Below are 1,150,842 nucleotides of genomic sequence, written 5' to 3'. Positions count from 1 at the left end.
GAAGTCACGAAGTTAGTTTATTCCACCTTCTGCGTCGTAATTTCCCTATTTCTGGTGATAAGAATGCCTTCTTATCGGGGCGCCTGGGTGCCTCGGTTGGTTAAGTGCCTGACTCTTGGTTTCGGCTCAGGTCATGATCTCGTGGCTTCATGGGTTCGAGCCCCACATCGGGCCTTGTGCCGGTAGCGTGGAGTGGACCCTGCTTGGGATTCTCTCTCTCCCTCTCTCCGCTTCTCCCCACTTCATGCCGTCTCTGTCTCACTCAAAATAAGTAAATAAACCGGGGCACCTGGGTGGCTCAGTCGGTGAAGCGTCCGACTTCAACTCAGGTCATGATCTCACAGTCTGTGAGTTCGAGCCCCGCGTCGGGCTCTGTGCTGACAGCTTGGAGCCTGGATCCCGCTTCGGATTCTGTGTCTCCCTCTTTCTCTGCGCCTACCCCTGCTCGTGCTCTGTCTCTCTCTGTCTCAAAAGTAAAATAAAAACATTTTAAAAAATTAAAAATAAATAAATAAACTTAAAAAAAAAAAAAAAAAAAAGCATGCCATCTACCCTGCTGGTACAGGGCGAGGGCCCGGGAGATTTATTTCCTGCTCTCAGGAAGACAGAGCACAGAGTGTCCTGTTTCTTAAGTAACTTTAGTTGAAGATAATCAATACGCCAACGCTGGCATATCTGGGGGTGGCATACTTCGCGCCCCTTTACTGGGTTCATGGCACGGCCTTCCGTCATCTCTAGGGCAGCTCCAGACCTGCTCACACTTGCAATCTCTCTACTCCCCACTCTGTGGCGTCTCGCCTCTCTGCCTTCCTGCTCTGCATCTAGCCCAAGGCCTCCCCCCGGAGGAGGATCCCCGCTTGGAAGGGCTCATTGATTATATCCCTCACACCCAGATAATCCAAGATAACCTCCCCATCTCAAGAACCATTAACTTTGCTGCATCTGCACACCCCCCTTCGCTGTGGAACACAGCACATTTCACGGGGCGCGGGTATCTCCCCTGGTTATTTTTCTGCCCTCTGCACCAGTCAGTCTCCCAGCTGAAAGATGAAGGGCCCAGACCACAAGACGTTCATCTGCCCGACAAAGAGGAGCTGATGGATGGTCGCACCGGGAGTAATTCAAGCCCCTCTTCACCTCCGCACCCACACACCTGTAACCTGCAGCCCATGGTTTATTTCATGCCACCCTTCTGCCAATTCATGTTCCCTCCCAAACCTATCTGCCACTTGTGAAAATCCATCAGTCACGAAGCCTACGGATACACGGGCAGCCGGGAGAACGTCTTCGAGTATTTCGTCACATCGGCACGGTATTATTTTCTGACCGCTGTTTCCATCATCTTAATCCATCCGCAGAATTTCTTTTCTAATTAGCGTTTGGCCCATCTGCCCACGGAAAGCACTTAATCCAGCTCGCAGACGCTGGTGTTAAATGAAGGCAGTGCTGACGTTAACCTCACCAGCTGTGTTTGCTCAACGTGTGTGTCGAAACGTAGCTCTGACTTCCGTGGTGTTACTCTTCACAGGAGTGGAGCCCCTTTTCTGATCCGGTAAAAAACTCTGCTACCTGAAGCCACGGGGAGGATGGGGTTGGGCACGTTGTAGGCAACAAGAACAGGGGCCACAGCCAGACCACCTGGGTCCAAATCCAGATCCCGTCGCTTATTCGATGGGGCTTTGACAAATCTACCTAAACCCCCTTGAGCTGAATTGATCCACCCGTATAATGGGGGCGGTACATACAGTTGGTTTGAGAATTAGCAGGCTTTCGACAGACAGCAGTAAAAAGTAAAAGTAAAAAGTAAAAGTCCCATAGAGGTGTTTTTACTTCAGACAGGGTGGGATTATTTTTATAATATTGCTTTTTCCCCAACTCTAATCACATACCCTACGGATTATTACTTAACCTTCTAATCATGACTCAATATAACAATTATAGACCTTCCTTTTGAGGCTGTGAAAAAGCATGGAGGCAGACGTGGGCTTTATTGAGGTCAGTAGATACCTGTTCCAATAACAAGAGGCCAAAACTAATGCTTTCTTGAGTTCTTGTTTCTTCTCTGTGTGAATGTTTGTCTTGTTTTATTTTATTGTCTCTATTAGCTATCACAGCACCTGTCTGTGGTTTAATTCTATTTCCTAATTTGCTGTTTCTTATCTGTGTGGGTTTAGGCACCAAATAATGAGCCTCAAGGTATTAAATGCAAAGTCATTCCTTTGAGGCTCTTTAGCATCCATCGGTATACAAATGAACTTCACAGGCGTGAGCGGCCGTTTTCACTGCACTGAGTTTTTTTTTTTTTTTTTTTGCTTGTGCTCTGATTTGGGCACGTGTTCTCACACTCAAAAATTGAAGGGAGAGAGGAAATCTGGGAGGATTTTCCCCTGAATCTGCATATATGGATCTTCCTACGCTTAAAATGGAGTTACGTTCCAAAATATCGACAACAACACATTTGACCCTACCCTAGGGTACACCGCAGCCTGGCTCGGCCCGCCTTAGACGTGCTCCGAACATGGACAGGAGCCTCTGGTTGGGCACAGTCATCCACCACAAAGCGTATTTTATTAGGAGGTGTTGACGATCACGTGAAATTGACCGAATCCCGTACTGAGAGCGACAAACGGGACACCGTGTGGGTGCAGGGGGCTGTCCGTGTACCACCTGTAGATCCCCGGGACCGCGTGTCTGATTGGAAGCTGGGGTCGCTGCCTAGTATGGTGGGAGAGGATGGGGCCTCAGATCGCTGGCCCGGGTCGGGATCCAGATTCAAAATTGCAAGTATGGTGTTTCTACTGAATGTGTATTGCTTTTGCACCATCATAAAGTAAAAAAAAAAAAAAAAAAAAAAAAAAAATGCAAGTTGCACCATGGTGAGTCAGGACCATCTGTACTGGAAACAGTAACACCATCAACTGCTCTTGATATGTTAATGTTCCCTTCACAGCGTGCAATCCCGGGTTGCTGTGCAAACACACAGCACTTCTCAAGTCCCCCTCCCCCGATGCCAACCCCCCCCCCCCCAATTTGGACAGTGTTAAGCAGCATTTACCAAGTTACAGCATGTTCAGAGATCTCATTAACTTCATTGATTCCATTTAAAGTATGACTGATTTATTGACACTTATGTGAGTTAACTAATTAGCCCATAACCAGAGGCCAGGATCCAAATGGAAGAGAAATTATTTCCAGATAGCAGACGGCACAGACTAAAATCTGTCTCAGAGACCCCAAAGCCGAAGAGTGTCAAAGATCCTGGGGTTTAATAATCCGGTTTATCAGTCTCACCTTACCTGAATCCTTTGCAAGCACTCTAAACCAAGATGATAAATAAATTTTAAAAATTATGGAGTACTTTTTTTCAGCGGTTATGCCCTCAGTTCTAAAATTTCCATTATGTTTTTCTCTGAGATTCCACGTCTGTAGAACTATTCTAGTCCCATTTGTCAAATATATTAATCACGATACTTAAATCCATATCTAAACACTAAAATATTGCTTTTTAAAATTTATTTACTTTATTAAATGCTGACCATTTACATAAAACAAGTTAGAACTCTGGGCAATGTCGTATTCTTCCACAGCGGTTTTATTTTATTTTATTTTATTTTATTTTATTATTTATTTAGTTATTTAATATATGAAATTTATTGTCAAATTGGTTTCCATACAACACCCAGTGCTCATCCCGAAAGATGCCCTTTTCAATGCCCATCACCTACCCTTCCCTCCGTCCCACCCCCCCATCAACCCTCAGTTTGTTCTCAGTTTTGAAGAGTCTCTTATGCTTTGGCTCTCTCCCACTCTAACCTCATTTTAGCGGTTTTATTTTAGCTGTGGCCGGCAGTCAGATCGGAAGTCGTCAACCTTTATCCAACCATCAATTGAGTAGATCTGAGGTTGCATTTTGGTCTTTCAAAGGCTTTGTTTCTGGTTCACTCTTAACCCTAAGTCATAGCCATGTAGTGCTTCCAATGGAAAACCTGTGTTTTGCATTAAAGCCCAACTTCTTGGTAGGTTGCGACACTGCCTTTTGGCCATTTTTGGCCAATCAGAGCTCAGCTTCTCAGTCCCTAAGAGACAGCTTTCTGCTTATCTTCTTAGCACATCACCCGAGCAAACAGTGGCTCCGCTCTGGCTCACATCCTGTCTTTCCTTCTTTGTGAGCCTGAAATTTTGGCTGCCTTGATAGCTCTGACCTCTAATTTTTGTCTCCCAAGCTTGTAAGATGTCCTCCTCAGGGTACTGTCCCATCAGTTTCAGGGGGCAAACATACCTCAAAGAGAAAAGTGGCCTAGAAGGTTGAAATTCCGTCAGTGGGTTTTCTTTCTCTACGAGACCTCGATTGACTCTCGACTGTCTTGGTAGCTTTCTGACACCTTCCAACAGACTTTTTTCAATCCCGCTTTCCTAGCTGGGTTCAGTGGTGGGTGTAGTTACCTGCCACCTTGTCCACCCCTCGGTGAAATAAATGTTCTCTCCCAGACATTCTGTCTCGTTCAATCTCTAGTCCACTGACTTATTTTTATCTCCTCCCTACCCCCCCGCCCCCGCCACATTTTTCCCGTTGAGCTAGACCAACGGTTGAGTCGTCAAGCCTCCCAGAAAGTAATCCTGAGAAGGAGCCTCACAATCTGTACCAGATGCACACCTGACAAGGAAACGGATTCTTTCCCCAGTTTTAGCCGACTTCAGTCAGCACGCTGGGAGCTTTATGCTTCATTGGGCTCCCTTCAGCGAGTCTACATGGAGCTAATTTTCCATTTGATTTTAAGGCAGTAAAACCCATCAAATAGCTTTTACATCTCTAAAGGGAGGATTCTCATTCATAGTCGCAGGAAAGATCTCAGTGGAATCAAAGTGTCACGCAAGCCTGGGCACACAGGACAGCGGGAAAGGAAACTGCTAACAGTGATTGACATTATCAGGCTGCTTTCCTCAACCGACAGCATTTCTGGAACCTGGGGGAATGCCATGTTAGTTTTCGAAGGCTTATTTCGGATAAAATGGTGCAGGAAGAAAAAAAAACCCAATTTACAAGATTGTGTATCTTACTAGTCACATGGCGCTGAACAACCTCTGTCTTTGAGCGCGTGTGACCATGACTTCACTTTGTCAAAGGAGGTCAGCGTGCTGTTTTCCCATCATGCTCGGTGTATTCTTCCAAAGCCAGAGCCCAGAGAATGTGCCAATAGAGGGATCGACTATGTTTCCCATCCAGAGACACTGTTTACAAACGATGGTCCTAGATGCATTCGTGTGCTCTTGTAATGTCTTTTGCAGAGCTCCATTCGGTCCTTGTTGCAGTCATCACTAAAATCATACCTGTGTCTTAGCTCCTCTTGTCTGGAGATGTGACACTTGCGTCCTGCCTAGTCAGAGAGACAACGGTTCCATCTGTCCATTCTAGCATTTTGAAGCCTTTCTATCCCAGAAAAGACCATCCTTCTCCATTTCGCTGGTGGAAAGATCAAGGTCAGTTTTCAAAAACAGCTTATTAAAGCAATGATCGGTTTAAATAGGAGGTGAGGGACGCCCGGGGGGGCTCAGTCGGTTGAGCGTCTAACTTTGGCTCAGGTCATGATCTCACCATTCACGTGGTGGAGACAGCTCAGAGCCTGGAGCCTGGTTCAGATTCTGTGTCTCCCTCTCTCTCTGCCCTTCCCCCGCTCATGCTCTGTCTCTCTAAAAAATAAATAAACATCAAAAAAAACAAAAGTTGTCTCTAAAAAAAATTTTTTTAAATAAATAGATGAAACTAGAAGTTGGACAGAAAAATCAACACAGGATGACACATTTACCAAAATAACATGTGATTGAAAATTCTTGTTATCGGAATGCCCAGCTCTCCAGCACTTTCCCACCACACACACAGTCCCCCCATCCAGAGCCATCTGTGCCTTGCACTGTCCCTGCTCATGAAGACTGCAGTCGTCCGGTGTCGACTCTGGAGGTAGCTCTATCATTCGCCGTGTCCTTTCTGAACTTGACAGCAAAGGAGAAAATATGGGTTCTCCCCCTGGATGGATTATCAGCCTCCACTCTGCAGCTGATAACTCAGGATTTCTGATGCTCAAGTGAGGTTTCCCGTGGCAGCTGCTCCAAACTGATGGATGAAACACACCTGAGGACCCGGGCTGCAAGCGTCCCCTGTGCCCGCCCCCACTCACTACCTGCCTTCCTTCTCGCATCTCGGAACTTCTGCACCTCCACTGAATGTGTGTACGTGTGTTTCCATGGCAACTGCATCAGGAAATCGGGGTGGGGGGCAAGGAGTTCAGGGTACCTCTGTTTGTGATGAATTTACCCACATCGCTGAAATGTGGGAGCACAAGTGTTTGAGCTTGCAAAAAAAAAAAAAAAATCAATAGCTCCCTTTCCTTTAAAAGGAACCTTCCAGAGACTTTGCTTGTTGGTCCCAGGGAAACCAATCCGGTAAACATCTGTTCAGCCAGTCTCAAGACTCATCGCGTGAAGTCTGAGGTAGAGGGTATGAGATGCGCGAGTAAGTTAAGGAATTTAAAGTTTTTAGGATACAATATGATGTGATTGTTGGGAAAGCCTCAAAGAGCGATTGCACGCACAGTGAAGAAAACTTCCTCCCCCATGGAAGCCACGGCCGGCACTCCGGTGGCCTTCTAGACCCGGATTAACAGTTCTAGCGAGGAGCAGGTGACCACCAGCCCCGGTCACGGGGGGTCATGCCGAGGACAGTAGACACATTTGTGGCCGGCCTTCCCTCTGCCCAGAGAACTTTCTTCTCTCACTGCTTGTTTTCATTCAAGTCTCTGCTGAAGTGTTGCTTCCACGGAAAGGACTTTCCCGACCACCCCAAGTAGCAAGCAGCCACCCCTCCAGCCTCCTGTCGTCTCCACCTTTCCCTGCTCGGTGTCCCTTCCGAGCACGATCATGTCATCTGCGCTGAGATACGGACCCTGCACTACTTTGCAAGGATAGTGGGCTGGTGTGCAACGTACAGGCAGTAGCATCCGTGACCCTGGGCCCAAATCTTGTCCACAAAATAGTGTGGGAGTCATTCTTTTTTTTTTTTACTTTTTTTTTAAGGTTTAGTTATTTTTGAAGGACAGAGAGAGTGTGAGCGGGGAGAGGCAGAGAGAGAGGGAGACACAGAATCCCAAGCAGGCTCCAGGCTCTGAGCTGTCAGCAGAGAGCCCGACGCGGGGCTCGAACCCACAAACTGTGAGATCATGACCTGAGCTGAAGTCAGACGCTCATCTGACTGAGCCACCCAGGCGCCCCGGGAATCATTCTTCACAGAATGAAAATCCAAGGTGGGGAGCAGTGAAAGCTGAGATGGGCACATCAGGTTCCCCGAGAGGAAAAACAACAGACATGTTGGTGTTGTGCTCTATCTCCAAGGATACGTGGATGCCGGGGGAGGAGTCATCCTAACGATGCGAATATGTCGCTGAGTTACCTTAAATTGCGTGTCTCTCTATTGAAAATGGTATCAGAGATTTTGGGAAATCCATATCCCCATGACCTCTCTGTGTCTGTCTCTTTGCCTCAGTCTACCTACCCCTACCCCGTCTCTCTCTCTCTCTCTCACACACACACACACACACACACACACCCTCACCTAACCACGCATTTCCATGTTGTCTGGTGTGGTGCAGTCATTGGATTGAACAGAGCAGTTGAGGAAACCCCCCACTGGCTCTCGCTCAGTCCCCAGCACCCCGCCCGTCCATTCTCTGGTTTATAAGCACCCACAACCTCTTTCTCTGGCATACGAAGCAAAAAGTGTGAAAGGGCTAGGGAGGCAGATAATACGATCGCTGATCTTACCAAAATCCATTTGTGGACCCTTCTGAGTAACAGTGAAATGGTGCCTTGGTTAGAAAACCTGGTGACATCTTGCTGGTCGGGGACAGTCTCTTTCTCTAGAGACCTTCCCGGACAGCTCCGAGGGGGACACTCGCTGGGGAAATCTGAGAAAATGAGCAGGTCTTGGTGAATCCTAAATCTCCAGGCTCAACCAAAATACTCCCACCAGTGAGCAAGCTGGGTCTGGCAAACCCTCAGTGATTGAGAAAGGGTGGGTTCCTCACCTGCAAATGGGGGACACTGTGTGTCACTAAAATGGGGAACAGACTTAGCTGACTCAGCTGCCTTTATTATACATTATTAGCCAGTGCCTGAACCAGATCTTGCTTGGTTGCAGTCTGTGGGCCCTTGGGTTTGCTGCAGAGGACAGTGGGGACGCCTGGATGTGTCTTTTTCTGTGGGGCTCTGCCCAACTCTCAGAACTGCTATTCATCCTCTGAGCTGCAGGGCATGGTTAGAACCAACATGCAGAGGGAATCTTAACTCTACTCTGTCTTAAAATACATTGTCCCGGATCCCCCAACACCCACTCCTGTGAATGTGCTCGGCACCAGGAGGAAACGTGGCCACAACGTGGCTCGGGGGCAGGGGCACTGCGCTGGGGACCCGCTCAGTGGGCCACGTGTCCAGAGCCCTGTGCCCATTTTCCATCCCACGAGCACCCTAGCGGGTCCTAACCACCTCGCGGATTTCAGGTTTGTGGGAATGAGGTGTGGGAGACAGTAGTGTGGCTGGGATTCTGCCGGCCACAGGATTGCAGACACCCAGCCTATCCCCCTCCCTCCTCCAGGCAGCGGGAACAGGGCTTCTGTTCCCGGTCATGGCCTCCACTGCTACGCCCTGCCTGTCTGCCCACTGGTGGGGAACCCGGGACAGCGGCCATGTCCCCCTTTTGTATCTGCAAGAGGACACAGATTGGGGGGGCATTTCAGTCATTTATTTATCATAAGAGTTCCTGGCAATCAAAGGGAGCAGAGCACACACGAATCAAACAGAAGGTCTGCACCATGTCCCCCTCTGCTTCTGAGTGGCTGGGGTGTAGGCACACTCTGGGGGCCCCTTAGGCTCATGCCCTGTCCTCAGTGCCATGAATGCCTGCCTCCCATCAGCCCGCACTCCCGGGCATCAGTCTGAGCGAGACGCTGCCTCTAACACAAAGGGGCTTGTATCAGAGAAACGGAGGCGCTTGTTAATGATGAGACTAGAAACAGAGCCATAATGAGCTACTGTATCATAACGGAGTGCCAATCACACTGTCCCTGCTATTTACAATTTTCACATGGCACCGGGCGCCCTCATGATGTCCGTGCAATTACTCTATTCAATGGACTTTTCAGTAAGGGGCTCTCACCACGGCCAGGCCCATTTGGAAGCTTCTGTTTCGCATGGAAGTTAGAACCTGCTATAAACATGGAGGCACTGTGTATTTATGAGACAGAGTTGTGGCTCGTGGCCCTAAGGATGAACCAATTTGTGGGGATGTGAAACTCTAAGTAGAGAGGAAACTCTTAATGTTGTGGTCTGCCTGTGTGGTAGGCGGACGAGCCTGTCTGGTCAGCATAAGCCTTCCCAGAGAAAGTGCAGTCTGGCCAATAACCTGCAGCTGTGAGCTTTACAAGCTTTGCAAATCCTGGGGACAGCGTTCAATATATCGTAAGCATATGGCGCAGGTTACTGTTAAGGACACTCAATAGTATCCTTTTGTACGGCATGCTCACTGTGGTTAATAATAAATACTGTGTTGCATATTTGAAATGTGCTAAGAGGGAGGATACAAGAAGTTCTCATCACAAGAAAAAAAGTAATTGTAACGATGTGAGGTGATGGATGTTCAGTAGACTTATGTGGTGATGGTTTCCCAACATCCACAGATGTTGAATCCTTAGGTTGTACCTGGGAAGATAGTATAATGTGGTATGTCAATTATGCCTCAATAAAAAAGTACAGTAAAACCTTGGTTTGCAAGCATAATTCGTTCTGGAAACACGTTTGTAATCCAAAGCATTTGTATGTCGAAGTGAATTTCCCCATGAGAAATAATGGACACTCAGATGATTCGTTTCACAACCCAAACATATTCATATAAAAATGATTACAATACTGTAATATAACACAAAATAATAAAGAAAATACAAAGCATAGAGAAAAATAAACAAATTAACCTGAACTTACTTTTGAAAACCTTCGTAGCTGGTGTGAGGGAGACAAGAGAGAGGAGGGTTATTGTGCAGGGTGACTTTCACAATCATTAATGGAACCACTGCTACCTACTGGCTCCATGGAACCTTTTTCTGCATGGGGCCATTGGATATGCTCACACAGATGTTGACTTTATTAATAAACTTTTGTCATATTCTGTATTTAATGTAACTGGCAATAAGGTGGCAGAGGAACGGGTCTATATCCGCAGGCAGCCTGACCTGGAATGAAGCAAAGCATTCCTAAGCTCACTCTTGGATGGAAAAGCAAAGGACTGTCCACAGGTGCTTTGAGGTGACAGAAAATACACCAGTGCCAGTTTCAGGCACCTTCCAAAGTTCTGAAAAATCACTGATTTCTGCCAGACACTGTGGCCTGAGAATGAGCATCCGAGCATGGGAGATGATCACCCACAATCCCGCAGACAGAGAGAGAGAGAGAGAGAGAGAGAGAGAGAGAGAAGAACCACTGGCTCATTTGTAATCCTGTGACATTCGGTGTCACGTACGACTCGTATTGCAAGACATCGCTCGTTTATCGAGTTCAGAGTTATTAGGAATGTCTGCCCATCTTGCAGAACATGCACAGAGCAAGTCACTTGCAATCCGCGGTTTTACCGTATTCTTTTAAGGACTTTCAAATATAGGTTGAGGACGCCTTAATATTTAGCATTGCTTGCTATCACCAAGTTTCTGGTAAACATTCAAAACTCTGCAAAAATTTAATTTGGGATAAGCGAGCACGTGCTTTCTCCCCTTAAATTAACACATCAGGCTTTTATATCCAACCTGTTTCCATTGAACTCAACAAATCTTATAATTAGACGATTTTTCTCCAAACCGCCCAAGGCCCTTATTCTGACAGACAGAGCCCAGCTTCCGGCGGGGGAGCTAAACTCGATAGCTGCCCAGACAAAGCAAATCTGGGTTTTGTCGAAAAGCTGAGTTCGGCCACCAGCCTTACAGAAAACCAAAGTATTGGTTGAAGGAAGTAAAATGAGGTTTTAGTGTCATAAGAGTGAACGTGAAGCTTCCAACCACTGTAACAAAGGTAAGAACAGGAGGCTTTCACATGAGATTAACCCGCACAGAACGTTCTGAGCCTGGAAGGCTCCGGCTGCCTGGGCCTGGACTCACTGTGAAGGCCAGGGTGTGGGCAGTGGCCCCCTGTTCTGGCCAGGTCCCTGGCCAGCTCAGACGTGAGCACACCTGTAGGTGACTGAGGCACCAGATGGGCTGGCTGAGCCCCAGTCCCTGCTGTGTCCCACGGCCCGGCCCCGGTCCCTACTGCGTCCCATGCAGAGCAGGGGCTCCAGGCCCACGTCGGGAGCAGAGGGCTTCTGTCAAACAGAACCTGTGAGCCCAGTGTCTGTGCCCCAAGAGTTACAGCCTCCTGGCATTTCCTGTCACCTCTTTCTTGCAGCCTGGTCTCTGCTGTGGACTCTGGGGCAGGCTGGCGGCCTCAGGGTGGGTCTCGAAGGAGCTGGACGGTCTGCAGCACAACCAGAAGACAGAGCCCCGCCTCAAGAGTGATGCACCACAAGTCAGTGCAAGGTCCTCCCCAGGGACACACTGAGCATGAGCCGTCACAGCCAGAGACAGAGGAGGGGCGTGTGTGGTGTGGGTGGGTGCGTGTGTACGCGTGTGTGTGCATGTGCGTGTGGATGTGTGTGAGTGTGGGGGGCGGGGTCTTTGAGGAGGTGGGAGAAAAGGATGAGAGAATTTTTAGGGATCCCCTGAAGGAATCATGACATCTCATCTCTGCGGGAAAAACAGCCCGCGAGCACCTATGTACAGCTTAAACACACTCCATTCAGAAACTTCTGGTTATTTTTAGGGCACAGATTTAGGCATTTTATCCCACTGGCTTTGCTGCTCCAGGAGTGATGACCACCCCCATTTGACAGACAAGAAAACTGAGGTGCAGGGATGCTGAGACCCTGCCAGAGTTCACGGGTGGGCAGCAGGAGGGCTGGGATTCAGACCCGGGCAGTCTGACCCCGAGCCCGAACTGCCCGCTGCTCCCATTCAGGGTTCTGCTGTTCTGTCCCACACCCGGGTGCCCTGGAAGAGCCCCGTCTTGCCTCTGAACCTCAATTTGCTCATACTTAGAGTGGGATGAGACCATTTAATGGTGAGTGTCATCGAGATAGGAAGTAGGCTTACGAGCTGTCGTGCCCCGGACACTATGGGCTAACCATCCGAGTCATGCCCCGCTCGGCAGCCCTGTATGCCCAACCCCAGCTGGGCCACTGGGTCCCCCTGCACCTCCACAGACTACCCACAAGGGGAGCTGCCCCCTCCCTCAGCCCCCTGCACCACATACACCCCTCCGTTCCCTCCCTCCTGCCACCACTCCCACCCGAAGCGTTCCCTCTGGGGATCCAGGGACAGTCCCTTCTTCACGGACACCACGGATGACGTCCTATCCACCGACTCTTACGGCTTCAAACTGCAATGGCGCAGACGGTCTACACTGCAGTCATGCCCTTGAGACCTGTCTCCACTCTCTGTATGCTTGTGTCTTGTCTTGCCAACCAAACGCTGTCCAAGTGGCAACCAGGAGACTTTTGCAACATCTAAGCCGGCTTCTCAATGGGTCACGAAAGGGATGCGCTGAACTTTGATCAATCTGACCGTGCCACTCACGGATGTCCCACCTCCTGGACTGCTGCTGGTGACCGTTGTATTCCAAAGCCAGTGTATTATTATAAATAATTCACGTCTTATTCTGTCACCAACTCATTACTCACGTAGCGGCCACTCTCCAACCAGAGTGTTGTGGGATGGTTACCCCCCAGCAGCGGGTAGAGGGCTTTGGGGGCCAACCCAGACGCCCGTGTGGGCTGTGCATTTGCCCCCCGATAACAAGCGTATGTTTTTCCACACGCTAACCGCAAGCTTTCCCCTCCATGTGTTCACACTCAGTCCAAGGAGACGTATCTCTGAGAAAGTATTTTTTAAATAAAAATTGAGGTTACTATGAATGCCGTTGAAAATTCAGGAGAATACGAACCCAGTATCCCCGCTCAGAATTACGCCCTGTCTCTAAAACTGGCATATGCAATTACAAATCCTCAGCAGGCCGTTCAGCCGTAAAAGGAGGGATGTACCAGCTCTTGAAAATTATTTTTTGGCCTCCACAGCGCTTAGAATCCAGTCTTTACTGGTGGGGATGTTTGTCCGTGGCTCTTTCATGGTGGGCAGAGAGGAGCAATCACATGTATCGACCTCGCTGACTTCCTGCCTATTCATGGTTACAAGAGACGGACGGGAAACACATTTTCTGTGACGGCTCTGTGCTTCAGACCAAGTGAAAAACACAGGAAAACAGAAGCGCCTAATGAGTCCCAACCTTACACAGCGTTGCTGAATATACGGGGGAATCGTGCACAGGGACGTGTGTGGGGAGACTCAAGAATTTTCTACCCACGAAGTGTTGTTCATCAGAAACACCTTACCCGGGGCGCCTGGGTGGCACAGTCGGTTAAGCGTCCGACTTCAGCTCAGGTCACAATCTCGCGGTCCGGGAGTTCGAGCCCCACATCGGGCTCTGGGCTGATGGCTCAGAGCCTGGAGCCTGTTTCCGATTCTGTGTCTCCCTCTCTCTCTGACCCTCCCCCGTTCATGCTCTGTCTCTCTCTGTCCCAAAATAAATAAACGTTGAAAAAAAAAAATTAAAAAAAAAAAAAAAAAAAAAAAAAGAAACACCTTACCCTCCTAATGGAAATGAACAAGACAATCGTCCACCTGGGAAATGTTGTTTTATTTACTACTTAACCAATAAACGTTTCTCTTTTTTTGGTTTGTTTTCCCCTTCCTTTTAAAGAAATTACTGTGAGGGGCGCCTGGGTGGCGCAGTCGGTTAAGCGTCCGACTTCAGCCAGGTCACGATCTCGCGGTCCGTGAGTTCGAGCCCCGCGTCGGGCTCTGGGCTGATGGCTCAGAGCCTGGAGCCTGTTTCCGATTCTGTGTCTCCCTCTCTCTCTGCCCCTCCCCCGTTCATGCTCTGTCTCTCTCTGTCCCAAAAATAAATAAACGTTGAAAAAAAATAAAAAAAAGTAAAAAAAAAAAAAGTAAAGAAATTACTGTGAAAAATGTCCAGCACACAAAAAGCCGTGAAGAATAAAAGACACAGGTGTATCACAATATTTAGCCCCCAGAAAATAAAAGTACAAATAGAGTTAAAGCCCACTGTATACTTTTTCCAAATTTCTGTCTGTTCCTTCCCCCTCCAGAGGTAAAATCTGTCCTAAATTTGCTATTTCCCTGTGCTTTTAGGTAATAATATAGAGCAAAGTTACCAAAATATAGGTAATAAAGAATCACCTTAGAGGGGCGCCTGGGTGGCTCAAGTGGTTGGACACCCAACTTCGTCTCAGGTCATGATCTCGCAGTCCATGGTTTGAGCTCTGCATCGGGCTCTGTGCTGATAGCTCAGGGCCTGGAACCTGCTTTGAATTCTGTGTCTCCCTCTGTCTCTCCCCCTTCCCTGCTCGTGCTCTGTCTCTCTCAAAAATAAATAAACACTAAAAAAAAATTAAAAAAAAAAAAAGAATCACCTTGGAAAGACATTGATCATAGACTTTGCCCCAGCACCTTAGCTCTCTGAGTCTTTAGAAGCTCCGGGTTCCTGATCCTCAGCTTATGAGAAATAAAGAGAAATAGAGTGACCCCTTCCCGCAGCCAGCCACTTTGCAACAGTGTCCACCAGGGGCGCCGAAGACGAAGCTGGACAAGCAGTGAGCATTCCCACAACCAGGGAAAGAAAATGACCAATCGTGCAATCTTAACATCGTTCATGTCTACGGAGCAGTGCTCGGTGTGGTCATTCAAGGTTTAACTCTGCTTTCGGTTTCCGGGAAAGCTTGTGAACTCCCGTCCTCAACCCAGGGCCATCAGAAAGTCCTCTGTAAAGGTTTCCTTTTTCTTTTCAGTATGACAGAGGGTCTCTCGATAACATTAGCAAGGCAGGGGTTTACGGACTAGCCGTGAGGGTGTTCACGTACCTGAAAGGTCGGCCTCGACGGGAGACCACACTCGACGGGCTGCAGGTTCGAGTCTGATCACAGGTGTTTCAATTCTTGCCTGACCTCGTTCAAGTCTTTGGGTTCCAGGGGAAGACATCCCAGGGACGGATGCCTCTCTCCCTTGGCCTTTCCAACCAACATCACATCCGACATGGGAAGAGTTTCATCTCCAAGAGAAAACCCAGTCCCTGTTAACAGAAGAAAGAACAGATGTTGGCTGGTTTAGGAGTCCAGACGTCAGTCAGTGAGTGGATGTCAGGAATGATGAAGCAACGGTATTTTTGACATCTCCTTTATGCCCAGAATAACGGTAGATAGTGATATTAATAGTAAGGGGTGAAGGTGGTCAAAAGGTACAGATTTCTCGCTACGAGGGAGTAAGTCCTAGGGTGTAATGCACAGCATGGTGAGTGTGGTTAACAACACTGGACAAATCGCATATTTGAAACTTGCCGAGAGAGTGGATCTTAAACACTCTCACCACAAGAAATCAATGTGTATCTATGTGAGGTGATGGATGGTAACTAAACCCTGTGGTCATTTTGCCACTATTCTTAGATGGAATCATTACGCAGGCCCCCTAAAATGGATACAATGTTATACATCAATTATATCTCCATTTTTTTAAATAACAAATTTTTAATTTTTTTAATGTCTATTTATTTTTGACAGAGAGAGAGAGAGAGAGAGAGAGAGCATGAGCAGGGGAGGGACAGAGAGACTGGGAGACACAGAATCCGAAGCAGGCTCCAGGCTCTGAGCTGTCAGCACAGAGTCCGACATGGGGCTTGAACCCATGAACTGTGAGATCGTGACCTGGGCTGAAGCCAGATGCCCAACCCACTGAGCCACCCAGGCACCCCTAAATAACAAATTTAAAAAAAAAATAACATAAGATGCTTGGAGAACACACACGTAGTAATAACTAATGATTGTTAAGCATTTGCTCTACGCTGTGTCTGTTATAAGCGCTTAACATGTACGGACTCTCTTAACTCCACGACCACACTACGTGGTAAATAGCTACTTTTAGCCTCACCTTTAAGATGAAGAAAGACAGAGAAGGCTCCACACCCTGGGGAGCATGAGCAAGGGAGGGGCAGAGCGAGAGGGAGACACAGAACCCGAAGCAGGCTCCAGGTTCTGAGCTGTCAGCACAGAGCCCGACGCGGGGCTCGAACTCACGGACCGCGAGATCATGACTTGAGCCGAAGTCGGACGCTCAACCGACTGAGCCACCCAGGCGCCCCTAGAATTGGCATTTTTAAAAATCTCCACAAATAAAAATTAACTTCTTTGAAAGCATCTCCTCTCCTCTCCCTCGTCTTCTTTGTATTCAATGTTTGAGCTACAAACAACAAACACACTTAGCGAAAATTAATTTAAACTCATCTGTGCTTAGGCCAGGATGCTGATCGCTGACAAAGAGGCCAGTGTTAAGTGACAGTAAGGAGTATTTTTCATTCTCTTTCGGGAGAGAAATCTCAGCCACATCATTCTTACTGTCCCATACTTTGTTCAAAACCCTCTGCCATGTCTCCCGTGGGTATACGGACGAACAATCCATACAGTGAGATATGGTTCAGGAAAAAGAAACGAGCTATCAAGCCACGAAGAGACGCAGAGGAACCTAAAATGCGTATTACTAAGTGAGAAAAGCCAGTCTGAAGGGGCTACACACTGTATGCTTCCCGAGATAGGACGTTCTGGAAAAGGCACTGCTAGGAAGACAGTAAAAGGATCGGTGGTGTCCGGGGGCCGGGGGTGAAGGAAAGGATAAACGGATGAACGGCAGAGCATTTTTAGTGCAGCGACGCTATTCTGTACGACCCTATGGAGGACACGTGTCCTTATACACTTGTCAAAACCCACGCAATGGGCAACGCCGGGAGACAACCTCGATGTACTCCGTGGACTTGAGTGGACATCTCTGTATCAGTCATTTGCTCACCAGTTGTCACAGACCCGCCACACCCATGTCAGATGCTAGCGACGGGGAGGCTGTGCGGTCGGGGGCGGGGGGGGGGGGGGGGCGGAGACTGTGTATGGAAACTCTCTGCTTCCTGCCCAGTTTTTCCATAAACCTAAAACTGCTCTAAAAATAGTCTATTAATTAAAAAAAAAAAAACTAAGCTGAAAACAGCAAGTGCTATATTTGCAGCCCTGCATTCCGGAGTCAGTCATAACAATATAATTAAATCTTTTCAAGCATGGCATTTAAAAAAACTCTCTGGGGGCGCCTGGGTGGCGCAGTCGGTTAAGCGTCCGACTTCAGCTCAGGTCACGATCTCGCGGTCCGGGAGTTCGAGCCCCGCGTCGGGCTCTGGGCTGATGGCTCAGAGCCTGGAGCCTGTTTCCGATTCTGTGTCTCCCTCTCTCTCTGCCCCTCCCCCGTTCATGCTCTGTCTCTCTCTGTCCCAAAAAATAAATAAACGTTGAAAAAAAAATTTTTTTTAAAAAACAAAAAAAAAAAACAAAAAAAACACAAAAAAACTCTCTGGGTTCATCTCTCAAGTTCACGTTACACCACTCAAAATATTTTTGCTGATTTTCTGCAGCAGCATTGGCGAAAGCCAACAGAATGAAGTGCGCCCTTGTCTTTTAGGTAGCAGAACACATTTGCATACCTGAAGCGCTCCTGGGAATCCCAGGAAATAGATCCAGAAATCACTTGGGGTAGGACTGGAAGAAGGTGTGTTTTTTCCAGGCATCCTCAGTGTTCTCAAGCTTCACTGGATCCTAGTTCCGATAACGGGAACGACCTGGTGCCATGACGGGCTGTCGTTGACATAAACACCTTGCCTTCTTTGGTTCATTCCTGCTTCGGAACCCCATCATTTTTCACGTGGCGACAAAGCTACTCGAAGTAATTGCTCTAGGATCTATTTCCAGTAAAGTATAATTTATCCGAAGCAGAGAGCCACTGTGAACTCTGGCAGGAGACCCTTTTGCAAAGTTGCAAGGTCGGAAATAAGGAAGTGCATCAATCAGGGAAAGAGGTCCCCTCTATTGGGAAAATGCAGTCCTTTATTGCACAGAACAGTGTCCCTAACTCTGGCTAAGCATCGACATCATCTTGGAGCATTTCCTGAAAATCCGTTTCTGAGGGGCGGGGGGAGTCTGCTTGGGTCCATGTAAATCTTCAAGGAGCTGACATCATCCAAGTTTGAAAGCCACCAGATGCCCCCCTCTCCCGCCGCCCCAGCTCTCCAGCTGCCTTTATCCCTTGATTTGGTGGCATTTGGTCACTCTGATACCGGCCAAAATACACACGCTGAGGGATTTTTTTCTCCCCTAAAGCCATATTTCCCCCAGGAAAGAGGAGGCATCTTTTATCAGAGCTCTCCCAGTCTCTAGTACCGCTGACTTCTCAGACATTTGATTTTGAGGGACAACAGCAAAAAATAATGTTTGGAGAAAACACGTTCAGCCCGAGATGGCTTGAATTAATGCCAGGTTTGGATGCTTATAGATCCTGGAGCTTGAGGCTGAGCAGGGAGAGGAAGATGAGTGGTAGGGGGGAGAAGAGGGCGGAGGAAAAGGAGACAGAAGGGAAGGAGGAAGTGAAGGCAGGGGAATAAAGACGATGGAGGGAGGGACAGACAGAGGAACTGAGATTCTACGGATTTTGTAGCCGTTCCTGCATGTGATCGTTGATTGTTATCAGCAGCCTTTCCTTTTTTCTTTTATTTTTCTTCACTTATTTTTTTCAACAGCCTTTAAAAAAAGATCATTGAGAGGAAGAAATACTGTCACTGATGCCCCCCAGGCAATAAAACACGTGTGCTCGTGTCATACAAATACGAGTGCGCTGCATGGACCACTCGTCCAGGAGCAACTCACGCACCGATGTGAAATGTTTGGAACAGTCTAGCAAAATGTGAAAACCATGGTGATCCGGAAAACCACCTTAGTGGTTTTCCACTAAGTGCTCTGGACAGATGGACCGTGATGCCAAGTATATGGATGGTGAATTTAAATAGAGCACTCTGGGAAAGATGGGAGTGGAGAGGGCAATACCCCTAAATTGCTAATTTAAAGGAGGTACATATGATTCAGTCACTAAATATTGACTTTCTTGGGGCGCCTGGGTGGCTCGGTCGGTGAAGCACCCGACTTCGGCTCAGGTCATGATCTCACGGTTCATGGGTTTTGAGCCCCGCGTCGGGCTCCGTGCTGACAGCTATTGAGGCTGAAATGGAGACTACAGAGACTATTTCAAGAATGCAGAGCCCAGGTGGACAGGTTCTGACATGCATTTCTATTTGCCGCCCTTCCCCCGGGTGCAACCTGCTATTTCTTGGGAACTACAGGGGCCATCCCCTTCCCTACCACCCGGGGGACTTTTCAAATTGCCTCTGGCGGTCCAGAGGGAAGAGTTTATGCATTTTTAAGCATGTAGGATGTCGATATATCAATTATACCTCAGTAAAGCTGTTAAATGAAAGAGAAAAGTCAACTCTCCGTGATGCATCTGAATATTAGAAGTCGATTCACCAGAAACACGTAGGAAGCTTACTTTTGTCGAGTACAATGCAATTGTCGAGACTAACCAGCAATCCGCACATTTCTTTTTTTTTTTTTTAACATTTGTTTATTATTGAGAGACAGAGCATGAGCGGGGGAGGGGCAGAGAGAGGATGAGACACAGAATCCGAAGCAGGTTCCAGGCTCCGAGCTGTCAGCACAGAGCCCGACGTGGGGCTCGAACCCACGAACTGTGAGATCATGACCTGAGCCGAAGTCAGACGCTTCACCGACTGAGCCACCCAGGCGCCCCGCAATCCACATGTTTCTAAGAACTTTCCATGGATTCATGGATTCATGGTCACGTGAGCTAGAATCAGGCCGGGTGGCAGGCCCTCTGCTCCCAGATGTAATGTACTTATTTGCGGTACGGACTGTTCTAGAGTCATCCCACAGAACCGTGACAGGGCATATTTGGGGATTTTGCTGAGGCAGATCTTGGTGTCGGCTGCTGGGGAGCCCAAGCGCAGGAGTACGTCCCCTGGCAGTGGTCCAGCCTGACCCCATGCTCACCCGGCTGCCTTTCATTCTCAGGATTCATGGGAAAGAATCCTTGTGTTAAGCACGCTAAAATAAACCACTGTTTCTTTTTGTAAAACCGCCATCAATTCAGGGAGACAGATTCAACCCAAGTTAGAAAGATTACGACTTAAGTGCCAGGACCTACTCAGGAGGCATCCCGCTGAGAGGTCATTCGGGATAGAGCCACGAACCTGTGCACATGTTTTCATGCCTCCTGGAAGGATCTCCTGTTGTGCCAGCCTGTGCTTCCTGAGCACCTGTTACGTGTCAGGACGCAGCCACGTGCCAGACGGTGGACATTCGTGGGAGAGTAGACACTCTTTGCCATCTCGCTGCCAAATCAGGAGGTGGGGATATAACAACAGGAAGACAAAGAATAACTTTTAACAGGGGTGCCGGCAGAGGCCAAAGAGTAAACCAATCTCGGAGGGCCAGAAGATTCATTGCTGGAATGGATCTGGAAAACAAGCAGGAATTCTATAGGCAGGTGAGGGGGGACAGGGACGAGGGATGTGCGGCTGAGCTCAGAACGTAAGCAAAGGTCCAAAAAAGCCCATCCTATCCTGTTCCCGGGAGAACAGTCTGGTGCCCCTGGACACTTTGCCTTTCGGATACCTCGGTAAACTTGGGGTACCTACTCCCACTGGCCTCGTGCACCCCATTCTATCACGAGTAAACCAAGCATGGGAGCCAAGAGTCTGTGTCTTACTCCAGCGTAGTGTTTAATGACAAGGTCTAAAGCGATTATGTCATAAGCCCTGAAGCGCCCACGAAGGGCTCCCCCACATTAGTTTCCCTCCGCTTCCCTGCTCCGGAACTCGAAATGGGGTTCGTGCTGCATGACTTTGAGCAAAAGAAACTGGAAAGTAGGATTGCAACCTTTAAAATGAACTTCACGAGAGAATTTTCTATTTTGGCGCAGGAAAATATCGATGCTGCTGCCCGCCCCTGTCTGTATGAAGTCAAAGTCACTTTGTAATTTATTTTTGTGAAATTCTCAGAAAAGTCCGAAGGGACTTTCCAGGTTTTCAGGTTTTTCTAGACTCAGTTAGGAGTGGAGCAGGTTCACGTCAGAGTGATTACTTGACCCACAAAGATCTCCCTGGAGGCCACCTCTGTACCCTCCCCCCTCCCCCGCCGCCCCCCCCCCCCCCCCCCCCCCGTGTGCTGTCCAGGCTCTCTGAGCCAAAAGTGCAGACATTCGACCCATGGAAAAACCATCAGGTTCTATCCTCACAGAATCTCAAGCTCGGAATGAAGGCTTCCAGCATGAAATGTGGGTGGGGCCAAGTCACAGGGACAGTTGCGGACGGAGAAGGGATGCGTGAAGTTTTGTCATTGCCAATCCTTGATGAAATTGACCACCTGTGTTGTAACGGTCCCTATTATTTTTCTTGTTCATTGGGCCTGTTACCAAAACTTTCCAAATTCTCAAAGGCAGGGTAAGTGACTTTGTTCCTTCCACGCAGGCTCGGTCCCTACAAGAAATGACCCTGCTGGGCCCCCAAGCCGGGTGCTGGACAGCCCAGTAGCTCCTTTATAGACTTTGTCCAGGAGGGAGTTTAACAGACTGGTTGTGCAGCCTCTCCTGACGCAGATGAACCTCCCAGTCTAAGTCTGCGGGAGTCTCCTGGCTGCTTTGTCCCACACAGGAGGGGCGTGAGTCCCCAGACCCAAATGCCACCCCGATTGCCTTCAGATCGTCTTCCGTGAAAACTTGGACGACACCAGTGAAGTTTAAAGTTGCCACGTGAGGGTGGCCATCTTTTCAAATAAACGTGCATCTTTCTCATCCACCTCAGTCAGCCGGGGCTGCATTTGGTCGGGATGGTGGGGAGGGCGTGACAGTGTGTGTGGATCACGTTGGTGTTGCCTTCTTGTGCCTCTGAACCTGGCCCTTGTTTGCACTTTACCTTCCTCCTCCGCCCCCCACCGACCCTCCCCGGGCCGGGTTGGGGGATGCCGTCATTCAGCAGTGACGGATGGACGGATGGAAACAAGGACAGAGAGCGTGAGTCCATCCAGGCGACACTTGTGTGTCAGACTTCCTTGTGCACTTCCTCATCGAGGTGGGAGCTTCTCCAATAATTAGCTGCTGATTCCTAGCGAGCAGCGTGCCTGAGAAATCTTTTCTCTTGGGATCAGGAGCCGAGAGGAAGACAGTGTCGCCTTTTTATGACACCTGGCCCATGTGCAGATTGAATCTGTTTTTCCTAGGAAAAGCCACCTGAACTCCAAGTCTGGAGATGTCTAGAGAATTGCGTCCATCACTGCCCCCAAAGATGCTTTCCTGAGTCCACAAATGAGCATCCCTGGTGGAGGAGACAGCGGCCCTTTGCGGACACCGTGTCCAGGGGGCAGATTCCACATTTAACAAGAATAAATGACCATTCTCCCCTACCCGGGTTTAAATATAGGTCGGGAAACTAGGTAAAGAAGTTCAGAAGTCCCACATGTCTCTGTGCCTTGAATTTCAAGAGTGTGCAGTGGGACAGTTTGCCTCACACACGGAGGCTGTGGGCCGGAAGGTGATGAGTTCCCCCTCCCTCCCGGTTCACTTTGCTGTGGACAGGTGACCTTTTGTATAAAAATCTCAAAATAGCATGTCCATTTCTACCAATGTTCTGCAATAGGAAAAGCGATTTTGAAGCTCTGGGCAGAAAAACACAGTTATTGTGCTCAAACCCCTTCATTTGCCGTCTGATGGCAGAAGGCAAGAATTGGGGGGTGTAACGTGTCGATCCGTTTTGCCCCGTCCTTTCTATCAATGCTGCTGACCGACAAGCCTCCAGCCTAAAAGAATTCCATTCAGACACCTTGCGTCAGGGTCCCAGTTTTCAGGAAAAAAAACAACAACAACAACAAAAAAAGAGTGACCTCAAGGATCACAAAGAAAAGCCCAGAGCCACAGACGACCCTTGATTTTCCACTGGCCACACAATGGGACTCAGTTTAACAGCATGAGCTGGGATTTTATAAAAGCTATAACCAGCTATAATAAATTTCCCGGGATGCTTGGAAAGTGATATTGATAAATCCAGCCACGGTATTAATTAACCTCATTCCAGTAATGAAAAAAATGTACTTCGCTTTCAAATAACTTCCAATAGGAAGAACGCAATATAGTGAAAGTGAAAGTATAATTTACATCCCTGGTTCATGGATGAAATAAATTGCAATGCTGGCATTTGGTTGTGGAACCAGAATTAAGACTCCTTCTCTAGGACTCATTGGGACCAAATTGGTATCTAGACCAGGCAATGGGTCCAGGTGGGTTTTCTGAGTTTTGGAATACATCTGCATGAATTCTTTCAGAGGCGCTTACACAATACTCTAGCAGTTAATTATTTGCTCTGGAAACCAGAAAATAATCATTTACCTAATTAAAAAAACATTTTTTTTTTTAATATTTACTTATTTTTAAGACAGACAGAGACAGAGCATGGACGGAGGAGGGTCAGAGAGAGAGGGAGACACAGAATCTGAAACAGGCTCCAGGCTCTGAGCGGTCAGCACAGAGCCCAACGAGGGACTCAAACTCACGGACCGCAAGATCATGACCTGAGCCGAAGTCGGACACTAAACCGACTGAGCCACCCAGGAGCCCCTTATTTCTTAAATGACGTATTTCAACCATGGTAGATCAATACAACCACTTAATTAAATTGTGTCAAATTATTCATCCACAGCCACAATAAACTGGCGTATGAGTAATATGGTGTGAAATCAATATTATTTCTTCTAAGTAGACCATATAGGGAGGGACATTTGCGGAAAAGAAAAAAAGACATTTCAAGCTAAAAATTTTCTTTTGTTTTATTTTTTTTTAAAGTGACTACCTTGATACAGATTGTCGTGGCCTCAGATCAATGATTCTCAAATGCTTTCTTACAAATTTTCTTACTTTCTTATAAAAATAAGAGCCTTCAAATTCTTTTTGAATGAATACAAAACAAAGATACATTCATTGTGGAAAATTAGGAAAAAAAATAACTTGCAATTAAAACAACCAGATACCTGCCAAGAATAACTGTTTTATTATATGTTCTTATATCTTTATAAATGTGTAAATTTTATTTTTATAAATGTGTATATTTCTTTATCACGTTGTATGTGTAAAACTATAGCCTGTTCTTTCCACTTAACAAGAAATCATGAATATGTTCAATGTATTAAGTACTTCTCTACAAGTGTCTGTTTTATTGCCTTCATCGAATTCTATCATAGATGGATTCTATTTTTTAAACTTTTTTAACATTTATTTACTTTTGAGAGACAGAGACAGAAAGTGAGCATGGGAGAGGCAGAGAGAGAGGGAGACACAGAATCCAAAGCAGGCTCCAGGCTCTGAGCTGTCGGCACAGAGCCCGACGCGGGGCTCGAACCCACGAATGGTGAGATCATGACGTTTGCCAAAGTTGGACGCCTAACCGACTGAGCCACGTAGGCGCCCCACATGGATTCTATTTTTTGGGCTTAGTCCCCTAATATTGAAACTTTAGAGTACTTCCTGCCTTCAGTATTATGTATGTTTCTTTGATGATTCCATCATTCACAATATCTTTGAACGTTGCACCCTAGGATACTTTCTGGAAGTGGAATGACTGGGTTTTGCACACATTTGCCTTCCAAACGTACCATTCAGGGCATTTCTCCACATCCACTCATGTTCCTCTGGGAGGACTTGTCCTCCTGGAATCGTCCCCTTGGTTTGTAGATTAGCAACACCTGGAAAACGCAGGCTTGTTGCAAACTAGGTCAAGCTAATGTCTCCACGCAGAGGGATTCTCTCTCTCCCAGGATGGGCTCCAAGTTGTCTCGTTTGCAGACCAGGGCTCCTGCTGGCGGGTGGGGAATCTCCAGGACGTGCATCGAGTAGGACATTGTTGGCAGGGAGAAAGCTCCCCAGTCTGTCCCAAGCCAGCATGATCATGTGTGCATGCAAAACGTGCACTCCACAGATACACCAAGAAGGCAAGAAGCAAACGAGCAAACAAACAAAAGTGAAATGTAAGCAGCAAGCACAATACTGAATTGAGGTCAAACCAATTAACCCACCGTCCAGTTGTTTGGTTTGTGTGTGTGTACCTGGCTTCTTTTGCAAAACATCGTAGCACATGTCACTGCAGCTGATTGATTCTGGTTGCTGCGGAGTGTCCCTGAGTATGATTAGACCCCAACTTGGTTATCCGTTCTGTCCCCAGTGATCATTTTACTCTTCTCCATATCGTTCGCACAAATGCTACCTTAGAATCTGCTGCGGCCAGACAGCTTCCTAGGTTCTAAGAATAGTACGCTGACCTGGGCAGAGGAAGCTCACATTGTTTAGAGGAGACAGGCATAAATGAGTAATAACTTTGGGGAAAGATAGGTCCTCCGTGGAAAATAACGCAGGTGAGGGGAAGGAATGGGAATGTGCTGGGTAGGATGTATGATGAGAGGTCGCCGTGCATACCTCCAAAGAGGGGGTGTCTGAGTTGAGTTCCAAATGGAGACCAGGCGACCAGCTAACTAAGGTGGAGTGCCAGATCCTTCCATAAAAAGAGAGTGATGAGCCCAGAGGCCCTGATCTGGGAGCAAACCCAGCCCGTCTGAGGTTCAGAAAGAAAGGCAGTGAGGCTAGAACACAGTGGAAAAGGAGAGAAGTATGCATGACGGATTTAAGAGGTTGTGGGACCAAGTGATGCAGGCTCCCCAAGGCCATGATGAAGAGCAGAGTTTTATTCTAAGGGGAGGGGGAGGCCATCTGGTTGCTTTTGAGCAAAGGGGTGACATAATCTTATAGACTATGGAATTCTTTTTTCTTAAGTTTATTTATTTTGCGAAAGAGAGAGAGCAAGCGAGCATGTGTGTGCAAGTGACACAGGGGCAGGGAGAGAGGGAGAGGGAGATTCTTACGCAGGTTCCACACTCAGCACAGAGCCCGATGCAGGGCTCCAACTCATGAACGATGAGATCATGACGCGAGCCAGAATCAAGAGGCGGAGGCTGACCCAACTGAGCCATCCAGGCACCCCCAGACTATGGAGTTCTGACTCATTCTGTGTACTGTGCCATCTTAACCAAGGTTACAAATAAATGACAAAAGAAGTAGGAACACAAGAGAATACACAGGTTTTATTAGGGAATAGGAATTGCAATTTAAATAACATAAGCTCATTTCAAGAGATCGCTTTTCTAGCTTAGCAGGGAGACTGAACACAAATTAAATTCACTCAGGGAAGTGCTGGGAAAATGTACAAAACCCCGTCTCTCTCTGTAACATTCACTTCCCAAATGGGCCACCCCTTGTAGCTCAGAGGCGGGGGGTACATGAGTCTAAGGTCACACTTACTGTTACGATATTTATACCCTTGCCAAGCTACCAAATGCATTTCCGTGAGAGGAGAACAGACTTCTGACTTTCCTTTTGTTTTAAAGGGAGAGGAAGAAGTCTTGCTTAAAATAGAAACCATCCAGGTCAATCGATTGCTTTAAAGATGAGTTACGGACACAGATCTTACAAGAAACAATTATTCACCTCTAGGCGAAGTGGATGCATTTTTCCTTGTAGCTAAATTCCAAAAACGCTATTCCAGGCGTTCTGTCTTGTCTAATTCTGAACATCTAACCCTGTTACCTGTGAATTTCTTCTTACGATCACACCTGCCCTTCGTAATTTCCCCCAATTTGGCACTTTTTTATCTTTATTAACAAGCTGTATTAGAACTCATTTTTATTCGTTTTTGGGGCATACAAAGATTTATTTAGGACTAATTGGTTTTTTTTTTTTTTTAGGATTCTGGTTTTTTTTTTGAATTTTTTAAATGTTTATTTTTGAGAGAGACAGAGCACAAGTGGGGGAGGGGCGGAGAGAGAGGGGACACAGAATCCGAAGCAGGCTCCACACTCTGAGCCATCAGCACAGAGCCCGATGCGGGGCTCGAACTCATGAACTGTGGGATCACCACCTGAGCCGAAGTTGGATGCTTAACTGACTGAGCATCCAGGTGTCCCAGGATTCTGCTTTGTTTTTTTTTTTTTATAAATCAATAAGGAGGTCATGTAGGAAACTACTTGTCTGACTGGAGTCCACATGAATTTATTCACTTATTATCCATTCAGTAAATAAGGTCGAGGCTTTTTTTATGGTCTCCACACTGACCTGGCCAATAAGGTTACAGAGATAAATTAGAGAAGCCCAATTCCTGCCCTTAGGAAACTTAGCAGTGAAGGAAACCAAGAGACGGTGTGATCATTACAGCTGTTACGAGTGCCGTGCGGAGGAAGCAGAGGTCCTCTGAGCCCACGCGGAAGGTAAGCCGGGGGCCTTCCTTACAAGAGGGCACTCCCACTTGGAAACCCAGGTCCCTTGCTGCTGGAACCAACAGTTTCATGCGACGTGTTAAAAATGCATTTATGTATTTTACTCACCCTGCTTATTTTGCCTGGCTAGTCCTTTTAACCCCCGGTGTTAAACATACAGAAGGAATGCTAAAGACTTTTCAAAGAAAACGCAAGTTTCATCTGTGTACCCTGATGCCACGTATCATGCTAAGCACGATCGACGAACATCCTGAAAACAGTAAGCTGTATGCACCTGCCAGGAGGAAGGAGACGTCAGCTAGGAAACACAGAGAAAGCAGTGTGTGTGCGTGTGTGTGCGTGTGTGTGTGTGTGTGTGTGTGTGTGTGTTCTACAGCGAGTTGTTACTTCCTTTAATTTTTTACAAATCAAATGCAGGTGGGAGCTTCCTCGGGAGGAAGTAATAGAGAGTGGTTTGCATGAAAAAGTAATGAAAATAATCAAACAAATACAGGAAGCAGTGCAAAATCTGTCAGGTGTAGGGGGACCTCGGTGGCTCAGTCCGGGAGGCATCCAACTCTTGGTTTCGGCTCAGTTCATGATCTCACGGTTCGTGAGTTCGAGCCCCTCGTCGGGCTCTGTGCTGACGGTGTGGAGTCTGCTTGGGATTCTCTCTCCCTCTCTCCCTGCCTCTCCCCTATTCTGTCTCTCTCTCTCTCTCTCTCTCTCTCAAAATAAATAAACTTAATAAAATAAAACAAAATGAAATACATTAGGGGTATGCAAAAAGGGTAGTGATTCTTGAGAGAAGGAAAACTAAAGAGACAAGCCTTGAAATCACCCCTGGGCACTGCCTAGGACCCGGATGGGGAGCTCAGGAGAGTCTGTGAAACTGCCTCAGTTAAGGAGACAGAACATAGAGTCCCAGGTGGGGGTGGGGGGGTGTGACAGAGAACCAGAGACAAGCGGGGCACAGAGAGACCCCTGGAGACGTGTGGGAAGGTCCCTTCAGGGGCTCAGCAGAAAACTGAGCTGCACGTACATGCAGGAACAGGTTGAGGTCAAGGAGAAACACACCTCCCCACCCCCACCACCGCTGTGCTGACAGCTCAGAGCCTGGAACCTGCTTTGGATTCTGTGTCTCCCTCTCTCTCCCTCTGCCCTTTCCACACTCAAGCTTTGTCTCTCTCTGTCTTTCAAAAATAAATAAACATTAAAAATTTTTTTTTAATTAGCGGTCACGCAAAGAGGTAGGCATGCGTGACACACAGTGTCCCACGTCAATTATCCAAGCGGACTTGGAACGGACTGAGGCGTGAGGCTCAGACATGAAAGGCATTAAAAATTATTCCGAGTGTCCAAAACTCTAGGCGAAAGGCTGAGGACGTGACATGGCAGGGAGAGAAAGAGGAACGAGGACTCACAAATTATTATCAGTGGCAGTAGCTGGCATGAGTGGACGAAACGAACGTGTCCCCAGAGTGAATGGCAGATTTGACATTGCAGAAGAGACTCCCTGATACCCAACTGGCACTGATACCCACATTGGCCAAAGTCAACCCCAGAGAAGCGGGGCGGGGGGTGGGGGAAGGCACCTGCAAACGCGGACACAACAGCAAAACCAGAACAAAGGTTCATCATATGTACTAGGTGTAGCCCCATGAAGGTTGAAGCGGGGTTCCCAAAACTCAGGACCAGGAGCAAAAATATCTTCATAAGTAACGTACTGAGAGTATAGGCTCACAAACCCAGTGAGCTCATAAGACCCACGCACAAAAGAGTAACTAACTCAGCATGACTGACACAGCACAAAAGAGTCTCATCATCCAGTTGCCCACAATTAGTGACACAGAGAAATATCTTAAAAAGAGCCAGCATAAAAAGAAACGTTACACAGAAGCAAGACCTCTAAGAATTCCAACATAATCCTTGTTAACAACGCTGCACAAGAGAAGGCATTGGGGCCCCCTTTGTCAAGTTACAATTTTATATCCCGAAATGTGTGTTTTTTTTTTTAACTGAAGGGGAAATGAGGACATTCGCAGACGGACAAAAGCTTGGAGGGATTCATCAGTAGACTTCATTGCAAAAGATGACGGAGGAAATCCGTATCACAGAAGAGAATCTGATTCTGGAAGGAAACAATGGAAGTTAATCAAGAAATAGAACTCAGCATAAGGATTACAACTGGTATGTGTTTGAGTCTTGCTTTATTGTGTAGATCACTTAAGAAGAAGAACTGACAGTAATTCACACAACAAATCCTTATTAAGCACTGATTAGTCCCTGGGCGCGTAACACAGATCTTGGGAACACCACGGTACAGCTGCTGGGAAAACAATAGCTTCCGAGAGGGTTGCATACAAGCTGCATGCTAGAATATAAAATAATATACGATTCATGTTCTTCACAGCTGCTTGTTTAATGGAAAGACCAACGTAAGCAGTCAAGGAACACACATTGAGTCACAACAAGCACCCATTTACGATGGCCACGCACCACAGCCAACTCCATACGCAGTGACTTCCGAATCCTCGGAGAGGCATGAATTAGTGTGTAACGAAGGCCTTACCAAAGGCTTTTGGAACAGTTCTTGGCTTAAGGAAACGCTTTATTTAGACTGATTTCTCTTGGCATAGGCCAAAAGATCGCCGGTCGCTGGAAATTGCAAAGTTACTTTGATTTACTTGCAAAAATTCTATGTGGGTATTGACAGAACGGATGTGTTGTTCAATCAGTGTTTTCCGGATCTGTTACTCTTTTCTCAACCAGTCTGTCAGACAAGTTACTTGTCTTGAGAGCCCCACACCCAGCTGTCAAAGTGAAGGCGTGTGGGCAGTCTTGATGGGAGGGTCCTCAACAGGAAGGCTCAGGGAATGACACACAGGCTGCGGGGTCAGGGAGATCTGTGTGTCATTTACTGCCCCATCACTTACTAGTTTTATGACTAGATTAATTCCCTAAGCTACTGTACCAAAGTTTCAAACACCAGGGAACTTTATTTATTTTTTTAAATGTTTATTTATTCTCAGAGAGAGAGCAAGGGAGGGATAGAGAAAGAGGAAGAGAGAGAATCCCAAGAAGGCTCCATGCTGTCAGCGCAGAGCCTGATGCAGGGGTTCAGACTCATGGACAGTGAGATCATGACCTGGGCTGATATCAAGATTTAGACGCTCGACTGAATGAACCACCGAGGTGTCCCCCAAATGCCAGAGGACTTCAGACAACAAAAATGGATTCTCTCACAGATCGAGAGGCTGGAAGTCTGCAAGCAGATCTACGTTCCTTCCGAAGGCTCTGGGGGAAGGCCCTGCCCTGCCTCTTTGGTTTCGGGGGGCCCTGGGAATTCCTTGGCTTTTGACTGCATTACGACTGTCTCTGCCTTTGTCATCATGGGGCCATCTTCCCTCAGTGGGTCTCCACATTGTCTTCTGTCTGTGCATCTCTGACCCATGTCCAAATTCCCTCTTCTTTTTTTTAAGTTTATTTATTTATTTTGAGAGAGAGAAAGAGAGAGCAGAGGAGGGACGGAGAGAAAGGGAGAGAGACAGAGAATCCCAAGCAGGATCCATGCTCTCAGCACAGAGCCCGACGCGGGGCTCGAATTCACAAACTGTGAGATCATGACCTGAGCCAAAAGCAAGAGTTGGACGCTTAACCGACTGAGCCACCCAGGTGCCCCCAAAATCCCTCTTCTTATAAGGACACTAGTCATATTAGATTAAGTCCTACCTTCATTACCTCATCTGAACCCAATTACACCTGCAAAGACCTTTTCCAAAGAAGGTGACATTCACAGGTCCTAAGGGTTAGGACTTCGATGGATCTTTACAACCCGTAAGAACGACTGCGAGCATGGTCCTGACTTCTCTCGGCCTCGGGTCGCACATCGGTGGAATAGAAACAATATCAGCAACGATTACTGGGTTATTCTAAGACCTAAATGAGAGCAGTGGGGTGTAAGCCATGTGGTTCTGAAATGATGGTGCTCGGTAGCAGAAGGGATTGGGTGACACGAGAACACTTATTTCCCGTTCGGGGCTTCCAGGAGGAAGAAGGTGGTGGGGAAGGTGTCGGGCGGCAGGAGGTGGTTGGGGGTGAGTCAGAAAAAAGCATTTCACTTTTGAAGGCTCTACTGGACATAATGAATCCGGAATTTAAAAAGGGAAAGTCTTCTCCTAATTTGGGAGATCATGGCATTCCAGGTCTTTGGAGAACTTGAAGATCGGCTAAGTTGGAGCAGAAAAGGAGAGAATGTTGTATGGGAATAGTCTGCACCAGGGTGCCTGGGTGGCTCGGTCAGTTGAGTGTCCGACTCTTGATTTCGGCTCAGGTCATGATCCCAGGGTCATGGGATCGAGCCCTGTGTCGGGCTCCATGCTGAGCATGGAACTTGCTTAAGATTCTCTGTCTCTGTCTCTGTCTCTGTCTCTCGCTTTCTACCTCTGCACCCTCCCCTGCTTGTGCCCTCTCCCTCTCTGAAATAAAAGAAAATTAAAAAAAGAAAACAGTCTAAATTGTGCAGCATCAGCTATTGCTTTATTACTAAGTGATCCCAGTGTAAACAGCGAAAATCTTACCTATTCATAGGGTCACAACACTCACCAGATACAACTAAAACCTGTTAATTTGTCTAAACGGGCTGTCTTTTCTGAATCAGATTCCGAACTCTCACTTTATTTTCAGATATATCTTCAGGTCCCCACTCACTTGGTTTTTGCTCAGGGGGAGACCCCTTGGCTTAGCACCAAGTGGGAGCACTCACTTCTCCCTCAGGATCTTCTCGGAGCTCACCCGATTCAAGACCTCCATGCAACGAGATCTCTGTGTGTTCTCACGTCAGACATCCGAATGGCCCCCCGTGGGTGATTCCCCAGGAGGGATGGAGGAGATTGCCCATCCCAACAAAGCATTGCCCACCCATGCTTTGTTCTAACTCTCCATTTCCAGATGCAAATTTGCCAACAACCCACAGACGTACCCTGCGTGAGTAAATGCCCATGTCCCCCATGAACAATGCAAGACCCAATTACTCTAATACCTTCAGTCCCAAGATGACCATCTGTGCACCTGTTAGAATTCCACGTTCTTCTGCTAACAGCTTGCAAAACTCTAAAACCGGGGCCCGCCACGTATAGAGGAATGTTTGCAGAGAATGTAGAGAGAAGACGGAAATGTGCAATGCCAGCCACATGTCAATAGCCTAGCCTGACTGTCATGTGTAGACTTTACTCGCTGAAAGCCACCGTCCAAGGGGCTCACGTTCAAAGGGAAACAGTCCTCTCCTTCTGACACTAGAAAATCGACCCAGATTGCGGGCTAGGGCCAGGTAGTTCTAAGTGACTGAGCACTGTTGTAAGTTGCAGACTTTTGGCAAGGCGTGTGGATCTTTGGGGCTCATTTGCACAAGTAGCTTACACGGCTTTCTCTCTTGAGCCTTTCTTCCGTGCCGAGATATCTCTGGGCATTAGAGTGTGTCGCTGAGGTTTAACGCCACCGACCGTGGTCGATCCCATTTCCAGAACCCCTCGTACACTTGTGTGTGACGGAAGATGCAGGGGGTGTGGAGCCAGGGCTTACTTTAGATCCTTTGAATGTCCTTTTTGGAGACCGCCCCTTATTTGGGCAGCGGAAAGGCAGTTAGGAACCAGGCGTTTTCCCTGAGCTACATGAATCTGTCTTTTCTCCTGAGGTCTTGTCGTGAGCCTAGTAACCGAGCACAGATTCACAGCTCCAGAGATTAGCTTCCAGGTATCTCTTTCATATCTCAGAGACTGATTTGCCTGGCAGTCATGTCCCAGGCTTCGAGACCGACATGAATCCTGCTGTCCCTTCTACCCGGGGACCCAATCTTCCCTCCTACAGTGCCGATTAGTCTATCTGTCTTATTGGGACTGGAGCGATTAAAATTCACATCCCTCACGGCTGTTTCCCACTGTCAGCAGCCAACGAAGGGGTGCGGGAGGCAGAGATTAAAAACCAGCACGTGACTTGACTCGAATTGAGGCCGTATCTCTCACCTGTCTTCCAAGGCTATCGATACACCCACCTGCTCCCCGAGATCTAGCTCACCACCTGCCCTCCACAGAGCAGCCCAGCGATCTCCTTAAAACATCCGGGTATTATCCCTCCCTGCATCAAGTCCTCTGCAGATTCCCCGCCTTCTGCTTACGCTAACATTCAAACACCTCAGTGCAATCGACCAGGCATCCCGGTGTGGCCCCACTCTTGTCCCCCCTCCCATCATCCTCGTCTTCACTGCCTCCCCGCCGCCCCCAGCCACACCGACTCTTCCACAGGCATCACCGAGCCACTTGAGACAAGTGACCAGAATAAAAGCCTCTAAGATGAAAACCTGGCTCCCTGTTGGCACAAAAGTCCTTTTGGGCACAGACACATTTTACCTATTTCTTTTCCTCCACTGCATTTCTTACACTTGCACAGTGATGGGTCGTAGCTTGAACAGGTGCAGATTTCTAAGTTCAGAACGCAAGTGGAAAACCCCCTGGAGAAAACGGCTCTTGAAAATCTCTTGAGGGGCGCCTGGGTGGCGCAGTCGGTTAAGCGTCCGACTTCAGCCAGGTCACGATCTCGCGGTCCGTGAGTTCGAGCCCCGCGTCGGGCTCTGGGCCGATGGCTCAGAGCCTGGAGCCTGTTTCCGATTCTGTGTCTCCCTCTCTCTCTGCCCCTCCCCCGTTCATGCTCTGTCTCTCTCTGTCCCAAAAATAAATAAACGTTGAAAAAAAAAATTTAAAAAAAAAAAAGAAAGAAAATCTCTTGAAATGCCTCTAAAGTACGCAGTTCACGGTTTTTGTTATATATATAAGTGTTCTCCGTCATAATTATTGCCCACGAAGGACGAAAGTCCCCAAGACACAACAAAGAAAGAAATAAAACAAGACTATGAGCCGATATTGGAACATCCAAACCACTCCTTTTTTAAAGATAAATGTCAAATCCTTAGTTGTCAACGAGACATGGTAGAGAGCCCCCCAGGATTCCAGCCTGCCTCAAGGTTTACCCCTTTCTGTTTCATACTCAGCCTCTATCACCTGAGCACGTGTTAATAGATTTCCTTTGGGGAGGATTAAGTGAGATCACAGGGTAAGACCTCATCCGTGGATTAGGTATTAATCCCAACAAGTAAGTACCCTTGCTTCGTAGACGTATCATTCTTCGTAGAAGATGCCCAACGTGTGTGAAGCAGGAAGTGTTGAGCGAAAGTCATGATTTCTAAAATAAGGCAACGGACCAAAGTGCAAATTCGCAAAGAAATATCTGGAGACTTGTTCAATAATTCTTAAAGCCTCTCAACCATTTCAAGAGCATAAAAGAGGCAGAAGGGAAGAGATGGGGAGTGGGGGGCGGCGGTTGAAGGATTTCTGGGCTGAGCAAGGAAACATGGTCCCAAGACGGCACAGACACAGACGAGTTTTATTTGGATGACATTTTGACAGGAAGTTCCTCAGCATGAGACGGTCCGGAGGCCACTTCTGCCCTTCGGAGCTCTCTGATCCGGAGACTCCCACCCCACCTGACCCATAAGCTTCTTCTCCAGGGGACTGCCTTGCTCTCTTCTTCTGGGTGGTGTGTGGGGAGGCAAACAGAAGAGTGCTGATCTCCACAGATGCTCAACAAGACATTGACACAATTCAACATACATCCTTAATATAAAACGTGGGAAAGGGATGCCTGAGTGGCTTAGTTAGTTGGGCGTCCAACGTCGGCTTAGGTCATGATCTCACAGTTCATGGGTTCGAGCTCTGCATCGGGTTCTGTGCAGGTCATGCAGAGCCTGCTTGGGGTTCTCTCTCCCTCTCTCTCTGTCCCTCCCCCATTTGCACGCTCTCTCTCTCTCTCTCTCTCTCTCTGTCTCAAAATAAATAAGTAAAAGTTTTTAAAAATTAAAAAAAAAAAATAAAATGTGGGGCACACAAAAATGGTGGATCTATACCTCAGCATGAAAGCCAATAATTCGCAGAATGAGGGAATCCAAGAAGGTTTTCCAGTGAGATCAGGAACAAGACAAGAATGTCCACCATTTCCCTTGTATTTAACAATGTTCCTGAGACGCTAGTCAAGGCAGTGAGACTAACGGAAATGGTCAAGGGCATAAATATAGGAAAGAAAATATTACAAATATCTCCTTTTGCAGAGGACCTAATCATATACCTAGTGAGACAGTGATGAATTAACTCAAATTCTAGAAGGACCCAGCAAGAGAGCAACATGAAATTAATGCAAAAATCAATAACACTTATATAAACATATAATAACTAGGTAGGAGATAGATGAATCCATGAATCTCGATTATAATAGTAACAAGGTAGAGACATATTTAAGGCTAAACACAAGCAGAAATGTTCAAAGTCAAAATACAGAAAACTATAAAACACCCCTAAAGGCAAAGCCACTTGAACAGATATGTTCTCTCTCGTTCTGGATAAGATGCCATGACATCCGCAGTATTTTAATTCTCTAGTCTAATGTGATCCCAGTAACGATATTTATGAATTTTTCTTGCAGTGACAAACTGACCCTGAATTTTATGTAGAAAATCAACACACAAGAATAGTCAGGGAAATACTATAAGACTGAAGAGGGGATTAGACATATCAGGTGGTTTTCTTGTGGTGGTTTTGTCTGTTTGTTTGTTTGTTTGTTTTAAAAGGAGCCATCATGGGGCGTCTGGGTGGCTCAGTCAGTTAAGTGTCAGACTTCAGCTCAGGTCATGATCTCACGGTTTGTGAGCTCGAGCCCCACGTGGGGCTCTGTGCTGACAACTCAGAGCCTGGAGCCTGCTTCGAATTCTGTCTCTTGCTCTCTCTGCCCCTCCCCTGCTTGTGCTCTGTCTCTCTGTCTCTAAAATAAATAAACATTAAAAAAAAAAAAAAAAGAGCCGTGAGAGCTGGTGCATGAAAAGTGAGATCAATGAATGGAATCAGAAGCCCAGAACACACTTAATGTGTATCGTTACCTGGTACACGGTTCACATCATATGTCAAAACACGGGGGCAAAATGTGTCTTTATAATAAATGGTGTTGTAGTAAGTGAATAGTTACTTGAAGGAAGAGCTATACTTAGATCCATTCCTCACATCACACCCAAGAAAAGCTTCCATATGGCTCCCAACTAAATGATCAATCAATCAACCAATCAATCAACAGAAATAAAATGGAATTCCCAGTGGATCCCAATATCATCCGAGTCTAGGGAAAACGTTTCCAACTATGACAGGGCGCTCATGGTGGAACCCGCAGAGAAAGCAGCATTCAGGACCAAGACCAGCTCCCCATCGCCCTCCCAACCTCCTTCCCCTGACCCTCCAGATACACCTGCTGCGTGCCCAAGACCCTACAGTCTCTCGAGAGAGCTAAAATAAAAGCTAGATTTCAAGGACTGTAATTATTCTCAAATGCCAGGTGAGGCACAAAACCTTCACCAGCTTATTTGCAGCTAAGCAAGAAGCAGCATTACCAGCAGCTCCAGTGCAGACAAATCACGTTTCTGCTTCTGTAAGTCAGCAGAAAGGTCTGCTGCCTGGAATAGTGAATTAGTTGCTGTGTGTTCCTCCAGAGACGCACAGCAGAAAGGAGCCATTTGCTGCTGGTCTACACATTTTCTTCCTTCTCTTCTCTAATTAAAATTGAATCCCTATTTACGATTTTTAAAAAGGCAATACAGTGATGGGGAAAAACACAATGTCTCCCCCATTATAAGTAAATTTATTATTCGTTTTTTTTTTTTTTTAATTTTTTTTTTCAACGTTTATTTTATTTATTTTTGGGACAGAGAGAGACAGAGCATGAACGGGGGAGGGGCAGAGAGAGAGGGAGACACAGAATCGGAAAGAGGCTCCAGGCTCTGAGCCATCAGCCCAGAGCCCGACGCGGGGCTCGAACTCACGGACCGCGAGATCGTGACCTGGCTGAAGTCGGACGCCTAACCGACTGCGCCACCCAGGCGCCCCTATTCGTTTTAAAAATACTTTTTTCTCGTCTAAATTGTAATAGTGAGATCTTAGTCATTTGTGAAGAGAGGTGATTAAAACCAGCTTCCCTTTTCTGAACCCAAAGATTGGTAAGAATATAAGGGAGCAAAGAAGGGCGCCCGGGTGGCTCAGTTGGTTGAGTGTCTGACCCTTGCTTTCGGTTCAGGTCATGATCTCACAGTGGCGTGAGTTCAAGCCCCGCATCGGGCTCTGCACTGACAGCGGGGAGCCTGCTTGACATTCTCCCTCTCTGTCTGCCTCTCCCCCGCTCACACTCTCTCTGTCTCGCTCAAAATAAATAAATAAACTGAAAAAATGTAAAAAGAAAAAAAAAGCTCTACTGTTTTAAAACAAAGAGTATAAGAGCAAATAAAATATAAAAAGAGAAAAACAGTGTGTGTGTGTGTGTGTGTGTGTGTGTGTGTTTTCTGGGGCAGAGGCCAAATCTGTAGGTGCACTGAGTCTATGTTTGCAAAACCAACCATGGGTGGCCAGGCTTGGTGTGAACACCGAGAATGGAATTTCTGGCTAGTGGCCCCGCTCTAGTCACAGGCTAGAGTTCTGGGCAGGTAACAGGTGTAGCCTCTCCTCTTTGCACAGACCAGGAAAATGCCTGTACTTTAATCACTAAACACTTTTTTCCTTATTTTCAAAACTTATTGGATTTGGGGGGCACCTGGATGCCTCATCAGTTGAATGTCCAACTCTAGGTTTTGGCTCAGGTTATGATCTCATGGTTCCTGGGATCGAGCCCTGGGTCGGGCTTGCGCGGACAGCTCAGAGCCTGCTTAGAATTCTCTCTCCCTCCGTCTCTCTCTGTCTCTCCCTGACTCACACTCGCTCTCTGTCTCTCTCAAAATAAACAATAAATTTTTAAGAAATTATCTGGTTTTCATTTTTTTCTCTTACCCCTAGACCTTCTGATCACACCCAACTCGCTAAATGTCCTATGACCAAGAAAGTAGGCAGATTTCTTTTTCTCTCCACAAGAGCCTTGTGTTGCTTAACATGGTCGTCTCTGTTAAATGGAAGACAGAGAGAAAAAGAGGGAGGCTCCTCTAAGAAATAATCGTATGTGCCCGTTTTGCCTCTGGTTACCTGTATTTGGTATTAAAGAGTCAGCGGGATCCACACCGTCCTTTCGTGAAATGTTAATATCACCGCTGAAGACAGTATCATGACATTACCCTTCCATTAAGACGAAGAGGTGGCCCTGGAGTGTTTCTTTCTCTCGTCTCGTTTCCTATGAAAAGTGCTCTGAAAACCCTGGCTGGGTTTTCTAGGCCACGGTGGCTACAGTTCGTATCTGTGCGTTTCACAAATGTTCACGGCTGCTGGAATCATCACGCTGCGGGGTGTGGGGATTCCAGATGCTGCCTGTCTTTTTCTGGGATTGCTAGGCCAGTAGCTTGTCCCGAGAGTCTTTCCCAGGTGAGTCCGTGTTGTTTAAAAGGGACAGAAACGTGGGCATTGGCACCAACTGCCAGGAAGCACAGGATTTAAGAGACATTCCTAGGTGTTGATCTGTAGGGCAGAAAGCGGCTGGGGTGGGGAAGAGGGTGGTTTTGTGGAATTCTATTAAAATTCTTCTATATGCTGTGCTTTTGTGGATTATCAGTGTTACATCTGCTTCCTTTAACCTGAAATTGCCCTCTGGTCAGACGTACCGGTGTGGTGATCTCCTGGAAGCTGGTCTGTGCCCCTCTGCTGTGCTGGCTGTTTCTACGCCGTGTCCCCGGCACCTAGGCAGCCCCCTCCGCCCACGTGGTCCCCTCCTAGCACTTCTTGAGTAGTCACTGTTGCTCAGCCCCTCGCGCTACAAGGCCCTCAGGGAACAGGACTTTTGTCTCATTAACACTGACCATTCCGCGATGGGGACAGTCCCTGTCAGTTTGCAAGCCACTGGATATATGTCTGCAATGAGAGAATCAGAAGACAGCTGTTCTGAAGTCTCTGCTATTTTATCGTACTTATGAGTAATGATTGATTAAATCTGCCTCTCCCAGGCGGACGTGATTCCCCATCCCTTCCCCGGGAGTGCTGGGCCCTCGGAGCTGGGAGATCCGCTGTTCTGACAATAGGCTGCTACTCCAGGGACTGGGGGCTTTCCTTCTCTCTCCTGGACACGCTGGCTGCTGGATGGGAACTCCTATCCCCGCCCCCACTGCCTGCAGAGTTATCACGTCTACACTGGCTACCATGAGGGCTCTAGCCTGGATGCATCTGTCTCCCTCCCAAATTCATGTGGACATCCTAGCCCTTCAAGTGACCTTGGGAGATGGGGCCTTTGGGGAGCAATTAGATCACGCGGGGGGCAGGTGGAGATCCCGAGAAAGCCCCCTTGCCTCGTGAGGAGACAGCAAGAAAACAACCATCAATGAGGAAGGGGCCCCCACCAGACTGCCGGCACCTTGCTCTTGGACTTTCCGACCTCCAGAAACACAGGCAATAAATTTCTCTTGTTTATTAGCTGCCTGCTTTATGGCACTTTGTGATGATAGCCCAGACGGACTAAGACAACGGGCTTGTGAAAAGTCATGGGGAAGAGGCCCTCTTTACTGGAGTAGTTAATGTCACTTGCTGCAAGTGGTAAATTCTGGAGTCTTCGTGGCCCAAAACAGTGAGGTTTTAGCTCTCCTGTAAGTCCGGCGGGCCAGGCAGCTCTCTTCTACATCACGGTCAGGTCACTGCGGCCACAGAGAGAGAATCAGAGAGGAAACCCAGGCCCCCGACCACCTCCTCCCCGTCTCAGGGGTACCTGGGATCTCACTGGAGATCAAACCTGACAGCAGGAGATACAGGGCCTGGCTCAGTAGAGGGGGAACCTATAAGGAGGGGGACTACATGGAAAAGTCGGTATTAATCCAGCCTGCACCTGCCATCATGTGGACTGCCCACCCCATACCAGGGGCCATTTGAATTTGGGAGAGCCAGAACTTTTGTGGAAAGTGTTCATCATTTTTGTCTTTATGTATTTAGGAATTCTGCTGTCTGACTCTTTTTTTTTTTTTTTTTCAATTTTTTAAATGTTTGTTTGGTTTTGAGACAGAGAGAGACAGAACGTGAGCAGAGGAGGGGCAGAGAGAGAGGGAGAGACGCAGAATCCGAAGCAGGCTCCAGGCTCCGAGCCATCAGCCCAGAGCCCGACGCGGGGCTCGAACTCACAAAACGTGACATCATGATGTGAACCGAGGTCAGACACTTAACCGACTGAGCCATCCAGGCGCCCCTGCTGATGTCTGGTTGTTAGAAAGGCTTTTTTTCCCCCAATCTGAGGGTTGAATGCGAATATTCTTGGAGAAAGAACGGACAGAAGCAAAGGAATGACTCACCACGCTCCTCGTAACACTGGTGGGAAGGCCAGCGCTCTGACCGTGCAGAGAAGACACCGGTGCTTTGGGCACGACTCTGCTCTCCAGCAAGTCCCGACTCCACCAGAATTGTGGGACAGGGACACCCTTGACTTTGACGTTACGTTCTTTCGTCAAGGATAGAAGTGGTCACAGGAAGTTGGGAAAACCACAGATCTGGGTCCTTTGACAATAGGAAGGTGTACCCACTCTAAATATCGGTGTGTGTGATACAGGATCCCCAAAGTGGTAGTTTCCACTGGGCACAGCACAAGGGGTGAGACGTTTCGGAGGGATTGCACGAGCTGGTGCAAGGTCACACCATTCGTTGACAGCCCTCTCCTTACAACCATATAATATTTACAAGTCTCAGTGGGCAGAGCCTAAAAGAAGGTTCCTAAGAACCAGCATCAGTGAGGGAGAGTAGATAAGATTTAGTTCACTCGATGCATCTCTACCGTGTCCCTGGTTCTGGGAAGCTGTGGACTTACTAAAGCCTGACATAAAACTGGTTAGAGCTGGCATATTCAATTTGGTAATTATCATTAATATAAATGATTACTAATAAATGAGATTTTTGTAACTTAGTAATGATGTGGGAAACATTTTTTTTTTTTTTTTGGTACTGTGGACAATTAACCACGAAGAGAATAATTCTAGACCTCGTAAGTAAAAATCAAATTAAATAATTGTATATGCTTAGGGGACTATAAAATGTTCTACTCATTAGCTTTCATAATTAAGAACAAGAAACAAAAGTGCTCAGGAATGTAATGATAAATAATGGAGTCTTTATTTTGACTCTACATTATGGTAAATTAGAAAGAAAATTAGGATAAAGGAGACACAGCAGTGAGTCTGGGGACGTGGGGGGCTAACGAGTCTGCACTTTTACTGCAAGAGATCATTGTGAGTTTGCTCCTGCTGCAAAACCGTAGGACAGAACTCTGGTCTTTTTGGTGTTGTCTAGAGCTATGTGTGAAACGGAGTCAGAGACAAAAGGAAAAGAGAGAGAAAGAGAGACAGAGAAGCTTCAGTAACTCTCTTCCGATGACAGACACAAGTAGTAAACAGATTCTTGTCTTTTCTTTTTTAAATTTTGTTAACGTTTATTTATTTTTGAGAGAGAGAGAGAGAGAGAGAAAGCATAAGAAGGAGAGGGGCAGAGAGAGGGAGACACAGAATCCAAAGCAGACTCCAGGCTCTGAGCTATCGGCACACAGCCCAATGCGGGGCTTGAACTCACAAACCATGAGATCGGGAACTGAGCTGAAGTTGGATGCTTAACTGACTGAGCCACCCAGGTGTCCCAAAAACGTGTTCTTTTCACGGACTCACTGAACATTTAGCAGTATAGACCGTCCTCAGGGTCATAGGGAAAATTTCAAGTAATTTAAAAGGATTGAAATTATACGAATTATATTCTCTGAGCAAAATGGCACCGAAATAGAAATCAACAAGATCTAGAAAGGTCTATGAAAAATTCCCCGATACTTGGAAATTGCATACCACGATTCTAAATAATAGGTCAAACCAGAAAGTAGAAAGAATTTTCAACGGAATAGAAATGAAATGTGAGATGTTGAAATCCTTTTGACATTGTGAAGATCGTAAATTTGGGAAACGTCTGTTGCAATGATGCCTGTATTGAAAAGAAGAAAGTCGGGGTGCCTGGGTGGCGAGCGTCCGACTTCACTCGGGTCATGATCTCACGGTTCGTGGGTTCGAGCCCCACGTCGGGCTCTGTGCTGACAGCTCAGAACCTGGAGCCTGTTTCAGATTCTGTGTCTCCCTCTCTCTGTGCTCCTCCCCCGCTCATGCTGTGTGTCTCTCTCTCTCTCCTTCAAAAATAAAGTAAAAAACATTAAAAAATTTTTTTAAAAAAAGAAAAGAAGAAAGTTCGTAAATTAACGAGCTCAGCTTTCGCCTTAAAAAACACACACATAAAAAAAGAGGAGGCAGGATAAAATGGAACCCGAAGCAAGCAGAAGAGAATAAATAACAAAGATCAGAATAGGAAGCCGCAGACTCGTGAAGGAAAAGCGAACAGAGGAAGAAATCAATGAAACAAAGCTGGCTCTTTGGGAAGATAAAGAAAATGGAAAGTCCTTAGTCGGATGTGGAAGAAAAACGAGGGAAGACACACGTTTCCTGTGTGAGCGACAAGAGCGCTGAGTTCACAGCAGGTTCCACAAAGCAAGGGGATAAGAAGGAAGTGTGACAGAGACCCACAAGCCCATATGTTCAACAACTTAGTTGAAATAAGTTCCTTGAAACACCAACTACCAAAGCACCGTCAGAAACGATCAGAGCCACTAACTCTCCCTTTGTTTAATGAAGAAACTGGATACATACTGGAGACCTTCCCACAAGTCAAGTCCAGGCTCAGAATTCCGGCGAATTCTATCAAATATTAAAAAAAAAAAAAGAAATGATAGCCATTCTATTTGACATCTTCTAGAAGATCGAAGAGAAGATTTCCTTTGCAACTCATGGTACAAGGGAGGCGATATCCTGATACCAAAACCTGCCACGCACAGCATAAAAGCAAGAGCTATAAACTAAGAGTTTTCAAGAAAATAAAAGAAAAGCTCTGACCGAATTTAGCAAATCTAATCCCACAATATGCATACATGATAATTCATCATCATCAACTGATGTTTATTTCAGGAATGCAAAGTTGTCTTAACTTTTGAAGATTAGTCAATGCAATCAATTTATTAATAGACTGGAAAATAAAAGTCTGGCTGTAAAGGACAGAAATCTCATTAGAGTGGCTCACAATACAAAGGCATTCATCACCGATGTCATGATGTAATGAAATGTCCAGCAGTGGCTATCACAGGGTTCGTGGTGGCTATAAGGTGTTATCAGGAACATAGGCTTCTCCCGTTCTTTCTTTCTAATATAGTCAGCTTTCTGTCTTCCCCCTCATGCATGACACCTCACCGTCCCAAAAGGGTTGCCTGAGAGCCAGCCGTCACATTCTCATAGACCTCACACCAAGCAGTACAGAATATCAGATGGATGAAAAAGATTTCCTTGTGTATCTTTTTTTTTTTAATCAGGAAGAGCATTCTTCCCCAGAGCTCACCAGTACTGACTTCGTATGTGCCATTGTTCAGAAACGAGTCCCATGAGACCCAAGGCCAATCTCTGGGAGGGCAACAGGATTATAGTAACTGTATTAGACTAGTCATGACTGATCCCCTGGGTTGAGAACGTGGTTAGCCTAACATCGTCAGGTTTGGTCAAGTGGGAGAAGACCAGAATGCCTGCTGGGTGTTGGCCACAGAAGATAACAGTTTTGGGTAATTTTAAACACGGATAAGTTCCCTACAGGGTGTGGAGAGAGGAAGAAGGGTTGTGTGGGAGAGCTGTCAAAAGGGCTTATTAATGAGCACTAATTAAGGTAAAAAAAAAAAAAAATTACCTGAAGTCACTCTTTGCCCTCAGAGATAAACAGTGCAGGTGGAAATTAGCTGCTTTCTTAATCTAAGCCTGCATTTCACAGGAGCTCCCTTTCTGGGCATATCTCACCCCAAAAAACTTGAGCTTTTTGTCCACATTAAATGTGATCAACCTTACAGCCACATCCATCCATTAGCACCTGTCTTAGCTTGTCTGGATTGTTCTGACAGAACGGCATAGATCAAGGGGCTTACAAACAACACAGACTTAGTTCTCACGGTTCTGGAGGCTGAAAGCCCAAGGTCAGGTGCCCACAAATTCGGTGTCTGTCTAGACCACTTCCTGGTTCACATGTGCTCTCCTCTCCCTGTGTCCTCACGAGGCAGAGGGGGTGAGGGAGCTCCCTGGGGTCTCCTTTACAAGGGCATTAATCCCCTTCCTGAGTCTCCACCCTCCTCAACGACCCCACCTCCTCAGACCATCCCCTTGGGAAATAGGGCTTCAACATATGAATTTGTGGGGCACAAGCCTTTGGTCGATAGCATCCAAAGAGAGATTTGGGGGAGTGGAATGATAAGACTTTAAAAAAACCTTTTTCATGTTCATTTATTTTTGAGAGTTGGGGGGAGCAGGGGACGGGCGGAGAGAGAGAGAAACACAGAATCCAAAGCAGGCTCCAGGCTCTGAGCTGTCAGCACAGAGCCCCACGCGAGGCTCGAACCCACGAACCGTGAGATCATGACCTGAGCCAAAGGTGGACATTTAACCGACTGAGCCACCCATGGACCCCAAGACTTTTTCAAATGAACTTTGGTTTTGCATTGTAGACAGACGATTTCAAGATTCCCTGAGCAAATAAAAAATGTCCGAGTCACTTTTAGGCAGAAAGAGGACGTTTCCTTTCAAGACACATAAACAACCCAACAGACGTGATTTATAACCTCGTTATCACTTCTGTTGAGTTCTCCAGGTTAAATCTGATCATTTCCTGACAAACCATCTCCCCACGGACGGTCATTGAAAGAGATTTGGGGTGGTTTGTTGTGAGTTGCAAAGATGACCACAATTATAAATTTGACATTTCAGCCAAATTATACCCTTAGCATAATGTGAAAAATCCATACAGCGCGGTGCCACTCCCTCTGCAAAAATGTTAGCTGTTTATCACAGAGGTCTCAGACGCGGTGTGGGACTCACGCACGTGAACTTATTTTGGTCATGGTTATAGCTGAATCTCTGAGAGAGACCGCGGGAAATTATAGGGCACTCATTCAGATGTTTCTGCCTCAGTTGTGATCACTCAGCAATGCTCCATGAGTCTGAGACTGTTAAGGGAACAAAAGAACATGTGAGGTCAGGGGAGGCACGAGCTGGTGTGAGGGGCACATCCAGCTCTGCACTGACAGCACGGAGCCTGCCTGGGGTCCTCTGTCTCCCTCTGTCTCTCCCTCAAAATGAATGAACGAACAAAAAACGAAAGCAAACAAAATATTTAATACAACAATATGCATTGATTTAGGAAAAAAAAAAACTGCCTAGAAAGTACAAATTAGAAAAGAAAAGGAAAATCAATAAAGTCCTACCAGCCAGGGGAAAAGATATTTATATGTCAGTGAATTTTCCCAACGGGTGCCCTCCGTTACTAAACTCAGGGCGTTTGAAACCGACAGTTTTGAGAATGATATCACCAATACAGAAAAAATCAGAGGTGGCTTCTTCGTTTCCCCACCGATGATGTGATAACTGCGTATTCAGCAGACCGACTCTGGGCTGGCCACGACCCCTGTCCCCCGTAAGCTGACTCTTGCCACCCCCGCCCCCCAAGGCCGTTTTCAACCATTGGATTCCTGTGGGTCTGCTCCGCCCAGCTTCCGCTTTACAAGACGTGCTGTCATTAGTCACAGGCCAAGGCGGCACCTTATAAAGAAGTCCCCCGGATGGAAATCAATAATCCATTAGCACAGTGGGTCGTCCACATCTGGGCAAGCGTTGCTGTTTCCGATGGTCTCAGTGGGACACCTTTGGACCCTGAAAACTGACCACTTCCAGGCGACCACTCTTCCTGACACAGTGACCCTGGCTGGCCCAGTTTGGAGGTAAGGGACATTGGTTATAAAGCTCAAACAGCCAGAGTTTCCACTTTTTTTTTTTTTTTTTTTTTTTTTTTTTTCAAAGAAACGGTTTCACCAAATCACTTCCTCTACAGACGGGTAGGCAGGTGGCTGCAATGTCCACCAGCTGAGCTCGACCCGATGTCGTCACTCTTCCTCCTTTCTGGCAGCTTTTCCACAGAACGACGATGCACCAACATTTATGCCACTCGCTTTCCTGCCTCCGTCTCCTTCGTTGTCTCCATCAGAGAAAGTTTGAGTCAGAAACGTAAGCACGACCCACCAGAAAACCAATAAGCAAAATAACGAATGCATTCCTTTTTTTTTTTTTTCCCTAAGGGGGAAAAATGTATATCTAAATAGATCACTTGTGGACAATTATGAACAAGGACGGATTATGATTTCACACTGCGGGATTGTGCAATTTTCTCCTGCCGGGCCCTGAGCTATCATCACCATCAGAATTCCTCTTGAAAAACGGACATGAAATTTCTAAGTTTCTACGTGGCGCGGGATGAGGCAGAGAGCAGCTCATGGAGCAAGTTCACGGGAACTTGGGTGAGCGGAAAACGCTGGGTGATTACGAAAGGAGAGGAGGTGTCCCGCCATCCGGTAACTCTCCTCCTCTTGCAGAGATATGGAGGGACCTGAGCTGGTGTTTGCAGAAATCATTTCAAAATTAAAAAAAAAGGGGGGGGCGGTGCCTGGGTGGCTCAGTTGGTTGAGCGTCCAACTTCAGCTCAGGTCATGATCTCGCGGTTCGTGGGTTCGAGCCCCGCGTCAGGCTCTGTGCTGACAGCTCAGAGCCCGGAGCCTGTTTCGGATTCTGTGTCTCCCTCTCTCTCCGCCCCCCCCACCCCCGCCCTGCTCACCTCTGTCTCTCCCTATCTCTCAAAAATAAATAAACATTATAAAATTTTTTTAAAAACCTGAACACCACGCACTGGCTCTGTCTACACAGCTGTAAACAGCAGGCATGAGCATCTCCCCATCCCCATAAGGTAGGATGTGTTTGAGCAGCTGAAATTTTCCAGGTGGGTGTATGAGCCAACACCCCACGACCCTGCGCACAGCCACCCCCATCCGCACCCCTGTCTCAGCCGATCCCCGCAGTGGCCTGGCTGAGCCCTCGCGGCTTCTAGAAGCCTCGCATGAACCTGCCTCCCCCAGATCCTCCGGGGCCAGCAAGACTCCCCTGCCTTTGCCCCCTGATCCAAACACCCCCAAGCCACGACGCGGCTTAAGTGAGTCACCCTCTTGTGGTCACGGGACCGACCAGCAAGGGCATTCACACTGAATTTTCTCCTGTTCTGGAGACCATGATGGCATTGACACAGCCCGTTGCACGTATATTATGGCTGATATTCCCAAATATGCATATTTTGAAAAGACAGTGAAGGACGTACTTCTCCTACACCCGTTGATAACCCTAACAGTAACATTCTCAATGCGACTGCATTCTTGTTCATGTTTGAAAGTTCCGCTCCTGGATAACTAATTGCAAAGCTGAACTGTGGATCCAACCCTAAGCCGAAAATTATTTGATTGTCTCCTTTTAAGGAACCAGCAGCCTATCGAAATGATTAATCTGATAAACTACAACAAGATTAAGCAAAGAAGTTACTTTTTAGAAATTTTAAATGAGGTTCCCTGTATTTGTCCAAGAAGTAATTCCCATGTAGTCATTTATTTCCACACTTACAGGATGTTAAATAATCTTTAAAATATCTTTTTTTTTTTCATCCCATGGATATTACTAAATAATAGAAATAAATTTGAATTTGGCACAGAAATTAAATTCTGCATTTATGCTCAGAGGAGAAAAGGACTATTGTATAGAAGTACAGAAACATTGACAAGAGAGGGATTGGGGGGGGGGTCTCTTTTTAAGATGGGAAAATTGATACAAGAGTCTTATATCTAAATATAAGTTCCAGGAGCACACATCTGGCACATTTCTTCTCTTATGTATCATCTGCCCTGTTTGGTCTTATGCATTCTTGCAATTCCCCGGCTTGATAAAGCATTCCTAATCATGAGGCTGGATAGTCCTCCTCTGGCTCCCTAGATGCTATCACTTCTTGAATGGCAGAGGGCTGCTGTTGAAAGCGTAGGAAAGTAAGCGGAAGGGGTTGTTCTGAAATGTCGTATCCTACTAATTCATGTATAAGCTTCCTGACTTCTATTAACCATGATCTGGAAAACTCTTTAATCTCTGCCACCCCCTGGCCACGTCGGAAAGAAACAGTCTAGAAATTAGTAGCTTTCTCGGTATGTATATATGTATATATGTATATATACCAAAGTGAATTTCATATGGGAACTTCCTATGCAATGAAATTCACTTTGGTACATACATACCAGATGTAAGCGATCTTTGATCTTGGTGGGTGATTTGAGGAGGGTTTCCTAGCTGTTTAAAATCAGAGAATACCCTTCCAGGGTCACGGAAGAATGACATTAACAAAACAATAGGAATCGTGGTTTATTTCACTCAGCTACGCTCTGGATCCTGGCTCACAGTTGTGTAGGCTGCTTGTTGCCACAACATACGTGCCTCCTTAATCTTTTTCTCATGAAAAAAACCCCAATTTTGCCCCCCCCCCCCCCCCCCCCCCCGTGCAGAGTAAACACTGCACTATCCTGCCTCCCTTGCAACTCTGTGTGATGTTGTGACTCAATTCAGGCTCCTGTGGAAAACAATGCGTGCATCTTCTGGGTCAGAGTTTTAAAAGGAGCAGACACACCCTCCTCCCCCTCAGGCTGAAATTAGAATGTGAGATGCATCGCCCTGAACTCTTTAAATAATGACAGTATCCAAGGGATGGTCAAGCAGGAAAACAGAGGAGGCCCCGGCATGCACATTCATTAAAGAATGCCTAATGATTCCAGAAACCCAAACCAGTATGGAGTCATCATCCAGTCTACAAAGCTGCGGAGCCTGGCGATCAGGGAGGGGCACTGCGTTAGCTCTGGAAGTCAGATTTTCCAACCTGGGCTCTCGATAGGGTGGTGACAGGGAGAGATAAGAGTTTTAAAAGCTAACAAAAGCAAATTTCCGGCGAGAGCCAGTATTTCATTTTAAGTGGCAAAGGATTTAATGCTGGAGGTGGTGAGATAATCCATCAGCGCTGAAAAAAGCTTTAAATTCCTGAGTAGCACGTATAGATCTCCGACTCCAACAGTATTACTGGCCATAAAACACGTCCTCCCCTCTCATCCCGCCTCATAAGGCCTCTCGCATGGCAGGCAGAATTATGGCGACCCTCTTGCGATCAGGGAATTAATACCTAAGTGTTGGGAGCATTTGGCCAAGGGCCGGATGTGACAAAATAAAAGCAGAGAGCCGAAGTTACTTAGTTTTGCTTTTGTCCAAGGACGTAGGGCTGGCTTCGAGGTTCCCCACCATGAAGCCCTTGCTTGCTCACGGACTTCGATCTCCACACATTTGGTTCCAATCCAGCTGGAGTGGAGCTCATCTGCATTACTCTGACAGAGGAGAATTAAAAGAATGGGCTCCTTTCTGCAAGCAGGAAGCTGAGAAAAACACCGGCTGCCACGTCGTACTGGTACATACCCTGCATCATCCTGGCAGGTTCGGCTCTTAATTAGGCTGTATGTCGGCTCCTGGTTGAGTTATTACTTCTCTCTTTTTAAGGAAGCGAGAGACAGATTTCCAGAACGGTTCAGATTGGCAGATACCCAAGCAGTTGGTCTCAGATGTATATACACGGATGTCTGACGGGAGAAAAATCCCCCGTGTTGCCCCAAACAAAATCCGGGCAGCTGTTCGTGAGGTTAAAAAGTGGCCTCGTGCGAAATGGATGAGGCATTGATGTCGCTGGAGATTAATGATAAGATCTGATTATCACACTGAGAGTTTGGTCGCTTGGTACTTTGTATTTAAGAAGATGCTTCTGCTGGCCTCTCGAAAGATGAAATCAGCCATCCTTTCCTGCCCATGTCTGGCTACAGGGCCAAGTAAATGGCTAGATTAAATACTGAGCGTGAATACCCAGAACACCGTTCATTTTCCTGAAAAGAGGTCCGAACTTTACATCTGGCCCCTAACACTTGACCCAAAGTAAAAACGAATACTTTCTCGAGAAACTATTGCTAATATAATTAAATCCGATGTAATTTTATATTATGTATTTGTGTTATTAATACGTATATGTACTTACATATATATTTTTTGACCATACAAATCCAAATTGGAGACATGGTTAGTTAACGATACTCTTTTTTGAGTATGATTTCAAAATACTGGTACTCAATTCCTTCCTTCAATACTTTGTATGGAATCCATTCTCAAATCAATAGCTATGCTAGGACAAAGACCAAGATTCTAGGAGTTCAGATATTTTCTGATTAGAATAGGAAAGAGCTAAATTAAAAATGCATCCTAAGGGGCACCTGGGTGGCTCAGTCGGTTAAGCGGCCGACTTCAGCTCAGGTCACGATCTCGGGGTCTGCGAGTTCGAGCCCCGCGTCGGGCTCTGTGATGATAGCTCCGAGCCTGGAGCCTGTTTCAGATTCTGTGTCTCCCTCTCTCTGACCCTCCCCCGTTCATGCTCTGTCTCTCTCTGTCTCAAAAAAAAAAAATAAATAAATAAACATTAAAAAAAAAATTAAAAAAAAAATGCATCCTAAGAGAACCGCATTCGGGTTCTGAATAGGCATGTGGGATTTGAATAGGCACTGCTCTCAAGAACATCTACAAACAGCCAATAAGTACATGAAAAGAGGCTCAATATCATCAGTCACCAGGGAAGCGTAAATCAAAAGCCACAATGAGATACCACCTTCCACCCATCAGGACGGTTATAATAAAGGAGGCGGGCAATAAGAAATGTCAGTGAACATATGAGATAATTGGCGGTGGGAATCTAAAAAGGGGCAGCCACTTTGGAAAACGAAATCGGCCGTGCCTCCAACGTACCTTAAACGTGCATATTAAACAGTTAGCATATTGTACCTTAAACAGTTAGTACCTTAAACAGTTAGCATATTGTCCAAAGATCTCACTCCTAGGTATTTATCCGAGATCATTAGGACTATACGTCCACAGAAACAACGGAGCAAGTGGGTATGGCAGCATAACTCGTAATTACCAGCAAGCAGAAACGACCAGCTGGCCATCAGCTGACGAATAAACAGAAGATTGTATCCCAACAATGGACTCCGTTTGGTCATAAAAATGAATTAGGGATTCGTACAACACGGAGGAGACTGGAAAGCATTACGTTAAGTGAAAGATGCCAGCCACGAAAAGCCGTATGCGATACGGCTCCACTCTGATGAACAGAAAAGGCAAATCCATAGGGACGGAAAGCCAAGTAGAGGTTTCCAGAAGCGGCAGGGAGGACGGGAGAGGCTGCCAATGGGGATGAGGTCTCTTTTTGGGCTGATGGAATGTTCTGGAATTACACAGTCGCGATGGTTGCATAGCCTTATGAATATACTAAAAACATTGAATTATACACTGTAGAAGAGTGGAGTTCATAATATGTTTATTTGATTTCTATTTAAAAAAATTATCATAGCATCGTTTTCTAAAAATTTTTTTAGCGTTTATTTTATTTTTGAGAGAGAGACAGAGCAGGAGCAGGGGAGAGGCACAGAGAGGGAGGCACAGAATCCGAAGCAGGCTCCAGGCTCCCAGCTGTCAGCACAGAGCCTGACGCGGGGCTCGAACTCACAAACCTTGAGATGGCCTCAAACTCGCAGACCTTGAGATGACCTCGAACTCGCAAACCTTGAGATGGCCTCGAACTCGCAAACCTTGAGATGGCCTCGAACTCGCCAACCTTGAGATGGCCTCGAACTCGCCAACCTTGAGATGGCCTCGAACTCGCCAACCTTGAGATGGCCTCGAACTCGCCAACCTTGAGATGGCCTCGAACTCGCAAACCTTGAGATGGCCTCGAACTCGCAAACCTTGAGATGACCTCGAACTCGCAAACCTTGAGATGGCCTCGAACTCGCAAACCTTGAGATGGCCTCGAACTCGCCAACCTTGAGTGACCTGAGCCAAGGCCAGATGCTTAACCACTGAGCCACCCAGACACCCCTATCAGGGTATCCATTATCGGCTCCTTTCCCTTTTCTGTCCCATGCCCCACTCCACCACAGTTTCCTGGGACACTTCCGACATAAACTACTGGTATTTCACTCATTGTCTCAGGGTTGGGTTAAAGGACTGCAAATTAAGACAAAATCCACCTGACAACCAGCTGGAGGAAAAGGAAACAGCAGGGGTCACAACACTCTGACACGCTCCAAAGAAACCCCCTCTAGCAGGTGGCCTCTGGGACCCTCAGTCCGTGTGCCCTCGAGACGTGTGGACACCATTGTCACCACGGTGGCCTCACACGTCTCTTTGGAAAGCGGGGGTTCTTACCTCCTCGTTGCTTTCCTGAACCCGGAAGTTCCTTTACGGTGTTCTATTACAAATGTGAAAGTAAGAGCAACATTCATGGCGACTTTAGGAATTATTATATACAGTGTAACATATTACATATTGGTCTGTAATATGACACATGTAGAATAATATGTAATTATATGTAATATTCAATATGCGATACATGATATATGATATATACTATATAATATATTGGAAGACACCACTTCCAATATATATCTATTATATATGTAAATATAACTATTTGTATATTCTGTAAATTATTATATAATTATATACATTATAAAAATGCATACTGATATATAGATTATGTATTAGATATATACATTTTATATATATTAGATATAATAGATAGTAGATATATGTAGGAAGTGGAAGGTAGTATCTCATCGTGGTTTTGATTTGCATTTCCCTGATGACTAATGATATGAGCATCTTTATATAATTATATATTATATAATGCATATTGATTTATACTGTATGATATATATTATATTTTGTATTATATTATATTATTATAAATACATTATTATAAATACATATAAATATCACACAGAGATGCCTTGTCTCTCTCCCCTTTCCAGATCTTCCTGGTCCCGAAATTGGTGCTAGACATTTCCAGAAGCCCTGTCAACTTGGGGTTTGGGGCACTTCTTGGCATGAGAGCTTAAACACATCATTCACAATTTGAAATAAAGTATCCACAAAGGAGGGATTTCAAATTTAGACTTACAGTTACCAGATCTCATGCGTTTTAATTTTTCCTCGAGAAACAATCTATTTCACTACGATTTAATTTATGTGACCTAACAAATCCTTCACCTAACAAATCCTTATTCACGGGCCATGCTGACAAATTCAGGAGGACTTTATAAATCATTCATCAATGGCCAGTTTGTCCTGAATTCACTCCAACTTTAGGAACAAGCCTGGGAGGTAATTTGGTGCTGCCTCTTGCAAATGATCCATAATTTATAATACCTGTTTTCTTGGGGCACCTGACTTGGGCTCAGGTCATGATCGCACCGTCTGTGAGTTCGAGCCCCGTGTCGGGCTCTGTGCTGACAGCTCGGAGCCTGGAGCCTGTTTCCGATTCTGTGTCTCCCTCTCTCTCTGCCCCTCCCCCGCTCATGCTCTGTCTCTCTCTGTCTCAGGAATAAAGAAACATTAAAAAAATATAATACCTGTTTTCTTCAGATGTGACAGGTATGTGATTCTGTAAAATGGCAAAGTTTGCTGACCACACTTGTGCACACGCACATTTCCTTCAAAAAAATACCAGGGACTCTCCAAAGGCAGGATGTTGCCAGCAAAAATTTATTTGAAGGTTCTCGAGGGGAAATAAGAGCAGTTTTTAGAGAAAAAAAAAAACCAGAACAAAACGTGTGCTAGAATAACAGAAACCTGCAGCAAAATTCCTATTGCCTTATTCCAGCACAAAGGTGTGAGTTTAAGTTTTATGATCGCTGGTCGTATATGACCAGAATAACTTCTTGTGTGGTGAAAGCTGAAATTTATTTCAGATGTTCCGACGGGTAAATTGAAAGCCCTGGGAATTTCAGCACCATAAATTTCTGGTGTGGCTTTGGAATAAACGGGGGTATATTGACTTTATCCTTCCTTTCAGACTCGAAAACTTCTTTATCTGGCATAGGCGTGGTAAGTAGCAATACTGCGATGTGTTCAATGCTGAGAGAGGCCACATACGTTATCCTACCTGGAACCCTTAACCTCCTTCCTAGCGTGTGAACCATAGCTTTAAAAATATTTTTCTGATTGGTGAACTCCAAAGAAACAACTTACTTAAGCTTCGGAGACCATAACAAGTTCTTCCTTGTTAAAAATGTAACACGAGGGGCGCCTGGGTGGCGCAGTCGGTTAAGCGTCCGACTTCAGCCAGGTCACGATCTCGCGGTCCGTGAGTTCGAGCCCCGCGTCGGGCTCTGGGCTGATGGCTCAGAGCCTGGAGCCTGTTTCCGATTCTGTGTCTCCCTCTCTCTCTGCCCCTCCCCCGTTCATGCTCTGTCTCTCTCTGTCCCAAAAATAAAATAAACGTTGAAAAAAAAAATAAATAAATAAAAATGTAACACGAAAACCAATGTCTGTCTTTAGAGGGTAAGATGTGTCCTGCTAGGATGTTTTCTCTCCAGAAACACTGTTACCCAGTAATTGGGAACAATACACGGACAGACCGGAAAGGGCTTAAGGGCGCAATTAATCTGCATTCAACGAGGGCACACTCTCAAGGTTCTTTCCCATTCAGAGACAGTTGGATACACTCGCAATTAGTTCTCCAGACCCTGGAAATAATATTCTTTAAAAACAAAACAAAACAAAAACCTAAGAGAGTTACCAGTGCTTAGCAATCAATTTCCAACCTGCTTGCTCGGCGCCAACCAGGCTAATGGTTGATACTCAGAAGCTGCTGTGGTCAATAAACTTTTATCTGAAACGGTCAACATTTCCAAGGCACGCACATGCATGGGTTTCCTTCTAATGAAAACAGAGTTCACAGCAGGTATTGATTTTTGAGTGAGAGCTATTACAGAGATCAATGAGTAAATAAGGTAAGGGGACCAGATGGGGACCAGTGGCCTCTGGCAAGGACTGCCTGTGTCTCTGGTTAAAAAAAAGCGAGTCAACTGAATAAATCTGAAAATCTAATTGGCTTTATTTAATAAGCGATTCGCGAATCAGCATCCTATCTAGCAACGTGCTGGGAGGAGTTGTACAAAGTGTTAAGTTTTGATGGCAAGGGGGTGGGGGAAAGCGGTCATTAGCAAAAGAAAAGAAAGGATTGTTTTAGGCAAGGTCAACCTTCCATCGTGGGGAAGGGCGGGGAGTTCATTAGGTGGACTCCCTTATCTTCCTTTGGAGGGAGGGCCCATGTGACACATGACCTCATTGGTGCTGATCAGAAAATTCCCGAGGACAGATTGAGACTACATTTCTGGGGAGGCTGGAACTGGAGTTAGATTAGGCCTTAGCCCGGGTTTGGGGACTTGGCCTAAGTGATTCCATTTTGAGTCTGTGGTTTTCTTTTTAACAAGACCGATGTCCAGAAGGTGGCCCCGAGCCTAACAAACACAGGGCTACGTGCCTTAATGGTGCCCTTGGAGCAAGCTCTCCTCAGCTCCCTGCTGACCGTGAGGAATAGAACCCTGCCTGACCTTGCCACCTGCACCAACATTCACCCCCTCCTCATGGGGACCCTCTCCTTGTCCGACGTCCTAACATCTGCACACGCAGATTCTATCACAGTCGACAGTTTATTCCCACATCAGGGACGAGACAGGTCCGGACATCCCGCTTTGAACACGCCAATACATGCGGTGATATTTTCAATAATTTATGGATAAAAAATATTTTAATTTTTCAATGAAGAAACGGCAATGTAGGATTTACGACATCCTGATCCATTGTAAATACACACACTTCCGAAATTCGTTCCTTTAACACGTAAGGTACTTCTCTTGTAACTATGCTACGCCCAGGACAGTTATGACACCTGAAAATGTGAATTCGAAGCACTTGGTAGATATTTTTAGCTTGATGATGGCTCATGATTTTAAGGCAGTTGAACATTGTCATTGGCCAGGAGCCGCTGGCCCTTCTTGACTGTGGTTCTGCGTTTATAACATCAAACACGCAGGTAACGAGTGGCTTGGTCTGTGGCCTTCTTGAAGAGTGTCCGTGCAGGGGCGCCTGGGTGGCTCAGTCCGTTAAGCGTCCGCCTTCGGCTCAGGTCATGATCTCAGAGTCCGTGAGTTCGAGCCCCGCGTCGGGCTCTGTGCTGACAGCTGGGAGCCTGGAGCCTGCTTCCGATTCTGTGTCTCCCTTTCTCTCCGCCCCTCCCTCACTTGTGCTCTGTCTCTCTCTGTCTCTCCAAAATATATAAATGTTAAAAAAAAGAAAGAAAGAAAGAGAATGTCTGTGCAAGCAGTCCCTTCTGGTATTTGCCATTTACCCACACCCCACAAAAGGACCTCATGAAAACTATCTCCATTAGTGGTTAAAAAAACAGGTCTGGAGAAAAAGGAAAATTTCCCAGAGCTATATCCTTTATTATAAAACCTAAAGGTGTTGGATGAAATGACGTCCATTTTTCCAGCTCAGACTTTCAACTCCATGTGTCAACGTCACGCCAGCCGGCTGGATTTAATGCTCGTTTTCAAGCCTGCAACCGTCCCCTTGTCTCCGGGGCCTTGTTTTTAGCAGAAAATATTTGTGCTGGAAATGGACATTCTGCAAGAGGGCATAATGAGACCTTCGCTCAGTTTCCAATTTTTCAGGCTGTTCCTGGTAAGAATGCAAGAGGAGAAACTTGAGTTGGCGTCATTGGTTGCAAAGTAAGACAGAGCGCAACTTGAAAACTGTAATTAGGGGAATGACTACTGATGAAAAGTTTTGTCAACTAAAGGAGAAGAAGAAGAAGGAGAAAGTATAAAACCGCAGTGATTCTATGTCCGTCCGCGTTTCTGCCTCGTCTGACTACAGAACAGACAGGAAAGTATAAGAGGCATCTGGGGATCACCTGGCTGTTGAACCGAAGACCCAGAATGGCAGTGACGGAGACGAGAAAGGAATTTCCCAGGAGAAGCGGGAAAGGGGGAGTGTGAGAGGGGGTCATGGTGCCTGTGGTGAACAGTACTGTACTCCCAAGAAAAGAGCCCAAAATGAGGAGATCATTTTCAAAGCTTCTTCAAAGCCTCAGGGTAAGCCCCCTGAGCGTATGCCTTAAACTCTCGAACACCCAACCGAGGAAATGCCTCTGGATCCGTGGGATCGACGTACTGTTCCTTTACACACAACCGCAGGACATTTGACTATCCCTTCAAAACGCGTTTCCTGATTAATTAAAAGTGCCCTGGCCCCGTGCTAATGAGGCACTAGGTGGGCAGGATGCGGAAGGGGGGGGGGGGTCCCTTCGGGAGCTCACGGTCTGGAGGCCGTGTGGTGTCCTGGGCACAGGTGGTTTACAAGCAACAAACCGGAAGACAGAATGACCACACACAGCGCGTGGCAGGGACACCAGAAAAATCAACGACCAGTCTTCAGCGAGCTTGTTCTCCGGGCCATCCGAAAAGGGGACGCACAGGCTGACGTCACAGGCCCAGGGACCGTCACTGCGCCCCACGCTGGTTGCAGCGAGAGCCAATGCACACGGGGCGCGTCTCACTCTGCACCCAAAGTGGCCCCCATTCTGCCTACTTTAAGATCGCGAGAACGCAGGATGTTTTCAGGTCCGTGGACCCCCCCGTGAAAACCTGGTTATTACGAAGTTTTTTCGTTCGTTTTTGTGGATTTTTTAAATTAATTAATTTATTTTTAAGAGAGAGAGAGAGAGAGAGTGCAGGGAAGGGGCAGAGAGAGAGAGGGGGAGAGGGAGAGAATCCCAAGCAGGCTCCAAGCTGTCAGCACAGAGCTGAAGCAGGGCTCAGTCTCGCAAATCGCGACACCAAGACCTGAGCCGCAATCGAGAGTCTGAAGATCAAAAGAGTGAGCCGCCCAGGTGCCCCCGTGAAGGTTTGATATTTAAAAACACCTACTTTTGGGGCACCTGGGTGGCTCAGTTGGTTTAGTGTCCGACTTCAGCCAGGTCGTGATCTCGCGGTCCGTGAGTTCGAGCCCCGCGTCAGGCTCTGTGCTGACAGCTCGGAGCCTGGAGCCTATTTCAGATTCTGTGCCTCCCTCTCTGTGACCCTCCCCCGTTCATGCTCTGTCTCTCTCTGTCTCAAAAATAAATAAATGTTTAAAAAAAATTTTTTTTAACTTTGTATAATGATATATCCTTGTGACTTTTTTTAAGTTTATTTATTTGAGAGACAGAAAGAGAGAGAACAGGGGAGAGGCAAAGAGAGAGAGAGAGAAAGAGAGAGAGAGAATCCTAAGCAGGCTCCATGCTGTCAGCACAGAGCCTGACGCGGGGCTCAAACTCACAAACTATGAGCTCATGACCTGAGCCCAAGTTGAGTCAGAGGATTAACTGACTGAGCCACCCAGGCACCCCTATCCTTGTGACTTTAAACAACTTTGTTGTTGGGGCGCCTGGGTGGCTCAGTCGGTTAAGCGGCCGACTTTGGCTCAGGTCATGATCTCGCGGTCCGTGAGTTCGAGCCCCGCGTTGGGCTCTGTGCTGACAGCTCAGAGCCTGGAGCCTGTTTCAGATTCTCTCTCTCCCTCTCTCTGTCCCTCCCCTGATGGCTCTCTCTCGAAATAAATAAAAAACTTAAAAAACGTTTGAAGGGCTTATTAAAAAAGATCTGATGGGGCGCCTGGGTGGCTCAGTCAGTTGAGCGTCCGACTTCGGCTCAGGTCATGATCTCGCGGTCCGTGAGTTCGAGCCCCGCGTCGGGCTCTGTGCTGACAGCTCAGAGCCTGGAGCCTGTTTCGGATTCTGTGCCTCCCTCTCTGTGACCCTCCCCCGTTCATGCTCTGTCTCTCTCTGTCTCAAAAATAAATAAACGTTAAAAAATAAATAAAAAATAAATAAAAACACCTACTTTTGCTGTAACATACAATCATACAGTCACTCCGTCGTATCCTTGCTGGACACGTGGTTGTTCTCATCACCTTCTGCCAAGGCTCTTTTCGTCACGCCAGCATCCGCACGGGTGGCTAACTTACCAGGAACGCTTTCAACTCCCCCATCCTCCTTGGCCCGTGGCCCTGGCACACGATCCTATCCACCTGGCTCAGCACCCACAGATGACAGGGCTGAGCAGGCAAAGCCTGGAGAGCCAGCCGTGTCCCCGGGCCCCGTGCTCTGACAGACACACTCCTGCTGGGCTGCCTGGGGAGGGGGGGGCTAGCGCTGACCCCGTCCTGCTGAGCAGGTGCATGTGAGAGCGGCCGTACCAGAGTCGAGAAACTGAGCCCTTATTTCTGCGAACAGGTGCATAACTGAAGGCGAATCGAAATTTAAGCAGGTGGTGGCAGGCATATTCCAGATTGGAGTTACGTTCACTGAAATGATTTCCCAGAGCGGGACTGTTCCCGAATTGCAACTCTGGGGCAGACCTGCAGCCTGGGGTAAACCACGTGTAGATACCGTCCTCCAGGAAAGAGCCCCGAAGTTACAAGCTGCACGTAGCGACAGGGGGCACAGAGGCCCGTCATTGAAGTAGGTGCGATGTCGTTCAGTTTTCCAGAATGCGTACCGCTCCTGCCCCGAACCGGAAACGTGAGCGGAGCTGTACTCTATTTCTGTAAGTACCTCCAACGCCCACGGGAAGCATGCCGATCCCAGCCCCATAGTCTGCAGCCCCAGCGAGAGGACATCCCGAGGCCCAGAGGGGTGACAGGACAGACACACGCCAGCTGTGTTCTGGACGGCGGAGACTCATCTCGCGCTTACCTGCGGCCTCCAGGCCGGTGATGATCAGTCTTCTGCGCGTGAGGTTTCATTAGCATCTCCAGGACCCAGCGTTGCCCTTGAGTCCTGTTCTCTGGGCAAGGGGATGGCAATCGTGGCGGAAATCAGCGAAAGGTCTGATTTTCCAGCAGAGCGGGAGAAAGGTGACAGGTGGAAAATAAAGATCAGATAATGGCTGTAGGCAACGAGGAGCTAACTCGACCAGGAAAGCATGACTTGTTTAAATCCAGGCAGCGAGGCTGACGTGAAAAGGGGCGACTGGTTTCTAACGCACGGGAGCCCCGTTACTAGACGAGAGCAGGGATCTCGGATCCTTAGTCTCTTTCTCTAGTTGTACTTTGACATGGAAAGACCCCCAAATCCCGGCGGGTCCGGCAAGCGGGGGAGAGGAGGAAGGAAGGGAGGCCCACGTACCTCTTGATGTTTGCTTTTAATCTGGTCAAGAAAAAGTCTGTGATCCTCCAAACTGAAATAATTGAGCATCAAACCTACTCCGTCACACCCAAATCCCCACCTTGTTGTAGGAAATGAGTAACTTTTTCACGGAGTGGGTAGGCTGATAAGGCAACAACAGTGGAATAACGCATTTTGTTTTAAGTTTACTTAGTTATTTTGAGAGAGGGACAGACAGAGTGCGAGCAGGGGAGGGGCAGAGAGAGAGAGAGAGAGAGAGAGAGAATCCCAAGCAGACTCCACCCTGTCAGCGCAGAGCCCGACGTGGGGCTCGAACCCAGGAAACTGCAAATCATGACCCGAGCCAAAACCACATGTTGGTCACCTAGCAGACTGAGCCACCCAGGCGCCCCTGGAAGAATAGCTTTTAAGAAGAGGTCAAGGGAATGAGTCATTTGATTTGTGAAGGTAAAACGAACAGTTTACTCCCCGGGGGGCTTACATGTTCAAGCACGTGATCTTACTTCCTGGTGACAGAGAATCTCCAGAGAGGACGAGCCTCTTGATGGGGATAAATGAGCTCAGCACGCACAGGGACCACGTGCCCAGCAAGCCCAGGCCGAAAATTAATAAGCCTGTGGTGGTTTATTTCCTTGTTTGCTCAGTTCTGTCTCTTCTTCCTTTTCCGTTCTTAGCCATGGCTTGAGGTTTTCTTTATTCTTTTCTTCTCACTTATAACGTTTTTAAAAGCTGTCTAGGAGGCACTAGAATCTAGAGAATGGAACGTGATGAGAGGAAAGGCCAGAGCTCGCTGTGAACTGAATTGTTACCCCCCCACGTGATTTTCAGGTCACCTACACGAGGGGACGTCACTCCAAAGAAAGTGTGGAGAATTTAAGGCATCAGGATTTTCACTCTCTCCCCAAACGAAAAGAAGAATTAGGGGTGGGGGGAATGCGTTCATTTCATTTCTCTTTTAGGCCCCAACACGTACGGACGGAGGGAACAGAGGGTGTACGAGAGGGACGCGCATTTTGGAAGCTGAATCAAATGCCAGAGGTGGGGCGATCCACGGGAAGAAATCGATAAGGTTCAGGAACAAATGACTGAACAGAGAATCCCGGTCCCTGCAGTGCTGGGCTGAGCCAGTGTCTCTGGGCCCGCGAACCTAATGGGAGTATCCCACCGAGGAGAGGGGAGGCGGGCAGGTCAGCCCTTAACCCGGCCCCTAGCGTGGGAGGTGGCTGTGTGTCCCCTGGACCAGAAAAGGCCTGTCTTCCGTTGCTGCTTCTAACCTCGCCCCCTCTGCTCTGTCCGGGGAGGAACAGTGGGCACGCTGCCTCCTTGGCCGGGATCTCCTTGAAACAACCCCAGGCCAGTGCTCCTGCCGCTGTGGGTTCTCTTACGGTCCCAGGACTCCCCCAACTTGGCGCCCTCCAGAGGGTCACGTTCTCTCCCCTGCTCCCCCAGACTCAGCCCTCTGAGCTGCCAGCAGAGGCCACATTCGCTTCCTCGGTGTGTTGGGTACCTGCCTCCCTGCAGGGGACACTCACGTCCGGCTCCACAAGTGTCCTGGAGAAGCTGCTGTCACCAGACCACGGTTGGTTTTCCGGCTCGCGGTGCCATGGGACTTATGGTGCAGCTTTGCTCCCGGGAGCCCTCCTCTCCGCCTCCTCACCGCCCCACTCTGGCCCGTCACCATGTCCAACAAGGGAGCCTCATCTCACAGGTCATCAGTAAGTGATTGTGGAAGGTCCACGCGGTGGCCTTTTGTGAAGCTCACTGAGGATTCTGTTATTTATCCCTTCTTCTAAGTGTGCAGTGTGCCATCCTGTTGCCATATTTAACAGAAAATTCCTGTTTACAAGTCCACGTCTCCCAACACACTGGGAACCTCTGAAAGACAAGGTTGTATTCGTGGCTGTGTAACTAAGTCCTAGCAAAGGGACTATTGGAAGGCAAGTTCTCAGGAGCCACTTGTGAATTAGATGTCTGAGGGCCTTATAATTGAGGAAATAACAAGAGCATGATGAGAAAGGGCCTCATCCTGAAGCGTTGGAAAGGCTACCACATACAGTTGTACAGGTTGTGCACTGCTCAAATAAGGCACTATTCACATACATGATCGTATAAAAGATGTTTCTAGTGTTGATGGGGTATAATGTGAACAGTATCCCATGGAAGGAAGCCTTGTATGGGTCAAGGGACGGCAGATAAAATCATCTGTTTCTCTTAATCCCTTTCCCTTCAAGGCTGATCTTGGCCGATCTTCTCAGATAGAATCTCTGGCCAATCTTAGCAACTGAAGGTGTATCAGAGCACAGATGGTTCGAAAATGATAAAAAGAACCGTAAAACTAAATCATAAAGCCAACTGGTGTGTTTTCACAGCTTGGACTGTATTCAGCAGGATCAATTTCAAAACCATCTCAAGCAGTAAAATATTACTGTCTCATATCAAGATGTGAATAATTTGCACAAAAACTCTAATATGAATGCTGGATCCCCAAAGAGCTGGTAACACACACACACACACACACACACACACACACACACACACACAAAACGCTGGTCTTGACTCAGTGTTCTAACGCAGCATAATCTTAAATCTCTTGACTAGGAATCATGAGACATCCAGGTAGGCAAAGGAGTGGAATTCTTCTCCGCCTCAGAGCCAGAAAGTGCAGAGAAGCCATTAAAAGGAATGTTCCTACAAACGGTTTGTTTTGATGCCTTCCCCAGTTGATTTAAACTCATAAACTGAATTGTATGTTTCAAAGGAAGAGTCGCGATGGACGCGTTTTTGTCTGTGAAGCTCGCGGTCGGTGGTGGGGCTGCTGACGTCTTTCTGGAAGACGGTTGCCGTGCACGACAGAGCCCTGGGCCAGGCACGGCTGGGCTCATCAAGAGGCAGAACAACGTGAATGAACGGAACGCTGAGCATCTGTCTCTCGGAGTAGAGGGCTCCAGCATGGAACGGAACGGAAGCTGCACACACACACACACACACACACACACACACACTCTTCAGTGAGAACGAAATACATCTTATCAGAGGAGTCACCAACTCGTAAATTACACTCACCAACAGGTTAACAATTAGACGTAACAAAGCAAACGCGCTGCCATTTGGAGATAGAAACAGAATCCCACCAGCGGATGGGAAGAAAATGGGGAAAAGCATCAAATAAACACAGAACTCCGACAGAGGCAGGGCTGGAGGGGAATGAGCAGAGCGAAAAAGGGAGAGGGGGTCCCTTTCTCACAAGAGGTCCTCACGCCCCTCTACGCGGCTAGTTGGAGATCAGTGGAGGTCCTTTTCATCCCGCCTGATCGGGGAGGCCTCTCTGACCCTAGCAGTGACTTGTTCCCTCCCTGGTGATCCCGAAGGAGGTGCATGCCTGCTTTATAACATCTGCAGTATGAGAGTAACTTAGGATCTTAACTGTTTGGAGGACTGAGCATCCGTTACCCCCCTTCAGGCCACACTTCCTGAGTGAGTTTAGGGAAAACAGCCCTCACTGATTCATGCCTCACATATGGCACCGCTCTGGGCTTGAGGGCGAACCGTGACGTTCAAGAATGGCCAGTGAGCGCACAGAATCTTCTCGAATGCTCGTGGTGGCCTCCATTACTGGTTCAGGGATACACAGGGGTCTGTAGAAACCCCACAGAGGCCAGCGTTGCTGGCTTGGGGGTAATGGGCCCTCGGAAAAACCGAAAACTATTTGCGCGTTTATCAAGAGGCAGCAGGTTAGAGTTATTTGACGACTAGCTTCTTGACGCCTTAATTCCACGTAGCGTTGGGATAATGACATTCTGACTGTTCGAGGTGGGGTCCTGTTGGCCCTTAGGAAGTCCTGAGTAGAGGCTCACCAAACTTCTTGCTTCCCCAACCAACTCCCCCTGAAACGCTGACCCAACTCATCAGAGATCTGCAAAAGCCGACCTGGGCCAGCCAGCTTGTTAGAACCTAACACTCGAGTTCAGCATCAGGGTCCTGCTAACCTTCGGGCCCTGAAGACAGCCCCTCGAAACTATGTCTGATGACTTCCTGGGGACAGCTGTGCCTCAGTCCAGACAGGTGTTCTGGTACCTGAGCTGCAACATTCTGTTCCTGTGCACACCAGAGCGACTGTGTGTGTGTGTGTGTGTGTGTGTCTGTCCTCCCAAGAGAAACAGAGCCACTTGATGTATTTCATAAAGTCAGGACCACGTATTTACCTTGGTCACTCTGGCTTTCCAAAGGTGAGAAAATATTGACCAAAATGTCTACAGAAAGAAGAGAAGGGAGGGTGAAGGGGGTGGGGAGGGAAAAGAGATAGCAAGAGTGATATTTAGGTTCTAATTGAACAACCTAAGAAACAGGAAGGACCAGAAGCTGTTGGCCTGACAATTAGCATAAATATTTGTTCGACCCACGAGGCAAGATACACCTCTCGTGGATTTGCCACCATAGCCCGTCAGGCGCCCGGCAACTAAACCTTTTCCTTTGAAACCTCATTTCAGAGAGTAATTTTGGTTGGATTGTAAATTATGTGGCTCAGCGGGTTTTGATAAACACAATTGTTCTAAACTGATAACCAGAAAAACGATTTCTAAAGACAATTAAAAATGAATTGTTTTCCACGCATCGAGAGGAGCCTCACTGGAGGTCCATCACGGGAATCTGGGTGGGCGATATCTGTAATCTATAACCGCAGCACGGGCGACCCCTCCTGAGACCCCGATCCTGAAATTTTGGTCCTTTGTGGCCACAAAGAGCAAAATGAAACGAAGGATTCTGGGTCTGCACCAAAACACAACTTTTTTATGTTGTTTGTTTATTTTATTTATTTATTTCTGAAAATTAAGAATGTCTATGCATGCTTTGTTTTTGAAAGAGGCAATACAGACGTGGAAAAGGGGAGTTACCCTGTGCCTGCTGGGCCTGTGGGGGGTGGGGGGGAGGGGGGATGCCACTGACTCACAAGAGGCTGGCTGGGAAAGTGGTCCCTTAGGGAGCTCATTCGCCCAAAGTCAGACCCTGCTCCGCTCCTGTGCCTGTCTTCCAGGTCGGTCAGCTTTTCTCACAAATCTGTTCATTTTCGATTGCTGCATAAAAAATTGCCATGGACGTGGTGGGATAAAACTCCCATTTTGTCATCTCCCTGCTTCCCTGAATCAGAAGCCTAGGGTAGGCGGGCACAACGGGGGGGGGGGGGGGTTGTCTGCGGTGGGTCTCACGAGACAGAAGTGAATGTGTCGGCAGAGTGGCCTTCCTTCCTGGAGACACGGCTTCCCGCCTCATCCAGAATCTTGGCGGGATTAATCTTCTTGCGACTTTCAAGTGACCCCTGAATCCTCATTTCAGCAACCACATATCAAACCCTTCTCGTTTCAAATCTCTCTGACTTCCTCTTCCTGGCTCGGCCAGTACAAAGCTCTGCTTTTAAGGGCTTGGTGATTAGTTGCCCCCCCCCCCCCCTGGAGGACTCAGGATAATCTCCCTATTTTAAGAGCAACTAACCAGTAACCTGTGTGGCATCTGCAAAGTCTCTGTTACCGTATAAGGTAGCACATTCCCACGTGAGACATGAGGGGCGAAGGACAAAGGGACTGAAATTCTGCCCTCCGCAATGAGGGATTGAAACAGAACTCCTCAGAAGCCCGAGAACAACTCAGAAAAGGTGGCGACGGGAGCTTCCATAGCCCACTGGGCTGTCCGCACAATTTCCCTTCTCCTTTTCCACTTTGGTAACTGAAATTAAATGTATCTGGTGAGACGGGAAATGTGCCCAGCTAATGGCTTCACTCCCTAGCCTCCATTACAGCCAGGTTTGCAATTGCAGCCAAGAGCTGGCCAAGGGAATATAAGGGGACTCCGTTGGTGGGATTTGAGAAAGGCGCCCGAGACCAGGTGACTCAGCCGAGGGATGGGAAAGCCACAGAGCATGAGCAGGGGAGGGGCAGAGAGAGAGGGAGACACAGAATTCAAAGCAGGTTCCAGGCTCTGAGCTATCAGCACAGAGCCCGACGCGGGGCTCAACCATGGACTGCGAGATCATGACCTGAGACAAAGTTGGGTGTCCAACCACCTGAGCCACCCAGGCGCCCCAAGGCACACTCGATTATAAACACACAGATTGTCCCAATTCTTTCCTGACATTTTCACTTCCCACGGAGAGATCTGGAATGCATTTTTACGTTCTGTGATGTTATCGACAATCTTGTTAGCATAAAGGGGTATCTGGTCTTTGCTTGAATTTGTCTTTTTTTAAATTACTATTGAATTTGCCTCCTTTGACCCATTGCCAGCTCGGGCTTCAGAGATTTCCTATTCAATGTAGTTTGGGGGATTTATAGTTCATGTTTTGCATTGCGGGCTGTATTTTAAATCGCTGAGCTCACGTTCCGATTGCATTCTGATCCCCGTCAGCGGTGCCGCATGCTGGACTCGATCATCACAACCTGCCTCATCCCAGGTTGTGTGGGTGGGGCAGGGTGGGGGTCTAACAGTCTAACACCCCGAACCTCACGGTCTCCCTCAGAAGAATATATGACGCTCCCCCCGCCCCTTCTCCTCCGCAACACCCAGTACAGAAAGATGTGTAGTCAGCTCAGAAGACGGAAGATGGAACAAGAAATACAACAATCCTTAGCCACCACGTCCTTGTGGTGTAAGGTGGGGAGTCTGCATGGACATGGCACCAGGCGCAGGAAGGAGCTGTTGACCGGGGCCCGGGACACAGCTTCAGTCCTTGCTAGACTCTGACCCGGGCAAATCGCCCTCTGAGCCCTACTTCCCGCAGCTGAAAACAGGGTCATCGCACCTCCGCTGCCTTCTTCCCCACGGCTACAACCGGGTAGTAAAGTCAGAAGGCCACCGTGAGTAATGAAAGCATCTGTCACGGTGCCACCTTCCACTAAGGAGTCATCTCGAGAAATTAAATACCCTTAATGTTCTAGCAAATAAGACACTGCATCTCAAAGGGCTTTGAAGGTATGAGCCGTTCGATATAAATGTACAAGACTGCGCCTGCATCGTCCCCTCCCCGAAGTGGCTCTCCTGTAAGTGTCAAGCTGAGAGACGCCCAACAAATGTGCAAATCTTCAATTTTGTACACACGATGGGTTTATCTTTAGAGGCAAAATTTCTCCAAAGAGTGAGTGTCTGTGTGATTTCCATCCATCCATCCATCCGTCCACGTGTATTCTATGTATCTCTCATCCATCCTGCCATCTATCTTCTATCTATCTATCTATCTATCTACCATCTATCTATCTAATGTGCAACTAAACCTCTATCTGGAGACTCAGGAAGTGAAATTTCTGCTGGTGTCAGAGTCCTGTCTCACCCCGGGGTAAATCCTTTTATTTTTTTCACCCTGGGGTGGATAAAAAGGGTAGATGGGGTTCCAGACATTCACAGGGACCTCTGCATGACCTGGCGTCCCACATGACAAAGACATTTGCATCCCACAAATTTCCCGACAGCCAGCGCGCACCCACTGTGACAGAGTAATTCTGCTTGGATCCATAATGTGGCTGTAAAAAGAAACGCCCACTAGAAAGAACTGTCAACATCGGACCTACTTAGGCTGCTAGGTATTCCCCATAACATGGTGTTCCAAGGTCAAGGGTTCTGAGTGAGCAGAAGTGGAAGAAACCAGTCTCCTAACACCTGATCCTAAAAGCTAGTATGGCTTCATTGCTAGTAAATTCTATTTGTCCAGCAAGTACAGAACCTGCCAACATTCAAGGGAAGGAGACATAGACTCTACCTCTCGGAGAAAGACATGCCAAGGAATTGATGGTCACCTTTAATCTACCACACAGAGAGAGTGCTAAAGTTTAGTCTCCATTTACTCCCTCAACCGTGTGTACTTATTCAGTGAACAACCTGAACAGCTGTGCATGACAGCCTTGACCAGGAGATTTCCCCAAACATGCAAGTTATTTCTCCTGGGCAGATTAGGATCAGGAACTTCTTTCAAGGGGTGCCTGGGTGGCTCAGTCAGTAGAGCATGTGACTCTTGATCTTGCGGTTGTGGGTTTGAGCCCCGTGTAGGGTGTAGAGTTTAAAAAAAAAAAGAGAGAGAGAGAGAGAGAGATGTGGGGTGCCTGGGTGGCTCAGTCGGTTAAGCATCCAACTTCGGCTCAGGTCATGATCTCACGATTCATGGGTCTGAGCCCCACCTTGGGCTTTGCACTGACAGTGCAGAGCCTGCTTTGGATTCTCTGTCTCCCTCTCTCTCTGCCCTTCTCCCACTCATGCTGTTTCTCTCAAAAAGATAGATAGACAGATAGATAGATAAAGATCGATAAGAAATTGCTGCCCAAATGTGTGGCAGTCCATTCCATATACAGTAGATGGCCATGGCCATCCAGGAAATTATTTCAGGTGAAGTCATCTGATAAATTTGATGACCTAGTTAAATTCTAGGTACCAGCCACTCACCTTGCCCAGCCTCGTAAGTAATGGCAATTCAACGGTTAGGGAAACCAGTGATGAAATACCTTTGATGATACCGTGCGACTGAACTTTTCAGGACTTTGCTGGACAGTTCAGCACCGGAAGTCGAGCAGCAGGGGTCAGGCACAGGGCGGACCCGAGCACTTCTGATCAGAAAGCAACCTGGGTCCTGGCTCCCTCATTCTGAATCGCTGGAGAAGACCTTCATCAGACCATCCTATACACCTTGATTTTCTCTCTTCACCTCGAATGAAAGCAAATGGCCTTGCCGCGGGCGATACGGGACTAAAATAGCCGAGAGCATTCCAACATTACCACGAACTGGGACCTTTCTACCAAAGGCGTGGGGTGACAATGAGGGCGGAATCCGCTGACTTGATTGGATGTAGAATTTGTTCATCTGAGCTCGGAACGTATGGATGAAATCTGGCAGGAGGTTATTGCCAAATTGTCCGAAGCTCTAAAGAGAACTTGATCCAAATTGCTCTGAAAGGATGGCCCTTTCAAAGCTCCCTGAAACCCGAGGCGCCCCCTCCTCGCTCACACAGGGTGCCATCCTGCAAGGACTGGGACAACAGGGTGTAGGAGCCCTGCCCCTGCCCCCGTTCATCACCCGCCATCGCCTGCGTGATTGGTTAGGGCACAGACACGAGTCTAGGGGGCATTCGCGTGACCAAAGCCAGGTCAGCTGGAGAAGCCCCCTGGATGCTTCCTGTGGGGTGGGAGAGGAAAGACAGCTTTCACGGTGCAGCATGTGGGGCATGGAGGCCGAGAGTTCAGCAGGATTTCCTCCTGGGGGATGGGGACCACGTGGTAGGACAGAGCTCAGGAAGTCCCTGCTGAGAGAACCACACAGGCGTTGAAGCAGCTCTGGGAACTACCACCAGGACGCGTCCCAGGGCTGCTCTGGGACAGCCCTGTGCGCTTACCAGGACTATTAAGTGCTTCTCTTAAGAAAGGATTGAGGGGCGCCTGGGTGGCGCAGTCGGTTAAGTGTCCGACTTCAGCCAGGTCGCGATCTCGCGGTCCGTGAGTTCGAGCCCCGCGTCGGGCTCTGGGCTGATGGCTCAGAGCCTGGAGCCTGTTTCCGATTCTGTGTCTCCCTCTCTCTCTGCCCCTCCCCCGTTCATGCTCTGTCTCTCTCTGTCCCAAAAATAAATAAACATTGAAAAAAAAAATTAAAAAAAAAAAAAAAAGAAAGGATTGAGAAGGTTTTTTTTTTTCTACTGCACTCCCCAAACCTCCTAACTGAATCAAGCCTGCACCAGTAATATGGGCAGGAATCGATGATCGATATTCCATCCCCCGAGAATGCTGGGCTCTAGCCGTTGGGTATTTTTCTCAAATAAGAGAGAAACCAAAAGAAAAGAGAAAGTTAGAAGAGGACAAGAGCTTTGCTTGAAGAAAAAAGGGTGCACCTGTTATGGGCGGGGTCTCGTGGGGCTGGCTCTCAGAGGAGAGATGGGTCCGCAGGGAGCTTCCCCGGAGGTGCCATGGGGGACGGACCTCTGCAGAAAGCGAGGGAGGGCAGAAGCTTCTGGAAGAGGCAGGAGGCTGCTGTGTGGCAAGGACACCGGCCAGGCGTCCCCAGGAGGGTGAGTGGCCTTGGGACAGCGGCTCTCTCCATCCAGGCACCGTTTTTGCAGGAGGCGCTTGTGGAGCATCCAGGGGAGTCATTCCTGCCATCAGTGAGGGGGTCTGGGTGGCCCCTCTCACAGCCCCACAAGAAAAGACGCACTAACCCCACTGGTGGTCAGCTTCCCCGTGTGTCCCCACCCCCCCCAATCTGCTTCTTTTCTACCCAGAGACGCCCTCCCCACGCCCACACCCTGCCTGAGTTGTCTTTGCTGGGACACCTGCCCGGTGACGGTGCGTTGAGGCAGCGGACGGGGGACGATTGTCGTAGCAGCACCTCCGCTCCCTCCAGGGTCCCACTGGACACCACGGGCCGCTCAGGTTTTTTTGCCTTAAAATCCGAGGATCTAAGACTTTCCTTAGGATTCTTTGATTCACTCATTACCTCAAATACCTTCTGTTTCACTTTTTTTTTTTTCTTTTAAAGCTTAAAATTGATTCACAGTCTTTGGCAAAACCATCCTTGCCTTGACGGCTGCAGGTGCACAGAATCAGACGTCGTGCCGCTCAGCAGCGGGCAGGAGTCAGATTTTAAAGCGCCTTTGTAGTTCCGATCGCAATCTGGTACGTGAAGTCGCAAAGGCAATCTGTTCAAGCAAACGACAGGGAAGGAAACACCGGGCATCGCTGCGTCCTTCTTACCGACTCTCAGTCCTAGGACAGCCTCGCCCTCCCCCAGAGGGAAATCGAGCATTCTGTGTGTATGTGCGTTTTCGTGGGCTTTCTTCCCTGGAACCTTCTCCGTGATGGGAGGAAGGCTCTGTGGTCTTGGCCCGCCCACCCAGGGCCTCCCGGATCATTTGGTCCGTCCGCAGCCTCTTTGCAGGGGTGGGGGGTGGAGGGCCGATGGGGGGAAGGTGAAGGTGATGGCCTGGAGGGAGAAAGCACATGCTCTCCTTAGCTCAGGGAGTCCACCCCCCTCTGCAGAGAGAAGCCCTCCCCCACCTCCTCCCCTGGGGTGAGACTCAGGGAAGGGAGGCAGAGCTGGAAAGGTAAGGAACCCAGGGGAATACTTAGCTGCTAATGAGGATGTCGATTCCATCCCCAACATCATGCCGAGGAGCCTGGTGGAGAGCAATGCAGACTGACTCCCTCTCCGTCCGAAACAAACACAAGGCGAACGGACACACAGCAATCATCTGCATTTTCTGCAGGCCCGTATGTGTGCAAAAACGCCCAGATGAAGGTCTGGAATAATCCGGACCCATATACTGATAACAGGTGATATAGGAGTTGGACACTAGATAAGGCTGGGACATATACATAGATCTTCACTGTTTATATTAGATTACAGTTTGACGTTAATTCAATATATTTCATATTTTTAGAATTTTTATATTGAAACCCCTTCCATTAAAATTTCCAATTGCAGGGCGGCTGGGTGGCTCGGTCAGCTAAGCTGTCCGGCTTCGGCTCAGGTCACGATCTCGCAGTTCCTGAGTTCGGGCCCCGCGTCGGGCTCTGTGCTGACAGCTCGGAGCCTGGAGCCTGCTTCGGATTCTGTGTCTCCCTCTCTCTCTGCCCCTCCCCTGCTCATGCTCATGCTCTCTCTCTCTCTCTCTCTCTCAAAAATAAATAAATAAGCTTAAAATAATTAGCAAAACCTGAATCATTGTTTTATCCACGAGGATAGATGATGGGGCCATCAGGCTGGGCGTCTGCACCCGTCTCCCCCAGGGTTATCACCCTACAACTCAGCCAACAAGACACATCAGCCAAGAGAAACCCCTCCTGGAACGGTGGCGCTAAAGTGAATGTGCAGGTCCCGGGACCCAGTTAGTCACCGGGTCAGAGTCACGGGTGCTGCTGGTTGAACGTCCCCAAGCTGTCCCTCTGCCACAGTCTACGGGGGCTCCGTGTATAATTTCGGGCCACGACATAAACATGGGGTCCCATAACGCGCTAGCCAGGGGGATGCTTTACTTTTGCGCATGGCCACCCGCTCTGCTCTGTGCTGAGGTCTCTCTTCCGGAAGTGAGCTGCAAAGGTCGCTCACCGTGGGGCCCTGACGGCAGTGACTTCCGCAGACGATGGAGGAGGAGGGCTGGGGCTAGGACTTAGGTGGAGGGCAGCCTGGGAGCCAGGGGTCCTGTCCTCAGTCCCCCCTGTGTCGGCAGAGGTTGGCATCACCCGGGGAGAGGAGCTCTGTCCTCGGCCTTGACGGACAGGAAGGAGATGTCTGTGGCCGACCCCTTGGAGGTGACTGTCCCTGAGGGCGTCCTGAGGACGAACTGAGACACTCTGTGTCATCTGACCGCACGGAGCTCAGGACGCGGGAGCTCCCTCCCCGCGAGGCTCAGGGCACAGCGCTTAGTGGAGAGCTAAACATCTCCACGGCCCCCTGGGACCTGTTCCTCCCTGGATGCCCCACGGATCATCGGCTCCCATGGTCTTTGCCAGTCTCAGAGCCGAGAGGAAAAGGCACATGAAGGGGAGCGGGTGGCCAAGGGGAATGCGGACTCGGTTCCCACCACTGACCAGGGCCCCGGCTGGCGCCCCATCCCCCACTCCCGCCGCGTTCCTCTCGGCTTCTACGTCCCCTTTAACACTTAATTTATGGATGCAATTAATAGAAACCGATCAAGCGAGGCCCTGCGCACAGTGCCATGTTCAACAACAGATGTTTCCAGTAGTGACTGTGTTAGAATAATAACGACACGGGCAACGACGGCCTGGTCATCAGTACTGGGTTGTGGGCTAACAAGACTGATGGTCTCACCAGAGCACGGCTAACGGACGAGCCTGGAGACGGACACCGGTCGGGCACGTAGTAAATCCTCAGCTAACATCTGTTTACCATTATTAATACTACGATTGCCACGAATTACTGCTCCCATGTGATTTCTAGCCCTCTATCACTGCATCTGCACACGGGGCGGCCGTTGGGGCCAGTCTGCGCTTGGCTGAAAAGAACAGCTTCTTTGCTCTGCACACGTGACTCTTAAACTTTTAAATCTCAGGAACCCTTCACACCCGTAAGAGTTTACCCAGAGACCTAACGTATGTCTGTTTAGGTGGCGTCTCTTCCCATGCCAGGGAATGCAGCCCCATTTAAATCCATCTGGCAAAAAGGCCTTGGCGAGCAGAGCGTTCAGATAAAGACGGGCCTGCCAGCTTGAGAGGTTGTGGCTGGCTTCCGGCCGGAAAGAAAAAGCAAAGCCAAAGTCCTCAGTAGATGCCCCTCAAGAGCCGCGGGCTGGGAGGCAGCAGGCTTGAGTTCCGATTCTGGTTATGTCCTGAACTGCTGTGTGACCCCCGTGGGTAGCTGCCTCTCTGGTCGTGTGCTCGGCTGTGCCACGCGGAGGTCGGCGGAGAAGCATCTCTGTGTCTCCTGCAGCTGAGATGACTCAGCGGCCAATTCTTCCTCATCTGTTAGAAACGTCTGGTATCCACACTGATGCACGGGTGTGAAGGAAGAAGGGCCGATTTGCCAGCTCAAGGGCACCAGAAGGAAGCCAAGGGGTGTGGCTTCACAAAGCCCCGGGGGTGGCTCTTGGTTCAACCACTCCTTCCCGGCTGCGTGACCTTGGGCAAGTCCTCGCCTATTCCCCCTGGGACACCGTGACCCCACTTTCAGCTGAAGTCCCAGCCTGCAGTCCCGCAGAGAGAGGGGTGGCCAGAGGAGTCTGCCAGCTGCAAGTCAAGGTCGGGATCTTTCCTGCTCACTAGAGGCCGTGCCCTGCTGGGAAGACTCCCAGGGCTGTGTGGTCTCAGGTCCCCATCAGCGGGAAGGTGTCCCTTCCTTCACTGAGCAAGGCCACGGTGCCTCCCGGAAGGGCTCTGGATAAGCAAAGACGAGGCTCATGTCCTAGCTCCAGTGCCCCCTGGTTCGACGGCAAGAGGTGGGTGCAGATTCTCCGGATGGAGGCACTGGGTGGGCGTCCACCACTCTGGCTCGCCGTGCCAGGGCTGACGGCTTCAGTCTTCGTTTTGCTTCTGGTTGCGTGTGATCAACAGAACCCATACGCTCTGCCCACCATCAAAGCTGCACGGCGGGAGTTTACATTGTGAACGGAGCCCCACACCATCGACGAGGGTCCCTTCCCCTCCCACTGAACGCACAACAAATATGTCTCCGGGAGCCCCGGACCTTGGACCCGAGATGGACACAATGAGGCAGTAACATCCAAGCTGCCTGACAACTTATTCTTAGCCGCCTGGCTCCTGGTGGTGGGCAAAGGAAGGAAATTCATGCCCAGAAATAGAATAACAGTGTTCTCGGTAGGAATTTTTGCCAAGCATCACTGAGAGAGAGAGACATCGCCTTAAGCCTCCTTTGGATTTCTCTGTGTCTCCTGCTAAATAAAATTCGGATCAATCTGAGAGCTTCTTGGAAGCCCATTGCAGCCCAGAGCCGACAAGGACCCTTTCAGGAGAAGTCAGAGCAGAGACTGTTCTGAGCCCACCGCCTCGTTGGCACCTGGGGGGGTCCTGCCAGCGTCCCCCGTCCCACCCCCACCCGCGACCTGGGGTTGGGGGGCATCTTCCTCTCATTTACCTGCTGTCCCGGGGGCGGGAGGGCCAGACTGACAGCCCCCGGCAAGACGTGCTTACGGAGCTCTTTCAACGGAATGACTTCCCAACACTTAAAAATCAAAACTCTTACCCAAAGGTCTGGACTTCCAGACACATCCGTCTTTAAGTCTGTCTATAGGCGAGCGAAGAAACGGGAAGAAATGTCCGTCCACGTTTTGGTGCGATGAATTTGGACGCCCGGCGGGCTGATGTTTGCTCAAAACCCACCGAGCACAGCTCCTCGGTTTCGAGCTGTAAGATTCGGTGACGCCCACACCCACCGCGTGGGGTCGTGCGGGCCGGACTCTGTGCCTTCTCTGAAACCAGCAGAGCGGAGTCTGGCCTGGTGTCGTGTGTGCCTAAGATGTGTGCCGCTGTGGCTGTTCACTCTGATGGACCCTGGGGACAGGGACACCCGTGGGACACAGACCCTGCCCTCGACGTGCACGAGGACGTACAGTGTGCAGAGTCCCGAATCCGTAATTATCCACGCAGGGACACACGGAGGTGAGGACCCGTGGGGGCACACGACGGCAGGAAGGAGGTGGCCGCACCGAGTCGGGGCCCCCAGAGGACACCGGGATGCCCACAGGCGCAGGGCTTGGGGAGCAGGTGCCAGGCACAGGGAACAGCAGCAGCACAGGGAGAAAACGTGCAGGAACTCAGCCTATCCAGGGACCCGCGTGGGGTCAGGTGTTTTTGGCATACAGGGAGCTCCCCAATTCGTATGTATTGCTCCCCAATTCGTCCACCATGTATTTCAGGTGAAATTCGTCCCGTCTCCAGCCCAGAGGTCGTCGATACACGACCCAGGCAAGACCGAGGCACGTATCCCATTTTTTGGCCACAGAGCCACTGGATCAAGAACGGACACTAGACCCAGTTCCACTCAAGCTTGGGACTCTTGTTGACAGAGTTAGAGAAGAGAAGCTTCATTTTTCTGGCTCAAATATGAAGGGGCAGAAACCCCTGAGCGGCTGGGAGATGTGTACAGGAGGAGTCCATCTAAGAATACACGCAAGACAGAGGGTATCGGAACCAAGCGGCAGAGAGAAACCAAATCCTGGTCAGTTTCTGGTCCAATCTGGCTCGAAGTCATCCGGGACCCTGTTAGCAAAGTGAGCCAATACCTTCTCTTCAGGGGTTCCAGCAAGGGAGACCCAGGCTTCTGTGACTTGCAAACAGGCAAACAAAATGCCCAAAAATAACTAATGAGAGAATTCGAGTTATCACCGCCAGACCCCACTAGCTACCACGCCTGTCCAAGCGCCATCCATCTGAAGGATGGTCTTCTTAGCTCAATGAGGGCAGTTCGATCCTGTCTCTCGAGAGCATTGATTGATTCTAAGAAATACGTTCCTTCTGTTACACCTCGGAAGACTCAAACTTGACGAAAACTTGGCCACAGAGCCCTCTCATAGCTGCCAAACGCTAACCCTGGAAATGCAGCGGATATCTCAAAGCTGACGGTTTTCCCCAGGGGTGCCACGGGGCTCTGTGTGGTTGCCGCGGATCACATCCAGCTGAAGACACTCGGCCTGGTGCACCGGCCGACCCAGGGGGTTCAGGGGACCTCAGTGAAGGGACCAGCAGCACAATCATTCATCAAATTAAGACCACAAGTCCACGAGCATGAGCTGACTAGGAAGACAGACGCTCAAAGATGACAATACATAGCCACGCCCTGTCACACGATTTTCCGTCCCGTGAAGACTTCCAAAGACACTTGACCAAAATCGCAGAAGGTGTCTCCCTGGGGGAACGGTACTTTTACCGTTTGGAAAAGTGCGCGGCAGGCTGATTTCTCTGATGGGTGAGTAGTAGGCGTGGCCTTTCGCTACCAGCTCGTAAGAACCTCCCCCAGCGCCCAGGGGTTAAGCCCCCAGGCCCTGGTGTCAGCCAGTTACACCGGAAGTCCGGCTGTCACACTCCCCAGCCGGGTGACCTTCAGGGAGATATCTAACCCCTCTGTGCCTCCATTACCGTGTCTACACAGCGTGAGTGGTAGTATTACGTACGCTGAGGGCTTGCTGTGAGGATTAAACACGTCAGCACTCGGGATGTGCTTTGTTGAAAGAGTACCTGTCCCTTGGGGCACCTGGGTGGCGCAGTCGGTTAAGCGTCCGACTTCAGCCAGGTCACGATCTCGCGGTCCGGGAGTTCGAGCCCCGCGTCGGGCTCTGGGCTGATGGCTCAGAGCCTGGAGCCTGTTTCCGATTCTGTGTCTCCCTCTCTCTCTGCCCCTCCCCCGTTCATGCTCTGTCTCTCTCTGTCCCAAAAATAAATAAACGTTGAAAAAAAAAAAAAATGAAAAGAGTACCTGTCCCATGAGAGCCCCGTGAATGTTGGCCACTAATATGCATTAACCACCACGTAAGCGCCTACTCATGGAAGCTGCTTCTGGTGCATCTTGGTGTGTTCTACGGCTCTGTACGTTTCCCTCCACGTTGCGCACGCACAGCAAGGGCTCCTAGAATAACAGCATTCCACATGAACGGAAGAAGGCCTCCAATCATTGGAACTAAGGACTCAAGTTCAAGGCGGCACCCAACGTCCATCCCTTTGACCCAAGCCCACCCACGTCTCTTTGAGGAGCTTCCCTGACAAGACGTTCACTCGCGACAGTCCAACAAACTGGATGGCATCCTTGAAACAGCTTTCTCCATCTCTGAATCACTGTCTCATTTCTTCATTCACACGTTCAACCAACATTCCTTGGGGACCATATGTGCACCAGACCCTGGGCTGGCACATGGGACACATCATGAGTAAAGGGTCCTTCGGTCAACTACAGGTTCAGCTGCGTAGATATAAAGATACAGATGCCGATGCCATATAGATATAGATACAATATTTGCTGAAATAATGCACCTCTAGCACTGTGTGACCCCTTTATAAACATTATTTTATTTTACCTTCCCCCCAGATCCCTCCCTGGAATGGTTTCATACACCATTTTAACCGTTTAATAATAATCCAAGTATCTATGCTCAGAATAAGTGTAGATTTCCTTCATAACACTTCCATCAGAAGATACAAAGGAGAAAAGAATATGACAGAGAGAGAAAAATTGAACATATTTTCAGCTTCTCCCTGATCTTATTTATTTGTGATTCTATCGACACCACCTGCAAATCTAACCCTGGCCATACATTGCCGCAGGAAATTTGCCCACGCCCCAAATGCAAGAAATTAAGGAGAAAAATAAACAAACACACCAACTGTTTTACGGGGGGAGCCTTCTAAAAGCCAAGGTGTCCTTGAAAGGATTTTCAGGGATTACCTTGATTATCGGCAAGTTTGCCTTACCTTCTGGTATTAAAACAAATCTTTCCACTATACAATTATCGTCTCATTGTATGGGTCAGGACGCTGGGCTCAGAGATGTTAAGCAGCTTGTCCAAGGTCAAGTAGAGAGGAAGGTGGAGTTGGGATTTGAGCGGACATCGTCGGACTGAAATCTTGACCAGAGGATTCCCTGCTTCTGAGTCCTTTGTCTTTCGACTGAGCTAGAACGGCTTCCTTTTGATTTCCACTCTGGGGACTTAAAGGGCACAGATGTGCTCTGTCTCCCGAACGGTGGCCCCTGGAAGGCTTAGAGAGAGCTGTCCTGTGTCCCTCTTCACCCCACCCCTGTCCCTTTTCCTTCTCACCAGGCCCCACGCTCACACGGGCTCCGACCACCCCTCTGTCACCAACACCAGGTACCTCCCCCCCCCGCCGCCAACACCCTTGAGCAGAATACAGTCCAGCGTCCAGTGCTGCCCCCCCCCCCCCCCCCCCCCCCCCCCGCCTAGAAAGACACAAGATTCCGGTCAGGGTGACTGAGTGAGATCAGCATTTGTGGCTGACTTTTTATAGAATCCAGGGCAGGAGAAATACCTCACTTTCCCCCGAAATGTGCTTTCAGAAAACCAGCAGCAAGAGGGCGATGAGAAATGACAAATGCCCCGCCAGCCTCCGTGGGGGAACGAGACGGGGGAGGGGGAGGGTGGGGCCTGCATCTGTCTACACATGGCTTGGACCCAGCAGCCCCAGAGGACGCTGACGGGCAGAAGTAAGGACCCAGGGTGGCCCAAACGCGTCGTTGCCCAAGAGGAGCTGGGAATCCAGATTTCAAGGTGAAAAGGGCAGTTTGGACACGGTGGTAGAGTTGATTCCATTTTAAAATTGCCGAACACACATACACGCACCCTGTCTGGGTTAGACCTGGCCTGTGGTCAGCACACGTGTGACCTCTAGCCCGGGGTCGTGCACTGGCTATTGCCCACGAAGATCAAGTCTGCCTTCACAACAATCTCCTCAAACAGTTGACTCACTGGGTCTCATCACCACTCGGAAAAATGTCAAGGTTTTTTCACACTGACGTTGCTGTTAAGCTGTGTCTCCCAAAGTCTGTGCTAGTGAGTGGCTCGGTCGGCTGAGCGTCCGACTTTGGCTCAGGTCATGATCTCACGGTTCGTGGGTTCGAGCCCCGTGTCGGACTCTGTGCTGAGAGCTCAGAGCCTGGAGCCTGCTTCAGATTCTGTGTCTCCCTCTCTCTCTGCCCCTCCCCTGCTGGGGCTCTCTCTCTCTCTCTCAAAAATAAAATAAAACATGAAAATCAATCAATCAATAAACACAAAAGTAGGGCTTTTCTTCACGCTGTTAGATCAGGTCAAGTTTCCAGTGTCTGAACATCACTGCATTCTTCCAGATTCCAGACTCCGCGACGGCCCCCAGTGCCCCGCACACCCCACCTTGGTCCCAGGTCTGAGATCAAAAGTCAAGTTTGCTTTCAGGGTATCGCAGTGGACCTTTTCCCAAATGCACGCTTTCTCCCTGCAGCTGAAACCTCACTGCACAGCGTTTGCCCCATGGGCAATCTTCTGTTGCAGAATTTCTAGAAGACCCTGGCAATCCCCACAAGACTGTTCCCTGGGAATGGCCGGCCTTCCCTGCACTTGCACAGGACTGAAAATACCACGGACCGGCGGAGGCGGGGGGACTTCTCCGCACGGTGATGAAAAGCGTCTGCTGTTAGAGAGGCCCCTGGAACACACCGCGTCGGCGGGAGGACAGCACAACTCTGTGGACACGGCCAGTCCCCTAGAGGTAGTGGCGAAACGCATCCCCAGGACTGGCACCACGGCCTGGAAAATGCCATACCGCTGATTAATTAAACCTTCTTGGTTGCTACGGGCCCCAAGGTTTGGAACAGAAGCTGGCACAGCCCACGGAGGGGATGAGGCAGCTGACTTTGGTGACTTCACTATGTTCCTCTGAAGGTCAGGCTGTACTTTTCTGGCAAGAAAGTCCCGTCTCCACGCAGCTGCGGGAGTGGCCACGGAGCACATCACTCCCGTTTTCCCAACTGGTTTGTCTGTCAAGTCGGGACAGAGGGTCTGTTGAACACGCTCCCATGACTACAGTGCGGAAATTGGAGCCCAGCCGTCCAGGGGCTTGGCCTTGGCCTCCGGAGGGTGGAGTCCTACGGGGCAGGAGCCTGGGGACCCCATCCTGGGGAGGCCCTCGGGAGGGGGCACAGGTTTGGGGCGCCGCACAGGTGAGCCGTTTGCTTGGGCCCTGGCGGCCTTAGGACACTGGTATAGCCTGTCTCCAAACTCTGCGATTTCTGTCACCCTTCAGTGCAAATGACGTGGGAGTGATAAGCAACGTGGATTGTCAAAGGCGACAGAGGGAAATGAATCATCAGCCCTCTTGTCGTTGCCGTTCTGGAACAGACGGGTGGCGGTGCGGAGTTTTCTAGACTCTGAATAGCCAAGGCTTCGGTTGGTCGGATCAAACATGCCCAGGGGGGCAGGGCTGTGGGCACAGGCTTTAAGCAACACCCTCTCCTGTCTCCAGGGAGGAGTCATGTTCCAACACCAGGACTGGGCCGCCCCCAACTTGGGTTCCGTAGGGTTCATTTGTAAATATGCCTTACACAAATCTCATTGCTTCTTTACCCAAGGCATCTCTGACTTAAGGCACAGGCTCCATCAAAGGCTCGTGTACAATCAGCCCCTCCCAGACCCGTTCTCTCTGCTGCCAGAAAACGCACTGCGTGTGAGGTCCTGAAGCCTGAGCCCCAGTTTCCTTCAACCTGTAAGCAGAGCCAGTGGAACGTCAGGAAAGACGGCTCGCTCAGCATTATGGTTTTCTCTAAGATGAATGGGCCCCGGGGGTGCCCTTAGCGACTTAGGAGAGAAAAGACCTTCTGAGCCTTTGAGCCTTTTTTCCACCAAGCGTCTGCAGCACAGGAAGTGGCCAACCAGTGTGCCCAGGGTAGGCAGGAACTCTAAATCTGATGACCCAGGGAGAGAGCTCCGCAAGGAATCGGAGGGGCCGGTGCCTGGCTGAATGCGCGGTCTCGAACGATGGGACCGGCAGAGAGACCCCACCGCCGACTCCTCACACTGTGAGCCGGGACGTGATGCTCACGTTCGGTGGCACCTAACATGCGGTCACCAGTCATCCAATTTAATGCAAGTTAAAAAAAAAAAAAAAAAGTACCTCAAGGTCAAGGTTCTCTTGTCATGCAGTGAGGCTAGAATTGACCTCCCAGTTTAAAAAGTGAATCACTTAGAGAAAATACACTGGGAAATCGTGTACGACGTGGGGAGTTGGCACGATTTGAGAAGGTATTTGGAGACAGAGACAGGGACAGAGAAATATTTCTGCTCCAGATGCCGGGAGTCCCCACTCCGGGAGGGAAACAGCGCACCTGCATGGCCCCTCCAGGTCCAGCCAGGCCCCCACTCCTCAGTGTGGTGACCCTGGCGCCAGCCCCCGGGACCCTGGGACAGGGGGAGGGGCCCCCCAGAGGCCCGGCCCCTTGGGAGGCCCAGCGGAGAGGCCCCTAGTACCTTAATGACGTCTTCATCCGCAGACCTGCACTCCACAGCCGCGGACACGTCCACCACGGAGCCGTCCTCCTGAATGGCCACGACCTTGACGGGAACCGAGACGGCCTTCCCGGTGAGGACGGCCGTGTTCAGCACCTCCGTGTCCTGCGCGGGAGAGCAGAGGGCGCAGGTCACACACAGGGGAGCCCGTGAGCAGGCCACTGCCACCGTCCCTCTCCCCCTGCCATTGAGACTCTGTCTGCCTGGACCCAGTCCGGAGGCCCTGCGGCTCGGCAGTTCTGGGAGGCCGGGGACGGTGCATCCCAGGCTGAGCTCCCGGAGCCTGACAGCCGCACTCCCTCCTCCGCCCCCAGGGACAGGGGCATGGTCACCCCTCCCAGGACCCTTCCTGCCACCAGCCCCCTCGCTCCAGCCTGCGGCCGGGTTCCCACACCACACGGGGTGCTCTCCAGCAGTCCCCAGATCTCCCCTCCAGGGTCACTCGGTGGGCGGCCGCCTGTCCTCCCAGCTCATCAACACCGTGAACGCGGCCCTCGCTGTAGTTTCCAATTAAGACCGGTAACTGGGGCGCCTGGCGGTTCAGCCGGTTAAGCGGCCAGTGTTGGCTCGGGTCACGATCTCACAGCCTCACATCGGGCTCTGTGCTGTCAGCGTAGAGCCCGCTTTGGATCCTCTCTCTCCCTCTCTGCTCCTCCCCCACTAGCTCACTCAAACGCACTCTCTCTCTTTCTCAAAAAGAAACATTTAGAAAAAAGATTCTTTACAAAAAAGAAGAAGAAGGAGGAGGAGGAGGAGGAAGAAGGAGGAGGAGGAGGAAAGTAACCACACACAGAACAAGGAGAACCGGTCGCGGAAAAGCAACCTCTGCCTTCCGGAGCCGACCGCCAGGCCCCTTCCTCCCCCAGGCCTCCCAGTCACCAGGGTCCCCTCCAAGCCCAGGGATCCGCGGGCGCCACGGCAGTGTCTGTCTTCCTCTGCTGATCCCCGGGGTCCCGCGGGGGCCACCTTCGGGACTTCTCCCCCGCCTGCCACATTCTTGCTGCCCCCACGACCACCGCCACGGACACCCTGTCCTGCCGCGCGGACAGCCACCACGGCTGCCCACCCACCTCCCGTGTCCACGCCCCCCACGACAGTTGAAGAGCATCCTTTGTATCGCAACGGAACTCGCAGCGTTTCTCCCCTAGGTTGCAACTCTTGGAAAGCCTCCTGCCGTTTGTTCTTAAGATTAAGTCCACACTCGCGGCCTGCGGCCATCTGACCCTGACCCCGCCTCCGGCTCTCTCGCCACCCCCCCACTGTCCCTCCCACGGGAGCCTCCAGACCTCTCCCCAGTCCTCACCCTCACCCCTGCTCGCAGCCACGCAGAGCCCTCACCACACCCGTGCGTCTCAGCCTCCACACCCGCTTCTTGGGGGGAGCGGGGCTCCTCTGCCCGCCACGGTGTGGACGGCGCGCCCAGTCTGCCCTGCGGGAACCCACCCCCGATGCTCACCCTGTGTTCATCTGGTGCTTGTGTTTCCATGTCTAACTACTCATCAGACCGTAGACTCCCCAGGTCTCGGCCCCCTTTGTTCTGACCTCATCACATCCCCGGAACCGGGGACGGAACCTGGTGCGTGGGAAACTGTGCGGGGTGAGGTCTCGCGCACGGGCTCCGGGACTGCACGGTCTGGCTTTGGGCCTGGCTCGGCCCCCGTGTGAGCGGATCCCAAGTCCCAGAAGGTCCGACTCAAGTGAAAGACCCATCGCGGGTTTGACTTCACCTGTCGCACGACCGGAGTCTGGAGGCTCCGGCTGCCGACCCTGGTCCAGTGACCCCGCGAGGCCAGGGCCACTTCTCCGCTGTTCTCCCGGCCACTCCCTCAAGCGAGCCAGACGGCGCCTGTCACACCGGCCATCTGTCCGCTGTCTCAGCAGGGGGAGGCAGGCTGGGGGAAGAGTGCACCCGCTCGTCCTCGCCGGCAAGTCCAAGGCTTGTCCCACGGGGAGCCACCTGCAGAGGCGGCTGGCAGAGAGGGCGTCCCTAGTGAAGCCGGCGGTGGAGTGCGGGCGTGCAAACGGCTTTCACAGTCCGTTCCCGGGTCCGCCACAAGGCACTTCCCTCCCCCCGCGCCCCAGTTCCCTGATGTGGGACACGGGGAGAACAAAAGTACCCACCGCGTGGTGACCTCGTGAAGGCTTAACGAGACTCCCTACGTACAGAGCTCAGAACGGAATTGGCGGAAAATGAACAAGGGCTGCATCCATGCAGCTACTGCAGCAGATGCTATGAAAGGTTTGCTCCAGGAATGAAGTAAAGAGCCACCAGGCAGGTCCACAAAGGGACTCTGGGAAAGACGCTCCTTCCACACTCGTCCGAAGAGTGAAAGTCAACTAGAGAAGCTGGTGGAAGCCGGGCAAAATGCCGCTCAGCAGCGAGGTCCCCCGAAAGACACGGTCAGCTCCACCAGACTCTACCCAACGGATAATTGCTTCAGTGATCGCCTTCTAGCTTTGACTGTTCCCGGAGGGCACTAAGTGGGTCCCCAGTTAGCTTTCTCAGTCAGCCCTCACTGTCCCCAGACACAGAACGGGGAAGAGATCATCCAACATCAATAGTAGAAGCAGCAGGTGTTATATATACTGACGACCGGCCAGCCCCGGGCCAAGTGGCTTATACAGTAAAACCTTGGATTGCGAGAAGGTCGTTCTACGAGTGTCCCACAAGACGAGCAAACATTTCTAATAGACTTTAACTTGATGAACAAGCAATGTCTTGTAATACAAGTCGTAGGTGACGCCGAATGTCACATGATCACAACTGAGCCAATGGTTTTTGAAATTCGCTTGGATATATGAGTGCTTTGGATCACAAGCATGTTTCTGGAACAGATTATCCTCGCAAACCAAGGTTTTACTGCACTTAATTTCTCTGCTGATCCTCTCAAGAATACTACAAATAACCATTATAGTTATTACTTCCATTTTGCAGATGATTGCTTTTCATGGATATGAAACCTCCAAATAAAAGCAACTTCTCTACAAAATACAATTTCGGAATAAGAATTTGAAAGCAATGTCAATTGAATCTGGAAAAGCCAAATAATTAACTTCTTAAAAATATGCATTCTCTCCTCTGGATTCATTCATTCATTTGTTCATTGGCTCATTCATTCTTTAGTAGTTACCGTGATAAAAGAGATTTTCAACTTTTCATGTTAGGGAAGTTATACTTTAACATTTACCAAGGTCAAGAGGAAGCCTCAAAATCTCAAAGCTGGGGCTCTATTTCTGCCCCAAGCACACATTGTAGGTCTAATTTGTTTTTTTTAATGGGAGCATTCCAAATATAAAGATAAGGAAAAAAAAACCCTCCCTGGTTCCCATAAGATTAAAGTCATACAGCCTCGCACATACTAAAATCAAAAGATAAGGTCTATAACTTTCTGGAATGTCCTTCATTATGATGACTTGCACCTCATATATGGGTAAAAACCATATATCACCCTGCACCAAATGTTCCTTCCCCAGACTAGTCTATTTTTGGGAAGATTGTAGATCCCGGACAGCTGTCTTAACTTGGGCTCAAATAAAACTGTTTTCCTTTCTCTTTGAAATTTCAGGGGTGCCTAGGTGGCTCAGACAGTTAAGCATCTGACTTCGGCTCGGGTCGTGATCTGAAGGTTCATGGGTTCAAGCCCCGAGTTGGGCTCTGTGCTGTCATCGCAGAGCCTGCTTGAGATTCTCTCTCTCTGTCTCTCTCTCTGCCCCTCCCCTGGTCGTGCTGTCTCTCTCAAAAATAAATAAACATTAAAAAAAATTTTTAATAAAATTTTCAGAAAGGTTTGTTCATTTTGTGCGGACCAAACGCCCACACTTTCTGTGAATTTGTGAATGCCCTTTTGGAGACAAACCCAAGAGTGTATAAGACGCAGCCCAGGTCTCCAAGAATTCCATCCTTACTGGGGAGAGGAAATCTATACACGGGTGTATTTAAGGAGTGCAGCATGAATAAAAAATAATTGTAGGAATGGATATTGTAACTTACCAAATGCAGGATAAAATGTGGATGGAGGAATAATCACACTGTCTACAGAGACAACGTGGGACCCTGTTTCCACAATAAAGGGCCGAATTCAACTTCTTTGCAAACACAGGAGCCTGGGGTGAAATCTGAAACCCGCCCAGCTTGGGGGGCGGGAGAGAGGCCGGAAGGAGCAGAGCCCCAGGCGGCAGGTGCAACGAACAAGCAAGAGAACCTGACTCCAGGCTCTTCTTGGGCGGGAGCGCTGTCTGCCCCCCTCCCCCGCCCGCCTGCATCCTGGGGTTCACGGAGAGGCCTCAGCGGGCGTCACCGCAGAGTTCACAGGGTCTCAGCGCCACACGCCTCTCAAGGCCGCCATCTGGAAGCCCGCTCCCACCGTGGAACGGCAGGCAGAGCCCCATCCCGGGGACAGGAGCCGGAGGGGCCTCCCACAGCCCCGGGGTCAGCCAAGGGTCAGCCGGGGTCATGTCCTGTGGCCTGCTTTCCTCCCTCCAACACAACACAGTCATCCAATTGCGAACATTGCTTGTTAAGTTTTGTGTGCACACTGGAAAATTACCAGATTTCCCCGCCCAGCATTGATTGTGCCCACCCTGCATGTCTCCTCCTCCTCTCAATAGCAAGCCGACCCACAGTTACAGTTTCCATGTGGGTGCACACACCCCTGCTACAGGTACGTGCACCTGGGGTGGTGCTGACACTTTGGGCCCGTGACACAGGTGGGCCCGTGACCCCAACCTGGCCAATTCATTCCCTTGAATAACTGCTTCAAGTGAAATTCAAGGGCGGCAGAGCCAGATTCCTGAAAATAATGGCAGGGTTCCTGGGTCAAGCTGTTCCTGAAGCCCGTCATCCCTGGAAATTTTAGCTACAGAAACTGCTTTCTTAGTGCAAATTGGTTTTTGCTTTTTACATGTTTTGTTTTGTTCTGTTTTGACACTTGTGCCTGAAAGCGTTCTTATTAATACAGAATGAGCCCGGGCAAACCCCTGCCAGCACTAGGGGAACAGAATAGACTAATACTGGTCTCTGCTCACTAGATGCTCGCTGCCTTCCTAGAGGGCCTGCAGTGATATTCCCAGGCACAGTTTCAAAGGGAGGTGACTAGGTTATAAGCCAAAATGAAAGAAAATCACAACTGATCCAGGCTTATGCTTTTCTTGCAAATTTCTTTGCAGCTGTGTTCACCTGTGCCTAGTTTTTCACGAGCGACTCGGACGTTTACACCCATTTTTCCAAACAGCCTCTCAAGAATCCCAAAGGGTTTCCCAGCCCACTTTTGGCACGACAATAAAACTCTTGCTCCATTTAAATATTTCCCCCAAATCATCCCGTAATGCCAGAGACTTCAAATAATTCACCATCTACCACAAGACAAGGCTTCCGTCTGTCTTTGTGCTGTTCAGATAGACGGTCACCATTTCTTAAATAACACTGTTGCCACTGTTGATGTCTCAGCCGTGGAGACCATTGAAACTAAGCAGGATCTCAGAGCTGGAAAGAAATGCCAGAATATGTTGGTTCCACACCTGCCTCCAGGAAGGGAAGGGAGCCATGATTCCTTCTCCCCTGTGTAGATATTGACGCTCCGGTGGGTTTGATGATGGAAACAAAGGCAAGAGAAATGTAGCATGAATTAAATCTCCTTACAGCCTGCGGCCCCCTGATAGACACCTGAAACGTGTAGTATGTGACCTTGCTCAAGGAACTCACGGCTGCCTTGATGCCTTAATGTTTTTGTGTGACTAAAGACTAAAAGTAACCATATCTTAACAGCAGCAAGCCCCTCAAGGTCCCCAAATCCCTGCTTTCAAATTCCTTAGAGACTTACGCTCTCCCTAACCCCCGCTCGCTTAAGAGTATGTCGTCAGTCTTGTCCCAACCCTAGTGCAGTGCTCCCTGCCCACGGGTCCTGTCCCCGTGCTTTAATAAAATCGCCCTTTTGTACCAACGACGTCTACAGAATTCTTGCTTGGCCCTTGGCTCAAGATCCCCCCCAGGTTCATCGAACTCCCTACAGCCAACACAAGGTTAACGGAGAGTACGGACACTCCGTGCACTGACGAAATCTGGCTGTGACAGAAGGGCGCATCTGGCATTTGCCGGGAGTCATTGTAAGGAGACGCCAGCCCACAGACTCTCCGCTGACAAATTAATCGACGATGTTGGTTCCATCTCCACGTTCCTCTTACACAGAGCTCGGGATACGTGGACATTCTAGATGGTCACGAAAATGGACAGCCTGGCACTTCACCTCCCGGGGATTTACTTAGAAAATGTCACCCGGGAAGCCTGGAAAGGATATTCGCTGGAGCACTGGTTCTAACAGGGAGATGTTGGAAACAACCTCTAAATGTCCTTGAGCAGGTGTGTGTGAGCACGTGCACGCACGTGTGTGCACCCCTGAGTGTGCAAGTGCCCGTGTGTGTGTGAACACATGAGGGCATGTGTGTGTGTGTGTGTGTGCGTGTGCACGCGTGTGTTAGGACGTTAAACAGCAGGTGGAAACATAGTGATATTGGACCATGTATTTGGGTCAGTTGGTCAAGAGCAGGTTGGCATCCAGCTCCTGGCTTCTGTGACCATAGGAAGGTCACTTTGTCTCTTGTGCCACCTCCGCTGTTAAATAAGACATTTTTCAAAGGGTTTCTGGGGATCCAAGAGGGGAACGGGCTGGGCACGTGCACCTGCTCTCCGGGGCACGTGGTCGGATTGCCCTCCTGTCCCCTCTGGATGCGTATGTTTGGCCAACACACTGAGCTCAGCGAGGACTCATTCCTAAGCAGAAGCTGAAAGAGAACAAAAACCCTTGCTCTCCTGTCTGTGCCACGGGGGCAGTGGCTGCTGCGGCGGCCCAGGTCCCGGGGTGAGGACGGGGCCCAGTAAAGCACCAGCCAATCCATGTCGGCTGCGGCCAGGGAGCAAGAACGAGCCTCCGCTGTTCCAGCTGTTGAAGTCCGGGATCCCAGATAACACCTGCCCGTGTTACTCTGACTCCGTGATCTCAGCCTCAAGGCAAAAACAAAAAACAAAACCCAAAACAGATATTAGTTAAATCCCATTAGGAGGGCTCTGTCGCAGATGGGAATCAGCAGGTCCAAAATCGGGTTTCTGTGTTCCGGGGTCGAACGAGTCCCCCCGCGCACAGAGCGACGGAGGAGATCAGGGTTTCTGGCTGGTGGAGAAGCGGAGCTCGGAGAGGACCCGAGGCCGTGGGCACCCACCCCCGGTGCAGGATCGTCGCTTCTGTAGAATGAGAGAGACAGCGAGACACAGACAGACAGACGGAAAGGAAAACACACCCTCTCTCTCTCTCTTTTTTTTTTGCATTTTTGCATTTAATTTTTTAACGTGATTTGAGGTGTAATTGTTATGCATGTTTTTGAACAACAGAGAAAGTCCCCCATGCAGGCAGGTAGGAAGGCAGAGAAGGGTGAAGCCTGGAGATGTAGAAAAGTGGAGAGAAAGACAGTCATGGAGACGAGAGAAAGAGAATCAGAGAGAGAGAGACACACAGTACCTACGAGGGGAAATTTTGGTCTGCGTCCCCTGCCTTCTGATGTCCTTTGCTCCTTCTGATTCAGCGGGGTCCACGTATAGACTCACATTGCAGCAAATAATAATTACGGAAGTATCTCTCTAACTCCCCTCTTGGACCTTACTGCTACCCCTTTGACAAAGCTCCGCTTAATTACAACGGTTACTCTGTTGTGTGAAATAAATCTCCTTATACATCTTGGGCTAAATTAAAATTTAATCAAACATGGGCTTGCCACAGATTCAGCAAGCAAATGACAGCTGCTCCGTGAAAACCCAAACCCGATTAGATGCACCACTGAGAGAAGCCCTCCCGAGGAAAAAGCGTAGACCTACTGAAATTCCAGTCCACAGTAATGACTTTATTTAAATATGAATAAACCCTTCTGTGCGGTGTTTTGGGGGGGGGACTGGGGCGGGCAGGGGAGCCTTGGCTGCGGGCTCTGGCGGGTCCCAGTCCTTCGGTGGGGCCCACGGATGGGCAGAGAAAATGGGAAAACGGGGCAGGAGCAACCAGACGACAAGGACAGACAAACACGGGGAGGGACGGGGAGGAAATGTTGTGGGTATAAAGAGTTACAGAGAACACGCAGGCGTAAATGAAGTCTGAGAAGAGAACGGCTGTGTGACAAAGGGAAGAAACGCACCAGGGTGGAGACGCCGAGGGACAAGCAAACAGAACAAGGCGGGGGGCTGTGAGTCAAGGGCCTGAAGGCAGCCAGAGAGAGATCGGCAGACGGAAATACCAACACAGGCAGCGAGAAAGACAGAACAAAGAGACAGACAGACACATCTTGCAGCTCCCCAAGTCAGGGGCTCTCCGCTCCCAACAAAGTGAACAGGCTCACAGGTGCCTCCAGGGCAGGGACGCGGTGTCGTCAGGGCACCTGTGACCATCCAGCTGAGGCTGACCACGCTCCGGCCCATCACTGTGACATAATCGCAAAGCCAGCACACCAGGGAGAGCTTCCTTCAAAGTGCGCAGCACGGCAAGGTCACCTCTGGGCGTGACCTTCCAGGTGGCCACAGGCACCACGCGGAACAAGATGCGTGCCCCCCCTCCCCCCGGTGCAAGAGGCCCCGGAAAGGCAACCCCAAGGATTAGAAAGAGCAGCGGAGGGCTTACAAGGTAGAGGCACCGTTCACACTTGCATAATCTATTTATGGAAGGCCCACAACAACCTTAGGAGGAGATGCTCTTGGTGTATCCCACATTACAAGTGAGGGTATGAAGACAGACAGCTTGTCCAAGGTCAAGTGGTGAGATGCTAGACCTGGGTCTCGAGTCCGGGAGATCATGCTCTGAAACACCACCCTACTGGGGCGCCTGGGTGGCGCAGTCGGTTAAGCGTCCGACTTCAGCCAGGTCACGATCTCGCGGCCCGTGAGTTCGAGCCCCGCGTCGGGCTCTGGGCTGATGGCTCGGAGCCTGGAGCCTGTTTCCGATTCTGTGTCTCCCTCTCTCTGCCCCTCCCCCGTTCATGCTCTGTCTCTCTCTGTCCCAAAAATAAATAAACGTTGAAAAAAAAAATTAAAAAAAAAAAAAACACCACCCTACTTGGCTTATCAATATAATAACATGCTAGCGATGCCTAAAACCCATTCTATACCTCATCTTTGCAGTCGCTGCGGCAGGCACTTTGCACGCACCGTCCCGTTAATCTGCAGAGAGGGAGCCTTTCTTGACTCCTTGCTTCCCGCCATTATTTTTACGCATAACTCACGCTATCTTTTTGCCCACTTAAAGCCATCTCAAAATTATTTATTCAGTTATTTGTTTACGATCTGTCTTATCCAAGTAAAATAAATCCGCAGCTCTCTGCTTTCCCATGAAGCCAGTCCATGAGGGATTCACTGCTCCCAGAATTTCCCTATCCCCCGTGGGTAAAAAACCAGACAAAATATACGATATACCTGTGTTCAGATACTGCAACCGTGGGTAGCACAAGACCGTGCTCCTTGAGAGAAAGGGACAGCACAATGTGAGTCTTACAGTTGTCACAGCTGGGTGTCTGCAGGCATTTTCCAGGCAGCAGCCAGGGGAGGAAGAAACCATCCAGGAGTCAGGCTGACCCAAGGGACAGGGAGTAAAGGTGAAGGTAGTTAAGGCAACTGGGCTGGAAGGAAAGTGTCCTGAGAAAGATCGGCCTCCTTTCTTCTCGGGCTGTGTGCCGTCTGTGTGTGCACAGGTCGAAGTTCCCAAGGCCAAGAAAAGCATCACCAAAAGCCATAAATTGAACCGCTTCCCTGACTCACACATGACTAGGTACAGTCCACATTCCCACCAGCCAGATGGAGGGACCATATCATACTCTGCATTGGATACAGTTGTCAGATGGGTCCTCCCTTTAAAATTGCACTGAATTAGGGGTTCCTGGGTGGCTCAGTCGGTTAGGTGTCCAACCTTGGCTCAGGTCATGATCTCACGGTTCATGGGTTTGAGCCCCGAGTCCGGCTCTGTTCTGTGCTAACAGCTTAGAGCCTGGAACCTGCTTCAGATTCTGTGTCTCCCTCTCTCTCTGCCCCTCCCTCACTCAGGCTCTGTCTCTCTCTCTGTCTCTCTGTCTCTCTCTCTCTCTCTCTCAAAAAAAGAAATAGATACACACTTTTAAAAATCTAAAATTTGACTAAATTAGCCCTAGAGCAGAGACTACTCTGCACCTGCCCTAATGAAGCTTAAAAACAAGTCTCAAAAGAGTCAAATGATCTTCAAGAAACTTAACATCATGGAAGAAAAGAGTCCAATCTTGGTAAAAGAAATACAATGGATCTATGTCTCAAAAATGCAAAATGCACATTGTCCATTAGCCAATAAAAAAATTACCAAGCATAATAAAAAGCATAAAAATATGACCCATAGCCAGAAGAGAAAATCAACCAATAGAAACAGATCCACGGATGATGGAGATAATTGACTTAGCAAACACGGACCTTAAAATAGTTACTATTAATGTCAACTATATGCTGTAGAATATAAAGGAAAGCATGGATATGACAAGGTGAGACATAAAAGGTATAATAAAAGACTCAAATGGAAATTCAAGAGATGGAAAATACAGTATTTGAATTGAAAAATGCACCAGATGGGATTAACAGCAGATTATACACTTCAAGGGAAAATAATATGAAGACATCGCAACAGAGAAATATTCAGAATGAATATTCCAATCTGCTGTTGTAGCTTGAAAGCAGCTGCTGTTAATACACAAACAAATAGGCGTGGGTTTGTTCCAATAAAACTTTATTTACAACACCAGGCAGCGGGCCAGATTTGGCCTGACGTCATGGTTTGCCAACCCCCGCTCTCGATGATCGCCTTACCAAGCTCATCAAAACCGCTTCTCAAAGCGCTCCCGTCTCAGTCAGTTGCAGCCCGGTCCTCTCTGTTTTTCTAGATAAAAATCTCGGCGTCCTCATTTTCTCATACGCAATTTGAAAGTCAAAATCAAACCTTCTCAGATCTTCCTTCCGGACTACGGCCACTTTGTACCGATGCCCCCTGGAGAACTCGATCTTCGGCTGAAGCTGCCATTAGCTCTTGGCTCAATGACAGCCATACTTCCCCAAGTAGCCCTGATTTCTGGTCTCATTCCTCATCAGTCTTTGCAGCGGTCACAACAAACCTGCTGAAATGTCTAAGGGAACTTGCTTTTCTCAACTCCCATCTCACTTATCCACAATGTGTGATTCTGGATGAAGCCTTTATAAAAAGGGCCTCTAGGGTGACCCACAGTGTCCAATGCTGTCTTACTCGTTCACCACATCTCCCTTATCCTACCTGGCCTTGCATGTCTAGTTAGCTTGTTAATGTTTTCCATTTACTCATTCAACACCTGTCTCCTGGGCACCCAACTCTGTGTATGATCATGTGCTTACTTAGATGGTTCTATAGCGAAGGACCCTTCCCACACACTCTGCATCGAAGATCCCGATATATCTTTCCAGGGGAGGTCAAATTAGCCTTGTTCCTCGACACCCACTGACCAACCTGAAATGCAGCTGTCATTGGAAAGATGGGAGGGTGGTGAAGAGGAGAGGAAAAGGGGAAAAGCCAGAAGAAAAAAGGAATGGAATGAGGGAGAAAGGACACAGGCTGAACATATGCTCCTTGGAAGACAGCACCCATTTGGAAAGCCATATGACTGACCTTGGCTATCTCTGCCCCTCCTTCCACTGCTCTTTCTTTGACAACTATTTCCTGAACGCCCCCCTAGATGTCAAGTGGTCTTCTAGGTCATGAGGATGGATGATGGCGACACATATGAGCTGCCATCTTGGAACTAAGAAACATTCCTATGAGGACCGAGAGACAAGTCAGCAGACAAACACGTGTCACGAGGCAACTGTGGGGCATGCCAAGCGCTATGAAGGTGTGACGGGGCAGACGGGGAGGCCAGCGCGGAGGGTGTCACCTCATCCTGCCAAGAGATGATGCACTTGGCTCGGGTGTTGGCAGTGTAGATGGAAGGCAGTGGTTGGATTCTGGATATGCTCTGGAGAGCAGAGGCGCTGTGACTTCCTCATGGACTGGATGCACGTGGTTGTTAGCAATGTAGAAGCATCGTGGACGCCTCCCAGATTAGTATTCCAAGCAGCTGGGAGGACGGCAGTGCTGTCTGTGGAGTCAGGGAAGATTCCGTCTGCCGACACGAAGAATGCAGCTGGGAGAACCTCCTGATCCCAGCAATTACCGAAAGCTTGGCTTAGCGGCCCCTTTGCAAATCAGATTTCCAAAGCCAAATGTTGCTGGAAGAGGTGATTAGCAGGAATTTCACTCTAGAAGGAACTTGTTTGCACAGTCACAAGTGATGCCCTTTGCACTGGAGCTCACATCAGAATCCCTGCGTAATCCAGGGACCGGGAACCGAACACTTAATCAATTGGCAATGGAAGAAGGAGGAGCCTTCTTCCAACAAACGCCTCCGTCCAAGTGACTGTCTGACGGATGATTAATTACCTGAGAGGCACTTGCTGGTCTGATGCTACTGAAGGTCTGCGTGCCCACGCTGGGATGGTGACATCCAGCAGCCGCGCCACTAAAATCCGTGGTGGCCACTTAATGGAGGCCACGGTCATCTTCACAGGTGGCTCTCCATGTAGTTGTTCCTTATCCCAGGAGAGAGCTGGGACTCGGGAGATGTGGGGTTTTAGTCAGCACAGCCCCTACCTGGCCAGGTTTCATAAACGAATTTTCTCTCGGTGTCTGGAGAACAGGGGAAAAAAAATGAGCTGGGTAAAATCGCCTCTGCGATGCCTCAGTTTCCCTCGGAGACTGAGTTCGATGGAATGATCTCCAGGGTTGCCATCCAAATCAGGTGTCATCTGTGAACTCTCTGTGTTACTGAAACACATCTGATTGGCAGATGGGGGGACACGGAAGCTCAGAGATGTCTGGGGTCTTGCCCCCAGTCACACAGCCACACATTCCTGGAGTCATCACCACAGCAATTGTCCCCCTGTCTGGCTTGGAAGGCCCTAGGGCAGCAATCAGTCCCTCGAGGTCCCCGGGGAGATCACCAGGGGCAGCAGAAATGGAAGATAAGTGGTGCCAGAGAGGCCTGGTGCCCGTCACCCTCTGCCTCCCGGAGTCTTAGAAAGACTTAGACAAGCCTTGAGCTTGGTGAGGCAGTTTGTTTGGCTTTTATGGAATGATTTTAATATAAGTGTCCTTATGTTTTTTTTTTTTTTTTTAATTTAAACATGTCTTCGGAAAATGACATAAAAGAAGGAAAAACGAAAGAAAAAAACCTCAAAGAACAGCAAAAATTGCCATAATAGTCAACCATTTCCTAGGCTTCCTAAAGAAACTCACGCGTACGTTATCACTGTCTAGAGATACGTCCACTCTGACAGCTGTGTCTGTTTCTGTCTTATTTCCACATGGACAGTTAAGTTCATGTTGTTACCATCTCCCCAGCAGCTTGGAGGCCAATGGACCATCTTTCAGCATTCCTCCAAGGCATATCGTGCAACCCTTCCAGGATCTAGAGAGCTTGGCTAAGGGGTCAAAAATGTAAACTATTTTGGGGTGCCAGGGTGGCTCGGGTCAGTAGAGCATCTGACTTCAGTTTGGGTCATGACGTCATGGTTCATGAGTTTGAGCCCCGCGTCTGGCACACTGCTGTCAATGCAGAGCCCTCTTGGGAGCCTCTGTCCCCTCTCTTTCTCTCTCTGCCCCTCCCCCACGCGCGCTCTCTCTCTTTCTCTCTCTCAAAAAAAATAAACGTTAAAAAATTTTTTTTAATGTAAACTGATTTATTTAGGGGCCGCTCTCCTTCTACAGCACTTGTTATTAAAAATATGTCTTCAGTCCATGCTTTTCCTCAGGGGATGGTGGGTGGGGTTATAGAAGAAGAAAAAATAGCAGTTGTCAAAGAAACTCGGGCCTGAGCTCACGTCTTCCTTGGGATATTCTGGTAGACCTCAGCTGGCCTCACCTGTGCTAAACCACAGGGACAGACAAGGACCCCCCTCCAGCCAGGAAACCACACTGGAAGGGCTCAGGAGGCTGTCAGTCATTCCCTCGCTCCACATGCTGTCTGCTGCACACACTTTGGGAATCTGTGTGTCGTACGAGTGCACAAACAGAAGAGAGAGTGAGTGACGTGTGCAACGGGAAATCCAACAAAAGAAACCTCCCGAGGATGATGTCATCGGGCACCTGGACCTGAAGACAAACTTGACTTCGCTTTAAATCAGTTACAGGGGCATTGGGGTGGCTCCGTGGTTAAGCGTCCGACTCTTGGTTTCGGCTCAGGCCACGATCTCGCAGTTTGTGGGTTCGAGCCCTGCATCGGGATCTGCGCTGACAGTGTGGAGCCTGCTGGGGATTCTCCCTCCCTCCCTCTCTCTCTGCCCCTCCCCACTCAGCTGTCTCTGTCTCTCTCAAGATAAATAAATAAACTTAAAAGAAAGGATTTGAGATAACGATTAAAAATTAGAAAACAAAATCCATCTTAAAAATTTAGGGCCTGTCATGAAAATGTGGAGCAGTGACAAAACCTGGACTGGGACTGTCCCCTGGAGACAGGGGAGCCAAATGGCGTCCCCTGTAGGTGGGAATGAGCCCCAGTCAAGGGCCTCCCTCACTCACTTTTCTCCTACCTCCATGACCTTCACTCACCCCTCTCCGTACCCAGTTCCTGGAGAAATTTGACTTTAAGCCCCTCGCCCCGTGGTGTCCATAGCACTGTTGTAGGCATGGGGGGGGGGGGCGGTTATAAACATGTGATGTGATGGGGTCCTGTCCCCAGGAGGCTTATGATTAGGAAGACTGCAAGAACACCCAACCTGCTGGGTTGCCCTGGCCCTTTGCACCTGGGAAACGCGTCTCCAGGGCATTGACAGCCACTGTGACTGATAAGCACCCTGGACAGCAGCCTGTCACTGCCCCTGTGGAGGACTGGGCAGACTCAGACCCATCACAGGCGATGCTCAGAGCACCTGTCCCCTCCCCTCCTAGCCGGTCGGAGGGCCAGCAAGGTCAGGGCCAGCCCGACATGCGGAAGGGAATAGGGGCCACCTTGCCATAGTTTTCTTTGGCTGCCCTCAGATGGAGACTCAGAGCAGCCCCAGGGGGACCCACAGGGGGCTCAGGGGAAGGGACTCCCACCTTAGACACTAGGGCATCCTGTTTCTTGCTGCCCACAGATTCTAGTGCTGGTTTCTTCCTCCTCTGTGAGCTCCCCGGCAGGGAGGGTAGGACTGCATGATCGTCACCAGCCACGATGACATCTTCCAGGGTCAAACGTGGTCCTGGGAAAGGCAGAGAGGTGGCAGACCTCCCCCCCGAGAACACAGCACCTCTTCCCTGGGTCTGCTCCAAAAGTCTCAGAGGAGAACCAGCAGCTTCTCCAGCTGGGTCGCAATAAATAAATGAAGGTAAGGGTAGCTTCACCCAAGGGTGTCAGTGGTTTCGCTTGGTCTTTGACTGTGGGACAGAATACTTCCTCCTCCATGAAAGAACCTTCCCCCCAAAGCAGGAGAATTCTCCCCCTTGGATGGAAGGTCCCTGCTGCCCTCACCGATGCCAAGAACTGAGTCTCCCTCACCCGTCCCGGCTCCCACCGTGGAGTCCAGCACACGGGCCCTCCATCGGGTGTGTGGAAGGAAGGACTGGCCACCTGTCCCCCAAATCTGAATGGCACTCCCCAGTTCACCAAGCATTTCAGGACTTCTGGTCCAACACAGCGGCTGACCACTTGGTTTATCTCATTTCCCCCCCCCCCCCCGGGACCTCATTAAACTGAGACTAAAGGAATAAAAAGTGGAAAGCCCTCAACAAAAAGGGGCCTTTGGTGATCAAAGATCAGACCCATCCTTTCTGGAACCGTGGTGACTGGTGAAGTTAGGGGGGTGCTTAATGGAGGATGTGAAGAATGGATTAGCATTGGAGTGAGGCGTCAGCTTCTGCAAATGTGACACATTTAAGCACAAAAATATATGTAAAACTAATAAATATCTAAGCAGAGGAAAGTGGGAAGGAGTCCAAGGGTACCGTTCACGCATCTGTCAAAGAAGGGAGTCGGTTAATACCAGCACTGTCTTCAGTGACAGAAAATTCTTTATCTGTGCTAATAAGGTCACCACCAGCTACACGTGGCTTTCTGGCACTTGAAATGCGGCTAGTGCAACTGAGGAACTGAATCTTAATGGTATTTAATGTCAGTTAATTTTACTTTAAATAACCACATGTGACCAATGGCCGCCATATTGGACAGCTCAGACGCGGTCCTGTGTCAGAGAGGTATGTGCGCACCCATGTTCACAGCAGCGTTATTCACAACCGCTAAGGTAAGGAAACAACCTAAACGGCCAATGGATGAGCCGACAAATAAAATGTGATACATAGGAATAGAGATACGAACACTAGTCATCTTTTAAAAAGAAGGAAACCCAGCCATTCGGAACAACATGGATGAATCTGGAGGACATTATGCGACGTGAAATAAGCCAGACCCAGAAAGACAAACACTGATCTCATTTGTGCGTGGCATCTAAAAGAGCTGAATGCACAGAAACACACAGTGATGTTTGCCAGGGGGTGGGGGCTGCAGGAAACGGGGAGATGTTGGTCAAGGGCACAAAGTCTCAGTTATGAATAAGATGGGTGAATGCTGGGGATCTAGTGGACAGGACGGACTTCAGTTAGCGATACTGTGTTGTATACTTGAAAGTTGCTAAGAGGGTAGATCCTCAGTGGTCTCGCCACACGCACGCACACGTACACAGGAAATGGTAACTACGTGAGGTCACTGGTACTAACTAGCTTGGTTGGGGTAATCGTTCCACGATGTATGTGTGCATCAGAACATCACCCTGTATACCATCAATGCACACAATTTTTATTTGTCACTTATGCCCCAATAATCTGAAAACATAAATAAATAAAATAAGTAAATAAATACAAACATATAAATAAATGAAACAGTATAATAATACACATAAGGTGGAGCTCCAGTCATTGACTCGTTTCGCCTGGAACTTTCCGCCGGACCACAGCGAGGCGTTTCAACGATCAGCGTATCTTGTAGTGATTGGTTTTTGAAGCTCAGACGTTTCACATTGGATGCACTGCCTTCTGTTAAATCTAAGCAAAACGGGAAACTTAGCACTTGAGAAAGTAGCGGCGCACAGAGGATGACGTCATTGTTAGAAAGCACGAGGTCGTCTGCCGTCCACTCGTCCGGCCATCTCTGTGCAGGGTCGTGGACTTAGATGTGGAGTGACGCGTCTAGAGTATCAGCGAAGGCCCTGCCGGGGCTGCCGGGATTCTGAGGTTTCCTGGAGCCCTTTGGAATGTTTACAGCGAGCATGCGTCCTTTGCCGTGACAACCATGGAGCAGGGCCTCCACCCAGCGGCAGGGCGGGGGGTGGGGCTGGCGGAGGGAGGCCACACCTTTCCGGGCTGACAGGTGCCCGAGGCAGGTGCCCCACGGCAGGTGCTGCGCTGAGCGCGGGGTGGGGCTGCGGGGGGCGCCTTCCTGGCTCACACTTGGCCCCAGGGGGGCGGGGAGGGGGCAAGGGCTTGAGGAGGCAGGTAGGTAGGTAGGTGGGAAGAAGACTGCGCAGGGGCAGGTGTGCAGGGACCTTCCCGGGGGAGGGGAGCGCGGGGCAGGTGTGGCCACAAGCTGGTCTGCGCGCGCCATCTAGTGGGCGCCCCGGGGACGGTCCGTTTGGGCAGGAGCCGCTGGAGCCAATCAGAATCGCCGTCTGGCCGGTTGTGAAATTAAGACCCTTTGGGGAGAGGTGTGCAGGGCTCCGCGCTAAGCTATGCAAAAAAAAAAAAAAAGAAAAAAAAAAAAAAGGAGGGGGGAGTGCATTGCAACATTTCCTGCGCGTTTCCCTCTGGGGTGCGCGGGGAGGGCAGGGGCCTAAGGATTCTTTACAGCCGCCTCTAATCCAACTGGTCAGTGACCCTGGCCCCCTGGTTACAGAGTACTTTCAAAGTCACCACTACTCCTAAGGGTCCCCCCTTTAAGGACACTGGTATGCTGAAGAGAAGCGGCGGTTAACGTTCACTAGACCCATGTCATGGGACAAACAGTGGGCATATATTGTCTCATTTCACCCACAAGGGAACCCAGAATTACATCACTATAGAGAAAGATCTATGTTCCCCTGGGCATAGGAATGCATCTTATGTCTCTGGGTTTCAAGAGGTGCGGGAGCTGGTGGAAAGAATGGGTCTTAACCAGCGCCCCCCAACTGTGGAAAGGGGCAGGTCCCTCTACAGTCAGCTTGGAGGCGGCACCTTGGAGGCGGGGCGCAGGAAATAACTTAGTTCACCTGGTAAGAGAAAGGTGGTTTTTCTTCTCAAAAGGAACAATATATTCTCAGAATAGAGCCTCCTGATGATTTTGCCATCTTGAAGGGTGTGTGTACAACGGAGGCAAATAAAACCCTTTATATAATAACACTCAATTTTGTCATTTGGGACTCATCACCCAACAAAACAAAACAATCCCCGAACAGAGGCCTTTGATGGATGTGCCTCTCGACGGATGTTTTCGCGAGACGGGTCATAAATATTAATGGTATTGACAGAGCCTTAAAAATGTGCCCTGTCACATTCCGTCTGCAACAGAAACACTCGGGATTCTCTCGCTTTGTTGCTCTGAGTGACAGCCGCTTGTTTCTTTCACGGACTTGTTTAGTTGGGTCTATGCTTCCCTTTCATCTTCAGAAATTACCCATCAGTAAAGGTTTTCCTGAGTTGACTCGGGTCCACTGAACTAAACATCTTAATGGGTTTTCCCTTCACCTTTTCTACCTTCCCTACTAGAGCGTGCATCCTAGCATCGATCCTTTTATCCCCGGATTTTTATTGTGTGCCGGGAAATGGCATAACCTCAGAACGTTAAGCGAACATTGTGGAACCCGGTTTGCTGGCCGTGTTCACCAGCGTCCACGTGCTGGGTTGTTGGCGGTGGGTGGTTGAATGGCCCTGGACGTGTTGGGCGGCTGTCCACTGTGTGGGATATATGATATATACATTCCTATATATATATATATATTTCCTATCACCCAGCAAAGACAGTTATCGCTGGTCATCCGCACCGTGTGTTGACTGGGTGATCTGGGGCCAAGGAGGAAAGAAACTGGCAAGTGTCAATATAGCAGGCTGAAGTCCTAAAATAAGTTTGTGGATGAAAAACCACAGGACAATGGTGTGCAAAATGACCCCACCTACAGGCGGTGCTCTACTCGGGACTCCTTGAGTGCTGTCTGGGTTTTCTCGCATCTTTGGGGGAGGCCAGTGTTGTGTTGTGGTACACCCACAGAAATGTGCATTTCTGGCACATTTAGGGGCTCATCTTTATTTAGGGAGCAATCTGACAGGGGTGCTGGGGTTGCATAGCGTTTTAATTACCCGCTGCTGGAGCCGGCAAGGCCGATGTGTGTTACGTGCCTCTCTTGTTTGCGTGAAAATTGGCTCGGAAATAATGGCTGGTGATCGCAGCGCTGTGATGCAGTGCGACCAAAGCAGGTAGTCTCTCTTTTTAGCGTATGCAGTTTTTAATCAGCACTTTGGCTGTCTCCAAATCCCCTAACCTGCTGAAAGGTGGCCTTTCTGGGACATCCGTCCTCCTGCTCTCAGACTTAAGTAGCTTCTATATGCTTATTTTGTCGTGTTTTTTTACATGTAAGCTTTTTATTTTGGAGTGAGTTTAGGCTTGTGGGAAGTTGCAAAAATAGGACCAAGGAGCCCATGTATGCTCCCCACAACGGTGACGTCTGACGTGGCAGACGTACAATGTCAAGATCAAGAAATGAATATTAATACGTAACCCTTAACTCGACCGTACACCTTATTCGATTTCAGCCTTTTTTTTTTTTAGCCCGAGTTCATGTGCGTGCTGCTCTCTACGATTTAACCCCGTATTCGGATTCGTGGAACCAGTGGTAAATTAGATGCAGAATTCCGCCGTGGGTATCGAAGAGCTTGCTGGTACACCCAGCGACCACACTTCCCCCCTCTGCCCATTTCCCCGCTGACCACGAATCTGACCATCTCTGCTGTTCTGTCATGTCAAACATGGAAATTAAGTGAAGTCTTAGAGGATGTAACACTTTCCGGTCAGTATTTGTTTTGCACTAAGCACTTGGTCCTTCGTGCCCTTTCAGGCAGTTCTGCACATCGAAGCTATTCCTTTGCGCGCCTGAGGGGTACGCCGTGCTTCGGCCATACCAGCGCCCGCCCAAGCGTCCACCTGCTGAAACAGATCCAACTTCTCCGCATCCTCACCGGCATTTGGTGGCGTCCCTCGTTTTGGTTTCAGCCATCCTAACAGGTGTACTGCTCTCTCTCCCGTGGTCTGGGCTGCATGTCCCGAGTGGCTCACAGTGCTGAGCACGTGTTCATGTGCTTCTCACCTGTGCGTCCTCCGTGGGGAAATATCCGTGTTCGCCCACGTTCCTATAGGATGTACTGTTGTTGTTGTTTTCCATTGGGTGTTGCGAGTCCTTCAAGGTTAAGTCCTCTTGACCCAGAATGTTCCGCTGGGCTGATTTGTTTTTCTTTTTTTGTCTCTCTTTGCCTCACAGGTCAACTTTTTTTTTTTTTAATTTTTTTTTTTTAATGTTTATTTATTTTTGAGACAGAGAGACAGCATGAACAGGGGAGGGTCAGAGACAGAGGGAGACACAGAATCTGAAACAGGCTCCAGGCTCGGAGCTGTCAGCACAGAGCCCGACGTGGGGCTCGAACCCACAGACTGTGAGATCATGACCTGAGCCGAAGTCGGACGCTCAACCAACTGAGCCACCCAGGCGCCCCTCACAGGTCAACTTTTGGAGAGGCCTCTCCTGGTGACCCTGCCTCGGTTAGCTCTCTCCTTTCTATTCTCATTAACTTCTAAGTGTTTGGTTGGTTGGTTTGTGTTTTGTGTTTGTGTTTTGTGTCTTCTCTCCTGCACTGTTGTCGTGTTTGTGTGAGATACTGTTGGGTTCATTTGTTCGTTTTACGCTTAGGGGTGTGATTTTTTTTTTAGTCCTTATCTTTGTTGACATTTCTCCTGCATCCACAAGTGAAGACCATTCGGGATGCAGAAGACGTGTTACTCCTCTGCCCACGTGCCCTCCTCTCAGGCCCCCCTGCTTCAGGTAAACAACCTTGGCGTCAGCTGCCTTAGATTCCTGGGTATCATCTTTCTATACAGATGAGCAGACAAAGGTGTGTTTTTGTATTTTCTCTTCTGTCTGATACAAAAGGTAGAATGTGTACTTCTGGAAGCCACAGTTCCTAGACATTCTCTTCTTTCCTGTTTCCAGAAGCAAGGGGCCCCACTGTGTGATGCCCGGCAGTTTATCCATGCTCCTGAGCTTGGACAGCTTGGTCACCAGCCCCCAGGACGTCCCAGTGGCTCTTTGGCAGCCCCCTCCCATGATCAACGGCAGAAGGGAAAAATCGGGTGATAAAAACCACAGTTCCATCCTGAGCGCTCTCTTCCTTGGCTGCTGTCTCTGGGATCACTCGCTCTGTGGAAAGCCGGCTACCATGTTGTGAAGACACGCAGGTCTGACGGGAACCCGTGTGGTAGAGAACCGAGTCCCCGGCCAACAGACAGCAAGGAACCGAGGCCTGTCAATGACCAATGAGTGAGCTTGAAGGGACCTTCCATTCCTGGTCGAGCTTGACGCGACTGCTTCCCCATCTGACAGCTTGACCACAACGTCGTGAGAGACCCTGAACCAGAGACATCCAGCGAAGCCATCGTGGGTACATGCTTGACCCACACAAGCTGTGAGACAATAATTACTGGCTGTTTCAGGTGGCTAAGCGGTGGTATCGCTTGTTACACGGCAACAGATGCTCAAGGTAGGCGTCTACATCGTTTTCAATAATTTGCAAGGGTGCTGGATAGCACTGTGCACTTGTGTCCTTCATATCGTTTGGACATTTTCCCCACGATCTAGACCCAAAGAGGACATATGGAATGCAGCACGTCAAGTACACGTACACACACGTTTAAAACAAACAAACAAACACGTCACACGATTTGAGATCTTGGTTCTTGTCATCGTTCATGGCAGAAAACCCAATGTTCATTTCATAATAGAGAGAAACTATAAATCCCAATGCAGACCAGGAGGAATAAACCCAATGAGTTTTACAACATAGGCAGCGAGGTGCATTAGCGTGCACTGGCTTTCAAGTGAGATAATAAAATGTGCGGCATTCGAAACAATAAAGCCACTTATTATGTTTTGTAACAAGAACATCGTGGGACTCAAGCAGGGAAGAAATGCATGGAATAAAGACGCGGAATAGGAGGACAAAATATTAATAGCGGTTCTTTATAATTTATGCTTCCCGATTTTTCACCAATGAACCTTATATATTTGTTTAATTATTATTTTTGTTTGTTTTGAGTGTACTGCAGATTCACACGCAGCTGTAGGAAATAAAGCAGAGGCACCCTAAGCTCCATTCATCAAGCTCCTGCCAAGGGTACCATCTTGCATAAATATAGCACAATGTCACAACCAGGAAGTAGACATCTAGACAACCTACTGACAGTATTCAAATTTGGGTAGTTTTATGTACATCCGTTTGTGTCTTTGTGTATTTAGGTCCATGTAATTTTTTTCACCCGTGAAAATGTGTCTAATCACCACCACAAGCAAGAGTAGCTTCCTTACCACATGATGTCCACCTTAATTCCAGAGCCCATCCTTCCAATTGTCCCTGTGCCCCTGCCAGTCCCTAGGTCCTGGCCACCACAAATCTGTCCTCCTTCCCTATAATTTTCTCCCTTCAAGATTGTTATATTAAGGGGCTCATATAGGATGAAAAATTTGGGGATCCCGTTTGGGATTTGGGATGTGCCAAATGTAACCACTCACCCACTGAAGATATTTGAGTTGTTTCCAATTTTTGCCTACTACAAATAAAACTGCTATGAGGATTCATACGCAGGTCTGTGTATGTGTGTGTGTGTGTGTGTGTGCACGCGCACGCATAAGTTTTCATTTCCCTGGAATAAATGACCAAGAGTGCCATGCTGAGTTACTTGGCACCTTGTACTGCTTTTTAAATTTCACATTAAAAAGAAAAAAAAATTCCAAAGGTGAAGCAGGCATAAAAGTGAGATTTTATTCCAACAGCTGGGATTACTTGATCTAGTTCATCTAGATCCCAAGATTTTAGATGCAAATGAAGATAATTACCTGATTTCATCTTTATTTTTCTTAACTTTTTTTTTTTCTTGAGAGAGAGAGTGAGTGTGTGCACATGTGAAGGAGGGGCAGAGAGAGAGAGAGAGAGAGAATCCCAAGCAGGCTCCCCCATGCTGTCAGCACAGAGCCCGACATAGGGCTCGATCCCTCGAACCGTGAGATCATGACCTGAGCCGAAATCAAGAGTTGGACGCTTAACCACCTGAGCCACCCAGACACTCCCTAATTTCATCTTTAAAGGAAATGGTCCAGAGGATTCATAGGGAAGGAATGGTATTTTCCCAAACCAGCCAACACCATCAATAGAGGAAACTTTTCTCAACTCATGAAAAGGCCATTCAACAAAAGTCCACAGGAGAGAATGCTTTTCATGGACCCAGCACTTTCCCATTCAGTGCCATGTCACAGCTTTCAGTTGTCTTCTCTGCTGTCACTAAGGTTCCCAGGAAAACAGGGAATAGCGACCACCGTTGTTAACAGGGTGTAGATATTCCTCTCGCAGTTTCGGTGGTATACTTAGCTTCAATGGTATCTGTTCAAAATGGAAGACGTGGCCACCTTGGCGATAAATGTGCTTTCATTGCAAATGTTTAATTATAAGCTGTCTCCATTTCAATTTAAAATAACTTCACTTCTTAAGAAAGAACTGTTACCAAGAAAACAGAGTGGAAAAATATCCACAGCAGTGATCGTCACTCAGCTCGCTGAAACTCTCTCAAAGCAGAGAACCGCCCCCCGCCTCTGGCACCAAATACAGAAGGTTGATGGCCACGGGGGCTCATACATGTCCCCTTACAGACCCAGACATTACCAACCAGCCCTGTGTCCCCACCAGCCGGACGACAGTGGGCTTCTCCTGAACCACAGACACCGTCCTCCAATGCATACCTGGGTCTCCTGCTACCGAGAGGGAAGAGGGAGACCAGCAGAAGCCCCTTCTCTCCCTTGAAGAAGAAAAATAATCGAAGCACCTGGGGGGGCATCACCCAAGGCAGACATGGCTCCCCAAAATGCTGCTCAGACCCCGGTTCCCTGCGTGAGCTCTCAGCCAGAAGGGTCCCCTGCGGCGAGAGTCACGGTCTTAAGTGAAAATCTGCATGTGTCCCAGGAGAAGGGAAGCCACACTCATCACGTTGCCTTTAGCCAGGAGGAGGCAAACTGCGAAACTCAAAGTAACCAGAGGTAGGGGGTACCTACCCCTCCACAGGGCCACCCTCACTTCTGACACCCACTGTCCATTCAGGGGGGTTCCCTGAGTCAAGTTTGAGCAAAGGATTCACAGAATTCAAGATGCTCTTCTCCTCTTGGTTGTGGCTTATTGAAGGGAGGGGGTACAGATTGAAATTAAGCAAAGGAGAGACGCATAGGACAGAGTCTGGGAGGCTTCCAGATTGGCCCCAGCTGGAAATCTGTGGTGTGCACAGTCTGTATATTGGAATATTCTTCTCTGTTACAAAGAAATGTGCTCTCACGTTTATCTCAAAACTCTCTTTCCCCTCATTTTTGATACAAACGTGGTCAATGAAAGCATGTAGTCAATACTTACTGGCCACCTTCTCAGACACCATTGCAAACGCTTCGCACAGATAAAACGATTTCAACCCCACAATGCCCCCACTGGGTGAATGACAATGACCCCCAAAGTCATGGCCATACCTAATTCCAATAACCTGTAAATGTGACCTTCTTTGGAAGTGGGGTCTCTACAAATATGATCAGATTAAGGATCTCGAGATGAAGAGATCACCCTAGACTATATGGGTGGGCCCTGGGGTGGGTTGCATGGTGGTTTTTCCAAAAGATACGTCTATCTGGAACCTATACATGTGAGTTTGTTTGGAAGGCTTCTTTGCAGATGTCACTGAGTGAGTGATCTTGAGACGCGCTCGTCCTGGATTAGCCAGGGTGATCTTCAATCCCCATAGCAAGTGTCCTCGTAAGAAAAAGACAAGACACAGAGAAGAGGCCGAGTCCATATGGGGATGCAGGCAGAGATTGGAGTGACCCTACAGCCAGGGAATGGCAGGAGCCACCAAAAACTGGAAAAAGCAAGGAAAGATTCCTGTCGTTGGGGCTGGTTTCTACCTTCCTGTCGGTGGGACTGGTTTTTTCTGAGGCCCGTGTCTTCCCATGTCTTCCCTCTTTTATTAAAGACGCCAGCCGTGTTGGATTAGGGCCCATCCACCTGACCTCATGGTACCTGAATTACTCCTTTAAAGTCCCGTCTCCAAATACAGACACATCGTCAGGTCCTGGGGGTCAGGACTTCAGCAGGAATTTGAGAGGACACAAGTCAGCCCGTGACCGTGTTTAGCTTTGCAATTATTTAAGCCTTTTGGGAGACCTCACATGCTCTTGAAGGCAACGGCTTTTCCCTACATTTTGTACTTTTTCTTCTTTCCGTTAACTGGAAAATAACAGTCCGCTGTAACGAGTCACTCAGAGTCAAAGTACACCGAATCCCTCACCGCTATTTTTGGGTTTTTTTTTGCAAACGGTTAAATATTACTTTCTTCCAGTTTATAGCATAATCTAAGTGACAGCCGATCCATCAGTGTATCTGCTGATGTTTAACTACAGCATTTTGCATTCATTATTCCCTACTTATCTCATTCTTTTAAAAAGAGGAATAACTTAATTCTGCCTCCTGACAGCAGGGAAATTAAATGGTGAGCCATAAAGATGAGTGTTTCTCTGCAAAACGAAACACCAACTGCGGATCTATAAAACCCAGCCAGAAGTATGTCACCTCAAAATGAGATACACAAAGACAAGCTTCTGGAAAATCCTCTCCTCTCAGAAAGTAACTTTCAAACCTCACACACAACTTGCCAACCGGCGCCTCCAGTTTGGGGAGCAGTTTGGCAACAGCGAATGTGAAAGATACATATACCCAGGCACGCAGGGATTCTCCTGCCGTATACAACCAGGTGCTTGGCACCACGTTTTTGACTGTAACCCACAATGTTAAATACAGTGTGCACAGTAAGTCAGTCAGAAAAAGACAGATATCGTATGTGTTCACTCGTAGGTGGGATTTGAGAAACCTCACAGAAGATCACAGGGGAAGGGAAGGAAAGGGAAGGGAAGGGAGACTGTTTCGAACAGAGAGGGAGGCAAATCATAAGAGATTCTTAAATACAGAGAACAGACTGAGGGTTCCTGGAGGGGAAGTGGGCGGGGAATGGGCACGGAGGAGGGCGCTCGTTGGGATGAACACTGGGTGTTGTATGTCGGTGATGAATTACGGGAATCTATTCCTGAAACCGAGACTACACTGTATACGCTGTGTTAGCTAACGTGACAATAAATTATTAAAAAAAGTATTTTGCACGGCATCTCGGAACACATACGTGTACATGGACAGGCATGTGTACACATACATATACACACATCTTTGCATGCTTGCTGATGGACAATGTTGGGGAGGAAGAATTTCCTCTGCCTTTCAAGGTCCTTCTCGATGGGCTAAGAGTCAAATGCATAGGAGACAGATAAACAGGAGAAAATCAAATTTAGTGTCATCCACGGGAAGCCAGACAGGAAACGCCAAAGAGCCAACGTGAGGCTTATAAGAGCTTAGGAGAGCCCTAGGGTCTGAGGATACAAAGGGAAGGAAGACCTTCAGCAGGAAGACAGAAGAGATATTTGGAAAACAAAGCTTGCCTTACTATGCAGATCAGTTTCTGGTAAAGAGCAGTCTTTCTTAACAGCTCTCTTCCGGGCGCAGGCCAGCAGCGAAACGGGAGGTGCACGTGAGCTTTTTCCTCAATCTGCTGAGTTTGGATTGCTTTGAACTCAAAATTACTTTTACACCAAAGTAGCCCATCTTGGGGCGGCCTGCTCTTGTCCCCTACAACGATATTAATTTACAGTGTTGTCCCAGGACTGGACTAAAGCCTTCTCACTGCCGAAGCACAGCCCACAGAGAGCTGGCCTGCGGGGACATCCCGGGGGGGGGGGGGGCGGGGAGACCACACTGATGCGTTACATCAGTGACACCACGTTGCCTGGACAGAACAGGCCAAAGTGCCCAGTCAGTGGAGGTCTCGGAAAGACACACGTGCCCCGGAGGACAGGAAGACACTTTAGTGGGCACAGGCGACAGCACAGCCTCTCGGAAGGGCAAGGCAGATGATGAAAGGGGCCACCTCCCTCTCTGTCGCTGAGCGTCTGGGTCCAACCCTCAGGGCTGCGACGCACAGCACGAGGAAAGGAGTTGCCGCGAGGAAGTTTCTCGGTCCAAGGACGGGATCCCTCAGGGGGCCCTGCGTTCTCCCTCCTGGTCTTCCTCCCGCACCGCCGCTTGGGACCCCACGAGATGCTCCACCCCGCGCGTTCTCCTCCCGGCTCCCGGCGCTCACCACCCAACCTGGGGGCGCATCGGGGCCTGGGCGGTGGGACCCGGCCCTCGGGACCGAAAGGCGCCCAGCGGAGAGGGGGCAGTCCTGGAAAGAAAAAGGGCTGGAGGTGAGCGGTGGGTGTTGTCTTGAGGCTGCGGGGGACACGGAGCGGCAGGTGGGGTGGACCTGGACTGGGGGCGGGGCCAGGGAGGAGCGCAGGTGCGCTAGGTGGGGCGGGGCGGGGCCGGAGAGGAGCCTAGGGTGAACCTGAGCGGGGGCGCGCCAGGAGCGGAGCTCAGGTGGGCTGGGCGGGCCTGGGGTGGGGGCGGGGCCAGGGGCGGAACGGGGGTGGGCGGGGCTGGGGGCGGGGCTCAGGTGGGCTGGGTCCGCCGGGACCCCAGCCGGGGGCGGGCGCGCCGGGATCCGAAGCTCCGTGACTGAGTTGTTGGGGGTAGGGCCAGCCGAGCGCCAGCCGGGGTGGGTCGGGGAGGACCGGCAGGGGCAGGGCGCGGACACTGGGGACGCAAAGTGCGCTCCCAGGGCGCCGCCGGGTCGAGGTAAGGCAGGAGCTGGTGGCTGTCGCGCAGGCGCTCGGGAGATTGCCCCTGATTTGCAGGCGTTTCCAGAGTAGGGAGCCCGAACCTGGAGTTAGGCGACCCGGCGACAGGGCTGGCCGCCCCGGGAGCGGGCCCCCAGCCCGGACTGGCAGATCCCGCTGGGAGCGGTGGGGCGCGGGGCACCAGCCTGGCTGGTCCTGAGATTCCCAGGTGCCGCCCCGGAGTAGGGAAGGGGGCGTGCCCAAGGGGAAAGAAAGTTCCTTTGCTTGTCCCCGCCCCCCGCCGGCTTCCTGCCCCGCCCGCCCCCAGGTCAGGCTGAGGTTCTGCGGCTGGGAGTGCCGGCCCTTTAAAAGGGGGCCTGCCTTGCCCCAGCTCCGTCCATCAGGGAGGACAGATGTCGGAGCGAACCGTCCACTAGTGGGGCTCCACCGCCCCTCTGCGCGAACTGCGCGTCCGGAGATTCAGGACGAGGAAACCCAGCGTTTTGCGCCCCCTTGTCCCCAACTGAGGGGTCCCAAGCGCCGATCATGGCCCACGAAGGAAGGCACGCCCACAGTGCTTGTCTCTTGCCAGAAATCTGGGATCTCTCCGCGGGCACCTGAGGTTGATTTCAGAGCAATTTGGGGTTTCAGGTAGAGACTGAGGGACTCAAGAGGGGCAGGCGTCTGGGGGAGGTGGGTGCGAGTTCTCCTGGACAGAACTGAACTGCCCCCTCTCCGTAGCAGAAAGGCACAGACTCTTGGAGCGGAGGGAAGTTAACCGGCACGTAGCACAGCGCCTAGAAAGTTCCAGAGGAGATCAGCTGGTACTATCTTGCTAGTTTCATTCTGCGCACGTGGCGTCGGGGTGGTCTGGTGGATTCGGGGACTGCAGGGCGGCGAGAGAACTGAGGGGAGGTTCGGCCTCTGGGTCCTGGGAGCTGTCGGCACCTGAGCCCTCCCTGCAGGACACAGGCTCCTGGGGAGTCTCGGGGTCGGGCCAAGTGCCGAGGAGAATGGTGCCCACGTTGAGCTGAAGGGTCTGCAGGTCTGCACCTCTGAGCGCGGGGGGGGGGGGCAGGTGGCTAACCCCGCTCTGCAGGTGCACAGCCTCTGCTCCTCGCTCGCGCGGCCCCTCGGTTCCCTGTCCCAGGATGAGCTGACTCCCGAAAGTCAAGGGCACACCGAACAACCGCTTCCTCCCATGAGCCCTTCCGCCTAGTTTCCTCCCAGGAGCCTTTCCGCCTAACGCCGGCCTCTAAACGCACCGTAAGGGGCATTGCTAAGTGACATTGAAGTCGGTTGTGCTTCCCGGAAGTCACTGCGCAAAGCCGGAAATTCCCTGGAAATCGCCCTTCTCTGAAGCTGCAGGTTCTCAGACAGCCCAGCCGACGCCCCGTTTTTCACAAACATCTTCTCTGCTGTTTGAAATAGCCCCCCCCCCCCCTTTCCCCCTGGGTGAAGGCGTTTTTCTTCTCTGTGAACTTGACTAGGCAAAATAGATCCGCTGGGTCAATGCGGAAGGCTGGTGGGTCGGGGAACAGTGAAGGAGCTTGAGCTCTTTTGGGTGGTGGGTCCTGAGGTCCTGGGGAAGGCTGGCTTTGGAGTAGGAGCAGGAACGAGAGGAGGAAAGCATGGGTCCTTGGACGAGCTGTTCAGCCAGGGCAGGGCTGGTAAAATGCAGTCAATTTGCTGCCTGGAGGTGCATCGAGAGGGTCAGGTGGCTGGAGAGGAAGGCCGACAAGAGTCGGGGAAGGTGGGCACAGGAGCCCCGCAGACCCTGATGGACACCTGAGGCCTCGGGGGGCGGGGGGGGGGGGGTTGCTGAAATCCATTCTCCTTTCCCTTCCTCACTGTAGAAACCCTGATAGCTCAGCACAGTGATGCCTATATTTTCTCACTTCTTTGCATAAGATAGATGTGACCCTAGGAGCGACCTATGTGTCAGCGTTTGTGGTGCCTGAAAGTTTCTTGATGTGTTTTTAATGGAAGGAGGTGTGCCTTCCTGTTTCCTGGTGGCCAGAGCATGGATGTAATGGCTGGAGCCCCAACATCTATCTTGGACCACGAGGTGACCTCAAGAATGGAAGCTTCCCACAGTAGAGCACCAAGAGGGCTGTCCGGGTCTCCCATGCCAGCCCTGGGCTGGCCGCCTCTATGTGTCACTGCCATGACCGAGAAATACATTTGTTTTTGATTTAAGGCCCTGCACTGTATGTGTGTGTGTGTGGGGGGGAGGGTGTCCTCTGTGATTCACCGCTGAACCTGTGTCATAAGCCAAGAAAAAAACCCTCAAACCCTCTAGAGGAAGTGTTTGGAGGGTTTTAAGCCAAGGGATAACATGAGTTATTTCTTTTTTTTTTTTTTTTTTTAAAGGCTCGCTCTGGCTGCTTGTAGGGATTAGGCAGTAAGCTTCCAACATGAGAAGTAGGGCAGTGGGGTTGAGGGCTCTGGCTACCCAGCAGAAGACAACAGTTGGATTCGCTGATGGCGAAAATAGTGTAGGTGATACTCGGAACGGATTTAAGCTCCGTGTACTTTGGTTTATGGAACGTATGGATTTTTTTTTTTTTAATTAGCTTTTTGGAGAAATAGTTTATATGTGGCAAAGCACACCCATGCTCAATGTGTAGTTTGAATCATTTAAATAAATATACATACTTATGTAACAGTCAAGATATAGAGGGACGCCTGGGTGGCTCTGTTGGTTAAGTCTCTGACTCTTGATTATAGCTCAGGTCATGGTCTCGCCGTTTGTGAGTTTGAGCCCTGCACTGACAGTGCAGTGCCTGCTTGGGATTCTCTCTCTCTCTCCCTCCCTCTCTGTCTCTCAAAGTCAATACATAAACTTTGAAGATCTAGCACATTCCAAAAAAAAAAAAAAAAAAAGATCTAGAACATTCATCACCCCCCCCCCCCCGCCAAATCTGTTCTTTTGCCCTTCCTAGTCAGTACACATAGGAACTCTGTGCCCAGGCAAACCCTAGTTGTTGTTTTGTTTTGTTTTTCATTACAAACTGGATTTGTCCTTTCGAGAATATCCTATCCGTGTTTTCATGCACCGTGATGGGTCTGGTTTCTTGCAAATGCTCATGAGATTCATGCATGACTACATGACTCTGTAGTTTAGTCCTTTTTTTTTTTTTTTTATTGCTGAGCGGTATTTTATTGCCGGGATGGGATATACCTCCACTTGTCTATTTCCTCACGTGTTGATTGACACTGGGATTGTTTCCAGGCTTTGACTATCGCCAGCAAAGCTGCTACCAACATTCCGGGGCCCGTCTCTGTGCTGTGAGCAGGATTTCTGGGGAAGCCTTTAAACTGGGCATGGTCTCCTCACTCCAAGAAGGCAGCACAGGAGAGCACAGGCAGGGGAGGGGCAGAGAGAGAAGGAGAGAGAATCCCCAATCCCAACAGCACAGAGCCTGATGCAGGGCTCGAACCCACGAACTTTGAGATCATGACCAGAGGTCAAGAGTCGGACGCTTAATGGACTACACTTTCATTTTTTTTTTTGTTTTTTGGTTTCATTTTTGGAAGGTCCCCATGAGGGTCTGGGAGTGAATTCCTTTGGGGCAGGTAGCCAGTCTTGCCCAAAGATTTTTTTGGAGTAAGGTTTTTTGCATCCACAGCCCCAAGGCTGAGAGGCCCACTTGGGGCAGAGATTCAGATTCCTCAGCCTGACTTATCCAACCATGGAGAAGACCTGAGAACGGAAGAGGTCCCCTGTGCGACCTGAGGCATGGTGGCTCAGCGAAACTGAAGTCTGAGTGACAGAGGAGGAAATACCAATCCACCCAAATGCACCACGAATTCTCATCGAACGAATAACACTGTAACCACACGTGTGGCTTCCAACTTTCCACAGAGGTAATTATGTATGGACCTTGTGATTTGTTGGCAGTTCCCAGAAGGAATGTGACATTTCAAAGCGAATGAAGTTCAGAATGTATATAGCTCGTTGGTAAACTGCTTGGTGACCTGCCTCAGTTTCCAAGCGTTCCGTTAATAATTTCATCTTTTGTCTTTTTCTTCCTTTCTGCTTTCATGGTGGAGAACCAAGAGGTCACCATTCGATGGACAGAGACTTCACGCACCACAGCCATATCTACCTGGGGCCCTTCATGTAAGATGCATGGAAACTTAGATCGGGGTCCTTTTCTTAGATCGGGGGCGGGAAAACCACAGCTGTGGGCCCAACCCGGCCCGTCCTCTGTTTTGTAAATGAAGTTTTATCGAAACACAGCCACACACTCACATCCAGTATCTTCTACAGCTGCTTTCCTGCTGTGTGGTTATGACGGAGCCCGAACGTGCTTTTTCTTCTTTTTCAACCCTTAAAGGATTTGGGTTCTACGGTGCTAGGCACACAGTAAGTGCTGATGAGTACTTGTTTAATGAGAGAGTCCGTGAGTGTGTAAGTGTGGGAGGAATTGGCCGGAACACCACCCGTGGGGTTGTGCAGTGAGGGCTCTGTTCTTGCCGACCCCAACACCTGTGGTCTGGGGCTGTGTTCTGTCTGCCTTAGTGAGGAAGAGGTGACTGAGGTCCAGTGGTCAAAACTGTCTAAGTAGATAGCCACTGGTTAAGAACTAGATCATTCCAAACTCAATATTCTCATTCTCAGTCCCGACGCTCCATCACGATCACTGAGGAAGGGTTTCCTTATGCATCCTTATTATATACCCAGGGGCTTTTGGAAACCTGCACACTCCTGATGAACATCCCCTAAGCCTCAGTTGCAAAACCAGGGAGAAGGCACGAGACTTGTGTCTTATTTACGATGACGTCAGCTGCAGTTAGTAGAAAGCCACCCGAAAGTGGCTGACGTGGTAGGACTTAATTCCCTTTCGTAACAAAACTTCCGGAGGTGGTTGGTCCGTTGGTTTGTGAATCCAGTGGGGCAGCAGTGTCATCCAGAATGTTTCTGTTTTTCCACTCCACGATACCCAGGCCACTGGCCGTCATTCTCCAACTTTGTTTCCTCATGATCACAAGACAGCTGCAGCTCCTCCAGAGATCACAAACTCACCCAGCTCACCCAAAGGCGGGAAGGGAGATGTTTCTTGTCTTGTCTGTCTCTGCCAGGGAACACCACCTTTCCACAAACCCTCCATTGGTCTTCCCCTCAGATCCCAACTGATCCCCAGTGGGTCCTGGCTTCAGAGGGTTTGGTCAGGTGCATATTTGACATTTTTAGGATTCACAGTTGGGAGCGTTGGGAGCAGGCCTTGTTGCCAGGGATGAGGTATGAGATAGTGACGGCTGGAGAGGTAGCCAGTGGTCTTCCTCTCTCTCCAGAGGTTGTATCTGTTTGGCTCTGTGTTTTGCACTGGGGCCCTGTGTGTTCGTGTCCCCACTGGAAGACTCCCTCTGGGTTGCCGTGGCGTCGGTCAGGTGGCTTTGTCCAGTGGCTGCCGTTCGGTGCTGTGCCGATGCAACTCAAGCAGAAAGGGGACTCGGGCTCCTCCTGTGGATGGAGACGTGCAGGGGGGCGGGGACCAGGGACGTCAGGGTGCAGGTGTCCAAGCAGCGTCCTTAGCAGCCCGTCTCCTGTCTCTCCTCTGGGTTGGCATCGTCTCCAGCAGGATCTTCCCTCCTGGTGGCAGGTTGGCCACCAGCAGCTCCCAGTGTCTGTCCTGCCATTGTGGTCACTCCGGGGAGGACACCGTTCTTCCCTGTCTGGTCTGCTGGCTCTGTTTGGCTTGTCTTGCATCACAGACCCACCAGAACCCATCACTGTGGCCAGCCCGCCTGAACGACACAGACTTAGAGGACGGGAGACATTCCGGGGGGTGCAAGCTATGGGAGGCCAGGAACGAGGGAGGCCAGGCTGTCACCATAGTCTTTCTGTTCCAGGTACTGTGCCTCAGGAGTACCCATGAGGTTTTCTGTCTCTACGCCCTCAGGAAATACTGTCTGGGCACATAATGATAACGTCTGTGGATTTTGCATAGGGCATATATTTTCTTCAACTATTCGATCAAGTAGTGATGTTTTCAAACCCCGAGAACAACACAGATGGTGTTTGTCACATTTGGGAGGATAATTTTGGATTCTTTTTAGAAAAGACTGGAAAGATTGCGTGAGAAAAAAGGCATTATACAACCAGAGTTACATCATTAGGAGAAGTTCTCACATGTCCTGCCTCTTTCTCCCCTTTTCCTCTTTTTGCCTTGCTGGCAGTGCTAGAAATGCAGAAATGTTTGCTTTGGGATGACAGTATGTGCCTATCTAATACCCCTGTAAAACCCATTCCATAATATTAATAAAAATTGCTTCTTTTATCCCCTTTGTCGAATTATGCTATCAAATGAGATGTTAAATGCAGGCTCATGGGATGTGTTTGATGGCTGACAAAGTGAATATATGAATATATTCCTAAAAAAAAAGAAAAAAACCATCCTGCAGAAGCTGTAATCTCTGAATTGTGACAACCTTGGGTAGAATCGTCTTAATAGAATGTAACACACAAACTGCCTGAAATGCTGTGATAAGAATTTTAAAAGCTGTTAAATGCAAAGACCCAACGCACAGGGTTAGAAAGGCAGAAGAAGTCTTCATTTAAAATATTTTAATGAACACTCATGGTGAGGAAATGTGAGTAAATGAGGATGAAAACCACACGATTATGCAGAAAAATAAGCAAAAACATAACGAAAAATTAGCGATAAAAAAAATAAGTGTTCTAACAGCTAATGCCGAGGAAATGGAAGTCAGCTAGCGGATTCCTTGCATGGGAACTAGATCCCTTCAGATAGTTCCCTTCAGTGAACATTTCTGTACTCGTTTCCTGTGTGCACTTGGGTGTACCTAGCGATGACGTTCCTGGGTCGAAGCATCTGTGCATCTTTAGAGCTGACCCACAGATGCACAGACCAGCAAGCATCACGAGAGACGCTTACGATTCACTTATGCCACCTGCTTGGGGTGACGTGTTATTCGGCGATAGCTAACCGACACCCCTTCCTGGAGCTCTGCCTTCTCTTCGGTCATTTGACCTTTCACTACATACGCAAAATGTTTTAGAAACCGTTTACATATCACATCATCCTGTTTTCTAGCTTCATTAGTGTATGATTTAAATCCACGTCACTAACGGCTTGGGAGACATAGAAAGTCTCAAGTCAAATTCTAAGGATGGAAACCACAGTGAGGGGGATGTTCACTGGGTGGCGTTAATGGCAAAATAGATACTGGCCGGGGCGCCTGGGTCGCTTGGTTGGTTAAGTGTCCGACTGTGGCTCGGGTCATGATCTCACAATTCGTGAGTTTGAGCCCCACATCAGGCTCTGTGCTGATAGCTCGGAGCCTGGAGCCTGCTTCAGATTCTCTGTGTGTGTGTGTGTCTCTCTCTACCCCTCCTCCGCTCGCACTCTGTGTCTCTCTCTGTCTCTCTCTCAAAAATAAATAAACGTTAAAAAATTTTTTTTAAAGATACTAGTAAATTTGAACACATGGCGATAGAAAGTACTGAAAAAAAGCAGAAAACATGTGTATGTATACAATGTTTTCTAGACATGTATTTATTACATATATATTTATACACATACACTTTTTCTGTTATATTTGGGTATATACACATACACATGTATATGTGTGAGTGTGTGCATATATATGTAACTGTTCTGTATATAAACCGAGTTATGCAACTCTGGAGGACTTCCTGAATAAGACTACTTCTGGTACAGTCGTGCTTTCTTTCTCTGTACGAAAGGCACGGATAACCGTAGCTCACCATCAACAGCTTGTGTAATCCAAACTGGATGTCCCATGATGGTGGGGATTCTTTCTGGAGCTACCTGCAGCCCTTTGTCCAAGATCCAGTGCCCTTTGTTGTTGAACTAACTAGCCAAAGTTAGGAGTGGAATGACGGTTTCACAGTTGGGTTTTTCCTCAATAAGGCTACTTGACCCCCCCATGACGATCTCAGGAGTGTCATGTTCCTCCTGCCTTAAACATAGTAAGGTAAGAACTCAGGTCTTCTGTATTGAGAATGGCAGGACGTGATCGAATTATTAATGTGAGTTAAAGAAAGCATCCATCTGATAGCTCTTTCAAGCCTACTCTGACCCAGAAGAGTCACCTCACATCTTACTTGGGTAACAAGTGGGTCTTCATTGGTGGAAGAATATTTCTTAAATGTATATTCACAATCCACCGATATTCATGACACTTTGTAGTCTGAGTGGCTGCATTTGCTCATCAGTGTTGCCATCACGGGCATAGATGGTGATGGGGTGAGTTTCTAATATGATGGGCATCTCAGAACCCTGTTTCCTCTCCCTTTTGTTTTTTTTTTTTATTTTTAAAAAATTAAAAAAAAATTTTTTATTTATTTATTTTTCAGAGAGAGAGAGAGAGACAGTGCATGAACGGGGAAGGGTCAGAGAGAGAGGGAGACACAGAATCCAAAGCAGGCCCCAGGCTCTGAGCTGTCAGCACAGAGCCCGACGCGGGGCTCGAACCCACGGACCGTGAGATCATGACCTGAGCCGAAGTCGGACGCTTAACCGACTGAGCCACCCAGGCGCCCCTCCTCTCCCTTTTTAAAGACAAGGACTGTCTTGACTGTTTGTTGATAGTCCTTTCTTCCACCTCGGTACATTTCACGTTTCTGATGATCAATCTTCTCTGTACATTGCTCTGATCGTCTGGTCTTGAGGGACTCACAATTGTGCATTCAGGGGATAATCAACAGAAGAAACACTCAGTTCCTATAGGCAGAGACACTAACATCTCAGCTGGAAAGAAAAGTTTTAGTCACAACCTGCCTAGAACTTCTGGAGGGATGTAATTCGAAGGGACAATGAATGCAAGACTGTTTATCTCTTTCCCTTTTGGTCAGATAAACACTCTTTTTTTTTTTTTTTTAATTTTTTAATGCTTATTTATTTTTGAGAGAAAGAGAGAGAGAGATTGAGAGACAGAATCCGAAGCAGGCTCCAGGCTCTGAGCTGTCAGTACAGAGCCCGAGGCGGGGCTTGAACTCACAAATTGTGAGATGATGACCTGAGCCGAAGTCAGACGCTTAGCCCAATGAGCCACCCAGGCGTCCCGATAAACACTCTTTAATACTCATTCATTAAAATGTCCCAGTGTAAAAATTGTACATATTTAAGGTGTACAACATTACGTATTATATATACATTATACGTATTATATTTCTAGCGACTGGTTACTACAGTTGAGCTAATTGGCACATCTCCTGATGTCATTACCAGTTTTGCACGTGTGCTGAGGCCATCTGCAATCTACCCTCTTGGAAAACTTCCAGTATTCAATGCAGTGTTACTAACCATAGCTACACATTAGATCTCTAGGCTTATTCATCTTTGAGGTACTGAATGGGTCAGGAGCTAGATTTGACTTCCTTTGTATGTGCCGTATCTGCTTTAGATATTGGAGTCAAATTTTCTTGTAAGCTCAGATACCGTATTTTGTGATACTAATGCATCTTTGAGTTTTGACCCTTTTTAATACCCTTCTGCAGCCAACTTGCCGTGTGGACACATGCCACCCATAAAGCCTGTGTTCCTCACAGGCCTGATATGTCGGTGTTACTTAGTCATTGTGTGTTGAATTAAAAGCGTTGAGCCGTTCATAATCAGCAACAGTCGGAGTGTATGTCAGTTGTCATTTTGCTGTGTGACCTCAAGTTCGCCAGCAGTGTTGCTGGGGCACTACTGTGTTCTTATAGGAGGCAGTCCATTGCCCTGAGTGTGGTCCTGGGCATCAGATTATCAAGTTCAGTACCAGGCAAGACCGCAAAAGTGTTAGCTCAATGCACCCAATTAGTAATATGTCTCAAGGGCATAGTGTAATTACTTATTTTTCTAAATAACACAGACACGCGCTGACTTAATTACAATAGTTTCACTGGGAAATAGGATCGTGGTAATTTCCAAGTTAGTATATCTCATTAATGAGATTTGCTAACTCTTATTGGCATTTCTGTGAAATGCCTTTATGTTTCAAACCATTTTCTAAATTGTTAATGTCATCTGTAGAAGAAAAAACATTTCCAGATTTTCTTCTGGAGGTGAAATCTGTGTGCCCCAGAAGAGCCTCAGTGCCGAACCATCTGAGTAGCAAAACTTTCCTGTGCAAACAAAACAAAGCAAGAAATAAGTATAATCTTTCCCAGGACTGTTATCTGCAAAACATCACCATTCAGTTTGACATCCACCATTAAACATCCATAGGAAAGGATTTTTTTTTTTCACCAGGAGTCTGGAAAGCAGAACCTACCAATAGCCAAGAGTCTTAAATTTGAGACCTAGCTCTGCCCCTGGGAATGTCCATGACCTTAGACAAGTTACTTCATTGCTCTTCTCCAGTTTGTTCACTTGTAAGGGCCATTCATTTATTGAGTAACCACTATGTGCCAAGCACTGTGCTACACGTTAAGAAAACAGCAGCTCATGTGGAAGGTGAGATTCCTAATTTCTAGGACATTATATTCTAGCAGAAAAGACAGCAGACACACAGATGAATAAATACACGAGTAATTAAGCCAAGGATAATTTGATGATGCCAAAGAATCAGATAATGTTATTGAAGTAGCCTGGAGGAAGCCAGGTGGCTTTGGGAGGAAGGTCAGGAAAAGCTTCTCTTGAGTGGCAACTTGAATAGCAAGGAGTCAGCTACAGAAATTTTGGAGTAAGAACATAGCAGGCAGACAGAGTGGCAGAATTCCCTGAGGTGGCTACTTACTGATTCTTAAAAAAATTTTTTTTTCAATGTTTATTTATTTTTGGGACAGAGAGAGACAGAGCATGAACGGGGTAGGGGCAGAGAGAGAGGGAGACACAGAATCGGAAACAGGCTCCAGGCTCTGAGCCATCAGCCCAGAGCCCGACGCGGGGCTCGAACTCACGGACCGCAAGATCGTGACCTGGCTGAAGTCGGACGCTCAACCGACTGCGCCACCCAGGCGCCCCATTAAAAACATCTTCAGCCATAAATTGCAATCATTTCTGCTCTTTCCACTTCCAAACAGTGAGCAGGGACCAGTGGCATCTGGGTTCTTTACTGTCATTGGCTGGATTTAATTGCCCTTATTTAACCGGGCTTTACCTTTCACTCAAGGTATCTCGTCATTCACTGAATATGTCTAACTAATTACGTGTGTCTCTGACCCCTCCCCAGATTCCTGGAACTTATTTCGACCATCCCCAGTCTAGTCTACCCTCTCTTCCTTGCTAGCTTCCCGGTGTGACCAGCCAGTTGACAGGAAAGCATGGAGGACCAAGAAAGTCCTGCTGCTCAGACATTGTGGATTGTTATATGTAGATGCACTCTGGTCACCAGCAGGTGTCTGGAAAACATCCAGTTTAAATTTTGTCATTCATCTAGTATTTGCAGCAAGGTATGGCCATGAAATGCCGCAGCACTTCTCGAATGCTCACGGCATCTTCTGAAAGATGACTAGAACAAGGCAGACAATGCCTAGATCAAACACTGGTCAGGTGAAGCGTTGGCTCTGATGGAATGAAGGAAGTGATGGGAGATCTTCCTGGTATCTAGACATACATCCACCAGTGACTATGCCCTTTTCAACTTAGTGCACTCCTAAGCAGTCAGCTAGAATGAGTCATGGTGTCTGGTTGCTATCACTCCATACCAGGTGCCAGCAGGTCCATGATTTAAAAAAATGCTTCAGTGGCAACACAGTTTCAAAGTGGGGTGACTTTGAAAAAGGGAATTTAACCTTGTGTTCCCCTTAAAATAGGAGTCTGTAACAGAATCTACTCTGCAGGGTTGTAAGATTCCGACGTGGCATGCCACGTGGTGAATACAGCCACAACAGAGGACACCTGTGGTCATCACCAATGTCATTGTCATCATGCATGTCCGTTGTCACCTCCACTGGTGCCTTTTCAGTAAAGCATTCTATGCCCGCCCTATTTAAAATAACAACCCTTGTCTTCACTCTTTATCCCTTCCTCCTCTTTATGCATCTATTTTTCTTCTTTGCATTTATTACCATCTCACATGTTGTCTACTTATTTGATTAATGGTCTGTTTTGCTCTAAAAAAAAAAATAAGCTGCATGATCATAGGGACCTCGTTTTCCTCTAGGAAGTGCTAGTGTCCAGGCAAGTGCTTGGCATCCAAGTGGTTCTCAGTAAGTCCTGGCTGATTAAACAAAGCAATCTCACCCCAAGTTGTTGAACCATGTAGCAATGCGGCTATGGTCGAGATTTACAGACTGGCCGTGGGTTGGGTCAATAATGCAAAGAATTTTTAGCTCTTCTCGGCATGTCCTCGGTTGCAGAATGAGCTGAAAAGGAATTTGGATCATTATTTTAGACTGCCATCTCATGGACAAGCTAGGTTCCATCTTTTTCTATTTATAGCACTATATGGAAAGTCCTTCCGATGTGCTAAGTGCTCTGTAGATAGAATGCATTACGTCATTGCATGACAAGACCTAGAGTGTCATACTGTGACATCAGGGCAGCCTCCCACCTCCTTGGTCTCTGCTGAGCTCAGATTAAACAAAAACCCAGTAGGCACGGGCAGGAGAGACGTAGCCTTTGTGAAGTAATGCACTTCCTCTCTTCCACACAAAGGGGGATGTTAGGGATCACCTAGAATCTTTAATTCCACTCAGGAGCTGATAAATCATCACTGAAAGTGGAAAAGGAGCAGGCAAGTGATGGATGGAAGCCTTGGTATGCGAACCACTAATCTGTGTCCTAAAGATGGTGATTAATCAAAATCCCAAGCAATTAAAAATAATACTAAGTTTCTGGGCTTAATTTAATAATCATTAAATTGCTGAATTTTGCCTGGTCATGGATTCTCATTTGGAAGCCTCCTGCCTTACTTGCTTCTATCCGTGAAATATACTGTCTTCTTAAGCCTGAGTTTATTTTCTTATAAATGACCTTATTAGAAGGCAACAAAAATGAAATAAGCCTAATTAACTTAACTTTTAAAAAGTCATATTTTCGTGGAGTAACTGAGTATTTTCTAACACACTCACACTAATTTGTTTCTGTTGTGTGCATCACGAGTATTAAGTGACTGGGTTCGTGTTCCCGTAGTGGATTAATACTTGTGTTTTAATGGAAAACGGAGTTAATCAGAAAATTCCCTCTAGCAGCAAAGGGATGTGTAGGTCACAGGAGACTGTCTTTGTAGATAATTAAAGTTCAAGTTTAGCTTTTTTTTTTTTTTTTTTTCTCCTGGAAATGTCTGATTGGATCATTTTTAATTTACAGTAAATATCGGAAGTCCTGGTAGCTGGATTTCCATTGTCTTTTTCCTCTTCTGTTTGCATGGGGAGCCTTGTGGGCTTGTGGCTTTGTTAGGCAACCTGAGGCACACTATCCACAATAGTGCTGGTAATTATATAGAGCCTTGACGGTGTGCCATATATATGAAACATCGTGGAATATCTGTAGTGGATTGGGCACTGGGACTGTCATGGGGTCATCCAGCCTTTCCAGTACCTATTTTATGGGTGGATAAACTGAGGCAGCGAAAGATGAAGTTACACAGGCTGAGAGCTAGGAAGTGGCTGAGCTAGGGTTTATACTCGTGATAATAAACCATTATAAACACTTACTGTGAGTCGGCACAGTAGGGATAGGTAGAGAATGGCTGTTTGATAAAACCCCAAGCAGCAAAATTCAGACTCCCTGACTAAAAGAGAAAAGAACACCTTCTTTCCAGATGGGTGCTCTGGGATTCCAGGTAGAAGTTGTTTTTGAGTTGGCGCCTTGTGGCCACTCGGTCTAGTGCTTCATTGTGTCCTTGGGTCTGGATGCTCAAGGGCTGTGCCCCGCGTCAGGGGCACACAGACAGATACATGTCAGAGAGCCTCTCTAGCAGGAGCTCGGCCACCCCGCAGATGCTGGAGAGAAAATCAGTGAATCATTTCTTCACGGCTCGGCTATTCTCTGTGGCAGCGTGGACGGAGGTCTCCCCGAGGCGCTCACAGACACCACCGTCAGCGTCTGGTCATTTACAATAGCAATCCCAGTAGAAATCCCAGTAGCAATCAGTAGCAATCCCAGTAGAAAGAGAAGCAACACAGTAGCAATCCCAGTAGCAATCAGTAGCAATCCCAGTAGGAAGAGAAGCAACACAGTAGCAATCCCAGTAGCAATCAGTAGCAATCCCAGTAGAAAGAGAAGCAACACAGTAGCAATCCCAGTAGCAATCGGTAGCAATCCCAGTAGAAAGAGAAGCAATCCAGTAGCAATCCCAGTAGAAAGAGAAGGTTCAGAAGGTTCCCACCAACGGCCCATAATGCAGGATTTGCTCCTTTGCTGTAAGGACATGACTGTGACATTTGGAAAAAGCTGAATGAAGTTTGACTCTTAAATATCAGTAATGTGTAGGTGTGAAGATGTTGATGGCTGTCGTGAGGCTTTGGTGGTTTTGTTCTTGGTGTAGGAAACGCACACTTCAGTAGTTTAAAGGGTTGAGCCATTAGATTGGCAATTTGCTCTTGTTCAGTTCGGGGGAAAAATAATTTCTTTTTTTTAAGTTAATTGTTTAAATTGAGACAGACAGAGACAGCGCAAGTGGGGAAGGGGCAGAGACAGAGGGAGAGAGAGAACCCCAAGCAGACTCGAGTGCAGAGCCGGACATGGGGCGTGAACCCATGAAACCATAGGATTGTGACCTGAGCTGAAACCAAGAGTCGGATGCTTAACTGACTGAGCCACCCATGCATCCCTAATTTCTTGCACTATACTTATAACTGTTGTGTGACTTTGTGATTGTTTCAAACTTAAAAAAAAAAGATATATTAAAATTACTCATTTATTTTCCCTCCAACATCTGTGAGGTGGCTGAGTTGGAGATGCTCTCCTTCACACGCATCTGTCCTTGTCCCCCTGTCACCAGTGGGCTAGCACAGCCACACTCTTCTCCAGGCGTTGTCAGAGGCCCACAGGAGCCCAGCAGAGCAACAAGAACACCAATAGTTTTCTTTTCTTTCTTTCTTTCTTTCTTTCTTTCTTTCTTTCTTTCTTTCTTTCTTTTTTAAATGAGGTAATACATGATAGAAATGAGCGTGGACGTACTGAGAAATCTGAGACTCAGTTGTGGATCCCCAATACTTATGTCTCTTTCTTTTGGCCAAAGCAAGGCTCATGGTCGAATTCCAAGTCAAAAGGGCCTTTTGATGGGACAAATTGGCATCTTCCCATGACAGCAGGTGTTAAAAGTGGAGGCTAATGATGCAATCCATCATAGTGCTATAAATAGAAAGAGATGGGGTGCACGGAGATCTGGAGAGATGGCCACCACCCCCGTCCAATACATCCAGGGGAAAAGCTCATTAAATGAGGCAAGTGTGCTCAAGGCCCAGCACAAAGTTTGATCCTTACTTAGCAACTAATATGTCAGTTCCTTTATTTTAATAACTCCCGACCACCAAAATGCATATTTCTTTCAACAGATGTTGGACCAAGAAGAAGGTCTGAAAACATATCTTAATTCTCCCTATACCTTTCCTTGTGATGATGAGAAGAAATTAATTTTTGTGTGTGTCCGTGCCAAGCAGATGGTTGGAATTAAATGTCCCTGGAGCACGATGGTGTTGTTTGCATCATTAATTAAACTTTACTCAATATCACTCTCATAAATCTTGAGTGTAGCATACGTGCAAGGTGGCTTAGCTCTGGTTTTGAGATTCGGTGATGGAAACGTGCCATAATCTGCCTACCTTCCAATGCAACCACAATGCGTTTGAGTTAGGATTTGGAGAGGGTGGGTAATAAAAATGGGGTGGAGACATATGATGATACGAGCCTGTTTTTAAAGAGTAAAAGAAGAAAGGAATAGTATTTGAAAATAGTTATAAAAATTGATAGCTTGATAATGGAAGCCTAGACGCCAGCGGAGACATCTCCCTTCTAGATGCCACTGCTGTTTATAGCTTGATTTTCTCACACCAGCCCAGTGGATACAAAGGGATCTGAGAATTCAGTCTAATTACCTGCCCCGTTTTAGGACTTGAAAATGGTTTGTATGGAACATCATAAAATTTAATCTTCTTCTTCAGCCAGATTTATAGTTGTTGGTGGATGGGAGCTTATCCTACGTGGAGGGCTGAGTGTATTTCAAAAGGCAAGATCTGCCCACTTAACAATGGGGCTTGGGAAACCATGACTCTAGCTCCAATTTCCTGCTTGGTCTCTCAAAAACCGCTGCAACCCCATGCAGATGCTAATTTATGGCCTGATGGCCGGATCCCCATAGTATCCATTGAGTTTTGAGTCAACCGTGAATTCACAGCCAACTTTTTAGAATTATATACATGTGTGTATATATACACACACACACATATGTCATTTATATTAACATATAAATGATGTGTATATACATTTATCTTATCTAAATATATATGTGTATATAAATTATATATGATGTGGGAAACAAAGGCAAAATCAAAAAAAGTAAATTTCCCTACTACAGCCCATTGACAAGTCCTGAAAACAGGTAGAATGATCTTCCTCTAGGAGCTCAGCTGCCTTAATGATGACACTTTGCTAGAAGCAAAAGACAATCTTAGCTGAACGTTATCCTGGCCTCCAGGATCCCATGAGTCTACTTTATCATATAAAAATCCCTCTGGAAACTTCCTTTATCTCTACACCCCAAAATATATGTTAGCAATCATCCTCCAAGCCTATGGCCCCCTGATATACATCTGAAGGATCTCATGGCTGAGGGTTTACTAAACAGTGATAAATGACCTTTTCCTAACAGTGGCTAGCCCCCCTCAGGGTCCTGGAAACCTTGTTTCCAAGATTCCTTGAAGACACGTGCTGTCCCTAACCTGCTCCCAGCTTGAAAGTATATAATCAGTCACCCCTCACAACCCCTGTCACGGGCCCTGTCCCCGTGCTTTAATAAAGCCACCTTTTTGTACCAAAGACATCTCAAGAATTCCTTGGCTGTTGGCTCTGAACCCCAGCATTTCCACGTTAACATAAATTTAGAATTACATATATATCTTAGTAATTATATGGAAGTATTTGAAGTTCTATAGAACATATATATATGTATATAGCTATCATTTACAGGTGGCTGACTGTATTATAAAATGTTTTAAATGTAAAAAATGATCTTCCAATTTAAAAAATTTTGTCAGGAGAAAACTGAGCCACCGAGATAGTGAAATAATGCAATTATTCTGATTTATGGGGTATATTGTCTATCTCACCCAATCCAATCTCTTGCCTTCTGAGAGAGAATTCTGAAAAATTATTTTGCTAAAATAAGTAACTCTTCTAGTTCACCTGATTTATGTTTCTCAATAAAACCCATATATTTTTTCTACTAGGACCTGAATTTATTATTTCTTTTATTGAGGCAAAATTTATTTGGGGGTCTTAAATTTGCTCAGCTTAAGTTAGTATTGGTCAGATGCTGAACACTGGGTGAAAATTCAAACCCGATCATCGGGGCATCCTGGATTTTTAATTTGTTTCTGTTCAAAGCGAGTATGACAGTAACTTGCTCTCATGGATTTATGTTGAGTGGGGAGTTGGGATAGCACTTTTGTGCTGGTGGAGACCAGGGGTGATCCTTGGGAAGAATCCAGAAGGATCGATGCTTGCTTGAGAGTGGAGGGGCGGGTTTTCTGAGCCCACACCGGGAGAAGCAGCCCACATTAAAGCAAACAAATGGAAAGGGAAATCTCTTTCTGTGAAACAGGGACAGAAGGAAGAGAGAAGTCTAAAGACAGTTGTCGAGGTGGCAATGGATCCAAGTCTGAAAGAGAAACGGAGTGGTGCAAAGTGACAAGAAAGGCAGAGGAATCTTCCTGACGGCCAGCGTCTCCCGGTTGTAGAGTTTGGAGCCCATGGTTTAGGACAGCGCTCAGCTCCCTCCCCACAGCCCTGTAATTTCCTTCAGCACATTTGTCAGAACTATGATCTGCCAATTCAGAGAGAGTGATGGCAGCTCAGTCTTCTGTCTCCAGCATCCCTTCCAAGGCTCCTCTTTGAACCTATATTAGCCTGTTCTTTCCTGCATCCTCCAAATATGGCTTCCCGGCTCTTAGAGGGTGCATGAGACACATCTGGTGTTGGCAGCCATTGTGTGAATTCCTCTTTCCAAACCCACCGCACCTCTTGTGATACAGGCTAGAGCTTAAGCTTGAGGCAGAGGGCGTTGACGCCTACCCATCTGGCTTTAGACTTGGCTGGGGTCTGTTCACTGTTTTGAGTGTGAGACACTCTATCCAGGGACCTGCGGGGGATGTGACCCTAGAGGCCAGGGACTTGCTGGAGGCATGTTAAGTCTTAGGGATGGAGCTGTATCATTTGCTCAGCTGCTGTGGGAGCATTTACTGTGACAGGGCACAGGATGGTTCTTGACAGAAGGAGGGGACTCCTTGTCCTAAAATGCTGACTACCTCTGTCTGCTCTCTGAGGAGAGGAAGGACTGAAATGACTTAGCCTGTGATTTTGCTTGTTTTTTTTTTTAATGGAATCTATAGTCACTATAGACTGAATCGTGTTCCCCTCTCCCCAAATCCGTAGGTTGAAATCCTGACCCCCAATATGGCTGTATTTGATGATAGCGCCTATGGGGAGGTAATTGAGATGAAGTCATAGGGCAGAGCCCCAGCTGATAGAATTATAAAGAGAGACACTAGGGTGTGTGCTCTCTCTTTCTCTCTCTCCCTCCCCGCTCTCTATGTCAGAACTTGGGAAGAAGGCAGCCCTCTACAATCCAGGAAGTGGGCCTCACCTGGACCTTGATCTTGGACTGCCACCTCCAGAACTGTGAGAAATACATTTCTGATGTTGAAGCCACCCAGTCTGTGGTGTTTTGTTATAATAATCAGAACAGACTAAGATACTCAGAAAGGACATGTCTGAATAGATAGCTGGAACCTATGTCTGTGAGAAAAAGGTACCTCCTTTGGTAGGTCAGATTCAGTCTCTAGGCCTGTGTTCCCAACTTTCACATGAAAGGATCAGACCAGTGGCTAATCAATCCATTCATCCATCTATCCACCCCTCCACCCACCCCCCCATCCATCCATCCAACCACCAAGACATCCATCCATCCATCCATCCATCCAACCACCAAGACATCCATCCATCCATCCATCCATCCAACCACCAAGACATCCATCCATCCATCCATCCAGCCAGCCAGCCACCCACACATCCATCCATCCGTTCATCCATCCACTTTCTCTACAGATCACACTTAGTCCCCAGTACATACTGGTCAGAGTTGTTTACTGAGTATACTGACTATTGTAGACTGCATATAGCAGAAATTCTGACTCTAATTAGTTTTAATTAGTTTTCAATAGATTTTTATGGCGATCAAGAACAACAAAGGTTCACATTAGGTAGTATGATTAGTTCCTGTTTATTAGAACAAGAAATAGGTTCTTCTATCTTCAAAAGTCATCTTTGATTAACTCTTACCTCATAAGTTTTTGTAGGTCTGAATCCCAAAGTAAATTTATAGGTATTCGTTTGAGTCTGTCACTCGACCAGAGTCTGGATGATGGCTGTTGGTTTCCAGAATAAACCTGGGGCAAGTTGGCCTTGATGCTTTTGCGTAGAGCGAGCAGTGCCCTTTGTAAGCACTGAGGACATGGGGTCCCTGCAGAGTGGGGGCCACACTGCCATCGTGCCCCGCGCTAGCCATCTGCCCACATCTGTGCCTCCTTATAGCACAGGAATGCCAACCAGCATCTTGTCAGCTACACTGCCACGGTGGCCACATAACAGCGTTTATATGTGAAGTCATTTCTTAGCCCACACTCAAAAACAAAGAAATACAAAATGATTGATCCCAGGGAGCAGATGGGAGCCAGCTAAATGTAAAAGAAGAGGGAGAATAAACTAGAAAGGTATTTGGTTCAATTGACCCGCATCTTTTCAGGACAACCTTCACAGATGTGCAGTTTCTTAAGGTGAATTGGAAAAAATGGACCCAGATCAACAAGCCCATAAGAAAAACGGCTGTTCGTCAGCCGGGTATAGAATTCTGGGTGATTCTGGGGCGAGAACAGGACATGACAGATTCTTAAAGGTTCCGCCACGATCTCTCATATTTATGACCCACTTCAAAAGCAGCTACTGCGGCCACATGTGTCACAGGCTGGGTGACTGCAGTTGTTCTGTGTTGTTAGTGGTGAGTGAGAAGGGGAGACAGGTGAGTGAGAATGTCCCAGACAGTAACGTTCTCATTGAAGACATAATCCTGTCACTGTGGATAGGAGGACTGGCGATTCACCATGATGTGGAGTCCTGACTACCAAGGCCATCAGTGCTATAAAATAATGGAAATATAAGATAGAAATAAAATGATCAGGTATAATATAAACATAACATAATATTAAAGAATAAAATGCTTAGCCTATAGTAAGCAAATGAAAATTAATAATACAGGTCCGTTTTAGGTCTGTATGCTTTAAACACACACACACACACACACACACACGAAGAGAGAGAGGAGAAGGGAGACAGTTCAAAAGTTTACCAGGAACTAGCCATGAGCACCAACCAGTTCTGGGCATGTGGTCCGGCCGTGACCGTGCCTGCGGCTGCCAGGGACACAGGGGGGAGTGGTTGCTATACCTGTCCTGCACAGTATGGTCCTGATTCTAGCACTTTTCATGGTTGTTATTTTACTTCCTCTCAAGACGACATTTTCTTATTTTTTGATGTTTTTATTTATTTTGTGAGACACACACACACATACACAGAGTGTGGGTGGGGGAGGGGCAGAGAGCGAGGGAGACGCAGAATCCGAAACAGGCTCCGAGCTCCGAGCTGTCTGCACAGAGCCCGACGTGGGGCTCGAACTCACGGACCGCGAGATCAGGACCTGAGCCGAAGTCGGACGCTCAACCGACTGAGCCCCCCAGGCGCCCCCAAATCTCCTTTCGAGAGCTCCTTACAGGCGTGGACAGTGATGGGTAGGTGACAGCTTGTAGGCAAAACATATGTGTGCTTCCATCAGCCAACGCCCCTTTGTGTTTTGGTTATGACTTCACTTTTTATTTTAAAAGATGCTTATTCTGGAAAAGTCAAGCAGCATAGACGCTTGGCAACAACAAAGAAAAAAATCACCCCAAACCCTAAGATCCTAAATTCTGCATTCTCCATCTCGGAAGACTGTCATTTCTTCAGTCCTCACCCCACAGGGTGGCTATAAATGGATCCCCGAATGAATGGGGATAATGTGCTATAAAAACGCACCAGCACCCTGCATGCTGTTTTTGTAAAAATGTGCCAAATTTATTTTCACTTATTTAACAGGAGAGGAAGGATCCAAACGAACGCTGATGAACTCCAAACCTTCCCTCCTTGGAAGGATGGATCGGGCCTTTTGTGATGAGGCCTCAGAGGTCACAGAGTGTAACTTCTACCGGAACCACACGTCTGCCCAAGATCAAGGACGGGAAACCAGGCCCACGCCGCGGGATAACGAGAGCCCCGTGTCACAGTGAGGTTATGTGGACGGCGTCCTTGCAGGCATTTTTGGTAAATGCAATCCATAGTGGGTCTCACCCCGCATCTGAGGCGCACGCTTATAACACTAATACCCTCGAGGGAAGTAGCCTGTTCAATATGAGGCGGAAGAAACTGTCGGGTTTTTAACTGGGAGCAGGAAAGCTTGGAAGGAGCTTGGGCAACTTGGCTGCATTTCCTGGTCTCCCCGGAGCCATCATCTCTGTCTCTGGAAAATATTTACCTTCGGCCGAGGAGGCGGCTCAGTCGTGGACGGGGATGGTGAGGTCCCCACCTCTCTCTCGGGGGGAGGACAGATTTCAGAGGGAGCCGGTCACCCCGCTCAGCAATGAGCTGCCCGGGCCGTAGGAAACCTAATGGGACAGAACACAGTCTAATTTTCTGGGAGAGCCGCACAGCCTCCCTGCGATTTTGCATCCAATAAGAGTTCCCATCTGGGGCTCCCTCGCGGGCTGTTCGAAACTCCCGTGTAAGAGGCAGCTCGGTACAACCAGGCTCGCCTTGGCACGGGGACGGGCTGCGTCTGGGCAGGTGAGGCTGCCTGCTCGTGAGATGCTGGGGCCGCCCTGACGTTGCTGTCCCGCTGACTTGCCAAGGAGGGAAGGCACCGGCTGCCCCAAACAGGGTCCCGCATGGTCGGCGGAGGTCTCTGCTACAAGGTGATGCCGGAGCGCTGCAGAGACAGCGAGGTGCCAACGTTAAATAGATACAGACTCCCGCCCAGACCCGCCTGGCCAAAAGGATGACAATATTGGGGATTCTCGTTACTAACACACGGCTTGAGAAACGACGCATGGCCACCGCGGGACGGATTGGCTTCCGGACGCACCCTTTCGTGTTCTTTGCTTAGTTCCTTTATTACCTGTGTTTATTGTCTAGTAAATGGTTTGAAATTAGAAAAAAAAAAAAATCCCGAGAAGGGACAACGTTACAGTAGGATAAATCCTTCGAAGCGAATGTAGATCAACAAAGTCAACACCGGAAATTTGCTTTTCCAAACGACACCGGGGCTGAAATGGGACTTGAACCCCAGCGTCTCCAGACCCAAGGTCAACGTTGCCTCCTCTGCCTCCTGTTGAATCTGTGATGAACCCACGTGCTTAATTGTCGGTCAGCGGCCTTCCAAAGGTCCTGGGGAAGATATCCTGCCACTGAGATGTCCCCCGGGATTGCGCATGATCACTGATGGAGAGACTCCTCTCTGTGCCTGCCCCAGGCTCATGGGAACCAACCGGTATATTCGCTCCATCTGGCTCAGTCCATGACCCTGAGTCCGTGACCCTGAGTCCAAATCCACTTGGAGAGAGATGGAGACAGAAAGGGAATAGTGCAAAGTCCTAGATTCTCAGAACACTGAGGATCCCCCAGTGGGATGAGCAAACTCTGATGTGGTCAATGCCTCCCTGGGACTTTGCAGCAGGAATACTGATGAAGATGGAAAATTGCATGCTTACAGCCACTGGGAATATTTTGAGCCAGGCTGCGACGTTTAAACTGAATGCGATCTCTAAACATAGCACATCGATGTCCCCAAACCAAAGCGGCCCATCTGTAGCAGAAACAGCAACTTCTACTTAATGACGCTTAAGCAGGAGCACTGCCAGAATGAGCCTGCCTCGAGCGCACAGCCACTCCGTCACTGGAAGCTTCCCAACGCTGCAAGCAGAGGGTGGCCGAGGTGAGCAGCAGACCCTCCAGCCTGGGGTGATGTCTGGAAACCCGGCTGTTCGATCCTGAATGGAGACATCTGGTCCAGTGTTAGCTTGATCATTATCTGTCCCCAGGCAGGCAGTTTCAAGAGGTAGATATGCCAGAGGACGGGAGAGAGGAGATGCACCAGACCACCGTGCGTACAGACAGTGCTCCTGATGTGGGCAGACCTGGGTTCGAATCCCTGCGTTACCGCTGTGCGACCTTGGCCAAATCTCCGAGCCTCTCTGAGCCTCTGTTTCCCCAGCTGCCAAGTGGAGGTGACTCTGCTGGGAGAATAAAGAGGGAGCAGAGCCCTGCGTGTAGTCAACGCGAGATAGTAAGAGTTACAGCAGCACCAGCTGTAAGATCTGGTAAAAGTGAATCCACATTATCCTCTGGGAAAAACTAACTGAATCCCAGCCGCTGCGGCATCGTGCAGATGCGACAGTGCCCCCTCCAGGGTTCGTCGTGATGATCGCTCACCTGGTGAACAGGTGCCGACGGGGACGCTGAAACTCGGAGCTGAAATGACTTGCCAAGGTCAGATGGCGACACGAGCATCCACTTTCCGGCTGCTCTATGGTTCCCTGCACCCCAACTGGGACTCTGTGCCCCTCCTTGTCCTCCAAATGTCCCCTCCCCCCAGCAATTGCAATTCAAAGGCTGAGAGTTCACAGATTGTGTCTGATTGGGATGGAGACCATCTAAGCAATTGGACCCCCCAAGTCCTGGGTCATTATCTTGCTCTTCCCGGAGTTGGGGGTGGATTTGCTGACCTTCACTCAGCCAGCCAGGAGCTGAACAGCCAGATCACTCACTTCACCAGGGTCCTGGCTCTTTCCTGCATCACATTTGCCTCCCGGTGGGGAGGAGGGCGACCTCTGTTAGGAGGTCTTTGCTGTGTTTAGTGCCACGGACAGTTGTCCTCAGGGGCAGGACGCACACCTCACTGTCAGTGGCTGAGCTCTGTCATCTCACACGAGGAACAATTAGGCATCGTTTGGACACAAGCCGCTTGCATTTTCTCCAGAAGGCTTATTCTCATTTTCCCAGTATATTCAGTTCTCTCCTCCCAGGCGGTGACTCATGGCTCTGTCGTCTCTATGTGAGTTCCAGCTGGAAGGACATCATTTGTAGCTCTCGTGACAAACGGCCAACATAGCAAAATGGATGCATGGCGAGCCGGTGCGTGAACAACGATGGTCAACATCCTTAGTAATCAGAGCAATGGAAATTAAAACTGTAAGAGATACCTTTACACGCCCATCGGAATGGGTATAATTTAAGAAAAGAATCCACCTTTTCAAGTGTAGGAGAGGATGTGGAGAAACAGGAACTTTCTAGAGGGGAGTAAAACGGATGGCCACTTTATCTTTTTTAAAGTTTATTTCTTTGTTTTTGAGAGAGAGAGAGAGAGAGAGAATGGGAGAGAGGCAGAGAGAGAGAGAGAGAGAGAGAGAGAGAGAGAATCCCAAGCAGGCTCTGTGCTGTCAGAGCAGAGCCTGATGTGGGGCTTGAACCCACAAACCGTGAGATCGTGACCTGCCTGAGCCGAAATCAAGAGTCGGACACTCAACCGACTGGGCCACCCAGGTGCCCCTGGATGGCCACTTTATAAAATGGTTGACTTAATACAAAAAAAAAAAAAGTTAAACATATACTTCCCTATGGCCCAGGCTTTCCACTTCTTGGTGTTTGCCAGTATTTACTAGCCTGGTTCCTGAACATTGGTAGCAGCCTTATTGGTACTAGCCCATGGAAAGGGCACGAATGTCCACCAACAGGGGCATGGGCAGCCATGTGTCCATATAAGGAACTAACACTAAGCCGTCAGAGGAAATTGACTACTGATACATGTTCCAACATGACGGGTCTGAAAATAATTGTGCTAAATGAAAGAAACCACACAGAACATGGGTGATTCCGTTCTTAGAGAATTACAGTATATGCAACAAACCTATGTCAGAAATCAGACCAGCGGTCGTGTGCAGATTGGGGTAGGGGTGCGGGGCGGGGGAGGGGGTAGGTGGAGGGATGATCATTGTTCTCTTGCTTTCGGTCACGGTTTTCCAGGCTAACACATAGGTCGAAACTTAGAAAAGATTACATTTCTTAAATATATGCATTCTGTTTTATAGCATGTATACTTCAATAAAACTCTTTAAAATCGTCCTTGGCACATGGTAGGTATCTGATAAATACATTTGGTGAGACAATCGCACTAGAATTGGGGCAGGGAGAATGATTTTACTCCCCTCCAGCTTTTGTTCCTCCTTTCTTCCCCTTTTGCTCTCAAACGATGGGAATACTTGGGGAGGTCGCGGCTTCTGGGACACTTGTCAGTGGTGACCTTAGGCACCAGGTGTCCTGCTGACAAGAAGGGAGAAAGGTCCTGGGGCCATTCACTGTACCTCTACTCTGTAGACATCCTACTTCTTTTTTAAAAATTTTTAAATGTTTTTTTTTTTTAATTTTTTTTTTCAACGTTTATTTATTTTTGGGACAGAGAGAGACAGAGCATGAACGGGGGAGGGGCAGAGAGAGAGGGAGACACAGAATTGGAAACAGGCTCCAGGCTCTGAGCCATCAGCCCAGAGCCCGACGCGGGGCTCGAACTCACGGACCGCGAGATCGTGACCTGGCTGAAGTCGGACGCTTAACCGACTGCGCCACCCAGGCGCCCCATTAAATTTTTTTTTTTAATTTATTTTTGAGAGAAAGACAGAGAGCAGCAAGGGAGGGGCAGAGAGAGGGGGAGACACAGAATCCTAAGCAGCCTCCAGACTCTGAGCTGTCAGCACAGAGCCCGACGTTGGATTCGAACTCACGAACCACGAGATCATGACCTGAGCTGAAGTCTGACGCTCAACCGACCGAGCCACCCGGGCGCCCTGAGAGAATGAATTTCTGTTATTTTTAAGCCACCAAGTTTTGGATAATTTGTTGCAGACAACAAAGAAATGTTGTACAAATGGAGAGTAGAATTGTACACAGGTGCTCAATTGTGCGGGGCCTCTCAAGACCACGGACAGAGCCTGGGTCTTTCCGTAAAGGCAGGAAGTCACTGTAGGGCTTTAAGCAGGAGGCTGACATTATCTACCTTATTTATACATAAAACCATTGAATCTGCAAGTCTGGCTACTGCGTGGCATCGGGATGGGGCATTTCAAGCCTGGAAGGTGGGTGGCAGCTTTGGAAGCTGCTGTCCTCGTCCAGGAGAAGGGACACGGTGGCTGGGGCCAGCGTGGCAGCAGGGGCCCTGGCTAAGGTCCTTCTTGGAGCCCAGACCTGAGATAGTTCCTCTATGACCTGAGCTGATCTGAGAACAGCTTGGGGATTCTGGAGCAGACCAAAGCTTGACGGTCACTTACATTTATTGCTGCTGGTGTACATTTAAAGTTGCTTTTGGCCAAAAGCCCCTCTCACATCCTGCAGAACTGGGGAAGGACATCCCAGGGAGGCTCTCGTCCACCGCGTCGCCAGCAGGAGGACTCTGTGTTTGCTCCTTCTCTGTCGTGGAGAACAAACACACAAGCAGCCCAGTCTTCCAAAATGCACTTGCACTCTCCCCACTCCATGGGGGGCAACACACACACACAGCCCCGTGGAAACTTTCAGAGACCCCGGATTGTGCCGTAGACTCCACCTCAAAGACCCAGAGGAAGCACTGGTGTGACAGAAGGTCTTGTGTCCTGACGTGGGGGGTGGGGGGGAGGACACATTTTATGTCTTGTTCGGATGTTGACCTGCCATGTAAAACTACGTCCCTATCATGGTTCTCTATTTTAGGTACATGTATGGGAAATTCAGATTCGATTGACTGTAGGGCTGGCCATTGCTCAGCTAACTCTTTAACTCCTTCAAACAGGAGCAGCTGTTCATTGGCTCTACATTTAGAGCATCCAGTACCCTCAGAGGAATATGAGAGTGTGGACTCTATTGCAGGCGAGTGTAGACATAGGGAGGGGTGAAGATTTGCAGCCAGCTACTTAATATACTATTGGAATATATCGCCCAGTAACCGACCACTCAGGATTTCGTTGGCCAGAGCACCTTGCTAAATGGCTGAAATATAATGTATTTAATCAACTCCTCTCTTTTCTTTAAAAAAAATTTTTTTAATGTTTATTTATTTTTGAGAGGGAGAGAGAGAGAGAGAGACAGAGCACAATCGGAGGAGGGGCAGAGAGACAGGGAGACACAGAATCCGAAGCAGGCTCCAGGCTCTGAGCCATCAGCACAGAGCCTGATGCAGGGCTCCAACTTGTGAGCTGCGAGATCACGACCTGAGCCGAAGTCGGATGCTGAACCGACTGAGCCACCCAGGTGCTCCCAATTTTTTTTAATATTTTAAGCAGTGTTACAGGCTTATGTTATATGTGACATGTCTTTGTCTAGTCCTCTTGTTATTTCTTTAGATTGTTTCTTAAAATGAAATGACTCATATTTTCACAAATATTTTTAAGGTTGCTGCTACCTGTTTGCCAACATGTTTCGCAGAGAAGTCGCAAGACTGATTTCTCATTAACAGTGTGAGAAATGCTTACTCATCCTGATACTGGGCATTGTCAATTTGTTTTTAAAACATACTTGCTAATTTGATGGGGAAAATGTCATATTGTTTTTACTTGTGCTTCTTTTGTAACTTGTAAGTAAGGAACACATTTTTGTACTTACTGATTTCTGGTATTTACATATTTGATTCGTAAGTGGGACACATATATTATCATCACTTGAGCTTTTTAGAAATAGTGTGTGTATACAGGCTGCATGGTTAGCAATTCTTCTATTATGTCTCATTAATTCATTCAAGAAATAATTACTGAGAGCCTCCTGTATATGGTAGGCATGATTCTAGGCGCTGGTGATTTCACAATGACCAAATATAAAATTCTCTGTTCTCTGGGCACCTGGGTGGCTCAGTCGGTTGATCGTTGATTTTGGCTCAGGTCATGATCTCACGAACTGTGAGATCGAACCCCAGGTTGGGCTCCATGCTGGCAGCATGGAGCCTGTTTGGGATTCTCTCACTCTCTCTCTCTCTCTCTCTCTGCCCCTCCCACCATCCTCAAATAAATAAATATACTTAAAAAAATCTCTGTTCTCATGGGACTTGGCATCTTCTGGGGCAGAGAGAGATACAATACATGAGTAATATATGTGGTATGTTAGATCGTGAAAAGTGTTCAGAAAAGAAAGACCAGGCATAGTGTCTGTAGGGGTAAAAGGAAAGCTTGCAATTTTAAAGAGTCCAGGAAATTTTTCTCCAAAAAAATGAACATTCTTTCCATCTGAGTAAAGACGAAAGGAAATGTGTGAATTGGCCACAGAGATACCTAGGGATTCCAGGAAGAGGGGACAGCAAGTGCAAAGGCCCTGAGGCAGGAATGTGTCTGTGTTGGATTGAGGAAATCATGGTGGGTCTTCATGGCCATTGAAGGACTGTGGCTTTTTCTTCGCAGGAATTAGGAGCTGTTGGAGAATTTGAGTAGAGGAGGGATTTGTTTCGTTACACATTTTTAGAGGCTCACACTGGGTGCTGGTTTGAGGACATACCAAAGAGGAGCAAAGGCAAGGTCGAAAGGGTCAGGTGGGAGGCTGCTGGAATAATCCAGACGGTGGATGGTGGGAGTGGCTTGGACCCAAGAGCTAGCAGGCCAGCAACGGGCAGGACTCCGGTTTTCAGTGTTAGAAGGTGGAGCCCACAGACCGGCTGACAGATTCACGTGATGGTTCTGTTTGGTTTGCTTGGGTTTTTTTTTTTTTTTTTTTTTTTTTGGCTATTATCATTTTTAAAATTTTATTTAAATCTACGCTGGTTGACATCTAGTGCAGGAATGGTTTCATGAGTAGAAGTTAGTGGCCTGTTACTTCGATATGACGCCCAGGGCTCGTCCCAACAAGTGCCCTCCTGATGCCCATCCCCCATCCAGCCCATCCCCCACCCACCTCCCCTCCAGCCGCCTTCAGTTTTTTCTCTGTAGGGTTGCTCCCCTCAAAGGAGCGAAATACCCCTTTCTGGGTGTTTCCTCCAGCCCCCTCCATTCTCGAGTCACAGATAACCTTGTTTCTCTCCCCGTTTGCGTCAGTAATGGTCCCTGTGACGTGACATCATGCACGAGCCCCAGAGTCGTTCACAACACCGTCGGACAAGAATGACCTTGGAGATGTCCTCCCCGGATAGAAACGAGAAGCATTCATGATTCCCACAGTAGAGAATACCGTGGTCTTCTGGCGGATGTCACCCCCCGTGGCAAGCTGGCCCCGGCGGGTGGGGGGCGGGCGGGGGATGCCCCGCTGACACTTTGGTGACCACAGGTAGGACGCTGTCCCTTCCTCCGCTGTGTTCTGTCACATCCGTCAATTCTGAGCCACAATCTTGACCTCGGAGCTTCTCAGCCTCAGCAAGGCTGGCGTTTTGTGCTGGATAAATCTTTGCCCAGAGAGTCTGTTCCGTGCCTTGTGGGACTTTTAGCAGCGTCCCTGGATTCCACCTGCCAGATGCCAGAGACGATCCAGACCCTGTCGATGTGCCTGGGAGACATGCTCACCCATGCTTGGCGACCCTGACCAGGACTAAGCTGTGTCCCCGAGTCCACGGGATCCGAATCTGTTGTAGCCCGACTAGGGAAAGAGTAACTTAACCTCCTCACAGCGGCAAACAGCCATGGTCATCTCCCCACCTGGGCCTGAGCCCTGGGGAAAGGGCACTTCCTGCTTCCTGCTCCCTCCTCAGTCACCGACCCTTCTTTGCAAGGTCCCTGTTGTCCCTGTAGTTGGACAAGAACATACATACTCTTGGGATGTGGGTTCACTTGGTAACTTCACTGTTGTTTTTCTTTACTCCTTTTTCTTTTTTTTTTTAATTTTTATTTATTTATTTTTGAGAGACAGAGTGAGACAAAGTGAGAGTGGGGAGGGGCAGAGTGAGAGGGAGACACAGGATTGGAGGCAGGCTCCAGGCTCCGAGCTGTCAGCACAGAGCCTGACGCAGGGCTCGAACCCACAGACTGTGAGATCATGACCTGAGCCGAAGTTGGGCACTCAACCGACTGAGCCACCCAGGCGCCCCATCTTTACTCCTTTTTAAAAAGGCCCAGGACCTATAGTCCCAGGAGCTGACATTTGTCTGGATATGGCAAAGGTCGTGATGGGGACAGGGTGAGGAAAGGCCACGCTGAGGGTCCAGGCTGAATGGAGCAAGGGGTCTTATTTCTTGTTAATGTTTATTTTTGAGAGAGACAGAGAGCAAGCAAGGACAGGCAGAGAAAGAGGGAGACACAGAATCTGAAACAGGCTCCAGGCTCCGAGCTGTCCGCACAGGGCCCGACGCGGGGCTCGAACCCACACACCATGAGATCGTGAACTGAGCTGAAGTCGGACGCTCCACCGACTGAGCCACCCGGGCGCCCCTGGAGGCAGGGGTCTTAGGTAGGCAGTTCCTAGGTAGGAGGGAGACATAAGGCCTTGGATCTCAACCCACCTGCTCCAGAGGCTGTGCCCCCCGCCGCGGTGTGAACACACCCCCAGGTGTGCAGGTGTGAGGCCTCCGATGGTGCTCTACCCGATGTGCCTCCCCCATGCGGCCACCCTCCGCCTTACCTGATTTGGCCTTGTCAAGCTGGGCAATCTTGATTCTTCAGACAAGAGGTCTGGATCGGGCATCGGTGGTCCTGGGTTCGAGTTCTGCCCCTTACTGTTTTCAACGTTTATTTATTTTTGGGACAGAGAGAGACAGAGCATGAACGGGGGAGGGGCAGAGAGAGAGGGAGACACAGAATCGGAAACAGGCTCCAGGCTCTGAGCCACCAGCCCAGAGCCTGACGCGGGGCTCGAACTCACGAACCGCGAGATCGTGACCTGGCTGAAGTCGGACGCTTAACCGACTGCGCCACCCAGGCGCCCCTGCCCCTTACTGTTTTAGCTAAATGACGCTGGAGAAGTCCTTTCTCTTCTCGGGGCCCCTTCTCCTGATTAAAACGAGTCATTTCAATAAGACTCATGTTTGTCACTGGCGGGTTTTCATAGCACAGGCGATGGGGCGCGTGCACGTGCTCGAATGCGCATCGCACGTGCGTTTATGTGCGTGGACACCGTGTATGCGCGTAGCTGTAATTAAAACGCATCAGGAGGAAGTGAGGGGACGCTGGCCCATCGGACGATAGTTTGCAATGCCCAAGGCTCACAGCAAGGCTTGTGAGTTGAGGCCTGAGCTGCTTTAAAGAAAAATACCAAGCTGGTGACCTTTTGAAGAGACCCGTAATAGCACAGGGCGTGTCGGGGGGTGAGGGGTCTCTGTGCCTCCCTCAGACCCAAGGCCGAGCTCCCCCGCTGCCACTGCTCCCCCGTGGTGTCCACACGCGCGTGCAGGAGGAACCGTGCTCGGGGTCTCGGAGGCGAGCCCCGAATCCCACGGGGGACGCTGTGCAGGGAGGCCCCTCCGAGGCGAGGGGACTGCCCGAGTCTCGGGCTGCTGGATCCCTCTTGCGTCACCACCGCAAACACACACCTTTTCCTTGTCATCAGTGTATTTTGTCTTCAGCCGCCTCTGCAGTGGCCTCAGCTGGCCTCTGCAGTGGAAACTGTCTCTTTCAACTTCTACAAAAAAGGAGGTGGGGGGGGGGGGAGAAAGGCAATTAGCACAGTCCTTTGAAGAATTAACCAGCAGCAATGCTGGTGGCTGAGAGAGAGAGAGAGCCACAGACGGCTTTATGAATTACAATTCAAGCTGAGAAACCCGCTGGGGTCTCGTAAAGCGATAACTTGTGGAGTATCGCTTCCCGTGCCTGTTTTCTTTAAAATCTGGGGTGCCCCCGGGAGAAGTTCTGGGGCGGGAGGGCTGAGGATCCAGACACGAGATAAGATGCCACGCAATCGCGAACATGGGGAAGGTTTAGAATAATCCATAAAACAATAGGAACCTGCCGTGCGGCTTTCTGCTATCAAAGTACATCTGGGTCTGGGGGAGACAGACAGAGAAGCTGAATCTGAGTCCGTGAAGGTCCAGAGGCTGTTCAACTCGGTGTTTGCATCACCCGAGACATTCCCTGGGTCCCACAGTAAATGTATGCCACCCTTGCCCCCAGATCCACAAAGAACACCGAGAACAAGCTTCTCTGGCCGGTTTTCTTTCCCCCTCCCCTCTTCCCTACTTCTCTCCTGCCTTTCACAGACAGCTAATGTCCCATTGGCCTTTTTTGTTCAATTTTGCCTCCCTTGGGCTTCCCCTAAGCCATTGGAAGGGGTGGCTATTAGATATGCTTTTGTCTGCGAGCAACAGAATAGCTGAGTCATGGTAGTTAAACAGAGCAAAACAAAATGAAATCGGGGCTTATTCGTCTCCAGGGCAAGAGGCCTGGAAGCTTCTGTTTCGGTGCCATGGTTCTATGATATCGGGATCAGAGTTTTTGAGATTCTTTAGATCTTTTCCCCATACTTGTTGCCTCGTGGTGCCAAGATGGCTGCTGTACCTCTCTTCCGGATGGGGCTCTGCCTTCCTTCCCATGGTGGGAGCGGGTGTCCGGGCCGCGGCCTTGAGGGGTATGCGGCGCTGAGACCATGGCGATGTTGCGGCGATGCCCGCTGAGGCCTCTCTGTGAACCCCAAGATACTGGTAAGCGGGGCCCAAATCTGCTCGTCCGTCCCCCCCAAGACAAGCCTGGATGGGAGCGCCCCTGCCTGTTGCACCTGCCGCCTGCCATCCGGGGCGCTCTGCCCGCTTCTCGGCCTCTCCCTGCCCTCCCTCGGCCCTGCGTTCAGATTTCACCCGGGGAGCTCGAGAGGGTTCAAAGCCACAGATGATGAGACGTGTCGGGAGGAAAGCAAAGGCAGGTACTGTCCCGTTCCCCATGCAAAACACCACTCCTCACGTTAATCTGTTCAGGGAAGGCATGGGGTTTTCTTTGTTTCATAGTAGGATCCACTCACACCAATTCTCCGAAACCATTACCCCAGAGACCCTCTTCCAAATGGAGGTTAGAGGGTTGATGTCTGGGAGCAGCAAACGGAAGACAGAGGCAGAGACACTCTGGGCTCCCTGCTCCCGCCGAGACGTAAATCTACAGGAGAAGACTGGTGCCATCAGCCCATCTGTTCGATGATCACCTCCCCACCCGAGGCCGGGTAGGCATCACAAACCCCCTGTCAGACCTGCGATCCTCACAGACCCCGCGACCCGGCCAGCGACCCGTTCTGGACAACGGCGTGCTGTGACCAGCGTTGGAGAAGAGAAGGTACAGGTTACCTTCCCTTTCCCTCCTGATCATAGACCAGGACCATTTTCTGGAGTACAACCTTGGGAAGCAAAATACTGAGACCTTTCCATAGGATAAAAGGCTGGTGATCATACTTCTCATTAAGAAGGGGACCCTGAAAATGGTTGCTTGGCAACTTGAGAGTTCTTTGGGAAAAAAAAGAACCCAAATGGTTCCCCCAAACTACTGAGGTATCGTTTAGAGGATGAGGAAGTGTTTTCTCTGGATGAAGGCAACGGCCGCCATGTTTCCTTTGTGTTCTTCTAGCAAGATCAACGCCAGACCGTTCAGCGTGAGCCCTGCTTCCTGTAGCCTTAAGAAAGGAGCCCGTTGGGGTGCCTGGGTGGCTCAGTCGGTTGAGCGTCAGAGTTCGGCTCAGGTCATGATCTCAGGGTCTGTGAGTTCGAGCCCCGCGTTGGGCTCTGTGCTGACGGCTCGGAGCCTGGAGCCTGTTTCAGACTCTGTGTCTCCCTCCGTCACCCCACCTCCCCGATCGCACTCTGTCTCTCTCTCTCTCCCTCAAAAATAAATAAACATTAAAAAAAAAAAGATAGGGGCCCCTTCTGTGCTCTAAGACTTAGGCAAAGATATGAGAAAGCTGACTTGGATGTAACACTGGAAATCAAAAACAGCCTTGCTGCCTGTGGGCCGACGCTTATGCATTTGTGCTCCGAGTCCTGCTCAGAAGCGCTGGGCAGCACGTCAGAATTGCTTTGCATGATCATAATTTAGCAAATCATCTACTCTCTATATCAGGCTGGCTCAGTAAATACGTCTCCTTTCTGTTTCATCTGAAGAAGAAACATCGTGGTGAATAACTCTCACAAAGGGAAAAAAAGTCACCCTGTCCATTGTTCAAATGGCACATAGGAAGGACGGCCCCTCGGGGACCCCTTCTGAGGGCACCTGCTTCCAACGGGCGTGGGAGGGGGCTCGGCGTGGAGGCCACGGGTAGAACACACGATCTGGTTTTCAGAGACTTTGGTTTATTGCTACCCTCTTGTAACCTTTCCTGAGAGATTTCAATGCCAAAGCCTTGACGGAAAAAGACACAGTTTTCTATCAGATTTTCCCCTGCTGACACACAGACCGCTTTTCTTTGTGCCTAGCTGTTCTCCCCCAAAAATGACTTAACCGATCACACTCTCCCGAGATGAGTTTTTGCTTCTTGGCGAGGGGGAGGGGACCGTGGCGGGCTCAGGGTCGGGGCAGGGTGGGGGTGCATTCAGAATTTCTGCCACGGGGGGCGCCTGGGTGGCGCAGTCGGTTAAGCGTCCGACTTCAGCCAGGTCACGATCTCGCGGTCCGTGAGTTTGAGCCCCGCATCAGGCTCTGGGCTGATGGCTCAGAGCCTGGAGCCTGTTTCCGATTCTGTGTCTCCCTCTCTCTCTGCCCCTCCCCCGTTCATGCTCTGTCTCTCTCTGTCCCAAAAATAAATAAACGTTGAAAAAAAAAAATTAAAAAAAAAAAAAAAAAAAAAAAGAATTTCTGCCACGGAAAATGTGGCGACATTTCTCATTTCCCCAGCTCCCCTCCCCTCCCCCAGCTCTTTACCAATTCACTCAAGCACTGTCTCTGCTCCAGGTGCAATATACTTGGTTCTAGGCGTAAACAATCAAGTTGTACCCATCCCTCACTTTCAGGATTTGTGCAGGAGAGCTGAGACACAGGTATGTAAGCGATGTTCCTATATGCTAAGGGGCGGTACGTCTCCGTATTTAAAGAGAGGGCTGACTCTTCCAAGAGGGGCACGTTTCACCTGGGAAGGCTTGAAAGTAAAGACAGTATCGGAATGGGGTTTTGAAGGATCGGTAGGAGTTTGCCAGGAAGAATGAGGAGCCGTGAGTCATGAAATCAGTAGTTACTGTTAACAGCACTAACTGTGCCCCACACGTGCTTTTTACATGTTTCAAATGCCTTGTCACTATCAGCCATTCAACAGTGTGAGCGAGGGGCCCCCGGGTGGCTCAGTCGCTTAAGCGGCCGACTCTGGCTCAGGTCATGATCTCCCGGTTCGTGGGTTCGAGCCCCGTGTCGGGCTCTGTGCCGACAGCTGGGGGCCTGGAGCCTGCTTCGGATTCTGTGTCTCCCTCTCTCCCTGCCCCTCCCCTGCTCACGCTCTGTCTCTCAAAAATAAATGTTAAAAAAAAATTCAAAAAAAACGTGTGAGTGAGAGGAAATGCTCAGTATGTCCATTTTACAGATGAGCCAATGGGGGACTCTCCCAAGCACAGGTAGCTTTTGGAGCAGGCCCGCTGTCCCCAGAACCTGGCTTTCAGCCGTCACACCACACCGGGGGGCGCTGGGGAAGAAAGAGCGTCGGGAAAGAGAGAGAAGCCTGCTGAAGCACGAATGGTTAAAGGAAGTCATCTGCTCAAGGGCTGGATGGCATGTGACTCCCCAGCTGTGTGGCTCGGGGACGGATAATCAGCCCCGCGGAAGCTTCACAAAATGGGGTGGACAAGTGCGGTCTCTTGCAGGGGTTTGTGGGAACCCCCCTTTTTGGGGGGCTCCTCTCTTTTCTTACCCCTCCCTCTCCTCTGTCCTTGCCACCATGTGTCGGCTGAGAACATGCTACCTGCCAGATGCCTGGATACGCACCGGGGTGCAGCTAAACGGGGGCCGGGGTGGCTGGATTGACATCCGGAACACCGTAGTCACAGGTGTGGGGTGGGACAGGCCATGAGGACCGCACGCGTCCCTGGGTCCGAGGTCACCTTGCCTCTCCCTCCGTATCTCCCTTTGATGCCCTCTCTGTATGTCTTTGTCTTGCCTGCTATCTGCTCTGTTAGCTTTTGTCTCTGTGTCCTTGGCTGTCTGCCTCTCTCTTGGATTTCCTACTGTTTTTAACCAGCCTGGCTTTCTCATTCTCTCTCTCTCTCTCTCTCTCTCTCTCCCCCCGCCTCTGTTTCTGTGTTCATTCTGTTACTCGTCTGCATCGATACTCGCATATTCTGTCCGGCCCTCCCCTCCTCTGCCTGTGACTCTACTCAACATGTGGCTCTTGTCTCTATCTGCCTGTCTCCCTGTCCCTTCCCGTCTTCTCACCAAAGGACTGAGAGTCACCCCGGCTCCGGCCGCGTCTCCCCTGCTGACCGGACCTACCCGTGTCCATATGACAGGAGCCATGGGGCAGGGGGCCCTCGTTCTTCAGCGAAGCCACCGCCACGGGCCGGGGTTCCAGGCTTCTCTTCCAGAGCTTTGCTCCACAAGCCGCTGTCTCATCAGGGTTGGGTGTTAATTCAGCGACCGATATTTGCATGCTAGCTCTGTGGCAACTGGATGTCCTATTTCATTTTCATTTGGCCCACGGCGGGGAAGAAGGCGCCTTCAGTCAACAAAGACGGTTGCATTAGCAGGTTACAGACGTAATTAGGCAGAGCTCGACTGAACCGCTAATAGATTCATGCGCCGGGAAGGAATTAGAGATAAACACTGATTCTTCAGTGCCGGCGCTGGGGTGTGCGAATGAGCGGACCCACCTGCATGACGGAGACAGTGTCAGCTGGGCGCGCTCGACCTTGCCTGCCAGGCTCTGCCGTGTTCCCGCCTGTCTGTCATTCCCTCTCCGTCTGGTCTCTCTCTGCCCGATGGCGTGTCCTTTCTTGTGACTGCTGTTAACAACTGACCACAGTGGGGATGACTTAAAACAGCAGAAATGTGCCCTCTCACTACCCTGGAGGTCGAAAGCCTAAAATCAGCATGAGCAGGGCCGAAACCAAGGCGTCTGCAGGGGGCACGCCCTCAGGAGGCCCCGGGGATGACGCCCTCCCTCCTCCTCTGGCGGCCCCTGGCGTCCCTTGGCTTGTGGCCGCCTCACTGCTGGGCACCTGCCTGTCCCCCTTCCTTCTGCACCAGACGCTCCTGTCCCTGCCTCTTAGAGGACACAGGCAGGTGTGTTCAGGGGTCATAATGAGGACGGCTTCCTCTTCTCAAGACCTTGAACTTCATCACCTCCGTGAGTCCCTCTTCTGCCATCAGGAGGACGCTGGCACGTCCTCGGGGTTAGGCTGTGACGCCTGTACCGGAGCAGAAGTTAATTTGTTTTTCCGACCGTCTTTGGCCTCATTTCCGTGGCTCCGTCTGTCTGAAAGCCCCTGTGCCCCATCTCTGCACTTCCCAGCCCCTCTCGCTGCCTCCGGCTGTCCTTCCAACTACGGGGGTCCCGCTTGAGCCCTTCTGCCTCTGGTTTCTTTGCGCGTGGGGATTCTCTGACGCCCTCTCTTTCCGCCTCAGTTTCCTTACCTTATCTGACTGTCTGCCTGCCTCTCGGTCCTGTCCCTCCCCCTCACGCAGACCAGGATTCTGTGCCTCCCTGGCACGGAACCGGGAGATCACTGGTCGCCCTGCCCGCCCACAGACGCCTGACAGACACCTGTCTCTCGGTTCAGACGCCGCAGACGGAGACGGGCCCCGAGTGATAACAGAACATCAAGGCTTCGCTTTGCTTGTTGTTCGTTATCAGACGCAGAGGGAGACTCAGCCACAGACCGAACCCCCTCCGTTTTTTGTGTTTGTTATTCACCGTGACGTGATACAATTCTGCACAGCTACCAACACACTGAAAACCAGACTCCCCCCTCTTCCCCCCACCCCAGTCACGGCGACAAGTGCAGGCTTTCCCCACGTGACGCTGCAGCCTGGCACGCCCCGGCTCAACGTCTGAGCCGCCTCGTGACCTCAGGGAAGTGACTGGTCTCTGAGTCTCCGCTCCTCTTCTGTAAGGTGCGTGTCCCAGTACTTCCCCCGACGGGAGGCATCCAGGGCGTTCTGTCCTCTCCGTCCCCATCTCGACCTTTGGAGGGCTTTGTCTCAGAGACTCATTCTTTCCAGGGTTCGGCTGACCTTTCCTCCGCTTGGCAAGATAATAATCCTCTCCCTTCCTTCCCTCCTTCCCTTTCTCCAGCCATTGTCCAATCACTGTCCATCCTTGGGAACCACGATAGGATAGACTACGACTCCCAGATTGGCAGGCGAGGAAGTGGACAGAGGCTCTTGCTTGCTGGCTTGGGTCGCCCCAAAACCTGGCAGCACAGCGGAGGCGAGCCCTCACCTGTGACCCTTAGTGACAGCCTCTTGTACCCACTCATCTTCCCTTGCCCGCAGCGAGGCCGAGGATGTGTGGTTGGGAGTGTAGGAGCTGGTGCCTGTCTCTGAACAGTAAGTGAAAATGGGGTGCAGGTGGGAAGGCTTTACACGCTTTAGGATGATGGGGGAAATGTAGAGACTGTAGGCCAGCACCCCCCACAATGGACTCATGGTGGAAAGGGCACTGATGTGTGTTGCTATGGTGACAGAGTGCCTCAACGACACCAAGGGCAGGAGACTCTCTCCGCCTCCCCCCGCCATCTTGCTTAAGGATAACCTGAAACCAGCCCCGGAGCTCATATTCCTGCTTCTTTCTACAAAGGTGCTTCCTTGTTGCCCTTCCTACAGGACTCCTTTCTCTGCTTTTCATGTAGGTGGCATGAAATGGCCACCAGCTGCTCCTGGGTTTACGCCCCTACCTCTCAAGAAAAGAGCTAAGACAGAGACTTAACCCCCCCAAACCCATGGCTGTTGCCTCACGACCCAGTTTGGGGCAAGTTCACCAATGGACGACTCAGTGGTGGCCAGGGTAGGTGGGTCACGCTTCCCAGCTTCCCAGAATGGCTTCTGGGGTCCCTGTAGCTGTCCCCAGGCAGAAGGATATCAGGAAGAGAGAAATTCCTAATGAGCGTTTTTTTTTTTTTTCAACGTTTATTTATTTTTGGGACAGAGAGAGACAGAGCATGAACGGGGGAGGGGCAGAGAGAGAGGGAGACACAGACTCGGAAACAGGCTCCAGGCTCTGAGCCATCAGCCCCGAGCCCGATGCGGGGCTCGAACTCACGGACCGCGAGATCGTGACCTGGCTGAAGTCGGACGCTCAACCGATTGCGCCACCCAGGCGCCCCCCTAATGAGCGTTTGAATAGCACTGCCTCACATTTATTTAACAAACATGGGGTGGCCATTCATTCACCGTGTTGCAGACACGAAAGTTGGTCTTTTACTCTCATTGGATTGCCAGTCCCTTCGAGTTTTCTCGGTTCAGATGCTCCCACTCTCGCCGGAAGGGGCAATTTGTCTTTATTGTTGCCTCCCCAGCTTCAAGCTTTCCGTGCACAGGTTAGAAACTCACCTGTTTTATATTCTGCCTGCAAGTTGTACAGATGCATTTAATCGAGAAAACTTGGTGAACGATACATAAAGCCCAGTGGCCAGTCGCTTCCTCGCAGTGACCCCGGGGGGCAGGTAGGTGGATGCTATTATCTAGTTAGTCTTGGCTACTGATGGACGTTCTCCATCCACAGGGACGGTGATAATGGGAGTTTCCTCCAGCTTTCCCGTCTCCCCATATTAGCTATTACCCCCTTGACACAGCAAGTGTGCTTTGAGCTGAGCTGAATTTTTATTGAGTTTTTCTCTAAGTGCTATCTTATTTGAAGTGTCTTTCCTCATTTTCTGCAGGGACCAACAGGTAGCTGCATTTTGAAAGTGTATACCACCAGGATAGCCTATTATCAGAGGCCACAAAAATAGAGTTTAAGTGGTAGGCTAGGCAGACTTCAGAGTTACCTGATGCCCAGCACGGGGATTGAAAATCATGATTTACGTGGTTGCAAAAACCTGAGTTTTTCTCTGCCGGAAGTTTACAGCTGTCTTGAAGTTTTATAAATCATGACTCGAGGCACGTGAGGGCAAAGGGAGAAAAATGGAATGAAGTCACCTTCAGAGGTTGGAGTTGGACCTCAGGGCTTGCGGCTTCTCCTGGAGCTTCCGGGATGTAGGCGGATTGGGTATATCATAAACCACAAGCCTTGTGGTCAGTACTCGTGAGCCTTGGGGCTCCTTCGGTATTTCTCTACTGGCCGAACTTCACATTCTGCGAAACACACTTAATTAGTTCTTGTTGTGCATTCTTTCTCATTTAACTAAAGTTTTAGGAGGTCAGTGTTCACCCTCAAAGATCCCTTTTTAGTTAGATAAGATGGTGTTGTAACTGCATTTATTGGAGGAGGTGATTTGGCTGAGGAAATAACACGGTATTTAGCCCATCTAGGACGGTGGGTGTTGACTCTAAGAGTCTCTCTTCCGATCTTGGCTGTGCCCCTGAGCAGCCGCTGTGTTAACCCGACCAGCCAGCTGGTGAGGAACAGAAACCATGGCACATGCATCTGCTAAGAGAAGCAATGCACAGAGCTGGTCTCTACAGCGGTGGGAGCGGCAGGCACGTCAGAAACCCAAGGGGCAGGCTGTCATGATGTGGACCCGGAAAGCTGGACAGCAGCTGAGGTTGCCATCCGCTCATGGGATTCTTCTTTCTTCAAAAACCTCAGCTCTGCTTCCAAGAACATCTCTCCACATCTGTACTTTTGTCCAAACTGCCACGACGTCTTTTTATCCCCAATTGCTCAGGGCTTTCCCAATGGACATCTTAATTATTTGTGTTTGTTTATTTTTTCTTGTGAGAATGGATTCTTCCAAGTGGGGAATCTGTATCACTTGGTTGTTTGTTTATTGGTCATCTTAATGTACAGAATAGAAAAATGACCAAAGTATGTGTTCAGGTAACGCTTGGTGCACAAATGGATGAACGCATGAATGGATGAATGAGTGAGTGGATGGATGGATAAGTGAATGGATGTGTGAGTGAATGGACAGGTGAGCGAATGGATGAATGAATGATTTGGATGAGGGAATGGATGAATGAGTGGATGGATGAGTGGACGAATGGATGGGAGAATGAATGAATGATTGGATGAATGGGTGGATGAATGGATGAGTGGATGGATGGATGAGTGGATGGATGGATAAGTGAATGGATGTGTGAGTGAATGAATGTGTGAGTGAATGGACGAATGAATGATTTGGATGAGTGAATGGATGAATGAGTGAGTGAATGAGTGGATGGGTGGATGGATGGATGAGTAAATGGATGTGTGAGTGAATGGACAGGTGAGTGAATGTATGGATGTATGAATGGACGGATAGATGAATGGATGGATGAATGATTATAATTCTATCTAGAAGGAGAAAAAAATCCCCATATATGTATAACATGCCAATGCTACACCTTCCTTAGCTCAATTACCATGTTTTCAAATTTGCACTCCAAATTTTCTGTTTTCTTGCCCAGTAGTTGTTAGTTCCAAATTTTTATCAAAGAAAAACACATCATCTGTCTGTAGAAGAGAAGAAAAATAGTGCTTACCATATAGATGGTTGAGAAGGTCAAGTTGAGCACCACAATTGCATGTGCTGTGTTCCTTCACACCTGTTCTTTCTAACCCCATGCCCTGGCATCTATCAGGAGTGGACTATGAAAAGATTGAATGAGCAGGACCGGGATGTCAAGAAAGAACTGTATCTTTCTGGAAATACAGAATGTGCCTAAATGATTCATTGGCAAAGTAAGCATTCTCTCTGTCAAAAATATCCAGTCTAAGACCCATGGAATTAGACTCCGAGTTTGCTTTTGTTTTTGCCAATCTGGGAGTAAATTTGCGTGTCCCTTTAGGAATTGAGCTTGTGTGTAGGGATGTCTATAATGTTTTACCTCCGCTTGATTCAAAGCTCCATAGGGTAAGAACTCTATCTCATTCACCAATGTTTATCACACACAGAAGTACTAATGTGTATGTAGGACGGATGTATTAGGGAAATCTGTCAGCTAGAGCTGTCCTCACAAAATACCATGGGCTGGGTGACTTAAACAGTAGAAATTCATTTTATCAGTAAGGTTTGAAAGCAAGGTGCTCTCAGGGCTGGTGTCTTGTGAGGCCACTCTTGCTGGCTTTCAGATAGCTGCCTCCTGGCTGTGTCCTCACATGGCCCTTTATCTGTGCACATGCACAGAGGAGGAGGTCCCTGGTGTCTGTCCCTCTTCTTATAAGGACACCGCTTCTATTGCACTGCACCCTAATCACCTCACTGGATCCTCATGACCCCCACCCAGAGGCCCTCTCTCCAAACACAGTCACGCTGGGGTTAGGGCTTCGGCATGTGAATTTGGGGAGATACAGTTCATTCCAGAGCTCTTTCCCAAGATGCAGTGAGCTCTCGCTGTGGTCGTTTAGTCTTTGCTAGAACGTCCCTGGGGAAGACCCTGCTGTTGGACATCTTCCAAGAAGACTGGTAGCTGGAGCATCTTTGTCAAAGTGATCTGACTTGGGCTTGCAACCTTGGCCCAAGTGGGGTTTAGCTTCATGGGATGCTTTTGTTCCTACAGGGATGATGGTCTGCTCTGAGCACAGCAATGGGCAGGGGGCTTGGTGGGCAACCAGCTGGGATACGGATATGTGTCCTGTCCGTGGAAGGTGATAACCAGCCTGAGGGAAAGAACTAGTTAACAGTTTTTGGAGCTCTCACTCCCTCTCACTCCCTCTCACTCTCACGATGTGCTAGGCACTGCTGACTCATTTAACTCACACATGTTTTTGAGGCAGGTAAGACTATTTATCACGTGATGTTATAGACGTGTGATCAGAGGTGCAGAGACGTTAGGAAACTCACCCCGGGTCGCCCAGTGGGCAGGTGCTCACGGGTGCTTGCAGGCCCCAGAGCTGCCCCTCCCCACACTGCGCATCACTGAATTTTCAGCGTGGATGTGTCGACAGAGGCCGTCCTCAGAAACGAGTAGCCAAAGTACCGTTCCTGCTAATCCTCCATCAAAGGGATCTGTTAGTTGGAGTGAGCTTTTTTGAGTTTTCAAAAACACTTCTGTATTTAACCACATCACCTCTAAACCTTGTATCATTTCTTGTTTTGTTTTCCCTTTTTCTTTCCAGTTTCTTTGAAGGTCTTTTCCGGAAGGAAGACAAATGTGATTTCCAGGGTGCGATTATAGTGCAACCTTTGAGAATCTCCCTTTGTGACTGAGGGCTGGGCTGCTGTTTTTCCGTTACTGGTAACTGTATCGTTTGCCAGTGAACCTTGGCTTCCAGAACCCCAGAAGCCAGTCCCACATCATCAGCAAGGGGCTGGATTGGTTTTTCATTCTTGGACAGAAATAGCTAAAAACGCTATTGCCTCTCTGGAAGGTGGCGCCTACCAACTTACTCCGCGATAATAAAGTTTTCAGGTTCCCAAAATCCACTGGACTGAGCACTAATGAGGTGCCAAAGACTCCCAAAAAGTTGCATTAACATTTTAAAGGCTTTCCTGCCCCAGGGAAGCGTCTTCTTTTCACACTTAGTTTACAATGGGTATGTTTCCTGAGAGATGTGCTGTCAGAGAAAATCTGAACTGCTGTTTGCTCAGACATGCAAAGGAAATTGGTCACTAAGTAGAAGGTGATGTCATCTCCGGAGATGGTCGGAAGCCTGCGGTTCCTGGGTTAATGTGGAATAAGTCCAAATGAGCTCACCTCCCAAGGTCTCTTTAGATGGTTCAACATTGGGTGAATTTAGAGGAAGTGATAAAGTGATCACCGGTCCGCTTCCTGAACGCAGACCCATAGAGGGGCATGCTTGAGCCTTAGTGATGGAGGTGAGGGCCTTATGGAAGATTCTGGCTGGAGGCACCTGCACCCAGGTGATACACAATGGCGACCGGCACGTCTACCATGAGCTCTTAGGTTAATTATGGTTGTTTGGTTTTCTGTAGTGGAAACATCACACTGGCTCAAGCATGTTCTCCTTGAGAGGAAGTGTCCTGGCTTATACAACTGAAAACATCATGATGCCACTATACAAAGTTGGGTCAAGGGTCTCTCTGGTTGAACCTGACTTTTTCTAGAACTTTTCATTCCTGAGAGAGGCCCTCTACATGGGGACGCTGGACCACACTTAGGTCCCCAGCTGGCTCAGGGCCCCTCCTCTGCCTAGGCTTTTCCTCCTAGCCTCTCTCACTCCACGGCTACCCTGCCTTGCACAGGGATCAGCCTGTTGGCTTCCTGGACTGGTTTTAGGAGGATATGCAGGGGACAGGTTGGTCCTTCCCTGAGATTCCAGCTTCCTGAGGGCAGGACCCATGTCTAATTTACCTCTGCATTGTTGGGGTCTATACGGATGGGGTTTTGGAGCGGTGGTGATCCAGAGCTGACGGCCAAGAAAGATATTTTGAGACATCTTTGGTACAAAAAGGTGGTTTTATTAAAGCACGGGTGCAGAACCCATGGGCAGAAAGAGCTGCACTGGTTTACGTACTGTGGAGTTGGAGGAGGTAAAGTCAAAAGGGAAGCCCCAGAAGAACTTTGATATGCTAAAGAGGATACCTGAGACAAGAGACCCAGCTATTGTCAAGCTAAGGTTGTTTTCCCTCTGGTGAGACTAACTTTACATCAGGAGGGGGTTCCTGGGGAAATGTTAGACTCTGTATTTGCCTCAACTATTTGTCAATGGGCTGCAGGTGATAAAGAAATTTAATTTTTACCTGCCTTTTCCTTCTTGTCTTTGTTCCCACATCACCGTGGAGGGGAGGGTGATGTCGGGGCTCCCGGAAACTGAGTCCATACGATAAGATTGCCTTTTTCTTGTAATTTACTAAGACGTTTATGAACCCATGGAGACTCATGACCTCTATCAGCTAACCATTCGTTTTCCTCTTTCCTGTGTTCTTGGGCAGCCAGGAGTGCCCGAGGAATGTCACACACATGTCCCACCTGGGGCGGGTGTTGCTTTGTCCTCAGCTTGCCTTATGCTCCCTCATCAATATTACTACTACCACTAACAATAATAGAATTATTATCACACCTAGGAGCTCACACTAGGTCGTGCAATGAGCACGTTGATATGCACACCAGCAGGTGCACACATATGGAGAACTTCATTCCGTAATGGCAACCATAGGACGTCAGCCCTGGGCTTAGCCTTGGCTGTGGAAACGCAGAAAGTTAAGTATGCGGTTCTTAGCTGGGATTTGAGACATAAGACGGATGCCTCTTCCTTGGCCATGGTGGCCAACACTTCCTGCAAGTTATTGGGCATCATCTCCATCCCATTGGCTAACCCCAGGAGCCGAGAATTTAAATATAAACCGTCAGGCGGTTCAGAGTTCTTGCCTGGCTTTGGTTTCCCTTCTCTCAGTAATGTCGCCATCAGCCATCCCTTTCTGGTTGGAGATATGGCATCTATTTCCTGGTTTCTGGACTGGAGATAACACCTTGTTCTTAACCTTCGGCTCCCGCTGTGTAGATTATGATTTCAATATTAATCAGACAGGTTTTTTTTTTTTCCCCCAGTACGGTTTTGGCAACCTCCATTAAGAACGAACATTCTTAAATCCTTTAATGTGGCAAGTTCCCCAGCTTCTCTGCTGGCCCAGAATGTCACCGGAACTTCTCCCTCCTCCCGGGGCGAAGCCTCCCTGGCCCATCTCCAGCTACCTGCAGCCACCTGTGTCCTCAGGAACACGGGGCTCTCAGAGCTTTGGGGCCCTTCGTGGGCTGCAGGTCTCAGATGCTGCTTAACCCTGGCTCTTACTGCCTTGTTCCTTTTGGAGATGCATTCATTTTGAGCTCAGTGAGAGAAATGAACACCTTCATTTCTGTGGCACGTGGGTGGGTGGCTCAGTTGGTGGAGCGTCAGACTCTTGATTGTCACTCAGGCCATAACCCCAGGGTCATGAGATCGAGCCCAATGTCTGACTCCATGCTCACAGCGTGAAGCCTGCATGGGAGTCTCTCTCTCTCTCTCTCTCTCTCTCTCTCTCTTTCTCTCTCCCCCTTTTCTGCTCATGCCCAGCAGGAAGGGAATTTCATTTTCCTGAGTTTCAGCAAAAGCCCTGGGATTGACTTGACGGGAGCAGTTCACGCCCCATCTCGTTTCCGGCCTGGCTGCTTTGCTCAGGGGACAGGAACGTGATGACTGTCACGTCTGGGTCACCGGCCACTCCTGGATCTGGCTCTATGCAGTCGGAACAGACGGAGCATGAGGAAGTGAGGTCTCTCCAGGGAAAATCAGAGCTCTGCCACTCAGAGAAGCAGGAACGACTACCAGGCCATCAGCAGTAATAACAGAGTTCCACTCCGACTTGCCTGGCCTCTTAAAAATGCCGCAAAGCGCAGGAGAGAGAGCATTCAAGCTATGACAGCGCCTGATCTGGATGTGATGCTGATTACAGACTCGCTCTTCTAAGGAACTCCTGTGTCTAGTTCACGTAAGGCTCTCTAGTTCTGAGGGAGGGTATGTCACTATCCCCACTTTACAGAGGGGGAAACAGACAGCAAAGGTAAGTAACGCCCAAGACTTCCCAAGTCCTAAGTAGGGGCCTGGATGTGTAGCCAGGCCTGTGCCGTTCTGCCGTCCGTGCTCATAACCACCACTGTATTTTCCGCCTGCTGCAGAAAAGCAAGGTTCGTCTCCTGACTACTGACCGTGAGGCTCAGCGAGTCGGTTCAACTCCAAGAACCTCAGTTTTTTCCTCTTAACAGAAAAGATGAGTTCAGGCCGCCTCCCAGCCCCGTATGCGCATATGATACAATACTGTTATTCATTAGTCAATCAGCAAACATCGACGTTTCCAGGTACTTCTCCAGGCCAAACAGGCAACAGCCGTGAGTAAGGCATTTCCCATCATTGACAATTTGTAAAATGCCCTTCGTGAAACAAATACACGCTTATTATGACTATCACTGCCGCTCCTGGGAATAACTCAGTGGGCTTGTGGGTTGTGTCTCTGCAAGTTAGAACAATTTTTTTAATGTTTATTTATTTTTGAGAGAGAGAGACAGAAGGCCAGTGAGGGAGGGGCAGAGAGCGGAAGACAGAATCCGAAGCAGATTCCAGGCTCTGAGCCGTCGGCACAGAGCCTGACGCGGGGCTCAAACTCATGAACCGCGAGATCGTGACCTGAGCCGAAGTTGGACGCTCAACCGACTGAGCCCCCCAGGCGTCTGTGTCTCTGCAAGTTGAAAACCCTAAGTGTGAGGGCATTTTCCAGGCACGTTGGTGACGGTAGAGACTGCAGCTTGGCTGTGTTCAGCCCTTAGTGGAGGCCTTTTACTAAACTTTGTAAGATGCTATTAGTCATAACACTGTGGTTGCCAAGCCCTCCCTTTGTGACCAGCGTTCTAATACAAAGTGACACTGGGAAGCCCGCAAGGTGAGGCTCGGGCAGACACTTGGGTAACACCTGTCAGCCCGGCCTCAGCCGTGACAGACGATGCCAGCGGCTCCCGGAGGCACCTGCTCTGTTGTTCCCGCGGCTCCACTTTGCAAAGCTGATCTTGCCATTAAAAGGCTTCATGGTGGAATGGCTGCCTCTGCAAAAGACAGAGCCAGGTGCATTCAGAGCTGTGTGCCAGAAGCTGACGTCCCCTTGCCTGAGAAGCCCCCACCCCGGCTGACCCTGAGCAAAACAGTGGCCTGGCCCTCTGCTCAGTGTGGCTGAGGGATGCACAGACCCGTCAGATGACTGCAGCTCCCTGGCAGGTGGCCTGAGAGCCATGGGGCACATTCCCACTCCTGGCGAGTTCCGGGAGGGACCCGATCCCTCGTCTGCTCTGCTCTGCTTGCTTACTTGGAGCCCAGGGGACTGTGCACTCACTGCCTACTGCCCTTGGACCTGCCGTTTCCCTCTTAGGTCAGGCTGTGTAGACACCCAAAGCCTGCCATCCACTGTCTGTCCGCTGCCCCTCCCCTGCCTCTCTGTTTCTTCCCCGGCCCTGTGCTCGTATTTTGACCTCACCATTGAAATAAAATGCTCATTCCCTCCCATTTCATATTGCTGATGATGCATTTCAGACAATCTTTAGAATTGTGATTATATGTGGGTAGATATGCTGCATAGACGTGTATACTGCAGAGTGCAGCGCCCGGGCCACCTGGCATTGGTCTGGGTCCTAGTGTTATTACACCGCACCTTACCTCGGCCAAGTCGTGCCAAGTTTCCAAGCCCAGCTGCATGATCGCCTCCAAATACCGATCTCCTACTCAGTACAGTGTCTTCTTGTTTGTTTCATGGCCAGTATGAGACGATTTTCCTGTTTTCCCAAGTTCCTCCAGACTGGCCTTTCTTTACGGCAACCAGGAAGGTAGAGATTGGAGAATTATTTTATTCGCCTTTTGTCAAAAAATTTTAACATTTATTCATTTTTGAGAGACAGAGAGTGAGTATGGGGGGGGGGTGACAGAGACACCCACAGAGACACGGAGACACAGAATCCAAAGGAGGCTCCAGGCTCCAGGCTCCAAGCTGTTAGCCTGATGGGGGGCTCGAACTCACAAATCGCAAGATCATGACCTGAGCTGAAGTTGGACGCTCAATCGACTGAGCCACCCAGATGCCCCTTATTTGCTTTTTAAAAATTTATTGATAGGGGCGGCTGGGTGGCTCAGTCAGTTAAGCATCCGACTTCGGCTCAGGTTACGATCTCACGGTTCGTGGGTTTGAGCGCCGCGTGGGGCTCTGCGCTGACAGCTTGGAGCCTGGAGCCTGCTTCAGATTCTGTGTCTCCCTCTCTCTCTGCCCCTTCTCCACTCACTGTCTGTCTCTCTAAATAATAAATAAACATGAAAAAAATTAAAAAAAACATATCGATTAATTTGGGGAATGATTCTCCGGTGCCTGGTTCTCTCCTCCTGCCTTTTTCATCAGTTACTTAAAGTGATGGATCCTATAGGCCTTTCAGATACAAGTGATAGAGTCTCCATTTCACCATAACTAAGGCTCTGGGAAGTTTATGTGCCCACATCAGTTGAGTACCAAACAAGTAAAATGAGATTTGAGTCCCGATTCGTCCCGCTCCAGAGTCTGTGTTTGGTCGGCTCTGAGCTACCACCCAGGAGGATACAAACTCAGGAACACTTGGTGAATCTCCGGGATTTTTTCATGGGGTGGTGTATTTGTGAGGGGCCCCGTGGATTGTGACAGCACACGGGCATCGCAGCGGATGCCAAAGGATTCCGCTGAGCACAGGGAGATCGATCAGAGTCTTGGACCCTCTGGGGAAGCACTTGGAAAAGCCAATACTTCTGCACAGAACCAGGCTTATGGTATTCACCTAGGGTAGCATGATAAGGGGTACAGCAAAACGAGACAAAAACGGAACAAAACAAGAATACGGTCCAATGGGAAACGTTTAGAGGGTCTTTCTGCGCAAAGAAGGAATCAATGTGCGCTCTCATATACTGCATTATCCACACGTTCATTAAAAAATCAGTGGCCGGACCGATCAGTGCAACTGCAGGGGCCGAGACCTGTCAGCACAGAGACCACACATCGCAGAGAAGTAGGCACCTGCTCTCCGGGAAGAAGGGGTTCTTTCGGGTCCAGTCAATAGGCGACATCTGCAGCCTGCGTAACCCACGGAATGCTGATAGAGCTGTTTGAAAACTTGCCAGGGCTAATCAGTTCTGTTGTTACTTGATTTAACTTCGAGAATTGCCTTGTTTCATTGATGGAAAGGGAGCAGGATTAAGAGGGAAAAGAAAATGCTTTTCATATGCGATCCAGGCAAGACAGTGTGAGATGAAAATCAACTATTTTAACGTGGGAACGCCCCCTTTGTAGGACGGGGGGTCTTGGGGGTTGACTTGCAGATGGGGGCAGGCGGGTCCCCCTGGCAGGCTGGAGGGCGGTGGTCAGCTTCAGGCACAGGCTTTGCAAGTCCCCAGTGTGAGTGTGCTGTCGGGACCCTCGTCATAAGTGCTGGGTTTGAGCTAATCGAAGGTTTCCCAATCCTGACAGTTGAAGTCTGATACTTCTTTGTCAGGAGGGTCTGTGCTGTGCATTGTAGGGGGTTTACACGCATCTCTAGCGTTTACTCACGAGATGCCAGTGGCAACCACCTGCCTGAATTGTGACAACCAAAAATGCCCCCCAGAATAGCTTTACGCTAGAGGTAAAACTGTCCCTGGGTGAGAACCACCGAATTCTACCTCCAGAAAAAAGATGGGATGGAGGGGAATATATTGGACCCCGTAAGCCCATGTTTAGAAGTTTGGGGCTTTAGGGATGATCAGCAGCCAGAGATGAAACCATTGCCAGACATTTTCTATGCATCTCTTATTTCTCGACACCAGTTTTCCTTCTCCTGACAAGCTTGTCCATGCAATTGGGACTGTGGCCACAAGTAGCTTCAAGCTCATATCTGTGCAACTCTATGATCAGGAAGGAAAAGAATCTTTTCCAACTAAGTTCAGTCCAAAAGCTCCTGCAAAGGGCTCTGGTCCAGCTTTGGTAACACATCTGACTGTAAGTGACTTCTAAGCTGTCTGTGTTGGGAGGGAGCTGAGGGATTCTGTTGGCTCACATGCTCTCTTGTTGGGCAGGCCTCCTGCCAGGGAGAAAGGAGGAAGTTTTTCTGATCGGTTCATTCATTCATTCATTATTCATCCACCTGTCTGTCCATCCAACTATCCATTCACCAACCTGTCCATCCATCCATCCATCCATCCATCCATCCATCCATCTATCCATCCATTTTTCCATCCATCCATACACGCATCCATCCAGCCATCCACCTGTTCATACATCCATCCATTTTTCCATCCATCCATCCATCCATCCATCCATCCATCCAGCCAGCCATGTATCCATCCATCCACCCATCCATCCATCCATCCATCCATCCATCTATCCATCCATTTTTCCATCCATCCATACACGCATCCATCCAGCCATCCACCTGTTCATACATCCATCCATTTTTCCATCCATCCATCCATCCATCCAGCCAGCCAGCCAGCCATCTATCCATCCATCCATCCACCCATCCATCCATCCATCCAGCCAGCCAGCCAGCCATCCATCCATCCATCCATCCACCCGTCCATCCATCCACCCGTCCATCCATCCATCCATCCATCCACCCATCCATCCATCATCACTCATATACTCTGTGCCATTCCTTGTCCTGTGTGTGGAGGATATGAAGATGAATTGCATATTTGTGTCCTGCCTCTGACAGGTTTCCGGTCTGCTTTTACTAGATGTTCAGCTAAAACTGAGACGGAGAACTAAGTCATCTCAACAGGTGGTGACAGTACACTCTTCAGTGATTTGGGAAATGACTGAAAATGGCCTGGAAGTAGATACAGAGGTTAGGAGGGAGCAGATGGAATCTGATTAGGAAGACAATGAGAAATAAGGCATTCTCAGCACTGAAAAAGCATCTGTTAATTGTTGTTTTCTAATGCCCAATGTGCTTGGGCAAATAGGGAGATACCAGTTTTCTTGAAACACAGATAGCGGGAGAGGCACTAGGGTGTGTGCAGGAGGACGAGTGTGAAGTTGAGCAAAGGAGTTTGGAGTTTAGCCCCTGGTCAGAGGGGAGCCCCAGGACAATGGTCATTGGGTGATAGAGTTTTTGAAAATGAGCCTTGGAGATAATGAAATTCAGGCAATCGTGTAGGAGGTGGGTAGGAGAGAGGGAAGAGTATTTCGGAAGTTCTCTTGCAAGGAGGGGAACAATCCACTGGAGGGCTTGAGAGGAGACCAGAGAGAAACAGTGGTGACAACTGAGTTGAAGAGTTAGACTCAGAGCAGAAAGAGCTATAATATCCTCAAAACCTCCCTTCCCTCCATCCCATGACCATGACCATGATTGCAAGGTCCTGCCCAACCGCTACACTCCTTGACCCCCTTTGGCTTCCTTTATAGCGTCTGCCTCTAGCTGACCTTCTCCTTCAACTGCCGTATTTGCTTGATCCTGTCTGTCTCCTGCAACAGAACGTGATCTTTGTGAGTTCTCACGTGTCTCTGTTGTTCGCATCTGCCCCCATGTCTAGCACAGCATCTGGTCCCTCCAGGGTGTTCAGTAAATATTCACTGAGCTTGTTCATTCACCCGCCTATTATTCATGTATCCAGTCACTACTCAATCGTGCATATACCCAGTCATATGTTCAATGCACCATTTAAAGACTGCCTTCTCCAGTTGTTTCATGAAAAAGAACATTCTTAGTGGGTATGTGGGTGTTTGAAAGGAAATAATGTCTAAATCTATAAGCAGAAACTGATAGATACTTCAACTGGTGCTTCTGGGTCACGGTTTAGACCTTGCAATTCACTCCTCAGTGGAGAATTCTTCCTTTTGACAGGCAATCCAAAGAAAGAAGATCTTCTTAAGTATTTTCCTGTGGATGGGTAGAGAAGTCTGGAATGTGACAGCTCGTACTTTGGGTGGAGGGTTTGCTCTCAAAATCATGGCCGCCGAAGATGTCGAAATTGGGATACTCAGACATTGCTGGTGGGAATGTAAATAGGGCCACTGCTTTGGGAAATAGTTTAGCAGATCCTGAAAACATTAAACGTGGAGTTCTCACGTGACCCAGCAATCCCACTTGTAGGCGTATATTGAAGAGACATGAAAATGTAAGTCCTCATAGGCAGAAACTGGTACGTGGATGCTCATGGCAACTTTATTCATAATATCAAAAAAATGAGAAATAGCCCAAGTGCCCGTTTTCCCCTGGGGGGGGGGGGGTGAAACACATGTGGTCTATCCAGATAAGAGGCCATTACTCAGCTGTAGAAAGGAATGAAGCCCTGATCTATGTTACAACGTGAATGAGCTTGAGAACATGATGCTGAGTGAGAGAATCCAGGCACCAAAGGACCCATAGAGCAAGATTCCATTCGTATGAAATGTCTAGAGTAGAAAAATTCATAGAAACAGAAAGTAGACTCGTGGTCGCCAGGAGCTGGCGGGGGGAGGGGAGTGAGGAATGAAGCGATGTCTAAGGAGTACGCGGTTTCTTCTGTGGGTGACAAAAATACTCTAAAAGTAGATAGCGATTATTGCAAACTGTGAATCTACCAAAACCCATCCACTCGTCCACTTTACAAGGTGAATTTAATGATAGGTGAATTTTATCTTAATTTGTAAAAAGCATGGCTTGAATTCTCATGGGCCGTGTAAGCAGGTTCAATGGGAGGAGAACTACAGAGGTTCTCAAGCCACAGATCCCCCTTCTGTCCGCAAGGGAGAGAGTTGGTGCAGATAAGTATGTGGGCAACATCAGGATTATTACTTCAAAAAAGGGAGTTGGATTTATGGAGAAGTATGGATACTAAATTATTTATTCGAAATGCTGCTTGTGTGATTTTTGGCACTAACACCAAAGAGACGAGGCAGCCATGGGAGCCCGGGTGGCTCAGCTGGTTGAGGGTCTGACATCAGCTTGGGTCATGATCTCACAGTTTGTGAGTTTGAGCCTGCGTTGGGCTCACCACTGTCAGTACAGAGCCCACTTCACATCTTCTGTTCCCCTCTCTCTGTGTCTCTCTCCTGCTCACCCTCTCACACTCAAAAATAAATAAAATATCAAAAAGAATTAAAAAAAGACATCGTTGCTGCCGAGAAGCACCTTGGAAGCTTTGTTGTTATTAGGGTTTGAAGAGCCTTCGGAACCTTCTAACGAATTCGGATTTGAATTTATAGCAAAAATGGGAGAGGTAAGACACGTGTATCACAGCTCCCTAGCTCCTGTCCCAGGAAGACATCACTAATCAGTCCTTGCACGCCTCTCCCCAGAGCCCAGACTCCTTCTCAGGACAAGCCCCCAGCGCCTGTGAGGATCCTTCTACACTCACAAATGCGATGAAACCTTTCCTATTTATGGTTCGGTCTGTGGGCGCTGGGAGCAGTATCAAATAAGGACTGCAGCATAATGTCCGCGAGGGACACCTTTGTTCCAGATGATTTCATACACTGAAAAAATAACAATAAACCCACCTCCTTCCCTGGGCATCGGAGGCATACTGTCAAGGAAAGCATTACGCCCAAGGCTGTAAAATGCCGATCCTTGAGGCAAATACAGTCCCAAGACTTGCTTTGTTCGGCCAGGATCCTTCTTTACGGTTTTCCCGTCAGTGGCCAGTGTTGAAACTTGATAGATTTCGCTCTCTACCTGGATTTCCTGTTTCTTTCGAAAAGCAATCAGGCGCCCTCAAAGAGCAGTGCTAAGCACTCCTGCGTGAAAGCAACTCATCCCAGCTGTGGTGGCCGCCTCCCTCGAGTGAAACAGGCTCCTTCCGGTTTGCCTTGTCCCAATACCCCAGGCCCATCACACCCACCCGACGGGCCACTCAGGGTTGTGTTGTGCTGTGTGTGTTGTGTTGTGTCTGCTCACCTAGTCTGAACACTATTTCATGCCACTCCTTTATTTATGAGAATTTATGGGTAAATTACCTTCTTGCCAATTGAAGGCTGTTGTGGATGTACAGGGTAATAGGATGATGAGTTTGCTTTGCTTCATTCGTGTAAATCTAGACGTTGGATCACGCAAGGATCGGGTGTCATCTCACCCTGGCGGTGTGGGGGACGCGGGACTGGAGGTACAGTGGATGTACCACACTACCCAATCAAGGTTTGTTGCCATGGATGAGCTCAGTGCTTGCGGACACGACTTTCTCGGGCAGTTCAGAGAAAGTCTCTCGTAGGCAAGGGTTTCATTAACCTCTATTCGTGGCGGAGGGAACACAAGTGCCATCAGTGGTCCCGCAAGGTGATGCCGAGAACATTGCTTGTGCACCCAGAATTTCCCCACGAAGGGCCGGGGCTGGGCTAGATTCTGAATTTCCAGTTCCCTTGAGAACGACTCCGTGAAGAGTGTGAGTGTGGAGGTGCAGCCTTCTCTTGGCGGTGGGGACCACGCCTTGCGTCTGCCGGGCCCTGTCCGCTTGGGACTTTCAAAGTCCCTCTTCCAATGTCTCTTTGTGGACCAGGTGGTCGAGAGGCCACTGCTTGCGTTTACTTCTGTCCTTTTCCTGGGAATCACAGAAATAAACTCTTCCGCTATTGGTACCTTAACTTCACCATGCGTGAGTCTCTGATTTTCCAAGCGCCTTTCCTAATAGACATTACCTAAGTAGCTGTCGTAGAAGTTGGAAAAATTCTGTGGAACATTCTCTTATTTTTCCCCTTGAAAACCTGTTTATCCTGCCAAAATACCTTATGAGTGTGTGCGTGTGTGTGTGTGTGTGTGTGACTAATTTGCGTGCAAGCCCCGAACATCTAAGCCTTAGCTTCAACATCCGTGCCAATGGAGCCTAATTAACAGCGCGTCTCTCCAGCAGGCCCAGTGCGTGCAGAGCGGACGCAAGAAGCCGGGCACAGCCATATGCTGGGCTCTCACCAGATAAACACCTCCTAATCCCTTCTGGGGCACCGTTCGATGGATGTGAAGTGCTTGGATCTTTTGCTAAGCTAACAAGCATTGGTGGTGCTTTCAAAATCCCCCGATGCCAAGGGATGAGACGCTAAAATGAAAGCATCCTACAAATAAGGGTACGCTAAACTTTGTACGGAGCCATAGTCTGGCCTGGGACGCTCTGAAGTTTTAATAAGGAATAATTGTGGGAAGATACGTATCTAGAAATGACAAAACCTTACTGAACGTGTTTTGGGGCAGGGGCACCTGGGGGGCTCAGTCGGCTAAGCATCTGACTCTTGATTTGGGCTCAGGTCATGATCTCACAGTTCGTGGGATTGAGCCCTGAGTCGGGCTCTGTGCTGACAGCGCGGAGGCTGCTTGAGATTCTCCCTCTCCCTCTCTCTCTGCCCCTCCCCTGCTTGTGCACGCACATTCTCTTGTTTTCTTTCGCTCTCTCTCTTTGTCAAAATAAACAAATAAACATTAGAAAACAAGACAGTGTTTGGGGACAGAGCTTTTTCCCTAGAGGAAAAAAAAACTAATATGTCTTAGTTTTGCCATAGTGATGGCCCATCGGATAGAGCCCAGGACTGTTCTGTGCCATCTAATGGAGCTTGGCTGAGAGAGTTATTAGGGAGTCCTTCTGTGCAGATGTCGTGCGTGTCTCTAATTAAGGTGAACAGTGAACCCCTCTCGTGGTTCTGAGATGAAAACAGCCAGTGAACGTGTTCATCCCCCAGGCCCCCCGGGAGCTTTAGGGAAATACAATTAAAAACAATATCTCCTGCCAACTCAGAAAACCTCTCCAAAAAAAGCAGAGGAGAAAGAAAATGATTTCATTATTGAGTCCGTATTAAACCAGAATGTGACGTGCATCACAGGCAATTTGCTGAGAGATTTGCAAAGGTAGAAATGTCACATTTAAAAAAAAAAATTTTTTTAACGTTTATTTATTTTTGAGACAGAGAGAGACAGAGCATGAACGGGGGAGGGTCAGAGAGAGAGGGAGACACAGAGTCTGAAACAGGCTCCAGGCTCTGAGCCGTCAGCCCAGAGACCGACGCGGGGCTCGAACTCACGGACTGCGAGATCACAAACTGAGCCGAAGTCAGACGCTTAACCGACTGAGCCACCCAGGTGCCCCGAAATGTCACCATTTTATACAGCCCAGCAGACGTAATCCATTTCATACATGTTCTCATAATAAGTCAATTTTTCTCATTTTTAAATTTGATTGGCCCCAGAGAACCCTGATTAGTTTACTAATCGCTACATACTCTGTGTGTGTAGTGCTTAGGAGAGTGACTGTCAGACCTGAGGACACACAGGCAGGCAGGAGAAGGGACAATGGGCCCAGAGCCCCCTGGTTCAGGTCCCTGCAGGAAGCCAGCAATCCTGCCCCCCTCCCCTCCTTGGGAGTTTAGTTGGAAGACCATGGATCAGTCAGGAAGTTCTCACTGCACGCTCCTTCTCCTGTGTCCCAGCTGGACCCCACTGCTTGACGGAGAAGGGCCGTGGCTCCTGTCCTGTGTATTTGTGCTGGGCTATTAACCCAAATCGGTTAGGAACACCTTTCTTACGTCCAGGTGTCATGAGCCTGACGCGAGGCTCAATCTCACGAAGCATGAGAATGTGACCTGAGCCAAAATCAAGAGTCAGATGCTTCACTGACTGAGCCGCCTGGGCACCCCTTCCCCAAAACACGTCCAATAAGGTCTCACTCTTTCTAGGTAAGTATCTTCCAAAAATTATTCCTTATCAAAACTCAGCTCAAACCCTGACTCTGTCTCTTGCTGGCTCTGTCCCCTTGGCCAACTGGCCCCTCTTAGCTTCAGTTGGTGCGTTCTGATAGAAAAACCAGGATACTTCATGTGACACAGTTATTGTGAGGATTGAATGCATACAGGACATACTAAATTCTAAGAACATGCCCAGTGCTCGGAGAGCGCTCCGCATAGGCTCTTGACTATTAGCCCTTCTCTGATTTCAGGGGTTCCTGGCTTATAAGGCAAACCCAAAAATGTAGGCAAGTACTCCTTAAGGGGCGGCGACTAACCGTTTTTGCAATCTACGGAAGACATATTAAACAGCCTTTAGGTTTGGATCAAAAATGACCGTTAAAAGTTTTTTTAAGGAGCACCTGGGTGGCTTCGTCAGTTGAGCGTCCGACGCTTGGCTTCAGCTCAAGTCACGATCTCCCGGTTCGCGGGTTCGAGCCCCACCTCGAGCTGTGTGCTGACAGAGTGGAGCCTGCTTGAGATTCTCTCCCTCCCCTTCTCTCTCTGCCATGCATTCTCTCTCTCTGTCTCTCTAGCACTCTCTTGCTTTTTCTCTCCAAATAAATAAACATTAAAAACAGCTTTTATTGATGTATTTTGCATGTCTGCATAGAGATGTGTGCATTTTCCGTGTACGTGTGAGAAACATACCATCCGATTCTGTAGCTTTTCTTCCTTGATATGTTGCCAGGTTGAGAGCAGGGTGGTGAGGGGAGTTACAATGCACGGCCAGGCTTCCTGCCGTTGAGACAGATCGATTCGGTGGCAAACTCAGCGAGGGGCAGGGATGAGCACGCAGACTAAACCCTCCTTTCCCTTTTTGAAGACAGCGACAAGGTGGGAAGTGTGATGGCGGGCGCCGTGTGAGTCCCGGACCTGCCGCTTCCGGCTCGACGACCCTGGGCCGCTTACCGGTGCTGCCCCGTCCTCGGCTCCCTCTTATGCAACTGGGAAAGGCAACAGCACTCCGGATTATAGTTCTACAATCCCAGAGCCCCGTTTTCTACAACATAAATATGTGTAATGCATGTAAAACGCTTATGTTCTGTAAATGTAACATGTACGTGAAATACACACTAACCCATAAAGCATGCATAGAAATTGTACCCATACTATGTAACATTAAGATACATAATGAATATATAATGCAAACAAATGCGACATATTTATATGTTATGTGAATATAAAATATGCATGAAATGCACAGTGAGCCATTAGACACAAATTATATGTAATTACATACATACTCTGTAGAGTATAATACTAATAATGGTATATATAATGCATCGTACTATGATATACATACAAATTGTATATAATTACTAGACATATATGCTCTGTATAGCATAATGCTAACAATACACTATACTGTATTGTAGTATAATATACACAGTATATGTGTATACATATACATATGTATACGTACATAATAATATATTATTAGTATTATACTCTACAGAGCATATCTGTATAGTCTTACACTATATATAGTATATATGTATAGCCATATACTATATTACTATACATAATATATATCACTATATATTACGTTGTGTATTTGTATATATAGTGACTATACATGTATATTAAACACGCACACAGAGTGTCTAACCAGCACAACCCCTCCTGTGACCACCCCAGGTGCTTTGCCCAACCCCCGTCCTGTGACCACCTGAGGTGCTTTGCCCAGGTGATGAGCTGAATGGCACAGGCACTGCGACCTGGAGTTAGGCTACTCTTGACCGTTATGAGGGTAAGTCAGAAGGAGGACCATCTGCTTCCGACCACAGTTGTCCACAGGTGAGTGAAACTTTGGATCAGGGGGGCGACTGCACTGTCTGCCCCCGTCTAGAATCATCCATACCTCTAAGAAGCCCAGCTCCTTGTAATGGCAAATGATATTAGAAACCAAAAGATTCCGGAGAAGTACCAGAAAAGCAATGAGTGGGGTTAGAAAAACGTGCGGCAAAGGGCAGACATGTTACACATATGAACACGCATGTAAATATCTGTCGTTGCTGGGGCCGGGGAGGGTGAGGTAGAGACCCACGTCTGGGAGGCAGTGGAGAGGAGCCAGGGACGCTCCTCTAAGGGGGGACGTGGCCGCCCTCCACCTGCAGGGCCCTGCAGGTGCGTGCGTGCGCATCCCAGGCCCTGCACCTGAGGCGGTGGGGGCGGGTCTCATGATGGTTCAGGAGGCTCTAGCCGGAGGGGGCTGCCCTTGACCTCAGGAAGAACACAGAACATCTGCAGAAATACCACCTTCCTGGAGACCAATTTCTCTCAGTGAAACTGCGAGGGTGGTGGGTGGGGCAGAACTTCTGGGGAAAAATCATGACCCGACACTCCCTGTTTTTCAGGATGAGAGAAGTTTTCTGTTTTACGCTGGGTTTGCTTTTGCCTTTTCGATGGTCACTAATGGAACATTTAAAAGTCAACTTGTGAATCTTTTCTCAGATCCTGGACTGAACTTAGGTGGCCAGGGACAAACTTGAAACTTGTGGTGAATGCTTTCTATCTGCCCTGTTGATATCAGCAGGTGGGGTCCCTGTCTGCCCTGCAGATTGTTGGGGGGTGGGGTTTACAGGCACATCTCCCCCATGGGAGAGTGGTGACCTACATGGCCTGGGAGAATGGCCCTGGTGGTGAGTATTTACTTATCTATCTATCTATCTATCTATTTATTTATAATTGGGGGGGGGGGGTTAAACCCAAATTCCCAAATACCTTTCTCCTGTGGCTGAATCTTTTCCTTAATTATGTTTTGTGTGATCTGGAAAGCATATGTATATATTACATTAAAAAAATTTGTTAGGAGGGTAAATCTCCTAAGTTAGGTGTTCTTCCCACAATAAATTTAAATTTAAATTTAAATTTCTATTTCTGACAAATTGGGTGCTGGCTTCCCCAGGGAATATAGAGGTTGGGAATAAGTGAGTAAGATTCAAAGGTCGTTTTCCTGGCTGCTCCCCTTACCAGCTGTGGGCCTGTATTCCCTGTACCCAAATACTTGATCAAGAGACACGGGGGCCCACGTTCAAGCAGCGGACTTGGTTGCTAACAAAACAAAACAAAACAAAACAGAAAGCAGCGACATAAATTTGCTTTTATCATAGCTCTTCCGTAGCAGGTGTAGCCGAGTCTATCAAGAGACAGCCAGTATAAACACCCGGGAGGGAGAAAGAAGAAAACTTTCCCAAATATCATTGTAAATAAGTGATTTTTGTTGTTTTGTTTTGACTTCAGAAATAGCTATCAGCTCATGGAATCAAGCGTTTCTGAGGCAATGAATCCCCCAGCATGGGGGCATAATGAGGGAGCCGATAACTGCCTGGGGCTGAGTATCTGATTTTCGAGGCAGAAGAGAAGCTGAAATGAGGAGACGAAGTGCCTATTCTATGGGTAAACAGGAAGTGGATTAGAGAGGAAAGCGTTTATGTCCCATGAAGTCTAACAGCCACTTAAGTGGATGCTATTATTTGACAAGACAGTGTGGGCTGCTAATGGCCGCTTCGCTTCTCTCCCTGCTTGGCAGCCGTGCGGACTGAAATGATAGAAGAGAAGTCCTTCTTAGTGACGGAAGGATGCAGGGCCGTGCACGCTAGGTGGCGGCCGATGTCCCTCTGGGAGACCATGGGCGACCGGAAGTAGCTCCGTGGCTGGAAACCGAGTAAATGTGAGAAGGCATAGCAGTGATGGTGGCCTCTAATGTTGCCCCAGGAGCCGATGCCATGCTGGACGCTGCCTGTGACATTGTGAATTAGAACAGATCTGTGTTTTGGTCTTTGTCTTTGGTTCCTGGCTCACAGCCCCAAGACCCTTGGGATTTTCTAAGTGATGAGAGCGATTTTGAGCATCTTTTGTTATAATCGTTGATCTTCTGTCCTAGGCTGAGAGTCATAAACGCAGAATGGGTGTTTGTTATTCATAACGAGCCCCTTTCAACCTCACAGGTACCCAGCCATCCTATCTCCCGCCTCTCCTGGAGCCCAAGCTGACCTCTGTGAGGTCCCCACTCACACCTGTCCTTGAGACGTTAATAACACCATCTCTTAAATTCTATTTTTTAAAATACAATTTATTGGGGCGCCTGGGTGGCTCAGTCGGTTAAGCGTCCAACTTCAGCTCAGGTCACAATCTCGCGGTCTGTGAGTTCGAGCCCCGCGTCGGACTCTGGGCCGATGGCTCAGAGCCTGGAGCCTGCTTCCAATTCTGTGTCTCCCTCTCTCTCTGCCCCTCCCCCGTTCATGCTCTGTCTCTCTCTGTCTCAAAAATAAATAAACGCTAAAAAAAAATTAAAATACAATTTATTGTCAAACAGGTTTCCCTACAACCCAGTGCTTATCCCAACAGATGCCCTCCTCAATGCCCATCACCCATCCTCCTCTCCCTCCCACCCCCCATCAACCCTCAGTTTATTCTCAGTTTTTAAGAGTCTCTTATGGTTTGACTCTCTCCCTAACTTTTTTTTTCCTTCCCCTCCCCCATGGTCGCAAGTTTCTCAGGATTCACATAAGAGTGCAAACATATGGTATCTGTCTTTCTCTGCCTGACTTACTTCACTTAGCATAATACCCTCCAGTTCCATCCACGTTGCTGCAAATGGCAGGATTTCATTCTTTCTCATTGCCAAGCCGTATTCCATTGTAAGCTGGCCTCAGGTCAAACAACATGGCATGGTTTGTTCCCCCTCCTGCTACAACCACAGCAGAGGTGGGCACCCCCAATTTCCCAGGTGAGGAAAATGAGGATCAGAGCACGCACATGGCTTGTCTAAGTTAGCGTGGAACAGGGGCTAGTTCTGTTACATTTGGAGCTCAAACTACTGCTTCCCAAACTGCTGCCCATTGGAATCGCCAGGGGCTCTTTGAAATATATGGATGCCTGGCTCTAACCTCAAGACACTCTGATTACATTGCTGTGGGCTGAAACTGGGCAGTAGGATCACCCCCAGGCGATTCCACAGTGCAGCAAAGTTCTGGAACTGTTTCTCCGGCTGGGTGGATCCTGCTCTTGAGCGAAAACAAGCTGGAAGCACGAGATGATGTCTTTGTTTCCTGCGTTCTGAGCATGAAGCCACAATTCTGGCAAAGTTCTGTGCCAGATGCCGGATGGCTGAAGATGTTGTAGGTGAATCTGTGGACACATACATTTGGCCAGGAGAGAGCCACGTCCTGACATTGACATTTCATGACCACAGTCCCACACTTTCTGGAAAATTGAGGATACTTCCAACATCCCTAATGTTGGTCATGCTCCTTCTGATTTGTATTTAAATTCTAGTTAGTTAGCGTGCAGGGCAATACTGGTTTCAGGAGTAGAATTCAGTGACTCATCACTTACATAAGACATTGTGTTCGTCTCCACAAGCGCCCTCCTTAATACCCATCACTCATCTAGCCCAACCCCCACCTACTTCCCTCCATCAACCTTCAATGTGTTCTCTGTCTTTAAGAGTCTCTTGTGGTTTATTTCCCTCTCTTCTCTCCCCTCCTTCCCATATGTTCATCTGTTTTGTTTCTTAAATTCTACACGAGTGAAATCTTATGGTATTTGTCTTTCTCTGACTGACTTACCTCGCTTGGCATAAAACATTCCAGCTCCAATCACGTCATTGCAAATAGCAAGATGTCATTCTTTTTGATGGCTGAGTAACACTCCCTTGTATATGTACCGCATCTTCTTTATCCATTCATCCGTCAGTGGACATTTGGGCTCTCTCTATAGTTCGGCTCTTGTTGATAGTGCTGCTATCACCATCAGGGTACATGTGCTCCCTCAAATCTGTATTTTTGTATCCTTTGGGTAAATACCCAGTAGTGCAATTGCTGGCTGAGAGGATGGTTCTATTTTTAGTTTTTGAAGAACCCCCCATAGTGTTCTAGAGAAACTCTTGAGATCAAATATCTCTCCCTTTCCCCAGTGGATGCTAAGTTAAGACACACTTCATGGAAGCAACCTTCTTTCCCTGGTATTAGCGGCTGTCAACCACAGGACACTTGGCAAAGTTGGGACACTTTTTGTTTGTCACATGCATGTAGAGGTAGCCACGTGTTCCATCACACTATGCTTTCTCTTTTCTTAGACTATTATTGAAGATGTTTCTTACTTATTTTAATAGGATGGCTGTGAAGAGATTATGCAGTGGACCATCATCTTTACAAAGTGTTTAAATATTCCGTATCACACCCCAATTTAGGGTTTGCCCAAACGTGATTTTGCAAACGCTGGTTTATTGATACTACATTAGTCTAGGTCTGAAACACTCTGGTTGCAAATTGATGCTTTATGAGGTGAAATGACTTTTTCAGGCCATGACGATTCCTTTTTCCACAGAATTTTCTCAGCAAGCTCAGTGATGCCACAAGGCTCTGCAATTATTGTCTGATAAACATCTAACTACCCAAAGAGAAAGAGAAAGAATGAAATGGGGGAAGAAGGCAAGACACCATTTCTTTAAATATTTTTAGGAAAAAGATTGTCAAAATGTAACTATTCATTTTGAGGAAAATGTCACATGTTCTGTGCTGTAATGGGCCAATGCCAGCAGGGAGATAATATTCTTTAATTTGGGGGGCATCATCACTAAATGAAATCAAGGTCTTTGGAGAAAATAACTGACTAACCTTGTATAAATCAAAGGAAGTAAAATGTATTAGGTTGATCTATTTATAATTCCTTTTCACTGAGGGGGTTGCAACTGAACATTAAAAAATGTTCTTCTATGCCATAGGCATTTCAGTGAATTGTCCTAGCCCAAGACCATCTGTCTGTCCTAAGATCACCAGGTGCAAATCTGTTGTCTGAAAAAGTCAGGTTTACTGACCTACTGCTCTTGGGGAGACAACACACACAGGAAATGTGGGAAACATTATCAGACAAAAGAGATAGATTCTGAAAGGAAGCTGGCAAGGGCTGAGGGCAGGCAAGGCTCTAATCAAGCAGAAAGTGGGTAGCTCCAGGCACGCAGGGCTGCTGGCATCAGTCTGGACCGTGCAGCGGACCCAGGGTCCTGCTTGCTAGCGAAACGCAGAACTCACATACGTGGGGAATGATAGGTTCAGAAACCCATTTTCTGAAATCCTGCACTGGAGTTGGAAATCAGACTTGCTTCTCTGTGTCAAAGTGACTTAGGTCCTCCAGGCAACAGAGGGACTCATCCTGCCTGACAACAGGATTTCAAAGAGCAAAGTTTCTGATAATCCTTGCGTTTAGAGAACAGTGTTTCGCAGGGGTCAAAAAAGATAGCAGTCACCCCCAGAAGGGGTTGTTCTGATACCACAGCTCTATCGTCCCTGGGAGGAATGTTTCCTGCTAATGTGGCAGGTGACTTCACCCACATCTGTCATCACAGCCGAATAAAGGGAAGGGCAGGGTTTGGCTTTCTTGGGCTGAGCTCGTTCCTAGTTTCCAGAAACTCATTTAGCACTGAGAACCCACTTCAGGGTTTAAAGGGTGGCGACAAAGAAATGCCTGAAAATAAGGCAGCCACCTGCTTACAAAGCCCCACTTTCTTTTGCAGGCATTTTACCGGTTTCTTTCCTTTTTTCCCCTCATTAATAATGTGTGGAGCAGACACTGGAGCTTGGTCGCTTCCTTTGAAGGTCCTCTCCCCGCTCTCTGACTCCATCCTGGCCGAGAAGACGGTGATCGTCCTGGATGACCGCGTCACCATCGCCGACCTGGGCGTGCAGCTGGTGGCTGGCTTGTCTCTTGCCCTGAAGCCTCACAGAGCGGACAAAAGAGCCATCGTCTCGATGGTGGCTGCCCAGGACGTTCTCCGAGCCCCGCAGCAGGTGGGATCCCAGAGTCCTTTTGTCCCCGGTCGTTTGAGACCACTTCCCTCCCCCGCGTATCTGCAGAGGACATCAGTAGAGCACTTGTGTCTAGGACAGGTCCTCGAAACTCCTTCCTGCTTTCTATGCAGTCTGTCTCATCTCTGAGAAAAGTGTTCAGGACTTTGGATAAATCGTCCACAATTTTACACACTGACCATGTGTCCAAATACCACTTCACAGCTGGTTATCTGTGATGAGGGGGCAGGGAGCACTACTGATAGACCATAACCTAAGGATCACATGTATTCACTTTTCCAAAATAAGTACTCATCAATACTTGCAAATTCTATTTCTGCTACTTAAACAAGCATGGCTAATGGACACCAGACATCTGTTGGTTTATAATAATTACAGGCAACTTTAAACCTCTGCTCTGTCTTTAAACTTGTAGCAAATCCAGTTGAATTATATCAAGGTCACTGTGTCTTTCAAGCATGCCTGTCCCCACACGACATCTTTTCTCAGATACTTCAAATGAGCATGCCTTCCTAATAAAGAATGCTTGAAGTGACATTATCTTGAGCCTGATTAGCTGCACCTGAAATTGATTCAGATGCATCACGTGGTCTTTCAAACTCTTTGGAGACTTCAGAATCAAATTCTGTTACACAACATTCGATACGTTAATATACACAGCACTGCATTCACCACGGTCTACACATTTGCTCCTCACACCCGTACGGTTACAGCCCATTATTTACGCCAGTTTGATGTATGACAGCAACTGAGTCAGATTTTAAAACATATTTATTCTTCTCTGCTTTGTATTGAAAATATCTGTCATAGGAAACCACATGTGTGATTTATAAATCTGTGTACATGTTTACACATTTGAAGGAGATGAATTATAACATAATGCCTTAATTTCATTTTTCTTACTTGTTGGATTTTATTCAGTGATGGTTCAGTGACACCCTTAGACATTGATGATCCCAAGGATTTTTCAGTTACTGTGTCATCATTGGATGAAATGGTGGTGTCTGTCCACGCAAACCTTCAGTCCCATGGCCGGTTGTGGTTGCACAGGGTGAAGGGCAAGGTCCCTTGGTTAAATTAGAGATGAGGATTAGTGAACCCTGTCAGAAGACCAAGAGGAAGAGTGTTCTTGCTGTGGGTAAAGGAACTGTCAAGGTCAAATTTGAACCAAATGTTGATGAGCACCTAGGAGGCACCAACGATATCGAGGGCATCAGTCGGGAATACAAAGACCACTTCAGTAATTCCATACAGCGTGAAGGAAACCAGGAGAGAGCGGTTCAGGAGTGGTTCCAACATGGCGCCTCTGTTGGCCAAGAGGAACGTAGCAACAAAAGCACAACTCCACAGTACCCCCTGGAAGGAAAGGATAAGAAGTTGCTCAAGAGCGGTGGTCCAGACTCCTTCACAAGCTTCCCCACTCAAGGGAAGTTACCGGAACCCAATAATCCCAGTGACGTTACAGTGACCTCAAGGGGGTTAACTGACTTGGAGATCGGCATGTACGCTCTGCTCTGTGTCTTCTGCTTGGCCATTTTGGTCTTCTTAATCAACTGTGTGGCATTTGCTTGGAAATACAGACACAAAAGGTTCGCTGTGAGCGAACAAGGCAACATCCCCCATTCCCATGACTGGGTCTGGCTTGGGAATGAAGTAGAACTTCTGGAAAACCCCGTGGACATCACCCTCCCGTCGGAGGAGTGCACAACCATGATAGACAGGGGGCTGCAGTTCGAGGAGAGGAACTTCCTTCTCAATGGCGGCTCCCAGAAGACTTTCCATAGTCAACTACTCTTTTAGAAACATGACTAGGGAAAAATCTAGTCCTCTCTTCAAGATCTGTTTGATTGTCACACAAGTTTCATTACCTGGGCCTTGTCACCTCTTTCCATTGACTGAGTATCCATGCTGCACTTTCGTTTTCTCCACCTACCCTCACATCAGTGTTCAGGGGCAGTGTGTAAATTCATATCCCTACTTTATCTTTTCTAGTTTTCCTTATTTAAAATAGCTTGAATTATACAAGAGGCTTCACTTAATATATGAGTGTCAATAAGAGAGTGCTATTTAACAAATAAGTTTTACATGAAACTTTTTTCCCACATGAATTTTGGGGAAATGTTGCCATCACAAACATGTTTATTGTGTTTCCTCTGGTCATTATAGCTTCATGGGGGAACTAATGTGGGTCCTTTCTTGGGTGGGTCCAATCTCTCAAACTACTTCTAGCTCTATTTATGAAGCACTATGAGTATCAATTTTTTTGCACCCAATGTGAAATCTAAAAATAGTGTTTCTATGTACAGAAAAGGAATTGTCAAGGAAACAGCTGCAGATGACGGTTGCCATTTGTGTGAATAAAAGTAAAAAGAAATAAATAGATGATATTCCAATTTGACAGTATGTAGACATCCATCTATCTGATGACAAGTGAGATGTTCACAATTATTTTTGTGGTAGAAACAAAACATCCAGGGCATCTGGGAGGTTCAGTCGGTTAAGTGTCCGACTTCAGCTCAGGTCATGATCTCACAGCTCATGAGTTTGAACTTTGTGTCGGGGTCTGTGCTGGCAGTTCAGAGCCTAAAGCTTGCTTGGGATTCTGTGTCTCCCTCTCTCTCTGCCCCTTCCCTGCTCATGTTATCTCTCTCTCTCTCTCTCTCTCTCTCTTTCTTTTTCTCTCAAAAATAAATAAATACTTTAAAAAAATTCAAACATCCACAGGATGCACAGTGGAGGGAGGAACGTAACTGGCCTGGGTGCGAACACACATGCACACACAAACACACATACAAATCACAAAAGGAAATGGCAATTCCAAGATTGAGCTGTCGTTAGGGAAAACACAGTGGCTGTAAATCAGTGGCAAAGAAGAAAGAAATCGCATAGCTTATAAAATATTGATTCTTGCATAACTTATAAAAGAAAGAAATTGCATAACTTATAAAATATTGATTCTTGCATAACTTATAAAATAGAAAATGTTACTGGATAAACCACAGGAATGGTCAGAAGCAAAAATATTCAGGGTAAGAAGATTAAGTACAATTTTTTAATATTTATTTTGAGAGAGAAAGAGAGAGGTGAGAGAAAGGGAGGAACAGAGGGAGAGAGAGGGAATGAGAGAATTCTAAGCAGGCTCCACACTGTCAGCACAGAGCCTGAAGCAGGGCTCGAATTCAGGAACCATGAGATCATGACCTGAGCTGAGATCAAGTGTCAGATGCTTAACCAACTGAGCCACCCAGGTGCCCCAAGTTCAATTTTATTAAGATGGAATAGCTGTTGAGTTGGACTTTGGGCTAGAATAGCCCTTCATAGTCTCTGCTAAGCCATTTTACTTACTTTACTTTTTTCTCTCAGAAAAAAGCTTTTTTGAAGGTATAATAAAAAAATTTTAAAGTAGTAGCATGATTTTATTGATGTGGTTTAGTACAGTGTTGGACAATCTTAAAATCCTATATTCTAAACAAATACAAGCACTGCACATGATATATTCTTGAATGTAGTTGACATCTAACAAAGGCAAGTTCTAATATGAGCATCTGTAAGTTGAATAATATAATTTAAGTTGGAAGATAGGCAGCTTTGGTATTTCTGAATTGCTCTGGCCCATTCAGCAGAGTTGGACAGAACCAATCTACTGGGCTCATTCATTCATCACTTCAATTCATCATCACTTCAATTCATCATCACTTCAATGTTTCCAGGCAAGCAGCAAGAGATACCCAAGTTCTGGGATTGGGCCTCTCCTGAGGTCACCTTCATCATCCTTCTTGAAGTGAAACCATCAAACAGTTAAAGACTACATTGCCACTGTGTATGGCCAAGACTAGCCTAATCAGTTAATGTACCACAAGTACTTGAAAACAAAAAGTGAGGCTAAATGAGAGAAACAAACAGTTCATGATAATGACTATGCAGATTTTTTTTATGTGAAGATTTTAAAACTAGTTTTAGATCTTAGAGTCCATCTTAAGGTGAAATGATTACCTTTAAATCAACTTTTTTGCAGTCACGTCAACATGTCTACACTAGTATGCCTAGGCTGTCTACTCACGTGCACACATGACTACATTTTCAGTTGCCTGTGCATAGAAATTCCCAGAAAGAGCTAGCACTCATTTATTGAAACTAAGAATCACATACATCGAAATAGGCTCTTTCCAGATCTCAAGTCAACTCTTCGTAGATAGAGCCAGTCCATATCGTAGGGCTGACACTATTAGGCTGTAATACCACTGTTTTCTCAGAAGCCTTTTTAAGGTACAGCACAATGCAATGACCAAAATGATCCTTTTAAATCTCGGCCTCTGCTGTAGTGAAGTCTGAAAGCTTAAAGATTGTGGTTCAAGTCTGTTAATGACTTAAAGATTGGATTTTGCCACCAGCAGAATCTAGAGCAGAGGGTCTCCTCTCTTCGAGTTTTGAGATTGAGCAGAGGGAGAGACTGTTACTGTAACCAGGGCTTTGTCTTTGAGGCAGATTCTCCTCTTTTGGGGCTGAAAAATTCTGGTGGTTGTGCACCAAGGTGCATCTAACAAAACTCACAACATCCTCCAAGAGGCACCTGCCACCGCGTTAACATGATCTTAATAGACCAACTAATGCTTACTTATTTATGCTTTTCTCATCAGCCTTACCGACATTGTTCATTTAACAGTTTTAGTTAAAATAATCAGTTGACTGGGAGACTTGCTACTTTTGATTACAGAAGGCGAAGGCATAGGAAATTAAAATGGAGGATGGAATGTTCAAATATGCATTTGGTGGCTGTCACAAAAGTTCACCTTTTTATTATGTTAAAAACAAAATAACAATCAGACTAGTACGTTTGAGGGGGCTTAGGGGAGGCTGTGCTTTGGTGGAAACCCACAACATGAAATTCTCGGAAAAAAGGCAACGTAAAAGCTAGAGCTAAAACCAGGCCATAAAATAAGACAGCGGGACGGGAGCTGCTCAACGAGCTGTCCCCCTGGGATGGCCAGAGCACAGCGTGAGTGCCACCAGTCGGCTCACTGGGTCTATCTCGACACTCTCTCAATCAGATCTGTTGCCGAACACAAATTTTTGGAATTTCAGAACGTGACACTGCAGGTAAGCGACAGTTGTAACATGTTTTTCAGAAGTAGCAATAACAAAAAAGACACCAAACTACATTGCCTCTGATACGGCTAATGTCTATCAGACGGTAAACGTGTCCGTGGCCATCTTAAGCCACATAAAATTTGGTCACATTAAGCACAATAACCCCAATGGTTCATTTGACATCTGGTTACTTAAAAAAAAAAAAAAATCAAAATTCAGGGTGTTATAAATTTTCTAAGATTCACTCCGAAACAAAAGGCTAATTCTGCATACAGAGTTTTACCCAAATGTCCATAGCCATTATCATTATTTACACAGAAGGTTTCAATCTGAAGTCACCTTTGGGAACCTCAAAATATATAAACTACGAACTTCCACAGTGGAATTATATGAACTTGAAAGTTGTGGCCTCAAAATACCCACGTCCGGGATCTATAGCGATACATGGCTGAACAGGTAAGACACAGATTCGCCGTTGCGTGTTCTTCAGATCACCTCTGCCAAGATCATCGAGATATCAATAACCTGAATCTGGGGACAGTGTCTCATTTTGTCCTCCTGCGGAATGGTGTTTGTGACCGCAACAGCTTTAAAGGCGACATTATTTATTCTGGAAATAGCTGGCCCAGAGAAGATCCCGTGTGTGAGGACAGCATAAACTTTGGTGGCTCCAGCTGAGAGTAGCTTGTCCGCGGCGTGGCAGATGGTGCCACACGTGTCAGCCACGAGGATGACCACGCGGTCCTTCACGTCGCCCACCAGAACCATCCGGTCCACTTTGCTTTCTTCCTCTCTTTGTGAATCAGGGCAAATTCCACATTCAGCCTGTCTGCAATCGAGGTGACCCTCTTGGCTCCCCCGGCGTCAGGTGAAACTATGATACAGTTGTCCCACTCGGCAGTGTTCTCCCGGATCCACTGCAGGACCACGGGCTCTGCGTACAAATAATCCACCGGGATGTCACAGAATCCCTGGATGTGAGGCGTGCAGGTCCACGGTGATGATGTGATCTGCCCCAGCCACTGACAGCATATTGGCCGCAAGTTTTCGCAGAAATCGGAGCGCGGCTCTTGTCCTTTTTGTCTTGTCGGGCATACGGAAAACACAGGATCACGGCAGTCACCCTGGAAGGCGATGCGACCTTACAGGCGTTGTTCATGATGAGAAGCTCCAGGAGGTTGTCGTTGACTTCCCCACAGCCACTCTGGATGACAGAGACATCTTCGCCCCTCACACACGCTCACCGATCTCGACGCTGGTCTCCTGGTTGCTGAACTTCTCAGTGACCACCTTGCCCAGCTCCAGGCCCAGGCGGCCGGCCACGCGCTGGGACAGGTCCTGGTGGGAGCTGCCACTGAGGAGCACGATGTTGGGCACGGCGGAGGCAGCGGTGGCACTGGAGGCTGCGACGCGAGCGGGAAGGCGCGGCTCGAAGGTATAATAAAAATTTTAATTTTTCTTACTCTCAATTGATGTTAGCAGAGAAAAATCTGTTCAAAGTAATAGTAGCAAGAATGTACCCAATTCTGTACGTGCACATATAAGGGAAATGAATGGCACCAATGGTACGAGGGGCAGGAGACAGGAATCCAGATTTTTATTTTATTATTTTTTTATTGTGTATTTATTTATTTTTTTTTTAATTTTTTTTTTCAATGTTTATTTATTTTTGGGACAGAGAGAGACAGAGCATGAACAGGGGAGGGGCAGAGAGAGAGGGAGACACAGAATCGGAAACAGGCTCCAGGCTCTGAGCCATCAGCCCAGAGCCCGACGCGGGGCTCGAACTCACAGACCGCGAGATCGTGACCTGGCTGAAGTCGGACGCTTAACCGACTGCGCCACCCAGGCGCCCCAATTGTGTATTTATTTTTGAGAGAGAGAGAGAGCATGAGCAGGGAAGGGGCAGAGAGAGAGGGAGACACAGAATCCGAAGCAGGCTCCAGGCTCCGAGCCGTCCGCACAGAGCCCGATGCGGAGCTCGAACCCACGAACCGTGAGATCCTGACCTGAGCCAAAGTTGGGTGCTTAACCGACTGAGCTACTCAGGCACCCCAGGAATTCAGATTTTTAAATGCTTTACTTTTAAGCTAAATCTTTAATGCTGTCTTTCTTTCAAAGACAGATCTTAAACAGAAATAACAAACTAGCATCCTAAATTTCTGGGTCTGTACATTGGCACCTCATTATTATTCTATAATTTCAAATTATTTTGTCATACCAATTTTAATGTGAAAAAAGGAGGTCAGGCCAGCACCCAGTGGAAAACAACTGCTCCCAAAGCGTGAACTGTGTCATTCTGACCCTGTCTCCCAGATGCAACTTCCTGATCATAGGAGTGGTTTTCTCCCCGCCTTTGCTCTCTTATCCGTGTGAGGGACGTCTCATCCCATTGGGAGTCAGTGGGTAGAACCTTCTGTTCTGGCGGTGCTCATGGCCAGCGCACGTGACATCACAGGTAGACTTGCGTATCTGAAGACCAAGTCTAAGAGATGGAACTTTCAGGAACAGGGGTAGGAAGGTCCTACAGACTGGTCTGAGGCGGCCCTGTGACCCCAGTGGCGATGCCTCGCATAATTCACAGTGGAGCATGGCTTCATCTCCATCCCGTCGTCCCCGGGAGGGACCGTCCACCCCAGCTTCACTGTCATTTTCCTGTATCTCCTGTCTTTGGGATGCCTGTGGGTTTATAAACAGGAGCAGATCACCGGACCTGCCCCCAGGAGCTGGAGTTCTGAGTCCTGAACATGTTACTGCTGGGGTTGAGGAGTGAGGTCGGTAAAGCTTGACTTTTTCAAAAATCTCACTGGAGAATGAAGCCAGGAGCCCCGAATCATTTGATGTAAAATTAAAAGGTACCGCACTGTGGGCATCGAGCTTCTGAGGCTTTGCCCTGAATGCAAGAGTGTGGTGACATAGCCAAAAAAGACTCGCTCATCCTTGAATTTTTCTGTTAGGAACGAGAAAGAAACTTATGCTCTTTCTGAAACCACTACCTGCCAGCCTTGCGGCAGGCGCTGGGCCCGATGGTCCCCACGAGAAAGGGAGGAGCCCCTTAGTAGAGGAGCGACCAGGGATTATGCAGAGCGGTTCTGGACGTGATTGCTGGAATAGACCTACGTCTCCGGTGAAAGCAAACGTGGGCATCTCACAGGATGCCTTAACCCTCCAGACCCTGGACTCAGGGTCTCAAGATGATGGTTCCTTTGAAGTCCTAGATCCTTTGCAGCATTGGCCTATCTTTTTTTTTTTTTAAGGTTTTAATTATCTTGAGAAAAAAAAGAGAGAGAGAGTGAGGAGAGCCAGAGAGGGAAGGAGGAAGAGAATCCCAAGCAGATTCTGCAGAGCCCGACGCGGGGCTCGAACTCGCGAACCGTGAGATCGTGACCTGAGCTGAAACCAAGAGTGGGACGCTTAACCAACCGAGCCACCCAGGCGCCCCAGTACCGATCTTAATCATTGTTTGCAATCAAGGAAACGGGTGTCTGTTGTAAAGTATGTAGAAAGCGTGGGCATGTATAAAGGAAAAAAAAAATGTCAGAAATAATCACCGGCAGTAACAACAAAGATTATTTGAAAGGTGGCTGACGCTTGCAGAAGGAGCTTTTTTGTAAGCCTTGGGATAATTCTGAGGTTTCCCCCAGCATCCCCTGGAGGGGTGGCCTCACTTCTGGAGAGAACATGCTAATTCCAACATAATTATTCAAATGAAGTCTGCTCCTTCTCACTTACCTTATCTCCATGTGGATACTTGACATTTGGCTCAAGCATAATGGGAATTCGCTTCTGAAATAGAAGCATCTAAACTCAGTGACAGGATGAGTCATGAGCAGTCCGCCAGGCGCGTCCCTGGAAAGGAGACGTTGGGGGTGAGGGGGGTTTGCGTGGTGGGTGGGGACACGATGGATGTCACACACCCCCACCCCCACCCCCGGGGCCAGGAGCCTGTGGAAGGCAGCCTGCAAAGCGCGACACTTCGCCAGGCGAGCTCGCTCGGCTTGGGTGCAGGACAAACTCACGATGTGGACACGTGGCGGAGGGTGGCCATGAGAACGGGGACGTGTACCGCGTCCCTGAAGGGGAGTTTGTGGAGAGAGAGAAGGTGGGCACGTTCAGCGAGATACAGTCGCTCCTGGGCGGTCCAATCTGCTCCTTGTGCTAAAACTCAGCATAAAGTAAAAAACCAGACGAGGGCTGGGACCCCCTTTTCCAAACGGCCCCCCTTTCCCATACGTCTGCAGGGGTGTGTGTAACATTTAAGAAGCAAAAGAATAAACATTTTGGTATGAAACCACAGGGGCTCTAAATTTCGCCGAACTCTGCCACTGACTCTCACCCACTTAGCAAAATTTTCCCGGGGTTATATCTGCTCTCGACGTTTCTTTGCCCATTAGAAGCCATGGGCTAACTTCACTGCTGGTTGCCATCTACATGACAGATACCGCATCCTGAGAGGCGTAACCCAGCGTGGAAAAACGGACCTGAGTTATTAGTTCTGAGATGCAGCGCCCCGGGGTCTGACACCATTTGCTTAAACTGAGCGGGATTTTAGTGGATGGGATACTCACATCGTGGGTCTGAACAAACAATTCCGTCCAAAGCGCGCTATGGATAAAGGCCCTTGCTGCAGGATGGAATGACTCAGATTAATCCTGGTTAGTTTGTCTTGGGAGCGCCCCAGGTTTATGCATCCTTGAAGGCACAGAGGGGACAGGTGCTTCTATGAGAACTCACCTAGAACACTGTGGGTGTGAGAGGTCCGTCCCCTGGGTCTGGGGGCGGAGGGGGTGCCGTTTTGGAGACCAGGAGTTGGGGGTAGGGAAGCAGGGACCTCATGGAGACAGTGGGGTTGAAATCCATGGGCACGCTAAGTCGGGAGACAGCAAGAACAGAAGACACGAGACGTTTTCCCTGGGGATAAACGGCGCCCAGCAAGCCCCAGGAAACACGACCTGTACAGAGCAAAACTGACTTCCTCGCTTTTATTTTGCAAACAGACCAGGTTAATCCCAGACTGAAACCATCCAGAAGTCTCTCCAGAACCCATGGGAAAGCGAGAACATTGAGGCAAGTGGGAAGGTGCATTCTTAGTTTCACAGCCACGTGGGTAGCCGAGTTTTACGGTGATGACATTAGGTGACAAGCCGTCTGTGTGTTTTGAGCAGAATGCTGGTTGCCCCCCCACTTCGTGAGCGGGATTTGGAGGAGCCAGTGCGGGTGGGGCCATCCGGGGATGACCCCATCCAACAGCGGCGGCAGACGGAAGCTGCCTCCTGTCTCAAAACAGCAGTGAAACTGGTTTTGCTCCCCTCAAAAGCCTCAGCCCACAGCTCTGTCCGTGTAAACACGACATGAGTGCCTTCTGAACTAGCAGCCATCTCTCCAGTCAAAACTATCCCGATTAATATCATGTGTATTCTCTACTTTACGAGAAAAAAAAAAAAACCAAAACACTAATTTAAAAAGATGCTGGGTCGGGGCACCTGGGTGGCGCAGTCGGTTGAGCGTCCGACTTCAGCCAGGTCACGATCTCGCGGTCCGGGAGTTCGAGCCCCGCGTCGGGCTCTGGGCTGACGGCTCAGAGCCTGGAGCCTGTTTCCGATTCTGTGTCTCCCTCTCTCTCTGCCCCTCCCCCATTCACGCTCTGTCTCTCTCTGTCCCAAAAATAAATAAACGTTGAAAAAAAAAATAAAAATAAAAATAAAAAGATGCTGGGGAGGCATGCTAAAATACTGAGCTTGGAGTTTAGATCTGGGATGAACTCAGGGCTCAACACAAAGTGTCAGTGTTCAGGCTCGTACCTCTGATGGACCGAGGTGGCTTGTTCTGTTCCGTGTGCTGGTTCCCAGACCAGATTCCACGATTCCTCCAGGTTCCCTGCCCCTGCCGTCCGCACACCAAGTTTCCCCCAGGGTTTCGGCAAATAGGACCCACCGCGTTGGGTGGGTGCATGTTGGCTGAGGTTACTAAACTGGCCCTGCCCTCCCAGCGATCCAGGCGGTTGGCAAACATCCCTATGATTTGACAATATTCCCATCTCAACAGTTGGCGGCTTTTTGCAAATCAATAAGGGTAAGTGTGAATTTAAAAGTCTTAAAAACGCTGGGAAACTGGGGGCGCCTGGATGGCTCAGTCGGTGAAGCGTCCGACTTGGGCTCAGTTCATGATCTCGCGGTTCGTGGGTTCGAGCCCCGCATTGGGCTCTGTGCTGACAACTCAGAGCCTGGAGACTGTTTTGGATTCTGTGTCCTCCTCTCTCTCTGCCTCTTCCCTGCTCTCTCTCTCTCAAAAATAAATAAACATTAAAATTTTTTAAAAAAAAAACACTAGGAAACTTCACCTTTAAGAAGCATTTTAGGGGCACCTGGTTGGCTCAGTCGGTTAAGCATCCAGCTTTTGATTTTTGGCTCAGGTTATGATCTCACAGTTGGTGGGTTCAAGCCCTGCATTGGGCTCTGTGCTGACAGTGTGGAGTCTGCTTGGGATTCTCTCTCTCTCTCTCCCTCTCTGTCTGCCCCTCCCCTGCTCACACTTTCTCTCTCTCACAATAAATAAATAAACTTAAAAAAAGAAATATTTTATTTATTCCTGCAGCCGCCCAGACAAAAATTTTCTGTAGATAGTTGCCCCTGTGTACTAAAGACAGGAAGAAGGGAGGTATTTTTCACACCTCACTCAAGTCAAACCAAATGAAAACTCAGAAGAAGGAAATATTCAAGGTCTAGCTGATGGTTCTCTTCGTTCCTCTTTTGAGCTATATTTGTGAGTGGCTTGGATGTGGATGTGGATGTGGATGTTCATGTATGTGTATTTGTGTGCATGTGTGCGTAGTGTGTATTGTGTGGTGGGTATGTCAGTGTTCGTGTGTGTTTATGCCTGTGTTTGTGTGTGCATATGTGTTTGTGGTTGTCTATGTGTGTGGCTATGTGCGTGTGCTTGTACGTGCGTGGTTGTTTATGAGTGCTGTGCGTGCGTGTGTGTTTGTGTGTGTCTCTGTATTGTGCGTGCCCATGTCTCTGTGTGCTTGTGGGTGTATGTGTTTGTGATGGGGGCACGGTATGGGTCCACAATCCCCAGGGTGCTGGTGCTACACAGCCGATGGAGCTCTAGAGACATAAGAAACACACAAGACGGCTGGGGATTCTGGTTGGGTCTCTGAGGATTTGTGCAGACATCCCAGCTGAAAAACTGTCAGGTGCATTTGCCAAGTTCTCCGGGCCGTGTGTGCACTTTTCAAAACTGTCAGCCTTACCCTGGCCATTTTGGCAAATGCCACACTTTGCTTCCAGGATGCAAAGAGATATCTCCCTGGAAATCCAGGCCTTGAATCGCTTGATAAGTCTTAATAAATCCCCTCAGCCAAGCCCGCTCTTTGTCCGAGCCCCACAGGGACCTGTGAGTAAGTGGGCACCAATGGTAAAGGTCTTTGAGAAGTGCCGTGCCTGCCTGCTTCAAAAGAGCTGGCAGCATATGAATCGGAACGCTCTCCAAAATTCCCAATCCATTCTTCCCTATCAGCATAATTTCCGAGCTATAAAAAATATTTTTCACTAACAGCTTCATCCAGTTCGCTTTCTGACGGAAAACAGAGCCGAGCCACTGGCCGCTGACGGTTCTCGCGTCTTCCCACACCTCGGGGTGCACCGAGGCTTAGTAATTGCATTCCAGATTGGAAGCAAGTTTGAAATGTAACTCAAAAAAGAACAAGGACTTGAGTTAGAAGTTTCTGTGCAAACCACAAATGCTGCATTTGAGATGGGTTTTTGTGTTTTTTTTTTTTTTTTTTTTTTTTTTGCTATTAAAGTTCTTAATACCTGCGGAAGATTCCTTACTGAACCTCTATAATTTATATGCATTATGGTGGTAGGGGCGTTGTCTGTTTTTAGAAATCTTAAAATACATAGGAAAGTGTGGGGAAGAGTTGAATAGAAACCCTTCCCTGGTTGGAGACCCGTAGGTGGGAATAATCCAAGGGCTTTAAACTCTACCAGGGAAATAAATGTTCTTCTCAATCTAAGAAGGCTGGGATGTTATCAACGGATAAAACCAGCGGACGTCTGTGTTTCAGGAGAAGCACGAAAAGGAGTCTGGTTTTAATTGTTGATCTGGGTCATTTGTTCAGATGAAATGCGTGTATTTTAGTTTAGATGGAGTATTGTCTTTCCGGGGACAGCAGACGCTGGGAGCAGAAACCACCTTTCTGTTCATTAGGAGAAATTGCACTTTACATTGAGGGGGGTGTGGCTTCCAAATCCGGGCTGTGTGTGAGCCTCACTTTTCTACGCCTTTAATCATGTTTTATTTGTTCAGCATGGCTTTGGTCACTCCTGGCTTGCCGCAGCTCCCATTCTTTCTTGGGGCCCGAAATCACATGAAAATAGGGGTCCCTCACAATTCTCATATAGCTTTATGAGCTTGGAACGGAACAGCCCGTTCCTTTTGTGATAAAGTCTGACCCAGGGGCGCCTGGGTGGCTCAGTCGATTGAGAGTCTGACTCTTGATTTTGGCTCAGGTCATCATGTCATGGGTCGTGGGTTTGAGCCCTGCATCAGGCTCTGCGCTGAGCGTGGGGACTGCTTGGGATTCTCTCTCTCCCTCAATCTCTCCCCCTCTCCCGCTCGCTCTCTCTTTAAATAAATAAACTTCAAAGAATAAAAATAAAAAGATAGATTATAAACAAGTCTGCCCCAATGAATCAAATTTACAAAAATGGCAGGTGTAGGCACGGCTCATACAGTGTGCTTAATTCACACCTCTCCTGCTGCCTGACGAAGGGGTTGTCTTTCCCCTTTCAGTTGTGTTTTAGAATGTCCTTTTTACTCTGGTCCCATGGCTTTTCCTCTAGGGCAAGCGTTTCCCAACTGTGAGAACATTGTGGGCGGATGTGGGTGGACCACAGCTGGCGTCTGCGAACACACGCCTCCCAGTACAGGGACTTTCAGTTCTTTCTAACGTTTTGAAGGTTCCACCCACGTGTCTGTGCGATGGTGCTGGACCCCCCCTACCCCCCCCCCCCCCCCGCAGCTGCACCCAGGTGCTGGATTAGGCAAAACCCAGACACCCAAACGATGTGCCGAGAGATGCCGACGTTTGCACATGGAAGGATTCGGGCACTCCTTCATGGCACAGGGACATGGAACCATGGCATGGTTTTTGCTGGCTTCTCTGGTTTCCACCATTTTTAAAAATGTTTATTTATTTTCAGAGAGAGAGAGAGAGAGAGAGAGAGAGATCAGGAGAGGGGCAGAAGGGGAGAGAGAGAGAGAGAGAGAGAGAGAGAGAATCCCAAGCGGGCTCCATGCCGTGAGCACAGAGCCAGACATCAGGCTCGATCCCACCAACCGTGAGATCATGACTTGAGCCGAAATGAAGAGTTGGACGTTTAACCGAGTGAGGCCTTCAGGCTCCCCCCCCCCCCCCCCCCCCCGCTCCACACCCTTTTAAATGCTTACCTTCCATGGGGAGCCTTGTCTTTGATTTCTAGGGGTATCATGCTTTGGACCACTTCTTGGACTCCAAAAACAGATTAAAGGACCCCCCACTCCCTGTGGGTGATGTTCTGGATGAGACTCACCACCTACAAAGTTTAGAAAAACCCCAAGAAGAAGCAGGGGCCAGCGAGGGGAGCACAAGGTCAATTAACACAGAAGCGATCAAACCCAGGGGAAAAGCAGTGTTCCTAACACACAGTGAAAGAGACTTGATATTCAACACATGATCCATGGTCGCAGCAGAAAAGGGGTTTATGCCCTACCCGTGACACCTTAATGCCCATAACGTTGCTTCTCTATGATCTGTGTTGAAACAACACGCCGTCTTACCACACGTTCACGCGCGTGCCAGACTTCGGTTCCCCGTCGCGGTCTCAGAGCAACGGATTGGTTCTGGGCTCCTGGGGCCAGACGTGGGTTTGAGCAAGGATTGGGGCCAGGTCCTCTGGGGGATGGTCTGATGAAGGGCCTGTGGGAAGCAGTCTGGAGGACAGTGAGGCGGGGCTTTCTTCAGGAAGCAAGGGAGGGACGGGTGGCCGGCAGGGCAAGTGACATAGTCACTGGGCCCTAGAAGCTGCAGGGGAGGTGAGGCCAGCGGAGAACTTACTCGCAAAGAGAATCAGGACGCAGGGTGGGCGTGTGCTGGGTCCAGAGCGCGAAGCTCTTTTACGAAGTCACCCGTTCAAGGAAGACTTGCCCTGGCTCCTTCTCTCTCTTCGGGATCCCCAGCTCAGACCTCAGGAGGGTCACAGAATGACTGAAAGGCTGAGGTTTGGCAAAGGGAGGAGGAGGGAATTCTCCCGCGTCTTTGATCTTCGCCTTGGAAATTTTAATGAAACGAAGCGAGCTTGTGGGCCTTAACTGGACCGCCCAGGGAAGGTGGTAGAGAGTCAGTGCAAACCGCCAAGTCAGGGAGAAGGGTCCCCCCTGGACACTTGTGACCCCGACGCCAGCGTGGGGGCTTCTGAATGCCGCCCTCAGTTCTGGCCATTCGCTAGAATGACTCCTAGGTCTAGGAAAGTGCTACCCTTGTGGTTGTTCTTCTTAGAGGGGAAGGATACAGTTAGAAGCCGTCCAAGGAAGGGGTCCCAGGGGAGGGGTCCAAACGGGACCTCCTGCCGCCGTCTCCCGGTGTGGGGTCCCGGACAGAGCACCCCTCCCTGCTGCGACATATGAAGATACACACCCAGCATCGCCTGGAAGGCAGTTCCCCCGAGCTTTGCATCAGAGTCTGTGGGTAGCGTTGGGACACAGGCGTGAGTGATGTAATTGTGTCCACAGGGTGGAATCCAACGTCCAGCTCGTCCCCAGCTGGAGGTGGGGCTCACGGGCCACCTGCTCAAATCCCCCAGAACCTCTAAGCAACTGGTTGGTCCTTCTGGCCTGGCCAAGCCCCGCCCCAGTCATCTGATTAGCATAAACTACCAGGTGTGACCCGGGAGCCATAGGCAGCACAAAGACAGAGCCACCGCTGAGGAAATGGCAGGGCTCACGGCTTCCCTCCCAGGAGGCAGGTGGAGGAAGGACAGACGTCACTTTGGACAAAGTTGATTCTTTGGCACGCGGTGGTCTACAATGTGACCACGAACAGAAAAGCGAGTCCGTGCAGGGTCAGGGGAGACGTTTGCGTGACGGTCCCGCGTCACATGGGCGCATTCTGGTCGGTCAACCGGGGACTCTGGGGGGATGGGGGTAGGCACGGGGGCTGGGGTAGGTACTGTGCTGGGGACACTGTCACAGTTACGGCATCATTATTGTGTTTTCTTCCCTCCTCCACTGTGACCCCAGGGAGGTCAGAGAGCCCTGCAGGGTATGGCCTCTGCTTCCCCGTGTGGCACTCTAACCTGGGGCCCCCTCAGCCACAAGGAGGAGAACGTGGTTGGAGGGGCAGAAGCCTGGAGGGAGGGAGGGAGGTCTGAATATTAGGATTTCGTTTCGCAGAGGGGAACCCTCGTGGTTAGAAATCTCCCACCAGCCCCGTGCTTTGGTGGCAGACGCGTGAAGCTGAGATTCAGGGCCTCCTGCCATCCCGCGGCTCGTTCCCCAAACCCCAAATCAGAAGGCCACCCTGCCTTTGGGACGCTGAGGCAACCCATGGTTTCAGCCCGCCACCCTCTCAATTAGAGTGCAGGACACCATCGGGCAACTCTCTCCCCCGTCGCCGGGGCCCCGGCGGGGAGTAAGGGCCACAGTCACTTCCACGCGTGTAACGCAAACGGTAAGTCAGCCCCTCGGGCTGAGAAACGTTCAGCGCAGCACCTGTCAAGCCTGTCGTGCGCGTCACCACCCGAAGACGGCTGTGAGGACAGGGGGCTGGGTTTGCGGGTGAGGCGGGGACTGGGCTGTGCCGTCTGGTCCCCAGACGCGGGATCAAGCAACGACCCAGCTCTAGTAAAAATTCATCCCTCAGCAGGCACATCTGGTTAGCACCGGGTCGTGAGCGGGAAGACGAAAACCCAGGAGCCTGCTTGGAAAGTTTGGAGCAAGTAATTAAGACTGCGTTTGAATAATGTGATGAACACGCTTATTTATTTATTGTCAAGCTGCTTCGAGACACCCAACAACAGCCCCTCCCGGGGAGTGCCAGGCAGCAGGCACATTTGGAGGAGGAATTAGGAATGTTATTTTTAACTCTCCATTATTAGAGGAAACACACATCTGGAGTCCTCGTGAGGAGTGATTATTAGCCGTTCAGCTGAGAGATAGACTGGGTCCACCATGCGTCGTTTTCCAATTATTTTGTTATTTTTCAATGCCTTAAATGCTACAGGCATATAAAATTCAGCTCATTTAATCTCTCTAAATTATAGCTTCTCCATCTGCCACGGCCTTACAGTTTAACAAAATCATGACTCTTTATAAACCCAGTAAAGTCATAGAAACAATGGAGCGGAGCTCAGATTCAGCTCTTTTAAGAAAAAAAAAAAGGAATAATAAACATATCTGAACTGGAAAATAATGTTGATATTTGTCTGCAAAGGGAGGTAGGGGATTTTTACGGGGTCGCTTATCAAGCTGACCAAAAGAAACGTACATTTATATTTTCCTTATGAGACACTCGGGCTATGACTATGACTGATATCGGGGAGTAGTGCTTTCCACCGGAAACAGGAAACTGGCAAGATTTCCTGACCCCATAATGCAATTCTACATCTGTGTGGCTTTGGCTGCATTCAGCAGCCTTTCCTTATTGAAACCGTCTGCCTCGCCTAGCCACCTTGGGTCCTCCGAGATGTCGAATAGAGGCATGGAAGGGGTCTGTATACCTTGCTAAGTTTACGTCACGAAATAAGTCAGTTCTTCATGTGCATGGAAAAGCATTTGACATTGGTACTATCAGAGAGAAGGTAATGGCATTAAGGTCCGTCCTGAGGGAGGGAGGCAGTGTGGCCGGGCCAGACAGGTGCCATCACCCCCGTTGCCTGTGACCGGTCTAAGGACGGCCCAACGACCCAGGAGAGGCCAGAGAGACAGAAAGGGAAGTCAGAGGAACAACTGCTCGGAAAACAAATAAACAAAAGTGGGAAAAAAAGAAAAGAGAAGAAAACTTCCCAAGGAAATTAACAGAAAGAGCTTTTCCAAAAGAGAGGCTCTTCTCTTGCTCCCCTCCTTCCTGCTTGGAAGGCTGATGTTGGAACATTTCACGTGCAGAGCCCAGCCCGTCCATATGTGTCAGAATAAGAAAAGCCACAGGAACTGCGGGGCTCAGAGCTGGTTCCCTGGGACCTGAGTTCAGCCACCTGCCGGGAGAGCTCATTCTTCACGGTCTTTCAGACGTTAATTGTAGCCCAACGTTCCAATTGGTACAAAGGGACATCCTTTTCTAGTTAGATCCTGATTCTCACCAAGGTGCTGGGTGTGGGTGTAATGCTAGCCTGTCTTTGATTAATGGGAAAACCAGTAGGTACTGGAGATGTGGAGGAGATTGTGTCCTCCGGACGTCTGGGGGGCCCGACTTCAGCTCAGGTCATGATCTCGCGATCTGTGAGTTCGAGCCCCACGTCGGGCCCTGTGACGACAGCTCGGAGCCTGGAGCTGCTTCGGATTCTGTGTCCCCCTCTCTCTCCGCCCCACCCCTGCTTGGGCTCTGTCTCTCTCTGTCTTCCAAAAATGAATAAACACAAAAAAAATTTTTAAAGAAATTAATCTAGAGGCAGCGTTCAGGTTTTCCCGAAGGGTCTAATTGCACCGTAGACCAGTTTCTCTTTCAAATCTTCCTTTTTGTAATCTTTAAGCAACACTTCCCAGTTTTTAATCTTCTGTTGAACATTCCTACGATGTTGCCCATAATTGCCATAATATGTGTATTATTATCTATGTAATAGTTACTTTCAAAGTCTTGTTTTTGTATTTTGTATTTTGTATTTTGAAAGGAAATTTTAAACACGGGAAACTGTATGAATGGAAAGCAGGAATGGAAAACCATCCACTTATCGAAAATAGTAGGTGACTCTGGAGATAAATAAAATAAATACAAAACACTGTGACCTAGATGCTGCTACCTGCGTTAGGATTTCAGCCTGAGTTCTGCCTCTTTTATGAAGATTCCATAGAATCGGGAAGGATTTACAGATATACACACACCAAACAGACAACTTCTCCTTGAGGGGGCCAGAAGGACACAGAGTCATGGAAAGGGAATCACGGGGTCACCATGATACTTATCGTCACATCCCCCAGAATGATGTCTGAGTACCTCGAGTAGGGGGACGTCTCCCTGTTTCGGGGGGGAGGCCTGCCCCTCGCCCACCCCAGGGGATGAATTGTGACTGGCCTCATCCCGTGGAGGTAATCCCTTTCTGCTGCCAGGAAATGGACCGGAAACAAGATGTGGGGTCCAGCGTGGGCCAATCAGACGTTAGGAGGTGTCTTCTGGGGACTCTCTTTCTCTTGATGATAATCGCCCTGCAAGAAAGCCATACTGACCTGTTTTCCCATCCTGATGTAGGGTTTTGAAAGGAGTATCAGAGAGATGGCAGGGGTCTAGGACCTTGGTGAGGAAACCACTTCTGAAGTCACCTCCAGACTTCTAAAGTACAAAATACATATTCTTGGGGCGCCTGGGTGGCTCAGCAGGTTGAGCATCTGACCCTTGATTTCAGCTCAGGTCATGATCTCAGCTTCGTGAGTTCGAGCCCCATATGTTGAGCTCTGTGCTGACAGCACAGGACCTGCTTGAGATTCACTCTCTTTCCCTCTCTCTCTGTCCCTTCTCCACTCACTCTCTGTCTGTCTCAGAATAAATAAATAAACTTTAAAAAGTACATATTCTTATGGTTTAGGGAACCGTTGGCTGAGTTTCCTGTGCCTTGACCTGGACGCATTTACATCCTACGTTCCTGGACTCCTCATGGGCAAAGGCTTCCTGTCACTGTCCTGCACAAATCTCGCATTTTAGCTTCAAAAAGAGGGTGCAAGGGACAGTTACATGGGTTAAAATCTCTTGCAACGAAACTCCGATAAAACAAGATCATTCCACACAGAGGGGGAAAGACATCCTTTAGGATGTATCGATGTGGATATTGTATCTTGTCGGGAAACCAGCCCGTCAGGTAACAGAGTTTAATACTGGAATGGGACTGCGGGCAGGGCTGGAAGAGGGAGGGTCTGGAAGCTTCAGCTGGAGGGTCGGGGCGGGGGGAGTAAATTGCGTGATCCTTTTGAAGGTGTCCACTGTTCAGAGTCCGTTTCAGGAGTGCCTGGGTGGCTCAGCTGGCTAAGTGTCTGACTCCTGATTTTGGCTCAAGTCACGATCTCACAGTTTACGAGATCGATCCCTGAGTCGGGCTCTGTGCTGACAGCGTGGAGCCTGCTTGGGACTCTCTCTCTCTGCCTTTCTCTCTCTCTCTCTCTCTCTCTCTCTCTCTCTGCCCCTTCCCTGTCTCTCAAAACATCAATAAACTTTTTAAAAAGGCCAGTTTGGACGATTTACATGCAAAATTCTATGTGATCCCAAGCTAGGTGGAGGCTTGGAAGGAGTGAGTTTTGTTTTTTTGTTTTTTTTTTTAAAGAAAAAAGTAAAATTGGGGCGCCTGGGTGGCTCAGTCGGTTAAGCGTCCGACTTCGGCCCAGGTCATGATCCCATGCTTCGTGGGTTCGAGCCCCGTGTCAGGCTCTGTGCTGACAGCTCGGAGCTCGGGGCCTGGAACCTGCTTCGGATTCTGTGTCTCCCTCCCCTGCTTGCATTCTGTCTCCCAAAAATAAATAAATATTTAAAAATTTTTTAAAGAGAAAAGTACTTTTGGGATGAGCCCTGGGTGTTGTATGGAAACCAATTTGACAATAAATGTTCTATTAAAAATAATAATAATAATAAAGGAAGAAAGAAAAAAACAGAACAAAGTTAAATAAAAGAAACAAAATACTATACATCCTTGTTTTTTTCTCCCCTTCCTTATTTTTCGCCCTAGAAGTTAGAATTTTATGGCATCAATTTCTCTCCAGATTCAGCAAAGCCCCACAAAAATACGAGACGTGTGTGGTGTTCAGCCTACCATCAACGTTTAGGGGTTAACTGCAGTGGACTTTGGAGGCTTCCCCTGGGGGGTGTGGTTTTCTCCATTTTTACCGTGTCCGCTTCCATTGGCAAGGAGCTGGCTGTGTTGAGATAGCCCAGGATCCAGGCTTTACTGCATCGTGGCTGAGAGAAAAGGCACACTGTTTTCAGGACGAAAGCCGGTGGTCAGACTTGGGCACCCCTTCGGGAGAAGGAAATCGAGCACGATTCTCAAGCAGGGTTTCCGAGGTGGCTTTGACAGTTTTACATCTTCCCGTGGCAGAAACCCGCGCCCAACGCCTGTATTGAGGCTCAGATTAAACAGACAGAGGGGAGACAGCTACAGCCTGCAAACCGTGTGCTGTCGGGGGACAATACGGCCCGTGAGTCTCAGGCTCCTTACGGCTTCTGTCTTAGCGCGTTCCTGACACAAAGAATTGGGGAATAAACACATTAGAGGAGAAACACATCCTAAATGAGAATTCGCCGCAGACAGGAGGCTCCTGGCACTTACGGGACTCGTTACAGAACTTTACACAAGCCTGGAAGATTCCGTCAAGGGTTTGTGGGAGGCAGTGGAGAGGTCCGTCAGGGGAGCCCCTGGCAGACGTACCTCTGATTTCTTCTATCGTTTTTTTTTTTTTTTTCCAACGTTTATTTATTTTTGGGACAGAGAGAGACAGAGCATGAACAGGGGAGGGGCAGAGAGAGAGGGAGACACAGAATCGGAAACAGGCTCCAGGCTCTGAGCCATCAGCCCAGAGCCCGACGCGGGGCTCGAACTCACGGACCGCGAGATTGTGACCTGGCTGAAGTCGGACGCTTAACCGACTGCGCCACCCAGGTGCCCGTCTTCTATCGTTTTATATCCCTGGGAGGATTCTGCCAGTCGGAGCTGGAAGTGAAGGCCACACTCATCTGAGAAACAAAGGTAAGGATGGGAAATGGAGATATTTTGGCTTTAGAGCGATAACTCTGTTGATTGAGTTAAATGCGTTGGACGCAGGTGGGAAGCTATCCACCTGCGGAAATCATAACCCCTGGCCGCAAACGGGAGCACACGTAGCAGCGAAGCTAGAGGCGGGAGGGCGTAGAGAGAGAGAGACAGAGAGACAGTGAGACAGAGAGAGGGCGAGAGAAAGACATACTGGTAAACCAGATGTCCCAAGCTCCTGGATCTGTGTATTTTTGGTGGGTATTGACAGCTTGAAATTCATAGATCTCTCCAGCTCACAGATATTGTGAGATATTTCCAAAGTCCCCAAGTTAATTTCTAACTGAAGATAGAATTTTCAGTCACTTACTCTACGCCGTTGGAAAGCCAGCTCGCACATCCATCTGTGTTCCTGGGGGGCACTTTGAGGACATGGGCTGAGAATTACAAATACCACCCACACTGTTTGTCTGCACGTCGCTAAGCGTGTCAACAGGAGGCAGCTGGGACTGAGTCTGCTCACGCTCATCGCGCAGCATTCCCTGAAACGCCACGGGCCCCTGGCCCTCAGACAGGACTGCATGACTCTGCGTGTGAAGGAGGAAACGTATACAGGTCTTGGACCCAAGTGGCCTCGTCTGCATCACAAAGAACAGACACTGGGGCTTGTCTGTCGCAGAAAGACAGAACACAGGCCAGTTGGGCTGCAGTCCTACAGCCGAGACGCTCCTCTCCTTCTCTGTCACCGGGGAAGCCACCTCACCCCTGCCGGGATCACACCCCCCCCTTCCCTCTGCCTCTGCTGTGTCCGTACGGCTTCGGGAGTTTCCGTCGGTTTGCGGCTCTAGTATTTGCCGCTAAGAAAAGAGCATATTCACAACGTACGGGAGAAGTGAAATAATGAGTATTTGCCTGGGTGACATAATGAACGTTGCTGGGGTCTTTTAGTGATAAAAAAGAAAGCTGGCGTGCTTCTAGAATTCTCTCCCACTTTAGGCCGGCTGCTTCCCGCTCTCGTGCACCAACCCGTCCCACGTGCGAGCTGAAGAGAGCAGAGGTTCTGGAAAACTTTAGAACCAGCCGCCGCGCGATCCCCCCTGTGAGATAAATGATGGCCTGGGGGAACGTGTGTTTCCTACTGAGGATGTGACTTTCGTTGGTTTCTTTCCAGGTCTTAAGGCTCATACTCAGAATGGCAGAAGGGCAGTTGCCCGGTGGGAGCTGACGTTGTGACGGCCCTGGGGAATGAGGTCAGCGCTGCTATCGTCCCAGGGATGCGGGGCGACGGTGACGGGTTCTGTTCTGCCCTGTGAGGTCGGCTTTCCCCCCGGAGAAAGGGCGAAATGGAGGACCACCGCAGTCGCCTGCACCCCGTCTGCCCCAACCCGCATCCATCGAAACCGATCGGCCGGTGGAAATAACAAAATTGTGACGAACCCTCGGTTTTTCCCACGTGCTGGGTCTTTCCTGCTTGCTCTCAGATGCGTTCCCTGCTCTGGCCTGCATGGCAGGGGCTGATCTCTGCCGACTCTGTGTCTGAGGCTTCTGCACGCACGTCTGTGTGGGCTTGACCCGCCGGGCCCGTGAGGGGAGGTTGAAAGGTTAGGACAGGGGAGGAACCGAAGCATTTCTCTCGGCACCCTCTCTCTACTCTGGGGGTGTTTCCAGCATTGGCTTTGTTCCGTCTCTGGTCCAGTCCTCCCCGCCCTTCCCGCCCCAGCCCTGGGGAAGCACCTGCCTGTGGCCCTGACTTCGGCTGGGAGATTTCCCACGCTCCCAGCCCTGGGGATTTCCCACACTAGCTCTGGCCCTGGGGATGCCGCCTTCCTTCTTTGAGGGTTTAGGCTTTTCCTCAAAGTCCCAGATCCTTGGCTTGGCCAGCCCCGAGGGTACTGACAGGTTTCTGACACTGTTTATCTCCAGACTGCCTCACTTTCCTGTAGACTGAGCTCTTAAGGCACCTCTGCAATTAGTGTATATTCTCTGTAAATAGCTTATTATATACGTATATAAATAGCATACAAAATTATCCCTGTTGAACTTTGTGGACAGGTTCTGTCCTTTTATGTTTTTTTAGGTTCTTTATTTTCGAGAGAGAGAGAGAGACAGAGTGTGAGTGGGGGAGGGGCAGAGAGAGAGGGAGACACAGAATCCAAAGCAGGCTCCGGGCTCTGAGCCGGCCGCTCATAGCCTGACGTGGGGCTCGAACCCACGAACTGCGAGATCATGACCCGAGCCGAAGTCGGACGCTTCACCGACTCAGCCCCCCGGGCGCCCCTAGTTCTGTTCTCCTGATGGGACCCCACGGACACATCACCGGCTGGGAAGAGAAGTTCATCGCGAGGAGTAGCGACAGGTGCCAAAACAAGTATGAAACGGCTTCTTGGGTTTTCCACCCAATGCCTATTCCCTGTTCATTCACTTTGGTTCAGTCCCACGAGAGAGAGGTGAGTGAGGCCGTGTCCCAGGCCCTTTGAGTCGGGTGGCAGATGCAGTCATGAACATAACCAAGTGATAAAACATGTCGCCGGCAGCCGCCGGGGTTAGCAGCCAAAGCCAGCCTTCCCCGACTGGCCCAGCATCGAGCGTTCTTCGTGAACAGGAGACAAACCACGTTAGACACGGACCTCACGGGGCGTGTGAGAGTCACACGCAAACCGTCTCATTGGAACTGCTGAATCTGCAGTTGATGAACTGATGAACTGATGATCAGTTGATGAACTGATGAACAGCCTTTCATCCTGTTGAATGATCGGTGTTGGGAAGGCACAAAGGGTACGCGGTATATTCCCAACAGGCGGGGTCGCCCTGGGTGGCTGGAACAGAGGGTGTGCAGGGAACGAGGGCGTGTGGGAAGACGGGCTGGTGGGGGCTTCTGGGTGATTGCTAAGCTAGCGGTCTCTCTCCAGTGGCCCCTGGGAGCCAGGAAGGGTCTCAGGACGATGAGCGACACAAACGTTATCAGCGATACAGGAGGCATCCATACTCTCAGAGCCAGGAAGGAGGAGGGCCTGGAAACACGGGCTCATGCCACCGTCCCTCCTGGCCAGGCTGCGAGGCAAGGACGTGTGGCCACAGCGCTTCTGGCTCCTGGCAGCGTAACTGTGAGGTCAGGATCTCATCCGGGCCCTGACACCTGCCAGGGCCCCCACACCCCAGGCCCAAATTCTTTGGATGCGTCTATCCCAGATGCGTATATGCATCCCCATGACTCCAGAGTACACACACGCCCTAGAAACGCATTTGCGACCCTAGCGCCACAGAGGGACGGATCTGTGGGGGTCTGTTCCTTCCGTGGAAGGGCGTGCAGCACCGAGAAGGACCAAGACCGTCGGGCACAGCGCGTGATGGATTTTGCAAGCATCCGAATGGAGGGAGCTGGGCGTCAATGAAAACATGATGCAGGTGGGACGCCTGGGGGGCTCGGTCGGTTAGGCGTCCGACTTTGGCTCAGGTCATGATGGGTTCGAGCCTCACGTCAGGCTCCGTGCTGACGGCTCAGAGCCTGGATGTTGCTTCGGATTCAGTGCCTCCCTCTCTCTCTGCCCCTCCCCCGCTCATGCTCTGTCTCTCTGTCTCTCAAAAATAAATAAACATTAAAACAAAGGAATGGGGGGGTGCCTGGGTGGCTCAGTCGGTGAAGCGTCCAACTTCAGCTCAGGTCATGATCTCGCGGTTTGTGGGTTCGAGCCCCGCGTCGGGCTCTGTGCTGATGGCTCAGAGCCTGAAGCCTGCTTCGGATTCTGTGTCCCCCACCCCCCCTCGCCCTGCCCCTCCCCCACTTGCCCCTCCCCCCTTTCTCTCTCAAAAATAAACATTAAAAAAAAAAAAAAAGCATGATGCAGGCTTGTGCTCCAATGAACACATCGCTGAAGGAAATTGTATGTTTCCACCAGAAACGGAGCTAGGGATCACCTGCACACGAACACAATTCCTCTCCAAATGTGCAATGGATGCAAAATGATGTCCCTAAATTCAAGTTGGACTGACTGACAAGGACTCCGACCTGAGACCAGCTTTTTCCTCATTAAACAGGTTTGCTGCTGTTGGAGAGGCGCTCAGAATGTATAAGCATCGTACTGAGAACTCATTTTAATGTAACAAAAGGGACGGTTCTTTGTCAAGCCCCGGGGGGCGACAGCAGCCGTGGTGTGAGCCCCGCTTCTGTAAAGCGCGGCCCACGGGGTTGGTCACCGTTGCCTCCTGGGGACGGGGATGGTCCCCAGGTCCAAGGGCCTCGCTCCCAGACGAGGATGCGTGTTCCTGACAAAAGACCCATGAGGCCATTGAAATGCTCACAAATGGTTTCTGACCACCGTGTGACCCTCCCACAAACCTTTATTCCTGAAAACACAAACCGACAAGGCCGTTTCAAAGCAGGTAGAATAAAGCCTTGCCCTCGGGTAGAGGAAATGAATCCATTTCACGTTGGAGGCTGCAGAAAGCTTCTTCCTGACGCTTAATTTTCCTATAAACCCTGTCCTAAAAGAAGAAATCTCTCCTTGCGGGACGCCCACGGCCGGGAGCAGGCCGGGTGGCCACACGAGGGCGCGTGGTCAGGACCACACCTTCCTTCCGGCCACGCCGGCCTGTGGCATCCGTGTCTCTGCACCTCCGATAAAAGGGAGAGTTAGTAACGTTAATCAGACTGCACGCTCCCCCTTCAGTCTTCAGCTTACCTTTTCCCCTTTTTCGTGTGCTGCCTTCTCTAGGTTTGGGCCCCGAGAATAAGCGGAGGGAAATTTTAAAATTTCAGTTTGAAGGCATTTCTAAAAACGAGGCCTTTTAAAGTTCCCTCCGATGAAATAGCAAGTAATTTCCAGAACTGCTCCTTACTATTTATACGCCAGTCGGGGGTGGGGGGTGGGGGAATCTCCCCTCGGAGCGCCCTCTTATGTGTTACATGGGAAGAGGAATTGAAGGGTGTCATTTTCAGCGTAAGGACAAGAGCAAAGAGGAGAGTAACTGTCACTTTAATAAAACAAGCTATGCACACGTCATTTTGTAGAGGAAGCCATAACGACTCAAACATCACATATCAACCCATAGACGAGTAGACTTGGGTCCACTACTTAAAAAATAAAAACAATCCTGGGGCGCCTGGGTGGCGCAGTCGGTTACGCGTCCGACTTCAGCCAGGTCACGATCTCGCGGTCCGGGAGTTCGAGCCCCGCGTCGGGCTCTGGGCTGATGGCTCAGAGCCTGGAGCCTGTTTCCGATTCTGTGTCTCCCTCTCTCTCTGCCCCTCCCCCGTTCATGCTCTGTCTCTCTCTGTCCCCAAAAAAAAAAAAATAAAATAAAACGTTGAAAAAAAATTAAAAAAAAAAAAATAATAAATAAATAAAAACAATCCTGTTACCCTGTGGGGCTCCCATCAAGGTGGGTGGATGGCTTTCTTGTGCAAGCGTCCAAATAAATTAATAAAGGAAACAAAGAATGATGGTGGCCATAGCAAGACCCCCCCCTCCCAAAACATGTCACTAATGAGCAGCTGTGTCTGGTTCCCGTGGCCCCACAGCAGGTCCTGTGCCCCCAGAGTCACCCCTGCCATGGAATGAGCTTACGGAGACACGGCTTCTCCCCATGGGACCAGCCTAGGCCATTGGGACTTCGATCACTGTCCTCCCGTGAGCACGTGGCCTCCATCCCCAATGATGGCTGGGGACAGAGCACCAGGAAGGCGGCTGGGGTGGTGGAAAAGCCCAGAAACAAAGACACAGCTAGATACTCCTCAGACAGTTCACGGCCCCAGCAGGGAAACAGCTTCTGACTTTCTCTCCACCGAGGATGACTTTGATTTTTTTCCCATATCTTAGCCTTGATTTATTTTTTTTTTTTAATTTTTTTTTTCCAACGTTTATTTATTTTTGGGACAGAGAGAGACAGAGCATGAACGGGGGAGGGGCAGAGAGAGAGGGAGACACAGAATCGGAAACAGGCTCCAGGCTCTGAGCCATCAGCCCAGAGCCCGACGCGGGGCTCGAACTCACGGACCGCGAGATCGTGACCTGGCTGAAGTCGGACGCTTAACCGACTGCGCCACCCAGGCGCCCCTCTTAGCCTTGATTTAAAAGGCACTCCTCGGGGCGCTTGGGTGGCACAGTCGGTTAAGCGTCCGACTTCAGCTCAGGTCACGATCTCGCGGTCCGTGAGTTCGAGCCCCATGTTGGGCTCTGTGCTGATGGCTCAGAGCCTGGAGCCTGCTTTGGATTCTGTGTCTCCCTCTCTCTCTGACCGCCCCCCGCCCCACTCACACTCTATCTCTTTCTCTCTCCCAAAAATAAATAAACATTAAAGAAAAAGAAAGAGTAGGGGCGCCTGGGTGGCTCAGTGGGGTAAGCGTCCGACTTCGGCTCAGGTCATGATCTCGCGGTCCATGAGTTCGAGCCCCGGGTCAGGCTCTGTGCTGACAGCTCGGAGCTTGGAACCTACTTCAGATTCTGTGTCTCCCTCTCTCTCTACCCCTCCCCTGCTCATGCTTTGTCTCTCTCTCCCTGTCAAAAATAAATAAACATTAAAAAAAAAGGCACTCCTCATAACAGTGACGTTAGTAAGAATAACCAACATCCTTAGTTGAACATGTACCCACGCCCAGAACTCTTCTTCGAGCTGTATATGTTCGTGAACTTCACCACAGGCTTGCCAATGTGTCCTATTAGGACCCCCGAGGCACTGCTGTCTCTGCGGCTACAGACTGACTACTGATGGCCTTATCCCCTTATCCACTCTCTCCAGGGACAGTGTGGGGACTCTTTGTCAGAGCCCAGGTCACCACCTGTCCCTACGGCTCCCAGCCGACGTCACTCGGGCAAGCTTCTTAATTATCTGCTCCTCAGCGTATCTGTAAACCGCAGAATCAGTAAAGTAAATCGTGGGCGACCGAGCCTGGCGCATAGTAGGGGCTTTGTCAGGTCATTACCGTGAGCATTCTGTGGTTCTGCTTTTCCGTTGCTACACAGAGCCCCTCCAACGGGACGACCTCCTCACCGAGGGATTCCTACCTATTTCCCTAAAGTTGCACCCCCAGCGCCAGCCACACTCCCTGCACCCCCTCCTCGCTTACTCTCATCCGTGGCCCTTGATGGGGGTGCTGCACACGTCACTGATACACCTGATCCCCGCCTACCCCCGCCCCAGCATGTAAGTCCCCCGGCAGTGCAGTGGGGACTTCCCTCTGCCTTTTTGTCCCGTCTTATCCCCAGGCCCGAGGCCGTACCTGACACACAGCCGTGGTTCAGGGAAGCATTGTTGTCTTCTTAGTGGATACAGCTCACTGTCAGCTTCAGGCTGAACCGTCCGCGACTCCGAGAAGGGGGGACCGGGGTGATTCCTCCCGAGCATCCCATCCTCCCTGCCAGGAACAGCTCCCCGATGGGCAACGTACATCCCCCTGTTGCACCCAGCAAATGACCGCCTCCCCGCCCCCGTTAATCACATCGTCTGCCTTTGGGGGCTGCCGGTCTTTGACTTCACCCGCCTTCCCCTCTGTAGACGTAAACCGTGCTTGGTGCCCGGCTGGGGAGTGGGAGGTCTGTCCCCCAGTCAGCGGACACTGTCACGAGGTGAGGTGGCAGGGGTGGGGGACGGGGGCCTGCCTCTTCTTCCTAATGGGCAGCCTCCGCGGGGGTCACCGTGGGAGCCCACGTGTACCTTAACCTCCACAAGCGTCTATCTTACTGGGCTTGGGGGGACTAGGAACCAGCCCCTCGGATCCTGTCTCTGGAGCTGAATGCAATCTCATCCAGCCTCTCTCTGCGTTTCTGCTTCGTGTTCAAACTTAGTTCCCTCGGTTATAAAACAGAGACAATAATAACACCTGATATTATGAGTAACTGCTATTAAATACCTTACTGTCTCCTGCCTGGATTTGGGTTTGGTTTGTAACTAAGTATCTAAGTGCAGGTGTTTATCTTTACGATCTATTTCTCTGTTGCCCGCTTCCTCCACCTGCCCTGGTTTCTCTCCTCGCCATGGCGGGGGGGGGTCTCACGTATAACCTCTGACCCCACGCCCGCTTGATTTTGGACATCAGCTCCCGACAGCTCACTGCTGCAAGGGTTCCAAAAGAGAAGGAATCGGCTTGTCCGGTCCTGGGTTCTCCCTGAACACGAAAAGAGAGTCACTGCGGTGATAACGTGTGCACGTCAGTTGTAACACCACGTATCTCCAGTAATGCAGAATGTTGGCCACCAGGAAGATCAGAGGCACAGATTGGCTCTGCGGGACCCTGGACGGTTGGCGGGGCCTCACGAGGCCGGGTGCATACCCGTCCCCGGCGCACCCCCAGGGCACACCCCAGCGCCCTGTGAGTACCGCACCACCATCGCTGTCCCACGGTGCGGAGGCCTGGCCGGTGGCCTGACTGCCACCAGAGGGCGAGCTCTTAGCAGGAGTGATACTCTCTCCCTGGCCGGGGCTGGATGAAAGATACGGCCCTGCAAGTATCTGTTAAAAGAATGAAGGCATCAAGGAGGGGGCAGATGTGTGACCGAAACTGCTTCTCCAATAAAGACCCATAGAGTAACGAGCTCGGCTCAGGAGTACAAGTGGGTCCATTACAGGCGCCCTGTCGTCACTGCAATGGCGGGTGCCACCTGGGTTTCCATAGGTGGTCACTTAGCAGCAATGGTCCGGCCAGCTGACAGTCTCCGCCTCTTGCCTTCTGGATCCACCGTTTTCCCTGTTCCCAGAGACCGTGCAGATCGCGGCAGGGATGCCCTGGCTGGTCAGCTCTTCCCGGTGCGGGATTCGGCCAACAGGCAGCCTCCGCTCCGGGCTTCCCGCTGTGCTGGCTGGAACTTTCTCAGATCCATTTCCTGAACCCTCTCCGCTTCCTCCTGCGTCTGTCTTCCACAGGCTTTGTCCCCAATAAACTGTGTACTCCTGGCTCCCTGCCAGCATTCGCTTCCCAGAGAAGCAAACTAAGGTTCCGGAAAACCTCCTTGCCAGCCGAACGGACTTCATCACTTGGGATGAGACATAGCCGGATATCCTGCAAGGCAGCCACAGGAGCATGGCACACGCAGTCACACAGCAGCGGGCACGACGGAGATGGACGCGGAGCCAGCACGGGTCCCCTACGACGCTCCGGAGACAAACCTGGGGACCCAGGATCAGAGAGCCGTGGAAAATCTCTTCTCGCAGACCCTGAACGCATCGGGCGCAGAGGAGGCTTTGTGCTGGATTCCAAGCTTCCCATCAGACTTGTGGCCACTGTTCCCAAAGCGAAGTGACACACAGTGACAAGACACCCAGCGAGTCCATCCGGGACACAGCGGTCCCTCGGTCAACCAGGCTACCCACCGAGGACGAGACGGCCTCTTCGTGGTGACTCTGTTGTGAAAAGCAATCGATGTTGACTTCAGGGTCAAAGTCAAAGGGGACAAGCACAGTGTCTGTGAGTCTTTCCTAGGATTAAACATGAATTAGCAGAGAAAGAGAGGAGACAACAGTGTCAACTTTCCCATGCTGCCCTTACGAAGGGACCCGTGCACCTGCCAGGAGCACCACTTGAAGGGCGCCCCGCTACCTGGCTCCAGCGAGCCTCCGAGAAGCCTTCACTGCCCGGAGGCACACGGAGGCCCCGAGAGTGTTTGTAGGGTCCACGCCCAGGGATGACACCAGGGGGTTTTCGGACGGTCGTCTACAGCCTCCTGGAAGTGACCCCCACCAAACCCGGAGGGGTTCTAAACTCCATCCTCAGACATCGGGATCAAGCGGCAGCTGAGTCCACGGATGCCTCCGTGGAGATCCTGGATCCCTCAATAACCCAGACTCCTTTCGTCATGTTTATTTCCTCCTTGACCTCGGTCTTCTTGACTGGAAAGGTCAGCAGCACCGCGAAGCATTCTTTTCCTTGCAGGCCGCTACGCGTGCCTCTTTCTCTGAGCCAGAAAAGAACTTCAGTGCCCTGACGAATTCAGAGGTTCCATCTACACGGGGCACCTTCTGTGCGTGCCCAAGTCCCCGCTTCTCACTGTTTCCCTCTGCCATCGAGGGTGAGTGGGAGCTACACTCTCCACGACGTTCACCACGACGTTCGCGCTGTGATTTCTTGTGGGAGGGTCAAGAGGAAAGTCGGGTGTTTTGTTGGAAGCCGCGTCTTTGTCGGGAGTGGAAAACAAAAGATAGATGAAGAGGGCCGGTTATTTCCGGAGAGATGGGAGAGCCCACACTGGTTGACCTGCGGATCGGGAATGACCCCAGCGAGCTTCCCTCCTGACCACCCACCTGGGTTTCATGACTCCTGGTCGTCCAAGTTTTCTACAGGAGAGGGACCCGGACCCCGTCTCCGGTCCGGTGATGAGACAGAGGTCATTCTACATTCCCTGAGCACAGGGGCCAGGCACAGATATGGTGGTGCACACAAGGTCAGGTCAAGGTTAATGCTTTCCCAGCCTTGTTCTTTGTTACTCTTCTGATCCTGGAGGGATCAATCCAGTCTCCTTTAGGGAAATCGTTTTATTTGGGTAGCATGTTGGAGTATGATCCCAGAACAAGCTGACACTGGCAGCTGTGTCCTTGTCCAGAATCTAGCCAAGCCGGTGTGTCCTTTGTCTCAACTTTACAAAGTTCCTCATGTCTGGAAACTCGCGAAATTGAGTATTTGGCTGAAGGCTTTATTCCATCACATCTATTGATGAGCATTAAGGAAGAAGATTAAAGTTGGGCACATTATTTCGCTAATGAGAGACATCTGTTTATTGCTTTTTTTTTTTTGGAAATGTACATTTGCTTAATAGGTACTTTTTTTTTTAAACACCAAGCAAAGGGATGCCGTGACTTTGAAAAATTTATCAGAGTCGCGGCCATTTTTTGTCATTGAACATACATTTAGGGAAGCCGCTGCTGTTTACGGGAGGAGCAAGACTGAGGGAGGCAGGGGCAGGCTTGGGAGAAATTCGAGGCTCACAGCGGCCTTTGCAGTCCTCCCGACTAACGAGGGCGGCGTGATCATTGGCCCCACTTAGCAAATGAACAAACTGAGGCCCAGAGATTCAGGGCCCACCCGTGTCCCCTCTCTGACGTGGCTGCAGCTACACCAAGGCGGAGCGAAGCCTGGGATTAAAAATTCAAAGTCCTGGGGCACCTGGGTGGCATCCGACTTTGGCTCAGGTCATGATCTCACGGATCGTGGGTTCAAGCCCCGTATCGGGCTCTGTGCTGACAGCTCGGAGCCTGGAGCCTCCTTCGGGTTCTGTGTCTCCCTCTTTCTCTCTGCTCTCTCTCTCAAAAATAAATACACATTAAAAAGAAAATCAAAGTCTGAATGAAATGAGCCTCCCCATCGCCAGGAAGGTCTCCATTTGGTTCAAATAGCTGAGACTGGCCTTTCATAGAACTTTACTCGTTTATCCACACGGTATGGAGATCATTTCCGCATCTGTCTTGAGTTCAAGCTTGCGTGGGTTCGGGAAACAGAGGGCATTTCCTGGGCTCTGGGGCGGCCTGAGGACGTTGGGCAAGCACATGGCCTTCACGGCTCACCTCCTACAAATAACTCCACACGTTTGCTGGAAGACGTCCTTTGAGCTTTCCAAGGAAAGTGGCATCCCCTCAGACAAATCTTTGTTCTGTGCGTCAGAAGCCCATGGAAAGCCCTTTCCGTCTGCTCCCCTAATTCTGGAACAAGCGTGAGCTCTTGGGAAATTCAGTTCTTCACATCATCTGTGCTACGGGCACCACACCCCTGCCCGGGGACTCACCATCACAAGCATCTGGGCCCTGGTCAGCTGGGGACTGGGGACTGGGGACGGTTTCTGTCCACTCAGGATTTAGGGACATTGGCCTCCTCTTGTGTTTCCCAGAACTGCATTATATTCCGTTTTACTCAGTTCGACTCAAACAATGTCTGAAAACTGGTTGGATAGCACCAGGTCTGTGCCTGGCTTTGAGTTTGGTGCTGGGGACACGGGACACTCACGGTCTAGGCGAAGGGATGGCCACGGAGGGAGGGAAGGCCCTCAGACTTGCAAAATCCGCTCTGGAATTGTCACTGGCTCTTCGTGGGGGGTGCGTTTTCCAGAAGCTGGCCTGTACTTCTAGTAATTTATCTTTGGAGGCTCAACAGGGTGAGACTGAACGTCTAATGGATCAGCCAGCCTCAGTATGACAAGACGTCTCAAGTCACAGCGGGCTTTGTGTCAGTCCTTCTCAACCATTGTTCATTGCTTCTAATTAATGACAGATCTTAAAACGAAGACACCCATTAGACAGAGAGTAAGAAAGGAGCCTTTGGGTTGGATTCTCTATTCATTTCGGTGAGTGTGTGAATTCCCTTCTGATCCAGGAATGGGTCTCTGTGTGAAACTTCTAATCGTGTTGTGTTCTTAGTTGATATTTTTTAATTGTGTAATTGGTCTTGTTTTTCACTTCTATTTATCTTTATTTTTCAATGCCCTTAAGTTTATTCATTTTGAGAGACAGAGACAGAGAGCACGAGCGGGAAGGGGCAGAGATAGAGGGAGAGAGAGACAACCCCAAGCAGGCTCCGCACTGTCAGCACAGAGCCCCACGCGGGGCTCGAACCCACGGACTGTGAGATCTCAACCTGAGCTGAAACCAGGAGTCGGATGTTTCACCGACGGAGCCACCCAAGCGCCCCATCATCCTTAGATCTTGTAAGCCTCTTTTCTTCCTGCACCAGGCAAAATTTTTACTTCTTGATTGCTGTCTATTATTCAAACACAGAGAGATACAATTAGGTGAACAGTGTGACCTTGGCATGGGCAGAACATCGATGGTCACTGGGGCAAATGCCGGAGTGCCTTCAGAAGCCATCAAAGAAAGGGTTGTTTTACCTCCAAGGGCAAAGTGTTCACAGAAGAAGAAGGAGGAGGAGGAGAAGGTCCCCACCATTCAACCACAGCGCTGGAATAGGGCCAGTTCTGGGGAATGGCTTCCTGAGACAGGGGGTTCTGCTAAAGACCGAACAAGATTCTGGTGCTCGCTTGCCTGGGATCTGTGCTTTTGATGTAAGGGCGAACCTACGTGCAGGTGGCTGCCCTTGGAAAGTCAGCTTTCGATCCGTGAAGAGCCTCACCAAGGCTACGAAAGAAGTCATGACCGACTGATGGGAACACAGTAAAGTTTCCAGTTCTTTCTGCGACTACGGTGAGGTCCAGAGCAAGCGCCCTCCTTCTCTGGACCTCCTCTGCCCTTGTCGGTAAAAATGAGGGCTGAGGAAGACCCAGGTCGCCCAGGTGTTTGGTGTCAGGTAGGCAGGAGGGGGCGCCCTGGTCACACACGAAAGCCCTTGCACAGTGGATGCTGGGAAACCGTGCGGTCCAACCACCCGCTCAGTCTCACGGGGTGCGAAGACATCGTAGTGATTCTGAAAAGCCCTGCTCGTTCTTCATGGGCGCGTCCAGTTCCTCAAACATCTGCTCGCCGTGTGAAAAAGGAGGGGTGCCAGTGACATACGAGCTCACGATACGGCCACTCGCATCAGCGAAACACCCGACCTCTCGTACCGAATCGTCACGCCTTTGGAGTGGTCTTTGTCACCAAGGCTAACTCTACGAGGGTGGGGTGCCAGCAAATGGCGGTCAGAAATGGCGTTGGGTTGTGGGGACCAAACCCTGAGCCACATTCTATCTCCGGGAATCATTAAAAGGTTTTCAATTCGCGAATAGGGTAGCCACCCGAACGGGGGGGTAGGATGTCAGTGGTATTAGCAGGAGAGAACGTGAGACATTTTTTCCCCTGGCCACCATCGTTCATTTACGGGAGTGAAAGATTTGGGGGAAAAAACCCCAAAAGTTTACATCAATAAAAAATTGTGGTCAAACTTGATAAATTAGAGTTCTTTTAAAAATTCTTTCTCAGGCGATTGGTCTGGGTTAGCCCTTTCCAATCGCTTTCTCCGACTTTGGCATCTGAAAAAAAAAAATGCGTCTTCCTTCGTCGCACTCTGGGATTTGGGGGACCACGTCCTCTTAAGATGAAATCCTAATTTCAGGTATCTCCTGAATAATGCAGTATTCTGGTTTTTTTGTCTTTTCTTTTTTCCTTTTCTTTAAAGGGGCATCCCGTTAGCGTCAAAATTGTATTTATTTGAATGGAAACCTCTTTTCTGTCTTCGTGGGTCTCCCCTGTCACTCACCCCTTGAGCGCATATTTGTGTGAATCCCTCAGGAATGATTTAGCAGTTTGGGGGTACAAAATACGTAGCCTCTGGGTTCTGAGGCAGTTCTGTTCCCTGCGTTATCATATTTAGAAAAGTAATAACACACCTGTCCTTGGAACATCAAGTTCTACGGGATTCTGACTGAGCAAGCAATGACCCAGCACAGCGGTCGTCTGCCGGGGGAAGTGTGTGTATCTAGCCCGCGTGTGACTACAGATGTTGAATTTATGTTCCCGAACATGAAGGCATAAAAAGTCCCAGTTGCGCTGTTTTATCAAAGAGGTGTTTCTTTACTGGTCTCTCATGAGCGATTAAACTTTAGATTGGCATAGATTCACGGGGTAATGGGATGGGCCGCTCAGTAACTGGGACTTAATTATATCATCCGGTCCATTAGACGGCATTACCTGAAGTGGTTTCCTAGAGACATCCAAGGCATGTACCAAGAGGGAATGCTACTGTCATACGTTTGGGAAACTGCTTAGACAACTTGGAATGTCCCTAGATCTTGTCATTTGGGAAATCAGGAGAGAGTGTTTCACAGCGAACCACCTGTTCTTCCTGTTCTGGCATTAAGAAATCATTTGCGGAAGATGAATGGTCAATCAGAACCAGAGACTTCCTTTTGTGGATCTCTCCTGGCAGGGCTGCCACGTGCAGCCGTTCAGGTTGTTCACTGAGCAAGAGAATCCAGGCGAAGGGGCAAGGAAGGGCTTGGATTTAGTCCTCATTCCAAATGAGGTTGGGGTTCCAATTGAGAGGTGGGGGTCTACGTCCCTGAATTTTAAATCTTGACCGACTCTAGCTCTCTGACCATTGGTTACGGGGGAAATGACTCTGTGATCAGTTTCCGGGCGGAGGCATGAAGAGACCGCTGGAAACCCTTGTTCTTGCTCTGAGAGGTGTTAACGCCTCTTCCTCTAGGGCACAGCCGGCTTCCCCTAGGGCATGAGTCAGCAAACATTTCCTCTAAAGAGCCACAAAGTATATATTTTGGGCTTTGTGAGCCAGGTATATTTTTTGTTGCTTCTTGTCCTCTCTGCCCTCCTCTCCTGTAATCAGAGTTGTTTCCTGGCTGCTCTCCCCACCGCCTCCGGCCACCTTACGTTTCTTCCTCCTCCTCCCCCTTCCTCCTCTGAGCATTTAAAAATGTAAAGAAATAGGTCGACACATAAGTCAATAAATCTCTGTGTGCTGCTTCATTCACACAAATGGAGCTATTCAAAGAAAGGCACAGAGACGTCCGATAGCCATCGATGGCCAGAATAATAACAAAAACTGCTATTTTTAAAATTCATTTTCGAGAGAGAGAGAGAGACAGAGAGAGCAGGGGAGGGGCAGGGAGAGAGGGAGACCCAGAATCCGAAGCAGGCTCCGGGCTCTGAGCCGTCAGCCCAGAGCCCGATGCGGGGCTCGAACTCACGAACCGTGAGATCGTGACCTGAGCCGAAGCCGGACGCTTAACCGACTGAGCCACCCAGGCGCCCCCAAAACTGCCATTTTTAACCACTGGCCCTGTGGAGTAAGGTAGTGTTACACGTACCATTTTGGAGGTGGGAACACTCAGGCTGAGGGGCGGGGGGAAGTGAGCTGCCCAAGTGAGTTCCATCACTTGCGACGGAGGCAAGATGGATGGTCACCTCATCCAGATCCGCGGCCCGTTGAACCCGGACACCAGCGGCCAGAAGTCCAAATGGCCCGGTCTGCTTCCCGCCACCAGACCCACAGCATCAGGGAGCAGAAGGTCAAGCCAGTCGGGTCTAGTGGTTTCCGAGATTGCGTTTGATCCCATTTTAGAAAACGTTACCATCAACAGGGTGGGCAAGGCTTTTACAGGTTTTCAAACTCTTGTGATGATGCTTAGCGCCTGAGGGGCGGTAAGTGATTCGTATTTGGAGAACATCAGTGAGCACAATTGAAACAACAGTTTTGATTGGGAGGAGGGGCCAATTATGAGGGGAGAGAATGTCGCAGAGAAACATTTTGGTGCTCACTGGTTCTGTGCTAATGCGACAGATGATTTGCTCTCTGTAGCTTCACGGGGAGTAAAGGGAATTACCCTTAAAAGCAAAGACAGGATTTTCTCCAACAAGGAAGGTATGAAATGCGCAAATATGTGAATGCATAATAGAATAGAGCAGACCATAAAGTGAGTTTGGTACATTCTTTGATGGAGGGTTTACAAGGCCGTGAGAGGAATCTGGGCTGGTGTTGTTTTAAAGGTTTGTCTCACCAAGTTCTGCAAGTTCATAAATGGCTGTCTTGATTGGCACTCAAACTTTGATGGCCAGAATTTGGGGGGTTGCTGGAATTATCTTTTTTTAAGTTTATGTATTTATTTCAAGAGAGAGGTGCAGAGAGAGAGAAGGACAGAGAGAGAGTTCCAAGAAGTCTCTGCACTGTCAGGGCAGAGCCCCATGCGGGGCTCGAACTCACAAACCCGGAGATCATGAGCCGAAATCAAGAGTCAGATGCTTAATTGACGAGCCACCCAGGCGCCCCTGGAATTATGTTTTGAAAGAAAATATATCTGGGCCTTCCTTCCTCCCCCTCCCTCCCTCCCTTCTTTTTTCCTTCCTCCCGTGAGATTTATTTATTTGGGTGATCTCTGCACGCAGCACGGGGCTCGAACTCACGACCCCAGTATGAAGAGTCACACGCTCCTCTGACTGAGCCCGCCAGGCGCCCCGAAGTTGCTTTTTATCCCCACTTCCTTACTGGTGTGGAAACTTCACATTCCATTTCAATTATTTCTTGATTGAAGTTTTCCCCAGTTACACCTAATTGTTCATCGATTTCCTAGATGTAGTTGACCGGTGAGATCCGTCTCACCGCCAAGGGCTGCGAAATCTCTGGGGAAACAGGGCAGGGGGGGCAGCAAATGGTTTTTTTTTTTTTTTTTTTTTTTTGCCACTGGGTGCCACTAACCCAGGAGAGCAACCTGTCTCCAGAAGCCCCTCCTGAGCTGTCTTCCTGCCACGTGTATCACAGTTTGTTTCGTGACTATACCCCGCTGGGCGAAACCCCCACCTGCCACAAGATGGTGCGATCACCCAGGGTGGGGGCCCCCTCACCTCCGGGTGCCCCAGCCTCACCTGGACCAGCACTCACGAGCCACACGCCCCACATTTCGGACCCAGAGGCTCCGGGCTAGGGCCTGACGAGCCTAGCACGTTCTCCGGAGATTCCTGTTGCCCCGAGGACCACGCTCTCGGAACCGCTGCTTCCGAGAAGGGCCTTCAGCGTCATTGCTGGAGATCAGAAGCCTTAAAGATGCTTTTGAAGACGCCTGCACAGAGAGAGACACTTCCTTTGTCCTCACACTGCACTTTCGGACTTGAAGTAAACAGTGGGAAACCGAAAACAGATGGTCTCTCCAGATGCCTCTAATGGCCTCTTACCTGGGAACTGAGCATCTTATGATTTTTTTTAATTTTTTTTAATTTTTTTTTTAATTTTTTTTTCAACGTTTATTTATTTTTTGGGGGACAGAGAGAGACAGAGCAAGAACGGGGGAGGGGCAGAGAGAGAGGGAGACACAGAATCGGAAACAGGCTCCAGGCTCTGAGCCATCAGCCCAGAGCCTGACGCGGAGCTCGAACTCACGGACCGGGAGATCGTGACCTGGCTGAAGTCGGACGCTTAACCGACTGCGCCACCCAGGCGCCCCTTATGATTTTTTTAAGTGTATTTATTTATCTGCTTTGAGAGGGAGACAGAGAGAATCCCAAGCAGGCTCCACACCGCCAGCACGGAGCCCGACACAGGGCTCGAACCCATGAACCACGAGAACGCGACCTGAGCCCCAATCAAGAGTCTGACGCTTAACTGACTGAGTCCCCCAGGCACCGCAGGGAATCAAGCAACTTAAATCATCCCACATGAAGCCCCCACGGGCAGAGCCTGCCGGGACTGCCGATTCAGGAGTCGGGCTGAGGACACCGGGCTGTGGAATAAAGGGCAGTGGACTGGGAGTGCCACACACCTGCTGGCCAGCGGCCAGCTGCCCCCAACCCCAGCCCCGCGCTCCCTTTCCTCCTCGACCTTTTATTTGTCCTTGCTCAGCAGTACCTTAAAAATAAAACCAGCTCACTGCTATTTCAGTGGCACTCGAGGAACAAGTGGAAAAGACTGACATCCTCACCACACACGGATCTCCTGAATTAAAGAAAAAAAAAACTGAATTAATTTAACTTCCATGGGCAACATTATAATTTAGTGCAAAATTCAAAATGTTAGTATCAATCAATTCGCTTCAGAGTTATTTTCGGGGCCCCAGAATTTATTGTCAGCCTCTTGATTAGTCCTGTGTGGCGCCTTCTTTTCAGTAACACAAAGACCTAAAAAGTCAGCACTGTCTATTTGTGATGATGAAGTCAGTTCCCCCCCCCCCCCCCGAGTTGGGCCCAGCTTGAAAGAAAGCCAAGGTTTATGTCAAAAAACAATGAAAAAAAAATTTGTTTTAAAGAGCAAGCAAGAAAGTAACGATCTGTTACATTTTGAGCGAGGCCTCTGGCGGGAATGTTTCTCCCTACTGGTCAATCTGCAAATGAACTTCTGGGGCTTGAGGCACCTTCATAACACTGTTTACTGCTGCCCAGCGGGGCAGGAACAAGGTCAGAGTAGGTGCCAAGTGTGGACGACCCCTTCGGAATTTACAGTGACTGGATGGGCTCCTGGGCCACCCTGATGATAATTCATCCTGGGTCTCGACATGCTACGTCTTGTAATGACTGATGGCCCAGACTGGGAAATGGGTAAAATTTGCATTTCTTATACAGAACCAACTCGTCATGGGAATAAAAGACAGCACTGGATGTGTAATTTGGCACACAAAAAACTCTTTTTACCTCGACATTTCGAGGGATCACTGTGTACCGTGATTCCCTTGATGTTTTTTCTGCCTTACTGTTTTTCTTCTCGTTTACTGCTATACTCCTGTTAGCACTCAGTGTATATAAGATGCCACTATCCCTGCACGATGGTAGACTTCTGGTGTGTTCTAAAGGGTTAATGCTAAATGAATCCCATGTAAGTGACATAAGCTATCATGAACAGCACTTTGGGAAAAAGTTTCTTTGCTGCATTTTTAACGTTTATTTATTTTTGAGACAGAGAGAGACAGAGCATGAACGGGGGAGGGTCAGAGAGAGGGAGACACAGAATCTGAAACAGGTTCCAGGCTCCGAGCTGTCAGCACAGAGCCCGACGCGGGGCTCGAACTCACGGACCGCGAGATCATGACCTGAGCCGAAGTCGGCCGCTTAACCGACTGAGTCACCCAGGCGCCCCTCTTTGCTGCATTTTTAAAACATACGCTTTGCTTGTTGGTGTGTTTTATAAAAAGATTAAGAGGGAGAGACAAAGAAAATGAACCAAAGCAGGGAAAAATTATCACCAGGTCGAGATAATTCATCTTAGCGCATTACATGGTAGGCATCTTTAATTTTATATTCAGTAGCTGATTTTCCCAAAGCCACACACTGTTTCACTCCGTCAACTCTACCCTTTTCCTAATGCCACAACGTCAATTTTTTCTAAGAATTACCTATTTGTATTGTACTAGAAAGACAAAGCTTTACCTTAACTTTACAATGATTGCTTGTTTGGAGGTCAACAAAATCCCAGATGACGAAGATGAGCTAATAAAATCACACAGAAAGAAGGGCAATTTCCCCGTCTGGATGTCAGGGTCCGGTCTGGATGACGGGGGCCCAGTCTGGATGGTGGGGGCCCAGGCTGGATGACAGGGTCCGGTCTGGATGATGGGGACACAGTCTGGATGATGGAGTCCAGTCTGGATGACGGGGTCCAGTCTGGATGACGGGGACCCAGTCTGGATGACGGGGTCCAGTCTGGATGATGGGGTCCAGTCTGGATGATGGGGGTCCAGTCTGGATGATGGGGGTCCTGTCTGGATGATGGGGGTCCAGTCTGGATGACGGGGGCCCAGTCTGGATGATGGGGGTCCAGTCTGGATGACAGGGTCCAGTCTGGATGATGGGGTCCAATATAGATGACAGGGGTCCAGTCTGGATGATGGGTCCAGTCTGGATAATGGGGGACCAGAAGGGATGACAGGGCCAAGCATGAGAAGACGTACTGTCAGCATGCAGGGACCCCCCAAAGCGACCGTGTTTGTGATGTCAAACCTCCCGGTGTTTGTAAGCACCCTCACACTGGGATGGGTAAAATTGACCAACCATCTGGCTGTTTGGATGGAATTTACACTTTGCATGTACACATTTTAAGAGTGTCATAAAGACATCTCCCACCTTGCTCAGCTTCCTGGTTTTTATAAACCCAGAACTCTCTTCTGGATCTCAGTTTGGACATTTAACCCCCCTGGGCTGCAAGATTTTTTCCTATCGTCCTCAGGTAGTCAATTAACAGCTCTCTTCTCGTAACTATCGATAGTGTCTTTGTGTTCTGCCTGGTGGTTCTCTGTTCTGGATTTTTAACTTCCCTCTAGTGTTTCTTCCACCGGGAATCTGTTCCTGGAGACAATCCCGCCAGTTTCTGGAAAGGTTTTCCATCCATGGGCATTTTCTGAAGTGCCATCAGATACTGAATCACAGGTATGTGAGGGAGTGGCCCCTTTCAAACACATCTTTCTCTGGTTTCAAGAAAGGGGGTAGGGGAGGCAGGGGACACCAAGGCCATGCCTGATGGGCACTGAGACAAGATGGGGCCAATTGACTCACAGCCAGAACAGCTGGTCTTTGTAGCATAGAATATTCCCTCTGAGTGGGGGGCTGATGTTGGAGCCTCACCTCTTGAACCTTGTCCTCAGGATCGAAACATTGTTTCCTTATCAACTACTCTGTTGGCTTCCGTGGTGCCCCTTATTTCTGATTTTTCTGGTGTTTCAGCCAGGCCTCCCATCTGCTGGCGAGTGCTTTGGGAGGTCTTTGCACATATTAGATCATAGTAGAGAAGCCAACGACGTCGTCCCCGTTGCACACGGGTGGTTCCTTGACCGTGCCTAACTGTTGCCTCCTGGTCTCTTGGAACATGGCAACTTTGTTTCAGCCATCGGGTGTCGCTCTCCTTCCAAAGTGAGTTCCACGTTTTTGGTATCTGAAGCAGAGCTCAATGGAGACATGTGCGTGCACACGCGTGTGCGTGCGTGTGTGTGGGTGTGCATGCGCACGCGTGTAAAGAGAGAGAGAGAGAGATGTCATGACGTGGGGAGCATTGTTTCGTTCATTACTCACCTTCGTGTGTGTGCACAGTGTTGGTCTACGGGGCTGCTTTCTACACCGACTTATTCCCTTTTTGCGCGATTTCCTACCGACAAGCTTTAAAAACGGGTTGTTGAAAAATCTTTTTTCTCACCGTTCTTCCTGCTCTGTGCTTTGAGGCTGGGCCCTGCACACTCCTTTGGTGTGTCCCAGGCCATGGCTTTGGCTTTGGGGGCAGCTCTGGCCTAGGAAACGGGTGGTCTCTTATGTAAGGAGGGAGCCAGACTCGCTCACCGTGCTCATCCGTGCTGAGCCCACAGCTGTGCCACGGAAGACGCCCATTGGGTATTGGCCTCATGAATAGCGAAAGTCAGTGCAGTTGGTATAAAGTAGGAGGAAATCTTTCCCAGGATCCAATGTGCTTCCGTTTCCCTAACACATGGTCTCAGTGGGTCCGTTATGCCTTCCCGGGGACTTAAAGAAACACCCCTCCTGGGGCGCCTGGGGGGCTCCGTCGGTTGAACATCCAACTTCGGCTCAGGTCACGATCTCGCGGTCCGTGAGTTCGAGCCCCACGTCTGGCTCTGGGCTGACGGCTCGGAGCCTGGAGCCTGCTTGGGATTCTGTGTCTCCCCCTCTCTCTCCCCCTCCCCCGCTCACGCTCTGTCTCTCTCTGTCTCAAAAATAAAGCAATATTACAAAACCCCAGCCCTCCTAGTTGATGGCAGTGTCATTTGTGAACGCACCACGGGGACATCCGTCTGGCTGGCTCATGGATTCTTATCCACCTCTTCTGGGGAATTCTCTAGCCCTCTTCTTCCAGGTGGGTCTTCCTGACCGCCGCTTGGGGAATCTCCAGTCAGGCAGGCCGCTTGGGGTTTGATGTGTGGCCACAGTGCTGAGAAATCACTTGTGCACATGCTCTGTTGGCCCTGACTTCCCACACACCTTGTTCTACGGCGTGTTCTTGGTTTCTCTCCTTTCCCGACACTCTGGGCGTGCGCTTCAGCCTTCTTGGCAAATGTTTGACTTCACTTCCGTCTCCAAATTGACAGGGGCCCCCCTCTTGTGTCTCTGGTCAGTGACAGACACAGCCGTGCGGGCCGCGGTCGGCTCGAGAGTCAAGGGCTGGCTGTCTTTGCTACCCTGCGTGCCATTTCTTGGAGAAACAAAGGACCCACGTTATGAGGAGGAGGCCGGCAGGCTGTTTTGCTCAGTCCTTTCCATTCGTTGGAGGATGACTCTGTCATATGAATAATCGTATTATGGAAAACACACCCAGGTAATCCACAGCCAGATTGCAGTGATAAAACACTTTAGGATAGCAATTTGCGTCGCCGAAAGGAAGGCTCTGGGTCAAATATTTTTGCCTAATGAAATTCTAATGATTTATTTTCCCCAATTTAATTTGGCACTTTTCAGAAATCTCCTTAAAGTTACCACATGACCCCATGCCCGCCCCAAAAGCCTTTGCCTTTGGAAATGTATAATGAGAAGCTTAATATCTTTTATTGGGAGGGGAGTTCTCTCTAGTAATAAACGCCTCTGACTGCTTACTTCCCCCGAAGTCTGCTACTTTATTTTTACACCCTATAAGATATTCACTGGAAAGATTTGAAAATATAAAATCCTTCATAGGCATCTCGGGTTATTAATATTACCTCCTTATAAATTCTAGTTTCCCAAGCTGGCATTTATTAAATACCTTAAATATGATTTCACTCTGCAATTCGGATTATGCACAAGCTTCGTGTTTGATTTATTTTTCTTGGCGATTAAAGGTGACCGATGGCAGTTACGAGCTGCTGTTATTTAACATATCTTCTCCCTGTGGCTCCCTGGCTGTCAATTGGCAACTGTAAGAGCGAGAGAAACGTCAGGTTGACAGGGATGTTGGTGTAGAGGCGAGCACACACAGCACAGAATGAGAAGCAAGATGACCCAGTGGGAAGAACGGGGTGGATGGAGAAGAGAGAAATAAAGTTACTCTATGTAGCTTATATCTTCTCTTTTTTTTAATATGAAATTTATTGTCAAATTGGTTTCCATACAACACCCAGTGCTCATCCCAACAGGCGCCCTCCTCGATGCCCATCACCCACTTTCCCCTCCCTCCCACCCCCCGTCAACCCTCAGTTTGTTCTCAGTTTTTAAGAGTCTCTTTTGGTTTGGCTCCCTCCCTCTCTAATGTTGCTTATATTTTCATTACTTATATTTTCATTACTGAAAACAGCTGCGTTTTCTGTCTGGTTCAAGACCATGGGGTCCCGGTCCCATCTGGGAGCAGTGTCCACTCTGGGCTCGGTCATCACCACCATTCCACAGGGGTGAGGAGGAGCGGAGTGCCTTCTCTGGCATTTGGATCTGTGGCCACCTGACCGCGGGCAAGGTGGGGTGCTCAGGTTGTGCACCCAGGACGGGGTTAGTGACGCCAGCCTCCAGAGACCTGCAGAAAAACTGTGGGCAGCTATGGGTGGTGGATAAAAATAGAAAGGAAAAAGCAGAGAGAAGGGGACAGAGAATCCTAAGCAGGCTCCATGCTGACAGCAGAAAGCCCAATGCAGGGCTCGAACCCATGAAATGCGAGATCGTGACCCGAGCCAAAGTCAGACACTTAACCGACTGAGCCACTCAGGCACCCCATGGGTTTTTGGACTTCTTGGCTCTCTTGAATGAAGCTGCTCTGGATATTCAAATCCGAGAGAAAGAGAGAAAGAAAGAAAGAAAGAGTTAATAACAGTAACAGAGTCATAGCTAACAGTAAAGATGGCTTAGACTGATCAAGGTCCTACCAGTGCAAGATGTGACTTTCCCCAAAGCCCATTGGTGCCTCCACAGCTCCTGGGAGATGGTCAGGAACTATTTATAAATTTGTATACGTTTTTAATGAATTTATAAAATTTATTTTTTAGTTTTTAAATTAGATAAAACGATTTAAAAAATAAAAGCTATTTTTATAAGTGTATAAAATGTGTAAATACTTATTAAGTACTCATACGTATGAGTATGTGCATATGTAAATAGATCATCAGACTTTCCTAGTTTTATGAAACACAGAAATGTCCACTCTGTGTGTGTGTGTGTGTGTGTGTGTGTGTGCGTGTGTGTGTTAGAGAAGACAACATTGGCTACAATAACAAACAATCCTAGAGCCACATAATGGCTGCATTAGGATAAAAGGATATTTCTTGCTCCCGTAAAACCAAAGGTAGTCATTGCCAACAATTGTGTGGCTCTCCTCCGCGTGGATGAGTTTTGCCATCTTCTTTTGAATGGTTGTTTATTTATTTTGAGAGAGGGAATGAACACGTGACTGGGGACGGGGCAGAGAGAGACAGAGAGAGAGAGGGAGGGAGAGAATCCCAAGCAGGCTCCACGCTGTCAGCACAGAGCCCGATGCGGGACTTGATCCCGTGAACTGTGAGATCACGACCTGAGCTGAGACCAAGCGCTGGATGTTTAACCCCCTGAGCCACCCAAGCGCCCCTCTGCCGTCTTTGATAACCTTCCAGCTAAGGGTCCAGATGAGTGACCCTTCCAGCAATAACACTACTCTGCAAGGGGGAGAACGCCCGCCATGTTGGCCACCCTGTGTTGTGTCTGTTGAACCGAGGGTCAGGTCAGCTCTTTGCTTGGGTGCCGTCCGTGTTCATCTGCGTGTGTGTGTCTGGGGTGGGGCAGGTAATGCAACAGGACCCCTATTTTTTCAAACTTAAAAATATGTAGTTACCCTTGCGGTTTCCTTGCAGGGATACAAAATTACTCCTTTTTCTTCTTCACTGATCTATATCCAGTCTTGAATATATAGAACATTCACATTAAACAATTGATTATGTTTCTGATTTGTAATATTTTGAGTGTTTATTATAATTATTTTTGTAATAATTATGTTATTATAATTATTTATTATATATTATTTATTATAATTATTTTAAAAACTGAAAGTATACAGGGGCACCTGGGGGGCTCAGTCGGTGGAGCGTCCGACTTCGGCTCAGGTTATGATCCCGCGGTTCGTGGGTTCAAGCCCCGCGTCGGGCTCTGCGCTGACAGCTCAGAGGCTGCAGCCTGCTTCGGATTCTGTATCTCCCTCTCTCTCTGCTCCTCCCGCTCTCTCTCTTTCAAAAATAAACAAGCATTAAACAATTTTTTTAAAGAGTAAAAAATCCTCAGGTGTGGGGTTTTTTGTTAAGTCTAAAATTATCGTATTTTTATTAAGTGAAATCAATAACGTCCGCTCTCCCCGGTAACTGCTGTATCTGACAGGTCTCTGCTTTAATTCACAAGGAATGATAACAGATTGCAAGTCAATGATATTGGCGAATTAGTTGTTTCCTCCTTTGAACTAACACTGAGGGTGCAGTTTCTTTACACGACGGTGAGCAATGCCAACATTCCCCAGTAAATCAGCCAACACGGGCAGACTCTGCTGGCGTGTTCTACTCCAACAGTCGGAGCCTCACTACGTAAAAAGTGCCCATCCCAGACCCTCTGAGCTTGGAGCAGAAAAAGGTAACACCCTGTGCAGCTTCCTGCCTTGTCTTCCCCAGGACCTCGCGGTGCAAATCCTCTTTTCTAGCAGCTTCTCGACTTGTCCGACTACAACCAGCATTGGGTATCGCCAGTGACACTCTCACAGTGTGGACACTCACCCGTGCTTGGTGTGTGGACCCCTGGCCCAGTGAGGAGCTGCTTTAGGACAGGGACGAAGCAGCTGGACATCCTTCTCGTCCAGTCCATGTACAGGACGTTTCCTTTTCTAGAAGCTTCCAGCATGGGACCTTCCAGCATGGGATCAGCTTCCAGGACAGTCGTGAGCTGCACCTGCCTCATCCGGCCGACTTCCTTCCAGCTCTGTGAATCCCTTGTGCGCATCCGACACCCCTAAGAATTCCAACCAATAGGATACCCTGGAAAATGCATTTATTGTAATTTAACAAATATAGCTCTGGAGTACCAGTGAGTTACCTGGAGCCTGGCTGGGGATCCCAAGGAAAAGTTTTCATAAGGGGCGCCTGGGTGGCGCAGTCGGTTAAGCGTCCGACTTCAGCCAGGTCGCGATCTCGCGGTCCGTGAGTTCGAGCCCCGCGTCGGGCTCTGGGCTGATGGCTTAGAGCCTGGAGCCTGTTTCCGATTCTGTGTCTCCGTCTCTCTCTGCCCCTCCCCCATTCATGCTCTGTCTCTCTCTGTCCCAAAAATAAATAAATGTTGAAAAAAAACATTAAAAAAAAAAAAAAAAAGAAAAGTTTTCATAAAAGTTCTCAAGAATGTCTCTCCCCAGGGGAGCCTGGGTGGCTCAGTCGGTTGAGTGTCCGACTTTGGCTCAGGTTGTGATCTCACAGTTTGTGAGTTTGAGCCCCGCGTCGGTCTCACCGCTCTCAGCGCAGAGCCCAATTCGGATCCTCTGCCCCCCCATCTCTGCCCCTCCCCTGCTCACTCTGTCTCTCAAAAATAAGTAAAAACTTAAAAAAAAAAAAAAAAAGAATGTCTCTCCCCAGATATTATTTACTATGGCTCTATAGTTTCAATTTTTTTTTAAATTAATGTTTATTTTTGAGAGAGACAGAGTGTGAGCGGGGCAGGGGCAGAGAAAGAGAGAGACACAGAATCCGAAGCAGGTTCCAGGCTCCGAGCTGCCCGACGCAGGGCTCAAACCCACAAACTGTGAGAGCCTGACCTGAGCCGAAGTCCATCGCTCAAGCAACTGAGCCACCAGGGCGCCCCCTGTTTTTTTTTTTTTAATCTTTTAGACATTACAGTCTTGGCATCAAACCCCTCCACTATACACAGGACCCTAGGGCCGTGGGAGAGTTTCAGGCTGAAACCCACCAGTGTTTCTGTGGCACGTGGAGCTGAGAACACCAGCAGGAGAAAAACGTCTGTGCTTTACTCCCACCGGTTTCCATTCGATAACAAAGGGCACAGGCCTGGATGCTTTTTGCCCGTCACTCTCCCGGGTTAGGGTCACTGTACCTCCGCGTTGGCTTTCCTCCTCGGCTAAGAAACCAAATGCCCAGTCGCTCAACAGATGTCTGCACAGGCTGCTCCTGTTCCAGGCTCATTCGCATGCTCCAGGGCCCCCGGCGCCCCGATTCACCCGCTTCCTTCTCCTCTGATTTAGCTGGACCGTGGGCACAGAAGTGACCCATCCCTGCCTTCCCTTCCGTGAGGCACCACCCTCGGCTGGACCCTGCGCAATCGGCACGGGCCCTCCCTGCACTGGCAATGTTCCTCGTTCATCGGCTCTAATCCCATCTTGAGTTCATCCACCAGCACGTTGACTTTCCTCCGCGTGGGAGACACAGTTGGGGAAGGCCTCTTGGCTCAGACTGCTTCAGAGTTCCCTGACTTCTTGCCACAGTGGTAGTGTTGACCCTCCAACCACGTGGAGGTTAGAAGTGCCAACCCCCCGAATCCCCGCCCGGCACCCTCAAAATCCTCGATAACTTCTGACTCCCCGGAAACGTAACTCCTAAAAGCCTACCGGGAAGCCTTACTGATAACACGGACGGTCAATCAACACACATTTTCCTTGTTCTATGTATTACGTACTGTATTTTTACACTACGGGAAGCTAGAGAAAAGAAAATGTCATTAAAGAAAATCACGAGGAAGAGAAAATACATTAACAGGACTGAACTGCATTTACTACAATAATTGTGTACGAGTCGACCCACGCCGGTCAAACCCAGGTTATTCAAGGATCAGCTGGGTTCAATTCTGCCTTTGTCACAAAAGCAACCAGCAACAATATAGAAACAAATGGGTCTGACCCTGTTCGAATAAAACTTTATTGACAAAAATGGGCCGTGGGCAGAATTCGGCCCCCGGGGCCAGAGTGGCGCAGCTCCAATCAAGGTGAGGGGAAAATTTCATGGCTTGATCTTTGAGCCACAACTGAGGCAGAACCTGCTTAAACTTCCAGGTGCTTCCAAGGCTCCTGAGAGGACCCCACCTGTCGAAGGCAGTTTTCGAGGGTGACATTGGGGAACCATCGCCCCAGGTCAGGGACAAGACACTGGTCTACAAAGGTGCTGGCTGGCCCAGGGCAGTGAGCGTCCTGTTATCCTTTAGAGAATTATGTCACACAAGCACTCTGGATGATTTAACAGAACCCGTGTTAGAACAGCCTGGCTTTTGTAAGTCTTTATTTTGCAGAATTGCCTTTGGATTAAAGAAGAAAGAAAAATATGCATGCATTATTAGCATTTTTTTTTGGGGTAATTCAAAAGCAGACCCCAACTGATGATTTGCTTTAAGTCAGAGGAATAACATGCCTAAAAGTTTGTATACATTTCGATGAGATAATTATTACCATTGCTTTGAGCCAACTGACTCTTCTTACAGAAACACAGTATAAAGTGTGTGGTTATTTTTTTTTTTTTTAATTCAATAGATGTAAATTACAAGTATTCTTTAAACCACGTCTCCATGAGCAATGCTGTGCTAGGACATTTGCATAACATGAGGTCAGTCTCCTTCTTCGGAAAACCACAGCGGAGACGTGGCTGCTGATATAGAAGTGCTGTCACTTTGTTACGATGTTACTAGCACAGTGCTAATTGTGTCACACGTTATCTCATTCGCTTCCCCCGACAATCCAGTGAAGAAGGGAGCCTGACAAGTTCACAGTCTTCAAATGAGGAAAAATGACTTTCTTAAGAATTAAATTTCATACCTAGTAAAGTCGTAGAACTGGGAGAGAAGTCCCAACCTCTCTGACCCCAGGGCTGTGCTCTTTACAGGGCCTCCGACGTCTGCCTGGCTGCGTCCTCACGGCCCGGGCGCACAGCGAGTGCCTTTTCGAGTCAGCGCCAGCGCGGGGTCTGTGTGGCCCTCGGCCAGTGTCCACCAACACACCGTCACAGAGCCTCACCCAACCAGGACCAGTGGTCATGAAGCCACCTCAGCAGGACAAGGGGTGTAGGATGTGGCAAACAGTTTGACCGACGATCTAACGATCCTGAGATGACGATACATTTTAAACGACACACGCGAGGTTTGGTTGAGCCTTAAGAGTCCCTTTGGATGTGGCAAGTACAGATTTGGCGAATGTAAACACTGGAAATGGTCAAAACATTTAAACCCTTCTCTATAGTTTCAGTAACGTCTGCTGACAGCATCAGATAAGTAGATGAAGAGATACACACATGCATGTATACATATGGTACAAAATATATGCACGTGTATATACACACATGTATATACGCATACATGAACAACACGTATGTGTATATATATGCATGTATATATGCATGTGTGTATCTATTTATAAGGTACGGAAATTTACATATTATGTATTTGTAAATATATAAAGTATATATTTGGTATGTATTTATGAATATACAATTTATATATTTCTTGACATACAAATAACAAATATGTGATATGTAAATTAAAACCTATTTATATGCAGTGCATATATACACACACACACATGCGTATACATATTTTATATACTTATGGACATATTGCCACGTATAGACCATGTATGTATAGCCAAAAGTGGAGTTTATACATTTTTTTAGACATTTATTCATTTTTTGAGAGCCTGAGACAGAGCATGAGCGGGGGAGGGGCAGAGAGAGAGGGAGACACAGAATCCGAAGCAGCTCCAGGCTCCGAGCTGTGGGCACAGAGCCCGACGCGAGGCTCGAACCCACAGACCCTGAGATCATGACCCGAGCTGAAGTCGGATGCTTCACCGAACGAGCCCCCCAGGCGCCCCCGGAGTCGACACTTTTGGTAGGACTTATTCTCACGGAATTTGCGATGGCGTGATGGAAACCGCGTGTCTCAAGGACAAAGGGTGTTAACGAGACGAGAATATCTCCGTGGCGTGGAGTCCATCCTGTCCACGTGGGCACGTCCCAACCTTCCCTTGAATTTGTAGGCCCAGACAAGCAGGAGCCCGGAGAGGGCGCAGGGAGGTCCGCAGGGCAGAGCACGGGCAGGGGAGGGGAGCAGCACCGAGAGGGGCCAGGGACCCGGCAGGCAGGAGGGCTGGGCCTCCGCGCCTCTGGGGAAGGTCGCCTCCTGTGGCTGCAGGTCAGAAACACAGTGAGGCACCTGCCCATGGACACAGCTCATGGAAACCCCAGGCCCTTGACAAAGTCCCTTGGCCCCGATTTTGAGCCGTCTGCCGTTCTGAAACCAAAATACATCTCGTGAGCCCCACGTAGATCTCAGGGAGGCCTGTCTGGGTGCCGGTAACAATGACCAACCATCTCCAGATCAATGTCTGAGCCCAGCAGCCCGCGGGCGAAATCTAGCATGTTGCCCGGGGTCCAGGGAGAGACGCTTGAGAAATTCGCTATCAAGGACCACGCGGCTTTTATGTGCTTAAAGAAGGATGTTACTTCCTAGGGCTCAGCATTCTGGCAAAGCCTCTCATGGCTTCCGAATCTGAAGACCATTTTAAAAGTCTAGTGTTTGGGGCGCCTGGGTGGCGCAGTCGGTTGAGCGTCCGACTTCAGCCAGGTCACGATCTCGCGGTCCGTGAGTTTGAGCCCCGCGTCAGGCTCTGGGCTGATGGCTCAGAGCCTGGAGCCTGTTTCTGAGATTCTGTGTCTCCCTCTCTCTCTGCCCCTCCCCCGTTCATGCTCTGTCTCTCTCTGTCCCAAAAATAAATAAACGTTGAAAAAAAAAAATTAAAAAAAAAAAAAAAAGTCTAGTGTTTGACTCAAGTATTGCCAAAATAAAACATTTTCTGTCTCTCAGCTACCGAAAAGCGGTGTTTCTCCAAACGACATACCCTAGCGGTCCGCATTCTGTTTTCTAAGGAATATTGGCTTTGGTTTCACATGTTTTCCAAAGGAAATGCTGAGAAGGTTCTCCGAGGATTAAGCACATATTATCCTCAGAGCTCAAGGTAACAGCCAAGTGCTGGAGACTCAGGCAGGACTTTAAAGGCGGGCAGCGCCCCCTGGTGGAAAGGTTGGTGCAGCCGTGGTCCGCGCATCCCCAATATCGCGCGTATCTGACGGCGGAGCATCTCTCCTGCAGGTGGCTGGAGGGAGCTCTCACAGCCCATGACCCCCAAAGACGCTCCAAGAGACCCCAAATAGCCACACACCCAGAGTGGATACGAAATAAAGCGTTCACCAAAGCGTCGTTATCGTATGAGGCTCATGCCTCCCCGAATCGAACGAATGCATTTTTTTTTTTTTTTTTTTTTTTTGCTGAATTCAACACTGTAAATTCTAGTCGCGCTTTCTGTGACCCCAACGTGCACGCCCATTATTGCCCTAAACTCTGCTCATTTCCCTATATTTTTAGCTCTTTGATCACATTCAAAGTGTGGCTGGCAATGCCCTGCCGCTGGAGAGCGGTAAATGAAGTTAGGACTATCAAAACCAGTAATTAGAGGCAAATTCGTTTTTATGCGTTTGGCAAACCTCGCCGTTTGATGGCATTAAGCACCTTGCCACATCTGAAATCAATGATAATTAGAAATGATGGATTGTTTGCAGGAAAGCTCTGCAGAAGTCAGTACGGCAGGCCTGCTTCCAAACTCAGAATAAATGCCTGAACGATTTAATATCGACCAATTATATATGAAGTCTGTGCTAGGCATCAGCACCGCTGGGGGCGTGGGATGTATGGGACTCAGTAACGTAAGGTATGATGAAGGGGACCGCGTCTTTTCTACGAAATAAGGGGACCTGTGCGGCGGGGACCCGTAAGTCTCGCTGCGAATCATTCCCTTTACGGACACTCGCTTTGAGCTGGCCGTGGCGCATTCAAGTCCCGCGCTGAAGACAGCGCTGTGCCCCGCCTCGGAACGTCCACCGGGAACCATAAGCCAAATTTGCGAAAGTGGTTATTTGCACGTGCGGAGGAAGGGCTTGGGGACTTGGGGAAGGGGGCACAGGAACATACAGTATTGGGGTGTTAGTTGGCGTCGTCTGAGAGTACGGGGGTGTCATCAGTAAACGTCCTCCCTCTTAGAGAGGGTTTCTATAAAATAATCATAAAATGTCAGGGAGGAAGGTGTCCAGCCACTCACTCACGCGGTGACCGACTGTGTGACAAAGGGCCTCCATGGGGGCAGACGGAGCGGGCAGTTAAAGACCCTGCTGTTAGGCAACAGAGTTCCGGTCTCATCCTCGTGCTTGGCCAAGGCAGGCGTGTCGTGCAGAAGTCAGGACACTGCTGCGGAGCTCTGAGCCCTGCGCGTGGGGTGGCAGCGTCTGGGAGGATGCTGCGTCTCCCCTAATCAACCTCCTGCCTGTGTCGCCAGCTCTTGGTTTCTGTGCTCAGAGCTGGCCGTCCTTTTCCCTAAATCCGCTCCCAGCTGAACAATCTGCACAAATCCCATGGGTGATGTGAGGTTCCCTAGATTCCGAGGCCTGCACACATCCGCGTGAGCAAGCTCTCGTTTGGACACGGAAGCTGGGCCTCACTCCGGGAAGTGGCCTCAGGAACTGGGGAGGAGGTCGCAGGGCGTCTGGGGGAGCTGCGGGCAGGGAGGCAGCTGGTGCAGGCTCGTGGCTGCCCGGGACCAGCGGTCTGCAGGGAAGGGTGTGTCTCTGAGGAGCCTGTGGGTGGCCTGGACAGGTGGGCGGTCAGGGCACTGCATCGCAGAACGGCGAGAGATGGGTTGCATCAAGGAGGCTGGAGGCCGGTAGGGGTTCCCAGATTCCAGACGGCAAGCCGGGGACGAGCCTCTGCTCCAAGCAAGATCTAAGCCGGGTCATCGGAGAGGACCCCTGCCCACCAGCCAAATTGGGGTGCTGGGCTGGGGTGGGCAGCTAACAAGCATGGGATGGGAAGCGACCCAGGGGAGGGAAGGATATGGTCAGGGAGGGGATTCTGGGTGCTTAGTGGATTTTATTAGATTTTTAAATGTAATTTCTATGCTCCTGGTGACTACTCTGCCAGATGTAAGAAATTTATATCACTTCTAGATTATTGAAGATATGGGACTTCTGTTTATGTTTGCTTGTTTTTTTTTTATTCTATTTGTTTCAGGGGAACTGTTTTGAATTTAAACAGGAACTTGTTGCAATCCATCGACAAGAGTATACGCTTTCTCACCTTTACTGTATTTTGCATCAACTGCTCTTATTTTGGTCGTATATGCCCTGAGAGAGGTCCCCTTTGGTCACAGGGAATAACTTTTCATCCACAACAGGACTCGATTTCCTGATAGGATTTAACCCTGGTTACCTGTTTCAGAGATAAAAAGGATTACACTCTGACATTCTTTTGAGTTCATTGATTTTCCACACTTTGTTGAGCACAGCCTGTAATCGGTGTTGATGCAGGAAATGCTTCAGTCTCTCCTTCTCTGAAACATCCCCTTTGCCTTTTGCACCCAAAATCCTCTCAGAGGAGTCCTTCTCCACAGGAACATCTGCGAAGGCGTTAGGCGGCTGGCTGGTTTATCTCCTGCACACGTGGACTCGACCACTTGCAGATGAGGAGAATGCCCTGCTTGTTGCTTGGCGTCCTTTCCGGAACCTCGCTTTCAGCCCTTCTAGAATGTTCCAACTTTGAAACTCCAGTTACACCACTCTGTCCCCTCCCACACTTCAGTCCTCAGTAGACCCCTGGATCGCTCCTTCCACATTTCTTCTCGAAATCTTAGCTCTTGGCCACTTTAATGGACTTGATTCCCTTCCCGATCTGATATAAAGGACTCATCTCTGCAAGGAGACTTTGCACTGCAGTTCATGTGGGGGGTGACGTGGGGACCTACGTGCAGGAATGCTGATGTATAGGAAGCCAACCTAATTAAATTGCTATTGTTTTCCAACTTAGTGCCAATGTCATCAAGTATCAGATTCCCCTATGTGTCTGGGCAGTTGGATTACTGCATTGGTCAGTTTGGCTACCCTCGTTCCCACACCATGATCCTAATTACCACGAAGAAATAATGCATCTTAAGAACGGGCAAAAAGTCACCTTAAAAAAAAATTAATGTTTATTTTTGAGAGAGAGAGAGAGAGAGAGAGAGACTGAGCGCAAGCAGGGGAGGGGCAGAGAGAGAGGGAGACACGGAATCCGATGCAGGATCCAGGCACTGAGCTGTCAGCACAGAGCCTGATCTGGAGCTCGAACCTACGAGCTGTGAGATCATGGCCTGAGCGGAAGTCAGACGCTCAACCGATGGAGCCACCCGGGCGCCCCTATTTTGATTTTAATAACGGTCTCCGTTATCCTCGGCTTGCAGGCCCCCCAACCCCGGGCTTGGTCTTCATTCCAAGATTGTTTGGAGCTGCTATTATGTTGAGTGCTAGGACCTACAATAGACACAGGATGGCTTCCTCGGCAGAGGCCTGCCAGGGGGTCAGCAAGCACTGGAAAGAGCGGAACGAGTCCTGCCCTCGAGCCTCAGCAGCAGGAGTCGCCAAATCTGTGGAACGAGGTGTAATGAACATGTCGACCACATCTGCACCTGTTGAGGAAAAGTGACGTATGTTAAAGCACGTAACCCATTGCAGGAGACACAGTGGGTCTCTACTAAGCCACAGCGGAGTGTCCTGTGATGCCTGGCATTCTGGTGATCTTAGCAGTGCCACAGTGGGATATGAACTAGGATAATGTAAGTAGAGACATTACAGCTAATATAAGTAGAGACCTAGCATAAGGTAATGCCTGTCCAATATTAATTTCAGATCGAATACGGGTGGATTTCCTTCACTAGTTTCCTTCTATTGTCTCTTACCCTCTGTGGATCTCTGCATACCCCCATCGTATAAATAAGCTGGAATTTAGGAAAGAAAAGTATCAGAACTGAATTGATAACTGCCATGGGAATAACAACAACAACAACAAAAACGTAGAAACACTTTTGGATGGCAGCCATCTTCCCAGAGCTTTACTTGGTCAGAATCCTGAGGGGAATGTCATTGTGAAACATGTTGGCAGAGGCAGAGCGTGTTTAGATGGAAGTTTGGGACAAGTCAGTGTGCCACGTCATTCTGATAGAGAAGAGAAACACACAAAACACCAGAACTACTCTTCAGGGAAAACCAAACGAAGCTGTGACTTCCCTTCAGTACCGTTTTCTGAGTTTTCCTTTTTGTAAACTTGAAAAGGTCACTGTCCTCGAATTAGCATGTGCCAATAAATATAACAGCCAATTCAAACCAACGTTCTGAAGCAAGTTTATTTATTTATTATTTTATTAATTTTTAAAAGTGTTTATTTATTTGAGAGAGGGAGAGAGAGAGAGAGACAGAGCATGAGCATGAGCAGGGGAGGGGCAGAGAGAGAGGGAGACACAGAATCCGAAGCAGGCTCCAGGCTCCGAGCTGTCAGCACAGAGCCCGACGCGGGGCTCGAACTCACGAACTGCGAGATCATGACCTGAGCCATAGTGGGGCACTTAACCAACTGAGCCACCCAGGCGCCCCAACAAATTTGTTTTTAAATTAAAATAAGGACAGATAAGGACTGAGCCATATTTTACATTTCCTCACTTCTCTCTGTAACTGATACGCCACTTTAAAGCTTCCAAAGTCTCAGGAGCATTGAACCAAGCTCTAAGAGAAAAGGCAGATCGACGAGGACCCCACGCTTGGCTAATTTAAAAGGAAGCTTGAGGCGCCCCGCATGGGCTATGTGGTGTTGCATATGACAGCGTCCTTGTCAATATCTCGATCTTTCTAAAAACATAAGCCATGAGGACGGAACGAGGCGTGCCGAAAGTGCCAGGCTAAGCGTCCGAGACTCATGCACACACTCAGGGTGCCGCTGCACACACCGTGTGCGTGTGTAAGTAAGGGGGTGCGCGTTCATCATCCTGTACAGCAAGGTCACCTTGCTGAAAGAATGAACCCGCCTGGCATGAAACGGATCTGGGGAGACTTAATCTCAAGCTGAACTACCGATGCTGCCCCTAATGCAAGTGAATGTATTTCAGGTGCCCCTATTAAGGACAGGCTTGATTGCCAGGAAGCTTAATCACGACCAAGTAGGAGAGCGGTTTGCCACACAAACTGTGTCTATATGGTAGGTAATGAGCTTGGGCTCGTGCCAGCCGTTGATAGCATGTGACTCAATGGCTTCTAGAATTTGCTGGGATTTTGTAATTCTAGTAGGGGATCGATTTTTTTGTTTGTTTTAAATGAGTTTAATTTCTATGGACACATTCATTTTAATTTTATTTGGATTCCCAGAGCTAAAGGAATTTCTGTTTCTGGCCGAGATAAAATAACGAAGCCTGAATTTACCTCTCTGGCTTAGACCACGTAGATAAGAGGAGAAAATCTATGAAATGGGAGGCACAGAGGACTCGAACTCAACATCAGTCGTAGACCCGTGTGGCTCAGGAAATTTAGGAGAAAACTTTATGAGCTGGCACAGAAGTCAGAGTGTCCTTTACGACACACGACACATGAATACAATCATGCATCTGACTTAAAAAAAAATTAAGACCCGCTGTTCAAAAGCAGCTGTTAAGAGACCAAATAGACAAGACACAGATAGGTGAAATGCTCTGAATTATGCATGCCTGGGACACAGGACCTGCGTCCACAATATAGAAAAACTCCCCCCAAATAATATAAAGTCAAGTAACCCAACAAAAAAAATTGTAAAGGATGGAAAATAGGGGCACCTGGGTGGCTGGGTCAGTTAAGCATCTGACGCACAGAGCCTGCTTGGGATTCTCTCTCTCCCCCTCTCTCTCTCTCTCTGCCCTCCCTAGCTTGTGCTCTCTTTCAAAATAAACAAACAAGTATTTTAAAAGTAAGATGTAAAATAAAGTCCGTAAAGATGCTAAACATCATTAACCACAAGGGAAATGCAAATAAAAACCACAAGAGACACCGCTCTGCTCCAACTATTAGAATATCCCAAGTTAGGGGCACCTGGGTGGCTCAGTAGGTTGAGTGCCTGACTCTTGATTTCAGTGCAGGTTATGATCTCAAGGTTTGGGGCTGGAGACCACAGCCTGCTTGGAATTCTCTCTCTCCTCTCTGTCTGCCCCTCCCTTGCTCTCTCTCTCTCTCTCTCTCTCTCTGTCTCCTAAAATAAATAAATGAGCTTTAAAAAAAGATTTAAGAAAAGAATACCCAAAATTAAAACCAGTGACCATGTCGACCATCGGCAAGGATGTAGGACATCTGTGACCCTCATACCTTCCTTGGGGGGATATAAAAATGCGCTTTCTTTGGAATGTGTGGAATCACTTTGGAGGTTTCTTTCTAAAATGTATGCACTTACCTTATAACTATAACACCCCAAAGTATTTACCCAAGAGAAATAAAAGTCAATGTCTACACAACACATTTTGTGTGACTGTGTGTAGATGATAACTGGAAACGTCTAAAGGGTCCATCAGCAGGTGGCCAGACACGTGGTACCACACCCCCAGGATGGAGTACTACTCAGCTGTGAAAAGGAATAAACCATCACTCCCCCCAACCACAGGAGCCGGTATCCAAACAAACACGCTGAGTGGAAGGAGGCAGACGGAAGGGGCCGTGTACCATAGCATTCCGTCTGTATAAAATTTAAAATAGGTCAGCTCGTCTCTAGTAACAGAAAGCCAATTGGTGATTGCTGGGGGCAGAAGGAAAGAGTCTGGAGGGGCCACGAGAACATGTGGGAGCAGCAGACACATGTGTCTTCTCGGTCGTGGAAATGCTTTCGTGGACCTCAGCGTGGACACTGATCCAGCCGTGCACTTGAAATATACAAGATTTAATACGTGTCAGTTATAAGGCAATAATGCTATAAACAGGGATAATTTCGAAGGATGATGAGACATCATTTAGATGGGGGGAAATAAATTACTGTATTAGAAGCACCCCTAACTAGGTGACTGAATGGCTTATCTGCCGTACCGTTGTGGTAAAACAAGGAAGATTGAAAGCATTGCTTCCCTGAAACAATTCATTTGGGAACCCATCAGCTTCGAATTTTTGAGAGTCTATCCCTTGCCTAAAGGAAAACAGAGTAAGGATTAATCATGCAATTTTTAGCTTAGGGTTGAGCTGATGAGTTTAATTTCCCAATTTATTTTCTGGAAACATGATTTGCATCCGTGAATACATGTTCAGTGGCATTTTTGATATTGCCTTTAGTGTTATTTACGCAGAGGTAATGAGAGGGACGCCCTTTGTGTCCAGGACTTCCTTCGGTCTCTGCTACCTGGTGCCACTTACTAGAGCTCGAAGTGTCACACGTTAGACTCAGGGTGGTGAGGATTTTTGGTAGAAGGAGAGTCGTATTACTGGCTTTGTATGTATTCTGTTAACATGGAGCTTTTTCTGTGAAACAAAAATGATTTAGGTCGACTCCCACAATGTCTGTAAAGATGCATAATCACTCTGGTCTTAGCTCGGTGCTGTAAATTGAGGCCAGTAACATGCATGGTAAGCAGACCGTGCCCACCCCTCCTATATCCATCAGATGTCAACGATCGGTCCTGGCATTCTGACACAAAGCTCTGCTCTCTGACCCCCTCTCACCGCGGAACCTGAGAAAAACCCCACCTCTGGGGGCGTGTGGGAGGGAGTGTGCGTGGAAGCTGAGCCCAGTTTACCCACTCAGCTCTGGAGAATACTGCAGACGTCGACGACGTGCGGTTCGTGTGAAATGTAACATGTGCCCAATAATCGGAAGACTTATTTAAAATAGCAATAGCGGGGCGCCTGGGTGGCGCAGTCGGTTAAGCGTCCGACTTCAACCAGGTCACGATCTCGCGGTCTGTGAGTTCGAGCCCCGCGTCAGGCTCTGGGCTGATGGCTCAGAGCCTGGAGCCTGTTTCTGATTCTGTGTCTCCCTCTCTCTCTGCCCCTCCCCCGTTCATGCTCTGTCTCTCTCTGTCCCAAAAATAAATAAACGTTGAAAAAATAAATAAATAAAAAAAATAAATAAAAAATAAAATAGCAATAGCAATGCGTTTCCTTGCCAATAAATGCCTTTTTTAGTATCGGCGTAATGCACATTCATTAGGGAAAATTCGGAAGACACCAAAAACTACATACAAAAGTGATTATTAGGGGCGCCTGGGTGGCTCAGTTGGTTGAGCGTCTGACTTCGTCTCACGTCACGATCTCAGAGTTTGTGAGTTCAACCCCTGCGTTGGGCTCTGTGCTGATAGCTCAGAGCCTGGAACCTACTTCAGATTCTGTGTCTCCCTCTCTCTCTGCCCCTCCCCCACTCAGGCTCTGTCTCTCTCTGTCTCAAAAATAAATAGAAAAAAAAGTGATTATTGCATCTAATCCCACCATCCAGATAAAAACACTAAGGCTACCTTGAAGTGAAGTTCTTTAGCTATTTTGGAATTCACATACGGGGGTAATAACATCATCTGAACGTGTGTCTGTATTCTGTGAATAGTACACATTTCTTTTCAACCCAGTGGTGACTTAGGAGGCTACTTCCAAATGACTCAAGGAATCGACTTTGTCTGCTGGCTAGTGGATGGATCCCCGTCTGTGAAGGGAGAACCAGATCCAGAGAGTTATACATGCTGTGCATGCAGGAGGCATGGCACAAGTGGCCGGTGGACAGGACCCAGGGTCGCTCGTATATTCACTTTTCGTGGTGGATCAGATAAAATGCAACAGGAGACGTATGGGAAGGTAAGACGTCATATTCTGTCATGAATGAGAGGTTACTACAACAATGCAGTGTATTGGGGGACAAAGGTGTATTAAGCGAAGACACGTTTGAGTAGAATATTCATCTTCTGTGACGCTGGGTGACAGTGTCCATCAGCTACTTCAAGAGCACGGGGGTCCGCTCTCCAGCATGTGTAACTATTCTTACCAGACACCCAGTTCCTTGAGGTTAGAGACCACCTTGTTCATCGTCACGTTTGTGTCCCTAGTAGGGCGTCCAGGAAAGGGTAGTGCTTATGTCTGTCAAGATGGGTGAGGTTATGCTGTGTTAGCAATTCTCCCATCTCCACAGCTTAAAGAGGGTCTTGCAAACTCTGGCCCGAGAGCCAACTTGGATCCACCTACCGTTTTTTTATAGAGTTTCATTGGAACGCGGCCATTCGCATGGCTTCGCTTATTGTCTGAGTGCTTGCCCACAGTGAGAGCAGAGGTGATGGGCTACAGTGGAGGCCATCTGGCCTAAAAGCCTAAAATATTTATTTGGCGCTGTAGAGAACTATCTGTCTATCTATCTACACTTCATTTCTAGAAGTTTAATTTGGGTCTTTCTTTCCATATCTCTACTGACACTCACACGTTCCTACATCTTCTTGGGCATATGGAGCACATTTATAACAGCTATTTTAATAGCTTTTTCTGGTTCTATTCTGTCTCATCTTTGTTCTATTTCTATTGATCGGGTTTCTCTTCCTTATGGATCGTATTTTTCTTTGCATCATGAGCAACATGAGAGTATGGCCGGTGGTCAGCAGACAAGAGTGTGTGTCTGCTAACAGCCCACGCCATGGGAAGCATGGACAAGCTATCCCAGGTAAACCTGGCCCAAGCCACCAACCTACAGAATTGTGAGCAATTCTCACAGAATTGCGAGCTAGTTAATGATCGCTGTTTTAAGCCACTTAGGGTTTGGCTGGTTATCAAAAGCTAACTGAGATACCCGTGAATTATTTATGAAAATTCAATGAATATCTCACAACTTTGAAAGAAAATTTTATTTTATTTTTTTTAATGTTTATTTATTTATTTTGAGAGAGAGAGAGAGAGAGAGAGAGATCAGGGAGGGGCAGAAAGAGAGGAAGAGAGAGGATCCCAAGCAGGCTCCGTGCTGTCAGCACAGAGCCCGACGCGGGGCTCGAACCCATGAACTGTGAGATCAGGACCTGAGCCGAAATCAAGAGTCGGACTCTTACCTGACTGAGCCAGCCAGGCGCCTCTGAAAGAAGATTTTAAAACGGCGTCTCTCCATTCTACTTGTGTTTGAATATATACCTGTAAAATGGTGTCGGATTTTACATATTTATCTCTCTGTGTCTCACAGGAAATACAATTCTTCCTGCTGAGGCTGCCCTGTAAACTTCAGGTATTTTGTAAATATCACCCTTGCAAATTATGAGTTCGGATGTTTCTGGCTGGAAGAAGCCTTAAGTATCACCTACCCCAGGATCCTGATTTGAGACATGGGATACCTGCGGAGCCAGAATGGACAGGGTGACACACGGTCACTTGGAGACAAAGTCAGGGTTCAAACCAAGAGAAGGAGTGACAGGGCTATCCCTGTGAGCAGACCTTTGGGGGAAACCTGGGGGCACAGACAGGTGCGAAAGTTGGTGGTGATGGTGGACGTGATGTCTGTGTTCCAGCACGGCCTTGACAGCCAAAAAAAAAAAGGTAAAATTATCAGGAGCCAGAAAGGGGTGGGGGCATCCTATGGAACTGGGTGCATGTGCGTGGACCATGTCCACACAAGTGCAGGTAAGGGCACCCACCTCACTCCTTCGTTGTCAGAACAAATGTATTTACAACCCAACTCATTGCCAAAGACACTGCCATGCATCTCTTCAAGTGAAATAAAAAAACCACCAGGAGCAAAAGAAAAGTGAGAAGTTTTCGTGACTAGAAAACAGCATCTTTCCTCACTATTTAATAGAATTATTTCCTTCTTGGAACTTACTCGCTTTCGCATTAACATCCGGTAGCCTCTGCCTTCTTTCCGCTTTCTTTGGGGTCTCAGATTTCATCTTTTCTTTTTGCCAGGGGAAAGAGTGTTGACTGTTGCGGTGGCATTGAGAGGAGCAAGATTACACGGGCCTGAAGTGCAAAATCGCATTTCGTCCGTCCCCACGATTTCCACAGATGCCTTGTGTGTGCGTGCCCGTGTGTGACATGACGTTTCTTGCAAATAGAGAAACAGTGGTTTCATTTTTCATTAAATCTCCCCGTATCAAAAGACCGACGGAGAAAACCCACGCAATATAAAAAATTGTATGCCAGAGGTTTGGTTAAAAAGGTATCGATGAGGAAGAAAAAACACAGAAGTCACAGTGACAGGCTCACGATGTGACTGATAAAACAAAACAAAACAAAACACGGCCACCTGCTCGCTTATTTCCAACGAAAAGGCTTTTGTGTGGGCTGCGAATTAACCCAGGGGGAAAACAACTCAAGTCTTAATTTTCAGGCTTTTGCCAAAACCCACTCCAGCCCGGCCGTGTGCCTGTTGTCTAGATGGCAGGCGGTCACATCTAGAACTGACCGGGAGCGAGGGGGCCACAGACATCTCCTCAAACGGAGAAAGTGTGGGGAATTCAAGGAGCAAACGGAGTATGGCTTTTAGTAGAGGAGACGTGGTTAAAAGGTCTCGGCTTGGCCCGTGAGAGGTTCTCACGTGCCTCGTAAAACTGAGCGCCAAACAGCCCCGCGATGAGGCGTGTTTTTTTTTTTTTTTTTTTTTTTTAATTTTTTTTTTCAATGTTTATTTATTTTTTGGGGGACAGAGAGAGACAGAGCATGAAAGGGGGAGGGGCAGAGAGAGAGGGAGACACAGAATCGGAAACAGGCTCTAGGCTCGGAGCCATCAGCCCAGAGCCCGACGCGGGGCTCGAACTCACGGACCGCGAGATCGTGACCTGGCTGAAGTCGGACGCTTAACCGACTGCGCCACCCAGGCGCCCCGAGGCGTGTGTTTGAAAGCTGCTTCCGGCAGGTGTAGACCAGCTCAGGCTCCGAATGCCAAGACCAGGCTGCGGCGGAGTTCGGGCTGTAAGACAGGCGCATCATCGAGCTTCAGCCCCACACCCGCACGTCGTACATCAGAGAAACACAGTAACCGCCTTCATTTCTCGCGTGTGAAAATTGGTTTGGGCACGTGTGGCGTCATATTAGCCGTGCTATTTGGAACCGAAGTCATTTAACGATTTAAAGCAACACTGTTGTAACTCTCCCATCCCACAGAACTCCGTGTGGAGAGGTTTATGTGTGCATGGAAATAAAATATTCAAATGTTTTGCTTTTAATTTTTTTAATGTTTACTTATTTTTGAGAGAGAGAGAGAAAACACAAGTGGTGGAGGGGCGGGGAGAGAGAGAGGGAGACACAGAATCTGAACCAGGCTCCAGGCTCCGAGCCGTCAGCACAGAGCCCGACGCGGGGCTCGAACCCGTGAGGTCAGGACCTGAGCCGAAGTCGGATGCTTTTCCCGACTGAGCCACCCAGGGGCCCCAAAACATAGAGACTGAGCAGTTTGGTAGTCTTTATGTTTTATTTACATGATCTACTTGATTTTCCTAAAACGATCGGCTATTAGGTGATTTTTAGCCGGTACATTATATTATTAACAAACCAGCAAGAGCACATGACATTTTCATCGGAATGTGTTGGAAAGGAGTGTGTGTGGCTCATATGCCGTTGGACTGTCCAGATGTCCCTTCAGGAAAGCAGCTGTATGGTGCACAGGCTGGTGACACTTGTCACCTGCACACCTGCATAGCGTAGCCTGGGGGTGGGCCGGTGACCAAGCCTGTCGCCAAGGGGGTGTCTGTGCACAGGGGCCCCAGCTGGGCTGGCCAGTGGCCCGTCAGCACCGCGCTCGGGTCTGGGGGCTGCCCACCTCGCCCTGTCCTGGAGTGGGAGTCATACGTGCACCGTGGTGAGTCTCTGCCTTCCCACTGGGGCTCCCGCTCCCTCCCCTGCGCACACGTCACTCTCAAGGGATCTCCTCTCTGCCCTGAAGATGTGTCTGGAGGACTGAAGCTGATGCGGAGGATGGACCACGTCCACTCCGAGGCTTGTCCTCTACGGTCGCCGTGCCATCCCGTCTTCCCCGTTGTAACTCAGTCTGATGGACCAAAGGATGGACTTGGTGGCCGTGGTTAATTCACCTCCACTGATATTCACCTCCCGGGACGCGTCACTCACTTGGTCTCACTTTCTTTTATTCCCTCAAAGGCTTGGAAAGCACGGATTGCTCCCGAGTAACCCTGGAACGGACGATGTGCTTGCAGCAGACATGGAAGGAGAGTGTGGTCACTTCCTCCCGAAGCCCCTCCTTTGTCAGCCAGAAACCTTCCCCGTGGGCTCATCCTGGCACGTCTGCCTCGCACACCCACGACCTGCAGGTGCGGGTCCTGTAAGTGCAGACGAGTGCCCACAGTGTGTGGATGTCGGGCATGTACTTGTGACGCTGTCCCACCTGTGTCTGAGCATCCCCGCTGGGGCCTTTGCAGGAGCAAGTCACAGAGCAGAAGCAGCACGATGGGGAAGAAGAGGGAAAGGAGACTGGGATCCTGATGGGATCAGGGGGCCGCCCTGAGAAGCGCTGCCGCTGGCGCCTAAGGTGAGAGCAGGCGGCGTCACGGTGTGAGTCACCGTGCTCGTGACAGGGACACAATCTGGAAGATACGCCTTCTCCCCTCTGCGCTGGATGCGTGTCTTGTTCTCGTGTTTTCGCTGTTGTTGTTAACATCACCCGCTCGTCTGGAACCTAAAACGATACATGGGCTGTTTCGTGAATCAGGAACTCACGGACTTGACCCCAAATCACCTCTCCCTCAACTCCTACCCCCCCCCCCCCACCCACCTCACCACCAGACACCGAACTCGCTGCTTCGAAACCTGAAGTTCAAAGGCCTGTTTAGGCAAAAACCACTGATCTACAGGAAGACGGAACTGATCTACCGGAAGACAGATCAAGTGTTGATCGACCATACAGGTGGCCTCGGGTGAAGATTGCCGTTTGGGACAATTCACCAAACTTCTCTCTTTGTAATTGTAGTGGTGCTGTCTTGGGCGCATACAAATCCCAAACGTTTATTCTGATTCTTCCAGTGTTAGTTAGCAGCGTTTTGTAGAATAGTGTGGTGTTTTTCGCTCTGTACCTTTAATCTTTAAACGTTGTCCTGTCTATACATTGGATTATATTAATACACACTTAGATTCTCTTCACCTATGGATACATTCTAATTAATTTTATAATAACTTCTGTTATAGAGATCGTATTTTCTATTTTTGCTTAATACCTAGTGATTTATTATCTGTAAAAAGATTTCACAGATTTGAGAAATTAGAATGCATTTCCAGAACAATATACAATTATAACGTATTTCCAGAACACCTAAAAAAGCTGATAGGGTTTAATAAGCAATTGCATTAAGTAAGAATTAGTTTTTGAGACATAAATATTTAATACATTGGCCAGGATCACACTTGCATGTAGAAATTATGAGAAAAAATACAGAACAGAAATTAACGGCCATGCACGGAAAACATTTCAAATGATTTTTATATTCTCAAGGAAGTCATGGCCTTTTTTAAAATTTAAATGTTTATTTATTTATTTTGAGCGAGAGAGAGGGAGCATGAGCAGGGGAGGGGCAGAGAGAGAAGGAGACAGAGAACCCCAAGCAGGCTCCCTGCTGTCAGTATAGAGCCTGACTCGGGGCTTGATCTCACAGTCTGTGAGATCATGACCTGAGCCGAAATCCAGTTGGACACTTAACCCACTGAGCCACCCAGGTGCCCCTAGTCATGGCCTTTCTAATTAGAGTACATCATTTCTTAACATCAGTGTAACAACTCTAATGAGAATACGCACGCCCATACACATACACATGTACTCACTTGTGTATATATGTGTACATAATACTCATTTATTATGCACACTTCTCTATGCCCTTATGTGTGTATTCATGTACACATTCATATATATGCATTTATATCATACACACACATATTCACCTGTAAACATTTCCTATTTATTTATTTAACTTTTATTTATTTTTAGAGAAGAAGGGGGCAGAGAGAGAGAGAGAGAGAATCCCAAGCAGGCTTTGTGTTGTCAGCTCAGAGCCCGACGTGGGTCTCGAACTCACGAGCCACGAGATCATGACCTGAGCTGAAATCAATAGTCGGATGCTTAATCGACTTAGCCACCCAGGTACCCTGAAACTTTTCCTTTTTAAACAAAATTTATTATTATTATTATTATATTATCAAACTTCCCCAGAAGACATTTGGAGAACTCTGATCTCTAATTTGATTTCTACATACATCTCTCAATTATGCATACATCGCTCAGCTATATGATAAAGCCTATGGGAGTAGTTTTATAATTTTGTTTATATAAATAGGAACGAAAGAAACAAACTGTGTCTATTAGCAGATGCTATGGTCATCTCTGCAGGAAATCCCAAGGAATCTTCAAAAAAAATCAAATAAATGAGTTCAGCAAGGTTACGGGATATAAGATCAATGCACAAACATTAATCAAATTTTTATATACTAGCAATAAATGTGAGGAAGCTGAGATTAAAAACATACTACCATTTACAATCCCTCCAAAGAAATACAACACAGGGATACGCTCACCCAAAAGTATGCAATATTTGTACGTGGACAGTGATGAGATCACATAGGACCCAAATAAATAGGACATGTTAATGCATCGGAAGACTCAACATAGCGAAGATGTCAACGTTCCCAAGATGGCTTTGGAGATCGAATGCTGTCCCTGTGAAAATCGTAGACGAGCTCATCCTAAAATTGATGAGGAATGGGCATGTGCCCTAGAATCGCCCAGATAGTCTGAAAAAGAAGAGGAGAGAGGGAAGTACCTTCATCCCTAGTATTAAGGCTTACTATACAGCTTCAGTATTCCAACTGTAGAATTGGCACAAAGCTAAATACATGGATGGGTGGAAACGAACAGGAAAAAACGAAAACAGGCCCACACAAATCTGCTCATCTGACTCTTGTCGAGGGGCAAAAGCATTTCGATTGAGGAAGAATATGCTTTTGAACAAATGGTGTTGGAGCATTTGCACAAACAAACAATCAAACAGAAATTCTTGGCCAAAACCTCTCCCCTACAAAAGTTTTTAAATTTTATTTTATTATGTTATTATTATATTATGTTATTATATGTTATTATGTTGTTTATTTTATTATGTTATTTATGTTATTTTATTATGTTATTTTATTATTTTTTAATGTTTATTGATTTTTAAGAGAGAGAGAGACAGAGTGCAATCAGAGGTGGGGCAGAGAGAGAGGGAGACAGAGAATCCGAAGCAGGCTCCAGGCTCCAAGCCGTCAGCACAGAGTCCGGTGTGGGGCTCGAACTCATGAACTGTGAGATCATGACCTGAGTGAAGTCGGACGCTTAACCAACTGAACCACCCAGGCGCCCCTAAAAAATTTATTTTACATGATTCATGGACTTAAATGTAAAATGTAAAGCTATTAAAGGTTTAAAGAAAACATTTTTAAAACATGAGGAAATATTTATGTAAGGGCCCAGAATATATAAAGATCTTTCAAAACCCAAAAGTGAAATAAAATGGAATAAAATGGAATAAAATAAAATAAAATAAAATAAAAATAAAATAAAATAAAATAAAAATAAAATAAAATAAAAATAAAATAAAATAAAATAAAATAAAAATAAAATAAAATAAAATAAAAATAAAAATAAAATAAAATAAAATAAAAATAAAAAATAAAATAAAATAAAAATAAAATAAAAATAAAATAAAATAAAATAAAATAAAAATAAAATAAAATAAAATAAAAATAAAAAAATAAAATAAAATAAAAATAAAATAAAATAAAATAAAATAAAAATAAAAATAAAATAAAATAAAATAAAGATAAAATAAAATAAAAATAAAATAAAATAAAATAAAATAAAAATAAAATAATAAAATGATAAAATAAAATAAAATAAAAATAAAATAAAATAAAATAAAAACAATCCCATTTAAAACCAGCCTAAATACATGGACAGACATGCCCCTAATGCAGATCTATGGACGGCAAATAAACACGTGACCGTATGCATAACATCGTTAGCCATTAGAAGAACAGGAACTAAAACTACAGGGAGATATTAAGAGACATCCATTCGGATGGTAAAATAAAACAATAAAAGTGCAAACACCACATGCTGGTGCAGATGCAGAGACACTGTCACTCAAACCTTGCTGGTGGGAGGGGAAAATGGTAGCACCCGTGAAAACAGATTCTTCTAAAACTAAATAGTCAACAGCTGCACGGACCAGCCAGCATCCTTCAGGTCATTTATCCCTGAGAAGTGAAAACATGTTCACACAAACACCTGCACACACAGGTTCATAGCAGCTTTTTGGAGTAATAGCCCCCCAACTGGAACCAGCCCAGATGTCCTCAAGAGAGTGAAGGGCTCACCGTTGGTGGTATACCCAGGCCTTGGGAGGAACGCTCGGCAATAAAACAGAGTGAAGTATGGACACGCACAAGGCTTTGGAAGGATCTCCAGGGTGTTATGCTGCGTGACAGGAGCCGATCCCGAGAGGCTACGCGGTGTCTGATTTCATTCGTAGAGCGCTTTGCGAGGGCAGAATTGCAGACTTGGAGGAACAGAGGAATGGCGGTCAGGGATGAGCGGTGGCCGCCAGGGCACGAGGGGGTGTGCATGTGTGGTTGTCCACACCTACGTGTGATGGACACGCGCAGTGCCCCCGCTGTGGGGGCGGCTATGTGAATCTATACACGTGCTATACCACACAAACACGCATGCACACGCATGCACACAGACATGGAAAAACCAGGGACTCTGAATGAGATGGGCGGATTGAACAGACATACGGAACTTTGCTGCCATATCGCTTTAGCTTTGCCAAATGTTACCCTTGGGAGAGACTGGGTACCGAGCAGAGAGCATTTCTCTGAATTACGTCTTACATGAATGTTAAATTACCTCAACAGCAAACACATCCACCAAGGAAGAATTTTAAAAAGGCACTAATCAAAGTATTTGAGAAACAGTTCTGCAGGGGCACCCGGGCGGCTCAGTCGGTTGAGCGTGGGACTTCGGCTCAGGTCATGATGTCACAGTTCGTGAGTTCGAGCCCCACGTCAGGCTCTGTGCTGACAGCTCGGAGCCTGGAGCCTGCTTCCGATTCTGCGTCTCCCTCTCTCTGCCCCTTCCCCGCTCACGCTCTGTCTCTCAAAGATGAATAAACCTTAAAAAAAATTTTTTTTTAAATAAGAGAAAAACAATTCTGTGAGCTCGATAGATCCCTTCCACAAGTTGGAACTCCCCTTCCCCTCTCCAGGCGCCTTCCCCAGGTGTGCTCCTGTGGGTCTCTCTCTTCTGTTTTCTTAGCCCCTGATTGTCCTGTCTCTGACCGATTCACGGGTGAAGCAGGATGAGACCACACAGCTCATCCGTCTGCCTTTACAGCAGGAGTAAATGTACCTCCTCGGATGGTGCCCAGACCAGACAGACTGGGGCTCACGATTCTCGCCTGTGGCTGTCGGTCTGTCCTCTTTCTGTGGGCTGCTTCTGTCTCCCTTAGCTCTCATCCTTAAACGGCCGTAATATAGAACGGAGAAAAAAATTATTAATCGTTAGTAAATAGCTTCATATTTCTTGTCCTTAAGTACGTAAGCAGCAAATTTTGTGTTTCTCTAAGCCTACGCTAAATTGGTATTGTTTTACTTATGAGACTTATCCCTTTCTTTTCTTGTAGTGAGCGATCCTAGAAGAAATCACAATTACTCTTACTGTTAACCACATATGTTACCAAGCGAAACATGACAGCTCTGGGAAGTTTATACTCCGTCCTGGAAACTGAGTTCCTTTGTTCCCCCAATTCAGATACACAGTGGATTTTGTCAAATATTTACTTAGTTTTAGATCAATAAATGCAACCTGGCTTCACTGGATGACTGACTTGAGGAAAATGTCACTGCTCCAAGCTGAACTTTACTAGTGCAATTTGCAAGCAATTATTTAATGACATGCAAATTGTCATCAGGCAATTCAGTCAAAAGTGGGAACATGACTCCAGAAATTAGCTGCGGTGAAAAACAAAACCGCTGGGTTGTTTTTAAAGATTCATTTCAGCAGTTTGGAAAAACGAATAAGGTTTCCTTCTTCGGTTATTGATCTTGAAAAAAGTTAAAACACAAAATAAGCCTGAGATACGTAAGCCCCAGTAAAAACTTTCCTCCTGGAAATTATCCTAAATTGATAGCCCCGTTTTCCTTGAAACAACCTTTAAAACACTAGAGATGTGGGCTCCTGGGTCAGGAACGTATGTGCGCGAGACGGAGCCCCCAGCCTGTTTGCAATGGAAAGAGTTCAGAGTCCAGCAGTCAGCAGGCTGAGTGTGGACAGATAGCACGCCGTGTGACATCTGTGTATCTGTGTAGCCGCAGGTGATTGTTTAAGCCCCCAGCCTCCATTTCTCCATCTGCGAAATGGGACTATTGAATAGGTACCTTCTCTGGGGAAACGTCCTAAAGATTAAACGAAACGACATAGAATAAGTCTTTAGGCTAACGCAAGGCACAAAAGAGAGAGTCGTTTTAGGATATAAACACTGCTATTGTTATTTAAGCAGAGGACAATAAAATAAACCAACGTTTGCATGTGATAAAAATATGATGTCCATGATAAGAGTAAATTAAACAGTACAAAGGAGCATGCAGGGAGAAATTACATTTTTTAATTTTCTTCACTTCATCTTATGGCTTCTCCGGAGACTATCTGGTCTCCACAGAGAGTCATTATTAAATTGTGAGTGCATGATGTTCCAGACTACACAGTACAATACCCAAGTATTTATCACCCTTAAAAAAATACATATGGAGCAGACCCTACCCTCAGTTCTGGTCCTCACTTTGTCTTACTCAATTATAAATCTTTTTTTTTTTAATTTTCTTTTAATGTTTATTTACTTCTGAGAGAGAGAGGGAGGGAGCAGTGGAGGGGCAGTGAGAGAGGGAGACACAGAATCCAAAGCAGGCTCCAGGCTCTGAGCTGTCAGCACAGAGCCCGACGCGAGGCTCGAACGCACGAACCGCGAGATCGTGACCTGAGCCGAAGTCGGATGCTTAACCGATTAGCCACGAGGTGCCCCTCGATTATAAATCTTTTTTTTAATATATTTTTTAACGTTTATTCATTTTCTGATAGAGCATGAGTGGGGGAGGGGCAGAGAGAGAGGGAGACACAGAATCTGAATCGGGCTCCAGGCTCCGAACCGTCAGCACAGAGCCCGACGCGGGGCTTGAACTCACGAACCGTGAGATCATGACCTGAGCCACAGTCGGACGCTTAACCGACTGAGCCACCCAGGCGCCCCCCGTCGATTATAAATCTTAAAGGCTGTTCCATATCCATACATATAGAGCTGCTTTCATGGCTTTTTCTCTTTCAGAGAAAGTGAACACTATTTTTCTCCAGTCCTCACAATAACCGTGTGCACACCACATTCTTTCTAATTCACAAACAGGAGAGTAAGGAAACTAAAGTTCCTTAACTCATCCAAGGTCAACCAGCAGTAAGATTCACACCCCACTCCCCCCTTATACCAGAATTGTCCTGTTAAGTGTAGCCTAAGAGTGCTTCCCAGCCAGGGTGGATGGTTGCAAAATTCTTGAAGTTTCTTCCATGTAACTGCTCTGGAAAGCTCTTGCCCACGTGCGGGTCCTCGACGAGGGCAGAGTGGCATTTGGGGCAGACATGTTGGGTTTCTAAAGAGAGGAGGCACCGATGATGTAGTGCTATGGCATGACCCAGGACGATTTGAAAAGGGAATAAAATAAAAACCCACATTTACAATATGGATCATTCCCAAGGTCAGCGGAAACAAACTGGCGGGGAAGGAACTGGAGAGAAAAACGACGGTATGTTTCCGTTCGGACTGCACTGGCCACACCTAAGAGCTGGGAAAACTCTAGCTGTAACTCTGCTTTGCACTTAACGAATGCAAACCCTGAAAATCCCGGGGGCTCGGTGGTTGGTTGGTTTGTAAACGAACGTTTCTGTTGAATCCATTTCGCAATATTATTAAGAGAAGGCCCTGAGATACGTGATGTGAAGGCACTCTTTGGTTAGGAAAACAGACACAGCTGAGTGGCTAAAACGCACATCCACAATTTTCTTTGCTTTGACGCATGCAGAGAAACATCGATGCGTAAGTGGATCACAGGACCTCACGAGGGCAGAGACACGGAATCCCAGGGCTCGAACGGCGGGAAAAGGCAACGGGACCAGTTTCCACTTGGTAGGAGTTACTTTTCCTATGTGGTTCCAATCAAACTACCCACATATGCAGAGGAGGGGTAGACAGTAGAGAAAATTTCGGAAGCAGGCGAGGATTTAAAGCCGAGCTGTGGCGGAGAGAACACCTGCTCCTTTAGGCCAACTTGAGGACCCGGTGTCTTAGCCCTCCTTCTGTCTCTGATGCCGGATGCAGAAAAGCAGGCGGGTGACCCTCTCGAGGGGCTGAGAAGGACTCCCGGCCATCCTTGGTTGGATGGGGCTCGGAAAAGAAACAGCGTAGAGATGCAGAACAAAAGATCAAGTTATCACTTTGGAAAATTCTCCTAAACCTGAGATTATAAAGTGAGATCCAAACCCATCCTACAGGTGTGGCCTTGAAATGGCCTAGTTTTCTTAAGCAGCAGAATTAACCTCTTGTTTGTTGCTCTGCCATTGGCGTCTCCCACTGTCAACTACCTGAAAAAGAACGCTTGTGTGGAACTGAGTCCTTCCTTTCACCAGCCCCTTTGTCCGCTGGATCGGCTGGTAAGAACCTTCCAAGCTGACAGGGCGGAGCCTGCTCGGGATTCTCTCTCTCCCCCTCTCTCTGCCCCTCTCACACTCGTTCTCCCTCTCTCTCTCTCTCTTTCTCAAAAACTAAATCAATCAACTTTAAAAAATCCTAAATGTTAAGAACCTTGCTGGTGGCCTCAGCCCCAGCCCCCAGCACCCCTCCAAGGTAGGGTCGAATGCAGCCTCTGTAACTGCATTTTTGTTGTGATCGCTGCCTCCATAAAGCCAGCCCAAGTGCCCTGTTTGTTATAATTATAGTATCGTAATAAAAGAGAATCTTAAGTGAAGAAAGCTGTCACCTGCCTCTGCTCAGATGGGATTTTATGTCAGGAATTAGCAATGACCAGCGTTTATCTCCACTCGAGGGCTGGGAGAGCCAAGCATTCAAAGACCGAACCCAAGCATTAATCACTGCGGATATCTGTGTTCTCTTTCTGAAAACATATTTATTTCTCTCCTGCCTCCACGACTCCAAATTCTTACATGTCGTTAACGTTGGGCTCTCAGGAGTCATTGCTGGCGAGACCCTAACCGCCAGACTCAGTGGTTCGGTCAGTGTTTCTATACTGATCAGTTTTCTGGACATTTTCCCTGCCTCTAGACGTGCTCACTTACTTCCCACACCGGGTCCTAAGGACCAGAGCTTGGAAGAATGGCCGTGGCAGTGAACAGACGGAGCCTAGACGGAAGTATATTTCCCCGCCTCTAAACTGCCCATACGTTCATGACCATTTAGCGGCACTTCTCCAGGAATAAATAAACAGCCACCATAAGTAAGGAGAGTAACCGTTTATAGAGTAGGACTTCCCGGGGCGCCTGGGTGGCTCAGTGGGTTGAGCGTTGGACTTTTGATTTCAGCTCAGGTCAGGATCCCAGGGTCATGGGATCGAGTCCCTCCTCAGGGTCTGCACTGAGGTGGAGGCTGTGCTGGGACTCTCTCTCTCCCTCTCTCTCTGCACCCCCCCCCCCTTCTCTCTCTCTGTCTCAAAAAAAAATGGTAGAACGTCCATACTCCTGAGATGCTGTTACTAAAACACCGATGTCTTCACTTCCTATGACCTTCCCGCCCGAGAATCCTGGAAATGGTCTGACACTGAGTACGGGTGCTGGACCACACACAGGTGATGGCTCCCATCTACCCAACGCTCCTCATAGATGGTTTTCTACCCGCATTCTACCGATGACAACTCTGAGGCCATGAGCTGGTGGCTTTCCCAGAATCCAGTGTCTCGGGGATCGCGGAGACAGAGACATCGAGGGGCTCACGAGGTGACCCCCGGGCCCGAGTTTCGTGATGGACTGGAGTTACGGCAGCCTGCATCCGTGTGTCCCGAGACAGAGCTGCTCCAGAGGTTCTGGAACCCTGTCCTCGATCCGATGCGTGCGCCTTCAGAAGGTGGTCCACGTTCTGTGTTCCATCTGCAAACCAGAATCTCTTCCGTAACTCGCCATTTGACTAATTCTTGGAAAAGCTTAAGGGTTCCTCCAGGCCTCGAGGAAAGTACGCAAGCCGTAAATAACGGACTTATTAGTTTCATTTGTTTATTCTCCCACATGTTTAATGGGGCTGCTAGGAAGCAGAGTGAAGCTGCTGGAAACGTGTGGCTCACAAATGAAAGGCCTAGATGGTCAATTAATTCAAAGGCCCCAAGGCCTCGCAGGGCTGAGGCTTTGTTTGTCTTGGAGCAGGAGGGGGAGACAGTGCGGTGGGTCGTGCAACCACCCAGATAGTGGCTGGGGGTCACCGTGCTTGGGAAAACTCTCTTCCCATCTTTGCTCACACAAACCTCTACCCCAACTCTGATGCCTGCGGTCCCCAAATGTGTGTGCGTTTTCTCCTCCTCGAGCAAGGACACCCACTGAGCATTCTGGCTCACAGAACTCAGGAAAACAGGTTAGTTACTAGATTACTGGTTTCTTGTAAAAGGACACAACCCAGGGGCCTCCGGATGGAAAAAATGGCCGGGCAAGGTGTGGGGCCCGGGGCCCCGAAGTTCCACGCTCTCAGGGCCACCCTCTCCCCCCATCTCCACCTCTTGCCAATCCACAAGCTCTCCAAACCCTTCCTTTGGGGGTTTTATGAAGGCTTCCTTATGTATGAATGATTGATTAAGCCATTGGTCATTGATTGATTCTCTCCTCTGCCCTCCCTGGGCTGAAGGTTCCAACCCAAATATTCTAAACACGATCACTGATCAGACCTGCGGGTCCTAAAGTCTCATCAAGTCGGAGAACACCGCGTCTCTTGAGTCCTGCTCCGTGTCAAATGCCAAAGAGATCTGACACCGGACGTTTGTTAAAAACAGTAAGGTGGTCCATACTCAGATTACCGCAGGAGGGGAGACAGATTTCAGGATAAACTGAGCTCAAGCATCCCGGAGCAAAAGGTGGCGGGGGGTGGCGGGGCGGTTCTAAGCACTGGGTCTGCTCCAGTGAGAGGTGACGGGGCCGCCTTGCGTTTGCTAAGTGGCTCTGGGGGTGACGCTCCTCCCCTCCCACAGGGACTGGGCCACAGGGGCCCTGTCCTTTTAGATGCTTACATTTCGTTTTTTTTTTTTTTTTAAATGTTTATTTTTGAGACACAGAGATACAGACAGACAAACAGAACCCAAGCAGGGGAGGGGCAGAGGGAGAGGGAGACACAGAATCCGAAGCAGGCTCCAGGCTCCAAGCTGTCAGCACAGAGTCCGAACCCATGGGCCACGAGATCGTGACCCGAGCTGAAGTCGGACACTTGACCGACTGAGCCACCCAGGCGCCCCTGCCTGTGCATATTGTTGATCACCAGTTGTAGCAAATCGAATGCTTGCAACTTACCAGTAAACAGTGCTGAGAGTATCCACTGAGGGAAAATGCTAACCCCCACGGAGTAGCAATTGTTTCCTTCTTACATTTAGGCACCTTTCAAACTAGCGACGTTGGTGAATATCAGGATTTCCTCCCAACCGAGGTGTAGGTTTCTCTGCCGTTTGGTTTCGCGGCTTCCCTTGGTTATTAACAGCGAGGTGGCCAGCTCACACGACACGCCGTCCTTTCTAATCAGCCGTGCCAAAGTGATTCTGCTTGGGTTTTTCAGCGGGGCCCCAGTGCAAGGTCTTTGAGGATCCAGAAGGAAGACGAGCGTTAACTTCAAAGTGGTACGTTAGAAAGGCCAGGAATGAGACGGGGCGAACTGTTGATATTCCCTCTTGTTCCACGCTGGGCACGGGAGAGATCAGTTGATGGAGACTGTCTGATGTGACTCTAATTCCTCTTGTCTGATGCTTCAGAGATGCCAGGGGGATTTCTCAACCTCTCTCTCCCTTCTTCCCCTCCTTCCCTCCCTCCCTCCCTTTCTTCTTTTCTTTCTTCCTTTTTCCACAAGTGATTACATCTGTTTCTTGGTGAGCTCTCTGCTTGCTGGATGCTGGGTTCGGGGCCATCAGTCTGGCACACCCCCCGTGCCCTAGGGACCTATGGCTCAGGTAGTTCACAATATGCTCTTCCTAATATTAATTTTCCTTATCTCTTAATACACAAGCGGCTGGTGTATGTTTGAGATAAACTAGACAATGCGTATTTCACAGATTCATCCACAACCTGTGTCACATCTTGCGTGGCTTTATGAATGTGTGGGTGCGTGTGTGTGTGCGCGCGCGTGTGTGTGTGTATGTGTGTGTGTAAATCCAGGCTACATGCTGAGGGAGAGGTATGGCTATGGACGTAAAGGGAGGTGTAGCTGGGCTAGAAGCAGGTGGGCAGCTACACAGAAAGGTATGTAGGTATTTGGGGATGCCTTGCTCGGTCTGTCTTCTCGGGCCCCATCCACACTTACACCTCTTGCCCCCCAACAAATTCTGCAGGGAACCCTGGAACACGTGCCTCCTAGGTGCTTACGCATTCGTGAACTCGCTCCCGGGAAGAGAAAACATCCGTGTCTTTGTTTCCTGGCACATGGCCTGCTGACCCTGGCAACTTATTTATGTTTGATGAATATTTATGAAAACTGCCACTTTAAATAAAATATAAAAGCCTCAAGCTAAATTAATTGGGCTCAGGGGGAAAAAAAAAAAGAAAAGCAAACCGCAACCCCGCTTGCATTCTAGAAGGTAACAAATGAGGGCAGAGGTCGCCTTTGTTCAGAGCCCCAGAAAATAACTCAAGAGTTACAGATTTAGGGGAGGGACACACCCTGAAAGCATTTCTAAACCAACAGACTTTGAAAACGCGTTTGCCATCTCGACTCGTTGGCCTGAATCGCCAGGGGGTGGGACGGGGTTTAAATGAACATCCTTGCGGGCTCTCGCTAAACAGGACTGTGGCCAAGTGCCAAAGGGTCACATCCCGTGGGCACGGAAGGTTCTACCTTTGCTTTTGTTCAGTCCCTTGAAGCCTGCAGGGTGCATGAGGAGTCGCCTGCCTGGACCCCACAAGACTGAGTCATTTTCACCTCGGTGCGGACCCCAATACTTATCACCAACTCCCCTCTATTTGTTGTTGGGAAAATAGCATGTATCCGTACAGGATTGCTGCAAGGCGATTCGGGGGAGTTCTGTGTTTCTCCAACCCCTGTGGCTATCATGTTGATTTTCCTAGATCTTATTTCCTGGCCAGGGTGCCTGACCGGATCTCCCTCCACAAAGTAGCACAAAGCCCCCGATGTCCTGGGTGCTGAACAGGGGCACCTACCACACGGAGCTTCCCGGATGTCCCCTCGTGGATCAGAGCTCTGAGAAGGTAAACATGACTGCAGAGTCCCCTATCTGCTTGGTCCCAATTTACATTTCAAGATGGTGGATTGGGTCCTCTGCACCTTGCTGAGCTGGGAGAAGCAAATCCATCCCTGTTCCAACCATACCCCCATTTCCTGTGCAACACCTGTGTCCCTTCCTGGAGCACGTATGTCCCTTCCTGGAGCACCAGTGTCCCCTTCCTGGAGCACCTGTGTCCCTTCCTGGAGCACCTGTGTCCCTTCCTGGAGCACGTATGTCCCTTCCTGGGGCACCAGTGTCCCCTTCCTGGAGCACGTATGTCCCTTCCTGGAGCACGTATGTCCCTTCCTGGAGCACCTGTGTCCCTTCATGGAGCACGTATGTCCCTTCCTGGAGCACCTGTGTCCCTTCCTGCAGCACCTGTGTCCCTTCCTGGAGCACCAGTGTCCCCTTCCTGGAGCACCTGTGTCCCTTCCTGGAGCACCAGTGTCCCCTTCCTGGAGCACCTGTGTCCCTTCCTGGAGCACCTGTGTCCCTTCATGGAGCACGTATGTCCCTTCCTGGAGCACGTATGTCCCTTCCTGGAGCACCTGTGTCCCTTCATGGAGCACATATGTCCCTTCCTGGAGCACCTGTGTCCCTTCCTGGAGCACCAGTGTCCCCTTCCTGGAGTACCTGTGTCCCTTCCTGGAGCACGTATGTCCCTTCCTGGAGCACCTGTGTCCCCTTCCTGGAGCACCTATGTCCCTTCCTGGAGCACCTGTGTCCCTTCCTGGAGCACGTATGTCCCTTCCTGGAGCACCTGTGTCCCTTCATGGAGCACGTATGTCCCTTCCTGGAGCACCAGTGTCCCCTTCCTGCAGCACCTGTGTCCCTTCCTGGAGCACCTGTGTCCCTTTCTGCAGTACCTGTGTCCCTTCCTGTAGTCCCTGTGTCCCCTTCCTGGAGTACCTGAATTCCTTCCTGGAGCACCTGTGTCCCTTCCTGGAGTAGCTGTGTCCCTTCCTGGAGCACCTGTGCCCCCTTCCTGGAGCACCTGTGCCCCCTTCCTGGAAGACCTGTGTCCCTTCCTAGAGCACCTGTGTCCCCTTCCTGGAGCACCTGTGCCCCCTTCCTGGAGCACCTGTGCCCCCTTCCTGGAGCACCTGTGTCCCCTTCCTGGAGGACCTGTGTCCCTTCCTAGAGCACCTGTGTCCCCTTCCTGGAGCACCTGTGTCCCCTTCCTGGAGGACCTGTGTCCCTTCCTAGAGCACCTGTGTCCCCTTCCTGGAGCATCTGTGCCCCCTTCCTGGAGCACCTGTGTCCCCTTCCTGGAGCACCTGTGTCCCCTTCCTGGAGCACCCGATTCCCCTTCCTGCCATCCTCAGCTCATGAGGGCGCCAGGAAGGGGATGGGGCATTAAGGGCACCCAGAGTTTACTCATGGGGGCGGCACCACAGCCCCACCGGAAAGGTCCCATCTCTCATTTCAATGAAGAAGAGCCTCATATTTCGCGGCTCAATTATTTATCTTTATTGAATTTGAGGCTTCATGTACATAGAAAATTCACCCTTTTGTTGCAACGTTTGAGGATAATTAGAAGGCACTAAACCAAATGAATGAATCATCACAATATTTTTAATTAAATATTACCATGTGGAGACACTTGAGAGGATTTTCATTATTTGGAGACACAAACGGGCAGAGATTTCAATTATGTCTAACAATATCTCCTACTTTTGACATTAAAAGTGCCATTGAGATAAAAATGCAATTCACCCTATTGATGTGATTCTGAGAACAATTCGTTCGCTTTTCACTCACCTTATTGTAATCAGTTCAAAATTCATTGTTGGCCGTCGATTAAAAGTATTAAACGATGAAAATTCTAGGTAAAAAAACCTAACCACGGTGGCTACGTACAATCAGTCCAATCACGGGAGGAGGAAATGTTGCTTAAAATCCGAAAGGGAAGATAACGACACAAAATCTGTACACAGGTGTTCACCGCATCTCTCACAACAGCCGAAAAGTAGAAACAACTCAAATGTCCATCAAGGGAAGCAGGGCGTATGTCCACATGATGGACATAGTTTGACGCTAGAAAGGAGCAAAACTCCGGCACCTGCAACGGTATTATTGGGCCCCGGAAACATCGTGTTCAGGGAAAGAAGCCAGTCACAGAAGACCTCGTGGGGTGTGTGACCCTACTTCCATAATATGTCCACACTAGGCAAATCCATAGATTGGAAAATAGGTTAGTGGTTGCCAGGAAATGGGACCAGGAGGGATTCAAGAGTGACCGCTCATGGTTATGAGGGTGAGTCTAATGTTTTTTTTCCAAGGTGATGGAAATATTCTAAAAGTTGTCGTCTTGGTTGCACAACTTGGTACCTTTACTAAAAACCAAAAAAAACCCCAGAAAACATTGACTTTTCTTTTCATCGGGGGAATTTTGCGGTAATTGCCTTATATCTCAAGAAAGCCATTTAAAATTGTGTGGAAAGCAATGTAATAATCACGGTTACCCCAGGGTCACATACAACTTTAGAAAAATTCATTACCATATTTACTTTTTTTTTTAGTAAAAAACAAATCCAATCATATTTCTTTCTTTATATTCAAAATTAAATAAAGCCTTACTTACTGGTGTATTTGGTACTGTTTGTATGTGTTTCACTTTCTCTATATCTATATCTATATCTATCTATAGATATAGATATATATATAGAGAGAGAAAAGATGGATGGATGGATGGATGGATGGGTGGATGGGTGGATGGGTGGACGGATGGGTGGATGGATGGGTGGATGGATAAGATAGATAGATAAGATGGATGGATTAGATAGATAGATAGAGAGATAGATAGATAGATAGAGATATATTTCATTTCTCCTCTTTGGCAAGGATTCCCTTGATGAAAACACTATCAGGAGATACATTTCAGCGAAGTCTTGGTGGCTAAACACACATAAAGATAATACTTCTTACCTATTGCATGTTTTCTATGGCTTTGACATAAGCATCACAAGGGACATAACCTTCATGGACTGAAAATAAGGAATACAGATCTCTACAGGTGCTAACGCCCGAGTGCTAATGTCACAGCGTCACTGAACTTTGCTAGGTTCTCCTAAAAATAACCCAGCCATGAGAACGTCCCAAGAGTTAAGAGTGACTTGATTCTGGGACGCCTGGGTGGCTCATTCGGGTGAGCGTTCAACTCTTGATTTCGGCTCAGGTCATTATCTCACGGTTCGTGGGATGGAGCCCCCCCCCCCCATCGGGCTCTGTGCTGATAGTAGGGTGTTTGCTTGGGATCCTCTCTCTCTGCCCCTCCCCTGCTCTTTCTCTCTCAAGATAAATAAACAGTAAAAAAAAAAAAAAGCAACTTGATTCTTAACTTTACAACAAAAATTAAAATAACTTTTTAATAATAGCCGTCACTTATAAAGCACTTATAAACCGCAGGCAGTTGAATAAATACTCATTTAATTTCCAAAATAACTCTATTAGCTTTATTCTGTTATTATGCCTAGTTAAGTGGAGATAATTTGGTTTAAATTAATTTTGGAAAATTAAAAGTATTACATGTAGTTGCCCTATTAACTTGATGGAAAGATTTGAACAGACAATTCATTGTTTTTAACACTGCAACTTTACTCAGTTAAATTTGGGATTATATTAGTGGGTTTCTTTAAGCCAAATTTTCTTTAAGGGCCCATCTGATAAATACAGCTTTTGGGGCATAGATGTTGATTTTTCTATCACTTGAAACAAAACGACTATCCACTCATTCAATCCAGTAAGAAATTCTGTTTGCAGTTCTGAGTGGGGATTTTTCACTGACTACTCTTCTCTCTGAAGATGGCTTACCTGCCCTGTACACACTGTATGTTGTGTATACATATTGTATACGGGGGTCTGACCTCAGAAGTCTTCAAACTAGCAAATACGTGTTTGTCCCATGGCGGTACCTGCCTTCCGTACCCAAACACCCTTGGAAAGAACCAGTCCCCCCACTATCCCCAAACGGATTGCTTGCAATCTTACATAACCCTGGAGTAGGTGTCGGGCAGAAAATACTTAGTGCACAGAATTAGCAACAATCCCAAAGCTTAAGACACAGCTGACGAATGGTGGACCAGGGCAATGTCTTCATACAGCCAGGGAATCAGCTCTAAACAAACTACTGACTTGCTGTCACACCAGAAAGGGTGGCCACGATTATGAAGCCACTCCTCGGGTGTGGCGAGCAGGGTGGCTGTGTGTCTTGATGTCCGACTGTGGGGGAACAGCCTTTGCACACGCCGCTGTTGCCTGGGTCTCTGTGAAAGCTGTTTCCACGAAAGAAAACCCTTTGCCCCAGGTTGTTCAATGCTCTGATTTCTCTTCCCCTCTTCGGAGAATTCACAGCAGAAGGACGTAGGGTTCTCAGAGACTCAAAGAGGTAAGGAAGCTGTTGGAAAACCATATGTCACAGCCCATTTCTTTTTTCTTTTTAAGGATTTTTTTAAAAAGTTTATTTTTGAGAGAGAGTATGAATGGGAGTGGGGCAGAGAAAGAAAAAGAGAATCCCAAGCAGTCTCTAAGCTTTCAGCACAGAGCCCAGTGCGGGGCTTGAACCCACAAATTGTGAGATCGTGATCATGACCTGAGCCGAAACCAAGAGTCGGATGCTTAACAGACTGAGCCACCCAGGCACCTCTAGTGGCTCCCTTCTGATGTCAGGAAGCAACGATAGACTCCAAAACCCCCCGGCCAATCAAGCTTCATGAAATCAAACAATAGAATTATAGTTTTTTTTCCATAAATATAGTTTTTGCATTCCAACATTAAACTGTGAAAATAGGGGTGCCTGGGTGGCTCCGTCGGTTGAGCGTCCAACTTCGTCTCAGGTCGTGAGTTCGAGCGCCGCGTCGGGCTCTGTGCTGACAGCTCGGAGCCTGGAGCCTGCTTCGGATTCTGTGTCTCCCTCTCTCTCAGCCCCTCCTCCGCTCACACTGTGTCTATCTCTCAAAAATAAATAAACATTAAAAATTAAAAAAAAGAATAAACTATGAAAAGCAAAAAGTAGGAAATGCCCAGACACGAGAGCTCTCGTCCCGTTTCCCTGTGGTGCCCGTCATTGCCAAAGTTCTTGGGGAGGCTGAGATATTCCCAGATATTGCAGAGACATTAGCCAAATCAGACAAGTCTTTGAGACAAATATGGCCAATTTTCAGAATGTACAGAGCCTATCTGTGTACCGGTGGTGCCCAGGGGGCTGACCAGTGAGGGCTCCCCGGCAGACCCTGCCCCCACTTTCTGGCTTCCTCTCGCTGGGTCTGCAGGACCCAGGTAAGAGGAGGGAGTCCGGAGCATCTCAGCCCCTATAGCGTGACGGCAGTCTTGTGCCACGTCAGGAACGTCCGTGTGCTTTTTCGGATGACCGAGGTCTGCGTGGTCCTCGTCCCTGTGCCTGGCTCCCTGGCCCCAGAGCCCTCGGGCCACGAGAGCAACGGAACGTCTTTGTTACGGGATTTGGTTCCCTGTCCTCTGTTCCTGCGATCGCTGTGGAGCTGGAAGCTGAAATAGGGGTCTTGCTCCTCTAAACCCGCCCCTTCCCTCCACATCCGGGACCCCCTGGAAATGCCCTAAAGGTGGATGAGGGCCGGTTGCCAGGAGACCTGGACCTGAGCGGAGGGTGGGAACCGCCATCCCCACCCTCTGACTCCCAGGAGGGCAGAGGGGCTGGAGACGGAGTCAGCCGCCAGTGACCAGGGACTTAATCAGTGGTGCTTGTGGCACGGACCCCCCACAGAAACCCAAAAGGAGGGGGTTTGGAGAGCCTCCGGGTGGGGGAACCAGAACATTTCCACTGTTACCCTGTGCGGCCCCAGGCTCCACGGGGACAGAAGCTCCTTTGTCTGGGGCCTCACCCTAGGTTTCTCTTTGCCTCGTTGTTGTTTCCTACCCTGTACCGTCCTTTGTAACGAATTGTAGTAAGTGAACAAACCGATTTCCTGAGTTCTGGAGCCGCTCCGGTGAATTAATCCATCCAGAACTTTGTGGAGAGTCCGTCAGAGGCACAGGTGACCATCTGGTCCAGCAGCAGGGAGAGGGGCACCCCGTGGGACCCAGCCCCTCACCTGTGGGATCTGATGCCACCTGCAGCTGGACAGGTCAAGACTGAGTCGCACTGTAGGACACCAGCTGGTGTCGGGATGTCGCTTGGATGTGGGGGGACCGCCTCACCCCACACTGGAATTTGGGATCCGATCCTTTAAAGTCTCTCCACTGCCCTCCTGTACTCCTCCTGTCCCCTGCTGTCCCCAAATCCACAGCCCCACTCCAGCTGGGACCAGTGTCTTGCTCAACCCCTAATGGTTTCTCTACACTCTCTGAACACCTTATAAATCACCTCCTTACTGCACCATCTTCAAATTCTCTCGATGTGTACCGGAGATTTCCTGTTCTCGCTGGAAAAAAAAATAATCACGTTGGACTTTCGATTTTCCGCTCCCCCATCTTTGCCACAGCAGAGATGTAGACACCGGTGGGAAGCCACCCTCCCATTCTGCTTTCCTGTGGACGCGGCCTTGAGAAAGTCAGGTGCAAATTCTTCCTCCACCCTGTGCAGAGGGTTCTAAGTCCTTTTTTTTTTTTTTTTTTTTTTTTTTTGCATGTCAACAAATCAGCTTTAGAGAGACGGGAAAAAACATCTGAATACTTTCAGGAGTTCTGTGTCAAAGCAACGACGTTTTGTAATCATTTTGAATACCCCTGAAGTGGGCAAAATCATTATTTGTAAGAGAGGAAAATGTGTTGAAGCTATAAAGGGTGTGTCTGTAAATTACTGAAACAAAGGTTATCACTGCCAGTGAGGGAAAGCAAAGTGTGTGCTATATGGAGAGTGTATATGGAGAGTGTATATGCTATATGGAGAGCGTATATGCTATATGGAGAGTGTATATGCTATATGGAGAGTGTATATGCTATATGGAGAGTGTATATGGAGAGTGTATATGCTATATGGAGAGCATATATGCTATATGGAGAGTGTATATGGAGAGTGTATATGCTATATGGAGAGTGTATATGCTATATGGAGAGTGTATATGGAGAGTGTATATGCTATATGGAGAGTGTATATGGAGAGTGTATATGCTATATGGAGAGTGTATATGCTATATGGAGAGTGTATATGGAGAGTGTATATGCTATATGGAGAGTGTATATGCTATATGGAGAGTGTATATGGAGAGTGTATATGCTATATGGAGAGTGTATATGGAGAGTGTATATGCTATATGGAAAGTGTATATGGAGAGCGTATATGCTATATGGAGAGTGTATATGCTATATGGAGAGTGTATATGGAGAGTGTATATGCTATATGGAAAGTGTATATGGAGAGTGTATATGCTATATGGAGAGTGTATATGCTATATGGAGAGTGTATATGGAGAGTGTATATGCTGTATGGAGGCTGTTTCTGGGTCAGGGTGAGTGTCTTCAGCGCCCAGCGCCTCCCTGGAGACCCTGTTGCAGACCCTGAGCCCTTGCAAACCCGCCTTCTCCTCCTGAATCTTGCTTTTCAGGTTTGCTCAGTCAGCCCATGATTCAAATATGAATCCTTCCCCCTGACTATTTCCTGATCCGCAAACCGGTCATCCGTGTTTACTGGTGGAAACATCGCCGACACTCTTGATCCTTCTGTGCTACACAACTTGGTCTTTCTCCGCAGATGGGCCACCGCTCTGCTCCCCCTTCTTCTCTCCTCCGTCCGCTACCCTCGCCCTTCTCCGAGTCTGTTTCTTCACTCAGGTTGTGGTCTACGTGGTACCTTCAATGCGCTGGTGTTATTTTCTTGCGCTTTCTGGGACTTCCTCCTGATGTGTGGTTTTTTTCCTTCTGGGAAAGGAAAGGAAGGTGGGAGGTGCCATGGGGACCGCCAGGAGGGCCTGGATCGCCACCCTGTCCCCACCTCGGATGGCCTGTCTGACTCAGAGCAAGTTGCTCATTTGCTGGGAGGCTTACCTCTCCTGTGTATGGTAATTTACCGGGTTTTTATGAAGATTAACTCAAGCGGATTCCAGCTGAACGTGGAAGGCTTAACAGACACATAGATTTCCACTCCTTCCCCAGAGGAAGGGAGAAATTGACAGAGAGTGGACACATGGACACAGATTTGTCAGAGGAGGTAAGGACGAACAGTAACGGCTTTGGTCCAAGGAAAGAAAGTCTGTGCCTGCAGGGAGGGTGGCCCCGGGGAACTCTTTTGCTCCAGAGTCTCGGAAAGACCCAGAAGTAGAGAGCCGGTACCTTGACAGGTAGGCACACGCAGACTTGAGCAGGATAATGGGTTTTGAAATCTGGACCAGGACAGACGGGGCCCATATCCCTCCTTGCTGCCTGGGAGTCTGCCTTCCAACCTGGTGAGCGGTGGGAGGTGGTGGGAGCCTGAGTCAGGTGGGTCTTCAGCAGCACAGGCTCAGAGACCCAGGAAGAAATAAGCGTGGCATTGAGCTCTAGTGCAGAAAAGGGGGTGAATAAGTGAAAGTCAACATCTAATAGGTTATTTGGCCCCTATGCACTCGGCTCTCAGCACTGGAAAACCATATTGATGCCGTTCAAAGGTACGTTGCTGGAGGGGTCCTGTTGGTGTCAATATAAGGGTATTTATTTGATAATTAAAAGGAAGGAAGGAAGGAAGGAAGGAAGGAAGGAAGGAAGGAAGGAGAGGGAGGGAGAAGGGGAAGGGAGGGGGAGAATCATTCATTGATTTAAAGGGAAACAATACACACTTATAAATAGTAAAATCTCCTTTCCATTTCCTCCCTCTCCTTATTGTGAGCGCACCCTTTGGTTTCTTACTTTTCCTTGGTATTTTCAGTTGGGGACCGCTAAGCTAAGCGTCATCTGCAGGCTTAAACATTTCATTGAAAAAAAAAAATCTCTCCTTCTCCAGAACACTTATTGTAAAATGCTAAATAACACTAATCCAGAGACACATGTCCGTTTGTAATTCTCCTTTTCTGGATAATTTAGCACTCCTTTGCTCTCTGCCAAAAAGCGAATTGTTTCCCGCTGACAAAATGTTGTTCCTGATCGCAAGATTGTTAATGAATGAAGCATGTTTGAGCGTCAATCATTGTCAGAGGGTTTTTGAGTAAAAGCTAAAATAATTGGCTACACTCACTCTATATTTTCTACATGCTTTTTTTTTTTTTTTTTTTTTTCCTGGAACAAATGAACAGTTTGCTTGTGATATTGACTAAAAGCAAAGCTCACTTTGTTAAATGGTGCCATCTGTCCCATCAGTCAACATAACACGGGGGGCGGGCAGCTGGATGTGTGTGTTCTGGGCCTTTCCTGGGTGGGGTAGTCACTAACCTGGAAATGCAGGCACCGGGAGGTACGCTTGGTAGATGTCACTCCGGTGATTGGATGTATTTGGATGACACCTCTTTGCTTGGCTGGCATTTCCGCCCCGCTTCGCCTGATGTCCATAAGGACGAAGACGTTCCAAGCTGATGTGCACCTGCGTATGGGAACTGAGCACCGACTTTGTGGAAGGTGTTGTGTGAGAAACTTCCTGCTCTCCCACGGCGATTCAGGGCGTGAGCTCAAGTCTGCCCGGTGACGAAGTCCCTACCCTTTCTCCGCGTCACTGTTATCGCCTAGTTCCTGCAGAGCTCCCGGGTCTCGGTGGGGCCGCAAAATACCTAAGATGCTTCCAGCTGTCGGTGGGCATTTGGGTTGTTTCCGTGTCTTGGCTATTGGCGTGTGTGTACAATGGGATATTACTCAACCTTAAAAAGAAGGAAAGCCCATTGGTGTCACCATGGATGGACCTGAACGACATTATGCGAAGTGAAATGAGCTCTGTTTGTTGTTGTTTTTTTCTAAATAAATGCCTGTGCCAAAATAATTTTATTTTGAAAGTCATTTGAAAGGCACTGAGTACGGAAGGTGACCTAAGACTCAGGGGACGTGGATTCCAAACTCACAGTCTTTGTCCTGCCAAAAAGTTACTTTCTTTGGCGATTCCTATCTTTAGCTTCCTAGAGAAGGGGTCTTTCCCCATAAAGTGTCTTCATCCTGTTTTTCTTTTTCTTTTTCTTTCTTTTTCTTTTTCTTTTTCTTTTTTTCTTTTTCTTTTCCTTTTCCTTTTCCTTTTTCTTTTCCTTTTTCTTTTTCTTTTCCTTTTCTCTCTTTCTTTCCTTCCACCTTTTCTTTCTTTCTTTCTTTCTTTCTTTCTTTCTTTCTTTCTGAAGTATTGTTTACAGGAAGCTGAGTGTTACTTGGAGATAGGTATCCCCTCACCTCTCTTTTTTAACCTGTAAAATGCTACATTTAAAAAATCATTTATGTATGTATTTATTTATTTATTTATTTTTAAGCAAACTCTACCCCCAATGTGGGACTTGAACTCATGATCCTAAGATCAAAAGTTGCTCGACTGACTGAGGTAGCCAGAGATGGATCCCTTTTTTTTAAAAAAAATCAAAGTGCATAGATCTAATGTGTTCAACAACGTGTGTGGGTTAGGGGGTCGGGTGCTCAGCCAGAGGTGAAGGGGAAAGTTCTCTTGTATTTGCCCCCTAGCTCCCTGCAGCAGCAACCCACATATTTGGCCAAATTTGGGCTGATTATTCACAAAGCACAGTTGGCTTTCGTGCTGGAGAGGATCTACTGCCCTGTGGTCACAGACCTTTTGTTGTTTAAAAGCAGGGAACCAGCTGGGGCCCCTGGGTGGCTCCGTCACTTAAGCTTCCAACTCTTGGTGTCCACTCAGGTCCTGGGTGAGGTCAGTTTGTGGGTCCAAGCTCCGCATCGGGCTCCGTGCTGACAGTGCAGAGCCTGCTTGGGATTCTCTGTCTTCCTCTCTCTCTCTCTCTCTCTCTGCCCCTCCCCGACTTGCGCTCTCTGTCTCAAAATAAATATTAAAAAAAAATAAAAGCAGGGCATCAGCTTAGCGCCTGTGTCTGCCCTGCTCATGAAGGGAGTACATCAGCACAGATGGGACCGTGTGCATCTGGGACTTCTGCTAACCTGGTAACCTGGACAACACTCCGTGGCGGGGACAGGCCGGCCTCCTCTGTAATTCTGGGAGGGGCACAGGCCCCAGGGATTCATGGGTGTAGCCTTGCTTCGCACAATTACTTGCGTTTGTGGTAATACAGCCAGTGAGTGCCACTGATGTGCGACGGAAAAGTGAGCTCTGAAACAGGTGTGGTGCCTACAAACCGAATCCACCTTAACTCGGGGCTCTTTGTCTGTGTGTTTGCTTTCTGTTGATTCGGTCTGTTCAGTGCTGTTCAGTTAAGAAACCCCGATACCCAGGACCCACCCCAGAAACCCGGACCCACTCTTTCTGGATGGAGACCTGGCCGTATGGATTATGAAAACAACGTCAGCTAACAAACTCTTCTCAGATGATTCCAGCATGGAGCCTGGGATGGGAACCACAGCCCAACCGTAGAAATGTTTGCAGTATGAGATTCTTTGTTTCGATGAGACTACAGGTCAGGGTAACCTCGTGCCTCAACAGGCTACCAAGACTTGTTCCCATGACGAAGTGTGTTGACAATGACAGAAATCTTTAGGAAGGAAGGAAGCAGGCAAGCCTCAAGGTGTGCTGTGCAGGGGCCATTTGTCAAAGGCATTGGCCAACATCCCACCTGTGTGTGATAAGTGGCTTTCATGGGGCCAGTCCTCACGTCCTTCACAGCCGGGAGCCAGGGGGTTCTGCTAGCGATGATGATGGAGAATGGTTCTAAGACACCGCCATGGCACAGCAGTGTGAGTTATGGCTCTGGGCTAAGTTTCACCCTGGCAAGAATAAGGCACATAAGAAGCTTTGCAGGAAGGCTTGCTATTCCTGACGTGTTGATATCGCCTGGCTCAGCCCTCTGACCTTGTGCAGGGGTGAGGTGCAGAAACACCGGTGGTTGCCATGATCTGCAAGAGAAATCAATGAGTCATTGAGTTTTGCGTATCTATTTGCATGTCTGTGACTTGTCAAGTCTGTAAATGCCTCTAACTCTCGCATCTGGCTTCATGGGAGTAGAATGCCAGAACACAGGAATCCACTCTAAATAAAATAAAATCAATAAACTAAATAAAAATACAGTAAATAGAAAGTAAACCCGTGGGCGGTTTACTTAAAAAGGCCAACAGTCCAGGCATCCAGGCACTGACAAGTATGATTGGTGCCCGGGGAACCCAGGGAGGCCAGTAAGGCTTGGGCTCAGAGAGGTAGCAGACAGGTTTCCCAGCCTCATGGGTCACTGTAAGGATTTGCCTTTCACTCACAATAAAATTACAGCCATTGCGGGATTTTGAGGGGCACCCCAGTGGTTCATTTGTTTGAGAGTCTGACTCTTGGTTTCAGCTCAGGTCATGGTCTCACGGTTTGTGAGTTCAAGCCCCACTTCAGGTTCCATGCTGGCAGCGCTGAGTCTGCTTGGGATTCTCTCTCTTCCTCTCTCTCGGCCCCTCTCCCACCCGTGTTCTTTCTCTCCTCCCACCCCCCCGGGTAAATAAATAGACTTTAAAATAAAATAAATAAAAATAAAATTTCAGCCATTGCAGGATTTTGAGTAGATGACTAACATGGTTGGCTTACATTGTCAAAACGTTGATCTAGTTGCTATATTAATAAAGGGCTGAAGCTGGGGCAAGGGTTTTTAAAAAGGTGGTAGGTGGGGGGCCAGATACAAGACTATCATCATCCAGAAGAGACATGTGGTGGCGAAGGCAGGAGATGGTAAGTGGGTGGAGGTGGTCCGATGTTTAGGTTCTGAGTATATTTCGGGGGAAAGATCCAGTAGAATTTGCTCATGGATTGTGTATGAAATGGGAGAGAAAGAGAGAGGCCGAGGAAGAGCCTGAGGTTGTTTTCCCCCCCCCCCGGCCCCGTCCTGAGTCATAAGATAAATGAAGTCAACATTTACTGAAGTGGGGAAAATCAGTGTTGGGGTGGTTTTGGGGGGAAACCTTGAACTCAGTTTTGGACGTTAAGAGTGAGATGTCTGCTAACACTGCAGATGAGATAGCCAACAAACAATGAACTTAGAGTTTGGAATGCATAGTAAAGACATTAGCTGGAAATAAATGTATTTCTCACCAGCCAGAAAAGGTTCTTTGAAGCCCTGAGACTGGGAGGGACCCTCCAGGGAATGAGTGTAGGCAGAGACAAGGATGGTCCGAGGATGGAGATCTGAAGCTTTCCAATATGGCATGGAACAGAGGATGGGAAAGACCCAGTGGGGGGGTCTGAGAAGTGAGCAGTGAGTTGGAATAGGAACGAGTGACTGGTGTCCAGAAACCAACTGGTGGAAGTTTTTCAAGAAGGAGTTGAGTTCATGCTGTTGAGAGGTCAAGGAAGACGCCATATTGATTCCTTCAGCCGGGTGACCACCCAAGCGGCCACCATGCCCACGAATGCACGCACAGAGGACGTTCGTGAGGAGATTGATGAGGCCACTTCCTCCGCTCTGCCACAGCTGGTCTGGCCGCGGTGTATGGAACCAGCTCCTCAAAAGCTCAATGTCAGAAGCATTGTCTAAATAACTGAGTTATTTGTTTTCAGAAACAGGTCTGTGAAAACCAGGAGCTGAGCATAGCGTCTAAACTCAAGACGTCCTCTGGACAAGACTGACACCCTTAATTAGAAAATATCAGTGTTTATCCGTTGCTCCTGCTAACAACCCCTGGTTTCCCAAAGCCACTCAGTCGTGTTTGTGATGGTGATGGATTCGGTAATATTGCCTGTTTCAACAAAGCACCAACGTACTGTGCTTGTTTCCAAGAAAATGAAGAAAAACGGCAGTATCTTGGAGGCAGATCAGGCCTCTGGCACCAGCTCAGCCTCGGCAAATACTCAGACTCCCAGAGGCTGCCATGTGTTAGCAGAACTGTGACCAGGCAGTCTTTAAAATATGAACCCCACAATCGCTTTAACCTTAGGAGACACGTCCCAATCGCAGGTGCAGCTGAGTTAGTTCTGGGGCTGCAGGTGGTGGGTTTTACAGGAAAGTGCCCACTACATGTGAGCTCCATGGCGTGTTTTCTCTAGTCTTGGGGCTGCTTTGAAAGACGTGTTCCAAAAGGCTTTGGTGTCACATGCAAATACGCAAAAACATACGAAGCGTCGCTTGGTAAACAAAACATAGACACACGTGGTCACCACTGCCCTCCTCATCGTCCTTGTAAATGGGAACCACAGAGACAGTTGAGATACTTCACAGATACTTAATCTGTTGGGTAGAAAGGAGAAATATAGGCAGTATCTTCCATCAGCAATATTCTCAGGAAGGGAAGCAGTTCCCGTAAACTTGGCAAAGAGGTAGTGAATCAATCATACGATTAGCCAGGACTTTTAACCCTTACTGTGTACCCCCAAATGACACTGGACACCTGGGGGCACCATAACATAAAGGAGCCATAGCCTATGTCTCCTAGGAGAGGAGATAAGGCACAAGTCTGTGCAGGAGCGAGGGGGTACCCGGGCAGCTGAGTAGGGGAGAGGCGTCCTTCCGGGGAGGATCTCCATGGGTCCCTGAGATGAGGCTGGGTGGGAAGGAAAATGGAAGGGAAGTTCAAAGATACTGAGACTTGAGACAGATGGGGCTGTTCCAGGGAGGACGAGGAAATGTGTCTACAGTAGTCGGGGTCCCTGGTGGAGAGGGGTGGGCCGGGAGATCGAACAGTACTGAAAGCTCATATTTCTAAGGCACTGATTCGTGCGTGCTTTCTTGCGGTCCTTTTAGGAATCCTCTGGGGTAGAAAAGTGGCATCGCATATATACACATTCAACGTACACAGATTTTCGTATATTTTCTTGGAGAGGCAAAGACAGACCCCTGAAATTTTCCTCACTCCCACCCCCCAGCCCCGATCCTCAGCTGCAGTGATGAAAGCGAGAGCACAGCCTTGTGTTGCATCTTGAATTTGAGTCTGTAAGGGCCATGGTCTTGATGACAGCAGGAGGGACCATTGACGTGGTCTCCGGGAGTCACTTTTGTTATACTTGTTATGTGTGCCTTGGCAGTGAATTCAGGACATAATCATCAGACGCAATTCCACTGCCCCATTAATAGTCTTAATTTACAGATTAAAAAACAAAAACAAAATCAAGGGAAGGTTTCATTTCTTTGGGGGAAAATTCTAGCTAATTATGCAGAAAAAAATACTATAATGCAAAAGTCAGCATCGTGAGCCTTGATGTCAATGTGGTTCTGGTGCAGGACAGCAATGAATGCTGAGGTCATTTAGTGCAGGATGGCCGCAGTGGGCACCGTGCGTGAGACCCCCCAGCCACACACTGAAATACCTAAACTCGTTTCCAGAAATGCCTGAATTTGGAATCTTTCGACTCCCCAGCCTCCAGCCGTGTCTAAGCCACTCAGCCCCTAACCAACAGAGGACTCACTTAGGAATGAAAAGCAAAAGGAAAGGAAACAAAAAATACACACACAAAACCCCAAATCCAACAATAAGAGAGAGCAAAACTTTAACAGCCGGACCAGTCGCGTCTCTCTTAAAACACGATGACTTTAATAAATTCAGTATATTCCCCGGTACTGCCTCTTTCTTAATGCATTTGAAGGTGAACCTGTCCAGAAAACCTTCATAAATACCCAGATTCCCACTGCTGAGGAACTTACACAGAAAGACCCTAAGCAGGAAGTAAATGCAGGCAGTTTTGTTGTGGGCAGAGCCACGCAAAGATCATCAGGGGCGCCTGGGGGGCTCAGTCGGTTAAGCATCCGACTTCAGCTCAGGTCACGATCTCAGTCTGTGAGTTCGAGCCCCGCGTCGGGCTCTGTGCTGACAGCTCGGAGCCTGGAGCCTGCTTCGGATTCTGTGTCTCCCTCTCTCTCTGCCCCTCCCCTGCTCGCGCTCTGTCTCTCTCAAAAATAAAGAAACGTTAAAAAAAGAAAAGAAAAGGAAAGAAAAGATCATCGTGGTCCAATGGCCCGGCACTGAGGCAGGAGGCATTCTCCCTTTGAAGGAGTCAGGTCTAGGATGCCACGTGCCTCTGGAGGGAAAATTACCAGCCCCTCTGAGCCCATCTTCTCTCACCTTGTAGGACGCGTTTCTGCAGCTCTGGCTGCACCCCCCGGGGCAGGAACATGAGTCGCACACTGCCGCCCTCGGTCACCTTCAAAGCCCAGCCTCCTCTCCCCCGGACCGTGTGCGGGAGCTCAGCCATTCTTCCTGGCAAATAAACCTAATTGATACATTTTCCAGTATGTCACCTCAGTCCTGCAGGAACCCGTGGAATGAAATTAAAATCTATGTGGCGCATTTTGGATAGGAAGGTAGTCGTGTCTGTATTAAAATTAATGAGAGCCGCAGCCCAAGCCACGAGCTTCAATTTCTTCCAGGCAGCGTGAGCGCCCTGTCCAAAGTGCCAGGGGAGAAAAGTACGATTTGAGTTCATGGCAATGTTTTAAACTTTAATAACATTTTGTTTGAAAATGAATAATACGGTCCGTTCTATGATTCGAGTCTTGAGATGACATTACTTTTCTTTCATTTTGACGATGATTGTCTTATAATAGGTACCCTTACGGATCACTTACTATTTGCCAAGCACTGCCTGAAGACTTTTACGAATGCCTGCGTGGTGAATTCTCTGAAAAACCCTACAGAGCGGTGCTATAGTGACCCTTGTCCTGACACAGAAACAGAGGCACAGAGATGTTGAGTAAGTCGCCCAACTGTCTACGGTCCAGAAGGGGCGTGTCCCAGAAGCCCGGCGAACAGGTGAAGTCCAGCCTGTGTTCTTGACTCCGCCGCTGCGCCTCAGGTCGTTGGTTACACACAAGCGCCACTCGGGACGCGTTCAAAAATCATCTCTGCCCGAGCTAAGTTCTGAACGATCAGTCGAGAAAATCTGCCTGGGGCGGATGGTGTAGGAGAAGGACTCTGGGGCCGTGGCGCATCCCTCTGTAGCCGGGGCGAGGCAGGGGCACTGGGGGAATCCTGTAACTTCCATAACCTCAGTAGTCCTCATCTGTAAAATGGGATGCGGCTGGCTCGCACCTGCTGAGGCCGGTGCAAGCATTGAATGCAGAGTTGACCGTCTGCCCCAGCTAACTCAGACCGAGCGGGCTCCCGGCGAGGGGGGATTTCAGTGCTCAAGCCAGACGGGGTGGGGGGAGGGGCAAACCGGAACTTCTTGTTCGGTGTCATTAAATGAGCAGATGCCACCACATCCACGAGCGTGTTCCCAAGTCCTTGGGACCTTGGTCCTTACTCGATCGATGTGTGAGGCACGTCCAGGCTGCATCCGAGGGGTTTGCAAGGCAGGGAGGGGCAGGCCCGTTGGAAGGTCGGGGCAAGGCCGGCGCGGCTGGACCACATAGAGCGAGAGGCTGCCGTGGTCAATCTCAGGGGTAAGAAAAGTAATAAAAAGCCAGACAACAATATATAGGGATCGGGATTCAGTCTGGTCACATTAGGCGAGCCTCCCAAGCTGGGGGCTTCGGATGGGGAGAGGGCCAGAAGAGGTCACAATCGTCACCACCGAGTGGCCGGTGCAAACCTCCGGAGAGGGTCCCGCCCCCCGCACTGCTTAGCAGGAAATAGTCTCTGCGCTCAGAGCCTGGCACAGGAGGGATGCTGGGAGGACAGCCCTGATGAGCTGGCTCTCCGAAGCTCTGTTAAGCTTTAAGGAACACGGCCACCGAGGGGGGTTGCAAAGCCGAGGTCGGTGCTGGAGGGCAAGGTGGGAGCGGCTGGCACGCAGCTTTTTCCAGAAAGCATTATCAGTACGTCTTCAGCTTATAAGCTGCGCCCATGGACGCTGTGGTGCTGGCATCCTCCGAGCCCGTCCAGGACCAGCATGGCAGTGAGAGAAAGGAGGGGGCGATGGGGTACGCAGTGGTCAGGGAAGGCTGCCTGGAGGAGGAGAAAGCAGCGGGAGCCAGGCCAGGAGGGATGAGGAAATTCTCCTAAAAGCACGTTTCGGCAGTAGGAGGTCCCGTTCCAATGGCAGTCACGACGCTGGACTTTTCATTCGGAAAACCTCGCCAGGAACTGAAATTTCCATTATTTCGAGTTTTCTCGTTTTTAATCACGTACTTTTAAGTTACAACGGAGGTTGTGGAAGGATGTGTGGTATTTGACAAGACGTGAGTTTTTAAAATCAATTTGCTTTTTCATGTTCGTTTATCCCAAAGGCCAGATCGTGGCAAAAACACTTAATGCAATTATCCTTTGATCTAACGAATCCACGGGCAAATGTTTACCAAGCGCCAGACATGATGGGGCGTCCCTGCGGCCACAGGCCGCTAGGCACACGCCTGGAGCTGAGCCAGGCGCATTTATTAATCTGCACGTCCTGGGAACAGAGGGCGTCTCGGGAGGGTGTCGGGAAGAGCCTGCGGCAGGATTGGGGCCGGTGCCGGTGATCTGAGAGGAGCTCACAGAAGAGGGGGTCTGTCTGGGGACGCTGTCGCGGCCTAGGAAGGACTTCACAACTGGACATCTTCCTTACACCCCCGATGGGGGCAGACGAGCGGGCACAGGCTGAGTCTGTAGCTGGGAACCAAGCTTCAGTGGCTCCGTGAGCGGGACACGGGGATATCCGGGATCCGGGCCTTGGTGAGAGTCTGTGTCTCACCTGAGGCTGGACTAATCTCGTCCTGGTCCGTCCCAGTCAGACAGCGGGTCTCTCTGAGGCCAGGCGTCTGTGAAAATGTCTGCGTTTCTGGGCACCCGGGTGGTTCATCGGTTAAGCATCTGACCCTTGATATTGCCTCGGGTCCTGGTCCCGGGGTTGTGAGATCAAGCCCTGTGTCGGGTCGGGCCTGGAGCCTGCTTGAGATTCTCTCTCTGTCTATGGGGCGCCCCGGTGGCTCAGTCCACACTCTGCGCGGAGCCCGATGCGGGGCTTGGTCTCATGACCCTAGGATCATCACCTAAGCCAAGATCAAAAGGCGACTGCTCAACCAACTAAGCCACCCAGGCGCCCCCAAATTATTCATTTGTTCATTCTTGTCCTCGGCCAAACAAGATGGCTTGTAAATGCACGATTGGAAATTCGAAGAATGCTGATTTCACTTGTTTGTTTGATTTTCAGTCATACAGCAGGAGAGAAAATGGGCTTCGAATAAGAGAATCTGAGTTCACCCTCAATGTGGCATATTTACTGTGTGAGTTTTTTTTTTTTTTAATTTTTCAACGTTTATTTATTTTTGGGACAGAGAGAGACAGAGCATGAACGGGGGAGGGGCAGAGAGAGAGGGAGACACAGAATCGGAAACAGGCTCCAGGCTCTGAGCCATCAGCCCAGAGCCCGACGCGGGGCTTGAACTCACGGACCGCGAGATCGTGACCTGGCTGAAGTCGGACGCTTAACCGACTGTGCCACCACCCAGGCGCCCCATGTGAGTTTTTTTTTTTTAATAATTATAGGAGTAACCGTGATAGCTGACTTAAGGTCTGTCATGTACGGGACAAGATGCTAAGACATCTGTGGTCATTATCCCATTCAATCATCGCAACAGCCTTATGAGGAATTCTGCATTGTCACCCATTGCGCAGATGAGGAAACTGAGGCTCAGACATGAGCAATGGCAGACTGAGCGCCGTGCACCACGGAACAGAGCTCAGAGCCCAAGTTCAGGTATGGTCTCCACTTCCCACCACAGGAGGCCATCACCTGGCTGGCCCCGATCTCTCCTGTGTCAACCCCAGTTGAAGCCGGTTCCCACAGAACTCCTTATTAATTCTTATTCAGCATAGTGCAGCCTTCTCCCAAATTCTAGTTCTATGTTCCAATTCTTCCAGCCTCAGGGAAATGACTACAAACTCCAACACTCCTCCCGGCTTCATTATCAGCTGGGAGTGATGCCAAATAATGGCCTTGGGGCCGAGAAAAAAGGGAAGCCTTGTGTCTTTGTTTATTTCTAAAAGAACGTCGTGACCATTTTTTGAAGGGATGCGTGCACCCCCGGGGGAGAGAAAGAGAAGGAGGGGAACAAAGAAAGACAAAGAGACAGGGGGATAGAGGGAGAGGTAGAGAGGAGAAAGAGAGGAGGGGAAGGAAGGGAGGACGGGGTCGGGGGAGATAAGCAGGGATAAGCAGGCATGAAGGCCGGCGTGGGGCTGGGATGGGAGTCGTGGGGAACTGGAGGCCGGTGTGGCCGTGGAACCGAGGGTGGGGAAGGGCAGCAGGAGAGGGGTTCAGAGAGGCAGTGGTACCCATCCCGAGGGTCCTGTAGGCAAAACCCAAAACTCTGCATTTGATTCCAAGTGTCTGCAGAAGCCTTTGCAGGACACCGAGCAAAAGAGCAACGTTTTTGAAAGTGTCCTCGCCTCTCTGTTGAGTGGAGGTGACCAAAAGGCCCAGATGAACCGTGGGGTCACCATACGGGATGGTGGCAGGGACCTGCACAGGGTCCAGCAGCTGAGACGATGAGCAGTTTCCAGAATCGGGGTGTGTTTGGAAGGGGGAGTTGATGACAGATGAACAGGGCTGTCATCTACCGAACTGGGAGCAAGCAGGAAGCCCCTTCTAGAAGAAGGACATCTAGGTGACCTGCGCTTCGGGGATGGCTTTTGAGACCCAAGCCAAAGGCACGATCCCTGAAAGAAAGCTGGACTTCATGAAACAAACAAAAAGAAACAAACAAACAAATCTGGTTTTATCTTATTTTCCCTTCCCTTCCCCCCATGTTCATCTGTTGTGTTTCTTAAATTCCACCTACGAGTGATATCGTATGACATCTGTCTTTCTCTGACTTATTTCGTTGGGCATAACACCCTCGAGTTCCATCCGCGTTGTTGCAAATGGCAAAGTTTGCGGAGTAATATTGCATCACACTCCCATCACTCTTAAAAAAGAATCCCAAGGGGGCCTGGCTGGTTTAGTCAGAAGAGAATGTTAGTCTCGATCTCGGGGTCAGGAGTTTGAGCCCTGCGTTGAGTGTGGTGATTATTAAAAAAAAAAAAAAAAAAGAATCCCCAGAGTGGCCCTGAGGCCCTGGGTGCCCCCTCCCCCTCCCACCCAGCTTCCCTCGCCCTTCAGCGGTGCCCCACCCCCCTTCCTCCCTGTGCACAGTCACTGAGGCCGTTTATTGGATGCAAAGCCACTTCCCACCTCCAAGAAAGGGGATCTTGTGTTCAGACGCCCCCCGGGTGATGAGGTCTGAGATCCCGTGGTCACACGGACTTGCTGGGCATCGCTGATAGACTCGGAGGAGAAAGCCGAATCCGGGGGGACATCGGTTGGGGGCGGATTCCGGAAGACACACGCGGGTCCCAGGGGGGACCAGTGGCCATTGCCAGTGCCGGGCACCGAGAGCCGGGGAGCCCCACGTTTTCTCAGCAATTCGTCAAGGTTGGCAACGAGCGAGGCCCGGACGCTGTGAGGCTGGCAGCCCGTGGCCACTTGTGTGTGTTGTGGGGGGGGGGGGGGGGCTTCATTTGCTTGCTTGCCCACCTTATTTTATTTTTCATCGTGTGTACTTTTGTTGTCTTTGATTGTTAGAAGCGGTTCCGAAAACGTTTGGGTTTGTTGTTAAACATGAAGAGGCAACAGGTTCCACATCGTAAAACTCAGAGTCTTGGATTCTCACTAACGATGGAGAACACAGAGGGCATGGGGGTGATGGAAATTTAAAGTGGGGGTTTGATAAGGGAGCATAAGACGTGCTGAGGGCCAAGCACAAGCTAGCGACGTCCCTCCCCAGTTAAATGTGACATCCCTGAGGCACCCCGGCTGCCGAAAGCTAAGAGAACGTAACTGATGGAGATCACGTCACCAAGACCCGAGTCTCCATCAGTTGATAAACATCTTAGTAAATTACAAAAAGGCAATCCTATCAGCAGCCTAATCTCTAGAAACCAGTAGACTCAGTTTCCCGGAGCCCCAATATCACCCTCCCCTCCATAGTGATGTGGGGACAAAGACAAGAAGGAAATGGCAGGTAAAGTTAGCTTTCCTTATCACCTGCAGCCCGTTGACAAATACTTGAGGCAAATCCAGAGCATAACATTTCTCCAGGAACCCCCACTGCCTTGGCCATCGCCTCTGGACCCCCACCACCCCAAAACCCCACCAGGGTTCTTGAGCAAACCCCTAAGAAGGAATTCTTGAGACGTCTCTGGTGCAAGCAGGTGGTTTTATTAACTCAGGGGGACAGGACCCGTGGGTAGAAAGAGCTACACTGGGGTCATACTTTTAAGTGTGTGGAGGGAGGCAGATAGAGAGGCAGTTTCTAAGGAACTTCTGGATGCTGAAAGCAGGGTCTTACAGGATCCTGAAGATGTAGCTATTGTCAAGCTAAGGCTGCTTTTCATTTTTACCGACCTGTAAACATGCAGGCACCAGAAACGCCTTGAGGATGTTGCAGGCTGCGGGGCTCTGCCTCCTACCAGCGAGCTGTGAGCTGTAAGGAGATTTAATTTCAAGTACATTTTCCCTGCCTTTGCCTCCCTCATCAGGGGACCAGCACCCCACCCTCCAGGACCGCGTGTAGGCTGGAACGAGAAGTTCCTGACCTGGGGGAGGCCTGAATCTGCCCGTTTTTCCCATCCCGAGAGGCCTCCCCATCATGTATAGGACCGTCTGGCTCTGTAGACACGGGGGACGGAGACCCCCTTATCCCTGCTGGTAAGTGTTAGTGTGGGATTCCAACCCAGCGTGGCCTTTCCCTGCAGTAGCGTTTCCCAAGCCTGTTTCCGGCAGCCACCCCAAAAACGTGTTTCCCAGAAGCCCCTATAAGAAAAACATACGGAAATTGTGCATCTGCCGGGCGAGGTCCTGGGCGGGGCCTCCTTCTGGACCAACTCCCTCCAAAAGGCCGGCTGAGCTAGAGAATAGACCTGTAAGCAGGTACAGGGGAGGGGCATGGTGCTGAGTACCCCTCAGGCCGAGGCACCAGCTGAGGGCCGACCCTCAGGGGACAGGCTGCCCCTTTGTGGGCTCATCCTTTCCGTCCACAAAAGGCTCTGACCCCCAGGTCCTCAGAGCAGAAGCTGAGATTTTCTAGTGCTTTCTCTGGTCTGTCGTCTCACCACACCTGAAAAGCAGACTTTCTCACACCGCAGGCTGGGGACTGTCAACTTCTGTTTGAGTGTTTGGGGACAGATCATTCTGTGCCATGTGGGGCATTCAGCAGGATGCCTGACCTCCAGCCTCTAGATGCCAGTAACAGCCCTTAATGCACCGTGACAGTGAAGACGAGTCTTGGGAACTTGGAGACATTATCAAAAGTCCCTTTGGGGACAGAACTGCCCCTCTTGGTCAATAATATCATTCTAAAGCGTTTCCTTAAGAGGAGAGAAACAAATTGAATCGCAGCTATGAATTCAAGAGTTCACATTATGTCCGTGTTTCAATGAGCCATCACCGCTGATGTATTTATTATTCATGGTTATGGTGGTGATGAATGATTGTACTGTTTTCTTTCACCTGCGAGTTCCTTTGGGGTGTGCAAAACGTACGACGAGACGCATCGCCGCCTAGCCTTTGTAACATGGTCAAATCAAGACGCAAACAAGCAAATAATAAATATAAACTCATAGATGGCAATAAGAAACGAAGCCTCACATTTCGAGCAGCTGCACACTGTGATACCCAAGCCTTGTTTCAGGGTTGGTGTTTCCAAAGCTGCGAAGTATCGTCGGCAGACATTTTAAATATTAATGTCAATATCAAGATGATTAATTTCCTTTTAAATATTAATATCCTTAAGTGACCTTGCAAAACATGTCTTCGAAGTAAGTACGCGTTCTCCCCGGACGGTCTACAGGGCATCTATTGTCACCAAGCTCAAAACAACAAGGAGTTTTGCAGTAGCTTACATGGGTGGGTCTTTACATACTGTGTCAGACCCTCTGTTAACATCCCTGTAATTGTCAGCGTTTTAAGACAGGGGCACAAACTTCATGCAATGTTGAAATCAGGCAAGCAAGCCAACACAGGGAACAGTGTGGTGCTCCGCTCCCTCCAAATGCACCTGCTCCGTGGTGACACCTGCTCCGTGGTGACTTTGCGTGGCTTCTTCCCACGGCGGTGGTGGCCTGGGGTCCTTCTTGATTCCTGCATTCTCGTTTGCATTGACCTTCACACCCCTGTGAAGGTCACAATTCTGTCATTTTTCCAAAGTCTTCCAACTAGTGGGTGCCAGAGCCAGACAGAATCTCTCTTTTAAGTAAACAAGCAATAGGGATGCAAGTCTAGTTGTGAAAATTAACACACACACACACACACACGCACACACGGAAGTCCTCTTTAACCTCATGTTGTCCTATAATTATTCTCAGTTAATCATCACGATGCTCAGTTTGGCATGTGACCTCCCAAAACTTATAGGCATGTAAATTTACCTATAAAACATCAATATGAGGGGCGCCTGGGTGGCTCAGTCAGTTAGGCGTCTGACCTCGGCGCAGGTCATGATCTCGCACTCTGTGAGTTCGAGCCCCACGTTGGGCTCTGTGCTGACGGCTCAGGGCCTGGAACCTGCTTCTGATTCTGTGTTTCCTTCTCTCTCTGCCCCTCTGCCGCTCATGTTCTCTCTCGCTCTCTCTCAAAAATAAACATTAAAAAATTTTTTTAAGTCAATATGAATCTGTATGCTTATATTATCACGTAAATCTATGTGCCAAAATAGATGATTAGGGTCTGTGGTCTTTAATGTCAGAACTTATATTAATCCATAGGTTTGCTCACGATGTATACCTTTGTCACTTACCATGAGTATACATAGGCCTAGTTCATTGTTTAGAGTTTCTGGTACAGCTGTACCATAAGATTATGTAATTCCTTGATGGGTGGATACTTGATTGTTTCTAAAATTTCACTCTTACCCGGTAACGAACATCTTTTTATGTAAGTGCATTGTGCGTGTTTCCTTAGATGCTATTTATTGAGCACGTGTTATGTGCCGGGGGCAGCTCTGTTTCTGCACACATCTTGTAATTTAATTTTCAGACCACTGGATGATGATGTGAGAAGCTGGATTCCCATCCTGGCCACGGTGTCAGAGTGGGAGTGCCATACGCCCCACCCCATGCAGGAATGTCCCTCTTTACCAGTGAGAGGGACACATTGCCCTTTGTCTTTGTTTATGGGCTCCAAATTTTCCATAACACACACCTATAATTTTGCGCTTCAAGAACACACACACACGTTTACACGTAGGTGTGCGCGTGCTTGTGTGTGCGTAAGAACCTCTAAATCAACTACATCCAGAAGGACTAGGCACAGGCCCGTTCCAAAGATGGAAAACAGAAGAGCCCGATGGAGCCTTTACCTAATTCTTAAAGATCACACTCTCCACAACTCCAAGCTGCTTGCAAAACCCTAGCCAGATTATTCCGCGGGCAAAAACAGCTGAAAAGACATTTCCCGTCATTCTAAGACTTTTCTTTGCCTGTGTTCTTGCCTCTTTCTTGGCTCCCACCATTCCCCTTAGACGTGAGATGCGTATCTTAACGCCCCATGGCATGGTCTCTAAATGCAGGCTTGCCCTTCTGTGAAATGCGGATCTAAAGCATCGATCATTCAGATTCATTGTTTGCTCATAAGTGTATCAATAAACCTAAACTAGCACATCTCCTTGCTTGTCGGGCGGACAGGCCTGCGGTTAAACGCTATGCCTCCCCCAGAGCAAACGTGAACACTTCACTTCAGACGCATTTGGGACACACACTTCGATTTACTCACTTACGCGGTCATGTTTTACCAGCAGTGCATTCGGCCGGGGAAACTCAGAGACTAGAGTTGGATTTTTTTGTCCCCTCCAAATGGTGCAGGTGGCCAAGCCCCACATCCCGGGATGTCTTGTTCTGTAATTTTTCACTCCCCTGTATGAGGTTGAGCAGAGCGTCCCTTCGTGGCCAGGAACACAAGTGGGGACTTCTACTGTCCGCAGCCCCTGGCTGCTTCTGGGCACCAGCGGTGTCGGTCACGTGGGTGTGTTTGCCTCTCATCCCCCCTAAAGAGCACGTCATTCTTAGAAGTGTGTGACCCCTGCATTTGTCTGTGCACAGAGAAAAGGAGATTTGCATTTCTAGAGTGAAGGCACCTTTCTCTCTTACGTGTATATGTGAGTCTCTCGATAAGATGTCCTGTTCACTCGTCCGTGTCATGGTCAATTCCCATCGGACCCTGCAGTTGCCAGGAGGGATTGTGACGTGTCTCCATTGGCAAGAAAATGTGGCAGACCCTCTGGAATATCACCCTCCTCTTCGTACTCAGTTCCAGAAATGGCAAGGTAGTTGGGTACCTCTTTCCCCAGCTGGATTCAACCACTATCAATTTGCACACCCCGGGAAGGGCCGTTCGAGGTGGGACGGAGGTTTTGTTTTCCGGACCCATTAATCTGCTTCTATCTCTTCAATTAGTTAAAGATTCTCCAAAGCTCCCGAATATCATCCCTTGAGGTAGGAGGATGCATTTTCAATTTCCTCCTGCAAATTAGACTGGGGCACGCTTCTCTGGAAATATCAGATAAGGGAAAGGTGCAGAACTCTGGTGCTGAATTTTTCCCCTTTGCCCCCCGGGAGGTGTGAAAGGAATAGTACTTGAAAGACAGAAGGTCGGTGGGTGTTGTGAATCTTAAAAAGGAGAATTAAAGCCATATCGTGGGGCCTTGACGAGAAGGAGAGCATAGTTTCCTAGAATCAAGGTGCCCGGATGATGTTGGGGACAGTGGCTGCTGTGCCTGGGGACGTGCTGGGGTAAAGTCAGGCTTCTCCCACACGTCAACCAGATCCACCAAATGAAGCAACAGGTCAGGACTCTGACCTGCCCTCTCCCAGCACATGCCAGACATCACAGGGGCCACAGGAGGCCAGGGAGTCACCTGCTGGCTTCCAAGGACTTCACCGTGGAAATCAGAGAAATAAGGGTTAGGGTCTGGGGTGCGTTCAGCTGTGAGTAAGATACCGGCTGCCAAACAGCTCCACGAGCAGGTAGGGACAAGGTGGGGCTTTGAGACGTGGGGTGTCCAGGGATGGTTCTCCTGTGTCCCATCCCCCTCCTGTCTGCATCCACCAACCCTGCAGACCCTTCACTCTAGAGACATCGTCCTTCACCCCTGCTGCCCATTGGAATCGCGTGAGAAACGTTAAAATACGGATGTCCAGGATCAGCCCAGACCAATCACGTCAGGATACCTGCAGGTGGGGAGAGGGAGTGAATATTTTCAAAATTAACAGATGTAATTTGAGAGCAGTTTTGGGCTGGGGGAAGAATTCAGCGGAAAGTACAGAAAGTTCTCATATGTATCTCCTCCCCTGCACAATCGCCCCTGTTATTTTTTTTTTTAATTTTTTTCTCAACATTTATTTATTTTTGGGACAGAGAGAGACAGAGCATGAATGGGGGAGGGGCAGAGAGAGAGGGAGACACAGAATCTGAAACAGGCTCCAGGCTCTGAGCCATCAGCCCTAGAGCCTGACGCGGGGCTCGAACTCACGGACCGCGAGATCGTGACCTGGCTGAAGTCGGACGCTTAACCGACTGCGCCACCCAGGCGCCCCTCGCCCCTGTTATTAACATCTTGCCGTCATGTGATCCATTTGTTGCGGTCGATGAGTTGATATGGAGACATTATTATCAACTAAAGTTCACGGTTTCCATTAGAGTTCACTGTTTGTGCTGCGAAGTTGTAGGGGTGCTGACAGATACATCACGTCCGTCCGTCCGTCCGGTATCCATCATGACAGGATCATCTGGAAATTACCTCAGCTGCACCTGTTCATCTCTCCCTCCCCCCCAGAGGCCCGGGAAACTGCTGATCTCATCCCAGTTTCCATAGTTTTGCCTTTCCCCAAATGTTGCACAGCCAGAACCACACAGGAAGCCGTGGTGGCGGGGGTCTGATCTTTAGAAGGTCTCCAGGAAACTGTTGTGTGCAGCAGTGTGGACATCGCTAGACCCTTGCATGGGGTAACCGTGTATTAACTTACCTGAAAGGATTTTCAAGATAATCCAATCCAATCTTTGTACTTCACGTGGGAGAAATACGTCCCGAGAGGAGAGGAGATTGAGTTGACCAAGACCATGAGGCTAGGTGGTGACTCCTAGGTCAGGAACCTTCTAAGTGTATCACATCCTCTTTCCGAGATCAACTGTCCAGTGTGACAGTGTTATGTGTACCAAGGCCGTCTGCATTCTAAAACTTATGAACGGGACAGACGTTTTCTGAAGATCACTTCTGGTCTAAGCAGCGCCCCTGGTGCAGTGGACAGAGCCAGAAACCTGACACAGCTGCTGACCCCAGAGATAGGGGCTTTGTGTGTGTGTGGGGGGGGATGGGCACAGGCACTGTGAGCCACTGCATCATGTGGGGTGAGGCTGGTGACAGCTGGCACCCAAACATGTGCATACCGTTTCAAGCACTTTGCAGTATTAGCCCATCTAATCCTCACCTGAGCCCCACCAAGGGAGGTGGCATTATCACCCCATTTTCCATATGAGGAACTGAGCACAAGGTGGCATGAAAAACAGAAGACAGAGCCAAGATGGAAACCCACGGGAGCCTGTTCCCTGCATGAAATCGCTCATTGCCGATGCATGAAACCGTTTCTCCCATGTTCTGCAGGATTTGAAACTTTATTCGTGTGGACATGGGGCTCTGAATGCCCCCTTCTTCACTGAACAGCCCCACGAGGGCCTGATTCCGGGGACTCTTGTTGGAGGCAGGACACATCGTACCGTGCGTTTTCTCTGAAAAGCCGTCTGCTTTCACACAACAAGTGCTCAAATACCCTGAAAATCCTCTTCCTTGGAACAAAAGATGTGAGCATCTTCACACTCAGGCGACTCTCCAGAGTGAGTAATACCAGCTGCCGTGGTCTCAAGCTCGGTAATTTAAGAACGACTTCATTTGCGGGAGCTTATCTGCCGCTCTGGATTTACTGTTATTGAATGGTTTCTCCTTCATGGGAAAAATGGCCCTCCCACCCAGGTCATCTGTGGTGGGCACCTAAATCTGAAGCTCACCCATATGTAATGCAAGGCAAACAGCATGTCGAACAGAAACTACTTAGTGAAAATGGTATCTTTTTCATTGAATCTGATAAATAATGTAAAGTGTTTGGTAAAAAAAAAAAAATCCTAAGCAGGAGCAATTGATATGCCAGTTACCCATAAAAGACAAATAAGAGTGTGAGTCGTTGAGAGAGGGGTCTGTGAGTGTCCTTGGGATTAGATGATTGATACTCAGACACCACAAATACCAAGAGCAGGTGCATGAAAGAAACTCTGGGGGGCAACTTAAGAGAGATGTGGGCACCTGATTTCTCTCCTCACACTCTTTATGTAGGAGACACTGCCATATCAGTTTGGTAGCTCAAACAAAATCCCAGGGTTGAGACTCATTGGCCCGTCTTGGTTTGCATGGCTAATCCAGGACCATGGTGTGGGGCAGGGGAATGGAACTTGGTCCTGGGCTCCTTTCTAAGAGAATGATTCAAAGTAGAGCAGAGGTGGCTCCCCAGGAAATCAGGAGGATCTCCTGGGAGAAGAGGGTAGACAAATGGGCCAGATAGAAACAACACGTTCTACATTACCTTCCCTACCCAGGAAGCTTTGGATTGCACTGGGTCACTGGTTCTGGAAGTCAAGCTCACATTCCAGGATCTTCTTTGAGATGGTCATTTCACTTGCCTCCCTAAAAGCGCCATGCTAGGCCAGAAACTTGGTACTGTTGGTGTGGTCAATTATTTTATTTATTATGAGTCCTTTCTGGATGATGATGATGACGATGATGGTGACAACAATGACGATGATGATGATCATGACAGTGATGACGATGAAGGTGATGATGACGATGACAGTGATGACAATGATGGTAATGATGATGATGATAGTGATGACAATGACAATGATGACAATGATGGTGATGATGATGATGACGATGATGATGATGACAATGATGACAGTGGTGATGATGACCATGACAGTGATGATGGTGACTATGATGATGATGACAATGATGACGATGATGGTGATGATGATGATCATGATGATGATGATGATGGCAATGATGACAGTGGTGATGATGACCATGACAGTGATGATGGTGACGACGATGATGATGACAATGATGACGATGATGGTGATGATGACGATGATGATGATAATGACAATGATGACAACGATGGTGATGATGATGATGACAGTGATGACGATGACAATGATGACGATAACAGTGATGACAATGACGATGACAATGACGATGATGACAATGATGGTGATGATGATGGTGATGACGATAACGACGATGACCATGACAGTGATGACGATGATGATGATGACAATGACAATGATGACGAGGATGGTGATGATGATGATGACAGTGATGATGATGAGGAGGAGGATGAAGGTGATGATGACAATGATGACGATGATGGCAGTGATGACAATGACGATGATGACCATGACAGTGATGATGATAACGGTGACAATGACGATGATGATGGCGATGATGACAATGATGAGGATGATGACGAGGATGATGATGACAGTGATGACGACGACGATGATGATGATGATGCCATTTACGGAGTGCTATTTGAACTCCTGCCCGATGCGGACCACTTTCCATTTACTGCTCAACTTGATGATGACAATAACCCTGTGAGATGTGCTGTTATTAGTATTATTCCAAATTTACAAATGAGCCTCCGTGTTCTTAACCACTACACCGCCTCTCTTGGCCTCAAAGTTATGTCCTCTCCCCAGTCAACCCCGACTCCCGATTCTGCTTTAATTCATAGAAGCAGATGATGTTACAGAAGAAATAACCATGAGAAGCTAAATCTTGAGTGCTGAGGGAAAACCATTTTCTACCCAGCAGGGATTCAGTTCAGGTACAGAGTCATGGTAAGCCCCCAGGGGTCGAGGGAAGGAGAAATGCAGATTTATCTATTTATTAAAGTTTATTTATTTTGAGGGAGAGAGAAAGCACGCATGTGGGAGGGACAGAGAGAGAGGAAGGGAGAGAGAAGCTGAAGCAGGCTCCGCACTGTCAGCACAGAGCCCGATGCATGAACTGTGAGATCATGACCTGAGCCAAAGTTAGACGCTTAACCAACTGAGCCACCCAGGCACCCCAAAATACAGATCTTTTTAAAAAATTTTTAAAACGTTTTTATTTAGTTTTAAAAGACAGAGAGAGACAGAGCATGAGTGGAGGAGGGGCGGAGAGAGAGGGAGACAGAGAATCTGAGCTGTCAGCACAGAGCCCAACACGGGGCTTGAACCCACGAACCACGAGATCATGACCTGAGCCAAAGTTGGACGCTTACCTGACTGAGCCACCCAGGCGCCCCATGAAATGAAAAGCCAAAAAGCCCTATGTCTCACAGTAGGGAAGCAAAGTCTCCGAGTGGGATGGCTTCCTGGCTCTGGCCGTGTCTCACTGTTGTGTGGGCCCTTGACTGGATGGAAGAGGTCGTCTGCATAGGCAGGGCCCCTGCATGAAGACGTGGCATCCAGTTTCCTTGGGACATGCCCAACTCACGTTTGCCCAAGAGCCTGAGGGTTAGATGTCCAGGTCAGGATTGACCGACAGGCAATGCGAGATGTTCCTGAAGGAGGTTTGATTCTCTCTAGCTCAATACCGGGTTGATTTGCAGACTGATCCAGAGAGTCATAAAATAAGTCACTGTCCTCTTCTCTTCACTGGTGAAGACCCTTCTAGACCCTTCTTGCTCTTCCGAACTCTTCCAGGGGCTCAGAGTCATATTATGGGTAAAAACATAGGTTCCTGATTCGATATGGAAAGATCTGCTTCTCTTCTGCTTTAACACGGCGTGAACTGATTGTTTAAAGGCTCCGAGGTGTGAGACCAATCCCCCTCTGGGTCTGGGCTCCTGGACTGTGTTCCACCAGACAGCATGTGATGTCCCAATGTGTGCAGCTCCTCTCCTGGTGTAGAGGTGACAGAAATGACACATTTACCTCCTGACTCGGGGTGGGAGGAGGGATGCTTAATTTGTTAATAATAAGGCACCTGTTCCTACAGACTATCCCCTCCTTCCAAGTGGGCTTCCAAACCCACTCTCTGCCCTGCAATTTTCCAGCAGATGGACCTGTACCAAATAACCAAGTATTTAGGCTCAGTGCTGTGGCCAGGCTTAACCTTCCCTGGGATTCTGGAGAGGGATGGAGTGGGGCCTCCCGTGAAGCTTAGAGGTTGCAGCAAGGAGCGGCTCAGATCGGGGGTGATAGGCTCTCAAGTTTGAGTCCTCTCAACAGACGGACATGCGCTGTAGCAGGAAGCGTCTTCAAGAAGGCATTCCATTGCCATCCCTGGCCGGGGTGTTTCCGGCCTCTGTAAATTCCAGGTGTCTCACATATAAAACGGGGATGATGATACGGATGCGCTTACAATGGCTTGGGACAATTGAGACAAGAAATCTGAAGTGCTTGGTACACCGTGTGATGTTTACAAAGCACTCAGTAAATGCTGGCTTGTGCTAGAGAAGGCCGTTTCGCAAAGACATACATGGGGAGCCTGCAGAAGGGGACCGGGCGTCTGTGCTCACAGCCCTAACATGTGTCTGAAGTTACACATGGCCCCAGACCAAATGCCCATACTCTTGTGTGTTCTTCAAAATGCTTTCCACACTTCACCCAGGACACTGAGTCATTCAGTGAGTCGGGCTAAAGTTCTTTGGTTGGTCCTTGACTCCTCTAACTTTCCACTGGGAAAGACCATTGGGTTGCCTTCTAAATATATCTAGAAGTGAACTGCCCACGTCCTCAACGAATATTCTCGTCGAAGACACCTTCACATCTCTTGCCAGGATTATTGCCGTAGCTTCCTCACTGACGTCCCTTCTGGAGGCTTCTGCCGTCCCTCTCTGTACCCACCCTGCCCCCATCAGAAAGCCAACACCCTGGAGTCAAGGCCCTGGTGCATTTGGCTATGGCCGGGCACCTGTGCCTGGAACCAGGCTGTCATTTACTAGGAGCTCGATCGAGATCTGGATGAATGATTTAACCGTTCACACAGCAGGCCATTTTATAATTTTTCTTCTAAAGGTTACGAAGGATATGGTCATCATCCTTTAGCTTTCCAAAAGTCCTGCCATGAAGATTCAAGACACTTTATGCATTTTAGGGTCCTCAGCCTCTCCCGTGGTGAGTACCAGTCTGCCAGTCCCCAGGCACCAGATGCGACACAATCCTCTTAAATACTAGTGCAGCTACATTCTACAGAAGACATGTTTGTCTTCATGTCCAAACATGAACATTCACCTTGTCCAGAAACACCAACAGAGTCCAAAATCAGAGGCGACTCCAGAAAAGTTCTCAAGAGCCAGGAATAAAAAAGAGAGAGAGAGAGAGGATCAGGACGAAATCAATCCAATCTTCTGCTTTCCTGCTTCCTCAAGGGGCAGCACAGAACGCCTATCGAAGATCCACTTACCCTCTTGACAGCATCCAAGCTTACAAAACACCACGTACGAATACAGGTGCCACCTTGTAGTTTTTATCTTGGGCTTATTATCAAGTGAAGCAGCAAGCAGTTTTCGTGCCCTGTCAATCAAAGACAGGATGACCCACACTATACCGATGCCTCGAACATTTTCTAGGCATACTTTTGTGGGACTTGTAACATTCCGGTCTCCCTTTCTCCTTTTCTTACGTTTCCCCCCGTCTTTGATATGGATATGCTACTTGAGAGACAAAGATGTCATTGCTTCTGGGACAAGCATTTGGAAGCCATAAGTCGGGGGGTCATGCTTTTCTGGGGGGGCGACTCTTCTCAAGCACACAATCCTGTCTCAGGAAGGGCTTGCTGATGGTGGGCCGGTGGACGTGCGTGCCATGGAGGGGAATTGACTCCGCATACCCTCAGGCTCTCCAACAGGTGGAAAGTTAGAAAGAAATGACCCGGGCTAGTCAGTACGGACTATCCCACGGATTCAGTACTTGTCGACCTTGATGGATTTTTGAGCCCACATGACTCAGTGTTCATGTTGCATCATGCCCGAGCTGTTAAGAACCGTAAAATTTCCTTCAGGCCCAAGATTATGAAACAGGCTATGAATTTATGCCTTGGTTGCTATGGTAATTTTTATTCCCACTGTTTTAATAACCTCATCAAATGCAGGCAATCAGAAACAATGTGGCACCTCTATATAATTTAACTCGAAACCATTCATAACAACTTGCGATGCCGTTTGAAACATTGCGTGAGGAAATTAAAAGCAAATAGAAATAAGTCATCTCAAGCCTGAAAACTATAAATATTTGAGGTTGGAGCACAACCACTTCCAGAAAGATCTTTGATGATAGGAACAGATATTTCTAACAAATGGTGCAGAAAAATGATGCTGTATTGGAAAAGAAATACCACCGAGGGCATTTTTTTTTTCCTCATCAAAAGAAGAAAAAAGAAAACAGTGCTTTCTAGTTATGAGAACATATACCATAAAGGGGTTTTTCCTCCAGCTTCAGAATATATTTATAATACTTGGCCACGAGACCATGAATATTAGCTTGCAAGAATATTGGTAATTAAAACGTATGATTCCTATAGACTGAACTTGCCTCCGAAATTTTACAGTGGGTGAAACTGGCAAGTGTGATGGTTCTCGACGACGAGTCGTGTGTGTTCTTACACAGACACACACACTTACACACACAGTCATTCGAACACGTGTTACGAAGAAACTACATCAATGTTGTTTGTTTCTGGTTAATCGTCGTCGCGGGTTTAACGGACAAGGTCGTGTTTGCCTTTCATTAGCGAATGATGCCCGCTGCTCTTGGCGTTCCTTTGGGTCAAGGGAAAGCTGTATTTACGTGCCCACGGGAGGTGGTTCTGGGGGGCTGGAGCGCATTTCAGAGTCAGGACAGATTCCGGCCCTTCACCATCCTGGAAACTCGTCATTCTTCTGCTCCAGACAGGGAGCAACAGGAACTGGCCCAGGAGCCGGGCCCTGGGTGTTTTCTGGAATGGCAGAGCCGTGCCCCCCGTCCCACCCCCTGTCCTGAGCCAGAAATGCGTTTCCCTCCGGCCGGATGGGACAGTGTGAGCTCTTCACGGTGAAGCCTCAGGCCCATGCCAGTGGGCAGCCAGGAGGCCGTGGCTCCTGAGTGATGGGCTACACGGCGGGCAGCGCAGGGAAGGCAGAGTGGATGTGGAAGGGAAACGTGGCACTATGAGGTAAGAGGTGATGGCGAGTTCATGCTCCCACCCTCCACCTGAGGGGCACCCTCTGAATACCAGGCACCGCACGGGGCTTGGGATCCGCGGTGGCCGCTGTCAGGTGCCTGCCCTCCCTCCGTGAGCCCCCCTTTCCTTCTTGAGAGAGCCCTCATATTGTTAAGGTGCCTTCTCCTCTCCCACACGGCCACAGCGGGTAGAGGCAGCCGACTCCAGCCCCAGCCCCAGACTCACATCCTTAGTTGGGTAAGGTTTGTCAGATTCCCATGGCAACTGTCATCGACCCACGTAGGAGCACATCAGCTCAGCTGATGCAAATAGAAGGAAGCCAGGAAGGATGATTGAGCGAGTTTCCGGTGCATCTCTGTGTCTGCCCACACGTGTGTGCCACATACCGGGAAAAATCCCAGGGCAAGAAAGCTCTTTAATGTGCAGGAAAGAGAGAAGAGAGGTGGAGAATGTTGTCTACCTGATGCCCGTTCTCTGTTTCTTCAAAATCAAAACCTGTCTTATTCAGGTACCCTATGCCCAACATCTCCTGTAATCAAATGTACCCTGTTATTAAGTGATGGATAAGGGAAGTGTTCTGGAAGATGCCCTAGAAAGCCTCCCTAAATGGAGTAGTCGAAGGTGACAGGTGTAGCCCATTTGGTTCTCCTGCCTCCAACCCTTTCTGGCCACCTGGAATGTGGATGTAATGACTGGAGCACCGACAGCCGTTTTGGGTAACCTTGACTTTGAGTTATATCAGTGGACCAGACAAACAGAAGTCAGGGAGGCACCCCGCTATTCCTTTTTCACTGATTTTGCTCCTTCTTCTGATCCACTGAAACATTTTTCTGACTGAAGAGCTATTAGGGAAGGAACTTCATTTGCTTTCAAAATTCCTTGATTGATCACTTTGGGTGGAGAAAATGCGACCTCAAAGGTGTGCCGTAAAAACAGCTAAGGAAGGAGGGGAAACGAAACTGTTTTGCAGACAGAGGAGGTGAGGATCTGGGCATTGGGAAGAAGAATAAGAAAGGACAGAGAAATGAAAAGGAGCTGGGAGAAGGGAGAAAGTCTAAGCAACCGGCAAAAATGACGAGTAATGGAGATGTCTGGTGGGATCGTGGAGGTCAACGTATAGTCACATTCAAGGGTGGGCTTTTTTACTCGTTCACGAATTCAGTGGGTGTTTGCTGAGTCTCTTCTCTGCCCGGTGCTTACTGGGCACCGGGGCCACAGAGAAGGATAGGACCAAGTCTGTTCCTGGAGCCCGGGATATCATCCAGGGTGGAAAATGCAAATGGTGGGTGCAAAAAATTCACATTACGATGCGTGCCGGGAAGGCCAGACGCGGGATGTTGAGCACGGTGGTCCAGGCGGCTGCGGGCAGGTTCTCTGAGGGTCCGGAAGAGACCTCTCTGAAGACGTCAGAGGGAAGCTGAGACAGCAAGATGAGGAGCCCGTGGTGGGGAGCTCCGGGCGTGTCTCTGCAGGGTGATGGAGAGGAGTAGAGACACGGCCGCCTGTCCCGGGACAGGTTTGTTCCTGCTGCGCAAGGAGCCCACACGTTCACTCTTCGAACTGTGTTTCTTCGTTTCACTTTGGAGAGACAAAACAATCACATTTATACCCAAATCGTTTCATTTACTTCCCAGGCTTAGGGGAAAAAAATGGTAACAACATTTCTTCTGTCCCCCGGGGCCCGGCCTCCGCAGGGCAAGGGGTGTCTGTGGACAACGGGCCCTGGAGCCGCATCGGACAGGGGCCCGAGGTCGTCAACTGACTTGGACTGTGACCGTGTTGTTTCTGGAACTCATCGAGCACACTGAGACCAGACAACAGACAGGAAACTATCTTCTTTTCTCCCCCCGGGTCTCATGTGATTGAGACCAAACGTCTGAAGCCAGCAGCCGGCCAAGCGTCCTGTTCGGTAATCACCTCTCAGAAACCCCCGCGGCCGAGGCCCCAGACAGCCGCTGTCCCTGCACGGTGTCTTTGCACGCTGTCCCTGCATGCTGTCCCTGCCCAGTGGCCGCTGCCCCGACCCTCCTGCAGGGATCTGGGGGCAGCCCAGGGAGGTGCGGGGAGAGGAGGCCGAGCGGTAGCCCCCAGTCCTGCTCCTCTTTTGGCAAATAACCTCACTTTTCCTCTTGAGCAACCGATCCACAAGGGGAAGATGAACCCGAATGTGGGGTCCTGTCCGGTGGCCGTGAGAGCTGCAGACGAGGACAACAGCAAGAGCAGAGCCCTGCACTCAGAGTGGGTTCTGACAGAGGGAGGAGCCTGCCCCATAGGCGTCCCTGAGGCCCCAGTGGTGGGGGCCACCTCACCTCAGTTTGCTCTCCTCTGGACCCCATTCACACCGAGCTAGGCTGTCTACAGGGACGGCAGAGGGGCGCCCGGGTGCCTCAGTCGGTTAAGCGTCCAACCTCGGCTCAGGTCACGATCTCACGGTTCGTGGGATCGAGCCCCGCATTGGGCTCTGTGCTGATGGCTCAGAGCCTGGAACCTGTTTCTGATTCTGGGTCTCTCTCTCTCTCTCGCCCCTCCCCCACTCGCTCTGTCTCTCTCTCTCTCTCTCTCTCTCTCTCTCAAAAATAAATATACATTAAAAAAAAAAGGGAAAGCAGACAGGGGTCCTGCTCCCATGGCTGGCCCCCGTGCCCTTACCCCACAGTGCCGCACGTGACTTGTGCATACAGATAAGACCTCCCCTGGTATTCAGGGGCCTCCGTGTAAGAGCCCCGCTTCTGCGGCCAGCACCCCCAACTGAAATAAAGAAAAGCAATACACTGCTTCATCCCTGGGAAAAGCAAACCCCCAAAGCTGACTTTTTGAGCAGTGAGTTTGAAGATACCCAATGTCCGGTTACCTCTCTAACTTCAAATGCAGCTCCTCTAAAGACAGAACTTCCTAAAGAAAGAATTCCTCCCTGGGGCCTCTGGACGCATGGCCCCTAGAAATAACCTTGGGGGCTTCAGCACAGCTCTCTCCTCCTCCCCCCGACCTGCACGCCTGTGTCTCTTCGACCTGTGATGCCACACGACCCCCCCCCCGTCCTTGAGCCCCAACCTTGAAGCCCCTGTTATCTTTAGGGACCTGGAGATACCACCGCTGGGGGCTCTGATGCTGCCACAGGGCTGAGGACAGCGTGTCCCGCCCTGTTAGACAAGGAGTGAGAAGGGGCTTGAGGATGGTGTCCCTGTCCTCTGACCCCCTCGGGCACTTGCCCCTCTGATGACCACCCTCTCCTGCCTAGGGGAGTCTTGGGGTCCTTGCCTGAAGCCTGGGACACAACCTTGAGCAGCCCGCCCGGCTTTGCCTCTGCCCACTTCCAAATCACCCCACACCCTGCTCCCCAGGGGTGCCTGCTCCCTGCTGCCTCCGTGGCCAAGGGGAGCACCCAGCCTTCCCTTCCTGGGGTCCAGATGTGCCTGCCCCAGCTCCAGTGCCCGGTTCCCACCGCCCCGGCCCGTGTTTCCACGCCCGAGCAGCTCATCAGGGCACTCCTGGCCTCGCAGTGCCCACCTGTGTGTTTGCTGAGCGGATACACGAGCGTACAGGGAAAGTGCTGTTGGGACTGAGGTCTCTGGGACTGCCAGTCCTGACAGGCCTGTTCGGTTTGTGTTTTCTTATTTTGTCTTTTGCTCGGGTCCGCGTGGGGACGTTCTCACGGAACGTGTTGCCAACGAGAGCTGACGAGAGCTGCTGCCCTGCGTCACGCGCACGCCGTGGCACTTGGGGGCAGCGTGGCGCTCAGTCCGGCCTCCGCCTGGCAGGGATACCGCTCTGTATTTGAAACCACTGCTCTTGGGTCCCGTGTGTGCTGTGACTTCCCGATGCTCCATTCGGGAGCCTTCAATAACTCATCTGGTTAATATTTTCATTTAAACGAAGCAGAGAAATTCAAGAGGTTCCCACAGTCGGGAAGTAAGGACAAGCCTGACGTTGACTGTCTCCGCTCCGGAACAGGGCCACGAAAGCCTCAGGGGCCCTCCTGCCTGAGTGTGGGGGCCTCAGGACCAGGCCGGGTCCTGGGATGCAGGGCCCCACTCTGTGCTGAGCGTACCAAGAAACTGAGGGCTGGGCAGGCCGGGAACGGCCCCGCAGAGGGGGCCTCCTCCAAGGCTTGACGGGGACATGAGGGTCCGGGAGCCCACCTTCCAGCCCTGGGGATGCTTGGGTCCTCAGTAGCAGAGGAGAGGCTTTGCTATGCTGTCCAGGGCCCTGACTCTGAAATGCTACCAGTGACACAGTCCTCTGTGAACGATGGAATGTAGTTCATCCGGCCCAAAAAAAAAATCTGAAGATCTGGGGTAGCTCAAAGCAGAATGGAAACACTCACGCTTCCTGAGATGAAGCTTAGCTCTCCTAGATCGCTACTTTAAGCCTTCTCCCAGTACATGTATGTACGTACACGCGTCTGACAGATCGTTGACGCAAAAGGCATTAAGCCCAACACGCGTGTGTTTCCTCGTGATGATGTTGTGAACACCTCGATCACCTTATTCCTCTCAATTTCTCACTCTCTTCCTTCCACACGTGAAAATAAACATCACGGCCCCCACTCCGTGTGACTTTGGGGTTCCTCCTGCTAATCTTGACCCGTTGATTTGGGGCTTCCTGACACAACGCTCTTAGAGATGAGACGTTAGCGATGCCGACGGGGGAAACAACTGAAAATGTGCTGTTCGGCGTGACCAGCCTCTGTGGGCCTCTGCTCTCCGCCAGGGGAAAAACCACGTCCTGCACGGCTTCTGGCCCAAAGAACACAGGCGGCGTGTGGGTGTGCAACAGCTGACACGGCCGCCGTTCACACGCAGCAAGCGAGGGAAGGGAGTGCTCGTGGCTGCAGGCACTGACCTTTGCGGGTCGCACCTTACATGGCATTTTGGCAGCGAGAGCTGGTCATAAAGCATCTCACCATGTTGATTAAAATACTTCCGTAGTGTTTTCAAAGATGTGGATTGTCACCTGCATTTGGGGAATAACGACACATTCCCGTAAAACATGGTAAGTGCTTTCCACAGTGCCTACCTACCACGGTAAGTGCTGGATAATCGCAGTCGTCGTTAAAATTATCCTTGTATTTATTTCACCAGCCCTTATGGTTGAACACTCGGGTTCTTTCCAGTATTTCCATAGGAGCCCCAGAAGAGTTGACTCCAAGCTCCCTGGCACAGAAGGGGGGCTGTGGGTCCCTGGAGGGACGATGGTCTAGGGAAGTGGTGTCTTCGACGGACCCTCAATCCAATGCACGGTGGACCGTTTCACCACGTTTAAAATCTTCCCGATAAGTAAGGAATCGGAGTCCGCTGCAAACATCACAACTTCAAAACAACATGGCGGGACTGTTTTGGAGGCACGTGGCTCGCTGTGACCCAGCCAGCACTCAGCAGCTGGAGCCGGTGTGTGGCTCGTAGGGCCATCAGGGACCCAGGTTCTCCCTCCTTCTCTTCCGAAGTCAGAGATACCTCAACCCTCTGTGCTTTTCTGCCAGCATGTGTACAACCGGGGAAGTGATGAAACCCACCCACCAGGCTGCGATGAGGGTTATGTGAGGGTTGGTTCGCATAGAATGTTCATATGGGCGTTGTCCGGCGAAAAGTCAGGATTCAGTGAATTTAAGTCGCTGTCCTCACCATCCCCATCATCGCCATGGTCACCGCCATCGTCATCACTATTTTTTTCACCGTCGCTACTCTTTTTTAAGGTTTCATCTGCTTCTGTTCCGATGCCAGAGTAGTTGAATAAAATTTGGGGGCTCCTGGGTGGCGCAGTCGGTTAAGCGTCCGACTTCAGCCAGGTCACGATCTCGCGGTCTGTGAGTTCAAGCCCCGCGTCAGGCTCTGGGCTGATGGCTCAGAGCCTGGAGCCTGTTTCCGATTCTGTGTCTCCCTCTCTCTCTGCCCCTCCCCCGTTCATGCTCTGTCTCTCTCTGTCCCAAAAATAAATAAAACGTTAAAAAAAAAATTTGGGGCTTGTAGCGATCCTCAGCTCATCCATAACAGCTCTTTCCCTCTCTATAAAAATGCCATTAGTATGCCTCACAAGGGGCATGCCATCACTGCCGAAAGCTTTTCGGAAATGGGGAGTGCTTTGCATCACATAGAAGCCCTCATGGTTTTTACATATCTGATTACCGGCTTGAAATAAATATCAGGGAGTGAAGTTGGGGTCAAACAGGATGTTCCATTATAAGACTCTGAATCCACATCCCCAAATCGTTCTTTAAAATGTTTCTACCGTACCCTTTTCAACATGCTTTACCAACAAAGCAGATTGTGTTTAAAAGTCATTTGCTAGACGGATGGGCAAGACATAACCTCTGGCGGCTTTTTTTTTTTTTTTTTTTTGCTCTCTTTTTATTAATGATGAAGTTGAATTTTCATTATTAATAAATTTTCTCAAACATGTATTTTCTCAAGTATGTATTTCCCATATCGTCTTATTTTCATTTCTGATTTGCTTGTTCCTGCCCTTCATCCAGTTTTTATTAAAGCGTTTGCATTTATATGGGTTGATTTATAAATGTTCTTTCTATATTAGGGATGCAAATGCCTTGTCTTCTCTATTACAAGTATTTCCCCAGGTTTTCCCCCCCGTTTTAGTTTATTTATAATGCATTTTAATAAACCGAAGTTTGAAAATGTCATAGACTCACATATGTAGGCTGTCCTTTATGGCTTATTAGTTTTCTCTTAGGATAGAAAACACTATTAGATAACCATACACCCTCCATTTTTTATGTTTATTAAAATGGGATTACACGGTGATGTAGTAACTTATTTATTTCTGTTCGTTCCCGGTAATTTATTTTTCTAGCCCAGCACGTGGGTTTTCTCGCACGTAAGCCAGAACAGGAGGCACTGCCTGCCCCAGGAGAAGTAAGGTGGCACAAATGGGGAAATAATGGACGAAGAGAGTCTGCCCTGTGTGTCCCTGGGGAAAGCCTGCTCGCGGCTCGCTGTGTCCCCACCTGTCCTGCTTCGCTGGCTTCGAGCATCCAGGGGAGACAGCGGGACACGTTAGCAGGGTCAGCTAGCGTGCGCGTCCAGGAGCAAAGGGCTGCTGTGCTGTGTGCCCCGGGGACGCGGGGACAGGGCCCGGGCTCAGGGGTGCCCGTCCAGCACAGCTGAGGAGCAGTGGGGTGCAGAGGCCCGCGCGGTTCACTGGGGGGCGCCCCCGAGGCGGCTCGCGGACTCCGCTCTCGCCTGCGCGGTGCCTGGAGCCTCTGCACATCTCCTGTGCCCTCGATGCCGGTGGAAGAGGGAGGTGCGGGCACAGCAGCTGGGCCTAGAGATTTCAGAAGCTAGACGAGGGCACCAGGGACCTGGGGCCGCTCCCAGCGCGGGTCGGTGGGCCGGCTGAGAAAACCCTAACTTGAGTTAGCACTAAAGGCTACCAGTAAAAACGAACGCGTATACAGAAAACGGAAAACTTAGGGTGGCTTTCCTTTTTTAAAACAATAGGCATTCACTTCCTCGTTTTATTGTTCTCTTTTCTAGCTTAATCGGCATAAAGTTGACGAATCAAAAGTATGTATGTTAAAAGCGTGCAACTTAATGTGTTGATATGCGTGCACATCGTGATGGAAATGCCGCAGTCAAGCTAGGGAACACCTCCATCAACCTCATATAGTTACCGTTTTCTTTTCCTTTTTATTTTGCGGTAAGAACGCTGAAGATCTGTCCTCTTGGCAAGTTTCAAACATGCAATACATTCCTATTAAGTGTAGTCACATTGAGATATATATATATATATAGCTTTTTCATTTGTTAAAGCTCTTTATAGGTTAATAATATCAGTATATCAGCATATGCATAGTATGAATGTAGTCCATTCTGTTTGATCATTCATCAGTTGATGGACATTCGGGTTGTCTCTACCTTCTGGCTTGTGTGAAGGGTGCTGCCATGGATATTCGGGTACAAATTTTTGTTTGAATGCATTGTACAATAGGGATAAACCTCACAAACGCTATGCAAAGAGGGTCACATACGGTATGATTCCATTTATATGAAACATCCAGAATAGGGAAATCTATAAAGACAGAAAGTGGATTAGTGGGGGCAGGGGGGGGTGCGAGGTGGCGGAGCGCTTCCTGAATGGGAAGGGGGTTGCCTTTGGAATCAAGAAAATGTCTGGGATGGGGCGCCTGGGTGGCTCAGTCGGTTGAGCGCCTGACTTCGGCTCGGGTCATGATCTCACAGTCCGTGAGTTCGAGCCCCGCGTCGGGCTCTGTGCTGACAGCTCGATGCCTGGAGCCTCCTTCAGATTCTGCGTCTCCTTCTCTCTCTGCCCCTCCCCTGCTCTCTCTTTCTCTCTCTCAAAAATAAACAAACATTAAAAAAAATTTTTTTAAAGAACTTTAAAAAGAAAATGTCTGGGAACCAGATAGAGGCGACAGATGTACCACATTGTGAATGTGATAAAAGCCACTGGTTTGCTCATTTGAAAGTTGTTAGCAGTTAACTTTACGTCATGTGAATGTTACCTTCACACACGCACGCGCGCACACGCACGCATGGCTTGAGGCAAGGGACAGTGCACGATTTATTTCTAAAACCCTCTCCTGTGTCTCTGGAACACAGAAGCCATTCAATAAATGTTTGAACTAAATTACAGAAATTAGAATTAGGTCATGTCTAAAACCCATTTCAGGTCGAATATTTCATATTATCTATTGTGTAGATGACCAAAGAACAGCCATCATCCCTAATTTAAGATGTGGGAGATGTCGGGCTGCTGGTTCCACGGTAATTCACGGCCCAGGCACCTGTGGTAAAAGTTCTTCGTGATTTATTAAACCTGCTTATCTTCTGTGCTCCTAATCCAGCTCAGCTAGCCCGGGGAGCAGCTCAGAAGGTACGCAGACTTGCAGTCGGCAACCTGCACTCTTCCTTTGCGTGGGCACGGAGTCTGTTACTGGGTTGTGCTGTCTGGATCACAGCGTGTCTACACAGGCTGCTGGGCTTGGAGACAGGCCGCGGGAAGAGGTGTGCGGCATTAGCCGGGGGGACAACACCCACCTTCCCAGCACCGCCCCTGAGCTCTTGATGGCTCGGCACAATAAAGACGTACTTCTCAGCCAGGTCCGATGTGAGTTGGGCAGCTCTTTTCCGTCTTGTGGCTCCTGCGGTGACCCACATCCCAGGTCACCCAGGTTCGTCCCCGTGTTAGGGCCCCAAAACCCACATTGTAAAAATTCTTCCCTGGGACACAAAAAGTCCTACTTTTTGGTGACCAGTGTGGAAGGTGGGGGGAGGTCTAGAACCCATAAGGTGCCATAAGGGCACCTTAAAATAGGGGCTGACGGCAGCCTCGTTCTTGGTGCCAAATGGAAATAATTGGGGGTTGGGCAAGGTAGAGAGGTGTTCGTGAAAACGTACACGGAGAGTAAATCTCATACGTCCAGGAAATACCTCTGAAGCGACAAAAGCATCTCTGCCTCCCAGAGAGGCACCAATGTTCATTTGCAAATGGAGACCGGCGAGTTAGGTTGGCATATCACGTGCACACACACACACAACATGCCATTCCCTCGCTTGCTCTAGGAGACTGAGCAAAGCTACATTTCCTACTTTAGCAGCTGTAAGTGAAACGTCTTCTGGGCAAACAAACAGGGGTCCCTTTCCCCATAGAGTCCATTCGAGCAGTTCTTACCAAGGACCATGCTTTGTATACTACGTCAAGCGATGTAAGCAATCACAACAACCACAAGAACGTGCTCCTTCTAGCTCTTAGATAGTTTGCTTCAAAAAAAAAAAAACAAAAAAAACCAAAACCAGACGTTCACAATGTTTTGATCGCCATGAAAAATTTAAGAAAACCCTGTAAATTATAAAACAGGACTTTTTCCATCTCGTCTCAATGCAAAGTAGATTTTGTTCAACTATATGCATATTCAGCCTCTGGGGGCATGGAGATTTTGATAAATTGCATTCCGCTTGTAAATACTCATCCAAGAAAATAGTCATTATCTGCTGAAAGTCCTGCACACTTTGTCCACAACTCTTGCTGAACAAGAGTGGGACTTGGTTACCTGTGACATCGAGGGTTGCTTATTGCAAGTTTTGGGTCACTGTGCAGAAGGACCTAGTAAAAGTTTTACTTTGTAGAAATGGAGGCAAGTGGCTTTCTAAGACAGGTGCCTACAGAAGCCCTAAAATCAAATTTTCAAAGCGTGGGACAAGAAAAGCATCTTTCTCTAATTTGAAAATAGATTGAGGATGAGAGCAGAGCAAAGGATACATTAAAACAGAAATCCATCTGTTTTCCTAATACTGTTTGATGATCTTCAAAGAGGGCACAGGAGCCGGGGAAAGAGGAAATGACTCACTTGGGTTGGTCAGGGTTATGTGGGGTTGTGACCATAGCTCTTTATAAGGAAAAAAAAAAAAAAAAAAGACTCTCTCTTTAAAAGAAAAAAAAACCAACAACAAGGAAGTGCTTCAGACCTCAAGAGAAGGTCGCCAAAAAAAAGGGCAGCCAAGTTAAATGGGACTTTCTCAATTTCTGTACAAAATCTCTTACTTATTTTGAATCCAACTTTGATTTCAAGACTTCAAACTGCCCGTTCGATCTTAAATCATTATCTCTGAGAAGAGAAGTTTAATGCATGATGATGTCTAATGTGCCTCAGGGTTTTTATTTGTATGTTTTTTTAAATATTTATTTATTGATTTTTGAGAGAAAGAGAGAGAGAGAGAGAGAGAGAGAGCCCAAGCAGGGGAAGGGCAGAGACAGAGGGAGACACAGAATCCGAAGCAGGCTCTGGGCTCTGAGTTGTCAGCACAGAGCCCGATGTGGGGCTCGAACTCACAAACTGTGAGATCACGACTTGAGCCGAAGCTGGATGCTTAAATGACTGAGCCCCCCAGACGCCACCGTGCTTCAGGGTTTTTAAAAAGGATGAGACATTTTAAATCCAGAGAAACAGCAGGAAGCAACGACAGATGCAAAGAACCTGATTGACAGACAACTGGTCTACCCCAGACCAACAATGCCGTGACACGGGGTGAAGGAAGGCTTTTGGAGAACTGGAAAGGGATCCTACGGTCTAAGAGCCTGCGGCCTGTAGCCTGTAGCTTGGGCCATGTCACGTGGACTTGGAAATTGCAAAATGGAAGTCCGAGTGAGTTCTATCACCGGCTGTACTTGGTGGGTCCACCGTCTCGTGCTGAGGCCACAGGCCATTCCGAGAGCTCTGGAAGGGAGCCTCTCTGGAGAACAGCCACGCTACAACGAGGCACGCCTTTTCCTCCCCCTGGTGAAATGATCACATCTTCCAATTGCTTTGTGTTCTATTTAATTTCAGGGCAGGGTATCAGGCCTGAGTTATGCGCTCTCACCACTGCCTGCTGATGCGTGGGAGCCAGGTGCTGGGCAAAAAGGGGGGCAGGGCTCCTGAACCCACAATGCGGCTGGTTTCCAGAGAGATGGTTTCATTTAGCAGAAATCCTGCTTTGTCTTCCTCCTTTGGGAGACGCATCTCACGTGCTCGCTGGCAAGCACTCACGGCTGCGATGGGCTCTTTCCAGCCGCTGTTTCAAAACCACACGATGAAAGTCCCCAATCTACATTCTTTGATCCGAGGGCCTTGCCCCGGGCTCCTGGCCACCTTTGCTTCTGGCCTTTACATCTGTGGCCTTTGAAGACCACTGTCCATGAGACAGCTTCTGGCGCCCTCGTTAAGCGGAAGGTCAACGTGACAATGAGTGCCAAATACAGCCGCCCAGCGTGGAGATAACCGGGGCACTGGAAACAAACCCAGGAAGTCGTCTTTCTGTGTACGGCCTTGTCAGGGCAGCACCCCCGTCCTGAGGGTCCTGAGATATCATGTATCCATCCCAAGCTGGCCCCTCCCTCTCGGGCCAGGGGAGGCATGGGGAGGGGAGGCTCCAGGCAGCACAGGCCCCTGGAAGCCAGTATTTGAGTGTGGTTGTCGGTGGGGTCGCCTTCTGCCCGCTGTCTTCCTCTTGGCACGTGATGCCCTAGATGGTGCTGTTGTGACAGCCTGGGCCCTGGAGTGTGGGGCCAACGTGGCACTCAGCCCTCTCGCCCGTGCCCAGTGGGGGCGTGCAGAGGGGAGGCGCAAGCGTCTGCAGTGAGGCAGAGCGGGACCAGAAACACAGCCCAGACTATTCCGACTACAGCGGTGTAGCTGATAAGGAACACGGGACCCCAAGGATCTCAATGCCAGGCCTTAGAAACAGGCCTTCTCAACCAGAAACCCTCCGGCCACAGTGGCCGTTGGATGTGGAGATAGGGTTCATGTCCCAAACATTCACAGAGGGGGCCCCCACAGCGGCACGTGTGCAGAATCACCCAGAACAAGCCCAGAATCACCCAACCGCCCCAGATGGTCACGGGCGTCTGCACATCGTCCCCTCTGCCATCCCGCACACCTGTGCAGGCCGTGCTAAGCATCCTGTCTTCCACGATTACATATGGGCATGTCTAGACCCCCTTGACATGTGGGGAAATGGAAACCAAGGAAGGTGAAAAGATCGGACCACGAATTAGACACGTTTTGGCGAGAGCAAACTGACAAACCCAGAAAGGGGACTGTTTACGAAAGGCGTCCTGCAGGAGTCAGGTCTCTCGGAAAGGGTAGAGCAAATCGTCACTCCACTACGTTAGCACTCGGTGGGCTGGCCCCGTGTGCACGGGCTTGACAGAAGTCCCGGAGGTCACTCGGCGCTCTGCAGGGGGCGGGCGCACAAGTGGGGGTGTTGCCCGCGACTTCCAGAAAGGCCGCTCAAAGGGAGATAACTCAGCCAGGAGTCACGCCCCCTGATTCCTCACCCTTTCTATTCTTCTGCCTGGAATCCACACGGAAGAGCTGGGGCTTCGGCAGCTGTCTCAGACCTTGGAGTGACCTCGTACCCTCTGTGTCGTTTACAAAGCCCCCCTTCACTGCACCTCCGTTCTGTGTGGGCTTAGGAACCTGTGCAGGCTGAGCGAAACTTTCTCTGATTCGCCCGCTTGGAAATAACGCTATGTGAACACCTGCAAATATTTTTCTCCCTACCTCTTCTAGGTTTATCATCAGTGTTCACCCTGCAGCATGTTTTCCAATGTCTTTCCGATTGCACCGTTTGCTGTTGGAGGTCGTTAACTACGTCTGATTAATCTTGTAAATCCCCGTAGTTCTGTCGAAGGAACGGGTCACCGAAACAAAGCGGACTTTACTGCCGTCTTAAGCAGCAGAGAGCTGCGCTGCCCAGACACAGCCCCCCGGGGGCAGAGCAGAGAGTGGCCGGGTCAGAGGGCGAGGGGACCGCTCACCCTTCCGGGGGAGCACGTGAGGGAATGGCCCACTTCCAGCCCCGCACGTGTTGACTTGAGCGACACTTGTTCATTTGCTTTCTTTCACAAGTAGTCACTGCCACGAAGCTGTTGATTTTCAGAAACTTGGGGAAAATCAGTGTTTTTCTTTGAAGGAAAGGATTTTTTTTAATTATTCTAATCGTGTGACCGGTAATATGGACTGGGCGAGCGTTTATATGATCAGTCTGCCTGTGCTGTTGGCGTTGGGCAGGGACAGCAGCAGAGCTAACTGGCCTGGACGCAAGATGAGGGGCCGTAAAGACCTGGGACCTGGAGTCCATGCTGCACCCCAAGGGCAACCAGCTACGTGGCCCTTACAATTGGCGGAAAGTCAGGCTCTGTATCGACAGATCCTCGAAAGAAGATTTCAAATGAAGCCAGAAACCCACAATTCCATATACAACGCCTCCTGCGCTGATGTTGAAAACAAATTTGAGGGCAAGAATAAAAATAACATGTTTTTTCGGTCTGCCAGGACCCGTGTGTCCACCTTGCAGACCAGCATCGCCCGGCGTTCGCAGGGGACCCGTTACTAACCCCTCTGGCTGTCTTTGGACTTGTAATGTCCAAGTTCTTTTTATTTTTGTCTTTCCCTCTACTCAAGCCAATCTTAAAATACCGATGGGAGAGCAGTGACGTTTCTGCCAGACCTTACAGAACGGATGCTGTTCCGTCTGGTCCAAGGTAGACTTAGGCAATGAGAGCACGGCCACTCACGGTCGGAAGGGAAGAGCCCATGCTGTTCTCTGGGGCTGAAGACAGAGAAAACTCCCTTCCAGACACTCCCCCCAGGGGAGCGACCCATCCCGTGGAGGGTTCTGTGCCGCTGACTCACCTGAAGAGACCATAGGCGGACAGGCCTGGGTGTTTGTAAATTCATGCAGGCTCCAGGCTCTGAGCTGTCAGCACAGAGCCCAATGCGGGGCTCGAACTCACGGACCGTGAGATCATGACCTGAGCCGAAGTGGGAGGTTTAACCGACTGAGCCCCCCAGCGCCCTGACAGCATGTTCTTTTTTTTAACCGCTGAGTAGTAATCCACAGATTTCTGCGCCCCCCCCCCCCAGGGTGTGTTCAACCATCCACCTGTTGGAGGGACTTGGTCGTTTCCTCTCTGTGCCTGCTACCAAAACAATGGTTGTAAACAACGGTGTGCGGGTTTTTGTGGGGACGCTTTTCTCCGCGGAAAAACAATGTCCAGGCGTGTGGTTGCTGGTTCGTAACATGTGGGAAACCAAGTGGGAAACTATGTGGAAGGTTATAGGATCGACCCGTGAGGTTTTTGTGTTTGTATCACAGCTGTGCTATCGCAAGCCCCCCACCCCCCCACCCTGCCCCTCCGCTTGACTTCAAGCCAGAGGACTTGGGGTCTGGAGCTCGGACTCTGTACCGGCCTCAGAAAGTCCACACGGAGAAATACACGGCAAACACAAAAAGTCTGGCGCTCCTTGGTTTCGTGTTCTGGCTTCCCTGCCTCCGAGGATGCCGGGTTGTGTTGACAAGGGACATTCAGAGCAAATGATGTGAGTCCAAATAGTCTCAAAAATATCCCGTCACCGCTGAGAGAGGAGACCTCACGCAGGAACAATCTTGAGGATCCTTGGGGAAGACCCTGTTTCAAATACAGGCACTCGGAACAAGCTCCGGTTCAGACGGAGATCAGAAGACCCGGTTGGAGCACCATTTGGCGGAAACGTCAGGGTGGGGGTCCCGGCGCCGAGCCCTGAGCTCCCGCGAAGCCTCCGACGCAATCCCCTAGGTACTTGTGTGCAGGAAGCCTCATTTTATCCGAAGGAGATGCCAGGACCTTGAGGGACAGGAAAAGACAGGAGACAAACAGCAGGAGAGGGAGGGGGCCTTCTGCTTTCCCAGAGAGGAAAAGCAGACTTTGAATAAGGTTTCACCGAAAGGAAAATACATGAGTTTTAGACGGCACCTGCTGGGGGCCCACCAGTAAGGCTGGCCTGCCTGCAGACAGGAGACAGGAGCTGTGACTCTTGTCACCGAGGCAGCTGTCCGGATTGGCCGTAAATACTGCCTCTGGCCGCTCTCTATTGCAGGGTGTTGAGTAGAGGACCCCGGAGAGAGCAGGTGAGTGGAGACAGCAAGCCAAGGGACCGTCCCTCCTCTCTGTTTCCCGGGTGCCAATGAAGCAGCCGGCAGACACGGATGGAACCCTCGGCGGGTCTGGGCCACGCACTTTTACACCCCAGCTCCCCTCTGTCACAGTGGACCCGCTGCCCGGGGTCTGCTCCCTGCAGGGTGATGCAGGACAGGTGCAGGGTGCAGGGGTGAAGGGTGCAGGGTTGCCAGGCCTGGTGGCATATAAACACACGTAGAATCAATAAAAATTTAGTACAAGTAGGTCCCAGACATTTCATGGGATTTACTTATATGGAAAGTGTGTGTGTGTATATATATATATATGGTACGCATCTTAAATTTAACATATTTAATCAGCCATTAATAAGTAATAATAGTATAACTAGTCATATAATTAATGTAATTCATTATAACACTATATATTATAATAAATATAATAATGAATGTAATAAAGCTATACAGTATATAGTTTTAAGTTGATATATACTAAGTTTAGTAGCTATTTGTGTATTATATTAATCTAATTATATGACAATTATATATACTTTAACATAAAAACATAATTATGTATGTATTATATATTATGTTGTTATATTACATTATGTTATATAATTACATATACTTTTATATATACTAAATATATATTTATATATAATTTACATATATATTGATATTTATAATGATTGTAAATACTTAGCATAAATAGGTCCTATGAACTATCTATCTGGGACCTACTCACACTGAAATTCTATTTGCTGTTTATCTGAAAGTCACATTCAACCGTGTGTCCTGTGTTTCGGGGTTGGGAGCTCCCGCAGGGGATGGGGTGTGTTGTGGGGGCATCATCCAGAGGCAGACTATTCACAAATTGGAAGACTTAGGAAGACCCAGGAAGAAGAAAAGTAAGGTGGAGATGTCTGGAGTTGTGGTAGCAATCCTCCTTGTTTAGAAACTTCCCGCGGAAGGGCTCCAAGGACCAGGGGAGGGTCAGAGGCATTTTCCCCTAATGAATTGTGCTTCTTGTTCTAGGGAGGTGACAGAAGGGGGAGTTTTTCTTTGGGGTGACGACGGCCAAGGAAAATGTCTGCCGTAGCTCTGGGCCCTAACAGCCTGTGCCAGTAGCAAATCGAGATTGATTTATTAATATCTCCATAAATATTCAGGACTATGCATCTGACCGCCGGCGACGACCCCTAAGCAAATGCCCGTGATTCCAAGCTGACTCTTAGCGCTTCCCCAGGGGATGCTTTATTTTCATCACTGGGAAAACTAAACAAGCATCTGAAATGAGCTGATAGGATCAGATCTGGATACAAATAATTCGCAGCGAGATGCACGGATTGCTGGCCCTGTTCTGCATCCCAGGCTGGCCGCTCCTCCTTGTATTTGAAGCCTTAAAAACACACCTTGGATTGATCGCTTTGAGGCTCGATTAATTTTGATGCAAACCACCCCCACGGGACTGGTAATCTAGAAAGTGCCTCCCCCGTGGAGTGTGAGCCCAGGGGGCTGGTGCTGTCACCGGTGATGAGGACAGCCTTTCCCTCACCTGTGCCCACAGCTCCCTAGAGCCATCTGCCCACACAGCACTGCCAGCCTTGTCCCCTGTGTCTAAGCTGGTGGGACGCCACCATTTCCCAGCTCAGGTGCACACCTGCTTTTGTTTTCTCTTTCTCTGATGCCTGGAAACGGCGAAGTCTCAACAGGGTAAAACACTTAAAAGGCAGTTAAAAAGCCAAGCATCAGCCACCATCCTGTAAGCTCCTCGGTATTCAGGGGGGAATTCACCTGCACGAGGCTGGGGCCACCTTCTCGGACAGGAGGACACTCATCCTGATGCTTAACTGAAAGCAAGAAAAAGAGAGAAAGACTTGGTTAAGCACCTAACAATGTCCACAGCCCGGGGGGCGGGGGGTGGCGGGGGGGTGGGGAGAAGGGCTTCCTCACCTCCAAAGAAGGCTCTTGATGGGGACACCAAGGCCCTGTGCAGCATCTCAGACTCACTGCTCCCTGGACACCTGTCAATGCTTGTACAGGACAAGTGAGGACAATTGTCCAGGAGAAGTGGCTTGTCTAAGTCCATCCAGACAGATGGGCCTGGCCGTGGAAATCTTCCCTCCACCCCCAGATCCTTCCCCTAACACCACGCTTCCTCTGGGCCTGTACAGAAAAATATTTTCAAAGTGCATTGTAAAAGTAAAAAAAAAAAAAAAAAAAAATCATCTGCTTTTTTCACTTTTTTCCGACTCTTCAAAAACCTTGCCTTTGCATTTAGAACGTTTCAGTTCAGACTCCTTATTTGAGAAATAATACAAGCAGGGACACCTGGGTGGCTCAGGGGGTTAAGCGTAGACTTCAGCTCAGGTCATGATCTCATGGTTCATGAGTCTGACCCCTGCACGGGGCTCTGTGCTTTGGAATCTCTGTCTTCCTCACTCTCTGCCCCTCCCCCGCTCGCACTCTGTCTCTATCTCTTAAAAATAAATAAATGGGGGCACCTGGGTGGCTCGGTCGGTTAAGCGTCCGACTTCAGCTCGGGTCATGATCTCACAGTCTGTGAGTTCGAGCCCGCGTCGGGCTCTGTGCTGACAGCTCGGAGCCTGGAGCCTGTTTCAAATTCTGTGTCTCCCTCTCTCTCTGCCCCTCCCCCGTTCATGCTCTGTCTCTCTCTGTCTCAAAAATAAATAAACGTTAAAAAAAATTTAAAAAATAATAAATAAATGTTGTAAAAAATTAAAAAAAAAAAGAATATCGCATTTCCTTTAAGAAGAGAGTTCAGTGCCCAATGAGATTTAAAAAAAGAAAAGAAAGGAAAATCCGTGTATTATAGACAATCCATACACCCAAGACAGAGTGATAAAATCTAATAGACAATAAGTGTATCCAGGCAAATGATTGAAAAAAGAAAATTAAAAAGATGAATTGAAATTGTTTCAGCCACTTGGTAAAATTGCTCAATACGCTCTTCTGCAGCTGGTGTCCACCAAAGCTAAATAGACACAAACCCCATTACTCAGCAGTCACACCCCTAAATAGAGGCCCGAGAGACCTTTGTGCCTATTTTTTGCCAAAACTCATGCAGCCAATTGCTTAAAACTGCTGTATTTGTAATTACCAGAAACTAGAGCCTAAGCAAATACTCAATTAGTAAGGTAGGTTGTTGCATATTTATATAATATACAAATGTCTATTTGTATCTAGATACAAATGTCTAGATACAAAGGTCCAGACCTGTAATTTCCCAGTAGGCAGGTGAAGCAAAAGTCATTGTCATGTCTAGATACAAATAGACGTTTACGTATTATATAAATAACAATGTATATTATATAAGACAATATATACTTCCTGTGAAATAAAAATAAACCATTCAACAATGAGAATGGAAGGGCGCCTGGGTGGCTTGGTCGGTTAATCGTCCGACTTCAGCTCAGGTCATGATCTCACAGTCCATGAGTTCGAGCCCCGCGTCGGGCCCTGTGCTGACAGCTCAGAGCCTGGAACCTGCTTCGGATTCTGTGTCTCCCTCTCTCCCTGCCCCTCCCCCGCTCACACTCTGTCCCTCTCAGAAAAGGAATAAACATAAAAAAAAAAAAAAAAAACAATGAGAATGGAGAATCTAAAATTACATGTAAAAACATGGATAAAAATAAGAGATATGATGTTAAGTGAAAGAAGCCAGAGCCACACCGGTCCATGCGCCCTGCATGGATCCGTCTACACACAGACACAGGCAAAGCTAGTCTCCGATAGAGCAGCCGCCCCAGGGAGTTAAGTGGGTGGAGTTAGAGGAAGGATGTCCAGGGAAGGGATTCTGGCTGCTTGTGTGTTGTTTCTTGATACAGGTGCAAGTTACATAGGCATATTCAGTTGTGAAAATTTGTTCAGTGTGCAACGGTGATACAGGTACACGTCTATCTGGGTGTTATACTTTAACTGCCACGTTTTTAGGGACATAAATTATTGGACCTTCCCTCTTACCTGCTCTTTTTCGAGTTTACCTGCATTCTTTCTTCTTTGCCCACTTGGCAAACCTATGGTATTCAAAAATGTCTATGTTTTATTTTGTTTAGCGCTCTACCTTAAAAAGACATTTTCTTGCCGTGATAAATAAATGCGCCTCTGAGGATTACAATTTCCCCTTTCGTTAAACTGAACTTGGCCGGAGGTGGGGTAGAAGGAAAGAACTCAGGTAGAATGAAGGAAGCACATGAGAATCTTTTCACATTCTCCGGGTCAGTCGACCGAGTGCCACAGCACTGCCCCCTGCAGCCTCCAGTCTGGGGTGGGGAGGGGGGATTGGTCCAGCCCCTTGTCTGCAGCTGATGGCTGGCTGGGAACCACTGCCTGGGGCTTCCCCTCAGAGAGACCTGGGTTGGCCGTTTTCTGGGGTTATAACGTGCAGGTAGGAACAAAAAGAATCTTCTGTCCAGGTGGAGAAGCAGGCTAGGGACTGATTCACAGAGCAAGCAACTGCAGCGTCCTTGCGAGAAAAGGTCCAAGAGCCTTTAAGACCCTGCAACATCTTCAACTCGGAAATTCCACTTCTGAGAAGCTATTCTAGAGAATTCTAGAACACTAGGCAAGCGCTCACGCCATACCAATTATATTTCTATTCTGTTAGTACCTGGGATCAATAGGATTTTAACCCAACCAGCATCTGACTGAAGGAAGACGTGAGTTAGAGCAACCTGACGCGGTGGCTGTAAATCATTGCAGAAATGGGGACAGTCCTGAGACCTGTAATTTTCCAGCCGGCAGGTGAAGCAAAAGCCATTTTCAGGTGGAATTTTGGAGATGAGATTTCTGAAGAAAAGCAGTCGTGTTTACCCTGGAATTCAGAGGCCGGTGTGGATTTATTGTATCTTTCAGGAACCAATTTACCTGCCCCGGGCTCACACGGAGAAATTGTCTTAATTCTGGTCATGCAACTGGCACTCAGTATTTTAATTTATTTTCTCCACAAATGAAAAATAAATTTGTCATGGTTTATTACGTCACATGCTGCCTAATGGAAATACTTTGAAATGATTTTTTTTTTTTTTTTTTTTTTTTTTGGCTAGGGGAAAAAAAAGGATAATTAGGTCAGTGGATAGATCACTCTTAAGAATAATTCTTTTTTTTTTTTTAATCCTGAGTCATCTGTGAGGCTGGTTGAGGTATCATCACATGCAAACCATGACTATTAAATTAAGACTCAGGGCCCCCTCTGTCAGGCCATTGGAGGAATCAAGGGTCATTTACTGCCTTTGGGATTTCTTCCTGTTAGCCTGATCTCCAAGGTCATTGCCTTTCTGAAATCTGGGACCTCTTCAAAAGGTGAATGGGGGGGGGGTCCTCTAGGCTGACGGCAAGCTGGTTGGCAATTTTCACAGCAGGGCAGGTGGAAAATAAATGAACATATCACACCTGAAATTCTGACCCACAGATTCGAAAGAAAGGAACAGAAAACAACCTGGAACATCATGACCATTCAGTGTTACACTCTCCTATGCTTGGAGCTCAACGGCTGTATTTTTTTTTTCCATTGTAGAAAGTAAGTAGGTAATTCCAGGAACATCTCCGCTAACTTGAGGCTTCTGTTCAACGGGTGCTGTCAGTGTGGGTTTTATTATTATCGAGGGATGGATGAGGTCAAAAGAGCAACCTGGCTGCCATTGAAAGATAGTCTGTTATTCACGGCGAGAGCTTTGTGTGGATTCTGTGGGGAGGAGCAGGCAATACCAGGTAAGCAAGGGTAGGATTGGATAGTTTGAATCATCTCGGTGGGGTCTGGCATCTAGGGGCTGCCCTCATGGTCTGGTACCTGGTCGTCAGGTGTTTAGGGCGGGGGACTGGTGACCTAGAGCATGAGCCATAGAGGAGGGGACGGGGTGTGGCTGTGGATTCCTTAGTTTACATCTGGAAGGTGTGATGCCCTCTGCTGTCTCCAGGAATTAGCCCCCCCCCCCAACCCCCAGAGAGGAGCAGCTCCTCCCCAGCCAGCAAACAGACTTGCTTAAGCATCCGCAAACAGACTTTCAGAAGCGCATCGCGCTAATACAGAGGGTCACATGACCCATTCAACAAGGCAGGAGGTGATGCCTCTGTCCACCTTGCACATCCTCTGAAGGCGGAAGACGCACTCACCTTTTCATATCCTTGAAACTCAGGGCGCAGAGATATACGGGAGAGGAGAATGTGGCCCTGTACCAGGCACCTGAAAGTCTTCACCTGCCAACCCGGCCTGTCCCATGACCCGGAGAGGAAGAGATGGCCGTTTGGACACATTAAGTCTGAAGTTTCAGTTGGTCATAGAGTCCACAAAGGCATTATGCTTCTCTGCCTGGGAGGTTCACTGGTGGAGTCAGGAGAAAGTCCTTGTGGAAATTAGGGTCACAGATTCCGAGATTGTCTGCATGGGAATTCAGCAGACTTTTCTTGAACAAACAAGAAATAACTCTCAACACGAAGCAGGGGGCAGTACAGCTGTCCCACTCTCTCCTCTGCAGGCCTGACCCGAATAAAATAATTTCCCACGCACGTATCTGGCATCAACGTCAGCCCTGACACTTGCTTCCTGTGTAGGACAGACATGCCGTTTACCCCTTCAAACCTCACTTTCTTCATCTGTGAAATGGGCACAATAATAAGATCTCCCTTATATGACCACCGTGGCGGACAAATTATACAATGCTGTTAAAACACGGAGCATTTTTGCTTTTGTGGTGGCTGGTGGATTGTATTGACTAAAAATGGCCATGACATTCCCAAAATTTGGATTTTTTTTTTTTTTTTTGCCTCTTTCTCTGCAGCTGAGTGGGCTTCCTTCCCAGGCTTCCACTGGCCTGGCTAATAGCTGGGTAGAGCAGAGATAAGTATGTTCCTTCTAACTCACACAGATGGAACGAATATCCAGGGGGAAAATAAATCTTATCGTTTTCAGCCACTCAGTTTGGGGTGTTTGTTTTACACAGCAAGGAAATAGTTTTAAAATAAAAAGTCTATAATATGTAAGACTATATATATGACTGATTAGGATTCAATATTGTCCAATGAACTCAACGATATTGCTCTTCCAAAACTTAGAGATATTTAAAAGTGAAAAGCAGCCTTCGTTTTTAGCAATATGTGAAATTAGGCAGAATATGTATCACCACGCAAAATACCATTTCTTTAATAATATATTGAAAGTAGAATTTTCCATCTGTTCTAATTTCTGTGTGTGTGTGTCTGGATATACATATATTTATACATATATAGGGATATATGAGTGTGTGTATACATATATATTTGTGTGTTTAGTATAGAAAAACATTATATATATAAAATTATGTTCTTATTTCAGGCTTGTCCATTTATACTTTTCTTCTACAATTGGGACAAAAATAACAAACTCTTGTGTTCTAAATTGTATTAAGATGTGTCTGATACTAATTTCACAACTCAGTAGCATAAATTTGTTCTGACAAACAAAAGAAATGGAACCCTCCAGAGTCCAAATAGTGTTTCCAATGTACTTGTTACCAGTATCTTATATTAAAAAAAAAAAAAGAGGTTATTTAGTTTGAGAGAGAGAGAGAGAGCACACACGTGGCTGCGGGAGGGGGAGAGAGAGAATCCCAAGCAGGCTCCGCGCTGTCAGCCCAGAGCCCCACGCAGGGCTCGCACTCACGAACCGGGAGACCGCGGCCTGAGCGTAAATCAAGAGTTGGATGCTTAACCGATCGAGCCACCCAGGTGCCCCTAAAAGTTCCTAATTTAAAGGGAGCAAAGGCTTCCATAAGCAGGACACAGTCTCGATTTACTTCAAAAGGACTGTCCTTGCTAGCTCTGTGCTTTTTTTTCATCTCTGTCAGTTAAACGAACAATACAGTGTCGTTAAAGAAGAACCAGACGAGAGTGAAAACTCATCTTTATTATTGACTCAGAACCAACATATCTTTCTGGGGAACAGCCTAACCCACTAAATAGGTACCTTTTAATGTCTTACTTCTCAGAAAGTAATGTCGCCTTCTCCTTCATTCCTGAAATGATCTCTTAGACGCTTTCTGCTTCAATCAAGTGACGGATGCTCACAACCCAGTATCCGTTATGGAAACCCACTAGTTAAAATTAATCCACCACCTTTGACTCTGGTGTACGTAAAACAGGAATCCCTCTCTCTTTTTAAATTTTGTATTTATTTTTGAGAGAGAGACGGAGCAGGAGCTGGGGAAGGGACAGAGAGAGAGAGAGGGAGACCCAGAATCCGAAGCAGGCTCCAGGCTCCGAGCTGTCAGCACAGAGCCCTAAGCGGGGCTCGAACCCGCAAACCGCGAGATCATGACCTGAGCCAACGTTGGATGCTTAACCAACTGAGCCACCCAGGCACCCCTAGGAAGACCTTTTTTAAAGCTGACCTTCTTTGGTCAGAAATGTGTGCATCAAGCGGGAGTTAGAGCAGCCAGTCTCCAAGGCTGATGTTTATACTCTGCACGCATCCAAGTGGGAAGGAGAAAACGCAAAGCAAAGATTTCCATTCACCAGACCACGGCGCAGTCTGCATGCATGAAATCAGATGCTTTTGGGAGTATCAGGTTACCCAGGGATCAGCCTGAGGGCGCGGTTCCCATGGAGGGAACCTGTCCTCTGTTCACATGCTGGCAGCAGCTGGACACAATCGCCTTTCAACTACTTGTGATGGGAATGAAGTCATCATTACTGACACACCTCTTCCAATTGGCATTACCGTAAACATACACAAAATAAAAATAAAATGCAGGTGGGCAGAGGGATTTGGACAATGTGAGGCAGGGATTCCACAGGCCACCTCCAGTGCCCATGCGGGTCCTTACACAAAAAGCCCAGACCTCAGGGGCTCCTCTGCAAAGGGACTCCAACTCATTTTCCAATCGGCTGTAGCAGTTGAGTCCCAAAGTCTCACCAGCAGAGAGGGACCACTCCACGAGGAATATTTCTATGTGTGTGGGCACATTGTCAATGAGAGTAAGAGGAGGGGCACCTGGGGGCTCAGTAGGTTGAGCGTCCGACTTCGGCTCAGGTCATGATCTCACGGTTCGTGGGTTCGAGCCCCCCGTTGGGCTCTGTGCCGACAGCTCAGAGCCTGGAGCCTGTTTCGGATTCTGTGTCTCCCTCTCTCTCTGCCCCTCCCCCGCTCACGTTCTGTCTCTCTCTCTAAAATAAATAAACATTAAAAAAATGTTTGAAATCAATCAATCAATCACATAGATTTTTGACATGAGCAACTTTGCCACCAGGAACACGTGTCTAATGCAGTTCTCTGGAGTACATTCTGTAAGTTTCTAGAGCTCACTTGGAACGTGTTTTGACTGGAAGTGTTATCCCAAGACAACAGTGTCCATTTGCTTAACCTCCGGACACATATGTTATCCCCTTGTCCTGTGGGTTTACCACGTCCCCATCCAATAACCTCAATGTTGTCTCATTAAGGAGTTTTTCTAGAAGACTTATTTACAATATATGTGCTCACAGCTTTGGAGTCAGACACAAGAAATTGCCACTAGGTTTGTTTTTGAGAGTCTTGTGATTGTTTCCTTCCTTCCTCCCTCCCTCCCTCTCTTCCTACCACCTTCCTCCCTCCCTCCCTCCCCTCTTCCTTCCTTCCTTCCTTCCTTCCTTCCTTCCTTCCTTCCTCCCTCCCTCCCTTCCCTCCTCTCTTCCTTCCTCCCTCCCTCTCTTCTTCCTTCCTTCCTTTCTTCCTTCCTTCCTCCCTCCCTCCCTTCCCTCCTCTCTTCCTTCCTCCCTCCCTCTCTTCTTCCTTTCTTCCTTCCTTCCCTCCTTCCTTCCTTCCTTCCTTCCTTTCTTCCTTCCTTCCTCTCTCCCTCCCTTCCCTCCTCTCTTCCTTCCTCCCTCCCTCTCTTCTTCCATCCTTCCTTCCTTCCCTCCTTCCTTTCTTCCTTCCTTCCTCCCTCCCTCCCCTCTTCCTTCCTTCCTTTCTTCTTTCCTTCCTCCCTCCCTCCCTTCCCTCCTTTATTCTTTCCTTCCTTCCTCCTCCTCCTCCTCCTCCTCCTCCTCCTCCTGTTCTTCTGGGCCATTTCATCTTCTTCCGGATCATTGTCTCGTTTTCTCTACCCTCTTCTTCTCTTTTTTCTTCCTTAATGAATGATGTCAGATGATCTTTCAGTGTTTACAGCAATCACTAATTGAGGGTGATGAACATTATTGTGTTTTCTGAACAGCACAAACAGAAGCATCAAGTCCTTAGGTAAGTGCAAGAGTGCCCCCTAACATAAAGGGAGTGAATCTGGCTTTCCCAGGAGTTATGGGATCTGTCACTGTGGGCTTGAGCCTACAGCCCACAGTTTTCACATGTCAGGAGAACTTTTGCGCAAAATCACCAGGGGTAATTGTCAATCAAGTGGCTCCCATGTCTTCATTATCTGGGGGAAATGTTTAACATATAGATTCTTGGGTCCTGTCTGAAGTCTAATGAACCTGAATCACAGGAAAATATGTACTTTGAACAGGCTCCTCCTATAATTTGGATGCCCAGCCAGAGTGGTGGACCATGGGTCAAGATTACAGCAGGCTGTCTTTTCCGGGTAGAAATTGGAATTATTTTCCCCCCATGTATCTTGGTATTTGTGAAATTTCAGCCTTCCCCAAATCCTTCCTGCTGATATTAAAGTCAACATTCTGCTCTATAAAACTAGAAATTGCCGGAAATAAAGCATAGGACAATTGTTCCAAGCAGCTATTTCACTCTCTTTGGTATTTATTGTAGTGTAACTAAATATCCCAAAATTTAGTAACTGAAAACAACAAACATTTAATATCTTGCATTTTCCATAAGTCAAGAGTCTGGGAGTTTCTTATTTGGGCTGATTCTGGCTAAGGAATCTTGTGAGCTTGCATTCAAGGTATCAGACAAGGCTGTAGTGACCTCAAACTCAAGCCACAAGCTTCCTCTCATGGCGATTGACATGTCTCAGTTCTCCTCCACTTAAACTCCCCCACAGGAATGCATTGAGACAGCTGATTTCCTCCCAAGGGGGCAAGAAATCACCCCCCGAATGAAAGCTGCAATCTTCTTGTACCCTAATCTCAAAAGAGATAGCTCCTCACTCTGGCCACACTCTTAACTGGAAGAGAGTCAGTGAAGGCAGCTCATATCCAAGGAGAGAAGGTCACACGTGGGTTCGGATCACACAAAGGGCTGGATCTCGGAGGGCATCTTGGAAGCTATCATATTCACCAGGTCCAGAGGAAGGGCCAGCCCAAATAGCCAAGATATTTACAATGGAAAGAGAAACTCTTCTCCTCAAAAGTGATTCCAAGGACTGAAGCTAGGATGAACAAAAGCACACGCAAACCTAACATTTCTGCCAAAATAATCAGGGTCTGAAGCTTACCCTTCTATATGCAAGAGTCACAAGGGTGTTTAGCAGATGCAAATGTGCTCCATTAACAAAGTTATAGGAGTGAAATTAAGTTGCCTGTAGATGTATTTTTATTTCAGTTTTCCCAGTAATTTTATCTGTAATTGCTAATGTTGCTGTCAATTATATTTTGACTAATTTCATAGAGTGCCATGGTAGATGTGGTACTTATTGTTTTGGGCACATGTTTCTGCATTCAGTATAATAGTGCACTAAATCAAATATAATTGTTTTGGATTCGTCTCTGCTTCGTGCACGTGGGTTATCTTTCTCTCTGCAGCCGGAATGGAAATACCCTGAGAATCAGAAATAGATTTTACCCATTGTTTATAATCTCCCTTCTGTTCTCAGCTGTCCCATGTGGCCAAACCCAAAATTAAAAAAATAATAATTTTAAATGAAATAAATTTAATGGGTATTGGTAAAAAAAAAAGACCCGAGAGAAAAAACAATAGTGAAATAAATGCTTTCAAGATAATTCATCCTAAAACCCTAAGAGGCCAACTCTTCGGTAAGAGTGGGGGGGATTTTTTATTTTTATTTTAAAGTTTATTTATTTATTTTGAGAGAGAGAGAGAGAGAGCGAGCATCCAAGAGCAGGAGAGAGGCAGAGAGAGAATCCCAAGCAGGCTCCATGCTGTCAATACAGACCCCGACACAGGGCCTGAACTCATGAACTGTGAGATCACGACCTGACTCAAAATCAAGAGGCAGACGCTTAACCAACTGAGCTGCCCCAGTGCCCAATGTGGGGCGTTTTTAGAAAACACCAATGCTCAATGCTTCCATTCCCAGCCGAGATGAGTCGGCTTATGGATTTCCAACTCTTCCATTGAGAACAACTAGGGGCTTATTTAATATACACAAAAAACAACATCTGTTTAAAGATATCAAAGAGCTGCCCCCCAACCCAGGATTTGAGAGACCGAGAGCATGAAGGGAAGACCCAGTTAGGCAGCACAGCACTGTAGCTGCCTTTCTTCTCAAGGCATCTGCCAACTCGGTCACCTGTTACTGCCTGATGGCCACTCCCCAGGGGCACCCAGGAGGCTCCATTGGTTAAGCATCCGACTCTTGACTTTGGCCCAGGTCATGATCTCATGGATCATAGGTTTGAGCCCCACATCAGGATCTGCGCTGACAGCATGGAGCCTGCTTGGGATTCTCTCCCTCCCTCTCTCTCTGCCCCTCCCCCACTTGCACTCTCTCTGTCTCTCTCAAAATAAATAAATAAACTTAAAAAAAAAAAGAAACACCCACTCCCCCGAGACACGGTTGCGTAAAATAACATCAGTCATTTATTTTGTTCATGAATCCTCACCTTGGGCTTGGCTGAGATGGCTCATCTTCGCCCTTCCAGGGACAGGAGGAAGGGGGATCCATGGTCGGGAGGAGAGGTCGCAAGGCTGGTGGGCTCATAAGGGTTGTCACCTGACCTGGCTGTGTGTGGGGGCCCCACTTGTTCTCCAGGAGGTGTTGACACAGGCTGCTTAGACTTCCTCCCAGTGTGGTCACTCTTTCCAGGAGCAAGTGGTGGTTCATGTGAGGTCTCCACGCACACGGGTCAACTCTGCTCCATCGGCACAGTCTGCAGGAAGGAGCTGGTCCTTCGACCCTCAGGAGTCCTTTTTCTGCCACAAATAAGAGCAAAGACAATGTGTACCCTCTAGAGCTAGAACTTCTGGGGCGCACCCCTCCACCAAAGCCACGTCACGTGGCCTTGTCCTCTTACTCTACCCTTCTGGATCCCTCCTGGGGGCCACACCCTCCAGCCCTCGCAGGGGATCTTTAAGGTTGGGTCTTCAGAGGTGGGGGATAGGGAACTGATGGAAAAGGGGGAGCCTGGAAACCTGAGAAAAGGGGATGAACTCCAAGGCCAAGCTGGGTCCAATCATTGAAATGTGCACTTAACATAAGTGTCCTGTATTGTATATAAACTGTTCCTTGGCAAGTCTGACTCAGATGTGTGTATTCTATTTCTATAGATGCATATAGTACATTATATATATACACACACACACACACACACACACACACACATACAATACAGAACAGGCAGAAGTCCATGAGACTTCTGTGATCGAGCCTCTGAAACCACACGCTGGCCATTCTTCTGCCCCCCATTCCTCAGTAGAAGCAGACAGGAAAGCCTACCCAGGTTCAGAGGAAGGACACAGATGCCACCATGCAGAAGAAGGAGTCTCAAGGTCACATTGGAAGAAAAGCATGCGGGATGGAAGAGATCTCAAATGCAATCTGCTAGCACAACAGGGGGAGAGAGGGAGAGGCGAGCTGGGCACAGCAGCCAGAAGGGCGAGGAGCTGGGCTGACTGCTTGGGCATGGCACAGAGTCGAGGACAATGAGAAGGAGCTTCACAGCTGTGGAGGCTGTTAGGGCTTTGGGGCCAATGTCCTGAAGACTTCAGAATGAACACAACACTTGGGGCCACATGTTCTTCCACGTAAGACACTCGCTGATTTTTTTTAGGTTTATTTATTTATTTTTGAGATAGAGAGAAGGGAGAGGGGAGAGAGAGAGAGGATCTGAAGCGGGCTCTGTGCTGAGAGCAGAGACCCTGACTCAGGGCTCAAAGTCATGAACGCTCAGATCGTGACCTGAGCCAAAGTTGGACGCTCAACCGACCGAGCCACCCAGGTGCCCCAAGACAGTCACTGATTTGTAAGCCACGGGGGCCAAGAGACAGAAGAGTCAAACATAAAGTAGCTCCTAGGACACTGAGGGATAGACCAGGGATTTCAGGAGGCTTACATCACGGGCAGGTAAGGTGGAGTTTGGGGAACAGCCAGGAAGAAAGGCTGGTAAGTAACTCGAACTTTTCGTCTGGGTCCCCTGAAGCACCCCAGAGGTAAAGGCAAACCAGAAGGGCCCCAGCCTGTGACACTCTCAGTTATAAGCAGAAGAAAGGTAATGTGCCCCTCCCCTACCTTCCAGGAGCTGACACGACAGGTGCACAAAAGGGCAAAGGCAACAGAAACAGACGGCATAGACCCCAGGATGAACTAGACATTGAAGATATTAGATGCACAGTGTTTGCAACTGTGATAAATCTATTCAATTAAATAGATGACAAAGTGATGTGCTCGTACCTGAGATAAAGGAATTTTTCAACCATAATCAAATAAAAATTCTAGAACTGAACACTAAATTAAGAGCAAGTGAAATTTATTTTTTTTTTAATTTTTAATGCTTTTATTTATTTTTGAGACAGAGAGAGACAGAGCATGAGCAGGGGAGGGGCAGAGAGAGAGGGAGACACAGAGTCCAAAGCAGGCTCCAGGCTCTGAGCCATCAGCCCAGAGCCTGACGCGGGGCTCGAACTCACGGACCGCGAGATCGTGACCTGGCTGAAGTCGGACGCTTAACCGACTGCGCCACCCAAGCGCCCCAACATTTATTTATTTTTGAGACAGAGAGAGACAGAGCATGAGCAGGGGAGGGGCAGAGAGAGAGGGAGACACAGAGTCCAAAGCAGACAGTCCAAAGCTGACAGTCCGAGCTGTCAGCACAGAGCCTGACACGGGGCTCGAACTCACAAACCATGAGATCATGACCTGAGTCGAACTCGGTTGCCTAACCAACTGAGGCACCCAGGTGCCCCAAAGGGCAAATGAAATTTAACACTATATTGGACACGGCTAAAGAAGGGATGATTAACTTGGGAGCTGGGTCGGCTGCACATTAGAAACTGAGGCATGGAGAGAAAACAAAGGAAGACAAAAAACAGAGTCGTTATCCACAGTATGGAAAAAAATGATCAAAGAATATGTCTTCAAGTGCCAGAAGGGGGAGGAGAGGGAAGGTGAGACAGAAGTATTTGATGAGAGTCAAAACTTGATGACTGGCCTTAAGACACAGATTGGAAAATCTCTATAAGTCCGAGTAGGATAAATACCACAAAGGCTGTATGTAGGTACATAACAGTAAGACTACAAATCCCAGAGACTAGGAACAACAGTTAGAGAAACGGTCCAATCCAAATTTAAAATATGGAAGCCATAAGACAATGGAAGAGCATCTTTAAGTTGCTGAAAGAGAGTAATTGTTAACCCAGAATTCTATTCTCAGCAAAAATATGGTTGCAAAGAAGAGGCGGAATGCATTTACTGAAAAACGAAAACTGATAAAATCAGTTGCTAGCAGACTCGTACTAAAATTAAAACCAGAAAAAGTATTTTCATTTGATTACAGATGGCAAGAGGAATGAAGTCAGAAATAAAGAACATAAAATAGAGTAGGCGGGTAAATCTAAGTTAATGTTACGGTATAAACCAATAACAATAACAAGGTCTTGTGGGTTTCGAATATACGTTACGTTAAAATGCGTGATTACAAAAAGCAAACGATAAGACTGGAAAATTCAATGAAAGGATTTGAAGAGGCTTACTTTGTTCACAAATGACAGAACGATCGAGTTATCCTTAATTTTCCAAACCTGAATTTGGATTCTCATAAACCGAAGGTGCACGTTGTAATCCCTAGGATAAGTTGACCATAGATGTAATACTTTGGCAAAGAGGGAAATTAACTAAAAACTTGATGGATGCTTCACCTTGAAGAAAATACACACACCCGAATGGATAAAGTGGGCTCATACATGTACATTGAAGTGTCATGCTTCCTTCCTTTTCCTAACCCCCTGACTTTCTCCTTCCCACCCACTTCTCCCTGAATCGCGTGCCCACACAACTGCTCAAACAATTGAAGACCACATAAATGAGAACAGACAGAAGCTATTTATCCAGAGCTTGCTACAGCAGGGAGCCAGCCACCATCACCTGGATTTGGCAGAGGCTCAAAAGCAGGCAGATGAGTGGGAAGCTTCTAGTGAGCGAAGGGAAGGCATCAGGTGTGCCCTGAGTGGGGGCTGTTGGCCCGGGGGCGGGGGGGGGGGGAGCCACGAGCAGGTGCACCCAAGGTAGGTCACTCACTGTGACTGCTTCAGAGGGCAAGGCTACCTTTCTCCAAGTAGGAAGTGGGGGCAAAACGAGGGAAGCTGACAATTAATCAAGTTCGGGACATCCAAGGTCAACTCTCACCAAGGTTGTCGCTTGGCTTTCTGGATGGAGTTGTCACAGAAAGCATGGTCAGGAGCACCAGGCAGAGAAGAAGAAGGAGCAGAGGCTGGGGCCGGAACGGGCTCAGCTTGTTCCGGAAACAGAAACAGAAACGGAGTGGCCAGAGCGTGCGCGTGGTGACCGCCTGACCACGTGTCAACAGGACAGCCTCTGAGGCAGGTTCAAAGCACTTCAATTCCAAAATAGTCGCAGAATAGAGAGAGGGTTGGAAAACGTTTTTGTGTATGTTTTTATTTCTAAGAGGCTTTCGCTTGGGCCAAGGTAGGAAGGTAAGAATGTTTGCTGGGGCATCGCGTGGGCCGACGGGCCTCTCACAAGCGATGCGGGAGCTCCTGTAACTGTTAACTCTGCCAAGGACTTCCCCAAGTATGTCTTTTGTTGGACATTTGCTCCTAAAAGCAACAGAAGCCATCCTAGCTGGCAGTGGCTGCCCTATCTGAGATCAATGGCTTCATCTATTAGGTAGTAGGTAGACACAAAGCAAGCCCGTATGGCCCTGAAACTACTACAGGGTAAGAACATGCTGACGTCCACTCCCTCGCCCCGGTGGGGGTGGGCGGCCCACCTCTGCTACCATAGCTGTGAGCCTGATGCTCACTTCCTTTGCTTGAAATGCTGATTTCGTTTCTTTCAGCCCAGCACTGGAACGTTCCAGGGGGCGGATAACATAATTCACTTTTTAAACCAAGCTAAGCTCAGTTTTGTCTCAGTAATCTAGTTACTTAGCTTGACTTCTACAGGAAACCAAGCTCCCCTGTCATAGGGGAGTGAGCAGCCGTGGAGAGCACAGCAAAAGATTAATGTCATTACGGGATTTGCTAAGGTCGGTGGAAGAGAAAGTGGGCTGAAAAGCTGCCACACGCATCCACGGAAAGAAAAATATCACATCTGCGTAGGATATATTGGGGGCTTAAGAATGGTTCAGGTTTGAAGGGAATTTGAATATTGACCACATAGATGATGATATTAAGATGCATTTTTTATTTTGTTTGAAGGGTATTTGAATATTGGCTACATAGTTGATGATATTAATGATGTATTTTTTATTTTATTTAAGAAAGATAATGGTGAGGCACCTGGGTGGCTCAGCCTATTAAGTGTCTGAGTCTTGATTTTGGCTCAGGTGATGGTCTCAGGGTCGTGAGATCAAGCCCCACGTCGGGCTCCATGCTGACAGTAAGGATTGGGATTCTCTCTCTCCCCAACCCTGTCTCTGCCCCTCCCTTGCTCGCACTCACTCTTGCACTCCCTCTCTCGAAATAAATAAACTTAAAAAAAAAAAGAATGATAGTGGTATTGCAGTCATATTTTCAAAAAGAGACCTGTTTTTATTACACATAACGAAATCTTTATGAATGATCCATAAACAAAGCAAAACAATTCAGAAGGGATTTTTCAATCCCTGAAAAAATTTCGGATCACACTTTCTTTGCAAATTCTGTTTTCGTCCTTTGTTTCTTCTTGGGAGGAGTATGCTGACCTGGCCATCACGAGATCTGGAATTCAACTCAATATTCCACACCCGCAGAGCAAGGTCACGGCCACGGTGGTTCATTTCCAAAGACTTGGACTCATTTCCTTCAGCGATTTGCCAACTTTTAGACACTTGACCCACAGTTTTCTTCTGAATCTACAATGCACCTGGCATAGCCAGTTCTGAACCCCATTTACAACAAAAGCTTCCAAATGGGCTGTTTGGCCACAGTGAGGTCTTTATTGAGACAAGACCTCTGGCTGCAACAGCTACATGGACGTACGTGCAAGAGTCTGTGGTGTTCTGGCTTCGGTTCCTGGATCGACCTCTCTACACCTCAGTAATTCGTGCGAAAGAGATGCTTACACACACGCACACCCACACACTTACACATATGCTTACCCACGCAGATACACAAATACACACACACCCATGTACTGATGTACAAACATACACATATAATTACACACATGCAAACATGCATACACACACTCACACAAACAGACACACGTAACAGTAGACCTACACACACACAAATACACGTATATTTACATACAAATGCACGTACGCATATACTTACACACACACAGACCTACACGTACATACACACAAATATACATATACTCAGACACACTTACACATGTGCAAACACACACAAATACACATATACCTACAAACACACTTACACTTACATATGTGCAAACACATATATACACACAAATCCATGTGTACATGCACACCTACACATATACGCACACACAAATATACACACACACAAACACACACACACACACACACACACACACACACACACCCCGGGCTCTTGGGAAACACATCAGTACTGCAGGTTACATCCTTATCATCACGAGCCAAACCTAGTGAAGTCCTTTGTAAATGGCATCTTTCTCATTGTTCAATAGCAGCCAGTGAAACCCTTAATTTGGCTCGAGAATTCATCCTTTGTTCAGCTGAGATTGGATTGTGAGCAAAACTACTTTTGATAGCAAATGAAGCTGGGTTGACTGCTCAGAAATGTGAACTTCATCAGAGTCCAATGGAGGGCAGGTCCAGCTGGCCCTGGACTTTTTTTTAATGTTTATTTATTTTTGAGAGAGGGAGAGACAGAGAGACAGAGCACAAGGGGGGGAGAGGCAGGGAGAGAGGGAGACACAGAAACCGAAGTGGGCTCCAGGCTCCCAGCTGTCGGCACAGAGCCCGATGCGGGGCTCGAACCCACGAACCGCGAGATCATGACCTGAGCCGAAGTCGGACGCTTAGCCGACTGAGCTGCCCAGGTGCCCCCAACTGGCCCCCGTTCTCACGCACGCATCATGCGTCCTGCTTTGTGACTCTCTGGAAGGGGCCTGTGTGTTTTGTGGTTTTGACGCTGTACGCGCAAGTTGAAACTACACAGCCTTTTATAGCCTCAGGACTGATGGGAACTGGCTCCTTTAGGAAAATACATGGTAAGAGAAACCCCCCTCTGTCTGCCTCCCCGACTTTATAGCTGTGGGTCCATTATCTGCTTTCTCCATCCACTAAGCTCATTGGAACGAAGGTGTCAGCCACACCAGGAAGGAAATGTGCCAGGTGGGGATTGAGGCAGACCTAACCCTCACCCACGCCTCTCCATTCTCTTGATAGTATTTGCCTCTTCTCCTCTGCAGGTGCTTACTTCAGGGATTATTTCGACGCACTCTCCTCTAAACCCCTTTCAGGGGTGTAATTACGGAATCCTTAGTTTCATGCCCGGAAATGGACGTAGATACTTTGTCGCTGGCTCTCTAGGGAAAGGGCTCGTGCTATTTATTCCCCAGTTCTAACTGTCTGCCTTCTTGTCTGGCCTGGAATGTTGGCAGAGAGCTTGTATGGAGCTGGTGTAACTAATGGGTTTCCTCCCTTTTCCCACTCCTGGGGGAAGAGTGCTTTCTCAGAGGGACCGTGTTTTTTTCTCCCAGTAGAGCTGACAGATCAGCAACTGAAATTTAAGAGAGTGTCTATCTTTTTTTTTAAGTAAGAAACCCTTTGTTATTATAAAATAAATCTCAGCATCGAAAAACTTAAAGACGCGGTGAAAGTAAAAGATAGGAGAAAGTAGTCGACCAAGTGTATTCCTTGGGAATATATGAGCCCGTTTCCTTAATCTTCCCTGAGCATTTTAACTGCATTGTGCTCATAGCGACCTGTTTCGGATTCTGTTCCCCTCGCTCCATATTAAACACAAACATTTTCAGCGTTATTACAAGTTCTTCACAAACCTATTATTGATGCTATTTTTTATTAATCTAGGGTTTCGACGTAATTATGTAGCCCCCTACTTGGGGGGCTTTGGATAGGTTTTGATAACTTGCTGTCATGACCAACAGCAGAAATACGCCACATTATGGGATGCTTGCCCGTGTCAGGGGCTTTGTTAAGTGGTTCATGCGGGTTATTGCCCAGGGGGCTGCAAAGAGAGTGGAGGCAGGCTGGATTATCATCGCCATGGACTTACGAGGACACCGAGGCTTAATGAACGTGACGAATAGGCCCACGGATGGCTCGCACACGTTAGAGGTGACAGTGGGCAGCTACTGGGGGCTGGTAGTATCTTCTGTTGGATTTGCATCCGGAAGAGGAATAGAGAGCCCCGTTCTAGTCCCCATGGCGTCACACTGTCATTACCTTTGGGAAGAGTGCGACGTGGGGCTCAGCGGACAGCCCTTCGCCCAAGGTGTCCCTTGACAGCTTTAAAGGGCCTGTCACCCGCTCCTCAGCGGGGAGGTCTGCTTACAGTGATGCACACAGAAAATGAGCCTCGTTGCCCCACAGCTGGTCTGCCCTCCACAACCCTGCCCTGCAAACGGCTGGTCACAAGGGATCACTGACCCAAAATAAGTTTAAAAGGGTTGGCACCAACGCTTAACAAATAGAATAGAGCATCACAGAAGAGCATCCCATCTGGGGTAAGAGATGTCGGAGCCCTTGCAGGTGGCAAAGGTGTGCACGCATCTGCGAACCTTCTGCTTTCGCGTGAGAGCGCACAACAATGGACCGAGTCACGGTGTAAGATGTGGTCTGGGTCGTGGTAAAACAAATTTTGGCACTCACGTCTTCAGGGCTGATACCGTGAAATTGCCTGTGTTTGAACTTTAAAGCAGAGAACGGCCAGGTGTGGGTGATACGGGTGATGTTATTTGAAAAGGAACACTGGGGCGCCTGGGTGGCTCAGCCGGTTGAGCGTCCGACTTCGGCTCAGGTTATGATCTCACAGTTTGTGAGTTCAAGCCCCGCGTCGGGCTCTGTGCTGACAGCTCAGAGCCTGGAACCTGCATCAGATTCTGTGTCTCCCTCTCTCTCTTCCCCTCCCCCACTCACGCTCTGACTCTCTCTGTCTCAGAAATAAATAAACATTAAAAAAATTGTTTTAAAAAGAAAAGGAACACTGCTCTTTGGTATTCGGCAGTAAAATAATTGTTTTTAATGGTAAAGATAATAGCTGTAACATACACACACACAGACACACACACACACACACACCACATATAATGAGCTAGGCCACACTCCGAGAGCTTCCATTATGAATTCACTATTCCTGGTCACATTCTGTCGTCACCAAGCCCATGGAGCTGGCACCCATATTGTCCTCACTTTGCAGATAAGGAAACTGAGGCACAGGAAGGTAAAGTGATTTTTCTGAAGGTCTAGTGGGTAGGAAAGTGTGGAGTTGGAATCCCCAAACAGGCAGAGAACCTATGTTCTTTTTTACTGTTTACAACTTTTTTAAAGATTATTTATTTTCAGAGAGAGAGAGAGAGAGCATGCAGAGGAGGGGCAGAGAGAGAGAGAGAGGGAGACAGAGAATCCCAAGCAGGCTTCATGTTGTCAGCACAGAGCCAGACGCGGGGCTTGAACTCATGAACCTGTGAGATCATGACCTGAGCTGAAGTCAGACACTTAACCGACTGAGCCACCCAGGCGCCCTGAGCCTATGTTCATGACCCTGGTCACGCTGGCTCCCTCAGCAAAGCTTCGTGACTCACCCTGTAAATAAGGAGAAAGGAGATGAAAGGGAATATAAGGGAATATGCTTAATAATTTCACCACCATGACGTCAATTCGTCTCTAACGAGATAGGCACCAGGCCTTGGAGAAAGAAAGGAGGATGTTGTCATGTTCATACTGTGCAGCTGCTCCAAAGTGCCACCGGCACTGGTGAGAAGAACCCAGGTGTCACCTGGGAACTTAGCAGAAGCGTGCTGATAGTGACTGGTAACGTCTGCCACAGACAGAGGATGAGAGGGCAGAGATACGCAAGCTGCCGAGAATGTGCCCTTTATTCTTTCACCAAAGCAACGTCTATTGAGGGCCTGGCTTGTGGCTGGTGCCATTCCAGGTCTTAAAGATGTGGCAGTGAACGAAAAAGACCAAAGGAGCTTTCCCCTGCAAGGAAGACATTCAAGGTCAATAATGAAACGGACAGCGAAACCCACGGTAAAGTTTTGGGACGTGACGCCGGGTGCCGGGGAGGAAGGAAAGCCGTGCATGAGAGAGCTGGCCCGGAGCTGGACCGAGGACGTGGAAGGTAGCAGGGGAGGGGTCGCTGATGAAGGGCTAGTTTCATAGGCAGGATAAAGGAGGGAGTTATCCAGCAGCTACCTGAGGGACAAGCATTGTAGGTGGATGGAACAGCAGAAGGAACACACTTCAGGGAAAAGCCAAGCCCTGTCCTATGCCTCCCAGCCATCTTATTTGTAGGTTTAAGGTGTACACAGAGTTCGGAAGGATGGTGGGGACACGAACCTTGGGTACATTCATTCTCTGCTTCGTCCACCTCAAAGTTTTCTTGCAATCATTTATGAGAGGCAGGTACTACTTTTATTTTTTTTTTTAATGCGTTAAAATGCTTTATACGTGGTATGTGCACTCTCTCAATGGATAGCACACCGAGGCAAGAGTTTCGAGTTCCTCCTAAGTATTCATAGAGCGGTGGCCAAGCTGAGATGTGCTGGCTTCCCTGTGGCTACCAGATGACGTTCAGAAGGAGTTCACATTAAAGATGAAAAGAAGTTAGGTTATATGAAACCCCATCCAATTTGGTCGAATGTGCCTATGATCTGGGGCAGAGTTTCCCAAGTGGGAGTGATTTCTACCCCCAGAGGACATTCAGGAAGGTAGGGGATGGTTGAAGATGTCACAATTAGAAGGCACTACTGGGCTCTAGTGGGTAAAGGCCCGGGATGTTGCAAACATCCTGTGCCGCACAAGGCGGCCTTGCAACAGAGAGTCGTCTGGGTGTTAATGTCATCGGAGCCAAGACTGAGAAACCCACAGTTAGGTAAAGCATCAGAAACAAATGGACACTGAATCCCTTTGCTCCACTCTGATTGTCTGATGCGGTTGCTACGGAGACCGGTGGACGCATGCATGCAAATTCGGTGGCTGTGCAGACGTTTCAAGGTCAGGGTGAGGGAAAAGGACACGCAGGGAATGAAACTGCTGAGGCACAACTAACAAGCAGGGATCTGCAGGTGCTGACTGCCTCATCCATCACACTTGAAGAACGTGCCGGAGAGCCTCCTCTAGAGAGAGGAACGCCTGAGGTGTCAGCTCCCACGTCAACCTGAGAACCACGGTCGGTTCTCAGGACTGCCTTGTTTTCTCTTCTCACCATGCCCAGAAGGGACCCCGGGTGCACGAACTCTTTGGAGAGATCAGTCATCACAATCGACGATAGTTGAAAACGCTGGATGGAAGGGTGGTTTGGAAATGCAGAAGGATCTAGAGAGATTGCTAATTGGATAACAGAACTATTGTGATGTTTCTTCTCACAGTAAAATTCTTATTGAAGCAATCACCTTGAATGTTGTTCCTTTCTGGTTTCAATTCTCTGCTATTTGACTTTATTGTTACCTTTGAGAAGACATTAAAAAAAAAAAAAAAAAAACCCTTGACACTGATCATTCAACCAGGACACTGGAAAAACACAGCTATTTTCCTGGAGCATTATTCCTGCTGGATGAGACAATTAAGGCACATCTGTTCATTACCCAACAGCGGATTCAATAAGGACTTACATCCAGTAGGGTGTGATGGAGTTACTACAACTAATTTCAGTTAAGGTACTGTGTTCACCTTTTCCCTGTCAGGATTTACTAGTTATGAGTGTGTTGGGGGTGGGGGGAAGCTGAGGAGCCCCACAGAAATTCTAGCACAAAACAGAGGCCAGGGAGCAATTTCAGCAGCGCCATGAGGGTGGGGAGACAAAGATTGAAGTTCATGGCCATCGAGGTGGCTAGACTCTTGAAGGCTAGATTCAAAGGAGAAAGGGAAACAGAGAAATGAAACTGGTAACCTGAGGCTCTTCTCGAGGCATGTGAACATGCTTTTATCTGTAGTTGAAAAAGCAACAAAAAGCATTAAGAAAACTATCTTGAGGCACATACGGATCAAACTTCTCAAACCCAGAGCTAAAGAGGAAATCTTAAAAGCAGCTAGTGAAAAAAGCCACATTAAGTAGAGTAAAAAAATAAAAAATAAATAAAATAAGGATGAGGACAGATTTCTTGTCAGAAACAAGCCAAGCAAGAAAATAGTGGAATAACATCCTTAAAAGACTGACAGAAAAAAAAAATGTCAACCTTGTGTTAAAGAAAGGACACTGGTCCCCAAAATAGAGTCACTTGTGCTAGACCCACGTCACCAAATGCAGATTTAATACCTAATGTGATTGCTCTTTTAGCCTTTCCCAGGAATGTAATTTTAGCCAGACAGTCTGGATTTACCTGGTCAGCATTAGGGAGGTGAACCTCCGGATAGACCCTTGGCATCCCACAAAGGAAGGCGACCTTGCCAGAAACAACGCAGCCTAATAGCGTCCTTGTCCTGCAGCCTTCTGCCTATACGTCTTCCACATCGTACAGCAACTCAGAGCTCCTTTCCATCGGCTGGATGGGAGGTTGCCCGACGGGAAACCGTTGAACGAAGCCAATAAGATCCTTAAAACTTACTTAGTGAGTTTTGCTTTTTAACACTAGAATTCGATCCCCAGGAAAATATCGTAAAAGCAAAGGTGAGATAAAGACCTCTGTAGACGTAACGTTTCTAAAAGAAGCCATTACCCTTCGGCCCCGCGTTACAAGGGATGTTAAAGGCAGAAACAAGATGACACTGGAAGGAAATATGGATGCACACTAAGGGACAACGGAGATTAGAAATGGTTCGGGGCGCCTGGGTGGCGCAGTCGGTTAAGCGTCCGACTTCAGCCAGGTCACGATCTCGCGGTCCGTGAGTTCGAGCCCCGCGTCGGGCTCTGGGCTGATGGCTCAGAGCCTGGAGCCTGTTTCCGATTCTGTGTCTCCCTCTCTCTCTGCCCCTCCCCCATTCATGCTCTGTCTCTCTCTGTCCCAAAAATAAATAAACGTTGAAAAAAAAAATTAAAAAAAAAAAAAAAAAAAAAGAAATGGTTACTACACGGGTAAACATATTAGAGATTTTCAAATTATTTAAATCTCTTTTAAGTGAAAAAGAATCAACTGTTGAAACAAATAGAAGGACATTGTAGTCTGGGCATTAGGACATATGCAAAAGTAAGATGCAGGACAATAATTGCAGAAAGGTTAGGAGGGGGAAATGGAAGCATACAATTTTAGGTTCTTCCATTGTAGGTGAGTGTTTATAGTATCACTTGAAAGGACAGGTATATTTCATTTGATTACATCTCACTGTACTGTGCTTTGCAGAGACAGCGTTTTTTACGGATGGGTGGTTTGTGGAGTCCTGTGTCGAATAGGTCCGTTGGTGCCATTTTTCCAACTGCATTTGCTCACTTCATGTCTCTGTGTCACATTTTGGTAATTCTAACAATATTGCAAACTTACTGCATAGTTATTGTATTTGTTATGGTGATCTGTGATCAGTGACTATGACTCGCTCACTCCAATTAAAAGGCAGATAGTTTTACACTGGATAATAAAGCAAAAGCCTAGCTTTGTACTACCTGCGAGAAACCTGGCTTAATACTTAAAAACAAGAGGTTAAATGCAAAAGAATTGTAAACAATCCTGCTAACACTAAAACAAAATAAAACACTAAAACAAAATAAAACACTAAAACAAAACACTAAAACAAAATAAAACACTAAAACAAAATAATTCACAAAGTAATTTTAGGGCAGAGGTTATAATCATGGATGAAGAATTTTCTTTTTTTTATTTTATTTAAATTTATTTACTTTGAGAGAGAGAGAGAGAGAGAGAGAGAGAGAGAGTGGGAAAGAGGCAGAGAGAGGAGAGAGAGAGAATCCCAAGCAGGCTCTGCACTGTCAGCACAGAGCCCAAGGCAGGGCTCAGATTCACAAACTGTGAGATCATGACCTGAGCTGAAACTGACTGAGCCACCCAGGCACCCCAAGAATTTTATTTTATAATGATAAAAGGATCAATACATGAACAGGACATCACAACCCTCAATATTACGTATCTAATAACAGCATTTCAAAATGCATAAAGCAAAATCTGAAAGGACTAGTAAGAGAATTGGACAAGTCCACAGTTATAATCAGAGATTACAGTCCCCTTTTCAATAACTGACTGAACAAGGAGATGGAAAATCAGCAAGAATAGTAGGCTTGAACAACACTAACAATCACCTGGACCCAGTTGACATTTATAGAACAGTGCATTCAAAAACACCAGAATACACATTCAAGTGCACATTGAATATTTACCAAGTTACTTCATACCTGGGGCCACAACATGAGTTTCAATAAGCGGGGAAGGTAGTAATGAAATACAAAATATATGCTATGAACAAAATGGAATTTAATTTGTAATCAGTAACAGAAAGACTTTGGAAAATTCCCAAATGTTTAGTAATAAAATAACCCCTTCTAAAATACCTGAGGGTGAAGGGTGGGGAAAAAAAATCAAACCAGAAATTAAAAAGAATTTCGAACTGAATGGAAATGATAAGAAAATATACCAAACTTTGTCGGGTCTCACTGCAGAACTTTGAGAAGAGCCCACCCTTTAATACAGTTTTGGTGGGTATATAAAATACCACAACCATTTCAAACACGCTTTGAATGTTTATCAAATGGCAAAGACAATTCAGTGGCAAAATGATCGTGTCTACAACACACAGCACTGGAGGAATTGGATATCTATATGTTAAAAAAAAAAAAAAAAAAAGGAACTTTGGCTCATGTCTCATAACATATGTGAAAAACTAACTTAAAACTGGACCAGAGACCTAGATGTAAAGTGAATTAGCATAACACCGGGAGAAAATGGGAGAAAACCTTCATGGGCTTGGGCGAGACAGTGTTCATAGGTATGACATGCAAATCATAATGCATAAAAAACAAATTAATGTGTGCCCCATTAAAAGAATAAACCTCTGCTTTTTATAAGACACTGTCAGGGTGCCTGGGTGGCTCAGTCGGTTGAGCGTCCGACTTAGGCTCAGGTCATGATCTCGCGGTCTATGAGTTCGAGCCCCGCGTCAGGCTGTGTGCTGACAGCTCAGAGCCTGGAGCCTGCTTCGGATTCTGTGTCTCCCTCTCTCTCTGCCCCTCCCCGCTCATGCTCTGTCTCTCTCTCTCTCTCTCTCTGTCAAAAATAAATAAACATTAAAAAAATAAAAGAATTATAAGACACTGTTAAGAAAAGGAGAACGCAAGCCATGGATGGAATGAAAGCAATTTGCAGATCGTCTATCTGACAACGGATTTGCATCTGGAATATAAAGAACTCCCAAGATTCAGTAGGAAAATAAACAACCCAATTAAAAAATAGGAAAACACTTGAACAGCTGCTTTGCCAACAAAGATGTATGGACAGTGAGAATGAGAAAAGATAGATATTCAGCATCGTCAGTCATTAGGGAAATGAAAGCTAGAACCGCGAGATACTACTAGAAACCTATGCAAATGGCTAGAGTTAAAATCCTGGCCTTAATGATGTGGGGAGGCAGAGGATCCAGAAGTCTCGGGCATCGCAAGTTAAAGTGTCAAATATTACAATAATCTCCAAATACACTTTGGCAAGTTCTTAAAAAGTTAAACACACCTTTACCATGTGACCCAACAATCCAAAATTTAGGTCTTTACCCAAACTAAGTGAGACTATATCCATATACAGCCGCCTGCACATAAATATCTATTGCGAATTTATTTGAGGTCGCCAGGATTTGGGAACAACCCAAATGTTCATCAACAGGTTAGTGGATAAACACTCTGTGGTGGATGAGAATGAGGGGTGCTAATCAACAATAAAGCGAGTGAAATATTATTACACGCGACAACATGGACAGAACCAAAATAACTGTGCTAAGTGAAATGATCCAGACCAAAAAAGAGCACGCATTGCATGATTCCTTTAGGTGGATATTCGAGGAAAATGCAGGCTAACATATCATGGCAAAAGGCGGATGGGTGGTTGACAGAAGGGGGGGGGGGTTACAAAGTGACCTGAGGTGGCTTTTGTAGGTGACAGAAGTTTTCATTGTGAGGTTGCTGCCTCGGGGCGTACGAATATCAAAACATAGCAAATTGTATGCTTTGGAAGTAAGGGGTATTGTATGTCAATGATGCCTTAATAAAGCTGTTTATATAGGAGCTCACAATTTCTTTACCACTGTTTCTGTTAAAAAAAAAAAAAAGGAGGAAGGACGGACAGAAGTAACAAAAAATGTTTGCAAATAGAGAGAAATCAGGTACCTGAGTCTGGGTTTCCCCAGTCTTTCCTCCCCTGTTCCGAGCGTGTGTGTATTTCTTGCTTGCGTCCTGGGACAAAAGCCACCCTGCCCGAGGAAGGTACGTCATCACTATCTGTATCTCTGAAACCAGAGCGTTTTGTACTAATTATGCACTCTCTAGCACTTATTTAAGTGGGTTCCTATTTTTTCATAGCCCTGTTTCCTGAACGTCTTCTTTCTCTTGAGTGGTTTTATGCACGCTGCAGACCGAAATGTCCTGTTCACTTCAAAGGGCACCTTCCCTAAGGCACCCTAATCTTAAGGCCTTTCCTCACTCCCGGGGTTCCTGGAAAGCGGCGCAATCAGCACCCGGTCGGCAAATGTCTGATCCGGCACCTGCCCAGGTTTGAGCATCTCTGTGCACGGCCTTGGGGAGCGGCTGATTCCAGATGGCCTAGGGTGCCCACCCCCAGGTCAACACCCCCGTGGGTCTGGTGAAATTCTTGTCTTCTCCGTCTCATTTGGCTTCCTTTCAACCTCGCCTGTTCTATTTTCTCCAAATTTGCCAGTGATTTAAAAAACATGTCGATTTACACCTTAATTTTCATATTTGAAATACTCCAGTAGGACATGGCCCCCGGCAGCTAACCCTTAATATCATCTCTATGCCTAAAACATTATCTGGAATGGGCTAGACTTCCTTGCCCGTAGAGAGGTCCTGTTAGTGACTGCCAAGAGAGGCTCCTGATGCGATTTGGAAGGCAGCAAAGAAGGGAAGGCATTACTCTGGGACAACAGGCGGGCATTGGGGGATGGTGACCATGAGGTTCACATTCGTTTAGTCGCCTCCTGAGAAACAGCCACCTGGGGGCTGTGGGCAGCTGACATATGACGTGGCTCACCTAGTCCTTTCCATTGTTGGGTAGACCCTTCATTCTTCTTGAAAGTTCCTAGATGCTTCAGATTCGTTGGCCGAGCCAGTATTTTGTTCGCTATAAGCCACTACGGTTTCTTTTTAATTGTAGTAAAATACATACGAAACCTACCATGTTCGATATTTCTAACTGCGCAGTTCTGTAGTGCTGAATGCCCTCACGCGGTTGTGCGACCAACCTCCAGAACGGCTCTCATCTTGCGAATCTCGGAAGTCTACCCTCCTCAAACACCAGCTCCCCATCTGCCCTCCTCCAGCCCCTGGCAACCCCCATCCTAGTTTCTGTCTCTATGAACGGACTCTTTGGGGCACGTCACAGAAGTAGAATTGCACAGGACTGGCTTATCTCACTTGGTGCAATGCCCGAACCAATTGTTTTCCAATTTATTATGTTTAAGGTATAGATTCTTGGCCTAAGGAATAGAACAGATGTTTGGACTTGATAACAGAAAGCCTACTCCTCCCCTAGAATCCAGACTGCACCCTGCGTGAAAAGATTTCACATACTCCCTTTGTTTCCCATTTCGTAGTCGAAAGATACCCCGACAGAGGCACATCGTCAAGATTGATCACAGGTGAGGTTAATAAGGCAGACAGACTCCACCGATCTGCCCCCAGAGATCTCCCTTCTTGTGAGCAAGTGTCTGAATTAGACACACTCTCGCCCAGGCTGAGTGGTATGCAGACATAATTTCTCTCCAAATCCTATTATGGGCCTTCGGCCGCAGACAAGTAGGTTAATTCACATCCATGTCAATAACTCGGTCACACTAAAATTGAATCAATGAATTTAATTAGATCTCCATGTATGGTATAATTTGGCAATGATAGCGTTCACAGTGAAGCGGTTAGATTAATCATTGGATGTCAGAAACGAAACATGCCGGGTTGTGAAGAATCGGGCCCGAGCTCCCTGGCTGGAGCGAGGATTGTCAGCTGCGGAGTTTCTTGGTCAGCGGCACGGCCAGTTACTGGGAGGGCGGCCTCTGTGGGTGACCTCTGTGGGCGACCGTAAAAAGATGACAGTCTGAATGTTTCCATCACCTAGAGACTCTGAGTCAAATTTCCCCATGTTCTGTACTGGATGTCCAGGCTCCGGAGAATATTTATGCCTTTTATGAGCCTAGAAAAATGTCTGGTCCCTCACCTGTCCAGAAAATCGAAAAAAAAAAAAAAAATCTTTGAAGTCAGAACACTTACTTTACACTCTAAAACTCATGCGCCCATACATGGACTTATTTTAAACGTGAGCATTCTGGGTTTGGGTATTTGGTTTATCAACCCACAACAGCTCAGAAATAGCAAATTAGAAAAGGACACAGAGTTATGGGCAGATGAAATCAGAAACGATTGATAATAAAGGGAGACACCAGAAAACTGTGCATAAAAAGCAAGGACAAGAACTCCAAAAGCATACCAGTTTGAACCATTAAGAGTAGGAGTAAAGCAGGGGCGCCTGGGTGGCTCAGTCGGGTAAGCGTCTGACTTTGGCTCAGCTCAGGATCTCACAGTTTGTAGGTTTGAGTCCCACATCAGGATCTGCGCTGACAGCACGGAGCCTGCTTGGGATTCTCTCTCTCCCTCTCTCTCTCTCTCTGCCCCTCTCCTGCTTGCACTCTGTCTCTCTTTCTCGAGAATAAATAAAAACATTTAAAAAAAGGAACTTTTCGGATGGACCAAAATAACAGAAGCAGAGGTCCTAAGACTATGTTATCCCTCTATTACGTAGCACATACCCGGTGTCTGTCCGTGTATCTCATAACCTCAGTAACAATGGTTTTGTGGGCGCCTCCGATCTCTTTGGGAGAGAATAAGCATATGCATTTGAGAAGACAGATTGCCAGTTGACAACTACAGATGATTGTGAAGTACACAGATCTAGGTTTGATACTTGACTCTACTGTTTGTCAGTCATTTCTTGGATCCTGTGAGTATTAACTTCTTATAACCCTCATTTCCATGTCTATAAACTGGGAGCACAATAATATCTACCTTGCTGAGGTATGGGGAGGAGAAAATAAATTAATCTTCATGTAGTTCTTAAGACCGGGCCGTCAATCAGGAGTCAGCAAACTCCTTTCTGTGAAGGGGCAGGTATTACAATATTTTCAACTCTGCGGGCCACAAGGACAGAGCGGCTACCACTAAACTCTGCCTTTTTGGCAGGAAAACAGCCGTAGAGAGTACATAAATTCAGTGAGCATGCTTCCGTTCCGATAAAACTTTATTTACAAAACAGGGAGCGAGCCAGTTTGACCTGAGGGGTATTGTTTGCCGATCTCTGCTCTAGATACGTGTGAGTTGTCATTACGAGTCCATGGTGATGGGGGTAAATGACAGGGTCCACGTGAAGAACCGGGCTCAGTGCCTGGCACATGGGAGTTGTCTGGAAAATGGCAGCTACGATTACAAGGCAGACGTTTGTATACATAACCTGTAAAGATCATATGTGACTTTATGAAGACAGACCATTGGACCCTCTGTCCTTGTTCTTAATTTTTGTTGATGAAGGTTAAAAGAACACGTAGCTATTGCAATAAAGATGAAGGGAATGAGGGAACGTTGTTTCAGATCCTAGATTCATAGCTCGAGGTGGGATACGAAGAAAAATAGGTTTTCTCTGTACACGGCTTTCCTGGACCCTGTGACACCTGTCCGGAAGGCTGCCGATCCCCTCCCCCTTATGACACATTAAATGGGACCGCTAACATTGGTACTCAGTGCGTTCGGGGAGGTGCTCTGGGCAGGCAGGGCAGATGGACGTCACTCGAAAAATACAGCATTTGTCAAACGTCAAATACACTCGTATTTTGGACCGGGAGACACTTGCCTTGCAGCTTCAAAATAATTGAACACTGCGATGGCTCAGCACCTTGCTTAGCTATAATACCAGGATTTACATTATTCTTAGCCACAGGCACATTTCCACCCAGCTTTTAACAACTCACCTCCTTCCCCTTGCCCCCCATGCCATGACTAGAATGTCTTGCCCAGCTCTTACGTGACAATTCTTGAAGCATGCCAGCTCCTGGGAACAGGTGCACTTAGCCAGAAAGGCATGCACGTCAACCAGAAAAGAAGAATCTTTCTTTAATAGAGCTCGAAATCACCTCAATCTGTAAAGCACAGAGAAGAAAAGAAGCTTCACCTTCCTGCCCCGAGTCGCCGACTCTCCTGATCTGAGGGCACCCTGAGGGCCCAGAGCCTGAGACCAGCTAGGGCCTCCTTCGGAGAGGTTCTCAGACTTTCTGAGCCCCTCCCTGGTGCAGACCACAGAGTAATCACAGAGCTATCTGCGTAATTACTTTTTTCAGAGTCACGATCTCGAATTCCAAAGCCATCGGAGCGTTGACCGAGATGCATGGAGTCACCTGGGAGCTCTAATTAACCACAGGGCTCCTGCCCCAGGAGAGGGATCAGCCTGGACACGCTTACAATCCACTGCTTCCTTGCCAGGGTGACCACTGTTTATTGATTCTCTACATTTTCAAGGGCACCAGAAATTACCATTTTTAATACAAGTTTTAAGAAGAGTTTTGCATTTACAGAGTTCCCTTGAAGATAGCAGAGAGCGTTCCACATACCCTTGTCCCCTGTTATTGACATCTTACATTCATATGGTACATTTATCACAGTTTATGAACCAATATTAATGCTTTTATTAACTAAATTCCATACTTTAATGAGAAGGAGATATGGTTTATAAGGTCAACGTGCTGGTATTTAACTGTTGAGCGTTGCGGAAGGCAGGATAATTAGCCCCCACCAAAGATGTCCACGTCTTAATCCCCAGAAACTGTGAGTAGGTCACCTTACCTGGAAAAGGGGGCTTTGTGGATGTGACTCAGTTAAGGATCTTGAGATGGGCAGATGATCCTGGATTATCCAGCTGGCCCTGTGTTATCACAAGGGTCATTATGGGGGGGAGGCAGGAAAGCAGGGTCAGAGAAGAAGCTGTGACCGATGCAGAGGTCAGAGTGGTAGGGCCAGGAGCCGCGGGCTGCAGGCAGCTTCTAGAAGCTGGGAAAGGCAAGGAAACAGATCGTCCCCTAGAGCCTCCCCGAGAAACACAGCCTGACAACACTGTGTTTTTAACCTAATGAGATTCATCTTCGACTTCTGACTTGCAGAGCCAAAAGACAAAACAAGTTTTTTGTGTGTGTTGCCTTCAAATTAAATTTATGGTAATTTGTTCCAGGGGCAGAAGGCACTAACACGATCATGAATTCAACGGGAAGGAAAACACTCTGCCAGTCCAACACAGCTTCGTCCCCTGGTCTGCCACTTTGGAGAGGACCCATCTCTGCTTGAGTGTCATTTCCCTGGACGACACTGGTCCCAACGGGAAATCAGATTATGCTCCCGTTTGCCTCGCACACCCTGGCGTTACACCTGGGGCATAGAAGACGCTCGACATATATGTGTTAAATGTGTGCTTTTAGCAGCCTGAAAACCTCTGCATAAATTATTAATATCTTCAGACAAAGAATAACATATGTTCTTTACCCTCCTTGGGCAAAAATTGTGAGAAATATCCACTGCATTTATCTCTGGCCACTTAGGGCCTCCTGAAATAGCAGCCTTATTTCTAAGCTGTCTTAAGCACGTCTTTGATTTCTTATCATTATACAAAATGAGGCACACGCTTGCGGTTTGCAGGCGGAATGCATTACCGGCGGGGAAGGATGCTCTCGGAAACTGTACAAGTGGAGAGAGCACCGTTTCAGAGTTCATTGTCAGTCTTTACGGTTTTAAGGATCTAGCGGCAAAGAGCTCACTGGCCGATTTTAGCGTCATCTCTTAGCTAAGACTTTCACTGGGAAGCTTTTCTTTTGTGGGGCTTGGGTCTCTAGGATAAGCGCCCCGTGAATTGAAATCTGTACCAAGATGATGTTGGGCTAATAGGAGAATCGTCAATATCATCCTCTTTCAGCCACTGCCAAGGCCAGCGCTTTAGCTCCATTAGACCTTCTTTATCCCTCGGAAAGAGAGAACGGTTCAGGGTGAGGAGACCACACGCGTGCACGCACACACACACACAGGGCACGGAAACAGGGGTCTGCGCATCAGTACGGTAACTTTTCTTGCCCAGAGAGGATCGGATGGAAGCAAGCTCTTTTCTGGACTTGTTTCCCCGTGCTTTACGCCTCCTTCCTTCCTCCCCTTAACATCACTGCACGTGCTTTTCGCTTCATAGAAGATAATCCCACTGCCCCTTCCAGAGTCCTTGGGTAGAGAGAGCTGCACCTGTCATCCGGGCCCATTCTGGCACATTCCCTGATGTTTGCTGATACGTGGTTGCCTCCTGTGCCTTATTTCATTGTTCACACCATCGCTCTGCCGCGATTTTAGTCTGTCACCCTAGACTGGAATCTCTGCGGATCTCATCCGTCACGAGTATTCCAGAAGAAACTCCACTGGTGGTGGTCAAGTGGGGTGAATGGGTCTCCGAAGTGGCTTCTGTCTTCTCTCTTCTTCAGGAAAATCTGGGCTCCAAAGTCTGATTCTGCCGATGCCTGGCTGTGGCCATGCTCTGCCCCAAACCTCCATTTCCTTGTCTACATAAGGGGGTGAACCTATCTGCTAGTAGAGGTGGGAGTTTATAACCATTCACCTGAACCCCTATACGTTCATGGCTCCCAGAAAATGGCAGAGGTAATTATCAATCACTCAGCCACCCTTTTTCTAATCAAGCCAGCATTTGGTGATGGCATTCGGTGATGGTCTTCTGGGCACGGGACCCTGGAGTGTAGGCTCTGCCATGGACCACTGGGGTGAGCCAAGCCAACTTCTGTACCCTTTACTTCTGCCTCAACTGTCTCCCCTGTAAAATAAACATGGCAGGGGCGCCTGGGTGGTTTGGTCGCTTAAGCTTCTGACTTCAGCTCAGGTCATGATCTCGCTGTTCCCGAGTTCAAGCCCCGCATCGGGATCGGAGCCTGGAGCCTGTTTCAGATTGTGTCTCCCTCCCTCTCTCTCTCTCTCTCTCTGCCCCTCCCCCACATGCATCTGTCTCTCTTTCTCAAAAATAAACATTAAAATTTTTTAAAAATATTGTAAAATAACCATGGCAATGGAACTGGCCTCAAAGGTTGTTTTAGGGGGAAATTGGGCATATGTACAATGTCCTACATGTAGTTGCCCCTTGGTAACATTTAAATAATAATACCAATACAATTGTTATTATAGTAAGGCTCAGTCAGTCTGGTTCCAGAGCCCGTGTATTAACAACCATGCAAAATTGCCTATATAATCATTGTTAGCAGTAGCACATTATCTTTAATTTATTTCCATTATTCACGGAGGCCACACGGTCGGCACTGGAGACTCAACTCTGTTCCTGCCAGAAGTGTGGCCACACTATCATAGCCAGGCGTCACCGGTGGGAGACCCGGCCACAAGGAGAGAGGCTTCCGGGGACTGGTTGGGAGTTACCTGTCTGCTGCCTTTGAAGCCCTTGGGGGCAAAGCCCAGGACCAACGTCCATGTGCCAATCCTGACACCTGCTGGCCATTCTGCTCTGGGTCACTTCACTGCAAGTCGAGATCCAGGTGGTGGCCACACCCCTGCCAGCATGAGGCTCTACATTGGGCTTGATAAGGTTCACAGATTCAGCTCTAGAGCTGGGAAGCCCAGAAGCGTCCGTGGAAGCCAAATGCGAAAAGCGAGGAAACTGAAACACTGGGCAGGCAATTGATGGCAGGTTAGCACAGAGGCTGTGAGCCCGGGTTTCGGAGCGTGTCACCTAAATCCACGTTCGGCTCCCCTGGCCTGACTGTATTCAGGTTTAATGACCCCTCGGGGTGCTGCTTCCTTGTCTGCAAGGTGGGTTCCGAAGGGATGCAACGAGTTAAGAACCACACAATATTAGAACAACTCCTTGCACGTAGTAATTCCTTAGTGTACAAGAGCTATTATTAACTCAAAAAGTGTGAGTACATACAACCCGAAAGAGCCCTTTAATCAGAGTTCCTGCACAATATAATATATATCTCACATTTACAAAACAAAATTCCTAACTCATGACAGCTGTTTCAGTATTTCCGTTTTCTGTGTCTTTATCCGCCCCCCACCCCCCACCCCCACCAGAGCCGACAGCACTGCAGGCAGCTGCAGATAGTTTTGAGAAATGATAAACGTGCTATCTATACCCACTGCTTTTATCCCCTGCCTTTATTCTAGAACATGTGAAGGCTTGGGTGTAAATATGGCTGCGAAGTCTCTTATTGTTCCTATTAACGTGAAAATGAGCTTGCGTAAGGCACTGCGATCGGGTCTAAATCATCCCCGGTCCGCCTGGTCTCACGCTGCCTGGGAGAGAGAACGCTGGCCCCGGTGCGGTAATCGCACGCTAACAAGCACACCCCAGTTGTGGCGCGAGTTGCTTTCTCTGGTGGGTAAATAGCAGGTCTCACTGTGTGAGTTGGAGGATGTCAGCTAGTGACACTGAACACACTCTCACAACCGATGGTGACTCATGGGGACTAGGGAGGTAAGGCCGTTCCAGGCCCACATCGGGGTAAAGAGTCACCAGCCTGAGCCACCCTCCGTCCAGAGCAAGGAAGCAGCATGGCTGGGGCGCACAGCAGATCCTCTAACAGGGCCCTCGAGGCTTAAATCCTTGGAAGGTTAAATCTGCCACCTGCTAGCTGTGTGACCTTCAGGAAGATGGCCATCCCCTCTCTGCCTCAGCTCCTTCATTCGCAGAATGGGAACGATGTAGAATAGTGCCTATCGCATAGGCTGCTGTGAGGTTGGAGCGAGTCAGCCCGTGAGAATGCACCCAGAACAGGCCTGGTGTGTAAAGAACACGAGGGAAGATTTAGGTGTTATCATTACGTTACTGTTATGGTGATTGGTCCTCATGGGAAATACATGGCACACTCAGAGTGGGATAGGATTTAATCAAAGCAGTGTGTAAATGGATTGGGCAGGATTAAGTAAATAGGGAAGGGCCCTGCACCAGCCATTAGCAACAGGGGGAAACCATTACCCTGCCCCCACCTCCCCCAAAGGAAGGGAAGAAGGGGCGAGAGAAGGGAGCAGTTACCAGGAGCAGGGAGAGCCATGGCCGTGAGAAGGAGTCATCCAACAGGGCAGTGGGACCTGTGAAAGGAACAGAGAGGATGCTAAGTCATGGAAAGGTAGGAAGAGAACGAAAGCCATAAATCCCTTGACTTTTCTCTCTCTTCTGAACCCCCAAATTCCGGTGCCTCCCAGTAGAAAATCTAACCAGAAGCCAGAAGGCAAAGATGCCAAGTGGCTCTACTATGAGGGGGTCAGCCTTCAGAGTCAGGTTTCAGAATCGTCCAGGGTGCACAGGGGCAAAGAGTGGGTCCAGGGGTGATTGGAAATCATCTAGCACCCAGAGTCGATAGCTTTAGGACTTCCTATATCATGAAGACAAGTGTTATAGGTAAACAGAGCAAATATTCCCATATAGCCACCATACCCGACCGCCAAGAAATGCTTAAGACACAAATACGAGTGACATAACCTCTCCTCTTCTTCCAGTTCCGTGGGAATTACTTAGTGCCTTTTCATTCTGTTTCTGGGCCAGAGTGGGGAAGCCTGGTAACCCCAGCAAAAACAATCTGAACAGAAACAGTAAGAGTATCTGGCATTTCTGTAATACTTAATAATTGCAAATTGCTTTCATATACTTAATCATATACCAGCCTCGTAGTGAATTTGTTGTAAGGTAGATATTGATTCCCATTTCAGCAATAAGGAACTCGAAGAGGAAGAGTTTATTTGGCCACTGTGCCATTCTGGCTTCAGTTTCTTAGACAATCTATGGAGAAATGTTGACAATAGAGCAGAGAGCTTAAAAGTACACAATATGGAATTCATTTAGGGGCTTGTTTTGTTCAACTAATAAGTTGTGAGAGACTGTGGCATATCGAGTCCCGCCGCAAGTCGTGTGGACCCCATGAAGGCCAAAATGAAGGTCCACCTGCCCTTGAGTTGTGGTTGCTTTGAGAAGGAGTCTGAAGTCCTTGAGAAGTTATAAGAGAGTTCTCAGTTCTAAGAGTTACCGTATGACTCAGCAATCACAGCCAAAACGAGAATATATGTTCAGACTTCAATACCAGATTTGTGTAATAAATGATTCAGCAAGGTTGTAGGATACAAGATCAATATACAAAAATCAGCTGTGTTTTTCTGCACAAACAACCAACCATCTGAAAAGGAAATTTAGAAAACAATTCCATTTACAATATTATCAGAAAGAATAACATGTTAAAACAAATTTTTCAATGTTCAGTTTTGACAGAGAGAGAGAGACAGAGCGTGAGTCGGGGAGGAGCAGAGAGAGAGGGAGACGCAGAATCCGAAGCAGGCTCCAGGCTCTGAGCTGTCAGCACACAGCCTGATGCAGGGCTCGAACCCATGAACGGTGAGATCATGACCTGAGTCGAAGTCGGATGCTTCACCGACTGAGCCACCCAGGTGCCTCAGAAAGAATAAAATATTAATAAACTTGACCAAGAAGGTTCAAACGTGTAGTCTGATAATTATAAAAACTGGTTTAATAAACTAAAGGAGACACAAGTAAGTGGAAAGGTACCTTGTTTTCATGGATTAGGAAACAGTATTATAAACTGCCAATACCACCCAAAGCCATCTACAGACCCAATGCTATCTCTGTCAAAACTCCAGTGGCATTTTTTACAGAAATAGAGAAAAGAACAATCCTAACATTCTTATGGAGCCACAGAAGATTCAGAATGGCTACAGTGGTCTTGAGAAAGAATAAGCTGGAAAAATCACACTTCCTGATTTCAAAACTACAGTATTAAAACATTAAAACATTAAAACAGTATGGAGCTGGTGTAGAGACAGAGGGATAAACCAGTGGCCTAAAAAAGAGAGCCCAGAAATGAGCCAGATACATATAGTCAACTGATCTTCGACAAGGGTGCCAAGAACACACGATGGGAGAAGGATAATCTCTTCAACAAGTGGTTTTGGGAAAACTTGATATTCACATGCAGAAAAAGGAAAGAAGGAAGGAAGGGAGGGAGGAAGGGAAAAGAAGGAGGGAAGAAAGAAGAAGGAAAGAAATAAAGAAAAGAAAGAGGGAGGGAAGGATAAAGGAAGGAAGGGAGGGAGGGAGGGAGGGAAAAGAAGGAGGGAAGAGAGAAGAAGGAAAGAAATAAAGAAAAGAAAGAGGGAGGGAAGGATAGAGGAAGGAAGGAAGGAAGGAAGGAAGGACGGAAGGAAGGAAAGAAGGAAGGTCTGGCAGGATTGTGGAAGAACTGGAACGCTGATACACTATTGACAGGAGTGTAAAATGGTGCAGCGGCCATGCAGATAGTGTGGAGATTCATCAAAAAACAAAAAATGGAACTAGCATATGATCCAACAGTTCCAGTCTTGGGAAACATCCAAAAGAACTGAAATCGGGATTTCAAGAGATATCTTCATTGTCATGTTCAAAGCAGCAATATTTACAATAACCAAAATACGTAAATAACCCTAAGTGTTCATTTATAGGCGAACGAATAAAGAAGATGTGGTGTATTCATACAGCTGAATTGTATTCAGCTTTTAAAATGAAGGAAATGCTGCCATTTGGGACAGCATGGATACACCTTGAGGACGTGATATTGAGTGACATAAGCCAAACATAGAAGGACAAATATGGCACCAGTCCACTTAGAACAGGCATCTAAAAGAGTCAAACTCATAGAAGCAGAGAGTACAGTAGAGGCAGCTATGCCCCTCCACCCCCCCCCCCCCGTATCTCAAAAATAAATAAATATAAAAAATAAATTTTTAAATATTTTTTTATAAAAATCAAAAGAAGGTGATCTCGTGTTAAATGTTCATACCACAAGAATAGGAAACCAAGGATATCCTGGGAGAAATTGGATATATTTATTACCTTGATTGTGGTGATGGTATCCCGGGGGCCACATATTATCAAACTTATAAAACAGTACACATTAAATATGTGCAGTTCTTAGCATATCAGTTCTACCTCAATGAAGTAGCCAAGAACATCAACAAACTTGGATCTGAATGTTCACAGCAAAATTATTCATGGTAGCCCCAAAGTGGAAACAACCCAATTGCCCATCGACTGATAGGTAAACAAAATGTAGTATATCCATACAATGACATGTAATTGGGCATTAAGAAGAGTTGAAGTGGTGACACATATCACAGGAATCCATTTGGAAAACATTAATCCAAGTGAAAGGAGCCAATCGCAAAAATGATTGCATTTTTATGAAGGTCTAGAATAGGCAGGGAGGCAGAAAATGGAGCCATGGTCACTTAGGAGTTAGGGAGACTAGTAGATGGGGAGGTTGAGGGGTGACAACTAAGGGGTGTGGGGTGATTTTTAGGATAATGAAAATGTTCTTAAATTTATTGTGGGAATGGAGGTACAACTATGTGAACACAACAAGCACATTGCATTCGTACACTTTAAACGGGTGATCGTATGTTACATGAAATATACAGCAACAAAACTCTTTTTAAAATGTTCCGTCAAACTCTCTAATTCCTGAGATTTTAATCTAGTGAGATAATCAGACTTGTAACCTATGTTAAATGTCATATATTATATTTTCCCCAGAATTTAATAACTGAGTTAGAATTTTTAGATGACCTACCACTTTGGGTGTTCTGCTGGGGATTTGGGTTTTGGTTGAATCTTTGTGGAAGCATTTACAGGAAGAGTGAATATGTGTATTCACACACACACACACACACACACACACACACACACACACATACACATGCACACACACTTATCTCTAAACCTAATACTTCCTCTAAAGTAAAGTTACTTTTGTTGAGGGTGAATAGAAGGAATTAAGATTTATGGAGAACATTAGAAATTTCTGCAGGAAAACGACTTAATGGCCTATACATGTTCCTTCTGATGTTCTCACCCACTTGATGTCCCAAGAAAAGTGAGTATCATTTTCATGAGCTCTCCATTTTCTTTTGTATTATTAGCCGATGCTGGAAATTGACGTCCATTCAACTTTGGTGTTAATGGTTTTGTTATTTCTATCACTCATCTTGCTTACAGTTAGCACAGCCAGGCGTCTCTTGCCTTGGGAAAATCTGTAAGTCCAGACTGCTCCAAAGCTAAGCTTTTCTGGCCATATGTGCCTTTCTCAGCCCTCCCACTATCCTTGAAAATGATACTAGGCTACCATGTCCCCCAATCCAGCGTTCACCTCCTACACTCTACAGATCACCCTGTTGGTTCCTCGTCTTTTTAGGGGGAGGGGAATGGGTAGGAGTTGGGATAAGAATGCAAGAAAACCATCTGTCTTCGGAGGGAACAAAATAGAAATAATAGCGGGTTTGTCTTCGCAGATAACCTAATTCGGGTCAATTTTCTTCCTCTCTTCTCAAACCTTTTAAATTCTTGAATCTCACTCCACTTAAATTACTACTTCTAGAAAAACATTCAAAATACTCAATTATGATTTTCAATAAAATATAAGTATTACTTAAGAAGAATACATTCTTCCGATTCCTCTGAATTACAGTTCTTTATATTAATAATGACAATGAGGTGGCTTGGAGGGCCCTCTGGTTGCAGAGGGTTTAGGCACTCCAGCATGAACTGTATCTTGTTTGCAGATACTAATGAGCACCTTGTTGTATGGGATGATTGATCACAATTCCTGGGACTATGGCCAGAGAACACAGTAAGAATGAAAAAAAAAAGACAGTCATCAATGGAAAGCAGTGCTGAAGATTTGCCCTCCCCCCACCCCTGACCTTCCTTTGGAAATTGACTCACTGGAAACCTATCTGAAACAAAATAAGAACAAATATAGTAGAGTTTCATCAAACTGCACCTTGAGAGGCTCTTTGATTAGGAGGGTGAAAAGCCAATGGTTGGCCTCCTCTCCTCACCCAACTTGCTGCCTAATGAACTAGAGGTCTTTAGCTGGGGTCACCAGGGGACACCAATGATTTCACCAAGGGCCCATCTTGCATGGAGGGACTTCATTAGAGCACGGCCGCTAAAATGACAGCTTCTGTTGTCAACGTCGGCCTGGGTTTAAACCTTGGCTCCAGAAATTATGATTAACCAAACTTCAAACAATTTCTGTCGCCTTATCATTACACCAATTCCCTATCTGTTTAAGAAGCATTGAACATATTTCATAGGGCAATTCATTCAACGATTTTATAAAACGATGCAAGTAAATACAAGGGCACAAGGAAAGAGCTCAGTACATTGTAAGCTTTGTTACTTTTATTTGCCTCCATTATTCATAAAAATAAGATAAAAGTACCATTCTGCTCTTATTTGGCTAACAGTTGTCTGATTGGGGAACACTTGAAGCCGTTGAAAGCACTTGATTGTTGATTTCAGAAAGTGGAGTCATCAGAAATAAGGTTTTCCTATGGGCAGGCAGGTCTCCTACAATATCTCTTAAACCTCCACATTTGGTATTTGTACATTAGGTATTTGTAGTATCATATTTTTACAAACATTTATTTTTCACATTTTCTTTTTTTAATGTTTATTTTGAGAGAGAGAGAGAGAGAGAGAGAGAGAGAGTGTGTGTGTGTGTGTGTATGTGTGTGTGTGTAAGTGGGGGAGGGGCAGAGAGGAAGGGAGAGAGAGAATCTCAAGCGGGCCCTGTGGTGTCAGCACAGAGGCTGACACAGGGCTCAGTCTCAGGAACTGTGAGATCATGACCTGAGCTGAAATCAAGAGTCAGACACTTAACTGGCTGAGCCACCCAGGTGTCCTGATTTTTCACCTTTTCTGTTGTTAAACTAATACTTCTGGAAAATTAAACAAGAGATAAAGACATTTATATCCTGGTAGGTCTGCTGGGAAGGATACTGCATGTAACTACATTTGAATACACACACACTTGATGCTCTCCTCTGCTAAATAGTCACAGAAAAGCTCATTCAAGCATGTTCAAGCCTCCTGATGGGTCACTCAGAAAAGTCCACTTCTTCAAAGCTGCTCCTACCTATGACTGTTTTGTCACCTGAAGGGTAGAAAACAACCAATGGTTGGAATGACCTAACTGGGATAGTTAGCTATGGAAGGAATGGTTTCCCTGATGTGCTCAGAAGCGTAACTCAGGAAGTCTCCAGTATACAATCATGGGCTTAAGTAAAATAGACATACCTTGGCTTTGGTGGTTTGTCATTGAGCACAGAGCTATCATCCAGATGCCACTGTGTTCGGATGCTCCATCGTTGGGACCTTTGAGAGTGGGAGGGGAGGACTCAGTCCTGTGGGAAGAGGAACCTTTGAATAGACCGTGTTTAATTATGGAATAATTCATTTTCCAGCCAGAAAGTCCAGGCACCAGAGGCAATATGGCGGCTTTCACAGATGCCTAGGGGCCAAGAGGGAAGGGGTTTATTTGCATATAAATTAAACCCGCATAAATATTTTAGCAAAAACAAATGGGACCAATCACAGCCTTTGCCTGGATTGTTCCTCTTTGGCAGATATTAAAGGAATGGCCTGTGTTATTGTGAGCGCTCCGGCTATGAAAGCGGGATGCTGGGCACCCACGAAAGGACCTGGAAACCCACCCCTGAGATATTACCTGTTCCATCAAATCTAGTCCGTGATTAAATGGCTTAGAGAGTTTTCCCTTCCCTTACTTATTCAAACCACTACTGAAGATGGCCCCATATGTTTTCTAGAGTTTCTCAGCTTTCTAGAAATACCCCCCGTTAGAAGAGAGTAAAATCTGTATGACTTATTTCACTTAGCATAACACTCTCCAGTTCCATCCACGTTGCTACAAAAGGCCATATTTCATATGTGGATCCTGAGAAACTTAACAGAAGACCATGGGGGAGGGGAAGGAAAAAAAAATGGTTAGAGAGGGAGGGAGCCAAAACGTAAGAGACTCCTAAAAACTGAGAACAAACTGAGGGTTTATGGGAGGTGGGAGGGAGGGGTGGGTGGGTGATGGGCATCGAGGAGGGCACCTGTTGGGATGAGCACTGGGTGTTGTATGGAAACCAATTTGACAGTAAATTTCATATTAAAAAAATAAAAAATAATAATAAAATCCCCCTCACAGTATGGTTAAAAAAAAAACAAAACAAGAAGAGAGTGAAATCTGGATCTAATTAAACTCAAGAGACAGGGAGCTGGAGACAGAACATGACAAGAATCAACAGTTCGACCTGTGGCTGAAGCCTTTTACAAAATGCCTCCTCCTTGCTCCTGTCCTGGGGCACTGAGGCCACTCTCATCACCTGCTGGCAGAAGATACAGGAGCAACTGGGAGCGACAGAAGACTGGACTTTCCTTGAGGGGACAAGGGCTATGGTGTCTGGCTAAGCACAAGACAGAAACTGAAGAAGTCCAGGTCAGGGCTGAGATCCTGGAGCCCACCCTCTGAAATGGCTACAGCAGGTCTGACTGGGACACACGGCAGATCTAATGGGTCCTGGAGCTTCCAGCCCAGGGATGTAAACGATGAGCCTTCGGGTGTGTGCAGGTGGCACAGGAAGGGTCAGGACAGCCTCACCGGGCTCTATACAAATGAAGCCTTCTGGAGGTGTACAAGGTGAGGGTGAGGGCCCCTGTGCAGCCTGGTGCTGATTGACTCATCCGGTCTTTTGTCTTGAAGGACTGGTATGAGCCAACATGCTTCTTCAGCCTTCCTTCTGGTCTGTTTAATCAAGCCGTCTGTGTTTCCTCCATCAACTGGGTCTTCTATAACACGGTCCTTAGTTACAAAGACTTCCTCCCTCAGAGCAAATGCTTCTTCTTCTTTTTTTTTTACCATTCATATTTGTTCATAGGAAAGTATATTTCTCAAATTTGGGTCTTCTACCCAACGCAAATAATGACCGGGATGGATATAGCAAATAGCTGTGGATTTAATGAGCTGGTGTTTTCAGTTGGCACAGATTTTTCAAATTTCGCCTGTAGAGGAAACGGCTTGCAATGTGATCCTTTACGTTTCTGTTTTTAAATGAAGATGCCTGGCGTACAGAGAGAAATCGGTAAGATGTTGTTGAGTGAATATGTGGGAAAAGGTTCACAGACCTGCAGAGGGGAGCTGAATTTCCCTGACAGAACCCCTGTTTTCGTTTCAAGGGCTTTATCTATCGACACATGTGAAATATCCTTCATTTCCTCATTATGTCTCTCTCACACACACACATACGTTCTGAGAATCGGAAGGTTAGCCTTAGAAAGAAATCTCGGATGCATTAAGTACAAGAATGTTTCAGGATGTCTGTAGTGATCTAATACGTGCTCAGATATTCTGGAATTTTCAAGAACTGCCTAATTCCATTCTGAATATAGAACGGAATTGCTGGTATCTCCAGCAAAAAGTTTTGGTTGTATAACCCAGAATCTACTGCCTCTGTACTCATTCCGCGATGAGTCCTGAGATTCTCCGGGCATTGGTGGCTTACCATTATAGCCTTGGGCAGACAGACATGCTTGGTACTGGAGTATTCTAGGCCCTTGGGGTGACTGGCTTGAAAATGGGTGTGCATATGTGACTCTACTCTAACCAGATATATGGGAAAGTCTGAGGGGGGCTTCCAGAAAAAAAAAAAAGTGTTTGCTTTCCTAAAGAAGAGCTCCAAGAAGAGATACATCCTTATTCTAGGCCCTTGGGGTGACTGGCTATCCAAGAACAGATACATCCTGTTTTCTTTATGAGATTTTCACGTCTGTTCGTGGCACCTGGAATTTCTGGTGCATCTTGGTCCTGGTTGAAAAAGGAAGCCATGTTGAGGATGGCTGAGCGGAAGATGAATCCGACTCCCCACCACTGGAACTCTGGGCTTTTTAAGAGAGATGATAAGACCCCTTACCGTAGAAGCCTGACAAGTCAAAATGTTTGGTATCCACAGCTGGAAGCATTCAGTGGTGCAGCATCTTTGTAAATGGCTGTGCTCTATGCTACCCTCTGCTATGTCTCTATTACAACAGATTCATTGTATTAGAGAAATTCATCTTCTCCCCAGGAAGGCTGTGATTTTCATGAGGGCGGAGACTGTTTTGGGTTTGTTTTGTCGTGTTTGTGTTTATTCTTTAATGCTCAGAACCTGGCGCAGTGAGTGCTTATGAATATTTTCTTTTTCAGTTAAATTTTATACTTAATTAAAACTTTCAGTATTGTAAAGCTGTCTCTTCGAATACGCTAAGGCAACGCTTTCTTTTTTATATTTCGAAGAATACAGAAGTGACTAAGACTCTCTCCAAGGTCTTTAAATCTAGTAGAGGAGGCAGAGTGTCTGTAACAAGGTATAATCCACAGCAAACTGTGAAAACCACTGCAATATCTTCTATCAAACATAATTGAGTTTCTCTGCAAGTAACAACTAGACTAATCGCAGTGGCTTTAAAATTAGGGATTCATTTCTCTCATATAATAAGATGTCTAGAGATTGTTAGGATTAGCTCAGCAGTGAAAACAAATGAAGGGGGATGTTTTTGCAACCCCTTGACTTTGATTTTCTTGTTTTCTGTTGCCTCTCCAGCCATCACGTCCTAATGAAGGCAGAAAGCTCTGGAAAAGAGGCTGCCAGTCCCATACCTCCTTCTTTCCCCAAACACATGCCTGCCAAGAGATGCCCCGCAGAGGTCCATGCTTAGGTTCTATGGCTCTGAGTTGGGTCAAATGGCCACTCCTGTCTTCAGAGGAGGCTGAGTCAGAACCAGGGAACAGAACCAGCCATCACGCTGGGACGATGTTGGTGGGGGGTGAGAATCTGGGCTCCACACGTTCATGTTCTCATGTCCCTGGTGCTTTAGCTATATGACCTTATTAATCTCCCCAAACTTTATTCTTTATTCTTCTGTTTGCAGATGAGGAGCCAGAGACTCAGGAAGTCCTGGAACGTGCAGTTAGGGGGTGGAAATCATCTCACCAAATGGATGTCACTTGGGGTCTCAGGTAGGACTGGACACTGACCGAGATGGTCTCCACCATAACCACTGTCATCTGCCCAACTAAACACAACCCGGCTTCCTCCAACCCTTAGCCCCTGACTTCTCTTTTCTTAGAGCCTTTACTTTAGAAAACCTGTAATTGTGAAATCTGTCTTTGTTCCTTGGAGATGTAAATCTTCCCAAAAGCCTCTTTGCAGTTTTGGCCCCAGAAATATCTTCCTCAAGGACCTGGGAGCCATCCCTCTGCAATGTGACCTTCAAGGAAGAATGCACTCCCGGTCCCCCAGTCTCTGTGGGAGGGAAGGAGCCAAACTCCAGTGGGAGTCTTGCTCTGAGCTCTAAAACTCTATTCTCCCTTGAAGACATGGAAACATTCACATGTCCTTGCGTGAAGTCAGTTAGCAAATGTGGATGACAGCAGATTGCTTCACCCTGTTCTTCTTACAAACTCTTTGTACCTTATACCAGGGTGCAGTTGAGCACTGACTGGGTTCTGGTCTCTCTACCTTATTGTAATAAACTCAAATAACGCCTTCCTTGCCTGTGTAACTTTGTCTGGAATGAAAAATACATGTTTCCACAGTTTTGTTTTTATTTTTTAAAAAAATTTTTTAAATGTTTATTTATTTTTTGAGACAGAGAGAGACAGAGCATGAACAGGGAGGGCCAGAGAGAGAGGGAGACACAGAATCTGAAACAGGCTCTGAGCTCCGAGCTGTCAGCACAGAGCCTGATGCGGGGCTTGAACCCACGGACCGCGAGATCATGACCTGGGCCGAAGTCAGACGCTCAACCGACTGAGCCACCCAGGTGCCCCTGTTTCCACAGTTTAAAACCACGTACTGTAAGATAGGTTAGAATTAGGTCTGAGAACTCTGATTCGTGCATGGACCAGGTCAGAAGGTAAATTTAGTCAGAGATAAGACAGCAAGAAATGGGGGTTGAATGGTGTCCACCAAAAGATATGACCAACTCCTAAGCCCTGGTACCTGTGAAGCTTATTTGGAAATAGGATCATTGTAGGTATAATTATGTTAAGGATCCCAGGATGAGATCATTCTGGATTTAGAGTTGATGGTCCCCATATCCAATAGTTGGTGTCCACTCAATTGGAGAGCAGAACTGAGACACAGAGACATGGGAAGCAGGCTATGTGAAGACCAAGATGAAGACTGGAGGGACACGGCCACAAGTCCAGGGACGGCTGGGGCCACCAGGAGCTGGAAGAGGTGATGAAGCCCTCACTCCTAGAGCCTCTGGAGGGAGTTCAGTCTCGTAGACACCTTGATTTCAGATTTCTGGCCTCCAGAACTGAGAATCAATTTCTTTTCTTTTTTAAAAATTTTTAACGTTTATTTATTTTTGAGAGAGACAGAGAGACAGAGAAACAGAGAGACAGAGAGACAGAGAGCATGAGCATGGGAGGAACAGAGAGAGAGGGAGACACAGAATCCGAAGCAGGCTCCAGGCTCTGAGCTGTTAGCACAGAGCCCGACGCGGGGCTTGAACTCATGAACTGTGAGATCATGACCTGAGCTGAAGTTGGACATCAGACCGACTGAGACTCCCGGGTGCCCCTAAATATCCTGATTCTAAAATGTGTCCAGCAACTGACTTTTTCCTAGTATTTTGCAGGTCCATGCTGCATGAAGCAAAGTAGATAAGTCACAGGTCTTGGGGCAAATCCAACCTTTAGACAGCACATTAGGACTTCTAGATTTGGGGGGTGGTTTTGGATTTGCTGTTCCACCTGATAGGGCTGGCAAGTGTTGGTTCTGAATTTTTTTTAACAATCCTCCTTACACAAGTCAGAGGGACCATCTTTCGCTACTCAAGATACGGACCCTTGTCTGTGTCCAGAGGCCTGGAAGGATACACGGGAGTGATTGACTCTAAGCCACAGCACACAAAGGATCCGTGCCCATTAGGCATCCAAGAAGCAGAACTATTTCCAACTTCTACCAATGTCTTTGTAAGACATTGTAAGACATGTCTTACAAGACATAATGGCTTTGTAAGATTTTATTTTTTTTTAAGTTTATTTTTTTATTTTCAGAGAGAGAGAGGGAGAGAGCTGGAGAGGGGCAGAGAGGGAGGAAGAGAGAGGATCCCAAGCAAACTCTGTGTTATCAGTGCAGAGCCCCACACGGGGCTCAAACTAACGGACCACGAGATCATGACCTGAGCTGAAATCAAGGTCAGATCGGAGGCTCAACCAACTGAGCCACCCAGATGCCCCTTTGTAAGGTTTTTTAAACCTCAGCTTTGATTTATAAATTCAAGAATTCTTCCTAACTGGAGGCCAGGCATCCTCCCTGCCATGCGGCCATCGTTCCCGTTAAGTTAACGAGAATTTCCGTAGAAATGGAGTCACAGGATCCATGCTGGATGATCACAGTCTGGCCACATTTTAATATTTCATGGGCTGCCTCGAAGCGCTCACTAGACTCTCAGAAATGTGTTTCACAATGTAAGAAAATGATAGTCAGGTCTGACTTAAAGATGCATCGATTTTTTTTCTGTAGGCAGCAATGGAGAAACTGAGCATTTCTTTTACCTACTTGTGTCACTATTCTCTGCCAGTTCAGCTAGATGCTATCGTGTACAGAGAAGAGAAATAATGTGTTTTCGTGATGGCGGGCCTGGGTCCCACGGACAGAAAGGGTCTCTTCAATGGATGAGATCCGTGAATCAAGCCAGAGACCCATTCTCGGAAATCCGTGGGCTTTTATTGCGTCTGGAGTAAATCACAGGCATTGTCTTTACATTGGAATTCATTTTGTCTTGTTCTATTTTTAACAAATCAGCCATTAGGGCAGATACCATACTTGTTCTAAGAATTGCTCACGCCCTTCAGAGGGCTGGGCACACACCTGGTGCTCAAACCCGCACGGTGCCGTGTTGTCTGTGTCCCGGGACCTCAGAAGTCTTCAAAATATCGCCCTTGATAAAGCGAGGAGATCCACTGGCATGATCGTGGCTTTGGAGATTGGTGACACCCGTCTTAGACAAACTACAGACCACACGCGGGCCGCCTTTCTCATCTGCAAATGACACGGCGGGACAACACTAGTCAAGACAGGGGAATGTGCTTCACGGGAACGCGAAGTGACTTCAGGTGGCAACGGTCATAAAGCTGCGGGGACTTACTCTCCACTGGCAGCCTCCTCGAGCCTTCTTGTGACATGGAAGAATGGTCCCTTTTGGTGACAGCGTCTTTTTAACTCTTCCCGAGCTCCTGTTTAACAAATGGAGACCCGCTCAATGCTCAGAACTCGAGCAGTATGACCGTGCTGCTGGAGTTTTACGAACGTGTTCATGTTCACTGTGTTTATTCTTACGGAAGACATGGCAATTTTTCCACTTAGAATTCAATGAAAGGTCCCTTTTTAAATAGATAAATGTAAGTACAATAATGTATCAACTTACAGACAAATGCTAAGACAGACTAAGTAGACCTTGGGCGTGGCTGTGTTGGCAGGTTGTACTTGAAACACTGATGCTCAAGAACTGCATGCTGGTCGCTCCAGCCCCTCTGGTGCCAAACTCAGGTCCCTCTGTCTCATATATAGTCACCCTTTGTTCCTTACTGAAAGTGTCCTAACTTCTGGGGGGTGAGGAAAAATGTCTAAACCAACAGGCAAACAAAATCCGCGTGAAGCAATCTGTCTCGCAGCGAGACACTGCCATGTGACTCAGTTTGGGCCAATAAGCTGGGAGTCAATGCAAAGTTGTTGGAAGGGACGTCCAAGGAAAACGAAGGAAAAGAGCTGGCTCGAGTGGCAGATGTCCTTTTGCCTTTCCCTCCTTCTCCCTCGTCCTGTCTGGAACACCGGAGTGATGGCTGGGGTACAGAAGCCATTTTGTGATATTGAGGTGATCTGTAATACAAGCCAGGGACTACTGGTGGCCGAAAAGAGAGAGAAGGACAGGATGCGTGTGGTTATTGGTGACAGTTAGATGCCACCTACCTCTGGACTTCAGGATATGTGAGTGGAAAATAAACTATTTTTGAGGAGACCTATGCTGTCCGCAGCTGAACAGAACTCCTAATTGGCAAACCACCTGTGCCCCCAAACTTCCTTAGTTCCTACATGTAGATCATCCACACTCCTTACCCCATTATTCTACCCCCTTCACTCAGCCTCTCGAATCCCCGTCCTTATTGAGTAACAAAGAACAACTTTTATTTCTCTATCTTTGTTCCACATCTCAGTGGGGCAACGCTGTTTTTAAAATTTTGTAAGATTTACTTATTTTTGAGAGAGGGAGAGACAGAGACAGAGTGGGAGAGGGGAAAGGGCAGAGAGAGAGGGAGACACAGAATCCGAAGCGGGCTCCAGGCTCCCAGCTGTCAGCACAGAGTCTGACGTGGGGCTCGAATTCATGAACCGTGAGATCATGACCTGAGCCGAAGTTGGACGCTTCACCGACTGAGCCACCCAGGCGCCCAGGGGCAATATTCTTTATACTCAATCTCTGGTTGCCATTTCCCTTCATGGATCCAGTTCCTAAACTAAAGGGACTCGTGGTTTATAAAGGACCAGCGCCTTGTGGCTCAGTAGGTTGAGTGGTTAAGCGTCTGGCTTCAGCTCACATCACACTCTCGCGGTCCTTGGGTTCGAGCCCCGCCTCGTGCTCTGTGCTGACAGCTCAGAGCCTGGAGCTGCTTCAGATTCTGTGTCTCCCTCTCCCTCTCTTGCTCTCTCTCTCTCTCTCTCTCTCTCTGCCCCTCCCCTGCTTGTGCTCTCTCTCTGTCAAAAATGAATAAACGTTAAAAAAAAATTAAAACGCACGGATCCTTAACCAAAACAAAAACAGCGTTTAAACCATGTGTTTACAACAGGGCACACTTTAAGTCAGGTCCTGGAGAAAGCCCAAGAGATCACAGAAATCGGAAGGTCACTCCTGTCCAAACCCATTTTAAACTCTCAGCGTCTCTGGAGTGGCGGAGGTGAGAGGCAATGATGGGATTTTCACAGGCCTGTGATGAAAAGCTCGGCACGATGTTGCTGGACAGTCACAGGTGGGTTTGCAAGCCTGGAGCTGGTTACAGATACAACTGGGTAAGTATCAGCTTTCTCTAATGGCTTTTGAAATGGCACATCAATTCTGGTTTTTGTCTTTTTTACTGCTTTCATAAATATATTAAGGGAAAACATTTCACACCCAACCCTTAAAAAAGCTTTTAGCTTAATCAAAGTCAGCTATTAAAAAACAGACCTTTGAAGCACGAGCCACAATTCTTTTTAGAATATTAACGTGATTAAAAATTAGAAGATCATCATTCTGATCCCATTCAGCTATGATTTCTCCAACTGTGAGATAATTCTCAGGGATAAATGTCAGTCGACAAGATGAGAGGCAAATGTAAATCGGGTTTTCCCCTCTTACAAGGATATTTCTTCCTTACTTGTCCTGAGAACGATAAAAATGCAGTGGAAAGCCCTCCCAGCAAGGTGACAAACAGGCACACACTGAAAGTGACAGGTAGCAAATGAAAATGCCATTTGGTGCCGAGGAAAGCAATGTGCGTGGGCGGTGGGGCGTCTAAGGCGATAGAGAATAGTGGGGATTGTGGTCCACGGTGGGGGGGGGTGGTCAGAAGGGCCACCTGGGGCTGAGCCCCACCTTGGAAGATCTCCAATCTGCAGAGGAGAGTGACCAATCCCTTGCTTTTAGGACATCGTCTGCACAGCAACGAAAATCCCACTTATGGGACCCACATCCCTGCCATGTGTCTGCGTGAGACTTAGTGACCTCAGTCCCCTGGGACCAGTGAATAAGCAGAGATTCGGAAAAGAAATGGCAGGGCAGCAGACGACATGTCTCATGAGAATAAAAGGGAAAAGAGGGGCACCTGGTTAAGCATCCGACTTCAGCTCAGGTCATGATCCCATGGTTTGTGGGTTCAAGCCCCGCGTCAGGCTCTGTGCTGACAGCTCGGAGCCTGGAGCCTGCTTCGGATTCTGTGTCTCCCTCTCTCTCTGCCCCTCCCCTGCTCGCGCTCTGTCTCTCTCAAAAATAAATAAACATTTAAAAAATTTTTAATAAAAAAAAGGAAAAGAGATGGGGTCCCATCTCCAAGGCCACCCTCCTTCTCGGGACAGAGTGTGATCGCCGGGGTGAGGGCTGTGCTGAAGCCAGAAAGCAGTGGATGTCATTAACCCTGCGTTTTTTGTTTTGTTTTGTTTTGTTTTTAATTTTTTTTTTAACGTTTATTTATTTTTGAGACAGAGAGAGACAGAGCATGAACGGGGGAGGGGCAGAGAGAGAGGGAGACACAGAATCGGAAACAGGCTCCAGGCTCTGAGCCACCAGCCCAGAGCCCGACGCGGGGCTCGAACTCACGGACCGCGAGATCGTGACCTGGCTGAAGTCGGACGCTTAACCGACTGCGCCACCCAGGCGCCCCAACCCTGCGTTTTAACATTAGCACGTTGACATGGCGCTCAGTTGTGACCAATCTTTCTAGGTAGGAATAATTTCTCCTACTTTTCCTCCTTTCTTCCGGGTGAGAAATACGAACCCCAGATCACGAAAGCTGATTCCTGTTGGGTACACAAGTCTCTTATAGGCTTTCCTCTCTATATAAAGTAACAAAAAAACACAGTATTTGCAAGTTCAGGTGATTCCGACTACCAGTGACAACCTCTAACTCACAATGGCTGAATCATAAGGACGCTATTTCCCTAAGCTGGCAGGAAGCCCCAAGGAAGAAGGGCTTCAGGCTAATTGTCCAAGGGGCTCGATATTGTCCTCAAGGGCCTGAGTGCTTTCTGTCTGTCTGTCTCCACTCTTGGTGACACCTGTGTCCTCGAGCTCGCTGCAGAAGGCTGGGACAGTTTCATGGTCTCACTCAGACCTGACGTTACTGTTCGGGCTTTACTCATATCCCTGTTTTTCTGAGCATTTTCTGCCGTCTTCCAAACCGAATCCCTGGAAAAAGTCACGAACTGCCAACTAGAAAATACCTTTACGTGTCTATCGATTAGCGTCTCCCCATTTTCACTGCCCCCCAGCTCCTGGCCATCGTCATTCCACTCTTTGCTTCTATGAGTCTGGTTCTTTTAGAAACCCCATGTAAGTGGCATCACGCCATATTTTCCTTCTGTGATGGGGCTTTTTCACCGAGCATAGGGTCCCCCAGGCGCATCCATTTCAGCACAGGCACCTGTCACAGGACATCCTCCTTTTCGAAGCTGAATAATATTTCATTGTGGGTGTATACACACGTCCTGTATCCATTCATCTGTCTGTGGCTATTTACTTTGTTTCCATTTCTTGGGTTGCTAATAGTCCTTGGCCGTGGTAATGTCTCTCCAAGACCCTATCTCAGTCATGCAGGATGCTTACGCCCTGGAGGTCTGCAGTGAAACATTGTGCCTACAGGTAGAGGTGCCGTAATGTGCACTCGAAAATCTGTTAAGAGGATCTTGTGTTAGTGAGCCCACCGCAACATAGGGGATAAAAGAAAATATCGTTTGTGTTTTTTTTAAGAATCTATATTTAAATAGTCACATCGAATCTATCTGTGGTCCTCAAAAGGCAGACCTGTTCTTTTTCTCTTACTTCCAGCACATGTCTGAGAAGTCCCAGGCCCTCAGCTCACCCAGATGGTTGAACTCGACCAAGTGCCTTCCACGAGCTCTGAGGACGAGACAGAGGTTGACACTGTCCATCATGTGTGTTAAACGCAGTCAAGTGACAGGTGTTCCACTGAGGCCCTTACTCGACCCCCTCAACCTTCTCTCCCAGCGGTTAGACTAGGATTACTTTACGGATGAGGCAACTGAGCATTAAAGATGTTTGGTTACTGGCCAGGGTCACGTGGTGGGTGGCAGGGACCGGTGGTGGGGCCAGGGGCCTCTGTGACACTCCAGTCTATGTTTTCAGCACCCCATTATGGCGATGGAGGCACCTGCCCCAGGTGACACAAGCACCAAGCATCACGCAAGGGTGTGAGTGACCTTCCCAGAGAGAGAAGTCTGGATGTTTTGTTTTGAGGGACTTTTTGGGAAAACTACAAATTGCAAGCCTGCTCCGTTCCTCAATTCCCTGTTGGCTAGACATCATTGTGAAAGCCAGCAGCCGAAAGGCCCAGTTGGCAGATCACGAAGGCACCCTGAGGCCTCAGGTGCACGTGACCGGGCTGCCTTTGCACCAGACCGTGGACCCAAAGGACGTTGCCGGTGAAAATTTCTACACCGCTTACCAAGAAATCAGAGTGGGTATTTCACCTGCTGTGTGTACATGTCACCATCCTAAAAACTGAAACTGATCTAAATCATGTATAGAGAAGGGCAAAGAGGTGTCCTAGATATTGAAAGGTTTATTTATTCAATAGTGGCAGGACCACAGACTCCGAACATCCAGACGATGAGTATTTGCTGCGGGAGGTGATGTTTGTCGCAGGAAAATACGTCTGGTGTTTAGCAGCAAGCTGCCCTCGGTGGGAGACTATTTAACCTCCCACCACGTGATCGTTAGCTGGCAGCCTGTGCTGTCCTGGGCTTACCTGCAACCTCAAAACTGTAGAAGCGACCTGGCCGCGTCACCTGCCGGCCCCGGAGCAAAGGACTCCTTGTGTGGACTTGAGATTGGACACAGAGAAGACAACTCAGTCCTCTACCTGTGAGTTCCCATCAGCCGCTGCCACCCCCCGGGACCTGCGGTCACAGGGGAACCATGATAGAAGAAAGGAAACTTCCAAACTTGAACCGTGGCCAGGGTGCTTTGGAGAGCCCTTTGCACCAAGCATTGGGCCAGGAATTATAAAGCCAGAGAGAGCCTGAGATGGAGTTTATTGCAGACGATTTTTTCACCAGAGGGAAACCAAATGTTTTATCATGGTTCCCTTACTCCGTTTTCGTGTATGCCACGAGTACTGAAAGATGCCACAGATGAACCGTCCACGTCCACACGGGCTTTAATTCTTTAAGTGATCTTTCTGTAACTTGCACTGCCCTGAGCCCCGGGGATGGGGGGCGGGGGGGGTCCCAGGGGCTCCTTCTCAGAGGTCACCAGGAAACAATGGTGCAGGTGGGTGTTTAGGAACATTGCATCTTGGCCAAAGTGGCTGCAGGTTCAAAAGAATCTCACAGAAGCCATTTTCTCTCACCCAAGCTATTTCTGTGATGCCGAGGGCTTCATTGTTATTTTTTTTTCCAAGAAAAATCAGAAAGTTGAAAGAGCTGTTTAAAGAGAGCTGTGCTTACCGGCTGGGTTCGTCCTGAGGTTCTTTCTGTAGTCATGGCTCCCCGACCCCTACCTCCCCAACCCTGAGGGACAATGATGTTTTTGAGACACAGTGACTGATAATATGTAAAGAGATTCTTTTAAACTACGTGATAAGCAGGTGGTATATTATGCTGTTGCCAATGATTCAATTCGGTGGGCGAACCCTGGTGCAAAACTCATTTTAATGAAATGCTGTTTGAAAGTCAAAACGGGGGGAAAAAACGTGATCAGCATTGCGGTCCGGCAACTGTCTATGAGCGTGCTAACCCATCATTACAATTTTTAAACTCAACTTGAAACAGCTTTGTGTGAACGAAACAAATAAAAATTATTAGGATGTAGATGGGCCAGGGCACCTGAGTTCAAAATGCTCATGTTTTATTAATCAATACATTTTGCATAAGAAGTTAATTTTGCTAGCTCGAGCCAACATAACTCAATTATTTTACATAATCATGGGGAACAATCGGGCTATGACAATTTAATGCTAGTTTGCAAAACCATAATTTTGCGGAGGCTCGGACGAGCCAAGTTCACTCAATGGTTTGCTTAACTTCTTAGTCACAGACCATCTCTGGGAACAGTGTCCACACATCAGTGGTTCGCAGGCACAGAGACCTACTGGCTCTCACTTCATAATCCCACTGAGTCCACTTTTCACCGGGACGTTCCGAGGGTAAGGAGGAAATGGGCTGCGATGGACAACGGCCAGAACGGCCCTGGGGATGAGTCCCCACCTGTGAACTCTCCTCCGCCGAGCTGAGTCGCACAGCGCACAGCTTCTCTTACTGGGATCCCTGAAGACGACAAGATCATACGATGTTGGGTTAGGATCTTTCGTGATTCTCGATCCCCCTAATGATCGTGTCTCCACAGAAGGAAACCAAAGGAGAAATAAATTAACAACACAGGGTTGACATACGTGGCCAAGGAACCCCAGAGAAGAAACCCTGTTTCAACTAACAGTAGACGAGCCAGGACTCAGCCTCTGTCCATCAGACTGGAAAACTCACTGCCCTTCTCGTATGCACCACTGTTTCTATTTTTAAAGACCGGTAGTGGAGTCCTTCTATGAAAAACTAGAAAGGTTTGTAGAAAAGAAATGAGAATTTTAGGAGTTCCTTTATTGAGAATGAAGCCCACAGATGTCATCTGTGCATTTACGAGTGCAGACAAGATCTCTTCAGGCTTGTGTTTAGTTGAAAATAACACTGATCTCTACTACAGCGGCATAGATGTGCGAAGGAATTCAGTTTTCACACAGATATGGGCGCTTTATGGCTGGTGTGGTGACTCAACGTTGCCGTCAGGGGCTGTCTCCTGCTCTCGGCCAATAGCAACAGCATGTAACATTTGTCCTCATGGTCACAAGATGGCTGCTGGATCTCCAGGCATCACAGCTAGGTTGCAGGGAAGAAAAAGGAGGGACTTGCAAAATTCTCAACATGCTTCACTTTTTAGACAGGGTGGGTAAGTAGGGTGGAATATCTGTTCTAAGGATTTCCACTTCCCTGTCATCAGGGTCACTAGCTCAAAATGAACCCTATAATGGCACAACATTACAAGGGCATGTGCGAAACACGTTTTGCTTTTCAAAAGACAAGCAAGAAAATGGTGGAGAATGGAGAATGGGGCGGCCCAGCCGGATATCTACTGTGTGTATTGAATTCTACTGTGAAATAAAGGATGCCTCCAGCATCTTAAGATAGTGCACACAAATCCTAAGTTTTTCCCTGGGTAGAATTTGATTTTAACTAGGTGTAGAATCTATCTTGAACTTTGATTTTAACAAACGAATTTTTCTACCATTTCCATCAGCCGTCATTAAAAAAAAAAAAAAAAAGGATGTGCAATCATATTCGAAGAGATATATCTATTAAAATGGCTTGGTTAGAGGCAGAAGGCCAAGTTGAAGGAACGGTGGTTCATATCAGCTTGCTACCCAGATGTGACAAGGTGATATAAGATAAGAAAGGACACCTGTTCTCATCCCCCAGTCTTTGGCCTTTCTCTCCATTTAAAAACAAGTGAAGGGGGGCGCCTGGGTGGCGCAGTCGGTTAAGCGTCCGACTTCAGCCAGGTCACGATCTCGCGGTCCGTGAGTTCGAGCCCTGCGTCGGGCTCTGGGCTGATGGCTCAGAGCCTGGAGCCTGTTTCCGATTCTGTGTCTCCCTCTCTCTCTGCCCCTCCCCCGTTCATGCTCTGTCTCTCTCTGTCCCCAAAATAAATAAACGTTGAAAAAAAAAATTTTAAAAACAAGTGAAGGACGTTCTGCTTCCTGCCGGGAAGGTGCAGGAGGGACCAAGTTAATCTCTCATCCATAACAGGCAAAAACAAAAGTAAACAAGCCAAGAAAGGTAAAATTCATGGGAGAATCACTAGAAAGACACCGAGCGTCAGAAGTGAACACGGTGATTCTTGACAGACGGGAAACAACCAGCCAGGCTGAGCCGTGTGGCTCTGTGTGGCTGCTCCGGCCTGAGCCTCGAGTGTCTTCAGTCTACAGCACATGAGGGGAAACTGAGGCAGAGCCTGACAGAGTCCCTGAGCAGAGGAGACAGAGGCGCTAGCCCAGTGAGACTAAGGCAGCCAGAAGCCATGGGGAAAAGCAGAAGAGAGAACCCAGAGCTGCATAAAGGGAGCCCGGCTTATCTGCACAGGGTCCCCAGGAAATACTGAGTCTGTCCCACCCACCTGAGCACAAAGGCAAGACCCAAAAGGATCTAAGTATTTCCAAATAACTTAATCACATCCCAGAACAAAACTCAAGGTAAGGCACTCAACACGGTGAGGCGACAATATCTGGCATCCAAAAGAAAAAAAGATTACCAGGCAGAAAAACAGCCCTCAACGATGAGAGTCAGAACAGAACTGGACGGACGCCCGAGTTAGCAGAAGGGGGTGAGAGCCACTCACGGGAGCCCGTGTCTCCGGAAGTTAAGCACAAACATGGCAGATCTTTAGAATGAGCCAAACAGAATGTCCAGAGTTCCAGAGTTGACGACTACGGTGTTTGGGATGAAAAACACACCAGAAGGGATTCGCGTGATGAGACGCAGCAAGAGAAGTGATCGTGGGGCGTTAACGCACCCCAGTAGAAAATACCCCCAGATAAGACGCCGAGAGACAAACAACCGCCCCAAACGTGGAGAGCATCCGTCAACCCTGAGTCAGTATCAGGCAGCTTAACATGAGGGGAGAGAGGCAAAAAAAAATTTTTTTTGAAGAAATAATGGCCCAAAATGGTCCAATCTTAACGAAAACTATAAACCCACAAATCCGAGAAGCCCCGTGGAGCCCCGCGTGGCCAAGTTTCACTTTTATCCATCACAGTGGGGACCATGGCAGCCAACTTTTGTCCAGTGGGATTACATTGTTTCAAATGATACATATTTAGTAATCTTGGTTTACAGTGTGTCATTTTGGATTAAATGCCTTTTATTTATCTATTTAAAAAATTTTTTTAATGTTTTTATTTATTTTTGAGAGAGAGAGAGAGATAGAACATGAGCGGGGGAGGGGCAGAGAGAGAGGGAGACATAGAATCTGAAGCGGGATCCAGGCTCCGAGCTGTCAGCACAGAGCCCGACGTGGGGCTGGAACTCACGAACCGCGAGATCATGACCTGAGCCGAAGTTGGACGCTCAACCGACTGAGCCACCCAGGCGCCCCAAGGAGCCACCAAACTTTAAGTGCTGTTAACACCCCCAGGTGGGCTGCTCGTGGACCAAACCTCCCTTATAAAATCCCTACTTCCCTGACCCTTGTGTCCCCATTCCCTCTTTGAAACGCTCAGTCCCTCCTGTGCAAACCCATGATGAGCTCAGTTCTTGCTGGACTCTCTCCACTATTACAATGGTTATTACCCGTTAAAATCTGTCTTTATACTTTAATGTCCAGCTTGTTTGTCTCTGACGGGGGGGCGTTTTGGAGCGAAAGCCTGTGCTCCCCCCGAGGCCCTGTGCTGACGCGGCACCCCTCGGTGTGATGCTCTCAGGAGGTGGGACCTTTGGGGGCAATTGGGATCACCTGACGTCGCGGGGGCTCTGCCCCTGTAGAGTCACGACAGAGCTGGCTTCCTCCTTGCGCTCCCTGCCCTGCAAAGATGCACCAAGAAGTCAGCAGTCCGCAATCCAGAAAAGGGCGCCCCCCCGCCCCAAGAACCAGAGCAGGCTGGCACCCTGGTCTCAGACTCCCAGCCTCCAGGTGGGACATTGGCCACAACCAGGGAACCTTCACTTAATACATCATCGTTACCCAGCGCCCGTGATGGGCTCCCTCTTGGTGTTGTGCGTCCTGTGGGATCGGAAGAATGCCCACCGCCACCCGTCACACAGAAGGTCATAAAAGGAAGGGCAATGGAGTCTCACCGCCTCCCCTCTTTAGCTTTATTGTGTCACCAGCGAGAACAAAACCGCATTTCCCCCCTTGAAGTTGTTACGTTTCCAGCACTTTTTGGCTAGATGTACAAGTCATGGGGAAAATCCGGTTTTGCATTAGAAAACTCGCTTGGCTTGGGAAAACTAAGGGCCTCCGATGTGAGAAATCGAGGGGAAGCAGAGACGTTGCAGGAATTGTGTGCCTTTAAACGTCTCCCTCGCCGAAGATACAGCTGTGGAGTGCAGCCCAGGTTGACGAAGAAGGACTTGGCTGAAGAACCCACCACAAAGGCACTTAGGATTGCACGGTTCATTCTGTTCTTATGAGACCTGATGCCATGGGAGGGCGGGTCCTGAAGTCAAGCCCGCGTCTAGAGGGAGGCTGGGGAAAAAGAAACATTCTTCCCCCACCCAGCATGTCTTTGCTGAAATGCTACCTGAATCACACGCATCTAATTAGGCGTCCCGTTGTCCACTGGGCATCATTTACCATCATTTTCTTTTTTTTTAAAAATTTTTTTTTTCAACGTTTATTTATTTTTGGGACAGAGAGAGACAGAGCATGAACGGGGGAGGGGCAGAGAGAGAGGGAGACACAGAATCGGAAACAGGCTCCAGGCTCTGAGCCATCAGCCCAGAGCCCGACGCGGGGCTCGAACTCACGGACCGCGAGATCGTGACCTGGCTGAAGTCGGACGCTTAACCGACTGCGCCACCCAGGCGCCCCCACCATCATTTTCAAACGAGACACGCTTTGCGACGGTGGCCAATGTCCAAGATGGCAAACACGCTTGCTGGCTGTGGTTTTGCGAGGTTTTCTGCAGGAAAAAGAGAGAAATGCTGTCTTTCAGGTGGGGGGCGGAATCCTCAGTTTTTCACAGTTGAGACGACGAACAGAGACTGCCTCGGAGTCTGGTTTTGAAATATGAGGACAAAGGGGCCTAACTCATCGTATTTGGCGTTAACTTTGCAGCATGCAGCTCGCTGTTGGAAATGGCGATTCCTTCTGCTTGAATGAAAAACAGGTAGGTTTCCTGGGAGAGCCCGGAGCATCCAAAGTGATCAGCATCTCAGCTAAGATTCAGACTAATTGGATTTCCTACAACTCATGTTAAGCATTATAAAATAGGTCCGTTCTTTCGCGTCATAAAAGGAAGGGCAATGGAAATAATTAGATTTTTCTACAATTCTCCAAAGTTTAATGAATTTGAAACTGTCATAAGAGCTCTTTTGTTCACAAAAGTTGTGATTAAAAACACATAGTTCGAAGAGAGTACATCTTCCTAAATTAATTATGCATCAGTACAATAAGCTCATAAAATATATATTTCAATGAGTGTTGACTTTAAACATTAAAAGCAAACCCCCTTTTCTTTCTTTCTTTTTCTTTCTTTCTTTCTTTCTTTCTTTCTTTCTTTCTTTCTTTCTCTTTCTCTCTTTTCCTTCCTCCCTCCTTCCTCCCTCCCTCCCTCCCTATTCCTCTTTCTTTCTTTCTCTTTTCCTTCCTCCCTCCCTCCCTCCTTCCTTCCTCCCTCCCTCCCTCCCTATTCCTCTTTCTTTCTTTCTTTTTTTCTCTTTCTCTTTTCCTTCCTCCCTCCCTTCTTCCTTCCTTCCTTCCTCCCTCCCTCCCTATTCCTTTCTTTCTTTCTCTTTTCCTTCCTCCTTCCTTCCTTCCTTTCTCCCTCCCTCCCTCCCTCCCTCCCTATTCCTCTTTCTTTCTTTCTTTCTTTCTTTCTTTCTTTCTTTCTTTCTTTCTCTTTCTCTCTTTTCCTTCCTCCCTCCCTCCTTCCTCCCTCCCTCCCTCTTTCTTTCTTTCTTTCTTTCTTTCTTTCTTTCTTTCTTTCTCTTTTCCTTCCTCTCTCCCTCCCTCCTTCCTTCCTCCCTCCCTCCCTATTCCTTTCTTTCTTTCTTTCTTTCTTTCTTTCTTTCTTTCTTTCTTCCTTTCTCCTTTTTTTAACCATGAGCAAGAAAGTTTAATCGACCAGTACTGGGAAGCAACTGTCATACCCTTCATGGACCAGCCTCACTCCCATGAGATGAATGGCCAGACAGTAGAACCACAGGCCAAATCCATCCGTCCAGACTCCCACTGTACAGACAGGATAACTGAGGTCAGGTGTGGACACCTTTTCGAGGAGACAAGTCTCTCCATATATACACACATTCACCTGGATAAGTATTTGCCTATAACCTCTCATATTTCCTGAGTTACTTAGTAATGTGTTTAGGGCTACAATATGTCTTGGGACTTTTGTGGGTTTGTTTACACCAATATTTGTAGCTGTTCTACTCATTTTTATTTCTTCAAGCTATTCCATGAAGATTTGTAAGAGTTTATTGGGTCCCTCCTGTTCCTGATGGACACGTAGGCTATTTACAGCTTTTCCCTTCAATACGATATGTTGCAGCGGGCATTCTTGGAAACCCATGTATGTGCATGTTTCTTGAGATATTAGAACAAGTTGACTTGTAGGACCAGAGGACTCACCCACTCTAAAATTTCACAGATACTGTGAAAGAGCCCTGCTCTGCAGCCATGCCCGTCCATCCTTCACCAGCCACCAATAATCCTCTCCCATGTCTCACAGCTGGCCAGAAGCAGATATTACCAGATTACCTCACATACATGATTTTTTTAGAAAAATTGTTTTAATGTCTATTTATTTTTTGAGACAGAGAGATAGAGCACGAGCAGGGGAGGGGCAGAGAGAGAGGGAGACGCAGAATCTGAAGCAGGCTCCAGCCTCCGAGCTGTCAGCACAGAGCCCGACGCGGGGCTCGAACTCACGGACCCTGAGATCATGACCTGAGCTGAAGTTGGACACTTAACCAACTGAGCCACCCAGGCGCCCCTGTTCCCATGCTTGATTTTCATTTGCTTTTTGCTGAATGTCAATGATTTTTAAAATCCTATCTGTATGTTTCTTGGCTCTTTGCATCTCTCTTTTTGCTGTCTGTACGTTCTTCCCGCCCTAACAGTCTTCACTCCTCTTTGGGCTCCGTGCTAGCTAACAGCACGGTGATGAGATTGCATAGCTGATGGTCCTTGTGGACGCCCCCTGCAGGCACTACTCACAAGCACTCCCTCCGTGTGAGGCACTTTGTGGATGTGTGTGTGTTCAACCCGTGTGGGACACAGGCCATTGTCTTCTTATCATAGATGAGTCCACGGAAACTCAGAGAAGTAAAATTACTTGTTTAGGGTCCCAGAGTTAGGGACAGCAGGGGCAGCATTACAAAACCAGCTGTCTGCAGGACCCCCAGAGTGCTAGCTAACGCCAAGAGATGGGGGTGGGGGTGGCCAGGGGCAAAAAAAGCCAGTGATGCCACAGAACGGAGGGCTCAAGAGGCTGAAACTCTCCCAACAGGCCGCAGAACGTAACCCAACACTCGTGTTTCACGCCCCACTCAACAGTCTGCACACATCCCCAGCGGATTAGGGCCTAAAAGGAATTCGGACACTAGCTCGGTCGCTGGCAAGCTGGGTGACCTTGAACACATCCCTCGCCTCTCCGAGCCTGTTCGTGCATGGGTCAAATGAAAAGAATAGTTGAACTTACTGATTCTGGGTATTTGTGCAGATTTCCAAAAAGAAGCAAGAAAAGCACCATAGAAGGCACTTAACAGGGCGTAACCAACGCTCACACACATCTGCACACACACACTCGGTGCTTGTAAGACACGGCCTAGTACTTACACAGTCGCGGTGGCTGCTGGGATGTTTATGGAGCCCACAGGGCTATGTGCAGAAGGTCAGGTCTGACTCTTGAGTGACAAGAGGATGGGGGTTAGAAAGAAATGATCCAAACACTCAGATGTCACAAAAAAGAATGTGTCATTTCTGATCCATTTCAGCCTGAGCTCCCAAATGTCATAAAACGTGAAGGCTCATTTTTATTCTTTGCCTCCACGAACCCCCTTCAGCCTCTCCTTAACACACCAGACAGGCTCCCCCATGAAAGGCAATCTTCTCGAAGTCATTCATGCTTGTCCCTCTGCAGACCCAGCCTGCCTCACTCCGAGGATGCCCCGCACCCTCCATTTCTAAAGGTCCCATCATGAAGGAGCCGCGTTCCTGGGAAATTGTGTGGTTCCCCACCATCCTTCCCACAACAGAACTTGCAAATCACTTTCCACCCCTTTGCATCCAAAACTGGAAGAATTTTGTGGAAGGAGAGTTTGCAAGAAGCCATTTGCCAAGTAGCAACACCTTGATTATTCCACAGGCACAACTCTCCCTCTTTCTGGCTCTCCCAGCGTGGGGACCACCGCCTTTCTCCGGCTGTCTGAGGAGTCTGTGTGTGTGTGTGTGTGTGTGTGTGTGTATGCGTGCCTGTTTGTAAAGACACAGAAAACGTTCCAGGCAAGTCCAGGAAATCATCTGGAGACTGAGATTTGCAGGCAGGAAGACAGACAAGCTGGCAAAAAAAAAAAAAAAAAAAAAATGACTTTAAATTCCTTTTTTTCATGTTTATTTATTTTTAGGAGGGGGCAAAGAGAGGGAGACAGAGGATCTGAAGCAGGCTCCACACTGACAGCAGGGAGCTTGATGTGGGGCTCGAACTCACAAACCATGAGATCATGGCCTGAACCGAAGTCGGACGCTTAACCAGCTGAGCCACCCAGGTGCCCCTAAATTCTTATTTACTTTATATATATATTTCTATACTTTTCTTTCACAAAGGTATAGTATTTGCTTTGTCCAAAGGGGGAAAAGTAGTTTTTGAAAACAATAATTGTGTGTCCTACATTAATACCTACAATGTCTCTATGCCGTTGTTAACACCATGAACCTAGAAAGACAGAGGCTAATACCAGAATTAGCTGCATTTAGGATTGGAACCATGAGTATTACTGCATCATAAACATCTTTGGAACTCCTTTTCCACAAAGATGATGTGCCCGACAGCTCACGGCTCCCGTTTATGTCATATATTCCGTGCCCTCCTATTGTTACAAATACTATAATGCTCATATAATTAAAGAAAGTGGTTTTTTCAAAAATTTTTAACATTTATTCATTTTTTGAGAGACAGAGCATGAGTGGGGGAGGGGCAGAGAGAGAGAGAATCCGAAGTAGGTTCCAAATCTGAGCTGTCAGCACAGAGCCCAACGTGGGGCCTGAACTCGCAGGGACTGTGAGATCCTGACCTGAGCCGAAGTCGGATGCTGAACCGACTGAGCCACCCAGGTGCCCCAAAGAAAGCATTTTAACAAATGAAAATAACACTTGTGCGTCCCAGGCCAATGGCCAAAAGCAGTCTTCTCTGCCCGGTTTTTAGCACCACACGCTTTGAAACATGGGAAGTCAACGCTGGAGTTCGTAGGCAGGTGTGGAAGGTTATTCAACATCGGCAGTAACATCCCATTCATTTGCCCCATTAATTTTCCATTTAGTGGGCTCTACGGCTCCACTTTTGGCTTGTTGTTGTTGTTGTTATGCTTATTCTTTCAACTGAACTGCAGAGATAAAAGGTATTTAAGCCCAAAGAAATATGAAGTCATTCTTTGAGCAAGCAAGGTGTCTGCATGGCACGTTTTCAGGCACCCACTATGAGAATGCACAGAGACCGTATTCGACATCCCATTGGTTCTTTCCAAATCTCCATGAATCAGCCTCTTTGGGCCCATTAGCCTGTGACTTTTGCATGTATAGAAAGACACAGTTGCAAGGGTATGCAAACCTAGAGGCTCTAAAAGAAGCCAAATACTGATAACTGCTCCTGGGACTGTCGAGAGTTGATACCGGAAAGTTGAGCTCACCCAGAATTTTAAGTCTGAAAAGTCCAGCCCGGATCCCATGCTTTGTCCTTGTGTGTTTTGTGGGTGCTGTCTGCAGGCACCCCAGCACTGCATACAGCCAGCACGGCTGGGAGAGAAGATGGGGGGGCAGAGGGAAGGGGTTGGCCAGCTTCACCACTGACGCACCAGCCTCCCCATCAACCCGACAGGACAGAAACAGAAAGGCCATGCTTGCCGGGCTGTAAGACACAGAGAGCTTCTTTTCTCTGAACTTGGCTAAACTAGAGGGTGAATCCTGTAGGTGGAGCCTGTCCGGGGGCTCAGAGTTTGGTTTAAAATGAAATGATGGTGTGCCCTGGGGTCAGTCCCCGTACACCCGTGCAGCAGCAGGGAGAGCAGGGGCTTTGGCGAGGGACCAGCGGCCATTCCATCCTGGCCGTGGTGTCTGTGCTCAGGGAGTGCACCCCACTGATCCCGCACTTTCTTGCTGAGATTTCTACAGTAACCGTTTCCCCTTGCTAGTGCTGGTGCAGAGCATGCTGTCCTCAGCCCCAGGTCGGTCCCTTCCACGCCCCATCGGTGGCAGTGTCTGTAGGATCGCGATCACATCGGCATAGCTGAGCAGTCTGTGAGGTATAGTTGAAACTCCTGAGTCATTACGGCCATCTGTAAATCCCCCACTTCACAGACCAGCCACCCTGGGGTCCAAGACCTTGACGTGTAAACAGTAGTGATATATGCAGAGCTCCTGGCCAGCTTTTCTGCTCTAAAGACTGCACACCCACCCCATCAGCTGCCCAGCCCATGATGCGCACATGCACGTAGCATGTTCAGAAGGGGGATCGGGGGGAGAGCCCGACTGGGAGAAGCTCAGAAATAACTTGACTTCCTTAAGGCTTCACATGAGCCTGGGGCCATCTTTCTTCTACCCCTTGTCACTTAGATCCTTTGTAGAGACCACTTGCAAGGCCTCCAGGGAAGATGCGTATCATTTGGTACAGGCACATTTTTTCACTTTTTATTACAGAAAATTTCATTTATATTCAATTTAGAGAAAAGAGGACAACAGCCTCCAAAGTACATTTATCGTTGGTAACTATCAACCGATAGCCAATCTCCTTATAGCATTTCTTTTGTTTTTTAACGTTTATTTTTTTTTATTTTGAGAGTGAGAGAGAGAGCAGGGGAGGAGCGGAGAGAGGGAGAGAGAGAGAATCCCAAGCAGGCTCCGTGCTGCCAGCACAGAGCCCAGTGTGGGGCTGGAAATCACGAACCGTGAGATGGTGACCTGAGCTGAAGTCAAGAGTCGGCCGCTTAAGCGACTGAGCCACCCAGGCGCCCCTCCTCATAGCATTTCTTAACATGTATAATTGATGAATTCGAATTTAGAATTTAGAAACAAGAAGGCAACATTAGCAATCACGGGCTTCATCCCACAGCCTCACACGTTTCTATCACCTGTGTGGTTATCAAAGGCATGTCCTCGAGGTCCGTCCATGTCGTTGCAAATTGAGTTTCAAAGCTTCAAACTTCAAACTGGAGGCATAAGAAATGATTGCTAGCCTTGTGAAGCCTATTAAAACTAACTTCCAGACGTGAAGGAGAAAAGACAATGTGGGGAACCAGGGTCAGCACACGTGTACTCTGTATCACAGGAGAGAGACCCACACTCTGCCCCGGGGATGCCCGGATGCACCCAGGCATGGGGAGAGGCAGGGACTCTCAGGGAGGAAGCCTGCCCTGAGCAGAGCACAAGGGACAGGAAATTCACATTGGCCACCAGGACTCACACAGGTCCTGTTCCAACATGGCCAGTTTGAAACCCATGGGATCGCTAAGGCAGGAACCGCCAAGGGCGCTGGGAAGGCAGTCCTCTGCTCTGCACCTGTGACTACAGTCTCCAGGTCTTACTAATCCCACCTCCCTAGTGACGTCTGCAGTCCACTCCTTCCTTAGTCTCCATGCCGGTGTTTCCAGCATTAATTCAAGAGGCAGCCTCCTCTTCCTCAACTACTGCAACAGCCTCCTGCTTGCTTTCTGGAACATTCCAATCTTCTCTCCACGTGCAGGATGTAACACACATCTCACTGTGTTACGCCCTCTATTTTTGTTTCTTTTTACTACCTTGCTTCTTCATTCTTTTTCCAGCTTAACTGAGGTATTTGTATGACTGACAAGTAAAAATCGCATATACTTCAGGTGTGTGCCATGTGATATAATATACGCACACATTGTGATATGACTCACAATCAAGTTAATGAACACATCCATGACCTCTCAGAGTCATCACTTACCACATCTCCCCATTTACCCTTCCCCTTAACCCCTGGTAACCACTGTTCCACTCTCTGCTTCTACAAGATTCCACATGTAAGTGAGATCTATCAGTGTTTGTCTTTCTGTGCCTGGCCAATCTCAGTCAGCATGATGCCCTCCGGGTCCATCCATGTTGTTGCAAATGACAAGATTTCCTTCTTTTTTTGGCTGAATCAAATTCTATCAGATAGATGATTGATAGGTAGATATGGATAAATAGATATGGATAGATGATAGACAGGTAGACAGAAAGATAAAGAGACAGATAGCTATGGATGGATAGATAGATAGATAGATAGATGGATATGTGGATAGGTGGGTAGATACATGGATGGATGGATGGACGGATGGATGGATGGATGGATGGATACACAGATAGATGGATAGATAGATAGATAGATAGATAGGTGGATAGATGGACAGACTGATGGTAGATATGGATCAAAAGATATGGACAGATGGTAGATAGGCAGGTGAATGGATGAATAGATAGATAGATACATGCATACATACATAGACAGATGATAGACAGATCTTCAGTAGCCTCTCCCACCCGAGGATTAATATGGCTAAAAGTGTCCATTAGCTTAGCAGTTTCATTACAGGAGTCATTGTCTCAACACTACACTTTGAATTTCCTGCTCTGTCTCCTCTGCACAGGGTGCCCCCCCTGACTACACGCACGGCTCTTCTCTTGACCTCATCTATGCTGAGAAGTCACCACCACTGGGCTCCTAACCTAACTCTGGGATACTGAGACCCCTTTGCTGCATGCCTCCAGATCGTCCTTACAGAATGCACACCACTTCTTGTTCTGTGATCCGTGTCATCGTCTGACTTCCTACAGGAGGTGAGCTCTGTGAGGGCGGAGATGGCCAGCCTGCTCACCACCACACACAGCGCCAATGCTCATGCTCCCAGGGCATCATCCAGCAACTCGGTTGATACGAGATCCCAAATCCATCCCTCTGCACTACATCTCCCCTCCCGTCAATTGAATGACTCTTTCTGGATTTTACATTTGTGTTGTATCATTTCCAGTCGTGACTCAAAAAGGAATATATCATTGCATTTTCTAGGTTCAGCTACATGGGGACTTTAATGAATTTGAAGAATGCATTCAAGAACCCAGCTGATTTTTGCTAGGTGATTATATACCATTACTTCTTCATTTAACATCGATATTCATACTCTAAGAAAATGGCTTCCTTTTTAGGAAATCAACTTTACTTTTCAGTAAAAAAAATCAGAGAGAAGGTGGGTCCTATAATTAAATTATTTTCCTGTTAAGTGAATTCTTAAAAAAATCAGGAAGGTGAAACAACAAACAACGAATAGTAGATGCTTCTGAGGGTAGCTTGTATGAGCAGGTTAATTTTCTCTTTTCTTTTCTTCTCTTTTCTTCTCTTTATTTTTTAAATGTTTATTTATTTATTTTGAAAGAGAGAGAGAGAATCCCAAGCCGGTTCCGAGCTCAGCACAGAGCCCAATGCGAGGCTCGATCTCACAAACCACAAGATCATGACCTGAGTTGCAATCAGAAAAAAGCAATACATGTGAATCATGTATTCACAATCAAGAGTTGGACGCTTAACTGACTGAGCCACCCAGGTGCCCCTCACATATTTTCAAAGTTTTATTTCGATATCCAGAATCCTTAAGTTGAAGTGTTATGACTAGTTTAAAATTGCACCAAAAAGAAAAAGGTTTTAGACATAATATTAATGCAAAAGGACGGGATGCCAACTTTTATGCACAAAAAGGGATAAGATCTTATACTCTTCTCGATAGATTTAGGGGAAAAATAAAATTCTTAAGTTCTGTTAAGATCCTAGGATAGTAGTATCCTACATTGTAGATGATTTGCAAAAGACCTGGGCAATGAGGATGTCAGAGAAGTTTCTTAGTCTGAAAGGGGTTTTTAGATCACCTCCATTGTTCCAAGTACCCATGGCTGGTGTCTGTATGGCCAGCAAACTAAAAATGCTTATAATTGCTCAAAGAGTTATAAGAGGAGGAGGAGGAGAAAGGTGTGATAGAAATTGTATCTGGCCCCAAATCTAGAATATTTACTCACTGGCCCTTTAAGAAAAATGTGCTCATCTCTGTGATAAAGACACCTATAAGACCTACATCCAATGTCACACCTAAGGGTCACATGTTGAAATCTACCCTTCTGAATCTAGGAAAGACCAGCACCTCTATTCAACTTTAAACTGAAGATCTAGCCAGTCCACAAGGCAAGAAATATTTTTAATTAAAAAATTATAGAAGGAATGTAAAAAAAAATTATCATTTTTATATATAACAGGAATACACACACACACACACACACACACACACACACCATCTACAAGAATCTGTGGAAAATCTATTAAAGTTAAGGAGTAAATTTGGCAAGGTTGCTGGTTACCAAGTCAATATATAAAAATCAATTGTATTTCTATACACTGGTAATTTGCCACAGCAACAAAGTGTTGGAAAATGGTTTTTAAATGCCTTTTACAACAGCACGAGAATGAAATACCCAGGAATGAATGCAAAGAAGGATATGTTAGACCTTGACAAAGGAAGCGATCAAACATGACTGTGATAAATTCTACAAATACATAAATGGCTATCTGAGGTTCATGTACCAGAATAACTGATATTGCAAAGCTGTAGATTCCGCCCCGCCCCCCGCCCCGCCCTGAGATGGTCTATAGAGTCAGTGCACATCCAATCAAGATCTCAATGGATATTTTTGGTAAAAAAAATTACATACTGTTTCAAAACTGTAAATTAAAACGTGAAAGGCTAAGAATAAGAAAAAGATATCTTGAAGAAGTACTACAAAGTCAGAAGAAACCCTTTCTTAAGCATCAAGGCTGAGTTAATATTATGGTAATTTAGACAGTATGATATCAGTGTAAAAAGGGACAAAGGACTAATGAAACCAAACAAAGAACCCAGAAGTCCATCTACACAGACGTGGCCACTGCAGTCATGATGTGCCTGTCAACGTGGAGAAGCGAGAACAGAATATCTTTTCAGTAAATGGCATGGGATCCATTAGATATAATATGAGGAAAATTAATTTCATACATAATAATTAATTATACCCAGGTTGTGGACCTGAAGGGAATATTAAGCCCACAAAATTGCGAGAAGAAAACATAGGAGAATATCTGCATGACCTTGAACAAGCAGAGGGATTCTTCAACAGGATACAAAAGCAGTCGCTACAAAGTTAAAATTTATAAACCAGACCGTGTTAAATGTAGACTCTAAAAGGAAGCCACAGAATAGGAGAAATTATTTTCAATACATATATTCATCAAATGGCTCACATCCAGGATATGATAAGAACTCTAAAATCAATAAGGAAATTATAGAAGACCCAATAGGACAGAAAAAAGCAATACATGTGAATTGTCGCCTCACAAAAGACATCCAAATGTCCTATAAATGTGTCACACTGTGCTCATCAGCCTTCATTACCAGGACAGGAAAATTAAAACCACAGTGACTTATTCCACACGCTAAAAATCTAAAGTGGCTGAAAATCTCAACTGTGGCAATGTGTCAGTAAAGCTTCACTGTGTGTCAGTAAAAGATATTGACAAATGAGCACTGGTGAGCTGCCCGTGGGATTATTTTAACCCCTTTGGAAAACTAGTCTTGTGTTATCTACTCGAGTGGAAGATTTCTACGCTCCGTGGCCAAGCAGTTTCACCCTTACATACGTGCCGCCCCCCAAAATATGCATAGCAGTGTTGTTTGAGAGATCCCAAACTGGAAACAACTCAAGGATCTGTCAACAGTAAGGTGGGTAAACGCATGTTGATGGTGTCGTGTAATGGGTGCCCTACAGCAGAGCAAATGAGTGAGCAGAGTCACGCCCCACCACACGGGCAGCTGTCCCTACTAACATCCTGCCTGTAGGAAACCACAGGTAAGATAATGCATTCTTAAAGATTTCACGTTGATGTGAGTGCAAAACAGGCAAAACGTATGTGTGTGCCAGAACGCGAGAATGGCTATCTTAAGAAAAGATGAGGCTGGCAGTTGGGGGGAGACCTTATGGAAGCTTCTAGATGTTCCTTATTGCCTATTGCTTGACCTTGGTGGCGGTTACGTGCGTGCGCGTGTGTGTTCGCTCTGTTGTGACTCAGGGCTCAACGCGCGAACTGTCTCTGTGGGCGTGTGGGTATGTGCGTGTGTGAGCGAGGATCGTGTGTGCGTGTTCAATCTTTATGTTTTGGCATACACACAGAGGTAATTAGTGAATGTAGTTTGCTAAAACAAAAACGCAAATATCACATGCACGCTATCCACCCCATAGTGCTAAAAAAAAATGTAGAAAATATAGAGCAAAGAAACATTGCTCCCAACTCACTGCTCTGTATCTTGGCACTCGTCCATAAACACCAAAGGTTCTCTATATTTGACTACGAATTATGGAGTATAGCCTCTTCTAGAATAAATGCCGAGGAAAAGGAGATTCTAATAAAATAGCATAACTCACGACCACATTCACCCGCAGCACCTGTGATAGCCATTCTCTGAAGTTTGTGTCGCCTCCCTCCCCGGCCTGCATTTTAGCAGCAGTGGATACCTCGGAATGTCTTATATATCCCCCTGCAAGCAGAGAGAACCTGTAATTGTGATGAGTTAACATGTGCTAGTTTTCTCGAGTGTTCCCCCCTAAAAGAGCCAGGTTCCCAAGGCCGATCTGCTACAGGACAATCAGACGGGTGGAAAGCACACTTCGTTGTTGATGATGCCAAATGTAGACACGCGTCCATTGACATTCGGTGTGTGTTTGTGAATATTAAGGACCAGACGTGTCTGTTTTCTCCGACTCTGGGCCCTCCTCCTCTTCAACACCGATGCAACGCGACACGGCCAGCATGAGTGATGGCGGTCTCTGTGGCTGAGCCCCGTGACTCAGGTCATTGATCCTGCACGGATATAAATTTTCCATTACCCCAGAGCAAAAAATAGAGTGGGGAGGCCCTCGCCACTATTTTCTATTGTAAAAGTTAGTTTGGTGATTGGACAAAAGGGAAAAGAATGGGGGCGCCTGGGTGGCGCAGTTGGTTAAGCGTCCGACTTCAGCCAGGTCACGATCTCGCGGTCCGTGAGTTCGAGCCCCGCGTCAGGCTCTGGGCTGATGGCTCAGAGCCTGGAGCCTGTTTCCGATTCTGTGTCTCCCTCTCTCTCTGCCCCTCCCCCGTTCATACTCTGTCTCTCTCTGTTCCAAAAATAAATAAACGTTGAAAAAAAAAAAGGGAAAAGAATGACGACATTTATAGAAAAGACTGCTCAGCATAAAAAGGAAATATTTTTCTTTTTTTTTTTTAATTTTTTTTTTAACGTTTATTTATTTTTGAGACAGAGAGAGACAGAGCATGAACGGGGGAGGGGCAGAGAGAGAGGGAGACACAGAATCTGAAACAGGCTCCAGGCTCTGAGCGGTCAGCCCAGAGCCCGACGCGGGGCTCGAACTCATGGACCGCGAGATCGTGACCTGAGCCGAAGTCGGATGCCCAACCGACTGAGCCACCCAGACGCCCCAAAAGGAAATATTTTTCTAAGAGTCTTTGGTTTCTTTTCGTAAAAGAGACTTTTTTTTTTCATCAGCCATAAGAAGGGCACAGCATCAGAGATGTTAAAGAACTTCATGCACTGCATGGCTGTTACAGATTAATTTCTACTGAGGCTGGATAGTAGAGACAACAGTAAACGTGGAATATGCACGTAATAGCAGACCATAAATACAGATGGTTATTTTTTACAAAGTGTGAAAAATCACAGTAAAAATGTCAAACTGTGGTTGCAAAAACGGTCCTGGAGAAGCAGAGGGAAGGCATTTATGCTTGTTTGGTGTTTAAGTGACTTTGCATACATGCTTTGCTGTTCTGATTTATCTCCTGGTCTGCAAACTATTTCCTCGTGCTCAACTCTGCTTAGTAATGTCTAATGGGGGGGTCAGGGGGGCGCGTTCTGTCCTCTTGGCTTCATTCACCAAATGCGTTCCCCCTGATGGAGCCTCGGTCAGAAACAGCAAGGACTCCTCTGCATCCTTCAGCCTCCACCGAAACCCCACCTCCCCCAGAAAACCGCTTCTCCCGCTGCCACCTCGCCTCGAACCTTCTGGTAACTGCGGTACCCAGACGGCTTCGACGGCACGTGTGGGAGAGGGCAGATTCCCCAGACCCAGAGGGTGCAGCATTCTTCCCAATGCGTCCACATCTTGTAATGAAAATGCTGAAATGGAGAGATAGTGGTAGTCATTAGGGAAACCCTAACATGCTTACTGAAGTAAAATTCTAGGGAGACAGAAATTCTGGAGCTGGCTTCTCGACCGAGAAGGCAGAAGAAAACGAGACACAGCCGTACCCCCGTCGGCGGACAGACACGAGCCAGGTGGGTTAGCACCGCGGGTCAGCAAGGATGGAAGGGATCACACCGGGAGTGCCCCGGGGGCCCACACTTGGGGGCTCACGCCGGGCTGGGATCAGTCCGTCAGGTTTGGCTCTTCTGGAGAGCAAATTAGTGGAAGGAGGCTAATTAGCGAGATGACCCAGATCTGTGCTCTTTGTCCGAGGTCCTATCGCTGGTTTGCACCCAAAGTACGTCCTGAGCATCGTGACTCGGGGGTCTTTATCCGCACCAGAAAACGAACTTGGAGCCTGGGTGGCTTTCATTTTCTCCATAACACGTTGTACATGAGAAATCCATAAAGCAATGCGGGACACTACAGACCCATCAAACAGGACCGAGAGCCCAGAAATAAGCCCACAAGCACGCAATCAACTGATGCGGGAGGAAAAGGAAATACGTTACCGGTAGGAGTTCCTGCAGACCAGGGAAAGGACTGCACCCTTAGACCAGGAGTGGGAGCGGGTTTTTGTGCCTGTCCCCCAGTGCCCCCCAAATAAAAGAGGGAAAGAAGGAAGATTGTCACTGAAATAAAATGAAAATTCAAGCACTTTGTAGACAACGGCAGGGCCCCCGGAAAATGCTGTGGACCCCCCAGCAGATCCTGGTTTTACAGGTTCTGGCCTGACAGGTAAGAGCTGGGGAATAATTTAAAATGGGCTTTGAGGGGCACCTGGGTGGCTCAGCTGGTTGAGCGTCGACTGCGACTCAGGTCATGATCTCACGGTCCGTGAGTTCGAGCCCCGCGTCGGGCTCTGTGCTGACAGCTCAGAGCCCGGAGCCTGCTTCCGATTCTGTGTGTGTGTGTCTCTCTCTCTGCCCCTCCCCTGCGAGCACTCTGTCTGTGTCTCTCTCAAAAATAAATAAACATTAAAAATTAAAAAATAAAAAATAATAAAATGGGCTTTGAGCCCTGCCCCATCGTGTATTGTTAGGTGGCCCTGGACGCATATCTGAGCCTCAGTTTGCTCATCTGTAAATAAGATCCAGCCCCTTAGGATTGTTTTACGAAGTGAATGGGACGGACCTTCAGGACGCTGTGCTAACTGCACTGAGCCAAGCCCGGAGGGGCAGCTAGCATACGACGTCACTCAGATGGCACACGTCAAGCAGCCACATTCATAGACACAGAGCAGAAGCCTCTGCCGGCGGCTGGGGGAGGGCAAACAGGAAGGCTTTCACGGGTGTAGACGTTCAGTTTTGCAAGATGGAAAACTGTAGACTTTTTACACAAACAACGTGGGTGACAGTTCACAGTATTGAACTGTACGTTAACAAATGGCCAACATGATACAGGGAACAAACTGGGGGTGGCTGGAGGAGGGGGGTGGGCATTAGGAGGGCCCTTGTTGGGATGAGCACCGGGTGTCATAGGTAGGAGATGAGTCGCTGAAGCCAAGACCACACTGTATGTTAACTAACTTGAATTTAAGTTAAAAACAAAAATTTAAAGGCCACGATGGTAAATTTTACGGGATGTATTTATTCACCACAATGCAAAACACTCCCACGCCCCAACAATTTTTTAAGAGAAAATACAATAACGGCTCCCAGGAAACAGTGAAAAAACATATCTATTATAATTATAATTATATAATTATTTAATAATTGAAATTTAATTAAAATTATTTAATAATAATTATTATTATTGCTTGTGCTGTAAGAGAACTTTGTTTGTCATGGGTTTTGGGGTTTTTGAAAACAGGTTCAACACCATGAGAAAATCATGGGTGTTTATTCTGCTTTCTGCCTCTTCCCATCCCCGTAGGAATGCTTCTGCCTGAATCCAGGCAACAAATTTAGGTAAAAAATACAAACACAACTGAAGAAGAAAGAAAGCAAGATGGCTGAACCCAGCCTAAGAGAACTTGGTCCTGTGGAATTCTGGTCTGGAAGAAAGAAGCCCAGAGGGAAGGAATGTTTTCCGACTCTTGGGGGAGACACAGCAAATTGAAATGCCCCAAATGAGTGTGTCCCTTTTTTTAAAATTTTTTTAAACATTTATTTATTATTGAGAGACAGAGAGACAGGGCATGAGCAGCGGAGGGTCAGAGAGAGAGGGAGACACAGAATCTGAAGCAGGCTCCAGGCTCCGAGCTGTTGGCACAGAGCCCGACGCGGGGCTCGAACTCACAGACCATGAGATCGTGACCTGAGTCGAAGTCGGACACTTAACCGACCGAGCTCCCCCCTCCAGGCGCCCCGAGTGTGTCCCTTGTAGTTGATCCCTGGTGCTGTCTTGAGAAAGACACAGGTGGCATGAAGAATCTTCCTTCCTCTCTACTTCGAGACGAGCAGCAGGCAATGACGTCTCAGCGAGACAGAGGAATGGGGCAGGGAGAGGCTGGCAAAGAGCGGCCAGCGTGCGCCCTGCACACGAGGGTAGGTGCCCCTTGGCTCCAAGCAATGGAGCCCGTGAAGAAGTCGGGCCTCTTCACCCGCTCGAAGAGATTCTGGATGTTTATGTGAAACCTTCAAAGATGAGAGCGCTGACCTGGAGACGTTGAAAACACCTTGTGACCCAAACAGAGCATCCGCACGTCGGCAGGTCCAACTTGGCAAGACTGCTTAGACAAGAAATCGTCCATCCAGCATCCTTGTTGTTCACGTCTGACCGGCGGTCCGGAGAGGGGGAAGGCTTACCCAGAGGCAACTGAAAATAAGCTCACACAGAATAGCATCTTCCACCCAGGACTTCCCCAAAACCAAAGAAGAAAGAGGTCCAGGCACATCAATAGACTCATTCCTACATGGCGTGCAGCCTGTGTGCTCACAATGATGAAATGTCTCATGGGTTTAACTTTTGAAGTTAACCACACACACACACACACACACACACACACACACACCCCTTGGATCTATTTTGTTAACAGCATAATAAGGGGGCGTCTGGGTGGCTCAGTCGGTCAAGCATCCGACTTCAGCTCAGGTCATGATCTCACAGTTCGTGGGTTCGAGCCCTGTGTCAGGCTCTGTGCTGACGGCTCGGAGCCTGGAGCCTGCTTCGGAGTCTGTGTCTCCCTCTCTCTCTGCCCCTCCCATGCTCATGCCCTGTCTCTCTCTCAAAAATAAATAAACGTTAAAAAAATAGCATAATAGGGGCTCCTGGGTGGCTCAGTTGGTTAAGCGTCCGACTTCGGCTCAGGTCATGATCTCAAGGTTCATGAGTTCAGGCCCCACGTCGGGTTCTGTGCTGACAGCTCAGTGCCTGGAGCCTGCTTCAGAAACTGTGTCTCCCTTTCTCTCTGTTCCTCCCCTGCTTGCACTCTGTCTCTCTCTCTTTCTCAAAAATAAATAAACATTGAATTTTTTTTTTAATTAAAAAAACAGCATAATACTATTACAATGTATTTTATAGAGCTAAAACATCATTTTTCTCATACAGGCATTTAAAACGTATTATCAGCTTTTGCTGTTCTGTCATTTAACCATTTGAAACAAGAACTCTCAGCCATGGATGTGTTGTGAGTCTCTCAAGAGCCTACCACTGATGCTTATGTGTTTTCATCTGTGGAACACGGATGGGGTAATTACCCCCAGCAGGGTGGCAGGAAGGGACACCGTGGCATGTTATTGTCAAAGCCACCACATTCACTAACAGGGAATTCATATTTCACACATAAAAAAAATTGATAATGTGCTCTCATCCAAAAAGAGAAAAGCAGAAAATTGTGTTTTCTCCCACGGTGTGGGCTAATGCATAAGACATAATAACTCTCATTGTTTTATTCCAGTAAAGGCATCATATCCATAAAAAGAAAGTCATAACTCAATTCTATATTCTTAAAAGAATTAACTTCAATTGCTCATAATTGGTTTAAATGTTAATGTTTGCATAATGCATGATTTCTTTATTAAAAGGCCATGGCAGAACACGCATTATCCCATTTCAAAAGAAGCCTCAGGAAAAATCTTTCCTGTAGCCTCAGATGGTTTAAAATTGATCTCCTGTAGCTTGGCCCACTTTTATATTCTTAACAGCAGACAAAATAGTTCCTTTCAATTTTAAGTCAAAGTGTTTTGAGGACACAGGGTTGAGTTACGTTGCTATTTTCAGAGTGTACTCATGGGTTTATTTTATCTTTCTTTGGTAATCCTACTACAGAGGGGATAAAAGGCTGTATGACATTTATTTCAGATTCATTTATGGGCTATAAGCCTTGGTTTTTCCAGTGATCAAACATGTATTCTAAGCAGACGTGTATCTGCTTGGTGCACACTCGTGTGTGCGTATCTGGAGTCAATCGCGCCATAGAAAGGAATTCACAATCGTGAGAAGGACCAGGCATATCTGGGAGGAGGGGGGCGGGGGGGGGGAGTGGAACCGCAGTTTCCAGCAGGAGGAAACGGCTTCTGCTCTCCCAGTAAGTCGTCTCTGATCATCAGCGGTCAATTCCTGCGCCAGGCTGTAGCTGTGGAAATCAGAAGACGGCTAGACCACAGCCCCCGCCCTCTGGGTTCTCCGTCATCTGAGAGGAAGGACGTTCGTGTGAAGAAATCTGCATTGTCCAAGGCAGACACGGAACGCGGGGATGTGGGAGGGAATTGCTGGTGGGCCCTGGCCCACGGAAGGGAGCCTCAGCTCTTCTGCGGAAAATGGGAATCTGGAGCTTTGGAGCCAGTGGGTTTTGAGTTGGGTCTTGAAGGGTGTTCTTGTCAAGAAGGAAATGAAGTTCATGTTTGGTTGATGGAAGACAGGGAGGAAACCATCCTTCAATCCGATACTCGACACAGAAGCATCCTTCACCAGTGGGAAGCAGAGAGGGTTTTTCTGGGCTGAGTCAGTAGCCAGAGAAGCCGGATGGTGGGAAGGGAAGGACCCAGTCCTGCCTTCGGACCAGAGGTTACTGCCTGCTTCCTCTCCAGTCCCACTTGCACACGGTTCGGGGAGTGTTTTATGACGATAGACTTGTAGAAATATAGAACTTTTCTGTATGTTCGAGTACGCTCACACAACCAAAAAACCAAATACCTGAGAGCTCTGAGCTACAAATGCACCTGCCAGGACGTTACAGAACCCACCGCCATCGGTCATACCCAAACAGGTGGCCAGCCCCTTTGCAAACAGTTATAAGAATCATTTTAAAAAAGGGTATTTTGGGGGCCGACTTCAGTATGTACAATTTTAGAGATATAGACAAAAGAGTCGATGTACGTATGCAATTCATTTAACATCATGTCTATTTTAAGAGCCACATATACGTAAGCACTTGTGTATTTTCACTCACGTTTCATGAACCAATTTCATGCACACTCTTTCCAAGTGCCGTTGAAATTCGTACATTTTTTCATACCTTTTTTGGACTCCTCTAAATCGGGTGTTCAAAGTATACCACTGTCAGCCCTTGGTAATTTGTGGAAAAGCCCTTTGTGTAATTCTATTCTGGAAATATCGTTCCCATCCACAGATCCCCATCTTCATTACAGTACCTTTTATCTCACCTTGAATGATTGTTCTCAAGAGGTCAAACTCCCGGGAATAATCACAAAATCCATATTGAGCGGCTGCCTTTCTTTTTCACTGAGAGGGTCAGCTGACCCACGCAGGTTCTAAAAATACCACTGAGTGAAGTCATTTTGGATCCATGCATCTCCTCAACCATCATCAGAAATACGTTCTGGGGGGAAAGGTTAGGGGAACCTCACCTTGTATTTGTCCTTACAGGACACTTCCAATGCCATCAACCCACGGCAGACACTGACTCACAAGTATGTTCCCAGAAGGCAACAGGGGATTGTGGATCCAAGCAAGCCAATTTCACCCCGGATGCTCTTCTGCTGGAATGATATCCTGCAACCAAGGTTTGCACGTGCACAGCTCATACCCGGAAGGTCTGGATTATCAGGATACTCTCTTCCAGTTTTCTCAAAGTTACCTCGAGGCCCCACGGGAAGGCACTGTGACATTTCCAGAGGCACAGACAGATTTGCTGTAGCAACTGTTGCGTTCTCAGGGGCGCACTGGCTACCTCAGGTGCGAAAGCCAACCAGGGGCAGAATCCGAGAGCCCCGAGGACCTCTGCAACTCACACTCACTTTCCATCTTCCTGGTAGGCTTAGACGCCCACTGCAATCCTTAGAACCCCTCAAAGCACTTCTATCTCTTGATTTGCGCAAATGGGAAGGAGTGCTTTATGTCAGCTCTGCCCACGAATGTCTTTCTACTCCTGCATCCGCTGCCGATATTCCAGGCCTGCTTTCCTGCCCGCCTCCAGCCCCCCTCCCACGGCCAGCCCACACGGATTCACCTGCGGTTTCGGTGATATTTACTCAGTTGGCTGATCCTCTCAAAATGGGAAATGCGGATAGTTTCGGTAAATGTTGACGTTTGAGCTTTGGGCTTCAAAGGGTTTGTGCTTAAGAGTCGCGGCTGAAATGAGGCAGGGGCCACTATACGTTCATTGTCCTCTCCGTGAGGCCCCAACACATCTGCCACCTTAAAGGGAATTCCAAAACTGCAAGACGCTACCGCTCCCAGGTTCAAGTCTCCATTTTACGAAGCTGTTAGCTCCTGTCCCCACCTCCAAGCCCTTCTCAAATCCTAACCAAACAGCAAAATCTGTAGCATTAATTCCTTAAAGGGTTTTACAGAGAGGAATGCAAATCAGATGGTCCCAGGGACCAAGGCTAACGAGGAAGATTTTCCCTGTGTTCAAATAAAAGTGATATCATGCTATTATTAATTAATGAAGGGAGAACTGAAAACGCACCGTCATCATGTTGAAACGTCCTTTGAGGTTAAAGTTAGAGCGTTACCTGTATTAACCCCAGGGGTCAAAGCCAACAGCGGTAAAGGTAATTTTCGTAGGATGTAGCCTTCCGCAGGTCCCAGTGGGAGCTCCAGAAAACAGAAGTTGAATGCCTGGGATAACTGGACTCAGAATCAGATGTTGTGTTTTTGTATTTAAAAAAATCTTATTTCGCTGTGGGGACAAGGAGGTTCTCGAATGTACAAACAAAACAGGAGTGTGAGATCTGAAATGATGTTCAGGTTCTTGTTGATTTAAACCCAGGATAGTTGGTTGGAGCTGTTACCTTGGCATTGATCTTGGAGATGTCATACGAACAGGTCCTACCATGTAAAACAACTTGATTTTCACTGTCCACTTTGGGGAGAACAATCATATGAATTTCTTATTCATATATGGCCATATATAATACTGAATTCATTTTCAAAACACAGGGGTCACTCGATCAAATACAAAGTTAAAATATGGCCTCCCTGTACAATGTAAAAATGCTGGGAGTAGGACATGTTCTCATAATTCATTCACGAGACCAACTTCATATATATCATCGTGTGGTGTTGTGTGTGCACATGAGAACTGCGACTTGAAAGGAATTCAATCTTTGTAATTTGAAGAAAACTCAAGTCAGTTATTCAAGGAGGTATTTTAGATAGTTTTTACTTTTCTATGTGCTAGAAATCAAGCATTCGTTTTATTTATTTACTTTTTAATGTTTATTTATTTTTGAGAGAGAGACAGAGAGACAGATCATGGGCAAGGGAGAGGCAGAGAGAGAGAGAGAGAGAAAGAATCTGAAGCCGGCTCCAGGCTCTGAGCTGTCAGCACAGAGCCCGATGCAGGGCTTGAACTCACAAGCCGTGAGATCATGACCTGAGCTGAAGTTGGACGTTTAACCGACTGAGCCACCCAGGCGCACCATCAAGCATTCATTTTAAATAAAATAAGTTTTAGAGTGAATGTCAGTCATTCAGCCCAAAGAAAAAGCAATCAGAAGCTAATAAACGTAGATAAAATTCAGGTTGATTTTGAGGTAGCTTTCATACAGATTCTGATATATTCTAAGTGGATGTAATAAATACGTGATCGAAGCAATGTTAAATGGAGGCTTCATAAAGAAGACAGTCAAGCCTGTATCTTCATTATCTGGGTGTGTTTCTAGCACAAAGCACGGATGTATGCTTATAGTTTGTTTGTTTTTTTTTTTTGAATGAATGATAGATACCAAATTATATGCATGAAACGGTTGAAATGAGAACAACATTTGGGCACGAACGATGAGGCAGCTTGTGGTGGGGAAACACTGAGGACACGGGCTCCATTCCTGGTTCTGTAATTAACTGATCAGATGATGTTGGAAGATGTCACAGTCTGAGTATCAGTTAAACCCTCTGTAAAATGGGGGGGGGGAGGGGGCAGCGTATGTGCCCTGTGCGACCCTAGGTGACGATTCATGCTGTGATGCACCAGGGCAGTGATGGATGGGTGGATGGATACACACTGTGAGTCAGGAGCCTCTTTTTAGCTCAATTCGCCTCGTTTTACCAGAAGTTAGAACAGAAAGGGAATAGCCTGCTCAGTTCAGTTTTGAGATTCCCACTTCTCCCCGGAGGGATTCAGGGAGCATTGATGGTGCACCATTTGTATCATTTGTATACACTAGACACTGGAAGCAGTCCCAGGGTTCCAGGGCAACGTGGTAGCAGGTGCTCATTGTTCGGGCTACATTAATGAGGATCAGTGACCCTGGTTTCATGGAGGTGAGAGTAGTAGTGATAAAGACACATCCTTCCCTTCATTCAGCTGTCAGTTCGTACAACAAGAGTTAACTGCCAGTCTGCTTGGCATCACGCTGGGCAATGGAGGGGAGGGAGGGAGGGAGGGAGGAAGGGAGGGAGGGAAGGGAGGGAGAGAAAGAAAGAAAGAAAGAAAGAAGAGAAAGAAAGAAAAGAGAGAAAGAAAGAAACAAAGAAAGAAAAGAAAGGAAGAAAAGAGAGAAAGAAAGAAAGAAAGAGAGAGAGAGAGAAAGAAAGAAAGAAAAGAGAGAAAGAAAAGAGAGAAAAGAAAGAAAAGAGAAAGAAAAGAGAAAAGAAAGAAAAGAGAGAGAAAGAAAAAGAAAAAAGAGAAAGAAAGAAAGAAGAGAAAGAAAGAAAAGAGAGAAAGAAAGGAAGAAAAGAGAGAAAGAAAGAAAGAAAGAAAAGAGAGAAAGAAAAGAGAGAAAAGAAAGAAAAGAGAAAGAAAAGAGAAAAGAAAGAAAAGAGAGAGAAAGAAAAAGAAAAAAGAGAAAGAAAGAAAAGAAAGGAAGAAAAGAGAGAAAGAAAGGAAGAAAAGAGAGAAAAGAAAGAAAAGAGAAAGAAAAGAGAAAAGAAAGAAAAGAGAGAGAAAGAAAAAGAAAAAAGAGAGAGAGAGAAAGAAAGAAAAGAAAGGAAGAAAAGAGAGAAAGAAAGAAAGAGAGAGAGAGAAAGAAAGAAAAGAGAGAAAAGAAAGAAAAGAGAAAGAAAAGAGAAAAGAAAGAAAAGAGAGAGAAAGAAAAAGAAAAAAGAGAAAGAAAGAAAGAGAGAGAGAGAGAGAGAAAAGAAAGAGGAAGGTTGGAGGAAAGGGACAGGGAGGGAGGGAGACGGGACGGACCTAATGGAGAAGAGAGAACGTAGAGTGGCTTTCGTTTCTGACAGCGACAAGTACCGGAGAGGGGAGCGTGGACTGCGACAGGAGTCTGGGCGCTGCAGGTGCCTGACTCACCCTGGCGAGGTGGGGTGGTGAGCACGGACAGCATCAGGAAAGATTTCTCAGGTCACCGGCACCAAAGCGAACCCTGAGCAGGGTTTTGGTTGATGATGTTGTGAGATGACTTTGCGAAAAAGAAATATCATATAAATAGACCCATAAATGATAAAATCGTGGCATTTTCATTAAGAGCATTAAAATAGCTATCCATATGCTGTGTGTACTCAAGGATTTAAAGACAAATATGAATGCAATGAGAAGGAAAAAAATGAAAGATATATTCTGAACTGCTTTATGCCGCCCCAAAAGTCGTGGAGGCTCTGTTTTCACCGTTGTCTGATCGGCACTTGTCAAAAATCAGACGTTTCTGCTTCGTGCTCCATTTTTTTTTTTTTACTTCCTCTTTGGATCAGGAGTGTCATTTTTGATGACTAATGAAAAATTACCCTCTTCTTCACCGTCTACACAGCTGTTAATGTCCTCCATTGAACTATTTGGAGATAGATATTATATATTTAATTTCTAAATGTGACTGGAGTCCATAAAGAAGGTACAGAAATGGGGGTCCAAAAGTAATTGAAGACATCATAGCTTAAAAATTTCCAAACAGAAAGAAAGCTTCCATTGGCACCCGTTATGATAAAAGTTCTGAAAACAAGCAGCGAAGAATGAATCTCAAAAGTGGCAAAGAAATGCACATTGTGTAGCATGGAATCAATTTGAGAAACATTTCTTATCTGAAATCACACAGCCCAGAAGACCATAGCATAATGCCTTGAAAGTGCTGAACAATTTGTTAGGGGCAAAAAAAAAAAACCAAAACAAAACAACTAGTAGCCTAGAATTGTACAGTGAAAATGCTTTTCAAAAAATAAAGGCAGAAATGTGACTTTTCAGGCAAACAAAGCATGACCTCATCCATCAGCAGGAGATTTGAACTCCTCCAAAGGCAGGTAGATCCGTACGGGAGAATTAAGTGTTCTAGAAAGAGCAATTATGGGATTCAATAGAAAAGATAGATGTTTCTCATTCTTAAGTTCAAGTGCAAACAAGACCCATGTATTGTGAGGTTTAAAATACGGGTAGAAATCAAAATATCTGATGAGGAATACCTCAAAGGATGAGAGGGGAGAAGGGGGACTATGCTTTTGCTCAGACACAGGTGACGCGATCTGATAGTAATTGAGGGTGGGTGGAGACAAGCTACAACGATCATCATAAATTTCGCAACACTTTCTTCTTTTTTTTCAAAATTGTGGTTGCGCTTTTTATTTTCAGGCAGACGAAAAGCACCACGGGTCCATTTCAGTGACATTCTGCTGAGCCAAGTGGTCACGGTGGGTCTCAAGACAAACCGTCCTGGGATGAGTCCCCGGAAGGGGGGGGAAGTGATCCAGGCACTAGAATCCCCATCATGCTCTTTTCGGAGCGGGGGAGAGGTTGGCGGAAGTGTGGCCTCAAGGCAGAGGGCGCGGGAAGTCAGGTGGACCTGGGCAGAAGACCTAAGCAGTGCATTTCGAGGTCTGCCTCAAGCACGCACTAGGGGACCCTGTTTGCATGAAACATCAGAGAAGGAGAGTTAATCTTTAGTAACAGAAGAGGTTCAGTTTAGCATCAGTGTTGACGCTGGGGTCGCTGGAATGTAAGAATTGTGCAAGGGTGGCCGCAAGGAGATGAGACCTCAGGAATTTGGAGCACTGAGCCAGAGGCTGTGGACAGTCACAGGCCCTAAGACAGGTACAGGACCAGCATCACAGTTGGGCAGGTTGCACACTACAAAACTACAGGGAGTGTCATTCATGCCCCAGTCATCATACAGTTCTACACTTGTCATGGCGACTTTCAGGAAGCAGTGGCTTTTTCTGATTCATACCTAAAGGTGCCATGCTGGGAAATCAAGTGAGATACAATATTATCAAAAATTATATATTTAATGTTTTTGATGTTTATTTACTTTTGAGAGAGAGACAGGCAGACAGACAGAGCGCAAGCAGGGGAGAGGCAGAGAGAGAGGGAGACACAGAATCTGAAGCAGGCTCCAGGCTCCGAGCTGTCAGCACAGAGCCCGACGCATGGCTCGAACTCACAAACTGCGAGATCGTGACTTGGGCCGAAGTCGGACGCTCAACTGACTGAGCCCCCCAGGTGCCCCCAAAATTCTATATTTTTTTAAAATAAATATTTTAAGGACAGGTGGTTTTGCCATTACCAAGCAGAGATATCTGGAAGAATACTTTGGAAACGATGAACAGTGGCCCCCTCTTGAGACTGGATTTGGAGAGGCTGATCATCTATAATTTTCATTTCTATATATTTATGCATAACTATATATTACTTTTAGAAGGAAAAAGTGAAACTACATATAAGCTTTTTTTTAAAATATTTTTTTTTCAACGTTTATTTATTTTTGGAACAGAGAGAGACAGAGCATGAATGGGGGAGGGGCAGAGAGAGAGGGAGACACAGAATCGGAAACAGGCTCCAGGCTCCGAGCCATCAGGTCAGAGCCCGACGCGGGGCTCGAACTCACGGACCGCAAGATCGTGACCTGGCTGAAGTCGGACGCTCAACCGACTGCGCCACCCAGGCGCCCCGAAAATACATATAAGCTTTAAAAGCACTTATTTAAAGGGCACCTGGGGGGCTCAGTCGGTTGAGCGTCCGACTTCGGCTCAGGTCATGATCTCGCGGTCCGTGAGTTCGAGCCCCGCGTCGTGCTCTGTGCTGACAGCTCAGAGCCTGGAGCCTGCTTGGGATTCTGAGTCTCCCTCTCTCTCTGCCCCTCCCCTGCTCGTGCTCTGTTTCTCTCTCTCTCTCTCTCAAAAATAAATAAACATAAATTAAAACATTTTAAAGCACTTATTTAATTGGGTTTTATATTTGAAATGCATGCCCTAGACTGGAGTGTTTCAAAGATACGCAGGGATAGACGTCGCATAAATGAGTTCCTAAAATCAAGAGACGTGTTCTGCTTCTGCTGGTGCACCTACTGAGGATCTCCAGACCTGGGCGGATTCACCGTGACTCGCCTCCGCAAAGCCAAGCCACATGTTCTCCACTTAACACGTAGAAACTTCTCCTTGTCCCTGGGCGCCAAGGAGATGCCAGCTTTACTCTCTCTCCCTGCCTTCAAGTGATGATTTTGGCGAGGAGGAACCCTGTCCCTTTGCAATGTCAGGTAGGGGTATGCCGCGGATTAAGTGGAGGCGTGTCTCATGATGGACACAGCACAGGCTTCACATCCAAATCCCCAGGAGAGCTGGCTTTCATTCACTGCCAGAAGGAAACCCGTCGTTTATCAGACCCATACCCAGATTTCCCATTAGTATCTAGCAAGTGAAATTCAGTTAAATGACACGTCACCAGGGCTCTGGCGAGGAAGTTTATGCTGCATTCCGAAATCGATTCCCCGGACCTTTCCGGAACCCACCTTGGAAGAAAGATAATGGAAACAAATTGTTTGGAGTTCAACTTCAGAAATGTAATTAAGGACAGCCTTGGGCAGCTGTGGCTCCCTGTTCAGCGCACGAAGGCACATTCAAACAGACTTCGGAATTGCTTGCCAAATCCGTGAAACCTTTTTTTTTTTTTTTTTTTTTTTCCTTTTCTCTAAAGAGCTGCTTGTTCAAATTCTTTGCCTTTACAAAAAGCTTCCAAAGTTAACTAGGGAGGAAGGAAGGGTGGATTTAGCTTTTGTTATACATGGGACTTTTTGTACTTTGCAAGATGGTTTTGTTCTGTTTGGTACATATACTCGGAACACCTGCTTCCTACATCTTGCAAATAAACAGGAGCCCAGATAGAAATCCTTCTTCCATTTAGGAGGTGGAGTATTTTTTAAAAACTGCTTGAGATTGGGAGGAAAAAGCTGTTGGCTACACGTTTGTTTGTTTGTTTGTTTGTTTGTTTGTTTTTCTACAAGAGAAATACAGAGGAAAAAAAGTGTTTTCATTAAGTATCTTGAATAGTTCTTGAAGGTAGATATTGAACATCTTCCATGGTGTCAATCCAGCCAGGCGTGGCTGTGAGGCCACCTTATCAAACCTGGACCACACTGCTGAGTTTATGATTAATTGCCTTTCAGCAGATGACGGGCACTGAATCTGTTGTTCGGGCAATAAACACAGAGAACAAATTAATTAGCGCATTGTTGGCTTTCCGCTGGACTCTAAGGCAGCTCTGGGTGAGGGACACGGGGAGGGGGACACTGATCCTCAAGCCTTGAAGCACAGGACGTTTGAGTGTCATTTGGGGAAAACGTGCATCTGAGGATTGCTCGATCCGTGGTGGCTTCTGGACATAGGGAGCGAGAAGACTTCTTTAAATCTGTAAATAAAACAAAACGAGCTCATTCATTCAATGAGCATTTAGGGAGAGCCAGGCCTGGGGATGAATGTTCTAGTTCAACTAGAGTCTAGTTTCTAGTTCACCAACTACTGGAGAATAAAGACAGTGCTGAGATGTTTGTAATGCATTCAATGCTCTCCTGTGATCTGAGCCGGTATCATGGAGCCAATGAGAGCATCTCACGGTAGACCTCCAGGACCGTCCTCAACGTAGGCTTGGAGTCCCAAATTCCTCAGTTAACGTCGTTCTCTTTAGGGACATGGGGGTCACAGAGTGGCCACGGTTACGATACTCATCCCTGTAAAATGTACACACAACAGGGGCGCCTGGGTGGTGCGGTCAGTTGAGCGTCTGACTTCGGCTCAGGTCATGATCCCTGACTTCGGCTCAGGTCGAGCCCCACATCGGGCTCCCGGTTGTCAACGCAGAGCCTGCTTCGGATCCTCTGTCCCTCTCTCTCTGCCCCTCCCCTGCTTGTGCTCTGTCAAAAATAAATAAAATACTTAAAGATGCGCACACAGCAGGAGTGCGAAGGAATGAGTGTCAGGATCTGGCTCTGCGGATGGAGTGGTGGCCTGAACAAACTGGGTAGGAGCATGACCCTGGAGCCCCAAGGCCACACCAGACGCTGGGGCTGCGTTTCGTGAGTGGCAATGGCCGCACATCTGCCCTAGAAAGGGACACAAAAGGGCACGCCCTCTACTCCCTCATGGTCCACAAATTCCCGGCAGAGGCTGGGGTGAAGGCACAGGTGTCTCCCCTGTCTTTTGTCCCCACCCGGGACTGAGACATGCCAGCCCCAGCGTCCAAGGCCACCCTGACAGCTGACCTCGCTCATCTCCAAGCAGAGGGGGACAGTCTGGGCCCTGCATTTGATAAGGAATAGAGTGGAGTATAAACCTTTGACCAGGCTCCACCCTGCGGTGTCCCGGAGCTTTGTCTCATTTCCGTTTAAGCAACCAGATTACCCAGCCCAGAGCAGGGTCAGCGGGGTGGCTGCAGGAGGGGAGGCTTTCTTAACTCAGTCAGATCATAGAACAGTCTCGGGAAAGCTCAGGGGGTTTTTTTGCAGAGGAGGCAGCCCCCACGGTGGTCCTGAGACATGAAGCAGGGAGGAAAGCAGGGGTGATAAAAGGCCGTCCAGGCAGACACGAAGGAGATTGCAAGGCTCCAGAAGGTAGAGAAGGTCGGACCGGCACCTTTAGAGGGAGGAAGATAGGACTTGCTTCACAGGGCAGCACAGGTGGGGACCCCAGCTGCCCGGGGGCTTGCTGGCGACCCGAAGAAGGTGACAGGCTACCCTAGAGCATGGAGGGCAGCGGGCGGTCTAACGATCGCAGCGGAGGCATGAGATTTGCACTTGAGAAGGCGCCCTGGATGATGCGTGGTGCGCTGGGGGACGGGGCGAGGGGAGAGGGGTCTGCAGAGCAGGTCGGGTGGTGGAGGGAAGCTGGCTGCATCGCGGCGACACTAAGGACCTCGAGGCATTCATGTCCGCTTCCAGGAGGGCGTCAAAGGAAGCTTTCAAGATGCAAACACGTTCCTGCGTGTCGCCGTGCTCAGGGATCGGGGTGGTCAGGTGAACACCTGCAGCCTCTCTCTCACGTGTCCCGCACGTTCAGTTGCTGAACACCTTTTGGTGGCTTGGCCCTGAGGAGGGGCTCGGAGGCCGGAGATGCGTGGGTACAATTGAATCCTCACCGTCCCGGTCCCGGGAAAATGTCTCGCTGGTGATCTGGCCCGTGCCACGGCATCGGCAGTGACCACAGCACAGGTTTCTCTCCTGACCTCTGCCCATCAAGCTGGTCTGTCCCCAGTCAGCAGCCGCTTCCCCGCCAGCGACCCCGGGCTTTCCCCTTTTCTACGCGAAGATGCTCCGATGACGTTAATTTTCCCGGGTTGCCCCTTTTGACTCTTCATCAGGACCAGGTTTAAGAGAATTACTGACTTGGATGAAAAGCGTCTTGCCAGCTCTTCCTTTTTTAGGGAGATGAAAACTGAGGCGCAGAGGCGCTCCATGAGGAGCCCGCAGTCACACAGTGACTTAGCGGCAGAGCTGAGGACTGGAACGGCGTCCGCGGGCCATGTGTCGCGGTGACGGAGCCACCGGCTCTCTGGCCTGCGGGGGCCGAGGCTTTTCCGGGAGGCAGGCAGACTCTCCCCCGCCCCGGTCGGGATGCGGAGGGTTTGGTCGCCCTTGTTTTGTAAGAGCCCGTGGGACACGAACTTGTTGCCGTATCCCACACGACAATGGGGTGGCTCACCATGTGGGTTCTGGACCCCGACTGCCTGGGTTCAAGTCCCAGTTCCTCCACTTTCCAGCTGGTGACCTGATACATCACTCAGCCCCTCTGGGAATAACTGCAGGACCCTCAAATCAGACACGATGGGGTGTCTCCCGCCCTGTACAGCTGTGAGGGATCAAACGCGTTGACGCACGGGACGTGCTTGGAGAGGTCCCTAGTGCTCGGTGACCTCTCAGCAATCCTCAGGACCAGAGCATATCACCAGCCACCGGCCGCCCGGCTCTCGGGGCCCCTTGCCCCCCTCACAGCTGGGACCAGTGGGCAGAGAGTGGGTACTCATCTTGGGCACAAAATGTAGGGGCAGGAGCCTGGGTGGCTCAGTCCATTGAGCACCCGACTCTTGATTTCGGCTCAGGTCAGGATCCCAGGGTGGTGGGATTGAGCCCTGAGTCGCACTCTGCATTGAGCGTGGAGCCTGCTTAAGATTCTCTTTCTCTCCTCCGTCCCTCTGCCCTACTCTCCCACTCTCTCTCTCTCAAATTAAAAAATAAAAAATTAAATTAAAATGTAGGTGTGCCAAAGCACTCAGCAATCAAAATAAGTAACGTAGTAATTTAAATAATTGAATAATTCGAAAGCAGTATGCTAAGAGGTCAAAATGAATGCAAAAACAAACAAAAAAAAAATCCACGGTGAACAAAATATCAAAATGTTAAATAGGGTATAAATAAAACATTTAGAAATAATGATATGAGTTTCAATACCCTGTCTTTTCAATCTGTCGATATTTTTTTCAACTAGTTTAATATTCTGGAGAAAAATCATAAAAATACATTAAAATATAAACCTTACTTTTTTTAAGTTTATTTATTTTGAGAGAGAGAGAGCGCGTGCACACATGAGTGGGGGAGGGACAGAGAGACAGGGGGAGAGAGAGGATCCCAACCAGGCTTCAAGCTGTCATCGCCGAGCCTGACAATAGGGCTCGAACTCAGGAACTGTGAGATCATGATCTGAACTGAAATCAAGAGACAGACACTCAACCGACTGAGCCACCCAGGTGCCCCAAAATAGATACCCTTAAAAAATACACCTTTTTGTGTCCGGCTGAACAATGCTTTTGATATCCGTCCAGGTTGTAGCAAGTATCAGAACTTGGTCCCTTTTTATAGCCGAACAATATTCTGCTGTACTGATATGCCACAATTCTCCTGGATGGTGGACACTCGGATTGTTTCTACTTTTTGGCTATTGAGAATAGTGTTGCTGTGGACATGTGTGTTCATGCAGTTATCTGAGTACTTGCTTATGATTCTATTCCTACAAAGTATCCAGAATAGGTTAATCCTTGCAGATAGAGAGCAGACAGGCAATAACCAGGTCCTTTGGGGTGACGGAGTGAGAAGCAACTGTTTAGTGGGTACAAGTTTCCTTTTGGGGTCATGAAAATATCTTGCCACCAAATACAGACAGTTGGTTGCACAACATTGTGTAATGTCTTAAACGGCACTCAGTTGTTCACTTTGAAAACGTTAATTGGGGCGCCTGGGTGGCTCGGTCAGTTGAGCGTCCAACTTTGGCTCAGGTCATGATCTTGTGGTTCGTGGGTTCGAGCTCTGCTTCAGGGTCTGTGCTGACAGCTCAGAGACTGAAGCCTGCTTCGGATTCTGTGCCTCCCTCTCTCTCTGCCCCTCCCCTGCTCTCTCTCTCTCTCTCTCTCAAAAATAAATGAACATTTAAAACAATTTTAAAAATATGGTTAACTTCATTCTGTGAATTTCACATCAACAAAAACTTATGTTCAATCCCTCCACGAGGGCGGACGCTCTCCCTGTTGGCTGAGACTCTGCCGTGGCTCCGTGCACACTGGCCCCGCTCTCGTGGGCCTCCTCGTGCGGTCTGTTAACCCACCTCCCCACTTTGAGCTGGCAACAGCTTGGGAGGATTTCTGGGGTGCCTTGCACACTGCCCACCCCGGGTTCCTCCCTTCGACCTTGGGCACCTGTCTCCCACCTTCCGCTCCCCCTGCTTCCAGCAGGCTGAACTAGGACCTGAATACGGAGCATCTGCTTCCAGAACCCTCTTTCTTTCCGAGAGGCCGCGAGTCATTCTGGACCGCGAACTTCCAGCCACTCACTATTGCCTGGTCGACTGGACCACCCTAAAATCATTCTAACTACACACCACACTGTTTATCTCCGCTTGTTTTTCACCCTAGTTATTTCAACGCCTCCTAAGTGCTGAAGGGAGATTTCTAGAATATAAATATGCTCCCCGGGGAGAAAATTATAAAAACTCACCCATTTGGTAGCCTCTGGTTAAAGCTCAGTCCCGGAACGGCTCCCAGAGGTCTGGGCTCTATCTTAACTCCAATCTCCAGCCCACCGATCGCTGGCTGTTTCTCCCTCGGCCCCATTGCTATAAATCCTGCCTCTCTGCACAAAACACCCTTTGCATTCGACCTGCTTCCTCCACCCGACCCGGCTCACTTCTCCTGTAACTAATGGCCCATGGGCCCACTGCCAGGTCCTGGCTCTTTGAGATGGCATCATAACAGTGGTGTACCGGGAGCTGGGGTGGCCCTCCCACCCAGCACCCATCCCCCTCCTGGGACACCCCCCCTAATCCACCTTCAAGGAAGCACCTCATCCCAGCTCTTGTTTACATGGTTTGGTTACAGCTGCCCCCACCGTAGACCCAGACTCTGGCCCAATCGATCAGAATATCCCATCTCTCTGGCTGTTGTCTGGCTCAGCCCAGGGGCGTAGATGAAACCAAGCTGGGCTGTGTGACCTCCGGTGTTAGCATCGTTGGCACGAGGGACTCTCTCTCTCCCGGCCATGCTATCTGTAGGGCACTGGCCGTTGGGGGCCTATGGGGTCCCCCGTGGAGACGACGTGTCTGAAAGTGAGGCTAATCCAGGCGGCAGCAGAGGCGAGTAAGAGGCAAGGGAGCCACAGCCTGATGACGTAATTTGAACCAGTTTCTGAAGCCCTGGGATTTCTCAGTGGTGTGAACCAACCAGTCTCTACCTCCATACCTCACAGCTCCTCCGGGCACCTGTCTGATTGCCCTCGTGCGCCCAACGCTGAGCGCGAGAAACGGTAGGTGAGGTGTGCTCATCTAATGCTGAGAAATGACACCCGGTCGCCCACGCTCCGTTCTCATGGAATCAGGCCTGTCCTTTCTGAGTACTTGGGATCCTGTGAGTTTGAGTGGGCTAGCTTCTAAGTCCAAACTAGACTTTTCGGAATAAGCCTCTTGGAGAGCAGGGCTGGCCGCCCCCTCCCTTCTGATCTAAATCCCATCACCTGCATGGAGGTGGGGGGGGATCTCAGTCATGGGAAAAGATTTGGGATCTTCTACTTGGGGTCCACCCTCCACCACCCCACAATCAAGACATGACAAGTAAACTCACCCTGGGCATTTTGCCTTTAAGAAAATGATGGTGGAGGGGCACCTGGGTGGCTCAGTCGGTTGAGCCTCCGACTTCGGCTCAGGTCATGATCTCGTGGTTTGTGGGTTTGAGCCCCGCGTCGGGCTCTGTGCTGACAGCTCGGAGCCTAGAGCCCGCTTCCGATTCTGTGTCTCCCTCTCTCTCTGCCCCTGCCCCGCTCATGCTCTGTTTCTGTGTCAAAAATAAATAAACATTAAAAAAATAAATAAATAAAAAAAGAAAGAAAATGATGGTGGATCATCTGCTGAGGTCCCCCATGTGTGCCACCCAGAGCCCCTGGAGAAACGATCCAGGTTTTGGACACCAACCTCCAGGGTTGGCTTCAGTTGGTTAATTTCATGTGTCGCCAGGGCGATGGGGCAGTAGCTCCCAGAGAGCCACACCCAAAACGTACCCCTAAGAACAGCACGTGTGACACAGAGAATACAAATTTATTGCTCATCGTGCTGTGGATATTGTCGGCTTTGAACGTATAGTGCGGGCATCTGAGCACTGTTAATTACCGCGCAGAACCTAGCGATTTCCCACTTAAATAACAAATTCCTAGAGACGGCGTGAAGGCTGTCAGCTTCCAGGGCAGCCACTGACACAAGACAGAGAGCTCTGCTCTACATGTGGTGGTTGCCACGGCAACCAGTCCTTCCCGGCAGCATCCTGCTTCCAGGCTGGAGGAGGGAGCGGGGCGCCGGCACAAAGCCCACGTTTCCATCATGCCGGAAGCTCTGACAAGCCTCCTTCGTTGGTTACATTGTGTGTTCTTCCAAGAGGAGCCCCCGGACTGTGCTGGTAGCGCCTCCCATTGGCAGGAGGGGAAACGGAGGCTGCCAGGCATAGGCGCCAGGTCACACGGCTGGGAATAAAAGAAGGGGGCGGGGCATGTAACGAGGTCATCTCACTGCAGCCCAGCCCTGGGTGAAATCACCCGTTTGTAAAAAATGTTTATTTATTTACTTAGAGAGAGAGAGAGAGAGAGAGAGGGGAGAGGTAAACCAAGGGAGGGGCAGAGAGAGAGGGAGGCACAGAATCCGAAGCAGGCTCCAGGCTCCCAGCTGTCAGCACAGAGCCTGATGTGGGGCTCCACCTCACAAAACCACCTAATCATGACCTGAACTAAAACCAAGAGTTGGAGGCTTAACCAACTGAGTCACCAGGCTCCCTGAAGCCCCTCCTTTTCAGTTCTATTGTGGAGCTTCCCTCGGTTTATCAGGGCATCTTCACTGCGGAAGAAAGTGGTGCAAACTTTTCCCTGTAGAAGCATCGTTTCCCTAATAAAAATCACGGATGGAAAAACAAAACCCAGAAGCGTATATATATAGGAGTGATCCACATCCCCATATCTCACCAGTAAATCCTTTATTTCCTCAATTAACTAAATCTAATAGCGTCTTTTCAGAAAGTTCTGGTTTAAGATGCTGGTTTTCCCACATACATTACAGAGAAGAGGCCGTAATCGGGTTATGCTGGTCAGACACTCTGGATGCAGATTCTGAACGGAGCTGAACGAGGTAATGAAAGTTTACCTCCCTCTGGTTAAGGTAAGGGAAAGTTGTTACTGTCTTCATTCCTCAGTCTTGTTCATCTAAAATTTGAGAAGTGAGGGGCACCTGGGTGGCTCAGTCACTTGAACATCTGACTTCGGCTCAAGTCATGATCTCGCGGTCTGTGAGTTCGAGACCCGTGTCGGGCTCTGTGCTGACAGCTCAGAGCCCGGAGCCTGCTTCGGATTCTGTGTCTCCCTCTCTCTGCCCCTCCCCCACTCATGCTCTGTCTCTCTCCGTCTCTCAAAAATGAATAAACGTTAAAAAATTTTTTAAAAAAAATTTGAGAGGGGAAATGCAGTTGTTACTATTTTTTTTTATTTTAATTACAGTTTTCAACCCCCAATAGAAGAGTTCAGAGTCACCAAAATGTGAAAAGCTGAGAAGGCCTTATTTGTAAATCACGTCATGTTTGCAGGGAAATTAACATTTCGATTTTGCAAAATAAAAAGAACTCTTGGACGCCTGGTATTGAGACCGAGTGTTCACAGCGCTCGAGACCACAGTGCGTTTATTACAATTCTCTTTATTTCAAAGATAAGATGCGGCTTTAATAAAACGTGAATCAGAAAATGCTGAGATGGGGGGGGGGGGAAGCAGGCGTCCTAGCTGGAGATCTAGCGTGGGCGCAGCTGACCCTGCCTCCCCCCCACCCCGAAATGTCCCCTTTCGAAGCAGCGTAACTACGTGAAGCTTCTACTTTCATCACCTGAAAAATGTGGGGGGCGGTGGCCTCCTTGCAGGATGCTGTGAGCACGGCAGGAGAAATATGTAACGGGCCTGGGGGGAGAAGGCAGGTGCTGGGGACAGAAGTTCTCTCCTCTTACTTTGCTTATTGCTTTCAGCTTATTTGCCAGGAGATTCTAACACGTGAGGAGCTGGGTGACAGACGTGACTAACACCTGTTTACACCCCTGTCCCAGATCGTGTTCTAGGCGCTCTACCAACATTACACGTTTCTATGCCGTGGGGCTTCCAGGATCGTGAAGGCTCTGGCTCACTGATCGGTCCGTCTCTAGGGGAACCCCCACTGGGTCCAGAAGAGAGAGCTTCCCTCAAATGCGCGATAAGTCATACAGGAAGCAGGAACGGGAATAAACCCTGGACGGCAGAGCCATGGATGCACCTGTCTTTGTTCTGCATTAGCAAGGATCCCCTGTGGGTCGGGCACTTCTAGACCAATGCCTGAAACGCCCTGTCACGGCTCCCCAGATGCATACACGTGGAGGATGCATTTTAGATGTTGACATCAGTGGTGAAGGTGTGGGGGGGGGGCCTACCCTCAGACAAGACAGCAAACAAATAACCACCCCTGTGCAGCCGGGCTCTTAGGCCCAGCTCCCCCCACCCCACCCCAGGCTGGAAATGGCTCTGCCCAACCCCCGCCCGTTCGTGCTGGGCACCCCCCTCCCTTCTGATGGAGACTGGGAGCCCCCTGGGTGCACCAGACAGTTGGAACATTTTTTCAAGTTTGAAAATGGGCATTAGCATAACACATTAAGTGAATAACAGAAGTATTCTTTAAAAAAATTTTTTTTAATGTTTTTATTATTTATTTTTGAGGAAGAGAGAGACAGAGTGTGATCAGGGGAGGGGCAGAGAAACGGCTCCAGGCTCTGAGCTGTCAGCACAGAACCCAACATGGGGCTCCAACCCACGAACCATGAGATCATAACCTGAGCCAAAGTTGGATGCTTAACTGACTGAGCCATCCAGGTGCCCTATTTTTATAATTTTTTTAATGTTTATTTATTTCAGAGAGAGAGACAGACAGACAGAGTGTGACCAGGGGAGGGGCAGAGAGAGAGGGAGACACAGAATCCCAAGCAGGCTCCAGGCTCTGAGCTGTCAGCACAGAGCCTGACGTGGGGCTCAAACTCATGCACTGTGAGATCATGACCTGAGCCGAAATCGGACACTCAACCAACTGAGCCACCCAGGTTCCCCAGCAGCAGAAGTATTCTTAAGTATGACCAAAAACCATAATTCGTTCTGGAAACACATTTGTAATCCAAAGCACTTGTCTATCAAGCAAATTTCCCCATAAGAAATAATGGAAAGTCAGATGATTTGTTCTACAACCCAAACCTATCCATATAACAATGATTATAATACTGTAATAGAAAATAATAAAGAAAATACAAAAAATAAACAAATTAACCTGCACTTACCTTTGAAAACCTTCGTAGCTGGTGTGAGGGCGACAAGAGAGTGGAGGGTTATTGTGTAGGACGACTTTCACAATCACTAATGGAATCACTGCTATCTATTGGCTCCATGGAACCTTTTTCTGCATGGGGCCATTGAATATGCTCACATGGATGTTGACTTTATTAATAAACTCTTGTCATATTCTGTATTTAATGTAACTGGCAATAAGGTGGCAGAGGAACGGGTCTATATCCACAGGCAGCCTGACCTAGAATGAAGCAAAGCATTCCTAAGCTCAGTCTTAGATGGAAAAGCAAAGGACTGTCCAAAGGTGCTTTGAAGTGACAGAAAATACACCAGTGCCAGTTTCGGGCACCTTCCAAAGTTCTGAAAAATCACTGATTTCTGCCAGACACTGCGGCCTAAGACTGAGCATCTGAGCATCTGAGCATCTGAGCATCTGAGTATGGGAGATGATCACCCACAATCCCGCAGAGAGAGAGAGAGAGAGAGAGGGAGAGAGAGAGAGAACCATTGGCTCATTTGTGATCATGTCATGTACGACTCATATTGCAAGGCATCTCTCAAGTTAAAATTCATTAGAAATGTTTGCTCGTCTTGCGGAACACGTGCAGAACAAATTGCTTGCAATCCAAGGTTTTCCTGTGTTATATTTATCCGTGTATGCATGCATTAGCAAACAAGCCATACCAGGTATGAGCATAGTGCCGAATCTCCTTGCTAGAGAAGAACCACATCCACGATCCGCTCAGGGCATCCCCATACCGAGGCTCCCGAAGTTCGGCATCACCCACCCTGCATGCCTACCCCACAAGGAGACGTTGGCTGCCGAGTGTTCCGGGCTGCATACAAAGGTCAGGTGACTGGCTAGGCAGCCTGCAGGAGACGTAGCCAGCTGCAGCCAGTCTCCGGCAGGGGGTGAACCTGCCACCATGCATCAGATGGTCTACACGGCCTTTCCCTGCATCTCCACCACAAACATGATCTGTGCTGATTATTACAAGCCCCATGAAGGGCAGAAGGGATGCCTGTGAAGGTGTTGGCAATGGGGGGGGGGCAGGTATCTTTTGTCATGAAGGCCCCTTTAACAACCCAGTTGTCAAAGGGCGAGGTCTCATGGTGGGAAGGAGTGACATGGAATGGAACCATGGCTTCTGCACACGGGTGTTCCACTTTAAGAAGTGGTGTAACAGATCACTGATCTGTCTGGAGGTGACGATCACCCTCATTCTGAGCTCCTTGTGGCAAAAGCATAGAAACTGGACCAGCGAAAGAATTCATTTCTGGTTTGGGTTCTAAAATTGTACCCACGGTAAAAGTGGCTGTCTCAGTAATCATCGTTCAAAAGCAATCACATGTATGCACGTGCGCGCATACACGTAATGAAAAGTCTACTCAAGATTGATTTATTTCATGAAGAAGGCATTGTTTCTGTAGAGAGCTGACTTCAAAGTCTGAATCCCAGCAGTTGGGGTTGAAATATCGTAATCGGGAATGTTTGACTGCCTGGGAAAGAGGGGTTGGAGGGCTGTGAATGTTCTCAGCTGGGAGCCTTACTTCTAGCCTGGTGCTTTGGACACAGCTCAAGTTCTCCAGGTGGGGCCAGCCCACACCCTGCCAGGGTCCTTGCTGGCTGCAGGCTAGTCCTCCAGATGTAGCAGCACAGCAGGGGCGGTGGGGGCAGGAGGGACCCAGGGAGGACAGAGGGCGCTCGGGTGTCCCCACCGAGGAGCTCAGAAGCCCTGGAATCATCATGCAACTCTGTCCCCAGCCAGGTGTCGGAGCACTGGGTGTTGTATGCAAACCAATTTGACAATAAATTTCATAAAAAAAAAAAAAAAAAAGGCAAGTAAGCGACCGGCGCCCCCCGCCCCCAGCCCCTCTCTCTAACACAAACACCTCCAACCCCTGTGCTTCCTTCCTATCAAGAGGGACTTCACTGGGATAAGAAACGAAACAGCAAATACACGCACCACAAAGCTTCCGTGTCAAGCAGCTGTCACCGTGGATGGCTCGGGTTTTGATTTGTGTCAGGAATGATGGAAAGTGGCTTCCAAAGCAATTTACAGTCCCGTGACTCCAGCACCCACAGATAGCGGTGTGGGTGGGGGACCCTGAGCTGATGCGCCTGGGGTGGATGGTGGGGGAGGGGGGTCTTACAATTTCATGAATAAGATCGACAGTTGCTGCAACACGGAAATATGGTCGAAGGGCACCGGGAAGCTGGAGATACGGTCTGGTCTTGCTGTGGGACTAGGGGAGAGGGAGGGGGGTTGGTGAACCCATTGTCTATGCCACAGCTGCAGACCAGGGGCCTGGAGCGGGGAGTCTCGGCTCTCCCAGCCAGTGGTTATTACGCTCCCTCGTCCCAAAGAGGTACCTTCCATGAGGCAGGTCTGTTTCACTGCTGAGTTGTCTCCTTAGACAAACATGGCCCTATCTCACTTCGGAGGCAAGATTTGCCACATGGGGGCTCACCCTGGAGGAAAGTTAGAACTGCCAGAATCTCCACGTGAAAGGCATTCCTGTAGGACCTGAGCCTTATCAAACGCTAACATTCCTTAATGGTTTGCACAAATGGGAACGAGGATCAAAGAATTAATTGCTTAAGTTAATGAGGGGATACCTGCTGTCTTTCATTCAACTTTAGACTGCTATTCGGGGTTGGTGATGGAGGGGGGAGTAAGCAATAACATTTTTAAAACAGAAATTAAATCTTTAGATGTAGATCAGAAAACGAAGAAATCCCATGTCCCTTCTGGTAATTATCACCACGGCTCTGTGTTTATCAGATGCTGATCCAGGAAAGTACTTCCATCTAGAATCAGAGCCACCCAGAAATCTCATCAATCTCCTTTTGAATTGGATGATTCTGAGGATTTTCACACCAACTCTTTTGCCATTTTTTTTGAAAATTTTTAAATGTTTTATTTATTTTTGACAGAGAGAGAGACAGAGCATGAGCAGGGGAGGGGCAGAGAGAGAGGGAGACACAGAATCCGAAGCAGGCTCCAGGCTCTGAGCTGTCAGCACAGAGCCCGACGCGGGGCTCGAACTCACAGACCGCGAGATCATGACTTGAGCCGAGGTCGGAGGCTCAACCGAGCCACCCAGGCGCCCCTCTTTTGCCATTTTTAATAGGAGAGCTGCATCTGAGGCCCTAGATAGACTGAGTCAGATTAGAATCCTACATCCTGGAAAATGTTCGTTTGTTTATTGTTTTGGTTTTGTTTTGCTTTGTTTTAGCCGGGTATCGACACTACATCATCCTTGGGTGGGGGAACCAGCCCAGCCCTCCATCTTGCAATGGTGTCTCTTATCGTAACCCCCAGCCCCGTCACCCCCCCGCCCCCTCGGGTGAGTCCTGTTGGGTCCTTGAATTCGTTTCTTTCTTCCACTTTCCAAGGATGGGTCCTGGCTCATCAAGCCTGTCCCCACCCACGCAGCAGAGACACCTGCATGGGCCGTCTCCTGTTAGTGACTCAAGACTCTGACTTTTGGATGCTATAAAAGTGTCTTCTTTGCAGAGAGAAGACTTTGCGCAGTTACTTGTTTTTGTTCTTTTCCTTATTCTACTTAATAAACACTGCAAAATGATATTTTTTAGCAAAGCCTCGAAATTCAACTGGAAATCTTTAATATCCTGTTTATAAATCTCCCATTTTATAATGTTTTAAGAGGAAAGGTTTAATGAGTTAGTAAATTAAATTCCTTTAAATATTTCAAAATATGTTCATAAATTTAATGTATTTGGATTCTTTTTAAGCAATGTATATGCCTCATTAATATGGAAAGCTCTCTTAAATACTTAAACAGCCCTAGTAAACCTAATAAATAAACTTACAGAGAACTCTCAACTTCTGTTAAACAGCCCAATCTTGTTTATACTTAGGTGAATTATCTTATACTTTCCAACTTAAAATTGGCAATCTAAAATTAATTTCCAAATTCCCTCTGATAGTTGGAAACCACGAGGCTAATCTCTTATGTAATGTGACAAATTATCTTAAACATTAGAAACACTTTGAGTACAGACTATTTCCCATTAATACTTAGGCTTAACACAAAAGTGTCAGTAAACAGTCCTGCATTTCTTTATCATCACTATTTTTTAATTATCAACCTTTCTGCATTTTACCGTCTCCAGCAAATTGAGGTTACACTCCCAAACAAATTGAGTTTTATCATCTCATAATAATTAGGATTTTCTCCCCAGTGGGCTGAGATTGTTGCTTGACAAAGTTTTTCGGGCCAGAGCAGGTGATCTGGAGCCCCTGAATACCTGGGTGCTTGCTTTTACCACCCAGATGGCCTTGTTCAGGATTTTTCTAGAATATCCATGAGAGTCAGGGTCACCAGGTTCGCCCCCACAAACGGAGGTCTTCTGTTATCCCATGTGAGTCTGAACACACCCCCCAGGTTGATTCCCACCCATGACTGAATTCAATTGATCTATCTATTATTCTCTCCTGTTCTGAATTCTTGTCTTGTGCTTCCTGCCTGGCAGGGCCAATGCTCTTTCCAATATTGGGTTGTCTTGCCCTTGGATCCCACTGCTTCTCTCATCCTGGTGTCCTTCATCTGTCTTTAAATGTCCGAGGCAATCCCCAAACCCCCAAAATCTATGTGCCTAAAACCTCTTCCACTCGTCCCCACCTCCCTGGGGACCAAGATGCTCTTTTCAGTTTTAAATTCAATTTATTAGCCCTTAACGGTAGTGCCACCTCTTTGATGGGAAGCGTGTCCAAAGACTTGTGGACACAGTTTCCACTGGCCCAGTTGGGATCATCCTGAGCAACGTAGGGGTTCAGAATGAGTAGCCGCAAAATGGATCACCCTGAATGCAGATTATTTGGAGCTGAAAACAGTCAAGGCCCCAAAGACCCAGGAAGAAGCATGGACCTTCCCTCTAACTACCTAAGAGAATTTCAGCAGGGATCCGGCTCCAGGAAGAGAGCTATCACCAACATGTCTGGTGTATCATATGAACTAGGTATGGTGGGCAGGGAGGAGCTTAGCAAAGTCTGTTAAGATTCCTCTCTGTGTCTCATTGTCTCCGGATGGCTCAGCAAACATTTATTTACCAGGTATGTAATCTTTCTCATCTTCCTGTGAATTGCTTTCCTTTCCTCTGAATACCCAGACCCCTACTGTCTTCTCCTTAGTTCAGGATGACACATGTTCTCATTTTACCTGTTTTGGGAACGTGTCATGTGCGTGGGATTCCTGTAGGTATGTAATTAAATTTGATTTTCTCCTGTTAACCTGTCTCACGTCAATTTAGTCCTTAGACTAGACAGAAGAATCTTGAAGGGTAGAGTAAAAACCTCTCCCCTTGACACTCCCAATGCTTTCGCCTTACTCTTTAACTCTAGTACAATCTCAGGCCAGGAGTTGACACGGGCACAACAGGTGTACCTCGTTATGGTCAGGTTCTGTGTTCAATTGTATGTCCTAGAAACATAGCCTACAGTTCTCTCCATGAAGGATGCTCTTTATTGCTCGTTCCATCCCCTTCTCCCTGGAATTCCCGCCTGCCCCAGGCCAAGCCCCTGTCACTCACCCTTCACCTGAATCCACGTCTGAGGACAGCTGTACCTGGCTGAGGGCAGGCCCCTCCATGTTCCCATAGCACCCTGAGCATATGTTATCCTGTCCTCACCACCCTGGGTGATCATTATGTATCTGTATATCTCTGTTTCTCCCGCCTTCATGAAAAGGCCGCATAATATAGGACTGGATTGGGTCCTGTTCACCTTTGAGCTCCCGTCTCCCACCTGACATAGAATGTGGCATAGAGTGAGCATCTGATAAATCTGTATCTATTTTGAAGAGAGGCAATGGGGGTCTTAGCTGAAACCATGCAAATCAAAATATCCCCCTTACTAGACTTCAAAAGAGCAGCATCCTAAACTAGATATAGAGCTTGGGAGAAAAGGCTGTGTTCTTGAATAAAATCTCCCACAGACAGCTAGCCTTTAAGCACCTAGTGTGTTTAGGTCAAGGAAGACAGCAGGAAAAAGAAAAAGCAACCATACCTTTACTGAAAACGTAAGGGGAGCTGTGTATCACATACCATGGCAGCAGCATTTGGGATTCAGGACTGATTCAGCAGGACTAGATGAGGCTCTCTTTTCAGACGTGATTAGTTATTCATACTGAGTGATATTTATTCTCTAGCTGCCTAGACATTTAGAATGATATTTCTGACAAGTAGAAAAATACGTTCCATGCTTTCCTTCCAAATAGGCAAAAGATCAACGTGGAAGAAAGTATTTGTTTTTATGACCCGAGGGGAACAGAGAACAGGAATGAGAAGGCTGTGAAGACAGAAGTTCCGTCTGGCTTAGAAAAGTTATCTGTTTCTTGTTGATGGCTTAAACAAAGCAAAGGAGGAAGAAGGAGAGGATATTGGAAGGAAGTTGGGAAGAAGGGAGGGAAGGAAGGAGGAAAGGAAGGAAGGAAGGAAGGAAGGAAGGAAGGAAGGAAGGAGAAAGGGAGGAAGAAGGAAGGGAAGAAGGAAGGAGGAAGGGAGAGGGGAGGGGGGAGGGAAGGGAGGGAGAAAGGAGGGAGCTAAGGAAGAAAAACCCTTCGGATGATCTATTAAAGGGATATTTTAGTGCCTTTAGCAGAGAGTGGAGATAAAAGCAAGCAGAGACTTCCTCCTGGGTGTAGCAATTATATGGAACTCATTGTCTTTCATTGATGACACTAAAATTAGAAATAGACCAGGAGGGGTTTAGATAAATTCGTGCATAATAGTCGGAAAATTTAAATTACTTTAAATTAAATGAAAGGTATTTCGTGAGAGCTTCTTCCACGCTTTTCAGTTCAAGGGTGTTCGTAGCAGCCTCTTCCTGGGCCCACACCTGGGACTGTGCATCGTGCATCTGTGTCCTCCCCAGATCCCCGGCTCTGCTGCCATCGGAACGGGATCTTGTTTGGAAACAGGGTCTTTGTGGACGTGCTTAGAAAACCTGAGGTCATACTGGAGTCGGCTGGGCCTAGATCCAGCAACAGGGTCCTTGTCTGAAAAGGAGAGGACGCACGGGGACACAGACCCAGAGGGAGGATGGCCACGTGGCGATGGTGGCAGAGGCTGGAGGGCCACAGGGCCACGGGCGGTTGGAAGAACCACGGAGGACCCTCTCCAGATCCGTCAGAGGAAGCGTGGCCCGCCAGCATCTGGATTTGGGACTTCTGGCCTCCAGAGCCATGAGAGCGGGAGAGAGCACATTTCCCTTGCTTTCAGCCCCCCGTGTGCGGTGGCCCCAGGAAGCTAATACAGGTGGAGATGTTTCTGGAGAATTAGAGGCATTGCTAGATCAGCTGAGGGGGACCTCATACTTAAGTACCAATTGATGTCCAATGGTCGTGCCACTGGACCCTGGCTGGGAGGAGAAGCTCTCTCTCCTCTAAGAATGAGGACTGAGTTTCCCCCTTTCTGCCTGGAAAAGCATCAGTCCCCAGAGGGGCGCCTGGGTTCTCCAGTCTTCAACCCCCTCACTGGGGCTCTGCCCTCCTCCGCGGGGAAGCCGGCCAGGGGGAAGGTGGGAGCCAGGCCTGGGGAGCCAGGCGGCCCTTCTCCTCACCCCCCTGACCGCCCTTCCAGCCACAGGGGCACAGCGCCCTCCCATCCTCACCTCCCAGGAGGAGTGGCAGGACGCAGACCCCAGGGACCCAAGCCACGGTGGCTCACGCCTCCTGGCTCCGTGGGGACGTGTCTGAAGGATGGCTCGGGGCGTGCACGGGACAGGTCCACACAGGTGGAAGCCCAGAGGTGAGCCAGAGCGGGAGCAGTGACAGCGACAGGAACAGTGTGCCTCATGGAAGAGAGGGAACAGCAAAGGAAGGACAGAACAGGGAGAAGGTGCCGGGTGGGCTTCCCAGGGCTTCAGTGACACAGGTGGCGTGGAACCTCGAACCTTTGTCGTCTCTCCATCATGGAGCCGGACAACATCGAGGTGTCCGCGGGGCCGTGGTGCCTCGGAAGTTACCAGGGACGGAGGAGTCCCAGACGGCTCGGCTGGCTTCTGGTGACAGCGTGAGTCCCGTCTTCACGGAGCTCCTCCTGTGTCCACATCACCAGTCATCCTGGATGCCGCTCCCCCCCCCTCCCCCAGTGACCTCATCATAACCCGATCATCTACCATCATCCTGTCTCCAAATCGGGTCACCGTCAGAGGTAACGGGGACTGGGACTTCCACACCTTTCAGGGTGGGGGGTGGGGGGACACGATTCAACCCGTAATAGGCACTAAATTCTACGAGGCATCTATTTCTTTCCTGCGAAGACATTTCTGTCTACATAATCTTGAACACACAGCTCAGGGCGCTAGGTTTCAGTTACTTAAATCAAGGATTATGCTAATTAAAACTTTGGGAAGTTAGGAACAGTCTGAAAACTCTGAGTGCACCAAGTAAAAGGATCTGATTGGGTTGAGTTGTTTCAAACCTTGGCTCCCACTATTTCAGATTCCCGTGGCCTCGGGCGACTCAATCAACCTCAACCTTCCTCCCCGTGCTTGCAAAATGCAGATAAGGAGACTGCTTCGAGCATTTGTCGGGAAGCTTCAGTGGAATAATATGGCTAAGGACATCTGGGACGTGGAAAACCTCCACAGAGGACCCCTGCGGTGTGCAATATTATTAATAAAATATTCCTAATATTTTTGATCTTCCTAATAATAGTGGAACTCATGTTGACGAGGGCTGGTCCTCCAGGCTCTGTGATGAAGGCGTTGGTCGCCACCTGGTGGCAGCGTACTGTACCGTGGATGCTTGCTCTCCCCAATTATAAACTAAAAAAAAGGGGGGGGGGAGTCAATTAATAGTCCCAGAACCCCACAGTGAAAGTATTCATTTCATGCAGGGAGAGTCTGGACTTGTCAGGCTGAGTGCCTAAGCTCAAAAGACTTCAAGGAGAGGATTTGCCCTTTTTCTTCCCTAAACCATCTCTCCAGATGCCTGTGGGATGTTAGCCTCAGTCTGAATAAATTGTCTTTAAAAAAAATTTTAATGTTTATTTATTTGGGGGAGGGTGGGAAAGAGAGGAGGAGACAGAGGATAGGAAGCAGGTTCTGAGCTGTGGGCACAGAGCCCGACGCAGGGCTCAAACTCATGAACCGTGAGATCATGACCCGAGCCAAAGTCAGACGCTTAACCAAATGAGCCGCCCAGCCACTAAATTGCCTTTTCTATGCCTTCTTACCTATACAGGGCTTGGAGATATGGGAAATGTTTAATAAATATATGTTGAGTGAAATCATAAAGGGTTTGTTATTAATCATAGCAATGCCTCCTATTGACTTAGCTCTCAGTGTGTCACATAACGGGGAACAGTTCCCGCTCAGAATATTCGTAGGAGCATAGAAGCAAAGAATCAGGGCTGAGTAATGACTCACAAATGGGTTTACCATGTGTGCCTCAGACGTCTATAGATGCTTAATCATGGCACGGAGAAGGGGATTCCCGTAAGGTTGGAACACAATTTATAAATATAATTCAGGAGCAAAGCTTATCAAGTACACAGGACATTTACGTCCTCAGGTGAATCGGAGATACTAGGAAACACTGCGTCCCACTCGCACCCTGACAGGTAGGTCTCTGACCCCAGGTGCCAGGAAGGGCATGAGCCCCGTGTTGACAGACTTTCCAGTTTTCCAGGAGAACCCAAAAATCTGGCACTCAATCTTTTTTTTAATGCTTATTTTTGCGAGAGTGAGAGAGAGACAGAGTGTGAGTAGGGGAGGGGCAGAGAGAGAGAGGGGGACACAGAATCTGAAGCTGGCTCCGGGCTCCGAGCTGTCAGCACAGAGCCCGACACGGGGCTCGAACCCATGGACCGCGAGATCATCACCTGAGCCGAAGTCAGATGTTCAAGTGACTGAGCCACCCAGGCCTCCCTGGTGCTCAGTCTTAAATGTTGGCCATGGTATATTCCCCCACTCCCTCCCCACCCCCCACCCGCCAAAAACAAACCCTACAAGTAAAACACATCTAGGGTCTGCTCCTCGCCTGCTGCCTCCATGTTCTGTTGCTGAGGGACAGAAATTTCTTCCCAAGTTGGGCTTCCCTTAGGGACACTGTGCCCTTTCCCGTGGTGTGGCTCTCCCCTTCCCGGTACAGCCGTCATGGATATCCGCAGGATTCTTGAAAAAAGTGAGGGTTCTCGTCCCTCCCCTAAAAGCCTGGTGATACTGACTTCTTGTAGTTCTGTGCGCGTAAATACAAATCTTTTTGTTGCATCGTATTTCTTGAAGTTTGGAAATAATATAGGCTAATGCTGAAACCCCTTACTAAAGACAAGTCAGAAAATAGCCTCTGCAAGACTTCGAGAAAAGGGAGGGAGAAGGAGGCCGGACGGGTCTCCCGTCACCTGTGAAGCACATCAGGCCCCAACGTTGCCTTTGCACAGATCTGGGAATGTGTGAGGCTTTCAGAATACAGTGTCACTCCCGCCCGAGTGGAAGATAAAAGCGTGTGTGTGTTCCCTAGTTTGCCTTTCAGTGTAGGTTTCCTCACTCCTGTGCTTGGTTCTGCAGGGTCTGTCCCGCTTGGAGACCCTGGGAACAGCCATACGTCACTGTCCTGTCGGGCTTCCTTGCTTTGTTCAGCGTCCAAACCATCCAGAACACTTGGCACTTATGGCGGCTTCTGTGGGAGCGGGATGTTCGCGGGTGCCACGAAAGAAGCCCCCTCCTCACCCCTGCAAATGAGGTCTGCTCAAAGAGAAGGCACAAGAAGGGGGCTTGTCTGGGAACAGAAAATGAGGCAGGGCAGCGAGAAGAAAAGAGAAAAATAGACAAAGTCCCTGCTATTTTTAAGTAGAACATTCTTTTCTCCTTAGAAACCACGTGTTGAGTGGGGACAGAGGCAAACGCAGGCTGAAAATGGATTTTTATTGACAGTAAAGTACTTGTAAATGGGAATCTATTTTTGACTGGAGCTAAAAACAAAGTCCTGCTCTGGGGAAATACGCCATGATTGGCGTCCTGCTTTGTTTATCTTCTGCACGCCATTGTCTCCGGCAGAACAAGAAGCATGTTTGTGTTATTTATTTAATCAGGCAATTCTCTCGCTCCTTCCCTTTGCAAGATTCCGGATTTAAACTCCGACAGCGTCCTCCGGACGAGGAGCAAACTGCACGTTCCTGGCTCTCCGAGTTCTGTCCTGAGCTCATTCAGCAGGCCCACCTTTCGTGACCGTGCCCCGGGAGGCTGCCCCCTCAGCGTGGACTATTGCAAATACCGTGGGACACGGTGGGACCGTCCTGAGGGGGCAAAGCTCAGACCCTGAGTCCCTCGGAGTCTGGCTGCCATAGAAAGGTTCGCTTTGGTTGGGGCCCCGGAGATGTTCCCCTGCTGAGTGGTACCTTTCTTGTTTATCTGTGTTCTGAACAGGTTGAGACAAAAGATTAAAGGGAAAATATTGCCCTAACCGCTGATGGAGGTCAAGGCAGGTGGGATAATGCAGTGCTGTCCCCGCGCCCCCCCAAACACGCCCAAGTCCTCACCCCTGAAGCCTATGAATCAGTTAGGGTCTTAGGTTCCCCAAGAGTGATTAGGCTGCTGAAGAGCTGACTGTACTTAGGGGGGATTATCTGGGTTACCCCAGCTGGGTCCTCAAGTGCAACAGTGAGCCAGAGGATGGGCCATCCGGGAGGCGCACCTGTGGGAGAAAGGCACCGAGGTGAGAAGCTGCTGACCTTGGAGACAGGGGACGGGGCCACGAGGAATGTGAACCACCCTCGGCTACTGGAGCAGACACCCCAAACCGAGAGCTTGCTTCCCTGCCCCAAATCCCCGGCTGCACCTTCCCTGAGGTCAGTTCAGGTCCCCAGGGGGGACCTGGGATGTGTCCGCAGGACCAGGATTATCCAGGATCCGTCACCCCAAGGGTGGACCCCAGCCCTCAGTCTGGCCACATCCGTCCTGGATCTTCCCCAAGTGCGTGAGCCTTCTCGAAGAGCCTCTTCAAGATCTGTTATCCCCTCCCCTCCCACCCCTGACACTGGTCCTCTTTAATTCTCTAATTCAGCACTGCCCAAACTAGAGACAGCACCAGCCACGTACGAATGGTAAATGTCCTCGGGTGACATTTAAAAGGAGAAAGAAAAGAAAAAAAGAAAAAAACAGGTGAAACTCATTTTGATAATATATTGTATTTCACCAAAGATACCCAGAATTCCAACATATATTCAATGCAAAATGAGATATTTCAATATTGATGAGATATTTTACTTTTTTTTTTTTTTTAATATATTAAGTTTTGGAAATCCGAGAGCTATTTGTTCTTCTTACCAGTGGATCTCAGTTCAGACCCGCGGTGATTCAAGTAGCCACGTGTGACTCGTGGATGCCCTTCTGGACGGCGTGGCCTGGGTCTTGTGAAAGCCGATCTCTCGATATTCTGGTTTTCATGTTTGATTTGTACGTCTTCACAGGAGACTGACCTTATCTTCCCCGACTAACACGCATGAAGTTCGAGCCCGGCGGGTGTGAAACATCATATCCTTTAATTTTTCTTTAAATTAACTTAAATCTGGCTCTGAGTGCCCATGATGCCCGATTGCCAGAATATTTACGATCAGCATTATTAGGGCTCTGAACCTGACCGCTCATGAACCCACAAGGCGCTCCTCCCGCTGTCTAACCCAGAGATACCTACTGTCTCACCAACACGGTCATTCAGGTCGGTGCTTTGGCAACCAGAGCACAGGCTAGATTTAGATTCCACTCATCCCTTGAGCTGAGCACCCTTGTGCAGTGAACAACCTGTGCAACTGCATGAGGAAACCTTTTTCTGTGCAACCCTCAGGAAGCTATTGACCACTCTCTGTGCTTCAGTTTCCTCATCGGTAAGGCAGGAATAATAACCTAAGCCACCTCACTGGGTGTGGGGATTTTCTGAATGAGCTAAATGGCATTGACACCCATGAAAACCGGCCCGGCACCAAAGTCAACTCAGAGCTAATGTGACTTGTGACCGACCCCCACCTTCTGCTCACGTTGCTCACGCTGAACTTTCACAGCATCGTGGCAGGGGGTTCCACACCGGGGAAGCACTGGAAGGAACTTCAGAGGCGGCCAGCATGTGGCAATCATCAGTAAATGTTAGCGGCTGCTGCTGTCACTCTGTGCTGTGCAGTGTGTCCCCCTGGCTTTGGGCCCTTGCTGCACGTTCACACCTGCAGGAAAGGACCCGTGACCCCCATTATCTGGAGCCAGGCTGCTGGGCGCTGGGGGCCAGTGGGAGGTAGGAAGCTGGCAGAACATCTCGCCTGCCCTCTGGGAGCTGTGACCAGATGAAGATGAGGTCATCACCGGAGAACGGCCCCTTCGCAGAAGGTCGTAGTCCGTGTACATGCGGCCACGAACCTCCCAGGACCAAGAAATGGCCGTGTCTGCCAACGGGCTCCTGCGGGTCATTCTGGAAAGCAGAGAGCAGCATTACGAGGGGTGACTTTCTTATCTGCTCAAAGCTTCTACCTCCTCAGTATGTCTAGGGGCACTGACACCTTTCTAAGTGGGGCTGTTTGCAGTTCCTCGTGGGCCAAGTTTGGCCAGAAGCCCCTCTGGCTGCCGGTGCAGCCAACACCCGGGGCTCTGTGGAGGTCAGTGGGACGACGCGGTCCTCTTTGAGATGCCAGCTTAATTAACAGCCAGGCCTCTGCAGGCCCCTCCCCTCTGGAGGCTGGCTCTCTCCGCATGCCCAGTCCCTCTCCTGGTTCTGGAAGGAGGGTCGTGGGGAGAGGGCCCAGGTGTCCCGCTGTCCACAGGGAACAGTGCTGGGGGGTGGGGGGAGTCCGGGTGAGGGGGGAACAGCCACAGCGCCATGGCTGGCTCGACCCTGCAGACGAAGTGTGGTCCTCCCGGGCCAGCTGGTGCCCTGGGCAGTGGATGGCCCTGACTCTGAGATTAGCACCCATGGGCATCGCTCACCGGCCAGGGGGCTGTGCTCCACCTCTCTCGGGGTCGGTGTCTTCAGGGCATCAAAGCACCAGTCCTCTAGGGCAATTCTGAATGAGCCTGAAATAATTCTTATCAAAGAACGGTGCCTGGTCACACCTGTAAGTCCTCAGTAAATGACCATTTGTAATGAGTGATTGATTTCTTCTTGCTGCTCTCACAAATGACCACAAACCCAGTGGCTTAAAACAATGAAAATTTATCATCTCACAGCCCTGGGGGTCCTAAAGCAAAGCCCTAAAATCAGAGTGTCTGCAGGGCTGTGTTCCTTCTGGAGACGGCGGAGACGATCTGTTTTCTTGTCCTTTCCAGCCCCCAGGGGTTACCTGATTTCCTTGGCTTGTGGCCTCGTCATTTGCAAAGCCAGCAATGTTGTCATGCGGTCTCCCCCGGGCCCCTCCTCCACTTCTGTCGTGGCATCTTCCCCTCTGACTCCGATCTCTGACCCTCTTGCCCCCACTTAGAGCCCACCGTGATTCCACTGGGCTCACGCAAACAACCCAGAAGAATCTCCTCGAGACCCTTAATCACATCTGCAAAGTTCCTTTTTTCATTGAAGTTAGGATTTGTGCAGGTGCCTGACATTAGGATGTAGGCATGTTCGGGGGGACACTGTCCCGCCAACGACAGAACCCAAGGGGCATGCAGTGACTGGAATCCGCCCTAAATTAGGACAATGGTCAGCAGTCGACAAATTCCTGCAGCCCTTCCTTACCTATCGGCCCACACACGCCGCCATTGTCAGAAACAAGATCCCAACTCACATTTGGTGTCAAACTAGAGAAAACTGATTAAAACCACATCGGTCCTCATGTAAAGCTCTGCCCGACTGCCCGTGGCAGCTTTGTAAAAGCCAAGCCCGGAGGGAGCCCCAATGTCCTGCACCAGGTACGTGGTTAAACCACCTCCATATCTCCGCCACACATTGTCTGTCTCTCTCAAAAATAAATAAACATTAAAAAAATTTAAAAATTAATTTATTTGCAATACAATTTCTTGAATCACAGATCAAGGATGTGTGTTCATTGGAAACATTTCCTTCAAAGCATGGCCAGGAAGCCTCCTTAGGAAGCTGTCTCTCCTTTATGAATGTATTTCCTGGTTTAGCTGGACCTGAACCTGAGCAATAGAAAACTCACACCTGAAGGAATCCTAGCACCGGGCGGCTTTATTTCCAGCCTTATTTAAAAACGATAAGGAATACTTGGGCAAAAGATGTTTCTCGCGGGAAGGCGCAACAAGGGAACAAGAATCTGGGCTAATTCATGTTTAAATGACTCTGCACATCAACAGGATTTGTTGTCCGCTTGTTTACGGATATTTCGTCAGCACCTGTAATGATCACGTTTCATAGTATCTTGTAAACTGTCAGTGGATCAACAAATAAATGAAAGTCTGTCTTTGTGATGTTTCCTTTAGAAATAAAACTGGTTAAAATGGTTAAGTGTCCAGGGGCGCCTGGGTGGCTCAGTGGCTCAGTGAGTGAGTGAAGTCGTCCGACTTCAGCTCAGGTCATGATCTCATGGTTTGTGAGTTCGAACCCCATGTCGGGCTTTGTGCTGACGGCTCGGAGCCTGGAGCCTGCTTCGGATTCTCTGTCCCTCTCTCTCTCTCTCTCTCTCTCTGCCCCTCCCCCTCCCCCTCAAAAATAAATAAACAAACTTAAAAAAAAGGATTTAAGCGTCCACGCCTCCACATTTGTGAAACATGGGCGTGTATGAGATCTACCAGGAGTGTTAATAAACCCAACCAAAGTCTGAGGGGCTTGTAGATGCCTGTATTTCTGTCACATGCAACGTGCCTCCCAGGGATTGCGTGGGGGTCCTGCGCTGTGTCCCCTGGGCTGACCCGGGACCCCCTCTCAATTCTGCTGCGATCACCATGCAGGGGAAGAGGAGAGCTGCCTCAGTTGTGTGTGTTCTTGCTTTTTCAGTCGTACAGATGCAGCTGATTTTTTAAAATCTTACTTTTCCTAAAAGAATAAAATTTCGGGAGCACCTGAGTGGCTCATTTGGTTAAGCACCCAAGTCTTGATTTTGGCTCAGGTCGTGATCTCATGGTTCGTGGGATCGAGCCCGGCATCGAGCTCTGAGCTGACGGCATAGAGCCTGCTTGGGATTCTCTCTCTCCCTCTCTCTCTGCCCCTCCCCTGCTCATGTGCTCTCTCTCTTTCTTTCTTTCAAAAATAAATAAACTTATAAAAAATAAAAAATAAAAATAAAAAGAATAAAATTTCACTCTGCTCTGCCCAAGGCCAAAGACTGGGAGGCAGGTTCACAGTCTACGGATTCTTATTCGGGAACATACCTGCCAAGCAGCAAGTAAGGACAGAACCGCACGGGACGGTTCTTCAAATGTTGTGCCGAAACCGCACAACTGAAATTAAAAGGTTACAGACACGGGCAACGGCAGCCAGTAGGTCATTAGGAACACAGAGTTGGGGCACTTTGTTCGGCCAGTGAGTTAGGCTGGATTGAGGAGCTCTTGGCGAGCTGCTTGGGGAGACCCACACTCCCGACTCTGCCGATTGAGGCTTCCTCCACTGCCAAGCATTCGCCGACCGCACATGGTTGGGGAAATCAAACGTCTCCTGCCAATCCGGGAAAACTTGCCCCACAAAAGTGTGGACAAGACCAAAACGGTTTTAGGGGCGCCTGGGGGGCTCAGTCGGCTAAGTGTCCAACTCTTGATTTCAGCTCCGGTCATGATCTTATGGTTTGTGAGTTCAAGCCCCTCATCGGGCTCTACACGGAGCACGGAGCCTGCTTGGGATTCTCTCTCTCCCTCCCTCTCTCTCTGCCCCTCCCCTGCTTGCGTGCTTTCTCTCTTTCTCTCAAAATAAATAAATACACTTTTTTAAAAAATGAAATGGTTTTATTATTGAATACGCATTAAAGCCACTGACAACCCACAAAAGAGACATAAAGACAGGAAGGACGTCTCTCACTTTTCAGGAGTCAGACAGACACGAGCCATTATGTACGTGTGAACTGTCTTTATCCAGAGGAAGTGCAGACCAGCCCACACCTTTGCAGGAAGGCACCCAGGACAGACTCCCAGCCGAACGGGGAGACAGACGGGCCACAATCCTCCTCCTTGACGTAATGGGAAGCGAAGCCTCCAAGGCCTCCGAAGGATATTCCCTGCTGAAAACTCAGCAAGAGACTTCTTTAGAAGATTCGCCTCTAAATCTTTTTAAGGGATTTACATATGTCTCCAAAAGACAGGGGAAGGATTTACAAACACGAGCTTTCTAAAGGAAATACTGACAGAAAAGGGGGACTCCTTTTCCCTTCTGGCATCAGGAGAAGTTCATTATTATTTTGTTTGTATTTACCCCACCGGAAGCTCCATCACACCAGGAATCATTCGTGGAAAGGGATTCAATGATGATCGAGGCTGTGGGAGCAGTGAGAAAAGATGAACCAGGGGCACCTGGGGGGCGGGGGGCTCAGGTGGTGGAGCATCCGACTTTGGCTCAGGTCGTGATCTTTGTTTGTGAGTTTGAGCCCTGCCTTGGGCTCTCTGCTGTGAGTACAGATCCTGCTTTGGATCCTCTGTCCTCCTCTCTCTCTCTCTCTCTCTGCCCATACCCAGCTCATTCTCTCTTCTCTCAGAAATAAATAAACATGAAAAAGAAAAGAAAGATGCACTCAAATCAGCAATCATCACTCCCCCCCAGGCTGCGAACGGAGAGAGGGAGCATGTCTAAAACCCATGAGTTCCCCGGAGAGTCTTTTCCTGGCTCTTACAAAAAATAATCCAGAACAGTGTAAACCTGGGGGCCCCACTCGAGTTACCTATGAGGCATCGGACGGGGGTGAAGCAAAAGGCTTTCTGCCCCTGCGGATGCGCACCCGGGACGGCGGACGGAGGCCACACCAGAGTGGGGTGGCCTGGACCAGATGCAGATGCCCTCCGTGCTTCCTGACCCCGCGTGTTGCGGCAGGGCAGCGTCCCCACCCCCAGACCTCCCCCCTTGGGAGACCAAGGGTTCCTCTGCAGCTACGGTGGTCCCAGACCTACTGGAGACACAGAAGCTCTGCCAGGAGGCTTCGGGCAAAACCCGGTAACAAGAACGTCTACTTGTATCCTCACCGCTGTCTTGTTTGTGACATAGTTATGGCGACGTGCTGCCCGGTGCTTCTTCCGCTCACGTGTCACCACGGGCAGCAGCCCCAAGGATGAGGAACCCATGCTCAGGGCACAAGAGAGCGGCCAAGGGGAAGAAAAATCGGAAGGGATAGTCCACATGGGATTTTCTTCTCTTATTCTTTCATTTTATTTAAATCCAGGTTACTTAACATATAGTGTAGTATTTTTTTGAGTTTATTTATTTCGAGAGAGAGAGAGAGAGCAGGGAGGGGGAGAGACAGAGGGAGAGAGAGAATCCCACGCAGGCCGCATGCTGTCAGTGCAGGGCTCGAACGCACGAACCGTGAGATCGTGACCTGGGCTGAAATCAAGAGTCGGACACTTAACCAACTGAGCCACCCAGGCGCCCATACATACGGTGTAGACTTGGCTTCAGGAGCAGAACCCAGTGCCCATCCCCCACCTAGCCCATCCCCCACCCACCTCCCCTCCAGCAGCCCTCAGTTTGTTCTCTGTATTTAAGAGTCTCTTAGGGTTTGCCTCTCTCTCTGTGTTTATCTTAGTTTCCCTTCCCGTCCCCTACGTCCATCTGTCGGTCGTGTTTCTTCAATTCCACCCATGCGTGAAATCCTACGGTATTTATCTTTTAACCAAACGACCCATGCTTGTTGCCAAACCATTGAAAAATACCAAAAGAAAGGGAAATGAAACGATTCACTCCCAATCTGGTGATGAGACTTTGTTTCGCTCCTGAAACTTCAGGCTTCACGTCTAAGATCCTTTCCTATGGCAGAACCAGGGAGCCCGCTGAGCTTTCGGTCTTTCCCCCGCACCTCCCGCCCCCCGTACCCCCCGCCCTCCAATTCCCAAACCAGAAAAATCATCAAGTCCAAGTAACTTCAAACGCTTAACTTCCCAAGCGCTCTTCGCATGGCCGGCCGGCCACGTGATGCCGTTTCCCTGGCGGTCACAGGCCGCGGGCCCTGGCAGCTGCTGGCCTCAGAATCGGGCTGGTACCCAGCGGCATCCCGTGCCCGACTCTGTATACTCACACAGTCACGCACTCGCTTATCTCTTGAGTTTGAAGCACAATCTCTTTGGAGGGTTGGCAGGCTGCGGGGACAGCCGGTGAATGCCAAGATAATCCAGCCACAATGACAAGAGAACCTTCGGCAGGACAGAAAGCATTGTGCGCATGAAGCGTGGGTTTTGAATGGTAATGAATGCACCAGCGGGAGCCTTTGCACGGCCCCTCACAGGCCGCACAAAGAAGGCAGCCTCCGTGTGGATAAGGGGGACTTTGCTCCCAGCCGGTGCAGCTGGTAATTAAGGGGCCTTGTCGGAAGGTCTAGATGTTTACGGATGCAGCGGGAAGAGGCGATTGAAGAAAATAAATGAGGAGAGCAAAAGAATATTAAGAACTGCCTCGAAAACCTCTTTGATGTCAACAAAGTTGAAAACACGTCGCTAAAATAGGGCGCCCAATCCTTGGCTGAAGGCACCATTGTAGAAACGTGGCTGAGCTTGACGAGAGCCTACTTTTGTGAGCTTTCGGAGGCGTGTGCGTGTGCATTGTTGAATCGGTAGGTATGTAAATCTGGGCTTCGTTGAGGACGCAGACTGCTTCTTTTGCAAATGCCAGACCCGGCTCTAACGCCCTCAGAATGGAGAGGTGCAAGCCTGCCCAGGATGCTTCCGTGGCCCCGGTGAGCGCTCTCTGATGGGAGTTCACTGGCCACTGACAAGCGCACTTAAGGCCAACACATCGCCCTCTCCAAAAAATACTGGTCCTTCTGTGAAGTCTGCAATTAGCTCGTTTATTACAGGCAACGCACTGTCCCTTGTGCACATCTTTGTTAAGTGGCAAAGAAGACATCATGATCGCATTACGAGGGCAGGTGAGTTCGGGTGGCGAGCCGGCCAGGAGAGGCCAGCTTCGTAGAGGCGGTGCGACCCGGTGGCTGAGAGCTAGGATTTTAGTGTAGAACCAGCCGGGTTGCAATCCTAGCTTGGTAGCTACTAGCCACACAAACGTGAGCACGTTTGTTCCTCTACCGCCGCTCTCTCTGCCCTACGATGGGGGTTGATAAGTGAGAGACTGGACTTAAAAACAGATGTTGGAGAGACCACAGATGCCAACAGAACTCCGGCCCCCCACATCCCCAACAGCCAGCCCAGGACGCCACACGCAGCCTGTGCAGCAATCAGCCCATAGCCGTCAGGACCCAATGTTTATAGCAGCACCTTCGACAAGAGTCTAACTATGGAAAGAGCCCAAATGTCCATCAACTGATGAATGGTGGCTCCTATACATAATGGAATACTACTTGGCAATGAGAAAGAATGAAATCCTGCCATTGGCAGCAACGTGGATGGACCCGGAAGGTATTATGCTGAGTGAAATAAGTCAGCCAGAGAAAGAAAGATCATATGTTTTCCCTCATATGTGGATCTTGAGAAACTTAACAGAAGACCATGGGGGAGGGGAGGGGAAAAACAGAGAGGGAGGGAGGCAAACCATAAGAGACGCTTGAACACAGAGAATAAACCGAGGGTGGATGGGGGGGGGGCGGAGAGGGGAAAATGGGGGATGGGCACCGAGGAGGGCACCGGTGGGGAGGAGCACTGGGTGTTGTATGTAAGCGATGAACCACGGGTATCTGCCCCCAAAACCAAGAGCACACTTCACACGTTGTATGTTAGCCAATTTGACAATAAATTATAATAAAAAAAATAATTAGTCTCCCCTGTATTCCCCTCCGCCTCACATTCTCTGGAAGCCATGGGCTGACAACTCCGTTTCCGCTTGAAGGAGGGGAAGGGAAACACACACCAAACCACAGGAAATTAGCACCTCAGAGTATTATTTCGGGCGCCCACAGGAAAATAGCTTGAGGGCATCTCTACCTTCTGCACAGACATCATCACCCTCAGAGCCAGACCTGCTAACAAGGTTCCTCATGTGGCCTGCTTTTTTATTTATGAAAACAGGGGAACATGTTCCTGTTGGGGGCTGAGTGGCGGGAGTGAGGAGCATGGGGCGGGAGGAGAGGGGGCTTCTCTCCCTGTTACCATGCGACCTTCCTCTAGAATCGGCCAGCCTCAGGATGCTGTCCGCATGTACAGAAATAAATTTCCCCAAGTGGGTTTTTTGGCCCACGAGATGATAAATTGCGTTGCTCGCCTCTGTGCAAATCAGGAATTGAAAAGTCGTGGCAAACGAGTCCAGAAGCCTTGAGGAGAGCCTGTGGGCGCTTGTGAGAAGGGGGGAGGGGGAGACGTGTCCTCAGGAAGGGGCTGGGGTTGGCATGTCTGTGGTGACGGGGCAAATATGGGGAATTTCTTCCTAATAACATCAACATCACCCGAGCCTGCATTGTTTCACTGATCTGCGCACCCTTCCAAAGAGTGTGTCTTGTAATTCTGGTGAAAAGCGATCAATCGAGCTCGTTCCAGGGATGCCCTAAAGAGTCAAACTTCTTCCTTAGAGAAGAAACCAAAAATTAGTTTCCAAGTGTTTACGGGATTCTCTGGGACAAACGTAGGTGCCTGAACAATTTTGGAGGAGAACACTGCAGAAATGCCAGGACCCACTGGAAGAGACCACTCAAGACAGAGGGCAGCCGTGCTCCCTGAGGACCGTCTGGTCTATCGCGGGGTCAACACTGACACGTACTGAAATGTTTCCAGGAGTCACCGCATCCCTTAACGACACGCCCACCTCTTTCAGCTTTGTCGTTTCTTGGAACTGGTAGGAAATGTGAAAAAGCAATTGACGTTGTATGGAAAAACAAACAAGTTAGCGGCTGAACTCAAAGGTCCTTCAACACTGACAGCAAAGCTTGAATACCATTGTCAGTGCTTTGGGACTTCATAAAATCTAAGGAAAAATTAGATGCTGCAGCCAACAATCCCAACGTGTATACACCATATGTATACAAATGTGCATATGTATAAAATATTCAATAGGCAGCAGCAACAGGTTAGAGAAAGAGATGATGTTTACAGACGCCCAGCAGGGCCAAACTGGCCAGCTCTCTCTGGAGAAACATGAGCCTTGTCAGCCCCCAGACCCCAGGTCACCGTGTCCACACCGTCCAGGATGTGAGCAGCTTTCCAGCCAGGAAGCAGGTGCATCTGGCCTTCCTGGGGGAAACGGCGAATCCACTCGGGGACACAAGCTTCTGTCCCGTCCCTGGTGCCCACTTTGGTTCCGCAGAGCAGGGCCGTGGATGGCCATCGGGAGGTCACCTTTCGGGGCTCCACCGGCCCTGGCTCCACCCTTCTCTCTGGGTCGGAAGCCTCCTGCAGGCTGCAGGCTGGTTTCTGTCCTCACCTGGGGGGTGAGCGTGGGCACCTGCACGGGGCAGCCAGCAGTCAACCAGGAGACACGTTGATCAGACAGCCCCAGGCGAACGGGAGGGACCAGAGCATGTTGCCACAGGGACGCAGACAGACAGAGGGGCCAGGCTTCCCTAGTGACAAAAGTCACCGCCCCACGGTTTCTTCCTGGATTAAAGGAGCCCATCTGTCTGACCCGTTCACCCGGCAGAGCCGAGGCTGACAGCTCCTCAGGGCTCCGTCCAGTCTGGTCCACCGGTCGCAGCCAGGGACGGGACCTAGGAATGCACTGCTCCAACTGGAAATTTCTTTCCCCACCTCTAGTCCACGATTCTGCTTTTATCAGCGAGTTTCTTTCCTTTTGAATTGAGAAATTGTTATCTACTTAAAAATTCCAAAGGGAACTTATATAGAAAACGTCCCCACCTCACAACTTACCGGAGGTCATGAGCAAAGTACCCGGGGCGTTAGGGGGTGATGGTACAGGCGAAGGGGAAGAACCAAGGCCTGGAGCTCACCGGGAGCCACGAGCATCCCCGAGGGCGTCTCAGGCTGATGGGTGCCCTGCAGGACAGCGGCCTGAGGGGTCTGGTGTCCCCGTCTTGAGAGGCAGCGCTGTGACATTGGTGTGCCCTCGCTGAGCCTTCCCGTCTGCCTGGCGAGGGGCTGGGATGCGGGGGTCCATCAACGAGGCCGGCCTCTACTGACATCAGGGCTCACCGGGGCACCGAGTCAGGTTGCCCTTCTAGAAAGCTCTTTCTGCCCTTTCTCCTTACTTCCAAGCCCTTCTCCCTCCTTCGGTGGAAGCTGAAATTGCCAGATACACAACACTGCAGCCGCCTTTAGAGCTGGGACTTGGGACTGTCTCTGATTCTGGCCGGTGGGAGGGAAGGAAGCCTCCTTGGAGCCCCTGGGACTTACTGTCCTCCCAGTAGAGACAGAAATGTGGGACAGAGGGTCCCCTCCCTTAGTTCTGTTTGTGTGATGTTGCACAAGGACGAGATACTTGGAGCAGTGGCAGCCTTCTTGTGACTAAGAGGTAAAGACCTAGACAGTCCCACAGAGGCCCATCCACAGACCTGAGATGACACAGTCACCAAACCAACCCAGGGACCAAGTGTTTCTCGGTTGCCTCTTTTAACCAGGCATCTGTTGTCTGAAAGCAAATGCTGTGCTTTGAAGGCGCGACATGGGCTCTTCCCTTGTGCTCGTGTCCGATCTTCTCCACGGCTTGGGAGACCCCTCAACGCTACCAGTTCCTCGTGGCCGAAGGCACGCCTTCCTCACGTGCCCGCGGTGTATCAGACCAGCTGAGATCAGTCCTTTCCCTCGGCTGATGGGGGAACAGGCCCGGGCTTCTCCCTGAACAAAGAGCTCACATCTGGCAGGACTCATTTCAAAGGATATTCATTCCCCGGGGCCGCTGGTCAGACTCCAGTTTCAGAGAGATCCTCAACACAAGGGAGGGGACTTCGTCGCTTCCTGATGCGGTGAAAGTCCATCCAGAACGGAGGCACCCGAATCCCCCCCCCCCCCCACCCATTGGGACGAAGAAAGAGGACAGCTTGGTCTCTGGCATTGTGTGCTCGCCGTGTTCGAGGACAGTCGATCCTGCTGCGGAAAAGAGGAGGACGCGAACGAATGAGGCCGAGAGATGAAACCCCCCACGGCCTGTGCCGCTCTAGGACAAGAGGGGGAGCACTGTGAGCAGAGCACGGAGAGAAACGAGTGGGAGGACCCCACGCGGGCCAAGTATCCGTGAGGCGGGGAGCAGGACACGTCCGTGGTGCGCTGAGTGGCTAAGGCACCGAAAGGCAACAAATACACACGAGACAAAAACCACATGAAACCACAACACTTCGAAGAGAACACGGGAACAGTATACGCGAGACACAAGACCCTCCTTTAGGCTCAGCGGGTTTCTCGCATTTGCAACCAGACGAAGGGAATCGTGCTGGAGCCACGAAGGAGAGGCATTTGCTGGCACGGGACTGAGGCGAGGTCATTTCATTGCAGGGGTGGGACTGGGACAGACGACGTGCGCGAACGATGAGAAGAGGGACGTCCGGAGACAGCAGATCAAAGAGCTGAGACGTGGAGCTGGGGGTGTGCCCCTCAGGTGGGTGTCCGTACCCCCCGGTTCAGCCAGGCTGGGCGGCTGGGCGGCGTCTACACTCACGGCTGGTTCACAGTGACCGCGTCCCTCTCGGGTCTGTTCTGGCTCGCACACTACAGGAAGCGATGGCCCTTTGCTCAGAGCACCCGAACGAAGCGACGTCTCCGGAGGTCTGAACGCACGGCTTGGGCTCTGTGGCAACACGTTCCTTAGAGCCGACGGCCTGCGCCTCCTTCTCCGGTGTCGACATTCTCCGGATCCACCCAGAAGACGGCGTGCAGGGAGCCGTCCCCAAAGGGGGCCAGGGGAGGCCAGAGAGGAGTTTCCTCCTGTACGTGTGGCGTGGGGGGACGGAGGAAGCACGGGGTGACTCAGAGAGGGTCACGCACTCGGCACAGCTCAGCCTCTTCGGACTCATTACCGCCTGTCGGTAAATGTCAAGGTTCTTTAAAAACTCAGTCCAAGGGCACATGTCAGAAAGCGATTGCTTCGCATTCTGCACGTCCTTCTCCACGCAGGAGGCTCTGGGAAGATCTCTTAGAGATTCTCAATGAGGGTAGGCATTGCAGACACAAAGATGAGGGAGGGAAGGCCAGGGGCACCGGCTGGCGGACAGGGAGGCAGCAAACTGCAGTGACCCGGGAGTAAAACCTATCGGGGCACCCGGCACTCCCGGCTAGATCTCTGCTCCGGCTCCTGTGTGTGCGTGCGCGTGCGTGTCCATGCGTGTGTGCGTGCGCGCGCGTGTGTGCGTGGGTCTGCGTGCACGCTTCACGTCTCTGTGTCTGTCGCCGGGGGGAGGGGTGGGCGAGGGTTCCAAATTCACTGCTGTGCACGCAGCCCTGGGGTGGGAGTCAGCAAGGCTCTCGGACCAGATTACGTCGCTCCGATTACGTGTTTTATTCAGAACACACAGCAGGAGGCGCAACAGGGACACGGGCGTTCGGAGGAATATTATTCGTAAAGAGAGGAAAGAGCGCGCGTGTCCACGGCCTGAGCAACGGATAGTTCTGGCCACGCAGTGAGGTCTTCATGCGATTGGGGCGGGTGCTCTTTGGGGATTGTGTGCTTTCGTCTTTGCCTCCGGAACAGGAAGGAGTCGGATCTCTCTCTGTGTCCTCCGTGGTGACGGTGTGCAGCGTCTTTCCACGCTCGGTTACGGCTGAGACTCCAGGACGCAGCCCGGCCACGATGGCAACACGCAGGAGTTCACACGTGTCCCTGAGGCAGGATCAGAACTCAGATCTCCGCTTCCTGCAGCTGGCGTTGCCATGGGACAGAGTCTCCAGGCTGGCGTGCCCGCACGCGTGACCTGAGCCTGTGTAACTGGCCACACCAGGAGCTCGCGGGTCACAGTAGCTGAGGGACTAGCCCGAGCTCCGTGGAGGCTGACGAGGCCATGGCTGATCGGGGCAGAATGCCCGCTTGGGCAGGCTGGCCGTGAGCGTGCGCACAGAGAGCACGGGCTCGGGGTGACATAGCTCTGACTCTGCGGGGCCACCCGGAGCCTGTAGGACTTGGGGCAACGTATCTCCTCTCAGCCTCGGTCTCCTCCTACAAAACAGGGAACTGGGGAAAACTCAGACGTTGCCCCGGGAGCCGGTTGTGGGGGTCAGACAACTGAATGGCCCCAAAGCTTGGCCTGGTGGGGACCGCGTCAGTCGGGACCAGCCGAGATCAGAGACACTGTGGTAGGAACACGGGGCCTTGGTTACGCGGGTCCTGGGAGGATGAAAACCCAAACATATCGAGAAGCAGCGACAGATGAGCAGCTGCGGAGAGCGGCTGTCCCCTCGGGGCTGGAGGACAGAGGGAAGAGGGGCTGCCCCCGGTACCCACGAGCCGGACCAGTGCTGGGGGCTGCCCGGGGGGAATCCTGGAGGAGGTGTAACCGCGGCTGGAGATGCCTCCTGAGGCCGAGAGCCTGGTCCCGGTTCTCCCTGCCCCCTGCCCCCAGCACCTCCCCTGGGCCGGTTCCAGCCAGAAGCCACGTGTCAGGGGAGCCTGTGACTCCTTGTGACAAAGAGCCAGGCCAGAGTGGGGGAGGGAGGGGATCACAGAGCGAAAGGGCGTGGCCTCCCCAGCGGAGGAGGGTCACCTACCAACAGGAGTGCTGGGCGCGGGGTCACCCTGTGGGCCCGTGGCTCCCAGGGATGTGTGGGTGCACTCTGAGCCCTGCGTCCCTGGTTTCTCGAAGCATTTGTGAGACTTACCATCTCTCTGTCCACCTGAGCTCCCAGCAGATTACGATCATTCACTCCTTCAGCTGCTGGAGTCAGATGTCCAATCTGTGGTGTGCAATGGGTGTTCGCTTTCTGGAAGCTTCTGGAACATTCTAGAGCATCTCTCGTTCTGAAATGTCGCTACAACGTCCCGGAGTCTGCGTCTCTTTCTCTTTTTTAAAAAACGATTCCTGGTCCTAAGTACCTGGTGAGAGCTTTTACCTGGGAACGGATCGTTTCCCATCTTGCAGAATCTTCTTTAACCCTCCACCTGACGTCTCCTGTGTCCTGTCTCTGGAACCCGCAGTGACGTGTAGGCTCCCTGACCCCACGCCCCAAACTCGTCATCTGCTCTCACCTCGTTCTATCCCCGTGTTGCGTGTGGTTGTTTGGTGGGGCCTCCCGTCGTCGAGATGCCGTAAACGTGAACGTCTGATGCTTTGCTGTTTTAACTTTCTGCCCTATTTTCTTGTCCCAAAGGCTTTCTGGTTTCCTGACGGTTCCTTTTCACTGAAAGAACGGCTTCCGGTTTCGGGGGCTCGAAGGAAACCATTCCTGGGTGTTCAGAGATTTCCGGTTCCGGTAGGTGTCTCTCCCTTCAGAGTCTGTCCTGGACGTTTTGTCTTCATCGCGGTCTCTCCTGGCGCGTCTCTGCCGGCCACTCGCATCTCGGGTTGATGAGCTGAAGCGCCGACCGGAGTCCCCGCGGGAAGGACAGGGCTTGACGTCTGGAGGCGGGCTGAGTGCCACCCGCCCGGGCTGTCCCTGCAGGTGCCTCGCGCTCAGCGTCTGTAGTCCGGGCTTTCCTCGGGGCCCCACGGGCCCTCGGAGACGCGCCCCGAAGGTCCCGCCTGCACAGCAGGACGGAGCGCGGGGACGCTGCCTGCACCGTGGGCGGGGGACACTCGCTGTGGCCAGGAGGCCTCCGTGGGAACCCTTTGCAGTGTGGCCCCTCCGCCTCCCCCGGGCCTGGGGACGGAGCCCAGAGCCCCTGGTGCTTCCTCCCCACGGAGTGACCCGGTCCTCCCCCCGGGAGCCAGCGGGGACACTGCCCGGCCTCCTGTGCGGCAGGAACAGGGTGCTGGGGGCCTGAGCCCCCAGGGGGCGCCCCCGTTAAGGACACTGTGCTTGTATTTTGGGGGCCCCGGGGCCGGGCTGGGGGACTGAGACCTCAGGGGGCGCCCCCGTTAAGGACACTGTGCTTGTATTTTGGGGGCCCCGGGGCCGGGCTGGGGGACTGAGACCTCAGGGGGCGCCCCCGTTAAGGACACTGTGCTTGTATTTTGGGGGCCCCGGGGCCGGGCTGGGCTGCACCTTCCCCTGGCAGACAGTTACAGAATCCACTTCCCGATTCCCCACGTTTTCTTCCTCAAATCTGCCCGCCCGGCTCGCTTTGTCCTTGTGAGCTGGTGTCCCCTTCCTCCCCCTTGTCATGTCTGCAGGCTCCTCACGTGCGGCAGAGCAGGAAGGAGTAAGGTGGGCACGTCCGTGCCACTGGCCTGTTTAACCTCAGTCCCGGGTCACGGGAAGGAGGTCGTGTTAACAGGGGTTTGTCCCCATCGCTCGTCCATCGTCTCCCCGGATCTGTGCTGCACAGGCGCTCTAAGGACAGCACCGTGCAGGGGTCGGGGCTTCGGCTCTGGAAGCATCCAGGCCCAAAGCCTGGCTCCACCCCTTCCTGGCTGTGTGACTTTGTGTGACTTTCTAACCCTCTCTGTCCCAAGCTTCTCAGCCATAAAAGAGGCACGGACCGAGTCAGCTACTCGTAGCTTTCTCTGAGAATGAGAATGTGACGATGTGACGCGGGGGCACCGATACACGAGTGTCCTCATTCCCTTCGCCTCCAGGCAAGAGGAAGTGTCCTTCCCGAAGTTTGAGTGACGCAGCTCAATGTGCATCACCAGCCGCACACAGGTGCCGACACCTGGCGAGATCAGGCTGGGTCCTCGGCTGCCGCTTTTTCCTTCTTGTCTCAGCCCCCTACCCCCGTCCCTCCGGCAACACAAGTGAGGGGAGCGGCGTCTTGACTTTTGTGGTCTTGTTTCCCTGGGCTGGGGTCACACAATGAATCAGGTGCGCGCGCTGGTCCCTGGGATTTCAGCGAGCGGGAACTGCAACGTCCTGCGGGTGGATGCGGGCGCCAGCCGTCCAGGAGGCCGGAGAGCCGGCTGGAAACAGGTGCCCGAGATGTGTAAACAGGGAGCTGGGAGGAGGTAGCCCCAGGGCGAGGAAGGACGTCCGTCAGGAGAGCAGGAAGCTGTGTGTGACGCGAGGCGAGAGGAGGCCACCGCAGGTGGAGAAAGGGGGTGCCGGGCAGGAGGAGGACGGAAGTAGGGACAGGCAGGTGACTTGGGCGGGGCCCCCGTGGGAGAGCCGGGGGTGAGGGGTGGGGGGTGGTAGGACGGGGTGCTGGGCAGGTGGGTCCCAGCGAGCAGCTCAGAGCGTCGCCGGCACCACGGGGATGTCTGTGCCCGGTGGTGACACGAGAGAGAGCTGGGGACTGCGGCGGATGGTGGCCTGGCTCTGCGGTAAGGGGAGCACGGGGTCAGCACGCAAAACAGGTGCAGTGGGCCACCGGCTTCTGGCTGCTCTGGGCTTCATCCTACAGACCGAAGGAGCCGAGGAGAACGATCCAGGGACATCACGTGTTCGTGCTTTCCGTGCTCGCCTTGTACCCGGGAGCAACTTGGGCGCTGACACCTGAGACTGATTTGAGGGCATAGGGAACAAGCACTCGGCGTCTCTGTGAGGCCTGGTCTCTTCGGGTCGGGACAGAGCGGCCCCCTAGGGCTCCGGGAGGCTCCCTCCCAACCCGGATGTTACGTCTGCACTTCAGGGAAAGGCTGACTTCCCAGCCTTGCTGCCAGGTTCATGGCTGTGGTCTCAGAACAGGGTCTCCGGCCCAGATGCCCACGCCCTGGTCCCCGAGGCTGTGAATGTGCTCTCTTGGGCGGGGGGGTGGGGGGCGGGCAGGAGGGGATTCGCAGGTGCGATTAGTTTAAGGTGCTCGGGCTGGAGAGTTCTGGATCACCCAGGTGGGTCCAGTGTAATCACTAGCGTCCTTATAAGAGGGAGGCCAGGGGGCGGAGGCTCACAAGGGGGTTGCGATGGTGGGAGAGGAGGCTGCACGTCCGTGGAGCCGGGAGCCCAGGCGCCTCCAGACCCAGAGAAGAGGGGAAGCGGCTTGTCCCTTGACGCTCCGGGAGGAAGGCAGGTTTGGTTTTCAGCCCTAAGACTCTCTCCCACTTCCTGAGCCGTAAGGTGACGAGTTGGCGTCCTCTGAAACCCTGCGGCTTATGGGGCCAGTCACAGCAGCCTGGGGAGACACGGAGTCGCCTCTGCCCCGGGGCCTGGGTGTCGGGTCGGCCCTCGGGGGGCTGATGCCTGCTCCTCGAGGGAACGTGGTGTTTTCCACGGGACAGGCCGCTGCCCCCCACCCCCCGGGGTGTAGATAGGCTTTACGACCTTGCTGCTCTAAGGTTTGTAAGTGTGTGTTGGGGGGGGCGGACTTGACCCGGGCTGCCTGTCCTGGCTGGTGGCTGCAGGGAAAAACAGGGGGGACTTCTGCATGGCTGTGAGGACGCTCCTGCATGGGGGCCCCGAGGAGGGGAGGGAGGAGGAAGCCCAGGCAGGTAAGGGGATGGGAGGGTGTCCCTGCGGGTGAGGGACCCAGACGGGGTTTCGTTCTCCTCTCTCTGCTGTAAGTCTCCCGGCTGTCTGGGTAACTTTGTGTCTGGGGGACGCTCTCCAGGACGCGTCGTGAATCTCCATTCCCCTGCAGGCGTGTATGGGGCAGGGGCCTGTGTTTCATGGTCCCCCGGTGGCTTCTGGGGGCAGAATTCCTCCGTCCCCCCTGGGAGGTGATTGGGGGCGAGACACCTGAGACCCTGCTCCCCAGATGGCGTCTCTGCTCCTGCCTCTTGTTGTCACCTGGACCCCACCCGGCAGAGGGAGAGCTGGGGGCCACTGAGTGACGCTCTGAGCTGGTGGGCTCCAGTCCTGCCTCAGGCAGCTGCCGGCCACCGCGTGACTCGGGGCTCGTGGCCCAAGTTTTCCTCAGTGTTCCCACCTGTGAAGTGGGGCCCACAACAATGTGCATCTGCTGGCGTGCGTGGGTGTCTGACGCGTGCAGGGTAGACCACCCTGGGCAGGTACTTAAGGAGGCCGCAGGTGTCTCCCTCACATCACTGCTGTTCCGCGAGCCTGGGGTCAGGCTGGGCTGTGGCCCCGAGGCTGCCTGCCTGATGCCCAAAGGCTGTTCTGCACCCGGAGGGCGCTCCTGAGGGGGAAGCAGACACCCCCCTCCCCCCCGAGTTCTGCAGCGGGTGAGGGCTTTGGTGTCTGATGGATCCGTGTGGGGCTCCGGGAAGGTTTCTGGAATGGTCTGTGCCTCAACTATCTGGAAAGTGGGCATCATGAGGACTCCCTGCAGAAGGTCATGTGAACATGAACTTGGGGTTCCTAGAGGGCCCCCACGGGGTAGGGAATGTTGTCCTTGCTGTGGGCGTCACTCGGGGTGGGGGAGCTGGGAAGCCAGACGGCATGGGTTCATATCTTGGCTATAAACCATGCTTGCTGTGTGGACCCAGACGAGTCCTGACTGTCTTGTGTCTGGAGCTCCACCTGGAAAACGGAGGGCAGTTGTCCTAACTCCCCACAGTTCTGTCCTAATGACCATCCCCAAGCCTGGTGGCTCTAACAGCCCTAATGTCACTAGTTCTGAGGGTCAGAATCTCCGTCGGTATGTGGCTGTCCTCTGCACGGCAGGTCCCGGGGTGGGTTGGTGGAGGATTGCGAGGAGTTGGCCTCTGGCTGCCTCCCGACCAGGGGCTCTGAGGGTGAAGCAGGTGCACGGGGCCGAGCTGCGGTCTTGAGCTGCAGAATGGAGCCCTGTCCCCTTTCCTCGCTGTCAGCCTGGGGCTCTCAGCTTCCAGATGCCCCCTCCTTGCCTGGCTCGTGGCTGCCTTCGAAGCAGGTGGAGGTGAGATCCATCGGACTTTCCCTTCTGCCTCCATCTCCTTTTTTATCAAACACGAAGTCTCCGAGTTCTCCATGGAAGTAAAAACTCGGTCTTCGAGGATACAGAGCTGTGCCACCATGACCAGCCTAGTGCTTGAGTGTCTCCCTTCTGGAACGACCCCCCAGGACCCACTCATGGGTCTCCACAGCCCCCACCTGGGTCGTCCCTGAGGGGTTCAGGTCCGTTAAGTAGTAACTACCTGCATGTGCAGAGTCCCTTCACGGCGGGACCTAAATGCTCGAATAATTGGGGTCGGGGATGGGGGGTGTTCAGTACTGTGCCCCTCTGCCTCAGGTGGCTGTGGTTCTACCCAGCTGGGTGGTGTAGGACATGGAGACCCGTGCCCGTGGAGAGTGCTCCCGGGCTGGCGGAGGAAGTGCCGGTGAGGGAGCCCCCGTGACCTGGGTTCCAGGCGCCTGACGCGGGTTCACGTAACACTAACCAGGTGTGATTTCCAGCACCGTCTTCCACGTGGGGAATGGAGACCCGCCTCCTCCGACGCCCACGTCTCCACGTGGCTAATTCCACCTGCTGCTTCGTTAGCTGATGCCCTTCAGGACCCCTCACGCCCCTCGTTAACTTTGCTGAAGCCCTTCTCAGCCTGTACTTCCATAGATGGTGTGTCCCCTGCCCCCTGTCCGTCTGTCCGTGTCCCTTCTCCCTGGAGAAGTGGGCTTAGTGGACTGGTGGGTGGACCACCCTCAGGCCCCCTGCCAGCGGCTGGAGGGAAGAACGTCTTCTACGGTTTTAAAACCTAAAATGGTTGCGTTGTGAACCCTTGGGGGGCGGGAGAACCGTGCTCAGTCCTAGACCACCAGCGCCTTGAGAGCGGGGAGGCGTCTGCTCTATTCCCGGAACTTTGGGACCATGAGGGGGGAGTTTACTGAGCAGTGAGGGGCTGGCCTAGGGCTCAAGCCTAGAAACAGCCGGGTAATGGAGGAGCAGCCCGTGTTTCACTACGTCCGGGGTCCCCTGGGCCCCCAAAGCTGATGGGGCGGGGGGCACCTGGAGAGCTGCAGAGCACGGGCCCGAAGCCCCTCCTGGTCCAGCGCACCTGGTCCTGCCCCGGAGCTGGGTACCGAGGCCCAGGTGCACCTGCTTCGTTCTGACCCCGTGGGCTCCTCAGGCCTGGGCGGGGACGGTGATGGGATATATCAGGAGGGCCAGGCAGTAATCCCTGGAACCTGGGACCTGTGGTAGTCAGGGTTAAAGGGCCAAGGTAATCATGGTGAGGACCTTCACCCCGGAGCGGATCCTGAATTCTCCAGCTGGTCGCAGAAGAGGCAAAAGCTGGGAAGCCCAAGCAGGAGGGAGACTTGGGGACCTGGCCCGCTGTTGCGGGTGGGGTCTGATGCAGGCGGGAGCGGGAATGCGGTTGGGGTCTGGGGGAGAAGATGGGCTGCTGGCTGGCACGGGGACTTCATCCCTGCCCCTGTGAAGGGCCGTAATTCGGCCGGCGATCACGGCCGGCCTGGACACAGACCCAGAGCTGGCAGGAAGGTGCACAACCCAGCAGACCTGGCCTTCGTGAGATGCTGGGGTGAGCCAGGACCCCCTGGACTCTGAGGGAGGTAATGTGTTGTAACCGGTGAGCCTGTGGTGTTATCCGGGTGACAGAAGGTGCCCCCTGGGGGAGGAGCCACAGGGAGGAAGGGACAAAGCCTTGCCGAGGGAGTAGAGGTGGGGGGGACACCGGCCACTGTGGAGGTCATACGGGGTGTGATCAGGGTGGTGGGGATGTGGTGGCTGGTGGCTGTGTGCTGGGGAGGGCAGGGGTGGGGTCAGGGCGGGGCTGTGGGCTGTCGGGACACATCCTGTACTTGGGAGGAGGGTGGGTTTGGGGGTTGCTCTAGAGTGCAGTGACAGAATGCCGTCTTCTGTGTCAAAGGGGCTTTGTGTGGACTCCCTGCAGGGAACCATCCCTTGTGGAGCCTAGAATCCCATGAACCCAAGGAACAGCCCCACCCCGCCACCCCCCCGTGTCCTGACTCCAGTGGCTCTAAAGTCCTTCTCTGGCATTTATTTTGCTGTGTTGATGTCTGTGGAAGTGACCCCTACATCCTAGGCACCTAGCTCCTAACAGCCTGGGGACTGGGAACAGCGGGAAGGCCTCCACTTTACTCTTAGGGTGTGTTGGGGGGAGGTCACTTGGTGTACCCCTTGGGGTCCTGACCTGGCCCCTGGCCGGACCCCCCAGGGGAAAGTACTTCCTGATCGTAAAATGTCCCCTGCCCAGCTCAAGACAGCGTGTCCCTCCTGTGTCGAGAGCAAGTGAGGGCCCCAGGGCCCATCTGGGGTGCTGGTGGGGAGGGTTTCTGAGCAAGTCGAGCAGGTCTGCAGGGATGAAGGTCTATTGAAGCCTTGTGTGGCATCATGGCTTCACAAGTGGGGCTCCCCCAATACAACCTGTGTGGTTGGGGTTAGGGGTGACTCCAGCCCCAGGCCTGTGGGTGGGGGGCGGTGGCAGACCCTGGATATGTGGGACTGGGTTTTGTGGACGTCAAAGCCGGTGGGCTGGCCTGTCTGGTGCCAGGCTCCAGGACTGTGTGAGGTCCCCTTGATAAAGCCCAATCTGTGGGCTCCACTAAGCTAGTGTTCTTCGGGGGAGGCTGGCCATGTTGGGTGGGGGCTGGGCTAGTGCCAGGGTCCGGGGCCCCCCGTTCCCCCCGTTCCCCCCGTTCCCCCCGTTCCCCCCGTTCCCCCCGTTCCCCCCGTTCCCCCCGTTCCCCCCGTTCCCCCCGTTCCCCCCGTTCCCCCCGTTCCCCCCGCACCAGGTGGGATCTCCTCCCTCTGCTGTCTGAGGGGTTACAGATGTCACCTATCTGCCCCCCCCCCACACCCCTCAGCAGCCAGTGGTGAGAGGGGTCCTTTGCCAGGTGGCTGCTCCCTGTTCCTTCTGACTGGGTCTCTGCTTGGGGTGCCCCCTGCCTCCTGCTGTGGGGGAAGCGGAGGGCTCTTTCTCTGCCCCTTACCGTTGGCCAAGTAACCCCACAGCAGTGATGGTGGGCGTGTAACTCAAGGGGACCTCGTGCTCTGAGGGCTCCTTGTCTCTGTCAGGGTTTGTGGCTCAGGGGAGACGGCTTCTCTGAATCCGAGATCCCCATCTCCTCCCTTAACTGGGCAAGGTCAGTACCCAGGTGCTGGGGGGTGTTTGTACGATCAGATGCTGACGATCCTGGCCCTGCTGGAGGGTGGGCACAGCATCTGGACTGAATCAAAGAGGCAAAAACTGGGTCCTGGGAGCTTGTTTGGAGCTTGAGTCTCCCCCCTCTCCAGCCTTAGTATCTGTTGGCAAGAGTACCTGTATGTGAGGCTGGGAAACTGTGCCCCTGTGTGTCCTGGGGGGGCCCTGTGCGGGGTACACTGCAGGGCTGTTAGGATGTCTCACATTCCCTGGACCATGGGGTGTATGCTCATGTCTGTCATGGAGGCTGATGACGATGTGCTGGTTCAGGTGGTCCCTCCTGCCAGCTGCTGATGAGACTGGGCTGGACAGCCAGTGGGGCCCAGGGTGCAGGTTCCAGGCCTGAATGCCAGGAGCCCTGAGAGCAGGACGAGACTCCAGTCCCAGCTCCACAGCCAGGCAGGGGTGCTTTCCTTCCTGCACATACTTGTCTCCAGGTCCCGAGCCTGGGGAAGCCTGTGCCTCAGTTGGCCAACTCAGGTGCAGATGCCCCCAGAAATAAAGCCTAACTGGTTCCCTGGTCCCCGGTGGGCCAGCCACGTTGGCACAGGACACTAGGTGCCCTGGCTGTGTCTCAGGGATGCCTTCACGAGCCCCTCTGATCTGTGCATCCTCCCAGGATGCATCCCTGCTGTGTGAACGAGGCTCAGCGTCCACAGCGGTCTTCCAGGCATCCCCAGGGCTGAGCAGATGAGGTTCTCAGCACAGTGTCTGATGGTTGGCTGTTGTGCAGAAGTGTCCGTTGAGGGACTTCATCTTGGGGGGTGCTAGTGATCTGGGGGCAGAGCAGGAGGAGTCCGGGTGGCTGCTGTACCTGTCTGGCCCAGTTTCCCAGCGGGTAGGGGCGGTGCCCGATTTGGCCTGACTTTCCCAGTTCTGTTACTTTCTGGGCCCCACCTGATGCAGACGTCCCCCGGGGTTGGAGCCTGGCCTCTGACCTCTTAATGCCCTCTGGTGTGTCCTCTGACCCTAGCTGAGGCTGTTTGCCTCAACTCAGGTTGGGTCTGCAGAGGGGAGGGGCTTTGCGCCCGTACAAACTAGTCCCTTTAGTGAGGTGGAGTCTGGGTCTGAAAGACTTCCTTTTCTCTCCCCACATGACCCCTCAGAGGACCCCACCCCCCCCCCACCGCGTTCATCACCTGTCAGCACAAGGGGCAGCAGGACGAGGTTCAGGGGAGACCAGAGAAGCAGATTGGTGTGAACCTATGCATTTCTTTCTTTGGGAGAGACCAGTGAGAGTGGACTGCCCCTCACGTGGCAGGAGCAGATTTCCAGAACATTCAGTCCTCCCCTGGACTCTGGTGTTGTGTTTCCGGAGTCAGAGGTGCTCCAGGGTCAAATCCAAAGCCCTCAGGCATCTAGGGTGGGGTCCTGGGAGATGATGTGCACCAGCCTGTGTCTTATGGGAATACTGGGGGTTCCTGAATCGCCTGGGCCCTATACCCAGAATGACTTTGGGTCAAACCATATGGTGGCTGGGGCTCAGCTCCCCAAACTCTGTAGGGGACACAGCAGAAATGGTGACCTTGCAATCTTTGTCCTCGAATCAGCTGGCTTTTTCTCCAGCCCCCAGACCTCCAACAGCCCTGCCAGGTAGGGCATAGGAAAGGAGGAGGCCCATTTACACCCTCCCCTTGGCCCTGAACCGGGTTTGGAACCACCTGTGGCTGGGGAGGCTGGGCGGCTGTGCTCACAGGGCAGGAAGGTCCCGTCTTCTCTCCCTGGGTCTTCAGAGCGGCCCCAGGAGGAAGGAACAGGGGTGTGCTGGGGTCCCCCCCCCCCAAGATGCCCCCAGGCCTTATGCAGGGTGAGCAGTTGATCAGCTCAACAGGAGGCTAAGTTCCCCTTTTCATGAAGGGTTGACACAGTGCTGTGTTAATGTCCAGTGTGCAATTCTAGCCCTGATGCAGTGACTTTTGCCATTGATGGGTGTGAGAGGGGATCTCATTGCGGTTCTGATTTGCATTTCCCTGACAAGTGACGTTCAGTATCTTATGTGTCTATTGCCCATCTCAATGTCCTCTTTGGAGAAATGTCTGCTCACTTCTCACTGGACTATCTGTATCATGGCGTCATAGCTCTTCACGTACTTTGCATACTAACCCTTTATCAGATATGTCCTGTGCAGACATTCTCTTACGTTCTTTAGCTGGTCTTTCAGTTTCGTTGATCGCTTCCTTCACCGTGCAGAAGATGTATTTCCAACCGCTTACTTTTGCTTTTATTTCCCTTGCCTCGGGAGACCGCCTAGAAAAGCGTTGCTATGGTCAATGACAGAGAAAGGACTTCCTGTGTGCTTTCGTTGAATTTTTATGGTTTCAGGGTTCCCATTTAGGTCTTGAACCCATTTTGAGATTATTTTTGCGTATGGTGTAAGAAAGTGTCCGGTTTCATTCCTTGGCTTGTAGCTGTTCAATTTTCCAATGCCATTTGTTGAGACTTTTTCCTATTCTTCTGGTGCCCGAGATTAAATGACCATATAATTGTGTGTTTCTGGGTTTCCTTTGTCGATCTATGTGATCATTTTTGTACCAGTAATCTACCATTTGATAAGCATAGTTTTGTAGTAGAACTTGCTGTCCGGAGTGTGATCCCTCCAGCTCTGCTTTTCCTTTTCTAGATTGCTTTGGATATTTGGGGTCTTGGGGTTCCATACAAATTCTAGGGTTATTCAAGTCCTCTGAAAAATCCTTGGTATTTGAGGATTGCTTTAAATCTGTAAACTGCATTGAGTAATAAAGATATCTTAATTTCTTCCTGATCTCTAGTCATAGAATGACTTTCCACTTATAGTGTCTTCAGTTTCTCTCATCAGTGTCATATGGGTTTCACAGTATAGGTCTTTCACTTCTATTAACTTATTCCTGGGTGTCTTATTGGTTTTGGTACAACCGTAAATGGGATTTTCTTAAAGGCTCTTAATGTTTTTAACTTATCTTGAGGGGGGTGGAGGGGAGCAGAGACAGAATCCCAAGCAGGCACCAAGTTGTCAACTTGGAGCCCAATATTGGGCTCAAACCCACAAACCATGAGATCATGACCTGAGCCAAAATTTGGATGTTCAACCAATTGAGCCACCCAGAGACCCCTGGGATTGTCTTAATTTCCTGTTGCTTCATTATGGGCATATAGGAATGAACAGATTTCTCTACGCGGATTTTTGTATCCTGTGATCTTACTGGATTCATCTGTGAGTTTTACTAGTTTTGTTTTTTGTTTTTTTGGTAGTCTTTAGGGATTTTGACATATAATATCCTGTCGTCTACAAATAGAATTTTTACCTATTTCTAACCTGGATGCTTCTTGTCTGGTTGCTATGGCTAGGACTTCCAGCACTATGCTCAACAGTGGTAAGGATGGGATGGATATTCTTTTCTTGGTCCTGATCTTGTGGGGGGGGGGGCAAGCTTAGTTTTTCACCATTGAGTGTGACTGTAGCTGTGGGTATTTAAGTCTTTTTTTTTTTTTTTTTTTTTACGCTGAGGTGCATTCCCTTTCCTACTTTACTGAAACAATTGTGATTTTTAATCCTTACTGATGTGATCTGTCACATTGATCTTGTGAATATTGAACCACCCTTGCATTCCCAGAATAAAACCCATGTTATCGTGAATACTTCTTAAAGTAGTGTTGGATTTGGTTTAATGTTTGGGGATTTTTGCATCCGTATTCATCAGAGGTAACTGCTTGCATTTCTTTTTCATCTCTTTATCTGGTTTTGGTATCTGGGTAATGCAGGCCTCTTAAAGTGAACTTGGAAGCTCTTTCTTTCTGGAATAGACTGAGATATTTGTTAAAACTTTAAGAAGGTATCTGGCCCTGGACTTGATTTTTGGGGAGTTTTTTGATTACTGATTCAATTTCATTGCTAGTAGTTGGTCTGTTCAAATTGTTCCTGATTCAATTTTGAGGGGTTATAGGGGTCTTAGAATTCATCCACTTTTTTTCCCTAGGTTGTCCAATTTGGTTTGTTTCGTAGTATTCTAATGCTTTGAATGTCTGTGGTGGTGAAGGTTATTTCTCCTGTATCCTTTCTAGTTTTGTTGGAGTCCTCTCCTTTTTGAGGAGTTTTGCTAGAAGTTTGTCTTGTCGATCTTTCAAAGAACTAGCTTCTGGTTTCATTGATCTATTTTTTTTTCTATGTCCTCTTACTGCTCTAATATTTTGGTTTTGACATTTTTTTTTCTGTTTCTAGTTCCTTTACATAAAACTTGGTTGTTTAGGATTTTTCATCTAGAGTTGGCCTGTATTGCTAGAAATTTCCCTCCTAATATGGTTCTTCTACCGCAACCCACAGATGTGGACCATTGTTCTCATTTTCATTCATCTCTAGTATTTGATTTCCTCTTTGATTTCTTGGTTGACCCACTGTTTAGTAGCATGTTCCTTAACCTCCAGGCATTTGTGGTTTTCCAGATTTTTTTTTTTTCCTTGTGGTTGACTTCTGGTTCAGAGTGTTGTGGTCAGAAAAGATGCTTGTTATGGCTTTGATCTTGAACTTGCTGAGGCTTGTTTTGTGGCCTAATCTATGATCTAGAGAATGTTCCATAGGCACCTGAAAAGGTGTCTTAGGATGAAAGGTTCTGAATATATCTGTCCATCTGGTCTAAGGTGTCCTTCCAAGTCAGTTTCCTTGTTTTCTGTTTGGATGGATCTGCCTACTGATGCAACGGGGTGTTAAAGCCCCTTGCTATTATCCTGTTACTACCTATTACTTTAACTACTTTAAGTACTTGGGTGCATAAATATCTCAATCGTGTCTTGATTGTCCCCTTGATGATTCTCTCATGTCCTTTGTTTCTTGCTACAGTCTGTGTTAATGTCTATCTTGTCTGATGTAAGTATTACTACCCTGACTTTTCTTTTGATGTCTGTTCGCGTGATCATTCTCCCGACTCATTTTCAGTCTGCAGGTGTCTTTAGGTCTAAAATGAGTCTCTTGTAAGCAGCATATGGATGGGTCGTTTTGGTCCACGCTGTCACCCTAGGTCCTCTAAGAAGAGCCATGTAGTCCATTTACTACTTTCAAAGTAATTGTTGATAGAGCTGTTCATTGCCATCTTATTTGATAGGTGGTTTTTGTAGTTCTTCTGTCTTGTTCTCTTTACTGTCTTTCTCTGGTGATTGTGCATTCCTCCTTATTTTTGCGTACATATTTAGTGGGTTTTGATTCATGGCTACTGTTAGGTTTGTAACCCCTTCATATTGCCACCTGTATGAAGTTGATGGCTGCTTAAGTTTGAGCCCATTCATGACTCCTCTCCATGTTTTAGGTACAGCGTCCTGCTCTATGGTCTTTCATTTTGTGAGTTCCTTGACTGTTTATTTTTTTAACAGAAACAATTCCTACTGCTTCTGCACCTCCTACTTTCCTTACTCTTGCCTGTGGTGCTTCCTTTCCACTTAAAGCCCCCTGTAGTATTTCTTGTCGGGCTGGATTAGTGGCCAAGAATTCCTTTAACTTCTGTTTGTCTGGAGGACTCTAACTTCTATTCTGAATGATAGTCTTGCTGGATAGAGCGTCCTCGGCTGCAGATTTTCCCTTTCAGCCCTTTGAATATATCCTGTCACTCCTTCAGGCCTACAAAATTTCTGGTGGAAAATCTGCTTATGGCCTTATGGGGTTTACTTTTTTATGTAGTAGCTTGCTTTTGCTGCATTTCCACTTCCCACTATTTTTTGCCACCTTAATTACTACATGTCTTGGTGTGGACCTTCTTGAGTTGATTTTGTTGGGGGTTCTGTGTGCCTCCTGGATCTGATCTGCTTCCTTCCCCAGATTTGGGAAGTTTTCGGCTATTTCTTCAAATACATTTTTCTCCCTTTTCTCCTTCTGGGATCCCTATAGTGCAAATATCCTGTGTGCTGGTGCTGAGTTCCCAGAGTCTATCCTTTTTGCATAACTCTTTCTCCCTTCAGTTTGATTTTTCTGGCTCCACTTCTGACTATTCTGTCGCCGGATCTGACTTGTTCCTCTGCTTCATCTAGTCCATCTAGTGTGTTTTCAATATCCTTTATTGTGTTCATCTGATTGGTTCTTTATTTCTTTGAGGGTTTCACTGAGGTCCTGAGCCTTTCATAAAGTCTAGCGAACATCATCATGATCATTACTTTAAATTCTCTAGCAGGCAGGTGCACCTCTATGGCTCTGCCATGATTAAGCGTCTGACTTCAGCTCAGGTCATCTCATCCATGCGTTTGATCTCTCCATGTTGGTCTCTGTGCTTCTGTGCTGACAGTTCAGAGCCTGGAGCCTGCCTCAGCTTCTGTGTCTCCCTCTCTCTGCTCCTCCCCTGCTCTCACTCTCAAAAATAAACCTATTTAAAAAAACTTAATTCCTCTGGCAGGCACATTCTATCCATTTCACTTAGGTCTCTTGCTGCTGTGACTGTCCTTCTCCCCCCCCCCCCCATTTGCAGCACCTTCCTCTCCTGATTCCTTTTGTCTAACTCTGTGGAACATTGCCAGCTAGGTCTCCTGCTTGTGAAGGTGGCAGCCTTCTGAAGTCGTCCTGGACCACCCTCCAGTGCTGTCTCCTCTTCTCCAGAACTTGGTGCTTCAGGGGTGTCTCCTGTATGCATTGTGTGCACCTTGGCCCCTTATTTCTGTAGTCCTCTGCAACAGCTGTCTTTGCCTGTTGTGGGCAGTGTTTGGTCTCTGGCATTAGTTGCCAATCTGGGGACGCCTCGACCCCCCAGTTGAGCAGATGGCGCATTTACCTTAGATGCGGTAGCCATGAACTGAGGGTGCTTGGCTGGTGGTGGTCCCTGAGAAGCTCTGGTCGTGTGTGGAGCCTTCAGTGAGACCAGTTGTCTGCCCTTAGCCCAGTGCCAGGGCCTCCATCTGGGTGTGTGTGTGGTTCTTTCCCCTCTCCTGAGGAGTTCTGATGGAGACCTGTGGCTCCTGTGTGAAATGCTTGTGCCCTGCTGGGCCTGGCGCACCACCCTCTAAAGGTTCCAGCCAAGAGCTTGTTGCAGAGACAAGATCTGCCAAAGCAGTGGTGAGGTTGGGGGGGGGGGGGGAAGGTTGGTGTAGCAAGTTTGTACCCTGTGAGGGGCCCTCAGTACCTGAACTGGAGGGGTGGGATGGTGAATGCACGGAGTGGGGATAGGGTGGTGGTGCCAGCCAGTTAGGTAGTGACTCCAGGTGGCCCAGTGGTAAATCTGGGGCAGGGGCACGAGATGTTGGCCAACTCCTCTGTTCTTGGAAGAAACCCCTAGTGATTTCTATCCCTCCAGGACCTGCTCAGAGACCATTAAACTCTCCTTCCCATGTGCCTCAGGTCCCTGTCACGCTACTGCTTCTGTCCTCGTTCTCTAAGGGCTGTTGTGCTGCCTCATAAAGGGCATGGACTGTCTCCTCACTTACCTGCTCTTCCAGAGCTGAACCCCTGAGTTTTAAAAACTCCAGGTTTTAAGTCTTGCTGGCTGTAAGAACTCATGAAATTCTGCACTCTAGCTATCAAAGCCACCTGTTTGGGGAGGCTGCATGGGAAAAACCAATCCCCTGTGTGGGCCTCTGTCTGTACCTCTCTGTGCCAACAGCATCCCTCCCAAGAATGGTCCCATGAGTCCTTTCAGTTCCCAACCACCTCTCCACCCCTCCTACCTTCCTCCATGTGGCCTCTCCACATTTAGTTGTGGAGTGCATTCTGCCACTCTTGAGGTCATTTTCTCGGGTGCTTATGCTCATGGGTGTTACCTTGTACGCCTGGGCTGAGGTGATCCCATGGTTCTGCTCCACCGTTTTCCCTGGAAGTCCTTTATTAAATTCCACATAAAGCAATGAGTCAAAGAATAACTTATTTCACTCTGCACATTTACTCTCTAGGGGTGATCCATGGTCCATCCATAATGTCCTAAATGGCCAAATCTCATTCTTGTTTGACAGCAGAGTAATATTCCATTGTGTTTATACCATATCTTATCCATTCACCTATGGAAGGACACTTGGTTTTCTCCCAGATCTTGGCTATGGTAAATGCTGCAGTAAACCTAGGGTTGCATCCTTTTGAATTTGTTTTATCTTCTTTGAATACTCAGTAGTAGAATTATACATCATTTGGCATCGTATTTTAATTTTTTTAAAGGAACTTGCGTATTGTCTTCCACAGTGGCTAAACCAACTTACCTTCCTACCAAAAATGCACAAGGATTCCTTTTTCTCTGCATCCTTGCTGACACTTCATTGTCTTGATTCTAGCCATTGGGGGGCGTAAAGAGATATCTCGTTATGGTTTAAACGTGCATTTCCCTGATCAGAGATGGTGAGTACGTTTTCACGTGTCTGGCCATCTGTATGGCCTCTTCAAAGAAATGTCTCCATATTCTCTGCCTATTTTCTAATAGGAGATATATAATTTTTTTGGTGTTGTAGAAGTTCTCCATATAGTTTGGCTCTTAATCCTTCACCAGGTATGTCTTCTGCAAATCTCTCCTCCCATTCAGTAGGTTGTCTTATCAATGGTTTCCTTTGTGCAAAAGCTCTTTGTTTTGGTGTTGTCTCAACAGTTTGTATTTGCCTTTTATTTCTCTTGCCTGAGGAGGAACGTCTAGAAAACCATTGCTTGGGCTCATGCCTGAGCACTTCCTGCCTGTTTCCTAGGAGTCTGGTGGATTTAGGTATACATTCCATCTTGAGGTGGTTCTTGTGTGGGGATAAGGAGGTGGTCCACCTTCATTTTCTCATGTGTAGCTGTCCAGTATTCCCAGCACCATTTGTTGAAGGGACTGTTGTCTTCCCATTGGATATTCTGGTCTCCTGGTTTCTCTGCTCTGTACCATTGGTCTAAGCATCTATTTTTGTCCCCCCACCATACAACTTTCATTACAACTGCTTTGTGTAGCACATCTTAATCTGGGATTGTGAGAAGTCCAGCTTTGCTTTTCCTAAGATTACTTTGGCTATTTGGTACCTTTTGTGGTTCCATCCAAACTTTAGTGTCCTAATTTGTGAAAAATCCTATCCTTATTTGGAAAGGGATAGTTTAGGCATTATGGGCACTTAAATAATCTTCCAGCCCATGTGCATGGAACATCTTTTCATTTGTGTCTTTCTCAATTTCTTCAATGTTTCACAGTTTTCAGTGAACTGGTCACTTACCTCCATGGTGGTTATGCTTCTTCCTAATCTATTCTTCTTAGCCAACTTAAGTCCATTAAATGGACTTAACTTGTTATATTTTTGTACAGAAACACAACAGATTTCTGTATTTTGTAGCCATCAACTTGACTGAATTCTTCTATTCGACTGGTTTCTGGTGGAGTTCTTAGTTTTCTCTGTATAGTATCCTGTTCTCTGCAGAGAATAACTCTTTAACCTACTTACCAACTGGGATGCATTTTTATTTCTTGTTGTGATGGCTAGGGTTTCCAGTACTATGTTGAATAAAAGTGGGAAGAGTGGACATCATTGGCCTTTTCCTGATCTTGGAGGGGGAGCCTGTTTTTTCCATTGAATATATTAGCTGTGGGTTTTTCACATTATGTTGAGCTGTGTTCCCCCTAGACTCATGTTGAGAATTTTTATCATGAACAGATGTTGAATTTTGTCCAATGCTTTTTCTGCATATGTTGTCATGATTTTTATTCTTTAATTAGTATTGTGTTGATTTGCGAATAGTGAATTGACCTTGCATCTCTAGAGTAAAACCCACTTGGTCATGACGAATGATTCCTCTATTGCTGGATGCAGTTGATTTCACCTGTTCTTGGGGACTTCTGCTTCTATGTTCATCAGGAATGTTGACCTGTGGGTTTGTTATCTAGTATTCTTGGTTTTGGTATCAGGGCAATCCTGGCCTCCTAGAATGTATCTGGAAGCATGCTTTCCTGTTCAACTACTCGGAATAGCCATTGGCTCTTAACATTTGGGAGAATTCATTTGTGAATCCATCTGGTCCTGGACATTTGCTTGGGAGGTTTTAAAAAATTTTTTTTTTCAACGTTTATTTTTTTGGGACAGAGAGAGACAGAGCATGAATGGGGGAGGGGCAGAGAGAGAGAGGGAGACACAGAATCGGAAACAGGCTCCAGGCTCCGAGCCATCAGCCCAGAGCCCGACGCGGGGCTCGAACTCACGGACCGCGAGATCGTGACCTGGCTGAAGTCGGACGCTTAACCGACTGCGCCACCCAGGCGCCCCGCTTGGGAGGTTTTAAATACTGGTTCAACTTTGTTATTTGCAATTGGTCTGTTCAGATTTCCTATTTCTTCCTGATTCAGTTTTGCAAGATCTGTTGCTAGGAATTTCTCCATTTCTTCTAGGTTGTCCAGGTTGTTGTATAAATTGTCATAATCTTCCTTTATATTTCTGTGGTGTCGGTTATTTTATGATATTATTTGGGTCCCCTTTAAGGAGGGGTTGTATTTTTATCATTTTTTTTTTTTAAAGACCCAGCTCTTGGTTTCATTGATCTCTTCTATTTTTAGTCCTATCATTTCTGCTCTGAGCTTTACTTCCTTCTAGCTTTGTGCTCCCCGCCCCACACACAAACACACGCTTGCGCGCGCGCACACACACACACTATTCTGTAGGTGTAACATTCAACTCGAGATTTTTGAGATAGGCCTGTCTCATTATCTGTGCTTCTTCTAGAACACTTTCACAGGATCAGATTTTGGACTGTTTTCAGTTCTATATTTTTCATATTTCCATGTGTTTGATTTCTCCCATTAGTTTAGTAGCATGCTTAGCCTCCATGTGGTTTTTTCCCCCAATTTTCTTATAATTTCTAGTTTCCTGCCATTGTGATGGGAAAAAAAATGCTGGATATAATTTCAGTTGTCTTAAAGTTATTGGGACTTGTTTTGTGGCTGAGTGGGATGTGTATCCCAGAGAATGTTCCATGTGCATTCGATAAGGTGTCTTCTGGTTTGGGACGGAATGTTCTGTAGAGAGCGGTTAAGTATTTTTGGTCTAATGTGCTGTTCAAAGACCGTCTCCTTAATTTTCTGCCCAAATGATCTATCCATTCATGTGAGATGTTAACCTCCCCTCCCACTGTATTACTGTCAACTTCTCACTTTGTCTGTTAATATTCACTTAGGTATTGAGGTGCTCCAAAGTTGGGTGCGTAGATACTTACAACTGTTACAAGGCTTCTAAATTTTGTGGTATCAGAATGAAAAGTACAGTGGTGGTGAATTTTCCCCCAGGGTGGTTGGATGTTGGGCTGTGTATCCGTATTTCATGTGCAATGAAATAGGATGTGAAAAATACCTTCATCAACTTCCACAACCACTCCTTTGGAGTTGTGTGGGCCTGAATGAAACTTATTGTAATAATTGCACACAGAGACTAATTGTTCAGAGAAGTCTGTGCTGAAATTCAGAAGTCTCTATTCTACCTGCCCTCTAACTGCACTTCTGAAGCATCCTGCATTTTGTCAAGCTGTGAAGACTTTCTCTAGTGTCTCCAGGATGTTATAACCACTCTATAAGACTATTTCTGTGCCTACCTGCTTCACATGACGTTTACTCAGCTGTGAAAGAATTTTTCCCATCCGTGGGCCTCTTCTTCCAGCTCTAAAACGTCAATAGTAAGATGGTCTGCTGGTCCTGCTCTGTAACTTGAATTGCTTGTCCCTCCAGTCGGCGACTGGAGTTCCAGAAGGTGCAGGGATCCCCACTCCTTCCTCCTGTCCATCCACACCTGGACCACCTTCTGCCCACCATGCTGCACACTCTGGGAGAAAGCATTCTGCAAACAGTGGCAAGCTATGGACTCCCCCTGAATGAGCTGGTGCCAAAGCAAATGGGCACTGGAGATGGTCTTAATCTGAATGGGAGTGAAGCCGTGATCTTCCTGCTCCAGTGACCAACACTGGACTTTGCTGGCTGTACCCTCTGTGTGGCCCTGAGCCAGGGCGTTCGTTGGGGTATACGTAACCTGAAGGGGAAATGGGGTCTTAACAGCTGCCCTGAGAACTCCTCTGTAGTGGGTATGAAACTCACACCGGGTCGCCTGTGGAAAATAACCTCTATTTTCAAGGAACTCTGTTGACTTTAAGCTCCAATTGTCCAAAGTGGCAGAAGAATTCTCGTCAGCTCCTGACTTCCCATGTCTTCCCTGCCTCAGCCCGGATCTTAGTTACGGGATTGTGTGTCCCCGTCCGTGTCCGTCCTACCCCTGCCAGTCACCACAGAAGAGGGAAAGAGTGCTCCCGGGAGTCTTAAATGGATGGACCTCCTCCCTCCCCCCCCCCCCCCCGCAGCAGTCCTCCCTTGCAGTCCTGATACCCAGGCCAAAGTGGTGTGGCCCCTACATCCCCAACCGCAGAGGGCAGGGCAGCTGGAAATGTTTAGTGACCAGTTCCAGGGACCCCCATACGAGGCTGCCCCCCCACCCACTGTTAAGTGAAAGGTGCCAGGGGATTGGAGGGTTGGAGGGGGAGGAGGAAGCAGGTGGATTGTAGGGAATCCGTACATCGTGATGTGACCTGGCTCCGAATCTGCGATGAAGCTTACCCAGGAAGACTTTGCATGATGTCAGATTCTCTCACTGAAACCAGTAATGGGGCTGGATCTGGCATCATGAATGATGGGGTCCCGAGCAACGCCAGCCCACGTGGACAGACTGCTGGCATCTTGGGCTCTCCTGCTGCTTCCTTGGAACTGCTTTTGCTCTGTAAGAGACCCACTTTGATTGCACAAGTGGAGATGTATTCCTGGGAACTGGAGGGGGAGCAGTGAGGATTCTTGGCTTCCTCCTAACCGTCTGTTCTAGGAGCTTCCTGAGCAGCCCAGAGCAGACCCCACCGGTTCTCAAAAGCAACACAGGGGGCTCCTGCCACAGAATATCTGGGATTTTTTTTCATGGGGACAGTCCAGATGCATCTAACAGCAGGGCTTATGGAATTTGTCCCCATTCCTGTGCTTCCTGAGGTGTGGGGTTGGTTTCACCTATCCAGTAGACCCCTGTGCTGATTTAAGGACCTGTGAATATCTCTGGGTACCCATGTGATGGTAATCCTTGGTTTTATCCACACTAGAGTAGGCTGTCTTCTATGTTGGGGGAAATGGTGTCCTTACCCCCCATTGTGCCAGCTCCTCCTGAGACACTGAAGGGAAATGCAATTTGAGAAAAGGCCATTCATTAGATGCTTGCATCCAGGCTCAGGTGAGAGAAAGGTCCTAGAAAGTATCGAATAGTCCTTGAGAAGGTTGAGGACAAAACCCAGCTGTACTAATCAGGGTCTCAAGGAAATGTAGGTCATCCTTAAACTATTACAGTGATGTGGGAAGGCTTGAAGAGATCATCGAGAACACCCAGGGCTTCCCTCTCCTTGGCCAGATGTAGCAAGTGGGGGGGGGGAGCACGTGGGCATCGGTGCCCAGGGGAAGGGCAGTCTGGAAGCACTATGGTCTTGTCTAGAGGCACACAGAGCATGCCAAACCTGGCATCTGGGGCAGAAGTTGGGGATATTCTGCCCTATCTCTACCCTCCTCTGTTCTGGTGAGACCAGAGAGTCTCTTCTTAGATGGACTAATTAGGACAAGGGAGCCTGTGTGATACAATATACCCAACTGGGGGCATGGACTTGGTGTCTCCAGTCTTGATGGAGCCATAGTGTGACCCGGTGCAAGAACTAAGGGGGAGAGGCACAGCCCCATGTATATCCTGGGCCCAGAACCCAAGGAGGGAGAGCCCCTCACAGGCTGGGGTGCTCTGCACAGACGTCATGCATGACGCAGGGCTGGATAAGAGACCTGGATGAGGGGAAACTGTCTCCTGGGACTGGGTCTACGTTTCACACCTAATAATCCTAGTCCTTCTAGTTGCCTGGTAGGGGATGGAGCTTCTTTCCTCACAGAACTCCTCTTCCAGGGTGCATGTTATTGGCCACCAGTGTTGTAGGCTCCCAAACTGAAAACACAACCACGTCTTAGGGGCACCACATCCAATTGGCTGCAGAAAGTGGTTTTTCAGCTTCTAACCTCTCCTTGTTCTTTTAAATTTGAGAGTGTGTGCAAGTGGGAAAGGGGGGGCAGAGGGGAGGATCCCAAGCAGAGTCTATACCACCAGTGCAGAGCCCCACGCAGAGGTCAAACCTGCGAACTGGGAGATCATGACCTGAGTGGAAGTCTGATGCTTAACTGACTGAGCCACCCATGCCCAATCGTTCTTTAGTTCCTGGACTACGGGAGGGTTTCCTAAGAGACTTTTTTTTTTTTTCTTTGCCTCTGTTCCTTTTCACCTTGTTGGTTCATTAGGGGACAACCAGAACAAGGTCACAAAAGGAAGATCTCATGTGACTTCATTCTGGTCAAGAATTAGGCTCCCTGTTCTCCACCTAGACAAGCCCTAACTTCCAGCTTGTGCCCCATGCCCCCTGAAAACTGTCCTTGTAGGTCTCCTCTGTTCAGAGCCTCAGAGCTATGGGTAGTTTCCTAATCTCCCTGGAGTCTCCCATGCCTGCTTTATGCTGATAGTTCAACACCAGTGCTCTTGAATCACGCTGCCTGAGGTGGATTCCGAGCTGCCCCTCATGCTGGCTGTGTGATCGGAGTCACTGAATCCTTTGTCTGAAACCTTCATCTGCCAAAGGGGGATGATGATGGCCCTGGTTGTAGGGTTGCTGTGGGGGTTAATGGTGTAATGTGTGTAGGGCACCCTGGATTTGTCCAGTGTATTATTATTTGAATAGGCATCATGTCTACACATTAAGGAACACCCTTGGTGTTGGCTTCTCTATCCCTCCCTGTTGCTTGAGTCCTGTCCCCTGCTCCTGCCTCGGTAGGTGTCTTGCTGCTGAAGCTCTTCTAACAGCCCCCTGGTAGTACGATGGTAATGGGTCTGTCTCCTCTGGTAGGCTTCTTTGGGCTGTGCAAAGACAGGCACAATGTCTCTTATGTCTTGTGTCCCCGGTGCTTGGGGGGAAGGCCCTGGAAATTATAAATTCTACCAAATGCCTGCCTTGAACAGAGGTGGGGTGTGTTGAATCTAGCCCTTGAAGGGGTTTTAGGTGTGGAAATGTCCTGTGCTCCTTCAGTGTCTTAGAACCCCAGAGATGGGTGGGACCTGGACCAGATTCCCTGACTTTGGATACCCCTGACTTTCTCCAAGTCACAAAGAGGGGGCATGGTGAAGGACACAGGAAGTTTAGCATCATGAGAAAGACAATTCGGGGGCATTGATGGAATTGGAATTCTGACCTCAGACCTGGGTTTGCACCTGCATGACCCACTGGTTTGCTAAGGACGCTGACAAGTGACTTGACCTCCCAGCTTCTCCATTCATTACAAAGGGAAATAAGAGAACCTGTTTCGGAGGATTGTTCTGGTTAGATCAGGTAATCAATGTCCTTAACATCCTGGTTGGCAAAGGGAAAGTGCTGTTAAACCCGGACTTCATCAGCTGGGATGAAGAGCTGTTTGGGGAGGGAAAGGGAGGAGTTGGAACAAGGCAGTGAGTGGAAAACCCGGTTCTGGAATATCAACTGAGCAGTTTGGACTCCCATCTTGTGGAGGGGGATGTCCAAAAGCCCTGCATCAGAATCTTGTTGGGCTGTCCTATAAAATCATGTGCTTTCTGGAGTCCTACCCGGAAGCTTCTGAAGGAGAACCTCTTGAGGTCGGCCCAGAAACTGGCAAACTTGATGACCTCTCCTGGCCGTTTTGGTGGATATTGTAACTTAACAGCTCTTGCTATAAAAGCATCGAACAGCACTAACCATAGAAAACATGGGAAGATGTTCCTAGGAATGCTTTGGGGACCAAGCCACATGCTCCCAGGTCTCAGAGGAAGGAATAGAAACCAGGAGCCTGGTCAACAGAACGGACCAAATGAATGGAAACAAGGAGCCCGGCTAACAGAATGGACAAACTCCAGGTGCTGAAGCTGAAATCTGAATCCCAAGAATCCGGGGGAAAGAGTGGATATGTCACTGTTACCCTGAGCAGCTGGGTCTTTTAACGTGCCATTGATGACACCTATTCAGGGAGTTGTCCCCAGCAGCTCACTCTCAATTCACAGCATCCTCTCACTTAGAACTCACTTTGACGTGCAGAGAATCTGCCTCCATTAAGCCGGATTTCATCTTTGTGAACAGTGTCAATCTCTGCTTTGTCTATATGTTCTTGATCCCTCGTGACTATTGGCTTTTACCTCGTGTACTCGTATGAAAGTTAACTGGTTTGCCCTGAGTTACGATTTTAAAACTGCCGATTCCTGCCTCTTTAGCTTTCCAAGGTGAAAGTTATTGGAGGCAACTCCTGGGGCTCAAAGTTTGCACAGAACAGTGAGATTGATATTTGGGGGGGGAGGGATACATGACCTAAAGGGAGCATTTCCTTAAGAAAGCCGTGTCTTTCTACCCGTTGACATTTATGTTCAAGGTTAACTGTCATGGTCTAATATAACGTTTGAACAATGACTTTCTGGTCACTTGAAAAACAAGTAAATTGTTTGGTGTTTAGATTGAACACATCTTGACGTTTGGTAAAAAGTCATTTCTTATGTTTAGTTTGTGATTCTAGTCAATGTAATCGGTGAGACTACTGTTGTTTTACTTAAAAAAAAAAAAATACAAAGGAACAAAACAGGAAGAGGTGGGTATAAGGGGTCCAGAAGCTCTCTAAATGCAACAGGATGGAAAGCCACACGGGGTGCTCTGTGGTCGTGGAGTAGGCTGAATGTGGGCAGAGCCTGAGTCTCAAACTCTCAGAGCAGGACCAGTAACCACCGTGGGGCTCTAAGTGGTCTTCCTCAAATGTGGAGGACTTCTTCCTGCATCTGGAAAGGGACATCTGAGAAGGGCGACGTGTTCTATAGACTCGGTGCCTTGTGGATTCCATCACATTCCATGCATCTCCCCTCTGAGCCGAGAATCTGCTGTCGGGATGGGGCTCCTATTCGGGAGAGAGGTGACCTGTGTGTTTCTCCCTCAAGTGGTGGGGCCGGCGTCCCAAGCGTGGGAATCCTCAGCCTCAGAAGTTACCAGGAGGTGACCTGTAATTAACATGTAGTTGTGAAATGGCATTTTGTTATATGGACACTTTAGTACTCACCCCCCTGCCCCCAATCTTGCCTTGGTCCTTTTCTGTGTGTTTTTTTTTTTTTTTTTTTTTTTTTTTTGGCCAAGTTTTATATCAACTTAAAAGTTCTTAAACTCCAGTTGACAGGGTATAATAGTTTCAGGTATACAATATACGGATTCAACACTTCTGTACGTCACCCAGTGCTCATCATGACAAGTGGACACTTGAATCTCTATCACCTATCCTGCCCCCCCCCCCCATGACTGTCAGTTGTGTATAATTAGTGTTTCCTGGTTTGCCCATTTTTCCCTTTGCTCATTTGTTCTGTTACATTCCATGTGAATGAAATCCTATGGTATTTGTCCTTTCTGATTTTATGGATCATTATCTCTGACTCCATCCGTGCTGTTGCAAATGGCAGGATTTCATTCGTTTTTATGGCTGAGTAATACTCCATTGTGTGTATACCGTATATACCCATCATTATCCATTCATCTATTGATGGACACTCAGGCTGTCTCCATAATTTGCCTATCATATGCTGCTGTAAGCATAAGGGTGCTTGTATCTCTTTAATCAGTATTTTCATATTCTTTCAGTAAAGACCCAGTAGTGCCATGCTTGGATCATAGGGTAGTTCTATTTTTAACTTTCTGAGGAACCTCCATACTCTTTTCCAGAGTGGCTGCCCCAGTTTGCATTCCCACCAACAATGCAAGAGGGTTCTCCTTTCTCCACATCCTCTCCAATACCTGTTGCTTCTTGGGGTTTTGATTTTAGCTATTCTGATGGGTAGTCTTTTCATTTCCTTGATGAGTGATGAGAATCTTTTCACATGTCTGTTGCCCATCTTGAAGTAATTAGAAAAGTGTCTATTCACGTCTTCCCATTATTTAATTGGATTATTCATTTTTGCAATGTCCTATAATTTTATGTTTGGATAGTCTTTGTTAGATGTTCTTTTGCAGACCTCTTCTCCCATTATTTAGGTTACCTTCTAATCTTTTGATTTCTCTGCTGTGCAGAAGCTTTTGTCTTGATGTAGTCCTAACAGTTTATTTTGTCTCCTTATGTCAAGAGGCTTATCTAGAAAGCAGTTGCCATGGCCAATGTCGAAGGGGTTGCTGCCTGTGTTCTAGGATTTTGGTGGTTTCCTGTCTCACATTTAGGTCTTTAATCCATCTTGGGGTGTGTGTGTGTGTGTGTGTGTGTGTGATAAAAGTGGTCCAGTTTCATTAATTTGCATACTGGCCAGTTTTCCCAGTACCATTTCTTTGTCAAAGAGATCTTCTTTTTCCCATTGGATATTCTTTCATCATTTGTTGAAGGTTAATTGACCATTGACCATATAGTTGTGGGTTTATTTCTGCATCTTTTCTGTTTTATTCATACACATGTCTATTTCTGTGCCTGTACCATACTGTTTTGATCACTACAGCTTACAGTAATGTAACTTGAAGTCCAAAATCGTGATGCCTCCAGACTCATTTTTCTTTTGTCAGGTTGCTTTGGCTATTAAGGGTACTTTGTGTTTCCATACAAAGTCTAGGATTGTTCTAGCTTATGAGAAAATGCTGTTGGCATTTTGATAAAAAATTGCATTAAATCTGTAGGTTGCTTTGGGGAGTATGGACATCTTAATATATTCCCAACCTATGAGCATGAAATGTCTTTCCATTTCTGTGTCGTCTTCAATGTCTTTCATCAGTGTTGTATAGTTTTCAAACTACATATCTTTCACCTCTTCGGTTGGGTTTAGCCCTAGATATTTTCTTGTTTTTGGAGTAGTTGTAAATGGGATTGAATCCTTAATTTCTCTCAGCCACTTTATAGAAATGCAAGTTTTTGGCACAGTGATTTTTTGTATCCTCTGACTTCACTCAACTGATCAGTTCTGGCAGCTCTTTGGTTGAGTCTTTAGGGTTTTCTATGTAGAGTATCCTGTCCTCTGCGAATAGTACAAGTTTCACTCTTCCTTGTTGGCCTCCGTGACTTCTATCTTTGTGTTGCCTGACTGCTGTGGCTAGGACTTCCACTACTGTGTTGAATCAAAGTGGTAAAAGGGGACATCCCTCTTGTGCTCCTGCATCAAAGGAAAAGCTGTTTTCCCCCCATTTAAAACATTGGCTGTGTGTTTTTCGTATAAGGCCTTTATTAAGTTGAGGCATGTTCCCTCTAAACTCACTCTGTTGAAGGTTTTTATCATGAATGGATGTTGTACTTGGTTAAATGTTTTTTCTGCATCTATTGAAATGATCATGTGGTTTTTGCCTGTCTCTTACTGATGTGATGTATCCTGTTTTGCAAAGATCCAATCGCCTTTGCAACCTGGGAATAAATCCCACCTGATCACCATGAATGATTTTTTTTTTTTTTTAATGGATGGTTGAAATCGGTTTGCTCTTGAGAACTTCTGCATCTATTCATCAGGGATTATTGGCCTATAGCTCTCATTATTAGTGGTGTCTTTGTTTTTTGGTACTAGGATAATGCTGGTGCCTAGAATGAATTTGGAAGTTTTTCTTCCTTTTCTATTTTTTGGAAGAGTTTGAGAACTATAAGTATTAACTCGTTAAATACTTGATAGAATTCTCCTGTGAAGCCATCTGGTCCTGGACTTTTATTTGGGAGGTTTTTTTTTTTTTTTTTTTCTAATTGCTAGTTCAATTTCATTGCTGGTAAGTGTACTGCTCAAATTTTCTATCCGATTGAATTTTGGTAGGTTATATGTTTCAAGGAATTTATCCATTTCTTCTAGGCTGTCCAATTTGTTGGTGTATAAGTTATATTATCCTATTTCTGTGGTGTTGGTTCTTTATCACTTCACATTTTAGTCCTTTTTTTATGAGTCTTGCTAGATGTTTATCACTTCTGTTGATTTTTTTTTTTTTCCAAAGAACCAGCTCCTGGTTTCATTAATATGTTCTGTTTTTTTCTTTCAATATCCTTTATTTCTGTTCTAATCTTTATTCCTTTTGCTGGCTTTCAGCTTCATTCCTTTTCTAGCTCCTCTAAGTGTAATGTTAGGTGGGGTTTTCTTTTGTTTTTTGTTTTTGTTTTTTGGATTTTTTTTCTTCTTGAGGTAGACCTGTATTGCTATATACATCCCTCTTAGGACCACTTTTGCTGTGTCCCAAAGATTTTGGACTTTTTCATTTTCATTTTTTTGTTTTTAAATTTCTTGGATTTCCAGGTTGACTCATTCATTGTTCAGTAGCATGTTTCACTTCTGTGTTTGTGATCTTTTCACATTTTTTTTCCTGTGGTTGACTTCTAGTTTCATTGCCTTATGTTCAGAAAAGGTACATGGTAGGACTTCAGTCTTTTGTATTTGTTTATGCTTGTTTTGTGACCTAACATGGGTTCTAGAGAACGTCCCATGTATACTTGAAAAGAATGTGTGTTCTTCTGCTTTAGGATGAGATGGTCTGAAGAGATCTGTTAAATCCATCTGGTCCAGTGTGTCATTAAAAGCCAAGGTTTTTCTGGTTTTTCTTGACCATTAGATCTGTCCACTGATGTAAGTTGAGTGTTGAAGTCCGTTAATATTGTACTATCAATTAGTTCCTTTATGTTATCAATTGTTTTATATATTTGCATGTTACCATGTTGGGTGCATAGATATTCACAATTGTTCTATCTTCTTGGGTTGTCTCCTTTAATAAATGCCCTTTTTCTTGTTACAGGCTTTGTTTTAAAGTCTGTTATCTGATCTAAGTATTGCTACTCTGGCTTCATTTTGAAATCCCTTTGCATGATATTTCTCCACCCCTTCACTTTCAATATACAAGTGTCTTTAGCCTATGAGTCTCTGGTGAGCAGCATACTGAAGTATTTTTTTTTTAACCCATTATGACATCTATGTCTTCTGATGGGTGTGTTTAGTCCATTTACATTCAAAGTAATCATCTGTATTGCCATTTTGTGGTTGTTTCTGGAGTTTCTCTGGTCTTTTATGATTTGCTGGTATTCTTTAGTGGTATATTTGAATTTCTATTTGCATGTTAGTGGTTTTTGATATATGGCTGCCACTAGGTTTGTATACTGCCTCTTTCTGTAAGTAGCAGCCTATATTAAGTTGATGGTCATTCAAGTTTGAACTCATTCTTTTCCCATGTTTTGGGTACATGTTATATTTTATATCCTGTTTTGAGTTGATTTTCATAGAACTACTCATTTTTACTGCTGTTGTGTCCCTTTATACTGTCACTTTTGGTATGTATTCTCCTCAAAGAGTCCCCTTTAATATTTCTTGCAGGGCTGGTTTAGTGGTTATGAACTCCTTTAGTTTTTGAGAAACTTGATCTCCTATTCTGAATGACTGGATATCTAGCCATCCTGGGCAGAGTATTATTGGTGCAGATTTTTTCCCTTCACTTTGAATATATATTCCACTCCCTTCTGGTCTGCCAAGTTTCTGTTGAGAAATCTTCAGCTAGCCTTATTGGTTTTCCCTTAGAAGTTAATGATGTCTCCTGTCTTGCTGGTTTTAACTTTTTCATCACTAGATTTTGCAAATTTAATTAGATGTTTGGGTTGGCCTGTTTTAGTTGATTTTTGATGGGAATTCTCTGTGCCTCCTGGATCTAGATGTCTGTTTCCTTCCCCAGATGAGGGAACTTTTCAACTATTCTTTCCTCAAACTTTCTGCCTGTGTTTCTCTCTGCTCCTTCTGGGGCTCTTATAATATGAATGTTACTATGTTTGGTAGAGTCCCTTAGTTCCTTAAGTCTATTCTCACATTGATTAATTCTTCTTTCTCTTCAGCTTCATTGCTTTCCATTACTTTGTCTTCTAGGTCACTAATTCATTCCTGTTTCTTCCAGCCTAATATTGAATCAAGTAGGTTTCCAATCTCATTGCACTCTTCATTTCTGATTCTTTTAAAAGTCTTCAAACTTGGTGGTAAGTGTCTCCCTGAGTCTTCCGTTTTCAAACCTAGTTGAGTATACTTCCACTTCAAATTCTCCATCAGGAGGTGCCTGGGTGGCTCAGTTGAGCGTCCAACTTAGGCTCAGGTCATGATCTCGTGGCTCGTGAGTTTGAGCCCCGTGTCAGACTCTGTGCTGACAGCTCAGAGCCTGGAGCCCGCTTCGGATTCTGCATCTCCCTCCCTCTCTGCCGCACCCCTGCTTGTGCTCTGTCTTTCAAAAATGAATATTTCTCCATCAGGCATGTTACTTCTATCTGTCTTGCTTTAGGTACTTGGCTGTGGCCTTCTCTTGTTTTGTTCATTTGGGATAAATTCCTCTGTCTTGTTTTGTCTAAGTCTCTGCCGCCGCCTCTCTGTTAGAAAAGTCAGTTATGTTTCCTGTTCCTGAAAGTAATGACCTTTTGAAGACTAGCTCATGTAATGTCCAAGGCCTCACGATTCAGGGAGCATCCCTGGTGTCTGCTATGTGCACTCTGCTGTTGTGTTGCAGCTGCTCTATCCTTCAGGCCAGTTGCCTGCAGAGGCTTTATGCTGTGAGCAGTACTTGGTCCCCGGCCTGAATGTGGTGAGTTTTAGCTAGGTGTGCTCTGGTCTGCTTGTGAAACGGGTCCTGCCAACCCCTCCATTGAAATGAGGCCATGCAAATGTCTCTGTCCAGAAGATGTGATGTGAGCAGGGGTTTGTTGTGGTCTTCTAGGGGAGAGGTCTGAGAAAGGGCAGTTTCTTCAGGGGGCACGAGGGAGAGGGGTGGTATAAGCAAGTCAGGCTGCTTGTGTGGGTGCTGTGCTGCTTCCTGCAGGGGGCACTGTATGTATTCTGAGGGGTGGGGGAGGGAAATGATGCCAGCCAGCTCCTTTGTTCCCAGAGAACTGTCTCTCTCAACTCTGCCTCTCAGGTACACCCTGAACAAATAATCTCCCCTGCCCTGTGTGTCCCAGGCACTCTTTGGATCGGTTTCCATACTATCTGCTCCCAGGTTGTTTGCCTGCCTTTTCTACAGAAGCAGAGCAGTGTCCTCTAGGCTCTATCCCAGCCAAGCCTGCTGACCTATGAAACCCCAAGCTTGAAGCCCTGCTAGTTGCAAAAACTCTTGAAACTCCTCCCTTGTCATTTTCTGAACCAGTGTGTTTAGGGAGATCTTCTCCTTGTGCGTTCCCCTGTGTGCTCCCCTCCCTTCCCCCCTCCCTCTCTTGTGTGCTCTCTTCCTCCTCCCCTTCTCTGTGACCATGGCTCCCTCTGCTCCACAATTATCACCATCCCTTTCTCCCCTAAACCATTCTATATGCTTCCCACCTTTTTTGTTGTAGCCTCTCCCTCTATTTGTAGAGTTTATTCTGTCAATCTTCAAGTAAATTTCTGGGGGTACTGAGGATGATTTGATCATTAGTTGGGATTGTGAAACAAGAGCCTAGGTTCCACCTACTCTGCCACCATCTTTCTGCTCATGGTCTTTTCTTTCATCACTTTGTCACTCAGAAGGGAAGAGTCAGCAATGGGAAGCTGGCCATCGTGTGCTGGCTGGCCTGCATGGCCTTCCTAGACACGGGCTTACATTTTCAGGAAATCTGCAAGCCAGTGAGGCCTCTGGTAGCTTGAAATGTGCCATCTTGGGAGTATTTACACCATGAAATGGGCATGCCACTGGAAAGGAATACTCTGACTTCTGGATTTCCAGTCCAGCTCTCAGGATGATGGAAAGGAGTCTTTCACAGAAAATGCTGTAGAACAGCTCCTAGATGAAGGAAAGGACAATCCAGAGCTTAGGTGCTAGTGGGTCCCTGAGAAAGGACACCTCATTGTTCACACAGTGAGGAACACAAATCCAACTCACAGGAAGAATTGGGAGATCTGAGAAGAAAATTGTGTGTGTCTTTCCCTGGATATAAAGCATTGCAGGTGTAGGACCCCAGGGTAGAAATGGCTGTGTGGTATTAGGTGGGTGAGGCAGATCTCCAGGCCCCAGGGTGGCTGGGGGAAGTGGAGCAGTTAGCCAGCCTCATACCCACATACAAATACAAGTGTTATCAGGGTGATCACACTGAGGAGGGTGAATTTATCAGGGAGCTAATTCCACAGCCTGGTGTGGAGTGTCAGGGAATCCCAGGGACCGAGCAGGAACCCAGGCAGGTGACTGTATAGCTGCCCTTCTCCTGTAGCCCAGAGGGTCAAGGGCAGGTAGAGGCTATCAGAGCCTGGGGGTGGGGGGGTGGGAGGCAGAGGTCCCCTTGAGATGAGCAGTGAGCTCTGGAGGACCATGGCCAGACAAGGGACCTTTGCAGAGAAAGCCAGAGGAAGAACAATCCAGAACGCCCTCTCCTTTCCTCCCTCCTCCTGCCAAGGCTTCTTATTGACCAAAGCTAACAAAGTCATGGAGCCTGTTTCTGAAATCACATTGGCACATGACACACGGCAGGTAGAGAAAGATGGGGGGGGTGCTTTTCTTTGTAATTACAAAAGGTACACTTTTAAAAATCAAGGTCTCTGCAAACTTTGAGTATTATGCCTATTGTACTCCATTTTCTTCTACCTTCTGTTCAGTCCACGTTAGTGCTTAAAAGACATTGTAAAAGTAATGGTAAAGATAGTAATGCACTGTACCCCAAACAGTGATTTCTAAGAAAAACAGGAAGTTTAGTATGGAGTCTTTTTTTCTTGACCTACTGAAATAATTCAATTAACCTTCATTTTAACTGTTATGATCCATCTCATAGGCCTAGAATACGGCAACTATCAATGAACAGAACATGATACTTTAAGCTGAATTGTACATTCTTTATATAAAAGACCCTGGCTTTTTTCAAAATAGTTTACTCAGCCATCAAAACGAATGAAATTTTGCCAATTGCAATGACGTGGGTGGAGCTAGAATGTATTATGCTAAGCAAAATAAGCCAAATACCATATGATTTCACTCGTGCAACTTAATTTTTTTTTTCAATATTTATTTTTGGGACAGAGAGAGACAGAACATGAACGGGGGAGGGTCAGAGAGAGAGGGAGACACAGAATCGGAAACAGGCTCCAGGCTCTGAGCCATCAGCCCAGAGCCTGACGTGGGCTCGAACTCACGGACCGCGAGATCGTGACCTGGCTGAAGTCGGACGCTTAACCGACTGCGCCAACCAGGCGCCCCACACTCGTGCAACTTAAAACAGATGAACATATGGGAAGGGCGTGGGGAGAAAATGGGGAAACAAACCACAAGAGACTCTTAAAGACATACATCAGAGTTGACGGAGCTGGGGGGATGGGCTAAATGGATGCTGGGTACTAAAGAGGGTACCTGCTGTGAGGAGCCCTGAGTATTGTACATAAGTGATGAATCACTGAATTCTACTGAAACCAATATTGTGCTGTTAAATAGGATTTTTAAAAAAATCTATAGAAGAATGCATTGAGGGAAAAGTTTGAATTTTATCAAAGACCATTTTCTCCTAATTTGCCTCTGATCTTCAAATATCAGAGTTTCCCACGGCCACGGTGGTATGTGGGCAATAGCCTGAATTCCAGGGAACTAAGTGACAGATGGACCAGTTACTGGGCAGGCGGGGTCTTTCAGGAAAAGAATGGGAACAACACAGACCAGGGCTGTGAAGAGAACTTTCTGTGACCAAGGAAACGGTCCCTGTCCATGCTCTCCAATATGGCGGCCACCAGCCCTATGTGGGCTTTGGAAACCAGGAATTGAGTTTAAATGTATCAAATCTTAGTAGCCGTGGGTGGCTAGTGGCTGTGGAGTGAGCACAGACTTAGAGCAACCTGCCAGCCCTGATGTCCCTGGGCTGGAGCCCCCCAAGTTCTACCTCGGGAGAAACTCTGGGCCAGGCGACAGCCACGTGGCCAAGATTGTACACCTACTTCCTGAAGCTCCCACAGTCTGAGAAAGCAGGGCAGACCCCAAAATAGCCATGACTGACAGGAGACCCGTTGTGCAGTCTGGCAAATGCTTTGCATATATGGGTTTCTATAATCTGTGTAACCTCATGATGTGGGTGCCACTATCCCCAAATCACAGGCAAGGAAACAGTCTTGGGGGAAGCATCTTGCCCAAGACCACCTGAATTTACTGAGACAGGATGGAGGCTCAGAACAGAAACTGGGATTCTAGAAGCATAGATTTGTGCTGTGGCTGCCTGAGCGGGTGCCTGTGGCTCCTCCTGGCCCTGTGAGGACCGTGGTTCCTCCTTTCTGTGGGGGTGTTCTGACCCCAAAGGCACCATGGGGTTTAGTCCCCTCCATCGGGTGGCCGGCAGTCTTGCTGGTGTGGCAGATGGGCTCACAGTGAGGTGGGCTTAGGCCTGAAGCAAAGTGATGACCCTCAAGGGACATCAGGTGACCAGGGAGATCATTTTGGGGAACAACATGGAAAAGCTTAAGGAAACCAGGCAGTGTACTGTCTCTGGAGTCTTACACTTTCAAGCTGGTTGTGGCACCAAGGCTCGGCTGCACCCCCAATGCTGTTGCTCGATCCTCGTGAGGTTACGTCCTCCCTCTGCTTGTGTTCTGTGTTCCCGGGGCACAGGGGTGGGCTGCACCGTGGACCCTGCCTGGGCTGTGGGATCCAGGCTTCCTCTGGTCACTATGCACCTGAACCCTCAGGGACTAGGGGGTGAATCCTGCAGGATCTCGACCAGGCGACCTTGCAGCGGAGGGAAGGTTGGGACCTTTCTGTATCCTTTTCCCTGAGACAGACGGTGGAGTCGTGATGCAATCTGGCTGGGCTTTGGGTCCCAAAGGGGTGGGATCGCTGCCTGGTCTGGGTGGACGTAAATACCAAAGGTAGCATGAAGGGGGAGATTCAAAGAAAGAGGCTCTGATCTCAGGCTTGAGTCTCTTTCTCTTGCTGGAAAGGGTGGAGCATCGTGATGGAGCACAGCTGTGGGCTGAGACGTCAATTCTGATCCTTCTTGAGCTGTGACAGTCACTGTGGGGTGGCGTTGAGCTCAAATTCCCATGGCAGGAGTCTCCTGGGACTCCCCCATAATCGCCCCTCATCAGTCGGAGTTTCGGGTATGTCTCTAGCGTGTGGAATGAGTCAAAAGTTGGATCCATTATGTTTTCAAGGAGAGGGAGGGATGGGCGTCTGAGCGGCCCCAGGTCTGGAGGCAGGAAGAGTGAATCCATTGGCCGCGGTAGGTTTCGCTCAGCTGTTAACAGTGTCCTCTCAACAGCAAGGATCCCTCTCAAGTAAACCGTGTGTTTTGGAAGAATTCTGACCCCAGGATGCTTCTGCAAGGTCTTCAACGTCTCTGCTCCCAAAGGGAAAGTAACGAAAATACTGGTTTTCTTGTTTTGTGGTTTAAATGATCATGGCTGCCCTGAGACTGAGGATTAAGTAAAACTGATTCAAGTCCTTATTTGAAATAATCCAACTCGACATTGTGGGTTAGGCCAGTAAATGCTAATGAACTCTTGTGCGATGGTATTTGTGTATGTGTTCTCTACCCTTTGTGAGTGTGTACACTATGTATAACTTTGTACATACGCAGAATAAGTTTACCAGAAGTTACAAACCATATGAAATTTTCAAGTGCAACATTGGCTCCTTTTTTAACTGTATAGGCTAAACTTAGAACCCTCCTTTTCAAAAATAGGTCTGTGTCTCAAAGTAAGTTGCCGTAAAACAGAGATGCCCCAAACCAATCTTGAAACATTCCAAAGAGTTTTTAACCAACAGACTGAGGAGTTCTTGCAAAAACCTCAAAATTAGAAATATTTTAGTTAAAACGTTAGGAACGGGTGAGGCTTGGTGTCACAGTTGAGCATGATGAAAAATCCAGCATTGGGATCATGTGCAACATGTTCAGATTTGCTCTGTGTGACATTTCCCCTCTACAGGTGAACATAGCAATGCAGACAGATGTGGGTTTGTATCCTATGTAGACACGATCGCTCAACACCCACATCTAATGAGCCCAGTGCTCTGTGTGGACAGTAAGTCACTTGAGTCTTGAGTGGAAGGTCCCATCCACACATTCTCTATTTCTTGTCTGTTGGGGGTTGTCCCAACAGGTTGCTGGTGAAGCCACTGGTTTTTTCTTCTCTTCTGTGGGAGTCTGTATAGTCAAATGGCTCAAGGGGGTTATAGTATTTCTCTAACACCCCAATCACCTCTCAAATGTGCTCTAAACCTTTCTATCAATACACCAAGAATTGTTTCACTGAGGTCAGAAAGATCATCTTTGTGTTTGGAAGGTGTGGGTTCAAGACCACTTGTTTTCCAGCCGTGTGATCCTGCACATTTCACGTGAACTCTGATTTTTCTTCTCAGCAAAGAGGAGAAAGAACACCTTAGCCAGATTCGGGGCCAAATGGCCACACACCTGCAAGGCCTTGGTCTGCTGGCCGAGTCCCATGTTCAGGGCTCAGGCTCCATGACCACGTCCGTGAGAACCAGGCACATGGTGACATGAAGGGGGTAGGACAGTGAAATTCCTATGTCCTACCAAGCAGGGGCAGGAGTTGCAGAGGCACTGTGATGTCCCCTGGGGACCTAGTTCTTCTGTCTGGTGGCTTTGTGTCCTCACTGTCCTAGGTGAAGATGACCCAGTTCAGTACAAGACCTATAAAGGGTTCACATCCCATGGACCTGAAACCTGAGGACCTGATTATCTTGCCTGCACATCTAGCTGCAAGGGGACTGGAGGAGGTCGACTTCATTCTGCAGAGCTACGAGTCCAGAGCGGGAAGGATAAGGAAATGGAATCACTAATTACAGTAGAAAGATGTGGGGCACAGGATTCCTACCAAGGTCCCCTCATTCTTTCATTTTTGCTCGTTTACATCCAAGTCGGTGTAGAGTGCAACGACTTCAGGAGCAGCATCCAGGGATTCACCCCCTACATGTGACACCCAGTGCTGATCCCAAGTGTCCTCCCTAATGCCCCTCACTCGCTTAGCCCATCCCCCCATCCCCAATGCCTCCAGCCCCCCTCTGTTCGTATTTAAGAGTCTCCAGTTCTGTTCCCCTCCCTGTTTATATTTTTGCTTCCCTTCCCTCATGTTCATCCGTTTTGTATCTGATTCCACACGTGAGTGAAGTCCTATGGTGTTGGTCTTTCTGAATGATTTCGCCTTGCGTAATACCCTCCAGTTCTGTCCATGTAGTTGCAAATGGCAAGATTTCATTCTTTTTGATTGCTGAGTAATACTCCAGTATATATGTGTGCCACTTTTTTTTTTACTTTTATTCCCTACTTTGTATATATTTGTTTTTGAATCTTGCATCAACTTTTATTTTTTTTTAGTATATGAAATTTATTGTCAAATTGGCTTCCATACAACACCCAGTGCTCATCCCAAAAGGTGCCCTCCTCAATACCCATCACCCACCCTCCCCTCCCTCCCACCCCCCATCAACCCTCAGTTCTCAGTTTTTAAGAGTCTCTTACACTTTGGCTCTCTTCCACTCTAACCTGTTTTTCTTTTCCTTCCCCTCCCCCATGGGTTTCTGTTAAGTTTCTCAGGATCCACATAAGAGTGAAAACATATGGCATCTGTCTTTATGGCTTATTTCACTTAGAATCACACTCTCCAGTTCCATCCATGTTACTACAAAGGGCCATAACTTGTTCTTATTGCCATGTAGTACTCCATTGTGTACATAAACCACAATTTCTTTATCCATTCATCAGTTGATGGACATTTAGGCTCTTTCTATAATTTGGCTATTGTTGAGAGTGCTGCTATAAACAATGGGGTACAAGTGCCCCTATGCATCAGTACTCCTGTATCCCTTGGGTAAATTCATAGCAGTGGTATTGCTGGGTCATAAGGTAGGTCTATTTTTAACTTTCTGAGGAACTTCCACACTGTTTTCCAGAGTGGCTGCACCAATTTGCATTCCCACCAACAGTGCAAGAGGGTTCCCATTTCTCCACATCCTCTCCGACATCTATAGTCTCCTGATTTGTTCATTTTGGCCAGTCTGACTGGCGTGAGGTGATATCTGAGTGTGGTTTTGATTTGTATTTCCCTGATAAGGAGCGACGTTGAGCATCTTTTCATGTGCCTGTTGGCCATCTGGATGTCGTCTTTAGAGAAGTGTCTATTCATGTTTTCCACCCATTTCTCCACTGGGTTATTTGTTTTTCGGGTGTGGGGTTTGGTGAGCTCTTTATAGATTTTTGGATACTAGCCCTTTGTCCGATATGTCATTTGCAAATATCTTTTCCCATTCCGTTGGTTGCCTTTTAGTTTTGTTGTTTCCTTTGCTGTGCAGAAGCTTTTTATCTTAAGGTCCCAGTAATTAATTTTTGCTTTTAATTCCCTTGCCTTTGGGGATGTGTTGAGTAAGAGATTGCTACGGGTGAGGTCAGACAGGTCTTTTCCTGCTTTCTCCTCTAGGGTTTTGATGGTTTCCTGTCTCACATTCAGGTCCTTTATCCATTTTGAGTTTATTTTTGGGAATGGTGTGAGAAAGTGGTCTAGTTTCAGTCTTCACGTTGCTGACCAGTTCTCCCAGCACCATTTGTTAAAGAGACTGTTTTTTTTTCCATTGGATGTTCCTTCCTGCTTTGCCAAAGATTAGTTGGCCATATGTTTGTGGGTCTAGTTCTGGGGTTTCTATTCTATTCCATTGGTCTATGTGTCTGTTTTTGTGCCAATACCATGCTGTCTTGATGATTACAGCTTTGCAGTAGAGGCTAAAGTCTGGGATTGTGATGCCTCCTGCTTTTGGTGATCTTCTTCAAAATTACTTTGGCTATTCGGGGCCTTTTGTGGTTCCATATGAATTTTAGGATTGCTTGTTCTAGTTTCGAGAAGAATGCTGGTGCAATTTTGACTGGGATTGCATTGAATGTGTAGATACCTTTGGGTAGTATTAACATTTTGACAATATTCTTCCAATCCATGAGCAGGGAATGCCTTTCCATTTCTTTATATCTTCTTCAATTACCTTCATAAGCTTTCTATAGTTTTCAGCATACAGATCTTTTACATCTTTGGTTAGATTTATTCCTAGGTATTTTATGCTTCTTGGTGCAATTGTGAATGGGATCAGTTTCTTTATTTGTCTTTCTGTTGCTTCATTGTTAGTGTATAAGAATGCAGCTGATCTCTGTACATTGATTTTGTATCCTGCAACTTTGCTAAATTCATGTATCAGTTCTAGCAGATTTTTGGTGGAGTCTCTCGGATTTTCCACGTATAGCATCATGTCATCTGCAAAAAGTGAAAGCTTGACTTCATCTTTGCCAATTTTGATGCCTTTGATTTCCTTTTGTTGTCTGATTGCAGATGCTAGAACTTCCAACACTGTTAAACAACAGCGGTGAGAGTGGGCATCCCTGTCGTGTTCCTGATCTCAGGGAAAAAGCTGTTTTCCCCCATTGAGGATGATGTTAGCTGTGGGCTTTTCATAAATGGCTTTTATGATGTTTAAGTATGTTCCTTCTATCCCGACTTTCTCGAGGTTTTTATTAAGAAAGTTTGCTGAATTTTGTCAAAGGCCTTTTCTGCATCGATTGACAGGATCATATGGTTCTTCTCTTTTACTAACGTGATGTACCACGTTGATTGATTTGCGAATGTTGAACCAGCCCTGCATCCCAGGAATGAATCCCACTTGATCATGGTGAATAATTCTTTTTATATGCCGTTGAATTCGATTTGCTAGTATCTTATTGAGAATTTTTGCATCCATATTCATCAGGGATATTGGCCTGTAGTTCTTGTTTTTTTTACTGGGTCTCTGTCTGGTTTAGGAATCAAAATAATACTGGCTTCATAGAATGAGTCTGGAAGTTTTCCTTCCCTTTCTATTTCTTGGAATAGCTTGAGAAGGATAGGTATTATCTCTGCTTTAAAGGTGTGGTAGAACTCCCCTGGGAAGCCATCTGGTCCTGGACTCTTATTTGTTGGGAGATTTTTGATGACTGATTCAATTTCTTCACTTGTTATGGGTCTGTTCAAGCTTTCTATTTCCTCCTGATTGTGTTTTGGAAGGGTGTGGGTGTTTAGGAATTTGTCCATTTCTTCCAGCTTGTCCGATGTGATGGCATATAATTTTTCATAGTATTCCCTGATAATTGTTTGTATCTCTGAGGGATTGGTTGTAATAATTCCATTTTCATTCATGATTTTATTTGGGTCATCTCCCTTTTCTTTTTGAGAAGCCTGGCTTAGAGGTTTGTCAATTTTATTTTTTCAAAAAACCAACTCTTGGTTTCATTGATCTGCTCTACAGTTTTTTTAGATTCTATATTTCTGCTCTGATTTTTATTTTTCTTCTGGGTTTAGGCTGCCTTTGCTGTTCTTCTATTTCCTTTAGGTGTGCCGTTAGATTTTGTATTTGGGATTTTTCTTGTTTCTTGAGATAGGCCTGGATTGCAATGTATTTTCCTCTCAGGACTGCCTTTGCTGCATCCCAAAGCATTTGGATTGTTGTATTTTCATTTTCGTTTGTTTCCATATATCTTTTAATTTCTTCCCTAATTGCCTGGTTGACCCACTCATTCTTTAGTAGGGTGTTCTTTAACCTCCATGCTTTTGGAGGTTTTCCAGACTTTTTCCTGTGGTTGATTTCAAGCTTCATAGCATTGTGGTCTGAAAGTATGCATGGTATAATTTCAATTCTTGTATACTTACGAAGGGCTGTTTTGTGACCCAGTATATGATCTATCTTGGAGAATGTTTCATGTGCACTCGAGAAGAAAGTATATTCTGTTGCTTTGGGATGCAGAGTTCTAAATATATCTGTCAAGTCCATCTGATCCAATGTATCATTCAGGGCCCTTGTTTCTTTATTGACCGTGTGTCTAGATGATCTATCCATTTCTGTAAGTGGAGTGTTAAAGTCCCCTGGAATTACCACATTCTTATAAGGTTGCTTATGTGTGAGTAATTGTTTTATATATTTGGGGGCTCCTGTATTTGGCGCATAGATATTTATAATTGTTAGCTCTTCCTGATGGATAGACCCTGTAATTATTATATAATGCCCTTCTTCATCTCTTGTTACAACCTTTAATTTAAAGTCTAGTTTGTCTGATAGAAGTATGGCTACTCCAGCTTTCTTTTGGCTTCCAGTAGCATGATAAATAGTTCTCCATCCCCTCACTCTCAATCTAAAGGTGTTCTCGGGTCTAAAATGAGTCTCTTGTAGGCAGCAAATAGATGGGTCTTGTTTTTTTTTTATCCATTCTGATACCCTATGTCTTTTGGTTGGCGCATTTAATCCATTTACATTCAGTGTTATTATAGAAAGATACGGGTTTAGAGTCATTGTGATGTCTGTATGTTTTATGCTTGTAGCGATGTCTCTGGTACTTTGTCTCACAGGATCCCCCTTAGGATCTCTTGTAGGGCTGGTTTAGTGGTGACGAATTCCTTCAGTTTTTGTTTGGGAAGACCTTTATCTCCTTCTATTCTAAATGACAGACTTGCTGGACAAAGGATTCTCGGCTGCATATTTTTTCTGTTCAACACATTGAAGATCTCCTGCCACTCCTTTCTGGCCTGCCAAGTTTCAAAAGAGATCAGTCACGAGTCTTATAGGTCTCCCTTTATATGTTAGGGCACGTTTATCCCTTGCTGCTTTCAGGATTTTCTCTTTATCCTTGTGTTTTGCCAGTTTCAGTATGATATGTTGTGTAGAAGATCAATTCAAGTTACATCTGAAGGGAGTTCTCTGTGCCTCTTGGATTTCAATGCCTTTTTCCTTCCCCAGATCAGGGAAGTTCTCAGCTATTATTTCTTCAAGGACACCTTGAGCACCTTTCCCTCTCTCTTCCTCCTCTGGGCTACCAATTACGTGTATATTACTTCTTTTTAGTGTATCACTTAGTTCTCTAATTTTCTCCTCATACTCCTGGATTTTATCTCTTTTTCTCACCTTACTCTTTTCCATAATTTTATCTTCTAGTTTACCTATTCTCTCCTCTGCCTCTTCAATCTGAGCCGTGGTCATTTACATTTTATTTTGCATCTCGTTTAAAGCGTTTTTCAGGTCCTCCTGACTGTTCCTTAGTCCCTTGATCTCTGTAGCAATAGATTCTCTGCTGTCCTCTGTTTTCAAGCCCAGTAATTAATTTTATGACTATTATTCTAAATTCACTTTCTGTTATATTATTTAAATCCTTTTTGATCAGTTCATTGGCTGTTATATCCTGGAGATTCTTTTGAGGGGGAATTCTTCCGTTTGGTCATTTTGGATAGTCCCTGGAGTGGTGCGGACCTGCAGGGCACTTCCCCTGTGCTGTGGTGTATAACTGGAGTTGGTGGACGGGGCCACAGTCAGACCTAATGTCTGCCCCCAGCCCACCGCTGGGGCTACAGTCTGACTGGTATGTGCCTTCTCCTTTCCCTCTCCTAGGGGCGGGATTCACTGTGGGGTGGCATGGCCCGTCTGGGCTACTTGCATACTGCCAGGCTTGTGGTGCTGGGGATCTGGCGTATTAGCTGGGGTGGGTAGGCAAAGTCCATGGGGGCAGGAGGGACAGGCTTAGCTCGCTTCTCCTTTGGTGATCCACTTCAGGAGGGGCCCTGTGGCAGTGGGAGGGAGTCAGACCAGCTGCCGGAGGGGTGACTCCGCAGAAGCACAGCGTTGGGTGTTTGAGCAGAGCAAGCAAGTTCCCTGGCAGGAACTGGTTCCCTTTGGGATTTTGGCTGGGGGATGGGCGAGGGAGATGGCGCTGGCGAGCGCCTTTGTTCCCACCAAACTGAGCTCTGTCGTCCTGGGGCTCAGCAACTTTCCCTCCCTTTGTCCTCCATCCTTCCCGCTTTCTGAGCAGAGATGTTAACTTATGACCTCCCAGATGCTATGTCCCGCTTGCTGTCGGAACACACTGCAGCCCCTCTGCTTTTGCAAGCCAGACTCGGGGGCTCTGCTTGGCCGGCGGGCTGCCCCTCTGCCCTGGCTCCCTCCCGCCAGTCCGTGCAGCGTGCACCGCCTCTCTGCCCTTCCTACCCTCTTCCGTGGGCCTCTCGTCTGCGCTTGGCTCCAGAGACTCCATTCTGCTAGTCTTCTGGTGGTTTTCTGGGTTATTTAGGCAGGTGTAGGTGGAATCTAAGTGATCAGGATGCGTGGTGAGCCCAGCGTCCTCCTACGCCGCCATCTTCCCACATCTTCTTTATCCATTCATCCATCGATGGACAGTTGGGCTCTTTCCACACTTTGGCTATCGTCGATAGTGCTGCTATAAACATGGGGGTCTGTGTGTCCCTTTGAAACAGCACCCCTGTATCCCGTGGATAAATGCCTAGTAGTGCAATTGCTGGGTTGTAGGGAATTCTGTTTTTAATTTTTCGAGAAGCCTCTGTACCGTTCTCCAGAGAGGCTGCCCCAGTGTGCATTCCCACCAGCCCAAGCCCCCTTCGTTCCCCAGCATCTTGCTCCACCCACAAAAAGGCAAGTTGATTGGATAATCCTCTAAGAGGCCCCTGCAGGTCCCAGCACTCAATGTGCATATAGGGACTTGATTGCTCTTCTCTCTAAATCGTAACTACAGATTCTGCTCCCCAAACACTTAAGATGTCCTTGTGGCTTTAATTTTGGGGAGAGAATGGAGACCAGGAAGCTTGATAGCAGGTGGTATGTAAAACTGGTCTTGACCCCGAGTGAGCACTCTGTTGGTCACAGGCGCCTACCAGCTGTTGCCAGAAACCCTGAGCCTTTCCCAGGGGGTTGTGGAGACACGAGCTTAGCACCACTTTGGAGCAGCTGTTGGACACCTTCAGCTCCCGTATTGATTAGTTGGGCGCATTTCTCCCACTCTCCTAGCAGCTTTGAGACCCTGTGTACATTTGAGATCTTGGGGAAGCTCTGAGATGTACTTTACCAGCGTTATCTTCACTCTGTTCTTGAATCAGCCCCGAGTCTGAGTAGGTGCTGGGAGTGCCGGAGAGGTCCCTGAGAGCCTGCCTCACCCAGGTCAGCCAGCATGCAGGTGACTGCTAGGAGCAGCCCCCAGCTGTCAGACCCCCACACTGCACTGGGGACTTGAGACGTGACATTTGTATGTCAGAGAAAGCACACACAGTCCTCAAACCTGAACCCATTCAGGAGAATGAGTATTGGGGAAAAAGGACCTGACTGCCAGTGACCTGAGACCTGGACCCCGTCTCTTCTCCCATGACCCATGTGAGCTATGACTGTGTGAGCATGGGAGGTGCCTCAGAACAGGGCCTGGTCCAGATCCTAACTGCCTTGCAAAGTGACATTGGGTTAAGTGCTCTCAAGACTGTCGTTGAAGGTGAGAACCGGCCCAGCAACGACTTAGTCCCAGCACCACCATCAAAGGGACAAAGGAGGTGGCTCCCCCCGTGGCTTTGAGGTCCTCTGGGTGGAGGGGGAAGGTGCAGATAAACTTTCTGACAAACCATTTGATTTCTGAAAGAATCCCCTGGCTGTCTGGTTTATTCCTTCCTGTAGACGATTAAGGTGAGTGAACCGTGGTGATTCTGATCTGTTTCCAGCTGTGTGTGAGGCACCACATTAAAAAAGTGACAAATGTTCTCTTCCTGCGGCCTTAGGAAGATGAGCAGATCATGATTGAGGGGGTGTTTAGCTCAAGGGACTTGTCGACAAGTGGTGTTTCCCCTGAAAAGACCCTATTTATAGTCTGGAGATGGATGCAGGGTGGTTCTGGCCACTCAGTGACAGGGCCCTGGGTGAGTGTCTCTGAATTCTCTAGGACCTTCCTCATGGTCACAAGATGGCTGCAATTGCTCATGAATCGCCTTCTCACATGACTGTGTCCAAAGAGTGCTCTCTTTTCACCTTTGCCCCTTTTCATGAGGGGTGAAACATGAGCACCAGAAACCCTCAGCAAACTTTCCCTCCCACGTCACTGGTGTGGATGGAGCCACGTGGTGCCCTTGCTGCAAGGGACAATGGGAAACTGGGCATCCGGGAAGGGGAACGGTACTGCCGTGGGTGTTAGGACAACCGTGATGTACTCCCTGAGGCCCTGGCACATTGGAGTCAACACTGGGTGCCTTAAGGCAGGGAGGAGGAGGGAGGATGATGGCTACTGAAGGAAACCGTTTCGACCAGAGCTAATACTCTGGGTGAGAAACAGCCAAGGAACAGGAGCTTCTGGGTGTTGTAAAACCTTCCCTTCCATTTCTCACTAAAAATGCTTGTAAATATTCAAGCCTCCCAGATAACGTGCGAGAAGCAAGTATATCGCCATAACCTAGATCTGCCCTTGTGAATGTTTTATGTGCATTTCCTCCCCCGTGTGTGCTCAGCAGTCGCTGGACGTCCCCAGCTCTGTGCAGAAACTTCACTGAACCCTCTTAAAACTCGGGATCATTCAGCTAATCAACCTAGCACATCCCTGTCACCTGACTCAATCTCCAGTGTGATGTAGGGTCTGTGTCCAGTTCCCTTTCTAGCTGTTCTTAACCAGGATCAGGGTGGCTCAGGCCCCCCTTGCACTAGGGCCCAATTCATCTTTAGATGCTTGTCTTCAGATTCTTCTCCTTCTGAAGCCTCTGCTCTCCTGCTGGCAGAATCTGGTCTCCCCAGGAGCTTTCCAGAATTGCATTTAGCTTGGTGGGTGCTGCTCATGGCTTGTCCTTCAAACACCTGCTCCTGGACGTCTGGGCCCAGGCCCCTTGTCAGTCTGCACCTTCCCCTTGCCATGCTGTTCCTCTGGTATAGACCTCCTCCCCGTCTGTCAAAGCCACCTTGTCTAGTGCGGGGGCTGGTCTCCCCCTAGAACCGACCCCACAGGTCACCCGGCTCCATGCTGTGCGGTCTGATGGTGGAGGTTTTATTGGCGAATCGGGTGCAGGTCGTGGATCTGAGGAGGTGTCTCCAGATCAGGAGTGAGGGGGCAGGTAGGGTGAGGCGAGGGGGAAGAGGTGATAGGATGATGCATTTTCAATGCAGCTGCCCTGCACGGTGGGGGCGTGACTCTACTGGGGACTTGGAGGCCTGTACCTTGCTAATATGTTGAGAATGCCTGTTATGTGTATGTGTCAGGGATGTTAACCTTAATCTTCAAATATTTTTTCATCGTGCTACGTGTACTTTTTAATCCCCTTCCCCTGTCTCCCCCTTCTCTTCCCTCTATCTCCCTCTTCTAACCAGCCATTCCTTACAGTCAGTGTCTGGCTTTATTTCTGTCTTTGCTTCTTTCTTAAATTCCACATAGGAGTGAAATCATCTGGTATTTGTCGTTTTCAGAATGACTTATTTCGCTTAGTGTTATACTCTCTAGCTCCATTTGTTTGCAAATGGCAAGATTTCAGCCTCGTGGCTGAATGATATTCATCGTATGCATACATCTATTGGTGGACACTTGGGGTGCTTCCATAATTGGCTGTCGTAAGTAATGCTGTGATAAACACAGGGGTGTGTGTGTTCCTCTGTTAGTGTCTTTGTCCTTTTTGGGTAAAGCCTCAGTGTGACTACTGCATCGTAGGGTAGGTCCGTTTTTAACTTTTCAGGAACCTCCATACTGTTTTCCACAGTGGCTATGCCAGTTAATGTTTCTGCCAACAGTGCACGAGGGTTCCTGTCTCTCTGCGTCCTCACCCACACCTGTTGTTTGTGGTTTTGATTTTAGCCCTTCTGATAGGTGTGAGGTGACCTCTCATTGTGGTTTTGATTTGCATTTCCCTCATGATGTTAGATTCTCGCGTGTCTGCTGGCCCTGTGTGCGTTTTTGGAAAACGTCTGTTCATGTCTCTTGCCCAGTTTTAAATTGGACAATTTGGGTGTTGTAATAGTTCTTCATATATTTTGGTACTGATCCTTAAGTGGATGTCATTTGCAAATCTCTGCTTCCATTCAATTAGGTTGCCTTTTACTTTTGTTGCCTGTTTTCTTTTGGCTGTAGTTTCCGATAGCTCACTTTTGCTTCTGTTTCTCTTGCCTTGGGGGTCATATCTAGAGAACTCATTGCTATGGCCAATGTCAGATTACTGCCTGTGCTCTCTTTAAGGATTTTTATAGTTTCAGGTCTCACATTCAGGTCTTTAATCCATTTTGAGGTTATTACAAATGGTGTAAGAAAGTGGCCCAGTTTCCTTCTTTTGGATGTAACTGACCATTTCCCAGTACCATTTGTTGAAGAGAGTGTCTTTCCAATTGTATACTTTAACATCCTTTGTTGAAGATCAGTTGAGCATATAGTTGGGTTTATTTCCGGATTCTATCCCACTGATCTGTGTCTGTTTTAATTAATGCTGTTTTAATTACTACCACTTTGTAGCATAACTGGAAATCTGGGATTGTGATCCCTTAAGTGTTCTTTTTTTTTTTGTTCCCTCAAGGTTGCTTTATTTGAGGTCTTTTATGGTTCCATAACAATTTTGGGATTGTTTTAGTCCTGTGAAAAATGCTGTTGGTATTTCGATAGGGATTGTGTTAAACGTATCGATTGATTTGGGTAACACAGACATTTTAACAATATTCTGCCAATCCATGAGCATGGAACATCTTTCCATTTCTTTCTGTCCTCCTCAGTCGTCCTCACTCGTGTTCGTGGTTTTCAGGATACAGGGTTTTTCACCTCTTTGGTTGAGTTTCTTGCTAGATATTTTATTTCTGGTGCAATTGTAAATGGGATTATTTGCTTGATTTCACTTTCTGCTGCTTCATTCTTAGCATATGGGAATGCACCTGATTTCTGTACAGTGATTTTGTATCCTGTGACTTTACTGAATTTATCAGTTCTAGTAGTTTCTTGGTGATCTTTTAGGGTTTTCTCTGTATAGTATCACCTACAGATAGTGGAATGTTGACTTTACCAATTTGGATGCCTTTTATTTTTTTGTCTAACTTCTGTGGCTAGGACTTCCAGTACTATATTGAATCAAAGTGGTGAAATTGGCCATTATTATTTTGTTACCTTAGAGGAAAAGTTCTCCGTCTTTCTCCTCTGAGTATGCTGTTAATCGTGGGTTTTTCATAGAAGGCCTTTATTATGTTGAGGTACGTTCCCTCTAAAACTACTTGGTTGAGGGTTTTTATCAGAATGGAGGTTGTACTTTGTCAAATGCTTTTTCTGCATCTCTTGAAGTGTCTTTTCCTTCCTCCTATTGATGTGATGTATCATGTTGATTGTTTTTGCGAACATTCAACCACACTTGCATCCCAAGAATAAATCCCGCTTGATCACAGTGAATGATTTTTAAAAAATGTATTGTTGGATTCATTTTGCTAGTATTTTGTTGAAGATTTTTGGATCTGTTCATCAGAAACATCAGCCACTGGTTCTTCTGTGGTGATCTTCTCTTGTTTGGGTATCGGGGTGATCCAGCTTCATAGAAGGAGTTTGGCTGTTTTTCTTCCTCTTTTAATTTTTGGAGTAGTTTGAGAAGCCTAGGTGGTAACTCTTTAAATGTTTGTAGAATTCTGTGAAGAGGTCTGGTACTGGACTTTTGTTTGGGAGCTTTTGAATTACTGATTCAATTTCACCAGTTCTGTTCAAATTTTGTTTCTTCCTGTTTCAGTTTTGGTAGGTTCTATTTCTATGAATGTATCCATTTCTTCTAATTATTCATAATGTTATGTTACAATTTGTATTTATGTGCTGTTGTCTCCCTTTTTTCATTAGTGATTTTTCCAATTTTGATGTGTTCTTTCTCCCTGGCTAAGAGGTTTATCAATTTTGTTGAACTTTTCAAAGAACCAGCCCTTGGTTTCACCAATCTGCTCTCTGCTGGGTTTGGGCTTTGTTCTTTTTTCAGTTCCTTTAAGTATAAGTTTAGATTGAGATTTTTCTTCTTGAGGTATGCCTGTATTGCTATAAACTTCCCTTTTAGAACTGCTTGTGTTGCATCCCAAAGATTATTGGACCATCATGTTTTCGTTTTCATTTGTTTGCATGTAAGATTTAATTTTTTCTTTGATTTCATGGTTGACTCCTTCACTGTCTGGTAACCTGTCATTTAACCTCTGTGTACTTGTCAATGGAGTACTACATGGCAATGAGAAAGAATGAAATATGGCCCTTTGTAGAAACGTGAATGGAACTGGAGAGTGTTATGCTAAGTGAAATAAGCCATACAGAGAAAGACAGATGCCATATGTTTTCACTCTTATGTGGATCCTGAGAAACTTAACAGAAACCCATGGGAGAGGGGAAGAAAAAAAAAAGGTTAGCATGGGAGAGAGCCAAAGCATAAGAGACTCTTAAAAACTGAGAACAAACTGAGGGTTGATGGGGGGTGGGAGGGAGGGGAGGGTGGGTGATGAGTATTGAGGGCACCTTTCGGGATGAGCACACTGGGTGTTGTATGGAAACCAATTTGACAATAAATTTCATATATTGGGGAAAAAAACCTCTGTACTTGTGCTTCTTGTGGTCAGCTTCTAGCTTTATAGTGTTCAGTAAAGATACATGGTATGACTTAGATCTTCTTTGAATTTGTTGAGACTTGTTTTATGACCTAATATGTGATCTATTCTGGAGCATGTTGTGCGCTTGAGAAGAATGTGTATTCTGCTCTTTTAGGATGTAACTTTCTGAATATATGTTAAATCCATGTGGTTTAGTGTGTCCTCCAAAGCCACTGTTTCCTTGCTGATTTCCTATTTGGATGGTCTGTCCATTGATGTAAGAGGGGTGTTAAAGTCCCCTACTATTATATTTATTACTTATTTCCTTTGTTATTAACTGTCTTACGTATTTAGGTGCTTCCATGCTAGGTGCGTAAATATTTACAATATTTATGTCTTGGATTGTCACCTTTGTCATATAATGTCCTTTTTCTCATGTTACAATCTTGTAAAGATTTAGTCCAAGATAAGTACTGTTTTTTTTTGACCTCTGTTTTTGTGATAAATGCTCTCTATTCCCTCACTTCCCAGTCTGCAGGCATCTTCTGAAATGAGCTTCTTGTAGGAAGCATGTAGCTGGGTCTAGTTTATCTGCTGTCACCCACTGTCTCTATGGGAGCATTTAGTTCATTTACATTCAAAGTAATTATTAATATGTATTTGTCATTTTGATACTTGTTTTGTGGTTTTTGTAGTTCTCTGATCTTTCATGGTTTGTTGGCTTTCTTTAGTGATATGTTTTTGTTTTTGTTTTTGTTTTTGTTTTTTTTGCATATCAGTGGGTTTTGATTCATGGCTATCATTCAGTTGGTATAGAACACCTTCCACAATTAGTCTATATTAATTTGATGGCCACTTAAGTTTGAACCCATCCCTTACCCCTCTGACCCCCCACATCTAACATATATGGTGTCCTATTTTATGAATCCCTTGACTGATTTTTACAGAAATACTTTCACTGCTGTTGTGTTCTTTACTTTTTATAGTCTTCCTTTATGGTCTTTCCACTCAGTCCCCTTTAATATTTCCTGTAGGAATAGATAAGTGGTCATGAATGCCTTTCATTTTTGCTTGAGAAACTCTTTTCTATCCTGAATGATGGCCTTGCTGGATAGAGTATTCTTGGCTGCAGATTTTTCCCTTTCAGCACTTTGAATATATCCTGCTGTTCTCTTTGGCTCTGTCAAGTTTTTGCTGAAAAATTGGATGGCCTCATGGGGTTTCCCCTGTATGTAAATGTCTTTTTTTTTCCCTGACTGCTTTAAAGTTTTCTTTATCACTACTTTTTGTCATCTTAATTACTGTGTGCCTTGATGTCGAACTCCTTCGGTTGATTTTGGGAGTCTCTGTGCCTCCGGACTCTGGAGAGGTTTCCTTCCCCAGATTAGGGAAGTTTTCAGCTATTTCTTCAAAACTTCTACCCCTTTTCTCCTGGGATCCCTATAATGCGAGTGCTACCATGCTTAATGGAGGCACTGCAGTCCCCAAGATTATCCTCATTTTGCAGATTTTTCCCTCTCATTTGCCTAGCTTGATTAATTTCCATTACTTTGTCCTCAGGTCATTAATTCATTCCCCTCCTTCCTCTAGACTTTTTTTATTCACCTTACTCCATCAAGTGCAGTTTTAATGTGCTCATCATCTCTGGTTCTTTCTCTTTTTAAGGGTCTCACTGATGTCCTTCAGTCCTTTAAGTCTAGTGAATATTTTTACAATCATTATTTAAACGGTCTCAGGTCTGTTTCACTTAGGGCTCTTGCTGTGGTTTGGTCCTGTTCTTTCGTTTGGCAGATATTCGGTCTCCTTATTTTGTCTAACTCTGTGTGGTAGGAAAGTCAGCTCTGTGTTCTGTGATTGAAAGTAACGGCCTTATGGAGAAGAGGTCCTGGAGTGCCCTGCAGTGTCCCCTGTTCACCAGCACCTGGCCCTTCAGGCATGTCGTGTGTGTGCGCACACGTGCACCCTGTTGAGCCCTGGCTGCTGCAGAGGCTCTCCTCACCTGTTGTGGACCATGTTTGCTGCCTGGACGGGTGGGGGTGTTTTTACAAGTTGTGCGCTGGCCTGCTTGCAAAATGACACCTGTCACTGCCACCCGAACTGAGGTCCTGCCAAGCGCAGGGGTTCAAGAAGAGGTGTTGGTCAGGTTTGCACTAGTCTTCTGCAAAAGGGGCCCCGTGGTGTTGAGAATGAGGCAAGTGTGACTGGAAAAGGGAGATCCCAAGTATGGGGGGCAGGGCTTGGTGTAAGCAAGCTAGGCCTCTGGTGGGCACTGCGCTGGTCCCTGTACATAGTCACGTTTAGAGTGGGGGACGGGGCCTGCCAGCTCCTTCGTTCCTGGAGGGGCTTCTCTGTGACCCGTCTCTCCAGGCCGTGCTCTGAGATGAGTGAATAACTCTACCTTCCATCTGCCCCCTGACATCTGTCAAACTGCTGCTTCTGTGCTCTGTCTTCATGGGCTGTTTGTCATCTGATCTCCTGAAGGGTGGGGACTCAGCTTCCTAATGTCTTCGTAAAATTACAGGTTTCAATTCCCACTGGTTGGAAGAACTTAGGAAATCTGGCCTCCCTCACTTTCAAAGCCATAAGTGAAGGTGATTGGACTTCCCCACGTGGGCTCCTCAGTGTGATGGTCTGTCGTTCACCCTTCTTGGTGCCACAGGCTCCGTCTCTGCCGTGGATGGCCATGGTGCCTTTACACTCCCGCACTGCCTCTTCCGCTTTCCTTCCTCCTTACCTTTACTCATGGGGTTTGTTCAGCAGGTCTTGGATCATGTTCTCTGTCAATTATACACATGTGAGCATCCAGTTGTATCCAAGGCACAAGGTACTCTATCTTCCAGGCCTCCTTCCATAGTCTTGGTTTCAGAAGTCTGTTTTGTGTGATGTAGAATTGTTCCCGCAGCTTTTTGTTTCCATTTGCATGAAATCTTTTTCTCAGCCTTTGCTTTCAGTTTGCTCTTCACTATGACATAAGTATTTTGTAGGCAGTATAGAGGGTTCTGTTTTTTAATTTTTAAATGTTATATTTGAGACAGAGCATGAGCAGGGAAGGGGCAGAGAGAGGGAGAGAAGGAGACACAGAATCCGAAGCAGGCTCCAGGCTCTGAGCTGTCAGCACAGAGCCCAACGTGGGGCTCGAACTCCCAAACTGTGAGATTATGACCTGAGCTGAAGTCAGATGCTTAACTGACTGAGCCACCCAGGCGCCTCTAGATGGGTCTGTTTTTTGATCCATTCAGCCACCCTAGTCTTGTAAAGCATTTAGTTCACTTACATTTAAAGTAATGATTGATATGTCCTTACTGTCTTTAAAAAAAAAAAAAAATTCTGGTTTTTTTAGTTCCCTTCTTTGTGATTTAATGACTTGAGTGTTATGCTTGGGTTCCTGAATTTTTTTTGTCTATTTCTTACAGACGTTTGGTCTGTGGTTACCATGCAGTCCACCTAGAACATCCTAGGTATACTGAGGATATACTGAGTATTGTCTATACTGAGTTAATGGTTTCCAATGTTCAAGTGTGTCGTAAAAGCACCACATTTTTACTCTTCTTACTGCACCGTTTTTTGTTTTTTTTTTTTAACATCTTTGTGTGTCCCTTGATCTAATTATGGGTCTGGATGACTTGACTTTATTAGCTGTTTAACCTTCAGACTAGCTGTGTAGGTGGTGTGTGTGTTCCTTCCCTATGTTTACTTTCACCAGTGAGAGGTTTCTTTCGTAATATTATGGCCTTCTATTTCTCTCTAGTTCCTTTAACATTTCTTGCAGAGCTGGTTTAGCGGTGGTGAACTCCTTTACCTGTTGCTGGTCTCCTGTCTCCTTCAATTCTGAGTGATAATCTGGCTGGGTAGAGTATTCTTGATTGCAAGTTTTCCTTTAGGCACTTTGAATATATCCTGCCATTCCTTCTGGACTGCAAAGTTTCTGCTGAAAAAACCAGCTGATAGTCTTATGGGTGGCTCCTTGTCCTGTAACCAGTTTTTCTCTTGCTGCTTTTAAGATTTTCTTTATTGATACTTTGATTCCAGTGTCTCTGTGAGGGTCTCCTCTCACTTGAGACTCTCTGCTTTGGGATGCAGATGTCTGTTGCCTTCACCAGGTTAAGGAAATCTCCACCTTTTATTTCTTCAGATAGGTTTTCTGTCCCTTTTTCTCCCCTCCTTGTGGGAGCCCTAAACTGTAAATGTTAGTATACTTGAGGTTGTCCGGCAGGCCCCTTAAACTATTGTTTTAAAATTCTTTTTTATTCCAGTTGTGTGATTTCCATGAGCCTATCTTCCAGATCACTGACTCATTCTTCTGCATCATCTAATCTGTTCCCTTTGGTTTCCATTTTCATTATTGTATCCAGCTCAGATTGGTGGTTGTTCTTTGTTGAAGTTCTCCATGTAATTCTTCTGAGTTCAGTGAGGTTTTCATTATCACCACTTTGAACTCTTTATCTTGTAGGTTGATGATCTCCATTTCACTTCTTTTTCTGACGTTTTGTCATCTTCTGGAACATAATGGTCTCATTTTGCCTGTTTGTTTCTATTATGGAGATGGGTTACACTTCCAGGTCTTGAAAAAGTGGGTTTATGCAGAAGCTGTCCTGTGGGGTGTAAAGCCCTGGCCTCCCAGGTGCTCCAGGGATGTCCTCTATAGGGACTGCATGCATCCTCCTGTTGTGGCTGGGCCATGAGTGGTGCAGACTCACTGGCATGCAGGTCTATCCCTCAGTATGGCTGCAATAGCTGTAGGCAACCTGGTGGGTGGGGCAGGCATCCAGTGCAGCTGGCTAGGAGGTCCAGTTGTGACTCCTGCAGGTGCTTTGAGGGTGTGGGGCCGGCTCCCTGGGCAGAGAGCACTGGTGCCAAATGAGGCTGCCTAGCCAGGGTGGCAGGGGCCCACCTGGGACCATCTATAATTCTCAACGCATCCATGATGGATGTTCGGTGGGCTCCCCAGTGTCACTTTGATGAATTTGTTTTCAGCGTATCAGTCAGGGCTCAACTAGAAAACCAGAAGCATAAAGAGATGTACGTTAGGATGGTTTTTTGTGAGAAATTAGCTTGCATGATGGGGGGGGCGGCAGAGGATGGCTAGGTAAATGTGAAATCCATAGGCAAGATGCCAAGCAGGGCATGACATGAAGCTGCCATTCCCAGGCAGAATTTCTTGGTCTTCAGGGAAGTCAGCTCCCTTCTTGGGCATGATTATAGCTCAGAACCCTGACTGGTACCCATGACATTTAGTAGGGAGCTGAATCTCCTAGGAAGAGAAGAGGCCACGCTGAAGCCATGCAGAGTGAGAAATGAAAGGGCCTCATCTTCATGGCTGCATGGTCCCCACTTAGCTCTACACCTCCTGTTCTTGATGCAACACTCTCAGCAGTAGGGTAAAGGTTGGTCTCCTGCCCCACAGGACGGGAGATAACTGCTCTGAGCCTCAGTCCCTAAATCTATAGAAGCTGGTTTTTATACTTTCCATGTTGCTCTTCCAGCCTATCTGCCTCTTGTCCCTTGATTTTAAACTGTTCTCTGTGCTTTTTAGGGTCTACCGCCAATATCTACTGTCCCACAAAAGCGGGGACCTCCTTCTCACCTCCAGTTTTGCATATTGCTGTCCTTCTGCCTGGAACACCAGCCCTTCCCCCTCTCCCCCCTCCATTTGGCCAACTCCTTCTTGGCTTCTAAATAGGAAATCTTTCTTGATCTTGAGTGCTGATGACCCTGCCCCAAGTTCACCGTTTGCTCCTAAGTCCTAGTGGGCACTGCCATGCTGGGTGATGGGGATTCTTGCTCTAAGGGGCTAACTGTTCAGCATCTGTCTCTTCCCCTTCAGAACTACTCCTTAAACTGCAGTACATTGGGCTGAGAGAAACTTACTCTCATGGCTGATCAGACATTTACGTGTCTACTGGAGTATGATGGGAAGACACAGCTCTGCTCCAGAATCTTTTGAGGATTTCCCCTGGAGTGGGAGACTTGGCAGGTCCCACGTAGCTGACACTCGGGCCAACTGTTGCTGCCTTCTGGTCTAGGAAAGAGCTCAGTTACAGGAGTTTAAAAAAAAATGTGCTGATTCTTCAATAATGTTGGCTCATATGGTGACTTCATGTTTTACATCCCCATTCTAGGGTTTACACTGGAAACAAGTGTGCAGGTTTATACATGAATGGTTCAGAGCAGCACTGCTCACAGGAACCAAATGGTAGAACTCAAATGCCCATCAAGAGATGGATGGATGAACACGTGGTCTGTCCATACAGTGGAATGGGATTCTGAAAACAAAGTATTGACACATTGATGTTCAATGAAATAAGAAATAAAAGGGCATATATCCTAGGATTCCATTTGCACAAAATGTCCAGAGTAGACCAAACCATAGGCAAGTGGTTTCCAGGGAAACCATGTGAAGTCCTTGCTTAGTGGGTACAGGTTTCTCTTGGAGCCGTGAGAATATTCTGGAGCTAGATGGGCGGGGATGATGGTCCTACAACATCGTGAATGCACTAAATGTCACGAATGGTGAATTTTGTGTATTGTGCCACAAATGGGAGGTGGCCCCCCTGCTCTCCATCACTGTGATGTCTGGTACTCGGTGTCACAAAACCTCAGCACGTTCTGAAAGTTGTAGAAAGCCTAGGGGATCACCTGCCCAGTGGGATGGGACAGTTTTGGAAAGGTTTTTAAAGAATATCTAGTATTCTCTAAGCCCTCCTATCTGATAACCCTACTTTACTATTTGCTAGAGGCTTTAGTTCATAAATGCAAATCTAACCCTTCTCCTAGTCTGCTTCGGGGCTCTACCAAAATCCCATGAACTTGGATGACTAGCAGACCTTTATGTCTCCCAGTGCTGGAAGGTGGGGGGTCCATGTCCAGAGAACTTGGTTCTTGTGAGGGCAGCGTGCCAGGCTTGCAGACGGCCACTTTCTTGCTGTGTTGTTGCAGAGAGAGCTCCTCTCCCCCATGGGGGCACTAATCCCATGGCATGAGGACCTTCCCCTCCTGACCTGATTACCTCCCAAAGGCCTGCCTCCTAATACCTCAACCTTGGGGGGATTAAGGCTCGATACCAGTTTTGAGGGGCAGGGGGAACACCATCTGTGGCACACGGGCCTGGAAACACCACCCTTCCAAGTTTTTCTCCCCAAGAATCTTAAGGACAGATATTCTCCGGCAGGTAGCGGTGAATTTGATCATGCAAAGGTGTGATGCCCCAAAGGGACACTCCAGGGCCTTTATCGCTTGTTTGGGTTGTGGTCAGAAGCCAGGAATGGGTTTTGAGTTCACCCGAAACCAAGCACAAATAGGGTCAGGGAGGCTGCTCCATCAACTTCTTGAATTTGAGTCTGCGTTTACATTTTCGATGGGACGTTGTTTTCAGGATGATCTAGGTTTTGCCTGCTGGTCTTTCCTCTGCCCTTGTTTTCACACAGCAAAGTAAATACTTGCCAGTAGACCTGAGCCACAATGCTGAAGTCTGCGATGTGGTGCCCACGGGGGAGAGGGTGTTTTTTTTACCCGGAAAAGACTTTCCCACGGCACCATTAGGATAGCAAGGACTCCGCCCTCCCCCTTCCTGTCCACAGATGGGGAACGGATCATGGAATCGAGTCTCAGAAACCAGAGGGTTTTTTTGTTTTAGGCTTCAGTTTCAAAACTTGGCAGTGACCCCTGATCTGAACTTAATGCAAGCCTCTGATGGGCTTTGTCCTGGTTGGAGGATGGCCGCGTTTTCCTATCGTAAGAAGCAAGTGTTGGATTGTGGGGTGCCGCCCCACCCCTCACAGAAGACAGGAACAGAGCCTTCTACATTCCTCGACATTCTTGGGTGGTGAAAGATCTGGCCCAAAAGTTTGAGGAGGAGGTCTGTGGGTCTATATTCTGCAGCCTCTGTCTATGAGGTCCGGTGCTTAATAACCACACGGATTGGCGATTCCCGTCTAATGCTGTGCACCTGTGTTCCAGAAAGTCTTTAGGAATCCAGCGTGACCTTCAATCCTACTTGATGTTCTGAGTTCACACCTGGGCTAGGGCTCCAAGGATGGGGAGAGCATTTGCACGTGGCATCTAGCCCAGGGGGCACGTGAGACCCTGTTCTCACCGTGATGGGGACCCCAGATCCGGACATGGATGAAACAGCTCCGGGGATAGAGCCTGAATTCTCTGCTTTTCCCTGCCTCTCCCTGCCACCCTATTTTATGCTTAAAGTGCCTGTTTGTACCCCAGCTCCTCACAGGGGCTGTGGGAATCCCTGTATGGACAGCGGAACCCACAAGAAAGGACCTGTCCCTACCTGCCAGGAGGAGCCCTTCCCAGCCTCGGGAAACCTTTGTAGCATCACAGCACCTTTTCAACCATGCATCGTATATTGACAAGGGAGGAGATTTTCTCACGTGGATTGGAATAAATTGAAACAGTCTCTGATGAAGGTGTCAGGCACCCAGATGTATGTTCGTGAGCCACCAGCCCATGTGAGCTGCCTTGTCACCTGCGCTCCAGGAGGCCCCTCTCCGGATCCTCTTGTAGGAAGGGACCAGGCTGCATTCCCACTGTGCGAATCTACAGCAAGGTGCTGGCCCTTCTCTGCCCTGCCCCTTGGGAATCTGAAAATCTAGGAGGAACACCAGGCAGAGGCTTGGGGCTTCCCCCCCTCCATGGTTTATATTCCAGCCACATTCCTTAAACAGAAATAAAGCCATATTCAGTGGGGCTTCCTACCCCCCACCCTGCCCCTGCACTGCCCCAGTTAAAACTAAGGCAAACTTTCTCCGAATAGCCACTCTGATACACTATCCTTCTGCGTGGACCAAAGTGTTTTATAATTATTCAGTGTACTTCAATAACTTAACTGATTTGTATTATATGCTTGTCTTCTAGGGGGACCTTAAGTACGGTTAAAATTCAGGCAATCCAATAAACCCCAGGGGGATGCTGAGGAAGACCAGGCTTCTCGAACAGAAGCTCATGCAGGGGGTGGGACTTTTGTAGGTCCATCCAGGAGCTGCTGGAAGGGTCAGTGGTTTCGATTTGCTTCTGTGAGACCGGTGTTGATTTTTAAGCTTAAACGTTTAGTTGAAGGATCAGCATGTGCTTTGTGTAATGTGGGGAGAAAAAAAAAAAAAGATTACATCTAAGAATTGCTCATCGTAGCCTTTATGCAGAGCAAAGAAATACGTTAGAAAACATATTTTAGGAACACGTCTCCAGCAACTGCTGTCTGAAAGCCCTCACTGTCTTATCAGGACTTCATTAATCTAAGGTTTGTGAAATAGGTAATATTTCAAAATTGTAAAGCCTAAAAGAGGCTTGGGCATATGACATTTGCATATAAATAGAAAAGAATTCAGATCCACACTACTAGGGAAAAGTGATTTTCTACACGTTTCATATAACTTTCACTAAATTAGACTTTAAAAATGTCCTTGTCATATAGATTGGTGGGTTTGGTTTTTTTTTTTTTTCTTTCCCCTGTTTAAACAATGAAAATGAAACGTTTTTCTCAACTCCCAGGAACCTGTTACTAAATTCCGGACAAAGGAGAACCCCATGAAATGATTTTTCCTGCACTACTCATGGATCGCTCTCCTCCCTGAGAGCCTCATCAGCTGATTGGGGGGCATTGGGGGCCTGCTGTTCCCCTACTTCTTCCAGATAACCCAGTGCTTTCTGGAATGCTCTGTGGTTCCAACATCCACATCTCTGAGGGATGAAACAACGTTTCCTGACTTATCACATGTCTTTGTGGGAGGGTTCAGCCTGCTTGCATTCATCTTGCTCTGGGTGGTAACGGTAAAGCTTGGTCATTGCCCCTGCCCTACTCTTTCCTGTTTCTGCTATCAACATAGTGACTTCCAACAACGTGGGTTGGTGAAGTCGGTTCTGTGGTCCAGAAGTCTGCGGGGGGAGGGGGTCCTGCTTGCTCTGAATCGCCGGCCTGGGCTCTTACCTGGAGGCTCTGGTTCAGGTAATTAGCAGATGTCAATTCTGTGGGGCTGGGGTCCCCATTTCCCCGTTGGCTGCCTGCCTGGTAATGTTTGTTCGTCTTTAGATCCGTGAGGGCCTGTTGTGTCCCCCCTCGTGCCGCACATCCGACTTCCCTCTCCTGCTCAGAGCTGGAGGAAGTTCTCTGCCTTCAAGGGCTCACGCGGTTACACTGATCACATGTGGGTAATCAGCTACTCTCCCCATCTCAAGGTCTGGACCATTCTATCCACCAAGCCTTTTTTCCATGTAACACAGCTATTTACAGGTTCTGGGGAGTAGAGAATGGGCACTTTTGGGGGTGGGGGAGTTGGGGGTATTCTGCCTCTCAAGCTCCCCAAATAGCCCAATATATGTATATATGTAAAAACCAGTTCTGATCTGCAGCTACACCTGCGCCCTGTCCCCAGGTGCCGGGGGGAAGTTGGGGGCCCCCTGCACTGCCCACTTTCCTTCATGTGGTGCGTTCCCCATGTGGATGCCATAGCCCTCCTCTCTGGGAGGATCTCCAGGCTCTTTATCTACTTCCTAAAGGGAGGAGGGCGGACTAACTGTGGCCTTCTTGGCTTTTTTCTTGAGAGAGGGGTGTAGAAATGCCCCAATCTCTTGTGGATTGCTCTGCATATGAAGGTCTCATGGATGTGGTTCTCCACCTGGGGGTGTGTTACAAGGAGAGGGGCGCTTAGACCCCTGTCGGCCTCCCCTCAGAGGTGGTTGACGATCTCTGCAGGAGGAACCTGGGGCTTCCAAAGAACTCCAAGCTTTGCCTGGTGGTTCTTAGGGCTCCGGACCGCTGTCCAACAGTGTGTCCGTTTGCTCCTGAAGGTACACGTCTTCCCGGTGGTGAAGGAGACGCCTTGCAGCGTGCTGCCTGGTGCTGGGTTCCAACCCGGTCGTAGTCGGGAACCCGGAACTGTGTGGGGAAACGGCATAAAACACAAGGTACTGTTGTTAGAGGTCTTTTGCACAGAAGAGGAAATTTATGCTAAGAGACTAAGGGAGTGACACGTGGCTGGCTTTTGCCAGCACTGGTGGTGATGGGGTAAGAACGCTGTGCCCCAGGAGCCACAGCCCCGCGGCTCCCGGAGGCTGATGCTCCAAGCCAGACAAGATCGGGAACCCCCCACAGCAGGTGCCTTGGCCTTGGTCTGGGCTCCTCACAAACTGGGTGTTCTGAGATCACGTGGCTTTTGAGCCTCTGTTTCTCCATTTGTCTGGTTTTACCAACCACATTTTTAGGGCAAAACCATTAACCTGGGTGAGGGGCTTAGAGCCGGGTGGGAACTGTTTTTTTTTAAACTGGATTTGATAACGTTATCAAAGACTGATCTTGTTTCATAATAAAGGGCTGCGGCGGTCAGAATCAGCTTTATTGTTGAAGCCTAAAAACTTTTTGTTTTGAGAGTGAAATTAGCACCCATCCATGGGTGGGCCAGGGTTCCAGGTTCATGCAGTTTGAGAATCACAGGGTGGCGGTGGGGAGCAACCTGGCCATCCCACGACATTGCGGCATCCATTTGAAGTCTGGGAATGTTTTGGGGTCACAAATGATGGTAGGATCTTGGCTAGAGGCTGTGTAGGTTAAGCTATGCGCAAGGGTGCAAGCCTGCTCTATGCCTCCTGTCCCCCAATGTATTCTGGAAACCTCACCTTGTGGAATGGATCTACAGGAACACACTTGGGCAGAAGGTGCTGGATGTGGATAATCAAATCACAGACATCGTCGCTCAGTTGTTACTTGGCAGCTTTTTCCAAAATAATCTTATGATATTTGGTAAACGAAAACCCCTCGAATCAAAATGTCAAAGATTTTCGTCGTGCATGGAATGCTTACGGTACGATTTTAGGGGGAAAGGAGAGCACAGGGCTTCTATTCAGAGTGAACATAAGAGAACGAACAGGAACAAACCAGAGAATTTACAACGCTTGTGAATCGCAGCGGTCTCTGAAGGTAAGTGCTCGGGATGCTGTATCTCCTTCTATATTCCAGTCCTTCCAGACACAGTGGGATGTTATTTTCTAACATACGTGACTTGCTTTTTTTTTTTTTTTTTTTTTTAAACACAGAACTCAGTGTCCTTCACTTCAGGGTTTAACGGAGGAGCCCCCCTCCCAGGGTTAGACGCTGAGCAGAGGGATGCTTGGCTGGCAGAAAATCCCCATACGCCTCAGCAGGTGTTTCTTTCCTGCCTTCTAAGAGTCCACTTTTCTTGCTCTGAGGACCCAGCTTTTCTGTCCAATGACAGAGGGGAATTAGGCAAAGGTGTGCCACAACCCCCATGACTCCAAGTCCTTTTTCCTCAAGAGAAAAGGTATTAAACACAGCACTGGTGTGTCCACAAATCACAAATTTCAGCCACTGAGGCCTGTGGGGTTGGGCAGCCTCCACTTCCTGGAAGGGCCAACAAGGGCTCACTGATGTGTCTTAGGGGGTCAGGAGCCTTCCCAACTCAGGGTCTTGTTCATCTTATTTTTTTGGTCAACTATTAACCACATGTCTCCCATACCTACCTTTTTCTCTTTATGGTGCGAACTTAGGTCTGTGTTGTGTAGTAAGATTTGCTGTCGTCACGTGCTAGACGCTTGATCCCCAGACTTGGAAGTTTTCTCCCTTTGGTATCTCCCCATTTCCCCTCATAACCACCATTCAATTATTTCTATGAGTGCAATTTTTTTTTTTTAAGGTTCCATCTGTGAGATCAGTGTCTCCCTCTATCTGGCTAATTTCACATGGCATCCTGTCCTCTGGGTTCCCCCTCATTGTTGCATCTGGCAGGATTTCCTTACATTTTTCTGGCGGAAGACTATCCCGTTGTCCCTATACACCACAACCTCTTTATCCATTCATCTGGTGATGGGCATTTAGATGGTTTCCACATCTTGGCCGTTGTAGGCAATGGTGCCGTGAATGTGGGGGTGCAGACTTGAGGGAAACAGAAAAGTGTTCGGCCATTTTGTTGACTTAAACATTCAACCGTTAAACTTGTTCAAGCACACGGAGTGTTCAGTTATGAACACTCCTAGTAAAAGAGTAATTGTTTTTGAGATGATTAGCAAGGGAATTTCAGTACATGAGAAAGCTATCTTTAGCTCATTTTCTCTTATCTGGCAATGCCAATGTCTATCTGTGCTTACTAATGAATAATCTATTTCAAAGAAAATAGATCAAGACTCTCCTATAATGAGAAGTTCTGAAGACTCCCAAAAAGGACCAAAATGAAATACTGAGTCTAGCTTACTGTATCCTTCCCCACATCCACACCCCAGCCACGGATCCACACATCTTGTCATATGTGTTTGAAGTTGCATTGGAAGGGGATAAACTGAATTAGTTCTTGTTGATCCAAAGGACTTGTGGCATGAATTATGCATCATGCATGTAAGCTATGAAAGCGAAAAGTACAAATAAGTAAATGTCACTTTTGGGTCTTCCTCAAAGAGCACTCTGATGAGCAGCATACTATGGGCATAAGTACTGTGACTATTTTAAATGTCAAAGAATGCAAAAATGACCCTCTGTACATACAAATTTCTCTTCCCCTCCCTCTCCGGGGTCCCCATGCAATATTCGCGAAGATTAGCATCTGTGAATTAATTTAGAAAGTTCAATAATTTTGTCCCATGAGGTCTAAACGTGAGTAATCCATTTGTGGCAATGACTTAGGAACTAAATCACAACCCACTAGCATTGCAGAAAACGGTAGTGTGTTCACTACATGTACGATGGATCATCAGTAACCGCCAAAATAAACTAACTTGATGCAACCCATACTTAAACGTGATTTCCAAGTCCTTGGTTTTGCTGGGGATACTGGAATGAAAAAAAAAAAATCCCAATATTTGGGAGGTGTTTATTAGTGACTTAGTCACCAAAACATCATGTCACGACTTCTCCATTTTCCCTAAGAAAATGGTACAGGCAGGCAAGATAGCTGGTGTATTTTACTGGGAAGATTTGAAAGATTGAATGAAACCTATCCCTGCCAAAGAGATGGTAATGTCCCAAACCAAGAAGTGCCTGAGAACCTGGCTGTGGACAAAGGGTGATTCTCGTGGTGAAGGCCTTTGTAAGGAATCCTATGTAACTAGACATCTGTAATGGCGGGGATGAGGCCATGGCTGTCTGGACATGAGCCCCAAAGTCTGTACTGCCCTTTGCTCTTCCTGTCTGCTTGTGTGACACAGGCAAGAGACAACGGGAGGCATAAAACCACGTTTTCCCCATGTAGCTCTGCCACCATTTCTTACAAACCCATCACTGATCTTGCTTTCTGGCTGGGGGTTGGGGGGAGGGAATGGCGAGGCAGACTGTTTTGGGGGAGGGAAGTGTTGGTCTGTGTTTTCTTAATCCTGTGCTTTTCAACCATGGCGATCTTAGCATCTCCCCATGAGTCCCAGCCCTGCCTTTTTACAGCGCCCCTTTTGGTGCTTCCTGGCTCACCACTGTCCCCCGAAGCCCTCTGATCCTTTCGGTCTATACTACATTTAACAATCTAGTATGCCCATTGCTTGCTCAGGGTGAGTCATCTTTTCCCAGTGAGGTTACCACGGACTTGAGCGGAGGAAACCTTTCTTCTGTCCCTGGTCTGTCTTCACCAGCTGAGTGTGTGTTCCCATGTCAGGAACATGTTCTGCTCGAAATCTGATAATGCTAATCAGACCCCTGGGAGGGTGGCTTTAATCACCTGAGACAGATCCGATAAGCCTGTCTAGACAGGCAGTGCTCTCAGAACTGCTGAATGTGCTGAGAGCCAGAACGTTCACCCAGGGGTGAGTGATGGGGTGTGGACAAAGCCTACAATCCCTTCAGACCAATGTGCCATGACCCTGTGGGCTCCTTATGAGCAAAGGGGTTCACCTCAGCCGAGGTCTGAGTGAGTATACTGGTATGACAATCTAATGGAACCGTTAAATGCCAGACCACCAGTGACACCAGTTGTGAAATGTATGCTACAGGGTCTTAGTGTTTGAGCGGACAAAAAACTTAAGTTATGAAGATAAAAAGTACAAGTGGTAGAAAAGTGCACATTGGCAGATGTCTGGCAGGGTTGCAGGGGTTGGCCAGTGAAGCTCAGAAATCTGGGTTTAGGGAGAAGAGCTTTGCACATGGCCTTGAGATCTAGGACCTTGGCTGGGAAGGCACATGCTGACTTTGCGCTTTCTGGGTCAACTCACGGGCTCTTCCCTCCCTCCCTCAGGATGAATCTATGACGTTCATTTCTCCCTCCTCTTTGTCCCACCAGTCCCCTGCCTGAAATCTATCTCCTTTTGGAGGGGATATTAATGTTTTTGTAGTTTATACTCCATGGGAGTCCGCTTGTTTAGAGTATAGCTCTGTTTGACCTACGTATATGGTTACGTAACCACTACCACAATCAAGAAACAGAAAAGTCCCATCACTCTTCCCAAATTCCCTCACCACCTACTCCACCCCTAACCCATAGCTTCTTTGTGTCCTTAGAAGTTGAACCTGAGCCCAGAGAGTATAACGGGAATGAAATTCTACAGTGTGGAGACTTGAGTCTAGCTTTCGTCAAGGGGTTTGGTCTGATTTTTGTGGGTCTTTCTGTTGACAAGGAATAGTCTGTCTGAACACCGCACCCTCGTTCATTTAGCAAAGAACACCTGATGGTTTCTGGTCCTCTGGGGTATTGCTGGGCTACAGGGCAGGTGCTTGCTAAACCTTTAGGACATTGACAAATCATTTTCCAAAGCGGGCATGCTGTCTTGCACACACACCAGCAATGTAGGGCTGTTTCAGCGACCCTGTGCCTTCCTATGCACTTTTTTTTTTTTAACAACACTGAAACTTCCAGGTGTGTGGTATTGTCTCATGGTTTTACTTCTTTTCCTGATGACTAATGTTATCGTTTTTCCTGTACTGTTTGCAGCTTCCCTACTTAGAGCCCAAACAGTTTGCCCTTTTTATTGGGAAGTTTGTTTTCTTCTTGAGTTTTGAGAGTCTTAATGGACTAGATACAAACCCTTCTTCAATTTTGCTTTTGTTTTCTTCCACTTGGAGGCCTGTTTATGCTCTGAACGGTGTAACTTCTGGAACTCAAGTTCTTAGTAGGAAATTTAGCAAATGAGTCCTGGTTTTGGTGTATCTTATCTATGACATCTTTACCAAACTCGGGTCAAAAAGATTTTAGATTTCTATTTTCTGTTTGGGTGACTAAACAATAAAGATCTAAAACCATAAGGTTTTGCAAGATCATCCTGTGTTCAGTGTGTGTCACCTGTATTTCATTCTCCCCAGAGCTCGGTAATGAGGGTTGTTCCTGATTGGGGCACAAAGCAAGCCTGTCAGGTAGTAGGTAAGTTACAGCTCCGTGTTTGCCCATAATGTGGCCTGGTGGGAAACTCCACGTTTTCCCTTTCCTACATCAGTAAACAAGAGTGAGTGGCTGCCCCAGACATTTCTACAGACTTCCATCATTGCAGTGAGTAACATTTAGCACCTATCTGGACCTACAGTTTCTTTTCAGAATCCCAGTAGTAAAGAGACCTAAAATTTGCAGAACTGTTTACAGAGAACATTAGTCTGTCATCTAATTTAAGGGAAAGGCGAAACATTTTAAGTGCACCTGGGTTTTTAAAAAATACTTTCAAGGCACAGATACACCTTTTCTTTGCAAAGCCTGTCACCAAATGAAGATAGTAGAGGGACCTATTTTAGGGGACCTCCCATTCCCAAATGTCTGAAGATGTAGATTGTGACCGACACATGATGATACGTTTGGTCTCAGGGTTGTACTAACCGGGATGACAGAGACCACTCTGTACAAATACTTAAACCAGCTTTCTAACTACTGCTTGGGATGTACTGTAAATAACTTTTTCCAACATTTTAATTATTTTGGGAATTTCACAATTGGGGACTATCTTATTTTTCTATCACAAGAGCTTGTTAAATATAAACATTCAATGTCCTACTTTTTGCAACTCTGGCTACTGTTCCTCTCTTGTTCCAGGATCCTGGGGGCAAGGCTCTCGGTTTGGTGCATTTGGACGTATGTCTGTTTAAAAATAGTGGTACTTTTGCTTACCATTTGTTCCAATATTTAGAGACATCCATCAGTAACAAGACTAAAGCAAAAATCTTCTTTGAAAGAGGAGCATTTTGGTATTGTGCTCTCAGGTGATCCAGTTAAATGGAAACCAGAACTATCTGCAGGTTTCTGCATCTGCTTCACCCCTTACATGTCTCTGGCCTGGACAGGTCGAGTGATCACGTCCTTCCTGCATGCAAGGCCCAGTTCCACCAACCCTGCTCACATAGCATGACAGTTCTAGAGCCATATTTCTTTCACTTTATTTAACCTTATGACTATTTCCCGAGAGCTTGCCAGGAGGGTCTTTGAGATCGGTGTGTATTTCTTCATCCTACGACACACCAGCTCTTTCCTGGCCTCTCTGTCCACCAAGCCCCAGGCTACTGGTAAGTGGACTGACCCAGATCCCACCCTTGAGCAACTAGGGGTTTGGAGATTATACAGTGGCGATGCTCTGTGTTGACTTCCACATCTCTTGGTGTGCCTCTGTCCCCTGATCTGAGCACAGAGCTTGATGTCCGTTTTCTCGCCCTCGGGGTTCTGTGCAAGGCTTGGCAGACTGAGGGTGCCCAACAAAAAGAGATGGATGAACCCACCCATGCCCACTGTTTACAAGATGTGTGACTTGGGCGATTTTGTCCAATCTCCTGGTGCTTTTCACCCCTTAAAAATCAGGGATGAGGGGTACCTGGGTGGCTTGGTTGAGCGTCTGACTTCGGCTCAGGTCACGATCTCACAGTCGGTGGGTTTGAGCTCTGTGTCAGGTTCTGTGCCAACAGCTCAGAGCCTGGAGCCTGCTTCAGATTCTGTGTCTCCCTCTCTGACCCTCCCCCTCTCGTGCTCTGTCTTGCTCTCAAATACTAAAAAATGAGGGATGAATGTGGATCATTTAGTGTGTTGGGGAGGATTGACAGCATTGGAAATAGCAGGGCCAAGGTCTTGTTGATGTTTGTGATGCCTGTGCCCATGTGAACCATAATCCCGGCAATGAGAGCTGTCCCCCCACCCAACCTGGGAAGATCATTGGTAGCCCAGGGCTTTGATTCGTTTCATCGAAAAGAGAACACAAATAGATTATAAGAGCTTAAAAACAGGAGGTTCGGAGTCAGATGCTGCCTCCTTGTTCAGTGCACAGAGCTGTTTACCTCCCATGCGAGATCTGAAGTTCAGGGATTAGGAAGAGCTAGCTTCTGGTTCCAAGGTCCTTCGCCTTGAAGTTACAGGGTTTTGTGCTGGGTACAGCGTTCAAAGTACTTAATGCCTGCCCTGGCTCCAGTTAGGATGGTGCTAGCCGAGGAGGATGGTGTCCACTGCAGGGTGGCTGCACATGTGTTTTGGTGGCGTTATGCCTCTGGCTGCTGGAGAAAGGTCTCGTGGACCTTCTGGTTCTCACCATCTCCCTCTGTGCAGAACCACTTGGTACAAATAATTCACAAGCAGGTGCCCTTTGTAATCTGCAGGTAAGCAAGCAAATGACAAGACTGTCAACTCCGTATAACTCAGAATTAGGGTACAAGGTTTTTTCCAGAACCAGGCTAGATGGTCTCCAGCCTGGTCCCGTGGGTAGCAGACATTTGGCCCTGCTGGCTTCCCCCCTTCTCCTGGCGGTTTAGCCCAGCCACCTCCTTGTCAGTGGGGCTGCCAGTGTCCCCAGACTATCCTGGACTTGGAAATCCAGCTCTTAATTGCCACTTTGATTTCTACTCTCAAAGCCCCTGGATGTGTCTGACTTTGTCAAATATTCTGGGAGCGGGAGATACTTGGTATCCCTGTTTTTAAAGGGTCCCAAGCAAGTATAGCTCGCTGAGCCATTCGTGCACCATTTCCCTGAGTCCATCCTGAATCCCACGCTAACCCTACCCTACGGTAAAACCCCCCCGTTCCCCTGGGCAGAGCTGGTCATCCCTTTCTCCTCTGCTGTTCTGAAATTTGCATGCCTCTCCCTGCACCTTGGCGGTCAGGATCCGAGTTTGGAAATTAATAGAGCTGTTTCCTAAATCGGAGGTCAGCAATCTACAGGCCTCAAGTAGAACCCCGTCACGTGGACATTCTGTGGCCACAGCACCATGAGACACAGTCATGCCTGCTTGTGTTGTCTGGTCGCTTCCCCACAGGGATATGCACTTCTAGCCCTTTCTAGAATAGGTCTGTTGACCCTGCTCCAAACTATGGGTGTTAGGATCTCTTGGGTTGGTGACCTTGAAAGACCAAGGTGTGACAGCTCACGTGCAACCAAGAATTAGCCCACGTGCTGGGGTTCACCCAGTGTGAAATTGCTCCGGACTAATTCCAGTTTATGAAAGTTTGAGAGCGTGCAAGTGTGTGCGAGGGGGAGGGGGCAGAGAATCCCAAGCAGGCTCTGCCCTGACAGCACAGAGCCTGATGCAAGGACCCATCTTCCTAACTGGGGGATCGTGACCTGAGCCAAAATCGAGTCGGATGCTTAACCAACGGAACCCCCAGGTGCTGCTAATTCCGGTTTAAATGCTTTGATTTCTTTGGCCTACCAAGATGCTAAATGCAAGTGCTGCGTGGACCGGGCATATCATGTCCTGGAATCGCGGGGGTTTGCTTTGGAAGAGGCTCCACCCACCCCAGTTCCTACCTCGCCCCACAACTTAAACTCCCCTCATCAAAATTAATATTCAATTCACTGATCTCCTCCCAACAATCTGCTTTTTTCCAAGAGCTGCTCGGAACTGAACTCGACTGCCTCCGTGCTCAGCAGTGCCTGGAAATGTGCGCGTTTACTCACAAATGTGCATGTAACGGCTTTAAGATGGTTACTGTGGCCTCCACCTGAGATGCCACACTTTCGTGTTATTTTGCTCTACTTCCAACGACCTGGGAATATTTTTTTTAGAGGACTTGCACTTTTATCGGGCTTGGGGGTGGGGGGGACTTTGACCTAAGTGTCCTCAATCGCCTTGTGTTTCTGTTGTGAATGCGAAACTTTTGCGTAATGGAAGATGATGCCAAGTGGCTGAATCAGGAGAGAAGGGCAGCGTTGCTGCCTTTTCTGTTCTGGCTAAACTGATTCAGAGCAGTCTAGCTAAATCATGAACAGAAGATACCACGGGGGAAGCTGCGGGTAGCTGTGAGTAGGTGAGATGCAGAATAGCAGAGGTGGTAACCCCATCAGGGTCTGTTCCAACTTGGCTGCTCTTGAGACCGGGCATCGAAGGAGAGGAGTCTCGGGGCAGGTGGACCTCGGCTAGGACCACTCAGCCTGACCTTGTTCTCTCGGGCAGCCAGTTCCTGGAGCCTAGATGGGGTGAGGGTGGGCACCCCCAGCGTGGGGGCGCTCTGGCCTCTGGGGGCTCAGCAGAGGTGGTGGTTGGGTCCCTGCTTTGACTTGTCTCAGTGTGAGGGAAAGGAGGAGGGTTTTGGCTGTTGGCTGCCTTCCCTTCCAAGGTCAAGGCCATGAAACTGGCATCCCCGTGCACCTCTATTAAGTACCCCATCAGGGAGGTGGCGTATCGATACTGGCTTCTGGTTTGAAGAAACAGACCCAGAGAGCCGAAAGGAGTTACCTAGGACTGCATTGCTCGTTTGAGACCTGGGGCTTCAGTTTTGGAGGAAGACGCAGGAGACCCCGAGTCTACTGCAGGAGCCTAGTTTTCCACCTGCTAGAGGGAGCCTGTGCATGTTGTAGGGGCAGAAACTAGAGGTCCGTTTGACTCCCACCTCTGCCTCTTAGCAGCCTGTGCCCTTGGGAATGATGTACTTTGTCTTGGGCCCGCTGCTGGGATGTGCCTTTCTGTAGGTACACATGGATTGACTTAGATGATGCTCTTACCCAAGCCCGTCGTGCCCCCAGGGCCAAGTGGTGCACCCCCATAAAATTCTTTTGGGTTTGGGCTGGGTTTATACATTTTGCCCAACAGGTTATAGTTGCAGATTGGGCCCTGGGTTAGCAAAGGACCTACACTTGCCTGTCTTCATAGGATGCAATCCAAGACCCCAACCCTCTGAGTAATTCCACTGAAATCTCATTTTCTTGATGTACCAGTAACCCTAGGTGAAGCTAGAATGCTATTACTGGATACAGACTGAGGATCTTGGAAAACAAAAGGTGTTTGGACGTCAGGGATGCTAACGCTCTGGAATGAGCCTCTGCTCCAGGCTCTACCGTGTGTGCTGTCTTTACAGTGACCTGGGGGGGGGCGGGGAGTGGGTGCTGTCCAATCCCTCGCTATCCCAGGAAGGGAAGTGCAGGAGGCATTCGGGCCTGCAGGCGGGCTTGAGTCCCCGGGTCAAACTCCCAGCTGCTGTGTCCCCCCCCATCTCTTAGACCAGGGAAACACACACGTGCGTGCAGCTTGTGCAGATTGTATATGCACATGCATCACACCCTCGTGTACACACACATGCATACACACCTACGCATACTAACATACTGCACATAATACACGAATCCACACACGTACACGTCTGCACATACATTTACCGGGCACATCCACACACAACCGACACCATAGGCATGGGCACACCACACCCTCACAACATGCGTATGCCACCCATGTGTGTGCACCTGTAAATAGGTTTACACATGCGTGTACTAACACACACTAGGCGTAATACACAAACACCTTGCACACATCTACACCAATTCACCTACCTCTGCAAGCAATTCAATGTGCATACATCACCTGCTCGAATATAGAACCCACACACACGGGGATTTCCCCGGGTAATGCAAATCCAAGATGCAGTCACGTGCTCAGATATCCTCACGTGCGCGTCACACACAGGAACCTTGGTGTGCTAACTCCCTGCTGGCCTGAAGGGTCGCTCTCACATTCAGAACCATCGTCTCACGAGAGCCACGGTGAACTCTGAACTAGGGCTCCCACCCTGTCCTTCATCCCTCGGGTCCGTGTTGGTTCCGGGAGGCTCTGTAATCCCGGGAGATGCACCAGCCGTGCTAAGGCTCTTGAATGTGCCAGCTCTCATGCCTGTGGCTGCCTGCAGATCGCCAACACCTGGCTGTGTCACAACAGCTGCAGGAAAGCTACTGGGCCCACGTGAGTTCATCTCCCCCAATGGGCATTTTCCATCCCTGCCTTCTAGGCAAGTAGGTCAGGGCCTGGGGTTGCCTGCTGTTTAGACCACAGCTAGTGAAGCAGAACCAGGCTTGGCCAGTAGTCCCAGGACCGACTGCGTGCATGTGCTCTGCCTGTCCCATGGCGTTGTTCCTGTCCCCAGCCCCATGATGGCCTTAGCACCTGGGTGTCTTAGGATGACACAAGTGACGTTCTGAGGCATCCACCTCTTGTCCCTCAGAAGCCACATGGCAGCCACCGGGCCTCGTGGGTGGCTTGCTCTTGGCACACTTGGGGACTGAAGATGTCTTCATCTCAACGGTAGGGGATCACCTTCATTTGCAGGACTTCAGATGAACATCGGTGTAGGAAGAGGCCAGACAGAAGTCCCAGACTTTTTCACCTTGTGGCTCATCCCCAGACCTCATCATGTATACAAGTGATGGAACCTCACCTGTCGCTGGGAGTTTGTGGGAGTGTGGCCACATGTCCACCTGCTAATGTATAGAAACCTAGGCTGTTAAAACTCTGCTTTGAAATTCCTTTAAGAAAAATACACTTCCCTGGGAAGTTGGCCGGTGACCCAGCAGTGCTGTCCTTTTTGCCCAAAGGGGTTAAGCTTCTGTCTACACAGAACGTGCACACGTTATTCACAACTGATGAGATTTGGAAGTAACCTAGATGCCCTTCCATCGGTGCATAAACCGTGGCCCCTCCAGACGATGGAATCTCCTTCTGGGCTGAAAAGGAGTGAGTGTGCCCAGCCACACAGAGAAATTTGAAATGCATGTTACTCTGTGAAAAGCCAGTCTGAAGAGGCTGCAGGCTGTGGGACTCCAGTGATGGAACATCCTTCAAAAGGCAGTGAATCTCCTCCAAGAGTGACCCCTGATGTAAACTCTGGAGGCTGGGTGTTAACGTGGCCTTGTCATAAGACGTTCCTCCTGGTGGGGTGTTGACTGTGGGGGCGGCTGTGCACGTGTGGGAGAAGGTATATGGGAACCCTGTGTACCTTCCCCTCTATTTTGCTGTGAACCTCTGACTCTTGATTTTGGCTCAGGTCATGATCTCACAGTTCCTGGGATCAAGCCCTGTTTTGGGCTCTGTGCTGACAGTGTGGAGCCTGCTTGGGACCCTCTCTCTCTCTCCACCCCCCCCTCCCAACCCCATGCTTGTGAGCTGGCTTGCTCTCAGAAGTAAAAACTAGCAAGCTCTGTGCAGCCCTGCCCCCATGGCTGGATGACCATGTAGCGTGGCTGTGCTGGAGGGGACACCAGCCCTGGACAAGGCAGTGACTTGCTAATGTGTATCCTTTCCTGCTGTCAGCTGGTGTGGCTTCTGGAGACCATCCGGTGGTGGAAACCAGGCCACCACGTACACAGCGTCTCCATCAAGGGGTTCTTTGTCACGGTGACCAGGAGCAAGAGGGGCTGTGCCTTGGCCCCATGGATGCCAACAGCAGCCTCTCTGGCCTGTGTGCACAGATCTAGAATGTTCCTTTTCTACCTCCCACTTTGGAGATTCCCCCAACCTCCTGCTGCCTGAAGAAAGTAGAATTTGTTCGCTGACCCCAAAACGACACAAACAGCCCAACCTTGAGCTCCTTTCTGCTCTCTGATCTACAAGTACCTGAGAAAGAAAAATCTGTTCGAGAGAAACTGAAGGCAGCACGCAGTAGCTTCCCCCACATGCCGGTGAGGGCTGCTCGGTGTTCCCTGGAGGACCTGGCCTCCTTCCCAGTCTGTGCTGGGGGTGCCCACCCACCCCTCCTGGCTCTCGAGGGCTGGTCACCCTCCTGGAACCTCCTTTCCCGGCTGCTCCTGCTTGGTGTTCAGGATGAACAGAGGTTTCCATCCGGGGCACCTGCTGACAATTGTGCTCCAGGGAAAAGCCAGGTCTGTCCCCCCGCCTTGACCCAGGCTGAATTGGTAGTCATTTACTCACCACGTGTAGTGATCAGGGGTATTTTGAGGAAACGTTACTAATGAAAAGCAGATTCCAAAAAATGTCTTCACAAGACCTCAGAACCTATTTATATCCAACATCCATCGTTGGTTATCTGGGGTTCTTAGTGCTCGGCAGTTGCTAAACAGCAAGTAAGAAAGTTGCTAAAGGCAACCTCAGGGCAAACGGGTGGCAAGGTGGAGGCATTCAGGGCAACAGAAACCAGAGTGTGCAGCAGGTGGAAATGCTCTCCGGGTTGGGGCCGTGCCATCCCACGTGCCTGAAAAGTCCCGCGAGGTAGGACTTGCGTTCTCACGGGTGGCGGTGGGTGTGTGCTGTTGTAAGAATGAGGGGAGGGAGTCGGGGCTGGGGGGACCATCTTTGGGTCCCCAGAGCTTCAGAGGCCTTGGTAGCAGGTGCCTGTGACAGGTGCAATGTAACAAGTGACACGTGCTTCTTCGAGTTCAGGTGGTGCTGTTTAGCTCGTGAGCCCGGGGAGCAGCATCCCTGCTGCCGAGGGCATTCGCTGCTCTGTCTCCCCACCTAGTGCGGTGTGTTTATGGGGCTTGTCAAATATTCCGGAATTCAGGAAACCAGTCTGTCAGAGCCCTTGACTAGTTGGGACACCTTTGTGCTTCTGGTAGTTTGTAGGCAAGACAGATCGGCTCTTAGCTTTTTCTCACTCTTCATCTTGGCTGCATCTCGTTCAGGCACTGCCTCCCCCAAACCCTCCAGACCCTATATCCGGGTCGAGATTGATGCTCAGAAACCTCATTCAGTCTCTCAAAGGGTTTTTGTTGTTGTTGTTTGATGATTTCTTGTAAGTATAAGACTAAGATAGGAGTCCCCCCTTCCCAAAATTCCAGGCATTTTTCCCCCTGGAGTGACATATGGAAATCTGACTTGACAAAAGCCTTAATTCCGTGGATGCTTGATTCTGCCTTTTCACCCTGGCATCCTGGAGCAAATGGATGCCCAGAATGGTACTGTGTGTGTGTGTGTGTGTGAGAGAGAGAGACAGACAGACGTGTTTGGCTGTATGCATCTTGAGCAGTGTGGGGATTAATTACTCCTGTGCACATCTTTTGTTATGGCACTGGTAACTTCTGCCGTCCAGGGGCAATGCTGTAGGGGACACTGGGGGGAGGGGGTCTGGCTCAATCTGGGGTAGACGGCAGGGCTGATGGCAGCCAGCAAGGAAAACTCCGGGTTTGTCCTAACCAGACTCTGGTGGAGCATGGAAGGTTTGAATTTCTCTCCCTTCTGTGCCACCCGACAGCTGCTGCCTCCGGTCCCCTGGCATCACTAGCAGTGTAAGTATTCAGGCACCTTTCTCAGGAAGTTTTGGCACAGCCGTTGGCCTCTCCCTCAGCAGGTGGGCACAGGGGAGCAGGCTGAGTGCAAGGCTCCTGGTGTGAGGTCTCGGGGAGCAGAGAAGTCACTTTTGGGACGCTTGTTTTTCTCTGCACGGACAGGAGAGGAGGGTTCCAGGGAGAAGGGAGGCGGGAATTAACAGGCAGGTTTAAACTTCCCAGACTGTCTCCGAGGTTGGAAATGGTTGAAGGTGTTCTTAGGGATAGAAAAGCCCTCACATGGTGTGAGAAGCCCTGGGAATCAGCAATCCAGAAACATCTGTCCTAGGCAAGCTGCCCCTGGGGAGGGACTCCATCAATTCTCTCCACGGCGAGTGCCCGAACACCCATCTGTGTCCCCCTTAAGTACTAACCCCACTCCTCACCCTTCAATTTGTCTCTGAATTTGACCACAAAGTTCTCTGGGTTTCTCTACTTGTAGCATGTGTCAATGTCCCCGTTATAAGGCTGAACAATAATTCATATGTATAAACCACCATACACGTTAATTTTTGAGAGCAATTTTAGGTTTACAGGAAAATTCAGCCAGATGGCAGAGAATCCCCCCAGTACCCCTCCATCCCCGCTTTCCTTGTTAACGTCTTGTCTGGATGCGTCTATTTGCTGCAACTGATGAACCAGTGTTGATAGAGCATTGACGGAAGTCCAAGGTTACATTAGGGCTTGCTCTTGGTGTCCTACCTCCTATGGATTCTACCCAATGCGGAATGTCACGTGTCCCCCAGGATGGTTTTGCTGCCCTGGAAACCACCCCCCTCCCCCTGTGGCACATCTCCCTTCCCTCCCAGCCCCTGGCAACTGCTTTTGCTGTTTTTACAGTTTTGCTTTTTCCAGGATGTCAGGCCGTTGGGAACCTATGAAACAAAGCCTTTTTAAACTGGCTTTGTTCACCTAACAATACACATTTAAGGTTTCTTTCCCCTTGTCTGTGACTTGATAGCTCATTTTTATCGCCGAACAATCCATTGTCTGGATGTGCCACAGTGTTTCCTCAACCACTTTTAAAGGCAATGTTGGCTTCGATTAGAATAACGGATGGAGGGTGTGGGTCCCTGAAGTGGAAGGAGAGAGACCCAATAAGAGGTCTTCGGGGCACCTGGGTGGCTCAGTCTGTTGAGCATCTGAATCCTGATCTCTGCTCAGGTCATGATCTCATGGTTCATGAGTTCAAGTCCTGTGTTGGGCACTGTGCTGATGGCGTGGAGGCTGCTTGGGATTCTCTCTCCCTCTCTCTGTCCCTCCCCAGCTCACATCGACACTCCCTCTAAATATTAAAAAAAAAAAAAAAAAAAAGTCTTCCAAGTTGTCCAGGCAAGAGATGTCCATGGTTTGCTCTAGGGAGGTGGGAAATGGACAGATTCCAAAAGTATGAAGGATTAACAAATAACTCTGGAATCTAACGGTCCTTGGAAGCAAGAGACCCTGACTTCTGTCGAGGGAGAACATCATCCCAAAAGCAGAAGCTTTTCTCCTGGTCCTGGATGATCACAGCGGCTGTCCTCAGTAGTCCTGGACAATCACGATGGATGTCCTCAATGGTAGAGATAAGGAGCCTCCAGGATGCTGTGCTAGGAAGACAGTCACTGGTCACGAAACTGGAGGGAATCCCAGGTCAGCTCTGCCACTTTCCACATGATGCTGTAGATCCTGGTTGCAATTAGAAAGTGGAACTTTAAAAAAAGTTCTGATGTTAAGCTTCTACCTGTAAAACACTGGTTTTGTCACCCAGGCGACTCCAGAGCAGTTCTGGAGAGGAGTTTTCTAGAATCCCGAAATAAGCAGTCGGCATGACCTGTGGGCATAAGGAAGGAGCTTGCTTTCCGAGGTTTGGATCAGATTAGGGGGACAGAAGGTTCTGAACTCAAATAGGATTCTGGGATCCTTGTGTTGCTGACAAAATTCCTTTGGTCACAAGTGGGGAGGAACCAGCCAGAGCAGCTTAGGTGAATACAGAGGTCTTTAAAAGCTGCGGGAAACCAGGGATGGGCACACAGCGTTGCCTCCCTTCTTTGCTTGCTCTTTGTGTCCAAGGCACAGGGTCACTGCCCCAACAGTGGTGGTTAATCATTCCACAGTTTCCAGCTGACCCCTGACTCTAACCCGGACTCAAGGGAAGGTGACTTACCCGCCTATGGCCATGGGGTTGCAGGGCGGATAGGCACACAACAAAAACCTAACTTGGGGGTACCTGGGTGGCTCAGTTGATTGAGCATCTGACTTTGGCTCAGGTCATGATCTCGGGGTTCATGAGTTTGAGCCCCACATCGGGTTCTGTGCTGACAGCTCTGAGCCTGGAGCTGGCTTTGGATTCTGTGTCTCCCTCCCTCTCTCTGCTCCTCCCCCACTCACATGTGTGCATGCCCTCAAAAATAATTGAAAAAATAAACCTAACCAAAAATACATACCAGGCCAGGTGGCAAGAAGTCCAACTGAGGAAAAACAAGATAGGGCCCCTGGCGATGGGTGGGTGGTGCTGAATCTTATGAGAGGAAGACCGTGCTTTTTAGTGTAAGTTGCACGTAATGGGGTAAGTGCATGCTGAAAAAAATCTGTTCATCCAAAACTCAAAATTGGGGTCCTGAATTTTTACTTGCTAACCTTGGCAACTTTTCCAATTAAAAAATCAAAGTATAAAAACTCCACAGAACATCCTATTTCAAGTGTACATCCATGGTGATTCAATTTTTTATTCAAGTAGGATCATCTAACATTTAGTTTCAGGTGTACGATTCAACAATTCTGTGCTCAGTGCTCATCCGTGTATGCTTCATCCCTGTCACCTATTTTGCCCATCCCCCCCACCTCCCCTGTGGCAAATACTAAATTTATAAGAGTCTGTTTTGTCTGTTTTCTTAAATTCCACACCTAAGTGGAATCCATGATGTTGTTGCAGATGAGATTTCATTTCTACGGCTGGGTGATATTCCATCAAACGGATATGCCACACTTCACCTATCGATGGACACTTGGGCTGCTTCTGTATCTTGGCTATTGTAAATAATATTGCAATAAACATACAGGTGCATGTTTTTCCCAATTAGAATTTTCTTTGGGCAAATACCTAGTAATGGAATTACTTGATTACATGGTAATTCTGTCTTTAAATTTCTTTTATTTTTTTTAATCTTTATTTTTGAGAGCGTGTGAACAGGGGAGGAGCAGAGAGCGAGGGAGACAAAGAATCTGAAGCAGGCTCCGAGCTGTCAGCACAGAGCCTGATGTGGGGCTCGAACCCACAAACTGCGAGATCATGACCTGAGTCGAAGTCGGATGCTCAACCCACTGAGCCACCCAGCTGCCCCGGTAATTCTATTTTTAATGTATTGTTGTACCTCCATACTGTTTTCCATGGTGGCTGCACCAGTTTGCATTCCCATCAACCATGCACGAGGGTTCCTTTTTTCCTACAACTTCACCAATACTTGAGTTTTGATTTTAGATGTCTGACGGGTGTAAGATACGTCATTGTGGTTTTTATTTGTATTTCCCTGGTGACGAGTGATGTTGAGAATCTTTTCATATGCCTGCCAGCTGTCTGCAGGTTGTCTTTGGGAAAGTGTCTATTCAGGTCCTCTGCTTATTTTTAATTGGATTTCTTGTTTTCTTGTGTGTTAAGTTACATAATTTTTTATATGTTTTGGATATCGACAATTTATCAGATCTATCGTTGATAGATTGCCTTTTGTTGATGGTTTCCTTTGCTGTGCAGAAGCTTTTTATTTTGGTGCAGGCCCTATAGTTTATTTTGGCTTTTGTTTCCCTTGCCAGAGGAGACAGATCTAGAAAAATGTTTCCACAACTGATGCCAAAGAAATGACTGCCTGTGTTCCCTTCTAGGATTTTTATGATTTCAGGCCTCCCATTTAATTCTTTAATCCATTGTGAGTTTATTTTTGTGTATGGTATAAGAAAGCGGTCCAGTTTTCCCAGAACCATTTGTCAGAGACTTTTCTCAGTGTATGTTCTTGCCTCCTATGTCATAGATTGACTATAGAAGCACGAGTTTATTTCTGGGCGCGCTCTTCTGTTCCACTGATGTATGTGTGTGTTTTCGTGCCAGTCCAGTACTGTTTTGATTACCATGGCTTTGTAGTACATCTTGAAAGCTGGGGCGGGGGTACCTGCAGGTCTTTTCTCTCTCAAGATTGCTTTGGCTATTTGGGGTCTTTTGTCCTTCATGTAAACTTTTAGAATTGTTCTATGAAAAATGCTGTTGGTATCCTGATAGGGGTTGTATTAAATCTGAAGATTGCTTTGGGTAGTATGAACTTTATTCTCTAAAACCATGAGCATGAACTAGATTTCCATTTGTGTCCTCTTGAATTTCTTTCATTGGTGTTTTGTGGTTTACAGAGTAGAGGTCTTTCACTTCGTTGAAGTTTATTCCCAGGTATTTTATTAGTTATGGTGCAATTGTAAATGGGATCGTTTTTGTAATTTCTTCATTACTAGTATAGAAACACAGCAGGCTTCTATACATTAATTTTATATCCTGCAACTTTACTGAATTTACCAGTTCTAGTACTTTTTTGGTGGAGTATTTCAGGCTTTCCATATATTGTATCATGTCATCTGCAAATAGGGAGAGTTTTACTTCTCTCTTACCAACTTGGAAGGCTTTTCTTGTCTGATTGCTGTGGCTAGGACTTCTAGTACTGTGTTGAATAAAAGTAGTGAGAGTGGACATCCTTGTCCTGTTCCTGGCTTTAGGGTCAAAGCTCTCACTTTTTCCCTATTGAGTATGATAGTTGTGGGTTTTTCACACACGGTCTTTAGCATGTTGAGGTATGGTTCCTCTAAACCTACTTCGTTGAAGGTTCTTATGAATGGATGATGTACTTTATCAAATGCTTTTTCTACACCTGTTGAACTAACCATATGGTTTTAATCATTTCTCTTGTTAATGGTGATGTATCACCTTGATTGATTTGTAAATATTGAACCACATTTGTCCCTGCATCCTGGGATAAATCCCAGTTAATTGTAATGATTTTTTTAAATGCTTGTTTTATTTTTGAGAGTGTGTGTGTGCAAGCAGGGAAGGGGCAGAGAGAGAGGAAGACAGCCCAAGGTGGGGCTCGAACTCACCCATGAGATCATAACCTGAGCCGAAGTCAGACACTTAACCAACTGAGCCACCAGGTGCCCTGTATTGAATGATTTTTTAAATGTATTGTCATATTTGGCTTGCTAATATTTTGTTGAGAATTTTTACATCTGTGTTCATCAGAGATATTGACCTGCAGTCTTTTTTTTTGGGGGGGGGGGGCGGGTAGTGTCTTATCTGGTTTTGGTATCTGGTAATACAGGCCTCCTTGAATAAACTTGGAAGTTTTTCTTCCTCTTATATTATTGGAAAAGTTTGAATAGAATAGGTATTAACTCTTCTTTAAATGCTTGGTAGAATTCACCTGTGAAGCCATCTGGTCCTGGACTTTTGTTTGCTGGGAGTTTTCATTCAATTTAATGGCTAGTAATTGGTGTGTTTAAACTTCTCCATTTCTTCCAACTTGTTTGCATAGAATTTTTCATAATATTCTTACAACCCTTTGTATCTTTGTGGCGTCAGTTTCTCTATTGCTGATTGTGAGTCTTTTGTTGAGTCTGGCTAGAGGTTTATCAATTTTGTTGATCCTGCCAAAAAACTTGCTTTTGGTTTCCCTGATCTGTTGCTGTTTTGAGTCTCTGTTTCATTGATTTCTGCTCTCATCTTTATTCTTTCCTTCAACTGGCTTTGAGCTTTTTCTGGCTCCTGTAGGTGTAAGGTTAAATGGTTTATTTGAGATTTTTCTTTTTGATGCCTGTATTGCAATAAATTTCCCTTTTAGAACAGCTTTTTTTTTTTTTTTTTTTTTTGCATCCCAAGGATTTTGGACTGTTGTGTTTTCATTTTCATGTGTCTCCGTGTATTTTTTTAAACTTCCTCTTTGATATCTCGGCTGATTTACTGTTCAGTAGGATGTTATTTTGCTTCCATGTATTCGTGTTCTTTCCAGATTTTTTCTTGCGATTCTGGTTTCATATGGGTGTGGCTGGAAAAGGAATATGATTTCAGTCTTGGAGTTTGTTGAAGCTAATTTTGTGGCCTGATGCATGGTCTATTCTGGAGAATGTTTCACATGCACTTGAATGTATTCTGTTTTGGGATAGAATGTCCTGAATATATGTTATATTCACCTAGTCCAACAAGTCCTTCAGAGGCACTGTTTCCTTATTGATTTTCTGTCTAGGATGGTCTGTCCGTTTATGTAAGTGGGTTGTTAAAGTCCCCTACTATTGTATTACTATCAATTTCTTCCTGTCTGTTAATAGTTTTATGTATTTGGGTGTTCCCATATTATGCATAAATATTTATAATTGTAACATCTTGTTGGACGTTTCCCTCTATCATTGTGTAGTGTCCTTCTTTGTCTCTTACCATAGTCTTTGTTTTTGAGTCTATTTTGTCTGATAGAAGTAACACTAGCCCAGATTTTTATCTCTTATTCTGAATGGTAGCCTTGTTGGACAGAGTATTCTTAGCTGCAGGATTTTCCCTTTCAGGACTTTGAATATATCATGCCACTCCTTTCTGGCTTGGAAAGTTTTTGCTGATAAATTCACTGGTAGACTTCTGGGGTCTTTGAGTGTGACTGTCTTTTTCTCTTGCTGCTTTAAAAATTCTCTTTATCACTACTTTTTTGTCATTTTAATGATTATGTCTTGGTGTGGACCTCCTTGGGTTGATTTTTGTCAGAGGCTCTCTGTGCCTCCTGGGTCTGGATGTCTTGTTTCCTTCCCCATATTGGGAAAAGTTTTCAGTTGTTATTTCTTCAAATAAAGAAACTCTGCCCCCTTTTCCCTCCCTTCTCCTTCTGGGATCCCTATATGCTTGATATCACTGAGTTCCTTTAAACTCTTCAACTTGGTGGTTTTCTGTTCCTTCTTCCAGCTCTCTGGTCTGTTTTTATGCTTCCTCCAGTCTATTATTCTCTCTAGTGTATTTTTAATTTTAGTGACTTCTTCATCTCTAAATTTAAAAATAGGTATTTTTTCTGTCTCTGTGGAAGGTCTCCTTGAGATCCTTCACTCTTTTCTCCACCATATTGGTTCTCTTTTTCATTTTTTTATTTCTGGCCCTGTTACTGTGGTTTTGTCCTGCTCTTTGAAGTTTGACATATTCCTTGTCTCCTCATTTGGTCCACCTCTCTGTGTTTCTGGGTATCACAGGAAAGTCGGCTATATCTGCTGGTCTTAAAAATAGTGGCCTCATGAGGAAGAGGTCCTGCAATGCAATGGTGCCTCTTCAGAACCGGGAACTTGAGGGCTGTCTCCTGTGCGTGTTGCATGTGCCCTGTTGTGGCTTAGCTGCGTTTCCCTTCGATCCAGTTGGCTGCACTGGTTCCCTTTGTTGACGGCAGGATTTTGTCCTTGTGCTTTTATGGGGCCAACCCGGGGCCACCTGGGACTTGTAGTTGGGTCAGGTCGGGTGTTTTCTCTCCCTGTGTTGTCCCAAGAGGCCTTTGTTGGTGGGCAGGGGCCGCAGTCAGAACACGTGCCTGTCCCAGTGTGTATGTTGGGATGGCGGTGACACCAAACTACAGGGCTCTCTTTGTGCTGCACCCTGTGAGGTCTTTGGTGGTGGGTGGGGTGGGGGAGCAGTCGTACCAGACACTTGCCCCCACCCCCTGTTGGAGCTGCAGTTGAACTGGTGGGCACGGCCACCTTCCCCTCTCTCCAAGGGCACAAGAGTCACTTTGGAGTGGTGCTGGCTGCTGTCAGGGGTCACTGCCAGAGCTGCTGGCAGAATGAAATGTCAGGTGCCATTTTGGAGGGACTCCTGCTGAGTTGTGTTGGATGGGGTGGATTTGCAGGAGGATGTGGGGGCGAGAGGTGTTAGCCAGCTGGGTGTCCGGTCATCATGCTGGTTCCTGCAGGTATCCAGATACCTAGGCTGGAATTAGGGGAGAGGAATGTGCCTGCCAGCTCTTTTGTTGTTGGGGGAAGTCTCTCAAAGCTCCCTTACCCTCCAGCACATGTTCTGAGATCAGTAAATAAGTTTTCTATCACAGGCACTTTTTAAACTGCTGCTCCTGTGCTGTGTCCCCGTGGGGTTTTGTTGCTCTGGCTCTTTAAGGGGGGGGAGGGGCAGGGACACTGTTTCCTATCAGTCTCTGGCTCTCCCAGAGCTGAGCCTGCTGATATTTAAAGTACCCAAGACAAATGTCCTAGGGACTTGTCTTTTCAGTGCAGGTGCCCATGTTAGGGGGCCTGGTGTGGAGTCTACTGCTCTCCCTTCCCTGTGCTTGTGGTGTTCCTCCTATTTGTGGTCAGTCTCCTCAGGAGTTCAGTGCCCGGTGGCATCTCCACTCTTCCTACCCTTTTTGATGTGCCCATCTCTCTATGATTAACTGTGCCTGTCTCAGGTCATTTTCTAGGTCAGGTGCACTGATGGAGCTGTTACCTAGGTGTGTCCTTGGGACAAGGTGAACTTAAGGTCCTCCTCTTCCACTGCTTTCCCTGGCTCCCATCGTGATTTGATATTTTTATATATTACCAAATGATTCTGGCAATAAGTTTAGTTACCATCTGTCACAATACAAAGTTACTACAACATCACTGACTGTATTCCCTGTGATGTACATTATATCCCCATGATTTATTTCATAACTGGGAGTTTTTACCTCTTAATCCCCTACACTGATTTCACCTGCCCACCCCCCACCCCCAAACTCATCTCTGCTCAGGTAACCAATAGTTTATTCCCTGTGTCTGAGTCTTTCAAGTTTTAGACTCCACGTGTAAGTGAAATCATACGGTATTTTTCTCTGACAGCATAATACACCATGGGTCCATCCGTGTTGTCACAAATGACAAGATTTTTTATGGGTGAATATTTCCTGTGTCTGTGTGTGCCCATGTATATACACACATCTATAGGTACCACATCATCTTTCTTCTTCTATGGGTGGGCACTTATGTTGCTTCTAAGTCTTGGTTATTGTAAAGAATGCTGCAGGGAACCTGGAGTGCGTAGAGCTCTTAAAATTGGTGTTTTTGTTTCTTCAGATGAATGGCTACAGTGGAATTGCCAGGCTGTAGGGCAATTCCATTTGAAATTCTTTGAGGGGCTTCCATATTGTTTCCTGCAGTATATAGCTGCAGTGGTTTACCTTCCCACCAGCGGTGCACAAGAGTTTCCCTTTCTCCACATCCTCCCCAATACTTGTGTTTTGATATTGTGACAGGTGTGAGGTGGTATCTCAGTGTGGTTCTGATTTGTATTTCTGTGATGCTGAGCATCTTTGCATGTGTCTGGCCATCTGGATGTTTTCTTTGGAAAAATCTTGTCTTTTGCCCATTTTTAGATTATTTTGTGGGTATTAAATTGTAGCAGTTGTTTATATACCTTAGAAACTAACCCTTTATCAGATAAGTCATTTGCAAACATCTTTTCCCATTCCGTAGGTGGCCTTTTACTCATTTTGATGAAGTCCCAGTAGTTTTGTTTTCATTTTTCTTGCCTCAAGAGACTTATAGAAAAAGGTTTCTATAGCTGATGTCAAAGAAATCACTGCTTGTGTTCTCTTCTAGGGTTTTTATGGTTTCAGGTCTCACATTTAGGTCTTTAAAGCATTTTTTAAAAAACTTCTCTGTATGGTGGAGTAAAGGGGTCCAGTTTCGTTCTTTTGCAAGTAACTGTCCCGTTTTCCCAACACTATTTGTTGAAGAGACTTTCATTTCCCATTTGATATTCTTTCCTCTATTGTCCAAGAGTAATTGACCATATAATTGTGGGTTTATTTCTGACTTTTTAATTCTCCATTGATCTATGTGTCTATTTTTGTGCCAGTACTATACTGTTTTGATTACTGCAGCTTTATAACATTTCTTGAAGTCTGGAATTGTGATGCCTCCAGTTTTTTTTCTTTTTCAAGACTGCACTGGTATTTGAGGTCTTTCAGAATTGTTCTAGTTCTGTTAAAAATGCTGCTGGTAGGGGCGCCTGGGTGGCTCAGTCGGTTAAGCGTCCGACTTCGGCTCAGGACATGATCTCACAGTCCGTGAGTTCGAGCCCCACGTCGGGCTCTGGGCTGACTGCTCAGACCCTGGAGCCTGTTTCAGATTCTGTCTCCCTCTCTCTCTGACCCTCCCCCGTTCATGCTCTGTCTCTCTTTGTCTCAAAACTAAATAAACGTTAAAAAAAATGCTGTTGGCATTCTGTTAGGGATTGCATTAAATCGGTAGATTATTTTGGGTAGTATAGACATTAACAATATTCTTCCAATCCATGAGCTGGAATGTCTTTCCATTTTTTGGTGTGGTGTTCAGTTTCTTTCTAGTTTTCAGGGTATAGGTTTTTCACATCTTGGGCTTATTCCTAGGTATTTTTTATTTATGATTATAAGTAGGATTTTTTAAAATTTCTTCTGCATTTAGTGTATAAGAATGCAACAGATTTCTGTACATTGATTTTGTATCCTATCAGTTCTAGCAGTATTTTGGTGGAGTCTTTAGGGTTTTCTATGTATAGTATCATTATAGTATCATGTGATCTGTAAACAGTGAAAGCCTTACTTCTTCCTTACTAACTCGAATGCCTTTGTTTTTGCTTTCTAATTGCTGTGGCTAGGACTTCTGTATTGAATAAAAATGGTGAGAATGGACATCTTTGTCTTGTTCCTGACCTTGGGAAAACTGTGTTTATCCACTGAGGAGGATGTTAACTGTGGGTTATTCAGATATGGCCTTTATTACATTGAGGTATGTTCCCTCTAGACCTACTTTGTTGAGGGTTTTTCTCATGAATGGATGTTGTACTTTGTCAGATGTTTTTCCTGAATCTGTTGAAATGATCATATGGTCTTAATCCTTTTATTGATTTTTTTAATGTTCTGTTGGATTCAGTTTGCTAGTATTTTGCTGAAGATTTTTGCACCTATGATCATCAGAGCTATTGGCCTCTACTCCTACTTCTCCTCCTCCTCCTCGTCTTTATCTGGTTTTGGTATCAGGGTAATGCTGGCCTCATAGAATGAATTTGGAAGTTTTCCTTTTCTATTTTTTTGGAATAATTTGAGAACAATGGGTATTCTTAAATGTCAGGTAGAATTTGCCTGTGAAGTTGTTTATTCCTGGACTTTTGTTTGTTGGGAGTTTAATTGACTCCATTTCATTGCTGGTAATTGGGCTGTTCAAATCTTCTACTTCCTTCTTCAATTTTGGTAGCTTATATGTTTCTAGGTATTTATACATTTCTTCTAGGTTGTCCAGTTTGTTGGCATGTCATTTTTCACAATATTTTTAAGTCATTTGTATTTCTGTGGTGGTGATTTCTTATATTCTGATTTTATTTCAGTCCTTTTTGTGTGCATGTGTGAGAAGAATCTGGCTAGAGGTTTACCAATTTTGTTGATCTTGTCAAGGAACAGCTCCCAGTTTCAATATCATTTATTTCTGCTCCACTCTTTAGTAATTCCTTCTCCTGGTTTGGGTTTTGCTCTTTTTCTATCTCCTTTGAGTATAGGGTTAGGTGGAGACTTTTCTTGCTTCTTGAGGTAAGCCTGTATTGCTATAAATGTTCCTCTTGGAACATCTTTTGCTGCATCCCAAAGATTTTGGATTGCTTTCACTTTCACTGTTTTCCCCTGAAATTTTTTTTAGCACAAATATCTGTTATTACATGTAATTATAAACAGCTGAGTGGCAATTAGTTCTGATGAAAAAGATTCAAAAGTTTCAAAGTTCTGATGATGGCTATAATAATAGTTGTAATGTCTCAACAGCATTGTTTTGGTCAAGGAGTGATCAAAACAAAGCTATAATCTTTTATTAATAGCAACAATGAATATGATATTTAGGTAAACCTTGTCCCGAATTATGTCTTTACCATTTGTTAGCTGTGCAAATCTGGGAATGCTGTTGAAATTTCCAAGCTTCAGTTTCTAATCTATCAAGAATTAAACGGCTAACTGTACATAAAAATGCCTCTCATGAACTCCTTTCTAGTTCTTCAGACCCATGGTTTTAGCATCGTTCTCCTTCTGAGATTCAAGTTAACCATTTTTCGGATTCCAAAGTGAAAGTTTATAAGTGACAAGGGGATCAAAGCAACACAAGTGGTTACGGTTTTAAGCAGGTCCCTCAGCCCCCTGTCTTCACCTTTCTCAACAGCACCAGGTGTTATTTCCAGGTGTGAAAATAAAAGGTCAGAAATTACTTCTATGTACCAGAGATGTTTCTGTGTGCTATAAAAAACATTCAAGCGTTTATGCACTACCAAGACTATGACATATTAATAACAGAGTTAAGCTTGGCTAAACATTCAACTACCCTGCGGCAGGTACTTTTTAGGTGCAATGAATAAAAACAATTTAGTGTCTGCACCACAGCTTACATATATTAATGGCAGATATTTAAATGTGAAGCATGAATTATTTATTAATGAAGAGAATATTCAGTGCTGGCAAATGAGACTGACACTCTCCTCCATTAGTCTTGCTATTTTACAATCTTTCTGGAAAGCCACTGGCACTATGCATCACGATCTTTACGTGTTAGAGATTTGAGCTCTACGTTCTATTGATCCATATAGCCTCAATATATGTTAATAGGCATATACATCTAGAAAGATTAAAAGGGAAAAGGATTATCTTATCTCTGGGTAATGGGATTTTTTTTTCTTCTCTGCATTTTAAAAATGTTCTATTAAATATATGCATAGCAGTTTAAGATTTTTAGATTATACAGACATTGAAATCAAAGTCCTACTCATTACTGGGAGTGTGATTTTGGACAAGTTTCTTAAATGTTTCCTCACATGTAAAATAGTCCCAAGTGATAGGATTCTTATATTTGGTAATACATGTATTCTGAAAAAAAAGTAATCTGAAAAAAATAAACTCCTTGACTGTAGGGTGCTTTACATCCCAGAAAGAGGTTTTTAAATTACAACTTGATATAGTAGTTCTGATGAATACCCTTTATTTCACTTAAATATCCTTTAGTAGCAATCCCAGAAGAAAATGCTATTTTTAGGAGTATGGTCAACTGAAAAGGCTCATTTGTTTCATTTACATTTAGACAATTATTCTTTTGACAGAAGGTAAGCAAATTAATGTTCCATGATAAAGCCCCCATCAAGCATCTCCTACTTAAGCACAGATTCCTTTTTTTTAATATGAAATTTATTGTCAAACTGGTTTCCATACAACACCCAGTGCTCAAAAGGTGCCCTCAATACCCATCACCCACTCTCCCCTCCCTCCCACCCCCCATCAACTCTCAGTTTGTTCTCAGTTTTTAAGTCTCTTATGCTTTGGCTCTCTCCCACTCTAAGCTCTTTTTTTTTTTTCCCCCTTCCCCTCCCCCATGGGTTTCTGTTTCTCAAGATCCACATAAGAGTAAAAACATATGGTATCTGTCTTTCTCTGTATGGCTTATTTCACTTAGCATCACACTCTCCAGTTCCATCCACGTTGCTACAAAGGGACATATTTCATTCTTTCTCATTGTCACGTAGTACTCCATTGTGTATATAAACCACAATTTCTTTATTCATCAGTTGATGGACATTTAGGCTCTTTCCATAATTTGGCTATTGTTGAGAGTGCTGCTATAAACATTGGGGTACAAGTGCCCCTATGCATCAGTACTCCTGTATCCCTTGGGTAAATTCCTAGCAGTGCTATTGCTTGGTCATAGGGTAGGTCTATTTTTAATTTTTTGAGAAACCACCACACTGTTTTCCAGAGTGGCTGTACCAGTTTGCATTCCCATCAACAGTGCAAGAGGGTTCCCATTTCTCCACATCTTCTCCAGCATCTATAGTCTCCTAATTTGTTCATTTTGGCCACTCTGACTGGTGTGAGGTGATATCTGAGTGTGGTTTTGGTTTGTATTTCCCTGATGAGGAGCAACGTTCAGCATCTTTTCATGTGCCTGTTGGCCATCCGGATGTCTTCTTTAGAGAAGTGTCTATTCTGACCATGTTTTCTGCCCATTTCTTCACTGGGTTGTTTTTCGGGTGTGGAGTTTGGTGAGCTCTTTATAGGTTTTGGATACTAGCCCTTTGTCCGATATGTCATTTGCAAATATCTTTTCCCATTCCGTTAGTTGCCTTTTAGTTTTGTTGGTTGTTTGCTGTGCAGAAGCTTTTTATATTCATAAGGTCCCAGTAGTTCATTTTTGCTTTTAATTCCCTGGTCTTTTGGGGATGTGTCAAGAAATTGCTACGGGTGAGGTCAGAGAGGTCTTTTCCTGCTTTCTCCTCTAGGGTTTTGATGGTTTCCTGTCTCACATTCAGGTCCTTTATCCATTTTGAGTTTATTTTTGTGAATGGTGTGAGAAAGTGGTCTAGTTTCAATCTTCACGTTGCTGACCAGTTCTCCCAGCACCATTTGTTAAAGAGACTGTCTTTTTTCCATTGGATGTTCTTTCCTGCTTTGTCAAAGATGAGTTGGCCATACGTTTGTGGGTCTAGTTCTGGGGTTTCTATTCTATTCCATTGGTCTATGTGTCTGTTTTTGTGCCAATACCATGCTGTCTTGATGATTACAGCTTTGCAGTAGAGGCTAAAGTCTGGGATTGTGATGCCTCCTGCTTTGGTGATCTTCTTCAAAATTACTTTGGCTATTCGGGGCCTTTTGTGGTTCCATATGAATTTTAGGATTGCTTGTTCTAGTTTCGAGAAGAATGCTGGTGCAATTTTGATTGGGATTGCATTGAATGTGTAGATACCTTTGGGTAGTATTAACATTTTGACAATATTCTTCCAATCCATGAGCAGGGAATGCCTTTCCATTTCTTTATATCTTCTTCAATTACCTTCATAAGCTTTCTATAGTTTTCAGCATACAGATCTTTTACATCTTTGGTTAGATTTATTCCTAGGTATTTTATGCTTCTTGGTGCAATTGTGAATGGGATCAGTTTCTTTGTCTTTCTGTTGCTTCATTGTTAGTGTATAAGAATGCAACTGATTTCTGTACATTGATTTTGTATCCTGCAACTTTGCTGAATTCATGTATCAGTTCTAGCAGACTTTTGGTGGAGTCTCTCGGATTTTCCACGTATAGCATCATGTTATCTGCAAAAAGTGAAAGCTTGACTTCATCTTTGCCAATTTTGATGCCTTTGATTTCCTTTTGTTGTCTGATTGCTGATGCTAGAATTTCCAACACTATGTTAAACAACAGCAGTGAGAGTGGGCATCCCTGTCGTGTTCCTGATCTCAGGGAAAAAGCTCTGTTTTCCCCACTGAGGATGATGTTAGCTGTGGCCTTTCCATAAATGGCTTTTATGATCTTTAAGTATGTTCCTTCTATCCCGACTTTCTCGAGGGTTTTTATTAAGAAAGTTTGCTGAATTTTGTCAAAGGCCTTTTTTGCGATTGACAGGATCATATGGTTCTTTTATTAATGTGATGTATCACGTTAATTGATTTACGAATGTTGAACCAGCCCTGCATCCCAGGAATGAATCCCACTTGATCATGGTGAATAACTCTTTTTATATGCTGTTGAATTCGATTTGCTAGTATCTTGTTGAGAATTTTTGCATCCATATTCATCAGGGATATTGGCCTTGTAGTTCTTTTTTTACTGGGTCTCTGGTTTAGGAATCAAAGTAATACTGGCTTCATAGAATGAGTCTGGAAGTTTTCCTTCCCTTTCTATTTCTTGGAATAGCTTGAGAAGGATAGGTATTATCTCTGCTTTAAAGGTGTGGTAGAACTCCCCTGGGAAGCCATCTGGTCCTGGACTCTTATTTGTTGGGAGATTTTTGATGACTGATTCAATTTCTTCGCTGGTTATGGGTCTGTTCAAGCTTTCTATTTCCTCCTGATTGAGTTTTGGAAGCGTGTGGGTGTTTAGGAATTTGTCCATTTCTTCCAGGTTGTCCAGTTTGTTGGCATATAATTTTTCATAGTATTCCCTGATAATTGTTTGTATCTCTGATGGATTGGTTGTAATAATTCCATTTTCATTCATGATTTTATTTGGGTCATCTTCCTTTTCTTTTTGAGAAGCTGGCTAGAGGTTTATCAATTTTATTTTTTCAAAAACCCAACTCTTGGTTTCGTTGATCTGCTCTACAGTTTTTTTAGACTCTATATTGTTTGTTTCTGCTCTGATCTTTATTATTTCTCTTCTTCTGCTGGGTTTAGGCTGTCTTTGTTCTGCTTCTATTTCCTTTAGGTGTGCTGTTCGATTTTGTATTTGGGATTTTTGTTTCTTGAGATAGGCCTGGATTGCAATGTATTTTCCTCTCAGGACTGCCTTTGCTGCATCCCAAAGCGTTTGGATTGTTGTATTTTCATTTGTTTCCATATATTTTTAAATTTCTTCTCTAACTGCCTGGTTGACCCACTCATTCTTTAGTAGGGTGTTCTTTAACCTCCATGCTTTTGGAGGTTTTCCAGACTTTTTCCTGTGGTTGATTTCAAGCTTCATAGCATTGTAGTCTGAAAGTATGCATGGTATGATTTCAATTGTATACTTATGAAGGGCTGTTTTGTGACCCAGTATGTGATCTATCTTGGAGAATGTTCCATGTGCACTCGAGAAGAAAGTATATTCTGTTGCCTTGGGATGCAGAGTTCTAAATATCTGTCAAGTCCATCTGATCCAATGTTTCTTTATTGACCGTGTGTCTAGATGATCTATCCATTTCTGTAAGTGGAGTGTTAAAGTCCCCTGCAATTACCACATTCTTATCAATAAGGTTGCTTATGTTTGTGAGTAATTGTCTTATAGGTTTGGGGGCTCCCGTGTTCAGTGCATAGACATTTTATAATTATTAGCTCTTCCTGATGGATAGATCCTGTGATTATTATATAATGCCCTTCACCTCTTGTCACAGCCTTTAAAATCTAGTTTGTCTGATAGAAGTATGGCTACTTCAGCTTTCTTTTGACTTCCAGTAGCATGATAGTCTTCCACCCCCTCACTTTCAATCTGAAGGTGTCCTCAGGTCTAAAATGAGTCTCTTGTAGACAGAAAATAGATGGGTCTTGTTTTTTTTATCCATTCTGATACCCTACGTCTTTTGGCTGGCACATTTAGTCCATTTATGTTCAGTGTTACTATAGAAAGATATGGGTTTAGAGTCATTGTGATGTCTGTAGGTTTCATGCTTGTAGTGATGCCCCTGGTACCTTGTCTCACAGGATCACCCCTTAGGATCTCTTGTAGGGCTGGTTTAGTGGTGATGAATTCCTTCAGTTTTTGTTTGTTTGGGAAGACCTTTATCTCTCCTTCTATTCTAAATGACAGACTTGCTGGATAAAGGATTCTTGGCTGCATTTTTTTTTTTTTTCTGTTCATCACATTGAAGATCTCCTGCCATTCCTTTCTGGCCTGCTAAGTTTCAGTAGAGAGATCTGTCATGAGTCTTATAGGTCTCCCTTTATATGTTGGAGCACGCTTATCCCTAGCTCCTTTCAGAATTTTCTCTTTATCCTTGTATTTTGCCAGTTTCACTATGATATGTTGTGTAGAAGATTGATTCAAGTTACGTCTGAAGGGAGTTCTCTGTGCCTCTTGGATTTCAATGCCTTTTTCCTTCCCCAGATCAGGGAAGTTCTCAGCTATTATTTCTTCAAGTACACCTTCAGCACCTTTCCCTCTCTTCCTCCTCTGGAATACCAATTATGCATAGATTATTTCTCTTTAGTGCATCACTTAGGTCTCTAATTTTCCCCTCATACTTCTGGATTTTTCTCTTTTTCTCAGCTTCTTCTTTTTCCATAATTTTATCTTCTAGTTTACCTATTCTCTCCTCTGCCTCTTCGAGCCGTGGTTGTCTCCATTTTATTTTGCAGATTAATAGCATTTTTTAGCTCCTCCTGGCTGTTCCTTAGTCCCTTGATCTCTGTAGCAATAGATTCTCTGCTGTCCTTTATACTGTTTTCAAGCCCAGCGATTAATCTTATGAGTATTATTCTAAATTCACTTTCGGTTATATTGTTTAAATCGTTTTTGATCAGTTCATTAGCTGTCATTATTTCCTGGACATTTTTTTGAGGGGAATTCTTCTGTTTCATCATTTTGGATAGTCCCTGGAGTGGTGCCAGGACTGCGGGGCACTTCCCCTGTGCTGTCTTGAATAACTTGGGTTGGTGGGCGGGGCCGTGTCAGACCTGATGTCTGCCTCCAGCCCACGGCTGGGACCACAGTCAGACTGGTGTGTGCCTTCTCTTCCCCTCTCCTAGGGGCGGGATTCACTGTGGGGTGGTGTGGCCCGTCTGGGCTACTTGCACACTGCCAGGCTTGTGGTGCTGGGGATCTGGCGTATTAGCTGGGGTGGGTAGGCAAAGTCCATGGGGGCAGGAGGGACAGGCTTAGCTCGCTTCTCCTTTGGTGATCCACTTCAGGAGGGGCCCTGTGGCAGTGGGAGGGGGTCAGACCAGCTGCCGGAGGGGTGACTCCACAGAAGCAAAGCGTTGGGTGTTTGTGGGGTGCAAGCAAGTTCCCTGACAGGAACTGGTTCCCTTTGGGATTTTGGTTGGGGGATGGGCGAGGGAGATGGCGCTGGTGAGCACCTTTGTTCCCTGCCGAGCTGAGCTCTGTCGTCTGGGGCTCAACAACTCTCCCTCCCGTTGTCCTCCAGCCCTCCTGCTCCCCGAGCAGAGCTGTTAACTTATAACCTCCCAGATGTAAAGTCCCACTTGCTGTCAGAACACACTCCATCCGGCTCCTCCGTTTTTGCCAGCCATACTCGGGGCCTCTGCTTGGTTGGTGGGCTGCCCCTCTGCCCCGGCTCCCTCCCACCAGTCCGTGTAGCGCGCACTGCCTCTCTGTCCTTCCTACCCTCTTCCGTGGGCCTCTCGTCTGCACTTGGCTCTGGAGAATCTGTTCTGCTAGTCTTCTGGTGATTTTCTGGGTTATTTAGGCAGGTGTGGGTGGAATCTAAGTGATCCGCAGGACGCGGTGAGCTCAGTGTCCTCCTACGCTGCCATCTTCCCAGTGCACAGATTCCAGACTGTGGTCTGTGGCTCTTTTTACAGCTTTCATCCAAACTACATTTTATATTCTCTGTGATGTAGGCAATCTCTGTATATTCCTATCAGGGTAAAGGAAAAGGAAACAATAGGACAGATTAGACTTTGAAGTACAGAAGAATATGGAACCCACAATGTTCTATATCTATATGCAGACCACTATGCTCATGATTGCTGTTTAAGGAGATTCTGGCCCAAAGGATCATTTTTTCCCTAGAGGTTAGTTTCTTAGTTCCAGATTCAGGTCAAGATGTAGCAGCCCTGTGATCTGTAAAATAGAAAGGTGGAGGCTCTGGGTGAGGACCACTTCTTGGGGACATTGAGATGCTCAAACTGGTCTACAACAACTTTGGGGGAGTGGGAGCTTGGATGTTTAGGCTATATTAATAGCCTTGAAGGCTAGTGCCCTGTGGTCCATGATGTAGCTGTATGCCTGCCCTGCTGTGCAGTGGGGCATGCTCAGCCAGTAATGGTTTTCCACCTCCTGTCTCCAGGTTATGGATCGTGTTCTGTTTCACATGGAAAGACAGTTTGTGGCCACCCATGCTTCCCAATCAACTGCCTGCCAGGAGTGCGATTGCGGAAGTAGAGGGTGGAACATGGTACCAGCCGTGTCCCTCAGGAGACCCCAGTCCCTCTGCATGCCAGTGGGATATGATCCAGAAAGTGTAATTTTTAAATTTCTTCTTTGATTTATTGATTGGCCCATTCATTGTTTAGTAGCATGTTATTTAACCTCCATGTATTTGTGATCTTTCCAGATTTTTTCTTGTGATGTCTAGTTTCATAGTGTTGTGTTCAGAAAAGATGCATGGTATGACTTTGATCTTTTTGAATTTGTTGAGACTTTTATGATGTGATTTATTCTGGAGAATGTTCCTTGTGCAATTGAAAAGAATGTGAATTCTCTTTTAGGATGTAATGTTCTTTTGTTAATTAAAAAAAAAATTTAATGTTTATTTTTGAGAGAGTGCAAGTGGGGGAGGGGGTTGAGAGAGAGGGAGACCCAGAACCTAAAGCAGGCTCCAGGCTCTGAGCTGTCAGCACGGAGCCTGATGCAGGGCTCGAACTCACAAACCATGAGATCATGACCTGAGCCAAAGTCAGATGCTTAACTGACTCAGCTACCCAGGTGCCTCTAAGATGTCATGTTCTGAATATAGCTGTCAAACCCATCTGGTTTAGTGTGTCATTCAAAGCCACTGTTTCCTTGGTGATTTCCTATTTGATCTGATGTAGGTGGGGGTTTAAAGTCCCCTACTAATTCCTTTAACTGTCTTAGGTATCTGGGTGCTTGCATGTTAGGTGTATATATATTTACAATTGTCCTATCCTTTTATTGGATTGTCACCTTTATTAAATAGTCTTTAAGTCTAAGCTTTCTTTTGACATGTATTGGCACAATAATTGTTCCTCCCTTCCCTCACTTTCAATCTGCAGGTGTCTTTAGGTCTGAAATCAATCTCTTGTAGGCAGCATACAGAGAGGTCTTGTTGATCTACTCTGACATCCTAGGTCTTTTGATTGGAATGCTTAGTCCGTTTATACTCAAAGTAATTATTGATAGGTATTTATTGCCATTTTAGTACTTGTTTTGTCATTGTTTTTGTAGTTTTTCCTCGAATCCTTGCTCTTTCAGGGTTTGTTGACTTTCTTTAGAGATATACTTTGACTCGTTTCATTTTATTTATTGTAGGTCTAATAGGGATTTTTGATTCGTTAACATCGGGTTCCTGTATAATGTCATTTGTATATAGCAGCCTATATGAAGTTATTGGTTGCTTAATTTTAAACCCATTTTTCCTCCCCTCCCAACCACATGTTTTTTAGGTATATGGTGTCATATTTTACGTCCTTTTATGAATCCCTTGCCTGCTTTTTACTTTACTGCTTTTGTCATCCCAACTTATCAAGCTCTTGATTATGGTATTTTTTACTCAGAGAGTCCCTTTTAATATTTCCTGTAGGGCTGGTTTATCAGTCACAGACTCCTTGAGTTTTTGTCTGAGAAATTCTCTCTCCTTTATCTACTCCTTGCTGGATAGAATATTCTTGGCTGCAGATTCTCCCTTGCAGCACTTTGAATACATCATGCCACTGTCTTCTGGACTGCCAAGTTTCTGCTGAAGAATTGGAGAGATTTATGGGGTTTTCCTTGTATGTAACTGTCTTTTGTTACTGCTTTTAAAAAAAAAACTTTGTGTCTTGGTATGGACCTCCTTGTCTTGATTTTTTTTTTTTTTTTTTTTTTTGGGGGGGGGAGGTTTCCTTCCTTGGATTAGGGAAGTTTTCAGCTACTTCTTCAAATGTTTTATCCCTTTTTCTCTCCTCAACCTGGGAATCCTATAGTGTGTTATTATGCTAATGGAGTTAGAGTCCCCTAACTTTTTTCTCATTTGCTCAGATTTATTAATTTCCATTACTCTGTCCTCCAGGTCATTCATTCCTCCAGCCTATTTATTCCGATTGTGTCTTTTTTCTCTTTAAGGGTCTCACTGGTGTCTTCCAGTCTTTTCTCAGGGCCAATGAGTATCTTTATGATCATTAAATTCTTCACCATGTTACTCTATCCATTTCACTTAAGTCTCTTGCTGTTGTTTGGTCCTGTTCTTTCATTTAGGACCTGCTCCCCTGTGTGCTCCTTTTGTCTAAGTTCCTGTATTTTTGTGTTAAGGAAGTCAGCTATGTCTGCTGCTCTTGAAAGTGGTGGTTTTATGAAGATAGAGGTCGTGTGGTGCCCTGCCATGTAGTGCTCCCCGTTCTCCAGGTCCTGGCACCTCAAGAAGTGTCTTTTCTGTGTGTGTGTGTGTGTGTGTCCTCCCTCTCATTGAGTCTGGCCTCTTGTTTCTTCAGTCCAGTTGTCTAGAGGCTCTCCTTGCCAGTTGGGGGCAGTGATTGGTCCCTAGCTGTGTGAGGTGTGGTTTAACCAGGTATGTGATAGTCGTCTTGTGAAAGAAGACCTAATGCCCCAAACTGAGTTCCTACAAAATGCACAGGTTGGGAGACCAGACGTTGGGGTTTGCACCAGTCTTTTGGAGAAGGGGACCCACAGCACTGAGACAAGGGTGACTGGGAAGTGTGCATCCCCCAAGCTCATTAGGGGGGCAGATACTGGTGTAAGTTAGGCAGTGAGTGTCCACACCCAGTTCCCAGAGGTGGCTGTGTGTTTATGCCAGGGCTGGGGGAGGCAAACGGTGCGTGCAAGCATCTTTGTTCCTAGCAGGGCTTTCCCGTGATTTCTGCCTCTCCAGGCCATGCTCTGAGATGAGTACATTTATTCTACCTACAGTATGTCCCAGATGTTTTACAAAATGTTTCCATGCTGATCTCAGCTGTTTGTAGTGCTGTCTCTTTAAGGGTGGAGACCCCACTTCCTAATGCCCTCTGGGTCCTACCAGAGCCCAGCCACCAAGTTTTAAAATTCTAGGCTAGGAGTGCCTGGGTGACACAGTTGGTTAGGCATCACTCTTTATCTTGACTCAGGTCATGATCTCACAGTTCCTGAGTTTGAGCCCTGCATGGGGTTGTATGCTGATGGCAAGGAGCCTGCTTGGGATTCTGTCTCTCCTTCTCTGCCCCTCCCATGCTTGTGCTCACTTGCGCTCTCTCAAAAAAATTCTAGGCTATGGTTGCCACTGGTGTAAGAACTTATGAAATTCAGCCCCTCTCACTTTCAAAGCCAAATGTTATGGGTATTTGTCATCTTGGGGGGGGGGGTTCCCTGCTGTGTGGGAGTCTGTCCCTGCCCTTCCCATTTTCTTTGTGGCCTCTTCTCTACCAGTTTATTCTGCCAGTCTTGGGGTCATTTTCTGGGTTCTGTAAGCTGATGTGTTATTCAGTTGTAACCACAGGAAGAGGAACGTGTAGGGTCCTACTACTGTTTTGGATATTAAGCGCTTATAAGGAAAATGATTTGCAAATATCTTCTCCCACTGAGTAGGTGGCCTTTTAGTTTTGTTGGTGGTTTCCTTCATTATACAAAAGCTTTTTAGGGTGATAGCCCATTTGTCTTTTGTTGCCATTGCCTGAGGTGACTGGTACAAAAAAGTGGTGCCAAGACCAAAGTCAAAGAACTTCTGGTCTTTAATCCATTTTGAATTCATTTTGGTTTTGGAAAACCTAGACCCCTTTCTTAAACCATATACCATTTGCTGAACAGATGATCTTTTCCCCATTGCCCATTCTTGCTCCTTGGTCAATTGACCATATATGCATAGGCTTATTCCTGGGCCCTCCACTTCTTTGTCCTGTGTATTTTTGTGCAAGTACCATAACGTTTTGATTGCTATAGCTTGTAGTATAGCTTGACATCAGGGAGCAGGATGTCTCCAGCATGGTTTTCCTTTCTCAAGATTGCTTTGGCTATTTGGGGGCCTTCTTTGGTTTCATACAAATTTTAGGATTCTTCGTTCTGTGAAAACTGCCATTGGTATTTTGACAGATTGGTTGGAGTACATTTTATTCTTCCAATCCATGAGGGATACCTTATTTCAGACTTCAAGTCTTTCCCCTTCATTAAATTATCTGTATGTTAATTTGGCATCTTCTAGGACTTATTGAATTCCTTTATTGTAGTTGTTTGGTGGAGCCTTTAGGGTTGATATATATATCTCATGTCATCTGCGAATAGTTTTAGTTCTCCCTTTCCAACTTGGATGCCTTTTGTTTTGCCTATTTGCTAGGACTAGGACTTTTGAATATGGTAGCCAGAGGTGGGCATCCTTGTGTTATTCCTAGAGGAAAAGCTCTCAGGTTTTTACGGTGGACTATGATGTTAACTGAGTTGGCCACTTATGGCATTGTGTTTAGAAATATAAATGGATATTGGATTCTGTATCAAGGCATGCCACACTGATACGTGGATATAGAACCATCCTTGCATTGCTGGAATAAATCCCCCTTGATCATGATATATATGTAGTCCTTTTTAAATATATGGTTGAATTTGGTATAATTTGAGGATATTATGTTCATTGGTAACATTGGCTGCTTTTGCAGTGTGTGTTTTTGGCATCAGTAATGCTGGCCTCATAAAATAGGGAACTTTTTTGAAATTTGAGAAATAGTTACCAAGTCCTGTTCTCATAGACTTCACCTGGGAGGCTGTCTGGTCCTTGGATTACAAATATTTAGAAGTTCTTTCAGTTGAGGGCTTGCTCTTAAGTCTGTATAGAGGTTTAGCAGTGTTATTTCTTTAGGTAGGTCTGTGTCACTATGCACTTCCCTGTCCGAACTGCTTTGACTGTATTCTGCTTCATTTGTCTCAAGGTGTTATTTCTTGACCTAAATTATGCTGGTGGAGGCCTGAGAACTTTGAAACCAATGAAGGAGTCATGGGGGTGTCTGGGGAAGGGAGAAACAGGAAGGAAGCCAGCTACTGTAACCGAGGGAAGGGTCTGCCATAAAGTTGGAGGGGCAACTCTTAGGGATCTCTCAGGACCTTCTAGACCCTGGTGAGCTGGGGCTCTGTGGAGGGTGTGAGCACAGCAGGAACATAGCAGTGGACTGGAGCCAGGGCCACAGCACAGAGCTCCTGAAGAGCCTACTGTAGCCACTGCCAAACAGATGGTGGGGCAGTAGGTACAAGTCAGAGCCTCGACATCTTCAGTGGTAAGGTCCAGGTGCCAGATACATAATTTGCAAAAGCCCATGTTCCAAAAGAATTTCAAGATAGTTGACAGAGCGTGAAACTCTAAGCCAGGGTCCCTTTGGGACTATAGGGGCCATGTGTTCACGAAGCTATACCTGGTCATGGACAGGGGGAGTGGGACAATAAGAGGAGGGAGGTTGAGGCTTGAATGGATGCGAAAGGGCAGGAAAACAACCTCCTAGCCCTTCTACAATCCAGATAATTGAAAACGGTTCTCAAAACGGAGAGGAGATACAAGTAGGAAATCTGCCTGCAAGTGCAATACTGACATCTACCACCATCCAAGAGATTATGCGTTGTGACTTTCTGGGCATGATGTGGTTCAAGTTTTGCAGTGTTGCAAAACCACAGATTCTACACTTGCAAGTGTGGTAATAGTTACGAATTCCAATGTTTGCACAGATGTCACAATCAGGCTCAGGAGACTGATGGGCCACTTCTGGAACAGGCATGTCCACATGCTGCCAGTCTCAGCCAGCGTGGGATTTAAAAGAAAAACATAGCAACAGTGAAGATGTATATGTTCAAATAATGCCTGAGATTTTAAATTTTCTTAGAGTTGCACAAGCAGGGCTGGGAGAGAGACAGAATCGGAAGCAGGCTCCTGGCTCTGAAATGTCAACACACAGGCTAATGTGGGGCTCAAACCCACAAACTGAACTCATGACTGGAGCAGAAGGCAGCTGCTTAACTGAGCCACCAAGGTGCCCCCAAGAATGCTTGATATTTTAAAAGGTCAACTGTTTTTATATAAAGGAATTTGTATATATACAAAAAGTTATGGCTTAGAAAGTTGGTAATTTGTTTTTAATGCTAATCATCTGCAAATAAAAATCTTCCTCTTTGCCCATATTTATACCTTTCCTAGCAACAAAAGTCATACACAGAATAAACTCTTAAATGCCTGGTGAGACATACCTTGTCATGGGATGATTACACATGAATCCCTGCCCCACACACACACTAGAAGATGTAAGGTCTTCAGCCCACAGACCCCGAAATATGAAGCTGGTCTGGTATCTTATTGGACATAGAAGGGCTCTAAAGATCGATTCCTCTCCAGAGGCAAGGAGATAATGCCACACTCAATGGTAGCAATTTTCTACCTTAAGAGGTTACAGTGCAAGCAAATTCAACTCCTTTGTGAATGGTGTCCATAGGAGCAAAAGAGAAGGTTTTTGTCCTCAGGATCACAGCTGCAGTGAAAAAGTTTACAAAGGCAGCTCTATTGTGGTTGGGGTATTGGAAGAAGCCGCAGTCTCCAAGCAAAAGCATTTGTGAACAGGTCATGATCCCTTCGTTGTGAAAATACTCTTTTCTATCCCTGAACATAAAACTCTCTCCACCCCATCCCCTGTAACAGTGTGTCTCCACAAAGGACCTTTGCTAGGCAGTAATGCTTCCATGTTGATTTAATGGAGACCAGGTGCATAATTTAACCTTTATTCCATTTATAGGTCCTTTACAGCTGTCCCCATGCTCAGAAAGCGTAAAAGGAAAAGATGGCTTTCTTGGCCTCCTAAGTCATTACCTAAGAAAAGGTTTGTACCTGCCTGTTGCCTTTTTCTTCCTGAACCATTTCCAGACATCCTGGAATGTGGAGTCCACCGCCAGCAGTCATAGCAGGTGTCAAGAGGGGGTTCCTGGGGGTCAAGTGAACAAATCCCGGAAGAAACAGAAGTCCAAGGAAGCCACTAAACATTCTGAAGTCGAACAGCATTGGGACCCAGTGTAGAGCAGGTTGCTGCCTGGGGCAGAAGGACCCCAAGGGGGTAGTGGGGCCAGGTCCTGGCAGCAGGGGGTGGTGAACATTTATATATTTAGGCATTTAGTAAATGAAAGGGAAATCCATGATACAGGTATTTGTTCATCAATAACAATAGAGCTACATTCCTAGTCCCTTCCTACACAATGTATATATAAACAGGGGCAGAGAGAATCCCAAACAGGCTTGGTGCTGACCATGTAGAGTCTGATACAGGGCTCTGTCTCATGAGCTGTGAGACCATGGCCTGAGCTGAAATCAAGAGATGCTTAACAGTCACCTAGGTACCCCTAAATCTGCCCTTTAAACAGAAATCTCAGAGGAGGTGCAGGAGTGGCTCAGTTAATCGTCTTACTCTTGATTTCAGCTCTGGTCATGAGCTCCTGGTGTGGGAGTTCAAGCCCCAGGTCGGGTGCTCTGCCCTTCCCCTACATGCGTGCTCTCTCAAACTCAGTGGAAAAAAATCTTTAAATGGTAGTGTTGTCCAATATGTGTGCTACTGTAACCTGCCTGTTCTACACCCTACCCCCAAATTGATAGGAAACCTAATCTCCAAGGGCTGACCTTCTCCAGCAGGCTACAGGGCTAATTTTAACCCCACTACTCAAATCATCTGAGACTCGATTAAATGGAAACTCCCAAATGCTACCTAGTTCTTGCCTTTCCTTAGGGACTTAGTGGCCATTAAATTACTGTTACTTTGGGGCTCTGCCCCCTTAACCTGGTAAACTTTGTGTCTTCCAGACTCCCAACAATTCCCAGTGAGGCTAATGATGGCAGAAGGATTCTAACCTATACCGCTGCAGGAGGATCCCAATTCCTCTAAGTCTTTAAGAACCATCAGCAAGAGATTTTTACACCTCCAAGGTAGGACAGGGATAATGGCCCCTGAGAGCAACAAGCAGTTACAGAAGACACTGCTGCCCTTCACCCTCCCATGAGGATAAAGACCTTAGGGGAAATGAGACTATCTAGGAAAACGAGAACTTAACTCCTGTGGAGCTCCTGGTCTGAGGCAAGGGTTAAAATTTCTCTACACTCTTAGAGACCAATACCTCCCAAGAAAGTAAACAAATGAGAGAATAGCCATCAGGGAGGAAGGGTTGTCTAGGCAAAATTAGAAAGACTAAAGCCTTCTAGTTTTTCTAGCAATATTTCTATTTTCCAGGAGTCCTAAAAGAATATCAGCCATGGAAGAAGGCCTCCTATGATTGTCTTGTGACAAGTATCAACCACAAGATATTGACCGTGGGACTGAAGGATGTTTCCCTACTCTCAGCCCCTCACCCTTTGGAGAGTGCATTTGTAAGTCTTGGACCCTTCTCTTTGAGGGACTGACATTCTTTCTTCTTGTTGGCTCCACGTGTACAAGCTTTCTCTGGAGTGTCCATGTCCTACCAATGAACTCAAGAACCTGGTCTTACAGGTCTGGTAAGGAGTGGACCAGAAAAATGCGCTGACCTTGACTTCCCCCACACTGTGTGAATCCAGGCTGGCCTCCACCTCTCCCCAGCAGCCAACCTGTGGGGTTTAGTAATGTGCTTGTATGGTTCTTTGCTCGTACATTTGGTATTTTTGTAGGTTTGTTCCTCTTTGGTTCCGGACCCAAGTACCAACCCTCACTAGCCTGTTTCCTTCCTACAAGAGGATCTGGAGAGCAGAGGGGGATAAGGTGGCTCACCTGCACGCACCTGGGTGCAGAGCACTGTCCCCATGTTCCAATTTTGATCCACACAAGAAAATATCCTCCCTTGTCAATACAGGGTGCAGTGTTGTGAAAGATAGTGTTGAATAACACAGTGTTTACATTTTGCTGCCCCGTTGTCCTTTGATCTCTTGGCTTAAAAAGATGCCGTGTTCTTAAAAGGTTTCCTGAGGCTGGGAAGGACTCCTCCTGGCAGGTAGGTGGGTTCTGCTGTCCATACAGGGATTCCCACAGCCCCTGTGAGTAGCTGGGGTACAAGCAGGCACTTTAAGCATAAAATAGGGTGGCAGGGAAAATCAGAATTCAGGCTCTATCCCCGGAGCTGTTTCATCCACATCCGGATCTGGGGTCCCCATCATGGTGAGCAGAACAGGGTCTCACATGTCCCCTGGGCTAGATGCCACTTGCAGATGCCCTAGCCCAGGTGTGAGCTCAGACCATTAAGTAGGATTGAAGGTCACGCTGGATTTCTAAAGACTTTCTGGAACACAGGTGCACAGCATTAGACGAATTACCAGGGTGGGTGGGTTTTGCTCAAAACAAAATGCTGCTTTTTAATATAGACCCACAATCCTTCCACACCTTTTGGGCCAGATCTTTCCACATCTGAGAGTGGTTAGGAATTTAGAAAAGCATATATGCTATTCCTTCAGGTCTGCTGTGAGGGGTATGGCAGTACCCTCTAATCCAACACTTGATTAATCTTACTACAGGAAAACGTGGCCATATTCCAAGTAGGACAAAGCCTGGCATTAGTTCAGATGGGGTTGCTGCCAAGTTTTGCTACCAAAGCTTAAAAAAATATTGCACAGTTCTAATCAGTGAAATGCACAAGCCAATTTCATCTGTTTCTCATCAGGGGCAAGTAGAGGAGGGCTGAGTTCTTGCTCCCCTAAAGGTGCTGTGGGAAGGTCTTTTTTGGGTAGAAGCATCCTCTCTTCCATGTCCACCATTCTACAGAGTTCAGTAATGTCATTGCTTGAGTTCTAGTGGCACATTTACTCTGCCATTTTCACACAGCAAAGACCAATGGCAAAACCAAGCTCATCCTGAAAAGACGACCATAAATATTGATTCTTAAATTCAAGAGTTTGGATTCAAATCACATTCCTGGCTTCCAACATCAATCCAGACAAGAAAGATCAGAGTGCTCCTCGGGGAAGTCACACCTTTGTGGATCAAATTCGCTGCTACCTGCCAGAGAACATCTGTCCTTAAGAATCTTGGGGAGAAAAACTTGAAAGGGTGGGGTTTCCAAGCCTGTGTGCTACAGATGGTGTTCCCCTTACCCCTGAAAATGATATCGAGGCTTAATCCCCCAAGGTTAAGGTATTAGGAGGCAGGGACTTTGGGAGGTTATCTGGTCAGCAGGGGGAGGTCCTCATGCCATAGGAATAGCGCTCCCCCCTCCCCGGGGGAGAGGAGCGCTCTCTGCAACAACACAGCAAGAAAGTAGCCGTCTGCAAGCCAGGCATGCTGCCCTCACAAGAACCAAGTTCTCTGGACATGGACACCCCACCCTCCAGCACTGGGAGACATAAAGGTCTGCTGGTCATCCAAGTTCATGGGATTTTGGTAGAGCCCCGAAGCAGACTAGGAGAAGGGTTAGATTTGCATTTATGAACTAAAGCCTCTAGCAAATAGTAAAGTAGGGTTATCAGATAGGAAGGCTTAGAGAATAGTAGACATTCTTTAAAAAACCTTTCAAAAACTGTCCCATCCCACTGGGCAGGTGATCCCCTAGGCTTTCTACAACTTTCAGAACGTGCTGAGGTTTTGTGACACCGAGTACCAGACATCACAGTGATGGAGAGCAGGGGGGGCACCTATCATTTGTGGCACAATACACAAAATTCACCATTCATGAAATTCACCATTCATGACAGTGCATTCGTGATGTTGTAGGACCATCATCCCCACCATCTAGTTCCAGAATATTCTCACAGCTCCAAGAGAAACCCATACCCACTAAGCAATGACTCCACATGGTTTCCCTGGAAACCATTTGCCTATGGTTTTCTCTTCTGGACATTTAGTGTAAATGGAATCCTAGGATATATGCCCTTTTGTTTATCTCATCGAACACCACGTGTCAATACTTTGTTTTCAGAATCCTATTCCACTGTATGGACAGACCACGTGTTCATCTCTTGCTGGGCATTTGAGTTTTACCATTTGGCTCATGTGAGCAGTGCTGCTCTGAGTATTTGTGTATAAGTCTGCAGTTCTTATTTCCAGTTCTTTGCAGTGTAAACCCTAGAATGGAACTGTTGGCTCCTATGGTGACTTCATGTTTATGTTATTGAAGAACAAGCACATAATTTTAACTGAACTCTTTCCTAGACCAGAAGGCAGTGAACAGTTGGCCCGAGTGTCAGCTGCACGGGACCTGCCAAGTCTCCCACTCCAGGGGAAATCCTCAAAAGATTCTGGAGCAGAGCTGTGTTTTCCCATGATACTCCAATAGACATTTAAATGTCTCCTGACCCATGACAGAGTTCCTCTCAGTTCATCACACTGCAGTTTAAAGAGAAATTTTGAAGGGGGAAAGGAGAATGAGTTGGGCAGTAAGCCCCTTGGAGAACCCACATCTGCCCTTTGACCACTGTATCCCCAGTACTCAGCATGGTGCTGGCATCCAAGGTGTTCATGGTATGTAGTGCCCACTAGGAGTTAGGGTGGATAGTACAGAACTTGGGGAATGGTCCTCACCCAAGGAGGAGTTTGGTAAGTATTTCCTAAATATTTATTTAGAAGCGAAGCAGGAATTGGCCAAGTAAAGTGAGGGGAGGGAGGGCTGCTGTTCCAAGCAGAAGTGGCAGCAATAAGATTACAGAGGTGAGAAGGATGTCCCCACACCTGGGGGATAGTAGATATTGGTGGTCAATCCTAAAGAGTGCAAATAACATTAAAATCTGGGGACAAGAGACTATGTGATAAAACAGCACCATGTGACATTTCAAAACACCATTCTGCAGGTTAAGGAATTGAGGTTCAGAGATGGCCTCTTTCCTTTCTAGGAGAACTATAGATCCCTGGTACATGTCATGGGAACCAGTCATGTTTCTGAGCTATAAATCACGCCTTAGAGGAGAGCGGACTTTTCTGAAGAACAAGGAATTCTGCCTGGGACCTGCAGCTTCACATCATACTCTTCCAGGCATCCTGCCTATGGATTTCACTCTTAACATCTAATAGTTCTGTTCCTTTAATTGTCCCCAACTGATACACTAAGCTGAAAACAAAGTGTCATTGGAGGGCTCACAGAGTATCTATCATGGATGTATTCAGAATGCTAGAGTGTCCACAAGTGCCTCCCCACCCCAACTGCCCCCTCTGGTAGACAGCCTCATTTGGCACCAATGCTCTTTGCCCAGGGAGCTGGTCCCACACCCTCAAGCACCTGTGGGAGTCACAGCTGGACCTCCTAGCCAGCTGCACTGGATGCCTGCCCTACCCACCAGCTTCCTTGCAGCTACTGCAGCCACGCTGAGGGCTAGACCCATATGCCAGTGAGTCTGCACCACTCATGGCCCAGCCACAACAGGAGGATGCACACAGTCCCTGTAGGAGACATCCCTGGAGTACCTGGCTTGGAAGACTAGGGGGTTTGTACTGAGTCCCCCACAGGACACCTCCATAAACCCAACTTTTTCAAGATATGTTGCCAAAACTGATCTACTTAATACACGGAAATAGGCAAAATGAGAAGACAAAGGAATACATTCCAAAAGACTAAAAAAAAAACTCAGAAAAATAGATGGAGATCAGCAATCCACCAAATAAAGATGCTCACTGAACCCAGGAGAATAAACTTCAACAAAGAACATAACCACTCAGAGCTGAATACCATAACAAATGAACACTAGAGCAAATCAACAGGTTAGATGATACAGAAGAACAGATCAGTGATCTGGAATACAGTCTTATGGAAATCACACAACTAAAATGACAAAAATTTCAAATGTAATAAAGGACCTGGTGGGAAACATTAAGTGTATTACCATTTGCATTACAGGGATCCCAGAAAGAAAGGAAAGAAAACCTGTTTGAGAAAATATGGCTGAAAAACCTCCTTAACCTAATGAGGGAAAGTTATCCATGTGCCTTGGCAAAGAATCCCAAATTAGAAAACCCAAAGACACCCACACTGAGATCGTATAATCAAAGCGTCAACAAAGCGAATATTAAAAGCAAGAGAAAAACTAGTTACATGACAAGGGACTGCCCATGAGACCATCATCTGATTTTTTTTCCAGCAGAAACTTTGAATAGATCCTACCACTCTTTCTGGGCAGCAAAGAGCTGAAAGGAAAACTTCGAGTCAAGAATACTCTACCCAGCAAGGTTATGACTCAGAATTGGCAAGATAAGGAGACCAGCAACAGGTAAAGGAACTCACCACTGGGAGGCTGGAGGAGGACCCTAAGTTGGTCTCCCCCCAGGAATACAACTAAGTGAAACACATCAGCCTAAGTAACCCAGAAAATGATCCAAAGACTGGCAGAACAAACTCCACAAAGACCAGTAGAGAGGAAGGTGGAGTCATGGTCTTACTGTAGCCATCCATGTTGGGAAGGGAACTGGTGACAGAAGGACAAAAATTACCAGAATTTTCACACCAAATAGCCCACGGGTAGGGAGGATGGATCTCTGTAATATTTTCCTCTCAATGTGAGAGAGACTGAACTTTGGGAGCTCTTACAATCAAAGCCTGGAGTTAAAAAAAAAAAAAAGTGATGGTCTCAGCTCTGAGAGGGCCTGTTGGGAAGGAGTCTCTCTACCCATCATGACATCAATGACAAACAGCCCATGGAAATACAGCTTAGACCAGCAATTGGAAAACATGAGGGTCAGACAGGACAAAGAATGATTTGTTCATCTCAGTGTACCCAGAGCAGCAGGGATTTGCAGGAAGACACCACCAGGAACAAAGGAGCTGGCAGGCACCATTTCCCTAGCCACCCTCCAGTATAAACAAAGGCCACCTGAAGGAACCGTCAACAGTGGTACTTAACTTCTGTAGCCCTGCCCCCCTGCTTCAGCAGATCCGTCCTTCCCAGTCATGCTTGTGCTAGTCCTGGTGCTGTGGGACGCTCCCCCCCTCCCCCAGACCTGGGCACAGATCCTACCACATCCTCCTTACAGCGTGTCTTGTGGGACCTTTACTCTGGTGTGGAGGGTAGGTCTCATTTTGCAAGTAGTCCACCATTGGTGGGGACTAAACCCTGCTAACAAAAGGCAAATGACAACCTCTGCAGAAAACTGAAGGAAAAAGAGGCCACGACTCAACAGCAGAGCACACACAACACACATAGATGGTACACCTGAAGCACCAGGCCCTGGGGAACAGGACACTGCAGGAATTACAAGACTGCTTCCTAAGAGCATTACTATTCAGAACAAGAGATGTAACAGACTTTCCTCGCCCAAAGAAACAGATGAAAAGAGACAGAAAAATAGGTCCCAAATGAAATAGGACGAGACCACAGTCAGGCACCTAAGTGAAACAGGTGTAAGTAATATGCTGGATGGAGAATTTAAGATCATAGTGATACTCGACTTAAAGAGAAAAAAATAATCAGATGAAGAGCACAATAAAGGAAATTAAAAAACACACTTGATGGAATAAATAGGCCAGAAGAAGTGGAGAAATGAATTAATGACTCAGAAGAATGGAAATTGAGAGGGAAAAAAAGGACTCCATCAAGCATAACATTTGCATTGTAAGGATCCCAGAAAGAGAATAAAGATGAAAACCTCAATCTGAGGAAGCAGATATCTAGATCCTGGAAACATGGATATTTCAACAAGTTACACACTAAAACACACAGTAATTAAAATGGCAATGTAGTGATAAAAACAAAAGCAGTAAGAGAAAAGACAGTTACATATAAGGGAAACCCCAGACGCCATCAGTTGATTTTTCAGCAAAAACTTGGCAGGCCAGAAGGGAGTGGCATGATATATTCAAAGTGCTGAAAGGGAAAAACCTGCAGCCAAGAATATTCAGCAAGGCTATTATTCAGAAAAGGAGAGATAAGGAGTTTCTCAAACACTAAAGGAGTTCATGACCACTAAAACCAGCCCTACAGGAAACATTAGCAGGGACTCTTTGAGGAGAATGGAAAGACAAACTGGCAGTATGAAGGTAGCAAACACTAGAGAAAAAAAAAAAAACTTTCTGTAAAAATCAGTCAAGAGATACAGAAAATAAAAGGGCATAGAATAGAACACCATACACCTAAAATGTGGGGGTTGGGGGGTATAGTAAAGAATAGGTTTAAAACTGAGCAACCATCAATTTTATATAGACTGCTGTATGCATAAGATGTTATGTATAAACCTAATGGTAACCACAAACAACCCAGTAATTTATATGCAAGGAATAAAGAGAAAGAAATCAAAGGTTCTCACTAAAAGCAAGCCAACAAAACCACAGAAAACAAGGATCAGAGAAAAACTACAAAACAACCCAAAACATTTAGCAACATGGCAATAAATATGTATCAAATACTTTGAATGTGAATGGACTGAATGTTCCAATCAAAAGACACAGGTGACATAGTGGATAAAATCAAGACCCATGTATATATTGCCTACACAAAACTCATATAAATACACCTGCAAGTTCAAAATGAGGGGATGGAAAAACAGTTATCATACAAATAGCTATCAAAAGAAAGTGGGAGTAGCAATACTTATCTTGGACAAAATAGACTTTAAAACAAAGCCTGTAATGAGATAAATCAGGACACTATTGCAAATATTTATGCACACATTATGGGAACAGCCAAATACATAAAGCAGTGAACATAAAGGATATAATCAATAGTTATGTAACACCTCAGTTATATCAACGGACAGATCATCCAAACAGACAAACAACATTGGCTTTGAATGACCCACTAAAACAGATGGGTTCAATACATGTATTCAGAACATTCCATCCTAAAACAGGATACACATTCAAGTGTACGTGGAGCATTCTCTAAAATAGACCACATATGAGGCCAGGAAACAAATCTCAACAAATTAAAAAAGATTGGAGTAATTCCATGCATCTTGTCTTACAATACTATGAAGCTAGAAATCAACCACAAAATAAATATAAATATAGGGAGGTTAAGTGACATGCCACTAAGCAATGAGTAGAAATAAAACAATAGCATGCAAATGAAAATAAAAACACAATGGTCCAAAATCTTTGGGATGCAGGAGAACAGTTCTAAGAGGGACGTTTATAGAATATAGGCCTACCTGAAGAAGGAAGAAAAATATCAATGTAGCTTTTCACCTGAAGGAGCTAGAAGAAACAAAACCCAAACTAGCAGAAGGAAAAAATGCTAAAGATTAGAGCAGAAATAGAACACAAATCAATGAAACCAAGAGCTGGTTCTTTGAAAACATCAAAATTGATAAGGACTCAAAATCACAAAGAAATACCAAAATATTAGGAGAGAATACTATGAAAAACCACTTGTCAACAAATTGGACAACCTAGAAGAAATGGATAAATTCCCAGAAACAACCAACCAAAACTGAGCAGGAAATAGAAAATTTGAACAGACAAGTTACCAGCAACAAAATGGAATCAGTAATCAAAAAAAAACTGACAGAAGTCCAGGATCTGATGGGCTTCACAGGAGAATTCTACCAAATATTTAAAAGAAGAGTTAATATCTATTCTTCAAATATTCAAAGAAGAGGAAGGCAAACTCAAATTCATTCTAAGTATTACCCTGACACTAAAGCCAGGATAAAGATACCACTAAGAACTGCAGGCCAATATCCCTGATGACCATACATGCAAAAGTCCTCAAGAAAATACTAGTAAACTGGATCTGACAATATATTTTAAAAGTCAGCACAATCAATAAGATTTATTTCTAGGATTCACATGTGGTTTAACATTAATAAAGGGTAAAAAAAAAACATAAGATCATTTTGACATGTGGAGAAAAAATTTGAGTGCAATATCCATGATTTTTAAAAAGCTTAAAGTAGGAGAAGAGGCATGCCTCAATATAATAAAGCCCTTACATGAAAAACCCACAGCAAATATCATCCTCAATGGTGAAAAACTGAGAACGTTTCCTCTATGGTCAGGACGAAGACAGGGATGTCCTCTCTCACCACTTTTGTTCAACACAGTACTGGAAGTCATAGCCACAACAGTCAGACAACAAAAAGAAAAGGCATCCAAATTGGTAAGGAAGAAGTAAAACTTTCATGATTTGCACATGGTATTATATATAGAAAACCTAAAGACTCTACCAAAAAACTCGCTAGAATGGAAAGATAAATTCAGTAACGTGACAGGATACAAAATCAATGCGCAGAAATCGGTTTCATTCCTATACACTAATAACGAAGTAGCAGAGAGACATTAAGCAAACAGTCCCACCTACAATTGCACTAAAATGTTAAGCTACCCAAGAATAAACCTGTGAATGGTAAAGACTGATGAAAGAAACTGAAGAGGGGACACACACAAAAAATGGGAAAACCTTACATGCTCATGGGTTGGAGAAACAATTATTGTTATAATGTCCATAGGACCCAAAGCAAGCTCAGATTTTTAATGCACTCCCTATCAAGATACCAGTAGCATTTCCCCCACAGATATAGAGCAATCCTAAGTTTTGTATGTAACCGCAAAAGACCCCCAATAGCCAAAGCAATCCTGAAAAAGCAAAGCAAAGCTGGAGACACAATTACAAACTTCAAATTATGTTACAAAGTGGTAATTAAAAGAGTATGCTACTTGCACAAAAACAGACACATAGATCAGTGGAGAATAGATAACCCAGAAATAAACCACAATTATATGGTCAATTAATCTTTGGCAGAGGATGAAAAAGTCCAATGGGAAAAAGGTCTCTAACATATGGTGTTGGGAAAACTAGACTGCTGCATGCAAAAGAATGAAACGACCACTTTCTTAAGCCATCCACAAAAATAAAATGGATTAGAGACCTAAATGTGAGGCCTGAAACCATAAAAATCCTAGAAGAGAGCATGGGCAATAATTTATCTGACATTGGCCATAGCAACTTCTTTCTAGATAGGTCTCCTGAGGCAAGGGAAATGAAAGCCAAAATCACCTATTGGGACTTCAAGATAAAAATCTGCACGGCAAAGGAAACAAAACTAAATGGCAACCTACTGAACAGGAGATATTTGCAAATGACCTACGTGATAAAGACTTAGTATCCAAAATACATGAACTTCTAAAATTCAACATCCAAAAACCAAATAATCCAATTAAGATGAGACGACATGAACAGACTTCTCCCAAGACGACATACAGATGGCCAACAGACACGTTCACCATCACTCATCAGGGAAATACAAATCAAAACCACAATGAGCTATCACCTCACACCTGTCAGAATGGCAAACACCAAAAACATAGGAAACAAGTGTTGGTGAGGATGTAGAGGAAAAGGAACCTTCATGCACTGTTAACAGGAATGCAAACTGGTGCCGCCACTGTGGGAAAAAGTATGGAGGTTCCTCAAAAAAAGTTAAAAATGGAACTACCCTAGGATCTGGCAATCATCCTACTGGGGATTGCCCAAGAAATACAAAAAGAATTCAGAGGGATACATGCACCCCTATGTTTATTGCAGCATTATCTACAAGAGCCAAACTATGGAAGCAGCCCAAATGTCCATAGGCTGATGAATGGGTAAAAAGGAAGTGCTATATATACACAAAGGAATATTATTCAGCCATAAAATGAAATCTTGCCATTTGCAACATGGATGTAGAAAGTACAATGCTAAGCAAAAAAAAAAAAAAAAAAAAAAAAAGTCAGAGAAAGACAGACACCATATGATTTCACTTATATGTGGAATTTAAGAAACAAAACAGGGGCAAAGGGAAAACAGATAAACCCAGAAACAGACTCTTAACTATAGAGAACAACCTGAGGGTTACCAGAGGGGAGGCGGGTGGGGGGGATGGGTGAAACAGGTAATGGGGATTGAAGAGTATACTTATCAGACAATAAAAAGAAAATTAAAGGAGTTCAGCACAACTAAACCAACCTTGCAAGAAATACTCAATGGACTGTAAATGGGAAAAGAAAAATTTCACTGATGAAAGTAAACAGTAAGCGTAGTGGATGAACCACCGACATAGCTAATTAAATGATTAAAAGACCAACAAAGTCCTCTGGACTTACAGCAATCAGTCAAGGGATACTCAAGATGTGAAATGTCAAAAACCAACAGGCTAGGGGGAGGGATAAAAAATATATTGCTGGGGCGCCTGGGTGGCGCAGTCGGTTAAGCATCTGACTTCAGCCAGGTCACGATCTCGCAGTCCGTGAGTTCGAGCCCCGCGTCAGGCTATGGGCTGATGGCTCAGAGCCTGGAGCCTATTTCCGATTCTGTGTCTCCCTCTCTCTCTGCCCCTCCCCAGTTCATGCTTTGTCTCTCTCTGTCCCAAAAATAAACGTTGAAAATTAAAAAAAAAAATATATTGCTTTTACAACATGCTTGAACTTAAGTGACTGTCAACTTAAGGCAGACGGCTATATACATAGGATGCTCTAGATGGACCACATGGTAACCACAAACCAAATACCTGTAACACACACACACACACACACACACACTTGTGGAATCCAAGCACATAAAACTAAAGTCATTCAATCAGAAGGAAAAGGCAGTAGTAAGTACATATCAATAATTACTTTGAACATAAATGGACTAAATCCTCTAAAAGACACAGGTTGCCGAATGGATAAAAAAGACACATCTACATGCTGCCTACAGAAGAGTCACTTCATGTGAAGACAGACTGAATGTGAAGAGATGGAAGGAGATATTCCACAGAAATGGAACCCCCAGAAAGGTGGGGTAGCAATTCTTATATCAAATGGACTTTTAAGCAGAGTATAACAAAACACTAAGCATTGCATAACAAGAAAGAGATCAACACAAGACAATTTTAACTATGCACCCAACATAGAATATATAGAGTATATATTAAAAAAATAGAGTACACAAAATAAAGTATAAATTATATAATATATATTAAATATATATGAAGCATATATAAAATATATAAATAGTAACAGAAAAACTGACAGTAATACAATAGGACATCAATGTACAATCCAGAGTATCAACAAGGTAACATTGGCTTTGAATGACCCATCAGACCAAATGGATTAGTATATTTACAGAACATTCCATCGTATATTTACAGAACATTCCATCCCCAAGCTGAATACACATTCCTCTTAAGTGTGCTTGAAATATTCTCGAGGATAGATCACCTGTTAGGCAACAAAAACAAATCTCAAATTTAAGAAGATTGAAACCATATTAAGCAACCTGTCCAACCACAATGGTATGAAACTAGAGATCATTTGTAAGACGGTGGAAAAAACAAAGACATAGAGGCTACACCTGCCACTAGGCAACCAATGGATCAATGAAATAAAAGAGTAAATCAAAAAACACTTTGAGACAAATAAAAAATGGAAACACGGGCGCCTGGGTGGCTCAGTCAGTTAAGCATCTGACTCTGGGCTTCAGCTCAGGTCATGATTTCATGGTTTGTGAGATTGAGCCCCACATCGGGACAGAAACTGCTCGGGATTTTCTCTCGTTCTCCATCCCTCCCCCTCTCAAAACAAACAAAAAAAGGAAACAATGGTCCAAAATCTTGGAGTTAAAGCAAAAGCAGTTCTAAGAAGGAACTTTGTAACTATACAGACCTACCCCAGGACACAAAATCTCAAGTAATCTTTCTATGTAAATAAACTAGAAAATGAACAAAGCCCAATTTGAAAAAGAAGGAAATAAAGGTCAAAGTGGAAATTAAACACAGACTAAGAAAAGAAGTAAATAGCTGGTTATTTGAAAAGAAAATGGTCAAGTCCTTAAGCCACCCTCATCAAGGGAACAAAAGAGCAGTTACTACGATACCACAGAAACAAAAAGAACAAGAGACAAGTAGGAACACTTGCATGCCAACAATAGGATAAATTCCTAAAAATATGCCATCTTCCAAGACTGAGTGAAGAAATAGGAAATCTAAACAGACTGTTTTCTAATAACACAATTGAATCAGTAATGAAAAAAACGAGGGCCAGGTGGATTCACAGGTGAATCCTACAATACTTTTTTTTTTTTTTTGAAAAAGTTTGAGGAAAAATAAGGAACTCATTTAACAGGGCCAGCATTACCCTGATATCAAAACCAGAGAACATCTCAAAAAGGTATAGACTGATATCCCTGACGAATATAGACACAAGCATTCTCAACAAATACTTGCAAACTGAATTCAACAACATGATCAAGTGAGATTTATTCCAGGGATACAATGTTGGTTCAATATCTATAAATCAACAGGATACATGTTTACAAAAGGATAAAAACACGTAATAGTGGCAGAAAAACCATTTGACAAAATTCAACATCCATTTACGACAACTTTTAAAGTCAATCTAGAGGAAACATACTGCAGCATAATGAAGGCTATACATGACAAACCCACAGCTACAGCATTCTCAACAGGGAAAGATTGAGAGCTCTTCCCCTAAGATCAAGAACCAGAATGCCTACCCTCACCACCTTTATTCCCCATGGTATTGGATGTCCTAGCCACAGCAATCAGACAAGAGATAAAAGGCATCCAAGTTGGAAGGGTAAAACTATCACTATTCGCAGACAATGTGATACCACGTAGAAAACTCTAGGGCTCCACCAGGGCTACTAGAACTAAGGAAGGAATTCAGTAAAGTTTCAGGATACAAATGATAAATTCTGCTGCATTTCTCTATGCATAATGCCTCGTAATGAAATATCAGAAAAATTAAGAAAACAATCCCATTCACAATTGCATTGAAAATAGTAAAACACCTAGAAATAAATTTCACTGAGGAGCCGTATGCACTGAAAATGGTAAGGCACTGATGAAAGAAACTGAAGACACAGATAAATGGAAAGCCAAGACGTGCTCGTGGGTTGGAAGAATATAGTTAAAATGTCCATTTTACCCAAAGCGATCTTCCCCATCCAAATATCATATAGCATTTTTCATAGAAGTACAACAACCCCTAAAGGAATCCTGAACATCCAAAAACAAAAGGCCTCAAGTAGCCAAGGCAACTGTAAGACAGCTGGGGCCATTTCACTCCCTGCTTTCAAACCGTACAAAGCTATAGTGATCAAAACAGTGTGATACAGACACAAAAACAGATCAACAGAAGAGTCAACAAATAAACCCATATTTATGTGATGAATTAATCTCCCAATAAAAAAAAGGCAAGAGTACACAATGGGGAGAAGACAGGATCTTTGACAACTGTTGGGAAAACTGGACCACTTCACAAAGTGGACCACTCTCTTACACCAGAGACAAAATTCAAAGTGGATTAATGTCTTCATTGTAGGACTGGAAACTGTAAAAGTCCTAGAAGACAACAGGCAGTACACACATAGATGTTGGTCTTAGAGACATTTATTGGGCAGGGAGGGGGCGGGGGGGGGGGGGCACATCTCAGAGAAGATCAACAAAAGGAAAAATAAATGAAATTCTACCAAAATGAAAAGGCAGAAAATGAAAGGCAACTTACTGAATAGAAGATATTTTCAAATGACATATCTGATAAGGGATCCATATGCAAAATATAAAAAGAATTACCGTAACTCAATAGCAAGGAATCTAATTAAAATTAGACAAAAAGAGGGGCACCTGGGTGGCTCATTTGGTTAAGCAACTAATTTTGGCTCAGGTCATGATCTCACATTTCGTGGGTTTGAGCCCCATGTTGGGCTCTGTACTGACAGTGTGGAGCCTGCTTGGGATTCTCTCCCCGCCCCCTTTCCTTCTCTCTCAAATAGCAGAGAAAGACAAAACAAAATGAGCAGAGCACTTGAATAGATGCTTCTCCAAAAACAACATACAGATGGCTGACACATGCCAAGAGACCCCATATCACCAATCAAGAGGAAAAAGTAAATCAAAACCACAATGAGATTACCTCACAACTGTGAATGGCCATTATCAAAAAGAAATGTGTTCATAAAAAGGTGAAAGAAAGAAATCATTGGGCACTGTTGGTGGGAATGCAAAATGGTGCAGCCACCGTGGAAAACAGGATGGGGATTCCTGAGAAAATTGAAAATAGAACTACCAATATGATCCAACAATTTCTTCTGGGTATTTATCCAAAGAAAACACAAACACGAATTGAAACAAAGATGTACACACCTGTATGTGTGTTAAAGCATTGTCTCCAACAGCCTAGACAGGGAAGCAGCCCAAGGGTCCATCGGTAGATGAAGGGGTAAGGATGTGTTTACATACACACGTATACCTGGTATCACTCAGCTTTGGTCATTTTTTTTTTTTCATGAGAAAGCATGAAATCGTGCCGTTTGTGACAACATAGATGGACCTAAAGGTGTTATGTTCAGTAGAAGTCGTCAGAGAAAGACCAACCCAATGAGTTCACTTATGTGTGGAATCTAAAAACACAAGAACAGGAACAGACATATGGGGCACAATCCTTTGCCAGAGGGGAGCGGGTGAGCAGTGGGGGATAGGAGACAAAGGAGAGCAAGAGGTACAGACTTCAGACACTGGGACGCAATGTACATAGAAGGTAGTTACTAGTGTAATTTCACATGGCGACAAGTGGTAGCTACGTAGGTTCTGATCACTTCCTATATGTATATATACACGTATATATGTATATATACATACACACATATACAAATACATGTGTAGAAATACATATATAAGTGAGCCACAATGTTTTATACTTGGAATATTGTATGTCAACTACACATCAGTTTTTATGAAGCCGGAGGAAGAGAAAGGAAGAAACGAAACCCCAGTCTTGCTGAGGAACTTGCCCTGTCGGACTCCAGTGGAATTGCCCCTTGACCAGCCTTGGTCTTCGAGCCACAGAAACCTCGGAGAACTTGACACCAGACTCTGCTCCCTGAATTGTCCCAACACCGCCCTAGGACGTAGATGTAACCACCAGTGCCATTGTCCCAACCTGCAGAACCATGGTCCCCACAAGGCTTCATTGCCTGCGGTTCCCGAACCAGCAGGGATGTTGTGAGTGATGGAGCAGAGGTCATGGGCTTGTATTCTAGCTGCGAGGGAGTCTAAATAGCTGACTTCTCAGCTTTTATGGTGAGGGACAGTGACTCACAAGGACATTCTGCAGGTAGAGTTACCCAACTAAAGAAAAGGATCTCAAACCCCCCACGTTTGTGAAGGGGGGGGGAGTCACCCTAACACACATCTTGCATGCTCTAGAGGCAATTTTACTCACACGGACAGCCACATACCTAGGGCACTAGGTCACCTCTGCAGCTGCAAAAGGCAGTCATGGTAACCCCCTTTCTGTCTGCCCCTACTCGGTCATGGAGGGGATACATGTGGCATTTGCTGGGGGTTTCTGAGAGTATTGTGGGAAGCATCTCTCTTTCCTGCTTGACCATCCCCACCTGCCTGAAATGCTGCCACATGAAGACAGGATACTGGGAGCTCTGGAGCCATGTACAGCCTAACTGGAAGGTGACGAGAGCCAGGACTGTGGGGAGCCACGGTCACAACAGAACAGAGCTTCTGAACAATCCTACCTCTGCTCCCCTCCGTGCTTAGGGAGTGCAGCCATCATTTGGGTATTCTGCCAGACTCCAGAGCCAAATAAATGATGTGGTCTGGCCACAGATGACAATGGGATGGGACCTGTACCCTCTGCAGCAGCCAGCCCAGTTCTGCCAGAACTTGCTCAGTGACCGTCAGTCACCCCTTTTTTACTGTCCTCCCTGACTCCGATCAGAGAAACCAATTGTGCACCCCACAACCATCACCTACAACCTCTCCTTGTTAACCTGCCTCCAGCTTTCCCTGGCCAACGACCTCCCCCCACCCCCAGCAGACCTGAGCCTCCCCAGGTTTCCATTATGGGCTCCCCCACTCCCCCACCTTTGAGTCTTTGCCAAGCTGAAGGCAGTTTGACCGAACCCCCTGGGGTAGCAAACTCTCAATAGTCTGTTTGTTCTCATTTGGGGGACCTTGGTGTCTACATCTGTACTTTCTACACCACTCATCCCTGGTGGAGACCCCTTTCCTCCACTGTTCTGGAGACACACACACAACATACCTCAGGCGCCCCCATTTATGCTCTCCATCACCTGGTTCTTCTGCAGGCAGCACCTGTACTTGTCATGAACAATTGTGAAACGACCTGTTTAACACCTGCCTTTCTCCCCTGCTTCCACGAGGCCCAACCAGGAGCTGAGAGAACCCTGTTCATCCCCATGTGACAGGCCCCTAACATGACCTCTGACAGAGACAATAGGCCAAAAATATTCGCCAAGCAGAAGATGAACTGCACCGAAGATTTTTGTTTTCAACACGGAACACGGTTCCTAAACTCCGGCACGAGCCGTACTGAAACCCAACAGCGCCCCCCCCCCACCCCGCCCCCCACCCCAAGCACCTTCCCAGTGAACAAGCCAGGCAAATTACTTCTTGGAAGTGAACTCTCAAAACATTATCACAAGTCTCTGCACAGATTCCTGCAAATCCCTGATGCTTCAGAAACAAACTGCCCTTCGGGCTACAACAGTCGCTCACATCAGATCACGTGTGTTGGGAGGTGAACATGGGACAAACGCTCAAAGAGAAACACGTTGTAGGGCTAGCAGCTCTGTTCCAGGGGCTGAGACAGGCACACGGTTGGCATCCAGTCCTGGCCAGTCCCGGGCTGGGTTGCACTGTGCTGAGCGGGTGGCCTCCAAAGGTCACGTTCGACACAGCTAGCTACTTGGAGCTGCAACCCTGGGATGCCTAGGTGGGGTCCACTGGCCTAGGTAGGAATCAAAACCCCTGTGCTGGTTATACAGGTGACCCTGGAAGGCTGGGCCCTCATCAGGTGGGTGTGGACAATGGTCCCTCTGCTGGAGCAGGAACCTGATGTCACAGGGTTCCCTGTTTACAACGTCCACCAGGCTCTAGTGAGTACATCGCGTTGAACTAGCCTGTGGTTTCCTAATCGTGACCATTTGACAATAGCTCCTGTGGGTACTGGTCCGAGGCAAGCACATGGGAGGCAGGTATTGGCTTGCCTGAACACGCTGTGGCTTTCAGGTTGGTGTATTGAGAGTGTCATTTGGTCATGAGGTGTAAGCAAATAAAGAACCCCAAGGGCCCCACCCTCAGTATAGGACAAGACATTCTCTGGGAAGGAGAGGGGAAAACTCACCTACTAAGCACCTGCTACATGCTAACTTTCAGAGGCAACGTTTATTTTTCCCATTGTGCATCTGAGAAAGCAGAGGCTCACAGGTGTTGACTCCACATGTACAAAATGGCCGGGCCACCAACGACAATGACCCAAGATATTGAACCATAGCTTCTGCTGGGTTCAGCTTAAACGTTCAGAACTTGGCCAACAACTGCCATCTTTCCTATGCTGTGCCCACACTTCCAACTCAGAGTCTAACAAAACTACATACGTTCCCCAGACTAGCCGTAGAAGATGCCCTCCTTCCACTGATCCCACCTCCAGCTTCCCTATTGCCAACAACCTCCAATCAAAGTACATCCAAGCCTTCCCTTTTTCTACCACGTGGTCCTCAGCCAGCTCTGGAGTCTACGCCAAACACAACTAACGGTCACTCACATCTTTGCTGTAGCAAGTTCTGGATAGCCTCTGTGGGTTTCCTATCTGAACGTTATTTCCACACCTGCTTATCTGGAGTAAGTGCTAGTAGAGGGAGAGGGACTAACCCATCCCAGTTTACACAGGACTTTCTAGGTTTGGCACCAAAGTCCTGTACTTCTAATACTGCAGTCCTACCAAATCAGCATGCCTGGTCACCCTAGGCGGAACTGGCCCTTGAACTTAGGATGGTTGGTCTGTAAAGCCCATGCACTTTCTACAGGGACAGCAAGATGATTTCGTCCCTTGTGCCAAACCCGGCAGACCAGCCAGAGCATCGTGTCCTGATGGAAAGAGAACCATGAACAACTAGCAAAGTCAGCCTCATGCCGTGAGGATGCTGGAGATGCACAGGCAGCACAAGGACCAGAGGTGCTGGATGATCTCCTAGGAAGACCCCATTCATGGCACCCCTCCCATCAGGATGGTCTTTAGAGAGAGTTTGCCTCCCCTCGCCTTCTGGCTGGCCTGCTGACTTGTTATGACTGAGTGGGCTACTTCTGTGACTGCCAGCTTCAGTGTCACCCTCCGGGAAGCCACCTGCCTTGAGGGAGGGCACACAGGCTACACAGGAGCCCCATGAGGGAGACCCCAGAGGATGAATGTCCATTTGGATGGCCAGCCCCAGGCATGCTCTTTGCTCAATACAGCAAGTGGTGGGGAGACAAACTGCCCCTAAGAAGAGTCAACTCACAGCGTCACAATGGAACGGAAATCGTTTTTTTTTTTTTTTTTTTAAACGTTTTATTTATTTTTGAGACAGAGAGAGACAGAGCATGAATGGGGCAGGGGCAGAGAGAGAGGGAGACACAGAATCGGAAACGGGCTCCAGGCTCTGAGCCATCAGCCCAGAGCCTGACACGGGGCTCGAACTCACGGACCGCGAGATCGTGACCTGGCTGAAGTCGGACGCTTAACCGACTGCGCCACCCAGGCGCCCCCGGAAATCGTTTTTTTAACATGCATATTTTCTAATTCAGGTGAAATTCAGATAACAAAGTCAGCTACTCTGGGGTGAAGAGTTCAAGGATATTTAGTACCTTCATAGTATTACACAACCACCCTCTCTAGTTTCAAAACATGGTCCTCACTCCAAAAGCCGACACTTAAAAATTTGTGACACCAGTTAAAGATGGGAGGCATTTTCTCTATAGCAATAAGGTTTGTAGCAGAGAAGAGAAATTGGGTTCAACCAAGAACACGCACAAGTGAGCATCACAGCCAAGGAGCAGGAGGTCAGTGGATGGAAAAATCACGGACAGGAAACATCAGGCATGGCTAAGCAGGCGGGGGGGGGGGGGGGGGGGGGGGCGGTCAGGCTTAATGGACTTGACAGGATTCCTACTGGAGACAGACCAGAGGGATAAGATCTCGAGAGGGATTGGACACCACAGGGGAGGGATTTCTGCTAAACTGACCCAACAGGATTCTTGCTAAAACTGGACTTAGTGGGGCCAAGGACAAAGCCCCTGGTCATGGTCTAGACCATGGTCTGGTCGAGGAGAGGGTCTTTGTCTTATATGTTAAGGAGTCTCTCCCTATCTCCCCTTCTTCCAGCCACTGGCAACCACCATTCAGCTGTCTCCGCTGGTAAGCGAAAAGGTTTTAAATTTGACAGTGGTGTGAGAGCTACAGATACCTCAAGAACTAGGTATTCGCTCCCTAAATCAAACCATAATGTAGCCCCTGTAGAACCAAACTAAAGTGGAGTCACTTGTGTCAAGGACAGAACGCAGAAGGTCAATGCAGGTGCATAAAGGAAACAGCCTAAACTTACCAGAATTTACAGCTCTTCTCTGAGGTCAGAGGACACCCATTAATCTCCAGACACCAAGTCTGTCCCTGCCGGAGCTGAACTTGCTCATTTTGCTGAGTTGCTACCCTGTTCCAAGCAAGAAAGATGACCAGTAGGCAACCCATCAGCTGAAAAAATGAAATAACCCCCATATTTACCCCCACAAAAATCCCATAGTCGGTGACCAACTTGCAACTCATGGTTCCTATAGACTTGAGTTTCGTGGCTTGCATGTTGAAAGCTTCATAACTACCTTTCCTGCTTCATTTTACCAATGAGAGTTTGGTTTTTGATGGACCCAATAGGCCAAACCCCTCCCATGGATGTTGTTTCAGGATAGACCTTAGACCTTCAAAGGGTGGTCCCTGAACAGCATCACCCAGGAAAACTTGTTAGAAACACAAAACTACTAGCACCCATCCTAGACTTATGGAGTCCAAAACACCAGGGGTAGGTCTCCAGGGGGTCCCTGGTGATTCTGAAACAGTCCACGATTTAGAACTGCTTCAGGATTACGGAAGAATTACGTACGTTTTCTTACTGTAACAACCATGTGTCACCTGCCCTCCAACGCACATATGCCCCTGTACCCACACATCCCCGTCAACGTTCACATGCCCACATCCCCAGCTCCCTTTCACCCTTCCCCTGGAACAATGTCACACTGCCGTCCATAGGCATGGACTCCTACCAGGCCAGTCAAGGCACACCGTTTCTCCAGAATGGACACACGACCTTACCGCAACCAGAGACCATTCTCCTGCTGCTTCTCAGAGAACTCAGATTAATTTCCATGGGACCTGATCTTGACAAGTCTCCTGCCACGATTCACAGTCCAAGGGAGGCCTGTGTGGGGCCAAAGAATCAGGAAAGACCAAGCCCGACACCTCTGAGCCCTGCTCTCCAGGCTTGTCTGCCCCCAGCCGTCCCCGCCGACAGTTACAAGAGCCAACCAGCTCCCACTTTGCTCAGCCCATGAACAGTCATTTATTCGCAAAGGAGTCTAGCAATTACCCTGCAGGACATGCAGCACCCCAGGTGATCTTTGTACTCAGGATGCTGACCCCAGCGACATATTTTTGGAGATAGTAGGAGTTCATTTAGGGTATGCCACACTAACCCGTGCAGACGTGGAGATCAGCACAGACACATCTCCTTGGCACATCTCTGGCTTCAGGAGCAACCACAAGGGGCTCCCACACGCGAGCCCAGGCTTATATGGGAGCACCCAGCTTAGCATCATGCCCTGAGCCACCTGCTGCTGGTGTCTGAGCCATCCCCGAAGCAGCACAGGTGTCAGGGCAGAGCACAGCCTAGAGAGGAATTCGTCCTCCAGGAGAAAGTTCTACCAGTGACAGATGGGAGCCACTGGATGAGTCCTGGCCTCCCATCCTTCACATGGGCCTCACACAGGCCTCAGAGTCATGCCCCCATCGTGCATGGTGGCTGCGTTGAAGACGCACTGTCCTATCACCTCTTCCCCCCTGCCTCACCCTCCCTGCTCCCTCACTCCTGATCTGGAGACACCTCCTCAGATCCACGACCTGCACCCAATTTGCCAATAAAACCTCCACCATCATACTGCACAGCACAGAGCCGGGTGACCTGTGGGGTCAGCTCTAGGGGGAGACCAGCCCCTGCACTAGACAAGATGGCTTTGACGGACAGGGAGGAGGTCTATACCAGAGGAACACCACAGCAAAGGGAAAGCACAGACTGACAAGGGGCCTGTGCCCAGATGTCCAGGAGCAGGTGTTTGAAGGACAAGCCGTGGGCAGCACCCACCAGGCTAAATCCAATTCTGGAAAGCTCCTGGGGAGACCAGATTCTGCCAGCAGGAGAGCAGAGGCTTCGGAAGGAGAAGAATCTGAAGACAAGCATCTAAAGATGAATTGGGCCCTAGTGCAAGGGGGGCCTGAGCCACCAGCGGGGATGGGGGTGGGCACAGAGAGAGAGGGGAAGGCAGGGGTCTCCACTTGATCCTGGTTAAGAACAGCTAGAAGGGGAACTGGACACAGACCCTACATCACACTGGAGATTGAGTCAGGTGACAGGGATGTGCTAGGTTGATTAGCTGAATGATCCCGGGTTTTAAGAGCATTCAGTGAAGTTTCTGCACAGAGCTGGGGACGTCCAGCGACTGTTGAGCACACACGGGGGAGGAAATGCACATAAAATATTCACGAGGGCAGAATCTAGGTTATGGCAATGTGCTCGCTTCTCGCACTTTATCCGGGAGGCTTGAATATTTACAAGCATTTTTAGTGAGAAATGGAAGGGAAGGTTTTACAACACCCAGAAGCTCCTGTTCCTTGGCTGTTTCTCACCCAGAGTATTAGCTCTGGTCGAAACGGTTTCCTTCAGTAGCCATCATCCTCCCTCCTCCTCCCTGCCTTAAGGCACCCAGTGTTGACTCCAATGTGCCAGGGCCTCAGGGAGTACATCACGGTTGTCCTAACACCCACGGCAGTACCGTTCCCCTTCTCGGATGCCCAGTTTCCCATTGACCCTTGCAGCAAGGGCACCACGTGGCTCCATCCACACCAGTGACGTGGGAGGGAAAGTTTGCTGAGGGTTTCTGGTGCTCATGTTTCACCCCTCATGAAAAGGGGCAAAGGTGAAAAGAGAGCACTCTTTGGACACAGTCATGTGAGAAGGCGATTCATGAGCAATTGCAGCCATCTTGTGACCATGAGGAAGGTCCTAGAGAATTCAGAGACACTCACCCAGGGCCCTGTCACTGAGTGGCCAGAACCACCCTGCATCCATCTCCAGACTATAAATAGGGTCTTTTCAGGGGGAAACACCACTTGTCGACAAGTCCCTTGAGCTAAACACCCCCTCAATCATGATCTGCTCATCTTCCTAAGGCCGCAGGAAGAGAACATTTGTCACTTTTTTAATGTGGTGCCTCACACACAGCTGGAAACAGATCAGAATCACCACGGTTCACTCACCTTAATCGTCTACAGGAAGGAATAAACCAGACAGCCAGGGGATTCTTTCAGAAATCAAATGGTTTGTCAGAAAGTTTATCTGCACCTTCCCCCTCCACCCAGAGCACCTCAAAGCCACGGGGGGAGCCACCTCCTTTGTCCCTTTGATGGTGGTGCTGGGACTAAGTCATTGCTGGGCTGGTTCTCACCTTCACGACAGTCTTGAGAGCACTTAACCCAATGTCACTTTGCAAGGCAGTTAGGATCTGGACCAGGCCCTGTTCTGAGGCACCTCCCACGCTCACACAGTCATAGCTCACATGGGTCATGGGAGAAGAGACGGGGTCCAGGTCTCAGGTCACTGGCAGTCAGGTCCTTTTTCCCCAATACTCATTCTCCTGAATGGGTTCAGGTTTGAGGACTGTGTGTGCTTTCTCTGACATAGAAATGTCACGTCTCAAGTCCCCAGTGCAGTGTGGGGGTCTGACAGCTGGGGGCTGCTCCTAGCAGTCACCTGCATGCTGGCTGACCTGGGTGAGGCAGGCTCTCGGGGACCTCTCTGGCACTCCCAGCACCTGCTCAGACTTGGGGCTGATTCAAGAACAGAGTGAAGATAACGCTGGTAAAGTACATCTCAGAGCCTCCCCAGGATCTCAAATGTACACAGGGTCTCAAAGCTGCTAGGAGAGTGGGAGAAATGCGCCCAACTAATCAATACGGGAGCTGAAGGTGTCCACCAGCTGCTCCAAAGTGGTGCTAAGCTCCTGTCTCCACAACCCCCTGGGAAAGGATCAGGGTTTGTGGCAACAACTGGTAGGCGCCTGTGACCAACAGAGTGCTCACTCGGGGTCAGGACCAATTTTACATACCACCTATCAAGCTTCCTGGTCTCCATTCTCTCCCCCAAATTAAGAAAGCCACAAGGACGTCTTAAGTGTTTGGGGAGCAGAATCTGTAGTTACGATTTAGAGAGAAGAGCAATCAAGTCCCTATATGCACATCCAGTCCTGGGACCTGCAGGGGCCTCTTCGAGGATTATCAGATCAACTTGCCTTTTTGTGGATGGAGCAAGATGCTGGGGAATGAAGGGGGCTTGGGCTGGTGGGAATGCACACTGGGGCAGCCGCTCTGGAGAACGGTACAGAGGCTTCTCGGAAAACTAAAAACAGAACTCCCTACAACCCAGCAATTGCACTACTAGGCATTTATCCACGGGATACAGGGGTGCTGTTTCGAAGGGACACACAGACCCCCATGTTTATAGCAGCACTATCAACAATAGCCAAAGTGTGGAAAGAGCCCAACTGTCCATCGAGGGATGAATGGATAAAGAAGATGTGGGAAGATGGCGGCCTAGGACAATGCTGGGCTCACCACGCGTCCTGCTGATCACTTGGATTCCACCTGCACCTGCCTAAATAACCCAGAAAACCGCCAGAAGACTAGCAGAACGGAGTCTCCAGAGCCAAGCACAGACAAGAGGCCCACGGAAGAGGGTAGGAAGGGCAGAGAGGCGGTGCGCGCTGCACGGACTGGCAGGAGGGAGCCAGGGCAGAGGGGCAGCCCGCCAGCCAAGCAGAGCCCCCGAGTCTGGCTCGCAAAAGCAGAGGGGCTGGAGTGTGTTCCGACAGCAAGCGGGACATAGCATCTGGGAGGTCATAAGTTAACAGCTCTGCTCAGAAAGTGGGAAGGCTTGGGGCGCCTGGGTGGCGCAGTCGGTTAAGCGTCCGACTTTAGCCAGGTCACGATCTCGCGGTCCGTGAGTTCGAGCCCCGCGTCGGGCTCTGGGCTGATGGCTCAGAGCCTGGAGCCTGTTTCCGATTCTGTGTCTCCCTCTCTCTCTGCCCCTCCCCGTTCATGCTCTGTCTCTCTCTGTCCCAAAAATAAATAAACGTTGGAAAAAAAAAATTAAAAAAAAAAAAAAAAAAAAGAAAGTGGGAAGGCTAGAGGACAAAGTGAGGGAGAGTTGCTCAGGCCCAGGACCACAGAGCTCAGTTTGGCAGGAAGAAAGGCGCTCGCCAGCACCATCTCCCTCACTTATCCCCCAGCCAAAATCCCAAAGGGAACCAGTTCCTGCCAGGGAACTTGCTTGCTCTGCTCAAACACCCAACGCTGTGCTTCTGTGGAGTCACCCCTCCGGCAGCTGGTCTGACCCCCTCCCACTGCCACAGGGCCCCTCCTGAAGTGGATCACCAAAGGAGAAGCGAGCTAAGCCTGTCCCTCCTGCCCCCATGCACCTTGCCTACCCACCCCAGCTAATACGCCAGATCCCCAGCACCACAAGCCTGGCAGTGTGCAAGTAGCCCAGACGGGCCACACCACCCCACAGTGAATCCCGCCCCTAGGAGAGGGAAAGAGAAGGCACATACCAGTCAGACTGTAGCCCCAGCGGTGGGCTGGGGGCAGACATTAGGTCTGACTGTGGCCCCATCCACCAACTCCAGTTATACACCACAGCACAGGGGAAGTGCCCTGCAGGTCCGCACCACTCCAGGGACTATCCCAAAATGACCAAAATACACATAATTGGTAGCCCAGAGGAGGAAGAGAGAGGGAAAGGTGCTCAAGGTGTACTTGAAGAAATAATAGCTGAGAACTTCCCTGATTTGGGGAAGGAAAAAGGCATTGAAATCCAAGAGGCACAGAGAACTCCCTTCAGACATAACTTGAATCGATCTTCTACACAACATATCATAGTGAAACTGGCAAAACACAAGGATAAAGAGAAAATCCTGAAAGCAGCAAGGGATAAACGTGCCCTAACATATAAAGGGAGACCTATAAGACTCGTGACTGATCTCTTTTGAAACTTGGCAGGCCAGAAAGAAATGGCAGGAGATCTTCAATGTGTTGAACAGAAAAAATATGCAGCCGAGAATCCTTTATCCAGAAAGTCTGTCATTTAGAAGGAGAGATAAAGATCTTCCCAAACAAAAACTGAAGGAATTCGTCACCACTAAACCAGCCCTACAAGAGATCCTAAGGGGGATCCTGTGAGACAAAGTACCAGAGACATCGCTACAAGCATAAAACATACAGACATCACAATGACTCTAAACCCTTATCTTTCTATAATAACACTGAATGTAAATGGATTAAATGCGCCAACCAAAAGACATAGGGTATCAGAATGGATAAAAAAAAAAAAAAAAAAAAACAAGACCCATCTATTTGCTGCCTACAAGAGACTCATTTTAGACCTGAGAACACCTTTAGATTGAGAGTGAGGGGATGGAGAACTATTTATCATGCTACTGGAAGCCAAAAGAAAGCTGGAGTAGCCATACTTCTATCAGACAAACTAGACTTTAAATTAAAGGTTGTAACAAGAGATGAAGAAGGGCATTATATAGTAATTACAGGGTCTATCCATCAGGAAGAGCTAACAATTATAAATGTCTATGCGCCAAATACAGGAGCCCCCAAATATATAAAACAATTACAAACATAAGCAACCTTATTGATAAGAATGTGGTAATTGCAGGGGACTTTAACACTCCACTTACAGAAATGGATAGATCATCTAAACACACAGTCAATAAAGACACAAGGGCCCTGAATGATACATTCGATCAGATGGACTTGACAGATATATTTAGAACTCTGCATCCCAAAGCAACAGAATATACTTTCTTCTCGAGTGCACATGGAACATTCTCCAAGATAGATCATATACTGGGTCACAAAACAGCCCTTCATAAGTATACAAGAATTGAAATTATACCATGCATACTTTCAGACCACAATGCTATGAAGCTTGAAATCAACCACAGGAAAAAGTCTGGAAAACCTCCAAAAGCATGGAGGTTAAAGAACACCCTACTAAAGAATGAGTGGGTCAACCAGGCAATTAGGGAAGAAATTAAAAGATATATGGAAACAAACGAAAATGAAAATACAACAATCCAAACGCTTTGGGATGCAGCAAAGGCAGTCCTGAGAGGAAAATACATTGCAATCCAGGCCTATCTCAAGAAACAAGAAAAATCCCAAATACAAAATCTAACGGCACACCTAAAGGAAATAGAAGAACAGCAAAGGCAGCCTAAACCCAGAAGAAAAATAAAAATCAGAGCAGAAATATAGAATCTAAAAAAACTGTAGAGCAGATCAATGAAACCAAGAGTTGGTTTTTTGAAAAAAATAAAATTGACAAACCTCTAGCCAGGCTTCTCAAAAAGAAAAGGGAGATGACCCAAATAAAATCATGAATGAAAATGGAATTATTACAACCAATCCATCAGAGATACAAACAATTATCAGGGAATACTATGAAAAATTATATGCCATCACATCAGACAAGCTGGAAGAAATGGACAAATTCCTAAACACCCACACCCTTCCGAAACTCAATCAGGAGGAAATAGAAAGCTTGAACAGACCCATAACCAGCGAAGAAATTGAATCAGTCATCAAAAATCTCCCAACAAATAAGAGTCCAGGACCAGATGGCTTCCCAGGGGAGTTCTACCACACCTTTAAAGCAGAGATAATACCTATCCTTCTCAAGCTATTCCAAGAAATAGAAAGGGAAGGAAAACTTCCAGACTCCTTCTATGAAGCCAGTATTACTTTGATTCCTAAACCAGACAGAGACCCAGTAAAAAAAGAGAACTACAGGCCAATATCCCTGATGAATATGGATGCAAAAATTCTCAATAAGATAGTAGCAAATCGAATTCAACAGCATATAAAAAGCATTATTCACCATGATCAAGTGGGATTCATTCCTGGGATGCAGGGCTGGTTCAACATTCGCAAATCAATCAACGTGGTACATCACATTAGTAAAAGAGAAGAACCATACGATCCTGTCAATCAATGCAGAAAAGGCCTTTGACAAAATTCAGCACGCTTTCTTAGTAAAAACCCTGGAGAAAGTCGGGATAGAAGGAACATACTTAAACATCATAAAAGCCATTTATGAAAAGCCCACAGCTAACATCATCCTCAATGGGGAAAAACAGAGCTTTTTCCCTGAGATCAGAAACACAACAGGGATGCCCACTCTCACCACTGTTGTTTAACATGGTGTTGGAAGTTCTAGCATCTGCAATCAGACAACAAAAGGAAATCAAAGGCATCAAAATTGGCAAAGATGAAGTCAAGCTTTCACTTTTTGCAGATGACATGATGCTATACGTGGAAAATCCGAGAGACTCCACCAAAAGTCTGCTAGAACTGATACATGAATTCAGCAAAGTTGCAGGATACAAAATCAATGTACAGAAATCAGTTGCATTCTTATACACTAACAATTAAGCAACAGAAAGACAAACTGATCCCATTCACAATTGCACCAAGCAGCATAAAATACCTAGGAATAAATCTAACCAAAGATGTAAGAGATCTGTATGCTGAAAACTATAGAAAGCTTATGAAGGTAATTGAAGAAGATATAAAGAAATGGAAAGGCATTCCCTGCTCATGGATTGGAAGAATATTGTCAAAATGTTAATACTACCCAAAGGTATCTACACATTCAATGCAATCCCAGTCAAAATTGCACCAGCATTCTTCTCGAAACTAGAACAAGCAATCCTAAAATTCATATGGAACCACAAAAGGCCCCGAATAGCCAAAGTAATTTTGAAGAAGACCACCAAAGCAGGAGGCATCACAATCCCAGACTTTAGCCTCTACTACAAAGCTGTAATCATCAAGACAGCATGGTATCGGCACAAAAACAGACACGTAGAGCAACGGAATAGAATAGAAACCCCAGAACTAGACCCACAAACACATGGCCAACTAATCTTTGACAAAGCAGGAAAGAACATCCAACAGAAAAAGACAGTCTCTTTAACAAATGGTGCTGGGAGAACGGGACAGCAACATGCAGAAGGTTGAAACTAGACCACTTTCTCACACCATTCACAAAAATAAACTCAAAATGGATAAAGGACCTGAATGTGAGACAGGAAACCATCAAAACCCTAGAGGAGAAAGCAGGAAAAGACCTCTCTGACCTCAGCCATAGCAATCTCTTACTCGACACATCCCCAAAGGCAAGGGAATTAAAAGCAAAAATTAATTACTGGGACCTTATGAAGATAAAAAGCTTCTGCACAGCAAAGGAAACAACAAAACTAAAAGGCAACCAACAGAATGGGAAAAGATATTTGCAAATGACATATCAAAGGGCTAGTATCCAAAAATCTATAAAGAGCTCACCAAACCCCACACCCGAAAAACAAACAACCCAGTGGAGAAATGGGTAGAAAACATGAATAGACACTTCTCTAAAGACGACATCCAGATGGCCAACAGGCACATGAAAAGATGCTGAACGTCGCTCCTTATCAGGGAAATACAAATCAAAACCACACTCAGATATCACCTCACGCCAGTCAGACTGGCCAAAATGAACAAATCAGGAGACTATAGATGTCGGAGAGGATGTGGAGAAATGGGAACCCTCTTGCACTGTTGGTGGGAATGCAAATTGGTGCAGCCACTCTGGAAAACAGTGTGGAGGTTCCTCAGAAAGTTAAAAATAGACCTACCTTATGACCCAGCAATACCACTGCTATGAATTTACCCAAGGGATACAGGAGTACTGATGCATAGGGGCACTTGTACCCCAATGTTTATAGCAGCACTCTCAATAGCCAAATTATAGAAAGAGCCTAAACGTCCATCAACTGATGAATGGATAAAGAAATTGTGGTTTATATACACAATGGAGTACTACATGGCAATAAGAACAAGTTATGGCCCTTTGTAGTAACATGGATGGAACTGGAGAGTGTGATGCTAAGTGAAATAAGCCATAAAGAGAAAGACAGATGCCATATGTTTTCATTCTTATGTAGATCCTGAGAAACTTAACAGAAACCCATGGGGGAGGGGAAGGAAAAGAAAAACAGGTTAGAGTGGGAGAGAGCCAAAGTGTAAGAGACTCTTAAAAACTGAGAACTGAGGGTTGATGGGGGGTGGGAGGGAGGGGAGGGTGGGTGATGGGTATTGAGGAGGGCACCTTTTGGGATGAGCACTGGGTGTTGTATGGAAGCCAATTTGACAATAAATTTCATATACTAAAAAAAAAAAGTTGATGCAAGATTCAAAAACAAATATATACAAAGTAGGGAATAAAAGTAAAAAAAAAAAGTGGCACACATATATACTGGAGTATTACTCGGCAATCAAAAAGAATGAAATCTTGCCATTTGCAACTACATGGACAGAACTGGAGGGTATTACACAAGGCGAAATCAAAGCAACACCATAAGACTTCACTCACGTGTGGAATCAGATACAAAACGGATGAACATGAGGGAAGGGAAGCAAAAATATAAACAGGGAGGGGAACAGAACTGGAGACTCTTAAATACGAACAGAGGGGGGCTGGAGGCATTGGGGATGGGGGGATGGGCTAAGCGAGTGAGGGGCATTAGGGAGGACACTTGGGATCAGCACTGGGTGTCACATGTAGGGGGTGAATCCCTGGATGCTGCTCCTGAAGTCATTGCACTCTACACTGACTTGGATGTAAACGAGCAAAAATGAAAGAATGAGGGGACCTTGGTAGGAATCCCTGTGCCCCACATCTTTCTACTGTAATTAGTGATTCCATTTCCTTATCCTTCCCGCTCTGGACTCGTAGCTCTGCAGAATGAAGTCGACCTCCTCCAGTCCCCTTGCAGCTAGATGTGCAGGCAAGATAATCAGGTCCTCAGGTTTCAGGTCCATGGGATGTGAGCCCTTTTATAGGTCTTGTACTGAACTGGGTCATCTTCATCTAGGACAGTGAGGACACAAAGCCACCAGACAGAAGAACTAGGTCCCCAGGGGACATCACAGTGCCTCTGCAACTCCTGCCCCTGCTTGGTAGGACATAGGAATTTCACTGTCCTACCCCCTTCATGTCACCATGTGCCTGGTTCTCACGGACGTGGTTGTGGAGCCTGAGCCCTGAACATGGGACTCGGCCACCAGACCAAGGCCTTGCAGGTGTGTGGCCATTCGGCCCCGAATCTGGCTAAGGTGTTCTTTCTCCTCTTTGCTGAGAAGAAAAATCAGAGTTCACGTGAAATGTGCAGGATCACACGGCTGGAAAACAAGTGGTCTTGAACCCACACCTTCCAAACACAAAGATGATCTTTCTGACCTCAGTGAAACAATTCTTGGTGTATTGGTAGAAAGGTTTAGAGCACATTTGAGAGGTGATTGGGGTGTTAGAGAAATACTAGAACCCCCTTGAGCCATTTGACTATACAGACTCCCACAGAAGAGAAGAAAAAACCAGTGGCTTCACCAGCAACCTGTTGGGACAACCCCCAACAGACAAGAAATAGAGAATGTGTGGATGGGACCTTCCACTCAAGACTCAAGTGACTTACTGTCCACACAGAGCACTGGGCTCATTAGATGTGGGTGTTGAGCGATCGTGTCTACATAGGATACAAACCCACATCTGTCTGCATTGCTATGTTCACCTGTAGAGGGGAAATGTCACACAGAGAAAATCTGAACATGTTGCACATGATCCCAATGCTGGATTTTTCATCATGCTCAACTGTGACACCAAGCCTCACCCGTTCCTAACGTTTTAACTAAAATATTTCTAATTTTGAGGTTTTTGCAAGAACTCCTCAGTCTGTTGGTTAAAAACTCTTTGGAATGTTTCAAGATTGGTTTGGGGCATCTCTGTTTTACGGCAACTTAGAGGCACAGACCTATTTTTGAAAAGGAGGGTTCTAAGTTTAGCCTATATAGTTAAAAAAGGAGCCAATATTGCACTTGAAAATTTCATATGGTTTCTGACTTCTGGTAAACCTATCCTGCGTACGTACAAAGTTAAACGTAGTGTGCACGCTCACAAAGGGTAGAGAACACATACACAAATACCATCGCACAAGAGTTCATTAGCGTTTACTGGCCTAACCCACAATGTTGAGTTGGATTACTTCAAATAAGGACTTGAATCAGTTTTACTTAATCCTCAGTCTCAGGACAGCCATGATCATTTAAACCACAAAACAAGAAAACCAGTATTTTCGTTACTTCCCCTTTGGGAGAAGAGACGTTGAAGACCTTGCAGAAGCATCCTGGGGTCAGAATTCTTCCAAAACACACGGTTTACTTGAGAGGGATCCTTGCTGTTGAGAGGACACTGTTAACAGCTGAGCGAAACCTACCGCGGCCAATGGATTCACTCTTCCCGCCTCCAGACCTGGGGCCGCTCAGACGCCCATCCCTCCCTCTCCTTGAAAACATAATGGATCCAACTTTTGACTCATTCCACAGGCTAGAGACATACCCGAAACTCCGACTGAGGGAGGGGCGATTATGGGGGAGTCCCAGGAGACTCCTGCCATGGGAATTTGAGCTCAACGCCACCCCACAGTGACTGTCACAGCTCAAGAAGGATCAGAATTGACGTCTCAGCCCACAGCTGTGCTCCATCACGATGCTCCACCCTTTCCAGCAAGAGAAAGAGACTCAAGCCTGAGATCAGAGCCTCTTTCTTTGAATCTCCCCCTTCATGCTACCTTTGGTATTTACGTCCACCCAGACCAGGCAGCGATCCTACCCCTTTGGGACCCAAAGCTCAGCCAGATTGCATCACGACTCCACCGTCTGTCTCAGGGAAAAGGATACAGAAAGGTCCCAACCTTCCCTCCGCTGCAAGGTCACCTGGTCGAGCTCCTGCAGGATTCATCCCCTAGTCCCTTGGGTTCAGGTGCATAGTGACCAGAGGAAGCCTGGATCCCACAGCCCAGGCAGGGTCCACGGTGCAGCCCACCCCTGTGCCCCGGGAACACAGAACACAAGCAGAGGGAGGACATGACCTCACGAGGATCGAGCAACAGCATTGGGGGTGCAGCCGAGCCTTGGTGCCACAACCAGCTTGAAAGTGTAAGACTCCAGAGACAGTACACTGCCTGGTTTCCTTAAGCTTTTCCATGTTGTTCCCCAAAATGATCTCCCTGGTCACCTGATGTCCCTTGAGGGTCATCAATTTGCTTCAGGCCTAAGCCCACCTCACTGTGAGCCCATCTGCCACACCAGCAAGACTGCCGGCCACCCGATGGAGGGGACTAAACCCCATGGTGCCTTTGGGGTCAGAACACCCCCACAGAAAGGAGGAACCACGGTCCTCACAGGGCCAGGAGAAGCCACAGGCACCCGCTCAGGCAGCCACAGCACAAATCTATGCTTCTAGAATCCCAGTTTCTGTTCTGAGCCTCCATCCTGTCTCAGTAAATTCAGGTGGTCTTGGGCAAGATGCTTCCCCCAAGACTGTTTCCTTGCCTGTGATTTGGGGATAGTGGCACCCACATCATGAGGTTACACAGATTATAGAAACCCATATATGCAAAGCATTTGCCAGACTGCACAACGGGTCTCCTGTCAGTCATGGCTATTTTGGGGTCTGCCCTGCTTTCTCAGACTGTGGGAGCTTCAGGAAGTAGGTGTACAATCTTGGCCACGTGGCTGTCGCCTGGCCCAGAGTTTCTCCCGAGGTAGAACTTGGGGGGCTCCAGCCCAGGGACATCAGGGCTGGCAGGTTGCTCTAAGTCTGTGCTCATTCCACAGCCACTAGCCACCCACGGCTACTAAGATTTGATACATTTAAACTCAATTCCTGGTTTCCAAAGCCCACATGGGGCTGGTGGCCGCCATATTGGAGAGCGTGGACAGGGACCGTTTCCTTGGTCACAGAAGGTTCTCTTCACAGCCCTGGTCTGTGTTGTTCCCATTCTTTTCCTGAAAGGCCCCACCTGCCCAGTAACTGGTCCATCTGTCACTTAGTTCCCTGGAATTCAGGCTATTGCCCACGTACCACCGTGGCCGTGGGAAACTCTGATATTTGAAGATCAGAGACAAATTAGGAGAAAATGGTCTTTGATAAACTTCAAACTTTTCCCTCAATGCATTCTTCTGTAAATTTTTTTTAAAAATCCTAGTTAAGAGTACAATATTGGTTTCAGTAGAATTCAGTGATTCATCACTTATGTACAATACCCAGGGCTCCTCACAGCAGGTACCCTCTTTAGTACCCAGCATCCATTTAGCCCATCCCCCCAGCTCCATCCACTCTGTTGTGTGTCTTTAAGAGTCTCTTGTGGTTTGTTTCCCCACTTTTTTCTCCCCACCCCCTTCCCGTATGTTCATCTGTTTTGTTTAAAATGCACCAGTGAAATCATATGGTATTTGACTTATTTTGCTTAGCATAATACATTCTAGCTCCACCCACGTCGTTGTAATTGGCAAAATTTCATTCGTTTTGATGGCTGAGCAAACTATTTTGAAAAAAGCCAGGGTCTTTTATACAAAGAACATACAATTCAGCTTAAAGTATCATGTTCCGTTCATTGATAGTTGCTGTATTCTAGGCCTATGAGATGGGTCATAACAGTTAAAATGAAGGTTAATTGAATTATTTCAGTAGGTCAAGAAAAAAGACTCCATACTAAGCTTCCTGTTTTTCTTAGAAATCACTGTTTGGGGTTCAGTGCATTACTATCTTTACCATTACTTTTACAATGTCTTTTAAGCACTAACATGGACTGAACAGAAGGTAGAAGAAAATGGAGTACAATAGGCATAATACTCAAAGTTTGCAGAGACCTTGATTTTTAAAAGTGTACCTTTTGTAATTACAAAGAAAAGCACCCCCCCCCCCATCTTTCTCTACCTGCCGTGTGTCATGTGCCAATGTGATTTCAGAAACAGGCTCCATGACTTTGTTAGCTTTGGTCAATAAGAAGCCTTGGCAGGAGGAGGGAGGAAAGGAGAGGGCGTTCTGGATTGTTCTTCCTCTGGCTTTCTCTGCAAAGGTCCCTTGTCTGGCCATGGTCCTCCAGAGCTCACTGCTCATCTCAAGGGGACCTCTGCCTCCCACCCCCCCACCCCCAGGCTCTGATAGCCTCTACCTGCCCTTGACCCTCTGGGCTACAGGAGAAGGGCAGCTATACAGTCACCTGCCTGGGTTCCTGCTAGGTCCCTGGGATTCGCTGACACTCCACACCAGGCTGTGGAATTAGCTCCCTGATAAATTTGCCCTCCTCAGTGTGATCACCCTGATAACACTTGTATTTGTACGTGGGTATGAGGCTCACTGTTCCACTTCCCCCAGCCACCCTGGGACCTGGAGATCTGCCTCACCCACCTAATACCACACAGCCATTTCTACCCTGGGGTCCTACACCTGCAATGCTTCATATCCAGGGAAAGACACACACAACTTCCTTCTCAGATCTGCCAATTCTTCCTGTGAGTTGGATTTGTGTTCCTCACTGTGTGAACAATGAGGTGTCCTTTCTCAGGGACCCACTAGCACCTAAGCTCTGGATTGTCCTTTCCTTCATCTAGGAGCTGTTCTACAGCATTTTCTGTGAAAGACTCCTTTCCATCATCCTGAGAGCTGGACTGGAAATCCAGAAGTCAGTATTCCTTTCCAGTGGCATGCCCATTTCATGGTGTAAATACTCCCAAGATGGCAGATTTCAAGCTACCAAAGGCCTCACTGGCTTGCAGATTTCCTGAAAATGTAAACCCGTGTCTAGGAAGGCCATGCAGGCCAGCCAGCACACGATGGCCAGCTTCCCATTGCTGACTCTTCCGAGTGACAAAGTGATGAAAGAAAAGACCATGAGCAGAAAGATGGTGGCAGAGTAGGTGGAACCTAGGCTCTTGTTTCACAATCCCAACTAGATAATGATCAAATCATCCTCAGTAACCCCAGAAATTTACTTGAAGATTGACAGAATAAACTCTACAAATAGAGGGAGAGGCTACAACAAAACAGGTGGGAAGCATATAGAATGGTTTAGGGGAGAAAGGGATGGTGACAATTGTGGAGCAGAGGGAACCATGGTCACAGAGAAGGCGAGGAGGAAGAGAGCACACACGAGAGGGAGGGGGGAAGGGAGAGAAGCACACAGGGGAACGCACAAGGAGAAGATCTCCCTAAACACACTGGTTCAGAAAATGACAAGGGAGGAGTTTCAAGAGTTTTTGCAACTAGCAGGGCTTCAAGCTTGGGGTTTCATAGGTCAGCAGGCTTGGCTGGGATAGAGCCTAGAGGACACTGCTCTGCTTCTGTAGAAAAGGCAGGCAAACAACCTGGGAGCAGATAGTATGGAAACCGATCCAAAGAGTGCCTGGGACACACAGGGCAGGGGAGATTATTTGTTCAGGGTGTACCTAAGAAGCAGAGTTCAGAGAGACCGTTCTCTGGGAACAAAGGAGCTGGCTGGCATCATTTCCCTCCCCCACCCCTCAGAATACATACAGTGCCCCCTGCAGGAAGCAGCACAGCACCCACACAAGCAGCCTGACTTGCTTACACCACCCCTCTCCCTCGTGCCCCCTGAAGAAACTGCCCTTTCTCAGGCCTCTCCCCTAGAAGACCACAACAAACCCCTGCTCACACCACATCTTCTGGACAGAGACATTTGCATGGCCTCATTTCAATGGAGGGGTTGGCAGGACCCGTTTCACAAGCAGACCAGAGCACACCTAGCTAAAACTCACCACATTCAGGCCGGGGACCAAGTACTGCTCACAGCATAAAGCCTCTGCAGGCAACTGGCCTGAAGGATAGAGCAGCTGCAACACAACAGCAGAGTGCACGTAGCAGACACCAGGGATGCTCCCTGAATCGTGAGGCCTTGGGCATTACATGAACTAGTCTTCAAAAGGTCATTACTTTCAGGAACAGGAAACATAACTGACTTTTCTAACAGAGAGGCGGCGGCAGAGACTTAGACAAAACAAGACAGAGGAATTTATCCCAAATGAACAAAACAAGAGAAGGCCACAGCCAAGTACCTAAAGCAAGACAGATAGAAGTAACATGCCTGATGGAGAAATATTCATTTTTGAAAGACAGAGCACAAGCAGGGGTGGGGCAGAGAGGGAGGGAGATGCAGAATCCGAAGCAGGCTCTGAGCTGTCAGCACAGAGTCTGACACGGGGTCAAACTCACGAGCCACGAGATCATGACCTGAGCCTAAGTTGGACGCTCAACTGAGCTACCCAGGCACCTCCTGATGGAGAATTTGAAGTGGAAGTATACTCAACTAGGTTTGAAAACGGAAGACTCAGGGAGACCCTTACCACCAAGTTTGAAGACTTTTAAAAGAATCAGAAATGAAAAGTGCAATGAGATTGGAAACCTACTTGATTCAATCAATATTAGGCTGGAAGAAACAGGAATGAATTAGTGACCTAGAAGACAAAGTAATGGAAAGCAATGAAGCTGAACAAAAGAGAAGAATTAATCAACGTGAGAATAGACTTAGGGAACTAAGGGACTCCACCAAACATAGTAACATTCATATTATAAGAGCCCCAGAAGGAGCAGAGAGAAACACAGGCAGAAAGTTTGAGGAAAGAATAGTTGAAAAGTTCCCTCATCTGGGGAAGGAAACAGACATCTAGATCCAGGAGGCACAGAGAATTCCCATCAAAAATCAACTAAAACAGGCCAACCAATACATCTAATTTGCAAAATCTAGTGATGAAAACGTTAAAACTAGCAAGAACCAGCAAGACAGGAGACATCATTAACTTCTAAGGGAAAACCAATAAGGCTAGCTGAAGATTTCTCAACAGAAACTTGGCAGACCAGAAGGGAGTGGCATAATACATATTCAAAGTGAAGGGAAAAAATCTGCACCAAGAATATTCTGCCCAGTAAGGCTAGATATCCAGTCATTCAGAATAGGAGATCAAGTTTCTCAAAAACTAAAGGAGTTCATAACCACTAAACCAGCCCTGCAAGAAATATTAAAGGGGACTCTTTGAGGAGAATAGACATACCAAAAGTGACCGTATAAAGGGACACAAAAGCAGTAAAAATGAGTAGTTCTATGAAAATTAAATAACTCAAAGCAGGATATAAAATATAACATGTACCCAAAACATGAGAAAAGAATGAATTCAAACTTGAATGACCATCAACTTAACATAGGCTGCTATTTATAGGAAGAGGCAGTATACAAACCTAGTGGCAGCCATGTATCAAAAACCGCTAACATGCAAATAGAAAGAAATTCAAATATACCACTAAAGAATATCAGCAAATCATAAAAGACCAGAGAAAATCTCCAGAAACAACCACGAAATAAAATGGCAATAGAGATCATTACTTTGAATGTAAATGGACTAAACATACCCATCAGAAGACATAGATGTCATAATGGGTTAAAAAAAAAAAAGTCTTCAATATGCTGCCCACCAGAGACTCATAGGCTAAAGACACTTGTATATTGAAGTGAAGAGGTGGAGAAATATTATGCAAAGGGATGTCAAAATGAAGAGTAGAAATACTTAGATCAGAAAACAGACTTTAAAACAAAGCCTGTAACAAGAAAAAGGGCATTTATTAAAGGAGACAACCCAAGAAGATAGAACAATTGTGAATATCTATGCACCCAACATGCTAACATGCAAATATATAGAACAATTGATAACAAAGGAATTGATAGTACAGTATTAACGGACTTTAACACTCAACTTACATCAGTGGACAGATCTAATGGTCAAGAAAAACAAAAATATTGGCTTTTAATGACACACTGGACCAGATGGATTTAACAGATCTATTCAGAACATCTCATTCTAAAGCAGAAGAACACACATTCTTTTCAAGTATACATGGGACATTCTCTAGAACCCATGTTAGGTCACAAAACAGGCATAAACAAATACGAAAGACTGAAGTCCTACCATGTACCTTAACTGAACATAAGGCAATGAAACTAGAAGTCTACCACAAGAAAAACAATCTGAAAAGATCACAAACACAGAAGTGAAACAACATGCTACTAAACAATGAATGAGTCAACCTGGAAATCCAAGAAATTTAAAAACATGAAAAAATGAAAATGAAAAAGTCCAAAATCTTTGGGACACAGCACAAGTGGTCCTAAGAGGGATGTATATAGCAATACAGCTCTACCTCAAAAAGAAAAAAATTCAAAAAAAAAAAAAAAAAACCCCACCTAACGTTACACTTAGAGGAGCTAGAAAAAGAATGAAGCTGAAAGCCAGCAAAAGGAATAAAGACTAGAACAGAAATAAAGGATATTGAAAGAAAAAAACAGAACATATTAATGAAACCTGGAGCTGGTTCTTTGAAAAAAATCAACAGAAGTGATAAACATCTAGCAAGACTCACAAAAAAAAAGAGTAAAATGAGAAGTGATAAAGAACCAACATCACAGAAATAGAATATAACTTATACACCAACAAATTGGACAGCCTAGAAGAAATGGATAAATTCCTTGAAACATATAACCTACCAAAATTCAATCGGATAGAAAATTTGAGCAGTACACTTACCAGCAATGAAATTGAACTAGCAATTAGAAAAAAAAAAAAAAAAACCTCCCAAATAAAAGTCCAGGACCAGATGGCTTCACAGGAGCATTCTATCAAGTATTTAACGAGTTAATACTTATAGTTCTCAAACTCTTCCAAAAAATAGAAAAGGAAGAAAAACTTCCAAATTCATTCTAGGCGCCAGCATTATCCTAGTACCAAAAACAAAGACACCACTAATAATGAGAGCTATAGGCCAATAATCCCTGATGAATAGAATGCAGAAATTCTCAATACGAACAAACCGAATTCAACCATCCATTAAAAAAAACATTTGCGGTGATCAGGTGGGATTTATTCCCAGGTTGCAAAGGCGATTGGATCTTTGCAAAACAGGATACATCACATCAGTAAGAGACAGGCAAAACCCACATGATCATTTCAATAGATGCAGAAAAAGCATTTAACAAAGTACAACATCTATTCATGATAAAAACCTTCAACAAAGTGGGTTTAGAGGGAACATACCTCAACTTAATAAAGGCCTTATACGAAAAACACACAGCCAATGTTTTAAATGGGGGGAAAACAGCTTTTCCTTTGATGCAGGAGCACAAGAGGGATGTCCCCTTTTACCACTTTGATTCAACACAGTAGTGGAAGTCCTAGCCACAGCAGTCAGGCAACACAAAGATAGAAGTCACGGAGGCCAACAAGGAAGCAGTGAAACTTGTACTATTTGCAGAGGACAGGATACTCTACATAGAAAACCCTAAAGACTCAACCAAAGAGCTGCCAGAACTGATCAGTTGAGTGAAGTCAGAGGATACAAAAAATCACTGTGCCAAAAACTTGCATTTCTATAAAGTGGCTGAGAGAAATTAAGGATTCAATCCCATTTACAACTACTCCAAAAACAAGAAAATATCTAGGGCTAAACCCAACCGAAGAGGTGAAAGATATGTGGTCTGAAAACTATACAACACTGATGAAAGACATTGAAGATGACACAGAAATGGAAAGACGTTTCATGCTCATAGGTTGGGAATATATTAAGATGTCCATACTCCCCAAAGCAACCTACAGATTTAATGCAATTTTTATCAAAATGCCAACAGCATTTTCTCACAAGCTAGAACAATCCTAGACTTTGTATGGAAACACAAAGGACCCTTAATAGCCAAAGCAACCTGACAAAAGAAAAATGAGTCTGGAGGCATCACGATTTTGGACTTCAAGTTACATTACTGTAAGCTGTAGTGATCAAAACAGTATGGTACTGGCACAGAAATAGACATGTGTATCAATAAAACAGAATAGGAGATGCAGAAATAAACCCACAACTATATGGTCAATTAACCTTCAACAAATGATGAAAGAATATCCAATGGGAAAAAGAAGATCTCTTTGACAAAGAAATGGTACTGGGAAAACTGGCCAGTATGCAAATTAATGAAACTGGACCACTTTTATCACACACACACACACACACACACACACACCCCAAGATGGATTAAAGACCTAAATGTGAGACAGGAAACCACCAAAATCCTAGAACACAGGCAGCAACCCCTTTGACATTGGCCATGGCAACTGCTTTCTAGATAAGTCTCTTGACATAAGGAGACAAAGTAAACTGTTAGGATTACATCAAGACAAAAGCTTCTGCACAGCAAACAAAAGATTAGAAGGTAACCTAAATAATGGGAGAAGAGGTCTGCAAAAGACACATCTAACATCTAAGACTACCCAAACATAAAATTATAGGACATTGCAAAAATGAATAATCCAATTAAATGGGAAGATGTGAATAGACACTTTTCTAATTACTTCAAGATGGGCAACAGACGTGTGAAGAAATTCTCATCACTCATCAAGGAAATGAAAAGACTACCCATCAGAATAGCTAAAATCAAAACCCCAAGAAGCAACAGGTATTGGAGGGGATGTGGAGAAAGGAGAACCCTCTTGCATTGTTGGTGGGAATGCAAACTGGGGCAGCCACTCTGGAAAAGAGTATGGAGGTTCCTCAAAGTTAAAAATAGAACTACCCTATGATCCAAGCATAGCACTACTGGGTCTTTACTGAAAGAATGTGAAAATACTGATTAAAGAGATACAAGCACCCTTATGCTTACAGCAGCATATGATAGGCAAATTATGGAAACAGCCCAAGTGTCCATCAATAGATGAATGGATAAAGAAGATGGGTATATACAGTATACACAATGGAGTATTACTCAGCCATAAAAACGAATGAAATCCTGCCATTTGCAACAGCACGGATGGTTAGAGATTATAATGCTCCACAAAATCAGTCAGAAAGGACAAATACCATAGGATTTCATTCACATGGAATGTAACAGAACAAATGAGCAAAGGAAAAAAAACTGAGCAGCAAACCAGGAAACACTAATTATACACAATGATGGTCACGGGAGTGGGGGGGGGAATAGGCGATAGGGATTCAAGTGTCCACTTGTCATGACGAGCACTGGGTGACGTACAGAAGTGTCGAATCCGTATATTGTATACCTGAAGCTACTTTTACACCATGTTAACTGGAATTTAAGAACTTTTAAGAAGTTGATATAAAAATAATTACCTAAAAAACACACACACACAAAAGGACCATAGCGAGATGGGGGCTGAGTACTGAAGTGTCCGTATATCAAAACATCATTTTACAACTACATGCTAATTACAGGTCACCTTCTGGTAACTTCTGAGGCTGAGGATTCCCACGCTTGGGACGCTGGCCCCACCACTTGAGGGAGAAACACACAGGTCACCTCCCTCCCGAATAGGAGCCCCATCCCGACAGCAGATTCTCTGCTCAGAGGAGGAAGGGGCAGAGGGGAGATGCATGGAATGTGATGGAATCCACAAGGCACCGAGTCTATAGAACACGTCGCCCTTCTCAGATGTCCCTTTCCAGATGCAGGAAGAAGTCCTCCACATTTGAGGAAGACCACTTAGAGCCCCACGGTGGTTACTGGTCCTGCTCTGAGAGTTTGAGACTCAGGCTCTGCCCACATTCAGCCTACTCCACGACCACAGAGCACCCCGTGTGGCTTTCCATCCTGTTGCGTTTAGAGAGCTTCTGGACCCCTTATACCCACCTCTTCTTGTTTTGTTCCTTTGTATTTTTTTTTTTTTAAGTAAAACAACAGTAGTCTCACCAATTACATTGACTAGAATCACAAACATAATGACTTTTTACCAAATGTCAAGATGTGTTCAATCTAAACACCAGATAATATTTTACTTGTTTTTCAAGTGACCAGAAAGTCATTGTTCAAACGTTATATTAGACCATGACAGTTAACCTTGAACATAAATGTCAACGGGTAGAAAGACACGGCTTTCTTAAGGAAATGCTCCCTTTAGGTCATGTATCCCTCCCCCCCCCAAAAAAAATATCAATCTCACTGTTCTGTGCAAACTTTGAGCCCCAGGAGTTGCCTCCAATAACTTTCACCTTGGAAAGCTAAAGAGGCAGGAATCGGCAGTTTTAAAATCGTAACTCAGGGCAAACCAGTTAACTTTCATACGAGTACACGAGGTAAAAGCCAATAGTCACGAGGGATCAAGAACATATAGACAAAGCAGAGATTGACACTGTTCACAAAGATGAAATCCGGCTTAATGGAGGCAGATTCTCTGCACGTTAAAGAGAGTTCTAAGTGAGAAAATGCTGTGAATTGAGAGTGAGCTGCTGGGGACAACTCCCTGAATAGATGTCATCAATGGCACGTTAAAAGACCCAGCTGCTCAGGGTAACAGTGACATATCCACTCTTTCCCCCGGATTCTTGGGATTCAGATTTCAGCTTCAGCACCTGGAGTTTGTCCATTCTGTTAGCCGGGCTCCTTGTTTCCATTCATTTGGTCCGTTCTGTTGACCAGGCTCCTGGTTTCTATTCCTTCCTCTGAGACCTGGGAGCATGTGGCTTGGTCCCCAAAGCATTCCTAGGAACATCTTCCCATGTTTTCTATGGTTAGTGCTGTTCGATGCTTTTAGCAAGAGCTGTTAAGTTACAATATGCACCAAAATGGCCAGGAGAGGTCATCAAGTTTGCCAGTTTCTGGGCCGACCTCAAGAGGATCTCCTTCAGAAGCTTCTGGGTAGGGTTCCAGAAAGCACATGATTTTATAGGACAGCCCAACAAGATTCTGATGCAGGGCTTTTGGACATCCCCCTCCACAAGATGGGAGTCCAAAGTGCTCAGCTGATATTCCAGAACCGGGTTTTCCATTCACTGCCTTGTTCCAACTCGTCCCTTCCCCTCCCCAAACAGCTCTTCATCCCAGCTGATGAAGTCCAGGTTTAACTGAGCACTTTCCCTTTGCCAACCAGGATGTTAAGCACGTTGATTACCTGATCCAACCACCACAACAATCCTCCAAAGCAGGTTCTCTTATTTCCCTTTGTAATGAAGAATAGAGTGAAGCTGGGAGGTCAAGTCACTTGTTCAGCATCCTTAGCAAACCAGTGGATCATGCAGGTGCAAACCCAGGTCTGAGATCAGAATTCTAATTTCATCAACGTCCCCGAGTTGTTTTCCTCATGATGCTAAAATTCCTGTGTCCTTCACCATGCCCCCTTCTTTGTGACTTGGAGAAAGTCCGTAGGTTTATCCTAAAGTCAGGAATCTGGTCCAGGTCCCGCCCATCTCTGGGGTTCTACGACACCGAAGGAGCACAGGACATTTCCACACCTAAAAACCCTTCAAGGGCTAAATTCAACACACCCCACCTCTGTTCAAGGAACATAAGAGACACCATGCCTGTTTTTGTACAGCCCAGGGAAGCCTACCAGAGGAGACAGACCCATTACCATCGTCAGCAGTGAGACACCTACCGAGGCAGGAGCAGGGAACAGGACTCAAGCAACAGGGAGGGATAGAGAAGCCAACACCAAGGGTGTTCATCAATGTGTAGACACGATGCCTATTCAAATAATGACAATACATGAGTCCAGGGTGCCCTGCATGCATTATGCCATTAATCCCCACAGCAGCCCTACAACCAGGGCTGTCATCATCCCCCTTCAGCAGATGGTTTCAAAGGATTCAGTGACTCCGATCACGCAGCCAGCATGAAGGGCAGCTCGGAATCCACCTCAGGCAGCGTGATTCAAGAGCACTGGTGTTGAACTATCAGCATAAAGCAGGCATGGGAGACTCCAGGGAGATTAGGAAACTGCCCATAGCTCTGAGGCTCTGAACAGAGGAGACCTACAAGGACAGTTTTCAGGGGGCATGGGGCACAAGCTGGAAGTCAGGCCTTGTCTAGGTAGAGAACAGGGAGCCTAATTCTTGACCAGAATGAAGTCACATGAGATCTTCCTTTTGTGACCTTGTTCTGGTTGTCCCCTAATGAACCAACAAGGTGAAAAGGAACAGAGGCAAAGAAAAAAAAAAGGCTCTTAGGAAACCCTCCCATAGTCCAGGAACTAAAGAACAACTGTGCATGGGTGGCTCAGTTAAGCATCAGACTTCCACTCAGGTCATGATCTCCCAGTTCGCAGGTTTGACCTCTGCGTGGGGCTCTGCACTGGTGGTATAGACTCTGCTTGGGATCCTCCCCTCTGCCCCCCCCCCTTCCCCACTTGCACACACTCTTAAAATTAACAAACTTAAAAGAACAAGGAGAGGGGCGCCTGGGTGGCGCAGTCGGTTAAGCGTCCGACTTCAGCCAGGTCACGATCTCGCGGTCCGTGAGTTCGAGCCCCGCATCGGGCTCTGGGCTGATGGCTCAGAGCCTGGAGCCTGTTTCCGATTCTGTGTCTCCCTCTCTCTCTGCCCTTCCCCCGTTCATGCTCTGTCTCTCTCTGTCCCAAAAATAAATAAACGTTGAAAAAAAAAATTAAAAAAAAAAATAAAAAAAAAGAACAAGGAGAGGTTAGAAGCTGAAAAACCGCTTTCTGCAGCCAATTGGATGTGGGGCCCCTAAGATGTGGTTGTGTTTTCAGTTTGAGAGCCTAGAACACTGGTGGCCAATAACATGCACCCTGGAAGAGGAGTTCTGCGAGGAAAGAAGCTCCATCCCCTACCAGGCAACCAGAAGGACTAGGATTATTAGGTGTGAAATGGAGACCCAGTCCCAGGAGACGGTTTCCTCTCATCCAGGTCTCTTATCCAGCCCCACGTCATGTGTGACGTCTGTGCAGAGCACCCCAGCCTGCGAGGGGCTCTCCCTCCTTGGGTTCTGGGCCCGGGATATACATGGGGCTGTGCCTCTCCCCCTTAGTTCTTGCACCGGGTCACACTATGGCTCCATCAAGACTGGAGACACCAAGTCCATGCCCCCAGTTGGGTATATTGTATCACACAGGCTCCCTTGTCCTAATCAGTCAATCTAAGAAGAGACTCTCTGGTCTCACCAGAACAGAGGAGGGTAGAGATAGGGCAGAATATCCCCAACTTCTGCCCCAGATGCCAGGTTTGGCATGCTCTGTGTGCCTCTAGACAAGACCATAGTGCTTCCAGACTGCCCTTCCCCTGGGCACCGATGCCCACGTGCTCCCCCCCCCACACTTGCTACATCTGGCCAAGGAGAGGGAAGCCCTGGGTGTTCTCGATGATCTCTTCAAGCCTTCCCATATCACTGTAATAGTTTAAGGATGACCTACATTTCCTTGAGACCCTGATTGGTACAGCTGGGTTTTGTCCTCAACCTTCTCAAGGACTATTCGATACTTTCTAGGACCTTTCTCTCACCTGAGCCTGGATGCAAGCATCTAATGAATGGCCTTTTCTCAAATTGCATTTCCCTTCAGTGTCTCAGGAGGGGCTGGCACAGTGGGGGGTAAGGACACCATTTCCCCCGACATAGAAGACAGCCTACTCTAGTGTGGATAAAACCAAGGATTACCATCACATGGGTACCCAGAGATATTCACAGGTCCTTAAAAAAAAAATCAGCACAGGGGTCTCTGGATAGGTGAAACCAACCCCACACCTCAGGAAGCACAGGAATGGGGACAAATTCCATAAGCCCTAGCTGTTAAATGCATCTGGACTGTCCCCATGAAAAAAAAAATCCCAGATATTCTGTGGCAGGAGCCCCCCCTTGTTGCTTTTGAGAACCGGTGGGGTCTGCTCTGGGCTGCTCAGGAAGCTGCTAGAACAGACGGTTGGGAGGAAGCCAAGAATCCTCACTGCTCCCCCTCCAGCTCCCAGGAATACATCTCCACTTGTGCAATCAAAGTGGGTCTCTTACAGAGCAAAAGCAGTTCCAAGGAAGCAGCAGGAGAGCCCAAGATGCCAGCAGTCTCTCCACGTGGGCTGGCGCTGCTCAGGACCCCATCATTCACAATGCCAGATTCAGCCCCGTTACTGGTTTCAGTGAGAAAATTAATCTGACGTCATGTGAAGTCTTTCTGGGTAAGCTTCATCACAGATTCGGAGCCAGGTCACATCACAATGTATGGATGCCCTACAATCCACCTGCTTCCTCCTCCCCCGCCACTCCCTCCGATACCCCAACACCTTTTGACTTAACACTGGGTGGGGGGCAGCACTGTATGGGGGCCTCTGGAACTGGTCACTAAACATTTCCAGCTGCCCTGCCCTCTGCAGTTGGGGATGTAGGGGCCACACCACTTCGGCCTGGGCATCAGAACTGCAAGGGAGGACTGCTGCAGGGAGAAGGGGGGAGCACTCTTTCCCTCTTCCGTGGTGACTGGCAGGGTGGGGGCAGGGGGAAGGACGCACACACACACAAAGGAATATCCCGTAACTAAGATCTGGGCAGGGAGGACATGGGAAGTCAGGAGTTGACAAAAATTCTTCTGCTGCTTTGGACAATTGGAGCTTAAAGTCAACACAGGGTTCCTTGAACATAGAGGTTATTTTCCACAGGCGACCCGGTGTGACTTTCATACCCACTACAGAGGAATTCTCGGGGCAGCTGTTAAGACCCCATTTCCCCTTCAGGTTACATATACCCCAGCGAACGCCTGGCTCAGGGCCATACAGAGGGAAAGTCCGGCAAAGTCCAGTGTTGGTCACTGGAGCAGGAAGATCATGGCTTCGCTCCCATTCAGATTAAGACCATCTCCAGTGTGCATTTGCTTCGGCTCCTTCAGGGAGAGTCCATAGCTTGCCACTGTTTGCAGAATGCTTTCTCCCGGAGAGTGCGCAGCATGGTGGGCAGGTGGTGGTCCAGGTGTGGATGGACAAGAGGAAGGAGTGGAGATCCCTGCACCTTCTGGAACTCCAGTCACCAACTGGAGGGACAAGCAATTCAAGTTACAGAGCAGGGCCAGCAGTCAGCAGACCATCTTACTATCGACGTTTTGGAGCTGGAAGAAGAGGCCCACGAATGGGAAAAATTCTTTCACAGCTGAGTAAACGTCATGTGAAGTGGGCAGGCACAGAAATAGTCTTATAATGCGGTTATAACATCCTGGAGACACTAGAGAAAGTCTTCACAGCTTGACAAAATGCAGGATGCTTCAGAAGTGCAGTTAGAGGGCAGGTAGAATAGAGACTTCTGAATTTCAACACAGACTTCTCTGAACAATTAGTCTCCATGTGCAATTATTACAATAAGTTTCATTCAGGCCCACAGAACTCCAAAGGAGTGGTTTTGGAGTTGACGAAGCTATTTTTCACATCCTATTTCATTGCACATGAAATACAGATACACAGCCTAATGTCCAACTACCTGAGGGAAAAATTCACCACCACTGTACTTTTCATTCTGATACCACAAAATTTAGAAGCCTTGTAACAGTTGTAAATATCTACGCACCCAACATTGGAGCACCTCAATACCTAAGTGAACATTAACAAAGGGAGAAGTTGATGGTAATACAGTAGGAGGGGAGGTTAACATGGCACACGAATGGATAGAGCATTTGGGCAGAAAATCAAGGAGACGGTCTTTGAACAGCACATTAGACCAAAAATACTTAATAGATCTCTACAGAACATTCCATCCAAAACCAGAAGACACCTTACCAAAAGCATATGGAACATTCTCTGGGATACATCACTTTCAGCCACAAAACAAGTCTCAATAACTTTAAGACAACTGAAATATACCCAGCATCTTTTCCCATCACAGTGGCAGGAAACGAAGTTACAAGAAAATTGGGGGAAAAAAAAAAACCCACACGGAGGCTAAGCATGCTACTAAACCAATGGGAGAAATCAAATACATGGAAATACAATACGAAAAATACAGAACTGAAAATATGGTCAAAAATCTGATCCTGTGAAAGTTGTTCTAACCACCACAAATAGTGAGACAGGCCTAGCTCAAGAAACAAAAATCTCAAGGAGTCGAATGTTATACCTACAGAAGCGGGGGTGGGGGGACGGGGGAAGCACAAAGCTAGAAGGAAATAAAGGGCAGCAGAAATGATAGGACTAAAAATAGAAAAGATCAACAAAACCAAGAGCTGGGTCTTTCAAAAGACAAAAATGATAAAGATAACTGCTCCTTAAAGAAGATCCAAGTCAAGTCATATAAAAGGACACCACAAAAATATAAAGAAGAGATTATGACAATTTATATAACTTGGACAACCTAGAAGAAATGGAGAAATTCCTAACAACAGATCTTCCAAAACTGAATCAGGAAGAAATAGGAAATCTGAACAGACCAATTGCAAGTAAAGTTGAACCAGTATTTAAAACCTCCCAAGCAAATGTCCGGGACCAGATGGATTCACAAATGAATTCTCCCAGATATTAAGAGCTAATGCCTATTCCAAGTAATTGTACAGGAAAGCATGCTTCCAGATACATTCTAGGAAGCCAGCATTTCCCTGATACCAAAAACCAAAGATCCTACATAACTCACAGGTCAACATTCCTGATGAACACAGAAGCAAGAGTCTCCAAGAAAAGGTGAAATCAACTGCATCCAGCAATACATTAGAGGAATCATTCATCATGACCATGTGGGTTTTACTCTAGAGATGCAAGGACAGTTCACTATTCGTAAATCGACAGAATACCAATTAACAAAGCAAAGGATAAAAATCATGATCGACATATGCAGAAAAAGCATTCGACAAAATTCAACATCTGTTCGTGATAAAAACTCAAAATGAGTCTTGGGGGAACATAGCTCAATGTAATGTGACAAACCCACAGCTAATATATTCGTTGGAAAAAAAAAAAGCTCCCCCTCCAAGTTCAGAAAAAGACCAACGATGCCCACTCTTCCCACTTTTATTCAACATAGTACTGGAAGTCCTAGCCATCGCAACAAAAACGCATCCCAGTTGGTAAGTAGGTTAAAGAGTTATTCTTTGCAGAGAACAGGATACTATACAGAGAAAACCCTAAGAACTCTACCAGAAACCATTTGAAGTAATAGAATTCAGTCAAGTTGAAGGCTACAAAATACAGAAATCGGTTGTGTTTCTGTACAAAAGTATAACGGATTAAGTCCATTTACAACTGGCCAAGAAGAATAAACTAGGAACAAGCATAACCACCACGGAGGTAAGTGACTGGTTCACTGAAAACTATAGAACATTGAAGAAATTGAGAAGGACACAAATGAAAAGATGTTCCATGCACATGGGCTGGAAGATTATTTAAGTGCCCATAACGCCTAAACTATCCCTTCCAAATAAGGATAGGATTTTTCACAAATTAGGACACTAAAGTTTGGATGGAACCACAAAAGGTACCAAATAGCCAAAGTAATCTTAGGAAAAGCAAAGCTGGACTTCTCACAATCCCAGATTAAGATGTGCTACACAAAGCAGTTGTAAATGAAAGCCGTATGGTGGGGGACAAAAATAGATGCTTAGACCAATGGTACAGAGCAGAGAACCCAGGAGACAATATCCAACGGGAAGACAACAGTCCCTTCAACAAATGGTGCTGGGAATACTGGACAGCTACACATGAGAAAATGAAGGTGGACCACCTCCTTATCCCCACACAAGAACCACCTCAAGATGGAATGTATACCTAAATCCACCAGACTCCTAGAAAACAGGCAGGAAGTGCTCGGACATGAGCCTAAGCAATGGTTTTCTAGACGTTCCTCCTCAGGCAAGGGAAATAAAAGGCAAATATAAACTGTTGAGACAACACCAAAACAAAAAGCTTGTGCACAAAGGAAATCATTGACAAGACAACCTACTGAATGGGAGAAGAGATTTGCAGAAGACATAGCTGGTGAAGGATTAATAGCCAAACTATATGGAGAACTTCTACAACACCAAAAAAAATTATATATCTCCTATTAGAAAATAGGCAGAGAATATGGAGAGACTTCTTTAAAGAGGCCATACAGGTGGCCAGACACGTGAAAACGTACTCACCATCTCTGATCAGGGAAATACACGTTTAAACCATAATGAGATATCTCTTTACGCCCCCCAATGGCTAGAATCAAAAAGACAATGAAGTGTCCAGCAAGGATGCAGAGAAAAAGGAATCCTTGTGCATTTTTGGTAGGAAGGTAAGTTGGTTTAGCCACTGTGGAAGACAATATGCAGGTTCCTTTAAAAAATTAAAATACAATGCCAAATGATGTATAATTCTACTACTGAGTATTCAAAGAAGATAAAAACACAAATTCAAAAGGATGCAACACTAGGTTTACTGCAGCATTTACCATAGCCAAGATCTGGGAGAAAACCAAGTGTCCTTCCATAGGTGAATGGATAAGATATGGTATAAACACAATGGAATATTACTCTGCCATAAAAAAGAATGAGATTTGGCCATTTAGGACATTATGGATGGACCATGGATTACCGCTAGAGGGTAAATGTGCAGGGTGAAATGATAATCAAGTTATTGACTCATTGCTTTCGTTTATATGGAGTTTAATAAAATCAAGGTCTTCCAGGGAAAACAGTGGAGCAGGAGAACCATAGGCTCACCTCATCCCAGGCCTACAAGTTAACACCCACATTAGTGTAAGCACCCCAGAAAATGACGTCAAGAGTGGCAGAATGCACTCCACAACTAAGTGTGAAGAGGCCACATGGAGGAAGGTAGGAGGGGTGGAGATGTGGTTGGGAACTAAAAGGACTCATGGGACCATCCTTGGGAGGGATGCTCTCGGCACAGAGAGGTACAGAGGCCCACACAGGGGATTGTTTTTCCCATGCAGCCTCCCCAAACAGGTGGCTTTGATAGGGAGGGTGCAGAATGTTGTGAGTTTTTACAGCCAGCAGGGATTAAAACATGGAGTTTTTAAAAACCAGGGGGTTCGGCTCTGGGAGAGCAGGTAAGTGAGGAGACAGAGTCCATGCCCTTGACGAGGCAGCACAACAGCCCTTGGAGAGCAAAGACAGAAGCAGTAGTGTGACAGGGACGTGAGGCACATGGGAAGGAGAGTTTAATGGTCTCCGAGCAGATCCTGGAAGGATGGAAATCACTAGGGGTTTCTTCCAAGAACAGAGGAGCTGGCCAACATCTCATGCCCCTGGTCCCGGATGTACCACTGGGCCACCTGCAGGAGTCACTACCTTACCGGCTGGCACCACCACCCTACCCCCAACTCTGTGCATTCACCATCCCGCCCCTCCAGTTCAGGCACTGAGGGCCCCTCTCACAGGGTACAAACTTGCTACACCAACCTTGCCGCCCCCCCCCCCCCCCCCCACTGCTTTGGCAGATCTGGTCTCTGCAACAAGCTCTTGGCTGGAACCTTTAGAGGGTGGTGCCCCAGGCCCAGCAGGGCACAAGCGGTTCCCACAGGAGCCACAGCTCTCCATCAGAACTCCTCCTCAGGAGAGGGGCAAGAACCACACACACCCCCAGATGGAGGCCCTGGCACGGGGCTAGGGGCAATGACTGGTCTGACTGCAGGTTCCACACACAATCGGAGCTTCTCAGGGAACACACTGGCCAAGCACCCTCAGCTCATGGCTACCACATCTAAGGTAAATGCACCATCTGCTCAACTGGCAGCCGAGGTGTCCCCAGACAGGCAACTAATGCCAGAGACCAAATACTGCCCATAACAGGCAAAGACAGCCGTCACGGAGGACTGCAGAAATAAGGGGTCAGGGCGCACACAATGCATACAAGAGACACCCCTGAAGCACCACGTTCTGGAGAACAGGAGACACTGCACTGGAGGGTAGTCCAGGACTACTTCAGAAGGCTGTCACCTTCACAAGCAGGAGACCTAGCTGGCAATGTTCCACAGAGTTAGACAAAAGGAATCAGGAGAGGAAGGTACTGCAAATGAGAAAAAGAAAAAAAAAAGGACAGAGTCACAGCAAGAGACCTAAATGAAATGGAGTGTGCCTGCCAGAGGAATTAAAATTTTTTAATAGGTTTATTTTTGAGACAGAGTGAGAGCAGGGGAGGAGCAGAGAGATAGGGAGACACAGAAGCTGAGGCAGGCTCCAGGCTCTGAGCTGTCAGCACAGAAGCACAGAGCCCAACATGGAGATCAAATGCACTGATCACGAGATTACCCGAGCTGAAGTCAGACGCTTAACCGTGGCAGAGCCACAGAGGCGCACCTGTCTGCCAGAGAATTTAAAGTAATGATCATAAAGATGCTCGCTGGACTTTATGAAAGGCTCAGGACCTCAGTGAAACCCTCAACAAAGAAAGAACCAATCAGATGAAGAACACAATAAAGGATATTCAAAACACACTAGATGAAGCAGAGGAACAAGTCAGATCCAGGTACAAAATAGTCACAAGCGGAGACAGAAAAACCCAACTGAAGGGAGAAAATTATGCAGAAGGATGATAGACTCAGGGAACTCAGCACCACCACATAGGAGATTTTCACTATAGGGATCCCAGAAGGAGAAAAGGGAGCAGAAAAATGTATTTGAAGAAATAGCTGAAAACTTCCCAGATCTGGGGAAGGAAGCAGATCAGATCCGGAGGCACACGGAACCCCCAACAAAATCAACTCAAGAAGGTCCACGCCAAGACATGTAGCAATTAAGGTGGCAAAAAATAGTGGTAAGTTTAAACGCAGCAAAAGCAAGCTATTACATACAAAGGAAACCCCATAAGGCCATAAGCAGACTTTCCAGCAGAAACGTTGCAGGCCTGAAGGAGTGGCAGGATATATTCAAAGGGCCGAAAGGGAAAATCTGGAGCCAAGGACGCTCTATCCAGCAAGCCTATCATTCAGAATAGAAGGAAAGATCGAGTCCTCCAGACAAACAGAAGTTAAAGGAATTCTTGGCCACTAATCCAGCCCTACAAGAAACACTATAGGGGACTTTAGGTGGAAAGGAAGCACCACGGGAAAAAGTAAGAAAAGTAGGAGGTACAAAAGCAGTAGGAATTATTTCTGTAAAAAAAAAAAAAAAAAAAAAATCAGTCAAGGGACTCACAAAATAAGACTGTAGAGCAGGCCGCTGTACCTAAAACATGGTGAGAAGAGGAGTCACGAATGGGCTCAAAATTAAGCAACCATCAACTTCATACAGGTGGCAATATGAAGGGGTTACGTACAAACCTAATGGTAGCCAGGAATCAAAACCCACTAATACGTATGCAAAGATAAAGAGGAATGCACGTTGATCACCAGAGACCATAAAGACAAGACAGAAAAACAAAACCACTTATCAAGTAAAATGGCAATAAACAGCTCTATCAATAATTACCTTGAAAGTAGTAAATGGACTACATGTCTCTTCTTGGAAGACCTAGGGTGACAGCGTGGACCAAAACGACCCATCCATATGCTGCTTACAAAAGACTCATTTTACACCTAAAGACACCTGCAGACTAAAAACGAGGCGTTGGGAGAATGATCACATGAACAGATGTCAAAAGAAAAGTCAAGGTAGTAATACTTACATCAGACAAAATAGACATTAACACAGACTGTAGCGAGAGACAAAGGACTTGAGAGAATCATTAAGGGGACAATCAAGACACGATTGAGATATTTTTGCACCCAAGTCCTTAAAGCAGTTAACAAAGTAATAGGTAGTAACAGGATAATAGCAAGGGGCTTTAACACCCCCTTGCATCAGTAGGCAGATCCATCCAAACAGAAAAGTAACAAGGAAACTGACTTGGAAGGACACCTTAGACCAGATGGACAGATATATTCAGAACCTTTCATCCTAAAACATATTCTTTTCAGGTGCCCATGGAACGTTCTCTGGAGGAGATCACATCGATTAGGCCACAAAACAAGTCTCAGCAAATTCAAGAAGATCAAAGCCATAACAAGCCTCTTTTCTGACCACAACTCTATGAACTAGAAGTCAAACACAAGACAAAAAAAAATCTGGAAAGCCACAAATGCCTGGAGGTTAAGGAACATGCTACTACACAATGAATGGGTCAACCGAGAAATCAAAGAAGAAATCAAGTGCTAGAGATGAATGAAAATGAAAACAACGGTCCCACATTTTTGGGTTGCAGCAAAAGAACCATATTAGGAGGGAAATTTCTAGCAATACAGGCCAACCTCCAGATGAAAAATCCTAAACGAGCAACCAGATTTTATGTAAAGGAACTAGAAAAAGAACCAAAAGAAAAAAAAAAAAAAAACACATCAAAACCAGAAAGAAACATTAGAGCAGTAATAAAGGATATAGAAACTGAAAAAGTGAAAAATAAGAATCAATGAAACCAGAAGCTAGTTCTTTGAAAGATCAACAAGACTGATAAACTTCTAGCAAAACTCCTCAAAAAGGAGAAGACTCCAACAAAACCAGAAAGGATACAGGAGAAATAGCCTTCACCACCACAAAGGATTATAATACTATGAAACATAGGACAAATTGGACAACCTAGAAAAAAAGTGGATGAGTTCTGAGACCCCTATAACCCCTCAAAATTGAATCAAAATTTGAACAGACCAACTTCTAGCAATGAAACCGAATCAGTAATCGAAAAACTCCCAAAAATCAGAAGTCCAGGGCCAGATGCCTTCCTAAGAAAGTTTTAACAAATATCTCCATCTATTCCAGAAAGACAAAGGAGAGCTTCCAAATTCACTTTAAGGGGCCTGCGTTACCCAGATACCAAAACCAGATAAAGACGTGAAAAAGAAATACAGGCAGTTATCTCTGATGATTACAGATGCAAAAACCCTCAAATATTAAACCAAATCCAACACTACTTTAAGAAATATTCACGATCACATGGGTTTTATTCTGGGAATGCAAGGGTCATTCAATATTCACAAGATGAATGTGACAGATCACATCAGTAAGGATTTAAAAAAGTCACGATTGTTTCAATAGATGCAGAAAGCCCCTTGAAAAGGTACATAAATTCATAGTAAACTCTAAGAATGAGAGGAAACACACCTCAGTGTTAAAAAAAAAAAAAAAAAAAAAAAAGAAAAGAAAAAGAAAAAGAAAAAAGCCTTAAATACCCACAGCTACACAGTCACAATGGTGAAAAACTAAGCTTTTTCCCCCTAAGATTAGGACCAAGAATATCCATCCTTGCCACTGTTGAGCATAGTGCTGGAAGTCCTAGCCATAGCAACCAGACAAATAAAAAGCATCCAGGTTAAGAATAGGTAAAATTCTATTCGCAGATGACAGGATACCGTATGTCGAAATCCCTAGAGACTACCAAAAAATTACTAAAACCCATAGATGAATCCAGTAATGTCACAGCACACAAAAATCAGTGTAGAGGAATCTGTTCATTTCTTTATGCCCATAATGAAGCAACAGGAAGGGAAATTAAAACAATCCCATGGGTCTCTGCGTGGCTCAATTGGTTGAACATCCAAATTTGGCTCAGGTCATGATCTCATGGCTTGTGGGTTCAAGCCCAATATTGGGCTCCAGGCTGACAACTTGGAGCCTGCTCCAGATTCACTCTCTGCTCCCCTCCACCCCCCTCAAATTAAGAACATTAAAGATCTTTAAGAAAACTCCGTTTACAATTGTACCAAAACCAAGAAAACACCCAGGAATCCGTGAATAGAAGTGAAAGACCTATACTGTGATACCCATACAACACTGATGAGAGAAACTGAAGACTCAATAAATGGAAAGTCATTCTATGACTAGGAATTAGAAGAATATTGCTTTACTACTCAATGCAGTTTGTAGGTTTAACGCAATCCTTAAATACCAATGATTTTTCATAGGACTAGAATAACCCTAGAATTTGTACGGAACCACAAGACCCCAAATACCCAAAGCAATCTTGAAAAGGAGCAGAGCTGGAGGGATCACACTCCGGACAACAAGTTCTACCACAAAACTATGCTTATCAAGACAGTTGGTTACTGGCACAAAAAGGATCACATAGATCAACAGAACAAAGAAAACCCAGAAACACACAATTATATGGTCATTTAATCTCGGGCACCAGAGGAAAGAATACATTAATAGGAAAAAGTCTCTTCAACAAATGGCGTTGGAAAACTGATCAGCTACAAGCAAAAGAATGAAACCGGTCAGTTTCTTATACCATACGCAAAAATAATCTCAAAACGGATTCAAGACCTAAATGCAAGACCTGAAACCATAAGAATCCTACGAAAGCACACAGGAAGTCATTTCTCTGACATTGACCGTAGCAACGCTTATTCTAGGCAGGTCTCCCAAGGCAAGGGAAATAAAAGCAAAAATAAGCTGTTGGAAATACATCTTCTGCACAGTGAAGGAAGCAATCAACGAAACTGAAAGACCAGGTAAGGAGATAAGAATATCTGCACAGGACGTATCTGATAGAGGCTTAGTATGCAAAATACATGAAGCGCTTCTACGACGCCATGATACAGATAGTCCAGTGAGAACTGGGCAGAAGTGAGCAGACATGTCTCCAAGGACGACATCCAGATGGGCCATAGACACATGAAAAGATGCTTAACATCACTTGTCAAGGAAATGCCAATCAGAACCACAATGAGATCCCCTCACACCTGTCAATAGCAAAAATCAACAGAAGAGACTGTTGGTGAGGATGCGGAGAAAGGGGAACCCTCAGACTGTCAGTGGGAATGCAACCTGGTGCAGCCACTGTGGAGAACAGTACGGGAGGTTCCCCAAAACGTTAAAGATAGAGCTACCCTGCCATCCAGTAACGGCACTAGGAGGTATTTACCAAGAGAAGGCAAGAAGGCAAATCCTGAAGGGTGTATGCATCCAAGTTTCCCGCAGATTTACAACAGTCAATTACAACGGACAGAACGAGAGAGCATCAAACCAAGCGAAAGTCAGAGAAAGTCAAAGACCACAGGATTCCACGCATATGTGGAATTTAACGAGCAAAGGAAAAAAAAAAAAAAGACCAATCTTACCTTTAATGAACTGACGGTCCCCAGAGGGGAGGTGGGTGGGGGTGGATGAAACAGGGGACAGGGATTGTGGCACAGATGAGCACGGACGTACAGAGTCCCTACGTTGCACACTTCAGGTGAAGAGAACACCGTAGGCTAAGTACTTTGGGATTAAACCTAGAAGAACAGAAAACAGACTCCCGATACAGAGAGCTGGTTGTCGCCGGAGGGGAGGGGCTGCGGAGCGAGGAACCAGGATGAAGAGATCCAAACCTCCACCTGTAAGTCACAGGGACACAAGACACAGCGCAGGGAATACAGGCGATCCTCCGGCAACGTGGGCGTGTGGGGACGACGGGATGGCGGGGGGCACCGCATCAGGGCTGGAATCGTACGCTGCACACCAACGCAACATCAGTCAACCCCTCATGAGAACAGTTCAGCCTCCTGTTGAGCTGATCAACTTCTCACCCCACACAGGGCCTGGGGGCATCTTGGGGGGACCCCAGCACACCCCTGTTCCTTCCTCCTGGGGCCGCTCTGAAGACCAAGGGAGAGAAGATGGGACCCTCCTGCCCTGTGAGCACAGCTGCCCAGCCTCCCCAGCCACAGCTGGTTCCAAACCCAGTCAGGGCTGAGGAGAGAGTGAAAACGGGCCTCCTTTCTATTCCCTACCTGGCAGGGCTTTTGGAGGTTTGGGGGCTGGAGAGAAAGCCAGCCAGCTGATTTGAGGTCAAAGATCGCAAGGTCACCATCTCTGCTCTGCATGCCCTACAAAGTTTGGGGAGCTGAGCCCCAGCCACCATACTGCTTAACCCAAAGTCATTCTGGGTACAGGGCCCAGGGGATTCAAGAACCCACAGAATTCCCATAAGACACAGGCTGGTGCACATCATCTCGCAGGACCCCACTCTAGATGGCCGGGGGGGGGGGGGGGGGGGGGGGGGAGGCGCTTTGGATTGGACCGACCCCGGAGAGAACAGACACCAAAGCGGAGTCCAGGGGAGGACTGAATGTTCTGGAAGTCTGCTCCTGCCACGTGAGGGGCAGTCCACTCTTACTGGTCTCTCCCAAAGAGGGAAACGCATAAGTTCACACCAATCTGCTTCTCTGGTCTCCCCTGAACTTTGTCCTGCTGCCCCTCGTGCTGACAGGTGAGAAGCAGGGGTGGGGATAGGGGTCCTCTAATGGGTCATGTGGGGAGAGAAAAATCAAGTCGTTCAAACCCAGACTCCACCTCACTAAAGGGACCAATTTCCACCCGCACGAAGCCCGGGGTACGGAGGGCACGAAGCCCCTCCCCCCTGCAGACTCAGAACCCAGCAAACAGACTCAGCTAGAGTCAGAGGACACACTGGAGGTCGCTAAGAGGTCAGAGGCCAGGCTCCAAACCCAGGGGACGCCTGCATCAGGTGGGGCCCAGAGCAGCAACAGAACTGGGAAGGTCAGGCCAAGGCAGGGACCACCCCCCCACTCCCTGGGAACCTGGGCCAGATGGATACAGTGGCCAGACTCCTCCTGCTGACTCCAGATCACTAGCACACCCCACGCCCCGATGAAGTCCCTCAACACTTCGTGCATGACAGCCAGTGGCCAGACACGGTGCTGAGAACCTCATCTGCTCAGCCCTGGTGACATCTGGGAGGCCAGTGTGGACACTGAGCCTTGTTCACACAGCAGGGATGTGTCCTGGGAGGGCACACAGATCTGAGGGCTCGCAGGGGTCGGGAGGAAGTCCCTGAGACACAGTTGAGGCACATAGGGTCCTGTGCCAACCTGGGGGCACAGGGAACCAGCTAGGCTTATATTTCTGGGGGTGCCTGGGGAAGTTTGCACCCAGTCGCCCAACTGAGCCAAGCAGAAGGCCTTCCGCAGGTGGGGAGTGTCCCTCACAGGCTCGGGGCCTAGAGACAAGAACATGCAGGAAAGAAAGAGCCCCTGCCTAGCTGGGGAGCTGGGACTGGAGTCTCGTCCTGCCCTCAGGGCTCCTGGCACTCAGGAACCTGCACCCCAGGCCCCCTCTGGCTCTCCAGCCCAGTCTCGTCAGCAGCTGGCAGGAAGCAGAGCCTGGGACCCCTGACCTCCGGGACCACGTGAGCCAGCACATCATTAGCCTCCACGACAGACCTGAGCATACACCCCATGGTCCCGTGACTGAGACATCCCGAGTAACAGCCCCGCAGGGCACCACGCGGGGGGGGGGGGGGGCTCCCCCACGAGCACAGGGGCACAGTTTCCCAGCCCCACTTACAGGCACTCTTGCCAACAGATACTTAAGGCTGGAGGGAGGGAAGCTCCAAGCTCCAAACAAGCCCCCAGGACCCAGTTTTTTGCCTGATTCAGTCCAGATGCTGTGCCCACCCTCCAGCGGGGCCAGGATCATCAGCATCTGATTGTACGAACATCCCCAGCACCTGGGCACCGACCTCACCCAGTTAAGGGAGGAGGGGATCTCGGATTCGGAGAAGCCCTCTCCCGTGAGCCACAAACCCTGACGGGAGTCCCGACAGGGATAAGGAGCCCTCAGAGCACGAGGTCCTCTTGAGTAACACGCCCACCATCACCGCTGTGGTGTTACTTGGCCAACGGTAGGGGGCAGGGAAAGAGCCCTCCGCTTCCCCCACAGCAGGAGTCCATCAGCAGGGGGGAGGGGGCACCCCAAGCCGAGACCCAGTCAGGAGACAGAACAGGGAGCAGCCACCTGGCAAAGGACCCCTCTCACCACCGGCCGCTGAGGGGTGGGGGGCAGATAGGTGACACCTGTACCCCTCAGACAGCAGAGGGAGGAGATCCCACCGGGTGCAAGGGGCTCAGGGTGCAAGGGGCTCAGGGTGCAAGGGGCTCAGGGTGCAAGGGACCCTGATGCCAGCCCAGCCCCCACCCAACACGGCCAGTCTCCCTGGGGAACACTAGCTTAGCGGGGCCCACAGGTTGGGCTTCACCAAGGGGACCTCACACCGTCCTGCAGCCTGGCACCAGACAGGCCAGCTCTCGGGCTTTAACGCCCGCAAAACCCAGTCCACACACAGGTCCAGGGTCTGCCACCCAATCCCCCACAGGCCTGGGGTCAGAGTCACTCCTAACCCCACCCACTCGGGTTGTATCATGGGAGCCCCACTTGTGAGGCCAAAATGCCACACAAGGCTTCGGTGGACACTCACCCCTGCAGTCCTGCTCTACTTGCTTGGAGACCCTCCCCACCAGCACCCCTGATGGGCCCTGGGGCCCTCACTTGCTCTCCACACAGGAGGGACAGGCTGTCATGAGCTGGGCAGGGGACCTTCCACCACCGGAAAGTACTTCCCCCCAGGGGATCCGGCCAGGAACCAGGTCAGGGCGCCAAGGGGTACACCAGCAGGTGACCTCCCCCAGCACACCCTGAGGGTAAAGTGAAGGCCATCGCAGTGTTCCCAATCCCCAGGCTGTTAGGAACTAGGTGGTTGTGCCTAGGACATAGGGGTCACTTCCACAGACGACAGAACACAATAAACGCCGGAGGAGGACTTCACAGCCACTGGAGTCAGGACCCCGGGGGGGGGGGGGGAGAGGAGGGGGTTTTTCCTTGGGTTCATGGGATTCTAGGCTCCACAAGGGACGGTTCCCTGCAGGGAGTCCACACAAAGCCCCCTTGACACAGAAGGCGGCATTCCATCACTGCACTCTAGAGCAGCCCCCAGTCCCCAAACCCACCCTCCTCCCAAGTACAGGATGTGTCCCGACGGCCCACAGCCCCGCCCTACCCCACCCCTGCCCTCCCCAGCACACAGCCACCAGCCACCACATCCCCACCACCCTGATCACACCCCGTATGACCTCCACAGTGGCCGGTGTCCCCCCCCACCTCTACTCCCTCGGCAAGGCTTTGTCCCTTCCTCCCTGTGGCTCCTCCCCCAGGAGGCACCTTCTGTCACCCGGATAACACCACAGGCTCACCGGTTACAACACATTACCTCCCTCAGAGTCCGGGGGATCCTGGCTCACCCCAGCGTCTCACGAAAGCCATGTCTGCTGGGTTGTGTGCCTTCCTGCCAGCTCTGGGTCTGTGTCCAGGCCGGCCGAATTACGGCTCTTCACAGGGGCAGCAATGAGGTCCCTGTGCCCGCCAGCAGCCCATCTTCTCCCCCAGACCCCAACCGCATTCCCGCTCCCGCCTGCATCAGACCCCACCCCCCCCCCCCCCCCCCCCCCCCCCGCAACAGCGGGCCAGGTCCCCAAGTCTCCCTCCTGCTTGGGCTTCCCAGCTTTTGCCTCTTCTGCGACCAGCTGGAGAATTCAGGATCCGCTCCGGGGTGAAGGTCCTCACCATGATTACCTTGGCCCTTTAACCCTGACTACCACAGGTCCCAGGTTCCAGGGATTACTGCCTGGCCCTCCTGATATATCCCATCACCGTCCCCACCCAGGCCTGAGGAGTCCACGGGGTCAGAACGAAGCAGGTGCACCTGGGCCTCGGTACCCAGCTCCGGGGCAGGACCAGGTGCGCTGGACCAGGATGGGCTTCGGGCCCGTGCTCTGCAGCTCTCCAGGTGCCCCCCGCCCCACCAGCTTTGGGGGCCCAGGGGACCCCGGACGTAGTGAAACACGGGCTGCTCCTCCATTACCCGGCTGCTTTCCAGGCCTGAGCCCTAGGCCAGCCCCTCACTGCTCAGTAAACTCCCCCCTCATGTAGTTCCAGGAATAGAGCAGACACCTCCCCGCTCTCAAGGCGCTGCTGTTCTAGGACCGAGCACGTTTCTCCCCCCCCCCCCCAAGGGGCCACAACGCAGCAGTTTTAGGTTTTAAAACCATACAAGACGTTCTTCCCTCCAGCCGCTGGCAGGGGGCCTGAGGGTGGTCCACCCACCAGTCCACTAAGCCCACTTCTCCAGGGAGAAGGGACACGGACACACGGACAGGGGGCAGGGGACACACTTAACGAGGGGCGTGAGGGGTCCTGAAGGGCATCAGCTAACGAAGCAGCAGGTGGAATTAGCCACGTGGAGACGTGGGCGTCGGAGGAGGCGGGTCTCCATTCCCCACGTGGAAGATGGTGCTGGAAATCACACCTGGTTAGTGTTACGTGAACCCGCATCAGGTGCCTGGAACCCAGGGCACAGGGGCTCCCCCACCGGCACTTCCTCCGCCAGCCCGGGAGCACTCTCCACGGGCACGGGTCCCCACGTCCTACACCACCCAGCTGGGTGGAACCACAGCCACCTGAGGCAGAGGGGCACAGTACTGAACACCCCCCATCCCCGACCCCAATTATTCGAGCATTTAGGTCCCGCCGTGAAGGGACTCTGCACATGCAGGTAGTTACTACTTAACGGACCTGAACCCCTCGGGGAGGACCCAGGTGGGGGCTGTGGAGACCCGTGAGTGGGTCCTGGGGGGTCGTTCCAGAAGGGAGACACTCAAGCACTAGGCTGGTCATGGTGGCACAGCTCTGTATCCTCAAAGACCGAGTTTTTACTTCCATGGAGAACTCGGAGACTTCGTGTTTGATAAAAAAGGAGATGGAGGCAGAAGGGAAAGTCCGATGGATCTCACCTCCACCTGCTTCGAAGGCAGCCACGAGCCAGACAAGGAGGGGGCATCTGGAAGCTGAGAGGAGCCCCAGGCTGACAGCGAGGAAAGGGGACAGGGCTCCATTCTGCAGCTCAAGTCCGCAGCTCGGCCGACCCCGTGCACCTGCTTCACCCTCAGAGCCCCTGGTCGGGAGGCAGCCAGAGGCCAACTCCTCGCAATCCTCCACCAACCCACCCCGGGACCTGCCGTGCAGAGGACAGCCACATACCGACGGAGATTCTGACCCTCAGAACTAGTGACATTAGGGCTGTTAGAGCCACCAGGCTTGGGGATGGTCATTAGGACAGAACTGTGGGGAGTTAGGACAACTGCCCTCCGTTTTCCAGGTGGAGCTCCAGACACAAGAGAGTCAGGACTCGTCTGGGTCCACACAGCAAGCATGGTTTATAGCCAAGATGTGAACCCATGCCGTCTGGCTTCCCAGCTCCCCCACCCCGTGTGACGCCCACAGCAAGGACAACATTCCCTACCCCGTGGGGGCCCTCTAGGAACCCCAAGTTCATGTTCACGTGACCTTCTGCAGGGAGTCCTCATGATGCCCACTTTCCAGATAGTTGAGGCACAGACCATTCCAGAAACCTTCCCGGAGCCCCACACGGATCCATCAGACACCAAAGCCCTCACCCGCTGCAGAACTGGGGGTGGGGGGGGTCTGCTTCCCCCTCAGGAGCGCCCTCCGGGTGCAGAACAGCCTTCGGGCATCAGGCAGGCAGCCTCGGGGCCACAGCCCAGCCTGACCCCAGGCTCGCGGAACAGCAGTGATGTGAGGGAGACACCTGCAGCCTCCTTAAGTACCCGCCCAGGGCGGTCTACCCTGCACGCGTCAGACACCCACGCACGCCAGCAGATGCACATTGTTGTGGGCCCCATTTCACAGGTGGGAACACTGAGGAAAACTCGGGCCACGAGCCCCGAGTCACGCAGTGGCTGGCAGCTGCCTGAGGCAGGACTGGAGCCCACCAGCTCAGAGCGTCACTCAGTGGCCCCCAGCTCTCCCTCTGCCGGGTGGGGTCCAGGTGACAAGAGGCAGGAGCAGAGACGCCATCTGGGGAGCAGGGTCTCAGGTGTCTCGCCCCCAATCACCTCGCAGGGGAGACGGAGGAATTCTGCCCCCAGAAGCCACCGGGGGACCATGAAACACGGGCCCCTGCCCCATACACGCCGGCAGGGGAATGGGGATTCACGACGCGTCCTGGAGAGCGTCCCCCAGACACAAAGTTACCCAGACACCCGGGAGACTTAACACACACAGAAGCAGAGAGAGGAGAATGAAACCCTGTCTGGGTCCCTCCCCTGCAGGGACACCCTCCCATCCCCTTACCTGCCTGGGCTTCCTCCTCCCTCCCCTCCTCGGGGCCCCCATGCAGGAGCGTCCTCACAGCCATGCAGAAATCCCCCCGTTTGTCCCTGCAGCCACCAGCCAGGACAGGCGGCCTGGGTCAAGTCCGCCCCCCCCAACACACACTTACAAACCTTAGAGCAGCAAGGTCGTAAAGCCTTTCTACACCCCAGGGGGTGGGGGGCAGCGGCCTGTCCCGTGGAAAACACCACGTTCCCTCGAGGAGCAGGCATCAGCCCCCCGAGGGCCGACCCGACACCCAGGCCCCGGGGCAGAGGCGACTCCGTGTCTCCTCAGGCTGCTGTGACTGGCCCCATAAGCCGCAGGGTTTCAGAGGACGCCAACTCGTCACCTTACGGCTCAGGAAGTGGGAGAGAGTCTTAGGGCTGAAAACCAAACCTGCCTTCCTCCCGGAGCGTCAAGGGACAAGCCGCTTCCCCTCTTCTCTGGGTCTGGAGGCGCCTGGGCTCCCGGCTCCACGGACGTGCAGCCTCCTCTCCCACCATCGCAACCCCCTTGTGAGCCTCCGCCCCCTGGCCTCCCTCTTATAAGGACGCTAGTGATTACACTGGACCCACCTGGGTGATCCAGAACTCTCCAGCCCGAGCACCTTAAACTAATCGCACCTGCGAATCCCCTCCTGCCCGCCCCCCACCCCCCCGCCCAAGAGAGCACATTCACAGCCTCGGGGACCAGGGCATGGGCATCTGGGCCGGAGACCCTGTTCTGAGACCACAGCCATGAACCTGGCAGCAAGGCTGGGAAGTCAGCCTTTCCCTGAAGTGCAGACGTAACATCCGGGTTGGGAGGGAGCCTCCCGGAGCCCTAGGGGGCCGCTCTGTCCCGACCCGAAGAGACCAGGCCTCACAGAGACGCCGAGTGCTTGTTCCCTATGCCCTCAAATCAGTCTCAGGTGTCAGCGCCCAAGTCGCTCCCGGGTACAAGGCGAGCACGGAAAGCACGAACACGTGATGTCCCTGGATCGTTCTCCTCGGCTCCTTCGGTCTGTAGGATGAAGCCCAGAGCAGCCAGAAGCCGGTGGCCCACTGCACCTGTTTTGCGTGCTGACCCCGTGCTCCCCTTACCGCAGAGCCAGGCCACCATCCGCCGCAGTCCCCAGCTCTCTCTCGTGTCACCACCGGGCACAGACATCCCGTGGTGCCGGCGACGCTCTGAGCTGCCCAGCACCCCGTCCTACCACCCCCCACCCCTCACCCCCAGCTCTCCCACGGGGGCCCCGCCCAGGTCACCTGCCTGTCCCTACTTCCGTCCTCCTCCTGCCCGGCACCCCCTTTCTCCACCTGCGGTGGCCTCCTCTCGCCTCGCGTCACACACAGCTTCCTGCTCTCCTGACGGACGTCCTTCCTCGCCCTGGGGCTACCTCCTCCCAGCTCCCTGTTTACACATCTCGGGCACCTGTTTCCAGCCGGCTCTCCGGCCTCCTGGACGGCTGGCGCCCGCATCCACCCGCAGGACGTTGCAGTTCCCGCTCGCTGAAATCCCAGGGACCAGCGCGTGCACCTGATTCATTGTGTGACCCCAGCCCAGGGAAACAAGACCACAAAAGTCAAGACGCCGCTCCCCTCACTTGTGTTGCCGGAGGGACGGGGGTAGGGGGCTGAGACAAGAAGGAAAAAGCGGCAGCCGAGGACCCAGCCTGATCTCGCCAGGTGTCGGCACCTGTGTGCGGCTGGTGATGCACATTGAGCTGCGTCACTCAAACTTCGGGAAGGACGCTTCCTCTCGCCTGGAGGCGAAGGGAATGAGGACACTCGTGTATCGGTGCCCCCGCGTCACATCGTCACATTCTCATTCTCAGAGAAAGCTGCGAGTAGCTGACTCGGTCCGTGCCTCTTTTATAGCTGAGAAGCTTGGGACAGAGAGGGTTAGAAAGTCACACAAAGTCACACAGCCAGGAAGGGGTGGAGCCAGGCTTTGGGCCTGGATGCTTCCAGAGCCGAAGCCCCGACCCCTGCACGGTGCTGTCCTTAGAGCGCCTGTGCAGCACAGATCCGGGGAGACGATGGACGAGCGATGGGGACAAACCCCTGTTAACACGACCTCCTTCCCGTGACCCGGGACTGAGGTTAAACAGGCCAGTGGCACGGACGTGCCCACCTTACTCCTTCCTGCTCTGCCGCACGTGAGGAGCCTGCAGACATGACAAGGGGGAGGAAGGGGACACCAGCTCACAAGGACAAAGCGAGCCGGGCGGGCAGATTTGAGGAAGAAAACGTGGGGAATCGGGAAGTGGATTCTGTAACTGTCTGCCAGGGGAAGGTGCAGCCCAGCCCGGCCCCGGGGCCCCCAAAATACAAGCACAGTGTCCTTAACGGGGGCGCCCCCTGGGGGCTCAGTCCCCCAGCCCGGCCCCGGGGCCCCCAAAATACAAGCACAGTGTCCTTAACGGGGGCGCCCCCTGAGGTCTCAGTCCCCCAGCCCGGCCCCGGGGCCCCCAAAATACAAGCACAGTGTCCTTAACGGGGGCGCCCCCTGGGGGCTCAGTCCCCCAGCCCGGCCCCGGGGCCCCCAAAATACAAGCACAGTGTCCTTAACGGGGGCGCCCCCTGGGGTCTCAGTCCCCCAGCCCGGCCCCGGGGCCCCCAAAATACAAGCACAGTGTCCTTAACGGGGGCGCCCCCTGGGGGCTCAGTCCCCCAGCCCGGCCCCGGGGCCCCCAAAATACAAGCACAGTGTCCTTAACGGGGGCGCCCCCTGGGGGCTCAGTCCCCCAGCCCGGCCCCGGGGCCCCCAAAATACAAGCACAGTGTCCTTAACGGGGGCGCCCCCTGGGGGCTCAGTCCCCCAGCCCGGCCCCGGGGCCCCCAAAATACAAGCACAGTGTCCTTAACGGGGGCGCCCCCTGGGGGCTCAGGCCCCCAACCCCATGTTCCTGCCACACAGGAGGCCGGGCAGTGTCCCCGCTGGCTCCCGGGGGGAGGACCGGGTCACTCCGTGGGGAGGAAGCACCAGGGGCTCTGGGCTCCGTCCCCAGGCCCGGGGGAGCGGAGGGGCCACACTGCAAAGGGTTCCCACGGAGGCCTCCTGGCCACAGCGAGTGTCCCCCGCCCACGGTGCAGGCAGCGTCCCCGCGCTCCGTCCTGCTGTGCAGGCGGGACCTTCGGGGCGCGTCTCCGAGGGCCCGTGGGGCCCCGAGGAAAGCCCGGACTACAGACGCTGAGCGCGAGGCACCTGCAGGGACAGCCCGGGCGGGTGGCACTCAGCCCGCCTCCAGACGTCAAGCCCTGTCCTTCCCGCGGGGACTCCGGTCGGCGCTTCAGCTCATCAACCCGAGATGCGAGTGGCCGGCAGAGACGCGCCAGGAGAGACCGCGATGAAGACAAAACGTCCAGGACAGACTCTGAAGGGAGAGACACCTACCGGAACCGGAAATCTCTGAACACCCAGGAATGGTTTCCTTCGAGCCCCCGAAACCGGAAGCCGTTCTTTCAGTGAAAAGGAACCGTCAGGAAACCAGAAAGCCTTTGGGACAAGAAAATAGGGCAGAAAGTTAAAACAGCAAAGCATCAGACGTTCACGTTTACGGCATCTCGACGACGGGAGGCCCCACCAAACAACCACACGCAACACGGGGATAGAACGAGGTGAGAGCAGATGACGAGTTTGGGGCGTGGGGTCAGGGAGCCTACACGTCACTGCGGGTTCCAGAGACAGGACACAGGAGACGTCAGGTGGAGGGTTAAAGAAGATTCTGCAAGATGGGAAACGATCCGTTCCCAGGTAAAAGCTCTCACCAGGTACTTAGGACCAGGAATCGTTTTTTAAAAAAGAGAAAGAGACGCAGACTCCGGGACGTTGTAGCGACATTTCAGAACGAGAGATGCTCTAGAATGTTCCAGAAGCTTCCAGAAAGCGAACACCCATTGCACACCACAGATTGGACATCTGACTCCAGCAGCTGAAGGAGTGAATGATCGTAATCTGCTGGGAGCTCAGGTGGACAGAGAGATGGTAAGTCTCACAAATGCTTCGAGAAACCAGGGACGCAGGGCTCAGAGTGCACCCACACATCCCTGGGAGCCACGGGCCCACAGGGTGACCCCGCGCCCAGCACTCCTGTTGGTAGGTGACCCTCCTCCGCTGGGGAGGCCACGCCCTTTCGCTCTGTGATCCCCTCCCTCCCCCACTCTGGCCTGGCTCTTTGTCACAAGGAGTCACAGGCTCCCCTGACACGTGGCTTCTGGCTGGAACCGGCCCAGGGGAGGTGCTGGGGGCAGGGGGCAGGGAGAACCGGGACCAGGCTCTCGGCCTCAGGAGGCATCTCCAGCCGCGGTTACACCTCCTCCAGGATTCCCCCCGGGCAGCCCCCAGCACTGGTCCGGCTCGTGGGTACCGGGGGCAGCCCCTCTTCCCTCTGTCCTCCAGCCCCGAGGGGACAGCCGCTCTCCGCAGCTGCTCATCTGTCGCTGCTTCTCGATATGTTTGGGTTTTCATCCTCCCAGGACCCGCGTAACCAAGGCCCCGTGTTCCTACCACAGTGTCTCTGATCTCGGCTGGTCCCGACTGACGCGGTCCCCACCAGGCCAAGCTTTGGGGCCATTCAGTTGTCTGACCCCCACAACCGGCTCCCGGGGCAACGTCTGAGTTTTCCCCAGTTCCCTGTTTTGTAGGAGGAGACCGAGGCTGAGAGGAGATACGTTGCCCCAAGTCCTACAGGCTCCGGGTGGCCCCGCAGAGTCAGAGCTATGTCACCCCGAGCCCGTGCTCTCTGTGCGCACGCTCACGGCCAGCCTGCCCAAGCGGGCATTCTGCCCCGATCAGCCATGGCCTCGTCAGCCTCCACGGAGCTCGGGCTAGTCCCTCAGCTACTGTGACCCGCGAGCTCCTGGTGTGGCCAGTTACACAGGCTCAGGTCACGCGTGCGGGCACGCCAGCCTGGACACTCTGTCCCATGGCAACGCCAGCTGCAGGAAGCGGAGATCTGAGTTCTGATCCTGCCTCAGGGACACGTGTGAACTCCTGCGTGTTGCCATCGTGGCCGGGCTGCGTCCTGGAGTCTCAGCCGTAACCGAGCGTGGAAAGACGCTGCACACCGTCACCACGGAAGACACAGAGAGAGATCCGACTCCTTCCTGTTCCGGAGGCAAAGACGAAAGCACACAATCCCCAAAGAGCACCCGCCCCAATCGCATGAAGACCTCACTGCGTGGCCAGAACTATCCGTTGCTCAGGCCGTGGACACGCGCGCTCTTTCCTCTCTTTACGAATAATATTCCTCCGAACGCCCGTGTCCCTGTTGCGCCTCCTGCTGTGTGTTCTGAATAAAACACGTAATCGGAGCGACGTAATCTGGTCCGAGAGCCTTGCTGACTCCCACCCCAGGGCTGCGTGCACAGCAGTGAATTTGGAACCCTCGCCCACCCCTCCCCCCCGGCGACAGACACAGAGACGTGAAGCGTGCACGCAGACCCACGCACACACGCGCGCGCACGCACACACGCATGGACACGCACGCGCACGCACACACAGGAGCCGGAGCAGAGATCTAGCCGGGAGTGCCGGGTGCCCCGATAGGTTTTACTCCCGGGTCACTGCAGTTTGCTGCCTCCCTGTCCGCCAGCTCGTGCCCCTGGCCTTCCCTCCCTCATCTTTGTGTCTGCAATGCCTACCCTCATTGAGAATCTCTAAGAGATCTTCCCAGAGCCTCCTGCGTGGAGAAGGACGTGCAGAATGCGAAGCAATCGCTTTCTGACATGTGCCCTTGGACTGAGTTTTTAAAGAACCTTGACATTTACCGACAGGCGGTAATGAGTCCGAAGAGGCTGAGCTGTGCCGAGTGCGTGACCCTCTCTGAGTCACCCCGTGCTTCCTCCGTCCCCCCACGCCACACGTACAGGAGGAAACTCCTCTCTGGCCTCCCCTGGCCCGCTTTGGGGACGGCTCCCTGCACGCCGTCTTCTGGGTGGATCCGGAGAATGTCGACACCGGAGAAGGAAGCGCAGGCCGTCGGCTCTAAGGAACGTGTTGCCACAGAGCCCAAGCCGTGCGTTCAGAACTCCGGAGACGTCGCTTCGTTCGGGTGCTCTGAGCAAAGGGCCATCGCTTCCTGTAGTGTGCGAGCCAGAACAGACCCGAGAGGGACGCGGTCACTGTGAACCAGCCGTGAGTGTAGACGCCGCCCAGCCGCCCAGCCTGGCTGAACCGGGGGGTACGGACACCCACCTGAGGGGCACACCCCCAGCTCCACGTCTCAGCTCTTTGATCTGCTGTCTCCGGACGTCCCTCTTCTCATCGTTCGCGCACGTCGTCTGTCCCAGTCCCACCCCTGCAATGAAATGACCTCGCCTCAGTCCCGTGCCAGCAAATGCCTCTCCTTCGTGGCTCCAGCACGATTCCCTTCGTCTGGTTGCAAATGCGAGAAACCCGCTGAGCCTAAAGGAGGGTCTTGTGTCTCACGTATACTGTTCCCGTGTTCTCTTCGAAGTGTTGTGGTTTCATGTGGTTTTTGTGTCATGTGTATTTGTTGCCTTTCGGTGCCTTAGCCACTCAGCGCACCACGGACGTTTCCTGCTCCCCGCCTCACGGATACTTGGCCCGCGTGGGGTCCTCCCACTCGTTTCTCTCCGTGCTCTGCTCACAGTGCTCCCCCTCTTGCCCTAGTGCGGCACAGGCCGTGGGGGGTTTCATCTCTCGGCCTCATTCGTTCGTGTCCTCCTCTTTTCCGCAGCAGGATTGACTGTCCTCGAACACGGCGAGCACACAATGCCAGAAACCAAGCTGTCCTCTTTCTTCGTCCCAATGGGTGGGGGGGGGGGGGGATTCGGGTGCCTCTGTTCTGGATGGACTTTCACCGCATCAGGAAGCGACGAAGTCCCCTCCCTTTTGTTGAGGATCTCTCTGAAACTGGAGTCTGACCAGTAGCCCCGGGGGATGAATATCCTTCGAAATGAGTCCTGCCAGATGTGAGCTCTTTGTTCAGGGAGAAGCCCGGCGTTGTTCCCCCATCAGCCGAGGGAAAGGACTGATCTCAGCTGGTCTGATACACCGCGGACACGTGAGGAAGGCGTGGCTTCGGCCACGAGGAACTGGTAGCGTTGAGGGGTCTCCCAAGCCGACGAGAAGATCGGACACAAGCACAAGGGAAGAGCCCATGTCGCGCCTTCAAAGCACAGCATTTGCTTTCAGACAACAGACGCCTGGTTAAAAGAGGCAACCCAGAAACACTTGGTCCCTGGGTTGGTTTGGTGACTGTGTCATCTCAGGTCTGTGGATGGGCCTCTGTGGGACTGTCTAGGTCTTTACCTCTTAGTCACAAAAAGGCTGCCACTGCTCCAAGTAGCTCGTCCTTGTGCAACATCACACAAACAGAACTAAGGGAGGGGACCCTCTGTCCCACATTTCTGTCTCTACTGGGAGGACAGTAAGTCCCAGGGGCTCCAAGGAGGCTTCCTTCCCTCCCACCGGCCAGAATCAGAGACAGTCCCAAGTCCCAGCTCTAAAGGCGGCTGCAGTGTTGTGTATCTGGCAATTTCAGCTTCCACCGAAGGAGGGAGAAGGGCTTGGAAGTAAGGAGAAAGGGCAGAAAGAGCTTTCTAGATGGGCAACCTGACTCGGTGCCCCGGTGAGCCCTGATGTCAGTAGAGGCCGGCCTCATTGATGGACCCCCGCATCCCAGCCCCTCGCCAGGCGGACGGGAAGGCTCAGCGAGGGCACACCAATGTCACAGCGCTGCCTCTCAACACGGGGACACCAGACCCCTCAGGCCGCTGTCCTGCAGGGCACCCATCAGCCCGAGACGCCCTCGGGGATGCTCGTGGCTCCCGGTGAGCTCCAGGCCTTGGTTCTTCCCCTTCGCCTGTACCATCACCCCCTAACGCCCCGGGTACTTTGCTCATGACCTCCGGTAAGTTGTGAGGTGGGGACGTTTTCTATATAAGTTCCCTTTGGAATTTTTAAGTAGATAACAATTTCTCAATTCAAAAGGATAGAAACTCGCTGATAAAAGAAGAATCATGGACTAGAGGTGGGGAAAGAAATTTCCAGTTGGAGCAGTGCATTCCTAGGTCCCGTCCCTGGCTGCGACCGGTGGACCAGACTGGACGGAGCCCTGAGGAGCTGTCAGCCTCGGCTCTGCCGGGCGAACGGGTCAGACAGATGGGCTCCTTTAATCCAGGAAGAAACCGTGGGGCGGTGACTTTTGTCACTAGGGAAGCCTGGCCCCTCTGTCTGTCTGCGTCCCTGTGGCAACATGCTCTGGTCCCTCCCGTTCGCCTGGGGCTGTCTGATCAACGTGTCTCCTGGTTGACTGCTGGCTGCCCCGTGCAGGTGCCCACGCTCACCCCCCAGGTGAGGACAGAAACCAGCCTGCAGCCTGAGGAGGCTTCCGACCCAGAGAGAAGGGTGGAGCCAGGGCCGGTGGAGCCCCGAAAGGTGACCTCCCGATGGCCATCCACGGCCCTGCTCTGCGGAACCAAAGTGGGCACCAGGGACGGGACAGAAGCTTGTGTCCCCGAGTGGATTCGCCGTTTCCCCCAGGAAGGCCAGATGCACCTGCTTCCTGGCTGGAAAGCCGCTCACATCCTGGAAGGTGTGGACACGGTGACCTGGGGTCTGGGGGCTGACAAGGCTTATGTTTCTCCGGAGAGAGCTGGCCAGTTTGGCCCTGCTGGGCGTCCGTAAACATCATCATCTCTTTCTCTAACCTGTTGGTGCTGTGGGACAAGTCCCTTCTCTTGTCCCATTAATAGGTTTGTCCAACCCAAAAATGTAATTTTCCCGCATGCTCATTAAACCTCATCTTTCTTTTCCCGAATGATGTACAGGAGACAGTTGTATCCCTGAAAACAGCAAGCACTTCCCCGCCCCCCACCCGTGTCCTCTCCAGTACTGATAAATTCTCGCCTTCACTTGCTTTTGGCTTTCAACACCTCTGTCTGCAGGTGGAAAAATTAAAGGCAGGGGCGCCTGGGTGGCGCAGTCGGTTAAGCATCCGACTTCAGCCAGGTCACGATCTCACGGTCCGTGAGTTCGAGCCCCGCGTCAGGCTCTGGGCTGATGGCTCAGAGCCTGGAGCCTGTTTCGGATTCTGTGTCTCCCTCTCTCTGCCCCTCCCCCGTTCATGCTCTGTCTCTCTCTGTCCCAAAAATAAATAAACGTTGAAAAAAAAAAATTTTTTTTTTAAATAAAAAAAAAAAAAAAAAAAATTAAAGGCAGCAAAGGCCTCTCAGTCCCAAATAGCAATTGTACGTGTTTGCCATTTGTTCTTACTTGGAAAAACCAAAACCACCCAGATAGAGAAATGCACTGGGTTTAGCTCCCGAGACTTTGTGGTCATAAAGATAAGCGGCGTGTTTAGATGGACCACACAGAACACCAGCCACCTTCCTTAGGGCATCCGGGCGCACTGGCCCCTTGGCAGCTCGGGGTCTGGAGTCCTTACGCAGCAATCACGTCCCTGCAGTGATTCATACACCTGGACAAGGTCAGCGATTAGGGACCTCGTCCCAGAGGCTAAGAGAAGTTATTTCTGAATTGCCTTTGGAGAAAATACCTGAGCTGCACAGAAAGCAAAAAGAACCCGACGCCCAGGATCGGTTCTCACAGAGCCGAGGACAAGGGGAATTCGGTGACGGATGCTCGGGGGAGGCTGAGAGGACATCTGATTCCTGTGCACTCGGGTGGGCTGGGCTGGAGAGCTGGTGCCAGCCACGCGAGGCGGGTGAAGTCGCGGGCTGCCCAAGATGCCGTCAGTGGGTAGTGAATCCCCTGCGTTTTTATCCCACAGACTGTCACGCCTTTAGCAGGTGGGTTTCTTCCACCTCAGGTCACTAATGAAAACACACCTGGGTCATTTTGATGGCTAATATGCACAATGAAAAAGCATCAGCCTCCGAGATTTCAGTGACCTTCCGAAGAGATCAAACGACAGGCACATAAACATCTTTCTGCTGGTTCCAAGTGACCTTATTAAATGTTATGAGTTCCAGATATCAGACACCAGGCTGTGAAATGGGCGATCATTCCACCCAGTGCCTACTGGGCACCTGTGAATGATGATTGACAGGATGGCTTTTCTCACAAATGGCAAACCCCCCTTGGCCGCGTCCCGGCTCTGAGAGCCTGTGTGATGCCCGGAGAAACGATCTTCCCCACGCCTGACTGGGAAGAGAGACTTCAGACCCTCAGGTACAGTCAAGCACTCCAGATTATCTTATTCACATTTGTCTTAATTTTATCAGACCAGTTGACTTTGAACTAGAGGTGGCCAAGGGAATTAACAACAGAGAATAATCCACTCGTGAGTGCCAGGTGATGGCAGGTGGCATAAGTGGTGTCGGCTGGCTCAGCTGGCCCGTGGTGTGGCCGTGGAGGCAAGCATGTGAGGTCACTGTCATGTCTCATCAGTCATGAATGGCATCACCAAAGCCCGGGCCGTCACTCCCCTGTTAATGAGAGTTGCTTTACCCCACTGAAACAGACACTTGTCCTGGGAGTCCCCTCAAGACTCTGGCCTATCGGTACAAGAATCCTGGAACGTTATCTGCTTTTCCCACTCTGGAGACTAGAACACCACCATGTTCAGCATGGGCGACCTTGACTCTGGCTTGCAGGTGGGTTCAGCCAATGAGCAGCCCGTGCAGGAGAGCAGGGAGTAGGATGTAATTCTCTTCAGTCCTGTGGTGTCACTTCCAGGAGGGTCTCCCTGTCCCTTACAGAAAGGCAACAGGACATGCCCCCCCCCCCACTTAACTAAAGAACACTCTTCTAAAAAACCCATGCATTGGGGCACTTGAGTGGCTCAGTTGGTGAAGCGTCATGGATCTAAATAGTCTCATGTCTCAATCAAACAGTACATTGAATTAAATAAAAGTGAAGATACCATGTACCCAAATCTGTGGGGTACAGCTAAGGCAGTACTGTGAGAGAAATTTATAGCCTTAAATACAGAGATGGGAGGACGAGGGAAAGTCTCAAATCCATAATCTAAGCTTCCACCTGAAGAACCTACAAGAGGAAAATAAAAATAAGCCCAAGGCAAACCGAAAGAAAGGAACAGTAGAAAGCAAAAGTCACTAAGACTGAAAATAGGAAAATAATACAGAAAATCAAAACAAAAACAAAAACAAAGAGCTGCTTGTTTGGGGGAGATCAATCAAATTAACAAAGAAAACAATTAGAGAAGAAACAAATTACTAGTCTCAGGAATGAAACGGAGATATTACAACAGACACTGCAGACATCAGGAGGGTGATACAGGAATACTACCAACTACTTTAGAGACATCAATTTGATGACCCACCTGAAGTAGACAATATCCACCGGTGATATCCTACAGACTTTCACCCCTACACATCCTCTGTGCTCTGCCTATTCACCTCTACCTTCTCAACCCTTTCAACCACTTGGCCTTTCACCGCACCCATAAATTTTGTCTTTTCCAGAGTGTCATGTAGTTGGAATCATACAGTCTGTAGCCTTTTCAAATTGGCTTCTTTCACTTAATAATATGCATTTAAGGTTCTTCTGGATCTTTTCATGGCTGGATAGCTCATTTATTTATAGCCCTAAAGAATATTCCATTGTCTGGATGGAACACAGTTTATGTTTCAACTATTCAACTACTAAAGGACATCTTGGTTACTTCCAAGTTTGGGCAATTATGAATTCATCTGCTATCAATGTGCATGTGCAGGGAGATGGAAGTTTTCAACTCTTTGGGGTAATTACGAAGGAGCAAGATTGCTGGAGCCTACGGTCGTCGCATGTTTGATTTTGGAAGATAGCACCAAACCATCTTCCAAAGTGGCCACACCATGTTGCATCCCCACCAGCGATGAATGAGAATTCCTAATCACTTCACGTCCTCACCAGCATCTGGTGTTGTCAGTGTTCTGGATTTTGGCCATTTTAGTGAGGGTGTAGTGAGGCGATCTAGTTTTAACTGTGTGTCTTCTCTGAAGCAAACGCTACTTTAGACATCAAGGCTGCGGAGGTGCGCAAGGCAGATAAAGTGCCTGCCCTCCCGGGGCTTCCCTCTGAGAGAGGTTCTCGTGTCAGCTCTCTACCTGTGGCTACCCAGGAAATCAGATAATTAGAGGTGGAATTAATTTCTTAGAGGTACAACCCATAGCTCAAAGAGAAATGGAAGCTCTAGGATGTTCCTGAATCTAGGACTCTTGCAAGTTTCAGTTAGAGTCTACTCAACGTTTTGTTTTTCATCGGCTTACTGGTCTACCTAGTCAGAGACATCTTTGTTTTCACTGCATCATGAGTGAGATGGAGTTGTTTTTTTTTTTTTTTTATCTTTCTCCTGTACGTTTTTATTGCTTTTTACCAAAACATTTTGATTTGTCTCCGTGTAATGTGTCAACCTGGGTGAATTCCATCAAAGTTAGGGAGATTTTGGTTGTTGTTGTGCTTGTTTTCCTTTGCTTGCAAGTAGGGTCAAGGAACTCGTTCTAATTTCAAGTGTTTCTTGTTGTGACCTGGTGCTGTCACCAACATTCTCTGCATTCTAGAACTAACTGTTATTTGCTCGCACAATACAATGTACAAGGCACGAGATGCCCATTGACCACACCACTCGTGATATTTCTCCTCTGACTCCACGTGGCAGTACCTGCCGTTGGCGAACACACTTCTTGTAGCGACGTGATTTTATACTTTTATTCCGGGGCCGAAGGACTGTTATCTAAAACTGTTTCCGGGGCGCCTGGGTGGCTCAGTCAGTTAAGCGTCCAACTTCGGCTCAGGTCACGATCTCACAGTCTGTGAGTTCGAGCCCCGCGTTGGGCTCTGGGCCGATGGCTCAGAGCCTGGAGCCTGCTTCCGATTCTGTGTCTCCCTCTCTCTCTGCCCCTCCCCCATTCATGCTCTGTCTCTCTCTGTCTCAAAAATAAATAAACGTTAAAAAAAAATTTAAAAAAATTTAAAAAAATAAAACTGTTTCCTATCACATTCCAATATCAAGTATGTTGGATTTACACAGGCAAAACTATCTGTGTTTTTCCTTACAAGATCACTTTATTATTTTTTTTACAAGATCAGTTTAAAATCACTCCCGACGTCTACATGATAAAACGTATTTAGACTTTTTTTATTCCCCCCCCCCCAAATTATTCTCTGTGAAATAGGATGTCTTTCACACTCTGGCACATCTTCTATGGGAGCAGATCTTAGAAGTACTTCAGGCTGGATCTGTAGGAGATTCCGAACAAAAGAAGCCTAAATAGCATTTATTGAGCACAGAATTTTACATGGAATACTTTATGCAATCCTCAAACAACCCTGAGGAAGCAGGGCGGGAAAGAGGTCACACAGCACATCTGAAACTGCCGTTCTTAGAAAGGTTTGCTTGCAGAGATTGGCCCCAAGCTGGCTTCTGAGACCTTGGCTGCTGATATAGAACTTTCCCTAAATGACGAGGTGGCTCCCTGTGCCTAAACTGTTCATACAGTCTGTTCGGTTGTACTGACACCCGCTTTCCTGTGGGAGTCTGGAATTTGGGTATGTGCCAGGCAGGGTGCCTAAATGACCAGCCCCCAGTAAACACCTTGAGCCCTGAGTCTCTAATGGGATGCTCCACTGAGAGAAGCCCCTGGAATCTTGATCCTGGTTCCCCCAGGCTTCACCCCACATGCTTTCTTCCTTTGATTTTGCTTTGTGTCCTTTTGCTGTAATAAATCACAGCCGTGAGTATGCCCATATGCTGCGTCCTGAGTCCTTGTAGCGAATCACAGAACCTGAGCATGCCCCCCCTCCCCCGCCGAGGACCATCCACACGGGTGTATCACCACTGACACTTATAGACGCGAGGAAGGGGGCCCCAGGGTGGCACCCAAGGCCACACAACTAGGAAGGGGCAGAGCTATGGACGCCTCCTTCAAAATCTCAGGAGATGCCCTCCTTCCTCAAGCTGAGGGTCTGTCTGTGCGGCTCCCAGATGAAGGGGAACCGCTCAGTGTCACTTACGACTTCTATTAGTTCTGCCGGTCGGGTGCTTGAAGCTTGTCTTCGGGAGCAGTTTGTGGGATTGGCGGATTCTAGAAAAACACAAGAGCGATTCTAGGTCCTAGAAGCCAGTGGGGCCCGGTAAGTAGTGAGGCATGCGCCACACGTAACCACCCCATCTAACGAGGCAACATCCACGACCGACATCGTGCGTTTGCCACTCCCGTGTCCCCAGTTCCCAGATACACACGTCCCACACTTTAACTGCCCTTTAACTGGGACACGCTGTGAAACAAAGGCATCTGCCGAGTGTATCCGGAGGCACTCTCGAACGGCGGTCTACAAAATATTGATAAATCTTACAAGAGAAGGAATCTTAGAGTTGATAAAATAAGGTGATTCATTCTAAGCACGGTCTCCCCCACGACCGTGCAGTGTCTTGCTCTAACAAACCGGGCGTAGCAGACGTGTTTCCTGACAGGTGGCAGTGAAAGTGTCATCGGGATGAGCTGGCATTGTTTGAATTTTTCATAAGTCCCGGGATGCACTGGCAGTGGTGATGCGATTCAGGCAAACATAAAAAGGACTTACCTCCCACGTGGAAGCAATTAATGTCAGTAATTAAAGCTAACGGGGGTTTGTGTCCCCTTTCAAAGTTTCTACACAATTCAGCTGGCTTTAGGATTTTCTGGAAGGATTTGCAGAGTTTCACCAACTGTCTCTCACCAGAGCGGTTGAAAGAGCAAATACGTTTCTTACCCTGACAGGTTCACGCTGCTGTGTTTCCTCACCACGGGCTTAAGCCCATCAGCACCCGAACTTCTTCGCGTTGTATTTGTCGTTGACTCGGTTTGCGTCCCATGGTTTTGTCACCTGGGCCAGCACGCGTCTCGGGCACAGCCAGGGGAGCCAGTGCCTGGGCCACCGTTCCCGTCTCGCAGGCACCAAGGTCATGCAACGGGCCTGAGAGGCGGTGCTCTGCTCTCTGAGCTGACCTCGGAGCCCGGAGCCTGGGCCTCGGGAAGCAGCCACGTGGCTTCCAAGGGCATCCAGGAGCCGCCAGAGCTCTCCTGGTGGGTGTCCTCAGTGCAAAGCTGCAGGGCAGAGAGCCCGTGGTTACAAAAGCATGCCTCTGCCTGGCCACAGGGTGTCAGATCCGGCCAATGCTTGGTGATCCCCCGATGGACATTCCTATCCTTCCGTCTCTCTTTCTGGCCCTTAATCCCAGGGACTAAGAAAAAAAACAAATGCCATGAAACGGTGGGGAAGGGAGTCTTAAAATTCCCAAATAGAGAACTGGGGCTTCAAATCTTAAAACTAGGCCGTTGTCATCGGTCTTTCCGATCAAGCTGGAGAATTATTATAAAATATACATTGTAGCTTCACTTAACGAGGCGTTCAAATTATTTATTTATAAACTGAAATCACGGAATGTTCCCCATGGAAGCAATCTTGGAGACCATCTTGTGTAATCACTTTAGTATAAAAGGTAGGGAAACTGAGGCCCACCCGGTGAGCGATGGGCCCGACGGCCAGGCAAAAGCAGGACCAGGGACAGCCCGAGACCTCAGGGCTCCCCCATTTGGGGGTTGTTTCCACCAGAGGGGTGGATTCTCAGGTACAGACAGTGCAGGGTATAGGGGAGTCACTGATGGAGGAAGAAATTGTGTGGGACAAGACCACACAATGACAAGGTGACAGCTGAGCAGAGGAGGGGGGAGAAGAGTCTTGTCCGGGAGCTGTTGGGGGCCCCACTCCAGCTCTTCCTGAAGCCGAAGGAAAGAAGGTCCCTGTGGACACGCTCACATTTAGTCCTGAGCTCCTTCCAAAAACGACCATTTTATGTCACTGCTATAGCCTTTGCACTAAATTTGGATGAATACCCTGTGCTTTTCCCATTGATATACATTAAATTGTCAAAAAACACTTCCTCTCCTTTTCTTTTTATGTACTGATTTTTTATTTTTTGAGAGAGAGCAGGGGAGGGGCAGAGGGAGGGAGAGAATCTTAAGCGGGCCGCATGCTCAGCACGGGGGCTCGATCCCATGAACCTCGAGATCATGACCTGAGCCAAAATCAAGAGTTGGACACTCAACTGACTGAGCCACCCAGACGCCCCAAACAAACCTACCTTTTGCCTCTAAATGTCTCATGCTTGTCCAGACTCTTGAGTCCACTTGCCCCAAATGTCCCCAGTCAGCTTTGGGCTGGACTTTTGTAGCTCAGGACCTATAAACAGCTCTAAGGTGATGCGTTAGAAGAGGTGACATTTAATGAAGGGGAAGGATCCTTTTCAGAAGTTGGCTAGCCAGCAGTGAATTTATTCATTCTCCAGGTGCAAGATTTAGGATCTTCTGACCCTTGGGTCCAGCTAAGGTGTGATCCATCATCTTGCAGATCTGTTCACCCCATGCCGCCATGATGCCCAAGGCCCAGGATAATTATACGTGGACGCTGGGCGCCAGGGGCCTTGCTAGGAAGCACTGAATCAAGTATAGGGAAGGCATGTCCAGTGCCTGGATGGGGTTTCGCAGCTGGTTGTAGACGTTTGCTGAAAACAAGGTAACACTGAGGATGACGGATGGTAATGACATTGACTGAGCCTTGCTCTCCCGGGAAACGTTTCAAGATTTCAAACCAGGTTCCCCAACACCCCTCCAGCTGATTTCCTTATTAGAGGTGTCTGTCCTCACTGATCTGACTAGGAGGGTGACAGTTCCCTAGGGACACCCAGAGCCAGTCGTCAGTGATCTGCTGCAATTCCCTCCTTCCTTCAGAGCTGTGGTTAGCAAACCGCCTTCCGTCAGACTCCTGCTTGTCACAGTCCCTCGAGTTAAAGTCTGTTTTCTCCAAACCCCACCCTGTTGTGCTGAAGGAACAGCGCGTGGCATAAGGGAGCAGAGATGCGCCCCTTTCTGCTGTCGACGTGCGCGGACATTCCGCTCTGCTGAAAAGTCGCGATTTCAAAACTGCAGATGTCCTTGCCTTCGCCCACGTGATGGCGTCATTCTGGGGCCACACTGGTAGCATCAGAAGCCGCCTTGGTGGTTCTGAGCACCTATCAACAGATACTTTGAAACGTTCCTGTTAAGTCTTTTATGACGTTGCTGTAGAAAATGTTGGGAGTCCATTTTCCCCCTTCTAAGGGGGATGTGGTCTAGCAGAAGTGATGCACCTGACTTCTGAGCGCTCCCTGGGACCACCAGGAATCAGCACACGGGCGCTCGAAGGTGAGCGGGCCAGAGCAGCACAACTTGTGTCCCGGAAACTTGGGCAGTGACGGAGGGGGTGACGGATTGGAGTGAATTCAGAGAGCCTGCCTTCACCGTCACAAGAAATTTGTTCCTACAGGTGGCTCCCACAGCACACGTACCCCTCAGAGCAGGTGGCCCATCCGCCCCAGCTCCGGGGTAATTCCAGAACAGTCTAAACTGATCGTGGCATCCTTCCCTTGCCAGTGATTGGTTTAGGAATGGGCATGTGACCCAATTCTGACCAGTGAGATGTGAGGGAAAATGTGCCGGGAGAGGGACACACAGAGTGCTGCCGGGTCGTGATAGAAACCCAGAAGCTTCAACTACCGTCTTGCAAGATTAAGGGAACCAGGTTGAGACCCAAGCTCGCAGCCAAAGATGGAGAGCAGGAGACAGAAAGAAACTTTACTTGAAACTTGTATACATTAACATGTTCTGGAACATCCACACCTTAGGGCTTCTGGATACGTGAGATGCTAGATTTTCCTTGTCATTTAGCTGGTTTGCGTCGGTGTTTCTGGAAGGATCTTTACTAAAACTGCACCATCTTTTTTTTTTCAACGTTTATTTATTTATTTATTTATTTTTGGACAGAGAGAAACAGAGCATGAGCGGGGGAGGGGCAGAGAGAGAGGGAGACACAGAATCGGAAACAGGCTCCCCCGACGCGGGGCTCGAACTCACGGACCGCGAGATCGTGACCTGGCTGAAGTCGGACGCTTAACCGACTGCGCCACCCAGGCGCCCCAAAACTGCACCATCTTTAAACAGAAAGCTCTTGGCTGGCTGCCGGGGAGCCCACATTACTCCTAAAACCAAATTGTAACCAATGCCTGCACGAGCACAATGCAGAGAAGTGTCTCCATCCAGTTACCAGGCCACATACCCCTGCCTTCACTGCAGAATGCCGCCCCAAACACCGGCCCTCTGACGATGAGCCTGTCATTTTCGTGCTCAACTTTCAAGCCTGCATCAGATCTTCACTCACACCAGGATGATGAGGGGGGAGGGGAGGGTTGGTGAGGGCTTTGGGGCTAAAACAGCTGGTTCAGATCCCAGCTCTGTTAGGCTGGGCGATGGCCCCTCAAAGATGTCCATGACTGAATCCTTAGAACCCGTAAACATGCGTTTTACGTGGCAAGAGGGGCTTTGCAAACAGCACCAGGATCTTGAGATGGGGAGATTATCCCGGGCGCTCTGGTGGGCTACAAAGGTCCGTGTGAGAGGGAGGCAGGAGGGTCTCATAGGGAGATGTGACAAGGTTGCAGGGATGCGCTTTGGAGTTGGAGGAAGGGGCCAGGAGCCAGGGTGTGCAGGAAGCCTCTAGAAGCTGCGAACGCCAAGAAAACAGCCTCTCTCCCGGAATCTGCAAGAGGAACAAATCCCTGCCCAAACCTTGAGTTGAGAATTCTGACCTCCAGATCTGGAAGAGAGTATACGCGTGTTGTCTAAACCACTCAGTTTGTGGCCGTTTGTGACGGCGGCATTAGAAAATCAGCACAGCGGCTCCAACGCCAGCCCCTTAGGGGGCCCCGAGATGCTTGCCTCTGAGCTCTGGCTTCCTCTCTCTCTGATGATAATAGCACTCAGTTTTCGGCGGCGATTGGACATGTTAATACTAGCAAGGCCCTGAGAATAGTCCCCGGGACACAGTAAGTGCGCAGTGACCTTAACCCATATTAATCTATCACTCCCTCCCAGCGATCTGTTTTACAAACCATTATTGAGCACTTTTGAATTTGCTGAGAATTTCCACGGGGAGGAGCCGGAGGAAAGAATATGTGATCAGGGGGAATAAATCCCAGGTTCATACTTTGTGACACCCCCAGCTGCTCTGGTCTTTCTCCCCTTCCCCTGCCTCCCTCCAAGCAAGCACACACCAGACACGACAGGTCCAGCCCGGTTCCGTCTTAAATACAGTGTAAACTCTGCTCTCTGTGCAGAGGACGTCCGGACCCCGAGACTGAGGGCATCACGGCCTGAGAGAGGCCCCCGGGCACAGGAAAATGAAACTGCAGGAGGGCCAGGCCCAGGAGAAGCTCAGAGAAGCTCCGTGGAGGTGGGACCTGAGGGCTCAAAGGGTCCTCACCGGATGCAGAAGAGAGCTGTGCCACCAGCCCCGTCACCAGCTCTGCCCCGGGGGCCCATGTGACGGTCACCCTGATCCGGAGTAGAGTTTGCTGTATTTACTTTACCATAGAATGGGGCCACTTTGAATTGTTTTACTACAGAACTTGATATTGTACAAATTCAAGTCTTGCTAACAAAGCCAGACGAGGTCCAAGTCGCCAGAAAGACTTAGGGAGGAAAAGAGACGTGAGTTCGACTCTTTGGTATTTTGGCTCAAGGACTGTCTGAAGTGTGGAAGGTGAATGGGGCGGGACACAACCCTCTGGGGCCCCTGGGGGGCTGCTCAGCACTGTGGCCAGGCCTGAGGCTCTCACACCCAGGACAAAGGGCCTGCAGAGAAAGCTCTGGTTGCCGGGTCCCCGGGGGGCGGTGGGGATGGGGTGGGGATTTGGTCTCCTCTACGAAAGCTGCATGCCTGTTTCTCCAAAGAGGTGGCTCGCACGTGGAGCGAAAGGTTCAGGGAACCACAGTCCCCCGTGTCCTCCGTCAGGTGCGCAGCCCGGGCTCAGGGCGAGAAGTTCGGAACACGGGAAAGGATGCGGATTAATCCCCCGCGCTCTGATGGACGGCCCCTCTTCGCACAGCCGGCCGCCCCCCCCCACCCCCCACCCCCCAACCCCGGCGCGTGGGGAATCCGTGTCGTCCTCAGGGTGGCTCAGCACAAAGATCGTGTTTTCTGATTCTACACGGTGACCTCCCACACTGTCGTCAGACGTCAACACCGTTCATCATGCCGCCCCTCCCCCCGCCGCGCCGCCTTCCCTGTGAGCGCTGAGGCCATTAGTTACATACACACCGACCCTCGACCCTCGACCCTCGGAAGGTTTGTGGCCTGGGGTTAGGGAACCACCTTGTTCAACGTTGCCAGGTGATGGAAAGGGAGTATTGACTTCCCTCCAGGAATGGAAGCGTGGAAGGCTCTGCCTTGCAGTGACAACCCAGAATATTAACCTGCTCTCACAGCCAACGAAGGGAGCTGCATGCCGTGTGGACGTGAGCGATGCCTGCGTCCCAGCTCCTAATGCACGGGCCACCCCGCAGGCTTCCGAAGGGCTTTCCAGCAGGCCTCCCGGCGGTCTGCTCGCACATACACGGTGTGTCCCTCTCGAATCTGCACAACATCCAGGCTGAGGCTCCAAACACTCGGGGATTTTCCTTGGGATGCCAGGGAGGGGGGAGTTGCTTAGGTGTCAACTTTGAATTTGGACTTCTCAGACTGAGAATTTAGTTCACTTGCCCAGGGAAAGCCCGGAGGTCCTAGGAGCCTCTCAGAGGGACAGGAAGGGGTGGAGCCTGGACCAAACTCCACCTGCACCCCGTCTCAGATTGGTCCTTGTCCCACGCAGCCCCAGTTTCCAGAATCCCCTTTTCTTCAATTCTCCTGGTCCCTTCAAACTTTTTTTTGACTCATTCTTTTAAAGTTTATTTATTTTGAGAGAGAGAGGAAGTGTGTGTGTGTGTGAGTGAGGGAGGGGCAGAGAGAGAGCACGTGAGAGAGAATCCCAAGCAGGTTCCAGAGCAGAGCCCGACGTGGGCTCGATGCCCACGAACCACGAGATCACGACCCCAGCTGAAATCAAGAGTCAGACCCTTGAGGGCCCCTGGGTGGCTCAGTCAGTTAAGCGTCTGACTTTGCTCAGGTCATGATCTCCCAGCTTATGGGTTCAAGCCTCGCATCAAGCTCTGTGCTGACAGCTCAGAGCCCGGAGCCTGCTTTGGATTCTGGGTCTCCCTCTCTCTCTCTCTGCCTCTCCCCCGCTCAGGCTGTCTCTCTCTCTCTCTCTCTCTCTCTCTCTCTCTCTCTCAAAAATAAACATTAAAAAAAATTAAAAAAACAGAGTCAGACCTTTGACTGACTGAGTCACCCAGGGGCCCCCCTTCAAACTTTTTTTGTTTCCAAGCATTCTCCATTGTCCCTCCCAAAGCACTCGTGAACTGCCCATATGTAAGCCAATACATACCCCCAATGACACGGCTTTGCTCCGTTTTGGCTTTCCTACAGTGTTTTAATTTTTTTCATTATCATAAAAAAAAATCTAGGGGCGCCTGGGTGGCGCAGTCGGTTGGGCGTCCAACTTCAGCCAGGTCACGATCTCGCGGTCCGTGAGTTCCAGCCCCGCGTCGGGCTCTGGGCTGATGGCTCAGAGCCTGGAGCCTGTTTCCGATTCTGTGTCTCCCTCTCTCTCTGCCCCTCCCCCGTTCATGCTCTGTCTCTCTCTGTCCCAAAAATAAATAAACGTTGAAAAAAAAAAATTAAAAAAAAAAAATCTAAAACCCTGGATGTGTCACTTGTCTTGAGCTGGTTTCCCACATGGAAACACTCAGAAGTAATGGCTTAGGTAGGGATCACACTCCTTCCAGCAGCAAATGACTTCCCAGCACATGTTGTGGGTCAGGGCTATTTTAGGCACTGGGGACGCAGCAGTAGACAAGGTTTAAAATCCCTGCTTTTTTCTCAACTGGGTTTTGGCAAGTGGCTGAGTCCTACGACCAACAGTTGGGCTACGTTCCCAGTGGCTGTCCCCGCTGGAGAAGCAGAGGGGAGACATCCATTTGGAGCTTGGAATGGGTCCTTTGAGCATTAGGCATGCGCCCCCAGCAGGCTGACCTGGGAAGACACCTGTGGTTGGGGGGCGGGGAGGGGGAGGGTGGCTTCCTTCCCACTTGACGGACAAAGCAATGAGCCACTCAGTCTGCCTGACTTTCCCAAAGCCCCACAGAATCAGATAGAAGTTCCTCCCTCATCCCAGAGTCTTCTCCACTACATCCTGTCGTACCTCTGGGCTGTGACAAAGCCACCAACCACATGTGACCCAGTGTCCCAGACCCCGCCCCTCTCTGGGGTAAGAAGGCAGCGCTGGAGTGGCCTGCATCCAACTGCCTTAGATTTATTCCCCACATACAATCACCCCCCGCTTGCCAGATTCTGTATTTTATGCTCCTAAATGCACAAGCTGTCCCCAGTGCTACTAAGGAGCTAACTTGTGTCTCCTCCACTGGGGAGGGGGGGGGGGAACGTCAAGGCAAAGAAATTGAAGCTATTATAGGAACACTGAGACTCTGTCTTTCCAATCCCAAACATGGCTTCTTAAGCGCAAAACGGTAAACGCGAAATGTCTGGTGGCTTGATTTCAAATGACAAAGTCTTCAGTACGATCCCCCAGGGATTTCGAAATACTTGAGGAACCTACTTAAGACCGTCTTTCGGCAAGTTTTATGATACAGCTGGTTTAATTTACATGTCTAGATACACAGTCTGGGCCACTATCTCTTTGAAGAAGCTTAGTGCTTTGCGGTGGCAATACAAGGATAGATTGCCGGTGTTTGGGGAAGGAGAGGCATGCGCTTGGAAATATGTATTAAACTTTGTCATTTAGTGAAGTTGTCATAGTCAAAGGCACGTCCCTGCTTAAAAAGGAAAGCCATTGCCTAACAATTACTGGGGTTTCCTTTACAGGTGACAGAAAGTTCTGGAACCCGATGGGAGGGGACGATTGCATGTAACATGAGTGTACCTGACGTCGTGGAATCCTTCATTTTTAAAGGATGAAAATGGGGGTGCCTGGGTGGCTCAGTTGGTTAAGCGTCTGACTTCGGCTCAGGTCATGGTCTCACGGTTCGTGAGTTCGAGCCCCGCATCGGGCTCTGTGCTGACAGCTTAGAGCCTGGAGCCTTCTTTGGATTCTGTGTCTCCCTCTCTCTCTCTGCCCCTCCCCTGCTCATTCTCTCTCTCTCTCTCTCTCTCTCTCTCAAACATAAATAAACATTAAAAAATTAAGATTATGAAAATGGTGGATTTTATGTTATGGGTATCTGACCACAATAAAAATAAATAAATAAATAAATAAATAAATAAACAAACAAACAACAAACAAACAAATAGAACCTCAGGTGCTAAAAAGATCTGCCAACCTCTTTTAACGAAGACTGATTTCCACCCACCCGTTTGTCCACTCCTTTACCCGGTCGGCGTGCGCGGCAGCCGGTCCGCACCAGGCACGGTTGCAGATCTCAGGACGCAGCCCAGATAGACCATAAAGAGATAAAGAGTCCGAGTAAAGGCGGAGTGTTCAGAAGACAGGGGAGCAGGACGGTGTAATGACCGGAGGGCAGGGTGGGCTGGCGAGGTTAAACTAGTTCTCCTCTCTTGCAAAATAGACTTAAATAATCCCCTTTGAAATGCCCTCTAACCCCCAATAAATAATCCCCTTTGAAATGCACTTTAACCCCCCAAGAACAGCTGTCCTGTGGGGAATGTGAGGTTCAGCGACACCCGCAGGGGAAATGCCGGGTGTCCCCGAGACGTTAGCCACTGGTTAGCAAGCACCCATGATGCAGGGACAGGGGAGCTCTCCTCCCCGGGGTGCTTTGTGTGGAAGTAAAGGAGTGTCCCCCGCAAAGCCACTCACTGCTTCGCTCACCCTGGACCGGGAGGCAAGCGTGCGCGTGTCCCAAGGATGAGGGTGCCTTTGCCTTTGCTGGGGCGTCCCTGCGTGTCCTCCCGGGGTGATCCTTGTTCCCAGTGCTCCCTGGAGCTGTGCCTTCGGTGGTCCTGTGCGAAGCCACTCAAGCCTCACAGCCGCAGGGAGAGCCAGATCCTCTGCTTGCCCTCTGCGCCCAGGAGGCCAGGAACTTGCCAGAAGGTCACGCAGGTGGCAGACCCAGGGTTTGGTCCCAGCAGCGCGGCTGCAGGAGCCCCTTCAGAATCGCCCTGGGATGCTGCCTCCTCCAGACTGTTCCGCGGCCCCCTGGAGAGCACACAAAACCGGGGAAACGACGGGTGTCTCGATGGCCCCCATCAGAAATGAGCGGCTTTCCAGAGCGGCTGCACCAATTTGCATTCCCACCAGCAGTCCAAGAGGGTTCCCGTTTCTCCACATCCTGTCCAGCATCTATAGTCTCCTGATTTGTTCATTTTGGCCACTCTGACTGGCATGAGGTGATACCTGAGTGTGGTTTTGATTTGTATTTCCCTGATAAGGAGCGACGCTGAGCATCTTTTCATGTGCCTGTTGGCCATCCGGATGTCTTCTTTAGAGAAGTGTCTATTCGTGTTTTCTGCCCATTTCTTCACTGGGTTATTTGTTTTTCGGGTGTGGAGTTTGGTGAGCTCTCTATAGATTTTGGATACTAGCCCTTTGTCCGATATGTCATTTGCAAATATCTTTTCCCTTTCCGTTGGTTGCCTTTTAGTTTTGTTGGCTGTTTCCTTTGCTGTGCAGAAGCTTTTTATCTTCATAAGGTCCCAGTAATTCACTTTTGCTTTTAATTCCCTTGCCTTTGGGGATGTGTCGAGTAAGAGATTGCTACGGCTGAGGTCAGAGAGGTCTTTTCCTGCTTTCTCCTCTAAGGTTTTGATGGTTTCCTGTCTCACATTCAGGTCCTTTATCCATTTTGAGTTTATTTTTGTGAATGGTGTGAGAAAGTGGTCTAGTTTCAACCTTCTGCATGTTGCTGTCCAGTTCTCCCAGCACCATTTGTTAAAGAGGCTGTCTTTTTTCCATTGGATGTTCTTTCCTGCTTTGTCAAAGATGAGTTGGCCATACGTTTGTGGGTCTAGTTCTGGGGTTTCTATTCTATTCCATTGGTCTATGTGTCTGTTTTTGTGCCAATACCATGCTGTCTTGATGATGACAGCTTTGTAGTAGAGACTAGTGTGGAGGTTCCTCAGAAAATTAAAAATAGACCTACCCTATGACCCAGCAATAGCACTGCTAGGAATTTATCCAAGGGATACAGGAGTACTGATGCATAGGGGCACTTGTACCCCAATGTTCATAGCAGCACTCTCAACAATAGCCAAATTATGGAAAGAGCCTAAATGTCCATCAATTGATGAATGGATAAAGAAATTGTGGGTTATATACACAATGGAATACCACGTGGCAATGAGAAAAAATGAAATATGGCCTTTTGTAGCAACGTGGATGGAACTGGAGAGTGTGATGCTAAGTGAAATAAGCCATACAGAGAAAGACAGATACCATATGGTTTCACTCTTATGTGGATCCTGAGAAACTTGACAGGAACCCATGGGGGAGGGGGAGGAAAAAAGAAAAAAAAAAAGAGGTTAGAGTGGGAGAGAGCCAAAGCATAAGAGACTGTTAAAAACTGAGAACAAACTGAGGGTTGATGGGGGGTGGGAGGGAGGGGAGGGTGGGTGATGGGTATTGAGGAGGGCACCTTTTGGGATGAGCACTGGGTGTTGTATGGAAACCAATTTGACGATCAACTTCATATAATAAAAAAAAAAAAAAGAAAAAGAAATGAGCGGCTTTCACAGTAGTTACATTTCTTGCTCGCCGAACGATGTGACTGAAATGCTTTGGGCTCCAGATGCAAGTGACCAGGTGACCCCGCGAGGAGAGCCTGGGTTCCTGATGCTTGCCCTCCTCCTGAGTCCTCCCCCCAGAACCCTTTCTTGCTCCGGGGCGCCTCTCTTCCTCTGTCCTTCCTCTCTGCCTCTTCGTGCCCAATCTCACGGTTACCATTGCTCGGCAGCCATTAGGGTTCTGTCTTTTTAAGCCAGTTAATCCTCCCCACCAGCCTGTGACATCAGAATGATGACCGTCCCCATGTGACACAAGGGGAAACTGAGGTTCACAGATACCAAGGAACCCGCCCAAACATTCTAGAGCCAAAGGCCAAGATGGCACTCAAACCCCAAACGGTCTTGGCCAGAGTCAGGCCATGCGCTCTCGCTGTCCCTCACTTTCCCTTCTCCTCCTCCCTTCCTTTCATTATTTCCCTTCACTCTGGATGAATGTGAATACCCTTATTCTTTAATAAGGGAAAATGCAGCTTGGTTAGGGGAAGAAAGAACAGAGGAGGAGAAGGAGGAGGGAGCGAAAAATCACTTCTCCTTGTTAGCTGATTACCGGATTCTTCTGGGTGCCCAGCAGCTGCAGCTCCGCATAAAGGCAGCTCCGAACAGCACCGGCACCGTGGCAAGAACGTTTGAACAACAGTGATGCAAAATCTATTTATGCGTGCCTGTTAACGCAGCCACAACCCTCCCCCTTCGCGTGTGCATAATGAAAGTTGCCGTGTGGGAAGGAAGCCACTCTCAGCAGAAGCTAAAGCCTCCAGAACAGCAGTCCTGCTTCTCTTCTGTGGCTGCCTTCGTTCTCCCCCGCTCCCCGGGGCCCTAGCCACCGTCCCCACCGCACTCCTGGGGAGCTAGGTTGTCCGCCCCCCTGCCTGGAATAGGAGTGGGGTGTGGGCTATTGCTGGAGGGGAGTCCGGCCCTTGCAGCCACAGAGACACCTGCTGGTTGGCCTGCCATTTTCCTTGAGGAGCCTGACCCCCTCCGGGGTAGCCCGTGAGAGCCCCAAGGCTGAAGATGGCCTCGAGCCAGGCACTGATTGACCCACGGCCCCAGGCAGAGAGATGGGCTCAGTGGTCGCTAATGACCCAAGCCAGGCCCGCGAGCACGTCCGTGGGAATTCCAGTCCACTGGACAAGCTACTCTCTCCCGTCACTGAGCTCTCGGCTGTCGGGTCAGGAGCCTGTAGGTGTGCTTTCTGTCCAGCCTGCGGGAATCTGCTTCCACACCCCTCAGCGCTTAGGTGTGTGTGCCGTGGGCACCTGTCGAGACCAGCTTTCCACGGTGGCACCTACCAAGATGTCTTGGTAGCCGCTCGTGTGGGCTGTGGGGAGCCACAGTGCCCTGGAGAGTGACTGACACCCTAGAGGCCCGTGCGGGATCTGGACACAGCCGGGGGCTTGTGCCCACACACGGTGCACCTGCTCCCGGCCTGTGGGGAAGGGCAGAGTCGGCTCCTGGCACCGTGGGCCACCCTCCCAGGGACTTGCTATTTTACTCGGTTCTGTTTCATCTTTTAAATGCTGGTGGCTGCACATCAAATCAATGTTGTGACCTCCTAACGGGTCACAGCCCACTGTTTGAAAATGCTGGGACAGCTCATGTCTCCACACAGGCCCAGATACGCACCAGTCTCGGACGAGGGGACGTGACAGTGGAATCGCGGTGGCAAAAGAATCCGGTGACCAAGTGTACATACAGGCCTTGCTCCCCTTTCCTAAAGGGAGAGGTTCCTTCTCTAAAGTGTATCGCTCAAGGCCCTCTGTAGGGAGAGAGCACGACCATCTTCCTCGTGGCGACGTGCGTCCCTGGCTGGAGTCCTTGTCTGCCTGGGCTGCTCCTTGGATTCTTCAAACAGGATCCTCTGGGCTGACTTTCCCAGTCTCCATCACAGCCAGGCGGGGAGTAACTGGAGATTTTGAAAACAACCAATCATGAGTGCATCGATTTGGAAGATACAAGAAAAAGCATGCCTCATTTGTAACCCTTTCCAATGCGCAAGCACATACATCAGCCCATTTGAATCCCTCTGGATATTGCAACAAGGCGGCATTGACTCTCTGCCCTCAGTTATTAAATTTTCCCGAGGACCCTCGTTCCATCCGCCAAAGCTCTCCCGGAGAGGGTGCGTCCAAGGAGAAGGTTCAGGACCACCCTCAAAACACCCTCCATGAAAGGCAGATCTCCCGGGGAAGCGGCCAGTTTTATAGAGTGACAAATGTTAAATTAAATACCATTCACTTTCTTTCTCTCTTTTTTGGATTTTAGAATAAATCTATGTTCAATAGGAAGAATTCGGAAGAGAGAGGAGAAGGAAAAAAAAATCACCCAGGCTCCAGCCAGTTGTCACATTTTACTGTTTCTTTCCTTTCTGATGTTTTCTTTCTCTGTTTACCTTTACTGATACTCCTACTTAATATTATTTTATTTATGGGGCCCCTGGGTGGCTCAGTCGGTTGAGCGTCCGACTTCGGCTCAGGTCAAGATCTCGTAGTTCGTGGGTTCGAGCCCCGCGTCGGGCTCTGTGCTGACAGCTCGGAGCCTGGAGCCTCCTTCGGATTCTGTGTCTCCCTCTCTCTCTGACCCCCTCCCGCTCGCTGTTTCTCTTTGTCTCCCAAAAATGAATAAATGTTAAAAACAATTTTAAAATATCTTGTATTTCTAGGTGTTTGAGTGGTACACACAGTTAAGAATTTATCTTTTTCATTGGTTTGTTTGACCAGGTGAGGGACTAATCCGCCCACAATGACTTGGTGGAAGGTACGTTTGCAGGGAGCCCCGAGGTGGACAGGTGCTTGGAGGCAGGTTCTCTCCTTCCTTCTGCATGGACTGTTCATGCGATTGGGTTAGGGGCAGAGAGAGAGGGAGACACAGAATCTGAAGCAAGCTCCAGGCTCCCAGCTGTCAGCACAGAGCCTGATGTGGGGCTCGAACTCACAAACCGCGAGATCATGACCTGAGCCCAAGTCGGACGCTCAGCCGACTGAGCCACCCAGGCGCCCCTCATTAACACTTTCTGAATGGCTCTCTTTATTGTTTTCTTCAAGTGAAATTTCACAAAATGTTAATAAGTAGATTTGCATTAGATGCACATTCAGCTTGCACAGATTTGACTCTATCCTCTCTGCTAATAGGGAGAGACAGAGAAAAGACAGTTTAAATATCGAAGGTGAGAATCCCCAGGGCAGGTGGGGTAGGGGGACTCTCCCATCCCCGCAGATGGCCTGATCTCCAGAGCCTTTCATAAATTAGTACCCCAACACCTCTCCACTTTACTCTGTATTTAGAGGGCAAATGAAAGGAGTTTTCAAATTCCATACACTAGGGGTTGGAAAAAAATGTTTCCAAGAGCCAGGAAGTTTATTTAGCTCTGTGGGACACAAGGTCTCTGCCACAGCTTTTCAACCCTGCTGTCATAGCAGGGAAAGAGCCATGGGCAATATGTAAATGGATGGACATGACTGTGTTCCAATAAAACTTTATTTACAAAACCAGGCAGGGGGCCGGGTTTGGCCCAGGGGCTGTAGTTTCCGGGTCCCCACTACAAACAAGTTATGGCTTTTGCCTGAACAGGGAAGCTACTTACTCATGGCAACTCCCATTTCTCCAGAGGTCCCTCTCTGCTCACGGGGAACTCGCTCCCTGCCCTTCACTGACTCCTGCCCACAGAGAAGGAGTGACAGCTCTGATGGGTGGGGCCGACCATAGGAACACAGCTCAGCCCTGGCCACTCCCCTTCAGAGTCCCCTGCCCTCCCCTCCTCTCAGCTGCATCCGGGTGGCATGGTTCATGTAGGACGGGGATGAGGGGACCTGAGTGTAGCCACAGGTCAGGCACATCCCGCAGGCTGGTTCTTCCAGTAACAGAGCATGCGGGTTGGTCTCCGATGTTCGGCTTCTGTATCTACCTCTCAACTGATTCTGAACTGGGAGGGCGAGCAGGGGTCTCCCGTTGTCCCCACAGGGCATCCCCGCTCTGTGCTCCAGGGCGCTGCCCCAGTGGGCTCCCTGCCCTCTGCATGCAGCTGGCCTGGCCGTGGGAGTGAGACATGGGGACTGTCACTCCCTGCTAGGTCTTTCCAGCTGGACGGCCTCTGTCTACCACACCTCCTATCCCATGGTCTTATCTGTGTGGCCCAGGGGAAAAGACAGGGACCCCAACCCTGCCTTCGGATCCTCTGGTGGGTTGAATTATGCCCCCAAAATCACATCCCCACCTGAACCCTCAGAATGTGACCTTATTGGGAAACAGGGTTTTTGCAGGTGTAATTAAGGTGAGGACAGGGTTGAGCTCATAGTGCATTGGGGCGGGGGGACTAAACCCAGGGAAGGTGTCCTTATCAGAGACAGAACAGGACACACAGAGAGAGGCCTGAGAGATACGTCTCTGACCAAGGAGCACTCCAGAAGCAGGAGGAAGCAGGAAGGACCCTCCTCTGGAACCTGTGCAGGAACGTGGCCCTGCTGACAGCTTGATTTTCGACTTGCGGCCTCCAGAGTGAGAGCGAATGATTCTGTGTTTTCACCCCCCACCCCCACCCCCCGTGTGTGGTGCTTTGTTGAGCCACCAGAGGACGGGGACACAGGACCTACCGTCCAGCATCTCTTTATATAGCAACTGCATCTTCCACAAAACGTGCCTGGGTCTTTTTCTCCAGAGGTGATACCGACGACGAGAATCCCACTTGTTCGGGGACACTTGGGCGGTAAGCTCCCAAGAGACAGGCTTCTTTCAGGGCACCGAGCACCTTCTACAAGCTGACCACCACCGTGCGGGGGGGGGGAGGGGACAGTGTGGCCATCAGCCCGGTGCACCTGCATGAAGCCCCCAGGCTCTCTCTGCTTCTGTTTCCCCTGAGTCCCCAAGTGTCCTCTGTCTGCTGTTCATTTATAACAAAGCCTGGGGCAGCCCAGCTTCCTCCCAGAGCCCCTCTCCCTCCAACTACCACGCGACCACGTTTGCCACGCGTGGTTTAAGTGCAGCTCCAGTGTTTCTAAGAATCCACAGGTTTGTCCGCTGTGGTGCCAACAATTGTCAGGGTTTGCTACCTCGAGTTTTCTGTGCGTGTTTTGATGCAGAGATTTCCCAGCGGGTTTTGTGTGTGTCTTTAGGACAAAGATCACAAGGTAGGAGCCAGAAGGACTCGGGCCTCACCTTTGCTTTTTTTTTTTTTTTAATGGAGTTCACACTTGACAAAAATTAGTGGCCAACACTCAGGCATCAGGACAATTTCCCGAAACCTCGGTCAGTTTTATAAAACTCGGGCTCTTACGCTGGGCCTCATTCCCGCCCGTCAACAACGGGCCAGCGTTGGATAAGAGGCTGCCTTTCAACCCAGGCCGTTAAAGACAATTTGCCACAGTCTCTACCTCTCAGGACTGTCTGACACCCGCTCTGTCTGACTCAACACAGTGGGACCCTCTCTAGACCCGAGTTCAAGTTCACGGTCTCGGAAACGGGCTCTGCTGTAATTCACATCTTACTTACAAATCCTTACAGCACGTGCAATTCTGGCCAAGTCTGGCTAAGTAGTAGGAATACAACGGGGGTCTGGGGGGCTCAGTCGGTTGAGCATCCGACTTCGGCTCAGGTCACGATCTCGCGGTGAGTTCGAGCCCCATGTCGGGCTCTGTGCTGACAGCTCGGAGCCTGGAGCCAGCCTTCCCCGCTCATGCCGTCTCTCTCTCTCAAAAATAAACGTTAATTAAAAAAAGAAAAAAAGCACTAGAAATACAACAGTGAACAAGACAGGCATGTTCCCTGCCTTCCAGGGACTTATATTCAAGTAGATAACCGAGGTCCTAGCACCACGGGACGAGGGAACACAGTTTAACCCCTGCAACACCATCCCCAGGATTCAGGATTTGCCAAATAAATAGGCTTCGCTGGGTGTTAATTTTTCACTTCTTGGTGTAAAGGGTCTCAGGCAGGCTGGGAAGTTAATCGCTTGATTTCGGTTGTGTTTGAGGTTCTATCGGTCTCGGGAAAGTTCCCCCACGTGCCTGAATTCCCAGCATTGTTCCGTACCTTCTGGATTCCCGGCAACACCATACCTGATAGCTGTTCGATCCTAAAAAAGGCAAGTTTTGAACTTGTCAGTAATTAAAGTTCTCATCCAGTCAAAACTCCTTCCCCAGCCTGCCGGAATAAACTTAGGATCTTTGTCCATTGTATAAGCAGAGAGTTTGCGATCAAACTCCTCACAATGTAAGACAGCTCTCTTTGGTATATCTGAGGAAATAACCTATTTTAAGGTGAATCAATAGTTGCTTTTAATTAGGAGAGTTGTTTTTTTTTTAATGTTCATCAGGTCCACTTGACCTCCCAAACACCCCCTAGGTGTGGGTTCAAAACCTCAGGAGCCTTGGGGTGAAATCTGAAACCAGCCCAGCTTGGAGGGCGGGAGAGAGGCCGGAAGGAGCAGAGCCCCAGGCGGCAGGTGCAACAAACAAGCAAGAGAACCTGACTCCAGGCTCTTCTTGGGCGGGAGCGCTGTCTGCCCCCCTCCCCCGCCCGCCTGCATCCTGGGGTTCACGGAGAGGCCTCAGCGGGCGTCACCGCAGAGTTCACAGGGTCTCAGCGCCACACGCCTCTCAAGGCCGCCGTCTGGAAGCCCGCTCCCACCGTGGAACGGCAGGCAGAGCCCCATCCCAGGGACAGGAGCCGGAGGGGCCTCCCACAGCCCCGGGGTCAGCCAAGGGTCAGCCGGGGTCATGTCCTGTGGCCTGCTTTCCTCTACCACGGTCAAAGCAGTTCTGCAAAGTGTGTCCTTACTGGAGATCTGTTTGAACAGCACTTGTAACTTTTCTGTGAACTTTGACTTTTCTCTTTCTTCAAAACCACCCGGTGAAAACAGCCCTGGTAACTGACATCGCCATTGTTCGGGGCAGGCGAAATCTCCCCGCAAAGTACCTGTACATGTGGCCACCCCGGTCCAGGCTCCGCTAGAATGTCCACCTTGGTCAGAGGGTGACGTGTTCTTGGTACACCCCCAGCACGCCCCCAAGATTGCCCAATCCCTGCACCTCTGCTCCCGGCGTTTGTCAGGCTGGGTTGGGGGACATCTACAGGTGGCAGAGCTCCAGGGAGGGGGTCCCCACTCAGGCACAACCGAGCACTGGTCTGTGCTGTGCTGCCCCTGAGTCAGGGCCTCTCCTCCCCTCTACTGGCCCCCTGCCCAGATGCTTCCTTTTTCCCTTTCCGCCCTCTGTCAACTCCCGCCCCTCTCTCCTCCCCCAAGCCTTGCTCTTGTCCAGTCCCTGCGGACAAAGAAGCCGCCCCATCAGCAGACATCTGGAATTTTCTGTCTCAGCCCAGCTCAGGGTCAGCTCTGCCGGACTCCTCATGGGTGGAGCCCAACCTAACCTCCTTTGGCCGCGTCACCTGGTCACAAGCTCGTTTTCACAAGCCACGAGGCGTGGGATCGGGAGTGAGGACGCTCTTCACCCACGCGTGCATACCCAGAAGCGCGAGGCTTCGCACCGTGGGGTGAACATTCGCCCAGGGGAGGGTGGCGGACGGAGCAAATTCTTCTTCCTTTCTCTCTCACCTGGGTCTGCTCGGAGCCCCCCTCCTTCCCACACCCTCTCAGAAGCCGGGCCTGCAAGGTGGAGCACGGAGAACCAGTCCTCCGCAGGCCAGGCCGTGGGTTTGGGGAAGGCCTCGCCCCTCCTACTCCCCGGTGTGCGTGGTCTAATAAAGGAAGCCTTCTGAGCTTCCCCTGAGGGTGTTCACCGGTGGGCCTGTGCCCCAGAGTCTGCTCGGAGGGCCTCCCTCCCCAGGTGAAACTCCACACCTCACAGGAAGGTATATTTTCTACCGCAGCCACGACAAATACCGCCAACACAGCAGCTTAAAACAACACCACGCCCGCTCCTGGCTCCGGAGGTCACAAGTGGGCTCCACGGGGCTCCGTACCGAGAGCCCCACAAGGCTGAAATCAAGCCGCTGGTCGTCTGGAGGCTCCGGACAATTACCAGCTTGCAAAATCACTCAGATCACCGGCATCCACTTCTGTGTGGTCGGGGGGGGGGGGGGGGGGGGCCGGAGTCTCCTCCAGGAACCACCCACCCTCAGCCCCTAGAGATGGCCCACATTCGATTAAATGATAACCTCTGTTTGATTAATCCAAAGTCAACCGACTGGTAACCTTGCTTACTTCTACAGAATTCCATTTACTTTGTAAATATAATCCCAGGCAGATACTATGGTGATATTATCTGGGATTAGGGCAGGAAATCTTGGGGTACCATCTCAGAATACTGTCTACCACAGACGAAGAAGGCCTTCTGCCTTTCCCGCCCCCCCCTTCCTCCCACCTGGAACACAAACATAATACCGAGAGGCACAGCAGCCATTTTGCGACCATGAGGCATCCAAGTGCGAATGACGGTGGCAGAAAAATAGAACCTGCTCGCTGAGACAAAATCGAGCGACTGCACAGTCTGGAATCTTTACTCCTTATAAAACACTTCAAATAAACTCATCTGCGGGAGCTACCATTCGCTAAGTGTTAGGTTAATCCTCCCAAACACAGGCATGTCCACGCCTCGCCTTTCTGCTTTCCACCGGTGACCTAAGCCACCCCCAGCTCACACACGTTTTCTCGAGCAGGGATGGAGTAGATGGCGACAGCAACGTCCAGGCCCACTTCATTCCTCCTGGGCTCCGGTGTTCTCGGTATGCAGCACATGGCCTGGGGGAGAGAGCAGACCCTCCTTCTCCAGCTGCTGGAGCTGCAGTCCAGCCCGTGTGACAGACCCAGGCTCTGCCCCCCTCCTCTGCCCTCCCACTGCACATCTGCATTCAGAGCAGCACCTCACAGAGCAAATTGCATCATCTTGTTCTATCCGTACGCTAGCACGGGGCCTAACGAGGTCAGACAGGTAATGTAATTCTCGTACGCTCCTGAGCTCTCTGGGTAAAAGGGAGCTCCGTCCGATTTCTAGCTCAGAGAGCAGCCTCAGCATGTTGGCTCCACAAAAAGACCTGCTCTTGCCATCGGAGTAAGCACTTCCACCTTTGGGTGTGTTTGTATGATAAAATAGGAATCTTTGGTCTTCATGGAGCCTGTGACCTTACACTTCTGAAGACCTGCCCTGCCCCGCAGGGTCGGGGGGAAATGGCTTCTAAGGGGCTGGAGTCTTCGAGTTACTCTCCTTTACCTATGAGAACGGAAGCTACCAACTGCCCTGCAGCCCCAAGACAAGCCCCTGAAGCCGAGTATGTGGTCGGCCGTCTTTGGAGGACTGTGGTGATTTCCAAGCGACCTTGTCTAGATTTGTGGCGAGGTGTCTCGGCCATCATTAACGGGAACTGAGCGAATCAACTGAGATCGAGTCTAAGATCCAGGCAGGTTAAGCCTACACCTGTAACTTCTCGCGTGTTCCCAGGAAAGGACCCTTTCTAATTATGAGAAGACAAAAGGCAATGAAGCCTTCTTCCAAAAACACCCAGAAAATACCTCTCATTCACCTGATCAAATGAGTGGAGCCATGAGTCGCAGAGCTCTGGCTTATGAATCGTGTCGTCTGGCAACACGGGCGGGACGGCTGAACGACCCGATTGAATCCAGTGCTGGCGAGAGATTATGAGACCGAGGCAAATTTCTGAGAAAGAAACCGGTGGATGCTGGGCGGGCTGACTGCCCTTTGCTTCCCTGGTGGCCGACTGTGGGCGCAGTGACCCAGCCGGCTTGCTGCAGGATCGGAGCTTGGCACGGCCGTCAGGGGCCTGGCCAGATGTTGAAGAACTCTGCAGGCTTAATTCTCTGTTCGTGCCAGACATCTTGCGTGTATGGTGGTGTCCAGATGCGGAAAAACAGCGCCACTCTGATTAAAGCTGAAAATGTCTGCGGTGTGTAAGACTTTCGCCCACGGAGGCCTGAGAGAGGGCGATTCCTCTTCCTCCGCCCATGAGAGGGGGAAATAGCAAAGTCACAGGCACTGGTGAGACCTTTACGGACCGTGGGAACAAGCCCCAAGTGGAAAACATTGCGTACCTGGGGCACGTGGTGCTGGCTGTTAAACCGCGACCCTTAGGGAACAGAGCCAGGGGCCAGGATGGGCCCCCACACCAGCTGCACTTAACACAGGGCACCTGCAGATATCAGCCAATCAGGACGAGGCCCTTCTGACCAATCAGGAAGAGGGACTTCCCCCCCTCATTAGCATATTGGACGGAGCGGGACCACCTGACCAGTTTCCCTACAGGGAGCCCAGCCTAACTACTCTGTTAGTGCCGTGTCCCCCTTGAGCTCGAGCCCTGGCCCCAATAAAGCCTTGTCTGTGCCTTTTTTGGGGGTCTGGCCTGGTTTCTATCATTGTGGGCCCAAGAACCCGACTTTGGTAACCCTGGGATATGGGCAGTCAAGGTCCAGCTGTGTGATCTTGGGCAAGTGACTAACCCTCTCTGGGCCTTCGTTGTGTCAACTGTCAACTGGGACAGCTAATCACATTGGGCAGCACTGCCATGCAGGATGAGGTGAGACTGTTGAAGTGGCCCAGAGCAGGGGTGCCTGGGTGGCTCAGTCGGTTAAGTTTCAGACTACGGCTCGGGTCACAATCTCACGGTTCAGGTCATGATCTCACAGATTCATGAGTTCGAGCCCTGCGTCGGGCTCTGTGCTGACAGCTCAGAGCCTGGAGTCTGCTTCGGATTCTGTGTCTCCCTCTCTTTCTGCCCCTCCCATGCTGGTGCTCTGTCTCTCTCTGCCTCAGAGATAACCTTAAAAAAATTTGACGGGTCCAGAGCATACAAGGGCTGGACCCTTTCCCTTTTCCTCCATGCACGTAATGGCCATGCCAGCTTTGCTGCTGGGAACACCTACTTCTCTAATCCTGTAGGCCCAAATAAACCAAAGCACAGGAAATTAAATTTCAGAGGCCACAAGGCCTGTGAGATTGTCTCACTCACAGATGCAAGCTGAAGAAATCAAGTGATACCTCTGCAAGGTCACTGCCTGCTTGCAGCAGAGCAAGGTAAAGTTCCCGCATCCTTCCCTGGGCCGCGTACAGCCTTGGAAACCCCACCTGACATGACTTACGTGACACTGGGATTTATTATCTCGTTAATAGCAGGGCATCCGAGCCAGGATGGGTTCATTTATGAACGTGACATCCAGGATGCCAGCTTTGTCCTCGGGCCAGCTCCGTCATGATGACACGTTCAAGATGTCACCTCCACCACCGCTGTGCTCGTGGGAAGAAGGGCCACCCGGGATCCTCACGCAAAAGAGCACTGGAAGTGTGATGTGTGAGGGGATCGTGGGGGTGTGGGGTAGGTCGCCTGAGTCATGAAATCCTATCCTAACCTTTGCCTACCCTGCATCCTAGTCACGCAGTGGAGGACCCGGGATTTGGTTTTTAACAGAAAAGGGGGAAAAAGCCAATGCAGAGAGTCTCGAGCCCATCAAATAAAGTGTGTAAGACAAGCACACGAGGATAGGTTAAAAGGACCCACCTGCATCGAGGACACAGGTCATGCAATGATCTCCGGGGGCCAGTGGCTTTCCCACCCTTTATTTTTTAATTTTTTTTTAATGTTTATTTACTTTTGAGACAGAGAGAGACAGAGTGCGAGCGAGGGAGGGGCAGAGAGAGAGGGAGACACAGAATCCAAAGCAGACTCCAGGCTCTGAGCTGTCGGCACGGAGCCCAACACGGGGCTCGAATGCACAGACTGTGAGATCATGACCTGAGCCAAAGTCGGACGCTCAACCGACTGAGCCACCCAGGCGCCCCTTTCCCACCCTTTAAAGACAGCATATTTTTACCCAAAGACTACACATTTTATCCTAATGCCGAGCAAACATTTATAGTTGTAAGCAAATAAAAAAAGGCTTTTCTTTTGAAAAAGTTGCACAAGATGCCCCAATTCATTCCAAGTGCTGTGATTTGCTCCTTGTACTTTTCCATGACGTCAACTGGCCTGCCAGCGATGTCCGGCCCCCTGGGGGACTGCGGGAGCCCCTGCGGGCTGGGGCGGCTGGGGGCGGCTGGGGGATCTGACCAGCAGGTGCACTTGCCTTTTGAGTGACTCCGCAGGCACATTTGAAATGTAAACCAGCATGTTAACTAATTTGAATTTAAATAAATAAATTTTTAAAAATATAGAAAGTTAAGTGAACAATTTCAGGAGCAAGAGGACGACAATTCCTTTTCTTGCTTTTGTTTTTTTTTTTTTTTTTATCTGAAATGCGTAGGGAGTGGGTAATTGCTGGGGAAGGTTTACAGCAGAGGCAAAGCCCATCCCGGGAAGCTTGGGACCCCAAAAGAAGGGAACAGAGACACGGCCCCCTGGGCATTGGTGGCCATGTCACTCCCCGGCCCTGGTCTCCGTCACAGCGTCTGGGGCTGGTGCAAGCTGAGATAGGACACTTTTCTTTAAAGCTCTACTGTCTCTTTCTTTCCATAAGGCTAAGAAGTCCTATTAATGTGAAGCACCATCACCATGTGCTTCTCTGTGGTAAGGCCTAATAAACCATCTCATATCGAGGGGCTAAAGATTTCTTGCTTTCAAAGACATTTTATTTGCAGAGCAAAATGAAGCCTCGCTTAGGCGATTCTGCACCTATCGATGAGTATTTCAGTGGGGCTCTCAAACGGAGGGAGGGGAGGCACTCGTTCGGGTACCTGGCGACCCCTTCCGGGACGATTGTGCCTCTCGACCAGGACACGGTGGGATTTAGCAGGACCTTTTCAACGTGGGGGCGTTTGTGCACACCGCGCGTGGTGCCCTGCCCACTGAGTTTGGTACAGCAATGCCTCCGGCCCTTGTCGCCCCAGCGACAAGCAAACTCACCCCACAATTTCCCAGTGCCCCCACTTGAAAGCAGAGAGGGCCAGGCCTGGTGTATCAAGGGCGGGGGGAGAATGGGGGTGAAGGAGGACTGGAGAGGGAGGGCGGAGGAATGTATTCCAGGTTCTAGCAGAGGCTAAGACCAGCCCCCGGCTGCTCTTCCTAAGGCTGGTAACACAGGATAATTTTTTCCCCGTTTTTGTGGGCGTCTGCCAACTTCAGCCAAGTGGCCTGACAAACGCAGAAGGAGAAGTGATTAATAACCATTTTTGCAATAAAGGAATGCATGAGTGACTGCCTTCATCGTGTCCTGCGAGTCACAGGAGGCTGCCCGATTTATTAATGGAGAATTCTCACCGTGGCGCCGTAATAAATATCACCGCACGCCGCTAGACGAAAGAAGGCGCCCGCAGGTCTCCCGGGTGCTGACCGTGGAGAGGCAGCCTGTTAAAAGGCAGTGCTGTGCACACTCCCATCTCCACCCGGAGCCCATGACAGAACGCCCCCCGGAGCAGGAGATGCGAGGCCGAAATCCGGAGTGGGGCGACAGCCAGGTCTGCGCGACGCTGCCCCCTGCCCTGCCTGGCTCGGCGCGCCTGTGCCTCCTCCTGCCGTTCTGTCCTTCGCATCCTGTTAGAACTTAGAACAGTCCTTCTCATGTGAAATTATAACAGCAACGGATCGTCATGTATAATTTGCTGAATATTTAAAATCTATTTAATTGGGGGGAAAAAATTGGCACCACTGGCACGCTCCCAGGACACTTTTGGATGACGACTTTGCTCACCCGGCATTCATTTTCCTTCTGTTAACAGCACCCGCGTTTCCTTTGGACTAACGCACATCCTTCCTTCTCACTGGGCGTGGTTTATGCGGGACTGAACTAATTTCCCAGTCTCAGGGGCAGGGGCGTGGCCTAGACCTGGCCAATCAGGGCTCAGCTCCCGATGGACCGCAGTGATTGGATCAGAATGAACAGGTGCTCGCAGCCGCAACCAATGAGGTGCAGCCCCAGGCCTTGGGGTTCCCTTACTAGGCAAGAGAATGTGCTTCTCTCCCAGGGGCCGAGGTGGCCAGCCGTGCACCTGTAAGCCCCGGGATTGCCACTCTATGTGGTCCCCTTATCTGAGGACGCTTGGTTCAAGGGCACAGAGACCACCAGAGTACTGGGAGTGAGCACAGCTTCTAGGCCCCACCTTGACTGGGGGGACAGAGTTGAGGAGCCTCTGTGCTGTCTTCTGTGTGGTCAGCCTCCCTGGAGGCCTCCTGGCAGTCCTGTTTCCCTCTCTTCATTTAGGGGCTGATCATCTTTTTCTGACCAGTTGCTGTGCCCACACCCAGACTTCCGGAAGAATCTCTCGGTTTCCCTATCCAGGTACAATGGGAACAGTCGAGGTAGGTCAACCCACCTTCTCTGGGCCATTCAGCTGCTCTACCAGTGACCTTCTCATGCTCAGATTTAAATTAATGCTCTTTCCTCTTGTACCGTAGCAGCTTCTAAGTTCCACCGGACCACTAAAAGAGCCACACGGATGTTTACTGTTGAGGCAATAGACACATGCTTTACCTTGACATCCATACCTGTATTGGGATAGAATAACAAGCACGACTACTACCAGTGTTGAGATTTTGATCATTTACTACGTGCTGGTCACTGTGTTTCATGGTTCACACCTACAGTGTCATATAATCTATACTGCCACACTATGGTGACAGCATTATTAATATTCTATATCATGGATGAGCAAATTGTGACTCTGGGAGACTAAGTAATTTGGAGGAGAAGTGAGCCTAATATACAAAAGGAAACAAAGTCAGTAGAGAGAGATAAATCAGATACATGGCTCTTTCATTGACCCTGGATTCAGCCATACCTGAAGCTGCCTGCATCCCTGAACTCCCCATTTGCAGATAAATGTTTCTTTCTGCTTTCAGGTATTGCAAAGAGTTCTCCCTACTACAATCAACTTGAAAGGTGAGTGCGGTTATCCTTATTTTAGCAATTTTCGAAAAAATTTTTAAATGTTTATTTATTTTGAGGGAGAGAGAGAGAGAGAGAGAGAGAGAGACAGAGTGAGTGGGGGAGGGGCAGAGAGAGAGGGAGACACAGAATCCGAAGCAGGCTCCAGGCTTCCAGCTGTCAGCACAGAGCCCAACGCGGGGCTCGAACCCAGGAACTGTGAGATCATGACCTGAACCGAAGTCGGTCGCTTAACCGACCGAGCCACCCAGGTGCCCCTTATTTTAGCAATTTTTAAAAATGAGGTTGAGCAGTGAAGTCCCTGACCTAGGGCTCCATGAAATGGATTATTTCTATTTTGCTGAGCATGAAATATGCATTTCTGACACAACATCTGGTACTCACCTTTGGCAGAGATGGGAAGGAGGAAAGATGGAAAGAAGGAAAGAAGAAAAACCCTTCACAGTTAAGAGATGGAAAAGGCAGGGTTTTAACTGAAGTTCACTTGCCACTATGGGCATTCACAACATATAGTATCAGGGCACCTGGGTGGCTCAGTCAGTTGAGCATCTGGCTTCGGCTCAGGTCATGATCTCATGGTTTGTGAGTTCAAGCCCCACCTCAGGCTCTGTGCTGACAGCTCAGAGCCTGGAGCCTGCTTCAGATTTTATCTCTGTCTCTCTCTCTCTCTCTGCCCCTACCCTCCCCCCAAAATAAATAAATAGTTTTTTAAAATTAAAAAATATTATCCCTCTGTTTGAAAGTATGCACCCCATAGTTTTCCCTCTGGACCCTACGATTACTTTCTCTTAGTTATAAGAATGCCGAATACTTACTAGCTTCCCTGGTGATAAATAACCAGCCACTTTACTCCTTGTTTCAGCTGAGGAACAAGCAAGACACAGGAACTATTCTAGATACTTTCAACTCACTTGTCTGATGCAGGAATGAGCACTAAGAAAAATCATGGGATGCCCGAAGGAGGGGTTTTAGGTGCTGTTTCCACATTTTCCTGCCTTTTGAGTTTCAAATAATTATGGATTATTGTCTGTGCATGGTAATTGTTATGCTGCAGGACTTCTGAATTCTGTGGAGACTCTGGATTCTGTTATATTCCTCAGAAAAGTGTCGACTTTTTCACTTTGGCCATCAACTCGGTCAGATTAAAAAGCCGTCTCTTGGGCTGCAGCTCAGATAAGTTCAGTTCTTTTTTCCTCCATGCATATGGGGTCCACGCGTCTCCCAAAATTGTGTGTAGAGTTTATACACAGAATTTGGGATCTTCCCTTCTGGCCCTGCCTGTTGCTAGGCTCGTCCTGTCTACTTTCCAGTGACTGTGATTGTTCCAAACTCTGTGCTCTGTTCTTCAGACTACAAAGAATGGGTTTCTACAGGTATATCTGTTATCTTGAGTGGCAAGGATGGTGACCTGTCCTGGGGTGGGGGGTGGGGGAAGCCACAGAAACAGGCTGTTTCCTCCATGCCTTTTTTCTTCTTCCGAGGGTCAGCTCCCTTCTGGAATCTGCCTGCCTTGCCTCCCTGCCTCCCTGCCTCCCTGCCCCCCCCTTTCACTCTTTAGAGCCCTCAGGAAGTCTGTTTTGCTCATTTGTTCATACTTCTCTTTTAGTTGTGGATTTTCTTCAGAATCCGGAGTCGTTAGCAGATTCTGGGGACAGACTCAGGAGTAGGCATTTACTCAAGCACAGCAGAAACTGAACTCCCCCGTAGCGCCCCCCGAAGAGCTCCCCCCGCATCGCCCTGCTCTGGAGGCTGGACACTCCTGCCTCTCCCCCTCCTCTGCAAGGTGCAAGCTGCTCACTTGAAGTAGGCTGACAGCTGAGCTCGGTGCTTCAGAGAACTGGTTAGTGGCTTCTGCTTATCCTCCCACTCCCCCTTCTGGAATTTGGCGTCTCTAGCTTCTCCCGCAATGCTATAAGGTCTCATTCCTGAAATAAGTTCCCTTTTCAGAGTGGCTCAGCTCCCCCCATCGAACCTCGATGAATCCTCTGAGCTCCATCAGAGAATACAAAGGCCACCTACAGGATTTATGCGTGATGCCTGGGGCAGCGATTGGGTAGGGAGAGAGCCCCACCCCTTCCTCCCGCCAGCCTTGCTCCTGGTCCTGGCCGGCCCAGCCTTTAATCTCTTAAACTCCCGGAGACAGCTCCAAGGAGACTCTCCATGCCACTCTCTTGAGCTCCATGAAGCAACTGCTTTACAGGGAACACCATGTACTGAAATCCTACAGAAGACCGGCCAGGACGCATCACACCTGTTACTCACAAGTCACAGGCAGAGCAGCCGATACGGCCTCTCTCGAGAAGAAAGACATCGGTTTGCATAAAATGCTGCTGAATTGAATGATGCTAAAGATCTGTCTGCCACTTGGCTCAGACCCAGAAATCTGAGCTTGTTTTTCTCTCTGCCAGCAGCAAATGCCAGTGAGCGCCACCAGGGGGCACTGTTGACTCTATAACCACTTGCAGCCAGCGCCTGGGGTAGGGAGCAGATCTATTCGTCACATAAATTAACGCAATTGGCACTGCATTGTTCCAACTGTCAAAACAACACAATTCTGGCAGTTTTCCATTCGAAGCTCAATCTTTTTTTTTTTTTTTAACGGGCCATCAGAGAGTTTTAAGGGGAGTCGAGAACAGTGCCGTGGGTCTGGCTGCAAAGCTTCTGTAGTTACCTGGATTGTGTGAACCTGAGAAGAAGGGCGGTTGAAAGCAGCCGGTCACGCATAGCAGGTGACAGGCTAGATCTGTAATGACTCATTAGCGATGCCACAGCTTAGGATGCTGATCTCGGGAGGCCAAGAGGGGCTTTAAAAGGGAGATGAATATCACAGCTTACAGACTGGGTGGCATCTCACCGTGGTTGGGTGAGTTTGAGTTGAATGATTCCCTATTAACGATTCAAAGTTTAGTTCCTACCAAGTAATGGCTATGGAATTGAGAACACAAGACCAAAGACTTAGCGGGGACAGGATGAAATCAACAGAACGGCTGAACCCACCACAGCTAAGTGCCAGGGGTACTGGAGTTGCTTTGTTTCTTCTGGCTGTCAGAGAAGTGACATTCTCTGCGCCTTGCTCGCGGGCTAGCCTACGTTCTGTCTTGTTCTTCCTTCCACGAAGACTCTACCCTCCTGTCTTGCCCAGCTCCACTCTTGTTTCTTAAGATTTTATTTTTAAGTAATCTCTACACCCAACGAGGGGCTCGAACTCACCACCCCGGGATCAAGAATTACACGCCGCACCGACTAAGCCGGCCGGCCGGGCTCTCTCATCATCCCTGAAGCCAGCAATGGAGCATCACTTCCTCGAAGCCATGACTTAGAATACGTCCCATGAAGGACGTGTTCTGCTCCTTCTTGGGTTCTGGGAGAGTGGCCAGGGGGAGAAAGACCTCGCCGAGGGGGGACATTTAAAAAGAGAGGGAAATTATTAAGGGGCCCTCGGGGAGGAAAAACAGCAAGTGTAAAGTCTCTGAAGGGAGCATGAGCAGAGCAGAGGCAACAGAAGGTCCGTGCAAATGGAGTGTAGGGAGGCAGTGAAACCATTCTGGCCTTCTCTGGGCTCTTCTCACATTGAATGTGTGCCTCTTTTCTGATGCTCACGCAAGACCTCTGTTTGCATGTTACCTGAGGACAGATTCCTAGCCCAGTGCCCACCTGTGGTAGTCACGCAACAATTATTTATAGGGTCAAAGAAGGAAGACGCATGGGAACTGTCTTCCTCCTGCCGCAAGACCTGATAATCCAGAAGGAGCAAGGGCGTTGCTGAGCGACTGAATCATGAATCTGAATGCCTGGTGTCTCAGGGAGGACAGGTTATGTTTTGATACAGTTACCAAATCACCCTAAAATGTCAACAGCTTAAAACAGCAAACATCCACGTCTCATTCAATATTTTTGTGACCACTGCTGGTTGGCAGGGAACTCTGCTCGTGCGTTCAGGGCCCCGGGTGACAGAGCAGCCGCCACCTTGGCCAAAGCCAGTCCCCGTGTCCATCCCCTTTGACTTTTGAGTTTAGCGAGCGGTCGGTATAAAGTATCTGTCCTCGGGGCGCCTGGGTGGCGCAGTCGGTTAAGCGTCCGACTTCAGCCAGGTCACGATCTCGCGGTCCATGAGTTCAAGCCCCGCGTCGGGCTCTGGGCTGATGGCTCAGAGCCTGGAGCCTGCTTCCGATTCTGTGTCTCCCTCTCTCTCTGCCCCTCCCCTGTTCATGCTCTGTCTCTCTCTATCCCAAAAATAAATAAACGTTGAAAAAAAAAAATTTAAAGTATCTGTCCTCAACCGATGGCATAACAAACCCTCCAATCTCATGGTTCTTCTGGAATGATGCGATACACTGAATGTGTTGTGATTACTTTTGTGTTGAGACACAAGAAAGAGTTTCACTTTGGTGAAATTTTCAGATAAAAAGTAGTTGGAAGAATAGGACTTTGGATAATTATGTAGGGAGCACAATGGAGTAATGATTTAGGGGAATTGGTACTCCAAAGCTGGTCCCCTGATGCAGAGCCTCAAGGTGAGCTGAGGGCTTGTTGGAAATGCGGAGCGTAAGCCCCCCCATCCTGATCTACTGAATTAGAATCAACGTTCTAACAAGTTCCCAAGGTAATGCATAAGCACAGTAAGGTCTGGGTATTGTTGACAGGGATTCTCTAGCCAGACTGATTGGATTCGAATCCCAGGTCTGCCAACTACTAGCTCTGTGACATTGACCAAGTTCCTTCAACTGCGTGTCTCCATTTCTTTGTTCGATGGGGCTAATGACAATAGTAACGTCATCAGATTATTGTGAGGATTAAATGAGCCAGAGGATTTGTCAAAGTATTTAAAATAGTGCTGAGCACAAAATGAAAGATCTAGAAGTGTTAGAGATGATGATGGTGATGATGGTGATGATGATGCTACAAATACAGTTAAGGAAATGTCCGTGTGATTACTTCTATTTGTAACGTAATCTCAAACATTACTCAGTTCCTATACCACAAGGACCATTTGCTGACCTTGGACCCTGAGTTGAAAGGCAACAGGTAGAAAATCTCCGCGGGTCTTTAACACAACGATGAGAGTCTGGGAAGGCAGCAGGTGGCAGGAGGGATACAGGATAAGGGTCGGTGTGGACACTTGAGCATCCGTCTTAAAAGTTGTCCTCACAGGCCAACAGTCACCTGCATTTTGCATCCTGGCTGACGTAGCAGGTTCCCTCCAGGAAGATTAATCTCCACAGAGGCTGAGTGTGGGTAGAGAACAGGGCAGCACAGCCACACTGGTGGAAGTTACAAAGGAATACTTTTTTAGTGTTTGTTCAAAATAGAAAGGTCCAGCAAGGGAGACTTAACACAGGTTACCGAGACAGCCGGTGGAGAGAATGGGCAGACGTGAGCACACACCCGAACACAGGTCAGCGTAGCGAATGATTACAGACGGCCTAGATTCAAACCGGGGTCGACCACTTCCTAGCTGGGTGACCCTGACTGAGCCCAGTAACCACTCTGACATCAGCTTCCTGGTCTGTCAAATGAGAGCATAAACGTACGTATCCATAGGTTGTCAACAGGATCCGCTGGCAATCAGCAAGCACCTAACAAACGTTATCGCCGTTACTGTTACCATTATCGTTACTAGTATTGGCTAAGTGAGCTGAAGATAAAATGTGGGAAACTCAGCTTCCTCGTACTAATCTACAGCTTTGCAATAGCTGCTCTCTGGACAGGGGTTCGTCTCTGTGCCCACACTCGCAGGGCTGGGAACACGGGAGGGAGCGGGTCGGACATCTTCCCCCTCGGGGCTGACATGGGACGGGGAAGCTGTACATAGACAGATGGAGGTGGGAGGAAGGATGGGCTGTTTCTACACTCCACGTCCCCTACCCTGTTCCACCTTAGCCAGGTTGAGATCCTGGAGTTTGTCAGAAGAGAGAAGCCGAGGCTTATGGCTCTCACCGACGTCAAGCCCAATTTTAACTCAGAGTTGGGGGCTGCAAACCGGCCATGCCATTTCTGGGGCAGGTGGAGCACTCATTCATCATTGAATGCCACCGCTGCTGTCTAGGAGCATGTGACTTCAGCTCCCGTCTGAGCCTCGGTAGCCCCATCTGTCCCAACGTGCCCCCATGACCTCTTACGCCCATGTTTTCTACCTCTCCAAAGGGTGTATTGGGTACTCAGTGGCCTGGGCCAAAGCCATAGGCTCTTGCTACTTTCCCATCACCCAAACTATCCATCCGTAGGACCTTTGCCACCATCTGAAGCAGGCGGCATTAACTGCTCTCCGTCTCCATAGCAGGACTCTGCCCCTAACTCCCAGGGTGAGCCTCCAACACCTGTGTGCCTTCAGCTGACTTAGTGACCTCCAGGCTTCCTCTGCTGCCTGTGTCCTCCAAGAGGCCACGGAAGGGAGAAATGGGACCCTTGGCTCTCCCACCTCCTGGCCTTTGTGCTTTGGGTTTCTCAGCCCGAAAAGCCCTTCTTGCAGAAATTGCTGTCTTATAGGATGGGTTTCTTTGCATATTTCTGTAGAGTTCACCTCCTGCATTGTAAGATCCATGAGTGTAGGACCTTCATCTGTTTGGCTCAGTGCTAGAACCCCATATCTGGGCCTGAAAAATGGTGAGGAACAGACAGCTATTTGTTGAGTGAGTGAATAAAAGACCAAAGGACAGTAGTTCTCCCATTAGGGCTTAAATGAGATGATGGCTGTAAACATTAAGTAAAATGTCAGCACAGGGTGACAAATACATGCCTTCTTCCCTTCCTCCCCTCTCCTTCTTTCCTTTGTCCCTCTCTTCCTCCCTCCCTCCCTTCCTTCTCTCTAATACCAAGTACTGTAGTAAGGACTTGACATTAGGACAACCATAGCTGCCTCATGAGGCCAACACATAGCCCTTACCTTCCTTGTTCTTGGTGTATGTATAATACTTATAGGTCCCCCATCTAGAGGCAGACCTTACAGGAAACACTTGAGCCAACTTCAAGAATTGCATCCCTCGTTTGACATGATACTAAAGATTTGGAACGTAAGCACGAACAACATAAAATCTGAAGTTACCTCTTTGACTTAGGAACCCCAGGCACATGTGGAGGCAGAAGCTTTCCTCTTTCCAATAGCTCTCGTGTGGTATAAATCATGTTAATTGTCTCCATGTGCCCGCAGCCCACGGGGAGTTTCGCAATAGCCTTTGAGGGGATTAGTGGTCTCTGGTGTTTGCTATGAAATTCAGAAACGCATCTGGAAGCAATTGAAGTTAAGGAATTAATGATTTGGGGGTTAAATAATACATGCCTTAAACAAAATAAATACAGGAAACTGTTAGCCTGAATGTCTAAATTCTCACCTCCATTTGGGGGGGGATTTTCCTAAAAAGAAAGAAAGAAAAAAAAAAAGGTAACCTGACCGCATCCTCCTTTTTTGTTTGTTCAGTTTTGTGTGCAAGTTTGTTTGATGTTGAGAAGGTCACAGGGCAGACGAAGGGCAGAGGGGCAGGGGACTGTGGAGGGCATAATTTGGGGTTTATTGTTCCTATTATCAGACAGGAGGGAGAGAGGATCCTCAGTCAGGAATAATAGAGAAGTTGTATCTCTCACCGAGGCTGGAAACATTTAAATGAAAAATATTTCTTCTCCAGTGACTTTAGGCTAACAAATAAAAATGTGAAGGAAATGTGTTTTCCATTTTAGGGGCCCGAGTCTACTTTATGAGTGCTTCCCAAGGTTTGTCTACACTAGCGGAATGAACTGGAGAATTGGGCAATTATCAGCATAATCCACTTAAGAAATGAAGCCTCTGCCACCCAGGCCTCCCCAGGCCTGGCTGCTTTTTCCTGCCGCCTAGCCGTCTCCCCACGACAGGCATGTGGAGGGGCTGAGAAAAACCGTGAGCGCTCTTCCCTTGAAAAGCCAGTCCCGGGTCCCAGCCACGCTGGCTGGGAGCAGAAAGGGCCCCCGAGCTGGGAGTGCGCTCCAAGCCTTCGCCACCCGACACCCCTGGTTTCTCCTCCTGCTCCTCTGTGACTGAGCCCGGTCAGGAGAAATGGGTCTGCGGCTGCTACGATCGTTTCTCTTCGTTCCATCAAATATTTTTCTTTTCCTCTTATTTGAAATTCATTCCAGGCTCTGGTGGCCAGGCAGGAAGGTGACACATGGCACAGTCAGGCTTCTTTTCCGAGGCTGGGGTAAGCCAGCCCAGGTGAGAGCAGGCCCGCTGAGCCCAGACACCGATCCCAGGGGACCGCAAGGCGCGGCTGGGGAGGGCTGGGCGTCCCGGGGAAGCTTCTGGGCTCCTAACGCATCGCGAGATGGAGTTGGGGTCCCGCCTGCAGATCGTTCAGCGCTCCCCGCCCCCCGTCGCGGTCCCCGAGAACCAGTAACCGCACGGGCAAGCCCAGGCAAGCGGCCGCGATGCCCGCGCGCAGGGAGAGCAGCGCTGCATGAGTAGGGTGGTGGCGGGGGGGGGGGGGGGGGGGTGGGGGGGGGAGAGGTGCACATCTTCCTCGTCTGAACCTCAGGTCTCTAGCCACTGCAGGATCAGGTCTGGCAAGGAGAGGGGAGCGTCCCCGCCTCCCTCCCTCCCCCTCGTCCTCCGAAGAGTTAGTAAAAAGCTCATTGGGGTGGGGGCGACGCGCACCAGTATGAAAGGATACACAGTGGGAAATGAGCCTCCCACCCCGGGGTTCCAGCCCCCCTCCCAGAGATACGGCACAGGACGCACACACATGTGCACACGCCTCTGTATCCTATGCACCCGGGTCCCCCCTTACACGGTGCCGCCCGTGGCTTTCCCCACTGAATGATCTGTCCAGAGCTTTCCGCAGCGAATGCACGAGACTTCCAATTCCAGATGTCCCCAGCTCTCAAGACAAAAAAAATCCAGGGATGACCGGAAATCGAGGTGCAAGGCAGTGCCTACCCCTCGCCCCGCCGCGGCCTCGGGAGGGCGGCGCGGGGAAGGGCCCAGCTCCATCTTGAGGCGCGGGTCCCTGCGCCGAAGTCTCCGGGACGTGAGCCGCAGGGCGCGGGGGGCGGGCGGCCGCACGCGGGCGGAGCGGACCCCCGGGGGCGGCCCGAGCCCCGGCTCGGGGTCTCCTCCCACCGCCAGGGATCCCTCCCGCGCGCCCCTCCCCGCAGGGCGAGCTGGGCCCCGGCCCGGGGCGGGGCCGGGGGCGGGGCCGGGGGCGGGCCCGGGGGGGGTGGGCGGGCCCTGGGGGTGGGCGGGGCAGGCGGCGGCTGCGGCGGCGGCTGGAGAAAAGTTGTCCCGGCCAGAGCGCGCGCTGCCGCGGGATCCGGAGCCGCCGCGTCGCCACGGCGGGGGCAGGCGCGACCACCGGATCCGCAGCCGGGCCGGCCGACTCGCAGCCGGGGGTCGCCCCGGGGCATGGGACAGCCGGCGGGGACGGCGGGCCGGCGCTGCGCCCCGGGCGGGCGGAGGGCGGCCTGAGCTGCCGGGACGCAGGATGCGCTCCGAGGGCGCGGCCCCCGGGCCGGTGGCGCCGCTGTGCGGGGCGCTCAGCCTGGTGCTCGGCGCGCTGCTGGGCAAAGGTAAGGCGGGGCGGGAAGTTCCCGGGTCTCGGTGAGCCGGGGCGGGGGGAGCCGGAAGGCGGGGTGTCGCCGGGACCTTGGGGAGGGCTCTGGTCCCACCCGGAGCGCCTGTGCCGGGCGCCCAGCGGCCCTTGCCTAGCCGGGAGGACCCGGTTGGGCGCCGCGTGCGTGGGGTCTGGGCAAATTCCGCTGGTCGGCTCTATCCGGGTTCTGGGTGCCTCCCAGGGGTGAGGGGGGGGCGTGGCTGGGGGGGGCACTGTGGCCCCCAGGCCCGAATTCCGTGCGGACCTAACCCAGCCCCAGCAGTCACACTGTGGAGCGGGGAGCCTGCCTCGTTCCCCCCCCCCCACCCCCCCAGCCCTCCGGTCGGTCACACTGGGACAGAAGGTCCAGGAGGGCGGACCTGGTCCTTTGCGCCCCGGCCGTGGGGTCCCGAGAAGCGACCTCGACCCCCGGAGGAACGCGCGCTCTCCGCGCGCCGCTCGCGGGGGCCCCGGCGGAAGCCCGGCTTGGAGGCGGCGCGCCTGGGGCGTGCGGCAAGGTGGGGGGCGCGGCGGCGGCCCGGGACCTGGGCTTCCCGGCAGCGCGGTCCCCGGAGGCCGCGCGCCTCAGTCTCCTCATCTCGGCAATGGGGACGACGACCCTGCCCAAGGCTGCGGAGGCTGCGGCGAGCGAGTGCCGGGCGCGCAGAGGGCTCACGGAGGGTGCCGCTGCCACTGTCGTGGCGGTCGTGGGCGTGTGCGCTGGGGCCAGCGGCGGGAGCGGCGCGGAGAGCGGGGCCCGGGCCCGGAAGCGCCCTTCCCGGCCGGGCGCCGGCGCCGGGGCCGCGGGCGGGCGGGGACTGCGGCGCGCACATCGCTGTGCGGAGTCCCGGCTGCCGGGCCGGGCGCGGAAGAGGAGAGGGGCGCTCCCCTGCCGCCGGCGGCGCGCGGGGCGGGAGTCCCGGGTCTCAGGGTGACACGGCGGTGGCACAGGCGTCCCTGCGCCTTCGCGCGGCGCCGCGGCCCGGGCCCGGTCGAGTGCAGCCCGAGGAGAATCCCGGCTCTCGCCCGGCCCAGGCTCTGCGGGCTGGGCCGCTAAGGCGTCGGGAGACACAAGTTGCCAACTGAGGTTAAAAAGTAGCATTTGCTTTTCCAAAGTGCTTAAGCACCGACCGAAATTCCAGAGAAATCTGCGTGCCTTGAGGCTGCAGGTTCCCAGGCGCACCACCTGGACAGAGTCGTTGTTTTCTCGAACAGTGTTCCTTTCTCCCAGAGCCCCAGGTAGACGGCAGTGTGCGCTCGCGCGCCAAGGGCTGGGGATACTTTTCTGTTTTATCTGGAAGAGCAAACATTCGGCATCTGGCGCCTTCATTCTGCTGTTACAGCTCTGGGTCCTATCATTTGTAGGATTGGGTTTCCCAACATGTAAAGTGGCCATGAAAAAAGAAATCCCTTCCCCAAATACTTCCCGGCGACTTTGGGAAGGGAAAGCGGCTGGACGGATGATGGAGAGGAAGGTGGGGTCATTGTAAAGTGACCAAGGGGTGAGAGCCCCTGACCAGGTTTACTCCCCGCCTCCGTAGAGGATGTAATCAGGCCAGAAGTCTGGGTGCTGAAGGTGCCTTGTAAAAGTAAGTTGTGGGCTTCTCGTAATTAAATCCCTTCTTTCCGCCCCCCCCCACCCCCCAATCTGGAGGATTCTAACTGTGATTTAGAAGAGGTACCCTTACAAATGCCCATGTAGAGGAAGCTAGGGGCAGAGACTTGGTGGGAAAGTGGGCCTGGGAGTTTTATTTTCAAAATGCTATTTACACAGCAAGGGTTGGGTCACCCCTCCCTGGCTTAGCGCCACCTTGATTTTCCTTTCCTTGCTTCCTTCTGCTTGACAGTTTTCAGCTGCGGTTTGGGGGCCTGCGGCCCGCAACTCATCCCCTGTCAAATGTTTTTCATTGTTTCCCACGACCGAAAGCAGCACGGCAGCTCCCCTCTGATGCCTCCCCAAAGAAAAAGTGAGATTTCTTCTAGAGAGGAAAGTGTCCCCACCCTCATTTAAATCTGTGCTGGCTGGGGGAAAAAAAAAAAAACAAACAAACACCTTCTCTGACTCTTCCTGCCGGAGGATTTAAGTGCTGATTTCTAGAATCCTTGAAACCACTGATCAATGTTTAGTGCCAATTGTACGTTTATTTTCCACTGTGGATTTAAGTCTCTGCAAGTCTCAGAGTAGAGTCCTTGTTCCTGGGAGGTTCTATAAATAGCCAGGACGAAAGAAGGGAGTCTTCGTAAGATTTAAGACCTAAGATGTAAGTAAGACTCGGGTAGGTGAGGGGAAGTGTCCTTCAGTTAGAGGTTGAGGAATTGACCCCCGATGAGGCAGCGGGAGGGGCCTCGGTTGGCTGAGAGGCTGCCCCAGAATGTACTCATGCTTGTTGGTCGCATACAGGACCCTGGGGAAGGTCACACGAGACCACAGCGTGTTCTGAAGTCTGTGGGGCCCAATGTGCTTCAAGATTCAGAAATACTGAGACCTTTGAGGAGCTGGCTGGCCAGAGGCATAGGGTCGCACACACCTATGGTATAGCACCCCCAGGCTGGGTGTGGGTTTGGACCCTGTAACTGCACACATTGGTAATTTTGCATGAACCGTACAGGTACGTAAAGGAGGATAATACCCCAACTAGCCTCGCTTCGCTTGATTTAATTTATTGATGCGTGTACTTACTTCTTCTAAAGATTTTATTTTTAAGTCCTCTCTACACCCACCATAGGGCTCGAACGCACAACCCACACGCCCTACCGTCTGAGCCAGCCGGGCGCCCTGAGGCTCACTTCGCTTTGGATCCACACTGGCCACCAAGTGAATTAAGACCAAACAAGCAGACCTTTTGGGATTTCGAGGTTCTTACCATTTTTGTTTGTTTGTTTTTATTTATTTTTGAGACAGAGCGCGAGCAGGGGAGGGGCAGAGAGAGAGGGAGACACAGAATCCGAAGCGGGCTCCAGGCTCCGAGCTGTCAGCACAGAGCCCCACGTGGGGCTCGAGCTCACAAACCGTGAGATCACGACCTGAGCCGAAGTCTGACGATTAACCGACTGAGCCCCCTGGGTGCCTGGGTGTTGTTTTTTAGAAAGTGAGTGGGCTCCCCAGATTGGGAGAATTCACGATTAAAGCAGGATTTAAAACTTCAACCTTGCGTGCACATTTCCCTAGGCCTCCACTGTGCCAAAGCTTGACATAGGAGTGCCTCCTGGGTGGGCTGATTATTCACCTGCTTCCCCTCCTTGCTGCCCTCCCCCAGCCACTTGGGCCTCGGGCTCTTTCTTCTTCCTTTGTCTCACTGTTCACTGTTCGCTTAATCACAAGAGTGGCCAGCGTCAGGCAGAGAACTCAGAACTCTCAATTATATTAGTAGCTAACACCTCCATGAGCAGAGGTTAAAACAAAGCTTCTGCATGTATTAGATATTTCATACATCCATAGTCATGAGAAGCAAGGTTAATAAAAACGAGTCTTTGGTATATTAATTGGAGTGAAAGGGAGTATTACTGAATTAATGGAATAAATGGAAAGTCTGATGGATAGAATTTTTTTATAGCAATCCACTTTGTTTAAAAGTCAGATTTATTAAGATATAATTTGCATACAGTAGAATTCACCCTTTTGAGTACAGTTACATGTTTCGACAAACCCTTGTACTCCTGCAAACACCGCCACTGTTATGGTGCAGAATATTTCCATCACTTCCCAAAATTCGTCTGCGCCCCGGGTGGCCTCCCCACAGCCCCTGGCAGCCGCTCGTCCCTTTTCTGTCCTTATAGGTCTGCCTTTTCCATAATTCCGTAAAAATGGGGTCATGAGGTGATGCAGCTTTCGAATCTTTTGCTTAGTACAGCACACTGAATAAATATTCACCCACATCCATTACAACAGGTTGTTCCTTCTGGATGGTACGTGACATTCCGTTGGATACCTGGGTCACACTCGTTTATTTGTTTCCTCCTTGAGGGACATTTGGATTACCCCTAGCTTTTGGTAATTATGCAAAGCGTCACTGTAAATACTCACAAGCAAGTTTTCACGCGGACGTAGTTTTTTATTCTCTTCGGGTACGTACCTGGAACTGGGATTGCCGGCTGTTACGGTTAGCGGATGTGTGACTTTATCCCACTGCAAACTCTTTTCATACGTAGTGACATTTTGCATTCGCACCAGCAAGGTATGAGAGTCCCAGCTGACTTCTGTCTCCATCACTGCTTACTGCTCACCATTTTCTTTTCTTTGGTTTTTAATAGTTTTAGGAGGGGGCAGTGGTGTCTCTTTGAGGTGTCGGTTGTCAGCCTTATGACTAACGGTGTTCAGCATTCTTTGCGATCGTTTGCTGTTTTCTGTTTTCTTCGGTGAAATGTCTCTTTCCGACCTCTGCCCATGTATGTTATTGGTTCTTGTTTTTCCTGTGACCGATCTTGGAGGATACTTTATATATTATGGTTGTGAGTCCTTTATCCGATACATGTTTACGGAGACCTCCTGCCAGTCTGTGTTTTTGGAAAAGCAAAGGTGTGTCATTTTAATGAAGTTTGCTGTGTTAATTTTACTCTTGGTAATTTGGTGTCACATTGAAGAAGCATTTGCCTAGCCCACGGTCACAGGGACGCTTCACATGTTCACCGTGTTGTTCAGGCACCTCCTATTCCTACTGACTTTAGTTTCTTCTTCCGTCCGTTGCTCAGAGGAGTGTTGAGATCTCCAGCTCTGTTTTGCAGCTGTCTGTTTTTCATTAAAGTTCTGTCAGCTTTTCCTTCGTATATTTTGAAACACAGCTTTAGGTCCATACACACCTAGTATTGTTATGTCTTTGTGGTGAACTGACCTCTTTTTCATTATGTGATAGCCTTCTTTATCCTTGGAAAAATGTTTTGAAGTCTGTTTCATCTGCTATTAACATAGGCACCTCAGCTTTCCTTTGATTAGTGTTTGCGCTTGTCAAATCTTTTTTAAATTTTTTTAATGTTTATTCTTGAGAGAGAGAGAGACAGAGTGTGAGCAGGGGAGGGGCAGAGAGAGAGAGAGAGAGAGCGAGCGAGCACAAGTGGGGGAGGAACAGAGAGAGAGGGAGACACAGAATCCAAAGCAGGCTCCAGGCTCCAAGCTGTCAGCACAGAGCCCGATGTGGGACTTGAAGCCACAAACGTCAAGATCATGATCTGAGCCAAAGTTGGACACTTAACTGACTGAGCCACCCAGGCGCCCCCTGTAAAATCTCTTTTTTTTAACTAATCTATTTATTTATTTATTTTTATAAGTGTTTATTCATTTTTGAGAGAGAGAACGTGAGTGGGGAAGGGGCAGAGAGGGAGAGGAACAGAGGATCTGAAGAGGGCTCCACGCTGACAGCAGTAAACCCAAGGTGGGGCTTGAACTCACAACCCATGAGGTCATGACCCAACCTGAAGTCAGACACTCAACCGACTGCGCCATCCAGGTGCCCCTGTGTCTTTATATTTAATGTTGTTTGTTGGGTTTGGCCCGTTCATTCCATCTGTTAATCTGTGTCTTTTAATCTTTGTGTTTAGACCATTTATATTTAATGTGATTATTGATATGTTTGCATGGAAATCTACCACATTGCTCTTTGTTTTCTTTATAATCCGCCTGTTCTTTACCTTTTTTTCTTATTTTTCTGCACGGTTTTGTATTGGATACATGTTTCATGATTCCATTTATGTCCATATTGGCTCACTACTCCTACCTCTTGAAATTTTAGTCATTGCTGCAGGGTTTACAAAATACATCTTTAATTCATCAAAGCCTACATTCACAATGTGTTATGCTGCTTTAAATGTTGTGTAAGAAACTTAAAACAGTGCACGTCCGATACTTTTTCCCTCTATGTATAATCCTTTTCAAGTGCATACATCTTACACCCTGGGAATCGCTAAGAGAATTTTCAGTTAGAGATTATTTGTATATACTTTGAGGAAGGATAAAAATCATGTTTCATTGGCTTGCCTTGGTTTCTGAGTGGGTGCTTCTTATACCCTTGAAACAGTTTTCTCTGCGGGACTTTGTTCTGTCTCCTGCTTGTGTGCTGAGCTGCACAAAAGTGTTTAAACACCTTAGGGATTTAGAAGTTAACTGCCTTTAAGGAGAGAACAAAGGTGAAATACAACACAGCCAAGTCTGAATTAGCAAAATTTCCAGGACAGCGGTTCTAGATGCTCTCCTAGAGTGACTGATTCCTTGTCTTCTGCAGTGTGTACGTTCCTTTGCCACTGATTAAGGATGTTCTTAGTGGTAATGTTAGGCGTGTTTGGTTCACAATTGCAAGTGTCTGCAATGCTAAGGCAATTCAAAGGGTCCGTATAGGAGACCATGCGTTCTCTGCATAAAATGCCTTTTCTCTCTTCCTCAGCACCCTTCCTGTTGTCAGCAACGTGCAAAACTATCACTTATGGATTAGGTAGGCAGGCTCAGTACCATAGAAGGAGAAGCTTAAGTTTGAGCCTTTGTTGTGTCATTTCCTAGATGCATTGGTCAGAAGCCTGTGTGAGCCACAGAAACATCTCAGGGCCGCCTGAGAAATAGGGATTTGGAGCGCATGATCCTGGAGGTAGAGGAGAAAGGAGCCGGTTTCCTACGGGTCAGAAGTTGCCTTATTATAATTGATGTCTTGCCTCACGGTGCTGCCATCGTTTTATTCATTTTATCTCTGTGCTCCCGTGTTAGAATCTAGGGAGAAAGAAAGCCTAGAACCCTGGGTGAACTTTAGCATCACCTGGGGAGCTTTCAAAAATGCTAATCCCCAGGCCCTACCCCACACTGATTGAATGAGGATCTTTGGTAGTGGTGGACGAGGGGTGGGCATCGAGGCGGGGTTGGTCGTACTTACTTTTCTGAAGCTGCTCTGGGGATTCCACGGTGTATCCAGGATTGAGAACTGGTTGCCTAGGGTCCTGTCTGCACAGAAAAGGTGAAGACCGTGTGATAGACACTTTCCCCATTTCGTATTCAAGGGGAAAGGGTATTTCTCCCAGACGAAAAAGGAGGAGCTGTTACGCAAGGCGGTGGGATGGGCGCTGGATGCGAAATCAGCACCTGTCCATCCAGCCTCGGTTTCACGAGGTGGCAGTAATAACACCTGCTCTGCAGGATTATTGAGAATGTGCAGGGAACAGCGAGTGGGAGACCTCAGCACCGGGCATTAGTCTCCTGAGGCTGCTGTCACAAGTAACGCCAAACTGGGCAGCTCAGTACGACAGAACCGTGTTCTCTCTCAGTTGCGGTGCCTGAAATCTGAACTCTGGTGCCGGAGGGGCCGTGCTTTTCTGAAGACTCTGGGGGAGGACCCTTCTTTGTTCTGTCCGCTTTGCTGACCCTGGTGCTCCCCGCCTGCACCTGGATCCCCCCAGCCTCTGTCTTCCTCCTCACGTAGCTTTCTCTGCACACCTCTTCCCTCTGCCTTACGAGGACACCTGTCACTGATTTCCGGCCCACCCTTACCCGGGGTGAAGCCGTCCTGAGATCTTGGACTGAATTATGTCTGAAAAGACCCACTTTGCAAATCAGGTCACGTTCACAGGTCCCACGTGCACATATCTCTTGGCGGCCACCATTCCATCCATCATAGCCGGCGAGATCAGGCACGTAGAAAAAGCTCACTAGGGGCGCCTGGGTGGCTCAGTCGGTTGAGCATCCGTCTTCGGCTCAGGTCATGATCTCACGGTTTGTGGGTTCGAGCCCCGCGTCGGGCTCTGTGCTGACCGCTCAGAGCCTGGAGCCTGTTTCAGATTCTGTGTCTCCCTCTCTCTGACCCTCCCCGTTCATGCTCTGTCTGTCTCTCTGTCTCAAAAATAAACAAACAGTTAAAAAAAAAAAGAAGAAAGATAAAAAGCTCACTAAACCATAGCTCTTAGGATATGCATAATTACCAAAGCCACAGAGAAGGGGAATCACACAACGTGATCTGATAGAAACTACCCGTGGATATTTTTTAAGTAACTGGGCATCATGTATAAGAAAGAACAGTGAGCATGGCAATATCGGGGAACAGGAAACTCTGGTCAAGTGTGAAGGTGTCCACTCATGATCAGCCTAAACAGAGAGCCAGTGGTTTATATTCTGAGACCTCCTTTGACATACTTCATGCTTAAATGCAGCTTAGATGTGATTCTGTCTGGCTTAGTCTCCTAATACCCGTGATACCTGCCTTCTCCCCTGGGTCCCCAGAGTATCAGAAGCATCGAGAACAGCTCTCTCGTCTTTCCTAGGTTAAAGTTTTCACCCAGCTCTGCTGCGGACTTTTCGTCTTTCTCGCTCGGTGCCTCCCTCCGGCCCCTTAATTACAATGTCTGCTTTCCGCTGTGTTTCCTCACGGTCTCTGCGGACTCAGAAGCAGTAGACGTGTGGATATAACACTACCCACTTGGGCATATGGTGGTCGATGAGCAGCTCTTCGAGGCAATGAGGGATTCTCGTTTTCTCCAAATAAACAAAGGAAGTTTAAAGCAGTCACCCGCCATCCCCGCCACACACACAGAACAGAAGGCTACTTCTGCTCTAACCTTGGCGTTCCAGCGAAGTGATGATGTGAAGCCAAAAAAAAAAAAAAAAAAAAAATCTAAACCTCACCCCATAAACAGGATGTGGTGCTGGGAGCAGCATCTCCAGTGGAAACAATGAGGTTGTGTTTGAAGCCCTCGGACAGGTTTTCCCGCCTCCCTGAGGGAGGTGGTCTTTGAAAACGCACCAAAATGCCCCAAATCCCTTGATCAGTCCTGACTCCCTTGGTTGCAAATAGTGAAAAACCCGACTTGCACACATGGAATCAAAACCACAGACTTTAAAAAAAGGAAAAGAAAAAAAAGGCGGGTAGAATAAATGATGTTGCTCAGGTGACTGAAAAGCCCGTGTGGGCTTCAGACACTGCTGGATCCAGGGGTCAGTTAGTGCCACCAGACATAGCTCTTGGCTGTCTGTTCTCTCCCATGTCCTCTGTGTTGGCTGCGTTTTTGGGTGGTCGTCGTTGTCACCAGGGTCCCTCCAGCTTCACGTCCTGTTCACAGAGAGCACTCACGAAAAAGAAAGTGGCAGGGCGCCTGGGGGGCTCAGTCCCTTGAGCATCAGACTGAGGCTCAGGTCATGATCTCACGGTCCGTGAGTTCGAGGCCCGCATCGGACTCTGTGCTGACCGCTCGGAGCCTGGAGCCTGCTTCCGATTCTGTGTCTCCCTCTCTCTCTGCCCCTCCCCTGCTCGCACTCTGTCTCTCAAAATAAATAAACCTTAAAAATATTATCAAAAGAAGGAAGTGGCTTCCCAAATGATCATAGAAAGAGTTGATGGAGTACATCTCACGTCGCTCACTGGGGTCCCTGCCCAGCCCTGAGCCAGTCAGGGGCGAGACGAGAGAGAGAACAGAGGTGAAGACTGGCCAGGCCTGGGACGTGCTGGTCTCGGGAGCCCGGGGTCATCGTACAGAGGGCGTCGTGGCCCAGAGACCGGGCAGGTCCTATGAGAGGCCGGGTGGGCACGAGTCTATCCAGCCAAGCAAACTAGCGACACGAGGGAAACCAGAAGCCAGTGGGGCTGCTGCCTGTGGCAGCTGTCATCAGTTGGAGGCGCAGCCCGCGGGAGGTCACCCTGTCCCCCGGCCGTGTGCACACGCGGCCGCGGCCAGGCCCTCGCGCCTCCTCCCCCTCCCAGGCACCTGCACGCACAGTGGTTTTCTCTGGTCTTCCCTTAGCTCTGACTTTCCTCCTCCCCTCCCCGCCTCCCTCCCTGCATCAGACCTTCCCTCGGGGGCGGGCCGGGGACCGGGCACTACAGCAGGGACAGTGAGGTCTTCTCCCTTCTGCCACCTGCCAGGCGCCCACCCAGGACCCAGAGGGGCCCCCGGACTCTGGAGCCTCAGCCACAGAAGGCGGCCTTGAGAGGCACCCTCGCTCACGAGCAAGAAACCGGATCCTGGGGGAGATCTCCATTTGGGGGGTTTGTTCCGCTCCAGCGCCGTTTCCTCGTTCCTCCTCCCTGCGTAGCCATGTGTTTGTGAATCTTTTGGGTCAGTGCACAGCCTCAGGTGACCGTTTTCCTTCTTTTCCCCCTTTATAACTGTAAGCAGAGAATTGACTCTGAGAGCAGGCCCTCTCCATTTTCCTTCAAACCTGGTGTTTTCATCTAGTGCGCTGATGTCCTGATGACAAAATGCCATTTTCTTGCCGGAGTCTGTCATTCCCTGCTACCGGTCAGTTGTCTCCCCGGCCATGGCGTGGCCCCTGGACACCCGCCCCCCCCAGCATCCATGGCTTGGGCCCACCCACAGCAGGTTTGGCAGGGAGGTTGCCCATTAGTTCGGGGGGGCTCCCTTTCTTATTCACGGGCAAGGAAGTGTGTGGACATCAGCTTCTTGCCAACCCTCAGTGGTCTGGGATTTCCCGGTCAGGGGGATTTCGGGGTTTTTTTCTCAGATGCCTTAACCACCTGTTCTCCCGGCGCACACGTTGCTGATGATTTGGTCCTGTCACTTCCTCATTCAGGAAGTGAGTTTGGTCCTGTCACTTCCTCATTCCTGACTGCCGATCCTGTAGAGAGAGTCCTTGATGACTCGAGAAGACCAAAGTGTCCACTGTTGTCAGCTCGTAGCAACTGCATCTCGGTTGAGGAGGCCCCCTTCAGACGCTTCCTGACCAGCAGTGAGATCGCGTCGTCCTCTGTTCAGAACCCTGCAGAGGCAGGGGCAGGGGCAGAGGCAGAGGCTCCCGTCAGATTCAGAGCCAGAGTTGCAGTCCGTTGCAGGAGCTCCGAGGTGCTGGGTGACCTCTGATCCCCGAGCACCCTTCTGGCCTCATCTCAACCTCCACACCCTCACATGTGGACTCCGACCGCAGGACCTTTGCACGTGCATATTCACTTCGCTGACGCTATCCACGTCAGGTCTCTGATCACAGGTCACCTTCTCTTAGAGAAGTCTCTCTTTCTCTGTGTCATCTGCTGATTCGTATCCTTCGGCACTTTCTGTGCTCCTTCCTTTTTTCTTTTCTTTTAGTCTTTCTTTGCACTTATCACCACCTGATAATCCACAGATTTGATGTATTTGTTTATCTGTCTCCCTCTCCCCTAGGATTTAAGCTCTCTGAGAACAGAAAGTGTTTTCTGTCCCGTTCACTGTCGCCTGTCCCTGTTCTCCTTACCGGCTCCAGTGCCTGGCGTATATGGGGCCCTTACTACTTGGCGGATGAGTGACTTCATTCTATCTTTGTGTCTGCCTTATGTGCTGGACCTCTTTAGCTGGCTACCATTTTATGAAGGGTCTCGGACTGGGCTCAGAACCCTGCAGTATCCCTTCGTCCCCTCAGTCACTCCAGAAGAGCGTCCCTGTCAGATTTGAGGTGAGAAGGTTCATACAGGAGCGTGATGCTGGCCAGGAGATGTGCTGGCCAGAGGCCGGTTAAGTCTCCGACGTTCTTTCTGTGTGGCCATCCTTTCCCGCGCCCCTCTGCCTCTTTCTGGTGAGATCCAAGAGAGGCTCCTTCGCAGATAATGGTTCCCAGAAGTGGCCACAGGAAAGGAATCAACTTAAAACAGAGACCAGAATTTCACTGTGTAAACAGTGAAAAACATCCTTGATTAGGACTTTCTCTGAACAACTGAGTGGATTACGGAAATAATGGCAAGTGATTGCACATGGGTATGAGATATCTTTTGGGGGATGATGAAATTATACTAAAATTAGTCTTCAGATACGGCTTGATCCAGGTGTCCAATTACGACATCAGTCTTTGTTTCGTTCTTTTCTTTGTTTTAGTTCTTCTCTTTGCCCGTGATGGTGGCGCCTCGCGGTCTCACCTTCTCACCCTTGCTGAGGTGAGGCTGTACCGTGTCTCACTGCCTCAGTTGGGTTCTAGAACCTGGGGGAGGAGCTTCTGAGGGCTCAGAGTGGGGTGCCGAGGAAAATTTGGGTGGTCCCGCGAGAAAAAACGGTGAGCGGCTGGGGGCAAAACTAAAAACCGACGTCCCTACGTTCCCAAATCGAGGAGTGTGCACAGCACAGGTAGAGGAGACAGAAGTCAGGCAAACAAGTTGTACCTCTTTGCCGCTCAGACATCTACCTGCGTCCGTGCGGACGAACAGGGCGCAGCGTGAAGATGTGTTTGTCTAACTGAGTCTGTGTCAGACTTGCCCGAACCCGGGATGGGCAAACGTCAATCATCGCTCGCCTGTCAAGCCAGCGTTCTCCACCCATCAGGCAAGATCAGGTGCCAGAGGTAGTTGGAGAGACAAAGGCAGGATCCAGGGGGAGCCGGTTTCAGCAAGTCCGTATTTTGGCCTTGGCCTCGCTGACGGGTCCTCACTGGGAGGCAGGGAGGGATGAGGTGTTCATCCCGCCTGGGTGCGATCGCCGCTCCACTGTGCAGATATGGGCACGCTGATGGAGCCGGCAGAGCCCCCGTTTCTGGATCTGTGCAAGGAGGCTCAGAGAGATTGCAGAGGGGCCAGTGGTGGTTGGATAGTTGGCTCCCCTCCCCCCCGCCAACCATTTGCCCACATTCCAGATACAATATCTATTCCTTACATCCTTCTCTGGGCTCTGGGGGGCTGACCCCTCAGGGGGCAGTTCCTGTGCCTGCTGGAGTCCGTCTGGAGTTGGCCAACGGGGCCTTGGCAGGGGCTGGAGGGCAGGACAAGAGGAGGCTGGCGTGTTTATGATGTACCTGCTCCCTGCGTGTCTGCCCCACCGCCCCCCCCCACGACTGGAACACTTGTCGGGAGCCCCTGTCTAAGACCCGCCCCCGTGCTCACTGGGTTCAGTAACACTCCCTTCTCCTCTTGCCCCATCTGAAGGTGCCAGAGAGGGCACTGGCTACCACTGGGCGCCCCCACCGTTGCTCATCAGTGGGCACCCAGAGCCAGCTTCACACTTCCTCCATGACTAGTCCCCCCTCAAGGCACGCGAGCCCTATGAGTTGGAACCTCCTTCCTCTTGAGATGGACACGTGTCCAAATAAAACTCACACATAGGGGAGGGTAGTCGGAGGCTTTCTTGTTTTCATCTTCAAACAAGCTCAGACATCTGGAAGGGCTTCGAGGACGAGTGCCTGGGACTTTCGCCCCCCGAGCCATTTCCGAGTAACGGACCAAATAGACGCTCATCGCCCCTGAATGTTGGCTGCGTGTTTTCTTGCCCACAAAGCCATTCTCTTCCGGAAGCGCGGTGCAGCGACAAAATCGGGGAATTCGTGTTTCTGCGTTACTGCCTCCCAGTCCTAAGACCCCAGCCCAGTCTCCCCTGTTGTCTGGATAAATCTCTTCCGTGTCACGCACGGCTCTTGATTTTCCTTCAGTCTTTTCTCAGATTTCATGACCGTGACTCTTCTGAAGATCGCAGGCTGGTTATTTTGCGGCCACCTCTCGATGTGGGTTTGTCTGGCGTTTCTTCATGACCGCCTTCTGATGACGCACCTTTGGCAGGAGTGTCCCAGAGGGGCTGTTCCGGTCTCGTTGCGTTTTGTCAGGTGGCCCGCGATTTAAACTTGTCACGCTGAGTTGTGGTCACTCCCTTGATTCAGGCGGCAGGCGCCAGGCTTCTCTACGGCGAAGTCACTCTTGTCCTCTGAGAAATGAGTAAATATTTTGTGAAAACACGTCTAGAGACAACATAAACATCCTGTTCGTCCTAAGAGTTTCGACATTTCATTTATGGATTTATTAACAGAATGGGCTCCTGGATTTCTTCTGTCGAAGGCTTCGGTTTCATCGCTGCCATTATTTTGATGCTCAGGATATCTTACCTTTGGCCAGCGGGAGCCCTCTCATCGTATCCCGGGTCCTCTGACACGCCCTCATTGTCCCTTTAAGCTCCCTCTTCCTTCCTGGGTATCAGAAGAAGGTGGAAGGTGCGTCTTGTACTTTCCCTGCCCTGGGCTTAGAATCAAGCTGAGTTCCTTTTAATGGCCAGGCATGGTGCTTAGAAACCCAAATCTAGGCTCTCGATGTGCTCGTTGCTATTTGGGAGTGTGCTCCGTCCAAACCTCTCTGCGGACGGAGCCAGGAAGTGTCGCACACACGTCCCCACCTCTGTCTTTGTCTTAAAATGCGTGAGTTCACGCCGACACCTCACAGTCTAATAAGAATCATGGGGCTTGCTCTAGGTCTCTTCTTCTCTGGGTTTGTCACTCCCTCCCCTGTCTCCATTCCAGGCCACCCCCTCCCCCCCCATTTGTCCCCTTCTCAGGCCACTTGGGCTCAGCCACATACGTCTCTTGCTGGCTGCCCTCCTCGCCCCACTAAGTCTGTGGTTCCTGAACATTCCATCCCAGCTGGCTGCTTCTTCCACCCACCCCCACCCTGGTACCCAGCCCGGAGTCACCACGTCCACTGGCCGTGGCCTCCCAGGCTGGCCGCCCTCCCAGCCCTGGTGGCATCACGCCAAAGTACTCTGAAAAGGAGGACTCTGTGTCTTATTTGCATGAATTTCACCATATTATTTTCTTAGAAAACGTCTATACGTTTCAAACCACAGGGATATGCTACAAATTCTCTGTGCCAAGGGGTCCTTCTCCTTTCCAGGGGCGGATGAGGACTGCAACCAGAGAGGACCGTGGGCCACCCCACTCTGGCCACTTGTTTCAGGAACCCCTTGCCCACAGGGTGGAGGACGGAGTGGGTGACGCCACTTTAATGTTTCCTGGTACCCATCTGTGATTACCAACATGTACCGGGTGTGGGCGATCTGAAATGAACTCGTTTTAAAGATTTTTTAAATGCTTATTTATTTTTTGGGAGAGAGAGCAGGGGAGGAGCCGGGGGGGGGGTGGTGGGCGGGGGGACAGAGGATCCAAAGCGGATTCTGCACCAACAGCAGAGAGCCTGATGCAAGGCTCGAATTCACGAGCTGTGAGATCATGATCTGCCAAAGTCAGGCACTTTACTGACCGAGCCTCCCAGGCGCCCCCGACACGAACTCAGCATAAACAGTTTTGCATTTGCAGTACCTGGGGAAAAAAGAAAGTATTTCTGGTGCATCTAAATACCTTTATTCGCCTTCACACACGTGTTTGGTATTCCGGAAGGGTGTGCCTCTTTGGGACAGATACACCCATGTATGTATATATTAACTTATTCTTCACAGAGACCCCACGAGATGGGTACGATTGTTATCCCAGTGACCGGGAACACGGAGGTCTTCATGACTCAAGCAGACCAAGAAATCTGGGCTTTTAAGACCGTGAGATGGTCCTGTTTTCAAGGTGTGGCTACAAATCCAAAGTCTGTTCAACGCTTCGTGGGACACACAGTCTGGATTACGGTCTCTGGGCTTCCAGTCTTTCTCCCCTGCCTCTCGTGACTCCGCTTGGGCAGGAAAGGGCAACTAGAACTGGCCCAGTCTGGGCACAGGCCCATGTGACCACAGCAGCGAGATCCACACACGCAATGATGTTGGCATTCAGTCCACACGGTTGGAGTCGGGAGAAGAGTTCTTCCCGGGAGGGACGGGGATGTGGGCACCAGACAGAGAGGAGGGATGCTAGCCAGACCGAAGCAGTGTCCACGGTAGAGGATCCCGTGGACTGGGTGGAGGGGGGTGGAGTGACCCGAGATGCTGGACAAGAGACGGCAACAGAGAGAGAGAGAGAGAGAGAGAAGGCTAAGAAGGAGAATGAGGGGCGCCTGGGTGGCTCAGTCGGTGAAGCGGCCGACTTCGGCTCAGGTCGTGATCTCGTGGTCCGTGAGTTCCAGCCCCGCGTCGGGCTCTGTGCTGACAGCCTGGAGCCTGTTTCCGATTCTGTGTCTCCCTCTCTCTCTGACCCTCCCCCATTCATGCTCTGTCTCTCTCTGTCTCAAAAATAAATAAACATTAAAAAATTTTTTTAAAAAAAAAGGAGAATGAGAGCTCCATCAAGGGCCGTTCCTTCTCCAGTACGATGGTGGCAGATGTCTGGCAGGAAGCTGGCTTCTTCCTTAAGTTTTTAAATCAGGGTGGCACGCCCCTCCCCCAGTTACGACCCACCTGAAATGTCTCCGGAACGACTGGGCCTCTTTTATCTCTCATCACCCTGAAGAGCACAGGCCAGTTTTTCCGTGCGGTCTCCCTCGGGTTGGCCAGTATTGATTTTGGAGTAGTAGCAGTATTTTGAATTGATCCGGCCCTTCTGGACGTGAAGTTCTGAGTTTGGATGATTGTATTTGGTGGAAACCTAGTATCACTGATGTTTCGAGATCCCTGCAGGATCCACTGTCCACCCCCCTACCCCCCCACCTTTTATGTTTAGCATCCTGGCTCACTTGACAGAAGTCCCCAGAAGCCCCAGCATAACGGAGACCGGCTTGTGAACTTGTTTATTTATTTATTTTGAGGAAGGGAGGGAGGGAGACAGAGAGAGAGAAAGAATGCAGTGTGCTTGGGGGAGGAGAAAGAGAGGGGGAGAGAGAGCATCCCTAGCAGCCTCCACATTGTCATCACAGGGCCGGATACAGGGCTCGAACTCCCCAACCGTGAGATCATGGCCCGAACCAAAGCCGAGAGCCGGATGCCTCACCGACCGGGCCACCCAGGGGCCCCCGCCAGCCTGTGAATTTTAACCAGAGGTTCTGCAGAGCGAGAGGACGAATCTGGCAACCCCACTGGAAGCCGTTGTCCTGAATCAGCCGTGGGCCAGGCCCCACTCAAGCCCGGAAGCCCGACCCAGCCTGCTGTCCTGGAGCGTCCCCTGGGATGTAAGCCCTTGTGACGGCTGGCCCTTTGGCGACAGGTGAAGGGAAGGTCACATCTTCCTGCTCCCCCCACCCCCGCAAAAACATATTAAAATAAACACACGACTGATAACGTGTTTGAAAGTCCTTCTGTGGGGGCGCCTGGGTGGCGCAGTCGGTTAAGCGTCCGACTTCAGCCAGGTCACGATCTCGCAGTCCGTGAGTTCTAGCCCCGTGTCGGGCTCTGGGCTGATGGCTCAGAGCCTGGAGCCTGTTTCCGATTCTGTGTCTCCCTCTCTCTCTGCCCCTCCCCCGTTCATGCTCTGTCTCTCTCTGTCCCAAAAATAAATAAACGTTGGAAAAAAAAATTTTTTTAAAAAAGAAAGTCCTTCTGTGTTTTACGCAACGTCGTCTCCCACCCTGCACGTGGCAGCAGCAGACAGCGGCAGGAAGCTCTGATAACGGGCGCTGTTTTCCTTCGTGGGCTGAGTGTCCTGTGTGCTGTGTCACCGAGCTTGGAAGCAGAGGGCTTCTGCTGAAAGCGTAAGAGTGATTTCCCCAAATCTTGAAGGAGGGGATCTGAAGCCAAAGAAAGGAACGTCCTTGGCAGTCACAGAAGCACGCAGAGCATGCGACACGTGGACCCTGGCGTCGCGAAGGAGGAGTCGTCCCACCCGGAGGTCACCTGTTCCAGACCGTGACATCCCCAGGCTCTACCCAGTATCTCAGGCAGCGTTTCCCAGCTTTGAACATATATGCTCTTTTCAAATCATTATAACAATCCAGAGATTTTTCTCCGTCCCTTCTCCCAGGGGGCTATATATATATATATATATACTCTTCCTTAAGCATCCTGCTCTGTCTTTTGAGAACCAGAAGAGCGACAGATGCTTGCACTTTGCCTTCTGTGGCTCATCACAACACATCGGTCATTTGTCAGTTTACTCACGGGAAATATCGAGCAGCGTGTTGAATGCGAAATATGCCCCCAGGATAGGCACACACCAGACCCCTGGCTGAGAATCCCCCCTTGGACGGAAGCTGGCGGGAGCCCGACTTACCTGGGCGCCGCCCTGCTGGTGAGGCCGAGCACTGCCGCCGCTGGGTCGCCTGTGCAGAAAGGGAGGCCCCAGAGGGAATGGGGACACCTTCAGGGAAGTTGCCCTGGAGACACTGGAATCCCTGTGAGCACAGCCCGGGACAGGTGCATCCGAGGTGGAATATGCTGTGGCTGTCCCGTGCTCCGGAAGCTTGCGAAGCCAGCCCTGCTCCAGTGCTGCCCCTGGCTGGTGGTGGGCAGGGTCTTCCTAGAGGCTGTGCTGCTGCTCGCCCGCCCTTGCCCTCGGGGTCCCATTCTGTTGGCCACGGCTGGCCCTGGCCACGGGCTCCCCTCCCCCCCCCCCCCCCCCCCCCCGTGGCCCCACCGCTCGGCTCGGCAGTGGCTCCTACGGTGGCTGGGACCTGGGGGTCTCGCCGCCCTCTTTGGCTTCTTCACTCTTGTGTCTCCGTGTAATCAAGTCCCTGCCTTCAAGCCCCAGTGGCAAGAGGACTCAGTTTCTGTCTTTCTGTCCGGATCCTGACAAAGTAGCCTTTCTCCCCCCCCCCCCCCCCCCTGCACCCCATGGAATGTTCAAGTTTGCTTTCTGCTTCTTGCAGTCAGAAGACTCCTGACCAAAAAGAGTGCAAGGAAATAGACTTGGATGGAGACCCTTGGACACAGGCCTGTGTCTGTCAGATTCTCCCCCAGCCCCGCTGCGAGCCTGTGTTTGTGTCATTTAGAAGGGGGGTGGGGACGCCCCGGTGGCTCAGTCGGTTAAGCGTCTGAATCCTGATTGCAGCTCAGGTCATGACCTCAGGGTTCCTGGGGTCGAGCCCCACATCTGTGCCGACAGCATGGAGCCTGCTTGGGATTCTCTCTCTCCTTCTGCCTCTGCCCCTCCTGCTTTCTCTTTCTCTCAAACAAACTTAACAAATAAATAAATAAAAGCGGGCTGATGATCCCTGCTCACCTCCCATACGGAGATGTGGCTCAGAGTGGCCCCGGGAAGGGTTTTCTGGTCTATAGTTCTAGAAGGTAGGTTGCCCAGGAGCAAGGGTTTTTGTCTCTTTTGGCTGTTCTGAAACCTGGTACCTAGAGCCAGGCACAGAGTAGGCACGTCATAACACCTGCTGTATGAATAGGTAAGAAGGCGGTGAAATCCGTAGACGGGATCGCGACCAGCATTTCTGTTTAACAAATGAAATCGAGCGGAAACTCTCCGAGTGCCTCTCACCTGGTAGGTCTGTATTCTCTGCGTGTGCCTGCTTGCATTGTAAAACGCATTTCTGGCGAGAGAGAGGATTGAACATAAGTTCGAAAGCCAACAAACGAAACTACGCAGGTCACTTTCTGTAAACAGTTAGGGGCTGGGTAAATCTGACCACGTCTGAATTCTCAGTATACCTCTGCGGCACAACTCTGTTTTCCAGCCATCCCACACCATTTCATTCTCTAACCTTAGGAGAATGTGTCCTATAGAAATTGTTGCTGGTTCAAAAACCGGGAAAGGTATTTAAAAAAAAAAAAAAAAAAAAGCCTTTGGTGATGAGAGAAGTCCCAGGGAAGGGTGGGTTTTATTTCTTGTCTTTAGTACAAAATATCACTCCCTCCTTCTTGAGCTTTTGCCTAATTGGACACACCCCCCGTGGCTGGGGTCGAGGGTGCAGAATACATGTGTTTCTTTCCAGAGCTGGCTCCGTGCAGAACCCCAGGCACTCTGGGAGGGTTTGAGTGCCGTCTGCTATTTGTATGAAAATAACAGTCTCTTCATTTCTTCTTCTTGCTGGCGGGTGAAGGCAGGAGCTTGAACTTGCTTTAGTGAGGGGAGAAACCTCTCCTTTGGGCTCCTGACTTCCTCTTTCAGGCGTGGAACTCCTCAGAAACTGGCCTGTCATTGTTTTCCTTGTTCCCCAACCTGCTCAGGTCAGGGGTAGTTCTTGACAACAAGGAAGGAGCGTTCCGGTGACAGTCAGAACAAACCAGAGCCTGTCACCTAACCCTGTCACCTCCCTGGGTTTTATTTTAATTGCCGTTCTCTTGAAAAACCCGATTCCTATTAAATTATTCATGGTGGTATAATGTTTATGTGGTCAGAGTAATTATTATAATTACGCATTGTGAATTTTCATAATTAATGACCGTGCTCAGGTTTCCTCTGGCGCAGAATATTTCCAGAGGGGAATCAGATGATCGGATCCCCTGGGGACTCAGAAGGAAATAATAGGGTGACCTATCTTGCGTCTTGCTCGGCAGCGGAAAGGTTAGGTGTTCACCCCCCGGGGATGGGGATGGGAGGCGTCTTGAGGAGAGGTGGGAGAAATGGAACCCATTTCACGGAGCGCGTTAGAGGCTCCAAGTTCAGCCCCTCTCGGGACACCTGCCCAAAGCTGTCCTGCCAGAACAGCAAGGTGATGGCAGGGAAGGGCGCAAGGGCCCCTTCCCATGCCAATTCTGGCGGAGACCCGGACCTGCCAGTGTCTCTCCTCATCCCAAACCACCCAGAAACAACTCGACAACAGTGAAACCACTCCCTGTGGTTCCTGATAGCAAGGTGGCATTGCCCCGGACTCGGGGTTCAGCTGGCTCCCTCCACCGTTCTTGAAAGCGTGCAAAGTGCAAGCAGGATGGGGCTCCTGGGTGGCTCAGCCGGTTAAGCGTCCGACTTCGGCTCAGGTCATGATCTCGCGGTCAGTGAGTTCGAGCCCCGCGTCGGGCTCTGTGCTCACGGCTCAGAACCTGGAGCCTGCTTCAGATTCTGTGTCTCCCTCTCTCTCTGCCCCTCCTCTGCTCTCTCTCCCTCTCTCTCTCTCTCTCTCTCTCTCCCAAAAATAAATAAACATTAAAAAGTATAATTAAGTGCAAGCAGGAGGGGAAACGGGTGGTAGTGTCCTGATCACAGGAAGATGTGGACGTTTTGTGGTTGACGTTTTGTGGTTGATGCACAGTATTTAATTCCCGTGCCTTAATTCCTGCATTCTTGACTCGTATCTGAGGGTCTGGGTTGCTGTAAGCCCAATGCAAATATATTCTGTAGTTATTCTCAAAGACCCTTCGTACGTATATTATTCCATTTCAGCCTCACACCCGTCTCGCAGATGGGAACACTGAGACTCAGTGTGGCACAGAGAAGCCACGATGGCCGCGTGCAAGTCTGGGACATCCACCTGCCTGTCCCACCCCTTCCTGCCACTAGCGATCTAATCCTTCAGGCAACTTCTCAGGCATCTCCCCACCCCCACCTCCCAGTGTGCCTTTCAATACCCTGGAGGAGGGGACAGTCAGAACAGGGAGAGGACCAAAAGTCCCACATGAGCTCTTGCTGGGGGATCGGAGGTCAGTCCAGACCCCCCGTTGAGTTGTGAACGCCGGCTCAGTTACCAAGTCCACCTCCCCGGGCCTCCCGTCCTCATCCACAGAGTGGTGCGCTTTTCAGATCCTGGAGAGTTTTCCGGTCTTCTGTCTCCCGCCCCCCTGCCTCTGTGAGTTCTCGAAGACACGACTTTGCCTCACGCGTTCCTACGTTTTCTGGGTGCTACGGAGCGTCCAGTGCGTTCGAGTGAGACGCTTCTCAAAAGAATGAACGGACGTCCTTTTTCTCGGTGCCTCTTCTGGCCTCTCTTCCTTCTTTGTGTCACCTGTCTTTGTCTCTCTTTGTTACGTTTACTGCAGTAGCACAGTATTTTAGAATATTTGCTGATGTGATTTCGGAGCTCATGGCCTGAAGCCTGAACCAGGAGAGAGTACTGAGGGCTGATCCGATATTGAGGCCAAAGTGTCCCAATCTCTGGCCACTCGGGTATCATAATTAGGGTGCACTGAGCTGCAGGTAAGTAAGCTGTGTTCCATTGTGGCTCACACTCCGGAAGTAGGGTAGTTACCGTGCTCACCGATGCCTACTGTTGCCTAAACGGTCACCATCGCTCCGTCTCTCCGGAACATCCTCAGGGCTGGCCTCGTCCTAAAGCTGGTTGTCTTCACGGTCACGGGACGGCTGCGCGTGGCTTTCACGGTACACAATTTATGCTTGCACGGCCGGAGGGGTACACGAGGTTTTCAGGGCTTTCTTTCAAGGATGGGGAGAACCATCCTCCCACGTTCCTCCCTTGTTCGTCACGTTCAAGGCTCCTAGCCTTTCTTCAGCCAGTCACAGGGAAGGGAGCTGGCTAAGCCTCACACAGATCCAGCCTCACACAGAACCAACCCTGCGGCTGACAGTGGAGTTGGTCTTGGGCTCCGTTCCTAGCTCCCAGGGTGGTGAAGCACAGGGTTGAATAAAATCAGGAGTATGCCAGGAATTAATGTTTTTCATTAAACTGACGCATTGCTTTCACTTGCCAACCGATTTTTTTTTTTTTTTTAAATTCCCGGGTTTAATATACTTGCAATAATGTCTTCTAATAGGCATTGAAATAAATATATAATAGTACGAATAACACATATTTATCTGTGTGCCATTTTGGGACTCACTGGATTAGATGAGACGCCCCCGCCTGCTTCTTCCGCCGAAACTCATCCTGCGATCTCTGCCTGGAAATGCGGACGTGTGGATGCAGCTGCATTTCTGCCCAGTAGATGTTTTTTTTTTTTTTTTTTTCCTCCCTAATTGCAGTGGACATATATTAGTTTTTGCCTTTTTAAACTTTCATGACTCCACAGAAAGAGTGGAGAGGTTGTTTTCAGGGCTTGGACTCAACAACTTTTCGCTTGGCCCGGGCTTGAAATGAAGAGAGGCAAATGGAATAAATAACAGCCGCGAAGGAGATAATGCGCTATTCACTGCTTGCCTCTGGCTAATTTTCTGTGATATGAACACCATGCCTACGTCGGGCTGGACCTGATGGCCCCCCACCGGTGCGGGGCCAGCGGCTGTGACTATTACAGGTTTGTAAACTCAGAAGGGCTCCAGTGTGGAGCTAGATTTATTTAAAGTCATAAATGGATTATTGGATTACCCCTTGGTCTGCCTCTAAGTAATTTATGGCCCCGAGCGTGGCGCTAAGCCTCTAATAAGCTCCACCTCCGGGGGTGGGGGAGGTGGTTAGCGGGGGTCTTGCCATAATTAATGTGGAATCTCCTTTTTTATGTTGTTGCTGCATTGGGGGTCGACATTGAGCTGGGGCCCCAGGATGCTGGCTTAGAAGGCGCCGTGGACTTGAAGTCACAACTTTGATTCTTCTGTCTCTTTCCCAGTCCTTTGGAGAGCATAGAACTCTCTGCTGATTAGCACATGGTGTGTGGTTGTCCTTTTTTTTTTTTTTTTTTTTCTTTTTTTAGGATTCAGTGTCTCATCTGAACCCTTCCCGGCTGCCAGTTAACTCTCTGAGTGTAATGATTTGTTTGAATTTTATGTTAAGATTTTATTTTTTTTAAGTTTATTTATTTATTTTCAGACAGAGACAGAAACAGAGACAGAGAGAGAGAGAGAGAGAGTGAGAGAGAGAGAATGAGTGGGGGAGGGGCAGAGAGAGGGAGAGACAGAGAATGAGTGGGGGAGGGGCAGAGAAAGAGGGAGAGAGAGAATGAGTGGGGGAGGGGCAGAGAGAGAGGGAGAGAGAGAGAATGAGTGGGGGAGGGGCAGAGAGAGGGAGAGACAGAGAATGAGTGGGGGAGGGGCAGAGAGAGAGGGAAAGAGAGAGAATGAGTGGGGGAGGGCCAGAGAGAGAGGGGGAGAGAGTCCCAAGCAGGCTCCACACTGTCAGCTCAGAGCCCACCTCAGGGCTCAGACTCACAAACCGTGAGATCGTGACCTGAGCCCAGATCAAGAGTCGGACGCTTAAAACCCACTGAGCCACCCAGGTGCCCCCGTTTGCATTTTCAGACGTGACGCATAAACAGAGAATTGAATGGTAGTTGCACACTAGGCGTTGAGGGCGGAGGAAACGGGGACATCGGTCCAAGGACGCAAACGTCCAGCCGTAAGATGAGTCGGTTCTAGAGATCTCGCGGACAGCACGGTGACCCCAGTTAACGCTGTGCTGTGCACTTGGAGGTTGCCGGGAGTCGACCTTAAATGTTCTCACTACAAAAGAAAAGTTGTAGCGTTGCGACGTGATGGATGTGTGAAACCACGCGTCCTGGGGGCATCGTTTTGCATTATGTTTGTGTATCAGATCATCGTGCCGTGCACCTTCAGGTTGCACAGTGTTATATATCAAATACATCTCCGTAAAGCTGGGGGGAGAATAAGCCGGGGTCTGATCAAACCCCTGAGAGCCCGTATGCTGAAAGCAATGCCATAGTCCCTGCTGGCTGTCCGCAATTCACAACTGACACGGTACTTAGCTATAAAGCAAAAGGAAGAAAGCCCAAGTAAATATTCATCTTCTCCTGGTTCTGACTTCAGTTATCAAAGGTTTTGGAAAAACACCCTCTGCCCCCTTCGTTTGTGGTTCCCTGCCGTGCGGGCCCTGGGTGTAATTGCCCAGAGGGCCATTGAGGGCCGCGTTGGGCTGCGAGCGTAGTTGGAAAGGTCGCAAAGCATTTTCATGTTATCCCCCCCACTTTACCTTCTCTGTCCCTCCTGCCCAGCACTCTGCTCGGGATGCCACCAAGAGAGCCCTGAAACCCGTGTCGTACGTCGCATGTGGGGGCCCGTGCTGGGGCATCAGCTTCAGATGGCCGTGTGCTGTGGTCCTACCTAATGCCGCTCCTCGAACCCCAGCCACGCTCCCTCCCTTGGCCTGGGCTTTTTTCAAAGGAGGGGACACCCATACCCATGCCCGGTGCGTTGAGAACATGGTTCTCTCTTAGAAACTTGGGGTTTGGGTGGATACCAGGCTCCGTCCGTAGTGGACCTGAGCTAATCTCAAAACTCAGGGGCTGCGGGGCAAGCACCTGTTATCACGCACCTGTGGTAGGGGGCACGCCTAGAATGCCCTCTCTCCCTTTGGCCCCGGAATCCACAAATCACTGTCCCAGACCCTCCCCTGGAACCATGTCTCTTCCTATGCCTGGGTATCTGCCTTGATTTCTGGGCCATCAATGACACACTATGGGATGGTAAGATTCATGTTTTAAATTATTAAATTAAGTTTTATGCCCTATACCACCATCACCGCCCAAAGAGGAAGTAAGTTCACAAGGATCAGAGGAGAGGGGTCTATTTCTTTCGCGTTGGTTTGGCAACATAGGGCCGAGAGTGGGTGCTCAGTCCCAATGGCACCTGCTGAGGGGACCGGCCTCCCTGTCACTCCACGTTGAGCCCGACATTGATGTGCTGGGTGGGACCCGGTGAACTTTCAGGGAGAGGAGTCTGGGGGAGAACTTTGTGTTGCCTTCTTGCTTTGTGTCATTAGCGCCACATAGCTTCAGGTGAGCAGGCCAGTGACGTCCACGGTGTCGTCTGAGTGTGTTACCGTCTCTCCCCACAGACCGAATGGGTTCACGAGTGTTGTGCAGGAAAGCCGTGTCAAGGCAGAATCAGATTTCCTGCTCCCTGGACAGTTGTGACGGGGGGACGCCTGGGTGGCTCAGTCGGTTAAGCGTCCGACTTCAGCCAGGTCACGATCTCGCGGTCCGGGAGTTCGAGCCCCGCGTCAGGCTCTGGGCTGATGGCTCAGAGCCTGGAGCCTGTTTCCGATTCTGTGTCTCCCTCTCTCTCTGCCCCTCCCCCGTTCATGCTCTGTCTCTGTCTCAAAAATAAATAAACGTTTAAAAACAATTATTAGTAATAGGTAATTAGATTACTGAGGCATATTTCCAAGGGCATAAACACATCCCTTTTCTTCACCTTTTGTAAACACGTTTTATCGTTTTCTCTGATAAAGAGACTGGGATGACCAAGCCTCCGTAGGCATTCAGAAGCGGCATTTGCGAAAATCGCGTGTGTGAGAGGTGGCGTGCGTGCGGAACTTTGCAACAGCCTTCTGGAAGTGCCGGGTGTACATCTGTTTGAGGAGAAAACGTCGGCACGCGTGAAACAGTTGTGGGAAATTCAGCTGCCGATTTCAGAAGTCTTGCGTTGCTGGTTTCCACTCAAAGGTCCTGTAGCTTTGAAGGGTCAGCGGTGGAGAAGGGGGAGTCTGGCCAGTCGAGGCAGAAAGGGCTCCCGGGGCAGGACAGGATGGTTGGGAGAAAAGGCACTTGGGAAGTGTGGGGGCAAGAACCAGGGTAGCGAGGCTCAGGCTCCCACCGGTACCAAGGAGACTAACGGCCAGCGGGTTCGGGGTGGCCAGAGACGGACACGGGGTGCGGCCTCTTCACACGCTTCTGACCAGCCCTTCCCCGGGGGCTCTGCCCGTGATGCGTCGGTCCCAAGAGTGAGGATTTCACTTTGGGGAGAAAGGGACTTACCTTTTCACTTACTTGCACACGCTACCCATCTTGGCACTGACTCCCTTTCCCCCCAGGTTGCCCAAGCCCTCCCAGTAGACCCGAATCCTGAAGTTACTATCAACCCTGAAAACTGAATCTATTCTCTCAAACTCAAAGTTGGCTCTGCACCTGAGATGATTCTGTGGCTGCGTGTTGCGGTTTCATGGCTTCCCCGCCCCCCCCATTATTATTATTCATAATTAAATTATCTGCAATGACGAAACCACAGCTGTTACACAGTGGGCATCAGATGACATTTAAACATCATTACCTGAGGCTCTAATGGAAGAACTGGCTGGTGATTAAAAGCAGGAACCCCCCACAGTCATCTAAAGAGTTGGCTTTTACAAATCACCTGTTTTAGGAAGGCCCCTCCCCCCACCGCGCCCCCCGCCCCCCCCACCCCACCCCATCACCAACCTGTTAGCTTTTCAAAGAAAGTGTAATGCCAGAATCCTCTGCATCTGGGGTTTGGGAGTACTGTGCTGATTTCTGGAAGTTGTTTCTCGTGTGATCCTGGAGTTTTGGTGTTGGCCACCATAGACCGTGCCTCGAACGGACTGTAGCAGGCGGTGTTTACCTTTATGACGCGACGCCTATTTTGGAGATCATCTCAAGGAGCTGGTAATTTACTTTCAGGGTGTCCTTGAGCCTCAATTCAGGCATTCATTATCTTGTGTGACGTGCAGTTAACGGGGTCTGTCTGAGTCTGTACCCACCCCAGTAACGTGTTGGACGCCAGAGGGGGTAGGTGCCACGTTCCAGCCAGAGATGCAGTTTTCGCCCCGAGAAAAACTTGCGTCCGTTGGCTTCGATTTAAAGTGTTTGCAAGTAAAGGTTGCCGCTCGGAACGCACCTCTTTGCCCCGTGAAGAAATTCTGGCGTGCAGTTCGGTGGTTTACGCTTTTTGCGTTCGCGAGACTCGGATGCTCGCAGGAGGGGTGAAACGCACGCGACGCACGATCTCCGGAGCAGTTACTGTCCTGGGTTCCGAAGGCTTCACGGAGGGCACAGAAAACGAAGTGGCCTTCAGCAACTTCCAGAGAAGCTCGGTTTCCCCATCTGCCCAGCGGATCATGGCTACATTTGGGGAGGAGGGGAAGAATGAGTTGGTGGGGGTGCTCTGGTCTGGATGTGTCCCCACAAAATCCATGTTGAGGCCCTACCCTCCGAGGTGATGTGGAGGAGGGGGGCCTTTGGGAGGGTGGGGCTTTCATGAACGGGGTTGGTGCCCTTGTGCAGGAGACCCCAGGGAGCCCTCTCATCCCTTCGAACCGAGGAGGACTCAGGGAGAGATCGGTCGGCCGTCTACAACCTGGACCCGACTGTGCAGGCACCCTGACCTTGGACTTGTGGCCTCCAGACGGTGAGGGATGCACGTCTGCTGTTTCTAAGCCCCCACCCCCTGTCCACCGTATTTTGTGACAGCAGCCTGAACAGGAAGTTGCTGCAGGAACTGGGTGTCGGTCTGTCTTCCCTGGTACCTCCCTCTGCCCAGAGTGGGTCACCTGGTGTTGATGCTGGGTGTTCCAGCCCTGGCTGTGGTAGGCACTGGGGCCAGGGGCTCGGCCCTGGGGCTTAGAAGCTGCTTGCACGCCCTGAATCATCATTACAGGGACGAAGGGAAGGAGCCACTCGAGGAATGACCTCCTCCTTCCTGGCATCCTGCACATTCAGTCTTTGGCTAGAATTCTGTTGACCGCAGTTGGGTCGTGCACCCACCGCTGGGTATGTGGCACTTTCCAGGGACCTTACCAGCTTTAAGGACTTCCTTTTTCACTTAGATCGGACAGTCTGGGAGGAGTGATACCCGTCCCCAACGCCCCTCAAAATCAGGATGCTATCCGGGAGAAAGGGCACGGAGCGGTCAAAATGTGCAAATATTCACCCCCACCAAGGGCCAAAATGTGTCTTAGAAATCCAGGAATGTTTGAGGAAAGATGTTCAAAATCATCCACTTGCTCATAAAACTATGAGCCCCAGCTCTCAGAATTTGAAAAAAAAAAAAATAGCGAAGCTATCAAGGGCCCATATTTTAACGTACATTATTACATTTCGCAATTGTTTTGCAGGATAAATTTCTATCAGGTGACATGAAAATGAGGCCAGATATTTCCATAATCTCCTGTGACCCAAATGTATTATGAATTCCTTCATCCAGTTTTAATATAACTCTAAATTATTCCTCGACGTCTATTAATAATTAAGGAAAGCAAAAACTGTATTATCTCTTAATGGCATTTTGACTTTTTCGTTTCGTTTTGGAATAAATGCTCCCGGTGCATCTGTTGCGATGCCGGGATCGTCGAAAACTCCAGATTTCCCTGTTCCGTGACTTTGGTGCCCCGGTGCCTGAGTCCAGCTGCCGCCTGTGAGAGCCCCCAGCAGTCCCGGTATCCCTGTGGATTGCCCTCGTTACAAGGGCCACCGGCTCACTCTTCTTGGGGGAACTGCCCTCCCCTCCCATCCCCAGACGTGGTCATATGACCGAGGCCCAGCCCGTGAGACCTGTGCATTTCTTGGGACTTTGTGGCTGGCTCAGAGGCTGGCACATTTTCAAAGTGGGGCCACTCAGAGGCGGTGAGTGGCTGTCCTGGGACTTCGGTTGCAGCAATTAGACTTTGTATGTTTTTAAATTTTATTTATTTATTTATTTTTCCCTGTGTTGTACCCCCTGGAGCTGCTGGTGGCCATCCTGCCTAAGAATGAAGCCCACCCACATAGACGCAGCCCAGAGGCTCTCAGAACATCATCCGAGCTCTTCGATCCAATGTCTTTTTTTTTTTTTTTAATTTTTTTTTTCAACGTTTATTTATTTTTGGGACAGAGAGAGACAGAGCATGAACGGGGGAGGGGCAGAGAGAGAGGGAGACACAGAATCGGAAACAGGCTCCAGGCTCTGAGCCATCAGCCCAGAGCCCGACGCGGGGCTCGAACTCACGGACCGCGAGATCGTGACCTGGCTGAAGTCGGACGCTTAACCGACTGCGCCACCCAGGCGCCCCTGATCCAATGTCTTTTGGATCCAGGCATCCCCCTAGCCTCAATCATAGGAGCCCGTAACATACCCTCTTGGGATATTAAAACCGCAGTGAGTTTGTTTGCGTTTTTGCGCCTCTGCGTCTGGTCCGAGACGCCGCCCCGTGTCCTCTTAGGTGTGGGGATCCGGTTCTGGAAGTTAGTTCCCTTTCTCGCGTTCTGGACACACAGCGCTTAGGACAGCAGGCGGTACCGAAGGAGGTGATCAAAGCGAACACAGGGACCAGTGTGTGGAAGGGACTGGAATTGTGTCGGCCACGTGATCGGGGCTCGAGCCAGGTTGTGGATTGAATGGAAGAGCTGCAAGAAGCTGAGGGCCGCCGTCTCGCCGGCAGGTGGAGGATGGGCGGGGAGGGGTGGGTGGGAGAACCCTGTACCTGCCATGCCCCCCCCCCTCCGGTGCCACGGACCTCTCGCGAGCGCCCGCTGAGCACCGTGTTCCAGCCGGAGGGGTGCTCCCCTGGGGCTCTCCGACGACTCCAAGGGAGACGCTAGAAAAACCTGCCGTCTCCTCTGCTTGGGCTAAAGGTCTTCCTCCGTGTGAACTAATTAGCTCTTAGGTTCAATTGCCTTGTCTCCCTTGGTCCCCATAGAAGGAAATGGCAGTTTTCCAAGGTGTTGGGAAGCATCCCCGTCCCCGCAGCTGCGGTGACACAGATAGCTGTCATCTCCGGGCTGGGGTGAGGCCAGCCTTGTGGAATGCTCCGAGTGTCTGTGATGACACGAGACCCGGGAGACACTTGAAGGGGCGTCAGTGTCCTCACTCAAACGAGGAGAGAGTCCTTTCAGTCATGTCCCACGAGGCCACGGCCCCGCTCCCCCGAGAACTGGCAGGCAGGGGTGTGTGGGGAGGAGGCGGGTTCAGAGCCAAGCTGCGTCCTCGGGTTTGCGAGCCGGGCCCAGGAACGAGAAGCCGGAGCAGAGAAGGACACACGTCTTGCCTTTTCTCTCTTGACCTCGCGACATTCGGCAAACTACCCGTCCCTGCGAGCGTCAGGGCCTCCTTTGCAAACTCGCCACGCGTCGCACCCAGCAAGTACCGACACGTGCATTTTCTGGTCGTCTCGAGGGGACATCCTCACCACGTACAACGAACTTGTCTCAAGTGCGTGCTTCGCCAGCACAAGGCGCATTCACGCTGGCGTGCAGCCGTCCCCTCTCCGGAGCGTCAGACGTCGTCACCACCCCGGGGGGACGCGGGGACCCCCTGGGGCTCGCTCCCCACAACCCCCAATCTACCCCCGTCCCTGTGCATTTGCCTCTTCTGGGTGTTTCATATAAAAACAATCATACAATCTGCGACCTTGAATGGTTTCCTTCACGTGACATCGTGTTTGCGAGGTTCCGTTGTACCGTTGGAAAACGCCACCGTGGCGGTCGAGCTACGACCAAACACCGATGGGCTCGATCAGACTTGCCCAGACGGGGGTTCCTCACCCGCATCACTTTGAGAATGGTTCTGTCGTGCGCTTTCTCCCCGTGGGAGACTCGTGGGGCCCCCTCTTCGGTGTGGCCCCTGCAGGTGATGTCGCACCTGGACGCGCCCTCGCCTCCCCAAGGCCACCTGCTCAGCACCCCCGTCCAGCAGGTTCTGGCATCCTCAGCCCTCCCCAGCAGCTGCAGAATACATCCACAGGCTGCAGTTGCCTGTTTTCCGGGGGTGAGTCAGACTCGGGAGGGGAATCGAACCCCTGGCCTCATGCTAAGCTCACCTGAGACTGAGTGCATCCTGGTCCTGAGTGGCAGGTGACAGGCGTCCAGCTTCAAACGGCACTGGGGGGATCCACGGGACCTGGCTGGCTCACCACTTACAAAGCCCAGCGGTGGAGGCCGTCCCAGGAGAGTAGCTTCCAGACTCTTCCCTCCTTCTCCTGGTCCTGCTTTCTTCTGAGCGGCCTCCCCGGTGACGTGAGCAGGGTCACCCCAAACCCGTGCTTCCTGGAAGCTCGTTGTGTGACCTTGTTTGGAGAGAGGATCTTTGCAGAGGTGATCAGTTAAGGTGAGGTCCTACTGGAGTAGGGTGAGCCCTGCCTCTGATGACTGATGTCTTCAGGAGGGAAACCGGAGGGAGATTTGGATGCAGGGACACACAGGAGAGCCGCCGTGTGACCACGGGGGCAGGGACTGCAGTGATGTGGCCGTGAGCCGAAGACGCCAGGGATCCCAGGAGCCACCAGGAGCGGGGAGCCAGGTGTAGACCATACCATTCCCAGGGCGTCCCGGTGGGGCCAGCCCTGCCCACACCTTGATTTCGGGCTCGTGGCCCCCAGGACAGTGAGGCATGGTCGTGGTCGTTTGTCACGGCAGCCGTGGGGCAGCAGTGGCCTTCCTTCACTGGCTGGTTCTCACCGAGCGGAATCCGTGATGCCTCCCCGTGTCTACCTGCACACGTGGGCTGGGGGCGGGAAGGGGCAGGGAGGGGTGCCTTTTCCCCTGCTGTTGAATCCGCCCTCAGAACGGTTGCCCAGGCCACTCGTCCAGCCTCCTGCTCAGCCCCCCGCTGGCTCACTGGCCGCACGGGAGGGAGAGGATCCCCCGTGACCGTGGGCGGAGGGCCGGGCCCTCACAGCCACTTCCCCTCGAGGCCTGTGCCCGCAAGGAGGGTGTCCCCTGTTCTGCTCCGAGCCGGGCAGACAGGCTCAGCACTCGGGCACATCCCGTGGTCCCTAACCCTGATGTTTTCAGTCCACTGTCTCACTCCTGGGTTTGCTATTACATCGTTTCCCCCCCTGAGCAGAGAGAGGATAGAGACACCCAGCGACCAGTGGAGGGTCACTCGGTGACGTTAGATCCAGAATCGGCCTCAGCACCGGGCTCTCTGTCGCCACACCAGGGCCCCCACACACGGTCTCCCAGAGGCAGACTGCAGACCCAGGAAAAGTGGGGGACTCTTTCCCCGGAGGCCGGAATTGCCCCGTATCACGACAGGCTTTTCTCTGTCTTTATTAGCAGGGAACCAAACCCATTTCTAACAGCAGGATTGTGGGTCACCTGGAGCCTGCAGACACAGAGGTTTCTTTTCTATGAGGCCCTGGAGGACCAAGGGTTTCTTTTTACTATGATTAACAGATCAATTAGGACGCAGCCCCTGGGACCGCGGAGGGGGCCGGCAGCGCGGAGTAGATTAAGTGGTCGGACTGGGGTCCTTCGGGGAGGGTGGTCACAGCCTTTGGATATTTGTATCATACAAGGTGATTTCCTGCCACAGGCACCATGGGCAGAATTACAGAGAAAACACAGCGTATGAACAAGTGAGTTATAACAGGAGGGTACGGTGATGGCTGAGCATATGGGGATTAATTTACTTTATTATATTTCTTCTCCCTGGAGAATCTTCAAGTTCCCACAAAGAAGAAAGACCTGCCTCCCCCCTTGTTTGAGGCTAGATATTCTCTTTATACTGCAGTTGTCTGAGAAGTTGATTAAATCCATCACTCACAGCCGGAGAAGAAAGGGGTGGGAAACCCCAGAAATGGCCAGGGTCCCTGGGAGACACTTGAACTTGGAATCTATTTAATAACTGTTGGCACAGAAAGCAAACAAGAGTCTCCCAGAGATCAAAGGACTTTTATCTCGCTCGGTGGAGAAATCTGTTACTTCAATCACTTATTGTTTGAGCCAGAAATATCGCTGGAGTGGGAAAAGAGGAGGAAATGTGTTGTCCATTTCACTCTTTCCTACAAATCCGAGTGTTTACTTTTTAGGTGATTTCTGCGTTTTATAAGGAAAAGACATTTAATTGGGGACGGCATGCCTCGATAGCCGACTCTCAGACCCTCTGTTCGGGCTGTTCAAAGTTAGAGTTTAGAATGCGTCATTGGCATTGAAGCTCCCCTGTTAATCCCTCAGTGTTTAATTGAGAACCTACTGTGTGCCGCCCGCCATTGGGAAAACCCAATGGTGGAGTGGGTTGAATAGCGTTCCCCCAAATTCCACATCCACCCAGAACTTCGAAAGCAGACTTTCCGCAGGTGCAATTAGTTAAGGTAAAATGAGGTCCTACCGGATTGGGGGGAGCCCTAAAGCCAGAGACGGGGTCCTTATAAGAGGACACGGAGACACACACACAGAAAAGGAGGTACGTGAAGACACAGGCAGAGGGCTGGAGTGCTGAGTCTGCACGCCCAGAATCGCCGAGGACTGCCAGGGACACCAGACGGGAACATTCTCCCCCGGAGCCTTCTGAGGCCGTGCGGTCCTGCCGACACCTTGATCCTGGACATCTGGCCTCCAGATCTGTGCAAGAATAAATTCCTGTTGTCTCCAGCCTCCCACTTTGTTACAGCGGCCACAGGACAGCACGTCAGCAGCTGCACAGCGAGGTCCCCCTCCTTTGGGGAACGGGGGTGGGCCGTAAGAAGAAGAGAGGCCCAGGCCAGGGAGAGGGGTGTGTTTGTCGCGGGAGATTCAGGATTGGCCTTATTCCTCCCTTTGTCACTGATTCAGTGATCGTGTGCCCACGATCAGGGCAGCTCTGGGCGTGTGGGGTCCCAGGTGGCCTGACCCATCCTGGATGCTCTGGTAAAGCCGCTGGGTGCAGACCTCTCTTCCTGCCTTCCTTCCTTGGATTCCTTGGTTTCCTCTCCCAGTGGTAAAACAGACCCAACAGACTTGTTTGGGGGGGGGTTTCGGTTGACTCTGGAGACACGCTTTGCCATTCTAGGGAAGGGAGTATGTGGGCATCAACCCTCTATAGAAAGGACCTGAGCTAGGGGTGCCTGGGCGGCACAGTGGGCTAAGTGTCTGACTCTTGATTTTGGCTCAGGTCATGGTCTCACGGTTCATGGGTTCGAGCCCCGTGTCGGGCTCTGCACTGACCGCACAGAGCCTGCTTGGGATTCTGCCTCCTTCTCTCTCTGCCCCTCCCCTACTTGCTTTTTGTATCTTTCTCAAAAATAAATAAAAATAAAACTTAAAAAACAAAACAAAACAGGTAAGGACCTGAGCTAAAGTGAACTGTGAAATCTCTGAAGGAAGCCGGGCTGTGCATTTGGAAACACAGCATGAGAAAGCGGTTGGGGCGGGGGGGCACACTTTGTGGCCTCTGGTGTTGCGGGCTTCGAAAGACCAGGATGCAAGTTAAAAATTAGACTTTCCGGGGCACCTGGATGGCTCAGTCGGTTGAGCGTCCGACTTCGGCTCGGGTCGTGATCTCACAGCCCGTTGAGTTCGAGCCCCGCGTCGGGCTCTGTGCTGACAGCTCGGAGCCTAGAGCCTGCTTCATATTTTGTGTCTCCCCCTCTCTCTGCCCCTCCCCTACTCATGCCTCTGTCCCTCTCTCTCTCTCAAAAGTAAACGTTAAAAAAATTTTTTTTAATTAGAATTTCCCATGAGCCTCTGGGGTGGGGGGGGCAGAAAGCAACCGTCTTATTTTTTTATTGTTGTTGTTTTATTTTGGACATTTCAGTGTTACATCACTCTTGGTTTTGTTTTTTGTTTTATTTTTACTATTCTTTTTTGCCTACAGGTGCAGACCTGGCTTAATCATGACTCTCACTCCATAACACCCTTCCTTCTTTGTACCGTGTGTCACTCACTTATATTTATAGAGTTATTCGACTAAGTATGGTTAAATAATGGGATAAGTGCTTGCAAACTCATCACCCGAAACCAAATCTGGGACCTTGATATGTATCCCCATTTAACCTGAATTTTTCGAATAGCTACGCCCACCAGCGTTTTAAAAACGCAGCTGTATACATACTCTGAGGGCTTGAATTTTTCTGTTTGCTCCATAACCACCAAATCTGTTTCACACATATTTGTAATTCTCAGGGAGGAGTTTTCCATGTTCAAAAGTATTTCTCCACTGGCTTCTGGGTGGACTCTTCTCTACGGACGAAATGTACTTTTATACGTACACACTTTTTCCTAAGCAAAACTTGCTCATTTTTTTTTCAGTTTTTTTTTTTAATTTTTTTAATTTATTTTTGAGAGAAAGAGACAGAGTGCGAGCAGGGGAGGGGCAGAGAGAGAGGGAGACTCAGAATCGGAAGCAGCCTCTGGGCTCCGAGCTGTCAGCACACAGCCCAACGCGGGGCTCGAACCTACAAATTGTGAGATCATTACCTGAGCTGAAATCGGATGCTTAACCGACTGAGCCACCCAGGCGCCCCTAATGTCTATTTATTTTTGAGAGAGACAGAGACAGAGCTTGAGTGTGGGAGGGGCAGAGACAGAGGGAGACACAGAATCAGAAGCAGGCTCCAGGCTCCGAGCTGTGAGCACAGAGCCCGACGCAGGGCTCGAACCCATGAACTGCGAGGTCATGACCTGAGCCGAAGTCGGACACTTAACTGACTGAGCCACCCAGGCGCCCCAAAACTTTTTCATTTCTTAACTGGTTTCTTTAAGGAACAGAGTCAGAAGTTAGGACAGACAGTCAACTCAACCACTAAAAAGTTTATCTTTTCAAGCGGGAAATGCATATTAAGTGTTCTGAGGTTCGAGATCATGGTGCTGAATGTTCAAATGCCAGAAGATAAAACACAAGAGCGTTAAAAATAGACGAGCCCACTTCTATCAAGAAACCAACCAACAAATACAAGATGACTCAGCCCAAAAGAAAGTTTGACATGCTGTCTGTTTATTTTCTGTTTCCTTTTACATAATTCCCTCTGGGGTTTCTAGAAACACAGTGCTCTGTAGGAGAATGGGGGTTATAACTCAGGGAGAATTGCAGAGATTTTAGGAGCGAGCAAATTCTGGCTATTCTAGGGCCTCAGATACACTATCAGAAATATCCTATAGACAGTGTGGAATGTTTGTGAGGTCATGAATGCAGGAGGTATGTCGTTGGGGACGCGCTTAGACACCAGAGTGGGGCTTGACCTTGAGGACACGGTGAATAAAACAGACGTGGCCCCAGTCCTTACGGCTTGCCGACGATGAATCAAAAATGGAAGTTGGGAAGGGATATTGAGCTTGACTTGTGTTTGAAGGTGCATTTTAGCAGTCATGAAAAACAAATTCCAAGTTTCTCACTCACCGAGTCCTGGGGAACAGGTGCTTGAAAAGTTATGTCTTGCATTTTCCTGGCATTGTAAATGCGACCAACATATTGGCCAAGTGCCTGTTCAAAATTCTTTTATGTACTTAAACGCTAAGTAAAAACACACACTCCCCTAGAGGAATATTTGACTTGCCAAAGGGTTTTGTATTGGAACAAGGGTCGTTATGAGTTCTTGTATTGTGTGACATCGGTACAACCTCAAGAGTTAATTACATTCTTAATTACAGCTTCGTGTTGAATTAGGGAACTATCATCCATAGCATAATTGAAACCCTGCTGAGATCACGTCTGTTGCCAGCTAATTGCATGCCATTTTTTAACCAAACTTTAACTAAAAACCCGTATTTCATTTGTCTGTGCTTTAATTAATTGACAGGAGAAACTTAATCAGGGTGGGGGGTTGTCAATAGATTGAATATTTTCAAATGATCACTGAGATTGGCGTTACGTTCTAGCATAGCAGCCTTCAAATATTCAGCTGGGAAGGCACTCAGGTGAAATTTAGGAAAGAAACCTGCGTAGAAGTAATTTGTTGCCCCGCGAGAGGCAAGGTTGCCAGAAGAGAAGAGGTAACTAGGAATCAGAAGTTGTGGGTTCTGAGCCGCGCCTGGATTGCCAAAGCATATCACCTCTCCTCTAGGGCTGGAGGGTCTCCACCTCAAGAGCGAGAGTTGGGTAGGCCTTATAAAAATCCCTTTGGACATCCTACCTTGGTAACTTGGGGTAAAATGCCCAAGTTAGGAAAGGTAGATACAATGCCAGTCATAAGACAAAGTGGTTAGGATCCTGAATCACTGTTCTTTACAGAGTAGGGTTCCTGGTTGGTCAGCAACAGAAACTCCATGTTAACCTGACAGAGAAGAAATTCCAGAAAAGATGCTAGGATGACCAGGTTAGCAAAGCCAGACCCGAGGGCCCTGCTACGGGTCTAGTTAACAGAAACCCAACAACCCTACCAGATGGAACCTGGGAATGGAATCATGGTCTCCCCATGTGTGTTCTTTCCCTGCCTTTATTCCGCGCAAGCTTTGGAATCCGACTGGAGGGGCTGTTAGGTCAAGCACAGCTCACATGGCATGTCTCAGCGGGGGGGGGTGGGGGGTGGGGAATGGGACACTTGCATGACAGTCTTGTCCGATCTCACACAAGGTGGGAGAGGCATTTCCCATGATCAGAAATGATGGTATAGGGGCGCCTGGGTGGCTCAGTCGGTTAAGCATCAGACTTCAGCTCAGGTCATGATCTTGTGGTTCATGAGTTCGAGCCCCCCTTTGGGCTCTGTGCTGATAGCTCAGAGCCTGGAGCCTGCTTCGGATTCTGTGTCAGCCTCTCTCTCTCTCTGTCTCAAAAATAAAGAAACATTTAAAAAATAAAACAAAACAAAAGAAATAACGGTGCGGTAATCAAAAGCAGAGACACTGAATCTGGACAGCCCAAACCAACAAGCCTTCCTGTCCTTCCCCACCTTGGACCTTTGCAAACATGTAAATGACACATATGGCATCTGTCTGAGGAAAATCCCTACTGTCCGTAAGATCTGAGACATTTGTTGGGGTGCCTGGGTGGCTCGGTCGGTTGAGCGTCCGACTTCATCTCAGGTTGTGATCTCGCGGTCTGTAAGTTCGAGCCCCGCGTTGGGATCTGTGCTGACGGCTCAGAACCTGGAGCCTGTTTCAGATTCTGTGTCTCCCGCTCTCTCTGACCCTCCCCTGTTCATGTTTTGTCTCTCTCTGTCTCAAAAATAAATAAACGTTAAAAAAATTAAAAAAAAAAAAAAAGATCTGGGACATTTGCAAGAGATAAAAACGTTAGCATCAGTGCTTGGAAAGGAACTGTCAGCATAAAGATTGTGGATCTCAGGGACATTAAAAAAGAAAAAAAAAAACCAACTTCTTTAATTATCTTGCCCAATAGTCTCATAAGATTCAACACGAAGTCCCAAAAATTATTGTGAAAAACACTTCTGGTTTTGCTCTTGTGAGCTGTTTTCTCTAAGTGCATTTTTCTCAGGTGAGTCACCCTTGTCATAAAGTCAACTCACGTGATTTCACTCTTCAAGAGCAGTGAGATGTCACAGGGAGGGTGTACGTGTAACTTCTCTTTTCTTGCTTTTGTTTTTGCATGCTGAGTGTATATGGATGTTTGTTGGAGGATTGCGCAAAAAGTTTTGTTTCTGTTGGCTTCTGTTGCTTTGAGAGTGTGACTTTTTCCTGAATTATTTGTGTGTCTGTAGTTTCAGATCTGTACCTCTTTTCTTTCTATTATGGTGCTGACTCTCATTTGTCTTTTAAGGCCCGTTGGCCGTAGACATGTCCAGAAGGTAAAGATGTCATGAAGGATAAGAATCAAGTTTCTTAAGGGGCGCCTGGGTGGCTTGGTTGCTTAAGTGTCCAACTCTTGATTTCAGCTCAGGTCATAATCCTAGGAGGGTGGGATTGAGCCCCACGTCTGGCTCCTCGCCAAGCATGGAGACTGCTTGGGATTCTCTCTCTCTCTCTCTCTCTCTCTCTCTCTCTCTTTCTCTCTGCCCTGCTTGCACTCTCTGTCTCAAAGAAATTAAATAAATACAAAATTTAAAGAGAGATGATAAGGATTTTTAAAATAAGTTCCTGAGAGATTGGACACTTTGCAGTCTCTGTTCCCTGGACTGTTGTTGACGGAAAGCCCTTGCACATAGTGACATGTCAAGTGCAGTTCTTTCGTTTGCCTATGTTAGAAGCCAGCTTAGTGTAATTTAAACAAAAGAAAATGCATCCGAAGGCTACCAGGGACTCATAACAGCTGGCGTGGAAACCAGGACGGATCAAAGGGAACCTCAGCCATGATTTTCAGTAGGTGGGCGCATTATCCCGAAAACCAGACCAACAACTCCCACTGTTTCTTTGGCCCTTATGTTGTGGTGTATAATTTAAAATTCTGGGACAGCATGTCCTTCAGCAGGGGGACGGTTACACAAACAGTGGCCCGTCCATTCAACGGAATACTATACAGCCACGAAGGGGCGGGGGGCAGGCTATGGATGAAAGCCGCCATTTGGGTGAATTGTCAAGGAAATCTATTCTCAAAAGGCTTCCCATTGCATTATTCCATCTAGATCACGTCTTTGGAAAGGTCAGTTTTGGAAATGGTGAATGCACCAGTGGGCACCAGGGACTGGGGATCGGGGAGGTGGGTGCGGCTATGCAAGGACAGCAGGAGGTGTCCTGGCACTGAACTCTGTCCCTTGACTGTGGTGGTGGATGAGGGGACGGGTACCTGTGATAACGGCCCAGGACTAAAGGCAGATGGGCATAAATGACCGAGCTGGGGAAGTCTGAGCAGGAACAGTGAGTTGCCTCAGTGTCAGGATCCTGGTCATGCTGTTGTGTTCTTCTGCAAGATGGCGCCGTTGGGAGAAACTGGGTAGAGCTCCCCCCCATCTCTCTGCATTACTTCTTAATAAGTCCATAATTATCTCAATAAAAGCTTCGGTCCAGGAGAGGCATCCTAGGAGAGGGTGCACTTTGGTGGTGAGAGGTCCATCCACCTTCCTAGACGGAAGCCAGCACCTTGACTCATTTAATGTGGTAAATACGTCTCACAATGACTCTTCCAGAAACTTGCCACACCCCATTCGGAGGTGGGATTTCCCTTCCCCTTGAACCTGGGCAGGTTTGTGATTTCTATGGCAGCTCGAACATGCTGGTGATGCTATGTGACATGAAGACCAGGTCGTAGCAGGCGACGTGGCTTCTGCCTACCCCCCTGCCCCGTCTCTCTCGGGTCGCTTGCCCTTAGGACCCACCATGTTGTGCAGAAACTTAATCCGCGTGGAGAGGCCACGTGTCCTGGCTGGTGGTCTCACTGACCGCCGGGTCAGCTGTCAGACGTGTGAGCAAGTGTGAAGGTGATTCTCACCGCCAACATCTGAGCCACCTCAACTGACGTCATGCAGAGCCGAGGCAAGGGGTCCGCGGCTGTGCCCTGCCCAAATGACAGATGTGTGAGCAACGTACGAGTTGACGTTTTAAGGCGGAAGTTTGGAGGACGGTTTGTGACAGCAATGAGTAACCAGACCACCGTCTTTGCGAACAGCGCACACGGTGGGAAAGTGGAAATTGCCTGTTAGGGTGATGCTAAAAACAACATATGACTACTCCATGGGACAGGGACCTGTGTCACCTTTTCACCCACTGCACCTATCACTTTGGAGAGCTTGCTTCCGGGCCCTGGGGGCGGGGAGGGGGGCAGAGATGGGCTGCAATGGCCCCAGGGGCCAGAAGACATCAGACCAGGAAGTCGCCCAAGAAGATCCTTTCGAGGCATCTAGGGGGTGCTATTTTATTTAATATTTTGGGCATCAATTGTATGTGAGCACTGAATACTCTCCAGCTGAAAAACCCCTGTTTTCTTGAAGGTTTCCTGACTTGTCTACAGACTGATGGTTTCACCCTGCTGCTGCGTCCATATTGAAGGAGAGACATCCATGAAAATGATAAGCAGGAAGAAACTCAGGGAAGGTTAACTATGCAATATTTATTATGCTAAATAAAGCAGAACTCATCCATTCATTCAGCATATATTTTCAAGTGCATACACTGCCTGGGACGGTAGATACGCCCCCATGAGCCAGTTGGCCAGGGTCCCTGGGTGGGGTCCCTGCCCCTGTGCGTTCTCTGTCCTGGTGAGAGAGACTGCACAGCGCAGACAGGCTAATCTCTGTCTCTGTCTTTTGGCAAAGCGTTGAGAGCATCGGGGAAGAAAACTCGTGGAAAAAAACGCAGACTTCAAACACTGACTCCCGGAGAGAGATTTCCATGAGGCGCGGGCTCCGTGCGGGCGAAAGGAAATAAGGACCGAGAGGAATTCCAGCAGTGGAGAGTGGCTAAGTTTCCCGAGCCTGGGCTGATCGGGAGCGTGTTAGACAAAGCGTTAGGTCCATCAGCTGAAGATCGGCCCCGAGCCACGGTCCACAGAACGGAGAGGCCAGCAGCCTAAAAGGCGAGATTGTCAGGCGGGACGAAGCAGGAATTTTAGCCGCAGAATATTCACAAGTTGCAGACCAAGAGGAAAGTGGTGATGTGCATCTTCTCTCCGCAGCCTTGCTCATTGAGGGACCGGCTGTCCTTTATTGTTAATATAAAAATCAATATAGCGAGAGGCGAGTCTTTGCTGTGATAATATTGGCTCCTTTCACCAGGCGTGTGGAATTAGATTACTGATAGGCGGGCCTCTGTGCCTCCCCAGGCTCCAGATAGAATCTGCCGGCTTTGCCAATAAGCACAGTGACAGAGCCAGGATCAGGGACCAGCGGGTGGCCAATCGCAGCAGAGAAAATGCAATTCCCTTGGAAGACAGACACCATGCTGGAGGGAGCCGGGAAGGCGGCTCGCCGAAGCGCGTGTGTGCACGTGGCTGCTCGGGGGCCGGAGCCCGCCACGGGAAGCTTGGGTACCCACGGGGAAGTCGGGGGTGGGGAGGAGGTGAGAGGCAGAGAGAGAGAGGAAGAAAGAAAGGGAAGGGAAAAGGATGGGAAGGCAGGGAGGGAGTGGACGTCCAGAAGGAAGCAACACCTACCAGCAGTGGTCTTGAAACAGCCGCCCTGAGGACCTTGGTGGAAATGTGGCACTTTGGATAAAGGGGTGCATCACGGACGTGTCTGTCTACACGTGCTCTGTGCCCGGGGGAGCTGCTTTCTCAACACACGTTGTCTGGCTCCAGGAGCCTCTGGGGGCCCTTCTCCAGCGGAGCCGAGCACGGTCCTCGAAGCCTCTGCCCGGAGATCGTAAGGCCTGGCGTAGACCGGGAACACGAGGCAGGTGTTAGACCGAGGTTGCGATCAACTGTTTTTCCCGGCGTGGTTTTTCACGTGGCGAAGCTAAAAGGGTGTGGAGGAGTGAGACAAAAACCATGGGTTGTCCCCACTCAATGACACCGGCCGTCCATCATTTCACATGTTTCCTGCCCAGTTTCTGGATCGAGGGCTTACCTGCTTGCCCTCTCTCCACATATACGGGCTCATGCGTATGAATGTGTCGTTGGTTTGTTTGCAAAGTTAAAACCAGATGGCATTTCCAGGTTCTCCTACAGATTTCCTTTCGCCGTCTCCTGTCATTTTGTGAGCATTTCCTTACGTCTAGAAATTATCTTTGAGAAGACGTTCATGATGATGTCTTCTACTCGATCCCGTTAACGGACATTGGAATTATTTCCAGGTTGTTGTTTTTTTTTTTTTTTTTTTTGCCGTTATCATGCCCCATAAACGGTGTTGGGTGTAAGTCACCGATTTCTTGTTTGAGTCAAGCCTGATAAATCCCTAAATGTAAATCCCTTACACCAAATTCCCAGCAGCAGAGGGGACGATGGAGTTGGAGTCGAGGGAAGGGGCCGTCCGGGCTGCTGCGGTCTCCACGCAAGACAGGCATGGCTGTTGGCGCCCAGGACAGGCTGGGTCCGTGGCAGGCAAGGGCCCCTTTCTCTCTTGTTTCCACTGGTTGCCTTAATGGTACCTGCTGTTCCTGCTGTGCGTATGACATAGAGAAATACAAGGACAGAAACTAATAACAGCCCATAAATTCAATGCCCACATAATCCTCTTGGGAATTTTAAGTAACATCACCCCCCCCCACCCCCCCAGTATCTGTATCTGGTCCAAAAGTGGCACTGTGGCAGAAGGGTAGACATGGGAATTGACCCCTGCTGAGCCCATTCATAACCTTCCCCAGTGGCACCATTAATAGCATGTTGCGATCCTTCCAGAAAATAAAAGTACGCGTGTGTGCACGTGTGTGAATTGTATACCTATATGAACATACGTATAAAAGAACATCTATACGTATGTAGTCTTTTTTAGTGGCACTTAGAATGGGCAGTTCGTATGTCCTCTTTGTCGGGGTTTCACCGATAGGCCCCAGAGGTGTTTTCGTTTGGACGTGTACTTCCCTGCCTGGTTTTACCATCACGGGCCACACAAATTGTGGCTGTTTCCAGTTAGGGGCCATTACTAACAGGGACTGGATGTCCCCCCAGTGCAATCCTGTTGGTCCCCATTGGGTGGCCTGGAATGGTCCGGGCGCTTTTTACCTGACCACCAGGCTGCCCTCCCTGTAAGAAAAGCATCCTGGTGGGATCGGGCCACCCCCACTGTGGCTGTTGGGCCACTAAAGTTTTTCTCTGTTTCCCAGTCCTTACTCCCGGCTTCTTGGCCCCACGTGGGCAGGACAGACGTGGTCCCTACTTGCACACGAATAGAGTCTGTGCTGGGTGACATTCCTGGGACCCAGGGCAGTAACTAGGACACTGCCACTCAGTATGGGGATGAGTGGAAGAATGAATGAATGAATGAATGAATGAATGTCTTTTCGAAGATAAATGTCATTTCGACCAGTGAGGTGGAAAGATATCCCCTGTGGCATTGTGTTATGTTTTTGATTCATGTAAGGTTATACCTCATTGCTAACCAAATTCCAAGGAAAGCATTAGGGCTGAAATCCATCTGGGTTCTGTATCTCTGCTCACCCCCCACTGCCTCTCTCAACTGAACGTCCTGCCTCCTTAGACCCTCCCTTGTCGGATTCCCTGGAAGGGAGAGGGTTGTTTGGCCTAACCTGGGAGGGCTGCACTTTTCAAGTCCGCAGACCTGCTAGAAACAATTACGAAGATGAATTCTTCCCTGCCTTTGGCTGATGTCACATGTCTTCCAAAGGCAGAGTCACAAGTCATTGCCGACCTGCAGGGGACCTTGGTTTTCCGTCCTCCCGAACTCAAATGCTCCTCAGAAGCCCAGGCATCTCCGGGATCTGGAATCAAAGCCGTAGCTGGGGGGAGACAGCTCCTGCCGTGATGTGTCCACAGCCTGGGAGAGAGACGGAATATTGGGGTGGGATCTCTGTCAGCCCCCGTGTGACCCTACCTACTCCCAGGACTGAGAGGGTGGAAGGCAGGGGGCTGGGAAGCATGGAGACTCCTGGGGCCTGTGGCTCCAAAATCTCATTACGTCACAATATAGTTTTTTTTTTTTTTTTTTTTTTTTTTTTTCTTTCTCAACAGCACAAACAATGCTCGGGAATTAATTGTATTTTTTATAAAGCAGAGCCTCGTTTTTCTGTCTTGATTGATTTATTTTTACTTTGAATTTGCTCAATCTGGGAAACTGAAGATTGATTACCTGTGTGGTAGGGAGAAAAATGTAAAAAAAAAAAAAAAAAAAAAAAGAAATGGAGATGTTAGTGATTTTCTTTTTCCCTTTTGGTTGTCTTTCTTTCCAAAACCTGTTGGCTGTGTCACAAATGACATCATAAGGCAGGTAGGGTCGGTGGCTTGTCGTCCCTTTGGCTGACTCCTTCCTGTGTGGCCAGACGCTCCTGGGCAGGCAGTTCTGGGTATGTGTTCTCCAGGGCAGGAGACAGGTGCACATGAACAAATAGATGGACAGGGAGGTGTCAGGTGCGATAACAAGGAAACAAGGAGGGGGAGACAGACTGAGCGATTGGGTGACCATGCTGTCAAAGTTATTATTATTTTAATGTTTATTTATACTGAGAGAGAGAGAGAGAGGAAGAAAGAGAATCCCAAGCAGGCTTCATGCTGTCAGCACAGAACCCAACACAGGGCTCGAACTCACGAGCCGTGAGATCGTGACCTGAGCCAAGATCAAGAGTCGGATGCTTAACCGACTGAGACCCCCAGGTGCCCCTCAACATTAATTTTAAGCTGAAATATTGGAAAATAACTAGCTCGTCGAAGCGCTAATGTCCTGTAATTGCTGAGAACGACGCTGACTTTCAGATGAGCTGGTGGAAAAGAACAGTCAAGTGGGCAGTATTGGTCCCGAATGGATGAGGCCAGACTGGGACTTGGGGTGACCCGGGAGAGGGGGGTGGAGACCCAGAGCAGCGCTGTGGTGACTTAAGCCAAATGCGGAACAGCCAGAGTCTTTCAGGGGCCTGTGACCCAAATCTCTCCTCCACAGGCAGGAAGCCCAGATTTGGGGACATGTTGACATCTGTCCCTGCTATCCTTTCCGCATTTCTTCCCTCTTCCCTCCCTGCTGGTTTCCATGGGAACCCCCAGTCGCTGATGTCTCGAGTCAGCCACTTGTGCCTTGGGCCCTGGGATCTCGAGACGGAGCGGGTGGCCGTGCTTCACTAGAGGGACCTGGGGTTCTCATCCCCTGGCCAAGGGCAGCGCTTTGGTCGCCCATGCATTTGGAAGGCGTCTCTCTTTGTGTCGTGGATGTAATTCAGCATTCTGCCCTTAAAGAACCCAACACGGCTGGACCCTGGGATTATTGGGGGGATGAAAACTCTATTCTTAGCATCGTTAGATTGTGTTTTTTTTCCTTTCTGCTTGAAAAAAAAATTTTTTTTTTAGTACCCTGACCTCAGTACTATATCAGGGAGTCGGTGGGGAAGGCGGAGATGAATCCTTGGAGGACCCCGGGCCACTAAGCCTTCTGGCCACTTGTAAACCGCCCAGAGCGTGGGGTCCGGGGTGGGGGGGGGTAGGCAAGAAGATTAAGTTTTATTGGGTTGTGAAAATACCAGTTCTGAGAGAAGTTGAACAAAGTTGTGTTTTCCCCGCCTGGGGTCTATAGAGGAGCGGGGCCCTGCTGTTCTTTTCTTCTTTGTGTTTAGAGACAGGGAGATGGTTTGAATTATCATCCTGCAGACGGATGCCCCTTGATGTTTAGATGGTATGCAGGGGTCTGGTGGCCCCGGGGGCTCTGGGCTTCTGCGGCCCCCCGCTGCTCCTGTAATGGAGAGACAGTCACGCCGGTGGGGGGGACGGGGGCCCCCAGCTGGACCCCATGGAGAAGGCATGTGGACACATGAAGCTGGTCCCCAGATGTCTGGGCTGCTAAACCTTAATAAGGAAAACGCCCCTCAAATATAGAGAGCCAGGTGTCATAGTTAAGATCGCCGTCCTTACAGGTGCCACGGTTTGATTTATCGTGGGATGGAAGCTGCTGGATGCAGGGCTGACAAGGTTCCTGACAGCCTCCCGGCTCAGGTGCGTGTGTGCCTGTGTTTCTTTACCGCCCACGTGGCGCAGGGCCCTCTGTCTGCCTGCAGGCGAGGGGCCTCTCGTATCCCCGTTGTGTCTGGGCATCACGGAAGGGGACTGAGGGGGTGAGCCGGTGAGAGGTGGAAACAGGGACCTCGTTCTGGCCGGCATTGCGATCCAGCCCTAAGGAGGGCGACGATTCATCTGAGTTCATCTCCGTCTTCTGGAAAGCAAGCAGTCCACGGGCGCCTCCCCAGGTGTGCAAACGCACGTGCACGTGAGCACACGCGTGCATAACATAGCAGGTCGGGGGGGGATGGCCCAGCCAATGCCTCCGGGGAGCTTCCCAGAACCATCCACTCTGTGGCCCCACTACACTTCTGTCACGAGTGGACGTCACTTGAGAATCTGCCGGTCCTTCCTCCTGGCTCTCTGCCACCAGAACTAAGCTTGAGGGGCGCCTGGGGGCTCAGTCGGTTGAGCGTCCGACTTCGGCTCAGGTCATGATCTCGTGGCCCGTGGGTTCAAGCCCCACGTCGGGCTCTGTGCTGACGGCTCGGAGCCTGGAGCCTGCTTCGGATTCTGTGTCTCCCTCTCTCTCTGCCCCTCCCCAGCTCATGCTCTGTCTCTGTCTCTCTCTCTCTATGATAAAACATTAAAAAAATTTTCAAAATGGGGCACCTGGGTGGCTCAGTTAGGCACTCGACTTCGGCTCAGGTCATGATCTAGCGGTTTGTGAGTTCAAGCCCCGCGTCGGGCTCTGTGCTGACACCTCGGAGCCTGCAGCTGCTTCGGATTCTGTGTCTCCCTCTCTCTCTGCCCCTCCCCAGCTTATGCTCTGTCTCTCTCTCTCTGTCAAAAATAAATAAACTTAAAAAAAATTAAAAAAATAAAGTAAATAAAAAAAAGGGGAGCTTTAGTAACATCAGAGTTCCATACGCATGACTGTTAATCCTGGTTATAAAAATTAAAACAAAAAAATGCCCGTTAAGAAAGATAGACTCGTACAGAGAACGAGGTCATGAACGTCCGTCGCGGGGCCACAGATGCTGACGTTGTATCGTGTTCGCTTCGGATCCCCTTTTTTTTTTAACGACACAAAATGAATCCGACGTCACTGACAACGTGGGACTCCTGACCACACCTTCCCCAGAACGTGCTCCCCTGTCCGTCCTCCCATCTCTATCCCTGTCTGTCTGTCCGGAGGCAGCCGTGCCGTCAACCTGCTGTCCGTTTTCCGGTCCCTAACTGTGAAGCTTTCATCACTGCAGGCATATTCGAAAGTGACGTTGTTGGGGATCCGGGTGAACAGGGTGTCCCTGTCTCTCTTTCCCCGTTGGCTTTGTGACCCCAACGTGATGGCTTCAGGCACCAGCCCCGGAGACGCTGTGGGTCGAGGCCACACGTGTCTGCCCTCGAGTGTCCGTGCAGGGCCTCGGGCTTGCGGCCGGCCCCTGGCCGACGGGAGTGTGGGATGGGCCCGGCATGTTGCGGTCGCGCCCAGGGGTGCCCCGCAGGGCCTGTGCACGTGGGGACCAGCCCCTCCCGGAGGGGGTCTCGGCTGTTTCCTGAATGTGTCCCCGACCTCCCCGCCCCCGCGCAGGCCTCCTGCTTCTCGAAAGGCAGAGCCGAGTGTTTTGCTCCAGGAAGGCTGTCCTCTTTGCTCCTCTGCTGTCCTTTTTCTGTTGCTGGAAGAAACGTTTCTTCACCAGCCCTGGGCCTGTCATCTGGAAATATTCCTACGAGGAGCCACGTCGGTTTGCTGTCCTGTGTTTCACGATTGTTAACAGCTCTGCCCCGAACAAGTCTTTTCTCTCTCGTTCTCCGCGGCGAGCTGCAGTGGTTTCTTGGAAGTGATAGACCATATAATTCTCACCTGTCAAGGTTCTAAGCCCAAACCCTCCGGCACTGCCTCTGATTTTCCTGAAGGATTAAAAATAGGAGGCCACGGCACGGGCAGCAGCTGCCGGGCACACCTGGCGGTAGGACAGCACGGGGACAGGCTGGGCGTCCCACACCGTGGGGCACGCTGGCCCTGGAGTGTCCACTGCGTGTCCCAGGGCCCCCCATCTCCGTCCTCTGCAGGAGGGGGATCAGGCGTTTCCCAGTCGTCTCTGAGATGGTCTTTATTCTTCCAAGAGCTGCGGTTGTCTGAGCCTCTGTGAGGCGTGCCAAGTGGCCTGGGATCTTGGAAATCAGCCCGGTGGCTCTGCGGAGGCCCTCCAGCCTCTAGACAGCACAGAATCCGCTGCAGAAATCATGGGTCTCCGAGGCTGCCTGCCCCCCGTGTCCCCAGATTCCAGGTGTGGAGACCCCTCAGGGCCCAGGGCCTGCTCCAGCTCTGGGGCCGGTGCTCGAGCCCCCAGTGTTAGTAGGTTCTGCCCGTGGTGCCTAATGGGCTCCCAGAGACGCCTGGCCCTCTGCAGACGCGTGAATCTGTACCTCCAGGGCCATTAGCCTTCTTAGCTTCTTGATATTAAGCATTATTCGTTTATTGACCTTCTTCTCCTTTTTCTGCACACTTCTACGGCCAGAGATTTCCTTCCAGGCCGCTCTGGCTGAGCCCTCGCCAAGCCCTCGCACGTAGCTCCCCACAGTCAGGGTCGGGGGTTTCCATTTTGATTATTGTTTCTTTAACTCAAGGGTTATTTGGATGTATCGTGGTTGCTGAAGTCATAGGGCTGGACCAGGACTTTCTGGAAGAGCATCTTCTTTTCTATAAGCATCCTGTTTCCAGGGGCGCCTGGGTGGCTCCGTCGGGTCAGCGTCCGACTTCGGCTCAGGTCATGATCTCACGGTTCGTGGGCTCGAGCCCCGCGTTGGGCTCTGTGCGGACAGCTCAGAGCCTGGAGCCCGCTTCGGATTCTGTGCCTCCCTCTCTCTCAGCCCCTCCCCTGCTCGTGCTCTGTCTTTCTCAAAAAAACGAAACAAAACAAAACATTAAAAAATTAAAAATAAATCCAATAAAAAGAGAGGTCAGCGACTAAGATTGGCAACCACGGATATATTTTGACTCTCTATCAGTATATCCAGTGAGGTCGAGAAAGATAAGTAACACCAACATCGGCTCGAACACTTGCCACAGTGAGCAGCACTCCCGCCTAGCGAACCTCACGCAGTTATCGTAGCCTACGATGAAGGGCCAATAGTTCTTCTCTTTTTAAAAAGAGGAGATTTGAAGCAAAACCAGTAAAAGACCTGGTTCTGATAAAGCCAGATTTAACCTGTCAGTGCTCACTGCAGTCCCACTGGGGGTAGGCCCTTGCATCACCCCATTCCACAGAGGGGGATAAGGAGGCACAGAGAGGGTGAATTACTTGCCCAAGGACACCCAGCGAGTAACGGGGGCCGGGGAACGGTCTGGTTGCTTAGCTGCAGCTCTGAACCCCTTTCCTGGACGTGCAGGGACAAACCCAGATCTCGCTCACCCCCCACCCCTGCGTGTTCTTTCTGTCACTCCAAAGCGCCTCTCCCGGAATTACTCTATGGGAAACACAAGAGTGTAGATGCTCTCCTAGATCTGATCCTTAATTATCCACAGTGCTTCATCCCCTCTCATTAAATTAGATCAATGGGGGGAAAAAGTGTTATTTTGCTACTGTAGTATTGGAGTTTAAGTGATCAGGGTAATTTTCCATTATGATATTGTGTCTGAGATAAATAGAACCAGCTTCACTGTGAAAACACTTGTCTAATATCGGGCAATAAATGTTTAAGTGATTTCGGTTTAATTACCACTCATACTATCGCACTGGATAAAATAGAATTGTCTTTGAGTTTGTTCATTAGATGGGAAGAAGCTGAATTTATAAAAATACATGTGTGCCTTTATTACTGCATTTAAATATGGGCACATGTAAACAGATGCTTACTTATTTATATACATGGTCATTACAGGGCTTTGTGAGAAGTGGAATTTCCTCCGCTCAGTCTGTGGTTCTGGGGGGGGGGGGTGGATTTGCCGACACGACACCCATTTCATAACTGAGTGTCTCCGGTTAACTAATTATATGATGAAGACGTCCCAGCTGCGACTCTATATTTAAAACCGAGTTACTATTTGCAGCAAGACCATTCTTTTGAAAGGTCGGTAAGTCCTTCCTTTTGTTTTGCTGTACAATTTAACTATCGCACAGGCATCATTTTTCTCCAATAGGCAGCCACTTCTCCAGAGGGTCCACTACTGTTTTTACTATGCTAACGGGCGAAACAGGCCAACCGTGACGAGAAGCCATCTTGGTGAGCCATCTGTCTGTCCCTGGGCTGTGGTGGCATTTTCTGTCTCGAGCAGCGGGGGAGAGACGCTGGGGGAAGGGCCATTTATGAGACGGACGTCCCCGTGACGCAGCTTTCGGACGCCTGTGTCCCCGCCCAGTTGCCATCGAGTCCAGAGGTGCTTCCTGGAGGCGGTGGCACACACAGAGCAAGCTCGCCTCTCCTCTGGGCACTTGGGGAGCAGTTGGCCCGAGACTCCACTGCTTCTAAGTTGGCGGTGTCCATTTCGTCTGCGCTGTGGCCATTTCCACGTTGGCGTGACAGACGTGGGCCTGCGGCCGTGGAGATGGCCACACCGTCCGTCAGCCTTTGAAGACGGTGCTTCGGGAGAGCTGCAGCTGTGGAGGGACAGAGCTTCGAGAAGAGACCTTTCTTCCTCTTCCTCCCACGCCTGTTTTCGTGGTCTCCGACCTCATTGGCACGTTCTTTCATCACTGCCGCTGTGTCTGCAACACTTGGCCCGAAGGTTGTAGCGTCTGGTTTATGATGTTCGGTGGGGAATGACAGGGTAACGATCACTGAGGTCGCTGCGCTGGGGCCCGGCTCCCCGATTCTGCTTGCCCGTTGTTCCCGGATCCCCACGCCGCGTCCCCCGCTCAGCCTCGCCGGGAGCTGTAGCTGACGCGAAGTCAGGACGAGGCTTCGGAAAAGAGTGTGGGTTTCTCCGAGATGGGATTTCCCTCACATTTCCGTCTTTTCCTGGCTTGTCGGGCTGCCATGCCCTTCTTGGGGACTTCTTGCAGCCACCTACCCTCGCTGGGACAGAAGGAAGAACTGAGAACCCGATCCATCACCCGGCTCGCAGAATCCAAATCAGCCTCTGCGCTGAGCAGTTCTGAAAGCCCGATTTCTGCTACAAACAGAAAGGAGGTTTCTGGCTTGGACGATCTCTGCACTGTTCCCCCCAGCTTTTCCAATCACACCAGCCCCTTTGCTGTTTCTTTTCTTGGGGAGAGTTCGCCGCACCCCGTCTCGTATTTCAAAAGCTCTCTGTCGGACTTTTTATCTTCATGTTTGGATGATTTCCTGTCTGCTTAATTCTTTCCTTGTGGAGCTCTTGAAATGGATGCATTAACTTGAAGGTAGATTTTTTTTTTTTTTTTTTTTTTTTTTTTATCCCAGTTCACGAGCATGTGAGACCCTGATGCTGTCGTAAATCTGAAGACTGTGGCACCCCGGGGGTGATCAGCTGTGCGGTTCCCAAAATAACCAGGACATCAAGAGCCTACGTATTCCAGCTTCACCTCCCTTTTCTCTGCTTTAAACTCTTAGCGCTCTGGTGCAGGCTTTACGCACGGCCGTTTTTGCCTTCGATTTTTACCTGCTACCTGAAAAGCTCTCGAAGCGATGTGACCAGTTCATTCAAGGACCAGACATAATGTTTTCTCTTTCATGCGTAGACCAGCGTTCCGAGCAGCTGGTTAGGTTTGTACATAACGTCTTTTTTTTAAAAATTTTTAAAGTTTATTTTATTATTTAAAAAAAATTTTAATGTTTTTATTTATTTTTGAGACAGAGAGAGACAGAGCATGAGCAGGGGAGGGGCAGAGAGAGAGGGAGACACAGAATCCGAAGCAGGCTCCAGGCTCTGAGCTGTCAGCATAGAGCCCGACATGGGGCTCGAACTCACAGAGTGTGAGATCATGAGCTGAGCCGAAGTCTGCCGCTCCACAGACTGAGCCACCCAGGCGCCCCCATTTTTTTTTTATTTCTTAATGTTTATTTCCTTCGCGGAGAGAGAGAGAGGGAGAGAGTGGGGGAGGTGCAGAGAGAGGGGAAGACAGAGGATCCCAAGCAGGCTCTGAGCTCTCAGCACAGAGCCTGATGCGGGGCTCAAACTCACAAGCCGCGGGATCGTGACCCAAGCTGAAGTCGGACACTTAACGGACTGAGCCCCCCAGGTGGCCGGTTTGCACAGAGCATCTTTGAGATGAGAGTGAGGAGGACGCAGCTCTTGCACGGGGAGTCGTTGGAGTAACAGCACAGTGTGAGCCCGCCTAACGGAGGTACGGTTCTCGAGTCGCCACGCACAGGGCACAGGCGTCTCCAGCAGCTTCTGCGCAAGAGGAGGGTCATCGTTCACTAGCTCTGTTCCGGTTCGTCGTTGCAAATCTAATGGTAACGTGGTCTCTTATTGAAACCCGTTCATCTGTTTATCTTCGGAAGGAACGACCTCACAGGACTCGGGTTTGTGAGCATTGAAGCGACCGTCTGCTCTTTTTCCAGATCCTTCTGCCGATATTTAGGGCTTCTTGCCCTTGTCCTTAGGGAGCCCCACGGGCATTCTGGCTTTTCCAGCCCTGTTCACCCCACTTTCATTTTTGCCCATGAACAAAACGAATGACGAGGCTAATTAGAATTGCCTGAGGAGGGTAAGAACAAAACATACAGGGACTTCTCCTCCTAGGTGATGCTCTGAGAAATCCAGTCCGGTGTTCGTGAAGGAGAACTTTCGGATGCTCGGCCTTTTTGTGTGCTTTGCTGAATTCTGGTCTGGATCAGGTTCTGGATGGTGGGTGTTGATTTCCCAGTCTGCCTCTCCAGATCCATGACGGGTTCTTAGGGTGAGCTAGCAGTGGGGTGAAGTACCCAAGGGAGCATTTCCTGGGTAGCGTTGTGGAGAGGAAAGTGAAAGATAAAGCTGTTTCGAGAGGACGTTGGTGGTGGCATCCCTGACCCCGCTGAGGTCCACTGTGACCCCAGAGTTCACGTCAGGCCCTTGTGTGGAAGGAAACAAAGGGGTGTCTTCAGAAGCCCGTGGATGGTGAAGTTGCAGGTTGGCTCTTGATATGACGGGAGTGTGGTAAAGCTAAAGCCATCAGCAATGGGGACCCTCACTGGTTGTCTCCCCAAAGGGTCCCCGGCTCTCACCCCCAGGTCTGGGAGGCATTATTCCTTCACAGCATCTAGGTGAGGTTGTGTACCTCTTTTCTCTTGTTAATTTTTAGGGGTTTTTTTTGAGATTTTATAATATGGTGTTTTATTTTGTTTATTTTTTATTTTAAATATAATTCATTGTCAAGTTGGCTAACATACAGCGTGTGAAGTGTGCCCTTGGATTTGGGAGTAGATTCCCGTGGCTCATCGCTTACATACAACACCCAGTGCTCATCCCCACAGGTGCCCTCCTCAATGCCCATCCCCCATTTCCCCCTCTCCCCCACCCCCTCATCAGTTTGTTCTCAGTATCCAAGAGTCTCTTATGGTTTGCCTCCCTCCCTCTCTGTTTGTAACTATTTTTCCCCTCCCCTCCCCCATGTCTTCTGTTAAGTTTCTCAAGATCCACATATGAGGGAAAACATATGATCTTTCTTTCTCTGGCTGACTTATTTCACTCAGCATAATACTTTCCGGGTCCATCCACGTTGCTGCCAATGGCAGGATTTCATTCTTTCTCATTGCCAAGTAGTATTCCATCGTGTATAAAAACCACATCTTCTTTATCCATTCATCAGTTGACGGAATACAAATCAAAACCACACCGGGGCGCCTGGGGGGCTCGGTCGGTTGAGCATCTAACTTCGGCTCAGGTCATGACCTCACAGTTCGTGGGTTCGAGCCCCGCGTCGGGCTCTGTGCTGACAGCTCCGAGCCTGGAAGCTGCTTTGGGTTCTGTGTCTCCCTCTCTCTCTGACCCTCTCCTGCTCACACTCTGTCTCTCTCTCAAAAATAAAGTTAAAAAAATTAAAAAAAAAAAAAAAAAGCAAATCAAAACCACACTGAGACACCACCTCACACCGGTCAGAGTGGCTAAGGTGAACAACTCAGGAAACAACAGACGCTGGCGAGACACGGACCCTCCTGCACCGTTGGTGGGAGTGCAGACCGGTGTCCTTGTACACTTCACGTGTGACGGTCACATCCTCCCCCGCCCCCCACTCTCCAAAGATGCAGCGTTTCCATTTTGTCCCACGTACGTGCAAAGGAAGCCATCGCCAGTCTGCAAGAATGACATGCGTAGATGTCCACATGGCTTCTGCCTTCGCGTGGCAGGTGTCTGTTCTGTGTCGCCGTCCCAGAAGTCCTCTTGATGAAAATCGCAGCCTGCAGCTTCTGCACACCCATCGGGAGGGCTGGAATCCAGAACACTGACGACGCCCCATGCAGGCGAGGACGTGGGGCATCGAGGAGTGCTTGCTCTTGGCCGGTGGGAGCGGAAAATGGTGCCCACCTTTGGGAAGACAGTTTGGCGGTTTCTTGCAAAGCAAAACGTAGGCTTATCGAGTTCTGCCATCGCGCTCCTTTTTATCTATCCGAAGGAGCTGAAGAGGCGGGTCCACACAAACTCGCACACGGGTGTTTAGAGCAGCGTTATTCATAATTGCCAAAACTTGGGAGCCACCAAGATCCCCTCCAGCGGGTGAATGGATGAAGAAACTGGGTTTCCGTCCAGACAGCGGAATATTATTCAGTGATAAAACGAAACGGGCTGTCAAGCCTTGGAAAACACGGAGGAGCCTTAGGTGCACGTTGCTCAGTGAAGCCAGCCACTCTGCCAAGGCTACGGACTCTGCGATTCCAACTACAGGACGTTCTGGAAAAGGCACAGCTCTAGAGACCATAAAGACGTCAGCGGCTGCCAGGGGCTGGGAGGGAGGGAGGGAGGAACGTGTGGAGCACAGAGGACCTTGAGAGCAGAGGGCTCTTCTGTAGGGACACTGCAATGACATCATGCATGTGACAAAGCCTACGGACAAAGCCACATCGTGCATGAGACAAAGCCACACACGCGCGTGTGGAAGGGGGAGAGGAGACCCACGACACTGCTCTGTCCTTTCCACCCGGTGTTTCCGTAAACCTAAAAATGCACGTGGTGGGCGTCTGGTAAATATCGCTCGGTGGATGCACAGGCGGAAGGGCTGGGGTTGGGACGGAAACCCTGCAAAGCACGCGGACGTTGTGTGCCCCTTGGATCCCGCTCTGACTTGCCTTCTGGAGATTATAGATATGTTTTTTTTCCTTTCTTCTTTTTTTCTGCCCAGAAGATGAAATCCATCCTAAGGTCTTAAGATTTATTAACTGTTGCCTGAGCCCTTTCATGTGATGTCAGGGGAGGAGGTGAGCTGAGTCTGCCTTCACTTAGAAGGGCCCCGCACAAAGGGCTTTGGGTAATTCCCTCGATTTTCTAAAGATGTTGGTTGGCTTAAGTGATTAGCGAGAGATCCTGAAGGAGGACTTAACTTAAGCATTTCAAGATCTTCTGCGGCTCTCTGAGTGCCCCTCCTGGGTTGTCTGGATTTGCACATCTGGACGGCAAATTTAAAAAGGGTTTCCAGCCTCTCCCGCTCTCCGCTTATTATTTTTTTTCCCCGAGCCCCGTTTGAGTGTGTGGCTGGGGGAGGCTCCCGCTTCAAAGCCCGGAGGTCAGCCTCCCCCCGCGGGCATGTGGCCAGTGGGTGAGCCAGAGACTTTCCAGTTTCTTCCAGGACCATCAGCTCTCAGAGGCAGAGGGGATCAAGTTACAAAGGGTTCTCTTTTAAGTTCCCGGCCAGGGCCAGCCGGTCACCCAGGGGGTGGGGGGGTCTGCCCCTGGACGTCTAATCTTGCCTTCGCTGGGTCATCCAGCGGAGCCCGGAAGGTCACAGCCACGAGGGGTCTCCTGATTTCATCTCACGTGCTGCCAGAGGATCTGGTTGAGAGCAGCTCGTGTTCCCATGACGAGCCTGCCCTTCCTGCTTGGGTTCAACTGAGAGGTTCCTTTCCTCCCCCATCCACGCTGAGAGAGGATGACAGGGAAAGTGACCACGTGCGGGGGGGGGGGGCGGTCTGGGGGGGTTCTCCAGCCTCAGGGACCTCAGTCTCGGTGGTGTTCACTGTCTTCCCTTAACGATGGGGCTGCAGGAAGGGGCTCTGAATTCACCCCACGGGCCCCACCGTGGGCCTCGCCCCTCCTCAGTTGCAAACAAGGCAACTGAGGCAGCGTGCCGTGTTCTCCGGGCCTCCGAGGAGGCCGTACCTCACGACGCGGACCCCACGCCAGGGAAGAAGGAAGCTGTCAAGTCTTTCCCCCGTCGAGAGCGGCTGCTGGGCGACCCCGGAGTGTTGCCCGTGACCTCCATGGGCCCGGGGTCTCGGCAGAACTGTGTGTGAGCAGGGACCTCTGGGAGGATCGTTCCGAGCCACTTTCTCTGCCCGCGTCTACCTTACAGACGTGGTCAGGGATGCGAGTCTTTGTGCAGACAGTTGGGGAGCAAAGAGAAGATTGGACTCGTCCTCTCCAGCTTCCACGTACCTTCCCACACCCATGCAGGGCACCTCAAAATGCCGTCCATGCTGCTCCTTCCCGCTTTTTCCCGGAAAGAGACCCTTCTGGAACGTAGGAAGCTTGGTGAAGAGTGAAGTTCGCATAGAGGGAGTGTTCGGTTTTCTCTCATCTGCCCTGTCTTTAAAAACCATCGTCTTAGCTCTGTCAGGTCGTCAAAGTTTTCTGCCTAATTCTGTTCAACAACTTAAAAGCCCAAATGGTGGGGCGCCTGGGGGCCCAGTCGGTTAAGCGTCCGACTTCGGCTCAGGTCATGATCTCGCGGTCCGTGAGTTCGAGCCCCGCGTCGGGCTCTGTGCTGCCAGCTCGGAGCCCGGAGCCTGCTTCCGATTCTGTGTCTCCCTCTCTCCCTGCCCCTCCCCTGTGCATGGTCTGTCTCTCTCTCTTTTTATCAAAAATAAATAAATATTAAAAAAAGTTGAAAGTGGGGCGCCTGGGTGGCTCAGTCGGTTGAGCATCCGACTTTGGCTCAGGTCACGATCTCGCGGTCTGTGAGTTTGAGCCCCGCGTCAGGCTCTGGGCTGATGGCTCAGAGCCTGGAGCCTGTTTCCGATTCTGTGTCTCCCTCTCTCTCTGCTCCTCCCCTGTTCATGCTCTGTCTCTCTCTCTCAAAAATAAATAAACGTTAAGAAAAAAAAAAAAAAAAAGAGCTGTTAGGAATCAATAAGTAAAGAGTAAATGAAGCCAGGACCTAGTGTATGAGATGAACGCGTGAATCCATTCATCTGTGACTTTGACCCTTGCATTCCTCCCCGCCCTAGTCTAGGGGGTCCTGGGAGGACCCCCTAGAGCGGACAGTGCGTCCGATCTCAGCACCCCCATCCTCTTTCCCTGGGTTTCTGCTGGCGAAGCTCTGACCAGCCTCTGTGTTGCATTTCACTTGTTCCCAGGGGACAGGGCACAAGGAGGGTAGGATGGAAAGGCAGCCTGACCCCCTTGGTTCTCTGTCCTGGTTTGGCAGGAGAAGCCTCGGTAAATATTTTCATTCGGAGTCATAACGGAAGATAGAAGTGGCCTGTGGGGGTGAAAGAGAAGTTCCTGTGATTACCAGCCAGTTACTCCCTTAGGTGTTTTATTTTACTCCTCAAGGACTTCAGCATATTTTAGCTCGACGTCACCCACGCATTTGGACTCAGGCAAACACGTGTGGTTTAGGAAAAAAAGACTACGTCATGCACCCTCCACCCCGAGCTCAGTGGAGCGAACTAATGTATACAGCAGGCTATAAACGGATGTAGAGTATGCACACCTTTTAGGAAATTTCTTCAAAAGGACTTGGAGCGGGCTTCTTCCCTTTTCTTTTCGCTGCTGGCTGGAATGTAGACATGATGGCTAGAACTGTGCAGCCATCTTGGGCCATGAGGCAGACGTCACAGAGATCATAGGAATTTGTGGGTCTCACACAGTGGTCTCATCAGTCCAGCCCTGGACTCCTTCACTTCTTTGGGCTTTAAATGAGAAAGAAATGAAATTTCTATCTACTTTATAAACCACTGGTACTCCGAGTTATCCTCACCAGTGTTTATATATTATATTCCGTCTCTCTCGAATCGTGACTCCATGGTGCACCCCATTCTCCTTGTTAAAAGGCCACCAGACCACACTTCTTTGAGGTTATTTGGTGAGAACATGGAAGGGAAGGAAAGAATCTTTCTGTACTAAGTTCTTTTCTGGAACACCTCACTATCTGCCACTGAGTGGAAGGATTAGGCAAGGAGTGACTTACCTTGAGGGTGTAGGGCAGGGGCTCCCTCAGACCCGTGGGAAGCAGGAGAAAGGAGCCAAGGGCCTGCTCTCATGGGTCCCCCCCCCCCCCCGCCCCCCGGCTGGATGTCTCTCGTCACTCTCAGAGAGTTTGGTCGCCAGTTGCCCTTTCCTCCTTGCTCCTTCTGTTCCGTGGGGGGCCTTTAAAAACCCGCCAAGTATTGAGAAGCCTTTACGTCTGATTACACTCCAAGAGCCAAGGCTCCTGCCCAAACCAGGTGGGTTGGCGTCTTCCTGCCTGATCCTTCCCGGAAAGGCGGAAATGGAGTCTCCTGCCTGGTGCCACTGCTCTCCCCTTCCTTCCTTTTCCCCATCGTGTGCATGGAGGGGACGTGCTCTGACCCACAGGCCTGTGAACGTGCCCCGACTGCAGGTGACAGAGGGTGTCCACGGAGGGCATCCTTCTTTGCAGCTTTGGGAGGCCCCGTGCCTCTTGTTTATAGTGCAAAGTAAGCAGGGTCCCCGTGCTGACCCGTGGGGACTTAGCAGATGGGAGCCACAGGGACAAGGGGACACTTAGGGTGACAGACGACGACAGGTGCCGGCCGGAGAAAGTTCAGGGCAGTAGTTTGTGTGGCAGACTCCGGGATTTGAGAGGGAGCTACTTTCTTAACCTCTTTAGATAAAAGGTAACTATCCTGTTGCCGGTAACTTCTTCAAAAGCTTGGCAGGCTCTTGGACCTCCTGGAGTCCTGTTCTGTTCTGTTCTATGGTCCTGTTCTGTTCTGTTTTGGGGTCCTGTTCTGTGGTCCAGGAAGGGGGTGAATTATTCCACTCATTTTTAAAATATGTTTTATTTACTAAGAGGTTTCCTAGCAGCCCAAGTGAAAAGGGCAATGTGATTAGACACCCGGTTCTCCCTGTTCAAAGGAGAAAGGCTCCACGACGCGGTGGCCGTGAGGCTTCCAGGACCCGGGCTTGGAGCAGGGAGTTTCTTACAGCACTGAGCCTCCGGCGGTCTGCTCCCCTGACCAGTGGTGTGGGCTCCAGGACAGAAGCCCAGGGGGCAGCCCAGAAAACGTCCTGTCAGTTAAGATTCTCCCTCTGCTCACTTGCTCCTCCCCTCCAGGCTGTCCCCGGCGTGTGTGCTTCCTGTGAACTGTGTCACTTACTGCCTTCCTGTGGGGCGTGCACCGGGCGTCCCGCCTCTGCAGGGACCTGGGAGCTGGGCTGGGTGGCTGTGCAGCACCCCGGGCTTGCGCGTCCCCTCCCCCGCCTCGGGGGCCTGCCTGGGAAATGAAGTGAGGCTCCAGGAGAGGCGTGCCAGGGACAGCGAGGACAGCTGAGTGGGGAGCGAACCCCGAGCTGAGTTGTCACAGCCCCTTGCTGGACTCAACTCTTCCTTGGGTCCCTCGGGTTTCCAGTTCTTTGGATTCATGGGTAACAAAGAGCAGGAAGGAGGGAGGGAGAGGGAGAGGGAGGGGGGGAGCCAGCCGAGAGGAGGGAAAGTGGAGGGTCCCGGGCCCCGGGGGTCCCCTCCGGGAACAGTTTGTCCGCAGGGCAAGCACACAGGGATGCACACCTGGGGAGTGTCCCCGTGGCCGCAGGGAGGGTGCAGCCTGCCGTGAGGCGTGGCCCACAGACTCGCATCGTACCGGAGGCTAAGTCCTGGTGGCCCTGGGGGACAGCTGTGTGGCGTGACCGGCAGGTCTCTCCCCCGGACGGTTGCAGGAACCTCCGAACAGGTCTTGTGCTTTGTTTGTTTAAAGGTTTTCTGCTTCTGCACTTCCTCCCCCTCCACACGTGACCTGGGTGGCCCTCCTGTGTCCCAGGTCAGCTCCTGCCACCCACCGTGGGCCTTGCAGTCACTCGGAAGGCACGGTCCACACCTCCTGCCACGCAGACTCTTCCTCTTGTCCCCTCCCTTCCTCTACCCTGCTCTCCTGGATGCTCCGGGCAATCTCCTACCTCAGGACCTTTGCACGTGTTCTCTCCATTGCCCATAGAACTCTGTACGCCCTATTGTGCCTCTTTCTGAGCTGTTAACTTAATTCCCATCTGCTCAGGGAGGCTTCCCAGGGCACCCTATTTGAACCTGGCTCCCCAGTCTCCTTTCGCCTTTCTGCCTTGTCTCCAGCTCATCTGCCAGATACTTCGTTTACGTTATTTTGCTCGGTGTTTCTTCCCCACCCCCAAATGCTTTGTTTTGTTCTCTGCTATATCCTCGGCCCCCAGAACAGTGCCAGGCATCCAGTAGGCACCCAACAGATGCATGCTGGGAGAATGGAGAAGTGAATGAATGAATGATAGTGGAAGCCCCACCCCCCCCCCTCGCCCCAATGCCTTGAAAATCCTTAGGGGGGTTGCAAACTAGAAGTTTTTTCTCTACTCTTGGAATGGACGGCTTTTTCGCAGATGGGGCTCCTGAGGAAATAGCTTGTATTCCACGTCGAATGCAGTTGATCAAAAACATGTGTCTTTAGAGACTAGAATGCCCAAGCAGCAGGGGGAGGCTGACGTTGAAAGGAGCCGCAGATCTGAGACCCAGCGAGTGAATAAAAATGCAGATCGGGGGCGCCTGGGTGGCTCAGTCGTTTGGGCGTCCGACTTCGGCTCAGGTCATGATCTCGCGGTTCGTGGGTTCGAGCCCCGCGTGGGGCTCTGGGCTGACGGCTCGGAGCCTGGAACCTGCTTCGGATTCTGCGTCTCCCTCCCTCCCTGCCCCTCCCCCGCTCATGCTCTGTCTCAAAAATCAAATTTCTTTTAGTCCAGATCATCTACCTTGGCCCTCCACCTGCCGCCTAGTCACGTGCAGAGTGGTGGCTGTGTAAGCGACATCCTGACCTGCTCTCTTTCCCAGACAGTAAGTAGCATGTCCGCGAGCAGCACTGAGTGACGCCACTGTATACACGCGCCCGGAAGCGTGACGGGTCAAGTCAGTTGGCCTCTTGTTAGTGACTCTCTGATGGACTCTGGCGCCTGCAACAGGATGCTTCCTGCTTCCGCGGGAAGATCCGGCTGCCGCCGACCGTCCCTAATTTCCGGAGCGCTGAGCAGCCAGCCTCCAGTTCCGTTGTAGTGACGCGTGTGCCAATGTTACAGCCTTCTGCCCGCGCTGGGGCCCCCACGCCACATCCGGCCTCGTGACGAGTCTTGTCGGCTCTGCGTTGGCCTTTCTTGGGGCCGCTTTCCTCTTCCCACTGGAAATGGGCTCGTTTCCACCTAAGTTAGAGACGGGCCCTCCCGCTTCCCCAGGAAAAGTATGGCAGACAGAGATCTCGCGTATATTTAGTTTTGCAGCAGTACTCTTCTCTCCCTGCCTGCTTCTCCGCCTCTCTCTCTGCCTCCCTCTCCCCCCACCCACACACGTCTCTCTCTCTCTCTCACACATACACACACACACACACGTGTCTGCATACAGTAACCAAGAGACCCACTGAGTCACACACAGAATAACCCTGTGCCCCTCCTTCAAGCGGAGTAGCCCCTCCAGCTTGAATAGGAGGATGAGAAGGGGCGTTGAGCTGGGGGGCACAGTGCCGACCGGTCGCCCCCCCCGCCCCCAGGACCCGTGTCCCGGCCGTGGCTGGCGCGATCCCCACTTCTGTCTCCACGGATGCACCAGCTGCCTGTGGGGGCGGCCCCCCCTCCCGGGACGGTCCCCCCACTACACGTGTGTGTTCTGTGTTCCCCTCCCGTCGGATCGCTGGAGTAAGAGACCCAGAAGGTGCCAAGGTGGTGCCCCACTTCCCGGGGCGCGGCCGCTTTAGGCCCGTGCTGCTGTTTACTGCTTCTGCTCTCCCCCCACACCCCTCCCCAGGCCCTCCCTTCCCCCCACAGCTCTGCAGGACTGCAGGGCCCAGGGGAGGGCACGCAGGGACAGCCCCGCTCGGGGACCGCCGTGCCCTGGGCGTGCCCACTCTCGCGTCAGCCCCGCTGCTGCTTCTCGGGCTCTCGCGGGGGCCGGTGTGGGGCGACTCTTGCAGGCGAGTCTGGCTCCCGGAGCCCCAGCAGCCAGGCCTGCGCCCCAGGACAGGGCGGGCAGGCTCCCCTCCAAGCACGGGCGGCCTGGAGAATTCACAGAGGAGCGACCCCAGGTCCCCACCCCCCAGAGAAAGCAGGTTTATAAAACCTGTCGTGTAAAGGACCAAGCAGGTGGCAGGTCCCCAGCGTGCTTCTTGGAAACGTTAACGTTCACCCCAGCCACGGTGTCATCCTCCCTCCTGCTTCTTTTGTGGAGCCTCTAAGACCTTCTGCTCGTCTCCTGAGGCGTGAGAAACCACGCCACCCTTCCGAACGTATCTTTCCCCCGACGCGGTTCTAAAAAGCAAATCACCAAGATCCGTGCTTCTGTTTGGGATTTCTGAGGCTGTTTTCAGCTTGCGGCCCCCTCCCTGCCAAGACACGTCTCCAGCACCCCGTGCTTTTCCTCGGGCGGCCGTGTGAGGATTGCTCGCCACACCGACACCCCTCGACAGGACCCTGAGTGGCGTGAACTTCGAGAGAGCGGCTGATTAGTCTTTCCAGCAAGATAAAGCTGGGTTGAAGCAAGCTGACGAGAGCGCAGGTTTGTAGCAGGGAAGGCAAAAAATACCAGCTTAGAACCTGAGAGCCCCGGTGACGGAGGACGTTTTAACTTTTCAGTAGTTTCTGTTAAGCTGCGAGGAGAATGGTCATCACGGCCGCGAGTGTGGCTGTCACGCCTGTACTCGCTTGACAGGTGTTTGTGGAGCCCTGCTCGGGGCGAACCTTTGCTCGGTCCCAGGAACACCACGGACGCCGTGCCTGCTCTTGGTGACCTGTGACTTTGAGAGAAGAGTCAGATAGGAAATGGGTCCGTCTGCAACAGCCATTTTATTTTACTGTTTAATTTGTTTTATTATTATTCTTTTTAACATGTGGCAACTTTATTTTATTGGACTTCGCTGCAGAGTGGTCTAATTTTATCTTGATCGTTCAATGGTTAAAAAAGCGTGTGCGTTACAACTAGAAACACCTAATTGTATGACAACAAAGAAAAGTCTTAATAAAACACACTGTTTCCTACATGTACCCACCCTGGCATTATGTTACAGGTACCTCAAAATCTTTAGATTTGATCACTTTGCACCAAAGACGATTAAAAAGTTTATTTTTTATAACAGCCATTTTGTTTTTTTCTAAATTTTTTTTTTTAGTGTTATTTATTTTTGAGACAGAGAGAGACAGAGCATCAACGGGGGAGGGTCAGAGAGAGGGAGACACAGAATCTGAAGCAGGCTCCAGGCTCTGAGCTGTCAGCCCAGAGCCCGACGCGGGGCTTGAACTCACGGACCGCGAGATCGTGACCTGAGCCGAAGTCGGACGCTCAACTGACCGAGCCCCCCAGGCGCCTCTGTAACAGCCACACCGTGTGCGTGTGCAAACGTGCACGCACAGGCACACACACCCCCCAGACCAGGGCAGTGTAACCGAGCTTCAGGTGACGTGGGACTGTGCTGTGTCCACTCGGTGTGGCCGCTGGACATTTGAAATCTGGCGACACTGAGGAACTGCATCCTTCACATGCCTTAGTTGTCCTCAATTTGGAAGCCTGCCGATCACGGCCATGTGCGCGAGGGACCCGCCTGTCTCCCTCGCTCGCTCCGCGTGCTTGGTGAAGTCAGCCCCAGTGCTGACTCTGTGTCACAGGCCCAAACCATGAAGAAGGGGAATAATCCACTTGGCCACAGCGATCGGTCAAGAGACAGCTCAGTGGGAGGCCCTCTTCCGGGCCTGAGAATCTTTAGCAAGGCGTGGGAGCCGCTGAGTTCAGGGGTGACACCCCACAGGACGCTCAGCCAGCGTCGGCCTTCTGCCCTCCAGAGCTACCCTTTTGTCTCTGCTCTTTCCCTGCTCACGTCTGGCACGTTCCTGTCCCGTCTCCAGGTGTGCCCCAGTCCTGAGGGTGCCCCCGTGAGTCCTTTGTCTACATACGTGAGCCACAGTCGTTTCCCATCGCTTGTGAGGCCAGACTCCACCTCCTAGTGTTTCCTGGATGACCTCTCTCACCACTCACTTGTTCAGCGTGCGTAGAATGAGCTCCTACTGTGTGCGAGGCCCGACTCAGGGTTCCAGGGACCCAGAGGTAAGACAGAGTCCCTACAGTCTGGAGAATCAGGGCAGAGAAGACGTCACGCACCTGACTTTGACCCTCTTGGCTCTCCCGCGACCTACGTCACCTCCGTGGGCCTGAGTTTCCTCATCCATCAGCCCAAAGGGTTGGCCGAGGAGGGCCAGGGAGATTCGTCTGGCCGAAAACCTGTGTCACTGCGAAACAGAGGAAGGGCCGGGGTGACTGGACTTCCGTGCCGTCCGTCAGGAAGGGAGGCGAGACGCAAGGACGGCTGTGTGCGTTGCCCACACGTTGGCCGGGAGATCCCAGGCCGCCTGTGTGGGGAATCGCCCACGAGCGGGCGCCAGGGAAATCCACGGGTGCCCGCCTGGCCCCTGCCGCCACATCGCCCTCAGCCGGACCAGACCTGGTGAAGCCAAGCCTTTCCCCGGACACAGCAGACGCCTGCTTTGGTGGCCTCGCAGCCGGTGGTAATTGGGAACAGAAGGTGCGTGGTGACGGCTGTGCCTGGTGGCAGCATCTCGAACCGCTGTCGGGGCCTCAGGCTTCGCCGGAAACTGAAACACGTGTCTCCCAGGGGCTCCTTCCTTCCGTTGTTGTGTTCCCCGTGCCCGTGGCGGCAGAGGGGGGCCGTGCGCTTCCGATTCCCGAGGACCCAGCTCTGCAGATTACACGCCGACAGGGGCGCTGGTCACGCGGCCACCAGCGGCTTTGGCTCCCGTGGCCTCCGAGCGGGTTCCTTTAGGAAGGGGACGCCACCTGCCTTCCCGCTAGGAGACAAATGCGAATCACGGGGAGGCTGGGAACGCCAAGACTGTGCAGCCTCAGCAGGTTGAAAAGGTGGGGAACCCACTGATGAGCGGAGCAGGTGGGGAGGGTGGGAGTCTGTCCCGATTTCTCCAGGGAGGGGACCCTCGCTCTCAAGGCCATGGGCCTGTCCCCCCCATGCTGTCCCCTGCACCCGCACTCACTCTCACCTGTGACACGGCCCCCGAGGGGAGCGGCCAGCCCCAGGGCCTCCCCCAAAGGCCGACTCGAAAGAGGGAAGATGACGCGAAGCCGTGGCGGGGGGCGGTCCTCATCTTGCAGGAGCCCTTTCAGCTTGTCATGTGGCACCCACGTGGCCACGCGACCTGGTCAGATGGCCCAGTGCGGGACGGTTAGAAGGCGACGTTCTCCGCAGGAGAGTTTCGCTCATGATGACGCGTGACGAGGCTCGGTGAGTGTCCCCACCTGTCACCAGGGGACGGAGCCTTCTCCTGACCCCGCTCTCTCTCGGTGGGGATATTGGACACATCCACCTTTTCCTGCAGAGCAGTGAGTTTGCAAAAGATGCAGGGTTTCCTGAGCTCCTTGGCAATGATTGTTTGGATGAGCGTTTCCAAGCAGGTGCAAAAGGAGTGCGAAGGAGGCCAGGGAGGTAGGGGTGGGGGGTGGGGGTGGGGGGCTCTGCCGGCTCAGAGAGAATGAAAAGGGGAAGATTTTAAGTGTCAAGAGAGAGGCCTTAGGAGATCGATGGACCAGTCTAAGCCTTCGCAAAACAAACAAGCGAACAAAAAACCCCCAAAACGTCCCTCTTTATGACAGAGCTGCAAAAAGTCAGATATAAAAACGTGTCTACAGCACTATCGCTCAGTTTTGTAGGAAGAAGTCAGGTCGCTGTTGTTTGTTTTCGCGGAAAATCACATCTGTGTTATTTATTCTGTGTTCTAAAAAGTGAGCACGTGGTTTTAATTAAAACCTACACCGTGTTAAAAAGGCAGATCGAATGTAATTCTTTTTCGTGACGTTCGCTTTTCACAAGAGAGCCCTCTCATCCCTCCCTGCTTCAACTGTTTACAACGGGGTTCGAGAACTGGCAAACTCTTCCATTAAAACGAGCCCCTTGAAGGCTTCCGTGGTGAGACAGGGACCCGAGATGACAGCAGGCGGGCTTTCTAAGCGGGGGAGTGGGGGAAGGGGCGGTCCGCATGGGGTCTCATCTGTGTGTCCCTGCCTTGGGTCTGCGGATCAGGTGGACAAGGGTCGGGGTCCCTCGGCTCCATGGGGTGAGCCCAGCGCCCACGCACAGGGCTGCTAACACCATTGAGGTTCCTTCCCTTCAGCTGTATCCCACAGGGCGCGGGCTCGTGACCTCCGAGATGTGACCTTCGCCATGGCGAAGACACAGAAGCAACTGGAGTGACCATCACCAGAGGAGTGGCTAAAGAGGATGTGACGCGTAGGCACAACGGGACATTATTCGGCCACGAGAAAGGACATCCTGCCCTTTGCAACATGGATGGACCCAGAGGGCGTTATGCCGAGTGACGGAAGACGGACAGAGAAAGGCAGATACCGGATGCACTCGCTTCTCTGTGGACTCTGAAAGCATCGAGCTCCTAGAAGCAGAGAGTAGAGGGGTTGTGAGCGGGGGCTGGGGCTGGAGGACGGAGGGAGGCATCGGCCCAAGGGCCCAGGCTACCAGCAATCACATGGATAACTTGGGAGCGTTCAGCATGGCGGCTGTAGTTAACCACGCTGTGTCGTGTGCTTGTAAGAGGATCTCAAAAGTCCTTATCCCCCCACGTTTTTTAGAAGGCAACTGTGTGCGGCAACGGGGTGTTCAGTAACCTGAATGTGGTTACCCTTTGACTTCCGTGGGTCCCAAATTGCCACCTTGTACGCCTTAAACTTATACAATGTGATACGTCAGTTACACATCCATCAAGCTGGAGAACGGGATTAAGGAGAGAGCCGCGATCGAGGGTTTGAACATCTGGCCAGCTTTATGTGAGAACTCCATGAAGTTGCTCACTGCTACTTTGTTACCATCCCCTTGTATATTACTCTGTTGTACCTTTGCCACTGTCCTTCGTTTACCAGCGTAACATTTTTACTGCGACGTGATGAGTGACTTCACTAATTTAAAGTCATCTTTATCATCCTTACTTTTTTTTTTTTTTTTTTTTTTTGGCCAACCAAACGGACATTTCTCCATCCCTTTTCCTTGGAATCCAAATCCTAGAAATTTCTGAAGCCTAGAATCTTCTATCCACGGCCTGATTTTAGCATTGGATTTTGGAGCGCAGTTTTAGCAGGGAGCGTGATTTCCATTGAGCTCTAAAGCCACATAAAATGCAAATCTCCGAGGATGGCTTCTCTCCCCGCCCCCCCCCCCCCCCCCCCCGCCTTGGTTGCACCGGAATAGTGTCTGAGCTTGGTTTTTACAAGGGGCCTTTAAAAGCCCCTGGGCCCCCTGGGAAGCCCCAGCCCCCTTTGTCCAGATGGGACCGAGGCGGCCGGGGCGGCCCTGGAGATTGTGCTCCGGGGAGCCCTCCCCGGGAAGGCTGTGATTTATACGCGAAGGCTTGTCACGGGGTGAAAGGAAGGGCCACTTTTTCATTTTGATCAAATGTTGGGTTTGAAAGCCACCCACTGCTGTGGACTCAGCTGGCTCCGAGGGCCAAGATGAAACACATTGCCCGCTTTGTTGCCGAGATGGTGTTTGGGAAGGCGCTGTGAACGCGTTTCCCTTTGCCCCGAGCACAGAGACAAGATGTGGGGCGAGGAGGGTGAGGCCGCGGGCTCCCCGTGCTCCCAGGGCGCTGTTCCTGGTCTCCGTGCCCTTCTCCCAGCCCTGCAAACCCCGGATCTGCCCTCTAGCATTGTGTTTGCCAGTCGTGCGACCTCCCAGCGTGCCAGCCTGGAAGGAGGGGCTGGTTGGTGCGTTTTCCCCCGACGTGGACAAGTGCACAACACAGACTTCCTTACTTCCCTTAGTGGGTCCTGTGGAATGGGGGTTAAAAAAAAAAAGGCCCCAGTGTGTCAGCAGAGCAGACTCTTAATGACATTCCAGCTTCCCAGCTGGACAGGGCTCCTCGTACCCCGGGATCACAGAGCTCTTTGACGGTGTTCTGGATCTCTGGCGGCTGTCTGACGTCTTGGTGAACAGGACACAGAAGTAGCCCTTGTCTCCCTCCTGTTGGCGAAGTTCGGGCTGGCGTGATGGAAACGTGTGCCAGCCTCCGGCAGACAGCGGGAGAAAGTGGGAGCGTTCTGCGGGTGCCCCGACGTGGTCTCAGAATCCTCATCCGTGAAATGTGGCAACTGCACTAGAGGGGCTGGAGGATGCTTTCCAGCTTGTTGCGTTTATCTGGCCTGCATTTATTAAGCACCTACTGCATTTCTGGGTGCCGGGTTACAGAATAGGAATGCCAACCTGGGATATGAAAGACAAGGTCCCACATGACATCCCTGTAGACAGCCAGAAAACAAGCAAGTAGATACACGATCAAGGTGAACTCAGAGAAGCATGCACAGTGGAAAAGAAACCAAAGGAATGGCCTGAAGGAACCTGGGAAGGGGTGTGGATTTAAACCTCCCTCGACAGTGGCATCGGAGAGGGGCTTTCTGCAGAGGTGACGTTTGAGCTGACACTAGAACGGAATGATGGAACCAGCCATGGGAAGAGCATTCCAGACTGAAAATGGAATGTGCAAAGGCCCAGGGGCATGAGGTAAATAAATCGCTAGGCTGCACAGAAAAGCCACCAGTGTGACTGGGGTTTAGAAGGTAAATGGGGTGGGAGCCCCCCAAGACCGGTCCCTGAGGGTGGCGGTAAGCACGCTGGCCTGTGGCAGGAACAGAGGACTCCAAAGCAGCATCCGTTCCCGGAACCAGCCCTTCAGTAGAGTTTGCTGCAGACGTTATTATGTATACGAGCTCCTGGGACTGCTCGTGACGCACAATGGCCGTCTGTAGGGGGTGAGCCCCCCGTGCTGCTGGGGGGTCTCGGCAGCCTCCTCTGGGTAGTAGTCTTTACCTGGGTCGAGGGGGACCTGTCTAGCACGGTCCAGATGCTCAGCCGGCTCTGCTCCCACCCTGGATGATGCCGTTCTCCGGGGAGCCACGCCAGACCTTGGAGTCAGGCCTGCGCCACCCGTCTCCCGTGGGTTGCCGGCCCTGTCGATGCAGCCTGATTCCCCTTGAACCCTTTCTTTTTCTAATTCGACTGCTCTGTTTTAGCACCTCAGTATTCCTGCCTGGACATTTCTCTGCATCCCCTTTAAATTTATCTAATGCCTGTTCATTTTTGAGAGACACAGAGAGAGACAGAGCGTGAGCAGGGGAGGGGCAGAGAGAGAGAGGGAGACACAGAATCGGAAGCAGGCTCCAGGCTCTGAGCTGTCAGCACAGAGCCCGATGCGGGGCTCGAACTCACGAACTGTGAGATCATGACCTGAGCCGAAGTCAGACGCCAAACCGACAGAGCCCCCAGGCGCCCCATTGAAATAGTCCTTTGTGCCTTCACAAACCACATCCCCCTCAGTCTCCCGGGTTTTAACTTAGGGTTTTTGCCCAGACACGGATCTGAATTCTCCCCTTCTAACTGCTCATCCTGGCCGTGGCTTTGGACTGCCCAGAATATAAAATCAGGATCTCAGGGACGAGGAGTGAGGTCCCCGCTACAGCTGGCCAGCGGGCCACCCTCGCGGTGTCTTCAGGTGCCCCTCACTCTGTCCCGTCCGGTGCAGTCACATGCCCCGTGGAACCCTGGCAGCCGGCTGCAAATCGTGATGTGCTCTGAATGTGTATATACACTGCATTCTGAAGGCTTAATGTGAACAAAGAATGTAAAAATCTCGGGGATAATTGATGTGGTGATTGCGTGTTGAGACCATAAGGATTGGGGTACGTCGGTTTACGTAAAGCGCTCTTCAAGTTAATTTTACTGGTTTCTGTGTACCTTTTACTGCGGGTGCTAGGAAATCCGCTGCGTTTTGGCCCGTGTTTGAGGCTTGCATCGCGTTTGTTTGAGACAGCATTGATCTAGCAATCCCACAGCACTCCCGTTGGACTTGAGACGGGAAGCAGACAATTTTATGTAGGACGTTCCCAGAGCTTTTGCTTTGAAACATGACAACTTTATGTGACTTAGAAAAAGCTGCTCCCTTTGTGCATAATAAAATGGAGAAAATACCTCCTTTTCCAAGAAGACCCAGCTCCCAGCCAGGGGCACGGCTTGTGAAACGGAGCATGGAGCAGACTTCAGCCTCCACCAGTGCCCTCTTGGCCAGGAGCTTTTGTGCAGTTCACAACCTGCGCAGCTGTCCATAGCAGCCAGGACTGATCTGTCTCCTGTGCTGTGCAGTACAGGCAGAGCCGATGCTGTTTGGTTTGGGTGCCGGGGAGCCTTACTGGAAGCAAGGTCGCCTCGTGGTTAACCCTGGTGTCTCAGGTTAGACGTACCTGAATTCCGGTCCAGCCCTGATAACAAAGTACCAGACATCTAATCCTGGACAGGTTATTTACTTAAACTCTGAGTTTCCATTTCTCCACTTGTGAAATAGCAGTGACAGTAACGGGGCCTTGTGGGTTTGGTGAAAGGGTTCATGACTCTCCCGTGTGCCCAGTCCTGACACACAGCACTCACTGCATAGCTCTTTGCTGCTCTTGGGATGGTGAGTGTCCCAGTTGTAGCTCAGCGAGGTGGGCACGGGGGGGCATGAGGTGGGAGCGGATGTGCTTGATGAAGAAGTTTCTCTCTGGCTCTGGAGGACCCTCAGTCCCCTGGTTGGATTACTTTCTGTGCCCACAAAATGATCCTATGAAATACAGACCACGTTTCCCACTCCCCACGTTTGGGTGGCCGCTTAATTAGCTCAACCAAAGCAGATGCCGTCAGCCCATTCTATAGATTGGGGAAACCTGGGCTCGGGGTGTCCTTCCCCAGAGTCTGTGTGTCCGGGCAGGGCAGGAAGGACAGGCCAAGGGCAGGAAGTCCAGGAAGGACAGGCCAAGGGCAGGAAGTCCAGGAAGGACAGGCCAAGGGCAGGAAGACGGGCTTTGGGGACTGACTTTCCCCTGAGGCGGGGCGAACGCTCCAGGGGTGTGGTTTGCGAATTCCCTGAGACTCCGTGGGGGCCTTTCCGTGTCCCGAGGGGGGCACGTGAGCAGGTGGTTGGTATTTGTGACTTTATGTCTTAGCCTCCTAATAAATTTAGAAAGCTGCATAATTTTAAGGACAGTAACAAGATGGCCATGAGGTGACAGGGGAGTCACGGTCACTCTGGTTTTTTGAGCCCTCTTTTCCGGATGCTGTTTTCAGCATCTTACACAGCTGATCTCAGGGACACTCAAACCCGCCCCCAGGAGGAGGCTCTGATGCTGTGACCCTTTCACAGCTGAGCAGACCGAGGCACAGCCTGCGGAGGCCCTCTGTGCACGGGAACCTCACATCCTCACGCTCGGCGGCCGCGCCAACTCTTGGAGCCTCAGTCTTGCCATCTGGAAAATGGGGAGACGTTACAGGGCGGGTTCACACTGCCATTGGCATTGCTGCTCTTCCCATTGATGGACGACTTCGAGCTTGTCACCTGCTGGGATGGTGATCCCGGGGGCCACGGTGTCTGTCCACGAGTCTAGGGCTCGGGATGGATGAGTCCCTTGCCGAGTGGGGCTTTGCACCCCGTGCTCAGGTGGGGCGGACTGGGGCACGTCGGTGCTTTAGTGCCGCATCATGGTCCTAACTTGTTCCTATTGTAGAGACCCTGTCCCTCGTCCCGAGTTAGTATACGCATCCCGAGGCAGCCGCGTGCCTGTTCCCAGCGTTTTCCCGGCTACCAGCCCACCCCACACCAGGTCCAGGGTTGGGCTCCCTTCCCTGTGGCTTCTGCTTCTTTATTTTTTTAATTTTTTAATACTTTTTTACCATTTGTTTATCTTTGAGAGAGACAGAGCGTGAGCGGGGGAGGGGCAGAGAGAGAGAGAGAGAGAGAGAGAGAGCGAGAGACAGATCACAAGTGGGGGAGAAACAGAGAGAGAGGGAGACACAGAATCCTAAACAGGCTCCAGGCTCCGAGCCGTCAGCCCAGAGCCCGACGCGGGGCTCGAAGCCACAAACCCTGAGATCGTGACGTGAGCTGAGGTCGGAGGCTGAACCGCCTGAGCCCCCCGGGTGCCCCAAGCTTCCACTTCTTGTCCCTGATTGTCATCCACCCTCCGCTGTCTCCTCTGACGCCTTTGGGGCCCAGGCTTAGAGCAGCAGGTACCTTGGTCAGCAAGTCTCCGGCCGGAGCTACATCCCAGGAGCGCGGGAGGACCCACACTGTCCTGTGTCAGTCCTATGACCTGTGCGTGATGCTCACCCAGTGTCCCAGTTCTGACACGGTCTCCTCTGGCGGCTGTAAGTGGCGGGGCAGGGCGGGGGGGTGGGCATTTCAGGCGAGCTAAACGTGCCTCGAATGAACATGGACGGGCGTGTCGGGGAGAATTCTCGTAGCGGACGGCGAGCGTCCCAGCCAGGACCAGCCTTTACCCATGGAGCATCTCCCCTTGTAAAAAGTTTTTAAAGGCTTTAAGTGTAGTTCCGGTGTGGTTAGCAAACAGTGTGGTGCTAGTTTCAGATGGGTGAATGTGGGGCGCGAACCCGCGGAGTATGACTCGTCCGTCAAAAGGAATGGGATCGTGAGACAGTGTGGATGGATAGCACAGTGTGGTGTTGTGCTAGGGGACCGAAGTCAGAGAAGGACAAGTGCTGTGGGGTTTCACCCAGGTGTGGAATGGAAGAAACCCAACAAGCGAAGAAAGGAAAAGAGAGAGAGAGTGGAGCCACATGAAGCATCTTCGGTGAACGGACTGTTGGCTGAGCTGTGGGCAGGGTGAAGGGGACAGACAAGATATTCCAAGGTACCCAGGGATACGCAGCAGAGGGGAGTGTCTCCAGAGCCAGTGGTGTTGAGAGCTGTGGAGACGGAGGTATGGACCAGGAGGACAGTGACCACCTCCCAGGAGGGCCACGGGACGGCATCCTGGTCCCTGCTCCTCCCACACCGTCTCCTCCCTCGCCCTGAGCCAGCACGCAAGGACCTGGGTCACACATCTGTGGGGCAGCTCTCTCTGTGGCCCAGAGAGAGGTAGACGATGAATGGAGGGGGGTCGGAAGGCTCCTGAAAGTTAACTGTTCCAGGGGCGCCTGGGGGGCTCCGTCGTTTGAGCATCTGACTTCGGCTAAGTCATGATCTCACGGTCCGTGAGTTCGAGCCCCGTGTCGGGCTCCGTGCTGACAGCTCAGAGCCTGGAGCCTGTTTCGGATTCTGTGTCTCCCTCTCTCCCTGCCCCTCCCCTGTGCATGGTCTGTCTCTCTCTCTTTTTATCAAAAATAAATAAATATTAAAAAAAATTGAAAGTGGGGCGCCTGGGTGGCTCAGTCGGTTGAGCATCCGACTTCGGCTCAGGTCACGATCTCGCGGTCCGTGAGTTCGAGCCCCGCGTCGGGCTCTGTGCTGACAGCTCAGAGCCTGGAGCCTGTTTCAGATTCTGTGTCTCCCTCTCTCTGTCCCTCCCCCACTCATGCTCTGTCTCTCTCTGTCTCAAAAATAAATAAATGTTTAAAAAAAATTATAAAAAAAAATGAAAGTAACTGTTCTGTGTATCTTAGAGCTGAGCCTCTCCCGCTCAACAACACAACAGCAACAGCCAACACGCAGAAGGAGTCGTCCGCGCCCCGGGCATCGCTCTTAGGGCCGTCTGGGGACCAAGTCGTTCACTCCCACAGCTCTTTGAGACGGGGATCGTTTCGTCCTCGTGCGGCTAGAAGGGGTGAAGCTGGTGTTGCCATCTGTGTGTTTCGGTTCTAGAAAAGTCTGCAGTCTCGACGGGCTTGCTCACGAGCCTCGGGGGACAGTCGCAGGATGGGACTGCGGCCCTGGCTGGGCAGAAAGTGGGTCAGTAGGCAGAGACTGCTGCGGTTAGCAGCCCCCAGATTTTCCTTGGGGACGTGTCCCTCCCTAGCTCTCTGTCAGTGGGACTCGGGGGCCGCCGACCTTGTCTGGGCTCCTGGCAAGCCATGTGACCCAGCCTGTCCAATCCAAGCTCTCCTCTCCGTGGCCAACCGGCCCGGCCCGGAGATGGGCATGCACACATATTAGACCAGTCAGAGCCAGCGGGACTCGCCCCGGGGTCTTACTGGCTCTGTTGACGGAGGGGCATCGTCTTTGCGTTGGGAGTGGTGACATGACAGGATGTGAGCGTGCACCTGCTGTCATCGTGTTTCTTTTCCAGCTGAACAACCTGAACAACGTATCACTTACGTACTCTAAAATTCGCTCCTCTGAGTATACAATTCAGTGATTTTCAGTAACTTCGCTAACATGCAACCGTCGCCGTGACTCCAATCCTTAAGACATTTCTATCACGCAGAAAGACCTCTTGTCCCCCTTTGGAGCGAAGCCCCAGTCCCACCCCAGCCCGCTTTGTCTCTGCGGATTGCTGACTGCCACCTCGACATGCTGCAGGGAGGTCTTGTCTGAGACGGGAGGGGGGTGGAGGAAAGCGGGGTGAGCCACGGAGAGCCCCCGAGTCCTGTGTCATTGTTTGAGCCCCTGGATCTAGCTAGACATTGCTGCATCTTTGCTCCTGAGGTTTGCGTTTATGAGAGAGCGTACAAAACTCCTACCTGTAAAAGTGTGTGGGTGTGCGTGTGCGTGCGTGTACTCACACGCATGTGCCTGAATGCATCTGTGAACAAGCAATCTGTCTGTCTCGTGGAACTGGAAGTTTCCTGACTTCCACATCCCCAAATTACAAATTGAATTCCAGAGGGAAAGTGAGAGAGACTTTAAGACGGAAAGCATAAGAGAGAAGCTAAATCGGTATCGCGTTCGCTGCTCCTTTGCACACACACAAAATTTTTGAGTGTCTACTTATTAGTTTCTTATAATCCGTCTTTTACAAAAAGGAAAAAAAAAACAAGGCTTACAAAGACGCTGACAAGATGGGAAGGATAAGTGAATGAAAATAATGACAGAGCAAAGAGGAGGTGGGGGCAGGGGAGGAGGCGGAAAGTCGAAGCTCGGTCAACAAAACGCGCTGGTGAAGGCTTATGAACAATGACTGAAGGCTGATGACAGTGGAACTCTGGGCTTTCTCGGAACCAAAACTGAGGGAGAACTGTGCTTTGTTTTTAATACGCGAGGGTGGTAAGTTTGCAAAACCAACCGGTTGCTGGATTTCTCTCTTGAGCCATTCTGTAGTGCAATGAGCTAAGACAACTGTCGGGGCCATTTGACCCTGTCCGTGGGGGACACAGGGTTGGATGCCCATTGAAAGAGCAGGTGCTTTGTGTTATGTGCTAAGTATCGTGTGCTCGGCTCTAAGGGTGTTAGGATCCTCAGGAAGGCTTTCGGCTGCAGTACTATGCTGAGCCGCAAAGGCTTGTCATTATTTTTAATAACAAGGATTCGGGTGGCGGCGGGGGGGTGGGGTTCCAGGTGTGGTTCGGCGACTCAGATTTCCTCAGCAACCCAAGGTCTTTCCATCTTTCTGCTTGGTTTTTCTCAGATTTTTAGCTTCTTTCTTCAGGATCAAAAAGTGACTCGTGTCCCCTTAGGCGTCACATCCTTGGCCAAGAAAGGAAGAAGAGTGGGGTCAGTCCTCTCTGCTTTGTCGTATCTAGAAAGGAAATGCGTTGCCCATAAGCAGATATGCCCTTAACTATAAATGAGGGGAATTGGATCACCTCTACCTTCCAGGTAGGCTGGGGAATGGAGAAGCCTGTTCAAAGGGAATGGGATTGGGGGCCGACAGGCCAGTTCTCACCACCTTGCTGAACTCAACACACTCAGTTTCACTTGGCAAGGAGGAAGGAGGGTAGGAAGCTAGCCATGTTTGCCGAAGGGACAGTGACGAACACGGTTCCTGGGCAGACGGCTTCTCTCTCCCGTGCGTAAGACAGAGGGACGCTTGGTGCATCACACAGCAGAGAAGGTGGGCATCTGGCCCCACAGGGCATCAAAGACCCAAAGTTTGTTGACTCCTGAGCTAATCTTAAAGGATAAGTAAAGAGTCCCTTGAGAATGAGGGAGGGGAGATAGGACTCCGCAGGTAGAGGCATGAGTTAAGAAAGGAGATCTACATGTCTTCAGTGTTTTAAAAGACTCTCATGCAGTTCTGTATTAATGTATCGTATCACGAGACTCAGGGAGATGAGACCAGAAAGGCGCCTGGGGAGGAGGTCGGGGTTGCCTGGCATGCTCCACTTCCAGTGGGTTCCATTCCCGGAGCAACAGCCTGCATCCCGTGCTTTAATCAGCCAAGGGGTTGAACTTAACTTACGGGGTGGGTAAAACCATGGGCTCTGGAGTCTCAGTTCCTAGGTTGAAATCCTGCTCTCCGACCCTCTTTGTGCTTTATTTTTCTCATCTCAAAAGGGGAAAGTAAGAGTGATTACTTCCAGAGGGTTGTTGTGAGACATAGTGAGTGGGACAAAGAATGGTGGCTGATACATGGTAGTGAACCATAACACGTGGAGGCGATGGTGATGATGATGGTGATGGTGATTGTGGTGATGGTGATGATGATGGTGGTGGTGATGATGATGGTGATAATGGTGATGATGATGATGGTGATGATGATGATGGTGATGATGATGGTGGTGGTGATGATGATGGTGATGGTGATTGTGGTGATGGTGATGATGATGGTGGTGGTGATGATGATGGTGATAATGGTGATGATGATGATGATGGTGATGATGATGATGATGGTGATGGTGATGATGATGATGGTGATGATGATGATGGTGATGGTGATGATGATGGTGATGGTGACGATGATGATGGTGGTGATGATGGTGGTGATGGTGATGGTGGTGATGATGATGGTGATGATGATGGTGATGGTGATGATGATGGTGATGGTGATAATGATGGTGATGATGGAAGGGCCACGTGAAGACAAAGGCAGAGACTGGAGGCCCTGGGGACATCATGTGGAAAAAGACACAGTCTCTGCCTTCCTGGAACTTACATCCCAGAGGAGAAGACACAATAAAGCCATAAACGGAGAATCACATGATCCCCATCGTGCAGAAATAAGGCTACAAAAAATAAGTGAAGGTTGATAATGGGTTAGAACAAGGTTTCTCAGCCTCAGTACTATTGACCACTGGCCAGCCGAGTCTTTGTCGTATGGGGGGCATCCTGGTCTTATGAGATGTTTAATGGCATCCCGAGAGTCCACCAGCTAGATGGCCAGGAGCGTCCCCTACTTGCTCCAGCCAAAAATGCCTCCCAGTCTTGCCAGACGTCCTCTGAAGGACAAAACATCCCTGGTTAAAAGCACGGGGCGGACGGAGCGTGCCTGAAAGTGGATGGTGCTGGTTCCCTAGGAAGTGTAAGGGCGTCTCTCTTTGTTCATTTCTTGGGGCCGCCATTACAAATCCCACTATCCTTGGTGGTTTACATCAACAGAAGTTTCTGGAGGCTAAGAATCTATAACCAAGGCATCAGTGGGTTGGGTTCCAGGGGAGAATCCTGCCCGCACCCCTTCTGGCTTCTGGTGGTTACAGGCAGTAATGGTGGTGGTAACGATGGCCACCTTGGCTTGTGGCCGCGTCACTCCAGCCTCTGCCCCCATCTTGACTTGGCCTTTCTGTTTTGTCCTCTCTGCCTGCACGTCCTGAATATCCCTCTCCATCCTGACAGGGAAATCAGTCCTTGGATGCAGGGTCCCCCTAAGTCAAGGGTAATCCATGCGGAGATTCTGAACTTACTACATCTGCAAAGACCCTGTGTGCATCTAAGGTTGCACGCACAGACCGAGGATGAGGAGTTGGATGTATCTTCTGGGGGACGCAGTTCACTCCATGCACTCCCTACAGAGGTGATGGGTAAGGGGGCGAGGCACGTACAGAAGTATGTGTGTGAGAGAGAGAGACTCCAGGAAGGGTCACGGACGCAAAGCTGAGGGATCGAGCACAGGCCGTGGGGGCATGAACGAGCATGGCGTGTCGGGGCAACAACAGTGGCCTCTGGGTTGGGGCTGTCGGGATCCGGGCTGTATGGGTCTGGAGAACCTGGCCTTCGGGGGCCACAGGAAGAGGCTCGTCTTGTCTTCTTAGAGCTGCGGGAGCTGCCCGGTGTGAAACCGGGCTTGCTCTGGGTTTGTTAAAGTTCCCCGTGTTCCCTTTGGTGGAGACTTGGGGAGAGAGCGATCACTTTGCAGCTGTTAACCATCCGGAAGCGGTAAATACCAGGAGATTGTTGGAAATCACCAGTTGAGGATTTTTTAAAGGAAGCGAACAAAGAAACGACACCGTAGCCTGCCCCAATTATCTCCTGGGCTCCGAGTCACCAGGTGCAGTGACGAGGCTGGTTTTCTTCTTCTGATTTATGAGGGTCTCAGAGTCTGCAGTTTGAAACTGCTGATAGAATGTGTTCTGGGATGTTTTCCCAAGAATCTGAAACTTTTCTTCTGGTCTCACAATAAATTTCCTGTGATTACTCGCTCAAGGCCTTGATAGGGAAGAAAACCTCCAGAATCTCTCTTGTGGCCCAATACCCACTTCATATGTCAAGAGACGCCCGTACTGTTAGTTACTATAAAAGGGAAAGGGAGGGCCATGGCCTCCAAGGATTCAGAGGGTGGCCTGCTCATGAACTAGAAGCCGTAGACAAGCCCCTCAGATCCTAGGGGTCTCGAGGCTTGTGTGACAGGTGTCACTCACCCTCTAAAAGCTGATCAGAGGTGAGATTATTTACGCGCCGTAGAGATTTTGAAAGCCAGCCTGGTGCTTTGGCCGTGGGAGGCATTCAGAACAATCGGTTGAATGAATGTTTGTCTCACAGATGAGAAAACCTCACTCATGCAGGGTATTAATCCCACTGCGTATTGACAACAGAAAGCGTAAGGGAAAGAGAAAGAGAGGGGAAGGAGCTTGATCCCACCGCTCCCGGATCCCTTGGCTCTCGCCTCTCTGACCTCTCGCCACGTGAGTCAACTGTGTAAAGATACGTGTCGTCACTGCTTGGGCTTCCCCGAAGGATACCACCTGCCACGTGTGTCCAGCTGCAGAAACATCGATTGGCCTGATGCTGGAGGGAGTCGCTTTCCGGGCTCACCCCGCTCAGGGCCTGGACGTTGTTCTTCCCCGTCATGCTTTCCTGAGGACTTTTTCCAAGGATGCGCTGACCGTGTATTTTTGCCTCACGGACTGACCGTAAAACGTCAGTTCCATGGCACAACTGCTAACAATGACCCATCGGAAGGTGGTGAGATCACTTTAGTGGGTCTTTTTTAATTTAAAGGGAATTAGAACAGCATAGAGTGTGGTGGAACCAGCCGTCACGGAATAGAGCAGAGTAGAACAGACAACAGAGCGCTGCGCCCTGCGACTGTAGGTGTGTAAGTGCGCGTCCTCGTGGTGATGAAGATGTGTCCCCTGGGGACGCACCTGCAAATGCGTGAAAGCACTGCCCGCCCTTCCGCTTCCGTGTCCTCGTCGCTACGTCGCCAAGCGGGGAAATCGCTCAGACCGAATGGTTTGGGTTCATGGAAAGTCATTTCTCTGCCATTGATTTTCTTTCCTCCAGAACAGTGCGGGCTCTTTCCCTCAGTTGGGTAGTTAGCGGTGTGATGCGAAGAAGCCTCCGTTCCGACGTCCCCAAGTCTGTGCCTCGGGTTGCCTCTCTGCCCGTGGCATTTCCACGAATGGGTCCCCCAGCTGGTGCGAGATCCAGAATTGGGCTGGGCGTGCAAGAATGCCTTGAGCACGCACCCGGGAATCTGAGCTGTGTGGCCACAGTTTGGGCTTGTCACTGTGCCTGTTTAAAAAGCTGGCATGGAGATCGAAGGAGAGAACAGAGTTTGGGGGCGCCCAGGTGCTGGGTGGCTCAGTCGGTCACACGTCTGACTCTTGATCCGGGCTCAAGTCATGACCCCACGGCTTGTGAGATCGAGCCCCGCGTTGGGCTGTGCGCTCACGGTGTGGAACCTGCCTGGGATTCTCTCTCTCCCGCTCTCTCTCTGCCCCTCCCCTGCTTGCACACGCTCCCCCACCCCCTCTCAAAGTCAATAGACTTTTTTTTTTTTAAAAAAGAAGAGAACAGAGTTTTTATTTTTTTTTTCAACGTTTATTTATTTTTGGGACAGAGAGAGACGGAGCATGAACGGGGGAGGGGCAGAGAGAGAGGGAGACACAGAATCGGAAACAGGCTCCAGGCTCCGAGCCATCAGCCCAGAGCCCGACGCGGGGCTCGAACTCACGGACCGTGAGATCGTGACCTGGCTGAAGTCGGACGCTTAACCGACTGCGCCACCCAGGCGCCCCGAGAACAAAGTTTTTAAAAAGCACCAAGTGCAACTCTTCATTTACACCTTCACTAGGCGGTGAGGGGATCAAAATTTAATAGAGCGCGCCCGGTTCATGCCTCTCCCGCTTTTACGGGGCAGGAGCACGCGGTCTCCAGGCTGCGCTCATCAAAGAACTAATTGGCCCTGTTAGGGCGTCTCTGCCCGTTGCCGGTTCGTTTGTCATGGTGACGTCGATTTCCCCGGGCTCAGCGAGGAGGCGGGGACCGGCTTACAAGGCGCGCAAGCTACCCGGACCCCCCCCCCGCTCCGCCCCCTCCGCCCCTGCTCGGGACAGGTAGCATCCCGGGCTACCTTCGGGGAGAGATGTGGGCCGAGGGGCAGGTTGTGGGTAGAAGGAGGGAAGGTGGACGTCCTGGGTGGTGTTGGTGCAGGTGGGCCAAGCAGGTGCCTCTGAGCCTCCCCCTGCGTTCCGTCAGCAGATCAGCCCACGTGACGCGGGCGGTCCTGGTGGGTTTTTCTCAGCTGGGCTCTTGATAGCCTCTATCCGTCACCTGTGGCCGCTGTGACAAAGGACCACAAACCAGGTGGCTTGAAACAACACAAATGTACTCTCCTGTAGCTCTACAAGAAGGCCAGACGTCCAACGCACTCCGTCCAGAGGCCCTGGGGCGGGATCCGTCCCGGCCCGTCCGGCGTCTGGCGGCTCCCAAAGTCCCTTGTCTCGTTGCCGTGTCATGCCAACCTCTGCTTCCCTGAACACGTGGCCTTGCCTTCCTGTATCATCTCTTCTGCTTCTTCAAAGCAGCAGGTTAAAGGTCCACCCCAAGTCCAGCGCGATCTCATCTCAGGATCCTTAATTCCATCAGCAGAGATCCCTTTTCCGTGGAAATAAGGTCACCTTCGCAGGACGTGGGGTTTCGGAGTGGACCTGTCTTTTTAGGGCCCGCCGTTCGACCCACGGTACGGTCCAAGGGAGGAAGGAAATCCAGGGTAACGGGGTCAGGGGGTAGCTCTGTTCCGGAATCACCCGCCGGAGCATCCGCTGTGCTGTGACCTGGGGGACAGTGTGTTGGGACAGGTGGAAAGAGAAGGAGGTGGTGTCGTGATAGGAGGCAAGCCGCTCCGTCCCCCATGGCCCCGCCGCCTTCCCTGGGATATCACCTTCTCTCCAGCCTCTCGCTCTGTTGTCATCTTCCCCACGGGACACACTGCAGCCCTGCCCCTGATCTGCCTCCTTCTGCGCAACTGCCTCTCCCAAAAGCGAACACGCTACACGCTGCGCTTCTGCCCGTCCCTGTTGTCAGAAAGTAAGTTCCAGAACGGCAAGACCTTGGTCTCTCTTGTTCACTCTTTAAACCTCGGTGCCTCAAACGGTGCCCGGCACAGAGTAGGTGTTCGGGGACAGAGTGTGGGATGCGTGGATGGCTGGTGGGGCGGGTCAGAGGAGGCTAGTGTGAACCAGGTTAGAGAATCTGCACACAGTAGGCTAGCAGGTGTGAGGTCCAGCCCCCCTCCCCCACGTGTTCTACATTTTGCATTGCCCTGCATCTCCACTTTTTTCTACATGAGATCTCTAATGCCTGGGCCACTATTTATTCTTCATGACATTTTAATGTTTATTTATTTTTGAGAGAGAGAGAGAGAGAGAGAGAGAGAGAGAGAGAGAGAACAAGCAGGGGAGGGGCTGAGAGAGAGGGAGACACAGAATCCGAAGCAGCTCCAGGCTCCGAGCTGCCAGCACAGAGCCCGACGTGGGGCTCGAACCCACGGACCGAGAGATCATGACCTGAGCCAAAATCAGCACCACCCAGGCGGGTTTCGACTTTACCAATAAGCTGCCGTGCGTAGGTGGCCTCTCAAATACGGAATCCATGGGAGTAGGGATTGGCTGTGTCTCCGGTGTGGCCCCGCTGACGACGTACACCTGCTCTGCTTGTTTGGGGCGCCTCCCGGGAAGTAGGTCCGGATGCAGCCAGGAAACCCGAAGCCGCTGATGCCGAAGGCACGTGCCACGCGGGGGGACCCTCAGTCTTTGCAGAGACAGCTTCAGCTGGTGGTTGTGGATGCTCGCATTAGAAGAGGCTGAACGTAACAGCGACAACACGGAAGGGCGTGGGGAAGGAAGCCTATCTGGTCCTTCCAGGGTGTGACTTGTGGGGTGTCTGCGGTTCTGGAAGGCTGTCATCCCAGGCCGGGCTCCTCGGAGACGCCCCAGACACGGAGCCTTCCAGGCTGGAGGCTGGATGGGACTTCACACCGGGAAGGTCACCAAGAACAGCTTGGAGAGGGAGACGTCTGTCAGCTGGAAGACGGCCAGCGGCAGGATGCAAACTTGAGTGGCTCACCGAGGAGCTCCCCTCGCTCGGAAGGCCCCTCGATTTTGCTCTGCCCTCGAGTTTGTTCGCAGAGGAAAGTGCTAGAAGTTCTACCACCCCCTGAGAGGAAGGGAGATTGGCTCTGCAGAGGACGGTGAGCACCGAGAAGGGGAGACCCTCCCCATGCCCTCTCTCTTTGTCCCCGTCCTGAAAAAGACCCCCGTCAAAGTTCCACATCCAGGGGCATCTCTTTTGCTGGTGTTTTCTTTACAACAAGGAACTTTGCTTTGGGGAACACAAGTAGCCCGTCGATACATTAATGGCTCAGCTGATTGCCTGCTGCACGGGATCCAGGGCACCCCAGCATCTCACCGGGGAGGAATCTGACCTCATCTCAAAGCCCTGGCCCCTTTAATACTTTCCACGTACAGAGACACATCCCCGCCCAAAAATGCAGAGTGTTAGTTTCTGAGTTTGAAAAATTATACAGCTGCCATCGTGTTGTGCTGGTTTTCCCCCGTCTTCAAACCCAAGATATGTATTTTATTTTATTTTATTTTATTTTATTTTATTTTATTTTATTTTATTTTATTTTATTTTTAAATTTTTTTTTTCAACGTTTATTTTATTTTTGGGACAGAGAGAGACAGAGCATGAACGGGGGAGGGGCAGAGAGAGAGGGAGACACAGAATCGGAAACAGGCTCCAGGCTCTGAGCCATCAGCCCAGAGCCCGACGCGGGGCTCGAACTCACGGACCGCGAGATCGTGACCTGGCTGAATTCGGACGCTTAACCGACTACGCCACCCAGGCGCCCCTAAGATATGTATTTTAATACCTGTGTTGCTGAATAGAGTTCCAGACAGCGCTGACCAGGAGAGCCTCCACCAGGCTGGAAATGTCCCCGAGCACTCGAAATGCCGTGAGCAGCGCCGAGGAACTGAGTTTTTCATCATGTCTAATTTTCGCCAATTTAACTTTCAATACCCACGCGTGGCTGGCGGCTCCCATAGGGGCAGCAGACATAGACCTGCGTCGCTTTTCTTGTTACTTTGCAAGTTAGCCTTTTACTACGGGAATTTCAAACCCATGCAAAAAGGGGAGACCCTTGTACTGAATTCCCACGTATTCCCTTTCCAGCTTCAAGAACTATCAGTATGTCACGATTCGTTTTCCAGATTCTTCCTTTTAACTGCCTTTAAAAAAAAATATGTTTTAGACGTCTTTCTCCAACGGATCGATGGGCATTTGGGCTGTTTCTAATTTCCTGCTAAGACATGTAAGAGACTGAACTTCCTTATACGTTTCTCTCCGTGCACGTGGGGTGTGTGTGTATATCTGTGTGTGTATATATATCTGTGGGTGCATATGCATATGTGTGCATGTGTGTATGTCATGATCCAGGCTCCGGAGGGGCTCACGGTGATGCCCAAATCCGCCCTCCGCGGTGATGGATGCTCGGGCCGTTTCCCATGGCGCTCGGGCTCTGGACACCCGACTGGGAATCCCTGGGTGTCCCTGGACTCAGGGCAAGATGAAGGCAGGTCAGATTAATGCCACAAAGCCCTCCTGTTCTCCTAATCATTTCATCATTCCTAAATTTCTCTCCCCACCCCCAGGGGATTTCTATTTTCTCCCTCCCCGGCCCTTGTCTTGGCAGGGCAGGGGACCATTGGTGTTTGGAGAGGTTACTTGAATGAGTTTTTCCAGGCGAGTACTTTCCCATAAAGGCACAATTAATGCAGGAAGGAATCTGAAGTTCTGGGACGGAGAAGGCTAAGCCACTTTGCTCTCTCACAGCTCGCGAGGTTGTGCTTTGCTTCGAGGAATCCTGCCATCGTAACTGCTCTTTTTAGCTGAGAAATCCCTCGAAATCAGGATCTTTTTGGATTACCTAAGTAACTCTGCTTTTCAAACTATTAAGAGAACTGGCATCTGTTGAGCCGGTGTGCTGAGGTCCAGTTGCTAACACTAGGTGTGGAGTTTCTCTAACCTGCTCAGTTTAAAAAAAAAAAAAGAGAGAGAGAGAGAAATGTCTAAACCTGTGAAGTAAAAGGAGGCAGTCAGCTTCCGGAAAAGGGAACGAGGGCAGAATCAGATGAGCGACCTAAGTCATTACTGGAGGGACAGACATCTGGGAAGACAGGGGTCAGCACGTCGGATTAACAGCAACCAGTGTTTTTCTGGTGTGCCGGACACGGGCCGGGGTCCCAGAGCAGGAGGCCAGCCACAGCCCGACACCCTGCAGAACACATTTGGGGTGCAGGCAGCCCCACGATGGGCCTGGGTGGGTCCCGAGGAACCTGCCATCAGCGCTGCTGTCCTGGCCCCTGTGACTGCAGTGGGAGGGCCTTTATTTGGCTTCCGTCAGGTGAAAGGGGGTCAAAACACCGAAGGACCCTTTTTAGGGGCTCGTGTCATGAGTCAAAGATCAGATGCCAGTTTCCCTGAGCGAGGCGGGCCTGGCGACCCAGCACCCGATGGCCTTGCCGCCGGCTTCAAGAGGCCACCGTGTGGGGACGTGCGTCATGATTCCTTGTCCTCGGAGTCCCAGGGATGTCCCGAGGCTGGAGAGTGGTGGTTCTTACGAATCTGTCTCGTTCCGTTCTGGTTTCTTCCATGTATGTCTAAGGGCTTTGGGTTCACTTACTCGGACCACGTTTGGGAGGTGGACATTTGGTCCCTCCGGCTCCCCCCTCCCCGGCAATGGCACCAGATACCAACTCCGCTCCCGAGTGACGTCCCCCACCCTCCCCGCCCTGACACACACACAGCTCGCTCACCAGCCTGCCACCCAACACCACAGAGCCCGAGTCCCCAGAAGCCCCTCCAGGCAGGTGCGCCCCTGCCCTGCAGTCCAGCCTCAGGACACAGCCTCGCGTCTTGAGATCTGTCGCTTGGTCTGGAAACACGCGAGAACCCTCCCAGCCCTCCTCCTCTGCCTTCTGTAGGTTCAGGAATCCAGGTGGGGCGGTCGGAATCCTGCACGACGAGGCATAGCTAACCTGTCAACCTCACCCTCCCCATCCGGGGGAAGCCGTGGGGACTGCAAACCTAGGAGGAACTTTTTATTGAGATACGTAGTTCGATCTAATTGACATCCCACGTTGTGTTAGTTTCCGACATTCAACGTCACGATTCGGTTGTGTATGTATTGGGGAAGGATCACGGCAGGAAGTCCCGTTAACATCCGTCACCGGCGTTGTCACACGTTTTTTTGTTGTTGCGATGAGACCTTTTAAGGTCTGGTCTCTTTGCAACTTTCAAACGTGCAGGACGGGGTTGTTAACTATAGTCGCCCTGCGGTGCGTTACATCCCGAGGACTTATTCATCTTATACCTGGAGGTTTGAGCCGTTTCACCCCTTCTGATGTCCCCGGGAGGGTGATATAAACGCCCAGTTCCTCGCAGCGCCCCTGAAGCACGACGGGTGACCGTCGGATTTCCGTCCCCTTCCCGAGAAGGTTGTTTGGGTTTCTCAGTTAAAGTCTGTGCCCAGGACTGTTGGCGAAGTGCGTAAAGCCACGTTTCCGCTTCACGCAGGACACGCGTCCACGTCTGTGCCGTTTCAGCCCTTTGTCGCGGCTGCCGGGAGCTGCCAGGCGGGAAATGAGACGCGTCTCAAAGCCGGAGAGGAGCCCTGTGGGTGTGGGTCCTTCGTACCGGCCCCACCACATGACACACAACGTGACCGGGAAAGAGCTGATCTGCAGCCGAGACGGGGTGGCAGGACCCGCGAGGGGGTGGGAGCCTGGCCTTCCCCCCCCAGGTGGCCGTGAGGGCCAGCCGTGACCTCCACGCCTGGCTCCTGCTCTGAGCTGGGGCCACGGGCCGTCTCTGGGCCCGGGCTCCCACTGCCACGAGAGCCTGCTACGCGTCTGGAGCACGTGGCCGTGGCCGGCTGGAAGGTGGGTGGCACTCGTGGGAGGCATGCATGTGGAGGGCTGGGTACCAGTCCCGGTCCTCTGCCGCATTTCACTCAGCGGAGCCTGACGGGCCGCGAAAAGGCTCCCCGTCCTCCGGGTTGGGGTTGGGGTTCCGTCCCTGTCCCAGCCGCCCCTTCCTGGACTCGTTCGCGCCCTCTGTCCGGGTTGGTGGTGAACCCGACGCCCTTCTCCCTCTGACCAGCATTTATGGCCTCATGTCCGAGACTGCTGGGAGGCCCAGGGCTTGACGCTGTGGGGGTCTCCACGGGAGCCCTCCCAGGGCACAGGTGCGTGCAGGAAGCCCCCAGGTCGCCCCCAGGTCCCGGCCGCCCCTGAAAGCGGGCTCCTCCCTTCCTCTCTCCCCCTCCCCTCCTCGTCGTCGTGGCCGTGCACAAACCCTGGTTCTCACGGCCACGGTGGGAGGGGGTGGATTCGGGGCGAGAAGGCCGGGAGCGTAGGCACGGCCTGGCACAGCCCAGTGTGGACCGCGTGTGCCCACAGCTGGAGCGGCAAACCCAGCCCTTTGCCCGTTAGCCTGTGAGTTTTCCGGGTCCTGTGGTGGATTCTTCCAGCAATTCTAAGGAGCCCACCTGCTTGCGATCCAGTCCAGTTAGAACTGGAAGTCACTGAGAGGCACCCCAGCACTGTGGGGGGGGGGGGCCGCGGGGTGCTTCCCGAGGCTGGCCGCTGCGTGCCTGGGGGACCGTGGGTCTTGGCTGTCCGAGGCGGGATAGATGACCGGCCACCGCTGGCTCGAGGCCGGGCTGGATGTGGCCCTCACCCTGTCCCAGGGCCTTGGCCTCCCCTGGGCCCCCAGAGCATACCCTCTGCTGGCAGACCTTAGGAATGTCCCCTGGCTGTGTGGCCAGTGGTGCCTGTGTGCCTCCCCTGACTTTCTGCAGGAGGCCTCGTCTTTTAGAGCATCAGGTGCTCGGGGGAGCCGGGGCTGAGCCAGGGGTCTGGGCCTCTCCGGCAGCAGAACTTGGCTGAGTTAGCCTCCCTCCTTTGGGATCGGGGGCCTTAAGCACACCACGCCGGGAGGCTGGGGTGGCTGACCCCCAGAAGGCCGGGGGGGGGCAGCCAGGTGGAGGTTCTGGTGACCTGGAGACTCAGGGGGGCACCTCCTTCTGGCTCCAGCCAATTGCAGCCAGGCAGGAAGGCAGCCTGGCGTTGCCCCCAATTCCAGTCTTTTAAAAGAAACAGAATCTAAATGTGTGTGCATGCTCCCTGTAATTTTAAAGGATTGGCAGTCCACCCCCCCCCTCTCCCTCCCCGTCTCCCTCTCCCTCTCCTCTCTCTCTCACTGCCCTTCTGCTTCTCCCCTTCCTCCCTCCATCCCTCTCTGTTTCTCTTTTAAGTAAACACTGGGCCCTGCAGGGAACCTGTCTGGGGGCCCCCAGGAGTCAAGGCCAGAGATGTTGGCAGGACGTGGGAATCTGTTGGCCACTCAGGGACGGGTGGCCTGGGGTTCACTGGCACTTGGGCATCTATTCTGTTCTTTCGTTCATTCGTTCGTCCATGCGCTCATTCATTCATTGATTCACTAATTCACTCACTCATTCCTTCCTTCCTTCACTCATTCATTCATTCACTACTTCATTCTTTCATTCACTCATTTGTTGATCCACTGATTCATTCACTCACTCATCTGTTACTCATCCATTGTCTCGTCCATTCATTCATTCATTCACTCATTCATTCCTTCATTCACTCATCCATTCACTCATTCACTCATTCATTCACTCATTCACTCATTCATTCACTCATTCACTCATTCATTCCTTCATTCACTCACTCATTCACTCATTCACTCATTCACTCATTCATTCACTCATTCACTCATTCACTCATTCACTCATTCATTCCTTCATTCACTCATCCATTCACTCATTCACTCACTCATTCACTCATTCACTCATTCAGAAAGTACCTACTGCGTGTCCCCTGTTCCCGATACCTACCTGGGCACTGGGTCATGGGTTTTCCGGGCCGGCAGGAAGGACAGTTTCTGGTAGAGGGCACTAAAGCAAAGGAACCAACCAGTCAACCAGAATGATGTTGGACACATGGGCAAGGGCCACAGTCGGCGAAAGGGGAGCGCGGGTGCAGGCGGCTGCACCGGAGGAGTCAGGAGGTGAGCTCCTGCCCACAGACAAGCCCGCCTTCCCAGACCCGACGCTGTGCCTCCTGCATTGTCAGCACCAGGGTCCCAGGCACTGTCTTCGTCACTGTGGTCCCCTCCCTGTCTGGAGCAACGTCTGGAGCAACGTCTGGCACGGAGTAGGTGCTCAGTAAGTCGTGTTGAACGCAAAGAACTCCAGGGAGATAACGCAACAGGTGCACCTGTGCAGCCTGGACGACGCCCCCCCCCCCCCCCCGACACCAGGTGTTCCCAAGGAAATCATCCCGTCCGCCCAGGGTCTAGTGACCCCTTCGTGTCCCAGGATAAAGCAGGCATTTGGATGCCCGTGTCTCTGTGTTAATCCCATTACCTCCCCTCTCCTTTGAAGCCAGATGCTAGAACACAGAGAAAGGGAAGGAAAAAAAAAGTAATTGTACCTTTCAGTGGTGCACCTGCTGTAAAGCCAGGCACAGGGCTGAGGCTACACCCGCTTTGTTGTTTTAATCCGTCCAAGCGCGTTGCTGCAGGCCCACTGCCACGGCCGCTTCTTAGAGCATTTTAATTGCGTTAACTAATGGCCGAATACTCTCTCTCTTATTTTGTAAAGTAAAATAAAGCATCCAGTGAAGCTAAACTCCGCCTGGCCATCTGAAAGATCCCATGTTCCTCCTGCCTTCTCTCAGGTGGCCCCTATTTGAGTACGACGTTGTCATGAAAAACTTTCAAAACATTTGTGTGCTTGTGCGTGTGCTGTTGTTGCGCTTTTAACATAATGATGTTACGTCTCTTCATATTTATTAATTTTTAGAAATATCAGTATTGAGGGGCCTCTGGGTGGCTCAGTCGGTTGAGCGTCCAACTCTTGAATTTTGCTCAGATCGTGATCTCACGGTTCATGGGCTCGAGCCCCACATCAGCCTCTGTGCAGACAGCACGGAGCCTGCTTGGGACTCTCTCTCTTCCTCTCTCCCTGCCCCTCCCCTGCTTGCATGCGTGCTCTCTCTCTCTCTCTCTCTTTCTCTCTCAAAATAAACTTAAAAGGAAACATCAATATCGATAGTTATTTTTAACATAAATGATCTTCCCCTTCTGTGATCATTGTCACCCAATTCTGTCTACACAAAATCCATTCTCCCCTCCTGTTCCTTTACGTGTTAATTTGCTGGGGGTGGCAATGTGCCCGGTTAACAATAGTCACCTTTCCACATCCCCCGCAGCTGTGTAGTTATGAACCAATATTGGCAAGAAGTTATAAGCTGAAGTTTACTGGGAGAGTCTCCCGGGGAAAGCCAAGAAAGGAGCCAACATTCCTTAATATACTCACCTGGTAGAGACAGTGCTCCCTTCATTTTTTTTTTTTCCTCTCGGGAATTCAGATGCAATGGCTGGCTGGCTAGCAGCACTTTTGCGATCATGAGCGTGAACGCGTGCGTTAGAGACGGTGGTGCAGGAGGATGAACGGAGCCTGGGTCCTTAATGACTCTGTGAATAAGCCCTGGGTAGTGTTTCTGTGAGGCTCTATGGGAAAATGAATCTGTGGCAAAATGTGATTCAAACCGATACTTGTGTTTTTTGTGTAAGTGGCATTGTTCCGCAACCTCGTTTCAGCCGGTGCCGTTTCCTGCAGGTCCTCCCGCGCTGATATCTGTCATCGTCCGCTTTAGCTGCTGCCCTGTCGTAGCTAAAATGAACAGGTGTGCCGTGTGCCAGGCACGACTCGGGTCCTTTACATCGGTAGCTGCTCTAATCTTCAAACAGTCCCCTGAGGCGTGTGCCGGTGTTGAGTTCATTACACGGATGGGGGGCACAGGCAAGCTAATAAGGAAGCGGCCGGCCCTCACAGCCAGGAAGCGGCAAGGCGGGGATCGGCACCCGGGGAGCTGGCCCCCCAGCTGGCCTCTAGACCGGGCCCCTCCCTCTTCCCCGGGTTGTCCACAGAGTTCTGTCGTGTGGCTCCCTGCCGGGAAGCCCTCCACCCTCGCTGGGCATTTACATCATGTCCAATCTGGGGCGTCACAGTGGACCCTTCGGAGCTGCCCACCTGCGCTCGTGGGCGGGAGTGGCCCCGCGGCAGCTGGGGACCAGGAGGAGCCCAGCCAGCGGAAGGAGCACTGAAAATCCCAGCGGCGGCTGGCACAGTGCTCACCTAAGCGGCAGGGCCAGCTGGTGCTTGTGCGGTGACCGGCCCTTTCTCACCACTGACCCCTGCCCCAAGGGGGGAGGCGGCCGGCACGCGGCGGCCAGGGCCCAGGGCGGGTCTCTGCCCCTCCCCCTAGCACCCTGGGTCTCCCCCTTGTGCTCGGGGTTGTGGATGGGGGGCTGTTCTGCCATTCTTTCCTCTTCCGCTGGTCAGGCCTTGGTCCCAGGGAGAGAGGAGGTCTGGGCAGGGCCGCCCGAGTGCATTCTGACAAGCTCCGACCTCGGGCCCCTGGTGGCTCGGGCCATGAAGCGCCCGACTCTTGATCTCGGCTCAGGTCCTGATCTCACAGTTCGTGAGTTCGAGCCCCGCATCGGGCTCTGTGCTGGCCGTGCAGAGTCTGCTTGGGCTTCTCTCTCTCTCTCCCTCTCTCTCCCTCTGCCCCTCCCCTCTCCCATACTTGCTTTCTCTGTCAAAACTAAAAATAAAAAAATAAACATGAGAAGTTTGAAATGCTCCGTCCTCTTTCCCTTGTCCAGAGCTCTCTAGGTTGGTGAGTTTCCAAAGGGGAGGGCACAGCTTTCTGGAACAATCGCAGACAGAAATGGCCCCCAGCACCCAGGTCCAGCTGGATGCTGGGGGAGGGGAGGGAGGCAGGGAAGGCATCCCACGAGGACAGCGACACCGAGTGAACATCGGTCCTTGTCACCGTGTTCAGAAACAGCACTGGCAGCAAGCCTCGCGGACCCCGCCTCCTGCCCCGCGCAGACCCCTCCCCTCCCCCCCCCCCCACGCGTGGCTCCCGACCCCTGTCAGCATCCCCAGCTCGGTCCTTCTGCCTCACGCTCCCCATGGCCACCTTCTGCTGCTTCCTTCTCGCCGTCTGTGGCTCGTCCCTGTCCTCTGCTTGCAGCCCACTGAGCCTGACGCACGTGGTCGACTTGCGAGTGTCTTTTCCGACAAAAGCGAGGAGGCACAGGACACCGAGAAGGCTCTCGGGGAACGTTCGTTGAATGACGAGCACGCCTCATGCTATCCCCCGGTCGGTTTTCTGTGTGTGAGATTCTGTTAGGACAAAGATTGATGTCTTACCCCTGCAACGGTAAATAAGAACATGAGTGAGCTTACTGGGCTCATCAATAAAGAACAGGATGCTGAGTATCAGTTCAAAGGAAGCCCATCTCAGGCTGGCTTCTAAGCCGCGAAGGGAAAACTCCAGAGACCCCCGCCTTCAGGCGCTGCTGGATCCAGGGGCTCCCTCTCTTTCCTCAGCGGGAACCTGACTTTCAAGCAGGAATTCTGCATCTCTGGGCCGACACAGTGTTTAGAATAGTACTCCCACCGTTCCTTTAAGTACTTAAATGTTTTAGTGACTTTAACAAGGTCTGGCACCCTAACTCCGTCTTCCAGGCAGGACAGCGTCGAGGTGAGCACACAAGGGCTTCACTTCGAATCCTGAGTCTGGGATTCCTAGCTGTGTGACCTTGGGTAAGGCACTTAACCTCTCTGGGCCTCGTCTCCTTATGTCTGAAATGGGGTAGCAGGAGTACGTAACGCACGGGCCCTTGAAGGTCTATAGGAGTACGTGGCGGTGTGAGATGGTAGGAGATGAGCCACCCGGGCGTTGATCGTTGGGGCTGCTGTTTTCATCCTCCTGGGTCGATAACGCAGGCTCGTGAGGCCAAGATTCCATCTTCCGTTGTAGGGATTTTTCTTTTTCTCCTTTGGCTTTTTTTTAAAGAATTCTCCACCATACATTCTCCATTCTCCTCGGGCAGCTCTGTGTCAACATCTTCTTTCACGGGAGAAAAGTTAAAGACGGTGTCACGAACGAGAACAACACCTTCATCTTCTGGTGTATTCTTTCCTTTTTTTTTGTTTTTTTTTGTTTTTTTTTGTTTTGTTTCCTTCGCCATCAGGAAAGCATTTTCTACTTTGTGTCCTAAGACTTCTCATTAATATAATCATCCTAAATACTGGTGTAGCCAAACAAAACTACAGATGGTAACTAGCAGGCAAATGAGACTCATATGTGGGGAAAAATGAGAATGAGTCAATGGGATAGAGCAGAGGTTTTTTTGTTTTTAATTATCTGTAATTAGTGGGAAAGAAAATACATAGGCTATATTAAAAATAAGCTCTTTCTTTTTGAGGAAAAAGACCATCATAAAGAACGGGGATGCTGTTCCCTTTTATTGACATGAATTGAGATAATTAGAACTCTCAGGATTAATGTAAGGTTCCATCATAAATAATACCACCATCTGCGATAAATAGATGCCTGTCTCCTTGAATAGACACAGCGAAACATTCTCAAACCATAAGCTATATGAGCACCAAATGCAGCCATTTAAATTCTGCTATAAAGGCTTATATTATGCAATTCTAAATCCCTTCTGATGTTTGATCAATTTTTTTTTTTTTTTTTTTTTTTTTTGCTTCAATTTCCAAGCTGTTTTGGAAGCATAGTAAAAGCCGTGTTTACATTTCGGATCAATGAGCTAAACCTGGTGTATAATTCACATTGTAAAGGGCCCCGAAGAAAACACCAAGAAAGCCATCATCTGCCTGAAACACTACTCTTAGAAAGGCTTCTGCTCCATCAGAAGTCAGCCAATGGTAGCTCCCACTACCTGATTTTGTAGTCCCCAAGAAGAATGCGTTTACTTTTTTTCATGGTTTAAGAACATTTTTTAACGTTTATTTATTTTTGAGAGACAGAGCGTGAGCAGGGGAGGGGCACAGAGAGAGGGAGACACAGAATCCAAAGCAGGTTCCAGGCTCTGAGCTGTCAGCACAGAGCCCGACGCGGGGCTTGTACCCAAGAACCATGAGATCATGACCTGAGCCAAAGTCAGACGCTTAACCTACTGAGTCACCCAGGCGCCCTAAAAACATTTCTTTAAACGGTAATGTGGCTGACATGTGACAGTTCTATGAAATGTCGATTTCAGTGCCCATCAATAAAGTTTTATTGGAACAGGGACACGGTCATGAGTTTTCATTTGTCTCTGGCTGCTTTCAGGATACAATAGCAGGGCTGAATGGTTGCAAACAGAGGCCACTAGTCCCATAAAGCCTAAAACATTTACTCGCTAGACCTTGACGGAAAAAGCGGGCCCATCTCGTCTTTTTATGGCGTGCAAAGCCAACACCCTCCATTTGGACAAAGCCACAGTGTATCATTTTAGAAGCTTTTGGCTGAACAAAAAAACCGATGCATGATGGACATCCTTCGGTTGACCCAACAGGTAGGGGGGCAGGGAGGCAAGATCCAGAAGGTCCAGGTTACGCTCATCAGGATCCTCTTTGTTGTAAAGCCCACTTGCCACATTCCTGTGCTGTGCCCGCCATCGCCGACTCTGTCCCTGGCGATCTCGCTCATAGGTCCGGGATGGACGACCGCGTTACTGGGGACAATCCGGTCCGTCACTTGCTGTTGGAGAGAAAGACATTCGCTTCCCTGATTCTCTCAGAAGGGAGGACACTTCTTGCCCAGAAGCCGCAGCAAAGCCCTCCTCATCACTTCTTGGTCCCAACTGGTCCAGGACATGGCTGTCCAACCTCAGCATGGTTCACTTTGAGGCCAGGTGATGCTCTGTGGTGGGGCTGTCCTGTGTGTGGAAGATGTTGAGCAGTATCTCTGGCCTCCACCCGCGAGATGGCAGTAACGTTCCCCACCTCGACCACGAGGATCAAAGATGTCCCCAGACATTGTCAAATGCCCCCGGTGTCAGAAGTTGCCCTTATTTGGGAATCACCGGCTCAGGCCTGTACGTAACTGAACAAGTTACTGGGAACAGGTTTGAAATTCCCCGTTTGTCTTAAACCAGAGATTGGCAAATACGGCATCATGGGCTTTACCCAGCCCCTGCCTGTTTTTGTGTGGCTCGTAGCTGAGAATGGTTTTCACGTTTATAAATGACTATATAAGCACCTGTGTAGTATTGATTTTGCCTCTTGGCCTGCAAAACCCAAGATATTCATTCTACGGCCCTTTCAAAAAATGTTTCCCAACCCCTGATCTCAACCCTCCACCTTTATCCATCTTGAAATTAAATTCGTAATTGTGTCACCTATCGAAATACATAACTAAATCACGTCAGCATGGGGCCGTGTGCTAGGCAGGAAAAACATGAGCGGAGTAATGGTGTCTTAGTAGTAAAATAGCATCTCCATGCATGTCCTGGAGAACCAGATAAACCAGTCAGATGCCTCCTGTGCTTAGAGACCCCGTGGATGTGTCGGCCACAGATGCAGACTGGAGCGGACAGGTTTGGACAACTTGCGTTCGCAAGCAGATTGGGCATCGCTGATGTAATTTTCCAAAAGGATAAATACTTCACTAAGGTTTCATCAATTGAAGTACAATTCGACCCCACTAGTTGCAATACTGGAAAATGCACATTGTACAACATTGTTGCCCACCCCCCCCCCCAATGCCTTTTGTAGCCGTTCGAGATAGCTCGGTGGCTCAGGTATTTATGGTAGGTTTCTCACCCTTCTGGATGTCCACCAGAAGTCAGTGCCAGGCCGGGCAGGAGTCTGTCGTGTGGGGCCGTGTCATGCCCTGTAGGACATCTGGCAGAGCTGTCCAAATGCCCGTGGGGACCCACCCTCCGATCCTTGGGATAACCAGAAATGCCTCCAAGGTCCCCCGAATGCCATGTGCGCTGGGCTGAATGGTGCTCCCTCCGAAGACGTCTGTGCCCCAATCGCCAGGACCTTACACGGCAGAATGGACCCTGGAGATGCAATGAGCTTAAGGATTTAAGATGCGGGGATTCTCCTGGGCCACCCCGGGGTGCCCGATCATCACCAGGGTCCCTGTGGGAGGGAGGCAGGAGGTCAGAGGCGACAGAAGCCACAGGCTGCTGACTTTGAGGAGGGAGGAAGGGACCAAGGACCGCGGGCGTCTCTCGGCAGCGGAGAAGGTAAGGAAAGAGATCCTCTCTGCACCTCGCCACGAGGAACGCGGCCCTGCCCGCCCCCTCATTTTAGACTTTTGACCCGCAGAACGGCCAAATAGTTTTCACCATTCTCAGCTCCTCGGTTTGTGTCATTTATCACCACAGCAACAGGAAACGAATACACCAGCTCTCAGGGGAGCAGTTCCTTCGAAAGAGCCACAGCTGGAGCCCCAGAGCCCCCTGTGGACTTGGGGTCCACGCGGCCACATGACCACCGCTATTCGCTCGACTTCAGGAAAATATAAGTGCCGTGCAGTTGAAACCTTGCATTTTTAGACTTATGGCTCTACCTAGTAAATGTTTTCCTCCGTGCGTGCGTACCCAAGGCACCATTCTCACACTGATAGAGTTTCCAAGTGTTTAGAGAATTCGTCTTTGAAAGGCATATGCTCTCCTGGGGCCGGGGGAGCGATGGAGTCACACGTCAGGGTGATTATGGAGCTCTCCCCGAGAAAGGGGGGGCGTCCCCCCAGGGGCTCAGAAGGGGGAGAGGGGTACCTGCTCGTTTGAAGGAGAGCTTCTCTGTTCCGAAATTGCAAAACACACTATGTAATTTCAGCAAAGGATATTCAGGGGCCTTGTTCAGGAGAGGCACTGAAATAAAATAATCCATTTATCAAGGTGCCTTTTGTTTCAAGAAAAAAGAAACAACGCACCACATTTAGCAGAGAGAGACATTCTGTGTCTGGAGAATGTTAATAAATCACGAGCCCAGGAGAGGAGGAAAACCTCAGAATACTCCCGCCGGCTCGTGTTTCAAGTAAGCAGCGGTGGCTTGGAAGGGAAATCCTATCAGGGTTTTACTGCAGGCAATGGGGACAGGTAGGCTCTGTGTCCCGGGGGGTCTGACCCCAGGCAGCGGCGTCTGGGGCCCAGCGGCCCCCCCTGGACTCACGGAAGGGTCCGCCGTGCGTGCCTCACGCAGAGGTCATCGTGCCTCTTCTCGTCTCTGTGGCCTTGTAACCTCTCAGCACGGTTGGAATAATGGTCCTGCTCATCATGCTAAGAATGATAGTAATTATAAGAGCAAAACACTCTCTCTAGGTGTTGAGCGTGTTCTGGGGTATTTTGCTTCTTGCCTTCTGGGAGTTGGTTGTGAGCGGATTCCCCTTGTGGAAATGAGGGTTCTGGAGCTCGGAGGTTTAAGGTGTATATGCCGTGTGTACACACAGGTAGGGCTATCACATCGTGCAGCAGGGCTTCCTTGGGTTTGGTCTGACCTCAGGAACGGCCTTACGCCACAAGCGTGCCTGTCCTCTCCCGGATTGACGCGGGTTTGGCCAGAGTCCTTCCTCTGTCTCTTTTGTGCCTTTGGTGAAGCCCTGAACGCCTCACGTGCGAATCGAGTTAGTTTACGCTCTCCCAGCCTCAGCTTGACTGACATTCCCGGACTGGACGGATCTTTCTGGAAGGGGACTGTCCTGTTGACATCACTAGCCTCTAGCCCGTCGATGCCGGGAGCATCCCCTTCTCCCGGTTGAGAGAATCAGGAACGTTCCCAGGCATTACCAGGTGCCTGTCGGAGACAAAACCACCCTCCGTTGGGAACCCGTTGTGCAGCCTCAGACAAGACCACTGATGTTTTTTCTTAGAGCTCAAATACGCTAACTTTCCTAGGTGTTTGCTTCCCTCGGGGCAAAATGAGCACATATCCGCTTCTTTTTGTCTCTCAGACAATGCTTTTAAAATCAAATAGCAAACCCAACACAGCGTAAACCCGTCCCGTCTGGAGAGTCTTTGAAACGCTCATGTGCCATGTTTTACGTTCTCCAGCTGAACAGGAAAGCAGGACCTAGGATTTTTACCAAGTGCCCGAGGCAAGTCCACTGCTTACTCCATTCACAGCAAACCCCGGCCCCAACCCATGCCCCTAGACCGCCTTCCTGCTCCTCACGTGCCGAGGCCCCGAGCCTCTCCTGCTGGGATCCTCTGTTCATGCCCCCTCCCGGGGGGGTCCTGTCTCCCATCTGGCCGACTTTCATGTCCCAGCCCAGAGAGAATCAGCTCCGAAGAATCCTCTCCAGTCAACACATCCACAAATGAGCGTCGTGATGAAGGCGGTGTGCGTCCTGTTGGCCGAAAGGGTCATTTCCCCCCGTGTTATTGTGTCTGGGTGCAAGTGACACGGACCTCTCCTGTGTTCGCTATCTTAGAATCTCAAAAACCCAATTTCTGGCAGCAGCTTTCCCGTAGAGTTCTCCAATGAACACCTGATGGAGTGTTCCAATATCCCCAACACCGACAGGCAACACAGATAAAGAAAATGGATCAACAGGAAGGGAGACAGCAAATGAACGTGCTGTCAACCAGGAGGACAGATAAAAAGGTGCCACCATCAACTGCTCCCTTGTCCCCCTCTCTATGGCCTTAGGGAACCAGCATCGGACTTTTCCAGGGTTACTGTTTCAGATCAATGCAAATTACCGAATCATCCTATCTCTCTGGGAGACGTGGGAGCAGGTGAACCAGAAGGCGGGGGTGGACGTTTGTGCTCAATGGGTCACGGTGGCCATGGAATAGTTTCCTTGCCCTCGGCAGATCGAGGGTCGGGAGACAGATAGAGGGAAGGCTGGCAGTCCCCTCTGCTTCCTTAATCTGTTGGGTCGGGGTCCCCAAAATGTGAGATGAGTTTGGGTGATGGACAGGGTTGCAGCATGGGAGGACGCCCGTGGTTGATTTTGGGGGGTACGGGGACATGGTGTGAAGTCACCCGAGTCTCCCAAATGAGAAAGCGATTCCCTTTTCAGTTCTGTTTGGATTATTCTAATTCCATCAAGGAGAAAGTCTCATTTTGGTGTCCTGTGTCTTTAGCACCTCACACTCAATAACCTCCCCACTTCACAAAGAAAGGGCAAGTGTTAGGCTCAGAGCCATAGACTGGCAACAGTTGGGAGCATTGGGTCCACTGGGATTATCTAAACAAATGTATGAATTAATTGCCTGATGTTTGATTAAGTATTTACTTTAATAAGTTATCGATAAAATCATCGATTAAGTTGTAGTGCATAACTACACGGCTGATGTCATGAACGTGTTATCTGAGTGTCCGAAGCTTAGGAAACACCATCTTCGGTTTGAATTATTGTGTGTGCAGGGAGCTGTTCCTGGCCATCACGGCGTACATATGCTCAATAGATTCTTGTTTTTGAAGACTTTCTATTTTTAGACCAGGTTTAGGTTGATGGCAAAATTGAGGAGAAGATACAGAGAGTTCCCATGTACCCGGAGTCCCTCGTTTACGTTAGGGTTCACTCTTGGTGTTGTACCTTCTGTAGGTTTCGACAAATGTGTAATGACATGTGTCTAGTGTTGCAGTACCATACAGTATTTTCACTGCTCTTAAAAAATTCTCTCTGCCGTATTCGTTGGCTGAAGTAAGTCACGTGGCAACGTAGATGCAAGGAGTGGGCCAATAGACTCTTCTTCTTGAAGGGAGGGCTGCAGGGCCACATGCAAAAGGTATACATACAGGAGGAGAACTGGGTCCATTTTTAATTGCTGCACACAACTACTGTTTTGTCCCAAATGTTTGGCTCTATCTACCTACTCATCTGTCTACTTCCTATGCACCCATCCATCCATCCATCCATCCATCCATCCATCCACCTGTCCGTCCATCCATTCACATTGCTGTCCACTCATCCATCAATCCACCCATCTGTCCATCCATCCACCCACCTGTTCGTCCATCCATCCATCCATCCATCCATCCACCCACCCACCTGTCCGTCCATCCATTCACATTGCTGTCCACTCATCCATCAATCCACCCATCTGTCCATCCATCCACCCACCTGTTCGTCCATCCATCCATCCATCCATCCATCCATCCATCCACCTGTCCGTCCATCCATTCACATTGCTGTCCACTCATCCATCAATCCACCCGTCTGTCCATCCATCCACCCACCTGTTCATCCATCCATCCATCCATCCATCCATCCATCCATCCACCCACCCACCTGTCCGTCCATCCATTCACATTGCTGTCCACTCATCCATCAATCCACCCATCTGTCCATCCATCCACCCACCTGTTCGTCCGTCCATCCATCCATCCATCCATCCATCCATCCACCTGTCCGTCCATCCATTCACATTGCTGTCCACTCATCCATCAATCCACCCATCTGTCCATCCCTCCACCCACCTGTTCGTCCATCCATCCATCCATCCATCCATCCACCCACCCACCTGTCTGTCCATCCATTCACATTGCTGTCCACTCATCCATCAATCCACCCATCTGTCCATCCCTCCACCCACCTGTTCGTCCATCCATCCATCCACCCACCCGCCTGTCCGTCCATCCATTCACATTGCTGTCCACTCATCCATCAATCCACCCATCTGTCCATCCATCCACCCACCTGTTCGTCCGTCCATCCATCCATCCATCCATCCATCCATCCATCCATCTGTCCATCCATCCATGGAAACTGAAGCTCCCAGAATGTGAGAACTCGCTCAAGATCCCATGATGGTTCAGTAGGTCAACCCTTGACACCTCTGTGGCCAACCTTCATGCCTTTAACCACCGTACTAGACCCACTTCCTTCCTCACAGTGTCTGTCTCTTCTTGCTCACATCAAATCTCTCATGAACTGGAAAATTCGGAACTGCATTTAGCGGGAAGGTAAGAGCGAGGCTCTTTTTGCTCCGCCGGAAAGGTGAGGAGTGACCTACTTAAATAACAGAGAATCCCGAGAGAGAAGACAGCTAGACAGCACGCCCACTCCAGCTTTACTTTATAGAAAACAAAGTCAGCATTTACAAAAAAACAAAAGGTCCTATTTTAGGCTTTGTCGGGCATGGAGAATCCACAAAAACGTGGAAAAAAAGGAATCCCTACTTGCAGACAGAGTGAAAAACGAGGAGAAGGCTTCGTGGTGGTGCTTTCTTTGGCGGGGAGCACGCAGCACGCACGGGCTTAGCATCCTGCTCCGCTCCTTCGGAGAGCCTGCAGCCCCCTTTGCCCCAAACAAATCGGCCTCCAAATCTCCACGCTTTGGGGCTTCAGGGCGTTTTCGGAGAGGGACGGGCACCCGAGAATAAAACATCTGATGCGGCGGTTCAGCTCGGGTTTTATAAAGTATTGCAAAGTAGCTTAAATAGTCCATGAATCTTTTAAGGACACGGAACCAGAACTCTTTCTGGGATGTCCGACGCTGGCAGGGCCTTTTGAGGGTGATTTAACCCGGTTCTGGAATGGAGGGGAGAGAGGAGAGAGAGGGGTGTTACCCTTGTTACTGGTGGTGTCAGCTCACAGTCTCTGGCCAAGAGCAGGAGAGGACGCCGACTCTTTGAAAAGCCGTCTTGACAACCCAGCCCTTTTGGCCTCGGTGCCACCGAGGGCAGCTTTGATTGGCCAGCCGGTGTCCCTGCCGGGGGAGGATTAGGGGGGCTGCAGAGCTGAGAGGCACAGGCCGCCCCATGTGCTGGATGGGCTGTGCCTGCCGCGGTCAGGAGGAAGGCCAGCGGGGAGAGAGCACTCCCCTCTTCCTCAGTATAGGAACAGGGGGGCCGCGTCTGCGTTGCTGGGCTGGTTTTCAAAGACAAGGGCAAGGCCGTGGGCCTCGGGGGGCCTCGCAAAGTCAGCCACTGGGCGCTTGAACCTCCTAGTCGTGTGTGTAGTGAGTTTTCGTGAGCCACCCACGGTGCAAGTACGAGCCAGGGGGCACCTCTAGAGAGGAGAACCTTCAAACAGCAAGGAGCCTGCTGGCTGTATTGCCGGCCATGCCTGCGGGGGACAGAGAAGGGCGGGCAGGCGGGGGAGATGCTCTCTCCTGTCTCAGCGCCGAGCTCCCGCCCCCGGTGGGGACTCACTGGGCTGCAGACACCAGTCGGGGCTTTCCAACTCGGATGCACCTGGAGGTCAAGCAGGTGACTTAACTGAGCCCCGTGGCCTGCTGAGTGTCGCACCCGCTTGTTGCCGGGTCCTCCCATGTGTAAGGGGAAGCTGGAAACCCAGATGCCTCCCAGCCGTTAAAGATGGCTCCCATTCTTAGGGATTCTTTAAAACACTGAGGGCAAGGGGCTCCTGGGGAGCTCAGTCGCTGAAGCGTCCGGCTTTGGCTCAGGTCATGATCTCACGGTCCGTGGGTTCGAGCCCCGTGTCGGGCTCTGTGCTGGCAGCTCGGAGCCTGGAGCTGCTTCCAATTCTGTGTTTCTCTCTCTGCCCCTCCCCAGCTTGTGCCCTGTCTGTCTCTCTCTCTCTCAAAAATAAATAAACATTAAAAAAAATTTTTTGTAAATACTGTGGGCAAAACAAAGCCCATTGCCAGGCTGGGTAGGATGCCATAAGTGAGCAGTTTGCAAGATTGCCCCATTTGCCCTTTTTTTTTTCCCTGTTTTGACTTTATGAACTTTTTTGTTCTGCAAAACATTTAAACAATCCTTTACACGGGCAAGGTTATCACTTTGTTGAAAATTGCATTTGGATCTGGAGTCATAATTAGAAAGTGTTCCCTACACTCAGCTCATAAAGGAATTCACCCATTGTTTTCTTTCTTTTAGTACTGAAAAAAATTTATTTCCTTTTATCTAGATCACTGATTTACATGAAGTTTATTCGTGGGTATGGTGTGAGATCTAATGTTGTCTTTTGTCTCAGGTGGCTAGCCAGTTGTCCCAGAACCATTTCTTAAAGTGTCTCTCTTTGGGGCGCCTGGGTGGCTCAGTCAGTTAAGCATCTGACTCTTGATTTCAGCTCAGGTCTTGATCTCACAGTTTGTGAGCTTGAGCCCTGCATCAGGCTCTGCACAGACGGCCTGGAGCCTGCTTGGGATTTTCTCTCTCTCACTCTGCCCCTCCCTGTTCTCTCTCTCTCTCTCTCTCCGGCGCAAAATAAATAAACATTAAAAAAGCAAAAACAGAGGTCTCTTTTCGCCTCACGATTTGGGTACTGCCTTTATCACATGCTAAATTTCCAGATGCACCCGAGTTCTTTTATGGACCCCTCGGTTCCACTGGTCTGTTTCTCTGTTCACGTATCCCTGCCATTAAATGTTTTAAACTCACGCAGACCATTAATAAACATCCTGACTCTACACCCACAGGTATCTTGCCAGCTTTTTTGTTACATGGACATAGGAAATCGTCACTGCTGAATCGTTCCCAGGGAACAAAAATCTAGAGCTCCAGGCTCCAGTATATACTCGGCACAGTCCTTTACTGGCTGATCCCGGGAGGACCGTGAAAACGCTGGCCACGTGGGCTTTGGAATGTTCCTCCTCGTTTCTGAGTTGCTTGTGGGCCTGCTGTGTTCCCAGGAGTCCAGTAATGACCCCTTGTCTGTCTTTTTTTCTTGTCTCCCGTTGCCCCCGCAGTGATCGAGGGCCGCGGGGTCACCGACGACGTGCACAGGTTCTCCTCGCGGCCGCCCTACCTGCCCGTGAGCTACCACATCCTGGGGGCCGAGACCGCCTTCTTCCTGAAGGAGGCCAGCCAGGACGCCCTGCACAACTCCAGCCTGCGCACCAGAGTCGAGTCCTTCTTCACGTACAAGGCCACAAGGCCCCCGGCGCTCAACGCCAGCTACGGGCCCTTCTCCGTGCAGAAGGTGGTGCCCCTGGACCTGATGGTCCCTTCCAACCTGCTGGGGCCAGCCAGCAAGTTCGGCCTCAACTGGAAGCTGAGGGCGCACATCGTGCGGGACAAGGTGTACCTGAGCCGCCCCAAGGTGCAGGTGCTTTTCCATCTGCTGGGCCGGGACTGGGCGGCGCGGAGCCCGGGCGAGAGGCTGCCCTGCCTGCGGGTGTTCGCCTTCCGGGAGACCCGGGAGGTGCGGGCCGGCTGCCGGCTGCAGGGGGCCCTGGGGCTGTGCGTGGCCGAGCTGGAGCTGCTGGCCGGCTGGTTCGGGCCCCCCACCGTGCTGGCCGGGAGGAAGAAGGCGCCGGGGCCGCCCGAGGGGAGCCCCGTGGAGCTCTACTATGCCGTGCAGCCGGGGGACGGGCGCGGGGACTGTGCCGGCGGCGGGGACGCCAGGAAGGGCAACTCCATCCGGCCGGGGAGGGACGGGCCGGAGGAGGCCGTGCCCCGCCTGCAGAGGATCGGGAGCGTCAGCCTCTACCGGGCCCAGGACAGCGCCCAGCTCCGCGAGCTGCGTCTGGACAGCAACGTGGCCATCTGGCTGCCCTCCCAGCCCGTGAAACAAGGAGACGTGGTCACTGCCTACGTCAGCGTCGCCAACAACTCCACCGTGGACCTCTTCATCCTGAGGTAGGTGCCCCGCCTGGCCCGCGGCAGCCTGGGCCCTTGGGCCCCTGCGGGGACCCTCTGGCTTCGCGGTGAAGCCACGTTCTCGTGCATGCGGCCCCCCACGTGCATTTGGCAGCCCCTCTTACGTCGTGGGTGAGGGGGCGGGCGGAAGGGGGCCAGAAACCGCTTCCGAAGGAAACAATTGGGAAGGAATCGCTCTTCTTTGACCTTGAGTTGCCATCGAACTTGGAGGAGAAGGATGTGATTTTTCTTTCGCTTGAGCTCCTTTGTAGATAGGCAGACAGCACTTGGGTGACGGAGACCGTAAGGTCCCAGGGCCCGAGAAAAGACCTAGGGTTTTTGATGCTCCGTTTTGGGCGTGCGTGGGAAAAAGGGCAAGGACACGCCCTTTATAAAAAAAATCCTTGAGGTTCAATGCTGCCAAGTCGGGGCTGGGGAAGCCTCAGTTCCTGAGCCCAGGTTAGCGGTGATTAAAGGAGAAATCGCCCCATGGAGGTGTTGCGTCTTCTAAAAAAAGAAGGAACAGAAAGTCAGTCGAAGCAACAGAATAACCTGGCTGCCGTCACCGCTGCTGGCTCAGCAGGTGGCTCAGGTTGTAACAGCGTTTCTCTGTGACTCCGTGTGACGATTCTGAGTTCGGTTACAGGAGCGTCTGTTATCTGAGGATTGTTCATACTGGGGAAAAGCCACTTACGGCAAACCCTCTTCAAATGCGGACCCGGATTTCATAATAATGAGAAAATATTTGATTGCGATTTGTTTAAAAGATAACGATGATAAGAATCGCGTCCCTCCCCCCACCCCCTTTCTAGTTAAGAAGGTCTTGGGTTACACTTACAGCTACGCTGTGGTTCTTTTTAGAATAAAAAAAATATCACACTTGGAAGGAGTTGCTCGGGAAAAGTATCTGCAGAATAGAATGGTGGCATTTTATCGCATTTTTCTTTTGGTTTCAGTTTTGTCATTTACCTTGAAGAATGGTCATTTTCAAAGGCCGTGTTTGTGTTTGTTTTCATAAGATGCCCTCAGAGGTTTCGAGATGTGTCTCCAGGCATTGTCTTCATCCCCCGGGATTCAGATAATTCTCCTCTAAAGCGGCTGTCTTGTCATTGTCCTTGTCATCGTTTTCTCTCGATTTTTAAGTGGGCTGATTGTATCCGCCCTCCCCTCCCGTTCGTGGACGTGATTGAGGGCCTCTACAATGTGGCTATGAAATCCCACGTCTTTTACAAGATACCAAGTTTGCCCTGCGGGGATTCCCAGTGCGTCTCCACTGTCAGCCTCGGTGGTCAGCCAGACCCCCGCTGACTGTGTGTGAGAGGAGGGACACACCTCCCTGTCAGGGCACCGGTGACTTCGCGGCAATGTCAACCTTTCAACCGCTGGCCAGAATAGCAAATATTGAGATAAGAGGATCAGGGTTTGCTTCCTCCCGTCTTTGATGGGAAAGATACAGGGAAGGTGTGAGTTTTGTTCTTCCTGAGTTCCTTAGCATGCTCGGTTCCAGATCGTTTCATTCTAAATAAAATAGATACATGCGGCCCTGGCTTTGGAACGTAGATGCAGAAGACGGAACCAACGGCACCAGTGGTGAGGAGCCAGCACAGTTCTGAGCCCAAGTCTTCTGCTTCCCGGGTTGTGCCTGCTCCCTGTGCCTCTGTCCCCTCATGTCTACACCAGATGCCATCGTAGCCTATCCTGTTCTACAGGGGAGGCCCCCGAGGGCCAGTATTTATTCGTTAAGGCTTCTAACAGTGCCTGGCACGTAAAAGGTGCGTGTATGGCGGTTGTGTTTGAACACCCATCAAAACTTGCAGAAGTGCTGAATTCTGTTTCAGCAGTAAAAGGACATCACCGTGCCTTGCATGGCTGCCAGCTCTGTTCTCGACGTCCTATTGATTCCTGCTTCACCGTGATTTTCTTTAAAGAGCAAAACTATTTTGTTGTTTGGTTTTTGGGTTGTTGTTTTTTTTAATAACGACAAGCCCTTTGGAGCACAGAGGGCAGTGATGGCGGGGTTCAGGGCTGGATGCTGCATAATGCCGTGAAGTGCGGAAGCCTTGTTTCTGCCTTTCCGATCTTTCCAACCCCAGACCAGAGTCCTGGGGGAGAGGCGGGAATGACTCCCAGACGGGAGGCCCGAAGGATGTGGCTACCATGACCGATGGATAGACCGTGCAAGAGGCAGGCTTTCCCTTTCTAGATAATATATTTCAGTTAAAGAAATTGTGTTTAAGTTTTTTTTTTTTTTTTTTTTGAGAGAGAGAGAGAGAGAGAGAGAGAGAGAGAGAGAATCCAAGCAGGTTCTGAGCTGTCAGCACAGAGCCCAACACAGGGTTCAAACCCACAAATCGCGAGATCATCACCTGAGCCGAGGCTGGATGCTTAACCCACCGAGCTACTCAGGCGCCCCTATTTATTTATTTTGAGGGCAAGAAAGCAAGCTTGCGTGAGCAGAGGAGGGATGGAGAGAGAGAGAGAGAGAGAGAGAGAGAGAGAGAGAACCCCAAGCAGGATCTGCGCTGTCAGTGTGGAGCCTAAGTGGGGCTCCAACCCACAACCTTGGGGTCCTGATCTGAGCCAAAATCAAGAGTCTGATGCTCAACTGACTGAGCCACCCGGGTGCCTCCAAAATAATTTTCCTGTTTAAATACACTGTTCCAAGGATAGAAATACAGTAAGAGAACAGGAGGGGACCCACACAGATGCGGCAGGAACAGTGAGTCTGCCCCTTCCTCCCCGCCAGGGCGCGTGCTCACGGGAACCCACACCCAGCTGCCCTCCACCCTTCCCTCCCACAGAAGAAATCCATCTTGCCCGTCACTGTTACCTTTCTCCTCAGAAATTCTGGGGCCTTGAGGAGTCCTTGAAAGGCCTCTCCTGACTCTGAAATCCCCCGTCATTCTCCCCGGTCACCTTTCACCATGGCTTTGACGACAAGGCCGTATTTGGTGACATCCAGGACTTTTTGGGAATCGTTACAGGGCCACTACCCTGTATTGGAACCCGGCCTGGGCCTCCTTTCTAAGATCATTTTCACGAATGAGACCCTCTTCCATAAGCGAAAAGCAGCAGTCTCCTTCTCACTGGAGACTTCATGAATTTAATTCAAAGGCAACCCCAATTTTATGATCAAAGACGTGGAAAGTTGAAGCGTTGTGTCCTTTAGTCGTAACGTTATTTGGAAAACCTACCTGAGAACGTGACAAAGAATGAGCACCACCATAAATGAAGCACGCATAACCGGGGGTGTTTCATAGACACATCTAAGTGTGTCCATCCAGTGGGCAAGGCCCTTTGGTCCCTTGTCACATGTCGAACCACAGAGCAAACATATATGGAATTCATGCGAAACCAAATACCTGATGTCAAGCTTGTATCACATACGTTCCTTTCCGTGGACGTTCTTCACGACTAATGGAGACTTCTTGATCAATGTCAAGATTCCTTATAGCGGGCGGAAGCGTTGTTCCCTGTTCTGGGGACTTCCAAAATACATTGACGGTTGGAGTCGTCGGTCCTGAAAATTCCCGTTGCCGTCCCCACGTGCCTGAATGTTCCGGAAGCTCTCGGGACGCTCTCATTCCCGACCACTGCTTCCTCAAAGCCCCATGTTACATGAGGTTTACAGTTTCTTCCTGTGTTGGGATCAATGTTCGCTTTACCTCCGTGGGTCCGGACCTTGCAGGTCATTAAAGGGCTGAGCAGGGAAGGCCACTGCCCCTTGGCCTTGTCACTGAGCAACGAAATTGATACCTTCAGATGCCAAAGAGGTGGCCCATTGTCCGCTGCGGCTGGGGACAGGCTTGCTTCCTTGTGTCCCAAGTTCAGGAAAACAAAAACCAGAAGTAAAACCAATGAACCCCTGAAGTCATAGTCAGCAAACGTTTACTGGGAACACACCGGAAGGACACTGCACACTGGGAGCCCTCCAGCCAAAACATGGAATGAGGCTTGAGTGGGGTGTGTGTTAGAAAGCGGTTCCCAGAAGGGCACCGGGGGGGCTCAGTCGGTCGAGCGTCTGACTTCGCTCAGGTCACGATCTCGCGGTCCGTGGGTTCGAGCCCCGCGTTGGGCTCTGTGCTACGGCTCAGAGCCTGGAGCCTGCTTCCAATTCTGTGTCTCTCTCTCTCTCTGCCCTTCCCCCACTCTCACTTTGTCTCACTCTTTCTCTCAAAAATAAATAAATGTAAAAAAAAATAAACAATCAAACAAAATAAAAGAACTCTTAAAATACAGAAATCGGCTCCTGGGTAGCTCAGTCAGTTAAGCATCTGACTTCGGCTCAGGTCACGATCTCGCAGTCCGTGGGTTCGAGCCCCGCGTCGGGCTCTGTGCTGACAGCTCGGAGCCCGGAGCCTGCTTCGGATTCTGTGTCTCCCTCTCTCTCTGTTTCTCCCCCACTTGTGATCTGTGTCTCCCTCTCTCTCTCTCTGCCCCTCCCCTGCTAGCATCGTCTCTCTCAAAATAAATAAACATTTAAAGTTTTTTTTTTAATTTTTTTTTTTAACGTTTATTTTTTTTTGGGACAGAGAGAGACAGAGCATGAACGGGGGAGGGGCAGAGAGAGAGGGAGACACAGAATCGGAAACAGGCTCCAGGCTCTGAGCCGTCAGCCCAGAGCCTGACGCGGGGCTCGAACTCACGGACCGCGAGATCGTGACCTGGCTGAAGTCGGACGCTTAACTGACTGCGCCACCCAGGCGCCCCTAAAGTTTTTTTTTTTTTAAAGAAAAGAAAAGGGAAGGGGAGGAAGCAGTTCCCAGAGCCTGGAGGCACGGACTGTTTCTTCTTCACGGGCGTTGGTTACAATATTAGGATTTTCTTAAATGGAAGGAAATGGGTTACTGGTTACCTCCTCTCCATTTGGGGGAACAGTTTAAATCTTGCTTATGGTTTCCAGAGGCATAAGCAAGCAATGACCCAGGTCAGGTTGGCCTCGCCTGTCCTGCCAAACAATCTCACTGAAAAGCTTTGCTTGTGTGACCCACCTGGGTTTGTCGGCTCAGGGAGTTTCCAAGGCTGGTCTCTGCTTGTGTGTGGTTTCAATACACCCCCACCACTTTGGGTCAGCAGAGTGTGAGCAGCTCGCCTGGTGTGACTGTCACATCACCGCTGGTGCGGCGTCCAGGCTGAGGACCCCCACGTTCGCTGCTCCAACGTTCGCCATCATGCACGCGGGCGGGCGGACTGTTGACTTCCTTCAGGCGTCCGGTCCTGATGGACATGGATTGATGTGTGAGTGACCGCCGAGGGGCATCTAAGACCTTGGGGAGGAGACAGAGGTCAACAGGATGACCAGAGAGTAAAACAGTCTCCCAGAGCAGAGGTTCCCAGAAGCCAAGACTTAGCCAACTGAGCAACTCGAATGGGTTGTAATCAGATTCAAGTTCTACCGGTCGAGGTCAATCCACATTATTTTCCTGGTGATTTCACACAGGTGCAAGGTGATGTGTTAGCGGCCGCCTGTCCTCACGCTCGCTTGGGACGAGATGGCCGTGAGCGTGTTTCATTTCAGGAGGTGGTGCTGCACGTGGGCTCTCCCCTGAACCAGGACTGAGCCCCGGGAGCGATCGCTAATTTAATAAGGAGGCATCTCTTTGGAAATAAAAGAATACGAAGGTGGATAATCCGAGCAGATGATAAGCAGCCTAGATCTGAGTTGGAAGCTCTTCAGAGGGTGGGGTTTCAGTCCCAGGGGTTTTCCCGGTTTGCGGGTTGACCCTTTGATGATGTGAACCTCGCGGCCTGTCGAGCGGCGGGCACGAAGGTCGTCCCCACGAGTTCCATCGCGGTGGTTTCTCTGACATTTACAGGTAGATCACAAAACCCGAGAGACCACGGACAGTGAGGATCTGATCACGGTACACTGTAGTTTTCTCCTGAAATGCCATTTTTCTAGTCATTTCCAAGATACCGCGAAACTCATTTGTTTGTAAAAAAAAAAAAAAACAAAAAAACAAAAAAAACTCTAATTAAATGTGGATTATTGATGTAAATGTGGTCAGAATACTGATTCTGTGCATATTCCCCAGAATGACATTTTAGTAACAAGCTGTGGTCAGATCCAAAGGGCCTCACCCGCTCCCTAAAGTCAACCTCAGTTCTTTAAACTCTCTGGTAATAAGGAACATCAGACCTTTAAAGGGTCTTTATGCTAAGAAGCCAAGCTAAGATCTTGTCTAATTGTCACGCATTACAAAGAGAACAGATTCTCGTTGAGCTTATACGAGTACATATGTTATCAGGAAAAATGAGACTATTTCATAAGAGTTTCTGAATTCCGGGGCAATCAGGTAGGGAGAAAGAGACGAATGTTTCCGTCTTTGTTTAGTCATACGCTTTGTCAAATTGCTGTGAGTTACAAACGTCTGAAGAGAGAGGAGGAAAGGGCTTCCTTCACTCGGCAAAACAAAATAGGAAAGAACCAGCAATGTTTGTCAAGTTACCAGAAGAAGCCTGTGTTCTGGAGGTCAGGTCGGGTCTTTGGAGACGAGGGACTTTGGCCTGTGGGAGAATCGAGCATAGAGCGGGGGGGCCTCTCTGTGACACAAGATGTACCAACGGTGACGGTGAAAGATCTGGAGAGTTCCCCCTGTGTCTAGACTTCTGTGGGCCTCGGCTTGTCACCGTGTGTCCCGCCAGCCCGTGACCAGCCAGCGGGCTGTCCTCCGGGGTGGCCGCCCTCTGCCCCGACCGCCACGGCACAGGAGCACGGTTAGGAATCTCGGCATCTCCTTTTCTGCTCGTTCATCCGGACCTTGTGTGTTTCTCCAGAGTTACTGACAAGGGAGCAGTAAGTGTCGGGTCCGCTTTGCCCTCTCTGGGTGGGTTTCACGAGCCGGCACCGATAACGGAGACTTCGGGGCATCAACCCGAAGAGATGATGCTTTTCTTTTTTGAGTAAAACACGGTGAGGTAAGGAGGTAGTCTTCCCAGAAGGAAAAATGGGCGCAGAGGACAGACCCTGTGTGCTGTGCAGCTCCGTTAATGGCCCGTGCTTCAGTGAGGCCGGATCACAGGATCAGGGAGCAGGGGAGGTGTCCTCAGCAGATGGCAGAGGGATGCGGGGCTCCTGGCTCGTGAGCTCTGTCCCGATTTGACGGGTGGATGTGTGCTGGGCATCCTTGTTAACCACCGACGTCCCCCCAACCAAATCAACGCATGTCGCCTACACTTAACAGCTCCTCTGTGTTTCCAGCATCTTCCGGTAAATAAATCAAAAGGGTAAAGGCGGTGGGGGGAGGCAGGGAAGAAGCTTTTAAGGAGATGAGCCAAAGGGACTTAGTATGCAGGGATGTCGGAGGGAGAGAAGTATTTCTGCAAATGGGATAAGATCTGTCAGCAGACTCACTCCTAGATCCTAAATGTGTCGGGGGGGCGTGCAGGTCGCGTCATAGGCTGGCTGTCCCCTCCTCTAAGAGGATTCTGTGACCCTGACCTTTGACAGGCAGACCTGGTTCCCAGCCAGCCCCGGGGCAAAGGGCCCGGGGCTGGGCTCCCGCTGGTGGGTAGCTGGTGGGGGGATTCATGGAGCGTGTCTTTCCTGCTAGACTGAGCCAGTCGGGGAGCTCTGCTGTGTCGTCTGCTTACACAAACACACAGAACACACAGATGCCCACAGCAGCATTTTTTGTAACAGCCAACGCGTGGAAACCACCCCAATGCCCAGCGGCCGACGGATGAGCAAACTGCGATCTATCCACGCAGTGGACTGTCCCGTGCAGAGGACGGAACGAACTAATGGTTTGGGCCACAGCGGGGATGGACTGGAAACCACGGTGCTTGAGCGGAAGAAGCCACCCACAACGGCCATCTCTCAAGCCCCTGCACGCGGTGGCACGGGGACCCGGGTTTGCTGCTTTTGACGAGAAGCTGGAAACGTGGGCTTTAAGCACAGCCCTTGTGTCCATGCGTGTGGACAGGGGAATCGCTTCTCAGCCCCACCGCGCAGGCCTGGGGACCCGATGGCGACCCCGGGCTGAGCTGTGTCTCCAGATCTAAGTCGTGGCTCCACACAGCAGGTGTATTTGCCTCCCAGGGCTTCTGTAACAAACTACCCCGCCCTGGGGGCTGAAAGGGACGGAAACGTGTTCACACGCAGTTCCGGGGGCAGGAATCTGAAATCAGCTGGCAGGGCCGCGCCCCCTCTGGGTGAGTGTCCTTCCCCCGTCTCTTCCCCATTCTGCTGGTACTTCTGCTTGTGGCTGCTTTGCTTCCCCCGCTGTGGTCGGTCCCTCTGGGTCCCCTCTGCGGCCGTGCCTCAGGTCCCCTCTCCTTCCCTCGCAAGGACCTCATCTGGACCTCCCGGACTACTCGTGTCGGCAAAGACCGCCTCCCGGTGAGGCCACATCCTGGGGTCCCCCGCAGACAGGAAGTCCCACCCACTCCGGAGAGGACAGACCACCCCAGGCATTTTGGAGCCTCCCACTCTGTCCTCCCAGGATCTTCTGAGTTACTACGTGCCCCTCGGCAGCTCCGACCGTAAGCAGAGCTACAGATGGGCACTGGGCCTTCGCCACGTGGAGAACACCCCCTGCTGTGCTCGGTGCACCTGCACCTACGTTCTCCAACCCTCCCCCTGCTTACAGACCGCAGCCGGTGTGCATGCTGCTGTAAGCGAATTTGGGGGAGCTCTCTTTTCTTTCCCCGATGCCGTGTGTGTCCAAGGACATGGAAAAGCCTCGCCCCTGGATAATTCGACTCCCCGTTTCCAACTAGGCATCTGTCCCCAGGTCGGGTGGGGCGCTCAGGAGTGACCCGCGGTCCCCAGACTCATCGTCAGGAGGAGACCCCAAAACACAGTCGGGTTTGCACGGGCTGCACATTCAGAGCTCGGTGCAGACAGTACGAGAAACTCATTTTCCCACAGTCTGCCTAAAATTCATTTCCCTGTTGAATGTCTCCGAAGGAGAGGTTTGTTTTCATTTTGTTCAGCTTGTCATTTTAAGTGTGTTCTCCTGGAACAGAGAAAAGGAACAATTTTCTTTCTGCTTGGGAAGACGTGAAGAAGTAATGTTTCCTGCCCGGGGCCCCCGCCCCGGCTCCCCACGACACATCTGCGTTGCCAGGCAGCCCGGCTTCGGTGAGCCCGTTCGGCTGTTGTACGAAACACAGACTCCGCTTCTCTGAAAGCAGAAAGGAAGGGCCGCCTTCCTGACCCAGACCGGCTGCCTCCGTTCCACCTTCTTTAACCGGTTTAAGTTACCGTCGTCTTCAAAAGAAAAGAAAATAATAAAAGGCGTCTTAGTTTTCGAGCTTCCCAGATCACAGCTGTGTCTGTTGCAAATGGTTTAGCGCGTGCATAAGGGGACCTGGGACTTGCAGTCCTGTCTACCTGGGCATGTTTGGGGAGCAGCGGTGGGCTGAGGGGTAAGTGATAATTGCAGAGGGAGCGTGGAGTACTCCAGTGTCCCAGAACACTGGGGTGTTTTTTGTAAAGACATTTATTTTAAAGTAGTCTGTACACCCAACGTGGGACTCGAACTCACAACCTGGAGATCAAGAGTCGCACTCTCAGTTGACTGGTGCCCTCATACTGGGGTATTTTTTTAAATGTGTATTTATTTTTGAGAAAGAGAGACAGAGCACGAGCAGGGGAGAGGCAGAGAGAGAGAGGGAGACACAGAATCTGAAGCAGGATCCAGGCTCTGAGCTGTCAGCACAGAGCCCGACGCGGGGCTCGAACCCACGAACCGTGAGATCATGACCTGAGCTGAAGTCGGGCGCTTCACCGACTGAGCCACCCAGGTACCCCTACACCATTTTATTTAGAAAGGAGGGCTCCTGGAAATGGGGACATGAAGACAAGAGGACCTGTGGTGTTGGAGGCGATCGAAGGGGGAGAGAGGTGGGCAGTGGGTCTCAGGTCCAGCTTCCAGCCATTTCCTCAGGTGAGCCCAGTGACCATGGCTGGGGTCCCGGTGTCCCTCGCCCTCTTTCCTCTGGAGTGAACCCATGTTCTCGAGGCCTGACCTTGCTGCCTCAGCCTAACTTATGTCAACTGGGGCTTTCTCTCTCTGTCACCTTACCTCAGAAGCATCAGCTAGAAGGACCAGCACGTTCAGACCTGGACGGTGGCTGTCGCTCAGGTGGAACCGTTTGGGGGACAGCGCGTAGAGAAAGATGAAGACCGTATCTCACGTTTCCCTAGAATATCAGCATCCAATGGCATCTCGTTCTGGTATTGTGCTCACTTTGGACGTGGTTTCCGAAGAAAGCGTCTCTTCTTTTGATTGTCTCAGGGGGGCTTTTGAAAGATGGAATCCCCACAGCACTGGGGGACACAGGCTTTTAGAGGCTCTTACCCACTGCTCCCTGGATCAGACCCATGACTCCTGAGAATCCATATCCTGGCTCCTCCTGGGACTGCTGGTTGGAGAGAATCCATATCCTGGCTCCTGCTGGGACTGCTGGTTGGATGGCCCTATTGGGCTTCTAGAAAATCATACTTACACAGCATTTGGCAAGCCATTATTCACACCATGAAGCTTTCTGAACAACCAATTCTGAGATTCATCCTCTCTCACCCCATCGTCCGCACCCCTGTCTTGATGCTGTCCCAACTCCTACTGGCTCCCTCCGTGGTGACTCCAATGGTTCCCAGCTCATACAACACCTAAGAGTTTGAAAGTGCACGTCTCCTGCAACGAAATACCACCTCGCCCCCATTAGGATTGCTGCGGTCGAAAACCCAGAAAATGGCAGGTGTCAATGAGGGTGTGCAGTAGGCGGAACCCTTGTCTCCTGTGGGTGGGATGTAAAATGGTGCAGCTGTTGTGAAAAACAATATGGCGGCACTTGAGAACACTAAAAGTAGAATTAGCGTATGATCCAGGAATTGCACTTTTGTGTGTGTGTGCCCCGAAGAAGTGAAGGCGGAATTTTGAAGAGACACTCAAATACCCACAGCAGCATCATTCACAACGACCAAGAAGCGGACGCGACCTGAGTGCCCACCAATGGGGGAATGGAGAGCCGTCGGCGTCCACACACGACAATGGGATATGATTCAGCCTTTGAAAGGAAAGGGATTCTGACATCTGCTGCAACACGAATGAACCTTGGGGACATCGTACAACGTGCAATAAGCCAGTCAGAAAATGACAAATACTGTGTGATTTCCTCTTACGGGAGGTACTTAGTCAGTCATCCAGACAGAAAGGAGGAGTGTGGTCGTCAGCGCTGGGGGGCTGGGGGCATTATCGCTGAATGGGCGAAGAGCTTCGGTTTCACAAGATGACATGAACTCTGGAGATGGGCCGTGGTGAGTGCGTTGAACGCTGCTGAGCCGTACGCTTAAAAGTGGTGATGATGGTGAAGTTTGCATTCTGTGTGTGCGTTACCACCGCGACCACCACACCAGAAATGTGTAGGTGGACACTTTTGTCACAGATGAGCTGGAATTGAGTCTTCCTTATTGGAGCCACGTACCCATCCCTAATGCGTTTATCGGGACCAGCGAATTGGAACGTGCTGATTCACCACATTTACAAGTGGTGGATTAATCTCACTGCCAATGGGCGGAGAGCAGAGGCAGAGTGTTTGACAAAGGGGAAACTGAGGTATCAGTACTGGAAGACAGTGGGTTTACCCACGGGCCAGACAAGATGCCCCCTGGTAGCGTCAGGATGGGGTGTAACCTCTAGAGACGATGCTTGAGTTCAAATCCTGGACCCACGGTCTCCCAGCGGCAACACACAGACAGCCTCCTCCACTTTTCTGTGCCTCAATTTCTGTATGAGGATAAGAATCTTCGCAGCTACCCTTAGGGATGTTGCGAGGCTTAAATTGGATAGAATTTTAACCTGTGCTTGGCACATTTTGAGCACCTGGAAAATACCATTTATTATTATCGCATTATTATGTTTTTATTACCACATGTGTTTTTCCTGAAGTTACGTAGAGGACACATTAAACAATTTTTTAGGTTTATTTATTTATTTTGAGAGAGAGAGTAGGGAGGGGGAGAGAGATGCAGGGCTCCAACTCAGGAACCGTGAGATCATGACCTGAGCCGAAACCAAGAGTTGGACGCTTGACCGACTGAGCCACTCGGGTGCCCCACACGGAGGGCACATTATAGCTGCTCTTGGTTGAGAGCTTCCAGAGGCACCTGAAGCTATTCTAACTGATGAACTTCCGTCTCTGTGGTAACGTCCGCATCCTTTAGGAGGAAGGATGCCCTTGCTTCCATTCAGGCAAAACCAGAGGTTCTCAACCAGGGATCAGATTTATCCCCCCTCCCGGGGGCCATTTGGAAACCTCCCGTGACGTACTTGGTCATCAGAGCTGGGGGAGCGTTTCCTCTGGTATGTCATACGTAGAGGCTGGGGACAATGCTAGGTATTCCCCAACGCACAGGACAACCTCCTTCTCCCCAACAAAGGATATTCCAACTCATAATGCCAATCAGTGATGCTGGCATTGAGAAACGCAGAAGAAAACAAATGGTTGAGGACCAGGGGCATGTCTGTAATCACAGGTTATAACCCATCTACTCTCGGGCGTAGAAGGCAGCTGTGGTTCTCAGGGAATCATGACGGTCCCCATGAACATGTGGCAAGACGTGTCTGTTGGGAACATAACGGCCTTGCCTGGCAATGTAAGAGGTTCTGTTTCTTTGAAACACTCTTCCCAGATGTTGGCAGCAGAGAACATGGCAACAAGCCATGAAAATCAAGGCCAATTTTCATGTTTACCAAAGAGCAAGGACCTGATCTAGTCAGTCTATACTTCACAATAAGTATATCTTAATATCCTTTCTTAAGAAAGAAGAAGGGCTTTGATAACATCAGAGAGGTATATTCACAGACAGAGCCCATCCTTGATAGCTCATTGGCAGAAAGCGTATCACACTTCAATTACATCCATTTCATTGGCGTTAATGAGCACTTCCCAGAACTGGCTTCTTAGGCGCGGGACTGCCTCTCAGAGTTGATAGATCACTGTCAGCATCTCTCACACGGAAGAGGTAAAGATGGCATCCCGCTGACAAACCCAATTATGCCATCCTGAAATGCACAGTGGGAAGAGGGGAATCGAACATGGCAGCCGCAGTGGGGAGAGGGGAATCGAACATGGCAGCCGCATTAAGAAGTATGGTGGGAAGGCACCGTTTTCACTTAGCTGAGCTTGGCTGCAGGGTCAGGGAGTGACGTGACCTCCTTCTCAGTAACCACTCAGGCTACAGAATCTCCAACGAGCTTAAGAGACGATTTGTCTCCCCACGGTTAGTCAACTTGCTATGGGTATTTAACTGTCCATCAACCCACCTTCTGTTGGGGGGTAATATTTTTTATTTAATAAGTGATATATTCATCCCCTGATGGTTCTTAGTCTGCCATGGTTCTTCCCAAGATTCAAGCCATCACACGAACACGTCATGCTGATTTCCATGAAGAATGGGATGTCATAGCACACATGGAAAACAAGAGTGTGAAACCCTTAACTTTGGAATTGGACCAAAAAAATTGTTAAAACTTTCATCAGGTTGGTTCTTTTTCCAAAAGATGAGGTTAAATAACTCCTAAACTGAGGGTAAAGAGAAACAGAGCATCAGGCGGGGACTAGAAGAAGTTACGTGTTGGTCGGACGCTGAAAGGACCCTTGAGACACGCGTGGGAAGTTTGGAAAGACCAGAAAGCAGTGGATATCTTTTCTCTTTCTCTCCAGACGAACCAGAGAATAAGGATGGCCTCAGAGCAATCTCTTGGGCAGCGTGTAAGAAAGAGCTGTGGAACTCAGAAGGGTGTGGTGTTTCTGGCAGAAAGGCCTGTGAGTCTCACACACGGGTTCCCCATATTTTCTGTGCGCTGTACAGGGATAGAGGAACAGCTGAGAACACACGCTGGCTTGGTTTTGGAAGTAAAAAAGACACATCATTGGACAGCCTAGGTGGCAGTTCAGCTGATTTGGGAATATTCCCTTGACATGTATTCATCTGGATAGCAGCACGGACAGCTAGCAGGTGCCGGTGTGGCCCGGAGCCCCAGGGCGGGGTGCCCCCCTCACCCTCCACCCCCACGGAGTGGAGATGCTCCTCTGGGATGGGAGTCTGCCAGCCAGGTGCTTTCAGCCACCGTGAGCGGCTCGCAGCCAAGAATAGCGTGCACCAGTGGCTCCCCACCTAGAGGGGCGTGAGCATTACCCACAGTACCTTTACAGTGTCAGTCACCGGACCGCACTTCTGTTTGTGTTTAAAGTTTGTTTATTTTGAGACAGAGAAAGTGCGAGCAGGGGGAGGGAGAGAGAGGGAATGAATATCGCAAGCAGGCTCCGAACTGTCGGCACAGAGGCTCGATGCCACAAACCATGAGCTCACGACCTGAGCCCAAATCAGAAGTTGGATGCTTAACCGACTGAGCCACCCAGGCGCCCCCGGACGGACCCATGTCTAAAGTTTCTGGCTCAGTAGATGTGGAGTTGGGCCAGAGAACTGATTTTTCTAACAAGTTCCCAGGTACCCTCGCTTACATTTGTGTGCAGAATCTCTGCGTCGTAGTCCTAACGCTCAGTACCCTAGAAAGTGACCTTATTGGGTGGTTAGGGTCATTGCAGATGTAATTAGTTAGGATGTAGGCATACTGGAGTGCAGAGGGCCCTAATCTGGTAAATCGCAGAGAAAGATCAAGGCAATGAGCTCATCAGGGAGACAGACGGAGAAGCAAAAGTGGGTGTAGCAAAATTTCAGAATTCGTCAGTTGAGCTGAAGGTTGTAGTTGAGCTGAAGGTTGTACGGGCATTTGTGGTGCTATGCTTGTAGTCTTTTCCACGGTGAATTAAGTGCTCTTTCCGATTCTGGTCTCCTCCGCCTGTTAACGACAGTCGCTTGAGAAGGGAAAGAACATTGAGAAGTGGTCTTAAGTCAAGACCCAACAAATGCATTAAGAAATTATATTCTTCAACCCAACAGAGACAGAGAAGGTTAAGAGGAAGTCATTTAACAATCACAAGGTGTAAAGGCCGTTTGGTCAGCCTCCCCATCCCCTGAAGTGACTTGAAGCCACGAAGAACCTTACTCAGGAAAGAACGAGAAGTTACCTGTATCTGGAAAAGCTTGTACACACCCCTGAAATTCAGTCACCTGGCATTGCGACTTCCCCCTGGGTTCTTGACTTGTCTCCAGAATTGCAGGCGGCAGGCCCGTTGCTATGGAAATTGCTGACTTTGTGTGTGTGTGTGTGTGTGTGTGTGTGTCTGTCTGTGTGTGCATAAAATATTACATAAACACCTACAACTTTTTTCCTATTTTTTCCTAGGCTCCAGATTGCTATCATTTTGCATGTAACTTAAACTGTTCAAAGAGGGGGTGGGCAGGTGTGTGCATTGAGGCACAGCTTATGAGATTCGAGCGGCCTCTTGCTCCCCCCCCATTGCTTATCCTCGTCTGACCTCTGCCGTGTCACTGCTTTCAGAGCCGTCAGTAGATGTTAGGCAGAGAGAGCCATGCCCCGCTGTGGTGTCACAGAAGTTGTTGCCATTGGACGCAGTCCTAGGATGCTCCGTATCCACCAAAGAGGCCAAGAGCTGTGGGGAGCAGGTGTCCCCCAGGTGAGCTGGCGTGTCCGATGGGGGAGATGAGCTCTCTTGGGGCATCGTGTGGCCGCCACCGCCGAGAAGCATTTCCCAGGCCGGAGTGTGGAGGGCTCACCGTGAACGCGCTGGTGTTTGCAAAATCTCCAGAGAGCATCTCTCTTGGTGTCCTGGCACTGGCTTAAAAGTCTGTGCGGAAGAAGAATGAACACCCCATGGTGGAGTAAATCGCAATTAAAAAGCCCCCTCCCCTGGGGATTTTACACTGTTTTCCAGAATGTTCTATCTTCAGACCCACAGCCAAGCCTGTGTGTAGAACATGAAAGGAGAGACCACGAAACACTAAAGAATCACAATAATTGAGTCCTAATGAATGCTGAGTGATTAATCTCTGTCATCATCAGAGCCGCTGACATCTTTGTAGTGCTGAGTTTTCTACACAGGGAGCATGACTTGGGGAGGCTGGAGGCCCGGTCCCCAGACTCCCCCCAAAAGGGAATATCACCACACATCAAGTGGATTTTTTTGGTTTGCCAGTGCATGTAAAGATTACGTTTACACTCTAACAGTCCACTACACGTGTGATCGCGTTATGTCTAAGAAAATGTACCCACCTTAATTAAAAACACTTTATTGCTAAAAAATGTTATCATCTGAGCCTTCCGTCGCTGGTAATCACAAATCACAGATCACCATAAAAATACAATAGTATCGAGAATGTTCGACCTGTTGCAAGAATTATGGGAATGCGACGCGGAGACAGGAAGTGAGCAAACGCTCAACAGCGGCTTGCTCAAGGCAGAGCAAACACGAACCTTCAGATTGTGAAAAACACCACATCTGCGAAGCGCAATGAAACGAGTACGCCTGTATATCGTTTTTTCCGGAATGCTATGAAAAGTAAACATAGGACGACGGTGAGGTCCAATGTATCCCTTGGGTCAAGAGGGAGAAGTCATGATTCTGCCCACTGCCTGGGCGACATCATCACCAGTTCAGGGGACGTTCAGACTCCCAGGGCGGTCACACGTGAGGTCGGGCTTTCCGAGCAGACATGAGGGGTCTCGATGCGGATGCAGGACACTCGTCCCTCAGCAAGAGCCGAGCGTCTGTCCTTGGTGTGAAAGCCAAGCGCCTGGCCCTAGAGCCCACACACGAAGAGCCACAGCCTTCCCTGATCATAAGATGCCCTTCTTCCCATTTTCCCAGAGGCATCTGAATCTCTCCATCCCATTCATTCATTCATTCATTCGACTATCTAGCCAGCATCCAGGGACTGGACTCCATGGTCACCATGAAAGAAACAGCACAGAGCAGCACTTGAGGAAGACTGGCTCTGTCTCCTTCTAAATTCTGTGGCTCTGGCCTCCACTGCCTCGCAGGCCGCCCCTCTACTAGGGGCCCCTGCTTCTGGAGACCCTTGCTTCTGGGGGCTGCAGCAATTCGGGCGTTTGGGGTCATTTCCACCCCTCACTGAAAAGTGATGGCATAAGAAATGGCCTTCTTAAAACCGATACGATAATGCCTTCATAGTTTGCCGGTGGGACTGATTGCACTACTGTTTTCTAAAAGTGGGGCCGGAGCTGCGTGTATAAGTGAATGAAGAGTATATAGGATCCCAGAGTCCAAGGTCTAGGAGAGCGTATGGCTTTCCTACCTCTCTAGTTCCTGGAGAATCACTCGGGACTGCCCATCAGGGATTGGACATAATGCTACAAAGGGAACTCGTGCCCCTAGAATCTTCTTATCAAAGAAGGGACTTTGGGCGCCTAGGGGGCTCAGTCAGTTAAGCACCTGACTCTTGATTTCGGCTCAGGTCACGATCTCACGGCTTTTGTCGGGCTCTGGGCTGGAGCCTGCTTGGGACTCTTTCTCTGTCCCTCCCTCTCTCTGCCCCTCCCCCGTTCTCTCTCTCTCTCTAAAAATCAATAAGTAAACTTTATTTTTAAAAAAAGGGAGTGCATTTGGGGCGCCTGGGAGGCTCAGTCGGTTGAGTGTCCGACTTCGGCTCAGGCCATGATCTCGCGGTTCGTGAGTTCAAGCCCCGCGTCGGGCTCTGTGCTGACAGCTCAGGGCCCGGAGCCTGCTTTGGATTCTGTGTCTCCCTCTCTCTCTGCCCCTCCCTTGTTCGCTCTCTCTCTCTTAAAAATAATTAAACATTTTTTAAAAATTTAAAAAGCAGACTAATGTAATCCCTAAGACAAGCCTACCACGTACGCCTGATTTCTGAAAGACGTGGCCTGCTGAGGGTTACGCACCGTAAATTAAGATTTATTTTTTCAGTTGTTACTGATGGAAAAGGACTGGAGGTCTTTTTCAAAACTTGGGCGAAGAGGACAAAATTGTTAGGGAGTAACAGTTAGTGAAGAACTTAACGGTGTGCCAGGGGCCAGTCCACTGGGTCCCATGGGCTGTGCTCTCTCCCTGAATCGTCACTGGGGCCTTACGAAGTGAGTACGAATATTGTCATTATTGCCTTCATCTTCCCGAGGAGGAAACTGAGGCATCTCAGTCACTGTTCCAAAGTCATAGAGCTTATCATTAACGGAGCCGGGGTATGAACCCCAGTGATACCACGCACTGACCTAAAAATTCAGTGACAGTAGCAGATGTGAGAAACCCCCCCGGAAATTACAGCAGTTTCCTTAGCCCGGGATTTTGTGGGTCAGGGAGCTGTGCTCTGCTCAGCTGGGCCGTTGTGACCTTGGCTGTGCTCATCCCTGTCTGAGATCCACTGCGGGTGAGCCTGGCCAGCCGCCCTGCTTCTGTGGGTTGGCGGTCCATCGGCTGGGATGATGGGGCCTCGGGGCCGTGTGTGTGTCCTCTGCTGGTGGGCCAGCCTGGGCTGGCTTCCATGGCGGTCCCAGGGCTCCAAGAAGCACGTCCCAGCCTGGAACTGTGCAGTCACCGATCAGCGGATAGGGAGCCAGGCTTCACCTGTTCACGAGAGTCGCCGAAAGTCGCTTTGCTAAGGGACTCCTAGCAGGGAAGGCAAGAACCATGGCCACTGTTCCAATCTGTCACGAGGGATAGTCTGCTCATGAAATTACACTTTTTGTTTCTCCTTTATGAACCGATTCATCAAAACATTGCTTAGTAGGGGCACCTGGGTGGCTTCGTTGGCCAAGTGTCTGACTCTTGGTTTCGGCTCAGGTCGTGATCTCACAGTTCTAAGTTCGAGCCCCACAATGGGTCCTGCGCTGACAGCACGGAGCCTGCTTGGGATTCTCTCTCTCCCTCTCTCTCTACCCCCTCCCCCTTCTCCAAATAAATAAATACATGAAAAAGAAAACATTACTTAGTACATGGCTTAGGGTCTGGGGGCTCGAGGACGTTTTGTTGGGTGTGCATAGAATTTTAAAAATGAATTTTATTTAAGAATCTGATTTTCTGTTTTCTCTTTTTTAAAAAAAGTCAGAAGATCTTAACGTTGAGGCCATTTTTCTGCTCTGAGATTTTGGAGTGAACTCTGGGTGGCTTTTGTTCACTCCATCACACCCCCCCACCCCCGCCTCCCTCCAGAACCTCCCCACAGCCTCCTCACTTACTTAAATTACTTTCCTGATCCCTGGAGGCATTTTCGCTCGGATCCAGACTTCAGCATCTCGTACCAGCTAGGCTTCAGTCCTTGGCTCATCAAGTTAATTGTGTTAACGTATTCCACCGCCAGAAACAAGCAGACCAGATACCTTCTTATTAGTCTGTGCTTTGGGTCTGTTTCCAGTTTATTAGGATGACTTCTCCATTTGGAGCAAAGCCAGGATGGCACCTCATTCTTGTTTGATGTTATCACGATTCCATTGCCGAGGAAGTAATAATGGTTTTCCAATATGTAACGTGTGAAGACGCCGTCTTATCAGAACTTGGCTGTGTCTGTATTACAGTGTGCCCGTCAGAGTACAAGATAATAGCACTGTAAACGATCCCAGTATCTCCAAAATAGCAGTGGGTTTTTTTGTTGTTGTTGTTGTTGTTGTTGTTTTGACAGGTGTCTTCTTAATGATGTGTAAGTAAAGTGGATAAGGCTCCTGCTTCCTGGTAAAGTGGCTGAAGGGTTCCATGTGGACACTTTGCCAGGAGACGGAGGTGTATTTGACAGACAGAAGCAGGAGGAGGCAACTTCTGGAAAAAGGCATTGAGTTGAATACTCGGAAGGTTCCAGAAGCTTCCAGGGAAATAGCCACAATGCCTAGGAAGAGTGGGAGATGCATCTCCGTGCGCCTCTAGAGGATGTGGGGCCCTGAATTTCACAAACGAGTTATTGAAAGTAGCTCCTGGGTGTGGACAGAGTGTGGTTTCTGGAGCGGAGCTGGTTGGTAGAACTTTGTGTGCTGGTCGAGATGGCCTACGTACATTTGCTCCTGACAGCTGAACAGCCTCTCGCCCTGGGTGGCTATCGAGCACTCGAAACGTGGCCGGGGATGTGGAGGCACTACGTGTTGAATTGTACTTCATTTTAATTCATTTTAACTTAAAGAGCCACGTGTGACTAGCATATCGGCTACCATATTGGATAGCGCAGAGCATTCAGAAGGCTGGCCTTAAACCCTGCCTTCTGGGTGTCCAATGTCTAGAACGAGTGGTAGAGTGGGCCCGATTCCGTGTATGGTTGGGGGGTCCCACTAAAGGACAAGCCTTGGAAGTTAGGCTGTGTTCTTACCTGCTCTGTCCCCAAGCCCCTCAGCCCCCGAGCTCAGCTATCAGTGACGGTCGTGTGAGGTTGAAGGCTCTTCACGATGCCCGATGTTTGGGAGGATAATTCGTTCCAAGAGTGGGGTGAGCGTGTCACTGGCCATACACCAGACTTTAGTTACTATTTGGGCATGCTTCTTTCGTTTTAGTAGTTACAATGTGTTTTATTGTGTATAAGAAGATTATAATTAGGTTATATACTAGTGATGTCATAGATAAGAGTGGAGGCGAAATTACTTACAAGTCATTAGGTTTGAATTCATTTACAGAAAAAAAAAATGACATGAGCAATGAGATGATTGCCCTCAGATAAGGCAAACATTGCAAAGTCAGTGAGGAAACAACCGAAATGTAAGAAATGCTGATGTGGATGCTGGCACTTTTCATGCTCTGATTATTGTAAGTTTGTTGTTTTTCTTTTTCTTCTCCTTTTTTTTTTTTTAACAGATGCACACGTCTTAAAACATAAAATCTTGTCCTCCAAACCTTTGTGCAGCTGAGTGAACTGCTTTTTTTTTTTTCCCCCTCGTTTCATCTGGCTTCTCTTGTTTTTATTTGGAAGTAAGCCGAAAACATGAATATTCATGATGCTGTTAAACAAGATTTTTATTGAAAACAAAAATGGATCCGAAGTTTTCCATTTGTGGTCTCTCTAGTCGGAGAGTGAAAGCCTCATTGGAAGGTCGGTAGCAGAGATCTTTGGTCACTTGCTGTTTACTTTTGCTAAGAATGTAGGGTTTTTTGTTTTTGTTTTTGGCTACGGAGGTGTTATCCCCTTTGGGAACAAAATGCAAATAAATAAATAAATAAATAAAAGTTGCATTCATATACTTCCATTGCCTTGTCCTTGAGTATCCGAGGAAGAAACGGTGAGATTGCTAATGAAAAGGGGGGAAATGCTGTTGTTTCGGATGTGCTAATAAGTGCGAGAAGAAAGGACGAGGGCGTAGAAGGCTAAAAATGTGCCTCTGGTTCCTCTCCAGCCCCTTGGCCTTCTGATTCCTAGAAAATTGATTCTCTTCACTCGTTTCCATTCATGTGAGCTCGTGCCTGCCACCCTCTGAAGGAGAGGGGGGCTGCGTGTTTCGCGAGGTTGATTAATCAGCGCATTATTCTTTCTCACACATTCCAAGGTTCAGGGCTGTCCATTTTTCATCAGACCCATTGTTACTTGGCGGAAAATAAATACAGCATCAAAAATGTATTGCGTTAGGGGCTAAAATATGAAGGGAAGTGAGCGTTTCACTTTGGGTTGGCGCAAACAGCATTGATTTATGAAGAAAAGAATCCCAGGAGAGACTTTATAATCAAACGAGCTGACTCTTGATTGTGGGGTGGGGGGGGGGGAGGTCCAGGCCTTGAGGCAGAAATCATTAATTTATTTGTTTATTCCTTTAGCCACTGACTCAGTGGTAAGTGCCTACTAAGCGCAGTCTCTATGTCCCGGTGATGGGAAAGGCAGCAAAACGGACCGAAGGCGTCCTCATGGAACTTGCACCCTGTAGGTAGGCAATTGTCAGGTTATAAAATCTAGTGACTTAAAAGTACGGTGATACGTGCAGAGAAGACAAATTAAAACAAAAGTTAAACTTTCTCACTCTGCTCAACAAGTCTGGTATCCAGAAGTGATCTGGGAAAGAGGGTGACCACGTAGGTGGACGTGCGGTTTCTGCCAGTGTGGTGTGTGTGTTGCTGGGGGGGCGGGAGGGGGGCCAGGGGTCAGCACCTTTAAACGGTAACGATCGCGTTGTTAGTGTTACGGAACCCTCCCGTTTTCATCAAGGGATGCAGTGGTTCTGTTCATAATAGTAATTTAATTTTTTTTAACATTTATTCCTTTTTGAGAGACAGAGAGAGACAGAGCATGAGTGGGGGAGGGGCAGAGAGAGAGGGAGACACGGAATCCGAAGCAGGCTCCAGGCTCTGAGCTGTCAGCACAGAGCCCGACGCGGGGCTCGAACTCATGAACCGCGAGATCATGACCCAAGCTGAAGTCGGAGGCTCAACCGACTGAGCCACCCAGGCGCCCCTGTTCATAAGAGTAATATAAAGTTTCATTCTCTAGTAAATTTATAAGCAGATAAGGCAGGTTGTTGTGAAGCAAAATAGTAACGTACGGAAGTTCTGATGTGAGGATCTGAGAACGTGTGTGCGTGTTGCACACATACCACGGTTCCAGCGAGCTGCGGGGATGCTGGCTGTCCCAAACCGAGAACCCAAGGGAGAAATGCAAGATAAGACCTTGTGGGTTCTTTAAGCATTGCCGTGCGACCGAGAGCTCCTACCGGGGTGGTGGCCTGCCCGTCGTTCTGTCGCCTCATGCCGTGCCACCCAAAACTCAGGCTTGCACGACAGCCCGGGCTTGCTCACCCTGGTTGGTGAGTCAGGACTCAGCCGGTGTGCCCTGTCTGCTTCCTGCAGCCGAGGCTGGGCTTCTTCGTGCACCTGAGTTTGGGCTGCAGGCTCCCGCTGCCTCCCCCTCCGTCTGGCCCTCCAGCGGGGGCTTCTCTCTCCTTGTCCTCTGTCAGCCTGTGGAGTGACCCCCCTCTGTGTGGTCTCTCCAGCATCATTGCTGGGCTTCTTCCTGTGGATGCCCAGGACCTCAAGAGAGCGAGTGTAGAAACTGCCAGGTTCAAAGCAAGTCACTGGGCCAGCCCAGAATCAAGGAGAAGGGGGCTCTGTGTCTTGGTGGGAAAAGTTGCAGAGCTCCGTGACAGAAGGACATGGGTGTTGGGCATGCCGGCGGCCGCCGTGTTCGGTACAAGTCTACAACAATCCGCCTTCTGGAACTAGAACACATTGGACCCCAGCAAGTTAAGAAGCATTCAGAAGAACGTGGGTGCTGGCAGCTGGCGTGGGGGCGGGAGGGTAGCACTCGGGGCTTGGAGCTGTTTCAGGTAAGAAGAAGGAAGGAAGGAAGGAAGGGGGAAGAGAGCGGGCTCTTGGGTCATCTAAAGGAGACCAAGAGGGGTGAGGCAATCAGAATGGCAAGACCCAATACCTTAGTACCTGAGTTTGACAAGAATTCTGGTTTGGGGAGGGACTGCTAGGGAAAGGCAAGGGAGGACGTGTGGAGGCCGTGAGTTAGGAGGTGGAGAAGGAGAAAAAAAGGCTCAATAGGAAGATTTAGCTATGGGGTCGTTTTTTTTGAAAGGAAGATCGATTTGTCTTTGCCTCCGTGCATTTTCCCCCACCTAGATCAACAAGGAAGTAGACAAGATAACCAAATTTTACCCGTGAACTCCTTGGGAAGGTATATGAGAAACTCTTAAGTACATTTGCACATAGAATAATAATAGAAATAGCTATCATTTATCAAGTCTTTATTATATGCCAGGCACCATGTTAATGCTTTGCACAAATTAACTCGCGGGAGGTTAATGCATTGAATTTTTCAAAGTTGTGGAAACTATGCCGGGTACCTAGCCAGTATCCGTCTGCTCTGTCATACCAGACTCCTGATTCAGTTCAAGTTCACGTAGTCACTCTTCTTATGTATCCTCGTGCCTCAGGGAATGTTGACTCCTTCTCCAGCCCCAGAAGTTGATACGATTATTTGTCTGGTTACTGCTGTTGTTCACAAATTACCCTGAACACTCAGAAGCTTAAGACACCTCTTTTGTTTTGCTCCTGATTTTGTGGGACGTGGCATTTCAGGGAAGCTCTTCCTTGGGGGGAGGTGTCTCCTGAGGGTGTAGAAGGTTGGCTGGGGACGAAATGATCTGGGACCTCTACTGGGTCAGACATGTAAGATAGCACTCCCAAATGGCCAGACTGTTGGCCGTCAATGGCAGCCTTGTACATGATCTCCCCAATATGGCGGCCTCTGGGTTGTCTGAATCCTGACTTGGCAATTGGCTTCCCTCCAAGGAAGCATTCCAAGAGATGTTTTTCACACCTAGCCTTGGAACTGACATGCAGCCCTTCTGCCATTCTCGATTGGTTGAAGTTATGGGGAGGACACATAGACCCACCTCCTGATAAAAGAAGGGTCTAGGAATTTGGGGCCATCTCTTAAAACTTGCACAGTGGGTCCAAGAAAAACACATTCCTTTCTCCATGAATTGATTCAGGAAAGGATACGGGTCCCCACGTGCGTCTCTTGAAAGTTCCTGTCCTTTCTCTAAGCATCACTGTGTGCGATGTGACGCCTAGAATTCAGTAGGCATTTGCGTACCAACTTGAGGATAAAGCCAACAAGGGAGGTGGCAGGTAGGGGGGAAGAAAGGAAGCAGAGTCCTTGATCATTAAGTCCCCGGAGTAGCCGACTCTGAAACCAGTGAGCTACCTGTCCTTTCAGGTCATATATTCCTTGACTGGTGACACCAGTTGGAGTTGGGCACACCACACTCACCTTGGCAAACACACCTCAATCTTTAGCTCTTCCAACATCAGCGAAGGGGGTGGGGAATGGTCACTGCAACTTAATGGGCGCCTTAACAGACCTCAGCCATGGTCTTTGCCCAGCCTTGGTGACTTGGCTTCTGGACTTTGGACCGTTACACTGCCTCCATCAAATCTGTTGACTTTGTGCAAGGGCAGATTTGCTATTTGATCCATTTTATTACTTTGGCTCTGGGTGACTTCCAATTCTTATTCATCCTCTTTTCCTGCCTCCACCTCCATCGCCGTTCTTCTTGGTGTGTCCACCCCCCTTCTCCGCTTTGCTTTGATGATTGAAAATGCCCACAGGTCCTGTGCACACTTCCGGCGTTCTCTTCGGAAGCCTGGAGCTCCTGGCATGGAAACCATTACAGATATGTGCGGTAATAGGTTTTCAAGCATTTCCTCCCCGGGTGAAATGATATTTCAGGGAACTATACGTTTATTGCTGGGCGGAAGATTAAAATTAGGTCAAGGTGATTAAAAGGAAACTGTTTTCTATTTTAAATGTGGTACCCGATGAATATAAAATGGAACGCCACAAAATCCTTGTACCTTTTGACATCCGCAGAATTCACTTAAAAAGTAGATGATTCATCTGGTCTGAATTAAATACGAACCAACTAACGAGCGAAATAACAATGGTGACGTTTCCCATATTTATCTGCCGGGTGACAGGTGTGGCTGTGTCCAAGGGACCCACTGTGTGGACTCCTCACTAGGTCTTGGTATTCAACGTGTTGCTTATACTTGAAAGACAGGAGCTTCCCAGTAGTATCTATGTCAGTACATCCCTGTCATAACCCAGGAGATACTAGACCTGGGCATTGCCGTCTCCGTGTGAGACCCGTCATCTGGCAGTGGCCGGTTCCCACTCGCGAGGGGTCAGGGGCACATAGGAGACACGTGGGGAGGAAGCCAGAGGCAGCCCGGCCACAGCACAGGTGCCCCGCAATGTCCCCACGAGGCCCCCCAGACGTCGATCAGCAAATACCCTGCTCAGATCCCACACTTACTCGTCGTTCCCCTGGGGCCTCGGCCATCACTTCCAGGACAGGAACCTCGGCTGCAGGGTCTGAGGGTCCTTTCTTGTTAATGGGGAGGGTCACCTAACATGTACATTTTGATGTGTCCCTCGTCCCTGGAGAAGTGATACCTGAGTGCTTCGCGGATCTCATTGGGAAGCGGTCTCCTATCCGGTGATAGGAGCTCATACCACAGGTCACGTGTGGCCGATATCACCCTTGACTGGGAGCTCCAGTCTTCTGTCTTCTCCAGCCGACCTCCCTGGTCCAGCACCGGGGGAGAGCCAGGAGCACGCAGAGTTCAGAGGAATTTCCTTCCATAACCAACCAAACGGAACAGCCCTGCAGCCTGGGGACCCTTGCTTGACGGAAAAGTGGCCGATCCCGCCGCTGGAGTTTCCGTCCTCCGGGGGTTCACAACCTACGGCCCCAGGGCCAAATCCAGCCTGACCCCTATGATCGTGCAGCCCAGGAACCACGAATGGTTTGCACCTTTTTTAAGGACTGAAAGAGAGGTCTGAAGAATAACGCTTCACGACACGTGACAAATTATATGACATTCGCATTTCCCAATCACATAAGTGAAATTGTCTTGGGGTACGCACCTGCCCATTCCTCCCTGCCTCATCCTTGGCTGCTTCCTCGTGGCAGTGACGACGGAGGTGAGGGTCAGCCCGGGTCCCCCACAAGGCCCTGCTTGGTCCTCTGCTAATCGCCGTGAGGCAGGTATAACTTGAAAGCAGCAATAAAGCTTTGGTGGAAATGTGTTTCCTCTCTTATAGATGAGGACACCACATGCACCGTCCCCTTGGCCTCTCGGCCCCCAAGGGCTAAAGTGTTTCCTCCCGGGCCCTTCGCAGAAGAGGTCAGCCAAGCCCTGCACCCATCCCGGATGTCACGCCTGCTCTGATGACACGTTGGTCTGATTGCATAGCAAGTGGGTGGAGAGAGTGAGGGGGTCAGGGGTGCCTGTGGCTCGCCCCACAGAGAAGATAGCCCGAGGGATGAGGGGCACCATTTCTCTCATCACCCTACTCCCCTGGGGCGACTTCAGCCCCCAACAGGACAAGAAACCAACAGCCTGCAGAAATATTCAGGAGGTTTGTGCACAAACATGTCCTAATGTCTCCCGGCTCCTGGCATGTGCCCCAGAGCTGATGTCCCCTGCCCCTGCTGGGCCCCTGGGACACAAGTCGAGAGGGGTCTCCGGTCCCTCCGAAGAAGGCGGCCGACTCTGCCCCTTGGAGACTGGCCTCCTGGCAGAGCGGGTGGGGTGGCCTGTCCCTCCCCTCGTACGTGCGGAACGGGGAACCGGATGACCACGGAGGGTAGGAGCTCGGGCCGTGTGATGGAATTCTCTTTCCTTAAAGTGTCCTTTGTGGTGGGTTTCCCTCCCTCCCCCTCCTCTCCTGTAACTGCAAGAAAAACCCGAATTTTTGCTGCTCTAAGTAAGCTTGAGATAAGATGAGTCTTAGGTGTGAGTATGGCTCGCAGGGAAATGCTTCTCAGTAAGTAAATCAAGGCTGTCGCGTCCAATTAAGTGGCTCTGCAGTGACCAGACCCAGACTCTGTCCCCAAATGGAGGCGGCCGACTTCAGAAAGAACAGGCTTTCGTGAAAGCATGCAGACCACCTGCATGCTGCTTGACTTGCGTTCAAGGAGGGAGTATGGGTATGTCACCTGCCGAGGTGACATCGGTCCCGCAAAATGACAGAGAAGCCCTAAGTGGGGAAGACGGGACCCTCGTGGCTCATCGCGAGAGAGGTCACTTTCCCCCACCGAGATACGTGAACTTGCTAGTGAATCGCGGGGCCACGTAATTACACCGCCAGGAGGGGCAGGTTTTCCGTCCGGTCCTTTGAATCAGCAAAGCAGAAACAGAAAACCTTGTTCTGTGGGTGACGGGTAAACACAACCTGTGCCGTGTCGGTGGCTTTCGATGGCAGGTTGCGCACACCCAGCCGCGGGCGACAGCAGTCAAGGAGAGACCCTGCGGGCACGCAGGTTCTGGGGAGCAGGGCAGACGCCGACCTGGGGGCGATGGGGCAGGGTCGGGCCAGCCGGCCCACCTGAGCGCGTGCTCTGGGCCCAGGACAGCTTCTGGATGTCCGTTAGCAGGACTCTTTCAGCCGGCGTCTGGTGTTGGTAAAAGGGAGAGATGATTAAGACAGGAGGCTTGTAGCCCGCGAGCTCACATTTCCATCCAGGGCGGCCAGCACACCAGCTCTGGTCCAGTCCGTGGCTGGAACGATGTGCTGAGAAGGGAGCTGAGGGTGCGTCCCCGTGCAGGGGAGAGAGGGCACCAGGGGAGAGGCTGTCTGCAGGCCACGTGTCTCAGGTTCAGGGACTGAGCTCTTAGTCCGGGTCACATCGGAACTCGGCAGCAGATACAGGAAGACCCAAAGTTTGGGGCCCCAGGCAATCCCCAGATGCTGATTGGATTTGCATGGGAATATTACCTCCCTTTTTCCAATTCCCCCCTCCCCCTTCTTTCTTTATGGAACCCACCAGAATTCATATTCTCTGTTGGTTTCCTGCTTTTCTTCTATATTTTTATCGACACGATTTGCATGCATGAAAATGTGCGGTTAGATGGACGGGTGACGTTTAATAAACGCATATGCCCTTGTAAGCCCACACCCTTCTTGACACAGAGAACAATTTCCTCATCCAGAAAGTCCCGCCGTGGACCCTCCTGGGCAGCCGGCTTGCTCCTTCGCTGAAACAACCTAACCCCTTCGATTAGTCACCTGCTCTTAAACTTCATGTAAATGGATTTATTAGTAAGATGCTCTTTCCTCAGATTTTTTTTTTTTTTTTTTTTGAACTTGGTGCATGTCGATATGTGTATCAGCACTTTATTCCTTTTTATCGGGACTGTGTTCCATCTGCAGGGACGACACTACTTGGTGTAGATTCATTTCCAGTTTGGGCTGTTAGGCACAACGTGGCCCGGAATATTCGTGTACAGGCTCTTGTGTGGACATATGCTCTCGTTCACTTTGGAGTAAAATCGCCAGGTTATAGGTAAGCATATGTTTCCCTTCTTAAGAAGCTCTCGCTTTCCCAAAGCCGCGGTGATTCGTTTTAAGCTCCTACCGACACTAGGTAACGAAATACACAACAGCGTGTGCCTTTCTGTTCTTAGTTTGTTTCTTCTCACGTCACATCCGGGAATCAGCAGGGTAGGGGTGCGGGATCCCTGTGTCACCGTGCTGGGGACCCAGGCCCCTGCTCACTGTTTGCTCTGCCTTTCTCGAGTGTTCTCCCCGTTGGACGGATGGCCCAGCAGCAGACACTAATTCCAACCCGTGGAAAGGACGGGGAGGGGAAGGAATCACCCCTTCGCCTGCAGGCAGCGGTGTGCTGGGAAATGTCAGACAGCGGGGTCCCACACGGGGCTGGGGGAGGCCGGTGTTTGCTTTCGCCGATTTCCATGCTGCAAATACCCCAGTGTGGGGCAGCTGGGAGAGGTACCCACGGGACAGGCTGGTCCAGGACTGTCCCGCCCCAGCGCGGATTTAAGAGCACCACCTAAAGTTGTACCTCATCACTTCTGCCCACATCCCACCGGCCAGAGCGCAGACTCGCAGCCACACCCAGCGGTGGAGCACAGGGGAGCACCAGGGGACTGAAGTTGCCTTTCAAAGTCTTGCTGGCTGCTTTGCAGAGAGACGGGAGGTGTGGGACCAGGACAGCAAGGCCAGCGGAGCGGCTGTGGTCACTGCGGCTGGGACGGAGAGGACGGACTGTGTGTGGGAGGTTTAGGAGATGAGCCCCCCAGGATTTGGACGTTGGTTATTAGAAGCTGGTGGTAGGATGTTAGGGTTCAAAGGGGTGGGAGGACGGAGATAGACCGCACGTCTCCAGCCTGGATGACAGTGGTGCTGTGGATTGGAATAAGGACAACAGATCGAGGGCCACGTTTTGAGGAAAAGGGGAAAAAGGGCTCCTCTGACTTAACCAGCAAGCCTTAAAAATAAGGCCTGGAGCTTAGAGAGGGCCGACTGCAAAGTCTTCGGGATCCACGTTAGTAGTTGGCGGATTTGAATTTCTCAGTGAATTTTGCAGACAGGAGCTGCGTGGGGTATAATAAACTGTTTGGGACCATTTCAATTATGATGGAAGAAGCTCAAATCGAACTGGCTTCAGGAAATGGGAAGAAAGGGAAATAGCGGTTCATGTAATGGAAAAGTCCAAGGATAGCGCGAGCTTCAGGCATGGCTGGATCAAGGCCAACAGCCGTGTCGTTGGTACAGGACTGCCTCTATGTTCCGCTCTCACACTGCTTTTTGGGCCACGTCCCCAGGCAGCTTCCGTGCACCCGGTAACCAGATGGCTGCCCGCAAAAAAAAAAAAAAAAAAAAAAAAAAGGAAATGTATCTCCTTTCAGCTTGGCAGGTCAGGTCGTTCAAGCCAGAGTCCTGGGGCTGGTTCTCAGTGGCCCAAACTGGGTCACAAGGCTGTGCCTGAAACAGTTCACTGTGAATCCTCTTGGTCTGGCTTGACTGTTGTGCCCGCCCCCAGAACAATGAGGTAGGTGGGTCCGCCCCCGCTAAGCCACACTTCAGGGGCAGTGGTCACCCAAAAGAGAATCAAAGGCATCACCGGAAAAACAGAGAATGGATGCCGGCCCAGCCAACGTAGCAGGTGGCGGTCCACTGAGGCTCGCCTCCCGGAAGGAGCTGTTTTCATTTGGCTGCCCCTTTGTTGGGGACGGTCTGGGCACTCTTGTCCCTCACCTACCCGAGCTCCGGTCCGGGTCTGGGCAGTCGCCACTGGGCTGCGACCTCTTGCAGCTGGAGTTTTTCACAGCTTAGCATCTCCTTGGTGAGGGGGAGGCGGGAGGGGCGATGGAGACCTTACCAGAGAGAGGAAGCGGGCCAGCCCCCCGTTTCCGACGGCTCAGCCCGCAGTCGCTCACTTAATTGGAAAATGACTAGCTAGGGAGAAGGTAGTGTGTTCATCAAACATCTTGGACTTCTTTGTACTGTTGTGCGTGTGTGTGTGTGTGTTTTTAAAATAAGTTAATGAAGGCACGTTTGAAAGAAATAACAATAACATAGTGACGTTCGTAACCTTGTCTGTGACCCAAATTAAAAAACCATTTATCTTCTCTGTGTGAAGGTTCTACCTCAGAAAGTTTGCTCCTGGCAGCTGTTAATTAGAAAGGCGGGGGAAAAAGAGACAATTGGCATCTAGTTCTGATTCTCTTTATTCAGGAGCCACAAGAGACCAGACGGGGAGCGTAAGGGGGCACACTGGGAAGAGCCGGTTAACAGAGAGGAGTGGCAGGATCCATAGGCAGTTGACCAGTGAGCGTGGGTTCCGTTGTAAAACGCTTTGAGTTACCTGAAAATCCTATATAGGTCACCCCCTCCCCGAAGAAAGACAGACAGAGGTCTGGGAAATGATTTGGCTTGACGGCTGTTAATTGAGACCCCAAAAAAGTGAACCAGAGTTTTCACTGCATCTCATTTCGGGGAGCTGCCTCCTCACTCCCCAGGCCTGCCGTGCACAGTCGTGCAAGTTGTTCACTGCTCAAGTACACTCAGCTGAGGGGACGATGGGGGCTGAAATGTTCACCAAGCCGGGAGCCCAGGGGCCGGGTCTGCCCAGAGGAGACCCTCTTCTGTAATTCCTTCACAGGCGATGTATGCGCTGGTGGTCTACCTTCCCCGCCGAAGCCCCCGGAAGAAACTCCACTTTTACGTGGTTCGCTTCCCGAGGCTCGTGCCTCAGAATCCCGTTCTCCAGGGAGAGCGCCTGGCTTACGACCCACTCATGAGGAGGCTTTCGAGTGAGATAGTTCTGTGCTGTTGGGATGGCTGTTCATGCCGTCCCCGGGGGGGTTTGGCTGCCTCGCAAATGCACCGTCAGACGGCAAGCAGCCCCTGGTCCTGGGCATCTGGCTTCAGCTTGCGCGCTCAGCCGAAGGTGGGAGGCGCCTTCACTGTGCATCCGAGTCTCCCTGCAGCTCTGGGAAGAGCTTCAACCCCTTTGCTTCTATGTTTGCGAAAGAGTTAAATACACGAAAAGTGCCTGTGATCATGACACGAGCCTTTCTGTTATTCAGCGCACATTTATTGAGCACCTGCTGTGTGTCAGATACTCCGCTAACGCATCTGTGGCCAAGACCGTCCAAGAACCCTCACTCCCGGGAGCTTGCATTTCAGTAGCAGGACATGCATGTTGGAAAAACAGTGCAGACATAAGACAATTTCTGATACCAATCAGATGTGTTTTGAAGAAAATAAACTGTGAGAGTCGTAGTTTTTGATCAGACTGCCGGGGACGTTCTTCCTGAGCAAATGACATTTGAGCAGCGAATGAATAACAGGACAGATCCGGCTAGGTGAAAACCAGCAGGGCAGGGCGCAGCTGGTAGCGAGGACCGCCAGTGCAAAGGCCCTGGGGTAGGAACAAGCTTGGCATGTTCAGTGGACTGAAAGATAATTGTCGCTGGGGTTTGTAAGGAGGACTGAAAAAGGGGGCAGGGCCCAGATGGGGAGTTTGTCCTGTATTCGTCGTGCAGAGTGGACTCTGAGCTCTCTGCCACGTTCCTGTCGTGTGACTCCAGCCTTACATTTGGTGATTCCACGTGGGTGTCGACTGTTCTGCTTGTCTCAAACCACATCGACGAAGGAAACCCGTTGGCCCATTGTCCACAGGCTCCCGCTGCCGACCCCATCCCGGAAGAGAAACTTCGCAGCGATTCATGCCAACCACCATCTGCCCAAGTCCACGATTCACACCAGGCGTCTTCTCTTTTATTGCCTAAGCTTCCGTTCCGTTCCGTCATCTATCGTCCGTGCAGCAGCCGGGTTGATTTTTGCACAACGTCTCAACAGCTTTGCCGCAAACTCTCCAAAGGCTTTCCGTCACGTGGGGAATGCCGTCTGGATGGGAGCCCCAGGAATTCAGCCGTGACTTTGTGTGTGTCCTCCCTGTCCGCTGTGAGTCTGCCCCACCCTGGGACACCCTGACGGGGGGACCATCTCCTGTCCATCGCCCCGCCCAGCCCAGCACTGCGCCTGGCACACAGTAGGTGGTCAGCTGCCACTCATCACAGAGTCATGAAGCGTCTGGAGTGAAGTTAGTCAGTGGGGGCCGCTGAGGATTCTTCTCTGTATCACAAGATTCCGGAACTGGGCGACACGTGTCCGCATCCTAAATACTTCCTTGGGGGGCAAGGGGGGGGGGTTAAAAGGTGGGATTCAGAGCAGATGGTGATGACCCCAGCAGATGCGACGAAGGATAAAAGCCAACTTCTAAGTGACAACGGAGGGATCCCTGGAGAAAACACCGGAATGGGACTGTTATCTCCCCGTTTGATGATGTGTTGTTTTCCCCGGGGCTCTTGTGCGTTTCTTTCTTGCCGGTTTCCCCAGCACACGTGAAAGTAAACGCTTGCGTGAAGTGAGCTTTCGTGAAGGCGGCCGCGTGGCCGGGCCTGGCCGTTCCTTCATTCCTCCCGCTGAAGGAAAGCCAGACTCCAACCGCTTTTATTTCTTCCCATTTTGTGTTCTTCTCTGGCTTCATCTAGGAGCTTACAAGAGTTCCTAAACGCGTGCTTGTGCACCAACACGTCCAAGGGCCTGTGTGTGTGTGAGCCTCAGGAGGGTCTAGTGGGATGCATTTTGGAGGAGGAGGAAGGGGAAGCATCTGTCCTGGCTTGCGTGTGTCAGTGGAAATGCCCCTCGGCCGCCAGGACCACGGCACCCAAATGAGAGCAGTTTACTTTATTTTATTATTTAACTTTTTAAGCGGTCTTTTTTTTTTTTAATGTTTATTTATTTTTGAGAGGCAGAGGGAGACACAGAGCGTGAGCAGGGGAGGGACAGAGAGAGAGGGAGACAGAGAATCCGAAGCAGGCTCCAGGCTCTGAGCCATCAGCACAGAGCCCGACGCGGGGCTCGAACCCACGATCCGTGAGATCACGATCTGAGCCGAAGTCGGACGCTTAACTGACGGAGCCACCCAGGCGCCCCAAGAGCAGTTTAAACAAGTACTTGTGGGGTATTTGTGGGAGCACAGTCCACGGGGAGGAGGCAGCCACACTCGGTAGCTCACCGCGTCGAGGCTGTGGGTTAGCACGTGCCAGGGGCACTTGACCTTCCCGTCGTGCCTGCGGCTGGCTGCTCCAGGGACCAGGCTGAGGTTCAGGCGGGAGGAGGGAGGCCTCCCAGCATTGGGCAGGACCTTCCATCTTATCAGAAGCAGAAGTATCCTGGGGACATTCTGGAAACCTCCAGTTCTGTGTAACGGACCCTAAGTGTATCAATCATGTGGCCTCCTCCACCTGCCACAGAAAAGGAGAAATTCGTACTCCTTTCTCTCAGCTTCTATCATGACGGCAGAGACCGGAGGTTCACCGGAAACCCACACTTGTGCTTCCTTGGTATGAAGCTGGGTATGGCCGGGGGGCACGGAACGGGCACTCGTCACTCCCAGCCTCCATCTGTGGCCGTCCCGCTGTCTTTCCCTTGTCCACAAGCCACGTAGCGAGGACACAGACGCTCCGGGGGTGGGCATGCTGCAGGATGGCAGAGGCCTGAATCTGTGAGTGACGGTGTGCAGACGTGTCCCCTGCTGACCACAGCGTGGTCACCCCTGGACGGTGATGGGAGCGACAGGTGCACTCGGGCGGTGTTAAGCCCTGCGGTGCCTGTGCCCCCGGCCCAGGCGCGTCAGCAGGCAAGGACCAGACTGGATCAGTGCTCGGTTATCTGCCCGCAGTGCCGGCCGCACTGAGTTCTGTCCGGACACCTCCCAGTCCCTGAATGTCCGTTCAGCCAGCCCTTCTCCCCGGCAGGAGTCATCCTGACCCTTCAGAGCTCTCACCCCTGGCGTCGGAGGGAGTGCTGGAGCCCGCACCCTGGACGGCTGTCCCACTGGGGGGGTCCCCTTCACGACTGAGTGCAGCAAGGACGGCCTGGGCCCTGCCTGCCCCACGCTCTGCCCTGCCCACACCCCGATGGGGCCATCTGCAGGGCAAGAGCCCGCCCGCTGGACCAGGAGCGGTGGTCTCACTGAGACCATGCTGGCTCAGAGCATTTGGAAACGGAGCACAGAGACCACAGCCACAGAGCTGGGAGTGGGGAGCCTGGACAGCAGAGCTGGAAGAGGGGAGCCTGAGCCTGGAGAGCAGAGCTGGGAGGGGGGAGCCTGGGGAGTGGAGCTGGGAGGGGGGAGCCTGTAGAGCGGAGCTGGGAGGGGGGAGCCTGGAGAGCAGAGCTGGGAGGGGGGAACCTGAGCCTGGAGAGCAGAGCTGGGAGGGGGGAGCCTGGAGAGCAGAGCTGGGAGGGGGGAACCTGAGCCTGGAGAGCAGAGTTGGGAGGGGGGAGCCTGGAGAGCAGAGCTGGGAGGGGGGAGCCTGGGGAGCAGAGCTGGGAGGGGGGAACCTGAGCCTGGAGTGCAGAGCTGGGAGGGGGGAGCCTGAGCCTGGAGAGCAGAGCTGGGAGGGGGGAACCTGGAGAGCAGAGCTGGGAGGGGGGAGCCTGGGGAGCAGAGCTGGGAGGGGGGAGCCTGAGCCTGGAGAGCAGAGCTGGGAGGGGGGAACCTGGAGAGCAGAGCTGGGAGGGGGGAGCCTGGGGAGCAGAGCTGGGAGGGGGGAGCCTGGAGAGCAGAGCTGGGAGGGGGGAGCCTGGAGAGCAGAGTTGGGAGGGGGGAGCCTGGGGAGCAGAGCGGGGAGGGGGGAGCCTGGGGAGCAGAGCTGGGAGGGGGGAGCCTGGGGAGCAGAGCTGGGAGGGGGGAGCCTGAGCCTGGAGAGCAGAGCTGGGAGGGGGGAGCCTGGAGAGCAGAGCTGGGAGGGGGGAGCCTGAGCCTGGGGAGCAGAGCTGGGAGGGGGGAGCCTGGGGAGCAGAGCTGGGAGGGGGGAGCCTGAGCCTGGAGAGCAGAGCTGGGAGGGGGGAGCCTGGACAGCTCTGTGGACTCGGGGTCCCCGGCAGCATTTGGGGGAGCCGTGCAGGGTGCACGCGTCGGTGAGGAGTGAGTGAAGAAGTGTGTCCTTAAGAGGCTCGAACGTGGCAGATGAGGGAGAGCAAGGGAGGGGATGCGGGGGGAGGAAGACAGGTGCGGGGGGGCCGTCCTCCATTTGCCTTCTCAGCTGTCCTCTGCGCATACCTGCCTTTGCAATGCTGTTCCAGTGCGTTCCCTCACCTCCCATCCAGGCACCTCCTCAGCACCCCCACTAACGAGACCCCACGTCCAGAAGCCGTTCATCGCCCTCCTCGTGTGCGAGGTACTCATCCGTGCAACACCCATTTGTTAGGACTCTACGTGAGCGGTGCTGCTGGACGCTGAGGGTTCCGCCAGCCTGAGGCCAGCACCGCGTCCATCCTCCAGAGGCTCGCACTCGACAACTGTCTCATGAAGCCCGGACGCGGGTCTGTCTGCAGTCACGAGCGGTACAGGACGAACCCGCTCTGGTTGGTGTGAAACGATACCCCACCCGCCCCGTGCACCGTGCCCTCTGCCAAGGTGCGAAACCCAGCAGAATGCTTCGGAGTCTCGATCAACCACTGGGACTGCAGGACGAGGGCTCAGTTAACCAGCTGGGGTCCGCTAGCCGGCTGCCGGCCTCTGCTCAGCAGGGCTGTGGGAAGGTGAGTCCAGATGAGGCGTGTCCCTGGGAAAGAGACTGTAGCAGGTGAGGGAGGGTCCATTTCAGGAGCAGGGCCAGGACCCTGGTGGGGCAGGTGGGGTACTCACTCAGGCACAAGGTTTAAGGGGCCTCCGAAACACTCAATAATAAAGTAATGTTTTCATGCTATATTTTTGTTTTTTTACCTTTTTATTAAAAAGTTTTTTTAATGTTTAGAGAGAGAGAGACAGAGTGTGAGCAGGCGAGGGGCAGAAAGAGAGAGGGGGAGAAACAGAGTCCAAAGCAGCTCCAGGCTCCGAGCGGTCAGCACAGAGCCCGACGCGGGGCTCGAACTCACAAACTGTGAGATCATGACCTGAACCGAAGTCAGATGCTTAACCGACTGAGCCCCCCAGGCGCCCTCATGCAATAGTTTTAAAAACCAAAGATAATGCAAAAAAATCCATAAAGAATGCAATGGCAGCATTTAAAATAAAGACAGGGCAGGGCAGGGCAGGGCAGGGCAGCGGGGTTCCAAGTGGGAAAAGCACCCAGAAAGGACACGGAGATTCCTCAGGTCAAACGGAGAATCACAGATCGTGTGCAAAGACAGGACTGTAGAAATGAAGGGGACAAGGTGACTTGCCTCCGTGAGCCATGAACCCGAGGGGCCACGTCGCTCTCGGAGGGAACCGTCATGTAAGCAAAAGTCCTACAACAGAGGGAGGAACGATGACAGCCTTTGGCTTAGTTGGCTCTGCGAACACACTTTGTTGAGCTCATCTCCAGTTGCCCACATGTAAGCTTTTCATCCGAAAACTCAAGGTTCTGGAAATTCAGAATGTGCCGCCATACGGATCACCCGGAGTGGTGGGGAGCCGGACCCGCGCTCCAGGTCCTGATTTTCTCACCCCTGGACCGCTTGGCTTTGCCGTGTTACCTGGAGGTGCGGGGGCTGGGGGGCTCCGACCCTCAGCTTCGTGGGGGGCGAGGTCAGGTTCCCAAGGAGCTGAAGAGGGCGGGGTTGATGCGTCCGGAAGATCCCGTGGGGGCCTTGAGCTGGCGTTTGAACGATGCGTAGGATTTCAACAGGCAGAGGTCACAAGTCCTGCAGAGATGCAAGGTCTGGGTGCGTGAGTGGGAAAAGTCGAATCCTCCCGTCTTCCAGCCGTGGCCGGAAGCCGCCAGGCAATGGCGGGTTGGCACGGGTGGGCCGCCAGCATCCGACCCTCTGCCGGTTCGGAAGGAAAGCCCTCCTCATGAACTATTTACACCCACTATCATACACTCTGGGTGAGTTTGGTGGCTTCTTCCCGAATCGCTTTGTTTGGGAAATTAACGAAGACGCTCTCAGCTCGCGGGAATGATGGGAACGCTGCAGCTGCTACAGACTCTCTCCTCCACCCCAGCAGGAAATTCACATTCTTAATAAAAACGCCACATCGTCCTGTCTTGCGGAGAGGGAACATTCCGGAGTTTCTGATGATAATGGCCGCGCCGGCTTGGGCTGTTGCTTCAGTGATTGAATTAAATTAGTTTATATTTTAACGAGGTGGCTAATCAGAGGCTGATTGTTACAGATGATTGTGGGCCAATTGAGCTAAGTTTTGTTTTCCTTGCCTCTCCCTCCAAGAGTTCTGATTCCGTGAGCTGGCCTCCTGACCCCTCAGCGGCCGGGGTCAGGTTCAGGGCTGGGCCCCTGACACGGCTGCACTGGTAGATGAAGCGGGGACGCCCCCAGCACCGTGGCCTGTGGCTCACTTGGAACATGTTCCTGGATCGTTGGGCCGAACGCTTCTTAGGATTCCGCACACAGGGGCGGCGTGTGGGAGGGAGGAGGAGAAGGAGCCGCGTTGGGTTCCGACACGCGGCCCCCCACACCCCACAGCCCCCATCCCCCCATCTGCAAGATGCACGCAGACATCTCTCCGTCTGTCTGTCCCGGTCATCCATGCAACAAACAGGTGGTGTATGTCCATGGGGAGCTGGCCCTGCCGCACGAGGGTACCGTCCGGTGGAGGACACGGGTGCAGTCTGCCGGGCAGGCCCCCGAGTATCTGGTGGTACCGTGTGCAAAGGGAACTGAGCACGCGGTTTCCCGGTGGGGAAGGGGAGGGTCTGGCTACACAGGGAGCCTGAGTAGGGCAGGGAAGTGTCTGATGATAACGCGATGCTTGTCCACAGGGGTTGGCGCACCTGTTCGGGTCCACACTTGGCAAGCAGGACGGAGGGCGTCCACTGTGCAGAGAGAGCGAGCGGTCCAGACAGAAGGAGCGGCCTTGGGGTGACGAGGATGAGGGCCAGCTAGGGACACCCTCTGGAGCCCTGTGAGGGGCCCCAGCCACCGAGGCAGGAGCAGGGCAGGTGGGGGCTTGGACCTTCTCCTAAGAGCACAGGGACGCCATTGAGCACAGGAGAATCAGATTTGCATTTTAAAAGGATCCTTCTGCCTGTCACAGGGGAGAATAAATGGGGGAGAGTCCGGCAAGGTCAAGACTCCTCAAAAATGTAGGTGGACATAAACATTTTTATGGATGTAATTATGCGTTCAGTTGTTTGTGCATTAGGAAAAAAACTATTACATAAAAATCTGCAGAGACATTATTGCTTAGGACAAAACATAAAAATCAGTGAAAACTTTAAGGAACAGAATGGGAGTTATGGCTCCAAAGAAAATCACAAAAATACTCAAAAGACGAAGTGTGGAAAATGTTGCACATGATTTCTGCCCCCCCCCCTTTTTTTCCTAGCCCTTTAATACTTGGATTTCTTTGGTCCCAGAAACACAAAGACTTAAACTCGTCCCTTGCAGGCAAACAAACACACACTCTTTTTTAAAAAAAAATTTTTTTTAATGTTTATTTATTTTTGAGACAGAGACAGAGCATGAACAGGGGAGGGGCAGAGAGAGAGGGAGTCACAGAATCCGAAGCAGGTTCCAGGCTCTGAGCTGTCCGCACAGAGCCCAACACGGGGCTCGAACTCACAGACCATGAGATCATGACCTGAGCCAAATCAGAAGCTCAACCGACTGAGCCACCCAGGCGCCCCCAAACACACACTTTTAATTGAAGCTAGATCAAACTCTTACAGGAGGCAAAGGATTTGCTGACTATGGGTTCATAACTCAACTATGGGCTCATAACACTCTCACGTCAAAGGGCCTTCAGACCCCATCAATACCATTGGCTGCACCCGGCTGATCACAGACTCCCTCAGGCTGGACGTACTTAGGCAAGAGGAGTGTGTTCAAATTTTTATGGAGCCCCTTAAATCCGGTGGGCAAGGGTAGGGAGATATTTCTCTGTGCCTTCTTCATTCTGTCCCAGCAGTTTCTAGCATTTATAAAAGAGATCCACTATTCCAGAGTCTAGAGGTGCTGTTTAAGGCAGGGTTTCTCAGCCATTGTTTTGTACACAGAAGCGTGCTTTACCTTAAGATTTTGAACACTTGGTCCAGTGTGAGTATGAAACAAATAATATCATATATGAATTCTTACAGTCGTTGTGGTTTTGCGTCGACACACAGATAGATTTCAGATGTAAACATGTATTTATGTTTCGGATACAATGTACCTATATGTGCACACACGGACGCCCGTGTGAATGCACACGTATCCATGTCTGAAATCAAGTATCACAAAACAGTATTTACTTCTGCTTCATGTGAAAGTTGCCGTGTTCCCATCTTTTGTCCGTCGCTACTCATAAAAGGCTACTCATCGCCCACTAAACTGGTTTCAAAAGCCAGAAGGGCTTGCCGTTTGACGAACGCTGATCTGAAAAGTTTCGTGTTCTAAGTGAACCAGCTTCTGAAAAGCTGGGGCGGAGTGTGTGTGGGCAGGATGCCAGATTGGCTGGTGGCCACTCATTTCGCGTTTGCCGGGTGACCGAAGAGGGAGGGTCACCCACCAAAGGCACAGAGAGTGGCTTGCTGACTCACCACTCTGCCCGGGCTGTTAGGACGGATCATTTCAAACCAGTGAACTCTGGCTGCAAAGAAGCCCTTGTCTGAATTTCCTGTAATTCCCGAGACCAGCCTCTGCCCTGCTTAATTGACTTCTCTTTGGTTCTTTAGCTCAGGCAGTGGTTAAAGGATCTCCTAATGGCGCGTTAATCACTTGCGTCTCTGTTCCCTCCTGGTCTCGGCAGGCCGATTTTCCAACAATTGCTACTTTGGAAGGAAACTGTGCAGGGCAGCGAGGGAAGGGTGTAGGGATATAACGCAGTTCCTAAAGCTAGCAAGGACCCATCGCTCTCACGTCGAAGGGCCGTTCGGACCCCATCAATACCATCAACTGTGCCCGACTGAGCACGTCGGGAGTGACCGGACTCCCTCAGGTTGGACGTACTTAGGCAAGAGGGGTGTGTCCAAATTTTGATGGAGCCCCTGAAGTCCGGTGGGCCAATTTTTCCTTAAAGGGCCAAACGGCAACTATTTTCATCTTTGCAGGCCAGAAGGTCTCTGTCACAACTCTGCCACCCACAGAGGATACATCAACCAACGAGTGTGGTGTTCCTATCAAGCCTCATTTACGAGCATCACCAGCAGGCTGGATCTGGCCCACAGGCCATGATGTGTCAGTCCTGCCTTAAATTGCGCCTTGCTTGCCTGCTCACGTTTTCCTGCGATGGACTATTTTGCAGGCGATCTCTATCAGCTGGCGCTTCTCAGCTCCTTGACGTTTTGAACCGTGTGCGTCTTCGTGGTGGGGACCGTCCTGTGACCAACCCTGTTCAGCATTCCTGGCTTCTGTGCGCTAAATGCCGGGAGCATCCCCAACCCCGGGTGGACAGCGTGGAGATAACCAGAAATGTCTCCAGACGTCGCAAGATCCCAGGGGGGTGGGGGGGCAGAGGTGGGCGAATTCACCCCCGCGTGGGAAGTCCTGCTTTAAACTCCGGCCGGTGTTTCCTCTCAGGCTGTATTTCCCACCTTCTGTCCCTTTGGCGTAGATATTAGGGCGTTCATTTGGGGGGTTGGAGGGGCAGACGGCCCCCGGTTGTAGCTTGCAGGGTTGATTACCATCACGTCCTGTCTTGTGAACAAATAAGGGGCGCCCAGCCCTGCCCCTGCCCCAGGCACAGGTGTGCAGAGGAGATGTAGATGTGGAAAGTAAGAAATGGGGAAGTTTTCGTTACCAGATGGATTTGAAATGCGAGGAGGGTCTTGAGCCAGGAGTGGGACCGCGTATCACGGGGCTTGCGGGCACAGACCCCGGGGCAGCTCTGCCCGGCTCGCGGCCCCGATGCCGGCCTCCCTGGCTGTGTGCCCTGGGGCCAGCTGTCGACCTCTGTGTGCGTCAGTCTCTGGTCTGTAAAAAAGAGCCTCCGTGCTTGCCTGGCGGGGCTCCGATTACGCTGGGGTGAGGCGATGCGGAGAAGGGCTCGGTGGGGTCTGAGCTGGAGGACGCAGTCTCCAAGTGTTTGTCAGACGGCATAAATTAAATAGAAGCCCAAGTCAAGGAGGGCACTCTGAAGGCCACTTTGGGGCCTCGCTGAATTAGGAAATTTGGAAATGTTTGGTCGGCCGCGGAAAGCAATATCCCGAGTGCCCGGAAAATCAACACTCAACATGGTTTTTCGCAGGCTGGGGGCGGCTTGGGGGTGACGCTGACGAGGGTCCGTCCTCCACCGGCCCTGGCAGTTCCTGAGAGGTTTGGACGCGTGTCCCCTGGGGTGGTGCCGGCACGTCCCCGGCCTCTTGCTGGTGACCGTCCAGGAGGAGAGTGGGACTCTGTGCTTCTGACAAGCTTAGGGGCAGGTGCATGGGCGGGTATGGAGATTGGATCGTGCAGCTGGCGGGGGGGGGGGGACGGGGGGGAGGGCGGGGAGCACGGGATGAAGGCGTCTCCCCACCTGCTGGGTGGGGACAACTGAGCACAGTCTGCCCACCTTGACCGGCCCGCGTCGCAGGGGCACTTGGGCTTTGTGCGATGCTGGCGTTCTCGGGAAGAGAGGCCCTATAGCCACAAAAGTTTGGGGACCAGTAGGTGAGCCAGAGGGAACCAGGCTTCTCTGCTCCTGGGTTCCTCAGAGCCTAACAGGCCACTACGTCGGGGACTCTGCATGGGGCACTTTGGCCTGTGGTCCCCTACCTTCGATCAGATACCAAATACGCATTCACGTCATGCGGCTGGAGAAGGGCCACCGTTAAGAGCCCTTCCCCCACGTCTGGCCGGGAGCAGGTGCAGAGGAACGGCCGACAGGAGCTTTGATGATGTCAAGGCAGGTCCTCAGGACATCGCGCTCCCTGTGTTGATGATTAGTGCCGCGGCCGTGCCGTGGATTTCAAGCAGGGACGATATCCGTGTTGGAATTAGGAAAGGCTGCGGTTGGCGCTCGGAAGGGGAACTGAGCGGGGCAGAGGACCGCATGCGTCAGAGGGTCATTTCGACCTTTGTGTCAGTCTGACCTTTGTGTCAGTCTGTTGGGAGTACCATACGTGGGGGGCTTACCCAACAGACATCGCTAGCTCACGGCCGCGCTGGAGGCCAGAGGTCCGCGATCAGCGAGCACGCAGCCCGGTGTCTGGTGAGGCCCGCGTCCTGGCTCATGCACGGCCGTCTTCTCTGTGTCCTCACGTGCAGGAAGCTCTCTGGGGCCTCGTTGATAAGGGCGCTGATGCCCTGCATGGGGGCTCCACCCTGCTGACCTCGTCACCTCCCAAAGGCCCCCCTCAAATGCAGTCAGCACGTTGGGGTTAGGTTTGGACGTGTGCTTTTGAGGAGGGGACACAGACGCGGCTGTAGCATGGCTCCTTGATTCATCTGGGAGCAGGTGGGCCAAGCCCCCTTGAATGCACGGCTTTGAAAACGGTGCTTCTCATCCCACGTCCTTTTGTTACAAAATGGCGCCCTGTGGCGTAACCATTCTTGAGGGTGGCCGGGGCCCCGCGTTATGCACAAGGTCAGGCCAGGCGCTGGCTCCTGCCCTCACACACCGTGCTGACCACGAGACTTAAAATGACAGAAATTTATTCTCCCCCGGTTTCGGAGCCCACACGCCTGAAATCAAGCTCTTGGCGAAGTTGGCGCATTCCGGAAAACCCGTTCTCTGCCTCTCGCGGCTTCTGGCGGTTCCGGGAGTCCCTTGGCTTGTGGTTGCTTCCTCCCATCTCTGCCTCCTCATCACGTGGCTTCTCCGTCTTCTCCCGTCTCCTCTGTGTGTCTCTCGAAGGACAGTGGCCGATGGATACAGGGCTCACCTGGACAAGCCTGGATGATCTCGTCTTGGGATCCTTAATTACGTCTGCAAAGATGCTTCTTCCAAATAAAGTCACTTTCACAGTAATTTCCTGGGATGGGGACATATCTTTGGGGGTCACCAGTCAACCCGCCACAAGCTGTGTCGTCTTGAAAATCGACAATGCTATTGATAACAACCTGCTTGAGAGACATCTCCGATGCTTCTGCGAATTCTCTGCATTGCTGGATCGTTCTGCCATAAAGGTATAGAGCAACGTACAGTTTCAAACGTGGCTGGGCATCAGCGTCTTCTGAAGGGCTTAACCCGCCCAAGCTTAAAACACAGATGGCTCAGTTGGTGGAGCGACCGACTTTGGCTCAGGTCATGATCTCGCGGTTCCTGAGTTCGAGCCCCATGTCGCACTCTGTGCTGACAGCTCAGAGCCTGGAGCCTGCTTCGGATTCTGTGTCTCCCTCTCTCTCTGCCCCTCCCCCACTCATGCTCTGTCTCTCTCTCTCTCTCTCTCAAAAATAAATAAACGTTAAAAAAAAAAAACACACACAGATGGCTGGATCCCACTCCAGAGCATCTGATGAGGCACGTCTAGGGTGGGACCTGAGAAGTTGCATTTGTAGGACCTTCCCAGTGATGCTGATGCTCCAGGGACCCCACTTGGAGAACCACTGGCCTAACAGGTTTTCTTTAGGAGGGAATTCACACAGACTCTGGGGCCCCCAAGTTTCGGGTGGTCTCTGTATGCCTCCAGCTCTCTCAATGCTCGTTCAAAAGCCTCCCTGCCTTCAGCACACACGGGGATCCTTCAGAAAAGCCTCGCCCGGAGGATGTCCTTGGTCCATTGAATTGTCCCGCCAACCCCCAGACAGCATCCCTCCAACAGACGCATTTATTTCGCAGCAGAGGAGGAGAACAGCACTTCTTAAATTCAAACACATTTTCTTAAGTAAGATTCCAGCGGCAACAGAGGTAATATTTTGATATCCATCGCAGTAATTAGAATGCCCAACGAGGGTGCTCAGTGAAGCGGGAAAATCCTGACATCTCCGGAGAGGAAACTACCAAATAGCCTGTCTGTGACACCCCGTGCCAGCCCCTGATTCTTGCTATGAATTCCAGAATTATGGCCTTGTCTCTCCTTCGAGCAGGGGTCTGTCGAAGACTTCAGGGTGGCAAGCCGCACAAATTGGTGAAAACCAGTAAATCTCGGAAATAACCTGCCCCTTTCTTAAAAACAGCCGCTGGGTGTTTAAGCGATGGGCATCATCTGGTTTTCGATGAGGGAGCGAGCGTCAGATACTGTCCACGGTGGAGGGACTTCTGTGCGCTCCAGCGACCTGGGCTCCAGAGCGCAGGAGAGCAGGGGCGAGGCTACAAGAGGGGCTGGGGGAGGGCCGGGTGGGCAGCAGACGGGCAGAATGGCGGGAGGGGGGCAAGAGCATGGCAGGGCCTTGGTGCCTGTGGCCCTTTGCAGGATTCAGGGAGCAGCCAGCCGATGTGGGGAGCAGACGGCACACAGCCACAAGTCGGGGGGCAGGTAGTGAAATCCCAGCCGTCCCCACCCACCCGCACCCCGTTTCTTGGGCACCCAGCAAGTTTACCTGCTGTTTGTCTTTTTTTTTTCCCAATAAAAATAACTCAGGCTCCCACACAAAAGGCCACATACTGAATTTATTTCCGTTTCATTGCTACATAATCTCCTCATGCAAAAACAGTCAAATCCACAGAAATAGATTAATGGTTGCCGGTTCTGGGAAGGGAGGTGGGGGGCCACTGCCGGTAGGGATGAGCTTACCTTTTGGGGTGACGAGAATGTTCTGGTTGTGCTAGTCTGTGAGCATTTTCATGCACATCGAATCCACTTTTTTTTTAAAGTTTATTTATTTTGAGAGAGAGCGTGAGCAGGGGAGGGGCAGACGGAGAGGGAGACAGAGAACCCCAAGCAGGCTCCACACTGTCAGCACAGAGCCCTACACGGGCGGGGCTCGAACCCACGAAACGGTGAGATCGTGACCTGAGCTGAAGCCAAGCGTTGGGTGCTTAACCGACTGACCACCCCCAGACGCCCCTTGAATATACTTGAAAATGGTGAGTTATATGACATATGAATTCTATCTCCATAAAAAAAACAAAACAACTACTGAGGCTTTTGATTATATTGAAGACGACTTTCTCCAGCAGGTGACAAAATGCAGAGAAAAAGAGTCAATAGTCTCACGTACGCACCTCACTGAGGCCTTCCGGGATTTCCGTAGAAGGCGGGTCTGGTGTCACCCCCTTCTACTGCGTGCCCAGGATGCCAGTGCTAGTGGATGGCCAGGGGGGCATCAACCTGGGATTGATTTCCTGCTCATTTCCACACCTGTTGGTTGACCTCAGGAGCCCGCAGAAACGTCTGTCCCATCAGTGACTTTTGCTCTGTAACTTTACCCAGAAGATAAATCAGTGCACCGTCCGGGCCACAGGATGCTAGGGAGCAACCGAGTGCCCGCCTCCCTCTTGGCAGGCAGCAAAGGCCAGACCTGCCTTTCGAGTCGGTCTCTGATAAGCCCAGCATCTTCTCGGAGTTACCTGTGATGGGCAGAGGGCCCCCAGGAAAGACTCTCAGTGGGTTAAATTACTTGCAACTGAAATGGCAACAGGGCCGTCTGCTCCCACAAGGTCTGGAGTGGGCATTCCTGGGGCCGGGTACTGTTCCCTGCAGGTTTTGGAAAGGATTGCACATCCCACGTGGTGGCCCAGAGAGAGCAGCTGGGAGAGATATCCTCACATCTCGACACTTATACGAGGCACAATGAAGAGGCAAGAGGCTTAATGACTCGGGGAGACTTTACCAAGAGAGAAGGGGGAGAAAAGAACATTTCTCGTGTGGCTTGCAGCTGCCTCCATCCTGGAAGGGGAGCATTTTCTGTCTGCCTCATAAAGTCATGTCGGAAAAGAACCTCCTGTCTTCCCTGATGTTGACGGCGTCTGAAGTATATTTAGTGTCAAGGGAAAAACCCGTGGAATTTGCTAAAAATCCTCCTTATACTTTCACTTTTTCGATGTCAGCATCAGGTGACCCAGGTTTCTCTGCCGTAGCCACACTGCACAGTCACGTAGGGAGCTTTATGCAAAGTCTCTGTGCCTCCCCCCAGACCCGTGGATTCCCGAGTCGTGGGAGGGGAACCCAAGTGACCGCTCTGTAGATAAAAGTGTTGTGCAGCCAGAGCTGAGAAACGTTTGATAGTTGTGTTTGCCAACTAGAATCCCTAAGTAAGGAGTTTTAACATGCTTTCCACAGTCTGTAGGACAGAGCTTCAATTATCCACATAAATACTGATCATCCAAACTGGTACATAAAATTCTGCTTCATTTCTACTTTGATTTAGAATATATCCCAGTTATTTTCCCCAGCAAAATTAGCCTCCTGCTTAAGTTTAACTTAAAGTGTATCAGTTAGCTACTGCTGTGTAACAAAATCACCCCCCCCCCAAAAGAAACGCACTGGCTGGAAACAACATTCTCCACTGTGCAGTTTGGCTGGGCCAGGCATTCTGCTAATGGCACACTGCTCGTCTTGGCTAGCCTCACTCGTACATCAGGGGGGAAGATGCCCCCTGCTTTGTAAATCTCAGCTGCCCCCCGAGGTCGGCAATCTAGCATGGGGATGTCCCCTTTGTGGCAGTGGCAGAGCACAGCGGTCCATGGTCTCTTGGGCCCAGCACAAGTCATGTCCACCTTCTTCTGTTAATCCGTGTAAGTCTGTGGCTGAGCTCAGAGATGAAGAGTGGAGAAGAAGCCTCTCCCCACCCACCACGCCTCTTGTCACATGTTGGGCTACAGAAATGGATAAAGACTTGAGGCCAAGTAGTGTGATATCTGCTATCCTGCCCAGTGGCGGCAAGAAGGCGCTCTAGAAAGGAAGCTGGTCTCAGGCACCCGGGATGGACTGCGATGTGACTCTGTGTCCCCACAATGGGTCTGTTTTATCCAGGGAAGGAAGCAATGGCACCTACGGTCTTAAGATACTGCCTTGTTCGGCTTTCTGGCTTCTCAGTCCCACAGGCAGGAGTCTGTGGGTTTACGAGTATGTATTTTCAAAAGTTTTTTTTTTTTTTCAGTTTGCCAACTCCACCGACAGCCAAACAGGTGAAGCATCTCTCTCTCTCGGAGAAAAGTAGGTCAATGCATCATTTCCTTTAAAGCCCACACGCAGTACCGCATGTGGATAGATGCTTACTGAACGCGCGTTCGGGATGATTACGGCAGCATTTCCAGCCTCAATTTAGCCATCAGCTGCTTATTGAAAAACACTGATTGTTTTTTTTTTTTCCCCAATCTCTAAGCACTTATGGTTCTTAAAGAAAATAAATTGTGTGGCAAACTAGCAAAGACTTACTTCTACTCCTTCTAACTTCGGGAGGCCAGTGAGGCTTCGTAAAGGAGTAAAAAGCCAGGTGACCCCCTTTCGGAGAAGAATGCCATCCTGGGCGTTGGCCCAAAAAGCACTCAGAAATGGGATCCTTCCCGTGACTCTCCTTTTACCCCAAGGTGGACCAGGGAGTGTTTGCTTCCACCCGTCTGTTTTGGGGTTTTTTTTAAAGATTTTATTCTTAAGTCATCCCTACACCCAATGGGGGACTTAAACTCACAACCCTCAGATCAAGAGTCACACGCTGCACTGACTGAGCCAGCCGGGCGCCCCTGCTTCCCCACCCGTCCTCTGCTTCTACTCTGGATGACTTGACTGTCGTCTTACAGCTTGCCAGAGGGTGGTAACACAACGGCCCAGCCTCCAGACACTCTAAGTCGCAATGTTGAGGCGAGGGCATACGAAGTCTCCTAAATTACCTGCACACCCATCAGACTCAGCGAGGACTCAGTGCATACCTAGGCACGTAAGCCCCTCTACCCAGCACCCCCCAGTTTCTATCGCGAGATCTCACAACGGTGGCCATTGTAGCTGGATGATGCAGACTGGGGGGGAAGTACCCTACCGTTCTCCCCACCGTCGGGTGCGTTTGTGAACCCTTGTAATAAAAACTTAAGAGAGAGGGAGAGATCACACAAATGCTGACCTACGAGAATGTCCTACGAGCAAACCCAAATCATTCAGCGTCCCGATACAGGTGGTGTAGCATATTGGCCAAGAGTAGGGGTTGGCAAACTACGGTCCCCAGGCCAGATCTGGCCTGCCACCTGTTTCTTTTTGTACAGCCGGTGAGCCAGGGATGGTGTTTACGTTTCTAAGGGCTTGACAACAAGTTGCAAGAAGAAAATATTTTGGAACACGTGAAAATTGTATGAAATTCAGATCTCAGTGTCCATAAGTAAGACTTTATTGGAACACAGCCACGCTCGTTTATTGTGTCTGGACTGTGGCTGCCTTCACACTCCAACGGCCAAGCTGAGCACTTGCAACAGAGACCGTATGGCCCGAGAAACTTCAAACACTTACCATCTGGCCCTTTACAGGAAATGTTTGCCGACCCTTGGCTAAGAGCGTGCAGTCGGGAAGCAGGCTTGCTGGGACAGACCCCAGCCCCGCTAACGTACGCATCACGCGACCTTGAGCGAGCTTCTCGACCCGGCTGCGCCTCAGTGTCCCCAGCTGCACAACAGGAATGATGGTGGCGATAGAGACCACACCCTTCTCGTGTAAATGTGGTCAGAAAAATAAAAAAGAGCTAACATGTATTCAGTGCTTAACGCAGTCCTTCACACATAAAAACGAGTCTCTCAGTGATGAGGAGCATTCTGCCAGGTGTAACCCCTTGTGGGAAAAACTCTGAAAAAACGCTCCCTTTGATCCTGCTGGCAGAAATTCATGGACAGCAGGACTCGGCCCGTCTGACGCACGGGTGCCTCTTGTGACCAGACTTCCCCTGCGGAACCTGTATTTCGTCTTTCTGCTTCTTAGGCTAAAACAGACTGTGATGAGCATTTCAGCCTGCACCCGGGATCTGACGTGGTTAGCGGACCTGTATCCCGTGTCTCCTCCAGCTACCGTGGGGGTGCAAGGAAGTGGCCGCAGTGTCCCCGAGTGAGCTGGGGAATCAGGCAGGGCTCACCTTTTGCACAGGCAGTAGGCCTGCTGGATGCACAGAATGTCCAGACTGGAGGGGAGCACCCCTCCCCTTCCTTAGTGCTGAACTTAGGGCACTCCCGGGAGTCCCCCACATTAACGCTGATGTGCGGATTGCTCATCCCGATCAGGAGTACGACTGTGGCCCTGAACAGCCTCCAGAGCCCCGTTCCCTATGGGGCCAGAGCCCGTGGGGGAAAACCAGAAAAGCATTTGGTATGCTCAGCTCAAGTTGTTTGAGCAGGAGCGGTTCAGACGCACGCACCGTCTTTCAGCACGCGATTTATCAGAGAGGATTCAGCTAGTTGAAAAGGGTTTGCGATCAGATCCTCCCTTCGGCTCAGGGAGGACGGGCACGGAGCCCGTGGGGTTTGTCCCTGTTCCCGGCTCCCGGCAGATAGTAGGTGTTTAACAAATGTGAGTAGAAGGCCTGAATGCACGGAGTGACCCTGGGCTGCTAATGGAGTACGGGATTGCGCCTGGTCGACTCTGCCGCATTCCGGCATCCAGATGCTTAATCGTGTCCCTGCCAGAACAAAGACCAGCATGCACCGCGGTGGCCATAACGGTGTCAGCAGCAGATAACAGTTACCAGGGGCCCACCAGGCCCGGCTGTGACTCCAGCTTTGATATGCGTTAAGGTCACCGTCATCCTATCGACAGCCCTGAGGACTTGTGTTAGAGGGAGACACAAGGAAGGTTCTGAAGCTTACCCAACGCTGCACCGATGGAAGGCATGGGCCCAGGATGTCAGCCGACTGCCTGGCTTGAGAGCCCCCGCTCCTAACCTCTCCGCTCTACTCACACTGACAAAGGGCAGGGGCCATTTGCAGAGCACTCCCCTGTCCCCTGCCAAGGGCTTCTCCAGCAAGAGCCCCTAGAAGCCTCATGAGGACTTTAAGCACCCTCCCATCCCCTCTCTGCAGATGGGGAAGCCGAGGCTTGGTGCAGCTCATGGCCCAAAGTCATGTAGGCAGTGAGGGGCAAAGCCCAGCCCCCCTCCCCCACTGCCCCCTACTCTGGCAGTCTGACCCTGGAACCAGAATCCTAATCCAGCCTCCTCACCAGGGACATCCCAGACCTTCAGTGCGGGATTCACAGTCTGTATCCAGACCTGCAGAGAACTGCACAGAGTACCCAGAGAGAGAGGAGGGCTGGGTGGTCTGGACCCTGGCTTAGCGGCTGTGTTACTACGACCGTCTGCTTGGTTTCTTGGAGCTTGATTTCCTCATGGGGGATCCACATGAGATCACATCAGCCCAAGCAGGGCGGTTGCCAGGCCTTAGCAGAAGCCTTGAGCACATGGCAGGCTCACCACAGGTTGGGACTGGTTTTCTCAGCCATTCGTCTCTTCAGGCTCAAGCCCCACTCCATACACACCTGTAGAAGCCCAGAGTCCTCTTCCCTCTGGGACTCCCCTGACTCTGAAGATAGGGCCGCCCATGGCCCACAGTGGCCCCCTTGGACATCCTGAAGATAGGGCCCATTATTTCTTATCATCTCATGTTAAGCAGGAGCTCAGCATAATATGGATATGTGGATGGATGGATGGATGGATGGATGGATAGATGCATGGATAGATAGATGGGTAGGTGGATGGATGGATGGATGGATGGATGGATGGATGGATAGATGGATGGATGGATTGGTGGGGGGATGGATGAATGGATGGACAGGTGGATGGATAGATGGATGGGTGGATGGATAGATGAGTGGGTGGGTGGATGGATGGATGGATGGATAGATGGATGGATGGATTGGTGAGGGGATGGATGAATGGATGGACAGGTGGATGGATAGATGGATGGGTGGATGGATAGATGAGTGGGTGGGTGGATGGATGGATGGATGGATGGGTGGATGGATGGATAGATGGGTAGGTGGATGGATGGGTGGAGGTGGGTGGGTGGATGGATGGATGGCCATGCAAATGGGGTCTGGGTGCAAAACAAAAAACAATGTTTGCTCAAGACCTACAGGACTGAGTGGAACCATCTGTGCATTGTCGGGGTGGGGGCTCCAGGGACTCCAGGAAATCCCCTCCACCCCCATGGTCCCTGTAAACTCACCCCGTGTTTTCCCAGGTTCATATTCATGATCCAACACTTCATAACGATGTGCACGTTGGTGGGGTCCCCACCTTCTGGCATAAAATGCAGTTTCTACGAGGATTGACATGAAGCATTTAGAGCAGAGCAGGCCCAGAGCAAGCTCTCTTAGGTGTTTGTCAAATAGGTTCCTGTGGCTCAGAGCAATGGTGTGTGGGAGTCGGTATGCGGGCTCGTCAGGGCCCAGGAGTCGTTTGAGCTGGTTGTGTCACCTAGCCGCCACTGAAAAGTAAATTCTATTAAAGCGTAATGAGATAAGTTGTACTGAAACAAAGGTCATCGATCGTCAGAACTCATCAGCTCCCCAGTGACGACACTATATGGTCCTGTGCTCTTGAGATGATTCACATCTGTTGAATCCAAGTGGTGGAAATACTGCATAATATGCTCCCCATGTCCCTTCACAGCCCCAGGTCAGAGCCCTCACTTAACCTCAGCGATGTTGGGAACGTCGACTCCACAGAAATTAACGAGGAGCACAAAGCAGGACTTTGGTTTCCCCCCATCCGGAAAGCTGGTTGTGACTCTTTTCCCGACACACCCCTGGATGATGTCACCCCTGGTGTCAAATCGTCCCCTTTCAGATGCCGGCACCCTGAGGGAATGACATTTTAAGCTGGTTTCACCATTAACTTCTCTGTGTGAAAGGTTTTATCGGCTCGCAGACCTGGCCAAGGGTTTGAACCCAACAGGGGTGCGGAATGGAATGTGAGGGGGAGGCCCCACCAGGCCCCACAGGTGGACGGGGCGGGCACGGCCGATTTTCCAGGAGACACGGGCTGCACAGGCCGATGCAGAACTCAGACCTTCCATTGGTTCTGCGCCCTGGCTGTGCCTCCCTCACGGGGCTTCTGCCCTCCCAGAGAAGCAAGAGCTTCTCGCTGTAAGAACTCCTCTTTTGGGATGGTTGTGCCCAAATACGGAAAGGGCGATTGCACAGGCAACACAGCATCCCCGGGAACACGAGTCCAGCTCAGTGAAAGAAAGACTTGCTCAGGAGCTAGAGAGGGGCTGCTCAAGAAATAGGCTTGGTCCTGGAATGAGCTTCAGCAAAGAGTTTGGGAAAAGCCCCCTTGGCCAGCCGGAGAGGCCCCTGGAGAAGGGATCCAGGCTTTGGGACGGAGGTTGTGGCTCTCAGAGGGGTCAGGGGGATGGATCCTGAAAGGGCTGGAGACGTTTGGGGTTGTGGCAATGCTAATGGCCTCTAGCAGGTGGAGCCTGGGGATGATGCCAGGGAACTCCGGTCGTGCACAGGACAGCCGCCCAGCGAGGCTCGAGCCAGCCCCACATGTCAGCAGGGCCGAGGCTGAGGTTGAGAAACCTGCTCAGAGATGCAGTTCCCACCCCCCTGGTCTCGGGCCTTCACGAGATGATCCAGAAGAGTTTTGAGTTTCCAAACCGCTGATTGTCTGCGTTCCTGCCTCCGTGCTGAGTCCTAGCAATGCGCTGATGGAGGGTGTGGAGGTTTCTGAGGGACAGCCAAGCACCCCCCTTCCTCCCTCCTCCTTTTGGTTTTCATCCACTTTTCGTTTTACGGAAGCTGTAGGTCATATTGATAGCATGTAACGCTTCAAGGTTACACTCTGAGATGTCAACTCGAGGAAAAAACGTCCTCTCCCGGGACAGTCAGGGATCCCTCTTCATCGTGAGGGGACAGAGATTGACACACCGCGGGCCGGTTTCATTTTGGAAGTGGGACGACGGCATAATTCACGGAGACAGAGTTAAAAAGTTGCTGTCCACCCCGCTATATTTCACGACCCGGAATATTGTCAGATTGGCTGTGTGGTGAGTCATTTGTAAACACGTCTGCTGGCTTTTACTTCCCACAGTCTTGCATCAAAGCCTCACTCTTCGGAAGATGCTTGTCAACTTCCTCTGGAGCCCTAGGTGACACAGTCTGGCTGTGAGAAGTGACAGCGTTGTTTCAGCATTCCCTGTCCTCACATTTCCAAGACTGGCACCGTGGGGAGTTTGGCAAGAGATGGAGAAATCTACTATTTCTCAAGTTTGAGAAAAGTAATTAAGGGGACACACACAGAATTGGACACTACGGATGAAAATAAATTGGGTGGAAATTGACCCGACATGTATCTACAAGCTAAGAGGCAAAGATTCCTCCCTCTGGAGACAGGAGGCACCTTCCCTCACACACATTTCGCTTCGCGGAATCTCCAAATCCCTGCCTTGCAGAAATCGTGGGCCAGTAGGACTTTAAAAAGGCTTAGTTCTTCCCGAAGAGTTCGGTCTCCTTGGCAACACATCTTCCCTCTTTATTTGTCCATTGCCTCTTTATGCTCTTCCCACTTTTGAAGAAGCCATAACAAGCGAATTACCCCGAATTACCCCAAATGAGGGACATTTGGGCAGGAAGGGCCCCTCCGTCCTTGGGCAGTCCAGGGAAAGTTCTGGCTACCGTCACACCTTGTTGTCAACGTAGCACTTACAATGTAGACTTTACAACACCTGCCGACACAATCGCAGATTCTCAAGAATGTATTTTTAGACGCTTTACATACACGTGCACACGCATACACGATTCAGCACTTTTAGCGCTGGTCCTAGTGTGAAATCCAAGAAAGAAAAAAACAACGTCGAGGAGTGATAATGCTCCTGGGGTTGTGAGTTCCTGCTCTAGTCTGCAAACTCACTACCTAAAGCCAGGTGACAGCAGCAAAGCAAGCACGGGGCGGTGCGGAAATGCGGGAGGCGGGGGCGCCTGGGTGGCTCAGTCGGTTGAGCATCCAACTTCAGCTCAGGTCATGACCTCACGGTTGGTGGGTTTGAGCCCCGCATCGGGCTCTGTGCTGATGGCTCGGAGCCTGGAGCCTGCTTGGGATTCTGTGTCTCCCTCTCTTTCTGACCCTCCCCTGTTCATGCTCTGTGTGTCTCTGTCTCAAAAATAAATAAATATATAAAAAAAACTTAAAAGAATTATAGGTAGTGTAGAACATGATCTTCATATTGTGACCACACGAGGCATGCCAGCTGATACTCAAAAATCATGCCTACGTTAAAGGACCGCCAAGTGGATAGTGCATTAACTGGGATTTTGTTTGTTTGTTTTTTACAACATCCTGAACCATGCTTTTTTTTTTTTTTAATGTTTATTTATTTTTGAGAGACAGAGAGCAGGGGAGGGCCAGAGATGGGGCGGGGGGGTGGTGTAGAGGATCCAAAGCACAGCCCGGCATGAAGCTCAAACTCATGAACTGTGAGATCGTGACCTGAGCCAGAGTCAGACGCCCAACCGACTGAGCCACCCAGGCGCTCCATGGAGGCCACCAAAAGTTTAGTGTTTGAAAGTGTGCCATGAACCTCAAGAGACTGACGGCCGTCGCCTGACAGCCTTGACTGAGCATTCTCATGGTTTCTGTCCCTTCAAAATATAATTCAAACTGGATTTCAAGTCAGGGGACTATGTGTGGGGCAGGAAGACTCAATGGAAGGTTGATGGGGGAGGTCATTTGAGAAAGGAAGGCCTTCGCTCGCCCTCTCTTGGTGAACGTTCAGTTCCCGTCACCGAATGCCCATGGAAGCAACTGGGTTTTGAGCCAAGAGCTTTGTATTGACTCAAGAACTAGCTTGGGTCATGGATGGTTCTAGATTCCAGCTTGTGCATGGCTTGTCTTTTAAGAACCAGCCCAGCTGTGCAGCGATCTGAAGCATCAGAAGGGGTTTCTTCCCCTCACCTTGCCCGAGAAATCTTCCCAGTCTGCCTAGAAAGCCTCTGGGCCATTCTGATGGCCCCCAAGTCCATGTGAATCCAAATCCACCCTCTTCCCAGCATAATGAGAAAGAATGACTTTATGGTGCAGCCTCGTGTCTCAGCTGGACCCAGCCGGGGGTCACATGAGCCCCAGGAGATGCACAGTGGTAGGACAATGGAGCACATGGTGACTGTCACCCTGAATACTGCTAGGTCACCACAGATTCTCTTTACAGAGTCCCTGCAGTGGGTTTTGCGTGGACATACCTACTGATCAGTTCTAAATGGGGAGCCAACCACGGACTAACCCGTGTAGCAGAGACACTGGTAACGGCCCTTTCCATCCACGGGACAACTTCACCCCGACAGTTATCCTTTGTTTAGCGGTTACGGTATGCCGGTTAGACCACACTCTGACTCCACTTAATTCTCAGCCATATGAGTGCTTCTGGGTAAAATGGCAATTTTTCAGATGAGGAAACCAAGGCTCGCTTTTGAGTGACTACAGACCCCATCAGTGAGGTGTGGGGCTGCTGTCCAGCTGGCACTGACTCACTCTGAAGGCCACACTTCTAACCACAGAGCTGTGCCCTTGAGGTGCTCCGTCAGCACATCAAGACAAGTGTACCAGTCCCGGGACACTTGTCGCTGAGAAGGAGCAGGGCCATCACCCGTCTGGAGCCTCCTTTTTCTTTCTTTTCTTGGAAAACAACAACTTGGATGTTGATGGGTTTGGCTGCAGTTGAACAACCTGGGCATCTTAACAAGTTGGGCATTACCAGTTGAATCTAGCCACGGATGTAGCTTCCAGCTACCCTGCCTTGTCCTGAGTAGAGCAGCACATCCTGTGCCGGAGTGTCAGCTGACTAGCTGGCTGATCGTAACCGGTGGAGTAAGGGTCCGCTGGAGATCAGCCCCCGAACCTCAATGTGGCTTCTCTTTGGCTCAGATTTAAATTGCGAGCATCCTGATATCCCCCCTGGGTTGCAGGTGCCCAAGAAGCTTCTCTTAAGCCACGAGTGCCTTTTCCGCATGTAACCAACTTGCTCCTGTTCCGGCTCAGGCCCCGGGGTGCTGGACCCTGGCCTCCGTGCCTCATCTGTGAGCTCATTCTTGTCTTGTGGACTTAGCACATATTGACATCGTGTTTCCTACACAACCATTTCTTGGCTGCTTCTCAAGAACTTGGGGGTCGTACTGGTGTCACAGGCTCTCAACCGCAGGTTTCCCCGTGCGGTCAGCACTATCCCGGCTGTCCTCTGGGCTACCTGCCAGTGAGTTTTTGGCTCTAATAATCCTCTGCAGGGGATGTTTCACATGGATTCTTCTGGACCAGTGGTTCTCAGTCCTTCGCTATCATTCTGGTGGTCTTTGGGTTAACTCGCGCAGACTTACCAGTTCTGTAAGGATGTAAAAGTTTTGTCGTGTTTTTATTTCGGTTGAACAACCCCCTTACATGACTATAATCTCTATAAAAGCAGAGACCTTTGTGTATTTTGCTTACTACTCTCTATAAAATAGAATCTGGATGACCGGGAACGAGACAAGTGTATCCACTCCCACGTTTGCCATTCAGCTTAGTAGTAGAGGTGGTGGCCAAGGCAAGTAGGCAGGAAAAAGAAATAAAGCACGTTCTGATTGGAAAGGAAGCAGAAAAACTAATCTGTATGTTCAGATGACATGATGGTGTGTGTAGAGAACCCTAAGAAATCCACTAAAAAACAAAGAGAACCAATAAGACAACTAAGAAAGATGGCAGGGCATAAGCCCAATATAAAACACTGTATTTCTTTCTTTAATGTTTATTTATTTTTGAGAGGGAGAGAGAGAAAGCATGGCAGAGAGAGAGGGGAACAGAGCATCTGAAGCCGGCTCTGTGCTGACAGAAGTGACCAGAGCTGGAGTTAGATGCTTAACCAACTGAGCCACCCGGGTGCCCCTAATAGGTTTTTTTCCCGATACACTAGCAATGAATATCTGGAAAGGAAATTAAGGAAAACAATTTATTTTACAATAGCATCGAAAAGAATAAACTACTTAGGGATACGTTTTTAAGAAGGAGGGTAAGACGGGCACCCTGAAAACCACAAAATATTATTGAAAGAGGCTAAAGAAGCCCTGAGTAAATGGAAGGGCATCTCGTGTTCTGGGACTGGAAGACTTACGATTGATGAGATGCCAGTACTCCCCAAATTGATCTATAGATTCAGGGCCATGCCTGTCAATGTCCCTGCTGCCAGCTTTGCAGAGATGTTCAAGCTGGGGCTAAAATTTATGGAAATGCAAGGGATCCAGAATATCCAAAGGAGTCTTCAAGAAGAAGAACAAGTCTGCGGGGCGGTGGGGCTCACACTTCCTGATTTCAAAAGCTTGCTACAAAGTGCATTACATTTCATACCATAAAGACCATGTGACGCTGGCACGGAGATGGGCATATGTGGAGATCGATGGAGTAGAACTGAGTTTGGAAATAAACCCATAGGTTTATGGTCAGTGGGTTTTCAGCAGTGATGTCAAGGAAACTCAATGGGGAAACCATAGTCGCGCTGAGGCAACCGGTTACCTTCATGCAAAAGAACACGGTCTCATCGGGTCCTCCGATGGCACCAACTGTGGTGGTTAATTTTACCTGTCAACTTGACTCGGGCTAAGGGGTGCCCAGATACCCAGTAAAACACTACTTCAGGGTGTGTCTTGGGGGGGCATTTTGGGAAGAGAGGAGACTTTAAATGAGTAGTCTGAGTAAAGAAACGTCCTCACCACATGGATGATCATCGTCTAATCCGGTGAGAGCTCAACTAAAACAAAAGCGTGGAGGAAGGGAAAATTCTCTTTCTCTCTTCTTGAGCTGGCACGTGCATCTCCGTCTGCCCTTGGACATCAGAGTTCCTGGTTCTTGGCCTTCAGACTCCAGGAACTAGACCAGCATCAGCACCATCACCCCCAGGGCTTTGGACTGAATTATATTGCTGGCTTTCCTGGGTCTCTGGCTTGCACGCAGCCGATGATGGGATTTCTCAGCCTCCATAATCAGGTGAACCAATTCCCATAAGAAGTCTCTTCTCGTATATCTATATTTACCCTCCGGTTCTGTTTCTGTGACATACCAACGGATGGCACCCAGCCAGATAACCCCCACTTTCGGTGGAGGGCTTGGTGGCTCCCCACTGGCCTGCGATAGCTGCCTTCTTTTGAATAAATAACACTGGTCTAGAGGACTTTCCATCTGCCCTGTTCTCTGTCATTCGGTCCCACTTAACCACTCACAGAGCACTTTAGAAGGCCATGTCAGTCGGAGTCTGGAATAATAGCACTGCCATTACCTCAAGCATTGTTGAGACGTGAACGGTAAAATGTGTCTCAGTTCTCAGGTTCTCAGAAGGGATGGCATCGGGCCAGATGGTCCCATTAACTCTCGAGGACTTCCTTTTGATGCTTTTCACCTTTAAATAGTAATTTCTTCTCAAGGAAGTGAAGAAAAGTTGAAGGCTATCATTGACCTCCATACAGCAGAGTTTCTCACATCTGAAGACGCATTACCTATGCATGAGGCTTTTGGAGTTTATCCGGCCAGAGTCTGACATACACTTTTTAGAGTCAAGGAAATTCTCCCCCTCTTGATTCAAAACAATGAGGAATTCGGAACGCAGGCAAGGAGCCGCAGATTCTGGAATGGTTCAAATCAGCCTGATGCTCACAACTGAGAACATGGCCAACCAGCACAGGGCTGCCGACCTGTTAGTCCCTGCTTCACCTGCCGACCCAGCTGTACCTGGGAAACTCGGACCACCCTGCAGAGGGAGGTGATGATGTGCACGAATATTGGCCCAGGCTGCTTCTTTTCCACTGGCCTGTGTGGTCGCCTCTCAGACGAGAGTCCCAAGGACAGGATTTCTCCCGAGGCATCGTCCACTTGCTTGGTTTCCCGGGACCGTCTTTTCACAAAAGCTCCGGATACGTCGGTGAGAAATCTGAAAAATCTCCGTCTCTCGGAGATGGGACTCGGAGCAGCCGTGGGCCTCTTTCTGGGACCTCGCCAGTCATCCCTAAGTCATCACCTCATTTAAACGTTTCGTACATTTCGGGAAAGGCGTGAAAAGGCTGTCCTGCCCACAAGCCCACGACGAGGCGAGCCAACTCTCCTAGAAGCATTTTCTGCGAGGAAACTCCCGCAGAGGGACTCCGGAGACTCAGCTTCTCTTTGGGTGATCGTGCATTGCCGGTGATGGGAAATTGCTCACGGGCAGGGAAACCGAGGCTTGTTGTGTAAAGTGGGACGAACGAGCTGTCAGTAGAGACCCCGCAAAGCAGCCAGCCAGTTCTAACCGGTTCAGTACGGCCAGGTGCTTCCCGTCTGCCATCTGGATCCTTGCTGGACATGAACCCAGGGGGCAGCGCTGTGAACTCAGATGGCCTGGGCACACCCTGACTGCCCCCACCCTGACGGTCCCCCTTTGTCTTGGAGGGCCTGCCCGCATACCCCTCGGGATGTGGGGTTCATGAGGGTTTGTTCTGTTGACCACAGAGGTGGTGAAGGACAGAGCAGGTGTCTGGGCCCAGAACCTCTTCCTGAGAGTCAGGAATGTTCTGCCTCACTCCCCAGCCTCTGGGGAGCAAGGCCTGGCTCTGAACGCCCCCAAAGATCTCCAGGTGTGGAGTTCCTTCATAACTAGCCCCCCTTCTGCCCGTCAGGCTCTCCCCTGCTCCCAAATCTCCACCGTAAGAGCAGCTGCCCTTGGTTTTCTGACCTAATCCCTCCTGGGCGCCTCGGTTCGTCAACTGTCTGGGCTGGGACAGGAGGGGCACACCATGTCCTCCCCCCAAGGCCCCTGGGAGCCACGCTGGCCTCCCTTCCTGCCCGTCCGTGCCGATGGCTGGCTCACACCCTTCTCAGATGGTTTTGTGTGAGCTCACTCTTTGGAGTCCTTAGACCGAGCCCGATGTGAAACTAAGGACGATTCTGTTCTTTGGCAGCCACTGCTCATACCAAGACCTTTCTGTGCAAGTTATTCCCAGTGGAAACACCAGCCTCTCAATTCCTGATATGGGCTTTGCCTTCTTTCTAGAGGTCTTTCCACGTGCCTATTTTGGTTTTAGGGATTTGATTTTTTTTTTTTTTTTTTTTTTTTTTTTTTTAGAGAGAGAGAGTGAGCGAGCAGGAGAGGGGCAGAGAGAGAGAGAGAGAGAGAAAGAATCTTAAGCAGGCTTCCCGCTCAGCCCAATGCAGGGCTCGACCTCATGAATCATGAGATCATGATCTGAGCTGAAATCAAGAGTCAGACACCCAACCGACTGAGCCACCCAGGAGCCCCTGTTTTTAGGGGCTTTTTACCCAAGTACAATACACGTATCAAAGAGCACGCAAATCTTAAGTGTTCAACTTTGAACTTTTGGGAAGTGAATAACTGTGTAACTGGAATCCAGAGCAGGAGTCAGAATACTGCCCCCATCTGGCAGCCCTTTCCAGTGGCGTCCAATCTCCCCCCAAAGTTGCCGTTGTTTTAAAGCGAGTTTCACGCAGGTGGTAGAATGTTCTTACTGACATGCGTTCATCAGTCATAACCACAAAACATAGTGAAGATTTATCTGGAACTTACTCTATGGCAGGCATTGCAAACACAACGTTAATTAACTCCTTTTATCTTTATAGCAATTCCACGAAATAGGTTGTATTATCATTTTTATTATTATTTTACTTTATGCCCCATTAACAATGGGCACGAGGGCACGAAGAGATGATCCTACTTTTCCTAAGAGTTCCAAACAAGCTTTACAACTTTTATTAAGGCTGGGGGAGGGGGGAGTTATTTCAAAAAGCCTTATATTTGTTCCCTTTAAAGGAAACATGCAGATTTTCGTTGCTCTTCCTAACGGTTGGCCTTAAAGACTCGGTGACTTTGCGTGGTCGTAACAACTGACTGGAAGGGTTGAAGCCATCCAGTCCAGGAGGGAGGACCCCCCAGAAAGAGGCACTGATGTAGGGGGAGGCCGTGCTGATGGTGAGGGGGTCGGGACGGACAGAAGGTGACTGGTTCTGGAGCTCGCACCCGCTGCCTTCCCTGGCGCCTTCCACGCGCAGCTCAGCCTGCCAGCCTCTCCTCGTGGAGGATCCCGTGGCACCTGTGGTCCCGCCTCACGGGGCTGCTCAGCAGCGTCCGTGAGCTCCCTGCTTATTTGTCTCCCGACGAACCGCGGGCTCTGGGAGGACGGGACTCTGCAGCCCACCGCCCTGTGCTCCTCCGGCACCCGCTCACTGCCCGGCCAAGACGGGGTGGGGGACACGATGCGTGACAATCGGAAGGGCAGAGCAGCAGGCTGGTTTGGGTCTTGGGGGCCAAGCCAGCCAACCCGAGCACCTCCCCCGCCCCCGCCAGCCCTGACCCTGGTGACTCGGACAGGGCCCGGCAGGACCGCTGGAGAACTCAGCCTCAGGACGCAGTGTGGGGCCGGGGCGGGAGACAGCCAGGCCCGCTGTCGGGGACACCGGTGTTTGGTGACGATCCTTTACGACCAAGGCAGAAGAGGCTTTCTGTACGCGTCACAGGCGTGAACTCGCTTTACGGCTACAATAACGTGTCCGTCAGTCATCCGAGGGTCAAACGGAACACTCGTGGGGAACAGCCTGCTCCTTTCTCCTGTTCTGGCCACGCTCTCGCTGTGCCCTGGTCCCCCGATCAGAGGACGACGTTAGGAAAGCCACAGGGAGCCATACCAGGGCCGCCCGCGGGTGACAGAGTGTCGTTATGGAGCTGGACGCCCCCCAGGCGCTCCCCCCGCCGCCCCCCTGCCTGGAGCCCAGGGCACAGGCGGTGAGTCGGGCTGTTCTCCAGAGCTCCGGGGGAAGAGGCGTCGCTGGGTCGGGGCTCCTCCTCGTTCGGGGATTCACCTGCTTCTTGTTTATATTGTCACGTACTCTTCCCTTGAAATCCGGGGTCCCTCTAGGGTGACAAGCAGGGAGGCGGCCACCGTGTAAAAGCATTTAGGGGTGGACAGGAGGGGGCTGGGAAAGGCCGTCCGTGCAGGGAGCACCGTGCACACAGGTGGGGGACGCGCTCGGCCACAAGGGAGGCGTCCCGAGTGCTTTCATATAAATAAGTGACGGAACTTGGGGCGCCTGGGTGGCTCAGTCGGTTAAGCGGCCGACTTCGGCTCAGGTCATGATCTCGCGGTCCGTGGGTTCGAGCCCCGCGTCGGGCTCTGTGCTGACAGCTCAGAGCCTGGAGCCTGTTTCGGATTCTGGGTCTCCCTCTCTTTCTCTCTGCCCCTCCCGTCCTCATGCTCTGTCTCTCTCTGTCTCAAAGATAAATAAAAACATTAAAAAAAAATTTTTTTTTAATAAAAAATAAAAAAAAATAAGTGATGGAACTCACTTGCCATTGTCCCCGGGTATTTTTCCGGGGCAGGCGTCTCCTGGACGGCCGTGCGCCTCCCCCCACCCCCCCACGTCTGCAGGTTCTGGCGGCCCGTCGTCCAGAAGGCTCGCTGTGCGTTTTCCGCGTCACCAGAGCTGGCTGACAAGTGACGCAGGCTCTCCGGCTTTGGTTTGGCGTCCCTCAGAGAGACAGGAACCTGGCCAACCGCGGTCCCCTCTGTGTCACCGGGTGGGGGAGGGAGCCAGAGCCATCCCGCATCTTCTGGAGGTCTGCCCTCCGACGCCGGGAGGGTGAGCACACGGAGGGGCGCGGGATGCCCACTGAGGCATCCCCGCCCGGCCGCCGGCAAGCCTGCCTGTCGGTGCCCCGAGCTGCCCCGGGCTGCCAGAGGCACCCTCCCCCACACGGCGGAGGGCCCGTGACTCAGGCTCCGTGCCCGCGGACCCATCTGTGGCCGCTCTGCATTCCAGCAGCCCCAGGTTGTGTGTCTGCCGGCCGAGGGCTGCTCCCTTCCGGGTCCTGCTGGACCCCCCCGCCCTCAACAGGTCGGCAGCCTGGGAGGTGATTCCGTGCATCCGGACCCCTGTGTGTGTGCCAGCCCGGCGGTGCCGTTTGGGCCCTGGGGTTTCTGCGCTTTCCTGGTGCCCATCGCCCCTGCTCTGCCGCGGGCCCTCGCCTCCACCCCAGACTCGGCCGCTTGCGTATATCCAGCAGGCACTGGGCAGCTGGCATTCTGATGGGGTGGTGGTCTCTCACTAGGTGTGTGATAAGCAGGGGGTGGGAGAAGAGGTGCTGGGAGGAAACGGGGGGTCCCAGAGGCAGGCGGCGGGGAGCAGCCTCGGCACTGTCGTCGGGACGGGCTCTCCAAGGACGTGACGTTTCTGCACGGGCCTGCTTGCCGTCGGGGGTCAGCCGCGTGCTCACGGGGGAAAGGCTGTTCCCGGAAGAGGGAACAGCCCGGGGAGACATCCTGAACTGGGGAAGGGGTGTGGCAGGAGCAGGGAGAACAGAACAGCCTCCCCACCCTCCCCTGCTCCCAAACAGGCCACCCTAGGAATTAAAACCACAGTGATTCACATATTCAGCTCTAATCCCAGTATATGTCTTACTTCCTTTTCCTTGGTGTTTGTCAGGGAGAAAAAAAAAAAAAAAACAAAGCACAGTAGGGCTTTCTGCAGAGTCACCTGTGAACCTTCTAGAAGAGACTCTCGGCTCTGGGGCTCCGACATCTCAGTTGCTATTTTACGTGGTTACGATGCGAGTCCCAGTTAACCGAGAAGGGAGCATGCTGACTTTCTCAGGTGTGGCCACGACATCTCCCGTTACAATGGGAATGTTGTTACCTGGCAGGGAAGGCAGGTTGGAGGATGGGATATGGGCCCTGCAGACATTTCTTCTCTCTGAAGAATCGTCTGGGGGCCATGAGGCTCTTTAATTGAACAAATACTTTCCGACGCTGTCCGGCCTCCCTTTGGCAAAGCCCACGCTCACAGGGTGACCGGTGGGAGACAGGCTGGGACTCCGAATTGCTCAGGCTTCTTTCTTGCACGCAACCAAAAGCAAACGGAGATGAACTCTCTTGGAGGAACAGCACCCAGGCCACGCTGACCCCGCAGTGACAGAGACCCGGGAAGGGATGCTGCCTTTTGGGCGATCTGAGGTAGCTTCGCCTTTCCTGACGTTTTTTGGCTCAGGAGTTTCCCGGGCGGAGTAAAGACCAGGAGGAGTGGGCAGAAATGCCACTGGCCTGTCTGGCCCACGAGGGAGACGCAATCCCCCCACTTTGTTTTTCAAAGACGTCGGTGCGGGATTCCGTTAAAGCAAGAGAGAGCAGTCCAGTCCGAGTGTGGGGCCCCCTGAAACCCAGGCACCAGAAACTTTGCTAAAGGAGTTTATAATTGGATATTTCAAAGGAAATCAAAGCAGGAATCATGGGGAGAACTTGTTTCTGTTTATTCGAACGAGGACTCGTAAAGCGCTGACTCCGTTCTCCGAACCTCATGGGTTCTTCTTTAATCCTCCCAAGGATGCTACGATATAGGCTCTGTTATTCTCTCTACTCCAAGACAAGGAAACCAAAGCACAGAGAGTGGTTCATCCACGGCCAGACATGGCTTCCCCACACTCCTTTCATGACCTTGTCTTATCTCCATTTTCATACGTCCGGAAGGCGCCACCGGGAGCTACGACCACGGGGACTGTTCTCAGGGTTTCCAGAGGTCCGATTTGGCCCCACGGGCAAAGTGTTCACCCAAAAGAACAGGTCAGCGTGCTCGATATTAACAGGAGGGAGAACGTTGTGAGCAGCAAGAACTGGGACTTTTTCAGGCCTTCGTTGGGAGGACGAGGAATTCACGACCGCGTGGGGCCTGGTGCATTCGTCACAGATGCCACTACACGGCCAGGACAGGGTTGGGGCACTTCCGGCCTTGCCGTGTGTATAACTCGATCCCTAACATGCTGGGCACGTTCTTTGTTAAAATCGAGTAAATGTCCATGGCAGGCTTCATTGGTCAGCTAACCAACAGCCATTACCAACCATTTTCTCCCTTGCGTTGTGGAAGAAGCCGTGTAACCCGTTTCTGGGCGTTTAAATATTTGGGTGCCATTTGGGAAATGCACAAGGAGAGAGAGCCGTAGCCAGATAGCTCTCCTGCCTTGCTAGTTCTGCACCCCTGACATCTGCACTTGCACATGATCATGTGAGGATATATCAGGGGCTGTGGCAGCCTTTTTGTGAGCGTGAGAACAAGCCATTAAGGATGGTCAAACATGAGAACAGAATACAGCCCCGTCCTGAAACACTAAGCAACAGAATTAACAGTGGGACTACCTGCCCGCCTTCGATTCAACTTTCTTTTATTTGTAGCTGAAAGCATATTGAATTGATGTATTTAAATTGTTTTTAATGCTTATTTATTTTTGAGAGAGACAGAGACAGAATGCGAGTGGGTTAGGGGCAGAGAGAGAGGGAGACACAGAATCTGAAGCAGCTCCAGGCTCCGAGCCGTCAGCACAGAGCCCGACATGGGGCTCGAACTCACAAGCTGTGAGATCATGACCTGAGCTGAAGTCAGACACTCAACCGACTGAGCCACCCAGGCGCCCCAATTGATGTATTTTAAAAACAAAGACATCCCTTGTGGTGCCTGGCTGGCTCAGTTGGTAAGCATCCGACTTCGGCTCAGGTCATGATCTCACAGTCCGTGGGTTCGAGCCCCGCGTCGGGCTCTGTGCTGATGGCTCCTCGGAGCCTGGAGCTGCTTCGGATTCTGTGTCTCCCTCTCTCTTTCTGCCCCTCCCCCGCTCGCACTCAGTCTCTCTCTGTCTCAAAAATAAACATAAAAAAAAATTAAAACCAAAAACATCCGCCATCAAATACCAAGATCTCCACAAAACGATCTGATTACAATGTTTATAGTGACTTTATTCATAGTAGCCCAAACCCGGAAATAGCAAAGGTGTCCGTCAACAGAGTGGATCAACAGTGGTCGACTCAGCCGGCACAGGCAGCCGCATGGAGTCACAAGTACGTTGTTCCGAGGAACGATGTCAGACAGAAAGACGACATCCCATGGGATCACCTGTGTGAAAAGCTCTATAACTGACAGCCTGATGTACGGGGGGCGGAGCATCAGGACACCGGATGTGTCTGGAAGGGTGGGGTGGACAGTCACTGGGAAGGCGGCTTGAAGGGACTTTCTGGGGCGATGGTCACGTTCCGGACCCTGACGGGGTTAAAGTCGCACAAGTGGGTAAAAAGGTTACGGCTACGGATTTGTGCATTTCATTATATGTAAATTTTGCCTTGACAGAAAAAAAAAAAAAAAAAGAAACATTTAAAAAAAAAAAAAAGATGGGCCTCACGTGAATGGGCGTTTAGGGTGTTGCACTGTAACACTTTGCAACGCATCCCCAAATCAGACTGATGTAGGGGCGGCTCGGTGGGTTGATGCGCGAGGAAATATGAGGAGCTGGTGTAGACAGCACTGTTCTTTGACATCCTCTGTGTTTTGGACGTTTACATAATCAAACGTGGAGGGAAGACGTGAACGCAGACACGGCCGAAGTTGTTGCCATTACTCTGTCACGTTTGGAAGGCAACCGCGTCCTTCCTCTAGGGAAGGCGGTTTTATGGAAATGAGATTCAGACCTAGGAGTCCAGATGAGCCCGGGGTGGAGTTTTACTTCTCCGGACTGAGCTGTTTATGCAAAGCTTCCTGTAATGCTGGGAAGGAGTGTCTCCGACAGATACAAAAGGGGGCACGTCAGCGAGCACAATGAGCTTAGCCTCAAAGACCTGAATAAACCTGTAAGCCAGGGACCTGGGGATTATGCTGCATTGAAAGTTTCAGCAAGGAACATTGAAATTCAGGTACCAGAAGTCCTCGCCCTTGGGGGAAAGCGTGGCTAAGCTCCAGCCTTTTCTCTTTTATTAGAATCGACAGCTTCTGTGGCACAAACAAATGTAGGCTGAAGGCTCTGAGGCTTAGCCCTGCCCTTCCTGGGCCCTGGGTGGATAATGCTTGTATTTTCTGGGCCACTGATTTATTTGCGCAGAAAGTGAACTAATGCGATGACTATTAATGAGATGGAAATGGAAAGCACCTGGGCGTTGATTGCAGGAGCCTCTGGTCTGGGTCTGGGGTTGTTTCTCGTTGACCCACCACGGCTGAGACAGGGAGGAAGAGACAGGGAGGTCTAGAGACGGTGTCCGTGTTGCATCGGCTCCGGGACCACCCTGGAGGCCATCTCCCACCCTGCGGTCTCAAGGGCTTGGGGTCTGCGTACTGAGGAAGGAGATGAGGTCCAGAAGGACACAGCGCCTGGCTGGCTGGACCTGATGCTACACGGACCGTTGCTGAAATGCCAACTCCTCTTCCCCTTGGTTTTGAAATAGATACCTTGTTACACTTTATGCAAAAGTCGTGAGGATAGCCGTTGGACACTTCTTGAAACATTACATATAACTTTGTTTTCCAAAACAAAAAAAAAGTCCAGAGCCCCTCTCTCAGTCCCTTGAGGTGGACACCAGCGTGTGTGTGTGTGTGTGTGTGTGCACATAGGCGTATATGCACACGCACGCACACACGCATTCTTGCAACTCCAGAAACCAGAAGCAAAGATAACCCTGGTTTGAACTCCAGCTTAAACACATACTCGCGTGTGAGCCCCTGAGCCTCTTTTTCTCCGTCTTTCCTGTGGGAATAATTCTCCCTCCCCCGTGGCTTTGTGTAAGGACCAAATGTGTTCATACATGTACAGAATTAGGATGCGTCCCGCCACGTGGAGAGCGGAAGATGGCCTGTGTGTCCTTACGCGTGATGTGTCCGTTGTTCGCGAGAGGTCTCAGCGTTAGCGTTGCCCTGCGTGACACGCTGCTTCCCGTCGCGTGGTGTTACCCGAGGTTTCTCCCCGTCGCTACGTCCTGGAGAACGTTCCACACGAACACACAGCCCGACGTCTCACGGCCTTTCGCTGCCGCAGAGAATCCACGGCACGGACGCACTCACGTTTATTTAGCGGTTCTGTGGGGAGAGTGCTGTCTCGTTTGTCCAAACTGGGCACGTATCCTCGTGAGAGGATGCTTCGGTAGTAATTATCCCACGACAGCAAGTGGAAGTCAGCCTGTCCTGGGGAATCCACGAGACGTGGCTCCCGTGTGATCCCCACCATCGGTCCAGCAGTGAACACACACACACACACACACACACACGTCCTTGTGCTCAGCTGCGTCTCTGCACCAAATCCCGACAAGTAAACTCTCACGTCCCAGGGCAGAGCATTTTCGTTTTTCACACATCCGTGGCCGTCCTGCAGAGCTGAACCGTTCTTAAGTTCCCCGCGACCCTGACGTTCAGCAGGGGACAGCATGCCTATTATCTTATGCTGTCAGCTGTTCCTTATGTGAAGGCAGAAAATGGCACCTCGTGTTTGTCCTCATTTTCATCTCCCTGATACCCGTGGGGTTGACATTTTCCTTTCTCCTCCTTCCCCTCCTCCCCCTCCTCCTCTTCCTCCTCATATAGGTGTGCATTTTGACATCTGATACGCAAAGCTTGCCAAGTAGTTGTGCGATAAGCCTCGTCACCTTCACGATCGCGGGCTCGCTGTGACCAGGTAGGATGTTGGACCTTCTGTGATAATCCACGTCTCTGCCCAGGCTCTATCTCTGCGGCTGCTGGAACGCTGCTTCCTTCACCCGTCGTTGGGGCATCATAAACCCCTGCCCCGCCTAACCCGCCGTGTAATTAGGAAAGACAAACTGTGAGGAATGTTAGCAGGGAGCAGGTAGTCCCTTGTTCTTAACCTGGGTGCTTACGTGCTGTTTGGATATTTTACAACCGGCACGATACCCTGTGTTGCTAGTGGCATTAAAATTATTAAATTTAAATTTTTTTAACGTTTATTCATTTTCAAGAGAGAGAGAGAGAGAGAGAGAGCGAGCAGGGGAGGGGCCGAGAGAGAGGAAGACACAGAATCCGAAGCAGGTTCCGGGCTCTGAGCTGTCGGCACAGCACTGCTGCAGCCCCACTTTGCAGACAAGGAAACTGAGGCAGAGAGAAGTTAACCGACTTAACGGGCCCAGGGTCTCACGGAGCAGAGCCAGGCTTGAACCCGAGCGAGCTGACTCGGCACCTGTCCCCCTCACCCCCCAGGATGTCGTTTCCCTCCTTTGGAAGCAAACACACTCTTCAGCTTTAGTCCCATTTAAATATGTCCTGGCTTCTCATCTGGCTTGGAACGCAGTTCTCCATCAGCAGGGGTTGGCCCCTGACCTAGGCCAGCAGGGGCGCAGGAAGGGGGTGGCCTCCAAAATGAATCTCTGCGTAGAGGGACCAACAACAGTGACGCTCGTCCGGGCAGCGATGGCAGTGACCCCCGGGTACTCAGTACCCATTCAGCCCGCGAGCTGAGCCACGTGCCGAACCTGGTGCGTGCATCAGTCCGTCCGCACGTTCATTCTGTGAGGCACAGACACTCCAAGAGGCTGGCCCACTTACCCGAGGTGGCACAGCTAACAAGCGGCAGAGTCAGAATTAAATCCCGACCGTAGGCCAGAGCCCAGGCACTTAACGGCCCCAGGGCTCCCCTGTAAGGTAAGGGCCCAGACGTCAGTAATTCGAGTCGTTATCCTGATGTAGCTAAGCGCACAAGCACTCTGCCCGGTGATTCCCTGGTCACACATGAGCTGTGTGGTCTTTTCCAGACCCAGACTCAGGATACGCTGATTTGACACACGGTCAGACAACGGGGGGAGGAGATCTGAGCCCCACTCTCACCCAAGAGCGCCAGGGTGCACGCTCCCTGCAGTGGTTTCATGCTCGTTCCTGTAGCATCTTGTCACAGCGATTCGGGATGCTCACAGCACGTAGGGAAAGCGGGCCCCGCGGGCTGGGGTTCCGCCCTCGGACATCGGCAGGTGCTGTAGGAGCCGCTCGGATCCACTTCCAGAAGGGCAGTCGGTTTGCAGGTGTGCCCATCGCGAGACCGGCCCCGAACGTGGCCTTCTCCATGAGGTCTGTCCAGATGCCCCCGGGGCACAGGGGGCAAAGCCCTTTGGCCCGCACACCGTCTGTCAGAGCCCCTCACTAATGTTGTTTCGTTGTGCCATTTTCTCATTTATATATGTATGTCCGTTCCATTTCCTGTCGGGCCTCAGCTTCAGAAATGCGTTATTCATTCATTCATCAATTCATTCATTCTGCTTTCTTACTTTTTCATGTAGTGCTAAGATGTACGGACCCTCTCTGTTGTTATCGTATGTCTAGACCAATGGTTCTCGGCCTCTTTGCTGTCAGGACTCCTTTAACTCTGAAATATCATCGAGACCCCCCCCCCCCCAAGAAAAAAGCAGTTTCTTATGTGGGTCACATTCATCAGTATTTACAGTATTAAAAATAAGACCTGGAGGGGCGCCTGGGTGGCTCAGTTGGTTGGGCGTCCGACTTCGGCTCAGGTCACGATCTCGCGGTCTGTGGGTTCGAGCCCCGCGTCGGGCTCTGTGCTGACGGCTCGGAGCCTGGAGCCTGTTTCGGATTCTGTGTCTCCCTCTCTCTCTGACCCGCCCCCATTCATGCTCTGTCTCTCTCTGTCTCAAAAAAAAATAAATAAATGTTAAAAAAATAATTTAAAAAAATAAATAAATAAAACCTGGAGGGACCTAAGCGGTGCAGTCGGTTAAGCGTCCAACTTCATCCCAGGTCATGATCTCACAGTTTGTGAGTTCAAGTCCCACATTGGGCTTTGTGAGTTCAAGTCCCTCATGACAGTGTAGAGCCTGCTTGGGATTCTCTCTCCCCCTCCCTCTCTCTATTCCTTCCCAACTCGCACTTTTTCTCATATCTCAAAATAAATAAAGAAACGTATATATATATGTATAAAGGGGCGCCTGGGTGGCTCAGTCGGTTGAGTGACCGACTTTGGCTCAAGTCACGATCTTGCGATTTGCGAGTTGGAGCCCCACATCGCGCTCTGTGCTGGCAGCTCGGAGCCTGGAGCTGTCTTTGGATTCTGTGTCTCCCTCTCTCCCTGCCCCTCCTCTGCTTGTGCTCTGTCTCTCTCTGTCTCTCAAAAATAAATAAATGTAAAAAAATTTTTTTTAATCTCTATAAAAAAATAAACCCTGACATTTTTTAAAAAAATTGATTCTACGCTAACTAGTAATAATATTTTATTTAAAATATCTACATATCCCCATTGCACAAACGTATCTCCCCATTGACACAAACAATGTATCTCATGCGAAAGAACTGGTTCACGGTATCAAAGCGATATAGTGAGGAGTTTCACTGTCACACATTGTTGCAAACCTGGTGTGTTCAAGGGCACCCGAGTTCTCCTGCCTGCTTCTATATTCAAGGCGATAGGATGTTTGTTCTGTGGCTGACGTGTGTAACGATCCCCTGACCTCACAGAGGCGTGTGGTTGGAAAAGGGCTGACTTCCTGGACATCCCAAAGGGGGCTCGGGGAGCCTCAAGGACCTTGGAGCATCCTTTGAAGACCACTGAGTGGTCAAGGACACCCACCCTGTCTCACCCTTCTGTCCCCCAAACACTCCGTCGTCTTCGTGGCCGTGTCTTCCCCCTTCCCCAGGCCAGGAGCTACAACGTATCCTGGTCACAGGGAGTTCAGCAGTTTATGTGCAACATTTGGTGGCAAATCACCCAGCGTCTACAACACTCACTGAACGTTCATTCACACCTTCTGCAAGTATTTAGGGAACACCCATTTTCAGTGGGAAAATCCAGCCGTGAAGAAGATAAACACGGTCCCTGTTCTCGTGGCGCTTACATTCTACTGGGAAACCACACTGTATAAAACAAAGAAAAAACATGAATAAGACGTCTTCAGTTAGTAACGGGTGCCACGAGGAAGCCAAAAGGAGTGTCATGTTAGAAAGTAAAGGGGGAAAGTCTCACTAGGAAGGGTAGTCCGGCGTGGCCGCTCTGAGACTCAACTGATCAGAGAGGAGTCAGTCCCAGAAAGATCTGAGTGAGAAATATTGTAGGAAGAAGGAACGGCAAACATGGAGGCCTTGAGGTTTGAATCATTTGTGTGTCTGATGCATGGAAAAATGAACATTTATCTACTTTCTTGTGTGTTCCCGCATTTGTATGGCGATGCCTTGTTCCTCATTTCATTGGCAAACAGAACAGTTCCTGGAGTTTTAGAAGTACACTTCTGTGTAAGATACGTTGGCTATTTGGGGCGCCTGGGTGGCTCAGCCAGTTAAGCATCCGACTCTTGATTTCGGGTCAAGCCATGATCTCATGGTTCATGGGATCGAGCCCTGCGTCGGGCTCTGCGCTGACAGATCGGAGCCTGGAGCCTGTTTCGGATTCTGTGTCTCCCTCTCTGCCTCTGCCCCTGACCCGCTCATGCTCTCTCTCTTTCAAAAATAAATAAACATTAAAAAAAAATACTTATGATGGCAAATGTTATGTTATGTGTATTTGACCACAATTTTTTAAAAAAGGAGATTGATTCCCTGTACTCGCTGAAAAGTCTGGAGGTCACACTAGATTCATGCAGAGCTTGATGCAGGGATTTGAACGGTGTCGTCAAGGCTGTGCCTCCCTCTGTTTCTCAGGAGATGTCCACAAGGTAGACCGGATGCCTCCCACAGCCTCCCAGCTTAACGAGCTTTGGGAAGGGGAATGTTTCCTATTGCTTTCCCAGAAAAATCTGTAAAGAACTCTGATTGGTCAAGGTTGAGTTATGACCCATCACGGTGGCCAGGGGACGCGGCAGTTATGGTGGGTACAAGTTCAGCAGCAGGAAAACGACACGGAACGGATTCCTTGGAGGACAGTGGCATTCTGTGATTGGGAGGGAAGCGGGTGGCGTTCGTTGAGGTCAGCCGTATCCTTGATGTGACGGACCTTTCTGGAAAGAGTTCGGGGAATGTGTGGAGCACGGTTGTAACCACCGAGTAGCTTTATAGCGCGTGAGGAGTGTGCACTCCAAGTCCCAGCAGCAGCCTCTCCAGGACATTAGTGCTGCCACGCGCTGTCTGTGGGCCACGGGAGCTGTCCCTCGTAAAGCGTGGCTTTTCTGCAGAGACCCCTTCCATCGCCGCCGTGGCCACCATAGCTCATGAGCACGATGGCATTTATGGCCCTGGAGAGCCTTTTGTTCTCTTCCTGTTCACCTGTGTTTCAACCAAGAATACAATTCCACTCCTGGAAGACAAAGCGTGGGGGCAGAACTCATCAGAAAGGAAGCCACAAACAGTAATTTGTGGATTGGGAGGAAACATGCCGACTCATTCAAATTCCGCAGCAAGGAAGTCACGATGGGGCTTTAGGCCGAAGCTTCCTTCTGAAGCAGGCATTGGGGCGGATTTTCTTCTTGTCTTGCAGAAAGGGGCACATGTGGCAACGGCAGAATCCCCTGTGGGTGACCTGTCCGCTCTCTGCGCCTCTATGGGCTCTGCCCGCTCGCCAGACCAGGAATGCGACCCGTCACCGTGCTGGGGAGACCCTCGCTTTCCCTCCTTGCCCGAAATGCCCCGTCAATGCGGGAATGCCCTTCCTGGAGGCGTGGAGTATAAGACTGCCCTTCCCTTCTGTTTGTCCACGGTGACAGGTGCTGTAGCTTGACCTGGAGGGGCCCCTCGAGGGATTGACTCGGTGCCCACATCTCCCCTCCTTTCTGCTCCCAGGAGTCTGCTGTCGCTCTGCTGGCAGGGGAGGTACCCAGATCTCAGGAGGGTGGGCTGGATCACGACTATTGATCCCACTTTCTTTGTCCAGCCTGTCCTTTTCCCAAGCCCCACTCTAGCTGGGATGGTCTTCTGGCCCATGAGTTGTAAAGAGAAGTCTTCTGTTGTGTCTCTGGGACCGGGTCTTCTGGAGAGGAAGCCTGTTGCCATTGCCGTTGTTCACACGCCTCGGTCTTTCTCGGTCCTGCTCACGATGGTCGTTGAGAAATATGACGCTAACATGAGAAATATGACGCTGTGGCAGCTATCCGGGAACAATGGGACAAAACCCAAGAGCATCATGGAGACGTCAACCCAGCAGGAGCCGGCCTCCATACGTCCTGTGCTTTGAGACTGTGAAATGTCTTTCTTTTTCAAGTATTCCTTACCCTGATTTTTTTGCAGCCAAAGCTTTCCTAATCAATAACATCAAAAACGTGCTTTCTGTCGATGACGGTCAACGCACGATTTGAATTTTGTCCGTGTCCTCCCAAGAGATAGATAATGTCTTGCAGGGCAGGAATTAGGATGCCAGAGCCCAGCTGTGTTGCCTCTTGTTAGCTGCAAGGGACCCAGTGCCTCGGGTCCATGACATGGAGCTTAGGTTTGCTGAGCTTAGCAGTTAGACCCCGAGATCCGTGAAAGCCTCCTGATGAAACACGTGGGGCCACTGACATGCCTGAGGCACAACAGCGTCCCTGGTTGCCGATGGCTCACTAGACTGCCACTGGCATCAGAAAGTCTTGTATTTGACCTCACACCAGGGGAACCACATACGTGTGGCCGTCCTTCCAAGAGCTCACAATCCAAGATGGCAGCCTCATTTCCACCAATCTCCACTCATCCAGGCCATTTCGCTGAAAGCAGAAGATAGATGCTCAACCGAAATGTGGGGCATCGCAGAATGAGCTCTCTGCCAGAGGCTTAGAGTCTTATCTCTGTATTTCAGAAACCAGGTACAATGTCAGCCCTAGGGCAATCACTTGAGAAGTAAATATGTATTAAAATTGCTCAATAAATATGTTTGAGTACCTGTCATGTTCCAGGCACTATTCTAGACCCTGGAAAGACTGCAGGGGACCAAGGAGCAGAGTCCTTGCTCTGATGGAGTTTACATTCTGGTGGGAGACACACATTAACAAAAAGGAAAAACTACCTGTGTCAGGTAGTGATACACATTAACGGAGGAAAAATAAAGTGGGATAAAGGGATAGAGAAGATAGGGCAGGTCCCATACTGTAAGGACATGTCTGAGGTGACGTGTGAGCACAGACAGGGGAGGCCGCCAGCCATGTGGGTATGTGAGGGAAGGGCATGCGGGAGGATGGAACAGTCAGAACAAAGCCCAGAGGCAGGAGCACCGGGAGCCTGGCAGCGCTGGATCGTCGTGGGTGGTGAGGGTTGCAAAAGGAGGTCAAAGGGGCAGGTGAGTGGGAGGCGGTGGGCGAGCAGACCACAGGGGCTTTGAATAAATGAACAAGGGCAGAGAGCGTCTAGGAAGTGTCAGAGGCAGGATTCGAACCCAGGCAGTAGACCTCAAAGCGCTTAATTAGGCACACGCTGGTAACCCCCCCAGTGTGCACCTGACCTCCTTAAAAGCTAGAGAGATGTCACAGCGTCTGCACCCTTCGGGAGAACCTCCGTTGTGGCTCACAGTTGGAAGACACCAGAGGTCGGTCACTGTGTCCCAAATTGCGGCTCACACAAGGACAAAAAAAAGATGAACCCCGAGCTGCTGGGGGGTCAAGACGCTGGTTACCGGGTGATGCCGCCCCAGCACAAGGGGCTTGGTGTTCCTGTCTCCCCCTCAGCCGGCGGTTGGGAAAGGGCTTTGGCTGCCTTGCGCGGAAAACTCTGCTGCAGAGAGACGCGATGCTCCCGCAGGGGCGAGTTCGCCGATCGCCCTCATCAAATATCGATGGCCCGGCTGTACCACATCTCTCCTCCTGCCCAAGCGCCCTCGTGCCTGGCCATCGAGGCTCAGGGAGACCTCAGGTACCTGCGAGCGGTTACTCAAGGAGCTGTCACAGACTGGACGGATGGGCCCTTTTCCCCTTTTTGGTTTTTATTATTAATCCATTCTTACTCACCAAGGTGGTGTGTGTGCACATTGGGGGTGTCTGTGGGCGTGTGTGCGTGGGCGTGTTGTCCCCAAATGGCTGTCCGTACCCCAGTGGGAAAGGTATGGCATCAGGGACAATGTTTGCAAGCCGACGGTTTCTGGGCGGATCACCAGTCCCTTCGCGGAGGGACGGGCGAGTCTGGCTGTTCCAGCTCTGGAGCCAGACGGCTCGGATCAAACGCTAACCGTGCCACTTTGATCCCTGTGTGATCCTGAGCGGGTTTCTGTGCTGTTCTCTACCTCTTTTTTGCTCGCCTGCCTAAAAAGGAGCATAGGGATGGAAACTGCCCAGTGGAATTGTCGGGAAGTCTTTATTGTTTTTTAAGGCTTTAATTTTTCAGAGCAGTTTTAGGCTTATTAAAAAAAACTGAAAGGAAGGTACATAAATCCCCGTGTACCCCCTGCCCTCGCACCTGCTCAGCCCCCTCCCAGCGTTAGCATCCCCAGCAATGGTGCGCCTGTTACAACTGATGCGCCCTCACTGTCACATCTTGTCGCCCCCGGTCCCTAGATTACCTTAGGGGTCCCTCTTGGCAGGGTGCATGTTCTGTGGGTCTGGACAGACGTGTAATGACACGTATCCACCCTCATAGAATCTCACAAACGATTTTCACCGTCCCGAAAATCCTCTGTGCTCTGCGTATTCGTCTCTCCCTCTTCCGAACCCCTGGCAACCACTGACCTTTCTATTGTCCCCCTGGTTGTGCCTTTTCCAGAATGTCACGTAGTTGGAATCACGCAGTATTTAGCGTCTTCAGACTCGCTCCTTTGACTTAGTGATGTGCGTTTAAGTTTCCTCCGTGTCTTCTCGTGGCTCGACACCTCGTTTAGTTTTAGCGCTGAGTAATATTCCGTTGTCTGGATCGACCACAGTTTACCCACCCGCCTCCGGAAGGACCTCTTGGTTGCTTCCGAGTTTTTGGCCGTTGTGAATAAAGCTGCTATAAACATCTGTGTGCAGGGTTTTATGTGGACATACGTTTCAACTCCTTTGGGTAAATACCAAGGAGTGTGATTGCTGGATCGTATGGCAAGAATATGTTTCGTTTTGCAAGACACTGCCAAACTGTCTTCCAAAGTGTTTACGCCGTTTTGCATTCCCGCCAGCCATGAATGAGCGTTTCCATTACTGCACATCCTCGCCAGCATCTGGTGTTGTCAGTGTTTTGGATTTTGGCCATTCTGGTAGGTAGAGGGTGATACCTCATTGTTGTTCCAATTTGCATTTCCCTGGTGACTTACGAAGGGTTTTGTTTGTTTGTTTGTTAAGTAACACATGGAAAACGCTTAGCAGACAGCCTGGCTGATACAGGAATTTTAGTAGTAGATGTCGGCTGTGTGTTTTTGGACAGTCTCACAAACACAGACACAGCAGAGCACCGTCTAGATGGCTGTTTCCCTGCTCGCACAGGATCTAGTGGGTGAAGGCGGCAGGAAGAGTTTGGTTTTGTCCTCTGCTGGCGGGCTCTGAGACATCGCCAGGTGAGGCCCCCTTCCAGGACGCTGGGTCCTCGCTCACCGCGGTCCCTGCAGAGCCTCTCGCCTGGCCCGCCGCGTGAGCTCTCCTCCTGATGGTTTGTTCTCCCGTAATTAAATTAGCCCTGTGCCAGCATACTCTTTTAAATTGATAAGATGAGGTCATAAAAACCCTTTGCTGTCCGCACACGTGGGACCACAGTGCAGTAATCTCAGAGCGACAGACGCAGGTAGAGTGTCTTGGGGGAGCACACACAAAACACGAGGTGTTCTGGCCATTGGACCAGGACGCCCGCTGTGTGCCAGGCCCACTCCGCGGGCGCTTTGCCATGGGGCGGAGTTCCTCGGTCCGTCGCTATGGAGAGCTGGGGCCAGGCAATCCTCTGTCGCGGGGGCTGTCCTGTGCACGGGGCAGTGGTCAGCCCCTCCTTGGCCTCTGTCCACTAGACGCCGGCTGTATCCTCTCCCGGCGTGACACCCACACACGTCTCCAGACGTCACCACCTCTCCCCTGGCTGAGACCCTCTGCCTGGGAGCCTCACTCAGAGTGACACGTGGGGCACAGAGTTCACAGCGAGGGGTGCCAGGACCCCCCCCCCCCATACACATCGCGACAGCCCTCTGCCTGGGTCAGGAAAACTTGCTCCGTCCTGCTGGGACTCTGCAAGGCTTCTCATTCCAAAGCTCGAGGTTCACTTGACGTGTTGGCCCTTTCCAGAAGTATACCTCTTCTCAGAGCCATGGCAAACGGGTGGCCAGCCGGCATGGCTGACGTACCCTGCGTGGCACTGATTTACGACAGCTCTACTCATCCCAGAAATACTTACGTAAGACACTTTAGCGGATGCTGGCCTCCCCATCCCCCGGGCTCGGTACATGATAACAATAAACACAGAGCGCAGCTCAGAAGGTATTTGTGCCGACACCACTTGATGTGTGTAACGACTTGATATCCAACAACCGAAGTAAAGGAAAGACGGGGGGAGAACCAGTCGAATGGCAAAGACACAGCCACATAAACCAGCGCCTGGACATCATGGGACAAATGACTTAGTATTTCAAAAAGTATCAACTACACGAATGAACAGGGGAAGTGACACTATTCGCAGAACACAAAAGACTTAAGAACATAACAACCAAATGCTCTGTGTTGGCCTTGTTTGGATTCTGATGGGAACCATCCAATTATATCAAGTAATATCCTTGAGATAATTAGGGAAACTTTTACATTAGGAACTTATTAATTTTGTTAGATATGATAATGGAAATGTGATTGTGTTTAAAAAAAAAAAAAAAAACTTGAGGTATTTGAGAGTAAAGCAGCATGATACCTGAGTTTTGGGTTGAAGTTCTTCAGCGTAAAATCGTTGAGGTGCACAGTCGAAACAAGGTCGCCTCAACGTAGACAGTCATTGAAAGTGACTGATGGCTACGTATTAGATTGTCTGTATTTGCTTGAAATTTTCGCTACTGAACAGTTGAGTTAATGCCACTTTTCATCATGGTAGACTGAGTGCCACATGCCCACCTACCAAAGAAAGTTCATGGGCCAAACTCTACTTTCTTTAGGCAGAGAGGCGTTTGTCATGATATTTCCTTCTGTTTGGGCTCTGGTGAATTATTTTAACCATAATAGTTCACTAAACTTAGTCAAGACACAGCCCCAAGCGTATAACCAAAATGCCAAGAAAGAGTGTATGATCTGTTATGATATAGAGTCTATGGTGACTCAAAGCGAGGCCAACTCCAAGAAACTGGAGAAACGTGAAGACATCGGCCATCATTGAGGGATGGGTAAAGTTCTTTGTTGTCGTGACCAAGGGAGTAACGTCACCACCACGGAGGAGGAAGTAAGCCAGGACTGGGGACAGATGGAGGACATATGGAAGACATCCCAACACACCCACTGGGGTGCCAGCGGCAGACAAAAGGCACACTCCAAGTTTAAATATTTTTAAATTTATTTATTTTTGAGACAGAGAGAGCACAAGTGAGGGAGGGGCAGAGAGAGAGAGAGGGAGACACAGAGAGAGAGGGAGACACAGGCTCCAGGCTCTGAGCTGTCAGCACAGAGCCCGATGTGGGGCTCGAACCCACAGACCATGAGATCATGCCTTGATCCTAAGTCGGACGCCTAACTGACTGAGCCACCCAGGCACCCCGAAGGCACGCTTTAAGTTTAATGGAAAATTGTTTGTAATTGAAGGAACTGTTTAGAGAGGTGCTGGCAGGTTGAGGCACCCCTGGGCCTGAAGGGCTGGGAAGGCACCTCCTTTGCTGGAGCCTCATGAGAGCTGGGGCCTTGGAGGTGGGGCCTCCCCAATGCAGGAATACAGCTGCTAACCACATCGTGCTGCTGAATGGAGACCGGCAGGTGCCCAACCTCCCTCTCCCCCGCCCTCCAATCTGGTATTGTGTCCCCATTAGCCAGACTTCCCTGGAGCGAGGGTGAACGGCCCCCCGAGTCAGCCACCTGGGGCACAGAGTAGAACAAAGGGCAGGAATAGACCAGCAGCTGTTCAAGTGGAGAATCCTCAGCAGGCATATTGGAGGCTTGCCCAGCCCAGGGTGGTTGGATGAGAATAAGGCAGTCGTTGGCGTGCATTTGCCCTATTTGGGAACATTTGCCCTATAAGTCATCCACGTAGTGCTGGCCCATCAGACACCACCAGGGGTGTGCGGGTCAGTGTCTCACAGCTGGCACTCTGAGGGGAAGGGTCCTGAGGTGCAGTGTTCCCCGATTTCTCTGGTGTAGATACTCCCACCGCCTCCAGTTTCTTTTTTTTTTTTTTTTTTTTAAATTTTTTTTTTTTCAACGTTTATTTATTTTTGGGACAGAGAGAGACAGAGCATGAACGGGGGAGGGGCAGAGAGAGAGGGAGACACAGAATCGGAAACAGGCTCCAGGCTCTGAGCTCTGAGCCATCAGCCCAGAGCCCGACGCGGGGCTCGAACTCACGGACCGCGAGATCGTGACCTGGCTGAAGTCGGACGCTTAACCGACTGCGCCACCCAGGCGCCCCACCACCGCCTCCAGTTTCAAGCTGGAGGTGAGATAGCAGTGAACGCACAGTTGGGTAGAGGTGGGCGGTGGCCCCGCGTGGTACAGGACGTCCCCCTCAGAGACACGCAAGGACAACCTCACGAGAACTGGATTTTGTAAACTGGTAGAATAATTAGGGACGAACGGGCTTTGAGTATTTATTGGTTGGCTTTGTTTTCTTATATACGTTACTCCCTTGTAAGTTTCTACAATGTATATTTCAACAACGGCTGTCTTTTAACAACTGGCTTGCAAAATCCTCCCCCCAAATGTAAGAGCTGGCACACCACTGGCTCATGACGCTCAGCCTGAGGTTTCAAAGACCAGAACAGTAGGCATGAGGAGGCAGACTTGGGCATTTGTAGGAGCAAAGCTGTGAAAGCAGAACATGGGTATTTATTTTACAAACAGACGTCCCATGTGCCTAGTTTGCAAAACTAGAGAGATTAGCTCGTTGCCCTGGACCAGAGGAGCAGGGTTGGGGAAGACGTAATGAAGCTTGAAGTAGCAATGTGCTTAAGAAACCCCCGTGTTCTCCAAGCTCTGGACTGGACCTCAAACATTCGTGGAGTTGCCGATGCATTTTATTTTCTGCACCTGATATCGAAGGCAGATGTGAGGCAGCAGAAGGTAATGGCCAAAAGTGGTCAGTGTTTGAGAATCTGAACAGAAGACAAACCCAAGCCACTTGGCGGGGGGAGAACATTCGACAGCCTGCGGTTTTCCCAGCGGACCTGAGAGGTGAGGGGTGCTTGTTCAGATGCCCTGGCGGTGACTGTGGTCTCCGTCAGTGACAGGCGAGGAATCCTACATGCGGGAGGAGCCGGCTTTCAGCGGATACACACACATGCGTGCCCATACATATAGGCACATGCAAATTCACACAGGTGCACACATGCACATGCATACATGTCACACACATAAACACACATGCACACGTGCACAGGCACACATGTGTGCGTGCACACATCCATGCACATGCACACTGGCACATGCCTACATATATGCACACACAAATTCACACAGATGCATGCACGTGTACAAACACACGCACACACACACATGTACACACACACAAGTTCCTTTCGGAAGCTGCAGCAATGACCCCTGGAACACTGTCCACCTCTTGGAACCAGTCTGTTCCTCGTTTCCTGGGGTCTCCACTCCCGCGGTGGGCAGAGGGCTGCCCCCACAGGAAATCTAGGAATGATTCAAGAGGATGCCACCAGCGGGCAGGAAGCTGGGCCCCATCTCGGAAAGGCTGCTGCCCCCAGTCAGGGAGTCCCTGGCTCCTGCTGGAATGGGATGATGGTGGGAGGCGGGAAGACGGGAGCCAGCTCACGCTGTTACCGACAGAGCGCGGAAGAGGCGTTCCTGACACTCTCATGACACGGATCCTTCGGCTTTCCCCTTCCTCCGTGTTCTGAAAGACCCTGTATTAAAGCCCCACGCGTGAAGGAGAACCGTGCAGTCTTAAACTCTATGTATGTCACCGCTTCCTGAGTGTGACAGGCACAGCGGTAGCAAGATAGGTTGTTTTATGAGATTCACGTACAGGCTCTTTAAAATTTGACCGTCGTGTGTTTAGTTTAATGCGCATTTCGGAAGTTGTTTTTTGTTTTTGTTTTTTCCATTTGTGCTTGCTACAGAGTTCCTTTTCTGAAAGAACTTTGCTAAAGCAAAAAAGAAAGGGAGGGGGTAGTGCGTTTCTAGAACAATATTAAATAGATGATAGCACAGCGAGTGTATGACTATGTCCAGTATTTGAGGGTAGGATTTGGGGAAACCCGGTAGCTATTTCACATACACCCAGCCTGCACTCGGCACCAGCCCACGATACCAGGGTAGCCACGCGGACCCGGTGACGTTATGAGGACAGCAGGGACAGCAGCGATGTCCGTTAGATAGCTATTCGGAGACCCGGATCTCAGACAAATGTCTCTTTTCCCTTAAGTGCTTTGAAAGAACCAAAAAAACCCCTCAAGCCCCTTTTGTCTGCCACGTCAGCTTTATGGGACTTGTCAGGTTCCCGGGTGGAATGGTTGTGGACGCGGATTTATGAGACTTATTCGCGTGGCAGGGTGACCGATTGGGGTGTCACGTCCTCGTACACAGCACACGGCCCGTGCAAAGCGCGGCCCCTCGTGCAGGAGCCGCCATGAGCACACAACAGGAGGCTACTCCCCCGTGGGGCGGGTGGGGGGCACTGAAGCCACGGCCACTGGGATGTCGCTCCCCTGCTCATTCGCGGACGTCATCATTTTTTGCATCGCGCGTCTCCTCGCAGGGGCCAGGCCACGTGGGCTGTTTCAGAGGCTGCTCGCTCCGTAGCTCTGTCCTGGCCAGCTCCGTCCGAAAGAGACCCTGAGGTCAGGTAGGACATTCTGGTTTATCGTCTGTCTCTCCCAACCGGACGTGAGTTCTCCAAGGGAAGACATGTGGGCTCGTGGGATTCTTGTCCCCAAGAGCAGCGCTGGGCACGTGGGACCATGTGGCACAGTTGTTAACTGCTTGCTGAATGACCGAACATCACAGTGGCTTAAGAGCACAAATCCAGAATTTTGTATGGAAGCTTTTTATTGTAGTTTTGAGTAAGCTCTGCACCCAACGTGGGGCTGGAACCCACAACCCTGAGATGAAGAGTCCCACGCTCCACCGGTGCCCCCCTCCTGGTTTTATTTTAATGTCGGCAGCTGTGTTGGTTTGCTGGGGCTGCCATACAAGGTACTGTGGGTGGTGACTCAGAGGACAGATGCGTCGTGTCTCGCTCTTGAAGGCCAGGAGTCCAAGGTCCCTCCTGAGGGCTCTGAGGGAGAGCCTTCCCAGGCCCCTCTCCTCGGTGTGCGGACGGCTGGCTTCACCTTGACATGGCGTTGTCCCCGTAAGGTGTCTGTCTACAAGCTGCCCTTTCTTCGGGGGACGTGCGGTCACCGTCCCGCTGCTTTGGGGCCCACCCTGGAGCCACCCTTGAACGGGGTTGCCTCTGTGCCCGTGAGGTCCCGTTCCAAAGCGCTGGGGTTGAGAGTTCAGCATATGGATTTAGACGGAAGTACAGGGCCACCCATAATAGCAGCTAATTATATTCTTTCCTCTTTTACTTACTCTGCGGATCAGATTCAGCCGACTCAGCCTTACAGGGCCAGAGACCAGGTGGTACCCAGCCCCCCGTCCCCCGACCCCCCTCCTGAAGCCACGCAGATGCTCATTCCAGCAGCAACCATACCAGTGGCTTCTGGAAGCTCAGTGGCTTGGGGATCTTCTAGACAGAGAGCATCTCGCGTGGGGATTCTGGCGCACCCCGAGTTCGACGCATCGGAGGACAGAGATCAGGCTTCCTGTGTCCGGAATTTGTACTGAACATCGATTTTCTTTACGGAACGCTTAATCGTCCCTGTGTTACAACAGAGCCAAGGACATTTTGAAAAGATGGGGGGACACATTTGGGTTTTAAGCACCCAAGGACTGAGTGGACTGAACGGAGCGTCAAGTACAAACGTGTGTGCGGACGAGGGGCCGCCCAGGTGGCTCCGTGGGTGAAGCGTCCGACTCTGGGTTTCAGCTCAGGTCAGGATCTTGCGGGTCGTGAGTTCGAGTCCTGCGTCGGGCTCTGCGCTGACATCACAGCTTGGGATTCTCTCTCTCTCTCCCTCTCTCTGACCCCCACCCCCCTCCCCAGCTCATGGTCTTTCTGTGTCTCAAAATAAATAAACTTAAAAAACAAAAGCCATGTGGGGGTGGCACGAGCCGGCTCAGGGGCGCCCAGACCGCTCAGGAAGCATCCCCCCGGGCGGGTGGGTGCCCGGGGCCTGTGATGACACGCTCAGCACCCTGCACGCCGCCTGCGGGGGCGCCCGTGCCGACGTTAAGCAGGTGCCACGGCGCTGCCTCCCAGCCTCCAGAGTCACCTCCTGACCCGGGCAACAGCAGAGCCACACGTGGGGGACCCCACCCCTAGGCAGAGCATGAAAAGGAGGAGAGGGCAGGGAGTGATGTGCCCAAGGTCGCCAGCAGAGGCCGCCCCGCAGCCCAGCCGGTTTCCCCGCATCCACTCCAGCGACTCCGCTCCCTCACCACGGGGATGCTGAGTGGGCGTGGCCTCTCCGGTGCCAGGCTCCTCCCCGAGAAGCCAGGCGTCCTCACCTGCCCATCGCGCGCGTTCCCACAGGCCCTCCCTCCTCGCAAATTCCACTCCTGCTCCTTGGGGGAGAGGGCCACACCCGCTGGTCTCACGCAGAAAACGCCCAATTAGCAAAATCGACCTCTGAAAGCCCGTGCCTTCGTCCCAGCTCAGGCTCATGGCCCACCTCGTGCACAGATCAAACCAGCCTCCGCGCCCGTCAGCAAGAACCTTCTATTTGTGCGAACTATTAAGTGGAAAGAACAATTTGTAGCTTCAGTGAAACCCGGAGTCTTGAGCAAAATCCAAATGCAGCAAAACCCGATTTCAAGCAAAGTCACATTTCATGAGGCATTTCTTATGGGCAGTAAAGGTAGAGGGTGTCGGTGCTAAGAGACCACTGGGGCGTTGATTTCCCCCGTCTTAGGACAAATGGGGGGCTTTCGCATGCTAATGTGTCCTAATGCCCGTCCTTTAGGTGCGCCCCAGTCTCCTTGTGGCCAAGGTGACCAGTTGCGTTCAACACATCATTTAAAAAAGACGTTTTTTTAATGTTTATTCATTTTTGAGAGAGAGAGAGAGAGACAGATTGCAAGCTGGGGAGGGGCAGAGAGGGAGGGAGACACAGAATCCGAAGCGGGCTCCAGGCTCCGAGCCGTCAGCCCAGAGCCCAACGCGGGGCTCGAACCCGCGAACCGCGAGATCCCGACCTGAGCCAAGGTTGGAGGCTTCACCGACTGAGCCACCGGGGTGCCCCTCAGCATATCATTTTAATGCAAGACCTGGGAGAAGTTTCTAAACAGCAGGTGCCTGATGCTGCTGATTTGCTCTTGCCGCTCTGGGGGCTGATGCTGACCAGGACGCCCGAACTTTGACAGTGGAGATGTGGCTTACTGAGTGCTGGCAATCAGGTTTGCTCAGCTATGTTGATGTAGCTTCCCAACTATTCACGAGGATTTACGTCCTCCACTCCTGGAGGGGGGCGGTGAGCAGGGCAGAGGTGTGCACGCAACTGTGTGTGTGTGTGTGTGTGTGTGTGTGCCTTGCTGATACTTTCAGAAGCTGTAACCCTGCATATACCCTGGGGAGTCCAATCTTTCTGCAGACTTTGTCGGTCAAAACCGTATGTAACGCGCCGCCAGTGACAAGATAGTGGTGACAGAACAGATAGATGGGTATTTGCCAGGCGTGAGTGTTCCGGGCTTTTCTGTGTTGTTCTCTATTCTGTCTGGCTGGCAAGTACACGAGAGATACCGTTTCTAGCACCCCGAGAGACCAGCACACCTGACAGCAGGTGGGATCCAAGGAGGGTGTGTGCCTGCGTTCGGTAAGACGTGGTCACCGGGGGAGCGGGGCAAAGGGCTCACGAGAAATCTAGGATTGCCCAGTTGGTTTTGCAACTTCCTCGTAACCTCAAAGCATCAAACTATTTTAAAATGAAAACTTATTTTTAAAAAATACTGCAGGGGCGCCTGGGTGGCGCAGTCGGTTGGGCGTCCGACTTCAGCCAGGTCACGATCTCGCGGTCCGTGAGTTCGAGCCCCGCGTCAGGCTCTGGGCTGATGGCTCAGAGCCTGGAGCCTGTTTCCGATTCTGTGTCTCCCTCTCTCTCTGCCCCTCCCCCGTTCATGCTCTGTCTCTCTCTGTCCCAAAAATGAATAAACGTTGAAAAAAAATTAAAAAAAAAATACTGCAGTGTTCTGTTTCCTTCCAGAGGCAAAATTCTTACTTTGCCTGGTATTTGCATCCATATCGCTGATGGGGACAGTGACGTTGATGCATCTTGCTTTGGTGTGCGTGTGTGTGTGTGTGTGTGTGTGTGTGTGTGTGTGTTTAGGCAATATCTATAAATTTCCCACAACAAAGGACAAAATATACCTCTTCCCCCCATAAGGGGACTCCTTTCTACGCCTCCATCCTTCCAATAAAATAATCATATTTTGTCAGGTTCATATTCGGTGTTTAAAATATTATAAGCATGTGTGCTAATCACAGTAAAGCCAAGTATGAAATTCTGATCATGTGGCATCTTCTGAGTGATGATTTCTTATCTTCAGATTTAAAAACTGGTCCGGTTTTATTCCTTCCCTTCATTTTCTGTATATTGAGCTCTCGTTCATTCCCAAACGCTTCGCTGACTGTCTGGATCTCCTCCCGGAGCGTTTATCCCCACCAGATTCCTTAGGAAAATGTCCATTTCCGGATGGCAAGGCCGCCAGATTCTCCTCCTTGCTGGGGCCCCCTGTCCTCTGCGGCTGCCTTCCCTCTGTGCACCTGTCGTGCATGGGATCACGTGTTTCCTGCGCCTCTGACGTCTGACATCCTTCTGGGTTTCTCCCTTGCTTGATGGAGCACATCTCCAGGTAGCTTTCTGAGCAAGGATGTAGGAAGTAAGTTGTCAGAGAGCTTGCATATCTGGAAAGATGGTCTTCGGAATCAGGCTGGGTATAGAATTCGAGGTTGGGAATCACTCCCCCTTTGAGTTTTGGGCTATTTTCCATTGTCTCTTGGTTTCCAGAGCGGCTGTCGTGAGTTCTGAATCCGTGCTTGTCTCTGACGCTTCTGTCTCTCTGGAGGAGTGCGGAACTCACTCTCCCGTACCATCGACATGTGCCGCTGCTGTGCCTGGGTGTGGGTTTGCTCTTTCTGCCTCTAAGGACAAATCTCCTCTATCCACCAGCCAGTCTGTGCCTTTATATTTCTGCTATAATAGTTTTAATTTCCAAGTGCTCTTTTTTTTTTTTTTTCTGGACGTTTTTAAATAGCATTGTGTTTTTGTTTCATGATTGTGGAGTATTGTCTGATTTCCCTGTGAATATGAATGATTTTTTTTTTTTAAATTATGGTCTTTCCCATATTGGCTCTATTTTGTACAGATTGCTTTTTTTTTTCTGTTTGTCTGTTTGGGTGTCTGTAATCACGTAGAGACTTCTCTCAGTGCCCAACAGCTCCCGTTTGCTCCTATAAGTGATTGGGGGCACACGGCCGTTGGGAGCTCTGAGCCCAGGCACCCTGGCTTGCTGTTTGGAGGAGCCCCAGTGTGAGCATTCACTCCCGCTTTGGGGCTGGGCCTCCGAGTCCTCAGGCCGCTTCCCCGGTGTGAGCCCCGCTGACTCTTACTTTTCCCACCGACCGCTGGTGCCGCGAGTGGAAATCCTGCTCCCGAATTTGCTCGCGTCAGACCTCTTTCCTGTTCCAGAATCCGTGGCGGCTGGGCGTGTCCCCTCCCCACCTCGTGGGCCTCCGTTCTCCCGTGAGCGGGATTTGGGGGAGAGGACAGGCAGGCGGTCGCGTTCCATCTGCTACTTTTCTCCTCGGTATGTCGACGAGAGCACTGAGGTTCAGAGGGGCCGAGTCGGCCCGGAGAGGAAGGCTTCCTTTGTTTCAAGCCCTAACTTAGTGCACTTGGGTTGGCAGCCTGCCTGGAGGAGGCAGCTACATGGAGCAGGTGGGGGTAGTGTAGCAATAATGGACACTTATTAAGTGCTTGCTGTATGCTTCACCCTATTCTAATCTCTTTATAGGCATTAAGACATTTCATCATTCAGCTTTATTAGCAGATCCATTTTGGGGGTAGGGGGTGAACTGAGGCGCAGAGAGGGTGTGGTTGGGCCCAGACCACACAGCTACAAAGTGGTGAACCCAGGGTATGAGCTGGGAAACCCCAGCACTATGGACCCTCTGGACTGATGAGTCTGTGTTGTGGGGATCGTGCCGGGCATTGTAGGATGTTAAACTGCATCCTTGGCCTCTACCCACCACCCTCCCCGGGCAGCACACCCCCACCCAGTGGCGACAACCAGAAATGTCTCCTGACCTTGCTACCTGCCTCTGGCAGGACACCAGCCTCCCCAACAACCACCAAATGAGAACTGGCCGAGGCAGACTGACGGTCCCCCTGAACGCTTTATGGGGCTACGTCTCTGTGTCCGGGGGGACAACCAGGGCCCCCCTACCCTCACCACGGACCCGGGCCGCGGGATCCGCCGTTCTGGAGTCCGTGGCCCCTCCCCCTTGCACTGTCTCCGCCCACCCCGGCGTTACCCCTCTGGAGCCCTGGGTCCGTCTCTGCACCTGCCGCGGGAACGTGCGCGGGAACGCGGAGCGGGCGATCGCAGCGCAGTGGGGCTCGGGCACATTTGCAAAGCAAAGGCCGGGTCACTAATGCCGTGGGTCTCTCTCGCCTGTCTTCCTGCCCGCAGAGCCAAGGTGAAGAAGGGGGTGAATATCTTGGGCGCTCAGACCAGCGAGCCCCGGCAGTGGGACGTCAAGCAGGAGACGGGCAGCGGCGGGAAGCACACCACCGCCACCCTGCTGTGCCAGCGCCGGGCACCCAGTGCGCGCAACAGGTAAGCACGCACCGCGCGGGCCCGCACTGACCCCGGCTGGGCGGAGCTCTTACACCCTTGGCCCGGAAAGCTGGAGGCACCCGCCTCGACTGGCAGGACCATCTGGCAGCTCCGGGCGGGGGCACCCGCGGCTCCGGTCCTGAGCCTGTGGTTCTGGCTTGGACGCAGAGACCCGTCGCCAAGGTTCGCCCGGCCTCCCGGCCCCGGGGCATTCCATCCACCTAGGCTCGGGTCCCGCACGGCGTCACCTCCCCTTGTCCTCCCTACATGATCAGAGGCTGCCTCCTAAGTGTGCATCCTCTGCACGGAGGGTGTGATGTTTTGCCCCTTGGTAAGAAACGGGTCCGGTCTTCATCCCTGTTCCCGGCACAGAGCTCCTAAGAGCCTTAGAATTTCCCGAGTGACGAGAGGAACAAAGGTGGCCTTTCCTGGGTTAATGAAGTGACTTTTTTGGAAAGCACCGAGGTCACCACCCAAACCACCCCAACATCTCCCGGGAGGGCAGACGGGCTGGAGGTTGCATTACCAGCGGCCAATGACTTAATCAACCTTACCTCTGTAGTGAGGCCTCTAGAAAAACCCTAAAGAAAGGGTGTCAGAGAGGGTGCAGGTGGGTGAGCCCCTGGCGCTCGGGGCGAGTGGTGCCCAGAGAGAGCATGAAGGTCTGTGCCCCCTTCCCGACACCCATGTGTCTCCTCAGTGTGGTTGCCCCTGAGTTATTAACATCCTTTAACCCGGTCAGTAAGGGTTTCTCTGCATTCTGTGAGCTGCTTGAGCAAATCAGTCGAGCCCAAGGAGGGGGTCACGGGAACCTTGGGCTTATAGCCTGGACCGGTGACCGGCACCTGCAATGGGGAGGGACAGTCCTGTGGGATGGAGCCCCTCACGGCGGGGGGGGGGGGGATCTGACGCCACCTCTGGGTGGACGGGGTCAGGATCGCATGGCACCCGAGGATCCCAGCTGGTGTCGGCGAGCTGCTTGGGGGGGAAACACACGCATCGGAATTGATGTCTGAATCATAAAGGATTAGGCCCAGTCTTCAATGAGGAAGGATCTGAAGATGGGGTGACAGTCGGTGGCGATCGTGTGTAAGGACGTGATGCTGTGTGACATTCTACACGGACATCTGGATTGCTCTTTAATTGTTTTCTGCATATAAAAACAATACATACTCCTTTTAGAGTATTTTTTAAGTTTATTTATTTTGAGAGCAGGGAAGGGGCAGAGAGGGAGGGAGAGAGAGAATCCCAAGCAGTCTCTGCACCATCAGCACAGAGAGAGACCGATGTGGGGCTCAAGCTCAGGACCCTAGGATCACGACCTGAGCCGAAACCAGGAGTCAGACGCTTGACTGACTGAGCCTCTCAGGCGCCTCATAGAGTATTTGTAAAGCACAGTTATGCAAGGAAAAAACGTTAAATAATATATCAGTACCCTGCCACCCAAGGATAACCCAGTGCTAATAAGTCGGTTCATTTCCTCCCAGCGTTTTATACGTACTATAAATGTGCAATCGGTTTATTTATCTTACAAATCTGGTATCATAATCTCTACAGGTTTTAGGATACTTTCATTTCTATTGTAAACATTTTCTCTTGACATTAAATTGTCCTCAGCAACGTTTTAACGGCCTCACAATATTCTGTCATATAGATTTAACATTCCGTCAATAGCCATACCCATGTCTCTGGACATTTCCACTGTTCTTTTTATAAACAATGCAGCAATAAACTACTGTCCACATAAAGCTTTATCTCCTTCTCTTTTCACTTAAGGTGGCTTCTTAGAATCAAAAAGTTTGAATCATTTTTAGGGCTCCTGATACCTTCTCTTTGTGTATTTTCTTGAAGAGAGCAGCACTAAAGGAAAAGAATAGCCCCGCACCAGGCACGTTTTCTTAAGTGAACGCTACAAGACGGCCAAGAAAAATAACGCAAATTCTCTACTTTGTGTGGAAACGCCCAGTTCTTTGATCGCAGACCCTGTACTCGGTCCTCCCTTTCACGGGTAGCCAGCGAAAACATCTGGTGCCCCGAGCGGCTTCTAAACAGCAGCCTCTTCCACAATTGCCCCCAAGAAGGACCGTTAGTACATCCTGCGGTTGATTAGGCAAGTTAAGAGCGGAAGTGTTCATTAGTAGTGAAGTCAGGTGTGGAAATCGTGCTTCGTGACACCATCAGGAGCCTCAAAGTGAGGGAGGTGCGCCCTGTGCTGGCAAGTCCTCACGGGTCCCAGAGGCCACGCTGTTTGTTCCTCGTCTTCCAGAAAGCACGCTCTGGGCTCAGGTGTGTTTGCCGAAAGGGTGAGCCTTTATTCGTGGTGGTTGTTGCAAAGCCTGTTTCCCAGCACACCGCCGATGGGCGTCCCGTGCTCACTGCCTCCCTCTCAGAGAGAGGACTTTCTGCAGAAATCCTTGGTCGGTTCACCTGTGCTCCGTGCCAGGCTGATGTCCACTGAACACGCTGACTGTGGTCCAGACCACCCCCATCAGCGACCTAAACGCTGCAGACCTGGCCCAGAAAGACCACACTTCAAATAAGGATGTTCGTTGACGGGGGAGGTCCAAGGGCTCGCTTCCTTTGCCCGTGGAGCCAAGGCCAAGCGTACGAGTCGTCTACTGCTGTGTCACAAACTACCCCCGAGTTTCAGGCACCACATGCTCATTATCTCGTGGCCTCCGTGGGCCAGCATTCAGGCACCTCTGATTCGGGGTCTCTACCCCAGGGTCTCTCACCGAGCCGCTGTCTACGTCTCCATCGGGAACCGGGGTCTCATCTGAAGGCTCAGCAGAGACAGTATACTTCCAGGATCAGGTGGCCGTTGGCAGGACTCCTGCCTCAGTTCCTCGAGGCTGGCAGGACTGGGGGTCTCAGTTTCGTGTTCCTTCCCGGGCGTCCTTCTCCGTCAGGTCAAGCGTGTGTGAGAAGGTCCAGGGAGGAAAGAAGTGACACCAAACGGAGGGCAGAGTATTTGCAATCTAATCTCACAAGGGACATCCAAACACTCTTGCTGTATTCTGTTCATGAGAAGCAAGTCTGGGCCACACTCCAGGGCAGGGGGGGACGCAGAGGGGAGGGTGCCGGGAGGTGGGGTCACTGGGAACTGTCTTTAGCCATCAGCCTGAAGGTTCTTCTGGGCTTTGGAGGGTGCCTGTGAGGTGTCCTGGGGGGCCAGGAGGAAGGAATATGCAGGCACAGAGGCCCCGCCCTCTCTGAAATCACCTGAAATCAGGAGACCTCAGGTGGTGGGGAGGGGGGGCCGGGACCTTACTCCAGGTGACCTAGAAACGACTTGCAGAGATTAATCCAGAAAGGTAGGAAGGCCGTGAGATGGAGGGACGTGGCTCCCAGACCAGTGGCTTCAACTGGCCTTGCCTTAGCTGTGTGTCCCCTGTCCTCCCCGTCACATGGACTCGTGTGCCTCATTTCACTTAAGCCAGGTGATGAAGGGGCAAGGTTTATGTTACCGTCTGTATGCGGGAGTGTGCTTAGATGCACAAAAAGGGGATGATCCCGGCTCATTCAATCAGAAGAGCAACTTATCCCGAGGACGTTTTGGGGAATGGTGTGGAATCAGCTTGGAAAATGGAAACTGCAGGCAAATCTCGGCACCCACCGGCACCCGCCCAGAGTCACGCTGTGTCATGGACCGCTTGGACCGCTGCTCGCTTAAGAGTTTTCTCTGAAGCGTCTTTAAATTGCTCTGCGTTTTTAAAATCACCTTCGTTTTTAGTCATACTGTCCTTGAAGATGCACATTTAAGGTACTTCCGTTAGCTTCTAACGTGCATTACACTATGAGATACAAGAATTGCAGTATTTTATTTTATTCTAGTTTTTAATGTTTATTTTTGAGAGAGAGAGAGCGAGCAAAGTTGGGGAGGGGCAGAGAGAGGGAGACACAGAATCCAAAGCAGGCTCCGGGCTCCGAGCTGTCAGCCCAGAGCCCAACACGGGGCTCGAACTCACAGACCGTGAGATCATGACCTGAGCCGAAGTCGGACGCTCAACCGACTGAGCCACCCAGATACCCCATTTGCTCAGATTTTTAAAAATCACTGTGCAGATACAAGAAAAGGAATGTCGCTCAGGAACATTGTCCACCAGCAGGTGAATTGCGTGGGAGTAGTGGCCAGTCTGAGCGCATCACGTGCTCTGCTGTGGACGAAATCATACCTGCCTTCTTTAGGGCAAAACAGCAACACAGCAGCAAAACAGCCATCCCTGCCTGGACGGTGCCCTCTTTTAAAGGGACTGAGGAGTGAGGCCAGCCCGTTCAGAGACTCTGCTCCCCGCATTCTCCCCCACACGGTCCCTCCTGAACAGATACAGCCCAGGGTCCCCGGGGTTTCCAGCAGATGCTGTAGGCACATGTCTGTCGTCTGCTTCCTTATTCGTGTTTGCCCTCAGCTCTCTTGAGGGGCAGCCCTTCCAGGAAACCCGTCTGTGGCCTGCAGTCCCTCATCCCCCCCCCCCCCCACTTGTCACCTAGCTTCTGTTCTGCCAGGCGGTCTAGACCAGAGACGTGCTCTGGGTCTCCGCCCTTCCTTGGACCCCAGCTGACACCCCTCGTCGTCCCCTCTCCCTGGAACAGCAGCGCCCGCGCGGCATCCCCCGCCCGCGTGGCTTCAGCTCGGCTGCAGGAGAGACAAGGAAGTCAGGCAGGTAATAAAAGGAGAGAGTCTTTTCCCAAAGCAAAAATGACGGAAAACGGGGAATAAAGTGCCCGTTAGTATTCATTCACGCGGTCTCGATCGCAGACCTTCTATGTGTGATGATGCTCAGCTGTTTGTTTTCGGAGAATTCTGGAAAATGAACATTCTCATAGCTGCTTCGTATGAACAGCTTCAGCGAAGCTTTGGGGAGTGGTCCACAGAAATAATCTGCTTTTCCCTAAAGGAAATTGCCCAGACCGCGTCTTCTTCTTTAGAAGATTTGGAAGATACCGCAGAAAACATGCTGTGCCGGTGTCCCAAGTGAAAACTCTCCCGGTCGATGGCATAGGTGTGCATGGCAGGTCCCCAGAGGAAGAAGCCAACAGTGTCCCCACGCAGCCCGCTCTCAACGCACGACGGGCGCACGCCAGCACCTGTGGCAGGAGAGTTCCTTGATGGGCACCTTGTGTGGGTCCTCCCACTGCCAGTTTGTGCCAGAGGCTAAAGCCCAAGATGGTGGAGATTCCTGATGTTTTCTGGCATGTATACAAACTAGCCCCCCACCCACGAGAATTTCCCAGAAGAGCCTGGGGGTGGGAGAACAGCTAGAGAGGAAGCTTTGAGAAGGCTGGGAGAAGAGATGTTCCCAGAGACCAAAGCGCTGGCTCTGGCATCCGACGTTGATCCGTTGATCCGTTGTCCGAAAGGGAGAGGATGCGTCCAGCCAGCCCCACCCAGCCCAGCCCTTCTGGAATTCTTGAATCACAGACACAGGGATCGTTTCATGCTGCTGGGTTTGCAGGGCGGTTTGTGGCAGAGCAACATGTAACCAGAAGACGGGGGGCTCCCGGGAGGGTTGAGGTGCTCCCACCCCCTACAGGTCCTCAGGGCCAGGTGAGCGTTTTAACCCCGTTCTCTGGGGTCACCTCCCAGCGCAAGGAACAGTTGCCCGAGTGAGGAGATGTGGACACAGCTTGTCTTCTTACCCCAAAGAGCCCTGTCCGGTTCCCAGCCCCTCCCCGCCTCTAGAGGCCTGCTTCTCGGCTTTATGCACCCGAGCCTCATGGAAGGCTTTTTCTGGCCAGAATGAAGGGTTTCTATTTTCTTCCTTCCATTACGGGCTGACATGTGGTCCCCGGTCCAAACCGAAAACGCGGAAAGTAAATATATCTCTCAGCATCTGCCCTGAGATGACTTATTAGAGCACATTAACAAATCTCTGGAGCTCTTGCCAGACCAGTAATGGACTTTTAGGGGAGGCTGTGGCCTCCGATCCGAGCAGGTGGCTTTCAGAGCCCCTGATGTTGCCACGGAGACCCCCTCTTACGCTGAGGCGCGGGTGCAGCTGTCTCCCTGAGGCGGTCGCCCTGTCACTGGCCCTCAGAGAACAGCCCTGCGGCCCTGCAGCACCCCACGCTCTGGGCACAACACCCGACACGGTCAGAGTCCTCCAACTCCCCACCCCCGCCCGGGGCTGCCGCGAGATGCTGGCGTTCTCCACCGTGATTCCTTTAAATTGAGGGATCCGGGTCCTTCCCACACTTGACCGGTCTTTACAAGAAAATGGTGAACGGCAGTGGGAGTGAACCACAGCTGCCCGTTGAACCACGTGTGTTTGCAGTGCTCCGTCCGCTCACAGGCACGTCTTTTTCCATAAACAACAGCACGGGACTGTCAACGTGTTCTCTCCTTAGGACTTTCTGAGTGGCGTTTTCTTTCCTCTAGCTTGCTTTGTTGTACGAATGCCGGAGAGAATACAGAGAACACAAAATAGGTGTCTGTTGACTGTTTACCTGATGAGTCAACGGCAGGCTCTTGGTAGTTAAGAATGGGGAAATCAAAAGTTATTTGTGGATTGTTGACCGCGCGGGGGGTCAGCGCCCCAACCCTCTCATTGTTCAAGGGTCCATCGTGTTTCCCTTTTTAAAAACAATGTCTTTTCGTGCCCGAACGGTAAAAGCTTGGGTCATGTAGTGCCTCCATCGTCCCGCATCCCGTGAAGCAATATGGCGCCGTGAGTCATAGCTTGACCTCTGGAGCCAGCCAGGCAACTTGGATTCAAGTCTCAGCTCTTCTACTCGGGACCTATGTGATTTTGTGCAAATTAGTCAGTTTCCTTGGGTCTTCTCTGAAAGTGAGATGGTAAATAACCGCGGTGCATTTGTCGCTCATGGAGATTGAAGATGTCAGTCTACGGTAAGTGTCCACAGAGAGTGCTGGTTCTTGTGTTTTGTACGGAGCGAGGCTTCCTTCGGTTATTCCTGACATTTTTACGCAGTGGCCCAGGCTGCCTTGCATTGTCTTTGTGACAAGGCATGGCACTCTTTCCCGTGGTGGCACATGCCAATCACAGAGCCACCCTGTCCTGTTGGCTTGGTCTGGGCCCCCAACATCGCACTGGAACTCCATCTCGCTCACTTTCCTCCCCGTCTCCCCCGCTGACCCTCTTGGCTCACTCTTTTCTTGGAGTCTCGGTAGCTGGTTGGCTCTGGGCTTTGCGCCCACCCTCAGGGCAACCTGATCATATAAGGGATGGCAGAGCCAGGTGCCAGAGGAACAGCGGTAACCTGCGGGCACCTGTGGGTTGAATATCGCTCGCTTTGACTATTCATAAGCCAACCCCAAAGGTCGAAGGCTTGTTGTAATCTGTCACTTTACTAAGGCACATTTTCCCCTTCTGCTTTTATTATTTTCTGCTCTTAATTTTTTGTTGTTGCTGTTGGAGGAGTGGGGGAGGACCAGTGATGCATTCACACAGTTCCAAACCGAAAATGTAGACAAAGCAACATGCAGAAATCCACCCCTGCCCTCCACGTACCCAGCTCCCTTCCGGAGGCCACCGACATCGGTGCTTTATCGCACACCTTTCCAAAGACATCCCACGCCTACGAAGCAAGCACACCCTCACACGTATTCCCTCACCCACTTCAGCTTTGCACAACGGTGCTTCTCTTTTCCACCTACTCATGTATCTTGCAAGTTTCCCATGTCGGTCCATGAAGGTCCTTATTATCCTTTTGTCGTTTTTTTTATAGCATTTGCTTATTATGGCACAGAGCGTCCACTGTCTCAACCAACCCCGTTAGGGTCTTTTGTCCTTTGCTTCCAGTTGCTGCTCTGATTAACCTTGTCCACACGCTGCCTTGCACTTCTGTGGCTGTGTCTGGGCAGCACGTTCCAGAAGTGTGCTGTCTGGTAGAAGGGCATGGGCCTCTGTGAGTCTTGTGGACACTGACGTGTTACCCTGTGCCGGTCCACACCACCAGCCACCCGTGGCTGACAAATTGTTGGACCTCGTGATGCTTGTGTTTTGTCTCTTCACGGATGACTTGACTAGCAGGTTGCCTGAGAGCAGTGTTTCACGTGGGAATTGTGGGTCTGCAGGCTGTTGACCCCATCCATCCCAGTCTCTCCTGGGAAACTCTGGAGCAGCGTTTATGGCCCCGGGACCTGCCCTGTTCCCGGAGCATCTCCCTTGGGCGTGCGGTGCGTCTGCTATATGAATGGGACTGTTTGCAATCACGCGCCTCCAACAGGCTGTACCTTAGGTCACTTACAAACTCTCACCTAAGCTGAGCTCGCTGTCGGTACCCTGGCCATCCAGTCTTCTCAAAACGGCCGAAACACTCTCTTTAAAAGAAAATCCAATCCCGGAACTCCCTATAGCCTCAACCTTCCAGGGCTTTCCAACACACCCAGAAGAAAACCCCAGCTCTTGGCCGCGGCCTCCAAGGCCCTGGGGGATCTGGCCCTGCCCACCCTCCTGATCTTACCCCCATGCTTCTCTCATCAGTCACCCGTCTTCCTTTACCCCATGCGCCAGACTTGTTCCTGCCGCAGGGCCTTTGCACCTGCCGTTTCCTCCGACTGAACTCTGTGAGTTGATCATTCTAATTTTTAGGTCTTAGCTTAGACGTTGTGTTCTCAAAGAGGCAGCCTGTGACCGCTCAGACCGATCACCTGACTGACTTTCTTTCTGGAACTCACCAGCGTGAAGTGACTGTTTACCATTTGTCCCTCTCCACAAGAATGGAAACTCCACGAGGGAAGGCAGGGACTTGCCCATAGTCTTCACCTCTGTGTTCGTGTCTAGATCGGTTCCCGGCCCAGAGCAGGGACCGAAATACTCACTGAATGAACCAATACGTGAACAACCTTGCAACGATATGTTGACGTGGGGCACGTCGTCTGTGGTTTGGACGAGGAGCCAGGATCAGAGGGCCCCTGTGTTAAGACCGTGAGGACCGTTTGCCAAAGACCGAGTACGTGAGCCATGTTTGTTGAGGCGGAGCGTGTGGCCTCATTGTACACATGACAGAATAAGTTGGGGGGGGGGGGGGCTGCACGTGTGGGACAAACAGCATCCCGGGAGGCAGGGCGGGGCGTCCCCAGGCTTTGGGAAGGGCGGTGGTGGAGTCCTCTTGCCAGTGTTGTGCTAAGCACTGCAGACGGACAGACATTTTCTGCAGACGGCTTTCCAGTTGGCAAGAATCCCGCGGCTCTGCCCAAGCCTGAACCTTGCTCGTCATGAGGAAACATCCTTCCGCTTCATCTTGGTATCTCGTGTCCAGCCACCCAGAACTCAGAGACCTGCAGGGAGCAGAAGGGCTCCCCAAATCCCGGGAAGTGGGGGATCTTCAGGAATCACATCCTGACTGCCTGTTAAACCCTCCCAGGGGGAGCTTTGGACCACACGAGCCCGACCGGAGGGTCCCAGTTCATAACCTGGATTTCTGTGTTTGTCCTCAGTAATCAATGATGGAGGGCCTGCCAGGCTCTGAGAATGTTAGGGCTCACAAGACGAGCATGGACCCTGCCCTCACGGAATTCACTGTCCACGTGAAAAGACGGAAAACAACCCAACAATAAGTATGCCAGGAAATATTGCGTTGCAACACCGGTAAATGCCGTGGAGAAGTATGTGGTGCTAAAGGACTCGCAATCAGGGCGCGAATTCCTTGGGATGGGGGTCAGTTGCCGCTAAAGGAAACCTTGCTCAGGGCAGCGTACGTTCAAGAAAACATCATTTTCGTCATGTAGGGGCCTGGGGAGGTGTGGCCATCCAGAGCCCGGGCTCCGTGTCTCCCATTTCTTGGGCACCACCGGGGGCTGCCCTCGCTCACAAAATCCAAGATGGCGCACCAGCCCACAGAAGCCCGGCCCGTGGGCAGGTGGGGAGGACGGGGGGCTGTGCTGCCCACCACGAACTTCCTCCGCAAGCCCCCCACGACCGGACACCCACCTCCCCTCTCTCTGCTGTCTTCACGTCAACCAGCACCGCCACGCTTTCTGACACAGGAGCCCAGCTGCCCGAGTCGGCAAAAACGCTCGAGGGCTCTGTTCAGGAGGAAATACAGCACTGCCTCTTGGAGGGGGAACAAAAAGTGTGGAAGAGAGGCAGTCTCTTAGCACGGACAGGTTACTCTGATAACCTCAAATCATCCTTCAGAGCCCTGACTGGGTTCTCTCCTCCAAGACCCGGTGACGGGTGGTTCTGTAGGCTGATCTCCGTGCCTCTCCTGGGCAACTGAATACCTTCTTTCCTTTCCATTCTCCACATCACATTAATTCTTCCTAAGTGGTCCTTATTATTCCTTACTTGTTCCATCTCAAGAGCGGTATTTCCTCGCCAGTGGTGTGTAAACTAGGCCAGCTAAATGGCACAGACACCTCATCCATCATGCCTTTAATTTTCCACCTTGGGAGGAAGCGTTGAGGCTTCAGTTAAAGATAAAAGCCGAGTCCCCTTAATACTCCGCCGGCTCTTGGGCTGAGCCCGTCCACTGCTCACATTTCTACACCGGGGCGGACGGCGGATGGTCCCCACGCAGGTGCGGATGGGTTCGGGTAAAAGGGTCCGTGGTTGTGACGGAGACCCTCCCCAAATCCCTGATTAGACAAGATGGGGGTTGACTTCCCTTTTGTCTCCGGTTTGAGTCGCTGAGGCGGCCGCTCTCTGCAGAGGCACCTTGGAGATGATACATGTGTGTTGTTTCAAGCCACCAAGTGTGGGGGCTAATTTGTTGCACGCTAGCAGATAACTCACACTGTGTTCTTACAGACACTCCAGGATTGCTTATATGAACTCCTGAGATTAAAAATGATACTCAATAAGGCTCTGTGAATGTAAGACACAAAAATTCCTCGTGACTTTACGGAGCTTTATCGTCTGCAAAGGCGACTCAATGGATATGTTTATTTTGATCATCGCGGCAAACCTGTGAGGGTTGGAGACCCTGGGCATGGTCTCCTGGGTCCTGGAGGAGGGACCTGGGTCCTGGGTATGGTCTTTGTTACAGGTGTGAATAAACTGAGATTCAAAGGCATTCGAAGTATTTAGTCCAAAAGCACCTGGCAGGTTGAGAGGGGCAAGTTATATTCTACCCTTGATTCCTTTGTTCTTTGCAAGAAACTCACCCCCTATTTGGGGATTTCCCTTTGCAAAACTGAAAGCACGTGTCTTTGGGCATAACTCGACCCCTAAGAACTACATGAAGGCCAGTGATGTAATATAAGCTGAATAGACAAAATAGACTTCTGATCTTTCAGATTCCCTGAATTGTAGGCATTCAGATTAAAGAAGGCCCATCACCCAGCCTCCCCTCCCTCCCACCCCCCATCAACCCTCAGCTTGTTCTCAGTTTTTAAGAGTCTCTTATGGTTTGGCTCCCTCCCTCTCTAACCTCTTTTTTTGTTGTCGTTCCTTCCAATGGGTTGGGTCGGTTCCACCTTCACCTGAAATGCTGAGATGTTGTTCGCCCCGTGTCAGTTGTGACCGCACCACCGGTGGGGAGTGGGGGGTGGGGGGCCGGTCTGCAATGCTCGTGCTCGCTTCTGCTTCCCCAGTCTGGAGAACGTCAGGCTCCCACAGAAATCCTACGGCGTGATTTCTGAGGACGACTGCAAGGGGGGTGTTCTTGCACGGCGGTGATCTCTGTGGCTGACTCTTCCCTCAGGGGAAGGGAGTAGTACTAGCTCAACAAAGAGCTACATCCCCCGATCCCACCCGTGATACAGCGGGACGGGCTCGGGGCTCAGACTCAGAAACGAGACGGCCAGCGTCCTGACGCTCAGACTGACTCGGGGAACTTTGGCGCTTATCAGACTTGTGTGCCTCTGTTTTCTCATCTGCAAAACAGGGGTGACACCCTACTAGCATCTCCTTCCTGCAGGTGTTTGGAGGGTTAAATGAAACAGCTTATGAGAACAGTGCCTGGCATGCGTTAGGCATTCCCGGGGTTGCCAGGTCAACAGTTAGACAGCGTGGGGGCGCATATCCCAGACAGGTGCGCCATTTTGAAGAGTCAACCCAGTTCCTTGACCCTCTGGAAGGCGCCCAGTCCTGGTTCCAAGTCTTCTCAGGGAGGCTCAAGCATGGCTCATGTCCTAAGGCCTTTCCGTGCCTCCTTCGGGGAATGGTCCCCCCAGAGCCGTCTTTATCCAGAATGTTCTCTTGGTTCAAGAGAAAGAGGGGCCAACCCGAACGGAATTGAGAAAAAGAAAAAAAGAGAAGAGAGCTCGAACCCCGGGGAGTCAACTTGAATCCGCACAAGGGCGCTTGGCTTCAGATTTCCGTCAGCTGAAAATGGCACCCTCCATCTGAAGGTATGGGTTCGTCCGTGCTCCCCGTCACCGGGGCCATCCCCCCGGCACGCATTGGCCACGTCAGCTGTGGCCTTGTGACCTTCCAGGTCGGCCAGGGCAGAGAGAAGCCCTGTTCCCGGGGCCAGGCCAAAGCTCCGGGGTCCTCCTGCCATTTTGGTCCCACACTAAGCCTTCTGTCTGTCCGTAGAGGATGTGTGGCACTTGCATTAGCTCCCCCCATCATGCGCCACGCCTCGGGACCACATGTGCGTCCCCCGGACCGAGAGGCACGGAGGGGACGCATCCCAAGTTAAAAGAAACAGGGACCGACATCCGTCACACAGCCTTCCCGAGGCGGAGACCGGGGGCAAAGACGTTCCCGCCCTGCGCCTCCCGCCGTGCCTGAGCGTTCAGAAGGAGAGTGAGTCCCTTGCCAAAACAGACCCAATGCCTTTTGTGGAGCAGAGCCCTTCGAGATGGAGACCTTTCGTCTAACTGTTCGTGGCAGGCAGCGGGCTCCAGTGAGGAAGGCGCCGAAGGGTATGTAATTGAAGAAAAACAAACCATCGATGTGCGTGGCTTCTGGCTTCTGCCCAACGGCTTTATTATTTATGCTCACACCCTGTTCCGCAAGGGGCTTTCCGTGGTTTAGGATATTCCGCCCAATCTAGGAAGCCAGCATTGAATTCCCAACAGTAACAATTGCACATACTTTGAGTGCTGCACACACACACACGGCATTGCTCTGAGCGCCTTTTTTTTTTTTTTTTAATGTTTATTATTTTTGAGGCTGAGAGAGACAGAGCGTGAACAGGGGAGGGGCAGAGAGAGAGGGAGACCCGGAATCCGAAGCAGGTTCCGGGCTCCGAGCTGTCAGCACGGAGCCGGATGCAGGGCTCGAACCCACAAACCGTGAGATCATGACCTGAGCCAAAGTCAGATGCTCAACCGACTGAGCCCCCCCCACCCCCAGGCGCCCCTGCCCTAAGTACCTCATACTCGCTCCTTTAAAATCTCCACACCCCTTACCAGGGAGCTGCGGTTATTACTATGTGTGGTCTACACACAGGGCCCCGAAACACAGAGATTAGGAGACTCCCCAAATGGGTGCGGTGGGGAAGCCCAGAACAAGACTTCAGCCCGGGTGCCTCGGAGCCGGCACTTTCCCTCTGGCGATACTGACGGGGAGATGAGGAAGGCAGGGAAATGAGGTCAAGGCAAGAGTCTGGTTAATCCATGAACCAGATGCCTTGTGCCTCTGGACCCTTGCTGGGGGGTGCCTCCCAGCCTGCCCGCAGCCCCCCAGCACTCACTACCAGCTGTAAGATTGCCCACCTCTCTGGAAACGGAGTCAGTTTGCCCCGAGAAAACACGGTCACGGTGAAACCCAAAAGGAATTGCTGCGGGGCGTTATTTTGTGCAACGTGCTGCCGTCCTCGGCTTCATGCATCCATTTGTCACACATGCATCCAGATGCTTCTCTGTGCCAGGCCCTCACCCCCCCCCCTAGGCTGCGTGCACGGGGAGACAGAGACCTTTCTCTCTGGTGGGAGGACAGAGAAGGGGGACAAGAAGGGGACGCAGAGGATAGTCAGTATGTACTGCCAGAAGGAGGTGGGCACAATGAGGGATACTGAGGCAGAGCATGGCTGGGCCAGTGAGCCAGGTCCCCTTGGAAGAGGTCACATCTGACGCCTGAAAGAATCTGAGAGTGAGCCCCCCTGGCTACGTGAGTGAGGGCATTCCCGGCCGAGGGACAGACGCGGGGACCGTGCCAAGGCCAGAGAGGAGAGTGGGGACCACTCATGATGTCATCAGTCAGGACAAGCGGGTCACACATTCATGACACGTGCATCCAGAGGCCTCGGGGCCTGGCCACAGCCTCTTTTCCGCAGCAAAACTCCGCTCCGAGTACGGTGTGGACCCCACCTGACTTACAGAGATGGGTGTTAGAGGCACCAATGACCCCTCTTCCAGGGGCAAACAGAGAAAGTGCTTCCGCTGACCTTCACACAGGTGTGCAAGCACGTGTTTACAGGTTTCTGAAGATTGCATGCGACAAGGACAGGCCAGAGAATTCTCCGCCCACGGAGTCAAGAGAAGGGGGGGAGGCGGACGGAAGAGAAGAAGGAGCAGGGTTTACGCTTTCCGTTTATGCCACCGGCTTTTTATTACCCAGGTGACACCCAGACAGAGCCCGCTCTCTGGACGCCACTTGTGGTCATTCGGCGAATCAGGGCAGTCAGCAAACATCTGTGGAGGGTGATAATATTCAAGGGGCTTTCACTGTTTCTATGAAAACTTAGTTACGCCGGGCTGAGATTAATTTTCCATTGTCTCCGGTTAAAACGAAGATTGCTTACACAGCTGCTTCAAATAGAACCTTGATTGCCTGCCGTCTTTTGCCAAAATCATGAAAGACCAAAAAAAAAAAAAAAGTTAAATAAAATCAAAGACTAACTTCAGATGTGTTGAAGTCACTGCTGCCCTCTGAGCCCCTGGATTCTTTCTTTCTCCACCACGTTCTCTTTCGACCGGTGTTCATGCTTTTTTATTCTCATGCTGTTACCATGAGAAGGGAAGGCAGAGTTGAAGGATGAAACCCTGGCCATATTAGGCAAAAGTATGAAAAAGCATGTAAGCCAGAGCGAGTACAGCTGGGGCTCTTTTCCTGTCGGAAAGCCCCTTAGCCCCAAAGACGAGACGACGGGTACGAGGACGATGCCAGGATGAGGACATGCAGGCATGCACACACATGTGCACACACACGCACACACATGTACACGCACACCCCACAGTCACACTGGAGCTCAGCCACTTGGGACGGGCTTTCTGTTGTCTGTTTCCTTTGCAAATAAAGAACCTCGTTTGCAACACCCACGGACCCTCACAAATCTCGACTACGTGTCGGGGAAGAACTTCTCCGATGAATGAGTCTCGAGCAGACCTCCTTCCAGAATCCAGTGTTTTCCATCATTTTTCTGTGCATGCGCCACCCTCCCGGATGCTTTAGCGGATGCCCTGAGCAAACACCAGACGACAGTGGCCGTCCCGAGTAGCTTGCGTCCCTCTGACACTGGGTCTGTCCAGCTGAGGCAGAGAACACGTGTTTCAGCTGTCTTTACCAATTTTCGTTATCTCAAGCCCAGCCACGTGCGTTGTGTGACTCGTCCCTGAAGACAACTGTGTTTGCAGCCCCTCTCCTGAGGCGTCAGTGGGTAAACAGTGGACCGTGGCAGACGTCACGGGTGGAAAGGACGGACACCTAGGGAGTTTCCCTCTCTAGTTACCTTACACGCCTCCCTTCAAGCACACACGCTTCCTCGCTTTGTCCTTATTTGGAGCAGTGAGAGCCCCACGCTGTCTCTGACTTTCTTGGATTAATAACTAACTTTGACCAGTTTTCACATTGTTACAGGATAATTCTTGCCCACCTGCCCCCCCCCCCCAGAAAAATGGCAAACATAAAATGAACATGTGAAAGATTTTAGCTAAGCAATGATTAATGAAGGGAACATGTGTCATGTTACAACTGTTCAAAGAAGCATTCGTGAAGCAGAGACATGTATAGACCATAAAGTAAATGCGTAAGGGGTGAAAGCTGACTTTTTCCAGTGGGGTGGGGAGAGAAATCGACTGTCCCTCCACTGCGCGTAATTTATTTGTGTGCCTGTTGGCACACAAATCATTCACAGGGCTACCGTTTACCTGCAGTTTACAGAATTGTAAAATAGCTCAGAGATGGGGCACCTGGGTGGCGCAGTCGGTTGGGCGTCCGACTTCAGCTCAGGTCACGATCTCGCGGTCCATGAGTTCCAGCCCCGCGTCAGGCTCTGGGCTGATGGCTCAGAGCCTGGAGCCTGTTTCCGATTCTGTGTCTCCCTCTCTCTCTGCCCCTCCCCCGTTCATGCTCTGTCTCTCTCTGTCTCAAAAATAAATAAATGTTAAAAAAAAAAATTAAAAAAAAAAATAGCTCAGAGATCATGAACGACACAGGTACCGTAGGACCCGATAATGGGAAAGACGTGTCCTATGTGTCCTAAGCAATGCGTAATTTTGCATCGAAGGAAGCCAGTAGCATTTTGGTCCACGTCAGTCTTTTGCAATGTCTCCCTGCAACATGGTGGCCACCAACTTACCGGAGGCGGAACTCTCCCTTTCCTGGCATCTGGTGCACCTTCGAGGTAACTCATGGTCGGGACCGGCCCTACAGAATCAGCTGCATGCGGGATCTGGGAGGGTGGGGTCAAAGCACTCTGTGCTGAAGTCTTCAAGATCATTTGTGCAAAGAGGAGGGCTCCACTGAATAAGGAGAGGGTGGTCCCATCTGTAGGGCGCAGTCCTCTGCGCTCGGCTCATTAAGGCAGCCCATCCGTGGGCGTGGTCTCTTTGTTCAACGGCTCCTACCTCTGAGTCCCTCCCCCGACAGGAGATTCACCTTTGCATCCGTAGGTTGGGCAGAGAGACAAGTGGCACTTAGCAGTCAGTCGTTATCAGTAACAACAGTCGGCATGTTTGTGTGCCATTAGCTGGAACCTTTGCTAATACGCACCTCGAGTCTCTACATCGCCGTGTGGGTCCTCGGCAATGGTCCCCATTTCGCCCATGAGGAAGGGCAGCAGGATGCCAAGCACCTCTGCCCATGAGCACGCAGCTTAATGGGCTGCAGGGTTTTGAGGGCCAGTCGTCCGATCCCGGGGTCTGTGCTTTTTTTGTTGAAGATGGTGTTGGTGGCAAATAGGCTTTTTATTGTGCTCAGAGAATCCTGTCCAGAACCCTTAAAAGATGCTTTAAAAATCAACTCTCTCCTGCTTTTGTTTATCATAGAGTCTTTTATTGAGATGTAATTCACATACCATAAAATTCACCCTTTAAGAGTGTAGAGTCTCGTGGACTTTAGTGTATTGAGGCTTGCTCAGGCATCACTACTAATTCTGGAACATTTTTGTCACCCCACAAGTAGCCCTCATACCCATGAACAGTGACTGGACCTTCCTTCTCCACCCCCACAGCCCTTGGGACCCCCCAACCTGCTTTGTCCCCAGGGATTTGCCTATTCTGGACCTTCCATATACATGGAATCCTACAGTACGTAGCCTTTGGGACCGGTTTTCTTCGCTTAGCGTCACGTTGTCAAGGCTGGTGGCTGGATCAGTGCCTTGTGCTTTCTCATCGGTGAGTAATATTTCACCGTACGGATAGCCCACATGGGTCCGTGCACTTTTCAGACAAACCTTACTGAATATAATTGGTCAATAAAGTTGTACACATTCTTTAAATGTTTATTTCCTTTTAAGAGAGAGAGACAGAGTGTAAGCAGGGGAGGGGCAGAGAGAGAGGGAGACACAGAATCGGAAGGAAGCTCCAGGCTCTGAGCTGTCAGCACAGAGCCCGACGCGGGGCTCGAACCCATGAACTGTGAGATCGTGACCTGAGCCGAAGTCGGATGCTCAACCGGCTGAGCCACCTGGGCGCCCCAAAATTGTACATATTTTTAAGTGGACAGTGTGATGATTTCATCCATTGTAAAGTAGTTGCTGCAGCCAGGTTTTTGGTGTTTTGTTTTGTTTTGTTTTGCTTTGTTTTTTTGGCGAGGACACTTAAGGTTTACCCTCTCAACAACTTTCAAGTACACAACACGATATTGTTGACTGTGCCCACCGTGTGCGGGACCCCCTCAGGACGAACCCCTCTTAGACCTGAACCACCACCCGCCACCCCTGCCCAGCCCCTGGCAACCACCGCACCATGCTGTTTCTACAATGTCGATATTTGTTTTTTGCATTTCACATAAGTGAAAGTCAGTCACATACAAGTTAGTCTTTGTCTGACTTCTGTCCCCCAGCAGGCTGTTCGCCATGTTGTCACAGGCGGCAGGCTTTCCCATGGCTGAGCGATACTCCGTTGTGTGGCTCTACCACATCTTTATCCGTCGTCCCTACGGACCTGCGGTCCTGATCCCCTTCTTTCCTACATCTTTTCACGTTGGGGAGGACGCCAGCAGATGGAGAGGAGGGAGCACTGCCATTTCTACCCCGAGGTTGTGGCCCTGGCCCAATGCGGGATGGGGGCACGGGGGACACGCCTCCCTGGGCGGTGTTCTTCCTTCCCAGGCATCGTTGGACCCACGGCTGTACTTGTGTGAAATAGCCCACCGAGACCTGGGGTGAGCGTCTGGTCCCGAGCCTCGGAAACACGCCTCCTGTAAACTAACCGGCCCGTAGAGGGATTGGGCCATGCCTCTGGGCTCTTCTCTTACTAACTCAGCCCTCCACCCTGGCCTTTCCCTCCTGAAGTGGCTCTTGATCCTTTAAAAGTTTTATGAGGTTACATCTTGGGGTTACAAAGAGAGCCGTTGCCTTGACTTCCCCTAGGGTGTGGGATGAGCCCTCCTTCTCCCAGCAATGCAGCGCCCTGGACTCCGGGTCCCGCTCTCACTGCCTCGTTAGAAGCCTTGAAATCCCACCTTCCCCACGGCTGACCTCAGACGACCCCGTGGTGACTCCGGGTGTCTGTGGCACATGTCCCTAAATGCCACTCCCGATTCTTGCCGTAGCCACAGATCATAAGTACAATTATTATTTAGCTAGTGTTTCATATTAAAGTCGACTCATCCTTTTTGCTACTTGAATAAATTTGTGTCAAGGGGAAACTTCATGTCATTACTGGCTATGAAAACCCCAGTATCGTTCGCCATAAGTAGAAGGGAAACATACAAGTAAATGCAATTAAATGCTCGGTCTAGAGCCCACTTCCCTTCATTCCAGTGGAGTCTTGTGATGCTAAAAGCCTGCCCTCCTGCTTGCCGATGCCCCAAGAGAGCTTTCGGCTTAATCCCTCTCTTTTGTATGAACAGAAGGATGCATTTGAAATTAGAATGTAGGTCATGCCTCCAAGCCAGACAAGCCTGGATGTCCCACCTCCCAAGCCTGGACGGTCCCACTTACGGTCACCCCGAGTGCCACCTGCTGTATGCACACCCCACTGTGGGAACTGTCGGGTGATCAGACGGGGGAGGGGTCTTGCCCTGGCGTTCCAGGCCCCCATGACACGGCCACAGCCAACAGATGAACACGAATACCTACCCTTCCCTTAGCCCACCCCCCTCTCCCTTCTGACCGGCCTCCCTTCCTCTCACTCATGACTGTGCTCATCCCAGCCCCCCCCCCCCCCACCAAGAATACCCTTTCTCTTCCCCACTCATCCAAAGTCATTCCTACTTTCCAGGTCTACCTCTTATCTGATTATCAGATGCGAATTATTTCCCAAGTAGACCCTTTTCTTCTATTAAGCATCCCCGTGGATGCGAAATTATAAGGTTTTTTGTGTTTTTTTTTTTGAAAGTAATAAAAACACTTGTAATTAGGAAAGAAAAAAAAAAAACAAACAAAAGCAAAAACCAAGCGTAAAAAGCATTACTCCAAATAGAAGTGACTGGGGATTTTTATCTTTAGGGGATTAGCTATCTCACTCCACCTTCCAAAAATGAAATCAATTTCCCAAAGTCTCTTCAGTAGAATGCCAGTGCCCCAAACAAATGAACGCTACCAAAGAAGAATGAGTCCCCCACATGGAGGGGGTGAGTGGCGCCATCTTGGAAGGTCAGGAGTGGGCGAGGTGGAGGGGCTCGCTGGGTCTGCCCGCCGGCCGGCTGCAGAGCAGGTGCGCGTGAAGGAGTCCTCCCCACCCCGCACCCGCCTTCCCTGCACGTCTGCACCTAGTGTCCCAGCTCCGCTCACGCTGCGAACAGACTGGCCCTTGCTGATACGGCATTTCCACCCAGATGGCTTCCATTCGGTGCATATCCACCATCGTACCAACACCTCGCTCTAAAATTTGTTGGAAAACTGCCACTTTGTGCAGATTTGCTGGGGCAGGGAGGACACGGAAAGCCCTCTCGCGCGAGTCACTGCTCCAAACAAACACTTTGACCCCTGGTTTTCTAGTCGCATACGTTCGGATAATCGTGCAATTTACATCACCCTTTCTTGGCGCGTCCCAGGGCCCATTACGTGGCAAGGCTCTGATAAGTCCTGCAGCAAGGAAGCTTCTTGCTTCCCAAACGTGTTGTTGGGCAGAACCGCTGCCCCACGGGTACACCCAGAGAGCCCACTCAGAGCAACGGTGCGTTCGCTGTTTGCTCTGTGCCGTCCTCCGTGCAGGGCAGGTGGGAGAGGAGCCAGAGCCCCTGCCTTCAAGGGGCTCAGTTGGCGGGGAGGTTCTCACCCAAATCAACCAGGATGACTGTCCCGATCCACTGGGCTGCGTGAATCCAAGGGGGCAGTGAGGATGCCTGGGTACAGTCAGGGAAGACTTCCTGGAGAAATTGTAACCGGTCCAGGCCTGGATATGCAGCTTAGATCTAGGTGGAAGAGGAAAAGGAAGGCCAGACAAAGAGCACGAGGCAGTGCCTTCCAAGCAGCGAGAGAAGGTGCCTGCAGACAAGGGTCCAAAACCCGCCTTGAAATCCCCCTTCCCATGACGACTGCCCACAAGCCTCAGCTCTCTCATTGGCAGAATGGAGCAGCGCTGTGGAGAGCTGCTACAAGGATGAAAACAATCACCCCTGTGAAAGTCCCGGCCAAGATCCGTCTCCCTTTACGGGAGCCTGGTGAGAAGGAGTCCGAGCTCTGCGTCCAGGCTGGGACACTGGACGTCTTATCAATTCCATACGGAGGTTTTTAAACCAGTACGTTCTGCCTGAAAGCTTAGATTTCTGAATTCTGTTGGAGACACCCCTGGCCTCTACCCACCAGACGCTGATAGCACTTCCCCGCCCCAACTGCCTCCACCAAAAATGTCTCCAGAGATCGCCAAGGGTTCCCTGGGTGCGAGGGCAAACTGAGCCCTGGTTGAGGACCGCTGGTTTGCCCCAAACACCCTTCCGCTCTCCAGAAGCTGAGCGTCCTCTTAAGAAGTGAAGGGAAGTCAAGTTAATGGGAGAAACCCATCAGGGCTCTGGAGCGTCAGGGAGAAGTGTAGTCAGGAGGGGGCGGGGGCGATAGAAAACCACGGCAAGGGAGCAGTGTGGACGTGGGCTGGGTGCTCTTGGAGTCCCCGTTACCAGAATTTGTGTTCTCTCTTTCTAAACTATGCTGTAACAAAAGAAGTGTTTAAATTGCAAATCCCAGCGGAGCTCCAACATCCAGCCGGTCCTTGAACAAACGTGCAGCATATGTGGGCGATGAGGCCCCTTGCAGACTCCCGCTCCCATCAGCGAGAGAGGGCACCCTCTTCACTGCATTTGCAAAGGGCACGTTGCATCGGTGGGTTCAGCGATATTTCAGAGCTCACCTTGAATTTCCTTTGAAGGGGGCTGACTCTCACCGGGGCGGTCGGGAAAGAAAATCCCAGGCTCCTTGAATCGGAACCTTTTCCCCAGGCTCCAGAAACGCAAAGTTCGCCAGTAGAGTGACCAGCCAGGATATGAGACACATTGGACACCCAGCTGGAGTGTATTTCAGGGCCAGGCAGCTGATGTCGATTTGCCCGACTTCTCTTTTTGTCTTTTCCCTGCGCCAGCTCGAGGGGGCTCTGCTTTGGGGGGATCCCAGTGGTGCCAAGTCATAAAGGACAAAGTTATGAGGAAATGGAGAAAGCAGATGTCTTACTCACGTTCCCCCAAAGAGACGAATTGGAGGTGACGTGTCGCGGATGGTTCTATGCCACTGAGGAAGGGTGGAGAGAAGGGGCGAAGTGAGCTGAGGGGACCCAAGCACGTGGCCTCAACTCCGTGACTCCGTCCTGCTCGGCAAGCACGCAGCCTGCTGTGTGGCCAACGGGAGTCAGAGAACCGAGGGGCAAGGATGGGAGTGGTACGGCCCCAGGAGGCAGTGGCCAGAGGGCGCTGTTGGGCAGACAGGCGTAAAAAGAAGTCGAAGGTATGTGCAGCCCGCCTAACAGATGAGGGTGTAGGAAACACAGTATTGAAGTGTCACGCATCCACTGTTGGGCTTCTGACACAGGAAAGGTGGATGGAGGAGGTGTCTGAGCTGAATGGCTTGGCAGGGGTCTGGCAGCCTTAGGAGAAGAAGCCCAGAGGAAGACCCGGCAGAAACAAAAAGTTCCCTGCACCTTGCGTTCTGCGCGTTCCGAGTGTGCTGTGGAGGGGTGAATGCTGGTCCTGCTCAAACATCTTTCTCGATTCCCAGCTCCAAGCGGAAGGTGAACCACTGATGAGCTGAGAAGGACACGTCAGTGTGGGGAGTAAATCTGACCTCGCCGTGGTTCTCAGCTGCCCGCCCTGCCCCCACCCCCGCCATGATTCAGGGAAAGCCCCCTGACCTTGGTTTGATTCTGGAAGAAGGAGCACACACCGTTATCCGTTCACGAGCCACTTTCCGGAGCTTAAAAGTCAAACTGTGGCTCAATGCCCGGAGCAATGCTCACGTCCTCCATGAAGCCCTCCTGGAATCCTACCCACTGCCGAAGTTAGTGATGCGTCTCGAACCGTGTTGCTTTCTATACACGCTTTGTCCTTAGCACATTCCGGCAGTAAGTGTTTGTTTTCAGACTTTATACAAATCCCACTGTGTTCTGAATGATTTGTGAAGCTAATTAGTGCTGAGTCACAGGCAGCCCCGACTGTCGTTTTCCTCCCGTCCTTCTGCATCCCAGGCCTTGCCTGTGATCTGGAGGAGCCTCAGGAGGGACCGTGTGCCCTGCGCCCGCAGTGTCTACGACAGCCTCGCGCACACGGCTGCTGTTGGGACTTGCCTTTTCCCCACGGTGGCCTCAGGGGAGTCAGAGGCTGGCTTTCCCCAAACCTCTGTGTCTCCTCCTTTCATTTCTAAACCGCTTTCCTGAGGTTTGACTGAGACGGGAAAATCCGCACGTTTGTAACGTATGCAACTCGGCACGTTTGGGGGTAAGTAGTCACTCGTGAAACCATCACCCCTGCCAAGGGCACTCACAGACCCGTAACATCCCAAAGTTTCCTGCCTCGCTGTCATTATTATTGTGACTGTGTGTGTGTGCACATCAAAAACCTGTCCTGGGGCCGGCCTAGATGCCCACGATATGCAATCGTCAATGCCCCAAACCCATGACCGGAGGGAGGCATCCTGTCCTATGTTCGTTCACGCATCCGCGCGTTGTCTGAAATGGGCTGGAAACGACCGGTCCAATAAATTCTGGCAGCTCCGTTCCATGGAATATTACACAGCCGTTTAAAATGAGTTATATCTGTACCTGCTGATCTGGAAAGTTCTCTAAGAAATACCGCTAAGTGGGAAAAGCAAGGCACCGAACTGTGTGTGTGGAATATGAACACTTGAGGTTCAAAAAAAGAAAGAGGACACTGCAGCGGGACCCGTTTCGGTGGATGACCCTGGAGGACACGATGCTGAGTGAGAGAAGTCAGATGCAAGACGACAAACACTGTAGGGTTCCTCCAGGGGTCCCTAGAGTCGTCAGAGTCACGGACAGAAAGTAGAGTGGGAGGCACCAGGGGCTGGGGTCAGGGATGGGCTAGGGCTCCAGGCAGTGTCATTTGCCAAGATGACACAAGTCCTGGGGATACAGGTGGCTGTGGGGGCACAACAGCGTGAACGTACTGAACCCCCCCGCCCCCCGAGCTGCACGCTTAAAAAATGAGCAAGATGGTTAAGTTTTATGTTATGTGCATTTTAGCGCAATTAAAAATTAAATATGTCCTTGTAAGTGGACAGCACGTCTCTGGAAAGCTACGCCATGTGAAGGATGTGAGAAATAAAGACTCAGTCAGGGATGCGAGTGAAACTCCATCTCAACCTATCCCTTTTCCTAGCGTGTGATATGTTTTTTGTTACCCTGTGTGTGTGCTAAGTTTAAAAGTATCTTTCTGAGGCATCAACAAATGGTTAATAAATACAGTAGCCAAATAAAGCCTCAATACATAACGCCTGCTGGTAGGGAATTTATATTATATACTTACATGGATATATTGTGTTTATATAGATATAGCCTGGATATTATAAAGATATATTTAGCAGTATATACTTAGCAATCGCTGACCTAGTTTGCAAGACCAGAATTCGGCTCTGTTGTGGTTAAAAAAGGATTATCAGCTACAGAATGAACTGCGATCCGGCTCCGTTTTCCACCATTGCATAAGCGAATGGACCCACCGAGCTGCGGTCCCTTTACGTAAACAGTCCTCACTGACGGGAGAGGCTTCTCCCCACCCCGCATCTTCCTTTTCTTCTTCTTCTTCTTTCTTTTCAAGAGAAACAATCATGGCTTGCGTGGAAAGAAAATCGTGGCAAATGTTAAACAGTAAGCGAGGTGAAGCAGAAGGGGGATGTTTCTTAGCCGGTCTGAAGGCACGTGATAACCAAATTGTAAGGAAGGCCCGGTGCGGCGGGCAGGCTGGCCTGTTGGAAGGGCAGTGGAGGCGGTTTCTTGTGCAGCCTGGTTCCGAGAACGTTCCCTCTTGACGCGGGCGCTCACAGCGGGTGTCGCCAGCAGTGGCATCAGTAGACAAATACACCTGACGATCCGCAGAGTAACACATAGGACGACTTGAGTCGGACCGCGCACGCGGTGACATCGGGTCGCCCAGATCACGGACACCGAAAGCGATCTCACGTCCCTGGTGCCCTGTGAGTCCGTCCGATGAGCCGGGTCGCCGTGCGGCCTGAGGGCTCAGCGTCTAGTGAGTGCATTCGCCTGCTTTCTTTCGTCCTGGCGAGCGGACCCCGCTCCCAACTCGGTCTCCCGTCAAATAAATGCAGGTTTAAGAAAAAGGTGAGACTGTTCGTGGGGAAAACACAAAGTAAACAATGGAACGAACCGTGCTTGGCTTTGGTCAAAGGTGACACGCGTGGTGGGTGTCCCGAATTTGACGTTCGGAGGCCTGCACTGAAGGGTGACAGGAATAAAAATCACCACAACGGCATCCGGCACTGGAAGGGCACTCACCTGGGTCAGAGTCTGATCGAAGCAGATGATCTGTGTTGGCTCGCTTCCCCCAGGTAAGCAAAGACCCCGTGAGGGCACACTTCGTGGATCCCATCGCAAAGGGGAAGACACGGTCCAGGGTCTAGAGTCTCAAGAAATAAATTTCAAGCCCTAAGCAGTGGGTGGCCGTAAGAGCCCCTTCCAATATACGTGTGTGTGTGTATTTCTCGATCTAGCTTCCAATTTATTGACGAGTGATTGGTGCTTTGAAAGTCACCTTGGGCTGCAGGAACCCGAGCCCTGGCCTGGTGTGTGAAGGGGGATGAAGAGAGCGTCAGGGGTCGTGTCTGCAAACTTACGAGTCTATCTCCTGCGGGACCAGGTTCGCACCGATTTTACGAGGACCTTTGGGGAAGGGCTCCGGGCTGCCGCTGCCTGTCCGAGCTGCTGGAACTGGACGGCAGACAGAGGTGCCAGTGTGCGTCGTGCTCCACGAAGGCCCTGGATTTTCATGCTGGTTCCCCGCATGGAGAGGGGCTAGCGGACTCCGCAGCCAGACAGCAAACACAGGCAGCTCTCCTGATGCGAGACACAAAGGCAAGAGACACACACAAAAAAGCAGGACTTAGCAGAGCGTGAGGACCCACCCATCAACCGTCTCCTGGCAACTCCCCTGCTCCCAACCTCGAGGGGGCCTCCCTGGGCCCTCAGGATCAAAGTCAGACCTTGCTACAGTTTGTATCCCTCTGTCCAGACCTCCATCTGCACATGCCCTCACTCTGTCCTGTGTACCTCAGGGCCTTTGCACATGCTGCCCCTTCTGCTAGCTTTGCTTTAGCAAGGCTCTACTCACTGCCCAGATTTTCTTGACCTTCCCTGCCTCTCCCCACATCTCCCACCCCACTCCGTAAGCTCCCTAGGTACCTCCTCATTATAGTATTTTGGCAGTTTGTAGTCATATATTCACATGATTATTTATTGCCTGCTTTTAGCATTAATTCAGGAGGCTGAATGTGAAATGGGCAAGCGGTTCCTAAGGTCTGCTTGCCAGGCTTCCATAAATTCACCTGGTAAAGAAACAACGGATACAGAGAGATTTAGACAATTTATTACTCAGTATGGCCAGCGGCAAGAGTTCCGTGCACTCAACAGTGTCCCCGTCCCACCACCGGGTCCCAGGCTGCGGTGGCTGGGGACTGTGGACTGAATGTGGTGTCCCCCCCAATTCAGATGTTGCAACCTAACCCCTCAGGTGATGGTTAGGAGGCCGGAGCTTGGGGACCAGGCGATGGGGGACCAGGGCTCCCTCACCCTGTCTCCGCCGTGGGAGCAGGAAAGGGGCCTTACCACTGAATCTGCGGGCGCCTCGATCTTGGACTCGCGGCCAACAAGGGCCCCCTTTGATGTGCGGGGAGGACGGTGCTGACTTCAGGCATTATCCAACCTATGTGGCTGGGCCGTGTTTCAGCACCATCTACTCTCTGCACAGCACACAGGGGGAGCCCCGTGAACCTGAATGAGATCACGTCCCCTCTCCGCTCAAGCCTCCTCCTGCTTCCCTCCCCCCTCGAGTGAGAACCAAAGCCCCCAGGGAGAGATGTGGACCCCGCGGGCCTCCTTGCTCCCCTCTCCTCCTTCTCTCCCCTCGACGTGCCTCCCAGCCACCGCGGTCCACTGTGCCTTGACCGTGACCCAGTCTTCGCCTGCTCTGTTCCTTCTGCCTGGAATGCTTTTCCCCACAGACATTTCTGTTGCTCATAAGCCCTGCTGTCTGGTATTGGGGCCAAGCCAGCGGTGGTAACACAGAACAGCCCTGGGTGGGGTGGGGGCCACGGTGGGGGGGGTCTCTGAGACATGCTGGGCTTACAAGGACACCCCAAACTTACAAGGGCAGCGGGCACACCTGTCCAGGCCTTGCCCTGCAGCACGACGCTGTCTCCACTCTCCTGGAGAGCAAAGCAGCCTCCGGTGCCTAGGGCGGTTTGCACAGCAGGAAAGGCCGGCTCGGGGGCCACAGAAATGCCAGAATCATCGCCCGACACCCAGGCAGCAGGGGTTCCGCTCGGCATGGACTCCCCGAGGCTCCGAGTGGCTGCCTGACGCCCGAACACGGGACGGCCTGGATCAGTGTCCCATCTCCCCGTTACCAGCGCGGCCTTGGGCCAGGCGCCTGACGCTCCACGCCTCAGTTTCCCCATCTGGAAAGCGGGGATAACGGCACTGCTCACCTCGAGGAGTCTTCTGAATCCTACGTGGTCCCGTGAAATGTGTGGAGCGGAGGCAGGCACACGGCCAGGGCCACGGAAGTGCCACCTGTTCCTTGCCACCGTGACCGCCTCGGGGCCTGGGTGCCCGGCTCAGCGCGGGGTCCCTCACTGCAGGCCGAGCGGAAGGCGCTTTGGGGCACACGGTATTTCTTTTTACCGTTCACCTACCCGGGCGGCTTCGGGCACGTTTCCTTCCTCCTCCCGGCCGCTGAGGCGTCCCCTCCGGGCCTGGCTCCGGTGCTGCCGGCCTCCCCACCCTCGCGGCCGGCCCCCACCGCACCTGCGCCAGAAGGAAACCTCCCGCAGAAACAGGGTCTCTGTTCCGGCCCCACCAGGTCCCCGGGCCCCCCAAAACCCGGTGCCGTGGCTCGGTGGCTCTGCGGTGGAGGCGTGCACGGGGCGCCCTGCAAGTGGAGGTGGCTGGAGGCCTCCCGGCCCGCGCCTGGGGGAGCTCGGAGCCCCCGGCCCTCCCCGGCCGGGCCGAGACCCGCAGAAAATGAGCCAGAACAAGCTGTCGAGCTGGCTCCCCGACACTTGGGCACGCGAGGGCTCTGGGATTGGAACCGTTTTGCAGCGAGGATGCTGTTTCCATCACTGGTGCGAACACAGTATTAGTCAATTCCCCGCAGCCCTCCGTCCAGGGAGTCCACCTAAACGGAGTTTATTCTGAGACGAAATTGCAGCCTTTAAACTGATTTCTCGAAGGACACGGTTCATTTCTGCATCTTTACTCTGTCTTCGCGCACGGCTTCCAGACACCCAAGAACGGCGTTTTCCAAATTGCAGGCCCCCTTGGGCTGCCTCCGCTAAACAGGGACGGCTTCGGTGCCTTTGAATCGACACATCCCCCCCCCCCCCCCCGAGCTCTCCGTGGCGGCTGCTCCAGGGACAGCGGCTTCGGCGGCGGGTCTGTCCCTCACGTCCGAGGAGGGAGAGAGCCACTCACCAGCACGTGTTCCCTTCTTACGGTGGGTCGGAGGGGTCGGCCACACCAAGAGAAAATGCGGCTCCCCCGAGAGCAAAGTGGGGGAACGCCGTTTTGGCCCTCCGTTCACTTTCCATCAGCTGCATTCCCCACCCCCCCCTGCCCCGATGTCTGGTTCTCTTGCTGTTTCTGGTGACGGCTCACAGGGCAGACATTTGCTCAGGGCATCGGCCCGCCTTTCAAGCCAGACCATCCTGGTGTTGGAACACAGGGAACCGTGGACGCGGCTCCCCGATAACGGGAGAGAGGCAGGGGCGTCTTCCGAAGCCCCAGCGTCTCCAGGCTCTGGCCTCCCCAAATCGCTGACGTCTGGTGTGGGATAAGCCCCACTGTGCGCAGAGCTTCAAGCGCGGGGACGCCTGGTCCTTGGACCACAGCCTCCTTCTACTAAAGGGGAGACTGAGGCCCAGGCAGAGGCCAGGGTGACCCGGGGGTGCTGGTCATGGCCGGTGGCTGCAAAGCTACAGAAACCGAATCTGGGTAGCTAAAGCTGCAGGAGGTCACAGGACCCTGAGAGGCAGAACGCGGACTTGGGAAAGGACAGAACCAGTGAAATACAGAACAAGGCGTAGCAGGGACCTTGAGCCAGAAAGACCAGCCAGCGGCGGCCGGAGTAATGAGCTGACTGGGCCGTTCTTCGTGTCTCCCTTCTTGGCCAGAAGGGTGCATCCACCCGGCTCAGCCATGGGGCAGGACAAGGGCAGCCACTTCACCTTGCGGTCTTTAAGGTGGGGGCCAATTGCCACCGGAAATGAATCTCCCTTCGCAGCTCAGTGTCCGAGGGGCAGGACGATTCCATGCTGTTCAGTCGTACAAACTGGATGGATGCTGGGAGGCTCAGAAGCAAGAAATACCCGCGACGTCAGGGTTACGGGCGTTTTCTGGATCCCTTCCCCAGTTGGCCTGTCACCCTGGGCTGCCTCTCATGTGGGTCCTGGGGCGACGGAGGGCTCAGTGTGAAGAATCTGCACCCCCCACACACACAGCAGGACGGCCCCGCTAGACTTCCCCGTCCCCACTCGCGAGCTCTTCCTGCTGGCACCCATCTGTCAACCCTGACTTAGTGAAATGCTTTGTTGTCTCCCGCGGACCCGCAGCCACTGGCGTGACAGAGGACCTCTCTCTCTGTGATGGAGGCACTTCTCTGCAGCCCGTCTAGTTCTATTAGGCACGCTATTGAGGCACTTTATAAAAGCTCTTCCTGGGCTGGGTGTGCCGACTGTCGATTGAGAGGGAGGCTTGGCCCCGTGCCTGTCCCCGGGACGCGGAAAGGCCTCTGGAACCCAGAGAAGGGGGTCTGCAAGGGAAGCCGGGCCGCCCCTGGGTTCCAAAGCAGCATCTCTTTTCCCCGGCGAGCCAACGACGAGGGCAGATTCTTGAGGGACGGCTGGCTCTGCGGCCCAACAGCCTGCCTCCAGAAGTCAGTTTCCTTCTCCCCACCGACTGTCCTGCTTACTTTCGCTTCCCCGAGTGAGCTCAGCCTGTCGGATGTGCCCTTCTGGACTGCTTCCAGAAGGCGCTGCAAGGAAAGAACAGGGAGGTTTACAGGATGGCTGGCTGACCTAACGGGCGAGGTCACCCAGGAGTGACGGGGCTGGGGGTAGAGCAGAGGAGCGGATCCACGCATGCCCCTAATGGAGACGTGCTCACCTCTGCCTGCGTCCCCAGGAACCATCCCCGGCCTCGGGGGTACGGCAGAGACTGAGACAGACCAAGTTTCTCATCTCAGACAGCTTGCATGTTGGTGAGGAAGACAGAAAATGAGCAGAGAGCCAAAGGATCTCCCCAGCAGTGGCCAGCGCGGGAGTGAAAACCTAGCTGGGGATGTTTCTCCTGGAGCGTGGGTAGCGGGAGCGTCTCTTGGAGCCGGACGTGTTGGGAGGCGCTGGCTTCTTGCTAAGTGACAAGACGGAGACACGCGGGGCCACGCAAAGAGCAGCCGGAGGGAACAGCAGACACAGAGGTGGGCGTGGGCTCGCCACGGCTGCGGAGCAGAGAGAGTCCCGGTGCGGCCGGAGCACGGTGACCAAGGGGGAGAGGGCAGCACGTGAGATGGGAGGGAGGGGACGCGTCCAGGCAGGGACCCCAGGTTGTATGGTCACCGTGGAAGGAAGCCAGAGGGACTTTAAGGATGCGCGTGGCCCTCTGAGTTGTGTTTTACAGAAAGGCCCCTCTGACCCCGGAGCAGACAAGAGAGGCATCTGGGGGAACGGGCAACCACAACGGTCCGGAGAAAGAGGACGAGGGCCGGGTGACGGAGCTGGCAGCGAGGACACGGAGGAGTGGGTGCACGGAGGCACGGGCCGCAAGGGGACAGCCGCCATTACTTTAGTGGCTGGAGCTCTTAGCATCAGGCCGAGTGTTCCTTTTTGTCAACCCACACACAGGCGTCCAAGGAAGATGGTTAGAGAAAGGAGCTCCTGTCGCTGAGTCTGGTCGACTCCTCACTGCCTGATGTCCCGCGTCCCCTCCATCACGAGCACTAGGGGGGTCTCTCCCCCTCCCCATCCGGCCACATCCTTCGGCCCCGAGCTGCCCACTCTGCTCCCTGAGACCCGAGGCATCTTCCCCGAACGGGAAGCCAACCCTTCCCTCTTCCAGTAACGCCCCACGTCCTTCCCTAGATGCTCTGCCGTCTCAAACCCCAGACCCTTCCTCCTCAGACCCTCCTGGAAACCGCCGGGGGGCTGAGTGAGAAGAGCTGACCCCTGAGCGGGTGCACCCAATGTGATGCCTTCTCAGTCTTTTTCTTTTTTTTTTTTTAACATAAAACATTGACCTGGCATTTTATTAAAGCCACGGGTTTTTATTATTATTTTTTTATTTTTTTGATTTTATTATTTGATTATTTGATTTATTATTTTATTTATTTATTGTTTATTTATTTCTGAGACAGAGAGAGATAGCGTGAGCAGGGGAGGGGCAGAGAGAGAGGGAGACACAGAATCCAAAGCAGGTTCCAGGCTCTGAACTGTCAGCACAGAGCCCGACGTGGGGCTCGAACCCACAAACCGCGAGATCATGACCTGAGCCGAAGTTGGATGCTTCGCCGACTGAGCCACCCGGGCGCCCAAAACCCACAGGTTTTTAAATGTTAGAGGAAATGTGTGAGTGACTGCCCACCCCCTGCACCCCTCGCAGTGACACAGGGCGCTGGCCTCGCCTCCAGCTTGCCTCCCGGGGGTTGTGTCTACACCTGTGCTCACACTCTAGCCCACCGGTCCTCCTTCCTTCTGGAAAGGACCTCCCCCCACCGTGTCTCCTCCTCCTCAGATGCCCCTTGCCCGCTCCCCTGGCTTCCCCACCCCCACTCCTGCCTCAACTCACTGTCCGATCCTACAGTAAAACCTGTCTCAAGGGAAGAACCTCGCCTTCCTGGCTCCGCATCAGCCAGCACGGAGCCAGGCTTCCAATGGATACGCAGCGGATGTCTGTTGAGAGACCGTCTACCTCGTTCCGACCGACGGAGCCGACCGGTCTGCAGACTTCCCGGGGGGTGCCGTGGGACTGTGCCGAGCTGGGGGGGGTGGTGCACGGGGGCTTTGGGGGGAGCGCGTGCCAGCCGTCCGCCATTCCGTGCCCTCCTGTCACCCTGTGACCCCTCCACACTGGCCGTTTTCCAGGACCCCATGCCAGCCAGCTTCTGGCTACGTTCAGCCGGTGGGAGGCCCGGGCGAGAGACTCAAGTAAGAAGGAAGGAAGGGGTCGGGGCGCTGGTCGGGGCGCTGTCTCGGGCGCTGGGTCCTTCCCTGTGGCTCCGGCTCCTCCCGGAAGCTGTCCGCGTGGCTGCAGGGGTGACCCAGCTCCTGGTGGCACCACCCCCACCCGCTGCGAGAAGAGCTTCCTGCCAACAATAATCTCTCGGTGCTTCCCCATCCCTCTGCCTTGTCTGCCCACCCAACGCCTTTACAACTGCAGTGAAACCTCGCGGAACTACCTGGCGTGGCCTCGATTTCCTGACTGATGAGCACAGAGCGAGCAGGACCCAGGAAACCGAGTCCTCCCGGGGCTGGGTGGGGCTTCCCACAGCGCTGGGAGAGCCGGGCAGGGAGGGAGGGTGGGTGCGAGGGTCTGCGTTCAACTTTGCCCTCTTGCTGCTGCTGAGTTTGCTATGAAATAAGTCTCTGTATTGGAATCTAGTCCCTTTAGAAAACAAAAAACAACGAGCGTTTTTTCTTCACCCTGGCTGCACTTAGAGATACCCTAAGAAGATTTATCAGAAAACAAAAAAAAAAAAATGATTTCCCCTCTGGTGTTGCCAGACTCAGCATTCTTGCTGGGATAGACCAGTTGGATCTGAAGGGGAGAGAGGAGAAGGTGTTATTTATGTATGTATGTATTTATTTATTTATTTTTCTTAACGTTTATTTATTTTTGAGACAGAGAGAGATAGAGTATGAACGGGGGAGGGGCAGAGAGAGAGGGAGACACAGAATCGGAAGCAGGTTCCAGGCTCCCACCTGTCAGCACAGAGCCCGACGCGGGGCTCGAACCCACGAACCGTGAGATCAGGACCTGAGCCGAAGTCGGACGCTCAATCGACTGAGCCACCCAGGCGCCCCAGGAGGTGTTTTTTAAAAGGCACTGGGGGGTCGCCTGGGTGGCGCAGTCGGTTAAGCGTCCGACTTCGGCCAGGTCACGATCTCGCGGCCCGTGAGTTCGAGCCCCGCGTCGGGCTCTGGGCTGATGGCTTAGAGCCTGGAGCCTGTTTCCAATTCTGTGTCTCCCTCTCTCTCTGCCCCTCCCCCGTTCATGCTCTGTCTCTCTCTGTCCCAAAAATAAATAAACGTTGAAAAAAAAAAATTAAAAAAAAAAAAAAAAAAAGGCACTGGGGGGGCGCCTGGGTGGCGCAGTCGGTTAAGCGTCCGGCTTCAGGGCTTCAGCCAGGTCACGATCTCGCGGTCCGTGAGTTCGAGCCCCGCGTCAGGTTCTGGGCTGATGGCTCAGAGCCTGGAGCCTGTTTCCGATTCTGTGTCTCCCTCTCTCTCTGCCCCTCCCCCGTTCATGCTCTGTCTCTCTCTGTCCCAAAAAAAATGAATAAACGTTGAAAAAAAAATAAAATAAAAGGCACTGGGGTTTTTTGAACATGTAGGTTGCTTTGGGTAGTATCGACATTTCAGCAATATTTCTTCTCCCGGTCCACATCAGAGTGGCTGATGTCAACCACTCAGCAAACCACAGATGTTGGCGAGGATGTGGGGAAACGGGAGCCCTCCCGCACTGTTGGTGGGCATGCAAACTGGTGCAGCCGTTCTGGAAAACGGTGTGGAGGTCCCTCAAAAAGTTACAAATAGAACTACCCTATGACCCAGCAATTGCACTACTAGGCATTTAGCCCAAGGATCCAAAAATGCTGATTCGAAGGGGCACGTGCACCCCAACGTTCATAGCAGCACAATCGACAACAGCCAAAGTATGGAAAGAGCCCAAATGTCCATTGAGGGATGAATGGAGAAAGAAGATGTGGTGTATATATACAATGGAGTATTACTCGGCGAACAAAAAGGATGAAATCTTGCCATTTGCAACTACGTGGATGGAACTGGAGGGTATTATGCTGGGCGAAATGAGTCAGAGGAAGACAGATATCACATGCTATCACTCATATGTGGAATTTGAGGAACTCATGAACACAGGGGAAGGGAAGGAAAAATAAGATAAAAACAGCGGGAGGCAAACCATAAGAGACTCTTCAATGCAGAGAACAAACTGAGAGTTCCTGGGGATGAGGAGGTGGGGGGCGGGGGTGGGCACTGAGGACACTTGTCGGGATGAGCCCTGGGTGTCACATGTAAGTGATGAATCTGTGGGTTCTACTCCTGAAGCCAATACCACACCGTATGTTAGCTAACTTGAATGTAAACAAAAAATTTTAAATGCAATGAATAAAAGCCTTGGTGTTTTTTAAAAGCTCACTAAGTGATTCTATCACACAGCTGGGTCTGAGGATATTAGATAAGTGGGCAGGGATTGTTTGTGTAGCTTTTCCCTGAGTGGGGGTACTGTGGACCCCCCCCCACACCCAGTAAAATGGGAAGTGGGAGCGCAACAATTAGACTCCTTTCTCCACTCCGGTGCGACCTGCCTGCTCGGAAAATGACCAGGGACGAGAGCAGAGAGGCCCCACGAGGTGTGGCATCTGTGTTCTCTCTGGTCGGTCTCCTCCCTGTGTCTTTAGCCTAATACTTGGGGAACTGATATCAGGCTTGGGGGAGCTCCTGTGGAGGCCCGTGACCCGCTGTGGACGCGGTGCCTTCACTCCGCGTCCGCGGCGTGGGAGGACGGTGGCTGGCACAAAAAGCAGATGTTTGGCGAACGTTCGATGGGCGGACGGCTCGGTGCTGAGCGGAGCACGCCTGCCATTTTGCAAAAACATCCCCCGTCTCCTCCGGTTCCTCGAGTTCGAACAGTTCTCGCTGTGCCACTGAGACCCTCAACTCATCAATTACAAACATTAACTGTAAATTATACTTTTGCATAGTTAATTCAGCCTCTCATTATGTATTTAGTGGAGCTCAGCAGGCATAAAATTCAATAGCAAGCTTTGGAGCAGCTCCAACTCCTGTCTTCTGTGATATTTGGAAAATGCGAAGTTTTAGTAGTGGACCTTGGAGCGTGTCTTTCCTGGAAGGTCTCCAATGGGCTCTGCTTTTGGCTTCGCTCTTGGAAGGAGTTCAACCCTTCTGGGAAGGCTGATAGCTTCAAAGGATGCGTCTGCCCCCCTGTCTCCACCAAGCAGAGGCTCTTCCTCCTTCCTAGAGTCGAAATTAATATTAACCTGACCAGTGGAAGGAAAGAAAAGTGTGAATATCAGCGCACTTGGCTCCTGGAGCCATCACTCATTCATTATTCATTCAACAAATATTTACTGAGCACCTCCTATGGTCAGCGCTGTGATGTATCATGAGGATAGAACGGTGAGCATTGAGAAGAGGGAGGCAGATGGTAAATGACCAAATGCATCTAAATGTCTAATGTGTCGTGTGGCGATACAGATAAAGTGGCTGAGTGAGCCGTGCATAATAGGGCGAATGCAGCGGTGGGTGAGCCATCAAGACGTCTGGGGCAAGCAAGTGCAAAGGCACTGAGGTAGAAAGAAGCTTGGTGTCTTTGAGTAATACTAAGGAGGCCAAAATAGAAAAATCCGGGAAGAAAATGGTAGACAAGGAACAGTGTAGGGAGAGGGAGAGACACCGAATTATCAAGATATGGAGGATGAAACTTACTTCCCAATTGCTAATCACGAGGAGAGGCTCAGAATTGTCAGTCAGTGAACGTTTGTTACACCATATTCCACAATCTGCAACCTCTAGTGTGCGAAACAATGTATACAACTCTCTTCCTTCATCTGTCCTTGCGCCTTAAACCCCCCTGCTGCTCCGTAGCAGAAAAGTTAATCTGGTTGATTCCAAGCTTGCTGAGGCATTTCACATTCAAACACAGCCCGGCAGTTTGTCAAGCTTGGCCTGACTTTCTTCAATATTCGCCCAGTGGGAAGAGTCGGGTGACTGTGGATTATGGAATTGGGTCTCCAGATAGATGTTCCCTCTTGTGGCTTCATCCACAGGGATGCTACCCTGTGCTGGGCGTGGTCATTGTTTGATGCTGATGTTCATGAGGTTTCCAGGCTTCTACCTGACCTCTGAGAGCACCCCAGGTGCCCCTCTGCGGGAGACTGAGGCCAGGTTGGGGTCCGCCTCTGTTCCGTCAGTGGACTTCAGTACCTTCCCTGGAACTCGGTGAAAATTCTGCCGCTCCCCTGCGCCACTCAGGGCCTTTGGGGGCCAGGCAGTGGGGTGGACTCCTCCTCCTCCCTGCTCCTTCACCCCAAGCTGATTCTGTTCAACCTCTGCCATATCCCGCTGGGAAAGCACAGAGGATGATCTAAGGTCTCGAAAGAACTGTCAGGGCCCACATCCCCTCTCTGTTGCTGTGTAACAAACTGTCCCAAGTTCGTTGTCTTCAAACAACTCTAATTTATCATAATAAATAGGACACCCATGGGCAATTCCTCTGTTGGTTTTCCCTAGACTCTCTTATAGAGCTAAATGTATTCAGTAGAGTACTTGGAGATAGGATGGCTGGGCCTCTCTGTCGCCACGGGGTCTTGCATCTGGGCATCCCCGCGACCCAACTGGACCTGACGGGATGGACCCAGTGCTTTCCGCTGGGGGTAGGGACCACCATGGTGGCACCAGGAAACCCACCATGGTGCTGCAGAACCCTAAGAACCTCGGGATGTCGTACGGGGCCATGCCTCTCCTGCCCAGACCTCCGAGGTCCTCTTGGCAGCTGTATTTCTTGAAGTGTGACCCAATTTAGCTACAATTTCAGCTGCTTGCCAATTAATATAGCATACATTCCTGGCGTGTTAGGTTCGGGAAACTGCAGCGTGCATGGAAAATAAAAGCTAGCAGGCAGGCATTCCACAACTGTGCCATTGTGTGGCCCAGAGATCCCTGGAGCCAGTGGAAGTCAGGGGAGGATCCCACAGGGATCGAGAGGAACTGGGCACCTTCCTGCTTTCTCCTCACCTATCAAGGGTTCTCCTTGGCCCACAGTTTCGTTCAGCTTACCCATATCCCTCTCGCAGACCCCAGTTTATTTTACTAATTGGATTAGTTGCCAACATTTACACAGCTGTGTGCCAGGCTCCCAGGGTGGTTAAGCTTGCACATTTATCTGCCCGAATATGCACAATACCCTGCAAGACCAGAGTGTATATCCCCATTTCAGAGATGAGGAAACTGACACATGAGTGCTATGCATAGTGACCCCAGGCTAAGTGTGGGATTCATATCCAAGGCTTTGCCTCCAAAACCTGGGCTCACACTCACCCGTCATGCTGTAGCAAGGAAAATAAGTGACAGGATGTGCTCCAGCCAAATCCAGGGGCAGAGTGGACGTGAATCTGACACCCAGTGGGGGGACGTTGGGTCAGGACCTGGGGGGGGTTGGGTATGGTCCTGTTTTCCCCCCACCTGCTGCCTTCAGCAAATCCCAGGTCTTGTGGCCCCAAGAGGACAAAGGTTTGCAAGTCCTTCTAGGTTACTGAACAGCAGAAATATTATAGTGGTAACATAGTTGCGATTGTGTGTTCTAAGCTCTACACGCGTGCTATACCATTTATCCCTGCAGTAGCCTCCTGAGGTTGGCTTAGCACAAATCAAGAAGCCAGTTCTTACAGAGGTGAAATTAGCGGTTCTCACACCTTGCTGCATATTAGAATCATCTGCAGAGTCCCTAACAATGCCCGGTTTCACTCCAGACCAGTGAAGGTATGATCCCAGAGGTGGGACTCAGACATCAGAATTTTTTAAACCTCCTCCACCAAGTCATTCAAGATTGCCACCAAGGCTGAGAACTGAAGGGTTAAGTAACTCACCCGGGATCATTCCCAACCCCACTGAGGAGCAAAGTCAGAAATCAAACCTGTGTGTCTGATTTCAGAGCCCGTGGTGGTCGTAACACCTACCCAGTACAATTGCTACATAGACACCGAGAAGCAAAAAAGTAATAATAATTTACAAGTGAAGTGCTTGGAAGTCACAGAGAGAGAAACTTTTTGTGGGTAGCTGTAATTGCTGATGCCGTGGCCGCACATTAAAATCACCTGAGCATTAAAAATCCTAGTGTCTGAGTGTCACCTCTTGAGATTCTGACTCCATTGGTCCAGGGTAGACCCAGGTATCAATCATTTTTCCCTTACTCTCTGCAGGTGATTCTAACATGCAGCCGAGTCTGAAAGCCCTGCTTTGTAGGACGAGAAGGCTCAGATTGTTTTCATGAGGGCTGCGATTCTCCTCTGAAGCACTGTCATCGGTACCAATGGGATTTGCAGGAGAACGCTCGCAGTAGAGAACTCACTTTCCTCACCCCTTCATACATGTATCCGCTCCTATAACATTTCAGGCTTTGGGGGCTGACGTAGAGAGAAGGTGAATGTTTCTTTTTTAAATCCAAACTCCTAATCTAGTTCAAAGGTGCTTGGGAACAGAGCCACCTTCCTGGCTTTTCTTCCCCTGTCTGCCATGCACTGTTAACATGCATCTTTCCCTATGTGCTAATTGCAGACAGCAAGGACGAAAGATCCTTCCTCGCTGCCCTGGTATCTTTTAGGGTGTGTTATCTTAGCCATTCGGATTTCTCCACTCAGCCCTTTGAGCGTGGGCTTCTGATGCAAAAACAATCCAGGACAGTAGAAAATTAGTTGTGGCACCATCAGTTTTGATGACAAAACAACTGGTTTTGTCCCAGGCTCTGGTCTTTCAACTTTCCTTTGCTCCCGCCTACTCTCCATGTCTTTCTCTCCACACTTTTTCGTAATTTTGAGGCATTTGGTAAGTTCCCTTTTCTTTGCCAGTCAACCCAAGGTGACTTCTGTTCCTTGCAACTCATATCCTGACGTGATTCCTTCAGCACCATGGAGAGCTCTTGGAGGTCCGTTCGGCATCCGTGTTGACATTGGGGTCAATGAACTATCTAATAAAGTCTTCCTGGAAGGGAAGCGGGTGTCCTTTGCCTTCATGAAATCCGCATGAAGCAGAATGCATAAAATAAAAGCCCGGGCTGAATGACTCTGTTCTCCTGGACTGGCTTCCCTATTCTAAGGTTGATTTCTTCATTTTGTTAGCCTCATTTCTTTCTGTCAACAGTGGCTTTGAAATCCCGTACACCCCATAGTGGGGAAGGGGAGTCCTGATGGTGCCATAACACATCCCCCAGACTCCATTTTCTTACGAGATAGAGTTCAGTCGCTAAAAGGTTTGGTAAATTGGGTTTCCACAGGTCCAAACTTGATTATGACTATTGGGGGAATTTATTTGTTTTTGAGTAAGAGCTTTTTTTAAGCCAATTTTGAAAATTTCTTTCAAGAGTTACTGCAATAAATCTACACTATTGATTTAGCAAGTGGTGGTTCTTAGGCACTCTCTGGAGTCACTTAAGTGTTTAAATTCTTCTCTTTATTACTCCAACAGTACCACTGGCCCCGGATGGGCAGACATGCAGGGCTCTTGGGCCCTTCAAGGCAAAAGCTTAGCAAAGATTTCCATCAGCTCAGAGACAGCAGGAGGGCACTGACGACGGACAAAACCACACACAGATTTCTTCCTTTCTTGGTCTCCATCTGCCAGCGGAAGTTGTGATACCGTGGTATCGTGTCTGACGGGGACAGCTATGGAGTAAACGCAAATCCGAATAAATCCCAGATGGCAATGAATGGTGGAGAATTATGTCTCTGCTGTGGCTTGTTCTCAGGGACTCCTGGACCAGCCCTGAGGGGCATGTTTTAACGGTGGCTTTAGGCAGTCAAACCTCAAGTCACTGAGCACAAACACAGTGCCAAGTTGTGCTAAAAACAAGAACAGTTAACGTTTGCTGATGTTCGCTAGTGCGAAAGCATTCTAAGTGCGTGACACCCGTTGCCTCATTTCCTTATTCTCACACCAACTCTGTGAAATGGGAACAAGTCGCATCTCCAGTTTGCAAACAGGGAAAAGGAGGCCGAGTTGCCCAAAGGTACCGAGCTGGTGGAGCCAGGATTTGAACTCAGGACCCACAGCGCGCTCGATCGTAACGCTTGCTGTGTTTCCTTGGCAGAGTCTCGCGTGGCAGTCTTGGCTCCACCCCCCTGGTTCCTCCTCCCTCCCATCTCTTGCTTCTGCCTTCCTACCTTTCCCCTCCTTCTCTTCCTTCCCTCATGCCTTGTTTTCTTCTCCATCCCTTAAATAAGTACTTCTTGGAGGCCCAATATTACAACATGTAGGGGTGGAGTTGCTTTTGGTGCTGCAGGGGTGACGTTAAGGACCAACTCCAGTCCCACAGCCACCGCTGTCACTGCCCCTTGGTATGCTAAGGGTCCTGGGACCACAGTTTGGAAATCATCCCCCTGCATTGTCTTCAGGGCCCCATCGTCCAACGAGCATGGCCCTTCTTTGCAATGCTGCCTCCAGAAGACAGGGATCCCGGCTTCCTGAGCCAGAGACCGCAAACTGACAGCCAGCAGAGATGCAGATTTGAGCAACATCACGGCTAAAAGGTTGAGGTTCTTATATTTAAAATCCAGAGACTTTATAGGAAAACTCCAGAAAAAAAAAAAAAAAAACCCTTCATGATCCACAAGGCAGCGGTTGGCGGGAGCGAGGAGGCCACGTATCCATTCAGATGAGCAGAGCCAGACCACAGGCGCCATACAGCTTTCTCCCCTAAGTGCCCCTAAAGTCTCACGTTTCAAACTGCGGTTCAATTCACTTCACTGTGGGTATGTCACATTATGTAGATTTTAGGGACAAAGCAGGTAAAAGCCGTGTGGGGTGAGGGAGGGTAGGAGGAAGGACAGTCCCACAAAAGTGAACCGACGAAGGAGCCGGTTCTTTCTTCCCAAAGGAATTCCTCGTCCGGGGGCAGAATGTTTCATCCCCAGCCTCCCTGGGGTGCATCTCACTGTCGGGCCGGGCTTGCCTGGCCTGTTCTGTCGCGTCTGTTCCCGAGATCCCTGCCGACACGGGCCAGCTTCTTGCTTCTCTCGGTCTGAGGTCTCCAGCCCCCTGCAAAACCGTGTCAACCTTCTGCCCCCAGCGCCACCCTGACGCCACTCTGACCCGGGATTCTGCACAGCTCTGGGGAAAGCTGGAGTTTCCCCCACACTGTGACTTCTGATTGTTTTTCCATCTTGAAACCAAGAGTCGGCATGAGTCGGGGGCCGTGGCAGGTTCCCGATGGGCACCTGGCCGGGCACTGCCTTCCACCCCTGGTTGACCACCACGTACTGCAAAACCCCTCCTGGGTGCAGGGACCTGAGAAAGTGCTCTGCTCTGGCATTTGTGCAAAATAGGAACCACAATTACCTCTGACAGGGATTTTATTGGGATTTGAAATAATATATGCACGGGACCTGGTGCAGTGCCTGGTACGCAGAGAACATTTCATACACGGTGGCTTGTTGTCTTTTTTTTTTTTTTTTAAATATTTATTTATTTTTGAGAGACAGAGCGCAAGTGGGGGTGGGGCAGAGCGAGAAGGAGACACAGAATCGGAAGCAGGCTCCGGACTCCGAGCTGTCAGCACAGAGCCCGACGTGCGGCTCGAACTCACGGACCGCGAGATCGTGACCTGGCCGAAGTCAGACGCTTAACCGACTGCGCCACCCAGTTGCCGCTTGTTGTCTTTATTCTTACGTTACCTTGAGAATACCTCAGGAAAGTCACCTGTCGCCCGCAAAAACCATATAACACGATATCTTTCAAAGTCGCAAAGGCAAACTCCGCGTCTCTTTTCTCTCGTCCGGCACTGAGACCCCCTTTCGCACAATTGCAGCGCAAGAGGACGCAGCTCGGGTTGAGTTGAGCTGCCCCTTCTGCATTCCAGTGTCCTACCTGGAGAAGGGGAAGGCCATCATTTCAATCGTCTAGATGACGGCACTTAGTCTCAGTAGGTGGTGTCGGCTGCTGTGATGCTCAAAATAGTTTTCTAAGAAAATGAAGACGGGCGCAGGTTGAGGCACGTCGCAGATTCCAGCACACCCCAGTGGGGCCACAGCAGGGTCTTGGGGCTTTTGTCTCATCCGTGACCAAGGAAGATAGACTGAGCAGAGTCTATCAAGCAACCACTGGATGTCTCCAGCGTACTCAGCCCGTACCCAGCTCTGCCGAGGAAGGAGATGCCCGTGCGAGGGTTCTTGCTAACAGAGCACAGTTGACCCCCTGACATAAAGCCCCGCCTGTCGCCCAGGGAAGAGAGACACTGGGCCAGAGCAGGTGGGAAGGATTGCTGGGGGCCGAGTCGAGCAGGCTCAGGTCCCTGCAGGCTTAGCTGCCGGACCCAGTATGACTCTCTTAGTTTGGAAACATTCCAGACTCCAGACACTTCTCCCTCTTTTTCCAAGGCAGGTCGTCCGTTCTTGAGATTGCACAGCTCATGGACGGATGCACCAGACAACGGATTTGTGTTCCCTCCCACAGGGGTATCCAGCATCCCGTAAACCATGGTTTTCTTGGTACCACTTCCCGCCCGGAGAGCACGAGGCAGATTCCCGAGTCCCGGGGGGCTTTGGTCAGTGCGGCCACCTCCCCGTCACCTCCTCCCCCAGCTGCAGAACAGGGCTGAAGGTGATGGGCTGGAGAATTAGCCTTCTGGCTGCTGAGCAAGCCCCCCAAAGATCGGGTGGGTGTGTCCTTATCACCCCAGCAAAGGGAAGGGTTTCTCTAGCAACTCGTCATAGTGGTACCGACCTCTGGGGTGCAGGGTTGTTGTTTTTTTTAAGTTTATTAATTTATTTTGAGAGAGAGAGAGAGAGAGAGAGAGAGAGAGAGAGAGAATGATAAGCAGGCTCTGCACCATCAGCACAGAGCCCGGTGTAGGGCTTGAATTCATGAACTGTGAGATCGTGAACTGAGCCGAGATCAAGAATCAGACACTTAACTGACTGAGCCACTCGGGCAGCCCTGGGGTGCAGTTGGTAAGCAGACCTGTTTCCCTCTCAACGTGCCATGGAAAATTCCCCTCGATTCCCTCGGAAACACGTGGGACGCCAGCCTGCGATAACTGCCGTCGGCTGCCTGGCCCCCCACGTTCCGGAGCACAGCATGCGGGCAAGCGGGCACTGCAGGCCCTCCTCTGCCCGGCTTTCCGGCTCACCAGCACCCTGCCCCGCAGACTCCGCTGCGTGCCTAGAAAGCCTCCTTCCTGCCTATTTCCACCAACGGCGATTCTGTCGATTCGGCAGCTCCACAGAGCTCCCGGTTCCCTTTCTCTGACCTCCTACAACAAGGGCTGGTGTAGGTGATAAATACTCGAGGCTCTGCAGGCTTTCCGCAGCCTCACACCGCTACGCGACCCCGCTCCTGCAGCACGAAAGCGGCGGAGACGAAACGCAGAACCCACCCAGGGCCACGTTGCAGCGGAACGGTTCACGCAGACCGGCGGCAGGCTGGATTCGACTCACGGGCTGCGGTCTGCCGACTCCCTCACCGGAGAAACTCGCTCGCTGGGTGCCTCGTGACCCCACACTTGGCCTCCGGCTGCCGTGGGGAGCACAGGTTCAGGGATCTGGAGATGCCGCCTTCGCTCTGACTCTGTGGGGTCGTGAGCAAGCCGGTTCCCCCTTCGGGGGCCTTCGCCGCGGTGTCTGAAAAAACGAGAAGTTTGGACGGTCGCGGGTTCCCAAAGCGTCACACCCGCTGGGGCAAGCTTGCTAACGAGACACGTGTCTGGGCTCACCTCGGATTCAGGGTGTTGAGCGGGACGCCTCGTGGGGAACCAGAGTCCCGCTAGCTACGGGCCCCTCCGTCGAGGCACAAGAGGCCGTGTCAGGGTGTGCGAGGCAGGTCACGCGGTCTCCAGGAGAGCCGCCGTGATGAGCCAGCGAGGCAGCCGGGAGGACACCGGTGGAGAAAAGCAGCAGCTGCGTGGAAACCTGGCACCAGCCGGCCGGCACAGTGACCGAGGGCTGTTCGCTGGAGGTGCCCCCGCCCCTGCCCGGAACTGCTCACGTCCTCCGAGCTGCCGCGTCGTCACGCCCCCCCCCCCCCCCCGCCTGCGTCCCCAGCCCCCTCAGCCCTGCATCCAGGCGCCGAGGGCCCTGCTGTGACTGTCGGCCCCTACAGGACGGGAGGAGACGCCAGGGCGGGTCAACAGTGGTGAGCGAGCCACCTGCCACGACGGGTTCACCCGCCGAACTCAGCTCAAAGGGAGTCTCTTTAGTCCAGAGTTCCCCAGGCTCCTTCTGCAGGGGTGAGGCCGTGGGATTCGCCGCTTGTCTGAGGAGCTGGTACAAACCGGCCCAGACACCTGTGAACACCCAGCGCTCCAGACTCTGCCCGGTTCCTCCCTCGTGGGGGCCGCTCCCTCCGTCCCAGCCGCCGCGGCCCGGATGTGGAGGTCGCGCCCGCACCGTCCCCGGCAGGTGTCTGCTCTCTCCTTAGACGCGAGTTACAGCCTGAAGGAGAGAAAAGGGCCCTCGCACAGAACACGGTCAGCTAAAAGCCATTTATTTCCTTTGCTCCCTCCCTTCCAGAAGCAGCAGCTCATTCAGCGAGGTCGTGCAGATGAACTTCGAAATAGCCAGCTTCAGCAGCCTCTCGGGGACGCAGCCCATCACCTGGCAGGTGGAGTACCCACGGACGGCGACCACCGACACGGCCGTGTCCGAGATCTTCATCAGCCAGAAGGACCTGGCGGCCATCGTCCCCCTGGCCACGGTAAGGGACCCCGCCTGCGCCCCGGGGGGCCTCCCCTCTGTCCCAGGACGCGTGCTGCCTCCAGAGGCCCCAGGGCACTGGCACCTCCCTGTGCCTTGAGGAGGGGCCGTACCATCAGCCTGGCCTCTCTCAGCCCAGGTTACTGCCCTGCGACCCTCACCACGCTCGCTGCAGCCCCATCCCGGTTCGTCACGTGGTTGATTTCCCTCCAGTTGTGCTCCTTGTTTTTCTTGTTATCTTCTCCTTTTGTTGTGTTCCCATAAATACGTTGTAGTCTTGGCTTCAGGAGCAGAACCCAGTGCCCGTCCCCCATCTAGCCCCCTCCCCCTCCATAAACCCTCAGTTTGTTCTCTGTATTTAAGACTCTCTTAGGGTTTGCCTCCCTCCCTGTTTTTTATCTTATTTTTCCTTCCCGTCCCCCCGTGTTCATCTGTTGTGTTTCTCAAATTCCACCTGTGAGTGAAGTCATCGGATAGTTGTCTTTCTCCGCCAGACTTATTCCGTTTAGCATAATACCCTCCAGTCCCATCCACGTTGTTGCAAATGGCAAGATTTCATTCCTTTTTATCGCTCAGTAGTATTCCACTGTGTATATACACCACATCTCCTTAATCTATTCGTCATCCGTTCATTTGGGCTCCTTCCATAATTTGACACAGTGACCAGGGATCTGTTAGGGGTACAGCGCCCGTTTGAATCAGCATTTTGGTGTTCTTTGGATAAATACCTAGAGAGCAGTTGCTGCATCGTAGGGTGGTTCTACGTTTCATGTTTTGAGGGACCTCCACACTGTTTTCCAGAGCGGCTGCACCAGTTAGCATTCCCACCAACAGTGCAAGAGGCTCCTTTTAAACAAATTTTTTAATGTTTATTTATTTTGAGAGAGAGAGAGAGAGCAGGGGAGGGGCAGAGAGAGAGGGAGGAAGAGAATCCTAAGCAGGGTCCACAATGTCAGTGCAGATCCCGACGTGGGACTTGAACTCACAACCGTGAGCATGACCTGAGCCAAAATTAAGAGTCAGATGCTTAATCGACTGAGCCACCCAGGCGCCCCTCTGCTCCTTGTTTATAAGGAAGCGTCAGGCCCCTCTGTATGTTAGTCGGATAAGCGAGGTAAGACTACCGCCACAAACAACCTCAGAAACTCAGGTGCTCAGCACAACACAAGTTATTCTTGCTTATGTTTCATGGATCAAATGGTAGGGGGCTCTGTTCCGGGCCATGTCTCAGGGGCATCACCATCTTGTAACTATGACATCAGGAACATGTGGCCTTCACGGTCTCTGGGACAGAGGAACGGACGTGTGGAAAGTCACACGCGAGCTTCTCTAAGCGATGGCATGGAAATGACTTTCCACACCCACGCGGCTGGTCACAGGGAGTCCCGTGGCCCCATCAGGTTTCCAGAGGGCTGGTGAGCACCATCGCCGGGCAGGTCAACACGTCCTTGACCCGCGTGGGTAACAGTGCAAACCCGTGCCGTGACTTCTGGCTCGACCCTGTGGCTGCTGGAAATGAGCCCGGGAGAGAAAACGGTGAGAAGGTAGATGGCACTTTTGCTCTGAGGTCTCTCACCTAGCATGCTGGGACTTTGTCCAGGGGCATCCCTGAGCTCGGCTTTGCTCCACGTAGGGATGCTTTGCCAGGAGGTCCAAGAGGGCGGCGTGTCAGAGGCGCACGGTTCAGCTTCCACTGTCTTTGCCGGAATTCTCCGTCCCTCACACGGAGCCTGGCGCAGATATTGCAAAAGCAATTTCTGTTCAGCTTTGGGATGAGCAGGCTTCACTGATACCAAGTTGGGAAATCCATCAATTAGGATTCTTTGGGTTACATGTGACCGAATGCTACCCAGTTGGCTTAAGCACAGAGAGAATCTGCCGGCCCGTGTGACTCAGAATCCAGGATCCGTCCTGGCCTCGATCAGACCCAACTCTGTCTCCGGGACTCGGTTTCTCTGCCTCTTGGCTTCCCTGAGTCTACGCACGGTGGCAGCGTGGCAGCCAATACTCTCGCCAAATGGTTCAAGCCTCAAGCCCAGGAAGATCAGCCAGCTCATTTCCAGAAAGTGCGACCAAGGTCTCGTTGTCAGGACTGCTCCTGTGGGGTCCTGCTGTCTGCCCGAGGCGGTCGCCATGGCAGGGACGCTACATGCCCAGAGTGTGCGTGGCCTGGAACAGATGCTGTGGACGTCCCCTCCCGCCCTCGCCCCACCCACCTCCTCATGCACTGGCACGTTATCACCTGAGAGTTCTGTCTCGCCTGCAAAGCCGTCCTTCCCGCCTGCGCGGCAGGACAGACGCACCGAGGAGTTTGCATGACCCCATCCAAGGAGCCCTCTCCCCCGCGACAAACGGGAGTTGGCACGGACTTATTCCAGCGCCCTGAGCCCTCCCATGGGTCAACGCAGCTCGGCACGGCGCCTTCCCCTGCCCGGCGGTCCTGGCCGGACACCTCGCGCAGTGGTCCCGAGTGCCCTGCTCTGTCTCACTTCCCCACCCCCTGACTGAGGTTGTCTGCCCCTCCCGATAAACCACTTGCAATGGAATCCTTCTGGGAAGACCCAAACCAAGATGCGGGTCGACCGCACAAACCACATGAGTTTGAGAGCAGAGCGGTTTCCGGATCGTTTCACTAGAAAACACGGGAATGGACACCGGGCAGCAAACAGCACACGCGGCCCCTCCTAATATCTGACGGGCGAGGAGGCTGAGGTGCCTTTCCCAAGCAGTGAAGCCACTCTGTGCACAGGGAACCCACAGACTACAACCCCAGGGCCAAACCCAGCCTGTGCTCGCTTCTCTCAGTACAGATTGTTGGGGACGCAGCCACACCCGTCCATCCCTGACCCCTTCCGCTGGTCACAGGAAGAAGTGAGTAGCTGGGGCAGATGCTGAGCGGTCCACAGTGCCCGTACTGCCAGCCCTTTCTGGAAAAAAAGCATCCGACCTCTGCTGAAGGAGACCCGAGAGGGTCATTTCTAAATGCTGGTTGAATGGGTGAACCACCCAGGAGGTCTAGAAATTGGTGCAGTTGGGGCGCCACCCTGACAAATTGAGTGCGGATCCCTGGAGGTGGGACCAAGCACCACCGGATGATTCCGCGGTGCAGCCGCGGTTGGAGACGAGTCTCTCTCGGACTTCAAACGCCATTACTCTCACATTACGGTTACCAGGGCGCGTCAGTAAGAGCTGGTAAGCAAACGCGCTGAATCCCACGATGGACTCCAGGAAACAGATCAGAGCTCTTTGGGTTACACACCCTCCCCACCCCACCCCACCCAACCCAAGCACGGCTCACGGAAGGTAAACGTCTAGGAAAGCGTTCTCACTCGCGTGCGCTCAGATCACCTGGAGACTCTTCGTGGAGGCAGATTCTCATTCAGGAGGTCTGAGTTGGGTACTTTTATAAGGTCCTGAGTCGTGCCAGTGCTGCTGGTCTGGCGGACCAGACGTTGAGTGCTGACGATCGAGTTGAGCGAAATTTGTCATCGGGGAAAGTGGTTTCCCTTCTGCTTTCCTCTTGTGTCCCTCCCGGTTAGAGTCACTTGCAGGAGGCTGTGCTGGGCGGTGCCACGCTGACATTTTCATGGCATCGGGTCCAGCGGGAGGAGAGCAAAAGACGCCTCGGTGCCAACACTCAAGCAAATCTCCCGGCACCGGCTCTGATTAGAACGGATTGGCTCGGCTCGGGTCGCGTGACCAACCTGAAGCCAGTCACTGGAGCCAAAGGGCGTGATGCTCTGATTGGAGGGGTCTGGGGGACTTGTCTTCGCGGAGCAGGTGAGGAGTCAGACGGAGAGCGGGTGGGCATGGTGCATGATGGGAAACTCTGGCTGCCCCTGGGAAAGGGGGAGCAGACAGACACAAAGAGCAGATCCTCACCACAGAAGGTATCATCTACCCCCAGGACCCGTTAAGACGTTGAGGTCGGAGAATGATTGCTCCTGACTTCGCGTGTCCAAGAATAGGCATCAACAATGTATAGCCCGTGGGCCAGAGTCAATCCACTGCGTGTTTCTTGTATACATGCAAGCTGGGAATCGTTTGTGTGTTTCCAAATAGCTACATTTTAAATAGTTATGTAAGAAGCGTTTTAGTACGCTCCATTTTGCCTCTCGGCCAGCAAACCCTGAAATACTTTCCATCTGGCCCCTCAGGGAGAAAGTTTGCAGGCTTACGACACGGAGCATCACCACCAGTTCTAGGGTGTAAGAGCCTGGCTCCTGTCCTACCTAGTTTAAACAGAGAAGGCATTCAGGGGCGCCTGGGTGGCTCAGTGGGTTAAGCCTCCGACTCTTGATCTCAGCTCAGGCCATGACTTCACGGTTCGTGAGATCGAGCCCCACATCAGGTTCTGTGCTTGGGATTCTCTCGCTCCCTCTGCCTCTGCCCCTTCCCTGCCTCGTGCCATCTCTCCATCTCTCTCTCTCTCTCTCTCTCTCTCAAAATAAATCCACTTAAAACCTTTTACAAGAAACAGAGAAGGCATCCAGATATGGTGAAAGGCAAAATCATGATAAGGATAGGAGATATTATTTTGTCCCACTTTCCAAGGGACAAGAAAGCGCTCCTTGGGGCGTGATGTGATTGTTGGGGTTGTCGCGTTTTGGAAGATGCCATGACTACTGATGTCATACCCAGGATCCGTTTGTTGGCGAGTAACTGTGAGTGAATTCAAACTGGCTTCACCCAAACGATCTGACGGCCCCACATCTCCGCGCGGGGCACAGACCGCCGGCCCGTGTTCGGGTGCTCGTGTGACGTCATCCCCCGCGAGGTTTTTCTTTCTTTCTTTTTTTTTTTTTCTAGATGAGAAATGTTGTGTTTTGGTTTTGTTCTGTTTTTTCAAAAAGTAACTAGGAAGCAAATCCTTATGTTACCTGTTAGCGAGCCAACTGGTCAGGTCTGGGAAATAAGTAAATTGTCCCCATTGTCTCTCATTCTGAAGAAAAACCGTCAGAAACCTAAGACAGAGGATCACCGGGTGGGCAGTGGGCCTCAGGGGGCACGGTGCTCACCTTAAAACCAGGCCTTCTCACGCGCCCTCCGAAATCCAGGGAGAAAGCTGGGAATGTGGTGATTCTTCAGGAGCCTTGGGTCCCTCTCCGCTGCAGGTTCCATCCAGCTCCCAGGGAGTCGGTGAGGGGAACGCGAGGCTGTGTCTCAGCTCTCCTGCAGAGGGAGCCGTCGAGGCAGGACCTCCAAAGCCACACTGCCCCTTGGCCCTACTGTAAGCCGGCGGGGGTAGAGGGGTGGTGGTCTCTTTTCGAGGATAAAGGGGCAGCGGAATCCATTCAAGCTCAGGCCAAGCCCTCATGATGTGAAGGCCACTGTGGATGTTCACCGTGAGGGGTCCTGGGAAACAGGCAGTGAACTGACAGGTCTGGCCCCCAAGGGTGGGGTGGGGGTGGGGCAGACAGCACACAGGTCGGTATCTCATAGGACAGGACCAGGTAACCATAAGGCACTGCTGTGAAGACAGGGAATGCAGGGAAGGGGAGCAGAGCGGAGCTGTTTCTATTTTCCCTGGCGTTGATTCCAAAATAAAAGACTAAATTCCATGCCTAGTCTGGAGAAGGCAGGAGCCCCTAACGTGCGCAGGTATAGGCCCTCTGCTCCCGGACTGACCGGCTTGGTCCCAGCCTGAGTTTCCTGGAAAGATTCACCCTGAATTTTGAACAGGTTTTTGGCCTCTGCAGACCTGAAATGCGATCATTTTCCTTGGCTCCTGAAACATGGTGGGAACTCGGGTGTTGTTGTTTTTTTTGTCCTTATGTCAAGCTTTCAAGATTCCTAGAACGTGTCTACATCTCTCCGCATAAAATCAAATTGGAAATCAAGTGGCTACGGCCAGGGCTGTTTAAAGGAGAGATTTCTACTTGTTCTCATGTCTGCAGAATGATGATCTTAATCCTCACCTCTCCGGGGCGTCACGGCGATTCATTCGGGTCTGAGAGATCCCGGGAGCCCCTGGCCAAGCGTGTAGCAGGACAGGATTGCTGGGGGGGGGACGTCGGCAGTGGCTTGCCCTTGTGCTCTGCTCTGCCTCTGTGGACTGCCGCCCGCAGTCCCCCTGGACCTCTGGCTTCTGGTGGCGTTCAGCCAGTGGGAGGCACCACGGGAGACCGGACAGAGCAGAGAGAGACAGAGGCTCGTGTGGCGGGCTGAGCCGTGACCCTGAGAAGCTGTGTCGACATCCTAAATTCTTTCCAGTCTACCTGGTCCCCTCCCCATCTTGCTACAAACCCGCCAGGGCATGGTCGTCTCTGTCCACAGCTCCTGTCCTGCAGGGGAATCTGTTTTCCCTGGCTCTCCTCCCTCTGGGCTCCCAGAACTGGCTGCCTTCCCTCTGGGCTCCCAGAACTGGCTGCCTTCCCTTGCCCCTGGATGGGGGGCTCCTAACAGCTCCCAGCTTCTCCATCCCTGGCCACTTCCATCGCTCCTGCCCGTGACTCTCTGGGGAGCCCCTCATCACACACACTGCAACCCGCCCCTTTGAGTGGGCCTTCCAGTTCCAGCCAGGACCCCGAGGGTGGCAGGCTCCGGGCTCCCTCCAGCTCTTCCCAGGGAGCACAGCACGGTCATCCACAAAAGCAGACACGGCCAGGAAGTGGTCCTGACCACCGAAGGGTCGTCTTTCATCCTTGCTTCAAACAAAATTAACACAGAAGGTACAGGGTGAAGGGATCTGCCGGGGTCCCTGAGCCCCACGGTTGGATTTGTCCAGCCGGCAGCCTCCTGCGGTGGCTTTTCCACGTCCTCTCCCTCGCTGAGTCCAGAGAACCCGGTGTGGGCAATGGGATGGGCATTAACAGGCAGGTGGCGTCGCAGAGATGCGCTTGGACCCGCCTGTCAATCTACAAGTGATGAATGACTTCGCTCTGCGTCGGGGTCCGTGGGGAAGTGTGTTGGCAATATCCTCTGGGTTCGAGAAGGCAACAGCAGGCATTTCAAAGAACCGAGAGACATCTCCTTTGACGGGGATTGCAGAATATTATTTTTAAAAGAGACAATAGATAAATAATGTTTTATTGTTTTCCAGAAACATCCTATCCTTGATATTCATGCCCCTCTTCCAACTTGGAAATTTTACATTGTGACTCCCTGGAGAGGGTTTTAAGGATGGCTTCGGTGCTCTCGGGCAATTGGAAAACGTTTGCTGGGTCGAAAAATAACTATATGGGCGGAATAAGTATTTCCTTGTCACAGCTGGAGATTTACTGTGGAATTCAATTTAGAAACACCCCTCCTTCCAACCGCCTGGCACCGGGCTCTGTCTAAAGAGGAAATCTGTGACTCATCCGAGGCTGCTTGGCCTTGGTAGGAATGTTTTCAGGGTGACCGATGCATTATCCGATGAGTGACCCCTTACCCACCACCTGGCACGGGAGAAGTGCTCAGACCGTAGCAATAGTCAGCGTTGGCATTCACACCAAGGTCGCCAGCAGCCGGGCCGGGGTTCCCCAGCAGTAAGGGAAGGGGTGCCATGGAGGGATGTTCGGGCCTCGTCCAAGTTTATACCTCCCATTATCTTTCTCTCTTTGCTTAGCAAAACCTGTGTGTTCTAACATTAACGATTAGGTAAGGTCGCTGGGGATAGGAGACAGAGGTGGGGAACATAGAAGCAAGAAAGAAACGAAGAGAGAACAGAAAAATCATCTGTCCTCCCAACATGAACATTAGCAGGAAGCCTGATAGGGCAGCAGGAGCCCTGGTCCCGGGAGAGGCGCCCAGGACGGACACCCTCCACACCCCTGGTACCACACCTTTAATCTTTTCTCTGAGTTCAGAGAAACTCTGAACAGGACTTGGGGGCTCCGCCTCGGGAGCCAGCTGTGTGGGCGTGAATCCCAGCACCTCCTGTGAGGGGCTGTGTGACCTCGGACAGGTAGCTTGGCCTCTCTGTGGCTCTGTTCCATCGCCTGTAAAATGGGGAAGAGACCAGCCCTGGAGCCCTAGGAATGTTCTGAATGCATTCAGCATCCTTACCTGGCCCCTCTCCCCTGGGGGCTGAGCCCCAGCCCTGCCGCTGGAGTGGCGGAAAATCAGGCCTGGGGGGAGGCGACCCTACAGAAGACGCAGCGTCCCCTGGGGGCCCTCGAGGAGATTCGAGCACCTTGGTGTTGTGAGTCTGCCCAGAGCTCAGTGTTCCCTCCCCTGTGAACGCAGATCACAAGCCCCCACGGTCCTCGCAGGCACCACCGAACTCGTTACACAGATTTCCATCAAGGTACAGCGGACACAGAGATCTTGAAATATCATTCATACTCTTTGCTAGTCTGAAATTATGGTCATTTTTTACACCCAATGCTAGATCTTATTACTTAGTGCGGCAATGCAGAAGGACCAGGATTAGTAGATCTGAAATTAGTTTCCCTCGTAAGCCTGTGTTATTTTATGCATTTAAAAATGTATTCTGAGAAGGGCTTCTTAGACCTCACCAGCCAGCCAGAGTTGCCTGTGACCCAAAACAGGCTAAGAATTGTTGCCCCAAGGAAGTAGATCTTCACCTGAGCCCCTCCATCACTCAGCCCCGCGGGGAGAAGGGAAGTCCCACCCCTCCATCACCCAGCCCTGGGGGGGGGGGGGGGTTGACAAGGGAAGTCCCAGCCCCTCCATCACTCAACCCTGAGGGGAGAAGGGAAGTCCCGCCCCTCCATCACCCAGCCCTGGGGGGGGGGGGGTTGACAAGGGAAGTCCCAGCCCCTCCATCACTCAACCCTGAGGGGAGAAGGGAAGTCCCGCCCCTCCATCACCCAGCCCTGGGGGGGGGGGGTTGACAAGGGAAGTCCCAGCCCCTCCATCACTCAACCCGGAGGGGAGAAGGGAAGTCCCGCCCCTCCATCACCCATCCAGGGACAAGGGAAGTCCCGCCCCTCCATCACCCAGCCCTGGGGGGAGAAGGGAAACCCCACCACAAACCTCTCCTTATTAAGCACCCACTGTGCACGGGCATTGTTGTCGAGACTGCTGCACCTGTCCCACTGGGCATCTCTGTCCTTGCCGTGTCCCCTCCCGGAAGGCTCCTTCTCGCCACTGCAGACTCCGCTCAAACCCCACTGCGTGAGGGTCTTTTCCAACCCTCCTGCCCCTGACAGCACCCACTGCTGCCCCTCGCTCTCGAGGCACCGTGTCTCAGTTTTGTGTCCGATAAAATCACTGAGACTCCTTCTCATGCTGGTATTTATATGATGCCTGCCCCCACCACCCTCTCCCAGCCCGGAATGTTGACTGGGGGGCAGCTGGGATTTCACCTCTATTTCTTAGCCCGAGCCCCTTACCTGTGACCATTCGTGCCGTGGATGTGCTTCTTTGCCGCAGGCCAGCTCAGTGCCAGGCTGGGCAACAGCAGAGAACTAAAGGAACACGGTGACAGTGCTGTCCCTGTGTGCCGGCATCCCAGACGGTATCCTGGACGTTCACTTTGGGAGCCCCTGTGTGCCTGGTTCTCCTGTTCCCGTGCCTCCAACCTGGGGTGGTTCGGACACGTTCCCACCGCACTACCCGTCTGCTGTCCCAAGTCCTGCCGTCCACCAGCCAAGGAGTCAGGCCTCCACATCCAGGGAGCGCTGGATCCTGGCTGGTGCCATGGGCCCCACCAGGACCTAGACGGCCCTCAGCGTGTGGCCCATGGCTACTCTCTGATCTAACGACCACTGCCTCCCTTTCCTCCGCACCCCAGCCCCGGGGCCTTTACACTGGCTGTTTCCTGTGCCTGGAGCCTCTCCCCAGATTCCATACTGTGTTTTCCCTCACATTAGGCAGGTCCCCACTTCCCTAGCCAACCTCAGTTACCTTACCTGAAGTCACAGCTCAGTCACTCTGTGCCCTGGCCACCTTGTTTTTCCTTCGTAGCTCGGTGCAACTCCCGTAACTTATTCAGATGTTCGTTGTCTGAATTTCCCCGCTGCAATGTCAGCACCGTGAGAGCAGGGCTCACTCCATCACTACCGTATCCAACTGTGCCCAGCACACAGTAGGTGCTTAATAAGGAGCTGCCAGTGAGTGAATACATGAATGAATGCCCACGTCTGTCTTCCCCGCCCCTAGAGTAAGCCCCTTGAGGTGAAGGAACTGTTTTCTTCTCCATCATTTGGCCACCAGCACCTGCAGCCCCGCTCCGGCCTAAATCCGCATTATTCTTCCTGTCTGGTGTGTGATTCATCGTGCCAAGGCTCGCGTTCCGTAACTGCCAGCCTTTATCCTCCGGCCCCGTAATTATGTCAGCATCTGAAACGTGTTCGAGCACTGCTCTGTGAATGAACGCATAACTCAGTTTAAGTCATTGCCACACAGGAGGGACAAGGAAATGTTTTGGAGGCAAAAGACAGAGAACACGCGTCTTCGTGGACGTGAGGGACTCTCGGGGGGCATTTCCATCCACCTCACAAACACCACGTGCGGTTGGCCCTATGTGACGGCACTCTCCCTTCCGTTTTCATTTTTTTTTTTTCAACGTTTATTTATTTTTGGGACAGAGAGAGAGACAGAGCATGAACAGGGGAGGGGCAGAGAGAGAGGGAGACACGGAATCGGAAACAGGCTCCAGGCTCTGAGCCATCAGCCCAGAGCCCGACGCGGGGCTCGAACTCCCAGACCACGAGATCGTGACCTGGCTGAAGTCGGACGCTTAACCGACTGCGCCACCCAGGCACCCCTCCCTTCCGTTTTCAGATGACGGTAGACTTCACCTGCCACGCAGGGTCCTTCATTCAGCTTTTGTTAGTAATCCTGCGGATTAAACAGCCAGTTGCGGACAAAGAGAGGACAGTGGACTGGTCCTTCCCGTGGTTCTCAAACCTGTGTGTGGTCAGCGTCGTCGGGAGGGCTTGTTAAAACAGGGCGTGTCTGCTTCGGCAGCTCCGTGGTGGGGCCCAAGAATCTGCACCTCTGACCGGCTCCCGGTTACGTGGATGCCACCGGCCACACCTTCAGACAACTGCCCTGGATCAGGGGTCGGTGCCTGAACCGCCGGGTCCAATCCCCTGGGGTGGGGGTGGGGTGGAGGGGGGTGCTTCCTGGCCACACCCCCAAATTAATTATACCAGCGTCATTCGAGTCGGGCACCTGCGTCTAAACACTCTGTAGGTGATTCGGATGCACTTCCAGAATCAAGGACAGCCGCCCTGTTCCCTGTGGCTTTTCTCGTTGCAGCCCCCGTCACCGGCGGACGTGATGTTACGTGTGTATCTGTTGACCCGTTTACTGTCCATCTCCCTGTCTCTGGTCCTCTTGCTGTGTCTCCAGCTTCTAGAATGGGGCTCAGCCCCTGGGGGGTGATCCACAGATGCCTGCATTGAATTCATGAGGTATAATAAAGTTATAGCTTTTCCATGTTCCTAAGTATCGTATAACTTCAGCTATAGGAAGGAAGATTCCTGTTCGAAACTTCTAAGCCGTTGTTCTACAGTGGAACTTTCTGGAACAGTGTTCCCTGTCCGCACCATTCAGTACGTCACGAGCCACGTGAGGTCGTTGGACACTTAAAACTGGCGGGAGCCACAGAAGAGATTAATTTTTAACTTCGCCTAATTTTATTTTTTTTTAACATTTATTTATTTTTGAGACAGAGAGAGACAGAGCATGAATGGGGGAGGGGCAGGGAGAGAGGGAGACACAGAATCGAAAGCAGGCTCCAGGCTCCGAGCCGTCAGCCCAGAGCCCGACGCGGGGCTCGAACCCACGGACTGTGAGATCGTGACCTGAGCTGAAGTCGGACGCTTAACCGACTGAGCCACCCAGGCGCCCCATCTTCACCTAATTTTAATTAATCGATGTAAATAGCCACACATGTCTAAGGGCTGCGGAACAGCGACATAGTAACGGTAATGAAAGTGGCCAAGTGGAAAATGTCAATGTCGGTCCAGATTCCACCCCAGCCCTGCTGTGAGTTTGTCTCTTGTCATCCTTGTTCGTCTGTCGGCTTTTTCAGCAGCATTCCTGTGGGACCCGCCAGTGGCACAGTTCCTTTTTTTCCCCATATTGTCTGTGATCTGATATGTTAAAGAAAACAAAAAACAAAAAACAAGCATAATAGAAGATCTTTTAATGCCTTATATTTTATCAGCACAATTTGGGAGCGGGTAGCAAGAACCAAACTCAACTGCCTTACTCCAAAGAGAGAGTTAAGTCGATTGTAGTACCCCAGAAGGAGGCCAGGCCCAAAAGGAACCACAAAGGATTGGAGGGGGTATGGGAAATTACCTGCAGGGGCTCAGCAGACAAAACCCCACAGGTACCCATCACCCTGGCTTTACAGACCCCACGGGCAGGGTTGGCTTGCTGCTTGGTTTCTGATTCACTCGCGTCCACGGGATAAGAACACAGCGGCAGGGCGAGCCCAGCCTCAGCTGAGCGTCTGGCTTTCACAGCCACAGACCCAGCCTCTTGGCCTAAACTCTGTCCCAACTACCTCTTGCCGGATGTTAGGATGACAAAATAGGGGATAAGGGACAGGGAGAGACTGACAACAGCATGGATGGTGGCAAATACCTAGCTTTGAATCTCAGATGCACTAGTTTGTGCACTGTGTGCCCTTAGGCAAGTCGCTTACCCTCTCTGGGCCTCCGTTCCCTTGCCTGTAACAAGGACGGAATGATGGTGCCCACTGCATAGCATTGTAGTGAGGATTAAATCAGCTAATAGATGCAAAGCCCTTAGGAGAGTGTCTGACGCGTATTAAATGCTCCTTCAGTGTTGGCCATTATTATTCATGAGTAGCAATATTAACAGTAGTATTAATTAATTAGCTTCTGCTCTCCACACTCATAGGAAGATGCCTTGTTTACTACACAGGAGCAAATTCCTGTTGTCTGATCCATACAGACTTTATTAATATCCTTCTGAAGTTCCTCCTCCGAGTTCATTAACATCATGTGAATTTCTGCCCCAACGCATCTGGTGGAATTGTGCTCTTAATTCCCGGGTGCGTACAAGACCCGAGACCGGGAAAGAGGGCAGATGATGGAGTGGGAAGAGCCCTCTTGCCTCCAGGAGCCCCCGAGGGAAGTGGCAAGGACCTGCTGTCCCCCGGGGGGTGTGCGTGCACAGTCGAGCAGCCGGGTGAACGGGGGCCGCCTAGCCTCCTGGACATCGGGCCACATTGCATGGCCCATGTCGTCTAGTCTAGTACTCCACTTGTGCTCAGATGCGTGTGGACTCCATCTCCCTAAATTCTGCACGCCTTCGTGCTGTGGTTATCAGAGGTGGTGTGGAAACCCCCGGGCGTCCCCAAGGCCCTTTCATAATACGAGCTCCCTATTGATGTGTGACAAGTCAGGCCAAGATGTAGGGGCTTCAATTAGCAATAAAGGGCAAGAATCCCGGACCAGCTCTGCTGGGGGGGTCTGACTCGGGGTCTCTTCCGGGGGAGGGGGAGGGTCGCAGCCAGATCCTGGCCGGGGCTGCATCGTCTGAAGGGCTGGGGTCCCCCTGCGAGGCGGCACACCCCCACAGCACTGCCTGAGTGGCCCCGTGGCCGGCAGCTGCGTCCCCCCGGGAACCATGGCAGGAACCATGACGGCCTCAGGGGTCACACACGGGTTCTTCTGTGTCCTTCTGGGTACACAACAGTCTCTGATTCCGTGTGGGACGTCAGTCAGGGCGACGAAGGCCAGGAGACAAGGATCCGGGGGCCAGTGCGGAGACGGACTTCCCACAGTGCTGGCGGGTGACGTGCCTTGTTCACTGCCTTTCTCTCGTCAGAGCCCAGGGGTGCGGGGCGATGGCCTCCCCTCACGGCTGATGGGATGTGTGCTCTTGTGGTCTTGGATTGCCAGGCTTCCAGTTGTGGTTTCTAATGTACAATAAGGACCAATAGGCATCATGCACGTAGGCAAGACCTCTGAGGGTCCTCAATAATTTTTAAGGCCATCAAGGGATCCTGAGACCAAAATGTTTGAGAGCTCTCGGGCTGAGGAGGGGAACGGGAAGGATTGAGTAGTGAACAGGTGTCTCGGGGGTGGGGAGGGGCGGGCGGCTGTGTCTCAGATCCTCACCCAGAAACCCAGTCCCCCGACCAAACAGTTCTTTACAAATGTGTGAGTTAAGTGTGAGTGGGGATTTCTGTCATCCTCCTACTAACTTCCCACCTAGAATCCTGTTCATGGTTGACTCATTCTTTCCCTCCTTCCTTTACCTTCCCTGCCCCCAAATTCATGATTAGCGATTGATTATTAATTAATGGTTATTCGTGATGAATTACCTTGGGAAGAAGGTCGTGGGGGGACACAGCCAAGCGCAGGTGTCAAACTAACCACAGTCGTAGCTTCGGGTCCAGAGCGACCCATCAGTTCATTTATTCACTGAACGAGCGTTCGCGGGATGCCCATAATGTGCCAGCCAGGTGGGCGTTCCGGACTTGGAGTTTAAGGAGTGAGCAAAATAATCAAGGCTCCAACTTACATGCTACATGAATCAACATGCCCTTCAGTAATGACATCGAAAAGTAAAGAGGCTGGGCTGGATTTAGAAACGAGTCTTCTCTGTCTTAGGGGAGACAGCCGTCAAAGTATCTGTGTGTTGCTGCTTCTAATGCGTGATGTCCGGAGGGAAGGTCCGGACCACTGGCTCAAGCAGCGTCTTTATGCGCGTTAGAAAGAGGTGCCCTTCCATAAGACACTTGACTTCCCCCTCTGTCAGAAGATTTACTCTATCTGCAGTCTGAACGCAGAGCTGTTGTGCAGTGCAAAACCTGCCCAACTGTACTTGGCGGCCCCGACTGAACTTAACCAGCAGACCAAGTAAAAGCCACTTTCCTTAGTTATAGGGGAAGAGATGCCATCTACCTAGTATTCCTCTTCTTTTAGACTCTAGTTTTTGTCTTTCCTCTTCTTTTAGACTCTAGCACCAAACCAAGGACCTTGACTTATGTTTTTGTTGTTGTTGTTGTTGTTGTTTGGTTTTTGGTTTTTTCTTTTGCCAGTGTCTAAAGTGACTATCATTAGTGGCTCAAAATTCATGCTTTCCCTTTCACTTCCTTTCTCTCTGAAGGGGCCTCAAAAAGGCAGGATTTATTAGAAAACAAGTATGTGAACAGTATATAATTCCTTTTCCAAGTCCCAGTGCCGCCGGGTGGTTGTAGCTACAAGCAGTCTCCGTGCCTGTTGATAAATGCTGGGCTGGCGTGGGTGTGTATATCACCCACAGAAACGGTAAGTGATCAAGTTACTTGGAGCGAGTACGTTAAATCACTCCCTGGAATCAAATGTAAAATGCACTTACAAATGTGAATATTATCTCAGATACACGCTTGCGTAATATTAAGAGTCTGTAAAAAATACACCTTCTCAGATACTGCATTGTGTCCTATAATGGGAGAGGGGGAAAAAAAAAACCCAAAACAAGTTTTCAGAATGCTTACAGAAACCCCGCTGTGCTCAAGTGCCAGAAATCACCAAAGCCAGAGTCCGTGCAGACGGAAAATTCTTGGAAGTAAAAATGAAAGAGAATTGTTCATGGAATTTCATTTTCAAGAACCTTAGGTGGGTACAGATTTGAATGAGAATTAATCTTGGTATTTTGCTTTATAAATTCATGTAAGAACAGCTAGATGAAATGAGATTTTTTTTCTTGCCTTCATCTGGATTTTGCCATGGAGTCTAAAAAGGTCAAAATCAGCACATTCATTTATTTTATTGAAAAACGTTCGCTTGCCTTCCGAAAGAGTTTCCGTTTTCCCTTTTGGGGGGCGACCTGCTGCCAGGGCACACGAGCCCCTGACACAGATCTCCGTGAACCAAAAGCAGCCTGCGGGGAAGCAGAACTTCTCACGGTTGGGACAGGACTTCAGAAGAGCCTCGTTTCCGTTTCTGAACCAAGAAAGAGCATCTGAGCAGCTGTGCTGACCGAGCCGGGCTGTTTCCACTGCACACGATCCCGCCCTGCCTCCTTCTTGCTTCCCTCCTTCTTTTCCCTTTGCCCTTGCATCGTGGGGAGGGCCAAAGCCGAGGACAAGAGGACTAAGTCCTGCACACCGAGCTCTCAGGGCAGGAGGGGCCCGCACAGCCCCGCGCTGGCCTACCTCCCAGCACAGCTCTGTGCGCCCACTTGTCCCGGGAGGCCAAGCTCTCTCGCTTCGTTGTGCCCTTGGGTTGCTCAGGATCCCTCATATCTGCCTTAAAAAAAAACAAAAACAGAAACAAAAACCCAGCTCTGTAGAGGTGTAATTGACGTGCAAATAAAAACCCAACGGTACCTGTCCAGTGTATGAAATTGCACGGGTTTGAACACGTGTGCACACCCGGGGAGCCACCTCCCCGGTCAAGGTAACAAACGTCTCCCACGCCTCCCAAAGCTTCCTTGGGTCTGACTTTGTGGTTTAGGTTTCCTTTGTCGTGAGAACCCTTAACGTAAGATCGACCCTCCGAACAAAGCAGAAGCCACCTGGGTAACCACGGGGCACGGGGTTGGCCGGCACGTCTCTGGAAGGTACTCATCCCGGTGACCCTGACTTCCCACCCGCGGAACAGCATCTGCCCCCTCCCCCTGGTGACCATCGTCCTCCTCGCGGCTCCCGTAACGGTGACTATGTCAGACTCCTCGTGTGAGGAGCATCCTTACCTCCCTGCGCATCATGACCTCCAGCTTCACCCACGTTGTTGCAAACGGTGGGATTTCCTTCCCTTTTAAGGCGGAAGACTGTTCCACCCTCTGTACACACGTGTCCTTACCCGTCTGTCTGTCGATGGACGCTTGGGTTGTCTCCATGCCTTGACCATGGTCAATAATGCTGCTGTGAACTTGGGGTGCAGGTATCTCTTTGAAACCCTGACTTCGATTATTTCGGACGTATACCCGGAGCTGGGATTGCTGGAGCCTCGGGAAGTTTCTTTTTCTTTTTCTTTAATTTTTTGAGGTCCTGTCGCCCTCCTTTGGTTGATCCTCCCAAAGTGTTACTAGAAAGCCTTCGGACGCTCTGCGTTCCTCTACAGCAGGTGTACCTGGCACCGTGAATGCTTCCCACACACTCAGCCTGTTACGTACAGCCTCTCTTTAAGTCACGGCAGGAGCTCCGTAAGGCAGGCGTGATCACTCCCACTTCACAGATGGGAACGGTGAGGCTCAGAGAGGTGAGGCCACTCACCCAAGATCACACAGCTTGTAAGTTGCAGACGTGGGGTGTAGACCTCAGTCTGTTTGACCTTGTTCTTCCCTGTGACCCTTGGGAAGCTGGGAGACCAGGTGAACCCCAGCTACAGGCATTCTTTATTTTTCTTTTCACATGTTTATTTAAATTCTAGTCAGCTAACATACCGTGCGATAGTGGTTTCCGGAGTAGAAGTCAGTGATTCATCACTTATATACGACACCCAGTGCTCATCCCAATAAGTGCCCTCATTAGGACCCCGTCACCCGTGCAGCCCATCTCCCATCCACCTCCCTCCATCAACACTTAGTTTATTCTCTATTGCTAAGAGTCTCTTGTGGTTTCTTCTCTCTCCTTTTCCCCCCTTCCCAGATACGTTCATCTGTTTTGTTTCTTAAATTCCACCTGAGTGAAATCATATGACATTTGTCTTTCTCTGACTGACTTATCTCACTTAGCATAATGCTCTCTAGTTTAATTCATGTTGTTGCAAGTGGCCAGATTTCCTTCTTTTTGATGTCTGAGTAATATTCCATAACATATATATATATGTGATATATATATATATATATATATATATATATATATATATATATCACATCTTCTTTACCCATTCATCAGTCAATGGACATTTGGGCTCTTTCCAGTTGGGCTGTTGTTGACAGTGCTGCTATAAATATCAGGGTGCACGTGCCCCTTTACATCTGTATTTTTCTATCCTTTGCATAAATACCTAGTCGTGTAATTGCTGGGTCGTAGGGTAGTTCTACTTTTAATTTTTTGAGGAACCCCCATACTGTTTTCCAGAGTGGCTGCACCAGCTGACATCCCACCAACGATGCAAAAGAGATCCTCTCTCTGTGCATCCTCACCAACATCTGTTGTTGCCTGAGGTGTTAATGTTAACCATTCTGACAGGTGTGAAGTGATATCTCATTGTGGTTTTGATTTGTATTTCCTTGATGATGAGTGACGTTGAGCATTTTTTCACGTGTCGGTTGGCCATCTGGATGTCTTCCTTGGTGAAGTGTTTATTCCTGTCTTTTGCCAGGTTCTTCACTGGATTATTTGGGGTTTGGGTGTTGAGTTTGATAAGTTCTCTATAGGTTTTGGATACTAACCCTTTATCTGATATGTCATTTGCAAATATCTTCCCCCATTCTGTCGGTTGCCTTTTAGTTTTGCTGACTGTTTCCTTCCTGTGCAGCTTTTTATTTTGATGAGGTCCCAGTAGTTCATTTTTGCTTTTGTTTCCCTTGCCTCCGGAGACGTGTTGAGTAAAAAGTTGCTGCGGCCAAGATCAAAGAGGTTTTTGCCTGCTTTCTCCTCGAGGATTCTGATGGCTTCCTGTCTTACATTGAGGTCTTTCATCCATGTTGAGTTTATTTTTGTGTAGGTGTAAGAAAGTGGTCTAGGTTCATTCTTCCAGATGTCACTGTCCCGTTTTCCCAGCACCACCTGCTGAAGAGACTGTCTTTATTCCATCGGACGTTCTTTCCTGCTTTGTCAAAGATGAGTCGGCCATACGTTTGTGGGTCCATTTCTGGGTCCTCTACTCTGTTCCATTGGTCTGAGCGTCTCTTCTTGTGCCCGTACCATACTGTCTTGATGATGACAGCTTTGTAGTATAGCTTGAAGTCTGAGATCGTGATGCCTCCTGCTTTGGTTTTCTTTTCCAGGATTGCTTTGGCTATTCAGGCTCTTTTCTGGTTTCATACGAATTTTAGGATTGTTTGTTCTAGCTCTGTGAAGAATGCTGGTGGCATTTTGGTGGGGATTGCATTAAATGTGTATATCGTTTGGGGTAATCTAGGCATTTTAACAATGTTTGCTCTTCCAATGCATGAGCATGGAATGCTTTCCCACTTCTTCGTGTCCTATTTAATTTCTTTCATAAGTTTTCTACAGTTTTCGGAGTACAGATCTTTTACGTCTTTAGTTAGGTTTGTTCCTGGGTATCTAATTGTTTTTGGAGCAGTTGCACATGGGATCAATTCCTTCATGTCTTGTTGTGCTGCTTTGTTATTGGTGTAGGCATGTTTGTTTTTTTGTTTATTGCAACCTTTTCTAAATCACTCCTGCCATCTCATTTTTAGGGTGTCTCCCTCTCGCACCTCTCCCCACCTGCTGCTGGGAAACACAGCAAACAGAACGGGGCCTCCCCTGATACAAACGTCCCCATTGGATGCCACTGTCAGCAGAGTGGAAATTCCTGAAACAGGGCTTAGCCAAGTTGACTGACTATTTGCCTTTCCGTGTGACCTGATTTCTCTTCAGGCTTCTGCGTCTAGGTAGGGACTCTGGGACTTCCAGAGTCAGCAAATGAAAATGTCACCCACAACTTTGGGACAGCTTTTAATTGAGATTATTTATAAAATGAGTTTCCTGTGGAGGGACACCATGGGAGACCTAAGAGTGCCTTTATTTCCTGCGGAACCTCCAGAAGCTTCCATTTCCACTTGGGAGGCCCAATTCTGGGTATTTGGTGCTCAGTCCTGTAAAGAGATTGGGGTAAAACATGGCCCCAGATGCCTTTCTTGGTTCTGGGAGTGGCTGAAGCCTAAACACTGAATCGCACGCAGTCCCCTTCCCTGACATCTGCTCTCTACAGTTTATAAAATGCTTTCCCGTTTGTGGTCATTGTTATGTATTCAGTGTCAGTCACGGGAAGTCCTCCTTCCAGGCGGTCATCACCAAGACCCGCCTGAAAATGTGGCTGTGTCGTCCCTGGGGAGCCTAATCTGGGAGAGTCAGAGGCAAGGACTAGCAAAAACCTCCAGAAATCGGAGCTGCCCTGGTTTGGCAAACGTGCGAGATCAAAATCTGCTGAATCACATTGAGGTTCACTCCCGTGATACTGATAATTAGCATTCACAGGGCGCTGGTACTGGGCTAACTGCTTCTCATTCATCATCTCATTTAATCCTCATAACAGCAGCTCCAACAGTGGCTGAACCGGCATTGTCTTCATTGTGTGAGTGAGGCACTGAGGCCTGTGGGCACAGCTAACATGCCCAGGGAAGTGGTGCAAATAGGGTCTGGCTCAAACCCAGCCCCCGGGCCCTCCTCTTCACCACCACAGCTTACCGTGGGAACTGTGGGCAGTGAAAGGATGCGGAAGAGGAGATGGGTGCTGATGATGGCGATGATGGTGATAATAATGGTGATAGTGATGAGATCGTCTTTGAAAACCGTCAGAAGTCAGATCCGATGAATGAGGAAGTTAGAGAAAAAGAATAGTGTCTTTGATCCAAGTGGTTGTGTAAATAAATTGAAGAGATTGACCTCTTTCCTTCCTTGTTCTCCTAAATTCACTCAGAGCAGTTCCCCAAGGGTGAGAGCCACAATATCCCAGACATAGGCACCCATAAGCCTAGACTGCGGCCTATCAATATCCTGACCCACCATTCCAGTTTGCCTGGGACTGACGAGGTTCCCAGGATGTAGAACTTCCAGTTTTAAAACGTAGAGAGTCCAGGGGCGCCTGGGTGGTTCAGCCGGTTAAGCGTCCGACTTCGGCTCAGGTCATGATCTCGCAGTCTGTGGGTTCGAGCCCCGCGTCGGGCTCTGTGCTGACAGCTGGGAGCCTGGAGCCCGCTTCAGATTCTGTGTCTCCCTCTCTCTCTGCCCCATCCCCACTCATGCTCTGTCTCTCTCTGTCTCTCAAAAATGAAAACATGTTTAAAAATTAAAAAAAAAAAAAAAAAAAAAAAAACTTAGAGAGTCTGGGCAAACCAGGATGAGTTACTCACTCTTCCTCCCAAATTGACTTTGGGGTTACACACGGGATGAGTATGGTCCTCTGTAATTATTTTAAGGCCATTTTGTTACTTTACATGCAGAGATTGTTAGCTGGAAGATGTCCTTTGTCTGAATCCGACCCGGAGATGAATTTTATTTGTTATCCATGTATAGTAATGGGGAGATTTCCCACAAGTAAATCTGGACTCCTGACGTCTCGTGAAAGAATCAGAACATTTGAAACCCACGGCCCCCTTTCTTGGGAGGCGGCCATCAGGGTGGCCTGTAGGTCAGCACGACCCAAGGTTTGCGGTGTTTTCTACCCCGGCTGCTTTATCCATTTGCTGCCCTGCCCGGCCTCTCTGGGGGTTTTAGTTGGGATAATGGATGCAAACTACACGGCACTGGGCACACGGGAAGTACTTGGCCATTCTAGTTCCTGAGGTCTGCTTGGCGATGGTACCTGTCCACCCAAGAGTGCCACAGTCATTCAGCAACAAAAAGGAATGATGTGCTGACACCTGCCGAACCACGATGGCCCCCGAAAGCATGATACTGAGTGAAAGCGGCCATGAAAGTCACGCGGTCACGAAAGACCACGTATTGTGTAATTCCGTGGACGTGAAATGCCACAAGAGGTAAATCCACAGAGGCCGAAAGGGCCTTGGTGGCTGCTCGGGGCTGGGAGGGGCTAGGGGGCAACAGGGGACACCGGGTTTCTTGTGGGGTGGTAGAAATGTTGTAACGTTCACTGCGGAGATGGCTGCACCAGCCTGGGAATCTGCTGGACGCCATTGGATCCTGAGTGGCAAGGCGTGTGAACCGTGTCTCCGAAAGCTGTGTCGTTGTTTTCAAGAGTCCTGTAGCCTGGGTCACTTCCAAGTGCAAACACGGTGCCTCTCTGAGGTAGGGCTGAGAGGGTGACAAGAAACAGACAGAAGGCTCTCCGGGGGAGGCTTGAAACAGTCCCCGTTGGAAACGCAGACTCTAGAAATGAGCGGCGTCCCGACCCCGGGATGTGTAGGCCGCACTGGCACCAGTGGCCTCTCTCCCGCATTCCCGGCTGGCACGCGGGCCCCCCTCGCGCATCCGGTCCCCTCTGCCCGTGCCCTCGTCCCCGCGTGAATACACCACCGTCATGTACTGGCTGGACCACAGCGGCGTCCCCGTCGGTAATAATCACAATCTGCCGACGACTGCAGACGTGTTCTCTGAGCATCCATCCCTACGATGTTTGCGCTGGGCTGCATTGCGTCCCCAAGAGAGATTCGTCCACGTCCTCACCCCTGGCAGCTACGGATGTGAACTTGTTCGGAAATAGGGTCTCTGCTGATTGGATTAAGGGACAAGATGAGCTCATGGAGGGTGTGGGTGGCCCTAAATCCATGAGGATGTCCTTATCACAGACGAGAAAGGAGAAGGCACAGAGCCACAGAGAGATGAAGCCCGTGTGAAGCCGGGGGAAGAGGCTCGGTGATGCAGACACAAGCCAAGAAACGCCAGGGACGTGGCCGCACTGACACCTGGGTGTCGGGCTTCTGGCCCCCGGAACTGTGAGCGAATATTTTTCTGCCGTCGAAAGCCCCCGGCGTGTGGTGATTTGTTACAGCAGCGGCATCAGGAAGCCAAGACAAGGCAACTGAGAGAAGCTAGTATCTCCTTCTTAAAGAGGAGGAAGCTGGGGCACAGAGAGGTTAAGGAAATGTGCCAAGGACACACAGCTGCTAAGTGGCAGAGGTGGGTTTGAAGCGGGTGGCTTGTGCCGTTAACCGGCTCCACAGCCCCAGCTGGAACAGCAGGGACCCGGAAGGGGTTCCGGTGAGCACTTTACGGTGAGCAGTGAGCCCTCCATCCTCAAAGGCCACTCCTGTCCTTAGTACTGTGATCCTGTCTCCCTGACCCTTCGGAGAAGCCTCCTTCTTTGAATTTGCCAGAAAAGCCGTTCTGTTCCCCTTAACCACTTGAAAGAGAGAGGCCGGATTCTCTGTTCTCCCCCCAGGCTTTTATTTATCTAATATGTCAGGAACTCCGCGTGGGACAAGGGCTTTTACGACCAGATTACTGCTTATGCGCCTCGAAATTAAATCTGCAAAGCTGGGCTGAGGCAGAGGAGACTGGAAAAATCTCTCGCCTAATTTGTAAGAGGTCTGCATGCGTCTGAGAGATCTGCCTGGGGCAGTGAGGGAGCCTCTTGGCTGCTGCTGTCTGGGTGGACCCTTTTGATGTGGACCTCACGTTCCAGGGGACTCTCCCAGACTCCTCAGCAGACACGCTCGTTAACAATTAAGGAGGAGGCCGTGAAACCCCAGTGAGGAGCCTGCTCCCCCGGGGGGCAGAGGGACCACCCAGCCAGCCAGCAGCCCGAGCCTGTGCATGGTGCCCTGGAAATCTCATTACTCAGACACTGACTTTGCGGGATAGACAAGGGCCACATATCTCTGTGAAATCCCAGTGTTACCAGGAAACTTGGGCTGGTGCATCTGTGAAATACTTCTAATTATATATAGGTTGGTAATGAGGTTAAATGGCTGGCCACAGAAAACGTGACAGTTACATTTGAGCCATTAGGATGCCTCCAATTAACATTTTTATTTTCTTCATATTTTTCTTTGTGTGTGTGTGAGAGACGAGCCAACATGCCTCCTTGCTGTCCTATCATCTGGGTTTTTTTTCCCCCACACTCTGTTAACATAAAGATCAAATATGATAATGTTGGGGCAGTGATCGCATGGGTTGGAACCAAGGCCATAGTAATTCGTTTTAATCTGAAGAGTTAGGAGAATTCAAATACTCAGTATTACCAGGCATTGGGAAACGTGATCTAAAGCCCGACGAAATTCCGCACGGTGCTGACTAGAACGGCCAAAACGGAGAGGAGGGGTGAAACCAGGTGCTGGCGTGGATACAGGGAAACTGGCATTATCACCCCAGCATCCCACTGGCATCACGCAGAGAAACGTGCACGCGTGTGGGATGGAAACTCCCGGCCAGCCGCGGGCGGCCGTCTTCGCATCTCTCGAGGGCGCTGAGTCTCCACTTGCCGTTAAACGTCCTGCGATGCTGCTGGGAACCTGGACAAGTGAAAACGCCCATCCGAAAGGAGACGGTGGGCAGGTTTGATGACAACATGTTTGGCGATTGCCAGAAACTGCAGCCGGCCCGGAGGTCCCTCGGTTGGAGACGTGGGACTCGGCGGAAAGGAGGGCGGACACTAGAATGTATGTGGCGGCAGCAGGGGGAAAGCCCCCAGGGCGCCGGGTAACTGGCTCCGGGAAGCCGAGCATCAAAATACTACGTGTCGTAGGAGTCTCTGAGTGTGTGAAGTTTCGAGAAAAGGCAACCCTGTAGAGACAGAAACCCGATCAGTGTCTGCCTGGGGCCTGGGGCCTGAGGCGGGAGCAGAAGTTAATCGCACGTGGGGCGCGGGAACCGAAGGGCGATGGGAGATGTGCCGAAACGGGAATGTGCCCCTCATTCCTCACGAGGTCAAGTCCCTAAGCGCCATCGAGCGGTGCGGGCGAGGACGATTCGATTTCGCAGCGTGGGTGTTTCACCTCGCGAGGGCCCTGGAGCCGTCACCAGGATTGGGTGCGCACACGCCAGTCCGCGGGGGTCCTGGTGCGCTCCGGGGCGTGTTTGCTCCCACGGTTTGGGATCGCGTGAGCCGGCCGCGCTGGCCGGGCCCCTGTGTGCTCCGCTAGGAGGGGGCGTCACCGTTACTTGTGTGCAGATGTTCGGCTTCCCATCCGTGATTCTGGCCAAGTAGGACCCGTGGGGGGTGTGACAGATCTGGGCAGGAGAAGCGAGGCCCCTGTGCCCACAGCTCCAGGGGAACGGATCTGGTGCCCACATGCAGGTTTCTGGACTTTGCTGACCTGCATCCATGCAGCAGCCTGCCGAAGGAGCGGACTTTCGGTCCTGCCAGGGCCTCTGACCCCGGAGAAGGCCAGGGAAACAAGGTGTGGCAGTGCTCCGTCCCCAGGACTGGCCTGCGAAACACCCTTGCTCTGTGGCAAGTAGCATTTGTACGTACTTTCACGGTGCAAACATACTGAAAACAGGGACTGCTTTGGACAAAGAAAGTGCGTCTTTCCCACCTGCCTCCTTGCTTGGCCAGGTTGCAAAAATGTGACATTGCTCCGGGAAGTCGGTGCCTCATTTTCCACCCGCCCTCCCAACGGCCAGTCCCATTTAATAACTCAGTTTGCAGCCCGGGACCTTCTGGAGACGCGCGCCTTCCTAAATTGAATTGTTTTCTTGTTTTGAGTGAGCGTTTTGGAATGGGATCTCCATCTTGCATTGGAAGCAAATTGATGGATAAGTCAAGTGGGACGCCTGCGTCCCCGTGTGCGCCGTGAATGAATTGGAAGTAAATGAGGTGGGGGGGGGCCCCCGGTAGTGGCGCAGCCCAGAATTATCGGTCTGTTGCTGCCAGCCCGCGGAGCCGTTAGCACGTGTCCTCGGGGAGGGGGGCGGACTCGCTCAGCTACTGCTTGAGACAAGTCTCGAGTCCCCAGGATTGATCTGTGAAGTGGTTTACTGTTGGGAGTCTGCTTCTCCCGGGGTAACGGCTGGCGAACACACGGGGAACACATCTTGTTGGCCTTGGTGACCGACGCGCTTAGCACAGCCCTCCACGCTGCAAACCCACACGCCCGGACCCTGGTGGGCCATTTCGGGAGGGCGCTGTGACCCTCCGTGCCTCCCCAGGAAGACCCATGAAGACCTGTGTGACGGTCTTATCAAAAGCCAGTTGCTGGACCACTTCCCGCAGGAGATGCGGGTGTCATCGCGGCCACGGGCAGGTGCAGAGCCTGGCTCGTTACCCTGCATTTCCCGACTGCCGACAGGGGTGATGTCCCCACCCTTCACCTTCTGGAATGGCACGGGCTCCAACCAATCAGGACGGGCAGAGGCATCGCGCTGACCAATCACCCGGGACACTGGCTGCTCCCGAGTGACCCAGTGGAATATCACCAGAATCCACACGGGATGTCAGCTTCCATCCACCAGACGAGGTGTGAGAAACACGTTACCCCTGGCTTCCCAGGAGCGCGCCCTGGCTTCTGGCACCCGCCCCCGTCCCGTCGGGCGCGTCCCAACCAAATGCACATGGGCTTGTCACCCCTTTCTTTTTTCCTAAGAGCTCCCAGCTCTCCTGCCGCCCAAGTCAAGGCTGCCGCAGGGAGGGACATTCTGGTTCGTGGCCCTGAGCCGCACCGGTGGCTCCATCGTTCCTGGACGGTGGCCTCTGTGCCAGACCCAAGGTCCTGGCCTCATTTCCAAGGCCGGTGTGGTCAGGCGAGACCCCTTCCAGGGTCTGGATTTGGCTCCTGAGCAAAACAGGCCAAGCCTCCTTCAAGGCCACCTTCAAAAGCCTTCCAGTTCTGTTCCCCAAATGCTTTTAGAACCTCAGGCTAGCAAGGCATGCAGACAATTTCTTTCTCATCTGTTCTCCGTGCATTTGTGAGCACAGCCCATGAGTGGTCACTGTGCCCGGCCTGGGGACAGAGCCAAGGACAAAACAGTCCCGAGGCTTTCTGAGCTCTCTGAGAGACAGACGTCGCCCCAGAGGAAAAGTGAAACACATAGTGTCTCACGGTGACCAGATCCCTGGGGAGCCCAGCAAGGGAATGCAGGTGGGGCGGTAGCATTTGAACAGAGACCCCGGCGGGCGGTGGCAAGGATAGAGCCATGTGGATGTCTGCAGGGAAAAGCATTCCAGGCAGAAGGAACAGAGCAGGCGAAGACTGGGTCACGGTCAAGGCACAGCGGAGCCACGGTGGCTGGGAGGCACGTCGAGGGGAGAGAAGGAGGAGAGGGGAGCAAGGAGGCCCGCGGGGTCCACATCTCTCCCTGGGGGCTTTGGTTCTCACTCCGAGGGGGGAGGGAAGCAGGAGGAGGCTTGAGCGGAGAGGGGACATGATCTCATTCAGGTTCACGGGGCTCCCCCTGTGTGCTGTGCAGAGAGTAGATGGTGCTGAAACACGGCCCAGCCACATAGGTTGGATAATGCCTGAAGTCAGCACCGTCCTCCCCGCACATCAAAGGGGGCCCTTGTTGGCCGCGGGGTGGGGTGCGTGCCAGGAGCAGACTGCGCACGTCACATGCAAGGACCCTTTCCTGTCCCCCCGAGATGGGAAGTGGGAGGGGTTAGCGGCACAACACCCCATTGATCCGTGCTGCAAAACTCGGAAGGGACGCGGGCTCCAACAAAGGGCCCCTGTGTGGACAAAGGGTCAGCAAGGAGGGGTCGCTCATTAAAATGCAGCTGGAAAGGCAGCCGCTAGGCGGACGCTGTAATTAATGACCCACCGTCCAGGAACGTTTGGGCTGGGGACACGGCGTTCTGAGTCACAAGAAGCTGCATTCACGGAAGAGAGAGGGAGCTGTCGCCCGCGTGCCTCGCCAGTGCAGGGAACGGGGCGCCCTGGGACGAGCCCCCCACCGGGACTCGGCATCTGTCCTCCCAGCCTCGGTCCTGTGCCTCAGTCCCTTTCCAAAATGACCCCCTCCCCCAAATCACCTCCCGTTGGCCAGAGGCCAGAGACGTGGGCTGACCACTGTTAAGGGAAGGGTTCCGGGAGGAGGGGGGCTCCCTACGTCCTCCGGGTTGTGCAAACTTGGTCCGTGCAGAGGGGTCAGAGGAAGATTCTTCATGCCGGCGTGGAGTGCAGGGAGATGCTGTTTCTCAGAAGGAGCCCTGCGACCCCCACCCCAGGCACACGTGGCAGAGAAGTGCAGACCCTGGTCCCACAAAAGCTTGTTCCCAGCAGAGCAGCCCCAAGTGGTCACACGGCCACCCCGATGCCCGCTGGTGGACGAACGGATGCACAGATACTGCCTTCTGTCCACGCGGCAGGAAGCTAGCGGCAGGAAAGGGAATAAGGTGCCGACGGGCATGGTGACGGGACGACCCTCGACAAGCTGACGACGGGGTCAGTGAGAGAAGCCCCCAGAAGACCCATGTCCTGTACGATCCCACGTGGGGAGGATCAAAGGGAGCCAGTCCCCCTTTGGGGGAGTCCAGCGGAGGCAAATCCGTGGACGCAGGGCTGGGAGGGGGGAGGTCGGGGAGCTACAGGCAGTGCACCTGGGGTTTGTTTTTTTGGGGTGATGGAAACACTGTGGAGGTAAATGCAGGGGCGGCCCGTCTGCTCCACGCGAGGTCGTGTGGTGTCTGAGTTATATCTCCACAAAGCTGGGGGTTTTTAAGGCGCTTTCCCGACAGGTTTGACGTACGCATTTGCTTTTTCAGCGTCGATTCACGGCATTTTTAGGGATGCTGCTGTCAGAGGCCGTGGTGGCCCGGGGCGTGGGCCGCGGCCCCGTTTCCTACCCTGTGGGGTGGGGAGAATCAGGGTACCTGCCTCCCCGGGTGGTCCAGACGAGTCAGCGACTCAGGACACGCAAAGATGCCTAGAACAGCATGAAGTACTTGGCAAGACTCAAAACCACGAGGTGGCCACAGTGCGGTTGGCATTTTTGCCTCTGATGATGGCGGAGGGGCTGTTTGCATCGAGGAAGGAGCTCACGGAGGAGGGCTTGGCTGTCAGGAGACGGGAGGTTCGAATGTAAGTCCCGTGGGCCTCAGTTTCCCCCACTGTGGTAACATCTACCCTTTCTACTCTGCCATGTTGAAACGACTTGCGTCAGGAATCCACACGACAGTTCTCTGCAGAGGACGGAAAGGCGTCCTGTGGGTTTAATGGTGCCCCTGAAAAGATGCGCAAGTCCTAACCCTCAACACCTAGGAACGTGACCTTATGTGCACATGGGTCTGTGTTCGTGTCGTCAACTCAAGCTGAGGACGTTAGGGCGGGCCGTGATCCACGGTGGCCGGCGTCCTCGGGAGAAAAGGGAACTCTGGACACAGACACACACAGGGAGGGGCCTTGTGGCCACCGAAGCAGAGGTGGGGAGCATTGCGTCTCCGGGGCAGGGGGAGTTGGAGGAGGCGAGGCAGGTCCCTCCCTGGAGCCCCAGACTCTTTAAGAGGACACATTCCGGGCCACCCAGTGTGTGACACTTTGCAGCATCCCCAGAAGATTCCCACGATGATGATTGTCATCACTGCGGTGAACGCTTGCTGCCTGACCCCTGCAGGCGCCCAGTACGGAGGGGCCTGCCCGAGAATTTGCGGCCAGGCCCTGGGACGTGAGAGCTGGCTATTCCCGCTCAGCCCCAGCGTGCTCTCTGTACCGTGCTCTGGAGTGTGGACGGAGACCCTTCCTGCTGTCAGACATGAACCCTACTCGGTCCACCGTGCTAAGATTTCTGGAAGGCACTGCCGGGTGAAGACAGGCGGAGGTGACCGAGGAGGACGTATGACTTCATACAGCCACAGGTGGATGGACCCATCATCCCTCCCGCTCCCTGCGGAGTCTGGAGGAGAAGCCCTTCTGGGGAAATGTGCTCGCGCCCCCTCCCTGCCCCTCCCCTCCTGGCCCTGGCTGCTTCTAGAAGGCCCCAGAGTGGCCACGAGGAGAAAAGTACAGGAATATTCTTTTCCAAGTCCCCATCAGCTGCGGGTTCCCCGTCGGCATCTCCCCAAGCGTTTTCAAAATCAATTTTGCCAAAACATGATGCGGAACTCTGGGGGACGGGTTCATCAGGACACAGGCAGGGAGGAGGCAGGGTGGTCAGAGGGCAGGTCCGGTCTGGCCTGTTCCATCAGGCCTTGCCGTTCCGGTAATAAGGTTCCCCTTCCCTCCCTGATGAGAGAGATTTTGTTAGGCCGAGCCAGGCGTCAGCGCTGGGTGTCTGCACTCGCCTGGGTAGAGGGAAAATCACATCAGCGGCTGGAATTTTGTGAGGCTGCCCCTGCACCATCTGTGTGCGGACATAAAATATTCTTAGTCACGGGACCATGGAAATAGCTGGCCGTACCTAATGAAGTTTGTTAATCTGACGGCACTTTTCTGGATTCTTCGGCCCTGAACCCAAAACCATCATTTCAAGCACCTTCGCTAATGAGCCTACCAATTTGTTGCTCAGGCGTCCCATGCGTCATTTTAACTAGGAGGCCTCGAGTTGGGAAAATGAAGTGCTCTTCTGGAATCATTTTTTTGTTTTGTTTTTGGCTGTTGCAAATTGGGGGGAATTGTCAGTCTCTGCTCGAGGCCTTCTCTCTTGCCTGGCTCCCCGGTGAATAATGGCGTGACCACCGTTTCCAACACGAGAGCCAGCAGCTAGCACCCTGCCCGGGGACTTGCCTTCTCCTGGTTAGGAGACAAGAAATGTCACCTGCCATCAGAGCAAACAGCAGTCTTTGTGCACCATCTCAAGCACAGAAAGAAATACCTACATGTTAGTCTTAGGTTTGCCTGAGTTTAACAGAAAACTCTCGGAACCAATAGTCGAAACACAAAGGAAGTTTATCTCACATACATAAGTCAGTCCAGGGCCACCCCTCAGGTATGAGAGATTTAGGCTTCTCCTGTCTCTCTACCCCGCCACGTTCAGTGAGTGGCCTCCATTTCCGAGTTTGTCTCATGGTCCAGAAAGGCTGCTCACGCTCCAGCCATTGTGTTTGTATTCCAGGTAGCCTAAAAAGGAAAAAAGGAACAGAGTCCCGTTCCCATTAAGCAGATTTCCTAAGGTCCTGCATAATATTTCTACTTACATTTGGACTAGAACATTTCTCAAGCTTTGAGCAGCTTACGGATCACCTGGAGAGATGGTTAAACACAAGCCAATGGGCTCCACCCCCAGAGTTTCTGATTAAGGATGTTCAGGGTGAGGCCCAAGAATCTGCCTTTCTACGGTGTCCGAGTGGTGTCGCGGCTGGTGGTCTGGGCACCAACTTTGAGAAGAGTGGGTACTGAGGGCACACAGCCCCTTTTTTGCTACAATACCATTCGTCGCTATTTCATCCAAACCAAATCAATATATTTTTCTAGCCGTCGCCTTGTTCTGGTCGCTTCGGGGATTCAGAGGCCTTTCGTGCTGCCACGGAGGCTCGCCAGACAGCCACCTCTCTTGCCGCTTCCCAGAGGGGCCAGCCGGGAACCGGGCACTTGCTGCCTCCCTCAGAATCCAAAGACCACTCCCACCCAGGAGAGGGAACTGTGTGCTCCAGAGGGCTCGGCGGACGGGGAGCCCCCTTCTCCCTCCTGATTTTGGCCAAGACCCTTTGTCAATACCTGTGAACCCTCTGCCGTCTTGGGAATTTGGGGAGGGTTTGCCTGCCCAAATGTCTCGACTACACAAAATCTCTCAAAATAACTATCCTGCCGGACAGACCTCTCGGACAGACCCGTCTGGAGGGCAAGAATTGGAGGGAAGATTTTTTTCTTTACTTCGGGAAAAGCGGGGCGGGGGGGGGGGGTTGATCACTCCCTGGAGGGTCAGTCCCAGACCCAAATCTGCTGAGTGATTGGCACCAGCGGGCTCCCGCTCGCTCACACCCCCGGGTCCAGCTTCAGAGGTCTGAAGCCAATAGCAAACCCGTTCGCACCCTCCTGCTGCTGGTCTGTCCTGATCGAACTGGAGGTTTAATTAAAGAGGTGCTCCATCAACTTGCAAGCAATGCTAATTCAGCTCGCAAATCAGTCATAGTCGAACACACACCATCTTGCAGCCAAGAGCGCACGGGCTGGTCCCGGGACCCAGGATGTTGAAACCCAGGGTCAAGGCTCTTGGACCCTGTTTCCCGGATGGGGCAGGCGTTCGTGGGATGGGCACCTTTGTGCTGAGCACTGAGCCGCTGGGGGGCTGGTTTCCACTCTCAGGTTCTCAGAGGAGCCCTGGAGGGAAGTGGGGTCCTCCCATTCCACAGATGAGGGAGAAGCACCGAGGAGGAGGCAGGACCCGAAACCCCACACGGCGAGCGGGCAAACGGCAAGCTGGGTGCTCTTGAGTTTGCACTCAGCGAAGCAGTGAGGGTCTCAGCCCCCCCCCCCCCCCCCCCAGTGCTGGCAGCTGGACTCTGCTTGATTTCCAAACCTGGACCTTTGACCCTCCCAGAGCCCGCTGCACGAGCCAGCTGTCCCCAGCGGCTCTCTGCCAGCCCCGGGGCTGTTTTGCTGACCCACTGCACCTTGAGGAGGACACCGTTGGCTTTCCTGCTCCTCTGTCTTTTTGCGATGTTATCTACCACCCTGACGTCTGGAAGGGCCGGTTGTAGTCGGATCTTATTATCACTCAGGTATCCGTATCCTTCCTCTCCTAGAGCTAAAACCGTGGGCAGGGAGACAGATACGGTGGAAATAATCACTACCGTAGATTACGAACCACTTAAAAGTGAGCCACAATTCAAATGTCTCTTCCTGTGTAACACGAGTCCGTCTGCTTTAAGGGGTCCAATGCTTCTTGTGGGTCCAGAGGGTTCAGGACTCCTGCACGCAAGGCAAGTTACCACAGGGACGCTGACCCCATCGGCCCAGCAAAACAGCATGACTTGAACCCCCCAAATACAGGAGACACCCCCACGGGATGCACTGAGAGCCCCGTCATTTTAGGAAAATGATCTTCTCACCCAGGGACCAGCAGAGTTTTCTGTAAAGGGCTAGATAGTATTTTATGCTTTGTAGGGACGCACACGGTGTCTATTGTGTATACTTTTTTTTTTTAATTTTTTAACATTTATTCGTTTTTTGAAAGATGGAGGGAGACAGAGCGTGAGCGGGGGAGGGGCAGTGAGAGGGAGACACAGAATCCGAAGCAGGCTCCAGGCTCTAAGCTGTCAGCACAGAGCCTGACGCGGGGCTTGAACTCATGAATTGTGAGATCATGACTTTAGCCGAAGTCGGATCCTTAACCAACGGAGTCATCCAGGCGCCCCTTGTATATTCTTTTCTTAAAGCCTTGACAAGTAACGAAATCCTTCTTGGCTCTTGAGTCTGTGTAAAAACACCCCGTGGGCAGGATTTGGCCCCTGGATCTTGTTAACCAGCCTGCAAAAGTCTAACGAACTGCGAGAGGTTATTTGCAAGGTTGTCATAGACACCTTGCCTTCCTGCCAATATTTTACTTAACTAACTAAAGTTTTAAGAATCAGTTCTAAGAAGCAGCACCCGGTTGTCACCTATCTCTGCCTCGACGGTGAATCAGCCAATTGTAGACCTTCCTGTGTGTGCCGTTCACCCTGAGCTGCCTTCTTCAGGGAGAATGTGAAGCTCTCAGCCTGCAATCAGAGGAGACCCCAACGGGGCACGCCGGGCTCTGTCTGCACCCGGGAGGGTGGAGGGTTCGCTTCTGCTGCTTCTCCCTCTTCTCCCTCAAAGCCAGATGGGGGGGACGCACGGATTTGAGAGCAGCTCGTTCATCTTGTACCCTTCACAGGAGTGGACGCCCCTCTGGCCACAGGCGGAGAGAAGGAAGCCTGGATTTAAGAGTCACTGGATGTTCACAAAGGGTTTGGGTAGAAACGGGAAAGATCTCTAACCAGTGGCTTCTCTAGACGCCAAGGCCACCTGTCCAGTCACAGCCAGGCTCGCCCAACTGACCCATGTTCCAAAGGGTCAATGCAGTGTGGAGGGTAAGAAAAAAAAAAAACTATACACACAAGCTGCATTCCTCGGGCAGAATTTCTTCCTCAGGAAGCCTCAACTTTGCATCTGAAGGCCTTCGACTGATTAAACCAGGCCCACCCAGATCATCTAGGATCATCTGCTTTCCTGAAAGTCAGCTGATTATGAGCATTCATCACACCTACCCAATACCTACGTGGTAGTGCCCAACTTAGTGTCTGATGGAATAATTGGGGGCTGTCACCTGGCCGGGTTGACACGTAATCACCCAGGTGTTGGCAAGAATTTCAGGAAAAGGCACTTCGCCTGCCGTTGCTCAGAGTTTAGATGAGAGCATGACCACACAGAGAGGATCAAAGAGGAAACGTGTGTGCCACTCAGCCCCGCAATTGCACGGGCACCAGGAGGTGCTGGAGAGTCTCCAACACGTGGGCAGAGGGAGAGAGAGTCCTTTGTACTGGCAGAGTTTGAGACATCCCGAACTGCCATCAGTGGGTGAGCAGAAAAGTCAACTATGGAAGAGGCATGCGATGGACACCTAGGTCTCTTTAAGACAGAGCCGGACCAGCACATAGATGTGGACCTCAGCGTGGACTGTGGTTCAGCCGTGTGGACGTGAGCAGTCAGGAAGACATAACCGTGAGCACAAGAACAAATGGGTGAATGGATGAAAGTCCAGGATGCTGTATCGGTATAAACCGTCTAAAAGGCGGGGCGCCTGGGTGGCGCAGTCGGTTAAGCGTCCGACTTCAGCCAGGTCACCATCTCGCGGTCCGTGGGTTCGAGCCCCGCGTCGGGCTCTGGGCTGATGGCTCAGAGCCTGGAGCCTGTTTCCGATTCTGTGTCTCCCTCTCTCTCTGCCCCTCCCCCGTTCATGCTCTGTCTCTCTCTGTCCCAAAAATAAATAAACGTTGAAAAAAAAATTAAAAAAAAATAAAAAAATAAAATAAACCGTCTAAAGGGCATGTTTGTACAAAACGTAAATGGAGGGAACAAGGCCACGGGTCCTGCACTTGTGCGGGAACGTGAGAAAAGCCTAGAATCGCAAACTGGAAAGGTGTACAAGTCCCAGATGGCAGGCGCCTCTGGGGAGGGAAATCGGGAGACCGGATGGGAGCAAATGACGAGGAGCTTTCAAAGTTACGAGCCCCGTTTTCCCTCTTTTACAAGAGAAAGATCCGAAACGACCACAGAGGGTGATAGCATCCTGCTGCTCTGGATTTTGTGTGTTTGGACGCTCCCTGCCTGCTCATCCTGGTTTCTGTCTCCCACCCCCCACACACGTGGGACAGGGGCGTGGGCTTTCCTCCGTGGGCTGGTGGCCTGACCCACGCACCCGCCGTCACGCTGCCCGAGCCCTGGCGGGAGGCTCGTAAACGCCATCGGATGAAATCTTCGCAAGGATGCTGAATATCCCCCAAGTTCACAGCCAAGAAAAGGGTCCGTGAAGGATTTAAGTAAAGCAGGAAAAGGGGCAGAGTCAGGACAGGGGCCGTTCTGTCCCAGGTCCTTACGCCATCCAAACAGATGTCTCAGCCCCGGGGACACATGTTCAAACCTGGCGAGGCCACCTTCGTGCTGCGCACCTGAACACGCCACTGTATCAGCTCTGGGCCTCAGTTTCCCCATCTGTGGGCCGGGGATAGTAAGACCACCTGCTTCATGGGTTGGGGGAGGGATGGCCGTGTTCAGTAACATCCGGGGTGTCCCAAGAGCTCCCCAGATGTGACCTGGTGTTTTTATTAATGAGGCCTCTTAATGGCCCGCCTTGAGAGAGGTCGTTTTTGCCCTGTCGGGAATGTTCTAGATGCAACGGCTCCTGTCCTCGGACCCTGGTGAGGTTTGAACCCCCGCGGTTGGTTTAGAAGGCCAGGCGTCCGGCCTCGGAGCTGCACACGTGTTTCTCCGAGGGTGAACAGACTCTGAGGGTGGCTTGGGGGGCCAAGTCAGGCCGTGGCCTTCCCGGGGCGCCGGCCCTGCTCCCACACACGCCGGCCGTCTTCTGTCCCGAGAGGCAGTTCATGTGCCACAAAGGCTCCGCTCCGAGCCTGCAAGTGAGTGGTTCTCAGTATATTCACAGGGTCGTACGACCACCACCTGCTCTCCGTCTGCGTGGATCTGCTGTTCCGGACATGTCACGTGGACGGAACCAGGCGCCGCGTGGCCTTCTGTGTGGCTCAGCATCTCGGATAGCTCGGCACTGCTTTCCGGGCCTGAATGCCTCCCATGCACGGACGGGCCACACGCACACGTCCTGCTTTTCCCTCCCGAGAGGGCCCGGGGGCTCGCTCGTCCCACATCGCTGGGGTCACTGCACACCCTTCGGCCCGTGGGACACGCTCCGGAGTAGTTCTGTGCCCTCTCTTCATTTAAAAACTAAAAATCCGATTTGCACCAATGCAGAAAACGGCTAAACCAATTTACATTTTTGAGGGCAGCTCAAAACAACGACACATGTTTTCTGCAAAGCCTCGGGCTTCTTGTCAAATTTGAAACGACAGCGATTTAAAGTGCCTGACTTTCTGGATTCTTCTCAGCAGAAAGTGCGGTTTCCAGCCTACGGTGGAAGCAGGTGGAGGGAGGGAGAGAGCAGCACGGGGAGGGGGGAAGCTCCGTAGCTCAGAGAGCCGCCAGGTGGGGGCCGTGCCCGCGTGGAGCTGGGGAGGCCGTGCAAGGGACAGCGAGCTCCTCTCCCGGCTGCTGCGGCCCGCGGGCGGGGACGCACTGCCTTCTGTGGCGCTGGGCAGGGCACGGCTCTCGGGGCCACGGGGCCGCACGTGTTCCCGGCCAGCCCTGCACGGGAGGCGCTCCGCTGGGGCCGGGGCCTGGCGTGGGGGGGTGGGTTCTGAGTGAGACCCGGTCGGATGCGCTGAGATAGTGTCCTCAGCCCCTCGTCCAAGCAGTGAATCAGCCCAGACCAGACAGGGCTTTGGGAGGACGACCAGCCACGTATACAGCATGGGGAGCTGTGTCATTACACACGTGTTGCACGCACGCAACACGCATGCACGCGTGTGGGCAGACGCACCTGCATACCTCACACATGCACACGTGCACACGTATCACACACACGTGCGTACCACAGACGTGCACACAGATGCACGCACACGCACACACAGGCACACACACAGGCACGTTTCGGCCCCAGGAGAGCTTCCCTCCATCCCGGCCCGGCCCCCTCCCCGGGTCCTCGGGGCCAGAAGAAGGCCTCTCCCGCCAGACCCGTGTCCGGCCATGCCTGGGTCTCTCCATCCTCCCTGCTTCTACGACGTTCCCGTTGTTTCCTGCAATCCCACAATTTGGGGAGGCAGGAGAGGACAGTCCAGTCTGAAAACTGCTCGTTCGCAGGGACCGGAGGCTGGTGCGGGAGTTTTCACTTCCCACCTTGGAGGTGCCCGGGCCCACCTTGGGGAGAGAGCCAGGGCTCAGCCCCAGACGCTGGGACACACCCTGTGACGTGTTTCCCCACACCTGTCTCCCCCCGCCCAGGGCCCGAGACTCACGAATACTGGCCACCACTCACAACCGCGTGCCTGTTTTCCTACCGACAGTGACCGTGCCTTTCTTCGTGAGGGCACAGACCCCCCTCAGGTCACGATGAAGGACACATCCTTGCCCTGCAACGTAGCATCAGGGCTGTGTTACAGTACGGGGCCGTCTTCTAGGGCCGCCAGAACAAAATACCAGGGGCTGGGGCTTAATCAGCAGAACCTTTGCGAAGGTTCCAGAGCCTGGAGGTCCGAGATCAAGCTGTCAGCAGCTTTGGCTTCTCCCGAGCTCTCTCCTTGGCTCACAAATGCCCGTGTCCCTGGTGTCCCTTCCTGTTCTTATGGACCTATTGGATCGGGGTCGCCCTTGGGACCCCAGGTAACCTTAATTACCTCCTCAAAGATACCTCCTGTCTTGAAATAGTCATGCTGAGTGTGAGGGCTTCGACATGGATTTAGGGTCGGGGGGGGGGCACCTTTCGGTCCACAGCACACACAGACCCTGACCTCAAGAAATCCCATGTCTAAACTGGAGAGCTGAAATGAGCATCCAGTGCATCAAGGGAGGGCACGGATGGCAAAAATCAGTGTCAAAACATGCCCTTAAATGCTTGCTAAGCGTCTGTAGGAACACTAACCACGTACCGGAAATAAAAATGTTCAAAAGTGAACTCATCACCGCAGGGCATTCCTCTGCCGTTGAAGCAGGTGAAGCCTTCATTCTCCCCCTGTATCGGTCAGGAGGCAGTAGGGCGAGCGGCAGTAACAAACAGCCCCAGTTCTCACCGTCACTCAGAGCCTCGGGCCGGTGAAGCAGCTACCGTCTGAATAATTCTGGCCGCTCTGCCTCAGGAACGGAGAGCCCGTCCCTCCGTGAAGGCGGGGAATCGCTCTAGTCCAGGAGTGACACAGGCCGTGCCAGCTCACAACCGACTGGCCAGATTTGTCACACAGCTCCCAGCAACCACACAGGCTCTGTGCAGGAAACACAGTTTCATGGTGTGTCCGAGGTGGCCAGAGGCCAGAAGGCGAGGGGTCTGTAGCTTTGTGCACATGAGTCAGCCTCGTGGGACCCTCTGCAGGGCAGAGTGGGTCTGGAGAGACCCCCAGAAGACACTCGGCGCGTGACCTATGCCCCGACACGTCTCCAGCTGGGCCCCCCGGCCTGTGCTGCCTCCCTGGCCACAATTCAAATAGGGAGCCCGGACTCAGTCTGAGTCCCTGACACCTGACGCTTCCTGCCCCCATTTGGAACCCCAGTGACGGGTAACTCTCTGCTCCCGTGGTTTATGCCATTGGCTGGAGAGACACATGCAATGTCCATTCGGTCTGAATCTTGCTGTGATTCAGTCCAGGGATGGGACGCGTCGGGGAGGGGATCGTGGGCATGTGCGTGTGTGTGCGCACCTGCAGTGACCGTTAGGAAGCTAATCACAATTAATCCACGAGGGAGTTTGCTGCCTTAATGAAGCCATTAGCCAAAGACCATTCTGAGAGAGAAAATGTAAAGTCTGGACTCTGAGCACATTACCTGTAATGAACCTGAAAATGGACTTGGGGAATTTCCGCGGTATTCTTAGCATCCGTAATAGCCGGTGGGCGAGCCGCCAGATCGCGGCCCCAGCTCCCGGGAATCCTGCAGACCCAGGAGAAGACACGGCAGAGGCTTATTTAAGGGCTGGCTTCTGGGTACAAGCATCAGAGAGAGGCCGGGGCTCCACTTAGAACGGATGACTCTTTCAGCTGGGCTCCTGTCTAATGCGAAAGGTCGTTTCTGTGTCAGTTGCTTCCCTGGAGAAAGAGGCGAGAAAAATCTCTTTCCTTCCAACTCCCGCTTCAAAGTGGGGCAGTGCTTCTGGAGAGGGACTTCGAGAGAAGTTGGCCCAGAGGGAAGAGGTGTTAATAGAGGTAGGGAAGCGTTACGAAAGTGCGAGCCCGTAGTGCCCACAGACTCAAAAGAGAAGGCGCTTTCTTTATCACTTTGAAAATCACTACATGTGACGCTAATCATTTTGCATGAAGCCAGGAAGGACACGATGAACCCAGGTCCCCATAGCTGCAGTGGAGTGGGCTCTCCAGGGCAGGACAGGAAGAGCCTTTGGTCTGCATAAAAGTCTGCAAAAAGATCCCAGCGGTCTGGTGCCCCTCACCAAGGTGTAGTGACCGTGGCCACCGGGGATTAAAAGTGACCTGGCTCACCGGTGTCGTAGCGGAACTCCCGCCATTGCTCTTTGCCGGGAGGAACCTCTTCCTTCTTCTTCTGATGGTGGCCTTTCTCCTGTTGGACTCAGTCTTGGTAGGCTTGTGAATCAAAGGGGAGCCATCCTCCCCGGGATAAGGGATGGCCATTTAACCCGACCAGGCTCCCCCCACCCCACACCCAGGGAATTTAGATACATCATCTGTGGAGTGACTCAGGAGACAAATGGCCAAAGCCATTCACTGCACTCCACTCTGGAGATCCTGTCCCTTCCTGGCTTTCAGTGTCCTGCAAGCTGATCCGGGCCCTGCCTTTCCAAGGCCCCTTTCAGCTTCTCCGTTAACCCTGGGAGTGGCCCAGGACCCAACGGGTAAGAACCTGCATTAGCCTCCTGTTGCCATACCAAATTAACAGCACGTCCTTATAGTACAGTCCTGGACACCAGGAGTCAGAAATGAGCCTTTATGGAGCTGAATTCAAGGTGTCAACAGGGCTGTGTTCCCTCTGGAGGACTTAGGGGAGGGTCTGTCTTTTTCCAGAAACTAGAAACCATCCACGGCTCTTGGGTCATGAGGACATCACTCTGACCTCTCCCTCTGTCCCCGCCTCACTCCTCTTCCTCTGACCCTCTTATAAGGACTTATGATTCCATTGGGCCCTGCCCCCAGATAATCCAGGATAGTCTGCCCTTCTTAAGATCCTTGACTTAACCACAACTGCAAAGTCCCCTAATGCCATGTAAGGGCAAAGACGAGAACAGGGCGGGCCTCTGGGTGGGAAGGACTCACCTGATTCCATTTCTGTTGCCTACAACCAGAACCTAACTGGTACATAACTTCTACTCTCTCTCTACAAAAGGAGAATTAATGATTTTCGACTTTTGTAGCTGGAAACCAAGAAGGTGGCCGTAAATAAACGAAATTGTTAAATGTTCTTGGAAAATTCTTCCAAAGAATGGCCTTTTTTGCCCCAAATCCCAAAGTCAGTGCTATGGTGTCTTGTGCAAACAAACACAGCCTGGCAGATAGCTGGGGAACTTCCCGCTTGTGTCCAAGAGCGCTGAGCATATCAGCCCCCTTGACCCAGCTCTGTCTGGTTCTTCTGGCAGGACACTGAGATTCTCAATACCGCCATACTCACAGGAAAGACCGTAGCCCTGCCCATCAAGGTGGTCTCTGTGGAGGAGAACAGTGCCGTGACGGATATCTCAGAGCTGGTGGAGTGCAAGTCCGCAGACGAGGATGTCCTCAAGGTAAGCACCCCCACTGATCAGTCACCTGGGTTGAAATGATGGGAACTGTTGGGGCACACCCCATTCACAAAGAGGGGTCGGCACCAGGAAGTATGAAGTCCAATCACACAACCACCCTTCCAGCTCCAAACTCAGTTTGGAGTGTGGTCTGCTTTGGAGCGTGGCTCAAACCCCAGATACCTCCAATAACCAAGCTGGTGACACGGCGGGTGAAGTGGTCAGGGCAGACGGACACGCCCCACACTAGCTGGGCATCCGGAGTTTGGCGCCTGCTGATGTGGTCACCAGTAAACAGGAGATCAGTATCGCCATTCCTTCAAGAGAAGCCGCAAATTTGCGCTTTATGTAAAATGTTCGCAAATTTGGGATTTATGTAAAAGTCGCCCGTTTTTCAGTGTTGGCCACCAGTTGTAACTTTTTTTTAATGGGCAAAAAAATAAAATACACCTGCAGTGTGAGTCTGGCCCAGGCAGCTGTCCAAACCTCTGTTCTGTTGGGCAGACCGTGAACCGGGAGTCAACTCCAGCCCCCTGATCGTTGTGTAAATAAAGTTTTATTGGGACCTGACCGCTCAAATCTATCTCTGTACTGTCTGCGGTGGCTTTGGCACGACCACCGGAGCGTCAGGCCGTTGTGAGTGAGACCATCTGGCCCGCAACTCTAAAATATTTGTTACTTTGCCCACGCCAAGGAAAAGTTTGCCTAGAGCAACCCCTGCTGTGGAGTTTAAGTTTCGTGAGGGAACGACCCAAATTCTTGGTCTTTCCCACCACATTTGCTGGGACAATGTACTCACAGCACTGGCTCCAGGGATAAGACAGCATAAGGGCTTTTCCAAGCCAGAAATGAAGCATCTGGTCTTTCTCCGGATGAGAGACATCTCCAGATCTTTCTCCAGATGCATTGGGTCTTTATGTTTTCTTGTAGGTATGTCTCTGGGATTACAAAAGATGTAATCTCCGGCATCTCAAGGAAGAGAGGCTTTTCCCCAATTCCCCCAAAAGTGATCTATGGGCTAAGGGCAGCCCCAAAGCCACACACCCAAAAAGCCGGTGGCGGGAGGGGCGGGGATGAAGTTCTAAACCATATTGTTCAACATGAGCACAAATGTGGGCCACACATGTCGTTTAAAATTCTCCGTCACGTTCACGAAAGGGAGAACAGGTGAAGGTAATTTTCTAGATGTCTGTGTTTAAGCCATTGTATTAAAAACATTATCATCTCAACATGTGATCGATATAAAAATCATGAACGCGCTGTTTCGTACTCGGTGGGGCCCAGACACTCCAAATCTACGGAGAGCGTGTGTCTGTTACTTTTCCACGTCAGGGCTTCCTGGTCACCGTGGCGAGCGGCTTCCCCATTGGACCGCTAAGATCCGAACCCGGGGCAGGATTTTGCCATGTCGGCACTATGCTGGTGTTTTGTGCCAGGTAATTCTTTGTTAGGGGGCTGTCCTGTGAGACGGATTCCTGCCTCCTACCCCAATACATACATGCCTGTCACACGCCCTGAATGGTGAAAACCAAAAATGTCTCCAGTCATTGCAAAATGTCCCCTGGTGGGCAAAATTTCTTCCACTGAGAACCGTGCTCTGTTTCTGGCTGAACAGTCACCCCACTTCCTTGTGGCCGAATCACCCCCACTTTGTTGGTGAGGCCGAGGTGGGGAGGAGTCTCTTGGTTGGAGCTGGAGCCCTCCCTGCCCCGGCCACCATCACGTACCAGATCCCTGGTGGCCATTGGTTTTCATTACTGATCTGTGATGGGCACTAGGGAGGGCACCTGTTGGGATGAGCACTGGGTGTTGTATGGAAACCAATTTGACAGTAAATTGTATTTAATGTAAAAAAAAAAAAAAGAGCCAGGACCTCTGGGACACCTGGGTGGCTCAGTTGGTTAAGCATCCGACTCTTGGTTTGGCCTCAGGTCATGATGCAATGATGCAATGATGCAATGACCATACAGAACCTGCTTGGGATTTTCTCTCTCTCTCTCTCTGCCTCTCCCTCATTCGCACTGTCTCTGTCTCTCTCAAAAATAAATAAATTAAAGAAGTGTTTTTTTAAAGAGCCAGGACCCCTGATGACTTTTCTAGATGGATAAGAAGGCCATCCGTTAGCCTGAAAAATCCCAGAACCAAGTTTTACCACAGTTGTGGGTAGAATCATCCTTAGCTGCTCTTCTATGAGTTTGTCATGGAGCCCATTACCAGTATTTCCAGAAACATAATCAGCGTCTTCAGAGAAACAAATGTATTCGAACCAGAAATTGCCCCTGGAATGAATTTGGAGCAGGCTGCCCCTGGCTGTTGACAAAGCCACGTGACATCCTGCACTCAAACTCAGTCCCCAGGACCCCGATTCAGCCGGTGGTTTGGGGTCTGGCAGGGTCGGCGATGCTCGCAGAGCTGGTCTGTCACAGCGCAGGGTTCCACGGAGAGGACACGGGGCAGGGGACGTGTAGTCAGCGTCTCCCCTGCAGCAGGTGTGTGCAGGGCTAGATTGGGACAGCCCTGAGTTCCGCAAAGGACTGGAGACTCTGAGATCCACGCCGCGCCTCCGACGAGCCAGCCTGCGCAGTTTGCGGGCAGAAGACGCGACTCCTGGTCAGGGACGTAGGGCATCCAGGGAGTTTGCACCTTCCCGCACCAGATGCCTGAGCGCCTCTCCCCACAGGGTCATGCCACGGGCCATGCCGGGACACCTGCATACATAGGCTGTAAGGAGCCCTGGGCTTAGGGGACCCGAGTCCTTTATAAAAGGCACATTATGGGCTGAACGTTGGTGTCCCCCCCAAATTCATACGTTGAACCCTTCATCCCCCCCCCCATGTGATGGCGTGAGGAGGTAGCACCTTCGGGGGTGATTAGGTTTGGATGAGGTCATGAGGGTCGGGCCCCTGTGGTGGGATTGGTGTTTTCGGGAACAGAGGAAGCCACAAGAGGTCGCTCATAGATGGCAGGCGTGAGGTCACGAGAGGGCGGCTGTTGGGAAGCCAGGAGGAGGGCTGGGCCACAGAGCCGGTCCGTGCTGGCACCTTGATGGGGGACGTCCAGCCTCCGGAACCGTGAGGGACAGAGTCTCCCGCGTGAGCCACCCGGTCTGTGGGGTTCTGTCCAAGCAGGGCCAGGCGGACAGGGACAGAAAGCCCGCTCGCCTCCCCCGCCCTGGAGAGAGACGGCGTCCCTTTCCGTTTTGCCACAAGCATGCCCGCCCTCTGCTCGACAAGGGAGCACCGGGGCTGTTCGCGAGACGAACATTCGTGACAAGACCATTCAGACAACGGCAGCCGAGGCTTTGTAGGGTGCCGGAAGTTCAAGGGTGCCGTGGGGAGTTTCTTCCAAAACGTTCTTGCTTTGCCTTTCCGGGCTCCGCGGTCTTGGGCAGCTCACACGTTCCGTCCGCCTCCAGGTCTCCTTCGGAAAGTGGGGACAGTCACGGTGCGTGATTCAAAAGGCCGTTGTAAGGACTACCAGGTTTTATTAATCCAGTGAAGACTTGACCTAGTGGCCAACACGTGGAACGGACTGGACTCTGACCCCGGTTGGCTCGGGCAGTCCCCTCGATAGCCCCATGCAGTCGGTCAGGGGCTGCAGACAGAGCGCCTACAGGTATCATCTGTGTGGTGTGCAGAGTATGGCTTAAGAAAATCAGAATTTCCACCTATTTCAAGTGTGCAGCCCAACGATATTTAAGTAAACTTACTGGGTTGGGCAACCATCCCTGTGACCCAGTTTCAGAATATTTTTGTCACCCCATTTACCGTTAATCCCATTCCCACCCGTAGCCCTGGGCAACCGCTAATCTACTTTCTGTCTCTACAGATTTGCCTTTTTTTGGACGTTTCACATAAGTGGAATCCTACAATATGTGGTCTCTTATTAAAACAGTTCGGTGATCATTTCTTACACGTCTCTTGACACATCTAGGTGTAGCCGCACGTACAGAGACAATTTTTTAAAAGATGGGATCATGTCAGAGGTTTTTTAGCCGCAGTTTTTTAACTGGCAAAGCTACACACACACACACACACACACACACACACACCTGCCAGCCAGCCTTCCTCCACGATGGTGGGATCACACACGTAGCTCGAACACACAGATAAGGATCGAACACACAGAACACGGAGCATTCACACCGTTGTGTCTGCCCCCTTCTCGCGCCCTGCGATGCCTCCCGAGAGCCCCGGCTGGTGGGGGTTCGGGAACGGAGGCACCCCAGGAGCCGAGGGGTCTGGTGTGCTGTGTGCTCGGCGTGTGGGTTTGCAGGCGTCAGACTGTGAGTGCGGGAGGCCGTGGGACATCCACGAGAGTCTGTGCAGGTTTCCTGGGCGGGGGAGGAAGACCCGTGTCCTGGGCGGGTCAGGGATTTGCTGTCGGGCAATAGCGGAGGAGACGGCGTGCCGTGGACAAGCCCCCCCGGCTCCCCGCACCCGCGGAGTGCTTTTGCCCACATTTGTGCACACCTCCGGCATAAGGCCGTGTCCTGTAGCCGAGGGCAGGGCATAGGACGCTCTGCAGAGGCGTCTTGCTCGTGGTTCTCGAGGTGGCGGTCTCTTAACGGCGTGGTTGAATCACACGCTGGTGTCTAGGTCCCCTTCTGGTAAGAATGACAGGTGATGACGAGGCACACGGGGGGCGGGGCTGGAGAGGGCCCGGGGCGAGGGACGCTCTGGATGGAGCGGCGTCTCAAAAGGACACATCTGGGCCACTTGGCAGGGAGACGACAACTGTCAGTGCCCACTGTAACCCTGTCCCCCCACTTGCACCACGCTGTCCACGTACCCCCTCATCCTTAGGACGAGACACCGGGGCACCCCTCCCTGTGCCTCCTGAGTAACCCCCACCCCGGCCTGCCGCTGCCCTCCTGTGCCTTCCCCGGGGGCTCCTGGGGTCACAGGTGGCGAGGCCCCGCCCACAACAGGCTGGCAATGCCGAGATTCCGGGCATCGTTAGCAAAAGTCCCTTTACTGGATTTCCAGGGCCGACCTCCAGGGCCCGGCCCGGCTGCTGGCCCTGGTGCAGAGCTAAAGGGGATGCGTGTGGGCGGCCAGCTGCCCAGCTCTCCCGGTGACGAGTGCCTGTGATGGCTCCTGTACGGGCAGGACGACCCTGCTGGGGCGGAGGCCTCGGTTTCCCGTGGTTGCTGCTCCTGGGGCCCGAAACGTCCTCTCTCTTGCATGTGCTGTTGGTTCCACGAGCTGAGTCCATGGGGAGCTGGGCTCTTAGCAGCAGCCCGAAGTCGTTGGTCTGCGAGGCCCTGGGGTGGCGCCCCTCGCCCAGGGTAACATGGGCAGGGTTTCCGTGGGGGGAAGAGTGCTCCCCACTGTGCTCCTCGCACCCAAGGGCTCTGGGAGAAGCATCTTCGGCCCCAAGAGTCCCTGGGTTCTGGGTGAAAGCAAACCAAGGACCGCAAGGAAGTTTCTGGAACGCAGGGGCCCTTGCTGCCCACGTCCCCAGTGTGGGTCAGGTGCATGCCCACTGCCGGCCTCTTCCTCCAGCTCCGGTTCTGTCCGCTGCAAAACCGTGAGACAGAGTTTTAACACACTTGTGCAGGCAGAGCGGGCGCATGGTGTGTTCATGGCAGCGTCTCCTGCATCTAGGGCAGACCCAGGGCCCCCCGGGGACATGGGGCGACGTTCGGAGACCTTTGGGATGGTAGTGACTCAGACAGAGGGGCTACTGGAGTCTGGTGGCTGAAGTCCAAGGGTGCTGCGAAGGGTCCAGATCCCAAAGAATCATCCGGGCCCCGACGTCGATGGCCCCGGACCGTCCAGGACCTTCGGGTTTTACCATCAGGATCTCTTTTCTTCTAAGAGAAGCAGGATGCTGCAGGATACCCTGATTTGGATTTCAAAGAGATCTCTCCGGCAACGCTGGGGTCAACGCTATGATAAGTTCATTTTACAGATAAGGAGGCTGAGGCCCAGAGAGGTCAAGCGACTTGCCCAAGGCCACACAGCCAGAAAACGGCAGATCCAAGATTGCAACCCACGTCTGCCTGATCCCCGGCCCGGCGCACACGGTCTGAGGCATGTCTCCCAGCCCGATGTGAAGATTTGCCTCAAGCTGCACGGTGCAGTGTGGCCCCCACGTACCATGTGTGGCTATTTACGTTGGTTAAATCAAGTAAAGTGGAATTGGCAGCTGCCCAGTTGTGCGGGTGACACGTGGCCAGCGTCTCCTGCTGGACGGCACCCATACAGGACGTTCCCAACGTCACACCGACCCGGAGCCTTCGACTGGTAGGAGCCGTGCCGTGCGCTCACTCCCACGAGGGCGTGATGGGCAGAAGTAGGTGCCCGGGACTGGCCGGCGGAGGTCAGGTGGCTCCGAGCCTCCGTCTGACGCTGCAGAGAAGAGCCTGTTCTAATAAAAGACGTTTGCAAAAGATAAGGTCGTTTATTTGCGAGTTAGATTTCAGTGGAGTCCAGGGAGGCTGCGTCTGGATTTGCCTAACGAGCCACGGGGGTTTCAAAGCGCCAGGAATCCTGCAGCTGGGAGGGAGTGGCCTTTGCACGGATAAGACGTTTCTGGCCAGCTCCGTGAAGCGTGGGGGACAGAAGTCCGGGTCGGAGCCACGTGGCTGGCTTGCCTCGGGAGGGTTGGGTCTGGGTAGCAGCTCTCCCGTGCTGGCTTCCTCTGCCAGGTATGAAACGTCCTCTCCCTCTGTGGCCTCTCTGCTGAAATCAGTCTGAAAATAGGGATTTGGTCTCAGGCAGCACTGAAGCCTGCCCAGTGGTCCGTCATGACTTCATCAAGGGCGATGTGCTCGTTGAGTGACTCGGACTCTCAAATTGGCTTCGTAAGTCAGGGGAGAAACTGTCTCGTGCACGGAGGTTCGGGGGCAGATGCCCGTCTCTGCATCTCTGAGCTCTGTCTCGGCTTGCGCAGGTGTCATTCTGAGCCCGCATATGGCGGGCCCCAGAGCCCGGCGGTCCTCAGCCTCCCAGGTTCAAGTGCAGCGGAGATCAGCTGCTACCTCGGCTCGGTCAAAAATCCAGCGACTTCCTGTCACTGAGGTCGAGACCTACCCAAGCACAGGGACCGAGCGTGTGGATCAGCGGAGGCTCCCCTGAGAATATTTTTGCAACTCTTGCCGAAAATAAAACGAGTAGATGTCGGGGCAGCAAAAATAACGGACGTCCCCGGTGTGTGAGCTGGAACCTACGTTACTCCTGTTTGCTCCCTTTTCCTCCCATGAAGCGCTGCCCTTAGAGGATTAACAATGTCGGGCAGTGTCAGCCCATGACCGTCGTGCCTTTTTAGTGGTGCTTCATCGTGTCCTCCTTGCTGGGATGCGGTGGAAAGATGCGGTGTGTGCCCATGGGTGATGCCCGGCACGGCTCTGCCCCTCGTATCTGAGACCATGATTTTCGTTCACAGACAACGTCACCCAAACTGAATTAAGCCGAAAAGGGAAATTGTTGGCTCCTCTATCCGAACAGGAAGAGATCCCTGGCTTCAGGAGTGGCTGGATCCAGGGGCTCAGCATTTTTACGTCTCTGTCTCTTGCCTCGGTATCCTTTGTGCCGGCTGAATTCTCGGACAAGTTGTTCTAGGTCAGGATGGCTGCAAATGGCTACAAAACCCTGTTTTCACATGTAGAATTTCAGCAGACATGAGCAAATGCCTTTGGCCCAGCCTGAAAAGCTCCTGAGATCCCCTCTGTCTGCACCAGCTTAGCTCACGTGCTCAGCCCTGCAGCCAGGCGCTGGGACCAGAAGGATGTAAGGCTCCGCTTGGATTAGGGCGTAGTCACATGACCCTCCTCTTGAGGCTGGAGGCGGGGCTCCATCCAAACCTGGCAGGTGAATACAGCAGACTCGCTTGAAACTCGCACACACTGGCCTTCCAGCTTCATCTGGCCCCCGAGCTCCCAGAGGAGACACAGGTGCGGTCACGGCCACCCCTCCCCGGATTCCCCATCCATCGTGTGGCTGGATTGTTTCCATCCTGGCTGCCTGGGTCCCCCCGCGATTAAACCCTCTGCTCCTCCCTCCCAGTGACAGAGGTGACAGCACGGAGTTCAGGCGACGGCTGCTGCTTCCGTCCCCGGGCAGCTCCTCCAGGCCTGGAGGCTCGAAGAGAAGCCATGTGGCCCTCCCGTCATCACGGGACTGCTCCGCGCCTCGGGTCCCGCATCCCAGGGTTTTTGGGTCCCAGGTGACATCACCATCTGCCCAACCCTCCACAGATTCCCCGTTTGCTAAGAGGATAGAGACCTCTTAGCAAACTAAACCTTAGCAAATTAAACCTTCTCGGCACACACGGGTCCACACGTGTGATGGGAACTGCGTCCGAGGCAGGTGCAGTGTTTAGCTGGACCACGGCGATCTCTTCACGGTGCGTACAAATATCAGAACGTCAAGGCATCCGTCTCAAATACCTAGCACTTTGATGCGGCCAAAATACCTCAGTAGCGTCTCAAAGAAAATCAAAGAAGGCTTCTTCCTTCAGGAAACACTATGTTAGTCCTAATGTGCCAAGGTGACAAACATTCAGCTCTGCTCTTTTTTTTTTTTTTTTTTTTTAATTTTTTTTTTCAACGTTTATTTATTTTTGGGACAGAGAGAGACAGAGCATGAACGGGGGAGGGGCAGAGAGAGAGGGAGACACAGAATCGGAAACAGGCTCCAGGCTCCGAGCCATCAGCCCAGAGCCTGACGCGGGGCTCGAACTCACAGACCGCGAGATCGTGACCTAAGCTGAAGTCGGACGCTTAACCGACTGCGCCACCCAGGCGCCCCTCAGCTCTGCTCTTAAAATCACACGAGTTAGGAGCGCCTGGGGGCTCAGTTGGTTAAGCCGCCGACTCTCGATTTCAGCTCAGGTCATGATCTCACAGTCCATGGTTTCGAGCCCCGAGTCGGGCTCTGTGCTGACAGCTCAGAACCTGGAGCCTGCTTCGGATTCTGTGTCTCCCTCTCTCTCTCTGCCCCTCCCCTGCTCACGCTCTCTCTCTCTCTCTCTCTCTCTCTCTCTCAAATAAACATTAAAAATATCTAAAATCACACGAGTTATCATGCTTGAGTACGTGAGAGCAACTTCTCAAAAGACAAGGAAAGGAATCGAGTGTACTAAGTCTCCTGCCTGTGAGCGCCTTGGAACGGAGACCTCACGGAGGGGGGACCATGTCATCTCAGACCTCAGGAAATGTCTTTATAGCCATTGTTCTTTTTAATTCAAAAGTGGAAGAGTTAAGGTAACTTTTCACCGATCACATTGGCAAAGATCGTCAAAAAAACAGAAAAGAGGAGCGTTTCTGGAGCCAGACAACTGCTTTCACATGCCAATCTGAGTGCTACTGGCTGTGTGACCTTGGACAAGCGGCTCAGCCTCTCTGTGCCCCTGGCTCCTCACCTGTAAGGTGGCTTGTGTGGGGACAAAAGCCACACGTGCGTTCGGAGCAGAATCTGGCATACAGAAGGCACTTAATACGTGCCAGCTCTTCTCATGGGCCCTCTCCTCCTGGGACCTTCTTCCCCCAGGTGTCCAGGGCTGCCACCTTCCTCCAGGCAGGACTCTGCCTAAACGTCACCTCCCGAGAGGTCTTCCTGTGCGTGTTCTCCGTCCTTAGCGGGTCCTTAGGTCATCATGCTCTCGGTGTGTGTCACCTGCGGTTCGTTCTTTGTTTGCTTGTTCTCATCTGTGGCCATAACGTGTGCACGAAATGTAACTTCCTGAGAGGGGTCTCTTGCCTCCCTCTTCCCGTGTCCAGCACCTGCGAACGTGCCTGGAGCAGAGCAGGGGCACGGGAGGAGTACGGGGTCCCCTTCGCTCCCTGAGCCCGAGTGCCCTGGCCAGCGTCACGGCCTGGCCCCCCGGTGTCTCTTCCCGGCCTCCCTTCCCAGCCTCCCATCCTAGCCTCCTTCCCCAACCTCCCTTCTTGGCCTCCCTTCCCAGCCCCTTCTCCTGGCTTCCCTTCCTACCCTCCCCCTCTGGCCTCCTTCCCAAGCCTCCCCTCTCTGTCTCCCTTCCCAGCTTCCTTTTCTGGCCTCCCCTCCCAACCTCCCTTCCCAATTTCCCTTCCCAGCCTCCCCTCCTGGCCGCCTTCTCCGCCTCCCCACCCGGCCTCCTCCACCCCGGCCAGGCCTGGCCCAGCATAGCCACCTGCACGGACACAGGATTCCCGAGCCAAGACTGTGTGCCATTTCCATGTCTTGGCAGCTCTCCGCCCTGTCGGCTGGGTGAAGTGCGGTTTATCGCTGCACGGATTTCTGCGGCCGTGGGAATCCCGTTTGGCAACCACAGCAAGGGGCAGGAAGGGGAAGGAAGGGAGGTGTGCAGGCCTCGCCTCAGAAATGCTGGCCAGCGCCAGCCCCTGCCGGTCCCCTCTCCTCGTCTTCCTGAAATGTGCCGCTTCGGGCGGTGGGGGGGAGGGGCGACTGCACCCCGATGCCAGATGGGCCGCAAGGTGTGTGGGAGAGCGGACACGGGGAAAGGAGAGGGGCCCTAATCCCCAAGGCAGGCAACACCTCCACTCCAGGAAGAGAGGTGCTCCATGGAGGCTTCCGGAAACCACTGCGCCCTTCCTAAACCCGGAAGCAGGGCTCCCCCAGTCTTCTCCTCACAGCCCTTCAGCAGCCTCTCGGCTGCCTGGGGATGAGACCCAAAAGGATAAGACGGGCTGCCGGGAGTGGGGACAAGACAGGACGGAACATGGAAGTCCCCGAGAGTTCCAGGCAGGTGCAGCGGCACCCGAGCTCTCCACAGAATAACTCGGGCCGCTGTGCTGTGTAACCGATGACCCCGGCGTTCACCTGTTGAAGGAGTGACCCTTATTCTCGCTCACGCGTTTACAGGTCATCTGGTGGTCTGCGGGCTCAGCTGGGCGGCCCCTCCCTGCGGGGGGTGGGGGGGCTAGCATGGGCCCCATGGGGCTCGTTCCAGGGTGAGTCTGAGGTAGCAGCTACTTCTGGGGAAGCGCCTCGTGGCCAAGTGCACAAAGACTGCCCGAAACACGCGGCAGCTCTAAGGCCTGGGCTGGGACCAGTCGGCTGTCACTTCTGCTCACATGCTCCTGGTCAAAGCCAGTCACGTGGCCGGGTCCACCATCAGCGGGAAGGGGAATCCACGCACAGTAGGAAAGAGGGAAGAATCAAGACCGAACAGCCTCATCACCACCGAGCCGGTGGGCATCGGGGTTGAGAGCAGAGCTCCGGGGTCTGCCTGGCTCATGGACTACCTGCTGTGTGATGTTGGGCGAGTTGCATCACCTCTCTGTGCCTTCCTTTCCTCACTTGCAGTATGGATATGATTAACAAGATAGAGTAGCTCCCTCGTGTGTTCACAGCAAGGCTTCAGTGAGATCATCCATGTGAGCCTGTACTGAGTGAGCTTAGTGTAAGAGCTTAGCATAAGCACTCGACAAATGCTGGCCACAGAGCAAACGCTGTGACAGAGCACGCAATTACCAGTGAAAGCCCACCTCCTTGTGTGCACCTGTGTGTGCACCTGTGCGTGTGTGCACCTGTGCGTGTACCTGTGTGTGTTCCTGTGTGTGCATGCACCTGTGTGCGTTCCTGTGTGTGTGTGCACCTGTGTGTGTGTGCACCTGGGTGTGTTCCTGTGCGTGTGTGCACCTGTGCATGTGTGCACCTGGATGTGTTCCTGGGTGTGACTGCACCTATGTGTGCACCTGTGCCTGCACCTGTGTGTTTTCCTTTACGTGCATGTACCTGTGTGTGTTCCTGTGTGTGTGCGCACCTGTGTGTTCCTGTGTGTGTGTGTGCACCTGTGCATGTGTGCACCTGGGTGTGTTCCTTGCGTGTGTGCACCTGTGCGTGTGTGTACCTGGGTGTGTTCCTGGGTGTGACTGCACCTATGTGTGCACCTGTGCATGCACCTGTGTGTTTTCCTTTACGTGCATGTACCTGTGTGTGTTCCTGTGTGTGTGCGCACCTGTGTGTTCCTGTGTGTGTGTGTGCACCTGTGCATGTGTGCACCTGGGTGTGTTCCTTGCGTGTGTGCACCTGTGCGTGTGTGCACCTGGGTGTGTTCCTGGGTGTGACTGCACCTATGTGTGCACCTGTGCATGCACCTGTGTGTTTTCCTTTACGTGCATGTACCTGTGTGTGTTCCTGTGTGCGTGTGTGCACCTGTGTGTTCCTGTGTGTGTGCACCTGTGCATGTGTGCACCTGTGTGTGTGCACCTGGGTGTGTTCCTGTGCGTGTGTGCACCTATGTGTGCACCTGTGCGTGTGTGCACCTGTGCGTGTACCTGTGTGTTCCTGTGCGTGTGTGCACCTGTGTGTGTTCCTGTGTGTGTGTGCACCTGTGTGTGCGCCTGTGTGTGCACCTGTGTTCCTGTACATGCGTGTACCTGTGTGTGTTCCTGTGTATGTGTGCACCTGTGTGCGTTCTTGTGCGTGTGTGCACCTGTGTGTGTGTGCATCTATGTGGCACCTATGTGTGTTCCTGTGCATGCATGCACCTGTGCATGTGTGCATCTGTGTGTGCATGTACCTGCGTGTGCACCTGTGCGTATGTGCACCTGCGTGTATGCCTGTGTGTGCAAGCACCTGTGTGTACACCTGTGCGTGTGTGCACATGTGCATGTGTGCACCTGGGTGTGTTCCTGGGTGTGCGTGCACCTATGTGTGCACCTGTGCGTGTGTGCACCTGTGCATGCACCTATGTGTTTTCCTGTACGTGTGTGCACCTGTGTGTTCCTCTGTGTGTGTGCACCTGTGTGTTCCTGTGTGTGTGTGTGCACGCCTGTGCGTGTGTGCACCTGGGTGTGTTCCTGTGCGTGTGTGCACCTGTGCATGTGTGCACCTGGGTGTGTTCCTGGGTGTGCATGTGCCTATGTGTGCACCTGTGCGTGTGTGCACCTGTGCGTGTACCTGTATGTGTTCCTGTGCGTGTGTGCACCTGTGCATGCACCTGTGTGTTTTCCTGTACGTGCGTGTACCTGTGTGTGTTCCTGTGAGTGCATGCACCTGTGTGCGTTCCTGTGCGTGTGTGCACCTGTGTGTGTGTGCATCTGTGTGGCACCTATGTGTGTTCCTGTGCCTGCGTGCACCTGTGCATGTGTGCATGTACCTGCGTGTGCACCTGTGCGTATGTGCACCTGCGTGTATGCCTGTGTGTGCAAGCACCTATGTGTGCACCTGTGCGTGTGTGCACCTGTGTGTGTGCCTGTGTGCAGTGGGGGGTGGGGGGAGCTGGCAGCCCTGAGTGGCCGCTGGGGTAGGGAGTGTGTGGTGAGCCCCATACCTGAGCACCAGGTACTATTTTAGGCACTAGGGATACGACCCTGAACAAAACAGTCAGAAAGCTTTGTCATCCTAGAGTTTGTGTTCTAGAGAGAGAGGACAAGTAATAACCACAATAAATAGGTAAAACATCTGGTGTAAGGGAGGGCAATAAATGATAAAAGAGAAAAATAAAGCAAGGAAGGGGCTTGGGGGAGTTGCAATCCTAAGTACAAATGTCAGAGAAACGGGGTGTGTGCGTCTGGGAAGTTTGCGTCTGAGTAAGGCAGCGCCTCTCCACTCAGCGCTGCTGACGCTTGGGGTCTGCTGATCCTTTGTTGGGGGCCATCCTGTGCGGTGCGGGATGTCGAGCAGCACCGCTGGCTTCAACCATTAGAGGCCAAGTGCACACCTTCCAGCTGGGACAAGCCCTCCCCTGGTTGTGACAACCAGAAAGATCCCCAGGGACCGTCAGATGTCCCCTGGGGGACCCGCTGGCCCCTAGCTGAGAACCACTAGGCTGATGGGGTGTGGAAGGGCCAGCCGGGGCTCAGGAAACAAACGAAGATGCACGGACAATGCGTGGGACGGATGGCAGGGGTGCATCAGGGAAGGGCCTGTACCCCTCTAAGGATTTGTCCAGAGTTAAAAGGGTTCTGTGATTCACACTCAGTTGTACGCGTGAGCCCCGCATGAAGACAGTAACTTCCAAGTGGAGAAGAGCTCTCTGTGTTGGAAATGCCTGCTGGTCCCTTCAGATCCCTCTAACCTCTCCTCCTGCTCCGGGAGGCCAGCCTCTGTGGGGTCTGTACCAGGCCCCCGGTTCCCCGCGCACTGGGGTAGAGGGAGGCTCCAGCCGACGGGGGTGGAGCGGGGAGAGCGGTGTGTACTCTCATCCCTCTGGGCCCCTTCCAGCAAGCTTACAGGCTGACCACGGCTGCCTCGTCCACCAAGGTCCCCGCTCCCGGAGGCGGGCGCCTCTGATGGGGCAGTGCCCATGCTGTGCTCTGACACCTCCTCCTCCCCTGGCCTTTCCGGTGGTGGCCACATGCACCAGTGTCCTGGGGCTGCCGTGGCAAATGACCACGGCTGGGGTGCCGAGAGCAATACTGTTCTCCCACAGTCCTGGAGGCCGGAAGGCTGAAAGCAGGGTGTGGGCAGGGCCCCCCGCTCCCTCTGAGGGGCCCGGGGATCCGGGTCTCCCAGCTCCCGGTGACTGTGGTCCTAGCTGCTCCTCGGCTCGTGGCCGCATCTCTCCGCGTCTCCCTTTGTCCCCACATCACCTCCGAGTGCTTGCGTCCGGAGACTCCAGTCCTCCGTGGCCCACGCCCCAAGCTGGTAATGACCTCATTTCAGATGACTTCTGCAGAGACCCTATTTCCAAGCCAGGTTCATTCTGAGCTCCCGAGTGGGCGCGGATTTTGGAGGGTGCTCCTGAACCCCCTCCATCCCTGTATCTCACCTGCTGCACCATCACCTGCTGGTCTCCTGGAGTCCTGTCTACACCGTTGTAAGGAGTCCCCTTGTCATGCTGTCCTCTGGACTGTGTGTAGCATCCGTTCCCTGCCCGGGTTTGGACCCATCCAGCCCATGCAGCCAGGTTCACTGGGGACGGGCCAAGAGACTAAGTGCCAGGCCGCTCGTGACGAGTATGTAGGCGTGATCCCTCTCAGGCTCACTGGCCGGTGGCCTCTCAGCCCCTTCCTGTCCCTGCCCACCGGCCAGCAGGAACGGAGATGACCCAAGACCCACAGGGCACGAAGGGTGACTTCCAAGGCCGCAATCTTGGGGTGCCGCCCGCGAAGGCAACACAGTCAAAGCCGTCTGCCGAATCCTGCAGCCTCCATGCTCGCAGACCCTAGCCTTCACGCCACCGCCCCACCGCGGCCAAGCCACAACCTCGGCGAGCCCCTGCTTTCTCATCTACAAAATGGGATCACGACTGCTGCCCGTAGCTCCAGAAGGGACCCACGTGAGGAAAGCACGTCGCAGATGTAAAACAAGGCATAGCTACTGCACAAGACCGTGCAGTATTTTATGCGAACACAGCAAAGTACACACGTATACTCGGGGAATGTACTCCCTTACACGTATAGGGAATGTAAATCTGATTTTTTGTATCTGTGCTTAATTTCTGTTTCCAGCCCCCAGGCTCCTAAACGGAAAAAAAAAAAAACCCCACAACACTATGCCAGGAGTGTTTCTAAACATATTAAGTTTGAGATGCTAATTAGAGATCCAAATGGAGATGTTGAATAAGCCATTGGGTTCTGCAGGCAGGATGCTGGGAGTCGTTAGCACCTAGGTGGTTTAACTACATTATTACAGTAATGAAAGGAAGGTGTTCTAGGCTGGATGTCTGGGTCCCCCCACTCCAGTTCCTAGGTTGAGACCCTAACCTGCAATGTGATGGAATGACAATGTGGGACTTTAGGGAGGGGACTGAGTCATGAGAGTGGAGCCCTCGTGGATGGAATTCGTGGCCTTACACGAGAGACCCCGGAGCCCTCTCTCACCCCTTCTGCCACGTGAGCACATGGCGATGAGACAGGACCGATTCTCACCAGACACATCCTCTGGGGCTTCCAGCCTCCAGAAGTGTGAGAAGCTGTGTCTGTTCTTGACCCCCAGCCCGTGGTATTCCCTTACCGCAGCCCGAATGGACCAAGACAGGAGATAGAAGATGCCGTGGAAATGGAAGAAGGCCAATCACACTATTTGAAGGAGTGAGTCTCCACGCGTGGTCCCCAGATTTGGAACGTCAGCATCACCCAGGACCTTGATAGAGACACAGAGGTGGGGGCCCCACCGGGATGTGAGACTCTGGGGGTGGCTCCAACAGTCTGTGTGTTGACCCACCCTCTTGACGCTCAAGTTTGAGAACCTGCTTGGCTACTTTGTCAGACAACAGTCGCGTTGGACGCCAATGTGACCAGCAGATAGCTTTACTCTCCCCGTGGAAAGTGGTCCCCAAGTGACTCCCAACGGAAAGGTGGCATCACCGGGAAGTTGCCAAGGCCCAAATGACAACAGAAGATGCCAGCTGACCATGTGCTGCTCAACCAGACCCATGCTGGCCCCTCCGGGTGCCAAGAGCAGACATCAGTGGCCGGTTCAGTGGCCATGATGTGTTCAAACTGGATACTTTAAAGGTCAGAGTGAGCAGAGGCCAGCGGGCAGCTTTCTCGGCGGGAGGCCCATCCACCATGAAAGATGAAAAAGAGTGTCAAACGAAGCCAAGGGACTGAAAAGATTCCTTTGGGTTTTCGGTTCCTTTTTTTTTTTTTTTTGGCAGCTAAGCTGGCTCATTTTGCGATATTGTGGCTCTCACTTGTAGCCACTTAGGAGATGATGAATGCATCCCGAGACTTCCCCAGACATTTATGACACCTGCAGGATTAGCAGTGACAATGGCTCTATCATGCACCGCGACTCGATACCCTTGGCGTTCCTCTTAATTATTTATATATTCTGGAGCAGCCGCGTTCCCTCCCACCAGAGCTCAGGAAGGTAATAAATGAGGAAAGTCAATGGTCTGTAAATTACAACATTGATTAAAGAAGTGATTACTGATATAACTCTTGCTTGGCTATTATGCTAATGGCTGCCCGGATCCAGGACGGTGTTTACATGCTAATGGCGAGTCTGGGACGGCAACTAAAATTGGTTTCCACCCTTAATCAGTAGGTAAACATTTTTAAACCACTCTTGACCATGAGTGAGAAGACCCATCCGTGTGTTTCCTTCCCAGCTGCTCCTGCCACTGTCCCCGGCAGATGGAGGAAACTCTCTCAGCTCAGCCCTCACCAGCTGCCCTTCCAAACAGAAGTGAGAGCTGGGGATGAAAATTGGGCCCAGGGTAGCCATCCGTAGTTCCCAGAGGCTGGGGAAAGAGGGGTGATCGTGCAAGTTCATTGCTCAGCAGCGATGTGACTTAACTGGGTCCACAGACCCCCTCCCCCCCCCCCCCCCCCCCCCGCCGAAGGAGATGCTGCTTTTTCTAGAGTGCACAGTCCCGACAGGAGACAGATAAGCAAATTGGCAATTACAGCTTAGTATGTTAAGTGCTATGTGAGGAGTCCATGTGTGACTTCATTAACTCTGGAATGTTATGCAAAACTGTAGGTATATGCATTTCCATGGCAAGAGTGAGCTTGACTTGTGTTCTCAAAGGAGTCAGTGACCCCAAAAAAGTTAGGAAACACTGCTTGAGACCTTTCTGGAAGCTTTCAAGTAAACCTCTTGTGTTTCCACTGCTTTTGGCTCCATTGTATCTCATTCTCCGACCACATCTCCCCTCACCCTAAGATCCTTCTTTGGTTGTCTTGAAGCAGGCATCCCCATGAAGAAAGGGTTCAGTTCATTCATCCACCCAGCTTTCCATCAACCCATCCATCCATCCATCCACCTGAATATATGTATACATACATACACACACACACACACATCCATTCATCCACCCACCTATCCATCCATCCATCCATCCATCCATTCATAATTCATCCATCCATTCATCTACCCACCTATCCATCCATCCATCCATCCATCCATCCATCCATAATTCATCCATCCATTCACCCACCCACCTATCCATCCATCCATCCATCCATCCATTCATAATTCATCCATCCATTCTTCTACCCACCTATCCATCCATCCATCCGTCTATCCATCCATCCATCCATCCATCCATCCATCCATAATTCATCCATCCATTCATCCACCCACCTATCCATCCATCCATCCATCCATCCATCCATCCATCCATAATTCATCCATCCATTCACCCACCCACTTATCCATCCATCCATCCATCCATCCATTCATACACCAACCAAATGCACATACATACATTGGTCCTTTCAGTGTCCACTCTGCCAAGTTCCTGCTTCTTGAGCATCTGGTGTGAAGAACCAAGACATCAAAGATTTAAAAAAGATGCACTTCTTTCCTTCAAGTATCTCACGGTTTGGTGGTTGATCTGGACACGTGGGGCCAGTATAAATCGTATCTTATAAACTTGAATATGCAAGACAGCCATGTCATTTCTTGAAAACCCAACTTGATTTCTATTCTCAATTTTCAATTCATTAAGGCTACAGAACATAGTCCCAGACTAATTTCCCGGAGATGTGACTGTTATTGCCCAGGTCTTGGGAGAGGGGGCTTCTAGTCTTCACGTGTCCTGCTTACGGTCCCTAGGGGCATCCAGTGTCAGAGTTACCTAGGATACGGTCCCTCCCCTGTCCATGGCACTTCTCCAGCCCGCTTCCAGGGAACACCACAGGCATCTCCCTGCTGTTTCTTCCCCGCCCCCCCCCCCCGAGCGTCCATGGGGCTGTATATAGATTCATCTCCCTAAGGGTTTAGACTTTGGAACACACTGCCTTAATGCTTTCAGACTTTTATTTTATTTTCTATGTGTTTATTTTGCTTTGTGCTCTATCTTGTCTCTCTCCTGAGGCAATGATGTGGTAGGAACTGGAAAAGCAAGGGAAGGACTACACGGGGAGGGGACATACCTTAAAACGGCAATGCTGCCATTCACAGGATAAGCAATTATAATACAAATGCATAAACCATCGCAGGGGGTCGGGGAGGTGCCTGGCCAGGCCAGTAGAGAAGGAAGGGCGGGCCAAGGAAGCCCCGCATGCAAAGGCCCAGGGGTCTCGGAGACTGTTGGGGCTGTGATCAGGGGGAGAGTGAGTCAGGCTGGAGAGTGAGATCAGGGGGAGTGAGTCAGCCCCTGCAGCTCTGGGGGGCTGGTTGGGGTGACGTGTGGGTATGGCTCATTTTATGAGCAGACATCACCTCTGGGCCCCGCTCAGAGTTCGGTCTCAACTGCAGATCTGTGCAGGTTCCAGCTCACGTGGGGGTGGTACCACCTTCCACCTCGAGCTCCTGCTGTTTTCTGTCCCGGAGCCTTCTCAGACGCCATGCACCCGTGTCTCAGCCTGGACATGCAGGGCAGTTAACACACGGGCAGTGAGAGAGAGGAGCTGGGAGACAACGTTCCTGCCTCTTATCCTTCAGGTGGGCAATCTTGTAGGCTTACATGAGGTTCCAGAGAAACTGATCCACAGCAAAAAAAAAAAAAAAAAAAGTAAAAATGGGCCTTCCTATTGACTCTTTCTGTCTCCCTCACTCTGCTCGCTGGCCCCCACTGGGGGCCATCTCCCAAGTAAACCGAATGCACTGAATCCTTGTCTCAGGCACTGCATTGGGAGGAACCTAAATTAAGCATGTATGCTGTGCGAAAAAAAAAAAAAAAAAAAGGGACACATGGAAGAAGAGTGGTCTCCAGGGCCGCTGACTTTTCCATCCCCTTTCTGTCTTCGCAGGTATCTGACGGCTGTGATTACGTCTTTGTCAATGGCAAAGAGATAAAGGGCAAGCTGGACGCGGTGGTGAACTTCACCTACCAGCACCTGAGTGCCCCCCTGCACGTCACCGTGTGGGTGCCCCGACTGCCCCTGCAGATCGAGGTCTCTGACACCGAGCTGAGCCAGATTAAAGGCTGGAGGGTCCCCATTGTGGCCAGTAAGAGGTGAGCCCAGGATGCCGAGATTAACCAGAGGCGTTGATAACAATGGTTTTATTTACTGACCACACCACCGACGGAGCCAGTACGGGGCCCGGCACGTGGTCGACGCCGGTAAAATGCTGTGATTGCATTTTCTCCAGCCCACCCGAGGCCCAGGATAACCAGCCGGGAAGGAGGCTGGGAAGCGGCAGGATCCGAATCACCCCCAGGCCGTGTGCACTCTACACTTGGACCTCTCCCAGACCCTCCTGAAACAGGCTCCCCCAGAATGAAGCGACAGAAATGATAGATCTTTCTGGCCCCTCAGCACCCTGGGGGAATATGAATTGGGGGTTATTTTCTCTAAGCGAAAGTGACTCCTTTTCTGTGCTTTGTGAATATCCATAAGCTTGATAAGCTCTGTGTGCATCGAATTACTGCATAACATTTCATTGCATGTATATTGGGCTGTGGTGTTACTGTTTGCTCTTTAAAAAAAAAAAAGGCTCTTTGCTCTATGTGACTCTGGATTGTCATACGTAGGAGCTGGGGTCACCCATCCTGAATGCTCAGGGCTGTTTACCAGAATCTTCCAGGCACCTGGTCCTCATGTTAAGGGGCAATGAGTGCTTGAGTGAACGTACCCTCAGCACAAGCCCTTTGGGCCCGTAAGAGGCAACATCCCTCTCTGCAGGGAGAACTTGAAAGAATCTTCTCCAACTGTAGAGGGCGGTGGTGAATCCAGGCAATCCTTCAGACTGTTTAGTGGTCATGAGTGACCTAGAGAACGAGCGTGCCCCGTGCCCCTGGGGAGGGCAGACCTGAGCCTAGCCACCACTTTCTAGCTCTGTGAGCTTGGGCAGGGTCCCTAACCTCCCTCCCCAGAACATAAGAATAATAACACCCGTGTTATGAGATTAAGAGTCCATACGTGTGGAGCCTAGAAGGTCACATCTCAAGAGAGTAATACAGCTCTGCCCAATAGAACCTGCTGCCGTGGCGGAATGTTCTAGAATCACGCTATCCAATATGGCGGCCGCTAGCACATGTGGTTAGGGAGCGCTTGGCATATATAGCTAGTGTGCCTAAGAAATTTACATTTTTGATTCATCTCATTATTCATTTAAATTAAAGGGTAAGTGGGCACACATAGCTACCAGCTACTCATTTACTGGACAGTGTAGACTTCGTAAATATTAGCTCGTAAGCCGTTTGTCAATAAATGCCTTTAGGAGAGGGATGTCCGACCCTCTGTGCTGCCTGTGATGGAAACAGCACTCCCGTGGGGTCCTGAGGCCCCCGCCTGGGATGTTGTCCCATGGAGGCTGGGGCGGGCACCTGCCTGTCTGGCCTGTGCCTCCAGAGCGTCTGAATCCATTCCTGGGACCTGAGAGCTTCTCGTTCCCCCAAGGCCCACGCGGGAGAGCGAGGACGAAGACGACGAAGAGCGGCGGGGCCGGGGCTGTGCCCTGAAGTACCAGCATGCCACGGTGCGGGTCCTCACCCAGTTCGTGGCCGAGGGCGCCGGCCCGTGGGGCCAGCCCAGCCACCTGCTCAGCCCCGACTGGCAGGTGGACGTCACCCACCTGGTTGCAGACTTCATGAATCTGGAGGAACCTCACGTGGCCACACTGCAGGACAGCAGGGTCCTGGTCGGGCGGGAGGTCGGGATGACCACCATCCAGGTAGGAAGCCAGAGCCGGGCATTTCTGCCCTGAGCATCGTGCCGGGCTCTGGGGGAGGCTCCCAAGAAGGGTGGGTCATTGTGCCCAATTCCTGGCCCCCAGGATGGCATCCCCGGGACACCAGAAGCTGAGCTAGGACCGGCTGGGGGAGGGGGGGGCCAGTCTCCTCACGAGCACAGCTGGGAAGGCGGTGGCCACAGCCCCTTAGCACCTCACATGTCCCCTCTCCCAAGTGCTGGGTGCTCCGTTCCCAACACCTGCCAGCCCTCCCCGTCCTGCCCCTGTCTGCCAACCCTTCATCCCGCTGTCCACACCTGACATCTCCTACACCTCTCAGAAGCCTCCTCCCCTCCCCTGCATGCTGCTCACGCTTGTGGCCGGGGGAAGGTGCCTCCCTCCTTCCCGTAAAGCATTTAGTCATTCTGCCATGGATCCATCCAGCAAACCTCTCTTCGAAGTCCTACTACCCTTTTTGTTCAAGGAAACACATATGACAGGGAGTGGTGGGCCTTTTCCCAAATCCCTCAACTTCCACCTTCCTGACCGTACTTTGTTGGGGGGGAGAGGAGACTATAATTCAGTTCCCCCACAGTTACTTCCATAGTTCATTTAGAATGTGATTCAGGTTGCACAAAGTCAACTCGTGTGCGACTCTTCCTGAGCCTCGTCAGCAGGATTGATTGCCATGCACAGTTAACCAAGTTGTGCAGGGTACAAGAGTCCTTCATCTCAATGGGAGGGGTCCTTTCCCTTTAAAAACAGAATGGATTTTAACATTTGTTGTCCTCTCCCCACAGAGCTAAAGTGTCGTGGGGAAGGGTGGCTTTATCTGATTCTTGCAAAGGCCTGGCGTGGGCTGGTGTATCTCTAGGGAAGAAGGTGGGAGGCTCCTTCACCCCGTACTCTGGACCCAGGCCTGGGGCAGGAAGGAAGTGTTGCCGGGGAAGCTCCCAGCATCTGGGAATCTTCTGTCCTGTCCATCCCACAGGTATTGTCCCCGCTGTCAGACTCCATCCTGGCAGAGAAAACGGTCACCGTGTTAGATGACAAAGTGTCAGTGACAGACTTGGCCATCCAGCTGGTGGCTGGGCTGTCCGTCACCCTCCACCCCAGCACGGAGGACAGCAAGGCCATCACGGCTGTGGCCACAGCTCAGGAGCTGCTTCGGACTCCCAAGCAGGTAGAGATGGTTCTAGAAGCCGGAGTTCAAGAGGAGCAGGGCGCTTGCCGTGCCTGACTCCGCGAAAGGGGCGGGGGGAGGGAGGAACGGAGCAGAGTCGCTGAACCACAGTCCAGAATGCAGTGATGGGGAGGCTGTGAGAAGCCACAGGGCTACGTCATTCCAGTCGTGGGCTCTGTGATGAACCAGACAGGTGATGCCCAGTGCGCACGTCTGCTTCCACAGACTTGGTGGTTTACGACAAGGCCCGCTTATTAGCTCAGCTCGGTGCGTCGGGGGCCGGGGCGGGCTCAGCTGGGTTCCAGGCTCGGGGCACCACAGGCCGACGGCAGAGTGAGCCGGCGGGGCCCTTCTTGGCGTGTCCTGGGGAATAATCGGCCTCCACGCTCGTTCCCGTCTCTGCACTTCTGTGGCAGGTGTCTGTGTCTTTGGTGGCTGTTCCCCGGGGACCCCTCTCGGCTCCCTAAGGCCACCCGTGTTCCTTGTCACTTCCCACACCCCCCCTGTCTTCAAAACCAGCAACATGCACGGAGTCCTTTTATGCCTTAGACCTCTAACCTCCCCTCTGCTGCCTGCTAGAGAAACTTCTCTGCTGTGAAAGGCTCACGTGTCTACACCGGGCTCAGCCAGATAATCCAGGCAGGTCTCCCTATCTCAAGGTCAGCTGCGCCACACAGCACAGCATCATCACGGGAGTGGCATCTCATTATGTTCCCGGGTTCCAAAGATCAGGGCGGGTCATTCCAGAGAGTGTGCGGCTGCTAGCTGACTTTGCCCCAGGGTGTCAGCAGGAGGGTCCTGGAATACGTTCACATCCAGTCAGGCCCCCGTTGATGGCTTCTCTCCTGGGGGCGAGGTGTTTTCTACTCTCTAAGGAGCAAATTGAGGGGAGCGGAGCAAAGTGGGGAGACAAGGCAGAGAACATGGGGCTATTTGCTGAGAATGGGTAATTAATTAGGGCATGATTGGCCTCGCAACCTTCCCGGCTTGGGGGCAGGGGCCCCGACCCCCATCCGGTGTATGCCATCTGTCTTCATCGGCTGATGGTAATTGGAGGTCCCCGCACGGACTCCGGGGGGATTTATGGATGCAGTTCATTTGATTTGCAGACTTGACTCTGGAAGGGATGGAGCTTTACATCATTCCTGGGCCTGTGTTGTTTTAAGTCATTCAGAATTTCTCATCTTTGGGGAAATGCACCGGCCTCTCCTGGGCCCGTCCTGGGGTCCAACCTCACTGGAACCAGCTAATCACCTGACTTAACCCTCAATCACACAGCAGCACCGACTCAGATGGGTTTCGGCAAGCCCGCGGGGTTCCGAAGGCTTCATCCAGACTGCCTGCCACTCAGGGGGCTGCTTTTAGGTGAAGTTCTTTCCCCGTCTAGAGTGTGCGAAGAAAAATTAGTTCAGGATGGAAAGTCAACCAAGATGAACTCACAGACCGTGTGAACAGTGTGTTTATCCCAACCCTCGGCGCGTGGAAGGCCGGCACCTTGTTCTTGATATTTCAGCCCTGAGATACAACGTGGGAAAGATTTTTACACCCGTCAATACGAGGGCAATCGTATATACTTTGCCTGTGCCTCATCTGTTCAGAGGAAAGCCAGGACAGAAGGGTGAAATGGGAAATCCCCTGGCCTTAATGCATTCGATTTACCAATTAGAAGGGGGTCTGTCGGATTGTGGGACTTGCCATTGATGCGGACAGAGGGGACAAGGGTGGGAAGCAAAACTCCTGAGCCATATTGCCTGCCTTAGTTTCGATCGCCCAGAAGCTGAGCCTGCCATGAGGGTTCGTGATCAAGTGTTTAATTTGAGTGCTGGAGGGAGCCCCAATACGGGAGTCGGGAAGGGCTACAAGGGATAGAAGATAGTCAGCAGAGCGCGCTCCCCACCCGCGGCCGCCGCCGTGGACTACTGGAGCCCGAGTCTTCTGGGGAAACCACCAGCCAGTGTTGACCAGGGGCCAGGGAGCTGGGCTGTATGTCACATCTCCTATCAGTCATTGTTGAGGGCTGCTTTGGGGGGGTGTTAATTCCTTGGCACTTCTGGCTACAGACATGGCCACGTGGCTTCCAGAGGTCGGAGAACTCCCTCAGACAAAACAGTCTTGCAGAACTGACCGCTGAGCGGGCAGATACCGAGAGGGGGAGTGGGCAGGTGCCACCAGTGAGCGCCATGCCGTCCTGAGATTTCGGGCACGGTCTCACTCACTCCTCTCAAGCAGCGGGTGTTGGCCTGGGCTTCCAGTTAGTGGAGACAGAGCCCAGACCCAGGCTGGCTCCAAGCAGACATCGGTATTTATCAGTTCATGCCTGGGGATTTGTCTTCAGGCCAAGCTAGATCCAGCTGTCCTGAATGCTAGAGAATATTCCAGCCACTCGTTCCGTGGATCCTGATGTCCCCATCTGCCTTCTCCACATTCGTTCCGTCTGGAACTTCTCACCGAAAACTGTCGGTGGCTCTCGTACTGTCCTTCCTTTCCTTCCTCTTGCCTTTTTTGGTGTGTTCCGTCTCTTTTTATCCCTGTGATTGTGTTTTGGGTAAATTCCTTGGCTCTGACGCCCTGGACACGGACTCTCTTCCCCCGTACGTGTCTAATCTGCTTTGCAAACTAGCCGTTGGGTAATTTCAGCTGGAGCATTCTTTCACAAAGTCCTCTCCACGCCTCCCTGTTTTTTGTTTTTGGTTTTTTTTTCCCCCTCAGCCTTCCTCTCAACGTGGTGTCTACTGCGTTCCTTGTCCCTTGAACCGTTTTATTTCATGGGCCATTTTGTCGTTGCTGCTGGTTTACTTTATTTCGGTTGTTCCATTATCCAAAACCCTTGCCCTGCTGATCGACCTGCGTTTTTTATGATTCCCTCTCATGGTAGAGCCCTCCCTCCTCGGGACTGTAATTTTTTTTTTTTTTTATCAGAAGCGCCTCAGGCTGTGGCTTCTTCCCTTCGCTCCCGACAGGAAATCCTTGCAGGCCTGCATTTGCACGGGCCCAGCCCCAAGCGCGTCTTCCTGTCGGCGGCCGGGCATCATATAGGTCGTGCACCTTCAGACCCCACACCCAGGTGTGGGGACGCGGTGGGCTTTTGATTTCCAGGGGGCACATTTTCCGGGCAGTGCTCAGAGCACAAGCAGGCATCGTGGCTGTTTCTGGCCCGGGTGGGTAGGACTTTCTCATCGCCCCCCGCCCGGTCTCGATAGCCCTGCTTTTACGCAAGGGGTCCCATCCCCAGCGGACAGTCCCTAGGTGGGCGTGAGCATCCCTGCCACTGGCTGGCAGGCCTTCTGAGCAGCTCTGACACCCGTACCCCTCCAGCCCACCTCGGTAACAGCTATCTGTATAGACCCCTCTGGGACGCGTTCCCTCTTCCTTTCTGGTGCCTGGGAATTTTCATGCTGTTTCGTATATTCCCACCCGGCTTTTAAGTGGTTGATCCTCAGCCAGTCTACTTTGTGGTTGGAACACGCTCTTCAGAGAGTCTCTCTCTCCATTTCTTAACTCTTCCTCCCCCGGCGTGGGCCTCCTACTCCAGCGGAGCCCCCCTAAGCAGCTACAAGACGGCCACTATCGCCGCAGACTTGCGCCCCAACTGAGCAGCCCCGGGGGCTGCAAGCTTCCCATCTCTGGTTCCCGCCGAAGCCGAGGGATCCCCTCCTATTGGCTGCTTTCCATCCTGAGCCCCTTCCTGAGCCAATCCCTGTGAACGGGGTGGTGGGATGCTCCGATTGGCCGGAGCTGGGTCACATGCCTAGCGGGGGCGGGGCGGGGGCGGGGCCAGCCCCACCCCCATCCCGCCCCTGCCCCACCTGCCTCGCATGTGCTTGCGCCCTGAGCGGGGAGGACTCGGTTCTCCAAAGGGAAGCTGGTGTTCCAGTCCCAGGTGGAAAAGAGGGCTAGAAAGTATCCAGGCCAAGCAGACGTCCATCTCAGACCCTGGGGTGGAGGGGTTCACACTCTCAGCTGGGGAAAGCGGATTGTTTGGAAAAATAAAAGGCGGGGGGGCGGGGGGGGGCCAGGACAAATCGTGCATCCACGTGTTTAACTCACAACTCATGTCAAATTCTCGGCCCTCGGTTGTCATGCCCAGAAGCCAGGACCAGAGAGGACACAGGATCCTTTACCTGTAACAGACCGCTGGGGTGGCGTTAACTCTTCCCTCCCCGACTCTGCTCCTTGATTCTCCTCCAGCACTTTTGGCAGACTGTCCCAGGAAGGTCAGCCCCGCCTCGGTGGTGGCCGGGGCCTGCCCCTCTCCTCCTGGCCTCCCCGCCCCACCCCCAGCTCCCCTACACAGGCAAGCACACACCCCCCTGTGCACACGACCTGTCCCCGCCTGCCACCACTCACAGCCCCGTGTGGTTTTCTCCCTCCGGCTCCGGCGCCCTCTCCGAGGCTCCGCCGTGTCTGGCATGGGCTTCTAACCCATGTCCCTAAATGCCTGGTCTTAGAAAACACGGAAGAATTCCAGACACATCAAAATTATCGTGGTGAGTGGCCGTGGTGGTGGGACTCCGGACGGACCTCCAGGCTCAAACCCCCCATTTTGCCACTTCCCTGAGCCTGCCATGCTGTCCATGATCCTGCCTCCTCACCTGCAGCAGGAGAAGAGGTGACAGTAAGAGTAATAGAGTGATAGTAAGAGTGACACCTCGGGTATCACTGTGAGGGGAAAGTGAGTCCGTGCTCGGAGGACACAACAGCGGCGGGTTCCCAGGACGCACAGCCGCCACTGCCATTGTGGTGGCTGGAACATCGGTGTGCCAAGGACGGCCCCCCGGCCCAGCTCCCAGCTCCTGGGAATGCGTCACCTTGTGCGGCCAGACAGACTTTGCAGATGTGAGTAGGGATCCCGAGGTAGGGAGATTACCATGGGCCACCCAGACATCTCAAGGCTGGACCCTCCCTCCTCAGAGGAGGTGGGAGCATCAGAGCGAGCTGTAGGGAACCTGCAGACTCCACGTGGAGTCTGCGAGTAAAGTCGTGGTGCCATCTCCGCGAGGCTTCCTGGTGGCCCTCCCCAGCAAGGGTTAGGCTGGAGCTGTCCCTGCATGTGTGTTCTTATTTAACTTACAGCGATTTTCTGATCCTGATGTAAAACCTGAATGTTTTCTCCCCAGATTCATCGGCCACCGGGTCTGGATTTGAGTCCAGCTCCTGATTCCTTCGGGTTCTGTTCTAGGCCGGCGGGCAGGTTCCTAAGAGGAGAAGCATCCGCAGGCCTCACGCTGCAGCCTCCTAACAGCCTCTCTCCTTGCAGGAAGCTGTGGTCAGCACGTGGCTTCAGCTCAGCGACGGCTCGGTGACGCCCCTCGACATCTACGACACCAGGGACTTCAGCCTGACCGCCACCTCCCTGGACGAGGCCGTCGTGTCCGTCCCCCAGGCCCGCTCTCCCAGGTGGCCGGTTGTGATGGCCGAGGGGGAAGGCCAGGGGCCGCTGGTCCGAGTGGACATGACCATCGCAGAGGCCTGCCAGAAGTCCAAGCGCAAGAGCGTCCTGGCCGTGGGCGTGGGCAGCGTCAGGGTCAAGTTTGGCCAGAACGACGCCGACTCCGGTCCTGGCGGGGGCGGCGACGAGGGCGAGATCAAGAACCACGCCAGTGACCGCCGGCAGAAGGTTCAGGAGCCCGAGGGGCCCCCGCCCGGCGGCTCCTCCGTGGAGCGCCGCGAGGAAGGCGCCCCCCGCAGAGGCGGCACGACGGCCCGGCCGCTGCTGGACAACAGGGTGGTGAAGAGCAGCCGGCCGGACGCGGGCAGGCCGTCCGGAGAGGGCCAGCTGCAGAACATCCCCCTGGACTTCACCAACTTCCCGGCCCGGGTGGACCTGCCCCGCGCGGGGGGCGGGCTGGGGGCCAGCGACCTGTTGCAGACCGCGAGGGGCCTGAGCGACCTGGAGATCGGCATGTATGCCCTGCTGGGCGTCTTCTGCCTGGCCATCCTCGTCTTCCTCATCAACTGCGCCACGTTCGCCCTCAAGTACCGGCACAAGGAGGTGCCCCCGGAAGGCCAGGCCTCCGTCACCCACTCGCACGACTGGGTGTGGCTGGGCAACGAGGCCGAGCTCCTGGAGCATGCGGGCGAGGGGTCCCCGCCGCAGGACGAGCACACGACCGTCCTGGACCGCGGGCCGGGCGGCAGCGAGGAGAGCAGCTGTCTGTTGCTCAACGGCGGAGCCCGGCAGCACGCGCAGGGCCGGGGGCACGGGCCGGACTCGGGGGGCAGGCAGGCCAGGGACCCGAAGCCCGAGCCCCTGCACTCGCCCACCTCCAAGAGGAAGAAGGTGAAGTTCACCACCTTCACCACCATCCCGCCAGACAACGGCTGCCCCAGCGTGAACTCCATCCTCGGTGGTGGGGGCGAGGACATCAAGTGGGTATGCCAGGACGTGGCCGCGGGCGCCCCCGAGGAGCTCAGAAACTACCTGGAGAAGTTCAAGGAACAGGCGTAGGCCCCTCCGGCCGGCGGCTCTGCACCCCGCCCCTCGCGGGGCTCGGGGTGGGTCTGGCTCCGGCGTCGGGTGGGATCCGGGAGGGCCCGGCGTGGAGCGGGGGACGCACTCCCGCCGTCAGGCTGTGCGAGTCCCGGAGCCTCCGCGAGGGGCCGCGTGTCTTTTGTAGCAAGGATTTTGTAGCAGTCGATGATGGCGGAGTTTCGAAAGTCAGCGGAGCCAGCTCTGGGTGGGTTGCTGACCGAGACCCTGAACCGCACAAGGGCCACGTTAGGAAGGTGATTTTACGAGTTGAAACATAACCCAGACAAGCTACCAAAAATTATTTGTTAAAAAAATGCAAAAAGACAAATAAAAAGACAGAAGGAATCATCTCTTTATTTATATTTCTAATAAAGTAGCAAAATCTACAACGAGGTCCTGCTAAGGCCCCATTTCTGTTTTAGTTCAGTGCCCCCCCCCCCCCCCTTCCGAGGAAGGCCGTCTCTGGGAAGAGACCATCCCAGTCCTGGGTGCCCTGGGATGATGAATCTGAAGGTTTTCGATCTTTCCTGGATAATCTTCTCTTCTCCCACATTTCCTTCCCTCCTTCCAACAAGTTTTCTGTGTCCTATGCTGCCATCTGATTTGTATTTAATGTTTATTTCCAAGGACCAAATGGTATATTTTTCCTGATTTAAACATACGTTATATTCGTATACATTAGGTGAATTCTTAGAAATAGTCTCCATTTATCCATCCTTTAAGTAGTAAGTCTGATGCTCTTCTGTACTCCTCCAGCCTTGTTGAGATTTGCTGGGGTTTAAAAATCAAAGGGTTGGGGAGGCGTCCCCTGGATCTTGACCTTGCCCTCCACCACACCCACCCCCCAGGCCACAGCCTGTGGGCGGAACGCTGCCCGAGGCTGTTCCAAGGGGACCCAGCCAGCCACGCGGAGCTCACAGAGCCCAGCACCCAGTGGCTCCCCACTCAGGGGAGGTCTGGTCAGATCCACGAGGGAGAGATCGCACCCAAGAGAAGTCTGTGCCTCCTCGTGCGGGACATCTGTCACGAGACCCGCTGACGCTGAGAAACGAGCCAGGATAAAAACTCTGGGAGGGTTTTTGAGTCGTCCCTCTGACTCTGTTGGGCGGAACATGCCAGCGTGGACCGACACGATAAAAATCTGGGTTAGATGGTCAGCCAACTGTGGTTTTTAACAGCCTGATTGTGTAAGCAGCACATTTGCAAAGACGCATTGATCCAAAGTCAACTGTGTGTGGCCGAGAGAGCACCGTGTCCTGAATGAGCCCCTCGGTGACTGCCAGGCACCGGGGCCTGCTCTGGGCAGGCACCGCTCACCCGTGAGGCTCGTTGTTTTTATTTTTTTAATTACTAAAATCAGTAGCTAAGAAAGGGTCCTTGGAGCCTCGTGACCTTTTCAAAAGGCTATTTGTAGCACATATTACAGACGGAAGGGAGATATTTATTTATACCTGTGATGCCAGTTGTCATTAAAATGCTTTCCATGCCTGGACAAGTCAGTACCTTGTGGGGTGTTTCTTTTTTTCAGTTAACTCCTAGTTCCTCTCCCGCCGAATGTACAACTTGCTGAAGAAACCACCTGTCCGCTGGGCTCGAGGGAAGACAGCACATACGTGGGTCCCGTGACTGCTGCAGAGGGCTTCCCGGGACCGCCTCGTCCGCCGTCACCCCCACCAGCGGCTCTCATGCTGCGCGTGCCCACAGCCGCCAGGGGGGCTCATAAACTACAGGCTGCTGAGGGGGCTCCAGAAACACGCATTCCTGACAAGTTCCAGGGCAACGCGGATGGGGCGGGTCTGCGATCCACACCAGGTAGAGGGACACCTTGACACTGGGTGGAAAGGATGGGAGCCCCATCTGGGGGGAAAGGGGTTTCTTTTATCGGGACTGTTTTCGTGTGTGGTGTTTGAGGTCTCAGTGGGACTGTGGTCGCCGTTGGTTAGCTGGGGGTAGAGAATGTTTTGGTAGAAGATAAAGTGGCGGGATTTTTTTTTTTTTTTTTTTTAGTAACAGCTTCATTAAGACGCAATTCACATGCCATAGACTTAACCCATTTACAGCGTACGATACAGTGGGGGGTTTTTTGTTGTTTATCCAGAGAGTTGTGCATCCATTGCCACCCTGACTGTCGAAAATTTCCATCATCCTGAAAAGAAACTCCATACCTGTTCCAATCACTTCCCATTCCTTGAAAACCCCCGGCTCCAGGAAACCACCGGACTTGCCCAGAGGTGCTGGCATCTCTCTCCTTGTGGGAGACTTCGGACCATTCCCTGAGCAGGATCCTCCTTCTTGTGGGGAGCCGATGGGGTTAATGCGACGGTGAGGTTTCCTAATCAAGGCGCCAGGAGATCTCGGTGCCCCCGCAGCACCTCTGGACAGTGCAATGGAAAGCACGGACTTCAAGACCTCTGGTGTCCACTCCTAAATCCAACTCCCTCCCTGGCTAGCGCATACATTTCTTTAGAAGGTGAAGGCTCCAGATAAGGGGAAGGAGGGCTGTGGTTGGCTCTATAATGCTGGGTGCTTCGTCTCCGCCCCGCGCTTGGAAAGGGATCAGACCCAGGCACGCCCCACCCGTGCGCTCCCGCAACAAGCCGGACGCTGGCGCTGGGCACATAACTCACGCGGTCCACTCCGGTGAGCTGAGCTGTGCCAGTTCCGAGCCTGTGAGACAGGAGGGCCGCTGAGGTCTTCCTCCCCGGGCAGGAGGCTCAGGGAACACCCCCGCTCTCGTTGGTGGACAGCCAAGAGGCCAGGTCAGGGTGACCGCCTGGTCCCGTTTCCCCTGGGACCGACCTGTGTTTTAAAATGGGGAGACCGGGGCGCCTGGGTGGCGCAGTCGGTTAAGCGTCCGACTTCAGCCAGGTCACGATCTCGCGGTCCGTGAGTTCGAGCCCCGCGTCGGGCTCTGGGCTGATGGCTCAGAGCCTGGAGCCTGTTTCCGATTCTGTGTCTCCCTCTCTCTCTGCCCCTCCCTCGTTCATGCTCTGTCTCTCTCTGTCCCAAAAATAAATAAACGTTGAAAAAAAAAATTTAAAAAAAATAAAAAATAAAAAATAAAATGGGGAGACCCTTTTTATTTTCCAAATTAACACAGTGTGCATCTGAAGCTCACACCATGTTGAATGTCAAGTATATTGCAATTAAGGGATAAATTAGGAAAGGAAACCTGAAGACCCGTGTCCCACGCAGCGTCTCTGGGGAGGCTGGGATTGGTCGGCCGCCCTGGGCTATGGAAGCGATACCAACTCCCATTAAAAGCTGGTGCTGTCCGCAGACAACACGTCAGTCCCGCCCTCCCCTGACTGGGGTGTGTGACACGGGAGCGCACGTCCCAACCTCCAACTTGGGGCCGGAGCCCCTCCCTTCCGCGTGTGTCCTGGGTGGGATCAGAGGGCGAGGTCTCCCACGTGCGTACGTACACTGAATAAACGGTACGTTAACAAACTGTGAGACCCTAAAACACATCGGATCGGGCGTCAGGATCCCCTATTCTCTTTTATTCTGAGCACCGATGCCGCACCCACCCTCCAAGCCCGCCCGCCTGCCTCCCTCTTGACATGTGAGCCTGTGAAGGCACTGAACGAGTCTGCAGACCCACAACCTCTGATTTGTTCCCGAGGGTGCGTGCCAGCTCCTTCTGCAAAGAAGGCCCCAGGTGAGCTGTGCAGGGACCTTCTCCTAGAAGGCACCATCTTCTTTACAATGACGTGCGTCTGAGTCTGGGGAGGGGGTCACCACAGCACTGGGACTGTTCAGAGAGACCAGCTGTACCTCTTCCTGTTACAACGATCCAGTAGAACGAGAGTGGCCTGTCTCCTGGTTGCTGGTCTCATTATTCACTTAGCAGACACCGACCGAACGCCCGCTGTGTGCCTGGCCCTGGGCAGCACGCAGAAGGTGGAACAAAGGAGACGCTTGCAGCCGGGGCGGGGAGGAGGCAGGGAAGGGGGCAGCTAGAGCCCAGAGCGGTGGGTGCAACAGCGGGCTTGGTGCGTGATGGGCGGCGTGCACCCCACTGCTCTGTTCGCGGCTGTGTGCCCCAGCCGGACCCGCACGGCCTCTCCAAACACGAATCTGCTCTTTCTCGTGTGAAATAGATACCGAATATTTGCAGGCATTAGCGTGAATCTTTATTAATATTAGCAATAATGCATCGACACTATTAACATTAATGCTTTTTAACATTAGCCGTAAGTACGATAATAAAGAAGAGCCACTCCATTGAACAGGTGTCAGCCAGGCCCAGTGTTGAACTTCCCTTACTCCCTGGCCACCCTCCGAGGCAGGTGCATTGGCTCCATGTCACAGACGAAGAAGCAGGCTCTGAGCATCCTGCCCAAGGTCACGCCCAGGACATAGCCAGACCGGTCCTCAAGCCCATGCCTGTATCCCAAAGATTGTGGTCCTAATTACTACACTAAGGCAAGCTTTGCATAAAGTTTCTAGCATTAAAAATGTAGTAAAACTGGGGTGCCTGGGGGGCTCGGTCGGTTAAGCGTCCGACTTCGGCTCAGGTCAAGATCTCGCAGTTCGTGGGTTTGAGCCCCGCGTCGGGCTCAGTGCTGACAGCTCAGAGCCTGGAGCCTGCTTCGGATTCTGCGTCTCCCTCTCTCTCTGCCCCTTCCCCCACTCATGCTCTGTCTCTCTCAAAAAAAAAAAAAAAACAATAATAAATAAATACAATAAAAATAATGTCCTCAGGGGTGCCTGGGTGGCTTAGTCAGTTGAGTGTCTGACTTCGGCTCAGGTCATGATCTCACAGTTCGTGGGTTTGAGCCCCGCGTCGGGCTCAGTGCTGACAGCTCAGAGCCTGGAGCCTGCTTTGGATTCTGTGTCTCCCTCTCTCTCTGTCCTTCCCCTGTTCACTCTCTGTCTCAAAAATAAATAAAACATTTAAAAAATTTAAAATATATATATATATAATAATAGGGGCGCCTGGGTGGCTCAGTTGGTTGAGCGTCCGACTTCGGCTCAGGTCATGATCTTGCAGTCCGTGAGTTCAAGCCCTGCATCGGGCTCTGTGCTGACAGCTCAGAGCCTGGAGCCTGCTTTGGATTCTGTGTCTCCCTCTCTCTCTGTCCTTCCCCTGCTTGAGCTCTGTGTCTCTATCTCTCAAAAATAAATAAGCATCTAACAAAATTTTTAATTTTTTTTTTAAAAGAAAACGTACCATTACAGATGTGACTTAAATTAATTTTTTTTTTTTTTTTTTCATTTTAAACGCAGCTCGTAAGCGAAGTGTTTGTGAAAACAGCAATTTGCCTGTGCTGGTGCTTCGGCAGTGACCTTCCAGGTTTTTGCTCTCAGATTTCTTCTTTCCTCCAGAGTTGAGGTCAAAGTGCAAACACTGATTTTAAGCATCACGAACAGGGACGGTTCTGTGGCCCTCGACGGAAGACGTATGGTCACGAAAGTCACGTGTGGAGGCACAGGCTGTGAGGTACAGGCGGGGCCCCGCCAGGGGGACGGGGAGCCCCGAGACTGAAATCAAGCCCATCTTTGCTGGCCGAGAAGCTTCCGCCTGGAGGAGAGGCCGAGCCCACTCCTTTGAGCCAGAGTGCCCCCTGCTTGCCAGGCGAGACATTCAGACTGCACCTTCCGGGAGGAGGCCACGGGCCACGCTCTGCACCCAGAGGCACAAGGGGCGCTGTGGGAAGACGCAAAAGCGGTCGCAGCGAGAGCCAGCCTCGCCTTGCATGGCCCGGGGCCGGTGGGCTCCATCAGACTGCCTGTCCCGTACAGAATAACAGCACAACCGGTGTCAAGTCCAAAAAGCAGCCGTTTCGAGGCTCCAGAGAGCCTCCCGGGCGGGGGCGTCAGAGGGCAAAGACCCCAGGGAGGTGGGGAGGCTACGGAGTGAGCCCCCATCTGCCACCATGCTTCCTCTTGGGGGCTTAGCTCAGAGCCTGAACAAAATGGCACAGCCAGAGCTCAGAGCAGGCTCACTGGGCTGGACAGACAAAAATTATATCCAGGACTACGGAGGCAGCGCGGAGCTGTGGGCCCGGAGTCCTGAGAAAAGGGCTTGCAGGGAAGGGAGCCCGGTAAGAAGGGCACGATTTCCCCGTGAGGCATTTGCCAGTCCCTGAACTGCACGTGAATGGGGCAGTGACGAAGAATCTAATGACACCAATGATGCGGAGGGTTAAAGGCTAAGCTGACAGTCCTCTCCCAACGGGGTTTCTGGTTAAGAGCTGCCCTGGGAGGATAGACACCCCCAGGCACGCTCACCTCCAGGCAGGTAGGCGTCAGGGAGTCCCCTCACAGCCAAGGGCGCTGGATGCTGGAAGGGACGGTGTGCAGAGGGGGGTGGACGGGATGCACCCGGGGGGTGTCTTCACAGACCACTGTGACCGGTTCACCGGAACAGGTGTGCAGAGGTGGACCCCAGGAAAGCCTCTGATGGGGGCACCGTGGCGGCCACGAAGCTCAGGGAAGCCATCTGCGGACACGCGGCTTGGCCCAATACATGGGGTGCATTCCAGGTGCTAGCTGACCTCCCCGGCCCCACGCAGGCGGGGAGAGCTGGGCCTGGCCCCACGCTGGAGCCCGGCTCACATCTGTGGAAGTCACTTTCCCCCCTCTCGGCGCTGCTGGGGACACAGGCCAAGTGCACAGGACACAGGGCAGCTGTCCAAATGGGCATTCAGGCCGAGTTCTTCTTCACTGAGGCCCAGGACAGTCAAACCTTCGACCAGATGCCGAGGTTTTCATACTGGTCTCTGCATCTTGAAATGTCCAGCTGGAAAACGGCTGCGTTGGGTGGGTTTCCTAAGTGTTTGGACAGGAGGCTCGCTGACTCCTACAAGCAAACAAATAAACAAAAGGAAAACCCAAGGGCTCTGACTTAGCACTTCTTTGAGATGTAGGTGCTCATCGGAAAACTCGGATGAAGCCAGGTTTATGAAATAGAGCCGAGGAGTAGAGGAAAGCCAGATCACCGTTTGGTTTCTCTTTCAGGGAGAACATTAGATAATGTTTCACAGAATGAAGCAAATTGGGACATTTTTTTCCAATTTATATTCTACCGGCCAAAAATGTCCGAAAGCCTTTTTTTTTTTTTTTTTTTTTTTTTTTTTTCTGTCAAAAAGGGCATTTGGGTGGAAAGAAGTTACCAGACTGTGAAATTTCATTGATCTTAAAAACGTGGGTTAAGTTCGGGGTCAAGATTTACATTTTCTCTGATTTTCTCTGTCCTCCGAGTGAGAGCACGGTCGGAAGGCTGGGGCCGTTTCATCTGTGAGGACTGAGTGTGTCGTGCCTTCAGAGCACGGTGTCAGCCACAGAAAGAGAGAGCCGTCACGCTACATGTGACAGGACGGGGTTAGACGGCACAGGACGGAGACCGGGGCCCCGACAGAGGATGAAGTACATTCACCGTCCCGTCAGCTAATACGTGCAGAGACTGGCCGTGGCTGAGTCTCAAAGGCTCCGTACTGGGAATATGACCACAGACAGGAGCACCGGGGTCCCTATCCACATGGAACCCGTATTCTCACGAGGGCGGGGTGGCAGGGGGGGGGAGGCAGATAACACAAACATGAACAAAATCAACGAGATGATATCAGATTGCAACTAAATGGCACCACAAAGGACATAAGCCGATGTGGCGAAGAATAATCAGGCGCCATTGGTGGAAAGGGACTGTTTGGCAGGTCACGACACAAGGTTATGTCTGGATAATGGTTTGCAGTTCAACGAGGGTAGGTGCAAAGGCCCTGCAGCCAGAGCCGGCCGATGTTGCCTTGGAGAACCAGACATCACCAGGGTGGCTGGAAGGCGGTGAGGGCCACGGAGATGGCAGGGGGGAAGGCAGGAAGTGCAGTGAGCAGGGGGAGGGCGAGGCCACTGCAGGCTGCGAGCCTCAGATTCCCTGAATCTGAGGCCTGGGCCTTGCCCCCGTGAGAACAGAGCTTTGGGAAGGGAGCTGGATCACGAGGCATTTTGTGACCGTCCTGGTAAAAGATGGCGGGCCTTCGCCGGAGGCGGTGGCCGGGGAGATAGAAGGAGGCGGGCATGCGTTCTGCAGAGTGGACGCAGCAGACCTTGTCAGTGCCTGCCCGCACTCCCCGACCCTCATGTTCCCAGCCCTCCTGGTGCGGCGTGACCGACCCAGACCGCAGGATTCGGAACAGCCAGGGAGCTGCCGTCCTGGTAAGCAGCCCCACCGCCAGGGCCCATCGGGAGCCAGAGGGAGGGGGTCCAAGGCGCCTTGGAGCTCACGTCCGGTGTGGCCCCCTCCCGCACTGCAGACAGCTGGTGTGGGTGAGGAACGGCTCACACAAGAGGCGATCGTGTTCCCAAAAGCACTGCGGTTTCCTCTCTTGGGTCACTCATCCTGCGGGACGGCAGTGGCCTCGTGGTAGGAACGCTCCGGCAACTCCCCTGCTGTGACGAGTGGGGGAGGCAGGGCCCCTGCCCCAGTCAAGCCTTCAGATGACAGAGGCCTGGCGGAAGCTCCACAGCATCAGGAGACCCCCAGCCAGAGCCACCGGCTTTCCTGTTCGCAGAGACTTCGGCCACAGGCACCGCGAGGCCATAAATGTCTGCATTGTAAGCCGCCGAGTGCCGGGGCGCTCCGTCATGCCGGACGTGTGCCTGGCGGGGCGGGGGGTGACTCGGAGGTGTGTTGAGCCCCATCCGGGGATGCTCCGCAGCCAGTTCACCCTGGCTCACAAAATCTGATTGTGGGACGCTCTTCCCAAATCCTCACTCAGGGACATCTCACTGGTACCTGGAAACCAGGCAAGGCAGGAACGTTTTACATCACGAAGCGTGGCGAGTACCGCACGTGTCAGTGTCCTGGGGCTGTTGTAACAGCCTGGGTGACTTAAGACAGCAGAAATTTATCCTGTCATAAAGACAACTTACGGAATGGGAGAAGGTGTTTGCAGACGACATATCCGTTAAGGATTAGTACCTAAAATATATAAAGAGCTGATACAACTCAACATACAAAAAACCCACAAATAATCCATTTCAAAAACCCGGGCAGAAGACATGAACAGACACTTCTCCAAAGAAGACATCCAGATGGCCAACAGACGTGTGAAAAGATGTTCAGCGTCACTCATCATCAGGGAAATGCAAAACAAAACCACACTGAGAGGCCAACTCACACTGGTTAGAAAGGCTGAAATTAACAACTCAGGAAACAACAGATGCTGGCGAGCATGTGGAGAAAGGGGAGCCCTCGTGCCCTGCTGATGGGAACGCAAACCGGTGCAGCCGCTCTGGAAAACAATACAGAGGGCTCTCAAGGAGTGAAAAATAGAACTACCCTACAGTCCAGCAATTGCCCGAAGAATTTATTGTATTTACCCAAAGAATACGAAAACACGAATCCAGAGGGATACATGCACCCTACAAGAGCCACATTATGGGAGCAGCCCAAGCATCCATCAGTAGATGAATGGGTAAAGAAGGTGTGTGTGTGTGTGTGTGTGTGTGCGCACAATGGAATATTACTCAGCCATCAAAAGAATGAAATCTTGCCATTTGCAACGACATGGATAGAGCTCGAGAATATAATGCTCAGTGAAACAAGTCAGAGAAAGACAAATACCATAGGATTTCCCTCATACGTGGGATTTAGGCAACAAAACAATCCAGGGAAGGAAAAGAGACCGAAAGCAGACTCTTCACTACAGAGAGCACACTGATGGTTACCGGAGGGGAGGTGGGTGGGGGTTGGCGAAATAGGGGAGGGTAATTAAGGAGGCACTTGCCACGAGCACTGCAGACAATTTCTGAATCGCTATATTGTCACCTGGAAATAATGCAGCACCGTATGTTAACGATGCTGGCATGGGGGAGGGGGACAGAAATTGATTCACAGTTCAGAGGGCCAGATGTGTCAGGTGGACCACGCTCGCTCCGGAGGCTCCGGGGAAAGTCTCTCTTTGCCCCTTCCAGCTTCCGGCAGCTCCGGGCTTTCCCTAACCTGCGGCTGCCTCATCCCAATTCATCCCAATCTCTGTCTCAGTCTTCACATTGTCTGGTCTCTGTGGGTCCCTGTGCCTCTGCCCTAATAAAGGACCCCAGTCACTGGCTTCGGGGCTCACCCTAATCCACCACTACAGTAATCACGTCTGCAAAGACCCACTTTCCAAATAAAGGTCACAATGTGGGGTTCTGGGAGGACACGAACTTCAGAGGAACGTTACTCAAGCCGGAACATGCAACTTTAGTCCCCTGCGCCCAGATCTTTGTCCTACGTTCTGCTCCTGCAGGAGCGCCACCCGAGACAGACGTCCGTGGGGACTTGCTAAGGTCGCACGTGGGGTTCAGAGGAAGGCTAGGACTTGTGCAACTGGCAGATGGTTCCTCTACTAGCTAAGGTCATGATCGAAAGGTGGAAGCAAATAAAACTCCAACAAATGACGTGGGTAGAAACGCCTGTGTGGAGCGCTGTGGCCCAGGAGGCCGGTTCCGCGTGAAGCAGGGTGAACGGCCACCGGCCCACAGTGCGTTGGTGTGTGCAAACCAGTAGGAAGTAGTCTCTCTCCCCACGTTCCCTTCGGTCTCATTGCCTGGTGTAAATGAAGTCCTCGTGCCAGGGCAGCCCGGCATGGTTTCCCAGCCAAGAAGAGAGACGCAAAGTGCAGCAGACCCCACGATTTATAAAGATCTGGCGACTGAGATGACCCCAGTGCGCAGCCGTGTTCAAACCGGTATCGGGCGCCTTCCGATAAAGGCAATCAATTCCACGAAGGGGAACGATTGGTATCACCCAGAGTCAAAGTTCACAAGTCGCGAGTAAGAGGATGTTTCTCATTTCTACTCTAAATGACTAGTCTTGCTGGTTATAGCGAGGACGCTCATGGCCTCAGGCAGACACGGAAGGTTCCAGAATCTTCTGCGTCTTCACAAATGACCTAAACAATAAATAAATGACTTAATATAGTAAAAGTAAACGGGCTTCCAATCTAAACAACCTCAAGATAAGAAAACTTATTTCCAGTGGAATGTCTTTTAGGCCACAAAGCTCAGGTCTGTAAAAAAAAATATATATCACTTTTTGCCATGACTGAAATAAATTGTTCTTATGAAGTCTTTTACCTTTAGGAATGAGAATTTAATTTCAAGCAATTCATATCCCCCCCCCCCTTGCTCCCTAGGGATACACCTAAGCTCCAACAGGCTGAACTTGTGCCAGGAAATTATAGGAAGGGGTGAGGGGAGGACCCCATCTGGGTGAGCCGTCCATCCACACAGGCAGCTGCTGGGCCCCTCCAGGACTTGGTCCCAGCCGGGCTGCTCTAGAATCCACGGGATCATTCTAGGGTTCCCACCTGTCGTGGGGCCTGGAGGAGACCTCGTAAGCCTGTCCCAAACCACCCCACACCTGTCCTCCTTCTGTGTGCATGAAACCCACGGTGATCAAACCACTTTGAGCGTAAGGGAGCTCTTTGATGTAGGTGTTTAGGGCTATCTGCCCTAACAGAAATTAAATTGATGGAATAAAAACCAAGATACATGTCTCACAGACTTCCAGTTTGAGTATTAAAATTTGTATCTGCTACAGGTAATTTTTTAACATGACACGGACTGGTCACCATCCCCAAAGCTTTGCCTTCTTGCAAAAGGACCCACCAGAGGAGTCTTTAAGAAGTAAGTGCCCACGCTGTGCGTTAAATGTGATTTACTCTGAGCACGACATGAAGGCACGCATCGGTTTACCGAGCAAAGTACACGGGGGGAGGGGACGCATGGAAGGACGGGACGGATTCTGGCCTGTGGATACACAGGTGCCTTTGTGCTCTCAGCACGACGCCCAGAAACCTCTGCTGTGTGAACAAGCAAAAGGCAAAGTGAGAACTAGTCCAGCTGAGCTGTTGGCCCTGTTAATTTTTGTGTTCAACATTTACATGACCTTAAGAATCCTTTCCTTGTGGGGCGCCTGGGTGGCTCAGTCGGTTGAGTGTCCAACTTCGAATCTCACGGTTCATGTATTCGAGCCCCACATCAGGCGCTGTGCTGACAGCTCAGAGCCTGGATCCTGCTTCAGATTCTGTGTCTCCCGCTCTCTCTCTGCCCCTGTCCCGCTCATGCTCTGTCTCCCTGTGTCTCTCTCTCTCAAAAATAAACAAACATTAAAAAAAATTTTTTTAAGTCCCTTCTCCCACACAGTGGTTAGGACAAGGATTCAAGAGTCAAACAGATCTGGTAAAAATCCTGATTGGGTCAGAATGGATTAGAATTGGGGTGGGGGGGGGGACAGCGCGCCTGGGTGGCTCAGTCGGTTAAGCGTCTGCCTCTTGGTTTCGGCTCAGGTCATGATCTCGCGGTGTGTGGGTTCGAGCCTCACATCAGGTTCTGAGCTGACAGCCTGGAGCCTGCTTGGGATTCTCTCTCTCCCTCGCTCTGTCCTTCCCCTGCTTGTGCTCTCTCTCCCCAAATAAATGAACTTAAAAAAAAAAAAAAAAGAATGGGTTAGAATGCACACATCAACCCCGAAAGAGAGGACCATTCTGTACCGGCTCTGAAACCCCACCATTATGTTTGACTGTGAGTAGCAACGTTCTCAGGACACGGCCCAAACGAACCTTCCCTGTTATGTTTAAGGGAGACATACCAACGGCACAGGTGTAATCCTCATAGTTCTGTCTACCTCCATCGGTCTGCAGAATAACCCTCCAGAGGTGTCTACATAGTAGTTCCCGGAGGCTGTGAATGTGCCTCCTTGCGCGGCGTTATGAGGACCCGCCTAGGGGACGAGGGACACAGGACGTCAGAGGCAGAGAAGCCGGCACAGGCAGGACGCGGATCGTCCCCTAAAGTCCCCAGAAGGGACGCAGTCCTGCCCACGCCCTGCCGTCAGGACTCCAGGCCCGGAAGAGGGTAGGCGTGGGTTGTTCGCAGCCACAGGGCGCTCAGACGCTGACCAGAGAGAGGACACAGCTCTAACGACGCACTGTGCCTGGGCTCAACGCGAGCTCGTCTGCTCCCCTCAGCCAAGCCGTGTAAGCGCGCATGTTATTACAGCCACTGCTTTGCCAGTGAGAAAAGGGAGTCAGCAGGAGGCCACGGCGGTCAGTGACGGCCACATTCCATTCGGCCCTGGGATGCACACGGGGCGGCCCGGGGCTGGTGTCCACGCCAACCACCGCACCCCCGGCCCCTCACGTAAAGCACGCTCAGCGTGGGGTGCCCGGAGGATGCTCCGTAAGCCCGGGCTCGTCGTGGGTTTCCTCTGCTCTCCTGAATCGGGCAGAGAGGGGGAGACAGCCGGGCACGGACGTTTTTGCCACGTCGAGCACAGAGGCAGCAAAGCAGGTGGTGTCCACACCCGCGGGCCGTGCCTTCGTGCCCCCTGGGGGCCCGCCAGGTCCTCGGGCCAGCCCTCTGCGGGGCCCTCTGTGCTGAGAACTCCTCAGAACCGAGGAGCCGGCCAGAGAGGGGGCTGAACCCGCGACGGCGCCCATCTCCGCTGCCGGCCTCCCTCCCGTGGCCCTTCCCACCGTACGTGGACACACAGCGCCGTGGCCTGGCTCGGTTTTCTCTGTTGGGTTAAAGACAGACTTTCGGGAGGGCTCCCCTACTTCTGGAGTGACTGATGAGTGGGGCCCCTCGTGGCTCTGGACGGTGGCGAGAGGGGGTCGGGGAGGCTGATGGCTCTGTGTTCTAGAACATTCCCCCCGCAGGCTCTGGGACGTAGTCCTGTGTGTCCAGGGGTTGGAACGAACACGCGTGTGCATACTGCCGCTCACGCCCGTGCTGCCACACACGTGCCACAGACCCGCCCGGACGGGGCGCCAGGAGAAACCCCACAACGCACACACCGACCCTCCCCTGCCGTTGCTTTCTGCCATGTATTTTCGGCCCAGCATGTGCCCCCGGAAGCACACAGCCCCACCCTGCGTCTTGTCACTTCTACACAAGGTTACCGTCCTTTGGTTAAGATGCCTTACAGCGCGTTCTACCCACCCCTTTGAGCGGCTCATCACTGAGTTCTCCGGAGTGTATTTGCGACGCACGCGTTAATAAACTTCTGCTGGTTTTTCCCTCGTCAATCTGCCTTCCCTCGGGGGAGTTTGCAGGGCCCCGGGCGTCTGCAGTCACGTCGCATTTGCTGGGACCGCAATCCGTGCCCCCGGGTCTGAATGCTCTAAGCACGCCCGAATAACGAGGGCTTTCTGTCTGATTCAACCCGCGCCTGCACGTCTGCAGAGCTCGCTTTATAACGTCCAGAAAGGTGCCTCTGTGGCTTGGCAGATTCTCTTCATTTGGGGCAATGTAGTGAAAAAGGTAGAAATTCCTGATGCGATGGCAAGAATAGACCAGAGGAGAGAAATGCGAGCAGGTGTCAAAAGGTCTCTTTTCTCGGTAGCCACGCACCTTCTACTGCTCCCTGGAAGTCATTGTGGGACCTGACGGCTGCGTCTCCCTTCCCGGGCGAACAGAGCAACTCCTCCCCTGGGTTGTTCCTTATCACTGAGGGGAAGGAAAACGGGGACCGCAGACAATTCAGACTTGGGGAGGCAGAGAAGGGATGGGATTTAATGAGGGCTCAGAGATGCCGGAGAGGAGAATTTCTCCTTCCCTTGGCTTCTCAACTCCCTCTTCCCTACTTTGATGCCTTCTTCATGTACTGACCAGGTACTAACTGGCGGAAAAAGAAATGTAAAGAATCAGTAAGCATCTACAGAATGGCCAGATGACCGCGAATGGAAAGAGTCTATCATCTGTGATAGGCTCCAAAGCGGCCACAAATGCGATTGTTGTACGGATCCAAGTGGGGGCAGGGGGTGGGGCAGAAGCAACGTAACCATGCAGGCTGGCGGGGGGTTAAATGTTAGAAACCATCTGCGGGGCAACTAGGAAATTCTGCAAACGCGGATGGCCTGCCTCAAAATAGGAATGGATCGCCAGAGAGAAACAAACAATAAAGCAAGAAGATCTGCAGGAAACAGAAGTATTTCAGAGACAGAAGGTCCCTCATTAAGGATCCCTGCATCAAGGATCCCTCGTCATCATTGTCAGAGTGGCCATACCCAGAACACAAGAGTATGGTGAAGGGGCGCCTGGGTGGCTCAGTCGGTTAGGTGTCCGACTTCGGCTCAGGTCATGATCTCACGGTTCGTGGGTTCGAGCCCCGTGTCGGGCTCTGTGCTGACAGCTCAGAGCCTGGAGCCTGCTTCGGATTCTGTGTCTCCCTCTCTCTCTCTCTCTGCCTCTCTCCTGCTCACGCTCTGTCTCTCTCTCTCTGTCTCAAAAGTAAGTAAAAACATTTTTTAAAAATTTAGGGTCTATTCACTGAGTATCTATGACATGCGAGGTGTTAACCATCTCCTCTGTGCAGGACAAATGGACAGTCCCAGGAGACAGACAGACAGAACAGTGAAGCCGCCACGGACTTGGAAGCTACATTTTTGTCTGGCTTAAAATCCAAACTCCAGCTGCGTGACCCTGGAAAGTCACTTAGCTCCTCTGTGCCTCCGTTTTCTCATCTGTAAAATGGGACTATTAATGACAGTACCCATCTCACAGCAGAGCCTGCACATAAGGAGGACAATGCAGCATTCGTGATGTTGCTGGTGGTGCCAAGAGGGGCACCAGCCTGCCCCCAAGTGCTGACATTCCAAAGAATCATCCCTTGGTGCTAAAATGTTTCAGGGACAGATGAAAAAGTACAGAAAAGTGGGGCACCTGGGTGGCTCAGTCGGTTGAGTGTCCGACTTCGGCTCAGGTCAAGATCTCACAGTTCATGAGTTCGAGCCCTGCGTCAGGCTCCGTGCTGACAGCTCAGAGCCTGGAGCCTGCTTCGGATTCTGTGTCTCCCTCTCTCTCTGCCCCTCCCTGCTCATGCTCTGTCTCTGTCTGTCTCTCTCTCAAAAATAAATAAACATTTTTTAAAAACCCAAGAATATTGTGAAGAAGCCATCAGAAAACAATAATGACCCCCCCAAAAAAGTGCTCTTGGAAATTTAAAAACAGCATTTCTGGAACTACAGGTGAAGAATGACTAGAAGAATTTTTATAGGATACCGAGGGAGTCAGCAACCAAGAAGATCTTGCTCAAGAGACACTCCAAACAACGGAGGGAAGAAAAATATCAGAGAAATAATAAAAGAAAAGTTTCCAGCATAATAGAGAGATATGAATCCTTAGAATAAGAGAGTTCGCCTCATGTAGACACAGCACATTTTTAAAACACCCACATCTAAGACATGCTTGGAGATTTAAGAGCTTCATAGATAAAAAAGAAAAGCCCAGAAGCTCCAAGAGAGAAAAAATATCTGTAAATGAATTAAGAACCAGGCTTGCAGCAAACGTTTCAGCAGCAATGCTCAAAGCCGCAAAAATGTAGGATGATTACTTGGAAAGTCTACGTGGAAATTACCTTGGACGTCGACATTTGAGCCTATGCACGGATGAGTGAGGCCACTGGCACATATGCCAAGACCCAAGCCCTGCCTGTGTCTGCAGAAGTGACCTGTGGGGGACAATGATGGTCACCCAATAGAGGGTGGGGACCCAAGAAGCCGCAGAAGTGACGCGGGCATCCCCCGACAAGAAAACAGTAGTATCTGCAGCTGGCATAGGAGGGCATCAACTCAAATGAAGCCCGAAGTCAATGTCTCACTGGAGACATTGTCCTCTTTCTTCAGGAAGAAAAATGGAGGGCTGCATTTCAGGAGATGGAATGAGGGGAAAACTGGAATATCTTAGCAACATTAGGAAGACGTGTATTTCTTCTCTTTGAGAAAGCGGGAAGCTGGTTAGAGAAATCCGAAAAACAATAAATCGTACAAGAAAAACACGGCTCTGGGTTGAGCAAAAAGGATTTCCTGGTTCCTGGTGGAAGATGCAGGGAGAGAACCTGTCTTTTGGGGGCTGAGACTAAGCGCCTGTCATTCGGCTGAGGGCATAGGAGCCATTTCATTGAAGATGAAGGATGGAAAATTATATTCTAGGAGTCTCTCTGATGGTGAAATGAAAATCTCAATTTGCACAATTGTGTACTCATTTCGTGTTCATTTTCAACTTTTAAAATCAACTCACAAAGGAGCTATTATTTAATTAGGGTTGCCAAAGAGTAAATGTTTCTGAACCCTGTGCCATGAAACAAAGGTTTAGCTAACAGAAGGAGGCCAAAAGACATGGGAAACAAATTGCCATCTGGTCATGGCGACGCGACAATGGAAAATTCCATGTGGTTGTATCAGGGCGTGGAGATTGCCGTATGTTATTTAAAGCTACAAAGATAACCAACTGAAGAATTAAAAATAATTGCGTGGCCATCAACAACTTAAGGAAGAAGGTGGGAAGGGTGCCACAAGATTAGGCAAAGTGGCATCTCAAATAGCCGGGAGCTTCCGGAGAACGTCTGATGTTGGTAAAACATGAAATCGTGGGGATACAAATGAGGACTGTGGAGAGAGTCACCGACGGCTCGCGTGAGAAATGGTTAACAATCATCACCTCAGGGAGGAAGACGGGAAGATGGCTGGGGTGGGTGCAAAGGAACAAGGCTTCTGGCTAATTGCTCTTCTGCATGTTTTAATCCCCGGATCGTATATTAGTTTCCGGTTGGTGCTGTGTCAGCAAGGTTGTTGGCTATAAACACAGACTCAGAAGCCAGCCAGACCCGGGTCAGGCCCCAGCTCAGATTCCACTCCTGGGCATACGCTCAAAAGAACTGAAAACAGGTGTTCTCAACTCACACGTATTTATTTAGTCAACTACTCTCTGACAAGAGCGTTAAGACAAAACAATGGGGAAAGGATGGTCTTGGGATAAACGACATTGGGATATCCAGATACTGACCTGCAGAAGACCTGAATAGACCTTTCTCCAAAGAAGACAAAGAAATGGCCACCAGGTACACGAAAAGGTGTTCGACGTCACTAAGCGTCAGGGAAAGGCACGTTTCCTTAAAAAAGTGAGCTATCACCTCACACCTGTTAGGAGGACTATCATCAAAAAAGACCACCGGTAACAAATGTTGAGGAGGATGTGGAGAAACGGGAACCCTCGTGCACTGTTGGTGGGAATGCAAATTGGTGCAGCCACTCTGGAAAACAGTGTGGAGCTTCCTCAAAAAATTAAAAAGAGAATTTCCCTACGACCCAGCAATTGCACTTCTGGATATTCAATCAAAGAAAATGAAATCACCATGTGAAGAGACGTCGGCACCCCCAAGTTCACTGCAGCCTTACAATGGGCAAGACGCTTAAATAATCACAACGTCCATGGACGGATAAATGAACTTTAAAAATGTGGTATGTGCATATCCTAGATTATGATTTAGCTTTTAAAAAGGAGGAACTCTGATCATTTACAACAACATGGATGGAACCGGACGGCATTCTACAAAGTGAAATAAGCCAGACGCAGAAAGACAAATCCTGTAATGATCCCACTTACATGTATAATCTAAAGTAGTCAAACTTACGGAAGCAGAGTAGAAAGGTGATTTTCAGGGGCTGGGCAGGGGAACTGGGGGTCATGGTCAAGGGGTACAAAGCGTCAGTGATACAGGATAAGATCTGGAGATCTATTCGGCATCATGCCTGTAGCGAACAATATTGAAAATAAGTTTTTCTTTTTCTTTTAAGTTTATTTATTTTGAGAGAGAGAGAGAGAGACAGACAGAGAGAGAGAGAGAGAGAGAGGGAGGAAGGGGCAGAGAGAGAAGGAGGGAGAGAATCCCAAGCAGGCTCCACGCTGTCAGCACAGAGCCCGACTCGGGGGCTTGATCTCACAATCTGTGAGATCATGACCTGAGCTGAAATCCAGTTGGACACTTAACTGACTCAGCCACCCAGGTGCCTGAAAATAAAATTTTCTAAGAGAGGACATCTGGTGTTAAGTGTTTTTGCCACAAAAAGTAATACCAGTAGCAATGGGGGTGGGAGGAAAGTTTGGGACGTGATGAATGTGTCCAGGACCTCGATGGTGATGCTGATTTCACAGGTGTATCCTTACCTCCAAACTCATCAACTTTGTGTGTGTGTGTGTGTGTGTGTGTGTGTATGTATTTTAATATAATTTATTGCCAAGTTAGCTAACATAACAGTGTGTACAACGTGCTCTGGGTTTTGGGAGTAGATTCCCATGGCTCATCGCTTACATACAACACCCAGTGCTCATCCCCACAAGTGCCTTCCTCAATGCCCATCCCCCATTTTCCCCACACCCCTTACCCCACTATCAACCCTCAGTTTGTTCTCTGTATTTAAGAGTCTCTTATGGTTTGCCCCCCTCCCTCTCTTTTTGTAACTATTTTTCCCCTTCCCCTCCCCCATGGTCTTCTGTTAAGTTTCTCAAGCTCCACATGTAAGTGAAAACTTGTATATGTTAATTATTTACAGCTTTTTACATGTTAATCATGTCTCAATAAAGTGAGTTTTAAAAGGGGGGCGGGTGCCTGGATGGCTCATTCGGTTGAGCGTCCAACTTCGGCTCAGGTCATGATCTCACAGTTCGGTGGGTTCGTGCCCCACATCGGGCTCTGTGCTGACGGCTCAGAGCCTGGAGCCTGTTTCACATTCTGTGTCTCCCTCTCTCTCTGCCCCTCCCTTGCTTGTGCGCTCTCACTCTCAAAAAAAAAATAATAATTAAAAAAATAATAAAGGAGGGAATGAAAACGGGCATCACACAGAAACTCGCACATGAATATCAGCACCACTCACAACAGCCAAAAGGTGGAAACAACCCAAATGTGTGGGTGCACAGATGAACAAAACGCAGTATAACCACACGGTGGGTTATTACTCGGCCATAAAAAGGAATCCGATTCTGAAAATTCCTACAAATATGTGCGTGAGCCTTGAAAACGTGCTAACTGAAAGACGCCAGACGCTAAGGGACCCACCCCGTACAAGTCCATCGATGTGAAATTTCCACAAGAGGTAAAAACCACCGAGACAGAAAGTGAGTCGTTAGTGCTTGAGGCTAAGGAGACTAGGAAAAAGAGGACTAAAGAACATGGGGTGTCCTCTGGGGGGACGACGAGCTTGGTTCAAAATTGACGGCATTTTGCTTGCACATCTCTGGGGCTACGCCGAAAGCTGCTGAAGGGTCCACTTGAAAATCCAGACCAGGGGCGCCTGGGTGGCGCAGTCGGTTAAGCGTCCGACTTCGGCCAGGTCACGATCTCGCGGTCCGTGAGTTCGAGCCCCGCGTCGGGCTCTGGGCTGATGGCTCAGAGCCTGGAGCCTGTTTCCGATTCTGTGTCTCCCTCTCTCTCTGCCCCTCCCCCGTTCGTGCTCTGTCTCTCTCTGTCCCAAAAAAAAAATAAACGTTGAAAAAAAAAATTAAAAAAAAAAAAAAAATCCAGACCAGCCGGACCTGCTCGGCTTTTCCTAGCTGGGTGGCCATCTGCAAAGTGACTTCTGTCCTCGGTTTGCTCAGCTGCAAAATGGGAGCGAAGCCCACCTCCCGCATCCCTGGGGAGACTTTCTCACCTAACGCAGGCGAGGGAGCCCAGTGCTTGCTCTTTGGAAGTGCCCCACAGAGAGCGATATTACAGGCAGGTGTCCTGATGAACTCGTGTGTTCTTTTTTACTGTGCTGAGCTGGATTGGCAGCCTCCAGCGGAGGCCTGGGCCGTGCAGGCCTGTACGTGCCTTTGAGGATCTGAGTTCAACAGTTTCTGTCCTTTCGACTGTGTTCTTGGGAGGAAAGACTGGGGGAGACAACGAGGAGGGATCTGTTAGACAAGGGTGCCTGGCTGGCAGGACTGGCGTGTCAAGCGTGTGTCTGCGGTCCTCGCTTTGCCGGGAGGCTACGAAAGGAAATTTGGCTCTTTGCTAATGTTCCCATTTTAGCAAACGATCAAACTCGGCAGTCCCCCGAGAGGAGGAAAATCCACCTCGGTTCAGCACGCCCCCGGCCCAAACTGTATATTCTGAATCGTGTGATCAGTCAAGAGAAGCTTCTCCATCAGAATGAAGAAACCACACTCTTTTGGAAACGGCTGAAAATCTGCTTTTCCCATCAATATCACCGCTGATATTATTTTTCCTTTCCGGGGTTCTGAAAACAGTTAATCTGACAATAGACTCGGTGAATTTTCTATGAGCTGACTGCGTTCAAATGGACGGACGGCCCGTTACTATTGGCAAAACGCCATCATGCTCTGGCCATGGTCCCACCTGGGGACCTAGGAAGAAAGCTTTGTGGTTTATACAGAGCAAAGCTCGTCGCTGAACTGGTGTGATGGGCAGAGGCTGTCATGTTCCGTGGGAAAAAAGGATCGAAGAATGCCATCTAAGTGATCCATCTGTGAAGAGTGGTCCCCAAGAGCAGGGAGCCCAGACCAGTAGCTTTAGTGGTGGGCAAATGACAGTGTTAGGAAGTCCTTACATCTGGGCACAGCCGGTGGTCTCACTTCAGAGGGCCCTGCTCTGCACGCTGTTATAGACTCACATCCCTCCTGGGGAAAGGGGCTGTTAGGGGCTGACCTGTGTCCCCCAAAACTCATGCTGATGTTCTCACTCCGTGACTGTATTTGGACATAAGGGCTTTACAAAGGTGATTAAGTTAAAATGAGGCTCTTGGAGGGGGGCCCTAATCCGACCTGACTGGTGGCCTTATGAGGAGAGGAAATGTGGACACACGGGGACACCAGGGGTGGGCACGTACAAAGAGGTGGCCCCCTGAGAAGGAGGCCATCTGAAGCCAAGGAGAGGGGCCTCAGAAGAAACACCCGCCAGCCCCCTGACCTTGGACTTCCAGCCCCAGAACTCTGAGAAAATGAATTTCTTTGATTGGATCTGCCCAGTTGGGGACTTTGTTACAGCAGCCTAGGAAATCAGGACAGAGGCCAATGGGATGTGCCCACCAGGAGTTCTGGGCCTCCTTTCTGACCGTACTCCAGGTATCTGGACCCCATAATGTCCCGCACAACGGCCCCAGGCCCACTTCTAGGCCAGCAAGAGCCCCTACCGTGAGGCTGACCTTCTAAGGGGGGACCATGAGGCCTGTGTGCCCAGCCCTGGCCCAGAGAGGTGCCTGGGGCAGCTGGTATCAGGGATCTGAGCAAGGCCTGCTTCTGTAGGACAGGTGTCCCCGTGCATGCAAGTGTGGGAGAAAGACGTGGGGAGGGAGGACCTGGGGCCAGGCATCAGAAGCTGCTTTCCCTGTCCTGGGGAAACTCCAGAACTCTATGCACCTCCAAGGGGTCAACGGGTTTTCAAGTCAAGCCCAGCCGTCTGGGCTGATGTGGAGGCACAGAGTCAAAGCCAAGGGGTAGAAGGCATTTCGTTGCAGAGGCAGCCCGATTGGTAGCTTTTATGCATTTGCACACGGCACGTGGGCCTCCATTCATGCTCTTAGTTTGGGGTGTCACGAATGCTGGGGATGAGGCCAATTAGCATCCAGCCGATACGGGCCTTTGGACAGCCACATTCCATCTCTCTGATCCTGACGGGGAGCGGGGACGAAAGACGGTCCGCGGACCCTCTCAAGCTGCCTTTTCCAGCCTCTTTGATAGAAACATCGGCCGATCGTACCCCGTTCTGAGGGGCTACGGATGGCGCTTGCTGAAGGCACGTTTGGAAACGCGTGAACTGCAGACGACTGAGTCTGGAGCACAGCACAGAAGTAGGGTTTCGGTCCGGGTGGTGGGTCTAATTCTAAAGAGCGAGCCTCCAGTCTGTGGTGTCTGCGGTTAGCTCTGGCAAAGCGGGGTTACCATGGAAACCCCTTTCAGGCTCTGTGGCCCAGACTCCCAGTTCTTGTCATCCGCGACGTCCACGTTTTTATTTTGTAAAAAATTTTAATGTGTGCTAATTATTCTGAAGCTGCTCCTTCCGTAACCAAAGCTCCAACCCCCCCCCCCGCCCCCGCCGGCCCCACCTGAAATGTCAAGTTCAACGTGAGATTGGGGCTTTCCTTTGGAGCAAGTTCATGGCCATGTTCATAGACGTGTCCCCCTCCCCCAACGGAGGGTCGACACTCTCCTTCTTCCTCTTCCTCTGGGAACGAGAAAACGAGCTGCGTGTCGTCCAGCAGGCGCCCGGAGGAAGGCGGCCACGTCTGTGGGTTTCATCAGGGGTTTTCTTCTGTGAAAGGCGGAAGAGATTACAAGCGGAGTCTTTGTTTCAGCGGGACGTGAATTGCACAGAAGCCCGGAAAAACGATCGAATCTGTTCGCTCAGAAGTGCAGGCTTCGGGACCATAGACTGATAATTCCGTTTTGCAAGAATCCTGGAACAGAAAGACTGGAAACGATGATATTTTTCCCCCCTTAGAAGCACCAACTCGAAGGCAAATATTAAACCTTGGGGAATTTGCAATGTTAAACATTCCCAAGCCTTGCAGAGCCCCTCAGGCCATACCCCCAAGTGTGGAAAACCAGCTTTTGAAAGAGAGGAGTCTGGGCTTGAAAAATGAAGCCTAATTTGGCTCTGAAGCAGCCTTGGACCTGGAACAGCAAAGCCCAGGCTCAGCTCCAGTTATGGCTGCACGTCGATGCTGTTACGCAGTGTCGGTGCCTGATTCGTTCATTGTGGCCCCGAAGGGAGCACTGTGCTGGCCCCAGCAGAGAGCTGGAAAGCCAGCTCGAAGGGGAAACAGGTAAAAACAACAGAATCTGAAAACGTGAGAGGAAAACAGGACAGGGTACCCGGTGGCTCAGTAGTTAAGCATCCGACTTGGGCTCAGGTCATGATTTCACGGTTCGTGAGCTCGAGCCCCGCTTCGGGTAAAACGTGAGCCCCACTTCAGGTGATCCTCACTCCTCCCTCTCTCTCTCTCTCCCTCTCTCTCTCTCTCGCTCTCTCTTTCCCTCCCCCTCTCTCTACCCTTCCTGGGATTCTCTCTCTGCCCCTCACTCATTTGCACACACACTCTCTCTCTCTCTCTCTCTCAACAACAACAACAAAAAGCCATTTGCAATGACGTGGATGGACCTAGAATATGTTATGCTAAGCGCAGTAAGTCAGTCTGAGAAAGACAAATACCATATGACTTTACTCATATGTGGGGTTTAAGAAACAAAACAGATGAACGCAGGGGAGGGGAAGGTAAGAGAAGAGAGGGAAAGAAACCACAAGAGACTCTTAACTATGGAGAACAACTGGGGAGGGTTGGTAGATGGAGGTGGATGGGGGATGGGCATTAAGAAGGGCACTTGTGATGAGCACTGGGTGTCGTATGTAAGTGATGAGTCACTGAATTCTACTTTTGAAACCCATATTTCACTGTATGATAACTAACTAAAATTTAAAGAAAAAAAGAATGTTGGGGAATACAGAGTGAAAAAAAAAAAAAAGACAGGGAGAGAAGGGAGGGGAAAGAGAGAATGAGAACTCTTACATGATTTCTGTAGAAGGCACACTCCTCTGGCTCCAAGCAGTAAGAAATCTAACTCAAAACTGTGTAAGGAAAAAAGGGACGGGTGTGGAGAGCTGACATTAAAAGTCCAGGAGGCTTTCAGGCAAAGCTGGATCCAGGTGCTCCTATGAGGTCCTCGGGGATTGTCACTTCTGTGCTCTCAGTTCTGCCCTTCTCTGAGTTAACTGCATGCCCAGGCAGCCAGGAAGATGGCCATCAGGAGCATCAGTCTTGCGTGGTGACTTCTCGGTGTCTCTAGTGAAAAGAACCATTCTTTTCGCCAACCGTTGACACGAAATACTCAGAATTGGATCTCTTTAGACCATTGCATTACATGGCTCTTTATCAAGCCACCATTGTGTCTACAGGCATTAGGCGCTCTGGTTGCTTGGGTCCAATGCCTACCTCCAGAGTCAAGGAAAACTCCAGAGACTGAAAGCAGTCTCACTGCACCCCCAAATTGTATGGTTTTGTTACCCAAAGAAGGGGGTTGGGTGCAGGACCGAGAAGAGACAAGGCCGCACGGCTTCACCAAACGACTCAGCACTCAGAGAATCAGATGCGAGGACGGTGCTTCCCCATGAGCCCCGGCTGGTTCACGAAGGACTCTGCTCTCTTCCTCCCTGCCCAACCATCATGTGGAGGGCAGACGTGTGCACCTCACCCCTTCCGGCACTGGAACGCCACACACAGGCGCTAACAAAGAGCCGTGGATCTGAGAAAGGATCCAGGGGTTGCCGAACACAACTGAGTGTTTACTTTGTCGTTTCTTCTTGCCCTGGTGCCTACTTGTGTGGTTTTGACATCTTGTCTTTAAGAAAACTGCACATCTCTCTTTTCACTTCCCTTCTCTCGCCCCCACCCCGTAAGCTAGCCAAGGTGCTTGGAAAAGATAACAAGATCTGGGATATTATATAAACATACGGGATTTTTAGGCGGACAGCTCTGGGATGCTGTCAGGCCGGTCAAGTGGACTCACCCAGGGCTGCGTGGAACCACCTTCATCAGAGCAAATAACTTCTCCGAACAGAAAGTAAATCAATAGCACTTGAAGGCTGGCTTTTCCTGGTTCAGAGGCAGAAAATGTTAACGACGTTCTCCTCTCCGAGCCCCCTTTACGCCTCTGAAGTCATCGGTGTAGAAAAGTTAGTGGAGGAAATGGTGCATTTTGGAGAGTCCAGGGAGGTGAGCGTCGTTGGGAAGATGTTTTCATTCACTGAACCTGCAGGACGTTGAGACACGTTTCGTACTGTGTTTGCATCAAAATGGTATACGATTTGGCTGACTTTAGTATTCCTTTGCTGAATTTACACCACACACACACACACACACACACACGTGTAAACCCCAGGGTCCCAGATAGCTCAGCCCCTGTAGTGCCACACGACAGCCAACAAACAGGAGAGAACAGCCCAGCGGCCAGAAATCATGTTTTAAGAACACCTTTCATGAAGATCAAGTTTCTTAGTCATAATTATCAGAAGCTGACTCTAATGACTGAGCTCAAAAAGGCTCCTTTCGAGGCCGTTGGGAGCTCACAGAATCTCTGCCAGGACTGGAGAACAAATATGGAAGCTAAGTTTCCAGGAACCACGTCCGGCATCCCACAGGAGACGCAGCCAGCTGTAGCAACCGGCTCTGTTGTTGCTGGGGGCCCCAGAGAAGGTCCCCGGAGCAGGTGCGAGCGTCGGCTCCCCTCGGTGAGTCCACGTCTGCCCCAGGAACTTGCCCTACATCGCCAAGAGAAGGGCCTCTCCCAACACCAACCGCTAACCCTGGCTTCATGCCACCAGGGCAGATGAACGTGGCCGCTGTGAGGCCAAGTTTCCTCTCGTTGCTCACCTTGGAACTCAAGTCACATCCAGGGGAATCTCACTGAGTCGGATGGGGCCTCTGCTGTGTTGGGAGAGGCACTGCCCGGGTCCTGGAGCATCTCTGCATGTCCTCGCTTATCGTGCCAATTATCTGCCAGTTATCGTGCCCGATTATCGTGCCAATACTGAGCAGTCTCAGTAGCTAACCATGTAGGCAACAGAGAAGGTCAGGCGCCCATGGAGGGACTGTTTGCTGCCCCCCCCCCCCCCGCAGGCTCTGGGTCCTGGCCGCTGTGCTTCCTGGTGGTGGTGCCTCCCAGTGTGTGTGTACCCAGCAGCCTCACGGGGCCTGGTGCAGGGGGTGGGGCACGCTGACCCTGATGCTGGCGTGGGCTCCGGTATCGTGAGTGCTACACGCTCTGCTCCCTCGGGTCTGGCTGTCTACTTCAGCAGCCCTGTAACTGCACCAACCCGAGCCGCTCGCCTGCCCCGTCATCCGCTCGAGTCCCGGTGCTGCCTGCCCTCCCGAGAGGCTGCAGTTCCTCCCCGAGAAGCGGCATCCTTGCAACAAGACGGGAGGTGGAGGGCGTTGGGGACTTGCCATCTGCCTTCTTAAATGGGAACGTGAGGCTCCCGTTGGGAGGATGTCCCCGAGATGGGCCGACGAGCAACATCCTCGTCCGAGACTTGGGGACGTGAGAATCTGTTGCCTTCGCAGCAAAAGGCGATTTGCAGATGGGAGCGAGGCCCTTCAGGTGAAGAGATTATCCTGGATTATCCTGGGGGCCAAGGAACACCAGCTGCCTGGGGAGGCCGGAAAAGCCAAGAGGAGGATCCTACCTGGGGCCTCTCGAAGGAACGTGACTTTCAGACTTCTGGCCTACAGAGCTGTAATATAATGAGTGTGCGTTGTTTTAAGCCACTTGCACATTTGTGGTGATTCGTTACAGCAGCGATGAGAAACTAACACATTCCCTAAATGGGAAAAGACTGTTCCAAGGACAATGAGGGCAAAATAAATGAATGTAGGAAGGAGGGACACAGGGCAATGCTGTGCAGGGTCTGAGGGGGGCAGGACGGGGGAGTGACTCAGGACAAGGCAAGAGCAGACCCAGGCAGCGAGGGCTCGGTCCTGGGCTCCCTTCTCTTTTCCACGACTGTGCTCTCCTGCTTGGGGAGCTCATCTGTGCCTCAAATTGATGAACACGGGTCTGTCTGGGCCGCGGCCCTGTCCCGAGCCCCAGGACCCTATGACCTCCACATCTCCACACTGCTTTCCATCATTCTGATGACACACGGGGGCCGGGCTGGAAACAGTGGGATTCTCACGAAATGGAAGATGAGAGGTGTGAACAACAAAGCTTCTTTATTCAGAGGATGGGGGAGAGCAGTCATCTGAAATGTTTGAAACGTATTTTGCCTTTGCGTCATGAAATGGAGAAATGCGATTTAAAAAACAAAGGACTGCTCCGTGGATGTTGTTACTAGTCTGGGTTCTCCAGGGAAACAGAGCCAACAGGATAAACGGAGAGAGATAAGAGTTGTGTTACGGGAGCTGGCGCAGGTGATAACGGATCCTGAGAGGCCCCGAGATCTCCCGCCTGTGGCTGGGGGCCAGGGGGAGCCGGACGTGTGATGTCGTGTGACGAGGAGGCCAGAGAGCCAGGAGGCGGGTGTGGGAGCCCCTCCCTGACGGCTGGGGCCTGAGACTCAGCTCACGCAGAGAGGGAATTGACAGTCGCTCTGTTTTTTGTTTTACCCAGGCCACCAGGGGGCCACATGGCACCTGCCCGCATGGTGGGCAGTGATCTTCCTGGTCTTACAGGGTCAAGGGCTGATCTCTTCCAGAGACACCCAGAAATCACACTCACCCGCTGTCTGGGAGCCCTTCAGTAGTTCTGCCCACTGACACATAAAGCTACTGTTTGACACACTTTCCGGAACTCGGTGTGAAGACAGCGGCTGCCTGGCACGCAATGATGGAAGGTTCCGGAACTCAGCTGGCCCGCCTCCATCGGGGCTCCACAGCCCTCGGGGTCACATTAAGAGCACTCAGAATTTGGGTTGTAAGTAATGTGGGTTGGAGTAGGGCAACATTAAAATACTAATAAAATCTAAATGACCAGCCACATTATAAATAACACGAATCCCCTCCATCAAAAACATATCAAGAGTCCCACCCATCTGAATCAGTCGAACAAAGTCCACTGTGACAAGTGTGCTGTCTATTGACAGATTCTGGTGCCACGTCTTAGCGGGGAGGCAGACGGAGCCCCCCCCCAGCATTGCCAGGAGGAGCCCCTCTGTCGGTCGGCCTGGGCTCCACATCCGAGCGTCCTGGCCGAGCGCCTGTGAGGTTCAGAACACATCACACGCCTGCAGCTCTCGGTCCATCTACAAGTCCCCTGCCCTTTGTCCCCCGCATGGAGGTTGGTCCTGAGTGGGATTCTGTTCACCCAAATGCCAGGCGACCATCTTTCTCCTTTGTGACACATCCTTTTGCCCTGGCCCCTGGCAGCCTTGTTGGAGGCATGAGTCACGTGTGCCCCTTACAAGTCCGTTGGGCAAGTCACGGCACAGGTGAGGCATCAGTGCTGGAACGCCAAATGGGTCTCCAGAGATCTGACAATTATCACTCTCCCCCACGTGTCTATCCCTCAACAGATGAACATTCTCCGACCTTCACAGTTCTGCGGAGAGCTGGGAGGAGTCCCGATGTTCCGACAGGCGACACCAGCCCCCGGGGCCCCGATGTTGGTTCAGACACGATTACGTCTTGTGACAAGGGTTTTATCCAGGTAATTTGCAGCTGGATTGCTTCCTCTTCCCCCGCTTGATAGAGCGATGCCAATAAAGCCTCGTTCCATCACACGGGAGAGAATGGAGATGGAGGCCGCGGAAACAGCTCGCAGGCTCGGCCCCCCAGTGCCAACAGAGAGCTTCGAAAATGAAGGACGTTTGTTTTTCTTTAAATGAAAGACTCTGTCAAGGTTTACGGTGAGGCAGGTCCAAATAACCTTGTCACTCGTCCCCACCGGGGGCCGGGGCATTAAGGCAAGTGTGCAGGTGGGTCTGGAAAAGCCCCGTGCCCGTCACCCCATTAGCGCCCTCCTCCCCGGGGAGCGGGGGGTGGAGGGAGAAAGGAGGACAGCGGGGGGAACACTCTGCACCCGAGGCAAAACAACTCTCATTACCAGGTAAGATTTCCCTCCCCCTCCCCTGTCAATTTGTCAATGTTGCCAGAAGCGAAGGAAGGAAGGTTTCGTTGTCGTTACTCAACCACGGCAAGAGCGTTGCTTTGGAACCACAATGCGTGAGGCTTGGGGAGGAGGCAACGGGCACCTGGGTTTGGAGGAACCGGCAGTGGTGGCCCCCGGAGGTGGCCCTCACTCGGCCGCCACGTGACAGGGGCACCCTGAGACACGCCCGGGTGCGGACCAGCTTGTAACGCAGAGCCTGTTCAGGCTCTTTCAACAGCCCTTCACCGTGTTTCTTGATCTCCCCCTTAACCCACGCGTTCTTTCCAGGGGCGTTCTGCGTGCACAGCTCAGTCCTAGGCAGCGGAGAGGCCGCGGTTCATGAGCGTAAGCAAACTCCCTGAGGTCACAGATCTTACATTTTACTGGAGAAAGAGAGTTCGTAAGGAAGCAGATAAGGAGGCCTTTTAATGAAAAGTCAGGACGCTACGGTAACAATGCGGATGAACCTTGAAAACGTTGTGCCAACGGAAAGAAGCCGGTCACCAAAGGCCACATACTGAAGGATTCCATTTATAGGAAATGTCCAGGAGAAGCAAACCCATAGAGACACAGCGTAGACGAGTGGACGCCAGAGGATGGGGAGGGGGTTTTGGGGTGGGGGCAGGGCCACTGCTAGCGGATGCCAAGCTTCTTCCTTCGATGATGAAATGTTCTAAAATCAACCGCACGGATGGAAGTGCCACTCTGTGGATAAATGCCACCGACTCGTACACTTTGACAAGGGGACTCGCAGTTAAGTGTGAACGATCTCTCAATAGAGCCTTGTTAAAGGAAAATTATCATGGCGGCCGTATGTCATTGTTGAGTAACGTTGCCCCAAGAAGATGCAACTTAATGACTGCTTGTTATGGATCCCGAGTTTATGCATCAGCCGGGGGTTTGGCTGGTCTTGATGGCTCGTGGGTCCGTGGTCAGCTGGAGAGGTGGCTGAGGGCCGGCGATCTGGGACGGCCTCACTCACACGTTGGCTGATTAGCTCGCTGTGGGCCGGGGCAAGGGGGCGACCGGACCATGCGCCATCTTCCACCAGGCTGGGCTGTAATTGCTCATGATGCACCCGTGCCGCGTCTGAGGCTGCTGGAGGCCTTGGACCGGACACAGCCTCCCCTCTGGGCCAAGACACGGTACAAAAAGAGCACTGAATCAAAAGCGTAGACTCGCTTTTAACGGTCCTGCCAAGACAGAATTCATACGCCGTCCAGTTCGCTCGTTAAAGTGCACGTTCCAACGGCTTCTAGTACGTCCACTGTTACCCTCCCACCACGACAGCCCATTTTAGCACATCCTTATTACTCCCGAAAGAAACACTTCACCCCTCTGCCTCCCCCCGCCCCCCGCAACCCCCCGGCATCCTCTAATCCCCGTTCTGTCTCTGTGGATTTACTTATCTGGGCACATCACACAGGCGGAGTCCAGCCGTATGTGGCCTTGTGTGCGGGCTTCTCTCACTTGGCGCCCTGTTTCCAAGATTGTTTTGTGTTCTAGCGCACGTCAGTGCCTCGTCCTTTTCATCGCTCGGCAACAACCCGCTGAGGGGGTATCCACGTTTGAGAGGTGCAGACCCCCCTCCGGATGGAGGAGGGGCAAACTCACGTTGCGAGGGGCATGGATACCGGATGGCAGAGAACTGAGGCCACTGTTGGGAACAGTCTACCCAGGAGCACAGACCCGGGCGCATAGTTTGGAGAGCGATTGAGCAGCGTCTGGCGAAGCACGTGTTCCCTTGGTGGCGGACGTCTGGTCCCCTGTCAGCAGGTATCCCTGCTTTTTGCTACACCGACTTTGTACAAGTGATGCTGTGCCCAGTCTCGGGATGAGTCACGACTGTTCTGGGCTCACCCCAGCAATCCTGTTCCTTGTGCCAAAAACTCATCCAGGCTGAGGGTGGGAGGGGGACACGGGACACAGCTCTGGGCAATGACGATTAAGGGGAGTCTTCTGGGCGTCTCAGGAAGTTTCTTCCTTCCTAAGCACCGAGCTGCACACGACTTCTCTGCCTATTTCCCAACGGGCTTTTAAGGCTCATGGTGACCTTGCGTGATTTTTGCCTCATGTGCCATCTACAGAATTCCCATCGTGCGTCCTGGGATGAACACTGCGCCCACCTCCCGCCTAAATTCTTGTGCACCTGGAACCTCAGAACGTAGTTTTTTGGAAACAGGATCTAATCTCATCGAGATGAGGCCACGCTGGATGGGGAGGGTGGGTCACTCACCCAGTGACTGATGTCCTGGTAAGAGGAAGATTCAGACACAGGAGGACAGCATGTGGCTATGGGAGCAGGGGTGCAGTGATGTGTCCATGGCCCAAGAGATGGACGCAAACCCTGCTGTCACCTGGGTTTTGGATGTGTTGCCTCCAGAAGTGCCGCTCCACTGTGGCCCTGGGAACTAACACCCTGTGCTATTCCATTATTCTTTTCTTTTTTTTTTTTTTTTTCAACGTTTATTTATTTTTGGGACAGAGAGAGACAAAGCATGAACGGGGGAGGGGCAGAGAGAGAGGGAGACACAGAATCGGAAACAGGCTCCAGGCTCCGAGCCATCAGCCCAGAGCCTGACGCGGGGCTCGAACCCACGGACCACGAGATCGTGACCTGGCCGAAGTCGGACTCTTAACTGACTGCGCCACCCAGGCGCCCCTCCATTATTATTTTCAAAAATAGACTTCTCACAACGCACCACAGAGAAAGGACATGGCCCCCCAGAACCTGCCCAGGTACCGGGGGTGCAAGAGACAATGGCCGGGGAGGAGGACTCCTCTGCCGTGCAGGCCTCCCCCATCCAGCCTCAGCTCCCATCACAGGACAGCATGTCTCTTTGCCCGCGGCGCGTGACCTTCAGCGCGCTAACCACAGGACAGCCGCCAGCACGCTCCACTGTCCTCACAGAGACGGGCCTTTTTATCGTAGGCAAGAAAATATACGGTTTCTCATTTTAAAGGATTATGGGCCATTGATGCCCACTTTCCATATGTTAGAAGCATATAAAAATTTTTGAGCAATGAAAGTGAGTAACTGGAGGTCCGCATACGATAAAGTAATTTTATTTTTTATTATAAGGCAGTTTGGTTTGAGATGACAAAAAGATGTTGTTAATATTTCAAAGGGATGGGTTTTGTCCCGCTGGTCAAGGACAACGAAGGACTTGTCAGGTCTCTGCGAGGTCATTTAATTACCTACAAGTGAGGCTTTGAAGCGACTCTCCCACCAAGAACGAGGAAGAGCTTAGATATCCCAGAAAATGAGAGTTTGCTGAGGTTTTGTCCCCAAGGGTGCAACTCAGTTGATCTGTGCACACACACACACACATACACCCACAAACCTCACGGTCATGGTCCCTACACACGTGGACATACACGTGCACATACACGCACAGACACACACATGAACTCACGTGCACACAGATACATATACACACACGTAAGCACACACAAAGAGACAGACACATAAAACTCACACTTGTGGCCCCACGCATAATACACACAACGCATATATGGACAGAGAATCACACGTGTGTGTATACAGACACGTGTGGACACACGCGGGCCCACGTGGACACATAGGCACACACACAGACGTGCACACGTGCTTTCCGTAGCTGACCACATGTTCCCAGATGTCACTGACAACAGATCCCTGTAGTCTGTCGTCAGGTGGCATTGCACCGGGGGTCTGTCATGGAGAACCGTGACTTCCAGCACTGGGTCCCTACCTCCCACGTGGATTGTGTTAGACATCCTTTAAAGGAGACCATCACATGAGATCAAAGACCTAGATCCTGACAAATAACATGAATTCTGCTGCCTCCCTGCCTTCCTTGCGGACTGTTGCAGGCCAGGGACCCTGAGCTCGCCACTGTCATCCGTGAGAACAGAGGGATCAGGACGGCAGTGGTTCTCACTGGTCGGCCCTCAAGGGGCCCACGCAGAAGGCACCTGTTTGTCCTCCCCACAGAGCTGTGGGTCTGGGAGACAAAGCCACCCAGCTTCATGGTGCCATTAGTGAGAGCCCGTGACCGTCCCCCGCATGCATCATTATCGCTTCCTACCATGAGAGGGCCCTCGAAACACTGCCTTCTGTTGTCGCTGAGGTGAAATTCAGGTAGAATTCATCCGTTAATGTGTACAACTTGGTGCCATTTTGTACATTCACACTGTTGTGAAACCATCACCTCCATCTAGTTCCAGAACAGTCTCATCCCCCCCAAGAAAGGAACCCTGTGCCCGTTGGCAGTCGCTCCCCATTGTCCCCTCCCCCAGCCCCTGGCCACCACTCAGTCTGCTTCTGCCCCTGTGGATTCACCTGCTCTGGACATTTCAGATCAGTGGAGTCGCACGGTGTGGCCATTTGCATCTGGCACGCTTCACTCGGCACCAGACTTTCCAGGTTTATCCATATGTGTCTGTTCCACTCCTTGTTAACGGCTGAAGACTATTCCAGGCCAGGGGCAAGTCATACTTTATCTACCAATTGATGGACACTTGGGCTGTTTTCTCCTTTTGGCTGTTGCGTATAGAGCAGTCATGAGTATTCGTGTACAAGTTTTTGTTTGAACACGTGTTTCCCATCCTCTTGGGTGTATTCCTAGGAGGGGAATGGCGGGTCATGCGGTCCTTCTCTCTCACTTCTTGAGGGATGCCAAAGTGTTTTGGTGTTTTTTGTTTTTGTTTTTGTAAATGAAATACAACACAAATCCAGAAAGTTGAAAAAACAATTAATGCAGTGTTTATTATTAAATTATAACTTACACAAGCACCGTGTTTATCGACAATTAGTAAGTTATCACCAGAGGAACACTCTTTTTTTTTTTTTTTAATTTTTTTTTTTCAACGTTTATTTTATTTTTGGGACAGAGAGAGACAGAGCATGAACGGGGGAGGGGCAGAGAGAGAGGGAGACACAGAATCGGAAACAGGCTCCAGGCTCTGAGCCGTCAGCCCAGAGCCCGACGCGGGGCTCAAACTCACGGACCGCGAGATCGTGACCTGGCTGAAGTCGGACGCTTAACCGACTGCGCCACCCAGGCGCCCTGACCAGAGGAACGCTCTCATAAGCACCACCTGTACCATCCAACCCAGAAGCCATCCAGGTGCTCCCCACCCAATTATAATTCCATCGTCTCCGTGAGTGTAGCTACTATTTTCTTATACATCATTTTTTAAATAAATTAATCTATAGGTTGACGATCCTTCCATTTTTGAACGTAAAGTTCACTCCATTTAAACTGTTGTTTAACGTTCACTGATTTTTTGAGAGACAGAGTGCGAGCAGGAGAGGGGGGGAGACACAGAATCTGAAGCAGGCTCCAGGCTCTGAGCTGTCAGCACAGAGCCCGATGTGGGGCTCGAACCCACGAACCACGAGATCATGACCTGAGCTGAAGTCAGGTGCTTAGCCCACTGAGCCACCCTTGTGCCCCTAAAGTTCATTCCATTTCACAGCCACCTAACGTGACACTGTATGGGGCAGCTACCGTTTATCAGACCAGCTCTGTAGCTGAGCGCTTGGACTGTCTTCTCTGTTCTTCTGTGACCTTCAGAGGACTCCTCAACCCCTCTCGGGTCCTTGGCATGTCTTCAAAAGAGAAGGGAGGTGATCATCCCATTTGAAATAAAGTGAGGGAAAGCATTTGGCAAACTGTAAATACAGGTTCCGGGCCTGTGCTAGACCCCGAAGTGCATTCATTGGAGCTGAATGCCCTCATTAGGATTCATGGGCCTGACCAACCCATGTGGCAAGGCGTACTGTCCCAAATAAACACCCAGCCTCCGTATCCCACCTGATCTTTTCATAAGGGGGAAGATGCTCCTTTTTCTGAAAGGTGGACTAAGTTCCCTCCTCTTGAATCTTGGGATGCCGTGACTGCTCCACCAATAGTGTATGGCAGAAGGAATGTCATGTGACTTGCAAACGTAGGTCTTAAAAAGAATGTAGTTCGTGCCTGGCACTCTCTTTGGGCAATGCTCACTCTGGAAGAAGACAACTGTTTCATTATGCTGTCAGGTAACCGAAACTGGTCCACATGGATGGACCCAATGGATGGACCCAACAGATGGACCACAGGGATGGACCCACATGGATGGACCCACAGGGATGGATGACAGGGATGGAACATATGGATGGGCCACAGGGATGGACCCACATGGATGGACCACACGGATGGACCACAGGGATGGACTCCCATGGATGGATCCACACAAAGAGACCACACAAAGATATTTCATGAAGACACCACGTGAGTGGAACACCGCCAACAGCCAGCATTAACCTTGGGCTCCTAGGTGAATGACCCTTCAGAGGACTGAAGCCCAACTGTGACGTTTCCAGCTGAGACTCCAGACCCCACGCAGCAGAGATGATGTGTCCCAGCTCCTGACCCATGAAACCTGTGAGCATCCCAATGGCTGTTCGATGCCCCTCAGTTTTGTGGTACTAAATGATGCAGCCATGGTAACGGAAACGGTCAGATCGTCCTTACAATGAAGTGTGCTCTGTGCTGTCTACACCCAGGGCTGCTCCTTGGGACTGGAGACGGGGGGGAGGGGGGAGGTGGATCCTAAGGCAGCTGCTTTCAGGGGGTACTCAGCTGAGCAAAACAAACGAGACACGTAAACATCACCTTCCAGCGTGTTGAAACTGGGTCACGGCACGCTGAGACAGTTCAAAGGAGGGAGTCCCCTCCAGCAGGGGGGTCCACATTTGGGGTTCCTCCAGGATTACCCACCTCCAAAGGGCTTCAACAACAGAAAAGTGTCTTCCTTCCTGCGACAGAAGTCCTGAGGTTGGGAAGTTCACAGGTTCTCGACTCAGATGGTCACCAGCGCCCACGAGGAACCAGGTTCTCTCTGTCTTCCCGCTGCCATTCGGAGCGTGGATCTTCCCTCAGAAATCTCGCTCCGGGGTTTCAAGATGGCAGCCACGTTTCCGGGTATCACTGAGGGACATGACAGGTGAAGGGAGGAAGGGCTCATCGCTGTGCATCTCCTTCTATTTGACTTTAGAGAGTGGGAGAGAGAGAGAGCACATGCAGGGAAGGGGCAGAGAGAGGAGAGAGAGAGAGAGAGAACCACCAGCAGGCTCAGGCTCAGCATGGAGTCTGATGTGAGGCTTGATCCCAGGACTGTAGGACAATGACCTGAGCTAAATCAAGAGTCAAACGTTCGACTGACTGAGCCATCCAGGCGTCCCTGCATCTTTTTTTAAAAAGCAGGAGCATTTTCTAACGCCTCTGACTAGTCCCACCCGACCTTCCTCTGGCTGGAATGGTTTTGTATTCTCATTCCCAGACCAATCTCTGCTGAGCAGAATGGGCCTCTCATGACTGGTTTGGGCTGGGGGGTGAGCACCGGCCCGGAAATGACAGGCTCCTTCCGCACAAGAGGCAGGCAGGTGCCTGGGTCCAGGAGGCTCTGGCAACACCCGCCGCGGACCCGTAGGAGCTGAGCCGCCACCCTAAGGGTAAGATGAGTGTTGGAGAAAACGACCTGGCAGAGCCATTCGGTGGTGGGTTCTGCTGAGCCTTTTTAAGTCTGAGAAACTCCTCACCCTTCCTCTCGGACTCGTGACCTCCGACCACTCTTGCCGCCCAGCATTTTCAGGTGTTTGTCCGTGTTCGGCATGTCGCCACTTTGGTCAGGTGTCCAGAACGTCTCCGCTGTTTAACTTAAGTACCCAAACAGTGACACTTTCTTATCTATTAGCGTCCTCAGCAGGGCCGCGGAATGTGGGAATCAGATTGAATTTCCCATCAGCCTTGAGCTTAACCTTAGCAGCGACCAAGCCCCCGGGGAGAGAAGTCGATGGAGAGGTAATTAGGGATCATGTCGTATTGGGGAAATAATTACGGGGTGGGGGGAGGACCCCAGGCTGTAGTTCTCAGAAGCTGTGGCCGGCCAGGTAATTCGTCAGCAAGCGAAGGCACTGAGGATTCCTCTGAGGCAAGGGAGAAAAGTGTTCTTGTTACGGTAATCAAGGGAATTAGATATCGGATGGCGGTGTAATTATTCGAGGAAGGAAACTGCCCTCTTTCACTGAAGGTAAAGAGAAATCTCATGGCCGTGAGCAGGGCTGCGGTGAGGAAGGGGCGCTGGACCCTGTGCCTCAGTGTCTCCATCTGAAGACGTGTCTGATAAATGGAGCTACCTCACAGGCTTGATCTGAGGAGTCGGGGGGTTAACCGGTGGCAGAGAGCAGATCGGTATCTGGTTGTCGACGTTCCACGGGCTAAGCAACGATGGGTTGTGGGCACGTCCCCTGCTGCCTTTCAAAGCCTCTGCCGTGCACCTGACACCAGGTGTGCAGACCTGAGTGAGGCCGACCATCGGGCGGGGACGGCGTGGCGTGGCCTGTCACGATGCCACCTGATGTCGGGCTGGGCTCGGGTGCAAAGTTCTGCGAAACGGACACCCGGACCAGGGGGGACACGGTCGGACAATCCCCGGGCAAGGCTGAGGTTCAGTTCGAGCTTGAGCGATGACTTCAGTCCCCTCTCACTTTGGCCAGACTTGGTTTGCCAGTCCCCAGCGTGCAGCCGATACAGGGAGTCCGACTTGAATGGCAACATCTCAATTTCAAGGATGTTTGGGATCCGGTCTGCGAAAGTGGCAGAGGATGGGACTGTGGATGCGGAGGGACAGGTGCAGCTGTGGGGGAGGGGCGGGCCAGGGCCTGGGTGACCGTTGAAGCACCTGCCCTCCAGGCCCCCACTGCCCCCTGCCGGCTGGGTCCACGGCGAGCCGTTCAAACTCCCTGAGTCTCAGTTTCATCTCCCGTAAACTGTGTCAGCCGCAAAGACCTGTCCCACCCGGGTGTCATAAGAATTACACAAGACACCAGACGCGGGGTCACGGACGACCGAGTGCGCGTCAGTGTGCAAAATGGTGCACACGACAACTGGGGCAGTGTCCTCGCCAGGGAAGGGGACGCGGCTGCGTATTCCGCGGGAGACAGCAGGCCACGGCTTAGTGGCAAGGGGACTGCACGCTTTGGCGGAAGGCCTGAAAGTGAGCTGGGTCCTGTGTGCTGCTGCCTCAGCAGGTGGGGCGAACCAGGAGGGCCTCAAATGTCCTCAGCCAAAGGTCCTCCCCGGCTCTGTTCCCACAGATAAGGCTCCCAGGGCAGACGACGGGGGACGGGGCGCCTGCTCACGCCCAGCAGCGGGGTTAGCTGTCCACCAGTGCAGAATGGTTCAAGCAGGCGGATCGCAGCCTCAGGGAGCCAGGCGCCTGCCCCCCCACCCCGACCCGCAGCCCCTGCAAGTTCACAGTCCCCTTCCCAGCCCCCGCGGGCCACACGCGCCTGGCGCCCCCCGACCCAGCCGTGAGTACCCACGAGCCTGGTCTCCTCATTCTGTCAGCTGCCGTGTGTTCAGCCAACCCTGCATCCCAGGGTGCTGAGTGGGGGGTGATCAAAACGGACAGGAGGGGAGCGGAGACCCTGGTGAAAGTGAGTTTCAACCCTCGCTCTTGCAACCGGCTGAACGTCCCAGAGGTGAGCCCCTCGCTTCTCCGGACCTGCGTTCCCCGTCGCTGGGGTGGAGGCCGTGACGTCCCGGCTTGGGACGTGAGCCCTCCTTCGGTGACCCCAGAAAACAAGATGTGGCATGCTTGCACAGGCGTACGCAGCTGTCCCATGACACTGAACGTGACACCTCAACACAGGTTACGTTTTTAAAAACACAGAGAGGGTGAGGACCCGACAGATCCGTGGCTAGGCCTGCAATGCATGCCCTAGAAACCGGGGTAACAAAGACCTCTCTCTCTCTCTCTCTCTCTCTCTCTCTCTCTCTGGTGGTTAATGGAACCTGCTTCCTTAGAAACCGAGCCTCATCCCTTTAGCGAAGCTGTCTGTGCCACAGTGTTTCCATCTGTAAAATGGGGATGCTGACAGGTCCTTCCCCCGGCACTGCCCCGAGGACCGAGCTGACACAGGGTCAGCGCTCTGAACCCTGCATTAGCCCTTCCGGGCATCGTCCTCATCACCGCTGCCTGATCTCCCTCTGGGGCTTCCCGAACCCTCCCCAGCTTCCCGAGCCTCCGGGGCGACAGGGTGGCCACCTCGAGCAGCTCACAGGCCCTCAGCCTCCTGCCCACGCCTGGCGGGAAATCTCACCTCCACTCCCGCCAGCGGGTTCATGTGCTGTTTGCTCTGCACCGAGCAGCAGTTGTGGGCAACGAGGAGCAGAGGGAAACACAGCCCCTGGCTGCAAGGATGGGGGCAGACATTACTTGGGAAGAAGGAAGAGGGAGGGAGGGCGGGAGGAAGTGGGGAAGGAAGGGAGGGAGGAGGGAGGAGGGGAAGGGGTTGCTTCACATCAGAGCCCACGTCTTCCGTGAAATTCTGAGTGGGGCTCAGGAGAGAAACTGGGGTTCACAGGTGGCTCTCAGACTAAAAGCTAAGCCTGCTCTAAGCCCCTCCTAGTGCTGGCCTCTGAGCACCTGTCTCCAGACCGACACCATCCAAGCTGCCTTCAAAGGCACCCCTGGGGCTGCTGGCCCTCACCCCGAATCCACCAAAGAGCAGTGACCCCACATGCGTTCCGCTGACCCAGGCCAGCCCCTGAACCGCCACCGCCGCTGGGTGATGGAGAGAACGTTCCCGGCCTCGCTCCTCGGGCCTGGCGTGGCCCCAGGAAAATAAGCCTCCACGTTTCTCTGTCTCCCCGGTGTGGAAAGTCTACAAGACACCACTGGCAACGTGTCCTCTTTGGAAGAGCCAGAGATGGACGGACGTCGGCTGACTGTGACATCACTCAGCTGGGGGCAGGGCGCGGGCACCGGTGTCTGGGTCCCCAGGGTGTCTGGGTCGCTAGGGATGCACGAGCAGGGTCCCACGAAGAAGGAGATCTCAGGGGAAAAGAAAGAAATGCCTCTGGTTTTTGGTTTCCTTTTCAATATTTCCTTTCCGGTGGTCAAACGCAAACCAGTTCGCGTTTGAAGAATGGCCTATCGTCTCGTCTTTCTGAGTCTCTTCCTGGGCTCCCGATGGAAGGGTGTCTAACTCTGGAAGGTAACCGGAGGGGAGAATCCAGCCTTCCCTTCTTCCCACTGCTCGCCCTCGCCCTCGCCCTCGCCCTCCCCAGGGGCGCCCTCCCACTGCTGGAGGGCTGAGTGTGCGGCCCCGTGGAGCCCATCTGAGGACTGGACTCACGAGAACAGGCAGGAAACCCGCCTGGTCGCAATTCGTATTCTCAGGCCCACACTCAGATCCAAGCCGTAGGAAGGTACCGTTGTTGGCGAACAAAATAGAAAATCATGTAACTTGTATCAGGCAGCGTGTTCAAAGGTGGTAGGTGATAGGGAGAAAAATCAATCAGGGGAGGAGGACAGCAGAAGCTCCTAGGTCAGGGATGGAGAGGTGGCGACTTTAAATATAGCGCCGTAGGGAAAGTCTTCCTGAGAAGGCACCCCTTTAGCAAAACCTTGAAGAAAGGGAGAAAGTCGTGTACATCTGGAAGTGGAGCATTCTGCCCAGAAGGAGCTGCGGCAAGCAGCAAGTGCAAAGGCCCTGAGGCAGGATAGTGCCTGGATGTTACAGGGATTGCCAGGAGGCCAGGCTGGCTGGAGAAAGCCAAGTCAGGGCTCGGATGGAGCCAGAGAGGTAACGGGGGCACATCGTACAGGCCACTAAGAGCACTTTGTCTGTGACTCACAGGCTGACGGGAAGATAGTTCTCTAAGCAGAGAACTTCCTGTTTGCGCCATTTCCCTGCTGTATCCCAGGAGTGTCCACTGGAAACTGGGAGCTCCTCAGATCGACAAACATTTTACCAAACCAAAACGTCTGCACCCCTGAGTTTTGAACACAACGTGACCCCTATTTTCTGGAAGCTTCTGATTCAGAGGAAGGCGGTACGGAGCTGGCTTGTGGGCTCGTGAGAGCCTAACGTGCACCTTTCTTCTCAGATCTGTATCCACTGATGCCACGTTGGCAGCTCGAAGTCAGGCATGGGGAGGATTTACAGCTTGTAACTGGGGAAGGGAACCACTCAGCCTCCCTGTCTCTTCCGGGGCTGCTGACTGTGGGTGCCACTTCTCGCCATGGCTCTTACGTGGGTGCTCCACCCAAGGCGGAAGACGGGTGACGTGGGAAGAGGGTAGCGACGCTCACTGCTGCCTGTATTCTCTCCTCCTCAGTGTCTCAGTCACCTATGGCTGCGTAACAAATGACCCCTAATCTCAGTGGCTCCAGACAACGTGTTACTATTGCGCCTCGTGTGTGTGTGTTGAGGGGGGATCAGTATTTCAAGGCACAGCTCAGACAGACTAGTCTTCCTTACAACACGGGGACCCCAAAGCGGTTGGCCTTCTGTACACGGTGGCCTGGGGCTCTGATGAGACCAACGGAAGCTGCCTGTTCCATTCTTTACATCAGAAGGGATGTTCTCTACGCCTCTGGCCAAAGCAAACACGGCCCAGCCCGGATCCACGGTGAGGGGAGCAGAGCCCGCCTCTCGACGCAGGTCCCAAAGTATTTGCCGCCATCTTAAATTTGCTACGCGGACACGGAAAGAGGCTGCGCCTTCTGCCCCCCTGCCACCAAGCGTGGCCGCGGGGCTGAGTTCATCCCATAAAAGGGGAGAAGTGAAGGGAGAACCCTGCCGAAGGGGAGGAGGAGGAAGGGGAGGGGAGGGGAGGGGAGGGGAGGGAAGGGAAGGGGCCCTGGCAACCCCCTGCACCCCAGCCTTGCTGTTCCGGCCCCGGAGTCTACCTGACAGAGGCCCATCAGCCAGAGCACCTCTGTCCTCTCTCTGTCTGTGCAGGGGCCGCCTTCATCTGAAGGGACTGAAAATGATTCTGAAGGCTGCTCCAGAGTCGGCTGCTTCCAGACAGAGTCAGTATTTAAACACCTACACAGAACAAACATACCCCAGCAACAAGGACCCCACTGCCCTGGGGTGGGGCAGGGGCGGGAGCAGAGGGGGGCCCCCTGGACCCGGCCCTCGCTGGGTGCTCTGTGTTTCTCGTCTGACAAGAGGGTGAAGACAAAGGTCTGGTCCCCAAGGACAGTGGATATTTCTGCCTTGCTCTCTGTGAACTCTGTCTCCATCTTCCAGGAAAAGGTGCTGTCTCATGTGGGAACCCACCTCTCGGACTCAGCCCGGTGCTTCGCAGGGCAGGGCATCCACACGTAAGCCAACCGTAAGCAGCGCTTGATTCAAGGATAAGCATGTGGTCTGAGTGGACCACATCCCTGTGAGCCTCAGGACTCTGACACAAGCCCCCCGATGGAAAGATGGTGGCTCTTGCTCTAACACGCGGCGCTGGGAGGGTGCGGGGAGCTGGGAGGCCCCCGGCCGACCCTCGGAGGAAGGAGCCCTTAGAGGCTGAGCTGCAAGGGTGGAAAGGGTCAGGGTCCGCAGCCTCCAAATGCGCCACGGAGCCCCGAATTAGCGCAGCTCGGGCGAGTCCAGGTCCTGTGGCACCTGAAGGGAAGGAGCCCCAGAGGCGGGATCTGGAGGGTCCACGAGGGGCGGCGGATCGCTGAGTTGCGATGCAAACCTGATTTGCAGCCTGACTGAAACAAAGTATAAAGACGAGTAAGTTCATAAAACACTTTTAGGAATCCACTGAAAATCTGAAGAGCTCCCGGGCCCCTGGTGATATGATGGCACTACGGTGAGTTATTTTAGGTGTGTAATAGTCTGGTGGGGTTTGTACAGCACTGATCTTTTAGAGATACGTAACAGATAATATTACGCATTATCTATTATGAGTAACATGATATATATATTGCCTAGGATTTGCTACAAAAAAAAAAAAACACACATGTAGGAAGGAAGTAGGTGGGGGTGCGAGGGACACAAGAGTAACCATGAAATAATTAACTATTGCAGCTGGGTTTGGAACACATGGGGTTTTGATTTGAAAACAGTATATTTGGGGTGCCTGGTGGCTAAGTTGGTCAGCGGAGCGTCCGACTTCGGCTCAGGTCATGATCTCGCGGTTCGTGGGTTCGAGCCCCGCGTCGGGCTCTGTGCTGACAGTTCGGAGCCTGGAGCCTGCTTCGGATTCTGTGTCTCCCTCTCTCTCTCTCTGTCCCTCCCCTGCTCATGCTCTGTCTCTCTCTCTCTCTCTCTCAAGAATGAACATTACAAAAATTTTTTTTTGAAAACATTTCGCACGATAAAGGAGTTTGAACAGTTAACAAGTATTGCAGTGCTCTCTTCCCAAGATGAGGGTTTCACGCACACAGCTGAAGTAGGTGCGTTTACGTTTCCCCGGGAAGCATGGCTTTTCTGTTCGATCAAGCAGTTGCTGTTCTATTAATCTGCTCATTGCTGATTCCTTACTTTCTGGCACGTGCCCAAACAGTGACGGGAAAGGTGTCGGCTCTGGTAGCAGAGGACGGACTTCTCAACCAGACAAATGATGAGTGTCTACTCAAGGCTTCCAATGAAACATCAGTGATTACAGTAAGGGCTCACTTGTTTTCATCCGGTGACTGGAATGAGAGCAAAGGTTTTGAAAGCTGGTTCAGCGGAAGATGAGGGTCGGTCTGATACAATCGGGAGTGTTACTGACAATTCGGTGAGAAGTTCGACGCTGGAGACGATAGGGTTGTTTTCGTAGTAGTGACAGGAATGTAAACGCTGGCTGGTACAAAATCAGGACAGAGGAGCCACAGTGTTTATGAAGTCAGGCAGCCTCCTGGGCAGAACTTACTTTCTTGGATTTCGGTGCATACACATGCATATTTTTTTGATATTTATTTTTATTTCGGGGAGCACACAAGCAGGTGAGGGGCAGAGAGAGGGAGACACAGAATCCGAAGCAGGCTCCAGGCTCCGAGCTGTCAGCACAGAGCCCGAAGCGGGGCTCGAACCCACAAACCGTGAGATCATGACCTGAGCAGAAGTTGGATACTCAACCGACTAAGCCCCCGAGGGACCCCACACCATGCATAAGTTGCCCAATCGCGGTACAATCTCCTACCCAGACAGAGGCTGAGGCAGCTGGTCTTTTAGGGTGGACCCCGGGGGTCGTCTCCACCTCGTCCTTGTGCCCTTGGGGAATCTAACAGAATGTAGCAGAAGTGAAGAGATATCACCACCTTTGCCTTCTGCTTTGCACAGGCTCCCGCTCGCTCTCTTCCCAGTTGCTCCGTCTGGGAGGGGCAAGCTGCCATGTGGTGAGCATCCTACGGAGAAGCCATGTGGCCAGAAACCCAAGTTTCCAGTCAACAGCCGGTGACAACCCGAAGCTGCCAAGAGCCACACGAGTCGGCTTAGGAGCGCACACCCCCGGCCCCCCACAAACCTTGACGCGACGGCCATCCCGGTCAACGGCAACCTTGGGGAAGGACCCAGCAAAGCTCTGACTGGATTCCTGACCCATGGAAACCAGGATATAATAAATGTTTGTGGTTTTAAATGAATGAGTTTGGTAATTTTTTAATGCAGTGCTAGATAACTCATATAAAACTCTAGTTGCAAAAATCTAGATCTATTTCTATGGGGCGCCTGGGTGGCTCAGTCGGTTAAGCGTCCGACTTCGGCTCAGCTCGTGATCTCATGGTTTGTGAGTTTGAGCCCCACATCGGGCTCTGTGCTGACAGCTCGGAGCCTGGAGCCCGCTTGGCATTCCGTCTCCCTCTCTCTCTGACCCTCCTGTGCTCGTGCTGTCTGTCTGTCTCTCTCTCTCTCTCAATAATAAATAAACATTAAATAAAAAACAAACAAACAATGTCTGAGTCTCTGGAGGCCAGCTTTGTCAACCCCCCCACGTGTCCTGCAATCCTGCTGAACAATTTGCTGAAAACTTGAGACTCAGGTTGCCTTCTGTCCAACATCACACAGAACGCTTCAATCAGAGCATTCAAGTAACGGACCACAAACCTCAGCTTTTAAAACTTTTAGCAAGTTACAATCATTGCGGGGGAAAAAGGCTGGAGAGCAGGAAGCCGTTGAAGTCTGCCCCACAGAAGTAGGGGAGGAACAGAAAAACCTAAATAGTGAGGGTCCAAAAACAACAGGCAAGGCTGGTGCTCTGAGACAGCCTGACCTGGGAGAGGTCTTGATAGCGCTCAGCCATTTAATTAGCTAAATTTATGTTCTGTGTCAGAATGGACCAAAATTGAGAGAGCCTGAAATTTCCTAAGATCTGGATTCGGTAAAATATTAAAAGGAACCTGAAGTAGGGGTCAATTATTTGATAGGCTTTGTGTTGGAAAAATACGTCAAAGAAAGGTCTCGAATGGAGGCCAAAAGGACGCTGCGTGTGAAAATATCTGGGCTGAATATTCTGTTATTAATTTCAATATTTTAAGACCTAATAAAAATGTGTTTTATGTGGCCACACTGGTTCTAAACCTAGATAGATTTTACTGGGAAAAAAAAACCCAAAAACGTATTCTTCCGAATAATAACCGCGGCATAGTATTAGAGACAGATACGCCAGAGCACCCATGCACCACGATGTCATCTCACGGTCAACCTAACTTCCCAGACACCTGGCTCAACGTGACTGCTGGGTGTTTCTGCAAGGGACTGACCTTTGAATTGGTAGGCTGAGGCACGCAGATGGCCTTCCCCAATGTGGGTGGGCCTCACCCAACCCACTGGGGGCCTTGAAGAGACCAAAAAGGTAGAGGGAGAGTTTTCTCCCTCTCTGTCTGCCTCTCGCTCTCTGCCTGACTGCGGAGCTAGACCCGCCTGTCCTCTCCTGCCCCCAGATCGGGGTTTATACACACCACCGGGCCTCCTGACATGCATTGAAACCATACCCCTGGCTTTCCTGTGCCCCCAGCTTGCGGGTGACAAGGTGGCAGATTGTGGGACTTCTCAGTGCCCTTAATTATGTGGGACAATTCCTCACAGTATGTTTCTTTATATATGTTTCACATATATTACATATATGCTTATGTATAAATATGTATATATATTCCATATACGTATATACATAAATAGGTATATATATTATATATACACATACATAAATGAAAACATATGCTTATGTACACACATACATATATATACATCTGTATTTTGTTTACATATATATATGTTATATATACTACAAATACACTATTGATTCTGTTTCTCTGGAGAACTCTATCTACCAGGAATAATTACCCTGTTTTACATTATTTCTAAAAAACTGTTTTAATGTTTATTTTTTGAGAGAGAGAGAGAGAAAGACAGAGCACGAGCAGGGGAGGGGCAGAGAGAGAGGGAGACACAGAATCCAAAGCAGGCTCCAGGCTCCGAGCTGTCAGCACATAGCCTGACGCGGGGCTTGAACTCACAAACCGTGAGATCATGACCTGAGCCAAAGTTGTGTGCTCAACCAACTGAGCCACCCGGGCGCCCCTTTGTTTGCCATTTTAAAAGGGATTTTTTTCTTTCTTCGTCTCTTGTTTTTTAAATTTTTAATATTTATTTATTATTGAGAGACAGAGCACGAGCAGGGGAGGGGCAGAGAGAGAGGGAGACACAGAATCCTGAGCCCAAGTCGGATGCTTAACCGACTAAGCCACCCAGGTGCCCCTGTTTTATGTTATTTTTTAAATTATTATTTTAAAGAGATAGTGCGAGCAGGGGAGGGGCAGAGAGGGAGGCAGAGAGAGACAGAGAATCCCAAGGAGGCTCCTTGCCTCACCCAGCACAGGGCCCGACATGGGGCTCGATCCCACAACCCTGGGATCATGACCTGAGCTGAAATCAGCAGTCAGATGCTCAACTGACTGAGCCACCCAGGCACCCCTTTAATCCTACATATGCTAATGGTTCTGTTTCTCTAGAGAACCCTAATACACCCACCAAAAGCAATTAGCCTGCTTTATGTTATTTCTGAGTTAACATAAAATATGTATATAAAATGTAGTAACAAACTATTTTTAATTAATATGAAGAATTGAACTTTTTTTTCCTGTAACACACACAGATGATGTTCATGTTTTAGAAAACGCTATCGTTTTGAAAATAGTTTCTGAATACATCTCACAGATCCGTCGACATAATTACAACAATTTGTCAGTCCATACAGTCCATAAAGGCATTATTTAAAGTGCAGAGTGTTAATCGTTTTTAAAACTCTCACTCTCGAAGGATGTCTTGGCTTAGATGCTACGAGACGGGCCATCCTTCTTGAGCAAAGGGATGGAGATGTCCGGCTCAGGAGGAGGAGGCCTGGGCAGAAGGGTCCCTCCTCGTGGGCACGCATCCCTGGTTCATGGGACGAGTTTCTTCCGCTCTTTCCACCTTCTGGGATTTTTTGCTAGTGGTGTTGCCTCAGCCAGTGACGTGCTATTTCTGTCTTTTCCCCCCAGACATCCTGTGATTGAAATGCTGTCGTCCTTCGAGGCCCAAATGCAGAGTGGGTGCCCTGAGCGCTGGGTGTTAGGTGCCCTGGGGCGCAGCAGGGCGGGAAGCCTCGTGCTCCTGTCTCTCCGAGGGCCCCATGCCTCACCCTGTGTCTCTTCTGCATCCAGCAAACACAGCGATCCTTGAAAACCTCAGATCACATCACTGCCCTGCTCAAAGCCACCCAGCTCCCCCCTCCTCCCTCCCTGTGAGGAACGTTCCAGATGCTGCAGGATGCAAACACACCCCCACCTCCTGGGCTCGTCCCTCCCCGCGGCCTCTGCCCATCCGGGCTCCTCTGGGTCTTGAATAACCGACGGCTCCAGGGGGCCGGCCGGCCACCCCTGGGAGCAGAATCGAGGTGGTCGTGGGGACTCCTTCTCCTCTCTCACATCCCCGCCCTCGCTAAGGCGTCCCTTTTGGGGAACGTATTGTCTCCACACGACACTGGCTGTGCCCCTGCCTGACCCCGGCAGTACGCCCCCCAGGGAGCTGTCGGTCCTTATCCTGAGCCCCAGGGGAGAGACAGGCTGAGCCAACAGGCACCCCATCCCTTGTTCATGACGCGGTCTACAGAGGCAGCGTGGGCCTTGAACTTCAGGAGTGTGGTCCACACTTCACGCTCAGGTTTTGTGCTCTCGTGCATGTAAATCTGGGGGTCTTAATGCCCCCATTGATGTCTCTGCTGCAGCCCACGGTGGGGGGGGCAAGGGGGGCGCAGGGAGAGACGCAACCTGAACTCCTCTCGGAACAGGCCACTGTGGGTGCAGGCCTAGAGGCCGAGCAGGTGCCCGTCAGATGAACCAGAGAGGAAAGCCCGTGGGCCCCATCCTGGGAGACGTGGGGGGACGTGTCCCAGCCTCTCCACATGCAGCCCCGTTCGCTACCGCAAAAACTACTGGGCCGACTCATGTGCCTCCAGTCAGAAACCGGAGAAAACAGCTCTGCTCCAGCCACGTAAGAGATCGCTGCTACGCGGAGGGGATAATGAGCGGATGGCAGCCGAGTGCATCAGCACGGCAGAATCTCACTCTGAAACCCCGAAGCCGTCGTCCGGGACCGACCGCCTGCGTCCAGTCCCCCCCAGGCCACGTGTCGGGCCATACAAGAGCAAAAAATAGTGTTTAGGGCCACGTGCACGTGTCGTGAAATAACGAAGAAAAGGAAGAAGGAAAACTACGGTAGCACGTGGGGGCCGGTCCCATTCTTCATACGATAGCTGTGCTTTGTGCACTGCTGGTTTGTCGTTTGTTGTCGTTGTTCTTGGGGTTTTTTTTTGACGCACAGAGAGAGAGACAGAGAGAGAGCGAGCGAGCACGAGCAGGGGAGAGGGGCAGAGGGAGAGAGAGAGTCCCAAGCAGGCACCACCGTGGGATCGTGACCTGAGCCAAAATCGAGAGTCAGATGCTCGACTGACGGGGCCACCCAGGCGGCCCTGCTTTGCTTTTTAACATAGAATTTTGTAGCATTTCATTTGAAAAGGAGAATGGAATGTGCATGCAATGCCTAGGAGCTCAGAAAGAGAGAGAATTGTGGATGAAACGGGCACCCGGCCCCTCTCATCTTAATCCCTCCGATCCGATTAAAGAGTGAGCTTCACGTCCTCTCCCGCCCGGGCTCCAGGTGTGGCGTGTGCAGAGGTGGGCAGGAGCAGAGGATAAAGCTGCCCCTTGGGGAGGGTGGTGTGCATGAGTGTGTGTGCATGTGTCTGCATTTTTGTGCGTGCACTGACATCTCCATTCGTGCGTGTGTGTGTGTGTGTGTGTGAGAGAGAGAGAGAGAGACAGACAGAAAAGAGACAGTCCCGAAGCTTTCCCTTGGCAGGTCCCACTCTCAATGCAGAATCTGAAGACAAAGGGGGGCTTTATTTTACGGACCCCGACAGCTGACATGGCAAGAAGGGCTGCTGCTGGGGACTGGGGACCACACACAGCCGCCCGCTGCACGGAGAGTGAGGACTGTTTCTTCCTGCAGCGGCGCGAGGGTCTCTGGTCTCCGGGGAGACGGCCGAGTGGGGCCTGGCATGTGGGCCTGCCGGCCTGGCTTGGCTGGAGCCAGGCGTCCTCGCTCCCCCCCCCAGGATGAGCCTCACAGACAGCACCCCTCTCCCCCTCACAACTCCAGGTGCTGGAGGCTGGACGAGGCAGGAAGCCGGTGCTGGTGCGTGAGCTGAGGCCGCACGCAATGGCACGAGGCAGCCAGCACTGACCCGGACAATCCAGACGAGAACGTCGTCCCCTTCCGTTCTCCCTGGAGGTCAAGGGGAAAGCGTGAGCAGGTGTCGGCATGGCGTTAACACCACTCCAACTCTGGCCAGCTGCCATGTTCGAAGGCCCCGGCCACTGGGGGTGGGGGTGGGGTGGCTGTGTGTAGCCGTTTCTGTGGCACTTAACTTGCCAATTATCTTTCCTCGTTAGCGCCCGACTGTGGTTGTCCACTTGAGGCAACGACACCGTTTTCTTTTCAAATGAATGATGCGAGGACACGCACGGCTGCCCTGCCCCGTGCTTCATTTCCCCGACTGCCCCACGAGGCAGAGGCACAGGCCACGGGCACACTGAGCAAAGCGACGCGCCTCCTTCCTCGGCGGGATGGGTCCCGGGGGGGGGGGGGGGTCTGCTCTCGGTTCCTCCCAAGCAGCACTCGGTGCTCGCGCTCGTGGAGGTGGGAAAAGAGAGACCGTTTCAAGAAAAATGTCAGGCGTGCAACACTTGGGGTGGTGAGATGAGCTGTGTGCACCAAGAAGGTACGTCCGAGCCGAGCCCCCGGGACGTGCGCGTGTGAACTGACGTGGCAACGGGGCCTTTGCAGGTGGGATCGTGCAGCTGGAGAAGTGCTGCTGCAGCAGGTGGGCCCCGGGGCCCGACGACAGAAAGGACGGCGCAGACACGGAGGGGAGACAGCCACACGACCGCGGGGCAGAGGCCGCAGTGATACGTCTCCACATCAAGTGACAGCAGCAGAAGCAGGGAAACGCAAGGAAGGATCCTCCCCTGGTCGCTTCAGAGGGTGCATAGCCCCGCCCACACTTGATCCTAGACTTCTGGCCCCCGGGGACTGTGAGACGATGAGTTTCTGCTGTCTCGAGCCCCCGGTTTATGACACTCTGTCAGAACAACCCTGGGGACGTCGGACTTCGGGTCAGGTCATGATCTCACGGTCTGTGAGTTCGAGCCCCGTGTCGGGCTCTGTGCTGACAGCTCAGAGCCTGGAGCCTGCCTCGGGTTCTGTGTCTCCCTCTCTCTGCCCCTCCCCTGCTCATGCTCTCTCTCTCTCTCAAAAATAAATAAAACATTAAAAAAATAATTTTAAAAAGAACAGCCCTGGGGAGCCACACTGGGAACAGCAACCTTGCCACGGTGCCCGACCGAATGTGACTCGGGAGCCCCGTGGGGCACAGGTTGGCTCGGGGTCCCCTTCCAGGACCGCCTCGTCATCTCCAGGGCCGCGGTGCAGTTGTCCCCCACTGGGCCAGGCACACACCCTAGCGTGTAGCCCCCACTGCTGGGTGACCCCACTGCTGTGGTTTGCAGGCTTGACCCGTGGACTTTGTCACCGTTTCTGTAGGACGAAGTTCTCAGTTCCGAGACCACCACCAAGCCAGTCCCCTGGCAAAGGAGAGGCCCCCAAAACCCACACGGAGGTGCACCCAGCTGACAGCCGACGGCTCCCAGGGCAGAACCCCCGTGTGGAGCCCAGCACCCTGCCTGGCATTTTAATAAAAAGGTCTCAGTTCTGACAACTCGTGAGTTGGAGGGCAGCTCCAAGTTTTGGAGACCTTACTTGGGAAGAGACAGCAACCCAGGCAGGCTTATCTGTGAGCAAAAACCGATTCCAGAGTGCAGGGAGGCCGACGGCTCAGAAAGTAAAAGGGGCAGAGAATCCGTAACATGCATCTGCTCGTTTACGTAGATGCGTTTCCCCTTCCTGTAGGGAGTCTCCTGGGCTTTCCTTCGGGAAGCCACACTCCCCCGGGCTTTATCCGTGTGGTTCGGGAGAGTGGATTCCCACCCCTCTCCACGGTGGCATGTGACCAGTCCTGGGCAACGGGTGCTTTGGTAACGAGCATGCGGCTGTAATCCTGCTGACTGGCCCGTGAGATTGACTCTAAGACTTGCGAGGGACCTTTTGCAAAAGAGAAACCCTATTTTCACAGGATGCAAAGCTGGTAGAGAGAATGGGGACCAAGGGCTCCTGCAACCCTGTGGGAAAAGAAGGTCTGAGAGCGCAGCCAACACAGATAAAACCAGATCTGAAAGATGGAGAGAGTCTGAATTGTGACAACATGTCAGTTGCTGGATTCAGCCGTACCTGAAATCCATGTCTGGGCCTTTTGCTTCTTTAAACCAATGAAGTCTGTCGCTCACAGCTTTATGACAGCAACATAATTCTCCAGTTTGGTACCTTTGTAGCATGACATGTCAGATTCCTTCTCACCGAGGACAAGAAAGGAAGACTGAGGAGTCTGCCTCTTGGGTGAGCGTCCCTCCAGAAAGGAAGAGCCAATTTGGGCTAATGAGTGTGAGACACAATGGCTGTACCTCATTGGAGTGATAAAAATCGCTGTAATGTGAATTCCCGGCCCGAGACAGAGAAACTCGTCCAGGTGTTACGTTCTACCCTGTGACCCTCTGTTGGAAGGTTCTGAAGACAGTGGCACAGACGGTCTGTTTTTCATGCTGATGGACTTTTCCAGAAAAGGTGCTTTTGTTTCACTCGGAATGGCCATAATGGACCAGCTGCTTATTCAGCACTTTCTGGTATTGATTCTCTCACATCAAGGGCCAGAAGCTCAGGCCGTGCCTGGCCCAGGCAGGTGACACAAATGCATTTACCCAGCCTGGCAGAAGGCGCCCGCATATCTCCGCGGAGAGGCAGGAACCGTGACAAATCAGAAAGACACCCTTCCAAGGGAGGCAGCTCCCGCTTATGCCCCACGGACCTGAATCCCGTCTTGACCTATTTTCTGATGATGTCCTTAGAGTTTAGGTTTTTTTAACGTAGAATCTCCTGATTTTCCAACGTTGGGTGCAGTGGTTGGACAGGGGTAGCCCCCAAATTCACACCACCTAGAACCTCAGAACATGACCTCGTTTGGAAGCAGGGCCACTGCAGATGTAATTGGGGTGAGGATGGGGTTGAGCTCATACGGGATTGGGGCGGGCCCTAAGCCCAGCGAAAGCGTCCTTATCGCAGACTGAAAAGAACACACAGAGACACACGAGGTGGCGGGGGGGGGGGGGGGCATAGGAAGACAGTGGCAGAGATGGGAGTGATTTGCTCACAAGCCAAGAACGCCAGAGCCCCCAGGTGCTGGAGAAGGCAGGGAGCATCTTCCCGTACGGTGTTCAGAAGGGACATGACCCCTGCCCACACCTCTGGCCTTCAGAACAGTGAGAAAATGAGTTCCACCTGTTTTTAATTTTTTTTTTAACATTTATTCAGTTTTTGAGAGAGTGAGCCCAAGCAGGGGAGGGGCACAGAGAGAGGGAGACACAGAATCCGGAGCAGGCTCCAGGCTCCAAGACGTCAGCACAGAGCCTGACGCGGGGCTCGAACTCACGAACCACGAGATCACGACCTGAGCCAAAGCCGGGCACTTAACTGACTGAGCCACCCAGGCGCCCCTACTCTTTCGTTTTTTTTAACATTTATTTATTTTTGAGAGACAGAGAGAGCACAAGTTGGGGAAGGGCAGAGAGAGAGGGAGACACAGAATCCGCAGCAGGCTCCAGGCTCTGAGCTGTCAGCACAGAGCCTGACTCGGGGCTGAAACTCATGAACTGTGAGATCATGACTTGAGCCAAAGTCTGAGGCTTAACCCACTGAGCCACCCAGGCGCCCCATGAATTCCATGTTTTAAGCCACAAAGTCTGCAATCATTTGTTGCAAAGCACCCCAAAACCGATCTACTGGGTGAATGTTTTAAAATACTCCAGCTGAGCCTCGCGTAGGCTCAGGACCCAGACCCACTGCAACCCTCAGAGATGGCCACCTCCATGATCGGATATGCCGGCTCCCAGACCTGCAGGAGTAAAGAGCGTCCTTCAAGAACCTCTGCCCTTAAAGGAGATGTTTTGTAGTTGACAGAGGAGAGGACGCCTAGACGTGATGCTCCAGGAAACGCCCCCTCGTTGCCGGGCATTTTCCATCTCGGGAGGAGTTAAGGCACGGATGAGAGGGGTTCGTCTACTCAGGGGCCTGTGAGCGGACGGGTCTTTGCTTGTCGATGTGGGAAGCTCCCCGCTCCGAGGTCTTTCTGCGAACCCCCCAGGCTGGGTGGTATGGGCTCAGTGGACCGGACGCTTCTCCCTTCAACCCGCTTGGCACACCGGGCAGGCCAGGGAGCCCCTGGCTTCTGCCCCGGGCGTTTCCTGACTCCCCAGGGTGGGTGGGACGCCTGGGGACCCGTTCAGCACTCACCCGTGGGCAGCCCAGGAGCAGTCCGGGAGCGACACCACGCTTGGCAGTGGGGGACAGGACAGATGGATGGACTGTCCCCCTTCGCCCAAGCAGGCAGTTCTGAGATGCATTTCACAAGATTCCTCCGGAGGCCCCGCAGAACCCAGTGCCAGGTGTCTGTGCTGGCAGCCACCGACTCAGAACCTTCTCTCTCACCTGCTCTTCCCCCTCTCACGCCCGCCCCACTCCTGCTCTCAGATCGCACCAGGGGCTCTCCTCCAGACAGACGCGGTGGCCCAGGACCAGCACTGGATCCTTGATGTGTCACAAAAGAAAACGCACAATCAACTTTAAAGAGTGTGTGTGGGGTGGGAGGGGGGCAGGGGGGAGCGCCTGGGTGGCTCGGTCAGTGAAGCGTCCAGCTCTTGGTTTTGGCTCAGGCCGTGATCTCACGGGCTCATGAGTTCGAGTCCCCTGTGGGGCTCTGTGCGGACGGCGTGGAACCTGCTTGGGATTCTGCCTCTCCTCTCTCTGCCCCTCCCCTGCTCACACACTCTTTCAAAACAAACAAACTTCTAAAAAATCCACAATCTGTCAATCCCTCTTATGCTAAAAGAACAAAAACAAAAGCAAAAAAAAAACTATATACTTGATACACTTGTCCCAGATCTCACTGGCAACGGGAGAACGGAGCAGTCCAGGTTACAGGAAAGGATCCCGTGTGCATCCAGTGCGATAAAGCCAAGAACAAATGCGCCTTATCTTAACCCTACTACGCTGCAAGTAGCTCGAGATAATTTTGTCGACTCTGCACCTACGAGGTTTGGGAAAAACGACTCCAGTGACTACGTCCCATACAAACATTTTGATGGATTCCAACTGTATTTTTCATCACCGTACGGATTCCTTTACTTTTTAAAAACTGAGCTACGACTGGCAGGTCACGTTGCGAGTTTAAGGTGCACAACGTGTGCATTCGACACAGGTACAGACAGCAGCATGATCGCCCTGTAGGATCAGCTGACACCTCATCACCTCACCTAAGTATCAGTTCTTTTTTGTGGAGGGAACAATTAGGGTCCGGTCTCTCACCAACTTTGAAGTTTATAATACAGCGTGGTTGACTATAATCCCTACGCTGTTCGCCATCTCTCCAGGATTTGTTTATCCGCTAGTTCCCAGTTTGTAGCCTTAAACAACATGGTTTTTCCTAGTGGAGGCTTTCAAAAACTTTCCTTAGTAGTTTCTGAAAATAAACTGTAGTTCCGCTTTCAGCCACTAGATGGCAGGACAAACAAGAACTGGCAGATACTAATGGGCTTACTGGCTTGACTGGAAGGGGCAGGGGTCCCTCTGGTCTACACGGTGGGTAAGTGGCTCTCCCTGCATTAACTGCTTCACCGCAGGGGATCACGCTACGCTGCCACCTTATACTGTCTTCACCACAGTCCTTACACTTCCAGAAACGTTATCGCTCGCTTACACGTTCTCCGTGCGTCTCCCTCAATGAAACATCAGCTCCAGAAGAGCCGGGACTTTGTTCTGTTCGCAGCTGCACCCCCCAAATAGATCCAGGTGGCTCAGGGGCATTTGTTGAATGGATGACTGACAGGAGTGACAGATGCATGTGACGTGTGGTCCACAGCATGGGCCAAGTCTCCTCTGACTCTCCTGTTTCCAAAGGCATCACAACTCACTGTGAAAGACAACTTGCATGTAATGTGGTGTCCAGGATGTTGGCAAACTGCTGAACTCCGCGGTTTGGTTTATGTCTTTGAAACATCTGAGCTCCGAAGAGCAGTAAGCAAGAAGTCCTCGGAGTCCTACTGGCTTGGTTTGAGTCCAAAATTAAAAACGGCAAGCATAAATCCACTTGGAGGCTTCTGTGATCATGCCTGAAGGGTGTCTGTCCCCTCCAACTCCAGGATCCACAAATGACTCACGTAGCAAGCAGTAGGGCTGTGCATTCTGGTGAATTAAGGTTTCTTTAGATAAAACACCCATCTGCAATGAGTCGAAGCAGTCAAAAGATCTTGCTGGAGTGCCGTGCACGTTCTAACCCGTGGACCGAGAGAGCAGGCAGATACGAACAGCAGGGCCGGGATTCTTGAAGAGCATGGGGCTCGTGGCCCCTCGCCCCATCTTCCAAGCCAGCAATGACATGATTCTGCCCTCCGCTTCCGTCCTCTCTACTGACTCTGAATGTCCTGCCTCCTTCCTTCACTCGGAAGGACCCCTGTGATTCCAAGTCTCCCCAGGTAACCCAAGATAATCTCTCAGTCTCAAAATCCTCAACTTAACCACACCTGCAAAGTCTGCTTTGCCGTGTAAGGGAACATATTCACAGGTCCCGGGGACTGGGGGGTGGACGTCTTTGGGGGTGGTGGGTGGGCATTATTTGTCTACAGCAGTGCCGATCTGAATGTCAGCCCACGGGGTGACATTCTGCCAGACTGGACACCGATGGCACCATCGGGAAATCCAGGGGACTGTGAGCAAGGGAGGCAACGAGGGGAGCCCACGCAGGCTGGCCCCAGTTTGGAGACGAGAATGGCTCCCATGACGTGGCTATTTCCCTGTGGTTCCCAGCCACCCCAGCAATAACCACACTTGCAAACAGTGTGACTGGCATCAAAGATGCAGGTCAGCAGGTGCGGCCCTGCCGACCCCGCAATTCAAGGAAGCGTACGGGGGGCTGGAAGGTCCTGGCAGCCCAGGATGGGGGCCCACCGGGCCCAAGGAGCTCAGTAGTTTATGGTTTCAGGCAGAAGGGGCCTTGTCAACACTCAAGGGTCTACGTGGCAAATACCACCGTCGGACGTCTAACAGGTACGTCGTGATGACGAGACAGCTCGATAAAACCAAAAACAAAACAAAAAACACCTGGGGCGTCCGGGGGGCTCAGTTGGTTGAGCTTCCGACTCTTAGGCTCAGGTGGTGACCCCAGGGTCGTGAGATCGAGCCCCGCGTCGGGCTCCACGCCGACGGTGCGGAGCCTGCTTGGGATTCTCTCTCTGCCCTTCCCCCTGCTTGCATGCTAATAAAAATGTGAAAATACGAATTGTGAAAATGTGAAGCCCCTCTGCCCGCTCCCCCCAAATAAATCTAACACTGAGGAGTGCACCTTATTATTCACAAGCAGCCTCTCGCGCCTGCCGCGCTTCCTTGTCCTCTGGGCGAGTCTGGCTCCAGCGAGCCTGGCTCCGGCTGTGGGTTCAGCCCCCCAGGGAGGCGGTGTGGAGGCACCAGCTCTGCCACCAGCACGTTTCTGCTCCTGATGTGTCGCTCAGTGACGGCCCCACAGCTCCTCTGCCCGATTCCCCTGGCGGACTTTAACTCGCGGCGCACGCACGATGAGCAGCCGCGAGGATGGGCCTCCTGTCGGGCAGGGATGGCATTCCAGTCGGAGCCTCGCGGGTAACAAAGGTCTGTTTAAGACGCCGTAATGGCAGAGTAACTGCTTCACCTTCAGCTGATACAAACGGCGGCTGTAATTTTCTTCACTTCGGGAACATACCACTTTCGTGTTGAGGACGTAGAAAAATTGAAAGTCCTGGACCAAAACTGAGAAGGAAACAGGTGGGCGTGAGCAGACTCGTTTTCCGGCCCGTGAGCTGTGCGCGGCCTCCGGACGACCTGACGGAGTGGGGTTGATACGGGAGCAACTGCACTCTTCCTAACTCGGTTTCTAAAAACCACCGCGAGTTTGCTCGTGTCCACGTTTGCTCCAAGGGAATTTATGCAGTAATGTGAAGAATAAAAATTCATGCCTGGATCTGTCGAGAAATCTCTAATTTTGTTGGCTATTAGCGCCACTGGATGTGGGGGAATTGCCTCTAGCATGGGAGTGCGCGTGCAAGGGACTCTGACGCCTTGTGAACTTCGCCTGTGACGACACGCCAGAGCCTCGAGGCTTTGACCTTCTGGAATGTGGCTTGCCGGCCAGCCACCGTGGCCCCCAAAGATGCCCACGTGCGAGCAGCTGGAGCCTGTGAACACGGCCACACGGCCACGAACCAGCCGCCTCTAGAGGGGACGTCATGGGCCGCTGTGATCCCGAGAACCCTTACAAGCGGGAGGAGGGGGCAGAAACGGCAGCCAGGGGATGCTCCATGGCCCGCCAGGCAGACGGACGGAGGGCCCAGCCAAGGGCGCTGACAGACGGCCGGCCGCCTGGAGCTGGAGAAGGCAAGAGAACCGTCCCCAGAGCCTCCAGAAGGAAACACAGCCCCTGGGGACCTGTCGGGATGTCCAGGCTGTGGGACCGTCAGACAACACGACTCTGCTGTATGAGCGCAGCCCCGGGACCGGCTGCACCCATTTCCCGGGGCCGCGTCGGCAACAACAGAAACGCCTCCTCTCTCAGTCCGGGAGCGAGAGCGAGCCCCTCGGGGGCCCGTGCACGCGTGAGTCCCCTCTCTGCCTGTCGTGGTGCGGCCCCCTCCCGTGAGCCCGAGCCCAGCGTCCAGCTGCACTGGGTTGGAGGCCCACCCTCCTCCACAGTGGCTTCTTCACTTGAGACCACCTGCAAAGACCCGATTTGCAGAAAGGTCACATTCACAGGTTCTGGGTGGACCTGACTTCTGGGGGAACACCATTCACCCGAGGCTGTGGCTGTTTCTTTCTCCACCAGGACAGGTCCCAAGAGGCGGACCTACCACGAGGGTCTGGCTCTGTCATGCACACGCGTGGGGCACACCACGCCTTTCTGCCTTAGGCTTTCGCTCAGAGTGGGGACACACAGGAGGTGCCCCCCACATACCGGGCCCCCTCTGGGCAGGCTTGCACCCCACCACATGGGAGGTGCTCAAAACATTCCCACCTTGACCCTTCGGGAAGGGAGGGAGGGAGGAGGGAAGGGAGGGAAGGGAGGAGGAAAAGGAGGGAAGGGAGGGAAGGGAGGAGGGAAGGGAGGAGGGAGGAGGGAAGGGAAGGAAGGGAAGGAGGAGGGAAGGGAGGAGGGAAGGCAGGAGGGAAGGGAGGGAAGGGAGGAGGGAAGGGAGGGAAGGGAGGAGGGAAGGGAGGGAAGGGAGGGAGGAGGGAAGGGAGGAGGGAAGGGAGGGAAGGGAGGAGGGAAGGGAGGGAAGGGAGGGAGGAGGGAAGGGAGGGAAGGGAGGAGGGAAGGGAGGGAAGGGAGGAGGGAAGGGAGGGAAGGGAGGAGGGAAGGGAGGGAAGGGAGGAGGGAAGGGAAGGAGGGAGGAGGGAAGGGAGGGAAGGGAGGAGGGAAAGGACGGAAGGGAGGAGGGAAGGGAGGGAAGGGAGGAGGGAAGGGAGGGAGGAGGGAAGGGAGGGAAGGGAGGAGGGAGGAGGGAAGGGAAGGAGGAGGGAAGGGAGGGAAGGGAGGAGGGAGGAGGGAAGGGAAGGAGGAGGGAAGGGAGGAGGGAAGGCAGGAGGGAAGGGAGGGAAGGGAGGAGGGAAGGGAGGGAAGGGAGGAGGAAAAGGAGGGAAGGGAGGGAAGGGAGGAGGGAAGGGAGGAGGGAGGAGGGAAGGGAAGGAAGGGAAGGAGGAGGGAAGGGAGGAGGGAAGGCAGGAGGGAAGGGAGGGAAGGGAGGGAGGAGGGAAGGGAGGGAAGGGAGGAGGGAAGGGAGGGAAGGGAGGGAGGAGGGAAGGGAGGGAAGGGAGGAGGGAAGGGAGGGAAGGGAGGAGGGAAGGGAGGGAAGGGAGGAGGGAAGGGAAGGAGGGAGGAGGGAAGGGAGGGAAGGGAGGAGGGAAAGGACGGAAGGGAGGAGGGAAGGGAGGGAAGGGAGGAGGGAAGGGAGGGAAGGGAGGAGGGAAGGGAGGGAAGGGAAGGAGGAGGGAAGGGAGGAGGGAAGGCAGGAGGGAAGGGAGGGAAGGGAGGAGGGAAGGGAGGGAAGGGAGGAGGGAAGGGAAGGAGGGAGGAGGGAAGGGAGGGAAGGGAGGAGGGAAAGGACGGAAGGGAGGAGGGAAGGGAGGGAAGGGAGGAGGGAAGGGAGGGAAGGGAGGGAAGGGAGGAGGGAAGGAAGAGAAGGGAGGAGGGAAGGGAGGGAGGAGGGAAGGGAGGGAAGGGAGGAGGGAAGGGAGGGAAGGGAGGGAGGAGGGAAGGGAGGAGGGAAGGGAGGGAGGAGGGAAGGGAGGGAGGGAGGAGGGAAGGGAGGGAAGGGAGGAGGGAAAGGACGGAAGGGAGGAGGGAAGGGATGGAAGGGAGGAGGGAAGAGAGGAGGGAAAGGAGGGAAGGGAGGGAAGGAAGGAGGGAAGAGAGGAGGGAAGGGAGGGAAGGGAGGGAAGGGAGGAGGGAAGGGAGGGAAGGGAGGGAAGGGAGGAGGGAAGGGAGGAGGGAGGAGGGAAGGGAAGGAAGGGAAGGAGGAGGGAAGGGAGGAGGGAAGGCAGGAGGGAAGGGAGGGAAGGGAGGAGGGAAGGGAGGGAAGGGAGGAGGGAAGGGAGGGAAGGGAGGGAGGAGGGAAGGGAGGAGGGAAGGGAGGGAAGGGAGGAGGGAAGGGAGGGAAGGGAGGGAGGAGGGAAGGGAGGGAAGGGAGGAGGGAAGGGAGGGAAGGGAGGTGGGAAGGGAGGAGGGAAGGGAGGGAAGGGAGGTGGGAAGGGAGGAGGGAAAGGACGGAAGGGAGGAGGGAAGGGATGGAAGGGAGGAGGGAAGAGAGGAGGGAAAGGACGGAAGGGAGGAGGGAAGGGATGGAAGGGAGGAGGGAAGAGAGGAGGGAAAGGAGGGAAGGGAGGGAAGGAAGGAGGGAAGAGAGGAGGGAAGGGAGGGAAGGGAGGGAAGGGAGGGAAGGGAGGAGGGAAGGGAGGAGGGAGGAGGGAAGGGAAGGAAGGGAAGGAGGAGGGAAGGGAGGAGGGAAGGCAGGAGGGAAGGGAGGGAAGGGAGGAGGGAAGGGAGGGAAGGGAGGAGGGAAGGGAGGGAAGGGAGGAGGGAAGGGAAGGAGGGAGGAGGGAAGGGAGGGAAGGGAGGAGGGAAGGGACGGAAGGGAGGAGGGAAGGGAGGGAAGGGAGGAGGGAAGGGAGGGAGGAGGGAAGGGAGGGAAGGGAGGAGGGAAGGGAAGGAGGGAGGAGGGAAGGGAGGGAAGGGAGGAGGGAAAGGACGGAAGGGAGGAGGGAAGGGAGGGAAGGGAGGAGGGAAGGGAGGGAGGAGGGAAGGGAGGGAAGGGAGGAGGGAGGAGGGAAGGGAAGGAGGAGGGAAGGGAGGGAAGGCAGGAGGGAAGGGAGGGAAGAGAGGAGGGAAGGGAGGGAAGGGAGGAGGAAAAGGAGGGAAGGGAGGGAAGGGAGGAGGGAAGGGAGGGAAGGGAGGAGGGAAGGGAGGGAAGGGAGGGAGGAGGGAAGGGAGGAGGGAAGGGAGGGAAGGAGGAGGAAAGAGATAAAAGGGAGGGAGGGAGGAAGGACAGAACTGAGGGCCAACCTGGCCCCACAGCCCTTGCTACCAGCCCTCTCCTCTGGGTCCCTTCCAGGCAAGTGGGCACCTCGTGCACCTGCATGCCCAGTGCTCCGTGGCCAAGCTCACCGCTCTCCAGAAGGCGGCCACGTCACTAGGCAGGGGCCCGTGGCACACACAGTCCCTCCCTCTGGAAGCACACCTCCACCTGCACCCCCCTAGCCTTGGGGCTTGGGAGTGGTGGGGTCAGATCCCTTCACCAGGACACTCACAAACTCAGGCGTCAAGCCTCACCTAGCCCTGGATGACTCCAAACACCGATCTCCAGCCCCCACATGGGGTCATCGGTCAGGCAGAAAGCCCTTTCAGAAGCGTCTAGGGACGCCTCCAGGCTTGTGCTCCGCAGAAGTTACCAAGGACTGAGATGCTGACCTATTTTCACGAACAAGGGACGGGCTCAGCTTGGACTGGGCCTGGGGGGCAGGCAGGGAGGGGGAGGCTGTTCCAGCAACGGGTCCCAGACGCCCGTCCCCACTCAGCCCTGACCGCAGGGGTCCTGCAGGTCGAGGGGCCGATCGTGCCTTCCTCACAAACCCCACACGGTCCGCGGCCTCCTCTGCTCCTTACCTGATGCGTTTTGCTGGGTCCAAGGCCTCTGGAAAACCCGCATGGCAGAGGAGAAAAAATGGGGTCCTGCCAGGTCCCCCCCCCACCCCCCGAGCCTGTGACCCGGGTCGCACCTCCGTGTGGAGCTAGTTAGGACGAGGCAGACAGACGTAAACCCCCCAGCACCACGGAGCTGGTCTTGTGGCCAATTCGGAGATTAGTAAATGCTGACTCTCCAGTTATGCGGCCTCGTGTCACGTGACTGCTTTCCTCCTTTGCCTTCTATTTTGTGCTTTCCATTTGTTATATGCTCTGTTTCAACCAGACACTATTTATACAGCATTTCCTCCCAAACTAGGCCGGTTTCCGAAAAAGCAAGCAGATACGATGCACGTTTTTAAGCGTCTACTCACATGACGTCATTCGACTCAAAGTGCCCCTAACATACTCGGCCTGTTTTAATAACAGTGAATCACTCAGGGGCACACGGCGATTCCGGATCATGACAGGAGTCCATTCCTTTAATGTGATGGGCTCGTCCCGCGCCACGTGGAACAATCCGGTAGCTCCGAGGAGCATCCACACTGTCTCACCGAGAACCCGGGAGCCATGGCGGCTTCCTGCAGGCCCGTGTGGTGTCACATACAGAGTGGAACGCTTTCCCCACCTACCGACAAGGGAGGTCCTGGTCAGGACGCCCCAGCGGGAGCCCCCCAGCCCCCAGAGAAACAGCCAGACGGATGGACACCACAGACAAGCCCGGCAGGTCCGTATGAAACCAGAATGAGGTTGTTCCCACAAGCTCGTGTGGGAAAGCTGTGTGTCATGAATCTGCCCGGGATGCCGTACAGAAGGGCCTCGTCCTGTCCACCTACAATGAAGAGGAAGCCGGAGGAGCGTCCCCAAAGGGAACACGAACGTTTGCTCTCCGAGGCTGACACACAAGCTAAAGCCACGTAAGAGTCTTCAGGGTGGACAGGGTTCTATAAACCTCCCATGACAGCACACGGGTTTTGTATATTTATTTGATTACTGCTTGGCGCCACAGGGTGAACCCAACCCGCTCATCGTCTTCCTATATTCAGCTGAAAGACTAGAAGATTCCTCCGTCAGTCCGCCCAGGAACTTGGGAGACCTTCCTGGATGATGCCTGGACAGATGAGGGGGGACGGGAGGCCCCGGGCCTTTGTTTCTGCCTCCAAACGCCCAGGGCGAGAGCTCTGCAGCACGCTCAAGTCGGGGGATGGCAAGTCCCCATCGCCTGACTCCCCTTCTCCCTTTCCTCGCCAAGTCCTTATGGAGAACACGTGCTGTTGACAGCAGGGGCTAGTGGTTCTCCGTGTACCCTGAAGATATACATTACATCTCTGGTGGAAACGGTTTCTTTTTTTATTCATGTTTGTTTATTTTGAGAGAGAACAAGCAGGACGAGCTGGGGAGGGGCAGAGAGGGGATCCCAAGCAGGATGGGGGCTGTTAGCGTGGAGCCCGACGCAGGGCTCGATCTCCTGAACTGTGGGATCATGAGGTTCGTGAGATCACGACCTGAGCTGAAGTCAGACGCTTAACCCCTAGGCGCCCCTAGTGGAAACGATTTCCGAGAACAGTGGTTTTCAACCCAAACTAACAACATCAGTCCACTGAGAAACAGTCACCTGTCTTCAACCTGCCTGAACTCCCATCAGTCAGAGAATTTTCTATTTTTCTGTAGTTTTTCTATACTTTGTATTAAAAAAACAAAGCAAAACAAAAAGAAAAACCCACAAAACCCATTAAAACAGTGAGGGGGTTTTGTGTTCGTGTTTTGTTTTCTCTGAGTCTGCAATCTGTGTATTTCTCCGGATATGCAGAGCAGGATTAGGAAACGCTATCTTGGAAGAATCAAAGAGCTGTGACGGGACGGGTATTTTACCGTGACTTTTGTCACCTCGTGACTCAGGAGACGACAGTGTACGAATCCCCGCGGCCTCCGATGCGAGTAAGCGAAAGCCGTGCACAAACCACGCAAAGAAGTAGTTACTGGGTCCCACGTTTGAGGGGCTTTTTATAATAAGGTTACGCCAGAGATACAGCAACAAAGAAAGAGTAGTTTATTTAACAAAATTAGAACCCTCACAGCCACGTGAAACGACGACACAGACCGCCCAACGGTTCAAGCGCGCTCGGGACATTTAACACTGCCGGCGGCCTTGAATCTCGAGTTCCACTCGGAGTGAGGCTCCCCGACCGCCTCGGTGACCAGTCTTCGCCCTCGACAGCGCCCAGGATGGGATGACACGTCAGGACAGACGACGCGAGGCTCACACCCCCTCAGGGTGTCTGCTCGCCTGAGAAGCGTCACATGGCCTTCGATGTTTCTCGACGCACGTTCTTTTGTGAGAAAACCATCGTCGACGGTTTAAAAGTAAGTTTCTGAAGCCGCGGATAAAACACATTCCCCACGGAAGAACCCGGCACTGGCGAGCTCGGCGGCTTACGAGCGAAACCGCGGACGTGACCTTCGCACCAAGTCCTTGCGGCACCTGCCCACGTTCTTGTCTCCCGAAGAGACCTCCCGTTCAAGGCTGAGCGGACGCTTCTCAAGCACAAGGAAACAAAGCGAGGGGATACGGTCTGCGGGCAGGAAGCCACAGCATCTGCTACCAGTGCCAGGACGCGGGCCAGACGCGCGGTCTCGGGCCCTGGTCAGCTCCGCCGCGGGTCCCCGTCCGCGGGGCTCAGCTTCTGCCCCCGGAGGGAAACCACGGAAAGGCACTTACCCAGCTCATCTGGGAGAAGGGAAGGGAAGAAGGGGCCGCCCCTGCACGGTGACCACGAGTCCCCAGGCCCGGCCGGCGCAGTGCACGGCCCCCCTCCATCCTGTGGACGCGGCCTCGGGGCCGTCAGGTCCTCCTGCCGGCGGGCACACCGATGGCCCGGGACCGCTGGCGGTCGTACCTCACAGACACGACGAGGAACAGCAGGAGGGTGGCTCCCTGGATAGCAGCCAGGAGGAAGAAGTAATAGTTCAGATGGCAGCCGTTAATGTTCCCTGGGGAAGACGAGAGAGGCGTGTGAGCTGTGCTTGGGTACTTCCGAAGGTTTCATCCATCACCTTCGGTCCCGAGCAAGGTCAGGGTGATTTCCACCTGCAGCTGTTAAGAAATAAGCGGCGAAAAGTCAAAGAGCCCTGTGTCTCCGAAACTCAAGATACACAGCGCTCTGAAGCTGGCTGCGTGTCTCCGCCACGGGCGGGGTGGGGGGGTCCCTGGCGTGACCCCTGCCCCTCAAACGTCTCCCCCCGGAAGACAAAGGAGGAGGACCAGGGGGCTGCAGCGACATGACCTGTTTCTGTCCACACCCCCAGGGGAATCCGGGCGATGGGCCGAAGCGTGCGACAAGGCGAGCGACGGGAGTGCCGACTGGACGCAGCAGAGAAAGTCTTTTTTTTTACTTCAAGTTGCTCCCGCCCGGAAAGAGCGGGGAAGTGAACAAAGGACCCCCTGCGTCCCTGCCCACACCCCTCCCCCGACCCGAAGCAGACACGAGGCCGCACCCCGCTGCGTCCCTGCCCCCACCAGCAGATACGTGACCACACGGTGTTGCCTTCCAGTCTCTTCCTGCAGTCCTTGCCCCTCAAGGTCCGTGGTCGTGTCCCCCCGCCAACGGCTGGCCTAGTGCGGAGCCGCCGTCCTGCGGAACAGCAGGAAGGCGACTAAAGAGAGACCATCTCCATGCGGAGTCCTGCGGGTGGTGTTCCCTGCAGCTCGGCGCTCGAATCTGGACGTTTCTCAACACCGCACGCAACACCAGAACGCAGCCTGGACGCCGCGGCCAGTTAGGGCTCAGGATTTACCGCATGGTGCAGTAGCTCAGGGACACCGAACTCACTCCAGAGCGCGTGTGCCCTTCACAAGCCAGAGTGCACAGTGACATACACTCTACGTACCATAGGAAGACAGAAGCGTGTCTTCACATGTTTTCCCGCAAATGTGCAGGTCTCAGCATCCTCAAGGAGATACAGGAGCGAACTTGACCCCGTACCTAACATACCAAATGCTCAACTCGGCCCCAAGCACTAAGCGCGGCATTTCCCATGCAATATTCCCTTTAGTTCCCAATAAATCCCAAGGAGGCGGAAGAGGTTCCAGCCGCAGACCGTGGAGCTCAACCAACAAAGGTCAAATCCAAATGGCCTGACAATCTGGGCTGTTTCCTCATCTGCAGAAGGGGGCCCACGAGACCTCGCGGGCAGCGTCATCATTTGGAGGAAACGAGCAGGTAATGGCCCTGACACAGTGCCCAGCCCGCCCGTCTGCCACCGTCCTGTCCTCAGTCTCCAGGTGGGTCCAGGACCATCCACCCCACGGACTGGTGGTCTCTCCACGGGAGAAGCGAGTGTTTCAAGCACCGCTGACCCAACCGCTCACCACGGAGAAGCTGGAAGGACGCGTGGACAACATACAGCGATGTTTCCACACAAACATCCACGCACAACACGTTGCCCTGGGCTCCCTACATGGACTGACCCTATCACCACGTTCCAAAGGTGTCCCACTCCTTCCGCCATCTGTCACCTACTGAAAACGCTCCCTGACACATCTGTCAACAGACGAGCAAACACTGTACTTGGTCTCACAGCAGCTCTGACTTCTTACGAAACGGGGGCTTTGTTCCTCTGAAGGGCTTTGTGAAGCTGGCTTATCCTGGTACATCCCTCTGTCTGAACATATACTCATCTGAACCAACGTTTCCGGAAGCCTGTATTGATAAACGCAGCTAACAATACATCGAATGTACGTTTGTACGTGTGCTCACACACTTCTAGAGAACTCTCGTGCACACAGGCTGCGGGAGACCATGATCTCGCACACGGGCTGGTCTGGGAAGGGATGTGGGGACACCTGAGCTTCGGCAGGCCACCTCTCAGCAGACAGACAAGAACAGCGCTTGAGCCCTCACGGTGGGCCAGGCTCCATTCGGGCACTGGGAGAGAGCCGCACGCCCTTGGCGGAGCCCAGGGTCTGTGGCCACCACCGTGGTGTCAGCATTCAACGCTAAGAGACGAGGTCCTTGTCAGGACACCGGTGACGTCACTCTGCAGGCCGATTTTCAAATGCTTATCTCCCCAAAGTGAAGAGCCATTTACAACTTCCGAAGCTTAGAGTGGGCACGCCCAGGGACTACACGCTGCGTTCCCCGGCAGGTCAGCCTGTGGGGGCGACAGAGGGCATTCAGAGATGGCGTCACCCCGTAGAAGCAATCGCCCCGTACTTTCTGGGGCCTCTTTACCGACTGCAGGACGATGCTCATACAGACAAACTCTGGGAGGTTGTACTTTGGAGGATAGACGCTTGGGCCACGGAGAACTGACCTTACACGTGCCCCAGACGCACGTGCGAGAACCAGCATTTGACTCACGACAGCCTCCAACTGGAAACCTCGCTAGCACCCAGCAGGAGAGAACAGGTCAGTGAACTGGACAGACTCCTCCCCCGGCTCCTCCTCAAATAATAAAGAACCAGCCACGGGAGGATCCACACACGAGAGCGTGGAAGGGAGCGGCCACAGCAGAGCACAGAACAAAGGGGGTCCACGGAGCGGGACATCACAGCGCTCCACGCCTAGCAGGGTGCACCTCGCCGTACGAATCACTCTGGGCCCGATGAGGATGAAAACCAAGCACGTCCGCAGAACAGGTAGGGGAGGGAGGAGGGGGAAGGGGGGGGGCTCTCCCTCACACCGCAGTCCTGTGACTGCAGGGGAAGCCACTTCGCGGGCCGATCACGACACACGAAGCCAGCGCTAATGCCACCTGCTTCAGCAGCAGCCTGAACACAGAAGCTGAAGGGAAGGCGTGGAACAGCAGAGAGTCAGGAACAGCACGGACGGAGCCCAGGATTACACCTGGGCTGTTAAAACCAGGTTTGATTTTGGAGGGGGGCGACCGTGTCCCATTCTCTGCCCAAATCCCCAGGTGGGAGGGAGCAGAGAGGGAGCTGCCTGGACCACTGCACACTTCCTACATCTGCGGCCTCGCCTCGCCTCGCCTCGCCACCCAGGCTGCGGGGGCCACAAGCACAGCTCACCAAAACTCTCCTCACTGGCGTGGCAGTAAGGAGCGGGGAGCGGCGTGGGGCCGTCCCAGGCTACACGCTCTGAAAACACCACCAACACACAAGACCCGGGTCCAAGCCTGTGCGTGTGCCATGTGCGAGGACTGCAGACGAGCCTCGCAGGGCAGGGCTGGAAGCGACCCTGTCAGAAATGAGGGGTGAACCGTGGTAAAGTCTGAGATACTCAGTGACTTTACTGAAGTCACTAAAGTATTTAGTGACTAAATACTAAATTAGCCCAGAAGGGATCAAACCTCTGGGAAGCAATGAGATTGACCCAAACCAATCAATCCTTCAGGATATGCTGAAAACTAAGAGAAAGACATAGAATCCACATTGAGGAATCACAGAGACCTGGTCTCTGCAGCAGGGCTCTCTTTGAAGGAGGGCTGTCCTGCGTGCACAAGAACAGCTCACGGTCACCAGGACCCAGGAGATTTCTCGGATGCTGTGCGCACCTCCTGTCCCTCCAGGGGCCCCACGTGCAGAAACCAAGCCCTGGACCTGCCCGCTCTCTTCAGGACGACCAGGTCTGTGCCTGCCATGGAGACGCTCCAGCAGCTGGAATGCGCTGCAGCCCACACCCCAGGGCCCACACTGACGGCCTAGGTTTCTGGCCATCACATTGGGACTCCACAGGCTTACACTCACCCCTTAGGATGGGAATTGAACTCAGCGCAGGGCTTTTGGAATTCTGTAATTTCTGGAAAAGTCCCCACGCTTTCCTCAGAGTTTTAAGGGGATTTCAGACCTGAAGGTGGCCAAGAGTGCTGACCTGAGTTAATGCTGCAAGATTACATAAGAATGTAATGAAGTAATAAAGTTGTTTTCAGAGGCAAAACGGTAACATAAAAAGAAAGAAACCTCCTTCATCTCCTGCGTCCATTTAAAAGCCACCATAAATCTGGAAACAGCAAAACTCTGGTCTTTTCTGCGTGACTCTGTTTAGCACCCAAGATGCCACCTACTGGTGTGAGCTGTAAAATCCCATCATGACAACAGGTCACAAGGAAAGAAAAACAACTATTTACCTACCTGTTTTTTTAATATCAGAAAATGTGAAGCTACTGTCAGGAAAAGAAAGGAAAATACAAACCAAGATTCAATAAAGGGAATTATGTGCTAGAGCGTTTATCTGCCTCACGAAGATTGTGGTCCACAAGGGGGTCCAAGACGTCTCCGGAAGGCAGCAGCCCGAGACTGGCCCCTGGGGCAGATAGAGGCTCACAGGGGCCTCGGGAAACTGGTCAGGATGAAGGAGATCAGGTGTTGGGGGGGGGCGGAGGGGCGGCTCACGCCAATCCAGGAACTGCACACGGCCGCCCCCGGGCAGCCCACCTCCCCTAACGTGACCTTGGCGCTCAGACGCCTGGCCTGCCGTCGCGTAAGCACCGGGTTCTGCCAGTGGCCGTTTTCAAACCGCCGGCGGGGCCCTCACCGAAGTCTGTGTGGTTGCTCATCCAGCCGATGGCTTTGATGGACACCAGCTCCAACAGTCCAGAGCCCACGAACGAGCCGACGCCAGAGAAGAAGAAGAAGAAGCCCATGATGGCGCTCTGCATGGACTTGGGGGCCGCCGAGTAGGCGAACTCTAGACCTGTAAAAACAAGGGGGTTGCTTCTGTGACAGGCGCGGGCTGACGGTGCCCTGCCTCAAACGGCAGGGTGAGCACGGGCCCCACGTGGGGACTCAGCTCCCTGCCCTACTCTGAAGACCGTAGTTAACACAAGGTCAGGAGGTCAGGGGCCCCTTCTCTTCACCATGACAGTCCTTCCAGTCACGGGGCAAAATGTCAAGTCCTTGCTTTCAAACTGAAGGTAACCTCTGACTTCTCAGTGCTTGGATTCCGGGATGGATCCGTATGGAAAGAAAGACGTTAAAGAATCAAACTTCTATATTTTCAACCGAGAGGGGTCTGAAAACAATGTATGTACACTAAAATGGGATTCTGTGTTAAGACTTCTATCTTAACGGCAACGTATCTTAAAATAATTTCAACAGAGACATCTATAAGTTTCGGTTTTTATAATAACTAGATGTGGAGATGTGCAGCGTAGACAACAGTTCGATTTATATCTTTCACAGATCGCGAGCCAATTCTGCAGAAGTCGCTGAGAGGTGAGGAGGGGGAACCACCGCCCACATCCCCCCACAACATACCCAGCTCTGTCGATAATTTTCTCGCCCTCCCCCCCCCTCCCAGAAGCCGGACACAGGCCCGCACACAACACACTCGTCCACACCCCACAGAACCTCACTCCCAGGACAAGAGAGGCTCGTGCAGACACGTTTAGCAATCAGGTTTGCCTCCTTCACGAAGCCGACCCAGCACACCCAGACACCCAGAGCTCTGGCAGTGGCCCACGGCCGGAGGCCTTGGGGCCGCAGGGTAACCGCAGAGCTGTGCTCAGGAAGTGCCCGACCCGGGACTTGTCCTTCCCCACAGCAGGGGACAAATGCATGGGAATGTCTTTGGGAAGCCTGCTTTTATACCCAGGAAGGAAGGAGAACCTCACTTCTACAGGATTACCGTACTTACCAACTCACATTCTGAACCGGAGCTGTTGCCAGAAGATACAGAGGCAATCTGCTGTCCCCGCGTCACCCCCCCAACACAGGGACACGCCCTCCTGCCTTCAAACCAGACCCCAACCCCGACCTCAGAGAAGCCTCACCTGCTATACTTGCAAAGATCTCACTGACGCCAATCAGCACGTACTGTGGGACCTGCCACCATATGGGCAGGTCGGCAGCGTAATACACGACTCTTCCGATGGTCTGGTTAATGGTTTTCTCTTTAACAAGGTCCAGCCTTTTGCTTTCCAAAATTCCTGGAATTAAGTAGGAAATACGTAGGTTAATAGAACCTCTATTCGTTAACATTTGCAATTAAACTAAAAAGCTACAGGTCTGTTACGATTATTGATTATTTTGAAAATCACATGAAGGAACAAGGCCCAGGGACACAGCTTTCCCCGGAGGTCCCCAATCTAGAGAACCTCCCGGCTCCCAGCTTCCTAGTTACTCAAACACTGATCGAACCACACACGACTCATGTGGGCTTTTCACAGTGCCTCACACGGAAGACTCAACACGTGGGGTTTAATCCTCAAACGTCCGGATGGCTCACCTGTACCCCTCCTGTTTCTAACAGGAGGAGCCAGGCCACGCTAAACAGCGCTGTGACAGAGTAAGAATGCGTCCGCTTGTCAGAAGGCAGTGAGGCTGGAGACGTTTCCCCGTCCTGGTACCCGACCTGGGCTGCCGTGCTGACTTATCATCGTTACTCCTGCAACCTGCTACTGACAGTGACGCCAGGTTCCTTGTGACCCCAGCGAACAGACCGCCTTCAGCGGCCCTGTGACCCCGCTCAGCTACTGGTCTTTCGTCCAGTGCAACAAAGAGACACTGGAAAACCAGCAGGAGTACAGACAGCCACTCCCTGTAACACGCATGCACGTACACGTGCGCGCGCGCGCGCGCGCACACACACACACACACACACACACACACACACACACACGGAGTGAGGCTTACAAAGACCAGCCGTAGCACCAAGTTCTTAGGTGGAAGAGGCCACCACTTTTGTTTCTAAAGAACTCTGTGAATAAAATCATGGACCCTAGGCTTTGAAAAGCACGCCAACGCGTACGTATTTAAAACCAGAGAGTGGGGAGGGTCCAGGCTACCAGTGAGGGGGTGGAAGGCACATTCTGGAAGCTGTCCCCAAGCTATGTGTCCAGTGAAACGTCCAGAGAGAGAACGCATGGAAGGAGCAAGGGAAGGGGACGCCTCCGGCTCACTGCCATCAGAGACACCTGCGTCCCTTCCCTGGCCGCGTGTCCAGGGGACCCCAGCCCCCACACCACGTCCTCTCACGGGACGTGCAGCTGCAGAGCCGTCTGGCTAGTGCTCCCGCCTGCTGGGGACAGGGCGTCTGAGGCGTGCGGTGCCTTATCCACAAGTGACAGTCGTCCTACAGCAGGGCTGCGGGCAGCAGTGTTAGTCCGGCTGGAGCATCTTCCAAGCACGGGACAGAGTGTGACCCACTTCCTGTGGGACTGCCAGGTCACGGCACCAGCCACCAGCATGCAGCTGGGTCTGTAGGGAAGGACCCTTCCAACCAGTCCTGGGGGTGAAAACTGAAGCGGGAAAAAAACTCTCTTCTTCACAGGGAAGGCCACACAGTTACGGGGACGTGTGTGCGTGAGTGTCGGGGGGCAGGGACACCACCAGGGACATCAGAGGAGAGATGTGACGCGCTGTGGGACAAGACCTCTGTGGTCTCAGCAACACAACGTGGACGAGACACAGACTGCGGGAGAGGAGGCTGGGACAAGGGGCAGTGGCCAGGGGGACCCAGGTGACAGGCCCAGGAGGGTGCTCCTGTGGGGGCCGTGGGGCCAACCCCACAGCAGACAAGAGGACGCCGCCAGTGGAGGCTGGGGGGCTCCACCAACGACAGAGGCCTGGGCACAGGCCGTCATCAGTGTTAACAGTGGGAAATAACGAGGAAGCACAGACGTAACGGGAAGGAACGTGCTGGAACAGCCAGCGTGGCCAACTCTTCAGTGAAGGACGTGACTCTGCACAGGTCCAGATGAGCACCCGCGGCAGGGGCCGGATGAGGGCCACTGCCCAGGGTGAGGGGAAGGACCAGCCACAACAGAGCCAACAGGCAGGAGTGAGGGGAGAGGGGACGCCCAACGACACGGCAGAAGAAAGATTTGAGAAACACACACCTGGAGTAACAAATGGGCGCCATTTACGGCGTGTTCCTTGAGCCAACGGGCAGCCCCGTGCTCGCGGCTTCACAGACACAATGGCATCTGTGATTCACAGAACCGGACAGAATCCCCTCCAAGCTCTTTAACCACGAGCAGCGCTAAGTCTGCCCCCCCCATCCCCACCCCGGGCCCAGGTCTCAGGGGCCCCGCGTGCTCTGCCTCGCTACCAAAGGACCATCCTCCCTTGGTGACGCAGTCGACCCTGGAGAAGAGCGAGAACAGCATCATCAGCTCGAAACACAGGGACGACCAGACACACACCCCTCCCAGCCCTTGACACAACAAGTAGACAAGAAGTAAGGCTTCGTGTGGGGCAAGGGCTGCAATCTGGAGACCCACAGGCAAGGCCTGGGCACCATCAACATGACACACAGCTCAGGACTCACTGAACGGAGGGGACACAAAGGTCAGTGCTCGGGCGGCAGTGCGGGAGGCCCACACAGAGTTTCAGGGGCAGGATGCACAGACTACCGCATTCCTGGACCGTGCGCTCACCCGTGTGGCCCCAGGCCCCTTGAAGGCACTGAGTTTAGGGCCTCTGCTCTAAAGCATCTGATGAACACAGCTGATGGCACAGCAGAGGAACCATCGTATTCAGCACCCTACAGACGTCTTAGAAGTGCTACCAGGCCAGAGAGGAGGGCCCAAAGTCCCCAGTGCGGGAGTCATAAAGCCATGATCTCTCCCAAATCCACAATAAAAGTAGGCATCCTTAACCTGCGGTTAAACATCAATACCATGGGAACAATTCTCTGAAATTACTCTTGGGTCATACAGGAAATACAATCCCATTTCCACACCCTTAGAAAACAATAGACATTACAACAAATCCAAGCACAGGAAACCTGACAAAGCAGCAGCGACAGGCAAATTCATTCCATTCCGCGGTTTTCACTGTTAAACAGGAAAGAGTGAGTGAAAGTAAGTGAAGGATCTAACGCACAAGAGAGAGACACAGAACAAACCCGAGGTAATAGAAATGCGTCCCTTAATTGTTTTCTATTATTGGAAAACACGGAAAACGCGAAATTGATCAATTCAAGAGATGTGTCTACAGGACAGTATAAAACACATACAGTTCTGGCCAACCTAATTTGAAGAAGAAAGAGCACAGAATACACGAAACTGTAAATGAGGAAGGAGGCCCAGCAGGCTTATTTAGAAGACTATACTTATCTCCAGCCTAGAACTCAGTAAAATGAACGGCTTACTTGGGACATTAGAGAAAAAAAAAAGCTTAAGGGATTGCAGAGAAAACACAATCTGCACAAAACTGAGAAGAGGTGAAAAAGTCACCCCACGTCTCCTCGGAGTGAGGGGCTCACAGGATTCTCCAGGCAAACACCTGGACTCCCAGGGAGGAGACGATCACCGTCCCCTGTGGAAATATTCTCCTGTGCACAGGGCCTAGGGGTGCCGGCTTCCGGGAGGCCAGGCAAGGTCAACCGCGGTGGGGGCGAGCGGGGCGTCAACAGGACAGCAGACTCCAAGCAGTCAAGGCCAGCACCCTCCCACCCTCTCAACACACAGGTGTTTCAGAAATGCAGGAATGAACATCAGGAAGTTAACAGAAATAAAAAACGTGAACATCCCAGGGCGTGGGGGCAGGGGGCACACCCGTAACCCTCTTGGACACCAAAACATGGTAGGAAAAGTCAACATTCATTTCTGCCAACGATACTCAGTATCACAAATTGGCATCGTCGTGAGTGTGTATCTCAAACTCAAGTTCTAAGCTTCCTGCTGAGCCGCCCAGCAGACGCCCCCTACCAGCCTGGCAGGAAGCCCAGCCAACACCGCCCAACAGACACAGGAAGGGAGGGTCACCGCGAAGGCAGGAGAAGAAACCATGTGATCTGAAGGCAACAAGAGACCATTTGAGAAGAATTCACTGAAACTCAGGATTTAAAAAACCTCCGTGTGAGCAAGCGGAAATACCTCGTGCAGCGAGGAACAAGCCTAACAGGACCCAAAGTGAAGACATGTTTAAAACTGCAAGATTCCGGGGTGCCTGGGGGGCTCAGTCGGTCGAGTGTCCGACTTTTCTCAGGTCGTGATCTCGCGGTTCGTGAGTTCGGGCCCCGCATCGGGCTCCGCGCTCACAGCTGGGAGCCTGGAGCCTGCTTCGGATTCTGGGTCTCCCTCTCTCTCTGCTCCTCGAGGCCCTGCTTGCTCTCTGTCTCTGTCTCTCTCAAAAGTAAACATTTAAAAAAAAAAACAAAAACCAATTTACCTGTAACAGAAAAAGTTCTAGGAAGACATGATGTGGTGGTCACTGGATGGTGACGTTCTGGATGCACTGAGGTCGCCCCTGCTTCCTCTGTGTGTCTGTAATGACCATGGATTGACTATGTGACACTAATTTCTAAAGACCCGCTGTGGACCAGGGGTTCTTAACTAATGAAAGCTATAACCCAAAAAAGGCTCTCAGCTGGTTCTGCCCCAATTTCAGGATGCTCTCGGGCCCTGAAGTCTGCGCACGGACCCCTGCCCACACCCGCGGGACAGAGTCCCACGACACAGTCACGAGGGACAGAGGGGCCGGCAGGCGGATGGAGGGCACCACCAGCCCGGGACAATGGCAGAGCCACTCACCACCTTCCCAGAAGAGAATTCTGTCAGGTTATCAAAAGCCTTCAAAGGGTGCCATGTTTCCGCTTCTAAGTATTTGGAAAGGAAAGAAATTCCACCGTAGCGGTGACCATGGCAGTGAAAACAAGAGCCCTGACACCCAACACTGGAGAACTGTACGTGAGCGTCAGACACGGGAGGATCTTCATGATACTTCAGGGCTTTGTAAAGCACGTGACAAAGGAAACGAAACACGCCTACCACACAGCACACAGATAATTTTGCCCAGGCACCTGCTAAGTGGTAATTGCAGATTTCCTTAGGCGGTGGAATGATGTGTCCTTAAATGTGTGTCTGTGTGTGTGTGTGTGTGTGTGCGCGCGCGCACGTGCGTGTGCAACGGCTCATCTGTATTTTGGGGGTTTTCTCCTTACGTATAACATGCATAGCTTTTATTATACTCTGTGGTTTTTCTGATGCTTCTGTTTTCTCATCCGGGTCAAATCAGCTTGCACAACAGGATTTCATGTTTGCAAAAACACAAAGGAGGTGCATGTGCACAGACACACAAAGGAGATCAGGCCAGTTCACACCATCCCAGGAGAGAGGCTCTCTAGGGAAATTACAGCTGATTTTTATTTTCTTCTCTAGGCTTCCAAGATTTCCTCTCCTCCCGTGAGCACGTATCGCTTCAGTAATTTAAGAACACACACACAATTTTTAAGAAAAAAGGAAATCTAACCAACGAACACACTTCCTTTTTTCTTATGCACACTTGAGAAAACCCCTCGGGCCTGCCTGATTCTTCTCATCTCAGGGACGCTAAAGAAAACGCTATTACCAGCAGGCATGGTACTAAATGGAAGCTATTGATTGGTTACGGGAGATGGTAGTAAGTTCAAAGGCAAAACAGTTTCCTTTCGATTGAAATTTTGGTTTGCTATGATAGTTTCAGGTCTCTACTCAAAACGTATTAATGTTCCAATTAAGTAATACTCGCCAGAGCTGGCAGTGACGCTGTGTGAAGCTCGGGCCCCTGTTTACGATGCAGTTAATAAACTCAAGCACAAGACATTTAAAACCTCTGAACCAGTGACATCAAGGCCCCTCCCCAATATCCGTCCACCAAGCACAGAAAGCCTTTTCAAGCCTATTAAGAACAAGCATAGCGGGTGTGTTCTATTTCTGAGAAATCAATTCCTACGCGGAGTCTCAGGGCCGTTTGGCCACACGAGCACCCCGCAGGGCGCGAGCAGCCACTCAGGGCACGGCCTGTCGGCCCCACTGGTGCTGGTGACGGGCAGAACCGCCAGGCCGACCGGGCACTCTCAGCCGTCACCGTCTGCCTGCTGCCTCCCACACGGACAGGTACAGAGACCACCGGAATGCCCTCCCTGGTTCTCAGGGTGCCCCCCAGAAGCTGTCCAGCCGGAAATCAAACCAAGGCATAAGATGGTATTAAAGGAGCCCGAATTTAGAATCTGCTAGGAAATGCCTGAAAACCGAGGACACTGCCCTGCCCAGAGGGACAGAACAAGCTGCCTTCCCCAGCACGTGACCAGCGTGGCCATGGTACAGAGAGGGCTCCCCGATGCAGGGACAGAGGGGAGCTGCCCAGGCCAAAGCTGAGCCCACAGCAGGTGCTCAGGGGAGGCGGGACACACAGACACCAACTCCAGGCGACTCTGTTACTCCAGACGGCCCCGATGATCTCTGATCCTGCTCAATGAGACCTGCAATTAGAGCCCCACTGTAATTTAGTTTTTATTTGCTTTTGCTTATTTCCCTATGTGCCCCAGGACTGGAAGGGAAACAGAATTATAAAGAAAGCACACAGTAAAAACTTCATTCAGACACAACCTCACTTTAATTATCTATTTGATCAAGAGAAAACGTAATTGTCTTCTAAAATGTCCCGGTCGCTGCAATATAGATCTCTTAAGCCTAGAGACTCATTTCTTTAAATCTATTAAGTACTATATCAATATGTTCACTCTGGGGACAGTGCAGGGAGGCTGCTAGAAAACACTGCCGGAGAATATTAAATTCCGTCTCGGCAGGGCTTCACGTTAAATTCCTCATAACACCGGGTGATATATAGTTGGTTCAGGAACATCAGCTTTTCTGTTCTCGTTATGTAACTACGCTATCTTACGATTCCATAATTTTCAAATATTGATGAAGGAAGAACTCCAGAGCAAGTTGAGGAAGTCAGTGATACCTCAGTTTCATCAGCAGAAGATATTCCAATCTACGGTTCAGAAGAGAAGAATCACAAAAACACGAGGGAAGCCCCAACGGAAAACTCCCCCCTCAGGGCTGGGATACTTGAGGCATCAGCTCTCAACCGTTTCTTTCTAGGGGGTGCAGGCTGGTCGCGAACCTGTGTTTGATAAAACCTTTCTTGTCACGAAATGCACAATTTTACATAAAAACGCAAAGGGTCCGGGGCAGACTGAAGCCGACTAGTGGACCTAACGTTAGGAACTAAGGGTTGAGAATCCCCATCTTTGAGAATTACATCAACATTCATCCATTCGGCAATCGACAGTTGTCCAAAATCTCAATCAGCAGGAAGACAACAAGCCTCCTTTGATCCAAGCCAAAAGTCACCTTCCAGAGTACGCGGTTTTGGCTCTAGAAGGAAAATGGCGGAGCCGCGGCAAGAACATCTTACACGTCACATAACGGAAACTAGAAAACAAACACCACCCACGTTCACAATGTTCTGTTTTCTGGTGCGCACGCGGCGGGACCGGGGGCCGGTCACCGTGCTTGGAGTCACCCACGGCTGCCGAGGCCGGTTTCGGGCTCTCCGAACGAGACACAGACGCCGTCTCACCTGCAGCGAAAGCAGAGCACATCACAAAGAACATTCCAACGGCAATCCTTTTTAGGGATGATGGGAGTAGGCCATTTCTTCGCAGAATGGGATCAACCAGTTTATCCTTCAAGGGAATTAACAGCAGGATGAGAACCGCGTCGAACATGGTCAGCCAGGCCGCCGGGAACTGGAAACACACAGACAAGGTTAGTTCTTGGGAGGAACACGCAACCACATTAACTAATGTCCAACGGGGACAAGTGTCTTTCCAGAACAATCCACTCCTACCAAGTGGAACCGCCTAAGGAAAAAGTGCAGGTTCAAGACACTAGAACTGAAAAAGACCTCTTTCTAAATGCCTCTGCGTCTGCCCTTCTGTGCTTTAAGGGGGGCAAGTGCGGTGAGGATGCTGGTTTAGTGACGTTAGTCAACAATCAGTAAGCGACTCAGCCAACCAAGACCCATCTCTAAAATGAGCAGAAGCCACTTCCAGCAAGAATGCTCCTGGTTCCCGCAAGGGCCTGCGGGAGGACCCCGTGTGTCACACAAGCTCCAGGGGGACAATTTCCACATCGCCCCGTTGTTCTTACCGTGTGAGGAGTGGCCGTGAGGCTGGAAATTGCCGGAATCTTCAGGTGAAGACTCTGCAGAACGTACGTTGTCTGCATCTGGGTGAGAAAGCGGTACGGTTGGTGCGCGAAGGCTCGAGCACGCGCCCGCCCCCACCCCGCTCTGGGAGCAGACGCCCAACGCTCAGTTCGCAAACAGCCCTGCTACTTGGTCCCCACACGCGTCGTCTGCAGAGAACTTCGAGAAAGAAGGAACAGAGAAATGAGACTCAAAGGGGGGCCTGGAAAACCAGGAGCGCGGCCGCTCCTGGCTCCTCGTGTCGAAGGGTTTTCACGACCCTGAACTAGGCGGAAGGGACTCCGGCACTGACAGTGGGATGCCAAGACCCCGGAGACTCGCAGGAGGGCCACCGAGGCACCCGGGAGCTTCAGGGACGGGCCGGGGGAGGGGGGAGCCCCTGGCGGCACTCACTTGGAAGTACACGGTCCAGTAGGGTATCAAAGCCAAGAAGACGGGGACGATCTTCACAAGGGCCTTCACGTCGTCCACCGTGTCTTCCGTAAACGGCCCTCCGCGAGACCTCTTACATGAATCAAACAGACTGTGTTTAGAAGGGTGCTGAAGGGCTCCAACGCCTTCACTTTGGGAGACAAAATGAAGGAGTTAGTTTTCTTCCACCCCCGGAAATGGGCTGTCTGGCAACAATTTCAGTCTGGAGGCAGGGAGGCAGCTGGCTGCACTGATGTGCCTTCCTTCAGCCCCTCGCTTACTGACTCATGCCGGACGCGGTTCCTACACCAGCGGCCGCACCGCACGGGGGCGGCCGCGGCGGGCACCGGGTCTCGTCTGGCCTCCAGCTCCGCTCACCCACACCAAGGAGGGCCCACGGCTCCCTCTGCTCCGGCTGCCACCCCAGCTACGTCGCTGCACCAGCGTTTAGGAAAAAAAGCTGCGCAGGATGGTGTGGATTCTGAATCACGCTGCTTTTCAAACGCCAAGACCTTGCGACCATAATACTGAGGTTGTTAACGAAGCCGTTTACTTAAACGCAGCCACCGACGTGGCCGTGAGGAAGGGATCTGTTCTGGGGGGGGGGGGGGGGGGGGCTGGGGGCGTGACGGTAACACAACGAGGTCACCTGGCAGCAGGGGGCACTGAGCGCCTGCCTGATAACCTTGACCACGAGCCACGACCACCAAGACGCTCCTGCTGGCCCCACTGCAGAGGAGGCAGCCAGGCCGGAAGGGTAAGGACCCCCTGCTGCAGTGACAAAGCCGGGGGCCAGGACGCCACCCATCCACTCTCTGGCCACAGGCATCACCCTCACGCTCAGGCCTTTGGGTCCTGGCTTGGGCACTAGCAACAGAGCTCGCCCGCTTACTCTAGGCCACTGTCACTAGTCAGAAGATGGGCAGGTCCCAGCGGGCAGCTCTCAAACTCTCCAGCGGATATGGATGCTCCTAGGTCGTTAGGGGTGAAACAGAAAAATTTGTTTTGTCGACCAACTACTTTCTAAAGCCAGAACCACTAGGACATAATTAATTATCTTCCAATTCTGCAACTCGGATATAAACGGCTTTCTAGTTTTCTGCTTTGTAGCTTAAACTATCCAACTTAAGTTACCATTATTTTAAGTCATTTTTGTCTCATGATTGTTTTTTTATAACATTGACATTTCTTAACCTGAACGTTCGGGGGGGGGGGGGGGTGGCAAAAAACTGAAAACTAACTTAATATTTTAGCTATGTTTTGGACAGGAAAGGTAAGTTCTGTTCAACAAACATTTACTGAGTGCCCGCATGTCTGGGTCCATTCTAGCTGGGAGCCAGGGACACAGAGATGGCACCCGAGCCGCATGCAGCTTATCTAGTAGGGAAAAGAATCAGGAAAACCACGCTCAGGGAGAAATGCTAAATTCCAAAGATAGTATTCAGACTCTCTTTTGAAAATATTCACTAAGCTTCTCCAATTTTATTTTTTGGCCAGAAGATGTCCAGTCCTAGGTACCTATTTCAGACACGGTTGGTGGTTTACCACATCATCTACCCATGTGTTTCTCTAAAATCCTGTCAATGTCAAAGGACAAACCCATTTTTATACATCGAATCGTTCCCATGTTACTGGTCACACAACTTGCATTACTCAACTGTTCTGAATACCGCTAAGTCAAATGCACCTAATGCTTTCCCTAACTCACGCGTGTTGTTAGCGTGTTATCGTGCAACACACAAGGGTCCAACACACAAGGGTCCAACAGGAAGCCACAGACACGAATGCCCTGGAACACAGACAGAACCCAGAAAGGGCCCCAGCGTCACGAGGCCGGTGCTCCCCCAGAACTGTCTGCAGAGGCTGCTGTGTGCGCACAGGTGCGTTCTCCCAGGAAGAGGGTCTAGTGACTCTCAGATTCTCAACTCAAGGTGTGCGTCTCAGAAAAGGATTAGAACTAACCCCACTCAGCCTGACGAGTGCATACACATCGATTTTCTCACGTGAAATCGACATGGAGTCATCTCCAAAACACAGACCAGCCCAGACCAAAAAGAACCTGGAGCCACCAGAGCAGATCAGCACCTCGACAAAACCCCAGGTGAGGCTGCTCATCCCCCTCCCGGCCACGCAGTTCACGGTAACCAGGCTCTCAGCACGGGCCGGGCCACACTAACAGCCATGCACACGCCAGCTTCTCAGGCTCCACGATGACCCTGCAAGACGAGCCCCTGTCCCCTGTACGAAGAGGGAATGCGGGCGTGGCAAGGTCATTAGCCTGCCCAAGGTCACAGAGCCCGGACCCGTGCCTAAGGAGACATAACTTGAGAACTGTCGGGTCCACCAGCTTCTCTGCCAGACAGTCCTTTCAATCTTAACTGTGCCAGTCGCCCAAAACCGAACCCACAGGGAAATCAGATTCTGAAGTAAGAGTCCAGACCTTTTTCATCAGGCCATTTGTGCAGGACACCCCACAACGTCCATGAGGCCGTGACGTCCTCCTGCAGGAATGTCTACGAGGTACCACATGCACCGACACCCCAAGCCTTCAAGAGGATGGGTCTGCTCACGAGTACTCAACCCAAGGACCGAACGTGTGGGATGAGAGCCCCTGCTTGAGCCTGATGAAGGCAAGGCCGAGGCACAGCACCAGGAAGACGGCACTGCCACCATCTGCGGTCAGGAATTAGGGGTCTGGGTGCCACACGGACCCGTCAGAATCCCAGGACGGGCGGGGAGAGCTGAGGGGCCACGGCAGCCCCGGGCGGAGGGGCAGGGCCACGAGAGCTATTTTGGAACAGCTTCAAACCCACCACATGTGACGAAATACCACACGTTCGTATGGCTCAGGGCACCAGCCACGAGAAGGTGGGTGTGGGGGTTGGCGCACGGAACCTTCCAGAGTTCAGTGCCACCCAGCAAGGAGTGTGCTGCACAAAGCCCTGTGTGGCTGAGGGGTCGGCCTCTGGCTCAGGGACCGCCCACCCACCCATCAGGAGTGCCTATCAGAATTCTCCTTGAGGGGGTCCACTACCAAGGGTCCCGGAGACTTTTAGGGGTGACAAATATTCTAGATCCTATGTCGAATGAGGCCGTCCTAACTCCAGAACCACACAGTATGAGGGGTGCACTGTACTACGGGTAGATCGCGCTTCAATAATAAACCCCGAAACTGCTGAGCTCTCTTCTTCGGCTAAATTCCAGACTTTTCTGTACTAATATGCATCGAGGGTGACCTACCATCTGTCCCAGCTTGCCCGGGACTTCCCCAGGACGTGGGACTTCCAGCGCTAAAAAACTGCAGGACGTGGGACTTTTCAGCACTAAAATTGGGAAGTCCCATGCAGAGGGGACGATGCAGTTCCCCTACTGCCTCTCAAAATTCTGCTCTTGTGTCGTCCTGTCCCAGAGGGGCCGCAGGGACCAGTGGATGACGGGACCCACACTGACCCACTCAGCAGCCGATTCAGAAGACAGACACAACAGCTTACTGTTTCGGAAGTACAATACAAGTTAGCGATTGCTGGATGTTTCATTCAAATGAATTTCAAAGCTTTTTAAAGCCAAAAGGGAAACACAGGGAGTACGTATAACGTCTTTTCTCTACTCTCTGCCAATGTCTATCTCTGTCACTTTTACAGAAGTAAGAGGTCCATCCGAACCAGTTGGTGGCAGGAAACTCAGGGTGGAAGTTAAACACTAAAAGCAGGAGTCCCGGAATCAGGCTGCCGGTCTGCCTGTAAGATGGAGACGGCAGGGGCGCCTGGGGGGCTCAGTCCGTGAAGCGTCCGACTTAGGCTCAGGTCATGATCTCGCAGTCCGTGAGTTCGAGGCCCGCGTCGGGCTCTGCGCTGACAGCTCGGAGCCTGGAGCCTGCTTCGGATTCTGTCTCCCTCTCTCTCTGCCCCTCCCCTGCTTGTACTCTGTCTCTGACTCTCAAAAATGAATAAACGTTACAAAAATAAAAACAAGAGAATAAACGTTAAAAAAAAAATGGAGACGGGAGCGCCTTACAATGTCCTCGCATGCGCGTGAGACACCGAAGCCGCCAGCCCAGAGCCCTGCACACGGTAATGTGCGTCAGACACAAACCAGTATTGTATCCACAGCGCTGGGAGCGTCGTGTCTCAGCCGGCACTCACCCACTGTGACCGTGTTCTCCGATCCGCTTCTGGGGACGGCACGAATACGCCAGTATCCTGAACACATGCGTGAAGGCACTGCCATCGGGAGGCTTGGTGATGAAGACGCTCTGGCCACAGAGGAAGACCAGGAAAGCCACCCCGATGCAGACCGCCGGGATGAGGTAGCCGGTCACGAAGCCCACGTTCTGCTGAATGTAGGCAATGCCTCCCAGCGAAATGATTGCTCCCAGATTAATGCTCCAATAAAACCAATTAAAAAATCTTCTTGTGGCTTCTGGACCTCGGTCTTTAACCTAAAACAATGGGGAGGAAACAGACTTTAAAACGTGATCATCCTCAAGGAAGAGAAACCTGTGTAAGTGACTACGGTCACCGTCACTGTGGCAGCTTATAAGAAACGCAGCCCCACCAAACGGTGCCTACAGATACATTCGGGGCGCCTGACAAAGGAGCACCCTGTAACTTTAATTACTGCACTTTCTGGGGGTGCTTCTCTTAATCATGCTGAAATCCAAGAAATCCAAGAGAGTTTCTCAAAGTACTGGCTGGGACCACCTGCTCTGGAAACACTGGAATGCTCCCTACAAGTGCCCATTCACAAGACTCGCATTCCAGACCCACCCAGTCACCATCTCAGGGGTTGGGGCCCAGGAATCAGCATTTTAAACATCTTTCCAGGCGACCTGTATTCACAGGTAAGTTTTAGAACCACCGTTGTACAACTCCACACCTTGGTAAATCTGGGGCAAAAAGGAAATCCCAGACTGAACCTAAAACTACATGCTGTTTTCAGATTAGGAAGGCAATCCAGGGAATCGGGAGATTCTGATAAGGGAGAGACTCCTGGGGGGCTCACGAACCCCTCATCTCCTGAACTCGGACATGAGCCCCAGGTCACACTCTGAGAAGACCACATAATGGGCCCCACAGTGCTGGTGATGTTCCACATGGGGACAGGCCCCTCACACCTTCCCACCTTACCTTGATTTCCACATCCACACGGACACCTTGTCTACACCAGCCAGTGATCTCACACAGTTTTTATTACCTTTCCTAAATATTTAACGTTAATTTATTTTTGAGAGACCAAGAAAGACAGAGTGCAAGCAGGAGTGGGTCAGAGAGAGAGAGGGAGACACAGAATCCGAAGCAGGCTCCAGGCTCCCACCTGTCAGCACAGAGCCCAACACAGGGCCTGAACTCACAAGCCGTGAGATTATGACCTGAGCCAGAGTCGGACGCTTAACCGATTGAGCCACCCAGGCGCCCCATCTCACACAATTTTTAAATAAGCTTCCTAGCTGTGGTTCATGCTGGATTGCATACAAGGACTGCCCTAGGAACCTCTGTTGTCTCCTCCTTAAGTTATGAAAAGTTATGAAAGGCTCCTTTAAGGCTTCATAACTCCTTAAGTTATGAAAAGACTAATTTCTGTTCCAGTAACAGACCTGGTTTGTTCCACAGGGCAGAGGCCACACTACCCAAGAACACAGAAGGTTCTCAACGGGGGCCCAGACCACCAAGCACCAGATACAAAAAAGCACCTTGGTAGCAGTCATATAACCTGATGTGATATTTTCACCTCTATGCTTTAAGATTAAAGTACAGATAGGAAATAGCCAAATCTGTGACTGCAAAGAAAAAACATATTCTAATCCGAAATGATTAAGGATGCCTACTGTCCTGGCAAGAAACTTGCTTCAAGTAATTACATGGGAACCACCACCCCAAACTGAAAATCTGAGTTTTAAATAACCCGCACGTTGTCAGGAGCTTCAACTTGTCCCCCACCCCCGTCAGAAGCGGACAGAGGTCCTAGACCAAAGGCCGGTGTGAACGCAGGCTGAAGGATTTGTCCTGGGAATTTCTCGTATTCCAAGACAGTTCTTCTGTATCAGTAAACCGGACACGAGTGTCCACCCTATCCCAGACACAGACCGGAGGAAACACCAATTGTTAGCAGAGAAATGGTTACAGAGAAAACACAACGAAGGATAGAAATAGCATGAGGGGTGGTAGGGGTGGGGGGCGGCCAGCCTGGGGGGGGAGAGAACCACGCAATTAATGCAGACAGCGTTCGTATCAGTTCAAGCACGTCGGGCCCTTTTCGTCACCTACGGCAGCACCGCACACATCGTCCTGTGTGAACCTGGCAGTGAACCTGTTCGAACTTCCAAGTGTACTTCACCAATGTTACTTTAAAAAAATTTTTTTTTACATTTATTTATTTTTGGAGAGACTGAGACAGAGCTTGAGCAGGGGAGGGGCAGAGAGAGAGGGAGACACAGAATCCAAAGCAGGCTCCAGGCTCTGAGCTGTCAGCACGGAGCCTGACGCGGGGCTCGAGCTCACAAACCATGAGATTAGGACCTGAGCTGAAGTCGGACGCCCAACCAACCGAGCCACCCAGGCGCCCCAGCCAATGTTACTTTAGAAATCTAAGCCTGTTACTAAGGCCCTAAATAAGCACATACCAGTGGTTTTTTTTTTTTTTTCCACAAATGGGAAGCTGGCTCCTGTAAGCTGCAAATCACATGCTTCTGTGCCCTGAGCTGGCAAGCCCACAGCCAGCCACTTCTCACTAGTCACATCCCATCGTCATCTGCTCCGGGGCTCATGCCCTTCCCCACTGCGGGTAAACAAGTTTCTCATGTGACCGGTCCAAAGGAGCTACGGCAGTCAATTCAGAAAAGTCCAGAGAAAAGAACAGAATCATGTACTAAGTCAAACAGCTGGCAGATTTGGAAAAATTCCTTAAAATGCACAAGACTGCAACTTTTTCCCCCCTCCAGGAAAAAAAAAAAGCATCATTTCCTCTCTTTATCTGTAAAGAAAGTTTTTCTTCTTTCAGTTCACTATTTGAAAGGACGGTTGCGACCTCTGAAAAAGGTTAAACACTGGGGAGAAAGAAATAAGGGGCCGGCAGGACTTCCATCGAAACGGATCGCCTTGGGAGTCCTCAGTGGCCCATCTGCTGTCTCAGGGCCGCAGAGGCCCCTCAAAGCTACCCTGCCGGACCCCACTCATCTCTCGCTCAGAATGCTCCCTCGAGACCCTGCTGGGGGGTGGGAGGGGAAGGGGACAGTGATAGAGAGGCTTACATTACCCTAAGAACACAAGCAGACGTCCTGGACACAAGAGCCGGGAGGTGACGAGCGACCCACCCTGGAGAGCAGCCCGACCAACCGGCTTCACGCCCAGACCTCCCTCCACCCGGCAGTCAGCACCCAGCACCCGGCACGGAGCGAGCCTGTGGCAGAACAGCACCAACGCTTTCCTTCTGAATGTGCTTTTCTCCTGATAGAGTCCGCATACGAAACAATTCCCCATTTGGAAACGTCCATCTCGGTGGTTGGTGGCCTACCCGCACTTGAGCAACCACGGCCACCATCCAATTCCACATTCCATCACGCCACCAAGACACTGTTCCTTTTCAGGCACCTCCCACCCTGTCTCCACTGGCCCCCAGCTACCGCTGTTCTGGCAGTCTTCTTGGTCTGTCCTTTGTGGGCATCTGCGTAGAAATGGAACAAAAAGGACACGTCGCGTCTCACGTCTGGATCTTTCACTTGACACAGTGTTGTCAACATCCATCACGTCATAGCACCCATCAGCGCATCATTTCCACAGCTGGGTGATATTCCATTGCACGGAGGGACCACATCCACCTTATCTGTGCATTGGCTCAAGGACACCTCACCATTTTACTGAAATGTTTTAATCTTACAGAAAAGTTGAAGGAACAGTAAAACATACGCTTTGTGTACCCTTCAGTTAGATCCTTAGTTCTCTTTTTCTGCACCTGTAAATGACATACTCCCCAGGCTGAATGATTTAAAAATAAGTTGCAGCAGGATGGCAGTTCACCCCACATGAATCCAGAAATAAAGCCATTCTTCTACATGACCACAGACCATTATCGCACTAAGAAACTTAACGTCGGGGCACCTGCGTGGCTCAGTCGGTTAAATGTCCGACTTCGGCTCAGGTCGTGATCTCATGGTTTGCGAGTTCGACCCCCACCTCGGGCTCCACGCTGACAGCTCAGAGCCCTGATCGGATTCTGTGTCTCCCCTCCCTCCCCCACTCGCACTCTGTCTCTCTCTCAAAAATAAACATTAAAAAAATTAAAAAGAAACCATGTCAATGCGATTTTATCTAATATGTGGTCTATAATCCAATTACCCCAACTGCCCCCCAAAATGGCTTAAAAAACACCCAGGATCCCATCATGACACACACATTGCATTTGGTTCTCAAGTGTAACGTCCTTAAATCTAGAGTGGTCAGTCCTATTCTTTTCAGCATAGGGTCACATTTGAAGACATTAGGCCAGTCATCTGGTCGAAGGGAGCACTTTTTTTTTTTTTTAATGTCCATGTGATTAAGCATGGAGGGTTCCTTCTTCGTCATGCATTCTAAATAACCTTTACAAGACCGTTCACTCCTTATGAATGTTAACTGCTAGTCTATTATCCACTGGAAAGAACTGACTTTTAAGTCAGACAGCCTGGGCCCAAACCCAGCTCCCACTCCCTTGCTATGGTTCTGCGCAGGCCAAACGTTCTCAGCCTGTTTCTAGGAAGACAGGTAACTCCAGCACATAGATCGTCAAGAGGCTCAGATCAGGCAGCGTAACAAGAACAGTGAGGGCCACGGCAGGTGATCACGTGGCTGTGCGGCCCATACTGTGCCTTCACTGAAGGCCCCCAAGCCACAAGCCCAGGCCTCGAGACCCAACTCTGCACGCTTTGTGTTTCTGCCGCGTTTCTGCCGCAGAATGCCCACGACCCTGGCTTGACCACTTGCTATGACGAAAAGAAACTATCCTTTGTACATCCGCCTCCTTACTGGAAAGGAGATTCAATGACTTCACATACGCAAAGCACGTTTCACGGGGCAGAGAAGGAAGCATTCAGGACGTCAGGCATCCATCATTCCCAACATCACTAGAAGGTGCCACCTTCCTGTAATGGGTGGCCTGACACAGGTACGCTTACAGCTCAGGTTCAAAGGACAGGCTCTCCCATCCTGGCTCAGTCATGTGGGGGCTGTGTGACTTTGGGCCAACGATTTTTAACCTCCCCAGCCTCAGTTTTCTCATCTGTGAAATGAGCACGACAACAGGGGCGGCGTCACGTGGACTCATACACTCCCTGGCATAGGGGCCTGGGGCAGAGCAAGCCCTCGGTAAAAATCACATGGTTATTCAGCACAAAAACCTACGCGTCGTCTTTCCTGTTGCTCACAGATGACCCGCCAGCAATGCCTGCCCACTCCACCTCGACTTATCCTGAATCCACTCTGCCCACCTAAGTCCACATCCCCGTCTCTAATCTGGCCAGCGTCATCTGTCTCTACCTGGTCCACGTGTGGGCACCACTTCCCTCACTAGTCTGCACTCCAGACGTCACAAACTTTTTCTGGGAAGGGGCAGAGCGTAAATATCTTAGGTTTTACGAGACCTCCAGTCTCTGTTACGACTCCACAATCTTGCCACTGCATCGTGAAAGCAGCCACACCACAGCTACTGTGTGACCAGCCAACAGGTAGGGCTGTTCCAATAAAGCTTTTTGTACGGAGACTGAGACGTTAAGTTTCACAGAATTTTCACTTGTCGCAAAACACTCTTTTCTTCCCCCCCCCACCACTTAAAAACTTAAGAACCGTTCTTATTCTTAGCTTGTGGGCCCTCCCAAAAAAGGAAATAGACCAGCTTTGGCTGTCAGGTCACAGCTGCCAGGCACACCTGCTCTAGAGACCCCCCCTTTCAGAAACACACATCCGATCATGTTATTTCCTCACTCAAACCCCACAATGGCTTCCTACTGTGTTCTATTTCTTTTAGTTTTATTTATTTAAATAATCTCTGCTCCCAACATGGGGCTTGAACTCACAACCCCAAGATCAAGAGTCACACTCCTCCAACTGAGCCAGCAAAGCACCCCTCAAAGTCTTTTAAAAACTTCCCAGGACCTGGCCCCTTCTTACCACCTCTCTCCTCACTTCTGTTTTGGGTTTTGTTTTTTTTAATGTATGTGGCATACAACCTTACCTAATTCTGAGTGTACACAATATGTGCTGACTTAATACATCTCATTTAAGTGTTGCAGCATGACTGTCACTTTAACAGCTAGGGCAACAAGGGCATCCCCTCTCTTGCTGGCCCCAGGCCCTTTGCACCTGTTGTTGGCTTGTCCCCTGAAGCTCTTCTGACAGCTGCTACTTTTGATAGCCTTCAAGACTCCACTCCCAGAAAGGAAGTGACTTCCACCTACAGCCACCTGGCCATCACTCCCAAGAGGCCCCTTCCCAGAAGGGAAGGCCGCTCCATGTGCGGGCCCCCTGGCCATCCCCTAGGAGTGCTCACCCCTCCCCAGGGCGCATCGCGGCCAGTCCCTCGGGCCCAGGCTGCCCGCGGCCCAGCCCCGGCGCACATCTGGGCGCACCTGGCGCGCCCGCGCGGCGCTCACCTGGTCGGCGCCGAAGGGCGTGACGTTGGCCTTGACGGCGCCCACGCCCAGGCCGACGAGCGCCAGCGCGGTCAGCGCGGCGGGCGCGCAGTAGCGGGCGGGCGCGTCCGGGCAGGGCGGCGCCGAGCAGTTGCGGACGCGCGTGGGGCGCGGGGCCCCGCAGAAGGCGGGGCGCGTGGCGGGCGCCGCCAGCAGAGGGAAGGCCAGCATGCCCAGCAGGTAGAGCGCCAGGCTGAGCAGGATGGCGCGCGCGCGGCCGAGCTGCGCGTCGGCCAGCCAGCCGCCGAACGGCGACACCAGGTAGGCGAGGCCCATGAAGAGCAGCAGCGCCTGGCTGGCCTGCGCGCCCTCCCAGCCGAACGGCTCGCCGTTCAGGAACAGCACCAGGTTGGCCGTGACGCCGTAGAAGGCGGCGCGCTCCAGCAGCTCCGTCAGCAGCACGGCCGCGCACGCCGCGCGCCGGCCCTCGAACGCCTCCCGCCGCGCGCCCAGCAGCGGCGCCCGCTCGCCGCCCGAGCCCTCCATGCGCTCGCCGCCCCGCGTCCCGGCCAACGCGCAGCAGCCGCCGTGCAGCCGCCGCCGCCGCCGCCGCCGCCCTTCTCGCGAGACCCACCCAGCCGAGCCTCGGCCCGCCCCCCCCGGAACCCCCATTGGTCGCTGCCTCTACCTGGCTTCTCGCGAGACCCGCCCCTCGGCGCCCCCATTGGCCGTCGCTGGCGACTTCCGGTTCCGCCCGGAAGCCCGGCCGGGCCGTGGGTCAGCTTCTGCCGGGAGTGGGGCCCCGGGCCCAGGGCGTTGCCATCTACGAGGTTTTAAAAGCGGAATTGTTCCTGTCACTCCGAGGTCGCCGACCTCCGCCTACGAAAGCGTAGACAGACCCCCATATGGCGGCTTCGGGCTCTGCCGGTCTTCCAGGATGATTTGCAAAGCTGGCGCCTGCCTGCGGGCTCTTTCCTGCCCCGGCACGGGGTTCCCGTGCAGGTGCAGCGCTGACGATTGGGGCCGCCTCTGCACGGTAGGTCGGTGAGCGGCACTCCTAGCCTCTGCTGTCCTTCGGGGGCCGGTTCCACCCCCGTCCCCCAGAGTGGCAAGCACCCTGTGTGCAGACGGTCCCCAGATGGCCCCCAGGAAACATCTCCCCATGAAGAGCCGCTGCCCCAGGACAAGTCAGGCGCCGAGTTTGCTTCCTTGTCTGTTGGCTGGCGTCCCGTTTTCCCTCAACACTCAGCTCAAGCGTCCATCCTTGCAAGCATTTCTCCACCATCCCATCTGAAGTGCATCCCACCCCATCCCATTGCCTTGTTTTAGTTTCTGCATAGCACCTGTCATGTTTTTTTTCTGTATCCCTTTGTCCTCCCTGGCTTGTACTGGTCCCCACAAGTTTAAGTTCCATGGTGGCAGGGATCTCATGTGTCTTATTCTTCACCACGCCCACAGCACCTGCAGTAGTGACCACTGGCATATGGTGGAGGGGAAGAGCGTCCTCCAGAAACGGCCCCGGCATGGCTTGAGATATTGGGACCCACAGCTGGATGATGGCCGTTCGTGTGAGACCGTTGCCTCTTCCTTCCTCCCTCTTTGAGGCCAGCCAAGAGAAGGATGGAGCCATTACCTGGGGAGTGGGCTTTCCGGTAGGTCATCTGGCTGAGAAATGCCTCACACAGTGCTGGCACAGCAGGCAGGAGATAAATACTTACTACCCTTTAAAGAGAGAATCATTGAATGACAGTGTAGGACCTTCCCATCCAATCCATTAATGCTAATTGTCCTCAATCAATGTCACATTCCTGGTCCTCCCAGAATAGGTCGCATCCCTTTTCATACGTCTTTAGAGTACTCGCTGCGTGTTGTTTTCACAATACTCTTTTACTTTACGATTACATATTTTGCAAAACGATTTAATGTCAGTCTTCAAACCAGGGAGGGCTGTGATTTTGTTTGTCCGTTACTGTATTTCTAGAATCTACCACAACCCCCACCACGATAACTATGTATGGAATTGGATGATTGAGTGGATGTTTGAAGTTTAAATGGTGCCCAAATAATATTTTATATTCATTGTTTTCTTGGTGTTTTTTGTTTGCTTTTTTGAGACCCCTGTGATTTCTACAGCATGTTAGTATCCAAATTTAACTAAAAGGCAAACCACTTAAGATTCCTCTCCAGGATCACACACGTAGTAGGCAGTAGAGCTCAGTCTTATTTATTTATTTTTTTTAAGTGTATTCATTTGTTTTGAGAGAGAGAGCACGGGAGGGGCAAGAGAAAGGGAGGGAGAGAATCCCAAGCACTGAGAGTGTGGAGCCAGACACGGGGCTTGAGCCCACAAACTATGAGATCATGACCTGAGCTGAAATCAAGAGTCGGGCGCCCAACCAGCTGAGCCCTCCAGACGCCCCGGTGGAGCTCAGTCTTACATACGAGGCTTTTACCTAAAGTAAGTAGTGCAGTGCTCCTTCCTTCCTCTGGCTGGTACGTGAGACAGAACCTTCAAGTATTTGTTCAAGAGACTGATACAATCGCCACTCTCGGGCAAAGTGCAGGGTAAACACGGGATAAAAATTAAGCCATTCGACGCGGTTCGTGAGATGAGTTCTTGTGAAACTCCGCCCGATACAGATGTGCCATTTTGGATGACAGCAGACTAACCCAACTGGATGATCTCCACTGAGAAGTGTAAAGCTAAGTGAACAAAGTGGGGGCAGGAGTTGGAGTTCAGGATGTACACTGAGGAAGTGTGGCACTTCCTGGTCCTGGGGAGGTCTGGTCTGCACTGCAGTCTCTGACATCTTGAGGTTGCAAAAGAGTCCAACTGGAAGAAGCGTTCCGGTTTGTTTGCAGTGATTTTTCACGCACAGCCCCGGCCCCGTGACTTGCTTCGGTGAAGAGAATGATGGCGGAGCGTCCCTGGGCTGGGTCTGGGCCTAAACCTTAGGAAGTTCTGGCAGCTTCTCCGATCACAGCCGCCACACTTCAAGTGCCCAATGGCCTCGTGTGTTTGATGCTTCCGTGGTGAGCAGAATGGTGTGGATTACCCCACCACTGCAGAAAGTTCTGTTGGTCAGTGCCGCCCTATACGGATGTGCAGTGGGCACGACCAGTTACTGCCTGTCCAACACGCCCACCCGCCTGTCCTGCAAACAGAATCCTGATTCCACTTGGCTGTCTGTTCTCCATTTGTCCTCCCCCAGCCCGCTCCCCACCAGCTAACCGTGTCGCTCAGGAGAAGCTAACTTCATCTTTGTTTCTGGATCCGACTAGTCAAAACCAATGCTAGTCTGTCATGCCTCTTCTGAAACCCAGACTCTACCCCGTCGAGACGCGACGTTCCCCCAGGGCCCAGCAGAGGACAAATGACGTAAATTGGCCCGGTCAGGCTGAAAGAGAGGACTCTTGTACCAGGCCTGCCAGAGAGACATTCTTCCAAGGGGGATATGGATTAGGAAGCCTGAGGCCCTCATTGCTGCTGGCAGCTGTCTCACACTCCCGAGACGAACCAGCTGGGGATGTGGACAGCACGGTAGAGAATCAGGGAGAAGTTAGGTAGTGAAAGATCACAAATCGTACACTTTAGGCCACGTGCTGGGTGTTCTGTTACTTGTAGCCAAGACTCACCCGTCATGATTCTGTTAAAAAGTAAGAACATAAAAGGAGAGGGGGCGCCTGGGTGGCTCAGTCGGCTAAGCGTCCGACTTTGGCTCAGGTCGTGATCTCGCGGTCTGTGAGTTCGAGCCCCGCATCAGGCTCTGTGCTGACGGCTCAGAGCCCGGAGCCTGTTCCAGATTCTGTGTCTCCCTCTCTCTGACCCTCCCCCGTTCATGCTCTGTCTCTCTCTGTCTCAAAAATAAATAAACGTTAAAAAAAAAAAAAGAGCATAAAAGGAGAGGGCAGCCTGATTGTTGTCTCACATTGGGCCAGTTTGTGCTTCGAGCTCCTGCCTGGCCCCTGCAGCCCATGCGTTCTGAGCCCCTGTGCTAAGCCCCAGTGATTGTAACACTAAATAATTGATACAAGTTGACGGCTCACCACTGTGTGGAGTAGACTCATAATACGTGCCTGTTCCTGGAAGTGACTGTGTGAGTCTCTCCTTTGAACCGAAAATAAATGAGTAAATGACCTGAGTCGCACAGCTGGCGTCTGGGGGATAAGTATGGCGTCCGTCATTTTACAGAGTACAGCTTTGTCACAGCCTCTTCGCCTCAAGGGCCCTGTGGGAAAGCGAGCCTTAACTGCAAGGGCGCTGGGGGTGTGGACTGGGGTGCTCCACTGGCTGTCAGACACAGGACCCTTCCCTGCTCCAGCACTGCCCTGTCCCCTGGGAGGAGGTGCGATCTGATGGAGTGAATTCAGAAGCCATCAGAGACTGAGCACATTTCAGGGGCGGTCGAACCTCTCTGACCTTTTCATAATATTTCTGCGGCTCATTTCATCTCTGCGTGGCTCGCCCCTTGTTTCCAGACAGTCGTACCTGTTTACTCACAGTTTCGGCTTCCCCAAAACGCCGGTTCACAGCTAGCCATCACGGATGTTCTGTGCCGTCCGTTGTCACCAGTCAACCGTAGTCCCCAAGGTGCGACGGCTCGGTGTCAGCGCTTGTGGCCCATGCTTCTGCTTTTCTGCTCCCCGGTTCCATCCTGGGGACCACGACAGGCCCTGCTGGTCTCTGTGCACCAGACCGTGGTGGGAGGCGTCAGCAACGTTACAGTCAGGCCATCCTGTCAATCTTTGGACTCTCCTCCGGGACAGACTTGTCATAAGTTCTGGTTATTTCAGGGAGTCCCTGTTGTAACGGTTCGGTCTGGCTGCAGAGAATCTAGGCAGAAGCAGAAAAGATTAGCAGTAGAGGCACAGTCAGCCCCCGGGGTGGAGTCAGGCCTTCCATTCTTTGGCCCACAACAAAGCCAAACTCAGCTGCCTGCGCTGCGTGAATTAATTCAGCTCTCGGAATGATGTGTGTTTTCTTTTTACCGGGGAGGTGAGAGTGCATGGCCAGGAAGTCGGGTTTGTTGGCTTTGCCTTTTTTTAAGCACTCATTTTACCTGACCCTTGTGCGTAACGACCGCTGCTTCTTGGGGTTATGTTCTCATGTGCTTTAAAAAAAGCCCGGGCCATCTGCAACAGCCAGGCATTCACCGGCAGAGAGGGAAGGTAGGAGAGAGGGGGAAAATGAAAGATCAGGAACTTCCCCTTCCTCCCTTTTGAAGACGTGCCAGGTGTGGGACCACACCTAACCACCCTGTCATAACCACCACTCTACAACTCCTCACGAGTGTCTTAATCCCTATTGCAGTCATAAACTAGGTAATCGGTACCTCTAAGTGTATTTGTTTGGTTTTTAGATTAGGCCTCACAGAAAAGGTCAGTGAAGAGGAACACGCAGGAAAGACCATCAAAACACACATAAAATAATTCAGCAAATGGTAATAAAGGCATTTCCAACCCATGGAGAAAAGCACGGAGTATTCAATGAATTCTATCGGAATAAGCAACTATTACATGTGGGAAAAACAGTTTTCACACTCCGAACCAGCATCAATTCCAGATGGTTAAAATATTGTCATGGAGAAATAAAAGAAAAAGCATTAATTAAAAACGTTGGCAAACGGAAACTCTTAGGGCAGAGAATGTTTTCCTAAGCCTAATAGTAAAGCCACAGGCCATAACAGAAGACTGTTAAGTGTCTGACTACATAAAGACTTAAAACTTCTTTGTGTAAAAGAGGGTAATTGCTGTTGACAGCAAACAAACTTAAAAAGTACTTAAAATACGTATGACAAACTTAGTGTGTTCATTCTACCAGTTCTTGGGAGTCCTATGGGATGTATTGGGTAAACATCCAGTAAATAAAACGCGCAAAGTGAGTGTCCGGGCGTTCTGGAGGACGGGCTGCCCCGTGGCCCTGCTCAGCATCTATTCTGAGGGCAGCACCTTCTTTCTTGGGTTAACCTGTGCCCCCTGTGGTGCAGGCAGGACTGGCCTCCCCTGGGCGGGGTGTGGTCATGTGACCTAAGCCTGTCCACTCTGTTGAGCTACGTGATTGGCTCAAAGATGGGATGGTGACCCAAGTTGGTCTAATCCGGGCTAAGCAGTGAAAGACATTTCTGGGTCTAGGTTCTGCCCATCGCTTAAAGTAGGTTTTTTCCTGGACATTCAATTGTGACCCCATAATTTCTCTTTCTGATTAAGCAAGTGTGACTTTTGTCCCTTGCAGTGGAAAAGTTCCAGCTAATAATACAAGCAATAGGCACACATGCATGCACACAATTTACACCCACGTGCACACACATTACACGCACACACATATTACACATGCATGCATGCACCTTACACACGCACATATGCATTACACGGGCTTACCCAAGCATTGCACACGCACGCATTACACACGCATACACATTACACACATGCACACACATTTTTTTAAAAAATGCGCTTCAAAGGGGAAAAAAAAAGTTAACACTAATAATTTAAAAACGCAGAAAGACGGGACACGTCACTTGAACTGAAAGGCAGTTTGGGGGAAGTGAAGTGTGTGTGCCCATAAATGGCCAATGGGGAGATACGTTTGGTGCAATGTTTCTAGAGGGCAGTGGGTGTTCATTTCAAAACCACATTCGCCGACACTCTGTGGGCAGTGCCATTTCCAGGAATTTAGAATGCACAGAGACTTAGCTGTAAAACGTTCGTCGCAATGTTGCCTCGATTAGCAGGATTGGGAGCAGCACAGCTGTACAGGAGGAAGGCATTGATTGTAGCACATGGGGACACTGGGAAGCTGTCCTTCCTCAGAGGATACAGGGTTCTGAGGTGGAAACCATTTAGGACACACTGTATTTGTTTTCTCTTGTTACTAAACAAATCACCACAGCTGTAGCGACGGCAGCACCACCAGCCCACGCTTGTGCGAGTCAGGAGCCTGGGCGTGGCTGACTGGTTCTCAGCTCAGGGTCTCGCACAGCAGAAGTGAGGTCTCATCTGGAGCTCTTTCTGGTTCCCGTGGCCGTGGCAGGATCTAGTGCGTTGAGGCAGGCGGTGAAGGTGCCAGTTTCCTGCCAGCTGTCAAGTGGGGGCCTGGGGGTGGCCTCCGCCCCAAGGGCCTGCCTCTGCTCCGTGCTCGTGCTCGTGGCCGCCGTGGGCCCCAAGGGCAGCAGCAGAGAATCTCCCCAACCTCGCGTCCCTCTCACACCAGAGCCTTGTTGACATCAGGAAATGCCCAGCACCTTTAAAGGGACAGTTCCTGGATGAGACTCGCCCCGCATAATCTCTCCATTTTAAGGGCGACTGATTGGGAGCTTAACCTACAGATTCTCCTCACCCCACCACCTGGTTGGGCGTTTGATTGAATAACTGGAAGGTGACACGCATCAGGAGGCTGGAAATCTTGGGGCCAGGTTAGCACTGTGCCTGCCGCGATATATTAAGTAAAAGTGAAAAAGAGCAAATAACAACAGAACAACAACAAAAACCCAACCCGTGTAAAGCATTTTTACTTTTTGTAACGCAATGACAAGCACAAACCAAAGCAATGAAAGTCGACAACACAATACCGTGTCCGTATAGCCAAGTCAAAGGGACCGCAGCATCCGTTCTGTCTGCTACTCTGGGAGACATCCTACCTTCTTGAGTCTCCGTTCCTTCATCTGTAAAGGGCTGAGAACAGTAGTGCCTACCGTCCAGGGTGGGGGGAGGCCTGGTGGGGGAGTCAACTGCCCAGTGCCTGCAACCCTGGCGGCCGCAGGGGGGTGGGGGGTGCGACTGTTTTCGTGATTAGATTCACAGACTCTGGAGAAACCTGAGACCCAAGTGCTCATAGTGTTTACCTCAGGGTGGTGGGATTCGGTGTGATTTTTAAATTCTGTTTTGTGTATCTGTATGTGCTAAACATATGTGGGCGTTTAACACAAACGAAAAAATTTAAAGAATAAATACGGCTCTCAGCATACAACAGGTTGTTACTAGCAGCAAGTGAAATGTCTTCCCTTTCATCAGCCTCTGACGTGGACCTTTGTCTCTTGTGTTACGAGACCCATGGGGCCATAGAGCAGCAACGGTGCGTTCACGCGGACCATCTCGTGTGGCGATGATGAGAATCTTGGGGATGAGCTTCCTTGTGCTGAAGAGTTAAGAACCCACCACGCCCCACCTTCAGAACAGCAGTGGGAAGAAAGGGCTGCTTGCTTTTTGCTGAAAGCTCGAAGGGAAGATCGTCTGGTTCTGGTTGACTCCCCATTCCCACCCACCCACCCCCCCCCCCACCCCCCCGCCCCGTTCGCCAAGCAACACTAGAAGAAACCAGTTACTTTAGACCTGCGGCTTTCTTTTGCATTTGATCATGTCAAGTGCTGTCCGGAAAGCCAGAAAAAGGAAACCTAACCAGGGCACTTAAACCACAGTTGTACATGTGTCTTCTGTTTTTAGGCAGATCCCCGCCCCCCACCCCGCACGCCACATTTGTAGTTCTCAGTACTGTGGTGGGGGGACAAAGACGGTGCAGAGACTGGAACCTGATAGAAAAACAGAAGGAGCGTACCTCGTTTGTTAATGTCATGAAGCAAAAAGAGAGAGAGAGAGAGAAAGATGTCAAGGGTTGATTTTTATCATGAGCCATTTCTAAAGTCAGTATCTCGCCCTGAAAATGCGATCACTTTTACACGGGGCAAATAACATAGTTTCGTTTTTCCTGGTGCCGTGAACTGGAGAAATAGTCTAAGCAAACACTATGATGAAAGAAGAAATAGATTTTGCTTTACATATATTTTAAGACCCTTGTGTTAGAAGCATCTGGAGAAGCGTAAGAGATGCTTACGACCTTTTCTGTCCTAGTCGTGCCCCACCCCACTAATTATTTCTATGTCATCCCGTGGTACCACATTTGTCTTTGAACCCTTTTCACTGCCTACTTGGGAGAATCACAAAAGACTTCACCAAAATGAACTAATTAGCTATGATACTGTTTACAGTCCTTCTTTTGTCTCCTAAATGGGCACACGGAAGCAATGAATGAACAAAGAAATGGGCCCCCAAAGATCTGTCAGAATCTCCTACCCTACAGAACAGGTGTATGCCAGAAAAATCCAACGACAGTGAATTTCAGCCCAGCAAATCCTATAGCAACACTGACTTCCATTAAAAAATCAGGAGGGGCGCCTGGGTGGCTCAGTCGGTTAAGCGTCCAGCTTTGGCTCGGGTCATGATCTCACGGTCCATGAGTTCGAGCCCGCATCGGGCTCTGTTCTGACAGCTCAGAGCCTGGAGCCTGCTTCGGATTCTGTGTCTCCCTCTCTCTCTGCCCCTTCCCTGCTCATGCTCTGTCTCTCTCTGTCTCAAAAATAAATAAACATTAAAAAAAAATTTTTTTTTTAAATCAGGAATGCATCATCGTGGGAACAAAATTTCACAGCAGTGCAAATTCAATGATTTCACTTAATTCAACAAACATCTACCCGGTGCCTACCCTACCGATGACATCTTCCAAGCAAGGGGGAGGTTGGAGCCGTGACTAAGCTCAGACTCAGGGGTAGGAGGATTGGGAAGGGTCCCAGCACGGCGGTCAGGGCGTTTACACAAGCCATCATCTTTGATATGGGCTTGTTAGTGGGTGGAGTGCCTTGCCCTGGAAAAGATCTGTCCACATACAAGCCCCTGGAACCTGTTATTGCTAAGTGACTGCCATTTGATTCAGGGTGATAATGTGCCCAGCAGTCGCGCTACGTTTCCCAGCTGCCCTGGATAGAAGATGTGGCCAGGTACACAGTAAGATAAAGGCCTCAGGGCTGGGTGACACTCCAGGAGGAGCTCTTAAAAGTAAAAGTGTCATTTTGCTGTGCCCTTTTGCCCCTGCTCCCTGCTGCCTGGAAGGTGAATGTGATGGGTGGGGCTTCAGCACTCAAGCTTCACCTTGTGGCCCTGCTGGGAACAGAGGCCAAACACTGGGATGCTGGAGTTAGAAAGAAACCTGCGTCCCTAGTGACTGTGGAGCCGAGAAATAAGCTTCAGATTCTTCTTAAAACAGGAATTGAAATGGAGATCATGAAGGAATTGAAGTTAAATTAAACAAAGGCCACTAGACCCACGGGGCTCTGATGCCTTGGTGCTGATGTGAATAAGCCCGGAGGGAGCCTGTAAAGGCCTCAAGGTTAAGGTTACGGAATCGAAATGTAAGAACAACCAATCGGAGACAGCCAACTAGGCCTCAGGCTGTAGCCAATTAACCATCTGGCTTTGCGTCAGCATTTTCTGTGTACAGGTCTCTCCCGGAGCTCCTGTCCCGCCCCAACCTCTTCCAGTTTAGTACTTCTCCACTGCAATCAACTTGTGCTCAAATGAACTTAGAAAAGCTCAATATAGCCCAGTTTATCCTTAACACATCTAAAGGGGTCGGTTGCCTCTTAGATCTGGTCAGTTGTGGCCTGATGATGGCTTCCTATCTGATTTCTCAAGCATCATCATAGATCCCTGGTGCTGATACCCATCGGGCAGACGCTGGCCACCCGGGTGCGGATGCCAGTCCTTCCGTGGCCGCCTCTGGCTCCTGAGGGAGGGAACCTACAGTCACCCCTGCTGCTGGCCCCTGTGGAAAGAGACCCAGCGCCTCATACATCCCATGGGAGCAACCGCAACTACCCCTGGTCCCAGGGGGCTGGAGGTGGGGGGCGTGACCAACCCTGGTCCCTGTGGGAGGGGGCCCCAGATCCCCTCTGCTGCTGGTCCCCAAGGGAGCAGACCTACAGCCTGGCCCCCTTGGGAGCAGACCCACAGCCACACCTGGTCCCTGTAAGAGCGGACCCACGGTTTCCCCTGGACCCCTGAGGGTCCAGCCCTGGTCTCTTCTGGTTCCCCTGGGAGGGGCCCCGAGGAACCCGGGGTGCCGGTCCCGCGGGAGCGGTGTCGCGCTCCCTCCCTCCCGCCCCCCACCCCGCGCGCGCGCTTGGGACCCCAGCGCCGAACCGGCGAGCGCGGGCGAGGCCTCGGGAGCGGCGGGCGGAACCGACCGAGCGAGCGCCACCGCCCGCCGCCGGGGTCCGAGTCCGCGTCCCCGGCCCCGCCCCCGCCCTGGGCCTGGTCGGCGGCGGCGGGCGGTCGATGGCCGGGCGGCGGCGGCATGCGGCTCCTGTTCCTGGCCGTGCTGCGGCGGCACACGGGCAACGCCGTCACGGCCGAGCGCGTCCGGTAGGTGCCGGCGCGGGGCGCTCCTGGGCCCCCGGCCCCCCCAGACCGCGCGCACAAACGGACGGGCTCGGCGCGCGTGGGGCCTGTGCGCGCGCGGGGCCTGGACCGCCGCTCCCGGCTCCCGGGCCCGCCGCACGCGCCGCCCCCACGGGCCGCTGGGGGAGGGGGGTCCGGGGGGGGTCCCCACGCGGGTCCCGGCGTGCCTGGCTTCCGCGTCCCCGGAGCGCCCAGGTCTGGGGACTGCGCGGCGCCTACATTGCGGTGGGCAGAAGACAGCGAGGAAGCGCAGGGCCGCACGCGGTGACACGCGCAGCATTATCTGATGGGGCAGGGACCGCTCTGTGCACGGGAGCCCTTTGGGCAGGATGCTCCGGGAGGCCTCGCGGCCGGAGTGGCGTTGGCGCGGAATCCTGGGTGCAGGAGGGTCCGCCGAAGCCCGGGCTTCGGGAGGGTTTGCAGCCCAGGGCGCGGCACACGTGCGGGCCTGCCCTCCTCGTTGGGTGGGCGCCGGGGGAGGGGGGGGAGGGGGGAGCGGGGGCGTCATTGCTCGGGGCCCTGCCGCCCGCGGGGGCCTCCCGGCGCCCCCCACCCCACCCCACCCCACCCCCGCGCTGTCTGGGCGCATCTTCCTCTTGCAGGGTGGTTACCTGCTCCACACTCACTTCTGCAATTGTCTTGTCCTTTGTTTCCCTGGGGACTTGTTCTCTCCTCCTCACTGGCCTGTGAGCCTCCCCGGGGGGGGGCGGGAGCAGATTGCTGCCTGGGCTTAATGGAAACTTCTTCTTCTTTTTTTGAACCGGCTTGCTTCATGAAATTTCTTAATTTACTTCCCCTCTGCCGGTCAGCTTCCCCATCATTAAAATGAGCCATCGGGGCAAAGCCCGCCCTTTAACGTCCCTTTCCACTGAAACATGTTACAGGTCTTCTAAAGATGGAGACCAGCAGGATCCTCTCTCATGACGGGTAGAGGGTACATCAGTTTTCCGAGCTTGGCGATTAGGATTTCGCGGTGAGGATGGGTATCATTCGGGTTTATCTGCCGTGGGATGGCAGTGACCCTGCTTCACTCATGGGCACCCACAGTGAGGAGGGCAGGGTGGCCTCTGCTCTCGTGGAGCACGTGCCAGCAGGGGAGAGACTCTACGGGAGTGAAGAGAAGTAAAGGAGGCAGCTCCAGATGGTGATTAGTGCCGTGGGCTTAGGGGAGGCTCTCTGAGATGGTGACATTTAAGCTGAGACCTCTGTGACCGAGCGAGGCAGTCCCTGAGATCTGGGAGGACAGCTGGGGAGGCGGGTAATAGCACGAGCACGGGTCCCGAGGCCAGCTCGACATGCCTGAGAGCCAGAAGGAAGGCCAGGCTCTCTGGAAGACACGAGTCAGGGGGCGAGTGCCGGGAAAGGGTGTCAGAGAGAGAGGCCAGGTCCCACAGGGAGCCAGAGAAAGCATGTCTTTCTTTACCGTTTGGCTCTGGATGTGAACTGTCCATGTGAACCTCAGGATTCCAAAGGCCCCCAGGCGCTCCCAGCCAGGGGGCCGTTAGCAGAAGGAGGCAGGCATGTCCAGTGAGACCGCTGGCCTTTAGCTGGGGTGCGGGGCCCCTGAGTGACTCTGCTCTCTTCCCAGATGTGCTTCATGAAGCATGACAACAATTGTTCTTTGTGCTTTGGTCTGTTCAGGGCCAGCTTTGTCTGCCCTTCGCCCTGGAGGGATTGCAGAAAAAGAAAAATCTGAGGTTGCCAAAGGCGTCTTGTGTCTTGTAAAAACGGAGGTTCCTTGAGGAGAATGCCAGGTGTCCTGGAAGGGGAGGGGACGGAGGTCCCTATGATGACAGAGGTTCTTGTGGAGCCAGAGCCAAAGACCCCTCTGACCCTCAAGTGACCCTGGACAGTGGGGGAGGGAGACCCCCAAATGCGTAAGATTGGGGTTCCCTTCAATCTAGCAGAGGAGGGTGTCTGAGTTAGATAAGATTGGAGCTTTACAGAGAAAAACGGGGCCCCTTCTGGTGCATCTGTTTGTAGTTGTAAGTTAACCCCCTGTCCATAAGTAGGGACGCTGAATTGTCATGAGTACATCCATAGGCAGGTAGAGGTGAGGTGTCCTGAGAGCAGGGAGGTGGGTGATCCATCCCAGGCTAGGGGAAACACACAGACCGGTGGAAAACACAAACTCTGGGGCAGGGCTTCCTGCCTTCACTTGCGGGCTCCCCAGCACGTGCGACGTAGGTCTGGTCACCTGAGCTTTGCTGCTCAGAGTTCTTATCCACAAAGAGGGGCTACTGATATGACCTGCCTCATAGGTTCCTTAGGAGGTTTAAATGCGAGTTCGTACATTTTCAGCATTTACAACAGGGCCTGGTGCTCAGTATGCATTTAATAAATGTGAGCGATTCATGATACCATGGGCCCTAACTGGCCAGGTGGGGAAGGCTGGACGTACAGGGAGGACGGTGTCCTAGGCAAAGGGGCAGCGGGCAGGACCATGGGGGAGAGCGCATCCCTTTCAGACCCGAGTTGTGCGGCCTTAGCAATGCCCGATATGCTAGATGAGTGATTCTTAATGGGATCAGGGGCCAGAAGGATGTGCAGAGGAGGAAGGAGCAGTTTTGTCCCCCGGGGGACATTGGGCCTTGTCTGGAGACATTTTTGGTTGTTACACTGGGTGTGAGAGACCACTGGCATCCAGTGGGTAGAGGCCAGGGTGCTGCTGAACAGCCTATGATGCCTGGGGTGGTCCCCACAGTGGAGAATGATCCAGCCCCAAATGTCAGTAGTGCTGAGAGAAAACCCACTCTGGCTGAGGTGGGCAGATAAGGCTGGAGAGGTAGGCGGGGCCCCGTCACACCGGACCTACGGTTTTGGGCCACCAACAGAATTAAGCCACCAAAAGCTATCTGACTTCTGTGTTGTAGAAGGTCCTTTGGACTGCATTCTGGAAGGTGGATGAGGATGGGCAGAGGAGGTTAAGTGTGGGTTTGCCACATTTCAGGAGTAAAATAAACAGGGCTTGGCTGTGGAATGTGGATCGTGTCAATGACAAAGCTAGAATAATCGAGTGAGAGGTCTGGTGCCCTTTATCCAGGGGAAAACGAGGCACGGAGCAGGGCCGCCCCGTCTCACAAGCAGGGGAGAACTTCCCGAGGGATCGGGGACAAGAGCGGGTTTGGTGGAGCCTTAGAACCATAGGGCGGAGACAGGCCTGGCCGGCTGGGAGGTTGGGGCTCCTGGGTCCCGTGAGCCAGCTGAACGCAGTCGGAGGGGCCCGACTGGTGTGTGCTAGGTCTCCTCGAAAGTGATGCATTTCCTGGCTACTGAGGCTCAGGTTTGGGACGTGGGCCAGGCCAACGGGAGGTCTCCGTTTTATGGGTCCCGACAGATGAAGAGTTTTTGAAGGTGCAAGCTTGGAGGACGCTGTTTGGGGGGAATAGTTTGTCTGGGGATCAGTCACTAGACAGGGACACTCTTTACTGTCTGTGTGGCCCTTCAGGTACCCCTCCGTGTGCTGTGCATGTGAGCTCACCTTGTGTTCTTTAAAGAAAAAAAATTTTTAACATTTATTTATTTATTGAGAGAGCACGAGCAGGGGAGGGGCAGAGAGAGAGGAAGACACAGAATCCAAAGCAGGCTCCAGGCTCCGAGCTGTCATCACAGAACAAGTGGGAAAGAGAAGGGCGGGAGAGAGAGAGAAAGAGAGAGAGAGAGTCTCAAGCAGGCTTCACGCTCAGTGCGGAGCCCATTGGGGCTCGATCCCACGATGCTGGGATCATGAACTGAGCTGAAAACAAGAGTCAGATGCTTAACCAGCACAGCCACCGAGGCACCCCAGTTCATTCTGTGTTCTAGCTCCGGGGCCGGCTGTTAATTAGCATTTTAAATACCCTAATCTGGAGTTGTTTCCTAAGCACCGCAAATGTTAGATTTGTTCATTAGCGTAAAGCATCTCAGAAATAATTACCAGTGTCGAGGGTCTGTGGTTTACTGGAGGGGTTCTGGGGGCCCCTGTGTGAACACGTAGTCAGGGAGTCAGCCCCTGGCCCCACTGTGGCACAGATTCAACCGCAAGGTTGGCTGGTCTGGCTGTCCGAGCGGTGGGCAGAGGGGACCTGTGGTTTCCCCACCCACCTCTAATCCCCTGAAGCTGTAAACATTTCCCAGAAGAACCTGACAACAATCTTGACAAGCCTCTAAATCAGGCGGATAGGTTCAGGTTAGCCCTTAACAAAAAAGGTCACAATTAGGAGGTGCTCTGGTAAGTTAAAAACAGGGTCAGAAACCTAGGGAACAAAGTTCATTTCACTGGTGGTGGAGAAATAAATTGCGTGAGTAGTGGATGTAAAATATATATGTATATATATATATTTTTTTTCACACAGTTGTTTTCGTGAAATCATGGGGGATCCATAGTCTCAAGAGTGGGAGGCTGGTCCTCCGAACCCTTGAAATAATCTTCTCGATCAAGGCCGGACAAAGTTATGGCCCAGGGCCAAGCGAGGCAGGGCCTGTCCTATGAGTACAATCTGGAGGACGTGGCAGCTCCCAGGGGTGGTGCTGGCCGCTGCTTGCCAACGGCGGTGGCTGTCCGAGCGGCTGGACTGCGACCAGCTGCCCACAAGCCCCAAGGTGTGTACTCTCCGGTCATTTCCAGGAAAGGACTTCTGACCCCTGCTGTGAACCAAGCTCTTGTCGGGGCACTGGGGGCCGTGCCTGGAGCTTTGACTGCAGGGCTTCCAAGGGCACAGGGAAGGGAAAGGCTGAGGCTGTTCCAGCCCGAGAAGGGCGTTCTGAGGCTCAGCGACGCCCACGGATGATCGTGCTGGCATCCCAATGAGCACGAGTGTCACCCACGGGGCACTGGACTTTGCACGGAGGCTGTTGCCGGCTTGTCCTCTTTCTCCTTCCCGAACAGGGTGTGCAAGACTGGGCACCGCTGTAGATAACAGAGGCAAACAGAAGCCTGAATGGAGATGTGCTGGCAGGAAGGGAGTGTCCCCAGGGCGGCGTGGACCCAATCCGGGCTGCTCCCCGCTGCGGTAGCCCTAGATTCCGCAGCGGCCGCCCAGCGTTTGGGGAGAAGGAAAAGTTTTCTGGTGTTCTAGCTTTTCTCCAGCAGATGCCAAGGAAGCTGAGGATTCACATTAAGTCAGGGGGAAGAGGCCGTCTCATTTCTTTTTCCCCCGAAGTAATACTTTTTGAACGTCACAATGTTTTCATTCAGGAAATGTTTATTGTTGAGCATCTCCAGGGGGCACGGTGCCCGAGGGTGCTACCCGTGGGGCCCTCTGCCCTCCACCCTCCTGAGCTTGCGGCCATCCGGAGTCCTGACCGCATCAGCTCAGCGCTCAGCAGGTGGTTACGGAAGGTTCTAGCATTCCCGCATTGGCACCCGATTGCCTTTTGATCAGCGCAAGAAGAGCCGGGCGATGAGAGGAGCAGGCCTTCTGGAGGGTCTGGGGAGCTCCCCTGGGAAAGGAAACTTTCTTTCCCCCACAGTGTGCTTCATTGGGCTAGAGTTCACAGGCCAAAACATTCACACTTTTAAGGTGTGCAGTTCAGTGGTTTTTAGTGTATTCATAAAGTGACGTGACCATCATCTCTGTCAAATTCTGGAACATTCGCATCTCACGAGATGCCCCAGACCCACTAACAGCCCCGCCCCCCCAGCCCCTGGCCCCTACCCGTCTGGTACATTTGTCTCCTCTGGGCATTCCTCTACGTGGAATCACACGCCATGTGGTCCTTTTTGAGGACTTTGCAGAATGTTTCAGTGTTCGACCCCCTGAGAGCTGAGCCACATTCCCGTGGTGGGCACATGACCTTGTGTCTGTCCGCTCCTGGGTTGAAGGGCACCGAGCCTGCTTCCGCTCTGGGGAGCACGTCCATACAGGAGTTGTCTAGTGACCATGCTGCAGCCCTGCAGGTGAGCTAGGTGAGGGCGGAGAGACGTGGGAATGGCATTCCCGGCCACGGGAACGATATGCAAGGAGGTCCAGAGGGCAGGAGAAGCCCACGGACCCTTGGACGGCAGAAGCAGAGGCACTGAAGGGTGGGAGAGGTCAGAGCGCAGCTGGCCTGGCAGGTGGATGTGCCATGAGGGTTTCTTTTTCTTTTTTCTTTTAATACGAAACGTATTATCAGATTGGTTTCCGTGCAACACCCAGTGCTCATCCCGAAAGGTGCCCTCCTCAGTGCCCATCACCCTGCCGTGAGGGTTTCTGCACGGAGCGCTCACAGGACCGCAGGCCGCTGCGGAGGCCACCGGGGTGGGGGGGGGGGGGACGAGGGAGAGCGGGGGTCTGAGAGCGATGGGAAGGGCCTGGGAGAGGACAGGGCTGGTTCCGCGGACCTGTGTGTATGGCACAGTGGGGCCAGGCACATCCTCTGTGCCGTCCCGCCAGGGGCTGCGAGACCACAGAAACACCCCTGGCCCAGGGCGGGACACACATGTCCCAGCCGGGCCGCGAGAGGCAGACACCCAGGCTGGGACCCAGGCGGCCCTGGCTTCCGGGGCGGAAAGCGCAGGGGAGCCAAGAGAGAGGCACGCTCCAGTGAGGATGGGGGGGGGGGGGGGGAGCTGCGCCCTGCGCTGCGAAGGGTCCCTGAAATGACGAGCAAGGGGGCTGGGAGCTGGTGCCCGGGGCCACGGCCCTCCCACCCCATCTCACCCTGCAGCCCTGGCCAAGCCTAAGCGGGTGGCTGGAGCCTTGCTGGGTACACCGAGTGTGATACAAAAGGCCAGGGGAGAGGAGAGGTCAAGGTATTGACAAGAAAATCGCTGCAATGATGGGAAAAGGAATCTTTGCCGGGAGTGGGAGGCGGGGCGGCTTGGAGGTGAGGGGCTGTGAGGTCAGAGGTCTTTGTGGTTTTCGTGATTGAGGAGCCTGGGGGAAAGATAAGATTGTGGTCAGAGCCTGGATGGCTTCACACAGGGCTTGATGTGGCAAGCAGGTGAACGTGAACGGTGGAGGCTCTACGCTCCTTGTCCGTAGCGGCATCAGAGATTTGCAGCTTTAAGTAACTGAAAGCCAGCGCAAACTGCCTGGACGAGGCAGGGGACTGAGCGGCTCATCCTGTCAAGGGTCCGGAGGTGGGGCAGGCTTCAGGCTGGGTTTGGCAGCTCAGACGGTAAGGACAGGCGTCCACTTCTTGCCTTGGTCCACCTCCCATTCCTGCTGGATTTTCCTTGCTGGTCCCTCCACTTCCAGCCCAGCAAGAAGGAGAGTCTGAGTCTCCACAAGTCCACCCCCAGGTCCCAGGGCTACATGTCCACGGCGGGGGCTTGGGCAGCTGGATGTTCCAATTGGCACAAGCCAGCAGGAACACGCCTGGGCCTGGGGTGGGGTGCCCCCTACTCGAGTGGGTGACAGGGACATTCGGGGTTGTAGGAGGGGGAACATGGGATGCCTCTGCTGTGGAGGCCACCAGTATGGGTGTGAAAGCTTCACTAATTTTTATCAAGGAAAGTGGAAAGCAGACCCCCATGAACTTTTGAACACATTGAAGGAGCAAGAAATACCTTTGGGAACATTACAAATCAGAAAATTCGGGGGCACCTGGGTGGCCCAGTCGGTTAAGCAGCCGACTTCCGCTCAGGTCATGATCTCGCAGTTCGTGAGTTCGAGCCCCACGTCGGGCTCCGTGCTGACAGCTCGGAGCCTGGAGCCTGCTTGGGATGCCGTGTCTCCCTCTCTCACTCTGCCCCTCCCCTGCTCACACTCTGTCTCTCTTTCTCTCTAAAAAAATACAAAATCAGAAAGTTTTCCATAGATACTAAAACACCTTTTTTTCTCCTGGTAAATTGGCAGAACGGGCAGTACTGGGACACCTGCCTACCTGGTCCCTGAAACCATGCGAATGAGTGCGTCATTTTACATATTCCAGTGGCCACATTAAACAAAGCAAAAAGAAATGCATAAAATTAATTGTAATGTATTCTTTTGAACTCAGCATGTGAAAAGATCATGTCAACATTTCGTCACTCCAGAAATTTTTAATGAGCTGTGTATGTATTTTACACTTAGCTCATCTCTATTCAGGTGCTTAACACACCTCTTCAGGCACTTAGCACATCACTTTGGGCATTTAGCACATGTCTATTCAGCCACTTAACACATCTCTGATGGGGTTTTGGAGCCTTTGGGGGGGGCGGGGTTCAGAGCCAAAGGCCAAGAAAGAACTCTTGACATCTTGGTGCAAAAATATGATTTTATTAAAGCTCAGGGACAGGTCCCGTGGGCAGAAAAAGCTGCCTTTGTAAGTGTGACAGTTTATATACTGTGGAGTGGGGGGGAGGTGAAGTCAAGACGAAGTTTCTTAAAGGGATTTCCATCTGCTAAAGACCCACAGATCACTGGAGGCCTGGCTGTTGTCAAGCTAAGGCTGTTTTCCCCCTAGCAAAGCATTAGCCTGAAGACAGTAGGGAGTTCCTAGATGTGAGGCTATTGAAAAGATGGCCCTTTTCTTGGAATTTACTAAGATATCTGTAAACTGATGGAGACTCTGGTCCTGTGATCTCTGTCAGTTTAACCATTTGTTTTCTGTCCTTTCCTGTGTTCTTGGGCAGCCAGCAGTGCCTGAGGAATGTCACACACATCCCACTTGTTTGGGCGGGGAGGGGGGGGTATGGGGGAGGGGAAGGTGTTGTTAGCTCCTGCTTGGCCCTCAACTTGCCTTAGGCTCCCTCATCATCCCTATTCAGGCACTTAGTGCATCTGTTTGGGCACTTAGCATATCTCTGTTCAGGCACTTAGCACATCTCTATTCAGACACTTAGCATATCTCCATTCAGGCACTTAGCACATCTCTGTTCGGACACTTAGCACATCTCTATTCAGGCACTTAGCATATCTCTATTGAGGCACTTAGCACATCTCTGTTCGGACACTTAGCACATCTCTATTCAGGCACTTAGCACATCTCTATTCAGGCTAGCTCATCACATCTCGTGGTTTTCCACCCCATTTATTTATTTACTTACTTACTTACCTCACGAGTCCAATCTCAGCAGGCCCTTCCTGACCTGGTCATTTTGCCTGTTTTCTCATGGGACTTTGCACCCTTTTAAAAACGACTGGCTCCACATCAGTAACCTCTTGGCGACCAGATTCCCATTAGAATCCCAGTCAAAAAGGAGAGAAACTCTACAGTTTACAAAACACACTGACAGCATATTATTCCAAGTAATATCCTGTCCTGCAAATGTATTATCAGCTCACATAATCCACCGAAGTTTCCCTGGGGCAATGTCTCCTCTGGTTTGCCATCCCAGACTAGGGCCTGAGCCCTTGTGCAAGGCCTTCGCACATCTCCACGAGTGCCCTCATCCCAAGACCAGCACGATTTCTTTGACACATCACAAATTCTTGAAATGCTGTGCAGAGAGCACCGTTCTGCCCCAAGCCAGCCAACTTTCCCCCGCAAGAAACAGCACATCCCCGTGTCTCCCCGAGCTGCCACTGAGGCGGCCGGCCGGCCAGGTGGTGCTGTGTCCTGTGAGAAGCACTGGGCCTGGCCAGGTGCCCCCACTCCTTATTTGCATAAGTTCAACACACAAATGATCAAGCTTCTCTACCCACTGAGTTAAAGAGGATGGCTTTCAGGCAGGTCGAAGCAGGTAGGATCCCATCGAATCTGGAGTCAGGTGTGTGGATAGTTCCGTCTCTTCCTAGAACTGCCGAGTAAATGCTTGAAACCTCTTAATTTGTTGGCGATGCTTTCTTTCTCCAAAAAGCCTTCAGTCAAGTTCAGGTTCAAGTTTAGTTGAACCAAATGATCACTTACAGAAGGAATCGGGACAGAGCAATTTAAAGGCATCAAAAGCCAACCAGAAACAAGGGCAAACTCTTAGTCATAGAGAATTAGGGAGATTATATATATATACGTAGGAATATTTATAAGATCATGAAGTTGGCGTTAAAATGCCATTTAAAAATATGTTTAATAGATCAAGAACAACCCATTATCTGTACCTAACCACCTCCATTCCATATGTCCTATCCTATCAATTCCACATAAGCCAGAAATGGCTCAGCAATGGATGCTCCAAGTGGAATTCAAACAGTTTCTTTTCCACTCATCAACGCATTTGTTTTTGGTTTCTTCTTTCTTAGAGCTTTAAGGAAATGGAATGACAGTTATTCGCCCATGCTCAGAAGCACACTGAATTCTTATTTTTGTGTAATGCCCATTTTTAGGCTGATGTGAGCTGATTCTGCTCGTAGGTCGCCCTCAGCCCCGCCAGAGGAGTCGAGGTGGGGTGAGGGGAGGAGGGGCGGTGCTACTGGCCGACAATGATTGATCAGCGTTAAGGGCGGAAACGATAAGATCAAGGTACTCATTGCACTTCAACAGCTTAAGCAAACTTACATGTCAGGATCTCAGTTTGTCTTTATTTGCTCAGTGACAGCTGCGACATTGTGCATTTAATCACAGCACAAGAAGAGAACACGGAGGGAGCCATTATCATTCCCAGAGTAGCGCAGGTGGATGCTTCTCGCCCTACGCCCCGGAGTGGGCGGAAGCAAGAAGCATGAACCTGCTGTTTGTGCAGAATTCCTTAGTTTGCATGTGGCTCCCACATTGCAAACAGCTTGGCCATTTGATGACCACTTTGCTTAAAGATTCTACTTCCCTCCTTCTTTTATTCTTTTCCTTGTTCTTTTCCTTACACTATTGCTCCTAAACGCAAGCCAACTAATTCACCTGGTGTTTAGCTGAAGAAATAACAAGCCATTTTATTGTTGCAGTAAAAACAAACAGGAAAAAAAAAAAGGCTTTGTTGGACTTGAACTTTGTACTACGGTGACTTCTGGATGATTTAAGATGCTCGAGTGTAATTTTAAGTGTGTTTGATCGTCACCTACGGGCTGGCTTTGTAATCAAAGCTGATGTGCAACGTGACTCCCTTATCTGCGGCTCAGAAGGATCATGAGAGAGAGACAGAAAGAGAGAGAGAGGCTCAGCGTGATGGAGAGACAGATGTGTAATGCGATCAGGGGCTGTCGGATGTCACTGAGAAGAGCTGGCATCAGGAAATGGCCTGTCGTGGCCATGGGGACGCAGAATGCATGCCGCGTCGGGTGCCCTGAAGGTGGAAGGCAGGTCTGGAGCTCAGGTGGGTGGGTGGGTGGGGGGTGCGGCTGGCATGCACTGGCAGGGCATACAGGCTGTTGAGGGCGCTGCGTATTAGGCCAAGGCATTTGGACTTCGTCCCGGAGACCCATTCAGCCGTTATTTCATTCAGGTGGCGAGACAGATGCGGGCCCCCTTCTCACAGCTGAGCTGGTGACCCTGAGCCCTTTGAGGGTTTCAGTCAAGGGAGACCTGGGTCGGTTCATTCTAAGTACTCATGCACACGTGCCTGCAACAATGGTAAAACATAGTATCTACCCGTGGTAAAAGTATCCAGTGTCTCCTCTGGAGACGCAATCCTGGCTACCGATTTCTCACTCACCCTACAGATATTCTGGGCACGCACACTACATATATACAAAGTATTCTTCCCCTGGCTCTTTTCATTAACCACGTATCCCGTATCCCATGCATACGGGCAGTTGATTCCAAAGTACAGCTGACTCTGGAACAACATGGGGTTTGCACTGCACCGGTCCACTTACGTCCAGAGTTGTTTTTGTTTTTGTTTTTTTTTCCAAATACAGTACAGGACTGTAACTGTATTTCCTCTTCTTTATGATTTTCTGAATAACGTCTTCTTTTCCCTAGTTTATTGTAAGAATACGGTATATCCTACGCGTAACATACAAGTTCTGGGTTAATCGACGTGTGTGTGTGTTGTTAGTAAGACTTCCAGCCAGCAACAGGCTGTCAGGGAAGTTTTGGAGGAGTCAACGTTATACGTGGATTTTCAACTGCGTGGAGCGGGAGTGACACCCCAAAGTCCCATGTTGCTCAAGGGTTCCACTGTGCTTTGCAGAGGTCTACTGCACGAGGGCAGGGGAGCTTTAATGGCAGGAGAGCTTGTCTTGTACGTGCCATCATGTAACCGGTCCCCTCTGCCGCACACTGAGGTCACTTCCAGGCTTTTCGGTAGGTGAAACACAGCCGAGGAGCCTCTTCATGGATGCATGTGTTTGCACTCACATCCAAGTGTGTTTTTGGAATTAATTCCTGGAAGTGGAGGTGTTTGGTCACCGAGTTTGTGCATTTTAAATGTGCTAGCTGTTGCTTCGTTGCCCACCAAAGAGGCTGTACCAGTTTACCTGCTCAGAAATGATGCAGAGGGGTGTTTATTTCACAAAGCCTTAGGCAGACTTTTGATCTTTACAGATATTCTTTGTTAAAAAGACGGCTAAAGTTGGCCACCATTTCCTGTATCTAAGAACCCCAGTTGAATTTCTGTTTCTAGGCACTGCGATTTAGGTCCATGCCTATTTTGGTATCGAGTTGTTACCTGTTTTTTTCTTCTTATTGATCTATGAGAGCTCGTTATTTATGAAGCAGATTCGCTTCTTTCCTTTTATAAGTGTTATAAGTAGTTTTTTTTTCCAGTTTTCTGTTTGTCTTTTGATTTTGCTCATGCTGTTGTCATTCAGAAAGTTTTTTTTAAATCAGATTTATATTCTAGATTTATGTTACAAGGAACTGAACTAGGATGAGAAGAAAGACACATGTAAAAGATATTTTTGAGGTAGAATGGAAAGGCCATGAAATGTCTTTTGAAGTCTCTATTAAGAACTGAATTTTAGGGGCTCCTGGGTGGTTCAGTCAGTTGGGCATCTGACTCTTGGTTTGGCGCAGGTCATGATCTCACGGTTCATGAGTTTGAGCCTCACGTCAGACTCTGTGCTGACAGTGCAGAGCCTGCTTGGGATTGTCTCTCTCTCTCTCTCTCTCTCTCTCTCTCTCTGCCCACCTCCTGCTTGTGCGCGCTCTCTCTCTCTCTCTCTGTCTCAAAATAAATAAATAAATAAATAAACTTTAAAAAAAATAGCTGAATTTTAGATGCCTAAAAGCAAACTTTGGGTATCATCCATAATTAAGGGACAGGAGAAAAAAGTGGAATCAAGGACATAAAACACAGAGCTTTCTGGCACAGCAAATGCCACTGAAAAATGCGCGTCTTTTGTCTCAGGGCTGCGGAGACTTCCTGAATTAGCCCTTCAACCCGCTGGCCTTGGTCCTGACCACAGTCCCAGGGACCGGACCCTGGTGGGTGAATGGTTGTCGTCAGTGGCTATGAGCCTTGTCCTGTATTTTGGGAGGATTGCCCCTTACAGGACAATTCAGAAAATACATTTTCTTAACTTTTTGACTTAAATAACCTTTGGAGTCAAGATCTCAGTCGTAGCGGCCGCCTGTGGTATATTTACCTTTTACCTCCTTTTTTTCCCTCCCTCTGTTTGTATTTGTCGATAAAGGGACCACCTGGAGGCTGCAGGCCACGTGTGTATTCTGAAAGATGCCTCCGACTTGGAAAGCTCGTCCGAAATCGCCAAGCTCATCGAGGCCGAGAGGCTGGAGGCAGCACTGGCCCTTCATCTGTACAGAGGAGGCAGACTTCTGCAAGGTAACGGTCTTTCTCGTCAAAGTTGACACACCAAAAGCCATGAGAACCAGACGCACGCACAACCCCAGACTAAACAGCTGAAACGGTTTATCCTGTTTATCCGGTTCGAAACTGGGAGGGACACAATCGTCTTTCTGCCCTGGCCTTCTTCGTGAGTAACCTTCTAAAATGACAGAACCGTGCCAGCTGGGGACTGATGGGTGTTGAAGGTCTTCTGCTGCACTGAAAGTGTAACTTTCAGAAGTTAAACATACGCGTCTTTTGCAAACACAGAATGGGCACGCATGAAAACCTGCATCCAACACTAAGATCCTAAAGCCCGCTTAAATACCATTCCATTCGAGGAACTGGGTGTTAAATAGGTGATGTAACGCAGAACATTAGAATTAGTTTGCTATTCATGTCCAGTGGGCAGCGAACAAAGCTTTGGGGCTATCTTTTCTACGGGTGCGTTAGGCAGGGCTCTCCAGAGAGACAAGACCCAGGGGACGTGGAGAGACACACTTAAGACGAGATTTATCATGGCGAGTGGCTTGTGTGAGTGCGGAGGCCCCGAGGTCTCATGGTCTGCCGTCGGCAGGCTGGAAACACCAGAACAGCCAGTGCTGCATTTCAGTCTGAGTCTGGAGGTCTGAGAATCGGAGGGGCGGCTGGCGTAAGTGGCTGGTTGAGCCTGAAAGCCCGAGAACCAGGCATTGGGATGTCCGGGCACAGGGGAAGGAAGAGGGCCGTCTCAGCTCAACAGAGAGAGTGAATTTTCTCTTCCTCCGCCTTCTTGTTCTATCTGGGCTTCCGGCAGATTGGGTAGGACCCGCTTGCATCAGACTGGAATGCTGATTGATCCCACCCAGAAACTCCCTCACAGACACACCCAGAAATAAAGCTTACCAGCTGTCCGGGCACCGACAGGGCACAAGCCTTCACCGCTGCACAGAAATGATGTACTCTCTCCTTGGCCCAAAGCCGCGTAGTATTTAGTGTAGCTTCACAGAGTACGAGCTCTTAATTGGTAAATAGTGAAGGCGAACAACAGTACCCTCTCTGAGAAATTAACCGATCATTGCACGCGGGACCTTCAGACGCTGCTTCCCAGGGTCATTGAAAGCACATGCACACAGTTCCTCTTTTGGGTGTAGCTACAGTTCGGGATATTTCTTGTTAACACTCACGAGGCCAGCTTGACGTCAGCGAGGGCACAGAGACCACCAAGTGAAGGCAGAACAGATCATTTCGTCGTAGCCGCATAACGCGCGCCTTTTCCCAAACGTGAATTAACTGACATGGCACCGGTGACACATTTCGGGAGCTTGTGTGTCACTTGAGGGCCCCAATTATCCACGGGAGTGCGGCTTTAGTCGGAAAAACGCGCCAAGCTTCTGAAACTTTTGGAAGTGTCATGGCCAACGGTGACGACCTGCTTCTGAACACAGCGTCCAAAGTCACTTCCTGTTCTCGGGCTCTCCCCCCTGCCTCCCGCGCCCACCGCAGGGAGCTGGGTCCTGTCTGGATGCTCATGTCGTATCTGGGCGCATTTTACCATGTACTCTTTGTAGGGGCTCCCGGTGGCTCAGTTAAGTGTCCAACTCTTGATTTCGGCTCAGGTCCTGGTCTCACGGTTCGCAAGATCAGGCCCCACATCGGCCTCTGCCCTGATGGTGCAGAGCCTGCTTGGGATTCTCTCCCTCTCTCTCTCTCTCTCTCATAATAAATAAATAAACATTAAAAAAAAACCCAGTATACTCTATAAAATTGAAGCTGCTACCTGCACGTATTAAAACCTCCCTTCAGTGTAGCGCGAACGTAACGGAATGATACAGCACAAAAAGCAAACCTTTCTCCCAATTCTTATTCCACCTGTCGAATTTCTCATCCCCCGAGGCAGCTACTTACCGTTTTCTTGTGTGCTTTCTGGGAACTGTGTTAGAAGTCCTGTACCAGTTGTCTGTCAGTACCTAACAAACTACCCCCAAAGGCAAGCAGCATGTAGCGATACACGTATTATCTGAGTCGCTTCTGTGGGTCTGCAATCCAGAATCAGCTGCGCTGGGGGATTCTGTCTCAGGGGTCTGGCAAGGCTGCAGTCAAGACTCCTTACGGCGTGCCAAGGCCGGGACCGCGTCATCTGGAGGCCTGACCAGTCCCGCGTGAGCCATTTCATTTGCAAGGTGGCGCTGTCATACGGCTGTTGACAAAAGCCCTCAGTCCCTCGCCACGCGGGCCTCTGCCGAGGTTTCTGGGGTGTCCTCAAGACGGTCAGCTTCTCCAAGAGAGGGCACGTGGGAAGCTGGTTTGTCTGTTACGAGCCAGTCTTCGAAGCCATACGGCGTGAGGTCTATAGCCTCTGCTGGTTACACGGGTGCACGGGTCAGCCGTCTTCAAGGAGGGCAGGGGCCCCGCCGAGCGTGACCGCCAGGCACTGGCCATCTTGGAGGCTGGCCGCCACGTAAGCCCGTGCCCATATTTGTATGATCTCCTCCACAAAAACATGAATGGGAGCGTGCTACAAATACTGAGCATCTTGCTTTTCACCATCCAACAGTGCCTCTGGGAGGTTTTTCCACAGCAGCACAGGTATAGACGCACCTTGTGTCTGTGCTTGTATAGCATCCCATGCACGGGAGAGCCATCATCTAACCAGGATTCAATCAGCGGGCACGCAAGTTGTCGTCAGTTACTTTCTCCTACCGTCATTGCAGCAAATATCTCTACACGGACGTCTCAGCTTCTAACCCTATGAGAATACACCTGTGCTTCCGCATTTTGGCCACCCTGCCTGGAACCATCAGCATGAATTGTTTTCTGCCAACAGAGAAGATGTTCCCGAGAGCATTTCTCCCAGACGGCTCTTTTCTGCTGAACAAGTTTATGACGGTGGATTCTGTTGCAAGTGTCCCGGGACACAGAGTCTGAGGTTGATCTCAAAATAGGAAAAGGAACAGTGTGACTTGCGTCGTGGAGGCCAAGATAAAGTTCACGGCTCTTCAAGCTCCTTGGGAACCTTTACGAGGTTGTCACTGACTGTTTGTAGGTGCTGTGCACTCACACGGCTTCAAGCCCTGAGGCTGGTGATTCTGTTGGCCTTCAGCTGTATTATTGTCTATAAAATTATGTCTGTTTTTTAAATGTCCTGCACACAGACGCGTGGAGTGTGTTTTGTGTCCACAAGTGGGTGACTCAGCATCTGCACGACACATCTCAGGGACCTTTCCAGATCAGTAGGGCTACTTTGCCTCGCTCTTTTTCCTGGCTGTGTGGTATACCTCTGGAAGGATGCGTCGTGTTTATTAACAGTCTCTCCAGGTCTCGCTCTCACAAGCAACGCCACAGCAGCTCTGACCACATTTTTCACTTCACTCTGTGGGGACACTGGTGGTGTGAATTCTCTGAAGAAACCAGCGGCCAGAGGACTGTGTATTCTTCGCTTGGATGGACACCAACAAGTCGCCCTCTAGAAAGGCTACTCCCGTCCGTGCTTAACCAGCAGATGGGAGGACCGATTCGCCCTCACTCTGGTCACGGCCCCGGGTTTTTCCCTGCAAACTTCAGGTTTTCTCAATTTTACCACGCTTGGACTTTCTTTCAGATAAATGGAGGAAATGCACAATGTTGCCCAAGGCTGTGCTTTACTCTGACGATTGGTAAGAGGAAGGAAACCCGCCCGAAGCCTGTTGCACAAGGGAAAGGGACCTTACTGCTGGCGTCCCAAATGTGGAGAAGTGGAACAGCGCCCCCCTTGGTAGATTTAGTTAGACTTTTATGTGTTTATTCCCAGCTGCCGTCTTTATGGTAGTTACACTCCATTTATTCATTTATTCCCGAGGGTCATCTCTTTGAAAGTCAGCCCCTCCTCTGAGCAGCAAACCACAGAAAGCATTAGAACCGCTGTCGGCAAGTCGAGATGGCGCCACGCACCTGGTGACTTTCACTTACCGTGTCTGGGGGTTTCCATGCACGGGACCGAGTGGCCACCCTGTGCTGTCTCCGTGCACTGGGCCACGGACGCCGCCCCGTGCTGGTAGCTGGCTGCGTAGGATTCCATTCTGTGCTATGTTTCTGAAACAGTCTTCGTTAGATTAAACTATCTTTTAAAATATATAGCATTTAGGGGCCCCAGGGTGGCTCAGTCGGTTAAGTGTCCGACTTCACTCAGTTCGTGAGTTCGAGCCCCACGTCGGGCTCTATGCCGACAGCTCAGAGCCTGGAGCCTGCTTCCGATTCTGTGTCTCCCTCTCTCTCTGTGCCTCCCCTGCTCACGATGTCTCTCTCTCTCTCTCTCTCTCTCTCTCCCAAAAATAAATAAAACATAAAAAAATTTTTGAATAAAAAAATAAAATATATGGCAATTATTGCTTTTTTAAAATTACATATAAGCAGGATTTGGAAACTTCATAAAAACACAAAGAAGGAAATACAGCACTTCAAGTTTCACTACCCAGACATAACCACTGTTCTATGTGTTTGTTTTTATTTATTTTGTATTTTTTTTCAAAATTAAGTTTATAAAACAAGATACACTCTTGCAATATAAACTTGCAACTTCTTTAAAAAAAAAAACATGAATTGTTGCCTGTGCCAAGCCCTGTGGTAGTTGCTATAAATGTCTGGTAATGTCCAGTCTCCCTCTCTCTGCAATTTGTGTGTGTATTTTAAAAAACACGATCAATGTTTATAGCAGCGCTTTCGACAATAGCCAAATCATGGAAAGAGCTGAAATGTCCATTGACTGATAAATGGATAAAGAAGATGTGGTTTATACACAATGGAATACTACTCGGCAATGAAAAAGAATGCAGTCTTGCCATTTGCAACAACGTGGGTGGAACTAGAGGGTATTATGCAAAGCGAAATTAGTCAGAGAAAGATATATGACTTCACTCGTCCATGGAATTTGAGAAACTCAACAGATGAACATACGGGAAGGGAAGGAAAAATAAGATGAAAACAGAGAGGGAGACAAACCCTAAGAGACAAATACAGAGAACAAACTGAGGGTTTATGGAGGGGAGGTGAGGGGGGATGGGCATTAGGAGGGCACTTGTTGGGATGGGCACTGGGTGTTGTAGGTAAGAGATGAATCAGTGGGTTCTGCTCCTGAAGCCAAGACTAAATCGTATGTTAACGAACTTGAATTTAAATAAAATAAACAAATAAATAATAAAAGCTGATCCTATGACAGTTCCACAGTCTGGTTTACCTACCAACACATCAGGGACATTTCCCCGTCACTGAATGGTCTTCGACGGCGTGATTATGAACGGCCACGTCTTACTTCCGTTTTTCCCCTCAACTGTGAACGATGTTGTGATGAGCCGGTCTCTGCAGGAACCTTGGGGACCCGTCTCTAGGATTTTCTCAGAGTGGCACAGCAGCCTCCCAGGCGTGTGCATTTTTACAGCTGCCGCTGATGCATACTGCCCAACAGTCGCTCGTCACTCATCACTTGTGTATGTCTGGGCGCAGTAAATATATCCAAATAAAACCTTCACGGCATGGACAAATGGAAGTTCACTTTTTGCTTTAAAACCAGTATTTGCTGAGCGGATAATTAGGTAATCGCGGTTGCTAAGACCAATAGTCAAGGGACGAGAAAAAGCACATTAATAGTATGAATATTTACTGCAGCTATATTCCAGGTGCAATGCAGTTATTAAAAAAAAAAAAACATATGAATTTCAATGCTTTATTTAAGCGACGGACCAATGACCAGATCAGCTTTCAAAGTAACACCTTGTATTGTTCTTCCCTCCTGGACACGTCTGTGAAAGACTTTTGACTTGTATGCCCACCAGTCGTTCAAGTATATGGGAACAGAACTTCACAGCTACCCTTGTCTAAAATATAATAGAAGCCTGCTCTTGTGCAGGACGCCCCCTGGGCTCTCCTTCCTATGCCCTAAATGGCGCACCAAGCAAGTTTCCCAGGCGACCTGACGTTGGCAGGAAGCTGCATGACAAGCGTTTTGATGACGCCCTTTCTCCGTTTCTCGTTGAGAATCTGCTCAGGCTTGAACCTGGTGAGGAAGCAGGTGGTGCTGTGTGGCTGATAAAGGAGCCGGGTTCAGGAACCTGTGGTGTTTCTTCCCAGCAGACTATTGGGAATGAGACATTTCTAGCAGAGCCACTGATCTGTGAAATATGACCAGCCACTTGGGTGGCTCTGAGTAAATGCACTTGGAAATAGTTTGTATGCCAGTTCTCAGGCTCAGCTCATTTCCACAAGTGCTGTTGGAAGATTGAACTTTTAGCAGGTATCGTATTAGGAGCAAGGGGTACAAAACTAATAAGCCACCATTCCTGTTCTCCAGGATTTTCCAACCTACAAATCAATCCCAAAGCCTTACGATACATGGCCTGGCATCCAAGTGGGGTGGGTGACTTCTGAGGAACTTGGAGAAGACTTTAGCGAGAAGGGCATGGCTGAGGGAGGTTTTGAAGGGTCAGTAGGAGTTTGCAGACATTTATACACATCATGCTATAGCAGAGGACTTCTAGAATTTTGGGTGCATTGCTTTGTTTTCTTCACTGTAGAACGAGTGTTGAGAAAAAGAAAAGTAAATGAAATATCCCACATTCCGTTCTCCCAGGTGCTGACTTAATTCAGACAGCTTCCGGATTTATGTATTTCGAACCTTCTTCAGCGTAAAGCACACTGATACTGTATCACATGGAGTCCATGCTGTACGGCTTCTGCAGGGAGCCATTTAATCTCCCGCGTACGTCAGCCAATTGTGACCTCCATTTCACAGACGAGATGGCTGAGGTTCAGAAAAACTCGGTGACTCACTCAGTTACGCGTTTTCCAAGTGGAGAACTTGGATTCTGAGCCAGGGTGGTCTGGTGTTAAAGTCTGATGTTTTTCCTACTAAATTAGGTTTGATATATGTGAGCGCTTGCCAGTTGGCTTAATTAACTAGCTAGCGGGGCTGATCATTTTCATTCCGGAACGTTCTCATAACTTTGGAGCAGCTTCTGTGATGACTCGGTGTAATATCTTTCAGGTGTCCACTGTTCTGTCTTTGGAGATTTCAAGGAACGAGACTTCCTCTGCGATTTTCTTTCCCCTCCCAAAGTGGCAGTTTTTGTTAGGGGGATGCCATCCATATTCGCCCCCTGTCGGCACTGTCACAATTCGCCACAAGCCCAGGGGCACAATACAACACACATATATGGTTCTCCAGCTCGCCAGGTCACAGAGCTGAAAGGGATCTCATGGGGCTAAAATCAAGATGTTGGTGGGGGCTGTGTTTCTCTCTGGAGGCTTTGGTGGCAAATCTGTTTCCTTATTTTCCACCTTCTGGAGGGACACGCACTCCCATCCCGAGAGCCAGTGAGGGCCAGTCTGGTCCTCCTCACATGGCGGCCCTGGGAGCTCATTGGCCCACCTCTTCCACCTGTAAGGCCCCCGTGATTACACTGGCCTGCCTTGGTAATCCAGGATAATCTCTCGCATTTTAGGGTTAGCTGACTGGCCCCCTCGATTCTAAATAGCTTAACCTGTCTCTCCCCCGAAACATTCTTAGGATCCAGGAATTAGGAATGGACATCTTTGGGGCCCATTATTCTTCCCACCTCATACCTGCCTCCCGTCCCCAAAGATCAGTGTCCGTCCCACATGCTAAACCCATTCCCCTGTCTCGGCATCCCCAGAAGTCCACACCCATGACACGCGGTGACTTATCTCTACCGGGAGTGGTTCTCTATGACTATCTGTGGCTTTGGAAAAGGGCATACCTGTCCATGGTAAACAGCACCGACAACGTAAAATGTTAGAGTGAAAAGTAAGTTTCTGTCCCATCCCAGATCTGTGGCCTTGTGGGTCCCTTGTCCAGAGGCAATGAAACCAGTATTTTGTGTATTCTTTCACAGAACTTATACATATATACAAATGTGTATTTATATATGTATATGTATACGTGTGTGTATATATGTATATACATATACATATTGTTTTGAGTCTTTTTGTGTCAGTGTAAACACACACACACAAAACATATGCGTCTCTTGTTTCTTTTTCTTTTTAATTTTTTTAATGTTTATTTACTTTTGAGAGAGAAACAGAGAGTGGGGGAGGGGCAGAGAGAGAGGGAGGCACAGAATCCGAAGCAGGCTCCAGGCTCCGAGCCGTCAGCACAGAGCCCGACGCGGGGCTCGAACTCAGGAACCGCGAGATCGTGACCTGAGCCAAAGTCGGACACCGAACCGACTGAGCCGCCCAGGTGCCCCTCTTTTTTTCTTTTTTTCTTCTCCTTCTTTTTCTTTTTTGCTAAAGGCTGGTCTTCACTGATGTATCTGAGTTGCTTCCCGTCTTTGCTTTCCCCAGCCACCTCGTGGTGCCCGTGGGTGCGATTCTTGGGCTGAGTATCTAGAGGCTGAATCCTTAGCCGTCCGATTGCAGGGAAACGGCCACCTTGCCAGAGAGGAAAAAAGACGGAATGTGCTAATTTGCACTGACAGAAAGAATTCTCAGGCGAATAAGAGGGAAGGCGAGTCCCCTGTGACCGGCACACTGAATCTCGGGCGGGATGGCTGGTTTGAGAAATCCCAGTAGGAACACTCCGGTTAGAGCTGGTCTGTTTGGTGGTTTGCTGGCCAGTGTCTCCTGCAATTTTTGGCCGACTCTGCAAGTCCCTCTGGGGAGTCGCTTCTGCTAAGCACGTCATGTGGCTTGATCTGTGCACACCCGATGCCTCACACGTCTGAGCTCATCCAACGTCCCCTGACTCAGCCTGTCAGCAGCCCAGAGTGCTTCACTCCGAACAGACTTGCTCCCTGGCAGATCCCCTTTTTCCTTTACATGTGCAGGGTCTCGGATGGCTCGGGTTCCTACAACAGCCCTGCATCATGCTCCCTGAAGCCATGGTGGCCCCGGGGCGCCCTACGTCTTCCCTGGGCCCTCGCTAGCACGGCACCTGCTACTCTGATCCCCAGCCTGGCTGCACGTGGACTGCTCCTTCTCCGTCACAGATGCCGGATGAGCCCGTCTCCAATGAGCTCGGCTCTGATGGATGGGGGCCACAGCACTGGTTTTCACCTGTTAAAATGTAACGCTAATTGATTTAAAATAGTCCTGGCACCCGTGGTCTGACATGACCAATCCCCGTGTCATGTTTACGATAGGGATACCTATTCTGTTCCTCAGGCGAGCTGGATAAAACGAAACAAACAACAAAGCATGGTCCCCATTGGGTCCCCAATGGGTTTCCATTGCTCGGGGTGGGCTGGCGAGGGCTGTTGGCAAAGCCACGCTCTGCCTCACTAACCGTCATAATTTTGCAGGTCACGGGATTCCCTTTGGAATCATCTTCGGTGGAACCGATTTAAATGAAGATGTTAACCATGGAGAGAAGAAGGAAGTGATGGGGAAAGTCCTGGAAGAAGCCAGGTAATGCCTATGAGAACTTCACAGCTGGGGAGGTGGGGAGGGGGAGTTAACCCTTTGGGGCCTGGTGCATCGAAACCCAAAGACTCAGGAGGCAGTAGTTTGGGAAGTTTCCATCTTCACATAATAAAGCCAGTGTCTGCGTTTCATTGCTTTCTTTTCTTTCTTTCCCTTGGCACGTTTGAATTCTGCCAGGAAGAGTCACTGTAAACGAGTCATGGCATGAGGATAAACTACGGTTAATATTGGGCCAAGCTTCGTAGAACAGGCTGGAAGGCAGGGCCCTGCTGTCCTGTAGCACAACACACGCAGGTCCCAGATCTCGGGCGCACAAAGCGGGGTGTCTGGAGTGTTCTGAGCAGGGCTCTGAGCCGCGTGGGTTTCTGAGCTATGTGAAGCCATCCGGGACAGGGGTCACCGGTGGGATTGCTCAGCGGGGTGCCCTTTGAGGAACACCTTCCTGTGTCCCCCTCCCCCGGCCCCTGGCGTCCACTGTCCTGCTCTCTGCTTGTCTGCATTTGACTCCTTTAGACTCTCGTGTCAGTGGGACCCTGCAGTGTGTGTCCTTTGTGCCTGGCTTGCTTCGCAGAGCACATTGTCCTTCATCCGTGTTGTTACAAGATGGCAGGATTTCCTCTTTTTTCAAGGCTGAATAATAGGTCACTGTCTGCGCTCTCTACATTTTTTTTTTTTTTGGTGAAACATATACTACTTAAAAATTTTCAGTTTATTTGTTTATTTTGAGAGAGAGAGAGGCAGGGAGGGCAGACAGAGAGGAGAGAGAGAGGATCCCAAGCAGGCTCTGCACTGTCAGCACAGAGTCCGACGTGAGGCTCAAACTCATGAACCGTGAGATCATGACCTGAGCCAAACCAAGAGTCAGAGGCCCAACCGACTGAGTCACCCAGGCGCCCCTACAGTTTCTTTATCCACTTGTCTGTCGACGGACATTTAGTTTGCTCCCATGCCCCCAATAAATGGCCAACCACAAAATGTCTGGTCCGTCTCTACTCCTGTCCCAGCTGGGAAGTCGCGGTCAGGGAATCCAGAACTCTTTGAAGCTTTATGTCACCGGAGCATTCCCGGTCCCTTTAAAGACAGCACTCCAGGGTCCACGGTGCAGCCTAAGGCAGCCCCCTCCCCTGTTTATAAGGTGGGAGTCAGTCTTGCCCCTGAAAGCTGGGGTTACAGCGGTGTATTCGTCCATTTCAGACCCACTTCCTCCTGACAACGTCCTGGACGTGAATGTGGGGACACAACCAAGTCCAAATAGACAGTTTACTGTGTGCGTGTGTGTGTGTGCACCTGTGTGTGTGAGGGAAAGGGAGAGAGGGGGAGAGAAAGAAGGAGGGAAACGGGGAGAGAGAGGGAGGGAAAGGGAGAGAGGGAGAGAGAGGGAGAGTGAGAGAGAGAGGAAGAGGGAAAGAGAGGGAGAGAAAGGAGGGAAAGAGGGAGAGAGAGGGAGGGAGAGAGAGAGGAGGGTTACAGTAAACAAAGGTATACAGAGTTTGGGTTTATCTTGAAAGGTGATCTATCACTATAGGTTTTCTTGATGTTCATACGCCCTAAAAATCTATTACCCTTTGATTCATGCAGTTTGCTATGCACGGTCTTACAGAAGGAAAATAATTCTGCTTGGTAGAAACATTATTGAATGAATTCATCTTGTGGTATTATCATTAGCATTATTCATTGTGTTGTTATTAAAACACATTGATTTTCATCTGGGAGGGGTATTGATTGAAGCCCGTGCGTGGGAAGTCGGATGAATCCTAGATTCCCCGTCGGACAGCACACGGCGTACTTCTCTGTAAAATATTGAACTTGTGTAGCTTTATGATGAGTTTTGTTTTTAATCAAATACTTTTGAAATAGTTATATTTTTCTTATAAAGTCTATTTTTGAACTTTTCCAATGTTTGGAACCTTTTTCCTCTCTGGTATAACATTGAAATTACTTCAGCATCCGCTATTTGGGTCGTATTATAACGTGGTAAGTATCTGGGACTTGTAAATACTAAATTAAGTAAGGGGTTTGAGGCCTGTGGAAATTGTTTTGTGAAGGATTATGCAGGCTCACCTTAGAGAAACCTAACGTTGCCAAGCAAATGAGCAAAAGAGCTTACGTGAGATACACTGCCTCCGAGATAGTTTCGCCGCTAGGAAATACGTAGCACGGGATGGGTTAAAGCCCATGGGATGGTGGGTCAGAGAGTTCAGCATCAATAATTTCGAAGGGTCTTTGAGCTACAGTGTTACTAAAGATGTTTTCCACGAGCAAAATCACGAGTCAACGTGAGTATGTTTTGAAATGGCGATATTCGTCCGAAAGTGGGAAAAGCGGTAGTTTTCTCGTTTTCGTAAGAAATGCATTATTTTAGGGTCACCTGGTGGCTCAGTCGGTTGAGCATCCGACTCTTGATTTTGGCTCAGGTCATGATCCCAGGGTCACGGGATCAAGCCCCACGTCAGGCTCCAATGCTGAGCATAGAGCCTGTTTGGGACTCTCTCTCTCTCTCTCTCTCTCTCTCTGGGATTCTCTCCCTCTCTCTCCTCTCTCTCTCTGCCCCCTCTGTCTGCCCCCCTCAAAATAAATAAATGAATAAAATAAATATTTATTTATTAATGTTATTTTAAATTTATTTTCTTAGGATCGTGGGGTCAGAAGCTCTCTTAGTGGTTATCTTCTAGGTGGGTGGGTGTGAACCCAGGGTGCCCCAGCACGTGTCCTCTGTCTGATGCAAACCTTCCCAAGGCTGTCGTTGCCCCCTTGACGCCTTGACCCCCTTGACGCCTAGGTCCTGAGCGAATGGGGCGCCCCGGCAGAAGGGGTCACGGGGCGGGGTGGGCGGGGACAGCCCCTGGGCGAGGGTGCCCGACCCCCCTCTTCCTGTTGGGATGGACGGCAGGACTCACCTCCATTGGCTGGTTGGTTTGTTCGGTCCGCGGGTGTTTTTGCCAGTGTGCGGGTGCCGGGCACAAGTGCAGGGCTGGGGGCGTCCAGCGCGGAGCGATACTCTCACGGGAGGTGGGGGGGGGCGGTCCTGCTCGCCAAATGAGGGGATTCACTTTGCGCAAAGCACCTGGAGGATGCTTTCAACACGCCCCACCAGTCCTGAGCCATTTCTCACTCAGGGGGCCCCCCTGAGATGCCCCTGGCTCATCCCGTGTGTACCCAGCCCTAGTTTTGGAAACACCATTGCTCAGTGAATGTGGACATGAACATTCCGTGACCACGTGCCTTCAGTAAACTTTGAAGACGTTAGCACCGTCCTCCTGTGCTGCAGTCAGGGCTAGATGGCCTGTCCTTGGATCTTTTGCTCGTCTCCCGCTTCTGGCTTTCCGGCTTTTTCCCGGCTTCCCTGGCCTTGCATGGCAGGAACAACAACAACAACAACAAATTGAAATTCTGAGCTTCATTTGTTTATTCCTTGCACACCCAACTTGTTTTGATGTGCGTGGAGATTAAACCTGATGGCCTCTGACCACACGTGATAGAGATTGATAGCACCTGAAACTCAGCGCCTTGCTGTCTCTGACAAGTGGTCCCAAAGAGCTGTTCCATGGTCATGCTAATTGAATTCTGCCCTAATTGTTTTCCTCATTTTTGTTCACTTTTACTAGATTTGCCGTCGCCTTCACAGAGTCAATGAAGGAAATGGCACAAACACAGTGGGTATGTATTTATTTTGTGATGTTATTTGGGCCGTGCTGGTGAGGTTGGGGGGGGGGGGCGCTGAAGGCACTTTGATTCGAACTGACGATGTTCCCATGGACAATGCTTACTGTGGCCACAATAGTGTATTATGTTTCCCGTATATCAATGTTTTTTATTTGTGTAGATGCTCTTTTGTTTGTTTGTTTATTTATTTTTGAGAGAGACAGAGATAGGACGTGAGTGGGTTAGGGGCAGAGAGAGAGGGAGACACAGAATCCGAAGGAGGCTCCAGGCTCCGAGCTGTCAGCACAGAGCCCGACGCAGGACTCGAACTCACGGACCGCGAGATCGTGACCTGAGCCGAAGTCGGACGCTCAACCAACTGAGCCACCCAGGCGCCCCTGTGTAGATACTCTCAAGACGTCACTGATTTTTTTTTTTTTTTTTTACATTTCTGTTTTCCTTTTGTGCGCTCAGATTGGGTGATTTACAGGCTGTGCTGCAAATGTTGCAGCCAACTCAGGTGCACGCAGAGCAACAGTCTTTTAGGCGGTAGATGTAATTTCCAAGGTTGGACCATTTATCCAAAGAGCTTTAAAGCGTAGAGGACTTTTTGTAGCTCTGCAAGTTAATTCCCTTATTGACTTCTTTACTCACGATGGCTGGGGGGAGGAGGGGCAGGGGAATGAGCTGGTGGCAGTCTGAGTTCTCAGCGGGGAGTCACAGAAAGGCCTGGCAGAGCAGGCTGGAAATGGAAGGAGCCAACCCAGAGGCCACTTTGCCTCCCGAGCCACAAGCACAAGGCTCTGCTCTCGGGGAGCGGGGACCTGCAGGGAGCCTCGGTCACCAGCTCACCCGCTGTGCCCAGCACTTAAGCCCTTACCATTTGTCCCCATTATTCCTGTTGGGAGTATTTACAGGCTAGGCACTTTCTTTCTGGGATTTCTGTAAGATTTGGTGCTCGTATGCTGCCGCGTCGGGACAAGGGCAGATGCAGTCTTCCCTAGGACCGGTCCCTCACCAAAAGCTCTGGATTCTGTGGGCACGTGGGTGCGCTCACCCCCACAGCCGGGGCGCGCACACCTTCTTTCTTCACATCAAACGCTTCCCGGGCAGGAACTGGAGGTGGCCTTTTTCAGCTCAATTTAATACATTGAACATCTCAGAAGGAAGATCGACGAGCTTCCTGGCCCTGAGTTCCACGTTGTACCAGTTTGGCCATCTGTGTCCTCATGGCGTGCTGGTCCTCTGAAGTGATGCTTGTCCCCCTGGGGGATCCTGGGACTCTTTCAGGGTCTCCACAAAGTGGAGCCTATTTGCGTAAGAACAGGAAGCCGCTGTGTACCCTTCTCCCCATTGCGAAATCAGTGTTGAGAAAAACCGCTGACCGCTTTAGTCCCGGTGAAGGCCACCAGTGGGAGCCAGTAATAGTTGATTTTTCACACCACCCACTTGTAGTTTATTTATTTATTTTTTTCAACGTTTATTTATTTTTGGGACAGAGAGAGACAGAGCATGAACGGGGGAGGGGCAGAGAGAGAGGGAGACACAGAATCGGAAACAGGCTCCAGGCTCTGAGCCATCAGCCCAGAGCCCGACGTGGGGCTCGAACTCACGGGCCGCGAGATCGTGACCTGGCTGAAGTCGGACGCTTAACCGACTGCGCCACCCAGGCGCCCCCCACTTGTAGTTTAAAAAAGAAATCCCTTTAAGATTTCCTTGCTGAGCCAATAATATTGTTTAATTTTATCAACTCTCAACCTTTGAATGTAAGTTTTTTTAATGTCCTGTGTAATGACACAGGGAGTGTACCTAAGGCTGTCTGCTGCCTTCTGAGTGAAGCATGGTGTTTATCTGGACGTGAAGGCGCTTGTGTGGTTGAGTCGCAAGTGGAACCAGATACTTGAATGGTTGGCAGACAGGCTTGGGCATTTGTCAGACATTTTTCTTCCAAACGAGTGGCTCGAGCCAGTCACCGTAAGCAAGACGGCTGGCATTATCTGTTGTCCACAATAACATTTGCCCTGTTGAGCAAAAAAAAAAAAAAAATCAGAATTTCGGAAAGCCACCACGCGGCCGACAGCTTCCCTGGTCGTGTTAACACGTGAGATTTTTGTTTCGATGTTGTGTCACGAAATGCCTCAGCATTCGGAAGATCTGCACCGCTCAGGGAATCCGGTCTTTTTCAGATGACGGAGGTGTGGCGTGTGACATAGTTGTGCACAGGTGAAGTAGCCGTCCAGAGTGCAAGATGGACCCACGGACTTTACTGGAACAGAGCATGAGACGATTTCGGGTTCCTTTAGGACATTCCCATTGGTTGAGTTTTGGTGCAAGCATCTGAGAATAATGCTTGCAGTGATCTGAACGGCCCCCCCCTTTTCCAGCCACCTCTCAGGGAGATGCTGAATTTCTTCACATTTCTTCACATACCTGAGTCCAAACAGCATCCTCAAACAGGTCCAACGGAGCAGCAGATCTGGGACCCCGCCTGTCTTCTGTTAAGCCAGACAGGAAAGGAAGCTTCTACCTGTTGAAGCATATGTTCCTGGTCTGTGAATCTGTAGCCCTCCCCGCCCCCCGCCCCCCGAGCTTCTCCATCTCCAATGTCCAATGTCACCTCTGTCCGTTGACCCTAAGCATAGATGTGCTCATAACAAGCCACACCAAACATAGCGCCTTAGATCAAACACTTGTAATTTATTCTTTGCATTGCCTGGGTCAGCTCAGCCAGGCCGGGTAGTCTGGGGTGGCCACCTTGCTAACACGGCTGGGGCCTTCGCTAGGATGGTGGGGACAACTGAGGCCTCTCCCCCCCTGGTCTGCTGTCCCCCATGAGGCTCCGCAGCAGGAGAGAGCAGGCACCGGTGTGAAAGCTTTCAACCTGATGCTTGCCTAATGTTTGGCCAAAGCAAGTCAAGGAGTGGAGATAGAGTCTGCCTCATAATGGGAGGGGCTTCAAGGACACGCACACAAGGAAGGATGCACTTAGCACCGGTCCTCTCCTTCGTCCTATGTGGTTGTGAGCTCCCTGAGGACAGGGACAAAGTATGGATCTCGCTGGTGCGTCCCCAGAGGGGTCACACCTCCTCGTGTTCAGTACACGCTTGTTGAATTGGATTTACCAAGGAAGGACCCTTCTTGAGAACTTCTTAATGTAGAGATTTCCACACACAAGCAAAAGCAGCAGGAATGGAAGAGTGAACTCCCACTACCTGCCACCTGCTTACACCCGTCAGTGCTTACTTAATCTACCGTCATTCTTCCTGCTCACACACACACTCACACACACATGCATGTGCCTGCACACATACATACACACACGCGCACATGCACAGTCACACACACTCTCACACACGCAAACGCTCTCACACACGTGCATGCACACACACGCACACACTTATTTTCTGGAATATTAAAACAAATCACGCCACTTCACCCGCAAATATATGCCATTTTACCTACAGATGCACTTTGATAGTGATTTTTTTTTTAAACCTACGTACCACGTTCTGGACAAATTTTTGTGTGGGAAGCATGTAAGGAAGGAGTAAAGCGGGACTCGAGAATATTAACGTGATTTAAGATTTTTATCAACAAATTCTGGACGAGCTCGACTGAAGGAGTTTGGATGGGGAAAGGAAGGAGAACGAAATGGGAGCCCCAGGCACGCTGAATCTGAGACAGATATGGGACTCAGTCGTAAATATCCGGAGCGTCGCCGCGGCGTGAGGCTGTCCCGGGGAAGAGGGCGCAGCTGGAGATACAGAGCCGGGAGTCGCCGGTGTCGCAGTGATAACTGACGTGTGGGACAGTTATTCTTACGTGGGTCCAGTTTCCTACGTGGTGAGGACCGCACCGAATGCACAGAGCCGCCACGGTCTGGGTGGGTGTGGCAGTAGGGGTGACGATGCCCCAGAGGTGCCCGTAGAAGGGCCAGCTTATGTCTGGGAGCTCACCTGAGACCACTCGCGTTCTCAAACGGAGGTGGCCACACCAGAGGGACTGTAATCCCAGGTCAGTGGTCTTTGTTTTCAGAAGAGGCTCTTGCAAGTAGCATAACAAAGCTTGTTTTGTTTTGTTTTGTTTTGTTTTTTAAACCAAACAGGAAGCAAATGTTCAGCCTGGGGTGATGACGTAAGAGACCGTATAATAAAAGCTGATACTAAAGAAAGGAGGCATCTCGTTTTAGAGTTTAAAGTGGTGGGGGTTAGTTATTAAATTCGAACATGAGCCTGTGTTTTTAATACAGTGTTTTGTGCTATTTTTGGTGGATGATTTTTCAGTAAAGTTCCACTCAATACTTCATCTGATCAGTTTTTACAGATAAAAAAAAAAAGACCTATAAATAATGTAAAGCTTCATTATTCAGCTGCGTTTGTATAATTATTTTAGATGGGTTTTTGTAGACAGATGATTTTTTACTTAGGTCTTCTGAACAGAGATACGGTTTTTGAGTAATTACGTTTGACTCTTCATTACTGAATTGCCAGCTTTTGTTTTTAATTTTGTGTCCCTTCGTTTCGGGAGCAGGCTTGACTCGGGTTGTTGTTTACTGCATCCTACCTAATTATTATGAAACCGGAATCAAATTCCGATAATCTCAGATTAGAAAGATGTGTGGCATTTGCGTCTGATTGCGCAGAACTCACTGACCGTTATTCTACTCGTGGTTGTGGTTTATTCTTGTGGTTGCTCTTTATCAGGCTCAAATCGGCCCAAACAAAGAGCCGTGTAGGGCCAAGGTGCCGTTGCCTTCTTCCCCGTGGAGTCCAATCATTCCACCCCCTGGTCATTGACCTGAGACAATGTGCATGGAGCATTGGCCACCCAGGGAGCTACCCAAGTTGAGGGTCCAACATTTTTATTGGAGCTTCATTCTGTAGGTTTGGGTGGTTGACAGCTCATGTGCAGGAATCCAGTGTTGGAAGGGGACAGATGCCACTTGACTCCAAGTTCCCACCCTAAGTGACCCGGTTGGTCTTTGTGGCATGGCCGGCCCCCACCCCAAGCCCATTGGTTGTGACTGGCCCTGCCCTAAACAAAGACACTCCTATCATGCATCATGTAGATTATCTCCCAGAGGTCACGTGCAAAGGCCAAGTTCTTTATTGTACATCGTCTAGCTCCAAAATCTTATTATTTCAGCATGTCATCAATATAAAAATGACGAATGGGATAGTTCACTTTTTTCCTGGTTTGTTTTTGTACTGTCTTCAAACCTCATCGCGCCTTATACACTTAGGGCACATCTCCGTTCAGAGCAGCCCTTGTTCAAGGGTGCCCTGGTCTCCCGTGTCTGGTGGCTGGTTGGTCAGCCCAGCCCTGTACATACAAGTGGGGGATGAACTTTTTCAAGATTGCGAAGACACACTCTCGCACAGCATTGGGGAGTGGGAGATATCTTAACGGAAATGTATCCAGAACGGGTGTATTTTGCCAGCCCCAGGTCCCTTTCCGCCCTCTGGGAAAGCCAGGGTACTACTTTGGAGGCTGTTTATGGTCCCCTATCTATCTCTGGCTGACTACACAGATTAGTTGGATTGGATTTCAATAAAGATGGTTTTATTTTATCTCTTTTAATTGGAAATGCCTTTGTTTGGGCTCATCGTTATTATTTTTTAGTGTTGTTTAAATCACCCTTAACGTGACAACGTGCCTACTTTGTGAAGGGCACACTCCCAGCCGGCTCTTTACTGGGTCTGCACGCTGTGTCGTTAATATTTATCACACGAGTTCAACGCCGGTTGTGTTTTGGGAAAACGCTGCTCTGTTGGTTTGTGAAATTATAACCTTGATGTGGCATTTTTAGGAATTTGATTCACTACCCATCTCTAACTTTGATGTGTGCCTTATGGAAACGTAAAGCTAATCTATACAGAATGTTGGTTTCTCATTACTGTATGTAATACACATTTCAGCATGCAAATTTGGGTTAAAAGTGAAGGATGCTTTCTGTAAATTCACCAGACTTTCACCAGAAAGTGTGACTATTTCACAGGAAGAAAGAAAGAAAGAAAGAAAGAAAGAAAGAAAGAAAGAAAGAGGAAGGAAGGAAGGAAGGAAGGAAGGAAGGATGGAAGGAAGGAAGGAAGGAAGGAAAATTAGGTATACATCTTAATGGAAGTTTTTTCTCTCCACGGAAGCAGTGATCGTGGGTTTAATATGTCTCCGTTGGGTCCAAAACCCTACAGGCTTACAGAAAATTCAACTGCACTCTTGACCCACTTTCTCTAAGAAGTTCTCTGCTGAAAGGACTTTCTCCGAATTCAAATATTTATAAGCTGTTTTGTAAACATCTTGAGTTTGAATAAATATTGCTTGAAGTGGTTATTGAATTCGAAAAAGCACAATGATAACCAAAATGGCCCATGTGACTCTCTGCCGAGGTTAGCACTGAGCTAAGCCTTCTGGTGTCTTGACATTTTGGAGTTTTTTGTTTTTTTTAGTTTGGAGACTGTGCGTCACTGCCTGCTGGGGCTTACCGTTCTGTGGCTCGCCTCGGCACTCATTGAAGAAAAATAACTTTCTCGAAGCAGTTTAGGTATAGGCAATACGTAGAGTGTTCTTTTACTTTCAGTGTGTGCGTGTACTCATCAAAATTCTTTTGGAAATTGCAATGCAGAAAGCAAGACAGATTTCGTGGGCTGTCACCTGTGCAGCTGGCAGGACAGGTGAGCTCACTAAGCCAATGGAGGTGCTCCCTCGTGCCCACCCGTCTGAACGAGCCGCGTGTGAACTAATTGCTGACCTACGTACTGAATGCATGTTGTCCTGTGAACGCTTTCTCCCCTATCTTCCCGCATGGTCCACTGCTCTGTACCTGATTATCTCTGAAAATCACACCGGCAGCCGCAGGAGCCATGCAGACCACAGCTTTTGTTATGGTTCCTACTGTCATGGAAACTCAGAATCATTCCCCTCGTCAGTTTCATCCTTAGACGCCCTCCCTACTTGTATGTGGCCCTCCCTGCAAATACCCTGTAACAGAAACTCCAGGGACTGATCACACCCTAGGAAGCTAATCGTTTTTAATAACTTCCATTAAGATTGGCTTTCCTCAGAGATTTCTCGATAGAAATGCAAATGGTCTTTGCATTTTTCTTCCCCAAATGAGATCCCTGGGAATTGGAAAGTTTTAATGTAACTCAAAGAATGCAAAAGTCATCAGTTCCAGAGCGGAGACCGCCCCACCCGGCACCTTTTACAGGATCATGACCTGGGGCTCAGACATCTGGAATGATCAGAAGTGCTGAGAATTCCTCAAATCACCAAGGAACAGAAAGGTCGGGGAAGCTTTTGAATCACATCAAGGGTTCCCAGTAAATCTATTTACTCCATAGATTTAACTGTTGTTGTTGTTGTTGTTGTTGTTGTTGTTGTTGTTGTTTAGGACGTCTTCCTTCAGGTTTTCCTGTTGGCGTTTCTATTTCCTGTGCTGCCAGTTAGCTTTGGATCCCATGGGACTGGATCCCGATCCAGTCTTCATTCAGAGATACTCCTCACCCCATTCATGAATCCTTTCTTTTCTTGAAAAATCTCTCTTTGTCTGGTTCAGTTGCAAGAGCTCAGTGAAAAGGCTGTGCCCCATCTATCTTCTTTCCTTGCTTAAAAACTGATTTCCAAGGGAAAGCGTAGGGAGAAAGGAAGAGAACCACGTTCCCTGAAAAGAGCCCAAGTCCTATGCGTTTTTGTTTTTATTTTTTTTTAACATAGGTACACTTTGAAGCTTTCCACTTATGAGCCATGAGTTTTGTAACTCTCTGAAAAGCACTTTTAACGAAGCCATCGTCAAAAGTCACGTTGTAATTTCAAAGTAAAAATCAGTATTTCGTCACAGAGCCTGTGCGTATATTTCAAAAATAATCCTTGCTGTGGTTTCTACTTGCAGAGAGCTTGATTTCAGAAGGTTATGTAAATCAAAAAACAGGGGGTTTGTTGTCGCTGCCTGTTACTCCATTATAAAAAGGCATCAGTTACCGTTTGGACCTGCTAGAAAGTCAGGTGTATTTGTAAGTACCTATCCGACGGGACACTGGCTTTTTATACCTAGTAATGGGCCAAATTCAGTAATGGTTTCTCATAGACACTTCCCCACCCCCTACATGCACACACGTTCACACACAGTCTTCTTTTTCATTTCCTGCATCGATGAGCTAATCTTGCAAGGGAAGTGATATACAAGGATTTTGACTCTTGTGTTACTTCAAGGCAAGAGAAACAATAATAAATACTGAGAAAAGAAAGCTAATTTGTACTTAGAGCATTTTAATATAGATAATGTTTTTCAAAATCAATATAAGCCAGTTGGCTTTTGCCAGATTTCTTTTATTACAGAGATTAAAAATAACCCAGGTCCAGATTTTATATATATATATATATATATATATATATATATATAGTAACTGCATTTTCTCGATTTGCTAGGATGAGATCTTAAAATACCATTCATAACATGTTTTAAACATCTATATAGGACTTGATACTTATTTTCTCATGGTCTAGTAGATTTAGGGGAAATAATGCTCAGATATATGCCAAGACCAGCAGATAGATCCAGAAGTTTCCACACAGAATCCATTCATTCTGCTTATGGAGTTTGGATACCAGTTTAATTAATTTTTGTTTGTGTCAGATGGAATTTTCTTGAAGGCAGCATTTTGGGCTTATGCATTTCTACAGTAGATGGAGTGTATTTCCAATGAAAACAGCGGCAAGGCAAAAACCCTATTTTGCCTTCCCTCAATTAATCAAATCTATGTAGAATTATATTGAATCTGTTTTTGTCAAACGCTGGTGTTCACGTTAATGTTCAAATGCCAGGCTGGTCTGTTTTTGCCAGTGTGTTAGCCTCGCTTTCCGAGCCAAGGTTTTAGACTTGGGGCTGGCCGAAGGCACCCATAGGCAACTCCATACTCCAGTAAAAGTCTCTCCAGCCTTCCAGTGAAATTATAATTACACAAAAGGAGTATTTTAGGGCTCGGAACTTCTATTTCTAATTTCAAATTGTTGCTAGTAGCCATTTTTTTCCATTAAAGTTAACTTTTTTTTTTTTTAACTGGTAGGGAGGAGAATTTTTTAAACTTTTTTTAATGGTTTATTATTTTAAGGGCATTTTATTTTATTTTATTTAAAAACTTTTTTTAATGTTTATTTTTTGAGGGGGGCAGAGAGAGACAGAGTGTGAGTCAGGGGCAGGGGGAGAAAGAGAGAGAGGGAGACACAGAATCCGAAGCAGGCTCCAGGCTCCGAGCTGTCAGCACAGAGCCCGATGCGGGGCTCGAACTCACGAACCGTGAGATCAAGACCTGAGCCGAAGCCGGACACTCAACTGACTGAGCCGCCCAGGCGCTGCTTAGGGGCTTTTTAAAAGGGGTGTTCGGGGCGCCTGGGTGGCTCAGTCAGTTAAGCATCTGACTTTGGCTCAGGTCATGATCTCGCAGTCCGTGAGTTCAAGCCCCGCATCAGACTCTGTGCTGACAGCTCAGAGCCTGCAGCCTGTTTCAGATTCTGTGTCTCCCTCTCTCTCTGACCCTCCCCCGTTCATGCTGTCTCTCCCTGTCTCAAAAATAAATAAATGTTAAAAAAAAAAAATTAAAAAAAAAAAGGGTGTTCCTCCCTGCTTTATGGAGAATTGAGGATGGTCCAGGCTTTTGAGGTCTTGGGTGCTTCTAAGGATTCGATAGAAAACATAACACTCAGGACCAAAGCAAAGAGCACCAAGTCTCCTGTCTGTGTACCGAGTTGCATTCAGCTCCCTGGAGACGGCGGGATGCTGTGCCTCCCACCCTCTTCCCATCCACCGGGTGGAAGGCAGGGTCACCCCCTTCTCCCTGTCCACTGGTCTCCTTGGTGGGACCGCTTCGGCGTCGGCTAGTTTTCCAAACCTAGAACTGATTGAGGGTGTGGGTGGAAGCGGGTCTGCACCCACGTGCACCAGCATGGGCTCCACGTCACCTGGGGGTGACGGCACCCATCCACACACATGCAGGCAGGGGGAACACCATTCCTGAGCTGGGCTGGTCCCCTCGTGCCCCGCTGGGATGCGTAGGTCTCATGACAAACCGGTAAAGACCTTACCTTCCCATCACGTTCTAAACAGCCATTGGCGCCTATGTGACCCCACAGCCTTCCACGCTTTGTGTCGAAACTCGATTTTAAAAGTATTTAAGCCACCGATCCAAAATGAGTTTAAGAAATGGATTCTTTTTCTCTCTAGTAGTTTTCTGAAGGTCCACCAGAAAACACCGCCAGGAGTAGTAAGTTTATATCTTGGTACAAACGTGCTCCGTCACGCAAAGTGCCGCCTGGTCCAAGTCAGAGAGGCACTCGGGGAGGGTCCTTACAGGGTCCTGGAGACCAGTCCTTCCCTCGCCTTGAAGAATCTGCCCCCCCCCCCCCACCGTGCCTGTTTTCCTGTTTCTCAACATACTGGATGTGCTTCTCCCCTCCCCTCACGACCCTCCCTTCCCCCCTTCTCTCCCTTTCCTCCCCTTCTCTTATCTTCTCCACAGGTGGGGGTTGGGGAGTGTATTGCTTCCATTCAAGGATATGTGTCCCCAAACCACTAGGGCACAAGGTAGACAGACACCACACGGGCTCTGCCACTGGCTTGTTCTGTGTCTGACCTTCAGTAACTTTTCTACTAACGTCGTAACTGGAAAATTGTGATAACGCACTGCGCCTAATTTAAGGGACCTCTTTCTTTGTGCTTCTGACCTTAAAGATGCTGTGTTTTAATGGGCTAACCCCATTAAAGGCAGAAGGTAGTCCGCTTTTAGAAAGTAACTAGTCTGTGAGCATCTGTGTGGATGATCCTTTGTGATGTTTCCAAGGCGATTTTTTTAATGGCCTTCCTTTTACTTCTAAAAGACATTTGTAACGGGCTATCCGGTTTACTCTGTTTTCTCTCTCCTCTCTTTTCAAAAGCCGCATGCTAGGGGAAAGATCTATGTCCAGAGTCAAGGTAAGAATTTTAAAATGTACGTATTTTTAAAACATGAGTCCATTCAGAGACCTGCCCTGAAGTGTTTGTGGATGAATACAGTGTCTTAGACTTACCTAATAATGATTAGTAGAATGGGTATGCTTGGTATTTCCTTACACGAAGATGAAGGACAGACATGAGAGCATTATAAAAGGGTCATTTAAAATGCAGTTCAGTTAACACTTTCCACCAGCAGAAGCACGGTGCGCTCTCTTGATGGCGTGTTTACAACAGGAGACCTGAGTATGTCTCTTTTAGTTGGGATGAGGGGAAGTGCACCCCCCGCTTCCTGCCCTCACCCAATCCCAGCCTTTCAGGAAGCTCTCAGCATCTCCTAAACACAGTGAGGAAACCACTGTCTTATTTTTTTCTAATGTTTATTTATTTATTTTGAGAGAGAGAGAGAGAGAGAGCAGGAGAGGGGCAGAGGGAGAGGATCCCAAGCAGGCTCCGCACTGTCAGCACAGAGCCCGACACGGGGCTCGAACTCGTATACCGTGAGATCGTGACGCGAGCCGAAATCAAGAGTCAGACGCTCAACCCACAGAGCCACCCAGGCGCCTGAAAGCGCCGTATTATTGTTTACACAACAGAAATCACAGAAAGAAGCCGTTCCAAAGAACGCGTAGCTGCAAGCTTAGGTCAGCACAGGTGTTGCGGCCAAGGCCATGAGTTCTAGTTTCGTGAGGAGTTTTCCAAGGTGCTGAGCCCCAGAGGGGCCCGGGGCCCCCCAATCCCACCTCAGCCGCACGGTATAAATCCTCTAGGGGGTTCCGTGATATTTGTAGCAGAAGAATCACTTATCAAATAAACCCTTTCTTGGAACTCCCACTTTAAAAAGAGATGCTGTGACTCAGTATGTACAGAAGGCGTGTGAGTGTCAGGGCAGGTGCGGGGCTAACACCTCCCTGTTCCTCCGTCGTGGCCTGATTTATAGCCGGGGAGCACATGGGCGTACCACGAAAACACGGCCTTGAAGCACACATGGGTTTGGACGCAGCCTCTACCCCCTACGCCCTGAGTCGCTGTGAACACCGTTTGAACCTCCGTGAACCTTAGTTTCCAGCCGGATAAACCGGAGGGGTCAGTCTGCCTGGCGAGGCTTTAAGGGTTTCCAGGAGTGCCTGGGCGCCTGTGCCCAGGGCAGGCATGCGTGCATGCTCATTAAGTAGGACAAAACTGACTAAATCTGCATAGCTCAGGGCAGATGACAGTCTCACAGGTACATTGCAGACAGGGTTACATGACTTAACTTACGTTTCATAAAATGTCAGATTTTCCCCGTTACCAAGATAAGCCGTTAAGCGTTGCCTCTGAATTTTCTACATCTTATGATGTGCAACTCAGAGAATGTTAAACTTAAATCCATCCGAGGCGATGACACAGGTAACAGGATGTGTGATTTGGAGAGGGTTGAGATCAGGAATTTTAGATTAAGAGGTAATTGCTACGGGGGTGCTGTGTTTTAGAGGCCCGTATCTTGCATGCGTTTTTTAGGGACTCGCGTTTTCCATGACCTGGCGACTGTCCCGCCCAGTAACAGATGGTGAGGTTGAGGGGGTGCACCTTTTCTAGTTGGGGACCCGTGGGCTCCCATGCTGGAGGGATGAACAGGTGTTCACGAAGCACTCAGAACGTTGAGTTCTTTGTAAGAACCACGCGTGAGACCATTATGTAAACATCAGCACAAAATAGCTGGTTACTTCTCATCATCATGGACTTTCTTTCTCTTTCCCAGGAATTGTGACAGGACCAAACTCTGCCTTTAACTGGAACACCTTTCTTCGCCAGTCAGGTGAGAGATGAATCTTCTCACATGAGTTTGACTGGAGTGCACCTTGTCACCTGGCGTCGGGTACATGGTTTGCTCACGTGGTTTTGGAAAAGAGGCCCAAAGAAAGGGGCTTCCTCAGGTCAAAGAAGTCAACGGTTTTAGGTGAACAAGGGAAGGAGGTAGCAGGAATGGGAGCCAGACAGGATTAGGACAAATGTGGCTTCTCTCCGTTTCCGGAGGCGTCATTAGTGGTCTCATCCTTGGGAGAGCAGGAGGAAGCACGGGTTTGTAGGAGGATTTTTTAAATCTGTTCTGGGTTCGAATCTTCTATTAGATACATGTATATACGGGGGCACCTGGGTGGCTCAGTGGGTTAAGTGTCCGACTCTTGATTTTGGCTCAGGTCATGATCTCACCGTTCATGAGATCAAGTCCCACATCCAACACTATGCCAACAGCACGAAGCCTGCTTGGGATTCTCTCTCTCTCTCTCTCTCTCTCTCTGTCCCTCCTCTGCTCACGTGCTCTCTTTCAAAATAAATAAACTAAAAAAAAAAAAAAAAAGAAGGTACATGTATATATGTGAACATTTTCTCCTATTTCCTCTGGTTTACCTTTTCATTTTCTCCTAGTTCACCCATTTTTATTTAATGGTTAATTAGCACTGTTTGAGCCCTAAGAAACCTTTGCCTGTTCACAGTTCACAGAGCTATTTCCCCTATTTCTCTTACTCCAGAGGAGGAAGTGTTTTAGTGTTTTGGCTCTTTCATTAGGATCATAATCCATCTGAAATTAATTTTTAATGGACTGAGCCCTCCAGGCCCTTCCATATGAAGTTAATTTTTGTTGTTGTTGTTGTTGTTTAAAATTTTTTAAATGTTTATTTATTTTTGAGAGAGACAGAGACACATTGTGAGTGGGTTAGGGGCAGAGGGAGAGGGAGACACAGAATCTGAAGCAGGCTCCAGGCTCTGAGCTGTCAGCACAGAGCCCGACACGGGGCTCGAACTCACGAGCCGTGAGATGGTGACCTGAGCCGAAGTCGGACACTCAACCGACGGAGCCACCCAGGTGCCCCTGAAGTTAATTTTCATGTGTAGTGTGAGATAGGGAGGAAATTCATTTCTTTCTGAAAGTGGTTCTAGTCTCATTCGTTGAAAGTGTTTTTCTTTCTCCATCGAAATGCTTTGCTGAAAATCAACTTTCCATCTACCAGTGTCCGTTGATCTATATACGTCTGTCCTTATGCTGATATCACGTTGTCTCCTGCTGTTGGTTTATATAGCATGTCGAGAAATCAGGTAGTGTGAGTCGACAGCTCTGTGTCGGCTAACCTGGGTTTTTTGCATTTCCATATACGCTTAATACACCTTGTCAGTCTCTATAAAATCTATAGATCAAGTTAGGGAGAATTGACATCTTAAAAATAATTTGTCTTAAAATCTATGAACATGATATATCTGTCCTCTTATCTAAGTCTCATTTATCTTCATAATGATTTGTACAGGTCTTTATGCCTTTTTTAAAAAAATTATTCTTAGGGATTTTATTATCTTTGTTGCTATTATAAAGGCTTTTAAGTTTTACTTTTGAATTGTTTGTTGCTAATATGTAAAAACACAATTGAGTTTCGACATTATATTCTGAAATCTTGTGCACTGACTTATTAATTCTAATTACATCATGAGTTTCAATTCCTTTATAGTGTTACTTTGAATTCTGTAAACTTATTTGATCCGTCCCTTCTTAAACTTTTGGATATGTAGTGGCGGAGATGCTAGGATTTCAGTCTTCGTATATTTGCCAAGTTGTTGTCTTTGGAACACCTAAAAACAGAAGCTGTGGGTTAGGTTATGCCCTTAATCAGAGCGTTCATACCTGTGCGCAACGTCTCCTGGAAAGGTAGCGTAAATGTGTATGTCTGTCAGCCATGCTGCGAGGGCGCCATTTTCCCTACACACGGTGGAAGTAACAGTCTAGCCTTTGTATCTTCTATCTATGGTATGATCCAACTGCAGTCACAATGTTGAAACACAACTTTGTCGCACAACATCTTTAAATGTAGAGAGTTTGCTGTCCACAGATGAGGCCCCTAAGTGTATACTATTGGGGACTATCACTCCCCTATAGTCCGACCAACCCGGTAGCTCTGCTAAAGATGTGGGAACAGCTGAGCGGACTCACCAAATGCAATGTCAAGTTTCGGAATACCTCTGTTTTAACCTGAACTGCTTCTCCCGAGAGTCAACGGTGCGAGGGGACTGTAGGTGGGGAGCTGACGTTGCAAGCCCGCTGGTAACTTCGGAGAAGAGGCTGAAAAGACAAGACTCCAGGCCCCGTCCGCAGCCAGCATCTGTGTAGCTGGTTTTCGCTCCAAGCACAGCAGACAAAAGCCCACACCCCCCCACACACCGAACGTCAGAGTCAGGTTCCCTTGGAAGAAGAACATTTCCAAGCATTTTATTAGAAACGGTTTTTGAAGTGCATCCATCAACCTCAGGGCCAGCAGCAGGGCCGTCCTCTGCCTCGCGAGTGAACCCTCGCTGTCCCGCTGCTCTGTCACGCCAGCAGGTGTGGGCCATTATTCAGAACCGGTGTGCCCATTTGAAATCGCCTCTTGTGCAGTGACTTCATCGTCCATATCTCACGGGACACCCGTTGTGGTGTGCCTACGAGTCCTAATTCCCAATGGGGGAGAGATTTCTCATCAAGCCCAGAGTCTCATGGCTCATCGTTTCACTGGTCTTCCTACCGAGTGATTAACGGAACAGCCGGGAGACATTCAAGACGCCTCAAGACGGCCCTTCCCGCAGAGACCCGCTTGGCGGCTCCGTCTCGACGTGGACGACTACACGCTGTAACTGTGTCCAGGATACACGGCAGAGGCGAGCTCGCTGGGGTCGTGGTGGCCGGCTCTGTCGGATCTTGGCGCAAGGGTGGATGCGGAATTCATCGGCGTCTCCGGGTTTGGTGACCAGGCGTCCAATCTCATTTGTGGAGCCGTTTATCTTTGTTGCAGGTGACTCTGGAGAGAGACTGCCTTCCCCGCCCATCCTCGATCGTACCCTGGCCTCCACAGCCCGTGATGGTGATTTGTCACTTCTGCTTTGAGCTTCAGACAGCAAAGACAGAAGAGACGGTGAATTGGACACAGACTGTTAGTGATCAAATACTCACCCTCAGAATCCTTGTGAACTGTGTAACCTTGCAATCCAGGGGAGGGGGTGGGGAAGGGCCTTGGTTAGCAGCCCAGACCCACAGGGGCGTACTCGATTAGTCACCAAAGTGTAGGGTCTCTTTCCTCAGTATCTGATGTCAATTTGATGACGCATCCTTCCTCACGGTATGACACAGGTTTTGCCAAAAATACTCAGTTCTCTCTCCAAGTCCTAAGTTTCAAATTACTGAATCTTTTGAGTCTAAAACATTGCTTTTATGCTAACCAGATTCCATTTTCCAATAGATCAACTAGGAAAAAATAAAGACTAAAGTAGAAGGGCACCTGGGTGGCTCAGTCGGTTAAGCGTCCGACTTCGGCTCAGGTCATGATCTCCTAGTTTGTGAGTTTGAACCCTGCGTCAGGCTCTGTGCTGATGGCTCAGAGCCTGGAGCCTGCTTCGGATTCTGTGTCTCCTTCTCTCTCTGCCCCTCCCCCACTTGTGCTCTGTCTCTCTCTATTAAAAATAAATAAATGTAAAAAAAAAAAAAGACTAAAGTAGAATTTTTTCACATGATATTTACAATAGTTATCCTGATCAGGAAATAAAAGCACAGACCTCAGGTTGGTTACCTTGGAGTTTGTGCATTTGCAGGTACAACTTAAACATTGTTATGGTTCAGTGATGGATGATTCTTGCTTCTCGATGGCAATGACCGACACATCGAAAGTTAGTGATTCTTTGTTGGTCATCAAACCCCGAAACTATGAAACCTTAAATTTGACCGTACCTTCCCAGTGTTCTGTTTACCGTTTTACTCAATTTCTATTGTTAATTTGTTTATTTCATTTTCTGCCTCTCTCCTTTTGTAAACTATACTTCTATTTTCCTGTGTTTCATATGGAGAATTCACGTTACCAGATCCCGCGATATATCCACAGCCTCCAAATCAGATTTTTCAGCTAACATTCACCATGTCTAATGCACTCAAGTGAAGTTCTTGGATTCTTTTCTCCTTATAATAACCCATGAGAAAAATACACAGAAGACAGCAGAGAACGTGGCTCACTGCGGACTGGGTTTGTGTCGTGGAGTCATCTGATGAATCACCAGGGGGCTGGGCAGTGGGACTGGCACCTAGCCTGCTGGGACCCATACGGTGCCAGACCGTGAGAGCGACTCACTCTGTTTTGGAGACAAAAATACCACTCTCCAGGAAATGGTAACATCGGAAGGACGGACGTGTAAATCGTGCATTTGTGAGGGATGAGTTCAGACCTTGAGTCATGGTAAACGTGGTTGCTCATAGAAAAACAAAGGGAAGAAAACTGAGTGTGGAGTTAAAAGGAAGAAATGAAATCCACTAAAACGTTGCCTAGACGTCTGCATCACTTCCAGATGTCCACGGGCCAATTTCTTTTAATTCTGTTTTGAAATCGAAGAATGGCCACCGTACGTGCCCGTAACCCCGGCCAGGGACACAAGGGGAGTCTGTGCTTCTGTGTGCTGCTTCGGCACATGCTTGTTTGATCATGATTTTCCAGCTGTTATCTTTATGTCTTTGACAATGCTACCGTTGTGTGTGAGAAGTGCACAGAAGCTGTTCAAACCCAAAAGCTGCGTCTGCATTTTATTTTTAAAAATCTTGGAAGTCCTAGAATAAAGCAGAGCATTTAGTCCTTTGTCCTGCCGTTGGCTAACTTTGTTTCCTAAAGTCTCATGACGTTTAATCTCAACCCGGGAAGGAGATGAGGGGAGAGGCAAGAGAATATTAGGTTAGCACTGTGTCCCTCCAGGGTCTGGTGGGTCGGGGCCCTCAAAATCAGTGAGCGGGTTGGGGGCCAGCACATTTAAAACTCGAAATGAGATGAAAGGAATACTTCCATCAGAGTTCCTTGTATGTAATAAGGCTAATATTGTTTGGAACTGTGTGCGTATACAAGCTGTATCATGTGTATGAGGTCTCAGGATGGTACGTATATCTTACCATAAGTCGTGGAACATTTTGAAGACCAGTGTTGTAAACCGTGCGTTGCTCTCCCTCAAGGTCAGCTCCCCAGGCATCTGGGGTTGGGGGCAGGTGGGACCTCTGAGCAGAAGGCCAGCACATCTCCCGAGCCTGCCGTTCCGGGTAGCTAACGTGTGTCACATCCAAACAGAGGAACACAGCAGGTTTTCACATCTGTGCTTGCCACACCGCAAAAATACAGAAGAGAATGGAGTCTTTTTACCAAGATGTCACATAAGTCCTTAGAATACTGCCGCTTTGGCTGCTATCTCTGGACGCCATCTTGCCATGTTTGCTTCGGCATTGTTCCTTTCCTCGGTTCAGTAACACAGGTTCTCTGATTTCCCCCATGTGGGCACTCCATGCTCCTTCTGTCTTCTTCTCTCCTCCTCCTCCTCCTCCTCCTCCTCTTCCTCCCCCTCCTCCCGCCTCCTCCTCCTCCTTCTCTCCCCCCCCTCCTCTCCCCCTCCTTCTTTTCTTCTCCTTCTCCTTCTTCTTATCCTATAATTGGATAGATATTCCATGTACATCATGATGATGATGCCCGTGATGTCGCGCCCTGCCCAGTGGGCCACATGTGGAGATACATCACATCAGTTTCTCCCTCACTGGGGATTTTTTAAAAATATAAACTGAGTGCATGTTTGTGTGTGTGTGTGTGTGTGTGTGTGTGTGTGAGCGCACATACCTTGTGCCCTGGGCTAAGGCTTCCTCCCCTAGTTAAGTGGGTGTCCCCTGAGTTTCTCCTTGTACAGCTGTTACCTTTCTGTTGTAATTAATAAATAATTTCCATGAAGGCACTTGTCACTTTTGTCCTCACCACAAGTTCACTCTCTGGCTTCAGTGTTCATTGAGGTTCTGGCCTAGTGATGTGATTTATCTTTCTCACACCTGACCTTCCTATCCTTAAAGGTATTTGTCAACTTCATTATTTATTAAAGGGAAGAGCTTGTGTCCTGCCCTCAAACCCCTCCACTCTTGAATTCAGATTCTGCACATAGCTTCTAGCTTCAACTTTTGGTCAAACAAATACTAAACTTTGTATTTTTTTTTTTAATTTTTTAAGGTTTATTCATTTTTCAGAGACAGAGCATGAGTGGGGGTGGGGCAGGGAGGGAGACAGAGAATCAAAGCAGGCTCCGGGCTCTGAGCTGTCAACGCAGAGCCCAACGTGGGGCTTGAACTCACAGACCATGAGAACATGATCTGAGCCAAAGTCAGACGCTTAACCTCCTGAGCCACCCAGGTGCCCCTAAGCTTTGTATTTCTAAGCTTAGTCTCAGGGTACTCAGGATACTGGGGAAATATTTCACAAATGCAACATAGGTCAATGCAATTGTCAACAGTTACTTTAAAGACTGTGATGTATTTTGAAGGGTTTTCTCAGAGGTACATCCCAACCTTAGCCTCTCAGTAGAGAGTTTTCTGAGACTTGGTCACACACGAGTGTTGTGATTCTCCAGCGTTTGTGATTGTGTGAAGGTGGCATCACTGTGTCTTCTCACAGTCACCCCGATTATATTACACTCCAAGGTCTGCAAAAGCACAGAGTAACTGAAACTTTTTGTATTAAGTCATGGGGGAAATGAAATGCATGAATGAGAACCCCCCACCTCGTGATTTTACGTCCAGTCATATGTGTGGAAATGATGAACTCGTAGGTCAGCTTGCACTAATTATACGGGTAGTTTCTACTGAGTCACTTAACTGTGGCCCCGCATCAAAGCACCTCAACATTAAGGGGCTTCAGAAACCAGCTGGTCTCTCACGACGGAGCGGCTGGCAGCTCGGCCCAGGCCCGGGGAGCGGCACCTGCCGACTTCACCTGCCTGTGGCTGGGCTCATGCTCCCTTTGCAGTGGGCTGAGGCCCACCAGTCCTGCGTGTGGCCTCCCCGAGCGGGGGTGGTGGGGCGTCTGGCCGCAGAGCCTCGTTATCGAGGAGGCCAGACCGGAAGGTGGTGATGCTCCAGTGGGCAAGCGAGACTGATGCACGCGCCTCCCACGGCTGTGACTCGGAAGTCACTCCCTGTCCTTCCCCTGGGCTCTGCTGGTCGATGCTGTCACCAAGCCAGCCCAGAGCAGAGGGGTGAAGAAGCGGGTTTTGGCTCTCCAGGAGAGGGGCGACGCTGAGACCTAACCCCTTTATATTATGGATTTGTGGGCACATCTGCGTTCAGTGTGGGAACCTATGTGTACGTGTGCAGACCCGAGAGCATATGACTATACAAAACCGCATCTTACTGGCATTGTCTCCAGATATTTTCCAGGGCCACATTTCTGTAATAATTACCCCTTCTCACTGCACAGAGGAGTTGTGTTTACTGGGCTGAGCTCCGTTCAGCTTTCCCACCAGGACAAACTATTCCCCGCCGTGTTGTGTGAAGGTTAGAGGTCAGGGCCCCGTGGCTTCTGAGCTCTACCCTCATGGTATCAAGCTGCCCTCTCTTCTCTGAAAACATCTCAACTCCTCTGTTGCAGGGATTAACCAAAGTGCTGATAATTTACACATCTTCCTCCTGGTGTGTGGGCTGAGACAAGTGAAGGACCCTCTCTATCTGGTGGACGTGTTCTCAGGTACATCTGGTTTATGGAGCTCTGTTTGGGGGTCTGGCCTTTGCATTTCCGTCTTTAGGGTTTTGAGTTTTGCTATCTCTGTCTTTCCACACGAGCAGAACGGCTTCTCGATGGTTACTCTGAAACAACCAGAAAAGGAACCATGCTGCATAGTGACCTCCGGTGCCCTTGGCGTCTGAGGAAATAACAAAAATAGTGAATAATTGCAAGAATAATGTAAATGAACCCAAAAATATTTTACACACGTCAGTTTGTATGATGCATTTGGACTTTTGTTGCATAGCTTGAGTTAAATGCTTTGGTGCATCCCAAATTCTATGCTGGTTTGCTCAGTGATCCCTCCTGGTGCTGCAGTCGGTGGGAGATCTGGACAATGCGTAACATTCCAAAAGGGAGCATTTTACGTAAAAGCATAAGGTATTCAACATTTACATTTCAAATACAGGAAAGCCTTGGTTTGAGAGCATAATTCGTTCCAGAAACATGCTTGTAATCCGAAGCACTTGTCTATCAAAGCAAATTTCCCCATAAGAAATAATGGACACTCAGATGATTCGTTACACAACCCAAACATATTCATATAAAAATGATTACAATACTGTAATATAACACAAAATAATAAAGAAAATACAAAGCATAGAGAAAAATAAACAAATTAACCTGAACTTACTTTTGAAAACCTTCGTGGCTGGTATGAGGGAGACAAGAGAGAGGAGGGTTATTGTGCAGGGTGACTTTCACAATCATTAATGGAACCACTGCTACCTACTGGCTCCATGGAACCTTTTTCTGCATGGGGGCCATTATATATGCTCACACGGATGTTGACTTTATTAATAAACTCTTGTCATATTCTGTATTTAATGTAACTGGCAATAAGGTGGCAGAGGAACGGGTCTATATCCGCAGGCAGCCTGACCTGGAATGAAGCAAAGCATTCCTAAGCTCAGTCTTAGATGGAAAAGCAAAGGACTGTCCACAGGTGCTTTGAAGTGACAGAAAACCCACCAGTGCCCATTGTGGGCACTTGCTAACATTCTGAAAAGTCACTGATTTCTGCCAGACACCACAGCCTGAGACCGAGTGTGGGAGATAATCACCCACAATCCTGCAGAGAAAGAGAGAGAGAACCATTGGCTCAGCTGTGATCATGTGACATTGCACATCATGTATGACTCGTATTGCAAGACATCGCTCATTTATCAAGTTAAAATTTATTAGAAATGTTTGCTCGTTTTGTGGAACACGTGCAGAACAAGTTACTCACAATCCAGGGTTTTATTTTACATATAATTTGACTGTATGAACGAGAGCCAAATAGTATGAAATAACTCATATTATCACGAACTTAATGTTAAACTTAATAATGTTTTCAGCTGTGACATAAAACCATTAACGTTATTTTTTTTCTCTTTTTCTTCCCAAGAATGGCATCGAGAAGAGCCTAATGTTTACATGGTGATCGTGGGTCCTGAAGTAAGTTGATGCGCCATACACGTGGCCCTCATCCCTGCTTTCTTCTTTCTACAGATTTCCAAAAGTAGCCGACGTTCCTTTTCTAGCCAAATTTCTTCCTTTTTAAATAACTAGAGTCTGCCTTTTTAAAAATGAAAACCACACCAAGATTATGAGGCTTTGTAAATCTTTACGGCTAGTTTATTGCTACAAAGGCTAGGTTTGTACGGAAACACAGAGGAGTCACGTAAGGAGAAAGTCCCGTGAAGAGAAAGTCTAAGCCGGTGCATAGGCACGCCTTATGTGTGGCCCACATGGTCTCTGAAAGCCCCCGAAACTGCACGACAAACCAACACAGAGCTATTTCTTCAGCAGAGCAGCAGATTAATTGGCTGACTCACATGTAGGAGCCAAGTGGCTTGGAAAACGGCTGTCTGTAAGCACGAGAAAGCCACTCGGCCCGGGGAGATGCTCGTAGCCGTTGTCCGGGGAGTGCAGGCGGGTGGAAGGCCCGGGGGACCCTGCCTCTCGTTCCACGGGCCTCTGGGGTATCCGCTTGTCCCCTGGACGGGGACGCAGGTCAAGCAGGTGCTGCTCTGTTCCACATGCAGGTCTGAGTGCTCAGGATTCGGAGACTCTGGGGGGACACATCTCTTGAGAACGAACCTTGATTTCCTCCAAGCAGCTTGGAAAATGAAGCACGCTTGGTGTTTCCAGCAGGCAGGGGTGTGACACTGTAGGAGCAGCTCCTGTCCTCCAGGGGGCAGCAGACGGCACCTGCCTTGGGAATAGCATCGCCCACTTCGTTTGTCCTGTCTACCATCCTGGGTTTAGCTGAGCTTGTGACCTCGCCGTGTTCCCCCACTTTATACGACGGGGGCGCCCCCGAGAACCCGATTGAGTGTGGATTCCCACACGACTCCGAGTCCTATCTGTCTTGCGGTGTCCCCGCTGTAGGTTTTCTGGCTCCCTGGGGACCCACAAGGCACGTGGTGGGGGACACACACTTGTCTCGAGGACTTTGGGAAAACAACCCGTCTACCTGGAAAAAGGCTACTTAACCTAATAAATGTATCGAGGGCTAGAATCTGCAGCATGGAAAATGAATGGCCCCGTAATCCCTCCACGTGTTTGGTGGAACATGTACTCACACTCATAGGTACACCTGCATATGCACGTTACACGCGCGTATACGGCTGCTCAGTGCCAGCCCGTCAGTGGCAACAAGATTATACCCAGTGACTAATTAATGGTAAGTCCCATAGTGGCAGAGTTGTTTATTATGATTTAAAAAAATGTTTTTTTAATTTTTTTCATGTTTGTTTATTTTTGAGAGAGGCAGAGACAGAATGTGAGTGGGTTAGGGGCAGAGAGAAAGGGAGACACAGAATCCAAAGCAGGCTCCAGGCTCCGAGCTGTCAGCACAGAGCCCGACGTGGGGCCTGAACCCACAGCTGAGAGATCATGACCTGAGCTGAAGTCAGACGCTCAACTGAATGAGCCACCCAGGCGCCCCTAAAAAAATTTTTTTTCAATGTTTATTTATTTTTGAAAGAGAGAGAGAGAGAGAGAGTGGGAGTGGGGAAGGGGCAGAGAGAGAGGGAGACACAGAATCTGAAGCAGCTCCAGGCTCTGAGCTGTCAGCACAGAGCCTGATGCAGGGCTCGAACTCATGAACCACAAGATCATGACCTGAGCCCCAATCAGATGCTTAACGAACTGAGCCACCCAGGCACCCCTATTATGATGATTATTTTAATTCTCTTTCCACCCTTCTGTTTGAAGAGTGTATTTGGAAGAGAAAGTTTTAGTTTGATGCTAAAATCCTTGCTAACCAAGAGAGAAGGCCTCAGGCTCAGACAGAATTTAACGATGTGGCTTTTGTTTTCCACTGTTTCCATTTTCATGGCTACATTCTATTTATGGCGCATGATCCTGGCTTTCCAACTATGAACACTTTCTTTAAAAATAAATGGAATTGGCTTCAAAAAAAGTATTAAATCAGCAGCAGTACAGATGGTATGCAGATAGGACAAATTATGAAAATGCACACAAGTGGCCGAAGTTGGGGGAACAGTTGTTATAAAGCGCTCGCGTTCGGGGTGGAAGAAGCATGGGGAAGAAGGCTTGGTGAGCAGAAACGTTTGCCGGCACTGAACAGAAGACGACCCGACTCCTCCAGCAGACCCTTCCTGTGCCGTGTTTCCTGGAAGGAAACCTGTCAGGAGGTGGCCCTCTTGGAATCACACGGAAAGCACCAAGTGCGTGACAGAGACCCCTTCCCAGGAAAGTAGTGACCAGGAGACACAGGAGCTGGTGTGTGTGTGTGGCGGGGGGAGGGGGGGGCATGGTCCTTTCCTGCACCGCCCCCCCCCCCCGCCCCGGGATCCTCCCCTCGAGCCCCGTCGCCTCCAGGTGAGGGACGCAGTGCCCCTACGTTCTTGAGGCTTCTCAATCCAAAGCCTTTCAGGAGAGACACGGCCATTATTTTGTCGTGTGTACTGAACAGTCAACCGCTATTTCTCACTTCCCAGAGGAAAGATGTCTTTTCGACCATTTGCCTTCGGAACACATCCCTTTCCTCTAACTTTTGCCTGCCTGCTTCTGAAAGAACAGTGCACGTCCAGAAATGTGTCTTTTCCCCCCTAATTTCAGCGCAGGGAAACTTGTGGGCTCGGGCAGGAGGTCGGACAGCAGAGGGGGGGGGACCGAGGGGACAGTGGTTCAGCTGCACGTTTTGTGCCCAGACCTGCGGGCCCTCTCTGGACTCCCCAGAGGAGCCGCGGGTCCACACGGCCGCCTGGAAATGGGCATGCGAAGTGTCTATTTTTAAGCGGGTGCTGGGAAGTAACTAAACACACCCATGTGTCCACACACATACACGCACAGAGGCCCTACAACTCGCCCCTTGTAGTTTCTTTTTATTTCTTTAACTCCTGGAAGGAGGTGACAAGTGGCTTTGCCAAAGGCTGTGACGACTCTGCCTCGTGATGAGCTGATTGGACCTGATGTCCCAGGATGAGGAGCCCGGCGGTGGTGCGGAGCCCAGTGAGGTGAAGCTGGGCCGAGGTGATGCTGGAGAGCATGTCGCCAGAAGCCTTCTTGATTCCATAAGCTCCAGGGGCCCCTCCTCGCTCTTTCCAAGCTAGCCTGATAAGCCCACGACACCTGAGGACAGGCGCTTGCTTAACGAATGCAGACCCAAGACCAGCCCCCGCCGACTGGACCACCTACCGGGGCCCTGAGGACCGTCTGGTGTGCTGATAGCCCACACACTCCTCTGCTTGTGTGCAGCTTGGAACCCAAAGTGGCGATGGGAGAGGGGAGCCCGGGAAGGGGTGCTTCAGGAGGGGTCCCGGGACCCTCGGTGAAGGGTTATGACCTGAGAGTCACTGGCCATAAATGACTCAGGATTCTAAAGCACCGTTTCCACAAGGCCCTTCCCCGCAGGAAATGGGGAAGCACATCCACTGGTGCACGTTTGCTGCTCAGCAAAAGCAGGAGCCAGCACGGCAACCTGGGGCTCCGCTAGGGTTCGCCCGCCTCCTGCACCGCCGAGGGAGACCACGTCTTCCAGGCCCGAGTCCGCTTAGGGTAACGCAGCGCCGTGCCCTGGAGAGGGCCTGCGTGCAGAAGCAAAGGCTTGGGGTCTCGCCAGTTGTACATGTCTTGGTCCCTTTGGGTGGCTGCGACAGAATCCCACTGGCGCGATGGCGAAACAGCCACAGAAAAGTATTTCTCACGGTCGTGGAGGCTGGAAGCCTGAGAGGAAGGTGCCAGCACGGTCAGGTTCTGGTGCGGCCACTTTCTCCCTGTGTCCTCACGTCAGGGAAGGGGACAAGGACGATCTCCAGGGTCATTTGCAAGACCTGATCCCTCTGGATAAGACGGATCCTATTCCCGAGGGCTCCACCGCCTTGACCCACTCACCTCCCAAAGACCTCACCTCCTGACACCATTGTCTTTGAGAGCCAGGATTTCGGTGTATGAATTTGGGGGGGGGGGGCGGGGACACAACATTGAGGCCACAGCAACATATCCCTGTTCATAAAATGTCGTTATCAAATCTAAGGGACAACGAAAGTCACCAACAAAACCTTGACGTGTCACCGAGCAGACAGAATAACTTGAGCTTCTAAATAAGGCCGTGTTGAACCCAACGAGTCACAGATTCGTGCAGACAACCTGTCTTCTTGATTCCCTGTGTCCCACAAAAGATATAAAACTGATCTATCGAGACACACATCTCAGATCCTCGAGTGACTCACGCGGCTAGCGTCTTGTTTGTTTGCTTCGTGACCAAAACGGGGGGTTGCTGGTAAGTGCTCAACAGCTAGTTCTCCTGGAGAGCAGGACAGGGGAGCCCTATTGCCTGGAAGCCCGACTGGCCTATTTCCACGGTATAGAAGCTTCTAGCATGGTCAGTTTCAAGTTATCAGGGGAGATGATTCTAAAGAGAGTTGAGATGTGTGTGTGCATATGTGGCTGGCGTGGGCAGGAACCAACCCAGCACACGGTAACGTGGTGCCCTGCTCACGTGCGTGCAAATGCACACACACGTAGGAACACACACACGCACAGGGGCACATGCACCAGAAACCAGCTTTACTAGACAAAGGCTTCTACGGCTTCATTCAGTTCTGTTCTCCGGTCCTTTCTAAAAGACTGCTCTACCCCACTCTTCGCTGCTCTCTTCCATGTCACTTTTGAAAAGCTTGTTTTTACCCCAAAATCGATTTCATGATTCGCTTCCCAATCTGAAGTGTGAACATCACCCACTTGGCCACGCTGGCTGGCGTGGTTGAGTGAGAGTCCCGCTAAACGTATGCGCCCTCCAAGGCCCCAGATGCAGGCCTGGCTCTGCGGGGACCTGACGGCCCCGTGGAAACCAGCTCTCCCTTCGTCGTTACAAGATTTCCAAACATCTGTCAGCTTTCACCGCCAAGGATTCAGCCCAACATCACTTGGGAGCACGAGGAGGGCACTCCAACTTTGCGCTTGAATTTGAGTCCTTGCTGCGACATCAGTGGGTTAATGGAGTCGAGAAGTGGGTCAGAGTCAAACCTCGGGACACACCGAAACCCACGCTTAACGGCTGTGTCATGTGCGAGATCGACCACCCCGAACATTACCATTATTTTTGGCGTCTGATGTGAGTCCGGTCCTCGTCACTCCGTCCCCTCCTTTGTTAACCGCCAACCTCAGAGGCTGAATAAACTCTTTAGGTATGGAGTACACACGTTGGGAGGGCTGTGGCTTTTCCAGGTCCTATGCAGGACCTCTCAGCATAAAAGCGCATTGACTTGGTTAGCCGAGGTGTGTCGAACAGCGCGCCATCTGGTATTAGGGAATTAGTGAGGTGTGGGCAGCAGTGGCCCCTCTCGTCCTGTCTGCACGGAGCTCGGCCACAGGGAGACCCCAGGGCAGAAGAAAGTGCTGCCTGGCCAGTGCCCCTCGGCTGCAAGCGTCAGACCAACCCCAGCAGATGCAACTTACCAGAAGATGACAAGAGTCACCAAGAGAAGTGTTGGGAGGCTGGAGACCGGACTTGGGTTTCTGCAAGAGCCCGGAAGCTCCAGAGGCCAGGGGAGTCTTAGCCGGGGACGTTCCATGCAAGGCGCCCCACGGGAGAGGGGGACAAAAGTGAGCTCTATCCACTTCTTAGTCTCTGGATCCTTCTGTTCAAGGTCTGAGTTCCAGCTTGGGTTACGTCCCACCCTTTTGTAAGAAGAGGACCAGGCACCCAGTTGAGCAACCATGTCCAGGGGGAGGAGACGAGGAAAAGCCCAAAGGAAGGTAGACTCTGGCAGAAGAGGGGACGCTGAAGAGTCACAGAAAAAACAGATGTTCGCGGCATGTGTGGTTTCCCTGTTTGTTTTAACTATTGGACACAAGTGGATACTTAAAAAAATTTTTTTAATATTTATTTATTTTTGAGAGACAGAGAGAGACAGAGCATGAGCAGGGGAGGGGCAGAGAGAGAGGGGGACACAGAGTCCGAAGCAGGGTTCATTCAGGCTCTGAGCTGTCAGTACAGAGCCCGACGAGGGGCTCGAACTCACGGACCGTGAGATCATGACCTGAGCCGAAGTCGAGTGCCTAACTGAGCCACCCAGGTGCCCCATTTTGAAAATTTTTTTAATGTTTATCTTAAAGAGAGGGAGAGACAGAGACAGAGTGTGAGAGGGGAAAGGGCAGAGAGAGAGGGAGACACAGAATCCAAAGCAGCTCCAGGCTCCGAGCTGTCAACACACAGCCCGACGCGGGGCTCGAACTCATGAACCGTGAGATTGTGACCTGCGTCGAAGTCGGACACTTAACTGACTGAGCTGCCCTGGCGCCCCAAAAGTGAATACTTTTATAGGTCAATTGATGGGAATAATACAGCCACTCTCTTTGGTCCCTAGCATTTATTCAGGGCTTTTCCTTTAGGGAAATGGAAAGAATGCCCCTGAGCGGTGACAATTGTGCTTATTGGTGAAGCTACAGTGTGTCCCTTGCTGTGTCATCCTTTACGGACGTGTCACTGTATGAGAGAGCTCGTGGGCAAAGCGTCAAGAGGAGACTTGGTTATTTTTACTTATTTCATCGCTCATTTTCATGGACAATATGTGTGTGTGTGTTTATGTGTGTGTATGTATGTGTGTGTGTGTGCATGTATGTTTACACATATAAAACCTGACTCCCCTAGGCAATCCTTCAAGAAATACTTACCGAGGGCCACCGTGTTGTGGGCACGTGGACGTGTCCCAGTGAATAGCGCAGACGTGCCCCCCGCCCTCATGGAACACGTAGTTCAATGCAGACAGAAGCCCACAGATAATTAGGGGCTGGGGGCGTGTCAGCAAAGGAGAGCCAGGGGCTGCCGGGCATTCACGCGGGCTCCTGCCACTTCCCGCGGCCCAGCCCAGAGGGCAGGTGCCACACCGCTCTTCCGAATATCGTGGCTCTGTCTTTCGATTAGCATTTATCGACTCTAGCATCTGTTTAGAAAATGGCGTGCGTGTTCTTAGGTCGCTGGAAAAAAAATCAATGATGTTGTGTATGTTTTATCCTGTATATGCCATGCATATGTTAATGTTTGTGGCAGTTGTTAGCAAGCACATTCTAGAAAGCTGGCTCTCAGTCCCGTACGGAATCTACAGAATCACACATTTGCTGCTAACCACTGGCGGGTGAATTAACACCCTTGGACCAAAGGGCATCATCTGTGTCGCGGACAGGGAAGTTCTGCATGGCCGTGTAGTACGGCGGCTCCGTTCACAGACTCCGGAGTCAGCTCACGATCAGTGTGCTCGGTGCCTCAGATTCCCCATCTGTGAGGTGGGTACGACCCAGAAAGTGCTGCCTGCCTCATCGTCTGCTGTGGGGACCAGACGGTCGAGCTCTAGTACGGTGCCTGGTTCACAGGCAGCATCGTTCGACGTTGAGGGAAAAAAAGACTTCCCCATGCCAGCGTCTCCTTTCGGCGTGGACACACTAGGATCCTGCCTTAGCAGCAGGATGGTTTGAGTCTGGCCTTGGTTTTCTAGTAAAGCTTCCTTGATCTCTCAGTTCAACCATTTTTGCAAAGCGTGAGGCAAGCTCTTGAGTGGGTACGTTTCCTGGGCTCTTTGATAAGGAGTGTGGTATGAACACTGGGTTTGAGCACAGCAGTTTAATGACTTCCCACGGTTACTTCTTATATCAAAGATTATTTTCCTTAAGCCTGGGAGTTGAAACAATATATTTTGCTCAGAAATAAATAAGCGGAGAAGGAGGAAATGAGAATTTTCTTTGATGCCCGAAATGCTTTTGCCTTTTAAAATTTCATAACATGTGCTTTCATTACCTGGAAAAAAAATCCACCCTTCTTTGTTTCTTTATCTTGCGTTTTGTTCCACTTGGCTTCACTAGGAGATTTGAAAATGAACTGATGTGGAAGATAAATCCAGAAAACTTTCATCCAGTTTGTATTTCCAACTTGAAAGTTATTGTTCATACCTTCAGCTACATTTTAGTTAACACGCTAGGTATTTCAGCAGATTTCCAAAATTTTCCCCGATGAATTACTTTTCTCTAATAGCTAATCATGAGGGCAGAGCATGCTAATAAAATTAAAAACGGGGGATCTCTAACTAAAACTTATCGTAAAATACGAATTTGAAAATCAATATGTAAAGCCAAAAGAAGGTTTTCATTAGGCTGTTTCCTTTTTCATGAAAAGATGTTAGGGTTGTGATGCAATTCAATTATTTAAAATCACTTCAACAGAATCAGAAAAGAGAGACGGAAAGGGTAGGGAAGCCGTGCATTTAGCAAATATCATCAAGCAGAGAGCTGTATGAAAGAACCCGGGCCTGGCCTCGGAGGGAAATGGATGTGCATATGGGGACAAGACGGGCATGTACAGACCAGGCAGGCCTGCATTTGGTAGCAGCTGGAAGGAAGGTTGGGGAGGAGATACTGCTTCCGGTGTAGATGATCGGGGAAGTTCTCCCAGGAAAGTGGCTTGTGCCTTTGCCTTGGGGCTGAATAGGTGTTAGGGATGGAGGGGTGGCGTTCCTGGTAGTGAGAATGGCAATAATCCCGGGGTGGGGGTGGGGGGGTTAGAAATAGAAAGCTACAGGTGGTAAATCGTGGGGCAATAAATAGGTAATCTACGTTGGCTTTTTATGAACTATTTGATCAAATCCATGAGTAGACACCAGAGAGGCAGTGGAGGGCAGTTTTGAGAATTCAGTCACCTGGCCCAGCACCTGTGCAGCTCAGTGGTCCTGGTTAAATCACAGAAGCTCTATGAGCGTCACTGTCCTCTTGTGTAAAATGGGGTACCAATAGCGTTGTTGGCAAGAGCAGCTTAGTAGAACTTGGCCTAGAACTTAGCCACGTTGGGCTCAGAGTACGTGGCGAATAAATATTGACTCCTGGGGCGCCTGGGTGGCGCAGTCGGTTAAGCGTCCGACTTCAGCCAGGTCACGATCTCGTGGTCTGTGAGTTCGAGCCCCACGTCGGGCTCTGGGCTGATGGCTCAGAGCCTGGAGCCTGTTTCCAATTCTGTGTCTCCCTCTCTCTCTGCCCCTCCCCCGTTCATGCTCTGTCTCTCTCTGTCCCAAAAATAAATAAACGTTGAAAAAAAAAAATATTGACTCCTGACAGCAGTAAACAACAAATCGTCCGTAAGTATGAGTTTTTTTCTTCCAAGATGCATCTAGGAACAGGGGTGTGTTCGCAGCCTCCGCACGTCTGTCTCTAACCCCAGTCCAGCGGATGGCTGGCCGAGCTCCACCGCGGGAGGAAGCGGGGAGGTGAGGAGGCCCCTAGACCATGGTTCCTGCAGAACCTACTGCCTGTGGGTTGACCAGCCGACCGGTGGTGAGGGCCCCGCCAATGACTGGCACCTGCAAGCGTGTGCCCTCTGCTGGGGGCTGAAGAAGCTTCACCCTTCCGGGCCCGCCCGCATGGGGCGCTCAGGGAGAACTGTCCTTCCCGGAAGTGACGCAGGGACTCTCTTCCCAACATCCTGTGCAGAAATTGCTTGGGACTCCTGAACACATCTGAGCGTCCAGGGCGTGGCTGTCGCTGGTTACCAAGAGGTGAGCGAGGCCTGTCTGGTTGTCCTTGGGGAAGACACCGGCCTGTGTGACACCCCCGCAAAGTCCGTAGGGACTTTGCCAAGGGACACACGGCCAGCATACGGCACACACGGAGGACATGATTAAGATTCCTCTAAAACGGGAAACTGCTCGTTCTGAAAACAAAAGCTCTCCTCTTGTTATCAGTGGTCCCGAGATTTTCCCCCCCCAGGGGGCCAAAAGGCACCCAACTATGTGATCATGAGTGGAAAAACAGGGGCAGAAATCAGGCATTGGCAACTTCTCCTTTTTCATTTGTGTGCGAATTTTTCATCTAAAAGTGGAGATTTAAAGCATGAAGGCAGGTCGAAGTGCCCCAGCAAGAAAGTTCAGCAACCGGATTTTATAACAATTACACACAAGCCCATTGAGTTTTCCTGGATCATGCAAGCGTTTGGGGTTTCTCAGCAAACTGTTTGTCGATGGCCGAATTGAACTCGCACGGCGGATTCCGCCCGTTTGTACTCTCTCCTCACTGAGGTGTCTACACCCAAGTACATCTGTCCTCTGTGCTGTTCCTGTAAGTTCGCTATGCAAATACGTTAAACTCTAAAAAGATTTTTTTTTTCTGGGAATAATCTCAGTGTTCCTTATGCATCCACGTTTGCTGTGTTAGCTTTGAGGGATACATCTCAAGTCATGCCGGTTGTTTGAAGGATTTGGGGTCCAACACACATGCACACGCACACACACACACACACACACACACACACACACAGTGCTTCCTGGCCAAAAGAAATGAAAAGAAAAAGTTTCAGGAAAGCAACACGTTTTTTTTTTTCTTCCGTTTGCATGATAAAGTACAGGGATATTGTCATATCCATTAAACTGGCTTGTTTTGTAATTCCTAACACCTGCTGGCAAAGCGTGGCTGAGACTAGAAATTGAATCTGCCCTCGCTGCTAGCTCACGAGGAGTAACGGGGCCAAGCCAGCAGGCACCATATCAGTAAAATGTGTTTATGCCCTCATTGTCTGTATCTTTGGTGACGTGCTCAGAATTTCATGTCACACTGGCAGAAACTTAATATTTGTTATTTTTCATGTTTGTTTATTTTTTGAGTGGTGGAGAGGGACAGAGAGAGAGGGAGACTCAGAATCCGAAGCAGGCTCCAGGCTCCGAGCTGTCAGCACAGAGCCCAACGCGGGGCTCGAACCCACCGAACTGTGAGATCATGACCTGAGCCGAAGTCGGACGTTTAACCGACTGAGCCATCCAGGCTCCCCAAACTATTTTAAAAGCGTATTCGTTGTTGATGACACCAGGGGAGGAAGGGCCAAGGGCAAACGGTGGTCTGCTGGTTGTGTCTGCACTTGGGTGAACACACGCCGTGCCCCCCGCCCAGGGGGTCCCCTCAGGTTCTCCTGGTCCCTCAGAGAGTAAGCTCGACGGATAAGAGGTCACGTGCACCCGCGGTGTCACGGCCTGGGCTCCAAGGGCCGGGCAGGGTGCGAACCTGTGGGCAGCGGGCACCTGGCACCTGGCTCTGCACCTGTCAGTTCTGCGCGTTGAGAAGTGAGGCAGCGTCGCGGGCACCGTGCGTGTGAGGCGATGTTTACAGGCCTTGCCGGTGCCGTGGTGCCGTCCGCATCTCTTTCTAGGACATTCAGCCCTTTCTTCTGCTGTTCCTAATGGTCATGGCCCTGCACTGACGCCTTTGGTCCTCCCTGCAACCCTGAGGCGCTGCTCGGACGCTCACTCGACGGCCGAGGAAACTGAGGCCGGGAGAGGCGCACGAATGCAGGCGCGGCCGGGGGCTCTGAGGGGCCTGGGGGGATCTGAGCCCCGCTGGCCTGCACCCCCTCTCTTCCCATCCCTTCCCCGTCTGGGAATGCGTTTGCTGAAAACCACGCGGCCTCTCTTCTGGGACGACACAGTACGGGTACGTCAGTTTAGCACGTCCCTCAGCAGGGCTACAACAGACAAAGCCCGGGCCCTTTCCCTGGGGACAGAACGCCTCCAGACGTGGAGTGGGAGCAAACTCCAGGCTCGAGGACATGAGGTTGTGACTAATTAAAGTTTCACTTGCCGCCCCACCTTTTCTTGAGATATAATTCATAGGCCATCAAAATCACCATCTTAAAGTATGTGATGCAGTGGTTGTTAGTATCTTCACATAGTTATGCAACCATCACCCTTACCTAATTCTGGAACATTTTCCTCACCGCATAGAAACCCCATGCTTATTAGCGGCCACTCCCCGTTGTCTCCACCCCTCCCCCCATTGTCTCCACCCCCACCACCAGTCCCTGGCAGTTGCTTACCTGGTTTCTCTCCCTTTGGATTCGCCGGACGTTCCATGTAAATGGGGTCACATGGTATGAGGCCCCTTTGTGACCACTGATTTCACCGAATGTCTTGTTTTAAGGGTCACGCATGGTGTGACAGGCGTCCGTGATTCTCCCCTTCGTGTGACTGAGTTATATTCCATTGTGGGGGTGGACCTATTTGTGTATCCACACATCCGCCGATGGACATGCCCTTGGCTTTAAAATTGCGTTTCCACGAAGACGCCCTGTCAAAAATAAAACTTTGGGGCGTCTGGGTGGCTCAGTCTGTTAAGCGTCTGACTCTTGATTTCGGCTCAGGTCGTGATCTCCTGGCATGAGATTGAGCCCCACATCCAGCTCTGTGCTGACAGTGTGGGGCCTGCTTGGGATCCTCTCTCTCCCTCTCTCTCTCTCTCTCAAATAAGTAAATAAAATTAAAAACTATTTTTTAGAAATAAAATGCAATGTTAATTCTGTTGGATCCTTTGTCTTAGTTCTGCTAAGGATTCCGACTCATTCTGCCCGAAAGGTTTAGAACAAGAGCCACCACTCAGTGACTCCACCAGACCTTCACGGGACAGCTGTGTGGCCGGCAGACCACACTGGCTGTGGATGACTTGTGCTCGACACCATCGGTGGCTGTCCCCGGGGCTCCCCCAGGCTTTGTGTGACAGGCTGAACAGCAGACACGAGGTCATGTGTGTTTCTCTGAACTTCGTCCCCAGTGCGACTCTGTCCCTCGTCGCTATTACCGAGGAGCGGAACCCATTTGACTTGGTTTTCTCCTTCCTGAGTTGTTGAGTCCGACTCTGTTGCCGTGACATGAAATTCTCTTGGGACCGAGGCTCTTCCTAAAATGTATCCTGGTGTGTTTTCAGGTGGACCCAGTGTTTACAAGGGAAGTGGGAGCCAGAGTAAAGAGGTAAGTGTGGGACGTGAACAAGCATTTCGCAGGACAGGAAACCTGGAGGCTGGTACATCCCCCGCCCCCAACTCACGGTGCCCAGACTCTGTTCCCGGCCCTTCCGAGCGTCACCCCCTGTGATGTCCCGATGATCCCGGGAGGTCCGAGGTGCTCTCCCTCCCCCCACTCGACAGGAAGGACACCGTGCAGGTAGCGTAATAAATCCCCGCGGTAGTGGCGATGCCCAGCCTCGCTCGCTCAGGGAGACGCGGATGAAGAACACCGGTCACACTGGCCAGAGCTGAAAAGACCTGAACTGTCCAGAGCGCGGTTGACCCGGGGGAAACAGAAACACAGGCTTCAACAATTGCTCCCATAAGAAACAACCCGGACCAAGTATGGGTCCAGTGACTTGGGTCCTGTCTCTCTGTCCCACTGTCCTCGACCTGAGGGTGGCAGGTGGAAACTGTCGCCCGTCCCCCTTCCTGCCCCCTCCCCACACGATTCGCAGGGACAGAAGCACGTCCCCACTCGTGTTTCAGGGCTGCGGGCGTGCGGCTGATCCGAGAGATGCCCCAGGGGGACCTACACGCAGCACTCAAGAACTGCTTCGCGGTGGTGAACAGCTCAGTCTCCGAGGGCATGTCTGCGGCCATCCTGGAGGTAGGCACGAGCCCCAGTCCCGGCACAGGAGCCTGCAGAGGGCCCCTCCTTCCCGCTCTCCTGGGCGGAGGGGGCGTCCTGGTCAGTCGAGGTCCGCACTTCTCACAGCTACAGGGAGCAAAACAGCATTCCCTGGGATTTTCGGAAGCCGGTTTTAAGTTCTACGCGGGACTTAACACCATTTCCTGTCTCTTGGCCGTTTGTCCTTGCCAGCTACAAAACAAGACAAAACCCGCTGGCCTCTCTGAGCCGCTGAATCTCTGTGATGGGAAGGCAAGGCGCTGACTTGTAAGAGGCTGGGCCGGGAACTGGGATTGGGGTGGGGGGGCGGTTATTGTGGCACGAAGCCTTCTGTTTCTTGATTTCTTCTCCCCCTTTTCAGTACGCTCTCTAATCCCAGAATTCCCGGGATGAGGACGGGTCAGACTTTGGCCTGTGGCAGGGTGGGGGCGGGGACGTGGAGGGGGGGGTTACAGGTGCAGGGGGAGGGGCCGGGCCGAGCGGATCCCCTCACCCAGCATCCGGCGTCCTAGGCACAGAGACTCGCCTGTTCTGCAGGGGTGGGGGGGTGGGGGGGTGGTGGGAATGGAGCCTGTCTACTTGGGGGTCCTGAAACAGGAGTGGGCACATGCTGTGTCCCCCCGCCCCAACATGTTGTGGGGGGTGGGCGGCAGGCTGTGGCTCCTGAGAATGGGCTCCATCCAAGCCCTTGAACCTTCCGGCTTGAGCCTCTGCAGTGGCCGGCTGGCTCAGCAGGGTATCTCGGCTGCTTCCCGCGGTTTCTTGGGGGGCCAGCATGCGTCCAGCCCAGAGGACCTCCCTTCCCCTTGCTGCCGCTTCATCTCACTCTGGAGCCCTTTTCCAGAGGGGGCTGAGCGGGGGGCGGCCTGCGTTGGCCTGTGGCCCTGACAGCACGTCACGAGTTGCAGCACATACCTGGCTCTCACGGCCCCGAGCACGCGCCTTGCACGCGGTAGGCACGCCCAGGGTCTAGGGCAGGATAAGCCCTGCTTGGAGAAGGAAACGGTGGCCATCGGGCCTCCAGGACCGTGGACCGGGTTTCTCGTTTTCCTTCTCGCTACGTGGCTTTCTCCTTCCGACGGCTACCTGGAGCGATGCCATCTTTTGTGGGCCGTAAGATCCATTTCTTCCCTCGGACGCCAGTTGAATTTACCGAACTTGCGGGCAACTAGGTACCATTCGGTGTCTCACAGAACACGGTTCGTAACTAAAGCAGGAAAAGGAATAATCCTCCCTAAACTAAGGAACGACTGACGTGGATGCCTAATATTTTCTCGTGGGATCGTTTAAAGAGGCTAAACCCAAACAGCATCAGGAACAGGGGTAGAAGCTGAACACGGGTGCCTGGATGCCAGCCCGAAACCCGCTTGTCGTCAGGCACAGCCGGGACCTCCATCCGAGCTGGATGATGAGCGTCTGTCTCCACGAGGCTTGTGCCCGGGGTCAGTGCAGGCCTTGGGGAGACGCCTCCCACTCCTGTCCCAGCTTCAGAAGCGCACGTCTCACAGCCCCAGTCCTTGAGCTGGTGCCGATCGGCTCCTTTGTATGTAAATACACATTTTCTTGTGCAAGTTCCCTAAGATTCAGTGCAGTCAAATTCAGGAATGATTTCATAACCAGCACACGCAGCGTCTGACAAGGCAGCTGGGAGCGGATCCGACCGCCCCCTGTGTAGCTGTTGTGCGCCTCCTGAGAACCCCAAGTGACCGTTGGGTTGAGGGTTTTGAATGAAACTGATTTTAGGGGAGTGGTCTGGGTCCTCGTCATTAGTGGCCATTCAGAGAAGCAAAGTGGTGAATCACAGAATGAATGCCTATCACTTTTGAAGGAAGCGATCTTCCGACCTCTCAGAATTAGCTTTGTTCTGTTTTGTTTTGTTTTTCATGGAAGCAAATAAAAATCTCATTTGCTAAAACACATCTCTTCCCAAGAAACTCCAAAAATCAAGCCCTAGCTGGGTGTGTGGGCGGTAGGGTGAATATTCCTACGGCAAATTCGTGGTTTCAAGTTTGGGCTCATTATGGAGTTGAAGTCCCCTGCAATCAAACTGAAGTAATATAAAAAAGTATGCTCTAACTCCAGTCTTCCTACTTAGGGCCTCCTCCCCAACCCAGAACACACACACACACACACACACACCACTCTGTGGGTCAAAGTTTCTGATGCCCGTGGGGGAAGGAAGGCTGTATTCTAATGGTTTCATTTTTTTTTAAAGAGAGAGATAGAGTACGAGGGGGGAGAGGGGCAGAGAGAGACAGAGAGAGAGAGAGAGAGAGAGAGAATATCAAGCAAGCTCTACGCTTGGCACAGAGAATTTATGTCCTTGTTTGGGGCAGAAAGGAGGAGCTGGAAATAGGAAGGAGGAAACCCATAAATGAAGGTGGGGTTTTTGGAAAGTAATCACTGCTTGGCAAGAAAGGCGGCTGCATGATTGGGACAGGGTGGGAGGTGAGGCAGCGGTCAGTGGTCGGGGAGGGAGTGGTGGTCAGTGGTGAGGGTTAGTGGCTGAGCTGTGTCCCTGCAGGAGCTCGGGTGTCGGAGTCCTAGCCCCCAGAATGCAGTCTCTTCTGGAGATGGGGCCTCTACAGAGGTGGTCACACGAAGATGAGTGGTTAGGGTGGAGCCCAAGCCACCACGCCGGGTGTCCTCGTGAGAAGAGGCCATCTGGACAGACAGGTGCACACGGAGACAGGGAGAAGTTGGCATCTCAGAGCCAAGGAGGGAGGCCTGGGCCAGACAGATCCTTCCCACGCCCTCGGAAGGAACCGACCCTGAACCTTGATCTCAGACTCCCCGCCTCCGGAATTGCGACCACACATCCCACATGGCTTAAGCCGCCCTGCTGCCGTGCTGTGTTAGCCCTCGCACACCACTGCGGTGGGAGGGGTGCCCGACCTCGACGCTAGGCATTGTGGGGAGCTGCTCCCGTCGGGATCCAGGGGAAGAGGGACACAGCAGGACGACTAGTGGGGCAACGAGAACCAAACGCATTCCTGCTTCTGCCTGATTCTAAGCTGCTTTCCTTCCGGGAGGGATGGTGGGGCTTTTACAGAAAACAAGTGTCCCCACCAGGCTGTGTAGCTGCCATCCTACCTAGATCCTGTGTGCTCCTCGACACTGGGGAACACGCCTGTCCTGTGACCTCACCTGTTCCCGACCAAGGCAATCTCCAGTAAGCACTGTTTTTGTACGGCCAGGACAAGGCATTAAAGAAAGATAAAGCCACAACATTTATCACCGGACTGAAAACGAAGAAGTTTCCGAGATAAAGAAGAACTCATTAATTTGTGTTCCGTGACATCACCAGCCGTACACACAGCATTTTATCGGATTTAGTACGGTAACAGTAAAAAGTTAGCAACAAAGTAGTCGCTTACTGTGCAAATAAATTTATTGACAAACAATATTTGGGCATGCGTTTTACAGATTGTTATCCTGGGCTTTTGTTCTGGACTGTGGGGCCCACTCTGAATATAGTGAGAGGTATTTCACACTGTGTCTTTTTTAAATGCTTCTTTAATACAACAATTTTATTGAACTATAATCCACATAATGAGCGTGTACATTAGTTCACTCATTTAAAGCATCAGTTCATTCCAAGTGTGCAGATTCAGTAGCTCTTAGTCTATTCGCAAGTTGTGAGCCATTAGCAGCTTTAGAAAATTTTCATCGCCTCCCCGCCCCCCCAAACATTGCACACATCATCAGTCACTCGCCGTTTCCCCAGCATCCCCTGCCCCCACACCAAGCCCAGCCTGAGACAACCACTGGTCTGCTCTCTGGTGTCACAGATTTGCCTCTTCCGGACATTTCTTTTTTTTTTTTTTTTTTCAACATTTATTTATTTTTGGGACAGAGAGAGACAGAGCATGAACGGGGGAGGGGCAGAGAGAGAGGGAGACACAGAATCGGAAACAGGCTCCAGGCTCTGAGCCATCAGCCCAGAGCCCGACGCGGGGCTCGAACTCACGGACCGCGAGATCGTGACCTGGCTGAAGTCGGACGCTCAACTGACTGCGCCACCCAGGCGCCCCGGACATTTCTTATAAAGGGATCCGACAACATGTGGGCTTTTGAGACCTGCTTCCATCACTGACACGATGTCATGTTGTAGGATGTGTGGGTAGCTCCTTCCTTTTCACTGCTAAACGCGCCATGGTAGGAACACACCGCGTGTACAGATCCACGCACCGGCTGATGGACGTTTGGGTGGTTTGCACTTTTTGGCCATTATGAATGCTGCCGCTGTGGACACCTGTGTACAGAACTATCTGCTTGACCACGTGGTTCCACTTCTCTTGGGTTTACATCCAGGAGTGGAGCTGCTGTCCCTTCGAGGAGGAGCCAGTCTGTCTTCCAAAGTGGCTGCGTCATCTCGTATCCCACCATCAGGCCCTGGGGAACATCCAGGTCCTCCACACCCTCGTCAACGTGTTACTGTCTTGTTGGCGACAGCCGTCCTATGCTGTGTGACGTGGTCGCACGTTGGGCACTTGACCCGTGATTCTCTACAGATGAATGACATTGAGCATCTTTTCAGGCGTTTGTTGTCCTATTTATATCTTCTTTGAAGAAATCCCTTCTCAAATCTCTTGCCCATGTTTTAAAACAATTTTTTTAAACATTTGTTCATTTTTGAGAGAGAGAGAGAGAGACAGAGACAGAGAATGAGTGGGGGAGGGGCAGAGGGAGAGAGGGAGGCACAGAATCTGAAGCAGGCTCCAGGCTCTGAACTGTCAGCACAGAGCCTGATGTGGGGCTTGAACTCATGAACCTCGAGATCATGAGCTGAACCCAAGTTGGACACTTAACCAACTGAGCCACTCAGGCGCCCCTCTCTTGCCCATTTTTAAATTGGGTTGTTTCACTCATTATTGAGTCGTAAGAGTTCTTTATATATTATAGGTACAAGTCCCTCACCAGATAGATGCTTTACAAATGTTTTCTCCCATTCTATGGGTTGTCTTTTCATTTTCTTAATAGTTTCCTTTGAAGTTCAAAAACTTAAAATTTTTATCAAGTCCAATGTATCTATGTTTGTTGCTATTACTGTTGCTTGCGTTTTTGGTGTCATATCTAAGATTCCTTGCCTAATCCGAGGTCTCAAAGATTTACTCTTGTATTTTCTCCTATGAGTTTTATGAGTTTAGCTCTTCCATCGGGTTGATGATTCATTTTGAGTTAATTTTCGTGTACTGTCTAAGAAAAGGGTCCAAGTTTATTCTTTTGCTTGTGTATACTATAATTTTTATTCCAAACTTTAATATAATTTAATTTAGTTTCTTTCCAGCTCCCTAGTTCCTAAGGGCACCTGTTATTTATTTGGGATTTGGGGGTTTGGAATGCAGTCTTGAGCTCTGGGACATGTAGTTTTGCTGTGTGAATCTTCCTGATTCAGGTAGAGAAACCATCAGCAACCTTAATCTTACTTGTAATGATAACTATGCCCAGAAATGAGTCTAAGCTCTTCAGTACCATCACTGAAACCTCCCATCACCCTTAACGAAGGAGATTTTATTATCATCCCGATTTTACATCAGAGGAAATAGGCGAACAGGTGAGAGAGCGTGACATTGGCTCGAGATCAGACAATTAGTACAGTTGACCCTTGAGCAACATGTTGGGGGGCGGTGCTGACCCCCACACATCACAAATCGACGTATACCTATTGACTGCCCCTGAACTTAACTACTGACAGCCTACTGTTGACCGGAAGCCTTACCAATAACATAAACAGCCAATGAACACACATTTCGTATGCTGTATTCTTACCATAACGTTAGCTAGAGGAAAGAAAACGTAATTAAGAATCATAAGGAAGAGAAAATATGTTTACAGTCCCGTAGCATATTTATAAAAAAAAAATCCACATGTAAGTGGGCCCACATGTAAGTGGGACCCTGTTGTTGAAGGATCAGCTATACGTAAAAGGACCAGGATTCAGACCCGGTCAGAATAGCTTCAGAGCTTTGACTTTAAGAAAATTATTATTATTATTTTTTATCTTTAAAAGTTTAAGCCTCAAATTTAAATCCTGTTACGCAGGGTCTTTCTTACCCCCCTCCACTCCATATTTACATTCCCTTCTCCCACAGCCACACTCTGGTTCCCAAAAATGTGATCAGAGAACATACTTTTTATGATTTCAGTCATTTTGAATGTATGGAGTCTTACTCCTTTTGACCTAACATATGGTATATTCCGGAGGGAAAAAACCATGTGTGCTTGGGAAGAATGTGTCTTCTGTAGTCATTGGAGGCTTGTGCTGAGAACGTCAGGTTAATTTGGTTAGTCCTGTTCAGGTCGTCTGTCTCCTTGATGGTTGTCTGTCTGGTTACTCTATCGGTTATTGAGAGTGGGGTGTTGAGATGTCCCATTATTATTATTAAATTGCCTATTTCTCCTTTCGATTCTGTCAGTTTTTGCTTCACATGTTGTGGGGCCTTGTCTTTAGGTGTGTGCACATCTATAATTTTTATGTTGTCCTGATGTATCAATCCTTTTATCGTTATGAAATGTCCCTCTTTGTCTCCAGTAACAGGTCTTGCCCTAAAGTCCATTTCATCTGGTGTTAATACAGCCAGGGCAGTTCTTACGGTTACTGTTTTCGTGGTATGTTTTCTCATCCTTTTACTTTCAAACTTTCGCGTCTTTGAATCCAAAGCGTATCTCTTGTAGGCAGTGAATATAGTTGCGTCTTGCTGTTTTTAACGGAGCCTCACAATTTCTTCCTTTTTAGTGCAGTGTTTAGTCCATTCACATTTAATGTAGTGACTGAAATGGTTGGTTTCCATCATTTTTTTATGTGCTTCTGGGTTCTGTTTGCTACTCTTTTCTTTAGGAATTTTATGGAGAGATTTATATGTGAGATTGGCCTGTGGCTTTCTTTCCTGTGCCATCTGTCTCATGCTTCGGTATTATTGTTGAGCTTGTTTCATAACAACTCTTTGGAACGTTCCCTTCCTCTCCGTGATCTGGAACAGTTCCTGGAGCCCTAGGATTATGCAGCTTGATGATTTTGTCAAATTCCCTTGTGACACCGTCTGAGATGATCCTTTGGTTGTAGACGGTTTCCTTGATGACTTCTCTGTTTCTTTTATAGAAATTGATCTGTTTTAGCTTTTCTACTTCTATCACGTTTAATTCAGTAAGACGCATTTTTCTTGGAAACTACCCATTTCAGTTAGATTTTCAGACTTATTTGCAAAGATTTCTATAAATATCCTCCTAGGACTTTAAACTTCTTTGTTTCAGTGGTTACTTCCCCCCTCGGTCTGTCTTATTTTGCTTTCTCCTTTCTTCTGGTGATCAGGGTACTGGTGACTTCTTTGTTTCATTGGCTTTTTTCCCCCCAATGAATGCCCACATCAGTTCCTTTGTTTTTGTTTTCTACTTCATTAATTACACTTCTATTATTGCCTTTCTCCTACTTCCTTTGTTGTTGTTGTTGTCGTTGTTGTCTTCTTTTCAGGCCTTTTGACTCCAGTAAGTCTCCTCTGCTGTGTAATACCACCTCGTTACCTCCCCTCAATCAGCTGGTCCCGTCACCTAAGCCTCCTGCATCCTGCCGTTTGCAGGTTGATAACAAATGTTTATCAAATGAGTGGACAACTCTCAGCGGTGTGCAGCCTTACGTGTAGGGTGGGCGCTCGATGAGCGCTGGCTGGGTTGATATGCGAATGAGTCTACACAACAGGAGGGGTGATCATCAGATCATTTTTGCATGAAACAGAGATATGAACTCTGTCATCCCTCAGGATCGGCGGGTCCTGTGACTCTCTGATCACCGGTTTTACACATCTACCCTTGTCTCTTTAGTGCCACATCTACCTCTGTAGATATCTCCTCTCAGTCTCTGTATCTGCCACAGATTCCTCACAAATACTCCGGTGCTCAACCCAAGTCGGGGGATGAACGCACCGCTCGAGTATGCAAGTGCTGTAGGGGCTGCCTGGGACAGAGGAACACACTACGGGGCTCGCCATGCACCCTGACGTGTGGCTCACCTTCTTTCTGAACTCTGCCCTGACACGAGGCAGTGGGTGAAGCATGACAATCTCAAAGGTCTCATCCGTGCGGAGGATTCGGCAGTTAGTTGACAAATGTCTAGAAACGAAATCACAGTGTGTTGCGTGAGTTTAACGAGCTAGCGACCTGCACTCTGTGACAAGCAGAGAGACAAGCCATATGACTCATAGCTTCAGTCACCATAATTATGTTACGACCTCGTAACTGATGTAGTTGATGTGCCAGTCAGCTTATGCCACAAACCACATAATGGTGTTTGCGCAAAACGACATCTGAATTTTTCATGCACTGTGGAGAGGAGAGTTTAGTCCCTTCTTCCCAAATGATGCAGCCAAGACCCAGGGAGACGTCCAGGACCTCGACGGTATACTTGCTCCCTTGGCGGTTCTTGGATTGAACAATAGGAACTTTCACAAATGCCTCATTGTGGGGTGGGTGGTATGGGGCAGGAGCCCGGTCAGTTTTCCTCCAGCCCTCCAGGCAACTGGGCTGTACTCCAACGGGGACACCCACTGTGTTCGCCTGGAACAAAGATAGTAAGACCGGGATCTTAATTCAAGACCAAGGCCTCTTGATCCCCAGCCCGTGCTGTCATCCAGGATGCCAGACCATGCCTGCAGTGTGTCAGAACCCCAGGGGCCCAACCAGGAATCCATAAGCACTTGAGACCTAGCGTTGGGATGTGACCATTTCAGGTTACTTTTCCCTGGTGCCATCGAGGTGCCTCGTTCCCGAGCGTGATGACCATTGAAGATCCCGGTCTTGGCCCTACAAAAGGAAAATGGAAAATCTGACTTGGAGACCTTCTGTGTGCCTGAAACGCCAACAAGAGACACTGACAAAGACGGACCCATCACTGTGTTGGGGACGCAGCCGGGCGGCTGGGGAGGAGCAGTTCAGTGGGGGCTCTCGTCCACAAGTCAACCTCTACCTCTCTCCCCGATGGTGGAAGCAAAGTATCCCCAGAGGAGTGCCGACGGGAAGGGTGTCTCCAGCTCCTGCATTCTCTAGGGCCTGGATCCTGAGCTCAAAGTAGACCCAGAAGGGGTAGGTGATGAAGAGCCAGAAAACAAGGCACGCCCACAGAGACAACAGCGGGTGGTTAAGACGGCCACGGTGAACAACGCGACTGAGAATTCACTCTGCGGATGCTCCTGGGGCACTGGCCCCACAATATTTATTGAGCGTTTACTATGTGTGACGCTGGGCTCTGGTGTTCTGTGGGTGTTGCTGGCGTCCCTGCCTTACAAAGCCTCTGGTGTCACAGACCTTCCCACCGTGGTGCACGAAGCAGCTGTGGTTGGGTAGACTTAGGTTTCTGAGAATGGAGTATCACCCCTTCGTGAGAAAACTTTGATTCCACAGAAGTAGACGCCGCAGGCAGAGGCAGCGTGCCCACGATGTGCTTTTGTGGAATGAGAGCCAGATTATCAGTCTGCTGTTGGCGCAAGCCAGTCCTGCCCGTGGGCACCAAGCCTCTTATCCGCCGGACGGCACCCCCCGCAAGAAAGTCCCAGGTGATAGTAGCCACCGGATACTCACTGTCGGAGGCCGGAATGGACCTGGAAGAACTGGCCTCTCCCGATACCCTTGCAGGCCGAGCTCCCCAAAACTGCAGGAAGAGGACCAGAGAGGTGCTTCCTTGTCGGGTGGGCGAGGCCAAGTCTTCCTGCTGTGCTTGTGGGCACTGCCCGAGGTCTCGATGCCAGCTCCTGCTGGGCTGCAGATGCCATGTGCGGGCCCCATTCCCTGGGGGGTGGAGAACCTGCTTGGTGAACAATCAGGATGATGAATCACGCCCCTTCTTTCTCTTGTGTGCGTGCCGAGGAGACATGCTCAGTCCTCCCGTTCTCACTGCTTGTGCTGTGGGCAGATTACCTGCCAGGGGAGTGATGAGGGTAATTAAAGATGTGTACCGCAGGCTGGCACTGCCCAGTCGTCCAGGGAGCGTTTGGAGAGAGCGTGTCTCTCTGTGACGCTGTGGCAACCGTGTCAGACAGAGCCTCACGGTATGTAGCTTTCCAGAACTAAAATTCAGCACGTACTTTGACAATGGCGTGCTTCGATTGGCTCATCGCTCTGGCAAGCGGTGTTTCTATGAGCTGCCAGAGGTCCGGTTGCCATAGAAGTTATTCCCCCCACAAACTGGCTCAGGCCGCCGGAGAAGCTCCCGATCGCGACTGCCCACCTGTCTCCTCTCTCTCTTACGTCCTCAGGCGATGGATCTGGAAGTTCCCGTGCTGGCCAGGAACATCCCCGGGAACGCGGCAGTGGTGAAGCATGAAGTCACAGGGCTGTTGTTCTCAGACCCTCAGGTAAGGGAGGTGGGGTCCCCGGGATCGGCTCATCAGAATGATTTTCGTTCTGCGGTTCCCATCTTTTCTCCAGCGCCCAGCGCCCCCCTCCCGCCTGCTCCCCCTCGGCAGAGCCCTGTGTGCAGCGTGTGTCCCCGCCCAGAACAGTCTGATTCTGCCTCCAACAGGTGGCGTGGCCTCGAGCAAGTCAGGTCACCTATGAGAGACGCTTGGCTGTCTCGCTTCCAAAGCGGGCACGGCCTTCTATTTCTAGAATACCTGCTGGTTTCTAGAAGGTCGCCGTATATCCGATCACCTGTAATGCCTCACAACAACGTACAGGATAAGCGGGGGACTTGCGTCTATGCACGCGCACACACGTGTGTTTTGGAAGTAAGACAGGACGGCGCCTCTGAGAGCGGGCACGGCTGGGGCACGCGTATGTGTGCGCCTGGACGTCCGGGAAGCGTGTGAAGGGGTTTCCCGTTTGCAAGCTGCTGAGGTTTCCAGGGTACTCGTGTCTGCCTGCGCCCGAACCCCCAGGGACCGCGTGCGAGGCGTGTGGCCGGGTCTCCAAGCCCTGTTTTGTCCTCTGGACACGTGCAGCTCATTGCACCTCCTGCCGCCTGGAGGTGTGAGGGGGGACACGCAGGGCTGAGCGTGTTCACGCCCGCGGCAGAGCCCTGGACCTGTCATCACGGAAGGAGAGGCACTACCACTGACGGCGCCTTGTGTCAGGCGGTCGTAAAGGAAGAGTCTCAGGCCCGAGTTCTGTTCTTCAAGTCTTTAAAAATCAGGTTCTACTTCCCCGCGTCTTTATTAAAGCACATGTTCTATTCGGAAATGTACGGATGTGTGCTTAAAAATTACAGTCCATTCACCTGTTTGAGAATGCAGTTCTTCAGACTTCCCTGCGGCAGGTGTTTAATCCGAGGCGGCCCTCCCTTTCCCTGGCTATGACGATGGGTCACCTCTCGTCACGGCTGTCTGGCGCGTTGGCTCGCCCGGAGGGCAGGTGCACCAGCCAAGGGGGCCGGGGGCTTACCCTCGGCACCAGGGCCTTCCCTTTCGGCAGCAACACAAGCCACAGCCACACGAGCCCGTGAAGCCTTTAGAGTGGGCACTTGCTGATTCTCCAAGCAACGGTTTCTGGATCTGTCAGAATCAGCAGCAGCCAAGCTTTTCGGCCCGACGGCATCGTCTGCACCCTGGCAGCTGCTTTCACTTCCATCTCCCAAAAGGCCACGTCTACTTACTTTATAGCTCAATTTCAGAGCGCTGTAACTTTGCCAGCGAGAGTCCTTCCGGTGGGGGATGGCTTCTAACATCAGCAAGTAACCGCCCCCCCCCCCCCCCCCCCCCCCCGCCATAGGTCAGGTCACTTCTGCCGGTGACTGGCGTTCCGACTCTCAGACACGGAGCCGCGGCACTCACAGAGTTAAGTCAAGGACTTACTTTGATTCCAACACCTCTACGTTGGTTTTCACAAAGGATGTTTTTAAAAAATGATTTGGATTGCACATGGTTGGGGGGGGGTGGTGGCTGTGTTTTTTAACAGACTTTAAAAAGCGCGCTAGACGCGGCTGTCACGCACGGCGTTGTTTGTCTTCTTTGCAGTTGGGACCAGACTCGCCCAAGCCCAGAGTGGGAGCTTCCTTCCAAAGCAACATGCGTTTTAAATAAACCAGCACCTCTGGTTATAGTCACGTCAACCAAGGGGCTCCAGTGGGACCGGCCGCTGCCTGGCTAGTTCAGCGCTAGCCCTCGGTCCCCGGGGACGGGACGCAGAAACATGACGAGGCCCCTGGCTCATGGGCTCCATTCCCCGCTGGCCCACCCTTCCACCCTTCGAAGCAGAAGACACGCTTCGCATAGGTTTTGCCTGAAGGGCATCAGTGGTTCTCGGGGGGCATCCGTATCCTCTGGCTCATTTTGTGAACTTTTTATTAAAACTAACACAACAGCAGGGGCAGAGACGTGACCTTTCCCCCGAGAGCGCAGCCCATACTCGGCGACGGTCCCCATCAGGGCCCTCACTCCCTGACCCCTTCCCTGTGCACCCGTGGCCCCGTCTTCATGCTCCGTGACAGCCAGCCTGCCTGTGGCCAGGGGGGCCAACTGCGTGCTGAGTCCTGAGGGCTCACGTCTTCCCGCCATCGGGTTCGGAGCCAAGCCAGCTCTGTGTGCAGGCCTTCTCCCGGAGCCCCTGGTGGTGCCCGTGTCTGGCCCCAGAAGGTAAACAATCAGGGCGGTGGCAGGAGCCACAGTCGTACCTGGTCAGCCCAGACAGCAGAAGTGAGGTCAGGGGAGGAGGCGCGTGACATATGCGCGTGGCTGGGAGCAGGGAGAGGGAAGAGAAAAGAAGCAGGTGTGAATGGGGCTGTCTCGGGGCCAGGTGGCTGCCCTCATGTGTGGGGCACGCGGTAGAGACCACACCCCCTGGGGGGAGTGAGTGCCAGCCACCCCGGGCCCTCGGCTGGACTCACGGTCGTTGTCGTGTTTGAAGAGAGGCTGGAAATCCCAGATTGTACTTGGCTTTTACCCATTTGTAAATCTCGATATTTCGGTTTTTAAAGTCATTAAACACAGCAAGGGCCTGTCCCAGCATGCCGGGGAAGACTGGCCGTGCAGGCCGCCAGCTTGATGTCTGCTCCGGACGAGGGCGGCCCCGTCTCTGCAGGAAGGAGAGATGGACATTCCCAGCGAGGTCGTGTCCCAGGTGGCGCATTCCTAGGCCCGAGGCTGCGTCTTGCCCTCCGGGCCGCAGGGTCTCATGAGCCAGAAAGAGGGGTTTGGGCGGGAAGGACATGAGTGGGGGTTCTCCCCGTGTCTGTGCGACAAGGCACGTGAACCGGTTCACGCACCAGGCGTGTGAGGCAGAGGGCTTTTACTGAGCCTCCTGTGCAGCAGGCGCTGAGCTCAGTCCTGGGGACAAATGCTGGGAGAGAAAGGGTCCAGGCCCCCTGGGGCTCACGGTCTAGGCAGGTGGTGGCAGGATAGGGCAGCGTGTCCCTTTCACGGCCCTCAGCACGAGGGGCACCACCCCTGATGGGAGGCTGGCCCCGTGCTTCACAGGGATGGACTCCTGTCACGCTCACAGGTCCTGCCTGCGGTGGACAAGGCCGGTCTGGAAAGAGGGAGGTTCCCTGCAGGGAAGGGCACTGGGGGTCGGCAGGGCCCCGCGCGCGGAAGCTGGGGTGCGTGAGGGCGTGCATCGCGGGAGAGCTGGAGGCAGTGCAGTGCGCCGCAGGGAACAGCACGAACGAACGAGAACTCACGAGTAGGGTGCCTGGGACTCAGGAACGTGGGGGGCACAGATCTGGTGGGGTCCCCGCGGTCTCCGTGTCCTGGTGCTAGGCTGTGATTGTTTACATGGTACATTTTTATAGGAAAGTTGACAGCATAAAAATTAAGAAGTGGCCACAATTGGCCATTTGTGACAGCCTCCTCTTTCTCCAGGACACGTGAGCACATGGCCACCCCTTCCCGCGTGGACGGGCCACTCTGTCGCATCTTGGTTTGGTGACACGTCGTGAGCTGCTGTTGTGTCCACGGCCACGGGACGGAGTCTCGCTCCCGTGGATGTAGAGACAGGGCGCCTTTTCTCCCCGGGGCGCCGCACAGCAGAGGTCGGGCGTGTGTCCAGCAGAGCAGGTGGGGGGCGGGGCACGCTGACCCGATGCCTGGGTTCCTTGCCAAGTACTTTCTCCTGCTTTGTTGGGGCCGTTCCGGAGCTGGTGGTCCCGGAAAGCGTGGCCTTCAGCTACCGCCCCCGGGAGGCACGGCTGGTGGCTGAGGTCCGAGGGAAGGAGAGCGTGGCCGCCACGAGTGAGGCTGTGTGCGGACATCCGTGTGGACGAGGGCAGCGGCTGTCACCCTCTCCTATGGGTCTGTGGGCCGAGGCGGCCACGCCCGGACTCAGCAGGACAGCGCTGATCAGGAGGCTTTGCAGGGGCCGGGGGCGGCCTCGGCCGGGCTCTACCCTGACCCCCGGGCCTGCCTCCCACAGCCCGCCGCAGCCAGCCTCGTATCTCGTGTCCCCGAAGTGCGGCCGGGCTACCTTCGTGGCCGCTCTCCTTACGCATTTCTTGAGGGCTTTGCTCTTTCTGGCTCACTCTGTGAGGCTCCTGACCCTGCCGTGGTCACCGTGCATCCCCCAGAACCGTCCCCCGGCCACCTCTCCTCCCAACGCCTTCTCTCCCATTCTGGTTCTTTGCTTCCCGAGATTGGAGGCTGAAGGGTCTGAGTGTAATTCCGGCTTTGGCCACTTTGCCTCTTACTGTGTGACCCTGGGCACAGTTCCTGGACCTCTCTGTGCTCCTGCCTCCCTGTCTGTGCGAGGAGCCGTGAGAACAGCGCAGAGTCCCCGTCCCTTTCTGCAATTCCGAAATCCAGAAAAGCGCTTGGAAAACAATCTAATTTTCCGTGAGCTTCATGCCAAAACCGACTTGGCAGCGAAGTCGCATCTGAGCCGACGCGAAGTTATTTGTGGCTTTGTTTATCCTGCTTAGGGTGACCGTTTGGACGTTCTGATTCGGAAACTGTGGTTTGTCTCGTACGGGGCGCCGTCTGAAGCCACCGCAGGGCGCGCGGAAATGGAAGAGGGCACAAACGCCATCGTTAAATCCCCCAAATCCCGGATTCTGATTGTGAGCCGCTGCCCGGCAGAGAGCACGTGACAGGTGCCGGCTGCTGTTTGCTGCTGATCTGCGGCCGGTCCCCGCCCCGCAGGAGGCTCTGGGCCAGACTCCAGCCGTCCTCGCGGAGACGAGAGTGGGAGCCGGCTTGCACCTCCCCGAGGCTCTCTCCTCGACTTGCTCGGGACCCGGAGAGAACGAGGAGGGGATTAGCTTTCCCACCACGTGGATCACATGGGCTGCCCTTTCCCCGCCTGTCCCACGCAGCCCAGGGGGTCAGAACACGCGCCCAGGCCTCCGGCACGCTGTCCCTCATCCCGGGGCATCGCCGGCTTCGGGGGCCTCGTCTGTGGGGTGACGGGTTGGGCACGAGCCAGGTGCCGTCCTACAAAGTGGCCTGGGCGAGGGGGTTGTTTAATAGCCCGAAGCTCGGCTTTTATACGGTCGGGTCTAGCTTCTCTTGGAGGAATAAGGATAAATGGCTCAGAGAAGGTGGTTGGAGGGTAGAGCTCTTGAGAACCATCTAGTTAAGCACCAGCTGCGGCATTCCGGCTGCAAGGGCGTTGCTTTCCAGGGAGGCTTCCCCCCTGCCCTGTGGCGTTAGGGGGATGTTGTTGTGACAAGGGTCCCAACAGGGCTTTAAATGTCAGTTCTGTAAAACTGCCCCGGCTCGCCATGCCCTGGACCTTGGCGGGTGCCACCGGGAGAGAAGGCGGGTCAGACGGACTCAGTGGCGAGTTTCCCACCAGCCACGGAAGACTCCTCGGGGAGGAAGGGGACTCAGAAAATGGCAAACTGCTCGCTGAATCGTTGGGAAAACGAAACCACGCTCTTTCGCGTTGAGTTTTGCGTTTAGCTTTAGAAACGTGTGACCTGAGCCCTGGTTTGCACACCTGTGGCCTTGGGGTGGCTCGGGTCCACACCTGCGTCTCACTTACTTTGCCACGTGCTTCACGTTTTGCATTACTTGTTGGTATTTATCGCGAAGAGCTTTTATGTAAACATCCGGAATCTGGGCCTCTCTTGAGGAGCGTGGAGAATGTGACCTCCAGTCCAGGCCTGTATTTTCTGTGGCTCGGGTGGGCGCTCGAGTTTCCAACGCTGGCCTAGAACCCTGTCTGGATCTGGATCTGTCTTTGAGCTCTCTACGGTGGGATGTGGGATGTGGGATGCCCATACCTGGCTTCTGTTTCTTTTTTCTTTCCTTTCCTTTTCTTTTCTTTTCTTTTTTCTCTTCTCTTCTCCTTTCTTTTCTTTCTTAAAGCTCATTTATTTTTCAGAGAGAGAGTGGGGAGAGGGGTAGTGCAGAGAGAGAGGGAGAGAGAAAATCCCAATCAGCAAAGAGAGAATCCACTGACAATGCAGAGCCCGATGCGGGGCTTGACCTCACAAGCCGCGAGATCATGACCTAAGCTGAAACCAAGAGCCGGGCGCTTAACCGACTGAGCCCCCCAGACCCCCACATTTCTGTTTCCTCTTAACTGTCTCAGCGGATGTCCCTTTCACACTTTTTAACTTACCATTCTGAACGACCGGCAAGAGTAGACCGTTACGCTGCATGAAGCCCCTGATGAACGTCCCCGCCCCCAGTATTTGCCCCATGGGGGGAGAGTCAGCTAGCTGATCAGTTTTCTGGCAAGTTCTACAGCCAACAGCTCTGCAGAATCCAGGGCGTTCTGGCCGGCCTGCTGATGCCTTGGGACCTGTGCTGGTTTCCGAGGAGCTCTGCTGAAAGTCTCACCGCCTCGCTGCCCGGCGTGTTTGGTGAGGCACGCCTCCGCCCCGGTCCTGGCGGGCATCTCTGTCCACATGCTGTCGTCCTCAGGCAGGCCAGCTCGGGTTTCTCCAAGCGGTGACCTCAGGGCCCGAATGCAGCGGGAGATGCCCGGGGGCTTTGCGTGGAGGTCAGACACATCACCCGTGACACATCCCGCCGGTCAAGCAGGGATTCGAGAGCTGGGGACCCACCCCCACCTGGTGTGCGGGAGGAGTGGCTGAGTCGTACTACAGAGCAGGGTGTACGTGGGGACGGGGGTTGTGGCCACGCCCTCGTGTGCAGTCGGCCCTGGCAGGTGCCCCGCCATCTGTCCACCGGCGTCCTTCAGGGTCCATGGGTGTGCCCTCCGCGCGTGGCCTTGGCGGTCACGCAGAAGCTGGTTTAGTCCAGAGGAAAACAGTCCCAGAGCCCCCGGGAGGGAGTCTGACCACCCACCAGTCGGGTTCCCCTTTTCTTTTCCCTTTACCTCTGGCCACTCACCCAGGGTTTTGTTATGTGATGGCCACGGTGTTTCTGATTCCCCACCTGAGTCTCTCGTGCTATTTTAGTTAAGTCTGCGTTCTGTTTGGTCTTCTGTGCTGAGAGGAGACAGTGCACTTTGTCACATTCCATCCGTACAAGCTCCATCATTCAGCATTTTGCTGTCAAACGGTCACACATTCTGTAGAAATCATAAAGTCCGTGCGTTAGATAAATCCAAGATATGACCAGAGTCGTAAAATAATATGCCAAAGCCATAAGCCTCTCGAATAATTTTTATAAGAATGTTGTTCTACTATAAGGTGAGAATAGATATGTTACGTTTTTATTATAGAAGAACACCCATTTACTAAAAACTATATACATAACACATAAAAATATAATTCCACTCTATCATAAATATCGCTGTTTATATTGCTAGCTATAAAGAGCATTCAACGTTTAATTAACAATAATTTTGAGAGTATGTGGACATTCCTTTCAAACAGCAAAGCATCGTATGTTAATCCGAGTCCTGGCTGTCTTCTTGGCATTTGCACAGGCTTCCCGGAGTCCTGGAGACAGTGATGGCCGAGCGTGTGCCGGGCTGTGCCCGGGGCCCTCTGTACTGACTCATTCAATCCCATAAGCATGTCACGAAGCAGATGCTGTCATTGTCCCTCAGTTACAGATGAGGAAACACAGGCACAGAGAGGTTAGGAAGCGTCCCCATCTGGAGGTGGGGTGTGAGGGTAAACGCAGGCCTCCTGGCTCACGAACTTGGCTCTTGGCTGAAATGCAGTATTAACACGTATGCGTGTGACCCTCCTCTCTCTGAATACTGTTGAACAACCGAAAAATAATCATTCTAATTCTTTCCAGTTTTGAAGGGCTTTGATATTCGAAACCCGTCAGCAGGACCGCACTTGCGTTAGTGACGATTGTCTGAGGGTGCCAACAGATAACGTCAATAGATAGTACAGTTAGTTAATGGAGGAAAAGCCCAGAAAACCGAGGACAATCAGTCTCCTCTCCCTCCTTCACCCGGGGAGTCTGGGGCAGGGTTGGGCTGACCCATCTGGTGCCACTGACCCTGAAGAGAGGGTAAATGTGAGACTCAGAGAGTTAACTGGCTTGGCCAAAGGCACACAGCTCACTTAGGTCCTGCAGAAGGGTTTGAGCCCAGCTCTGACTCTGCAGCCTGGCACTCTCCCCCCACGGCAGAGCATCTGAAGACAGGCTCTGTGTCCGGGAGAGAGGAAAGAAGGCCCAGCACGGTGGGAAACCGATGGGCCAGGGGTAGCATCGGACAGCGTGTGGGGCTCAGATCCTGGAGCAGGACCCAGGTCACCTCTCAGCCAACACTCATGAGCGAGGGACCAGAGAGTGGACCTAAGAGTCATTGCAGAGGAAGGAAACAGCAGCTGTCGGCAATCCAAGGAAGAGAGGGGGGAGGCATGGTTGGTGGCTCCGTGAGCTTTCCCCGGACGGTCACCCAGCACGTGTGTGTGTTTGCTTACACCTGTCTCTCTCCCACCCGTCTCTCGGCAGGAGTTTGTGCAGCTGGCAAAGAGACTGGTCAGCGACCCCGCACTAGAGAGAGAAATCGTGGCCAACGGCAGGGAGTACGTGAGAGCGCGTCACTCGTGGCAGGCGGAGAGATGCACCTATCAGAACCTCATCAGGACCCTCGAGGGAAGCATCCAGGACTAAGGGCGCTCGCCTGGTGCCCTCACGCGCCCACCTGTGGCCGCCGCCAGATGCGCAGCCCCGGGCAGATACCCAGAGACAGAGCTCTGGGCCACCGGGTCCATCCCGGGACAAGTCACACCGGTTTTATCGGAATCCTAGATAAACAACATCAGTTATAAGGCAGAACCGCATCCGGATGTCTGTGCTTCCAGATAACATCCCGGATGTGTTTACAGATCGGTGCTGATGGAGACGCGGCAGCTCCTGGGCTCATGGGGGTGGGGGGTGGGGGATGGAGGAGACCACGTTAGCTGCCGTGGGACCCCAGGTACCACAGGGCCTCATTTGCAAACCACCCAGTACAGACGCTTCCCTGTGGGTCTTCTGATGACTTAGGACCCGTCGTTGTTCAAAAAAGCAAAAGCAAAATCGCACGTCCGCACAGAGGGGTCCTGGCAGGTACGTGCACGGGGCCCCCGGCTCGGGGAGGTTTGCTCCTTGGGACACCAGACACAGGGCCGTGGGTGAGTCTCCCGGCAGCACGGCTCGCTCAGCAGTTCCACAGCTGAGAGGCAGGGCATGTGCCCTGGGAAAGCGGGCAGTCCACACTGCAGGCTGCCCCTGGGAAAGCGGGCAGTCCACACTGCAGGCTCCCCCTGGGAAAGCGGGCAGTCCACACTGCAGGCTCCTCCTGAGAAAGCGGGAGCAAGGGGACGGGGTACACGGTGCTCACAGCCTGGAAGACACTCCAGCAACCCCCAGATGGAGCCTGGGTCGTCGCGGTCAGCGTCAGGGACCCAGGGGTGGGGGCCCAGCGGGTCACAAGCTTCCAGCCCGTGGCAGGACCGGCCGTCTGGTGACGTTACCCAACACCCCACCTTGGAGACCCAGTATGGCGAGTTTAGCCAAGTGGAGCCGTCACTGGTGTGATGTCCCTGCCGCAGCAGCACGGTGTCCCCAGAACCGGTGCCTACTCGCCTTTGGAGGCCACACCGGCCCCTGGTGGGTCTTGAGTCACTGCGTTCCCGGGGACGTGCCGTGGCAGCAAAGGGAGTGGAGAGTTCCACCGCGTGGTGGGAGGTAGAAAGCAGTGGGGACTTGAGCCTCGGGAGCCCACGGCACGTGGTGCTTCGTTGGTCGGTCTAGACGCCGGCAGACCTGGGGGCAAGCAGTCACCTCGACTGGGGCTCCATCCAGGACGCAAGGACACGTTCAGGTTCTGGACGCTCCCTGTCCACCTTGCTCAGAGCCGAGCCAGGAAGGCAGCCGCTCCTCACGGCTGGGGTTTGCACTCGTGACCCTGCCGGGGCCGAGGTTCCTTGGGGGCACAGCAAGGAGGGGACTCGAGGGAGAAGCCGAGCCCGAGGCGGCTCCCTCTGAATCTGGAACTGGCAGTGCCCCTTAGAGAGAGCCGCGTGACGGCTCAGGGGCCACCCAGCGGTGCTGCTGGTTAGAAAACTCTGCTTGTTTGGAAGCTTGGACCCATTCCCTGTTGGAATGCTGCAGTAGATGCTTGATCACGCCGTACCTGAACGCCATCGGTTTGCGTCCCTAGATAAACATGCTCCCAAGCTGGACGCACTTTGGGGACGGGCGTGTTTCTGAACGAATAAAGTGCGCCACCATCAGCCCAGGGAGACAGCTGCCGTGTGTTCACGTTGTGTGCGGCGCTCTGCGAGAAAGCGCCGCCCGCCCCCCACCCCCGCCGCCTCCAGCCCCCACCCAAGAGGTGCCAACGCTCCAGAACCTCATCAAGAGGGGTTTCAAACACCATCGCTGTTTTAATGCCGAAGCGCAGACGACAAACGGTGCTTTTCCACAAACACGGCAGATGATTCTACTTTCGTACTCAGTCAACTTTACGCTTAAACATTTTGTGTATCGTTTTCAAATTTGCTGACGCACAGGCTTGAGTGACGCCAGGAGTGAATCTCCAGATAGAGCTGAGACACGACAGCCTTCACATACGGAGGGAAACTGCATTTTAAGGAGGCATCGTGTGAGGGAGCCAAGGGGCGCTGCCTCCTCGCGGCCTCTGGTCCCGCGACAGCTGGCGCTGCTGGCTTCCCGTTGAACACCCCCCTTGCCCTTCCACCCTGTTCTGGAAGAGCTCACTGCCTCGGGGCCCTTCTGATCTGAAAGCTTCCTCACAGGTGTTCAAGGCTTACAGACGCAGACCACGTGGGCTCTCTGGGGGCGGCTCTTGGTGGCGGGACTTGCCTGGTGTTGACCCCGAGCTTTCCGCCGTGTGGGGAGGGCAGCTCTTACGCGTTTCCCCGATGAAGGACGCAGACCGTGTCTTGCTCCCACCCCCTAGTTCCTCTTTTCTTGCCTCTCCCCACGCCCCACCCTCGCTTCTCCTTCCTGACCCAAAGTCCTGGGAGGGTCAGGGGGCTCATCTGGAAAGACCTCCCCTCCAGGCAAGCCGCCTTCATGGGAGAGGCCACTTTTTTTTTTTTTAAGTTTGCTTATTTGAGAGAGGGAGAGAGAGAGAGAGCACAAATTGGGGAGGGACAGAGGGAGAGGGAGACAGAGAATCCCAAGCAGGCTCCACACTGACGGTGCTGAACCGTGAGATCCTGACGGGAGCAGAAGTCAGACGCTTCACTGACAGCCACCCAGGCGCCCCAGGGACAGGCCACTTGTCGAAGCAGTGGTTCGGAGCTTTGGCTTTTAAACTCGTGGCGCCCGGGCTGCATGGCAGACCAGTGCCATCGGCTCTCGGGCGTGTAGGCTCCCAGGCCCGCAGCTTCTCAACCATCCAGGCTGCCGCCGAGAGGGACCCCTGGGGTCTTCGATGCTCCATCTGAATAGGGACCAGAAGTTCGCTGAAAACGAACTTCTAGGAAGGGGTTGGATCGTGACCTTGTATTGACAAGTGAATCCAGAATTAAGCACATGGGTTACATTTGCCTCATGTTTAAGGTGATTTGTTTACACACGTAGAATTGAAACTCCAAGGGCAGGGCCGAGACGTACTTCCCCCAGAGTAAAAGGCAAGCACGACAAAAGCCCCAGGACCTGGCCCGTGTCCCCAGCGCCTCTCCTTCCTCTGACTGTTCTGGCTGCAGACTCGGCCGTTGCTTCGGGCATCCCACTTTGTTTTTTTTTAAAAAAAAATTATTTTTAACGTTTATTTACTTTTGAGACAGAGAGAGAGACAGAGGATGAACGGGGGAGAGTCAGAGAGAGAGAGGGAGACACAGAATCTGAAACAGGCTCCAGGCTCCGAGCTGTCAGCACAGAGCCCGACGCGGGGCTCGAACTCACAAACCACGAGATCATAACCTGAGCCGAAGTCGGATGCTTAACCGACTGAGCCACCCAGGCGCCCCTCGGGCATCCCACTTTGTACTACTCGCTGGGTACTTTTTAATGCCAAGAGAAGTGTTTCTTTCCCACGAGGTTTTAATTTACCCACCCAGACACAGCTCACCTTTTCTCCCCAAGATGTCATTTGCATACAAGCCCTCAGCCAGTGCAGAGTATCGATTAGTGCCTCACACCCCGCAGCTCCTAAATTAAAGGCTCTGAGTCAAAGAACACGGGTTTTCGCCCGAATCTCCTAAGAGGTTCACCCGTCTTGGGTGAAACACCACCCTGTAAGACACAATAAAACGGTTAAATGGGAATATGTAATTCCAGCCACTCTAAACGTTCTCGTGATCGCCTTGGACGCGTAGGCAGGTCACCGTTCACGTTGGAAGGTCTTGGGAAATTGCAATCTTTTCTGAAGGGATCCGTGAGTCACAGTTTGGCCCAAAGGAAGAGTTTACGTCAAAAAGAAGATACAGCGAACGACCTTCTTGCCTAGGGTTTAGGCTCTACGAGCAGCATTTAGAGGAAAAGTCTTGTGTGGTCATGTTACCAGCATGAACAGCCCGGAGTGCAGCGCCCTGTGCATTCAGTCCTGCTCCAGGCAGGTTGTAGAACCCACGGTGTGAGGTTAGGGAAAGCCGACCTCTGCATGTCTGGTCATCAGAGGGTTCCAGATCTTAGATGGAGAACTGAATCCCTCGCAGGAAGCGGGGAAGCCTCCCCATTTCCCGCTGGGGGTGATTTCATCCTGTTTCTTTTGTTTATTTATTTTGAGAGAGAGAGAGTATGAGCAGGGGAGGGGCAGAGAGAGAGGGGGGAGAGCGCGAATCCCAAGCAGGTTCTGCACTGTGAGCACAGAGCCCAACGCGGGGCTCCAACTCACATCGTTGAGATGGTGACTTGAGCCAAAATCAGGAGTTGGACACTCGACCGACGTGCCACCCCGGCGCCCCTCCGTTTTCCTGTTGGCCGTGTAGAGAAGTATTTACGGGAACAGCGAGCCAGGCCCCGTGCTGGGGCCCAGGCGCGGATGTGGGGATGTCGTGGGGTCAAGCCACAGGCAGGACTTGGGGTCAGAGTCAGAGAGGACACGCCCTACAGACCAGTGAGGCCCCAACCGTCTGTCAGAATGGAAACGGCGGCCGAGCAGTTTCGCGGAGAATCTGACTCCAAGGCAACTTCTGGTAGAAACGATTACAAATAAGGTGCAGTGGGGCGGGGGGAGGGAGGCGTTAGATAAAAGGGATGACTTCGTCTTTGTGGCCACGATCTATTTGGAAGAGATTATCTTACAATCCACTCCTTTCAGACTCGTAAATAGGCCTTAAAAATCCAGGCTGGGAGAAACGTCTTTCCAAAAATGTACCCAATTCAGCTAAATCTCAAAGGCTTTGTTCCTGGGAAGGAGAAACCAGCACAGTGAAGCCTTTCTCAGCAGAGGCCCTGAGCTCACTGCGCACGTCCCAAAGCCTCCGCCCTTAGAAGGCTCGTGCTCCGCTCAAAACGGATCTTCTTCTTTAGCTTCTAATGTAGAAATACGCTCAGCATTTTCCCAGATCAGAAAGGCCAGCAAGCAGACGTCTGCAAGAAGCCGGAGGCCAAGGGGCCCGGGCGTTCTACGCAGTGAGCTTTCTGACGTGGGTTTTCCGTGCCCGGTTCTCGCAGTTTCGAAACGCCCAGAAAAACGGCTTAGGGGGTCTCAAGAGCTGCTGACTTCCGTCCTCGAAGGCTTCCTCCCCTTTGCGCCTCTGGCCCGTGTTCCCGGATCTCTAGACGCGTTTAGAGGCTTGGCGGGCACAGAAACACCTGTGACTGCAAAGGACCTGCGTGTGTGACGTCAACAGTCTTGTGACCCCGTTTGTGTCACTGAGGGTGAACGTGAATGCCCACGTGCCGGCAACGGTGACCGTCCCCCGAGCTCCTGGAACACAGCGCAGGTTGGGAGGTGCCCCCCGACTTGCACCTTCTGGAAAGGACTTACCGCACAGGACCCTGTCCCCACACGACTCGTCTGGACTCTCGGACGCCCCACCTGCCAGACACAGATCCTGCCAAGGCCCAGCTGGTCTCACCAGGGGTCAGCCCAGTGGCTTTTCCCCGCCGACCAGTCGAACGACACGCCCGCTCGTCAACCTGTGTTCAGGCTCTTCCCCTCCCTGGGTCTCCCCGGAGCCACTTCTGAGCCCCATCCTTCCCAGCCTTGGGGGCCTCCTCCCATAAGAGAGAAGCCCACGTGCCCAAACCCACGAGACGCCCGCTGCTCTCACGGGCAGAGTCCTCCCTATCGTGAGAACCCTCAGGCGTCCTTTCCGATGAAATGTCTCTTTGCTCAGCGGGGTTTACTTTCCATTCAGTAGTCTCTTGTCCGCAGTCAGTCTGTGCTCACAACAGCCCCGGGACCTCGTTCTGGCTCTCTCTCCTCCTCCCCCTGCCTGTCTCTCCCTGTCACTCTCTGATGGGACGCGGGACCGTCTCCATATCCCACGCAGCCATCATCAGCTGGACACCGAGGAATCTCATTTGCATGGCGGTCAGACGAGGGTTCAGCCCAGGTCAAAGGCAGCACCAAGTTGGCGCACTTGAAGGAACTTTACTAAACCACCCTTATCTCCCGTGAGTTGCCCTCTGTATTTACCTTCCTTCCCACACTTTGCTGCCCTACGAGCTCGAAACCCTTCTCCACAAATGTACTGCCCCTTGTTAAAGTGGGTTTTGTCCAAGTCTGCGGGTCTGGCCACCACTTTGGGGGGATTCAGTTCATTTCTGTGAGCCTCCCTTCCCCATATGCACAAGGAACTTTTTTCTCCAGTTCATGGGACTTGGTTTGCAGGCCCCCGGGTACAGAACCTACAAGGGGGTTTCGTCCCCTTAGCTTTCACATCAGCACGTGTATTTTGAACGAGGCACCTAGTTACAAGAAGCATTATTTTTTTTTTTGGTGATATGGAAATGGAATTCTGATCCATAGGACTTAAATACAATAAGACTTGATTGTTTCTAGAGTGTTTCTTAAGTAGTTTGGGAACAAGTATTCTTTGAAGAGCCTCATAAGCTGACATTCCGCCTTCACGCAAATTTTTTTCTTTTTTTTTTTTTTGACGGAAGAATAACATACCCACGTATTAATGGATACGTGTGTATATCCGTGCATGCACACACACGTGCGTAATTTTTCGTGCAGATAAGACCTTTCTGAGCTTATTACGTTTGGGGACGGAGATGGGCTCACATCCATGCCAGATTCGAGAAGAAACAGTCACATCCTTGGCCTTCGGTTTCTGAGGGGGCTTTTGAATTTCCTGACGGAGAAAACAAGTCTTGGAAAACGAAGCTGTTCGAATCGCAGAGCAGGAGTGTTTGAGAGAGGAAGGTTTTCATTGTCCCAAATGCAAGGCCCGGGCAAGTGTCAGAAGCAAGCTCCTGAAGGAGCCGATAGCTGCTTTCATGATCCGATTAGAAAGAAATGGGTAGGGGGGGTCGGGTGAGCGGGGTGGGTGGGGTGGGGTGGGGGGCAGAAAGCCGGGAGCTGAGCCTGAAGCCTGGGTCCCGGAGCCCTGCCTCCCTCCGCCACCCCGCCTGGGGCATGCACTAAGTTCGGGGACCCTCCCCTCGTGGAGCCCCGGCAGGGTGCGGGCCCCAGAGCCGCAGCCTGGCCCCCGGTGACGTCGGAGCAGAAAGACGTGACCGTTTATAGCAGCTGTTCTAAAATACGCACATTAGAACATTTGAGGCAGGGTAAAACCAACATTTAAAAGACGGATTTTTAGGGGCGTCTGACTCTTGGTTTTCGGTTCAGGTCATGACCTCACAGTTGTGAGATCGAGCCCCGCGTCGGGGCTGATGGCACAGAGCCTGCTTGGGATTCTCTATGCCTCCCTCTCTCTCTGCCCCTCCCCTGCTCGTGTGCTCCCTCTCAAAATAAATAAATATACTTAAAAAAAAAGATTTTAACTCCCAGTCCCCAACAGGGCCACAGGGAGCACCAGGGCCCTCAGGAAGCAGCAGGAAGGGGGCAGATGTGGGCAGCAGCCTTTATGGAGGCCTCCACAGGGACGAATGGGCTTGTCAGGGGGAGCACGATTAGGGCTGGCCCGTGTGAGTGGCTTTCATGGGCTCTAGGGCCTGGGGACTGTCCCTAGTTGTCCGGCATGAGGCTGTCGCGGGTCAGGCCAGAAGAGAGTGTCCACATATGGACGTAGGGCCGATGTTAAAACCTCAGATTTACCAAAGCGAGAAACCTAGTCACACACTGTCAGGGACCAGGGGAAAAAGGAAGGGGGAGGGGGACCCTGAAACGGTTGAGTTTAAGCCCAACATCCAAAGTAATAAGAATAATACCAAAGGCTGGAGAGAGCTCACTCTGCACCAGACGCGATCCTGAGGGCCTCCTGTTGATTTTTAACCCCACAAAAATCCCAACTTTCGTTGTGATTCCCACGGTACACAGGAGGAAACAGAGGCACGAGGGGGCGGAGGGGACGTGGGAGGGACACGTCGGCCCAGAAGTAGGCAGATGAACGCAGCAGCCAAGGGGTGTGACTGGTGGCAGAGGCTGCGAGGCCTCCTCCCCTCTCCCCTCCAGAGGGAGGCCTGGCCCCCCGTTCCTTGCAAGCTGCAGACAGACCCCCCCGCCTTCTCTGGTGACGGCCTGAGCCCCAGAGAGCTTCCTTCCTGGGGGGCCCGAACGCTGAGATGATCTGACGTGGGTTCTAGAGGCCTGGCCCCCTCGCCCACCCCGGACGGCTTCCAGAACGCGGGGCTGAGGCCGTCCTCGGGACAGCATTGCACATCTGCGTCTCCATTCACTTCCTGTCCTTCTCTCCCAAGACGGTCTCTGTGTTGGGGTCTGCCTCCTGGGGACCCCAACCTGGGACGGTTCCAGAAAGATAACTCTGCACCTGAATGTGTGACCTGAGATGCCTGTGGCCACGACGAACGACTTTCCACACCCGGGACAAATTCTTCTTGCTTGAGAGAATGTAAAACTCATCTCCCTCCGCGAACGCAGAATCTCCCCGAACTCGCACTCAGAGAAAATTCTGTGGGAAAGGCAATGGCCTTGCCCTACTGGCCCCGCCCAGGGAGGAAATGAGGTCGAATTCGCTAAGACTGGTGCCGTCGGGGACATTTTTAAAAACTGCAAAATAAGATGGGGTAAAGCCATAAACGTCGTGGTTGACTTCTCTAAATCAACTGCGTTGCGATTATGACAAGAATCATTTGGTTAATATCTGATTTTGCAGATTTCTGCGTGTCTGAGTCCTAATCAATAACATACACATTATTACCAATAATACACGTAACGTACAATCTCTTCCTCTGGCTACAATCCGTTCGTTGGTCCAGAGATGAACATTTGATCTAAGACAGGCAATCGGAATCCTTCTCTGAGAATTCTGAGCTGGGATAAAGAGGGAAAAACGCAACAACTATTCAGAACAGAGCAGAATGTGAAACGGAGACAGAGGCGGGGGCAGAGAGAGAGGCGGGGGCAGAGACAGGGACAGAGGGGTTTTTTAACGTGTTCAGTTCCCAGATTCCGGTCGTGCGTGCTATAGTTCCAGCCCTTCGGTTCCAAGGGACCCCCTTGTCTTTCAAACAGATTCTTCTGTCATCTCTTGTTATTTTCGGTTGCATGCAATGAAAAGAGGCTACAGTTACTCCAGAAAGGTGACACTCCGGGCTGTTCGGAGATGACAGTGTCATCGGAACCAGGCACCGGCAGGTCGAGTCTAAAAGCTCGCGCCCGAGTCAAGCTTAGCGGTGGGTGAGTTACACCATTCACCAAGTCTGGGGTCTGGTCCAGGCCCTCAGGGAGCACCGGGTCATGCCTTTCTCAACCCGTGTTGGAGCTGCTGGGTAGGGACCCTCCCACTGGCTATGAGACTTCCGGCAAGTGGATTCACGGTGGGGGCCAGAGAATGCTAAATGCAGGCCCATATCCGCTCTCTCCTTCTCGCTTACCACCAAACCCTGCTTTTGCTCAAGGAGGCAACGCGCCCGTTAAAAACACACACCGTGAGTCCAAGTTGTAAGCAGGATTTTCCAGGTGTGACATTATGAGACACACCTCCGCCCATTATGATGACCTCTGCCCTTAACCTCTTCCCCTTTTGGCTCAGAACTCAGGCGCAATGGCTGGAACTCCAGCAGCCATCTTGCAAGCATGAGGATGGTAGGAAGACGGCAGCCGAGATGTTCTTGAAGGATATCTGGAGGGTCTCTTTCCATGGCCACAGTAACCCTTCTTTTTAAAAAAAAAAAAAAACCTGGGGCACCCGGGCGGCTCGGTCAGTCACGTGCTTTGGTTTCGGCTCGGGTCGTAGTCTCACGGTTTGTGAGTTCAGGCCCCGCATCGGGCTCTGAGCTGAGAGTGGAGTCTGCTTGGGATCCTCTGGCTCCCTCTCTCCCTGCCCCTCCCCCACTCTCTCTCTCCTTTCTCAAAATAAACAAACATTAAAAAAAGGATCTGTGTACAAGGTAAATCCATCATGCCATTCATTACGATACCCAATTTTAAACAATGCAAATATCCAGAAATAACCAATTAATTATTATCTGGTTATATAACATGGAATCGTGTGCTGCCTTTAGAAATTATATTGTCAATGATACGACTGAACAGGGAGACGTAGTCACCATAGTACGTGGAGTATGGTGCCAGTTTTACCCACACTTATGCATAGATATGCATAAAGCGGGACTTACAGTGACGCACATGCATCCATGGTTGGGGTGATGGGGTGACGGATGGGATTTATTTCCCTAAGCGTTCTTCCTGTGGCTTTCTGCTTTCCCAAAACGAGCATGTAATACATTGTTGCAGGTTAAAACTACGTTTGTCCTTTTTTTAAGGAAACTAAGCAGGGAAATTCATCACGGAGCCCTGAGTCCCCCAAGTCTTGCTGACTGTTTCCCGAGTTCCCACTAGGTCCAAACACTGACGTGCCGTGCCTATGTGTTATTTCTGCAACAAACCGGCTGGGGCCGTGCCATGAAACGAAGGGCTTCCTTCCCTCTCATTTCTGGGGGTCTCAAGGGAGCTATCTCTTCCAAAAAAAAAAAAACGCTTGAAATCTTCATCAAAAGCTAAAATCATGCTTTGTTTTGTATCTCACAGGCTTCTGGTTTAAGGCTGTATTTTGATCTTCTTGGGAAGTAGTTAAAGAAATGGTAGCAATAGGGCACGCTCCAAATACAGAGCCGTGGAAGTTCATCACCCACCCAGACCAGCACCTGCCTTCCACCTGCGAGGGCTTTAAGGGGGAGATCTGGAGTCACTCTCCAGGCAAATACGGCCGAGGTACTTCTTAACCCGGCTGACACGACCCTGAGCTGTGTTGTGACTGCCCAGTCACAGTGGCTTAATGTGGCTTAAGTCAGTGGCTTAATGGCACACATTGGGGATGCCGGCTTCCATTCACGGGTGCCCAGGGTGACCTAAAGCCCTAACGGCCCTTATCCCTGGAGCACCCGACTACCCAGATCAGAGCTCTCCGAGCTTAACGTTCGTTATATAATAACCTCAGTCATGAGAACTCGAGAATCTCCGGGCAGGAGGCTCTATTTTTCCAGGTGGAAGGCAGTGATGAGCCACGTAGGCAGAGGAAGACAGCCCTCTTTCTCTATGAGCAACTTGTAACTCAAGCTGAGACCGAACACATAATTAATAACTCACTATAATCGCACGCGCAAAGCACCATCCGTCTGCGGACTCTCTCGTCCTTCCGGCCGCGGCTGCTGATCAGTCAGGCTCACAGACGATGCTGTCGTTGGGCGAAGAACTTTCTGGTTAATCTTCCTCGCCCATAACATTTCCATGAAAAAATAAAGAAACAGTTTGTCAAGGGCTTGTCCCAGGCGACGAGGCTTCCGTGTGGAAGCCAACGATTTAATGCCTCAGCGGGAACCGAGAATTTTCCATTAAGTTGTCCAGTGCAATCTCGTCATTCTGGGAAGGAGCCCCTTTTCTTCTGTGCTTCTGGGTTGGGCGGAAGCCAGATGCTAGAAAGTCCACGCTGCACCTAGGTGCCCCCGCTTCGTGGTCGGGGAAGAATTCTCAGAGCGCGCTCTCGAGATGCATTATTTACCAGTTTGCTGTTCACTGACTTGCGAGCACCTCTGCCCGCGGCTTTGTTCTTCCAAAGGGGACACTGGTTGACTACCCCCAGGCCTGCCCCACACTTCATCCGCTGTCCGTTCCGATCTCATCCAGTGTGCCTCAAACGGCCTTCGCGCATTCATCCACTCATCCGTCATCCCCACAAGTTGTTTCCGAGCACTTAATCTGGGTCAGGCCCTGCTGTGGCCCTGGGGGCCACGGCCGTGAGCCAGGAAAGGCCAGCTCTGCTCGCTGCCCTCATGGGTGGCGATCTTCTGGTGGGCGGAGTCCAACCGTGTACCAGGACACAACTCAATTTTTCAAAAGGTATTTCCAGGTTGTGATGAGTGTGGCGAGGAGACAAAACAGGGCTGGAGAGTGGCCGGGGTCTGGGTGAGCTGGGCGAGATCTGGCATCAGGGCAGGGGGACCTTACACTGATGTGGGTGCACGAGAGGCTGGAACAGAAGGTACCCCAAGCCGGAAGAGCAGATGCCGGTGCCCTGGGACGGAAGGGGGCCCCGGAGCTGGGGGAACAGGAGAGGCGGCGGCCACGGGTGGAGCTCAGGAGAGGCCTGGAGAGAGGTGGGCAGCGTGCTTAGGTCTCGGGGGTGTGGGTTGCGGAGGCCCCTGACGGCCCCGGGGTTTCAATGCCAAACCAGAGAGTTTTGAGCAGGGAGGGGGTGGCCCGGTCAGACTTTGCTCCTGAGCAGAGGTGGATGGCAGGGAGCAGAGTGGGTGCTGGAGGAGACCACAGTGGAGGCTTGCGGAGGACGGAGGAGGGGAGCAGAGCAAAAGGGACAGCTCGGGGTCCGTTCTGGAGGTGGAGCTGTTGGAGTGTGCTGTCCCCTCGATGTGGGGGGCGCAGGGAAGGGAGGAGTCAGGGGCGCCCCCTGCTTCTGGCTGGGCAGCCCGGTGGGTGCAGCGCCGGGAGGTGGGAAAGCGGGCGCGGTGGGCGTGGGTGGTGCAGCTAATGCCCCCCGCCCAAGACGACCACAGGACCTTGCCTCTGCTAGGGGTGACACCTTCCCCAGGTGACCGTCCACGCGTCCTGGCTTCCCTTGACCGCACAACGAAGTCCTGGTCAATGTGACAAAAGAGGCAGCACCGGGAGACCTTTCCAGAAAGATCTCTCACAGGGAGCAGCCCCAGAGGCTCACTTTCTCCTTCTCGTTCCTTGGAATGATTACGTGAGAGCCGGAGCTGCAGGGTTCGTCTTGAGGCCTTGAGGCGGGAGCCTGGGTCTCCGATGAGGCTGGGGGGTCACCGGGTCAGGCCTGGGCTGCCGCCCCTCCGCCTCTGGAGCCCGCTGTGTTTATGTGGCTCTTGCCTTTGTCCCCCGCGGCTGCACCCTACCCGTAAGGGGGCGGTCGGAGGCGGAGGGTCTGTCTGGGCCGGAGAGCAGGGTTAATTAATTAGCTCGTTATTAGTCCTGATGCTGCCCAGTAGGGAAGCAGGCTGCTTTTCACGTCCTACGAGAAAAGATCAGAGAACGAGGACGGTCTTTCCAGAAATGTTCCAAACTGACAGTAACCGGCTCCCACTTCTCCTGACGGGTCCGGTGTGTGCCTGGGGCCCGGGGGGCCGGGTGGGGGGGCCCTCTGTGGCGTGTGGGAAGGAGTGCAGGCTGGGGTGAGTGGGTCAGGGCTGGGGCCTCCTGCCGAGACGCCCGCGGTGGCCCCCGGGTTTTCGGGAAGTGCCAGAGGAACGGCGCGACCGGCGGGAGCTCTGCTACGAGGTCATGGTGACCCAGGAGGACGGGCTCCAGGCGCGCGTCCGTCACCTGCGCCGTGGCTCTCGCGGCTGTGACATTCCCCGGGCTTATTTTAGAGAGATTTCACCACAGCGGTCCCCATGGGGAAAAGCAGGAATCGCAGACACTCATGGGTTCCCCGTGCGCCAAGCACCGGCCGCCTCGCCAGCCTGGAATCACGAAGGGCATCCACGGAGCTTGCAGCCGGGCCACGGGGTCGTGCGGGCCGGACGCTGACGACGCCCCAGGGCAGCTGAGTTTCCCAGGGGCCTGAGAGCGGCCTCCCTGCGTCCCACTTGACCGGCACAGCAGTCCCATCTCCGAGGTGCAATGAGGACACAGGGAGGGGAAGGGTCTGTCCAAGGTCCCACAGCTGGGTGAGGTGGGGGTGTGGGACCCAGGGCGGTCCTACTCCCGAGCCCCGCTTTGCTTGGGCCTCTGCCCGGTTCTGCTGAATCGGAGCCTCTGGGTGGGGCTATTCAGCAGGTTATTCTCTGGGGGCTTTTCAGAGACTATTCGGCAGGTTCTCCGGGGGCTTTATGCCCAGAAACATGAGAAGCGTGGTCTGGTTGATTCCTCAGGTGAGGAGCAGGGCAGACGGGGCAGAGCTGAAGCTGGACCCCGGGCCCCCTGCCTCCCTCAGCCCGGAAGAAGCTTGCCGGCCTCTGGGGGTCATGGGGTCCCTGTGGGAGCACCCAGCTCTCCCTCGGCGGCCCCTGGGGGGGCGGGACTGGCCACACAGGTAGGCACAGCAGCCAAGACCTGTCACCCTCCCTGTTAAGTTCAGTGTGGTGAGCCTCTGTGTGCACCTGCCCTGTCCCCACCTGTGAGGTCTCGGGTCAGGCTCAGCGGCCACCGCCAGGTTTGTGACAGCCTGGGGACAGAGCCCTGGCATTGATTCCAGCCCCCCCTGCCCCTGAGCTTCTGTGACCTCCCCCAGTGGCCAGGCACCCCTCCCCCACCCACGGCCCCACCCCTACCGTGTAGAACACGCCGGTGACACTTTGAAGGCCCGACTCCCGTTACATCACGTGGCCATGAACGCTAAGCGTGAGGGCAGGAGTAACTTGTCATCTTTTTTTTTAAGCTTATTTATTTATTTTGAGAGAGAGAGAGAGAGAGAGAGCAAGAATGGGGAGTGGGAGAGAGAAAGGAGAGAGAGTTCCCAGCAGGCTCTGCACTGTCAGCACAGAGCCCGACATGGGGCTCGAACCCACGAACCGTGAGATCATGACCTGAGCCAATCAAGAGTCGGATGCTTAACCGACTAAGCCACCCGGGCGCCGCGCATCTTTTTCAAGACAGACAGACACACACACACACAAACATAAGCACAATAAAATAACTATTGCTCAGGAAAAGAAAAGAAGAAATA

The 1,150,842-nt window shown here is 50.4% G+C and overlaps 5 protein-coding genes and 4 long non-coding RNA genes across 16 annotated transcripts; 5 read left to right on the top strand and 4 right to left on the bottom strand.

Annotated features, from left to right (window-relative positions):
* Positions 1–102,114: 102,114 nt before the first annotated feature.
* On the top strand, positions 102,115–104,894 carry LOC123587743. Its single transcript, XR_006707494.1, has 3 exons — positions 102,115–102,278; positions 103,015–103,159; positions 103,258–104,894. It is a non-coding gene; the product is annotated as an uncharacterized LOC123587743 (long non-coding RNA).
* A 5,021-nt stretch (positions 104,895–109,915) lies between these two features.
* Positions 109,916–134,669, top strand: LOC123588079. The gene is made up of 3 exons (XR_006707689.1): positions 109,916–110,065; positions 114,103–114,172; positions 131,316–134,669. It is a non-coding gene; the product is annotated as an uncharacterized LOC123588079 (long non-coding RNA).
* A 34,391-nt stretch (positions 134,670–169,060) lies between these two features.
* On the top strand, positions 169,061–176,942 carry LOC123588353 (transmembrane protein 132B-like). The gene is made up of 4 exons (XM_045459200.1): positions 169,061–169,113; positions 169,434–169,443; positions 174,918–175,109; positions 176,178–176,942. The coding sequence occupies exons 1-4, from the start codon at positions 169,061–169,063 to the stop codon at positions 176,925–176,927; spliced, it is 1,005 nt and encodes a 334-aa protein (XP_045315156.1). The 3' UTR covers positions 176,928–176,942.
* Positions 176,943–180,250: 3,308 nt separating this feature from the next.
* Positions 180,251–181,404, bottom strand: LOC123587515 (ribose-phosphate pyrophosphokinase 2-like). Its single transcript, XM_045457300.1, has one exon. It carries the CDS (start codon positions 180,981–180,983, stop codon positions 180,702–180,704), a length of 282 nt encoding a protein of 93 aa, XP_045313256.1. The 5' UTR covers positions 180,984–181,404; the 3' UTR covers positions 180,251–180,701.
* A 465,570-nt stretch (positions 181,405–646,974) lies between these two features.
* TMEM132C (transmembrane protein 132C) lies at positions 646,975–955,788 on the top strand. Of its 2 annotated transcripts, XM_045459587.1 has the most exons (9): positions 646,975–647,276; positions 750,537–751,428; positions 840,274–840,420; positions 884,805–884,988; positions 925,084–925,227; positions 944,771–944,976; positions 946,364–946,637; positions 947,626–947,817; positions 953,075–955,788. In XM_045459587.1, the coding sequence occupies exons 1-9, from the start codon at positions 647,192–647,194 to the stop codon at positions 954,263–954,265; spliced, it is 3,315 nt and encodes a 1,104-aa protein (XP_045315543.1). In that variant the 5' UTR covers positions 646,975–647,191; the 3' UTR covers positions 954,266–955,788. The 2 variants fall into 2 exon arrangements, with proteins under 2 accessions (XP_045315543.1, XP_045315544.1); XM_045459588.1 differs by lacking the exons at positions 646,975–647,276; positions 750,537–751,428 and adding an exon at positions 837,247–837,398.
* Positions 955,789–959,455: 3,667 nt separating this feature from the next.
* Positions 959,456–1,044,866, bottom strand: SLC15A4 (solute carrier family 15 member 4). Of its 2 annotated transcripts, none has more exons than XM_045459610.1 (8): positions 1,044,258–1,044,857; positions 1,037,782–1,038,077; positions 1,033,622–1,033,790; positions 1,033,171–1,033,248; positions 1,032,599–1,032,767; positions 1,025,074–1,025,229; positions 1,023,837–1,023,995; positions 959,456–961,097 (listed from the first exon to the last, which is right to left on the bottom strand). In XM_045459610.1, the coding sequence occupies exons 1-8, from the start codon at positions 1,044,780–1,044,782 to the stop codon at positions 961,006–961,008; spliced, it is 1,644 nt and encodes a 547-aa protein (XP_045315566.1). In that variant the 5' UTR covers positions 1,044,783–1,044,857; the 3' UTR covers positions 959,456–961,005. The 2 variants fall into 2 exon arrangements, with proteins under 2 accessions (XP_045315566.1, XP_045315565.1); XM_045459609.1 differs by lacking the exon at positions 959,456–961,097 and adding an exon at positions 1,018,371–1,019,334 and having other exon boundaries at positions 1,044,258–1,044,866.
* LOC123588516 lies at positions 979,578–984,977 on the bottom strand. Its single transcript, XR_006707892.1, has 2 exons — positions 980,425–984,977; positions 979,578–979,804 (listed from the first exon to the last, which is right to left on the bottom strand). It is a non-coding gene; the product is annotated as an uncharacterized LOC123588516 (long non-coding RNA).
* A 45-nt stretch (positions 1,044,867–1,044,911) lies between the features above and the next one.
* GLT1D1 (glycosyltransferase 1 domain containing 1) lies at positions 1,044,912–1,137,933 on the top strand. 6 transcript variants are annotated; one of them, XM_045459613.1, is made up of 13 exons: positions 1,044,912–1,045,272; positions 1,045,695–1,045,888; positions 1,068,797–1,068,945; positions 1,078,221–1,078,326; positions 1,081,947–1,081,998; positions 1,092,910–1,092,946; positions 1,094,706–1,094,762; positions 1,102,387–1,102,482; positions 1,103,909–1,103,958; positions 1,116,700–1,116,743; positions 1,117,268–1,117,388; positions 1,127,654–1,127,752; positions 1,136,156–1,137,933. In XM_045459613.1, exons 2-13 carry the CDS (start codon positions 1,045,857–1,045,859, stop codon positions 1,136,315–1,136,317), a joined length of 1,005 nt encoding a protein of 334 aa, XP_045315569.1. In that variant the 5' UTR covers positions 1,044,912–1,045,272; positions 1,045,695–1,045,856; the 3' UTR covers positions 1,136,318–1,137,933. The 6 variants fall into 6 exon arrangements, with proteins under 6 accessions (XP_045315569.1, XP_045315570.1, XP_045315572.1 ...); XM_045459614.1 differs by lacking the exons at positions 1,044,912–1,045,272; positions 1,045,695–1,045,888; positions 1,127,654–1,127,752; positions 1,136,156–1,137,933 and adding exons at positions 1,055,285–1,055,426; positions 1,117,497–1,117,676; positions 1,119,934–1,120,815; XM_045459611.1 differs by lacking the exons at positions 1,044,912–1,045,272; positions 1,045,695–1,045,888 and adding an exon at positions 1,055,291–1,055,426.
* LOC123588515 lies at positions 1,054,591–1,056,218 on the bottom strand. Its single transcript, XR_006707891.1, has 2 exons — positions 1,056,074–1,056,218; positions 1,054,591–1,054,827 (listed from the first exon to the last, which is right to left on the bottom strand). It is a non-coding gene; the product is annotated as an uncharacterized LOC123588515 (long non-coding RNA).
* Positions 1,137,934–1,150,842: the final 12,909 nt, after the last annotated feature.

Source organism: Leopardus geoffroyi, chromosome D3 (assembly GCF_018350155.1).
Source record: "Leopardus geoffroyi isolate Oge1 chromosome D3, O.geoffroyi_Oge1_pat1.0, whole genome shotgun sequence".
In the NCBI taxonomy this organism is placed as follows: domain Eukaryota; kingdom Metazoa; phylum Chordata; class Mammalia; order Carnivora; family Felidae; genus Leopardus; species Leopardus geoffroyi.
Note: the sequence above shows the minus strand (reverse complement) of the source record. Positions and strands in the feature narration are given on the sequence as shown.

Bases quoted from the DNA above. Each gene is read 5' to 3' on its own strand.
- LOC123588353 (XM_045459200.1), top strand. From the start codon at position 169,061: ATGAGGGTAAGTCAGAAGGAGGACCATCTGCTTCCGACCACAGTTGTC. The intron at 175,110-176,177 runs GTGGGATCCCAG...GTGGTTGCACAG, and splicing joins TTCTCCGAGCCCCGCAGCAG to GGTGAAGGGCAAGGTCCCTT.
- LOC123587515 (XM_045457300.1), bottom strand. From the start codon at position 180,983: ATGGTTCTGGTGGGCGACGTGAAGGACCGCGTGGTCATCCTCGTGGCT.
- TMEM132C (XM_045459587.1), top strand. From the start codon at position 647,192: ATGCGCTCCGAGGGCGCGGCCCCCGGGCCGGTGGCGCCGCTGTGCGGG. The intron at 840,421-884,804 runs GTAAGCACGCAC...CCTCCCTTCCAG, and splicing joins GCACCCAGTGCGCGCAACAG to AAGCAGCAGCTCATTCAGCG. The intron at 947,818-953,074 runs GTAGAGATGGTT...CTCTCCTTGCAG, and splicing joins TGCTTCGGACTCCCAAGCAG to GAAGCTGTGGTCAGCACGTG.
- SLC15A4 (XM_045459609.1), bottom strand. From the start codon at position 1,044,782: ATGGAGGGCTCGGGCGGCGAGCGGGCGCCGCTGCTGGGCGCGCGGCGG. The intron at 1,032,768-1,033,170 runs GTAAGAACAACG...GTGTGTTTCCAG, and splicing joins TCACGGCCACTCCTCACACG to TTCCCGGCGGCCTGGCTGAC. The intron at 1,025,230-1,032,598 runs GTGAGACGGCGT...ACTTAATTCCAG, and splicing joins GTGCTCTGCTTTCGCTGCAG to GAATTTTGGAAAGCAAAAGG.
- GLT1D1 (XM_045459611.1), top strand. From the start codon at position 1,055,359: ATGCGGCTCCTGTTCCTGGCCGTGCTGCGGCGGCACACGGGCAACGCC. The intron at 1,103,959-1,116,699 runs GTAAGTTGATGC...GTGTGTTTTCAG, and splicing joins TGGTGATCGTGGGTCCTGAA to GTGGACCCAGTGTTTACAAG. The intron at 1,116,744-1,117,267 runs GTAAGTGTGGGA...CTCGTGTTTCAG, and splicing joins GTGGGAGCCAGAGTAAAGAG to GGCTGCGGGCGTGCGGCTGA.